Source organism: Falco punctatus, assembly GCF_963210335.1.
Source record: "Falco punctatus genome assembly, chromosome: 3".
Classification (NCBI taxonomy): Eukaryota; Metazoa; Chordata; class Aves; order Falconiformes; family Falconidae; genus Falco; species Falco punctatus.
Genome location: NC_137582.1, coordinates 30,833,554 through 31,986,986, shown reverse-complemented (window position 1 = coordinate 31,986,986; position 1,153,433 = coordinate 30,833,554). Strand labels below are relative to the sequence as shown.

At 42.2% G+C, this 1,153,433-nt stretch overlaps 21 protein-coding genes and 4 long non-coding RNA genes across 77 annotated transcripts; 13 read left to right on the top strand and 12 right to left on the bottom strand.

Annotated features, from left to right (window-relative positions):
- Positions 1–277,434: 277,434 nt before the first annotated feature.
- On the top strand, positions 277,435–301,232 carry CIBAR1 (CBY1 interacting BAR domain containing 1). Of its 7 annotated transcripts, none has more exons than XM_080380754.1 (8): positions 277,440–277,949; positions 282,750–282,818; positions 287,114–287,215; positions 290,826–290,930; positions 292,091–292,204; positions 293,803–293,922; positions 298,629–298,724; positions 299,313–301,232. In XM_080380754.1, exons 1-8 carry the CDS (start codon positions 277,455–277,457, stop codon positions 299,316–299,318), a joined length of 1,107 nt encoding a protein of 368 aa, XP_080236880.1. In that variant the 5' UTR covers positions 277,440–277,454; the 3' UTR covers positions 299,319–301,232. The 7 variants fall into 7 exon arrangements, with proteins under 7 accessions (XP_080236881.1, XP_080236880.1, XP_080236879.1 ...); XM_080380753.1 differs by having other exon boundaries at positions 298,626–298,724; XM_080380757.1 differs by adding an exon at positions 279,954–280,188 and having other exon boundaries at positions 277,822–277,949; positions 298,626–301,232.
- A 2,086-nt stretch (positions 301,233–303,318) lies between these two features.
- RBM12B (RNA binding motif protein 12B) lies at positions 303,319–309,940 on the bottom strand. Of its 2 annotated transcripts, XM_080380749.1 has the most exons (3): positions 309,792–309,940; positions 306,741–306,786; positions 303,319–306,041 (listed from the first exon to the last, which is right to left on the bottom strand). In XM_080380749.1, exon 3 carries the CDS (start codon positions 306,011–306,013, stop codon positions 303,914–303,916), a length of 2,100 nt encoding a protein of 699 aa, XP_080236875.1. In that variant the 5' UTR covers positions 306,014–306,041; positions 306,741–306,786; positions 309,792–309,940; the 3' UTR covers positions 303,319–303,913. The 2 variants fall into 2 exon arrangements, with proteins under 2 accessions (XP_080236875.1, XP_080236876.1); XM_080380750.1 differs by lacking the exon at positions 306,741–306,786 and having other exon boundaries at positions 309,792–309,920.
- Positions 309,941–311,149: 1,209 nt separating this feature from the next.
- Positions 311,150–346,807, top strand: TMEM67 (transmembrane protein 67). 4 transcript variants are annotated; one of them, XM_080380745.1, is made up of 28 exons: positions 311,150–312,074; positions 314,070–314,158; positions 315,606–315,699; positions 317,189–317,288; positions 317,741–317,810; positions 317,901–317,975; positions 319,200–319,262; positions 321,623–321,777; positions 321,898–322,006; positions 323,631–323,717; positions 325,719–325,784; positions 327,827–327,983; positions 328,372–328,495; positions 329,638–329,743; positions 331,722–331,778; positions 331,868–331,966; positions 332,454–332,552; positions 332,918–333,004; positions 333,738–333,837; positions 333,939–334,078; positions 336,543–336,683; positions 337,142–337,222; positions 338,397–338,513; positions 339,673–339,789; positions 339,872–339,976; positions 340,328–340,430; positions 342,967–343,109; positions 343,597–346,807. In XM_080380745.1, exons 1-28 carry the CDS (start codon positions 311,873–311,875, stop codon positions 343,675–343,677), a joined length of 2,967 nt encoding a protein of 988 aa, XP_080236871.1. In that variant the 5' UTR covers positions 311,150–311,872; the 3' UTR covers positions 343,678–346,807. The 4 variants fall into 4 exon arrangements, with proteins under 4 accessions (XP_080236871.1, XP_080236872.1, XP_080236874.1 ...); XM_080380746.1 differs by lacking the exon at positions 339,872–339,976; XM_080380748.1 differs by lacking the exons at positions 342,967–343,109; positions 343,597–346,807 and adding an exon at positions 341,720–342,854.
- A 16,586-nt stretch (positions 346,808–363,393) lies between these two features.
- Positions 363,394–381,234, top strand: PDP1 (pyruvate dehydrogenase phosphatase catalytic subunit 1). 5 transcript variants are annotated; one of them, XM_080379563.1, is made up of 3 exons: positions 363,394–372,869; positions 374,081–374,115; positions 377,284–381,234. In XM_080379563.1, exons 2-3 carry the CDS (start codon positions 374,085–374,087, stop codon positions 378,933–378,935), a joined length of 1,683 nt encoding a protein of 560 aa, XP_080235689.1. In that variant the 5' UTR covers positions 363,394–372,869; positions 374,081–374,084; the 3' UTR covers positions 378,936–381,234. The 5 variants fall into 5 exon arrangements, with proteins under 5 accessions (XP_080235689.1, XP_080235692.1, XP_080235690.1 ...); XM_080379564.1 differs by lacking the exon at positions 363,394–372,869 and adding an exon at positions 373,271–373,617; XM_080379566.1 differs by lacking the exon at positions 374,081–374,115 and having other exon boundaries at positions 363,395–372,956.
- A 30,139-nt stretch (positions 381,235–411,373) lies between these two features.
- Positions 411,374–414,036, top strand: LOC308060626. Its single transcript, XR_013926813.1, has 3 exons — positions 411,374–412,464; positions 412,921–412,989; positions 413,992–414,036. It is a non-coding gene; the product is annotated as an uncharacterized lncRNA (long non-coding RNA).
- A 35,029-nt stretch (positions 414,037–449,065) lies between these two features.
- CDH17 (cadherin 17) lies at positions 449,066–489,355 on the bottom strand. 2 transcript variants are annotated; one of them, XM_080379549.1, is made up of 18 exons: positions 489,234–489,355; positions 475,252–475,321; positions 472,394–472,492; positions 471,600–471,737; positions 469,334–469,472; positions 467,983–468,141; positions 467,131–467,330; positions 465,298–465,429; positions 464,271–464,421; positions 463,343–463,558; positions 461,982–462,058; positions 460,320–460,511; positions 458,908–459,152; positions 457,170–457,300; positions 455,765–456,001; positions 454,384–454,500; positions 454,163–454,279; positions 449,066–449,965 (listed from the first exon to the last, which is right to left on the bottom strand). In XM_080379549.1, exons 2-18 carry the CDS (start codon positions 475,294–475,296, stop codon positions 449,856–449,858), a joined length of 2,505 nt encoding a protein of 834 aa, XP_080235675.1. In that variant the 5' UTR covers positions 475,297–475,321; positions 489,234–489,355; the 3' UTR covers positions 449,066–449,855. The 2 variants fall into 2 exon arrangements, with proteins under 2 accessions (XP_080235675.1, XP_080235674.1); XM_080379548.1 differs by lacking the exon at positions 489,234–489,355 and having other exon boundaries at positions 475,252–475,615.
- An 8,149-nt stretch (positions 489,356–497,504) lies between these two features.
- Positions 497,505–527,173, bottom strand: GEM (GTP binding protein overexpressed in skeletal muscle). Of its 2 annotated transcripts, XM_080379571.1 has the most exons (6): positions 527,058–527,173; positions 525,779–525,836; positions 504,365–504,707; positions 501,116–501,192; positions 500,429–500,633; positions 497,505–498,788 (listed from the first exon to the last, which is right to left on the bottom strand). In XM_080379571.1, exons 3-6 carry the CDS (start codon positions 504,696–504,698, stop codon positions 498,511–498,513), a joined length of 894 nt encoding a protein of 297 aa, XP_080235697.1. In that variant the 5' UTR covers positions 504,699–504,707; positions 525,779–525,836; positions 527,058–527,173; the 3' UTR covers positions 497,505–498,510. The 2 variants fall into 2 exon arrangements, with proteins under 2 accessions (XP_080235697.1, XP_080235696.1); XM_080379570.1 differs by lacking the exons at positions 525,779–525,836; positions 527,058–527,173 and adding an exon at positions 506,216–511,964.
- A 7,518-nt stretch (positions 527,174–534,691) lies between these two features.
- On the bottom strand, positions 534,692–611,572 carry RAD54B (RAD54 homolog B). The gene is given in 16 exon segments (XM_080379547.1): positions 534,692–541,626; positions 541,628–541,836; positions 544,919–545,119; positions 545,443–545,509; positions 547,827–548,088; positions 550,278–550,453; positions 551,799–552,089; positions 552,669–552,808; positions 553,358–553,565; positions 560,956–561,181; positions 561,889–562,051; positions 564,564–564,851; positions 567,998–568,198; positions 607,574–607,748; positions 608,442–608,595; positions 611,364–611,572. Coding segments are annotated over 15 exon segments (2,805 nt in total). The 5' UTR covers positions 608,580–608,595; positions 611,364–611,572; the 3' UTR covers positions 534,692–541,566.
- On the top strand, positions 568,206–584,931 carry LOC308060627. Its single transcript, XR_013926814.1, has 2 exons — positions 568,206–578,345; positions 578,530–584,931. It is a non-coding gene; the product is annotated as an uncharacterized lncRNA (long non-coding RNA).
- FSBP (fibrinogen silencer binding protein) lies at positions 584,594–590,854 on the bottom strand. The gene is made up of 2 exons (XM_080379572.1): positions 590,420–590,854; positions 584,594–586,094 (listed from the first exon to the last, which is right to left on the bottom strand). Exons 1-2 carry the CDS (start codon positions 590,788–590,790, stop codon positions 585,575–585,577), a joined length of 891 nt encoding a protein of 296 aa, XP_080235698.1. The 5' UTR covers positions 590,791–590,854; the 3' UTR covers positions 584,594–585,574.
- Positions 611,573–611,702: 130 nt separating the features above from the next.
- Positions 611,703–628,639, top strand: LOC308060625 (RING finger protein 151-like). 7 transcript variants are annotated; one of them, XM_080379577.1, is made up of 7 exons: positions 611,703–611,717; positions 616,895–617,018; positions 617,962–618,187; positions 619,412–619,551; positions 621,352–621,514; positions 622,783–622,903; positions 623,884–628,639. In XM_080379577.1, the coding sequence occupies exons 3-7, from the start codon at positions 617,982–617,984 to the stop codon at positions 624,118–624,120; spliced, it is 867 nt and encodes a 288-aa protein (XP_080235703.1). In that variant the 5' UTR covers positions 611,703–611,717; positions 616,895–617,018; positions 617,962–617,981; the 3' UTR covers positions 624,121–628,639. The 7 variants fall into 7 exon arrangements, with proteins under 7 accessions (XP_080235703.1, XP_080235705.1, XP_080235700.1 ...); XM_080379579.1 differs by lacking the exon at positions 611,703–611,717 and adding an exon at positions 611,981–613,172 and having other exon boundaries at positions 616,895–616,924; XM_080379574.1 differs by lacking the exon at positions 611,703–611,717 and adding an exon at positions 611,981–613,172.
- Positions 628,640–629,974: 1,335 nt separating this feature from the next.
- Positions 629,975–658,238, bottom strand: VIRMA (vir like m6A methyltransferase associated). Its single transcript, XM_080379546.1, has 24 exons — positions 658,096–658,238; positions 656,411–656,526; positions 656,079–656,165; positions 655,627–655,675; positions 654,847–655,015; positions 653,829–653,951; positions 651,231–651,521; positions 649,572–650,724; positions 648,081–648,572; positions 647,328–647,482; positions 645,812–645,894; positions 645,247–645,340; positions 644,581–645,125; positions 643,774–644,009; positions 642,761–643,013; positions 641,005–641,222; positions 639,641–639,773; positions 638,893–639,045; positions 635,947–636,107; positions 635,596–635,692; positions 634,184–634,350; positions 633,691–634,022; positions 632,673–632,816; positions 629,975–632,200 (listed from the first exon to the last, which is right to left on the bottom strand). The coding sequence occupies exons 1-24, from the start codon at positions 658,156–658,158 to the stop codon at positions 632,043–632,045; spliced, it is 5,472 nt and encodes a 1,823-aa protein (XP_080235672.1). The 5' UTR covers positions 658,159–658,238; the 3' UTR covers positions 629,975–632,042.
- Positions 658,239–663,826: 5,588 nt separating this feature from the next.
- On the top strand, positions 663,827–719,568 carry ESRP1 (epithelial splicing regulatory protein 1). 3 transcript variants are annotated; one of them, XM_080379557.1, is made up of 15 exons: positions 663,827–663,971; positions 664,176–664,304; positions 665,193–665,306; positions 667,788–667,902; positions 675,366–675,464; positions 675,564–675,618; positions 677,387–677,497; positions 677,588–677,720; positions 677,804–677,846; positions 679,277–679,578; positions 681,112–681,330; positions 683,299–683,497; positions 685,388–685,556; positions 695,626–695,731; positions 697,287–719,568. In XM_080379557.1, the coding sequence occupies exons 1-14, from the start codon at positions 663,840–663,842 to the stop codon at positions 695,714–695,716; spliced, it is 1,911 nt and encodes a 636-aa protein (XP_080235683.1). In that variant the 5' UTR covers positions 663,827–663,839; the 3' UTR covers positions 695,717–695,731; positions 697,287–719,568. The 3 variants fall into 3 exon arrangements, with proteins under 3 accessions (XP_080235683.1, XP_080235684.1, XP_080235682.1); XM_080379558.1 differs by having other exon boundaries at positions 683,299–683,485; positions 695,626–719,568; XM_080379556.1 differs by having other exon boundaries at positions 695,626–719,568.
- A 601-nt stretch (positions 719,569–720,169) lies between these two features.
- Positions 720,170–721,984, bottom strand: LOC308060621 (uncharacterized protein). Its single transcript, XM_080379568.1, has one exon. It carries the CDS (start codon positions 721,853–721,855, stop codon positions 720,305–720,307), a length of 1,551 nt encoding a protein of 516 aa, XP_080235694.1. The 5' UTR covers positions 721,856–721,984; the 3' UTR covers positions 720,170–720,304.
- A 170-nt stretch (positions 721,985–722,154) lies between these two features.
- Positions 722,155–736,792, top strand: LOC308060622 (uncharacterized protein). Its single transcript, XM_080379569.1, has 2 exons — positions 722,155–722,273; positions 725,712–736,792. Exon 2 carries the CDS (start codon positions 728,502–728,504, stop codon positions 729,414–729,416), a length of 915 nt encoding a protein of 304 aa, XP_080235695.1. The 5' UTR covers positions 722,155–722,273; positions 725,712–728,501; the 3' UTR covers positions 729,417–736,792.
- A 66-nt stretch (positions 736,793–736,858) lies between these two features.
- DPY19L4 (dpy-19 like 4) lies at positions 736,859–809,896 on the top strand. 6 transcript variants are annotated; one of them, XM_080379553.1, is made up of 20 exons: positions 778,228–778,317; positions 779,537–779,745; positions 781,654–781,761; positions 782,708–782,832; positions 783,483–783,573; positions 785,352–785,473; positions 786,313–786,458; positions 788,267–788,390; positions 788,954–789,088; positions 790,349–790,480; positions 790,566–790,664; positions 791,852–791,925; positions 793,774–793,932; positions 795,603–795,722; positions 796,830–796,950; positions 798,409–798,465; positions 800,853–800,935; positions 802,634–802,766; positions 803,208–803,366; positions 806,586–809,896. In XM_080379553.1, the coding sequence occupies exons 3-20, from the start codon at positions 781,707–781,709 to the stop codon at positions 806,748–806,750; spliced, it is 2,100 nt and encodes a 699-aa protein (XP_080235679.1). In that variant the 5' UTR covers positions 778,228–778,317; positions 779,537–779,745; positions 781,654–781,706; the 3' UTR covers positions 806,751–809,896. The 6 variants fall into 6 exon arrangements, with proteins under 6 accessions (XP_080235678.1, XP_080235681.1, XP_080235677.1 ...); XM_080379552.1 differs by lacking the exon at positions 779,537–779,745 and having other exon boundaries at positions 736,859–778,317; positions 788,954–788,971; XM_080379551.1 differs by lacking the exon at positions 779,537–779,745 and having other exon boundaries at positions 736,860–778,317; positions 788,957–789,088.
- Positions 809,897–816,940: 7,044 nt separating this feature from the next.
- LOC308060559 (neural-cadherin-like) lies at positions 816,941–878,722 on the top strand. 5 transcript variants are annotated; one of them, XM_080379450.1, is made up of 33 exons: positions 816,941–818,107; positions 834,086–834,280; positions 834,748–834,973; positions 836,288–836,492; positions 836,911–836,974; positions 840,056–840,305; positions 841,223–841,365; positions 841,708–841,880; positions 842,219–842,387; positions 843,627–843,797; positions 847,682–847,854; positions 847,979–848,146; positions 849,026–849,275; positions 851,918–852,045; positions 853,225–853,411; positions 853,594–853,737; positions 855,434–855,717; positions 856,702–858,319; positions 860,202–860,295; positions 861,032–861,216; positions 861,821–862,053; positions 863,068–863,345; positions 864,979–865,193; positions 865,489–865,616; positions 866,444–866,571; positions 866,709–866,832; positions 866,916–867,096; positions 870,042–870,208; positions 870,881–871,145; positions 871,919–872,099; positions 873,462–873,715; positions 874,640–874,794; positions 875,211–878,722. In XM_080379450.1, the coding sequence occupies exons 1-33, from the start codon at positions 817,072–817,074 to the stop codon at positions 875,610–875,612; spliced, it is 8,574 nt and encodes a 2,857-aa protein (XP_080235576.1). In that variant the 5' UTR covers positions 816,941–817,071; the 3' UTR covers positions 875,613–878,722. The 5 variants fall into 5 exon arrangements, with proteins under 5 accessions (XP_080235576.1, XP_080235575.1, XP_080235577.1 ...); XM_080379449.1 differs by having other exon boundaries at positions 836,863–836,974; XM_080379451.1 differs by lacking the exon at positions 875,211–878,722 and adding an exon at positions 874,351–874,408 and having other exon boundaries at positions 836,863–836,974; positions 874,640–874,747.
- A 103-nt stretch (positions 878,723–878,825) lies between these two features.
- On the top strand, positions 878,826–904,444 carry INTS8 (integrator complex subunit 8). The gene is made up of 27 exons (XM_080379454.1): positions 878,826–879,031; positions 880,471–880,645; positions 884,630–884,770; positions 885,178–885,249; positions 886,420–886,471; positions 887,420–887,602; positions 888,124–888,231; positions 888,953–889,108; positions 889,608–889,708; positions 891,062–891,203; positions 892,378–892,448; positions 892,566–892,741; positions 893,383–893,516; positions 894,111–894,221; positions 894,903–895,104; positions 895,643–895,764; positions 896,828–897,012; positions 898,457–898,490; positions 899,176–899,232; positions 899,316–899,377; positions 900,413–900,531; positions 902,338–902,441; positions 902,962–903,012; positions 903,646–903,719; positions 903,792–903,856; positions 903,960–904,003; positions 904,234–904,444. Exons 1-27 carry the CDS (start codon positions 878,902–878,904, stop codon positions 904,348–904,350), a joined length of 2,988 nt encoding a protein of 995 aa, XP_080235580.1. The 5' UTR covers positions 878,826–878,901; the 3' UTR covers positions 904,351–904,444.
- On the bottom strand, positions 904,391–928,027 carry CCNE2 (cyclin E2). 4 transcript variants are annotated; one of them, XR_013926778.1, is made up of 12 exons: positions 917,347–919,059; positions 917,146–917,254; positions 916,942–917,001; positions 914,823–914,974; positions 912,630–912,765; positions 910,050–910,196; positions 908,905–909,000; positions 907,999–908,133; positions 907,144–907,255; positions 906,194–906,348; positions 905,370–905,748; positions 904,391–905,314 (listed from the first exon to the last, which is right to left on the bottom strand). XR_013926778.1 is itself a non-coding variant. In XM_080379456.1 (12 exons), exons 2-12 carry the CDS (start codon positions 917,358–917,360, stop codon positions 905,647–905,649), a joined length of 1,218 nt encoding a protein of 405 aa, XP_080235582.1. In that variant the 5' UTR covers positions 917,361–917,385; positions 919,475–928,027; the 3' UTR covers positions 904,391–905,646. The 4 variants fall into 4 exon arrangements, 3 of the variants coding, with proteins under 3 accessions (XP_080235582.1, XP_080235581.1, XP_080235583.1); XM_080379456.1 differs by adding an exon at positions 919,475–928,027 and having other exon boundaries at positions 904,391–905,748; positions 917,347–917,385; XM_080379455.1 differs by adding an exon at positions 919,082–919,453 and having other exon boundaries at positions 904,391–905,748; positions 917,347–917,385.
- A 79-nt stretch (positions 928,028–928,106) lies between these two features.
- TP53INP1 (tumor protein p53 inducible nuclear protein 1) lies at positions 928,107–940,427 on the bottom strand. Of its 3 annotated transcripts, none has more exons than XM_080379467.1 (4): positions 940,280–940,427; positions 936,388–936,671; positions 935,521–935,872; positions 928,107–931,540 (listed from the first exon to the last, which is right to left on the bottom strand). In XM_080379467.1, the coding sequence occupies exons 2-4, from the start codon at positions 936,497–936,499 to the stop codon at positions 931,291–931,293; spliced, it is 714 nt and encodes a 237-aa protein (XP_080235593.1). In that variant the 5' UTR covers positions 936,500–936,671; positions 940,280–940,427; the 3' UTR covers positions 928,107–931,290. The 3 variants fall into 3 exon arrangements, with proteins under 3 accessions (XP_080235593.1, XP_080235595.1, XP_080235594.1); XM_080379469.1 differs by having other exon boundaries at positions 935,521–935,869; XM_080379468.1 differs by lacking the exon at positions 940,280–940,427 and adding an exon at positions 939,635–940,261.
- A 9,932-nt stretch (positions 940,428–950,359) lies between these two features.
- LOC308060566 lies at positions 950,360–959,554 on the bottom strand. 2 transcript variants are annotated; one of them, XR_013926784.1, is made up of 3 exons: positions 959,417–959,554; positions 954,425–954,767; positions 950,360–950,979 (listed from the first exon to the last, which is right to left on the bottom strand). It is a non-coding gene; the product is annotated as an uncharacterized lncRNA (long non-coding RNA). The 2 variants fall into 2 exon arrangements; XR_013926783.1 differs by having other exon boundaries at positions 950,360–954,767.
- Positions 956,372–978,397, top strand: NDUFAF6 (NADH:ubiquinone oxidoreductase complex assembly factor 6). 7 transcript variants are annotated; one of them, XM_080379461.1, is made up of 9 exons: positions 956,372–959,418; positions 962,176–962,279; positions 963,172–963,294; positions 967,567–967,623; positions 969,154–969,256; positions 971,999–972,132; positions 973,870–973,971; positions 977,677–977,733; positions 978,248–978,397. In XM_080379461.1, the coding sequence occupies exons 2-9, from the start codon at positions 962,259–962,261 to the stop codon at positions 978,374–978,376; spliced, it is 726 nt and encodes a 241-aa protein (XP_080235587.1). In that variant the 5' UTR covers positions 956,372–959,418; positions 962,176–962,258; the 3' UTR covers positions 978,377–978,397. The 7 variants fall into 7 exon arrangements, with proteins under 7 accessions (XP_080235587.1, XP_080235584.1, XP_080235585.1 ...); XM_080379458.1 differs by having other exon boundaries at positions 956,372–959,650; positions 962,176–962,275; XM_080379464.1 differs by having other exon boundaries at positions 959,222–959,418; positions 962,176–962,275.
- Positions 978,398–978,504: 107 nt separating this feature from the next.
- PLEKHF2 (pleckstrin homology and FYVE domain containing 2) lies at positions 978,505–1,012,473 on the top strand. Of its 2 annotated transcripts, none has more exons than XM_080379466.1 (2): positions 978,505–979,676; positions 1,009,110–1,012,473. In XM_080379466.1, exon 2 carries the CDS (start codon positions 1,009,124–1,009,126, stop codon positions 1,009,871–1,009,873), a length of 750 nt encoding a protein of 249 aa, XP_080235592.1. In that variant the 5' UTR covers positions 978,505–979,676; positions 1,009,110–1,009,123; the 3' UTR covers positions 1,009,874–1,012,473. The 2 variants fall into 2 exon arrangements, with proteins under 2 accessions (XP_080235592.1, XP_080235591.1); XM_080379465.1 differs by lacking the exon at positions 978,505–979,676 and adding an exon at positions 989,070–989,215.
- On the bottom strand, positions 983,689–984,820 carry LOC308060567. Its single transcript, XR_013926785.1, has 2 exons — positions 983,979–984,820; positions 983,689–983,940 (listed from the first exon to the last, which is right to left on the bottom strand). It is a non-coding gene; the product is annotated as an uncharacterized lncRNA (long non-coding RNA).
- A 21,693-nt stretch (positions 1,012,474–1,034,166) lies between the features above and the next one.
- On the bottom strand, positions 1,034,167–1,122,968 carry CFAP418 (cilia and flagella associated protein 418). 7 transcript variants are annotated; one of them, XR_013926781.1, is made up of 9 exons: positions 1,051,759–1,122,968; positions 1,050,109–1,050,208; positions 1,047,895–1,047,965; positions 1,047,340–1,047,405; positions 1,046,424–1,046,519; positions 1,044,349–1,044,480; positions 1,038,606–1,038,815; positions 1,036,898–1,037,019; positions 1,035,555–1,035,686 (listed from the first exon to the last, which is right to left on the bottom strand). XR_013926781.1 is itself a non-coding variant. In XM_080379472.1 (7 exons), exons 1-7 carry the CDS (start codon positions 1,051,890–1,051,892, stop codon positions 1,038,803–1,038,805), a joined length of 612 nt encoding a protein of 203 aa, XP_080235598.1. In that variant the 5' UTR covers positions 1,051,893–1,122,968; the 3' UTR covers positions 1,035,553–1,038,802. The 7 variants fall into 7 exon arrangements, 3 of the variants coding, with proteins under 3 accessions (XP_080235596.1, XP_080235598.1, XP_080235597.1); XR_013926779.1 differs by having other exon boundaries at positions 1,035,553–1,037,019; XR_013926780.1 differs by having other exon boundaries at positions 1,036,898–1,038,815.
- Positions 1,122,969–1,153,433: the final 30,465 nt, after the last annotated feature.

Sequence of the window (1,153,433 nt, the reverse complement as noted above, 5' to 3'; positions counted from 1 at the left end):
ATGAACTATACTTGATGAGATTTGGGAAGTTTTACTGAGTTTTTTTACTGTTAGGCATTTCCTTCAGCTCTCACATAATTTTTACAGCTGTCTGCTGCTGTCTATCTAATTTTTCAAAATGCTTTTCAAAATACAGATGAGTTATTGCATGACTTATTAAAAAAATTATCCCAACAGTGGTAAATTCAGAATTACAGTACATCATTAACCCTGACCATTACTCTATTACATGATTTTCTATCCAACAACTGAGTATGTGCTTTGTCAAAGCTTTGTTTTGGCAAACTGCATTGAATCATTTGGAACCAGTGACTATAACAGTTTCAAATCATTGTTTTTTACATTAAAGCCTCCCACCTTTGTAGGCATCATTTGTAATTCTTTGCCTTCATTTAAAAATTGTTTAATGGTTCCAGATTAGCAACAGGTTCTCTTATCACTGTATTAATTCTATCCTCAAAGTTATTTACTACCTGCCAACATTTTGTCCTCATTTTTTATCAAAATGAATTTATATTTCTAGCTGGAGTTTTGTCAAAAATCTTAAAAGCATGGCCTGCTGTCATTCACTGTAAAACCTCAGCAGAATTATTCTTCAATAATAGCTACTTTTTTGGTTCACCATCTCTTTCTTAATATCTTTAATGCATGCTCTATTGTTTTGTTATTACCAAAGTCACGCTTTACCATTTCTTCCCACAAACACAAGCGGACTGCCAAAATTTCTTAATTAGCTTAATAACAAATTCACAATTAGAAAGCAAGTCTTTTAGTTTGACAGCCTTTGCCTAATTGATGGGATGCATCGTGGCTACAGGCCACTGAAGTGTGGAAGCATCCTCAAGGTTGTCCTCTGGACCACATTTACTGTCAGCACCTTTTTGCTGTCAGGAGGGAAGAGGGCATCAGTGGTGGCAAGGGCTCTGCAGCCGTGCAGGCACCAGCTCCCTTGCTGTGCGGCTGGCATGCTGTGCCTGGCAGGGCTGCCCCCCCCAACACCTTTTCCCTTTGGTAATGATTGACACAAGGCAGAAGGATCCTTCCTAGAAAAATCCTGGCATCACCTGCTAGGAAAAGCAGATGGGATTTTTTTACACAGCCTGAATTCAAGGATAATGTGGATGCTTTCTCTGTCAGCACTTCATACCACTTAAGTACAGACATAACCCCTGTTTCCTGGCTGGCCACAAGTCCAGATGTAAGGTAATTAGTTCCTTAATTCCCTTTTACTGTGATACAGCTTTGTGAGTTTCATTCTCCCCTATGAAAACTGTATCTAAATATCAGACCCAGAGAGTCTGGACACTTAAGTTCATAATGGTGGGCAGCATTCATGGAGAGCATCCCCATTCTCCTTGTTTTGCAGGGTTGGAATAAGAGTAGAGCAGTAACAAGCTGGAACTCCTCAAACCTTACAAATACTTGCCAAGCACTGCTCCAGTTAACTGAGAAAATACTGAACCAAAATGATGCAGCTTCATGCTGTAGTGTTTTATCCTAGTTGCTGCACATCATTACCCTTCTTGATGCTACCTTGCTTTAATGGTGACATGAATTCTAATATTTTTTAAAAAAAATGAGAGTTGTATCAGAATGGTCTAAATATAAGCTAAAAAGTATATTTTCAGGGTTAGTATAGCCAAAGTGATCCATCTTTTCATTTTCATCTGCTTAGAGCATCCACTGACTCAATATCTTTATTCTAATAAAACTTTTACCAAAATGAAGGGCAGCCAGATCTGAGTGTAGTTGCTTCAACACATTTTGTAAATACATTATTATTAATACTGGTAATACTAATGATAGGTTGAACTATGCACCATATAAATATACAACAAAAAGATATTCTTTGCCTGAAAATTTCTGAAAATGAGCTACCCTCCAACAACAAAGTAGTGGGCACAGTTTGAAAGGAGAGTCATTAGCTTCCAAGGAGCTGTTAAAAAATGTCAACACCATTTTATCTTAAGGCATTAAAAAATACCTAATGACATAATAAACGTCATGCGTAAAAAAAGACTTGAGTAACTAGAAATAACTCGAATGTTCTTTGTTCAAGCCCAACCTGTATTTATAAATAAAAAAGCTGGTTTCTCAAAAGATCAGGAATTAGGATTAACTTTCTACTGGGAAATCTGTTCCAGGATAATTGAATTCTGTAGTGACAAGGAGGAAGTACATGCAAATAATTAATTAGCAATAATTCATCATGGAGAATTAAAACTTACCCTACATAACAAGGCAAAAGGTAGCACAACTGAAAATCAGTATTATTCTTAGTTATGAAGATTTTTGTACATATTTTTTTTCATCCAGTATCTAATCTCTTAGTTTTTACTGAAAATATTATTCCTTCCAGAGTTATATGCAAAAATCCTCATCCTGCAAACATTTATGTATATACTTTATATTATACAATCCAGTGCTAAGTTAAGAAAAGTTCTAGCTTCTAGGGACTTCAGTTCTCAAATACTTAATTTAAAAATCAGCTTAAAATAAAACATTTTTTCCTTCTTAACAGGCTGTACATTTTCATGTTAGCAGAATAAATAATAAATTAATGTGACAGGAGGCAGGATAAGTATGAAGACTGAAATGCTACATTTACAACTCTAACGTTTTGAGAAAAATGTGATCAAAGGCATTTTATAAACAGAAATTTTCTATTTCCCTTTTGGGGTAAATTGTCTTTACTGTGTGAAGAGGAGTACTACTGGGAACAGAGAATCTTGTTTTGAAATCTGTTTTCCTAGAATGAGTGCTTTACTTTTGCAGTTTCATAGCCGTTAGTCTTTTTCCAGCACTAATCATGCAAGTGATATCATAAAAAGTAACTTTTATAAGTTTTAATCACATATATTTCAAATCTCAAATAGGCTGTTCAGACAATACACTGTTTAGAAGACCCTATTATACCATGCAGTAGTGTGTGATGAGGAGATGCTACATTTATTTTAGGAGAGAAAGAAATCTGTATTTCATTTGTTACACTGCTAACTTCACTTTAGGTAATTGCATTCAGCTTTATTATTGCCCAGAGCAATAACTGATTGTTAGTTATTGAAGTCTGAAATGATTTTCTCATTTCCCAGGGGAATCTGGAGATTTACATGGTGCACAGCAGTAACTAATAGATATAATCTGGTCATAATGTAGCCCTATAATGTGTTATTTACTTGTTGAGAACATGGATGTTGAACATTTTAACATTTCCTTGAGAAGTGTGGCAGATTTTACTCATGATATGTGATCTTTAAGTGTATACTGCTCTAAGTTTCACAATGGTTGAAATGCCAGCAACCATTAAAAGGTATATAAAACACTGGAGATCACACACCTGTACTTACACAGCTGCACTGGAACTTGGACGGATTTTATCCTTGGTTTCTAAAATGTATGCATATGAATTAAAAATAACCTATGTTAAGTAAAAATTCACCAACAATAGATACTCATCAGTTTCACTTGGAATATTCTTATATGAAGATAATTACACCAGGACAGAGGAAGGTTTTATGGAGCAGAGCCTGCTTTTCTTGCTCTCCTCTGAATTGTTTGTATCTATTTCAGTGCCCATGTATATGCAGCTCTGAGTATTTTCAATACCTGTGTGCCTTGTTTTATGAACATCCTGTGCCGTTCTATAGTCAAAGGACATTAAGGGTGTGCAGTCACAAGCAAAACATCCCTGTATGTATTGTGGAAGCAGCAGACATTTTAAAGATGGGATAATTTGCCTGAGCATAGGCATCTGATGCCATTTTGCGTGCTGTGGTGTACTAAGAGCCTCCCCACAGGACTGACACGTAAGGCACAGAGCCTGCAGGACATTTTGGACTTCTGAAGCAGCCAGGTGAAATACCTTGGGGCACATCAGGTGTCTCATGACACCCCTTTTGTAGTCAACAAACTATCCCTCTGAAAGCCTGCTGCATTTATGCAGTGCCCAAAACAAGGGACCCCAACCTAACTGACCTTCTTTAAGGCAGTAAAATAAGCCTTAAATAACAACTCAGCAGTTTCGCGGTACAGATGTCTGCCTTTGAAGCCACATACAAAAATAGGGTCATAGCGAAAGAAGAAAAAAACACTGTTCTGTAAACTTGGGTTCATTCTGGCTTACTTAGTCATAATACTCCATTTTGAGGTTACAGTAAAATGAACTGTTAATGTTAGATAAGCAAACCAATAATACGAAGTAAAGTGATCTTAGCTTTATAATATATACTGGTAATGCAAGTATGTTTTACATGATACTCAAGTAGATAAAATACCAACTGCTGATTGTATAACAGTGGTAAACATGTTTTATTAAAGTAGGTTTTCCTTTCCATCAAATATGAATGTTTTATGAAGGTTTCAAAGTATTCCTCATGGAAACATTAAGGAATCTGTTCTTCTCTCAGTCCCCAGGGGATTTGTGACTGTTATTCACATTAAACCTAATGAGAATTACTGACATAAATACCTGGTGCATCAAGAGGCAACCAGGCTCTTAATCCTTAGCATCTTCATCATACTTTCTGCACAGGCTCCACCTCTTCCCAAGCTGGTGCTTCTTCCATTCCTAGTGCTCATTTCCTCATATACAAATATTCTTGCTAATGTAGGAGCACCTCCTTTAGCGTGGAAGATTGCTCAGGGAAAATCCTCCTCCTTGACTAATCATGCTGTGCTGCTTTCTTCTTCAGTAGAGACAGACCCTATACCACATGGCTAAGACCTGGATGCCACTCTAAAGTTTTATTGGGATCCTTATTGGATGGGGAGGGAATCAGAGCCATTTCTGCTCTCTGTATTCAGCTCTAGACTGTTTATTGTCAGAGTGGAAGATGAAAGGAGAGAGAGAAGGAAGAAAGCAGTAAAGTGAGGGCTGCAGGAGAAAAGGGGGGGTGGGGAGGGGAGTGAGAAAGGACAGGACGGGTCTGTACTCTGATAAAAACAAAATATGCAATTAAGAGTTCAAAGCCATTCCTTTCCAAACAGCCATCAGAAAGAGCAAAATAAATGAAATTCAAACACCACCATCCTCCCTTGAAACACCAACCCTTACTGCTCAAAACCCAGAGCAAAGAGCCCAACCTGTGTCCTGGAGTTAAGTGTCCCTTTAAAGCCTGCCACAGCTTTTAAATGTGAGATGCTCAGCGCACAGTTCCCCCTCTGTCTCAAAGCACAATCCAGAAGGAAGGTGCTTCATTTGTTTGACTCCTCCTATGCTAGCCTAGATTCACTGCCTCATCTGTGCCTGCACAAACTATAAATAAAATCACCTGAAGCAAAAAGACTGGGTTCCGGTGGGTAATCTTACATATAACACCGTGATGGATCACTGCCGATAACAAGTACTAAAAATGTCACATTTCGCACTAAAGCCATACATCAGGCAACTCCTGCACTGGACTGTCAGCCAAGGCCCCATATATAATCACTAACAAATTATGGCTTGAAAGTTTTTTAAGGATTTTAGTAAAAATTAAAATGACTCAGTCACTGCAAATCTTGTAGTGCAGTTCATTTTCCTGTGTCTTCGTTCTGACCTCCTGTGCCTCCAGTTGCTCTTGCTAATTCTTTTTTCCTACCTCAGTCACCTCCATGAAGCTCTTTCCCTCCCTTTTGTTCCTGCACTTGCATATCATAGAGAGATCCTGTATTACAGAACTTTTCAAACATTTTATTTAGCTTCTCATGATAGCTGTCACTGCAGTACTTCTGACCTTTTGCTAATCCTGACTCCCTCATTTTGGCCCTTTTAGATTCTATCAGAGAGGCTTGTTCTTAGGATTTATTTTTTTTTTTTTAATAAGTAAAAAAACTGTACAGAACTAGAAGATAAGCTTTTGAGAACTCGTCTTACAATAATTTGGCCTTGTGAGTTTACTTTCTGTAATTGCTGTCATACATGCTACACGTATGTGCATCTGACCAGTTCAGAACAGCAGCTCTCTGGCTTTTAATATGAGAATCCTCTTTTCTATACTAATTATAACTCTGCCTTTCATTATGTGTTTGTCATAGCTCTCTTCACCCCAATATTAGGTTCACTTCTGATAAGACCACTTCTGCAAGACTCATCAGCCATATTCCAGATGAATTAGATCAATCTGGAACAGACAATTAAAAACTTTGGATGCACAGGTAAACAAGAAATATTTCATATGGCAGTGAAATAGAAGACTTGGTGTTTGGTGGGTTGTATGCCAAGGCAATGGGAATGCCTGATACAAAAATATTTGAGCTAGATGATAATGCTGGTCAAATAACAAAGAGCGTGGTAATACATTTATAAAAGAGGAATACAATGACAAAGCTCACCATGGATGATTTTTATTTGTTTATTAAGATTTTGAAACATCTGAGAGCAGAAGGACGGGGTATATTTCAGTGGAAGTATTTCTAGCAAGAAATCTAACCCTTTTTCAAATAGACATTAAGGAGAGTGCCTGGTGTGGTGCTTGTGATAGCCAGGATGTAGACTTAGTGATCCAGGGGTCTTTACACTTTCTTGACTTTTTTCACTGACCTTGAAAACATATCTGGGACTCTTTTTTAGGTGCTATATAAACAATCACCTCTGCTGTGTGGCTTTACGTTGCTTCCTTCCAGTCTATCCAAAATGCTGCTAACACTTCCTCCTCTGAACACATCTATCTGATGAGATCCAAGTCATCTTTTTGTATTTTAAATTTTTAAAAAAAACAGACATAATTTAATTGTCTCTGTTATCTTCATTACTAAACAAAGTAGGAAACAAAATGCATGATCCATGCTGATGTCTTAAAGAACCGACTCTCCAACTTGGTAAACCTAATTCTGTGGAAGCCTTAACAACCGACTGGATAAATGTGTCAATACTGTACATATCCTCTTTGGCTTGCTACCATTTTCCTGTTTGGGACAGATTAACTCAGCAAATAAGCTAAGTACACATTAACCATATTGACTGTCAGGTGAATAACCTATCAATTATATATACCTAAGTTAGATTACATTAGCAATAGAGAAACAAAGACCTCTTAAAATCAACTTCTAGAATTAACTGTTTCGGTGCTTACTGCTGTTTGGCATTCTCAGGCTGTGTGTAAGAGCTATGAACATTATTGTCTCCTTCATTTCCAGGAGATACCTTATTAGCAAAAGTGCTTTTTCTTGGAGGTAATGGAAGTTTCCACCTTTCTGTTGTCCATCAAAGGCGGACAAGCAGGTCTTCAGCTGCTGAACCAACTTGTGCAACTGGAAGGGAAAAGCTCCTTCTACTGTACTCAGTTTACAGCTTTTTATGATACTAGTAATTTTTGCTGCTCTTTTAATTTCTCAGAAATTGTTTTAATACCTCCTTACACCCAGTGCCCACACCTTTCTTCTTATGAACTTTCTGAATGAAAGAAAATAAATACATAGTTGGTTGTTCATCTGTTCATGCAAAGGGATCAACTTTCCTTCAAACCATGCCTAGACCTCTTCAAGATTTGCACTGAAATATGACCGTGTGTCTCCTAAGATATTCCATAAGGACGCCTAAGGTCAAGGCCTTAAAAATTTCCCTAGACCTTGCAACACACAAATCCTAACACCCTATCTGCTACAAAGCCTTTGGTATTATTCATATGGTCCATTGAACTCCTCAGGATAACACGATATTTTGATGGTGATGGCAGGGAAGTCACTGCTCTATTCTGTAGTGCCCTACAGATTGATAAGCTTTATTAGTAATTAGTGGTGTATTCAGCAAGCTGAGAACCGTCACTGTGGAATACAAGTGGAATCCAAGAATGCAGTTTTAGGGAGGAAACATCAATGTCCCTTTGTACAAGGGGTAGATATTCTGAACCATAACACCGAGTCATACATAGTCTATTACGTGGTCTTCCTCCCATCTTTTACATCTTAGGCTGCCACTGTTTACAGAACAAAATTGCAGTTCTTATGACTATCATTTTTAATTGACCAATTTACGAATAAAGCTGAACTACACAAAAATGTTGTTTTTCCAAGCTGGGGGGGATTATTAAATGACCTTGTCAACTGCTGGAGGATAACAAAAACCAATGTTTTGCAGTGAAAGTGAGAATTTTTCCCTGTTGAAAATTGCCTGTTGTTTTTATTATTGTAAGAACTGGTCCACTGAACTTAGCATAGCCTCTGAGGTCTCAGTGAGAATCCTATGATTAATGAGGTAGCCATTAATGTCAGTAGATTGAACAACTGAAATCTGATTATATTAAAGTGCTTCCCAAACATTAGGGTCACATTAACAGTTTATTGAAACAAGCTGATAAAATTTAAAATGGTCATCTAATTCCCTAGGGTTCCTAATTGTTGCATGATAAATCACTCTGTAGAGAAATCTATTACAATGTTCCAAATGAGAAAATGTAATTTACTGTACCATTAGTGGGGTGTTTGAAGCACATCAGTTCTTTCATGGGGGAGTTTTGCCAGAATACAACAAAACTCTGTATATGGAGGCTTTTTGGTTTTTTTTTCTTTTAGGTCAAGATAATGCTCATGCCTTGAGCTGCCTAAATTATGTAAGAAAAATGAGGCATCTTATGGAAACAAATCATCTGACAGTGACTTGCAAGTTTATTACTAAAGGTCTAGCATGAATGAGCATTCATCTATGTTTATGATATTACTCTACTTACAAGCACATTTTTGCAGAGATTAAAAAGTTTTCATGACTCAATTATGGTAGCTTCTTAAAGCAAAAGAATCAGCTGAAAATTCACGTTTCTGGTTTTAGAACCTCAGATGCTGAAACAAATCTTTGCACAGAGGACCTAAATTACTCTGATGTCTGCGGGATTAGGGTCAGTCTTCATAGTTTTTTCTCCTTTTGGTGTCAAAAATTCCCACATACTGACCTGTATTTACATCTTGTTCTGTGCTTAGGTAGAATTTGAGCTTCGGAGATTAAGATATGTATTTCACTTTGTGCGTGTAAATAATGCGGTTCTAATACTTAGTAGTTTATAAAATTTATTTCTGTGTTTGGGGGCAAAGGTGATCATTGCTGCTGTGTTTGGATCTTTCCAAAATTAATAGAAAACTAAAAAGGGCATTGTAAGTAGAAAGGCCTGTAACAATCACAACTGATGTGGATAGACGGGCAGATATCCCTTTGTCTCAAAACCAGGCATCAGACAAGAAAATGAAACCGAAATGCTTTAAAGACTAGGATACTTGTCCACAGAAAAGGGGAAGAGAGTTACTAAAGGACTGGAGACCAACTGTTGTCTTAAGCAGCCTTATTTTTCTTCAGTCACACTAGAGTAGAAATGGCACATTGTAAAGGACAGCCATTCTGTGATGGAGGGATACCAAGCAACTGAATGACAAGCATCTACACAGGCGTTAATTCAGTCTGTTGTTTGGTGATAACCCCAGTCAGGTAGTCACCATGCCCATGCCCATAACTTGTAGCAAAAATGAAAAATGGGTTTAGGTCTCACCAAAACTGTTATTAGACAAGGGGAAAAGATCTCAGCTTCATTCATTTAATGAACAGAGTGCTAAAATACTGTAAAACAAGTGATTGAATGGGATAAAATGCTGACATTTATATCTGGCATCCTACCAGTTGGTACCTGGGTTTTTTTTAAATGTGCCATTCTACCTGTGACAAAATTCGACTCATATTGCAGATGAAAAGGAGATTTGTACATGTTCCACATTCAAAAAACCGGGTGCAGGATGTGGAGTTATTAGTACTGCTTGCAGCTTAGTAGCATCTGGGAATCTCAGCTGCACAGAGAGGCACAAGCACAGGACAAAAAGACATGTTTCAGTAAGTTTCAGAGGATAAAAGAAGATACGGCAGATGGATGTAAGGAAGTTAAAGGGAGCATTAAAACAAGCAGCAGTCTCAGCATTGTTTGCTGTAGGTTTCACAGAAAAGGATAATTCTACACTGGCTGTACAGAGAATAATAAGGTGCAGCTTTGTGAAAATTTGCTGTTCCCAGAGAAAACACATCTGGAAGAAGAATTACTGCCACTGCTTCTGTTTTATGCAGTGCCTCAGTGGTCAGAATAGCCTCATGGGAGACTCAAGAGCAATTTGCCAGCCTTAGTGGTGTGGAAGTCAAGTTGAAGAGGATGCAGAATAATTTTTGAACAAAAAACCGCTAGATTTTTTAAATGGAAGATACAAGAAAGAAATAGCGTGGCAGCTGAACAGCAGTATTTTTTAAGATGATAAAAATATCTGGTTTTATAGTGAGAGGAAGAAGCAAAATGAGATTAAAAGCAGAGAATAAGAATGACACTCAAGTCACTATCTTGAAGGAGCTCAGGGGATTTCAGGCAGCAGACTTAAAATACATATTTAAACTGTGGAACTCATTGCTACAAGACGTGTGTGTGTGGGGAGTTTGTTTCAAAAATACATTAGACTTTTATGTAAGATAAGTTCATTACTACCTATTAAACATGACTGATGCAAAGGAACCTGTGGCTTAAGAAGCCGCTAAACAATGGTGGGTTTTATTTTCCTTTCTGTATCACCTGCTTATTACTTTGCTTTGAGATACAAGGCACTCTAAGTCCTGTGCAAAAAGGGTCACTAAAGATGATGAGCATACCAGTCTTTAAAAGATGCTGATGAAAACACTAGACTTTCGTGGGCCCTTTTGAAACCTGTGGAATGGGTCTGCCTGATCTTTCTGAAAAAGTGAAGCCTGCCCAGACTTTAAGTTGGGTCTGATAGCACAAAGCATGGTTCCTTTTTAACCTCTCCTATCTTCCCATGGCCTGATGCGTCTCAGACATCCAGCTGCCTTTCCCCAATCACAAAGCCCAGGGTTGAAACTGTAGGATCCAGATCACTAGATTAGATCTGATTTCTCTTCTCTGGGCTGTGCAGTTCTTTGTTGTCATGTCCTTTCATGTTTGACCCTCCCATTAAGTTTGTTCTTTTCAGTGAATCAGTCATTTGGACACACTGGAAGATGAGGAAGGGGAAGAAAGAAGAGTCCTAATGACCAGTAAATTTTGCTGTGGAATGCTTATTAGAATAATGCACTTCTTTGGTTTTTTTTTTTTTTTCTGAGATTAAGAGATAGGATGGAAAAGCGAAAGAAAACATGTAGAGATGAGATGAAGAACTTCACCTGAGGAAGGAGAAAGCAAAGATAAGCCAAGAAAAGGACATACATTGAGGGATATGAATCAACATGCTTCTGATTCAAGTTCAGCTGTGACTGAAGTCAATCCAGTGTAATTCTGATTCAAGTCAACATTTATTATCCAGTTTGGAAAGCCCAGCATAGTTTGAAAGAATTTGGAAAATTAATAACTGAAAAATATAGTGAGGTATCTGACAGGAGCTGGGCTACGTGACAGGGCTTCTGCCAGGGAGAAGCTTCTGCTTCTCTCGTCTCACCCTTTCCATTGCTTCTCTCTGTCTTCTCAAGTCTGATGCATGGGATGGAGGATTTAGGAAAGAAGTAGAGCAGCACATGTGAAAATAATCTGGTGTTGTCTTTATACCAGCACCAGCACTGGGAGTGAGGAAGAAAGAAGGGAGAAGGTTCCAGTCTCCACTGAGTGTGTCGATACAGTGAGTAGGAGGGCTTCTTTTGGGTGCAAATTTGCCTCATGCCTGTACATGGAGTAAAGCAGCATGCATTCGGACACACCATTACACTTGAAGTTTCCCTCTTACTGGAAGCAAGAGGGAAACAACACAACAAGACATCATCTGGGTGGTCCACCTACAATGGGGCTGCAGGATCCTCCACCAGTTTGTCCTCTGTGCACAGGTGGTGTGTGCCTGGGACTGGTACCTTGTCCAGACCTCTTTGCCATTGAAGTCGTAATGTGGACTTACAGCGCTAAAGCCATACAAGGCCCCAGCAAATCCAGCTTCTGTCCTTTCTTGTTTGTGCCATACTGATGTATGGTACCGTTGACCTCTGTTTTTGTAAATCCACATAAATCAAAGCACAACACAGAGGGACAGAAAAAACACACCAAGGAAATACACCAGTAGAAAAGTGGAGCCCAAGCAGTCACTGATGGAACTAGTGCACAGCTGTCTGCCTGGAGGACAGGTTTGAAGATCCAGCCACCACCCCTGTCATCTCTACACCAATTTTCTCTCCTATGCTTAGTGAACAACAAGAGAGAAGCTGCCCCATTTAGCACAAAGATAGGGTTTCATTCTGCCAGGTTGTCATGCTGGTTACCTAAAAAAGCCTGCCTCTCCACCCAAAGGGACACCGCTGGGATCTGCGTTATACTCACTGCATTACTGGGCATCCTGAAGAATCATTAAGAAATAAATAAATAAGAAAATAGAATAACAAACTAATAAATTAGCAGACTGTTTCCCTGACAGTGACTGATTTCCTAGACTATGTGATGTTAATTCACTGCACAGCTATTGGTTTGGGAGGCACAAAACTGTACGTTGCTTGCACGCTTTCTCTCCCCTTTTTTATTCTTTAGGAGTTGGCTGACTTTGAATCAGCGATCGCAGAGTCACAGTGGCTGTGGATGTGCCCCCACAGAGTTTTTTTAATACACTATTTTACTGGGGAAAGGTTCTTCAGATGTAACTTGTCTGTCAATTTTTCTCTAATTATTATTATTACTGCAATCTGTGAATGATATCTACGAATTTCTAAGGATCTATGATAACTATGGATTTCTAGGTTTTGGCATTAGAAATGTGAATATTGCCTAAGGTGCAATTCAGTTCCTCTGAAGCTGCTGAAGGATTGCATGCTGGTTTGCAGGGACTGCTTGCACCCAACATGTTGCAAATTGGCCCTTTGAATGGTTGGCAGTAGAGTTTTTTGTGATACACTTTGTGTGAAATTGCCTTCTTGGTTTTGGTAAAACCTGACTGAAGTCAATAGAACTACTGCAGAGATGAATTTGGACCTTTGTATTTTGTTTATTCTAAAAAAGAAAAAAAATATAAATTGCCTTTATGGAATAAGGAAACATACATAGTATTTACCTGAAAGCTCTCAAAAGCTTTTTCGTAAATACATGTCGCATTTCTGTTCATGTAAATGTATATTTGTATTTTTACAAAAAAACTACTTATTAGTAGCACAGTTAAATAAGTGTTTTGGATGTGTAGTAGGAGTTTCTTAGCTCAAGCATGATTTACCTTATCGGCTATAATGACTACCAGGATAAACACATATTTTGCTGTAACTAAAAATGCATATTATTAATATTTTTATAATAGTTTACATTTATATAATGCCTTTCATCCCAAATACCATAGGGTATTATGTATGTGAATAATCCCATTGAACTGGTGTGAATAGTCCATTGAAACCAATTGGACTATTCACACAAGCAAGACTATTAACATGAATTAGAGCTATAGAGCCTGGCCCTCATTCTATAGTGTATTTTTTCTCCACAAAATTGACACTTTCCATACATGTTAGTTTAAAAAAAATTAATTGGAGAGGAGATGAAATTGCAAATGCTGCTCCTTTCAATATATTTACAGAAATTCACATTTATGAATAAGAGTAGGAGGCCAAATAATTTTCTCTCTCGGCTATTAACATGATAGTTTAGAGCTGATTTAAAATTAAGATATCTCTTGTTAATAGCTCATCCCAGAACAACTTACTACAAATAAGGAGCTTAACCCTAGAAATTTTTACTTAAGGAAGCAGGTTTTAATCATGCTAAGAATCTTATTTCATTCTGTGGGATTACTCGCATGAGTTATGATTCCAGGATCAAGATTAAGGCCAGATAAACCAGTGGCTAATATAATTGATTGCTTGTTGGTCTATATTAAATAAACATTTTACACTGAAACAGCCACTTGAGGAATCTGATTTGGGTGACCAACACTTTTCAGTGCAACTTTTCATTTCTCTGTGTTAGAGATGATCAGAAAGCAAACATTTTGCAAGATTCTGGATATGTTATTTTTTACTTAGCCAGCTCTAACTCAACAACATACCAGGAGTAAAATTCCATGACAAAATAATTTAATTTGGCACTATTCCTGGTGAAAGGATCCTTGCTCTACTGTGCTCCACATTGCTTGTTCCCACCTTCTCAGCCCACCCTGGCCTATGTCCACCCAAGCAGTTGTGGAGCCATACATTGATCATGTCAAGGACTGATCTGGCTGAAAACTAACCAATTATTTTCCGGCCAGTTTAGCTTTAACCTCTACTATTTGCCCATCTGAACTCCATGACTGCACAAATAGCTGTGCCAGCACGAGGGAGAGTATGATGCTCCCCTTAAACCATAATAAAATGGTGGAACCACTTCCTTCAAAATTGCCCATGAAACTACAGAATTAGTGTGCAAGGGCCTGAGGTCACCAGGGACCTGAGCATTGGAAAGGCTTAACACTCAGTGGCAGTTGCCTTTTCTATAGGCAAAAACAGAAATAGGTGCCTAGGAAAGATATCTCAGCACACAGAAGTAGCAGCGGTGATATTAAGGGGGAAACAGCAATGTAAGGGTTGTGTGGGTTCTAAGAGGCTCTTATCCACCCTTCTGTACATAGGCCAATCAAGATTAAAAAAATAATTTTAAGAGACTGTTGAAGTGGGAAGATCAAAAAAGAAATGCAACATGGTTCTTGATACCTGTATTTGGTTTGCTTGGCAAGGTTTTGGTAGGAGTGGGCTACTGGGGTGGCTTCTGTGAGGAACTGCCAGAAGCTTCCCCTGTGTCTGACAGAGCCCATGCCAGCCGGCTCCAGGACAGACCTGCCACTGGCCAAGGCTGAGCCCATCAGCAGCGGCGGTAGTGCCTCTGGGATAATGCATTTAGGAAGGGGGGGGGGGGGGGGTGGGGGGGGGGGGTGGGGGGGGGGGGAAGCTGTCCAACAGCCGTTGCAGCCAGAGAGAGGAATGAGAACACGTGAGAGCAACAGCCCTGCAGACACCCAGGTCAGTGCAGGGGGTGCTGCAGGCATCGGAGCAGAGGTTCCCCTGCAGCCCATGGTGAAGCCCACGGTGAGGCAGGCTGTGCCCCTGCAGCCCGTGGAGGTCCACAGTGGAGCAGATATCCACCTGCAGCCCATGGAGGACCCCACGCCAGAGCAAGTGGATGCCCAAAGGAGGCTGTGACCTGTGGGAAGCCCACACCAGAGCAGGCTCCTGGCAGGACCTGTGGAGAGAGGAGCCCAAGCAGGGGCAGACTTGCTGGCAGGATTCATGACTCCATGGGGGACCCACGTTGTAGCAGTTCATAAGGAACTTGCTTTGGAGAAGTTCATGGAGGACTGTCTCCCTTGTGAGGGACCCCATGCTGGAACAGGAGAAGAGTGTGAGGAGATATCCTCCTGCAGATGAAGGAGCAGCAGAGACAACATGAACTGACCACAACCCCCATTCCCCATCCCGCTCTGCTGCTCAGTGGCACAAAGTAGAGGAAATTGGGAGTGAAATTGTGCCTGAGAAGAAGGAAAGGGTTGAGGGAAGATGTTTTAAGATTTAGGGGTTTATTTCTCATTATCCTACTCTGATTTGATAGATAATATAATAAATTAAATTACTTTTCCCTATGTTCAGTCTCTTTTGCCCATGACGGTAATTGCTGAGTGGTCTCCCTGTCCTTATCGTGATCCACAAGCCTTTCATTACATTTTCTCTCCCCTGTCCAGTTGAGGAGGCGAGTGATAGAGTGGCTTTGGTGAGCATGCGGTGCCCAGGATCAAATCACCACAATAGCACAATGGTTGAAAGAGTCACTGGGAATGTGAGAAACCTCCCTTCAGATCCCCATAGTGCCTGATTTGGAGCATTGACCCCATTTTTCTGATTCATACGAGGTGCCTGCACAATGGCTTAGGGAGCCAGCCTCTTGATTTTCTTACTTGCCTTCACACTGCAATACAAAGCAGAAGACCTCTCACAGGAACATTACAAGAGACCTACCCCAGAGGAGAGCATACCCTAGCAGATGGGGGACTCCCCTGTGGATGTGTGAGACCAGGGCTTACATTTTTGTTCTAAAGTAGGCAAAGTGATGATGAGAAAAAAAGAGGAGAGCCCCATTCAACAACCAATTCGGTAAAACTGAGCATATAGAATGATAGAATCATAGGATCATAGAATGGTTTGGGTTGGAAAGGACCTTAAAGATCATCTAGTCCCAACCCTCTGCCATGGGCAGGGACACCTTCCACCAGACCAGGCTGCTCAAAGCCCCATCCAGCCTGGCCTGGAGCACTGCCAGGGATGGGGCATCCACAGCTTCCCTGGGAAACCTGTTCCAGGGGCTCACCACCATTATAGTGAAAAATTTCTTCCTGATATCTAATCTAAATCTACCCTCTTTCAGTTCAAAGCCATTGCCCCTTGCCCTGTCACTACATGCCCTTGTAAAAAGTCCCTCCCCAGCTTCCCTTAGGCATCTTTAGATACTGGAAGGCCACTAGCTCTCTCAGCCTGTCCTCATAGCAGAGGGGCTCCAGCCCTCTGACCATCTTCACAGCCCTGCTCTAGGCTCGCTCCAAAAGGTCCATGTCCTTCTTATGTTCAGGGGCCCAGAGCTGGCTGCAGTACATGCCCACTCAGCTAGACTCTTACATCTTGAGTCATGTCCAGTGAGGGGGCAGGTCTGGGAATTCCCTAGATGAGGGCTTGCAGGAGTGATCACTGTGGGCTTGCTGATCTCCAGATTACCCAGAGGTTAGGCACACAGCAGATCAGTAAGATTAGCTTGGACTGTCACATTGCCAGCGAATTGGCAATTCCTTGGTGTCTAAGGAAATGTAGGCATTTGGGAATTTAGTTGCTTTTCAGGACCTCAGTTTCTCCTGCTACTGAAGTTTAGTTATTCAATCGGCTGAGCAATGCCAGAGTTCCTTCACAGATCCGTCCTAAATTGTTAAAGTGTCATTTACTCAATATCTATATTATATTCCATCTGAAATTTCCTATGCCCTGACCTAGCGACTGTATTACCCCACCTCGAGGAAAGGTCACAGCCATAGGAGGAATATGAGGACAAAAATTCCCCTTTCAGCTTTGTATACATTATATGGGGTTGGTTATTAGTTCTGAGTATTGCATGGCCAAAAAGGGCCTTATTCTCTCTCAAAAAGCAAAGATCCCCTCTAGGGCATTTATGAATCCCTGTTTGAAGGTCTCACATGAAAATGTGGCAAAGGATTTTTCAGCAAAATTTTTAAGAAAACATATTTAATACTTTGTTTTCTTAAGTATTTATTTCAAATACTTCAGATTCACTATGCTTTTAATACTAATGTCATACTTAAAATAAATCACAATGTGTACTTCCTGTGATCTTTTCAGAATGCAATAAAACAGATTGTTTTTAATGGCTGTTCCAGCAATGAAAAATATCTGTGTTAGGTGGAAACAACAAATTGATGCTTTTTCAATTCCTTTTAATGGCATGAGGATCTTTGCAACATGCTGTGAAAAATATTCTCTTAATGATAGGCCTGTGGCACAACTTAAGGAGTCATCAAGAAATAAATGCTCTGCTGTCTGGCTGGCAGCTTGGTGTCCCTTAATTGAAGTATTATAAGATTCTGTGCAGAGTAAAGCCTCCAGGGTTTTGTAGCTAAATGGCACGGACACCTCTGATGAGACATGCAGATGAAGATGTGTCAATACAATCTTCACCAATTTGCTGTAATAGCAGAGACTGATTAATTTTATAACCATGGGTGCTTCTATTAGCTAACCTAAGGAATGATTTAGACTTTATTAAGCAACTTATTTCTATCTTTTTCGAGAGACTTCTACAACATAGTTTATCTCCAAGTGCTAGACAGCAACACTTTTTCTAATAAGTATTCTAAATTTATTATTTAAGGAGGGATCATGAGCATGACTCAGTTACATGCAGCTTAGTAGGGGCAAATCTTTGTGACTTGGCAAATAACTGTACTAGGCTGGTGTTTCTCAAAAAATAAAGCAACTTCATATCCTATACAAATGAAGTGGCAGCTCCTATACACATTTTTAATGTACGAAAAGGGAAATTGAAGCAACTAAATCAAAAGCATGTAGCTTTATATTTTTATTTTTTTTATTATTTTTTTTTGCTAGACTATAAAACTTTTAATATTTTATTGTAATTACTTATGGACATCTAACATGATTTGGTTATCCATAACCAACCAACACTTTATATTTTATGGATTGCTTCAATGAAATATGAATTACCACATGGACAATGCATTTCATGATTGCTCTGCGCAGTGCTGACTGTGCAGTCATGCTACACTTTCTCCCAGGAATAAGGAACCCAAAATTATTCTTGTGCATTCTGGACACGGCAGACAGTTTGGAAAATGATCTTTCTTGTCTGAATGGAAAAAAACCAAATTGATTGCTGTCATCAGTTTCCTTACCCATTCAGCAGGAAGACCAATGGCCATCTTTTCCATTGCAAATGCCAGCATGCCCCCACTGCAGAAACTGTACGACCTGCGTTGTACCCTATTGATGCCTCCTGACATGGAACTGCACCCTTATTGCTGAAGGAGAATACTTTGGCATTGAGTGGACACAGTCCTCCCTCCTTACGAATATGGAAGTCTTACTTACTAAGAATACTGGAGACATCCTGATCTTGTCTTTTTGTTTTTCTCTTGGTTTTTTTGGTTTGGTTTGTTTTTTTTCCAACTAGCCAGCTCTCATACAGACTAATAAAGAATATGCTGTTCACAAAAGCCAGGTCCACACATCACAAATTATAGCCATCAGCATGGGTATGGAGTAAACCACTTCCAGAACATGGGTCAAAGTTTCACTCATACACAAATGACAGAAAGCAGTTACTCTTCACTCACCATGGTCACGGGATCTGGATACAGTATAATTCAGTCTTGTGCTTGTTTTTTATAATCTGATTCTGGGATGGGTGTTTACTGCATGAACTCATCTGTTACAAGGTAGGAGAGCTGCACATACAATCTGAGGTTCATATTTTCCCCCACTAGCAGAAACGTGAATGTGGAAGGGTGTTTCTCTGGATAAAGGCTTGTTTCTCTCTTCCCTGCTCCCCTACTGTGTTTTGATTTTTTTGCTTGTGGGATTCATCATTTTTATATATTCATCTGAATTGTGGCTGAATTAATAAACATATTTAAAAAATTATTTATTTGAAAATTATTGGGTTTATTGTTTCATACAGTTTCTTCTCTTTGACCCACTATTGAAATTATGAAACAGCAATAAAAAATTCCTCAGTAATGAACAACAAATTTCACTTGTTATGTCTATGTGCCACTCACTTTAATAGCAAGATTCTCCAGAATCACAGTACTTCAATATTTCATTCTTGCAGGCACCTGAAAGTTCAGCCTACAAAATTACGGGAATCCCTACTTTTTGACTTGCTTGAGATCTTCTGAAGGTCAAATATTTTCTAACTTTGCCTCCTGTAGGCTCCATGTACATTTTTCTCATGTATCTGGTGCAAGTAATGTGCTTGTCAGTGGTTGTCTGATCTAGCACAGCAGATCCACATGCTTGTCACTGCAGACACATTCAAAGCAATCATTCTCCAAAGGTTTGTGGGAGCCAAAGCCAACTTGCTTATGAAGAACAGAAACAGCATCCCTTTGGAATTCAAGCAAACATTGATGAACACTTTTTATCACACTTGCTTTGCTTTTTTCTCTTTCCTACATATGTAGGCTTCATTTTTTCCCCTCTTCCAACTGGGCTTACTATCATCTCCACCATTTCAGAGTTGCAGGTCAGAACTGGAGCAGCATGTGAAATCTGACTGGTCTATGTCAAGCAGGTACATGCCAACTATACCTAGACTGTTTCTCTCAGTATATCAGGCTTGTTCCTCCTGCAAAGATGAAGAATAATGCTGCTGATTCAGGTTGCATTTGTGTTAAAGTGAGTAAGAACCTGCTCTGATGCTTACATTTTCTCACTGAAATGCTGTGGCAGCTCCATGATATCTTACTACCAATTAGTTTTGCCTTTGAGACCTTCACAGGGAAGTGAGACTGAGACTGCTGAGAAAAGGTACGGTGGCATTTACTAAAGGTCCATTCCCTTGTGCTTCAATTTAGAGCACAGAGAGTTTGCTAAGGGGAGACATGGCTGAAAAATGTCTTTTTAAAGTATATTTATATATGTGTGTCTGTGTGTGTTTGCATTTACACATTAATCACCAGAAATATGCCTTAAAAAATAAATACGCATCTCTAGATCACTTTCCAAATTAAAACAGAGGCTATTACTTCAGGTTATAGTTATAATTCAATCAGTGCCCCTAGCACCCTGCGCTCTGTGCCCTCGTGGAAAGACTGGAAGGAGAGCTCAGGTAGGCTCGCTGGCACCGTATTACCCCATCCAATGAGGCTCCCTAACCCTTGAATCCACGCTGCACCTAACACTGATTGAATCACTAAGCACTATTGATTTCAGCTTTCTAGAGAAGCCATTCATACAGCCCACAGTGTATAAAAGAGCTTCTATTCTCCTTGAAAATGATTTAATATAAATAACTAAAATAAATGCCAGTGGGAGATCTGTGAACTTATTAAGAAGAGGTAGACCTCTTGATGTGTTGCACATAGACTGAATGTCTATGCATATAGATTTAAATAATGATATGTGTATTTTCAGTCCAAATCTGGCACAGCAGCAGAATGGACCTCAGAGTGAGTGCAAATACACCAGACAAATTACATAATGTGCATCTGCATAGGGAAACCTGGAGCCCAGGCACGCTGTATCGATTAATCCTACCCCAGAGGCTTCTAAAGTTTGGAGAATGCATGCTCGTAAGTGTAGACTGAATCCCCTTGTCACACAGGTGGTCCCTGGAGACCCATTTGCACTAGCCTTGGTAAGGCATTTTTGTGTCTTCAAGGGTGACCAGAGTGGGGTAAGAAATTCTGCCTTACAGCCAGAAAGCACTGACTTGGGTCCATCCTGCTTTTCAACTGCATGGACATGCTGTTTTCTTTGGCCATGTAATTTGGTTACAGATTTCTAACAATCTGAGGAGGTTTCCAGTGCACCCAGAAGACTTTTCGCCTCTCTGCTCTCTTCTCACTGCAGTGTGAGCATAAGCAAGACACCAGGGAGGAGGGAACCTGTGCCTTCCCCAGCTTCCATCCCTGCCCACCTAGGAAAGAGGATGGCGATGGCACTGCGGCGCCTGCCCTGCATCCGTGTAGGCCAGAAGGAAACAAAGAGCTCCTGCTTTGCAAAGAAGCAGTGCACTACCCTTGATGTTTTCCCAGCATCTCCTGGTCTTTAAATAGTCTTGTTTGTTTATGCTTTCTGGAGGTGAAGCATGGTAAATACAATACTACGCCAGATCCAGGCATTTCAAGTTAACGCTGATTCATAGTCTGCTGCAGTCTCTCTGTCACCTCTAATAGACTCTGGATCAGGCAGATCAGGCAGATACTGAGGCACTAGCAAAAATGTAAAACTCTGCATATGTGTGCACACATACACACAGTGTTCACACAGTATATATATCCATGCATTGCTTAAAATTTTCGTACTAATATAGCATAATGTTGAATTATAAAGTGGGCCCATTGCTCTGTTAGCTTTTGAAAAATAATAGTAATAAAAAAATCTTCCCTAAAAATGGACAAGATTTTTTATGTTATGTGTTCTTAAGGCATGACAACCATCGAAAGAGCTATTTAGTATGTTACATGGTTTAATAAAAATAACTTGTCTGGCAATGTCTGAAAGCTTTTGCAGCTGCAGGGGTACTTCTTGGAAATAAATTTGTGTTTACACAGGTGCAGCCATATTTAACAAAATTTTTATATGCAATGCAAACAGCTGCCTGTCTGTTTTCTTTGGCAGAGCTCCTTTCAACTGAAACAATTTGAATCAAACATATCTCTCTGTGATACCTATATAAACAATAGCCAAAATTCCTGCAAAAGGAAAAAGTTTTCAGTAATGTGTCTTTTAGATAAACTGCAAAGCAGAAGTTGCCTGATTAGAAAAGCCTGTCCTTTCATGAAACCTTTTACATTTGAGAAGACTTCAGGAATCCACTGGGGAAGTATTAAGCACTCTGTAGGATAACTCAGGGAGTTTTATCAAGTTACAGTCAAGCTGCAGGATTCTATGATCAGTAAAAGATGCTTGGCAAATTAGGTATTTTCCTTAACACCACCACTGTAGGTAATGAGGTACACTATTTTATTCAACTTTTGCCATATTTTTATATAGAATGAAGTCTTTGCCAAAATATTTAGCTGTAAGTCAATTATGATTTTTTGACCCTACTATAAATATTTTGTTATATTTTTTTCCATTGTATGAAATTCTAGTTCATTCAGAAAAGTATAATTAACAGGAGCTTTAGTAACCCTGAACTTTTCCAATTCTTTGCAAATACTCATGCTTTTGAAAGGCTGCCCTATCGCCAGCTTGCTTTCTTTCAGTCAAAATTCAGTAGATGAAAAGTCTGTGGCTTTTAAATTGTAGTCTGGAGTCTGGATTTCATAGACACCTTCCTCAGCCTTCCCTGTTCCCAACCAAAACAACAAATAGGAAAGAAAGATCTCTCCATTTAATTCATCTTGATGTTCACAATTTCTTTTGCTATTTGTTCATGTGCAAAAGTTTTCTTTTTCATTTGTAGCAAAAAACATTAGTGTTTTTTTTGTATTTGCTGCTATTGATTCACGTTGGTTTAAAGATTATTGTACACACACACAAAATACAGCTTAACGTTAGTATCAGTTTAATTATTTTAGCACTGATGAGGAATAATTTTCTGTCCATGGAAGAAGAACAAATTCTCCCAACAACATTATCTTCTTGTGAGTGGGTTTTTTTTCTTTCTTTTGTAACCATGCAATATAGTCTGTGAACCCATGCATGTGATATATTTGATTGGTCCTTTTACTTCATCTGAGAGTGAAGTAGAGAAGGCAACAATGCTTCTGGCATCCTCACTGTGACAGAAACCATGTGTCTAGATAAAGATTTTAATAAATTATATATTTGTATAACTCCACTGACTTCAACAGAGGATCCACTGGACTTTGTGCTGCGCTTGCATTTGCGTGGAGCTGACACAGCTCCTGAGTGCTCAGAATGACAAATCTGTGCTCCATTTGTTAGCATCACCGCAGCTCTGCAGAAAGCCCTTCCACAAAATGCGGTTTTGTGTACCAGCATTGTGGGGGCTTCTCCTATCCTCTCCTAGGCAGTGTGCTGGAAGCATATTTTTAGTGGATTGTTTGTTCTTCCCCTGTGGATCTGCCCAGAAGTATAAATACAGCCCCAAAATGAGCTTTTCTTAAGCCCGTTCTGCACATGACATATTCACATATCTCCACAAGATGTATTTACATATACATATTATATCCCTATATGGAATGAGGCAGTACATTACCGCTGATTGGAATTATGGCCACAGAAGATGTTTCTGTGATTGTACACTTACAACTCTTTCTGAATTGTTCTGCCCTTCTGTTTGAACTTCAATCTGATGAGCTGGCAACCCAAAAGAGACGTTAAAGAAAGTTGTACTCCACACATAAATGCTGCTTTATATTTATATGACTGCATTAGCTACGAGAAGGTGTTAGAAAATTAAAATTCTTTGTGGGTATTTAGCTTCTATTTCCCGTCTAAATAGCATTTAAAGAATTAACGGCAGTGTGATTATTTGTTTCTAAGTTTGAGGCACGCTTCTATCACTGGGCATGCCTGCACATTTGGTAATTGTGTGAGCTTTGTGGGTTTGGTAGGAATAGATTTACTAAGTGAGTGAGGCCTCCACATACCCCTTAAGCTCTTAAATTTTCAGACCGAAAGATTTTGCGCCAGCGCTTTTAGCTGAACTGGACCCTAGGCTAAATTAGGAACACTACTCACTGACAACCAAGGAGTCGGAAAATCCAGTACATAAGTTTGCGATAGCCACCTTTTTCCTCATAAATGAAAAATTAGATAAAAGAGGGTATTACGTCCAAGTGAAATTAAAAAAGTTAATAAAAAAAAAGAGATGGAGAAAATTTCACCTTGATGGAGAAAATTTATTTACACATTAACTTGGGACTGTGTGCTCAAGAGCAATGATCTCACCAGATGTTACAACAGAAACAGACCTGAGCCTGGGGCAGCTAACCAAAAGTGTTGAAAATGTTACTCCTTTATTTCAGTAACTACCAGTGGTTCTTAGTGCTGCTGGACACACTTTTAAGCCAGTTGCCTAACTGTCTGCTGGACCATGACACCTTTATAAACAACACGTTCCAGTATCTCCATCATAGCTCAGCTTGCTTTTGACCAAAATTCCCATCAAAATGCAGGACCACCACCGCTCTGTTCAACCTCAAAGTAAAAAATATGTACGGGAACATATAAAGGTATAAAGTCTATGAAGACTTTAAGAACCTCCTAGACAAAAAGGTGCTTTACAGAAGCAATTATTTGGGTAAGTAACCTCTTCATTTAAGTTATTTTAAATATACCTTATCTAAACCACTCTGGTAAGACTTGTATTCTTTCCTGTATGGACTGTTATTTTAATATGCTATCTTTATGTGGTATAAGCCAGGTTTGTGTAGGGACCCTAAAAGATGAAGTGAAATCCTACAGAAGCCAAATCCTTAGTCTTGGATCTGACTATGAGGAAGCAGAAAGAAGCTGAAGATGTACTTTAAAAGGATAGCCAAGTTCTTGTTTAAGTCATGAAAATCTCTGAGAAAATCATGTCTTTGACATAGATATGGCTGATGAAGGCTTGCTGCTGGGATTCTCCTCTTGAAGGGAATTCTGGGGCAACCACCACGAAAATAAAGAATAAGACTTGTAGTCAGTGGTACTAACTACAAGTTTAGCAAGGCTGAGATAACATGCAAGATATATCAGGCACTAATACCAAAAAGATGATATTAAAAGCTATCTTAAACCCATCAGATAACTATGCTAAAGATTAATATGAACACAACTATGAAGTTCAACTGAGTTCTTTAGTATAAATTGTATCTTGAGTTATGTCTCCAGAACAAAGACCTTTACTGCCCTATAGTGGGCGATGGATGATGTGGGCCTTATTCATTCCTTTATCATTAGTTTATAAATCACCCGTTCTTCTCTTTCATGCTCTTACTTCCTCTCCTTGAAGGTCCAACATTAATTTAGGATGTGCTGCTGTGTGGCTGCCCTGAGAAAATTCATGTATGTCTGTGCGTTAGCACCTATCCCAGACATTCCTGGCGGGGCAGCCCAGACGGTACTCCTGGGACAGGCACTTCTCTTACAGGTAGACGGTTCATCCTGCTTCGGTCTGATGCAGTCAGTAATAGTGTCATTCATTTACAAACACAAGGAAGCATTGTTACCCTGGGTACATAAACATGAAGTTAAGCCACTGGGAATTAATCCTCCCAAGATAACATGGTGAAGCAGTGGTGCAAATATATTATTGCATCATTTCAGATTAATCAAATACACAGTAAAATTCTATTGCTTGTGATAATGCTAGCTGAAATAAATTATCATACAAATACTCGAAAATAAAATGGGCCAAGGACTTTCAAAGCAAGTGGCACATCTCATATTCATATTGTTAAATTTAATTTGTGTCTCCTTCTATGGGTTTGTCCAACATAATACCTGCTTGGAGTAGTCCTAGTCCTGTTCAGACTCCCTCAGCACACCTGCATATTAGCTACTGACTGGCATGTGCTGAAACTGGACTGGAGAGTGTGCTAACAATAATTAGTATGGACAGCCCTGGCCATAGTTATACCACCGCCATATTTTTGCCACGGTCACCCTGCTTAGCTTCTTGGCACTGTGCTTCACCAGCTCAAAGGCATTTTGAAGACAGTGGAATATTTTAGTTTTCCTTGAGCTAGGGACTTAAATAAATCCCAGGATTCTCCCTGCCTTACAGCGAAAGTGCTTAGGTCCCAGCAGACTCCAAAAGAGTTTAGTGATTTTCAGAAGAAAGTTACATCATATCACAAAGTCCATTTAGAAGTAATAATAAATTAACTTTTTTTATTAAAATGTTTTTTAAAAGAGTACTGACCAAGGCTGTGTTTTTATGTTTCATTCAGGGCTGCCTCTCAAAAAAATGAGAGGCAAAAATTCTACCACCTTTTTATTAATCATCTCTGGACTGTTTTTAAGGTGAGAATAAAGATTTCTATTTAGTACATGGCAACACCTCAAGTTCACGTTGGTGATTAAAAAAAGATCTATATCCTAGGACTTGAATCTGAAGTCCTGCCAAGCACAATCCTTTGATAGTGAGGATAAACTCTGCAAAACAGTACAGTCTCATTGCTCAAGTGCTTCTTGGTTGTACAAAGCTCTTGAGACATCTACCATCTTTCATTCCTGGAGGTGTTCAAAGCTGTTCTCCAGTGCACAGAATTTATTTGGCTTTGTAATCAGCAGGTGCTGTAGTAAAAGCAAACTTTTTAAGGGGCATTTGACCATATTTTGTCCTTACTTTGGATGGACTCACATAGTCAGACAGCAGACACAACCCTCTCAGCACTCCAGTCTATTGACTTCAGAGCACAAGCTGGTAACTGCCGTTACAAACCTCTGCTGCCATCATCTTGTGATAGGTAACCCAAGCTATAATATTACTGTGTCCCCAGTCTGTCTGTGATCACCATGCCACTTCATTGTTCTGGCCTTTTCTGTTTCAAACAGATGTTTAAAAACATTTGAATAAGATATTTTAGTTTGTAGGCTTCTTGTCATCATCCTGCAAATGTACAACAGTCAGCAATGTAAACATGTACTTGACAAACTCCAGCAGCTTGTAGACTTCAGAGTTCATCCACTCATTTCAGTAAGGCAGATGTTTCATTTTAATACTCTTCGTACTATAGATTAGGATTATGGTTTTTCTTTCTTTTTCTTTCTCTCTCTTTTTTTTTTTTTTTTCTTTTTTGAAAAGGGAATAAACCTGACATGCTACTAATGTCATTTCACACTGTGGGCCAGATGGCGAAAAATGCAAAGGCTGCAACTCTGTTTATGTATGGGGAAAAAAGGAATTTTGTTCCTGAAAGACTTTCAGCTCAATCATTTGTTACTTTAAACTAAACACTAGATGATGAATAAAGTAGGACTATCTGAACTTCAAAAAGGTCCTTGAGATTAAGTGCTTAACAATGTAATGCATCTGGAGGAAGAGTATTACATTATTCCTGCTTGCTGCATTGGAAAGATGTTGGGAATGTTTTCACTGTAGAGGCTGCCTAAGAGTAGGCTGCTTCAAGAAAACATTTGGCAGTCCCCTGGAAATTTCTGGAGATATAAATCATATTTCCATCACTTTTTTATTATTAGTAGTAAAAGGCTTGAGCAGAGGATTGGCAGTCTGCTGTGCTAAAATAGCTTGGTTTATCTGTCATTTCAAAGCAACAAAATGGTATATTTACCAAGAATAGTGTAAAATGTTTGCTAGGAAATTCAACATTATTGCAGGTAACTTAACTTAGACTCTGAAACTTAGAAAGGGGGATATTTTCACCGCTTCTTCCCTCCCCAGCAGGTTCATATTGATTTGCAGATTATCACAGAATTAATCAAAAATTTGTGACTCTACATGATTTTTAGGGAAAGGCTGAGAAATCTCTGACTGTGCTTTGATGTGTTTATTCTTAAAGAAAACGTTCCAGAAGAGATTTGAAATTGGGTATCAAATGATTTTGCTTTGCTTTTTCCCCACCAGTTCTCCAGGACAGTTGTAGTACATCTTGGATGTTGTGGACCAGTTGTCTCATTCTGGTGTGTGGGTGGACAGGGCAGTATTTTCCAGGAAATACCATCGCTTTTCAAGAACAAAAGCTGTTCTCATGCATCATTGGAGACTCCAGTTTGCCGGAGAAAATCAACCCTCAGACAATGGTGGGAAAAGAAGGGAAGGAAATCCCATGCAACAGTGCAGTATCATATTGAACTCTAAATCTTTGCATTTAGGACAAAGTATTTCAGTTCTTGAGTTTTTACTTATTTTTTATTAAAGTAATGGTGTGTGTTTGTTGGTTAGGGTTGTTTTTGTTTGCTTTTTAAATGGGAATTTTACTCCCTCGGCTAGTTCCAGTAATTTCCAAATAAAACATGAGAGTGAAGTTTATACTAAGAGAAAATATTTTGTTCCTCTGATTCATGATGTTTTTTTCATGAGTTTCCCTGTACTCATGTCATCATAGCCTCTGCATGACACCAGACAGCATCTGGAAGAAGAAACTCCTATGTAGCTTTCCTCAAATGAGTTATGTCAGATTTGTAGAGGAAGGAATTAACTATGTAAAGAAGGGGAACAACCTTTTGAGATTAAAACTGTCTGGATGAACCCAAGAAAAACTCAAATAGAAGAGCATTGACCATCCTGTGACCTCACAAAATTGCTTCCTTCACTCTTGGCTGAACACAGTGATGATATATCACAGCATGCCTGAGAATCTGCCCAGATTTGTTAGTATATTAGGCCCCAGTTAAGACTGAAAGGCAAAGACAGGATATGCACAGGCTGTATCTTTCCCTGAAACATTTCCTGGTGCTGTAGGTGCTACCCATGTGAGTAATCTCCAGCATCAAAGTAATTAGTAATAAAAAGGAAATACATTAGAACTCCTAAAATAATTTCTCAGCAGTACTGTTGACAATTCCGCTGAGTACAAAGGTAGCATCGAAGGAAATTAGTATACATGTTTGGTTAAGTCAGGTAAATAAATGCATTAAGAATGAAACAACACCAGGTGTGTGTCAACAAGATGAGATTTCAGTTTAGGATATTATCAAATAATACAAACTGTGCCTGTTGTGGAGGTAGTCCTAAAGGTTATGGTTGTAATAACAAAACACTTCTATTACTTAAGAAAACTATTCTGTCCAGATATTACTAGAAATTACAGAAATCCAAAGTAAAAACTAATTTTAATACTGCTTATATTTTTGTCATTCAAAATACAGCTTATAATTTTTAATTATAATGCAGACCAGGAGTGAATGAGGGAGGACTGAAATCTCTGACTGAATCTATTCAAATGCCTGAACTTTTTGCATGTGTCTGAATCTAACCTGTCCCCACATATTTTTGATTCTTGGCCAAATCCAAATTAAAAAATGGACATCATTTTAGATACGACTGAAATTTTCATATAAGAGACTGACCTCACAAATTTTCCAGCATTCACAGTGATAGAAATTTCTGAAGAACAAATTATCATGGAAGTTTTCTCCTATTGCAAACTACCAAATTCTAATATAGACTCTAACAGTCTTATAGCCTCCATCTATACCCCAACTCCAGTCTACACCCAAACAAGATTCAAGTATATGCTGAACTAAGTGTGGCTAAAATTTTTAATATGTCTGAAATACATTTTGTAATAAATCTACTGTCAATCTTGTTTCAGTCTTTTGCATTAAGTCTATCAAAACTGCAATGGAGGGATTTTTGATACATAGACACTCCCTTACAGAAACAATACTCTGCAGTGTGACTAGAAAAGTCTTATAAAATAGCTCTGTGTTACTTAATTAAAAGATGATGGGCAGAAGGAATAATAGGTTGTTTCTCAAATTTTAATGAATTTTATCATCATAATGATGATTACCAAATGTCTATATTTGCAAAAGAACAGCAGTTCATAAATATCAAATTTGTGCTATTATTAACATGCAGAATGTGCCAGGTTTTATCAATATAGGAATCTGGTAATTATCACTAAAGCTATTCATTAAAATTAAGAAGTAACTAAATAAGGAATAGGAATGCCACATATTTCTTAACATCCAAAGAGCAGAAATATCTACCTATTATCCTTTTCAGGCATCTGACACTGTGACAATGGAATAGAAGGTTGTCACGGTATAATAGTCCCCAGCTGCTGGGTGGATGTGAGTCGAAACCAAAGCATTTATCAAAAATAAACACTGGAGGAAGCTGGGAGACGTCGATCCTGGGACAACACTTAAACCGGCGGTATTTCTGCTCCTGTGAGTGGCGGATGGGTGTGCAGCTGCTCAGGCTGGCGGGTGTGGGTGTGACCCAAAGGTCCCGCTGCCACACTGCAAGGAGCCGCATGGAGACTGGCCGGGAGAGCAGGTGCCCCACAGGGTGCCCAGTCAGAGGGAGCTTCCATGGGGCTCTGTGAGGTGGTGCTGGTGTCACCCCTCCGTCACTCCTGGCCTTGCTCCTCTGGCCTCCTCTGGTCTCTAGCCTTGCTGCTTGTCTGACTGCCAGAGCTGGCAGGGGGGACCAAGTACAGGTTAACCCAGTGGTGGAGGGGCTTCGGGGGCTGCACGTCTGCCTCCCACCCCTGCCCTGGGGACACCCATGGATGAGGGCTCGGCACAGCCCTCCAAAAGATGGCGTTGGATGGGGACGTCAGTGTCTCACTAATGGTGTGGACCCATGTTCACCTCAAGCCTCCCCCTTTGTGATCGTGCATAGCAAGGCCAACACTGATGCACATGAGAGGACTGAGGGGTGAGGCTGACCCAGTCTCTACATCATTGCATTGGGGAAAAAATAATGGGAAGGTGCAAAGTAACCCGGAGGAGGTCTGGTGCTGGAGGTCACAAGGTAAGGAGGCAATGAAGGAGCAGTGGAGGCTTGGGGAGCAAAAAGGGGCCGTGCCTTCGGTTACTGCAGTGACCCTCTGGTGGAGCTGGAGCCGGGCAGGAGAAGAGCCTGAGGCTCTGCGGGGAAGCACACCCCTGCAACACAGCTGTACAGCCAGGCGGGTAGTTAGTGCACACCTCCACAAAAGCAGCCGTCAAATCCCCACGCAGTACTCACTGACAGCCAAATGAGGCCGGAGTGGTGGGAAGGGGTGCCACTGGAGGGGACCATCATCATGCTTATCAAGACGTCAGTACTAGCCAGCAAGCCTCATCTGCACCAGACAGTAATGATTTTGAAGCAGACCCAGTCTTCCAAGGTAGTGAAGGAGGACGTGGAAAGGGTACATTTTTTTGAGGCAAATACCAGTCACCTCTGTTCCACAAAGGGCTTTCTGCTCTCCTGGCATTGTGTTATACATCTTCAGCCTCACTCGCTGCCCCCTCCTGTGTAAAATTTACACAAGCATTGAAAGATTGTGGAATACCCAAGGAAATCATTTTTCAGTCGATTGAGTTCTTAATGGAAAAACCTCCCTGAATGCTATCTTACAAATTAGAAGATCCCCTGCTTTCTAAATAGTTCAATTGAAATCAGCTTTTGTATTTATCCTTCAGGTCATTCAGGCTCAAATGTTGTTAGCTCTGAGTCAAAAAGTCAGATTTTTAAAGGGAAAATGTCAAGTCCTTTTAGGCTTCAACTGACCTTTTAAACCAGATTAGGGATTTGAAGCATTACACATGGATTTCTACATTTTATATCACAGTATTTAACAAATGATCAAATACAACTCCCAAGAATACTATTTTTACAAGCTTGACATTTCAGGCCTTAAAGGATGTTGCTGGTCTTTCCTTTACATAAAATTACCCTGGAGAAATTCAGCCTGTTTTCTGCTTTTCCATTTCTCTTTCATAAGAGGGGAAGTTCTGTGCATTTTATTTCATGCTGTTGTTCTCTCTCTGGCATTACAAGCAGCAAAATATCATGATGAAATCCTTGAGATATGCTCAAAGTGATTGCTACAATAAATTCGCTCGGTGGGTGTCACATACGGTTAGAGTACAACTCAGGCAGTTATAGATGCCAACAGGGCCTTAGGAATAGATCTGACCTTACTTTCATGCCTGGACTGTCAGATAATGCCACTAAAAATGCACTAAATCTCCCTAGGAGGAGATAATAGGAACCCTCATTTGGTTCCAAGTGCTTCCCTCACACAGGTAGGACAAAGAAACTGGGTGGCAGAGTGGGATCATGGATGTGTGAGTGGACGGACACTCATGAGCTGAAGGAGCAAGCTTGGTCCAGTGTAGAGAGTTTTATGGCAAGTGCTGGAGACCATGATGCCTGTGAAGGACCTTGAAGGCTAAAGAAGAAAGAAAGAAGGTAAGATAATGTTGGCTGAACACCTGGAAGAAAAACAGGATATGAAGCAAGGCTGGAGCAGATGCACGATGCCACATCGGCGGCTGGCTGAGAACATGAAACTCACAGAGATAAGAAGGAAGAGAGAAAAAAAATGCAAGAAGTTCAGCATGTTTGTAGCTTACTAATTAACCAAATATATGTAGCCAAGAAGCGTGTGAACAGTATTGATTAACCAATGATATTTTTGTATGGTGTGGATGAACAGCGAACGAGGATCTGTAAGCGTGGGTTTTGGACTAATCAAAGGTCTTCTGGTCAGATTCAGGAGTCCATGTCTTCATCTCCTCAGTCCAGTGCCCAGGGCTTGCAGACATAGTGAGAACAAGAGAGGGAGTCCCAATCTCAGCTACAGTCACGTCATTTGTGATAGGTCTGTGACAGAGCCATACATCCCGTGAGCTAGGCACTCATGGTCGTTTGGTACTGCTAGATGATGTTACCTATGGAGAAGGTAGGGGCAGGGTAAATTTCCTTCCTGTGGGCTGTCAAGGAAGGGAGATCCTAATTCAGAAGTATCACATCAGAGGTCTCAGCTCTGCCTTGCTGGCTTCTCCTATCTTCTCAGGTTGGCCCATTAGGGCTAATCATGATGCTGGTGTTTGTAACTTTTCTCTCATCATAGCTGAAGAGGAACTGGCAAATGATTTCACATGGACCAAATAGGCATCGGATAGCAATGGAGTTCAGCTCTAAAAGGCTCTGCATTAAACCACCATACAGAACCACCAGTTCCTTCTAAGTCAGTAATGGAGATGTGCTTCGTCATTTGGGCACTTTTTTTTCAAACCAGACTAAGATCTTCAGGTTCCCTGATAAGTTTTCCTGGTAATTCCAAAATCATCTCTGAAGTCAGCATTATTTTAGAGTGTAGAGGCCATCTCAAGGCTTTACACATGGTCCCATTTTTGTCCAAGGTCTTTCCTCAGTGACTTGACCCCAAGATAGACAAACACAGGGCAACGTTCTGCTACACACTGCAGTCCAAAGAGGTGGAAGCGCAAGAGTTTGTTACCAATCAAGCGTTCTCCATCCTTTGATAAACAAAAGGACTTAAAAAGGTAAATTTTTAGAAAAAGAGCAGCGACTGCCTTCATGTTACAGTCCTGCGTTGGCAGTATTTAAAGCAAGTGTGTTTGCATTTTGTTTGCCTAACAGGCAGTTACTGTGCACACCATAGTACCTGTACATGGCTAAATAGAGGTTTGCAACTTCTATACATTTTAAGTAAGCACAGAGCTTTCCTTTGGAACCAGAACAGAATTTTAAAGTTTCAATTGACAAGTTATTGTTGTGTTGGAAGGGACTGAAGTGGTAATTCTTGTTACAGCTAGAAATGGTTCTGACTCTGGGTCACTTCTGGCAATTGCTAACTACAAAGTAAACACCATTCTCCGGACTGAGCAAGGAACAAGTGTATACGTCAGTGTGCTTTGCTGCTTTCTGCATTGTGACTCTAGTGCTGTCATTATAGGATCAGAACAATTCACTTTTCCCAAGTCCTGCAGCTGAAGGGGAAAATACAAAAGAAGCAATCAGCAGCTCTGTGCTTGGGATACAAAATTATTGTAGTCTGAAGCTAACATATCAGAATTGGTTAGAGCAATTATTTACAGTCCTTAATGTTAATTTTGCTGGTGATTTCATTATTTTCAGCTCTTCTTACCGATTGGGTTTGAAGTTCTAAGTTATTCAAAATAATATTTATAACACAGTAAAAAACATTTGTTGCTTATAGACAGATGTAGAAAGTCATGACAACACCTAATGATAAAATTACCAAAGACATCTGACAGATGCCATCTTTGTGTTGCTATTGTTTTTTCTAAAGTAAAATAAGCAGCTATGCAGCTGTTTTGAAATCTTTGTCAGACTTTATCAAAATCATTTACCTATCACCATATATTTGTTTCTTTTAATGGAAAATACCTGTAGTATGACAAGAAGATGAGGTTAATCTGAAGCAAATCAACATGATAGTTTTCCATTATTGGAACTCAAACAGGCTTGTCAACAAGGGATGACACAGAATAACAATGCTGCTGCTGTTACACAAACAGGTATTCACAGAACAAAGAGCATTTTAATATATGTTTTTCTTCTTATTTAACAACATTGTATCATGAAAATTAGACTATTCTGTTAAAGCTCAGGTACACAAGCCCTTTTGAAATTACGTGTTCTTCTTGAAACGTCTTCTTTGCTCATGTTTATCTCTTTTCCTGCCACACAAACAAGTCATTCATTGCTTTAGTCATTATTAGAAAGACAGAATTAAGAAAAGCTGGCCAGAAACATTTGGATTCATCATGTGTTTCGTTTTAATGGGGAGTACTTGGTTTCTGATAGAAAATTTTATCTACTAAATTTGTAAACTTTGTAGGACAGATCATCTGGTCATCTGTTACTTCTTTGGAAGCAATTACACATGTTGGACTCTCCGTCTGACTATAGGCACTGCTGTTTATGCCAGTAAGCTCTGTGCATTCACAATTAGGTGTTTGTTTGAGTTGCGCTGCAATGCTCACAAGAAGAAGCTCCTAAAAAAAAAGGATATTGCCCCCATAGCTCCCATTTAAAGTGTTCTGGACTTCCTTTCTCCATTAACCAGATGTGGCAAGGAAACAACACCACAAAACTGAAATGGCTAGTTACTAATGATAACTTAATGGACATAACGTCTCACTTTATCTCCAATTTGGGGAACATCCTGTCACAACAGAGCTCTATAGTAGGTGACAAGAGTCTATTAATTTTGCAAAGCCTAAGGGGCATCATTTTTTTAGAGTTACCAAGCAGAGGCACAGTCAATTGAAAACAGAGAATCTAGGGCTGAGAAGAAAGTTTGATGGTTTTAAAACCCCCTGCTGTTTGCTTGCTTTTAAAAGACGTGAAAACTTCAGCTCTTGTTTCAGAAAAAATCTGTCTTCGCTTTTAAGTGTGAAACTGGAATAGTAGTGGTGGAGCTTCTGGTAGAGCTACTGGTAACCAGTGGTCCATGGTCCTGTCTTCACCATGCCACAGGCTGTGATGCAGAGACTCCTGAACTAGTGCCAGATGCAATGGTAGGGCTGGCACAATGTCAGTGTGCCCCAGCCAGCCATGGGATGGAATTTCTGATTTGTTGCCTCAGCCAGCATCTTGTGCAGACTGGTTAACAGCAACATGGACCAGGCTTCTAGGGTGTCTCTAACACAGTGTCCCTTGAACTCTGTAACATCCTCATATCTAACAGTAATTTTCAGCAATTCACACCTGATGCTTGTACTTATTCTTCCCCCTTTTTCCAATTTCCTCAATCTGAGAAGAAGTAAGACCTCTCCCACTTGCCCCTGCTCCAAGAGCATCAGCAGAAGCAGCCCAGGTGCTATGTTCTGCATCCATCCTGCCCTCTGCCTGGGAACAGTCCACTGGAATAATGACTGTGGCTTGGGAGGCAGGTAAATGCTTAGGATTTTGGGACATCTGGGAGAGAGAGGTAAGGTACATATAAAATTAGAATGATTTTCTTTTCTACCCCAGAGGATGTTCCTAGGGCCTTACACCAGCAGAAGGGCAGACATCATATTTTCAGAAACACATGACTGCCTTGCTCCCATTTATCATCTGCCTTTACCAGACCGAATTAGCCAGAATAGGAAGATCTGGTGACTGTTCCCTGGGGTTCATGCTGGTTTAGCACCACATGGCTTCATTTTTTGCACATGCTATCTGTCTTCTAATTCACTCCTTTTTTCTGATCACCTTTTTCCCTGCCTTGTGCTAAAGCAGCCTGTTTCCTTCCCCCAGATTCCTCCTCAGGCTGCACACTTCAGTTAGCAGCTCAGTGCTTTGCTTCTATGTCTGAGGTCTGTGCTGAGCTTCCCCCACCATCCATGATTTTGGACATAAAACCTTTTGTTTGCCTGAGAACACTTTCCTTTGCCCTTTACTTCCAGGAAAAAAAAAGCTTTTCTTTACGGACTATTACTTTACATTTATATTGGGTCTATCTTCTCAGGGCACCCCAAAGCACTTTACGTACTCTATGCAAGAATCAGTGGAGGGTGACTACACTGGGGCTCTTGTTATATCTGTATTCTTAGTTACAGCGCTCTGTGTCATGGAAGCTGGTTTGGTGACTGACAAGGTTAATTCTGCTTTGCCTAATTCATTCCAGTAGAAAAGCCATGAAAAAGTACGGTTTAAGTGGATAGCATTTTAGAGGGAATATCAAGCACACTTCCCACACTGTTTTAATCTTGCTCTAAGGGGATATATGAGAAGTATAGTTGATAGGGAAAAGTATTTACATAATTTAAATTACTCCAGAGTACTTCATTGTAATACCTAGAAAGAGTGGGAAGAACAAGCCTTTTGGAGTTGGCTGTCTGGGCATCAGAACCGTCCTTAGCCAATGATGCAAATCAATGCTTTCAGCAGTCAAGGAGACCAACATTTGGGTGGTTCATCAGAAAAGAGTAAAATATGTGAGAAAGGAAATACTGCTTTACATTTCCAAGGACATACCTCTATCTGTCATATTTCAGCCTTTCAATAAAAAAGCCACCAACAAAGTGTGCAAATCAGATGCTGCTAGCATTGCTTAATCAAAAAAACATATTGGTATAACTGTCATGTTACAAGGATGAAACATAGTCACACGTTTAAAGACTTTACAACCTTCCCACAACAGTTGTTTCCATGCTTATGTCAGAACAGAGGAGGAAGTGTGGTCATAATTAAACTTAAGAGATCAATACTTCACAGCAGTCAAGAAATACAGAAATGTGGCATTCCATTTAACAAGTGAATTCCTTAATGCAATGTGGTATAATAACTCTTATTTTGAAGGTAATTTTTGAAAGGGTAGAACATAAGTGATAGTAGTGAGATTGCACATGGAAACTGATGACAGAGTGATTACAGGCTATGAACAGTGAATGTTTGCACTGTACATTTGCCATGTGCTTCTAGTGGACTGACTCACTGACTTCGAATGACTCTATAAAAGGACTTGGGTTTTGCATAACGCACTACATTTTCCTTATCAGTCCCCATAATACAGCGCATCCATCCATCCTACCTTGAGGACTTACAAATGTACAGCAGACAGTAATGGGTACCTGTTAGGCACAGTCCGTGCTGCTGTCCTCAAGCTCGTCTCTTCCTGGTTAGTGTGTACACCTCCTTGTACCTATTTCCACTTCTTTGCCACAAGATAGATGATCACAGAACAGCTCCAGATTGAAAATGCCTGCCACGCCACTGAGAGTGGAGGCAATACTGCTTACAGCATGGGGAGTAACACAATTTTTTCTTTCAACTCTCCAAAATACAGTGAACAAAAAACTGATACATACCCCACAGGGAGGGGCTTTAGGAAAGTCACACTCCCAGCATGAGCATTTCAGTCAAAGGTTCTCTTCCAAAATGCCTCTTGTTGGTGGCCGTGCTGAATCCATGAACACCTCCACACTCTTCTTAGGTGGAGCTGCTGTAAAACATGGTCTACATTTACACTGAATGGTGTGGGCTTTATTGACTGCTGTGGTCTCAGCAACTCAGAAGATACTGAGTTTGACCAAGCCTGTGCCCAGCAGGTCCGTGGACTTGTGGAAACTGCTGTCTCTTGATGCTTGGTTCTATCACCCATAAAGCAGAGCACCCACACGACAGAAATTAAGATTGGCAAGGAATCATGCAGTTCAATGCATCATGCTTTGTTATTGTAAAAGACCATTCTATGAGGTGTATCACATGGCCCTGATATTTTGTGGAAGGTGACTGAGTCTAGCCTAACAGTTTCTGCCTACAGTTATGCTCAGTTGAACCCATGGCTGCTGATGATGATTGCAAGTTCACTGAGCCCTACACCTCAGATGCCTGAGAACATCAAGAGCTAAATCGTGACTTTGACAGGAAAAACAATGACATATTCCTCCTTATTGGCTAAAAATCTCTTCACCAGCAGGCACCTGAAATCCCTTTCAAAAAGCCTTATTCCCAGTACAAACCAGGAGTGAAGGCTGTGGTTATGATACCTGGGAGAGACCTCTGCCCATCTGTCACGGTCTCCTGATGATGTCCCAGTTGTGCTTGCCTAGATGAAAAACTAATTCTTACTCCTCATAGTTGGTTACTGTGTGCCAAAACAGATCACCAAAAGAAAAAAAGAAAAAAAAAGATATTACTGTTTCTAGCTAGTAAATCAGTCGAAAGGAAATTAGTAGAAGCTATGTTTATGTAAGCTCATGATTTGGTCTGTACTTGTAAGGGGATCATTAGACCACTGTTCCACAGTTGGTATGGATTAGAATACAGTTCTTTCTTTCTGGTTTATCCAACACTCCTGCACGCTCCAGCATTTCATCAATAACACTGTCAGGGATAGATAAGCTTATGGTCATTAATTTTGATAAATTTATTTTTCTGAATCTGAACTTCCTTCTAACTAACATATACCTATGTCACTAAAGCATTTTAGAAAAAAAAAAAAAAACAAACCCAAGACATTAGATAAGAATACAGTGGAGTTCCTTTTCTGTGTCATACTCTTCAGTGACTGCAGTATGGAGACAAAGAAACCATGGCATGGGCAGCTCTTTTCAGTATTCACAAGTGCATTGAGTTTGATTTCACTAAGATTCCTCAAGGCAAATCAGCAAAGATTTTAAAAAAGCAGTGCTTCACTATTCTTCAAAAAACCCCAAAATTGACAGGATAAATGAATCAGTGTCTGCCTTTAACCAGTTTAAAGAGCTTTCATTATCTTTCTGTGCCCAGATTAAACAAAACACTTCTTTGTAAAGATGAATACATAGAATTATAGAATTGGACCTGACCTTGTGCAACACAAGAACCCTAAAATTAGCATTGTTTGTTCACATTCAATTCCCACAATGAAAAGTGAAGTATGAACATAGCAAGAAACTTCAGGCACCAAAGAGGCCTTCAGGCAATGGCATTGTCATTTGGAAGGTGAACAATGTCTGATTCAGGTTTCCATAAGGCTTAAGAACCTCAAAAACCTCCAAAAAGCCTTGATCTAATACAGACTCAAGGATCCTTTTTCTTCTCTAGGTTCAGTTTCACAGTGTTACCTTGGTCCGAGAACAGTAGTTACGGTGTACTATTCTATGAGTGCAAATACCTTCACCCAGAAAGTACTTTTCAATAGCTTATTGTTATCTTATGATCCTTCCATTTTGTCAGTGTCTCTATGATCTGTAAACTGCTATCCGATGTTAAGGCCAGATCAAGCCAAAATCTGTTTTCCACTGAAACAGAATGTGTCAAGGAAAAATCTAATCTTCATTCAGTATTTCAGGTCAAGAATGGACTTCCATTCTTCAAAACTAGCCTCACTGGGATACTGAGACTATTCCACAGTCCTCTGAAAAGCAATCAGCTTGGACATTTTGAACATATGATCACTTCTCTCTTCAGGTCACTTTTTAAAAATTCACGGACTGTGGGCCAGTGGCATTGGCGATTAGAGTTCTCATGTGGAGTCTCATTTTTGGCAGGCAGGGATGGAGATAAGTTATCCCAGAGCTCCAGCCCTGCCTGGGACCCTCTTTCCTGGTACGTGGAAAGTACACATCTGTTCAAATGTCATGGGAGAGGCCAAGGGACCCTGTGGGACACAGAGCGACTAGGAATGGGTTGCCACTGCTGGAGTAATTCCACCAGTTGAAAACCTACTCTCTGAACCCCTGGGAAAGTAGAATATAAAGGCAAAAGGTCACGTGTGCTCTGCATGTGCAAGACATCTGGTCCTTCCCAGGGGATGTGCCACCACATACCACCCTTCGGCGGCAACTGGAGGGAGCTGTATGGCCCACCCAGTGGGGAAGGTTGGGCACCCCTAGTCAGGAGCAGTCATTTTAAATAGCAATTAGGGAAACATTTGGCTTTCAAGCGCTCAGATCACTTGCCCTTGCAAGACAGCTTCAGGCCCTTTCCCCTCAGCTTCAATTACTTTCATGTAGCTTTGGGTCCTTGCATCCGCAGACCAGCTCCTCCGCCTTTACCTTATGCCCATGGGGGCTGCCACTTGGAACCACAGCCCCACCCCAGCTCGGACCTGTTTCCTGAAGGCAAAGGGCTGCCCACTCCGCATCGCATCAGCGGGAGGGGGGAAAGCTTTGTTGTAGTGCTGCCTCTGGCTAATTGGCTCGCTGAGACCTGATATTCTCGAGGACTTTTTGCACAAACAGCCAGGGAAACTTAGGGGGACAGAAGGCGCCTCGGGGTGAAATGCTTACTCTATTGAAGTAAGATGCAAAACTCCCTTTGACTTCAACAGGGTCAGGGTTTTACCCTGTAGCTTTAATTAGCTTGCATTGTTGTAATTGTCCTGTGTCGATACATGTGGAATGTAAAGTATGGTATGTTCAATAGTGATGTGTACATAAATGATTTAAGAGGATATTAAAGTGGAGGAGTGCATTTAAATGGCATGAAGTCACAGGAGCAGGCTTGTTTAAACACTACCTACTCCATGCTTCACAATGAAACAGAAATCTGTGTGAAAACCCTGTAATTTAACAAAACAAACTGGCTTCCCAAAAAACAAGTTCCTGTGAACCACTGGGAAAAATGTCACAGAAAAATGATCTGACAGAAACACTCTATAAAGTGAGCCCACTTTCAAATCATTCAGTGTCCCTTCTAATAAGGGCCTGAAGTTTTCATAAAGATTTATGGGGTTTAAGCAGGAGGAGATGACTACTCTGCCAGGGAGAGGAAAGAAGGAAAATCTTAACCGTCCTGCAAAGGGGAATGGGATGCGTGGTATAGGATGTTTAGCATGCTGCAGTGTACCGGACGTAGGAAACGCATGTCAAAGTGTCACGAGTGGTGCATGGTGGCCAGAGAGCTGACATTGCAGTGATGGATATTTTGACAGGAGCCACTGTGTGAAGAGCGTTCTATGCAAATGCTGTGCCTGGGATAATGAATAGTATAATTTTTTCCTCTTCTGAGACTTTCAATGGAAAGGACACCTGGATTTCATAGAAAAGCCACCACAGAGGAATTTAAAAAATGTTTTATTCATTTATGATACAGATTCTGTCTTGTGTGTGGATTTCATAATTTCATTGTCTCTGGTATCTCAAAGAAGAACAAACAGCTGGGTCCTCACTAGATGCTTCCATGGAGGTTTGGGGTTTTTTTCTTCTTTTTTCCCCCTCTTTTTTCTTTTTTTCCCACAGGAAAAGACCAGCCTATTTGTACAGAAAAGAACCAGGCAATGCTTCCATATTTGCCGTTTCTTATCTGTGCTGAGTGAACAGGATCAGTCCAGTTTGGGAGAGCAGAATGGTAAAAGCCACATCATTTTCTGGTCTGTCTGAGTCCTTCCTCACTCACAGGCCTCTCAAGTGCTGGAGTGAGGAGCAGTGAGGCCAGGCACTGCCACTGCCCTGGAAAGGCTGCCCATGGTGTGCACAGGGCTTCAGTTTAACAGAAGGTCCACAGTCCAGGATTCAACTCTTGTATATTACTACGTGTTCAGCCATGGCTTCTGCATCACAACTACATGCAAGAAAACTAAAGTCAAGCATCTCATATTCCTTTCTTTAGCCTTCCCCAAATTTTCAGTTTTTGGAAATTTGTATTTGATATTCTTTTGAAGTAGAATCATAAAATCATTTATGTTGGAAAAGACACTTCAGATTATCAAGTCCAACTGTTAATGTAGCACTGCCAAGTCCACCATGAAACCATGTCCCTAAGTACCATGTCTACATGTCTTTTAAATGCCTTCAGGGATGGTGACTCAACTACTTCACTGGGCAGCCGGTTCCAGTGCTTGCAAATCCCTTCAGGGAAGAATTTCTTCCTAATACCCAATCTAAACCTTCCCTGGTGCAGCTTGAGGCTGTTTCCTCTCATCCTATCACTTGCTACTTGGGTAAGTGGGACAATATCAGCTATTTGCTTCTTGAAGTAGAGAGGTTGATGGTTATTCTGCTCCATGATTCAGTTGCACAGGTTTACTCCAGTTCTTATTTACACCAACAGATTTCAAGGTCCTAATGTGCTGTGTATCATAAATTTAATACTAGTAATTCTATCTACTTTATATTGTATTTCTAATTGCTTACACAATAGCTGTGAGGACACAAAATGTAACTCAGTGTACTCTGAATTCTCTTAAGGGAAGAAAAAGTTTCCTTCCATCTCCTTTGTTATTGCTATAACAATATTCTTTGCTAGTGCTATTTACAACTGAAATTTAATGTTTTATTCCATAATTTTCTCTAGATTCTATATTGCAACTCTCCTTCCTTTTAGGAAACTCTGGGGAGACAGAATGTCTCTATCAAGAGAATCCCTGCATAAGGGAATTAAAAAAAAAACAACTTGTAATGAAATATGCTAGCAATTGTATAAAAATACATTGTGTGGGACTTGCCTGTGGCAGTATGCACGCACATGAATGACAGTATTGTGTGAGACAGAGCATTGTGTTGTTCAGTGCCAGTGTATAAAGATACACTAATTTTGCATAAATATTTGACTGCTTTCTGGGATGTCTGGGATTTTTTTTAAAGTAATGTTCCATTTCTCTTTCTCTGCAACAACTCCTTGGATTTGCATGCTTCAACCATGTCTGTCACAATGGGGAAATGTTCATGTGTCACTTCAGTAAATTTGATCAAATCAGAGAGGGGAAGAAGTGGGAAGAAAATGTATAGCTTGAAAATCAACAAAATCTTATCTATTTTTCATCCATAAACTATGCAATAAATACAAAAGATGTTATGCTTTTAGACAAAGAGTCCTTTCAATTTCTAATTATTCAGGCTTTGCAATGTTTCACATACTTATGGACCACCTCCACATCTCTATGGAAATCCAGAGATAAGATGCCAGCTGAGGATGTGGTCCCTGTACAAATATCTACAAATAGTTGTCTTTCACTGTTTCTATCCCATGTGCACTTATGCAATGAAAATTTTTCTCTTCTCTGATGCTCCAAAGTAGGCATTTCTTATGTTGTTCATTTGATGATGAGAATAAGTCACTCAAATTGATCTGGACTGCTTACTTGGATCCAATGCTTTACAGCCTCTTTACATTTGAGAAGCAGGAAGGATACACCTACAGGATAAGAGACGACAGCTTGGAAACTGGGGACTCAGAAGAGGACTCAGTGGTAGGAAAGGATAAAAAATTCAACAAGAGCTTCCAATGCAATGTCATGAAACTCGTTCCAGCTTTGTAGCTAGATGGGCCAAAGAGGCAGTATCTCTCAGCACACTGAAAAGATTAATGAAGGCACAATGTATTCAGGTCCTGGTCACACATTTTTAAACTGGAATTTTAGAGTTTGAGAAAAGTCTTAAACTTCATGTGAAAGCTAGAGATGTTTTACAAAGAAACGTGACTCATTCAGATCCTTCAATAAGACATAGACTGAGGAATGGCAGGAAGAGTAGAGATATGATTGGATGGTGAATCCCAAAGAACCTTAAAGTCCCCATTTAATCTAACAGAAAATAATGGCTGAAGTCACACATACTGATAATATACGTTAACTAACATTTAACACTGTGAATGATCAAACTATCAAGGTAAAACCTCTGTCTCTTGGAAGCTTAGTCAACACGATGTCTGGAAGTTGCCTGATTAGCCATCCTTTCATAAATGTTACTCAGCCCTCAGTATAAAGGCAACTGGGTAAGTGTCAATCAACCAGGTTATATGGGAGATCCAGTGAGATGATCTAATGCCCCTTCAGGCTGTACACCTGATGAGCTTGAAGGAAGATCTTAGAAGAATGGTTCAGCACAGAGACTCCTCCTGCTGCTCCCGTTTTGCTGCTGCTTCTGCCCAATTTGTTCACTCAGCACTTCCAGATGTCAGCTGTGACACTTCCCATAGATGTCAGAGTAACCAAAACTGAAGGGAAGGCAAGAACCAAGAGCAGCTTGAAGCTTTGCCCAGTAACAAGTTGGCAAACTGAGTTATCATGTGTATCCTCCTATCACTCCAGGGCAACTGCACAAGTGCAAATGGCTTTTCAGCCCTGTGTATCTCACAGAGAGCATTCCCAAGAGGTACACTGACTCACTGAACATCCAGTAAGTCTTGCTGTAACCCATCTCATTTGGCCCAGCTATGTGCTAGCAGGCACATGGAAACACTGCAGAGGACTTGCTTCACTGTGCAGCTGATAAGTAAATTTTTCTGTCACCTTGTGCCTATGGCCAGGGTTATAGGCCTGAAAGAATCTTACCCAAATTTTCTGGCTGCACAATTCTGTTGCAGATGAATTCAGAGTATTTACATTGCATTGAAATTATTCCTTTTTTGATAAGCAATTTTTTAATTTCTCATATATTTAGGCTTGAGAAAGCCATGATTCAAAAGCAAATACAAATCTACTTCACAGTATGTGCAATTAAAAAAAAAAAGTTTGAACAAAAAAAATCCATTCCCTTATAATGTGATACACTGCTGAAAGGGATTCCAGAAACTCGTCTCAGGTGGGAGAAAGGCTGAGATCATGAACAAGCCACAGAGCATGGGGGTAGTTTATTCTATGTGCTGTGTCAGGAAGCAAGACTGACAGAAGACTGAAGGAATCAGTCTTTAATTTGAGTCTGTAAGTGTGAGACTGGCAAAACTTAAGCCATGCTCTGCAAGTTTATGGCCACAGCAGGAGGAGTTCATGTCCTCTGCATATGCTGCACCGCAGTTCTCAGTCTGTAAAAATTTGAAACTCTACAAATTTTCAAACATGGGTCTTACCAGAGTAGGAGCCACTCAGAATGGCAGCTCCTCAACCAAGCTCAAGATCTCTATGTGTGAGAAGTCCTGATACGCCCCCCTAGTCTCCTCTGAGAGGCATCATGCTCTAGCAGTCACCAGATCTCCACCAAAACTGCTGCGATCAGTCAGTTTATCTTTAAATGGAGAATGATTCACACAGGCAAGATGTAGTAAAGGTAAGAGGCAGTGATTGCCTTTGTTCAGGCAGATCTGGGCAAGATGAGCTCCTCTGATATTGCTCAGTTCTTTCAGGGCACTAAAGTAACCTCTTTGACAACAGATACAGGCAGAGTGGAAGAAATGCTCTCCACAGCCAGTGCCGGTCTAAACTGGGAGGTGGCCTTGAGTGCTCTGCCTTACCTTTATTCCTGAGAGGTGGGAGGCACCCATTCCTCTTTCCTTGGCTGCTCTCTAGAACAGGCAAAAGTAGCCAACAGGGAATTGCAACAAACCTCATAAGCGTCAGTCAGTTGTGACCTGATATCCCATTCAAGCAAATCAGCTTGGTGGTGAACCGTATCTCCTCAGACTCTCCTTTCACAAAAGGCTGCACACTTTGGACTTCAGGGTGCGCAGCCTGGCCTTAGGAGCTTGATTACATTCACGGTAGGTGGATTAGGTGGCAAAGTTAGACTCAAACTGGGGCAAAATCCATAGCACAGGTGGTACCAACAAGCTGTAATGCCTGTAGACTTCAGAGCAATTCCTACAGGCTGTTTCTCCTCTGCATGATTTCCCACCTGAAAGGAAGTTTAACATTTTAATAATGGCAACTGCCTTCTTTTAAGGTTCACCTGCATTGAACAAAGTGCCTCTTAAAAGAAGGAACATTTTTGATATATCTGTAGAACAACTGTTACCCTCAGTAAGAATAGGTTGGTTTCACCAGGCAGCTCTGACCACGAGCAGAACTTGACTGTGTAAAAGATGCTATACAAACACATAAACAAAATGTGAATAACTTTAACAAGCCAGTCAGATGAAGATTGGCAAAGGTGGAGAGAGGTCAAGGCACCTGGTTCAAGGTTGTTCATCAGATCAACAGTAAAGTCAGGGCAAATAGTTGCCTTGCACAGTCTCTTGAAACAGATAAAGTAGTACTGTAAGTGTCCGTGGTTGTTAACATCAGATATTTTCATTATATTTCTATTGAATTTTCCTTGGCAGGAGTTCTTTATGTTACTAAATTCTGGCTGCATTCTTTGAAAGAGTGATTTAGTTGCTGTAGGTTAATAGATGTGGTTTTTACTGTCACAGGATAAAGCCACGATTTTCAGTCCTTTAAAAAACTTGTGTTCTGGTGAAAGAGGTGAAACAGCTGAAAAAACTTACTGCACATGGCCAATGGAAAAATCAACAGATGACAAAAGTTAAACCATGTTGCAATAAAGTGAAATCAGCTACACTTTATCCTAGGGATTCATTCCTACAGTGTTAACCCTATGTGAAGGGAAACCTGATATGTTTTCCCTATTGCAAAATGCTCAGTAACAGAATTCGTCAGCTATGCCCTGGTAATTCCTCATTCACACGTTACTATGCTGAACAATGCTGAACATTTTTTTTTACAATTAGTGATCTCACAGACTGTTTTCTTTTTAAAACAACATTAGTATTTAAACCTTAAACAAATCAATATTCTATGAAAAAAATAGAAATTAGATTATTTTCAAACTCTGCATGCAAAGAAATAAATGCCCTTGAAAGTGATTTGTTATATTCTTGAAAAAGAATCAAAAGCTTTGTGTCCATTCATATGAAATACAGATGCATATTCTCTTCCTTACTTTCATGTGAGCACCCAGAGCAGTTCAAGTTTTTTCAATAAAATGTTTTGTGACAGAAAAGCAATTTCTGCAAAATCAAAATTTCCACAGGGAAAATTCATCGAGTTTCTTTTTCTCTAGGGAAAAGAGAATTTAAATACTTAGTTCTGAAGCATACTTTGAAGTGTATGAATTACCTCCAAGCTGAAAATCCTGCTTTCTTGCATCTATAAATAACCTATGTGTCTTTCAGTCATGCGTATTGGTAATGTTAGCAACCAGTCTGGGTCCCAGGCATGCACTTCTAAAGGGCAAAGAAAGGCATCCATTCTCACTTAACCTGTGTTTCAGACTTTCAAATACCAAAATTCTGAGAGGCTCTGCAGAGGGGAAAGCATTGTATATTCTTTATTTTCAGATGGAATTGGTAATAGCTGGGAGTGTGCAACAGTTTGGTAGCATTTCATCCCACAGCACTCCCCTGTTGATGAGGTTTCTTGTTACATCGTTCCACTACTTTGTCCCAGAAAGTGATGATCAGTTCAATACTGCAGGTCACTATCTGCAGTCCATAGCACAGGCACAACTGAGTCACACCCCAGTACCATTCCTGATTTTTAATTACGGTCACTGACAAATAAAGTTGTTGAACTATCAAAGAGAAAGTCAAAGCTTTTGGACCTGAAACATGAGGCTGCTCCACATAAACTTGGGACTAATTGTTTATTATATTGTTATTAGTTGTTATATGCTATCATTTATGTATTGTGTGCAATGATTACATGTTATTTTCATTATTTTGTCTGCTATCGATGGCTGGTTTATAATCTGAATCATGGCAAGGAAGATGACAAAAAATGTAAGCAATAAGAAAACCAAAAAGGTTTCTATTAGGTTTAAATGATATATTATTGTAAGTAAATAATCTGAACATTCTTAAATTAATACCAGAGCTGGACAGTAGTTAAGTGGAAATAACACTACTAGTAAACACTTTCAAATCACAGGTTAAGGTAAAATTCCTTGTGATTGCCGGGTATGCTTGCTGTTTATTTCTCCCGTCCTGAAAAGCCCTGTACAGGAGTACATGGCTGTTAACAAGGACCCCAAGAAACGAGTACACATATATTTCTGGAAATGAGATTTCAGTGAGTGTCAAGGAATACAGAATCAAGCGTAAGGTTGTGTCGTCTGGTATCCCACATGTGGCAATGAAGGTGAGACAACCTCTGCAAAAGGTGAGTGCAAAACTCTTTTCTGCAGAACTCTTATTCAACACCCTACAATGAGAGAATGACTTAAAACCAATGCCTGAGATTTTATATTTATTTTGGAAGCACAGTGTAACAAAACAGCACAAAAGGTGTTAACACTGAAGATTGAGCCAGCTGTGATATCTGTATTGTCTGTGTTTTCTATATCCAGCATAGGTCTGTTGCACCCATATAAGAAAAGAAAGCTAATATAAGGAAGAATCATCCTAAAGGAAACATTGATTTGTACTCTAGTATATTATCAATATAATTCTCCATCCTGTTTAGAACAACCCAATAACTGCACATGCAGCTGAAGTCTTCATTGTGCTTTACCTGATTTTAGCTATCACAAAGTACAGTTAGTCTACAAATCCTGTAACGAGAAGCAATACAAAACCAACTCTATAGTGCTGTGATTTTTTTCTTTTCTTTCTAGAAGAGAACTGGAAATATTGATGAGTAATGAGAACATTCGGTGTTGTATCAGCAAGGTTAAAACAGAACTGATTTCTGAGGGGTGTCTTAACAAAAATCAGCTGTAGGGCAAAACAACAGGAGGCAGGGTTAGGCAGGGCACAGCTACAACATGGCACAGGGCAGGGACTGGCAGCCCCAGGCTGAGCTGAAACGGGGTTCTGAGCCGTGGTCAGGGGTGGGGGAAGACCCCGGGGGGGGGCTTGGCAGGGCCAGGAAGGTCTGCAGGTGCCCCCAGAGCCTCAGATATCCCACCCAGCATAGTCACCCTTATCATTCTCTTAAAACTCTATGAATGATACTGGCAATGAAGAACAGGGTCACAGAGCGTGATGGAACAGCAAGGCTTTCAGAAAACTTGGAATCCTCAGATGGATGCAATTTCTGGAAAAAAGACTGTCTTTTCATGGGATTCTTCTTACTTATAAAACTCAATTTCTGCCAAAGGTAGCAGGAACTTTAATGATGGTCGCTGTGTAAGGGCTTAATGAAGGGAATATTTTAGAATAAGTAAATGAATTGCCCCACTGAATTGAGAAAAAAAAAAAAAAAAAAAAAAAAAAAGACAGCTTCAGAGGTGTTAGTTTTACAGGAAATCCTGTCTCACTTGGATGGATATAGAGAGCCTGAAAAACAGCAGAACCGTTAGGTAGCAGAGGCGAGAGAAAGAGAGTTACAGAAATACTTTACAAAGGGACACTATTCACCCTGTGTATATATGGAGTGCATGTACAGAAGGTTACACTCTTTAACAGAGATGTATAAAATCTCTGTACAAAGTACTCTTTCTACAGCTGTCCTTGAGATATGTCACAGTGCATCCCTGTTGCTAGACAGATGCTAATCCTGTGTTAGCCAGTGTAGCCAAGCCTGCTTCATCAACGCAAAAAAGCCTTTGTCCGTCACAAGAACCTCCACGGCAAAAAAGGAAAAATAGCACCTGAGGGAAAGAAAATGCGTCTTAAAACTGGTCTTGAGAAACGGCAGGCCTGGAGTCTGTTAAGCAGAGAGTGAGAAACTAGTTCTAGATAATGAAACTATTTTTCTTGAAGTTGTCCTGTACTGAGACGCAGGTGTGAATTTCCAGAGGACCCGGCAAGGATGCTGCACTTTGACATCACCCTCACTTACAGATCACACCAGATGGTTAGCTGGCAGTTGCACAGTTGCAAGCCCATCCCGTGTGCATTCACCCCCAGCCAGATGTACACATCAAGTCTTGTCTCTTTAGATTCTGTATCTGCCAAGTTGAAATGTGATGAGCTTATTAATATATACAGGATTCAAAGCAGGGCGGGCCTTATAGGTCAAAATTAATGCAGAACGAATTATGTGCCAAAGAGCAAAACTTTGCAGAAGTACACATTATGCCCTGTGCTAGAAGCTTTGCAGGCACTGGTTCATACCTAGCAAGTGCCAGGGTTAAGGACAAAGAACTTCACCTGTTTAACTTCAACTGTTAAACAAATCCTGGGCTTGAACAGAGCTAAGTCAAGGTCAGGCAGCAAAGATAACACTAGGTTTTGCTTTGTGTGGGACACCTATGGTTTAAAACACGGGAAGGTAAAGATGCAGTACCGTTGACCCAGAGCACTTCTTCTGTTTCCTATTCCCCTTTGCTTGTTATTTTGAACTTAAACCTGCATGATGCAAGGTAACACTTTATTATGAAATGTTCAATGGCTTTTCTGTGGGCAGCCAGATGAGTTTTTGGGGCCAGCTTTTATCTGTCATCAATCAGTATGCAACACTTAGTGGTGGAGTGTAATAAAGCAGTTCATCAAAGTATGATTTGTAATAGGGTGAAAGTATTTAGATTCTTTGATTGAGCATGTGTGATATTTCTGCCTACTGTCCATAATAAAACTTGAATGCAATAATGAAGCACCCATTTTTGCCCTAAATATTCAAGAAAGTAGAGCCATGTCCTCTTTTATCCTCAATAGTTACTGCATGTATCCTTCCAATAACTGCTTCATGCTATTTCACACAAAACTCTTTTTTTCTTCTTGGCTCCATAGCTGGAACCCTGAAAGAATTTTCCACATCTAAAAGACTATTTGTGCCTGGCTTTCTGCTGCATGGATAAGCTTTGTCTCCTGTGTGGCAATAAGTTATTCTTACTGCAGAGATTGTCATTATTCTAGAAAACCAAGGCACTGGACCATGTCCAGGCACTCAGAAACCTCACTGATAACAAAGAATTTGTACGTAGCAAAGGTGTACAGTTCTGTACCATCTGTATATCACTGGCTTTTACATCCAGTTCACTTAGTAGCTGGATGCATGTAGATGTTGAAAGGGACTAGAGAAAGAATGGGTCTTTGTCTAGTTGAAGACTTACTTTGGATTCATGCCACCTGTCAGACTTGACATAAGGTCAGCAGTGCCAAATACTGCAAAGATATTAAGGAGAATAAGAATGGATTTCTCCCTTGTATCCATTGACAGCAACAGACCTTCTGTGCCAGTCATCCATCAGTGCCAGTGAGACAGATTCAGCATCCTGCCCTGGTCTGTGTCTGTACCGCCTATGACCCTAGATTAACATGAATAAACTTGTAAGTGGGTCCTCTATGTGCTTGCTTTAGAATACCAGATTTGATGGTAGGTGGCAGATGAACTGAAATGATGCATTCAAGACAAATCATTGAGGAGAAAAAACTGAGGCTGAGTACTGCCAGAAATACTGAGATCCCTTTCCTGAATTAAGCATTAGCTAATTCTGCCCCAGGTCTTTGACTCCATGTCCCATGGGTGTAATGTTAGGATAAATTAGCAAGCTGTCTAATTTGCTAGCCTGGGAATCCCTGCAGTTGTACTGAGACCACCAAACCTGGGGATAGCCAGGGAAGTTTCCGCAGAGGGCTACTGCACAGGCGCATGAGCACAGGAGACCTCTGTTAGTAAAAATCTGAAAAATTGGTGGAAACTAGTAATGTGCTGTAATTCAGACTGAGCCCCAAAAGAGGAGTATAGGAAAGGGTTACAAGGTTGCTCGCAGGTTACCACTTGTAACAGTTGTCACTTGTTCTTTTGCACCCTAGTGTTCTCTCAAACCTCAGCTGTGTTTTGTCACCATCAACACAGAATAACAAAGCAACATTCTACCCAAGTCTATAAAGCTCTGGTGGGAATGGAGCCCCCTGTTCCCAAGGTAAGACGTTTCCCTGAACAAAAATACCTCACCTTCATGTTAAGAGGTTGGATATCATATTTAGGAGGAACAGACATATCATACCCCCTTGCCCTTGTGGTGAACAATACAAAAAGGTAGCCTGACTTGTGTTTTGATGTTAGGTTATTGTAGACGACCAGTTCTTCAGGCAAACTATTGAAGAGCAGGCTAACAAATGTCTTATCATCCACGATTCAGTGAGTGGACAGCAAAACTAAACTAGAGGAGTGTCAGTGAAACTGTGGAGAGGTGCAAGATGTTAAATGTGTCCTCTTTCCTTTGTATAGGCCTTTGGTCATGATTGGTATGAGAACGTTAAATTCAGTGCAGAGGACCTTATACAGAAGAGAAGATTCCCGGTGATTTCAAGTTCAATATTTCTTGTGCTCCGTTTGACATATTGCAGGATCAAACAACATTAAATTGGAGTCATCTAGCAAAGTGTCTACATCTCTTGTGATTACAGTGAAAGTTATGGAAATAGGATGACATTAAAATGACCAGATTTTAATATATTGTCTTGGAGACCAAGTGGACTTACAAAAAACATGCCAGCTTTTTCTCTGAATTTTACTTAACTGAAGGAACCATCTCTATCCTAAAATTAAATATTCACATCCATTATTATTCTCGGACTAGGGACAATAATTGAAATTAATATCAAGATGCATTTTTAAAAATCATCAATCTGCCATCTTAACTACATTATTTTCTACCTTCAGGCACTTGTTGTAGTTTTTATGAACATGATTCAAATAAATTGGCTCTTTTTCCTCGGTGGCTTCTTTAATTACTTTGTTATTATCCAAGGAACTGGTTTAATTTAAATGAACACAGTGTTCCTGCTACTACTACCCAGAGAAAACAGACTCAGAACATGCTGTTTTGTAGTTACAGTGTATGCCTCTGCATGTGGATGCCGAAACTTGTCTGGTCATACCCGTTTACCCGCCTTTCTGTGATCCAAAATCTCCCATCAGCCCAGCATAACCACTTGTCCTGAACACCTTCTTCTGAGTCTTTCCAGATAAAGAGCAAAGGTAATTAGGCAATTAGATTAAAGGACACTTTTACAGAACATTTATTTCATTCCTAGACTACACAGTTACTTCATCTTACCCAGGGCAATGTTCCCTTACCAAATATTTGTGTATTTTTAATCAAAGAAATGTGTGTAATAAATAAACACAAGAAATGAACAGTATTTGCCCTGTTACGTCCTCATATTCCTGTTATAGTAATACATGTTGGTAACCCAGTTTTGTACATAGGTGTAAGATTCTTCCTCCCCCTCCTTTTGGTGTCTTTCCAACTAAAGTACATAATAAAATACAGAAGAAGGTGTTTTTTTGAAAAAAAATACGAGCAAACATTGGTACTTCATAAAATATTTAAAGACCTTACAAAAACGCAAAACTGTATTTCATTTCCTGAAATAGTTATAGTTTCAAACTCCATCTATTTCTCTTAAACCAAACCCATATGTGTTTGAGGCAGATTTAATCTGTGGAAATACTTTATTTTTGGCTGGTCTGCATGAGTGAACATTAAGTATGAAGCAACAAGTATGGCAAGTCAGGATATTGAGAAGAAATTGTTGTATCTCAAAGAGCAAATTGTTAAAATCTGAGCGATTTCAGCTTGCCTTTTTTTGTGATTAAATATGAGTTACATGACCATATTTTACAGCAATGGTCTAGGTAGCTAGCACATCTTGATTTTTCTGTGTGTTTTAATGGTCAGAAGTCTTCCTTCTGCTAAAAAGCTGCTATTTTGTGTCCCTTCCCTCCACTGAGGACATGTACGCTGTCATTTTTTAGAGCAGCGTTCACAGATATGCTCATATGGGGGCCAAATCATCACACAATTGACTTACTTTTGTTCTTCCTTTATCACTTTCTCAGTACCAAAAGGAGCTCTCGGCGGCCAGCTGCCCTGCACTGGTCCCCGCAGGGAGGAGCACGGCAGCACGAGGAAGCGGCTCCCAGCCACCGGTCACACAGCGCCGACACCTTGGGAAGTCATTTGCAGAACACGTGAAATGCGGCCTCTTGATTTAATGGCATTTCACACCATTCTTGTACAGGCAGAAACAACTGCTAAAGACACAAGTCAGAGGCGAGCCGGATCGGGCGGCTCGCTGCACTTGAGCTGTGTTTGCTGTAGACGATGATCCGGGTTGGCCCTGATGTATCTCCAACATTTGGTCTAATTTCTGTTGCTGTTAGTTGATTAATATTGTCATCACGAAATCAGACGGAGAGGCAAGTACAAGAAAGGGTCTGTGACTATTTTCTTTTTTAATTTAATTTCTGCTGAGCATAAGGTTTATATTTGCTTAATTAGGACTTCACTATAAACATTAATGACCCTAAGGCCAACCTGATTTGTTTGAGAAAGGTAATAAATTATCTGCCAGAACAGTTTGATCTCTGTATAGAAGTCTTACTCCAGCTGGAGCCTGACTACATCCCCAAGCTTCCCATCAGTTCATCTCACACATCTTTTACTGCACCACAATTCCTCTTGTAGCAGCCTCAGACATGTCAGCGAGAAAAAATATAAAAAGCCTCGTCTTTGCCTTTCAGACGGATGCTCTGCTGCCCACCGCAGTGCTACATCCCGAACAATCATTGCTTCTTGCAACTACCAGGAACGTGTCAGGATCTTGAAAGAAATAATTAGATGCCAACTTCGGATAATAGAGTATTTAAAAATCAATTAGCCTTAATGGGAATACTTCACAAGTTTTCTCATGATTCTGCCGTTTGACACGATGTGTTGAAGTGTGTCTCACAGACAAGTAATAGCCCAGTATCTCACGGGAAAGTGAAGCCTCTGCTGTGATGTACTAAGAGTGCATTTTACTGCTTCTGGAGTCCATTCATTTCTTGCCATACCAGCGTCAATGAACTTCCTAGCGGCTGTCAGTGTGTTTAGTGCACATGTCAAGCCAGCACTGTGCTGGGCCTGACATCAAACAAACTGGCGGCAATCAAGATATTACCTCGAGCTGGCAAGAAGGAAAAATAACAGGACCCTATAAGGAGCAGTAACTGAAATACTTTCTTTATTGACCACCCTAAGTTTCCTGTAATCTTGTGGCCATAGAATAATTAATCCGCTACAGATGATGGCACGAACAGTGATGAGAAAGAACAAATTATATCTTTTGCTTTACACTCCATGGAAACACCATTTTAAAGGTGTGGTTTTTGGGAGCATGCTCTGCTTTCTCATCTCCTGGGGTCTGCCTGGGAGCCAGTCTGGTCCACCTTTGTCCCCCTGAATACCTCTTACCCCTAGAAGGCAGATTACAGACACAGAACTGCTGGTCTGCTTGGCAATTTGAACACTTTTTGGATTTGTTTTTTCCCTCACTGTTTTCTCTTTGATGACCTGGTGTTATATGATTGTGCGGCTAACAGACTGATTGTTGGTGCACATGTCCTTCTGCATACAGCTCTCACCAAATCACTTCAGATTGACTTACTTCTTTGCTAGTCTTCCCTAAGTTCATAAAAAATGCACATTTTATTTTGCCACCTCTAAGGAAAGGAGAGAAACCAAGGAACCACAGAAATGCCACTTTCTCCCCTGTTCTCCCTTTGGTCCATCTCCAAGATCCAAGCATGTGAGAGATGGCAGGTTCAGGATCAGTCCTTTCCTTTCCTGGGGGGTACCTGAGCCCATTTTTCTGGGAAACCACCAGCATCAACAGGCTACCAAATTCTTCTAGGCAGAATTTTGCTTAACCATTGCAGCTGCTATAGACACCAAATCCCCCCCACCCCACCCTGCATAAAGAAGAACATTCAAGCTGGTGTTTAAGAAGCAACAGGGAAATGAGATACCTGGGTTTCAGAGCCCAGTCTAGTGAATATTTTGTCCTTGATCTCCAGTAGCACAGTGCCAGCAGGGCAGATCAAGCAATCCTCATATCTTGCAGCAGCCTTTCTCTAGGTCCTCCTGGGAGAAGGAAAATCCAGAGTCCAGTGCTTCATTCAGCCGTTGCCCTCCAGTGTCTCAGGTATGTGCTGTAAATGCTGGGTCATGGATAGAAAAAAATAACAAGCCCCAGCCCTGCTTCCTCCCCACTATTTTGTGACTGAAACACCCCTTCCTACTTACACACACACCACCAACAACAAAAAAGCAAATGCAAAGCAAACAAACAGCTATTACTGTATTCCTGGCCAAACCAACTGATGTTTTGTTGATGCTGTTTCTTAAAATGCTTTTTGTGTTGAACCACTTTGCTGTATTTTAAACATTTCAGAAATTAAACAGAATGAGACTTCATGTAGTAGGCAAATATTTGACTGTTTTTCATGCTAATAGCACAAAGATACTGCATGGGTAAGGGAATCATCAAGATTTTTTTTTAAATGCTTCATAAGCTAAGTAAACAAAAACACGTATATAAATCAAAAATAGCATAAATCAAATTTTGTCTGTAGGGTGCCCTTTCAAGCATCAGAGCGTGGGAAGAGACTGCTGTGAAACATTAAAAAAAATAGCTCTATTTGCATCATTTCAGTGGCTCCAAACAAAACAGCCATCATTGCATGAGATGAATAAGGGATGCACTTTCCCCTGTCATTTTGCCTGGCACTTTCTGACTTCAGCTCAAACTTTAAACAGCACTCAGCCAATCCTGCAGCATTATCATATCACTTTGACCATAAAGTAAATAAATAAGCAAACCCACCCAGGTGCAGCAGCATATCTGCTTAAATGGATTGTTCAGAGATCTCTCCTTGAAGTTAGTTTCTCAGGCTTTTTAAATGGGTAGCCTTGAGCTCATATATCTCTTCAAGTACCAACACTATGAATCACCTTGAAGAACTTTTTTGAGGGGGAAAAAAAAAAAAGAAGAAAAAATAAAGAAAAAAAACAAACCTTTACTGTTGTAGTAAAAATGAAAAATGGATTTCCTTCTGGCTTCCACTGCCTGGGAACTGTGTCATGGTTTTCTTTTTCTTCTTCTTCTAGTTTATAGACTTAAGGAATAAGCATTTCCCAGGGTTTGGCTGACAAATATTTGTATACGAAAACACCTGCATGATTAAACAGAACAACATGCTTATAACTTGTCCTTTACTCTGCTTAGCAATCAATTCTTTTGCAGATTTGCATAGTTATGATGACACTGTAGCAAGGAGCTCTAAGCGCTTGTTTCATCTGCCTCCTTTTTCAAGTGCTTATCATTTGAGTATATTAAGAAATATTGCTTTGAGCTACACAACCTGCTAGCTAGGACTCTGGGAAAAGATACAGGGACTATTGCTTCCCACTCCTCTTGGAATCAAATGGAAATGTGGGTTATGGCAGCACTGTGTCCTCTTTTTCCAGAAGCCACAGGTAGAAGCAGATAACTCAGCTGGAGTAGATGGACAAGAATCTTTTTTAGATGCCCCCATGATGTTGTGGGCTGTTTGGCAGGTTTACATAGTGCTGCTGCTGCCAGTAAAGGCAGCCTGCAGCAGAAAGGGAGCTCCAGTGTTCAAGTCCCACTCCCTTGAACATGGAGCCAACCCTTGTTCTCACGTCTTTACATCTTTCTTTTGTTACAGATATAGTAATATTGAAGGTTTAATTTTGAGGTTTTACCATCTATTATATTAAAAAAGCAATGTTTGGAATTAGGGGGTGTTTGTTTTTCTGAAGTGACTATCTTTAAAGAAGGACTTAAACAAACAAACCAGCCTGATTTTTCTATTTTTTTGCAAGAATTCATTGCAAGAAAGAAAAAGACAAAAATAAAAAGAGGGAATAATAAAAAAAATACCACACCAGGGCTGTCCTTAGCATCAGAACACGTTCAAATATAGAGGTATTTTCTGTACTTTAGTTAACAAGGAGTTAATTTTGAGATTTTATTTCCTCCTTTCCCTTGCAAGCACAGTAAGACTAGGAAATGCTGAGGAGACAAAGGATGGGAATACAGGGAGGGAAGGCATCCCATTGATGGTTTTGTTTGTTGCTGTCTGGCTTCCTGTTCTAATTTGTTTTCATAGAGGTTTTCCCTTCAGCAGCACTTTGCCTGCTTTGCTTCTGCTTTTGAGACCTTCCAGGTCTGAGAGCAGCTGTGCTAGCCTTGAACATTGCTGCCTTACCAGGTAGGGCCATCGGTGACCCTGTGGGATACCAAGAGACTGCAATATCTCCTGGCGTGCTTTGATCAAGGTTAGGCTCTGGAGGTACTGAAGGAGACTGCCTTTCCCCCTCTGATCTTGCCATGCAGAAGCTCAGAGGAGGAGGGGGACCATTTTACCTTCAGTGCGGAATCTGGCATCAACTCAGCTTGTGGGGATGGGATGCAGAACAGGAACAGAATAAATTCATCTGAAAGGAGCTCTTGTGCCCAGACAACAGTCCTATAGGCAGGCAAGTGAAGCTGTGCATTTATATGCAGTGTGGAGGGTTGGCGAGGCTGCTCTCCGGGCTCCAAGCGCTCTCTTGGTTAGACTTCAACATGACAGACAGCCATCAGGTGCAGACACAGATGGGAGATGTAGGAATTCTTCCTAGAGAGGACCAAAATAGCTCCTGACATTCAAAAAGCTGCACTGGAGATGGACACTTCACAGAAATGGGGGTAAAAACCACCATGGCTCAACATGAGGGGGTGGGGAACATGGAAGAAACTCTGTTTCCTTTAGAAAAGATCATAACATCTCCTGAAAGGAGGTGTCTTCTCCAGGCTAGGAGCCCCCAAAAGTGCTTAGCCAAACTCCTTTGCTGCCGTGGAGCAGCTGAGGCAGTTGGAAATTTGGTACCTTTTTTCCACATCCAGATTCAAGTAGTCCTCGTGGCTGCTGTCAGAGCACCCCAGGTACTGCTGCCTACCAACCGTGGAGGAATTACTTCACAAATCCTTGGAGTACAGGAGCACATCACACATCTTCCCCTAAATTATGCCCAAATTGATTATCAAAGTCGGTGTTCAGGGTTGACTTTATTACAACATTGCAGGCTTGAGCACCAGCATGTCACTCTGTGCAAGTGGATTAGGAACCCTCTTCCCATTAGATCATCCCAATCTATTTGCAGCGAGGGGTTTTCTTTTCCTGCATACAAAGCTTTGCAGCTCCAGGTATTGGGTTGCCACTGCTGTTGTGCTCCTGGTTTGTTTTATGTGCCCATGGGAGCAAAGAATAATCTTAAGTGGAACAAAGATGCTTCAGATAGGGGCTTGTTAAAAATGATCAGTATTGCATGCAGGCTGGTGAGAAAAATGGCACCTAGTGCTGTACTTTTCCAAAAAAGAGTAAGAACATGAAAAATTAGCAGCCAGGAATGAAGGACAGGTAACCCCCATTGTCTGTCTTGGACAAGTCTGATATGGCTTAATCAGTGCTTCAACAGCTACTTTGTGAAGGAACGACACAGACACACTTCAAACCTGTGGTGACTCACAAGCAGCACAGCACATCCCAGCAGGAGCAGCCGTGGGATCTCACACATATGATGCTCTGTCATTCAGGCAGGTTTCAAAAACCCTGGCTGAGAGTTTCTGACAAACTCTCTATCAAAGAAGTTCCTTGTCCAGCTTCAAATATATCCAGTCCTGGGATGGAATTAAGAAAATGTTTAACAGTGTTCATTCAGAAGCACTACAAATAAAGGAATCTAACAAAAGTACAGCAGGATTTTCACATAAATAGAGTGAAAAAGCTTAGAATAAACATCATCAGACCAAGGTGCAAACCAGTAGCACCTGCATTTTTATCTCACACACACACACATGCACACATACACTTATTCTTGCTTGCACTTCTGAGGAAGATGATTGAAACGAACCTTGGATGTTATACTCTGAAATGGGTATAACACAATGCCTCAACCTGCCCACATACTGCAAGATTTTTTTCCAACCCCAGCCCCAACCCCAACCCCAATGGACTTGTCAGCAGTTTCTATCATTAGCAACATAATCCCTCCTCTTTCCTGCTCTCGCTTTTTATGTTTTCCCAGGGCTGCACCAATAATGAATAATTTACCAGTGTGGAGAAAGAAAAGTGTCACTACTGGAGTCTCAAGGCTCATCACTCACAAACCTGTCACATGGTCAAGAGTCATCAGTGCCATTATTTGTGTGAAGAGAAATTAGCACTAATCTACTGAGTCTCTTGCTCCAGCCACTGTAAATGTTGCCAGATTCTTAACAGAGCAGATTGTCTGTGCCACTGCAAATTGCTTATCTCAGTAAAGTTGGAAAAAAAAAAAAAAAAGGAAAAAAAAAGACTTCTCACTCACTTCGCAGAGGACATCCCACATGTGTTAAGAATTAAAGGAGAGGCACTGTAATGCAAAGGGCTGGAGAAGTGCTAAAGATTTGCCTCTGCTATTAATAAAGAGCCATTGAATCCATAGAAAGGATTTCAAGCAGGACTTTCAAAGGCATACTTTTTTTTTTTTTTTTTTTTTTTTCAAAAAGGAAATATGGTTTTCCATGTCACAGAATAAGCATGTGAATGCTAAGATTTGAATTTTAGGAAGGAAAGGAAATGCCCTGTACTGAACTATGAAACATAAACAAGGCACAAAATAGAACAAAATGTTGTCTTGAGTAAATAATCAGGGCAACAATGAGAACTATTGTACTGTGAGGGGCTTCCTCCTATGAAAGAAAGGAAGAGATGAGTAATGTGCTTGGTTTGCTCCAGCAGTCTTTTCTATCTATCGATCTGGGGACTTTAAAAGTGCTAACATCAGCAGGTTTTTGGAACACCCCTACATGAAATCCACAGCAAAAGCAAAGCTGCCGTCGGCCCGGCTCATCCCTGCAGCAGCAGGAGTGACAGCTGGGGCTTGGAGGCAGAAAATCCCGCAGTCCCTCCTCGAGGGCTCAGCAGATCCCATCAAAGGGCGAGGTTTGCTCTCCGCCAGGGACCAGCCCCTGCACCTGGTGGAGTCCAAGTAGAGCTCCTGGCCGAAAAAAAAATAAAAAAGAAAAGAAAAAAAAATTAGCTTCCATCTCTAAAGGTTTGAAATGGATTCATTTTCTCTCTCTCCTTCCCTTTGTTCAAAATAATTTTCCAATTCTAATTACTAGCAAAATAAGCCTGTCTCAATAGGGAGTCACAAGTGAAAAAAGTAATCCTTTGGATCATGAGAGATGCTGGCCCAAAATCAGAAACATGCCATTATAAAACAAAATTTGGAAGACGGAACTTTTTTATTTTGATCATAAAAGCAGTTAATTTGTTAAAAAGTCTTGCCTTTTCTCACTCTGGGAGGACCTACAGGCAGCCGGGTCTCTGGCTTGGCTCTGTGCCTGGCAGCCGGCCTTCAGGACTGCCCTCACACTTCTCCTTGGCAGCACAGCTCCACCAAAACACACTCTGGGGGCATCCCCCAGCTCTGGCAGCCAGCATAATCCCCAAAGTGGGAGGCTACATGAGAAACATAACACAGCCTTGGGCTGTATTATGGTTTGCACCTAAGATCCTCTAAGGACACCATGCATCCTTCCCGCCACAGATTCGCCTCTGCTCAGCCCTTGAAGGCTACTCTGTCTTCACTTGAACCTGCAAGGGGACTGTGTTTGCTTATGAGGAAAACGAGCATAGATGGTGTGGCTCGGAGAAGATGCCCCTGTCATAGCAAGAAGACCAGTGTGTGGAAGGGCTCCTTAGTACTGGGATTAGGAGGCACCCCAGGAATACCCAGCTCTTATGGAAATATCTGCATCTCAACACCAGTGCAAAGCCTCAAAGAGCTTCTCAGATAGCAAAGTAAGTCTGTGTTTTAAAACCCAAAGATCTCTGGGCTTTCCATTTTTTTCAGGCTTTATCAGTTTTTTTAAATAAAAAATAATAAGTGGAATTTCACACAACTCTCCTGTCCCTTGTGCAAACTAATGATGTTGTCCTAAAGCTGAATTCCTGACTGAATTTCCCGAGTCCCTTTCCAACACTTACCCTCTCTACCATTCCTCTTGTCTCCATTCCAATTGTATTGCTGCCCAAGAGTGGGAAGTGGCCATTATTAAAAAAAATTAGCAGATGAGCAGCCCAAAAGACATCCAGATTCTCCTTCCTTCTCAAGCTCTTTCTGCTGCTCAGTGTCATCTATCCCACTATAGTTTCAGTGCAGTTGTGTGTCCCAAATCAACACACACCACTGCCAAACATCCCCACTTCGTTGCGCTTGCTGCACCCACCCCCAGTGCCCAAGGCTGACTCCCCTCCCCAAGGCCAAGGTTTCTGTTACTCATCGCATCCTTGCCAAAAGAAGTGACCTACTTTCCTTAAAACTAAGGCACTGCAAATGCATTCTGGGACTTCAGGGCCGGGACTCAGGGGAGGGGGCTGACCCCCTGGTGAAGTCTAGGTACAGAAGGGAAGGCCAAGAGCTGTGAAAGAGCAGTTTGACTGAAGAGGCAGCTCCTGGTGGTCCCTCTGCTCCTCTTCATCTCTGTACAGCACACCACTGTTGCTGCTCCAGCTCACTAGAGCGAAGAGGTAGAAACCATGATTAAAGTGCTTGAAGGGGCTCTTCAGTGACTGTGTCTGAAGGCTTGAGATGGACCATGTTCAGGCTTGGATTTTACCGTTACGAGGCTCAGGAACCCCTGATGCTTTCTAGCTCGCTGAGCACAGCTGTTGCTGGACACGTAACGCTGTTTACCTTGTTAAAAGCAACTTGTGTCACAAAGCACCAAGGAGAAGCAGAGTGGCTGTGGTGGCTCCTGGGAGAGATTTCCAACATGTGCTGCTCCTTGCAGCTTGCAAGGTGAAGGAGAGGGCACCCTTGGCCCCATGTCTGGACTTGCTACAAAGGCAGTCTTGGCAAATCATGTCCTCTCGATTAACCACAGGAGAATTGGCCTCCACCCTCCACAGGGAGGGAGAGAAACTAAGCTGTGAAAGTGCCTTACATCACTCCATTGGCAAACAAGGGCTTTCTTCATCTGGTAAGGCACCAGGTCGAACCCATGAAACCTGCTGCTCGCAGAAGATCTGCTAGGCAGATTTTGGCTTTCTCTGTGATTTTCCAGTGTCTTCACACCCATGATGGTATCATCGGGTTAGGCGGTGGGACCCGTGATGTTACCTGGCTAGATTAGAACCTCATAGATGACAGAACAGCCAGGCACCCACAAAAGGCACTTTAGTTATGCAGCTGCATCTATTCTGTCCAGCGTTTCAATCTTTTTAGTCACATTTGTTTTGCCTTCAAGACAGATGTTTATTATGACCTTTGCTCAGACCAACTGGAACCAGCCTGAAACACGAAAACTATAACATATCATATCTGATGATGTCAGCTCACACTTCTCTGCAAACCTCCCCCAGACTGAGTCATAGCAGGAGGGTTCAAAGTGAATACTTAATAACATTAGCTAAAGATATACTGCCAGTGGGCTAATTCATCAGTAATTCAGAATGGCGTGAATTTTCCTGACTTGTTGGTTCTGCTTTGTCTGTTTTCCAGTGAAAATGAAGCAGAATGCCCTTCCTGTATCTCAGATTCACAACAAGCTTGCAATGATTTTCATTTGCAATCACAGCTGCAGTGTTCGCTTTAGTTATTTCTTAGCACACACTTTACACCCTTGCACAGTGTCAGGTATCAAATCTTTAAATTCAGAATTTAAAATTACATAGGAAGACTCTGGCCATGTTTAACATGTTCAATGCAATCTGCCCTCTGTCAGATGTACATCCCAAAGCCTTGTTCAGCAACTGTAGATGCTTCAGAGTCTAAACCAAATCAGAATATTAATCTGCCTCAGAACAGAAAAGCTCAGGTCACTCACCACGTGTGACCTCCTGAACGAGCTCTTAGGCTGATAAACAAAAAGTCCATTAGGACCTCCTGAACAGATGTCACACACACACATTGAAACTTCTGAGTGCATTGCTCTTTTGTACCAATACAAGTCATTAATGGCTGGATATCACATATGTTGATCTATCAGTGTTTCATTACACTTCTTAGACTGGCTGCTCTCACAAGCAGCAAGTGCTTCCTAAGCAGGTGATGTTCATTTCTCTCTCTGCAGCACGGTTCACTCAGAACACCTTGTGATAAATTTCTTGCACTGCCTTGGCTCTGAGCAGAGCAGTGTCAGTAGATATCTGCAAAAACAGCTCCTGCTGTAGGTCCACCGAGAAATTTGTTGCACCACTCACGAGTGGCCAATATCTCTCAGTGACTTAATGAGCTTCTTTGAAAAAAAAATCTGCTTCACCCTGAAGAACCCTCTGATTGATGCAGTCTGCAGCATTTGTCTTTTGTCAACTCATGCTTGCCTCATGATGCTGCGATAAATCACAAATGCTATGATGCACTAGTTCATTTCACTGCACACTGAACCCATTGCAAATGTACATTCAAGCCGTTGCTTTGAAACTTAACCTCTTTTTTCCCAGCTTTCTTTAGAGGGATGTTTTAAAACAACTGATGTCTGCTTTCTCTCACACTTTATTATTATCAATTAGCAGGGTCAAAGAGCTCCTCTTAGGAAGGTTTAAAACAGCACTGGTCCTGTTCAGTTTTAATACCCTACACCAGTTTCTGTGCCATCCACTGTGTAGCAGTATACCTCCCACCTGCCTTTGTGATCCTGAATATCTATGCCCTGATTCATGACTGGGGCATGCAATGGCAGCCAGATCACAATTCCATGCAGACCTTTGTATAAGAGCACAATGGTGTCTGTTAAAAGAAATGAAATGTCTTGCTTGAGGAAAAACAAAACCACACACACATACACAAAAAAACCCTCACACCAACCTTATTTGACAGTCTACAGCTAAATCAGAAGCTGTATGCACCCCAATGGAAAACATAACCAAAGTTTAGGGAAAGTGGCATCATACATATTGTAACTGCAAGGTTCCACCACAGTAACAGGCCTACAGAGCCAGCCAAAAGGTGAATTTATTTGTCTTTGTTGGGAGTGAGAATTTGTGTATGTTTCTTTGGATGAAATTTCTTATTTGCTTTAAAAGGGGGAAACGGAACATTCTCCTTTCCCCCATCGCTCTCCACCAAATGCAGTAGGTGGGTCCCGACATGCTCTGTCAGCTGAGGTTAGGTCCCTAACACAGATGTCTTTTCTCTAAGGTACTATTTTACTAGTAGTTGTAGGGTTATTACCTGTGTGACAGAGCCTCTGGAGTGGCAGCAGATACCCCTTTCTCTTCTGCTGACAGATTGAAGAGATAAATTATAATTTAATGGACCAGGTACCCAGTTCTGTCAAAACATCTCATGTGATTGTTCCTTATTCAAGAGAAAACCATACATGATCAATTAAAAGCATGTGAGGGTTCCAGGTCTAAAAAGGGATATCAGAGTCAATATTAAGTGATGTTAGTGCAAGGACGACCTTCTAGCTATTGTGAGCTTAGGGTTTAACAGCTTAAGAAAAGCTCAGTAAGGAAAACATATATTGCTAGCTTTGCTAAAATCAAAACATGAAAATAATTAAAAATCAAAGTGAAACTGGCCGTCTGAACATAACAGAATAAATAGGAGTATACAAAAATTAATTCGTTCCACAGGTGAGAGAAAATATCTGACGGTTTTAAACTCTTTCATTTTAAAGACTATGATTTTAAAGCTTATGAGCTAACTAACACATGAGACAGTGTTATGCTAGAAATTTAGAGAGTGTTCTTCCACTTAAATGAACAGAAAATTAATTTTAAAACATTAAATTATATTTCTTGTAGAATTATATGTAACATTCCCTGTGCAAGTTTAAACAAAAGTCAAGGTGCCCTGCTCTTGGCATCCCATAGTCTTTGATTTGTGAAGCAGTTTTTAGATAATTTAACAGCCAGAAATGGTTTAAAAGGAAGACAGGGAAACCGCAGGTATGTGTATCAATTTGTATTCTCTGTGTCAGACCTCATAACTTGTTCCTGTTCCTGTGTGACAAGCACTGATGGGAGTGCTTGTGATGCAGTTTTACACTACACTGAAACAAAACATTTGGCGGTGTTTTTCTCGTAATTAGAAGTTATTTATACAACATTTACTTTCCCTATGTGCTGGTTTTGGCTCGGATAGAGTTAATATTCTTCACAGCAGCTAATATGGGACTATGTTTTGGATTTTTGCTGGAAACAGGGTTGGTAACACAGGGATGTTTTCGTTATTGCCTAACAGTGCTTACACAGCATCAAGGCCCTTTCTGCTGCACACCCCGCCCCACCGGCCAGCAGGCTGCGGGGGGGCACAAGGAGCTGGGAGGGGGCACAGCCAGGACAGCTGACCCCAGCTGGCCAAAGGGATATTCCATGCTGTATGGTGTCATGCTCAGCAGATAAAGCTGGAAGAAGAAGCAATAGGGGATGTTTGGAGTGATGACATCTGTCTTTTCAAGTAACTGTTATGTGTGATGGAGCCCGGCTTTCCTGGGGATGGCTGAACACCTGCCTGCCAGTGGGAAGTGGTGAATGAATTCCTTGTTTTGCTTTGCTTGCACAAGCAGCTTTTGCTTTACCTATTAAACTGTCTTTATCTCAACCCATGAGTTTTCTCACTTTTACTATTCTGATTCTCTCCTCCATCCCACCGAGGGGAAGTGAGTAAGCAGCTATGTGGGGCTTAGTTACCGGCTGGGGTTAAAACCACAGCACCCTATTACATATATTTTGATACTCTAGGAACAAAAATAACAAGAGGCCATGCAGAGTGCTCTCAGGGACATGGCTGCTTCTAACCCAAAAATTTTACATTCAAAATACCTCCTTAAGGTGAGTGGTAAACTTCACAGAATCCAACTCACAAAAGTTTTCGCACAGCGCTCCTGCTTCAGTTCGAGCAGGGGGCACCTCTGGTCTCTCTCCTGAACTCAGCTTTGAGATGGTTTCAGAGACACACAGGGTGTAGGAGCACAGGGTGAGCTTTACTCCTGGGATTTCGTTGACAGTCACAAACGCACATCAAAAGAAGTCATCCAATCTAATTCAAATATAAAATGAAGGAAACGTGACACAGTTTTTGCTGAATGCTGGTTGTAACTCCTTTTTGGATCGTGTGGTGCCCCCACCCCAACACATCTGGGCAGGTCCTGTGGGAGTGCATTACAGACCCTGCTCTGAACATAACTCATGCTCGCTGTCTGAAGCTTGACTTTAACACTAGTCCTCTCCAAGTGTGCTCTTGCCTCCTCTTAGCCTGTGTGTAAGACTCCCTGCCCTTAAAGGCAGAACAGTTTCCCACAGCCCGGATTTTCTGTTCCAGTGTAACACTTTTCTCACTACTAGGAAGCATCAAAGTAGAAAGTAGTTTCTGTTCCCTCACGTGTATGTAGGGGCTAAGGGACCATGCCTCCCCATTTTGACCCAGCTGTTGCTGTATTGATGACCTGCTTCTGCCTGCCTTTTTATGAACTCTTGTTCCTTTCTCAGATAGGTTAGTGTGGCCGGATCCAGTGGCACACGGATAAATCTGCAGTCCCAGGTTCATCACATAAGGCAAAATGCACGCGCTGCATTTATCCCCATTAATGGTGATAACAGCCTACTTGTTCCCTCTTTTTGTCCTTCCTCTCTGGGTCTACATCTTACCCCAAAGGAAGAAGCAACCTCCATTGAACTTGTCTCATCTGCTGCAGACTCTGACCAAAGCTGGATGGTCACCCTGCCTCACATCCCTTTCCTTCCCTTGGCCAACATCCAGTCACTCCTACTATGACTTCAATAACTTACCTGGGATTACAGCAGAGAATCACTTTGCTCATATGTTTCACTGAACAGTAGTAATGACTGAAAATATGTGAAGACACAGACAATTCCAAATTTTCACTTTATTCCAGTGATAATTTTTGCCTTATTTTTTTCTTCTCACAGCTTCGAGATCCCAGATTCCTTCCTGAAGAGTCCATTAGCACCCAATATTTTCTCAGTCTGAAGGTGAATCTAGAGCACTCATGTAACCTTTCAGTCTCTCTCAACAGAAAAATCAGATCTGCTGAAGCTTGCAAATACAAAGCATTTTCTCTCTAGCTTGGGAAATATGTGTGTGTGTGTATATATACACATGCACACAAATGTGTTTCATTCCTATTTGAATCTTTCAACATCTTTTTTGAAACACTGACACATGTCCATCATAAAGCCAGCGTTGTAGCTGCTTCCTACTTTGTGATTCAGTGATTACATTAGCTGTTTTGCAACAGCTTGGGATTTGGAGCTTACTTTGAACTGTTTATCCCGAAGACCGCTCCCACTTTTGGAGCCATAGCTTGCCAGATCCGCTGCTGTGAAAGTCTGCCACCATTCTTATTCCCTGTTCCTTTCTCTGCATTTGTCTGTGTTGAAATGCAGTTTCTTTGGCTTCACCAGTTTGCCAAACTGCTTGTATCACTCTTGTATCACACTGTCTGACTTTCTTGCCCTTTTTAGTGTTTATTTTTCTGTCTGCTTTTCCATTATGTGGAAAGGTTGCCAGCAGTCACTTCATGACTATAGAATGAGCACTGAACTCCAAATAAATACACCTACAGATTAGCAGCAATTTTATATATGTTTGCATTCATTTCATATTTACTCCCAGGTTGTTTATGAACTGAACAGCACAGGATAACTCAAAATAACCTGTAACATGACAACTTCTCTGTATATGACTTCTCCAGACCCCTGAGACCTTTGCAATTTCTCTTTCACAGGGCTTATTTTCCAATTAAACACTACTTAAGACAAAATCTCCATAAAATTTCAGTGTGTTGTCAATTAAACTCACAGCCTTGAAGGATGAGATCTATGGTGATGAAAAACATGGTAGCGGAGAGCTGCTGGCCATAAAAACACATTGGTGGAGCCTAGTAATCACTATCCTGTAATACTACTGATTTAAATCTTGTATCAGTCTTTACATTCTGGTGCTTTGGGTTGTTGACAAGGATGTTAGCATGAGATTAGCCACTTAAAAAGTATTCCTATTGTGTCCTTAGCCTTGCTAAACAGACATTATCCCTGTCTTTGCCTCTCTTATTGAATCTGTAGACGTCTAAACTTCTAATCTGTAGTATTGATTCTTTTTCTACTTATTAAATATTGGATTTATTTTTTAAAAAAATCTCTAATTCCTGCTTTCCCTTGATCAAAGCCAAATGGACTTTATGCAGACTTGTCATCTTTCTTGGCTGGAAAATGACAAACTTTCTGGTCCTCTGGCAAGCTCCTCTGAAAAAAACTCTCAGTTTTTGTATCAGTCTTTCTCTGCAGTCAGTTTCACACAATGATATCTTTAAATTTGGTAAATGAACCTTTTTGAAGTGTCAGATATATCACCGATTGAGGTTGTTGTCCATTTTACCTTATTAAACCTACCAAGGAGGTGAAATCTGGTACATCAGTGACCCCTGGTTGTAGTCCAGCAATTCATTTTATCCATCATGAAATTCAGAACCGAGTGCTTCTTTTGGTTAAAGAAAACACCAAACCAACCTTTTTGTGGCAGTATGTACTTTGTGAGATCTCAGCATGCACATGCTAACTGAATGTCTCTTTCTGTGAGTTGAACACTTAGATGTTGAGTGTCCTAGTTGTGAATGTGGGGCACGTGGTGGATCCCAGATAACACCTTTGATTGTGAAAGCATCGATCGATACCTGCTCAGTTCCCCATGGTTCCCAGCCAGGGCAGATGGACAGCTAGAGCCAGAGGAAGGATGAGAATCCAGGAGTGCTGCATCCAACCTAAGCAATTCAGCCAGGAGCCAGGAGCAAAGGTGACAAGGACTTCCCCAGAAAGCAGCCAGGAACTTCTGGCAACACTGACATTTTGAGTTTTGCAAAGTAAAACTCTACAATGTTCTCCACTTTCCTGACTTTCCACTACATTGCCATTTGTAAACAGAGATTTTAACATCGCTTCCAAGCCACTCATACCAGAGACCTCGATAAAGACAATTACGTGCAATTTTGTCTCATCCATCAGTATTTGATTGTTTTCCTCCTGACCTGACTTCCTTCCATTGGTCTCTAAATAACTGAGAAACATCTCTGTTCATGGGTTTTAGCACATTAGTTCAGTCTATTCGCAGCAGGTTGAGTTAGAGTTCACAGCGCTCATCTCCCCTTGCGTTGCTGGTTTAACTCACCATTGCTTGCTGCAGCTGTTTCTACACGGGGGGAGACCCCAGAGCCCATGGCCCAAGCCTACACTAATTGGGTCAAATCTGAATGAGAGGAAGACAGACAATACCACAAGAAGCCGAGATCTCCAGCTGTATGCTACTTACACATCCACCAGCTCATCCTTGTCATTTTGTGCTTTGCTCTAACCTAACTGAGCTCTCTTCCCATGATCGGTGCCTTTCTGCATGACCACCTTCCTGTTGAGGACCACCACTATCAGGACAGGCTTCCCAGACAACCCAAAATCACACCAGCCACCACAGCCTCACCACCCTCCCACCTCGGCTGAGCAGCTGAGCCAGAGCCAGAGCCTCCCAGGCTGTGCAGAGGGCTGTGTCGGTGGCTGGGCTTTGGACACAGCAAGAACTGCCTTCCTTCAGGCCATGCAGGTGCCACAACAGCAGAGGATCTTTAATGCACTTGGAAGAGTTTTAAAGACTCCATCCAGGCCTTTTGAGATACATAGACATTAACTAGAACCAGACTTTTAAACCATCTGAATAGTAATGGTTCTCCTTTTGATGGAGTTCTATTTATACAGATATTTCTAATATCGCCAACAACTTACTCTCTAACTGTACACAGAGTTTTCCAGGAACAGCAGAGTAGACTGAGACTGAATTTCTTATGTAATAAACAAAAAATACAAACATCTCAGGCCTTTTTTTTAAGCATCATAAAAGCAGAAAGAAGGGCAACAAGCCCATTTCCTCACCTTTTGCAGATCTCTTTTAAGAAAATATGGCTTAGTCAAGCAACTGAACAAACACACTATGAATAGTATTTCTTTTAGACCAGAACCTCTAATGGAAGTGAGCGGGAGGACTTCAGCTCATCCTATGCAGCTGGCAAAAATGAAATACCAATATGCTTAGCAAAATGATCCCTCGGTATTCTCCCACCTCCTGCCCTAACTGCAAGGCAGCACTGCTATCTTTTCTACGCATCCCTGGGGCTACACCAGGCACCTGTACTGCTATTTATTGTTTATTGTTGGGCTATGAGGAGAATGGGTGGCTTTTACTTGAGAAAATAATTTATTTAGAGATATATAGTAGAAATGCATTCAAATGGGATAGAAATAAAGTGAAACAGAACGACGGTCCTCAGAAAGTAAGGGTTTTTTTCACGAAACAAAATGTGACATCTTCTTTGTGCCCAGATATTTATCAGAAAAAGACTTTTTAGCCTATTTTATTTCTGGAATTAGAAGATTATTTCAATGTGCTCCTATTTAATTAGCTCACCTGAGAGAACTATGCAGCAGTCACAAAAATACTCCAATGCTGCCCACACTATTCTCTCTCCTTGATGAATATTATTTAATCTCCCGCATCTCCGGTCTGATGTTCTCACTGTCTTCCTCCAAAACACCTATGCTTGTGGGCTGAGAATAGGATCCCTATTCAGCGCTGTCACAAAAGCAAAGAACATCTGGGCTTATACGTCCCTGCTACCTTCTGGCAAATGTTGTTCCACACATGCCTGTTTCACACTTTTGTCTTCCCAGCCTGCTGGGGAGGGTCTGGGAGCTTTTCACTGTCTTGCTCAGGGAAAACAGGGACAGCGTGTTTGTCCATAGGCACCGAAGGGGGCAATTTGTAGTGGCTGGTAACCAGACCAGCTTTCCTGAGAAGAGTGGTTCAGATTCAGCCCTGGTATAACTCTGCTGACTCTAATGGCTTTTTACCAGGGATGAATTTGGCCCCATGTTGTTAGATATGTGCATATTAGAAACAGAGTCATTTGCTACAAGGGAAACAGTCAACATCTTATTTGCATCCGTGCATATCAACAATGCAATTAGGGCAAACTTCTTTGAGAATTGGATTCAGATGGTAATTAAAGAATTGCGTTATGAATTTTAATTTGGCATTAGTGAAGTAAATTATTCTGTATTGCTCTGTTCTCACAGTTTGGGCAGAATACATTATGCTTTGCTTACTGAGACCTTTGAATTAAAAAAAAAAAAAAAAAAAAAGAGCCCAGTCCCTGTGTCCTTAGAAACTAATTGTGTGGAAGAAAATGAGTTACATAAAACATTTGCCAGTGATTCAAAGTCAAACAGCAGCAAACATCATTCCTTTGATTCCCTCCCACAATTTGGGAACTACGTTGGAAGGATTGGGGAGGAAACTCTTCTAAACTGCAATAATTTGTAAGATCTAATAAAAAAAGAAATCACATAAAAATCGCTACTTTGAAAAGAAGGTGAGGCAGAGACATTTTAAAAAATAATAATGTCAACATGTATATCACTGATAATGACACATGGCCAGCAGATATGACCTTTGAAATTCTGGGTGAACTTACAAAACCATATTGGACCCCTGACATACACGTAACAGTGCATACATATGTAAATATATGTGAATATGTATATGTTGGGGTGTGTGCATTTGTGTCTGTAGTTTTGAAGATCTGTTTTCCTAAGTAGCCCAACCCTTATGTTTTAGCTACCAACTTTTTGCACTGCTATTGTGTTCAGTAACTAGATGCTGTTCTTCATGTCCCCAGCTTTACGCTAGTATTTGGCAGAGGGTTCTAAAGGAAGCCTAGTAAGGACAAGTACAATTCTGCATAACTATTTGTTGAATGGAAGAAGTCTAGGTACATGCATGCGGAAGGAAAGGAAGCATTGGTTTTAGTAGTTGTCAGAGTATTTAATGGAGCACCTGAAAGTGAACCTCCTTGTGCAAGATGGTCTGCATGCTTGCAGTAAAAGACAACCATTGCTCTCAGAATTTGCCCTCCAAGTAGACATGACACAGGACACACCACACTATTCTGGCTTCTGCTGGTCTTGTGCAGGTTTTTTCCCCCTTCTTAAATCTGTTATCCCAGAGATACTACCACGAGGGGCTCAGCCTGGGCCAGCGGCGGGTCCGTCTTGTAGCTGGCTGGCATTGGCTCTGTTGGACACAGGGGAAGCTGCTGGCAGCTTCTCATAGAAGCCACCCCCTACTACCAAAGCCTTGCCACCAAACTCAATACACATTCCCTCCAGAAAACAAGTGAACAGCCAAACTCCCTTTAGGGACTGGGAGACCTGGCTCCTGTCCCAGCCACCCAAGAGGGTTTGCGCTACGGCACTGGTGAGGGAGCAGCCCCCCTTGCTCCTCCACGTATCCACCCCTCAGCACTGCCTGTGTTCTTCCTGGCAGATGATGCTTGCCTAACCTACTCTTGAGGACTTCTGGTGTCAGAGATGCCACATTTTCACTAGGCAGCCCATCCCAGTATTTCACTGCCCTACTGTTAAAGTTATTCTTTCCTCATATTTGACTGTCATCTTTCTTGCAGCAATTTAAGTCAATCAGGCCTTGTTCTTCGGCTAGCAAGAAAAATCTTCAGGTCCATTTCCAGTCAATGAAGCCATGCCACTTTCTGCCAGCTAAAGGTATAACACTAAAAAATGTTTGAATCTTTTGTTACACAAGAGAAGTGCAAGTCATTTTGTGGTTTGGATTTCTTAACAGAAAAAATTAGCAGCTAAAATTCCAGGGCATCAAACTGTCATACAAAGGGCCATACTTTCAGTATTTCTCATTTAGACAGCTGAAGAGCCAAACATTTCACAAGGACTAAGCACACACATGAGAAGGAATTTCTCCATTATTTTTATTGTAGATTAAAATGTTTAAGACTTAAATAATTTTTGGATGAGGCCTTGACCTCATGTTTGTATAAATATGGACTTGTTCAGCTGAAGTCTGTGGAGCTATATAAAAATAACAAACACCAGTGTAAGAGAGGATCCAGCCCAGAATATGTCAGCATATTCTCAGCCTCATGATATTGCCCAGCACCGTACTGGTTGGCCCCACATGCTTCCAAGTGTCCTGACAGAGGTATTTGCAACTGCTGTTGGAACACTCAGATATGTGCTACAGTATGAAACAGATGGTATCTCCATGTAAAATAATATAACCATAGGTACCCACCGCAATAACCCTCCCAGTATTTGTGTCTTTGAGGTAGGTTCACTACAGATGTTAGCCAGAGGACATGCTAAGTTTGCTCAGTGGTTGTCTTTAGGGAAGGTAGATGCTTCAGTCCTTAGGAAATCAAAAATATATTACATTTTCTTTTTTTCTTCCTGAGATCAGTGTTTATCTTCAGATGTTATGTGTCGGTTCACCACGCTCCGTGGATGCAAGTGTGGGTGTTTCCTAATGTGCCAGGGAGGCTCAGTGAGCTGCAGTGCAGGGGAGGCGGTGGGTCCGGCACCCTGTCTGCTGCAGGTGGGCACAGCCCATAAGGGATAACATCTTTTGTCAGCAGCACAGCGTAATAAAAATTACAGCAGTGGCAGGCAGCATCCAGCTTGCCCAGCTGCCCAGTCCTAAATGCTACATAACATTAAAGAGTAACAACAACAAGAACAACAACCACGTTATGCTGTCCCTCCTCATTAACTTTTTAAAGCTTCTGCTCACTTGCTGGAATCACCATCCTATTGCGTGGTCAATAATGTATGAAATGAAAAATTCCTGTCCACCCTGAGATGCAAAAAGCAGAGGGAGATTTACAGTAACTGCCTAGCGTTATTTTTGGTAGTCCTGAATTCAGATGCAATGAAAAAAAAACCCCAACCAACTAAACAAACAAAAAGCTGAACTAAAAAAAAGTAGAGGCAAGAAAATTAAATTAAAACAAAAATAGTGATCAAACATTTGAAAGACAATTGCAGTGAGAGAGATATTATATTTTCTTTCTTAATTTATTTCATTCTTTGTCACCTGCTCAAAAGAAAGCCACAGGCTAGAGAGAAAGCAATGCCCTTTTTTCCCCTTCATTTCCTTTTTAAAATTAATTTCTTGCTCATGGAAGACACTTGCCTCAGCTAGCCCCCTAGGACCTAGAATCAGGAGTAAATGCACATCTTCAATCCATCCTCCCATCACCAGCAATTGTCTTGGCCTCTTAACCATCTCACTATTAGACTCAGGTGAAGCATCTGTCCAGACACAGAGGAACATGGCAGGATTTCTCTGACCGTGTTTAGCACTCCAGGGCTGGAGAAATACTTTGCTCTATGCAATTAACACATTCATGTAGGGAATGGAGAATGATGAAGAAACATATTTCTAGCTCTTTCTTCCAAGGATTAGAAAGTGCTTAGGGTTTGGCAGAATGGGCTCACTGAAAGAGGGCAAGTGGCATTTTCAGAAGTAGATTTACAAAAATAATGTGTTTAGCCATCATGGCATGCTGTCTGTCTCCAGCATGACTCTTCCTGCTGCCACTGCTACTGAATGCTCTTGCAAAAGGAACAGCACTGGCAGATACACACACAGCATCTGCAAAATCTAATTTGGATACAACTGTCCCAGGGAATCTTCCCAAAGTGATGCTGAACCCACCCCTATTCCTGCTAACCTGGCCTGCCTCATTGCTAGGGCTGCTGCCCCAGCCAGCTCCAGCTTTAGCACACAAGTCAGAACATTCAGGGTGGAACAGCAGCAGCAGACAGCTTCTCCACCTTATAAAAACTCACCGCAAATTGGTGTAATCTGCATTTCCAGCTAAAGGAGTTTTTGAGCAGAATTAATTGTAAATGACTTCTAGCCTAGTTATAATCTAAAATACCGTTTCATTTTGGCAGTAGAAAGGAGCTGCACTTTCTGCATAAAGCCAATGCCTATAAAACAGAAGAAAGCAAAGCATGATCAGTGTGGTGAGCAGGAGATAAAACAAGCTCCTTGGCACTGGGCAATGGCAGAGGAAGTCTGTTTCCTCCCTGATAGCTAGTCGAACATTGTTACCCTAAGCTGGGCTGGTTCTCCTCCCACCAGGCTGTTCATATACCATCTGTCCGTGCTGAAAATTATCAGGAGCATTATGTTGCGTCTTCACTTATTAAAAGGCTGAATGCAAACTTTCCAGAGCATACAGAGTGTTACAGCTTACTGCACCAGAAACTTTATACCATTATGTCTGGCGAGGCCCCTGAGTCTCTCTTTTAATGCCTTGGAAATGCAACAAAGTAGAGCCAAGGAAGGGCAAAGTAAAACGTGAAACTTTAAAATCAGGAACTGCAATCTTTGCCCTTTTGCCTCCGTTTTCACATAAAACTAGAAACAAAACAAATCCATACTTACATTACATTTTTAAACCAAGGACAGAGTAAAATCTTTCCCACATTTTGCCTGTGCTGCCTTTGAGGGGCGGAAAAGCCTTCAAAAGAAAGCCATAGTGCTGGCACTTTTCCCTCAGGTCCCCCATCAAAATTTGCTTTTGCTAAAATGTGAACAGCAAGCCATCTTCAGATACCGCCTAGATAAGAGGTGAAATGCAATTCTGGCTATTACTACTTAAGAATCACATGTATCTCCGCAGTTAAAACACTCTATTACCACCGTCAGTGCCCGTTTTCCTTTGGCAGGCAAGTTGGCGTTTCCTGCAAGAATGAGACAAAGCTATGCTGACTTGACCCTTATCTTAGACACTCCTACGGCAAAATCAGAAAATTGGCCATATTAGAATAACGCATATGTGAATTTAGATTCAGGTTTCCATGCACACCTCCAGGGTGGACAGGGGAATATAGAAAGAGAACAGGAATTTCTCACTTCTCGCAGAACAGACAGACAGCAAACGTTGAGCATAGAGCTGAGAATCCTGGTATTCAGATCACTGCTTGAACCATTGACTTAATAGTGTTTTGAGAAACATATTTTATAATTCCAGAATTAAAATCTCCCACTGCTGACCAGTTTCATGCAATTGAAAATAGGATATAGATGCAGCAAAATGTCTTTAGTAGCTCTTGAGCAACTTTAACAGGTATGTCTGAACATCAGCTTATTGAAATGTCACTGATTGCTGTATTTTTAAATACTGTGGCAAATAAGCAACAGATCTCTCTCCTACTAATTAATCCTTTAGAAATATTGTGCTTTATTTGAAGATGTTATTCTATTTATTTTTATGGAAGACCAGGTCCTGCCCTTTATCCATTTCACACACATCCCAAAAAATTAGAAAGAGCAGATGTATTTTAAAAGCCTTCTGTAGCATGAGAGAAATCTTATTCTATAAGTCTTTTGTTACGGACTTCACAGAGGGCTGATTTTCTTTGGTAAACTTCCCAATGGCTCCAATTATGGGTGAGATTTCAGAAGCTGTTCCAGGCAGCGTTAGGCAAGTGCCTTTGAGGAACCATCACTTTACTGAGCACATGCATTGCACGTGCGATCGCCTTGCTGGCCAGGCACAGCCCACAAGAGGCTCATCTTCCCTAAAGCTTCATTGCTCAGATTACCCTTTCTCTGTTTATTCAATTTTTGCTTCTCACCCAGATCTGTCACAAAGTACACAAGCATATGTCTTTCTAAGCCAGTCTCTATTATTTTATAAAACCCAGTGCAAAACATACAGAAATTGATTGTGGTAGCTGTCAAGCCTGCAAGTGATTCAAGCGTGTTTGCCCTTTCCTTCACTGCATTTTTGGGTGTTATATAAATAGAACAAGAAATGTAAAACGCAGGTTAAGTCATTCAACACTTCAGGGTTTTTTCTGATTTTTGCCCTGTTCTGGCACCTTTCTTGAAACTACTTTTTGTCCGTCAGCTAGCATTGGAATACTTGTGTTTTTGAAAGCCAAAACAATAGGTTCTGCTGTGCGTGTTATCATCGTTGTCAAAATCAAGTATTGAATCAGAACCAGGATCCATCCAGGTTCTTCAAAAACCATCGTAGACACATTCCTCATTAGGCATCTGTTTATTCCAAAACACAAACACACAGGGGATAGAATTAGATAACACTTTTCTGGCTTACTAAATGGGTTAGACTTAGTAAATATGGTACTCGATTTTCAACTGATTCTACCATCTGTCAGCAAACTTATTGCTTTTAGCAGGGGGTTTTCTTGTGATAATTTCTGGGATTTTTTTTCCCCTCTGTTCTTTTCATAAATATACATGCCTACAAAATTTAAGGGAAAACTAATACAGAAAAATGGATTAATCCACAAAATCTGAATAGTGGAGGTTAGGTTATAATCAGAAGGTACAAAGGGACTTGCAAATTGTTCTTAACAAGCAGCACAGGGAAAAAAATATCTCATGTGTGGAAGAAACCTCCTATTGTTTTCCAGGTGTGGCTAAATCCTGCAGTCAGTTACTGGGGCGAATGGTGTGTGTGCAGTGCTCAGCACAGCAGCAACTCTGTGCATAGGCAGAGCCCGGTGTAGGACGGACAAATAGCTGGGATGAGACAAACCACCCAGAAAATTGGCTACCTAGGACCCAATTTCATGAAAGTCTAAGCATAATATCTCTGTTGCATTTTCATACCGAAAAAAAATATTAATATATTTCAGGCCCATTTTGATGCTAAGGAGAGGCAGAAGAAAATCATGGCAGCAGATGTAGTAGCATGTAGCTACACTTCTGACTCTGTTGCAGTCCATTGCCTCCCAGATACCAGTATTAGGAAAAGTAAGTCATCCGTAGAGAGTTTTCTGGCTGACCCATCAGGTCCAAGTCAGTTCCTGGAGATGTGAATTTAATGCTGTTATCCCACCAGAAGCAGTCCAGCACACCTGGTTAGTTTGTATACAGCACTGCATGGTGATGTGCGTTCTCCTTGGAGCTAGTACAGGCTCCACTGGTTCGAAGGTCCTACAACAAGCTCTGCTGCATGGTGTAGATGTGTTGTTTCTGCGCTAGTAGCTGCCTTGCATCCCACAGGCGGTGCTGTGTTGCGGTTGAAGAGCTTGATGCATTTTGGGACTCAGAAAGAAATCTTGGCTTCATCCAACAGAATGGAAGTTTTTTTGACTATTTCCAGCAGGTTTCTAGTCTGTTTTCTTGGCATAAACATTGTATGTTTAGGGAAGGTAGGAACTTTGGGGAGGAAGGGGTAAAGGAGAATGAACACCTGGTCAGAGACAATGGTGATGGTGGTGGGTTTAGTGGTGAGGATCTCCAAACTGTCCTTGCCACACAAAGACATTCCTTTCCTCCTTATGAGCCTCCAGCACCAGAATTTCATTGCTGCCGTCCCCCTCAGTTGCAAGAACAGGCTGGTCTTGAAGGGGAGAGGGGACAACAGGAAGATCTTGTATTTCCCTTCCCAGATTCAGCTGGTCCTGGCATACACTTTGTCAGACAACAGTACTCTGCCTTTTTCTCATTCACAGTTTCAGAGACCAAGTTTGTTTCCCTGATCAAAACAACCCTTTTAATTCAGGGAATAAAACAAGAAGAGGGCAAGGCATGACTTAGCTGTAGATGGCTTATGCAGAAGAGTCAGCTTGCTGAGATTTGAGAAATTATTAATGGCAGAGAAATGGGTTTGGGGAGAAAAATGGCAGATAGTCAGGGATTCCTTATAGGCAGGTGCATCAATATATTGGAGCACTAAGCACCGTTGGAGCAGGCAAGCCCAAAGCTTGTAACAATTCATACTCTGCAATGAACAAAAGTGCAAAAAGTAATCAGGAATGAGATAAAGGTTAACACTGGGTATAAAACATCAATACAGAGGAGGAGTAGGAAGATTATAGAAATGATCGTGAAGCTGTAGAAAAATTATAAGAAAAGGCAAGGTGAAGAACAGTAAGAGGTGTGAATGAGATGTAAGATAAATGGGAAGACATGTTTCATATACAAAAAGGAACAAGAGGTGGAATGAGAGATAGAAGGGGTAATATATTGTTGAAAGGGCTGACACTGTAAAAAAATAAAATTCTTTATATATTCCTATGTTCACAAAATGTGATGGAGAAATAATCAGATGTTTATTTTCCATGAGAAGAAAATATACCATAATAAATCAAGGCTACATGCAAAATTAAGTCAATGAAAGGAGGACATCATAAGGCTTAAATTAATTGCCAGCATCAAAGACACATGACCTATTCAGGAAAAATGGAGACAGTTAAATACAGATATATTAGCAAATGTACTGGATTAAAAAGCTCTTTAAATTATGAAGAAAAAAAAATCAATTAAATAGAAGGTATCAGATTTAATGCCTGTACTTTTAAGAAGGGATTTGATCTGACAGCAAGAAACCATTCCTTTTATTCAAAACAGCACTGGGAAAAGCAATCAGGTGAAGATAACATTGGATGAAAGTGCTGTCGGAGAAAATATTGGGGAAAACTTGCAAGAGAAAGCTGTAGTGACAGTTCTTGTTTCAGTTACAGCAAGCATCATAGACTCAATAAAAGCAGTGGACTGCAAACCTCCCAGCAGGATGTAATGGCCAAAAGACCTAATATGAACCATGGAATCATAGACTCATAGAATCATTTAGGTTGAAAAAGACCTTTAAGATCATCGAGTTCAACCATTAACCAAGCATTGCCAGGTCCACCACTAAACAATGTCCCTAAATGCCACTTCTACATGTCTTTTAAATATATCTTCCTGCCCTTCTTTGACATCCCCTTGCAAGCATCAACTCTGGGTGATGGGGAAATAGAAAGCAAAGTTATAGATATTAATTTACGTATGTAGTTGGTAGGGGCAAGAGCATTACTAGGGTATGCTGTCTCTGCTTACTCCACCTGCACTTATAGTGAACAGCTGAAGATTGGAGAGGGCTTGGATTGCAGGCATAAGGATGCTGTGAGAACTGGAGGACATTCATGAGAGTGAAGGAATGAGTGAGCAGCCTATTTGGAAACTGAAATGAACTTTCCATACTCTCTCTGCAGGGAAAAATTTCTGAAGGCATGAAGTTATTTAATCTTGCACATAGAAACATAACAGGATGCAGAGACTGAAAGCTGACATCAGTTGAATTCAAACAGGATTCAAACAGCAAATTTTTCACAGCCATAGTAATTAACCACCAAAAACAAATGACCAGTGGCTGTGGACAACTCTTATCACTCGAATTCAAGACTGGAAGTCTTCCTAAGAGACATGCTGCAGCTGAGGAAGAGGTAGTTTATACTGACCTTAAGAACGGCTGGATAAAACTCTGTAGATCAGGTCATACTGAGAATCAAGTGAGATGTCTCTTCTGGTGTGAAAACGTATAGATCTATGAAAAAGCATTCAAAATCCTGAAAGAGTTAACAAGCTTACCACATGGCATCTGCTGACAGGAGATCACGGTGGAAAAGGAACAGTGTTGGTAACATAGTTCCCTGAGAAATACTTGATGTAATAGATTATTCTGGCAGGGAATATAGCAAAAATATTGGACTTCAGAGTGAATTAATGGGAAAGGGGATTATCAGAGAGTCAGAAGCTTTATTATTAGGGCCAAGGTTTGTTGTGTTTATTTATTAAAAGGTTGTTTAGTCAGGCAGTATTATTTGATGATGATACCAGGCTTGGAGGGAGGCAGTCAATAACAAGGCAGAGCGGATTATAGTTGAAGCTGGTGCTGATGTACTAGAGACAGCGAGTGAGATGGACAGATCAGTGTCTTGTAATTGATTGTAAAGAAATATAAAAAGATGAAGGACTAAAAGGGAACAAGCATCCTCAGCAGCAATAGAAGGGGGGCAGGGGAAAGGGCTAAAAGAGAGCTATAAGTTAAATGCTAAGCCCTCTGACAGTGTTTGTTGCAGTTATTAACAAAAATGCAGACAAGTATAAATAGCCTTGAGAGACAGATCCTTGAGAGGCATTTCAACGAGATCATACCATAAGTCCTGAACACAGTTACTACACTTCTATCCTCATTAGCAACAAAAATGTTACAGCATCACTTTATGTAAGCAAAGGCTGAAAAAACTTAGTCCAGCCTGCTTCAACAAATGCAAAAAAGAGCATATATATACTTGTGAGAACTACGGTTTTATCAATCAAATGCTGATGTACAGACCCGGAGTGAATTCAGCAGAGCTACTACGATTACAAGAAATGTTAATGCAGAGTGTTTTGTGATGGCTTCTCTCACCAAATGGTTGATATTACATTCTCATGAACACTTGTTCCCTTAAATGGCAGAGTCTGGCCTGAAGAATAACAACCAATTAAAAATAAGATAAGTAACATTTAGCACAGATTTTAATGCTGGAAAGGTCTGTGGAGGTCATACTTTGGCTGCTTGTCACAGATTTCCTGGCAACATCACCTTTAATCCGGAGGTTCCTTCCCAGCAACATTCAGCAGTCAAGACGTGGCGAGAGGCTGAGGATAGCCTGATGGTGGATTTCACCTATGATCCTTCCTGGATCCCGTATGCAATGTTTCTAAAAATCAGTATATTGCTAAAGGTAAGGGATGAGCCTATCTGAGAAAATGTTTTCCTTCTCATAAAAAAAACCAAAACCCACACATGCCAGAGGCTGGAGGTTAAATCGGAAAGTAATTTAGCTCCTTGCTATTGGGTGAGCCCCCTTCCATGAGCAAACCAACGATGAAACCAGCCTGAAGTACAGAACAGAAAGGGTAAAGCTGGTCCTGCACAGCAGGTGTGCCTTCAGCAGAGAAGGGTCCCTTCTCCCGGCATTAGCCAAACAGTACCTGTGCCCTGGGCTTCCCAGTGGTGCAGAAGGAGCTCAGCCTCCCTGCCCCTCCCTGCTGCTCTCCCTGCCTGGGGCTTGGCACATGAGCTGACTTAACCCCTTGTTGTGCTCCATCTCAGGGACCTTGGCTGTGTTTTTTCTTCCTACCAAACGCAGGGTTTATTCTCGTTGCAATTATTTATCCCAATGGACCTAAACTTTTGCTCAGTCCCCTGCTGAGTTCCTGAAAGATAATGAACTAACTGATTTCTAGGTAATTTATGCATAAATTTATATACTGAGCTGTAGTTTAATCAAACTCCTTTGCCTTGTGTAGTATAATAGCAATATCTAATGAAAACATATGAAGTATGTGTTTCATAATTACCTCAGACAGCTCATTTCGATTTGCTTCCTATTTAAATCCCCAAATTCCTATCTTCTTGCATTGTAAACACTTTCCTTCCTATCTCATCAATCTGAGTTATGTAAATGATGTGGGGGTGGGGGTACAATTAAATTTTTCCCTCAGTGTTATCAAAGGCCCTATTCTTCCAGAAACATCTGACTTGGGTGCACACAAAATACGCTTTTTTTATTTGACTGAAAAACAAAGTTAACATTAAAATACAAATAACGGTCAACATCAGCAGAGTGGTATTGCTAGAGCCAGGACATACAGACTTCTAGATTAATTATGTAGAAGACACAATTAGAAAACTGCCTTTGTGATATTATACCAAAGACATTTAATATGAAATACATACAGCATTATGGCCTCAACTCTACTCTTACTGAAGGCCAGTAAATCAGGAGTATCCACTTTGAAGCCAGTGCAGCTACAGCAATGCAATTTGGTGTTAGAGAATCCAGCACTGTTTTCTGAGGTCTGAGAGACAGCTAATTTTTCATAGCAGAGAAGGAAAAGAAAATTAAAAGTTAAGCTAGGTATCAACTGTTTAGTAAAATTACCCTTTACCAGCCCAACACAGCATTTCAACATCCGCCCACAAAGATGCAGATACATTTTTGCTGCATCCAGCAATAGTGAAGTTGTAGTTATTTCCGGTGGCATTAATGCATCTAGGGAAAGGGCAAAGGAAAAGATATCAGCCACGTCAAGTATAGAAAGAAATTGTGAGTAGCTGACAATCTGCCATCCAGGTAGTGTTCCTGCTTTGAAAGATTATTCTTTCCTGGAATTAATTCCAGGCATTTACACTATAAGTGTCAGTTTGCTTCTTTATTGTTTTTCCCAATGACTACAAGCTGCACATACACCATCAAGGAAATGTAGTTACCTCTCTGACAAAACTGTAAGAAAACGGTACAAAGCAATATGATACAAAAGCAGATGAAGAGAGCCTAACCAAGAGTGCTGCGATAAACGCCAAGCAGTTGACATGTTTCAGCAGTTCTGTTTCATATACAGAGAACAAAGAATGTTGGAGCAGCTTCTCAGCAAGTATGAAGTGAGAACCATTTACACCAGCTGAAGTCTGCCCCCCGCTATCTAGTCTGAGACAAATCATCTTATATTCAGAAAAAAACTGCTGAATCAAAGAGCAAAAGCAACATTTCCATATAAGAAAGAGAGAAAAAAAATACAGAAATTTAAGGTGCTTGAGGTTTCCATTCCCAAGTGCAGGATTTTAAAATCCAGAGCCACCGCCTCCTCATAACTGCCTGATTTCTTTAATTATGCCTTTTGCCTCCTTGTTTGTTTTTTTTTTTTTTTTTTTTTTCTGAACACAGTACTACCGGTGTGTTATTTCCTTGTCTGGATCCACTCCTCTTCCATCTCCTGTGGTCAGTGTTTGTTCCTGCCAGGTCATGACATCACCATCCTTCATGTCACAAAACTGATCAACAGCTGCACTGCTTCTACTTTAAAAAAAGAAGAAAAAAAGCCCTCTGTATTCAGTTCTTAGCAGAATTATGTTTACAGTAAACCACAGAGTTTTGCAATGCTGGGAACAAGCAATTTGTGAAGGAAAAATTAACAACAGAGCATGGCAAAGTGCCTGTGAGGAGATTTTTATCAACTAAGTATCATCTAATTCTAAATTGGACTATTTCATCTAAAAACTGTGTTACAATGAAAAGTCTGGTGTTTTCCTCCTAGTAAATAGTTTATACACAGTAAACAGTTCAATTAGCTCAATTTTCAAGCTCTTCTGGAAGAAGCGTGTGTAATACCAGGAGAGTCCCATCCTCGAACTAAGCTCCAGACACCATCTGTGGCAGGACCAAAGATTTAAAGACATCAGTTTTGATACATCTATGCTAACAAATAATTCATCTCTTGAATCACGAGGCAAATAGGGATAAATCAGGTTGTAACTCAGTAAGTGAAAATGTATAGATAGCTGTCATGTGTTTTGAAGGAAGATGGAGTCTGAGAGGCAACTAGCAGGCTGCAGACAACTAGCACTGAAGCACTGGTGCCGCACTCTGCCACAAACATGAGCCTTGTCAGCTGGGGCTGATGAGTTATTATCAGGCTGGTGGGACACTCCCTCACAAGCTATTTCTATCTTAAAATTTAGGCAGCTGTATGCTTCATTCGCCCCTCTCACCCCCTCCCAAACTGCTCTGTTACAACCCTGCAGAGACAACATCCTCCTTCTAGTTGACAATGTTGCTGTCTTTGGAGAACAGCAAAAATATCAGCGCTTGGAGAACTCTCTCTGCTCAGGAACATGGAAGTAATTTGAAACTTTTGCTAGCTAGCCTCGGGAAGATAACCTAGCAAGGGCCTCTCCTTTCAACTAAATGTCCTCCCAGCAAAGCATTCAGGGGAGGAAAAATGTAAAGAACAACACTGAAGGAGGAACAGTATGAAGCAGGTTATCACAAAGAGAAGAAGCCATGCAGTAGTGTTTTTTGTGTTGTGTAGCATATGTGTTACTGAAACAGCTGCCTGCCATTCCCATGAAAGAAGTGATTATACAGCAAGTGAGGGTACAGCAGTGGACAGGTTCAGAGGAAGAGCTACAAGTGCATCCGTAACCATTAGACCACAATTCCTTATATCCTGGAAGCAAATCTAGTATTCCTGAGCAACATTCCTTAGCTGTTTAGGAGACAGGTTTGAAGAAACTTCTGGCAGAGAAGGACCCATCTGTTAGGGCTTGTGGTGCCCGGCAGCCCAGCAGAGGGGAGGCTGCTGTGGCTCTGTAGCCCCTGGACCAGCCGGCAGTGAGGTTGGGCTGGTATTCCCAGCAGGCTTACATACGCACCATACATATACATACATTATGGCCAGCCACATGGATCAACACAGACTGAAAACACAGCACTTGAAAACACAGTGAGCACCATGGCCTCATCCTGTTCCCTGCTCTAGCTGATCAGGATGACAGCCTGTTAATGGAAAATATAAGTGCCCATATACACACACCATATGGATCCCTCTACTAGCTGGCTCTAGACACTCTATCTGCCCCAAAACTGACCCTGGATCCCCCATCTCCCCAGATGTTGGCACCCAGACACGTGGGTTCCCAATGCCTGCAGGCCCCTTCAGTTGCTGGTGCAGAGCTGGCAGACCCTCTGGCTTCTGCTTGGGTTCCCAACCTCTTCTCCAACTTGCTGGCCAGTCCAGCTTGATTTTTACTAGCAGTCACACACTGGCACATGTACCCAGACAGTATGCTTGGGCTCTGGGCTCTTCGCTTGCTGGCACCCCATACACATTCATGCATGAAAAATATCCCTCACTCAGGAAAGCAGTTCAAAATAGAGTTTCATAAAGAAGAAAGGGGTGGAGGCTCATGTCTCTGACCAGGATATTGGGGCTTCCCCATCTGCCCTCATGTCTCTGGGATCCTTCATGTCATGAGTCTTTTATCCCATAACCTAACACCATCCCCTTGCAGAAGTGGATCCAGAGGAAGGGTAACAGCCTGTTCTCCTGAACAAAGGTGGGCTCAAGCCTGAGAAGCTCTGTGATACTCATACAAAGATCCCAGTCTTACTGTTTCTCCATGCAGTAGGTCTGTAAAGCTGTTTAACATAGCTGATATTTCAGTACCCTTTCTAAAAGCGTTGCATGTAAAACAGCCTATTAAAACAGTATGAAGCTTTAAGACACTAAGAAACACGAGAAATGCAATTCAGCTGTCACCCCGAGTACAAATGCTCATGTACCTGTGTACCACCACAAATTATTTGACAGCAAGGCTTTGGTGGCCACAATGTTTTGAATGCACTGGTCAGTTTCAACCTCAATTGTCCAAAGATGACTGAGACCTCACAATCTGTACTAGTGGGGTTTTTTTGTGAAAATGGGCAGCTAGATGCCCTTTCCAATATACCCTATCCAATCCTGGTGCTTAAGAGAATCTCCAGGGAGATCTTGTAGCATCCTTCCAGTACCTAAAGGGAGCCTACAAGAAAGCTGGAGAGGGACTTCTTACAAGGGCAGGTAGTGATACAACAGGGGGTAATGGTTTGAAAGAGGGTAGATATAGATTAGATATCAGGAAGAAATTTTTCACTGTGAGGGTGGCGAGCCCCTGGAACAGGTTGCTCACAGAAGCTGTGGATGCCACATCCATGGAAGTGTTTCAAGGCCAGGTTGGATGGGGCTTTGGGCAGCCTGGTCTGGTGGAAGGTGTCCCTGCCCGTGGCAGGGGGTTGGAACTAGACAATCTTTGAAGTCCCTTCCAACCCAAATCATTCCAGGGATCTATGAACACAGAGCCGGCATTTTGCTTCAAGACTTCTTCATAGCACTTACCACTGTAGCACCTAACCGGTTCAAAATCTTGAATGGCTTTACCTACGTAACAATCTGATGATGGAGAGAGGTATAATTATGTCATTTGACTAGTGAGGAACTTAAAGAGATTAAGATGAAAATAGTACCAAAATGCCCATTAATTTTTGGTGCCCAATTTAGGATGTCTAGGAATTATTTTTTTTAGCATACTTTGCATAATGTAACTGTATAGACTCAAGAACCTCACTGCAGTTGTAAGTGCTTGGCACCTTTTATATAGAAATGCTAATCTAATTTAAGCACTTTCAAATGGAAGAACAGGTAATTATTGGCCACCTGTGAAAGAACTGATCTGAGTAACTGCCCAGCATCACACCAGATTCTGGTGGTGGAATGAAGGAGAGAATCCAGTTTTTCAGGGTTTCTTTGGGCTGCCTGCCCTTGAAACTACCAGTCTTCTCTTCTCATGACATTCTGCCTCAAGCACAGAGTGTATCCTAACAGCAACCACAAAGTAAGTCAAGAACCTGCAGGTAGTAAGCCTTTTCCCACACAGATGTAACACATTATTTCTGCATCCTCCCTACCATGAACTGAATGCAACAAGAGTCCTTTAGAAAGTAGTGGGTGATCATGTGGGTACAGACTATGCTGTTTCACAGGGGCTGTGTTTAAGATTTCATAGACAGCCACCCATTCTCCTAATGCCACTCTTAGAATCCCTGATCTCCTAATCTCTTTTCTCCTAATTTTGGCACACTTGATTTTACAACCACAAAGTTCTCTAAACACAGTGTTTCCCCCTGATATAACACAATTGCATGTGTGGAATCAAAACAAGCACTAGAAATCTCTTTTCATTTCAGAAATAAATTGTTTAAAGTAGTGATTTATAGAGGATACATACTTTTGCAATACCTTTGATATTTATCTTGAATTCTTAGCCAATTTTGGGCTTGAGAAAAAACATTGGTTTTCTATGGACATTGACAGAATTGTGAAACAGCTCATCTCAGGAATTTCTGGGTAGACAGTCTGCTGCATCACAGATATTCAATGGTACATCAAAACATTCAACTCGTCATTTGAAAATGTGGATTTAAATCTCTCAGTTTTGGTTTCATGGCATTCCATTTGGTCACATATATCCCAGCTTTTTTCAAGGTTGTTTTCTGATGTTGACTGAGTCAAACATTTTAAAAAATGTACGGGCCTTCCAGATACTAGAAGTGGCAATACTTATCCCTGGTCTTTTTGAAACCAGCTCATCCACACAGAGATGATACTTGTCAAGCAGCACCAAGTATCATTGACTAGTAAAAGTCTTACTGTCAGGCACATCAGTTTCTAATTTCACTCATAAAATAGCTAAAGAAATCCAGTAATCTCACTTTTGTACATACAGATAAGAACATGAGCAGCTTGTTGACTCAGACAGTAGCCACCATTTTGTATTTTCTCTTTTCATTTGATGCATGTTTGAGTGTCTTTCTCACTTTCACTGTGAAATACAGTGAACTATTGTGAATATTCACAGCAAACACAGTGGTGATAGTTACCATAATAGCAGAAGTGTTTAAGTTGATGTTCATTTGGAAAAACGAAGGTCATCTTGACTGTGGAGCTGGTATTCCATCATTTTGACTTAAAAATGAAGATATAGGTGAAGAAGGAGCAGGCATATGGGAGTAAACAAAAAGACGGTAAAATTATCTAACACTTAACACAAAAGAACACTGAACAAATGTAAGAAGGACTTGAAACACTGGGCTATTGCCTCTGTGGTGGTCAGCAAGAAAGAGGGGGGCACTCAGAGGAGCCAGTGGTGTCATACAAAGCAAAGAGCAATGGGGACCTTTGCAGAGACACTGCATCACCCCCAAGACATCCTCAGCACAGAAATGTATTCAGGTGGCATGAATTAACTGCAAGTTAATACATCTTGGAGGGTTTTACTTGAACACAACATACACATAAGCTGTTTCTGAAAAATGAATAATCTATAGTTAGCATCATTAAACACAGGATAACTGCCTCCCACAACAATAACACTGTCTACAGCATTTGTCATGTTTCCCAATATGGGAAATGCCACTGAAAAGATAAACATGACAGCTTGGTACATAGCCAAAGCAACTCTTACAAGTTATGCCTATGTCAAGTAATATTTTTGACCTGATTTGCACAGTATGACTGAGAAAAATAAATATTTTATTTTTAAAGTTTTCTGGAATAATAATGAAGTGATCCGAAAAAGATCTGCAAGTGACAGTCTGTTAATTTAAAAGTATACTATATGATAGGAAGCATCTTTTCTGATTAGCCAGCCGTGACTGCACCGTATTTTGAAAAGACAGAAAATACACTAGCGTGGCTTTGTTGATCTGATGATTCTCTGAAATGAATGGCCAGCAATTATCTCACACAGCTTTACAGATGCACATCGGTGAGGGATTTGGCCATCGGTGAGGGATTGACAGTGGGCTGTGTGGCCCTGTGCTGTACCAGGCAGACAGCGTGGTACAGGCTGGGGTTTTCAGCTAACTACAGAAGAGGCAAAGACTTTCCTCCATCCTGCAATGAAATGTCTTTGGAATGAAAATTGCAGTCTAGTCTAAACCAAAATATTTCTAAGCATATCTTACTAACTCCACAGAAGTGAAAGACTGCATGCTACTAGAGGAGAAAAAAATGTGTTTGTGGCCCAGAGTAATTTTTGGTTGCTCTGTGTGTGTGTGTGTTTGTGTGTATCTATTTATGTACACATACACATGCCATTTCTCTTACAAACCTACATCTATACATCATATATAGCTATATCCAGGAACCATTTTAGAAAGAAACAGGAAAAAAACAACCAAAACCCACCCTTGTTTTACCAGAGATTTGATGCTTTTTAAGAAAGCAAAAAAAAACCAACACCAAAACCAACACAAAATAAGAGTTAAAAAACAACTGAGTGACTAGTCAGAACAATAAAAAGGAGGGGCTCGTTTCAGTATGTCTGTATGTATCATGACAATAATATCTAATTAGGTTAAGTGTTCTATTTAATAATTCACTGTGTAATGAGATAGAGTAACAGAGAGTAATGGGATTTGTCAAAGCCCAAGCCAGTGCAGTATAAAACATGTTAGATATTTAAAACACATTTAGAATAACAAGATCAATTGATTTAAAAGCCACTTATGATGTGCTGTTGTGAACTGCCACATCCTATGGGTTATCTGAAGGGAAAGCTGTTTGCTTGACCTTTTAAAACTTTTTTTGCCAGTGACTTTCAGGAGGAGATTATCTCTGTGCACTAGGCAAAATGCATAAAAGCAGGAAACTATGAAAGTATGTATTCGTAAGCCTTTCTGAGACAGAAAAGAAAAAAGGAAAGAGAAAACATACCTCCTTCTAAAATAGCCAGTACATAATCTCAGAAGTTCATTATAGCCTTGAGCACACTGGTTTGCATCCCAGATTAAAGGATTTTCAAAAGGAACTGTGATTGTCTTGTCACGGTTGAGCTAGATATTAGTTGGCTGAGCTGAGTATCAAATATGGGAAATTAGTTGCCATTAAAAGCTAGCTTCAGGCAGTTCATTTCTCATCAGCCAAGCTGTGTGAACCTCCTGCTGTGGACAGTGAACATTAGCTTACTAAATACTTTTGCTAATCAGACACCACATTACTAACAGAGGTGCCTGAATTTAGAGGAGAGGAGTTGGACGGCAGCTACTGAAAATCTGAGGTGAGATTAACACGCTTTTCTTTATCATAAGGGTTTAACTCTCCTTTTCTCCAGGCCTCTGTTAAAAAAGATAAGCCCGAATGCTTCCTTGGTTTTGTTTCTGCTTTTCGAACCATTCTTTTGCTATTATTTTCAATCCTGGGAAAGCAATAGTGGAGAGAAATTGAGTCAAAGCAACTTAAAAGTTAGATAGCAGGCATTTGCTGTATCACGCGGTACTTTAGGAACTTGCTGGCTAGGAGGATAACGACTATTTATGACACCCTGGCAAACACCGTCACCTTTGAAATAAAATCTGTGTGTGATGTGAAGTATAGAGAAGTCCAGCAGGACCACATTTGCACTTCTGCTCTTTTCCTTTTAAGGAACAAATAAACTGCTTTTGACAAAACTAGAACCGACCCAAGTGTCTGACCTAGCCATCATTATTTTTTTTTATTATTACTATTTAACTGGTGGTTTTGAAACGTTAACAGCATTCTTCTCTTAGCATGCTCCTTTGTATTTACTTCATTGCTATAGCCACACACTAAAGTAGTAGTGTGGTTTTACTAGATTTCCAGGATGATTTCTACACCCTGAGAATATTCAGAAAACCTGCAGGTAAATGCGTCTGATCTAAACCGAATATGCAGATTTCCACATGACCAGCAATATTTTGTTGTTGTTATGGATGCCTTCAAAATATTGCTGGAAATTAGCCCAGTACCTTAGACAGGGAGACAGAAAGATGGTAGGAAGATTAGACCAGGAGGTGCAGCATTCAGGGAGCGATGAAGAGACCAAATTAAGGGTGGTGGTGACCAAAACCAATCATGTCCCTTGTAAAATGAACTGTTACGCAGAGAAAAACTGCACTGCAGAGAAGACACCTGCCCCCTAGGACAGGGTACAGATGCAGCAGCTACACATCTCTCATGCTACCTCATCACTCTGGCTTTCAATGAACTCCCAAACCTTTTGTTAATGCTGAATTACAAAGATCTTTTAAGTGTGAAGAGGAAGGGAATTTTGAGGAACAGTTTTGGATTTCCATTGTCACCTCTGCCTGCCATCTTAGAGTTTTCTGTGCAGACTTGATGGGTGTGGTGGGCTCCAACCTGAAAAACCTGCAGTGAGTCAGTCATCCCTGTGGCTACATCATCAGTAATTTCTGATTTTAAGGTATTCATGCAGTTTGGCCCCTACAGTAACCAAAACTGCTAGGCAGGTTTTAAATTTTAAGCTTTTATTTTTAATCTTTACAGGAAACGTTCATTGTGACAACACTGGTGGGATTTTAGTTATGACTCTTAGTTATGTGTTGGTAACATCACTGGTTAGAAAATTGCATTCTGGCAGGCAACACATGTTTATACCAGCCACAATAAAATCAGGCAGATTCCTATTTTAGTGCAAGTGTCACAGAAATAATAATGAGCAGGTAGATCATCTGTATCCAAAGCAGAAGCACTTCAGCCTTACCCAGCAGCTCTTGCTAAGTGAAGGCAGAGCACTTGTTAACGTAGGTGGAAAAGGAGTTTGGCCACTCTCAGGGTAGTTAGTTAAGGACATGGATACGAAATGCCTGACTCCCTATACCTATCACCTGGGGAGTTTTTGACATATCATGCAAGAACAACACAACAAATATGTTCAGAAGCTAGATCTTCACTCATGCTCAGGCTTTGTGCTCTTATTTTGTTTTTTTCGTTATCTTGAGGTAACTCACCTTTATATTTTTCTTTGTGGTACAAAAGTCTATGTTGAAAATGCTAAAGAAAGAAAATGCTGAGGATGTCTAGGAGTGTGCCTTAAGTCTCTCTTCTGAGGCTTAGCCTCAATACAGTGATTGAAGTGAAGGCAACTCCATCTTTTTGGGCTATCAGCTCTGAACTTATCCTGTAGGTAAGCATCTCTGCTCTTTATTTTATGTCTGTCTTTCTTCAAGACACAAATAAGTACAAATGTAAACCAAGCCCCAGAGACAAAACAAGTAGAAAAAAAAAGCAGCTTCCTGAGGGCAAAGGATGAAGGTGGTGCTGAGCTCTTCTTCACTTTCAAGATTTTAGTGCCTCTAGACAAGCCCAGAAGTGGATCTTTTAACACTGGATGAACTTCAACATCAAAAACAGAGGCAGGTAAAGGCTTCAGATGGCAACAAAGTGAGAACCAGGATTAAAATTCTGCAGGTACAAATGCCAGTATTTATGGCTAGCACTGAGGAACATCCAGCCTGGACTACCTCTAGAGTCCAGGAAACAAGAATAGGAAACAAGAATGCCCAGCTGGCCCCAAGCAATAGTCCGTTTAGCCAAGTATTCTGCCCCAAGAGCAGCAGCAGCAGGAGATGTGGTCCTCACCTCTATTTATTCCCTGTAATCCCTGAATTAGAGATGCCAGAGGGTACATCCATTTATCCCTTTCATTATTACAGCTGTTGGTCCATGAATTTGTCCATCTTTTCCTTGAACCATCTGAAGTTATCTGCCTCTACAAGCTTGTCCAAAACTTGTTTCTGTTTTGAACCAACCTCCTACTAGTGTTACTGAGGGCATGCACAACTACTGGACGAAAGAGCTGCTCTAACCTCATCTGCCACCTCCGTGACTTTATACTCATGGAGCATCTTTCCCTCTCACCAGCCTTTTCCTCTACAAGAGTTCCAGTTCTAGTCTCTCCTCATAAGGCCTATGCTTCCTCTCCCTAATGATTGTGGCCGTCTTCCCTGCACTGTTTCCCCACCCCCCACCCCACCCCCCTTCTCTGTTTTACAAAGACTTCTAGAAATTACTGGAGCTCAAGTTTGGAAATCTGGGGACATACAATTTTGAAGGCATCATCACATTTCCATGTTCTGTTTTCTCTAGTTATGCAGCTGTCATTTGCCAACCAGGTACAAATAAATACAGCACTCTCTAGAGTTAGCCAGGTCCTGCCTGGCTCTCCAAAAGGTGTTAAACATAACACATTGACGGCTTTGGCATCTTCAGGAGATGCTCCCTACTTAAAACCATCTAAAACCTAAAACCTTTCAGAGCATTTGGAAGGTGTGAGTTTTTCTTACACGCAGTTTGGTTCAGGCTGTCCCTCCCCTTGTGTTTGCTCAGGAGCTAGTCCTGTCACCAGTGACATGGTAGGTTTAAAATGTCCCATTTGTCTGAGGCAAGAAAGGGATTCTTTCACCCTGAGCAGAACTCTGCTGTACACACTCATTCATCGAAAGTAACTGAATAAAACTTCAAGGATACTTGCAAATACCTAATCAGCAACTGTACTTCCAATATCTGAGCTGTTCTTTCATGGTTTGTCAGTACAAAACAAAATGGAGCAGCTAAGTTACTCTGACTCACTACTTAACAGCTCTGCATACATTAATGATTGCACTTACTAAAAGCTTTAAATTGGTACCAGTTTGATGGAAACTGTCAAGCCTATAGTCATTGTTTCTGACAGTATTATGTGTTTCAAGTTATTGTATCACTTAGTGCCTTGTTTCCTCGCGTAATAGTTTTATGTTGGAAAAGCTGTTTTGTTAAAGACATTTTTACTGTATAGGCTCAAAAGAGGATTACAGTTTCTCTGGGTGAACTGATCACATGAGGGAGGGGAAGCAGGTCAATTCAGCTTCCAAATTCAAGGAAGGTGTTTTATCCTCTACATATGGTGAATGTAAATTTTATTGAAAGCCCTGAATTAACTGCAGGCTCCTGTTGAAGCTATACAAATAGTGTCATATGTGCCCTGGAAAGAGAGGCTTCATTGTTTGTCTTCTGGTAGCACTCTGTTTTCTGGAGCCTAGAAGACAATTACTTCCTTGCAAACACAGGCAGATTAAATAAGCCACATTTTGTCCTTTTTGCCATCTGCCCCTTGCTTACTTTATTTTAAGCTGCATGACTAAGCTTTACTATCTGACATGTGAAGGTGGGACATGCTGTTTTTCTGCTCAGCTCCTTGAGGCTTGTAATGAATCCGAAGAAGCAGAACTGATCTGCAAAGGGGTGAGTCAGAAAAATCAGTAACTGTACAATAATTACTTGCTGTGCCAAATAGCAGGACTTGGATTGCAACATAACAAAATCTCCTCTAGGAAGTTTCATGATGGAGGAGAAATATATATTTCTTTCTCCTAAAACAAGCTGGTGGGCCTGATTCTGATCCTAATGCAGCTACACCAGTGAAAATGAAACCAGCGCTTTACCCAATATCTACAGAAATCTATTTTGCAGGTAATTTTCAGAGCAAAGAAGGAAAGGAGGGAGATGGCGGCACTTTGCACTTCAGTCCCAAAGTAATTCTCAAAAAACAACCCTTTTCCCCAAAGCTTTCCTGCAGGACAGGGGCCCTCAAAGGGGCAACGTGGGAGGGAAAGTATCAGGTACCGATACCGTGTGGGGAGATGTCAGGGGCACAGCACAGTCTCCTGTGGTGTCAGGGACACGCTGCCTGGCCAGAGCTTCTGCACAGACCCCAGTGCTGGGAGCTGGGGCAGGGGGCTACCGGGGGTGGGCAGTCCGTCCCTCCTCGCAGCATGAAGGGCTGCCACCTCGCCGGTGGGGTGGGCTGTTAAAGCTTCTCTCCAGCCTTGGGCCAGCTGGAGCCTCCCTATTCCTCTGAAACTGGCTGACAGTTATGTACTAGCTGAAGACACCAGTGGTGGTTCAGCAAACTGGGCATCAGGTAATCAGGGAACCGAAACAAAACTGAATGAAAATCACTTGCCAAAGGGGGAGGTGAGACAATCTCCTTTGCATATAGGACTCTTCTGTGTCCATGCCCATACAGGGATGTATAAGTTCACATATATGCTACATGTCAGGAAACCTGCTGGTCATAAGGACTATTGTTTTCCTCTCCCAAGCACACAGTGTACTGGTGTTGGGGTTTTTATCTAAAACTGTAGGCACTATGTATTTAATTGGGATACCGATACCTTCCTACAACAGTGCAACTACAGCAGTGGAGACATTTCCCTGGTGACAGACCCCAAGGATTCTGAGATCTCGCCGATCAGTGTAATCAGGCAGCATCATTGACATCCCCGCTGCCGAGGCAGAGAGACCTCAGCCTGGCCAGTGGAATCGGAACAACTGAAGCCCAGAATAAGGGCAGTATCCAGCCCATTGGCTAGTGGTTGCCTGCTTTGCTGGGCCAAATTATTGAAATGAATAGTTTAGAGTAACTTAAAACTAAAGCTTTACCCGGTGGGGAATGTCAGCTTCTGTTAAAGGTCAGTGCAACCTTTGTGTCTCTTCTTTAAAAAGTGAAACAGCTATGGGCAATTCTAGTTTTGCGCCTTTCCATTCCAGCGGCCAGGACAGCAGGGCCAGGATGGAAAATACAACTCATCTGTATGTGAGTGGGTATCACAGCATGATAGGGAGCATCCACTTTCTGTGGCAGAGAGCATCCCAGACCCATGCCCTCTGCATGTTCTCCACTCCATTGTCTACACAGCATTCTGCATAGTGTGCACGCACTCTTTCCTAGCATGATGTCCACGTGGTTTTCAACTGTACGTGTCATGAGCTACATTTTGTGGCAATCACACAAGAGGAAGGTGGAAGGATGGAGAGGGGTTTTAAGAAAGGCTTGCATCTGGTGCAGATGCAGTCCCTCCATGTGCAGGAGTTAAAACTGCACCCAGCCAACTGTATGCATGAAGTCTTCCTAGGTTTCCTTTCTGGTATTAAGAGGGCCAGGCAGCTCATGAGGGTGATTCAATGTTTAAGTGGACTGAAACAACCTTGAAGCTGCTTCTTTTGACTACAGAGGAACTATGCAGAAGTATGTTATTAGGTGCTTAATGACAGACCAAATCCAGATCTCTACCAGAACAGTGATGACAGTTTACTAGGTGAGCAGGAAAGTCACAGCAGAGGAGATATGTCTTTACATGATTTAAACCTCGAGTTCATCCAGGTAACAGGGGCCCTTGGGTGCTCAGTAAAGACAGACAGGTGCCAGCTCCATGGTACATTTTTTCCATTTATTCTGGCCACTAGCTTAAATCCTTCACTCTTTGTGTACCCATTGATGCTGTAAAACAGTGCTGTGCTTAATATATTAGGACACATCTCCAGGTATGTCTGTTTTAATATACAAGAGAAGTTGCTCTAGAAATTATGTCCACTGTTAAAATTATATTATTAAAAACAAGTTATGGGATTGTCATATTATACTAATTCCTCAGTCTCATGCCTATCAGACGAACACCATCTAGGGCACTTCACAGAGAAGCTATTCACACTACAAAACTATCAAAAGATCTTAAAGTTTTCTGTGTTTTATTACCTTTTGATACTGGAAGATTTGTTTATATCTTGGGAGGCCAACATGTGCTATGATATTTGCTCTGATCGTGTGTGGGATCTTTGGGCTCTGAGGTTTAACATCTCTACAAGCCAACACAGATAAGAGCAATCTGAGAAGACTCTGCTGTCACACAAGGAACCTAGAATAACAAAACCCAGACAGAGCAAATGCAGAGTTTCTGCCTTTGTTTGAAGTGCTGAAGGAGTGCAGGTCAGAGCTATAAACAGGGAAGGGAGGAAGGAAAAAAACATTTCTGTCATTCCTTCAGGAGCTGTTGCTACTCAGATAAACTTGAGTAACTTGAAAGCTCAGTGCAATTTTTCTTTTGTCTAAGCACATGGGCTCTTACCATGTAGGTCAAAGACCTTTAATATCCAGCAGCAAAACAGGAATCCTGTGGGATTAGCAATTTTATTCAGATAATACTTTTACCTTTTCCCTCCCTTTTCTAATTCATGATTGTCGGCTTTACAAAGCACTTTCACAAACATACTGGACATGGCACAGAGTCTGACACCCCCGCTCATACAGAGCAAACCTCCTTAACCAGGTTTCCAGGTCTCAGACAAATTCTTCCTAAGCTTCCCCACTGCCATGTTTCACCACTTTCAAGTTCACACAGAGTCCTCAAGTGAAGGATGCTAAAGCCAGTTGTAGTCCAACGTGTATCTTTTTCTGACACTTATATATGGGGGATAGCTGTGTCTTTGTGTTATGCTACTCTTTCTTAAAAGAACTTGCATATGGTGAGAAACCATCCTACCATAACTTTATAATGATTGGAAACTGCTCTGCTCTCTTATTACATGCCACACCCAGCTTTTGTCCGAAACCTTCTCCCGTGCTGTGATGGATGCACCAGCTTACATGAGCACTCAGCTTCAGCAGGAAGTAATCAGTGAGAGTGACAGAAGATACTGCAAAGTTTCCTATGGGCAAGTGTAGATCATTTTTGTCTAAAACTCCAGAGTTATAGATTTCTAATTTATAACACTTGTGAAATGGAAGAATTCATTATTTTTCAATTGCCTCTTTTCAAGCAGCTGAATGACTTCCTTCTACTGCAGACATCCAAGGATCTTTTTATCTCATTGCTGCCCTGCATTTATGCATCCTTTCCCCACTGCGGCATGGAGATGGCAACATTCTCCAACAACCAGGATTCCTGGGGAAGATCAGTGCATCTCAGCAGCTGAGCGTACCTCACTACCCATTACCCCAGCCATACTAACACCACTACAAAGGCTGGGGAATAGATCCTGTGTTAGGAAATAGATGTTTGGAGGCTGGCTGCTATTACATTCTGGGCTTCAGGATAGCAGGTGCTTACACAGTCGCTCTTCCAGTGTTGCAACTAAAATTATGCTCTCCTGAATGAATTGCTGCGCCAGTGGGCTAATGATCAGAACTCAATCAAAGTCAAATGAAATTCCTTGCCAGAAACAGGCAAAGTCATGAAGAAATATGTTTTCACAATGTGTTATTCCATACTGATAAACAATCCATCAGTCCCTTGTTAGAGGTCTTTCCATAACACCATCCAAAAGCTAATATACTTGGAAGAATTTGCAGCAAAAAAAAAAAAGTCCTAGCTATTATACAATCAAAGCGTTATCCCAAAACACTCAGTGTGAACCTTTCCCAGTTACAGCTGTGGAGTATTGCATGGAGAGAAGGCACTAATAAGCTGGGCCAGACCATTTAGGTTTATAAAGGTCAATGCCATCACCTTGAATCTTACACAAGAGACCACAGGGAATTTCTGTGGTTTGTGGCACAGTGGTGTTAAATGTTCCCCGCCTTTGATAAGTGGGATAGCTCGTGCTTTTAAATTCCCTCCAGGAATAGCTGCAAGTAGAATGCATTGCAGTTGTCTGATCTCAGAGTAACATGGATAAGCAGAAGAGGATTCATGTCTGAAACAAAAGGTTATGCTCACATGAAAAAGCACAGAGACTGAAACAGAATTTTTGCTGAAAATTGTTTCTCAGGCACCCAGTTCCTCAGGTACTACAGGTCTAACCTAGATTACTTCAGACCTCTCAAGTCCTGAAAATCTGATGGTAGATAATACCTCTATACCACTGATTAATATGGGAGATAAAATTCTGGATGACTTCTGTGTTGACCACGGTGATCTCACCGAAGCCTGGTCGCTCATGAATTGGGTCGTTTGTTCACACGGAATTAGCCATAATAGGGACATTGAGAGGCACACCTTCTCCACACTGCAGACACTGTAATCCTCTCTCCCAACCAACCTCTGCAGCCACCCCATGTTCATTTGAGTGAGGAGTGAAACAGTGAAGCTTTGAGCTGACATCTCCGCAGAGACCTTCGAATGGATAAGTCTACTGACCTTTGAGCTTTTGCGGTCTAAAAAAGCAGCAAAGCCACTTCAAAGCAAGTTCCAGCTAGTACTACAAAGAACCACTGGCTTGTCAAAAATACTTTGAGATCAGCTAAGTCTGACATTTCCAGCAAAATCATGTTGGACATGTTTTACTCATGGTTTTATGCGATGTTATGCAGAGCTCCCTGACCAACAACACTGATGCAGTTTTTGACCCCTGTCCAAACATATAACTCCCCAATAACATCTACCCTCCGCCCCAGAAAAGAGATCTGATGACAACAGCTATTTGGATTGCAATGATCATCATTCAATAATGTGAATAGAGACCTCACCAGACCCTCTGTGAGTCCACTTCCCTCCCTGACAGTGGCAAACCCCAAGGTCAACACAAAAGCTGAGACATGAAGTCATCCAGGAAGAGTTAAAATCCAGACTTTGCATCTAGATGTTGCTGCCCTCTCCTTGAAGAGGTACACGTGCTGTCCAAATATGAATAATGAAGCCATTCAAATTGTGAAGCAGAGTATTCACAGCAAGAAAAATTCAGTTTTACTTGAGCTGGTGTCAGATCTTACTATCTGATCTATCTGATTAAAAAAAAATAATTGTGGGGCATTTGACTTTGTCACTGTGCTAATAGGTCACTTTCCCCATCCCCTCCCAATTTTCGTCACACATCCTTAAACTAAGACTTCACACTTTTGTTGTTCCTTAGTTGGTCACACTTTGCCATGAGCATAAGATATTCATGCCAGGCATTTTAGCTTTCTTCCTCCTGTGGCATCATTTATGACTCATCTATAAACCAGCATGACAGCTGAGCAAAATCAGGGGAAAAGGCCTTTAAAAGTGCTTGTGTCCACAGTCAGGAAGAAAAGATGTCCATAATTACCCACCAGGTTCTCTGTAGAGGAAGTCATGACCATGCACCCTCCTTCTGATTTCTCAGGCTAACAGTTTTTTAGGGCACTTATGTCTTTGGTGAATTTTATTCAGAAAGCAAGGTACCAGGTATGATGGAAACAAAGGAATCACATTTCTCCCAGTGTAACAAGCATATCACAAAACTACTAAGATGGTTAATAAAGTACTATTCTTACCAAGCTACCATACCATGTGAAAACCTCTAATAGTGCAAGAATCTCAGTAATTCTTAGTATAAAATCAGCATGGTCAAGCAGCTGTTTCTCATGACACTTTGACTAAGCCTGGTATCATCTGGCCATTTAGTCACTTCAGATTGGGTAGGGATTTAATATAAAATTTTCCACTTAATTCTTCCTTGCATTCTTTTCTTTAATAAACTTTTTTCACGGGTTTATATAAACTAAACAAGTGACACTGATCTGCACATAAGAGTCAAGTACCAAATAAGATGAATGAAACTCCTTTTTCTTTTCTCACTGTTGAAAAAAAAAAAAAAAGTTCAGCTGTTCTCTAGTCTTTCCTTACATTCACTGTCTAGGAAGTAATATGTGATGTTGGAGAAAGTGTTCATAAACATGCAAACTTCATTCACATAACAAAATGCCTGATATCCAGTGATTTAATAGGTATTTTACCAAACAACAACAAAAATCCTTATACTTAATATAAATACTTACCTTTAGACACTTCTCCCTGCCCATCGCTCTGAGGTGATGTGAGACTGAGATGTCCATTAAAAATACACCAGACTTTCACACAGAGTGGAACTGACATCCCGTTGCAAGCAGGATGTTAGCTTGGATAAGTGATGCTGAGAATCCCCAAGACAAATTTAGCACTCTGGGTGTGGAACTCAAGATTAATCCCTGGATAAGCAGTACTATATTCTTGAAAATGGACCATACTTAATAGTTATGAAGGAGAAAACCTCAAAAAAACTCACGGAAAGCAAGGGTTAATGCCACTGGGAAAAGCCTATTAAATGGGAAGAAAAAAACACAAACCCTACATTTAAAGAGAAATACGGTCCTTAATTAAAAGAACAGAACAGAGAGAGGGAGAGAAGCTGGAGTTAGAGAAATTGGAGATGCTAAAGCCACTATATAGGTGAGTGAGGAATCCATCAAGACTTACAAGGCTGTTGTACTGGAGAGGCCTGTACTGCCTTGAAATTAGCTTATAACATTTACAGAGGTCAAAAGAAAGCATAAGCAGTTCCCCATAATTTTTTTAAAGAGACCAAACCAAAGCTTGGTGTTCATTTTCTGCAAATCTGAGTTTAGTCAGATATTTTCCTAAACACTTTTCATGGACCAGGAAACACATCTTTACCCTCACGCCTGCCGCGTAAAGAGCCTGTGTGTTCCTGCACAGATAACGACCTGGGGGGTCAGCACCGTTTTGATTTCCATACCCAGAGTCAAACCGCACTCCTGCAGCTGTCACAAATGCCTGAGCAAATCGGTGCTCTTGTTGGCAAAACCATGCACCTTATTGTCCGCTCCCTAAATCGCTTAATCATAGTGAGCATGATGCAATTTGATAGGTGTCTCGGGACAGGCTTTTGTACATCTTTAAGGTGTGGTACATAAAGGTGATTGAAAGAGACTACGTTGATAGGGTTTTGCCACCAACAAATAACAATTTTTTTATTGCATACCACTCACTATTTCGCACTAGTTGAGCAAAACCAGGCTCTTAGAGCCAGTCTTACGTTGTGAAACAAGCAGCAAACGTGCAGTCTATAGGCATGGATATATACATATATCTATTTAAGAAGCATGTAAAAGCCAAACTAAAAATGTACAGTCAATCAAAACCATAGCTGAGAAAACAAAGTGCTGAGGAAGCCTAAGCTTATGACTAACTAAATTCAGGGCTAATGCAACTCCTCATAAAGTACTGTGCAACCTAAATTAAGATACAAGACTTGTACAGAAGGAGGGAGATAAGGCAAGAAACTGGACAAATATTCAAGTAATAGTTCTGGAAAGTGTTGGTTTTGAGGAGCAGTATGAAGCCAGACGAGAATGTAGGAAATGCTGGAAACATGAAAACCTCACTACGTTAAGAAGAGAAACAGGAGGGCACTAAGTTCCCACAGCAGAGAGCAGAAGAACAGGGTGATGAGGGGATGCTTTGGTTTTAACCAAAAGTTAGAGACCTACAAATAATGATGGGCTGCATCTTAGGTGGCTCCTTGTACTGAAGGAGGCAGAGATGGACATGGATCATGGCAAATGTTACCCCTGAGTCCTCAAACTGGAATTTGGCTTATTTCTGCTTTCTTACTCCCAGAAATTTTTCTTTCTCTTGTTCCACAGCTTTGCTTTCTGCCATGCTCTCCTCCCTAAAACTCCAGACCCAAAGCAAAACTTTTGAGTAAAGTGAAGTAAAACAAAAAGGCATTGCCTGCACTGGCTGTTGAGCAAAGTGATCACCGTGTCTACTGTCCCAGCTTGTTGTTTCCTTTGCTAGGAGCAAAGGTGAACCCTCACTGGAATTAACCCCTTGTAATAGTGTAAGCAATGCAATAGCACTCCAACAAGCAGATGGAATATATAATATTCATAAAAGATATTAGAGGCATTCCCACATCCCTCACAGAGAGAATCAAAGAGCTGAAGGAGAAGGACGCTAAACGGCATGGGTAAACAACACATCCTTAGATCACAGAAACAGCAGGGAGGATATAAAAAGGTAGCAGATGGATGTTTATTCTACCCTATAACAGAAGCGTGCAGCCAGACTAAGGCTGCACTATTTCTTTGCTTTCTGGCCAAGGATTCGCACCTCTCTGCACAGCAATGGCAGCAGCACGGGTGTAGGCAGAAGAACTTGCCATTTCTCAAAAATCAGGGTTAGCCTTTGCATTAATTAAGGCATCAGGCTCCACCACCATCCTCCACCCTTATTACTATCCTTGGATTTTATGCTATATTTAAAATCATGCCATTTCAGAATCCTGTATGAATAAATATGAATGTCAAGACCTGTGTGCATCTCTTATGCACACAAGACAGTACGGTACATCACGTACTCGCAGAATCTTATTAAATTTCTCTGAGACACATAATCCTGTGAACCTCATTCTGTAAACACAGGCAGCAGTTGTACTTCATTTCTGTCCTCTGTCCTTCACAATCTCCCCTCAACTATCTCCTCCCTCTTAGTCATTAACCGAGAACTGAGCAGAAACCAAGCACCCACATAAGTATGTGAACAGGATACCTGACAGAGAAGGAGAAAAGCTTGATCAGAGAGGAAAAACAGTGCATTGAACACTTGCCAGTTACTTAAAGGTATGTGAGCATTAAAAATGACTGCAGAAAACTGAAAGCAGCGTAAGAGGCCCTATTTGGGTTGAGAGTTCTGTATTTTATGGATTTTCAAAAATAATTATTTAATCTATAATTATTTTATCAGTGAAATTAAAATTAAATGGAAAAGCATTCAGCTTGATTAATCACCCTTTACACCAGCCTGTCAACAACTATAACACCAATCTGGAACAAATTTGCCATTGGGTGATGCCCAGTGGCGGGCACAGCGTGGTACAAGATCAACCTCTGCAACCCCACAGGTGAGCCAGAGCTACCCAAGCAGAGCAGCGCCCAGAGTTTGAAAGGAAAACTTTGCCCCTGGTATTTTTGCAATTGCTGGTCATGCCTCGATCATTTACGTTGGTCTTTACATTGCATAGGGAAGACGGGTAATATAAATGCAGTTCATGGAAGAAAGGCTGCGGCAGCCTGGCTCAGAGCCCCCAGCAGAGATACACACTCCCAAGGAAACAAGTCTCGAGTCTTTGGTGGTGAGTAAGAAAACCTTCAAAGTCAGAGCATCCTGCCCCGGTTGACAGATACTGAGCAAACAGAGGGAAAAAAAAAGAAAAGAAAAATCAGCAGGCTAAGCTTGTTTTATTATCAGCTCAAACCTGATACATGACAGGGATTTAGGCCAAGTTTGGTTTGGCATTCAGGCACACATTTAAACTTCAAGACAGGCATTGTCCTGTTGTAACAAGTGACACTATCAGTCTTGAAGTCAGGTACATGCTTCAGTATCACAGAGAATAGGGAAAGTAACCTTCACCTACCTCTTCGTGGGAGCCACCCTTGAATTCACCATATGAACGGGAGTGTTCGCTTGCAGTCATTTGCAGAACACGAACTTTGCTCTTTTGAAGGAGATGACGATAATTGGGATTGTAACAGCTCAAAACCAAATTCAGAAATTTTTGCAGCTCAGACTGATCATTCTAATTGTTATTGATTAATAATGAATATGGTGCATTTGTACCCAAGAGGGATGAGACAAAAAAGGCCCATATTTTTTCTGCAGGGATGTGTCATCTGCTGCCCCACAATACGCAACTCCTCCAGCACATGGTTACAGGGTAAGGAAAATCAAAAGACATTCTTTTTATTAGTTAGCAGTAATGACCTTTTATTTTTGATTATTTGTGCATTAACAGCATGGAATGGAGATGTGCTATGTAAGGAAGTTATTATTTGCTAATTTGCAGCTTTTAAAATACACAGCACACTATCTATTATGTATCATGCATTACAATTACAATAACAGTTTAATTAATCACCAGCACCCTGTTTTGTATCAGTCTGCTGCTGAATTCTGGGTAATGGCGTTGTTTACCATTTAGCAAGTAGCAACATTTCACTCTGTTTCACTACATTAAACTGCTCAAATAAAGCAAACGGATATTGGAAAGAGTTGGCCATCTGCCTTTATTTTCTTTTACTTTTGTTAAGGAAAGGGAAAAAAATAAACCCCACCACAGCCTCTGAAAGGAGAAAGAGTACAGCCATGAAACTGATAGTGACAAAAAACACCCTTTTTTATCAGGTCAAAATCTCATCTAAATGCAGTTCTGATGAATGGTAAAAAGCTTGCTTTGTGGATTTGGAGTGGGTCTCAAGACCAGCAATGAAGTCTAATGATTATTTAATGGTGCCGCACTTGAAGCAGGATTATGTGAGACTCTCTCCCCCGTTAAGAGTTTGATGAATAGGTTTTGTGACAGCCATTTAGGAATAAACAAGAATTCATCAGTCTGCATAAGAAGAAGCCAGTTTATAGATTAAGTTTCTTGAGGTAATTCATGAGGTCAGTCCCATTTAGATGTAGACTATTAGGGCTCAGCTTTTGAGAGCGGCCATACAAGGGAGTTACTCCAAATGGACCCCGCTAATACAAAGCCCCCTTTCAGAGGGAAGCCTGAAATTTTTATGACCCTGCTGCTAGGAAGCACATCAACTTGTCACTGTGAAGATCTGCTGGGGCAAGACCTCATCACTCTATTAAAGAGCTCTGTGACCCTATTGATTTGAAGTATTTAAAGCAGGGGTGAAGTTCAAAGCAATTTCTTTTCTATACTATTACTCAGCCTCTCTGTGTCTTGGCTCTAAAACATCTGCTGTCAGTTCCTCTCTGGTGTCTGACTCTGGAATCTGTCACTAGAGAACAGAGTAGTTTTATTTAGAATAAATTGGATTCCTTTTCAGTTTTCAGCATTTCGTATTGTGATCAATGGTTTACACTCCTTCATGTGCCAGGAGACTTAACTGCCACTGTACCCTTTCATGTCTCTTCATGACTCAGCCAGAGCTTGCTCCTAAGGCTCTGTAATCAAATCTTTCCATTCTAACAGGTAAGCAGCCACCAGTTTTTGTAATTTCCCAATCAATAAAAACAATGAACTTTCAGTTCTGAAAAAGAAAAGAAAAAAAAAAAGGAAAAAAGAAAAGGAGAGGGGGGAAAAAATCCCACAATGTCACTCTTGAAACAAAACCCTAACAGGATCATTTATGCTTATTTGCTCAGAGATTAAAAAAAGACACTGAGTAAACAACTCCATTATTTTTAAATGTCAGCAAGTAAACGTAGCTGATTCTTGGAGGTGCTTCTTCAGAATCATGCAGGCTCCTCTAGTTCTCTGCGGAAGTTGCAGGCGCCAGGGCACCTTCTCAACACTCAATAATGCATCAGATCGGCTGTATTTATTACAGATGTGGTTTCTGACACCAGGGTAGTTACTAAAGGCTGTATGGAGCACGAGATTAATATTCAGCCTGATGATGTCAGACAAAACAATTGAGATAAAAGAAAGAACAATGAGATGGAAATGGTAATGAAATGGTTACAAAAATATTTAAGATAATGATGCATAGCAACAGAAAGAAATTAGGTAGGGTTTTCATATGGAAGATAATTATGTACAGGATTACACAGAGCAAACTTATCTGTTATCTTCATCAAGGGAACTAACTTCTGATGTCATGAAAAATGCACCTTCTTTCAAGGGCTGCTTTCTCAAATAGCTGTCATATTCTTACCCTACCTGTACTATTTAGACACATTTTATCACATATTCTACCAAATTGCCTAATATAACCAAGATAAAAGGGATATTTTAGTACACTGAAATATGTCCATTGTTTTCAGCTGATTTGTACTGATTTACATTGCCTACGTATCTCCCCTATAACATATATGTTGTCATCATTTTATTAATGTTGTCATTTTATACAAACCTCCTTTTAAAACTGAATGTGTTCCTGCGGGGAATGAATTACGTTTATTGCAAGATGGCAACTGCACAGTTTATTCAGCAGTATCTTTAAGAATCTAGAAGTCTGAAGACAGATGTACCTATTGCTTGTCAATCAAAATACATGTCCTTTGCAGCTTTGTATTTTCTTTAGTCGGCAAGGAAATCATGTTAATGTTGTGTGAGGTCAACAGTAAATGCACCAGCAGAAACCCTGCCTGAGAATTTTCAATAAAGAAGGCATCAAAGATGAGGAAGGAAGATAATAGTTTGTATTCTGCTCCTCTGAGGGAACAGGCTATAAACAAAATCCTAAGCTGCTTCTTCTATCTTTCCTTTTTTAAAAAAATGGAGCTGGTAGAAGTCACTGGAAACAGAACACCATTACAAGCTGATATCATCTTGAGTTCATGCTGCTGAATATGTTGGCATTTACGGCACATTCTCCCAGGGCACATTTCAAAATGAAACTGAAACTTGATGGACCAACTGTACTCCATTAAAAAAAATTATAAAAAGGCTTCTTTTTCCCCACTCCCCCCCAGCCTAAGGAAATGGAGAGTTTCAAAACACTGTTTTCTGCCATATAAATCTACATGTTGAAGGTCAGTCCAAAGGCAACAAATCAAAGCATTTTCTTCTCTCATCTTTTATTTTAGATTATGAATGATGCAAGAATTTATAGAGCGTGCAAATTTATTACCGTGTTAATAGGCCCCCCTGTTTATATCGGCAACATATGTTATATCCAGAATCACTAGGAAGCAGCAGCATTTTTAGGGATGGAAGGGGAGGCAATTAAAGAACTAGGCCTAATTACCGTGAAAAATCTCTGGAAGAAACATACAGAAATCTTTTGCAGAAGAAACACAAAGAGAACGCATGGAAATAGTCTTTAACATGACCACTGCTGTAAACTTTATTTCTAATCCATGCATTCAGAACCAAAAGACAAACACAATCTCAATAGCTCCTCTCATGTAATTAAATGCAAAGAAACAGAGGAAGGAGTTGTGCCTGTGTAGAAATTTTCTCTCTCTTAGGATCTTCATGAGCATCTTGTTTCTGACAGCTGAGCATGTACTGAACTAAATACCCACTAGACAAAAACTGGCACCTTGTTTAACACAGGCTTCAGCCCCAGCACAGCGGCAGAACCACCTCACAGTCACTGGTGAAGGGACAGAAGAAGAAAAGCAGAAATGGCTGCAGGACAGGCGGCAGTGCTTCACTCAGGGAGTCACTCAAAGGCACTCCCGAGGATCCCGGGCTGCGTGACAGCACTTTGATAGAAAACATAGAAAATGCCTCATTGAAAGCATTCCTTGCTGGCCTGTAAAACTGGACTTGCAGAATGCTCACCTTTTAGCCAACAAAGCAAGTGAGTCAAAACCTGGCAATCTTACAAATGAAAATCAAGGTGTTTGGGGAAAAATTAGATACGCGTCCCACCTCTTTATGCTGCTGTTCTCCTGTATGGGCCAGGCTTGCAGCTGACCTTGCCTCCACAGCACACTCCCCTGACAAGGCAGAAAGACGTTAGGTGCTGTGAGAAGTGAGAGTCAGAGTACAAGCACCAGGTAGCCAAAGGGCCAGCTGTGTACGGCACCATAGTGACATTTCATAATCAAAATCCAAGGAATCTCAATTTCTTGGGGAAAAAAACCCGACAATTTCTCATGAGGAAACATTATGACCAGCTTTACAATTTTCTGTACTTATTACAAGACAGAAATGAGATGCAGGAAGCAGAATAGCATCAGGCTATAGGACCAAGCACAAATATCAGGCTGTTAACATTGGCTGCTATGAACAGAAAGTAGGCCACTGGAAGATTTTTGCTATAACGGGAAAAATGTATGGGGACAACAGGCCCAAGCTTTGCTAAAAGTATTTAGTAATTCAGTAACTCTTTAAACACAGAAATCGCTGCCTGAATTTAGCTTTGGTAAAGCTAGGTATGGCAGTGGGGGTCTACCAGGGAAGAATTTGTCCATGGGTGGTTGGGTCCATGGGTCTCCAGAGGCAGATCCTGATCCCACATTGATGGGCAGGTAGATAACATGTATGTCAGCCTCACTTCAAGGACTGCTCATGTCAGAGTGAGTTCATGGGCCCAGATTCTTAAGTTATTTTATATCCTAAATATTGATCTCCTTTATCTGTGTGTTGCCATATCCATCTTTGTCTTTAATCATTCTTCCTCTACAGGTGGGTTATCATTTTCCCAATGCCTGCATATTATGAGCTTTGCCACCAACAGAGATAATCTCCCGATTCGAGGCTGTTTAGTGTGAAACCTTCCCATACTGAAGTATTATTAATCATGTTGTCATCACTTAAATAAATAATAATCAGCAACAATTATTTCTATTTTCACAAAACCACTAAAATAATAAAAAGCAAATCTGATATTAATTATTAATAAATATGAAGGGGACATGAAGATTGAATTTCTATTTTTCCTCTGTATCACAGTGTCATCTAGAGGTGCTGGATAAGATGAGGGTATCTGTTTCAGGTGCTGCAGAAACTCCATTTTAAATGACCCAGTGAGGCAAAGAAGCAGCAGGTAGGAAGGGGACAGGCAGAGTCAGACCTAGAAACCAAACCTTCTGCTTCTGTTCAGCTCCCTGAAGCCATGCAGAAGTGTGGTTTGGCAAGAGGAGGGCTCGTAGCGACTTACCCTAACTTGTCTTTCCTCCTATCCATCCATGTCAGCCTGGCTGAGAGACAGAGGATGCAAACCTGGCCCCAACGCAGCCAGGGCAGTGAGCAGCCACACCGCTGGAAGCCCCTTGACACCTCTCCTTCCTCCCACGTTTCCAGCATAGCCTTGTCTTGTCCCCATTTTGAAGATGTGTCTTTTCCCTCCCCTGTTCCTCTGCACCACAGGAACTGAGCTATACAGCTGAGGATCCACACTTCCCCTTAGCATAAACTGCGTCATTTTCTGTCTGGTTTCTCACAGACATGGAGCTTTGGCAATTGCAGCATGTGTCTGTCTGAACCTGCCTGTGCACGTATTTCCATCCTTTTCTTTGCTAGCAGTTTCTAAACCTATTTGCCACATTCAACTGCATTTGGTAGAGAGGGTGAGGTTTGAAGACATTACATTCCTACAAGGCTTTTGAAAAAGAAACATCCCCCTAACTTTATTCAGGAGGCAGGAGGCAGCTGAGATGTACCTTCAGCTCAGGATCTGCCCAGGCATATGTGCCTTGCCCAGCACAACATGTAAAGGATGAACAAATGAGATGGAGGAGGTGAATTCAAGACACTGGAGTGGTGGAGAATGTAGGGGGTGCAGATGTCCAGGCAACCACCTCCTTCAGCCCTGCTGCTAAGAAAGTGATTTGTTTTATGGGGGACCTGAATGATTTATGTGTGTTTTGCCCACATGCAACTAGGTACCTTAAAAGTTGCTGCTTGTAGAAAGACACAAAAGAAAATAGAGAGGGCATGCAGCCTCCATACTCCTGAAAGATGGCTCCTGTACTGGCCCACCCAATGCTGTAGCAGAAGATGATGCAGAACCAATGTCTTCAGACTGCTCCCCAGCAGCAGGGAGCAGACCCTGGGAACAGTGTGTAACTTCATCCTTTAGTGACATCCAGCATGAGTGTGGTGAAGAGGGTAGAGCCCAGGCTCTGTTGTCTCAGTCAGGTGAAAAGTTCTGGTGCACAGCCAGTTGCCCTGATGTAGAGCAAGAGTTCTCCAAGGTGTCCCTATGTAGCTTAAGCCTGTGGGGCTCGACTAACAACCTGTGCCGTGATCACTGTTGCATCCGGAAACATGTATTTCTCTTTGGTGAAGACATTTGAGTGATACAGAAAATGCACAAACACCAGATGACCTGGCCTCCATCTTCCACAGGAGTAGAGAAATGTCACCATTTCAGATTCGCCCCATCCGTGGTTCCTACAGTTTGAAAGCACCTGCGCATCTGTAGAAGTAGCAGAGCAAGCTGCTGTAGCACTTGATCTTGTGCATTGATCTCCCAGCAGAAATGAGCCAACATGCTGCTGGTGTGTACTGCATTGGACTTTGTGGTCTGTAATCAACAATAGATTAAGTGGCCAGAAAGATCTGGGCTGTCTGGGCTGGATTTGTGCCACAAATGTCACAGACCAGACTTTACCACCAGGATTTGCCGATGGTTTGCACTTCAAAACTGCTATTTCCAAATACAAGAGGAAGGTGGTACAATCCTTCCCCACTGTTAGATGGATGCAGGAATGTTTGCACCATAGACATTTTACTGAAAACGGAGTGGGAAATCCACTGGCTTGGCAGTACAGATTAAAATATTATCACATTTACTGCACAGCCTTTCCAGATGTAGTCTGAGGGCATTTCTGTGGACAACAGATGGGGGAGTCTGAGCCAGTCTGAGGAAGAGAGCAGCAGACAGAGTTCCTTGAGATAATTTGGAATTTGCAGACAAGGAAAATGAATGTCAAGCAGCTGGACAAGCTGTTAAAAAGTCCTAACAACTTACCTCACGTTTTTTTTTCCCCGCAGTATTTTCATAAGATGGGAAAATTAGAGGGAAAAGACTCCTCTATTCCATACAGTAATAGAATTACATTGGACAGTGATGATACAATGTGATAAATTCTATTCTCACGAAATGAAATACCGTACTATGGGTTATTCAGCCATATCTCCACAAATACAATCCTAATAAAAACCTTAGAACTATACACTTATTGGCATGACGGTATATAGTGCTTCACCTTTCCTGAAGGTAGTACTATTTGTTTGCACCAAGCATTATCACTATGTATTGCTCCACTTCACATACCTAGTAGATAATAAACACAGACTAAATCATGAACAGTAATTGAAAATTTGTATGATTTGTTATTTTAGAAGTAGAAAGTGAGTCAAGTACCTTTCATTTGATGGAATTTTGTTTCCTGTGCCAGAAGAGGGAAACAGCCTCCTGAGCAATTATACCTACCCATAACCAGGCACTTTCTAGCCTCAGAAATATGTCTTTAACACTCACTTATATGGCTTGAAATTTTCATTTTGGGTGAGGGTAAGTATCTTAGTTTTCAGTGATAATTAATTTGTTGGGTTGAGCCCTGTATGTATCTATTTTTACTGATACATGCACATTCATTGCTCTTCTCCTTCAACCCTTCTTACATCCTCAGTTGCATCCCTGCTCTTTACTCCTGTGCCTAAAGCCACACCAGCACTTCCCTCCAGCTGTGGCCACTGTTCCCTCCACACTGTAACATATCAATTTCTTCTAAAGGAAAATCTTGCAAGACAGTGTGACTTTCCTTCTTTCTCCCACTTGTTTTCCATTCACAATACATGCACGCTACTCTCTTAGCTGCAGCTCTCCTCCAAACCTTCCACTTGCCGGAACAAGAGCATTTCCTCACCTGGTCTCCATTGCATCTGTTACTGGTCCCATTCTTCCTTTTCCTGTGAAAACAAACTTTCCATCTGCTGCCTGTGGTCTTCCCCATCCCACATGTTTATAAGGTAGGTTTATAAGGTAATATTTTTCTCTCTTTTACAAAAAAAAAAAAAAAAAAATTGCCTCCTTCACCACCACTCCATCTATCGACCTCTAAACTTATTTCATGCACCCTGTGCTACTGCTGTCCAGAGAGCCTGTCCTTCATTTCCAGAGTCATATCTTTTCACTGGCTTATACCATTTACTCTTGGTAAACGCTCCTGGTGAAAATCTTAAACAACCTTTCCCAAACCACTCTCATTCTCTGTCAGCCACCCTTGTGAGCGAAGCCTTTTCCAAGATAATGTGGCCACACTCAGAAATGACAAGAAATAGTGTAGGTTTTTGTAAGCATAAGGGCTCTTTCTGAAACCTGTGCAAGCTTGTCCTGCTTGTTCCCAAGCCCTGGGTGTAGAAATAAAGAAAAGGCTTTAGCTCACTGCCTGGGTGCCAGGCTGCAGAGTGATAGTGAGGAAGCAGCTAGCACTACATCTGGCTCTCTGAACTCACCTGCAAATTAATTCTGTGCACACCTGTCTGCAATGAAGGCGTGCGCAGAGCATCCCACATCTTAAATACAGATCTGGGAAGAAGAGACTTCCTCAGATGAGCATGGAGGAAGTAAACAGCTCAGTGGAGTGTGAACTGGCTGCAAAGTGCTTTGCTGCATGTAGGCATGTTCCAGGGCAGAACTTGGGTGGATAAGCGATTGTATATAGGTATGCAATAAAGGGTCTCATTTCTTCATTGACTTGGGGTCTGTGCCTGCATATGCCGCAGGTTTTGTCAGTGCAGCACAGCCTAAGCTGGTAAGACCTGCCAGCAAAGAAGATGAAGATTTGCCTATGGCTGTCATTAAAGGTCTGGAAATCTTTTCTTTCTTTGACTCCTTCCACTGTTCATACAACATGTTCTTTAGAAGGCCTGTGTTGCTTTTCTTCCAGGTTTCAGAGCAGCAGAGGCAGGTGGTGAGTCACACTCAGGCCACCTTTCCTTCTCTTTTTCCTGTAAACTCACTTCTGTTTCTCTGCCTTTCTATTCAGAGCTTCTACCATCTGTGCAAATTATAGTCCTGAGCTGTTTCTATGATACATCCTTGCGAGGAGTCATGATGAAGGAAGATAAAACAGGTTTTCGTTTCCCCTGTCCCAAGTCCTCCTCACAGCCTTCTTTCTCTATCCTACCAGTCATACACACACATAACCCAGTTATGGTGTTTGACTCTGCTTTCCTCTAGGCACCAGCACCTGGGCTATGTTTAAGGCCTACAGAGTCTTCCCACAGAACATTCTTTAGCGCGGGCTATAGCAATCCCAACAGGTTTCTAAAGCTGTTAACCAGATCGTAATAAAGCTTTTGATAGTTTCGCTGATCTTGAAAAATGTAATATTATATTGACTCAAGATGCTGCCACAAGTATCTTCTGATCTCACTGCCCTGAAAACATCACCTCTCTCTGAACCTCCCCTTCTGATCAGCAGGTGATGCCAGCCTGCACCATACGCTTACTAGACGATCAAACAGAATCCTCCAAACCTTTTACGATGCCAGAGATGGGTGGTTTTGCAGGGGTGGGGCAAAGGGTGAGGGATATCTCTAGTAAGCACTAGATACATAGATTGTTCTCCTTCAAAATCTTGTCTTGCAATGCTTGTACCAAAGAATCCTCACTATAGAAAGGTGCTGGGCCTAAACTCACAAGTTGATGGCCTTCGTTATCACTTTAAGGACTTAAATGCAGACTATGGATCATTGACACTTTTTCCTTAACCCCAGAAGATCCAGAGAATTTCCCCACATTTTGAGTTTTCTCCATAAAACAATTCCTCAGGTGCCTGCGGAAATTGCCCCCACTGGGCATACACAGATTATGCATTATCATGGCAGAGCTGGGCCTCACATCAAAGCCCAGTGGGATGCTCCTGCCTGTTGGACCTGCAAAACTTGAAGTGCTGTGATTATCACAAAGGCACAACAATCCAAAAAGAGGAGCTGGGGGTAGTTTAATTTATTTGAACCAAAAAGGACAGTAAATTAACTTGGGATGCAGAAGACCCAGGGTCAAAGCTACATATCACCTAAGATAATCTAAGTAAACAAACTTTTTTTTTTTTTCCTGCAAGAATGTAAACTTTCTCCATCTAGGACGTAACAAATATTTAGTAGGGTCACGCAGATAAAACAGTTTTAACAGAAAAAGCTAAGGAAATGACACTATAGGATGCCATATGGCTTAACAATTCAAGAGGTATCTGATGCTTTAAACCTGGGAAAGGAGTATGAATATACATGCCTAACAATTCATGTGAGGATGGATGTAGCTGGTGATTTCCAGACTTAAGTTTTTCACCACATCACCAAACATGAAGCTCACATGTGCAACCTTTATAATAAGTTTAATAAAAAAATTAAATTAAATTAGAGATCAGAACAGAAAGGTTGATGGGAGTATATGCAGGGATTATAGAAAGGAGAAATATTTAATCCCACATTACTGCTGTAAGGATAATAGTAGCATGAAGGACTGAGGTAAAAACCTCCCTAACAAGTAAGGCACTAACCCTAGAGGTACTGTTACTGGTTTTGGCCTCTTTGCTCCTCTCCCTGACTTTCTTGTTCCCAAAACACCTCCTGCTCTCATAGGTGCTGCCTGCAGCTAAAAAAAGCTTTCTGACAGACCCACAGCTGGTCATGTAATTTCACTATTGGAGTACATGCAAGTCTTTGTGTCTCATTTCTGTTTACATACTGTCTATAAACAACCAATGAGACCCTGGAAGGTCCTTGCTGTCTGTAGGGGTTTGTGGGATAATAATTTCAAACTAATGCTTGGCTTGGAGCTGACTTTCATATACTTAAAGACAAGATTTTCATTCTTTGTAACTGGTCTGTGCCAGTTGAACAGGGAGGGCAGGGAAGGTTTCTGTTGCCTGACTGGATGAGCTTAATCTTTGAGTAGGCTTTTAGGACAAACTCTTGCCATGGATGAGTTGGAAGTTCATGTGTATGCTATAGTCTTCACTAAAGTGTATGTCGTTTCTAGGCAAGAGTTGCTTCCAGTAAAATCACAGTCAAGAATATTGCCGAAAAATAAATACAAAAAGACTGCAGTTAAGTTATTTTTTACAAAAGTTTCAAAAAATTACTGTATTTTTCACTCTCCACTCTTGAAAGATGGTTTAATCAAGTTTCTGATATCCCCACTAGTTTTACACTGCTACAGATAGAGCAGAAGCATCAAAAGCAGTGGCGGAGACACACACAGAAGCAGCACTGGTGACAACAATAGACGAGCTTTAATGTTCAACATGGACCTTAATTTTAAAGTGTTTTTTACGCAATGAGAAAGTGTAACTTATAGAGGCAGTGTTCTTATGTAAATATTTGCAATGTTTATCCAACATGCATTTCTGTAAGGGACCTAATAATAGCAGAGGGTTAAATACTAAAATTGTGTACATTTGTGTACCTTACCTAATAATAATACTATATTTAATCAGTGACAAAATGTATTTTCAAGCTTACTTTACTATGATTCTTTTAACATCTCTCTCTGCATGCTGGGTCTCTTCTGAGCATCTTTGTTTCTACCATTGCACTTCAATGTGGATCAAGCATGTGCTTTTGAAGCACGTTGCCCTCATTTACAGCACTTGCTTTGCATTGCAGCACTATCTTGGATGATGTGAACTGGCTTATTTACACATTAAACTGAGCTGCAAGATGAGCTCTAGAAGAGCATTAATGCCAATAACAGGCTTTCATTCCCCACAACCAGACTAGAGCTATTCCAGGGCAAAACACAGGTGTATACCGTGGACACAGGGTGAACATCACCAGTTTCCCCCCACAAGCCCTCTCCCTTTGGGCCACACTTGTTAGCGAGTAGGAAGAGCCCAAGAGAGGGTCAGATGCTTCCTGGTGTGCAGGACCCCAAATGGCTGCAGAAACACCTGAGTCAGGAGATGAAATGAGATGAAACACGCAGGTGATGTCACATGCAGACTTGTTTGCCCCACAAACACTGAGTACTGTCTATATTAATAAATATCTAATAGCCTTGAACATTGTCAGTGAGGTCCCATGGTGTGCCTGAAGAGGACCACTAGTGCAGAATAGGGGTGGAAGGACACAGATGTGTATGAACCACCCGCTGCTGAGGATGTGCAGGTTAAACCCCCCTTAGGCAGACTGTGAAAAATAAGCTCAGCCATTTGCAGGGTTTGGCCAGTCCTTCCAAAATATTTTGCAGGTATGTGTTGATGTTTCTCAGTAGTTGTTTTGTATGCTCAGCTCTCTGTCCTGGGAAGTCTGAGTTTATTAGACATCCATTATAATTGACACATTGTTGCAGTAGGGGTGAATAGATGCATTAGACAGATGATCTTAATTGGCTTTCATCCAAAAGAATTAAAATAAAAAGGCAGCTGAATTTCATTCACATTTTCAATTAGTAAAACTTCCTTTCATTATTATAATGCCTGCTGAAACAGCAGCCACATCAGGGTGACAAATCCCGTTATCATGCTTTCTGCAATTGTCTTCCAAAAAGGCGTCTATTGAAAGCATTGTCTGAGCGTGTGTATAATGCTGACAATCAAGCTCCGCTCAGAAAGCTGGGGGAGGGTGTCTCACTGTGATCTATACAGAAATGCATTTCTTTCCCGTGCTGCTGGTTCTTCAGTGCTGTGTATTTGCACTGGGGCAATGTGCTCTGACAGGCTATGCGTACTAACAAGATCAATCACTGAGCATTAGTGGAATTCTCATGCTTTTCCACCTATTTTTCTTCCCTTTCTTTATTGAGCGTGATCCTCTGCAGGTGTTATTTGTTTGTCAGACTGTTACATAGCAAATGTGGAAATAATTTTTTTTTAGGGAGCAGATAACAGCTGAACTCATATTGCAGACAATGGTTTCACACTGAAGTACTAATCGAAAAGAATGTGAAAATAATTCTTTAGGCATTAGAGAAATAAATGGCTTCTTGGGGGTGGGGAGCAAAAAAAGGGGCATTAGGGGGTTGTTTTTTTAAATCCTTTTTGAGCAGCTAACCAACCTAATGCACTTGTAATGGTATCCCAGGTTCTTAGCTTAGCCAAGTCACCTAACTTAACCAGACAAAATGATATTATTTATTTGTTCCATGTGACACTGAAGAGAAACATGTGGATAACCAAGAAAATCAGTTCATGTGGGACTTGTGTTATCCAGTTTCCCTTCATTGAGTTATATGCCAAGAGCCAAATGTATTGCCTGAGGGTTGTTTTCCTTTTATTTATTTAACTATTTACTTATTGAATTGTTCCAATTTACATAATTTCCTATATCATCTAACTTTTGACAGCCATGGTCTCTTATATTATCCACCTGAAACTACACATGTGGATCACAACTATCACATTAGGGGATGATGTTCATGATGTTCAGTTTTCCACATGCCGAAGCTGGGATCCATTAATTTCAAACATCCTAACAAGATATAATCAGTTGATGCCAGAAATCCAGTTAACAGACTGAAAACTTGGCACTCCGATGCCACAGGATTTCTGGAAGTGACAGCCCTTGCACAGATGAGGGGCATTAACACCTCTGCTAAAGTCTACTTTATCTTTACATGAGACTCTCAAAGCTCTAATCTTTTGAAACTGTCTGGTTCATGGATTCCTCAGGATTTTGGATACCACTGCCTCTGCAATTTTGTTTGCATAAAGTCAGCCAGTGTGAGTTTCATGGGTGGTACCCACAGTTTCACTTTGCCATACCTGCAGCACTTTCAGTTACAGCGTGAGCATGATGGGTCTCAGTGATGCTTTATGGGCCGGCAGGGAAAATTATATGTATCTGTTTAAAGGATTGGTCCTAAATTATATTCTTCTGTACTAGAAATGTATCCCCTGACCATACTTGAAAAGCCCCTAGTGACGGGTGAGCTGACCATTACTCTCCTGGGAGCCAGCTTGCCTCCTCAGTGTAAAAGTACTGCTATAGAGAGCTCCACCAGGGACACATCACCAGAGGAAGGAAGGCTGCAAGGCAGCAGAGAAAGCCAGCAAGTCAAGAGACCTTTTTTTCAGCTGCTCGCCTCCTCTGCAGTCTTGCAGTTCCCAGTGTCAACAGCCATGCTCCCCTAATTATTATTATTACATCCATTTTTCACAACAGTAATTCCCAGAGCATCTGTGAGACTTTCCAGCACAATTCACATTCTCCTTTTCAACACCTTCTCCAAGCAAAATGGGAGGAATCCTAATTACCATCCATGGTGAAAAGCCAGAAGAGAAAAAAAGATTGGTAGGAAGAGTGGCACCTTGCAGAGGTGGCAAGAACCAGACATGGTTCAGTCTCCCACAGAAAAGCAGCTCCACTTCTGTCGGTGCCTCTCAGACATGCTGTCCCTGCACATCGGGTCAGCATCCCCCTCACTGACTCCCGCGTCCATCAGAGATAAGGCACCTTGTAGCAGGCTCCTGCTATCTCGAATTATGCAGAGGAACATTTCCCTGGGAAGACTCCTTCCAATGACATTTCTGATCAGCAGATTTGCCGTCACCTAATTTATACAGCTCTACTGGGACATGTCATTCATTTTCATAAAGTATTGGGAGTTCTTCAGTTGGAAGATCCTAAGTAAATGCAGTTATCACCTGGAGAAATGAACTCTACATTGTTTTCAAATTAATGCAGTTGGTACTTTTTTTTTTTTTCCCCCTCAGATTTTTTGTTCTTTGTCTCACACACCTATAAAAATCCAACACAACTGGTCCTTACCAGGCTGGGAGAGTTCCTTACTCCCAGCCCTACCAGTTTTGTTTTCCACTTTTTCATCTGGCTGGCTGTCTCTAAAGGATTAATTAAGCATTAATTTATTATCTGTCAGCATTTCTGTTAAGTAAAACCAAGACAATTTTGCTCTTGGTCAGGTTTCTGGTAAGGAAGAAAGTGTGTTCATTTTGTAATGATGCACCGGAGTTCCCGAAGTTGCTGTAAAGCACTCTTTATAAAGTGTGAAATGTAAAAACAAAAGAATAAACCAAAGCCTAAAACTAAAACCACTAAGGAATAATGATGAAAAGGGAAGAACGCAAACCATATCTCATCCTTACTACTGGAGATACATTTTATAGCTAATGCATTTAATGAGTCAACATTGACTTATATCGCCTGAGAGCTTACTGAATTATTGAGTATCTGTGGTATGGATTATATGGAAAAAATAGTTTGAAATGGCTTTTTCCTCTGTGCAAATTTAATTTTATTTATATTCAGCTACAGTTATTTTCTGAGGTTGTTATTAGACGAGTTCATCTTTCCTGTATATTTTAAAGACCTAATGTGGTTTAGTAAAAAAAATACACTTTTAACAGAAGCTTTAGAAGCTCTGGGGTTTGAAAAACACCTGAGGAAAGCTTAACTGAAAGAAGGACAAAAGAATAAATCAACAACAGCGTTTCTCTAAGACATATGTCTACTAATTTACCCTGAATAAAGCATCTGACATATACTGGGCTTTTTTTCAGATGGATAAATATTGACTTGGTTTGATTATTTTTTTTTTATGTCCTCTAAATAAATAATAACAACAATCTTAATATTTAATTTTCCCCTTGGGTAATGGGAGGGCACACTGCTGGTGAACAGAGATGAAGAAGGAGCTGCTCCCGGCACAGGTACAGTGCATCCTTCACTGTGGACCTGTTTATTAGATTTTTCAACTTCCAGTCTTAGGTGGTAGATTGATTTGGCACAGATTAGATAGGAGGTAGAAAGGAAAGCTGTCTTGTTAACCATTTCCCATATGATGATTTAACATTGACTTGGCACTGTTCTTTAGTGCCCTGCAAACAGTTTTCCAAAAGGGATGGTGTCTGCAGCTCGTATGCAGAGCTTTCTGATAGCTCTGCTTCACAGACATTTCTCTGAAAACCTGGCCATGGATGACACACCAGCGGGAGCCATATTAGCAATATCATGCTTGTCAAACACAGCTTTGAGAAATATTATTTATAGGGCTGGCTAGTAAACAAATCCATTTTGTGAAAAACGTTCAGGTTTCAGAATGTGATTTTGGTCCACATCAGAATGAAAATGAGAGCTGTCAATTTTTTTTATTTTTTTTTTTTTTTTTTTTTTTTTTTTTGGTGCAGGGAAATAAAGATCCTGGGGACTAGCCAATAACTGGATTGTCAGGATGTGCTCCTGGGATGAAGAGATGCCAGAACTGTGTCCACATTTCTTCTGAGTCTGCAAAACACACAATTCAACAACAATAACAAAAAATATTTTCTCATGAAAAAATGTCATCAACACTTTTGCTACCAACTTCAGTTATTAGCCACCTAGTAACTGGTTTTGCATCTAGTCTGAACAGCTAATCTCTATAACGTGCGCTCCGTTTCTGCACTGTTCCTGCCTGGCTAGTTAAACCTTTCATCTTTGTTCCTGTTAATCCATCTGGTGCTTCTTAAGTGAACCAGATTTACTAAACAACGAGATTTGCTGCCACAGCCAAACACATCCATCACCTTCCTTTTAACTGTGCTGTCTTCTAGAGCTGTATACCCCAAGCTGTGTGTGCCTCGTGGTGGGCAAAGCAGAAGACTCTGGTTCTTGAGTGCAGCCCTCAAAAATCATAACACATATGTTAGCACGGCGCTTATTCTCCAGGAAGACTTGGTTTCACTGGACCACTGCCTAAATAAATGCAATTTGGAGCAGAAAATCTGTATGTATCTGATTACTCAGTCTCCATCTTTCAAACCATGTTCTTGTCCTCTGCGGTCAATTCCTGAAAAGAAATACTCATTTGCTTAGCTTTCATACTCTTAAATCAGTGAAGCTGCTCCCATCCATCAAGCTAGTCTGGTGCACTTGCGCAGAATAAAGGCCTTATATTTTAAATTCCTTTCTAAAGCATCTTTTCATTTGGGGAGTGATTACATATTGTAGAGGTATTTCCCATTCTGAGAGTATGACGCAGTGAAGCCTTAATTCCTCTGGTCATCGCCACAGTGCAAATAATGGGGCAGGAGTAGTGAAGACCCAGAGCTGCTGCTGGCATACTAGCAAATTTATCTGCATAGAAAGTGCTGACAGAAAGGGTGCAGTCACAGGACAAGTGATATATATATATATATATATATATATATATATATATATATATATATAAAAACCCACAACTTTCATCTGTCTTGCCAGACTTACTGCGCATGCTTAGGAGTTTTGTAAATAAATATCGCTGTCCGTCTGCTGTAGCTGGGGACTTTGGTATAATTTAGAGGCAAGCCTGCAGCTATGGGAAGCACTGGGAAGACGTTCCCCATGGGCTCCGCTCCCTGACCTGTGCTCCGAACACCACAGCATGCTGCCACCCTATAAAGCATGAAATGAGACTGTTTGTCACGTTAAGAAGGGGGGTTTCTTCAAACCCTTTATATTTGATCAGCCTGTCAGTTTCCCAGGACGAGACCCTTGTGTCCGACCAGCCTGTCTGCTACCTGCATTGTGACAGCCACTGTGTCAGAGGGTGATGGCAGTAACCTGTTCAGGGACCCCTGCTGACAGCATCACTGAGTCAAATCCCTTATAACAGCTACCCAGATCTCCAGAGATATATACAAAATGAACTTCAGCTGAAGATTTTTATTATACAAAATGCAAGTTTGTGACAGAATCAGGTTCCAAGTTTGCCGGTGATAATACCCTGACTGCAAAGCAAGCAGCAAGCTTAAAACAACACACTAATAACAGCTGGCATGAGTCAGTCATAGAATAAAGTTCTTACCCGGCAGGTGTCCCTATGGGGGAGAAGACAGGTTCAGCCCATCAACTGATCCCAGAAGTCACGATGGAGCTTTCCCTAACTTCTCCCCTCCTTTGCTTACTTTTTATACTTCACAGTACATTGCATATTCATCAGACACAGGATTGGTTACAAGTTTCTCGCTTCTAACACGAATTAGTACGCAACCTCAGATAGCACTGCTAAAGTTCTTCACTAACTACACATGCTGCTCAAGTGGAATTTTGCCCCCTTTTGGGGGGGGGGGGGGTGGCATTTGAGTCAGAGATCAGGATCTACCACCACCACAATTATCTTTGTCCTGTTTTCCACTAATTTTCTGTTGATGTCAGTGGATTGCAACAACCTTTTCATCTGGTCTCCTCTTATAGCCAGAACTTTCCTCACTGGAAGGTTTCTTTCTGCGTAACTTAGATAATGGTGTTCTTTTCACTATCTGTTCTTCCTAAGGCTGACTCCCTTGATGAAAGGTCCCTTCATTCATAACAGCTTTAGAGAGTGGGTCAACTTGACCTAACTTTATGCGCAGATTTGTATATACTTAAACACTAAATCAGAGTTTAGTAATTTAGAAGTTTAGACAAAAATTCACCCTCTTTGGACTTATTTCAGTCCAGGACCAGTTAATTTTCTTTACATGTAGGTAGACCTTGAGCAACTCTAGTCATACATATTGTTGTTACTTATTGGTATCATGTGCCCAGTGAGGTGTGGTGGTACCTTGGAGGCAGGTAACTTTGGGATGGAGGCGTGCATTGGTATTACAATGAGATTATTTCATCTGAGGAAAGTAATTTTGCCAAAATGGTTGGCTGAGCAGCAAACATCTTCTCATAGATTCTTCACATGACAACTGCTATGCAGCTCATCAGTTGTGGTGCCATCAAGTTCCCATTCCAGCAGGGAGTACAACAGACCCTGGCCACAGTCTGCTCCACTCCACCCTCCGTTACCCCTATCAGCACGTGCTGAGCTGGCAGGGTGTGCTGCTTAGGGAGCCGCGGTAAAGTAGATTCCGTGTGTGCCAACCATCCTGAAAGTGATAGCTGTGTTTTACCCTAAAAAAAGCCTTCTGTAATACTATGCCTCTATTAGGTCCCAGTTTTCTCTAATTTCTCCCCTCAAAGTAATTTTCCCACACTGTTAGACAGCCTGATGTTACAGTGCATGAAGAGGGATATCCTAGCTCAGGGCACAGTGACTAGCTAGCAAATATGAGAAAACAAATCTCAAGAAACAGAGGAAAATGCATACCAAGTAGGTGGATGTATCTTATGTGCCATACTTAAAAATACCTTCTCTCAGGAAGGTGTTAAAACTTAATCCCTCAACACACTGCTCCCTTTGAAGGAGCTAGGAAGAGCTTGTGCACAAGCTTGTGAAGGGAACCTTGTGGGGCTGCTGTGGAGGGTTAGAAGGAGCAAGCAACGGCTTGGGAGACACAGGGAGCCACCCTTACCCCTTCACTCTGCTTCACAGCAGAGGAAGAAGCCACATCGCATTAAAACACACTCCCAAAGAGGCACATGCACTCCTGCAGCCTTCACAACCTCATCACCAGTCAGGACATTAAAACCCATTACCCCACTGACCAGAGGTCTCTTTCTTCAGTATCAGAAGAAGGGTGAGAGGCAGGTTGAGGTCCAGGAGCTCTGCTACCCTGCATGTGTCCTTTGCTTCTGTCATTGCTGCTCTTGCACCTCAACCACAGGAGGGCTTTAGCTATTTAACCCACAAATTGCTGACACCACAGCAGACCGGCAAGGGTCTTGGCATGTGCCAGTGACTCACCTACACTCCCCAAGGCCATCCTCAAGGGTTGGTGGCACTTGCTATTCAGGTTGGCGCTGCTGACATGGGCAGCTGGCAGGAACTCAGCAATGTAATTTAAAGCTACTTTTAACCCACAGTGCAGCCATTAACCTTACACATGGGCACCAGCAGACGCAGTGCCGGAGGGAGCGTGTCAGGTCTCCCTTTTATTTCCACAAGGCTACTGCGAAGGCACAGGCTCATGAGAAGTCCCAGGATCACTGACCCTTTTGGAGAGGTGGTTGGACTAAAGGCTCAAGTAAGGTCACTCGTTACACTGCTAACTGATCAAGACATTTGTGCAAGCACCCCTCCAGGTCTAATGGGACCTTTAAGCTCAAGACTTCATTGTGGAAAAGTGCCTAAACTGTTCCACAGATAAAGTTCTAGTCTAGAAATGGTGAGCCTCTCTCTAAAGAAATACTGTACTTCTGGGCCACTCTTCACCTCCGTTTCTGTCTTCTTTAGCAAGTGTTGTTTGCTTTAGATTGTGGTGGCTTTTAATAATGTCTTACCTTACTCTTCCCGTGGCTGAACTTTAAATGGAGAGTGGCAATATATACATGACACAATAAAAAAGCTCCTACACCAAAACCACGTGTTGAAGGAGGCTCTGAGTCATTCTAAGGTTTCCTAAAATTGCACACTGAACAAAATTTGACATGATTTTACACTATATTTGTATAATGTTGCTGTTTTAAGAGAAATACAGTTTAAAAATTTTTCATACAAATAATCCTCATTTAAGAGTCTATCTACTTTTTTTAATTAAGACAATACTGCCTCACACATGGCTAGACAAGTCCTGTTGAATATGATGTTACCTCCCCAGTACTCACTTTTGGGCTGCCAATGATGTGTTACCTGCCTTCCTCCTTCCCATCAATCAGCATACACATCCTGGTGGAAGAACAAAGTTTCCTGCTTTGAGTCAGCACTTGCCAAACAGCATCATCTGGGAGACAGCCTGACACTGATGAGCCAGGTTGAGGGAGGGGAAAGAGCAATACAAATCTGGCTGGATCACTGGAAGTATTGAAATGGTGACTTGTTCTTCTGACTATCCTGGATTCTATCATAAAGTAGGCAATAATTTCTAAATGCTTTGCGAACACCACATATTTGATTTTTTAAAATATTTAAGTTTACATTTTTGGTTGATCTTTTTAATGATTGTTTCTCCTCATCTCAATGTATTTGTTACTATACATCATTTTTCAAAAAGAAGGCACAAAATAATTGCAGTGCTTTAAAAACAAATGAGTGATGGCCCTTTCTATAGCAGAAAACAGACATAAGTTTTGTGTACACCCCACTACCTAAAAAGCCTTTGTGTCTGGGACAGATAAAGATCCGCATTTCAAGTGTGAGTGACAACAGGCAGCCCTTTTTGAATCCATACAATAAGGGACTTACAATATTAGCAAAAAAAAATAGTTGCTCTTATTAACAGGCACTGTGGTCCACCACCTGGCAAGACTCTTTAGGCCTTGCTACCCTAAGTGGTTGCAATGGTGCCACTTCCCAAAGATATCACACATGACAAGCTATTAGTCAGAAGTGGATCCAACTGATACATTATAAATAATCAATGTGTTAAATGCTGCAGCAATACTGAGCAAGGATAGGTTGCATTGCTGCTTTTGCCTTGTTTTTGTTGTTATCAGGATTAATTTAGACTAATATTAAACCCTTTGCATTTCTCCTGGTTTCTTTATCTCCTTTATTTACTGAAGCATATTTGGTTGCAATGTTCGTTTTTTCCTAAAGAGCATGATGATGCTCTTTTATTAGCATAAGCACTCAAACTGTGTCCAATGTCTTAAAGCAATTTATACAAATTGTAATCACTTGAGAATTTTATTCTGAAATTAATGCTTTAAGAGTTTTGATTAATTCACTCATTTCAAGACTCCCACTTTAAATACTTCAAAGCCTGCATTAGCAATCTTTGTCATCCATGACATATAGTGCATGTGACACTCATGAAATCTCCACACTGAAATGCATCCACAGTTTAACACCAAGCAGCAGCAGCAATGGTGGTGGAAACAACCCAAGGTCCTATAGCATTCAGAGATGATTCTTTGTCTAGGGTCCTATGAAGATGCTGTGAAACTTAGCCGTCACCAACTTCAGTCCCACGCAAAAAGTTAATTTAGTCTGATCAGACAAATATTAACTGTAATGTATGGTATAGGTCCCATAAAAATCCAAAAAATGTCTCACCCTTCTGTTTCACTCTCTCCTTGGACCAGAACCAGCCAGCCAAAAGTTGGTGGAAGCTGTCTGGTTTTACTACATGGCATGGTGAGAACAGACACCAGCATTTAACAGCACACACCAGGTGCCTCCTGTTTCGCCCTCGTCAGCAGCATTTGTCCTTCAGCCTCAGTTTCCCAAGTTCAGGGAATGTGATGTGAAATGCTGAGGGGTATCACAACCTGACTGAGGTTTTCTGGCTTGTTATTGGCAATTATGCCATGAGCTATCAGCATTTCTTACCTGGAGACTGCTCTGCAGCACATCTGCGACACTGTGAACACTGTGGAAAGGCTTATAAGGATACTTTATTATTGCTCCAGCTACAACCCATAGCCCCCCTGGGGAAATGAGAAATGTATGGGAGAAACCTTTCAAATACTAGAGATGATCTTGCTTTTTCAGATATGAGGACACCATGGATGCCAAGTGAATACAAGGCACAAGACATTCCTGGCTAGCATGATGTTAAAGATGAGGTTTGTGGCCAACGGACCATGCAGAATAGACCTAGGGCGACTATGATGCCTCCTTCCACATTTCTGCTCTGGGGTTTCAGGTGTGCTCTCAGGGTTTGTGCTTCGCCCATGGCAGCCCTTACCTGTTTGGCACCTGACGGCAAGGGGCTGAGGGCAGAGTTAAAGTTCTGCCTCTACGATCTGTGATTTCAAGAGATACGTTTGAAACAACCCAAAGACCTCTAAAAGCACCCAAGAATGTAAGAAATAAAAACTGTACAGCAGTAGTCATAAAAGACAGCATATGGGGTTTAACTGAATTTGTCTGGAGTCCAATTAAGCAATAAGACATGATTAGGGCGTGTCATATTACTGGGCCATTAATGCAAGTCTCTGGAGCACTGTGAGGCACAAGGCCAAAGTGCATTAATGGCCCAGTAATACATGCTTCATCATGTCCCATTGCTTTTAGGGCACGATAACGTTTTCTTTTGAAAAGAAGGAACAAGAAAACCCACTTCAAGAATCTGGAAACCAAAATCAGATTTTTGTGTGAATGCTAAGCAGAAAGGAAGAGCTGCACCCTATGGGGCATAAGCTGGGAGATGCTGCCTGGAGCTTCTGGTTACACTTCAGGCATCTCACTGATGGTCGGGTAGGGATCATTTCCTAACCTCTGACTGAGTTCACCTGGCTTCTGGGTGAAACAAAATCCAGTCCCCATTTTAGGTGGAAAATCAAAGGCAATTTATAGTGCTCTTTTTTTTTTTTTTTTCCTCCCCAGAAACACGCAGAAATATGTTAAATAGCATTTATAAAAAAAATATATTTTCTTAAATCATCACATCCGGATAACATACTAGTAAGTGTTCTCAAATTGCTGGCCAAGAAAATCAAGGCATTGACTTAATTTTTTGTATGTGATACTGGGAAGATTGTAGAGGACTACTAGAAACCTCATGTTAGAGCAATAGCCAAATAATCTGGTTATTGTGACACCAAAACTCAGGCAAATTAATGGACCAGGAAATTAGGGGTTCAATCAATACAGATTTAAATGATGATAATAATTATGTCAATCAATATGGTTTCATGGAAAATACATCTTGTCAAATTCATTTAATCATATTTTTGATGCAATTACTATATACGTTGATAAAAGTGGCTGCATTGACTTAATATATTTAGACTGAATGCACTTCAGCTTAGTACCACAAGAATATTCTGATTAAAAATTAGCATCATACAACATCAATATTTCAAATACTGAATGGATTAAAAACTGACTATATGACAGAATTCAGAAAAAACATTGTTAATGGGTTTTTCCAACCAATTTAGAGGGCCTACAGTGGGATCTCAGAGGTGATGCATGCGAAGATGTGCTTCAATACTTTTATAAATAAGTTGGGGGAAATAATGAAAACTTTTAGACAGGTAAACAAATATAACTGAGAAGAATTATTAAACAAACTAGAGAACAAAATGAACCAGAGCACTTGGTTAAAGTGAAATAAATTGAACATCATGTACTTTAATAAAGTCTGAGATACCCAAAATTTGCAAAGAATGCCCTGAATGCCTGCACACAATCTTCGAGGTATGCACAGAAACATCTAAGCTGAGTGCCAAATGAAAAGACAAAATGGAGAAATGTCTCAGGCCCCAAGGCAGTCTAACTTACTTTGCTTTTACCTAAAGTCTATGATAAACTTGAACTTTTCTCCTGTTTGCCCACTAAAGGTAGTTTCCTAAATTGTGCAGGCATGTCCAACGATACCTGCAAACAGGAGAGGGTGCCTACAGTTCCAGACACTCCATATGCACCTTTCTAGAGAAAAGTGCCTTTTTTTGCACATACTGACTTTATATAAAACTTTTATTTTCACAAGCGACGTGGGCTGGTTTTGACCCTTCTTATTAACTTCAGTTTTCCCATTTTTTTCCAGTACTGTCCCCTCCTTATCTTCTTCAGTATGAAAGCAGGGACTGGAAACAACAAAGTGGGAATAGCGGGTACTGTTGTGCTTAGGGTAAAAGGTTAAAATGTGACCAAAGCAAGGTCACCTCCTCCCCTGCCAAGCCTTTAATTGACACTCCCTTTCTTCTGTGAAAACTACAGATGGGTGCCTTGTACGATCTATCATCATGTGATGGTGTTTGAGCCTGTGTTAATGAAAAAGTCCCACGCCCACGTTACAGGGTTGCTTTGACTGCGGTAACCAGCTCACATCTAGGTCTGGGGAGGCTGCAGGGTTTGGAGTGGCATGTTCAACCATCTCAAAACAGCTAAATACTAAATCCTCAATATTTCCAGCCCTATGAAAAAAAAAGTCTCTTTTGAAGTCAGTCTCCAGTGTCTTCCCCCCCTGAATCTAGTCAACGTCAATACATTTTTTGACTAAAGCTTGTCTCTGCACATCACATATCATAATTTGAAGGCACAGAGAGCTCCACCAAGCTACATCCCAGAGCTGAGTATCCCACAACACCAGTACCAGATGAGACCTGAATGTCTCACATTTGTTGGTGACTGTTACAAATTTGGAGTCTGGTGCCAGCTGACTTCCATCAGCTGATTCTACCTCACGCAGGGCTTAATGTGATTTTTCAAAGACCCTTTGATTTGGCATTGCTCTTGTTTTAAGAGGAGCACAAACAGGTAGGTTCTGATTTCTAGAATAGATGTTTTTTCTTAGATTACTGACATCTAGCTGTAAGGAAATAAACAAAAAACCCCACATTTCTTACAGTCACATTCAGAGAATCATTCTCACAAGATGTATCTTTCTTTAATTTTGCCTGTTAAAAGCATTTCATCATCAGCGCCCTTCTCTGTTCCCAGCAAACCTCGGTTACTCTGGATTGCCGCCTTCTAAGATCCAATTACTGTCTCTCATTTTCACTGCAAGGTTTCACTCTCTACAAATGAAATTTGGAGAATAGACAATGACTGAAAAGCAAACACCATTAAAGAGAGAGAAATAATAAAAATCATCTTGTACAGATTAGAAATGCTAACATAAAAATACTGAAGTGAGTTTTGGCATGGAAAATTAAAGATAATATGTACACGGGAAATGGAAATGACTTTCACCTGTAAAAGAGAGGGTCCGTGAAAAAAAGAAGGAAACTCGAGTGTAACAGGGTAGAAGTCTTTTCATGCAATGAGGTGCTTACCTGCCGTCACATGTGTGCGCAGTACTCAGCACAACAACACCAGCTTCACACCAGCACCGGTTCAAGCTTTCTGCTTCTGGCTCTCCTGTTGGTACCTGGAAAAACCCAAGGGCTCTCCCCAAAGACCTCAACATTATTTTAAGAATTTGTCACTGAAGGGCCATTTTGCCTTTTTGCACTGGTTAAACCACAACACTTTTCAACTCTCTCAAGGAAAAAAACAGATGGAAGAACAGAAGAGAAATATCAATTCTTCATCATATACTTATGGTATTAAAGAGACATGTACGTGTGTATATATATATACACACACACACACATATATATATACACCCATGAACATTAAAACATAGGCAACCTTACTATGAGAATAGCTGCCTAAACCTGTTAGAACACACCCACAGCCACATGTGCGTGTGAACATGCACACTTATATAACTTTGCTCATGTAGTTGAAATCACTACACGAAAATATTCAATTCAGAGCTGTTTCCATGGGAATATCGGGGCTTGCACATCATTGTGAAGAAACATCTGTCCTGATTTGGGATTTCACCGATGTACCTTAGCTTTACTTGCTTAATGTTGGTTGAGATTTTACAGTCAAAAGCCCTCAGGCAAATTAAACTAGCCATGTACACCCTCAGGGAAATGAGACTTTAGTTACATGCCTGATACCAATTGATGCCAACTAGAAGAACTTTATGATATTAATGAATGTCTATAATTAAAGAACTGTTAATTGAAGTGAGTCAACCAGTCTATTGGCAATCTCATACTATTTTTTGAACCTGACTTTCTAATGTAATTGTATTTCAAGATGCCTGAGAGTCACTTAGCAATTACTTAGCGCACTTTGCAAGGATTGAGCAGAGTTCTAGCCATTCTGTTCATTGCTTTTGATGGTAGAATAGCAGTTCAAATCCCAAGAAGAGTTGAGAAATTTCTCTCTTAAAAAACTCAGCTAAGCTTTTCACTTAAGTCCATACCCTAAAATCTGCATGATTATGTTATTTGCAGGATAAGAAGTACTTGTGCAGCACACATTGTCTTCCATTTCCGGTTTTGAAGGGCTTTCTAAATGCAGATACTGTTTTCAATATCTCCTTAGGAAATTAGATATCCGTTATCTTATAACACAACTCCTTTAAGGGCAAGTAAGTGCTATGAACATGTGAGCTGCTTGCATAAATTGCTGTGATGCACTACCAGCTATATTCCGTGCCCAAGGCATCAAAGGCCAGCGCTAAGGACTGTTAGCAGCACTGCTAGTTTTTACTGTGAGCTGTGCACTTTAATGCTGTACCAAGAGTTCCCACTTGCTGGAATCAGGTGATTTTTTTAATGTTAAAAGCTCTGATTCTAACTAAAGAATACGTCTAGCTCATAGAGTGGTAAAAAGGCTGAAAATAGCTCCCAAGAGCAACTTCAAAGTCATCAAAACCCTGAAATAAAATAAGGGAAACCCCATTCAAATTCAGTTCCTGATGTACAAAGTACAGGACTGGCTAGTACAGTTCGCTTACGTAAAGCCACAGGCTAATAAAAGTTAGGCTCCACTGAAGTTTAGAAAAGCGTAGATCAGCAATCTGAGTACAAAGCCAAGAAAATTCATAGGTCTACCAGATTACTGCTCGAAAGTGAAAATGTTTGATGTTGCTTCTCTTTTTTTTTTTTTTTTTTTTTTTTGAGGTAGGGAAGTGTTGCCTGGTATTTTCTGCTTTTTAAATAGCTTATTGAAATGTAGGACTAAATATGGCACTGTGTTAATACACACATAATACCTAGGTGCCGGCCCACCTTGTACACTGCAGCTAAATATGGACTTTCTTGAGATTTTCTGTTCTGTTTGGCTCACTGAACACACCTGAGCGACTCTGACACCAGCAGAGAAAATTAACCACAGTGCTCCCAGGCTACTACCTGTTTGGGTAAACTCTGAGATCCTTACCTGAATTCAGGGAAAGGTCTGCAGCCTTTCAGCCTGAAGTCAGCTACAGAGCAAGGCTTGGCAAGGTAACAGCAAGGTGCATGTAAGATCGAAAGCATAATTTTGAGCTGCACTTTCAGCTTTCAGAATAAAGTGTGAAGAAGAATCTCTCTGCCCATCTCTAGTGGTAATCAAGATAATGAATTCTACAATAGCTGTGACTTTAAGACTTAGTTAAGGCAATTCTCAAGTAACCTACATGAATTTAACACACAAAAATAATTAAACATGCTATGGAACAGATGCTGCACAAATAACAGCAATCAAATGATTCACACTTAGCAGACCTTCCCTAGCAGTTAGTTTAGAGCAGTTCTGAGTGACTGAAAGAGAAAAGCAGACATAATATACATAATTTCAAACCCAGCACACCTGAGACACAATTTAGGAAAATTCAATAACCTGAATCCATTTTCATTTTGTTAGACCCTTTCATTCATGATAGTTTTTACTTTTATATATGTATATATGTAGACATATATACACACTTCCCATACCCAAAATCTATCCCAGAAATTATTATTTTGTATTTCATCTCAGTAGCACACTAGTAAAAGAAAAAAAAAAATCCAAATGCAGAGAATTCAGAGTCAGGTTTTAACACAGCTTCGGTGCACCTGCATGTGGAAAAGGCACAACCATGTGCCCATCGAAAGCTCTCATGATTATTCATTCAGACTCATCAACTGGAAGCCAAAAGAGCAATCTGGTGATTTTTATATATAATCGTGTAGACTGCTCATGGATCGTGTGGCAAATATATATACATATATACACACACAATTTGTTCATATGCTTGTGGATTCTGGACACTGGCTTACTACCAAGGTACATTATCAAGGTATCTTCATTTTATGTGCTGGCTATGTTTCAAGTGCTCCAGTAATAGGCAGTAAATAAGAATTTACAATAACAGCTAGCCAAAGTCTGAGGTATCCAACTAATTTTCTACCTTGCCTAGGCAAGGACTGAGTTAGCTAGAGAGAAGTCAATGAGCTGCCCTAATAATTAGGGGGAACTGTAACTAAAAGAAACAGAAAGTGAAAAGGACCACAAAAGAGAGCTGATTTACATGAAACTTTCAGATTGACTTAATGTGCACAGCTCCCGAGGAAGTTTCAGGGCCAAATTCAGCAGTGACACAAATGATGTTGTAAGTTAGATATGTGTCAATCACAAAAAGAGTGTCAATCGGGAGAACTGGCAACATACTTCAGTAGCACTTTCATGGGGTGATTTGATGATGGATGGTTGTGTGATCTAAACTGTAATTTATGCACTGTGGCAACTGAAGTGGAGGTTGGCAGCGCAGACAGTAGATGACAAGGGTGAAAAAATAAAACAGGCTTTCACCTTTAGTGACAATATCCCCATCCTTCCAAAAAACACACTGGGGGTATTCCAGCCCGGTTTTACTGAATGTAACCTGATTCACAGGTGCCAATATTTTGCTGATTTACTAAATGATATTTGACTTTCCTTTTTCCTGATTGATTTCACCTGAACTGGCTCAGTTGCATGGGGGTGGGGGGGTGGGGGGTGAGGGGGAGGGAGTGTCTACATTTGAAATTCACAACTTTCAAATTCAACTACAGTGTTATTATTTTCTCCTTTCCCATTCCATTGACTTCACGACTAACACTGGGTGTGACTACATGCCCACTTGAGGCCATCTCTTGAAGACACGTTACAGATCACAACACAAGCGGCAGCAGCTCTTTTGTTCCGCAAGGCTCCTGCTGCAAGAGGAACGGCTCTGACGCTGCCTTATGCCAACCTGCTTTAGTTGACACAGGAAGAGATGAACAAGCCAGATCTGTCAGAGTTGAAGAGACAGAGAGCCACCAGTAATTCTCACCATTAGCGATCCTTTGTGGAGTTGCCAAAATTCTCCAGTAAAGCTCCTTTTTGGGCAGAAAATTGAATTTTCCACAGAAATCGATGTCTTTGTTAAAGGAATATCTACTTTTTTCCACTGGTTATTTGAAGTTTTCATTGAAACCCTGTATACTTCAATTACCAAGGTTTTTCTGTTGCTCTTTTTTTAAAATATATCTCAGGCACTGTATAAATCAGAATCAAAGCAGTTTTGATGCAGAAATGCTGCTGTGATACCTGATTCCCAGCCAGACCGCTTCATGACCTCATTGACCTGCACGGACTGCCTTCCCTAAGGAGAGCAGGCTTTCCATGAGGTACCGCCGGCCGGGGCCATCCCCAGGCTGCTCTGCCACGGCTCCAGACAAAGGGAAGCTATGGTGCATTGTGTGGTCCACTCAGAAAGTCAAGACCTCGAAACAGATGAAGGGCTGAGCTACAAGGCACTGGGATATTCCTGGGGTTTGAAATGGCATAGTTGAGCTTTCCAATGCAAAGTTTTCTTCAGAAAAAGCCTCTCCATTTTTCAGCCAACCCTAAGCCTTCAGTTTTGACACCAATTTCCCTGCATTTTCTCCTCCATGGACCTCACTCATAGGCTGGAAAACCTGAGCAGGCATTTGGGAGAATGGAACAATTGTGGCAGGGGGTGGAGAATTTGTATTTTGTTTTCTGTGGGCAAGAACAAAAGGAACAGCATTTTCTCCTTTGCCCTATGCGTTTTGGCTGACTGATGTTATACGTGGGCTATGTTCTGGGGTTTTATCATTTCAGTACTGTGGGTTTAGTTTCTAGAAAAGTGTGCCTAGCCTATCAGACTGAAGCTTTTTCATGTTGTATTTAGATCCATAATAAATAACATTTAAACATTAATGTTGCTGCTAAATTGAGCCTTAACTTAGAAAAGCTGTTTCTTAAATCAGACTTTTGCAATGCACAAGTGTACAAGAGACAGTTTGCTCTCCCTACTACTCCTGTAAATTCAGATAATTCACTTAATGAACACATAATATGTGTGACTGAGAAGCCAAGGTGGAAATGTAGAGAATTTGCTAAAATAAGAAAATAAAGAGTGAAAATCAATAAAATTAGTCAGAAGCAATCTGACAATGTACAGTGACAGAGGATTCTAAAAACTTCTTATACATTTTTTGAACATTTTTAAAGGACATTTTAAACATTTTTAGCACTGTAATAACATAAGAGTTTCCTTATATACATTACTGAAATTAAAATAAAAAATTGAATATGCATATATATGAAGTGTCTTTCATCTGAAGATAGAAGATGCTTGGCATGTTTTATGATCTGTCAAAGTACTAATCAGCAGCAACATCCAAGGTGAACGTGGGTGATTATTCAGTGCCAGCAAGCAATGGCCTGTAAGACTTCAGGACAGCAAGCAAAGGCCTTGGCTGTCCTCACCAGCTTTGGGCAACCAAGTGACATCCCAAAAGGGATGCTGCATAAGCTTGCCAGATCAGAGACACTCACAGTCTTCCTCAGTGTCCGGATAGAAGATCCCACTCCTTTCATTTGGAGTATTTAATATTCAAAATTCCTTCAAACCATCATTCTGAATTTTCATCTTTGACATACGTTCAGCAAATAGAAAAAATTAAAAAGTAATGAGGAGAGTTCCCAACTGCTTTGAGAAGATTCCACATATGTGCTAATTAGTGATTCTGTCTGAAAATATTCCCTGAAAGCTGTATGGGTAGTGCAGCCTGGGATAAATAATGCAAATGCCCCATGGCACTGTCACAAACACCACAATCAGTGCTGTTTGCGATTTCAGTGAGACTCTCCAAGTTCTGCACCTGAGACTGAAATATTAATGAAGGAAAACTGTAGTAAACAAACCTTCAGTCCCTTTCCCCCACCCACAGTCAGCACACACACGTTCACGCACCCTTCACCCACTAGCTTTCCTGGCACAGGATAAAAAATACTTTAGGAAGATCAGAGTTGACTTGTAAATGTTTTCTTTGTACATAAAACTGCTCCTTCCCCCAGTTGCTATACCAAGCATCTCTTCATCACTGGACTAGCGCCTACACAGATCTTTGATGCTAGAAATGGAAGGAGCATTGCTGCACATTGCTTATACCAGCAGGTTCTCTGCAACCTGGACTCACCAACCAGCATGGGTGAAAAGAAAACCAAACCAACCAGTGGTTTGCACCCATTTCCCATTTTCCCCTAGTACAGATGCATGCCTGCTGTACAGCCAGAAAGCTAGCAGAAAAAGGTTGCTGTTGTAGGCAACGGGCAAAGCCCAGACATACCAATGGGAAGGTCTGCTTTGCCTCAAGACCTAAGCCCCAGCGGTCCTGGGCTCAGCTCCACATGTCCGTAATGCCACGCCATAGGTTCAGGCTGCCCACAAAGACCATCTGCACTTGTGACAGGCGATGGCAGGGCATGCCAAGGTGCAGTTCTCTGGTCACATAAAGGGCAGTAAAGACATAAAGATACCTCAGGCATGGTCTTCCCTTGGTGTTGTAGCTCATGACATGTCCAAACCTCAGTGCAGCACCTGAGGGACCGTCAGCACTCAGACTTTCATGGAGAGGAAGGCAAAATGGCAGTTTATTGAAAGACACAGGCACTTATATACTAGTAACAGAGCCAGCCCCTTCGTGGGCGGTTTTCTACTTAGTTCCTACGTTTCCGTCACAACACGTGAACTTCCACATCGCCACATCCCTATGCTACTACACCTTGGACAACCTTCAGGTCTGAGTTGTCCTTTAATATACACTTTCGCTTCCTACAAAGCCCAAACCCATCCTGGAAAGTGGTACCCGTCTCTAGAAACACCAATTCTGCTGACTTCTAGTGCAAATCGAAAAGGTGCCTAAGCAGTACTATCTGGCTATCTAGATGCATCATGGGCTGCCGGTGACTTCTGAGGAGGTTAAGTCTTTAATCTGCTTAGATACTTTGGAAAATATCACTCCGTTAAGTGCCTAAGCCACTTCTGAAATAAGAGCTAAGATTTCAAAGTTGCAGAGAGACTTTAAAGGACTTCATGTGACATTCTCCTGGTGATACAGATGCATCTCTGGAGTTAAAAGTTGCTCTCCTACAAACACATCTTCTCTTCCAACTGCATCACAGCTGTTTCAGGAGCATGACCAGAGTGAAATGCAGAGCGGATTTCAACCCCTGATGACTGTTCACAAACTATTTTCCAAGTTACAGATACCCATTAACCTATCCATTCATATTTTAGTCTACGGTCTCATACTGCAAATCATTCCTTCTGAGATTACAGGGACTGCCCATTCTTGAAGCCTTTTATGAAATTACAGCCCTGCTGTTTCAGCCTGGTGTTACAATACCTGCCCACACCTTCTAGCACAATTCAGTGTCAGAAACTAGTCTGCAAATGTCAGTCCATGAACAGCATCCAGTAAAGCCACTGGAAAAAAAAAAATAACTCTTCCTAGTTTAATAAATGAGGGACAAATAGCACCATTAAGGGAGTTTCTAGCTGTACAGAAACCTATTCAGAAGTTGAAGATTTGAGACAGAGCTCTTAGCTATCCCAGGCTACACCCAGAATCAGTCTTCAGACCTTGTTTTGGCTGTGAGATCTGTAAGCTCTGGTCTGCAGAGCGGCTCTGGTGTTTGCCCATGTAGAGCCAGAATCCTTCCCCACTGCCTGTCCTTGAGTGGCTGCTATCCAGCTGGAGCCTGAGGATCCTGGGAGGCTCATCAGACTGAAAACACCATCAGGTTTCCTTGATTACTGCTACTTTACTCTGTAGATCAGGAAGCAGTATCCGAGGTTATGTTCGTCTACCCTGAGACCATTAGTGCCAGAAGTGTTGCCTATCTTCCAGTACTATTTTAGGAACACTTGAAATTCCCCTCAAAATGCCAAAGTGTGGCCTAGACTAGCCCACCACAACAACAAAAGACATTTTTCAGTGCCTTGAGATGCTCTAATGAAGCCTGCGTTCAGCAGACTGTTATCACCTGCCACCAGCCTTCCTACCACTGCCTTGGTGCCTGCTTTTCCCACTCCCTCAAGCATCTCCTGGATGCCTCCCAGCCCAAACCATGACTGCAAAATATCCCTGTTGTATAGCAGGCTTCTTAACCTCATTTAAATTCTTCCTTCAAGCTACCTCCACCGTGATGCCCTCAAATTACCACCATCTTTTAATGAGAAGGATGCTATGCATACCCATTTTATCGTTATTATATTCTCACAGCCCAGCTGCCTTCCACCCGGTAGCTCCTGCCTGTTATGCAGATTGTGAGCTCTCTGGGGTGCCAACTGCTCTCTTCCTTGCATGTCTTCACAGTGTGTACCATGAAGGAGCCCTGATCCTGGATTGGGGTCCCATAACACAAACAATTAGATAAAAGAATAATTTGTTAGCCTGCATTGCAAATCTTCAGCAAGTAAAAATAAAGCAATTTCCCCAGGCTGTCAGAGGCACTTTCATGTGTCAGTATCATAGCTCTCTTCCGGCGATCCAATTTTCAGGCACAAGAGGGACTGTTTGCTGGGCTGATGTGATCTCTGCATGTTGCTGCTCTACATCTACCCATGCCATGGAAAACCAAACGGCTTGTAGGGAAGGGATGTGCTGTTGGGAAGGCAGCTTTCTGTGGGATGTTAGTGTTGGGTGAACTTGTGGGGGGAAGCCCTTGATGGGATTTTTCCTGTGAATGATCCCTTTCTTTTCAAGACATGTGATATTTGGCTTCAGTTTTGATTTTGTACCTCATAATCATGAAGAGAAAGGCTGTGAAAAGTTTGTTTGCCCAGATTTATTATTAATTACGAATCTGCACTCTGGGTTACATACACTGAAGTGAAATCACCACTGCCGGTCTGGCTGTGAAGCAGGCAATTTATATCTACATTCAAAATTCATACAAAGAATATTATATTATCAGTAGATATATGATCTGCCTTCCACCTGTCTAGAGCAGACTCAAAAATATTCAGTTGCTGTACCTTTTTTTCAGCTCACTCCTTGGATAATTGAATCCAACTATTAGCAGCCAGGTACTAAAGTTTTTGTCCCGAAAGGTTTTCACTTCTTGCTACAAAAAAGGTCAGCTCAGTCCGTAAGAAGCATTGATCTATACTGTCAGCACCTCGCATCAGTGGTTTCAAATTCTCCAGGGTCTGACCATAAATACATTTTCAAACAGGATGTAACTGATGGCATCTCCTTCTTCTGCAGAAAAATAGAACAGTTTCCACTCGGCAAACACAGCACAAAGGTGTGCTTACCTATTGAGAGGCAAGTTATATCTACATAATGTTTTACAAATAATTCATACTTCATTTAAGGTTCCACCTGTGCTAACTTGATGTGCTATATACCTAGCTATCATATTTAATTGACAATATGAGGCTCAAGGATCAGCAGCTTCAAAATGAAATCCTGATTTTTCTCTCTCACATGCTTTCTAAGTGTCCTTTCCCTCTTCTGACCAGTACATAACTGTTACACCAGCTATCCAAACCTGTCAATAGGAATTGCTCTCTTGCCTTCTAAAAAATAATTTAAAATTAAATATTTTTTTTAAATAAATAGATTTTAAAAAGAACTGACATTTTCTTAATGTTTAAACACGTGTCATTACCTAAACCCATCCCAGCAATCTAGCTAAATTTCTCAGTTAAACCAGTAACTGATTTAGCCTTGCAAACAAAAAAATACTGCATTGTCTACAGGGAAGAAAAAATCTGGGCAACTCTGAAAAATGAAAGGAAAATGGAAGTAGGTCAGACTCCATCATCTCAAGTATCCTTTTGTTGATACTCTGCGTGATGGACATCTGTCAGGCAGGTGATTCCACCTGCCTTAATATTTTGTCCCAGCTTCATGCATAAAAACCTTCCCTGTCAGGACTCCACTGAAATCAATAATAGTTGTCCCATCAAATCAAAATCTTTAGGTCATTTTACACCTAATAATCAGGATGTGGTCATTAAATTGCTTAGTTTATAAACAAATTTATTAGGGATATTCAAGTTTTTGTTATTGTATAAACCATCAACTGTGCCTGTACTGTTTCTTTAGTCTCTAATTTGAGTGATAACATAAATAATGGCTTCTGTGGATTTCTGTATAAGTCCTCTTTTTTATACAGAGGGACCCACAGTCTGTAAGAGTCTTGCTTGAACAAAATTTCATTTCATTATTCTACACAATGCCATAACTATGTGCTCCAGTTTCAAGTGCTAGTGCTCTGCTCCATTGGTTCTTTCCCAGTTCCTGGTATTTTAATGATCATCGGACCTTTTTAATTGATGACTGCCATACTGAAATTAAACCACACATTTCTTGATTCAATTTAAATTTTCACATTTTGAATTTTCAATTCAATTTGAAAGAATGGGTAATGGATCAGTCACTAATTTAACACTTGCCAAATATTTAGGACACAACTGCACACCATGCTCAAGGTGTGCTGTACAACCTGTTGCAAAAGGAGCCACAGCTACCTAAAAACTGGTGTAGCTCATTTTGCTCTGGCTTCACCCTGCTCCGCACACCTGCATACTGCAGATATTGTAGTCTACGATTCCTCCCAGTTTGAGTGAACTTTCACTGATGGCTTGTTAGACAAATTTTGCATCCCAAACATTGCAGATGCTCTGCAGACCTCTCTCCTCCATTTCCCCAGAGCTCTCACCACTTTAGTTTGTTTGAAAATTAGGCTAAAATTCAAAGCAAACAATCTGTGCTGGACATGCTGCAGAGCGTCGTACCCCCACCTCAGAGACGGCAGTGTGAAAAGTGAGCATAAGGTGGACATAAACAGCCCAGGTGTTGCCCTGGCCCCCCACATTATCTGCTCATCACTTTGACCAGTGATGTAGTCCATGAGCTAGGATCTCTCACATAACCTCTCAGACCAGCCTCGTGTCCCCACTGCAGCAGTGGGAAGCTGGGAACAGACCTGTTTATTGCCTAGAGGGGTGCCAGGGCTGCTTTTGGTGCTGCCAGCTCCTTGGCCAGTGGGAAGACATTCTACAAGGGCACCATCCTTCCCCCTATGGCACCTCAGCTGCAATGTCCCCGTGCCCAGGACAACGCTGTTTGACAGATCCTGTCCTCTTGCTCAGCCCTCCTGCTCACCGCTGGGTCCAGCAAAGGGAATGAGAAAACAAAGAGGTCAGGGAGCACCACCGGGACAACCAGCTCCCTGTGGGAGCTCCCAGAGTTTGAGGGGAGCCTTTGGCTAGGTAGGAAAGGAAAGAAAAAAAAACAGAGGGAAAGACTATTTCTGAGAGCTGTAATTACTCACGGGAGGTGCTGAAATGAAATGATGAATGTTAATGCTTGGGCTAGTATTGCCAAATGGCAACCTCTCGGAATAAACATGGGTCTATTAAAGAGGGAAGTCACCCTTCGGGGGCTGCGGTAGGGGAGGCAGGGGGGAAGAAAGGGAGCTGAACTTTTAAAGCAGGAGGCTGAGCTGTGGCCTGTATTTTCTTCTCTACCCACACTGCAATGCTTATTTGCTGCTGGGGCTTATTAATTTTTCACTTATGCCATGCTAAAAATAGTTAATTATTGAAAATGCATATCCGTCTGATGGTGAAAGGCTGTCTCTTCCGAACAGGTGAGTGGTTCAGATAACCCCAGAAGGCACTTCTGGATCTTCTAGACCCTTGATCAAAATTTCTTTTTTAATTTGAAAAGAACAGAGGTGATTAAAACTGAAAATGATGGTGAGTCTAATGCAAGCTTCCTCTCCCCTTCCCCAAGAGCTGGTGTAATGGGCTGAGGTTTCTTTCTTTTCTTTTATCTTCCTTCCTTCCTTTCTTTCTTTCTTTCTCCGTTTTTCTTTTTTTCCCCAAATGAATATTTTCAGTGTATACGTCATGCAGGTCCTTTGATTTAAAAAAAAAAAAAAAAACCAAAAAAAAACAAAACAGATGTAGAGATTTTGCTGTAACGTTTGAGTGTATGCGGATAATATTACTCACAGTGCTGGTGAGAGTTCAAAAGGCTGGAATGTCCAGACTAAATACACAGCAGAAAGATCAGTTCTTTAACATTTCAATTAGACAGAAACATGAAACAACAGGCTAGTGACTTCAGCTTCTTGAAATTAAACAGTTTGACACTGCACAGAACACACATCAAAATTCATTATGCCTTCACAGCTTAAATGTCCTCCTGCTGAAATAGAGGTGGGAGTCATTCCTCAAACATAGGAGTCACATTATAAATGTAGTGGGTCTTATCCTTACCTGGAGGAGGGGGTTATTCTTTGCATGTCTAAATCTAGATCAAGAGCTTCTTTGAAAGAAGCAGGTCCCCAGGGATCCTGCTCTGCTGAGGAAAGGCTGGAGCCTTGCCTGTTAGGGTGAGCCGTGGGATCAGCAGAGGGGAGCACTGCCCATGCAGGGACAATGTCCTCGCCCCTGCCCCATATCGCTGTCATCACTGGGGTACCCTCTGGCTCTGCTACAGCATGGGCATGAGCACATCTGGCCACATCTGGGCAGCGGATGTCCTGATGCAGGGAGCAGGTTGTGCTCACACCTGTCCAGGCTGCTCTGATCCTCTCCTCCCATCCCCTTTCCCACTCCGGTTTACATCTGGGCCCACGGGGACTGGGAAACAAGGTGGAGCTTCCACCGGGGTGGCCACATCACCTTCCTTTGGGGAAGAAAACCAGCACAGGGAATCACCTGGGTGTGAGAAAAGGGTCTTCCCATCTAGCCTCAGTTTTCACTCAGCAAGACCCTGCCCAAGTAGTGCCAGGAACACAACCCCCGTGGACAATGTGCAGGATTTGACCCTCTGTGCAAAGGAATCCCTCACCCATCTCCACATACAGGGTTGTTGGCTCACACTGCCACCCCAGCTTTGACCATAGTGTCATAGCACAGTATCACCGCCCTAATAAGAAAAAATGTTAAACTGTTTGTCTAAGAAATCATAGGGAAATCTCCTATCTCCAAATCCACAATATAACTGGCTGTGTTAGTAATTAAATGTCCAGCGTGTGTGACTCAGGAGTAATTGCCAATAAAGCTTCTGCACTGTGTCAGCTAAGTTTCACATACTCCTTTGACATGTTTGCAGTGGCAGCTGAAACACTATAGCTCCCTGAGAAAATATTTCTGTTATAAGATATACACGCAAACATACATGGTCTGAGAATTCCTTTCATGTTGGAAACAGGATCATGAAGTTTGCAAGAGGAACAATGATGGAGGATGAAAGAGATATCTTTCCTTTTACAGCAAGGTGTCTAGAAATGACTTAATTATCTCAGGAGAATAAGTTATCAATTACTATAATTGTTATTTTATGAGCCCTACTCATGGACCTGCAGTCTTTGATCCTAAGAGTGTCCAACCTCAGCATAAACCAGGTGATAACAGATAGCTACAGAGAGAAGGGAACTAAAAAAGGGGGGTGGGGAAAGACAACACTGGCCATTTTAATAAGCCAGTTTTCGCTCTCTGTAAGTCCTGAGGATATTTTGTAGACATCACAAAAAGAACTTCTGCGGATGGACGTGAGGAAGACCAAAGGGAATACACTAGGATGTGTAAAGGGAGTCCATTCCCTATTGAAAGGGATAGCAGGTGAGAAAGAAGAAAGATATTTGCTTCAAAAATTAAATGTTTTAACAACCAGACAGTGGAAGTTGACAAATGTCATCTCCTTTCCTTATGCAAATCATTCATGAGTCCATCCCAGTTCCTGAAGAAGTGTTGGTCATTCATCATCTAGCGAAACTGTATCCAGCTGCACAGATGGTTCACACATTTCTTCAGCCATTCTCTATTTGTCAGGGTCTATACCTAGTAACCCCAGCTTCACGAGGGTTTTGTTTCTAGAGGACATCTGACTGAGAAGCCTCAGTGTCCTCCAGATGTAGGGTAAACCCATTTCTTCATATGAGCCTTCTCCCAAAGAGCAACACACCACACCACACACACACACACGCACACACGCACGCGCGCGCGCGCGCGCACACACACACACACACACACACACAGAAGGTTTTTGTTAATGATTCCCAAATGATAGCCCAGGCATCTGACTACCCAAGTGCATTACCTCCTCACCTATTGCATGCCTCGCCAGCCTGATGGAAAGGTTAAACAAACAGGGACAGGAAGGCTTAATTTCCCCGTGCTGACACCAAAACACCAACAGTTATTCACAGCATCATGTCAGCACCCCACTTCTGTTTCCTCGTCAGGCGGAACCAGAGATAATAACACTGGCTTAACTACTCTACCAGGTACCATTTAGATGAACTGGTTTTCCAAGTCATGCAAATCACTAACCACTATGTTTTATCATGGCATTCTCCCCACTCCCCAAATTCTGATTCCAGTGCTCTGTCAGACTGTCTCCTAAACCTCCCACATCTTTCTGATATGAGAGTATCTGCAGCAAACCAAAGGTCACTCATCCTACTGGCTTGGTCAAATTAAAAGTCGAGTTCAGCTTGCTATAATTCTCTTACAGAAAGTAACAACTGTTGAAACAAAAATGGAACTAGAGCTAATTTAGCATTTAGAAGTAACCACACTTCAGCTTCACACTCTCACATATTTCACTGTCTCTTGTCATCCATATCAGACAGATACCTAACTATATTTGCCAGAGTACTCTTGTGTGGTACATAGCCCATGCTATAGTCAAAGCCATCTGCTCAGACATATCCTCCTGAAGAACTGAGACTGTGGAATGAGAATAGGCAATTAAAAGCAATTCTGTGAGCAAAATTTGCTTTTTAACCTGACCCTTCACAAAAATGTTGAGACAAGGATGGGGGTGAGGTATTATCTTGGATTTCCAACTTTTAAAATAAGCCAAGTTCAGATCTCATCGTACCAAGCTTATTTCTAACAAGACCCACTGTGATCATCCACACAAACTTGTTGGCAACTAGTGCTTGCTCCATAGCTCATTGGCTTCACTTGGACTATGCACACAAGTAAAAGCTCGAAACACCCATCACCACCCCAAACAGTTTTAGTTAGCACTGGAGATCAAGAAGTGGCCACAGAGAAGAGAGTTTATGCTAGTCAGGGCACTCCAGTTTTCAAATCTAGATCTTCTTGGGGAAAAACCTACGCAACTGTGCAAGGACAGATATGAAGTCCTGGAATTTGAATCTAATCTCATCAGATGGCCCATTACAATCTAGTGAGACACATTAATGTGAACAAATGTGATCAGTCTGGCAGCACTCTCATGCAAGCAGAAATGCTAGTTTCACAGGAATAATTAATAGCCCTTTTCTGCCACTGGGCTAAACAAGGAGAAAAGAAAAAGAACAGGGTGAGATGAAAAGAAGATACAAGATAGATGGAGAAGATACAAATGTGTGTTTGATAATGACAGATTTCTGTAAGGACTTTGAAGAAAAGACAGAAGGCAGCTAGAGAGGGTATCGTGAAAGTAGTCAAAACAGGATTTTGATCAACTGAGAAGGAAAATGCATGGGGAAAGACAGCAACAACCTGAATTCCAAACCAAAAGGCTTGGGCTTGTGCACACTTTTCTACACGTCCAGCCTGAGACAGAACCAAACAGCAAGAGAGAAACAAAATATTACTCAGCAATGCCTTCAGTTAGGCATCTGCTGTCAGCAGTCTAACAAAGAACGGGCTTACTCAGCTCCGTGATGGGTGTGAAATTCATTGGATAAAGTTTTGTGTATGTACATGCCCTCCTCTTCCCCCAACTAATCAGCTCTTCTAAAATAAATCATTGTGGTCCATTCTCCCTCTCCCACTGAAAGATTCCTATTAGTCCCGCAGCATCCTGCTCCCCTCCACACCAGTGCCAGACTGGTGAGAGCCCAGCCGCACAGGAACAGGGGAGGTCAGTGCCTCAGGCTGAGCTAAGGCACAGCAAGCTCCAAATCCTTCATGCCAGTTCTAACAGCCAGGTTATAAACTTCTGAAAAATATGAGTTCATAATAAAAATACTAACACACCAAATCCTGTAATACTCACATTTACTGTATGAAGCTTTATATTATCCCATGAAAATAAATAAAACACACCAGCTATCGTATAACCATGAGGATTTTTTCTCTGTTTTTTGCTCAGATCACTGTTTTGCATGCAGAGGAAAGGGGTGGGTTTTGTTTTATCTTGAAGTTTAATGTTTTTTTCTACTTTTTCTGAACAGACTTTTTGCTGTGATGTCTGTAATCCAGCTCTCAGGCTACATAGTTTCTTCTGATATACTGTGATCAAGTCCCAACTGGTTGGTCTAGTTTCTTCACATATATCTCTTTAGATAAAGCCTTTGCAGGAGGGAGAAGATAGAAATTGAGTTGCCACAAGCCTTGGATTTGGCTAGTTTATCTTGCACCCTACTCCACTTTGCTGAAGGACATTAATTGTCCTGAGGTCTTCATGGCCTGCACATTTTTTTCCATTTTTTTCCCCTCTATTACCCTCCCACCAGCAGAACTCATAACCATGCGAGCAGCAACTGCCAAAAGGCAGCAATTCATAATCAGCAGAGTGATTACAAAGGAGCCAGCAGCAATGCTGAAGTTTACAGCACTTCCTGCACACAAAACTACGTGGTAAAAATATTTGCAGCAGAGAGTAAGCAGGCTTAATGGGCTCCAGTTTAATTTATTTTTTATAATCCTGTAGTGAGAGTATATAGTGCTTGGGAAAAGTGCTATGCTGACAGCACAGGAGATGCGAGCACTCTGTTTAGTGGCACAGCGTGTATGGTGCAGACACCAGAAAGTGCCCATCCTGCATGCCCAGGTCACACTAGGCATTGCCCAAGGTCAGCCTGGCAAGGCTGAGAGCCCAACTACAGCAACAGCCCGCCCTCGCCCCTGGGAATGCCCTGTCACACCAGCTACCCAGGATACAATGGCATATTTGCATTATTGAAAAAGAAACATGAGCAATACGAGGCCACTGGAAAGCTGCAGTGATTTTCCTACCCTTTTTTAAACAGACTGCATTTCCAGATTCCGGGCAGAGGATGTTCCTCGTCTGGAGCTTCGCATATGCAAGAGGCAATGTGTTTTTCTCTTACCCTCCCTGTGCTTCCTTGGAGCTTCCGCAGCCAGGGAAAATTCCCAGCTAGGCTGGCTCCAATGCAGACCAGCTACTGGGATGAGTAACAGGTTACAGAAGGCCAAACCCTTTGAGTGATCTGACATGATTAGCGGGGAAAAGTCAGCTCATCCTCCGCATCCTCCGCCAAATACAGTCTTTATGCTGGATATACCAGGATGTGGAGGAAAAATACTGGCACTGACAAGTGGCTATCTTCTACACAGCAGCAGAGAACTTTGGAGAAGATATCTCTCTCCATCGCTGATTTTAGTAAGTGCACCCTTCCTCACTCTTTTGCCAGATGGAAAAATGGGGACTCAAAAAAAAACCCATCCATTTATAAAGGAGTGGAAAAAAGACATATCAAGGGAAAAAAAAAACCAAAACACAAATCATTCTTTCTGTAAGACAGATGCACTTCAACTGTTCACAACTGGAAAAAAATTTGTCAAACAGACATGCTGCAAGGGATTCCCTGTCTTTTCATTTTCCAGGATGAAAAGGCTGCAAAACCTCTCTTTTTAAACAATGGCCTTTACCACAGTCTAGGTCTGTGAGTCTAGGTCTAAGAGACCAAGAAATTTGTACTTTTAATCTCATATGATAATCATAGAGCTGCTTAACTCTAAATACTGCCTGAGACTGTGAGCTGAATGTGTTATGGCCTAATTAACTGCTCAGGGCTGCCTGGACATCCCAGCCAGGTGATGGTAAAGACAGTTCATGAGGTGGTGGGACAGTCTAATTTTCCCTAAAGCAATGTGGAGGGGCTGGGTGACTCTTTCATCAACTCCTGTAAATACAGAAGCCTTTGAAATTGTCTTTTGCTTTCGGTACATAGGAAAAATGGCCTTGTCCTTGGAAGTCGGCAAGGATGGTGGATGGTCTGCCTCAGTTTCCCTGGGAGCAGAGAGAAGAGACAAGAAAACCCTCAGCCTGGTAAGGACAATGATCCAAGCAAATGCCTCATGAGCTAGAAAAGAGGATTGATGATACACCTTTGGATCTTTCATTGCAAACAGTCCCCATTGCTGGGGACAAAATGCCAGAATGACCACTTCCAAAAAAGCTGACCCATATCACAGGGGCCACTGGAAAAGGAGCTGGAGCCCACAGTGGCTGCCACTCCCAGGGAGATGGTCCTGGGGAGAAGTCACAGGCTGAATTGCCAACCCTAAATGTCCTTTAGGTTGTAGTTTTGCAGCTTGAAACAGTCAGTGATGACGTCTCCTGTTGCACCACCAAGAGCCAGACATTGAGCTTCAACAGTGGACATTAGATAGAACAGTGGATAACTTCACTTTCAACATTCAACAACTTTGAAGGAAAATAAAACCACAGGAGAAAAAAAAAAAAGACTTGGAAAAAATGCTCAAAGTAAAGCATCCACCACATAAAGATTCGCTCAAGAAAAGGAGTTTCTGAAGCAATGACAAGGCCACCAGAAGCACTTTGCATCTCAGATCAGGGTAGCTAAAAAGAATTGAATGTGATAGACATGACATAGGTACACTGTATGGGTACTGCAAGAACTACAAGTCTCCAGTTTTCAGTGTTTTCAGATAATATATATATGCTGTGTGAATGGGAATGTGGACAAGTGTTGACAAAGAAGAACTTAGAACTTTCTTTTAGACTCTAACTTTCATAAAGTTGAGGTATCTATGTATACAGATGCGGAAGATATCTGCAGAATCAGATCACTATGGTTTGTATAAATCTTTTTACCAGTTTCATACTGCTTTAGTTTTGCATTCACAAATTGTTACTTTCTAATGAAAAATTAATGAGAGCTAATATTTTTTATTGTTGACCACTGTAGGCCATCTTCAAAACATGAGACAAATTTGACTCAGAAGCTCAGCTAGACTTGAGGGGATTTCAAATGACTCAGCCGTAGAATGAGCCTCATGACTGACATCAGGGTGAAAAGCACATGAGGTGTTGACAATAACTCTGAAGGTACAAAACTTTGATGATCTCCTGGATCATTTCTTTGAATGTCTCACAACTTCCAGCAGCTGCCTAAAGGAGAAATGGACTGTGTTTTCATTGCCCTCACCAGAGAGCCCTGCAGAGAGGTGACAGGAATGAGGCAAATGCTAAAAAAGAAAGAAAGAAAGAAAGGGGGGGAAAGAGAGATTCCTTAGAAATTTCTAAGCAGAAGAATAATTCCACCATCTGCACAAGAGCTTCTCAGACAGCATTGTCCAATCTGGACTGAAACGCAGTTCTTGCAAAGAGCCAAAGCCTGTAACGTGGTGAAGCTAAGTACTGTTCAGACAGATCCAGCAGCACCAGAAAAACATGCCTCAGGATGCCTTCATTGTCTCTCCAGGTTAAGTTTTTAAACAACTCACTTTTCCGACATGCTGTAATAAAGATCTGCAAAAGGAAGAGCACCGGCAAGGCAGATAAAGAGGTTTATTTCAGAGACATCGCCTAAGAATAATGCAAAGACCTAAATGAAGGTATTCCAGGACATTGTAAATTGCTATTCACATCACAACCTCTAGCAGTCACAGTTCAGGGTGGTAAGAAGCTGATTAAGGAATGCCCACTTTTAAGACATGGTAGAGGCTGAATTAATTCACATACAGGTTTAACTCTTCAATTCACGCCTGTAGTCATTGGTGAAATAAATAGAGAAAACTGGGACCTGCTGTTTTGGGACAGGAAAGGGACAAAATTGCTCCATTTGAAAATTCCTATATTCATTGGCCCAACCCCTAGAACAGTGGTCACAACATGCTGCATACTTTTCTACTGAATGGGGGGATAGTAGGAATGTCTTGACCTGGAGCACCCCAGCTCTGGCTGCATACAGATCTTTCTGTAGTTTTCTGCTATCTAGAGAGTAACAGGAGAAAGGGAACTAGGAGCAGGATGAAGGTAGTAATTACAATAAAATATCAGCATTTTTAAACTGTCTTCACTTAGGAGGAAAAAAGTCTTGGTTTCAAAGATGCTGTTGCAGGCTTTTTAAACTGCATGCAATAATACTGAGAAACTATCATGCTGAAGATGTTCTGCAAATTCCTTTGGAAAATTTTGTGCAGCAGTTGACAGATATTATTATATGTATGTACGTTTGTGTTCTATATAAAAATTCCCATGTTGTGGTATTATGTTACGAGAGCTCGTGAGAATGTGATGGAATGGCGAACACTCATCCATCACTTCCCAATGGACTACTCAGAAGTCCATTTATTTATGACAAGGTAAAATCATTTTGATGTTTTCTTGCTAGTAGCAAAAAAATGGAACTACACAGTACACTTATATTTGTAGACCCACATTTTTTAAAATGACAGGTTAGATGTCCAGTGTGAGAAACTTTTTTAAAAGTTATTTCATCTTTCCCTGGGAGCTGGATGCCTACTTTGTCTTCTCAAAAGCAGACCCTTTCTGAAGTTTTTGGAAGGGATCCAAATCAGATCTCTTTCTATGTGTGGAACCCAAAATCAAGACAATTGAGCACAGTCATTTGCTTGCCTATTCAGTGCCACATTTTTCGTAGAGAAACGGAAATATAAAACTAATTTACACTGAGCTACACCATTATCTTTAGTAGTAGTAGTAGTAATAGTAGTAGTAGTAGTAGTAGTACTGTTATTGTTAAGTTTACTTAGGAATACATCAAAAGCAAAGAAGACTGTACAAAAGCTACAAAGTTTGCATCCACTCAGAAAAAAAAATAAATAAAGCTAAACAATCATGATAGGTACCTATAACCAGAGATTTTTCTTTTACCGCACTCACTATTTGCCTTTTGGCTCAGGTAATTTTCTTTTAATTTCCTAAAACTATAATCTTTCCAACCTTCTTATTTGTTCTGGCAATTAACTTCAGCCTATTTGTTTTCTTCAAATTTATATACCTAAGGTAAAAAGACCTTGGAGAGGCAGATTTTTTTTTCCAGGGTCTTTTGGAGGTTACAGCAGTAAATTACAGATTCTAAAATAATATGCATATAAGAAAGTAACAGAACATGGAAAGTGGCACACTTAAAAATATTAGCAGCTAAGGACATAATAAAAATTAATAATGAAAAAGGCACAAGATATTGTGATGCTTCCTCAAGGCTGGTTTTCTGATTTTAGAAGCAGCCAATATTGAATGCTCTGGAGAGCAGGGCAATTCATCTATTTCTACAATACTTTGCTAGAAAGCAAATGTTGGCCTGACCCCAGCTGGTGATTAGGTTATACTGAGGAGTTTGAGGATTGATAGCGCTTGTCATTTTAAATTAGCACTAAATGCAGTTGAGGATGTTATTCTTATTTGGGTAAATACTGCATTCTTTTTGCATATCATCTATATTAAGGTATTTGTCTCATAAAATAGATTGAGGTCCACTATTAAACTGCGTGCAGTATAAAAAATAGAGCATGTAATTCATTTTTACAAGTGTTGCCTTTAACTTTCATCAGTAAGAACTCTTGACAGGCCATTCAAGGTTTTCCAAGCCTCTATCAATTCCTATCTTTTTCTTTCTTCCCCTTTCCATACTAAATAGACAGGACTTCTGATCCAACACCAGAAAATGATAAAAAGCATTCATCTGGTTTGTGTTTTGAGTTTGTAACATCCTTCACAGAGTTTTCTCTTTTATTGGAAGATTTACTGTTATTCTACTTTTCTCCAAAATAAATTATGCCAAATATAATAAACACATAGATATTTCTCCAAGAATATATCAATCCATCTAATCTTACTTGTGAATGTTAAATACTTTGGAATAGCTTCTTCACAGCGTGTGTGGGGCCGGGGGGGGGGGGGGGGGGGGGGATTGTTAGCATTTTCCAGCCTTGTTTTATTTAAGCTTTGACATATTTGAGTAACTGTAGAGAACGATATTCCTCTTCTTCAGCTTGATCATATCACCACAGCATAGGTAAGGCACTAGGAAAGCTTTTGTCCAATTGTGCTAAGTGAGAAAATCATGACCCCAGGAACGAGGTAATTCGTCACCCAGGGAAGGACAAGTGCCCATGAGAGACTTCTTGGGTGCATTGTCTGTGACTGCAGTGTCCCCAGCTCACACACCGCTGCAGGTCTGGCAAGTCTTTCTTACAGACTTCAAAGGAAGTATATCGCTTTACTGTGCCTGGCAATGCTAGCATTTAGCTTTTGCTCTAACACAATCCTGGACAAAATGCTTAATTTCAAGCACTAGAGTAATTCCATTGACTTCAGCAGAGCTATTTGTACACTTAGATGAAAGTATGCATGTAAGTGTTTTGTCGTATTTTGTAGTAATAGGCAGTCCCTGAGACATTAGATGATGTAGATTAAATATATAAGCCACTTATCTTCCACCAACTTCCTTCTCTTGCAGACAATTTAAAATTTTGCGGCTGATGCATGGGAGATGAGAAAATACAATGAGGAAAATGTCACGCATCTCCTCAGAATTGCTAAATATCTTCAGCTAGCTGTTCCTGCTATATTCGCCCCTTCAGAAACATGAGGCCTACTAATTAAGCAAGGACTGGAGACTTGTCAAGATTATGAGAGTACCGCTATGACATAACCATAATTCTTGATGACATTTCACTTTCCCCGTCCAGAAAAATCTATCACACTTTCTGAGATGTGACCTTCATCTTGTTAAATGAATACTATAGCAAAGAGCTCGTTTGACCTCCTACCTGCCCTCCCTTCCCCACCCTCCGCCTGGCCTCAGCGAGTCTGTCAAGCTTATTTGCTTCAGACTAATTAGCTTGATTTCTTTGGCTATTTTTATTTAGCACACTACCTTTGTTTTTGTCTCTCTTTTCACTGTGCTTGAAGCTCTTTGGACCACATGGTTTCTCCTTTCCAACTATCTAACTGCTGTCTTTTTTACTCCAACCTTGCTGTGAAACTCCTTATTTAGCTACATGTTTATCTTTCCTGGGTACATCCCTTGCTAGCAAAGTGGTGGTCCTTCTCCAGTTCTTTAGTTCTTGGTGTTCTCTGCTCCCTTAGTCCCACTCCTCAGCCTGTTTGATTTTTACGAGCTTGTAGCTCATCCTCTGGAGAAACGCAAGCCTGACTCCAGCATCTTTTTGTTCTCCTTCTCCTAATTTAGCATTCATTTTTGCTGCAATCTTAGACCTAATGAGATTGTGATCAATGCTTTCCGAGTTGCCCCCTGCCTACACGTCTTCAATCATACCTTGGCTGTATAATCTACTATGCTCTTCTTTCTGTCAATTGATGGACGTATATAGTTAATGTTAAAAGCAGTCTGGAACCACAAAGCAAGCGCTTTATTTTCCCCTCCACTTAATAAAGTGGAATCTACCTTGGTAATTACAGAACTTCCTTTGCAACCTTTCTCATGTGAATGCTGTGATTTATGTGTTTATTTTTTTGTGGAGTCACTTTAGAATCCAGCTCTTTCTATTTTGGAAACTCAATACATTCCAGCTTTCAGCCTACTTGAGGAAAAAAGCAAAACAAGTATGACAAAATACCCTTTCACACACAATTATCTAGCAGGCAATCACTATCCCATAATATTATCTCACAAAATAACCAGCTCTCAGGCAACATTAGCTTATCCCTGCAATGTTTGTGTGTGTGTGTATCTTTTACAAGATACCCTGGATTTCACAGGTGGTAGGGGGCACCTTGGGATGCCTTGGTTGGTTACCATTGTAATTAACCAAATTTAATCAGCACTTGAATGAAGGGCTGGAGCAGACACGAAAGCACTGTGACACCAAGTGAAAACACTGAGCCTCCTCTCTGCCGGGTGAAAACACAACACAACAGCTTCTGGAGCTATAGCGATTTACAGCAGCATCGGGGTTCTCTGCTTTGCCTGTGTTCAAAAGAAAGGTCTTCACCTGACTTGTTGACTGCGATGATAAACTGCCTTCCTTCGAAAGACACTGAGGTGAAAATCACCTCCACATCTTTGGTTCAGCCAAAGGCTCCCGTTTAACTTCCCAAAGAGAAAACTTGGGGTTTCTCTCACCCCGTCATAAACAAATGAATTTTGCCCTAAGGACTGACAGCAAAAAAGATGAGTCCTGTGTCTCCAAAGATTTTGAGGTTTTGACTTTTTTAAGCCTTACCTTCCCTGCTCCATTGTGCGCCTTTTCCTTTGTACCTTATTTGTCTCAGACTGGTAGCACTTTCTGACAGCTCATGTGTTATATTTGAATGTGTTTCCCGCACTTTACGAGCTATGACAACACAGATCACCCAGACAGATTACAAGGGAACATCACACTTCGTCCTCTTTACACCACGAAGCAGGGGGAAGGGGCTGTGGCCGAGGGAGGCTGCCAGGGCTCCCCTCCAGGGTCTCCCCTGCCCGACCTGGGGCACCAGGGCACCAGGGAAGAGGCGGTGTTTCACTTCCAGGACTTCAGGGGCTTCGGGGATCCACACAGAAGATGAAACCAATTTATGATCAGACCTCTGCACATCTGTGCCATTATGGAAAGGTAATAAATATCAGGGAAGGAGAGGATATCGCACACTCGATTTGAGAAAAACTGAAAGTTCTATGCCACAGGCCAAATATAGAACTCCATTAACCATTGTGAAGCACTGTTGATGAGGAGAGTAAAAGAACAGCCCAGGAGGAAATTAATAATTCTGTATTAAGTGCAGGGCTTGGATGGTGTTTGGTAAATAAAGCCTGGGGTCATGCATTGACTGACGGGGAAAAACAAAATATTGAATAACTACCAGTTCAGCAAACACCATCTATCCTGTGCAGGGAAGAAAACATTTTGCCTATGGAGTAAAGGGAATACTATCACTTGATCAAAATTACATTAGAACTTTGTGTACACAAAGGGGCCAAATAAATTTCCACAGCAGCTTCAGTTCTTCTGTTCCTTAATTCTGGGGGCTCTCCACAGTTTTCCCTGAATGTAGCCCTTTTATATATTTTTGTATATAGTTTGTACCTGTCTGTTGTTGCATTACTGAGGAAGTTTAAAGACAAGCAGCTTGCACGAACCTATATCAGCTTCAATGTTATGCAAGTTTACTTACATTTCTAAAATCTTCTGGTTACAGCAAGGCTTGTAGGCTAATTCTAGTATATTGCAGGAGGAAAAGGCTTGGACCTTTGCACTGAAGGACAGAAAAGGGCTGTCTCTAGGCCTGTAATGACTTCGAGGTGTCTGAGTCAAGCATCACCTTTCTCCACCCTCACGCTGGAGAGATGGTCCGGCACTGCTCGGTGGGGGTGCAGATAGGGTCCGTCTCCTTCCCTCCCACAGACTGTGTCCTGGCACGCCTGCTGCAGCCTGAGCTGCTGCTGCTCCTGCTGCGACGGCGAGGGCATGGCCCTGCTCAGCATTCCTGTTCAGTCTTTCCAACACCACAAACCCAGACCCAAGTGAGGAGCATAAAATTTGCAAAATCTGTATCTCACCCAAACCTCTAGCTGGCGTTTTGGAAGGGGGAGAAGGGAGCACAAGGAAAAGAAGCAGCAGCATTCCCTCTGTTTTGAGCCTTTTTCTTGCCAAAATTCAAAGGTCTTTTGCACAAGATAGCTTAAAGCTTCTAAAGATGAAGATGAAAACAAAGATGACAAAGAAGAGAAAGGAGATGCATGAGGAGGAGAAAGAGGTAGAAGTGTTTATCACAGAAAACCTTCTGGAAAGGTACACAAATGGTGTTTCACTACCTGATCCACCATAATTTTCATGCAAGTCAAGAAGGCTGACTGCTTAAACTTGGCTTTACAGACACAAAATTGCACATAATAAATGACTTGTGACCAAAAATTAGAAAGACATACTATTAATGGAGAAACCTCCGAGGTGAGTGTGGGAAACTGATAAACAGGTGTCAGAGCTGAAAAAAGTTGGTGAAAGGAACTGAAGCAGTGCAGGCTTGGAGGGCTGGGAAACGCAGGCAGGCACCAAGCCATGAAAGCGATGACAAGAAACAGAAACCTGCCCCAGCAGGAGCTGCTACACTTTGGGGGTAACTCAAAATGTAAGGATTCCAGGGACTGATTTTAGTATTTTTACTACATGAGCAAACTACTTGGAATTAATAAGATCATCCAAGGGACAATGTCATTCCATGTAAAGACTGGGAAAAAACGATCAATAAAAATTCTGTGCATCTTCTTTCAGAGAAGTGATCATAGAAGCTAATGAAATGAAGATAAGTGCATTAGGTTTTCCTCCTTTTGTGCACCCTCTTACCCTGTCATTTAAAACTCAAAATCAATCTGAGTTACCTGAAGTGGCAATACTGTATTTTTAATGCTCGATTCATTTGTTGTGAAATATAGTCAAAATAATAATTTGAAAGGGAAATTTGAAAACGTCAGATAGTAAATGCATATTTTACTTATTTTAATGTTTGTTGATTTGAGGCTTTGAGGGCAACACGGTAAATATTCGGTTTGGCTGGCACAAACTGTGCAGGAATCTAATAGAAAGCAATATTGTTGAAAATGGATATCAATTGAAAACAGAGAGCAGTGTCAACTATTCCCCACTGGGAGCAGACAACAATAAAACCAGTCAAGCATTACACAGTTGAGCCTGCCAAATGTCATTAGACTGTAGAAAAAAGTAAAGGCACATACGAAGGAAGGGGGGGGGGGGGGGGGCACACTTGCCTTTATTTATATTTTTCCCCTGGAGAATTTGGTAAGATTAAACTGGGGGGTGGGGGGTGGGGGTGGGGGCGGACCCCAAAGTTTAAATTCATTATAATAGTGTTGTCAGACAACTTGGGGAAACATATCATCCTATTTGGAATCAAGAAAAGCAGAACGATAAAGCAACGCAGTTTTATGTCTCTCAATTGCAAAGACATCTCCCAACAATTGCATAGCAAATTACATTGGAGTACAATTGTAATTTTTAAATACCTTCCCCCCCATCCCCCAACCTTAATACTGAGATTATAGTATTAGGTGGAATAATTAGGAAAATTTATTTTAAGCTCTGCTGAAACAACAATTACAGAAAAATAAATAATAATAATAATAATAATAACACCACAAACCCTCGGGGAAAGGAGTTTTTTTACACCGTAGTTAAGGGGAAGGTGCGCTACCTGGAGCAAGCCCTGGTTAAGCGCCCTGCGGCAGGGCCGGTGCTCCGCGCCGCCGCCCCCCCGTCCGGCCCCGGCGCGGCGCGGGCGGACGGACAAAGGGCGGCGGCGGCGGCTGGTCCCCGCGGCGGGCTGCAGCTCCCCCTGCCGGCCGGGCCGGGCCGGGCCGGGCCGGGGCGGGGCGGGGCCGGGCCGGGGGCCGGGGCCGGGGCCAGGGGCGAACAACTGCCCCCCCGCAGCCCCTCGCCAGCTGCCCCGCCGCGGGGTCCCGCCTGCGCAGCGCTCGCAGCCCGCCAGAGCCATTTGCGGGATTTCCCCAAAACCCCACCGAACCACAGACCCCGGCGATCTGTGAAACGCGTGCTGCGGTACGTGGGCGTCCCGGAACCACGCAGCTCACAGGCTGCATCCCGAGCGGCCCCCGGCCATCACCCCCAGTGCCGCGGTGCCTCCCCGGTGCGTGCAGCTCGGTGGCGGTACCAGCCGGCTTCTCGCGCAGCCCTTTGCAGAAATACCACAAACCTGCCATGTTTTAATTGCAAATCTGCCTCCCGTTGTAGGCGTGGGAAGCAGAGCGGGGCTTCTTTGAAATTAACCTCCTCCGAGCCACTGGGACTTGCAGGTCTCCACACCGGTGTAATTTGGTTGTGTTTCTACGCAGGGCACAGATTTTGGTGTCTGGCCTTACCCGCCACACAGAGAAGCATATTCTCCGTTTGGATTGCCCTGGCTTTGTTACACGTGCCTATGCACACTTCTCGCAGTTCCAGGTTTTCCCCATTTCTTTCATAATCAACCTTCCAGGGCAGGAGTTTGCTTCACTGACTGCAAGCAGAATTTGAATAGAGGACTTGGCTCTTGTCTGAGTAACCTCTTCACAGATATTACTTTTTTACTTACATATTTAATGTCTGGTGATAGACACATAGTCGGGAGAAAGCTTAATTTCTCTATCTGCTTCAGACAGAGACTAAAGTCCTCCGTCTCGCCTAACAGCAAAATGTGCTCCTGAGCTCATGCCTGCCCATCTCTGCCCTAATCCCCACCCGTGTTCCTGCAACTCGAGCGATGAGGGATGACCCACCTGTCTGAAGCTCATACTGATCAGCTGCTGCTCTTACCTGAGCTGCGACATTTGCAGTGCATTTGGGTCTTTCTGAAGTGCCCGGCGTATCACTCAGGTATCACAGTACTGAAGTCAAGTACAATCTTCACTCTGAAATTTACGGTTTACCCAATTCAAAGACTTTATTTAATCTGCTGAGAACTACAATAGATGCATATCTGCAAAGTCTGTTAGCTACGTAGTTGCACAGTAAAGTCATTTAATCACAGGTCAGAATAGCTGGGTACATGTTAAGCCCGTAAAGCAGAGACCAAAAATACTTTTACCATGTGTTAATGTAGGTGATAGATCAGAACTACATCTCTGGATCTAAAAAAGGCTGCATCCTGTTAAAATTCCCACATCCCCATGGCAAATTTTATTTCCTTTTGAATTCAGTTGTAAAAATTGGAAGCAAGGAAATTCACAGGCCGAAACACCGTCTAGATAACATTAAGGGGCATGTTGCTTCCAAAGCCTTGCGTGGGTTTTAGCCACATGTCTCCCACTGATTTTAATGGGATTTGCATGGCTAAAATCCTGTGCAGTGCTTTGAAAATGTATCCCTAAGGGTCTGTCATGAATTCATAAAGCCCCAGAATTTCTGAGTTAAAACCAAAATACACTGTTGGCTGATTTTAAAGGCTTGTTACCACTCTCCTAATTAAAACACAGCTTAGTTTGGTGAAGGGTCTATTCTATTTTGTGTATAGTGAGTATTCGTACAATATAATTCTAGTATGTGTATAATTTAAATGGTTGTGTTATTTACACTACAAAAGAGCTGTGTTATGTGCGCTTTCTGATTTTCATAACACTTTCATTATACATTGGGTAGTAAGCCCCAAACAATGAATAAAATTGCTACTGTTCTTTCAATGAGCTCATAAATGTCACTGAAGGAATTGCTGTCATGTTAAGGGTGAGTTGGTTTTGTGGTGCACTTATACTACTTATCGACAGAACAGTTTGTTCCAATATAAGATTACTGCATTTTTCTTTAAAATGTTTTACATAGTGTTATATCATTGAGGATCAAGAAAACCAGCAATGCAAATCAATATCTCACAAAATGTTGGGTTTCTGACAAATGCACAAAATTAAGGAAAGTCAATGGGAAAGCTGTTTCTTTCATTCTTGTGCCTCAGAGGAAGGATCTCGGGTCAACATTGTCATTACATTAAGTGGCCCGTGAATAGCCAGTATGTCAGGTCAGCAGTAGCAAACTGATGCTACAGACTGTAAAGCCAATTTCTTAATGCTTTGCATTACCATGGCCATTAAATCTGCAGGTATATTTATCTGCATTTTCAAAACTCCAAATCTGTTCTCACATACTCTCTTCTCTTTCACCCACACTCATTAGAGTTGGATAATGTTGTATTCAACAACCACCAGACAGAAAGAATGCCCTAGTCTCGTATAGCTACCCAGGTAGGCGCGCATGTTAACATTTCCTCATTTGTCACATTAGATATTCAATAGGTCGTTATTAAACCACGTAAACAAATCTGATTTTGTGTAAGCAAAGAAATACACCTGAAACACTTACCGGTAAAATCAGTAGGTATAAGAAATTGCAACCCCATTTTGCAATTGTGTACACTTCTTCTGTCAAGCTTAAAAAATCACCAAAACGACCTTTGTCTCGGCTACAAGTTAGGGTAAGTCTTGGGACCATTAGTTTTAAAAGCAGATTCAGGAAAGAACCGGTTTTCCAGATTCTGAGTTAAGAAACAATAAAGTACCACAAACTTTCTTGACATCGTCAGCCCAATGAACTAGCCCAATGTGCAAAAGCAAATCACCTCCCAGCAATCCTGCCCTTTTAAAATTTCTTATTTCATATTTTGCTACCAACAGGACTCTTAATATATGGAAGTTACCCTGAAGGATGAATAATCCCTAGCAGGTGTTCTTTAATGAGGACTAGTTCCATAGCTCAGTGGTCCACAAACTGTAGCCCGTGGCTCTGTAGTGGCCAAAAAGCCTCAGATAAGTAGTCACAAATGGACTATAGACTATAATAAACAGAAAAATATACAAACTTACATTGAGTCCAAGCATTCCATGCTCCTATTTTCCATGTAGTTTTTCTGATTTGCCAGGAGGAAGTTTTCAGCAGAGTGCAATTTGCACAGTTGCTCTGGGTCCTGCTTTGAAAAATGCCCTGGTAGGTTCCTCAAAGAGCACATGGCAGCTGAGGGTTAAAGGTGGTTCACTGGTCTAGAAAAGCCTTGGGGGCCAGTGCCTTAGCTAATTCTGGGCAATGTATTTTCTCTGGAATCATCAAACCTTGGATTATAACTCTGATACTCATTACCATTCTTTTTAAATACCATAAAAATTAAAGATAACAGTGCATGAACCCTGAAAGGCAATATCCCTTGGCCTCACATATGCACAAGATTTCTCCTCCTCTCCTTTTTTCTTTTCCTTTCTTCTTCCCCTCTAATCTGCCTTCTCGTTGATTGGTCTTTGATAAACAATAACATACAAGATGCAAAACTCACACAAGGCAAACACACCATACAAGAGGCAGTGTTTATGCACTGCTGTGAGTTGCCCTCTTCTTTGCTTGTTTTATTCTTAATTTGGATCCCTGAGGAATTTTTCTGTTTGCCAGAGACACATCGGACCTTTCTGACTGAACATGTTTTAATTCTTCCAGGAAAAAAAAAAAAACCAACAATAAAAAAGCTCTTTGATTTTGAAAGAAATTTGTAATCTGTATCGTCATCTCTGAGTCTGTCTTTGTCAGCAAGGCTGGAAGAATATGCTCTGATCAAATATTTGGGTGTGTGCTTTTCACTCTGGAGGAGTGAGGACCTAAGCTCCGTGACATATCTTGGATGGTGGCCAAGTTTAGCTCCCTAATAATTTAAAACAATAACCACCTGCTTCAAAGAGCGAAAAAAGACATTTCATTCTTGCTGTTTGCTAGTTTAAGATCAGCAAAATCTTTTACTGCATCAAATTGAAATGTGATAGCTGTAAGGTTGAGAACCGAAATCTTGCGCTAAGCACTTCATTGCTGCAGGCTTTTATTTTTATTTTTTTCCTGTTAAAAACATAGCCATACAATGCCTTTTCAGATCTCTGAGTTAGGGACTTTGCCTCATAAGACCTGTCACATAAAAGATGTAAAACCTACCATTATCAGCCTTTTGATAAGGACTAAACACAACTCGTGTGTTTTTACACAGCCATCATTAGATACGTACATTTGCAAAGCAGAAATATCTATATGCCTATTCTGGAAATTCGTAAAGCTATAATATCCATGGAACTTCTACAACAGTATTTTAGACTAAAAACCATCCCAGATCAATCCGCGCCCATTTCAGACCCAAGTAGATATTTAAAAGCGTGTCACCCATCCATCTTTGAAGAAATGAACAGCCTTTTTCTGACCATCAGTTGCAAAAGGAAGAAAGTGCCCTTGCAGATGCATGAGATGGAAGCTGGGTGAAGGCCATCCTCAGAGAGCAGCACTGCCCCTTGGGTTGCTTTTGAAGCCACACAAGCTTCCCCCAATACTATTTTTCACTGCAAACGCAGCACGTCTCCCCTGTTTCCACTAGGACCATCAGAGACTTTTTCATTCTCCAAGTGAAACAAGGTTTTGGTTGCCCATATCTTGAGTTTCCTTCAAAGGGACCAACTGGCCTGCAGCAACAAGCAGCTGGGAAGGTGGCTTGACAGTTTATTTCAGGGCAGCAGTAGGTCCCAGGAGATGGACTGAGAAGCATCATGTGGTACAGGATGAGCTGGGTTCAGGTGCTTGGGAAAATATGAAAGTAAAGCTAGTTTTCTAGGCAAAAGTGAGAAGATGGACTTACTGCAGCAGGCACAGGGACAGGGTTGGATATCAGCTATGGGACACAGACCCGTCTCGCAGGGATTGCCCTGTGAGACGCTGGAGGGTGGCACCAGGGGGCTGGGCTGCAGCACCTGGGCGGTCTGGGGCAGGAAGGCTCAGCTGCAGGTGGTGCAGTGGGACCAAGCCCTCCAGGGCCAGAGGTGCATGTGTAACTCCTAATTAGAGGTTTCTTCCCAGATTCCTTAAGGCATTGCCTGAGGACTGCCCTCTCACAGTCTGCTTTACTGGAGAAGGGTCATATCTGCTACAGGAGATGGTCTTTCTTCTGTGCTTCTCCAAGCAGAGTCAGAGATTCAGCCTTCTTTCAGGTAACCCCAGGGGCTGTAGCCTGACACCCCCTGCACCTCCCCAGAGAAAAGGAGTATCTCCATCTTCCCATCTTTGGGCAGTAGATCTGAGGTGGATACTTTTTATTTATCCTTCTAAATTTACAATAGCTCCTCTCTTCACAACTCTTTAAGCAAAAAGTGTGTTCTGGGGAAGGAACAAGGAAAGAACACTAAAAGAGATGTCCAAAGCTTTAGGACTTGCTTCTTTTACACACTCAAAGTTGTTCTCTGGGGAAAAAAAGGTTAAAAAAAAGACTATTTTTCCACCTTCACAGAATCTAGACATGCCTCAAAACTGGTCCAAATGAAGTTGTAGTAGAAGAGGAGTATATTGTGGCTTCACATTTTTGAAGGCTATCCTGAATGGTGAGAATGATTGTCCATTCACGTAGATTCAAAGATGGGCTTCTCTTCCTTAACTGCTCCTTGAACAGCATAGTCCATATTTGACAAGTTAGAAGCATTAGAGAATAGATTCACAAAGATGAAAATAGAATTTCCAAAAAAAATTTCCTTAGACTTCAAAGAAGATAAAAAGGATTCAAGGAAGTTTGATCTTTATTTTATAGGTATGTACAAGAGAAGGAGAGAATGAAGGCAACAGTCAAAGAAAAGTCTAGTTTAATATTTCTCTTGTGGGCATACATAATGAGAAGTGGAACGCCACAAAACTTCAGTGTTCATAGGGTAGCAATTCACTGCCATGAAATTATACCTGGCTTCTTAGAAAATTCCTTCATTTCTCTGCGCTTGTTTGAGGTATGACAACTTGCTCTTGAGGCTCACAGATGAGCTGTAGTGGATGGATTATTCCTAGAAAAATTGAAACCTAACAGAGATGTAATCTTTTTTTAAGCTTTCCACCTAAAAGGCAGTATATTTTCTCTAGAAAAACTAATAGAGAAATTAATTTTTAAAGAGAAGCCTTGTAAAGTCTTCCAGTTTATAAGAAGTCAGACAAAAAAGAATGGGTGGATAGTATTTGAGCAAAAGAGCATTTCAAAGTTTTAGCATTTGCAAAAAAATGATGTAAATGAATGTTGACAACATGGCAAACAATACACGAAGAGATAAGGATGAAAAAAGAATCAGAATTAAACAGAACGCTTTCTTCTAAGGTTTTATTTTAAAAACTGGATTTTATTCACAGTTCAATGTCAGGTCAGACTAACTACATCCATACCAGGAAATTAAATAATGCCAAGTAGTGTTTCTAGCCATGGCGTTCCATCATCTGTACACTTAAATTGTCTCCAGCAGAGCCTTGCCCCAGGCCAATAAGTATTCTACCAAACAGGTCCTGGACATGGTTTAGGAGCTACGGTGGCCAGGGACCATTCCTGATGCACTGTTTGGATATGATCACCCTGTGCAGAAGATAAGAGAATTTACTAATACAAGTGCAGCCTATTCTGTGCTTGTTTGCTCACATACCAAAGAACTGTCCTAGTTACATATAATTTGCTTGTATGATATGACAACATGATCTGTACCATGCTGAAAAACAGACCAAAAACCTCAATGACTGTAGGTGCAGAATGTGTAATGGATTTATACTATAGATGTAAGAACACATGCACGCTCAAGCATGCAGTCAGTAGCTGTAGTGTAAGCTAGACAGAAGACTGAGCCCAAGAGCGCAGTGCCAATGACTGTTACTTAAAAACAAGAAACCTGTCTCCCTGGATTTACAGACTGATTTTTATTCTCATTTCTATACTCACAGTTCAGAGAAACACTCACCTGATCTGTACCAAAACCAGCATTTCCCTCAATAGCTTCCTGGCACAGAGAGAGTTCATCTTCGCAGATGGGCGTGCAAGTACTACATATAATTTGCCATGCGTTATTTTTGAATTTTAAAATTTAAAAAACCGTGCAATTCTAGTTATTGCCAAAAAGAAGCGAATAATAAAGATATGTCAGCTGTGTCATACTAGACTGCTGCAAAGATGACAGGACTAGCACTAGGATGAGCCAGCTCCAAAGCAGACCACATCGGTCCACTGACCACATGGACACAAGAAGCTGGAGTCAGCACAAGCTCAGGTTTTTCCAGCAATGTACAAGCCTCTTAGTGACCAGGCAGTGATCCAGAGAGTGCTCCAGTGCAAACTGGAGAGCCCTGGGGCAGGCTGCTCGTGTGGCAATTTTTGCTGTGTGAGAGCTTGCTTCTGGAAGCATCTGAAATAAATGTTACTCAGGTTAGTTGTCCCATGAGAGTTATTCAGCGAATAAAGTATTTGAGGACTCAGCCCTAATTTTGACAGCTAATTAAATATCTAGTTAATGATTCTGTTGACTGTAATACTTACCGAAATGCAAAACATGTTTATGCATTTTAATGTATAAATTCCTGCACCAAAAAAGTACAACTGAAGGAAAATGAGGAGTGTCTACAGTAAGCCTCATACTTCTGTCGTAGTCGCCGCAAGACAGCAACCCTCCTGTCCTTTGTTGGTAGAAAGGACTTTGGATTTTGTGCGTTATGAACTGCAATGGCTGATGTACCCAGTTATGCAGCTGTTTTGCTGATAGATATGTTACTCATCCAACTTGCATGAATGACTGAGGGTTTTATTAGGCATATTGGAAGTGAGTGTTTTGAGCTGCGATGATTTTTTAAGGCATGATGAAGGGTCCCATCTACCCTAATCAACTTTGCATAGCTGGGGCTCAACTTCCAGTGTTGTCTTTCATCAGTGCAAGTGTCAGTCACTGGCCAACGCGTTGCCCACAGCCCTCTGCCCTCATTTCTTCATGGCGGGATGCATGTTGTTCTTTCAGGACAATTTGTTTTCGCCTGCTTTCCCAGCTTGCTTGGCCATGACAGGTCTGCCCCGGTTATGGCATTCACCATATGGCTGGGCTTGGCTCCACCCTATCTTTTAATAATTCCATCTCACTGACCATCCCCCTTGCATTACTTTCACCAAGGGCATTTCAGAATTCAGCCCCAAACTATCGGTTCTGACTAGCTTACCCATGTTAAATCTGAAAATATTAGCATTCATTTTCCGCTCGGTGATAGCCCCTGAAGTGACCTTAGTAGGTTATGTCTCATTTCATATATTTTCCTCCTATGGTAAACTGATACAGTGTTGATACAGCTACAGCTATTAAGTCACAGCTTGAATTCAGATAAATGCATTTGGAAACACAGTTTTAGAATATCATGTAATTCATAGGCATTCATTTTCTTTCTCCCTTTTTTTGCATGTTTATGTATCAAAAATACATGAAAATATTTTAGAAATCTAGTGTGAATTTTCCAGAAAACAAAAATATGGAAAAAATAAATACATGAGGTTACATACAGAACAGACTACAGACCTCCTGCTGTTCTGAGGGGTTGGTGCAGATTCACACTCCAAATTAAAACCCAAGCTAGCTAAATATTTGTAAGAAATATTTTTTTCATATAAACCCTACCATTTTTTTAAGCTCTTGAAAGGCAGAGAGGGAGCACTGCTTACTTATTTTCAGCTGCGAGAAAGGAGAACGCTTTAAAAAATGAAAGCTATTCAATGATCTTATCATTACAATACCTACAAATATATTAGTTGCATTATAATGGTTTTTATTACTGTTTTTACATATTTCTGGTTGCATGATTAACCAAATTGTATTTTGCTACCTAAGTCTATTTGTCTACACACTTAGAATTACATGGGATTGTGCCTGCGTAATCTGAGCTTCATGTTGAGGCCAAGAACTTTCCTACTGCACCATTTTAGAAGAACTGCCTACAGCCATATTTCAGCCTACTTAGGCATATACAGCCATATAGTTTTAATTACCTCCGTACATGTTATTTCCCGTAACGCTCTGGCCTCCTGCAGCACAAAGGATGGATAGCAATCACCACACTAGCAGTTGTTCACAACTTCTTTCCAGTCATCGCATTTAATGTGGCCAATGCTTTGTGCCTTCTGAAACAAGAAAACAAGTTAAAGACTCGTTTCCTTCTGAGCTTTGCCAGGGCACCGATCACTTTGATATAAAGCAAAGTGGTAAAGCTAGAAAGATGACAACACAATCCCTCTTGGATGGGGAGGGACAGGGAGGATCTTCCTCCTGTGTGCAGGCAGGATGGTGACACACAGGTGGATTAAGCAGCATCCATCAATTTAGGGTGCCCTGTTTGTGACATTCAAAACCTCATTTTATCCAATTTCATGCACATTACATGTCAAAACCCAGCTCCTGCCCAGAGCTAGTCAGTAGGACAGTATTGCTAACTCCTTGGTTTCTCGTGAGGAGCAGGCTGATGGTGAGGACTGTGGTCAGTCGCACAGTGGTATGAAGGATTAATTTCACAGTTGGGAGCCTCTGGTGGGATGAGAAACCTCTCAGCTTTGTTCCCTGCCCTATTTGCTCTCTTCCCTGGGCGCAGCAGCCTGCTAGGGGTGCTCAGGGACAAAAATGCTGCTCAGGGATCCTTCCGTCCCGCTCCCTTGTGGCTGGGCAGAAGGTTGGAGGCTGTCCTCCCATCCCCCTGTGGGATGCAGGCAGGGGTGGCACCACAATTGTAAAAAGTCCCAGCATCAACCAAAAATCTCTTTCTTCCTCTTTGTTCTTAAAAATCACTGAGCTGTTTCTGCTGGGAGAGGCTATTTCTCTGAAACTTTTTTTTAATAAAAGACTCTTTTTTAACTCTCATATCCTCTTTTAAGTGACAGAAAAACACTGCTCTGTGCCAGCATTTGAAGTCTGGTATAGTTAAAGTAAAAAGAAAAATAGATTATTTAATGGGTAATATAAAGACCCTGAAATCAGTGCAGCTTTCTCTATATAGCTGCAGATACAAGTACACAGATAGCACACCAGAAGTACAGATATACAGTAAGATAGATGAATTCTACGTAACTACGTATTTATAATTTAACTGTACAATATTATAAGAACCTGTGTAAGAATCATATGCTTTTTATCTGGCACCATTTGACTGCATGTGTTTCTGTTCTGGTTTATTGCATATCAGCTAATCGCATAATTCGGCTGGATGCATACTAAATTGAAGTCCAAATGCTGTTCACCGCAGTGTAATCCCTCTGGATAAATGAATAGTCAGTATACCCACTGGACTGCATTCCGCCACCACTACTTTGTAAACAGCTGTTAGCATGTGTTGTAAAATATAAGACAAAATCTGTTATTGCTACATATAAAAACGTGGTTGCTATGTTAAAATCTTCACTGCAGTTGTTAAGAGGAATGTGCAAAACATTTAAGATGAGCTGAGAAAGCACTGAAATGCTCGGTCCTTTCCCCTGGCAGCTTCAGGTGAGGGCAGGTGCTGCTCCAGGAGGGCAGGCAGCAGAAGCACATGGCTGGTACAGAGCAGTGGAAGCCCCTGAGGTCCCACCAGAGATTCCTGCAGACCAAACCACAGCTCTAATGACATCTTGATAGACTGCACGGACAAAATATAGCACCTGCAAGTCCTTTCCTGATTTGTGCGTGTTTGGAAGGTGAGACACAAATCAAAGTAAAGCAAAGCAAGTAAAAAGAAGGTGTCTTTTCCATCTGTGCTGCCATGGAGCAGCCTCACCCTGCTTGCCTCCCACCTCTGAACAGTGCACATTTCACCCTGGCTTTTCAAGCAGCAGCCAACAGATCTGGGGTTTTTTTGGAGGAAAACCATACCCAGCTGCTTTGTGAGGCAATGTTTTCCTCCTGCCTTGTTAGCTAGGCAGGCAAGGGGGGCAGGGATCATCTTAGGGCAGAGGTGGGAAGGTCATGGTAGCCCAGGGAATGGCCGTGGGCAAAGGGGAAGTACTCACACAGAGAAAAATGTGCAAGCGGGGTCTGCACACACGGTGGGAGGGTGCCCTTGCCTGCTTCGCTCCCCAGCCTTCAAAGCATGGTGCTGGCCGAGAGGCTGTGGGCTTCAGCGTTCAGTCTGCCGTCTCTCTGGGGATGCCTTGCGGCAAAGCTGGCTGCATCAGCATCCTTAACAGTAGCGTGCAATTCTGAGTAACTGATCGTAATGGTCCCCTTCTGGCCTGCAATTCGATTAAATCTTTATAATTCTGTCTTTCTTAGCATGGGGTATTGCACAGAAGCAATGACCCCCAAACACTCTCCCAACTTTGAATCTTTAATTTTCCTTTGGTCCTCTGACCAACCAGTGTTTTGGTTTTGTTTTCTCCATCTTCACTTTTCTTTCTTTCACCACTGAGCAGACTCAATTCTTGGAGCCAAACTGGAGAGATATGGAGCTGGAGTTCTCCCTCCCAGGAACACAGGAGGTCTGAGGCAGGTCTGCCTCGCGCTGCACATCAGCCCCATGTGTAAGAAAGACTCCTCCTGGGTCTTTCTGGTGTTCAGAGGGTGTTCAAAGTGGCTTAAAAACATGGCAAATAATATAGAGATGTTTAGGTAGGAACATTACAGGTCTGTTATTTCATCTTACTCTTTACTTGCTCTCAGCACATTGAAACTGAATGCATCCACCAGAAGCCGCTCTCTGTCATTGGCACTGCTAACATGCTCCAGTGAGGAAAGGGAAGGATATAATGTAAGATGGTGGTAAATAAGATTCTTGTCACTGAGGCAGAATTAGAAAAAAAGAGTTATGCACTTCTGCAGAAAATGGAAGTACCCACATTGATATTAGATAAGACAGAAAACTTAAAGAGAAAGACATTCCCATGCTGCAGGACAGTGGCTGCACAGACGGATAGGAAGAAGAAGCTTTCCCTAGAGTCAGATCATTAAGAAATTCTTTTACAAGATTTCCTATGCCCTGCTCTGAAACATCTCCTATAGCCACAGTGTTTACATCTGACTGACCTCTATTTCAAGGCAGGGTGGGAAATGTTCTGCTGCTTCTGATTTAGGGGTGGCTGTGTATATCTTGGAAATTAACTGTGTGCATTTCCTCTAATTCATTTTGCTTCAAGGGTGTTCACATCTCTATGATTCTGTTTCCAATGGCAATATAGGATATGAGTTCACTGGCAGGAAAGCTCATTAAAATTATGATATTTACAGGAATATCAGTGACCAGTTTTTGCATAAGTGTGGTGGAAGTTGTGACTTACTTGCCTGCGCAAAGCTAACTGGAAAGGCCATACACTGAGCGTTCCCAGTGAACTGCTTATCACCAAGATTTGGGAAAAGTTGCGATAAAATCTGAAATACTCTTGTTATAATTGTAAGTTACTCATGCATAACTTCAAAATGGGAAAATGAGTTGCATTAGACAAGGATAATTTTTTTAGGCATAGTTTGTTCTGTTATAAAATTCCAACTAAGATTTTAACCTGTAGCTCAAGCTTTAAAGGTATCCACCTTTAAAACTGCCTTAAAATAACAAAAGTGACCAGCAAAATCCAGCTGGGAATTCTGTTGTAATTTTAATGCAGCTGTATTATATCTCTTATGTATTTCACAACATGCAACCCTAATTCTGCACAGAGCTAAGCAGGTATTTAAATTTATACATTCTGAGTTTTAATGAGAACTCATAGAGTGTAAAGTTAAGCATACATAAAATCAGATTAGGAGTTAGTGTTAATTAGGAGTTCGTGTTAATGGAGTGGTACATTCAAACACTGGAGGGAGAAAAAAAGAACATACACGGTAGATGAGAGAAAATTGATGAATTGACTTTAAAATTCAGATGCTTTTTTTTTTTTTAGAACACAGTCTTCAAGCCCAGGATTGCAATAATACTGTGCTTTCTTACTCCATTTTCTCTGTATTTAAGGAGAGGGTTTGGATGCAATCCCTTCATATAATCAGTTCCTTTTTATAAGAAAGCCTATTCCTAAATGTAAGTGTCTGTTGCTGGATTCTGTTTTTCATATTAGTGTATCACCTGACCTTTGTAAGACTCCAGCTTATCTGATCACTGTTCCCAAGGCAATCCATTATTCTGCCATTGATACTCCTATTATGAGGATTTGTAAAAAAAATAATTGACTTTATAGTGAAGAAGAGGTGGTAGGTTTAAATAGAGATGAATATTTCACAGCGACATGAGTCATACCATACTTATGCAGCACAGGCTATGAGAGAGAACTGCACCCCTCTCCAGTCAGCAGATCTAGTGTGCATTATCTCCAGTATTTAATTTATCTTATTCTTCTCCATGCTTCACGTAAAATCACTTCTGGATTTACTTAGTCTCTGTGCTGGTTTTCTGGTATTCTTTAAAAAACAAACAACTTCTGCAGCCTACCAACCTGACACACTCCTCTGTCTCTGAAGAAAGCAGAGGCAGAAAAAAAAAAATCTTTTTTTTTTTTTTTCCCTAGAGAGCTCCTCACAGAAAGTAGCTCTTTTCTTCCAGGTCAAAGTAATTTCTGTGCTTAATCTCAGTTCTCTGGAAGATGGTTTTCTGCCAGAGGGCTGGCCAGTGCTTGGGGCAGTAGCACCTTAATTTTCTGAAGTCCTGTAGGAGCTTCTCTAACGTGCTTACTCATAACAATGCAGGCAATAACTTCAGTTCAGCACAACAGCTCTGAGTGTGGGTACAGGCTCACAAGGAAGTTCTCAGTGCACTCCCCTTTGGGATGCTTGTTGGCACACTCCTGCCCCAGGATTGTTCCATAAGTCATACTTCCAAAAACCTTCATTGCCACAGACTTTTTTTCCTCTAGCCACACCCTTGATCACCATCACTTGAGGTCACCTCAGTCCCAGTCTGTGAGCTTCCTTGAGGAACATTTTCTGAAGCATGTAACCTGTGGGATGTACATCTTAAAAGATTTTCATGCAGTAGCAGTATGAGTTAGCGGTGTATGCGGCTAGTGCAGTATTTCCCTCCTCAATCCACAGGTTAGCAGGAGAGACCGAGGTGGCCGTGCACTTTCAGGGGTGTTGCAGCTCTGGGATGGTGGGAGCCTTGAGACAATCTGCTGGAGCCACCTTCCTCCTTTGTCTGCATGGGGCAGATGCACTGGGAGCCCCGCACCCAGCCCTTCCCATGCCCTCCCTCAGGAAAAGGAGGTGTTCCTATCCCACCTGCCCCACTTCTGTGGACACCTTCCCCTTTCCCCTCTTCTTCCTCACCGGCTGAAGCCACTGTGAGCTGATAGTGTCTTCCACTGACACCTCATCCCCATTCCTCCACCATCTCTGCCATGGGGAGATTAACACCGAGGCTTGGTTTCTTCTCTGTCCTTTCAGATCTCTTTGAAAATGTCCTTTCCCCGGCAGCCTTCCTATCTCGTCTCACCCACGGGCAGCTGAGAGAGATTCGCCCCTTCTCAGGGCACAGAGACAAGTGAGAGGTGGGGGCAGTGCAAGGGAAGGGGGGTGACCTTGCTCCAGCTGCATGGACCACGTCAGGATTTCACTGTCTAGGTAAACAATAAGCAAAATTTGTGAATATGTCAAATGTGTCACATTTTCTCGTGAAATATTTACTGGGTTTTGTCTTAAGGAGATAATGCTGATCTTACTAACAGAGATGTGATCTCAAATCTCATTCCTGTCTTTTAACTGTGTATAATAATTCAGTTCACCCATTTATCCCTTTAACATAACATTTAGGTTAAGCAGGAGGCCTAAGGGGAACATGTTATTACTAGCCTGCTTTTTATTTTTCTTTGATGTCCTCGATTGTGTTCTCATTCATGTATTGGGGTGTGCAGCAAATGAACCTTGAGCATTTATTTTATTTACTAATTTTGCTTACTAGCATTATCAAAAGAGTGGAGCAGCTGCAAGCTTCACAGATTGAGCATACATCTGAACATTTAACGGCCCCAGTTTATCCTGGCTTCAAGGCATCACAATATAATATTCACTGACATGAAAGCTGAAGAAAGGATGTCATGGGAAGTCTGAGCGTCACGCTGTGAGAGGGTATGTACTGTGAGACCCTCACTCCATTGGCTTCTAATAGGCTAAGTATTGATATGCAAATAAGAGAGGAGCTTGTGTGTGGCCTTTTAATATAGTCGCTAAACATCAGTTCAGAAAAAATAATAAATAGTAAGACCTCTCCTTTTATATTTTTAGCAGATGCACAAAACCCAAACTGGATGCATTTTCATTCAACTGCTTTGAAAGCAAATGAGGCCACTGCTGAAAAATCATGCGTAGGACCTGAAAGCTGAAAAATTCTGATACAGATTTCAAACACCAAACGCTGAGGTGGGCTGATAAGCTGAAGTGGGCCAACCCATGGAGGGGGTTAAAAAAAAATAAAAATCAGTTCCTTCATTCCTAACATGCCTCCCTGGGAGCAATACATGTGCCTCTGGAAGATTAGGTGCTGGATTGCCATCCTAAAAATAGAAATATGTTTGCAAGGTAGCAGAAAGAGAGACCCAAAGGGCATCTCCAAGGAGGCTTTGACTCTTCTGGTTCTGACACACACAGATAATTCTCATTTCAAGTTCGAAGCAGGGGCAGCGGATGAGAAGAAAGCAGCTGTTAGTTTATCTTGTAAACAAGCCCCAGCGTGCCACCAGATTATGACAGTGCTTTGGGTTGGAGATGGCCCTAGACAGCTAAAGGAGTGAAGTGTTTAAAAAATAGAATTGCTTCTGAGCGTACTGTTACCCAGCTACTTTGGGCCATCTCAAATGCTATGACTGGCCTGAAAGTCCCAAATAGCGAGGATGCTGGAAGCCCTCAGTCCCATAATTGGGAAGGCATGTGTGGCTCTCACCCAGGAACCAGCCACTGGAAAGAAAGATAGCCCAAAAAACTCCTTTATGCTCTGAACTCACCTCCTCTGAGCAGGCTGTACCAAGACTGGGCTTTCAGGAGAGGCATCACAGAGGAAAACGACAGCTGAACATTAAGGGTGGCACCAGGCTTACTACATATTGTCCCAACGTGGATCACACGCAGCATTTAATAGAAGACTCAATGGCCAAAGGATGCTCTGGTAAGTGTTGCTTCAACCGGGCTCTTTGTGCTGCAGCGCTGTGTGGCTGAGCTCCACGTACATATGTTAATTGCTATTAGCATATGTGTTCTGCAGCTGCCCACATGCCCGCGTGTGACTGTAGCTGACGCCAGGGTATCATGAATAGCCCTGTCTTCATTTTTCCTGCCTGCCTCCAGGCTGGTCTGTGTGAGAGTTTGTAAGAATGCAAGATAAGATGCTATATTTCTATTCCTGTAAGGTCCTCACAGATTTGCATTCTAGAACGAGCACATTTTTCCAGATTAGCTTAGGCTGCTTTGGAAACAGTTCAGGTTAAGCAAGAAAAAGCTGTTCTTTATTCCTGAATAAGCATGTCCCACATCAGTACGACTGCCAAGTTGCCATTCACCTCTGTGATTTCCCCCATGAAGAGGTGCAGCAGGGCAGGGCAGACCTGCCCCCACAGAGCCACACGCTGGCTGCCACACTCCCCCCAAACCTCTTGTGTGCAGGTTCCCCCATGCCCCTCAGCTGCCCCTGCTCCTCCAGCAGCTGGTCTCACTTTTTCCTGCAGCTCTTCTCCAAACGGGTGCATGAACTCAGCCTACTGCGTACACGTATCCCCTCCTCAATTCCCCTCCTTTCCTCTATGCACGAGCCTATTCACAGGATTCATCTTACCTTCCATTTTCCCCGCTGACATTAAACAAATAAAAGCAGCAGCAGGGAAAAACAAATGTAGAAGTCAGCTTAATACCCAGTGGATATGAACTGTTGAGATGCTGTAACGCATACCTGCACACACACTCATGCACCCACATGAATCATCGTAAGAGGAGAAATCACTTATATGTCTTCCTATTATAAAACACGCTTCCCTTTCACCGCAACCAGTAGGGAAGCTGCTTAATAATGAAGACTTGAAGGTCTGCTTTTCTCTAGACTTTAAATGCTGGGCTCAGCCCTGTGTTGTGGGCATCATCCTTTCTGGCGCGGAAGGCTTAGGAGGATTCCTGGAGAGCCCATTAACATCGCTGCTTAATTGGCTCAAGGCACCGCTGCTGATCTCAGCTTGGCACAGCTTTCACTTCCCGTGCATCATTCCAGGTCCCTGCCAGTTCAAAGAACAGAAAATCAGGAGTAAAACCTGAAAATGATGCTTGAAATAAAAGCTAGAACTTCCTTAGCTTGGGAAATCACAGGTGAAAGATGTGCATTTTGCAGTCTTCCTGGAAGAATATTGCTTTCACAAAACTTAACAAAGACATTTGATTACAGCTTTTAGTGCTGAATTGGTGTCAAAGTGTTTAACCTTTCACTTACCAGTGTGCCACTACCTCAGTACTATTTCAAAATGTGATTAAAATGCATATTCCCTCCCCCTGTTTAACTGAGAAATGCCTGAGGAGGAAAGTAAATGCAGGTGTACAGAGGCATATTTTACACCCTTTACAGCCCTCGGGCTGCCTGGGGACAAACCTCATACCGGCAACGAGGATTCAGCCTAACTCACCTGAGCTCCACTGTGTCAGGGCAGGTAGTTGCCATAAATCACCCGGTGCCCTGCTCTCCGCAGCGTGGAGAAGATTAATGGCAGCAGACACCAGAGCTGCCAACTCGGGAAGATTTCTGCGGTGGAGCAGGGACAGCTATGCACAAGGCATTTTTGATAAAAAGCTATACTGGGACTATAATAAAGTGCTGGAAAGATGCCGAGGTCCTCTTCCATAATGCAGATGCATTAAGGTCTGTCCGATTGTAGTGACAGACAGGTATTTGACTGAACACACTGGCAGCTATTAAAAAAACCTGAGTAACTAAAAGCTAATGTCAAAACGTGATGTAGGCCTGTCAGATGCCATCAGTAATAATTTTTGCTATGACCAGTCGCTGGTAAGGAGGGCAAAGGGAACAATATTGTTGCTGACTGGCAGGGACCGGCCACCTGTGATTTGTGGCCGTCAGAGGCAGAGGGTCTGCTGTCACCCCCCTCCCTGGTGGAGAGAAGGAGATTTGTTGTCTCCACAGTTTTCCTTTGCCTTGGTTGGAGGAAAAGCATTGCTGGGGAAGAAAAGACTAGGAATGTGTTGCACAGAGGTAAGAAGAAGTACCTAAAGTGGGATATTATATAGACATAAATGCATCAAATAGCATATTGCATAGGGGTAAAGGACCGCTACAGGCTTTATAAGAAGGGTGCAGAACAGCTGCTGGACAGGCAGTATTTTGTAGTAAAAGTTCATCATGAGCTATTTAGCAGAAAAAAACAAGCAGAGCAGCAAAACGGCCCTGGACTGTTCCCTTGCATCCACTCTTCAGCTGTGCCAGCGGGCACATGCTGCTGAGCAGTGTGGTGATAGGCAGGACACTGCTCCTGTCCTGCTTCGTTCCTTCCCATTCCCCAGCAGCAGCACGGCCATGGCAGGAAGAGGAAAGCCTGGGGGATTACCAACCAGACCTTGCTTTGTGACCAGCTGTGCCCCTCGTTTGGCACAAGGGTGCACTGAGCTTACCAAACCACCCTTAGCCCCCCCCCCATGAGACAGGGACCATATCCAGACATGTGTCTTCCTTTGCAAGACGAGACTTGCACCTCTGTCCCTCACTCCCCAGGACAGGCTGTCCCATCAGTGTTTGCAAGGTGTCCTGGCGTGGGCTTGTTTCCAGCAGCACTCTTGAGAGCCATGGTTGGGCTTCGCAGCTCAGGAGCTGCATCTCTCAGCCTGATTTCCCAAATGTCGAAGCACAGCTGCAACACCAACCTTTACTCTGCTCTTTTAATGAAACTTTTCATTTCAGACTGGACACGGCATCTCTGTGTCCAAACAGACTTCAGGCCTTTTTTCTCTTCTGTTAAGGAGTCTATTCCCTGCCAACAACCAGCTGCTGCTGCTGCTTTTTATATCTTATTCTTCACACATAAAGCAGGGTGCAGCTTTCCCAGGACCATTTCACCACTAAAAACATCTCCCCCAGCTTCAGAGTTAAAAACAACAAGGAAACTTAAAGCGGGAACGAAACTAATCATCTGCTGCTCTTAAAGCTGGTGAGGCTTTTAGTCTTGCCAGCAGCAGATCTCCGATGAGATCTTTGTAGAGTAATGCAGCGGAGGCGCACCGTGGCTGGCTGTGACAGATCCAAATGCATCCTGTCTGTCCAAAGGGGGCCAGTGGCTCACAGCAGCTGTCGACCTGCTTTGTAAACAAGTGGGGGACGTAGCTGTTTAACCTAGAATCATGCATCTGAAAATATGCTTTGCCTCTCCAAGGGTTTTGCTGGAAATGCTTCAAAGGATTCTGTTTTTCCCAGAAAGCTGCATCATGTGGTGTTTATCAACTCCTAGAAAGTACTCGCAGCCTTCTTCCATAGGAGAACGGCACTTTGCAGTTTGACAGTAAAATCACACATGACTTGTTAAGCACAACTTCCTAATGTAGCTCCCTGTCTGTTGCAACAGTCTCCCTGGTGGTAAAAAAATACAGTACATTACACTTGCTATAGCAACTGTGATGGCAATATGCAGATTACATGACCGTATCACTCTCCAGCATCTAAAAAAGAAATATTTATTTTAGCATAGTCAGTACTCTTTTCACAGTCTCTTCTTTCACTGTCCTTTTGTGTTACACTGTCTTAACTTCATCCTGGGATCTCTCTGTTATTGATTGATACCAACTATTTTCTTTCTTACACGCTCATCTTTATATCCCAGCTGACCTTTTGTATTCCTTAGCCGTCCGTGCTGACCTCTCTATTCTGTCACTATTTCTAAACAGCACACACAACCCCAGTTCATGGATCATTTTATCTTACAATACATAGCAATTCACGTATGTATCTTCATTCTCTCCTTTGGTTTATCCTATTCTTCTGCTTTCTTCAAAATGTGCCCTGATGAAAGACATTTTTTCCTATCTTTTAATTGGGTTTTTAACAGAACCTAGAGTAAATTAGGGCTATTCTTATTTTGGAAAGCTGTTACATAACAAACTCCCATATTTTGCAGATTTTCTCTGAAAATCTCTGGTTCTCAGTTCAAGGACTGCTTTTTCCTGACAATTTTTTATGCTTTGTGCAAGGGCACTATATGGAAAGATGTGATGTTATTTGAGCTGCAGCTACAGACCCATTGTAAAACCAGGAATAATGAAGTTCTGGTTTGAAGCTCAAGTGTTGAATCATTCTTCTTTAGGACTGAATTAAATCAACTAATTGTTTTTCCATCTCTAGAATAGGAGCAATATCGTACATCCCACCTTACAGGGCTGTGTGAGGTTGAAATAACGACAATGAAGTCATAAGCTACCCCAGACCATCCAAATCAGTCCTCAAAAATGTAGTGCCATGCTCTTTTTCTCATTTGGTATTGTGGTTTACCTTTTTCTCAGCAAAGAGTTTTGCCAAGTCTAGTCTGAAGCCTGTGCACCGCTGAAAGGATATTGCACCGAAATAGGAGTGTAGGTGTGGATGAAGACTGCCAGAAGCATCTCCTATTACCCCAATGAGAGAAAATGGCAGCCAACTTCCATATATGTCCTGTAGTATGGAAAATGGTGAAATACCGTCTTTTTAGCAGCTGAAAATGGATCAGCCGGAGGTAAAAGCCAAGCGCAATGTGAATTCCGTGCAAAAGGGCACAGATCACGGGGGATTAGAGAAGCTAAGAAAATGCAGAAGGGATAAATAAATGAAGGAGGCATGCCACTAGCCCAACATGTTTAAATAGCACAGATTAGAAATCTTTAGACCCGCATTCCCTCTTTACCTGACTGACATGCATCTGCATTGTTACACACATACCGCTCCAGTACCGGCAGTGAATGGGTTGGTTGTTCACGTTGAGCTTTTCCTTTTACTAGATTTTGCCCTGTGAAGCGTGTCGTGCTTTTAAAAGGTAGAGTCTGCACCCACTGAGTGTCTAAGCACATACCATATTTCTTGCACAAGATGTACACGTGGGTATGTTTTTTAATACCGTGGGTTTCACACATCTCTTGTGAGAATATATATGGACTGTTTGCTTAAAATTTTAGCATAAGATCAGGCAGGAGAAAAGGCAATAAAGATTGTAGTAAGTATCTCTGCAGCAGAACAAAAAGACAAGGAGCAGTCTAGGGATTATTTAGATGGGTTTGTACTAAGTATTATGTGTAATTTGAGAAGAAATACATTTTTCCCTGTTTCTTTCTCAGTCTCATGTAGAATCCAGTTCCTCCTCATGCTCTGTACCTGTTGAACAGAAATCCTAGTTTACAGGCACATGAAGAAAATGGAAAAAAAAATAAAAGAAAGCTTTTACCAGTTTTAATTTATTTTGACATTTTTTTCTGAAACATTAAATTGTGTTCCTTTTGCATTGTTAAAAAGTTAATGTTGACTTGAGGATTAGGTTGGGTTTTGGCAATGTAAATATACTAATTTTAAAAGTATGGCTTTGCACATTTTCCTCAACTTGTTTTTCAGTACAAAACAAAGGGAACATTTTCAAGAGTGCTGAATGGAAGTAAACATAAATTCATGGGCTTTCTTGCATTCTTTCTAACTCCTCTGTGAGGAAGGAAAGGAGATTTCTTCACATTTACATGCGTTAACTCTGTATTTCTGCCCTCCACCCTTCATTTTCCATTTGAAATGAGTAGGATGAGGAGATAAAAAGAAAATCAGCAGAGGAAAAGAAAACCAAAACTGGCTAATTTTCATTTTTTAGAAACTAAATTACTGAAATCATCATTGATATATGAAAATAGAAACAATCTTTCATTTCATATTTTCCAAGTATAACATAACAAATTGTCAAAAAAAGGCTTTTGATTCCAATGACACCACATCTTCTGAAATACATTTTTTGGACAAAAATTTCCACTCATTCTGCTGCAGTCATTGACATGGACCTTCTACATGTAGATTCAAAGAGATTAATTAAAGGCGAGCACCACTGCTAAATTGTTAGCAGCTGGGGGATGAAAGCGATTCTGGAGAGTAATTCTCCAATGACACTGTGGGTAAGGCAGGACATTTAGTGGCTAAATTGCCTCCCTCCTGAATTTAAACTGAGCCTGGTGAAATGGTAGTTTTCTGAAAGTCCCTTTACGGTCAAATCCTTTTGCTGGTGGCACGACTTTTTTTATAAAACAAAACCAAAATATAAAATAAACGGTATAATTAATGTTAAATGGTGCAAGTATACACAACTTACTGTGCGCTAGGGATTATGCATAAGATGAACTTCATAGTTTTTACGTTTCAAATTTATAATTATTTTTTCCCCTGGATTTCTCAATATGTTTCTCTGGAATTCAAAGAGCAAGTGTAGAGCTCCCCTGTGGCTAATTTAACCCTAGGAAATTCCCTAGAGCATAATCAAAGGCTGTACAGTGGCTAGCATTTCTCTCCTGTTTCAAAACTAATGAAGTTAAATCCTGCTGGCTAAGACAGTATTTCTAAAAGTCTATTAGACTTTAAATATAGTAACAGAACAGACATCAGTCAGAACTACAAAATGCATTTTTTACCACCTGTCTAAAAGAGGCAGCACAGCCAGGGAAAGACCTTATCCGCAGGCTTGAACCAGCCTCATTATCGCCTGTGAATTAAACTGAAACTGCCAAAAGTCACAGCAGTGAGTTCTAGACATGACGGTCAGACCATTGGCCGTGACTTGAGGGTGAAACACCTTCCCCAGACCTGGCCTGAGATGTTCTTTCTTCATAGCTACCCACATGGGACTAACCTACTTCAAAGGGTGCTCAAGTGTGTCATGGGCGTAAGCAATCTGCATCTCTTAAGCAATTAGGGCTGTTTGAAACAGTCATATTAGGGAATAAATCACTGTTTAAACCATGCTGCTAACAGGAATGCTGTTTGAGGGAACCAGTGTGAGCAAAGAGGTGTGAACCCCAGCAGCAGTCTGATAATATCTGAGCTCTCATTTTTTGTCAGCATCTGTGCTCCCCTTGGCACCAGGATATCCCCACAGGGGAAAGAAAAGCAGCAAACTCATACACACACATTTTGCATGGATATTTATGCAACTACTCAAACTTTTCATTCTTGTGGCTACCCTGGGTACTGTGAGGTGGGAATCACCCAAGCAAGGAGTAGAAACACAAAGCATCAGTCCCACAGACAACCCGCAAGCAGGGCCAACCAAAATCCTAAATGTGCCGGGGCAGTAAGTGGTTTAGCTACCATTCACTTCACGTTATGTTCATATGTTAGATTTGCAAATAGGATAAAAATCACTGAAGATAAGAAAATAACTAGAAATGGTTCATTTTAACAAAATGAGTGAGGTAAACACATTAGCAATACTTCTTCTTTCAAAAAATCCTTGAAGCCCTTGGAAGCAAAATGGCTCTGGATAACGCTGTTCTCTTTAGTTCATGGGAGTCCTGAAAATATGTCTCATAACTGATACTTCTTTAAATCCAGACTTTATTTTTTCTGTCATTACATTAAAGCCCTATTCAAGCTGGCTAGAAAAACAGTTGCTTTCTATTCCTGCCCAGAACTTCAACCAGCTCCTTTGTTTACTGTGGGTTTATGAGTTAAATGATCACAAATGAACTAATTAGCCCTAAATTACAGGGAGAACCAAAATAAAAGGCACTTGATGATTCCCAGGATTTGTTCTCAGCCCTCTTCTTTGGGGAAAGATGAGATTTTTCTGTGTCAATACGTCTCTTCTGTGGAGCCCACTTCTGCTCCTTCTTTCTCCAGTGTCATCAGTAATTGGATTAAACCCTGGAAGATCCCTCTAGTTCATTAAAGGAAGAAGGAAACAACCCATACTGGGGCAAAACAATCCCTGCCCTAACTCCAGCAAAACCCATCCAGTATTATCGTTGATGAGTTTAGCTCAGTCTGTCTTAATCTAGTCAGTGACCCCTCCACCCCACCTAACAGCAGAGTTGCTGCATGTTTTTCTACCCAAGATTTTTGTAAAATTGGATGGGCAGCATCTTAATCTTGCCTTTACCCACTGCTAAGGCAACTGGAGCATAACACCACCAAGTGAACAGCCGGGGTCAGAGCAAGTGAAATGACCCAAAATTAAACTGAGGAGCAGGTAGCTCTCAGCACATGTTTCTCCCGCTTTCTTCTGTGCTGCCAGTTTATACAATGGACTGTTTGCAGTGGTTGGGTTTAATACAAAAATTAGACATTTTGTGTGTATAGTTGGAGCAAATTATATTCAGGCAGGGCTTTAGTGGAGCTTTCCGGGAGGGCTTTTTTTTTTTTTGTTAGTTGGTTTATATTGTTTTTAGGATACTCTGTTGATATTATATTAACCAAAACCTTCACAATTATTACAGCAGTTCATTACAATATTAAGGGCTGGACAACATAGTGGTATTAGTGGCTTCATAAAGCTCTTGAACTAGTTTTCAAGATGAAATCAGTAAGCAACGTCTAACATGGTTTTCCATGGAAATAAACAGCAAGCAGCAAGAGGTGTCCCTGGCTACAGATACAAACTTGAGGACTGCAGAAACTGCATGGCTATTTTTGCAAAGATTCCTCAAAGTTTCTGGGAAGACAGGGCTGCCCTCTGCAAAGAAATGTCTTGGGAAGGTCAGAAGCAGGCAGGTCCAAGGTGCTGTGCAGCAAAGCCACGGGTTCTGGGAGCACATCCTGCAGTGCCTGTGCCCCAGTGGAAGGGAGGGAAAGGACAGGGCTCCCAGTGAGGATGCACACGAGACAGCACAACAACTGGGAATGAAACAGCCCTTCATGAGGGTTGTCTGGGCATCTCCCAGAACTGAGCTCCCAGTCCCAAGCTCAAGTACCCCAGTCCCTGCAGCCTCGGCGGGGGCAGCTCTCCCCACTGCACCAAAGCCTCTCTTACCATGGAGCACTGTCAGCACCTCCCTTTCCCCCATACTGGGTCCCCACCCCATATTCCTCTTTTTTCCCCAGCCCTTTGCTTCAAATTTTTCTCCCAGCACAGTGCTTCAAGCTCCTCCCTATCCACCTGGATTAAAGCTTGGGAGCAAACAGAGGGGACACAAGATACCTGGAGTGTGGGGAGAGGAAAGAAAGAGGACACGCAATAGCCCAAACCTGGGGTGCTCCATATTATGCTGTAAGCCAGATCCAGCATGAATGCCAACCCAGCCCCGAAGGCAAGGGTGAAAAATTTTACTGTAAGCAAGGACCTATATTTTCCTCCCATGTTCTCTGTAGGAAGACATCAAGCTGCGTTGTAAAGATTTAAGAACTGCACTTGTTTGCTGCAGGAGAGGACTTGGCAAAGAAATAAATGGAAGGCTTAATTTGCTTTGGGGAGAGTTGTGCTGTATTTGATTTATTCTGAATTTATGACTCTCACAAAGACAGTTGCTAAGGGACACTCGTGAAGGAAAGGATAGGAACCAATGACACCTTTTATCATTATTTAAAATAAAATAACTTAGCTGATCCTGTTCCAAAGCCACTGCAGTGCACCAGCAGTTTTACCTCAGTTTATGTACACCATGACAAGCAGGTTTCGGTGTAAGCAGCACCTGTCTCTCCAATTACTCTTCAATGTCTTTAAGTGCCACCATCATACACCTTCCGTTGCACCTGGGCAATAGTTAGTTCAAATCAATCTGTTTCCATCATTGCCAATCTATTTTCCAGGGACTAACTACTTACAACCCCTTTGGTCCTGTAATCATTTTTAACTCTACAGAGCAAGGTTTTCTAGAAGTATTTTATTCATATACTGCTGTAGGGCTTTAATTGCATCAAAACAGGTGTTATCCTTGGATATGTCTTTCCCCCCACCCCAAATAATTTAACTGCAATTGTTAAAACCTGCATTAAAAAGCCCAGATTTCCATATTGCACAGTGCAGTTTTTGAAACAATGAGCCTGAACCTGGAAGCTGAAACAGAGTGTGAGCTGCAATTTTTCAGATCCGCAAATCAATAAATTAACATAACAGGAACTAAAGGAGAAATCTGATTACATGAAATTGCCAGCCAGATGCCAAGAATGCTGTTGGAATTGTTTACGAATATTCACTACTGTTGCACCTCTACTCCAGAAGTCATTCCTTTTTTTCAGTATTTCTACTTTTCTAGAAACTCTGAAGTGATGTCTTGGCACAGAATTCAAAACCAGACATGCCAAGGGCAAAAAAAAAGGCTTCAGAGATGGTTCCTGTGTGATTCCTCTGGAGACCAAGAACCATGCACCCATGTGCTGATGTTGGCACATGAGCTAGGGCTTCGCTGAAGGTTGTGAGTGGAGTTGACTGAAATCTTCTAGACAAATGATTAATTGGCTGAAAAATGCAAGGTAGGGTCAGTCAAAACACGTTATCCATTTGTGATAAATACAGCTGAAGTTTCAGTTTAAAAAGTTAGAAAATGTTGAAGTATCCTAGGATACCATCTTCTCAATAAAAAATGTTAACAGCAGTATCCCAGGGCTACATGAGACCAATCACTGCTTCTTTTCCTCTTTTATCTTTTTAGATGTTTTAATATTTCCCCTGATGAATAAAATGAGCAAAGGCTTTTTTCAGTTAAAGAAAATATTATGTTCAACCCAAAGTGATTACTCTTCCTCATATTTTCTGTTTCCCCCACCAATCTGAAAAATCAGTAATGTACATGCTACACTCATGGCTTACATGAAGCAAAAACATTTAGAAATCAACCTGGATTAAACAGGCAACAGAAGAGAATATTTTAAAAGCAGCTTAAAAAAGGTAGCCTGGAGCTATAAAAAAGATTTTCAGTTCTTTCACAGCAGAGCAGAATAGATATTGAAGACAGACTATGGGCATCAGATAGAAATCCCACTTTCATTCCTAGAAAAATGCTGTCACGAACTTCCCAAAAGACAGTTTTCTGATGGGAGCAGGTATTTGCAAGTATTTGCTCTGGGGAGACCTTACTGTTGTCTGTATTGGAGGGTAAGAGAAGATGTGAGTCAGACGCTCCTTGGAGGGGCGCCGTGATGGGATGAGCAGCGAGGGACATGAACCAGAACATGGGAAATTCTGATTCAGTATTAGAAGAATTTTTTTTTACCATAATGATGATCAAGCACTGGACCAAGCTGACCAGAGAGGCTGTGAGCCTCTGTCCTTGCAGGTGTTCAAGACTGGAGAGGCTGCAGCTCTGAGCAACCTGGCCTGATTAGTCCTGCTTTAAGAGAGCTTGGACTAGCTGACCTCCAGAGGTCCCTTCCTACCCAAATCATTCTGTGTTTCTATGATTAGATGATTCTAAGACTGAATGATGATGCATATGGACAGCAAGATTTCTCAGCTCATATTCTTAAAGACTTCCCACCTTAGGGAAAGTTCAAGAGGCAAGTGGAGATGCCCTGCAGTATGTGCTGGAAGGAGGTAGCTTGGGCTTTATCCTGGTCCACTGAGGTTCATACTTTGCTTAGCTGGGCTTCTTTCCCCATTGAATTGGGGACTTTTATTTATGGTTTGACTACAGCTCCGTGCCTCCTGCATTTTCTTTGGGGGAGAATGTATAAATGAAAAGAATTCTCATGGAAAAGCTTCCCTTCAGAGGAATTGGAGGACTTCAGCAGCTCTTGGGCCTTCAGTATGTCTCACCTCCCTCGTTCACTTGCATGGGAAATGCATAATATATTGTGAAATTCATTAGGAGGTGTGCACTCTATCTCCCTCTAACCCCTTTTCATCATGTTTGCATAAATAAGGAATTCACTGTATGTAAAAAGCATTAAAAGGATAAGATTACTTGGATTATTTTTTTTCCAAAAAGAAAAAAATAGCAATCCCCTTTAATTGGGGTCTCTTACAGAAAAGCACCAGGATGCTGATTTGAAACAGATTTCCCTGGAAGAGTAAATGGTGTTTGAAAACTGCATTTTTAGCACGTGAAGTACTAGACCTTCGATTTTCTCAAGCAAACTACTTAATAGCATTATATCTTTCACATCCTGATACATTCCAAACAATCCTAACTCTAGCTATTGGCATAAAGCAGATATTGTATTGTCTTATACCAATAACAAAACCATTATAAAAGAAGGCATCTCCTTCAGGCTCAAATTCAATTTCTTGAATGATAAATGTACTAAAAATTATCTGCAGCTCTTTGTGTTCCTTGGTGATTGAGACAACAGTGTTATGTATAACGCTGTCGTACTTACAGCCTTTGTCTCATTGCTTTCCTCAGGACATTCTGAAAAAATAAGACCTTCACAACGAGACATGCACCAACTGTTCATGGCCTGGACGAGATCCTCGAATTCTCATCTTTTCTGGAAGTATATGTAAGTGTATGGTTCTTTAAAGAGAAAAAAGCTGTAAATCAACTTCATAAACTCTCTTTCCATTTAAACATCACTGCCTGCCCACATGCGAAGTAACTGTCCCAAAATACTCTTTCTGTGTTGTGCTTTGTATTGGTTTGGCATGGGATGGATTATGAAACAGCAGAGTGGTTCTTACTCGTTGGAGTGTCTATGTAGATTTAAATGCACGGTATCACTTATGGTAAGTTTCATCCTAGATTGTTTCAGTTCTTCATTCCTCTGTGATCATTGGCCTTCAATTATGTTACTTGTGTTACTGTATCAAATACATCCATTACTAATGTAGATCCAAATTCTAGTGTATAAAACAAGATTGCATCTGATACTGCCATAGCAGAGAAATACCCTAAATCCATACCAGATTTGTCAAGTTTAGATCATCAGCTACTCAGGTAAATAAAACCCCAAAATCTGCAGCATGTATCAAGGGAAGGCGATTATGTTTCAAGGTCTGTAGGTGACTAAAAAATTGAATGGGTATTATTTGTTTCATTGTTTTTTCCCAAGAGCTGGTATCTTTGGATAAACAAATGAACAGGTTGGCACAGGGATGCATGTTGCTGTTTGTTCTGGACCAGAAATGTCACCAAGCAGAGCATATAGCCTTACGTCCTCACTTTTCCAGAGCACTAAGTTCACTCCTGCAGGAGCCAAGAAAGGCTAAAAGGCTTAACAACTGTAAATGAAAGCACAATCACATCCATAACTTTTCTCTACTGACTACATGAAAAAGAACAGCACGGACCAGTTTCCCATTTCACAGGGATACAGCTCTACAGTAATATATCGCTCAAGAAGAAAAAGTGGCAGTAAAAATCCACAGAGTAAAAAATGTCTGCTATTACATTTATTAAACAAAAAAAAAAAAAAAACACACCACATTTGATTGTCTGGGAAAATGTTTCCTACACTTGTGAGGCAGCCAGCCTCAGAAAGGCAGAGAGAAACGGAGTGGCCCTCTCAAAGCACAGCTTTGGCTGAACAGCCCAGCAGCAGCAGGCTGAGCTGGCCACCGCGGTGCCCGTGCCTGGGGCAGCAGGTCAGGCTGCCCAGCCAGGGAGCACCAGCACTCACCACATCCCCATGCACCCCACTGCCAAAGAGCCGGTCCCTGCGCTCCACACCTGATGTGGAACCTGGCTGTGCAAAGTGCTGATGTCATCTGGTGTTTCTTCTGGCTCCTGCCTTCTCCTGACCAGTCTCTGATGCCAAGGCTTGCCTGCCTGTTGGTGTGACTGGGAATGCTGGTGGTCGCCAGGTATGGACATTGCCCCAGCAGCTCAGTGGCAGGGCAATGGTACCGCCAGCAGCCAAACAGGGATGTAGCTCATGCTGGCCCCATTCATGGCCCAGTTTGGCCCCGTCACTGATCTGCCCTGCTCTTCTCACTTGGGGAAGGTGCGGCAGGTTCAAGGGCAACACGGATATCACCCTGCAGCCATGCCACCACCCTCAGCATCCAGCCTCCTTTCCCTGGGAGCAACCAGCCCTTGCCAACAAGTCCAGCTGCAGTAGCAGCAAAGCAACTTTAACGGGATTTATATCCCACGTGCAGGGATATAAATAATCTTATAAAAACAGAAAATACAGTCAGTGTGAGAATGCCCTAAGGGAGGACAAGGGAGAAGTGCAAACTCCCAACTACTTCTAGCTCTCGCTGGCAGTGTACCTTCCCAATTAGAAGCCATGGAAAAATATCTGTTCTGCAAATCTTTTGGCAAGCTCTGCTACTGGTCAGGAAAAGGCCCTTTGAAATGTTCTTGCTGAGGAAGTATGAATTTTATTCTTTCATTGTTTGTTTTCAAGTTAAACACATGCACAGTCATTTTTGTAATCTTGAAGATGTATTTTAATTGATTTCCCAAGTATTTTAAGGTCTATTAATTCCACAGATTTTGCAAACGCTGCATTTTCTGTATTCCAGCTGCTGTTCTAATCATGTTCATTAACAGAATTACTTTTACCTGCCAGTGAATATTTTACGTTGCATTAATAAATCTTCTGTTTGCTATTAGAATTGAGTGGACAAATAAACCAAAATACCCAATAGTGTAAGTTTCCACATGGATCTGACACTGTTCTATTATGTCATTCTACCAAAGGATTTAACCAGATTTGAATATAAAGGTGACAAAATGAAAAATATGAGAATATTATTTTAAAGTGTGCACTTTCACATTTTTAACAGTATCTCCTTTTTCCACATTAGAAATTAACCAGTTTTTCTCATGTACTTTGTTGTGGTGAAAGTCTTATGGAAAGTGTGCTTTCTCCCTGAGGTATAATCTGCAGTTATAATATCCAGCACCTCACATACTGTATGATCAATTCATTTTCCTACATTTTATGAGCAATATAAAAGATTATTAAGAAATACATTATAACCTCCCAATTTTAGACTGTATACCCCTTAACAGCCAGCAGAAAGACCCGATGCAAAAGTCTTTTTGTCTGTATTATTTCCCCATAGTTCTCAATTAATTTTTGCTAAAAGCTCTGAAATTCTGCCAGCACCACACGTGCATGGAAGATAAAATGAAACAGCAATTAATCCAATCATCTTTGATTTAACATTAATGTAACTCAGTGCATTAGGCCTTGTTTTACATGCAACTGTGTTGTTCCGAGTACATTTCAGAGAGCCCCCAAATTAGCCAATTCACAATCATAATTGAACCAAGAAAGACAAGGGTATTCTGCTTAGTGTGGCCCTTCTGAAACATCTCTCTTCCCTGAGGAAGGGAGGCAGATTAGCAAGGCTGGCAAGTCTTCACCAACCAGCGAGAACTGAAAATGTGAGATGCAGCACGACCTATGCTAATACATTCAGCTGTGCACTGGTTGCTGCACAGCTACAGCAAGAAATTGGGACGGCCAGTACTTTCAGGGAATAAACTCTGGATCTGATAAGTCCCTTATCCTGTAACCCTTGCGTGGTCCCGCTGAGGACGGTAGGAGTCATACCTGCAAGAAGAGTTAAGCACATGGTCACATATTTGTAGTGGGAGGCAGCTGACTGGTTAGCATTCCTCTTTACTGCCCTATTAATGCTCAAAAGTCAAAATTACTCATCTTATTGTAATAGCAAGCATGGAAAGTGAGACATAATAGGACTAATCGTACGTGGTACCATTGCAATGCAATCTGAAACTGCAGAGGTGACTTGGGCATTTGTTTTGCCCATCTGACTGGCATCAGATTTTTTCTGCATTTTTTAATTTGCATATTGAAGTTTTGGTAACAGAGATGTAATATTTCCTGAAGAGGCACCTTTCATTGTACTCCCACTCTGAATGTGGTTTTGATTTTATGGGAAGGGTTGGACTTAAAGATTGTCACTCAGTCACGTGGACACCAAGCAAAGTTCAATTGCAGTACAGGGTTTTTTCTCTCCCTACCACTTCTCACCCCCACCCACCCCCTTTTTTTTTTTTTTTTTTTTTTTTTTTTTTGCAGCTGAGAATAATTAACTGTTCTTTTGTGAGTGTCATTTGTTCTCAAGGAATTAAATGCCACCTTATTTCTCAGAACAAGAATTCAACTGTCATAATTATAGCTTCATTTCAGGAGGAAAAAAAAAATCATAATTTATTACAGATTGTTCAGCATGTGAAATAGGTTTAAATGTCTTTGAAAGTAAATTGTGGCATGTCACAAAGGGCTTTTGCCATCACTGTAATTGATTTATAATTTTGCATTTAAAATTAACAACATTCATCCATTGTTCTCCTATTATATAAGATTCTGGCAGGGAGTTTAGAGTTTCGTGTTCAGTTCTGGTCACCACATTACAGTAATGATAATAATAAAGATGTGATTTTTCAAGAGATAAAAACATATGAAGAAGTTAAGCCAATATCAGCATTTAAAATATGCTTAAGACTGAACATCATTTTAGAAAAATACACTGTGTCCAAGATAGTGAATGGGGAATTTATTTGGATTGTGTTAACTTTAAAACACAAGAAATGTAGATTGAATTTTAATTAAAGTTTACATTAAAGTGACCTACCAAGAAAACAGAAAATATATCAAAATTAAGTTTTAAATAATCGGGCAAATCTACTTCAATAGAGTTCCTACAAGTGAAACCACTGATGAAACCACTGATCACTTCCTTACTTTAGAAAGCTTCAACACGTAGCTGCAGAACTGTGTCCTATCCCTGCATTTCAAAATTATGCCACAGTTGCAGAATAGCAGAAAGAACAATTTAATTTTGTTCTGGGTAATGTTAGTGTTGTGGTAGAGTTAAGCATCATAACTGCCCATCCATTTTTTGAAGTGGCTGCATTTCTGGGATAATGACGTTGAACAATGTAATAATGTCATTGAGCAATGACAAAACTGAGATAATGACATTGAGCAGTGCTGCACATACCCCGAGAAAAAAAAAAATGAGGTTGCTAGGAATGCACAGGGAATACAAAAAACCACAAGACTCTAGATCCTGGATGAAAGATCATATTTACTGGTTTTCAAATACTGTCTGTAATTCTGACCTCAGCGGTTTCTTCAGGTTTATTTGATTTCATTGATCTCATCAGGTATCACACATAATGACATTAGTGTAAATGAAAACAGAATTAGTCCCATTAACTAATTATTCTACACACCATTATGGGATAGAGAGAGAAATTAATGAAGAAAGATGAGAAGACTGATTTTGTCAGTTCTGCTGGTTGAACAACAGGAAACAGATTCCCAGTTGGCCATAAAGGTTCTTGTTGCCGTCTCCATCCATCCTTTAGACCACAAAGCCTTTAAAGAGCAATGCATACAGTGAATACAAATGCGAGAAGAAAAAGACTGTTTAATTTACTCATTTCTTTAAAAAAGAGTCAAAGAGCACCATCCCTTTCCACACTACCTGGAGTTTGTCACACCAGAAACTTCTACGATCCCTCAAATAAGAAAGACTGGCTCCCTTGCAAGCTATTACTCCCAGTTAAGGCTGACAAAGGTAATCCACCATCTGACTCTGTCCCATAAAACCAGTTTCTAGTAATTTCTACCTTTTGTTTACTCTTTTCCCCATGCTTAGTTTAAAGAATCACATTTCATAAAGCTTTAAATTTTCCTAAGAAGCAATCAATAACGACATTACATCTTCATCATTGACATCTTCATCAATTAAATAATGTTTTAAAATGCTTGGTGTTGGATTTTGGTTCAGGTTTTTTTTCAGATTACAAAGGAAAAGGTTTAACATCAAACTGGGGTATGGAGAGGGTAAAACAAAGCCATAAAATACAGCCCAATTTTAATAAATCTTAGTCCTAGCAAATGAAATTGAGGGTAAAACCAGCCCTGCAGGAGCCCCTACAAAGGCATTTGGTTCTGAAGGAGGCTGCAGCAGACAGGGGCACGCAGACTGCACCAACTGAACAGCACAGGTTATCTCTTCTAGTGAAGCAAAGAAAGGTGAAACGCATCAGTCCTGACTACTCCTCCTCCCTGATTCTGGAAAATTTTCTCACCAAGTATATTGCATATATAGCCTATGATGGCCACTGACCTTTCCCTAGTCCAGTAAGCAAGGAATGTTCACCATACCACTTATTTATCCACATATACGTGCAAAGACAGGTCACAGTCTAACAGATGCCACAAAGGCCATGAGATGATAAGTGATCTATACAATTAGAGATTGCGATACGATCTCTGAGGCCAAGGGCAAATCAAAGACCAGGGATGGAAGAGGGAGAGGTAATTCTGCTGACCATATCAGATGATTCCAAATACTGCAATAAACAGAACAGAACCATGCTGTCCTCATGCTGCAGAGAAGCCTGCTGGAACCTAATACTGCTGGAAAATTCAAGGTCAGTTTACTCTAGTAAAAATATTGTCATGTAACATTGGCAAGGTCAGTGTCAGCTTGGATTACCTGCCATGCAAGTGCCAGTCATGCATGTTCTGCTTGCCTTGGGCTAGTCTAACTCGTGTTCGAACTGCATCCTCACTGACTGATATGGGGCAGCCACAAAATAGATTTCATTGCATAGCAGCTGATTGTAGTAGCTGGAGCATCAAATCTGTTTCATCACAAAATCTTTTTGCTCCTTTTGTAAAGCACCTGCAGCTTGTCTTCACACTCTAATCCAGTCATACAACCAGGTGCTGCTTCATACTGAAAACATGCAATGGACACTCCCTCAGAGCTGAACAACCAACATCCCTACCAACAGTGGCTCTCACTCCCTGCTCTCCCCTGTTGGGCTGTTTCTGCTCGGTGTGTGGAAGTTAAAGTACACGTGGAGAGAAAGGGATTCTGTATTAGAAATATTCTTTCTGAGTTTCTCTTGTGATGCAGGACTGCCATAAGGAACTGTGCCTCTAGCAATCATCTTTTCTGCTTGCCCACTGCCCACCTTCCCCCAGTGATGCCCTGGGGCTCCATAGCACACAGCTAAGAAAGCCAGGTTCCAAAACCTGCCCTGTTTACTAATGCTTCACAGCCCCACCTCCCTAACCCTTTTCATCCAGTGGACATCGCTGCTCACAATCCACCCTGTTCCAAAACCTGAGCAAGAACACCAGCAAAAGCTGGAAATCTTATATGAAGCATGCCCTACATATGTTTTTTATTTTTTCTTTTTTTTTTTAATCTGGGACCTTGCTCAGTTCCTCGGAATTACTCAGGAGATATTTTCAAGGTCAATATGTATTTGCCATTAATATTTTTGTGGTTTAGACAGTTCACCTGACACGTGATGATGTCTCAACCTCAGCAGAGCCTGCGGGTGACTGGGAAGAGGAACAGGAACAGGGACAGGGATGCTGCAGGGTAGGAACTGCTGCCAGGAACCAGGCTGGAGGTGAGGAAATGGTCTGCAGCAATGGGCCGGGGGGCAGTCTGAACGTTGGGTCTATCAGCCTCTTTTCACCAGTGTCTGGTGTCTAATACAAGCGATTGTGCTGATTGGGAACACAGTGAAACAGTCAAGCTCAACACTATACCCACTGAATATCAAAAGGGGTGATATGTCTGCTACAACCTGGGTCAAAATTGCCACTGCATCTGATATAGCACATACATTCAAGTAGTCACAACATTTTAAGGAAACCAAACCAGGTCAGATTTGAATGAGTAACCCAAGCAAAAGGCTCTTTTTCTTCTTATCAGAGTAATCTTGGCCCCCATGATCATTTCTGAACTCCACTAATTTTATAAGAAGGTTTTGCAGAGATCAGATTTATGTCGTTCCACATTCTAAAATCAACTACTGTGCAATATAATGTACATAATAGCATTTTCCACATTTTATACCCATTTTATGAGCCATATTCTTTATCCTTTTATGTTACAGGAAAAGAATTGGCAACTTGTCAGAAAGTGAGGGATTTATTGCTATTGCTCCCTTTGTCTAGAGAGAAAACTCAGTGTGATGGGGTATTGGTTTTGTAGCAGTCTTCCTTGTAGATCACCATAAAGAAAATCTTATTTGTTACATCTCAGGCAAAGGTTATAATCTCTTCCAGGTTATGCTTACCTTAATACTAACAAATTACTTCCTTTCTTTTTTTTTTTCATCTTTAGTAATATGGAATTACCATCATTTGAAAGAACTGTTTAGGTTCCTTGACCAGAAGAGGCGTTTAACTATGTCATGTGTGATGTATGGTGCATTTAATTGCTCTGTGCAGCTATTCAAAAAGCATTCAGAAGTAATCATTTAGCATTAATATCCTGGGGCAATCCAAGGTCACAGTACATTAAAAACTAATTCAGAGTAGTTCTAGAATACATTTTTCATATACAGAGATACATAATTCTTTTATGATAAGAGTGACAATGGCATTGCAGCATGATGAGGGGATGTGGGTATTCTAGATATCACCTGCTGGTCTTATTGTAAAAGCAGAAAGACACCTTTTCACTATTACTCAACAACTACTAATTTCCAATAAACTCAACAAATCCAGATAAGTGGTGACAAACAAATACACTTACGAGAACAGCCATAAAAGCTTGATTTAGAAGTATTTTTAAATCAGAGTATTTGGCTTATCTTTTGTCATTCTTCCCAAGAGTCCAGCTTCTGGACAGTTTTTTAGGAACAGACCAGCATCGAACAATTCTAACAAGTCCACAGCTAATCGCACATGTGGTACTCCCATGCAGAAAATCAAAATAAAACTATTCTTCCCTTAAAATAATTGATTTTAGATTATGGCAAAGAGGATGAAAGCATAAGAGAGAACATTGCCCTCAGGAGTCCCTGGATGAGTCCTGAGTCTGGAGAACAGAGCAGTCACCCTCCTGTCTTGGGGAGTGGAAATTCCCTACAGTTAAAAGCACACAACACAAAAATCACAAATATCAAAGACACCATCCACACGCATCACAACACGATTAGATGTAAAATTATTCATAGGCATCCTTGTCGCACTCACGCTGTTACCCACATGCTGTACAAGAGATGTTGACAACCTACAAGTCAGATCTCATAATGGAAGGAAAAAACAAACAAACAATTAAAAAAATAAGGTTGTATTCTTCACAATGTTACCCGACAGGCATTTTCTGCTGCTTTAGAATGCCCTTAGCACCTAGGTGAGAAGCCACTCAGACCGCGCAGCTTTTGGGAAAATTAATCAGGCAAGAATCAGGAAAATTCTTTTGATGCAACAAGACCTCAGCTTGGGAGGAAGAGACTGAACTGAGCTCAGGCACAGAACAAACCCCTTCTACATGGCTTGCATGAGCCTTCTCTCATACTGGGAGTCTGCAACTGGTGCTGGAAGCAGAACTGGAAACTAACCAGATCAAAGCTCTGTCACATGGGTCTGTACCAGCTGCAGTCACAGTTCACACTTCTGCTTTCCCACACAGATATAAAACTTGAACTGAGGACCAGCACTTTTTAGCTATGAGGATGGCAGCGGAAGAAACACAATGTATAAGCATCAAGAAGTGAGTATTGGACACCCGCTGGTGCACTGAATTAAAGCACAGGCAAACGCAGAGTCTGCCAGAGCTGCCTTGGTCAGACGTTAGATTTTCTGTTTCTATTAGAAAGGAAAAGAAGAAAGTGGGTTGCAAAGGGAATCATGAGCAGAAACAGTGGTGTAGGCAGGAGCTCAAGAGTGAAGTGCTGCAACACATCATGTGCTACTTTCTCACTCCTTTCTTCTGTTTTAATATAATCACTGAAGTTTCTAATGAAGTAGGCACTTAGATCATCACAATCTGAATGTAACATCCACTAATGAGCCGGCAGGCTGTATCTCTCAGCATCGGCATCAGCTGCATCAGGGTGCACCTATTTTGTGTTTTTAAACTTTGATTTCTTTTTAATAAAAGCCTTATTTCTAAAGAACCAAAGTCTCAGGCAGCAAGCCTGGAGGAGAGCATCTATCAGGTACTGCAGTGGCTTGGCTAAGATTCCTAAATGGTGGATATGATGGTAAAGTACTAGCTTTTTACAAATTTTCTCATGTAGCAACCTGATATTTTTTTCCATTAGACATAGTAGATCAAAATGCACATTTTAACATAGATATCATGGGAAATTGACTAACAAAGAATTCCTGGCACACCTATAGCAGCATTTTCCTCTTTAGAAAAAAAATGAAATTTTCAAAAAAGTGCTATTTGGAAACTCTTGCTAGGGTAGCAGGAACAGTTTGAGTCCAGCTAAGGTACCTCAAATACATTAATGTACCCAAACAAATAACTTTATTTGCAGAAACAAGGGGTCCAATAACAATAGCTCTACAGTCAAAATGCCATCGTTCCAGCCCCAAGCCATCACTTAAAGATCTCTGTCTTGTACAGACCTCTGTTCTACTTTGGTCTTTCTCCTCCACCATCTTGTACTTCTTTTGTGTAGTGCACAACACCTTCACAAAGCGTGTCACAAGCAAAGTTCATCAGTAGTGAAAGAAATTGTGAAAGCTGTGAGTTGTAAGACTGTGTGGAAGACTATCCTGAAATCATCCTGAAAATATTTGCAAGCAATACCTCTCAGAAATTTATTTTTAAAATACCAGCATCTACCATGCTAGGCATTAGTGTGGCAAGCTGTACTGTAACAACTTTTAGGACACTGCATTTTCCTTTGAGATCTTAATATTTCCCTAGAGGCAAATATTAGTTTTGTGTATCAGTATCCAAAATATCATTAATAAAAGCTAAGGAACTGATCTAATGAAAATAATATTTTTAAAATTCTGTGACTTTTTGAATTTGGGATGATAAATCAGCTTTTTTAGAAATCAAAGAAATCGAAACCGAGTTTAAAACACATAAATTTCAGTAACGCAATTCAAATTCTTTTAGATATTAATTCAATATTAATTTAGAAGTCATTAAAAATTAAAATGCTGCTAAACTTAATATATTTCAACAATAAATTTGTTGTGAAAATTATCTGTGCATTGATAATATTATTGTGAGCAAGGATAAGTTTTTCTTTTATTGCTCTCAACTATAGGAGGTACTGTCTCATAGAAGTGCATAGCAGAAGTGAAAGAAGGGGACTATTAACATCTTTTCAATGATTCGCATTCTTTTTGAGCATCTTCAAAAGTTCTAAAGCTGTTTGTCACCAAAAATTCAGACCCTTTCTTTGTTCTCGAGAGCTGACACCTGAATATAAAACACAATTGGAAAGCCCAAGGAACAATTGGACATGAAGGGCAATCAGGATAGTAGTTAAAACCAATGACACATAGGTAGATGTTTATGTTTTGACTTAACTTCGCTGTGTAGATGACCAGGCTTAAATGGCTCAGTAGTCCAGATAAACACCTGCATAAGTATTTGCAGGTTTTTTTCTATCAGGGAAATATTGAAACAGGTTTCAAATTAAGTATATATACAAATACTCTGCTGTTTTGAGAACTTCTTAGGCATGCCTAATGCAGACGTATCCAGAAACGTGTTATTGTCTACTGTGCTCCCACTGTTAAAGTGTACAAAGGGACCTTGTGCCTATAAAAAGAGAATTCACACATAATTTGCTTGCTAGTAAATGGACTAACAAACATTTCTAAACGACCATTTATTTTTACTTTATCTATTTTTAGTATCAAATAAGCAGAAAGTCGGAAAGCTATCACTGTGGTATCAAGTAAAAACTAAACATGCCAAGCAAATCAGTACATGGAGTCACACAATCTGGTCACACAAGGTGATGAGTGAGCTTTCAGACAGACCTCACGGTGACTTGGCTGAGAACCTGACAAATCTCTGTATTCCCACTTCTTACCAATACCTCTGGTATCATAGTGAATTCACTCTTTTGGTCTTTTTCCATAGTCTGCCACCAGGTTTCTTTCATCCCACATTCCTGGGATGCATGGGAGCTGACTGTCTCCTGGGTGGGAAAGTGAAGTTTGCAGCACCTTAGAAAAAGCCCAGCTACTGGGATTTCTCCAACGCTCTGTGTCACGAAAGTAGCTTCAAGGCATGGAGTACTGAGCCAAGATCCATAAGCTTTATCCTGGGGTTCCTCATGCCTGAGTCCATGCAAAGCTCTCTTTCTATCCAACAGCTCTGCAAAGGCAGCTATTGCTCCCAGCCATGAGGAAGTATTCTTATCCTCAACTTGATGAGGTCCAGTGATGCTTTCAGCTATTGGTGGGAACACCATTGGATACTAAGGAACAAATATGATGAGAACAATTAAAAGTCCTATTTTCCTGTTACACAGTCTCATTACCAGAATAAATGTATACTTTAAAATCTAGACATTTAAATACCCAAATCTGAAGAAAACAAACAGAAATTTTGCATGGAACTCATTGTAGACATCCTGTGTGCAAGATAATTAATTTTTAAAATATCTTATAACTCCGTGACATGAAGAAGCCATTCAGAAAATCAGTAAAATAAAAGATCTTTGAAGAAAGACGGGAGACGAAGTTTCAAAATTAGCCCTCTTCATTCTGTCACAGGAACATTTTTAATATGCTTTACAAGTTTTGCAGCCAGCATTTGATATTCCGTTCAGGCAGTCTGTTCCCAGAAAACACAACGCAGATAGCGTGGTCACCTTTTGCAGCCCAAAGGCAATGAATTCAAGCCCTGTTGTCTGCAGCTGGTGTTGCCATAGAGGACAAAACAGATGGGAAAAGCTTGGGTACACGGCAGTTCTCTTTGCATGTACTCTCTGCTTTCCAGGCACTGCAGGCTCCTGTCTCCAAGGGTTTGTAATTCCTTACTGGACCTTTTCCAGTGGGTGATCTGGAGCAGATAGGGCAGGAGGGAAAGGAGATGGAGCAGAGGCGGTGCTGGGCGCCACTGGCACATCAGCAGCATGGGGTTGGCACATGCTCTCTCGCCCTCCCCAGGGACTGTCTGGGGGCTACATAGGGAACACCCCCATCTCTTGCCAAGCCAATGCACCCCAGCTGCTGGGCAGGTCTGCAGGCTGGACAGGGGACAAACCAGAGGTCAAGGGGAAGAAGGACAGATCACCTCGGAAGGACCATGTGGTGCCTTGAGTACATGTATGGGTAATTTTCATCTGCTTAATTTAATTACTTTGGTCCTTGGGAATAAATCATTTCAGTGGGGTCCTGGTTTAACCAGAAAATGAACCCACATGGCTGGGGGGGAACAGGCTATACACTAATTTGCTGCACCTTCAAAGCCCCCAGTTATATCTTGCAAGAGGAAGAGATAAAATTTTCTGTGTTAAGAAGCACACACAGGAATTATATCACAAAGGAAAGATCAGAACAGCAAACTTAATGACTTAATATTGTACAATATAAAATCATTCCAGTTGAATAACTTTTAATTTATTATAATACATAGATGCCAATTATGCCTGATTTATTAAGAGAAGTTCAGCAGTGCCAAGGCCCTGTGTTTGAGTGGTTGCTATGGCACCCAGCTTTTACAAGGACATCTTAAGGATCATTAAAGTGTCAAGGTGATAAGTTTGACACTTAGTGGATTTAATGATGGATGGTAATAATGTTACCTCTTCACATCACGAAATACCTAGGACTCAAGTTAGGAGGTATACATTTTAAGCATTTTTTTATTTTAGGAATTTCTTGAAAGAGGCCAGCTGAACCTGACATGAAATAATGTTAACCAAAACTATACCCTGCTTTCTTTGGTGTAGACTCCTTAACCTCAGGTTTTATAGTGATTTAAGGTTGCCACCACGCCACAAAGCATCTGATCTGCTTTTATCAGATCTCACAATCTTACCCTTACCAGGGAGGTCTGGGCAGCACAGGAAATAGTTTCCAGGCTGAACGCTGCCAATCCAGCTCCGAGCAAGTCTTACAGAATATTTGATGGTAAGAAGAGAACTGGGGGGGGGGGGGGCAGGGTAAGGAAGGGAGAATCTCTGCTATGTACTGTGAAAAAGACCTGATAGCAATATGCTCTGCATCTAAGCTCTACCCCAGCTGTCAAGCACATCCAATTCATTTCACATTGGACATGGAACAACCTTTAGGCTGGTAATGACTTTCAGTGACTTGCATAGACCTGAATCAAGCCAATAACTCAATTGCAAAAGGGTTTGCAGGCCACCGTACCTCCCTGGGCCTTAACAATGCACATACATGAACCATAATAACATGTTATTTTAGCTGCTTGTTTCTGTTCTGGTGCAAGGGGACCATTCTTCAACTGAGCTGCCATGGAGGAAGGAGGGCTTACAGGTGCATCCTTCTCACCACCGCACACAGCATCACTCCACCACTGCCCGAACAGCAGCAGCTACCATGCAGGCTTCTTCTGTCTGAAAACACAATATCCTCATGCTTTTCTATTTAACCTTCTGGAAATACTACCCACATAACACCTGCTCTGGAAAAAAATATTTAAGTCACTGTCCCTTACCTTGCAAGCTGTAAGGTGGTGGAACTGTGTATCTCCCTTCAGTGTGATGACAATGTCATCAGACTGATGATTCCCAGGATACCACTGCCATTTTCAGCCCTTGGTTCTGCTCAGATCTACACACACATTTTCTTGGAGTGATCTACCGGTTTATCCTCACTATGGATTAGAGTCTGACTTCACAATCTCTTTTTAAGAGAATATTTATTACACTGACACTGTTTTCAACCTGCCCCTTGGACTGGTGTAAATAAAAGACAGGGGATTACAGATCTAAACCCCAAATTTACCACTAGCAGCCAGCACTCGTGCTTACTAAGCTGCACTTCATTGCCAAGCATCACTATGCCAGGTATTCCATGTCTAGTGTAAACACATTTGACAAGCATAATCACAGTTTAGCTCTAGTATCTTCTAGTAAAGCTATCTTACTGACATGAGAATAATAGTCCAGGACAAGTACATAATGTTTTCCAGTCATTCTAAACAATTCTGGGCATACTTTGCTCCAGGAGAAGAATTCTTCCTGTGCCAACATGGACTCTCTTGCTTGACTTGGCCTGCGTTTTTGGCATCAATTCCAAGCCTTCACAGCTTCCTCGGTGTCACAAATCATTTGATACAAGCACTGGCCCTTCCTTGGATCTTTCAGTTCATGAATAACTTTTGTGTATTTATGCAAATCTATTTTTCAATACTATTTTAGGGAGTGACATCCTGGCACTTCTAGACCTACAGCCTCCTCAACTTCTGAAACAGGAGTCTGGAACATGAGATTTTGACCTTCTTGTGCTAGTGGCCTTTGCTTTCTGCAGAAATCATTCAGTCTCTGTCCAGACTTCCATGGATCTGGACAAGCTTAGGATACCCTGTTCTGGACCTGTTTCTACTGCAGTGCTGGCAAGTAATCCTGGGGGCATCCTGTCACTCCACACTCATCCATATGCATTTAACTTTCTGGTCACAAAACCACAATGAAATAATAGCAATTGTTATTACTTCTAGGTGACATTTGTTGTTCACTTTGGCAAAGGTATTATGTAAGTGACACCGGGCCAAGTTTCACCAAACGCTGACTTCCCATAAAGCCTCTCTCTTTGACCACAGGGACTGTCAGTGCTTGTAAGGTATTAACCACCATGCTATTAAGTGACAGCAGTAAATCGTATTCACATCAAAGGAATGCTTCAAATTCCCTTGTAATTCATTTTTCTAAGGGATCTGCAACTGCTTGTGACCTGTTGAGTAAAGGACATTTCACTTTGCTGTTATGATACACTTGTGTAGACTTTTCTCAACATGTATTATCACGACTGTGGAGTGTCCGTTCTTCTTAGAAGTCCCTCTGAGCTGTGTATATCGCTTTACTGTGTTGTACCCTATGCTGCGGTGCCAGCCCTTGCAAACTCTTAGAAAAGGATGAAAATCCATCACTGCTCTTCTGCATCTTTTCCATTTCTCAGAGATTATCCCAGTTTAGGTGAGTTCTAACAGGATGCACAGCAGTTCCTCAGGTATTTTTGCTGACCTGATTATTAAGTTTTGTAGGTCTTCACATATGATGTCTCTTTCTTACAGCATTTAATATTATGCAAACATACTGGGAAGCACCATCTTCCCTTTCCAAAGCTTCATTGTGGACTGATCTGTTTCTGCTTTTTTGCAAGTTCAAATGTTCAGTTGAGAGAAAATCTAGATATTAAACAGTTTCCTAAATGTCTTGATTCAGATTGCAGTCCTGGTCCTTTCTCTTACGAGACAGTCAGCCTCTCAAAATTACAAAATTGGTTTTTGAGATTTCACATTATGGAGAATTTTATGACCTGTTTCATCACAATCCTTCTGATTAAAACATTTCCTTCTTGTAATTCATTTTCATACAGCTTGCTGTATTCTTCAGATTTATTAACCACAGCTTGAGGGTTAGTCTATCCTGCTACAGTTACCTGAAAATAACTGAATTGAGCCAGTGCGTTAAAACCAACCGCCACCAAAACCAACAGATATCTTCTGACTTGTTCTTTCTTTCCTTGTACCAGCTGATCAGCCCTGCAGAGTAAAATCTTCCTCTACCTCCTTCCATGTTTCCAAAGAATCACAATTTTATAATGGGTTCGGTTTTGTTGTTTTCAAATTTCTGTGTCCTGGTGCCACTTGGTGTTAAAAAGTCTCTGAAATGGGATGCATAAGAGGTACATACTTACTTTGGAAGTGCCACTTCCAAACCTGTTTAATGTATAGAGCAATGACCTTCCCAAAGCACAATTTTTCAGTTTTCCTTTATTGACTGCAATGCAAGTATTTTATTGAAATGTTCCGTTATGTCTGTTGAAAATCAAGGATTTTCACACAGGTCAAATGTGTGCTTTCTGTCAAAATACATAACTTTCATCTTGGACATTGATTTGACTTGAAATCAAATCAGATTCTTTGAAACAATGATGTAATTTAAATGCTTTTCATTTTGTTATGGTTTTTTTCCTGTTAAAAATGAGGCTTTTTCTTGTCCAAGACTTTGTGTAGATGCACATGATATTTCTGAGAAGATCTTTGATAAAAGGAACTTGGTGAGTGCCTTTCTTTTCCATTCACCTGAATGCTTCTGCAGCCTCTCGCTCTTCTTTTGCCACATACAGATGAGCAATCAAGTGTGTGACAGGTTTTTTCCCCCAAAAGAGACCTTTAAACCAGGAGACCCATTCTGTCGGAAGCAATCCCTCTTTGCCCAACCACAGCTCAGAAACAGTATCACATGATTTATGACTCGCAGCAGCCCTACACCTCCACTCGGAATTGCAATTACTCACCAGCTGCGATATAAATCATCCGGATGGACGCTTTTCCAAAAATACGGATATTGAATAAATCAGAGGAAATCACAGTCACCTGGTTAACGTTCACCAAACAGGGAGGGAGTCCAAATTTGTTGAATAAATTATTCGTTAAGAATTATTCAGTCACTTCTACTTATCACCATCTTTGCCAAAAGCCCCCAGGCTCTCTGAAGCATTAGATCAGTACTAAATGCATGCTTCATAGTGTAATGACTGGAGCAGGAGTAATAAAAATGTACTTACTGCTGTCCAAATTAATCTGTTAATAGGAAAGTTTGTGGCAAGCATTCTGTAACTCATATCTGTGAGGAAACAGGTTCCCCATTTACAGAAAATGGAGCTGTTTTTCCTTAAGTGGTGAGCTGCCTATTGTGTAGGTAATTACAAGAAGGCCTGTGTTGACCTGGCAATGAGGTAGTATATCTAAATACCTGAAGTGAAGGAGAAAAACAGAAATGAAAGCAGAGGCCCCATCTGTTAGACTATAATGATTGTGCTATTTGAAGGCAGAAAGGTTTGTCTGAAGCAGCTGGTTTCTCTCCAAGTGACCTTTTAGCATTTCTGCTTTTGCTGTCTGACAGATGTGTCAACTCAATAATTTCAAAAGCCCCTGAGTAAATAACCAATTGTGAGCAAGGATGACCCAAAGCGATGACAAAATGGGTGCACACACAGCACATTACAGAACATAATACCTACTGAAAGAACGGAGGACATTATCGAAGAGGAAAAACATTTTACTCTTTATTTTTGAGTAAATGGTTTTCCTGCCTACAGATCGGCTGTTTTCAAGGAAAAAAAGGAACTGCGAAGTGAATGGAAGGGTATTGTGGCATGTTTGCCCTTGGAGCACGTCTGTAAGCTGGCTGCAGGACTCAGGTGGCGTCTCAGAGCTCAAAATGGACTTCAGCTCCCTCCCTCGGCCCGCAGCCGGGAAGAAGGATGGAAGGCCACATCTAATTGGCTTTGTGAATGATCGGGCAACTGCGGAGAGGTGACCGCAATCAAGTTTAAAGTCTGCTAAAGAGCTTTTAAAAGTGATTCAGGTGCTGCTTTTAACTTGAACTTGAAGCTTGGCTGAGGGAATGCCAAAGCAATTGGAAGCCCCCAGAACGTGCTCCAGTTTGATGACGCACCAGTTACTCTGCTGAGGGCCCACACAGTTAGAAAATGCTTCTCCTGCACTGCTGTCATGGACCCTCTATGAAGAATCAAATCTGCTAAATGTAGTCATATTTAGCATAGCTGCACCTCAAAGCCTGCAGAGCTTTAAAGGAGCTGCCGGCACAGGTAGAACCAAACCAGTCAACATTTCACTGACGAAGAGCAGTAGCACAAAGAAAAGATTAGATGTCAACAGATCCGTGCTGTAAAGTAGCTGAGTCCCTTTGCTTCCCTATGATGTGATGGAAAGCGCTAACAAAATAAACCTTCTTCCTATACTCCCCTTAGTGGGTAGAAATATCTGAAAATCCATTTGAGACTGAAAGGACAATAGTGAAAGTCAGGAGATCTGGTCTAAGCCATGATATTTCTATAGATCTATCTCAAATTCTCTCCATACCTGCTTCCTCAGGTGTAAGAGACAAGGAATAATATTTCCCATAATGGTGCTGTGAGCATTAACTTCCATAATGAACTCTGAGCTCTTAGAAAGAAGGAAAGAAGAAGATGCAGAGATTATTGAGTTTGAGTGGTCTTTTTTAAAAAAATAAATTACATTTGCCCTATATAAACCAGATCTCAAAAGTTTGATAGAAAGTTCAATATCAAAAGTTTGATAGAAAGTTCAATAGCAGTAACAATAAAATTGTGTCACTCAGGTGTTATGAGTTCATCTGAGGAGATCCAGTGTGCCAAGGCTGCCAACAACTGCCATGTAAAAAATTTACTGCAATGTCCACCAGAAATTAGAAAAAGCAGAACTCTTAATTAAAATATGCTTTCAATGTAAGACTAGATATCTTTATCTATTTAAGAGAGACTTGAGAATATTTAAAGACTTCCAATTGATTTACCAGAGGAACAAATAAATATGCCACTAGCAGTGGTGTTGATCATGTACATACTCTGAGAATATCATAATATCCTAAGAATATAAACATAAACTTTTAATAAAAATTTGTATTGATATATATTTTAATATAATATAACTTTAAACCCATTCTGTGCAATATCAGATACAAGCCAGTGTAACTTATCGTTATACTAATGAAACTTTATTTGCAAATTTCTTGCAGCAGTTTCCAATTTGGTGGTTGAGTGGCCATCTTAGTGGAGTGCAGCAGCTGACGTGCTGGCAGAGTGGTTTGGGTTTGGCAGTAGAGATAACTTTTAGATGTTTTTGAAGTTTCAGGTTTTTATAAAACCAACAACAGTCATAGGATTGAAATTCCTCTTTGCTGAAAATCAAGAAACAGACTAGGTTTTACTCTGCAGTGACAAAGCAAATTTCCTTGGCCTTCTTACAGACATGTCAACTTCAATGATGGGAAGAAAACTCAGATTCCACGTCCATGAACATCTCAACATTTGGCCTGATTTAGTGATGTAGATTCCTACCTCTTACTAGATAGGTTGAGAGACAATAGGTCAAAAAGACAAGGATGGGCATTTAGAAATTATTTTAATTAGAGAGGAACCACACTAAGTTTAAAACTAGCAGGTTTGGGATCAGCATTAAAATTCCACATTTCTGCAGTCTTACAATATCTTCATTGAAGGCTTATGCCTTTGTAAGAAATCTAGCTCATTTTTGGCAGAAAATATTCATTGGTTGTCACACACCATGCACTCCAAACATCTAAGGATCCCTATAAAATAAAGACACTTTATGTATTTAGCTGCCTTGAGAAATAAACTGACTGTATGTGTTTGACCCAAGGAGCCTGCCACCACTCCACCTAACACAGTTTGTCAAATTTAAATCTTGGATGTGAGGGCTATTGACCCTTTTGTAATTTATTGCCATCTCTTGCTGAAATATCTCACAGATGGTGGATTTTTTCCAGCAGATTTACACGGAGGCTTACCCCAGCCCCCAGCCCCCACCATTCTTTAGTCCTATCCCTGCTTTTCTCCCTCCCTGCATTCAGCCACTGCAGCAATTGCTCCCAGTGACTTGCAGGGCTGGATCTGAAGACCACTCAGCAGGCTGTTGCTGGGGGCCTGTCTGACTTGCACTGCATCTCTCCCCGATGGAGGCAAGCCAGTTTCAAACCAAGGCCCAGATACATGATTCACTAGGTCTGACTTTGTGGTAACTCAGTGCAGATCTCCAGGTCTGGGGTTCATTATAACCAGCTCTGGTTGCTGTCGTGACTGCAGGGATATACAGGCAACACCATGGACGCTCATGCTTGTGGCTCTGATGGCACATCACCCCTTCCCTTTCGAGTGCTTAGTAAACTTTACATGCTGTTTCATGGGATCCATAGACCAGCTTGGCTGGCTCCATAAAACATCCCAGAAATAGTCAGGTGGCTTCACTGCAAAACCGCCAAGTTACAGGAAGCCTCTACCTTACCTCAATTGGCAGGCAATGTCTGTATTAATGAACAAACCAGCCATAAATGGAGGTTTCTATTCTTTTTCGAATATCTGTGATACACCAGCTCATGCATTTCTATGCCTTTCTCTTTTTTTCCTTCTTTAACAAAGGCAGGGGGAAAAATCAGGCCCTCAAAACGTAAGCACCGAACAGCCAGCAAACAAGTCATATGTGTGCTATCAGCCTACGTACCCGCTAATAAGCAATAGGTCACAGTTCTATTAAACCATTTAATATGACATACCATAAACATAAGGTAGATATTACATGTTTTGGCCCATACTGTTATCCTAGTTATTATTGGTGTACCTTCACAGGATGGTACTTCAAAATATTCCACACATTAAAACAGTTGTCAACAGTAGCGGGAGAAGCTTGTCACAACTGGGCATCTTAGAGCCAACGAGAATCTCAGGAACTGTGCTGTATAACTTTTGTACTTCTCTTTTTTACTGCTCTCTGAGTTGCTGCTATATTTAGAAAATGCCCATGTCTATCTCCATTAGGTTTTTATGCAGGTTTTTATGAAATCACATTATAAACTCGAGGTCAGCAACCACTAAGTCAAGTAATTTATCAAGTCATTACCCAGATGCAGTGCCTAACATTAGCTGTCTTATCATGCAGTTTGCAGTAGAAAAAAAGAGTGCAACTCCCTCCATGAGGAGCAAGGTGTGTTTAAGACCACAGTGTTAATTTATCCAAGAATACCTTTTCAATCATGATCATGTTAGATTAAAAATGAAGGAAGAGCAGCTACGATTTTTTAAATATCCCTTTGTTTCAGAGGAGAAACAAATATTTTGACTGTGCTTTTCTGTTCTGCCTTGACTGCTTCAGGGGCTTTTTCCTATCCATTTTTTTGCAGCACTGTTATGGTTGTTGGAAAACATTATTTTTCTCTCTATCCACTTTGTTCTTTTCTGTTTGGCAACCACTGATTTTTTTTTTTTTTCTCTGTGTTTTCTTCAAAGGTAAAATTAACATGGCTGTTCCCATTTAACAACTTCAGTTTGTACAGCACCTGGTCAGATAAAAATTATTTTATTTGTTTAGTGCTGTGCAACTGTAGGACCAATGTAATTCCACAAGACAGGACCAATGCATTTACAGCAAAAATACATATATCCTTTTTACTACAACTTATTACAGGGGAAATTCTCAGCAGACACACATCTGATTGATTGGCAAGGTTGAGGACCGATCTACAGTGTGAAACTCCTCTTGGCCTTAACAGGAAAGCAACGTTTTGAAATCTCCTAGGCTTGCTGCTAATGGTCAATACCGCACCTTGCAAATAAAATATCTAGTTTTGTAAGGTCTCTATTATAAGATGTAGCATAATTCACTGTAGTCAATGGTTGAAATACCTCAGCAACTGGATTCAGCAGACCAGAGTCCACTCCATTTCTCAGGGTTGCTGCTTGGGAGAGGTCAGGTTCTGTATAAAAGGGGCCATCAGTGCTCACGTGCGCCTCAAAGGCTTTTGGAGATCAGACAAGCCTATCAGCACAATCTCTTTTCTATTAAAAAATATCTGTGTTAATGCAGCATAAGGAAGGAAACAGCTCCCAAGCCTCATCCCAGAGATGATGTCCTCCAGAAACAGGACACATGGATTTTCCAGACAGTATGTCATCTGTAAGGCATCTTCAGATACTTCAGGGTGAAAATCTCTTTGGATCTGTTACTGAACACCACATGAATAAGCAACTTAAAAACTGCTTTCCCTCACCCACTTTTACCTCATGTGTCCAGCTTAGCTATTTCTAGATCACCTAATATAATACCCAGGTGTTTCCTTGTGTCAGTATGGTAGCTGGAATATGCTGAGATGTTTCTATTACTGACTCACAGACATTAATTCATGGGACATGAAATCAGGGAGGTTGTATATAACAGCCTTATCTTTAGAACATGTTTCTGCTGAGACCTCACAAGGTCCATATCTGCCCAGCTTTGGGCTGCAAGTGTGAGATCTCTTAAATACGACTTTCCCAACTGTACATTTCTTATTGTGTGGATTCTGTTTGTTGACAGGTGAAAAAGATAGAAACCAGGCTGCCTGGTATTTTTTGGCCTTATATTGAATTTCTGTATCTAAATAATTCCCAGATACTATGGTGTACAGCAAACCCCTGTAATAAACAGCATGGAAACTGGAAAAAGAAGCACTCTAGTCACCTAGAATGTTATCACATACTGGAATCCATCTAAAATGGGAACAACACTAGTAAAAAAGCATCTAGGATGTCCTCATTAAATGTCTGGAGAAGAGCATAGTCTTTTAGTGGTGAACCATGGATCCTCTTAGACAAATGCCAAACTTAAAAGGAAATGAGATGTATATACAAAATCTGCAGCCTGCAATAAACTACACTGGCGATGAGAAGCTAGTGGGCAGCTTGTCCCTACCCGCATAAGCTGATCTCCTAAGCATGTGAATAATCTTTAAAACTGTGCACCCAAAAAAGTACACATAAGCACAGGTGGAGACGTTGAGTTTATGCCACTCAGATGTTTGGGACCCGGTACAAGCACAGATTTCAGCATACTGAGTTATTGTACAACTTAGGTAAGAGTCTCAGCTGAGGGGAAATTCACCGGCTCAAACAAAGCTTGATTTTATTTCCAGGCCCAGTGGAGCTCTGTAGCAGTAAGTATTTGCTTACTAGCATGCTTAGTGTTACAGGAGCCAAAAACTGGTAGACAATTCGACTAGACTGCAACAAAGACCTGTGCCATATTCTTCACATTAAGTGATATATAAACTGTAAAGTCAATTAGCATTTTTTTCCTATCACACTAATACTAGTACCCAGTATCCGTCTTCTTATACATAAGTTATTTTCAAAAGCACCATACCACTGTAATTTCAAACTTACAAAATAAATGTTTTTCTAAATAAAAATTGAAATACTAATTTTTAAAATAAAAAGCAAACATTCAGCAGGTTGACTGTTTTTCATAATTTTGTTAATTTAAAACTTCAGCTAAATTAAATAGACTTACATTTCATTATAAATATATTAGAGATTTAAGACTAATTCTGCTTAAAATTTTTCTAATTTTCTAATACTGATTTTAAGAATGATTGCACTTATAATCAAATAATCACAGTAGAACATTGTTAAAGTAATAATATATTGTTAACCTACAAATTATAAACATTACTGCCATTTATTTCATGCTCCCACATTATATTTGGATGCATTAAACAAAAATTAAAATCCTGGAAACTGTTTCCTTCAACTTACTGCACTAAAAGCTACTTAGATACAGACTTGCAGACTTAAAAATATTTTTAGTGTGGATAATTTTAAAGGATCTCACTGTTTCAGAGCCTAATTTAAATCGAAAAAAAAGACATCTGATTCTGGTATTGTGTAAACCTGGGGGGACTCTCTGGAGAATGGAGCTATGCATTGAGTAACACATGTGGACTTCCAGAGTTCATAAAGCAGTCATAATTTTTCTACCAAAGCATGCCCTAGTGGATTGCAGGATGCTATGGTCAAAATTATAGCATGAAACTTATACTTGAGTAATGTCGATCTGCATTTAATAAATATCTCCTTTAGACAAATGCAGTTGTATAACACTAAAAGCAGTACTATCAACAGACAGACAATGCGTGTAATCCTGTTAAAGATTTTCTGAAAGGAGAATGCTTTCTAGAGAAAGACAGCTAGCCTCCAAAAAAAAAAAAAAAAAAAAAAAAGGAAAGAAAAAAAAAGAAGGAAAAGAAACACTTCTATGAGTTGAAAAGGACAAGTGACTATAAAAATGTAAACAGTCAACCCCCAACTGAGAAATAAAAATAGAAGAAGGGCCATTAGGCCCAGAGATGTCATCTGTGTCCCTCCTCTGTATGTCTGTGCAGGGGATGCAAGGCAAGGGAGAGGTGCACTGAACTGGCTCACCTCCCCACACAAAAGTACATTAAGACATTATACCATCTGTTTTTCAGTAAGGCTTCTTACTCCTCAGTGCCTTCTGACACTGGTTTGTAAAATGGCCGTTGATCCAGTATTTTAGTTCAGTTTTCATGAGTAAAAGAGATGAAAATAAAACAGTACTTCACTATTAAAGGAACCATAAGAGTTTAGGGTAATTCATGATTTTGGTAGCTGAACTTCAGGTCACATCACAGTCCTATTCTTGACGTTTCCAGCAACTGACCTAGGTCCCAGTGCTGCAAACAGGAGCCCATCGAGCTCTGAGCACCCTGTTGGGGCACAGGTAGGTAGGTTTGCATGCACACATTGGTGGTCTTGGGCTTCTTTCGTACCTCTGCTGAGCAGGACTGCCGTGCCATGTAGGCAGCACTAGATCTGCTTGGGAAAAAGAGAGGGAGAGCATCAGAGAGAGAGAGAGGAGACCCCTGACAGGGCTGTCCCCAAGCCAGGCAGGGAGCCCCCCACCCTTCAGCAGCAGCTTTGCAGGGCGTTCCTCCGCAAACACACGTTCATTCATTTCTGTCTGCTAAGTCTAACCACATTCCCTTCACTGTTTGTAACAGTTTTGTTCCCCTTGTAAATCTTTTCAGGATGTGTAAATGTAATGTTTAATATCATGCCTTGTAAAAGCTACGCTCTGAAAATGGACAGATGTTTCCAAGTAGGTAATGAGTAACATCTTTCTCCAGCTTTCCTGGCAGACGCAGCGGAAAACAAATACATATGCACACATAGGTTACACTCCTCTCAGAGAAATGTTACCAGCAGTTTCCTTTCAGTGGCCAAACCGGTCAAAGAAAATTATTTTCTCACAACATTTTTCACAACGTAACGGCTGGTCTTAAGGGTCTTTTCCAACCTAAATGATTCTATGATTCAGTATCTAAGTTTCTCCTTTAATTGGATGAAAGACTGTAACAACCCCCCCAAAAGTAGCTCAAGCCACCTCCAGCTTAATCCAACAGCCATTTCAGTCTGAAGAACAGGAAAAATAAGATACTGTTTTCCCACTGTAAGTTCTGTAACACAAATTAAATCGGTCATAGGAAGTCATTCTGGCCATAAAAATGAACTAACAAGTATCCATAAAAAAGGGGGAAAGAATCCTGAAGGCTGTTTATTTTTCAGCACAGAAAGAGGAACATCAATACACTTGTAAGATAATACTGTCTCACACAAAACTCTAACAGAGGGTCATTAAAAAGCTAGGACAATAATTTCTTGTGTTAAATACGACAAAAGACATTTAGAAAAAGAAGTTGCAAAACACACGTTCAGACATTATTATCAAAGGTGCTACTTTTGCTAAATCAAAGATAATTAAAGGCAGTTAACCACATGCACTTTTGTATGATTTAAAAAAGAAAAAATCCCACAGTGAAATCAACTTTAAAGAGAAATTTAAGAACTGGGAGCCAAGTAAGAATCTTGCTTCGTTCTTTCTTTTAACTAACATGACACTAAGAAATAAGCAAACAAGGTGATTCTTTGTCATCCAGAACAGTGCTGTGAAAACTCCAAATGGGAGCAAAGTCATTTTAAAAATCACCAAAAAAAAAAAGCATTATGAAAGTCACCATAGCCATCAGCCCAGCTCCACAGTAGTGCCCTTGGCAGGGACCTCAAGTGACAGCAGCTCTTTTGGTCTACTTGAAGGTCTCACAAAGGGGACTTTGCTCTGACTTTTGATTTTACAGTGCACTTCCTTGCAGCTTTTATGTGGGTGCTTGCTCTCAAGCACTTGGATTGCAGAAGGGGAGCAGAGATTTCATGGTATGACCTTTGCTGGGGGAAGGGAGGAGGTGGTCAGCGCATGTTGTGTGTGCTTCATGAGAATAAGCAGCTTTTAAGGTGTATAAAACATCAAATATCTCAAATGTGGCACATCCAAAATCACGTTGAAAATCCTGATGTACACAGTTAGTGCTAGCTAATGTCCCCAAGTTCCAACTAATAACTTCCCTAACCCTTGTCTGGAATTAGGAGTTACACAGAGAAGTCATGTGGTGGTATATGATGCCCACCAGCTCCAGAACCCAAGATTTCCTCACCACACATTTTATTAACAAAAATCTTTTCCTATTTTCCCAATATGTTGGACATATTCAGCTCGTGCAATTCCACTGTGACTTCTTTGGAATGAAAATTTAGAATGATGGACATCATATAACTTCTCCAACATCTGTCTTCTCCTCAGGAAATTCCAGCACAGGTTTGAAACTCGCAGGCTTATTATTCAGAATTGTCCATCGAGCTAAGCACACTTTGTTCAGCCCCTGAGCTATTCCCTTTGGCCATTGGGCTGCTTCCTGATAGGTGTGGTATATGATTCCTTGGGTCAAATCATAAGCTATCATTTCCAGATGTCTAACAAGCCTTTACAAATTGGAACCAAAGTGATGTTGAGAAAGCCACAAAGGCATGCCCAGCACGAGCCTTCACACAAACAAATACGATGACCCGTGGATCTGACACACAAAGCTAAAAAGACGGAAAAATCACTGCTATAAGCCTACCTAGAAAACCATCAATACAGGTTTGCATTGTTTCAGCAGAAAAACTGTTTATAAATACATCTTGAAGAATTTATACAGGCCAAGAGACAGCACTACTGTCTTTACGGAAGACAAGCTAGTGTTTAATAGGAATAAATTGACTTCTCCAGATCTTTTGCCTCATCCTATGGCATTTAGCAGAGAATTTTCTCTCTAATGGATGGCTTAAAAAGCTCCATATAATTGATTCATTCCTTCTATTTTTCTATGGCATTTAGGAGTTATTTCTACAGACTATTCTCGGTTTTCCTCCTACCAGCTTTGCCTGACACTTGCCTAAGGGGCTTCTGCATTCGAAATCGACAATTACAGAAATCTCTTTAAACTTTAGTTCTCTATCTTTATTTTTACTCTTCTTTTACATTGCCATAACAGCAGTCTGCATTTTGCTTTAAGAAACCCACTGGGCATGATTTACTTCATTTCCCAAAGTAGGAAAAAGTTTGAACTTTCAGGGAACTATGCTGAATTTTCAAGCAATGCCCAAGTAACACATAACCTTACTCACCTGCCACGTTCCTTAAAAGCCCAGCAGAACCCACATTGCTTAGCAAGACCTGGGGCAGATTTATTAAATACACTGGAGGCGCAGCTGCCCTGTGCCCCCACACCAGAGGGGACAGGGCTGAGCATCCCCAGTCAGCTGGGCAGGAGGCTCCACTTCATTTTTTGCTCCAGGTTCCACAACAGCCACTCTGGCATTATTTTATATAGTGCCATTCCAGGTTCTGTGTGATTCCAGCCAGCAGAATATGTAAAACTTAAGTTTTATCTTTTTTGATCATCTCTTTGGATCATTACTTCAAGAATGTTTAAATTTGAGGCAGGAAAGCTTGCCAATCCCTTAAGAAACAAACTATGAATAAATAAAAAATAAAACTACTACTCTGATACGTATGTTGCTCTAATCATGATTCATTTGATTCCATTTCATCATGAAAAGAGAAATAAGGGAAACAGTTGGAGGTGGGGGGCGCTTTTACAGAAAGGAAATAACCAAGAACATGTAAGAAAAATATTCCAGAGGAAGCCTTGAGAGATGTGCAGACATGACTCCTCAGAAGGCAGGGAAGATTTCCTTTGTAGCTAAGGTGAAGACCAAGACATCTGACTACATCCCCAGCTGGATCACTAAGATTCTGTGTGACTTAGGAAGTTAAACACCTTCAAAATAACCTTGCCCCTATTAAAATCAACAGCAGAATTCCCATTAACGTTACTGAGACCTTACCTCCTGCACTTCAGCTGCCCTGCAGTTTATCACCACCACCAGTTTATCAGGCACCACAACCCCCTCCTACCACACACAAACAACATATGGATAAATTTAGCAAGAGTGACATGACACCAAAAACCAGAAAGCACATAGTTGACATGCTCATCTCAATGGAAATCACAGGAAGCAACCTAGAGCACTAATTATTATTGTCCTGTTAAAGTGCCCAGTCTCTGTTTCTATGGAAAAGGACCGAGATGAGCTCATCACGGTGCAGCTAGAGACCTTGCAGTCCAGCTGTAAGGCAGGAGACAGTCATTGACTGTAGACAGGAGCAATGGCAAAGAGATAAACCTGGCCAATGTGCTAAGCAGTCTTTCAGGCTAACTGCTGTTTTGGGGGGTTTGGGTTGGGGTTTTTTTTGAGGCATCACCACACACATTAATTTTAGGGAAAGCTTTGGGTTATTATGATATAACACTTCACGAACAGCAATGGCGAGCACTTTGTGAGCAGAGGAGGCAGGAGGGGAGGGATGCACACACGCTACTTGTTTGTAAGGATGGAGGTTGGAGCTACCAACAATCTGCCAAAACCCAAAGCTCCCTCAGAAATAATGACATAGCAATGAATACCAGCAAAAAAAACTCTTTGCAACATCTATTTACCTCTGATGCAATGACAGATATAGATATAACATGGTAAAGCAATGAAGGTGTTTGAGCACGCAATGGGTTGTTAGTTTGTATTCTGTTTATAGGAAGCCTCTTAAGAGAAACTTGTGAACTTCCAGAAAAGGTTTGAATGCTTTGGGGGTGACTGTGATTTAAAAGTGGCAGTAAAAGGAAAAAGAAGACAAGGAAGGTAGTGGTTAATTGACCTTTATTGTGCCTTCTGGTTCATTTAGAAATGGAAATTAAATTAACATGATAATTCAGTCCTACTGTGTTAAGACTGCTATAAACCCATTAAATTTTATGGCCATTGATTTAACATTTTTTTCTATTAACTGGGTTTAATTTTCGATATTGTCAGGCAGGTTCTGGAAAGCGGTAGCTTGGAAGAACCTGGGCGGATGAACCACTGTGTAGCTGCTTCATGCCAATAGCTCAGTTACTGGAAAGCATGAGCCCAGACTCTCACAGGCGTATGCTGATTCTGGCACCCACCCTACGCAAAGCACATGGAAGTACCCAGAAATACATGGGCTTCCATCATTTCCAGAGTAAAACTGAGCCTGCCTGGCACCCAACACCCTGAATTTAGCATCAAGGGAAGAAGTTAATTCGTCTGTGCTGATTCAGTACGCTTCTTTCAAAGAATTTTGAAACAGGGCTCACGTTTGGCATGTCAGCTAGCTCATCCCTTCCATCTTCTGAAGAAGAAAATACAGCCCACTACTTCTTCAGAAAGGAAAAGTGATGTTCATTTCCCAAGCCTTAATCTTGCAGCTAACACTATATAGACATATGCCGGTAGCTGCACAAAGCATGAATCTTTTGTTGTTCCTTTCTATTTGATTATTGTATTTAAATCATTCTTATGTATTTACAACAATTAAGTAATCAAAAGCTCGCTGGTAATCTTTCAGGAATTTCCATCCTACAAACCCAGAAGTGTAGATTAAAAAAAACCACCCACAACAAATTTAGGGAATGGATTCTCAGGTCCACTGAATGTCGGTGACAAACCTGGAAATGTAAGGGTAGTCTTCCAAAACTGTACTTCAGAAAAAGGTGATAAATTGTTATTCCACACAGATTTATATGAGTATTTTTTCACATCTCAAAAAGACACTGTGCAATGTTGCCACATTTTTGCATAATAATCTTTCCTGAAGGCTGATAATACTCTTAAAATAATATTTTTCTTCCTGTGAAGTGAGATTTAGGTGGAAGGAGAATGTAATTTCTATAACATGTTTCTTCATGACTTACTATTTATTTTTATATACCTATTCTTCCTTGAACAAATGAAGCCAAATTCATAGTATGAGCATTCTGTTTACTGTACATTTTCCCACGGTGCGATGGTTACTCCTCACTAATTTCTCATCATAAAATGCTCACTTGCATACAAAAGGAACTTTAGCAATGTAAAAGCATATGGAAAGCAGCCTGTAACAGTTCATAGGAATATATTACCAACAAAATCCCACACCAGCAAAAGTGACACCAATCTATCCTTCTTTTTTGCTTTCTTCCTTTCTTTTTTTTTTTTCTTTTGAACTGAACCTAGAAGCACGGACCAAACTCCCCACGTATCAACAATGTTCTGATATGACGTTTGGCTCTTTAACCTGCCAGAGCTGGCAGCAAATAAGGGAATAAAACTGTTTCCTACTATTGTTGGCAATAAATGCCTGTCTGTGTTAATTACACTTTACATTGGTATTCATCATTCAGTCAACACCGCCTGCTTTGCAGTTTCTGTACAAGTGACTAAATCCCAACAGCATCTCTGCTGATACCAAGGCATGGTGAGGCAGAAGTTCCTGGGAGCAGCAGCGTTCGGGGACCGGCCACAGACACTCATAGTGCAGAGGGCTGTCTTCTTCCCCAGAGTAGCTATCAGGTTGGAATTCAGCCCAGCAAGGCAGATTTAATGTTGTATTTTGTTTTGCCTTGCATCTGAAACTTTGGGACAGAAATGCTGTAAAGAATGCAGTCATCAAATTAAATGACAAAGAACAACGACAATGGGAAAATCTATGTTCCGTAAGCAAAGGAGATAAAGACTTTCAACCAATGCTAGAAGCAAGATCTAGAGAAGCAGCAAGGAATTTTTTCCAGAAAGGTGAACTACCAGAATATGATCTGGGGCTGGGGGGAGAGTAGAGGAGGTGATAAATGAAAATGGACAGGCTTGGAAATGAAGGACTGACTGGCGAACAGGGGCCTGAGCAAAATATGAATGGCTAAAACCTACGTAAGGAAAGGTGAGGGTATTACCTATTCACTGTTTACCTGAAAACTCAGAGATGTGGAAGGTTTATTTACCTTTAACAGACCTGATTTCAACAAGTCTTCAGCATGGTAGCTTCTAATGTGGTTTTCAGATTATTTAGAGTTGCTTTGACCCCATTTTCCCACTTTCCTGGTGTGGAATGCAAAACACATGCACATAACCAAATTCTATACCTCCTCCCACATGCTGTCCTGTATATATGTGTGTGTATATACTATGATCTCCAAAAAAACTTTCAGATGAGCTTTGGGCCAAGCCCATATGGTTTTGTCCTTATAGTAGCACATTCATCAATCCTAGTCAAGGCTGTTTCAGACTTGGGACCAGTTTTATTTGTGCAGAACAGTGCAAATTTGCCTCCTTTCCCTGACACACAACTGACAGAAAGTCTGCCTCAGTGCAAAAAAAGCCAATGGCACCAGTTCTGTTGATGCTTTGTTATTCCTGTCTGGGAGAAGCAACTTTTGCTTTCACCATTATAGTCAGAATAGGGAAAACAGGACCACATCCAGGCACCTTAGGCTACACTGAACAAAAGGTGACCCCTCTATTTTTCTCTCCAAGAAAAAAAAGGTCAAAACTAGGACAATCCCTTACCTATGAGTGACTGAAATAATTTGATTACTTTCCTCCCTATGAAAAATTGTAAATTTTTAGTTGAATAGATCACCACAGGGAATATTTATTTGTGGGCTAAATTTGGAAAGTTTTACTGAAAAACTCCACATCCTTTAAGCTAAGAGGTTTCGAAGGTTTAGGATTTTGGGAAGGAGCTGTACAATACCTTTTTTTTGGTAAAGAATCCAGTAAGTTCTCTACTAGACCTGGATTTTCACTGAGGTCTAAGGCAGCTTCAAGAAAGCTGCCTGGTGAGCTGTAAACCTCCGTAATGCTGCTTCCTTGGGACAACACAGTGGTTAAGAGAAGAGCCTGGGTGAATCAAGTCAAGACCTACCACAGGAGGTGCCCAGAGGGAGAAGGGGCACGAAAGAGGGTGGAGGGGGAAAGAAAGGGAAGAAGAGAGGGTAGGATGCACCTGTATTCCTGAAACATTCAGGTCATCCCAGTGTCTCCCCACAGCTCTGTTCAGAGGAGACTGAAAAGAAAGACTTTCCGTCCTAGCCTGCTTCACAAGACCTGTGCATGAGCTGACATTAATTTGGGGACGGGAATTTGGTCCCAAAACTTGCATGCCTTTTATCAGCACCATGTGATTTTATTTTCTATGTCTTCGAGTTTTTCTGGGTTTGTAGGCTTAAATCAAACAATTAACAACAAAATGTGGTTTCTATTTGCAGTTTCATTCCAACATCTATTGTGAAACACTATAGTGACACCATTCCCTGTGTATCCCAATTATTGCTGCAGATGTACATCTGAACACAATCAGCTTATAAAGCCCTGCTGTTCATCTGTCTCAAACCAAAGACCAGAAAACAGGCTCTAAAGTGTTTAAGATTAAAAAAAAAAAAAAAAAAAAAAGGAATGTAAAGGGAGGGAGGGAAACCACCGAGACAGATTTCTTTTTAAATTCAGACCAGATTGGTGATGCCCAAAAGCTGTTCCCAACAGCTCATAGCTCTGCTGTAGTCTTCACAATAACAGTTGGTGGCCTCAGTCACAACTCTGACATGTTGTTATCTACAGCGTGCCTCCCTTTGACCCACAGGAAGGTCATGGGCAGCCTCAGCAGGTGGCCCCCCAACAGAGGTGCCCAAGAGAGCAGCCAGAGCTGCGCTCTGATGGCAGATGGGCAGAGGAGACCCCCAGGCTATGGGGATGGAGGATGCACAGGGCGGGGGGATGCAGATTTGCATCATGGTCCCCAGCACCTCATTCAGAGCCCGAGTCCCATGCAGTTCTGCCACACAGGCATGGATGGGTGCCCAGCCTGTGGCAGCCTGCCTCTGCCCTGGGCTCTTAGGCACGGCACTCGGAGACATGCTTCCAGTCCACCCCATCACCTCATTCCATGGGCCCACGGTCAGCACAGGAAGGCATGCAGTGATATGAATGACTGAAGAGTGAATAAATATTAAAATAGTAACAAGCAATTATTTTAATTAGTTCTTCTCATGATTGAATTTTCATTGCAAGCTTGCACAACCAAATTATTTCAGTGGGAATGCTTCTGCTTTGTTTCATAAGGGAGCTCTCAGGCAAAAATGTGGCAGTGTACTTCCAGCAAATATCACAGATCAATACTCATCTTTTTCCAGGCTCAGATTGATTAATATCCATGACATACTAACTGTAAAATAAGCACAGTACAATTAATTCCCCCTGTGCAACAGAAATAACCCATTAACTGAAGCAAAATTACACAGTGTGTCAACACCAACTAAAAGCTTAATAAAATGAAAACTGCTCAGCTTGGGTTTGAATCCAACTCTCAAACCCAGATTAGCAGGACAGTAAACAGCCTGGAGGATCCATTTGGATTGTGTAACCTCACTGAGCCCAGCACAGTCCGGTGGCTGATCTTGGGGCTGCCCCAGCAGCATTTCATCCTCACCATGCCGAGGTGACCTTGCCTGTTCCTACACTGGGGAGAAGGAATTGATCTGGGGGATCTTTCTGATTCTCAGTATAGGAGATGCGTGAGAAATTTACCTTTCCAGTGGAAAGACTCTTCAGTATTTGATATGGGTCAAAATATCTTGCAAGAGAAATATTGTCTATTAAATTAATTGGTTTAGGGTTATATTCTTATTTTGGTGAAGCAATGAATGATGCTTTTCAAATCAAGAGAATATAGTAAGTTTCAACACTGCTGTCCCAACAACAAAGCCTAGGAAGGAGGACTGAAAGAAAATCATTGAATCACAGAATCATAGAAAGGCTTGGTTTGGTTTGGTTTGGTTTGGTTTGGTTTGGTTTGGTTTGGAAGGGACCTTTAAAGGTCAAATAGTCCAACCCACTGCAACAAGCAGGGACATATTCAACCAGATCAGGTTGCTCAGAGCTCCATCCAACCTGACCTTGAATGTTCCGAGGAACAGGGCACCTACCACATGGCTGGACAACTTGCTCCAATGTTTCATCACCCTCATCGTAAAAAATTTCTTCCTGATATCTAGTCTGAATCGGCCCTTTTTTATTTTAAAGCTATTAGCCCTTGTGATGGACAAAGGTGTAGAAGAAAATGATCTTCACATTTTGCCATCCACAGACAGACAACCATAGGAAAGCATGGGTAGAAATGCAGTCTGGTGATGGGTAGGGGCTTTCAGAAAACAAAAGCCCCCCAGTACCCAGCCACAGTGCCCAGGTCCAGCACAGCAATGCAGCACAGAGAGGGACAGATGCTGCTGCACACAGGTCCTGCTTGCTTCAAGAAGCTGGACACCCGCAGCTGCTCCAGCCACACACAGCATCATTGCCAGCTGCAGACCAACAGCTGAGATTACTGGACTCATCACCTACACAGATGTTGCTAGAGAATAACAATACTATTACTGTTAATGAAGATGATACCTTTACTGGTAGTAATACCAGTAAAGAGAAGGTTAAAAACAGGGAAAGAACTGGGAACAGCTGACCACAGCTTAAGCTTGTGTAGATCAGAGTTACGGAAGTGTTCCTTATTTTACCAGTAACCACCTTAAGGTATCCAAGCTACTCTGAAAAAAAGGTGTAACTTTTATACTAGACTGACCATCACAGTATGGACCATAAGCTCTTGGGAACTGTGTTGTCTCTTTTTTGCAGCTACAGGTTCCTTGATGAGGGAAGATACAGATATAGGATATTAAAGATTGAAAGCTCTGAGTTCTTGCTGTCTGGAAGCTAAATCCTATGCTTTCTCAGCCTGACCTCAGAAGTGTGGTATTTATTCAGCACCCCTCCCAACAGCTGGCTGCCAAGACTCTGTGTTTCACTCTTGGTGGAGGTAGCAATCAAAGGCAAAAAATGGGGGAAATGTCAAGGTGAGGGAATTATAAATACCTCCAGGTAATGGAGTCCATTTTAGGGCTGCTTCCTGAGCCAAATGCAGACTGCACTAGCAATGAGAGCAGAGCCACAAGAAAAGAACTACAGAAACCTGCTGCAAGTGTAACAAAAGCAGGAAAACTGCTTCCCAGCCCATAGGAGTCAGAGGGGATTTAATTCATGTTACCTATTTTAGAAGATAAAAACCTATTTTGAACCATGTTTTAATATATTTGTCAGAGGAAAGATACAAATCCAACAATAACATCCCAAATTTCTCACAGATGGAAAATGGGAATCAAAGGGTTCTGCACAGAAATCTGTTGAAGTCAGGTTTTGTTTAGACAGTAATTCCTGCAAAGAATCAAACTACTTTCCCCCCTAGTTTTAACTTGGATTGAGCTCTACGTGTTGGAAGTTATCTGTCCTCGCAAATCCAATGCAGACAGCAAACAATCCTTATTGACTTGAACCAGAATAAATGGGTTATTTCAGTACCCGTTGACAAAAAAGGTGTCGAGGTCAAATCATCCCAAGACTATTTCAACACGAAATGGCTACACCCCATTTAGACATTTGTAAGAGCGTGGATGACAAAGTACAGATGGAGTTAAAATGTAAGGTTGAGTCAAAGTCGTATTTTTTTATATTAAAACTTATCTATTACTGCTCAGTTGTGTGTGCAGAGGAGCAAAAGCAGCAAGTTTTACCCTCACTGATGTAGGGAGTAGCAGTGATCAATTAAGCAATGGGGATGATGCCTCAGCATCTCTCAGGTAGGGAAAAAGCAGCTGCGTTTTCTAGCAAACGTAATAGTCCTCCTGCCTGTTTTCTCAGAAAGAAACAAGTCTGGGGGAGAAGGTGAATCACCCTGACCCTGATGACAGACTAAAGAGCAATGCCCGCAGGTGAGGGGACGAGGCACTAACAGGGCTTGCGGCACTGCCTGCCTGGTGAAAGGCAGACCCTCGGGGAACCCCCTGGCGCCAGCCACCATGCCATGGCTCACCTTCAGGGCAGCTCTCCCCATCTAAACCCTACACAGGTAAGTTTAGCATATATTGTTTCACATTTTTCCAATTGCACACCACTATTTTATAAACATTTGTAAGTACGTTATACATTTTGGGTGCTGTGAATATTTTATTTTTGCTTAATTGGCTTGAGCTGAGAGTGATTTCAAGGCAATAAAACAGAAGGAAAGGCTGAGGCTTTGAAGAAGTGTCCTATCTTGCCAGCACACTCCCCAGAGTATCTGGAAAAAGCATGCAGAGCCCCGCAGAAGCTGGCAATGAGAGGGCAGCACTGAGACAGAAGTGTCCCCTGATGGCCAGTGACAACCCCAGGAGGACCTTTGGCCTTCACTAGGATGTTAGGGAGTCACTGAACCCCGTAAGCTCCCCAAGGCATTGCTCACAATGATACTGTTCATAAAAAAACTGTATTTTCTACAAAAAAACCCAAGAGTTTGACTTCTTAATTAATACTCCAAAGAACAGCAAACGAGTAGGAAACAAGCAACTGGCACAAGGAACAGAAGCTGCAAGACATGCAGGGGATTGAACAGGACAGGACAAAACTACTCTGTCAGGGGCAAAGCCAACAGACAGCCTAGAAGAGCCTGAAGAGCCTCTCTGGATGGAGGTGAACACTGAAGTCCCTGTTTCTCCAAACTGCTGCTGGGACAGAAAGAAAATATCTTGATGAAGATATTGCAATCTGATCCAATGAAATCAAAAAACTTCCAGTTAAACTGGTCTCAGCACCATTGTACTGAAAATGATCTGATAGGAATTCTTCACGCAGTATAAAAAGTAAAACAAGTGATCAAATGCAGAGGCTGATCCCAGCTCCCTTCTCTTTTTCATTGAATTAATATACTAATAAAAAATAAATAGACAAAAATATTCAAAAAACATTTCATGTTTTTGGCCTTCAGTTATCCTGGTTTTTCCTAGAGGAACAACACGGGTACCATGACCTAGACCTAACACACTCTTGATACTTTTTTTCACAGTCCACATTGGTACCCATCAGAACACACTTCACTGTTTCAAGTATACATCTCAAGATGACAAGTCATCCACATTAAGCTTTCCAGCCTATGCACATGTAGTATTTTGCCTCAGAAGAACATCCTGAAAGGGAAAACTTGTAGCTGGGGGTTCATAAAGCTAAGCACAGCCTCACTTCTTACCAAAACCTCCTGTCACCTAAGAATGAGTTCTTCTCCGGGGACAGACACCCGTGCCTATGTCCCACCTTCCATTGCTCAACCACTGGCCTGTGCTACGCTTAAGTGACAACTAGCACTTTCCATGTTTCATTTCATCCCGAATCTGGATAGGAAATGTGATTACTGAACACTTTTGGAAAGCAAAAAATGCCAATAAGGGGAGACCATCCTTATTTTGTGACAGTTCGTCTGGCCAGAATTGTCATGTGTGAGGCACAAGGAATTGGGCGCCCTGACAACAACTTCCCCAGCTGTCCCAGGGAGATCTAATTGAATGTTGAGCTGATTTGAGCCAGAAATAAGCTAGGGCTGTTCAAAAACTCAAATATTTTAATTTAAGAAAAAAACCACGTTTTTTAATATGTATTTTTCCATTGTAAATAATTTCTGGGAAAACTTGCTGAATAAGAACACTGATTCTCTGGGATTTTGTGAGGGGAAAACAACCCCAAGAGGGAGAGAGAGAAGCAGCACATTGGATGTGGAGCTGGAGAGGGAAGTCATGAGAGAAAAGCATTGCAGGGAGCTGCCAGATTTGCTGAAACCTCTGCTAGCTTGCCAAATGAATCAGACCACAGAATATTGAATTAGTAAGATTTATGACTGGGAATTTGAGGAAGTTACCTGTGATACTAAATATGTTATGTGAATGAGATCTCTTCTGTTCTATTGACAGAAGCGTATAATGAGACAGGAGCCAGGTCCCCTCTGCATTACCTTTCTGGAGATGCTCCGTTTGACTGACAGCTGAGCTGGAGCGAGTCAGCCACAGGGAAAACAAGGGCAGCACCGCTCTCAGGAGCTACAGAGCAGTCTTCTGTGTGAAACTTTCTGAAACTTAGGAAGCTGAAAAGGAGAAAAAAAAAAAAAGAAAAAGAAGTAAAGCAAATATAAACTTTCCTTCTTCCCTTCCATCATTAAACTGGCATACACATGCACACACAGATGCAGAGTCTTCCAAGTGCCTAGGAGGGCTGGAGCAAAGGTCACAGAGTCCACATTTATTTACCCAGCATCTGCTGCAAGAAATACAAAAAGTCTCCATTGGCTTCTGGAAGCACAAAGACCCATCAGGCTACTGTTTTCACCCCCAGGTAGAAAACCCCGTTTTCTACCCCGGCGGTAGATGCTACCCCCATATTGTACCAACTGGGACAGTTGGTTGCTCTAAGAAGCTAGCTAAAAATGCCTCCTATGTATGGCAATCTGCAGGCGACATGAAGGTGTCATGGCTGCCTCTACAGGGCCTTTTCCAAACCCCTTCCCCACACAGGGACACGTGCCATGTCCAGGGCAGAGCTCAGGGCTCCTCTGCCCCACACCAACTAACCTCACAGCAGGGAAGAACACGAGGAGCCCATGCGGCTACTGCTTCTGGGCTGCATCCTGCACTTGGCAGCAAGCAGCGCGGCTTGGCCAGTGATATACTGTGTGTTTCATCACTCAAAGCAATTTGCAGCAGTGTAATTATTATCCCCACCTCATACACAGGGTTATCATCGCTAGCCACAGGGATCAGACATGGACAAAAAGCTGTGTCTTGCTTACACCAACACTTACACCATCTTTAAATTATGCAGTTGCAGAGGAGTGAGTCACCACCCTGTGATCACACCTGCACATCCAGGATGCAGAGGGCTACCTGCCTGCCTTGCAATGTGAGCAGAGGCCAGACCAGGTGCGTCCACAGATTTATAACCCCACCTTTACATTCAGAGGGTGCTTGGGATCTGACAAGACACCAGACAGCCTGCTGATGCCTTTCATCTTAACTTCAACAACCTCTCCTTGCAAAAATACTTACAATTATAAAATTGTTTACTCAGACACTCAAGCGTTATGGCTACCAGCTATAAAGCACCTGAATGTTTTATATAAGAACAAAATTAACCCAATTTCCCCCTTGAAATGATATTTCTGTTGCAGAGCCTTTGCAGAAAATGCTTAGCAAATATCTGTGAAATTGTCTTTTATAATATAACATATATAATGACACCGCATTTCTCTTTGGGCAAATGCATGATGTTACTACCATAAGAAAATACTAATAGTGCACAGATGTGAACGCTGCTGCAAACACCAATGCTGTCCCCTCCAAAAGACAAGAAAAAAAAAAAAAAAAAAAAAAAAAGAAACCACACAAAGTACTGTATCTTAATAAATCTTCAAGGTTTTATGCGTTGCCACCACTGGAAAAACAACAACATATTGAATGGTGCATTTTGAGACAGGATGAGTTTAGTGAGTCTACCTAACTTAGCTTAACTTCACCGTATGCTGATCTGCAGCCCTGCATCTATCACCCAAACGTTATGGTGTGCACTACTGCCAGCGAAACAAGGCAAGCAAAAAGGAGGCAATGTGCTTTAACCACAAAGTGAGAGATGTCTTCCTGATTTATTAATTATTATGCTGCATCCAACATATTTTGCTACAAGAAATGTCACACACTCTTATTTTTAAAAAATATATTTATTTGGTTGTTTCTGTTGTTCTGGGAAAGTGCAAATACATTGTACCCTACTATTTTATGTTTTTAAAAGGTGACCTATACTTTCCATTTCAAATGCGGCTTCTTTAATGAAAATATTGTAATGTCAGTCCATGCAAAGCAAATGCATATTAATATGCGTTTACATCTGTCTCATATTAATATTCATGCCTGAATCCACATCCCTACACAAAGCCAATTTTCTGACCATCTGTGTGATGGCTGGTGGATGCAATGAATAAATTTTATTTGTGAGGGGAGTGATAAATCATGTATCTTCAGTTTTTCACCCACAATCTCTCCTCTTAGGTGCTAAAATGTTTTCATTGTGGTTAAGAATTTTTAAGTAAACCAGACTGATTAACCCCTTAGCAGATCACGTAGCCTCATTTGCCAGTTGAAAGTCCACAAAAAACATAAAAGGTAGGGTTATGTGACTGAGAAAGTGGTACTGCAATTTTAGGAGTTTTAATTCTTTTCTTCTTGAATTATTCCTGTCTCAGTATTACACTCAGTGCGATAGTATAGACCAAATTTCTGACACTGATGCTGAGGAGTATCTTAGGCTGCAAACAGCGTGACTGCTTGCAGCAGGCTCGTCTTCAGAGTTAAATACTATTCAAGGTAAGATGATTGTAACCTGAACTTCAGCAAAAACTGTTTCATGTGGGTTTTAGCGCTGGGTACCAGCCACAGAAAACTGATTGCTAAAGCACCAATTCTACATCAGCTTCTCAGCTTCCAGAGTACAAACTGACTCTGACTTCCCCTGCAAAGAAAGTCTGCTCCTAAATTCCCAAAGGATGAATTTTGACCTCAGTCACACCAATGTCCACCTGGAGTAACTTTGCTGGTAGGGAGAACAGATTTTTATCAGGGAGTTATTCTCAAGCAGTTCATAATGTAAATGTAATAGAGTCCAAACCCACAACTACACAAAGCCAAGTACAATAACTTTCAGTTGTAGGATGTAGATAAAAACGATAAAATTCTCAGCGAAGCTTGGGACCCAGGAAGCCATAAGCCTGGGAGGGTGATTAAAAAGACTTGCTTTCTGCTTTCTAGCTCTGGCCACGCTTTTTAAAAAAAAACTTTGTGAACTATATCATTACCCAGACCCCTAAACACAGACAGTTGCTCTCACTCAGAAGCACAAGATCTGAACTGGCTCATTCCTACATCCTGCCTAAGTAATTCAGAGAGATGGTGCAAGAGGTACCGTGGCTTCCTCTCCATCGGGCAAACAGACCACACCTAATCCCCAGCAGCAGCAGCAGCAGCAGCAGTAGTGGCAGCAGCAACACCAGGTTCATCCCTGAATGCACCAGCCCTGGGCACATTCACTGAAAAACATGCTGGGGTAAAAAGTGCCAGCACCAGTCACCTTAGGCATGGTTAAAGCATTCGCTTGAATAGCAAGAGATTTGTGTTTGAGCCTTTTTCCAGTCTGCAGTATTCAACCCATGGCTGCTACCACCCCAGGGGAATCCCCTATCCTTCAGGCTGTTGACTAGTCTTCACCTATTTCTTTTGAATCAGCTCCTCTGAAGGGCACGTGCACACACAGATTTCAAATTAAAATGTGCTTTTGCCAATACTAGACTAAATTATTTCCTCTTACATCTGCAGTGAAGTCACTTCAATATCAGTTAACTGGAGTTACGATGACACTGTTTGGCCTGGGATACCAAACTCTTTCCTTGAAGTTGGACTTTGCACATTTTTGTAGATACAGCTTACAGAACCAACAAAGAGGGGAACGATCATTCTTTCCTCCTCCTAATGTAGGTCAAATCATGTCAGCAGCAAATAACCTACTTCTACCTTGACAACCAGCCGTAGGTAGTTTGAACATTATTGTGCACTGAACTGGAATCTGAAAAAGGAATTGTGAATGAGCTTCACACTTCATCAGCATAATTGGCAAGAAATTACTTGTAGTTCAAATAAAAACACACAATTGCTAAAAAAGAAGCTCAACTAGCACTACAGAAAATAAGCAAGGTAGTCAATCATCATTTCCAAGAAACTGGTTTTGTGAGGAAACCTTGGCTGAAAATATGTTTACACCTAATATTCATTTGTAATTAAATTGTGTTCTATTCACAGCCTTTCATAATGGGAAAACAGGACATTTCCAGGGACTGCCAAATCCAGAGGTCTGAATCTTTATTCCCTCATTCTTCTTCACGGGGCAAAGATGGGACAAAGCAGGAGGTGGCAACTTGCAGCATGACCTTGCCACTCAGGACCAGTAGTGGTCCTGAAAGACGTTCCTGTTCTCATGGGTGTCAAGGGACCTATGAGAAATGAGCTAAGTTTCACTGAGTTCCCAGTGGAAAGCATCTGTATTAGAGATACTGCTAGGAAAACTAATTGGTTTCCGTGACTAATGAAATTCATATGGAAATATTGATCAAAACGTTCCCTTTAGGTTTATGTTTAGAGCATGTAAATAAATACATTTAATACAAATATATCTAATATTTGTATTGATTGCTAATACCTTTTAAAGCATAAAAATCAAATGGATACATGTATCTTTTACCCACTTGGAAAAACAAAACCCATTTCAAAACTGGTTTTCACTTCTCTCATTAGTTTCTTTAATTGCTCATATCTGCTGAGACACATGGAAAATCTCTTACTCACAAAAACAGCAAGGGTAATAAAACTCCTGGTGTTCACAGGGGCTACTCACAGGCCAGAAGTTATGAATGTTTATAGATGCTTTGTTAGGCTGCAGCCTGAATTATTATTGTCGCTCTAAAGATTGTAACTGGCCAGTGTAAAGGCTGTGTGTGCACAGAGGGTGCAGAATGAGCCATCAGAGGGAGCAAAAAATGAACACGGCTTGCCTAGTTTTCTGTAGCTCCTGGTTCACATCCTCCACCCACTTCAACTAATGGGATGATCAGCAAGAAACTTTTGAAAGGCAGAAATCAATTCTGCGATCAGAGGGCTCCCCAAAGCAAGCCTAGAGGGGAATTTTCAAAGTCCCTCCAAATCCATTGTAATTGTGCTGGAAACAGGTAAAAGATGCAGAACTACCGTGGGACAAGCTCCTGGTACAACATGCTCCCAGAGGTCCCAGGACTGCAGTCAGCTCCAAATGCCCTCTCTCTAGTTACCCTGTCATTCCTTGTCCACAGCCCCCACAGAAAATCAGTAGCAGTAGCCTTGGATGTCCTAAGCTTCGAAAGATCATTTGTGTCCAAACACACATAAAAGAATTATTCAGATCATGTTTCCAGGAATGCCAACACAGGAGGGCTTTTTCTCCTTGTGCTTTGGGCAGAAGGCATATGCACACCATTATCCCCTCCAAGACCCTCTCAACAATCCCAGCACCTCTCAGTGAGACTTATTACAAGAGAAACAGAGAAAAAGCTGGTGTTAGACCAGAAATTCAAGCCCAAGTCAGAAAGCTTCATTCCTATTCCCAATGCAAAGACAGGACAAAGCAGGTGATAAAGCCGTGCTTGCTCTCCAAACACTACGTCCACGTCCCATTTGATGTCACAGCACAGGCAGTGCTCGCAGAGGCCACGTGCTGAAGTTCACACTGCACGGAAAGCCAGCTGTAGGGAGAGCTGGTGGCTTCTGAGCTTCTGGTTGAGCCCCCCTTGGTCAGCACGGTCACACACAGCCTCAGACCTGCAGCCTGTGCAGACAAAGGAGTGTCCATTAGTAAAATAGTTCCTCTCTGGGCTTCTTTATAGTCTTTCTCCTCCTCAGTATCCTTGTGGGTTGTTATAGTCTCCCTGGAGCATGAATTTTAATTTTAAAAGAGCCTCCAGTGAGAAGAAAACTCTTCCCACAGGAGCTGCTGCATTTGCAGCAATAATATTCATCCTCAAGGCTGAAAATGCTGACACATTGAGCTAGGTGCTCTGCTCTGGCGTGGACTGCCCACCACTCCCACACCACTATCTCCTGTCCACTGTGATCAGTACCTAGGAAGCAGCCCTAGGGACTGCAAAGACAGCTGAGGAGTTTAAAAGGCAGTTAGCTGAGATAAACTGCTACTTTAATTGACTCATTCCAAGTAAACCATATCTGCTGTGGGAAGGAGATTTTAAAGAGCAACTGGGAATTTCTGAGTTCCCACCAAGCCGGTGTAGCAAAAGTACCCTGGAAGATGCACTGAAGGGAAGACAAGCTGAAAGGAAAACATTTTTCATGGGGGTTTTCATAGGTTCAGAATGCAGTCTCTGCTATTGCTTCACATGCACAAATCTGCAAACATCCCCGTAAGTCTCCAGTACAGGATACGTTGCTGTGAAATAAGGTTTAACTGAAAGTTTTCTGGCAAAGCAGTTGAAACACACTACTATATCTGCATAAAAGCTTTTCATGGAGTTTATCTAAGTCCCAGAAAAACTTCTGCCAGAAAATCCTTTTCAGCAGCAGGATATAATTTCTGATCAAACTGAGAAAAAGGATGTTGTCTCTGCACCTGTAACAGGGCCACCAGGAACTGTGCAACACTCCAGCTTCCAGACCTGCTCTGCCTGACTCAGGAGAAAGACAAGCACTTAAAAAGAGCCTCAGAGCTGAAATTTTCATGCCCCAGGAGTGGCCCCAGGGATTGACAGTCTTTGCTTGCCTCACCAAAGATGTTTCTATCTCTATACAAAAGGCTGAGTATTCCAAAGTGTATAATACTCCTCAAACTGGCACAGGAGTGGCAGCCCCACAGCTGAGGCTCTCGGCCATCAGCCTGGCACTGCAGATGGATGCAGGTGGGCTTCTCCCAGCCAGGCACAGCGCTCTAAACACCTTTCACAGGCACATATGTCTCTCTCATTTTTCCCGGAAGAAAAAAACTTTGAAAAGTTTTTGTTGCATCCAGCACAGACCAGCAAGCTCCTTTCATCTGCAGACAACTTGCAGGCCAAGGAAGACAAGGAGCTCACCTCCTGCTCCACCAGGAGACTCTGCCTCCTGGCATGCTTGCATCTTCTTTTCTCTCTGCCATGCTCTTTTCATTTCTGTGCTTTTCCTTCTTGATGTTTCATGTTTCAATGAGCTCTGACCCATAGAGAGGGAAGGTGAAGATGAGCATCAGCACTTCCCCTGGGCTGCCACTGGACAGACCTGCTGGAGGAAGGAGCCCTCTCACATCCTCATCTCTGCCACAGCTCTCTCCATCTCCAAGAGACTGGAGCTGAGCAGCACCCTCATCCGCCCTGCCTCACCGATTCCCCTCAGCCTTGGCTCACGCTTTTCTCCCTTGTACTGTGCCTCTTCTGTTTGCCACACAGGTGCAAGGAATCTGCAGTTTTCAGGAAGAGTGATATTAAAATGTTGCTGCAATTTAGAAATGGTTGGTGCTAAAATAAGACTATTTCCAGGAGAAATAGCAGTACATAGGGTTGACCTTGTCCTTACTGCTAAGGCAGGCAAACATGCAGTCAGCACTGATTTTTCCGTCGAATAACAGACCAGGTAAAATACAGACTGGTGAACTTTTTGAAACAGGCAAAATTTAACTACCCAAAAAATGTCATTTTAAATGGAGAAGAGGGTGAAAATGAGTAATGCTTCTCTGTCTACGCTCAAGCTTTTAAACTACATCTCCTCCTCTATTAGAAATTCTGGTTTCTCAAAACTCTCATCTTGCCTCTGCCAGTTTTTCTTTCTTGCAACTCGTTACCAGTTTTCCACCTCTTCACAGCACAGGCTCTGCATGTGGGGACTCTGTGCCCCCTGTCTAGTTTCTCTGACCGTCCTTAGTGCTATGTCTGTTTTGAGACCAGTCAGAAGTTCTCAGACAGAAAGTTTCACCACCAGAAAATGTAGAAAACAGTCAATGCAAACACACAGGCCTCAAGAGTCTTGCCAAACTGGCTTCTTACCGGTATGGAGTAAGCAAGCCTTTTAATAAAACTGTGCGCAAGTCTCATCACACCAAAATTTCCAATTTTTAAAACAAAATATTTCTGTTCTTTCTCAAAAAATCTCTTTAGAATTTCCCTTAAGTGGGAAACACTGATTCCCTCTTTGTACTCTCAAAACCAACTGAGTTATTTTTCCAGATCCTGGAATTTCTCAAAGACGGCAAACACCCTCAACAAATCTGATCAACTAATTAACCCTTCCCTGCTTTCCCATTAGACATGATTCTGCAGCACTGAACTCATGCTTGTGTCCAGGGAATTACATTTTGCAAGGCTGCATTAAATCCACGAAAACAGTTTGGAGAATCATAAGCTCTTAAAACTTTAAAACCATTTGAACTCAGTCAGATGCAGCTTGGGATGTGGATTCTTAGCTGTGGAGCTCACTGTAGCTCCGCTCACTCGCTGGACTGATGTCGACTTTATGAACCAGCAGAAAGTCTAGCTCATAGTTACTGTACCTCTCCACATAATTATCCAAATAAAGACCAATCAGCAAAATTAAGCTTATTTTCTAATTCACAGACAGGAAGGTCTGCACTTGGAGAAGGATCTGGTTGTTCTAAGCAAAACTGCCTTGAAAGATATTCCTTATTTTATATGTCCGTCATACCACTTCACTGGTTGCAAAATGATATTAATAAGAATCAGTTCTAGAACCAGAACACTTCATTTTTATTAGTCATATATATAAATGATCTTCTTAGTACCCTGATTGTGACAGATCTTGTGTTTTCAGCTAGCACATGCCAAAGCCTGTCTCACTAGCATTCAGCAATAACATCCTCAATAATTGCAGGAACTCATTTATCATTAAAAAGTCATATCTCAAAACTGGCTGCCATATCATCTGGCATGTTGAAATAATTGTATTATATTTAACCCCTCAATAACTCAGCTACCTAAATCATTTCCAAATTGTATCTTCCATTCTCCTAGGCTTTCATTAGACTGACAAATATCTGTGTCACTACATAAGCTACAAGTTCCTTTGAACACGCGGTCTTCCTTGCGACGTTATTGCCAGCTGATGCCAGAAGCAGGATGAGTGATTTGTTTGCTTTGTGAGGCTGGCTTTCATTGTCCTGAATTCAACACTAACATCTTGCTAATCCTGCGTTTAAATCTACGGACACTAATGCGCCCCTTTTTGGATCTCCTCACTGAAGTATCAAAGGCTTAGAAAGGCTAACAAAAATTTCTCCATCTGTAGGGCTCACAAAAAAAAACCTGAGGATTAAAGTCTTTGCACTGGATAGGTTGTAAATTATGTGTTTCTCTGGACATTACTGTGAGTAATTCTGCTTTACTTGGAGTGCTATGATCCAAAGTCTGGAAAAGATTAAAGGATCAATTTCCTTCTTGATTCACTATTGCACATTTTGTTCCTTTTTTCTTATGTTTCTACTCTGTTTATGTACTAAAAATGTTTTATTCATGGATCCTTAAATAATTGTGCATGACCATGGCACAAGATACATTCAAATGCCTTGACGCCTCATATATACATCTCATTTTGTACTGTTTAGGATTACACAGACATTACTGCGCCACGTTCCTTTATTCTGATGGTGTGACACCAAAACAGTTAGGAGTCTACAAGTTCAAATTTTGCAGTGTAATATTCACTTCCTTGTTGCAAAATGTACAGATGCAAGGCTGGGCTGGTTGCTCCAGAAGGCTCTGTTTGGGACTGACTTTCGACCAGAGCTTTCACTTTTCTTTCTTCCATATCCACAAAATTAAAAGAGCTGGGGGGGCGGAGGGGGGGGGGGGGGTGCAGGAGGAAATACTGGAAATCTACAGCAATGAGAGTAGTATCTTTCATTGGCAGCTTTTTCATCACACTACCAATTATGATCAGAATAAAAATTATTTTTGCCTGGGTAAGAATCTGCAGTGCAGTTGGGATGGCACAAGGTTCTGCTAACACACTCATGCAAATGTATAGTCATAGCGTACAATAAAACCTCTAATTAGTTCAGATATGACATCGCTTTCTATTCCAGTTTACTAGTAAAGTTAAGGGATAGTATGTGCTTGTTTTGAATACATTAAACACTTTGTTCTGATTAGATTCTATGCACATTTCACAGAGGAAAATACATCTGCTCCATCAGTAATATAAAATGGGTATTTCCTCAGGGGTGTGTAAAGTGTGTATAAATCTCTGCATCTGCCTGAGATTTGCATAGATGCTGGTACATAGGTCACTTGTGCACTCAGTTTTCTTTGTGATCTGGGAGCAATGCTGGTTAGCTCTCCATGCTCTAATGAGATCATAGACATTTTTTGCTTACATGTGTAGAGCTTTATTCTGTTGTGCATAGGGCTCTATGCTGCGTTCCTGGTTTAGTCCAGTGTTTTTACATGTTTAGAATGAAAAGCTTACTTTGAATGGTATTACTGGCCAGTGTTAATGCACCCAGATTAGTTTAATCTTTCATGTTAAATTAATAATTCACATATTTGGTCCATCAAGTAATCGTAACAAGTGCGTATGTTGAAAATATTCATCACAGCTCACAGAAAAGCACCCTTTTGTATGGCCTATTGTCTTGTATTAACTCACTTTTTTCTCGAGGAATTCCCCCTGCAGCAATCCCCACTGTAAGCCATTAGTTGAGCACATCTGCCCACTCTAATGACCACTCTAATGTACACATACCTGACTGCCATCTAATTTAGACATCACCCATAGGACACTAACGCTAATGTCTCCTGGGCCAGCTAAGTCCTGGATTATTGACTAGCTACAGTTATCACTTCATTTGGTCTTTGGAGGTGAACCAAGTGCACCTGAGGTCATAAAAAGGTCAAATGATTATACAGCTTGTAGGGGAACCAAGTGTTTTTGTTATCCTAATAAGAACCAAAAATATACTTTCTAATTTGTTTTGACAGCGAATCCAATTGCTTTGCCTTTATGCAATGTCCCCTTTGTGTAGCTACAAAAATGCAGCCAATTAGGCATAACATTCTTTTTCCGTATGAGCAGCAAGTTAAATAAATTGATGCCATTTAAAATTAACACCCAAAAAAGGAAAGAAAATTGGCGGCATCAAGTATCTGATAATCAATCTTTTATTTTATAAAGGAAAGAAAAAGGAAGAAATGAAAGCTGCTATTTCTAATTAAAACAGTAAATAGAGATGTGATAAACAATGAGGTTTATGATTGCTGCTTATAAATATGTTGGTGGGAGGTAAACACACAGAGAAGAGCTATTTAAGCTAAAAGAAAATGGTGGCATGAGAACAAATGGGTATAAATTGTTCCTGAATATGTAAGACTGGATTTAGAAGAACGTTTTGAGCCTTTGGAAGAGTGAATTCCTGAACAGTCCTCTAATATTACAGTGAGGCAAAAAAAAATCATAATTAGGGTAAACTGGAGCTTGATAAAGAAATTTTATAACCTGTTTTTATCTGAGAGCAAGGGACTGCAGGCAGTAATCCAGGATTTCTCTTTCAGTCCCATATCTGTGAAAATTGTGTTTGCACACTAGGTCAAATTCAGATCTGTTGCCGAAAGCACAGCTCAAGAAATATTTGTGCCACTGCCTATTTTTACACTGAAAGTAAATCCGCTTCTCTCTAAAAAGCAAGAAATCACCATCTTCCCAAACGTAACAGACGAACTGGAGTTAATACCAGTTCTGAACTTGGCCCATTGTGGAGCAGATTCAAATGTCCTTGTTTATAATGGAAGCTGTCCAGTACAGCACCCTTTGAAGTAAATACTCAAGTGTACGAAGTAAATGTAAGAGAATGGAAAAATCTGTGTTTTCTTCTTCCGTGGACACTTACATATATATATATATATATATATATATATATATATATATAAAATTTAGTTTATATAACACAACCTCCATTCCAAAGGGAAAAATGAGGTAGTAAGGACTGCATTAGGATGCAGCCTGGATTTCAACAGCTGTAGATTTATGAGAGAAGATAAAATATGTGCTTAAGAAACAATTTATTTTTGTACAAAAAAGGGAGTGGCTGAACACATGAAAAAATGCGTGCGAGTTTTCATGTAAATCAGCCAATCTACACAACAGCTGAGCAGGCTTGATCCTATACATCTCAAACCCCAGTTTCCTTCAGTATGAGCTTGGCATTTCCAAGCAATGTTTACAAATGGATCCATGTCAAGATGCTTGCATTAAAAAATCTAAGTGGATATGTATTATAATATAACATTTTGATAACAAAGTATAAAGATAAAAGAAAAATAATGTACCAGCTCTTCTGTCCCTTAATTTTTGTTTCAGGGTAAGAAGCAGATCAACGGCTTTCTTCAATCAGGTTGCTACAAAAACCTGTACTACAGCAAAAAGGTCAATGCTACAAAAGGATGTGTTTCCCTTTACAAGTGTGTTACTTTCACCTGATGTTATCAACTATTGTACTGAACACTGTGTGAAATACTGGGAAAGGACAGTCATTTATACACATTTCTTTGTTAGGTGTTTTTCACTGCATGAAGAGTCATCAGCGATCTGCCCCTCACCTGCCTTCGGATCTGGGTGAAAGTTGGTAACTGCTGAAGCATCCACACGAGAGGGGATGGAGGCGGCAGCTGCCTGTTCCTCGGGAGAGCTGGATACGATGTGTTGAGACATGCAGGAGCCGCTCCAAATGTGCAAACCCTCCTTGTTCCCATCACACGCAGCAAGTACCACAAAAAAAAAAAAAAAAAAAAAAAAAAGAAAGAAGAAAGAAAAGAAAAAGAGAAGTAATATTGTTATAAACAGCAGCAGCATCCCCAGAGTACCACTACAACTCAGAGAACTGTTGTTCTGGGAATGGCTCTGCTATTAGTACTAAAAATTAAGCAGTCTCACTAGATGCAGCTAACAGTTTTTAAACTGTCGAAGTGTTTCATATACAGTATCTCTGTTTCCCAATTCCATTTCCTCGTTAACAAAGCCAGAAAAAAATGACTGCAGTAATTAGTTCTCCTTCAGCTTTTTTTTTTTTCTTCTTCTAATTACACTGGCTCCCCTCCCCCTGCCTGCATACATCAAAAAATTTCACCAGCTTGGGGAGGAGATTTATGCAAGCCCTGGCTGAAGGATCAGGACCAGTGTCATTCAAACACTGAGTCGTTCTCTCTCCTACACAACAGGAGCACCAGAGGTTCAAGCCTGTTCCTTGAACACAGGGACACTGGCTGGAGCCAACGCAGAAGTACAGCATCCCTAACCCTTTGTACTGGTTTTGGCTGGGGTAGAGTTAATTTTCTTCATAGTAAGTGGTATAGGGGTATGTTTTGGATTTATGATGAAAACAGTGCTGATAACACAGGGATGTTTTAGCTATTGCTAAGCAGTGCTTACACGGAGTCAAGGTCTTTTCTGCTCCTCACCCCACCCCACCAGCCAGCAGGCTGGGGGTGCACAAGGACCTGGGGAGGGCACAGCTGGGCCTGCTGACCCCAGTGGCCAAAGGGATATAGGGATATTCCGTGCCACATGATGTCATGCTCAGCAATAAAACTGGGGGGATGGAGTTTGGTGGGGGCTGCTGTTGCTCGGGGCAGCAGTCAGTTGGTAGCAAGAAATCATTTTCTTCTGCATCTCTTGTTTTTCTTGATGTTTTTTCCTCTCTCTCTTTGTTATTGATCGCCTCCCCCCTCCCCCCCTTTTTTTTTTAAAAATTATTAAACTGTTTTTATCTCAATCCACAAGTTTTCTCACTTTTACCCTTCCGATTCTCCCCCACATCCCACTGGGTGGGAGAGTGAGCAAGCAGCTGTAGGCTTTGCTACCTACTTGGGATTAAACCACACCACCATTCCCAGGGCTTTGCTCCTTGCTGGTACCCTGATTTCTCCTCCAGCCCCACTCTGCAGCTGTGGAGGACAACAGCCCCAGTCTAGGCAATGGAAACCAATGCAAGGGGTGCATCGGCACCTCCATCAGCTCCTGCCTTCCCACCCAGCTGCAGCAGCAGGTGTGCACGGGACAGCCACATGCTTCTGGCATATTTTTTGCACACACACTCCAGGCTTGTTAAGGCTTTTGTTAACACCAAGGTGAAATAGGGATATATGTCCCTTCATCAGCGTTTTTCCCAATCTTACCTTTCTTTCTTCCTCCTCAACCACAAAAATGCCTGTTCTTCACACACGACTTTGTCACTCATTATTTTACAGGGGAAGAAAGAGAGGGAAGAAATTATTATTTTACAATTACCTTTACGATCCGGTAAGCACGTGCAAGGTGACAGGCTGAGCAACGATAGCAGTACAGTTGCAGCTGCTGCCTGCACCTCACATTCCCTGTTCAGCCTGCACTCAGGCAGACTGTCGGTTTGACTTACAAAAAAATCCCATTTAAATAACTGCATGCAAAAAAAAGCTCATTTGCACTGCACAACGCTAGATGTCATTTGATTCCACCAACTCGAGAGCTTTGCTGTGTTGCATGGACACCTATGCGATGAACCGGCTGTCTCTCTCTTACTAACACATATACTTGATGTGCACCCACAAATTCCCATCTCTCCTTTCTGGAATAAATGTGTAGCATGAAAATATAGGCATTTGCTGGAATTTGATGCCTGAATAGAAAAGTCTTTGGTGCTATTTCATTATTAGTCTGATTCTTGACAAGGACAGTCTGCACTAGCTGGGTAAATTATCTTAATGGGAGTGATGTGTGTACACTCAAAACTGGATTTCACACAAACTACATTCACTGAGGCCAGCCAGGCACTGGACAGTTTGATGGCTGTTTAATTGATTGAGCCACTTTTCATCTGGTAACTAAATAAGGAATAGTTCCACATGGCATTATCAATTCTCTGAGCATCCTATTAATTTCTCTACTCTGTTGTCCTGCAAGTGCTCAGCCCCCCTCTCCACTCAATAAATAAATGACTGGAGAACAGACAAATTGCCGTTGTTTGCGCGGACAGCCAGAGGATCCAGGGACCACAGCAGAAGCACTCTCTGGCATCCTAATCTGCCTGTGAGGGCATGTCTTTCCACCTCAGCGTGCACACGGGTGTGCCCAAAGCAGCCCCCCCCCCCCCCCCCCCCAAGAGCAGATGCAAGACAAAGCTTTTGCTCTGTTCCCAAATGCCACTGGGAGAGTGTGGACAGCCCTTTCAGCCCCTGCCTCCAGTTCTGCCGTCTTTCCCTGCCCTTGCTCCTGCCTGCCAGGGCCTCTAGCCCCAGGAAAAGGGAGAGGAAAGAAGAGGGGTCACAAAGGACATCTTCAGGGAACAACAAGACAGCCCTGTGAGAGTGCCTCAGCCTGAGCTGAGCAACCCATCCCATGCCGGGGCAGTCACCAGTTATTCACTTCCACTTACAGTCACTGTACATGTCTTCTGCTGCCCTGCCTCCAGGTATGGTTAGCCAAGTTCTCAGTCTTCAGGCGAAGGATGTGACAGAAAGCATTAGAAGTCAATAGAAAAGCCTCCTGATTGAGTTTATTGTGAAACTTTTAATTTTTGGAGGAGCAGTCATGCAACCAAAAGAACTGACCTCTTATAACATGGAATATTCTCAATTTGTCATTGGCCTTGGAAACATCTTTCCAGGAAAGTTGCAGATCTGGGCTTAAAAAATGCAGATCTTTCAGGAAAAATACATGGTTTATTTTATTTTCTGTATATACCCCAGTGTTATTTAAACTGGGTCTTAAAGTAATACTGTTGTTTTGAAATGCGATGTACATCTCAGCTCAGCAGTGCAAAATAATTTAAATAAACAATATTATACATGTAATGATATGATCTTTTAATAGTATTTCATTCAATAAACAGCAAAAACTATCCCTATATTATTAGATGCATAAATCTGCACCTGTCACGCTCAAAGTTGCAGTTCAGTATGCAGAATTCTGCACAATCGGGCTTTTGTGAGATATGAAAACAGAGCATTTTTCCCTTCAAATGTTGATATCATAAGGAAGGCAAGTGATTTTGAAAAACGTGCTAGATTTTGCTTTTCCTTGCACTCGAGAAAATCTAGGGTAACCTGAAGTGAGTCTCATCATCCAGGACTTTCAGAGCAGTGGAGAGAAGAATGTACCTAGTTATGCATGTTACCTTGTCTCATCACTGAAGATTTTTCAGCATTTTTGTACTTTTCTGTTTTGCAAATGTGTATTTTTCTCTTTTAGTTTACAAAACCAATCTGAGTAACACAATTGTTGAAGTTTCTTTACCCATTTAGTTTCAAGCATTATCACTGATGGTACCTATCTGCACTCCACCAGAAGTAACATCTTTGGGTCAAGAGTAGAGAAACAGAAAGATAATTTTGTTTTTCCACACAAAACTAATAAAAATATTTAAGAACAAGAGAAGTACTCTGGGAACTAAAAACCTGGCTTCCTCCCCTCGTGTGAGAACTACAAAGCTCTCCAACTGTGATTAATGAGAGGGCTGGGCTGGAGCCTGTAGTGATGACAACAGGTTAGTGAACAATAAGGGAATGACCTTATGAAGCTGAAAAGTAATTCTTCTGATATATTTCTCAAACCGCACATAACATACCTAATAAGCAGCTAACCTAAGTGAGAATGCTTCAGGAGTTGTTGCCTTTCTAACCACAAGAACAACAGGTTATCTTCACAATACCACACGCTCTGTATTTTTTCACCATCATTACATCTTCACCATGAGATTTAACTTTCCTCTGTCCCACCAAGCAGTCTCCTGAATTTATCTATATCCTTCACATCACTTGCCATTCCCAACAATCCAACTGGCAGCCTGTGGCTCAGGTCCAGTCCATAGGTGTTTTCCATCCAACCTACTGTATCTTTCCAAGACAGGGATGGAGGTTCAGGCAGCAAACACTGTCCGAACAGCAAGAATTCTCTCCCTGCAACTGCCAAAGAATGATAAAGAGAGAATTAGGGTATAAAAGCATTGGCCTTTTCTGTCTCCATGTTTCCTACTGGGTCATGTAACGTTTGAGAGGTGAAAGATTTCTGCAGTGTCTAGACTATCCTCAAGCATGGTGATAGCCAAAGAGACAGATTTGTGTACAGGAAGAGATCCATAACTTCCTAATTCCCTCAGTGGGTTTTGATAGTGACACCTTGTCATATACTTAAGTTATTTGTAGCAAAGAAATAAAAATAAGTTATGTTCCTGCACAACGAAGTTCCTTTTTTGTCTGCATTTAAGTCAGTTGTTGCAGTTGCATTCTACTTTGCACATATGAGTCACTAATTTAAATTCTTTTGGTTGCTTGCCTATGATGAAAAATGGTAACTCAAAGGGAGGAACACATTCTGGTTTCAGTAACAGAATTCTGAAATAAGCCAAGATCAGAATGTGGCCTGTAGGCTGTTTTTTATTTTACCTAAACACCCTACTGCAATTTCAGTCAACCATATTGATGTAGAATCACCACCTTTCTTTCCCTTTGTGTTGTCTTTCCTTTTTCTAACTCTCAGCCATGATAACTCCACCTACTAGCTGATGTCTTAATAAAACAGAACTCTGTCATTCCAAATGTATTTCCCATTCCAAGCAGATGCTTCTAGTTTCAGTGATCTTACTAATGATAGCCTCACATCTGTATAAAAGTGGCTGTAAAAAATTTTTCCTCCTTGTTTTCCTTTTAGTCACCAGTAGAATTTGGCAAAGCTGGACAATCTTAACAAATTTTGATAGTCAAATACTTCTCCTATGTCACTGCTTGAATGTTGACCTCTTTAAGCAATTATACACATCCTTTCTATCTATTCTATACTTAAGCAAAGTCAGCAATGCTTCCGAAGAGCCACACCAGAAGGAATCCCATTACTTTAATCAAAACCCTGCCTTTCTGCAACTTTTAGAAGTCTCTGAAGCCCTTCAAAAACCCAGACTGACATTTTGTTTGTTTCAATTTGCAGTAAAAATGCTAGACCCACATCTTGAATTGTTTGTGCTCCTTCCCCTTTAATTTTTTCTCTTCCTTTTTAAGTTCTGATTCCTTTTCTACTCTCTAAGTCAAATCATACAGCAAGGCTTAGATTATGTGAGCAGTCAAATAGATCACACTCATATCAGCTTTATTTCATAAGGGAAAGTGGTTGGTTGTATAACAGTACCCAGTTGCTTGCCCTCATCACCTCTCTTTTAGACATGACCCTTATCAGGACCTATTATGCTCACCAGAGCTACCATCTAAACCACATGCCAACAGTAACAGCTAATAACAAAAATCACTGCAGTCACCTGTTTGGTGTTCAGGCTCAGATGACAAGAACTGGGTGAATTCTACATTGGTCCCATTAGAATTAGGTCTGTTAACCAGCCTTTGCTCCGATCTACAAGGCTGAAATCTCCCAGGCTTAGATCTGGATTAGTGGCACTACAGGTCTTGCCAAAAAATTATGCTGTATTTAGCTTCATTCTTTTAACTCTTGGTAACTGACATCCTCCCAATTATTACTCTCTCCTGCAACACTGTGCCACCCAGTAAGCTGACTCTCCTCTCAGTTTTTTCCTTACCAAGACAATTTTCAGCCCATCATCATCATCCATCTGTCTCTGAGCAAATCTACTTCTCCCTCCAATCCAGCTTTGAATTTTGCTAACAGCACACAGAGAAAAAAATACATAGCAGCAACCTTTTTAATCTTAAATATTTCTCAAGACGTACAATAGCTTACAATACATCAGTCCCATCTGCGCTGTGCAGATGCCTAGACCATTCAACACTTACTTTCCAGCCAAACTACACCCTTTTTTATTCCTGGCTTACTCGTTTTCTTTCCCACCTTTGTAATGCTTCTCTTCTGGTCTCCTATAGGTGATGTATTTTTTATAACTTGCAGATATTACCTTTGTGCAGTTGCTAAGCTTGTTTTTCAAAATCACCCTAATCTGCAATTGATACCTATTCGTTTTCACAGCAAAACTTAGTCACTCAAAAAGTTTCAAGTCCCCAGCTTCAGAATTACAATAAAAAAAACCTATAATGTCTGTTTTCTTCCACATTCGAAAGACTGCAAGTTTAAAACTACGCTGAATTCACTTGTACTTAATGTCATGCAAGTACCTTTAAGTTTTTCCTGGGTTTCTGTCTGCAGAAAAAAAAACTGCAGAGTGGCACCATTTATTAACCTCTGTTTACCGATTCAGCAATAACAGTAAGGGTTCAGATTCTTACTTCCTACATTGCAATAAATTAATAGATTTACTCTCAGTTACACCACTTCAACACAAATCACAAAAGCCTGACCTGAGCATGTAGCCTCTCAGGAGAATCTATAACACAAAAAAAAATCAAAAGATGAGCTGGCTTTCCTCCAAGAGAGAAGCTAAGTGCCAAAAGAACAGGCAATATTACCAGCATTAACATGTTTATAGCTTTTTATATTCTCGGCTGTGCCCAGGATTTGCTGGGTCTAGCTAAGGAAAAGCTGCTGAACAGAAATCAGTTTTGACCCCCCAGCTCTGGACCTATTTCTACCCCACTCTCGGTTCCAGTTCTATTAAAAGACATTTAGGGCCACTCAGATTTTGTTTGCTGGTCTAAGACCTAAGGGAACATCTGCTAGTCGAGGATGACCCCAGCATAGCAAAGACTCCTCATTCACAGACCCCCCTAATCCTGTCTCTGGGAGAGGAGGGAGGTTGTCCTGAAATCGGGTGTGCTGACCCTGCACCTCTACCACTAACGCCGTTTCAGGTTAGGGCCAATTTCTGTGCTGCTGGGGCAAAGTAAGGTGCCCAGACCCTGGTGAAGAAACCCACTCCAAGCTCTCCTCTGGCAGTACAGGTAGTCCATCAGATGGGTCACGAATGATAGCTGAAAGCAGAGATCACTCACCAGTGTTGGGCTCTACAGAGCACAGTCATCCCTCAAGGCTTTTCACAGACTACAAAGGTGTCCATTGTTTTCACGATTCAACTTAGTTCCACGTATCAGAGATAACAAACCGTGGTCTGGAGTACCTGAGCCATGTAGTAGGAACCATTGGACTAGTTACTTTTCATTGTGTTTGCTTAAAGATGAAAATTGCAGTTGTGTTTTACTCAAGCAGACACCGGAAGCAAAGAAGAACCTGGGATAAGACTAATTAGAAGCCAGGCTGGTCCAGCTCCTCAGCAGAAGAGACTGCATGTCTCTAGAGCACAGCCACTGCTGGCTATCACAGCAAGCCACTCCACACTTACTTAAAATTATGCGAGTAAAAACCATTTATCCATTTGTTTTAATTAGTACTTTGTCATCATGGAAAAAATCTATTATACTTACATTCTCTTTTATTTAAAAACCATGTTCACAACTTCTGAAAACATTGTTACTTCATCCTCACACAGAAGTTTTAGTCGTAATGTAATAAAGCAAGCAGAGACTTTTGAAGACTCTGTAATGGTCTGAAAAATAAAACATTAAAATTATCTGAAATTTGAACGGGGATAATCTCTGAAGTTAAAATTCCTAATTATGCCATTAGATAACTTAAGGCCATTCAAAAAGACCCATTATCACCTACTGTGCGCCTAGCATAAAACTGGCTTTCAGCTGAAGAGGAAAACCATCAAATTCAGAGAGAAAAGGACTGCCCTGTGAGAGGCACACAGCCTTCCTCTACAATGTGGGCGAAGGCAGAGAAGGGTTCCCATAACAGTCTATAAATATACTTTTAGTCACCGACATCATGATGGCAATAAGGCTTAAGAAGTTAAACCAGCCCGTAGGACATCCAGTTCTTCCTTTCTCCTGGACATCCCGGCAGGAGTCCTAATTAGACAACTCTGGTTAGCATAAGCCTGTGCAGGAAATGACATAAGGTGATCTAATATTTCATGGCTATGTGACAATAATAACTTTCAATCATCTAGAATCTGGGTTTGAACAGATCTGAAAAGTTCTCTGTACTCCTACAATTCCCTAAGGCACCTATTCCCCCAGCTGATTTTAACAGGGTTAAACCTAAATTCAGATTAACTCCTACTACATTCAGTGGAAGTAAACGGGCTCTTCAAAAGGGTGATTTCTGAGGGTTAATGTTTGATTTACACCAGTTTACAGAAAGGATCGTTTAGGCTTTGAATGCTATATTCCAGGCCTAAGCTGTAACTATTCAACAAAAGCTCTCACAAAAGGTAGAATACCTTTGGCGACTTGGTACCTGGTATTGCTACTCAGCAGAGTCGGTGGGGAAATTCTGTGACTATTACAGGCAATAAATTCCCCCTGCAGTGCAGACAGCCTTTCACTCACCGAGCTTTGAAACAATCCTTGGTTAGAAAGTTACCCAGCCCCAAAATCTGAAAACTAGGGTTCAGGACAGGCACAGAAGCCACATACCCATTACTACTGCACATGATTCAATAAAATTGCAGGAGAATGCAGCTTTGTAAATATTTTCCCAGAGAATAATAGAAAATTCTTGCAAGCGATTCCAAGCCTTTTCATGCTTAAGTGGTATAAATCTGAAGCAACTCCACTGGAATTCATGGAGCTCCAGGGCTGTAAAATCTATATCGGTGATCACAGGCTCCAATTTTTTCATTTTTTGGCATGTCTACCGAGTTTTCTTTATGTATCTGACTAGACTTCTAGGTGTAATTTAACCCAGAGAATAAGTATTATTTCAGTTTGTAGACTAAATGATTGCATGTCCTGGGAAATACTTCTAGCAGGTGCATTTTCATCTAAAGCAGATTTAGCTGGGGCATCGTTGTTAGGATTGTTGGCACCTGGCTCTTTATTGTGTAACAATCTAGTAAGAGTTATGGCAAAAGAGCGAATCGGATTTGGAGCAGACAATGTGCATTAGACTCCGGGTATGTGTAAACCCAACATATCCAGCTGCATTCTAGGCATTAAAGAGTTATATATACCCACTGGAAGTGTACCATGGTTCTGGAAGAAGTTCAAGAATCTCTGAACTTATATAACCCTCAGAAGACTTGTTTAATCACCAAAGTGAGGGGAAAAAAGAGGTTAGCATATCAGTCATTTTTTGTTCTTCTAAAACAAGGCCTTTTTTAAGCAATGAAACTGAACTTTCACTATGAAAGCCCTAAATTACCTTTAAAAGATGACACTTGCAGAAAATCCATGCTGGAACAATCCCAGGAAGAAATTGGTCTAAAAGGCAAAACAGAAATATAATGAGTTAAAGAAAGAGAAAAATACATAGTAATGGGTATAACATCAAACGAATTCAAGAAGGGACGTAGCCCCAAGAGTAAATCAGAGACTGTAAAACTCCTAGCAGACAGAAAACAATTAAATACAAGAGAGTTAATTTGAGCAGCCAGTAAGTTAACAGGTACTTTATTAGTATAAACTGTCCATTCCCAGTATGCCAATTGAAATGGATGCATTCTGTGCTGAAAACTCACGCCATTTTCAATATCCTTGGTTTCACAAAAGGTAGTAGGGCTGATGAAGCACAGGTTCTGATACGACTTACTCTGCTTTGACTTTGTTTTGTATTTTTCGACAGACTCAAGTGGTTTTGAGAGCAGAATCAGCCCTTCTTGCTAAAGCGATAAATCTGTGTAGCGGGCACTTCACACCTGAGATAAGAGACAGATTAATTTCACAAGATACATCCACAACTATACAAAGGCAAGTACTGTGTTGTTTCAGATCTTACCAGTCCCCTACTCAAACATCCTGGGAGTCTTGGGGGCCTGGCAGAGGTCACCTGCAGGGACCCATGTGGATTCAGTTCCTTTAAGTTCAAAGCATTTACCGATTCTTTCTTTTGGACATTTTTTAACTTTCTTCCCCATTCTTTCTCTGAGGCTCTCTTTAGCAGTTGCTTTTCCTTTTTCAGCCATTACATTACTTCCCCCATCCTTCTGAAGGCATTTTCCCCAGATTTCTGTTCCCTGTGTCACATAACAGCATGTGCTAGCACCTATGCTTCATTTTGCAAGAGAAAAATGGTCAAGAAAAAGTTATTATGCTAACTATAACCCATGTCAGCTACCACCTGTTTGTCCTACCTCCCCTGAAGGTACTCTCATAATAAATGACACTATTAACATCAAGGCCTGGCATGGCACATGTCTGTGCCATTTAAGGCTTACTGGGTGGTGGTCAGTAATGGAGCCAACTGTTCTTTGCGGACAAGACAGAGGCCCTGTCCTTGACTAAGACAGGAGGTACTTACCCAGTCTTGGTTCATGCGACAGGCTGTCACTTCTCATGCTTTGCTTGCTCAATAAGTAACGAGCTATTTTTACATCAGTAAACACATTATTATTAGCATTATTAGCACTATCAGCACTGTTAGTAATGACCAAAATGAGATCCTACAATGATGCATTTAAGATGCCAGCAGTTGTCGGTGACCATCCAAAGAAAACCCCACCACTGACAATTCTTACTTCTTTCAATTAATTCCAGTATCTGCCACTGTGATATACAATTATCAAGGCTATTCTGGCTGCTTCCATAGCATTTCTAATAGTTACTGAAAATTCACGTGTTCTAATATTTCTTTCACATGAGACAATTCCTTATCAGTTGTATTTGGGCTTATATTTTGAGACTGGGTTCAGTGTTTAATGAGTAATCAATTAGGAAACATAGGTGGTTTATACAAAAAAAGACGGTATCCAATAATGGCTACATTGGAGTCAGTAAACAAGTTTGATTGGAATTGTCATTAATTAAATCATATTCACACATTGTTCTGAAACACACATATCCTTTTCATATATAAGCTAATGCCGTTTTGTTACACTTCTGCAGAGTGGTCTTAAAATGACACACCAGGCAATCGCTTAACTGAGGACTTGATCCTGGATAAAAGTGAATCCTTTCCATCAAGTCCGTACTTGCTACTCTTTACCCATAACTGAATCCCAACACTACCCTTCTGATCTCGGCAGGGAGGACTGTCTCCATCTCAGTGCATCTGCTGCAAGTGCCGTATGCAACCAAGAGCAAGGGAACTTTTTTTTTTTTTTTTTTTTTTAACTTTCTAATACTTCCAGTAACACTTGATCTTTTCATTTGTGTTTTTCCAGACAGGTAACACATCTCCTACCAACCACTGTTCCAGTACTACAGCTTGGCTATTGTTCAGTTAGGAGAACTTAAGAGATCTTGTACAACACTGCAGCCTCCAGGTAACTGGCAAGGGCTCCAGCACTCACGCTATTGACTTGCCTGAGTTCCCCAATTCCTGCTCCTCTCAATGCCATAGCCAGCTAGTAGGATCAGCCAGACTTCATATATAAAGCAGCTGTGAAGCCAAGTCAACTATTCTATGTCTCAGGTAGACAGAAAAGATGTCATGTAACCTGAGTGTTGAACACTAGATGACTTTAAGATATTTTTTTATTTTATTTTTATATTTCCAGTATCTTTTCATGTGGGTTTCATGCCTTTGCCAATCTATGCCGCTCTTTATCTGTCTTTTATTTAAATATGTGCTGGACTCTGACTCCTTTGTGAGAATGTCTTTCCAACTGGGAACTATAACCTTTCCCTCTCAGTTTCTCACAGGTGTGTAAGTTTAGTCAGGTGCATCCTATACTTGTGCCATACATCTGGCAGCAGCCAAAGGAAACTCTGAAAACACCAATTTGAAAGTACTTGTACTCAAACAAGATCAGAGATGCTGTGAGGTTTATCATTTTCTCAGTCCCAGTCAGGCTTCATTTTCATTTTTCTGCAAAATAAAAGTAAAAGACTCAGCTTCATTAGTATCTTTAATTTGAATAATTAAAATTTTTTTCTGGTCTTTCTTCTCCTTCCCACTTTTAGCTGGTGGGACTGGCCTACCTGGTATTTCTAAGAGGTCTTATTCTCTGAAGTCTCAGCGTGTCAGTTTTTTCCTTTGGCTATCTGTTACTCAGTCTCCAATATTTCATTCTACCAGGTGCACCAAGCATGTTACTTTATCCATCTTTTGAACATTTGCTTCTAATGTATGCCTGGCTACCTGGTGGTGTGTAGCTGACACTGTCTTTAACGTGCCTTGAATCCATCTGTCTGTTGCACCATATGGTTGTAATTTATTGGCAGCCACGCTCCTAATCGCAAATGGAGCATCCTCAAGTCTCTTCTATTCCAGGAGATGCAGCAGTTCCTCATTCCAGCATTAGGATTATTGGGAGATTCATTTCTTAGGCTTTTCCTCTTTCCCTTGCTGCCACACAACTCCTCTCAGAGCCATCTTCAGGATTCAGCAGTCCTCCCTGGGGATGTCCAGCAATGTGAAGCCTTTGTGCAAACTCTAATGCCAGATGCAATCATTTATAATTTTTCCCATGACATACAGGCCCAAGTCATAGCCAGTTTCTGTCAGAGAAACATCTGTCCGATCGGCACCCGAGCAGCTGTGCTGGCTCTCTTGCTGTAAGTTGGAAATACTTTGTCAATCGGTGAAAGTATCCTAAGTTTGGGATAAGAAGGGCCTATTTCACAACCTGCTCCATAGTCTAGAAATCCTCTAGTGAGTTTACTACTTTTGCATGTGAACTGCTGGTCATGTAAGTTATATTCTTCTTAACACACATCTCTACATCTTCTCTTATCTTAGACCATCATGCACCACTCTGCAACCTTGTCAAGGCTTTGTTTACTCCTGAATTTCCCTGAGGATGAGCTCACACACTCAACCTGATTTGTGTATGTTTAGGCACTGTACAGATTTTCTGTAAGTCTAAAGACTTGTGACACTCTACCACTTTCCATCTCAAAATTTGCCCTTCTTCCACTAAATCGGAGAGGGTTACATCTTGTGCTGGCAATACCATCTTATCTGAGCTCTCTATCCTTCTTACTTGAGACAATGGATCAGGCCACGCCTTAAAGACTTTTTGGCCTTGCATGCTGAAGCTGAAGGAGGTGTACTGTCTGCTGACTGCATGCCCTTTTCCTCCAGATCAAGAGCTGGTTTCTCACTACACAGTCTGAAACAGGATCCTGGCAGTGGCTGATCCACCAGTGTATCTTCTAATGCTGCCACCTGTCAGCCTGGGCATAAAGTGAGAGTAACCTTCCCTGGGTCATTTTGCTAGTACTTACACTCACCATCACATACCCCATGTGAGGTGTTCCCCCTCCACAGTAATCTGGCCCACCTACAAACCAAGCAATATGACCTCTGCTTTTTTGGCTCTGTCACTTTAACAGTGTCATCCAAAAAGAGTTGTTTCTGTGGTTTCGGTTTGGGTAGGAAGCCCTCATGGTCTTCCGTTGCTTTTTCTTCATCTATTATCAAATCAAAGACACAGAGACAGAGACAGATCCTGACCCTCTACTGTGACCCCTTTGCTCAGCTGAGGCAGTGACCACTTGCTTAGCCCAGGGTTTGATGCATGGCCCTTATCAGCCTTTCCTGACAACAGATGCATCACCAGGTATGCCACAAGTACGCCTCCTGGCATGCCATAGGTGACCAGATGGGAGGCATATACAATTGGAGTATGGATTGCTAATTTCCAGTTATTTCCAATTTCTTTTATAGCAACATATGAGGAGATAACTGCTTCTATTTCAAAACAGTCATCTTTGCACTTGCACTTTTCCTTACATTCAGAGAAGGAAATTGTGATCCTTCAAACCTCTAGTCCTAGAAGCTTATCTCTCTCAGTTCACTTAAGCTTCAAGCCCACCAAGAAATGCCAAATCCATTACCAAAATGATAAATGTGGGTAGCGGGCAGTCAACAGCTGAGATAAAATGTCCGTCCTCTAACAGACAAGCTTTACTGGAACATACACAACTATGCAGAGCTAAGTGGTGATATGTAGCCTCTGTTAATAAAATCTCACCAGTCTGCTGGCCAGATGTTCTGTGAGTCTTGAGAATCTGGAAATGGTCTACAGCAGAGATCATGCAGACTCAAGTCCTTTAAGTTCAAAGCATTCACAAGTTCAAAGCATTCACAAGTTCTCTGTTCTGGTCACCTTTTAGAATTTTTTTCCAGTTCTTTGTTTAAAGCTGGTAATGCCTCTGCTTACCTCAGCAGTCACTTTTCCTCCCTCAGCTGTTGCATTCCTTTTTTTATCTTGCAAGGAAGGCTTTTTTTGGCTTTCCTTATCTCCTTCTGTTTTGCTTAGGGAGGCTTAGATAACGCAATGGCAAGAGCCACTCTTCATTAAGAGCAGGGGAGGAAGGTTCAACCATAAATTCATTACGTTAGCTGTTTCTTATGTCAGCTACAGGTTTCTTGGCTTACAGCCTATTGACTTAAACTATAGATTAATTTAAATTTAGCTTTTAATTGTTTAAATCTGGTCACACCAACTCATCACTAATAATTCTTTACTTCATCAATACTTCAATAGATATCAATAGTTTTTAAAATCCAATTAAATTGTGGCTATGAATTCTGTTCATCTGGTTTTCTGTCGAAGTATTTAAAGGATTCCTGCTGTACAGATGCAAGATTTTCCTTTACATAAGCATCATTCATGTTCTGTCATATCATGTCATCTGGATGCTTTATAACTATTTCTAGCTAGCATTTCATCCAGTTCATCTAATGTAAGTTTTATTGGCTCTTCTAGGATCATCCCCAAATTTGCTACTACTCTCTCCCTTTGTGTGATGGTTTTAATCAGTGGCAGTTTAAATCTGAGTCATGCATCAGTGCTGGAAGCTTTTACCAATATCCTCATTACTGGGTGCCTTTGCAATTCCTAGATGTTCTTTCACACCATCCTGGAGTTTTTTTACCTCTTCCTTTGAAAAATTGTTCCTTGACACCATTCCATCTTTCTTTGACACAAGTAAGATCAATGTAGTGAACTCCCTGACATCTTCTGAAGGGAGGACCTATACAAAGAAATTATTCAGGTTTTTGACAGCCTGTTCATCTGTCACAACCATTTCTTTAATTCTTCAAAAGCTGGTAAAAGCCATCACTTCCTTTATATGTCTGCTGTTCCTAATATACTTAAAGGTTTCTCTTTCTTTGTGCTAATGCCTCTGTAGAGGGATTCACCATATCCCATTTAATTGGGGCGGGGGGGGGGGAGTGTCTTCAATTAGTATGTACTCCAGACAACACAAGGAAACAATTCAAATATGTAAACACATGTTCAAAAACATGCAGAACAAGAGCATGACTAGGAACATCCAGCACGGATTTACCACAGGCAAATTCTGCCTGACTAACGTGATAGCTTTGTATGATGAAATGATGGGCCAAGTGGGCAAGGAGAAAGCAGTAGGATAATCTATACGTTAACTTTAGCAAGGCCTTGTCATGGTCTTCTATGGCAAAACTGGTGAGATATTGGCTGGATAAGTGGATGATGGACAGAAAATTGTCTGGACTGCCAGGCTTAAAGGTTGTGATCAGTGGCACAAAGCCCAACCAGCAGCTGGTTATTAGTGGCCTCCCTTGGGGACTGATACCAGGGCCAGTGCTGTCTGATGAACTTATTTAAGACCTAGACGACACTCAGTAAATTCACAGATGAGATCAAACTCACGTTTCAGTGGAGCAGTCGACATGCTGCAGGCAGAGCTGCTACGCAGAAAGGCTTCGACAGTATTGAGAAAAGGGCTGGCAGAAATCTTATGAAGTTCGAAGAAGCCAAATGCCAAATCTTCCAATGTAGATGTAATAATCCTATGCAACAGTACAAGCTGAGAAAAAAAATGGAAAAAAGCAGCTTTCCCAAAAAGGACCTAGGTGTCTTGGTAAGCAGTACATTGCACACCATCAGCAGCATGGCCTTGCAGCGAAGACAGCCAACACATGCTTGTTTGCTCTAGCAGGAGTGTAGCTAGTCAGTTGGATCAAGTGGTTCTTCCTCTGTTTGGCACTAATGAGATCACACATGGAGGAGTGTGTCGAATGGGGGGTTCCAGGACAAGAAACACATGGACATACTGCAGCAAGGCCATTAAAAGGTCATCAATATGGCCGGGGCTGGAGCACAAGGCGTATGAGGAGAGGATGAGAAACGTGACTTTGTCCTACCTGGAGAAAAGAAAGCTCAGCGGGGCATGTTACTGCTATCTCCAGCTACCTGATGAGAGAGTACAGAGGAAATGGAGCCACTCTTTTCTCAGAAGTGAATGAAAATGCAGTCTAGAGCAATAGACACAAGCTCAAACATGCAAAATTCCCATTAAATATTAGGAAAACCTTTGCCACTACAAGGGTGGTAAAATACTGGACCAGGTTGCCCCAAAAGGTTATGGATTCTCCATCTTTGAAGTTGTTCAAAACTTGACTGGACGTGGCTCTAAGTTGATCTAAGTCGACCTCCTTCAAGCCTTCATGCCAGCCTCCATCAGTATTATACATCCACCCTGATAAGTCCCAGGCTGTTTCCACTTTCTCTGAGATTTCCCTTTGCCATCCAAAGCTTGCAATTGACTCCCATTCCTGTAACATGAAATCTTTTGTATTGGCAGCTGTGCTAGAAAGGAACTAGAAGAGCTGAGACAGTGCACCCCATTAATATGATTCAACAGCTTCTGAGAAGCAGGTGACTTCTCTGATTCAGAAGCTGGATGCTTCTCAGCAGCTGTTTGTTATATACAGCACCTACATATATGGTACCTAAACTAAAGATGGCTCAGGTATGTCTTCTGCAAAGCAATCAAATTTCCTAGCTGATATTTATGCTTAGCCTGCATCCTCTTCTACTACCAGTGATCAGTAGCAGAAGTGTAGAGGGATAGTGACATAGTTCTAGGAGTTCTACTTCCCACAGTTCAGGTCTCATTCAGAACTCCTCTTGTATTTTGAAATTTTCCTCTCGGGCACCCTAGCATGATTTCTGAGTTACTCTGACAAATTTCCACTTTGGTAACTGAGAACAACATTGACTCTTGTGTTGCGTCCATTCTCCCTCTGCTTTGATTGTCTTTTGAGAGGAGACAGAGACACCATATAGTTCCTATTATTTGCACAAGGAGGGTGGGGGTGGGGGTGGGGTGTGTTTGCCTCAGAATAAATTAATTTTTTATGACTCTTGTTAATTCAGCTACACTTTTGAAGGGAAAGAAGTAGATTTGCCATTTATACTCACATTCATCCTCATACCCTGTCCAAAACAAAAAAAAGTTTTCCACTTCCTCAACAGTCCCTTTAAAGTTGGCATTACAATCAGCAAATCAATTGTCTCCTGATGTGAAGAAGGCACAGAAGTTACCCAAATGGAGTAAACAAGTAGTTTTCTCTGCAGTGGAGCTAATGTTCTGCTGCTGATTTACATGTCAAGGGGGAAACCTTCCATGGGGATTCTTTGACATCTTTTAAGGACAGTGGCCTTCCCTTTGGTGTGGTCCCTAAAAGGGCTTCTTTCCTTTACAAAGATTTATATTTTTTTTACAGAAGCTATAAGAAAACAGTGACTGTAAAACTTCTATCCCTTCATTTGGTAAAAATCAGTCATTAGGTTGAAAAATTAATTGGGCAGGCAAGCGTTAAGGCACTAAGTCACATGTATTCGTATGCCTTCACAAATATAATACACACACACGTATATGCCTGTTACCACACAAGTCTCCTTTCCTTAAGCAAGCAAAATAAAAATACCTTCAGAAAATCACACAAAGAAAGTCCAATGAATAATACTCATCCTCAGTGCTTTCATTAGAGAAGATTATTTTCAAGAAAACAATAACTTAGGCGCAATTGTTAGTATTTCATATGAGCAGACTACCCGCCAGCTACTAACAGAGATGGCACACAACTATGCTATGAAATTCCAGGAAACGTCAAGAAGAAAACCAAGGTAAATCATCACCTTTTATTTATGTTATTCATACTCTTCCAATTATGAAAATCCATTTAAGGGATGACGATCCCAGCAGGATTACAAAGGGCCTGTGTCAGCACTTCCAGCTGTTCCAGCCATCCCCAACAAACACATGCAGTCACTGCTCTCAATTACTCAACATTCATTGCAGTCACCCTCACTTGCAGATCCCCACCTAGGTGGAGATGACTCCAGGCAGTAAAATCCTCCTCTGCCCCCATGACCTAGGACAATATGGGATAGACCACAGCACCACCTGTGCCTGCTATCAAACTCATACTTCTAGCTGTGCCCGTAAAGCAAGCATTAAAAATAGTTGGCAACATTGACAGCTCTAAGCCAAAAATTCATGGGAGGCTCTCTAAGTTTGCTCGGCTGTGTTTTCACTCAGTAATTTCCAGTCTTTTCTGTGACTGTGCAAACAAGCAGCCCATCACACTCAGCCACCACCACATCTTCCCCACCACCTGCTCACTGCCCTGACCTTTTTGCTGCTGGTACCTTGGGACCATCCACCTCAGTCAATGGAGACCGTGGGTGGTGACATCCATACAAACCAGACCTACTGCTGGCACGGGGTTGAAAGGTTAGCTTCTGCACATAAAATGGAAAAAGCTGAAGGTCTTGAAGCACGTTTCAGCAGTAAAACTTAAACTGATGTAAAAACCGATACAGGGGACTCACTGCAAATGTGTATTGCAAATAGTCAGATGCACTTAAACCTAGCTTGCATCTTCTTTGTTTGTATCTATCAATCCAAACCAAAAATTAGTCAATATAAAAGGATATTTGCCGACAGATTTCCGCAGATTATCTAACAGCGTGACTTAGAATTGCTTGGTTAAACTCATGTAGGTTTTGAGGCTGGAACAGGCATAAATTGCTAGTATGGTCTTTCTGACTGCCAGAGTAGAAAAATTATATATTCTAAAGAATACTAATCATCTAAAAGAATTCTAAAATTATTCTAAGTGAAAATTATCATCTCATTGGGAGATGAAAGTTATACAGCCAAGCTTCATTAAAATGCATAATTAGGTACAGGAAATACAAAAGACTGATCATAAAGCAGCACAAACTAAAGCCCTGAACTACTGAAGGTATTCCTGAAGGATTATCCCAGAGTCTTAAAAAGGTGATTTGGATTTGATCAAGAGATTCTAAAACAGGGAAGAAAATGAGTAAAATTTAGGCTGCAGTTATGCCAATGGGAGCTTGGTAACTTAAGTGTTGTAAGAACTTTGTTCTACATTCATAATATGCAGTGAAATTCGCACATTGCCATTCAGGATGAAAGCAGTACATACGTAACTTTAACCTTGTATTATCTGCTTTTCTGTAATTTCATAGCATGAAGGATGTTCTTCCTCCAATCTTACCTCAGTCCATCAGCCCCCTCCTACTCAAGTCAACACTGAAAGTTCAATTCCATTATTTTTTTCCTTTGAGAAGTCTAGGGCAAGAGGTAATGAAAAGAAGCTGCCTTGTTGTATCTGTACCTCAGTGCATACCCATGTTCCCACGTTAATATCCTTTTTCTTCTCGTGCATTCCCTGTTATCTAGCTTTCTAGCATCTGTGGACGTCTGTGTCATCACGAATGGAGCTCTTAGGACAAGGACACATTCTTGTTTCATAAGGTGCCTACCATATTCTAAATGCTTATAAAAATATGAATAATATTGTACAGCCATACCTGGCTATTTTATCTTAAATCTTAAATTAAAAGTCATTACTTATGTAGTAAAGCTGTAACTTCACTCTGTGCTCAGCTAAAAACATTTTTGCCCATGAGGCTAAGACAAGGACTGCAGAAGTTAGTTCAGACAACAGTAGTTCCAGAAGAGAGACTGCAAGTATAGGAGCAGATATCATTTCCCAGGCTAAATTAAATACTTGAAAGATACTTGAGACAGGCTAGGATACAACAATTTATTATTCATAACTGATTAGTATGTATTTCCATCTGCAGTTTGTTCCTACTAGAATAACAGTGGTGCAGTTAAACACAGCATGGTCTATAGACAGTTTAGCCAATCCTGTAGATTTTTTCACTGGTAATATTGCTGCCTATTACATTTTGTGGCATTTAGAATCACTTATAAAACTTGTGTTTTATTAGTTTGAATTTACTCCTTTTATCTCCCAGATTAACTTCTGCAGGACGTTTCAGTAAGGAAAGGTTCTTTTTAAGCAGCTAAACTCAAGCCCTTCTCATTCTCTGCCTCACAGAAGTAAAAGTCACTGTGTACCAATTAGAGTCCCCAGTCCTGCATGGAGAGCAACGCAGGTCGGGTCCTACCACAGGGTACCCACAAGGGACTCTTCCCCTGAGGCCATGGTGTAGGTGCAGGAAGCTAGGAGGCTCTGCACGTATTGGACACAAGCTTGCTGAAATAAGGAGGTAAGAAGTGGGTGATTAAGCCTTTGGTTTAAACTCTTTCACAGGACTGTCCTGCAATATCTCCACACTCCTACATCCCCAACAACTGAAAAGGAACTGATCTGAGCTTACCCTTCTTTCTTTGTAACACAGACCTCAAAAGGATGTTCAGAGTTCACCATGTGGTATCACCTTCTCTGCACCACCTTGGTAACACAGCAGCTTTTTACTGTCCCCAGGCCACATACACATAGCCCACTCCAAAGTAGGCTTCTTTAAGTGCCATTTTGCCATCAGCTCCTAACAGCCCCACTCACCCCCACACACACTCCAGCTGGGGCCAAGGTCACAACCAGACAGGACTGTCGCAGCATCACGAGGGCCGTCGGTGGTCCTTGCACTCACGCTTTTCTCATAAAATATTGCACTGTCTCTGTCACAGCCCATAAACTCTCACAAAGCACATGCACATCTGCACTGAGCTCTGAAAGTACATGTTTGGATGTTACAGGACCGCCTCTTCACAGAGTTACACTGGATAGAGAGATGCTGTATTTGATTTGAATATTTTTTCCTTATCCTCAGCCAAGAGATGCTCACTCTCTCTTTTGTTTAATATTCTGTCTTAATGACACTATTTCTTTTTACTAAAGGTGAGCAATTTCATCCTGCTGCAGAGTTGTTCTTTTCTTTTACATATATACATTAGGTCTAATTTGCAAGTATGTATAAAAATTCCTTGGGGATGAAAATCAGTCTTATCTTAAACTACACAGTACACTCCACATATAGTACTTTTTTAAGAATCAGTGTGTACTTCCCTACCCATCATTTATTAATGGGCTTAACATCTGTATTCATCTTTAAACTCCACCAATTAATAGACTCAAGCCTGGAAACATTGTGGGTACAGCTTTCATAACGTGCAAAATCTGATAAGCAATTCATTTTACACTGAGGAATTTAACCCAATACCAAAGAGATTGTAAGAACAGATTTGTTGCAAAGATTTAAAATAAATTGATTTAGTTGGATAAGACAACTTTCACAGGCATTGCATTCATTTAAACACTAAACTTCACTGGCTGCACAGAGTTAACAAATGTGCTACAAAGCTCGTCAACTCCCACACAAGCTGACTCACACAAGATAACAAAACTATTAGTTCTTGAAAGAGCTCTATATTTTTCTTTATTGTTCCAATGACTTCTCCAGTTTTGAGGGGCACAATTTCAGAAGTGTACACTATAGAGAAAGTGATGTTTGGAGATGAACGGGTGACCAGGTTATAAATCAAGGAAAAGAGTCCTGGTGACAAGTGGTTTATGTCACCATCCCAGCTGCAAAATTCATCCAAAACTTACTAGTTTATCCAGCTGCATCCATTATTTTTCCCACTAGCTAGCAGCCCATTCCAAAGCAAGCACAATCATTGCTGTTCAGCTCCTTTTCACTGCATTCCTCTCACCTCATCCTTCCTTTTTTGTTGCTGTCATTTCAAAACTTGTGCCACATGTCCTCAGTTAATTTGCCCACGTGACTCATTTGTGGGTCCAAATGTCATTTTCTGTGGCATACATGTCTTCTTCTAATACTTTTTATCTCAGTTCCTCCACAGTGGAAGACTTCTTTTTTTTTTCCTGCTGGATCAATACAGACCTGTCAAACACAAATCTGAAGTTCATGATTTGTAAATGTCAAATTTAGATGAGACAGGTTATTGTTTTATGTTTGATTTGTTGCTATTTTTATTGGTATTCTTAGTAAGAATCCACACATTTATTTCTAGGAACATAATTTCTTTGCTTTGTTTGATACACCTGAATGTATCATTACTAACAGGAGTGACTTGCAAAGCAGGTAACACAGATGCAGCCTTGTGTTTTCCTTCTATTTTGTCTGACCTGGGTCCAAATACAGAAAAGTAACAAAAACAAAATAACAAAAACCCTGGATGTTCTGGTCTTCTAGGCTGTGTTTAAGCTGGGGCACCTTGGAGCGCTTCCAGCCCCCTTGGACTGAAATATGCACTCCAGAAATTTGGACTTGGGCAAAGAGCAGGCACACGCAGCAACTTCTTCACCCTGACATCCCCTGTTTTCCCTGGAGTGAAAGCCAAAATACATGCGTCAGATATATCCATGACCTGAACCTTCAGGGGACTATGACTGCAGGGGTGCTGCTGTTCCACATGCACCAATTACTTTATACATAGCAGTGGAAAAATAAACCAAATTACTGAACCGTATGAGATGGATTAAGACTTGTACAGATAGCTCAATAAGAAACTCAGGAACACCAAAGAGCAGTCCAGAACAAAAATGTTTTGAAGAGAAAGTCTGCTGTTTTCATTAAAGAAATGACAAAAAGCTGCTCAAGTAGAGGCTTGTGGGAAACCATGAGAGAGAGGACTGGAAAAAGGGCTCCACAAATGAGCTGGACAGAAGAGCCCAGGTGGCTTCTGATGAGAAGCAGGTGCAGAAATTTCCTAACGTGCCAGTCAGATACAGAAAGAGCTGATGGTATGTCTGAAATGTGAAAAGAAGGAAGAGAGGGAAGAAAGAGAAGACTGAGTTTAGGTTAAGATTAAATTTGAACTGATAATGCAATGTAAATTGCTCAAGTTTGGATGTCATTAAGGGGAAATCACAGGAGAGGGAGGGTATGCAGCAGGCCTTTGGATCCAACCTGTCATCAAGAATGGGAATTCTTGGATTAGCCTTGCAGAGGCTGAAGAGAAGCAAACAAAACTCTGTGCCGATCTGCACATTGATATGTAGAAATAAGATTAACTGCAACTACCACTTGATCTATTGATTAGATGCCATCAGATGATGAACTGCAAGCTAATGGCAAGCTATTACCCGATTCGGTCTAGGCGCAGTGGAGTAAATCAATACATAGCAGATATCTGACTTTTGTTGCTGGTTTTGGGGGGAGGAAAACCTGAAAATTGCTGCATTCTTTTACGTATGTACAATACAGATATGCACTTTAGGAACCACATTTTGTTCTTAGATTTCATGGGACAATTAATTATTTTTTTCTCTGCTGACTTCACTGGACTGACTGGACCATCATTATAACAGCCTTAATCCCCAAGGTATCAGCAGCTTCATTGTTCAAGCTACACAATGGATTTCTGTCTGAGAGGTAAAAAGAGGAAAGTCTGTACATGGGATGCAGATAATACCTGGAACTTGTCCACTGCTGGAACAGCCAGCTTAAGTCAACTGTGGAATTCTCATTAAAATTCTGGAGCTTGTGGCTTTCATCCTGTCCCTTATGCAGAGATTAAAACTTGCTGCCCTTTAAACTTAATTAATTTTGACAATGTTTATGGCATTATTTCTAGAAGGTGGAAGAAGAATATTTTCAGTTGTCGCTTTGAATACTTGGGGAGTTACAGCACTCTCATGTTGAAAACCCAAATTGTAGGATCAGCAATATCAGTGACCAGATGTCATATACTTCGGTGCTGGAAATCAGTATGATATTATTGTCTGTCCAGATGTAAAAATTCATTGTGATAACAAATATGAAAAGGAAGACACCAGTTCAGAATAGTATGGCTTCAAATTAACATATTTCAGTGCAATAAACAATAGATAAACTGGACATACTCAGCAAGGCTAGTGAAGGACCATTAATATGGTCAGGGGCCATATCTGTAAGATGCATGAAGAAAGGGTGTGAAACCTGACTTTTTTCTACCTGGAGAAAAGAAGACTCAGTGGGGCGTCTTACTGCTATCTTCAGCTACCTGATGAGAGAATACAGACGAGATGGAGCCACTCTTCTCATTAATGAATGCTGATGTGACCCAGAGGCAACAGAGACAAGCTGGAACATACAATGTTCCTATTAAAGACTAGGAAAACCTCTTCCGCTACAAGGGTGGTCAAATACTGGACCAGGTTACCCGGAGAGGTTATGGTTCCTCCATCTTTGGAGTTGTTCAAAATTTGACTGGACGTGGCTCTGAGTAATCTGATCTAATTGGACCTGACTTCCACAAATTTGTCTAATCTGTTTTGAACCTGATGGTATGGTCTCCACAGACTTCCGTAGCAAGTAAATCTAACAGTTCCCTGTCTTAGAAGTGAAAAAAAAGTATTGGCTTCATCTGTTTTAAACCAGCCTCCTACTGGCTTCACCAAGCTCCTTGCATTTCTAATGCTGAGGAATCTGCTAAAACACTGTTCTGTGTTCAGCTTATCCAACATCTCCACAGTTTCCTTGTCTCCTGTTTGAAGAATTTTAGCCTTTATAGTTTCTCCTCATAGGCAACTATTCCATCATCTTAATCATCTTAGCTGTCTTCTTTGTACCTTCTTCACTCTGTCCTTCATACGCAGAGACCAGAACAGCATTCAGAACCCAAGATGTGGATGCTACAAGGTATTATATAGTGATAAAATAACACCTCCTGCCTTATTCTGAATACCTTTTCTGATGATTTCTGACATTCTGTCAGCTATTTTTGCTGTTGCACATTAATCCAATAAGTAAATAACATTACTGGGTTTAGTCATTAAACAAAAAGTTATTAATCCCATCATGCCACATATTAGTCTTTCTGAGCTATACCGTGAGCTTACTGATTTACCTCAGCCTCACTCTTGATACCATCAAAGAGTGTTATGCTTTGAATAAGTTTACAGGTTCCTCATGACAATGAACGTGTCTTCTTTTCTATAGTGAAGTGCCCATGATAATCTTGAGCATCCTTTAGGCCTTAATATAGCAGGAATGAGAATAGCAGGTATAGTATTAAGTGTGCATTTCTATACTTTGGGGATAATAACAAGAATTTTTTTACCAGTTGGAAGGAGAGAAAAAAATGAGGGTTTTTTAATTGATTATACGGTTGATCCTAATCAAAAGTGTCAACCCTGGAGATGATTTTGGTATGACAAATCATGCAATTTAGGATTAATCAGATAATGCAAAAAGAGGATTGGCACTACTGCCATTGGCCAATGGTAAATCCTGATTTGCAATGTTGTGCATCAACTTGATACCCATTTTCACAAAAATTGGAAAAGATTCTGGGATGGTCTAAAAGAACAATTGGGAAATAAAATAAAAAGAGTCAAAGAGCTCAGATTATTAACCTAGCAAGACTTAGCTGAGACATGATTCCTCTCTAGAAATATAAAAGGGGTGACATCAGGGCTGCAAAGAGCTATATAAATCAAAGCAAAACACCAACACAAATGGCCATGAACACATTTATATTGGAAATTGAAGACTAGAACCAGAAGAACGGGGATAGTGGGTTGCTACAGGAGGATTTAATGTGCAGTCACTTACTAAAAATTGCCCTCTCTCTTCAAGATCATGCAGATTTACTTGACCAGTTCCTGAGAGCAACCACCTCCCTCAGCCAGGGACAGTCCAGCACCTTGACCCATCTCTCCGTTGTAACAAGTTCTACAACCGAACAGAAATTTCTGCTGGGGTACTGGTCTCATAAAAAGGCCTCAGCATATCTTAAACCTTTAACATTCCAGAAACTAGATAGTGAGGGAAAAGAAATCTCCCACGGAAGATTACAAGAAGGTACAAATGATTCAAAACAAGATAGATACTTTTAGCTTAAGGACTATGGATTCTGTCAATCTGCCAGGTTGCTGCTGTCTGTATCTGCCCTGAACTTGCTCCTCTCTCTTTTTTTCTAAAAGTGACACTGTGGGAGAGGAATTCTGTTCAGCAACAGACTTGTTTGGTCTCAGATGGAGAACTTTGTTTAACTGCTTTCAAATAGCTCTTGAGAGAGTTCAGGAGAAGGCATGCACACACACATGCACAAAACCGGTTTTGGAAAGTATCCTCTTGTGGAAGGACAGGAGCGGTAAGCCTGCCTACCCTGGGGAGAGAATCTGACATCTGATCACAGATACCAATGACCAGGACATCATGAAGATAAAAGCTCTCATGCAGGGAGATGACTTAAATTCTTCCTTCCAAGGGGAAAGTGAGATGGTGAACTGCAGAATGTGATTTCTCAGGAAGATGAGAGGCCATTTACAGAGGAAGAATCAAGGATCTGGTTCCAGCAGTTACCAAACTAGACACTTGATACATGCCAAAAATAAAGGTGATGTCCTGCTTTCCCTTTAATTATTTTCATATTGGCTGCAAAGTTCATTTTTCACTCAAATATTTCACAAGTCAAATATGGAGAGGAGCATAAAGTTTGCACTATCCCTCTCCTTATGCTGCAGAGCTTATCCTGGAAACCAAGGAGGGCCTTTAAATGCAAATTTTGCTCCTTACAGCTTCTGATGGTGTTACAAGAAGTAACATTCTGAAGCTTCTGTGATAAACCAGCAGTTTATTTGATTCATTTTGCTCTCCTATTTCATTACCTCTCCTTCTTGTTAGAAGTCATTGCAGCAAAATTATTTCCACTGCAAAACTGCTTCATAATTTTTCTGGCCCTCTGCCTGGTTTTTTTAGTATATACAGCAGTGCTAAGGAAAACAAGGGGAGACGTATCAGTTAAAGCCTATGAAACCGGGACATAACAAGATCAATTCACTTTGGAAAGCCCTATCTTCAAATTTTTGTTGATTCAGCATTGCTTCTTTCATCTGCTTCGATGAAAGATTCCAGACAGTACAACAAATCATGATTATACATGAACTAAGTGCTTAAACTGACTCTTTGCTCATGGCCTTAGCAGGAAATGATGATCACTTTACTAAGAAAATTCACAAAAATCCCTCTTACTGAGAAATACAATTTTTATTTTATTTTATTTTATTTTTTAGAACATGCAGTGGTTCCTGTGAATCAGATAATTCTGCCTCTTGTCAACTTTTCAGAAGTTACCAACATCAGGCAGAAAGTCAAAGTGTTATGAACTGGATGAGGGCAAACCCTCCCAGGGAAAGAAGAGAAAAGCTTGAGGATGCATGTACATGCCCTACAGGGAAGCTTTCAGATCAAGATCCTTCCTGATTCATTTCTGGTGTCAGCTCAGTGTAAGTTAATGATCATTTCTATTTTTCAAAAGAAGCCAAAATTTTGCTCAACTGATTACTAAAGCTGCAGATAGCATATTATTAACCATATAAAGGCCTGATTCTACCACTAGTAGCAACCAGGCTTGCCGTTCCACCTGCATCTCATAGAAGCCATGGGAGTATCCTGCAAACTTAAGAGTTTACTACAAAGGCTGCACCTTCAGAGGATCTGGGTGCCTCAGTAGGTTCACTAATATCTCAGGGAGCCAAGCTCCGGTGTGGGGGGTCTCTGGTCATACCTTCCCACTGCTGCAAAACTGTGACTGACACTAGTCATACACAAGAAACTCAATGGAAATCAAAATCCCAACTTTCACTCTCAAAGCTATCCTTTGCCCTATTGCCTTCAAAAGAATTCTCAGGAATTGGATGTATTTCCCTGACTACTTTCAGCTGTAATGTCAACCATCAGTCTTCCTTTGCTACCAGCACGCCTCCTGTGCAGCACTCAGCTGAGGCAAAGCCGGCTGGCTGCCCACTAGGTCTTGCCTTCAATTTGTGCCAGCCCAGACAATTTATAACTAGTGAGGTTAATATTCACAGGCAGGCCTCTCCCCTGAAAAGACATGCATGACCAAGCCAATGAGCCAATGCTCAGCAGGTGTAAAACTCTCAGGCCTAGCTAGGGACCTCCAAGAACCAAGAGGATGCCCCACAAGCTGCTGGAGGCAGCTTTCCTGCTGCACTCCTCGGCCAGCTGGGGTTTCAGCCTTGTGTCTATCAGCCTTGAAAGGCAAAGCCCATGGGAGGCTTCTCAATGATACTTCTCAGAAATGTGATGACCAATGGGGTTTGGAGCAGAAGAAAAAAGGAGTATCAGGTGAGTCCTTGGCAGAAGGGCAACTGGTGGGATCCCATCAGAAGTTTCCCAGCCTTGCACACAACACGGTTCACCAAGGAGCAAGCTGCCTCCTGGAGCTCTCTGATGCCTTCAGACTTCTACATCCAACAAGACTTTTTATCCTCTCTTCCCCATCAAAGCCCCTTGCTCCTTTACAGACAACTCACCAGCATCTCATTGCACTTTCTCTGTGGTCATTGAAGCTGCTTTCCATCCACAAAGACAAATATTAGTAAGTGGTCATACAGCTGCAATTTGAAAATAAAATACACACACACGCACACCAAACTAAGTGTACTGATGAAACAGGCAGTTAGTTTTATTCAAAACCTGAGTGAAAATACCAGGCGCCTACTCACAGAGTGCAAGGTGGACAAGTGAAAAAATCCTGTCTAGTTCCATTTGCATTTTCTGTAGCAGAAGAGTAGACTCAGTGCATCAAGTGTCATTTACTATAATTTAATTATTAGGGAAGTGTCCTCTCTACTTTTACTTGGTGCTACACCAATAAAAGTTATTGAATTTTTTTTAAAAAGGAAAATCAAGAACTCGTGAGCTGAGATGGCCAAAAAAACCAGCAGTGTCATCTCATTTAGAAAATAAGGAACACTGCTTTATTTTACAGGAAATTTTATAAAATTGTGATTTATTTTTAGCATATCATGCATTTTCCTGTTAAGTATGTATTCCTGTTGCTATCAAATATACCATTAAATTAACACAATCATCAATTTATTATTTAAATTATACTTAATAGTTGTAATGTAGTTCACTCTCTTTTGGTTTTCTAATCAATTCGTAGAACCCCTTACATACAGAGCCAAAATTAACTTAATTGAAGCTCAGCTTTAGCAGAATCAGTCTTTAGCAGATTTCTGTTAACTATCCAAGTATGTTTGCACTAGGAATGTATCCTCCTGCTGCCATACTAGAGATAAGGGAATTTCTGACTCCCAAAACAAGCACAAACACTCAACTGAATCTCTCAGAACCCCCTATTTTTCCAACCATGCTTATAATTTACTAAAATAACAGCATTTTTTTCACCATCACTTTCCATTTTTTTCCTCTTTTTCCACAAAGCGTGCTTTATGTACAAATGCCTATGGCCAAAAATTGCCACAAGCCTTTCGCTGTAATTCACCATTCAATTAATGAATTGTTTCTTAAGCTTCAGCATACACAAAAACAAAACCCTTTAATTTTAAAAGTGTATCCACAGGAAACTTTTAGCACATTTTGAAACAATATTAGTAAACTGTCACTGGAAATATTTCTGTGCTTTGCTTATTTTCATTTTCCTGAGAGAATATAAAATTGCACTTGTGCAGTTCATAACTAACAGTAATTTATATCAGATAAAAAGCATTTTAAGTTTCTTTCAACTGCGCAATATAGGACTAAGCACCTTGTGGGGACATGCTTCATTATTTCCTCATCTTCAAGGCTGACAAAATTAAATCTCCCTTGTAATTCTTAAACTCCTAGACAGATGCAGTGCAGTATATGGAAACTTAAATTACACCTCAAGAATAAATAATCATGTAGCTATCACATGGATTTTTGTGTTTTGTAGTACATGAACTAAACAATTAGTTGAAAACAAATAACTTGCCAATTTTCCATTAATCTGTATACACTTCACTTCAGCATTATCTGTTACAAATGATACACTATCATGATGATATATTATCAAAGTTCAAAGATGGAGTATATCTCTTAGAGCTGGAGACACTACTATGTGGGGTATTATTAATGTCTTGAAAATAATCATGCATATTGTGGATGATTCTGCTTTAAACTGTGTAGTTAAAAACAATTATGGGAAGCATTTTGATATTTCCACTAAATGAGTCCAAAATAAAAAACATGTCCAACTCAAGTCTTCATTTTCTCAACTGAAAAAAGATTCTAATATATTGTTAATATACTGAGTATCTGCTGTTCCAAGAATTACCATTCCAGCTAAGATCGTCTTAGAAAAAACACGAATTTGTCATCACTACCACCCAAGCTCTGCAGGTGACTATAAATACTATTTTTTTTGTTAATACTTAAGCAATAACATTGCAATTTTATTTTTATAGCCCTTAAGAAAAAATTCTGTACATTTTATTTGAAGCCATGCTCAAACTTTTAAGACCTGCTTTTGCCTTGCATCTGGCAGGCAAAACTGCGATTAGCTGAGAAACTTTTGCATAAACTACAGCAAGCCCGAAGTGACACGCTCCATCACTGTCTTCACTGAACCAAGCAGTTCATTCCTCCTTTCCCTCTAGAAAGTGTAAGTGTTGAGTGTTTGGTATCAGGGCAAGAAGGTGACACAACCAGGCGCTTCCTAGCTGTGCAGCTGGGATGACAAACTCTCTGGGAAGAGCATGACCTTGAGATGGCCAGGCCTAGCCAGAACACCCTTTGGCACTGTATTTCCAAGCCCTGTGGCAAAGCAGCAAAGCACTAGATGAACCTCTGCAGTAAACGTGTCTTGTCTCTATTCACACAGCCACTAGCACACCTTCCCAGGGGTATTTTTCTTGAGCGTCAGTTCCCTAAGTTTAAAAAAGCAGAGAGGCCAGGGTTAATACAATCTTTTAAAGGGCAGAAATGAACAACCATTTATCTTTTTTGTGTGAACTTTCCTGCAACCTTAGCTAAAGACACAAGGAAAATCTTTAATTACAGTATTTTTAGGGTATGGTATTTTTAGGGTATTTCTTCTCAGCTTTGAGTTTAGATTTTGTCAAAATATTTTGTTTCTTTGGGCTGCCTTGGTCACTGAAAACATGGTTTAAGCCACAGTTCCACTGCTTAGTGTTGCTTTTTAAAGGTTTGCTTGACTGAGTCAACTTTTACCTTGCTCATACAATAAGTCTTTTAAAGTAAGGAACCCATAGAAAAAGATAGTGTAGCATGACTTCTTCATCTGATAGCAGTGTATCTAGGAGAATTTGAAATGAAAACTTGTAGATTGTACAAAACAAAAGTATTTTCAATGCAATTAAGAAAAAATATCTATTTTTTATAAATTTCTGCTTGAATTGGAAGGGTGGGGTTTTTTTAAGTTTTATGTATGTGTGTGTGTGTGAAATTCCAGCACATACACATGAATAGTTTGTACATTACAGAAAAACTGGGATGAGTTTATTACAGCTTATGTTATAGTACAGCAAGACTGCCTCCTCATGTGCTCTGAGTGAGATATTGGATGGATTTTTTAGGAAATTTAAAGGAGCAACAAAGGCTAATTTCACTTATTTCACTCCTGTCAATCTGAGAAGGGTTTTTTTTTTATTGGCTTGTAAAGATGGCCATTTTTATTAAAGCAGAAGGACTGACTTCCTGCTTTTTTTTGGTTTTGAGCAATAAACTGGGAACCAATCATAACCATTTCTCTGCAGGAAAATGAAGCTATCTGCTGTCCAAAGAAAGCAGCCTGTTACAGGGGCCTCCAGTTGAGCTGCCCCGTGCATGACGCACTGCTGTGCTGACACCAGCTCGCATCCATCAGCCGCCACAGCCAGCACACACCTCACCTGGCTGGCTCTGGGAGCCAGCGCTGACCCCCATATCCCCCACTGCACTTCCAGCTCCAAAGGCTCACACAGCAAAGCTGTCTCATGTGCCCACAGCATAGTTATACCCCAATATAGCTATCAACTGGGAAGGTATTGACAGCTTTGAACTCCGTCTCAGAATTTTCCTTGGTTATCCCCGTTGCTTTGCAAGCCGGCTTACTTGTCATCTTCTGTATCAAAGTGAAAGCATGGCTAGTTTAAAAGCGCTGACAACAAATATTGTACACTGAATGAAAGAAAGCAAAACAACAAAAAGAACCACCCCTACCTCAGCATAATCACTGTTATAGCATGAGAAAGAAAAACGTGACAGCAATTCCCAGATTTTTAAATTATCCTTATTGATTCATGTCGATGACATTGCTGAAATGTGATTAAAAGATTGAGTTTGTTTACTGAGACCTATTCAGAACTTCACTGACAGCTTAAAAAATAACAACTGTACAAAAAACTCAGCTGGGTGGAGGCAGACATCCTAAAAAGGTATCTTCTTAACAGGGGAGGAGTTCACAGAGCTGCCATAGGGCAGTATATTCACACTTGAATACACCAAATGCATTTCCTGCAGAGAGGCTGAAGAGAAAGGTATCGGCATGGGCACCAACTGCTGGTTCTGCCCTGCTACGAGAAGGGTAGATAATTAAATATTTTTTTGTTAGTAGTCAGTTATGATTTGACTAGCACAAGGAACCTATTTGTTAAGTTATCTTAAAATCATCACATTTCAGAGTAGAACCACACTTTAAATATGGGAAATGTTATTTGCTGTATATGTATTACGTTATTAAGCATAATTAAAGTTGAAAGCCACAGAACCACACTCAATGCTACTGCAAGACTATAGAACGTTTCTGCGGCCAACACAATAAAGTACCATATGCTGAACGTGTCAGCAGCCAAGAAGAAATACATTTAGTAGCCTAAACTAGAGCATGCTGTGGGCCAGTGTCTGTGCAAATATTACAGAAATGAGTAATGAATAATTGTTCTGAGAAACAACTATGTCACTGCAAACATCATCATTTCTAGATATACAAACTGCCAAAGACGAAACACAAACCTCAGAGAAGAACAAAACCACTCTTTTTATGGGTGCAAAATTCTACAGTATTTCCCTGTTTGAGACATCTCAAAAATATCATATCTAGCTAAAGTATTTCACCTCTTGACTTTTCTAGAAACCTTGCTGTGATTTTTTTCAGGCACTAAGTCACACAGAATATTCTGTGTTCCCTTTGTACACTTCAGTAGTAGACAACAAAAGCTTTTTTTTTTCCTCCCTTGTTATGTTTTATTCATAAGCGTTGAAAAGAAAAATTGAAACTATGGTGAGAGTCACTCTTTAGACTTGTCTCTATTAGAAAATTGAATCAGGACTGTAAATGGTTTCAGACACAGACACCCAGGACCTGCACTGAAAATGGAGCAAGAACTAACGCAGACCTGGGAAAGGTAGTTCCAGCACAATTTTTTAAAATGCAGCTGAAATGAGATCTGATTAGCACCAGAGTTGCCACTGGAATTGTTCACTGATGAAAGAGGTACAGGCTGTCTCTGAGACACAGAAAATAGCTGTAGGCTTCATTAGACTCCAGAAGAGCCCCGGTTTACGGCACATACCCTCCTCCCAGTAGTTCTGGACTACAATCACCTTCAAAGGAACGAACTACCCCCAGAAAGGCCACCACTGGCAAGGTTGCTGTGAACACACCGCAGCTCCCCCTCAGCCAGAGGCATTCAATCTGATGCTCTGGGATGCTTCTCAGCTAAAAGAGAGTTTCTCAGTCTGTAATGGAACAATCCCAGTTCTTGACCTGCATATCACTGAAATTGTAACAGTCGGAGCCTGATTCTGTAACAGGAACTGTTAGTTCTGATACTCTGATACTTGGTAAAAATGCCCTTTAGGCCAGAGGATATACGAGCCATGTTCCCGGCCAACCACCCACTTTTTGCATTATCACAATGTGCTGAACTGTGGCTGGTTTCAGTCTTCTGCATTCATAGGTAGCCATGAGGAATAAATCACACATTAGAGGAGCTCTTTAATTTCACCAGCTTGTATCTGCAGCCAGATTGTTCCCTATGTATGTGGGGCACAAAAGTTCTTCCTAAGTAAAGGGCCAAAGAGATAGCCAAGACACACTCTCTAAAGAAGTTGCTGACTAGTTCCCATTCCTCTCGCTCTACATAAATTCAACTAAGGCAATTTTGAGAAGAAATTGTGTATTTTTTCTGAGAGAAAAGGAAGAGGAAGTCTAGCTGAAGGGATCATGGGGGCTACAAAGTTAGAACAACATCTATAGAGATAGACCACTGACCAAGAAAAATATAATGGTTATGAGATGTTTAGGCAATTTATCACCATTTACATTACACTACTGGTATAAGCATGCATGTGAATATACCAGTGCTATGGTAAGGTGGGCTACAGAAAAATGCATGCATAAATAAAAGTGAATTACATTTAAAATAAAAATTTTACTTACCATCTTTCTTTCTTTTGATTGCATTAAGCAACACTTGTTAATTTCTTGGGGGGGGAGGTCCAAAAGAAGGGGCACCCCCCGCTATTCTCTACCATGTGTGGGAAGAGAAAAAAAATCATTCACATTCCTTTAAATACCACAAAACAAAACAGATTTAAAAACTTAATGATCTAATATTTAGATAAATACTATCACAATTATGTCATGTACCTTTTTTATATTATAGCCTCAAATGTTAATAAAACCCATAACATTTGCATCCATAGTTCATTCTGTTTAAAACACTGATAACAGGAGTCCAGTGTATTTTATGCACACTATTTACCTACTTTAAAAGTGGGGGTGGGAAGACAGCAAGAAAGCAACAGGGGCCTGATCCTGTTCCCATCGAAGAAAATGGGAAGTTTGCCATTAACCACAAGATGCTGGATTGTGCCTTTGGTTTGCTGGCAGAAATGTATTGTGAATTTTGGATTTCTTCTTGTGGTTAAAACGCAGTCATTTGCTGCCCTCTAGAAGCAGACTGATGCATATACTTCGGTTTTCTTCAATACAAGCCTGTTCCTAGCTGTAATTTTTTAAATGTATATAACAATGCAGAGCAATGTTGAAGGACTAGAGTGATGTGATGAACTACAAGGTACTGAGAATTCTGAAGTGTTTCCTGAGTTCACAGTCATTTGATAACATGACTGATTATTCTGGTAGAAATGTGCAATGGTGTCACGTATTGATCCTGGGATTACCAGACAGAGTTAACTTGCAACAATAACTTAACTCAGATTATTTATTTAGCCTGTTTAATAAAACTGCAAATTAGCAAAAGATAATCATAACTGCATTTTTTAAAGCACAACTCTCACCACATTGATACAGACCACAGAGAGGAATGGGAGATCCATCACGTTATGCTGGGGGGGAAAAATCACGAAATAAGTCAGCAAGTTGCAATTATGTGTAATGTTTTAATAGTTGGGTTTTTTTATTGTGTCTAAAAGTGGTAGTGATCTTATTCATTATTAATAATGACTATTTGTTTATTGAGTTTTTCAACATTTTTGTTCAATTTTATTTTGGTTTGATTATTAGGAATAAAAAGTCTAAGAAGTGCTGGGAAGTGTCTGGTTTCCACTAAGTCTCCAATAACCTAGGAATAGCTAATGAAATTTCCTATAAATTTCAAGATAAAAGGCAATCCTCAAACCTTCTAACCTCAAAAAAACTAGGTGTGAAAGCAATGAACAAGATTCAAATGTCATCTACCATTCAATTGTCATCACATAATGCAGTTAGATGACGAGTATACAGTTTTCTTAAGTAAAAGTTTTTATTATTATTTCACTACCACTACAAGTGAATTTTATGGGTGAAATATTCAAAAGTAGAAATATTGTTCTAGTACCATTCCACAAGCTGCCAAATGCCATTTATTTAGATCTCACACCATGCTCATTACTACATTATGTTCCTTGAAGTGACCAAGGACTTGCAGGCCAAGTTTTGAACAGCTGAAAAGTTCTTGATTCTCCTTACATCAGACTAATGCTATCAGAAAAACTGCCTGCTTAAGGATATCTGCACTAAGTTACCAAAAATCTGATGTATTCATATTTACCAGACATTTAAAAAAATCTTGTCTTGCTTCTTTTCACCATACTTTGACAATTAATACAAAGAGGACAGGTTTGCAACTTTAAATCTTAGTGCTCATGTTTTAACTTTAAAGTTAGGTGCTCATGAGGGTCAAATTGAATGAGATTGTTGTGCCACATACCATTTTGGACACAGAGACCTACAAACTAAGATTTTGGTTGGTGAAATGTATTTCTGACTTCTCATTTAAATAACAAAAGTGAGGTAAAGCAAATCTGTAGCTGTTTACACCTTCTAATAAACCTTAATGTATTAGTAATGCTAATGCTAGACACTTTCCAAAATGAGCCTGAATATTTTTCCTTTTAAAAGTGCAAATGAAAGATTCAAGAACTCATTTCATTGCTTCTAATTGACTTATCTAAAATCAAAGCTTGTTTCAAACTGAGGTACACAGGTCAAGACCAAGCATCCAAGAGTTTAAACAGGTTTTCTGTGAATAAAAAATACTTGTACAGTCTTCCAAAGAACAGGACAAAGACAGAGTTTAATCACTTTGATTATTTGAGTCAACTGCAAGGTCAGTAAATTTGTATACTCCCAAACTAAAATGAGCAGAAAGTGGGTCATGCATATGTTAAGCCCTGAGGATACCAGTCAAGACTAGCGTTAACTATTTTAAATACCCTTACAGTATGTCAAGCCAGGTACTGGGAAAGTTTCCTCAGCTTGCTGGCTGTGGAGTTTTCAGCTAAATAAAGCATGGAGTGGATGCCACCAAGTGGTAGCTGTTATCACGTAACAGTATCTTCACGATAACCTCACTTTAGGCTGCCACTTCAGCTGCAGAAAATATTCCTGCTATAGCAGTTTGCTGGGAACAGAATACTACTATTGTAAAAAGAGGAAAACAATTCGCTAAGGATAAAATTTGATTCTTACTGCTAATGACAGAACTGTTGCGGACTTCAATGAAACCAATATCAACTTCTTTTTGAAGCCTTATAAAATGCTTACTATCTTCTGAGAGCAAATACAAGGTTGCTCAAATGAGCAAATCTGCAGTTCATGTAGGCTGCAAACCTGCAAGAGAGCCCCTCGGTGCACCTGGAAGAGAACTTCTGATTATAACTGATTATTTGGGTGCATCTACAATGCTAGATGTTATAGGGCCAGCAAACAAAACCACATATTGATAAACTGTTTTATCACTCTGCTACTCTTGGTAGTTCCAAATTGTTCTCTCTCAGACAAAGCACAGGCACAGTGCTGGAAACAATTTACTCCAAGGAATAATCACAAAAGTCAGTTGGTTGAAACTGCACCAGGTTTGCTGCGCCCGCTCCGCAATTGACTCCCCCCGTTCTCCACCAATTCTTCAACATTATTGCAGCAAATTTTGCCCCTCAGATATCTCATAAACCACACCCCAGGACATACATAGCCTCAGTTCTGTGCTATAAAAACACTCAGGAGGGCTATTTCATGCCTTTGCATTTATTTCAGCCACAGTGGCACTGCAAGAGACCCAGAGGAGACATCCAGGCATACAGTACAGATGCATCCACCCTGCCCTACTAGCAGTACTGAGCCAGTAATTACAGTAAGGGCATAATACAGCCCCTGCCACTTGGTGTTGGGCTCTCTGGGAACCAGTTGGTTATATGAGAAGCAATTTAGAAACATGTCCTGTCTGCAATTCTTAAAGAGCAGTATAGACATCCTTCAGGAATCCTGCCATGACCACCAGCATGAGTCTGGCACAGAAGTCATGAAGAAACTTCCATCAAAGGTATTGCACCTGGTACGTGTTGCAGACGCCTGGTCCAAACACATGAGCTCCCTCCACCTCACCACCCTTTCCAACCTCACTCACTTCACTTGTGGAGGATCTAGCAGAAATTCCCTACCTGCTGAATGGGGCAACAAGGAACCCTCTGCTCTCTGATCTACTCAGGCAGCAGCAACTTGCCATCAGTTTTGTATTGCCATAAATATGAAATTGAAAAAGAGTAATTCTGACTTACTTGCTCTTGTTGACTCATACTCATTTCAATAATAAAATATGTCTGGAAAATAACTTTACTAATTAAAATTACGTACTACATTAATAAAACAAGTGTCTATTTAATTAATGTGTGTATTATCACAGTTATCTGAAAGCAGAAGGCATATTAGATTGCTTCTGGCACTAGCCTGAGGGGAATGGCAAAAAAGCCCGGCTTCACTGCCTACTTTCATCAATCAGAGCCCTGGAAAGCCGAGTGGGCTGCTTCTGTGCTACCACCACTGAAGGAATGAGGGACGATGCTGCAGAACAAGTAGCACGCCCACTCTCCAAAGCCTTTCCTCACCATCTATACCATAATTTCAAATAAACCTTTTGCTTCTTACTAAAGATTCCTATGCAGAAATCTTCCCAGCAACGTCAGCAGAGTGGCATAGCCTCTTTGCCTTCAACACTGTTCACAACGTGCCTACATAGCTCAGGAACCTCGAGCAGGCTCCAGTAAACCACTCTGACAGCCTAATCTAGGTTTTCTACAGTGTTACCAACAGTAATTGGAGCACCATTTGTTGACACTAATGTCATTCAGAATCATCTAGACTGTGGATCCAGGAAACAGTTGTTTTCCAGCACCTTCCCTGGCGTATGTATCGGTACTCACTACACGTAACTGAGATCAGGGTCTGCATCACAACAAATGTGATTACCTTAAATAGAGTATCAAACTAAAACAGCGTCAACACAAAACATCTTCATTTGTCAATATCTGAGCAGTAAGTCTTCATGATAAACCAGAAACAATGTGGATTAGCTAGACTGAGGAAACAACTCAGGGAGATAGGGTCCTACCACCTAAATGAGGATCTGGAAGAAACAAGTCTGAAAGCGTACATGGTATAAACAAGTGGCAGTAAGACTGAGACAAAACCTTATTTTCTGACAGATCACTGAAAACAAAAGACATCAAAAAAACTTGTATGGTGGCATATTCCAGACATATTCTGCATTTCACTTTTGAACTTGGTTTGCATGAAGAAAAGCACAGGAGCAGAAATATCCAAATTTAAGCAAGGAAGCAAACAAAAGAACTCCTCTTAGTTTATAAAAATATAACACCATAAAACCCTGTACTGAACAAGATCAAAGATCCCACTAGCCCAGCATCCTACCTCTGACAGTGCCCAAAGCTCTTTTAAAGAACTAAGAACACAACAGGCAAACACATAAATCATCAAGAGGCTTCAACGCTCTAACCAATACTGACAAAATGGATGACAGAAGGTTATACCGGCCTGCGGGTATTAGCCTGAGGAAACAATGTTTTACTGTTTTTCTAATTATGGTGTCAATTTTTTCTCTAACAAACTAACTGATTTCTAATTAAGATATCTGGAAGTTGGTATTGGAGACTTGGGCATCAGGGAAGGACGGTTCCCACAAGCTGCCTCTTGTTCTTGAGAAAACACAGAGCTAGGAATAAAAAGTGGTCTAATCCCTGCATTAAGTAAGGGAACTGCAGACCTGAAGAAATGAAATTGCAGGAAGAAAGGAATGGTTGCAGCAGAAGAAAACACTTGAAATTATTAAATCTCAAAGAACAATCCCCAGTTCACTAAAAGCTAAAATCATATGCTAAAATTAATGTTGTTTGACATCCAAGGTCTACAGTGATTGCCTTTCTATACATATATTAGGATTTGATGGCATAGGTGGACATAAAAATGGAAAATTATTAAAAAAGGTAAAAGATTGCAAAAAAAAATATTCTAAAGTTACAAAACATACCAGGAGAAAAGTAGTAGTCAAATAAAAATACATGCAGCTTATCAGTTACATACAGAGACTTAATCACACAAACCATAGGGCACAGATGAACCTCTGGACCTGTATGAATCAGTTTGTAATTACTGTACCATATACATTAACAGCAGTTAACTTAATGAAAGTGACTAAATACTGTGTTGGTATTTTACACATATACCTAGGACAAACTCATTGACAAAAAGTGAAATTCCAACCCAGAAAGATGGCTCTACCTTACCAATGGCTAAAGTGTGCCCCAAACATTACAGAAAAAATTCTATGCCAATTTGTGTTCTTGAAGTTTGTACAGACTCATGCATACCCTGTTTTTTCTACCCAGCAATGACAGGCAATTCTTTACTGCTGCTGAAAACTGCTAGAGTTATATAATGTTGTTCAATACAACAGTACAGAGAATTTACTCAAGTTCATTTAAGTTAGGAGGACTCTGTTGCTTATGCTCTGGAGGAATATTGGAAAACACTGCCAATTTGATATTTCAGAGCTTTCTTATCTGCAGATTTTGTCATTTATAAGATGTCATCATCTTTAGTATGTTATTCTGGAAACTTACTTAGAGGTAATGAGCAGGAAATTTGGCATTACTTTCAACATAATTCTCTATAATTATTTCTAAATCATAGTACAAAAATATTTTTCCACTCCATGATTTATGCAGCTTGTGCTCTTGTGCACTCTCTGATGACTCAAAATTTCAACAGGCCCTCAAGAAATTATTTTCAACTTTCTATGTGCAGCTGGAGCTGGTGGGCCATACATTCCAGGACTATCTGCAGCATCATATTAAGAACTATTAAGTCAAGTCATGTGCCAAATCAGCATGTACAAATTAAGTTTTTTAATGTCTATGCGAAGTCCTATACTTCAGGACTGAAGTAGATTTAGTTTGCTATAGCTGAAGATGAGCTGTCATTCCTCTTTTGTGGCTTGTTCCAGTGACAACTACTTCTTTGATTTTAATCACAAGTAACTTTTCCTTATTTTCAAAGTCTTTTACCTTCTCACTAAGTGCCAGTCTGTGTTTCTCATTGGCCCATAACTTGAAGCAAATGACTTTGTACTTCTTCTTATGATGTTTATATAGCACTTCATACAACACCATTCTGCTGTTTATTAAGAATTTCTGGATATTCTGGTATTTGCTTTGTCTGAGCTTTCCTGGGTGACCAAGCCTAAACACGCTCTAAGTAGCAGAATAGATGTTTTCAACTTTCAGAGCTCTTAATGCTACAGAAATGGGTCACAATTGGTGAGCTAGAGGTCCTGCTGGAGTACAGGCCCCCATGACAAGACAACGCTGAGGAGACCAAACTGCCCAAAGCACATGTCAAGGGCAATGATTTGTAATTAAGCACTGAAAAACCGGATGCTAAGTGAGCAAAAAAACAGTGGAAAAAAACCCCAGCATTCAACAGGATAAGCCTTGCTCTGGTATGTCAATTGTTTGCATACAGGATAAAGTGCTTAGACATAATTGGAGCTAGGCAGAAGAATCAAGACTAAAAGGGAATGGTATGTCTCAGAAAGTGTTCGAAGTAAACAATATGCAGACAATATGAACTAGATAACTGAAGGGGACTTTGGGGGGCTTTTTTGGGGAAAAAAAATTCCTGCAAAATAATCTATCCAGAGACAAGATCATATTGCACTCCGATAACAGTGTGACATGGTAGAGACGGATGATAGAGTGGTAATTCCATGGTAGTTATGTGTAATGTGTAAGACTTGAATGCTAAATTCAGATCTTGCTACTGTATGAAGAATTACTGAATGTCACATTAATAATAGAGACGTAATTATTAGCTAAGTCATTTAACTGATTTATTATATTATTAATAGTGGGTTGATTTAACAATAAACATTATAGCCTCTCAAGCCTGCAGTCAAAAGAAGTTAACAACTTCAGGTAACAGCTGACCTTTCACCCCTGCATCCTCTGAAGAACATTTTGGGATTAGATGTATTAGTCTGCCAAGTCCTTAAGGGCTGCAAGCCTTCGGGGCAAATTTTACCAGTGATGTTATAAACTTTCCTTAAGGAAAAATGGCACCATTTCATTTTAGATTAGTTGGTGCGAACCACTAAATAGATCTAAAGAGATCTGCATTCTTTGAAGCGTAGTTTGCTTTAGGTGAATTAAAGCTTCGGTTTAAGTGATCTAATCAATCTGCTTTTAACAGGAAAAAAAATGACAAAAAGTTAAAAACCAAATCGTAACTAAAGCAGTATCTATCCACACGCTCAGGCAAGCCTATACATTTTCTCATGCGTGCTAACACTTGTCTAAGTAGTTCTCTCTCCTGTGTTGCTGTATTTTCCAGTGGGTTTGTGTTGGACACCGCACAATTCCGACCTTCCCTGCAGGAGCCTTTTCCACGTTGGCCTTGCACACCCCTTGCTGGGACTGTGCCAGCAGCCTTTCTTCAGTGCTGAGGCAGCATGCTGCCCACACAGTTCCTAAGTCACATTCCCAATACACTGTCATTACAGAGAAGAGATTTGGGTGTGTTTTTTAAGTGGATTCCCGCCACCCCCCTTTTTTTTTTCTTTAAAGACCTTTCCTGGTGCTCCATGGGATTTTTCCCTACAGCTGCCCAACCTCAACAGGTCCCACTCAGAGATGGCAGACAGGTAGGCTGCTTGCCCTGGTACTGCCTCTCACTTGCCAAGCCTAGATGTGCAAAAAAAGGGGCATTTACAAAACTCCGGTACCTGTCAGGGCCTTGGCGCTGCACTTCTCCTGGGGACAGCCAGCTCGGGAGCTGGAGACCCCTGCCCCCGCCGGCAGGGCCGGGGCTGTTCCGCGGTGGACAGCCGGCCTGCCAGGGCCGCCAGGTCTACTCGGACCAGACCCCTCGGCGAGCCACCTACCCCGCGGCGGCGGAGAGGCCGCAGCCCGCCCGCAGGCGGCGGGGCCGGGGCGGGCCTGGGGCGGGGCCGGGCCCAGGGAGGGCGGGCGGCGGGTGGTGGCCATGGAAACGAAGCGCACGCGGAGCGCCGCCCTCTTTCCCGCCGGGCCGCCGCCGCCGCCGCCATGATGCTGCTGGGCCGCGGGCTGGACGCCAGGTAACGGGGCGGTGAGGGGCTGCGGCGGGGGAGGCCCTGGGGTGCCGCCGCCTCGGTGCCTGTTGCGGGTCTCTGCCCGTGCTCCCGGGGGCTGGCGTTGCGTCGGCTGGCGGCGTCGCCTAGCCGTGCCGGGCAGGGGAGGAGGCCCTGTTTCAGTCAGGGTACCCAGGGAGTGCCGTGGCGGTCTGGGGGCGATGCGGGCCCAGTCCCCCAGACCCCCAGGTCAGGCAGCTGACTTCCCTGAGCGTGGGGGATCCGCCTCTGTTTTCGTCAGGTAAAGGCCGCAAAACTTTTTTAGGCTTAGTATGCTATGTAAAGATGAAGACTTGCCAGTTTAATCGGGCCTCTGGCAGATAATTTTGTGGCCGCCTCTAAGCGGTAACAAATAATTAGGAGGGGGGAAAAAACCCCAGCTTTTCACAGCCCCATCTAAGGAAATGTAGTGTTGCATGCCTTAAAATTAAATATTACTTGCATGGGAGTACTGTGAGATCAAAATTATAAAATAGGTGAGGGAAGCGTGCTTAAGACTTCCCCCGGGAGAGGTGCACTTGCTGACATTAACACCTTCCAGTAAAATAGGAAAGATGTACCTTTTACTGAAGACTTTATCAGATAGTATTGATTTTGAAAACCAACTTTATTAATACTTAATGAGACTTTTACTGGCCCATTCACTGGCTGAAACCATTCCTATTCAAATGGTTCTATGCTCAAGCATATCCTAGCGGACTGAACAACTTGGAATTTTATTTTTTCATGGAACAAAATCTCTTTTGAATAGTCTTCTAGACTGCTTGTCATAAAGCAACACAGCTGGAGTTTTGCCTGCAGCAGAACTTTGGCCTGAAATATTTTTTCTGAAGAGTTCCTGAAAGAAGGTGGTTTTCATTTGTATTGACTGCATTGCTGTTTAGTTTTAAAGTATTAAATTTCTTCCAGTTTTTCTGATGTTCATGTGCCCTGATATTAAGTCAATATTTAAGCATTGGTCGGCATTTGGAGTTGGGATAGCTTAAGGGTGTAAAGGAAATTTCTGTTTCTGTTCCTTACCAAGACAGTGGTACGAGTGAATTGTCTTGCTAAGAATTCCAGCTCTTCACATGCATCCCCTCATGTAGACCATGGAGACTTCTTAGAACCCAGTATTTGGCAATTTCTGTTAGCCAAATTGTCCTGTAGTTGATTCAGTCAGATCAACAACTGGCGTGAATTCACTGACACTGATTTGGTTTAATAGTATCACTGAAGCATAGCTAAAGCAAGATCAAATGATGTATGAATAGGAAGGCAAAATATAAAGTGAAATATATGAATTAAAATTTCAGAATTACTTCTGTAGATCATTAATAATGAAACATACAGGCAGTTGTTTCAAATAAAAAAAAAAGAATATCATTTAAAAGAAAATAATTTGTTGGTGTGATGAGTGTCCTTTAAGTGCTTTTAGAGTTTTCACTGCTGTAGTTGTGTCCATTCACTTTTCTTGTCTAATTCTCAGGGATATTTATCCTCTGTAGTGCAGACCAGGAGCAGTTTGGTGCCTGTTCACAGTTTAAAGAACATTTAATACCTTTATGTGTTTGCCCTCTACTGCCTAATTTCTCCAACTACTGACTTGTCTGTTTAGATTGCAAGACTCCGGCAGGAGCTGTATGACACTGTCTTGTCTGAGACCCAAAGGCATTACCACTATGTTAGTGATTAATACCAACAGCAATAGTGAGCTTTTGCTTAACCACAGGAGGAAAACCTCTGACCTGGTTTTTGTGATTTGGGATTTCCTCTATTGGATCTTTATTTCTAAGTATAAGTCCTGGGGTTTTTGTTTGTTATCCATTTGTAAATAAGCACGTATTACATGTAGATTTCTATTTTGCACTGAAATGAGATGTCCAAATAATGCATAAATTCATAACATTATAATTATATAGGTTTTTTCCTGTATGTCTTGTAAACAACTCTACCCTTCTTATTTTCTACTTATTTTTCTTTGGTACCCAGGGACAATCAGACTAGACAAATACAAGATGCTGTTTCAAATGTGGAAAAACATTTTGGTGAATTGTGCCAAATATTTGCTGGATATGTACGTAAAACTGCCAGACTACGAGACAAAGCAGATCTTCTAGTAAATGAAATATATGCATATGCAGCCACAGAGACACCAAACTTAAAAGTTGGACTGAAAAACTTTGCAGATGAATTTTCCAGACTTCAGGATTATCGCCAGGCAGAGGTACAAAATTAAAGCTGTACATGTTGTGTTTGCCATCTGAACTTTTCAGTTGCTTATCTGTGATTAAAAGGGAAAAGATATACTCTGCAATCATGAGAGAAAACACTTTTAAATATATTAGTGGCACTTTTAAATATATTAGTGGCAGAGCAGGATAGGCTGCCAAAGCTGTCGTCATTCACTCTGCTAATAACTTAGTGAAAACTGCCAGCGATTAGTCCTGTTGAAGTCAGTGAAACTATACATATGAGTGCCCACAGAATTTGAGACAGCAAGGCTTTTGCTGGTCTTAAGACTTTGGAGTATGATTTATGGTTAAGAAAATGTTCTTTTAATTTTGTGGCTTGAGTTCTGTAGCAGCAGCTGAGGTAAAGTCAGTCATTTTCCTTTTGCTGAGTCTGTTACCAGCAGCAGTATTGAAGAGAATAGTAACTGGAATCCTTCACTGGGCACTGACAGCCTCTCTGAGGTACTGTCAGGGTCCACTGTACATTTCATAAATCTGTAGTTCAACACAAAAAGTACAAACTTGATTTGGACCACGTGTGACAATATAGTCACATTTCTGCTAGATAAGTGAGTGTAAAGAAAGGTGTTTATGCCACTTACACACCTGTGTGTGGGGCTAGTCAAACTGTAACTTCTGATTCAATATTCCAAATGCTGAGATTTAGGAAAAAATAAATTCATTCACATGTACTCAAAATAGTTTTTTGAGTACATATCTATTCTTTCAGTAGGACATAGAAACTTCCCGTTTATAGTTTTGAAAAGCTAAGAACTGTAATTTTAAAAAGACTGAAGTAGGTGACATTCTTGATGTTTTCAGATAGGACTTAAAAAAAACCCTGAAACACCAGTCATCTTTCTGTATTAACAAAGCAGAGAAAGAAAACCTTTTAGAAGTAGTTAATCTATGAGGTATCTGGTCTACTAAGTGGAGGGTTTGAAAAACAAGAAATACACGTGGATCTTTAACAGTGTATTTAGGGCCAGATTTTTAAGTAGTAAGAAATCCAAGAGTGTGGATAGTGCAAAATGGTGGGGTTTTTTCATATGCTTTTTAGGCATTTGCCTCCAGCTGAGCCACACATAGGTCCTTATGCTTTAATTGATGTAATAGCAATTTATCCCTCTATTAGTAGGGTAAATTTATATGGTGGCCAAAGTTGTACATGAAGTCAGACTGTGTGATCTTTTTTTTCACCTTGGAACTGTGAATCTGCAGTTTTGAGGTACCTATGTAACAACTTCAGTTTTGCTTCTTTTAATCATGTTCTAAAAGCTGACGTCTGGCCTACATTTTCATACCATGCCTATCCACAAACCACCACTGCCCTTTGAGGAAGAAAAGGCAGAAGCAGCAAAGGAAAAGAGAAGCTTTTAGCCTTTAAATCAAATTCTCCTTTGCTTATGAAAACCAAATAGATCACCTCAGAATTATTTCTTTTGGGCATCAGGTTAATTAAGAGTTTTCATATATATTGACAGTATGGGCAAGAGATAATTAGCTTATAAGGGTTATGGATTTCTAGTTTTCAACTGCAGTGCTAGATACATAAATGCTGAGGTGTGAGGTACTTCCAGAACATGTGGAAGGGTAAGCAAGCAAGACAGGCAGGTTATTTGATATGTCTATATCATTTGCTTCATTTAGAGCCCTACTGCCCTATTCCATTCTATTCTATTGGTAGTTTAGGTGAAATTGTTTGACAGTGCACTGATAGAGTGCAGTAGAGGAGAAATGTTTGTTCAGTTGGCATAGATATTGGCTGACTGGTGACTGCCAGTTTAGAGGAGAGTGTAATGCCTGCCCCTTTCTAGTACAGGTAAGCACCTTGTCCTAATTTGGATGCAGCAGCGATGGGGCAGATGACTCACTGGTCCAAAGTCATCAGCAGCTTACGCTGGGACCACTTGGGCAGTATTGTCAATTCGACAAGCAGGCAGGTCTTATCCTATTATCTGTCTGGCCATATGGAGCTGTTTTTCTGACTAGGAGAACTGAAGCAAAAATTCAGATGCACTCGTGTGAGAGCATTCATGCATTTTACACAACCTGTTGTTGGTATTTTTAATATTTTCAATACCTACAATGCTGTTTCCATTATTTTTAAGAACTGAAGTGTTGCATTTCTAACAGTATGTTTGATACCAGATGGCTTAGTCCATAATCTATCAAGTGTAGTGCAAATACACTGATCTTTGCCTTCAGACAGAAAGCTACAGATCTCCAAGATGCAGTGTTTGATGTGTTTAGTACTGAGTTGTTAGAATCTCTGTGTTTCATTTGTCTTGATGTATTGCCAATGATGAAAAAGGAATTCTACTAGAAATGAGCTTGAGCTGCTCAAAATACAAATGATCTACTGGTTAATTTAATATATTGTAGTTTTGGAATATTTTTGAACCTCCATCTCACTATATTTTCATCATATATGGACTAAATTCCTAATAAGATGAGTCACTAGGAAATTAATTGATTCCTATTTTTGCACACCATAGATATGGATGATTTTAGTGACTTTGTGATTTTTTTTTAATTTTTTTTTTTTTGATAGGTTGATAGGCTTGAAGCCAAGGTTGTTGAACCTCTGAAAAGCTACGGGACCATAGTGAAACTTAAAAGGGTAGGTTAAATGTCTGTTTTCCCACAAGGTACATTTTGGTGTTCCGGACGCTCAGTTGAAAACTTCTACTTTGGGGTGTGTGGGGGGGGTGTGTTCCAATTTTTCATATTACAATAATTGGTCAAAATTATATAGTAATACATCTGAATTGAAGCTATATATATGTTGGAGGAAAAAGTTTTGATGTGAAGGCAAGAATATTCAGACTCTTGGAGCACAATCAAATGCTAAAAAAAGGCATTCAGGATAGTGTGAAACTTCTAGATAGTGCAAATTCAGGACATTTTTCTTTATAAATAATGCCATTCTATTATTATTATTCAGAGTTCCAAAAGGTGAATTACATGTAATGCTTTTGGCTCTTAGTCATCTGTATGCTGCCTTTAACAGCTTTTCTGACTTGGAAGGTTCTACATTGAAGTTCATAACGTAGAAGACACTTTTTGAAACTGATAAATAGGTAGTGGCCTGAATCCCTCTGTCCTGCAGAGTCATCAGGATGACCTGAAGATACACAAAAAAAACTGAGGTCTCTTGATTCACTGTGTTCGGGAAACAGTGTATATAGGGGTTGAAAATATTCCCACAAAATACCTGAAAATTTCCTCCAGGAGGGATAAGCTTAAGCAAGTAAATTTTAATAAGCAGATACTGAATTATAGGATCAAATAGTTCATTGTAACACTTGTATATTATATAGAGGGTAACTTCATCCTGTAAACTCAAATCTGTAATTAATGTATATATCTGTATCATTATTTGATGGTATTTTACAAACAAAAATGTTGCAATGTGTTCATCAGGGTTAATTTGAGTACATTGTGGCATTGCCTCTCAAACTAGCATTTTTCATGGTTTTGTTCTTGTATCTTTTCAATACGGTGAGGAACAGAGTATGGTATTTGGAACTTACTGCACAGCTATCTCAATTGTTAGAGAAACAAATTATGAAGGAATTGCATCCTGTACTTGAGTGGTACTACGTGAGGTAGTCCTTAACAGAGTTGTAGACTATAGAGCCTGTATCCTAGATTTTAGTATCTAAATAGTTCACCATGAAACAGTTTGTGAGACCTAGAACTGAGTATTATAGGATATAAATGTTGAGGGTAGAAGACAAGTTTCATGTGTTTGTAGGCAGTGGCATTGCTGAGGAGACACAGAGCACTACAGCAATGCTTGGGGCTTCCAGAAGATACCATCTTGAGGTGCATTGCCACTGATAGCCAGTAAATGCGGAGGACAGAAGCAACTGAAGGCAGGTCATCCTTTGCAACAGTGAATGGCATTTTCTGTTGTCTTTGCCTTTCAGAATGCCAGAAAGCATTACATAATGTTTATCTTGGTGACTGCCAGGAGTACAAGAGCATTCTTCAGCTGCAGATGGGATTAACTATTTTATCAACTTAACCTTTGAACTAAGAGAGACTTTAGTAAAGGTGTAGCCCATTATTTTTTTTTCCCCTGCCCAATACAGTAAACCTTGATTAAAACTTCAACTGTCTGGTCTTCAGTTATAATCTCTAATACTGGGACATTCAAGGTTTGTTACTCATGTAAAGCTAGCACAGGGTGCTAACTGTAGGACTGCTTTACCTGTAACTACATTAGTTGATTAAGTAAAACTAGGTAGAATATGTCATTATAGCACTCTATAAAAAAGGAGATGTTCTCACTGCTACTTAGTGGATCTGTTCCAGGATGTACACAAGCTGCATCTAAAAAGAACTGTTGCTATTTCTGTGGGGTAAGACATCAATGTCCTGTGATACCAAATGCTTTAAAGTGGCCCAGGTCAATCAGAATACTGTTGTTGTCCTTTAACTGCTAATGCAATTAAATAGTTTCATTCACATGCCCTGGTTTACTATGCTGAGTAGCTCACTGGGGCAGGATTTTGCACCTTCAGTGGAGTCTAGTATAATATTCTTGTCCTGTAATGCAGCTTAATTGTAGGATTTTAGGATTTCTTTCTGTTTCATTGTTCTGTATATCAATCTTCACTTTTCTGCTTTTTGGCAACTCTTGTTCCCAGTTCCTTTTCTTCATATAAAACAGGACATCATAAAACCAAGGTAATCCACCTGCAGAAGAAAGGATTGGTTTGCTTTAACTTCAGTGACTAAAGCAGGTAACAGTACAGTGATGAGGATCTGCCAGCTCATTGTTTGGTGGACGGACTGTAGCTGTACTTCTGTATGATTTGAAATTAGATGGTTGACCAGAGTTCTTATGTGTATCTTGAATTCATAATTTAAAGCCAGGGGGACTATGAATAATTTTGTATTCTCTGTACCTGTCCTTTTTCTCACTGGCTGTTACATTCCATTCCATTTCTCCGTGGGTTTAAAGAGTATTTTCCAAAGCCATACCAAATCTTGCTCTGACGACGCTGGAGGGGAATATAGGATAGTCTGTGGTAGTTAGTGTTTAGCTGATGTTTGTGGTGTTTTTTTTTAAAATGAAAGACTTCACCCAATTTTTGGTTCTTGTTATACGTTCCACTGAGATCGAAGAGCTCTGTGATGCTCTATTTTTTTCTGGATGAAGGTATTTAGATGCTAGTAAAACCAATTTTTCATTCTTTTCAGTTAGCTAGTAGTGCAGACCATTTCCCCCAGCTTTGGCTAGCAGAAAGGCCTATTTGATGGCTGCTGTTGCTACAGAGAACAGAGGTAGGGAAGAGGACAGTGCAGTCCCTGTGGATATTTCCAAAGTCACTATGGGCTAGAAAGAAAATACTAAATTTTGCAATGGCAACTGCAGTGGTTTCCTTAGCATTCTCAAGGATACTCTGCATGAAAGTCAGAACCCTTTCAGCCAACCATTACATCTGATTGACTGTTTTAAATGGTGGCTAGAAAGAGTGCTGTTAGCAGGGCTCAGTCATTAAGTAACACTAAACGTGCAGCTGTGACCATACAAACCTGCTTTGTTCTGTGGCAAAAATAAATACATTTTTCTCTTTCTCTACATTTAATTTCAAATATCAAAAAAACAACAGCAAAAATAGTTTTGGTGGGCTAAAGATGCAATTGTTTTATCAGAAGCCAGCTCTGTGTCCCTTAAGGTAAAGCAAAATAACAGTGGTATACACAAGGACATACAAACAGACAGAAAGGACAGAAGTAAGGAAGAAACTGCATGTTTCTTCAGATTCATTATTGAAGAAATGGCACTCTTGAAACTTGGCACGCTTGTGCTTGTCATTGACCAGTGATCAGGGTCACAGGATCACAAAACTTTTTGAAGAAGACACTTTATTTATTGCATGTCTTTGAGGGTGAAGGAGACCTACAACCATGTTAAAATTCTGAAATCCAAGGAAGGAGCACAGAAAACTTCCCAAGATGATAGTTTTTAATAGCCTTAATCCACTCTGTTCTGGACTGGTAGAGAAACCGGAACTGGTCATTTTAGAGGAAATGATGGTTTGAAATGCATGCCCAGTTCTTGCCTTGGATTTTGTTAGACAATGACTTTGGGCTGTATTTCTGCTTGTTCTAAGGTAGTGCTCCTTTAAATTAGAGCCATCAAAATTAATGTCATTTCCCATACCAGCATCAATGGAGTGATAAATATCTGACTGACAATTTTAGATTACCTGTATGCCAAACTATTTGCAAAACACAGGTTTTTTGAACAAGGATTTGAGAGCAGTATGTAAACATTCTTAAATGGTCACAGACCTTCCTAGATGTACACCCTACTTCTCCTTTGGAAATGAGGAGCAAAAATATTTATCCACAATTTCTTCCTTTTCTAGATCAGTAAGTTTCATCTTCTCCAGCTACACCATTAGTAGGATATTTTGTTCCAAATGTATTTAAACACCATAATCTCTGTGTACAGTTTTGTGTTCTTCGTAACTTCTCATTGGTACTGACTGCTGCCTGTTACAGTTTTCTCTTAACAATTTATTTGATACTACTTCTTATTTCTAAGTATCACCTTTATTCCACTGCTAAGCCTGGAATGGGCCCATCTTCTTACTGCGTCAGGGATCTCAGCTTTTGATCATCTATATTTTTCATGAAAAGCTGTAAATGTATTTTTCTTTTCCCCCACATTTTAAATTATAGTATGTGCCACAGAGTGTTGTTAAAGGTGCTAAACTCTCTTGGCCCCCATTGATTTCTCTTTCAGGGGAACATTTAAGGGCAAGATCAGTAAACCTGGTTTTATTTAAAGCAGAAGTTTTGTTCATGTTTTCTAGGCAATGCATGTGTGAAGAAAAGTGCATTTGGTATTATCGTAGATGTATTTCAATCATGTCTAAAACATTTTATTTCCAGGATGATCTCAAAGCAACTTTAACAGCAAAGAACCGAGAAGCCAAGCAGTTATCTCAACTGGAAAAGACACGCCAGCGGAATCCATCAGATCGACACATTATTGTATCCTGTATCTCTAGTGGCTATAAGAAATATTTTTTAAAACTTCTCATGAATTAAACTATTGTGTTTAGAAAGTAACAAGAAAAGAAGGGTCTTTAGAGAGACTGTTTCCTATGTTGAATCTTTTCTTAAATTTTACTATGAGTTACAGCTTCTAATAGCTGCTTCGTTACTTCCTTTTTGATTGAAAAGAAACTATGAATTATTTGATATGTTTATGCAAGAAAGGGAGGCATAAATTGCATCTAGGAATTTGGAGGGTTTGAAAAATGAGCGTAATCAGACAATTCCTTTTTTTATTTTTTTGCTTTTCTCCCTGTTGTTTTGGTAGGTGTTGTGCTTCCTTGTACCTAGATGGAGCATGAGTTTGCTCCAGCTGTGAGACAAAGTATGAAAGGAAAATTTGTTATTCTGTTAGTAGAATACTCAACCAGACTACTCTTCCTTTCAAATGACAGTGACCCTTGCCAGTATGCTGTTCTGTATTATAGAGGGAGAAATTAAGCCTCCACAGAATTACCATTAAAATCTCATTGAAGTTGTAAACTCTGAAGCAATCTGAATCTAGGAAATAGCAAAATAAAGGGGATCAAGGCAATCTTCAGTCCTTTTATGCCTATATACAGCATTTAAATTCATGATGATGTGCTGTTTATTTTTTTGTTATGCTCTAGCATTGGATTCAGCTGTGAAGCTGTCCTATTTGTAGGATTTAATCAACTTTATTTCAGAAATTAGGATCTTTCTAGTGACTAGGGCATGGGACTGCAGAAAGTGAAAATGATTGTGATGGTCAGATGCCACCCAGGAGAATGACATTTTATTTTTGTCTCTGCCAAAGAATTCCCATTTAATATTAATCAAATTGGTTAAATAAAGTGATGACTAATTAGAATTCCTCATGTAATAGACACACAGATGTCAGCCATAGGGTTATAACTTGAGCTGTGATGCAGAGTTCTCTTCCATTATAATTAAAGGAGTAAATTGTAACAGCTATTCTCCCCAGAGGGAGACTGGTCCCATTTTTCTCCCTTTTGCACTAATTCCCAGTTGATTTCATGGGTATATGGCTGGCATCTAGCTTTTTTTCTTCTTGTCTCTTTGCACTAAGCTAATCCCAAACACCCTTCTGCGCCTTAGATTCTTGCAACACCTGTTTTCTGTACTTAAGACCTTGCCTGAAGAGTTATTAAATCTCGGTACAGTCTGGTTTTGCATATGGCCAAAGGCGCCAAACACTATGTGTCTGCATTTTAAAGTGATGAACGCAAAATGCATTAAAAAGTATTGGGAGCAGGAATATGTTCATTTGCTTTTGAGAATGTATGCAGGTCAGCTTTCGGGTCTGAGAGAGGCTTCACCATGTCTATTAGTGTAGCTGTTACGCTCCAGTCTTGAGGAACTGTGATGTTTCAGCAGCTGACAACTTTGGCCACAAGTAGCAAAGGTTCTGTGCTCCCAGATTTCAAGTCCATCTTATGAAACACGGGGGTAATACAGCTTTGAAAATAAAGCCTTACCAGAATTTTTTAAAATACAAAAATGAGTTTTTAAACATCAAAATTGATATTTTTTTCTGAAACAGTCTACCTACATTGTCTGGGGGTTTTTTTGGTTTGTGGGTTTTTTTATGAATAAATAACCAAAACCCCAGTCCAAAACAGTTTTCCTGAAATATTTTGGCCTGGATACCTGAATTCTAGCAAAGCTATTACACACTGTAAGTAATGTCTTACAGCAGGAAGCTTCAGACAACATAATAATAGTGCCCTCCAAAGTATACAGAACTTTTGAAATACTAAATTTTGAAATATTAAAACCAGAAGTGAAAACATACTTTTATGAAATATTTATTATTATTTTGCCTTTTTTTTCCTTTACCAGTATTTCCAGTCACAGGTGAGCTTTCAGAAGAGAAAATATTAAACTGCAGACTATGCAGGTTTTGCAACTTTAGACATTTCACTCTACAACAAACAAAATTCCTTTCCCAAAGCATCTGCGCACAAAATCTGGCCAGTCTATTTAAGATGGATCGAGCAATAACATAACTGTATTTGTATGTGTAATGGCTGCTTATGCATGACAGCTGCCTTCATTTACAGAGAGTAACTGATTGTAATAATTGAGAATACACAAAATGTCTTGTCTTACTCCATTTCCCTTCTGTGTTTTAGATGAAAGGCAGATGAACATGTGATCTTATGTACTACTAAAGATCATTACCAATTTTGCTAGCCTAGTAATGGCAGAGTTGCATCTATGACTTTTAAGCTGGTTTTCTAAGGAGATTGTTTCAAACTGATAATCCCATAATATAAGTTTACTAGTTCTTAACCAAAGAAAAAGAAGTGACACAGCATGCCTTATGCTGTAGGTTTCCATATACATGTAACACTAAAAACTAGATCATGGGAACTAGGCCTGTGGTGTCTATTTCCATCTTTAAAAAAAAAAAAGTTTCTCTCTGAAGTTGCAGTGTTGTAGAAATGGGAAGAATCCTACATCTTGAGTGTAGGATACAATTACTTGTTTGATACACTATTTCCAAGTCCCAGGACAGAATAGATTCCTGATGATGCTCACTGACAGAGTTTGTAAGTACTGTCTTGACTAATCTATAATGTTTGACCAATAATCTATTGAAAATTAAAGTTAGTCCCAAATTTTGCAGTCAAGTGCAAGCTCTTACATCTTTTACATCATTATTTTGTAATAATACACAGTTCTCACAATTCTTCTTAACCAGAGTAGCTTCAATACCTTTATTTAAACGGTAATACGCATTTTTTGTACAGTTCATAGTTTTATCTAATTAAAATACATATCTAAAATGCTTTTTTTAGTAACAAATAAGAAGAACATGTATTGATGCATTAGGGATTGGTTGGTGTGTCACCTTCCCAGTGCCCTTTTGAAGATATGTTTCATAAAATACTTTAAAAATATAAAAATACTAGAAATATAAAATACCTGAAATGCTTTTGGATCTCAAAATTATACTAACTCTAGTCTGCTGATTGAGATACTTACGGGAGAAATGCATTAGTTCCTGCTGCTGCTCTATTGTCTATTTAAATAATTTATAAAAACCTAGTAAGACAGGGTCCTGCATGTGACTGGAAAAGGTTTATTCTAGACCCAGCAGGCTGATTGGCTCTTGAAAATGAAAGGTGATCTTTCCTGCTCATCTGCAGCTCTGGCCTGTGCACTCCTGCCCTCTCCTTTACACCAGCTTAAAAAAAAAACACATTAACTTTTCTGAAGAGTAAACACTTGTGCTGGGTTAATTCCCTGAACCCAGTCACTGTGTCATCAGTGGAGTGTCTGGGCTGGCTCAGTGGAATTAGCAGATGATTTACAGAAAATAGATGAGGGCAGTGGGACTTTAGCTACTGGCTGCAGCTAGTCATTTTTCATGTTTCAGATCAAAGTCACGACAGCGTAGAAGGCATTTTTATTTGTTTATTAAGCTACAAACAAATATACAAATAAAGTAACACAGATGTGTTGTATTTGGAAAACCCAGACTGAAATGTTTTCATGGCAATTAGGGCAAATACCTTTGTATCAAATACAGGACTAATTTCACCTTTGTGTTTACCAGGCTGAAAGTGAATTGCAGAGAGCTTCACTGGATGCAACTCGAACAACTCGGCAATTAGAGGAAACCATTGATAACTTTGAGAAACAGAAAATAAAGGACATAAAAGTATGTATGCTCACATTTCAGGACATGACATCACATTTCATCTTGCGTAATAAATACTGTAGTTACTCTTTGGCAAGATTAGCAACATTTAGTATTAACTTAAGTCTACATAAATACAAATCTTGTGGAATTCATAAATACTTAATAATCCAAATATCATGAACTTTGCAATTAAAAAAATCAGTTCATTATTCTTACAGTTTACTGAATTGAGAATTTTCTGTATCTGATTGTTTAGCGTCTGTACCTTGCAAAAGCTGCTGTATTCTACTTCACTGGTAGCTGCATTTGTTAGTGGAATGTTTTATGTGGATTAATATCAGCAAAATTAACAGAAATAGTGATAAGTAAAGAATATATTTATCCATGCTGAAATCTGTGTAGTTAAAAATTTTACTGATGAAGAAAGCGCAATATGTTCAGTGACTGCAAGTAATCAAAGCTTTCATTTCTCTCTTTAGTGTCAGACATTCAGCTGGTTAAGTCACAATGACTATATAGACTGAAAAACACTTGCATTATGTAATCTCAAATTTAATTAAAAAATTGCTGAAGTGAGATACTTTTTTATTGGGAGAAAAAGACAGACTAAGCAAAGAATGAAAGATGGTTGAAATTCCCTCCCCCCCCGCCCCAACCAAGCCAACCAGTGCTTGATGTTAAGAGTACTATGAGGAAGACTGTGTGAGTTCTGACAATGTCATCATTAATTTTTTTATATATATAAAGAATATTTTATTATATAAAATATATAATTATCTGTAAATTAGAGGTATGTATAGAATTTACAGATAACTTGTCCCCAGCCTGTTAAAAAAGATTGCTGTCAAAGCAAAAATCCACTGACTACATCTTGCAAGTATGTTATCAGGGAATAGCAAGTGAGTTTTCAGCATGGCATTTTTATTCCTACTGAGTCTCCTCTTCACTATTCAAGCGTTTACTTAGAATTTAGTATGAAATGACAACTGTGTAAGTGAAAGCCCAGCCAGCATATCTGTTTGATTTCTAAAATTCAGGTCCGACAACTTAAAAGTAGTAGGTATTGTGCAGTTATTTGTGTCATATGAATACCAAGTACAGAATTCAGTACTTTCATGTATTTGAAGTGGAAATGTACTATACTGTATTAAGAAAATCTTGTTTTCATTTCCTTTTAGAACATATTTTCTGAATTTATAACTATTGAAATGTTATTCCATGGGAAAGCTTTAGAGATATATACTGCTGCCTACCAAAATATCCAAAATATTGATGAAAATGAAGATTTAGAGGTAAGATTGATTAAGATTTGCTTTTCAATTTACTTACTACATAAAAACAGTTTTCACACTTCAAGGCTTTACATGTCCCAGGCAGAAAATGCAACATATGTTTCAGATTTCCAGAACAAACTTCTTGTGTATCTGTAGCCCTTTTTTGCACTTCTCTAGCAAGAACACTCAAGTTTATAAACTGCAGAGATTTTAAAAACAGAACGATTGCAGTGGCAATCTAACCTTTCCCACAAAATACAGATTAGAAACTTTTCTGAAATTAAGTATCACTCCAAACTCAGCTAACATAGTTCTTAGAGAATACCTCTGCAGCGCATCTCACTGTAAAGATGCATAGTCGAAAGAATCTTACACTGCTCCGGTAAGATGTTCTAAGAACTAATTACTTCATTAAAAATCTCTCCCTCCTTTCCATTCTGAGTTTCGTTTGCTTGTTTTCATCTTTCAGTCATTGGGTTTTTTAGGCTGTTCTAGAATTAAGAGACATTTGTTACCAAATTGCCTTGTGACAGTTACAGCTTCAAGTCATCAATTCTGTTCCCTTTGAGTTACTCTTTTTTTCCCCAAGACATGTTTTTCAGTCCTTTATTTATTCTTGCAGTTCTTCTGGATGTTGGGCCTTCAAAGTTGCAAACATTAAAATGTATGTTTCTGTATGTGTTCAGCTTGTCAAGAAAGTCAGATCATTTTTGGTCTTTTTTTGCAAATCTTACCAACAGTCCTAATTTTACTTTTTCCATAACGTAGCTCAGGACCAAGGATGGCAGTATTCAGTTAGCACAAGTCATATTGAGACTACTTGGTATTTTTAGTTCAGTTAAACTGTGTCATGGCAATTTTGGACTATGCTAGTTTCACAATTAAAATGTCAGGTGGCACCAATTAAAAACTCTAAGTCAATACTTTATCTTTCACGTAAAAATTTCTAATCTCATTTTAAATTTCCTGTTAATTGGGTAGTATTTACTTTCCATAAAAATACTGACTGACCATAATTCTACCATCTTCCTTGACTTCATTTGTGCAAGACTTTACTAAGAGATTTATTATTTTTAGTATCAGGCTGTTGGTCTTATAATGTACTCTTTTGGCTATTGGAAGGAACTTGTAAATATAATGGATATTACTGTGTCCCCTGTATTCTAAGGGTTTTCCCAAATTTTTCTTGAGCCGAAGATTTAATTATTTTTTTTTATGTAGCTGTGACTGGCAGCAAGGATCTGCTTGTGAAGGGGCTTAAGTGTCCATCTCTCCAAGAAACGGACAGCCTGAAGGCAGTTGCTGGGGTTCATACATGTAGCTTAGCCTGAAACTCAGCAACATGTTAGTGGCAAACCACTGCAGTTTTCCACTTGCAAAACCCCCTCAGATCTCTGATGAATTTTTACTTTGACCACGTAAGGGTGTTGATATGTCTCAGGTTGAGCAAGGATGTCGTTTTAGCTAAGAGTGATCAATCCAAACTGCAGCTGATGCATATCTCTAGAGCAGGTTTAATTGTCTAATGCTGTGTTTTTGTTAGCTTCAGTTTTGATGCTTGCTAGCTTGCAAGCTGTATCATGGCACCCACATCACAGCTTTCTTCATCTGAACAGGTTTTTCGCAGCTCACTTTATCCACCAGACTATCAATCTCGCTTAGACATAGTTCGTGCAAATTCGAAGTCCCCCCTGCAAAGAACTGGCTCCTTAAAATCTTCATTGAGGACAGTACAGGTAAGAAAGAAAAATTAAATGCTACATCACTATATTAAACAAATGTCTTAAGTAGAGCCTTAGCTAATGTACAGGTACATGGATCCACTACCTTTACTCAGTTCAGGACAGTTAAAAAGGTAAAGAGACTTCCAAGAGCATAAAGATCATATTAAGCTTTTAATAACACAGCTTCTAAATACCAGTTTTATTTACAGAATAATAAAATCAGCTTTTAAAGCTGTGTTGTTTACTTTTGAAAAGTGCCATTTCCAGCGATACTATTTCTTTCATCAACAAACTGGTATCTTGCACAGAAAAGATTTAAGAGCTCATTGTTAACAGAAGTGACATTCTTTAAATAACACTTGCATATTCTTAGTGTCAGTATCCAGATAGTAGAGTGTGAATTCTCTGCCAGATCTTAACTCAAATAGTGATACCTGCTAGCAGCAGAGCAAACCCATGACCAACAGACCTTCCCTTTTATACTCTGAAAATTCAGAGCAGGTGAGGAAAAGGAGGATGAAATAAGTGAAACAGATGGAGAAAGTGCCACTGCTTTTGAACCAGCTACCCTGCAAAAATCTTTGATAGGTTTTCAGCAGTAAACTTGCAGATATTGCAAAATGGCTAAATTTTTTTTTCTTTATTGCAGCCTTAATCATGTAACTAAGATGATTCTTACCACTGTTTTGGTTAAAGGCAAAGATAGCCAAATTCAAAACGTGCACATCCCACTTTTCTTCTTTGGATAGAATCATGCATTGATACCGTAATACTAAAAAGGTTTCTTGACTTCATACACACCATTACCATTCTCTGCTGTTAACGCAGAAATAATCAATTATTACAGTTGAGTTGCTCTATTGTTGGAGTCACGCTATCCAAAAAAGATAAAAGAACCCAATGATTCAGTGCATGAAGGCCACCCTTGACTTTGAATAAGTTGCTGTCCTCCCTATCAAACAAGCAAATTTCACATTCAAGCTACTTCAGAAAAATATTTACCCCGCTCAGTTTTTTTGAAGACCAGAGGAAGCTGTCAAACATCTGTTGCCATCTTCCTTGAGAACTTCCTGCAGTGCTGTAAAGTTGTATCAAAGGTATAGAAGCATCTGTAATTCCTTTGAGATACCACAGGCAGCTATGTTTTTGACTCTCCAAAACAAGAGAAAACTGAATGTATGTACCCTGTGATTTCTCTCAAAGATGGAGTAAAACTCCATTTTGACTAACTTGCAGATTTACCTTAGTCTTCTAGACCTCTCTTTTATCTGTATCTTCAGATGTTAAATGTTCTCATAACCCCTCACTGGAATATCTGAAAAGAATGGGAAGTCATCTAGACCCAGAGGGAAACTGCAGTGCATTTCAAAATAATGTCACCTTACTAGGTTATACAGAGTCTGCAGAGGGGGATCACATGGCAGAAAAAAGGGGTAGAACACCTACTAATGCAGTTGCTATAGGGCAGTAAAGAAGCAGCAGGCATCCTGTTACCCACAGCCCCAATGCTGCCCTTCCTGATTCTGCAGATAGTATGTTGTTGAATTACAGTAAGGGCTCTCATCTCTGGAACCCACCAGACATCTCACTAGCAAAAAATGCTGCATTCAGAAAAATCTTCAGGTGACTTGTTTTATCTTTCAGTGGATCCTTCACTCCTAAGTTTTCACAAGTCTGGTTTCACTCTGCATGGTAATAATTTATTGACTGTAGTGCAGTACTTTGGAGTTTTCAATTTGAAACAGTACAAATAATATGGTCAGTAGTTCACAGAATCTCACAGACCAAGGCTATGGGGGACACACACGACACAAACACTGACCCAGGAGGCAGGGGGTGGGGCAGAAAGTCCCTGCATACCAGATGGGATAAGCTGTGCCAGTAACACACCACTTGTCTTTTAGAGGATTTAGCACATACCATCCTTGAATTCATTTCTGGTTCTGTGCACTACCTTTCTGTATTGCTTCCATATTAAAAATCTAAAGTACTCCTTGAGCTCGATTCATTTTTTTCACAAAGAGCTACCTTCTTTTAAAGTTCTGATGCCTTAATGTGATGTCATGTTGCTTTGTCAAGCAACATGGTAATCCAAGTCCTGTCAGTCCTGGTATGAGTATTCTGGAAGAGAAACTGTATGCTAAATTACAAAAAGCAGGAATTTGCAAAGACCACTATCTTTGTGTCCATCTTAATAGTTTTGTCCCTCTACTCTTTCCCCCCCCCCGACTTTCATAGTTGTTTTCAACTCTCACTCAGACTAGCTGAAGCAATTGAGTTACTAGTTTCTCCATCCTGCCAGGCCTCATTTCACAGGCAGTACTACAAAACCACAAGGAAAGGAGTAACGGGCAATCCTGTTGGAAAGAATGTCCCAAGCTGTACTGGCAGTACAATAAGACCTGCACTTTTTTTCATTTATATGCAATTAATATTATCAGGAGAGAAAACTTCTATGTGCCAGGAAAGCTGTTTTTCATAGGATGGCTCCCTATTATAAGAAAACCTCTTTGAGAGTTCCAGACTTTTTTTTTCAAAACATGACTATTGCAGATACTTAGTTTTACACAAGTCCTGAAAACGATATTTAAATTTTCATGACAGTCCTTTGTAAATCCCTTCACTTTGCACTTTACTTGGCAGTTTATCTTCACCATTTAATTTTACTGATTCAGGTTTATATGCTATATTTTAGACAGAACTATTGCAGAAGAGAATGACGTTTTCCAGATACTTTAAATGAAGCTTAACTACACAAGTTTTATCCACATATATTTAATATAGCCAACTGTTTTGCACCTGCCGTCTAAGGCAGCAAAGTACGATTTTAACCGTGGTTAAAAAAGTCTGCATCCAGGTGTTCCAACACTGCCCACTGTGTAAGACATGAAGGGAGAATTGCCATGCTTTTCGTAGTAGCACATGCAGTGAAATACGCAGCTTAACAGCTTAAGCAAGGACAGTCATCACCTATGTGCAAACTTACAAAAGAATTCATTTTCACATAAGGTTGTTTATGATAAGCAACAAGTTATCAGATTCCATTAAACTTTTTAAAGTATATTTTCAGCATGCAGTAATCAAAAATTAAATTTTCAAGTTACTGGCATGTTCTAGCTTTATGGCAAAATAACATGGATTTAAACTGCCTAATTTCCTTTCTCCTTTTCCTTACTCAGATCCGGTTTGGTTCTTAGGATAGCAGTCTTACCACCATCTCACCACCACCAATGATAATATTTAATTTACTGTTTAGTTAATTACAGCATGGTCAAAGGTACTCAAGTAGCAAGCAGAAAAAGAAACATTAGAGCCAAAACAGCACCTCTTATTTCAGGAAGGGGGGGGATCTTATACTCAGAAAGTAACTGAAGTTCTGCTTAAGAATTTCAGATGTTTTTAACTAGAAAAAACTTGGAAAATTAGTCTATCCATTGAAATGAAGCTACCTTAACAGGCTCAATCTGCAGCAGTCCTTAATCTCCAATTACAAATCAGTGTCATTGTCTTTTTCCTCTTTCACAGAAAGACTGCTGGTTTAGGCATTTATACTCAAGTTAACCCAGCTTCATCCAATGATTAACTCCATTTTCTGTTATGTTCAGAGAATTGTAAGGAAGCATTTGCTGCAAGCTAAATTAGGTACTTTGTGAGCATCAACAAGACTAAGGATTTTTCTGCTTTCATTAGTTCAATGATTGCAGTTTGCTTTATGCACACAAAAAAACTTTTGTTACATACATAGCTGTATGAATTATGAAATCTCAGAAGTTAATTTAATAACCAGCATTTAAGGACTTTTAAAATAGGCGGTTGTTTAAAAAAAAGACAAGTTTTGTCTTCAATACTGAAGTTTTATTATATCACTGTATGTGAGAAAACTCAGAAAATATAACCAAAATTAGAGCTGCAGATGCCCTTAAGAGAGCTGCTGAACCTAAAATCATTTTTCAAAAGCATTCCAGATGCCTTGGATAACTATCATTGAGTTTAATGTTCCTTTTCTCATGGGGAAAGAAAAAAAAATACATATATTCTACTTTAAATTGTAAATGTTGCATCTTCTGTCAAGACTCTATCTTTAATAGAAATTAGATTGAGCCCTTATTAGAAAAAAGTATAGATTGCAGAATCTGTCAGATGAGATGAAAGCTTGGCAGCTGGCACTTGCTTTTAATATTTGACAAACCAAAAAGGACTACAGTATCATTCTGATGGGCAGGGAAAGAAGTTCATGAATGAATCAAGACTCCTCTAGTAAAATTTGTCTAATTTATTCTCAGAAACAGCTTAGAGTAACAGTGTTTTCATTTCACTGGAGAGCTTTCATGTCTTCAAGATAAGATTATGCATTAATACTCATCTTCAGCCTGCTACTGCCTCAACAGCCAACCCAGAAAAAAAACTGACTTACACAGTGTTCATTTTTAATATCAATTCGATCAATGCATAGGTTTCCCTATCCTATAATAGTTCTCAGGACTATGAGGATTTTATTTTTTAGGGTTTTTAGAAATCATTACTGTATTTACATTCTGTGCACTGTATCTTTCTGTTGGCATTGTGCATGTTACTGGAAGTTGAAGAGTTAAGGGATAAACAACTTCCTCCCCCCTCCCCAAATGAAAAACCCACAAGTACTTAGACTGGGAATGCCAACAGAATGTTTTTTCTTTCGGAGAACTTGATTTACTTTTGTTCGATTTTTGTTTTAGCAGATTTCCAGCAGTCTGCTAAGAAAAGATGAAGAGGAAGAAGAGGAAGATGAAGAGGAAGAAGATGAGGAAGAAGAGGAATTAGATGCTACTAAGGAAGTGAGATAACAAAACTGTTCTAAGTCTTTTTTTTTTTTTTTTTTTGGTTGGAAAAAAAAATATCCCTTTACATAAAGGCTTTTTTGTGTGTTAATCAAAAAATTCACTGCAAAACTCCAAGAGCCACAAGAACTGGCACTAACAGTAGAGTGCCAGAGAACAAATGACCAGTTTCAAAGAACGGAACAAAATCTGCTGAAAATGTACAATTTCAGTAGCTAGAAAATTAAATATTTAAATAGAATCCTGTATTATGTTTGCATAGATGTTATACTGTAGTCATATTAGCTTAAAACTACACGATGAACAGTGTCCAAAAACTGCACTAAACTGAGAAGCAGTCATGAACCTATGGGTTCGCTTGTTACTTTGCCAATATATTACCTTATTCTGTAGATACACACCTCCTGGACTTACCAAGTCCTCTAGCTGTACCTGTCATAATTATTGTTTTTATACATCCTAAAGTGACTGTAATCCTCAAGAAACTGATTACAGCAACGATCCTGTTAAATTTCATTTTGTTACTCACCTTGGATGGCAGAAGGCTGGTGAAGTGTATTGTTTTCTCATTCTTGTTTTCCTCAGGCTTGACTAAGATGACTTTTGATTCCTTTACACATACAGAATGAACATTCACAAATAAGTATCTAACCCAGTATCTACTTTTAATGCTGCTTTGCTTTTAAATAAAAGTGCCTTCATAATAAAACTAGCTGATATTTTATACAGTTGACATTTTATTACATTTGTTGACATGCTATATATAGTTCAAGTTTCATGTGTTTTAACTGGTTGATTCAGTTACTGATTCCACCAAACATACAAGAAATTGCACATTTTGAGTGTCATTTCTTACACTGTTTGGAGATGGCGGTTATATATATTCATTTTTGAATAGCATACAATTGTCTGCTAGAAAGCTGCTACCATATTGTTTATCACCAGCTTTATTGAGTATCTGCTAAAGAAAGAACATATGCATAAATTTAGATTTTAAACTTGTAAATGGGAAAACAAGTTATAACCAAATATTCTTTCAGTTACAGGACTAAATCAGGAAGTGCATGTTTTTATATTAATGCTGCCTTTGTCCACTGATATGAAATATGCAATGAATGCTTGTTTTGACGGGTGAAAAAACAGGTTTTGCCAAAACTCATGGTGATGACAATGTAAATGCAAGTGTCAAAATATAGGGTTGTTTTAAACTCAGAAAAGTTTTGCACCAGAATTACATACTATTGACACTGAACTACTGTTGATAAGGAGTAGAATACTAATGACCAATACTTTCAAAGTACCTAGGTAACTAGTTCCCATTTATTTCAGCATGTAGGGCACTTCAGTAGATACTTGAATCACAACATCAGAATTATGATTATCACCACTTTACCATTTTTATATTCACTGAAGTCACGTGGTCCATCTCCAAAACAGAGGGTTAACTTCATGACTATACCAGGTTTTCATAATACACACCTGCAAATAGCAATTATTTCTGTACTATGCCTTTAAAAAGGAATTCCAAATAAAGAAGGAAGCAGTGTTTAGATGAATTCCCACTAAAAGATTAGGAGCTAGGGTACAGAAAAAGAATGTGTTTTTTTCCTCAGCAGGTTCAAATTCCTTCTCCTCCCCTACCTCACAAAAGAAGTGGACTTTAGGAATAACAGAAAAACTTACAGAAAGGGAGCAACATGGTGTTGAACAACTTTGTCCTGCATATACGATGTTTTAAATTTGCATGTTGGATGGAAGTTGTATGACACTGAAAAACTATAGATGGAAGAAAAAGTCACTGAAGAAACTATTTTAAATCCAGAATTTAGAATGTAATTACAGAATTAGATACTTTTGCAAAGATTTTTCTCAGAAGTGCTTACTGGAAGACTGACAGTACTCCATTTGCTCATATGTATCTTTGACTACTGACACCTAGATGTTGCAGGCTTGTATCCGTTCTTGCTTCAGAGTATTTTGCCACTCGCAGGCCCCATCCCTTTGGGACTAAGGATTATCTTCTCGTACTCCTCAGACTGTCATGTTACAGCTTTCCTGACTGCCTCAAGCTGCCTCTGCACATGATCACTATTACTAGTTTTTGATAACAGAGACTGTTCTCTTTTAAATCATAATTTTTGGACAATGGTAGAAAAAACAAGGTCAGAGTAAACATTATTAAGGTGACTAGCTATATTTTATATTAATACCAAAACTGCAGTGTTTCATTTGTTAGTTACTCTTACTATATGGATGGTACCTAAAAAGCAAGGGCAGCAATTCAAGCCATGTAATTATAGACAGTCTCTGATTTGTCCTTTATACTGAAAGTACAACTCCAAACCATTAAACATCTAAAGTTACAAAACCCTATTAACAGGAAATGCTGTCACCACACCATGCGCCTGTACCACCTATTCAGGCAGAATCAGATACACATATAATTGTCCCAGGTGAGGGGAAAAAAACACAAAACACTAACCAAAACATACTAGCAAGACAACAGCTATGAAGTGTGACTCAACTGTCTCACCAACATTATTAATTAACTGATGTACTCCCATCCGTTTCCCAGTTTCCCTATGCTTCAGATCACCTGTGCATACTTTGAAGTACAAATTCTATCTTTATAGATTTTTTAAAAAACCCACTTTTTTGGCCTAGCAATCAGACATTTCAGATTAACCTAGAGTAGTCATAAACTCTAATCTGGCTTCAAATTAAAGACAAATCAGCTACAGGGCACACAAAAACCATTCTGAAATGCCTTGATTATGAAGTTTTCCATCCCAAAAACTAATGGTATCTTACCAGGAATTACGCTTAACTTTCTTGAGAACAGATAATGCTTTTTCTGAAAGATAATCTCACACTTAACTAGCAAAAAGCCTACTAAACTCCCCTATCTTTCCAGCTTCCAAATCCTTTTTTTCATTACAAGAATTCACGTGTGTGTGCAACACTAATCTAGAGACACGGTGAAAGTTTACCAATTTATTTTCAGTGTTTGAAATCTCCTGTTGTGTATTAGCTAGAAGAACTTCAACAAATCAGCTAAAGCTGATTAACTGGAAGTTAGTTGCATTCACATTTACAACACAGCTGATAATACAGAGGCAAGAATTAGTACTGAAGAAATAACGTTATCTTACAAAAATATCATGATGAAATTTCCAACAGCATAATTAGGTCTGACAAGTTTATTTTGAGGATTCTCAAAATACATCTTTATTTTCCCTACAAAGTCTCCTGGTTCCTTGATCTCTTCTACAGCAGCTATGAAATAGAAACACCAATTTGTTGGGGTTTATTTCAATTCCATTTAAACTCAGAGGATGACTCAGAATAGTACACTGTTGGAAGTTATTCCCTACCAGACAGCAAAAAAGTATGTGTGTTCAGAATATGAAAATTTAGCCACATTTAAGTTTCTTTGCTCAGAGGAATCTACATATACAGACTGGGCATTCTCATTCAAAATTTTTTTTCCTAGCACGTAAAACAGAGGACAAATAATATGAAGAAATGAGGCTACGCTAGCCTTTTGAAAATTATAGAACAAAAAAAAAATTGTTTGCTTCTACTTTGAGTTTAGATGGAAGTTTAGCAACGATAGTTTTACATAAACAAAGCAGTTAAATTTGGACTACCAGTGAGGGTGATCAGTCACTCAAACAAGCTGCCCAGAGGGCTGTGGAGTCTCAGTCCATAGAGCTATTAAAAATCCAATGGACAAGGCCTTAAATAACTTGTTCCAGTTGATGCTGCTTTGATAAGGTGGTTGGACTAGAGGCCTCCAGGTCCCTTCCAATCTCAACTACTCTACGAACCTATGAGTATCTTAGTTGTTGCCCAAGCAACTTATCTTAGTATGAGTTGCCCAAGCAAAAGTTAAAACAAGCTTTCATCACCAAGCTGCAGCTTTGTTGTCTTAGTTTGAGAGGGGACTAAGACTTCATAAAATTCTTTAGTACTCCAAGTACTCTTCAGTACAGCTGCAATATCAACAAAGTCCTTATCCATACAATCAAGTTCCCTGCTAAGCCTGAATTTTGGTAATGCAGTTTTCCCTCAAACAGGCTAGCTTTTATTTCTTCCTAAAATTTAAATACACCGGTACCAGACCAGTCAAAGCATTCTAAACATTGATGTAAGCATTTATTTTCTTACAGAAGAAAATAACATAGTTGGTTGTCAGCTTGGTTGCCAGTGGCAGATGTTAGTTAAAACTAATCAGAGATTGACCTGGAATGCATCCAGACATCATTAACAAGTTAATATTCATAATATGAGCATGTGGAGAATAAAACAAAGAGCACTCGGAAAGCTCAGGCTGAAGTCAGAATTCTTGATCTAATTCCAACACTCACTTTCCGCCTCGAGGTATAGCAGCAAGTGAGAACAAGAGAAAGCCTATCCAACTATTAATACAGACTTTATAGTCTTTGTAAACTACCTATTCACTGCTGTGTTGACTATCAGTTCACTCTTTCCAGAGAAAGCAGCCAGCATCATTCTCACCAAAACCCACATATGCTGAGCATAAGAGTTCAGATCATTAACTATAAAAGTTTTAAATATAAGACACACATGTAATGGCAATTTCTTTATTTAAAAAAACTTGCAAAGCAGCTAATGTGAACAGGAAACTCTTTTTTCTTCTTTTAATACGAATGCCTGCAAACACATGAAACTGAAGAAAACCTGAACAGTTTACACAAAAAAAAAAAAAAAAAATTAAGCTAACTTCAGTAAGAAGTTTTATTTACTAATGCAGGTACCACTGAAGTTCATCTATTTGAACTGTTTGTGTGGTCAATCAACCAGCACTTACATTTTTATTTGATGCAAAGTCATGAGACATGGAATTAAAGCAAACTAAAAAAAAAACAAAACAAACAAAACCCAAAGCATTACAATTCCATGCCTTTATACCTTGATGTAAGACATTCAATGTCCTCCAGAATTTCTGGGCTCTTCTCTTGCCACAAGAAGTAGGCACAATACAGTTCCCATACCTTAACCATACCACTATTTCAACCAAGAGCTAAACTCTGAACTAGGTATTATTTACAACCGTTGATGGAAACTGTTTCTTCTGCATCTTCCAGTAAATAAAACAGTGAAAAATAACTGTCAATACTGTCAAATCTAGAATGCTTTATTCTAGAGCATCTTTGTCTCCTTTACAGCAAGCTCAACTTAACTTTCCGTGGACCAATTGGCCTATCATTCAGTTCATTAATAGCAGCCATAGCTTCCTCATAGTTTGTCATGGCAACAATGGCATCACCCGAAGGTAATCCTTGTTCGTTGTACTGTACAGAAACCGACTCTGGTATCACTCTGTAGCCATAGAAAAAATCCAGAATCTCATTAGGAGTAGCTTTAAAAGGTAAATTTTTCAATCGAATAGGAACAACGCGTTCAGAACCACCACTGAAATTTGGATCTGGCATAAATCTTCCTTCAGGAAAACTTCCCATTTTATTATTCCCAAACTCCATTCTGCCAAAAGGTTCATTGTCACCACCAAAATCCATGAGGGGTGGCGGACCTCTAAAATCCTTAGGAGGGCACATGAAGTCCTCAGGGGGGTGCCTAAATTCAGGAGGATGCCTAAAGTTCCCAGAGGGACCAAATGAATGTGTGGGTGGCCCTTGTGGTGGCCCAGATGGTGAACCAACTGGACGGGAAAGCTCACCTCTCTCATACGGATGTGAATGACCCTGCATTTCATTTGGTGCAGACAGTGGTACAGTTACACCAAACTTCTGCATCTGTTCTTCAGATATAAGTCTTATTAATACCTCTGTTCCCAGGAATCTTCGACGATTTAAATTTTCTGCTTTCATGGCTTGTTCTTCAGATTTAAACTTCACTAATGCTTCTCCCAACCCAGCTCCTTTGTCATCATAGAGCAAGTAAATATCATCTTCATCAATATCAAATCTCGCAAAGAACTTCCGCACTTCAATTTTTGACACATCAAATGGAAAATTCCTTACATAAACACACATCTTAGGGCCAGAATGACCTTCCCGATAACTTCTTTCTGGTATGGCCTGTCCAGGATGATCTCTGTCCTGTGATCTTTTCCTCTCACAAGAATCAATTATTTTCAACATTGACTTTCTTGAAATTGGAAAAATGTAAACGGGACGATTGAGAAGAACCTTTCTATGACATTCCAAAGCAGCCTGATAATCTCTCTCACTCCTTAACATCACAAAGGCATCTCTAGTCCTCCTCTGATGCTTATCCGTTAGAAGCTTGATTTGTTTGCTGCATATATCCAGATCAGGAAAAAAAGCCCTCAAATCTCTCTTCTCCAGATTAGTAGATAGATTTCTTAAGTGTATGTAATATTCTTGGTTGGGAGATGAACGAGAACGTGTTCTGTGTCTCCTTGGTGACCTCGAATGAGAACGTTTCCTTGAATGCATGTAGCCTGAACTTCTTGGAGAATGGTCTTCACACAAAAAGTCATCGATTTCATTTGGCATGTCTACCCTCCCACCATATTCAATCCACCGTTCCTCTGTAGATGGGCTAATTTCTATAAACCTCTGACCCATGTATTGTCTATGACGTTTAAGTCCTTCTAAGGCATCACCAGGCGTAGCAAATTTTACCAAGCAATCACCATTGTTTAAACCATTGCGATGCTTTATCAGTATCACTCCATCCACATGTATCCCAGCAAGGAAAGCACGTACTTCATCTTCTGTTGCAGAGTAAGGTATACCACGTAGAAATAAGTAAAGATCATCTGGGTTAAATGGATGAGAATCCTTTCTTGACTGATAGCTTGATTTAGGTATACCTATATCACCATGTCTTGTGCCATTGGTATGAAAACCAGCCTCCGGATGATTTGGTGGACAGTAACCAGGTTTACTTATTCCCTTTGGAAAAGCCGTGACTAAATGTGGAATATCTCCAACACCTGATGCACCAGAACCGTTAGTACCTGTTCTTCTAGAGCCAGACATAGTTTCTCGTCCCCCACGGTCAAATCGTTTCCGGCTCATTTCTATGGTATTCTGCATTTCTGCCTTGCTGCTGAGAAAGAGCTCTATGCGTGAGTCCTTGATAAACCCTCCTGAACAGCTCATGGCACGCCGTGCATCTTCATCTGTTGCAAATATAATAAAAGCCTCCCCAATCTCTCCTCCAATAATATGAACACCTCCATCAGGAATATTCAATCCCAAGAAGAAACGACGAATATCTGCAGGACCCGCAACAACAGGAAGCCCCTGTAAACGGATGACTACAGCCATGCTGAGCTCAACCCACAGCAAAAATCACCTGCAGACAAAAAGGTACACATGATAGCACGTCTTTAGTACTCAGCTATTACAGTATCTTAACACTTAAGAAGCTAGAGCCTTTTAATGAATGTCCTTGTCTCAATCAAGAGAGAAGGTATCAAAAAAACCCACAAGTTCACAAGAACAAGATTAAAACAAGATTCACTCAAAGTTCATTATTCAGAACAATTAGCTACTCCACCAGCACACGTGCACAAGTCTATCAATAGTCCCTTGTCCTAAGGGCAACAAAATCCACCTAAGTCACTCCTCACCATCCATGATACCTGAAGAACACCTAAAGTCTTCCAAGGCATAGTTACTGTATGCCAGAGATCTCTGCCCAGTCCTGAGGAACAAAAAAAATCCTGTTTACTTTTGAACAGGACACTTGTGACCGTAACACAGAAAATACTTGATGATAAAAGGAGACAGGAAATAGGCTAACTACGTCACTAGAAAATGAAGTTATTCACGAACAGTGATGACTTTAGTGCTTTGACAAGTTGCTCTACCCAGTGATCAGTTCTGTTCAATAACGTTGTCTCTTTCATGTAGTCAGAGTACTAACTGCAGCAGCCACATGCACTCAGGAAAGCTTGTCCTAGTTCCCAGCCACAAGTCTGTGAGGAAAAAAAGGCCATGTGTGATCTTGTCACAATACTCAGTGAGAAGTGTTAAGCTTTTGGCAGCTTACCTGTTTCTGTTTTGAAGACCTGATAAATTCTGTAAAATCAACTTAACTGTGGAAAGAAAATGAAACATAATTAATGGCTGATATCTGTACTTCACTTTACATACTGTACTACACTGCTGCAGCTCATCCATAGCAGCAGCTAGTATTAAAGCCAAGCACGTAATGAACCCATAATTTGGGATACTATGAAGAACTCCTTCCATGTTCCAAGATGCCATGCACTGCACCTTTGTGTTTCCATTTTAGAAGCAAACGATATTCAAAATTTGCCTTCTGGAAATGACGAAAACACGATGAGATTACTTGGTCATCAATTGTGCCACACTGAACTGTTGAAATGAAACAGACTGACAGTATATCGAGGGAAAAACTCCCAATTATTTTGAGTCCTTGAAAGATGCGTAAGTCCATCTCAAGATTACAGAATGCGTCCATTCTTCTGAAATCCACCTGCTTTCAAAGTCCACTAGAGTATGCTACTCACCAGTCCAGCACTGCACCTAACAAACTGCAAAGACGATCAAATGAAAGAGCAAAAATATCCAACAAGGAGAAACCTCAGGGAGCGCTTCAGTTTACAAAGCAAACCTCAGTATTTTCCCTAGATGGTTACTACCTTTCAAGCGTAAGACCAAGAATCACTCTCATACGCTGACTTAAACATATCCTGATTTTCAACATTATCTAACATCACACAATACACAGCACAGTACTCTCAGAACAAAACACAGGCTTCTGTAGCAAATGACTACATCCCTGTTAAAAAAAACAAGAGCCAAACGCTCCAATGACAAGTGACTGAGAACAGCCCTTGTGTACAAACCCCTTGCTCAATAACAAACATAAAGCACTAGATCCTGATGGCAAGTTTTCCATTTATAACAGTAACTATCACTCCACCTGACTTAGCAATACAAGAGCAAAGCCCAAATTCTGTTACTGACTGATTCTACGTCACTTCTACATCAGCACTCTGTAAACACAACAAACTGAAAACAACTGCCTATTTAGTAACTTAACTAAAGATCATCTGTTCTCTGTACTTCTGTGGCGGGATGACCCCAGCCAGCGGCCAAGCACCCACACAGCTGACTGTTCACTCCCTGTCCCCACAAGCAGGACAGGGAAGAAAATAGGAAGAACGAAGTCAAGAAAACTTGTGGGTCAAGATGAGACAGTTTAATCAGTGAAGCGAAAAAAGTGAAACAAAGGAAATCACTCATCATCTCCCACAGGGTGACTGATGTCCAGCCTGCCTCTGAATAACCACCTTGGAAGCCAATAAAAAATTACCCCCAAAACATAACAAAATCATCAAACAAAAACCTTCTTCTGGCTCTACCTCAGTTTTTGTTGCTGAGCATGATGTTACATGGCATGGAATATCCCTTTGGTCAGTTTGGGTCAGCTGTCCCGGCTGTGTCCCCTCCCAGCTTCTTGCCTACTCCCAGCATAATCACCAGGGTGGCAGAACAGGGAAAAAAAAAAAGAGAAAGCCTTGACACTGTGCAAGCGCTCTTCATCCATAGCCAAAAGACTGATGTGTTGTCAACACTCTTTTAGCCACAAATCCAAAACACAGAACCATACAGGCTGCTATGAAGAATGTTAACTCCATTCCAGCCAGACCCAGTACACTTTTTAATGCATCTTCTCAACTGATGTGACGACAATGCCAAAAAGCAAGAAGAATTCAAGGGCAGAACTTTCTTATAGGACATTCGTGTCTTGAAAATCAAATCCACTGCCCTGCTACTTCATGATGTATTTAATCTGCAGTATTTCTCAATTTCACAACTCTGCATTCTTATCCCAATTTTTAAACAGCATTCAGAACAGATTTCCTCAGTATCTCTTCGGTGACAAACAGCAAGTTCTCCACGATGTACCATGGACACAACACACAGCCTTCAGTGGTGAAAACTAGACACAGTGATTCCAGATCATATTGTGATATTTAAGAAGTCCACAAACAGAAACGAAAGTTCAAATAACAAGCTTTTACTGACTGTATTTTAAACAATCAAGCATTGGTTGAAAGTGTAGACAAGCCATCCAACGATTTAAAGTGAATGACCAAAAAAAGTGACTTTTAGGATTAAAGTGCCACACAAAACTTAAGATCAGTTCATTAACTGAGCAAGAACTTGAGAGAGCAAGGACTTAAGTAACAGATTGACAATTTCATGCCACCAATTAAAAAGCACAGTTTTATATTTAAACGGAGTTAACTGGAAAACAGTACTACCACAGCCTCAGAAAACTGCAAATACCATTAACACTTCACTAAAAAAAAAAACAACTTGCAAACATTGTAGAAAGCTAAGCCTGAACTAGTGTTTTTACCACAACGTTTAGAGATTACAAAGTCTGCATGCAGTGAGCATGCAAACTAGAAAGAACACCCACGGAAATACCCCAACTATAAAACTAGACCACTGTGAGCATAACTGGTGATCAGAAGACGATTTCTCATTCTAGTCTTCAAAATAAGCTTTAAGAGTCAAAGGAAGTTGTTGCTAAGGTAGTTTCCACATCGCAGAAGGAAGGGGCGAGTGAGCTCCGCAGCAGGGCCCGCTAACACGCCCGGCTCGGGCACGGCGCCGCTTCCGAGCGCGGCGAGCTGGAGAACGCCAGGCAGCCGCCCCGCCGCCGCCACAGCCCACGGCGCCCCGAGCACCGACGGCGCGGCACAGGCCCGGAAGGGGCCAGCGGGCCAAGCCCAGGGCGGCGGGAAGGGGAACAGGGAGGGAGGGGAGCGGGCTGAGGGAAGGCCGCCACACGGCCCGGACCGCCAAAAGCCGCGTGTGATCCGACCCCGCGGCGGAGCGCGGCCTCCCCACGGCACCGGGACGGGGCTGCAGGGAGGCGCTGGGGGGAAGGGTGAGGGGCAGCCGGGCGGCATGAGGAGGCCGTGGCCCGGGGAACGGCCGCGCAGCGGTTCCGCGACGGCCGGGCTGCCGAGAACCGGCTCACGGCGCATAACCCGCGCCCCCGGCCACACGCAGCGCCCCGGAGAGCCGGGCATTCTCCCTCACGCCATCCACCCACCGGACACGCCACTAGGACAGGCTCCGGGCCGAGCCCCGCTCGCCGCCGTTCCCAGCACAGCACCACCAAGATGGCGTCCCCCGTCGCTTCCCCCCACAACACTCCGAGCACTCTGAACTGCGCCTGCGCCAGCCCCACCCACTCGCCCCTACGGTGGAAGGCGCACGAGTCCTTCCGGCCCGCTCTCGGCGCGCGGCGCATGCTCGGAGCACACGGAACCTCCGGACGCCGCCGGGAGGCGGGGCGGGACGGGACCCCCCGCGTGCGCGCACGCGCGGTCCCTCGCCCGGCCCTTCTCAGTGCGCGTGCGCGGCCCGTTGGCGCGCGGTGGGCTCGGCGCCGGCGGGGGGGCGCGCGCCGGCTGTCTGCATGCGCTGTCGGGCCGGCCTCGGTCCGTGCGGTGGCCGTGTAAAAGCGAAGTGTGCGCAGGGGACGGTGTCACTTAGGTTACTGTTGATTGGGCGTGTTAAGCGTTGTTTGCAGTCCCTCGTTTCCGTTAGTCCTAGCGGCTGGCCGGCTGAAGAAGAGGGGCGGGAGGAAGGCAGGCCTGGTGCGGCCAGCGCTGACTGGCCTGAGCCGGTGGGTGCCTCAGGCACCGAGGGGCTCTGCCCGAGAGTACGGAGATGCTGTGTAACCTAGCTCAGGGCCGGCTCGAGTCGGGGTTCTGGGAGGAAAGGCAGGCGGGCTGTGAAGGGGGGAAGAGGAGAGGTGTAGGGCCACATACATGGCAGGACAGGGGCAGGCTACTTTGCTTGTGCAAGTAGGGTAGTTAATTTATCCTGGTGTTTATCCCACTTGACTTTCCCTGTCTTTTACATATTCTCCCCTGTATTTCTAGACATATTCTATACCTGTCTGCTCCATTTTTGAGAGTCAAAAATCTGTATTATTTATGGTTGGCCTTTAATAACTTGTTCAACGTAGCAGCAGAAACCTGATGAGGAAAAAAGCATTTGGTGATAAGTATATAGGCATCCAAGCAATGCTACTACAGAGAATTGCAATAGTTAGGCAATTGGTGTCACCAAAACAAGGAATAAAAACAACACCAATGTAGCATTAAGAAGCAGGCATTCCTTTATTGCAGCACTGGATGCTCAGGGGATCACTGCACCTAATGTGCATGCCATGTTTCACTCAAGCAAGATTATATAGTCCACGTGTATGTTTGTGCATTATGTTTCTCATAAAAATCACACATATTCATTCAATAGGCTCCTTATAGGTATTTTAGAGTCATCTAAGGGGTCTGTAACAATAGTCAACTCTATAGTTACAGCTGACCAAACATTGAACCTCAATTTACTTCCCTTATATGGCTGTCCATGTTTGTTTCATTAGTTACCTTTACAACAGTCTCCTCAGCGACCATAAGTTTTAGACGACCCTTTGTCCTTGATACGAAGTTACACAGCTAAGGTCGGTTAGCAGTCTCTCCGTAGTGATCATACTGAACAAGCGGCAATACATAATAGGAATATAGTTGCAGAACTAAACCAAACTGTAATACATGGTAATGTTAGCACACAGGAAAGGGGCAGCAAGGAGTAACTAAAATCCAGGACATGAAGTGCCCTGCAAAGGTTTGGTAATGTTTGAAGGAATGTGAACAAGAGCATCCCGGCGGGTGGAAAAGGTAAAGGGAAGTGACTCTGGCTGTGCATCCATTCCGCTAGGCATTTTGTGTGCTTGCCCTGTTACCGCTTTCGTCTCAGGGCAAAATAACATGAACATATAAACTTGCGTTATACATTGTGTAACAGTTTTAGAGATCAGGGACCAGTAAGTGCAAACTAGACCGCTCTCTTGTCTCGATTGTTTCTTCCCACTGGTCTCGTCCAGCTCCATGTTCTAACACAAGCCGAACAAAGCCCTCCTCGCCGCACCTCTGTTTCCAGCTGCTCCATCCCTGCCGCTCCCCGGCCCCGCCCGCGTCCCCCTCCGTGGCCGACACTGCCAGCCCGCCCCGGCGCTGCTGCCCCCCGGCCACGAACGCTTTGCCTCCCGCGGCGGGCCCCTGCCGCTTGCCGTACGAGCGGCCGCGGGCCAAGGAGGGCGGCCGGGGGCAGCCCGCGGTAGCCATGGCGACTCCGGGGCGCCGGGGCGCCGCCGCGCTGCTGCTGCTGCCGGTGCTGGCGCTGGCCCTGGCGGTGCTGCCGCCGCCGGCCCGCGGCTTCTCCCTCCCGCTGCAGCGGCCCGCCGACTGCGGCGACTCCCACTACTTCGACGTCTCCCGCCTGGCCTGCGGGCCCTGCGGGGCCCACCAGCGACAGAGCGCCGGCGGTGAGCGACACGGCCCTGCGGCGCGGGGGAGGCGGGCGGCCCGGGCGCGGGGCCGGCGGGGATCGCGCAGCTCCGCGGTGGAACAGGCAACGGGGGGGGCAGAGTCGGGGCCCGGGTGTTGGCGGTGGCGGTAGGACCCCTCCCGCGAAGCCTTCAGCGCCCACAGCACAGCCATGCCCGTGTCCGAGGCGCATCCCAGGGAACCCTCTGCTGACCCGATTTTATAATCTTTCATGCCTCGGGCGCTTGAGTAGCTATAAGTACTCACGTTTTCATCAGCAGCATTCTATAGGGCCCCGAATTTATGTTATCGAACACTGCAATAACTTGAAACTCCTTGTCAACGCATGGATGTCTGAGATGTCTAGTGCCCGAGCCCCTCGGCAGTGCCCGGACTCATCCAAGGCCCGCGTGGGAGCTCCAAGCATACGCTACGCACTTCGACTGCACTAAATGAAAAATACAGATGGTTGTTTGCTTTCTTTGGGAAATACGGTGGTATGGTAGTGTCCATCTTTTATAAATACACAGTCCACGAGAAGTGGGAGTCAAGTGCTGTCTTTACAGAAACAAATAGAAGACTAAGCCCCAACAGCACTGTCTCCAGAACCGGTACCCTGGTCAGATGCAGTGATCAGGATGGCTGCGTTAACAGCTGCTGCGTAAAAGCTTGTCGCCTCTTCCACCACCATCGTGTTATCTTAAAAACAGCAACTCCATAGTTTACTTGCAGAAAAAATGCACTGTAGTAGTTTTCAGACTCCCTGATAATGTGGGTATCTAGATCCGTATCACCTTTTTAGGCTTGAATCCTCCTTTCTGTAACTCAAGGGCATCAAGGAGAGAGAAATTCCAGGGAGAGATTAAGGATTTTTTTTTTTTCCACAGCATCTGACTGGAGTAGCATAGGTAGCTGCCACTCAGTCTGCTGTTTGCATCCTGTCCAAATTTCATTGCACAAGTCTGCCCATGCACTCCATGGCTAGGCTCATCACTATGGATTCTGCTTTCAAGTAACATGCCTAAAAATTTAGGTATCACCAGTGAATGTCACAACTCAAGTCTCTTCATTGATCTAATCCTATTGGGCTTTTTTTTCTATATAGATAAGTATGAATGGTTGATCATTTTGACAAATGTTATTTCTGTAAAACTGGTTTCATGAGGATGTACTCTAAGGTTATAAAACTTTCCAAATAATTTTACATTATTTTTACATGCACAGTTCAATAAGCTTAAATAATAATAAATACGGTTTATTAGTGCATAGAATAAATTTTGGATTGTAGTATGTGTCTAAAAGTATGGAGAGAGGTCCATGACAGTGAGACTGGAAACATTTCTGAAAAAGAAGTTGTTGAGCACTAGCAGATGTGTGCAGTGATGTGCCATGAAAGTAGTGTGTATTTTAATTTCATACTAAATGTTAACTATCTTCTGTTACTCACTGAAAACCATTCAGTATAAAGCTTGATCCTCATCCACAATTTTAAAAGCTTTGAGTTTAAAATAGCTTTACAAACAAGTTACATTTTGAAAAACTTTTGCATATAAACTTGTTTTATTTGTAGGGCTGACTTCATATTCATAAAAACTGTGCTCAAACATAATGCTGGTGTTGTAGAGAGGATGGGCTAAGAATGGCACTGTGGGAAGATTTAGAGGGAGAGATTATTTCTGTTATTAGACCAACTGAGTCAGTTTAGTTTAAAAAAAATACAGAAAACCACAAGCTCTGGATTCCTGTTCTGCCCCAGTGTATCAGTCAGCCTAGTAACATTTTCCTAAAACATTTTTGTATAAACTGTAACGTGAACATTTTTAAAAAAGCAAGGTGATTCTCATACACATCTCAGGTACTTTATTTGTCTGTCTAATAATCTATATTGATCTCTTGGGAACAATAGTAGTTGTTCTTGGTATTCTCGGGGGGGGGGGGGGGGGGGAAAGGCCAGTTTTATATAGATTAAAAGTGCATTTGTGTTTTTTCTTCAGGTACTTCATGTGTATGTCAGCCAGGATACAGGATGGTTTCTAGTAATGGAGGGTCCTCCCTTGTTTGTGAAAAATGCCCAGAAAGTATGGTAAGTATTGAAGTTTTCATACTTTGCCATAATAATAATGCTTTTTTAATTTTAAATTTCCACCTGAAGTTATTTTTCATTAATTTAGAATTATTTTACATAATAGTCTTTGCTTCAGAATTCTTAAAACCATGCTTATAGGTAGCAATTTTTATCTTTTTAGCAATGTTTATTACTACTATTTTGCAGGCATTTTTTCATTACAAATTTGACCCCACAGACAAAATAAGAGTATTTAAAATGTTTAATTTCCTTCCACTGCTTTTCTTTTCTGCTTCATGTTATGTTATCCTTGCCAGGAGATCACTGTTTTATAGAATGCCAAAGATGCTTTTCAGCTCATAAGTATCTTATTTATTTATATAAATTCTATTATTGTAATATTTAGGCTATATCTTCATAGGCCCTGATAGTTTATCTTTTTACTTCAAAGTGAGCTGTTGCTATTATATTAATTTAATTATATATATATTTGTAGTTTGGTCAGTTCTTTCTACCTTTCTTGACAAATAAAGCCATAATTTTGGGTCATATTCACAGCATTGAGTCAGAGGCACCAGGCTTACACAGCTTTTTCCCACTGTAGTAAATAGAGAAATAATTGTTCTCCAGCAAAAACTTTTCAGGGTAAAAACCTTCCTGAATACTTCTTTCTCTCCAGTAACTGTAGAAGACCTCTCAAGAGACCAGCTTAGTTGTGTAAAGTGTTCAATGGGTAATGGGTAATTAGGTGATTTCCCTCTTCTTTCCATCTTCTTGCTAGTTAGACAAAGACGTTGACAAATATCCACTGCTGTTTTGGTCATTCTGCTATTTCTTTGTCTTTCCTGTAATGGTGGCATTTGCCTTTGATCCTATGGCAAGGCTTATGCAATATAAAGTTATGATAGCGGAGGAGGGAATAACACCAGTATCACCTGAGGATGAGCAGTTATCTTTGTTTTCCTCGTTGGTTTTGATCTGTAGTGCAGCTACTTCGTAGTATAAAATAAGTGTGGATGTGAACTCTTTGGGTATGTGCAAAATTCCATGCAGTTACATAAGCTGCTTCACTTAAAACTCCCTCATTTCCTTTACTTCTGTATATTTATATGCAAATGTCTGTTTATGTATTGTTACATTTGCTGATATTTTTTTTCCAGTGTAGAACCTCTATATCTTTTTTTAAACCTTCCACTTTTAATCAACTCTAACCTTCACTAAAGGATGTTAGCTAATGGGTTCAGAAAAACTTAACACTCTTTTTTAGTTTATGTCTGCACAGGAGTTACTTTTGCCAGGTTGTTCAGCCCTTTTTTTTTTTTTGCCTTTAAAAGTTTTATTAATGTTATCAGTGTTGTATCTGCACACATTTTCTTGTAAATAATATCTGGATCGGGCATTCTTCACAGATACTGGATGATGTCTATATTTTTGATAATTGTAATAGTTTTGCATTTTATTTTAGAGTGGAGTTACTCAAGATGGGTGGAATTGTATTATTTGCCCTAAAGGCCTAACTCCAGAAGGAAAGTGTAAATGCCTCAATAATGAAATATTAGGTAAGAAATACATGCAAGTTACAAGGTATTAGTGCTTGTTTTAGATATTTGAGTTTATTAAGACATGATTTCCTCTTAAATAAGAAAGGAAATTTATGGTATGTTTACATACATAATGTAAAATTTCAACATACCTCTTGATCTTAAACCTCATTCCTGAAAGTCAATAGGGAAATATGTACCATTGTTCATTGCAATAAAAACTATTATGCAAACATTCAAAAGATGAGTACTGGTGTATCACTTCCTTTAAGCTCATTGGCCTGGGTGGAGGCATTAAAATTGGAATAAAACCAATGCCAGTAGCAACTAAGAAAAAACATTAAAATGTTTTGAAGTATATAGTATGTAATGTATTTCACAGTACAGGAATTACACATATATGAGTAGATGGAACAGAACAGCCTGAGCAAGCCAAGCCAACTAGTGTGGATTAGTATCAGTGGATTTCATGCTTCCCTGAGACACTTGTCTGTATCTGTGATTGCCTGTGACATGCTTCCCTGTATCTGTGCCTCTTACTTCATGCTCGCTAATAGTTGCAGGTGAATTTCAGTAGATACAGGAAATTAATTTTAATGTTAATTTTAGTGCCTGTTTTAACTATATTTTTGCTTATCTTGCATAGTAAAAAACTAAGAGCAAAGTATAATTTTCATCAAGAGTATAGAACAAAAAAGCTTTTGGGAGTCTGAGTTTTCATTATTTTCAAAGACACAGGATGGGAAACACTTCCCATGTGCCTGCTATTCTTTGAATAAGTATTAATAACATCCACTTGGTTACATTTCTGCCAGGGGATACTGCAGAATCACTGTTTTCCAGATAATAAATTTAAAAATTTCCTAGGAATCTGTAAAAGATTGAATACTAATCATCTCCCTTAAATGTTATGGGAGTTAAAAAATACATTCCGATCCATTATGCTAAAATATTGAGAGCAAAGCTGATTCTGTAATTATACAAGAAGACAGAACACTGTAATTCTTTTGATTCTCTTTGTATCCTTTTTTTTATAAGTATATATAATTAGACTTGAAATCACTTGCCCAATAATTTAATTGCTGGAAGATGCAGTTTTGAAACTCTGAATTTGTGTCATTTGCATTAATCATTTCAGAGGAAAATGAAACTATTTTTTCCATTGATTTGTAAACTTGATGTTTTCAGTTTTAGCTTTGCAGTGAAGCTGCGGTTTGAAATTTTGTTTAGAACAGATAACAAAGGAATAGCAAAACTGGACATGAATTAATGCATTCCCATTAAAAATAAACTGCATTTGCATAGCTATAAACAATGCACATATTCATATATGAATGTCCGTTTATAGTGGATGTTATTTGCAAGTTGTGCTCTTGATTTTCTTTAAAATAAAATATTTGCATTATTTTAGATCTGCAGAGACTTTATTTTTTCACACTTTTGTTAACCTGTGTGACATACTGTGAATCATGCAATTTTATCACAGCTGCTTTTCTCTTCCACTTAGTGGAAAGAAGTATCGATGGCATTTTGCTTAATGAAGCATTATGCGTACATTGTAATGGAAGTGAGCAATCATTCTCTGCTTCAGATGGGTCAGGAAATAGGTGAGTATTCTTTGCCTTTGAGATGATAAATTTCAACCTGTCATGTTCTGTTTAAATGGAATATTCTTGAGGAACACTCTGTATCTTTGGGATGACAGTTTTAAAAACAGTGAATTGGAAATCCTTAACCCCATACCAAACTGTGTTTTGTGTTCACTGAAGCCCTTCTATGATCAGCAGCTTGGTTTGTTTGTTTGGTTGGTTGGTTTGCTTTGGTTTGCTTTAGTGTGACTAAAAAGCAGGCTTTGGATTGGAAACAGAATTCTTGTTTTGATAATTATTTCTTTTCTTCTTCACTGACAGTAAATAAAAATCAGTAATGTCTTTCGGATTTCAGTTTGGACTAGTGAGGATGCTAACTGTGTTATCAGGCATACTGTGTAATAGTTTTCACTAAGTACTAAATCTCATACTTAACTACATTTTAAGTTCATCATGTTTGTGATCCATAGGTGTGTAAGATGTGAACAAACATTCATCAATGTAAGCAAGTATTGTGACTGCAGCAGTCCAAACATTTTAGTAAGTATAATAATGCTTATTGTATTGAAGCTCAGAAAAAGATGTTGACAAGTGTATAAATTTCCATTTTTAAATTTTTTTGTTTTTCAGACTGGGGGATTGTGTTTCAGTGCTACTGAAAGTTTACCCCCAAAGGGAGTTGCAACTGTTCGTTTTGCACAGCTAGTAAGTGTGTTCATTCTAAAACATTTTTAAGCAATCTCATTATTTACTTTCAGGAAGTCTTTTAAATTCCATTCCTGAAAAACAAAGGTGGTGGTTTGTCATCTGATCACAGTGATTGCAAGGTAATTTGCATCAAGATAGAGTGTAAACAGGTAGACCGGGCAAGCATTGTGCTAATGGGATATGTTTAAGAAAGTTCATGCCCTCTTGGGAACTGAAAAACAGTTAAAACTTAGTATCAAAACAAGTAACTTGTGGTCTATTGTATTAATTGTATGTATTCAAAACCACACTCTTGTATCACAAAAACATGCTGAAGAATTCATGAGGGCCTCTGGGCTCTTTTTTTCTTTTTTTTTAGTATGTAAACTTGTTCATATAAAATATTTGAAAGAAGGTAGAAGGATTGAAAGGACTTTTTTGGTTGTCAGACAGTTACAGCTGATAGAAGAAAATGGACATCTATAAAATTTGAGGTTGTGTATGAAATTGCTGAACTCTTTGAATTGGTTAATTAATTAAAATATGTTCTATTTAGAAGAATGAAGGTGTTTTCATTGTTTTAGCAATTGAACTTTTATTAGTTCTGAAATCTGCTGTAAGTTAGGACCGTTTTCCAAGTAGTTCCAAATTCAGGAAATGCTATGTGGCTAATAAACATAGTTTGTTTTTAAATGAATTAATGTTGAAGGCTACTGCTTGAAAGAAAGTCTTCACTTTTCCTGGTAGCATATATTGGTCTTGCTTTCTGAAAATGCCATCTTCTAAATAACATTTTATTGAAAACATGTCTTTTCAGTTGCTTACAGTATGTACGCAAGCTATGTTTAGTTCAAATACAGGTAGTTATAAAAAGCAGGTTGTGAAATAATTCATTTGGCAAATTTGGTCTTGAGTTAAATTTACCACCAAGTAAACACCTTACCCTTGAAATCACTAGTATTTCAGTTCTGCAGTAAAGAAAACTCCTTTGTTACAGAATCCATATTCAAAACTTAAGTACTTCTGCTCTTGTTCTATGTATTTTTTCTGACCTGTTGAAGTGAAAGAAATAACTGCACTGTGGTTGTGCTTCGAACTGAGCTGTTTTGATTGAGACATTTGCAAAGGATAGAAAGCTCTTAGAATAAATAAGTAGCATCTTTTAGCTTTCATAGTTTTCCAGACTGTTATGTTATGGACAAATTGTTCTGAACAGACAGTGAAGCAGTTCCTTATTTACAGGGTATAACACTGACATCAGCGTGGTTCCTGAAAAACTTGCAGTCCTCAGCCTCTGCCTGTTGGGTGAGTTTCATTAATGTTTGCAGTTTGCTTTTTAATACAGAAGTGAAACGCTGTATAAAAGCATGGCACTTTAATTTTTGGAAGTTAGCTTGCTTATTTTTAAAGAATCTTATTTTGAGATGACAGTAGATAAGAAAGAAATGCATATACAGAATGTTTAGAAAGAATGTTAAGCACTAGTTAATGTTAATGCAAGCCTCCAGGGTTGGAATCTTCACAAGGTGAATGGTGTTAAGGAAAAAATCCTGCAAGTCAGTACATATGTGAACTGTTATTATGTATATCCAGTAAGGAATCACTCAGAAATTTAACTTCTTACATATTCAGTATTGATTGGCAACTGATCTTTAGCTCTTACTTGGCTTTCAGTAACTCATTTTGTTTTGTGATGAAGAAGGAAAACCATAGAGCCATCCTCTTTAGCTTTCCTTTACTTTATGTATGCAAAAATTATTTACCATTATGTTGCTCTGAGTGGCAGTAACCATGGGTGGAAGAGTGGTTGCAGCAACAGAACCATGCACACTTCTGAAGGGGATATGCCTCTGCTGCCTCCTTACCAACTCTGTTATCCCACATCCTCATTTGTCTTCCGTATTCCTCTCCTCAAAATCAGATTTTAGATTCTCAGGCCCTAATTTTTATCCCAGTCTGTCATGACCCAAAGGGTTACCTGGCCTGCAGATGTATGAAGACCACAACGGTGGATTTGCTGAATTCCATAATACACAAGCACACAGTGTCTTTATTTCCTATCTTTTGTTATTACAGATCAGTACAAATTACTCCGAGTAAAATGAGTCTACGTACAGTTAATAAAGCACATATATATGTATCCCAACGGTAGCAGCAATCAATAGTAGCAGCAAGCATATATTTAAATATTACAAGTTACTACAGAATTATCACTAGTAAAGCAGTGAATATACTTATGATCAGTTACCTGTATGCGTGCCTATGTGTATATATTATTCAAAATAGTACCAGTACAGTACTCACCAAACTGCTCCCAGGAGTGGGGCCTCAAAACTGATGACAGATGAAGTCTCGCTTCAAAGATGATCGATGTCACAGAGTCTGGAGTCAGCAAGGCATCCCCAGGGACAGTCTGGTAACCTGCCTAGGAGAGCTCATAGAAAAGTTTGTGCAGGGGTTTATTCTGTGTGTGTGTGTTGGGGGGGTGGGGGGGCAGGGAGGGACAGGACACAGACTCACTCTCCGTTTGGGGTGAAAAGTAAGTCATTTTTATGTCACAGAGACATAAGGCAGTGTAGGACAGCACCACCTGGAGCAGCCAATAGATGATATTTTATATTCTTTCAGAACAGTTTTTATTTTTCCAGACTGTTTTTCTGCTCTTTCAGCTGGAACAGCCAATAGCAGTTGCCAATTCCTACTTTCTGAGAAAGTTTTCATTCTTTTCCAGACTATTTTTCACCTTTCCAGATGATAAGTTGCTTATGTTATAGTTCCTTGGGTTTGTGCTTATTGATGGTATCTCAGGCTGTCCCCGGTCTTTAGGCACCCAGCTGCACTTCTCAGGGATGTTTCTGACTCCCAGCCCTGGTTCCCACACTGGCAGTTCCCAGGCTGTCAGGCATTCTTTCTATCAGTATTTCAGCAGACTTCTGTTCCGTGTTTTCACAGATCACCTTTGTGGCTGCTCCCATCACCATCTCATAAAATACAGCTCTGAGATGTATTCTTCTACTTATCCCATTCTTTTTTTACAAACTGAGACTCTCCTCATCACTTATATCAGTTTATCCCGTTTGTCTGACTCACACAAAGGCAATACATTGTGGCAGTTAATGCTGGTACAGTGATCGCCGCACACAGATGCCAGGCATCATTTCTGCCTATCACATAGCAGTGATTTCTTTGCCAAAATTGAGCAGTGGTATAAATACAACATAGTTTAGGAACAGCAGAATAGAAAAAAAGTACTAAAACTGAAAAGAAGATATTTACAATACATGCAACTACAGTTGTCGGTCTTGGGTCTTTGGTGGAGTCATCTTTGTCATAAGGCCTAAATGGTGTTAAACATTTTGATTCTTACTTAGTTTTCTAAATGCAGATTTTGACATTTCTGTCACGTCATACCATCTAGCTGATGCAACTAAAATAGATTGAAAAAGTGAGCACATTGATTTCATGCTGCCATCTGCAGACCTATAAAAACATGGAACCTGAATAGCTGGAAGAAAATATTAGAAGCTGACAATGCAAAATTACTTTCAAGTAAAAATGAGGGTTTAGGAGTGGCTTATTAAAAGATTACATTAATTTTATGACTGCCTCACCAAAAGGAGGGGTAAATAAATCCTTCTCTGTGTTCTTGTATTTCTCCACTGCAGTTGTACTCTAATCTAACAGCATGCCAAGCTCTTGGAAATATGTGTGTGATGAATATGAATTCATTGAGTTCTTCAATTACTGATGCCTGTGGTTTATTTCAATATATTTATGTCAATACAGCAAGGTTAGGCACTGCTCATTCAATAGCCTTCTGGTAAGTTGCCTTTTCCATAAGTTCCAATCTTTAATAGTGTTGTATGGAAATTATTATTCTAAATGTTCTTTGATGAAAAACATTATGTTTCTTTAGAGAAAAAATTGTAATTCTTTTCAGGAGGCATAATCTTCCATGGCTATATTATGGTGATCAACCAGGATTAGCATCCCAAGTGCTTGAGACAAATAATTTCCCTACAATCTTCAGTTTTAAAGGAACAGATAAGGTAGGTGTTGGGTAGTAGGCGTGGGGAAGCAGACATTAGAAAGAGGTAAAAATCACATAAAGAGGTTTAGATTTATTACAGGTGTGGCTCTACTAAAGATAATTTTTAGGCAGTTAGCGTAACAAACAGTGTGAGATCTTACGGAAGAGGAAGGAAATATTTATATGAAATATCTCTAGGTAAGATGATTTTACTGATTTAAACTCACTCACATATTTGCTTTGCTCATGCTGTCATACCCACGTTCTCGTAAGGCCAAGATGTGCTTGCTTGAGTGGCCTGACCAGGATCTATTGTGTGTGACACAAGGAACAAGGGATGCCAACTACTGAGTCCTCATTGTGTCCCCAGAGGTTCTTCTGAGCTGGCAGTGATGAACTAGGAATTAGACAAATCTTTTATACCCCTTAGGAGTTAATAGTTGTTTTGGCATCGTCCTTTGCTTCAGACTCTTGTTTACTTCAGTCTCCATAAATCTGAGGCTAAAGTTGGTCTTTTTCCCTTATTTTAAATACATACATGCTTTTGTCAGTTTTCCTGGTGAGCTAATTGGAAAAACAGGGGTATATGTGACATGCTGTAATTTTGCTGCCATTCTCCTGGTGCCAAAGTGCAGGGTCTTTTGCTGACAAGTTGTCTGTTCTGTGGTTTTATCACAACCCATTTCTCACCTTTATTGCCGGGAACAGTGTTCTTCATTACTGCTATGTGGTGTTTAACCCTTAACCCTTTCTTTGTGTTGCTTCTGATGCTTACTTTTGGTCCCTACTTCATTTATACCAACCATAATATTTCTGTTACAAATCTCTACAAGCTGAGTTGTATCAGAGATGGATTCAGTCTGTTGCTCCAGCCTTTTCCTACAGTGAAGGGGGTGGGGGTGGGGGTGGGGGTGGGGGAAGAGGTGAGGAAAACCAGTGATTTTAATGTTAACAAAGCCAGATACTCGTCTCTGGGAGGCATGGACTACTTCAGTAGCTTGTTAACTGGTGCAGTTTTAAGAAGGAATCAAACAGTAAAGTGTTTTCTTTTGCAGATTCATTGTAAAATTAGAATAACTGAAATAGTTAATTCAAGTTCAGCTGATCACAGAAAGTTAAGCAGTGGTAGTGATAACCTGTTTGTCAGTTACACTGCCAAATTTGTCTTAAGTTTTCTTATTGACTGAAAATAAAATAATAGGTTTTATCAACTGTATTCTGAAAGCTTGTGTTTAAAATTAAACAATGTTGCAATGAAGCAGTTGTTTCAACAACTGAAATACCCATTAGTCTTCCTAACACTGAAGGTCCTGGAAGCCCTCAAGATCCCAACCTTGTATACATTAGAAATCTGCATAGGTTTCTGATTAGTTTAGGGCATGTCTACCTGTGTAGAAGTTCCTTTGGAACTTTTTTCCACATAACCAGTGAAGCTGTAGAAGAATGGTGAAGTATGTTTGTGTTGCCTTTTTTAAAAAAAGTAAACTACCAAAACCAAGATGAAAAATGTAAAGTCAGAGGGGGGAAAAATGAAGCATTATGCTGAAAGTTTTAGGGAAGCATCAAAAGAAGAGACAGCAGTCCCTAACGTGTATGTCTACTTTATGGCAGTTCATTGTTTCTTTACCTTTTTTCATCATCAGGATGTAAAGCTGCAATTTATTGCGGCCTCATTTGATGCAGCAGGAAACTTTCTTAAATGGCAAAGTTTGGAAGGAGGCATCTTACAGGTATGGTTGATTTTAATTATCTTTTGTTGATACCATAATGTTCTGATTGCCTTTAGCCAAATTAAGACCAAAGCCAGGAGTTTGGTTACTATATTAGTGACAGTTCATAACTAACAAGCTAGATTAAGGAAAATAGTCCTTGATTCTTGCTCATGATGATGTCTACAAAATCAGGAGTATAAATTCAGCGATATTGCCTTCATCCATTGGACCAATATAAAATTGGAATATTGGAAAGTTCTGAAAAACATCACTAGTCATTTAGAACCAACCGTCTCTTTCTTCCATTCGCCATGCCCCCATGTACATAATTCATTATTAGCCCTGTTGTTGAGCAAAGTGTGTTCTTTAGCTCTCAGTACACATATGTTTATAGATACTCTATGAGTATGGCCCTACTAGATGCTGTCACTTGTTTTCACACATTGTGGGGATGCCAAGCAAATCAGTGGTTATTTCACTGTCAAGAAAAGTAGGAAAACTGATCTACCACCCCATTTTCTTTCAGTTCTCTTGGGATTTTTTGTTTGCGTATTTCTTTTGGGTTTAAATATAAAATGTACAGTTTGGCCACCACCTATCTCTCATAACAGAAAGTTATAAAACTTGCTGGGGGACTTTACATAGAGATAGGGAACACTGGCTATAAGATTGACAGTACCCTTGGACACTCCACCCTCAGATTTCAGTGGCACACATACGTTGTACTTTAGCAGTACCATGCTGTATAGATAGGGTGTGGAAAACTCAAGTAAGCAGCAAGTAGAAAGTGCAGTAGTCATTAGCTTAACAGCAGAAATTGGCAGCTATGAAACATGTTACAGAATAGAATTTGTTTAGCAGTCCAGTGGTGATCTAGGCAGTCTCAGTAATGCCTTCAGCAGGCAACAATAGGAACATTAGCAAGAACAATTGGGAATTGTCTGTCCCCTTTTCTAGGCTCTTCATGTCACTCTTGGAGCATGTCACTTCAAATGCTCCAGTATCTACAGAAGATTAGCCGACATTCAGGATTTAGAGAATGACTGCTTCTTCTTTTTTTTTTTTTTTTTTTGGTCTCAGAATGAAATGTCTGCCACCTGCCTCTCAAATTTTAAGGAAAACTAGTGTCTCAGAAAAGAGGTTACTAAGCCAATTACAGTGCATAGAAAATTATATATTCTGAGACAGATTTTAAAGTTTATTGGGACACTTTAATTTCCTAAATGCAGAGCTTTTAGTAGCTATAAAAATCAATGGGAAATGAATAGCTTTTCCATTCAAAGCCTCTCTTAATGTAATAGGTTGTGCATGATGATGAGACATCATGGTGCTAAAGCAATCTCAGTGCATAATTGTAGTAATTTCCAGAATTTCAGTTGCACACTAATAGAATTGTGTTTCATGTAAATTTAGACTTGATTTTAATTTTGGGAAAATCGCAGTGCCCTCCACTAACTACCATGCTCATTTAGTTACAATTCAACAATTTTTTCTGGGTTTTGCTTAGAATAACTTGTTCTTTGCAGAAAATGTAAAAGTTACATTGAAAAAGGAAAAAAATATCTGTTACTTGTCATGATAACTTTGATTCTCTGAGAATGCTAGCTTAAGAGAACGGGAGCAATATAAATGTGGAGTTCTTTCCTCATGGGATTCTTTGATTTAGCAGAACCCACTAATAAAGCTTGAGGCAGCACAGTGCGTTGAACATTCAGCCCCCCAAAAGATTATTCTTGCCTGGTTGGATGGTGCTGTCCATGAATTTCAACACCAGTGATGGAACTGAAAAATACTATGCAAATATGAATAAGCTAAACCAGTTTTTTAAGAACACTGATACTAGTACAATAAATAAGCAAGTTTAGTCTTCAAGATCAGTCCCACTTTTCTTAAAAAATAGAAGAAAATATCTTTAGTGAGAACTGCGAACACATAAACTGCTTTGCGTACCTGTAAATCTCTTTCATGTGAGAAAATGATACCTTTGAATTAACCTAATTATAATTATGTTTTGTTCAGCTTTGTCCTGATACCCAAACTAAGTTGAATGCAGCTTACACATTTGGAACAACTTACCAACAAAGTGTAAGTAAGAGATAAAATGCTATTCTGAATTTTGAATTAAGTTGCTTTATACATCATCAGCAATTCAGTGCGTATTGAAGGACCTCTGGAGTTCAGCTATTAGCTGCAACATGGACTTCTTTATTGTGAAATTGTTGCTTATTTTAATTTCTTTATTATTTAGTGAAATAAAAATTGGAGTTTTTAGAATTATTTAACTGTTCAACACAAAACTTGTTTACTACATAGGATTAACAAAATAAATTGAACTGGCAATTGTATTAGTGAGGTTGCTGCCTTATCAGTGGACAAACACAATGCCTGAATTCTGACAGTCACGTACTTTGCATCATAACTTCTGGTTTTCCTGCCTTCGTCTTTGGCCAGGTTTCATATGGAAAGAAGGCATACGCAATAATGCCATGCCAGTATGTTCTCCCCCTTCTTTAATATATGCCCTGATTTCAGTGAATTCAATAAAGAAATTGAAGGCAAGTTTTAACCAAGCAGATGACTCATCAGAGAAAAGCTTCTTTAGCTGTCTTAACTACAGAAAAAAATATTGGAGTTTTCACACTTTACTAAGTGCCAGGAAACGGAGAGGAGTAGAGCACTTGCACTTGTGTATACTTAGATGGTTCTGCCAGTATGGTCACTTATGTGTTAAATGGGAAGGTGGTGGTCTTTGGCAGAGGGGTAGAGAAATAACATGTTTATTTTTATAAAGCTCCATATGTGTGTGCAGGATCTACTACCTATATATCCATAATTATTATTTATTAACTTATTTACATGCAAAATCACTTCCCACATTATGTGTTGCAGAGTAAAAATATATAGGCTGGCTGCTATTTGGGTGGTGTAAAGTTTGTTGTTTAATATTGTTTAATCCATATTTCAGTATTTCAGACAGAATGGAAACTTACTTTCTATTTAGGATCATTGAACTCGTGAAGTATGGTTAGGTTTTTTTGTGCTTTTTAAAATCTTATGTATTTGATATATTGAGTCTGTAGAGCCTGTTAAGTATTAACAGCTGTTAATATTACTGGGTTTAAATACAAATACTAATAAATATTGACTTACTGAGTGTTTTTTAATGTAATTATTTTCATTGATTGTATGAATGACTTTTCCTATAGCTTTGAGTAAAACACAGTTGATGTGTTATACGAGTATGTAAAGGCTGCAGGGTTGTTCACATACGCATGTGGAACTACCTACTTACACATATGATTTCTTCACACAATCTCAAAATGGTTGAGGTTGGCAGGGATGTCTGGAGGTCATCTTGTCCAACACCCTGCTCAGGCAGGGCCACCTAAAGCATGTTGCCCAGGCTTTTGAATATCTCCAAGGAGTAAGACTCCACAACATCTCTGGGCAGCCTGTGACTGTGCTTGGTCACCCTCAGAGTAACAGTGTTTCCTGATGTTCAGAGGGCACCTCCCATATTTCAGTTTGTGCCCATTACCCTGGTCCTGTCAGTGGGTACCACTGGAAAAAGCCTGGCTCTGTCTTGTACATCCTCCCTTCAGGTACTTGTACACATTGATAAGATCCCTGCCCCAAGCTTTCTCACCTCCACGCAAAACAGTCCTAACTCTCTCAGCCTTTTCTCAAAAGACAGATGCTTCAGTCCCTTCATCACCTCAGTGGCCTGCACTGGACTATAGAAAGTAACTGTTTCTGTCTTGTACTGGTGAGCCTGGAATCAGACACAGCACTCCGTAGCTTCAGCATTTATGTTTCTTGACTTTAGTGTTTATGCTGTTTCAAATTTTATGTCTGTGAGATTTGCTAGGGTATTTTTTCCTGATCTATTGAAAACTGTTAGCAGAGCTTCATTCTCCGCATTAGTCATTCTTGTCAATTGCAGTTTCTAAGAGGTTTGTATAAAATCATTAGTACTTTGTAATTGCTTGCAAATCGCTGGAATGCCATGTCTTTTGTGAAAAAGTGGGACAGATTTCACAAAAATTTTGAAGGGGAAGGATCCAGAGCTTGATAAAATCATTACATGGCTAAAGTGATCTTTGTATTTTAACATTTTTTTCTTGTAGTGCAAAATTTCAGTTTCCAAGATTTTATTGGATTTTGCTAATCCAATATTTTATGACTTATTCCTTGAATATAATGATGACAATGGACAACAATATCTTTGGGCCGTGCCAGTTTTAAATTTGAATCTGCAATACAGTGAAATGTTTGTTAATCAAGGTAAGACTGTCATAGCAACATTTCTGTGAATTTAAATAATGTGAATAACTTCAAATAGAAAGAATTTGTGTTAATTACTGAGTTGTTTTTAAAGATGCCACAACACATTATAACTTCTTGCTATTTTAAGAATTTAGTATGTTGTGGGCAAATTCTAATAGTGCTAAGTGCAAGCTTTGGTTGCATATACCGGCCCAATCAATAATATGCACAAATAAAGTAATCTAATTTCATTATGTATTTGTTTAAGTTGAAAATAAATACTTTTACATCCTAAATACAGTTATATGTATTATGCAATTATATATGTAATTTTTAGTAGATTTCATTCTTTTTGTGTGTTGAATTAGTTTTTTGATTATTATGTGACTGTCATGTTTTTTCAAAGGCAGTAATAGGAACAACTGGCTTTTGACTCGTCGATTTTTTTTGGTGGATGCACTAAGTGGAAAAGAGAATGACTTGGGAAAACTACCCAGAGTAATTCGGATTGCTAGCAAAATAACAATCAGGTGATTAATTGCATTTAATATATAGTACATGGAAAATAAAGCCAGTTTTGTGCAGTCTGCATTTTATTGTTTTTAAATAAAGTTGGTTTATTATGTTGTTTCTAATATACCCTGTGCTGCTTTTTCCATTGCAAACTTGGAAAAAGCAAGAGTTTCCATAGGTTGTTCTGATGAGTGAGTGAGAAAACATGACTTTGGCTTGTGGGAGTTAAAATTACTGTTACTTTCGAGGTACAATGAATGAGACTATGTATGCATAATGCAACTTAGCAGGCATTCAGCCATCTCTTAGAAGCAGGTGTCATCTAGAAAGACCTAAAAACTCCCCTGTTAATTCTTTTTTGATGTGCATGTTGCTGACTCTACAAGGATGCTATTTCATACTCCATATTATTTTTTGCAGTATTTTTACAACCTGTTGCCTATTGTGTTACACAATCCAGAGTAGGCTTGTAGTCATTTAACTGAAATTGTGCGACTACCTGTTTAGGGTCATTACTGGTGGTTAATCTCAGCTGAAATATGTTTTGGAAGAACATTTTTTTCTTCTTTATGGAACGTCTTTGTTTGAGATGATTGTCTAAAAATTGAGCTCTCCCTTTTCCTTTAGCTATTCTTCAGAACTTATTAGTTAAAAAGATTGCTGAGTAGTACTGAGTACTGATCCATACAAGTAATCAAACTGAAGTTTAATGTAATGTACTAACTCCATTACAAGAAATACAAATTAGCTTATGTATCTTAGGAGAACACCCTCCCACCCCCCCTTCAAAAAAGGGATAATGTCAGAAATTCAAAATACACATAGAAAACATTATTCATTCTGTAATGTTTTGAGAAAGTCACCTTTTGGAATTGACTTAAATGTTTTTCACTAATGTGAGCAGTACGTAAAGATTGATTTAGGTATTTTCTTACAAATAAACAATCCATCCCAGCTTTTTCTTTTTATATATTTGTGTACATGCCTTTGTAAATTCCAGTTGCTTTTAAAATGTGAATTGCCATGTCATTGGGTTTGAAACTCATATTTTACTGATCAGGTTGTTCCGTTGATTTAGTATTTTCTTAAAGTTTCAATGGATACTTTCCAAGCAATTAATCCATTTTTTTCTATTAAAAATACTACTCTATTTCTGCAGTATTCGTCTGGTATCCCATACTCAGAGAGGAACTATCTACCCTCCTCTAATTACTATTGCTTACACAGATGTGCTTATCCAGAACCCTGAAACCCAGAGTGTGATGGTGAGATCTTGGTGCTATCTTATTTGATCTGCTTTGTTAATCATACTTTTAGTTCCATTGGAATTCCAGTTGAGTGAACATTTGAGGGCGTAGGAACGTGTGGCAGGGTAGACTATAAAAATCAATAAGCAGTTTCCAGTTCTGTTCAGTTATGAAGTTGCAAGTTTTCACTAAAATTTAAAGCTTTTAAAACAAAGCAGTTAAAGGTATTTAGTTTGTATCTTGAGTCTTTAAAATTAAAGTACTTAGAATTTTACAGTTGGTTGTATAATACTGAATTAGGCTGTAGTTCAAATGAAATATGCACAAAAATAACAGGAAAAGTACTCTGTGTAATGCACTGAAAGCAGCGATTTATGTAAGAAATTGAATGATTTTATTTAAAACAATGCATTAAGAGAAGGTTGCTATGACACAGACATCTCAGGTCACCTGTGGTTTAAGTTAAAATATTGGTAATATTTCTAAAACATCCTTTAGTGTTTTGTCTGCTGTGTATTATTTTACAGCACATCTCTAAGAATTAAAGTAAAATAATCCAAAAATCTGTAGCCAGAGGGGTTGGAGATCAGTTTGGAGGATCTTTCTCTACTGAAAGCCACTGAATTCTGCCGTAGCAGATGCAGAAGGGGCATTTCCTACTTGCCCCTTTCCCTGCCATGACAGGCAGCAGCTCAGATGTCCCATTCCTGTGCCTTGTTTGCTTGTTAGATCACACTGCCTTAAAAAGTGAAAATTGGAGTTTAATGTAGTAAAATAATCATCTGCTATTTAAAAAAAATATAATATTAACGTTTTCTGCTTATCAACCTTCAACAGTTCAGGCTTCCAGTACAGATAGGTATCTAGCTAGAAATTTCTGGTGGTGGAACCATTCCTTGCATTCCATATTAGCTGCTTGAAAAGAAGGAAGAGACAAGGAATTAGAAAGATAGAAAAATTAGTCAGACACTTCTTCCCCGTCTAAATGATTTCTTTATTTAACCACAGAACAGCACTGCTTTTAGAAAATAATTTGTTCCAATTGTGATGGCAGGAACAATTGCTTTCAGTTTCTCTATTTTCTGTTCTACTGTTTCTTACATCTGCATCTGATGGACTTAGGTGCTGTCAGTTTCGGGTGGTTTTGTTTGTTGTCTTTAACAAATGTTATGCAAGTAAAAAGAAACATTGAATTTCATTCCAAGTGTTGTAAACACTGAGCTTCTAGTGACTAAGCGTATTTCAGTTTAAATCCAGGTGAGGTGATAGAATGAGCTCTGGCAGGAACAAACATTTTGGGAAGCCAAGGTAGGGGGAGGAGGGGTTGGTTTTGCAGGGTTTTGTCCTGTATTTAAACTGAATTTAAAAAATACTGTTCATTATATTTGTGTTAACTTTAGCCTTGCAGTGACAAAGAGACAAACATTTTCTCTTCCTTGTACAAATCTTTCAGACAAAAGTCAAAATTGGTCTTAGGTTAGATAGATATTTAAGCTAGAGTGAGCAGTTTTGATCCTGCATGACAATTTTTATTTTGTTCAAGCTGGGGAAAAAAATCAGTGTCTGAGCTTTGTAAGAACTCACTTTATGATTTTGCATATTGTTGTAATTACATTAAAGTTACTTTTAATCAACACTGATAAAGGGGAAAGTATCAAACATTTGCTCTCTTCTTTCAGAAGGAAAAATATTATGCACATTTGAAAAGATTATAATCAGCTAGTTACAGCGAGTAACTTGCAGATAGCAGGCATCCATCCCCAGCATTACAGTTGCTAAGATCCGCACTAAGCTTAGCAGAGCTTGTGCTAGTACTAAGCCTGGCACTGTGGCACACCAGGTCAGATGTGTACAGTAGAAGAAGGTACATGTACTTGTGTAGTAGCCCTTGATGGGAATTCCCACCAACTAAAAGTGGGAAAACTACTACTATCTATAATGGTTGTAGCATTTCGGAATTACTATGCATATTCACTTTTTCTGTCTTGATATTCAGGTTTCCTTCTCAGTCAGTTATGAGATGAATCAGTCAGAGGCTCAGATTCAGACTGATGTAAGTTTTATTTCTTTTGAATTTGTCAAGCTAATGATTTATTTTGTGTTTTTTAAAAATATCTGCAAATAATTTTTCATTCTCTTCAGATCACGTTGGGTGTGTTGGGTGGGCTCGCAGTATTATGGTCCCTTCTCAAGACTGCAGGCTGGAAGAGGCGTACGGGAAGCTCTATAATTGACTTGCAGGTATAAACAGCTGGCAATCTAAAAAGGGATGTGTCTTCTTTTCTTTAAGGGACCTTTGCTATCATTCCCTGTGATGTAACTATTCTGTTTCTTAAGGTAACTGAAATAATTTCTAGCCTAGCTACATAGAACTGTGACCTGAAGTTAGCTTGCTTGAAGAAGTAGGCTTTTTGCATTTTGGGGGGATTCTGATGTTGTCATTTAGGAAATACTTTTGCTAAAAATAAAGGTATTTACAGAGCTGTTCTGATTGGTTAAGTGGACTTAATTTTCAGATTAATTCTTCTTTGCACAAAGACTAACATGTAGAAGTTTCAGATACTGAATATACCATAAATACATGACCACAGTAGAAAAGTTTTGTTTGAGGCTACTTTTCAGTATATTGGGTTCCTGTAGTGTGAGCTGCATAAAATTTTATATGCATGTATATATGTATTACATAATTAGTTTTACAGATCTCTACACTGTGTTTTTATAATTGCAGACAGTTTTGAAGTTCATACTGTTTTATGCTGGAGACCTTGCCAACGTTTTCTTTATTGTCACAGTGGGCAAAGGGATTTATTGGCTTGTGTTCTTCAAAGTAAGTGTTTTTCCAAATTTGGGTGTTATGAAAACCTGTTAATATTGCATACATTTTTAAACAAAAATTCATTTTTCTTTTTTCTTTCTCCCCCACCCCCTCGCCCCTTCTGGTCAGTCTATTGAGGCAAGTTCTGTATCGTATTTGTTTTGTGTGCTTAGATTTTTGTGTTCACCTGTTTCTTTTCCTTAGGATTCGTTGTACTTGCAGTCTGCTTAATAGTCACTTAAAATATTTTACAAATTTAAAATGATCGCACATTAAATACTGATCTTTTTCTGCAAAACATTATTCACTCTTAAGCACTTGGCATATGTCGTTACATATGCCATTCATACTATTTCAGTATAATTTCTCAATTACAGGCTCAGCAGTTTGTCTCAGTCCTTTTACCACTTCCATCTCAGGAAGAAGATTTTGTTACGTACATAGCATGTGCGTTTAGTTTAAAGGTAAATATTTTTTTCCTCAGCCATTAAAGACATTTCAACATATGCTTTTGTGTATTTTTAGTTGGCTTGTTTTTAAACATCTAGTACAGTTCATTTTATTAGTGTAGAGATGGAAACAATTATTGTATTCCAAAAACTAAGTAATTTTTCCGTAGAAATTTATTTTGTGGAGTGTTTATAGGGAAACAAATGTCTAAGGAGGATGATCTATGGAAAATTATTCTTTCAAGGATAAAGGTGTAAAGAAAACCATATCAAGAAAGCAAGTGCTTTCTTTTAAAGCAGAATGTAATTGCTGTCAGTTCCTGATTAAAAAGATGACAGATTAAAATAATTATGTTCAAATATACTTTTAGAATTTGGAGATTAGTATTCTGTCTTTATGGGACATACGATTATTTTATTAATTATCAGTATTATATTGGATTGCTATTCATAATACAGGTTAATATCTTATGGGAAAATACTCTAGCCATTTTTTGGAATTTGTTACTTTGCCGTATTTTCATAACTGTGGACATCATCACATGGCTTACCATTATTCCAAGCTTTTAAATTTTAAAAGAACCGTAACCAAACTATAAAAAGTTGGTAACAAAGTTGCATTCTCAATTACAGTCAAATATATTACTTGTTATGTTTAATGAATGACATGTGCAATGACTGTTTCCTCATCTTTGTCTATATGCTGTTGCTGTCTGTCCTTGTTATATTTCTCCTTTTTCTTTCTTAGGCTCTACAGCTCTTACAATTGCTGGTTTCACAACTTACTATAGATATTTTCTTTATTGACTGGGAAAGACCTAAGGGCAAAGTTCTTAAAGCAGTTGAAGGTAACTCAAACTGTGCTTGCTGGTATAAAAAGTTTTGGTTAAATTTGGATATTACTCCCAAGTATTAAATTTCAGGGCTTTATTGTATGTATTCTTTTTAGGTGAAGGTGTTATTAAAAGTGCTGCTGCACCTGTGAGCATATGGAGAACATATTTTATAGCAAACGAATGGAATGAAATTCAGACAATGAGGAAGATAAATCCCCTCTTTCAAGTGCTTGCAGTTCTTTTTTTTCTGGAGGTATTATTGTTATTAATTGTTTATGATTAACAGCCATAGTGTAACGTAAGGGTCTGTTTTTTAATTCTTGTATTCTCTGTGGTAATAATGGATGACCTTCAAGTTCACTTGAAAACATGTAACTTAGTAAAATAATTATTTTAATTTTTTTTATATGTATATGTATGTATGTGTAGGTCATTGCAATATTTCATTAAGGAAGACTTAAACAAAAAACAAGTACCTTAAAGATCTTTGTTAATTGGGGGGGGGGGGATTTTTTTAAGGGAATGACTTAATCTAAATAGCTTAATAGATCGATAAATCTGTGTACACAGTTCTTTATTTGCCTACTGGCTCCCTTCTGCCATAGTCTACAGCTTTATTTCTGGTTTCATATTTATCTGAACTGAGCTTCCTTCCTGCTAATTTGCTATAAGTGACTTTTATAAAGCAGGAAATGAAATGTGCCAGTTCTGCTCCTGTTGACATAACACAAGGCAGTATGCCTTCAGTTACAGCTTAAGGGTATGTGAGAAATTACACTTTAGCTCTTAAAAAACATTTTGGTTTGTTTCTTATGTAGTTTGGTAAGTACTTCTATTCTGGGAAGTATTCTTAAATTGCGTAGCGTATAGTTGTTTCTGTGACGTTCTTTTACATATTTTTAATACTCTTATTAATTTTTATATTTATGTTTTTAATTTTCCTACTTTTCTTTTAAATTAAAGACAGTTTAAAACCCCAGGCTCCTCATTCACTACATCAGTATTTCTGCTGTTGGTAAATACGGACCAGGACTAACTTAGGTGCCATGTTACAAGGACAGAATGGGGGAAAAAAGAGCACGTATTCCCAAAACTAACTAATCTCCTCAGGTTACTCTTCATAGGCTCCTGATATTACTAGAAGGGAGAAACTGCTCTTAGTAGGGAGTGATTAACATCTTGCTCTACAACTTCTGCTGTCAGTTTCCCTCTGGAGAAGCCCTTTCTTGCCCCTGATAGTGGAGAAAGTGATGAAAGACACCTCAATAGGCTAAAACTGGTGTTTGTGAAAACCTTGGATAATCTTTGTAACTTTCATTGTCATGCTGGTGTTTGGGATGCAGTTTCCCTGGAAGGGAATGCACGCGGATATGGCAATCAGCAGCTCGCTACAAGGGGGAACTTCTGCATGACTCAAAACCTGTGTCTTGGGTTAGCAATTTTGACAAAGTGACTGTTCAGTTCTCATTAGTCATGGTGACAGGCTGCAGAGTAGTAGAAAACGAGCCAGGAAAAGTAATAGTTGGAGGAAGCTGGAAAGCAGAGAAGTCTCCCTCGCCTCAGGCCTCACGTCTGGCACGGAAGCAGCCGCTGGCCGGCGCTGGCCGTCATGGCAGTGTTGTTTACCTGGCTGGTGCAGATAGCGCTCTGGCAGCAAAACTGAGCTTTTCAATACTGTACGGGCTCTGGCTGGGATGGAACTAATTTTCTTCATAGCGGTCCATAGGGCGCTGTGTTTTGGATTTGTGGCTAAAAAGGGGCTGTTAACATGGCAGTGTTTTGGCTGTTACCGAGCAGTGCTTGCACAGCATCAAGGCCCCCAGTGAGCGGGCTGGGGCTGCCCAAGAAGCTGGGAAGTGAACACAAGCAGAACAGCTGACCAAAGGGGTGTTCCATACCATATACCATCATGCTCAGCAATAAAAATGCAGGGGAGGGAATTTTCTGGGGACTGGCTGGGCAGCAGTCTGCTTGTGGGAGGGAGGTAGTGATTGCCTTTGCTTCACTTGTGGAGGCTTTTTTCACCACCTTCTTCCCTTTTCTTTGCTTTATTAAACTGTCTTTATCTTGACCCACAAGTTGTCTTGCTTTTATTTTTCCTGTGGTGGAGGTCAACCCACCACAAACGTTTCTGGTGCAGCTTCAGTTCTGAATGATTTCCGCACAATTTTCACCTCTTAAGTGTTTCAAGACATGCTGTTTCTCTCATCTTTTTTTTATTTGGAAACTTTTTCTAGATTGCTTATTTAAATTAGATTGGGCCATAAGACAGTGGAGGGAAATGTATTTCTGCGCAATAAAACAAAAAAAATAATTTTCTTACACTGCAAAACAGATATTTTTTTTTATCACTGGAATATATTTATTGGACCAAAAAAGCTGGTATTTGGCAGAAATAATGCCATTATGCAGCCTATCTGTAGAGTCTTTTGGAGTTTTTCAGTAAAAATCAATGTTGACTTTTCATGAGATTTGTCTACATACGGTTTTGAATTTATGTATCAACACATATAGGTACAGTTTATGTTTTTAATTCTGTTTCTGAGCGGTAACACTGGATCACACAATTGGACTTAATTATAGTGAACATGCTACTATTCCCACACCCATTTTTCCTCATTTTTTCTTCTTACCTCCTGTTATGATGGAAAAAACATGGACATAGTGAATATTATTCATTGCCTCATGTTGTTCTATTGACTTTCTAATCTCTTCAGGTGGTGGGATTTTCAAACCTCGCTTTAATGGATTCTTCTTCCAGCCTTACGAGAAGCAGTGAGAGTTACATAGCTACTTGGAGCCGCATTTTAAGATTTGGTGTGTCTGCTGCACTCTGGCTAGCCATTGCCTTCTTACAGGTATGTGAAACACATGACATACTGAATTACCATTTTCAGGCTGGATCTTGGAAGCTAGAATGTATCACTAGGCCATCTATACCACATATCATGGCATTGGGTATAGTCTTAGCTGTTCTGCTGGATCTAGACTTTCAGCTCCTTTAGAACTCAAAATGTGTCTTCTGAGCTGTGAGACATCTTACTTTGTAGTCAGAATTTTAATTCTCTCAAAGATGTGAGTTTATGCAACTACTTTGTTTTGTTTTAAACAACTTTGAAGCATCTCCAAGTTCAAAATGAAAAGCAGGTTATCACTACAACTTGGAGGAAAGATGTCAGTCCCATTTCATAGAGTCCAATGTAATAGTGGCCACTACAGAAGTCTGTAATTTGTGGGTGTTACACTGTGAAATTAATTGCTTAATAAAATGAAATCTGATGAACTAATAAAAAAAAATCTGGTTGATTTATTTCAGATTATGGTCTTTTCTGTGTTTTATGAAAGATTTGTTGAAGATAAGATAAGCCAATTTGTTGATTTGTGTTGCATGAGCAATGTAAGTATTTCTTTGTCTCATCTGTACAGTGGCATCTTTAATAGAATAATACGTAAGATGGTTTTTAGATTATTAGGTAATATTTATTCATGTAATTTAATTTAATTTGATTAAAAACAGATTACTGGCTAACAGCTAAGGCCAATGTTTCTTTCAGCTCACTTTATTGGTGCAATCTACAAGAAGATTTCGGTTAAGCTTTAATGGGAAAAAGATTCTGGAACCATAGGTGTCAATATGTTCTTCTAGACATATGATTTTTAGGTTGTTTTGTGAAGTTACATTGGTTACATATGCTCATACAGAATTAAAAAGTAACAAATCATGACAGAAATTCGTTGTGGAACCATTTGCTGCTGTTCTGTCTGCCGCATTGTAGTACTTTTTTGTCTTAGATACACAGCTATCTTCGTTTTATTTAATGTTTTTATGTTCAGTTTCTGCTCCTACCTTGTGGTTGTCCCTCAACTGCTGAACTTTGTGGTTGTCCCTCTTGGACAGTTACCACCTTTTCCATGCATTTTCACTTACTTATATCTGAATTACTTGCCTTTCTCCAGTTTAAATGTGGGTCTTCAAACTTTGTACTTCAGGAATTCCTTTTTAACCAGAGTGCGATCAGAACTGGTTGGATTAGCTCATTTGTCCAGAACTTTTTAAAAATGCAGAGATCGACCCCTTTTATCAGCCTTTCCAGCCTTCATTGTTCCTCTTCCCGTGAAAGAGCCATGTAGTGCATGGGTTATAGAGAGAGTTAATTTGGGGGTTTATGTGATATATAAGCATTGTATGATACTGAATGAAATTCTATTAAATACAGTCTCCTAGGAACTCAACTGGAATCATGCATATGTATTATATATCACAGAAATAACTTTTGAATCAAAATAAAAGCTAATAACTTTGCTTTAATTTTTTGGCTCTGTGGAATTAAGTAGTGATCCTTGCCATCGATAAACTAAACAAAGCTGGTATATGTTTCTAGTTAAACATAGATAAAAACTAATCAGTAAAAGAGTTATTAAATATTTTTCTGCCATGTTTATTTTTGGACCTGCCTACTTTGTATTTGTGGAAGGGCTGGTCTTGCCAATCTCCACTGTGAATTCAAAAGTTCAAAAATAAAATTATAATGTTTTGTTAAAGTATCCTTCTCTTCCTCCATCTCTTTTAGATTTCAGTGTTTCTCTTGTCACACAGCTGCTTTGGTTATTACATCCATGGTCGCTCTGTGCATGGACATGCAGATACAAATATGGAAGAAATTAATATGAACCTAAAGAGAGAAGCCGTAAGTGAAAGTATTAAAGTTTATACCTGCTCTGATTATTTATTTTATTAAAAAATCCCACACCTTTGCATTATGGATCTGCACTTGTACATTACATTGCACGAAATTATGGTACTTAAAAGATACCAGCTCTTGGTGTGTAAATATATGACTCAGTATTTCTTTTAACTAATTCTTCATCTTTCTTCTTCTTTCCTGTCTTCTCTGTTATGTCTTCAGATTTCATAGGTATAAAATTCCTGGTTTTCTAAAAAGTTTTTTCATGTATTTAAGAACGTTCTTTTTGATATTGAAGCTTTTCATGAGCTCATGGCCACATTCAAAAAGGTGCGCATCAAAAAGCTTTCACAAAGAGACAGATCTGAAAAACTCCTAATAAACATCTACTCTTCCAATAAATTGCTTTATTCTATCTCTTCTGCTGTAATGATATAACCTATTCTTTTCAGAAATTAATTTGAATAAGTATTTTTTCTAGTTTGTCATATGTTGTATCTTTGCTGCAAGATCAGGCAAAAGTAAAATGTCTAATATAAGACTGCAGCACATTGCACTAAACTTCATGACAGCTTGTGTCTTTGTAGGAACAAGTAGGAAGAAAGTACCTTAAACAAAGGATATTGTTATCTCAATGATAAGTGTACAGAAAAACCCATAACCATGTGAAAATTAAATCTCAAACACTGAAATGTAGAGGAGTCTTTTGAATCATATTTTTTATTTTGAATAATACTATCTGTTCCTGTAATTTATTGCTAATTGCTTATTTTAATGCAATTTTGGGAAAAGCAGATTTTTTCCCTATGAGGATGTCAAATTTTCTGTTTTCTTGGGAGTTTTGAGATTTAATAAATGTGACCTTAAAACATATGGAAAAAGTCAGGAATCCAAAGCACAAAAATAAATTATAAACATTAAAGAAAGGGCTTCAGAGTGAATGTCAAAAGGTGTATTAGAAGGTAATGAACTGAACACGGCTGAAAAGAGCAGTAAGACTTTGTGACAGCGGGGGTCAGGATTTCATGTCCTAAGAAAATCTTGCTATGCTAGAACCCAGAGTGCAGTGGATTCAAATATTCAGAGATACTAAGTGTAGATGAAAGAGAGGATCTATGAATGACATTAATAATTTTAATTTACAATTGTTTTGATTATATAGGAAAATCTATGTAGTCAGAGAGGTTTGATACCAAACACAGATTGCCAGACGTTTCAGATTTCCATTTCAAGAAAAATGCGACTGCACTATGACAGGATTCATGAAACCCTGATAAGAGTAAGTGAGATATTTGTATTCTGATAATGGTACTTAAAATATGTAATTTTTCTACTGAAGTCGTGGTCATATTGTATTTCAGAAACGTGGTCCTGCAAGGCTTTTGGACTCATCTGCAAATACTTTTGAACAAAGCACAAGGGCATACAATGCCATGAACAAATTTCTCAGTTCTTTTATTGATCACGTATGTATATTGAAATGACTATATTAAGGAAAATACAATTTTTGTAAGTAGAGAACAGAAATTGTAAATCTGAAAGACTGTAATTTCTCTTTAGGCATATGTCCTTAAAAACTTGTTAAAGACTGTATGGCAACTGGAACAGTGCTTCATTTAAAAAAAAACATAGGAGTACTGTCCAACAGTGTATCCTATTAAAAATGACAAATCCTTTATTATGTACTTATTTTTGTCTTGGAATAGACCAATGCTTTTTTTCATTCATAAAGGTTAAGTAGCTGTACTTTACTTTGTAACAAGTACTTTTTCTTTGAAATCATAAACCAGGAAGTATTGTTTTTCCTTTTCTTATAGGTTCATAAAGAAATGGATTATATTGTTAAAGATAAGTTGCTGCTTGAACGGGTTCTTGGCATGGAGTTCATGGAACCGATAGAGAAAAGCATTTTTTACAATGGTAAAAAAGATCTGTGACTCGGTATTTGTACTGTGATAAGTATGTAGGTTTCTGTGTAGATTTCTTTCCAGGATGTACAATCTAAACTGGACTTTACAGCAGGAGGGGTCATTAAATGACCGCTTGTGAGGGAGGTACTTAAGAGAAGTTCTTCAGGTTACAGAAATCCTATTTGTAATTTGTCACTTGACTGCAGTGTTTTTTCTTTTAGGCAACTGAAAGGATACTGTGTAGAGATGTGCATGAGTTTACAAAGTACTCCTTTGCCTTGCTATCCAGCTCCAATATCCACTTTGTAAATGGAAGGAAGACCCACAATATTTAAGTAGTGCCATGCTATTTATTTTTTTTAATACAGAACCAAATTTCTTACGAAACAACTAGAAGTACAGAAAGACAATTTCTTTAAAGAGGATATTGATCACAATGAGGATGTTTTAGTGGAATACTTGATGTTAATACACCAGTCATCTATGAAGACTCCACTAAGTCATTTGTTTTCTTGAATTTTTTATTTTGAACTTTTTAGGTGTTGCCAATACCTACAGCAAAAATGAGTATTCCAGCAGAAACAGGGGTGACACCAGTTCTGATTCTGGTCCCTGGAACTATGCAAAATCAGTCAGACTTGGGTTCTCCAGTGCATCATACTGAATCCCAAGCCCATGCTAAACCTAGCCATAGGTATTTCCAAGTGACCAGTACACGTACATGTGTTAAAAACAGATTTAGTGAAAGTTCTTGACTACATTTCAACTGTCAACCTAAGTTCCTAAATCAGAATCCCAGGAAGATTGGTGCTGTGGAACACTAAGGCTCTATTCAGAATTACTGCCAGGTGACCAATATCTGCATTACTGGGCTCCTCATCCGGTGTTAGGTCCTCTACTTTCTCAATTTCCAAGGTTCTGAAACCCTGAGTCCTGGTCTCCTCCTGTTAACAGGTACAGTCTGGGGACCAGTATCCACACTGCAATGAAATACGAGCTGTGAACTTACCAGTCTGCTTTGTCAGTCCCTGAGCTGTACAGAATCCATCAAAAAATATCTTTGAAAACCTTACTTCAGATCCTGATTCTACCCCTAGCCATAAACATGGCCATCACCTACATGAAAACTAAACATTTACTAGCAATCCAAGATGCTGCAAGCCCCGATTTTCTTTCCTCAAGTACTTGGCTCTCCAGCCTCACTGTTCAGAAACTCTAAACCTTATCAGAACTGTAATGCAATCTATAGATATTACCAGATGACCACTACACATCCTAAATATGTCATTATTCTTATAGAATAGCAATCCACAGATGACATCACCGAGCTGTGCAGAACCCTTCCTGTTCTATGACACCAGGACTGCAAAAGCTGAAGCCTAATTTGAGTCTCAAACCTTACTTACGTAATCAGGAATGCAGCACGTGCTTTCCAGCTAGCCAAGGTTGTAGTCTGATATTTTTGCTCAGTCCAAATGTCTGAGCCACACCTAATTCCTTAAATGCTTGGGCTCTCCTCCTGTCATGGCAAAGCACTAGCTTTAGTCATAAATGTTGCCAGATAGCCAGTACCTGCTTTAAAACTATAACTAGGACTTTCTTAAGCCTCAGTCGGTGATTCCACACTTTGTGATATCAGTCATTCCAAAACCCTATTCTACACCCTGGGTCTGCTCAGCCATAAATATTGTCAGGTATGCGATGTCTGAGTTAGAATTAAGTGTATAAGCATGATGTGATGTCTCCAGATTGTGCGGTATTCAACAATGGTCTGGGCTTTTGACTGCCACTGTTCCAAAGTTCGTAATCATAAGCATTGCTATAAATAATTGTTTGATGGTTTAGACTGCCATAATTCCCAAAAGTTTAGATTAGGACATATACAATTTGTAATGAAAATAGGCTGTTTCAAATAAAACTTGCATTAGGCATTTTTCTGGAAAAGTAGAAAAGAGAAAAGAATCTAATTTTCTGTAATTAAGTGTTCTTTTCTCTTTAGAAAGTAGTGCTTTTTGATAAAATAAGTGGTCTAGACTATTTTGACTATGAAGAAGATATTTTAAGCTTAAAAGACCCATTTTCTGGGAATCTGTTAACCAGCGTACAAAGATAATGAGCTGTGAACCTCCTCCTAAGTAAGGCTTTAAAGCATATGGGGTTTATTGTTCTGTTGAGTTTGGGCCAGAGTTAACGCTTGAAAAAATTCAGTGACAAGGAAGCTATATCTGCTTATTGTTCAAAGCAGCCTTTTTTAAACAAACTGATTGAGATTTCAGAAATGAATGCATGTCAGAATGAGTGCATGTGGTACGTGGGCTTTTTCAATTGTGTTCTCTCAGTATTAAGCCATTTTATAAATGAAAAGGTTTTTTTTTCACTTTTATCACAAATCACAAAAAAAATTATTTTGCTTAAATAGAATGCCGTAACTAGATCCTGCTCTGACTTTCCTTTTGCTTACCAGTTTTCTCAGCTGGACTGATGAACTCTACAAACTTGCACTTCACAGAAACAATTATTTTTCAAAAATTATTTTCTTTCTGTAGATGAAGGACAGTCTTTCAGTGATGTTCTCTATTATGGCAATGAGACAACGCTGCTCATCTTTGATATCCTGTTTTTCTCTGTTGTGGATCTGGCTTCCCAGAGTTTTGTTTTAGCAGCTATTCTAACATATTTGCAACAAGAGGTAAATTTCAATTTAAGGACAAAGTAATATTTTGAAAATATGGGTTAGTATGGAAGTTTATATAGATAACTAGATATTTAAAGCAGTAAGTTAGCTGTATGTGGTGACAGAAGATTATACTGAGCTTATAGAATAAGTTTTTTGCCTTTTTTTGTCAAATAGGTTTGTGAGGCATAAATTTTATTCACACATCTGTCATGAATAAAGAAGCTACAAATAACTTTCAAAAGAAAACACAAATATCTGTTACAGTTAATCACACATAATTACATCAAATTTCAGGGTGGAAAAATATTGGGAAATGTTTCAAAACTGCTAAAGGGAGTTAAGCACCTAAGTCACTCATTTATGATTTTAAGATAAAATTAATTTTAAAGATAATATGATTTAAAATATATTATGAAAATATAATATTTTATGTTAGGTACTGAAACATACTAGTTTAAGTATTTCTTCAATAATACATCTTTTTCTGAAATGTTCTTAGATATTTAGGTTTATTCGTAATACACTTGGGCAGAAGAATTTGGCATCCAAAACCTTGGTGGATGAAAGATTTCTCATTTAATTAAGAAGATGAAAAGCTTCGTTGAGAAGTTAAGTGTGGAAATTATGTCCATAATCAAAGCACCTCTGACCCACAGATTAATTCTTGTGCACTTTTCAATAATAATAATGTAATGGTTTTGAAATTCATCATTTTTATATTGTATGCTGTTAAGCTTTATTATTGTGTATTTAGAAACATTTTTTAAATTTGTGAACACTAAGCCATAGGCCTTTAAAAGGAAAGGTACACAAAAATAAAACAGAAGTAAACTTACTGTTGTTATTATTAGAATAAGATAAAAATTATTTAATGGCTTTTGATAAGATAGGGACTGCTCACTTTGAGGCGATTCTGGCTGGCAGAAGAGGTTGTCACCTCAAGTTCTCTTGAAAATCCTTTACATTTTTTTCTTTTTAATTTATTTTGATGTTTAGCAAAACATCTTTCCGGTTTTATTCAGCACAGGATCTGGTCTGAATTAAGTTAATATTTCAAGAGGACTTTTTAGAGATCACTTATTTACAGTGATTCCAACTTGAAATTTTAACTTTTCTTTATTGTGTCATAATGTTGTATGCTTTTGTCTCTTCTCTTGGAGTTTATCATTGTTTTTCTTGGGTGTGGACTACACATGACAAAGTTTCCTTGCGCTTGAGATACAGTAGTGTTACAGCAATGCAGAAAAATGGGCTAGTTATGATAGAGCAGAGGAGGTGGTTGTAGGTATTTAGGGATTGTTCCTGATCTTCTGTCATCTGATGCGAGGTGCCCAGGGAAACAACAGGAATTCTTCTGTGCTGTTTCCACACAAGTGAAATAGAAGCCATTGTTCTTATCTTTTCAGAAGTGTCTTCACAGGTGCCTATATATGCTCATGTACCTCTGTCTCTCTTAATTTTCTGGCTTTATTATCTTTAGATATAACACAGAGACCATAATAATTTTGCCATCATCCTATTTCTGGAATTTAGACAAGTTAATAGTTATACAAGTGCCATTTATTAAGTATTAAGGGAGATTATGAATGGCCTTCAAAACACCTTATAGTGAGGTGTTTACCTCCCGTTTGTATCTCAGAAAAGTCTCCCTACCTTTTTAAAATCATGTTTTTCAGTAAATGGTCAAACATGAATAGTGTTTGCTAGTTTTATAGCTGTTGTCTTTAGATGATTCAACAAGGGACTTTCACCAGCAAAAACACCATAAAAATGTAAGTCATGGTTAGCAAGCTTGTTCTGAAACAGAGACTGAGGACGTAACTAGTTGGACCTAGCAGATACGCAGTGCAGACATGCTTATCTGCGCTGAAGAAGCTTTTTGTTTCAGGTGTTTCTTGGCTTCATAAAGAGGAACATGTTCTCATACCGTATCATGGTATTAAACTTACAGGAACACGGACATAAATCTCAGGGTCACTATTGCTGTAATGCATTTGCTTTTGGTGTTGCAAAACCTGTGTGGCTTGCTAGTCCAATGTAGTTGCTATTAAGTGACAGAATGTGTCTGCCAGTAAGGCTATGAGAAGGTAGATAAATGAAGAGTTGATTTTCAGTGGGACATCCATGTATTAATAATCGGTTTAACATGGGCATTTCGGTGTCATGCTTTCCTTACTTCTGTCTGCTTATGTGCACAGTTCTTAGTTTGTTGGTATACACTATGCCTCAAAAAAGGTGTGAACACAAAACTTCCAACAGAGTGAAACGTCCACTATAAATAAAACCAATGTTGTTGCCTTTATAGTAAATGTAGTAATTAGAGTGTCCGTTAGGTTCTGGATCTGTTAAAACAACCAAAAATCATATTTCCACTGAGTACCAACTGTATGACTTCACTAGCTGTGAGGATTCTGTCATGTTTCTTGTCAGTAATCTGCTGAGTGCCAAAACTGTAAAGTAAGCTAAGGAGCCATCTGAAAAATGGTCTGCAGTAGGACATTTGCAAGGCAACGTTAGGCTTACATGGTGTCCGTGTTACTTCTTTGGTTGATATCTTTGCATAGCTTAACTAAACTTAACTAAACTTTCCAGATCTCCCAAGTCCTACTGCAATGTCAGTGTACACAAGGTAATACAGTCTTTCTCATGTGACCATATTTATGTAAGGTGACTGATACGACTAAAGGGGTATAGAAAGTTGCTGTGGTCCGTAAGCGAGCAAGTATGACCCTAACGGCTCACCCTAATGCAGGACTTTTCTTATTGTCGCTTTCCAGCAGTAGCACTGTGCGTCATTGTCAATAACAAGAGGGACAATCTTCTTCTCAGCGTGAATTCTGATGATGTGTTCATAGTCATGAAGCTATTGTAGGGAATGGAACCACACTTCAAACACCCCTCCTCCAGAACAGTCTGATTTATGACCCAACTTCACTCAGAATAACTAAAATGTAGTAACCGGACCCAGGTAAACCAGGGAATATCTGCAAGCAAAATGAAGGTGCGGTTGTGCCGTCTTTAGACACAGACGTGTAGTTTTAATTAGACCAGTACCAGCAGAAATGGAGATGTTTCAGCATGTGGGCTCGTTCTGTACCCTGTTCTCAATGCTTTTGCTAACCAGGTACACCTTTCCATGCAAGAGTCACGCTTTGAGCCTGCTTTAGATATGCCTTTAATTATCTGCTGCTCAGAAGGGCATGTGAAAGCTCTAATGACATTGCAATTTGCAAGAACTACTGCTAAGGGCAACTCTCATTACAGATAAATGGTAAATTAATCTAAAAATGTCCTGTCAAAACAGTTCAGTCACTTGGGCCCCTCTTTCTCCTCAGTGCACTCTGTTGTGGTTTATTTTTCCAGGTCATTTACCTAAAAATGTTAATACAGCTAATGTAGGCACTCTACATGATTTAGGAAATAATTATAAGAGTCAAAAGCTCCAGGAATTCATAGAAGCTTTTCTTCATTCTTGCTGTCCATCGAACACTTGAACTGGGTTGACTGCACTTGGTTCTCCTGTTGCTTGATATTGTTCAAGATAATACTTCTTGTGATAAAACTTAATGTTTTTCCTTTTTTAAAATTAATATGCAGCTACAATGTGTTGTTCATATGAGTGTCTTTCAAGTTTCTAAATGTTCTATTTAATTACATGGTATTTCAAACTCTTGTATCTGTCCCTCTGGGCAATAAACAATTTTCAAGGATTGGAGAAGTTTTTTTGCACTTGTTAAATCAGTTCGCCCAAGCCTGCAACACCCTTTTCCGTCCATGAACATGAGAGGTTTCAGAGTAACCTCTGGAACCTCAGGAGGCTGGATCTGGCTTTGCAGTCCAGAGAAGCTCTGTCAGGACAAGTATAAGGAAATGTTTGCAGTCAGTGTGGCGATGGAGGGTATGGTTTTGGATAGCCACAACTAATGGAATGAGATGGCTGCTTTTTGCCAAGTGTCTTAGGGGTCAGATACCAAAACAGTTAATTCCACAAATAATTAGAACTTGTATATACAGGCAAGCTTCTACAAGAAGTATTCTTGTATACAAGAAGTATTCTACAAGAATACTTCTTAAATTCACAATTTCGATTACTAGTGAGGACTTTGTATTTTACTACAGCGTGCATCTTAATGGTAGGGGCAGAGGTGTGATTGAGGTAAATCGTACCAGAGGTGAGAAGCACAACTGGCACAATGCTCAAAATTTCACCCTGCCCATCTGATTGCTGCAGCGTGGGCAGCATGGCAATGCCATCCAAGCCAAGTTCACAGGGGTTTCTGGTTTTTTCAGTCTGAAAGGCAGCGTATGAGCAGCAGGTGGCATGGGGAGGGTGACATTGCGATACACTCCTACGAAAATCACAAGTGGGGCGGTAGAAGGAGATAACTATCAAACCTCTCAAAACCAGTCTCCCTCAACACCTACTCTCCCTTGTGTCTCTTCTCTAGCCAGGATCCCAGGATCATGCCCTTTCCTTCTACACCTTTTCAGCATTTAGAAGCACCAATCCCCTGTGCCTCAAGCGGCGCCTGCCACAGCCTCTTGCTACGCCCCAGCACCTCCAGCTGGCATGTGCAGATCCTGTCCCTGCCCCCCCACTGGTGGGTCTGGCAGCGGGGCTCCGTGCTGGGGCAGCCGCTGCCTGTCCCTGCTTCCCCGGGCAAACGGGGGAAAGCCAGAGCTGAGGGGAAGTGGCCTTTGCAGGAGAACGCTGCCAAGCTGGGTGGCGATGAATTGGGTGCCAAGGTGTGCCTCAGGGTAGCAGCGCAGGTTCTTTGGCAAGGATGAGAAGCCAAACACAGAAGTCAGTTTAAAAGCATGAAGTTCCAACTTCCGCGTATGTCTACAAGGAAGGAGGAGTGAAACCGAGACGGCTCCAAACAAACTGCTCTTTGAGCACTGGCTTCCTCCAGCTTTGCCTCCTTTATTGTCTATAAACCGTCTCCACCCCAGCACTCCCAGCTTCCTCATATGGCTTAGCACACCACAGCAGACCACACCACAGCAGACCGATGACACCTGCTACAGGTGGCCTGGAAAAGCCACCATCCTCACTGGCCCACCACGGGCTGCCAGTAAGAGCAGGACCACGGATGTCACCCTGCGGGCAGGATGGCTGAGCTGCTGCCAGCCTCTTCGGGCAGGAGTGCGCACGTGGTTCTGCCCTCCGGTGCCCACAGGAAGGACCTGGATCCACAGATTGGACTGGGGATCATGGAGCCTGGGGGATGTTCACCAGGAAACCCCATGGGAGATGCGTTTGCCTCTCTGCAAGACAAACATCTTCCATCCTGTTAGGGCTTCGGTAAGCCTGGATGGTTCAGAGCCCTGACCATCTATATCCCTCTGATCCAGACTGCTTTACCAGCGCTTCTCAAGACTTGTCACCCCCTTAGTTTTCCCAGGTGACCTGTGTGACAGCAGGAGTAGCTGTAAGCCTGGCAGCTGGGGAGAGGTGAGGCAGCCCTTGGGGTTAATTACGAAATACTCAGTGTGCAAAGCTCAGCTGTGGGATAGCTCTGCAGAGACAAGGCAGCACCGCATCACCAGACTAAGAATTTCCCTTTGAATTTCAGAGCTGTTCTTTTATTAATCTGTGAAAGCTGAGCCCACACCAGACAACCTCCTCACAACCTGTATTGCTCATGGTATCAAAAGCAGAGGCTATTGTCTAACCAGGGAGAAGGAAATGTCATAGCACTAAAGCAATTATGCCTAGAAAACATGCGACAACTAAGGGACAGATCTATATTGTTTGTTTCGGTGGTTGGGTTTGGTTTTGTTGTTTTGGTTTTTTTGTTGTTTTTTTTTTTAATAAGTGCCTGCTATTACAGCAGTTACTGAATTTCCATTTTACAGCTCGGTGCCAGGGTGGCAGAAAGGCTTATGCAGCACAGGAGAAACTGGAATGACAAAACCCCCTGGTCTCCATGACCTTTTCACCCTGGTTTACAACTATGGGAAAAACAATCCCCTTTAAATCATGCAAAAAAAAAAAAAATGTGTCTCCAGTTCCTCCTGCAAATGCTGAATGGAACTATTTGCTTTTGGCTTTGCCTGATCCCTGGGACAAGAAGAGTCGTGCCAACTGACCTCCTGAGCAAACAGCTCCATATCTCCCAGAGCTGGGCTTGATCCCCCTTCCCATCCGTGCCACACTGGGGGCAGCTGAGCTGGGGCAAATGGATTTTGCTCTTCCATGTCCCACAGTTCCCTGAATCCTTTCCACACGCTGTGGAGCTGCTGGGGCACTGCAGGGACCAGCATCTCCCTCCGCAGCCTCTCAGAGCTGGTCCCGGCACTGGCTTTGGGGCACAGCCTCAGGCTGCCGCCCCACCGGCTGGGCCCTTCCCCTCACCCCCTCACCTCTTCATTTCAAGTTCACCTGGCCTGCAGAGAGCCAACCCCTGGAAATCTTGGCAAGGGGATGCGGGAGTTATGCTGCTATCTTTATGTTTAATAACAGTTGTGCTTAAAGCTCAGTACTTACTACATTATCCTAGAAGGCTGGAGCAGAGGTGGTGCCCAGAGAGGGACCTCTCAGGTGTTCATTTCTCCTAAAAGCATACGGTCAGTAGTCATTAGTTTCTGTTTGTTTCATAATGAGGCAGGGTGTACTTTTTCCTGGGAAGGGAAAGGCTGCATTTCCCATTTTCAACATTTTCTTTTTGCGTGTGTGGATATAAAGGTCTGAGCTTCACTGCTGAAAACACCGAAGTTGCTCATCTGTGCCTCCTATGTAGTAGGTCTCTCAAGCAACACTGGAAAATACTACTGCATGGTCAGACATGTGATAGGCCATGGAGGGGGGGGGGGGTTGTGCCGAGATCGCTGTGTGGAGGCAGGCTGTGCCATGGGGCACCCAAGCTCAGCGCAGAGCTTGCCTGAGACTCCAGGCTCCCCCCGCAGCACCCCAAACCTGCAGGGACAGGGAGACATCTCTCTGCATAGGGATGGAGACAAAGCCTGACAAATTCCTCTGTGTAGACATGATCCAGTTCCCAAGAAAAAAAAAAAAGAAAAAAGATAATATGGCTGCCCAGTTTGCACAGGCAGCTGCAGCTCTTATTCCGAAGGCTGATCCTATGGCATGTTATTTCTGTTGGATGGCATCCTGCCTTTGCATTTGCCGAGCGCCCAGCAATATGCTGTTTGGAAGGCAAGATAATGAATTCCTTTGAAGGCTGGAGATGCTGCGATGGGTCCCAGGGATGTGTGGGCACAGTGACAGGAAAGCTGGATCTGACACCTGTGGATCAGGACCATCTGGCCTGGCAACAGAAAAGAGCAGGACCCCACAGCGATGCTGTCTGGTTTGCAGCCACAAATGTGCAGCTGCAAGACCCCCGTTACACAGGTTGGTGTGAGGGAGGGTTGGCTGCTGTCAGCAGGGAAGTTTTGCTTCCTCACCCCAAATCCTGCGAGCAAACCACAATTTCCTGAACCTCTCCTGCTGTTCAGAGCTCGTACTGCTCTCCAGTGGCTTATTTCTGACAGTATGAATGAATGCAGCATGATGTTTCAATGACACACTTGGAAATTATAATACTCGTTGCCCATACTCACCAGATGTCAAACCAGAAGTGACCATGAGGTAATGGAGTCTCTTTTGGTGGTGCCACCAGTGCTCCCCGTGCCTCTGACCCAGACCTCCCGATTTCCCATCATTTGTCATCAAGGGCAACACTGCAGCTTCAGCAGCCATTAGCAGGCAAGGGCTGGGACTCTTTAAGGTGCAATTAAGTAGCAGAAACATTTGAATGCATCTAGATGGAGTAACAGAAAGGAGTTGATCCCCCCTGGGGAATGGCTTTTGTTTCCTCAGGCTTTCAGCTTTCTCAGCTTCCCCTTCTTCTGCAGCACTGCTTGGTTGCAGCTGCTTTAACTGGGAGAGCTTGAAATGAGTGCAGCAGGCGAAAGCAGCAGGTAGAGAATTCGGGAAGCTCACCACCCCCCAGTCATTGCCATGCCACCAGTAGTTAGAAAAGCTGTACTGCAAACACCAGTGTGTATTTGGAGGAGGTGGATGTTTTCACATTCTGTGCCTGTGTATATGCTGGAGTGCCAAACCCTAGCTGCCTTTCACACTCCTTGTCAGTCCCTCAGCTCCAGGAGGGTATCCCAGGAGCCTGCAAGGACTGCGAGCCAGCTCTGCGGGTGCTCGGTAACAAACGCTGCTAGGAAGTGGCTCACGGCTGGGAAGGACCCCAGCCCTAACACCATCTGTGCAGCAGCGCTGAAATGGATCTAAATGGGCAAGAGGCTGGGGGCTTGGGTGTTGGTAAGCAGGGGGCCTGCAGGGTTTGCTGCCCAGCAGGTGCTGGTGGCACCAGGTGGGGAGAGGATCAGGTGGAGGAGCCAGATCTGGGAAGAAGCACCTGGGGCAGCGGGGCCCAGCCCAAGGCACTGGAGCAAAGCACAGCTCAGCTCCTTTGGCTCTGTTCTGCATGGCGCAGGAAATACAGGGCGGGCCACTCCGATGTGCTCCTTCTCTGCAGCCCCTCTGCCGTGGCAAGCGCATGCAGTAAATGCTGAACGCGCGGTGCTGCTGCGGTCCCTGGCTGGCTGCAGTCTGCCCGCCTGTGCGCTGAGCTAGGGCGAGAGTGAGCGACCCACAGCCGATGTTGCAGGGGCACTCGCCCTGCGATGACACCTCCTCACACAGCTCTGCATTCAGACCGTACCCAAGAATCACCGGATTCTCTTGTCACAGCAAATACAGCATTTCTTGAGAAAGGTGCCGGCAGTCCTAGATGTTGCTGTCTTCAAGCTTTTCTGTGTGACAAAGGCTCAGGAGACCTATGGTACGTATGTAAGTGGGACTTGCAGGTCTGGTTTCTGGAAACGAGACCCACCGATACCCCTGTTGGATCCCTGGGCTTCCTCCTGGGTGGGTGACTATGTGTTTAGCTACCTGTGTGTGCCCAGCCAAGCAGCCTCACACGCTTCCCCAGGCAGGCCTGGGTCTCTGCACTTGTCGCAGCACTCTCAAATCTAGCCAGCTGCAACAAGGCTTTTACCATCCCATACCAGGTTAACTTCAATAAGTAGTTAGCACACCTTGCCCCGGCACGGCCACCAATCCCCACAAGGTTTCAACGGTTCACCTACTGTTCATGCTGTTTCTTCATCCTCTTCAGGCCAGTGCACCCTGTGTCTCGCCTCTGCTGCCCCTCCTACACGCAGGGCACTCTCTCTCCTCCCCCTGCTTCTTCCTGGTCTCTCTTCACCCAGGGCTCCCCTTCCACACCCCTTAGAGCTATTTAACTAATTAGCAGGAACCAGCCACAGCTGCACATCATCCACATCAGCCAACCCACCGCCCCTGAACCCAGCCCACAGCTGTGTATTATCAGTGTTAATTAACCGGCTTCATTCCTCTATAATTCCTCTACATGCAGTCACCCCTAGAGTGAATGAGGGACCTTTGGTGAAACACCAACCCTCCCATTTCATAAGCAATTATAGAACCATAAACAGCTTTTGCTGGAAAGGACCTTCAAAGATCATCATGTCCATTCCCCTGCCGTGGGCGGGGACACCTTGCAGCTCAAAACTCTGTCTAACCTGACCACGAGCAAGTCTAATGATGGTGCATCCACAATTTCTCTGGGCAACCTGTACCAGTGTCTCACTCTGCCCCATGACTCTGCACCTGGTTTTTACACTTCTCTGAACAAGTTGCTCCTGCCAAGCCCCTCTTTGCTGAACAGCAATTACATTGGAGAGCATCTGCTTCAAAAGCAATTTAGGCTGAATTTTTCACTCGAGGTGAAACCAGCAGAAATTGCGTGCATGAAGTGAAAAGCTTCCCATGATGTGATAGAGAGCAAGAGAAAGCGTGTGCATGTGTAGGGTTGAGGGGAAGACTGTATCTGTGGTCCCTCCCGATAAACAGCAAAACCAGCAGGAGCTCCTGCTAAGAAACAGGAAAACTGAGCCACCTCTCCACAGGACAACTTAACAGGCCAAATCTCCTTAGTTACAAGCACACTGAAGCAGACTTTAAGGAAATGTATTTATTGAGAGAAGATGTCATTTTAATTTAAGAACAGAAGCCAGCAGAGGGTACCTGGATCTAAACAATACAGTGCTGCCCAGCCTGCTGAGTAGGTTTCTCACAGATGAGCCTAAAACCCATCCCTGAGACATCCCAAGGACTGGTCTCTTCTACCCCAGTCCATGGCTTCAGCCCAGGTCGCCCCTGGGGACCAGAGGCAGCCCCCCAGCACATGGCCTTGTAGCCTCAGGCCAAGGCAGGTCCTCGCTCTGCACGGCCAGCTGTTGTGACAGGTTCCCAGAAGTGTCAGAAGCCCTGAGGGTGGCCAAGACCGAAGCCTGATCCCTCGAGACAATCTGCCTGCTGTGAGAGAAAAACTCCTTTTCCCTCTCAGAGACTTCCTGGGAGCTACCCCTCCCCTGCTTCCCTGCCAGTCCCTGCTGGGAGGCACCCAGGGCCAGTAAGGGCACTGGGACTCACTGGCATGCACAAAATAAACTCTGCGGGAGTACCTCCACCACCAGCAAGGTGGGGAATAGAGAGCACCTTTCTGCAGGGCTGCCGACAACTGTTCTGGGTATCCCCAGAGTGCACTTTCCCATCCCGAACCACCTCTGGAAACAAACCTGATGGTTCCCAGCCAGGTGGCCACACTGGTGGCTTAAAAGTTTACCTCCCCCAGCCCCCAGGGGTTTGTAAGCATCAGCCCAAGGGTCAGTAGGGTCAGGTTACCCCCTTGGCCTCAAGGCATTGCATAAGAGTTTAAAGGAAGGCTGTAAGCAATCATAAAACTGCCTCAAAGCTCACATCCCTGTCCAAAGTCTGGCGATGCTGCAGCTCTCTGTCTCCTCTGTTGCTAAGGATTGATTTTAGCTAAAGGAAAGGGGAAATTGCCCTGTTTGCTTTGGCCGGTGACGCTGGTGCCTGTAAATGCTTTTTCAAAAAAACCCCAAACCCCACCAGGCATGTGGTGCAGTCCCACTTGTGGCCTATTCCCCCTTGCTGCCTCATAGCACAGGTTCTTGCACAGTTCCTCCTGAAACATTTGATTTTTAGGGTTAATTTCTGAGCGGGGAAAGGCATGCATGCTTCCGACGAACTATGCTGTTAATCAAATGCAATTTTTCTCTGGGTTTACACATGTAACGAAGGTTGTTGTACTTGAGCCAAACCTGGAACAGAAATGTTTTAAACAACCTCCCTCTTGTTTGCTCAGTCCCAGAACAGTATTGACTTAAGAATATTGTCTTGCTGATGACCTGTTAGAAAAGTTTAAATTTCTTTTGTAACCTGGAGAGAAAAGGGGGCCTCTCAGTGAAGCCCCTTCCTGGCCGTGGTAGGAGTTTGTGCTGGGCTGGCCCCAGGCAGCCAGCTCTGCCCATTAATCCTGCTGGAAGGCTGCACCAGCCCGCAGCAGGCGAAACAGGAAGGCTCTGGAAAAGCATGAAGCAACGCATCAGATAATTCCCCTTTTGCCTGTGCCTGTGCATGCAGGTTTAAATGAGATACAGCTTCCGAGAAGTGACTTTGGAAGGCTGTGCCAGTGCCAGAGCCCTGCTGAGGTTGGGCTGGCTCCTGGGTCAGGGGGCTGCACTCCTAAAATGCAGCAGAGAGCTGGTAGGGGCGATTTCACCACGGCCAGCATCTTCGGGAGCATGTAAAAAAGTGGGACAGAAGACACACTTCTGTAAGCTGTGGGGCTGAGGGAGGAAGGGTGTTTCTGGCACCCCTTCCTCTCTCCAGCTGCTGCTCCCAGCGCAGCCGCAGCAGCGCTCCCACAGCCCTGCGCCGCACACCCGCCTCCGAAACGGTCCTTTTGGCATCGAAGTGGCGTCTTAGGATCAAACCCATTGCGCAGCAGCAGCTCTGCTGTCAGGCCCAGCTCTGCTCAGCAGGAAACTCCTCCTCGCTGCTGCAGGAAGAGGAGCCAGAGAGGGACTCTGCGCTGCAAGCTCAGCGCCTGAGGGACAAGGAGCAGTTGTCACACTGCATTTGGACATGTTGCTGGGGGTTGCTTGGCTGTTGTCCCAAGCCCCGCTTCCTTGCTAAGCCCACAACTCCACTCTTTCATCCTAAGGACATTTCCCCTCTTCATGCACCTGCCTATCGCAAACATTACAACCCTGCCTACCACCACACCACAAGACACCGAGCGTCCCCTGCCAGCATGTCCTGCAGCAGGATGGATGCCAACCCTGTAGTGTCTCCACAGGGACAGGGTGCCACCGGGAATGGGTGCTTCCAGGCAGCTCTGGCTACCACCATCCCGTGTGGTTACTCCCACACTCAGCTGCTGACAGAAGTCAGATTAGACAAAGCCAGGCTTTTCCTTGGACAGAAAGCGACTAGAGGGCCACCTTTGGCCCCGGGGAAATTCTGCATCCAAGACCAATACAGGATTTTGTTTTGTTCCCTGGGACAGAGGGGGCTGGAGGGGAGGAAGGTAAAAACATCTGGGAACACAGGAGAAATGCCTCTTGATGAAATATGCTGTTGCTTTCCAAAAATACCTGGGCTGAAAGCATCTGTGTGGCAATTTAACTCACATAACGCTGCTGCAGCACAGAGAGTTGGGGATGCCCTCTGAGAATGGTGGCTGAAACCCTCCAAGCCCCCCAAATACTTTGCAAAATGTTGTATCACCTCTTTGCCATCAAATCTCCGCTGAGCACTTGGAGATCCCCGGTCCAAGCCTGCTCTACGCAGCCTGGTCTCACACAGGTCTCACAGCTCTGGCCCAAACGCTGTCTCTCCAGCAGCTACCCTAGCACTGCTAGCTGGGCTTCCGTGCTGAGGTTTCTTCAAAGGGAACAAAACCGTGACCTCCTCCAAGCATCGCATCCATTGGCTGCGTATCAGATCCACCACTGCTGGCTGCCAAGGGGATGATTTTAAGGCAGAAGCCAAAGGAAGAGCCTTCTGCCTCTGCTTATGACAACCTCTGCGTTAAACCCTAGTCAGGTTTTTAAGTGTCCAACAAAAGCACAAAACGTGTCTTAAAGGGACTTCAAAACAACGTGCATGGAATAGGATCTCATAGAGGGAGAGGGGTAAATATAGAAGTTTACATAGATACATATCTGTGAGGCCAGAGGACAGCAGATTAAAAAAAAATGTATTAAACGCTGCAAAATACCAGGTTATAAAACTTCTCCTGCCAGGAAGCGACCTTAAATATTCACTATTTTATTTCTTATCATGAATTTGCTTACATTTATTTGCTCCAGCCCACCTGATGCTGTGTCTTTGGTGTGTTTTATTCTTGTGTCTGTCTTACGTCCTCCCTGCCACCAGTAACTCCACCCCGTGCTGTCCCTGCTCCTGTGCCGAGTGAGGAGGTTAAAGGGACAAAACAGCAGAACTGGTGTTTCCAATGGAGAAAGTACAGTCCTAATTAAACCCAATCTCCCTGTAATTATCTCAAGTTAATGTTGGGTTTGTAATGTTATGCCTACAATAATCTGAGTTAACGCTTTATATCATATTGTTATATGCATATGTTACATACATATATTGTTACATAGAACAACATGCAAATCACTCCAGGGCCATCAGCTTCTTACCTCTGCAATCTACATCTTAGGAGATTTACTCAGAACGTATGAGTTGAGGCAAAATAGCTACACATTACCAAAACCCCAGTTATTTTAGATCAGTTATGATGCAAAATATACTTCCATGAAATCATATGCTGGGCCATATACCCACCTGCATACACATACGTTTCCTGTTTATGTCCTCGGTCAATTCAGTGGTTAAAATCACATTTTTTCTCACCCCCAGCATAGCAAAATGTAAATAGGCAACTTGTTTTGCTGCTCTGCTCCATACATCATTGCTGAGCATCAGACACAAAAGGGTACGGGAGTTGGTGCTTAGCTGGCAATTTTGCTGCTAACACAGAAGGCAGAGCAGCCTGCTCGTTTACAGCGCCTCTGCCAACAGAAATAAAAATGGGCTTTCGCCATTTTCAGTAAACAAATTAGAAAGTGCTCTGGGGGTACACGAGCCCTGGTAGCCCTGTTGCATCAACAGGCAAAGAAGGGGCAGGCCAGGCCCTTCCAGCAGCTGGCTGCAGGAGATGTGAAGAAGGACTTGCCTGCCTACACCGCTGCTCCTCTCCGGTCCTGGCCCGGTTTGGAAGCAGCTTGCAGACCCCAGGCAGACGTGGACCGCGGGGGCTCAGGGCTTGCTGGCCTGGCTGACACTGGCCACTGCAGCTCTGCCAGGCGGTAACATACATCCTACAGCTGGTGGGAGTTTTCCCATCAGAACACCAAGTTTTCGTCAGAAAATGCCAGTTCATCAAAATCAGCAGGCTTTGAACCAGCAGGGCAGTTTCTAATGAACTTCTGAGAAAAAAGAAACAGACTTTTTTCAGCACCTGCCTCATGCCTCACTGGTTTCTTGAGCTGCACAGTTGCCCAGGACTCCTGCATCCATGTCTCTGGGAGCCTCCTAATATTTCAGACTTTATTTTTCAGGGCTGGGAAGCCTGGAGATGCCTATCAGCAACAGTGCTTACAGCTCCCTGCAGTGCAAGACAGAGTCTGGCATCCCAGAGGATACCAGCTCACATCAAGGACAGTAAGGTTCCCATGCCCATGCCTGGGGAACGAGGAGCCCGGATGCATTGAAGAGGACTTGGGTAATGCAGAAGAAAATTCCTGGGGGAAAAAGGAGGTTTACAGGAGCACCAAACCCTAAACAACCGACCTAAACCCCAGGATTTCCATTCAGGTCTCATACTATCCAAACTTCATTTTGAAATTGGGCATCTGCTTTGTGATCTGTGAGGAGCAAACTTCCAGATCCTCCCACCCCTAGGAAAGGAGAGTGCTCAGGCTTTGTAACTCTCCATCCTTTCCTCTCTCCCATCTGTTGCAAGAACTGCAGGTTTTCTTGTGGATTTCTTATGGGAAAATATATTTCCCTCAGTTCTGGCTTTATGGTATTGAGTATATACAGTTCATTCTTTCATCAAGGTGCTTATCTCTCCTGGATTTGATGTTTATAACAGCTATTTGTCAATGATTTCCAAGGTGTCATAATAACAGGTATTGCTTCTCTTGGGGTATGCCAGAGTGAAACTGCCCATATGAGATCCAGAGATAGGGCAGAATAGGAGATGTACTGCTTCAGCTGTGGCTACAAGTGTCTTCTTCTGGGTAGACCTTTCCTTCCACCACCCAGGGCAAGACTGGATGTCCAATTGGGTGGGTCATTTAACACTGCTGGAGGGAGCAAAGGCTACTACGCACAGTCCAAGGGCTTCTCATACAAGGTGACAAACCCACAGCCCTCATCTCCTTACCCACGCTGAGCCATTTAGATGCCTTACCAGCACTGAGCACCCGCAGCTCAGAGCAACCCAGTCTCCAGGGCTCCTGCTAAAGGTGACACTCAGGGGCATTTTGCAGAACTGCACATACCTAGCTCTGACAGACACACTTCCCAGCCCCTGACGGGACAAAGCACACACGTACAACCTCCCTCTCTCAAGTGCTTCCGTTGCTGTTTCTGGTTAATTACCCATGATTAAGAGTCTGCTAAGTTACAAGCACCAGCTTGAATTCCTCATTAACAACCGTACCAGGTACTCACATGTTCCTTCAGAGCTCTGGTTTAGCATCGAATGTGATGCACGTGTGAGCAAAGGAGCACCAGCTGCCAAGGGTGGCAGATCCCAAGCCAAGAGCAGAGGAAGTGTCCCGTAACTCCAGAAGGGCTTGAAGAAAGGCACTGAATACATATAATTTCTTTTGCTTGTGGAAAGTAAAAGGAGTGAGTGATGTGACGAACAACAGAAAAGAGAACATGAGGAAACATGAGTGGCTTGGGGGGAGAAAAGGTTTTCCATTGTCATCGCTGAGGTTTGGTGCCTACAGCAAGGGTTATGAGATGCCTTTTGATGTTAAATATAACCTGGTCTGATGTGTCACCCTATTTTCCCTACCATTATTTGATTACCAGACCATCTTGTTGCTTTAGTGCATTAAAAGCATCTGCCAACTAGGTTGTAGTATTGTGCATCCGGCAGAAACGGGCAGAAATCTTCACCGTGATCAGCATGGGGCCTTTTTTGGTCCATCAGAACCAAATGCAACTCAGATGACCCTGCTGCCTTCCGTAACCAAGTGGCCACCCCCTCAGAAATGGAACAGGTGCAAATCCCAAAATGTTTAGGAGAGGTTAGACTTAAATAAACGGAGAGACAATGCTTTGATTTGGGGAATGGCTTGCCCTTTTCCCCACCCTGATGGACATGGGTTTACTGAACATGGAGACACATGACTGATCAGTCCTTTACCTCTTTCTCTTTGGTTGTCTGCTTTCGCTGTGTTTGCTGCTGGCAGAGCAAGTTCTGTGCTCAGCCACTCACATCCAGATGTCATGAGAGCTGAGCAGCCCTGTGCACAGACACCTGAACACAGAATATGACCCATTTTACCGGCTGACCTCTCACTCCAGTGCTACTTCATTCTTAGCCTCGTCAGATTTTCACTACGGGAAAATTTGGGCACTCCTTCCACTGCTTTGGTTTTAATTAAAAACATTATTTTAATTCTACTCATTATTTTTAAGAACTTGGGTAGCTTTAACTGGGCTAAACTTGCATTTATATCTTTAAAATCTTTTTCTTATCATATGACTTTTCATCTTCTAATTACTCCATCAAGGCTTGGAAAATTACAGATTTCCTACGGTTGATGTTTCAGATGAGGGCTCAATGCCAGTTTGCTACGGGGGATTAAATACAAAGCAAAGATGAAAGAGTAAATGCAGTCCTCTGTGTTCAGTACAGAAGCTGACCATACTGTTTCAAGGCATGTTTCAGAACCACGCAAACTGATTTGTAAAGGAAACCTCAGCTGTAGGCTGAAAGAATTCAGTGCTAACTGCAGCAATGATATCTCTCTCTTAATGGAACTTTATCAGAAAAACAGAAACATCCTTAATATTTCTATCACAACCCAGGCATGGATCCAAAAATATTTTACCTCTGAGTAACTGGGGAAATGAGCTTTTCTACTGTGCATTCTACTCCAGTGACTCACCAAGTGGCTCAGCCCACAGCATAAGGCATCCTTGCACGGTGATCCATCAGCAGCAAAGCTCAGCCATCACAGTATACCATCACAGTTCACGGGCTGCAAGTAAACTGAAGTTTTATTTCACTACAGGTATGAAATGCATATTTCATTATGTCCACTATGTACATGTGATGTGCATATAATCTCAGAGAGCTCGATTTTAATATTAAAGCACGGTAAATGCTTGTTTTCCCTAATGTTCTGCCAGTGTTGCATCAAATATCAAAGTGAAGTTCTTTTCAGTTTATGGTGGTTTGTCCCAAATGGCCAGTGGATCCCTTCTGCAAGGTACTCACATGCCTTATTCCTGTCTGGGAAAAAAAATCCAGGAAAAAGTTCACAGGACAAAGGTTGTCCCTTGCACCCCTCTTGCACTGTGGATGTACCTTCCCATCCACCATCCCAGAAGAATAAAGCGTATTTATTCTCATTACTGTATTAAGGGAGAGATACTGATTCTTTAGCAAATCCCATGGCAACACACCTTTCAGCTCAAAAGGCACAGCTTGATGACAGAGAGGAGCCAAGAGGAGAGGCAGACCTGCTTCCCTTGCTCCCCCTTTCTTCTCCTTGGAAGCCAGTGGCTCCCCTCACCCCAGCTCCACAGCCCTCTGCCTCCTCTCTGGGCAGATTCAACTCACTGAACCAGCAGTATCTAACACATTGAGATAAAACTGAATAGTTCCCTATTTCTAGCTTTGGGAGTCGCATTGTCCTGGCAAAGGGTCCATGGAGCATGACAGGCAGCACAAGGAAGGGGGCTGGGCTGCAGGCGAGAAATGTGGGAAGCAGAAGGCAGGAACATGTATGGATGTATCACTGTAGCTGCATTGCTGAGCCACTGCCCCATTCCCCGCTTGGACCCACAGCCCAGAGCCGGCGTTGCTGTCACCAGCGAGCACAGGGCAGACCCAGACCTGCTGAGTTCTTGCCTGCAGGGCAGTACGACCCAGCTCCCCATCTGCTCTGTAATGACCCAGGAGCCTGAAAAAAGCTCCTGAATCACTGTCAATTATTCATGTGTCATTTGTGATGTGTTAGCAAACAGCTCGTGGAGACAAGTTGTTCTGACAGTAAGACCGATACCTTGTCATTCCTCATCTAGAGGAGAAGGCATTCACTCTTCAGTAGATATTACATGAAGTCCCTGACAATTCCTGCTTACCAGACACCACCTTGAGACCTGATCCAAGCCACACAGAAATCAGTGCTAAGACCTGCTGACTCCCGTCACACTGGGACATATTTTTTTTTTTTGCCAAGATAAATGCCAGTGTAATGCAGGTCTTTACATGCAATATCTGTTTCATAAGAGGAAATCATGGGCATACCTGTTTAAAGTATATATTTTTGCAATGAATTAAAATGCCAAACCAAATTTCAAGGGCTAAGCCAAAGTTACGCACAGAAGGCATGCAGATTGGGTGCAGGCAGTACCATGTCGCTCACTAGTTTTGGTGAAAACAAGAGAATAGAACGTGTCCCTCCTCCCACATTTGCTCAAGCATTTTTAAATGAATGAGCAAGATCTTTCACATCATGATTAATTACAGATATGGAAATGTGCCTTTCATTGTACCAGAGCAAGAGAACCGAGATAAGAAACTAGAATTATGATACAATAGAGCTAATTTCTGAACTCAGCTGTAACTATGGCAATCTTCATTCACAGTATTTAACTGAGACTATAGAAAAACAGTGCATTCAGTAAGCCTGAATAAATTATCTGCCTCACTGGCTCACATACATTTCAACATGAACTTCTGCAAAAATTAAACTCTCTAAGAAGTTTGTATTTGCAGAAATAATTTGAGATTACCTCTGCATTCCCTGTTCGTGTTGACGACAGGGATATGTCCTTCCAGAGTGGCCAGGTGTTAAAAGAGATACATTTCAAGATGAGAGGCAAAGATAAAAAAAAGAGGTGAAATCCAAAATTAAGTATTAATATAAATTCTAATACAACGTCCTGTAATTGTGCAGTTACTGTTAAAAGCTGGCACTGTCAGCAACAGTATTTTCCTTTTCTTTGATTGTATAAAATCAAAAGGTGACACTGGGCCAAATACTTCTCTTACTTAAGTATATGTTTTCCCTCCCACCTTCATCAGTGTCAGCAGCCTTAGCTTGCTATATTGTCACAATCCCCAGTGCTCCCCATAAGTGACCTCAAATAAAGCAGTAGTGTGGTATTAACAGAAAACAAAACAAAACAGAATTAATGGATCAATATAGTGATAGTTTCTCTTTGCATCCAGCTCCTCTGATGTTCTGGGCTGCCAGGGAGGTGCTTCACTCACCGGCTGCTCCCTGGCCCATTGCACAAGCCTGTCAGTCAGCTCTGCTCCATACAAGCATTTTTCTCTATTCTTCTAGTACAGAAAGTGGCTGTAGCTGACAGAGGATAAAGCAAAAGGAAGAAATGTAATAATTTTCAAACATCAAAACCAAACCCTTTGTCTTTATATATTTGATGTAGTTGCCTGGTTTGAAGCAGCTAGTGAATAAGCTTTCACTTGCGATTTATTTGTGACCAAAGGAAGTGGAAGAATGCTCCAGATCCTGTATTTACTTTGACATTCAGATACCGATGCATCATACGGAAGCAACAGCACTACAACTATACTTGACAAACCCTTTAGCCAGGGTTAAAGTTAACAGCACTTGGACACAAAAAAGAAGGAATTTCTAGTTCACAGGGATGGGCAGATTTCTGGCTGAACTCTTATTACTGAAGCTCTAATGGGGTTGGGGACATGATGCTTCCCAACATCGCACTACACCTGATGATTTGGCTTTGGTAGCAAGGCCAAAAAAGAATGGACATGGTCACAGAACACAAGCTAGAGGTGGCCAGGTGCCTGGCAGAATTACGATTGCGCCTGGCAGAATTACGATTGCTGCAGGCATGCTAAAATCCTGAAAACATCAAGTTCTGGCACTGAGTGCTGTAAAGATGGCCTTAAGGAATGACCTTGGAAAATGGTACGACATGGGAAGAGACTCAGTCACGCCATAGTCCCTTTTCCTTTAGTCAAATGTTTCGTATTTCATATACAAAATCCCTGTTCACAAAAGGGTTGGCATTACTGGTTACAAGTATGCAGGGAGGCATTTGAGACCCAGAGGTTTGTTTATTCTCATAGGTCACCCTTAAGTATTTGAAACTAGCCCTTTTTTTTTTCTTTTCTTTTTTTTTTTTTTTTTTTTTTTTTTTTTTCTGGAGGAGGAGGAAGATCTGGCAGCAAAACAACATTTTTAAACTTTTCTTTCCTGACATGACTGGAATGTTTGGGTGTGAGCCTTGCCGCAGTAAGCGTTACAGCCTAAATGCTGCGCAGTAAGTCCTGTGCCTTTGAGCACAAGCTGGGCACGGGGAGTACACTTCTGGTGCACATGGGAGACCTAATATATCGCTGTCTGGAAGCAGTTCAGAGTTGTCAACGATGCAGATTTCTAATCAAAACTCCACACAGCTGAAGGACACAACACACTGACCTTTACTATAGCCCTGGGAATGTTGCAGCAGCCTGAAATGACTTTCTAGAGCTGCTCCTACTGCTTGAGTCTGAGAAGACTCTTTGCCAGCACTGGTGGGGATACCGCGCCTCTGAACAAAGCACCTTTTTTAAATGTACTTTTCAGAGAGAGGGTAGGAATTGTCTCTTGATTCAACAGGGCTTTCAGATACCCTTTCCAGATTACTACAGTGGTTTCATTCAGTTATGCAGGCTTCAAATTAAAAGTTAATGAAAACTAACACACTTCTCATTTCTCCTGAGGCGCGTTTGCTCTCTTATTTAGACGGCTGAGAAAAGTAAGTCAGAAGAAAATTCCTCCTCGATTGACAAAGGGTGCAGGGGACTTTGAGAACTGCCTGGCAGCACTGTATCAACACCACTGCTGTCATTTTGAATCAGTTGTGCTCATTTTCCAAGTGCACGTTACAGCCACCTGCCATGTGCCAACGGGTGTGCAAGTGCCATTAGCTCTGATGGGCACCTTTTGTCTTCCCAGGAAATGACTAAATGGTATCCTCAAAAAGCTGACAAATGGAGAGTAGTAGGAATTACAGACTCATGTTTGGCATGGAGTGTCACATTCACAGCTGTACTGACTGACTGCCAGGAGCCGGCTGCCTAGAGAACATGCTGTCTTCCAGTTGCTTGACCTGAGATAGTTCAAGACGATAAGGCAGTGTTAGAGAATCGAACAGACTTTCTCTGTGCAAGTTTCTCTTGCTTGGTTTTATAGCTCTCCTCTGGAGAAAAGTCAGCGTGTTGCCAGTTTCCAGGTGATGGCAGATTCAAGCAGTGGTTTCCAGATGAACCTAAAGCATTGCTTCTAGACTCTGAGTAAGAGACATCCCTTGATTATTAATGTACAAGAAACACACAAACCTTTGAATCTTATATATTTTACTCACTAATACATGCAAATACAAAACAGAAAGTCTTGAATCTAGGAAAATGACTGGGATTTTTTTTTTTTTTTTTTTTTTGCTAACTAGCCACTGCCGTCCCTTATTCCAGCTCTCCTTTTATAGCTTTTCCTGTTTCATCCTAGCAATCACCTGAGTCACGATGCTGGTACCAGCTATACTGCAATAGACTCAAGCATTATTCTTTATACAATTCCTTCATTTAAAAAGACATGTACAAAGTTCTTGTTTTTCTGAACACAGCAAAAAGCAGGCAGGCAAACAGTAAGAACCCACCTGTGCTCACACTCAAGCCTTTTCCAGGAAGCCCTTTACCCCAGTGTTCTCTTTCCTTTCAGTGTCAGGTCCCTGAACTCATTTTACTGTCCCCTTTGCATTTCTACCCTTCATTTTTTATGAGTTGTTTTCCTGTCTTATGTGCACATGTGTGGCTCCACAACTCAGGGCTTAACCGCTTTCTCTACATTTACCAGTTCACTGTATTACCAGCCTGTATGGGACAAGCGGTTACTTAACTACGTGATACTGGTGCCACATTTTGGGAGGTGGATTGTGCTGTTTTGGTTTTCAGTAATCAGTCATTTAACTGCTTTCTCATGCCAAACCAATTCAACTTTTTTTTTTTCTCATACCATAACTTTCTCTTACTATTTTCAACAAAAGTTTATGTCATCGCAGGCTGATTACATTTTGCTGCATGAAAATAGAAGTACATTACAGTTGCACATGTGGGATTTTGTAAATAGTCAAAATTACGTTGGCATAGCTGCACAGGCTGATAGAAAGAACAAAAGTCACTCCCGCAATGTGGCTCTGCATTCCCTCCTGCTCTCCCAGCCCCGCTGCAAAGCCCTTCCCTTCTGCCAGAGACTGCTCTGCCTGCTGAGCCACCTGCGGAGCCGTGCCCTGAACTGCTCTGTGAAATGATCCAAGTTTAAAAGTGCTTTTGGTGTAGTTCAGAGCACTCCTACTTTAAAGTATGGCTGGACACACTCTTGCATGGGTGGTGACTTGAAGGGCCTGGAAGGGGACAAGCAAGAAAGCTTCCCATAAATGAGGATACAGCTGGATGGCTTAAACCAGACCGGCAACAAGGTGGTCAGAAACATATGGACTTGCCCTTGGGATCTTCAGTTATCTGTTCTTGTGCCTTTTACCTGAACGGCATCGGTATGACTGAGCCAGATTACACAAGAGCGTAGTGTCACATCACAGCCCGATTGTCTACCAGCTGGAACAAACCACTCAAGTACGCACTTTGACCATCAATCTGATGTTTTCCAATGAGAACAAATGGTAAGGAAGGTTAATTGCTGTGGGCACTGAAAACCAATAAGCATAAAGACTCTGTCTATGATGACAATATTTGTGAATGCATTTGTTTTCTGAGGATAGAAAGTAAATATTTTATTCATTGTCTTATGTGTGAATGCATGGTTATATCAGCAACACATAAAAGAAACAGGAATACTGTGTGCTACTGCAGTTTGCTAAGGACACAGGAATACTGATTTGAAGGCAACTAGTCCTTGATAACCAAAGCTGTAATTTAAAACGTAAATGCCTTTCTGAGCTCATCTATTCTAAGCTGGATAGAGCCCAGCATGTTTCAGTTTTTAAATAACTCATTCCCATGACCTTTGCAACTCACTACCTTACACAACAGGGCAAAAAAGAGCCTCGTACACATGACTCAGGCTGCCTTAGGGTTGCTGAAATTTAAGAAGGCAGCCTACATAATATGCAGTTGGACCTGATGATCTTAAATTTCTTTTCCAACCTAAAAAATTCTATGATTATATGACCATAAGCAAAAGGAAAATAAAAGACTGATTATATAAGATCCAGCTGAATTGAACAAAACTCTGCAGTTATATAAAGCTGTGGGCTGTAGAGATGCATCCAAAGTTCAAAGACATTTTAAAGAAACAGCATGATGTGGCTGGTGTTTAGCCCCAGTGTTTAGTGTCAATGCTGGTAGAAGAAATGATCCTTCCTCTGAAATACTACTCTAAAACACTTTGCAATCTGGACATGCTCCAGGACATTTGAAACACATAAGAGTAAAATGATCATGGGGAAAGAGTAAAGTCCCTGGACTGCTAACTTGCAAGCCCAAAATCATCCACAAGAAACACATGCTGTGAGCTCCTGACAATAGGCAGGGTAGCAGTCACCTTACACGTAATGAATGTCTTCCCAGTGCTCTCAGATCTTTCTGGAGGTTCCTCAGAGGCACAGCCCATCTGTGGAGAAACCTGTAACCTTGCACCACCTCCCTAGCCTGTGCCACCAGGACACCATTGATTTGTGCAACTGAATATGCAGGTTATTCAGACTTGCAAGCTAGATATAGCCCTGGGATGGAATCCAGAGCCAAGGAAGGCAACCAGGTGCCAATCCACAGCAAAACTAGACTGGGTATCCCTAAATGACCTTCTAAAAAACTCACCAGGACAAGAAAGGCACGCCTGAAGCAGGCCTGCTGGAAATGGTCACAGTCAATTCTTCTCTTTTGATTAAAAGCCTGGCACAGGAGCACAGCTTTGTTCTGTCTGACTCCAGTTCCTGAATATCGTAAACAAAGCTCCAGCTTCTCTTGCAAAACACAGTGCTGCTCCTTCTGCTGGTTCCTATCTTACCGTGTAATAGCCTAATAACTAAAGCTTAGTCCCTGTAACTGGAAAGCACTGGTATAATCTTCACCTTCAGCCCACGCTGCCCGTTTTTCCAGAAGAGTACAGCCGCAGGTCAGCTGAGATGAGAGCAATCCTTTCCCCCTGCCATGAAGACTGGTCCTTGACTCACACAGGAATCCACTCCTTGACTCAAGAGACAGCAACTGGGACTCTAACTTTCTGCTTAGGGCACCTGCCTGAAAGAACAGAATAATCTAGTGGATCTAGCCCTAAGACTTCAGATTTTTTAAAATGTTTATATTAGTTATATATTAGTTTCACAGCATTCTCAGCTATTTGTCTGTGGCTAGACCCAAGCTAACTCCTTTCCAAGCCTCCAGGAAAGTATTTTCCTTGTTTTGTGAAGCACACTGTCTGGGGACAGGCAGACAAACCAGAGTGAAGGTAAGAGGGTAGAACAAATACATTTTTGGTTTGTTGTTTAAAAATATAAACTAAACATGCAGGATAAAGCAAACAGTAAATGTTTATGTAGGTGGGTTCACTTGAGATAATAACTCTATTTATTAACCAAGGAAAACAGCAACCTAACTCATCTTTCTTCTAGAGAAAAATATAACAAACGCAACTATTTTTTCATCAAATACAAATTTCAGTCCCCAAAGGATACAGCTGGGTCTTATTTTTCCAGCATTTAGGCAAGGGTAAACTGCAGGAAAGCAAATAGGCCGAGGAGGAGGTCACTTTTGTCTGGTATTTGTCCTAAACTTCCTTGTTACAAGGGGAAATGGGACCTGATCTAACCCCAGACCCTGAGACATCTAAGAGATGTCAGACATCATCAAAGCCTGCTCTTCATTCTAAATAGAAATTTCTAATTTTATCTTCCATAACTACTTTCCACTCCAAAGTACACTCTCATACTAAGAAGACAACACCAGTACTTCTAGTCATTGGCACTGGTTGCTCTTCCTCATTGCTGGAAAACTATTATTCTTTAACATTCACATTTGCCAGGCAAGGTCTCAACTCAAATCAGCCAGATGTTTCTAGAGACCATCCGCTGGCTTTCCATCTCGACTCCGGTGATCTCAAGTAAAGACGAAAGCCTGTATCCAATTACCAGTCTCCAAACAATCTTCAATTTCATAAGTATCATACGTGATAAAATGAAATTGGGATATCGTTGTTCCAGCGGTATTAGGTAGATAACATTTTGCCTGTTGTGAAGTGTAAGCTATTGTCTTTCTGGAAAAATGCAGGCAGATTCCCTTTCCCTCCCAACTTTAATCTCCACTACTTCCCCTGGAGTCTTACTGAATCTTCTGCACGGCAGTCACCGTAACTGCAAATGTAGTTACTTTTTAAAATGACTGTAACAAATAAATTTGGAAAATGCAGACAACAAACTACAGCTGGAAAAGGGATCAGCCCCTTCAGAGCCAAGATAATTAATTATTGGAGCCAACCTTCTGATATCCTGAAACTGCTTCCTCATAGCACAGGCATTGATAACATCATAAGCATGGTTCTTGAAGCTTGCCAAAAAAAGTATTTTCCAGTAACATTTTACTACAGAATTCCTTTACTTCATCAAGTTGTCAGAATGCTGTACTCCTCAAACTGGGTACCAAACCCTGAAAGACCAACCCAGGGGATGGGTGCAAGCTAGCGTACTACTCCTACCAAATGCATAAAATGCATTTAGTTCTTTGCTAAGGAGAACTGAGGACTATAATAGGATGGTGCAAAGAAGTCCTGAGGAGCAAGAAGCAACACATACAAGCTGAGCAAGGAAAATTCTGATTAACTACAAGGAAAAATTATTCACAATGGAAGTGGTGAAGCACTGGAACTGGGCCCCAGGCAGGCTAGGGCATCTCAGTCCTCAGAGACATCTGAAACAGGACTGGCCAAGCCCCTGAACAACCTGACCTAGCTTTGAAGTCGGCCTTGCTTTGAGCAGGGAACTGGGCTATATGACCTCCAGAGGTCCCATCCGACTTCAACTACTCTCTGATTGTAGGAAGCTGGATCCCAACTGCTGAATGAAGCCAGACGCACTGCTTCATTTCAGAAAGGAACTGAGAGTGAAGATACAAAGGGCTTCTTGGGGACAGGGACAAAATAAATCAAACTATCCCTGGGTCCCACAGTGACAGCAAAATACCCCCTGAAAGCAACTGTGTCTGTGATTCCCCACTGGACTCCCCTTTAGAAAGGGCAGGGGAGAGACAAGTTGTGTGGCTCAGTGCTGCTGGTTTACTCTAAGGCTGATACTCTTAAGAGATGTTTTTTAAAAATCACCTCTTGCATGGCCCGTTGTAAAACTTCAGAAACATTCACCATACCCAGGAACCCAGCTGTGTTAAAGGAGGCCGAATGCACCACCCACAGCAAACACGCCCCAAGAGGACAGCAGAATACGTGAATGTACAGCCAAAACCTTCCTTTGAAGCAGACTGGAGATCACAGCAGCCGTTGCTGTTTGCAGGTACTCTGCCCGCTTTGAGCTCTACTGACACATTTATCTTTACCATGTAATGCTCCTGATTCCTGCTAAAAATAAATTACTGTGCTGTGCAACAGCAGACTTACATTGCTGTCGTTGCTTCTATAATGCTTTGGGAAAGGAAAAAAGATAATTTAGACTTGCCCTATTCTCCCTGTTTATTCAGTATGTGGCATGTTTTCCCCCCCTTATTTTCCCCTTTGTTAGGCTTTTCTTTCCGCTTTCAAAACGTGTATCATTCTTCTATTTGTATTTCTTTTCTGCTCCAGGTTGGTATGGCAGCATGCCAGGTGGAAGTGTTCGATCTGTGCACACAATTTTGAGACAGGTTTTGTAAGTGACTGCTCTTTTAAACAGGCACAGGAGCAAAATGGCATTCCTGAAAGATCATGTGCAAAGATATCATTAAAATGTTAAGGAGTCAGGAGATATAAAATCAGTTGAAGTATTACTCTGTGTTCCTGACCTGGCTTTCAGTAAAACTGAAAAAATAGTTATGTTTGGCACAAGAACTTACTTAAACTAGAAGGTTATTACAAACACACAATTTGAAATGAAAATGGATTTTGATGATCTGTAATGGAGTTTCTCTGGAAATGAGTGTAGAAAGCTTTAGGGTAACTACTGCAGCACACTAGCTGCAGTGATAATGCATAGCTGCCTATTGGTTCTGCAATGCAGAATTACCCACTGTCAGCAACAGGCACAGCAGTAGACAATTGATGTCTTTTCTACACGCAGATGATAATCCTTCCCTCCAGGAAAACAGAGAGACTTCACATACCTTGAAGCAATTACAAGTACTTGCATTTCCATCAGTCCTTGATGTAAAATGTTAAACATGGAACAACAGGGTTTTATTCATTAAAACAATTTTTGTTCTTTAGAATCAGCAAAAATGGCCTGTTGCTCAAAGTGCACAAAAAGGTCTTGGCAGCAGCAAGATGAAGAAAAGGAAAACCTAACTTTCCACTCAGATTGCAACATCCAACTTCTGGCATACCATCAAACTCACATCAGCTTGAGGAGCAAAATGTCAGCCAAGTTTTAGTATTTTATCTTTCATTTGTGGAATTTATATGCAGCTGCTAAGGCCAAATTCTCTTCTCAGTATTTTAAAATTCAGATTCTTTTGTTCAAAGGGATATGTGGTATCCACAGGATACTGTGAGACAGGGAACCACAGCTTCCAATCCCAGCACTAAAAGTAGCTCCCCTCCTGGCCTTAAATCAGGAAGAGAAAGGGATGAATAAAATAAATAAACAGGTAGCTGTAACACTAACCTTTCAATTTCACAGCATGTTATGGGATATTGAAATAATGGTCACAAGATGTTCTAAAGACCAGAAGTGCTAAATGCTAATTATTTTGTGATCTCTTTTTTCTCAGGAGGCAACTCTAGACAGCAACATTCTCTTCAGAAGTCAAACATGAATCCACTCTACAAACTCTGTACTTCCAGTTAGAAATAGGAGGTGGTCAGTGGTGACTTCATCCTAATCCATTTCTGCATATCCACTCATACAACTGTCACTCAAATACACCCAGACACAGGTCCATCTTCCCAAACCCTTCTACCTTCTGATGGGGCGAGAGGATCCCTTAACTGTGCCACCTTCATAATCTTTAAGAACATTTCTAAACTTGGGTGCTTTACAGTCACTCTCGCTGCAAGCAGAAAATTATGTAAATGATTGTTGTTACAGCATTCTCTGCCAATATTTTTCTAACAATGTGCTACTGCTAAAAAGGAATATAAATTATTCAGCTTCCATGACATTTAATGAAGTCTTTAATGTACAACGGTGTCTCTCAGATGTTTTGGGTTGTTTTTTTAATTTCAAAATAAGCTTCAAAGATTTGTGGATAAACAAAAAAATGTCACAAAAGTCACCCAGAACACTAATAAATGAAATGTTAATACTCTCTGCTTTCAACTACTACCACGGGAGACTTGCATTTTTAAGGATGGCATCATTTTACCTTCCTAGCTGGTTTTCATATAGAGGGTCACAGGGCACCACTTTCCACTCTTATATCCCAAGTCAACCTCTTGAGTCTTCTGGGCACCAAGTGCAGATTTTCCTTTGTTTCCTATACTTGTTTCAGTATATAGCTGTAAACATCCTACCAACTGGATAAAGATGCAAGTACAGTCAAAAATCTATGTTTTGTTACAGCTGCTAAAGGAATGCTAATTGCAACACTCCCAGGCTAGCTGAACATCTGCTGCGAAGCGAAGTGGGCACCCCAGCCACCCTGAAAATAGAAAGGCGTGAGAGCACATGCATCTATAAACAGAGAAAGAGACGATCGAGGAAATCAAAACGTTGTCAGATTTATATACTTTGTGTATTTTAAAAATCGCATGAAGAATAAGGCTGAATCAAAGTATCTCAAAAGCATATGCAAAACTGAACGTTGCCCTAGAGACGTGGAATGGGGACAGGATTGTATCTAACAGAGGGGAGAGAAAGGAACGAGGGGTGGCTGCTGCTCCTGCCGCACTGGTAGGAATGACAGGTGCTGCTCTTCTGGGGAAGGTCGGTTCTTCTTGGTAGCCATTGCCCTCAAACCATTCCTTGCTAGCAGCGGCAGCAGCAAACGTGGCTTTCTCAGAAGCACAGGGCTGAGGGTCCCTGGCTGTCTGCACTCTGTGGCAGCCTGCTTTGCCTGGAGTGATTCCAGTGAAGACTGCCAGGGAGCAAATGAAAAACAGAAGAATCAAACACTGCAGTACAGGCTTCTGCGGTCTCTTGCAGAGCTAACGTCCTTGTGACTGTTAAAGGCGCTTAATGAACATTTCAAGGGAAAAATACCCTCATTTCCCACTCTCTAAAATTGATTCAAAGTACAGCAGCTTTTAGAAATTTTCCCATTTTCAGTCTCCGTAACAGGCACAAGTTAAATGACTCTGACTCCTGATTAAAGGTGCGTGGGGGGCAAGCTGCTGCACGGGTGACTACGTAGCACGGCCACACTTGCAGGACAAGTGTCCGGGACGAGCCACCACGGGTTTCCCTTCAGTTCCTCGACTTAGTGCCAGGCGCCAGCAGGAGGCCGGGTTTTTCTCTGCAAATCGCCGGTAATCACGCCTAACACCCGCGTAGCGCTCCGGGAGCAGCCGCCAGCCGCAGGCACAGCATCCCTCACCTTTGCCTCAGTCCCCAGGGTGAGGAGGAGGAGGAGGAAGAGCCGAGGGCAAGGCGGGCGGCCCGGCGCGGGGTACCGCAGGGGAACTCGCTCTCGCCGCGCCTCCACCTCCCTCCCTCCCTGCCGAGAGCGGCGGGGCTCGGCCTCCCACCGGCGGTTCCCTCACGGAGGGGCAGCTTCGGCCCGCCCCGCGGCGATGCGGCGGAGGGAGGAGCGAGGGGCGGCGGCGGGATAGGAGCGAGGGGCGGTGGCGGGATAGGAGCGGTAGGAGCGAGGTGGGGCAGGCTCCCCCCTCAGGCACACAGCGCGGCGGGGGTGGGGGTGGGGGCACGGGCCCCGCGGCGCCACCGCGTTCGCGCCTTCCCGCCCCTGCCCAATGCGCGCGCACGCAGCACCCCCCTCCTCGCCCCGCCCGCCCCCCCGCGTTCCCGCAGCTGCCGCCGAGCCTCCGTGTCACGTGCCCGCCTTGCCCTCCGCGGCAGCCAATGGGCGGCGCGCCGCGGGCCGCAGGCCTTTATAAAGCGCCGCGCAGCGCGGTGGCCGTAGGCGTGAGGTCGTCGTGGTGGCTGTCGGGGTTTGGGAGCGGCGGGGGTGTGTGGGTGTCTTGGGCCGTTCGGTCCCTCGACCCGCTTACCTGTTCCGCCCGGGGAGCCGGGCTGAGCCGTCCGGGAAGGGGCCAGGTCTGTGCCCGCGCGGCCCAGGGAAGAGGGGGTCGTGCCAGAGGGCGGGCGGCTGGGGAGGGGCGGCCATGTCGGGGCCGCTCGGCGCCTGAGGGGGGTTAGCGGTCTCCGCCACGGCGACGCCCAGCGCTGGCGGGCGGGCCCTGTCCGCGGCCAGCGGGAGCTGCATCCCGCCTCTGCCGAAGGGAGAGCGGGGCTGGCGAGGGGCTCGGCGCCTGGGGGGGCGGGGGCAGAGGCTGCCGAGCTCTCGGCGGGCTGCTCCGGGCGCGCCGCTGCGGAGCTGGCTCGCTCCCATCGCCAGGCGGGCGGCGGCGGCAGAAGGGCTGCGCGGTGTGTGTCTCCTCTCTGTCGTCCTCCCTCCGTGTCGGAGCTCTCCGCCTTCTCTAACAAACTCTCTGCTTTGCTTCTCCCCCGCCCCTCGGGCTTCTGCTTTGTGGATGTTGGCGGCTTCTTGTTGTGACAGGAGAATGTGTGTGTGCCCTGGGCCCAGGCGGATCGGTATGTACCTCGCGCCGGGCTCGGGGGTCGGATGGGACCCGGGGTAGCGACTGCCAGGCTGGGCTGTGCCCGAGGGTTGGGGCCTGGCCGGAGGGAAGGATTAACGGTTTTGCTTGTGTTGAATGCTTCTTGTTTCTCCTTTCCTCCTGCCCCGTCCTCTCCAACAGGCTAATTCATTCAGGTCTGTCAAGTTCATGAAAGGCACCTGGGTAAGTGTTTTTACTTGGAGCCACGGGTGTCTTTGGCACAGTTACGGCTGGTGTTTTGGGGGAACCTCTCTATGCAGGATCAGTCGGCCTTAATAGTACTGTTATAAGAAGGCTTGATTAAAAGAAGGGGTAATATTTTCTCCATTTTATCAGTGTAGTACTGCAAAACTCTTAAATTGATCATCTGACTCTATTGGCTATATTCATAGCTTGAAAAGTAGTGTTTGTACCCTGTTCTGGGCTTGGAGAGGTATTTAATACTGGCTTGATTCTGATCTGACAAATCTTGATAGGATTGTAAAATTTTCACTTAATCTCTTTTATTTCTCTGCCGTCTTTTGAATAACTGTAATGAACTTGGGATCTTAAAAGTAATTAAGTGCTAGCTGAAGTGTCTGGTTATATTTGGGGCATCAATGTTGCAGGGACAAATGGGAGAGACTTATAACTTCAGCTTGGCAAACTTGGAATTTCTCTTTGACTTAATCAATTAGGGTTTATTAAATCTGGTATGTGAAACAGACTGGTGTTTTAAGCTGACATGGTTCTACTGTAAAAGATACAGTCTGTGGAAGATTTGAGGCCAGCTTCTTACTACTTCCTCTTGAATTTCATGTGGTACTTGATAACCTAATGATTAAAAATCAGCAAAATATCCTCTGGTGGCACTGCAGAACCCCTATAACAGTTGTACACTTGTATTTTTGTTTCATCATGGATCAACAACAAAACTGTCTGAACACGGTGGCACCATGAACGCAAATGCTTAGCAGTCAGATGAACTTGATTCAGTTGTCTAATGGGAGACCAGCACTGAATGAGAGGTGCTGCTGTAGGCCAGGCACATCAGTAGAACCCTGAGGTTACAATTCTGTAAGAAAAATAATTGCTTTTAAATGTCATGTAAAGAAATATATGTAACTGTTACCATAATAGCTCCCTTCTAATTATAAGGCAATCTATACTTGGAGTTGCAGTTTACTTCTGTTATGCTGTATGCATGTGAAGTCTGGGCTGGAGAAATAGTTTCTGGGAAGCAAATGGCTAACATGAATTTAGTATGTGTCTGGAAGTTCAAGCCAATACGCTGCTGCTGAGTGCCTGGACAGCTGGCTGTGGTCCACAGAACTACAACTGGAGCTCTTCCGGGTGGCTGAACAACAGAAAACTGGCCAGTTCAGTCTTAATGGCTGTCAGTGAGGTCAATGAACAAAAAATTTGTGAAAATGTTAAGACTGACAGTTGCTCATTAATACTGGGAAGTCAGTGGAGTGGTAGAAACATGAATTCCAGCTTACTTTCAGCACTTGGATATCTTGTAATAGAGACGGGCTCCACTCCTGATTATTTAAGGATGACAAGCAAGCTTGGAGGGAAGAATGTGACTTACTGCCTTTTCTTGCAACACAGAGTGGGGTGAAGCTTCATATATTTCCAGACACTTCTCAACTGGTCTTGGTGATTGGAATCCTGTGGCAGAAGCTATGGAAAGCTTACAGAATAGTGATGATAGAATGCAGTTCCTTCTGTGGTGCATAATTCTTCAGATTGAGTATATATAATGGCTTACTGCATATTTTATAGGGCTTGTGTCTCATCTGAAATACTGGTATGCCTGCTTGGCTTAAAGCACCCTGGACAACACAGCAATATCCAGTTATTTGGTAGAACAGTTAAAGCTGAGATACAGTGGTGCTGATAGACTGGTACTTAGGACTGCAGTAAGCCTTGTGTAAGATAACTTGTAATGGTCTTTTCTAAGAAGCAGCTTTTATAGTGAAACTTATAAAAGCTGGAAAGAGAAAACTGAATTCCCTTTAACCACGTGTACTTCAGAAAGCACAGTTCAAACCTTTTTCCACTATGGATCTGTTTTTTCAAGTACAACACTAAAAGACTTCCGGCTAATGAGGCATAGTGAATAAGGGATTTAAGAAGCACTCATGTTAATGTTGTGATTCAGTTTGTAAATGGGGGCAGGGAAGTGTGTGTTAGAATAGTCTGTCTTCAGAAGAATGAAATTATAAGAAGTTTTTAGATGTGGCAAAAAGTAGAAGAATACATTTCTTGGATGCAGTGCTTAATAGTTTATCTTAACACTGAACTGGCTTTAGGCTATTGTGCAGGGCTCTGTTGTAGTCATGGAAGCAAACACAGCTTGCATATAATTCTTCAATTGACTAGCTTTCTAAAGCAGTTTGTAATCCTAAAACTTACTGGGGTAGCTGAGCTGGTGGTAGGAGAGATATATCTGCTTTCTACCTCTTGTGGTTTTGTCTGATAAGCTAGAAAATTCCTGCATAGACCACTGTGGCTGTTTTGTGTGTGTACACCATGGTGTTATGCAGGCTTGAACTTTTATATGTAAAAGCGGGGAGAAAACAAAACCTGCTGCTGGCTTGTGATTGTCTAAAGAATGTGACCTACAACTTGCTTTTGTCATCTAAACCATCTTCATCTTAAACCCAGTTGTATGTCACCTCAAAGTTGCTTCTTGAATCTGTTAGGTGCTTTCTCTTCAGCCTTATAGAAAGTTTTCCTCCCTGTGTGACTTACCTGGTCTGGCTCTGTCAGCTGGGAAATCAGCAGGAAAACAAATTCCACAAGTCTTGTGGAAGGTGGCAATACTGTAGCGTGCTTCATGCTAAGCATTGTCTTAACGTTCTGTTTGAAGTTGCATTGTCTGTCTGGATGTTTTCACTTCCTGCCTGCTATCTGAGTGGATATAAGAGCTAAAATATGCATGCTGAACTTAATTATGGTATACCTTTTTTGTTATAGCCCAATGTGGTATCTACAGACAAGTACCTCAATACCTTTTCTGTCTCAAGGCCTGTGAAGCTATGAACTTCCTATGATAAGCAACTGTGTTAGGGGCTGTAAATGGCTTAACACAGAGTTCTGGGGAAAAAAATCTGTTTTCTGTCCCCCTAAGCATAGTTGTTCTCTTGTCTTTCAGCAATTCCAGTCCGAAGCTCCAGGCTACCATTGTTGTCTGATGCCATGCCAGCACCGGCTCATCTGTTTCCGTTGATTCGTAACTGCGAGATTAGCAGAATATGCAGTACTGTGTGTTACTGCCACCATAAACATCTCTGTTGTTTATCATCTCATTTTGCTCATGGTCACTTCAGATATGCACCTCAGAAGAAATTTGCAGCACTTTATAGGCCAAAGGAGAACTTTAATCACTTTATTCATGCAAGGGATTATGCTTCTGCGCCACAGAGGTTTTACCTCACTCCTCCACAGGTCAACAGTATTCTGAAGGCAAATGAGTACAGTTTCAAAGTTCCAGAATTTGATGGTAAAAATGTAAGTTCTGTTCTTGGCTTTGATAGCAACCAGTTGCCTGCTAATGCTCCAATAGAAGACAGGAGGAGTGCTGCCACTTGCTTACAGACAAGAGGGATGCTTCTGGGTGTGTTTGATGGCCATGCAGGCTGTGCTTGTGCTCAAGCTGTCAGTGAAAGACTATTTTACTACATTGCTGTCTCTTTGTTACCTCATGAGACTTTACTTGAAATAGAAAATGCTGTGGAAAGTGGCAGAGCTCTGCTGCCCATTTTACAGTGGCATAAGCATCCCAATGATTACTTTAGCAAAGAAGCCTCCAAGCTTTACTTCAGTAGTCTAAGAACTTACTGGCAGGAGCTGATTGATCTCAACAGTGGAGAGACTACAGATGTGAAAGAAGCTTTAATTAATGCTTTTAAGAGGCTTGATAATGATATTTCTTTGGAAGCTCAAGTAGGAGATCCCAATTCTTTTCTTAACTACCTAGTACTGCGAGTAGCATTTTCTGGTGCAACTGCCTGTGTGGCCCATGTGGATGGTGTTGACTTGCACATTGCCAACACGGGTGACAGTAGGGCAATGCTTGGGGTTCAGGAAGAAGATGGATCGTGGTCCGCAGTTAATCTGTCCTATGACCACAATGCACAAAACGAACATGAAGTGGAACGTGTGAAAATGGAGCATCCAAAGTCTGAAGAGAAAAGTCTTGTGAAACAAGATCGTCTCTTAGGTCTCCTGATGCCTTTCAGAGCTTTTGGTGATGTGAAGTTTAAATGGAGTATTGAACTACAGAAGAGAGTAGTAGAATCGGGCCCCGATCAGCTGAATGACAATGAATATACAAAGTTTATTCCTCCAAACTATCACACTCCCCCATACCTCACAGCTGAACCAGAAGTCATACATCACAAATTACGGCCACAAGACAAGTTCCTGGTTTTGGCCACAGATGGGCTGTGGGAGACAATGCACAGGCAAGATGTGGCTAGAATTGTAGGGGAGTACCTCACTGGTGTTCACCATCAACAGCCAATAGCTGTTGGTGGCTATAAGGTAACTTTGGGACAGATGCATGGTCTCTTAACAGAAAGGAGAGCAAGAATCTCTTCAGTATTTGAAGATCAGAATGCAGCAACTCACCTGATACGTCATGCAGTGGGTAACAATGAGTTTGGCACCGTGGATCATGAACGACTGTCCAAGATGCTTAGTCTTCCAGAAGAGCTGGCTCGAATGTATAGAGATGACATTACAATTATTGTGGTGCAGTTCAACTCGCATGTTATAGGTGCATGTCAAAATGAGGAACTGTGAATTGAATGTAGTGAACTAGTTGCCAAAGTTGTAACAAGGGCCAGTATGAGCAGCAAATAAAAAAACAAACACCCAACAATAAAACTCCCTAACCCCCCCTCAGCAGATTTAGCCTGTCTTGTTCCTGCATTCCCCCAGAGCTCTAAATATGTGGGAAGTGCTATTGACATAATACAAACTTGAAGAGGATGTTGCAGCTTGGGAAAACTTTTTTTGTAATAACTTTGCACTATTGATTTCATGAATGCTGCTAGAACGATGTCTTGAATTTGGCAGACTTGGATGGGGGCAGGAAGGAGGATAAAGAATTAACTATCAAAGATTTGGCTGTTCAAAAAATAAATCCTGTTTATAAGTATCTACAAATATCTACACATTATCTTAAAGATGAGTAAAAAGGGATTTTTGTTGAATTCTTACAGGGCTAATTTTTGCAAAGGAGATGAGGCTGTTAGTGAACATATTGTCTACTGTTTCGAAGTGGAATGTTACTTTAGCCAAGTCTTCAGTGTAACAAAGTTGTCTAACTTTCATACAGACAATGTCATTAACTTCAGGATGTTTGTCTAAGTGTTGGACTTTCAATGCAGGTCTAAGCCATAATCAGTACCTGAGATTCTGTTACAGCTTAATCGTATCTTTTGCACGGTAACTTTGAATTCCTTGTGCATTAATAGTTTTTTGGCTGTGGTTTCTGCACAACTTGTAGGGCAATAATACATTACAACATGCAGTAAGATACCAGATAACTTTGTGGAGAACTTCAGTTGGCAGTATGAAGAAACTTCCAATACTTTTCAAAAAGTGTTGTTGGTCAAGATTTGTGTTGGCTTTCCTAAAGGTCACGTCCTTCATGGACTCCACCCCTATCTGATGTTACTTATCTGGTAAATAAATTTTTCATCTGGAAAGATCAGGAAATCATTAACCTCTTTGTGGCTTTGTAATTTGCACTCATTTTCACCTTGACTATTTCAAATGGTCACATATTGGATGTCTTGCACTTGAACTCATATTTGTAAGTTGGGTTAACAAATTATAAAAATTGAAGTAATGCTTGTAAATAGTGTTTTAGTTGGGAAATGTAACCGGCATTGCATGTGTATGTTTAATGGTTTTTCCTAGCAACTTCTTTATTAGTAGCTCTGTGTTTCTGAACAGCTGGTGTATGCATGTTCTTACAGTCCAGAACGCTGTCATAGAGCAGTCTCTGAAATGGGTTGCTCTGACTTATAGTGGTTGAATTTGAAATTAAAAGGTTAGCTATAATTCGCATGCCTGAAGTTGTTGGGCTTTAACTGTAAAAAAGTAGGGACCGACAACTGAAGTCAGCATTGCATCTATTTTAGGTATGTTGCATTGTATGCAGGTTTATAACCTGCCCTAGGTTAAAATCTCAAATGCTGGATCAAATATCAGCTCTTGATGACCAAGAGAACATGTGTAACTTGATTCTTGTGTTAAGAGAACAATAGGTCAGCTTATTTCACTTTACCATGGTGTTTCAGCTAAAATACCTCCCTAGTCTTCATCATAGGTAGCTAAAATGACACTTTAAAAACCTAGCATATTTTGGTTAAGTAATTTGGCACTTTTAAATAGAAATATTGCCAATTAATGCTACTGTTACAGAGGGTACACTTAGTTGAACAATGAACCTGTGCTATAGTAAACATTGGCTCATCAAACTCAGAAATGCTACGTATACTTAGTGGCCTGCAGCTTTATATGTCTGGTTTTCTGCGCAGCCTTAAATATCAGGATCAATGTTGCTGCAAGGTTAATGATATCTGAGTTCATTCAAGATGTGCACAGCCCTTTATTTGAAGGGGAAAGGGAACTCTGAAATGCTTAGACAAGTACTGGCTGTTGACATTGCTTCTGTATGTTGTGTTTTGGTGACTGTGTCATTAGCTAGGCCATAGACTTTATGCTCTATCATTCAAATGCAGTATGTATCTAAGCTGTTGCAGTATTTAACTTTTCATACTTTTTTACTGTTAAAGCTCTATTACATGTATTGATGTATTTAACCTATGATTATTGATACGGATTTGGTACAAGTCATAGCTAGAAGAAAGAAACATTGGTCCCATGGATACAACTTTTATTGAGGAAAAGCTGCTTTTTGCAATAAAGATGTGTATGTATGGGGTCAGACAAAATAATATTTATGTATTGCTTGGAGACTTGCTCAGTATGTATGCAGTGAACAGACACAGCATAACTGCCTGCTGAACAGATGGTCTGAACAAATATCTTTTAACAGATTCCAATAAAATGATCAATTACGCAGAAATTCATGTGTATTGGCTTGATATAGAATGTGATAGCTATTTTGCTAGGGCTGAAGGTTGTGGATTACTTGTTCGTGCATATACTCTGTTGTGTAGACACTGTTATGAATAGACCAAATGGCCAAACACGGTATAAATGGAAACAGACTCGCGATTGGGCTTCAGAGCCTTGATGCCACTGTGAGGCTTGAACCTCTGCATCGGGCATGCTGGTGCTGCCGCCCTCTGGCAGCAAAGCTCAGACCTTTCCGTCAATGTCACTGCTTGTCTCTGTTCCATCATCTCATGATGACTTTCGGTGGCAATGCTACAGGTAAAGCAGCATAATTCGAGATCATTACTTTGTCGACTGTACCCTATACAGAGCAATACAACATGTTGTAAACAATGTGAAATATTTATGTGCAGATTGAAATGGCATAAGAAAGACTTGATGGTAACCTAGATGGACGTTGATCTTCTGCTGCAGGTGGGTGACGTGTTCTGTTTGTGTTGTCTCCCAGACTTGTTGCATTGCAGAAAGTGTGGCTACTTAGGGGGGATGCTGTGATTAATTTTCTAAATGAAGGTTTTACAGCTGCAAATACATGGCTCAACCATCCTTCTGGGTTGGTTGGCACAAGTGTTCAAGTTCACCTTTAAATCTTAAATCTTTAAAACTGTTCTAGATGAGTGTGTTGGCAGAACTGTTTAACAGTAACACAAGGCAAGAGTGGAAGATCTTTTCTTAGTCTTGGCAGTCCTGGATTAATGGCTGGACTTGACGATCTCAAAGGTCTTTTCTAACCTAAATTATTCTCTGATTCTATGCTTCCAATTTAAGGCTCTGTTAACTCTGTTCCCTTGTGTTCAAAATGTGCGTTATATTTGTACATGCATACATATAATTTGCACACCTACTGTTATAACTTCTGTATTCTCTGTTTGCCTCTTGTGTGCATGACTTGGGAAGTACAGAGCTTACAAAATTATTTTCCCTTTCCATTAATTTTCTCATTGCAGGGCAGAGTTTTGCATATAGCAGACTTTTAAAACATGACACACACAGCAAGGAGCATAGTCTTATCACTAAATGTTGTTTGTCATTATACTCTTAAACTCAGGTCCTTGTACTTAAAACAATTCTGGAGCAGGAAGATACCTGGTAACTATTTCTGGTAAGTGCTCTGCCAAATGGCTAGTCTGCTCTGCCCTTCTTCAGTGGGGAGCCATATTGGTAATGAAATGCTGGCATAGATGGATAATTCTAGTTTCTATTTTAAACATCTGTGGTGTCCAAAGCTCCCTGATGCAGACAATCCACCTGGTTTCATGACTGATAAATACGTGCCATCTGATTTGCACCAGTGACCTTTGTGAGCATGGACTGCTGAATGCCATGATCAGTGCTGTGCACAGCAGCCCAAGAACAGCATTTTGCTAGCACAAGGTGGTCTGGGATGCCAAGGTAGTTGGCATCTTTTACTTGCCACGTTAGATCTTGTGTAAGAAACTTGTGCAGCTCCTGGTTGTTGTTCAGTAATGTATAAACAAATAAAATCTGTGGAGCTGGAAGGTGTGGCTAAAATGCCTCGTCTTCAATTTCCTGAAGCTTAGAATGAAGCACATGCTATGGGTGCAAGTAACTTTCTTCTAGCCTGCCAGATGGCATGCTGCAGCTTGATGATGTTCTCTTGCTGTATGTATAGTGAAGAACTTCGGTTTAGCTTAGCAAAGTGAGGAAGTCCAAAGTGTTTGTCTCCAGAGAAGATAATCTGTATTCTGCTGAGAGGTGTGGTAGCGTTCCCCCGAACTGTTTGGCTGCTGCTGCTTTATGTTCTGTTTAGAGGCTTACATACAGAAGTTAAGGAGAGAGTTCATTGTTGTGTATGTGGTCCTATGTTAAAACAAATATGCTTAAAATGAAGCAGACGTTGGAATGAATACATTCATGGTTTCTCACGCTAGGTTAACGGTTTTGTCCTTTTCCCCTGTTTTTAATTGAAAGCTCTCCTTTGCCAAGTGCCTTCAGTTTCAGGATCTTCCCAATTGTTTTGTTTTTTATTCAACAGTGATTGCAGGATGTATTGATGTCTTTTCTAGGACTAAAGTATTTGTGCAGGAAAAAGGCTTGCTAATGTGTTCTGGATTAAATTATTTATTCAACAGCTACAGTATATTTAATTGCTGTGCAAACAAGTAATATTGCCCCTTTGTCCGGAGCATGTTGTCAGATAAAATGTATGTAAACTCATTGGTAGAATATTTCTCAGCTTAGCATTAACCTGATTTATTAAATCTTGATGAGGAGTTATTTCTTTAGTTTACACCTTTAAAATACAGTGTTAATTAGCCTGTAGTTTAAAGCTAAACAAAAATGTTCTGTCATCATACCTCTGCAGTAGAGGAAACACAAAGGTGCAGGGTGGCTGTAGACTGATTATTTTAGGATAGTTCTCCCTATATGTTTTCATCTCATTACATGTTGGGGGCGTGGTGGTGGTGGAAAAACAAACCAAATGTGTATCTGTTCTTATGGTTCCTAGTGTGAATAAGTAATCACAGGTTGCAGGGGTGTTTTATGCAGGAAGCTTTTTGCTACCATCATGGTGGATCTTCCTTTGAACAAAAATTATCCTTTATTTATAGACGTTCTATTAGATCTTTTTAGCTAGGAAATCCTATTTAATAAAACTTGCTAATGCCAAACTTTTTATATAGCATCATGAACAAGCTGTTCATTTTTAATATCCTATATCTAGGTAGCACTTTATGTACTGTCTCACCTCTTAATTGCAAAATTAATCCAGTAAAGTCTGTCTAACCTTCAAATCACATGATACTGAAAGACAAGGAAAATTATTAATAGAAAACAGGGAAGTCCTTGATGTTACCAGGCAGCACCCCATGAGCTGACACACAACCACTCAGTTTCATTCAAAAGCTTTGTATGTTAATGAAATGAGTCAGCTCCCTATGACTTTGGTCTTTGTCAGAGCTGTTGCAAGCCTATAATCATGAATTCTGTAGGTCTCTCCTGTTGCCCATCCCTGGTACTTCCTTGCCCGATGTGGTGTCTTGACAGCTGGGCTAATATAAAAATACTGTTTTTCCAGGACTTTATGGATTATATGAAAGCTTATTAAGGTGGCTAATGGTAATCAGTCAGTGTTCCTAGTTTTCAGACAGCTGTGAGAGGAGTGAATGGTGCTTCCGTAACAGCAGCCTCTTCTTAGAGGGAGGAGAAGGTAAACCTTCATTCATCTCAACAAAAATGGGCTGCTCTACAGAAGACCCAGCTATAGGGGAGCAGTGCGTAACAGGGTTATATTACTCCTGCTAAGAAGCAAGGTGTATTAATCTGTACAGCACGCTGCATCAATACAGCCCTCCTGCAAAACTCAGCATTTTCCCATGGATATGTAGTCACTGTCTGTTGTGGGTAGATACCAGCTTTGTCTTAAGACACCTCAACTTGGATACTTCTGTGTGTGCCTACATACTGGGTGTTGAAACTCCTATTAACAGGTAGCAGAGCTGTATTCAGTGCATGCTGTGGAGTCTCAATAGTTATTCAGCCTACTCCACACCTACATTAAACTCCATTGAGCGTAATAGAAGCTTAGTCACCTTGTCCACATATAGGCAGCTCCATTTAGGTGTTGTCTGGAGGCAAATCTTAACTATTCTTTCCAGTGTATGCAAGGATACAGTGATCCTGCAGTTTTTGCATCTGCCACTTCTGCGTAATAACTGTATCTAGGTTCTTAAATTGTGTTGTACCTAACGTACTTCCAAGAGGCCCTATTCTAAGGGCCTGTTCTTGCCCTTTGGCCCTGTAGTTATATGGAAGTGCATATGAAAGCCCAGTGGCAACACTTGTGTTGCTCTACACAGGTGCTGTGCAGGATATGGCTGTCATGAGCTATGATGTGCTGCTATTGCCCCAAGGAGTCCCTTCGCTTTGCCTGTTACAGAGCCCTGCTGGTGTTTTAACAGTTAAGTGAGCAGTGTTGTTTTCCTTGGCATAACCCTCTGAAACCTGCACTTGCAACAGAGTTCAGCATTCCTTCTAGTTTGAATGAGTAGGAATCTATAGTAAAGCTCACAACACAGCTGATCAAGGAATTTGTTCTATTTATTCTACTGCTAAGCTCAATGGTAAGGACAGGTCTGTAGAAAAGATAATCCAGGCCTTTACATAGTTCCCCTTTATCTGAAAAAGAAATAAAAAATTGCTGAATTGGGGAGACAGTGTGTTTTTATCAAAATAGTCCAGCTTGTAAAAGGCCAAAATACTAAGGAAAAAAACAACCCTAACTTGTAGTTGGTAGTACAGAAGGGAAAAGTCTTCTAGCAGGCAGGTTGGCAGCACTGTAATGGGGCAATGGCAGTCAGACTGCTGCCAAACTGAGTCAGGGAATCTGGTCTAGAAACGGACACTGAGGTGCCATGCACTGCTTAGCGAGCACTGACATGAAAGAGTCCGAGAAGCTGTCTAGCTCAATGTCAGAAAGAGAGATAAGCATTAAAAAATGGTGGGTGTTTGACACACACTCGACAGTCTTTTTTTTTATGGGTTTATTATATTTGGGCCGTGTTTATATAACTTCATGGCAAGTCGTCTTCAGCAGGTGAAAAGAATCTATATTCCACGGAATCGATGCAAGGTATGCACTTCTTAGAGCTGCAGAAGGCTACTGACTACTCCTCATTCTTTGTCAAGAGTATGCAAGGAACTATTATGAAAATCCACTAAACAGAAAGGTACAAGGAGGAGAGAAAGTCATTCAAGATTAGGCCCCCCAAAATAACAAGAATTTTTCAGAGTGGTAGCTGGCAAACATTCATGCTGGTATCATGGCATGGTAAAGCCACTGTAGCAAACAACATTTGTGAATTAAAATTGTCTGAGTTCAAACAGTTGGAATATATTATTACTGAATTTGGTAAAAGACACAATTCAGAGAATTTTGATGCCTGCTTTATTAGAAATGCCGGAGTGCTATGGCCCTATTTCCCAATGCAGCAGCTCACACGAGCCTTTGAAGCATGTCACAGCAGTGAGATTAAAAGGTCAGTGATGAAGTCAGGGAATCATGAAAGTTCCTTTGATAGGAGATCAAGTGTTTGCAGGATTCTTGCAGGAAGGGTGCTTGGAAGCTCTCACTCAGTGCAGCAGCTAACTCTTAAAAATAAAAAATAGGGAAGATTTGTCTAGCTAATGAAGAGACAGAGAAAGCACGTCATGAACTGTGAGGCAATGACTGAAATGGCAGCGAGTAGTTAGGTTCAGAAAAGGAACAGAACGTGGGAGTTTTTCTGAGTACACAGGTGCAATGGATGTGAATCCTAAAAAAAAAAACCCCAGGATAAAGTAGGAAAATGGAAGGAGGAAAAAATCATGTCATAATGCATTTTTAAAGTTGAAATTGTACATGTGAAAACTTACATGTGTGTCACAACATGCAGAAGGCAGCACAATAAACTATGATGATATCAGTGATGGTTATGAATAGAAAGATGCTGTATCAGTTACTGCTGGTGTCATGGTTCAGCTCAGAAGGAAAAAACAGCTACAAACCAAAAAGCAAACAGCATGCTGCATGTGAGATCAGAAACAGCTGAATGCCCAAGCTGAAGACCAAAACTGCTGCTTTAAAAAAAAAAAGCCAATGTACAAGTGCTGTTGTTTTGATTTTATTTTTTTAAATGATGTTTGCTTTACTGTTTTTGTGCAAACATGATAACAGATACAGGTTATCAAGAGAAATGTATGAGTGCAGGAAATTTTAAAAACTAAGGACTGTGCACATTACATAACAGTACCTTTCTGATTTTTACATTGCCATCTCAGTGCAGAAGAAAGGAAGCTGTGAGAAAGGAGGAAAAAAAGGATCAGAAAGACTAAGAGGAAAGCAATGATATTCAGAGCTGAGGAACGCCCATTGAAAGGAAGGGAGAACAGAAGTGGCACACAAGTTCATGTAGCTGCTTTAATGCATCATCAAGGATAACACAGTCAGTCTATTACATCTTTTTCTTTGTACTACAGCCTCATGGGAATTATTTTTCTCTATTCCCTTTTGTTTTTGTGCCACTTTATTTTCTTTTTCTATGAAAGTCGTCTTGTTTGAATGATGTCTGTATGGTTTTTCAGAGATTTTTTTGGGCCCTAAGGCTGTGCTTGTAGACTATGGGAAGTTATTTGGCATACAATGTAGTTAAAAGCAACTATATGCTGAGATTTCCATGGTGGTTAAAATGCAAAACCAGAAGTTTTGCTCTCATGCATTGCACCAGTTGCTGCTGAAATTAATACTAATCATTGTGGTATTCCCTTGCTCAACAAGTTTTTCTAGTTCTCCATACCTGGGTGAATGCTGCTATCCTGAAGATAGAGTTGATTTTGTTTATCTTAAATCACCCTCACTCAAGAGAAGAGCATGCTGTGGGTATGTACATGTCTTCAGGGCACCTGGGGATCCTGCCAGTCATCAGACACAGCTGGGTCAAGTACTACTGAGAGGGGAGTAATTAATCAGGTGACAGAGTTGTTGCAAAACTGGGTGCATCACGTGATGTTTGGTAGCTACAGCTTTATAGGCAAATAACTAAAATTTTAGTTCATAAGATGGTTTTGGGGAATATTTCATTTCCAGAAACTTCCTCTGAGATAAATTTAGTTCCTGAAATATTCCACTGGTGGGGGGTTGGTAGCACAGTGAATAAGCCTGTATTGGTGATGTGACTGTGTGGGCAGAACCTGCCAGGAACATAAGTCCAACATGCATTTGGACTTTGCAATAGTGGATTGTTCAATTGACTGCATTAAGCAGAACATGATGTTGTAGAGTATTAGGTTAGCAGGGACAATAATATATTCAGACCCAACAGCAAAGCAGGACAGGAATGTAAACCCCAAAGATAATTAAAAAAATTGACACAGATCTTAGGTGTAATAACTTAATGGGCAATCCTATATTTTAATACAGTAAAAACATTATTAGTCTGGATGAAAGATTATAAAATGTGAAGTAAAATATCCATTTCCAGCTGGGGAAAAAAACCTAAACCAGCAACAAAAATTAAATATTTTCCACTGTAAGTTCGAAGTTTTCTTGTAAAAGAGGGGTAAAAGGAAATAAAAAACCTAGTGACTAATAATGACAGAGAAAATGTTTGATCAAATTGGTACCAGTTCTGATCTACTGATTTTAAAAACCAATCGACTTATACAAGACATGGGTCTTTACAGGTGTATTTGTAGGACAAAACTAAGAAACATTGTAAGTTACAATGGCTGCTAAAGGAATTCTGGATTCAAAATGTGTATTAATTTTCATATGCTTAATTCCATTCACACAAATTAATTTGCTGAATTACTTCTCAGGAGCAATGAAAAGAGCAGGCTAGTTTTATTTTTTTTCTTAAAATTTGAGTCAAACTAAACCAGTATTTTGTCACTTAATAATTTGAATAAACTCCTCCCAAACACTTTACATCAGCTCTTTACTATTCATTCCTTCATGATCTGTAATTAGTCACTTGAATCAGAAAAAGAAAGGGTCAGAATAAGGAGGAAATTGCGGTTTGAAGTTTTCTTAAGTCAAATGATTTAAAAAATGGGCTGTGGAGTTCTTTGATGCAACACAAACTCTGAGTTAATTTCCTCAATCTATTTTCACAGAATCACAGGATGGTTGAGGTTGGCAGGGGCCTCTGGACATCTAATCCAACCCTCCTGCTCAACCTCCCAGTCAGACAAACTGCTGTCACAGCTCAGTCAAGTGGAGCAAAGCTTCAGGTGGGTCAAGGGAAGTTTGGATAAAGCAAGCCTGGCAAGCCTCAGTCCTGAGGCCTTGCAAACTCAGTACAGCGCCTGTGGCCTGTTACTAGCAATGGCTATGCTGTATGGCAGGGCTATGTGATTACGAAGTCCCAGTCACCTTGTCCCTCAGCGGTTTGGAGGTGGTCTCCAGCAATACTTGCTCCATCACCCTCCAGGGGACAGAGATGAGGCTGATCAGCCTGTAGTTCCCTGTGTCCTCCTACTTGCCCTTGAAGACAGGAGTGATAGTCACTCTTTCCTACTGTTCAGGAACCTCTCCTGATCACTATAACCTTTCAAAGATAATAAAAAGTGGCCTCAAAATGGCGTCAGCTAGCACTCTCAGAAGGTATGGATGCATACCATGAGGCCCCCATGGACTTTAGTATGCCACCCCACTTTTTTTTGTTTTAAAGTGTTTCTTAACTTGATCTTCCTCCACTTCTCTTACTTCAGACTTTCTCACAGGTTTCAGGAGCATGGGATTCCTGACGGTTGGTCTCGCCAGTAAAAAAACAAGGGTGGTACTGACTAACTCAGCTTTCTCCATATAATTTTTTTACCTACACCATTCAGTAGCAGGCCCACTTTTTCCCTGGTCTTCCTTTTGCAGCTGAAACACTTGTAGAAGTCCTTCTTGCTGATCTCCACATCCCTTGCCGGATTCAACTCCAGATGGGTTTTGGCTTTCCTGTCCCTGCATGCTGGGACAGTGTCTCTATATTCCTCACAGGTCACCTGCCCTTGCTTCTATCTCTTGCATGCTTCCTTTTCCTATTTGAGCTTTGTCAGGGTCTCCTTGCTCACCCTTGCAGCCACCTGCTGCCTTTGCTTGATTTCCTGCACATCAAGGTGGGTTGTTCTGGAGCTAGAAGAGGTGATACTTGCAGACCAGCTGGCTCTCCTGGTCCCCTCTCCTTTCTAGGGAGGCACTGGATTTTTCCAAGTAGGTACTTAAGGGGCCACAGTCTACTCTCCTGAAGTCCAGAGGCTGATTGTGCTACTTACCTTGTTCCCTCCTTTTAGAATCCTCCACCTTTCACGGCCACTGCAGCCAAAGCTGCCTGCGACCTTCACATCCCCAGTGAGTTCTTCCTTGGTTGTACGTGTGGGGTCCAGGAGGGCACTTGCTCTTGTTGGCTCTGTGATCATCTTCATTAAGAAGTTCTCATCAGTGCACTCCAATAATCCCCGGATTGTTTCTGCCCTTCTGGGCTGACCCACCAGCCAATATCATGGTGGGGCAGTTTTGTTAGAATGTAAAAATTCAGCGTTTAATCAACTTCATTAAACAGTCTTGGCTTTTGTGAAAGTACTTGTTTCTGAATAATGCAAAGAGCACAAGAAAAAGACTATAGCCATAAGATTTTTTTTCTGAAGTCTTAAAAAACAGCTCAGGTAATTTTATTTTGCAGAGTGGGCAGCAAATTAAGAAAACAAAAAAGTAATCAGGATAGCAACAGGCAGATAAAAAGAGAAGAAACCACTTACCTTACTCTGAATTCTGGGTACATAAAACAAATGTATAAACAAGAAGGAAAAACCGTGCTGCTTTTAGAGAAAGTGAGTCAGCTGAGAATTGAGCTGTCACCCATTTACGTGAACGATGTCTTGAATGAAACACCAGCTCAAATGAATTCAAGAGAAATTCTTGCAGGTTCTCATGAGGCATCTGGCAGCATTTTACTAGTCTTTGACAGAAATGGATTTTGTTCCTTGCTCTGCCAGGCATGACTGGGTAACCATAGGCAAGTTGCCCAAGATGGAGTTGTGAAACATGGACACTTTAATTTGCAAACCCCAGGCTTTGCATTACAATTGCAAAGCCTGTACCTGTGCAGGCTCAGAGTGCACATGCACCCTTTTGACTTCAAATGGCTCTCTGAAGAATCAGGCATCTGAAAATCAGGCAAGGGAAATCACAACTGAACAGGCACTTTGCATGCTTGCCCATCTTCCCTGATGTGTCAGTTCTCCTACAGATTTTTATAGCCGTAAAATAGTGATGAGGTTATTTACAAAGCCACTGCCAAGTTGAACTAAGCTTTTTGGGATATACTGCAATTAGCACAGTACATTAGAAATGCAAACTGCTGTTACGCATTCATATAATAACTTTATTTTACTGTGTAAAACTTTCTACTAAACTTTGTTGTTTTCTTTCAGCATCATCCAATAGTCTCCAGGGGACCAATTTTGCTTAATCGCACCTTCTTGCCCAGACAAAACGCATTCAGCATTATAACTAATACAGTTTAAGAAAAAGCCAAACCAGGCTACAGTAACACAGCAATCAGCCTGTGAGATTAGTTAGGTGCTTTTATTTGATTTTGTAGGCTCTTGTTTGTAGGCAGTTGGTCTTTGATGTTCCTTCTGTTTGGGTTTGTTTCCAGTCATAAAACATCTGTTCTCCCAGTAATTGGGAAAAGTTGGGATAATGTACTTAGGCAAACATCCCCTGACTGGTGAATCGTCTTCCTGATGGGAGTTTTGCTGAAAGAAACACTTTTTCTTTAGACAAGCAGTGATTATTCACTTGTCTGTTTAGCTAGCTAACCAGAACTGCCAGTCTTTTTTTTTTTTTGTAATGAATTATTTGTAAATTGAGCTCCTCCTCATGGGTAATGTTGGTAGCCCTTTGCTGGGCAAACTGGGCTGATCTGTGCAAGTTGCCTAGGTTTAAAAACAGCAAATTGTTAAGGATTAATATGCAAACAATAACCTCACTTCACACCTGAGGTTGATGTGCAAGCCCTGGAGGCAGCTGATGGTTATGTGCTCTGCAGGTGTGTTTGTGAAGAGCCAGCACAAGGCAGTGGGAAGTGAGATGCTCTCCTCAGGCCAGCAAAGCTTTTAATCACAGCTGCCCTGTTAGAAAATGTGCAGTGGCCCAAGTTCCAATGGCCGCCAGGTGCAGTGGCAGATACAAGCAAATTTCCCCACTGCCCTTAATTCTGAATTAATTTTACATTTGCTGGAGGTGCTGCTCCTAACAGCAGCAGGCTTGGCAACAGCAAGAATCCTGAAAGGAAACGCTGCTCTGTGTCCTGAACCGGTACACAATGGCAGTGACCCAGTCTGCCCACAGTTTTATTTCATGGTGATTTTTCAGTCAAATATTCTTTTCAGTAAAGCTGAAATAATGTTCAATGTGATCAACCCCTAAAATATCATATCTGAATGTTAGGCTGAAGTGAAGGATCCTGTCAAAGTGAAAACTGTCCATTCAAATTTAAAAAATTCAATATTTTTACCTTAATAGGATTTTTATAGGTCCTTCTTATAAGGTGTAAGCAGTCATAAGTGCAAGGGCTGGCCCACAAGCTCCGTGCGCTGCTGATTGGTGTGTACATCTGTCAGCCGCTATGAGCTTGCTTGGCAGCAGGAACATGGTCCAGGGACTTTTCCAGTCCCTTTCTTCATCCTGTAGCTTCACCCTACTGAATCGTGAAGTGCCACCTGAGCCTCAGAGCAACCAGAGGAGTCACCAAGCCAGTAAATTTAATCTCCCTTGGGGATTTAACTGGTTGTCATTGGGACACAATGATGATGATAGTGCTGTTGTGATTTTCTTAATAGCAAATAGGCTTGATTTTTCATTTGGATGAGTTATTATTATTTTCAAAGCATATTTCTACTTGGTTTTATAAAAGTCTGAGTGATCTGATTGACATTATCTACCATGTGTGCTACTGAGTGCAGGAAAAAACCTAGGCAGATATGGGAAGCTTTGTTCTGTACAAGTCTTTAAGTAAATAAGCCAACTTGTTTGCTCTTTTTAATGAGAGAAGAGGACATTCAATAGCTGCAAAAGGAAGTAAAGGTAAGAATAGTAACAGAAATGTTTTCTTATAATCAACCTATCGATTGTCTTGTCAAGCAGGAATTAATCAGTTGTTGTCTTTGTCTCTATATCATTGTCACAGAGATAACAAGGGTATAAACAGCTGAAGTACTTGCAGGACTTCATAAATGCATTTGGAAATTAGAATTGCTTCCATACCTTTAAGATTCTGAGCACACTAGGGACTAAGTTGTTTTACTGGCAAATTATTTTTTGGCTGCAAACTATGGATTTCTTGTACCTTTCTGCAAAAAGTATTATGTTGGCTGTGGACATGGTATAGAAGGCAGAGAATGATGAATTATGGGAAGAATGGTGTAGTAAATATATAAATATGATGTATGGATTCATTGGCTGTTGTATTCCTGGCTCAGTCAGTAACCCAAAGAAGCCTTTCCTGTAGAAGCTGATGTCGCTGTTTTGTAATTAATGCACACTTCTCTTCCTGAAAGGCTGGCAGAAAGACACCTTTTAAAATTCAATAGGCATACTGTTCCTCAAAGTAAGAATAAACGAGTCAGACCAGTTTGAAAAGAACTAACAAGATAAAGTGGAAAATATGTGAACTGACAGATCTGATTTAGGAGAGAAATATTGATATTTGAACAGATAAGCATGAAATTCTAACCAACCTGCCCATTTCTCCATGGAGAGGATGCACAAGCACTTCATGGCAAGGCAGGCATAGATATTCCTTTTAGTTTGTCTCCATGCCATTTATGAGATATTTATGCTATCATTGTCCTGAGAATAACAGAGCTGCCAGTGCTAAATTCAGTCAGAGCTGCACAGGTGAATGGTGCAGTCTGTAACCCAGATCTCAGCCTAGAAAGAAACACAGCTTCCCTGCCACAGAGCCTGCCTCTGGAAAGGGAATTTGAGATGGCTCCAACTGGGCTAGTAAATCAGACTCTGATGGTTATCTTCACATTTTGCATTAAATGGACTTCTGATCTGAGCTATCTAAAAATTATAACGTTGCTAAATATGGTCAGTAAGATCAGTCTTCCTCTGGATACCTTATGGGAATCGGGTTCACCTGTGAGAAAGCCAAGTAATTTGTTAAATTTACTGATAGGATGCTCTACTGCCTGCCAGAATACAGGTAGAGAATCGAGTTCCTGGGGGGGTGTGTGCTTTTCAGGTTTTATTCAGCAGGTTCCAGCTCAGTAACAGAGTCTGGCTTTATGAGATTGTTGTAGCCCATGAAATTCAATTATTTCAAGGGTGAAAAAGTCGTCTCAAACCCTCTGAATTATATGCGAGTGCACAAATTTGGAAATAAGCCAGTGCATCTGAATTTTTCTAAACCTTACTTTTCCAGTTTTTACATTGCTAAAAAACCCCCACACCTACCCAGCAATAACTGTAGTTTTAGCAGAGGTACCACAGCTTTTCCTTATACATATGCTAGGTGCTAAAGGTAGGGACAGAGGGATACCACCGTGTAGGAAGCACTTCATTTTGCTGCCCTGTCCGTGTACCTTCTGAACAGACCTAAATTTGGCCTCTTGCTGGCAATGAAATGCACATAATCATGCTCTGAAACAAAAATTGCATTTGTTTGCGTGCTGCCCAGCGTGCTGCCCTTCAGGTCCTTGGCTCCTGGAAGGAAGGGGCTGAGCTACTGAAGTCACAGGGGAGCCATGTTGTAGCATTTGAATTCAGCTTTGAATTTTTAAAAAGTGTCTGCAATTTTTGGATTTCCTCCATGTGACTGCTTGAAAGCAGCATCTGAACAGCATTTCTGCTTGCTGTGTCTTACATCTCTCGTAATGTTTGGCCCAGCTGCTAGCAGGGTCTACCTGGAAAAGCTTGCCCACCTTCTAAGCCTGAGTGTGGATGTGCTGTGGCTGGCACAAGGTGAATGACTCCTGTGTCAAGAACAGCTCTCTCCAGATTCAGCTCAGCATTATAGCTTTGAGAGTTCTCAGCCTTTGCTTTTCAGCTAACATCAAAGAGCATTAAAATAAAAAACAGGGGGTTTGTCTCCAGGCTTTTTCCTCGGGTTAGGTTGGAATTCTCACACACTTCCATTTCACAGAGCAGCAAATACAGTATTTTGTGCCCAGAAAAAAATTTCCTTACATGGTACACATTGAGCAGCCACGTCCTTCTCAGGTCCTTCCATTAATTGGCCTTTGCTCTTTTTACTTAGACAAATGCTTTTAAAAAGATGGACTCTTTGTTATCTTTAAAAACATATTTCTGGAGGCAACTACTGGAAACCTTGTTACTCAGTACTGAATGTAAATATTGCCATTTTGCTGGGAGCAAGGCTTGTGTCTTTATGGGTAAGGTCTTAATTTCATCCTAATTTTCTGCCTCCTAGCAGCTTAGGCAGCAGGTCTCACAGGGACTGGCAGCTCTGATAGCTCCCATTAGTCCTTCCATCCTTCTTAGCACATGAAAAGTTCAAAACACATTCTAGATTAATTTTTAATTTACAACAGGGAAATCCCAGTAAGTGTATCAGCTAGCAGCTGGGATGGACAGGTGTTAATCTCCAAAAGCATTTTCTTTCCTTGTAGTGAAAACAGTTCTAAAGGACAAAAATAATGTAGTGAAGCAAAATAAAGAACAAAAAAATAACATAAGCTGTGTCAAAAAAGGTGTGGGACAAGGATGAAAGGTATGCCAAAAAGAAAACTGCAAGCTTTGTGTTAGGAAATTTGTTTCAAACAGGCCATTTTTATACCCAAAACAAACTGCTTGCTTAACATGCTTGAGAGTCCTTCTGTGCAGCACCAGTACAGCCCTAATAATTTTAGATTAGCACTCATAAAGGGAAGAGTCCTCTCAAGGGTTTTTTTTTCTGTTTTTAACTATACATTTAAAAGGGATGTTATATTGCAGTACGCTTCTGTCCACCTAAGGTGCTGTGAGCCTGCCTTTGTGTGCCATGGCTTGGCTTGAGCCCTAAGTAAGAGAAGTCAGTTCACTGGTGTAGCCTGGATATTATTTTGACACTTGTACGTTGCTAGTTGTCACCGAAGTGGATGTTCTACAGATGGTATTAGTGGTAATACCTTTATTATTTAATAAGCAGGAATATTTTTGTATGATTTATTTGAAGAGCCATTTATTTCCAGCAGTTTTGAGGTTATACTATTAAAATGTTAGAAGGCTAATACAAGGATTGGCCTATCCCAGCATGTTGACCTGTTTCTGTGAGAATTTGGCACTTTCTGAAACCTTATATTGTATTGAAATTCATTAATTTACATTAATTCACATTTTAGTGAATAGGGTCCATCTTTGCTACAGAATTTGTCATGGCTTATTGTGAAAAAGTCAGATCTAATTCTTTCTAACGTGTACCTGTCAATTCAGAGTTACTGCCCTGCAGGGCCCCAGCACCCTGCAGGAGTGCTGAGCAGACTCTCCATTACCATGGGGGATCTCTGGGCTTTTAGATATTTTTCCTAGTGCTCTCCTCATGTCTCCTGTCAGCATCTGGAAGCTGTGCTGAGGAGGGCAAAGGGACAGCCCTCATCTGCCACACTCAGTAAAACCCTCACCACTAGCTTCTGCAGATTTCTCCTGATCTTCCAAAGTTCTGGACAGCAATGTTCTTCACTCCTGTGTGAAGAGCTATTTCATAGCAAACTGCTAAGAAAATAGGGGGTCCAACATTTCCTGGGACGTGCTGGACTTCTTATACATATGCCAATGGGCATGTAGGCATGTAAATCACAATCATAGAACATCCCAGGTTGGAAGGGGCCTCAGAAGGTCATCTGGCCCCACCTTTCATGGAAAAGCGATCTTAGATGAGATTAGCTACCACTCTGTCCGATTGCATCTTGAAAACCTCCAGTGATGGGGATGCTACCACATCCCTGGGGACATTGTTCAGTGAATGGTTATCCTCACTGGAAAAAAATTCTTTCTGATGTTGAGATTAAACCTAATGGGCATGTCCAAGTATGCACATGACAGTCACTATGCCTGCCTGGGTCACCAGTGCATGAGCAGTGAGGTCCAGTGGGTGACTCATCTGTCCTGTCAGCCACGGCAGGGTCAGAGTCCTACCTGGTCACCAGCAAGTCTAGGAAAAAGCTCTCTATTCAAAAACAAACTCCTTGGCTGCCTACCTGCTATTTTGGCAGAGATCTTAGCTGTGTTTGTTATCTAAACAGGCTAAAACCATCAGCAGAACCATTAACTTCAAGTCCTACTGGCAATGTCTCATGGTGAATGGCAGGCTGGAACAGTGGTAGTGCTACTCAGAAGTTGACCAGCATGATCATTTTCCACTGGAAAGTGCTAATTTCTCAAACTGTATTGGAAAATGTCAATTTTTATAAATTTAAAACCTCTTTTAAAATGCCTTGAAGTTGCTCGTATATCCTGCTTCAACTCTTCTGAGTGTCATGTTGGGAAGCTTCTCCTCTGGGGTGCCTTGACACCTCTGGCAGAGTTCAGCAATATGGAAAGGGGGGTTTATAGGAAGATATTTTATTTCATGTAGAAATATGAAAACACATACACAAGTACTCCTGATTCTCTAAGATCTGTTGACATCATTTAAGATTGACTTTGACTGGAGTTTTTGGGATGGAGGCCTCATTCATTTTGGAAATTTAGCAGCCCCTGGAAGTAAAACAGTGGGATTTGCCATGTTGATTTTTACAGCTGTAAAAAGCAAATCAGTGAAGAAACCTCATTGCAGCTCATTCACCTTGGATACAATTTCTTCCACAAGCTGCAGGCTCCAGTAGTGAGTATCACAGGATGCTACAGACTTTGGAAAGGTTGTAATTCAAAACAGCACATGCAAAAAAAAATAATCAATAAACTAACATAAAGTCACTGTAGCGCATCCCAAAAAGATCAGGGATAATTTGAAGTTGCCACTGTCTTGTGACATGGACTTAGGTCATAGAATCAGAGAATCATTTAGGTTGGAAAGGACCTTTAAGATCATCAAGTCCAATCGTTAACCCAAGACTGCCCACTAAACCATGTCCCTAAAGGTCCTTCCTCCCCTTTTTAAGTGATGCTGAGCAGTTTGGATAACTGTTTAATCAAAGTGGCTATCTGGTTCCTAGGAAAAATATTTTCCCAGGCAAATAACTATTTTTTTTTCCTGTCCTTCACCACTAGGTTATTGTTGGATATCCTTCTCTGGTTGTGATCACACCAGGAGAGGCAAAACCTGTGAGCGATTTCCCTTGCCTTGACCAGAGCTCGGCTGGGGCCAGGAAACGAGAAGCCAGACAGGGGGCAGCATCTGCTCAGCCAGCGCCTGCGCTCCCCCTTGCGCTCCCCCTTGCGCTCCCCCTTGCGCTCCCCCTTGCGCTCCCCCTTGCGCGGGGGGGAGCCTGCAGAGGAATGAAAATTCAGCTGTGGTGGCGGTGGGTGCAGGTCGCTTGGGCAGTTTTGCGAGCACGGGAAAGAAGTTTTGATTCTTTTTGATAAGCTGCAGTAGCTTCCGTGGTGGCGGTGGATCAAAGCAACGGCAGCCTCACTGGTGGAGTTATTTATATACATATCAAAGTGTTCTGCTGAAGGAAGCCGACTGCTGTGTAATTGGTGTAGCGTTCATGGCTAGAAAACTGGATGCTACAAAAAGAAGTGGGGAAATAAACGAAACGTCTGACTGGACTTTTGTAGTATCACATACTATCTGGAGTGCTAATGTCGGTTGAAGCAGACTGTGACAATCAGTGACAAATAGTTGTGACCAAAAAAAAGTGGCTAGTCCAGTTTGCTGGTAATCCAACAGTTATTTCTTCCCATATGCATGTATAGGCCCTTTTTTCCTGGTGACAGACAGGCTTGCCTATGTCAGGACACAAAGCGCTGCAGCTTGCTGTGGCTATTTGAATAGCAGGATGCCTGTACAGTTGTTTTCTTTTGCTGCTGACACTGGAAACTATAGGTTAAGATTTGAATTGCAAAAATAATTTGAGTCAATTCCTGAGCCTCCTATAATAGAAATTATATACAAGGGAACAGTGACATCTCCTTTTTAGACCACGAGTACCTAAAAATCAGCATCTAGCAGTCAGTATCACCAATCCTGACTGCTTTTACGGAGTTGAGCCTGTGCAAAGCGATTAATGTCTGTTGTGTGTAGTTTGTTCTTTCTTTCATCTTCTTCCTAAGAGAACTGTATGAGCTGTGAAATGTTTGGGGGATGTTTGGTCCTTGAGAGTGTCAGGCTTTGATCACCTCCACCCACCAGACATGGCAGTCTCCATCGCTGGGCAGGGCTCAGCTCCAAGGCCCCAGCGCTCCTTACTGGTGAGTTACAGGTGCTGGATATATCTACCGCAGTGTTTTTACCTGGGTGAAGTTAGATACTAGCTCTGGAACAACCTGCATCTTCCTGGAAAAGGGGCTGTGGCAGAGCCGAGCACTGGCTAGAGACCCAGAGTCCGGAACCCAGGTGAGCTCCCCATGCTCCCTCCCCAGCCCTGGGGCTTTGAGGACACCTCTACCCTCTGGCTGCCAGCTGCTGAGAAACCTGGTGGGCAGCTGCCTGCAGCAGTAAAGCCATCGCCTGCTGCAGAACGGTCTGCACTGTGCCAAAAGGAAGAGAGGTGTCAGCTGCAGGCTCTGTCTTTGCGTGGTGTGTTGTGATCCTGGTCTGCGCCATGGAGCCCTTCAGAAGGAGGGACAGGGGAATCCCGGGAAGCCCAGGCAGACTGCTAGGCTGGTGTTGATGGGCTCGCAGTAGGGACAGTGCAGTGCTCTCTGGTGTTTTTTTAAGATGATGGCCTTGTGCCCACTAGCGCCCCCTCCCCTGTGTTAGCACACCGGGATTCATAATGCAGTACTCCATTACAGCCCAGCTGTTTCCTCAGCCAGGGTTGGACAACAGACACCATCCCTTCCCCAGGCCACTGGAGTGCAGGGGGGGTTGTCATTCCTTGAAATTGGAACAAGATTTGTCCTTGAGAGCTATATTCAGAAATGAATTTAGACAGACTGGAGGTAACTAATCCAGAAGTAATTTAGTACTTACTCTTCCTAGACATTTCCCTTGAGCTCTGAGGCTGCCTGCTGAGATATTCTCAGTCCAGGACAGCAGGTACAGGGCTTCCTTCGCAGCCAGGTCAGACTGGGGAAATTAGCCAGAGTGCTGCCGACACTGAGGCACCCAGTCCAGAAGATGCAGAATATACGTGCTCGTGGCAAAGGACATGACAGCACAAAGTGCCATCAAGGCTGCTGCCGCCTTCTCGTTGCTGCAGGACTGTTTCTGCCTTTTATCTGGGACTGCTTAATATAAACAACAGTCGTAATTTCACAAGAGGGAGCCACAGTGCTCCCTCATCCTTGTCAAATGTCCTTATCAAAACCATCATGTTTTCTGTAAGTCTTCTGAGTCCCTTTCTTTCTGAAGTCCCACATCATACGATCCTGAAACAGGATGCAGTTTTGACAAAAGGAGGGCTCGTGTCCCTGTCTCTCCTCTCCTCCCCGGCTTTAGCAGTTATTGCACTTTCCTGGGAGCTGGCAGGTATTTTGAGCTCTGGTCTCTTGCTTCCCAAAGGAGTGCTCATCACAAGTCAAACAGGTAAAAAGTGGGTGCCACTTCAAAAGAAAACAGTGACTCTTGATCCATTCTTTGAAAGAATTGATGTAGCTACCTTTTCTCTAGGTGCCCAGGGGTGCAAGCACCTGCCTGCAGCCCTGAATTAATCCCCTCAGATCCTTGGGATTGCAGCCTCCTTCCTCCACATTGTTTTTTATTAATAAAAAGTTAGATGTCCATACAGTTTGTGTGATGAGTTTAGACATCTCCTAAGAAATACCCAGAAACCCCCTACTCAGAGATGCCTGACCCCATCCCACATGGTATATGGGCATCCAATTTGTAACAGGGAATCTTGTGTTCTACTCAATAAATTCAGTGTTGCCTAAATTCCCTACTGGTTTCCTAGGGATCTGGGTGTCTGTGTTCATATTTGTGTTTTATTTTTTCCCCATAGGTTATTGATTTTAAACTGTTTGTTAGTTGTAGGCTCAGTCTACAGCTGTTCTAAACATCTTACTGAGTGAAGCCAATGTTTTTGTACCAAGGATGCAATGAGTCAGTTTCTCCAGCCATCACCATAGCCCATCAACTATATCTAGCTTTTTAGTAGCCTCCAGTTAGCCCCTCCTCATATTCAAATATAAAGGAGCATTACATTAAAAAGAAATATCTCTTTCCAGTTCTTTTCCTTGTATAAATTTGAAAGTATGCATACTAGCACTAAGAGCAGGCAGAGTGGGACTCAAAGCAGCGTTACGACTTACTCAGGGATGAACTTCATGTACATTAGATGTTACCTATTCCAGTCATGGGGGCATGGTGAAATTCTCAAATAGATTTTTCCTAGTTAACAGTTAACAAGCTACTGTAAGTAAGGATTTGTAAGATCAAATGCTTTTTATCATTCTCTACAAAGTTAATTCAACTGAAGCATCTTACACTGCCTGAATAAGATCTTAAACTTCAACTACATGTGCTTCATTCTTTCACATACGGGCTAGGTTGACAAAATTCATAAATACCCAATATTATCCTAGCAAATTGCAAGCATGTTTGTTTTTGCATTCAATTTTAATTAGGACAAGACCACTGTGAATCATTTGAAAGGTTCTTGGGACCCATTTTAATGACATCCTTTTGTCTGTTTTTCCATGCAGATTTTAGTTGGTGTACTCATGGAAAAGATAATTAGCAATATACAAGTATACTCCTCAGAAAGCAAAGTTGTCTTTGTTACTTAGTAAAACAAACAAACACATGGCTTTCATTCAGGCATGACAATTTTCTAGCTAGTAGGTATGTAAATGAACAACTGAAGTGAAATGTTTGGTATCTCTCTGATTTTTTACTCAGGTGCTACACGGGGATTTAGACAAAAAAAGAAGGAAGGACCCTGAGTTAGCTCTGGGGGTGTCCCCATTGCACAGCGGACACACGCTGTCCTGTGCCTGTCTGCCCAGAGGGATGTCATCAGCCGTTGCCCAACATGGGTTCTTAAATCGGAATTTCTTCTATCCACATTCCTAAAGCGGTCACAGGCATGATATGCAATGATGCTTCGCATTAGAAAAAACAACAGCCTGTGTATGCTGGGGTGAGTTGAAATTGTTTAGAAAGGGCAAACTGCCTTCACCGTGTTCCCTGGTATGGCTGCTGCCCCATGCAGTGGCGTGAGCTGCTGGATTATCCTTTGCTCCAGTACTTGTGGGAGTGTTTTATTGCCAACATAAGGCAGTAATGTATGGCTTTTCTTGATCTTCTTTAAGATAATTTACAGAATTTATGCATTTTTATAAACATGTACCAGAAGATGTTGCAATTACAGAGCACAGTCCTGTGCCCTTCTACTTCAAAATCTTGTTCTTTATTAATCAGTGCAAGAGTTCTCTACTCTAGAGTAATTCCTTGCAGCCATGATTGTGGTATCTTTTTGCAGTGAATTTACAAATTGGACTATTACCATGATAAAAGTTAAAACTTTTCACTGTAAACTACTTCACCAGCAGACCAGTTTTATTCTTCTCGATTAATCGTGTGCAGGACTATCCGGATGGCTCTTCTTCCTTTGTTGCTGCTGACATACTGCACTGTTTTGCAAGCTAACTACTCTCATTAATTCTGCCTGGTTGTTTTTGCCAGCATGACTTGCTAGAGTGCAGACAGTGCCAAAGTTTGCAAAAATTTCCATGTGGCTGAGGGGTATTCTGCAAGGAGGAAGAGACATGAGAGAAGTCACTTTTTATTAGTGCAAGTGTCTTGAATGCAGCATACAGAAAGAAGTGCATTTTTTCTGCAAGGGTGAGTCCTTTGTCAAGCAGTCAAAGTGAGTTTCGTGCAAGTTTATAGAAACTCTTTAACTCTTGAACTGCTAGAAATATCTTGTTAGATGTGTAAAAACTTTCCCTTCTGAGATTCTGTATTTCAGTAGGTGGCCTCCTGTGTTTCCATATGCCACACATCTAACACATCAGCCCTTTTCTCCAGGTCTTTGAAGGGAGCTTCTGATGGAACCTCCTCTGTGGCACAAGCTGACCATCTGTGCAGGGTGGATCCTTTCAACTTGTTGTCAGTTGTATAGGAGCCTTGATGGGATGGGTGGGAGGCCTCCCCCTAATCCCACTGCAGTCAGAGGAAGGACTCCCATTGACTTCAACAGGCCTTGGATCAGTGCCTGTGGGAAGCTATTTTCTAAATCCCAGCTTGCCTTGAGCAGCCTAATAATGCCTACAGTTCATATAATTTACTAGGACATGTTTTGATACAAAGACATTCTTCACTTTTTTCTAGGATTACTTGGAGGAATAAGGTCACCCTGTTGAGCTACAGTCCGGGGTCTTGGAGGTTAGGAGAAGAAACTGGTGGTAGGTCCAGTATTTTCTTTGATGCAGCCCTGTTTATTTGTAAAGAATATAAATAGCTCTTTTTTTCCCAATGCACAGCTGGGATCAAGAAGGTTACAACTCTCTTGCTTCTAGCACCAAAATCTTCTTGCAAAAATCACCCCTCTGTCTTTTACACACATTGTGCCTGTCCACAATGATGCTGTTGTCTGCCCACGCAGCACTCCCTTGTGCAGCCTGCTTGCTTTCTCCTCTGGTATCAATTAGATCCTCACTCACAGCACTGCCCAGGAGGGACTCTTTCCCTACATATCACCTCCTGTCCAGGCTGCATTTATGCCAAATATTTATATTTACAGGGCAAACTTTTGGGGGAAGCAACCATTTTGTGTTCTGTGTTTAAACAGCAGTGGTCTCTTGGTCCACCATAATGACAACAACAACAATAAAAATTAATGCGTGGTGCTCCCTGTTTCCTGCTGCTCTGCCCACCCCACCCCACCCCCCAACCCGGTACTGCTCCGCTAGCCCTGCCTCAGGTGAGTTTCCAGGTGCAAAAAAGCTAAGGGGATGGCTATTCCCTGCCCCATGTATCCCAGGAGAGTTAACTGGAAGGTGTCAAAGGGGTAAGGAAAGTTGACAGCAGAAGGGGAAGGACCTGAAATGGTATACCTGGCCATTTCTTTCCCAACTGAAGTTCACAAAAGGCTGAGCCACCTGGTCTGGGGGCAGGAATTTAAGATTCCCAAAAGGATGGAGGGAAGGTGCTGTGCAGCATCTGCAGAACTATCCCTGTGCATGTGGGCAGCTTGTTTTGAGCAGTGAAGTAGCTTCTGAGAAGGATCAAGTTATTAATACGAGTATGTAAAAAAGAAACGCTCGTCAAGCTCACTGCTGACAGGATTTCCCGTCTTGAAGCTTTGTAAGTAAGGGGGGGAAACGCTTTCTGGAAACAAATTATTTTCCTTGAAGAATGACTTGGCACCAAGGAAAGAATTCACTGTGTTTGCAGCAACCTGTCAGGAGGTGAATTTGGACTCATGGCTGTTGCTTATTCTGCAGAAGCATGGGGTTGATTTGTGAATGTGCAGTGTTTACAGAGCGGAACGTGAGCCGGGCACATCCAAAGGGCAGAGTTACAGTTTGTCAGTGTGGTTTCTCTAAAAGGAAGATTATATGCAAGCGTTTGTAATGAAGCTTGGGTGCCAGCCTAATTCTTGGGGCCTGTGGTGTTCATTATAGTGGCACATTTCATTCCTTAGTGCCGGGGGATCATTTTATCACAGCATTTGAAATATAAACTGAAGCCCAAGTAGAAACTGACTCTTTTATTGCTAGTGGAAAGGTCGTCGTGTACCCTGCTGAATGAGAGTTCAGGGCGCAGCAGAGGGCATCATTAAACAGAGGCACCGATCTGGCCTTCCGACATGGCTGTGCAGGCAGAAAAATTTAACTTTAGCTGGGCAATTGCACCAGTGCTTTTCATACAATCACAGGGCTCTTGCTCCCTTCGGCTCTTCTCATGGGGGGATTATGTGACACTGGGAAGTGCCATGCTGAGACACCAGCTCTGAATGAGCTGCCTTGGCTACTAGGAGCAGTTATAATTATGTTGATGCAATGCTTGACCTGCATTAATTGGCGTTTCTGAGAAATTACATGCAGTTGTTCAACAGGCTCTGTGTTGATATCCCAGTTTTGGTTTTACCCCTTACACTACCTTGAGTATCTTCTGCTGAGCAGCCATAGAAACATAATTCTGTACCAGCTGTACCCAAGCCATGGCCCTGGGTACCATGAAAGACAGTCAGTGTCACCGTCTTGCGGATATAAATTAAAAATCATTCACCTTCTCTGTTCATTTCAGTGCACTTTTGGCCTGCTGATGTTTTGGCCCTTGTTCTTCCAACATATTTGGAACTCTGAACAGTGCGTGTAGGAAAGAATAAGGTTACACTGAAAATACAGGCCACTGGAGAACAGCTGTGTTGTGCCTATCTATCATCAAATAAAGAATAGAACTCTAAAAGTGTTTACAGATTGTAAAACAAAAGCAGATTGAATATGTTTTAAATTCTAGGAACTAACCTAAAATTTGCTATAAAACAAATATATGGCTTACAGCTGGAAACCTGTCAAAACACCCAAATGATTGCTCTGCACTGTCTGGAAAGAGTTTCTGTGCCCAAAGACTTCAGAACAGCAACAGATGTAGTATTGCATAAGAGAGACATCCATGTTTTGAATTTCAGTTTATAGTACAGAGCGGCATACGAGAGAAGTTAAGTTCTTTTCATCTTATCCAGGTCCCTCTGTTTCCTCCTTAACATCTTGCTCCATGTACTTCTCCTGTGTTAAAGCGATTAGCAGAGATATAGAAAGATGAGAACATACATCATTATAAGAAGAGAAAAAAACATCTGGCTCAGTGTTTGTGGCTGGCTCTTAATTCAACCATGTTGGGTTTTTTTCCATGCCCCTCAAGCCCCTCCTTTTCCAGAAACAATCTATGTGATCCCACATCTCTTCTTCAGTAACATGTTCCAGATGGTCAGCTTTGTGGAGAACAGATTTGCCTTAGCTTCTCAATTTTTTCCTAGTTTCTTTTTTTTTTTTTTTTCCCCAGATTTCTTTCCCTTTCTTTGAAACCCCTTTGCCCAATCACCTAGCTCTGTCTGGATCTTTTTCCTAGTTTTTACAGTGTAGTCAAAAGATATTTGTGTCACACAGACATTTTTATCAAACACTCAGTCCCTGCCAAACAAAGATAATGAGGCTTTTCTTGTCTTTAAATGAAGATGTGGAAGAGAGGTTGTGGGAGGCTGTGTACATAGGCAGTTTTATAGAGAGAATTCAATTAATCAGTATGAATTCAGCATTTTTATTGAATATTGTATTCAACGGATCAAATAATGTTACTAATATCAGTCAGAATTATTGCTTCTTGCACCTTAGGATGGCATCTACACTTCAGACAGCTTAGCTCTGTGGTTCACATCTCTCCTTCTTTCCTGGCTGCCCACATGGCTCCAGTTTGAGTTCACCCCAACCACTCTTTTGGAGGACCTGGTTACCTCTGAAACACAGTGTGCAGGTGATTCAGGAGGCCTCTCCTCCCTCCTGAGACCCATCCCGGTAGCCAGGAAGGATGGTGCTCATGCAGTTTGCCTGCCTCCGCTTGCATATCCCTCTGGAGCATCCTGGCAGCCTTTGCACCCTCAAGCAGCCTCACTTGCCCTCCTGCACAGCCCAGGACACGCAGCGTCTGCCCTTCATTACACGCCATAAAACCACTCAGCATGTTGCTGGGCTGCAGCACAGCCATCAGAAGTTTTTTGGACATTTTAGACTGAAATAACAAAGCCCATAAAAGATACTGTGGTCATTGGGAACCACACTGGCTCGATGGGCTGTGTCTGTGCTGATAAGCAGAACCGGCAGGCATTGCCCTTCCAGCCCCAGGGCAGCCTGCGCAGCACGGCAGGCACAGCCAGAGCCCTGGCAGTTCAGCTGTCCCCCTCGAACGGAGCAGTTTTTCCCCTGCATGTTATCCTGGGAACAGCCCCCCAAAGGCACCCAGGCATTGCCCATGAGGGGACCTGATGGCTGGGGCCAAAATCGCACGGGGCAGCTGAGGTGCGCAGGTGGAACAGATGCGTACCACTGTTCAAGCCCTGTTGGATCTATTCATATCGGTGGGGCTGAGGAGTCTGTATTTACAAGGAATTTTAGAAACTGGAAATAATTATGAAAACAACCCGAGGCCTCATGGGAGCTCAGTAATTCTGAAGATGGAAAAATATGGTCTTTTATAACTGGATTGTTATACCCTCAGTCCTCCCTGCAAGTAAGTAGCCAGCTTTCCTGGATAAGAAGATGGGGCTCATTAGGTTAGGAAGATTTCCCACATTTTCCATCTGTTGGTGCAAATTTTTGAGGCAACAAATGTGTGACATTTCACAAAGTCAAGAGTCTCTCTCAATCTATAGCTGGGGGCTATTCCTGCTCCATGAAAGTTCAGGCTTTAATGTGCAGATTGCCGGGGGAGCAGCAGTCTGCAGTGTCAGGACAGAACAGCTGGAGACACCCATGCACAGCCTGTCTCCAGCCCTGCCGCAGCTCGCAGGTCTGCGTGGGAAGTGGTCTGGTCACCTACCCAACGCCCTTCAGCACAACCCCCCCTCTGAATCGCCGCTTTTCCCTGCCTGTTGCCACAGGATTGCATCAATTAAAATCAGAGGCATAGTAAAATGCAAAATAAGAGAATGCCTTCTATAAATACACCTTAAAACAAATAGGCTTTTTTTAAAATGGAAAAAAATATTAACCAAAACAGTGGATATCTTGCAGCTCTTATTGTTTAGAAACAGGGATTTTATTTTTCCAGTCTGCTCTTAATTTTTCCATTCTCTCTCAGTTTGGAGTGCAGTGCAAATGCAGTACAGCTACATTTCTGCTTTCCATCCTACACCTTGCAGATCACATTGACAGCAATTTAAGCAAAAGGATTGCTTGCAGTTACAAGGATCATTTGATTTACAGAAACTCCTAGGCTGGAGACATACCATGCTCTGCTGCAGGAGACCAGAAAAGAAAGAACATTGTGTGGATTATGTTGCATAGTTTTATTAATATCTTTGTTGTCTCTCTGAGTTCATACCAGTTATGGAGGAGAAAAACTTTCAGTGTCACATCTTGCTTATCAAATTTGTTAAGTAAGCTCAGTTCCACATCTTTAAGTGCAACGACAAGAGCAATCAATCAAACCAACCTACTTTTTTTTCATATACCCTGGTGGGAAAGTCTTCTGAAAGCTAGTTGTTTGCATTTGTGTTCGGTATAGGCATTAATAAGACTAAGAGAACTGCAAATATGAAGATTATTCACGGTAATTTTATATTGCAGAGTATTCCATGGGCAACTGTATCAAGATAAATGCAGTATATGCACATGTACTTTTTAAAGGATTATCTATACTTTTTTCTAGATTAGTAAATTGAGCAACAAAAGGCTGCAAGCATGTTAATCTGATTTGAAACAGGACACTGAACCACATTTGCAATTGTTTCATTTAATTTACAATAACTTTAGAGCACCTAAGCTTACGTAGCTCAAATAGCCAGGAAATGTTAATCTCACCTGTTAAAACAAAAATCCAACTTCAAGATATACTCTTTATTGTGATAACTAGCTTTTTCATCATAATGGTGCTAACGAAGATGTCTCCAATCTCAAATAGAGACCCTGTTACTTTGCCCTCTGCTTCTCTCCCTCTACTTACCTCTGAGAGTGCAAATGAATTGTAGAAATCCACAACTTGGGAACACCTGGGTTACACTTACTGCACTGCTGGATCAGGGCTGCAGTTTTGTGTACTGTGGTGTCTAAGCATCACTGTCGTGGAGTGGTTGCTTTCCACAACCTAAGCTATAGCTGTGTTCTTGTGGTTAAATACAGTGATCCATTATATGGCCACCTCCAGATTCAGACTGTCCCAGATTCTGCCTTTTGCAAAATTTTGCCACCTGCACAATGAAGCATGATGGACTCTGCAGTCGGTAAGACGCCCAGGGCTAAGCTGTGGTCTGCTTAGTTTTTACTCTGCAATCAGGATCATGCCTTTGCTCTGAGGTGTTTGTCTTGTGACATATATAAGTGATTTTACAATGTAAATACCATGGGTTTAAAGGTTACTTTATGATTTCTTACCAAAAACCAGATTTGTTCTTTAATCTGGTGGTTACACCAAAGCTATAAGGATAACTTTATCTGCTAGGAACATGGTCTCTGTTCAGGAGCACATGGAAATTGTGGCAGGTAGACAGGGCATCTGCTGTGCTCCGGAGAGCAGGGAGCAACAGTGTGTAGGCATTTCCTCTTCTTCCTAGATCTGTACTTGTCCTGTGCAATCTTGAAGGTTTGTAACCCTTGTAAAGTTCCTTAATGGAGGTGTTCAGGTAGTTGTTGTGGGTGGGCTGACTCTCAATGGGTCAGTGCCGGACTGAATGCAGCCTAGGTCCAAGGTCTGGGGACGCTGACAGCAGTTGTCGATGGTGACAGCAAGGTCTCACAATAAACAGGGAAAGTGGCTTCGTGGCAGAGGTGGGGAGCACCAGACAGCCTGGGAGAAGACACTGTGTTGCAGCCCCTGTGTGCCCACAGCACGGGTCTCCCCTGGTGGGAGCCGTCACGGCAGCCTGGTGGCTGATCCAGGCTGGCAGCCTTACAAGATCCATGTCACATTAAGTCTTTTGGCAGGGAAAACTTTGTGGAAAAAGCAAAAGTTGCACTGGATTTTGTTTTGATTATTTGTTTCTAACCTCACTACAAATGGAAAAAATATCTCTGGCGAGTGTCTGCTTGTTATTTTCCTATTGTTTTATCATCCTCCCAGCTCTCAGCAGGGATGAATAATCCTCAAATGCCGTTCCATAGGCTGATGGTTAGGCCAGGTTATAAAGCTGCAGCACCAAAGATGGATCTTTTTCTCCCCTTTTATTTATTTCCCTTCACTTTATTCTACTTCTGCTCCATTGTCTCCTCCTCTTTTCTTTCTACCTTTCCCTCAGCTAAGTGCGACCAGCAAACAACCCCTTCTCTTCCCCTCAGTTCTGTCTGGAGGTAAGAAATAGGGTTTGGTTGTGATAAACATGAACTTTTCCATAATCAGGACAAGTAAGGTGTAAGCAGCTCATCCATACATAGTCAAGCAATAAAAAGTAGGACATTTGGTGAATATTTTTCACACCAAAAAAAAAGAGTTTCAGGAGTATTAATATAATTTGTAGTAAATTAGTAAATTTGCAGCTCTTTAATGAAGCTGAGCCAAAGATTATGTTTGAATTGGCCTTTCTTAAACACATATGGCCATTTGAATTTCAGAGACTGAGCAGAAATTTCAGGTAACTATGAGCTCTACAGAAGGAGAAAATTTGCTGTCAAAGAAATGAAATACATATTCACTGCCTGAAGGTCAAAATCTGACAGGGCAAGGTGGATAGTGACGAGACAAAGGGAAAAGGAAGAAGAACAGGTAAGCTTTTCTGCAACATCGGTGGCTTTAGTGCAATTGGATGTCTCATGTCATTGGGCCGATACATTGAGTGTTTTGCTGGAGTGTGAGTGCATTTTTTAAAAGGCAAAGATGTTATTTCAGATCCATAGGATTTTCCACTGGGTAGTAATTAAAGCCACTCAACCTACAGCCTATAAGAAATATACCTGACGTTATCCTGAGACGTAGGTTTACTTCAGGATTGCTTTAGGTTCATAAGACTTATGTTACAGATAGGTAAGAGATACATTGCAGTGCCTAAGTTGTGTAAAGGAGGATTATGCAATACTTAACTATATCTAGATCTAAACTTGGGCCTTTTCTCCCTCCCAGTTTAATGTCTTCAGTTCAATAAAAATGTTTGTTACTCTACTTGAAAATACATAAACATTCACAGCACACTTTTATTCTTTGTTTTTGGGATTAAAGCGCGATTCCTCTTGTTAAAGCTGAGTTTGAAAAATTCATTTACAACATAAACACAAAGAACATTGTAATGCCACTCCTGATCCCAGCTGCCTCCACCTGTTCTCTGCCTGTCTGAAGCAGAAAATAAGCATTCAACAATGTAAGGAAATAGCACTTATACATGGTTATTGCTAGCTTTCAAAGCATCTTACAACATGCGTAGCTGTTGCTGCAAATGACAAAAAAAGGTCATGAGATCCCCAGTCTTGCAGCTTGCCTGTCTGCTGGACCACACTCTTAGCGCTGTTTCAAGATACGGAGGAGGTGACTTACGGTGCTTTTCCAGATGTGCTCCCCCATCCCGCCCCTAAGTCCCGAAGGCTGTGTGGTCTCCCAGCCGCCTTCTGTTCCAGCAAAGCCATTCGGTTTCGAGGCTGTATCAGCCAACTGTGTTAAAGAGAAGATCTTGAGGGTGTTTCAAAACCTTTGCTGGTCGATCAAAATCTTTTCAGCCAGATCATAAATTCTGAATTGCCTCTGCTTAGCTCCCACCAAACATAGCAGGATCCTTGCTTCCCCATCCCATTCCTCTCATGGGCAGAGTCTCTTGCCACATCCCACCTTGCATGATGTGTTACCTCTCCCCTTCCTGAGCTCTCTGGTGCATCCAGGGTGATGTCCTGTGATGAAGTCCAGACCACAAAGAGCCTGGATGGAAAAAAGCTGAATTTCACCTCCTGCAACTAATGGAATATTGTAACAATATTTCAAAATAGAAAATATTTATGGTCAAAATGTGGTTTTGTTTTTTAATGGCATGAACGTTTTCCATGGTGGCCACCTGTTTTTCCATGGAGAAATTTGTTTACTCAAAACCCTAATATTCTCTGTAATCTTTTGGAAGTGGGAGACCAGTTGCAAACCATGTTGTATTTGTTTACTATGTACTGTATTAGTTCTTTTTGTTGAACTTCAGGATGAGATATTTGGCCTTCAAATTTTGAATTTAACTCTCTGGTTGGGTGAAGGCTGCCATATTACCACCAGGTTTCTCCAACCACTTGGCACAAATGCTGTGATGGAGTAGCTGCTGGTAAGACACGGTCACACTCAAGCTCTACCATGGAGATACCAGCCAGTCAGCCCCAGTGTGCATCCATGGGCTGGGATCTCATGTCCTTACTATAAAAAGTCATTTTTAGATGAAAAGTTTGAGTTTGGATCTTTCTGTATTTGCTAAGCATGACACAAAACTGAAGCACGTTTAGATAAGGGATCTCAACATCACAGAAGAATGCAAATGTCTGAATGATACTAAAAATCTTTTCTCCTCTGGGAGCAAAATACCCCTCTCCCAGTATGCCTCTAGACCTCCTGTTTTTCTAGTCTTATTGCAGGAACTTTAATAGAATAGCAATTATTTTTTTTTAAGGCAATTCCTTTCTTTAAAAAGCAAACCTTTCTTTTTTTAACTTTTGCTGAACACTAATCTTGGTAAAATCTAGTGCTCATAAAACTACAGCACTGCCCTAGGATTTTTTTTTCAAGGCTGAGTTATTTCTTCCTGCTGAACTTTCAAATTACAAGAAAAATATACTACCCTTTTCTAAAAATACATCCTCCCAGTTACACTCAGAAATAAATCTGTCAGCAGGTATGCTGAGGGATGCAGACTTTACTATTACTGGTTAATAAACAATGGGTTTGTCTTTCCAAATCTTAGAGGAACTTCTAAGTGGCCTGTTTATTTCATCCTTACCTGACGTTCATTGTTCTGATGTTAGGTAAGGAATTACAACTTCTGTTTATTTTCCCTTGTAGCATATTGATTTTTGGTAACTTACGGAGTGCATCCTAGCATACCCTTAGAAAAAAAGTCAGCTGAAGCAGTATAATAGATACAAAGTACATATTGCCTGTTCTATTTACGTTTGAAAATTGGAATTATAGAATTTCCACTTAAAATATTGTGACCTTCCCTTCCCTTCCCTTCCCTTCCCTTCCCTTCCCTTCCCTTCCCTTCCCTTCCCTTCCCTTCCCTTCCCTTCCCTTCCCTTCCCTTCCCTTCCCTTCCCTTCCCTTCCCTTCCCTTCCCTTCCCTTCCCTTCCCTTCCCTTCCCTTCCCTTCCCTTCCCTTCCCTTCCCTTCCCTTCCCTTCCCTTCCCTTCCCTTCCCTTCCCTTCCCTTCCCTTCCCTTCCCTTCCCTTCCCTTCCCTTCCCTTCCCTTCCCAACACCACAGGACTGTCAACATTGCCTGGCTTTATTCCACTTGGGAATTACCAGCAGGGAAATCTGCTGTCCATTTAAGGTAATTTATCTTCTTTTTACAGTAAATACTTTGTGCTTTTTCTTATGATAAGAGAGGTGGGGTCAGGCTAGGAGACAGATCTCGCGCGAGGTGGACATAGAACGGCACTAAATCACACTGTCATTTCCATATGTTTTTAATCTAGAAAAACAATTGGTTGCTTTTTCTTGGTATGATGATAATAAACAACTATCAATTTACTTTACCTGATTTTTCTCCCGAAGGTTTTTCCAGAGCTCATAAACTCTGCAATGATTCACAGTAGCACGGGAGGTAGCTTGAAACATCAGTGGGCAGCAAAGCGGGGCAAGCATTAACATGCAGGGGAAGGCTTCACAACTAGCGGGGAGATACCTCCCTGGATCCAGTGAGTCTCCAGAAATGCAAAGAGCTGTAAGGCAGCCTCCTGAGATCCAACCTCACCCTTCTTCTAGCTGATTTAATGTTCTGCCCTTTGCTTAGAGATAAAAAGCAATAAATACTCTCAAATTCAGTTGTATAAAGGACGGAAAGGGAGGTCTTAAACTGAATTCTAGTTGATTTAATGATCTGCCCTTTGCTTAGAGATAAAAAGCAATAAATACTCTCAGATGCAGTTTAAGACCTCCCTTTCCATCCTTTATACCTTTGATTAAGAAAATTGAATATGCCTGAGTGAGAAAATACCTTTTGGTTTAAATATCAAAGGGATTTTTTTTAGTTTACAATTGTTTTTAGGAGACCTTTTTGGACAATATTTCATTAAAAGTGATTTTCTTATGAAATACATGGCAGCAAAGATCAATACATTGTTTGTGATACAGTCGCTGACATGTCTGTCCATATGGCTCAAAACAACAATTTCTTATAGAATTAGATATTACAAGGAAGAACACCAGAAATATCTGTAGACGTAGACAGTTTTTATACAGACCAAATGAGAGAGAGATTCTGGTTTTCAAGGGTGAAAGCTGACACTGAAAAACTTTATCTTTTCTCAGTTTTGCCTTCATTCTCTTGCAGAGCCACTGTCAAGATCAAGATTCATGGTTCCCCCCATGGCTGCACAGGAAAACATTGTATTTTCCATCATCTGATAAAGCTCATTAAAATGTTGTCTACAGCACTTTTCCTAGGTTATTTGTTCTCAGTGGCACGTTACACCATTTTAAATGATTCCCAAGGGAAATAAGGGCCCCGTTATGCAGCTGTTGGGATGAGAGAGACAAACTCTCGTGTTCCAAACAAAGGGGGATCTATTAATAAGAAAACAATGAAAGAGTGCTCTGATTTTCACTGAGCCTTAGATCAGTGGCTTAGGTCAAAGGCTGGTTGCCATCGCTCTTCTCGGGAGTAATGCTTGATTAAAGACTGCAAGCCTTTGTCCAGTGAATGCCTATTTAATGAATGCTCTCACGGAAAGTGAAATCTACTGAGATCAGTGATTCTGACAATCTGATCATGGATGTAACCAGTTAATGGGAGGAACAGCCCAGCGTTCTGTCGCTGCTCTGATAGGGACCCAAACAGCCCGTTTGTGCTAGCCCCAGACAGTCATTAAGCCAGCACACTATAGCAGGCAATATTGCTGCCGCAGGGTCCTACACAATATGTTAGTGATAAGGGAAAAATCACGAAAGCATTTTTGAGTTGTCGGTCACAAAAGCAGTGCAGAACAGAGCAGTAACCACATCCCATTAGTTTCTAAATGAGAATAGTCATTTCTGGATGCAAGAGAAAGAAGCATGAGAAATAAAGGACTTTTTATCCAAGATAATTGGGGTCTGTGACAGCTTATAATTGTTGGTCATTTGTCAAAAAAACCCTGAGAGCTACAAAAGAGTAAGAAATGTTTTATTCTTGGTCTTTCAGCCATTTTTACCTGCTTGACACCAAGAGCGTCACTACACGCAGATCCAAGGAGCCTGGACAAATTGGACAGAATCAGACTCTAAAGTGGATGGGAGAGAGAGCAGGAAAGGGGGTTTCTCATGCAATCCCATTTTGTTCATTGTTTTCTTTTTTTTCCCTTATGTAATTAAGTCAGAATGTCCTGAAGTGGTGTCTGTTCCAAGTAGTGCTTTTATTAACATAGGTCCTTGCAGAAGCAAACCATGAGCCAGGAAGCTTGCATCACAGGTGGCTTCCTAAAAAAGATGCAAGAACTAGGGGTGAGAGACGTCATTAGGTCTGCAGACACGGCCTTTAAATCCTAGGGCCTCATCACTACAAGGACTGGCAAATGTAAAATTGCACCTGGAGCCCCCTTAAGGAGTTGAGGCCAGGGATGGATGGATGGAGCCAGCCCCCAGCCTAGCTCCAGCAAGCTGAGGGCATGTGACATTTCACATGTGGGTCTTACTGCAACCACCCTTGAGAGCCTGAGGAGAAGGGGGGGGCTCAACCAGATCTCAGACAAGAGGTTTGTTCATTCAAGTTAGATTTAATACTGATGTCTACCAGTGTTGTGGTTTTCATCTGCAAGCGTGTCTCAACCCTGGAATACATTTGGTATTGTCAAGTTTTAATGTCAAATTAACTTGCCTGAAGTTGAAGCCAGGCTCTTGCGGTATCTAAGCAACTGTTCCAAAACAGTGGTTAACAGGAGGCTGGGATGAGTGGAGCTGGAGGCAGCAAGCACGGGCGGCTCTGCATCCACTGTCTTCCTCTGCTCTGAGCAAGGTCATTCGTACACGTGCACCTGAGGGACTGTGTGACCATCTTTGGACTGGAGGCAGCATCCCACTGACTGCAGGGCTTCTTTCTCCCAGCTTCCTCTAACAGCCTTTTCATGACAAAGCACATTTGAAAGATGGTGCTTTCACGTACAGCAAGCCACTGAATCTAGGATCAGAAGCTATAAACCAGGAGCTTTTTCACCCACACTCTACTCAATCCCTTTGCCCTTTTGCCTGGAGCCTCTCCTGATCCTGCTTTCCCTTCAGTTGAACCAGAGGAGCCAGAAAACACCTATAAACTGTCTCTGACCTTGGAAAGTCCCCTTTTACCCTGGTGACCTGGCAGCAGGCACAGCACGTCAATGTATGTTTAAGCTGTTCTGCTGATCCTGCTGTTCTCTTCAGGGGTGATCAAATTGCCTGTGTTTCAGTTTCTAAAATGCTCTGGAGGAAAGAGCTGGTTTTATTAGGGGGAGCTAATCCCCTTTGTGTTTAGTTGATAGAGAAAGATAACACTTGCAGAGGGTAATTTGGGATGCCTAAGGCAGATTCTGGTGCTCAGGTCTCCTCCAAAGGTGACCTTCGTGTGTTACCTGTGGTGTTACCTGTGTAGGAAGCCTGTTGTGCAAGATCCCTGCTAGTCAGCTGGGTTTTCCCAAGTTGTAAATCCCTCTTGACCTCGCTGGTGCTAGCTCCCACTCTTACCTTGCTGAGTCACCTTGCAAATGTTCTTTCTCCCTAAAATGAGTGCATGAATTTATGGCTTAATTTAATCTAGACATAAAATGAGAAATGGGGCTTTGGTGAGTGTGCAAGGGAAGAGCAAGCCCTAGCTAGACCTTAGCTTGCTGCAATGGCACACGTTTAGTTCAAGTAGTCCATCTTCACAAATCATGCACAATTGCAAAAAGTCATGGTATTGTCAAATGCATACCATGACACCTCATCTGGGTTGATAAGCAATTCAGAGCTCAGCCTAAATGGGGGGAGTAGCTTACATCGGTAAAATCCTTCAGGATCATTTAGGAAGAGAACAGTACTGAAAGCTGTGGGCTATTTTGCTTTCTGCCTGGCCCACAATAACTCTTAAATAAGAATATCGATCTGAACTAGATTGACTTGCATCCTGTAGTCTGCTCGATACACTGCTTTCCTGCCTGGCGTTTAAATGGAAATATCGCTCTTCTGCCGCATGGCACCAAGGCTGAGCATGACGATGTGCTTACTGCCTGCTCATACACAAGCCGCCCACCTGGATGATGTGGTGGTGAGTATTAAACTGCAGACACCCCCAGCAGTAATTCCCAGTGATGTGCCTCACTGGTGATCACCAAGGCCACAGTAAATGGTCCATGAATCATAAGGGCCTCGTGCTCAGGGACGGCAGCGCCTGCACGGCCGGCCACATGGCTGCCTTGCTGCTGCTGCAGGAGCCCAGGTGGCTGGCCAGGGCCAGCAACCCTGCAGAATGGGCCCTGAAAAACAAATAATTGAGGATAATGTGTTTATCTAGTATACACAGACCTGTCACAGGGGCTGATCGCAAAAGAAGGAGGTAGCCAAGACACGCCACCCAAAGCATTTACTGTCCCTAGGTACATGACTAAGTACTGCTCTTTCTTCCAGAAATGAGAGCTCAGATTTGGCTTTGGATCTGATTCATCCAAAACAGCTGACAAGGGCAGTAAATCCTGGATTTGGGTTTTTTTCTGATTTATTCCCAATGCTGCTGAGTAATTCCCTTTTATAGAGCTGTCTTGTTGAGATACATCTCCTACTTCTCCATCTAACTGTTTTCTTGCAGGAGATACAAGTGAAGAAGGGAAGAAGTGTGGTGGCTGGGGACATGACACACAGGCACAGGTTCACTGCAAAACCCTCCTCTACTTGTTCTGACTGAGAACAACTGAAAGAAAAGACACAAAGATGGATTTTACACAGTATTTCTCAGATGTTAAATGCCCACTTTTTACAGTTTATGGCTGCATTCTTTCTCCTGCTCTGAGTTTAAACAATTTTCAGTGAGAGTCCTTTGCAGTGGATGCTTCAGAGCTTCTGGCACTGATTTTGCTGTTTCTTATATTTTACTGGCACACTTATGGGAAAACATGTCCTCAAAAACTGTTTGTGCTGATCTAGAAATCTCTGATTTTGACATATATTAGTATTATATTCGTATCTCCTTCTCTTCTGTATCCTTTTCAGTATTTTTCAATATTTCATATCTGAGCCTTGCCAATGCCTAAGCTGTGCAAGCCTGAAGTCAGGCATATGAGTAACTGCATGGAAATGCTCACAGACCTCAGCCCTTGCTTTTTAAACTGAAAACTGGAGCATCAGCCTTAAGTGATCTTTCTGTGTGTGAGTCTTGTAAGGCACTCTCTTTGGTGATCTCGGTTATTACATCTGGGGCTGTAACATTATTGTAACTGATTATATCTGTAATTGGCATGACACAAGACAGACTAACAGCTTAACATGTTACTAGTGGGGCAGGGATTGCATCTCAGCCGTCAGAAAGCAAAGTTCAGGTGCCCCAGGCTGTCCTTAATACGATAATTGTGTTACCACATGTTGATGACTCAAAACCATGAAGAGAACGATGGGGCAATTCAAACCCTGCATCTGGGAGGGTCTCTGTGTTCAGGCACCTCCCAAAACCCCAGTCCATTGGCAATAATTTTTTTCTCAGTCAAAATGCCCCAAGGCCATTTTACAAGTGTATTTATAGCTCCGAGTAGAATGGTAATACTTTGGGGGCTGAACCCTACAGAAGCAACTCAAGCAAGTAGCTTTAATCCACAATTTACCACTTTCCCTTTAGTATCAGTGTCATCCTCAATTTTACCTTCTGAGCTTTTCCATTTGGTGCCTTCTTAGCTTTGCCCTGTGTTTTGAACACCAATAATCAGATGTTGGTGGTCCATAGACCTGAGCACTGAAGAGAGGCTTGCAGATCATTTTCCACCCTTCCCTCAGAGGACAAAAAGTTGTACTAAGCATAATAAATTATGTCAGTAACCAAAACTTCATAGAAAATGTGGGACATGAGAGAAGAAAGATCAAAACCTACCGAGGACTGGGTCCATCCTTGCTAAGGACAGGTGCCTCCCAGAAATGTAAATTCCCACCCTTCCCACCAAGTCTTTTCAGCCAATGTTAGAAAAGGTCTGAAGAAATGCTTTTGGTTTAGTTAATCATTCCTTCAAGCTCTCCCAGCCAAGCCGAGCTGCAGCCCATGAGGTCAGCATGCTCCTCGTACTCACAGCCAATGTTCCCTTTTTTTACTGGTATATTGACAGCACAGTTTACTCCAGCAACATAACTGTCAGGGCCGAATTTTCCATGGCATGAAACTATTCCCCCTTCACCTGCTAGCAAATGGAGTTCTGCTTTTTTTTTGAAGCAGACAGACTGTTCCTACCTCGTATGCCTTGACTTTGTCTTGAAAGTTTCTTCAGACAATGTGCAGGCCAATTTGTGAGTTATTACCCAGTCCCCCAAAGAGCTTAATGTCTTTCCCACGGTGAAGAAGGTAATTTAGAAAAAATGTTCTCAAAGCCATCTCGGTTGTGACTGAGTTATTATCTACAATCCTTATTACTAGTTTAACATGTGTGGGAGCTTTAAAGTGAGCAGCAAATTGAGAGGTATGAGTTTAAAATACCTAAGTATTGTCAGTATCTGATGAGTTGTAAAATATCAGGATGATTTTGAACATTTTGTGAATTTCTCAGGCTGGCAGAAATGTGCTAATTAGGAAATCCTAAGGCATTGCAGATTCAGAGAAAACCCCCAAGGTGAGGGGAGTGATCCCCCTCTCCCCATCTATCAGTGATGGGAAGAAGTCCTGAAAAAAGGAAGGCATTTGAAGAGTGAGACAACAAAATGAGGCAGAGCAGTTCCACCTCTAACAGAGGAAGGCAGAAGACATAAAAACTCCAGGGGCTGTAAGTAACCCTGGAAATTGTAGGGGAAAGGAGAGGTTTGAGCCTAGCCTCTGCAAGCTAAATAAAGCACCAAAGCAACTCAGGAGGAGCCTTGCTGCTAAACAGGATCTGTAAAGGCATTTCTTACTTGATGCTTTTCTTTTGCAACAGTGCTTGCAATTTCAGTGACTAAAACATCTTTCTTATCTTGTTGACATAGAATAAAATGTGCTAATACCTTCTAAAATTCATCCAGCGCTAAAAGCAACTCTAGACAAATCTGATGTACACTAGGATTCTTGAAGATGATGTACCCAAAACACCATTTTCAGTGGCCCTCACAAAGCAAGACACATTTGAGGGTCTCCAACGTGCAACATACTTTTCCCTAAAATTATGTTTGTGAACTGAAATATTCAGACTTTGTAGTGAAGGAGACAAGAGAAACCTCCCTGACTGGCTACCGCTCATTCCTTCTCTAGCTAGCAAAAGGCAGAGGCACAGCAACCAAAAACTTTGCAAATAAACTCTTACTGTCACATTGTCGCACAACATTATGAAGGAATTAAAAAGATGATTTTTTTTCTTTGCCTTGGTCTTTGGGTGTTGGTTGCACACACAGCTGTTACTTCTCATTTTATGGCATCCAGCTTTTTTCCTGCACTGGGCTTTATTTTAGAAGATACCAAAGCAGAGGGGAGCTGTGCTGGCATTGCCACCAGCAGCTGATGGCAGAAAGTAGTCAGAAGTAAGAATACCTGCAAATGCTAAATGCAGAAGAAATGCAGGGAAAAATGCAGAGACTGAGCTGAGATGGAAATGATTTTATAAGTCAGGAGAATCAAATGGTCCAGACAGTTTACAAAGCTGATAAAAGCGATGCCGAAAAAAGGTGACCAAAATAATGAAACTTAAAAGTAGGATCTGTGGGGAAATCTGAAATCAAAGGGGTTGTTCGTTTTTTTTTTTAAAAATCACAATTCCTAATCAGGCTGGACACTGCCTGAGAGATCTCAGAGACTTCTTCAGCTAAACACCCTCAAACTAGAAAGATTTTGTGTTTCTACCAGGCAAATGCAGAGATTTAAGAGCATGGAAAATATGCAGGTCCTGCAAAAAGGCATAAAAAGTTACCTTGGAACAGCCCTGCTTTTATATCTTCCTTTTAATTTAGTGGTGGAATTCAAAGAGTCAATAAATATCGGGAGGAGAAAGCAAAGTACATGTACATTTCCAGAAAATGCAGAACAAGAACTCCACAGCAACTTTTTCCTAAACTAAGCGAGCAGTGTTGAACATTTTTCATGTTAGATAACGAATCTTGAAATAAAGGAGAATTCCCTAACTAGGTCTCTGAGCAACCAGTGGGAGGATGGTTGGCTGTTTATGTTGTTTATGTTAAAATTCTTTGTATGGGTTAGATACATCTCCCTCAGTCCAGTTTCTCCCTGGAGAGAAGCTGAGAGCAGAATATCCTACTGCAAATTCTTCTGGGACTTGTATTTTCAGCATCGTCAATGCTCTGTTTAGGGAAAGAAGTTGCAAAAGGGTGGCAAAATTTAGCAAGATGTTAAATCTGCAGTAACTTAATTTTTTTCAACTCTCCTTTTAACCCAATATGCAACACAACCCATCAGGAATTCTTCTAGCTTGGAAGGGCTTAGGCTGAAGCTTATCTTTTTATGCTGCTCAAGAATTCCACTAGTAAACATGGAAATTCCCTGGGTCTTCCCAAGGTAGGTGAAGTGCAGTCAACTTCACATTTCCCAGGATGCCTGAGCAGGGTAAAAAGAGGGAGATTAGTAGGCAGACCTAGGGGTGGCTGTGGAAGGAGACAACCTTGATCTGGCACGGTTGGCACTGAGTTGGGGCTGAAGAGCACTGGGGAGCTGATCTCTGCCTTGCTGGGTGGTTGCAGATATTTGCACCCAGAGGACATGTTCCTCAGACTGCTTTCCTGTGCCGGTGCCTGCTGGCACGGAGTGGTTGGCATCTGCACTACCAACCCCTTTTCCCTCCAGCATCTGGGTTGTCTGACTCTGGGAGCAGTCCCTAACCGTGCCATCTCCCAGCTTGTCTCAAGTCCCCTGGGGGGATTATTCCTCCAAGTCTCAGAGTGCAGGGCATCCACTCGGCTGTACAACAGCTCGGCATAACCTGATCCTGTTCAATCCTTGTGTAAAGCCAGAGCCGACATGCCTCACCCAACAATGCATGGAAAATAGTGTGACCTGGACAGAAAACTGGGCTTTAAAGTGGTGTTAAATAAATGCCAAAGTGGTGCTTGCATGACTGCCCCCTTCAAGCTCAGTTCAAATTGGTTGTGTGTTGACAGTGGCAGGTCACTAGTTTCCATTGAGATTTTATTGTTGATCAGCGAATGTACAGACTAGCCACAGGGTAATTTCTTCTCCTTATTTAATCAAATGGAAACTTTCAATCCATTTTTGCACTCACAGAACAGTCATTGCAGTTTATTTAGGTAGGTTAAATATAAATCATCACCGAAAAACACCCCAGCAGCATAACGATGCCCTTCCTTTCCTTTGCAATATTATCTTTATTTTCCTTGGTCTTGTGATTTCTCAGAAGTGTTTCCTTTAGTGCCCGGTGGCATTTGTTTGCTAGTGCACAGAGCCCTCTGATTTAAAGGCTTTGACTTAGTGCTGGGCTTCAAGGGCAGCAGTGCAGCAGTGGCAGCTCCAGCACAGAGAGAAAGACGTGGCACTGTCCTTTCCATGTTAAAACCAGCAGCAAAGCTCTCCATGGACTTAAAACAGAACACGATGAGGACAGGTTTTTTTTTTCACTAAATATAGGCAGCACATTCTGGCCTCCAGGTGACTAGAAACAGGCAAAAAGAAGACAGGCTTTATACAGTTGGACTCACTTGAGCACGGTGTGATGGAAGGAGGGTGAAGGTGGCTTTTCCAAAGGCACAGGGGAGCACCCCATGTGGATCACAGCCATGGTGTGCACCTCAGAGGAGCACAGGTCAGGGACACATTACCCACCTGAGGATTTCACTAGTAAAATTGACTAACTGTCTCTGTGGATGGTACAGGGATGCAGGTCCACCAGGACCAGGCAGATCTGCACTAGGTGTGACAGGTGGTTCGGAAAAATTCCTCCTCAGCCAGTGAGGCTGGAGTTGGGGATTTGCCATTGTTTCTCATTTTCATACTCCCTGTTACAGGTCTATGCAGCATGGAAAATCAAGAGGCAGAAGTGAGGGAGGTGATGTCATTTGCAGGAAGCAGTCTGGAGAAGGTTTCTGTCACCACCTGGCATGGCTTGGCTCCCTGGGTTCTGTAAAACAGAAGAGATGGGAGTAAACTCTTCCCAGCTAGTGAACGCTGAGCCATGTCAGAATTAAAAGTCAAACAGCTCTCAAGAAGACGTGATTGTTTGATAAACAAGAACATTTTATGGTAATCTCTGTATTTACAAACACAAGGATGGGTCAAATGTCTGCTCCTTGGAAATGTCTTTTTTTCTTAACAGAAATTTCCTTTAAAGCCTAGCAGTTAGAAATGCCAGTGCTAAAAATAACTTATAAAAGGGCTATGCTATATCCATGCATGCTCTTTCTTTCACAGAATTCTGTATTTTGCAAGTATTGCTGGTTTTCAGACCACTTAATATTTTTGTGAGGTAATGTAGGCTCTCTTATCATTACATTGTGGAACCTGTAAGTCTCGAACACCACTTAACTTCAGACACATCCAGGAAAGATTGCTAATGCAGTGTCTGATGCTGTAAACTCAAAGGCATCAAAACGGGAGAGGATGTCAAAGACATCTACCTGCGTAATTCTGGTGACAATATGCCCAAGTACACATACGCAGCTGGGTATATGCTGAGTATTCACAATGTTTTCCTTGAATACATAATTTTACCTAACAAAATGTCACTCATGAATATAGGAAAAATTTTTAAAGCTGTTGAACATATTGTTGAAATATATTGACGAAATTCAATGTTACATCTGTAATCTGTGACTATTTAGTTGCACTTTGCAGATCAAGCGACAACTAAGAAGACAGAATTTAAAAGTAATCCTGATTGCTAGGAAAAGATATTTACATTTCAGACATCCTGCCTATGAAATGTTGCATGTTGCTCGGTGTTTTTAATCATTTTAGGAAAACACAGATAAATAAAAGATCAAAAGACCAAGAGGTATTCTTCTAATTACCATGGTCCGCATCCCATAGTCTCATTTCACTCGAAGTTTTTGCTGTCTTCAGTTCTGCAGTGGAAATTTCATGGAATAGCAAGGAATTCTGCCTATTAGGACTCTGTAAAAGCCAAGCCACATCTGTAGCACTTGCCTGTTTTGTTCGCATTATGTATTTTGGAAAGTTAATGTTATTGATCTAAAAGATATTTACAAAAGTTACCACTGTAACCAGATGCTTTTGAGTCCAGCTCTGAAACTGCAGTGCACAACAGCCCGTGGAAATTAGAATTTAATATCCTCAAAGACTTGACAATTTGTGTAGCACATTGGAAAAAGTCCATTAATACAGGAAAGCACTGAATAAAACTAGACATAATGATGTCCTCAAATTTGACACAACACTTTTTATTTAGGAAAAAGCTATTTTAGATTAGCCTGCTCTTTCACAGTATTTTCTTCATCCAACTGCCTAGATACAGTTAGTTCTGATATTTTGTAATGAGGATTCTGTGTATACTTTTAGTAGTTTTGCTATTAATTTGCTATCAAACCAACAAATTATATCATTAAACAAATTATGTTATTGGAATAACTGTGTCACAGCTTGATACATGTTAATTCAGTTGATTTATTATAATATCTTATGTACGAACAAGTTTAGAAGTTAAATGTCTTGCTAGAGAGATCCACGCAATGAGATTAATGGGACAAGTAAGATGAATGATAATTCCAAAATTACAACTTGCAAGCTTTCATGCAGCTGATGACTTGAAAATATTACCACTCATTCTAATGTTGTGTGTAGGCAAAAATAATTATTACTCCAAGCATAGAGATCTCAGGGAAATATAAGTCACTTGAAAAGTTATACACTTTATGAGAAGATGATCTATGTTTCCTCCCAGTGTTTTTCCATTGCAACACTGACATCGTCTAGAGACACGGGTAGTGTACTCTCTGTTTTGGTAACATCAGAAGGAAGGAGGGACTGATAAAGAGGAGACTTTTCAAGTCAGTTTGTGAGTCCATGGTGAGAAGAACATGGTATCTGAGTAGCTGTGTGTATATAACTCATCTGGGAGGAAAAAATGAACACACCTCAATCAAGCTTGGATTTAGGGAATGAAGCTGACCTATGCTTGCTAGAGCAATACCTCTGTCCATTCCCTGCCTCGGTCGTTCTTGAGCACTTTGGGGATGTCATCCATCACACATGAATGACTACATATGTGATGGAGGATGAGACAGTGGTCCAAATGGACTCTTCGTCCACAGAAGTGCACACATGTCCTTTGGGTCATCTTACAAAAATTCATATTCAGCCAGTCAGGCAAAGGAAGAAATCTCAAACTGTGATGGGCTGGAGCCCTCTAATAGATTTGTAGTAGACTGCATGATCTGCTTTGTCAGAAAGATTGGGCTTGTCTGCCTGAGATCACCTAACCCAGCTTCCTTGTACTTCAAGCAACCATACCGTACAGTCCCTTTCCTCAACTCACCGAACTTCATCCTGGCACTGACATGCACTAACAGCTATTTCCTCAGACACCATCATGGGCACAATGAGCCATTTCCCAATGCTAGCAAGCTGAAAATCTTAAACTGGGGAACTCCATCTTTTTTGCACCATTCAGAAAAGGAGAGTGTCCATGAAAGACTTCCACCGTGCCAAGCGACTAATGCACACTGAAGGTACTACACTGGATTGCCAGTCTTTAAAAAGTCATCAGTTGGCAACAGGTGATAGGGGCTGCTTGTTGCTACCTTGATTAATTTGTGGCAGCACTTTATTGTCCATTTTTTTCTGGCCCAGCGGGAGACGCTGGAAAGATGTGCACTGGATTTGCAGAGAGCAAGGAGACATATGACATGTCAGAGACCACTGAGAAAGAACCTCCTTGCATTTAGACATGTAGGAAAACAGTGCTCATTTGTCTGATGTTAACAGGGAGCAGGCAGTGTGCCTTCACATGCCATGCTCCTCTCCACACCAGCTGTTAAATCACCATTTAAAATGATGATCAGTAAAATAATAACAAGCTGCTTCTCATAGTTGGTGTGGTGCTGATGAGATGCTGATTTCAGGACGATTACAAGATAAGGATGAGGTTCACAGCAACAAGATCCTGTCATCATTCTTTTCAGGCACATGTGGGTGCTGTGGTACCCCTGACCTTGCCTGTACTGTAAATTATTTGAAGCAAGATTAGTTTCTAAGGGTTAGGGCATAATTAATTTCCCACCTTCGTTTATTCTTTGGCTTCTCTTCCTACAGGTATGCTGGCTTCAATGGGGGCAGTGATTTTGAGCTGTAGACATCTCTATTGCAAAAAAAGTAGATTCAGGTTGAGACATCTCAGTTCATGAGTTCTTCTGCACAGTGACCAGAGGTCAACACCTTCTGTTCAACACCTTCCTGAGCATTAAGAGAAGCCATGATGTGGAGGTCAGATGTGTTATATCTTGTCACCAGCCTTGACCTAACTATCACTTTCTAAACAGAATTTAAAACTTAGACATAAATTGCTTGGGATAAGCACAACAGAGAAAAATAGCGAAGAGGGCGAGAGAGAAACATACCGTTCTTCATCCTACTCGTAATCCTGCACAGCTTTCTCCACTTCCATGTTACCTAATATAGTAGGGAGAGCTCAGCATTTCATGGATGCTCCTGCCCCCTTCCTAAAGCTCTTCAGAGTCCTTAGCTATTACAGCCTGAAAGTATGATGTTTAAGGTGATATATCTCCTGCTGGCTTTCAGTTCTCCCTAGTGTGGCCAAACATTTTAAATGGGATTGGTTAATTGATAATGGGGAGCACTATAGATTTATGTTAGACACCACAATAGCTAGCTGATAACATTCAACCAGTATTATAGTATACACTGGCAAATATTCCCTTTATATGGCCAAGGAGACCTGAATGACAGAAAACCTCTCCTGTGAAGACAGAGCATGCTATATGTTTTATTAGCTGAAATTTTGTAATTAGACTGAGAAGCCATTTTTTCCTTATTGTCCTATGTGAAGAGATGAGAAATGACTGAAGAACTCACTATTTTAATTGGCAAAAGCACAAAATCATGCAGAATGTACTTAACCAATGCCTGCTTTTTCAATAAACTTCTTGCCATTCTGCTTTCCACATGTTCAGGTGGTGATGGAGATGGCTGCTGTTCCTGTGACGTTCTTCTTTCCATGGGAGAGTGATCTGTTTTGCTGCTGTTCACGGAAGTCACAGGCACATGTCTTTGTATTTTTTTCAACGCCACAGCTCAACACATATTTGAGGGGTCACTTCGCAAAACACATTGCCAAATCCGCATGGTTGAGCAACCTCAAAATCCAGAGCTGTGGATTCTGACCCGCCTCAGCTATGGGGTATCATTTACGACAGTGTCCCTGAGCTGTAGGTGAGGAAACACAGAACTGAAGTCTGCAGCTGTGTTTACCTCTTAAGAAGGAAAAATAAAGCAACATTACAAACTGATCTAGAATAAGTACATGCAACAAAACACAAATCAAAAGACTCACTAGCAGATAACGATCTTATCTGCGAAATGAAGAGATAGTGCCAGAAGCGGTTGTATTCATCAGGACACAGAGTTAACTTGATGAACCTCCAAGAGTTTATGTACAAACACATACAGTAATGTACTCCCAAAATATTAACAGAGACTTCACTTGCACTTTTCACCTCAGCCCCAGCACGTCCCCAAGAAGAAAGGGAAGGGAGCGTGGTGGTGTGCCAGAGGGGCTGGGGAGGCACCGAGAACTGCAGGCAACAGGGAAGGCAGCTGCCTAGAGAAGGGTGCTGGCCTGAACTTCCCTAACAGCATTCCAAGAAAGAAGTCGATAAATGAAAAGAGGCTGAGATGGGGAGAAGCAAGCAGAGTCACTGCAAGGGCTAAGGCTGTTTTGGCCACACGCAGAAGCTTCATTATCACAGCCCCTTCCGCCAGCTCATCTCTGGGGTGCAGAGCCCAGCACGACCGGTGCTGGGCAGGGTGCAGGGAAGTGGTGGGACATGCCCCAGACACAAGGCATAAGGGGACCTCTGTATGATTTGCTGTGGGACAAAGCAGAACCTTGGCCAAGAGGGCCTGGTGACACACGGGAATGGAGCAAGCCCAGGAAAGAGTTGCCCAGAGCAGCAAGCTGGGCTCAGGGCTCAATGAATTTAGAGATTTCTTTTGTACAGTTTTGGGCTTTGCAAGACTGCATAAACCAGTTTGTATTTCAGAGACTTGGGTGTTTGCCTCTGAGATGGAAGATAAAGTCCTTCACTAGCCTGACTGCCCTTTAGGTCTTTCCGTGGAGGCACAGCTCTGGAGAGCAGCAAAGGTGACTGGTGCTGTCATGTTTCTAGCCTGCTTTGTGATTTCTTGTAACATGCAGTCAAGACTTCCCCTCAAACAGCGTGAAAGGTCTGGCCCCTGGTTATGGGATCCAGAAGGATACACCGCTTCCCAAGCTGTTGGCTGAGACACAGGCAAAGAGGAGCTCTCTGCTTCCTATGGCCCCACCATGGTCCTGGAGAGCCAGGGAAGAAAACTCCCTTGTTCCTATTCCAGCACAGTCTGGTGCAGGGATAGGCATGACTTTGGCTAATAATGATAAAGCAGTGGCTGAATCATAAAGATGATCTCAACAACCTTGATTACTCCTGAAATGTACAGAATTACCCATCAGTCATGTTATTATAAAACACTTACATATGGCAGCATCCCCAGGCACAGCTGGGGCAGTGTTGCACCAGGCGCTGCACAAACACGCAGTTAGCCATTGCCTGACCCAGGAGCTCCTGCTTTAAGTAGACCTGCAGAGACAGAAGAAAAATAGAGACACATAGGTAAAGAAATTTATCTTCCCCTGGCCTGCAGTGACCTAAGGTTCAATGCCATACTAACAGAATTTCCTTTCTTAAATAATAACTAACATGCGGGAAGATGGTTCTCCCATGATTTTTTAAGCAACAAAGCACAATAAATTAAGCTTGACATTAGTATGTGCATGCAAAACCTCAGTTAAACTCTGAAACATTTTGTTTACAAAAGCCTTTACATACAACATTTTCTTGGGGTTTTGTTTTCTCTGTTATAAATCAGTCACACTCAAAATATTTTTTTCTCTTTAATGGGAAATTGTGGAGTCCCAACCCTGGCTAAGATCAGCAAGTAAACCTCTCTAAGCTGCCATGCCCTGTGAATAAAGGCCATGGTGCTGGCCAGTGAGCTGAAGTGCTTTGCAGAGGTTTGTGCTAGCAGAGAAGTCTCTGCATCAGTCCAAAAGTCCAGACCTGGTAGATGACACAGGACATTTCAGTTAACGGGGAAGCAGATAGGAGATACTTCTTTTTGTGTGTGTATCACACTCACAGAAATCAGCACTCAAAGTGTACACCTTCAATGCCACCCCGACAGTTAGGAGTTCTCCCTAAAACTTAGGGTTGATGGTACAGCACAGCTCACTATGGTCCTTGTTCCCCCTTAATGCTGTTATGAGAGCCCAGGGCATGGGTCAGAGGGAGGCACGGATGGGAGTGAGATGTACTGCAATAACCTGCATGCACCGGCATCACAGCAGCACATGCAACCGTCTGTGTTAGCCCCTGGGAGCTCAGAGCAGGGGCAAAAAATATGGTCTTAGTCCCAATATCAGTGTGTATATTTAGGGATCGGTGTAGTATTCTATCCCACTGCCCATTTTCTATTTAACTTTACAATATTAACAGTTCTGGCCAAGCCATCATTACCACTGCTATTTTTCCACCAGCTACATGTTGCAGATTACTCCTTTCTACTACACTGAACTAAAGAAATTCACAGCTGATAGAAGTTCCAAAAATTGAAAAGCAAACTAGAAAGACAGCAGAAATTTCAGCGTAATATCTTAGAAGACTCACACCAGAGGATGAGCTACTTTATGTTCATTGGGTTTATCCCAGCAACAGTTTCTCTTTGTTTGGAGCTCCTACAGAGAATACTTTCCTCTGCACACATGGTGGATGGGTACAATTTCAGCCTCATTGTGAAGTCTGGGGAGGAACCCCGTTGCTCTTGGTCAGCCTGAGGTTCTTTGCTCTTTTTCAGATTGGTATGGTTAGACAATACAATGGATAATTACACATGCTTTTCATTTTAGTGCATCCTCTGGAGATTTTTGTATGGTGACAGAGCACAGCACCACTGAGACAGTCATCTCCTGATCTGAAAGCAGTTGCTGAGCTGCCTGAGCTGATGCACATTGCAGCCTTCGGGCAGGGTGTACCCAGGTGAACTCACAAAAAAGGCCAGGGGAGCTTTAAACTTGACATTAGACAGACAGGACTGGGCTTAAACTTTCCAGAACTACCTTGTTTTGCAGCGGGATGAAACAGCAAGCCAGTGATGACAGGATGTGAACTGGATAACTAAGAGGTCTGTTCCAAAGGAGCCCATCTACGGAATAGTGGCTGGTGCCCAGAAAGTGGTGCTGGACACAGCCTACAGCCTGATGCTAACTGGCCTCAGGCACAGATTTCTGTTTTTACATGGAAATCACATTCCAAATACCAAAAGAATGTGAGGACAAGAAAAAGACAAATTAATTTACTCCACTCAAGGCTGGATTTTTGTAATGAAATGAGCAGAGTGTTAGAAAACAGAAATGATCTGATGGTGCGCAGCAATGATTCATCTGCTCAGCAGAGATTACAAACAAAAGAGACTTCTGGCTCTGCTGCTGTTGCTGGTGGTGATAACATTTCCATTGACACAAGGAAAGAAACACTTGTGTAAAGAGAAGGATTTGCAGAGCACGCTTCTTGCCTCTCCTCTGGTGAATGTTCCTGCCAGCAGCCATGTGTGCAGAGAAGTCCCATGGGCTTTACCTCCGCGCTGTGCTGCTGCTGTGTCATTGCAAGTGATGGGGACAGACACACGTGGTCCAGACTTGAAATTGGGTTCAAACACCAAAGCCCAGTATTGGCTGCTGAGGGCTACTGATCAGTCTGTAACACCTCAAGCTCTGCCTCCTTGGTGTCAATGTTGTCTCTTTTATAGGTAACGTTTATTGCCTATCAGGAGCTAGAGAAATATCACCTCTGAAGTAGCCACGTTTAAGTCCTAACAACAACTTCTTCTCCTTCCCCTCGTTGAAGATGGTTAAGGAAAAATACTGATCCCCGTTCCACAGTGCAGGTGCCCAGAACTTCTTGGAGGGGACCATCGGTGACAAAGAAAGATCCTGCTCACTCTGGTTGGGTTGTAGCATCCCTGAGGTTCAAACCAGGGACACTTTCAGGGCATGTGGCCCTGGGAGCTCTGCAGAAATCAAAAGCTCTGGTGGGAATGGTACCTCTGGTGCCTGGAGGAGAGAGAGTGCTGCCTCAAAGGGATGCCTGTGGTGTGACACTGGTCCTGGAGTGGTGACACTGCTTGGCATGACATGGTGCTTTCTGAAGCTTTGCTTTATTCAGATGTGTTTCTTAGCCTTCCTTTCTAAACATGGACTCAAGGACAGATGTCACATCAAAGACTCAAATTATGAGAATAAGTATTATAAAGTTTTAAAGATTTATTTTGGCAAAGATAGAACCTGCTAATTTTGAAATATTTGAGGAATAAGAGACCCTTCTGCTCATATTTTTGGATAGACCCACAAGTCAATTGCTGAACAGCTTTTTTGATTTTAAGCAGCTACAGGCACATAAATATTTCTGTCGGGGCTTGTCATCTCTACAGCAGTTCACAGCCACAGTTCAGCCATGCCAGCAGTAGTTCCATAAAGGTTTACGAAGGCAGCGTTTACAGCTTCCAGCCAAGCTCCAGCCTACGTCATGGTGTTTGCTCTTTCCACTCAGGGAGATTTACAGCTTGCTGCTCCCTCCTGCCACTGCAGAGCGACCGGCCCTCTTGTCGGGGCAGTTGCCCACCATCCATCCCATGCTGCAGCTGGAGCAGTTTGTAGGATGGCTTGCTGGGCTGGGCTGGGTACCATGGCAAGATATCCCACCCCAATCCAGACCCTCCTCTTAATGTCAGCATTACCCAAAGCCAAATGGTAGCTGGGCTTTGAGTGATGTTTAGCTGTGTTTAACTTTTCTGTAATAGATGTTTTAAAACAAGCTTGTGCTTTAATGCACAGTTGAAGATGGTCTAAGAGTCACACAGGGGCACTCGGCTGGCACGCTCTCCCCTCCCTCCCTCGGCTCCTTGGGATGCAGCTCTGTGCCACAGACAATTTTTCCATTGTGTTTACTGGAATAGCCCTGTCCTCCAGTGCTGCCCAAGTGCTCTGTTAACAGACTCAAGTAACAGCAACAAATCTTTCTCAGGCCCTGCACCAACGCTGCTGGAGCCATGAACTCACCTGTCTGGGGATGATGTGGAACTAATGGTGCACTTAGAGCACTGGAAACCAAGACCTGCTATGTGCAATAACACTTTTCCTTGACATAGCTGTGTGCAGAGCTTACGCTCAACCACCTTGGCTGTTCCTAGAAATCCTCCTCACGTGGTGCAGGAGCAGTTAAAAAAAATGCCAGCACCTGCCTAAAGCCTGTGTTATCAGTGCTATTTGCACACAGAACTCCTTTAATTGCCAGTAATCAGCACTTACTCAATATTACTCAGATCCAAGGCAGCTGAGAGAACAGAAAAGCAAACATGCAGCTCTACAAAATGTAACCGTGTTTATTAAGGACCTGTGTTTATTAAGAGCCTGCTTGCCCCAGCTGGGGTACTACCATTGCCCGCAGCAAGGTGTCTCCTCTGGTGGGGTGTCAGGATGGGGTTTGTGGTTTGACCCTGCCCCGTTATACTGGTCCTGCAGAGAGGGAAGCGGTGGCTGCCCTGAAAACCTACATTCTGCAAGGTCTTGGTGGGGAAAGGGTTGATGTGAAAAAGCAGAGGGTATTCACAGCCATGAGTTGAACAGCAGCAAACGTTCTCTCTGCTCCTTTTTCCAGCAGGCAGAGCTTTTTTGCCAGAGGACTAACTGATCAAGACTGGAAAAAGATATTGAGGAGAAAGAAAGGGGTGTGGATGGCCACACAAGAACTAGTCAGATTTTTTCCAGTGGAAGACTGTTTTTTTCAGTCAAACAATGCCATTCATGTCAGAACTGAAACTTTCCGTGGAAACATGGGTATGTCAAGAGCATTTTATTTTGGAAAAGGAAAACCTCCAGAAGTCTTTAAGGAGGATGGAATATTTCAGTCTGGGGTTTTATTATTATTATTGTTATTATTTTAAAATTTCAACTGTCAGTTTTAAAAATGCAGTGTTTTTCTTCTACTTCAGGATAATCTTTTTCAAAATATATGGGTTTTTTTCTTATTGGAAATGCAAAAGTCAATGTAAAATATTCATTTGAACTGGTGAGTTTTCACCAGTGTCATTTGCTTTGTGAAAATTTCGTTTTGTGCTCTGTTCCAATTAGAGAAAGAAATTCCCCAAAACATATGTTCTGGTTCCCACACTGCTCTAGGGACCGTACCAAAACAGAGACTGGAAGAAAGGAGGAAATCACAAAATGCAGTGAAGGCATCAGCATGAATCACATCCTCAGCACGTCTGAAGTGCCTGCTTAGCCCCTGGACACCAGGCAGCTCTGGATACCTTCTCCTGACACTTGCTTTTCTTTCTGAGTTCATGGAAAGGGAAAAGGTGGAGGGGTGAGTAAATGAGCTCCTGCTCTGAAGGTGTTTGCTATTACAAAGTCCATTGCAAATCAGGTGGTCACCTGGGTGTTCAAGGTGTAGCACCCTTTCCCTGTTCTTAATCTGCCTTCTGTTCCAAGATGGGAATCATAACAGAAATTACATTTATGCTTAATTTTAACCTATTATCCAGCAGTGTGGCCAGGTGGCCAAGAAGTCCAACAGCATTGTGACTTGTATTAGAAGCAGTGTGGCCAGCAGGACCAGGGCGGTGATCGTCCCCCTGTACTCAGCACTGGTGAGGTCACACCTTGAATCCTGGGTTCAGGTTTGGGCCCCTCACTGCAAGAGGGACATTGAGGTGCTGGAGTGTTTCCAGAGAAGGGCAGCGGGGCTGGTGAAGGGTCTGGAGCACAGGTCTTGTGGGGAGCGGCTGAGGGAGCTGGGGGTGTTCAGTCTGGAGAGGAGGAGGCTCAGGCGGGACCTTGTTGCTCTCTACAGCTGCCTGAGAGGAGGCTGTAGGCAGGGGGGGGGGTCGGTCTCTTCTCCCAGATACCAAGTGACAGGACAAGAGGAAACAGCTTAGATTGGATATTAGGAAAAATTTATTCACTGAAAGGGTTGTCAATCATCGGAACAGGCTGTCCAGGGAAATCCTTAAGTCACCATCTCTCAAAGTGACATGTAGATGTGGCACTTAGGGACATGATTAATGGTGGATTTGGCAGTGTTGGGCTTACAGCTGGACTCAATGATCTTAATTGTTTTTTCCAACCTTAATTATTGTAGATTCTATGATCCTGAATGCACCTGAATGTGCTTTAAGTTTAGCACTTGCTTTGCACAGTCAGCAAACCACTTCTGAAAATTTCTGTAATTTTGTGCCTTGTTTCCCTTCCCATCCAGCTCCAGTGGGTGAGCTCTTTTCTCCTTGCACAACTACACCACCTCTCCTGTTTTCATATGCCTTTCTCACTCTGCTTCCTCCATTTCTTTTCCCTTCTCTGCTTCTTTGTCACAGCACTCTCCAAACTAGCCAGCTGCAACAAAGTCTTTTACCATCTCATTCCAACCTACTCTTCACGCCAGTCCCTCTGCTGCCTTCTCCTTGTCCCTCCTCACCCAGGGCAGGCGTTCTCTCTCTTCTCTTTGCTTCTTCCTCCTCTCTCTTCCTTGGCTGCTCCCTCTTCACTGGCTGCCCAGTCCCTTAACAGAACCAGCCACAGCTGCACCTTATCCACATCTGCCAACCCACCGCCCCTGAAGCCAGCCCACAGCTGTATGTTATCAATGTTAATTAACCAGCTTCATTCCTCTACACTTCTTCAGCTACTTTTCCTTTAGTTGCTATCCAAGATTTCCCTGCTAGCTGCAATTCACCTGCTTCCTCTCATGCCCTATATTCTCCACCATAAGCACTGATTTTCTCTTCTTTTTTTCTTTTTTTTCCTAAATCCTGGGCTCAGTAAATCCCAAGTTATTCATACATTTGCAGTGAACATAAAACATGAACATCTGACTCTTGAGGTCCAGTGCTCTGGACTGGGCACTAAAGCAAACCCAAGGCTTCTGGATTTCATCCATCACTGTGAAAGATGAGGAATATATAGGTGCCCAGTTTCCCACAGCCCAGCAGCCTATTTGCTTAAAAAGGCACAAACTCTAAGGGAGCTGAAATGGAAGAACAACAGTGGTATACAAAGAAAAATGATTGCTTCCTGTGCAGATTAGCTTCATCCAAGCTTAGACTTCAAAAGGATTTTGTAACTTTCAAACTAAGTAGTTCTCCTAATCACATGTCTATGATAACATGATGGTAGCACTTTATCTGCTTTATGCTTTGTTTCATTTAGACACAAACTGCAGGCTGTTTTTGTTCACTCACTTCACTCACTGTACTACTATAGACATTTATTGTTATGAGGAAAATACATTGTAAACCTATGTACACCTTATAGCTTTACTATATAATGCATGACCTGTGAAAATATGATTTTTCTGTAATTTAGAGATAACCTTCCACTGCAAGAAGTTGGTACTGTATAGTCTATAAGGGGAACACATGTTCCTGGGAGTCAAGAGAACAGGCAGTCCCCAAAAGGGAGCACATTATGTGTTCCTCCACTGTGGAATAGTGTCAATGATGCATGTCCAGCAGTGATATTATAATATCACAGATATATTATAATTATTTTCATTATCATATATATAATATATATTATAATAATATAATAACATATAAAGCTTAACAGCCAGATTGATGTAGAGAGCTTCTTGTCCAAATGGGAGGAATGAATTGTGCTGCTAAAGCAGAAGCAGAGTGAGAGGCACTGAAAGCTGCAGAAGATGAGCACTTTCAGATTTCCACACATGCAACATTTAATTCAAGGATAGGGAGACCCACAGAGCTCTAGTTAAATCAGGCTGATAGCTCAGACGCAGGAACCATGGTTGGTCAGGCCACAAGAAACAGGGGCCTGCCTTCACCTCCTCCAGGGGCACATGGGACCCCCAAGCGCAGTCTGCTGCTTCTCAGGCAGCCCCACTGGGTGCATCTTCTATGCAGCGAACCTGCTGCATGTTGATATCAGGCAAATTTCTTGTTCCACTGCTCCTGCTGGGAGGATGTGCCACAGTTTTGCTCTCCTGAATCCCAAAACCCAAATTCTATCATCTATGCTAACGCTGTTTGTAACTAGTTTAGATTTCCATCTTATGCCACTTCCCCTTATATAACTATTTTTCTTGCCCTGGCGTTTACTTTTTGCTGATGTATTTCTAGAAACCCTTTGTATTCCTTTTCCCTGCTAAGCAGGCTCCAGTCCCTCCTGTAAGATAGTGTCCATCAGTCTGGACACTGTCTGCATCTACTCTTGTTTCAAGTAATCCTTCCTCACAGGGGATGACCAGGAATGTCGGCAGCATTTCAGATAAGACCTTGCAGTGTCTTGGAGGCCAATATTCATAGTTTTCTATTATTTCCTCTGATGCACACTAGGCACATATTTGTTTTTCTCATGGCTGTGTTGCAGCAGTGGTTCATGCTCATCCAACACCACACTAGTATAGTTGGCTTCTCCCTGCCAAGCTGTTCCCATCTGTTGTTTCAGATACAGCAGAAATTATTTTTGATCCCCAAGTGATGGTGCCCTTACTAACTTTCAACCCATTTCTATTTCTTATTTCTTATTTACTTATTTCTCAAGGTCACCTCTTATTCCTTTGTGATACTCTGGTGCTGCATTGTGTTGACCATTACAGACTACTTGTGTCCCTAGCAAATGTCATTGGAAAAATTACATTCCTTGCTGAAGTCCCAAAGGAAAATATTTAATTAGATGAAACCAAGACTGATCTTTGACAAACTCTAACAATGCTCTTTAGCCATTATTTCCTTTTCAATGTGGTCTGGTTTTACCTTCTCTTTGTGAAACCCTAGTATCATTTTTAATCCCCCTTCTATCCTCTATGTTCCTCAGTTATATTAACCATTTCCCATTTGACAATGTATCAAAATATCAGCTGACACTCAGTGGGATTAAATCTGTTGTATTTCTTTTTCAGGGGAAATTAATTTTTCTGTCAGTCTGGGATAATTAAACTTTGTAAACCCATGTGCCTTTTATCCCATTCAGCAATTATTTTCATGTCTTTAATTATTCTTTCATTTCAGTTCTGCTTGTTCTTTAAAGCCATGCCTACTCCTGAAGTCAGAGTACTGGTCCTGGACCAGAACACTATCTTTTCCTTTCTGAAACAGAGGCATCGTATTTGCTGTTCTCTACTCACAATCACACCATTTTTTTCTTGCTACCAAAACTGTGGTTGCATGTAACTAATTCCACTAGAATTTAGGAGATGAAAGCCTATTATTGAGTACTTGAAGATCTGTTTATGACTCAAATGCAATAATTTCCTATAGTTGCCTTGTTTGTTTCCATGCTTTATTTTACTCTTCTTATTGTAAACTAAGACAAAGTATTAATTGAATCTTTCAGCTAATCAGTCTTTGCTCTGTTGTGGCTCCACTTCTTCTTTCCCCGTTGGTTTTTTTTCTTTATTATAACATTTATTTTATTTTATTTTTTTAATTAAATTTCCATTGCTGCATCTAAATTCTGATTTTTGGGTTATTCTTGCTTTATCTCTGCACATCATGATGCACAAAACATAGTTTTATTTGCTCAGAAAAAATTGTTTGTATTCTTTAAGGACCACAGCTTTATTTGATCATAAGAACTTGTTTGTATTTTAAGGACTATTCCTAATGTCTTCTTTGAGAGGATACTGAGCCAATTAAATCTGGAGTGCTTCTCTGTAAGTTTGTCTCTCCCTACAAGTAGGTTTTGCATCTTTGACTTAAAGAAGTACCAAAATTACTCCTCATTCAGTTCTCTGAGCTTTTCAGTTCAGGCAACTTCACCATTTTTTGTTATATTACCAAAGCTCATGTTTTAGTACTTGTATTTTTTGTTTATCTTTGGCAGCCTCTCCAGAAAATATAAACTTTTAATATTTTTGCTAAAGTTATATAAATAACTTTATTTTATATTTAATACAGGCATTCTGTAGTTTCCTTCCACTTACTGAAGTCAAGTCTAAAACTGTATTGCTTTTGTTTGTTCAGTAACATTTCGAAAGTGTATTCTGGCTAGAACATCTAGGAGCATCTAAGCTCCAGTAGAGTTTTTTTCTTCAAACTGAACATGGACATTTAGAGTATGTTTACATGCTTGCATCCATTTGACTCGCTACATCCTAAACATGTAAGTTCTGCTTCATTTTGATGGCTAAGACATACACTGATGGTCTGCCACCAGTTCTCAGCTCAATTTCTTCAGATTGTATCTTTTTTATCCTACTCTTTTTTTTTTTTTTTTTTTTTTTTTTGGTGGAGATGGTTGCTCTTCTATTCTTCAGTCAACTACACCCTCCCTCCTGTTTTATTTCCTCTTTGTACTCTTGGATAAACTTTTTTCTTTTATTTTTTCTTCCTCATGGTTTGTTTTCTTCTCTCGATAACATGTTTCTGTTCCCCTTCTCATGCCAGCATCTGCCTTTTTGCACGTCTTGTCCACCTTCAGTATTAACTCTTGCCCACAGGTGCTCTGTTCCATCAGTCACATCAGATGGGGCCTTATGCATAAATACCTGCTGTCAGGTAACCCCTCTTGCAAATGTTGTCATCTTTGTCATTACATCCATTCTTGGAGATACCTCCACTCCTGCCTAAAGAATGAATTTAATTTTCTATCATTGAACTTCCTCATCCTTGACGGGTTTTTTTCACTGTTGTTGCAGGGAATTCTAAGCTCCCTTTTTATATCCTTTTTACTAATCAGTTTCCTCTTGTCTCTGCTACGCCTGGTCTGGTTAGCCAAGAAGAATCCTTTCCACTCCCTGTGTACTGCTGTTAAGTGGCGTGATTGTAAAGCTGCCCTCAGTGTCCTCACGTGTCCTACAAGTAGTGACAGATCCTGAAACGTGAGGAGTTTCATCCTTTCAACTTCTCCTGATACAGCTGCTGTTATTCTTTACTGAACTGACATACCATCATCACAGTCAAGACACCTGATAAAGTACCTGGGTTAGGACACAAACCAAAACATTATTTAGCAAGGTAGGGGAGCATTGCAGGTATTCTGCCAAATCTTGGACTAATGCTACCATATAGCATCATGTGGTTCTACTGAGTTAACAACACTAAAGGCATATTTTTTGCCCTCTCTCTATGAACAAGCCCGTAATGCTCTTTGCTGGTGTATCCAGGGATACTCTGGATTGTGCTAGTGAAAGGTGAAGTTCATACTTCACAAAGGGCAAGTCCAGACTTTTGCCATTTCTGTAGGCAACAGGATTCTGAATCAAGTCAAATCTGGAGGTTTATATCCCCCACTCCTCAGAAATGAAGTATTTCAAAGGTAGCAGGAAGCACTGATCTTAAATTTAAGTTGGCTTTCAGGGAACACATCTATATCCATCAGGGCGGTGAATGGAAGACCATATTCTATATCAACAATGGATGTTTTAGTATCTTGAAATACCCAAATGTCTTTAAATGCTCCAGTGATGTTCCAGAATTTTATCCATAATGTTTTATCATTAGATTGATGTATAGTAACCAGACACAATAATCACCTCTTTTCTTGGAAAACTAGAGTGATCCTACATTTCCTTTGCCCTGGGACTTCTTTGTCAAAGTAATCTTTCTTTGTTTTCCAAACAAAGTGACAGTCATGGTATTTCTGCATAACATCTTCCAAGAGATCATAGAGATTCCTTTCCTGGATCTGTGATACTGGGAGCTTGGCTGCTGCTCCAGCTAATTAAAAAATGCGTGCTTCTTTTTTGGTGTATGTTACAGGTTCATCAAAAGCTTTTCAAGTGAGTGACCCCTCTACCTGTACTCTCTAAAATGGAGAATAAATGTTCCAGGGAATTGCAGTTTGCTTTGGAGCAGCTGAAGTAGATGATCACCTCATCCCTACACATACACACTGAAACCCAGCAGAGCTCCTCTTTGTGGGCTCAGATGCCTCTAACTCTGCAGTTAAGGCTGTGCTGTCAAAGCAACAGGCGGCATGGTCCTTCTTCTCCTCAGTGTTTAGATTTGTGTAACCTCCTTATCAGCCAAGTAATCAAAACAGCAAGGCAGATGCTCAGTAAAGGGCAAATGCAGCTTATACTGTTCTGAGACCTCCCAGTTACAACAGTGAAAAAATGTGTAATTTATAGAGGTTGTTCTGCTGGAATTATGCTAGCAAGATAGTTCCAGTAAAAATCCTAGTACAGATCTGCCCTGCCTTGACAGACACATCGGCTACCTTGGATTTAAATTAAGGCTTGAAGGCTGCTCTGTCCCAAACCAGTGATATTTCATCCTGGAGGTACAAACTGTGTTGGAAATACTGGAACATGGGCAATTTCTGGTGGCCAGATGTATGAACCCGAGGTGCGAGTATCTATCAACTCATGTAGTACTTAAGGTCACACCAATCCACAGAAGTCCACAGCAGTTAGTTCCTTCCAGACATCACTGATCCTGCCTTCAGAAATCGTCTCTGAGCTGCCTTGCTCACAAGACTGCACCTGGTGACCAGGACCCCCAGCGACAGATGGCTCCATGCAGGGGTCCCCCACTGCTCGCTGCCATTTAGAGCATCTGGTTCCAGTGTCATTCAGGGTAATTTCTAGCTGAGGTCCACACTCATTTCTTATACCTAGTGGTAAATCCTTAGACTTCTAAACATAATTTTCAAATCCCTCTACATCACCCTGTCATTTAGTCCCCTGCAATGGAAATCAGTGTTAGGTAACACCACTGCCTTCTCAAACCTCACCAAAGTGATGTGGTAATCCTGACCATGCTTGCTCAGGACAATGCCCTCCGTGTCTTCACTTTCCAGGGTGCTTCTTTGTCAGCCAAGAGTTTCTTCCCTACTTCTACTCTGCACTTACTGGCTCCACTTGAATCTCTGGTGCAGCAAAGGTGATCAACCACTATGCCAAGAAACTCTGGCAAGAACACCTGCATTGCTTCTCCCTGAAGGCCCTTCATTTTTCAGCTGACAGCTAAGTGTTGGAAGTCCTCAAACCACAGACATGCTTGCCACTGTTATCTGAACCCGTTTTCGGTTAATGCACTGATGCATTTTTGCCCAGCACTGCAAGAGTCCAAGAAAAACTGTAGTGCTTCACTGCTTAATCCTTTTCCATTTGCTCACATCCTCTTCATTTTCCTCCCCCATTAGTTATTATCCATGGTCATGATGGCTTTATAGTTAAACACATCTTGAACGCCAGAGGGTAATGTCACAAGCTCCCACACTGACAAACTAGGAAGGGCTATGTAATTGCCATCTGCCTGGGCCTTGCAGATATTACCCAGGTTCTGTGGGAAACCTGCACCCTCCTGGCCCAGCACTTGTGGGACAGGCGGGATACCCAAGGGCTCCTCAGAAGCATTGGTGACCACTCCCAATCCACCTGTTTACCCTGCTCCAGTCACTCAGTCTCTTCCCTACCCTCCTTGCTTTTTAAGTTTCCCGACATTTTTGCGACTCCAGACTGCACCACTGTGTTCCAGTTGGATGCACCATGATCAAGGCTCATGGTTTTATGTTTTGAATCATGACCTGGCCTTCAACCATGGGCCTGTCTTGTCCACACTTCCACCCTGGCTTTGGTCCCAGCCTGTTTTGTTGCATACCCTACTGTCTACTTCTGTTAGTTCTGCTTTTCTCCAGTTTCAGCTGATCCACTCTACATCCTTGGTAACAGACAATAGCTGCAATATGTTTGCCTGTCTTTTCATGTCACCACCTTCTGAAGGCATAGTGGCGCACCCTGAGAAACAGTAATGCCCTGGTGGGTTGATTATTGTCATTTTGGTATGAGCATCATATAACAACAAAAAATGGCACAAGTAGAAGCAGCATAGGGGACAGCAGGATGACAGAGAACTGCTTTGTTTTGCATACATGTTAGTTTTTACAGGGATGTTTCTTGTGGAAGTGTTCCATGGACATACTTCTTTGTTAAGACTGCCTCCAGCTAACTTTGCCACATGCAGATCTGTACAGCTTAAGAGCATCTTCAGAATATATTTGAGTTGTACCCCATTTTATTCCTCCTGTCATGTGCTCTGGTGGCACCCTTCGATACCTCTTTCAGACAGGGAAGCCCTGTTTTATACACAGGGACTCCACAGTGGGTGTTGGCAAGGGCTCAATTTTCAGGCAAATATTCTGGGCAGTTGCAGTGATGATGGTGGGTAGTTTATGAAGAGAAGCCATAAGCCTTCATGTGGGAATTTAAAACTCTCTGGACCATGGTTAAATGGTGGTATGCAGAGTTTGTTTAAGACTTGCAGTGATATGAAAACTACTGACACAGTTTGAATAGCCACAGGCCTGTCTGAGGGGCCGTGACTTGCTAGCAGCAAATGAAAACACTGCAAAAGGAAATGAATGTGGTTCGTGCATATGCAGGAATGCACATCAAAGGCAGACTGGGTCTGGGTGATAGGCCCTTGCAAATCAAACAGGCTCTGGAGATTGCTAATATCAATAATATTTAAATATTCAGGCTATCTTTCGCTCCAAATATTCTGGGAAAGTGGCTATCATCACAGCTCTGCTGTGATAACACCTCCCTGAGTCCCTGGGAAAACAAGTCTTTCCATATCCCTACAAACTGAACATCCTTTACATGGCACACACTGAGTCACTCAGTGTCTCAGTGTCTCTGGCCAAGCTCCCTCCCTCCCCAGCATCCATGTTTTCCTGGACAGGGCTCCTCATTGCTCCTGGTGCTTTGCTGGGGCAGCCACCCCACCACCAATTTTGCTCATTGCTGCTCATGTCAGGCATTCACTTAGCCCACACAGAGTTGTTCTTGTTGTCAGAGCTGGGTTATTATCCACACGAACAGCGTGAAAAGAGGCAGCTGGTGGTTTCATCCCTGCGAGTGAATAGGAGGCAGGGTCTGCCGAGCCAGCATTGCTGGTGGGAGCAAGCCAGCAGCCCAGCAAGGGCTCTCCAGTGGATGCCCACAGCTCTGTGCAGGTGATAATATTCCACAAGTTGACTTAAAAGGCATTTCTCAGCAGGTCTAACTTGCAGATGAGGCATGCGCCTGGCAGAGAAGACATCTGCTTTTGCAACAAGAGCTTACAGCTTTCAGGAGTTAGGCCTTAAAAAAATGGGACAAGCACGTGGGCTGATGTCTGCAAAGCAAACAAGTGACCAATGCAGAAGAGATGCAGGGAGGAGACACTGCAACATGCCCTGACACTTGGGGGCATTCAGAGACCCACTGTCCCCGGGGTGACCCTATCCTGCGCCATCACAGAGCTCTGGAAAGTTCAGAGACATTAGCAGGTGACAAACCTGCAAGTCCAACATCCAGGATGCTCCTAAAATAAAAGATATTTGTAACTAAATGACTTGTTAGTACAAAATGGCTTACTAATGCTGGAACCCACATAGTCAGAAGCATGAGCAAACACAGTCACCGCTTAGGGCTTCCCATGTGTCCCCTTCTCATTTCCTTCTTATCTTAACTAATTAGGCACCATTCAGCTTTCTTTAGGCCTCAGCTCCCCTGATGTAAGCATGTAGGAAGGTGCCCTGTCTCATATTCGTTCACTTTTTCTGCTAGCCCATACCGACAGCCTGACTTACACAGAAATAACAGACCCCTCTTAGCTGTGCCTTGCTTGGAAGAAGTGCACTGTGCATCATGGAAAAAACAAGAAGCCCAGCAAAACACTTAACAACTGCAACCTAAGACAATAAACGTAAGGCTCTAAAAATTAGACTTGGCAAAAGGCATTGCAGATAAAATCAATAAGGAAAGGATAAGAATATATTAGCACAAAATATTTCCTGGGGAAATGGAAAAAGTTTCACAAGAGTAGATTTTAACATCAACAGAGTTATCCAAAGAGCAACATAAAAAATCTTTAGCCTTTCAGATGTTGGCCAAAAATGAAAGAAAACCAGGCCCCTTCTCAGCAGGCAACAGCAAAAGAAGTTCAAGAGGGTTGGCAGCTGGAAATCCCCTGGCTTCTGAAGCCACTGGCACTTGCTGCCTCTAACTCTTCTGCAGCCACCGGACCTGGAAGGATGTATATGCATCCTGAAGTTCACCGACCTCCTTCCAGGCAGGAAAGACAGAGGTGGCTCAGAGGAGCTGCAAAGCCTTCAGGCATGGCCACTCATGCGGGTCTTCAGCTGAGGCTTGGAGTAGACTTCTGCTCTCGTTTTTTGTCATGTCTTGTTTGGTGCTGCCTTCTTGTTCCTTCTGCCCTCTGATGCTCTCACACCACCGTTTTTTCCAGTAACCCTTCACTGTCAAGACTAAATGTGTGAAAGCAACACAGCACCAGCTATGCCAATGTTAGTCTGCTCAGCCAGCTGGGAAAAGTTGGTTTTGAAAGTTTTCTTGAGTTGTAACTCAGATAAGTCAGTAAATCTTTGCTCTTTCCACTCGAGTACTACGAGTCCTCCACTGCCTTCCCGCAGTGGTCTTTCAGTGCTGAGTGAGGACAGACAAGTCACTTTGCTGGCAAGGGTGAGCTTGCTGCACTGCACAGAGGGATGCGATAAACCCTCCGTGAGTCTCACCTGAGGAAATGTCTTGGGGGCTCAGCTGTTGTGTGACTTCGGCTTTGCCAAGCAAAAGGAATAATTCAAATGTAGGAATGTAGTTCTGCCATAAAGACCTCAGGGTATGAAATATTCAAAGAGGCTGTTTCTAGACATGGTGAAATGGCAGAAGCTGTCCCTATGCTGTTAGCAAGTGGATGCCAACCCTAGCTCTTCACCTGGTGATGGGATTATTGCACCAGAGAGCATCCCTGATTTCTAGCTGCCAGCTGCTATTATTCCTGCTCAGTTCTCAGAACCAGGAATGCTATGCTAGACCTACACTTCCCCAGAGGATTTGCAAGTAAAGTGTTAGTCCTGAGGAGCTGTGCACTGGAAGAGGAGTTTGTGGAAACACATTTCTTGACCATATTCAGCATTAACATGTCTTACGGAATGGTTCAGGAATGGTGAGATGAGTCCACTTACGATATTGATATCATAACCAGATGAATGGGATGTACGTATGCATGCAGCTCATGGCAATAATAGTTGTCATCTTCTCAGCTGCAAATGCATGACACTTCTTCCCCTTGAGCTTATCCGTGGCATAATACCCTTTTGCAACTGTACTTGTGGCCTGTCTCTGGCCCCCAAGCTGTAAACAGAACAGGCTCGAGTAGTTCTTCTCCCTGAGCTGTGCAGTCTTTCACTGTCAGTAGAGGAACATGCTGTTCAGCAATGAGTTCAAAGATCTGCTGTCGGTTTGCCTTAATCTTCTGTTTTGCTTTTGGAATCCACAATTATAAAACTGGAAGTGTTTTTCCTGGCTTCGGATCCTTGACTTGATGATGTTGTCCATCTTTCTGAGTGTTTCCACTGTACTTTACTGCACTAGTGGATGCTCATGCATGTTCATGTAACCTGCTGGTCGCAGAATCTGGTGCCTTCCTTTGCTGAGCTCTGTCCCCAGAGGATCTTCCCCTGCCGTGGCAGAGAGGACTTTATCTCGTAATTTAAGCTGCAAATTTCTGAGTCCTTTGTGCAAGGCCCAAAGTCAGTCAGCAGGGAAGGAGAATTTCTCTGAGGGGCTGAATGCCATTGGAATGACATTTAGAGACTGGGCACAAGATCTCTGGTGTCTAGAAGGAGTGATAATTCTATGCATTATGTGGTTCCTCCCTCTAGTTTGTACAAGCGATTAGCTAATGAAAGCTCTCAGTTCTGGCAGATCTGCAAAAAATAACACTAGGAATAAATGTGTGGTTTTTTTTTTTTTAAAGTAAAGTCTTCTCAGACTCCTGGTGAGGTGCATCTATGGTTACCTGCTACACAGGGGGATTGGGAGACCCATCCTCTTTTCAGCCAAGACCTGTTGCCCCTTACTGGTCAGCTTCCTAATCCTGCCTGAGTGCCCTCTGTGCTCCTCCACGTGGTGCTTGCCTACCCCAAGGGCACAGATCACTGCAGAGCTGTTTTATGGATGAAGTCACATTTCCCCCTGCATTCCCCAGGTCTGGAGGGGGAGTCTGTCCCTCCACGAGCACCTATGGCTCCAGCCAGCTGAGTGGCACCGCAGGCCCAGACGCAGTGCTGGCCCACAGCCCTCCCCACCCATCGCCATGCCACTGAGGGCTGCCTTATCTTCATCACTATTAACAGGCACAGCAGTAGCTATGCACGGTGGATACAGCCTTGTGTGTTTGATCGTGTGAGCAGAGCTGATGAGCTATACTTCAAAACGTGGATTAAGGACACTTTTCCCAAGAGCTGCTGTTCTGTAGCATTTGTTCTATAAACCCAGATAAAAATCTTGTTCGTACTTTTCAAGTTTATGTTTACAAAAGGGTTGAAAACCAGGCATAATGACAGTTTAATTAATGCATGCCATTAATCCTGGAGATAATAAAAACTCTGATAAGTCTCTAATCCTGTAAAAAAGAATTAAAAAGCACTGAAACATCTTCTGCTATCTGTAAACCTTGTAATGAGATGTTGCATGCTTGGAGGAGGAGCCATGGGAAGGAGCACCACCAGAGGACATATTCTCAGCAGATTTCACCACTGGACTTCTTGTGTGATATTATTCTTGGCAGAAAGGTTGTAACTGGAGTCCAAAGCCATCAACACTGTTTTTAAAATTTGTCTTTCTCATATCAATGTATAAAGTTGTTCTAACAATTTGTGGATATAAAGTAGTAGAGCTTTAGCTTCTCCACCCTTTTCTTTTAAGTATCATGCATTTAAAGCACTAATTCAGTTTTAATGCTTGCAAACCTCACTAGTTTCTTCATAGTGAATAGTGTATGTGTGCAAATCATGCCAGTATGCCATACCCGTTAATCAAGCATAAAAAACAAATATAAGCCAATATTTCAACATTGTTAAAAAAAATATATGTGGCCAACTTCAAATAATTAATTTTTGGAAGTTTGTACTAAATTTTGTTTTCAGTGCTGTCTATATCTTTACACTTTTACATGTAAAGTGCAGTTTATGTGTTATTAGTTATTACCAAAAAGTGTCAGCAAAACTACTTTGGGGGATACAGAGACCAAGAGACCTTGGCAGGAATCTGAGAAGCTCAAAAAGAAGTACTTGTCCTTTAAAACTTGAATTCAGAGCGAAATGTAATGTACAAGGGCAAACCGCCCTAATATCTGCTGCTCCTGCAGGGACCTGGGAACCAGCTGGGTCTGGTGGAAAGCATGGTGGGAAGGAACAATAATAAGTATTGCTTCTTTTCCTCTCCAGAGACCCAAAGAAAACTGAATTTGTCCTCTGGAAAGGAGGCCGGGGGCAGCAGTCTGCTGTGGGGGGAGGGTTAAGGCTGGGTGAGAGTTTTTGTCTGGCTCCCAAAAGAGACTGAACTGATGGAGAAGCCAGAGCAGGACTGGGTTAAATAAACCCCTGGAGGGCTGGGGGTGAAGTCTTGGCAGGCAGGCAGGCAGGGGGAGGGTGAAAAAAATGAGATTATTTGTGGCAGGGTTGGAAAGGGTTTGTTTTGTTGGGGTTTTTTTGAGTGGTTTTTTTTTGGGGGGGGGGTTAAGGGTAGGAATAAAATGCAGTACAAGAAGCACTAAGAAGTATGTGGGGCCCCAGCTGTAGGTTAGCTAGCAGCTGCATTGCTTAGGTAGTGCCCATGCAAGCATGGACATGACATGTCCCTTGAGTGCAGGGGACTTTGGGCAAGTAGGGTAAGGCAGTCAGGGTGCTGTGGGCCGTGGCTGTGCTCTGCAGCAGGCAAGAGCATGGGCTGCCGAGGGCTCATTGCAGCAGCAAGGGGAAACATGCTTAGCCCCTAGAGATGCTTGCCCAGGGCAGCTACCAGAGAGGGAGCACCACAGGGTGGTTTCATTCAGATGTCTCCTACCACACGTGAACCACATTTGGTAGAGTAATACCTGCAGGAGTGCTGACCCCTCCATACACCGAGACTGAAAGTCTTTATGACTAAATATATGGTCAACACCCAAGGAGTGGGGACCTTTTTGTTTGTCCTAGAAGCTCTGCTGCCCACCAGGCTAAGGGCAGCTGGGCAGAGGGCACAGTGAGTTACCCCACGAGCCACAAGAAATTGCAGCAATGCCTCTGCAGGCTGAAGAAAGAGATAAGGTCCTGCTACCAAACCAGCCATGGATGTAGGTAAATAAGACAATACATTGTTTGACACTTCTCCAGAAAAGATATTGTTAAAAATAGGAAATGAGTTGGGTAAAACTGGCAAACAGAAAGGCAAGTCAGGGAGATAGAGCAAAGTGGAACTTCTGCACATTTTCCCCATCTTCAGATAAAGCTGCATTGGTACACACAAGTACAACAACTCCTGAACTTTGGCTCCTTTATTTATAAAACAATATACTAATCCCGATCCCTGGACACACTGACGTAACTGAATGTCATTCTTTCCAAATATAATGGATTGCATTCCCATCATAAAATAAATACATTCCAGCAGTGAGCCCCACAACAAATAACAGAGCTCTAACAGCTGGGGAAGCTGGGGTAAGAGGTACAACAATTGGGTTGCATTGCTGAAGCCCAAAAGCAAAGTTTTTTCTGGCAGCATTCTAGGAAAACCTATTATAATGCAATGCTACTAAAAAAGTGCTCTTTTCTTTCTAGTTCTGTGCTGCATGTAAAAGCTATTAAAAAAATCCTGCGTAAACAAACATACTCTTTTCCATATGACCTTTTCTTCAGTGTTTTCAAAAGTATATTGTCTTTTCAGTGTAACACAATATTTGTCAGCTTTTATTTATAGCTTAAAAGAGAAGCCTCCCTCAAATTGTCACCAAAAATGCCCTTCTATAGCCATGCTGTCAGGAGAAAGGCTTTCCTTCTCTGACTGTCACCCTGGGCTTAAATACATTTTATTGAAACCAAGATACAAGTGCCTCCAGCAATCATTGCATCTTGAATCAGCTGGATATGTGTCACTCTGGCTTGAGAGTCATTTTTAATCTGTATTATGCCAAAGTGAGGGTTAAATACAACAGATAACCAAGCAACAATGGTTTGTTCTCATGCACTCTCTCTCTCTCTTTAAAAAAAAAAAAAAAAAGCAGGCACTAAAACCTTTAAAGAACTTTTTTATTCTTATCTAATGTGTAGGGGGCAAGAACAATATTTGCAGCAGTATGATAAACAGAACATTACCCAATTCCACATGACTCAGAATGTCTTTTTTAACTCGGAAACTATAATGAAAGGCCACGGTGCTTCACAAACTGGTTATATTCTGTGGATATCAAAAATGAAAAACTGAAATGTCACATTGCTAGTTAGCACAAATTCACTAGCATAATGTAAGCAGGCATGACCCAGGGCAGATTACAGATTACAGTAAATTTGGAAGCTCCTTTGTTGAGAGTCAGAGATTCCTCCAATTTCATGGGACATCTTCAAATGTAGCACAGGACTTTATTTGCCATTCTGCTATTCGGTAACTTAGTGAGATGGAAAGATCCAAAGATGTGCAGTTAGACAAAATGTAGTCCTCTGAGAAGTCCATATTTACTTCAGCTGCCAAACAAAGAAGGTCCACACAAAGAAGGTCCAACACAAAAAAGTCCCATGTATTAATCCTTGCAGGAGCTCAGCATTTGGTGTTGTCGTGAGTTAACACTTTGGCCAAAGCTGATATTCTTATTAATGGCTGCTGCTGAAGTGTACGTATGTTTTCTGCTTCATGACTGAATAGTATTAGTGAAACATGCTATTTTAGTTCACAAAAGTGAAGACAAAACCCTGGGAGCCTGCTTTTGCATGTTTGTATCCTCAGTTTGTGATAGTACACTTCTGGGCTTTGTGAGCTACAAAGCTCAGACCCAAAGGGCATTTTTGTCTCTTGATGAAACAGTCATTAAGCCAGTCTGTTGAGTTCAGACTTATCCCTTACATCTTTCTGATGTCTCTTCTTCTCATTTTTCTGTTTGTGTTTCATCCGAAAAAACACAGTCCCTAAAATTAAACCTGGAAAACAGAGCAGTCATCAGTAAAGGGAAGAGAAAACTTTCTGAAAAGGTATTTCAGCAAAGGATGTGACACCCACACTGTAATATCCATACTGCTTTACCCCTTGAACAGAAGCAAATGGTTTTGTGGAATGACAACATTGGACTGACAACATGTTCATGGACCCCAGGCATTGGTGAGCAGGATCAGATGCCTCACGTCTCAAAAGACTTCCCCCAAAGGAGAACATCTCCTCTAGGATCTGACCAGATGGCAAAGTGTCTTTTTTAGCCCCCCTTCCCTCTGAGCAGTGATCATAGAATCATTTTGGTTGGAAAAGACCTTTAAGATCAAGTCCAACCATTAACCCAGCACTGCCAAGTCCACCACTAAACTATGTCCCTAAGCACCACATCTACACGTTTTTTAAACATCCCCAGGGATGGTGATTTCACCATCTCCCTGGGCAGCCTGTTCCAATGCTTGACCACCCTTTTGGTGGAGAAATTTTCCCTAATATCCAATCTAAACAACCTCTGGTGTAACTTGAGAACGTTTCCTCTTATCCTGTCACTTGTTATCTGGGAGAAGAGACTGACCACCAGCTGCCTACAGCCTCCTCTCAGGTAGCTGTAGAGAGAGATAAGGTCCCCCCTGAGTCTTCTTTTCTCCAGACTAGACAACCTCAGTTCCCTCAGCCACTCCTTGTAAGACTTGTTCTCTAAGTTTGTCATATTTGCCTTGAAATGTAGTCCTTGGGTGTTTTTTTCCCAATGGAATGACAATTCTGTCACAGCAAATTAATAGCTTTTATAGCTTTTTATAGATTTTTATAGATTTAGAATTTTTTATAGAATTTCATAGATTAAATGGAGATTAATAACAGCAAAATTGTTCTTTGGGAACATCCTTGGTATCTGTTAGGAATAGCTGATGGACCCCAGAGATTTATGCACCTACGGCTTAGAATAGCTAAGATTTTCTTCTGGCCTGGATTAGAAGAGTTTATACCCTTTATCATCACTTGTCGTACTCAGTCTAAGGCAGGGGATCTCAAACTACAGCCCACGGGCTGGATACGGCCCCCCAGGGTCCTCGATCCGGCCCCCGGTATTTACAGACCCCCCTGCCCCCCCCGCCGGGGGTTGGGGGGGGAAACCAAGCAGCCGCAGATGACTGCCTGCCACTGCATCCGCGCGCCGGCCCCCTGGTTAAAAAGTTTGAGGGCCCCTGATCTAAGGTGTCTAGATGTCTTCATATGCATATATTCATATGTATATATACACATCTTATATACATATGTATAGACACATGTATTTGATCTTTTAAAACCCTAATGAGCTTGTTACACTATATTTAAAACTATTTCCTCTTTAGCACTGTTAGATTATCACTTTCCATACCTCTTTGTTCCTTTAGTAAAGTATATAGGAGTGCTCAGCTACTACCCTTGCCCCATTTATTGCTCTGAATATCTTTTCTGTAGTTGTTCTTATTTTACATTCATATTTGCAGTATTTGAGTAATTAATCAAGAAACATGACTAGTATCTGCCATAGGATATTTATTCCCCCACCCTCTTCTCAAGTGGGAGAAATACCTTCCAGGAGAGAGACAGTTTGCCTTTAATGAAAGAGTTTCTCCCATCAGAATAGACTGGCTGAAGGTTTGGGGTATATTATCTGTTTTGTTGTATTTTGGTTTCCAGTGTCTATGCTCTGTGTTTCTTTTAAAGAAAGTAAGGCCATAGAGGATCCTTGCTTTTGGGACAAAAGGTGTTGAGGTCTGAGCCAGAATACATTCTGGTGTCAGACAGGCCCCCAGGAGACAGCTGTTTTTATGGTCGTATCTTCTGAGCTTCAAGGCCAAACTCAACGTTTGTAATCTCCCTAGGTTTCATAAAATCTTTAGATACCTCTTGTTGTTTTTCCTTGCCCATCTCTGATCCCTGTTAAGTTCATCTGAGAGGCTTCCACCTGATTTTACCTTTGCAGTGAGAGAAACTTGCTACTGAAAAAACATGCATACCCATTTCAGGAATTCTTTTAAAAATCCTTTATGAACTACATATACTGTGTTTTTTAAGAGTCATAAAGAAGTAGCAACTTTTACTATGCTCTCTGAAGCTGATCAGCTCTCTTGGAATGAAAACACCTTTAGTCATTTATCCAACATAATTTTCACTTAAATGTGACACTATACTAAGTGAGGGATCTGACTAAGGCATTGTGCAGAAATAAGTGATGCAAGAAGCTTGAACAGAGATGATGATGCGGATTGAGGGGTTTCTCTGTCAATCACATGGTCTGAGTATGGCTGAGTATGGCTATGAATTATTTTTACCTCCAAAGACAAACACATATGCATCACATATGCATTGGCACTTTCTCTTGCTTGAGGGGTTTGTGTATTACAAAAGGAAATCAACACAACTTTGGTTTTCTCTTTTTAGATACTGAACTTGCTCTTGGGGGCTTGTTCTGTCTTCCTTTAGAATTGAAGTAATGATAGTTTATGTAAGTTCTTGGGTTTTTTTCCCTTTTATTCTCTAATTTAATCCAACTCTTTTGGATATGAGGTCTGTAACATATATAATCCCTTTTCTTTGATTTTCTCCATGGGTCTTTCACACTTCCCTTGCTACAGCTGAGTCACAGTTTTCCAGTCTGGCTCTTGTGACCATCACATTCAAAAATCACACAGGACTGAGCGCTGACTTCTTCTTGCTCTTCACTTCCTAGGGGACTGGATCCCAATGAAATTTAACAAATCCAGATGCCAGATTCTGCACCTGGGGATGGAGTAACGCCAGGCACAAGTAAAGATTGGGAGAGGAGTGGCTGGGGAGCAGCGCTGCAGAAAGGGACCTGGGGGTGCTGGTGACAGCAGGCTCAGCGTGAGTCAGCAGTGTGCCCTGGCAGCCAAGGGTGCTGGGTCACCCTGGGGTGTATGGGACACAGCACAACCAGCGGCCCCAGCGGCGCCTGTCCCTGCGTTCAGTGTCGCTGCGGCCTCACCTTGCGCACTGTGTGCGGTTCTGGGGCCCACAATTTCAGAAGGATGTGAAGGTCCCTGAGCGCCTTCAGAGGAGGGCAACGCAGCTGGTGAGAGGGCTGGAAGGCATGTCCGATGAGGAGTGGGTAAGGGCTTTGGGCTTGTCCAGGTTGGAGAAAAGGAGGCTGAGGGGTGACCTCGCCGCTCTCTATGGCTTCCTGAGGAGGGGAGGTGGAGAGGGAGGTGCTGAGCTCTTCTCCCTGGATCCAGTGACAGCACATGTGGGAATGGTTTAAAACTGCTCCAGGGGAGGTTTAGACTGGACATGAGGAAGCATTTGTTTACTGGGGTGGTCAAACACTGGAACAGGATTCCTAGAGAGGTGGTTGATGCCTCAAGCCTGTCAGTGTTTGAGGCATTTGGACAATGCTGTTAATAATATGCTTTAACTTTTAGTTGGCCCTGGAGTGGTCAGGCAGTTGGACTGTGATCATTGTAGGCCACTTCCAAATGACGTGTTGTATTGTATTGTATTCTGTTCTATCCTATCCTATCCTATCCTATCCTATCCTATCCTATCCTATCCTATCCTATCCTATCCTAATACTAAAAAAGATTTTGTCTTGTTTTGGAAAAAGTTTTAAATTACTTGTTGAAGTTGCATCAGCTTATGCCTATAAGAAGAACATAATACTGTTCACTACTGTTTAACCATTAGACTGTAGTTTGTTCATGTAAATGCCAGATTCCCACAGCTCAAAGCAATCCTCCATATGAAAAATGGAAATCTTCAAAGATGAAATAGGTAAATAAAACCATAATTGTAAGCTATGGGTATAGGCATTCTAAGCATGACATCCTTGGATGCTTCACTCTTTTCCTTAATCTAGAAGCCCAAGACAAGGCTCCAATCCCTTCCTTGACAGGGAAAAGGCAGTAGGTAGCAATGAAATGACAATATGTGACAAGTGCAGCAGTTTCTTCTGTCGCAGCTGCTTGCTGCACTTTGATGCAGAAGCACAGCCAAAGAAAGCTATTCCTATGACTAAAAACTTACAAGTTTGCAGCAAACATTATACACAATCATGAGATCTTCCCCCTTTTGCTCATTCTGCAACATTCATGACATCTTTTCACCCAAGTGCATTAGCATCAGAAATGCAGCAGCACCTTCATCTCTCAGAGACTTGGCTTCATATAAACCAAGAAACAGTGACCTACCAATGACAAGCAGGACCCCAATCAGAATCCCAATTGCCTGGCCGGGACTTGGCCAGAAGTGTTGACGCTGTACTTCGATAAAACATGACTTTTCACTTGAACACTTGCAGATGTTTACTGCAAAAAGAAATGCCATGAGGTTAAGGAGAAGTTTAGTAGTCCGGTTTGGTTATTCATAAATGTAACTTGTCTTGAAATGAATAGCTCTGTGCATAGCATACCTTCAAGATTCACTTTCATTTCCAAAGGTGGTTTTCCATTGTCATTAATTATTACTGGAACATTATACACCTTCTCTTCAAAGTCAACATGTTTTGGGGAGAGGTAAGCATGAGTACCTGTAAGTAGGAAATGGGACATTCATGTCAGCACAAGAAAAAAAAAATAGCTCAACATTCATACCAGCTGCAAATGATCCTTTAAGGCTGCTTTGCACATGATGGTAGTTCCTGTTTTCCTGTGTCTTCCCATATCTCATTGGTTTGCAGACATTAAGTCAAAAAGGATGGTCTAAAAGTCGAGTCTGGCCTTCAGCATAATATGGTCATAGCATTTCCTTCCTAATTTCTACAGCTGACCAGATCTGATCTTGGGTAGTGCTACACTGATAGCTTCACATCCAGTTCAAGAATAACCCCCGTACTCATAGAAGCCATAACCAACTTAAATTGTTCCCAAGATAATTTAGTAGGACAGACCATCCTAGCGCACATACACTGACACATCTAAGACTCTTTACAACTTGGAAAAGTAAGACTGTAAGAGCTGTTGGGACCAGACCAAAGGTCTATCAGCGTCAGTATCTTGTCTCTAGAATAAGTCCAGCGTTCATGTGAATCCGCCATTTTATTTTTCTACCAACTCAGTTTTGAGACTATGTTCTGCAGCTCTTCACACTTCATTCCTACCCAAATAACTTTGTATAGTAAGTGAACTTTGCCTCCTCATTGCAAATCCCTATTTATTGAACTGCACAGATCCTAGCAAAAAAAAAAAACACCTTTGGAAAACCAGATATGAACTCCCTTCACTGCAAGAGCTGACCATTAAATCCAACTCCTGAATTTTAAATTATTATTTATCCTTTCAAAACTTGTCCCTTTCACATCATGGTAACCCAACTTTCTCTAGTGGGACATTTCATCAAACATCTTTCAGGAATGCAGACAGGCTCTGTGGGTCAAGCGCTTATCCATGTGCTTACTGACCACCTTCAAAGAACTCCAGTTGGTTTGTGAGGCCTGACTTCCCTTTGCACATGAAACGTCAGAAATAGACAGTTTGCAAACTGCTTTATTGATTTAGCTAAAGTCATTTGTATTCATTAAACACACAGTACATTTTATTCTTACATGTTTCTTCTCTCATAATTACTAGTGAAATTTTAACTTGCAACATACTAGATGTTATCTCTTGAAAAAAATAATGACTTAGATGTACAAAAAAATAAATGCCAAAAAGCATGCAATTTCTCAACAGCCTACTTTTTTTCTTCATGGAATACTGAATATGCAACAGTAGGAATGAAAAGGAATGCCATTTTTTTTATATTTCCCTGAGTACTTAGAGTCCCAAATCATTATAAAAATAGCTTTAACTTACCATTGACTTTTGAGATTTCCCAATTATTTCTTGTATTCATATCATCCGCGAGAGAAAAAGTAAATTTTGGATAATACCACTGTTCATCAGCATCAGCAGCTTGAATGAAAGCTCTCTCTCCTCCACTGAGTGGGTGGCAGAAGAAAGGTGGATAATCCATAGCTAAGTGTGGAGGGTTGTCATTCACATCACTTAAGTGTAGTATCAAGGTTGTTTTGGATTTTTGAGCTGCATTACCTGCAGAGTTTAGCAGAATGCAAAGTTACATGCACATCTTGGACTTACACGCTGGCTCATTGTGTTTGCAGCTATTGTATGGGTACACCATCAGGCAGAGAGTGGGAGGTGGTACTCTGTCTGCAGGTTGCAGAGGCGAGGTCTCAGGAGGTCCTGAGGGACTCGTGGCTGTTGCCACCACTTTTTAAAAAGTATGGTTTATTTACCCCCAATTCTTGCTAACTACAGAACACTAGCAAGCGAAAGGAGGCAGATAGACCATCATCTCTCGTAAGTGGTCACATCCATCATATCTGGCAAGCTGTCATATCCGAGATGACTGGTGATCTTTGGAGAACTCTTTTAAGCATGAAACTCCATGGGTTTCCCATCTCTCTTCTATATATAAGAAATGAAGTCAATATTCTGCCTTGGGGCCAAGACAAGGGGCCCGAGGAGAGCTTTCAGAGCCGTCATCTCTCCAGCCTGTTCCTGCAGGAACAGCCCCACTCCATCTTGGTGCTCGAGGAAGCACTCTTTTTTTCCTGACATACAAGAACTGCATCTTAACCCATATCCCCCCCAACAGTTGCCAGCATTATTGTTTATCTGTGTTTAAGAAGGGAAATCTAGATTTATATCAGTTATAGTCCAGAGTTTTTAACCCCTATGAAATGTAAGTCACATATGAAATCTCCTCAGACGGACTTTTGAAAGATTCTAATGGCTGGAACTAAGACCCCTAATATATTTCAGACCAACCAGTGTATTAGTTTTATTCATAATAAAATGAAACTCTGTACAAGGTTGCAAGTTACTCTCCAGCTGTTTTCAGGAAGCCTAAATGTACCTACGACAAAGACTAAAAGCTTTACAGCTATAGAGGAAAAAGGTGGCAGAAAATGTTGATGCTGAAAACGCTGAAGAAATTCTGTCGCTGCATGCCATGTGGCTGAAGCAAATATAACGGTGTATGATAGCTAACTTAATGTAAGCTTTTTTCATCCTCATTGCAACAGCAAGATTTCTTTTAAGAAAGTTAAATTCTTAAGAAAATTTTACTTCTAAGGATACATCACATGTTCCTGTACTTTTCATGGGTTTAGTCGTAGGAAGTATGATAATTCCTCATAACGCAGTAAGGGCAAGGGATCCCTCTGTGTGTGTATGGAGCCGTTTCATCACTTACTTAGCTCTGACGCAACAACCTCAACTGTGTACATTTCATGTTGTTCTCGATCCAAAGTGGAAGCAGTGTATACCTGCCCGGTGGTTGAATCAATCCTCAGCCATTTCCTCACGTCACCTTCTAAGGAGTATCTTTGGAAAGAAAGAGGGGGAAAAAAAATCACATATACTATTCCAAATCAGGAAAAACTGCTGACAAAGCAAATACTTCTGTTTTTTTATTTTAGGCTAGCGGCTTGATTACAATTGTGCTCAAAGAGAGAGTTCTTGGAAAAGTCCCAGTACTACAGCCAACGAGGAGAGAGAGACAGAGGAAGGGAGGCCAAAATCGTTGAGGATGATTGTGAGCAGAACCATGGGAACACCACCATTCCTCTAGCCTATGTACTGCAACTCCACCTTCCTCCTGACCGGGAAACCTGAGGCTTTCCTGAGCTCTTGGTCCAAAAGGGCATTCTGTCCCAACCCCATGTCCCTCTCTCCTCTTCGCATCTCCCGTGCCTTGGTTTTGATGAAGGCACAATCCAAAGGCTGGGGGGCAGAGGGAGCATGCAGCCAGGCATCCCTTTTTGGATCAGCAAGGGGCCAGGGCCCAGAAGTGGACTACTGTGGCTATCGGCTGCCAGTCTGGAGCAGTTTGTAATTACCATTGGGGCAGCCTTGGAACAGAAAGTGCTTTAAACATCCCCCCATAATTGCTTTTATATTATTGTTTAAAAAAACAACCAAGGTCTTTGGATATTTACTTACACAAATTTAACTATGAACATAAGACCCAGTAAAGCACAAGCATTTGCTTGGGTAGATGTGACTTGACCTCCTCATTCAATGTTTTTGTTCTTTCAGTACCCCTTGCATTAAAAAGAGCTTGCTGACATGCTTGCACATCTTTTACTTTTTATACTTTTTATTTTATGCCCTTTAACCTATTTTCTAGCAGAAATGTGGTTCATGTATATATGAATTCCTGTCATCTGTCTCTATCATCATCCCCCAGAGGTTCTGGACTATGTGGCTCACTTTCAAACCAGTTTGACAGAAGGCCAAACATCCTAAGTTCCCAAAAGTTAGGGGAAAGTAGAAAGCCAGATGAGAAACCTCTGGGAATAAAAATCCACAGGAGGCCTAACAGTCATATTCTGCAACTCCATTAACTACTTGGTGTTTTGCTGGATTTTAGTTAAATTTCAAGGATTGTTTGTTTTGGGTTGATCTGTTCAGCATCCCAGCTGGGAATCATGCAGCAGGAGCCACAAATAATTCTATCCAACTCTACTGTGTAAGGTACATTTATACCATGCAGCACAGCACTGTGCAGAGAACCGTGAGCTGGCAGAGACTCAGGGTGACTTGATCATACAACATGGTGTTGGTAGTATATGCTTCATTCATTTATTAAAGGTAATGGAAACCCTGGTATTCTCAGACCGGCTCTGCCTTTTTCCTGGAGACATATATTGTCCTTCCTCCCTTTTAGTTTCCTGGTTCAAGGGCCCTGCTGGCGTATGCTTGTCACAGCACAGAGAGAAAGCTGCCTAGAAAGGCACTGCCCAGCAGTCTGCTGCAGGTGGGTCACTGGCCACCATCCCACCGCACCTCTACCTTCTACCAGGATATAAGACTTTTGTATAAAAATACTTTCTGCATGCCAAATATTGGGTGTGTTTTCCTTGTACCTCTTTTAGAACAATTTTCTAAATCCTAAATTCAATAAATAAATCACGGTCACTCTCTTTTACCGTACAGTATCCCCCTCAGGATCATAGGCCTCCACCATTATGATCAGAGTATTGACAGGAACATCTTCAGACACTTCTTTATTGTAAACTGTTTTGTGGAAAACAGGCGGTTCGTCCACGTTTGATACGAAAACTTTAAAAATGGCAAGGGAGCTCGAGTTGTACTGCACGCCTGGCACCAGCGGTTCAGGGTTTGTGGCATTGATCACCAGGTTGTATACTGGAGCTGCTTCAAAATCAAGAGCCTGGATAAATTAGAAAGAAGAGGTGCTTTAAGCAATGGCCCCACTGCCACGGGGAGCTCCCATGGGAAACTACGAAGTCCCCTTCTTCTTAAGGAGGAAATTGCATCCCAGATACAGATGAAATAAGGGAGAGCTGTCAGAAGCAAAATGACAGTAGGAACAGTCAATTTAAATGAAACCTCATGCCCGTTCTGAGGCCTCCTCAGCAACTGCATTTCCTAATAATTATAGCAACAGTTTTTGTAGCTCTGAACGAGAAGGCCTAGGGTAACCTCCAGGTGACAAAAGTCATGCAAGGGTTGTTACACCACAGAGTTTCTTACAGTTGCCTCCTTGGGAAAAACCAATGCCAAGGCTGAGCCTGAAGATGGTCTACCAAATGCCTTTTGGCCTGGCTGGTGGCAGGTGAACTGGAGGCAAACAACATGTCATCCCTTGGAAAATGTCCTGGATCTGTAATTCAAGTGCCTTCAAGAAGGCTGATTTCAAAGGGAGAGCACTTTTGCCATTGAAATTCATGGGTGCAGAAGTTTTCCTTATATTCCTGCCTCCAGCATTCAACATACGGGATGTATCACCCATCACAGCCCATGCTGACCTTGGTTTTGACATAGTTAACATTTGCCTCAGCAGGAACAAACTGCCTCTCCATCCTGACACTGAGACATGCTGGTCTCACTTCTACCTCCCATTGCAAGAGGCACCAACAGTCCAGAGCACCAGCAGGAAAAGGATCTGCCCCGTGACAGCCCACCACCATGACCACAGCCCATGGAAGCATTTAGCTGTCTTTCTGTTTTCCAGAAATGCTGCTGCAAAATCACTCAAAGCCACTTTTTTTTCTTTATGGTGCAAAAAGACCTGTTTCACCAACCAGAGCCTGCCCTTCTGGAGAAGGGGCCAGCAGCAGAGCCAGCTGGTGGTGGTGGAGGGTGAGTAGGGGACAGCAAGGGCAGGAGGCTAGGTGTGCCTGAGCCCTGCACAGGCACGGTGCTTGAGCCCAAGACGGGGCCTCCTGCAGTAAGCAGCATGCTTAGGGTGTCCTCATCCCTGCCACCAGCCAACCCCCACCCCCCAAGTCATCACTAGGGCAGTTACTGTTTATGACAAATATATACATATACATAGATACAGTTATAAAGGAGAAGAATAAACCCATCTATTCACCTTATTAATCTTGACGAAGCCTCGGTTTGTTTCAGGATCTGTCTCTATGATGAACGTGTTGTTTGGATCTCCTTCCTTCATTTGGTAAATGATGTAGGAGCTCCCTGTGGCAGGCTCGTCTCTATCAGTAGCTTGGATTTCCAATATCACTGTTCCTACTGGGATATTTTCTGCAACATTCACGTGGTGATACTGAGGAGAGAGAGATGGTTGAAACACGACACACCAAGCACCATCTGCAGTTAAAAACCTGAGCACTACAACAAGCTTGTGACCCACAGGCACAGATGTATTTTAACCCACAGCAGCCTTGTAGGGGAGGGAATTAGTGCGTGTGCTTCACAGCAGAGACGTAACCAGGTTAAAAGAGATGTACAGAAACATTAGCGAAGTGCCTTGCAGCAATACTTGTGAGCTACCTTACTGCCCAGGGGAACCTAGAGCTGCAAGATGGGCACTAGAGCCTCTGCGAAGCTCGTATATCCCCCTTTTTAGCCATACATTTATCAAAGGTGATGGCATCTCTGTCAGTGGGCAAGCTACTACTACACCAATAGTCCCAAACCATTACCTCCTCTGCTGAAACCACTCTCCGCGTTCATGCAATACAGCAGTAGGTACAGTACAGCTCCTCTGCATCCAGTGAGCACCCTAACCACTACCGTTAAATATTTAACTGTTCCATGCAGCACAGGCCTTTGCCACATTAGCAGCCCAGCTCCATTTACTCTGCCTGATGTGTTCCCCGATTCAGCAGTCTCATCTTGAGACCAGGTCCTGGACTGAGACCTTGAGGTGAGAAAGTCAACAGCCTGCTATGTAGGCACCTAGTCTGCATGTGCCTAAGCTCTCGCCACCATCAACAGAGAGCTGGGCCATGCAGTCAGCAAAGCCCAAGACTTTCCTCAAGAGACAGCTTCCTCAAGAGGACACCTCCACCTGCTGGATCAGACAGGTCTCCTGAGCCCACCGCCTACATTGCCTACAGGTATGGTAGGAACTTAGACACCTAAATGCAGACGTTCCAGCCACTGCAGTGTCTGCAGGGAGGCTTGGGCCAGCAGGCAGGAGTCACAGAAGGTCTGCAGATCTCTCTGACAGATGCCAGCACCATCACCAGAGGAAAATGCAACAGCCTGACACCCGTTTTAGAACCAAGGGCCAGCAGGTGTGCGTTTGGGCATGGGTCACTGAACCACTGTTTCTGGTTAAAGCAAATAGGGCCTTTGATCTCCATTCACCTTCTGGCTTTCCTGGATACATGAATGTTGTGTTGGGAAGGGAACTTGGGAGATGTTAGCTTTTTTCCATTTAGCTATTTTAATTAATTTTAAAGCCTTTTCTTACTCCTTTCCCTCCAGAACTTACATTTCTGAATAAACTGCTTTAATAGAATCATTCCCTTCTGTACACATAGTTTCCCACTGAGCAAATTACCTTCTATTTCAGAATTAACTATGTCAGTCTCACTGTTCACCCTTCACTGTCTAGATAGAGTTTATATGCAGGCTTTGAAACAATATATTGCCTTTATTTTCTCTAGTGGATTGCTCTGTTACTTGTGCTGTAAATGGTTGGTTTCCCATTGACATTCTATAGACATACGTTCAGACATTTCTCAAATGTTATTGAGACATCAAAAATGAAATTAAAAGTACTCACATCTGATATTTCAAAGATGGGAATCTGATCATTGATGTCGATGACGTGTATTTGCACATCACAGATCGTTTGGAATACTGCATGGAAAGGGAACAAACAACGTCAAGGCAACCCTTCTGCCAAAAATAACTTTCCTCCAAAAGGGTTCACTATGAGCAAAAGTGAGCTGCCAAATTGCCCAATCCAAGCAAAGTCCTGCTGTTGTAAGACGTACTTAATTTCCAATATTTCTAGTCAGTGACAACCTCATTCTCTGTCTTGCTATTCACCTTCCCAATTCCTTCAGCATTGTCTCATCCCGTTTCATTTCATTTCCCTAATTTTTTTTTTAACCATATTCCTTTACCAGGATGATGATAGCTATGAATTGCTTCTACTTGCCTTCTTAATATCACTTTTGCATGTCAAAAAGTAAGTTCCAGGTTGTTATGTTACCATGTCCTCTTGGTGGGCTGTTAGGCAGCACTTTCATTATTACAGTTACAGACAGACTTGAACTTCAGATCTTAGTGCTAGCTGGTCAGGGACACCCATAGCCATGGGGGTTTGTGATTTTAGAAGCATACTTTGTCTGGTCATGTGCTATTTGTACGTAGCTGAGTTTTAGTGGTTTACAGATGCGCTTCATGAGCTGAAAGTTAAGGAATATTCCAAACAAAACTGTTTGGATGGAATTCAAATAAGTATCCAAAATGAATTGGATTTGGTTTTTGTATCATCTGCCTAAGCTATGCTATTTCATTTACAGAAATGCCACATTGCTTTCTTTACATGCCAGTTCCTCCACCCACAAGTTTTGCCTGACTATAAGGTCTCCAGCATAAAGCTTTAAGCTTTAGCATGGAGTTTGATTTCCTTTCCATTCAGTTAACCACAAAGGACTCCTGGGAATTTACATAACGGACAAGATTCTTTTTGAAGATTAATTTCAGCTCTTAATCCTTTAAAATAAGTTATCTGGACTCTGAGCAGCTGTGTTTAATTTCTTGATTTTTTTCAGTAAGTCCCTTTGAAAGATTTTGGGGAAAAACCACAATCATATCTTCTCTCTTTTTTTTTTTTTTTCTTTTCTTTTTTTCCCCTGTGGAAGGAAATCTTTTACTGGAGTACTTGTTAACAAGCTTCCCAATTTAGCTATGCTCTGCCCTAGAGCTGGTTTCCTTCCATACTTGCATTATGAATCACGATTAACCTCCCTGCATCTCGAGAACAAGGCAGTACCACACCAGAGCGAGCCAGCTCTCAGTGCTGCTGCCCATCCAGTGAATCCTCCAGGTCTCCCCTCACCCCTTGGACACTGAGCACAGGGGATGTCAGTGTGAGCAAAGTTACTCCAATGTGTAACAGCAGTTGTTACATACCAGCATCTGTCACCAGCACCTTCAAAGAATAGTTGGATGCAATGCGCTTGTTTAATGAACGGCTAGTTAAGTGCAAAACCCCAGTGTCTTGCTGAATAAAGAACAGATTACTTGCAGGAGCATCAGGAACCTGACTTGCAATTTTGAACTGCAGACGAGAGTTAAGAGTGTTCTCCTCATCCATGTCCTTTGCCAGCAGAGTGCCAATATTACTCCCTGTAGCAGAGGACAGACCAGAGTCAGTAAGATCACGCAGTGGTCCTGTTTCTCCACAGAGATACACACTGACAGCAGTGATAACATTGCAAAGGGTAGAGGGGCAACAAAAATACAGCTGTGTGGAAAACACTGCAATGGGCACAATCATTTGACTTTTGGGAGTTCTTCCTCTAGCATCCCAACAGCTGCTTTGGGCTTGGGGAAGTCCATAAGGACTGGGCTACTTGTTTTGATCAGAAGAAATGACTAACAACAGACACTTCAGCCTTGGAGCTTTATAACTGATGTGAAGATTTAGGAACAGGTTTCAGTAATGGTCCATTGAAGTCAAAGGCATGATGCTGGTGGAGCATCTGGAACATGGAAAATGGGCTCATGCCACTTTTAGAGCAGTATTTCTTGTATTAGTAATAAAAAGGGTGTTTTTCTTTTTATGTTTTAAGCATTTGTCCAGAACTGTGGTTGTGGGAAAATGCAATTTTATGTTTTAAATGGAACGGCATTTTGTAAGCTGGGGTCTTGAGTCTGTCCTTCTCAGGTTATTGAAATCCTTTCCACATGAATTACTGAAGTGAAAACAACAGGCCATTTCTCCAGCAGAGCCACATTTTACCCTTTGGATCAGAATTTCTAGCTTTATTTGCACTCAGCTTGAAACAATAACTGGATTAGAATGATGTGTATGAATGAGTAGAAGCTGTTTTCTTACCTCCACCTTCATTTTCTTGAACTTCAATTACAGTGAGGGGTTGCTGGCACACAGGGGGATTGTCATTAATGTCTTCCACAATAACAGAAACTTGCAGAGGCTTGTCCACCAGCTCTCCCTGCTTATCTTTTGTGACCACAAAGAAATCATACTGCAATAAGAATATTGAGATTAGGTGTTTTGAATGTCCACTGTGACAATGTTTTGCATTTATATGTGCAACTATGGGAGCATTCCATGCAAATGAAATATCCTTTCATATGTTTCTTCAGTATTTTCACTCTGTTTAATTCAGAACTCTTCCATCAGCCCTTAGTGCCTGAGGTCTGAGTTCTCAAAAGAATTTAGAAGTCCTGAATACTTCACTTGCACTGTGAACTTGCTCTCACAAAAATTCAAGAAAAGTAGAAATATGTCATTTTTGTCACCTTGCAAATTCATCTGTCACATACAGAGATAGGATTCCTCCAGCATATCTGATCTCTGGCCTATTCCGTGCACAAATTTCCTCCAAGAGTGGAAGGGGACAGAGGGTTTTCTGTCTAAAAGACCCCCAGATGGGGAACTTCAGGGTAACTATAGTTGCAACTGTAAGTTAAACTCTGCTTCTCCTATGGAGAGATCCCTGAGGCCCCTGGGATCTGGAGCAGATCTGAAACATCCAAATCTGCTGCCCTCCACAGAAGCCACTGCCTACCTCTTGCTCATGCACCTACAGTCCTGCCATGGCTGGTCCATGTTGTACACTATATATACACTGTGGGCAGTGATTGCTACTGCCAGACCCGTGGAGAAATGTAGGGTACCAAGCTGAAAGCTGTTTACAATGTAGTAGATGAATGGGCTTTCATATCTATCAAGTCATTCCCAAACAAAAATGACAAGGAACAAAGCTTTTATTTCTTTTTTCTTTTTTTTTTCCCCCCCTCTGTCCTTTCCAGTGAGCTTTCTTGTATTTACTTTCTCACCAATAATCAGCTTCCTGCTATGGCCTCTCCCATCAGTCAGGTTTTATGTGTTTACTTACAGTATCCTTTTCTTCCCTGTCCAATGGTTCGGTCACATAAATAACACCATTCTGATCAACTGAAAATGGGAGCCTGCGCAGCTTTTCTCTTTCAAAAAGGTCATAAATTACATCTGGCTCATTTGACTGCACCTAAAACCATAAAAATAAGTCAGGATAGGAAGTCAGAAGTGTAGACTGAGGTTTAACAGGGATCATTTTGGGACCACAAACAGAAAAGGTTACATTCCTGTTAGCTTCATAAACCAGAAAATTAACAATTTGTCAGGCTCTTGGGATGAGTTGCAGAAAAAAAGACTGATTATCCACCTCTGCTCTCCGAATTGTGATGAAGCCACTTCACCTCAGTTTCTCCAGCTGTCCAGGTGGGCTGCAACACTTACCTTTTTATGGAAGGGTTTTGAGATGTGGAGCTAAATGGTGATACATATATCTATTAGGTGATAACAATATGTATTTGAATGTCTTAGCATGAGTTTATTCCATCTCCTTAGACTGTCTATTCCTGCCTGTTGTTTTGGTTTATCTAATTCAGGGATGTGGAACAACAAAACAAATACCCAGTACCTATGCACATATGTGTGTGCATGCTCTTTACATACATCAAAGTCTGTGATGAAAGATCTTTAGTGGGGTGCTTCAGATTTAAAATAAAATGCAGTGAACAGGCTGCCAAATTAATGAAGGAGTCAGTATTACTGTTTATGTTTTATACTATATAGCAGCAACTGCATTTCATTTTCTCCTAGGCAGACTCGACATGTCATTGGCTGCCACATTAAATTTATATACAAGTGATCCCAGAATGGGGACACCACTGCAGATTACTTTTTATTCCACCTGCTGCCACTGAGGCCAGTAGGAATAGCACCAAGTCAGTTACTCTTGCAAACAGGATCCAGGGAATCCTGACATGTCCAAAGGATGATGGCATTGGGAGTGTCAATGCCAAGGCATTTTTCAAAGTCAAATATTTCTAAAAGGCTGCTGGCCTTTTATTTAATATCTACAGATGTATACTTTGCTATGGGTCTGCAGTTATCAGCAAAATATTTTGCATTTGGACTATGACAAAGGAATACCGTGGGAATGCAGAATGCTGAAGGAGGGCATTTCATTCCTTCCCATGTACTTCTGATATAGCAGGTGTGCTGCATCACACAAAACTGGTCACAGCAGATGTCCCTGAGTGCAGGGGACTGCTCACAGCAGGGTTGCAGTGGAGTTGGTCCCCTGCCAGGCTCTTCTGTGGATGGAAGAAGCTAACCTCAAAATAGCCTTCAACAGGTTAGCTCTTGGTTCCTGCAAAGCCTGGAAGGCCCATGGTGTTAAAGCAAGGGTAAGAGTGCTCAGAGAAACCCACTGGGAGAGAAGAGCGCACCCAACTGCCATGTGTCTGTCTCAGAGCCCCTTTGGGTGTCTCAGGGGCTTTATCTTCCATATTGTGCCAAGCAGGCTTCTAAAGCACCTTTTTCTTCCAGTCATTATGCTGTAACAAGATTCCCTGAATGTTTCCTCTGTCTATGGGATATTCTCACACACAGGCAGTGCCAACAGCCTCTCCAAACTGACAGCCAAAGTCCAGTCACTCTAGCATTTGTATTGACTGTGTCTCAGTCACCTTCAGACCATTAACTTTCATACTAAAAGTAAGATAATGAGACCTGTACTAAAGATAATTTCCAAAGGATACCATATAAAAAATAACTAGGAGATGCCAAAGTCCTTCTGAAGAGCCTGGCATTGAATACAGTGGGGACACCAGAGTTAGCTGGGAGAAAAAGACTCCGTGGCACCAAGAAGAGATGCAGGGAGTGTGACCAAGGACCTTACCTGGCTGATATTGACAGGGTGGACCTGGGTTGAATTTTCTTGGATGTGGATGATGGGGGGAGCTTTCCACAGGCTCTCCTTCACAGTGATGATCACATCAGCACTGCTGGTGAAAGCATTCATTGTCATTCCTGCCATGTCCTTCACAGTGACGACAAGCGTGAAGGTGTCCTGCTTTTGAGGATCTAAGTAATGAGAGCCTACAGACAAAGGAAAGAGCCAAGTGAAAGGACGCAGAGGCTACGGAGATGGTTATCTGCCCATTGCCTCCTACATGCACTATGCTGCTTCATCTGCTCCAAATGCTCCGTAAAAAGGCCTCTGTGCCAAATCTCAGCAAGCCAAATCTTTGGCTTCTCTGAACAGTGCAGCACAACGTCATATGGATGTAATCATATGAGACCTCTGTGCTGTGGTCTCATGTTGTGCAGATGCATCACTGAACAGCCCTCACTCCAGTTAGGCAGTTGTTCAGCCCAGCAGAAGAGATGGGTTTTATAAATCATTGCAGTTAGGTTGAGATCATCATGGCAGATGAGTTTTCTTTTCATGTTACTGCTTTTGGATTTCTAGGTTTCTAGGAAGACAATTAATCCCAAGATCCCAGCTCAGCGTAGTCCTGAGGGCCAGAGGATCTACCTCTGTTCTCAATGTACTTTTAGATGCCAATCTCCGTTTCTGCTAATTCCCTTGAATTTGGTGGGACACAAAGTTCCCCAAAACCTCGGTGGAATATGTTCCACAGACCATGTTTATTCAGAATTTAACATTAGAGCTGTGTTATTGTTTTGTTCCTATGTACACTCAGGGACTCACGGTTGCTTTTTGACAAACAACAATCTTTTTACATACCCATCTTACTTGGTGAGATTGCTCCAGTTACATTATTGATCTGGAAAAGCATTTCTGCATAAGGGTTGGGAAAATGATGGAGAATGCTGTATGTCAGCTGTGCATGGGGAGTTGTAGGATCATCTCGGTCAGTGGCGTGGACATACATGAAGGGCTTCCCTGTTCAGATTAGAGAAGAAACAGTAGTAAGAGAAGACTGAAACCTCAACATATAGTCCATATGAGCAGAGCTCTCAAGGCAGGAAGGCAGCTTATGGGGAGCTGCTGTTGTTTCATAATGCATCTCTTATGGTTAAACCATGCTTGTGTGTGAAGGTAACATTGTCTGTGTACCATTCCACAGGTCCCTCCTCTACCAGCTCTGCTTAGTAGGATCACAACAGGTCTGAAGACCAGTTGATGAAGGTGACAGCTAAATCAGAGGGCTATACCACTCAAGAGTGCCTGCACCTGGAATGTAGCTCATTGGTATCTCTCTTTAAGACCACTTTGCCGTCCTTGTACAAATCAGTTCAACACAAAGCACCTTGAGAAAAATGCCGTACAGCTGTAACAGTTATAAGTAAAAGGACAATCATACACTGAAAAAAAAATATAAAGGAAATGCATGGTGACGTAAGTGAATTTTTGCCTTCTGATCACCAATGCAACATGCAAAATCTTTTTGACTTGCATGTAGTTGAAGAATACGGTAAAATATTGCAGAATGGTTTTCTGACCCCATGGAGCTTTATAAGCATATTCTTTAGCAAAAGTTTCTTCTTGAGTCCATAGTCACAGTGATAACAGCTGGCTCAGTCCTTTGTTTCATTTCCAAGATGTGGGTCTTGAACTGCTCTTTGATACTTTCCTGATTTCTGGACTGGATCATGGCAATCCATAATCTGAGACTCCTAAACACTAAGGTTCAGCCCACGTTCTGAGAAGCATCAGTCAGAGTAAACACATACCCCATATCTACCTGGGCATTTCATTTCACTGATGTGCAAAGACTTACATAATCTTAGATTACTCTTTCTATATAGTTTTTAGTAACCTTTAAACTCCTAGCTCAGGGGTTTTTTTCAGTGCAACGGAGAGGGCAGCAGTATTTGCCTGTTAAGTGATACTTGCAAAGCAACACATACTATGAAAATTTTTGATTACACTTGTCCCTTCACACCACATAGTGGTCACCTCTTTGCCTTTTCATTATATTATACATGCTTGCATCCTTATTTTGTGCAATCCTGCGGGAAGGAAAACTGATACATGTTTCAGCTTGCCGAGTAGAGCAGCCACTTCATCTTCTTGTTTAACTAATCTACTTAGACTCCAATTAACTATAATATTTAATTATTATGATGATTACCTGGACGAGAGTTCTGCCTCACTACTCCAGTGTACTTTATCTGGTCAAATTGTGGAGGGTTGTCATTGATATCCTCCACATATATTGTAACAGTGTATGGACCTTTCACTATGTTTCCCTTTTGATCCAGGCTTTCCACCTTGATTTGGAAAAAGAAGGAACAGCAAATAAATATTTTCACGTAGATAAATTAAAAGACATAAATGAACATCAGGATATAAAATTCTTACTGTAATGCAAATCTGGTGAGAGCCATCACTGGGTGGCTCCATGTACAAGTACAGATTTACCACAGTAGCTCACTGACAATAATTCGCCACAGTATATAATGCCAACAAAACAAAATAACCTACTCCTGCTTCTGATAACACTTTTCAGAGGGCAATTTCTTACTTCCAGTCGTAGCAGACTACTTGTATTTTTGCACAGCTTAGACTTCACGGCTTTCTTTAAATAGAAACAGATACTTTCTAAAGAACCAGGAGAAAACGCAACATGATATAGCAGATTCAAGTGTGCTATTGTAAATATCAAGCAGAAAAATAGGCTGATCTAAGTGTCTGTAAAGAAAACTTAATTCTTAGTTCTGATTACATTTTTGTTCCAAACAATTTGACTTCTTATCTCTCAGACTTCTTTGATTTTGAAGCACCAAGTATATGTTATATCTTGTCTTGGTTTCAACTGGGATAGAGTTAGTTTTCTTCCTAGTAGCTGGTGCAGTGCTGTGGTTTGCATTTTGTGAGAGCCATGCTGTTAACACACCGATGGTTTTAGTTGTTGCTGGGTAACGTTTATACCAAGTCAAGAACTTTTTAGTTTCTCAGGCCTTAGCAGAGAGAAGGCTGGAGGGACACAAGAAATTGGGAGAAGACAGAGCTAGAACAGATGACCTTAACTAGCCAAAGAGGAATTCCATACCATGGGGCATCATGCTCGGTATATAAACTGGGGTGGAGGCTGGCCAGGGACTGCCAGTCACTGCTAGGGACTGGCTGGGCATCAGTCAGCAGGTGGTCAGCAGTTGTATTTTGCATCACTTGGTGTTCTTTTCTCCCTTCCCTTTGGATTTCATTCCTCTCCCCTTCTCCCTCCTTTCCATTATAACTGTTATTTTTGGTTGGTTGGTTGGTTTGTATCATTTCAATTATTAAATTGTTCTTATCTCAACCCTTGATTTTTACATTCCTTTCTGATTCTTCTCCCCATCCCTCTGGGTGAGAGGGGAGTGAGTGAGCGGCTGTGTCGTACTTAGTTACTGGCTGGGGTTAAACCATGTCATTTCTGTCAGACTTTATTTTCTTTGCACATAATAGATCAAATCATGATTATTTATGCCTAACCAAGTATCATTTTTCAATTCTGTCATCACTTCTTCTTGTCTGTAAAGGATTCCTATGTTTAGGGTTAATAACATCTGAAGCTAGAAAATTATCCTCTCTAATTCCATTCCAAGGGTGCTTTAGAGCTGAGGACATGAAACCATTAAACCTGAGGTGCTAAACTTCAGAAAGATAGCTAAGGTTAGCTGAAACATCATCATGCACTTTGTCCGTTCCGATATTGATCCTCTCACAATCATCTCCTTTGCAGTGGCTAGTGCCTCAGAAAAAGATGATACTATTTTTCACACAGAATATAAGCGCAAGGCTATATTGAGACCTAAAGATAGCCTACACACTGTCCCACTCCCAACAGTGTTTACAATGAGATCCTTGTGAAAAGAGCATAACAGTAGGACAAGCACACAATGCTCTTTCCTCTAATAGCCTCTGACATCTGACAAACAGCTTTCTGCTGAGGTTAGATCCATGCCTCTGTGTCTAAATGTCATTTGCTCACACCATTTGTCACTAAATAGATTATAATCTTCCTAAAAAGATTACAACAGTTTATTTTCCCATTCCAGCCATGGAATTCATCCTATCAGTCTTCAGAGACAAGTGAATCTCATTCATGGAGCCAGATTTCTCTTCCAGTCAAGTGTGCTCCTCATATTAGGAGAATTAAAGGACTGGTATCAGCATCATTTTTGTTTTCTCAACATAACCAGCCTATGCTAAGGAGCATTTTCCTATGCAAAGTCTTTCAGAACTGTAAAATCATGCATCCTTCAACAAAGCTCTATATGAAAAAAGAAAAAGCTGTCTGTAAACATAGACAAAAGAAATAATTTTAAATTTCAACAGTTTTCCATTAATCTCAAGTTTACAGAAAAGGGTCAATATGATTAACCCTCACTTGATGTTCTTCACTGGGTTTTTACCTGCAGCCTGTGCACTGGTCTGGTCTCCCAGTCCAGAGACCCATTGAGATACAGGATGCCTGTCCTTGGCACAATGTCAATGATTCCATCTGTTTCACCAGTCACTCTGAAACTCACAGCAGGCACCTCAGATGTGAACTAGAATGGGGAAAAATCAGAGGGAAAATCAACTTTTTTTCAGCATTTTCACCATAATCGAAATAACTTCATGCTTTTGTGTCTTCTAATATCTGTTGCCAACAGTGTGGTTGGCTAGGGGAATGCTATTCCAAGAGTCTGCTCAAACAAATCTGCTCTTTTCTGATCCTCAACAGAGGAGTTTTCACATTATTTCCTGAATGCTTCAGGAAATCCCAGCTGTGGTTTCTTTCCAAAGCAAATGTCTGCTTAGGACAGGGCTTTGTCTGAGCACGGGAGTGGAAAAAAATGACACACATCCTCCATTTGCCTGGGAGCTGGATCTGTCCTTCTGTGGTTATAGCTTTGGGAAGAAAACCTCAGAGCTGAAGGAAAATGATGACACAAGTTACATGGAAACCCATTCTCTAGGAATGCTGGTTTTATTAATCCCTGTCTTAGGATATCCTCTTAAAATGTGTTCGAGAGAAGGGGTTGTCTCCTGCTTTTTGCATGTCGACTCTTGAATTCCCAGATAGAGGAAGTCAAAGTTAATTCCAGATCCTCTCAGGGGACTGTTCTTCCCACCAGCACCGATGACAACACCGCCTGTTGAGGTCAGTGTGTGAAGCTATGGGCGTTTTGTCCAGAGTGGAGACCAAGAGACACTTCATTACCTGGTAGATGAAGCGCACTCCCCCTCCTTCTGGAACAGAGAAATTCATGTCCTTCAGAGGCCCAGTTACATGCAGGTCCCCCAGGTACTGGCACATAGCCTGTGAGAGAGAGAGAAAGGGATGGAGGAAAGCAGCTGAGGAACGTCTGCTGTCACCACACACGAACAGCAGCTCTCCGTCACTGAGCCTCTTGCAAGTTATTTTGCTGTAGTGTAATGGAGGACACTCTTGCTGGTTTGCACTGAATATATCTGGATTCTTTAGTGCACATTCATTTCTAAAAGCAATGTTATTTATTAATTAATTTGAAAACAAATATTTGGGCTCTGACCTTTTCTAACCACTACATAATTAAATGACATTTGATCTACCTTCAATAGCAAACAAAAGCAGCAAAGAGCTGAATGTAGACTGAGAACAAGGGGAAATTTATAAAAGCATTTTTGGATCACCTCTGTGTCCCCAGCAGAACCAGCCACATCCCATCCAGGAGCCGCACAGTCCTGTGGCCCCAAGTGTGTTGGGAGACCCAGTGCCACATCTGTAGATGGGGAGGAATTGGGGCTTCACCCCTTTTAATTTGCTCAGTAGATCCAAACCTTTTTTGTACAGAAAAAGGTGGACCTCCCCAGGTCCCCTATCCCACCACCCTCAGCTTCACAGCCATCTGGGCAAGCTGCTCCAGCCCTGTGTCTTCACAACAGTTGCATGTGAGCACAAACCAAAACCAAGACCTGCAAACATGTCCTGCTGATCTTTGGCTTCTACCTCATGGCAAAAATGCCATGCAAAACTGTCTTGGCCTCTGTTTTCTTCCTAGTGGCTGGTAATGCCTTCACATGTGGGTTTTTTCCGGCAAAATTTTTATGAGTTTTATAACCACCTCCTCCTTACTGTCCAAAGACCTCTGGACACACTCTAGCCCTAATGTTTCAGTACTGTTCTTGCTTTCAGGTAAAAAAAGCAAAGCAAAAATCAGCCTCCCAGAGCAGCTCTTGCACATAAGACAATTCAGCCTACGGTTCAGATAATCTACCTGTTTCTCCAAAGGGAAGACCAAGCTCCCCTGAATGCTTACTCTCCCTGTCCCCAAGGTCTTATCAGTGCTGAGGAGCTGCCTGCCAGAATTAGGATTCCATCATCTGGCTGCACAGGTGAAACTCCCTTTTTTCCAGAGGAAAAATTACTTCATTTTGCTTTACAGATTTGGAGTGCCATTGCCACTCAATTCATCACCCCGTGGATTCGGGCTCTGGGGGTACATGTTCTCTGCTGCATGACTTTTCGCCTGGATTTGGTCCTATTGCTGCTGGGACAGCTATTCGACCTCTCATAGAAAACACAGTCTACATATTACCAAGGGAAAACTTAATTCTGCCTATGACAACAACATTGCTAAGTTCAGTGCAATTTACCCTAAAGCACTGCTCTCTGTGTGTGTCACAAGTGGTGTTTGAATAACACCAGAATCTGCTTAATAATAGCCAGAGATGCTGCCCTCCTTGCCTGCAAGGTTTTGTGACTCTTTTTACAAAAAGGAAAACTAGAATATTGTGAGAAAAGGAGAAGGAAGGAGGGGGGGGGGATGCTAGCGAACACTAGTGGCAGTAGAAAAATATCAAAAAAAGCCATGTAATAGGTACACATACAGGAAATAATACATTATGGCCACCCTTTACTATTTTTGCTAAATGCTGACTGCTGGCCTTTGCCAGGGACAAGATAGCAGGACCCTGGATCTCACGTGCTACGGCTGTTCCCATGTTGCGCTGGTGGGCACAACCTGGCTCCTGGAGGTTTCTCCCAGGGCCATTTTGTGGAGGGGTTTTGCTTGGTCATGTTCTTCACCATGGAGGAACAAAGGGTGATGTTATAAAACGCAACAGGTTCAAAGTGCAGGCTGCAAAGCAAGTAAGAGATATCTCTTCCTGTCAATTAAAATTACTTTATGTGGGCCATAAAACATATGTCTACAGCATGAATCACTGCTCAGGGGTCTGAAGGGGAAATAGGCTTTTCACCTTGGCCCATATCTGGTTGGCATCCCTTAAGAAGATGTCTATAATGCCTGTGGCGTGGCTTCATTGGGGGTTGGCATTGCCACAGGCAGCAGCTTTTGAAATGGGAAGGAAAAAGGAGGTGTTCACCACTGCACATCAGTCCCACCCCTCAGGGTCTCCACATTCTGAGGCATTTTTTAACAGACTTGAATTTGATTCATTGTTCTTATCTCCTCTGTTAATTTCAATTGTAAAGTAGAAGCCACTACTGTAGCCTCTACAAATATCCATAAAACTATTGAATTTAATAGATGAGGTATGTAAATAGCATAACTAATACATTTCAGTTCCAGAAAGTCCTCTGAAAAGGGTTTCACATAGACGGAATAATAAGGTTAAGTAATTAATAAGCATGGTTTAAATTATGTGCCATTATATGCCTTAAAATACATTTAATATGTCATCACATGTATGGATTATAATACAGAACACATGATACAGATGTCTTCACTGTTTGGTGATTTGTTGCAGTATTTTAAAAACTTTTCTAGCAGGAAATCCACCTATTGGAAAAAGTAGTATCTAAAGAGGAAGTACAAAAGGCAAAACAGGTAAATCAGTGACTTTTAGGCCTTTTTAAAGTCTTTTGCCCAATGAGTGACATGTCTTAACTTTTGGCCATGGGATTCACACAGGTGCTGGAGGCTGCACTCCCGCACCCAGCGTTGCAGCCGCTCTGCCAGCCCATGCTGCCAGCCCGACCCGCGCACCGGGACGCCCCGTGGGTTAGAGCTCAGCGGCACACACGCAACCTTTGCTGTTTGCTCCCAGATAAACAAAGGAAAAGCTGTAACTCACCGAATGAATGACAAGCAGAAACTGAACTCCACACAGCTTCAACATACTGGAATATGCCTTGCTTCGGGTCCTGCAAAGAAGAGGCAACAGTCACTTTAATAGTCACTTTAACCCCATGGAGTTGGCCCAATCTTTTTGTGAATAGAGGCTGAAGTTAATCTTTCCCAAAGCTGTAGGGAGAGAGCAGCTGAGGAGTGAGCTCTGAAGGGCCAGGCACAGCTCTGCCCACGGGTGGTGAGACCGCTGGCATTGCTGGGCTCTCTGGGAAGGTCTGTCTCCAGTGGTGCAGGAGGTGCCACATGCTGCAGGAGCCTCGAACAGCTGTCAGAGGTTGAAACTGGACACAAAACTTCAAGCCATGCAACCTCACCATTGCAATGACTAGGTCACCCAAGCCCGATTTTCATTTCTGCTTTACTGAAGGCAACAACACGTTCACAGGAAACACTAGAACCACAAGAACATGAAGGTCTTGCAGGGACCATCCTGAGAACTCTGTCTTCTGCTTACAAAAAACAACTGTTCAGTGCAGCTTGCGGAGGCAGAGGAAGCTGGAGGTGTCTGCACCCCTTAAAACAACATGGCTACTGGAAATGAAATTTCCAAGTCCAAGGAGCACTGCCTGCCTCAAATTTCAAAGAAATGCTGAGCACACACTGCCGTGACTTGTGTTACATCCTCCTGGAAACTAGATGGTTTCCTCAAAAATGTAATCCTGCTTTCTCACTACTTCTAGATTTTAACAAAAATTATGAGGCTGGTTCTGGAGAGAGGTGAAGCTGCAGTACAGTGTTACTGTCTTCAGTGGTGCTCCGCATTGAGTGGCTCACACCTACAGGTATCCATCAGCTACCCCAGTTCTGTCCCATGGAGGGTCCATGGAGAAGAAGACCATGTGGAGGCACAGCTCCCTTCAGAAGCCTTCCTGCTTGGGCTTCCCATCATACTCTTTTTTCCCCACATCCTTTTCCTTCCTCAATGGCTGACCCAAAAGGGGACCTGTAAATACAGAGACTGCTGCCCGCCCTGCTGTTCTCCCCAGCACTCATTTTAGGATGTGCCACAGGACTTTATCTTGCAAATCCCATTCTGAGCAGGGTCTTCAGTGACACCCTTGGAAATTACTGGGCTCTTTCCTTGGGCTGGAGCTAGGTGTGTGAGTACTGGAAGAGGATAAAATGACACTTCTTTGAAACCAGGAGGGATCAGGAAAATCATTAGATTTGTCAGGAAACGAGGGCTGAAGGTGAAGCCCCCGCAGCTGCCTGGCAGTGATGCCTGCTGAGCGGGTCCCTCCCTGCCCTGCCCGCAGCTGGAGGAGCTGGGCTGGCACAGGTGGGACAGGGGCATAGAGAAGACACTTTGAACCTCCTGGGAGGACACTTTGAACCAAGACCATTGCTGATATTTGAGTTAGTCAACAGAAGCCCTTTCAGTTCCTCCATCTGTCCAACAGCCTCTCTGCTCCCCTCCCCCTGGTCTCTTCTGAATACCTTGGCCAGTTTCAGATGCACTTCGTAGCAGGGTGGGAACTTCAAAAAACTAATTCCTTATTTATTTGGGGGGCGGGGGGGGGGGGCACCAGGTGGAACAGAGGACCCAGAGGCGCATCCTCCCCAAAGGCAGAGACACCAGGGAGCTAAAATTCCTGGGGGAAGCCAGAAAGAGATGAGGAAAAAGGGTATGGGGAGGTCTGGGGTTACCACAGTCTATGTTCAGGGAATAGAGAAGGAACAAGACTTACTATGGCAAGGAGAAAGTTTAAGGAAGGGACACATCCAGCCTTAGTGTAGGGGACAGAAAATGCACTCCTTCATGTGGCTGCCCAACTGCACTGTGTCTCAGCCAGGTTTCTCTGTTCAGATCCAACTATGAAATGCAGCAGTAGAACTAGAGCCATGCCACAGGTTATGGGTTCGCATGATAAGTGTCTTTGCTGTTCCCTTCTGTTTGAATATAAACATCACTCCCTAATGCCATGCCATCTGCGGTGCCTGTGGCGAGGCCAGGATGAGTGGCTTGATCAGCCCTCGAACATTCAGTTTTGGCTGGAAGCTGTTAGCAAGTCTCATGAAGCATCACACTGCCAAGGACCTAAGCCGCAAAATACACACTCCTCTGTCACTCAGAATAGAGTTTCAGTATATATAAATTCACACAAAAGTTTTCAATAATAGGCAGTTTCAGGATTAGAATAGGATCAGCTTAACTAAAAGCAGCCTGAGATCTGGCAGGGAACTGGAGCCATATTTTCCCCTTCATTTCGTAGCTTCATCTCAGTGCTATATCCCTAATAATTCCTTATGGTTTCCCCGCCTGAACAGAAATCTCTAAGATAATCATCATATAAATATCCCAGCAACTTTCAATGACAAACATTTGGAGAACAAAGAATATTCCTGGAGGTTAAAGATCAGTAACAATCACAAGCATTTGGTTCCGTGAAAAAAAAAACATTTTGATTTTCTTCAAATGATTGATTTCAGATGTTCAAATCCAGTAAAGAGAAAACAGAGCAAATTGATCCAAATCAAATACAAACCAGACTAAGCCTTAGCACAGCAGTCATACATTTTACAAGGACAGCTGAGTTCCTAACGCTGCCTGAAAAGCCTTCATTCAGCAAAACCCTTGCTTCAGCTTTTAAAATCCTTCTGTGAAACAACAGTTAGATCATCCCTTACCTGTAACATGAAAAGCTTATTTTGCTCTAAAAATGCTTCTCTCCTTCATCTGGGGGAATCACCTTTGCACAGATCGGTGGTGCCTGCCTGTGCTTCTCCACACGGTTTATGGTTCCTCAGACTCGCCCGAGTCCCAGCTCAAACATTAACAGCATGGAGAATTATTGATTCCTAATGACTAGGTGTGGTGTGAAATGGCTGCCATGTGCAGAAAGCAATGTAGCTCCAAGATAACTTACAGCCTTCAATATTTTTATGTCCCTTGGGATTTTCTTTCTGAATTCAGTTTTTTTTCAGTAGGGCTGTGAGAAATGAACATGCGGGGCATGGGTTGGAGCCATGGGGGGAAGGTTATCGTTCCTTTGGGAGAGGAGGTGGAAAGGAGAAGGCATGGGCCTCAGGTGGAGATCACGTTTGCTGCTTGCCTAGTTGCAGGGATAACTCACATTCGGAAGACAAGAACTTGGACATAAAGGTGGCTTGTTTTCACAGAAGACCTGCGGATGGGGAGGACTCAGCCTAGTTATGAGAATAATTTGTCATTCATCGACTCAGAAGATTCAAATTCTGTCTGAGCTCCGCAACAAATTTACTTTGAGTAACTTCGGGCATTTTACTCTATTTGCCCTTTTCCAGATACTCGTCACGTAATGGATGTAATCGTTCCTTTCCCTCGTGTGTCATCTTTCACGTCTGTTTAAGTTTTCAGCCCTTTGAGGGAACCAGTCCCTGCTGGTCTCTGCATTATAGCACCTGTTGCAAGGGGAACTGAAATCAACGGGGCTGTAAAGAACTGTGGTAAAATAAATTATAAATAAAACATATTTGCAAACCCCCAGAACTTTTAAAAAAATAATAATCCTTAAAACTTTATGCTTTCTGCTAACTCACTTTTTAATATCAAGCTTATTTCAGAAGTTTTAAAAAGGCTGATTTTATTCCCTCATGAAATGTTACTTTTCATCCAGGTTCTAACTCCTGCTTTCAATTTCCTCAGTATGTGAGGTTGCTCTTGAACATTGTTAAATTATTTGTGCAGCACATTAAATATTTTCTGAATTATACATCCAAAGAAAGCAGCATTTGGAGATCAATAACAACTGGAAGGCACACCATTCTGGGAAAGGTAAGCTTTCTGTTTGTGCTTCAGATCACACTTTTCCCTCAAAATTAGTGTTTGTTTTTGCAGGAAAAACCCTCTAGACTGTGCTTTCAGCATGCTTTCAAACACAACTGTTCTCCATTTGTTCATGCACTCAGAATGATTCAGACTTTCTCAAAGCTGTCTGCTAGCACTGAGTTATCTTTAGAGCACAAAACAAACCCAACAATTTCCATTAATGCCTTAGAACTCATTTTTAATGATTTCAAAGTAAATATAATAACGGAGATAGAATTTTCTTGGAAATACGTTGACTTTAAGTGACTTATATGCAGATTAACTGTGTACTAGTTGGAGATGGATGAGCCGTACTTTCAGCATGAAATATAAATTTCAAAACAGCAAGAATTCATGCTGCAAAAACAAGTTCACAAAAATGAATTCCTAATGTCTTTTTTAGCCCTCCTTTACACAACATGTGCAGAATAACTCAGGAAATGATGTCAGAAGTCAGAGCCACAAAAATAAGTCAGGTGTTTGTCTTTCAAATGCTCGTGTCTCTGCTTGGAATTCCAATTACTAGGAAGTGCAGTGTGGTACTTGAAATATAAATTTAAGGTACCTAATATGTTTGATTGAATACCTATAGTTTTTTAAAGTCACTGGAAAAGGTGAGCCTGCTCGCCCCCACTATCTTTCTTTCTCTGGCTGAAATAATTTCCCAGCCACAGAGGTTGTAACCACACAGGGGGAAAAAAAAAGTCTCCCATGTCAAATACATTACAAAGTCCAGAAGCACTTAAAGCTTTACAGCAGTCATAACACAGTGCTATAGATAAAATCACAAGAATAAACTCAGCAGTGAGGCTGGTTCCTTGAGCCAGCTGTTTCTAAGTCTGATGAAAAGAAGGCAAATGTCCAGGTGTTTATTGTGTGAATCATTGGTCAAGGAGTCAGTTTTTCCAGAAACAACTTTTCTCATATGATCAGTCACATCTTTTTCACTTTTCCTATTTATCAGCTCTGTCATTCCTCCCCCGCTCCTTTTTCATTTTTTCTCTTTGCCTTTTTACTTTTACTTCTTGTTTCGATCCACCTGATGTCTCTCCATGTACCTCTTCCACCTTCAAAACTAAAGGGACCTGCCTGACCTCAGCTTCTTTCCCTTTTTGTTTGTTTAGAAAATATGTCTTTTATGGATCTCTTAGGGCGTGATAATTTCACAATATCATCAATACATGCCAAAATGAGCTAGCACCAGTGGATGAAGAAGCACAGAAAAATAATGCTTAAAAGAAACTCGGATTTCTGGTCATCTCCTTTCTTTACTTCTGAGGCAGAATCAGGTATACCTGAAACTTCCCTGGTTGTAAAAAATGCAAATAATGGCCACTCCTAGTCTCCATAAGTAATCCTTGTGGCACTTTCAGATATCTGCTCACTCACATTGTTGCCCTCTAGATACTGCTCAGTCACTCTCCATCTTTGCTGATGAGCTCTGCCCACAGATTCTCCCAGGCGAGACTCCCCAGTGCTACTGAGGACAGGCTCCTACAAACACTGTCTCCCAAACAATAGAACTCTTACCGATGCACGCACTTATAAAGCTTTTTCATGTTATCTTCATTGCATTGGTAGTTGCACTGCCATAATTCTGATTTTGTCTGTACTTGCCTATGCTATATACTCATCTTTAGTGATGTAACTTACTTATGACTGTCTTTGTGCTTCCTTGTGAATTTGACAACACGGAAGAGCTCTGATTTAACAAAGTACTTTATTCTTACTACCCTTCCCAATACTACTTCTGCATGGAGACATATCATGCTGTTCATTTCATTTATACAGAGACCTGGTCATTCCTGCTAATGCTTTTCTTTGGTTGGTTTCCTATGAATTCTTCTTATCAATAATCTTACTTTATAGAAATCTGGGTTTTTTTCAAGTCTATTGTAATTTTTTTCCCTTTTCCCTCTTTCCCTTTGCAAGGACTGTGGATTCTCATCATAGTACAATTACCAGACACTTACATCACCCCGATCTGCTGTACTCTTCACTTCAAAATAAATATATTCATCCCCACCAACATTTCACTTTTTTTCCTGTCGGTTCTTTCTGAAGCACTTTACCCGCCCATACAAACAGTCCAGTCTGAAATTATTCAGCCAAATCTCTGAGGTTCTTATAATCTTGAGAACATATTATGTGTCACAGGCCCCCATATTACTTGTATTTGAGATGTTCTTCAGACCTTTCTTTTACATCCCTCAATCTATTTTGATAGCCTTGCCCTTTCTACTGTTTATATCCCTGTTCATGTTGAGATAATTTGTTTATACAACGGTGCAAGATGTGGTGTTGGGGAGAGGGAACTTGGACAAAATGCACAGACCAAGAAGATCAGATGAACATATTTTTGTAAGCAATCATCCAAAACAAGAGGCACCATGGTAAACGGCATAAGGAGAGGGGTGAACTGTGTAGGTGTGTGTTGGGATAGGAACAAAACATGGCACTGACTGTCCAGCAAATTCCCTGAAAAAAAGGGTAAGCAGATGTATCCAGCAGTCCACAGTACTAACACTCGGTGGCCAGGATGAATGAAGCTACACCACTTGTGCAACCCTGCTGTCCTACCCAGGAGATACAGCTTTCTGACTGGCCCATGTACGCCTGTGCCTTGGGTGATGAGAATCTTACCTGAATCATCCCTGTTCCCAGAACTTGATTTTCAGTTTTGACCTGCTAACCTTAGTTTGATTGGTTATCCTGTCTGGGGAAGCAGATAACAGACCACCAGGAGCTCAGGTGAGGTACCTGAAAAGGTTCCCCCACACTGTCTCAGAAGCAGAGACACTCACTCTCTGCTTCCCTTCTTCCTTGGACCTGTCACTGTGACTTGCCCACCTGCTGGAAGGCATGGGCTCTGTCCTTCCTCAGGGAAGCTCACAGTCCAGTTCAGCCCCCCTGAGGAGCATGCTCCTTCCCTGCTGTTGCTGCTCTGTGTGTCCAGCATCTTTGTTTGGCTATCCTTGGAGGACTCCACGTCCATTATATTGATGCAGTTCTCCCAGCCACCATTGTATCTCAGCCTAGCCACCTCCTCCAGCACCTTTCACCTACACGGTACCTCCTTCTTGGCTTGCACTGACACCGATGCTACCTCACAGTTCAGTAAATCTCCCAGCAACTTGGGCAGAGATATCCCATGCTGGTTTCATTTGTAGGTATGTGCAGCCACCCTCAAAGCAGGAGGAAGCTGAATCAGCAGCATGCCTGGCTCCGATGAAGCAGCACATGCCCACTTTTGTCCCCAGAAGATCTCCTTGAAGGCTTTGGTCAGCCCCATCCCCACAGAAGTTTCCCTGTACATGTAGTGTCTCAGCCACAGTCCAGCCTCCCCAGGCGCAGAGGTGTGACCTCTCCCACCACACGCAGACAGACCATACTGGCTTGCCATCTTCATTGCTGACAGAAGAGGCCTGTTGAGAAGTCCTCCTACTTGCTGCCATCAGGTCCTGGCCCCTGTTAGGTGCTGAGCTAATGCTGTTAAACTGGGCTATTAAACTTGCCCAGGTCAAGATGATAGATTTTAGTTTCCCTTTTTCTTCTTGCAAGCAATGACATAATGGAACCAAATGGCTCTTCTGGAATAAACAATGCATATTCTAGAGATTACTCGTGTTTACACTACTTATTGCAAGACCTCCAAAGGAGATTAAAACTTGAGCTCTGCACTGAAGCAAGGGGAAATTCACTTTCTTCCAGCATGTTGGTGTCCTCTAGCTAATTCTCATGCTGTCTTAGGGTGGCATATGCATTAGAAGTTACGAATTGCATATTTCAAAATCATATTTTTTCCTTATAAATGCAAAAGAAGCATTTTTTTTACCTCTTTCATTCACTATTCAATACATATAGAGACATGTCCACAATTTTCACAGCTCAAAATACATACCGCTGTGCCAAAACAAAATAAGAAACCCATCTTTCCTGAGCTATAGTCTGATTAGAAAGTATTATGACATGAAACAACTATCAAGCTGGCAGGCCGACACTATTTTTTATTTACACAGGTATGTAAATGCAGGTGGCTTTAGGACCCATGAAGCAGATGGTCTTAGAGCACCTATCATCTGGACGTGCATGCCCACCTATAGAACATTGAAATAGGCATGACTAAACAAACTAGTCTCCAGGGCTTTGTTTATCACCATGATCACAGATTCTGCTGCCTGGGCCATTATGTATAGCAGCCACTGGATAAAAATCGGAAATAAGCCTGAGAGCAAAGCCCAGATGCCAAGATTACTCCTTTTAACTGAAGCAGGACTCAGGTGCTCTTCATTTCCTTCCTCTGCCCATCAGAAATCACAGCCAGGCATTCCTCACAGACACTGGGGGGGTCTGGGGCTCTGGGTCCTGGGTGTAGGGGCAAACACTCCCCTGCAGGCATCCAAGACGGAGAGCCGGGGCCAGCACTCACATCCAGCCCTGTCCTCAGACTTTGCTGGTCCCCAGCACTGCACAGCTTCACCTCCTTGCCTTGTGGGTTTGCCCCCTTGAGGTGTTTCACAGTCTCTATTATCTGGGTAAGGAATAAGGTCTTAGAGCTATGGGGTTGGATTTTACTCCAAGTGCTTGAGAAAAAATCCCAGCAGTGTTTAAGCTTTTTCTTATATCTGATTCTCAACCACTTTATTAAAAAGCTATTACAATGTGCAATATGCCTATGGTGCAATATGCATATGGTACATGTACATACATATGTGAAACTTACATATATGCAATACGTATGTTGGCTGACTTACAAAGTAAAGACAAACCACAATTCAATGGACTATACACAAAGGAAAACTGGCCTTTGAATGAAAACATCTTTTAAAAACCAGGACAAGTGACTGGAAATGGATGCCATTCATCTTGCTCCCTCCGACCCTCTGATTTTTGAATACAAAATGAGTTTCTCCTGACTCTCCCTTTGCCCTGGCTGTGTAAAACCAGAAGGAGAGCATCAGTCCAGCATTCTCATCTCAAGCTTGATGAGTCCTCCAAATGGTGGGATTTATTGCTGCCATGCTTATATAAACCTAAGAAACGGAGAGCTTGACCAGTGAAGACAAAACTGCTTCAGGTTTATAACCAGCTAGTTCTGCTGAGATTGGTTTAAAAAAATCACACTCCTTCCCTAAGCAGGGATCAAACAATCCCAGCTCATTTTCCCCTTGGTTTAAGCTCATCTCTTCCCCATGTAGGCAATATTCAGACTGACACTGCTTTACATCACAGGGTGAAACTTTTGCAGTCTGATAAGATACCAGGTGGCTCCCTTGAGCACAGTGCCTCTCATAAATATTTGTACCAGCAACTGTAACAGCAAGAAAAGCAGCAAACTTCAGCTCATCAGGAATTCTTACTGATAGTTGAGTTGCCCGAGTATGTTTCCCTAAATAACATCTGCATTTCCAACACTGAATTGGCTTCCTTAAAGCCTTTGACGAGGGTAGGAATAGATAGCAAGGAACTGAATATTTGCATCAACTTTGACTAGCAATGAAGGTATTTCATGTCTAAATAGCAAATTCAGGGTTCATATTAGCATGCATTCTTTACAGAGGAACTGCCAGATGGCCATAAATGTAATTATTGCTGGAAAAAATGTCACAAATCAGTTGTACTACACCTCATCACAGCAGGACCATGAGGTCTGGTTACAGCCATGCCTTTCACTGGAAGCAGTGTGGACTCCCAGAGAAGTGGATTTTAGCCTTCTAGGGAACTGGCTATATCATTTCAGAGTCAAATTACATGGCTCACATCATAAACCTGAATCAGTGCTGAGACTGACCTTTATTTACTGGAAGGATTTTTACGTGCATTAGAGGCCAAGCCAAACATCATAAGATCATTTATTTCAATTACCTACTTTGGCGATCAAGACCTAGTCACACGGATGAGCCTTTAGAAGATAAGGCCTATGGACTGCAAGAAAAGGCTCCGCACATTTTGTGTTGCAGCCACCTACAACGAGCATTATTTAAAGCACTAATTCCTGGGCTTAGAATAGAAAATGCCAGAAATACCACGTGACTCCTGCCAACCGTGGACAACCAGCTTTCATTGGCACACCATACACAAGCTAGGACCTCAAGGGACTGTTTCTGTGACCAAATAGCTGTGGTGTTGGGCTATCAGTGTACGTACTTCATGTTCACTTCTGTACTTCCAAAGATTGCAGTGCAACCGTTTTAGCTCTTTCCCTGCCTCATCTGTGACTTATATGGAAATGCCTCCCTGAACGTACACCTCCATTTCCGTGGCGTTAATGGAAACTGCATGACTTAATGCCCTCCCTCATCTCCCACCTGAAAGTCTCAAACTTGTATTCATCTCATTACCTTTCAAGTTAAAAGGGCGGTCAATAGGATAAATTTACTTCAGAGCTACCTCTGCCTTTTTACATCTCCAGGTCAGTGCAGCCTGAGGATGAATCAGTGCTTTTAACATCGCAGCGCCCGTGAGCAGGGGTGCAGGGGTGCTGGCCTGAGCTGCTGGTACCGGTGTCCATCCTAGACCACAGGCATCCAAGACCAGCAAAGCTTAAGCTAAGTGCTGCGCACTCCGGAGTTAATTTCATGGTCAAAGACAACAGGAACAGAAGGCAAACTTCTTCCTGAGGAGCCCAAACACAAGCTTAAAGGTTTCACGAAGAAAATGAAGGGCAAAGCCGTTTCCTTTTACCCCAGACTCCAGCAAGGTCTTGTGATCGGCTGGGCTCAGGTCTGAGCAGCACATCAAGTCTGCTTCAGGTGTGCATTTGCTTTCCATAGGTAAATCCCAGACCATATCCCCAGCACAGGTGCAGCAGGGCAGAGTAGAGCAAACAAGTGCCCAGTGCCCAGCAAGCTCACTGCTGTGGGGCAGGTTCTTCTCCCAGTCCAAAGGGAGACCACCACGCTTTGGTAGCACATCTATAAAACAAAAACAAGCTTGCTGAAGAACAGTTTGCCCGAAACTTCTTAATGGGTCTTCTGTAAGTGCTGCGTGGACCCAACAGTTCATGGAATATTGAATAAATTACATTAATTACTGGTTGATGATACATTTACATTTAGATGATGCATTGTAGGAGCTCCAAGTGTTTTGCAGACTTGGATTAATCCGATTTTGCAAGATCTCTGTAAGAAAAATTATCTCCTCTCCACAAATGTAGTGCTGCTGCCAATTCCAGGAATCCAAAAAACATAATTCAGGCCAAAAATACAATGATAGACTTAAAAAGGTCTTAATAGGGACAACCACAGGAATTAATGTCTTTTTATTCACCTTCTGCTATGTAATTCATAATGTTTCTTTATAGTTATGAAGATTAGACTTTTTTTGAACAAAAGGGAAATTCTCACATGTTCATAGAATTGGATAAGCTATCAAACAAAAATAAGACTTTTTCAACACAGTGTGCTCAGAAAATAAAAATATAACTTTGTCTGAACTTCCCATGTATTTTTCAAATGAATTAGTAAGCTATTTGGAACTACAGAGATATTTAGCTCCTGTTTTTAACTAACCTAAAGCATAAAGAGGTTGTTATTGGTCCAAGGACTTTGACTTGCATTTGTGAAACAGTAGCACTGGCAGTAAATTTTTATGAATGACTTTTCTGGGAAGTTAAACAGCACAACGAGCAGCTGATGTAGAAAGAGGAGCAATACATGTCCAAAGCCTTTGATGTTTGTGCAACCTACTGTGACAAGATAACAGAGAGGAGAGGTGGGATGAGGACAGAGTATTGCTCTCTGTAGTAGCTGGTTGAGGTTTTTTAATAAAACTTGAGGGGATTTTTTTGGTCCTTTGTTACCCAAAACATATTTAGCTACATTTCTATTTACTTTGGAAACATTTTATTTTTTAGTTCAGTCTTCAGATTTCTGCCTTTTATAGGTTTTTACTGAATTTCCCTTAGCCTCACTTAATCTATTTGCATCTTTTGGTTACAGTGCTGCATTATTCGTGCAGAAGTGTCTAATACTTTTTTTATTATTTCTCCTATTTAGAAACAGAAAAACTGGTGAGGAGGTGTGTCCAGGGAGGAATCCTTTCTAAAAACTGCAACAGTATTGACTAACTGTAAGATTACCTTTGTCAGGCATTTTAATTCTTTTAATTCTCTCTTAAATGATAGTTTTACTTTACAATTCTTTTTTTTGCTAACAATCGAATTTTCTTTACTTCAAAAATGCAAGTGAGGTTATTTTATAAATCCCCATTAAGACCCCTTTTGCTTCCATTAACATCTTAAGTCAAAAAGAAGGAAGGAAGCACAAGCTATTATGGTATTTGATATTCTGGTTATTTTTAAAAGTAGGCATGAGAAAAGTAGCACATTTTGACAATGGCATAACATTTCAGGTAAAAATAAAAGCTGGACTTGTGCATTATAGTTTGACTACAACAGGATTTTTACAGTTAATTCCTACAAAGTGCTAATTACTCTTAGAATTGGTAACTTCATGTCACTGCAAATTTTTACTAAATTAAATGTGGTGAGCAACACAGAAGCAAACTTATTTTCCTTATTTTGTTCTTGTTCTTTATTTTTGGCTGCTTGTGGAACCCAGTTTTAAATATGCCATATTTGCAGACTTTCTGTTATACTTTAAGAAAGAATGTCAGTTTTGATGGGTTTAGGTTTATTTTTCTTTGCTTCTAATATGTAGCTACTATACAAGTTATGTGTGTATATTTTATGTAGATATTTGCTAAGTTGCTTGCAGCAAGGAAAGCAGTTTGTTCATAAGAACAAGTATTTGACATAACAGAAATGCTGCAAAGGACACATGGAAGAGAATGTTACATAAATGTTAAATAAGTTCCATTTAAATATCATGCCATTATTGTCTATTATAAATTATGAAGCTTTGGGTCACATAACATATAAATGCATGTTTGTTTGTTTATTTACATCTTTACCTCTTATATGCTTAATATAAACAGTTTACTTTGTATCTTTAGCACAATTCCATGTATCTGTAGTAATGTTCTAAATTTCTCTTACTAATATTTGCCCAATCTAAAAAAAAAATAAATACTTTTATCAGAGGTCTCACAGAAATATATTTTACATTGGGGATTTCTGTAGGTGATTTTTGCTTCTGTATTTAGACAACAGTGACTGTTGTGTGAGGATCTACACAAGATGCAGAGTATGAATGCAGCCAAGACTTGCTTTTACAGTGGCTTCCACTGATTGTTGAAAAGCTAGAGTTCAGTCGATCGCTGGGCAAGTTCTCTTGGCTGGTGCTCTGAAGCATGCACTATCTTTTTGTTAGAAGAGTATAGCTTTTGAAGAGGAGGAGCAAGGTTTCTAGATGCATGAAATAGAATTCAGTTCTGAGGACAAAAGCTGTGATGATCCTGTGTGCCCTCGGGAAGAGCATGCGGGACCAGCCATAGTGGTGACAAACAGGCACGGCCGTTGCCCGCAAGACCCAGCAGAGCTGAGCTGAGCGGGCAGCTGGCACGGAGCAAGCCTGCTCTGTCCTTCATTGCCTGCTGCTGTATCACCCCTTCCACGTGGGATGCTGGCCCTGTATGTTGCTACCGATTCAGATAACAGTTTGTCTCACTCCTGCCATTGCCCTGCTGTCCTTACAGGCAGAAAAGAAGCTTTCTGGCTGGCTGTGTTATGGTTCCAAGCCACATCCAACTCCCATTTACATGCACTTTAAAAGGGAAGACTTACAAGAGGAAGGCAAAAAAAAGGCAGAAAGAAAACGCAATGTTACCAAGGGCCTTAATTATATTGGCTTGGGAGAACTCAAAGCCAACAGGTAATAGCTCACTCCATTTTTCTTTTCAAGCAGAAACTTGTACTTCTTGTATGCCCCACAAGGTCCTTGCTTGCTTGCCACTTTGACAGGGAGTCTGTAGTCACTACTTGCAACTTGCATACACCCTGTTTGCTGAGGGCATATGGACTGGGTCAGGCATGGGCTGGCGGGGGTCAGCTTCCAGCTGAGCCACTAGAGCCAAGGTGCTGTTGTCAGACCAGCTAGATGGTAGCCAGGCAGCTAGGCAGCACCTCTGGCTTCATGGCTTTTTGCTCATAACTTTTGATGTACGTTCCTGCTGCAAAATAGCAAAGATCACAGCGGAGAGAGAAGCCTAATGAAGTGAGCAGCATCAGTGCTACTTACGCAGCCCAGGGTGGCAGGACCTCAGCAGGCAGAGCAGGGACACAGCAGTATGTGGCCTTCCAGGGGATTTTCAGAGATGCTGTGCAGGGAGGCTTCTGCTATGCTAAAGTCCTTGCAGGTCTGTGTGGGAGTCATATTAGAAACACTGTAGTTTTTTCTTATTGAGATTTAAAGAAGTTTCATTTTCTTTAGCTAGACTGTTATTAATGATAGACTTTAGTATACGTGTCAACACCTGACTATGGTCATCTATTTCTGTAAATGTGGTTAATAATTCTGTAACTGTTTTAAATACATATTGCGTGCAGAAAATAATGCGGCTTCTGAAGACAGGTGCAGTCTTTAATCTTGTGGTTCAAGGTCAAAATCTCAATTATATATCTTACTTAGATTTGCCTGCCATCAAACTAAACTCTTTAATTAGAGAGGGAAGAGTCTGTTGGTTTACTTGTACTGCAATAAACTTTGGCAAAGTCTTTGCCAAGGATAGCCAGAGTTACTGCAGTAAATGCTCAGTGACAGAGCCTGCACAGTGTCTGAGGCTGCAGTTCTGCAGAAGGGTTTCCTCTACCATACAGCATCCATCAGCCTAGACTGTTGTAACTAAGATTTTCTGACTCTCACAGCAGGACCAAGAACGAGCATTTTTCCCCTCCAGGTTACTACTCTGGAAACCAGAACTGTCACTGGCAGCTTATATTTTAGCAGCCTTACAGCAGGTGCCACCCACCAGGGATGCAGATGTTCTGCACAGGCCCTGTGGTACTTGTAGCGAATCTTGCCTTCCACAGCCAAGTATTTAAAACCTTTGGTAGCTCTAAAGCACTCTGGACATTTCTCTCTTCTATTTAAATAAAAGCGCTCAATCACCATGCTGACAAAATACTGCAGGTAGGAACTGTTAAAGTAGTGGCCTTCAGATGTGGGGCTGGACCGTGGGCAAGGTTTTCCTGGACTTTTCCCAGCTGGCAGGCCTATAAGTCCTCAGCTTCCTCATGGAAGAGCCCATGTTTCTTATCATCCTCTGTCCCCTGGGGAGCAGATGAACTGTGCTGCGCAAGGGAGCTGGCAGGGCTGGAGGTCCCTGCTGCTTCCCAAGGAGGAATGTCCCTCCCTAAAGGCAGCAGGCAGCACCGAGTCCTGCACAGGCACGCAAAATGGCAACGCTCAACCACCTGTGGTAGAAAAGGAGGCAGTACTGCTCTCAGCATGCGGGGAGCAAACCGAGAGAGGTGTTTGTTAAGTAGCCTGGCTACAATGGGATCTGAGGTCAAGGAAGGGATCAGGAATAAAAGGAAGATGTCATCCTTAACCCTGAGGTTGCTATAAGCTGAGGGAGGCCTCTTTCCAACCAAATTCTATGCGTAAAATTACTTTTTCAGAGCAAATGTGAGTCAGCTAGTGGAACTACATGCTGTTGCATGGATTGTAGCCATTTTTAATGGCTTTTGGTAATCTGGAGTGGAAGTTATGGACGAGATTGCCTGTACAACCTAAATGGAAAATTATACTTGCACAGAAATTTTATTTTTCTCCATCCAACATGCCTCCAGCTCTGAGCAGTTTAGAGAAAAGTCTGTGCTTAGTGTCAAGACAAGATCTTGTTTAGGTGTGTGCCGAACTGCAGAGCACTTCCACGCCTCACCCATCAGAGATAAGGGCATACCTTAAAGAAAGTATCAGATGGTACCAGATGAAACCATGATGTATTTCCTTTTCATGTGGGAGAATGACATAACTTCTTACTCACAAACAAAACGGATCCTTTTTGGGCACTTAGTGCTTTCTTGATTCAATAAAACAGATGCTGTCTAATCCTCAAAACACCACTAGTGTGAGTAACATCAGCTATCAGCTGGACTACTTGCTTGAGCAAACATCTGCAAGGATAAACTGCAGGCATCCCTCTTCCTGCTCACTGTTTGATGCAATCCCAGGCACTGGCAGGGCTGACAGAGCTGCCCTTTGCCAACTTGTCACTCTTTTCAGTTTTCTATATAAGGTTTTTATCTGCAGGAAGGTCTTGATCTGATAATCCTTATGAAGACAGGCTTTGTTGCACTCAAAATATATGAGTTGTATCCTGCAGCTAAACATATGTATTTAAATACCTAATCAGGACAAGAGCTGTGCATTACAAATTGAATGTTTTCAAAATAATGCATGAAAGATACACCAGCAAATGTGGGACATAATCAAGGAGGGTACTGAAAGCAAGAAATAAAAGGATGTTTTATCACTTTCTAAAACCCAGCATCTCAAGTAGTATGTTCTTCAGCCTCTGCCTCTCAGGTAAGAGAGCATTACCGACGGAACAGAAAAGGGCAACAAACACAGAGCAGCTGACTTAGAGGAAACACTAAAAGGTTTGGGACTTTTCAGTGTGGGAAGGAGAAGGCTGAGTGGGAAATGACAGTTTCAGTTTCACAAAGCTAGTGGAGAAAGTGAGTGAAAAACTGCTGTTCTTAAGGTCCCATAGGTGATATCCCTAAAAAGCCTCTCCTATTGCCACTTTGCCTCCCCTCTGAAGGGACAGTGCAGAGCTGGAAGAAGCACCGGTCCAAAGCAGTAGGGCATTTCTTCTCACTGGGTCCTTAGGTTCCTTTTTGATGATTCTCCAGGGGCAGTCTGAAGTCCATCAACCAAGGAATATCAATTTGCTTTGCCAAAAACACCAGAGGGTAGATTTCTGTATAGGTAAGCACTTACCTGGGATGTGTGGAGCATGTTTATTCCACCACCTTTCTAACCTACAGGCTTATTTACTGCAAGCTCTTTCCACAATTTCAACAGCCTAAGGCAAGGGCCCTCAAACTTTTTAACCAGGGGGCCGGCGCGCGGATGCAGTGGCAGGCAGTCATCTGCGGCTGCTTGGTTTCCCCCCCCAACCCCCGGCGGGGGGGGCAGGCAGGGGGCATCTGTAAATACCGGGGGCCGGATTGAGGACCCTGGGGGGCCGTATGCGGCCCGCGGGCCGTAGTTTGAGGACCCCTGGCCTAAGGGGTACCTGGGACACAGACAGGAGCCCACCATGCTCCTGCCAAGGTGCTTTTGCATTTATTGATGGATTGTATCAATCCAGCTGCACTGGGCAGCTCCGTTCCCAGGGCTTCACCAAATGGGCACAACACCCCATCCACAGCACAGATGACAGGGGAGCTTCTCCAGTGGCAGCCCACATGCCAAAGGATTTTACACGTATCCTGATGGGGCTGGGTGGCTTCCAAGTACAACTGCTGGCAAATACCATGCCATGGGTGCTAAGGGAGCATCCCAGCCCCAGTGGCTTACTTCTGAATGGAGCAAGTCAAGGAGGAACAAATGCAGTCATTCATCCCACAAGATGGCCTCAAGGGGAGGAGGAAAAATCTTAAAGCACAGAAGATTGAAAATATCGCTAAAAAACGATTAAAATGATATTATGGTGGCAAAGCTTGAGAACAGCCTACTAGGCATCAGTCAGTGATTCAACAGTAGTTACAGAGGAAGTACATCCTGAGCAGCTTCAGAGCAAATATGTGAACTGGAGAAAGACACACACTCATGAAAGCCACAGGTAGGCACAGAAATAGCATCCTGGCCATGTAAAAACTATTGAGGTCTGTTCTGAGTTCAGTGGAAGTTAAACTGCTAAGCAGTTCAGTGAAACCCATGCAGAGTCAGAGGAGAATGGGTGCAAAACTCAGCAGAGCTGGAGGTCCTTCCTCCAGAGGGGCTGTCTCTGTGCTCCCCCTCGCCTCTGCACAGGAGTGCTGCCTGCCCAGTACATGCTTAGTGCCTGCCCAGTACCTGCCCAGTGCCTGCCCAGCGTCTGCCCAGTGCTCCCCCCGGTTCCCCTGCTGCCCACCTTACCTCAGCCCAGTGGGGGCTGTGGGATCCTGGGATTCACCATACTCACCAAGAGAGCACTGTGAGCTGGGAAGAAATGCTAATCCTTGTATTTAGTATGTACAGATGCAGCAGTTGAAGTCAGACATCGTTCAGTGTATCCATGTGACAGCCTGAATTTTCTAATTGAAAATTCCCACCTGCCTTCCTCCTGTTGGCCCAAAGAGCAGTCAGAGTTTGGCTCTGGGCAACCCATGTCTAACTGGAGGCTTTTGAGTACACACACACAGAGCATCTGCTTAGAAACGACTGCCACTTAGAAAATTTTTTGGATTTAAAATTCTCAGGCATAAGGATTTAAAATTACTCAGGCATAAATCTCAAAACTTGAGGGAATTGTGTTACACTAGTCATTTTCTTAGCAAATTATTAACCAGGCGATGAGACAGTGCTGGCACTGTAAAGCAACCATACAGGACTAGTGTGCTCTCACATGGGTGTGCTGTCCTCACTCTCTGGCAGCAGGGAACCTCTTGAGACAAAATTTGCTAAAATCACAAGTAATTAGTACACTAAAATTCAGTGCTTCTAGGCAAAAAGCTGCTACTTTGATGATCTTATCTGTGTTATCACAGAGGATAAATACAGAAATATTGCTGGCCCCTGTGTGAGGTGGTCACTGAGAAAGGAGGTCTGGCTTCCTGGGACGTCTGTAGGACATTTCTGGGGTAAGAGCACCTCAAGGAGGGGGTGAGTGGGGGGTTTGTCAGGCTTCACACTAACATCATACACTCCCCGGTCAAGGCAGATGCTGGGATTCGCCCTTCCTGCAGCTGCTGCTATCCAGAGTTGGGTCCCTACACCTGCAGGTCACTGGCCCATGGTCCTTTCTGGAAGCAATGGCAGGAGCAAGGCTTCTCCACAGCCTTTCTGGAGCATAGTGAAGAGCTTAAGATGGTGTTCCCTTCTTTAACTGAGGAGGCTACATTTACAGACCTAGAGGTCACTGCATATAAATCTCCCACAGAGCCCGCCACATTTAAAAGCGCTACTGGAGTATACCCAGCAATGTGACATTTAGCATAATTTCAACACAAGAGGCCACATGTGCCTAGGGTGCTACAGCACATTTAGTGTCACAGGGGTCCTACAAGTGGACAAGCACCAAAGAAACCATGTTTTATCCTGCCCTGTCAGTCCTGTGCTACCCCACTGAACCAGAACTGACAAGGATTGCAGACAAGGTAGACAGTTCTTATTAAATACTATTTTGTGCATCTGGAAGCCGCATCAGTTAAACACCAGCAGTGTGCTGAACACCACCACGGCCCTCCTAACTGGGCAACTGTCTCAGAAAAGAGACACTTTTTTCAGAGACCCTTTCTGAGACCCTCAGATTCACTAGACGAGAGAAGAGAGTCAGCGGAGGACCAGCCCCACAGCCCTCCTGGCTTTCATCTCCCACGCTTGTGGGTCCCACACAGGAATGTTTTATGCAATATATTTAGCTCTACATTCTTCAGAGGTGTTGCAAGGAATAAGTTGCAGGGTTCAGTTTTGGAGATTCAAGAATTTATTCATCCAGGGATCTCTCTGGTAAAACACCATTAGTACTCCTTATCACCCCCTCACTTCCCTGGGTGCCATAGGTTCTCTTAAAAGCCTTTCCAGGAAGAAAAGAAGAGTCGTAGCCGATCATAGAGGCAATACTACACAGAAATCAACTGCTTCCTTCCTCGGCTGCAGCCCTCTGTAGATCACATTACCATCACCAGGACTGCTGCTGTCAGGAGTCTTTCCTCCCATTTATATCCAAACTGCAAATAGCCCGAGAGAGATAACTCTGGTCCATGGTCTTCAAGCCTTCCAAGGGGCTGATGTTGAAAGGCTTGTGTAGGTGAGGGTTAAATCCACAGTGCGTCCATCGATTTTATTGAAGATGTCTTTCTTCTACTTCACTAAATTTTATCAATACTTTTCTCAAATCTAAAAGCATGTAGCACCTTGCAAACCTAGATAGTGCCATCATAATGAAGAATTCCTTAATGTAATTTTGCCCCAAAGCATAAGTAAACCTTTCTTCTTGCAGTTAATCTGTCATGATTAAATTAATTACAGCTGGAAAAGCCCCCTAATTCCTCTTGCTGATCTGATCTATCTTCTTAAAAAGAGCTTTTTATAACAGCTATTACACCATAACTGGTATTTTGTGTGTTCTTAGACTTTTTTTTCCACTATATTTATTTTATTTTATTTGGACTCCATGAGTTTGGCCATTTTGGCCTTGGTGCGCTCACTGCTGTGACTCACGTATTCCACAGCTCCTGCCAGATCTCTGGGACCGGCACTGTAATTATCGCATTAGGATCTGTCATTGTAGCCTGATTTAATAAATAGACAGAGCAATGATTAGAATCACTGATTGATCCATTCCACAGTTTTGGACGCTCACATCAGAGATGAACAGAGGGATTGTGGATATTAAGGGTTTGAAATGTCAGCATTCAAGATTAAATTAGTATTAATTAGTCATTCCAGGTGCACTAGCTGTTATAAATAGTAAGTATTTCTGTATCTGATAATCTGGTCATGATCAGCTAAAGCTATGACTCAGATTCATCTCATAAGCTGCAGAAGAAAGCTCCGGTCCTTCCTCTGTGCCCAGCTCACTGGAGCCATGCACGGTACCTTTCAGGAGTGCAACTCAGGCATTGCAGTCCCAGGTGGACATTCAGTCCATAAGACCAGGCTAGACCAGGTCCAAAGCAAGAAAAGCCCTGAGACGTGCAGAGTGTGGATGCTCAACACCAACCCTTTCACTCCACATCCAGAGGTCAGACAGTAACATGCCCTGATGGTGTCTGAGCAAACTGAAGCAACAGCTCCTTTGAGGGCATGCTGCTGGTGGTGGTTCTTCACCCCACAGCTTCCTTCTTGCTCTCCCTGGCAACTCAGGGCAAGCCAGGAGCCTGCAGGGAGGGCCAAGAGGGTCAGCAGGAGGTTGACTGGGACATGCAAGGTGGAAACAGCTCTTTAAATTGCTTTGGTCCAAAGGCAGTGCTGTGCTATTCAGAGGGACCAGCCCTGGTCCAGCAGCAGCTCCAGAGGACAGACTTGCTGTGACGTTTGCTCCCCATGGCCACGGGAAAGATGTGGTGACATAGCATGCAGTGCAAAACTACCACACAGCTCTCTGTGGCAGCTTCTGACAGCTCTGGGGAATGGGCTTTTTCTTTAAAAAATCATGTGTTCTAGAAAGAAATTTTGTTATCCTGGGAAGAAATGGAAGGAGATAAGTGAGGGCACGAAAACTTACTAGGTAACTCCAAATTTGATGCACCCAGTGAACATGTATGACTTTTACCCCTAAAGGCTGTATGATCATCAAATTCTTCGAAACTTGCTTAGCTTAGATTTGCTGGGTCCATAGCTTGGCTGAATATAGAACAGACTAAGGAAATGTGCTGGCTGTGTTTGGCTATACATTCAGTTCTTAAAAATAATCTTAAAAATGTGTTTGGTTTGTGCAACTTTGTTTCCATTCTTGAATGAGGAAAAGGTTCTGAGAGTTTAAAAGTTCTGAAGACTGGTATCGGAGTGGGTATCGTTCTCTAGACTGCTCTGAGCCAACCTTAAGTTGCATGCCAACAACTTGAAAAACATTCATTCAAAATCCAGCCACAGGGATCTTGTCTGTGCTCTATTCAAAACGTTGTTTTCTGTTCTTGCCAACAGTTTATTCTACATCAGGAATCCCCATCCAGGGAGACCTGAATACTGCAGTATTTTGGGCAAACACTCAGCAAGCTCACCCCTTCTCAAAGCCTTTGGTGCGTGAAAGCTGCACAGCCCAAGACAGAAAGCCGAATTCTCATTTTATTGGTGTCCCGTTTTGTTGCCTTCATCACCAAGGTAGATGACCTGCCAGGTGGGAGATTCAGCTTTTCTGAGCCATCTGTGGGCAAAATGCAATGACTGTTCCTCTGCCTTGAACTCTGCACCCACAGAAACCAGCACGGTCAGGAGGAAAATAACAGAGATATGTCCAACAGTAGCTGAGGATTAGGACACACCAGGCCAGCTACCGGCTTTCTGTCCCTGAATGTAGCATTTGACTTCTTTTAGTCTCCAAAATCAGGGTGACGGTACTTATCTAAATCTCTAAAGTGTTTTCAGGCTGAAGGCCAAATACTGTTTTTAGGAGTGATTCATTTTTTTCTCTGCTACCACAACCCCATTTGCTCATGAGGGATACTGTGCACTCATAGCTTTGGGGCTCTGGGTGATTCTTGGTTTATAAACCTAGGTTGCTAAGTAGCCTGTGTTCAGAGATGTAAGGAATCCTCACTGTACTTTTCATGTAGCAATTTTGCCCAGCACCCAAAAGATTTTCTCAACTTGAAAAATTCTTAGGGATTTCCCACTGAGGCTCAAAGGCAGTCATATATTTTATTTATTTTATTACAAGGCATGTAAGTAAAAACTTGCATATCTGAAAAAAGATATTAGATAGAAAACAGTAATAAAATTAACATTATTCTTTTAAGAAACTTGGTAATAAATACATTTCCCCTCAACATTAAAATGCTTGTTATTTTGCGCAACAATAAATACTGCATAGCTCTGGCATAGAGAAAGGCCAAGGCTGGATACGAGAAGTCCATGTGGTTTCTTAAAAAAGTTCAGGTGATTCATAAAGGTTTAGCATCCTGCACTTGATGCACTTTGATACAACTTGCACTTTAATTTTAATTTTACTATGATTTTTGAAGTCGCATAATAAGAAAATATGAGAGGAAAAATTATTTGATTATAAGAATTTTCCTTAAATATTTTCAAAGTAAGAGATGTGTAAACTCATTGAAACCAATCCTTGAAATAAAATAAAATAAAAAAAACACCATCAAAAACAAAACAAGAAAAACAACCAAGTGTCTTGGTGGCTATTCTACCAAAATGCAGGTTTTTCAGCTGTGAGTGCTCAAGCGTGACCAGCCAACTGGCAAAGGACCGATCCCCAGTCAGTTCCTCAATTCTTTACACAGTTTTAAAACAGAAATAATAATATAAAGGAGAAAGAGTAAAGAGTGTAGTATTCACTTCCCAAGTCATGACAGTTCGAGATTCTTACATTATTACCCAAAGGTGAGAGGGGAAAGAACAGGTATATTCCAGAACGCTTCCCAGCATAACTTTGGGTCATTCTGGTCTATACTTTTCTTTTAAAACTACTGACAAAAAAAAAAAAAAAAAAAAAAAAAAGAAAGAAAAAGGAAGAGAGATATTTCCATGCACTGTGCTGTTCTTATGCCAGCACGTATCACCACAATCACGACTGTGAACCTAAGTCACTTTGATAGCCCAATCTAATATAGATTGATTGATTGTCCCACGACATAGTTAGATCATGTCCACAAAATGCCACAAGCTTTGGCAGAGTCCAGCGTTCTTAAAGTACCGATAGGTCATGGCAAGACTTGGATTTGAGTTTGAAGGCCATGTTCTTGTTGTTCTTGGCAACTATTTTGCCCCAAAACCGCCTGGCTTTCTTGGGGATGCTCTCTCTCCGTTTCTGGTACGCCAGCCGCTTCTCGTTCTTTTCCTTGCTGTCCCTCCGGAGTCGGACTTGCCGCACGATGCCTTCAAACAGCTCTTTCACATTGTGCTGCACAGCTGCCGAGGTCTCGATGAACTTGCAGTCAAACACGACAGCGCAGGCTCGTCCCTCTGCAAAATTGCAAGGTGGATATGTCACGAGGCATCACAAGCCAGGGGGAGGCAAAGAGGCCGCCGGCTGCCATGTGCGGGGAGCCAGCGTCACCGGGGGAATTCCTCCAGCCTAATATAGGCACAGATAAGTCTTTAATCACTTGATGCTGCCCACTAACCCGTGATTCATCTGCTCTGTGTCACACTGCCTTCCCAGCGAGGGGGGGGTCAATCCCCTCCTGGAAAAGCCCAGCCCTCGCTGTCGGCTGTGAAGGGAGCTGGGGCTGACCGACTTGAGCCAAGACACTGAAGGCTGACAATTCAGTGGTGACTCAAAAACACCTCGTCATCTCATGGGCAGACTCCCTCAAGTTGCACTAAAGGGTGGTGACAGCACCCTCCAGGCTCACAGCACAGCACAGGAGACAGCGCCTGGTCCTCCCCCACGGGAGGTCATGGGTGTAAACCAGGGTCTTGGGACAGTAGCAGCTTTGGTGTGAACAGACACATGTACAAAACTCTTAAATAAAGGCAGAACTTTGTCTGTGGCTTTAGAGGTACATCTGAAATCATAGTTCTGGTGCTTAATCACGTGAGCCTAGACTAAACCTGACAGCTGTCTTTCACACACAAGGCAATTTATTCTATCTTCTGACTTGCTGTGAAGTCATTTCCAGGATGACTAAAGTGACATGAATGCACCTGCCGTCTTTCAAAACATTTTTCAGGTGGGGCGGAGAGGAATGAGAAGGCAAATAGGCGTCCCTGGGCTCCTGATGAGCTCACCAGTTCAAACTCTTCACTTGGGACAACTGTACCAGGAGCCAGAGGAACTGTGCACACCTCCAGTGAAAAAAAGGTGTCTAGCTCAGCTGGAAAATAAAGGAGTAGAACAGAGGGAGAAGAAAACACCGAGCAGAGGAACCCATATTTCTGATGGACCAAGATGAGATCATCTAATGTATCACTGTGTATTATGTTGTGTCACCTAAGCCTCAGGGAAGACTCTCCAAGAAGAGATATTACTGACTGCAGACACTGAGAGCCAGCAGCAGCTTGCCCGGCAGTCTCCCCATTCCTGTGCACGGGCTCAGTGGTTATTCATTCGCGTGCAGCAGCAGGAGGGCTGGTTTAGCATCCCAAACCAAGGCAGCAAGGAGACCTCTCCCGAAAGGCTGCACAGTCCCTGCCCAGACTAGCAGAGCAAAGGATGAGAGGGAATTTTAATTTCTCAGGGAGGACAGAGAACTGGTTATAAAAAAGGCATAATCTTTGGCAGCAGAATAAAGGAGGTTGAACTTGTTATGCATAAACATATATTGGAAATCCAAAGAGTTTTGTTACCAGAGAAATCACATACTGCAGTGTCTTACACTAAGAGCTGGAAGGGAAGAAATTTAAGCTGCTTTTATGGCAGTACTTAATAAATTTAGGAAAGAGATTATCTGACACGTAACAGCATTGCCAAGGGAGGCTTAAGGACCTGGCGGACCCCTCCCAGTCCTCTGCCCTCTGTTCCAGTCCTCCGTTGTTTTATTGCTCTTTTATTGCCCAGTCCTGATCACAGCGTACTCCCTCAGCCAGAGCTCTGCAGTTTGTTCCAAAGCTACTAGATGACTCGACGTTTATGTTGGGTTTGTGCTTATCATTTTCCTTACCTGCCACTGAAACTTCACGGCACCTGACAAGGTCACTTTTGTTGCCAACCAAAATAATGGGGATATCTTCTTTCTGGCGTGCCCTGCGGAGCTGTATTCTGAGTTCGGAGGCCTTCTCAAAGCTTGCTCGGTCTGTGATGGAGTAGACAATCAAATATGCGTCTCCCACTTGCATGCAGTGGTCTCGAATCCATTCTCCTTCACGCTGTTCAGATGATATGGTCAGACATCGTTATGCCCAGAGCAGATTGTGCTCATGTCCAATACATTCAATCCAAATACATTCCTGCTGTAACTGTAACGGGTATGGTTTGAATCACAGTTATACTAAAAGCAATTCCAATGTGGTGATGGTATGAATACTTCACCACAAAGGAGGGCAAAACTCACCCCAAATAATTAATTGTGCTGGCTTTAAACTGGAATGAACATCGTCTGGAAAACGGCTTGAATGTCTTGTTTTATCATTAAAAAAATAAAGAAGGCTTGCGCTTCTCAGGCTTACACTGCAGAGACAGCCTTTAGGCATGTTTGGCTTGGTGTGGGGCTGGGGTTAATCCTGTTTTTTCCCTGATGTTGAAATAAGGAAAACACCTACTTTCTTTCCCCAAAGATACCTACTTTTGATATTAGCAGTCATTCATAAGCACTTTTCTTTTGGCGTTTGACTAGAACAAATTAAAGTACCTTATTATCCCACATGTCCAGCAGTATAATGGTTGCACTTTCGCCATCCACCATCAGGGTTCTTTCATATGTGTCTTCTGGAAAGAAAAGCAGAAAGGTAGATAAGGTTGGTAGTATATGAACTTGTGGCATCATGTACGTTACAAAAAAACCAGCAGTTGAATATGTATAATTTGTTCACAGTTAAAGTTACTGAGCCAAATTTTATGCTGGCTCACATTCAGTTCTTTCCTCATTTCCATCAGCACTGGACCTGCCCTCTGTTCATTACTGGTTGTCTTACTTTCCATGATAGATGAAGGAGGCTGAAAGATCAGGAAACGAAATGTTCATTACTTTGGCTGATATTCTCCTCATCTGATGTGGGAGAGAGAAAATAGAACCAGTGGAAGAAATAACCAAAGGCTGAACATTTGCCCCATGGGAGCAGCAGAGTCCAGCGAGGCTGAGTAATGGAAAATATTTGCTTTCACTTTAGCGGGGACAGTTTACGGGTGAACAGTCACTGCTGCTGAGAGCAATACAGCTAACAGCCTACCCAGCAATGATGACAGGGGGGTGTGAGACAAAAGCTGTTGAGTTTCAGAGAGAGAGACTTCTGCTGTGTCCTAGTTCTCCACCATTTCACAGTTTTCCACATTACCTTTGATGTCAAAAAACAAAAGAATCAACACACCACAGAAGTTCAGTTATTTTGGACCGAGGCCACAGAAATGCATACCTAGGTTATAAATGCCATGTGACAAAATTCTGCTTGGATCGGGGGGGCTGTTCCCACTCACAGTTTCAATCAACTCTTGCTCTGATATCTCGCTCTGGCTTCTGCTTCAGATACTAATCTTCCTTCTTTTCCCCAAACCTGGGGACATTTGGGTGAGCGGTAAGGGGTTTGGACCCATCTCTAGTCTTGCATTGCTGGTCAGCGAAAAATGCCAGGCTGAGGGCTTCTGAGCGTACCACCCCTCTCACTTTAAAGGGTCTGTCCCAACCACGTTTGTAGACAGGACCGTGTCTCAATCCTTGCCTCATAAAACTTCTGCCGGGCATTAATGGGGTGAACTTTCCCCTGAGTTATAACCAGAGCCTTTCCTCGAAGGCAGGAATCACGCTACACCCATGCAAAAGATATTAAGCCAAACTATGATTATAAGCCAAAAATATTGCACATTTAAAATAAAATCAAAACAAGCCCAGGCTTGATGCAGCTTAAAGTGGGAAGATTAAAAAGCCAGAGCTAATCAATAGGAGCAGTTTCCCTTGCAGGCCCAATAGCATCACATTTGTGTCCATGAGTTAGCTTAATCTTACAGTCAATAGCAAAGCCTGTCTGTAAAAGCAGCTGCACTCCCTCTGTGATTTGGCTACCCTGAAACCGTCTTCTCTTGTAATAAAGTTTCCAGTTTGCAAGTTGGAGTTTGGAGACTAGTTTCTTCAACTGACCAAGCATCTGCATGAGAACAAGCTCCACACAGACCAGAGGACAACATCCAGAGGACTCCTCCACTCTGTTACGCATGGAGAGGCTACAAATCACTCTCCTCAAAAATATTATGTCCAAATGGTCATATTCAGCACTGATTTGCACCTTAGTCAATCCTAAGGAACCTCCATAGACTATAAAACACACTGAAAGTGAGAAATTAGTTCATTTCATGCTTATTTCAAAACTGGGACTAAAAAAGGAGAGATATACAACAATAGCAAGTTTTCCAATACCTCAGCAGAGCTGGTCTTGAAAATCTGTCCCTCCTACACTCTGGGCAATATTTCTGGAAGTGCAAAGGAAAGAGGAACCCATACAGCTGCGCATGGAAAAGAAAACTGTCTGACGGACGCGCAAAGCAAATCAGCTTCACTTTTGACTGCTTGCTCAAGGGTCCTACTCTAGTTAGCTTGTGTAGCACTAGTAAAACTTTTATCAGAGATAGTCCAGGCCAAGGAGCTGGTGGTATTATGGGAAAAGCTAGTGGTAGAAGCCGAAGACAAAGCACACCTGGATAACTGATTCAGAGTGACTGCACCGTGGGGAACTTCAGATTCCCCAAAGGCACAAAGATCTCCGCCCCGAGTCTGAAAGCAAGCAAGGAAAATATGGGTCCAACCTTCCTGATGCTGGCTGTATTAAATCCTGGTCGAAATGTCTCCTAACTGGAGAGTTAAAGACGCAAAAGGTTGTCCTGCCTGTGTTCTACTGAGGGTTGGAACAGAAGCCCAGAAACTCTCTGTGCTAGCGCTGGCACCTTCGCACCAAGGGAGAGCAGGCAGGAGAGGGGAGAGATACGGGAGAGATGAGGACAGTCCTGCACAGTGAGGAGCAAAACCAGCTTGTAAACTGCTTGTCCTCTGACAGGGACAGTGTCTGCCTCCTTAGGACCACAGCAGCTTTCTGTTGCAGCACCACCCTTCCACATCAACATCTTGCACACAGTATAGCTCAGCGCTTGGTGCCACAGCTTCACCTTCTGCATGATCTGATCTTTGGGATTAAAGGATGCTTTGCAATTCCAAACAAAATAGAGGAAGACAGCAAGGGGGAAGCATCAAAGAAAACCCTACAGCTTGTGCCTTTTCCCCCTGTTTGGGCAATAGAATTTTTCCTATACTGCTGAAGGACCTTTATCTGGTTTTCCCCTGGGGGAACCCATGCTGTGCAAGTAACATGAAATGAGGAGGAAATACATTTTACTTAAACTCCACACAGCCTATGCTGAGGCAATGTGTTTATACAGAAAAGCTGAGATGCCTTCTAATGTTAAATACTTTGGAGGTGACTGAAGGACTCAGCAGTGGCTTTTCTATTTTTCTTTATATACTGTTTCTAAGCCTTTTATTCTTGTAGACCATGAGGACCTTTACTTGTTTTCTCTCCCCCATAGAAATCTGGAGTCAGCAGCATGGAGCCAGCAGTGACACAAATGTTGGACCAGCATGAAAGCTGAACCAGCCACTTGTGTAGCATTATCAGAGGCAGGAATGAGGCAGCTTCCAACAGGTATTTTGGAATGAAATAGCATGGGAATCTGAATTGTTCTCTCTCAGAAGCTTTCAGTCATTGTGGTGAGTAGCTTACTCATTTTGCTTTCTTGTTTTCTTTAGAGAGATGCATGAGTTGAATCAGTTTTGATGATCAGATCCAAATGTTTGTTAGCTCAGTTTCTGACTAAATGGTCTTTCTGTTTTTCTGTGCCAATTACTACTGGCAGAGCTGATTGCAAACACACACAAACACTCTGGGACATAACGACCTACCTCCCAGCACCTCACAGTCGCTGTCAATGCTGTCATGCACCCCTGCAAAGATGTTGGCTAGCGAGGACTTGCCTACACCGTGCTCCCCGATCAGCACCACCCGGTAGCAATTGCTGCCAGACTCAGAGGAGATGACAGAGTCAGATGACTCTGAGGACCAGCTCCTTCTGTAGTATTCATCGGGATTGATGGTGTATCGTTTCTGCGGGTTGTACTCATTGGAGTCTTTCTGGACCAGCAGATTCTTCCCATCAGCAGGGATGCTCCATCGCTGCTGCTGCTGCTGCAGGCTGCTGTTGTGGGTGCGACGCATGGTAACATTGTTAAGGGTCATTTTTTACCCCTAGTGAGAAACAGGGAAATCATAAGTGTTACCCATAAAACATTTAGAAATGCATTAATGCTCTCTTATTAACTTCAAGGCAGCACATCCTGCTTTTCTATAGGGATTTAGTATACAACAAAAGAAAAATTAGACTTTCTGCACTTTTGTAGTTGCTGGTACACGACATAGTGAGTCAGAGGCTGTTTCCTCAGGATCATACCACCCTCATGTGCTAAGTTCTATCATTGTTTAGCCTTTACAAGCTCGTGGCTGTGCTAGGTGTAGCTCAGCCCTGGAAAGGGCGAGGCATTGCTGTGTTCTGTGTCCCAGGAGGAGAAGGAAGGGGCAGCATTCACCAGAGCTGTCCTACACAAGAGCTAGACCCCTGCTGAAGGGCACCCTACAGTACAGGCAGCACCTACAGATACGGCTCCTCATCCTTTGTGCATAACGGGGGGCGAACAGAGGCACTGGTCCGAGTTGCCTCGGACTCCCGATGCAGCTGGACGTACAGCATCTTTCACATTGTGCAGGTTCTAGCTGCTTTAGGAGGCAGCAATGGGAGAAAAAGCTCATAAATTCACAGGTATTAAATCATTAACTTCATTTACTGCACAATCAGTTAGATAGGTTCACTCTTCTTATCTAAACATGGCTCTTAACTACCTTTCACTCAGCAAACTCTATTTTGCCTTGCTTGGAGGCAGAGGACAGTGATGTCATTCTCACGAGCCAACAGCTACCATTTTTAGGAAAGTTACTTTGATGCATTCCACTTCCCAAAGTGACAGTTATTTAGACATTTTGCTTTTCGCCTTCTATCTGATGTTTCTCAGCTCTCTTCTCCTTATTAGTAAATAGGATAATTGTCCGTAACATGCACCTGACCTCTTTGAAACCTGAATAATAGGTGGCGAATGAAAAAGAGTACAGCAAAGCACCAAAACAACACAAATTATTATTCCTCTTCACACAAAACGGAAAACTTCTGTGAATAAATGCACAGCAGGACATGGGACGAATATACAGAAAAAGCACACCCTGTCTGAACTTACTTCCACATACGCAACGTTTTCTCTGCGATGTGCAGCACTTAGGGGCAAAACAAGATCCTTTGCATGGTCCTAGTCACAGTAACGTTGTCAGTAAGAAATATATCTAAATTAGAAATTGCAAACCAAGCAAAGGCGGCTTCAAAAACAAAATGAAATATTTACTGCAGTGGATTTTTTTCCTTGCAGTTCCCCCACTGAAAAGACCAGATGAGAAAAAACAGCTCCGGTTCAAACAACAGCGCCTAACTCACAACCTGCAACTAACAGACACTCACTAAACTGTCAGAAACATGAACATGTTACAAATTCACCCCTAATACGTTTTCATCCTTCATTAAACAAAGCCAGACGAGTCCCTGTCACACACTACATTCCGAGTTCAAACTAGTTTTGATTCCCTGGGTTGCATTTAGCCGCCTGAGTCTCTAGCACCGACAGTAACAGCCTGTGTCCGAACCAGCGCTGCCTTACTTCTGCCAGGCTCCTCCAAGCAGCGGGGTCCCTCGCTGGCACGACCCTTCTCCCTCAGCGGGCTGCAGCACACTCAGCTGCTCTGCCGAAGTAAATCCTCTCCTGCTTTGGGGCTGCCTCTTTAATTCTTTCTCGGCAAACCTGGTTTATATTAAGCCCATCTGATCAGAGACAGGGCTTTTCCGTGACGTGGTTGGCCTTTCCATACAACAGCCAGCCCCCAGCTGGGAGGAAGCAGACATGCAGAAGAGCAAAAAGTTGCAAACAATCTCAAAAGACTTACTCAAAATCATATGATTGTCTTAATATTGCCAGTAAAATAAACACGTTTGGTTGTTGCATGATGAAAACAGGAAAGCGAAAAAAACCCCAGAATAATAGATGCCATTTCACCCCACTCTGTTTTTCATTCAAATGTTATCAAAACTAATGCTGATTAAAAAATGAAATGTTTCATTAATGCATAAATTGCTGTAAATTTATTACATTCTCTGTCTGCAAAATACACTTAACCTCCTGCGGGCAAAGTGTTTGTCCGGAATAAAATATCTGAATATTATTTTGGAATGATCTTAAAAGTAGGAATATTATTCTGTTTTGTTTTATTTTTTTTAAAAAAAAAGCTCTAATATTTACAATCCTATTTTTCTCTGTCAGCCTCCAAGTGACTCCAAAGTGACCCAGTTTCCTGAACTGCATAATGAGCTCTCACTTCTGCTGCAACCCTTTACTAGCAAGGGCTTGAAAAAACATCCAGCTACAAATTCAGTGCTACTGCAGCTGGATGGTGGCAAAGATACGTCAGAACTCACCAAGTCTGCATAAAGTCAGAGTAGCACAGAGCTGATACTGCCCACAGGATCAGATATATAGTGTACCTGCCACAAACCCAAAGTCTGCTCCTTAAATTTGTATAGTTTCATAGCTCATTGAGAAAAGAAATTTTGCCAGAAGGAAAAATATATTAAAAACTGTAATGTGTGCCACTAGGTGACACTTCTAACAACATATGCAAAATACTTCTTGATTAACAAATGAAGAGTAATAAACTTATACAGAACTACTCAGTAGGGGTACCACAACTTATATAAAAGTATATAGAAACTCTATAGTTAGCTTTCAATTATCCAGACTCTGGATTAACTATGAAGAGCTCAGAACCAAGCCCCTACAGCTTTCCTTTATATTTACAATCTCCTAGTTACTCTATCAGCCCCTAAATCTAATAGGTGACTAATTCTTATTCAGCCTGTAGGAAGTCTGAACAACTTTGTTTCTGAGCAGGGAAAAAAAAATTTTCATGAGCCCATTCTTCTCACCCTTTTTGCTACAGGCAAGCAAATCTTTAACTGACAATGTACCTTTATTAAAGGGAGCAATGATATGCAGAAAAGAACACCTCTTGCTATGATTGCAGCCTAGCACTTATTTCACGTTCCTCCACTGTAAAAATAATTGGGTTTCCCCTGAAAAAGCAGACCTTTGCAAAATTCTTCAACTGAAATCTGCTTGGTTTCCCCTTCGGCTTTATTGCATTCCTATGTCTTTCATGGGGATTTTCAGGGACCTCCTGAGCCCATTCTTAAGTTTGAAGAGCCAGGAGCTTTTCCAAAAGTAATAGGCACTCGTCAATGTACATAGAAATTATTCAGAACTACCAAGGGGAGAACTGAGCGAAAATATGTCCTGATTCTCCTTCACCTGTGTTTCAGTGCTTGGCAGCAGCTGAACTGGCCCTCATCCTGCATCTCCACCTCACCTGTCTCTCACACATCAGGCACCGAGACGCTGCTGCTGAGTGATAATCCCAAGGAGCACCAAGTGCCACGTCCCTCTGCATAGGATGTGCAGAATGGCTTTTAATACTTACTGCACAAAATGCAACAATATCTCTGTCAGGGAAGATTTATGGCATGGCCAGCGGTTTGCAAAAAGATGTCAGCATACTCAGCTGAAGTTGCTCCTGTTTTTTGAAACATGCTGGAAATCATGAAGGTGAGCGAGTTGTTGGAGTACTGTGCTCTGCACCTCGGGTTCACTTAGGTCTCTTCAAGTTGTCTAGAATTTGTCACCACGGATAAAAGAGACAAACCTGCCCACAGCAGGACTGGAGAGAATTATGGCCAGATTGATCTCAGCAGAACTGTAGGCTCTAACAACTCATCTGACTGTTTATTACATATCATAGCAGAAAGCGCAGACAGCAGAAATAAACCGAAGTCAGAAAAGCCTTTGTGTTTAGTTACAGTTAGTGTTAGATTAGGAATGGCTAGACATCATCTTCCATATGCTCTTCATAAAATTCAAGGCAGACAAAGAAAACACAGCTCTCCAGCAACCACACAATATATCTCTTCTATAAAGCCATCCATAAGGGTTGTCCCGACCATGGCATGAAGCACTTGCACTTGAGAAACTTGCACATGTGTTTTCCTTTGTACTGCCTCTTCCAAGCCTATTCTTGTTTTCCAACTGCATAATTAACTCTTCAGGTCCCATTCTGTACTACTGCCTGCCTCCACATGACAAAGAGCTCTTGTTCCTCACGGAACACTATCAGCACTCATGAATTTCAATCTCTATATATCTGTGGGGAAAACTTTTCCTTACTTTCTTTCAAATCTGGGGAGAGGTACAGTGTTTCCAGCCTCCTTGCAAGGGATAACAGCGGGTTGATTGATGCAATAGATGAACTGAGCCTTTCTCAACAGGCCTGACTGTAGGCTTGGGTTTCCAAATGCCACCTCGTAGACTGATGGAGGCTGATGCAGCCCTGGACTCCTCAGCCCTCTTGCACTCTCTGCTAGTTCACACCTCTGCAACCCAGCCTGCCTGAGGCACAGGCACAAGGAGACACAAACCACAAGGCCACGTGCCATCATAAAGCATATGAGCGCTTGGATGTTACTGCCTGGTGCGATATTAAAACTCAGAGTGATTGCTTCTCACCCATCTTATCGATTCTCTGCTTCAATAGTCATGTCTAAAAGGAATGCCCCCTGCAGCAGGATGAAGTAAACATCGCAGAGTAACAGCCCTGCATTCCTTCTCCAGACAGTTACAATTAGACCGGGTGATGCCCAGAGCAATTAGACAGAAATTTTCCATTGGATATAAAACATCAGCGTTTTTTAGTGACACTTAATTAGCCATTTTGTATTTATGTCTATGAAGGCAAAAGTAGTTCCTCAAATCACCTTCTGGCATAAGGGTTGTGTATAGAGAGAATCTGAATCAACTTGGAGGGGGAGGGAAATGCAAGGGGGAAAAAACTCAACAAAGCAGGAAAAACAAATTTCAGATTTATTTTACTAGAAATGGAATGCACAGTGTCTGAAAGTGCACTTTCTCCCCATGCATTTAGCAGGAGAGTACACCTTCATTTCACATTTGCAGCATTTCACATTTTGTTTCTCACATCTGTCAGTGCTGGCTGCCCCTTGGCAGTTCTTAGCCCCACCAGTAACACCAGCTAGGGACAGAAATGGGTTCGGGTCTAGGCACAGTGCTGGGCTGGATGGTACAGACACACTGGGAATACCAGCCGTTTACTGTGTGCCCCGGGGGAGCTGCTCCAGTCACCATCTGTTCCTGCAGCTCCATGAGCGAGTATAGAAAAAAAAGCAAAAATACGTGTGCGATGAAGCTGCATTAGGCCCGTAGCAATTATTTACGTCAGCTCATGCCCATGGATTTGTCTTTGCCTTTCCTGCTTCACATCCAATGACCAGGTAGGAAGTTTCATGCTGAGCGAGAAAGGTACCAGGGATAAAATACTCTGAAACTGGGAGGTATGATGTAGGGAAATGAAGGATTATGTGCCTGAGGAGAACTACTGAGGGTCTTAAGTGGGGGAAGGGACAGAGAAAGACACTCAGAAATTAAGGAATAATAAAACTTGGATTTATTTTTAGGGAAACAGAATCAGGAGCACCTTAAAGTGCCGCCCCTTCCCACCCACCCCAACCCATCCTTAAAAATAAGCCACTGCTCCCTTCAGAGGAATAGATTTGGTAGACTCTGTTCCCAGCAATTGTTTGCAGGGGGTATTGAATTTGTTCCACCACCTTTTTTTCCCCCATACCACAGCAGCATTTTTACAATTCTTTAACTAGGCACTAAAAGCAGAACATGATCCTTTGGTGATGGAGCACAAGGATAGGGAAGAAGCACTGACCTGTACTCCTTGTGCACAAGACAGCAGGGAAAGCCAGCATTAGAGCTCTTGGGGAATAGGATTGCCTTTAATCAGCTACCTCATTAGAGAACCCCTCATTAGTCTATTACTTGTAGATAATCTGGATTCTGATGTATCAAAAGGAGGGCACGCTCCATATGCATGCGCTGTAGAGCCTTGGTGACTCTAATGTGTATTTTCCCCATTAATGCACTAAGCCAGCACAGTCTAATACTCAGCAAAGGGTGAGAAATGAGCAGCCAGAGGAAGGGATGCAGTTCAGTTCATAATAAAATACAAGTTACTTTTTAGTCTAGTTAACTGAAAAGGCAAAACAATTTAAAAAACCGTCAGCTGTGGGAAAAAAAGAACAATGATAAAGAGCAAATGGCAAAACCAGATTATTTCAGTAGGAGTTACTTAGAAAAAAGACTGTCTCTTTGCCACCCTTGCACTGAATAACATCAATGAATTCTGCCGATAATTGTCCAGGAAACAGGATTAAGTCATATATGACATTAATAAATGTGCTTTTCAAATGAAATCAACGCAAATTAAAAAATCATAATATACTAATAATAGTAAGATGTGAGCTAGCCATAAATGTTCTTCGAATACTGAGCTAAAAAAACTTTCAGACAAATGGCACCAGCACAGACCATTTTTTGCAGTTGGGATCTTTGTGGTATGTTGCAGTCCTCTGTGCAATCAGATTTGGCAGCCACGGTCTCCTTTGCAGCTGCAGCCCTCACAGATCTCAGTAACTTGATTTTATAGCACTAAGTCATGGTGGTAATTTAATGATAGGCAACTTCTCCGTTAGCAAAATGTAGGTTAGAAATCTCAGCAGAATAATCTGGGCCTCTGATCTTCAGAAATGTTGAAGGGAGATCCAGAAAAAGGTCTTTTTCTCCAAACGCAGTTTCTTCTTCATTGTGGTGCCCAAGACTATTACACCAAGTGCAACCAACAGTAGCTACCAACAGTCAGGCATACTCACACAAAATTACAAAGGAAGCCCTCAAAAGCCTGCCAATAAAAGCAAATTTACTTTAAAAATATTGTATGTGGCGGCCAGAGCCTGACTTTGAGGTCCTGATTACGTTTATCTACACAGCAAGCCTGCCTGGGATGGAAACGGAGCACCGCTGAGCTCTCCGACCCACCTTGGCTTGCAAAACTGCTCCTGGTTTGACATCATTAAAAGGTGTTTTGGGCTTATTGTCTGGGTGGAGGAATCCCACCACTGGGGCAGGAGCTGACATGAGGTCCTGGACAGGGTGGGGGAGGCCTGGGAAGCTGGGCAGGGCTGTGGGTGCCCTCAGGGCCCCAACACCCACTTGGCACACTCATTGAGGAAAGGTGGTGGCATATCGTTGAGGTCTGGCCAAGGCAGAGCTGGGTTCGGCCAGACCGGTTTCAGCTGAGGTCGTGCCAAGGCTGTTATTCACACCTGAACCAGGAGAAAGGTGGTGTGTAAAAATGCGCAACACATGCCGGTGGGTAAAGCAGCTACGCTCTTCTTCCAAAAGCCCAGGCCACAGCTGGAGTATGGCGTCGGGGCATTGTATCCCCTCCACCCCACCCCCCCCCACCCCCCTACCCCAGCAGCTCTCTTTACTGCACAGACAACTGGAAGTAACAAAACCACAGCTAAATATGGTCTGCTTGGAGGGAGCCGGTGGCTCTTGTCTTTCCCCGTTTACAGTATCATCCATCCGGTCCCCCCGGTTCAGCGTTTGGCTGCCCACTCACCACACCAGCACCTAGTAAAGTGATGCTTCATGCGATTACTTGGTGATTCACCGCCTTGTTTGGATTTTCTGGCTCCTGGGCTCATGTTTATCAGCAAAACACACGCTTTCTCCAGCATCAGACTGTAAGCTGATTGGAGCCATACGAAATGCCTTTGAGTGAGATGCTCTACACAGTCAGGCATAATTAATGTCTATTTAATTGAACAACGGCATCTCTTTTTATTTACAGGGCTTTACTCCCATGTCTTTCAGCACGTACTTTCCAGTTTTCCAAAATGTAAGATGTGAAAATGAACATGTAAGTGAGAATATGCTGATTATTTTCTTTTTGAAGATCTAATTCTTCATCTCTGTTGTACTGTGTTCACGACAGGACAACTAGCGCTGAGTGCTGCAGGCAGGATTCACTTCACCTCATTTAGACTACTTGCCTTGATTCCCAGAGGGAAGCAGACAGGGTTAACCAGGCAGCTCCAGGGTGATTCATCTAACACAGGTTGTGTGAATCGCAGAGATGTCTCTCTCCAGACAGAGAAGGAGACGAGTCTCTCTGCATTAACGCTAGCCTGAAACTGCGCTGCCTGAAAGCTAGATTGGCAGTCAAATGAAATGAAGAAATCCACAACAGCCTGAAGGCAAATATTTACCAGTGCTTTTTTTGACAGGCAATAAGTAAGACAAGGTTTAAGATGTAATCATTACATATGCAACACTCAATAAAACTATCCTGCTGTAGTACAGGAGGTGCATAAACGTACAAGAAACTTGGCCACAAACCTGGAGAAAAAAGTACATGTGCCATGTTCAGTGTGGATGGCAACAGGGGTCTTTTCCCAGTAGCTGCTGGGACACTTCTGGGAAGGAATTACTTCTGTTGCCATCCACACTGACCGAGTGTCACTAATACATAAGGGAGCACGGCTTGTGGAGTTTTCTGCTCTGCTTCTGCAAGCCAACTTGTATTATCACTGTGCATCACCACGGACACATCCTGTTCCATCCATCCAGCCTCCTGAGAAAGGAAGATCACAGCCAGCATGTTTTTCAGGAAGCATACTCAAAAAAATGCCAGCAGTTACAATGCTGCCAGCTTCAGTCTTGCTTTGCAAAGCCAGCTCCTTGGCACTGAAAGCTCTTGTGTTCCTGCAGGAGCCAGAAAGGGCTGGCACAGCTACAGCAGGATCCTTTCAAGCTTTCTAGCTGGAACACGCACATGCACACATGTATGTCTGTGCTCAAGCTGCTGGGTGACCTTCTACAACCACCAATTTTTTGTCTCTTGCTTTCTCTCTATGGTTTTAATAAAATGTATTCATTTTGAAAGCAGGCAGTAAACGCAGGAGCTGGGCATAACAAAAAAAGCCATCACTACTAACTGAAATCAATAATTTTGATGGGTGGCAGAACCTTTAAAACTTTCACTTCATTGTGCTCCAGTGCCAATCATGCATCTGCAAAATGTACATCTCTGTGATAATGTGTGGGACAACACTGTCCTTTTCAGAAGCAGCGGACTGCAAGTTCTCTGTCACACACATTTTTCCTTCTTCATGGTAATTAACACATTATTTAATGCTTCCTGAGCATTTTTTATGCTGAAAGCTATTAGAGTTTCACATTAATAGGGGAGGACTTGTTCTCATGAAACTAAGGACACTGAGCATGCTACCGATTCAAAGATACGGGTGGCTAGAAAAGGGAATGTCCATCAGTTGCTCAAGCACATTTCTCAGGTGAGCTGCTCCAAAGCTGCACACCTGACATGCATGGTTCCAGTGAAGCAAAAATACTGGTAGGGATACTGGTAGGGAAAAGCTTTGATTTCTTAAGCCTGTGGAAGTAGCTACAGCCCTGGGTTTCACAAATCCTCTGTGCTGGTGGAAGTTTAATCAATGGTCAGGCTGGCAGATGTAGAAGCTAAAAGAAAAATAGCTAATTCAAAGTTCACAAGCCCAAGGAACGTAATTCTAGGATGACTCATAAGCTAGATCTGATTGTTGATGCTCTACAAATCTCCGTTCTACGTAGCTCACAACTGGCTGACAGCAGAGTGAGCGAGCCGGCTCCCCAGCCACGCTCTCCCTGCCATCGTTGCATGCTCTCTGCAGCCGTGGTCTGACGGATTTTAAACAGTTCTGTGGCATCGTAAAGTAAGACTCAACGTACCACAAACATGAACTGAGATGATTACGCATATCGTAGTTAATGAAGAGGGACGTGAGGGGGAACAGTCCAGACACATCCTATTGCAAAAGGCAGAGAAAATATGTTTGACTTCTGCCCCCAAGACTATGCTGCTGGCAATTACACCACCACTGCTGGGCAGTATAATGCTGCCTGCAGAATTTCTGCCCCATCAGCAGGGTATTCTCAAGGGTAGCTTGGGCTCAGTGAGTCAGTGGAGGGAAATGGACCCCTTCAGAAGGGGCAGCAGAGCAGCTGAGGTAGGCTTCGGTGCTGAATTGTCTCCTGTCCTCTCCCTCGCTCACAACTTAAGGAAAAGGTGAAGCTAAAATGAGCAGCACCCTTAGGGGACAAGATGTTCTTTCATTAAAGGATCACATGGAAAAACTCTGACAGCTTACCTGATCGTCAAATATCTGCTCTTATGAGATGCCTCCCTCTCCTCTCACACTGGTGTCTATCACAAGTCACCCTTAAAATAAGTCAAAATCAAGCATAATTGAGATTTTAAAACCTGTCCAAATTGCATAAAGGGAAAACAGCAGTGAAAGTCCACATGTTCCATATGATAGGGGATCCACATCCATATGGGGATGAACACCTCATGCCCCATATACCTGCACATTTCTGGTTCAGCAAAACCTGTGCAACACACATACCTGGATGCTTCTCACACTTCACACAAAGGACAGGTATATCTACTGCCTTCGTTACCCTGGATTCTCCCTGCTGACTGCCCTCACCTTGCAGGTCTTCAACGGCACCTTTGGTTTATTTTCTGATTAATCACATGATTATTATTGTCCTTATGTTGCATATAACTCATTAACTTGTTAAGTGTACTTGCCAACACTCTGCTGCTGGCCTCACAACTCTAATTTCACCTCCAGACCATGCCAGTGGTTTCTCAGTGGCAGCTGCGCGTTGCATAGCCCCTGCTGAAGATGCTGCTTCAACAGATTAGCATCCAATACTAGCAGAACCTCGGCTGCCTGGCCCTGGCTTGGTCTGGAAGCAATGATAGTAGCAATCATATGTATTTATCCTTTTTGAAGAAAACAAAACGCGGTGACAGGGATAACCATAGCCAGCACTGAAGACTGGCAGCCACACCAGCTCTCTGCATCCTATGGCAAAGCAAAAGACAGAATAACCCCAAGTTCAGATGTGAAAAAGTAAGGTATAGTGTCCTGCAGAGTCAAATGCACTGTCTGTGATATTAATTACTAACTTCATTAGAGCTACACAAATCACTTGGTAGTAACCTTTTTGTTCATTTAAAGTCTGCGTCACTACTTTAGTTATTGTCTTTCCATGATGCACTTGTGGAGTGTTTGCTTCCCTGACAACAGAGCAGCAAGTTCCCCAAACCAACCTGTTTAAATGCACAAATTGTGTGCATTGCATCTGGGGGGAAAGTGATTTATTAAACACCAACATACATGGAGAAATTCCCAAGCAGGCTTAACAGACCCTTCTGCTTGCTGTCACCGCGCCAGCTGCAGCGGAGGGAAGGAGCTGCCAAGTTCAAACCCACATCAAAACGCTCAGGACTGCTGTAGAGGCTGCCTCCTGTAGGGCTTGGGCAAGCCAGGGACTTCAGTTGCCACCCCATCTGGGGAACGGGCAGGGGACATCTGGGGAACTCCTCCGTCAGGAGGAGATCACAGCCAAGCCAGCCCAGCCCAGAAAAGTTGGGGGTCATCATCACCTTGTTACATATTCAAGCCCGTGTGGCCATAAGTGACAGCAAGCATTAAAAAGCTTAGTTCAAGCTTTTATTTAACACAGCAAGACTGAAACATCTTAATGTTAAAAATAGCCACCGTTAATACTCAGTGTTACCCAACGGCTGAACTAAGTTATAGTCTTTTTCAGTTTAATTGGGGATAGCCCAATACATAAATAGATTGTGGTTATGTTTAGCTGGGTACAAGGATTAGAGACTGGTTTAATACAGAAGCAGATCCTGATTTCCACTTAGGAAACAGAAAGAGATTATCTTGACTGTACAATAGAGCCCAAACACAATGACGAACCAGCAAATAGTGAGTTTCTTTAATTAGGGATGTTTACTGATGACAGTGGCCTGACACTTCCAATGCTTATGTCACTTCCTATGCTAAGACAAGGGCATCCCTTAAGTATTATGAGATAGGTAAATACTCCAAGGGAAGAACGCTAAAGACTAAGTTATCACTGACACTGAGGGTATATGCCAGGTATTAAAAGGCATGTGTTGTACTCCTTGTCCTGCCTCTTGTTAGTAAGGCATCCCTCCAGAGCAGCAGCCCTTGGGTTTCAGGGGTTGTACTGTGCAGTTTTATTCAGACATCTGGAGCAGATCTCTATATCGTTAGGTCTTGGGTTTTAAATCAGTAAAACAATACAGGCATAATACAGTGCTTGTGAGGAATATTGGAAAAATCACTTAGATTATTAAAAGAAATCATAGCTGGTATGGAAAATATTGCTAAAGTAATAATTTGCTTCTAACTATTTAAAAGAGAACTTCTGAAACAGTTACAAAGCTGAGATTGAAAGAATTGGAAACAACATCATTATTATTTAACATACGCAGTCAGAGACCAAGCTCCTTTGTGCCAAGCACCATACAAACATACATCAAAAATACAGCCCTTGTCCCAGACAGCTGTCAGCCTTGTTATTAAATGAGAAGCATGGAAAACAGAAGGAAATAAAGACAGAGCACTGGTCAACAGGAAAGGCAATGGCCAGAGTAAATCATCATCACAACAGACATCAAATATTTGCAGAATAATCATAGAAGACTTTTATGTAGACTTTAATGGAGAATTAAATAGCTTTGTGGTCTACAGGGATCTTCTAGGCACAAGGAACAGCACAGGAAAAGGTATGGAAGTGTGGGAACTGTAGATAAATTCTCTTTCATTGCTCTGGAAAAGAGATTTTCTTTGGAGCACAGTTGAGTACATTTCCTCACAGAATCCCAAATAGCTTTGGGGCTTTTAGCATGCCTTTACATGGCCCATAGAATTTGTCATCCAGTTTCAGGCAATGTTCGTCATCTATGATGTAACACAACAGTCTGTTAGTCTGAGTCCCACTTGGTTTCTCAAAAACAGAAATCACAGAAAATATTTAATTTGCCCATATTTATGTTTTCTCATTTTTTTATTAAAAAAAATGTTTAGAACACCTTATGTTAAATTTCCAGAAGTTAGCAATAATTTCTTGATGCTTTGATGCCTTAATACTTTCTTCAATTCCCTTTTTTAATCTCATACCACAGAAAAAAACATGTCTGAAAACAAGGTTCCTACCAAACCTATTGAGCTGGGCATGAAAACCTGTGCCTGGAAACATAAAATCCTTTATATTAAAAGACTAAAGACTTGCCTATGTAAGAACACAATGAAATATGAAAACAACCACAATGGAAAAAGTGGAATAGATTTACAGTTTTAAAATAGCATGCATGACACAAAAGTTCATGGGTCTATTTAAATTTCAACAAAAAAGATGGTGGTTTTTCTCATTAATGCAGAATGCATTCATTGCGGGTTTTAAGCGCCTCAATTTAGAAACTGAAGGCAATTTTTATTAATAGCACATGTAATCCCAGCACAGGAGATCCCTCTGGTAGATTCATTTGCTCCTTACACAGGCACCCTTGGCATCAGTAGGAAAAAGGGCTGAGTAAGAACTGCTCGGCCAGGGGGGGGCTCCCAGTGGCAGTGGGGTTCCTGCTGACAGTGTCACCTTGCTGCTGTCCATCAGGCAGGGTGGGCAAGCTGGCTGCGTCCTGAGGACAAGTCATGAGCGTGCATACACAGACACACACGAGTCACGATGGGTTCTGGGTCTAAACATCTGGGAGACTAGGACCTCAAGACACTCGAGAGTACAGACACAGCCCATGGGAGAGGGAGCAAACACAACACTCCGAGGAATGCAGGGAAGGAAAGGCCACCTTGTTGGCTGTCCACTAGCTGTAGCTGACAGCTTTTTTCTATTTCATCCTGTTTATTCCAAGAACTCCTCTGACATACAGAGAATGCTGGCTGAGTAGGACTGATACCATCACTGCGGTTTCTCTGGTTACTATGTATGGATTCAATTTATCTCAGCCTTTTCATGGAAATAGTTCATGTGAGCCAGGGAAGAAGAGAAAATCTAGTCCTCTCACCCTCCTGAGAAGGCAAATAACCACCAGGAAAACCCTCTGTCCTGTACAGCTTGACATTATAGTAAAGACGTAATCAAAACAAATATCCACCTTGTGAGAAGCCCTGGGAGATGCTGTGTTCCCCAAACTCGCAGATCCCCAACCTCCCCCTCTTTGGAGAAAGCTGCCTTGCACCTCGTGGCCACCGAAACAGGAGACCACAGCTCGGGAACTGCAGCGGGCAGCCAGGGATGGCCAGACCTGCACGCAGCAGCCCAGCCCTGCAAGAACGGGACAGAATTTCATTAAAGAGCCCTGAAGTTCAAAAGTAACTGTAAATCCAAGAGGCATCTGAAAACTCTTGTGTAAAATCTTCAGATAGGCAAGGAAGAGTGGAAGAGCAAGGGAGATGTTTAAAGAAGAGCATCACACAATAGCGGAGCAGTGGTGAAAGAGCCCAGAGCTGCAATGACAGGTGTGTCCCTCTGACTGTCCTTTGAAGGAATTTGAGGAATGCCCAGAACAGGTCTGAATACTGTACTAAATGCTTATTTTTAATGCCTGTTACAGATTTGAAGCTTGAGTGATTTCTGGCCCTAAAAGAGGAATTCCAAGGCACCCTGAAGGTAACAGGACAAGAGCCCTCATTACCAGTGAAGTCTCTGAAATGAGCTACAGAAGACTAAGACTAGCAAATGATAATTTCCAGCTGCTGATGCTCCCAGTACGCAGAACAGAGCTGTCACGAGCTGCAACGGCTCTCGGGAGAGGAGAGAGATGCCAGGATTGCAGAAACCCTTTACATTAATCATTTTATATAAAGTTTCCAGTGGAAACATTTTGGCACATCTGCACTTGAAAAAGTCCATAAAAACCTTGTATGAAATACGTTTCTGCTTTTCAAACTTTCCTTTCTTTGTGTATTCTCCTAATAGCTCAACATTTGCCAGCAACCTACCCCCGAGGCGGTTCTGGTGTTTCATAAACCACAAGCAGTGTTAGCGTGGGAGTTGCAACATCAGCCCACACCCATGGCCAGTTAAGATGCTGTCTCACCAGTTCCGTTCCAAGGTGACTCCCTGGCCATACACTTCATCTTGCGAGAAGTTGTGCAATGCCATGAACATTTATCTGGTGCTGTTATCACAACAGTGGGAGGAAATTCAAGGTGACTGCAACTCCCTGGCAGGGATCCCAATTAACGTGGAAATCTTTTACTGATGCTCACTGCCAGGGCATCCTCTGCTTCTTAGCAGCACAGTTACCTTCTCTGGTCATTGCATATATATTGCACTACGCAGGTTTTGTTCCTGAAAAGGTGGCTCTTAAAACATGTTTTGGAGGATCTGAAAGCACAGGATGTCCTTGTGATGGGGGACTCAGGGCAAAGTCACCCCTCAGCCAGGTCTGCAGCAACAGTGTCAGAGACTGGAAAGCAGCGACGGCACAGGGAACCCCAGGGGCGCTCTTGGCAATCAGGTGAGATGGCAGTAGAAAAAAAGCAAACTGCTGATGAAAAAGGCGCCTGCTCCAACCTAAGCATCGCGTAACGGGGAGAGCAGTGCCTCCCAACCTAATGTAAGTTTGGGGCAGGGGCAGCAAGAATCCTGCAGCCAGTGCACAAAACAGGGACCTTACAAACATGCTAAAAGCTCTATACATGCCAGATAAGGCCTGCCAGTAAAATAAAAGACCCATAGTGTCATAAGCATGACTCTATACCAAATGTATGCATTGTTCCCCAAGACCTTTCCAAAAATGACAAATGATCTCAATGTAGATGTTTATTTATGTATTACTCCCTTTTCATGTACCTACTTCTTCTCTTAAAGGCATTTTCTGGCACTTAGGTAAATGATTCAGTAGATTTCATATCTGTCAAAGGCCCAGGCAGTTATCGTTATAACAGGGACAACAGATAATACATAGAGTCTTGCAACCTTTTATTGTCACAGACCTCACAGGTGAGATGAGTGTGGATAAGAATTACCACACAATGAAATTAACAAAAAATAACCCACCAAAAAACCCAAGAAGAGTAACAGAAGGTCAGAAGAACTTATGTGGGATATCAATAAACTGTCAAAACAGAACCATTTTCCTGCATTTTTCTTTTTATCAACAATTTTACAGGCAGTGCAGTGCTGCATCCCCTGCCAGCTTCCTAGCTGGTGCTGGTGCACATGGGCTTTGCACGACTTTACACTTGGAGCAGTGAGTGGATAAAACATGATTTGCACACAGAGCTACATGACTGTACATGCAGAAGGAAATACAGATCAAATACTTTTTTTTTTTTTAAGACATCTTTTTTTCTTCAGTGCTAAAAGATGATGAACAGAAGAATCTCTTGGTATTATAAAATGAGAAGTGTAAGTGAGCTCACAGATCTAACAGCTACACATTGTGGGCCACAGGCTGGAATGTATGCAAAAATATTTGTGTATGCATGTGGGCAGAGCTAAGTTTTCCATTATAGCTCTTTCTATGTCAGAAAATAAAGAATTTCAACCAATTATATAGTCATTTAAACAACTGTGCACTTTATAGCTTTTCCATTTTGTGTGGTCTTGCTTTCTTTATTTCATGTGTACCATTTACCATCTCCTGTTGCCAATGGTTTGGATTCCAGTTCTAGGAGTTTTCTGTTAGTTCAGTGCTGCAGCAGATACCAAGCAACAATGTTGGCTGCGAGAGCACGTACACTCAAGTCATGTTTCATTATTTTTGGTTCCTAAGAGTATACATGAGCCTAATCAAATTCATCTGTAAGCAAGTCAAGTGTCCTTGATTAATGTTAATGAGGAAAATCTGAGGGCAGATAGGCATGTAATTTCTGCTTAATTTAAAAGACATACTGAAAACTGAAAACCTATATTGGTGCAAAGCCTATTTGTAAAACGTTAACTATATCTTTCTGCATCTGTCAGCTATAAGTACAGACAGGTTAGGAGCAGGTTTTCTCCATTGCTGCTGCCATGTCTTCTGGAGACATATGTGTGCCTGATTTTGCAGCCACATCATAGTTTGTCCCTGAGGCCATGAAATATTTATAGGGATCCTTCCATCCATTTGAACTGCAGCAAGCAGAAGAGTCCCACAGGTCCCACATTCTGAAAAATATTTAGACATCTTGTCCCCACTGATTTCAGTAGCAGGAACCTAAAAACTTGCAAAATCAGGGCCATGATCACTCACCCAAGAGGTATAAAGTAAAAACCAGTTTGTACCTGGCTGCATTAAAAGCCACTGTTAAGAGTTACTAATAGAAATCAGCAGCAGTATGGGTTCTGCAAGCCCCAGTGCTGCGCCGCGGATGCCGCGTGCCAGTTCGTTGTCGCTTTACCTGTTAACACGGGTGGGCATGAGACAATAAGCCCAGTAGAGGTAGCTAACCCCGGGTATGAAATACAGGTTTGCATGGTAACAACTCTTTCATGCAACCCTTTTGCTAGAAGCTTACATTGCCCAAAGAGAGGTGCCAACACCAGCGGTGTGATGTGTTATTCCCACAGCAGTGTAACCTTCCTTTTCTGGAAGTGCATGGGTAACTCCACAGCCTGATTTACCGTAGCTCCGCTGCCTGCATGTCAAGTCCACTGGCTGCTATCTCACAATATTTCAGTAATCCTGTTCATAAATAGCAGAAAGCGGTCACTGCAGGCTGCAAAACAGCTTACAACACAAGCAACGCTTTGGTACTCCAGTGCTGCAGAGCAGTGCAGGCAGCAGATGGGACAACGATGCTGCAGTGCCCGGGCTCAGACCTCCTGGAGGAAACATCCTGTCACCCAGAGGAGACAAAACTTCTCAGCCTTCCCCCCTCTCAGCTTTGGGCAGGGGCTTTTCTACACTGAGGCTCACAAGGAAGTGTGCAGCATATAGGAGAGGGAAGTGACTAATCACATCTAGCACTTAAAACCTATACGTTACTGTAAGTATAGAAAAGGCAATGACTATATCAGTTCTCATGTCTAGCACTGGTGCAAGGGACACAAGAGAGCAAAAATGTGTGCATGAGTTCTTGAAGTGCAATGCAAGGCGGAATTTGGGTGACTAGCCCTAGCAAAACAAGCTACCAACCCCCACCTAGCCTAACAGTACACCTGAGAAGATAGAGGCATATAGGATTTTGCCAAACAATGTTCTCAGGTGCTTAAAATTCTGCACTGGCCATGTCCTCAGGTGCCACTGCTGTGGCCAAGATTATCATAACTCTTCTGCTGAGATTCACAAACCACTCACTGTCATGCCAGCTTGGTCCCTTAGGGGTTCCCAGCCCATATCTAAAGTATTCAGAAATATCCATTTAGCAAAGGCATTAAAAAACAAACAAACAACAGTAGTCATTTCCATCCCGAAATAGCTAGAGGATGAGTTCCAACAAGATTTTCATAGCATCCTTGTGGATAGAGCACTCATTTACTCTTTTCTTCCCCTGGAAGAGTCTCTGAGCCACACGGTTCCTGGACGGCTGCTGCAACGTATCCCCAAGGAACCAATGTAGAGCCCAGGGATGCAGCTCAAGTGTGCCCCTCCAAACTGAATCTTTTAACCACTAGACTACAATCCTGCTTTTATATATTAGACCATTTCCATGAATATTATCAGCCTGGTGTGTCAGTCTCTGCAAGAAGTTGCTCCCTGTCACCTGCAATTCTTCTATAAACCAAGGGTTCATGTTGCTCCTGAGAAAAGGAAGCTGCAGATATCCTTCAGGATAAGGAGCTCCCCTATGGATGAACGGTGTAAGGATCTGACTATTATGCAAAAAGTTACCTTTCCTTCTGTGCAGACCCCTCTTTTCAAGGCTGAAAGAGAGACAGAGATAACAGAGATATCTCTTGGGTGCACACAGGGGATAGGTGTGATTTTGCAGCTCGTTTGGTAAGGTTAGTCCCCCATGCTCTCCCTACACTGTGCCAGAAAAGGCCATGTGCTCATTCTTGGATCCAGCCTTCTCCCTTCGTGATGACCTGCATGAATGCTGGACACGCTGCTGTGATTTCTATTAGGTTTGCATGGCAAGGTTTTGGTAGTGAGGGGCTACTGGGGTGGCTTCTGTGAGGAACTGCCAGAAGCTTCCCCTATGTCCCACAAAGCCCATGCCAGCCGGCTCCAAGACAGACCTGCCACTGGCCAAGGCTGAGCCCATCAGTGATGGTGATAGCGTCTCTGGGATAATGTATTTAAGAAGAAGGGGGGGAAACTGCACAAGACCAGCAGCAGCCAGAAGAGAGGAGTGAGAATACGTGAGAGCAACAGCCCTGCAGACACCCAGGTCAGTGCAGGAGGAGCAGGAGGTCCTCCAGGTGCTGGAGCAGAGGTTCCCCTGCAGCCCATGGTGAAGCCCACAGTGAGACAGGCTGTCCCCTGCAACCCATGGAGGTCTACAGTGGAGCAGATATCTGTGGAGGACCCACACCAGAGCAGGTGGGTGCCCAAAGGAGGCTGTGGCCCCCTGGGCAGCCCACACTGGAGCAGCTCCTGGCAGGCCCTGTGGCCCCATGGGGAGAGGAGCCCAGGCTGGGGCAGGGCTGCTGGCCGGGCTGTGACCCCGTGGGGGACCCACGCTGGAGCCGGCTGTGCCTGAAGGACAGTACCCAGCAGGAGGGACCCCAGGCTGGAGCCGGGCAGTGTGAGGAGCCTCCCCTTGAGGGGGCAGGAGCGGCAGGGACAGCGTGTGAGGGACTGACCCCAGACCCATTCCCTGTCCCCTGCGCTGCTGGAGGAAGGAGGGAGAGAAATCAGGAGTGAAGTTCATCCCAGGAAGAAGGGAATGGTGAGGGGGGGAAAGGTGTTTTAAGATTTAGGGGTTTTTTTCTCATTACCCTACACTGATTCGGTTGGTAATAGATTAAACTCATTTCCCCAAGTCAAGTCAGTTTTGCTCGTGATGGTCGCTGCTGAGTGATCTCCCTGTCCTTATCTCGATCCACAAGTTTTTGTTGTATTTTCTCTCCCCTGCCCAGCTGAGGAGGGGAGTGATGGAGCGGCTTTTATGGGCACATGGCATCCAGCCAGGGTCAATCCACTGCAGATTGCACCCACTGAACTGCTGAGGCACCAGGCGACACTGGGGGCGGTTTCTGAATACCAGCCTCACACAGCACTTAACATGGATCAATCCCAAGGAGCATTAGCCCCACGGGATGCAGGGTTAGGGCACCCATGCCTGGTTCAGGGTGTATTGACTGTGTGACCCCTGGGGCCAGTTGTCTTGAAGTTCGTCGTGCAGTGTCTCCAGCTAAAGGCTTCTGAGAATTGGAATGCCATGCCTGCCCTCCGCCTGCACTCTTCTCAGAAAGCTGAGGAAACACACAACCTCAGCTGAGGGGAAACTAAATATTTTTGTTCAGATAGTACCTCTCAGGGAACGGATGCTTGGAGCCAACTAGCAACAAGCTTGCTTGCCCAACGAGTTCAATGTCTAAAAGCATTTAAAAGCTGTGTGGATTCAATCTTCCTTGTGTGCACAGGTAGTCAAGACTGCCTTGTTTCTATTACAGTTTGGGGCTTTGGGCATACATCATCGTCTAGTTGAAGAGACTGCTCCAAGCTCCGTTAAGTTTTACCATTTCACGGCTTTTCTGGTTTGCCTGCTGACTTCCTGTTATCCCATCTACTTCCCCATCTACTAACTTAAGCCGTACTGATGGAAATACATCAGGAAGGGATCATATGGGCAGCTCAACTGGCTACAGTAAAGGAGCTGCAACCTGTGGTAGCACCTTCTGCTATTGCAAAGGGCAAGCCAAATCTCTTGTGCATTAAGAAAGTTTAACACGTTGCTTCAAAACCAAACCAAACATCTTTGAGGTAAATATCAGCCTCTTTTCCTCATTTAGTGGAAGAGCAAAATATTTTGTAGTAGCAGAGTCTCGGCTGTTCCTGCGTCACTGCTGCCCATAACAATGCAGATGGAGGAATAGCTTAGAGCAGATAGAGCCTCTTATGGGCCTCACGGTTTAGATTATTTTTTTTCCTGTGCAGTATTTTGTAATAACTAACATTTGCCACAACTGTCTTAGCGTGTGTTTCTATACGTAAAGCTCTCAGCCCAGCAAGACTCCATCACAACTTTCAGCTTCGGAAACCTCTTTTATATCAGCAATGATAGCAAACAGAAGGCGCAGCCATCCTGATTAATTAATCCCCATACAGCACCTCCTAGCAACCAAAGGTTATTTTGCTAACACTTCTAGATGGGACTTGTGAGAGTATAACTTAACCACATGGGAATGCACTATCTCATTCTCGTGAGCTCAAAAGTCTTTAAAGGAAACATTACTTACCTCAGTGCTTTCCGAGATGCCCTCAGTGGCTGGATGGGCAGCGTGACCCACAGGCAGGCTAGTCACAGCAGGCCGGGAGAGAAGGTCCGATGACAAAATATACAGTTACAATTAGGCACCCTTGCATTTTTCCCAAAGGCTAATGAAGCCCCAGTCAGACCATGGCTCCAAATGTGTCAGCTACAGCAAATTACAAAGGGTTTCAGAGCACAAAATTGATGCCATTCTGGAAGGCACTGAAAACACTCAGCTTGTGTCACTGAGTTTGTACAGCTTCAAGTGCTGATAAACAACCCAAGACATGCCCATCTGGGATGCAGCAAAATTCACAACTTTCATGAGTTTTTGACATTCTGGCACATACTATCTGTGTGAGAGCAACCTCCAGACCCCACATTACAGCAGCACTGGGACCTCCAGTACTGAAGCTTCCCACATCTACTTGCAAGTGCAATGTGGCATTCCACCCTTAAAACCATTTTCAGCAATTTAATCCCTCTACCTGACTTGGCATTAACAGTTTTTTAAGGTGTTACTTCTGTATGTCTGTAACGCTGTGCTTTTAAGATGTGTCTTTTACTAGAAAATCGTAGCTAAGCAAAGCTAGCAGAGAGTCGTCTCAGCCATGCTGAAGCACGAGGAGAAAAGTAGCTGGCTCCAGCGTTTACACTTGAGACAAACCAGGAGACTCTGCAATCAATAAAGTTGATTTACCTCCAGTTAACTGCTTTACATTGAAATGCATATCCACCCGACACGCTTTACCAGCTATGGGAGGTCAGCGTACACCCTCCTTGCCGAAAGTAATTAACATGAGGAGCAGAAATTTATATCATAATTAATTAATTTTCAATGCACTACATTACCAGGAAGCCTGAGGAGTGTTTGTAACCAGTGGGTCTCCAGGAAACAAGGACATACACTAAGAAAGACCATTCACCATTAAAGCCCCTGCCTGGCGTCACATACTGGAGCGTGAAGGTGCACTCGATGGACTGGGACAAACTTCACCACCGCAAATTAATTCTATCAGCCCAGAGTGCACACAGGGATGTCTCAGGAGTCTGTGCCAACATTACCAGTTATTATAAATGTACATTTCTGTTATAACACTTGCAAATAATTTTTAAATTCTAGGAATTTGGGGTTAGAGTTCTGCATTTTAACATAATAAAATGCACTTTATTGTCACTGCACTCTTCTCTGGTATTGAGAGGGACGTCAAAGTGATCTGGGAACTGCTGGTGCTCCTCCCTCCAGGTAGCACTGCGTTACCCACCTAGGATTCTGGGGATGGTTTCTCCTCAGACCTTCCTCTGAGCAGCATGTCATGTCAGAGACCACAACGCCATCTTCTCTGCAGGCCTCCTCTCACACGCATGGCAAATGTGTGCCTCCCTTCCTAAAGAGGGCGGAGAAACCCTTTAGTGATGGTGGCCTACCAAACAATTGATGGAAGTTGTTCTTCCTCAAGCTCGACCGCTCACAGCAGTGGTGGCAGTGGGAAGATGCTGTGGCAGGTTCTCGTGGGGACAGGGTGGGGTGTCAGAAAGCAGCAGCAAATAAGCCACCGCACTTGGACCAGGGTCTTGCTGGCAGCATCCCCAGGCAACCTCCGGGTCTGCAGCCACAGCCATGGTGTGCTGGGACAGCCCTCGGGAGCTGGGCTGGGCACAGGAGGCGGCTGCCTTCTCTCCAAGGCAGTGCAAAGATCAGAGCTTCTTATCAGCACAACTCACCGGCACAACTGTTGTTTGTTGCAGACCACGTACCAAACTCTTTACATCAGACACTGTAAGAACAAAGGGCCACATGTTTCCTGGCTTTGCAGATCATGTGGGGAGCTGGAGGGGGGGAGGAGAAGTGACTGAATATTGTCTGGTTGAAAGCAAGACATTACCCCTCCCCTCTGTCGTGCCCTGGGGCTGGCTGGAGTCCTCATGCCCTGACCCTGACCCAGCTGCAGCCTCTCGCTGGCCACCATAAGCAGGAAAGGTGCTCCCACAGCCAGGGGAGTGTCCAAGGAGCTCAGCACTGAGAGTTCGTTTTTCCCAGCAACTCATTCCCAGTCTAAGAGGAACACCTGTTCACTGTAACATCAAATCCTCCTTCCCAGCTCCTGTTTTTTTTTTGCTTCCTGACCTATTTCCTTGTATGTACCCTGTGACCAAAGTGCAGCTTCTTCTAAGAGGTGCAGATCACCATTTGGAGAGAAAAAGTTCCCATTGCAGATGTCCTGCAGGGCTCAGCAGAAGCCCATAGTGGCTCCAGACACAGCTCCTGCCAGGACATGGCAGGCATTTCAGGTGGAGACGGCATGCCCTGGTACAGAGTATGGCAGCACCTCATGCCCAGGAAAGGCAGGAGCTACCTCTGCAGGGCATTCCAGCCAGATTGTTAATCTGAGGGGCCAAACCTCCCAACGAGTTCAAAATGCAGCAGGGACTGTAGTCCAGCAGCCACCACCTTTTGCCGGGATGAGAAGTGATGAAACCAGGGTGTGCCTGCAGCCAAGCCGCCAGCTGGGGTGTTCACAGGGCAGCAGGTCTCAGCAAATGACTGCACTGTGGGTTGGAGCATCCCCTCTCATGATTCAGCCCTTAGCCCTCACATCTCCCACGGGAGAAAATCTGCTGAGCGGCCACCCAGGGACCAACTGGGTCCCACCTGCAGACTGCTTGCAGGTAGTCTCCAGGCCAGCTTCAGACCTCAGGTTCAGAATCATAGAATCATTTAGGCTGGAAAAGACCTCTGAAAACATCAAGTCCAACCATTAACCCAGCACTGCCAAGTCCACCACTAAACCTTGTCCCTAAGCACCGCATCTACACATCTTTTAAACACTTCCGGGGGTGGTGATTCCACCTCCCTGGGCAGCCTGTTCCAGTGTTTGACCACCCTTCCAGTGAAGAAATTTTTCTTGATATCCAATCTAAACCTCTCCTGGTGCAACTTGAGGCCATTTCCTCTTGTCCTGTCGCTTGTTATCTGGGAGAAGACACCGACCCCCACCTGCCTACAGCCTCCTCTCAGGCAGCTGTAGAGAGACATAAGGTCCCCCCTGAGCCTCCTCCTCTCCAGGCTAAACACCCCCAGCTCCCTCAGCCGCTCCTCACAAGACCTGTGCTCCAGACCCTTCACCAGCTCCGTTGCCCTTCTCTGGACACGCTCCAGCACCTCAGTGTCACCACCCTCAGCCACCCCAAAACAGGACCTGCTGCTGACAACTTCTGGTAGCAGTCAGGGGCTGGACATTTGGTAATTAATTTTAACTTGTCATTAGAACTGTTTGTTCATCAGTCCCATTGTCAAAGACTGTTTAAAAGCTGCATTCATTCAAACATAAGCTCTCATCAGCCCCATCTTCAGGAAGCTCAGTAAGTTCTCCTGGGTCTGGGCAAAGCAGAGCAGCAAGTAGCTTTGGCTAATAATGAACAACCTCTGCAGGGGACTTCTGGTCACCAGAAGTTATCTGCCTGGCTTACTGCAGAATGAAAGGGAATCGACACCCACTTTGATAGACAATTATCAGTAATGCCAGCATTTCCCCACATTTTGCCAGACTTTTCCCCATGGCCTTTCTCAGATGGTACTTCCCTGGTTCTCAGAAGCGCACTTCACATGTCACCACACTGGAATCAACCCAGCCAGGCTTGGCTTGGATGCTGTAACAATATGTCTTAGTGGAATGTATACTATTCACATGGTGAACCCCTCGAGGTGAAGCAGAAGCTGTCATATCTGAAGAGACAAAATGAGCCAGACACAGCAGTTTCAGATACCTTCCTTAGCAGGTCAGTCTTCTGTATGTTAGATTCTGTTCTGCCTGCAGCTGAGCACTCCTAAGGTACAACGGCTCACAGGCATCAGGGAAAAGCAGCTAGAGAATACCAGGCTTGCTTGAACTGGCTTTGAGCATATTCATGATTCACAAAAAAACCACAGGGCCAAACTTGAAGCATTGTTCTTCTCCTACTCAGTTCTTACCCAAAGATTTCAGGAGAAGTGTAGCCTGAAAGAAATTTTGTGTGTGGTCTCAAGATTTTATTGCCTAATTGTAATGCAGTAAGAACTAATTTTGTCCTATGGGGCTCTGACCCTCCCAAACAAAACGCCAAGATCCTGGATCCTAAGAGAATGATGCAAAGTGGCTGAATTTGGTATTGGATAGAGTTGGCACCTTCCATGGTCTTAACCACCAGTGAGGGCAGGTCTGAAGTTTACAATGGGTTGTGATGGAGCAACCTCTTTAAACTAATACCAGACATTGGAATTTAGAGAAATGCTTGGGCTGCCTTAAGTTACTTACAAGATCCTACTGTCTTCTGCTGGCCCTGGAAATGAAAAGAATAGAGAGTTCTACGCAGCCATTTCTGTTTTTCCCTCTAGGCTTATAAGCGAGCCCTGGAGAAGGGTGCCAGCACAAGCCAGATTTGCAGAGACACAGGTGCCCTGGAACTCAGCATTATGGCACCAAGCCTTTTGGTGCCCCCGCCCCGTGTTCAGAAACCATAGCCCTGAGTTAGGTGCACGGGCCCATTCTGCAACACCTGGGGAGCGCTCCATACCTCAGCTGGGGTCTGCAGATACTATCCTACAGCATCAGGAGAACGGCACAGGGGCATTCTCAGCCTCTTGATCGCGGTGTGAAGTCTTTGGCAACAAGACACCGACCTGAGAAGGCGCCTGGGGAGTTTACTGGTTCGGGCAGGCGTTTGGATGCTTCACAGCTCAGGCCGCAGCTGCAGGGTGGTTTCAGCACCCCGGGTTCGGGGGTGCCTATAGCAGCCCTGGGCAGCACGTAGGTACCCAGAGCCCTGGCTGCCCTAACCTGCACTGGGTTCCTCGGGCTGCCCGGTGCCCGCCGCAGCTTTGATCTACAACCTGTGGTCTTTTACGTCAGTCGCAGGCCGACACAGCTCGCCCTTTCTTTGCTGGAAGGTATAATCCCACCGCAACGCTCACGGCACAGCCGGTCCCCGGGCCGAGGCGCACCTCGCTGATTTCCGCACGGACCTGGCGACGTGCCTTACCCCTGCCTGCAAGCGACTGTCAGGCTCGCATCAGGGCTCCGCTGTGGCGAAGCCGCAGGCGCTCCCGGCGGACGGCGGTGATGCTACGCTACCCTCACGCCGAGGGGTCCCCGCGGCCCCAGCCCGTCCCTGGCCGCTCCCCGGGGCGGGCTCGGCAGCCCCCTCGCAGCCGGCACCCCCGGGCCGCGCCGCACCGCACAGCCCGGCCCCGCCGTCCTGCGAGCCGCTGCTGCCACCCGCAGGTCACCCCCGCAGAAAACCGCTCTTGCTGCCTCGGCGGAACGCTGAATGAACCGAATGATGAAAAGCAAATGCAGCAAAGCAGCCGCGTGATAGGGTTCTTGCACCTTGCTGGCATGCGAGCATCGCTCGCCGTGGATGACTGAAGGTCCTTGATCTAAAACGCTCCGTGTAAGAGCAGAGGCAGCTCTGACACGAGCGGCACAGATGCAGGAGGACACCCAGGGCCGTGGTCCCATCACACCGCTGAGTTTCAGGTCCAGGAATGAGGCTGCAGCGCAGACCTTCAGGCAGGGAGCCGCACACGGTCCCTCTCCGCTGGGGGATGCCTCTGCTCTCTGCTGCCCAAAATGCTGGGAGCCTGGCACGGCTGGGCACCGGCCGGGCAGCTGCATCGGCCGCAGGAACACAAAGCTCAGCACAAACTGTGCCTGCCCCGGGAATGCGTTACCTGCAGGACTGCAGCTGTAAGAGGGAAACTGAAAACCAGAGCTGAAGAAGGAGCTGGCCTGAAGGCACCCTAATTCCCCACCTCCAAACCCCCAGGTAAATCCCCGGCTGGATTCCGACACTCGCCCCCTTACACTCCTCTTTCCCAGCAGTAACAGCGCATTTGCAGTTGGACACACAGCTGTGGCCCAGGCTGGAAAAGCGTGCTGCAGTGCTGCATCAGGCTATCCTCATTGCTTATTAACGAGTGCTTTATGGCACCATGCACCACCTCCATCAACTTGTACCAGCTGGGGTGCATAGGTCTCGACACGGCTGAGCTGAGAGAGCAACGAGCAGGAAAAACTGCCTGTGCTGTGAGGCAGGGTGCTGCTCTGAGGTGCTGCAGGGCTGCTGCGCTGCCAGAGGAAGAATCAGCTCAGCAGAGCAAACTTTGCTTCTGCCAGTCCTTTGTAGCCAGGGGGTTGTGTTTTACTGCCTAGGCAGTTAAAGAAAAAACAGTTTGCAGGTGGGCAAAAATTTTGTTCTTATTGCTCTCCTGCCATACCTGTGATCTTTTCACCTCTGTGATACTTCTGTAATTCTCTTAGGGAGAGAAAAATAACTCAGTTGCCAGGGGACCACTTTTATTAGCACATATAAGTGCAGAACTAAATAAGCCATGTCGTGGGGGAAATTTTAGGTCCTCTTGACAATGTATGCTTGAGGCTACTGCTGGTGATATGGATTTTTCTTGGAAGCTTCTTTTTGGAGGTTGTTTGCGTGCTGAAGAAGGGAGCAAGCAGAAATTGCTTTCCAAACAAGTTTTGTTCCTAAGAGTGTCAGGGTCAGCAATATTTCCATCGCCAGCACGTTCTTCCCTCCTAATATTTTGTCTGTTGGATTCTGAGACCATCCTAGCTACCAGGGAAGAAACGCTCTAGCATGGTCATTTCTGGGCTGCATTTAGCTTTCAAACCAAAGTTGAGATCTCAGGACTTGCCACACTTTAGCAGTTTCTTAAAGAGCTTTTCAGGCCATTAAAGCTTGCAACGTCTGTGGGAGGGGAGATAACAGATTACTATTGCTTTTGAGTTATGTTTTTCTTTATTGTACAGCTGTGCAAAACAACACACATGGGGACTCAATGACTAGACAAAGAGTCATTGCTAAAAGCAGCTTGAGGAAAGCTGGTGCTACAGTTTGAAGTGGCTCCCAGGTTTAGGCAACCTTCCTCTGTTCATCTGCATGCCACAGGTTCCTTGGGTAATGATGGCTCCTCGGAGCTGCCATCAATAGTCAATAGAAGTCCTCATAACCCTTTCCAAGCTGCTGATTTCATACTGGTGGTTCTAAGTTTCCCTCCACAAAGCATTCCTAAATTCTTTCATCATATCAGATTTAAAAATCTCATTGTTCCTGAGCAGATTCTGTTGTTCTATGTCCATCACAGATTTTAGATCCCAAGAAGCTTTTGAAGATAGTCAGTGACTGCTAGTCAGTCACAGACCTCACAGATACTCACTTTCTCCATACTCCTAACACAGCCCAGGACATAACTTACACTGGAAGGAGCCTTTGGGAGGTCATCTAGTCCAAACATCTACTCAGAGCAGGGCCAATTTCAACTTTAGAACTGGTTACTCAGGATTTTGTTCAGTTCAGTTTTGAAAACCCCTAAGGATGGAGTTTCCACAGCCTTCTGGGAGGTCTCTTTCAGCGTTAATATCTTTTGCTGTGATTTTTTCCTTTTTTTTTTAATATCCAATCAGAATTTTTCTTTCTGCAGTTCATAACTGTCACCTCTTACCCTTTTGTTGTGCGCTTCTGATAAGAGTTCAGATCCATCTCCTCTCTAAGCCCCAGGTCAGATTTCTGACCTCCCCCTTCTACAGCCAAGTGTTACGCACAATTTGACTAATTTATCTTCGCACCACTGCCACTGCTATCAGATTAAGAGTTATTAACCACACTTATGAGGTGGATCATAGATACTAAAGACAGCAACTAAATGTCAAAGAAACTAAAAGTCAAAGACATTCACTAATTTGGAATGCATCACTAAGATAAAGAGTACCAGATTTTCAGGTATGTAGAAAGGACGAATTCTGCTCACATCAGCTGCGGCTCAACTTCTTTCCAGATCGCTGTCCATCATCTTAGCTGGGGGAAGCAAGGAAAGAGAATATGTGCTCACGCAAGACTTCACTGTGATGCATATGTACAAGGCTGTTAAATATCCACAAGGCAACATTAATGCTGAACACCTACAGCTTGCAAAATATTATCTGTATCCTTTAAGGGGTCATGCTACCAGGAAGGTTGCGAACCTCCTCATCTGGATCATACTTTTAAATTTTCAGTGATTCATAAATCAATAGAAAAGAGAATTCAGTGACTCTAAAAGCCTACAGATTAATTAGGAGGAAACGTTAGCTTTATCAGTACCTTCATGGGTGTATTGGGTTTGCATGGCAAGATTTTGGTAGGGGGGGGGTGATATAGACACCCGGGTCTACAGGGGTGGCTTCTGTGAGAAGCTGCCAGAAGCTTCCACTGTGTCCAACAGACCCAATGCCAGTTGGCTCCAGGACGGACCCGCTGCTGGCCAAGGCTGAGCTACTCAGCAATGGTGGTAGCACCTCTGAGATGTTTAAGGGGGCAGGTGGGAACTGCAGCCAGAGAGGAGTGAGACTATGAGAGGAACAACCCTGCAGACACCCAGGTCAGTGCAGAAGAAGGGGGAGGAGTTGCTCCAGGTGCTGGAGCTGAGGTTCCCCTGTAGCCCACAGAGGTCCACAGTGGAGCAGATATCCACCTGCAGCCCATGGAGAACCCCACACCAGAGCATGTAGATGTGCCCTGAAGGAAGCTGTGGCCCTACGGAGAGCCAGGCAGGAGCAGGTTTACTGGCAGGACTTGTGACCCCATGGGGGACCCACGCTGGAGCAGCCTGTGCCTGGACTGCAGCCCGTGGGAAGCATGGACACGGGAGAAGTTCATGAAGAACTGCAGCCCATGGGAGGCACCCCATGCTGGAGCAGGGGAAGAGAGCAAGGAGCAAGGAGCGTTAGAGACAATGCGTGAACTGACCACGGCCCCCATTCCCCATCCCCTTGAGCTGCTCGGAGGGAGGAGGTAGAGGAATCAGGAGTGAATGGAGCCTGAGAAGAAGGGAGGGGTGGGGGCAATATTTCTTATTATCCTGATTTTGATTGGCAATACATTAATTTCCACAAGTCAAGTCTGTTTGCCCATGATGATGATTGCTGAATGATCTCCCTGTCCTTATCGCAACCCATGAGCCTTTCATTATATTTTCCCTCCCCTGTCCAGGCGAGGAGGGGGAGTCCCAGAGCAGCTTTGGTGGGTACCTGGCATCCAGCCAGGGTCAACCAACCACAATGGGTATTTGCCAAAGAGCAGCAGAATGGTGAGACTTGAGAACCATGGGGCTCATTACAGGATCTGGAGGAAATCATTCTCCTTCCTTTCACCAAACTTGATGCTTCTTTTTAGTGCTGGTATCTGGTTCCAACCTTGATTTCTTCACCACCTCATCCCCACCGATCCTGCTCACTCAGCGGGACCCCGTCTTAGCCTTTGTCTGCCCAGTCGCACACTCCCTCCTGCTTTTCCATCTCCTTGTCCCCCTAGGCCCCCTCCACTTCCTTTTCTCTCTCTCCGAGGGTCCTGATCTCACCGGTTTCCTTATCCCAGACCACCCTGGGTCTAGTTTTACTGCTCTGACCTGGTTATTTTTCCTCCTTGAGGTGGGTGGGATGTTGGTAGGCTGATTTAGCACACAGATGAGGCAGTTCCTTGCTGCATTTGTGCCCTGCCCAGCAGAAAGCAACTGGAAGCAGGAATTACAGGAAGAATCCCTTGAAACAGCCTGAGTCAGACGGCATTTAGTCACCCCGTGGGACGGTGGTGTATTCAGGGCCTGATCACAAGTAAACGCTCTGAGGGAACGCAGCTTGCTCAAACTGGTAAAACTTAGTAGTTCTGAGTCTCATACGAGCCTTGTGCGGAAGAAAGCAGGAGACATTTTAGCTGCTCAAAAGAAAGAAGTCTTTACCACACATATTCCTACTGCCTTTTTCTTGCAAATATTTAAAAACTGGTGCAGATTCTAAGGGAACAGTGAAAAATGTGCTAATACAGGAGTCCTGCCTTTTCCCCCCATCTCTTCCCACCTCTATTTTAAGTTCTAATCCAAAATACAAAGACAAGTAGGCATTTCAGCAGAAGGGTTTCCAGTTCTGAAATAAGGACAAAACAAACTGTTTTCTCCACTGCTTTCTCCTACCCACAGTCTGAGAATCGTAGAATTATTTAGATTGGAGAAGACCTTTGAGATCATCAAGCCCAACTGTTAGTCCAGCATTGCCAGGTCCACCGCTAAACCATGTCCCCAAGTGCCACATCTATCACGTCTTTTAAATACCTCCAAGCATGGTGACTGATTAGCCGTTTTTGCTGAAGCTTTTGACCCAACACAAACATAGATCAGCTGGCAAGCAGGGAACTGATGCAGGGAAAATTTAGTCCGAACAGAAAAAGTAACAAATGAAGGAGAAAAGTGCTGTATAGCGGGAAGTCCTGGCCAGCTTTAGCATTAGGGAGTACTGCTAACCCCTTCTGTATTTGTAGTACACATATCAAACACAACATCAGCCTAAGCAACCTGCAAATGTTCATCTACTTACCTCAATGATTTGGGCATCTAACCGAGATCCCAGGTCTGCAAGGTTTTGGGTAAGCCTTGACTCCTGCACAGAACTCAGTGTTTACACAATGAGAGTGCCGAGGCTCCTGTGTCCAAACCAGCTCTGGGACAGGACAAAAACCCCATGAAAGGCAACACTTTCCAGCTGGAGGGAGAAAATTTCAGGCTGCACTTCTATTGTTGAGCAGACTCCATCCCTCAGAAGGGACCTTGAAAAGTCAAGGGGCATGAGGGAACTCACCATTATGTGACATAACTCACACTCTAGAAAACTAAAGCCTGGGCCAAGGCACTCATAATGAAGAGAGGGAAAAGACCTTTGGCTAATTGACATAAAACACCCAAAATGCTAGCTTGCAGGAGCACAGGCTTTTGTCACAGTAACTGATATTTTGCCTGTTTGGAAAGAAATTTTTAAGAGGAGAATGAAGAGCATATGTTGTCAAGTGGGTATAAATCAAACTAAGCAAACAAAGGAACACGGGCTGATGTCAAGGCTAAGAGAGAAGAGGCTGGAAGCAGAGAAAGCCACAGATTCCTTTAGACAGATATATTTCCTTCAGATCAGCTTAGATTTCCACGCTGATGAAAAGCCAGGTGAAAGGTAGCAGCGACCAATGTACCTAACCAGGGAGGTTTCTAGCGGAACACCCGCAAGCTGGCTGCAGTGTTCAGTATTACTTACCTGGGTCCTGACGTGCAGTGCTCGTGCAGATACTACCCCTCAAGAGTGGAAGGCTGCGTCATACGTTACAGCTCCTGTAAGTACCTATGTCTACAAAAGGAGTCTTGCTTTTGTACCAAGTAATAGCACACAAGGCATTGTTAAAACCAGATTTCAGTTCAGCCTATTCTTCAGTTACTCCATAAAGCCAGAAGTGGTTTTCCTCATTGTTCTTTATAGCCTTCCCAGATCTTCTAGCCACAAACACATCATTTATTTAAGCCACACATAAACAACCATGCCTTACGTCAACTTTTTATTCAATGGAAAGCACATGAAAGATCTACTTTCCTTCTGTGTGTTACTTGCCTGCAAGGGCTGGAGTCTCTCTTTGCAAATTCCTGGTGGTAACCCCAAGCAGTTGTCAAAGCTTGTTCCATATTTGGCATTTTAAGAAATTCCCATGGGTTTAATCCATTACAGAATCATTCAGTCACCATTTGGCACCTTTTTTGTACCAGATGACAAGTCAAAGTATTCCATGATCTCTGAGGAAGGCAGACCCTTAACCAAATTTGATGTCAATCTTTTGTCAGAATGCAAAATGTATCTACTGCAGTTGCCATACAAAATTGTGTGACACCCAAAGCTTGTTATATGGTTCCCTGTCCAACAATAAGTGGATAGAGTTATAATTCAGATTGATATTCTGCAAGTGAATGATGATACAGGGTCACCATCTCAATCACAAAAAAACCTGAGCCAAGATTGTTAAAAAGCTGAATCAACAAAAACAGTCACATGAAACCAGTTTAAAAAAACCCTTGCTGCAGTATACAGAAATAAATAAAACACCACCACCCCTTCTGCTTTTTAAAGTCAGGGCTGGTCTCAGTTGAGAACATGCAGTACACTTGTCTCTCTGGCAGTATGCCCTATACCAGAAGTAACAAATTTCTCCAAAATCCCCTCCTCCTAGCTAAGAGCTGGCAAGGAATACAATATTGATTGCTGAATCTGAGGGTGGAGGACAACCCTCCCTTCCCAGTGTGATTCAGCGACCTGCAGCAGCCATTCTAAGTAAGATTAGCAGACCATTCCTTAAGATTTTGAGCTCTTTTTCTGACAGGGTGAGCCCTCCTCTCCAAGCTTGCTAGCGCAAAACAGTGTCATTCAAGGGGGGGGCCTACAACATGTCTCAGCTCAGATGGAGCACACCCTGACTTGATAACCTTCAACATCTCACACCTATAAAGGCACTGGGATGTTTAGTTGGTACTGCACTTGCTGCTTGCTGCCTGAGGCATACCTTTATGCTGATTCTGTAGCAATAATAAATGTCAAATACTGGCAACATTTGCTTAGCATTCATTAAAAGAATACACCGCTTGCCATTGTGCTTACACCTGTAGTTTCTGCTGCTTTTCACGCTGCACTGAAGAAGCCACCATTTGAGAACTGTTGTTAGGCAGACTTGCCTTATTCCTTGGCATGGGTCCATAATAACCACCACTTGGTAGATGAATGCTTGCATCCTTCAAAAACAGGAAAAGGCAACCAGGTACACTGATCAGCACCTTGTATTTCAAGCACTGCACTAGAACACTGCCATGGCTTAAACAGCCTTTGCCTGTCCCTTTCTGCACAGTAAAGTCTTGGATCTAGGATACTAGGAGTGATTGGTGGGACCGTGCAACATAAACTACATAGTGGTTTACAGCTGGCATCACTGTCAGTGAATCCAGAAGCCACATCTGAGACCATGTGCTAGGACCTGACATGTGCCTTTCAGCACCAGCCACCTTCCCCATCCTCTACAGTTCCACAATTAAGAAAAGAGGCAACGTAACCTTGTAGAGACATGAAATCCTCAATATACATTAGCACTCAACAGTCAGATTAGGGTAAATTCACCATAGGAACTTTTCCTAGTAGACATTTCTCACCTATGGGTGAAGAAATTCACATATCCACATGCCACACTCTGTATGAAAACACTGATTATTATACTCTGACTATGTGAGCAGGATCGACTAGTCTCATTTTGCAGGCTGCTGTAGACTACTGTAGGAGAATCACAGATGGCATAATAAATTAGAGCCAGTATTCATGCTTCCTGTATTTTCTACAACCTATTCTACCAGTGAGAGACATAATTTTCCAGGATACATCAAACTGCAGAATCAGATTTTCAATCTGCATCATGGGTAATGCCGCGTACAACCAAGAAGCACATGCATACTTCCATCATACCCAGACGTCATGAAGGATTATTGAAAGGTGTACATCTGGCTGGCTGGCCGGATGGATACTGGAAAAGCCTTCCACGAAGCATCACCATGCAGCTGCCACTGCCAGAGATCTGGGGCAGCTTGGCATAGCAGGACACAGACAGGGAATCACACAGAAGCTGTAACTGGCATTGTGCGTGTTTATATAGGTTGCTTTGGGCTTCTTAACCTTGAAGCAACATCACTTGGTGCGATAGCCTATCTGCCAGAAATCGCTCCCAGAGCAATGATCTGAGCCTGGATCACCTTCACACGTGCAGCAGTATGTGCCTAGAGGCTCATCTTCTCTGGCCTCCCGAGAACTCCATGGTGGTCCAGCACCAGCTTTTTTTTTTTACTTATTTAAAAACTGCCAAAATAAAACTACTCTGGAGGCCAAACGATAAAAGGGCTTCTCTGCCAGACCTGTGTTCTGCCAGCATGCAGCTATAGCTGTATTGTGTGAGGCAACACATGACATGACAGCAAGTAGGATTGCCTGAGAGCAGGACTCAACAGGTGAGGTGAGAAGGTCTGCTGAAATACCCCTGCAGGTATCTTCTGCCTTAGGCAGAGAGGATGAGACATGGCATGGTGTGGATCCTGGAGCAAAATTCCTTCTCTTATATGCCCAGGCTTCCTCAACGGCACTGCCAGCTGGTTTGCTCCAAACCAGAGCGGGCTCATGTGTGTTCGGTGGCGATGACCAGGTCCCACCAAAAAATCAGCGATGGGACCAAACTGGCATCTACTTGCAGATGTGAGAAACCACATATGAGATGAGCATCAGTAGAAGGCAGAGAATGCCTGCATGCCTCCTACAGACAGGGGCAGGTTCACAACTTACAGAATCTTACGGGCAGCACAGACCCAAGTATGATCAGTCTCAGATAATAATTAATTATGATAATCATTATTATACAGATTGACTTAAATCTCTCTCTTGAGTTACAAAGCTGCAGGCAAACCTTGCCATTGCTAATGAAAATAAGCTGTGGGAACTGCAAGATATCAGACAGCCGTTGTCTAACAGTGAACAGGCACCACAGCAGCACAGCACCTGGCTAAGTGTGACCATCACACTCCACCATATACGAGGTGAAGAAGAGGCTCTTTAACAGCCAGCCTCAAATGTTAAGGATTAAACTCTGCCTATCAGCATAACTCTAATTGTTACCAAGAACATAATTTGCATGCCAAAAAGATGTTCGTAAAATGACTTTCTCAATCATTCTCTCACTTTGATCTTCATTATTTCCTGATGTCATTCAGCATTTAGGGTCAAATCAAACTCAAAAACCCTCTGAAATAAATGTGGATGGGGAAGAGATGTCAGTGCACACGGCTTTCAGTTCCCAAACCGCATCAAAATGCAAGGAAGATGTTTGATGATGGGTTAGGATGGGCTGTGAACCCAGTGACAGTCTAGGGAAAGAGATCACTAACTGTTACAGAGAACAAACTAATTTTAACTGTTTTCTGAAAGCTGGTTGGGCTTTTAGCCATTGCTATCACATGCACCAAATATCAAAATGTTGTACATCATGCGGCACAATGCAGGATTACCACAGCGAGCCCTGTTCTTGCTTCCCTCTTGGTCTTTCAAATTCTGTAATTTTGCAGTATTTCTGAAAATTATCCAACCTTCTGTTCTTCTGGGCCTTTCAAAGTACTTCACTTGAAAGCTGTAAACTGATTTCAAACTTTAGCACCTTCAAAGAAGAAACAAAATATAGTCATAAAATAATACACCATGAAAACTTTCTCAGTACTCCACTGTTTTGGAGAAGTGTCCTTTGAAGGAGTTAGCTAAACGTAGATAAGCCTGTACTCTGTACACCTGAGAAATGAAGTTTGTTTATTTTCCCAAATAAAAGCAACAGGATAGGAGAATTTCAGACTATTTTGACACAGTGTCGAGCTGTGGCCTTCAGGTTTTGGACCTTAGTGGCTATTGCTCAAAGTTTCATTAAACTGTAAGTTCAAGAGAACACCTACCTTGTTACAAAGCCGCAGTTATACAGATATGTAACTTTTCATTGTCAAAACAAAAATCCAGCCATAGTCTTGTTAACACCGTATACTTGTATATAACATTGCCTAATATAAAATCTGGCTGAAGAGCTGCCAGCTTTACATGCAATAAATCATTATGATCACATGAAAACTATAAAACAAAGTAGACATACACTGGAATGAGCATAAAACCAATCTTACTAATTATGATATCAAAGGAACAGAAGATCAGAAAGCAAAGTTAGTTTTAAAAATCTGTATTGTAATTATAGTAAGTATGATTAACTTAGTAATAATTGTAACTTTATATAAACACCAGGAATCGCATTTACCCAGAAACCTCATCAGAAATACATAAAACCGGACTTGACAAAAAGAACAAAAGGTAACTGCACATCAGTTGTTTATTGTACCTGTGAGGAGGAGGATGCAAGTGGTAGGGAAAGACAAGTTTTATTAGGTGGGGGAAGTTGGATTGGTTACATTCTGGAAAACGAAAGAAACATTCTCTTTTATCCTTTCAAGGAAAGGATCAGCCAGAGTCTGATGTTGCACAGAGAAATGTTTCCATTGCATCAGCTGTGACATGGAGAGCAGTTTCTTTGAATTAGACTTCTCATGGTTTTGTCCAAGCTGGCAACTTCTAGATACAGAAAACTTTTCTGACGAAGGATCTAAAAAAACATGATGCAGTAGACTAATCAGAGAAAACTAACGCAGAAAATTCCAGTCTGAATCAATAAGCCAATTGGTGATAACAAATGAGAGAAAAATAAAACAGCATGTACAATCCTTCTACATCAATGAAACCCAAACATATGTATCCATAGTAAGAGGGGAAATGTTGTTTCTTGCTCATTGACTGAGTTTATCAAAATCACCATATGCTAGCATAAAGACAAATCCTTTTACACATGGATGGCAAAGGAAATTTTTTATCTGGTAATTCCCTTTCTTTGGTCTTCCTAATTCTGTGACATTTGGGCTGCTCCCATTCTTTAAGTAAATCTGAATTTAGAAGTACATTGCAGCAAGATTCACGCTAGCTTCTGTTTCCTCCCAGAGAAGTCATTCCAACCAGCTAAGAATAGTTTGAATAGCTATTTCATTGACTCAGCACACTAGAGCTGTGCACTCCGTACGTCCAGATTATGCCAAGTTGTTCAATATACAAAATATTGTATACTGTATATCACAGTAAGGAAAATACTATTGCTGTGAAGCACAAAGACAGGAATTCATTCAACAAAGGATCCTAAACCCCAGTACAGTACCATGTCATTGCAGGGTATGTCACATATTGCTGAATTCATGACTCATCTGATGCATGTGATAAATGAAGACATTTTGGATATTTAAAAAAATGCATCACTGCTGTTACTGGTTTAAAAGCTGCTGCCAAATATTTCCATAACAGTGTTATGTGCTCGTTATGAAAGACCAGTGATATGAGCAACATGATGACTCAGAGCATGCTTGAGTTTTTTAAGGTTTTGGAGAGCCCATAAAGACTCACATATGCAAGAGTTTCCTTTTGACTGACATATGATGCACATTTGCACTAGACTTGAAACATATTCTTTTACTGGCCAGAAGAAAATTTAGAATAGATACTCTTATCAAGTCCTTACAGATTCTGCATTCCTAACTCCATAAATTAAACCACAATCAGGTAAAACAATAGGCTTACAGGTTTGTAGCTGATCTGAAAGCCAGCAGAATAACAAGAAACCCATCTGCATGACCCATGCACAGCTAATTTCTTCAAGACTCCTGTGATTTCCTAAAGATGGTCCTAGTGTGAATGGCAACAGGAGCTTGGTCAAGAATATCCAGTCTCATTGGTATGTCTAATAGAGATCATCATGAAAAGTTCTTATATTGTGAAGTCTGTATTATATTCTTTGGTTCCTCTTTGGTTTATCTTTTGAATCCTACTTTCCAGAAACGGAGGAGACAAGTCAGTGAAAGTTCTTGGCTTTTTCTGTGCTCCAGTATCTATACCCAGTAACCTGGAATCTGCTTCCTTGATGAAGTAATTTGACAGCTTTCTGTTCTTAGGAAAGGCAAAGAGACCAACTAGTGGTAGCTGCATTCTGGGGTGATCAGACTGAAGACCATGACTCACAACAATATGACTAGGGAACAGATGAGCCAGTTTGCCTTCTCCTCTTTAGGAAATCAAACCTTCCCCTCACTCTGCCTTTTCCACCACTCAAGTCTAAGAATGACCTTCACATTTTTCCTTGATTTACAGCAAAAGGTTGTTCACTGGGACCAGGATATAATTACCCTTGAGGAAGTCCTGGTTACAGGATCCAAGAGACCAATGCTGTAGTCAAATTGATGGAACCAATATGTATTCAAAGCATAAGGTAAGCAGTTAAGAGTGTTAAGACAACTGCAAAATACTAAGTAAAATTATATCCACCAGTGTTCTTCACAGGAGCAATACAAAATTTCTCTGCATTTCTGCAGTCGAGGAGCTCTAACTGCTTTGCTGCACATCAGTGAGAAAATCTGGTTAACATTTAACACTAAACGTGCCTTTTCCACACAGATCCTGTAATAGCACCTAGGTAGAGTCTGGTAATATATTTTAGAACATCACTTACTCATGCAAAAACAGAAGGTCTAATTTTTCAGTCATTAAAGAAAGATACAAAGACAATGAAATCAGTATGTGGAGCAAGAATAAAGAAAAAAAGTAAAATTCTTACGGCTACAGAAGCACGGTGCTTTCACTAGCCAAGTTCTCCCTATTTTGGGTAGAATGAGCTAAGAAAGGAACACAACTCTAGCCTATTACCTGGAGACACGCAAACCATCAAGCAAAACAGCCTCATTGAATCTGTATTCCTTAATTTCTTGCCCATGTCTGTTAAGAATACACACTCTTGTACCCATTTGTTTGGTTCTTTTTATTGTGGTATCTGTGTGCATCTAGAAGGTATCACTATTGGTACCTCACTATTACAGCTGTAAATAGTGTACATCCATATTTCATGCCTGAAGGAAAGAAACATACCAGGGCAATAGACACTCTTTCCTTTAAGAAACTAGATGAGCTAAAAAAATTAGCATGGATAAGATGTAGACATAACCTATGATAATATTGTTTTTTTAATCCTGCTCCTAACTCAAACCTATATACCTGTATGCAGCAAGGTATTAAATTAATTTTGATATGCCAAAAGAACAAGAGACAGGTCCCTACAGAAAGGATTGATGTGAATATCTGCAACTTGGCATCACAGCTGCTAGGGGATCTTTCAGCATTTCTCAAATAACTATTTTAATCATCCTGCATCAGCTTTAGTTAAAAACTGTGAAATGAAGGCTTATATTCAAAGATCTGGCATAGATCTTCATCTGGTATAGCTGTCCTTAGAGAAACAGCTTTTGAACTAGCCCTTGCCAGCTACTCATTACTGTGCTTGAAAATTTAGAAACAAAATACCATATAGTGTCATTTGGTTGTAACACATCACTAGTTGAGCTGGCCATAGCTAATTCAAGGAATTAAGACGCATGATACACAGATTTATTGTTTTTGCAAAGAATGAATCTTTTCTCCTCATCATCTTGTGAAGGGCTCCTATGGATTAGAAAAATCAGCCAATATCTGCAAGATCCCATAATGAACATCATTACTTCAATCCTATTTTACTGAGCATCAGAGTTTTCTCCAGTGACAGACTATGTATTCAGAATGGATGTACTTCCTCAGCAATGGCCAGAGATAATGAAACTCACTTTGATGGTCTTTCTTTCCCATACAGTCGCACTCAAGCAAGTCATGGGTAACACAGCTGGAATCTTCATGAAGAGTAAAGAGATTTTTAAGCTCCTCAGTGGAAAACCGGATGTTTTCAGATGTTTTGGAAAGGTCTACAACTGCCCCAGAAAGGTCTTGTTTGCTGATCTGTCTTTGATAAATCTTTTCTTCTATTGAGCCTGTATTGGAAGAAAAAAAAAAGAAAAAAGATATACTGGGATACTTTTTGACCAGTAATTGTCAAGAAGTCAAATCCTCTTCCTGATAACAGTATTCATAGGAAATGCTAAACCTATATACAAACACTATTTTCAGTTATGCAAGTAAAAGTAAAGCAAAGGCAAATGAATCATTGTGATGTTTTTATTTTGACTGAATTCAGAACAAATTATATATATTTTTAAAGAATTAATTATTTCCACAAACACTCCCTCCCTCTCTTTTATGGACAACATTTCAATAGCTGTCTTACTCTAGGGTATGTTTGAGCACCATCTCTGACCTGTGGTTAGCAGTCTGTAGATATAGACAGCATGTTTCTGACCATCTCTCCACACTCTAGCCATTGCCTGAAGAAAGCAAAAAGATGAAGAGTATTAACAGCCTGCCATAAAATGGTATTTCAACTACAACTTTTAGCCTCCGCTAACTGCCAGTTCTGCTAGCTCATTCAAAAAGATGTTACTCAAAGCATTCCTCAATAACTGTCTTTATTTTTATAGAAATCTTCTGGTATTAGCTGTAAATAATTTTGAAAATATGATTTACTTTCTGCCATTTACACTACCCTTTCTTTCTGTGTACTATAGTAGGAAAGCAGGGGTTTCAGCTCTTTCCTGACAGAAATCCTCTCTTCATATCTGTTTCCCAAGCATAGCAACTGTTTAATATTTCAGAAATACTCATCATTCTCACTCAGCTCCAAATTTTTTTTTGCCACAATACATCTTAAAAATGACTTCTCCATCTCTTTTAAAATTGTAAAATTAGTGTTTACACCCCCTTTAATTCTTAAACAAAATGTAACCGAGTACTGTTACATGATTTTTTTTTCAAACACGTAAGGGTTACACCTACATACTGGGTACAAGTACCCACAACATGGTTTGCAGTCTTTGGCAACCTGTAGCAATTCTGACTGATTTAGCAGACTGTGTTTCAAGTAACAAGACAAGTGATACATGAGGTACTAATTCACACTTGGAAGAGGAGCAGGGCCAAGTATCAGAACTTACTTCAGGTATTAAGCACACAGCATTACTCTACCATAAAAAGTTTTTTACTGCATTTATAAGAAGATTCTTTTAATTGTTATTATTAAGGACAATTTTAACTGAGCATTCTTATGCCAGCTAAATAATCCCTTGAGTCCAACAGTGCCATTACAAGAATAGCACAGCACTGGCTTTGTTTTCTTTCTTTTGGCATCACTGCCATGTGATTTGCTCATTCTCTTAATTCTGATCAGAACCTCTCCCTTTTTCTCAGGTATTGCAAATTGACAGCAACATTTGCTATGAAGTTTAATCATGTTTTTGTTCTCCTTTTAGACACACAGCAATTTCCAGTTAAAAAGAGGTCAGGAGACAAAGGGGACAGATGATTCACTCCTCCAAAGAAATCAAAATTTAATCTTTTCATTCTTTACTGCAAGAGGGCTTCTAATGATCCCAATATATAGTATGAGAGAGAAATATTTCTTCTTTTCTTCTCAAAAAGACTTTTCCTTCAGTATTGTACTTGTCCAGATGCAATGTGATAACTGGGTAGCAACAAGATGAGCCCAATGAGTGCTGGTGAATGGAGTTACATCCAGTCGGTGGCTGGTCACAAGTGCTGCTCCCCAGGGCTCAGTACTGGGCCCAGTCCTGTTTAATTTCTTTACTGACAATCTGGACGAGGGGACCGAGGGCACCCTCAGTGAGTTTGCAGGTGACACTAAGTTGGGGGGGAGTGTCGCTCTGCTATTGGGCAGGAGGCTCTGCAGAGGGATCTGGGCAGGCTGGACCGATGGGCCGAGCCCAGTTGTAGGAGGTTCAACCAGGCTCAGTGCCGGGCCCTGCCCTCGGGTCACAGCAGCCCCAGGCAGCGCTGCAGGCTGGGGCAGAGCGGCTGGGAAGCTGCCTGGGGGAAAAGGCCCTGGGGGAGCTGGTCAACAGCCAGCAGAACACGAGCCAGCAGTGTGCCCAGGTGGCCAAGAAGGCCAGTAGTATCCTGGCTTGTATCAGAAAGAGTGTGGCCAGCAGGACCAGGGCAGTGATCGTCCCCCTGCACTGGGCACTGGTGAGGCTGCCCCTCGAATCCGGGGTTCAAGTTTGGGCCCCTCACTGCAAGAGGGACGTTGAGGTGCTGGAGCGTGTCCAGAGAAGGGCAACGGAGCTGGTGAAGGGTCTGGAGCACAGGTCTTGTGAGGAGCGGCTGAGGGAGCTGGGGGTGTTTAGCCTGGAGAGGAGGAGGCCCAGGGAAGACCTTGTTGCTCTCTGCAGCTGCCTGAGAGGAGGCTGTAGGCAGGTGGGGGTCAGTCTCTTCTCCCAAGTAACAAGCAACAGGACAAGAGGAAATGGCCTCAAGTTACACCAGGGGAAGTTCAGATCGGATATTAGGAAAAATTTCTTCACTGGAAGGGTGGTCAAACACTGGAACAGGCTGCCCAGGGATGTGGAATCACCACCCCCGGAAGTGTTTAAAAGATGTGTAGATGCGGTGCTTAGGGACGAGGTTTAGTGGTGGACTTGGCAGTCCCAGGTTCACAGTTGGACTTGATGATCTTAAAGGTCTTTTTCAACCTAAATGATTCTATGATTCAGCTTAAAGCCAGGCATTTCAAAGCCAGTCAAGAAATCATTATGCCCATCCCAACCCACATGTACAGAGTCGTTATCAGACCTGAATATCTGTAGCTGGATTCCAGTCGATATCATACAGGATCAAGTGAGATGCTCCAACCAGATTCAGTCCTACTCCACCAGCCTTTGAACTCAGCAAAAAGACAAAAGCTGGACTGAATTTACTATTAAAGGTATCAACAATCTGTTGTCTCTGGGAGACAGGAGTATGTCCATCAAGCCTGGTATAAGAGTATCCATAACGTTTGCACATCTCTTGTAATACGTTTAATGTCTGAGTGTAATTGGATACAAGTACGACTCTGTCAAACGGTAAAACAAAGTTATCTTATCATCTTAGACCCTGGTAAAGTTAAAGTCATAAATAACAAATTACTGAAGACATCTAAGAAGGTAAAATTACAAGTCAAGCAAAAATTACACATCAACCTGAGGTTACTCATACTTCCTAAGAAATAAAGCATCTTCTATTATTGGAAGCACATACGAGATCTGGATGCATTACACCTACTGTCAAGCATTCAAATGGTAAATAATGAATATTTTCCTTTGCAACAGAATTTGGCTTAATGCACAGGTTGCAGAGATCCAGAACCATCCACAAAGACAGATTTTTTTTAAAAAAAATCTGTTCATACAAAATAGCTGTTGTTAAGACAGCATTTGCAGAGGGTAGTGCTAATAAATTATATATGACTACTTACTGAAAAAGCTATTGTGAACTTCTGTATACAATCTCAGAAAATTCTAACAAACAAGATCATGAAAACAGTGACTCTTTCCTGCTTTTCATGACTGAAAAGAACTGGGATGAAGGATAGTGAAAGATATCACAAACAATATAGTCTGGATTTTTGGTTTGGTTTGGTTTGGTTTTTAAAGCAAAATCAGTCTGATCCCTTACACTAATGACCAATACTTGCTGTTTTTTCTCTGAAATTTTGACTAAATCAGTTTAGAGATCTGCAAATCTAGAATTTCTGTCCTCCCAGATATTGAGGAGGATTCTACTGAGTGGACAAAGAAAGATCATTTTAATTAAGCCATAAATAAAATTATAAGAGCAATTTAGCATTTTCTGACAGATCTTATTTGGAGGTCTTTTATAATCTAAACTAAATGTAACCAATTTCATCACAGGTGATCCATTTTCAAAAATAATTTTGATTAAAAACAAATACAGAAGAACTAGACAAATAATTCCAGGGAAAATCTGATAAATCAGTATTTTAAAATGTTTTAAAGTATTTTTACTGTTGCACTTCGCAACTGAACTGCATCCAAGACTTGGTGATATTTTTTGGTCAATAAACACCAAATTCACACCTTCATTTTCACTGAAAAATAGAATATGAACTTCAGAAGAGGACTGGATTTGAGTCTGTGTATTGCAAAAACTGTTTAGTACTAATGACAGCAGAGAAACAAAAGAAAAAGAAACATAAACAGCACTGAATTAAAGCAACCAAACTTTGAAAAGTGTAAAATAATGCCCCGACACCAGCTGTAACTCAGCAGCTCCTATAGCACTGATACAGGGAGAGGTGGTTTTATCCTGATAGTCCTGTTTCTTTTGATCTACAGGAAATAAGGTCGGTACATTTTGATATTTAGCTGTCATTGGTTTCAATGGATGTTAAGCATACAAACTCCGCCAATAGGCTCAACTTTCTGATTTGTAAAAAGAGAACATCTTCAAATTCCTTTAACATCAGTGTCAAGAGATCTGATGTTACTTCCCGCTACTGAATTACAGCATGTCCTATTTAAGCATCGATTTTTTTAAATATAAGTTAAAAGCTAAATAGTTTTGGAATAGCTGGGCTTTAAGGCATGAGCCCATAAAAATGTTATCATGGGACAAAAGGTCATGTGCGATTTCCATGAATCAGCATTTGAACAGTAATTAACCATGTGCATCCTATTACCCCATGATAAACAGAGGTTTTCCTACATGTCAGTGGCATTTACCACAGGGAAATCAACAGCTGCTGTGCAAGTTCGTCTGTTGAGATTGCATACCCTGAACAGAAAATGCAGCAAGGACTGAGCAGTTAAACGTGACTAAAGAGGAAATAATTTATAATCTAGTAATCAAAACTATTTTAGTGCAATTTAAAATATTTAAGACATTAATACGTCTCCTCAAGGAGATACAAAGCATTGGAAAGCCTCTGCAAGTAAAGATAATATGTCATAGTACAGGGGCTGTAGCAAACTATCTTACTTCTTGGAACTTGGTATGAAAAATGTAAGTATCTTTATCTGGAAAAAATATGAAGAGCATCTTTGAAAATGATGTCACCTGTAAATGCTAGTTTAGTAATTAAAAAGGAGGAGCCAGGAGTACAATGCATAAATATGCTTTGCACCTCTGCAAAAAGTTGCAATGCCTTTATTTTGAATATTACATCCCCATGCATTTGAAAAGCAAAATAATATCCAGAAGGTCACTCCCATTATCACCCTTTTACCTTTCTTTCACACTTGCCTTTCAGAAGAGTTGAGCTCATGTATTGCTGCTAACAACTTCACCAGCACCTGCAATTTTCCTGAGTCAGTTTCTGAGAAAGTGTCCAAAGTATAATTTTGTGGAAAAGCATCTATTAGACCTTCATAGAGGCTAGACTCATCATGTTCATCAGACATAGGATCAGAGCTTTTTTCCTATTGAAAATAAAAAAAATTAAGTTCCGTAAACCCTCTAACATGTTTTGGGTTCTTTTAAACTTTGCTATATTTTTATTACAAAGACAAAAGGAGGTATCAAAAGCTGCCACAAAGTAGTGTATCATGTGAGCATGACAACGTCCCAATACTGGACTGAAAACACAGTTTTAAAATACTGATAGTGTTTATTTTGTTTTATACCCTCAATCTATGGTGTTGTTTGCAGCTCAGTAGAAAGCTGAAATACTTAAAATGGAAAAATACATTCTACTTATCTACTTAAACAACCACACAGATGTACGCCCACAGCAAAGCCTTATCTAAAACTTGGGACAGGGGACGGAACTCGATATTCTGTTTATTCTTTCTAAATCCCATAATACCTGATTACGGACCTTCACAGTCACTGACTCTTTTTAGCAAGATGCTAAAAGATTCAGTTATGCAACCAGAAATGAAGAAAAGCTAGCAAGTAAAAGCAACAAAATAGAAGAAATACAGCTAATGTTTTGCTGTAATTTGAAAATAAATGTTTCACAGAGAAGAAAAAGCCAAAATACTCAAAAGCCAAAACGACAGTGGCAGTAAATGACTTGCACATACAGTCTTTGCCATCCCTATGGGATGTCACGTATGACAAATTTCTAATGCTTATACTATGAAGTAAAGGCAATGAACTTTACTTGGCAGTGTTGAAAGTTACACAGAGGTCTGTGCTGTGGACACTACTACAAAGTCACGCAGTAAGACTTCTAAAAAAGTTTTACATTTCCACCCACCTTACTTGGACTTTGACTAGCAGACATAGAAGTTAGTATTACCAGGTTCTAACTATCATCTTATTTACCTATAGGAATGAGATGTACAGTGTGACAGGATCCCAGGAGAAGTGGAAGTGCAGACATCTAGTACCACTGACACTCTGAGCCTGCAGCTCCCAGTGTCACTGAGCTTGAGAGAGTGAAATCATCATGGGGACAGGGAGATTTCAGAGGAACCAGCAGACAGAGCACATACAGTAATCTCTAGCTAACAGTGTTCTTTGTAAAATTCACATTTATATGTATTTTTACAATATTCAGAAAAAAAGATTAACAGGAAAAACACATGAAGAACAAGAAAACACCATAAGGCAATAGGAAACTGGTGAGATACCATCCCTGAATATATTCAGATTTCCTAACATTTGTTTTTGAAAGCAGATCTCCTAAAGCAAGTTGTATGTTAAAAAAGAGTATGGAAGTGACCTTAAGTAACACGCACATTGACTGTAACAGCTCTAGTAACCTTTGCCTGCTTGAAATAACTAATTGCAGGCACCCAGCCCCACACAAACAGATACCTTTATAGCTTTAAAGAGAAGACATGGATGATTGCAAAGTTTTTTCAAAGCTCCTATACATATTAGGTGAGGACTGCTTTCTAGACTGCCTTGTAGACAGGACCTAATAACTTGGGAACTAAGCAGTTTTCGATACAATTCAAGTTGCAGTTCTGTTGGTCGGCAGAAGATTATGCTCTCCTTTTTGGGGGGCAGAAATTTGTTTATAACCTCCTGTGTTCTTCTTAGAATAAAAAGTCCAGTGAGGCGTGTGAGTTCTGCTGCTCTTTTTTCTCCTAAATCCTTTTCCTCCTAAAAGAAAAAAAACACAAAATCATTGAAAATCTTGCATTTCATCACAATAATTTTCTGTATGATTTTAATCAGATATTTTAATAATGTTTTGAAAGTATGATACCACTTTCTGACATGGGACTGTAACAATCAATCCTTCTCCAGTTACTAATACTGCATTAGCTTAGCTCTAGGTCTGGTTTCTAAAGTCTTAAACAAAGGAAGGTTATGTCCCAGAAGATATGCAAGGATTCAATTATATTCTAGAATTTCCTGAGATGCAATAAAATCATACAGATTTTGTAGTACTGTGGAGAAACTAAGAATGAATAAAGTATAGTCACACGGGACTTTTGGGAATGCAAGGTGTTGGAAGAACAATTTCTGCCTGCTGATTAATAAGCAGCTAAAATGACACGATGTCAACATGTATGTATTCCTCCTGCTCCCTTTGGAGAACAAGTGAATTTATTTCAAATAGGAAGATGAAAAGCTTTTGCTACTATTAGTAATCCTGAGCTTCATTTTATTCCATAGAAAGCAAATTTCACTGTCTATGAATTTTCTTCTATAACTGCAATTTATTTAATAATACACCTTTGTTGCTGAAGGTTCTCTAGATCTGACAATCGGTTCCTCATATATCTTTCTATATGTGGATAAAGAACCAAGTATTCCTGGATTCACAAACTCTATTAATGCAAAAAATTCTTGCAAGTCATTTTGGATTGGAGTACCTAGAAAGAAAAAAAAAGAAAAATTGCATTTGGTAACTTTTTCTTGAAACTGATAGAAGAACAATTGTTGAATGCAGGGTTTAATGTTGAGACTGCATCTTGAAAACAGAAGTTTTGTTCAATGAGAATTACTCAGAGTTCTGAAATAATCTAAAACTTTATCATGATTAATAAGCTACTGTCCTCCTAATTAAACAGATTGCATATCTAATTGTTTTGACAAAGGAATTTAAAAAGCCATTGTTCTAAATGGATTTTATTACATAACTGCAAAGGTAAACAATGAGTTTGGGTAGAGTCCTGATTCCCTTACAGAAGTTGCCAGGCTCTTTGCCTGTCCCTGAAGATAGACAAATCTTGAATTTATCTAAAAGATTTGGAAATAATCTTGTTTTTACAAGACCCAAGATCTAATATTTCATCAACGCATTTAATACTCATTGCCAAAATGTATTCTGTGCTCCTGCCATACTTAGAATATCTTTTTCCTTTACCCCAACCTAGCACTATTAACATAGCAAAATATTAAAACTAACTACAGATACTAACCAGTGAGGATAATTCTCCTCTCACAAGACAAACTAGTGAGGGCTGCAGTTGTCTTAATAGAGCTATTTTTCAGACGATGTCCTTCATCACAGATTAGAAGGTTAAATTCTATAGCCTGAATTTGATCCAAAGATCGCAGTAGCATCTCATAACTGATTATCATAACTGAATAAAGTGGAGAACTGATGAATTCTTCTACTTTGTGGTCCTGCAGGCATAAAGGAAAATATGTATTACAATTATTTCTTTGGAGATCACTCATGACATTCCTTAAACATCCAGTGTCTATAGAAAATTTTTCTAGCATGACACAAGACATTTATTATCTCCTTCATGAGTTTGGATTATCGATTTTTCCTAATTTGCAAAGAAAATGTGGGATCTGATATAGCAATTCAGAGTTTTACCACCTCATTAAAAGAAAATGCATTATTCTTTCAGCCCTTCAAATCCTCTGAGACACATTACTGTGAAGGTGGAAAAGCACAGGTTCCCTGTAACAGCTTCCCAGTCCTGGAATTCAGGCAAGCTTCAAATGAATAATTAAAGCCAAGACAATGAAGAGACATAAGCAGCTGCTCTTATATTCATTTTGGGATCTCAAGCTGCAACGGGCAGTAATGTGGTCCAGTAGGAAGTTACCACATTCTACCAAAATTCCTCTTGTTTTGATTTGAATACAATATTATACGAATATTGTGGAACCTACTGAATAGGTTTTAGGTTTTAGATTTTAGAATAGTAAGCTTCAGCTCGCTCAGAGCTCCATTGGGAGGGATTCTGTGGGAAGCTTCCATGGAGAATAAAGGAGATAAAGAGTACTGGGAGTTTTTCAAGAATGCTCTCCTGGAAGCACAAAAATAGTTGTCATGGTTTAACCCCAACCAGCAACTAAGTACCACACAGACATTTGCTCACTCAATCCCCCCGGTAGGATGGGAAAGAGACTCAGGAAAAGGTAAAATCTGTGGGTTGAGATAAGAATAGTTTAATAATTGAAATAAAGTAATAATAAAAACAACAACAGTAACAACCATAATTGTAATGGACAGGGAGAGACAGGAACAAAAGTCGAAGTGAAAAAACCCCAAGCTGTGCACAATACAATTGCTCACCACCCACTGACCGATGCCCAGCCAGTCCCCAGGCAGCAATCAGTCCCTCCCAGCCAACTCCCCCCAGTTTATATACTGAGCTTGATGATCTGTGGTATGGAATATCCCTGTGGCTAGTTCGGGTCAGCTGCCCTGGCTCTGCTCCCTCCCGGCTCCTTGTGCACCTCCCCACCGGCAAAGCATGGGAAACCTGAAAAGTGCTAGATTGAGAGTAAGCACTACTTAGCAACAACTAAAACATCAGTGTGTTGTCAACGTTATTCTCATACAAAATCCAAAACACAGCTACTAAGAAGAAAATTCACTGTATCCCAGACAAAACCAGGACAACAGTTCATTCCCTTTAAAAGTAAGGGAAGTAGGTGGAGCAAGAGATCCCTTTGGCTTAACTATGAGTTTCTGAGCCTGCTCAAAAACAAAGCAGTAGCGTACCAGAGATGGAAAGGCAGACAAGTACCCATTGAGAGCCACAAGGGCATTGCCAGGGTGTGCGGAGATGCAGCTAGAAAAGCAAAAGCTCAGCTCAAACGGAAATTGGCCAGACATGTCAAAGACTACAAGGAAGGGTTCTTCAGGCACATAAACAACAAGCAGAAACAGAAGGGAAACGCTGTCCCGCGGCTCAGCGTGGCGGTGCGTTAGTCACCAGCAGCGCTGCAAAGGCAGAGGTTCCCAGCGTGTTCCTCACCCCTGTCTTTGCCAGCGCTGCTGGGCCCCAGCCCTGGGAACAGGAACCCAAGTTGGTGCAACCACGGACCAGGGTCAGCGAAGGAAGAGCCGGTGTGTGCACGGTTACAGGAGCTTCGTCCTGCAAATCCGCCCAAGGGTGCTGAGCGCTGGCTGGTGTCGTGAGGCCAGAAGACTAGAAGAACCTCCCGTCACCCCCATCTTCAAGAAGGTCTTAAAGGAGGATCCAGGAAGTTCCAGGCCCATCAGCCTTACGTCGGTCCCTGGGAAAGGTGTGGAACGATCCCCCCGGGAGCTGCCGCAAGGCAAGTGAAGCACGTGGCTGGGAAAAGCCAGCGCGGATTCACCAGGGGCAAATCGTGCTTGAGAGACCAGATCGCCTTCCACGACAGCGCAGCCCGCTCGGCTGATGTGGGGCGAGTGGTGGGCACTGTCTACCGGGGTTTCTCCAAGGCTTTCGAGTTCCCCACAGCTTCCCCCAGGAGAAGCTGATGCTGCGGCCCGGAGAAGTGGCCCAGCGGTGGGTGGGGAACTGGCTGCCCGCGCCCAGAGGCTGGTGGTCAATGGCTCCTCTTCACACTGGCAACCTGTCACGAGTGGGGTCCCCCCGGGTCGATACTGGGCCCAACGCTGTTTGATATCTTTGTAAGTGATCCAGATGATGAGGTCAGGCGTACCCTGGTGGAGTTTGCTGGTGATTCCAAACTGACTGGGGAGGTGGCCACTTTGGAAGGGAGAGCCACCCTGCAGGAACACCTGGATAGGCTGGGAGGGTGGGCTAACAAGAGCCTTAAGAAGTTCAGCAAAGACAAACGTAAGGTCTTGCACCGGGGAAGACACAACCCAGGAGCGCAGCACAGGCTGGGATCTACCCGGCTGGGGAGCAGCTCTGTGGGCAGGGACCCGGGCCCTGGTGGGCAAGAGCTCAGCGTGATGAGCAGTGTGCTGCTGCGGCAGAGCAAGCAGCGGGGTGCTACGTTGCATCAACAAGGGCATCACCAGCACACAGAGAGAAGCCACTTTACCACCCTACCCAGCACTTGCCAGGTCACACCGGCAATACTGTGCTCACTTTTGGTCCCCGCTGTGCTAAAAAGACATGGACGGGCTGGAGAGGGTCCAGAGAAGGGCCGTGAAGATGACCACAGGACTGGGAAGCCTGCCATGTGAGGAAAGGCTGAGATAACTGGGTTTGCTCAGCCTTGAGGAAAGAAAGCTTAGGGGAGACCTTATCATCATGTTCCAGTATTCAAAGGGTGGCTACAAAGAAGATGGAGACCCCCTTTTTACAAGGCGTCACATGGAAAAGACAAGGGGTAATGGGTCAAAGTTACTCCTGGCGAGATTCTAATCAGATACAAGAGGACCATTTTTCACCATGAGAACAATCAGCCACTGGAATAATCTCCCCGGGGCAGTGGTGGATTCCCCAACATCAGACACTTTTGAGATTCAGCTGGGCAGGGTGCTGGGCCATCTTGTGTAGACCGTGCTTTAGCCAGGAAAGGTTGGACCAGATTTTCCTTGAGGTACCTTTCAGCCTGGTATTCTATGATGATTCTATGACTAACTTTGTTAAAAGCCCTTAAGACTGATGGGTTGGCCAACAGGTAAGGGCAGCCTGAGACTTGGAAAACAGAGTCCACTACCAGCCACAGAAAACATGCCCATCTACTGGTAAATAAATGCAATTAATTTCTAAACCCTGTATTACTGGTCAGAAGATGTCTGTGAGCCCCTCTACTCTTATATACCCTTCAAACCCTTTCCCTTCAATAGACATCTAGACTTTTGATGTCTGTTGAAGGAAACAGACACACTAAATAGAAAGTCACTGTAATGACTTTCTATTTAAAAGTCTATTTAAAACAGGGAGCTTTTCCCAGAAAAAAATCCTGGTAATAGTTACATTTCTGTGCAGAGCTGTGAACATACTGGGATTGCTTAACTGTCTTGCAATTACATGTAAAAGTGGAAACATCTACTGTGGGCACATCTCTCACCTTTCCACTTGGCTCTAGACGCTAATTCCCTCCATGCTCCTTCTAATTCCTAACAGTGTTCACTAACTAAGCAGGCTATGGGTGCAGCTGACAAGCTGCAGGACCTCTTTAATCGTGAAAGCAAATCAAGCTAGACCCTCAGAAGGTATTTTTATTTCCAAACAAGATCAGTTACCAAACACAGACAACTAAGTCTGGAGCCAGATGGTGTAATACACTGTAAAAGCAGCACCACTTAATTATCACCTTTAGGGCCTCCTAGCTGTTGATTCAGATGAATCTATGGGCTGAATCTGGCACATTAATCTCACCAAGTACCTTGAGGTAGATCAGTCCTCACATGTTGGTCGTGAAGAGACCCAGCACACGTTCAGAAGGAAAGAGAGAATAGTAAGGAGCAGGTAACAAGGGCATTCACTGATTTCCCCAGGTGTTTGGGCTGGACCTAAGTGTCCCTGTCCTGTTTTCTGGCTATGTTTTTACTTCCATTTTCAAAATAGGAGCAGAAAAATTCCCAACACAGGAACACAGGGACAGAGGAGCCCTGTAGGCAACACCCAAAGTTGTCCCTCCATAGTATTCAGGCTCCACATTATAGCCTTGAAGACAGGGACAATGCCTCTCTGACCTTCTCTTGGGATGGTCAAGCATCAGAAGGTGCTCAGGGTTCAGAAAGAATTTTGTTTTCCTGCACTTTCGGGCTGTAAGCTGAGACTACAGGGAAAGTGCTGAAGCACTGGGGAGCTGCCTCCAACATCCTTCTGCTAGTAAATCATCAACTGCTCTGGACTGTTTGAATCCCTTAAAAAAAGCAGGAGAGTCTTGGCATATTATAAGCCCCCTGCAGCCAAATATAATATATTCCCTGCTGTGTACAACAGCAGCAGTGGATGATGGACTAAAAATTAAAGTAAATTTAAAAGTTAATTTCAAGTAATTAATTCATCCTCTTAACTGGCTGCAAGACATGTGTGTGTTATAGCCTCCATTTTCACAATTACCCAAAGTGACTTGACAGGTTTAAGTGAGTTGCCCAGGGCCACATATGGAGCATCTGTCAATCAGTATTAGAGCTCCATGTCCCAAACTTACTCTCTGAACAGACCTTTCTTTGCATTAGTCCAAATCCAAGGTAACCAGTGAAGCCTAAATCAAAAAACGCTGAATCATGAAGCAATGTAAATCTTTAATTAATTCTCCAGATACTTTGAATTAAAACCCCCAGTTTTAAAAACAACCCCAGCAGAGGTGAAACTCTGCAAACAGATAAAGGAGTTATGCTCTCAAACACGTCTCAAATGCTGAGAACATGGATTAACAAAACCTAAATGCAACCTTTGTGGGGATGCCTTCATTTTAAAAGCAGTGTCCTCTACATGACATTTGCATTGTAACAGAAGTAAACTGTAATCACATTTTAAAAGTGCATAATGTCCTGTTTTTCTGAAGTCTGTTACTGAATGGTTAGGATCAGTTCATGGTGTTTCAGCATGAAAGTGAGGAAAACATGCCTAACACATTTTAAAAAGTCTGCCAGTTCTTTGAATGTGTTCCTCATAGGCAAGAATAGAAAAAATCTTTGAGACAAGCTCTTCCTTTTAAGTTATCCTAGAGAAATAACAGTATGGTAATTGCTGGTTTTCCAGAGAAGATAGACAGTAAATTATTTTGAAATACCTCATTATACCCCAGGGAAGTCATATTGTGACTTCCTTTGGCATGACAATGTATTCCTTGCTATTTGGGAACACAATCTTAAAAGCTGCTGAGTGTCATCAATCCAAATGGCTCCAATGAGATGAGTAAGAATATTAAAGTTATTCAAATGAAAAGAAAATGGAAGTTACTGTCATATTGGGTCACAGTAACTGTCAGCAAATTCAGGTTTTCTCCTCCCAACATTATTCATAAAAACTGCAAGAAAACGTTCAATTATTTCTAAGTACCTTTTCAGGTTAAAATGTTGCCATATTATATTTTGCTTTGTAACCACTTCTTTTAGAAACATCTTGTTTCTCACCCTAACCTATATTATGTTACAGTTACTAACATGTCAGTTTGCTTCATTTCCACATCCTGAAGCAAGTTACTAAGGAAAGCAAATGACACAAAGAGCACCTGTTAGTGGACTGTCCTCAGGGGAAGATGAGTAGGTTAAGTAATTTCAAGGGTTTGACAATAATGAGCGGAATTCAAAGAAATTATTATTGTTACAAAATTTTGTACACCCCACAAAAGAGTTTAAAAACAGTTTGAAAACTTTCATTTCATCTGAAATAGTCACTCTTCCATACAAGCAATAAGGATAATGAAAGAAACTAAGAGCAAATCTGGTTGGTGTAAGAAATCTGGTAATCTTTAGAATTTTTGTCTTCAATCTACTTTTATGGAACTATTAGATTGAAAAACAATTTTGGAAAATAAATATCTTTATCTTTGTTGCAAGCAGCAATGCAGATACTATAAATTCTCCACTTCCTTCCACTGGCACAATCCAAATACATAGGAGCAAGGAAAAAGTAGGGGTACAGCAGACTGCTGAATGTACATATAGAAACCACAGTTTGCCAAACACCTTCTCTTTCCTTTCTGCTATGAATGCTCACTCCATATGGACATGGGGACTAGAAGTCTCAGGAAAAGAAATACCAGAGGGTAAATTATAAAAAACAGAACTTGAATCTGAAAGTTTCAGAGGCATTAATGAAGGCATAAGCAAGTCTCCTGTTCACAGCTTCATGAATGCTGGTGCTGAGAGGACCCAGCCCTGTGACTGAGATATTGAACCATGCTTAACTGGAAAATTTCCATGGCAAGAAAGCCTTACTGGATAACCAGAGCAAGATGTGTCTCTCTCCCAGAGAAAGCCCTCCGTCAGTAATGTCACAGCCTCACTCAAACTCCTTTGTCTTTTACTTGGCCAGGTGCTTTCCTGTCTGATGCAGTCAATAAAGGCTGCTGAAGCACAGAGTCTATGCTAGAATTTGCAGTAAAGGATGGAGAGGGTTCTGTGTTTCAGAAACAAAGGCAGGACTCTAAAGGTATACCAAGGAGATTAAAAGGTGAAGTACTTTGTCAGCCTATAGGATTCATCCAGGCACTACAGGAACATGGGAGTGTCTTTACCAGCAGGAAGAGCTCCACTGTAAAAGGGGACAAGGATCAGCATCATCCTGCTCCTTTATTAAGATCTGTATTTGTCTGCGTTCTTCTAGAGATGGGAGATATTCACGTTATCTAACACTGAGACTCTAGGCCTGGTAACTTATGAGACTTTAAATCACCCCTACAGAAACCTGATTCTTGGCAGTGACAATAAAAGGAATAACCTTCTGAAGTAACCTAAAACAGACAGCCGAAACAAAGGCAGAAAAGTTTGCAGTACAGAACAAAAGCAACTACCACAGAAATGGAGTACAAGTCAGTCAAGGCAGGTGCTCTGGTATATAAAGCAGGGAAGGTGTGTACTTTGATAGACAACAAAAAGCTCCTTAAACCAAAGAGGCACAAGGAGGAGTGTGTCACCTTTTACATCTTCAAAGATAAAAGCTTAAGGAAAGATAAGATAGACATAAGCTACACAGGCAGGTGAGCTTGAGCTATGATCTGGTTACTGACAGCTAAATGCCCATGTAAACAATTACTTGAAGGTAAAATAAAGTATTACAAATAAATATTAATAGAGAATTACTAGTTTTGGTCTCTGGTTGGAAAAAAAAAGGGGGGTGTTGGAGCACAAGTCCTATATTCAGAGCCAAATATGAGCTAATCCCCTTTTGGAAATAAAGCTTACCTGATCAACTGTAAAGACTTTGATCCTTTCACTTCCCAACCATTTCTGAAATTCTTTTTTCCAGTTTTTTACCAGACTCCCAGGGGTGACAATTAGTGCTCGCTTTAGTACAGGTTTGCATCCATAGACCCCCTGACGCAGAAGAGTCCAGACAAGTGCAATGCATTGCAATGTTTTTCCTAAGCCCATCTCATCAGCAAGAATAGCTCCAAATCTGCCACTAACTCTGTAAGATATAAGTAGCTGGTGGTAACATTTTAAAAGACATAGCTATAATTATTTACAGCTGGTTTAGGAAATTGCTTCTTGTACTTGTTTTCTGAAGTAGAAAGAACCTATTTATATTTATCATGCTCTACTGTAGGTTTTCATTCAGTTATACCAGAAGATCTTAGAGTGAAATTCCTCGTTTTGTAGATTAATGCTTTAGTCTTCCAAAACCAAGTATTTTCAATCTGCTTTTAGAATTAATATTCTAATATTTTTAACACTTGTATATACCTTAAGGAATCTATAACTTGAGAAAACTCTTTTGAGAATAGTACTGTGTCTTTTTCAGCAGGTTGATATAATAGCTTCTTTATTCTAAATGCCTGAATTATAAATTATATGAATAACTATGAATTATAAATCCCAGAAAGCAGTGTTCTTTAGCATAGATTAATCGTATCTCTGTTTACAGGACTTTGTATTTGCAGTAGAACTCACAGGCCTTTTGAGGCACTGGCTTCCCAACACATCTGGCAAAGTCATAGCAAGCATGATGCTATTATACAGGTCAGAAAAAACTTGTGCAACCTTTACTGGGGGAAAACTACTAATATTACTTAATTGAACAATTGCTCAAATCTTCCTGTTCAAATGGTCTCATTTCAAACATTGACATGAAAATATTACAGGTATTGAAAGCCAAAAGGATAATTATTGTCTTACCTCATTCCCATTACACATTCATATAGAAATATAATTCCTTCTTTCTGATGTGGTCGGAGATTATTTGCAATGTAAGGATCCACAACTACATCCACCATAGGTAGACCAGCCTTATTGAACATCCACTGATGACTTGCATTTGGTCTTGGCATGACTAGAGAATCTTGAAGTTCAAAACACATGCAAGTATTGCACAAAAACATTATTTTTAGTTTGTTAGCAAAGGGTATTATTTCTCTAACAGCTACAGAATAAAGTCTATGATCTAATGACTGTTAAAAATACCGTTTAATATATTGACCATTCTCAGACAGAAAATGAATTTACCAACAGAGCATCTAGATAGCCTTCTAAATAAAAAATCCTTTTACAGAGGATTTCCAAATAGTTTGCACTTCTCTCAAAGATAAAGGTGACAAACTGAGAAATTTGAGTATTATTTTTATGATGAGGGGAAACCGCCTTGCTAATAAATGTTGTATGATGCTTTCAATGTGTAGAGTTAAATCAGAAGTACTAAAAGGCTTCTGAATGGAAAGTTCAAGAAAAAGAACATACACAATGACCTACATAAGGTCTAGACACTGCATTTCAAGGGGATATTCTTGTAGCTGCACAGAAAGATTACTCTGCCTGAGAAACAGAGATAAAAAGACAACAATTTATTTAAAAAAAATAGGTAAGGACAGAGTGAGCTGACAAAGGCTGCCACAGTGCATGAATAAAAGAAGTTGACAGGTTTGAAGACATACAGAGGCAAAGAGAACATGAAGTGTTGGGCTACATCTGAGTAACAGTTTTGCTTACCATAATTTGTTTACAAACTCTAACGTCCTAATTTTGCTAGACAATGTCCATACTAGGTTGCTTATATTGCTGCTACACATCTTCAATGAAAAGTTATATTGTCAGAGGACAGAATGAGAAAGCGATTTATAGCTGCTTGTATTTTATGTCACTCAACCTATATTGATAATTTATCCATAGGAATAGGTTGGTTGAAGGCTTCTATCATTCAAGAAGATTTTGTTTCCTACTGACAAAGGGCTGAGTTCTGATGGATTACATCAAATTGCATGTGTATATGTACAAGAGCCAGCGGTGACAAAAAAATAACTTTTCTGACAAAATTTTGCAGCCTCAGAGATGGGGAAGAAACGAGGCTTAGATGAGCAATAGTCTAAAAGCTTAGAAATCATCTGTGGAACATGTGGCTTTACATCCTTGTCACTGTGCTCTGTTCTACTGAGCACAGGGATAAATGGCTTTCCATTTTGAAGAAGGAGCATTTTAATCAACTATTAGCACAGACCTCAACAGGAAAACCTCTAACTGTTCCAATACCAAGGTCCTGGTCTAGTAAAGTATCTCCATTCCTTCTGAAAGAGGTTATGCAACAAGGCGTTAAATAAACTATGTGATTCTCCTGTGTAAGCAACAATAACGACTGAGAGTCCAACCTATTGATGTGTTGAGGGCTCTCCAAATCTCATAGGAGGTACGCAAATTCACCAGAAGAGAAGTCACAGGAGACAACTAGAACAAAAATGAAGCTTTTTAACAGACTAGTGCAGAAACAGCAAAGAAGTTAATTTGAGTGCTGGATATATCAATTCTTTGCCAGATTTTACATTAGAAAGCTAATGAAGTATCATCTTGCAAATACAGGAAGGAACACTCTCAGATACAACATACTCAAGTGGAATTCAAACCAGAAGCTGGTAGTAATAAGGCTGCTCTACAAAAGGGCCAGTGATATCATTAACTAGCATTTGATTAAGATTTCATTATTTATTTACATAGCAGCCAAACACTAGTTCTGAAAAGTCCCATAGTATCAGGATATGAGGTAAGAGGTAGGATGGAGGTATAACTATAGCAAGAATGTAGAACAAACTTTTTTCTTTTTTTTTTATAGGCATGGCTCTGCTTTAGTAACATTTCTTTAATCTCATTTTTATCCTCCATCCGAAAGATAATGCCATCAGCAGAATATAGCTCCTAAATGGTTTGTTACTGACAAGACGAGAGAGTACTTCTCATTTAGATAAGCAACACCACTTCCCGCAGCTATCAAATGTTTACAGGATCCCTATCACAACAACTGTATTAACTACGTAATTTGTGAACTTTCATGGCTCTTCCGCACACGGTACTTCTAGCATTATAAAACAAAAATTTTATTCTAAAATGTATTTGGCTGAGTTTGGGCAGTATAGTTACACTCATTGGCTGTGAAGAATCAGGCACCATCAGAAGCGATTCTTTGAATCTGGCTTAACTTCTTTGTTACTGAACATCCACTGTAATTACCGTGCTGCCATATTATGTCAGTGCTTCACTGACCCTAGTGGGAAGCTGTAACTCATCTAGAAGTTGTAGCATGTCAGAGTGTTTGTCTGATGAAGGAACTAATTTTTCTGGGCAAAACTCTCAGAAGCCACTCTAACTTGTTTCTACAGCCATCTGTAACAACTATGAGAAACTACGTGGCGCACAGTACTTGTTAGAAACACACATGATAAAATCCTAACATGGTATTGACAGAAACACTAGTACTGTATGTCAGAAATACTTCACTAATACATTGGAGAACATGAAAATTTTGGTTACACATTCAATGTTATTTTGAGACTCAGAGGATGGTTAAAGAAACTTAAAAATCTGAATCTTACTTGAAGCATTTGGATCATGGCGAGGTTTGTAGCTTTGAGAATCTTTGAACATACCCTCTTTAGTATTGGGTTGACAGACACTTTTGAATGGTTTACAGAATGGTTTCGTATTGGTTTGAGATAAAGCAGTTGGGATTGTGTCATGAGCTCCTATTCCTGCCTGAAAACACCTGCCACTGCTGAAGTCATCTGCCGAAATTACACCCATCACTTCAATTTCTTTTCCTCCAACCACCAGTGTTTGACCTTCATCAAGACTGTCTAGCTCTTTAGATTTATATCCAGTACCTAAAAGAATACAAAAATGTATCAATTAGGAGAACACAGCAAATACTACTTCCTTAACACCAGTACTCATCTGCAGGAAGGAAAAACAAAACTGTGAACAGGTATCAGATTCTTAAGCATTCAGTTTGTTACACACATGAACTCACAGCCTTTTCCTCCTTAACAGAGTTTGACGTTTGAGTGTTAACAATCAGAATTAGTGGAATATGTGAGCAAATATTCAATCATCCTCATCCACAATCAATTCTACTGAATGTCAAATATCCGTTTAAGAGAATTTATAAAAAGCAGCCCCATATCATAAAATCTAGCAGCTTGCCTTAGTTTTAAACTTGCTTAAAACTAATAACCATTCCAGGTCCTTCTTCCTTCCTTTCATGCCCCAACAAGAGCACCACTAGCCCCTCTTGCTGTTGATCTAAACAGAATATTCTACTTTTAAAATAATTCTAAATTAGCTTTTTACCATTAAGGATTCATATGCATCTGAAATCTTTACTTCTACACATGCTCTGAAACATACATGCTCTGATAATTGCCAGGATTTATCAATCAGCTCAATAGTTCGTTCATTCAAAAACCCACCGGGGAGGTGATGCATTCTTCCATGTCCCCTTAAGGACTCTATCAGGTGGGCATTCTCAGAGCAGCTAACACATATTATTAGTCTCATTACAAAATACAGCTACAGCCGCCACTTTCTTTTAAGATAAAGATGTAGGAGAGTGGTGGTTCTTCATTTTAAATAGCATTCTAGTGGTTGAAGCTCTCACATAAGAAAAAGGAGACATACCTAATTTATTTTCTTAACTCAGGGAGGTCAAAGCCACATCTCTACCTCAAAATTCAAATCAAGTTCTTTATTCCAACTTGAATTTGTGCCACTTTGGATAAATAGGCTTGGGTCCTCAGTTGGGCCAAAAAAATAAAAAGCATGACTGTGTAGACCAGCAGTTAAAGCACTCATCTGCGAAAGAGGCAACACCTCCCAAGGTTTTACACATATTTTATCCAACAAACACTACATATAAAGACTGCTGGGAGCTGTTTGCAAAGCTCAGGTCTCCCACTAATGGGAATGTGGGAGGCTGGAAGGTGAAGATCTGAATTGAATTACAGAAAAAAATTACTGAGGTGTTTCACAGCCTAAGCAAGTGCTGAAAAACAGTCTGGCCAAAAGGGAAAGGGGGGTGGTTTTTTCCCCCTCCTCTAAATGTACTAAAAAAGTGCGCAGCAAATCTTGTTTGGATCTTGAAAGAACACTTGCTTTCAGGAAAGAACTGAAGATGTCTGAACACAAGAGAATGCACGTGCCTTCCTAAATGAGATGCCTGGAGAGGGCATTTATGACCTCTCTATTGCTCTGCATTTTTGTTTTCTGTATGCCTCTACATAACTTCAGGCTGAACATACTGAATTCAAGCGTATCCCTGTGCAGGATCTTCTGGATTCCAGTTTGAAGAGTTTAATCCTAAAACAGGATGAGCTTTAAGGGTACATGGGAACTTAGGAAAGGCAAAAAAGCAAACCTATAAAGCTCAAATGTTTATGCAGCTGCCAGAAACAACTGTTTCTATAACATACAGAAAATTACAAGAAACCATTTCCCAAATTCTTTGCAATACATTATTAAGGCATTAGGACACTTGCAGGGGAGAAAAACAAGCAACGTGTTCCGCTGCCTTCAAAACAAGCTACAGGCTGTGCTGGTTTTAGGTTCCCATTCCCCTTCTTAGATCCAGCCCTGGTGTGCCTGAAAAAAAAAATTTAATAATCTTCCTTTGCCCTTTTCTTCCCATTTAAAAATAATAATCCTGGATGCTCATCTACACTCACTATAGACTTCCTATCATTAAGTACAATTTTGGAGGTAACCACTACTGGACCTTTCCTTCTCACTCATGGGCTTGTAGAATAATTGCAGAAATTTCAAACTTAGGTTACCTAAATTGGTCAATTTATTTTTTCCTTAGTATCAATGAGCATTGAAAGCAACTCTGAATAGGCAAGTTAGCACCAATGACATTGGTATCACTGTGCTCCCTGACACCATCAAACACAGCAGAAAGACTTTTACCAGCAAAACTCAGAATATTCATTTTTCTGTTGTGTTTTCTGCTAATTCAAGAAGACAGGACTTGAAAAAACACAAGAACAACAGGGTGGTGGCTGATGCATTCCAGGCATTACTCTCTTTCTCTCTGCCTTTTTAAAAAACAAGCAAGCCTGTACATATATTGCTTTGCTATAAATACATTTAAATTAACTTCTAAGTCACAGACTGATTCACAAATCAAAACTGCCTCGTCCTAAGAAGGCTCACAATATCATGATTGTAACAAAAGCACAGAGAAGCCACCTCAGCCCTAAAAATAATCAAATTATGTTTTGTAGCAACATTGTCCAATCCTACTCCTTTACAAAATATCTTTGGCTCAGTTAGCAAAGTTAATTCTTGCCTTGCTTTCTGTAAAAAAATACTGCCTCAAGCTGATTGCAGCCTATAGTTTGCAAGTCTTATTTTTAACTCTGATATCAACCCAAACTGTGTCTTAGAGCAGCAGCTGCTGCTAAAACTACAAGACTAAAAATTGCTACACAGTTGACTTTGGCTGGGCTGGAAAATGTTGCTGTTTGCTTGTCTTTCCGATAAAGATAATATTTTTAGTTGTTTGACTGACTGAAAAGTACAGATCCAACCTCAGACATTCCCGATTACCATTACTGACTGGAATATCTAAAAGGAACTTACCTGTATATACTCCCCTAATTTTAAGACCTTCTTTGATGCACTATGCGAGCAACCAAAATCAACTAGTCATCCCTCATTTGGCATCTCTGTTGAATTAGTACAGCCGTTCATTTCCAGATCCTCTCCTTGGACTAGCATTTGGTGTTTCTGTGAATAATGTTATTCAGCCTGCCCCAGCCTCCCCCATGCATCTGCCTTATACATAAGAAATATAAAGCTTTCTTTCAGTCTCTCCCCACACCACCCCCCAAAAAAAACCCCTACTGTTCTTTCATCATGTGGTTGACATTGGTACGGAGAACTCGAAATTATCTAAAAAGCTGGGTCTCTTTTTTCACCGCACGGTAATTTTAAGCTAGTTGTTCACTTACAGAAGTATGCAAATCTACAGTACCTCTTCCAATGTCTTTGCCTTCCATATCTTTCAATATTACTGACTTTCCTTTTGTAATAAGAACAGCATCTCCTTCCCACTTCTTGTGCTTTTTCTTTGATGCCTTACACCAAACAACACTGAAATATTTCGCAAGGCAGTCAGGTTCTCCCTGAGCTGCTTCTTCCTTTGCTGTCCCTGATGCTGGCAAATACAGTGCATCTAAAAAGGAAATAAAATAACAAAGAACATCTCAGGTTCTCTTGACAAAGCGTACAGCCATTTGCATTTCAAACAAATCAAAGACAATTTATGCATTTCATCTTGTATAAACAGTGGTGTATTTCCTGTCCTGGGCTGCTTATGCCAAGTTTGGACACAGACAGAACAGCACGTAAGGAACTCATCCTGAAAGAGGAACCATTAAATTGTTTCAGAAAGTGTGCACTTCCAGGAAAAGCACATTACTTGGTACATTAGTAAGTGAGCTCCTGATTTGACATACATACAAGATGATGAGAGTGGAGAAACAATAAAAGGAAAGGCTGGAAAAAAACAAAAGGGAAACGACCACTGGAGAAAATGAAAACAGGGTTCTGGTGAGATGGTGCTGGGCAATGTTCTGGAAGCAAGGACAGGAACACAGAATTCAGAAAAGGGAGCAAGGGAAGCCACTAACCACACCTGAAGTCACTAGTACTAAGTGGGTGAATAACCATAATTGTAACAATCCAAAAGATTATTTCAACTCCTTTCCTTATACCATTTAAAAATAAGTAATTGTGCAAATCTTGAAACAGACCATCTCTTGAGTTTGCAGCAACTCCACTGTTCTTACTAGGCTTAGACTGATTTAGATCTGTCAGCAGTTACCTAACGGAAGTGTCACAGATGTAAATATTAGTAGGAAATATTTAGGTTAATAAGATTAAGAAATCATAATAGAACAGAGAGCAGTTGATTATCATATCGATTAAGACTAAACACATGCTTTCAAGAGTTAGCAATCTAACATAAGTAATGTTAGATAAGTCCTCAGCATTACCTACAGGAATATCTGTAGCATTCCTTTTCAGCACATGCACAGCTTCAAAGGAAAAATCAGACTAATTTTCATTAAAATACCCTTGCATGCTGGTTAAAGGCTTAAATCGTTTTGCTCCTTTGATTCCATCTGGGATTCAACATTATACAAATATGTTACAAAAAAGTGCTTATGCCACAGACTAACCTTTCCAAAATTTCCAAGTGTGCCGGTATTTAAAGGAGAAGCTGCAATATTAAACTTTTGCTTACAATAACAGTCCAGTGAAGAGACAATTTTATCACTTCTACATCAAGTTTACATATTCTTAAAACTGTGAAACACTCCTAAGTTACATACCTAAAACGAATGCAGTTTTTCAGACTACCATTTACAAAAAAAGGTATTCTCTAAATGAAAAATGCTATATTTACTGAATAGAATTTTCTTCCCAAATCTCTCTAAAACTTTTTAGCCTGTAAAGAACTCTAGGCTAAAACTGTGCCTAACCTAGATAGGATTTTCCATAAGTGGATGACAACACCTGTAGCGTTTCATATGACAGCTGCCCCCATCTCCAAGGGATAACAGAGCAGCTACTGAACAAATAATGGAACACTGTAGAAGGATGAGAAAACAGAACAGAGCAGCTCTTCTTGAAACGCAGGGGATCTTTTGTAGGTGAAACCTGGGAAATGAGCCAGGGAGCAAGAACAAATCCTTGCAAAAAGGTACAAGGACTCTATTGGATCTTCAGTAATCACAAGTGATAAGATTTAGAGAAGCAAAGGAGGAAGGCGGGGAGAGAGAAAACTCCTACATCTCTAAAAAGACAAAAGACTAATTTGATTCTATATTGAGTTTCTAATTGTAAACTGATTCAACAAGATAAATACAAGATTATTTTCTCTTTGCTTTTCAAACTGATTCTCTTAGTTTAATCAGCAACCTCTTTCCTTGGGTAAAGATTTATAGTAACCGTTACTACAAGACCTGGAGAATTCATTGCAGAACTCTCTTCTCTCTTGAAGGATGGCCATACATAAACAAATGACCACCTCCTTGTCTCCTTCACTGACTTCCCACATGAGTTCGGTGACCCCTGATATCTGTTTTATGGTCATTGCTCTTTTACTCAGGGAGTCCTGTGTGGCATTATCTGACTCACCAGTGGATTAACCTTCAGGTCAATAACAATTCTTCAAAGTCTTCTTATCCCTACTTCATTTAAAATAATAAGAAAACCAATAATTTAGAAACAGAGCTGGAAACTGCTAGCATTTTGTAATAGTGACTTTTGCCAAAAAGGATTTCCAAAGCAACCTCCCTCCAGTGAGAAGCAAACTAAGCACCAATATTCCATACAATACTACCATGTTCCTATGGGAAAACCAAAAAATAACAGCCTCTGCAATGCTCAGATCTCTTCCCTCAATAATTTGCCTTCTGAATTACCATAATTTCTGTTTATAAAAACATCCAGTAACAATTTGTTTCTGTGTTACTTAGAAGTATTCTCCTTTTACCTTTAACTATAGTATAGTTTCAGATAAGTGTGGTTTTTTTAATTAAACATTTTTATGTAAGAACAATTAACATTCTCTCAAAATTATCTTCCATAGAATTTCCTTGAACAGAAAATCTAAACCGGTTCACTAACAATGCTGATTAGGTACTTACATTCAACCTGCCTTTTACCTTATCATTTTTGTTTGTATTCAGCATCACATCTATTTAACTTCAAAGATTTATTCAAGTGCAACAGCAGAATATCCAAATTCAATAAATACAGCATCAGGAACTTTTCAGGAATTAAAATGAGACTGGTATGTTACGCACAGGGACTAAGTTCAGTGTTTGATACAGGGGAACAGAGAGCGACAGTTTCAACAGTAAAACCCTTACTGCTCACTGACTGTAGACAGTATCTTAAATAGAGATGGGTTTGCTGAGACCCTGGCAGAAACTGCAATTGTAAATTCTGAGCTTTGCTGTTAATCAGTTTGGACTGAAAATAATAAGTAACAGGAACTCTGTGTATACCACAGTACAAGAAAGATCAGGAAATCATGCCTGCTCATTTCTCTCCCAAACAGAAAACTGCCCAGCCTGAGAGTGCAGTTTTCTTAGCCATGAAGAAACTCTAGCAAGTGGCATGTCTTTCCTCCCAGAACGAAGGGCTGGGGAGCTTTAAAAGACATGGCTAATAAGGCTTTGAAAAGCTTCCATAAATAAAAAAGCTTTCTCTCGGGTTGACAAAGCAAGGACTTAAGTTTCAAGATAGAAACCATAGCCTAGTTGATATGAGGGAAAGTTCAGCAGCCTCAGGAAGGTGATGATTTACAGAAGGTGGGACAGGATCCAGGAGAGGACAGGGGAGCATTCCAACGGCAAACTAGTTTAACCAGTTTCTGATGAGCAGGATTTAAAGAAAATGCATCGATTAAGTGTGTTAGGTTACTCTCAATGCACCAAAGAAAGCAGCTGCATTATGAAAGACTACAAAAGGTAACGCAAAAGCGCATTCAGTAGACTACACGGTGTAGCTTGCACCACTGTAAGCATGCCTTACTGTAAGAAGGTAAGGAGTGCGCATGCTTCAGGGCGCAGGGCACCAGCCACCTCGGCCTGAGGCATGCTTTAATGGAGGCCTAACTCCATGCAACTGCAGGCTGCTGTCAAAGCCCACAAGCTCACCTTTCCTTCCCTCTCCCCCTCTGTTTCTCATCCACCAGCTGCAGGCAAGCCAGCTCAGTGAAACCCATCGGCAGCTACAGTCAATACAGGGAAGGGATATGTGCGGTTTGGAACAAGACACTGGCAGCATGCCCCTTTTTTTGTGGCAGCTACTGTTAGGTTTGGGGTGATTTTGAAACCATGGGACCTGACAAGTTACCCGACACCTCTGTACCTGAACTGCCATGTTGTGTGTATGGAACAACAGTGAGTTTTCCCTCAACCAGGCTGAATCTTCTAATTAAAGAGCATTGTCACAATACAAAAATTACAGTTTAAAGAAGACAACCTTGATTCAAGTTGTGCTCTATAGCGCTCAGGAATAATTACACAGGAGAGGGAGGCAGAGCAAAATATCTGGACCGAGGTAAAAGGAGACTTGGGCTCTGAACGAATCACAGTGAAACTTGATGGCAGTGCTCTGCTGCAGCTCCTGCTGCCACTCTGCACGTATTCCGTCGATGTGCTCCGCAGAGCCAGCGTCACCTCTGTCTTCTGAGCAGAGGAAGTAATCAAACAGCTCCAAATTAACTCCTAACATTCAGAGAACAGATGTTTACATAGTAGTTAAATATCTTGTTCTATACGAAAGGTCTGTATGCTAAACACTCCTAAGATATCCCAGGAATATTTGAAGAAATATGAGACAGAGACAGCATCATCCTTCATTTGCAAAGCAATTTCAGTCTAACTATAAACTTTATACTAAGCTAACATGTAAATGTATATTAGTGTGCCTTAAAGATGGAAAAAAATGTGATAACTCTTCTCACAGCACTTCTATGAGACTTTGAGCACTGCAACCAGCAAGAGTCAAGCTAACTTGCCCTAAAACCATAGGAATCAATGACAGCTGGGATTACATCTCTGAGTTGCTCAATTACAACCCACTGCTTTATATAACTCTTTCAAACACAAAATGTATATGTAATTAATCTCACATATATCAGCTTCATTAGAAAACTCACCTAAAGACTGGCATTTCAAGCAAGACTATTTTCTTTGACAAACACAGCATTGTTTTACATTCAAAATTATTTTTAAACAAAAATGCAAACGAACAAATTTTTATAGCACTTTCAAACACCTGTGCTAAAGTCACTTTATATGCATATCTTTCATCTGAAATTCCAATCAAATTAGCCTTTATACTGATGATCATGCATTACTACTGGGATCCCCCTTAGTAGACCTTATTTTACATAGCTAATAAATTTGCCAAGCCTTCATCAGTCTATATGACATCTTCCATGCTAGCTATCTCAGTTTAAGCATACATATCCACATACACACACAACATCCATAAAAACTTTTAGTGAAAGAAAAATCACTGTTTATGAGAACAAAGATCACAGATCAATGCAATTTTAGTCACAATAAACTATTATTCCTTGTAGAAGCTCTAATAATTCAATATTCTGGAGAAGAATCTAAAAATCGGAGAAGACAACACTGCTTGCTTTTTTTTTTTTTTTTTTTTCCCTGGGGTAAAACTTTTTCCATTCCTGAAAGCTAAAAGCTCTTGGAAATAAATGCCGTTTGCACATTCCCTGCAGCTTAATTTCCTGAGGATTACACACTGGACATGTTCTAACTGAGGCCGGGAATAGCTTTCTCTATAATCACGGCTCTCACTGCTCAGACCAAAGCTGGGTCTTTTCCAAGCATGGCAGCAGGGAGTTTTTCCTTGTCCCTCTCCTTCGGAGACATCATGTCCCCTCCTGACACCAAACAGGGAAACATGGCAGAGGGGACAACGACCAGCTACAAGAAAAGCATTTGCAAGAAGCAGCCTGAAATGAAAGACTACTGCTGGAAAGGAAGGGTGATGTTAAACCAGCAGAAAACTGACAACTGGGTAAAAGACTGCAAGTCTAAGCTGGAATCAAAGCACATAAGGAAAAGCTAGAAACCAGGCAGGGAGTAAAAAGAGTTAGAAAGACAACAGATTATGTTGGGAGAAGGGATGGGGAGAACCACTGGGGCAGACGGGGACCAGGGTCCAGTTTAAGAGCCAAGGAGCAGAGAAACAGCTGGGATTTTCTGAGCAGGAACTGGCACAAGAAAAACTTACTGCCCCTCATCTCTGACTCTCAAAATTCAAGGTTCACTAAAAAACATATGGCTGGAAGCCATCAAGGGAAATCAAGGAAAGAATAAATGAGAAAATGAGCTGATTAGACAGCAACAGGGAAAATAAAGTGAAAAATTACAATGGAAGCAACAGCTAAGAACAACATGGCACTGCAACATAAAAAAAAAGGAAGCATGTGAGCCCAGAAGGCCACTGGCTGCACAAAGACATGAAGAGCGCTCAGAGCAACTCAGCCTCCTGGGCAACAGAGCCCCCTACTCTTCCCCCATCCTTCTAGTTTAACTTTTTTACTAATTCAATTTTTAAGACCACCAAGGTAGTCTTAAAGGTAGACAGCTTAAAACTACTATAATTGTTACACTATTCCATATCAATTTACAGACCAGATTCAGTAGCTGTTCTCCAGATGAGTAGGGCTGCAAGGGGAGATTTAGATGCAACATAAGAGATGGAGGCAATTAAGCTTTTGAATTGCATCCGTTTGACTGATGACACTCTGCAAGACAAACCCAAATTAATTCTGAGTTTAGGACTGGTAGAGGACAGAATCAGACAAAATTTCTAGTGGAAAAGTCGGTGAAGGCAAAGCAGGAGCCAAAGCTTGGGTCACTGTATTGTTCTCCTGAAGTCCCTTTGGCACATTCTGCTCTTCAACCTGAAAAATTTTCAGTCTTTCAGTTTTTTTGCTGCCAGAAAATACTGGGCAAAACACTGCATGCCACTATATTAATGGTCTACACTGAATTCAGTGACCTACTAATGCAGCAATTCACTTTATTACCCTAAAGGGTAAAGATAAGAGTTTCAACCTTGTCTGTCTTACATAGATGAAAACATCAAATTTTATGGAATAATAATTTAAAAAATGTTCATTTGCTCTAAAAGCCAAAAGATTAACATCTACAACCTTGTGGTACAAATCTACATCACCCCCTTACCCCCCAAACCCAGCTTCCATTAAGTTAATAGCTTTAGGGTTGTGAAGTTGAGCAAAGTTTGGAGATATCAAAAATAAGGACGTTCCAGTGACCTGCCCTGCCCGATTGTGCGTATGCATTAATGACAAAGTCTTTACAGAAAACACGCTGCACTACAACGCCACAGGACCTCTTGCTCATTCAGCGCAGAGAACTGAACTGCTTGGCAGCAGCAGGAAGACAGTCTGCTGCTGCCTATGCGATCTCTGAGCCGCTTTGTTGCAAACTGCAAAAGGTGTGTGATGAAGGACATCAAGGACAGAAAGTCCACTCCTGTGGTTAGATAAGCTGAATGGTGCCTTAGAGAACTGGATTTTACTTGCATGTCTTCTAGAGTTCCTCTGTGGTATAAGGAAAGTCATTTAACCCCAACTTTCAGCAGTAAACATCTGTCTGAGCACCTGACTTGTGATTCACTCATTTGTAGTAATAAGTGAATGCTCACAGGTGCAACTGCAAGTTGTGGTTTGGCAAGATTTACTGTACAGTATACTGAAGCACTGAGATAATGCAGTCCTAACTGATTCATTCTGCACGTTCAGCAATAACAGGGGTTTTGGGGTTTATTCTCTTCGTGCCTTAGCTCCCGCTTTATCTCATAGAAAGTGGAGATTATACCAACCTCTTATCTCACAAGGATGTTGTGAAATATAATTACATATGTGAAGCACTCAGATACTATCATGATGGGCACCAGAGGAAAAAACCACTAGCTAATTAATTCAAAATAGTTCAGATAGTGTGCTGAAAAAAAGGCACAAGTCTATAACTGAACAAAGAGGTGGAAAAAAAATACTGAATAAGTGGACTCAGTCCATTCTGTGAACAGAAACTGGCAAGGAAGCCTACAGAAACATAAGCCATAATCATGTAACTAATGACTATACCCAACTGCATCAGAAGGCTGGATGCAGGTTGTGCGTATTTGCAGGCTTCTGGGTACTTACATTTGTAACCTTGATTGTCTTTTCAAACTGGAAACTTCTACACATAATAATGCAGACAGTAGATGTACTTAATTTGAATAAGTAGTGTAGTGGTTTGACCTTGGCTGAATGCCAGATGCCCACCAAGACTGCTCCTTTATCACTCCCCTCCTCAACCAGACAGGGGAGAGAAAATCTAACGGAAGGCTCATGGGTCAAGATAAGGACAGGAGACCACTCAGCAATTACCGTCATGGGCAAAAGGGACTAGACTTGGGGAGAATAAGTTTAATTTATTACCATTCAAATCAGAAAAAAACACCTTCCCCCCACCTCTCTCCTGTTCCCAAGCTTAACTTAATTCCAGATTTCTCTGTGTCCTCCCCCCAAGCAGCGCAGGTTGAACGGGGAATGGAGGTTGGGGTCAGTTCATCACATTTCTGCCACTCCCTCCTCAAACTCTTCCCCTGCTCCAGCGTGGTGTCCCTCCCACGGCAGACAGTTCTCCATGAACTTCTCCAACGTGGGTTCTTCCCACAGGTTGCAGTCCTTCAAACACTGCTCCAGCGTGGGTCCCTTCAATGGGATGTGGTCCTTCAGAAATGGACTGCTCCAGCGTGGATCCCATGCGAGGTCACAAGACCTGCCAGCAAACCTGCTCCTGCCTGGGCTTTCTTCACAGGTCCACAAGTCCTGCCAGCAATCTTGCTTCAGTGTGGGCATCCCACAGGTTCACAGCCTCCTTTGGGTATCCATCTGCTCTGGCATGGGGTCTCCACAGGCTGTGGAGTGGGTATCTGGTCCACCATTAACCTCCATGGGCTGCAGGGGAACAGACCCTCACCACAGGCTGCAGGGGAACCTCTGCTTTGGCACCTGGAGCACCTCCTCCCCCTCTTTCTTCACTGACCCTGGCATCTGCAGAGCTGTTTCTCTCAGACAGTCTCATGCCTCTCCCCTGCTGGCGCAGATTATTTTTTTTCTAAATACGCTATCCTAGAGGTGCTACCACCATCGTTGATGAGCTCAGCCTTGGCCAGTGGCAGGTTCGTCTTCGAGCCAGCTGGCATTGGCTCCACTGGACATGGGGGAAGCTTCTGGCAGCTTCTCACAGAAGCCACCCCTGCAGCCCCCCTGCTACCAAAACCTTGCCACACAAAACCACTACAAGTAGAAACAATCCTCTCATCATCATTCAATGAAACATTTACCTCTTAAGGGTATCAGCTGCAGAGAAGGGAGGATGGAGAGCACATAACTCTCAAAACTATAGCTCCATGGTAGGAAACTATTCTTCCTAAACCTCTCAACTGCCTAAAAATCCAACTGAGTCCTGCTACACTGTAAAAATTCAATGAAGTAAGCTGAAAGCTTCTGTCAAGTCCACAGAAATAGATGTGCAAGTCCTATTATCAAAGGAAAAGTCAGCATCATTGAGAATTCTGAAAGGCTGCAGGAATCATTCGGTGCAGTGAGCCAGATCAGCTTGGTAAAACACTGGAACCACTCAAATGCCATCCAAGTTGACTGTTTACTACACTTCTTAATGCTGCCATCCACACCAAAAGTTGTTTTGATTAATTTGTCAAGTAAAGGCCCTTTTACTTCAAAAAATAAATGCAAAAATGAGGTCAGAAAGCAACATTTATACTTAGGTTCTGTAAATATTGAATGTTATTGCAATAAATGATAGTCTCAATGGGATATAAGTAAGAAAATTCCAAATACTTAATTATCAAAAAATCCAAATTACTAATAAATAATTATTAGACTATTACACAATCACAGGCTAACTGTAGCCATCTCAAAAATAAGTAAATTTTTGAAGTAGCTTGCAGAGATCTATGTATGTATCTTTTTGTGTTTAAATGTTAATGAAAGGTACACAGCTAAATCGATATGTGGTACTTTGAAAATGTATAGTTTGGCATTCTCTTAAGCATTTGCTATTACTTCTACTGTTTTTTATTAAAAATAAAACTATTTCTGTGGTGTACAAAATCTCTGTTCCTAAAATGCAAAGACTTTTAGATCTGTAACAAAAAGCAAGCAGGCAGAAAGGGATTTATTAAGATTACATATCCTTCGTATTAACATCTGGTTTAGCACATATTGGAAGGTAAGACATTTTTAATGTACTGTTTGTGTTTGTTAATGGCCATCTTTGATTTCCCTGGATTATAACAAAGAGTCCTTAAAATAAAGTAATAATCAGTAAAACTTATGCCCACTGTCACAAGCATAAAACACAATATATTTTTACCCTAAATTATTTAAACAGGACTGTTTAAAATTTATGACATACCCTGAAAAGAGGCACACAAAGGATGAGTCATATTTTTGAGAATTTTCATGTGTTATGCAGTGATTACTTGATTACTTGCAGAGTGGCTGACGAAATATTTGGAGAAGGAAAGAGTAATCTTTCCAAATCAAGTTACATAACTTTGATTTACATAAATGTAATCCATTCAGTAGTCCAAGCAGAAAAGTAATATTTATGGCCCAAGCATGAATACCTAGAGCTCTAGTTGTAATTCTTACTAGGAAAGCAAAACTGGAACAGGGAAGATGAGGGAGGAGGGAAGAGAAGAAATTCACCCTTGTGGAGGTAAGCGGTGCTTACTATGCTGCCTTTGCTAGCTCTGGATCTAACAAAACCGAATACAACCTAAATTGCATAGAAATTCCAATGCAAATCAGTAAGATGATTCCATGCAGGGAGCTGTAAATTCAGGATGCCTTTAACAAGAGCGTACTTTGTATCAACCCTGCCTATTTTTGGTCCTGAGCAGACTACTTATATAAGGAAACGCTATAAGACACGGAGATGTGGCAGCCTTCCATCAGCAGACTGGGTCCACTTGCTGTTCCCAAGGGACTGCTACAACCCTTGATGTCGCCTGAAAGCCTCTGCAGCATGTGCAGCTCTTCTTACCAACTTACCGTATGTATATCTCATTGGGTGTATATCTTATGTGTCTGCGTGTACGTATGTATATGCATGTGCATACTCATCAGAGAAGGATGAGATTTAAAAACAGATCAGATTCATCTCACTGTATTTCATCTGAAAACAATCTTTACAGACGTCCACTGTATCTGCAGAGCTGAAGTATTTGAAACTCTCCAAATATACTTAACTTCTGGACTGCTGAAAAACATCTTTGGTACCATCTTGGAAGGTCACTTAGGAATTGTGTATTTTCAGAACTCAACTATAGCAAATTAGCATATAGTTATATAATGAAAACTCTTCTGAAAGTCACAGATTTTATCTAACAGAAATAATTATAACATACAACAATAGCTAAATTCCATAAGCAAGCTTAGTTCAGTCCTTTTCTGTACACACACTATGCAGCACTGCATCACAGAGTTACAAACCATATTTTCCAGGCTATTGCTGGCCTTTTTGCAGATGAGCTGGGCCGTTACCTATCCAGCTGTACAGTCCAAAGGTTCTGAAATTCTTATCACCCCAAAAGAAGGGCAGTTGTACTGGAGAACCTTACTGTCATCTGTCACCCTCTCCGGATCTAAACAAAGTGGCTTCCTCACTGAAGCTGCCTGGCCTGTTAGTGGCAAAACTAGGGATACATTTCTTTGCTTTCCTTCAAGGTGTTCACAGCTGGGAAATCCCTGTTCTGCTCTCAACAGTGCAATGTGCCCAGGTTAACTGGCTCTCCTAAGAATTCCGTTATCAGGGACTACATCTGAAGTGGAAAAAACTTGTACTGAAAATGACCAAATTCCATGTTTGCCAAGGACTTATGAATAAGACAAACTTTTGCAAGGTTTTACCGGAATGCCGAAAGACCAACTTGATGCCAAATTTCAAGTACTTTCTCAGAAGCACAGGGAAACTAGAACACTACAAAGGAAAGACCATCAAAATTCAATATATCCAAAACAGAGTATTCTTCTCACAATCTGTTTCACAGAAAAAAGCTGAGACATAAATAAACACAAATGCATATATAGAACACACACATTATATCCTGAGAGGTGGCAACCCAGCATAAAGTAGTTTAGCCAAACTGATAGTTGATGCTATGTAGTAATGTCACTCGGAAGTCCATCATGATGTATAACCTACTGGCAAAGCTTCCTTACAATGCAAAATAATGCAAACATCACTTGGGTGAAACTTGCAGAGCTTACAAGTAAAAAGAAAATGGTTTTTTTTGGTTTATAATGCACCTCTAAGTGAATGCCATATTATGGTACAGAATATATCAATAGTAACAGTAGTCCTACATACCCTATGTTAATTCTATGTTTCTGACACATGCCAGACATAAATGCTTCAACTCCACAAGACAGTATTCTTGATAGTATCAACAAATGAGCTAAATGAAATTTACCTGCAAACTGTTACTGAGTTATGATAAATTACTTTCTCTCACATGACATCTTCAGTGATTAATAGTCGATACAACTCAAGACTACTGCATCAGGTTTTATCTAATACAACAGAGGAAACAATGTAGTAACTAACCACAAGCAGTCTAAAAATCCTCCTCCCCATTCCCAAACTAGAGAAACATTTTGTCCTGTTGTCCTGTTAAATTGAAGCTAAAAAAAGAAGAGAAAAGATCAATAATTTATAAACTGATTTATTTATTTCAAGAATGCAGAAAGTTCTAACTTTGGAAACTGCTGTATTTTGAGAAAGCGCTAGCAATACAGACAGGGATCACATAAAGATACACAAAGTAAGCAAGTGGCAACGCACAGAATACTGTAACCAAAGTGACTGAGCCTTAATCAAACTGGGTCCTGACATCAACAGAGTATGGAGGAGCACCATAATCCAGCGAAATTATTTTTAGCCGACATCTATGTTAAATTACGCTAATTATTGTGATTGTGCTAAGTATAGATGAAAATTGAGAGCCAACAGGAAACAGCCAGGAAACTGCCTTCTTTTTTAAAAAATTGTATTTGCATACATAAAATACGAAAAATTAAGTAGGATTTTTCAAGTCCTCAGTTTTGCTAAACAGTAAATATAAATCATGTGGAGTAACTGCAGAAATCATAAATCATGTGGAGTAACTGCTGATTAAGTATTCAATGAAAATTATATGATACTCTTCTTGTGTGAATAATACAGAGTCAAACAAGGTGTTACGTTCACTCAGAGACGTGTGGATACATCAACAAATCATTTAGTGTAATCACTAGGATAACAGAGTGTGAAAATCCCATAGCACAGAAGAAAGGCAGGGGTAGTGGGGAATGCCAGCGCCTGCAGAGGACTGAGCCTTCCAGGTTCTCTGACCCTCATCCACCTCCCCTTACACACAAATCTCAAGCAAGGTTTCCAACTACTTTAGCACCAAACAACTGTACGTTTTACAAGGAAAAATTCAGAGAGGCTAATTTTAGCTAGTTAGCTAGCATTTAATAAAACTTCAGGAAATTGCACCTTTATTATGGAGGAAGCTTCACCCAGACAAACTGGATGCCATTTAAGAGCAACCATCACTACAAAGGCAACCTGGCCAACATCAAGGTGAATGCTTTCATTTTTAGCAGAGAGAAAGCACAGAAACATAGGTCACAGAATGACTTAAATTTAGTCATGTTACACGCACACCTAACAGACTATTATTCTAACTACTGTAAATAGCACACTTTTTTTTTTTCAATCTAAGACTTACACAATGAGATTTCTCAAATGACTTAAGACCCAGATATTTAAGGCAGAATAATAACATAACTTGTTAGGAATACACACTGAGAAGCTGTATTTCATATATTTTAAAACCTCAAAAAATGCTAAAAGGCATTATTTTTAAATGTTTCTCTTTATTTTCACATGCAAAATAGTAAAGTAATCAGCATCCTAGGAAAAAAACAATTTAACATCTTCATGAGTGATCTTTTTATGATTTTACCAAAATTAAAATTTGTACGGAAATATCCTAAAGCACTTTAAAGTAAGATACCAATAATTTTAAAAGACAGTTCAGCCAGCCAGCATGGATATCACAATTCCTCATTTGTTCCTCTCACTTTGAAACAACTCGCTCTTAATTATAAGCAATTACTGACTTTGCCTATTGGAAATCCAGCGGAACCAAAGTTTGACCAAAGAAGATAGAGTGCAAGTCTATGCATTTTCATCGTATGGGGGGAAAAAATCCTAATCCAGAAAATGTTTAGAAATATAAATGAAAGAATGGAATTGAAGCTAGTACAGTGGAAGATGGTTGAAAACAGGAGTATGACAAGCAAATTAACTATAAGTAATGTCTCCAGTCTTGGGAGTACTTCTCTCTCCTACCATTTTTACTTGCTAAGAATTCTGATCTAAGGCAAGCACTTCAACGGAGATGACTCCACAGGAGTCAAAAGCTTATGGGGGGAAGCAGGGAGGGACAAAAAAAAAGCAAGATAATGAGGGAGCAGCCAACAAAATTACAGACTGGTCATTAGACGTTGCTCAGATGAAGGTACACAAGACGCTATCACAATTACCACAAAGCTATCATAGTTACAGTTTTTTACACTAATCCTAAACATAAGTCCACTAGGTGTTAGCAATTAAAATTAGTTGTGGAGCCTGTTTATTTCAGTTATCTTAGTAGAAGGACATGAACATACGCTAGAAATTTGTCCTTGCCTAAAATTACTCTGCCTGTACTACGTACATTATAAACATGCAGACAGGGAATGGCACTGCCAGATGTAGCAAAGGCAGTAAGAGGATAAGAATGGGGGTGAAGGAGGGAAGGGCTTCCTATCGGCCCCTTCACACATGCTAAAGAAATATCATTTGCTGGAACAGTAAAAATTCATAGCACTTCAAGGTCCAGCCACAGCTGTGGTGCATGTACCCACATTAGGTATACATGGAAAAAAACCAGGAACAGGCGCTGGGAAGTGAGAAGTCTGAGTCAGACAGATAACCTGATCCTGTAAAGCAGATGTGGAGTGAGAAAGAAACGCAGATCCACCAGCACAGGCAGCACCATACTGCACTGACAGAGCAATATAATTTCACTGAAGGAGGAAACATTTCTGTAGTGAAAGGAAGTAAACATCATGTTACTGGTAGAGAAACAAGCAAGCTCCGCAGGGACTCAAGAGATGTCTCCCCCCACCCCAAGCTCCCCCAAAACCAAAAGAAACACACAACTGAGGACAAAGCAAACAAGAAGCATGAGAGATCTCTGAACTTGAGGTGCTGCCTGCAGATAAGAAAGGCCTTCCACGAAGAAATGAAGACAAAGCCAGAACAACCAAATGTGGAAGAACACTGCTTATAAGGAGACAGTTCTGACTAGGCCGGTGGTATTTTATTTCTTTAATCATTTGCATCCTTCCCTTTCCAATACTAAGAATACAAGGCAGACTTTTCTCTACCCATAGTCCTATTTTTGCATCTGCTTTGCCTGCCAGTTCAGAAAGGACTGCAAGCTTTCAAAGACTGGAAATTCCTTTGGTTCTAGTCCTCAAAATAAAAATACCATGCCAATAGAAACCCTCAAGGTCACCTCTTCATCTAGCTCAAGGAGAATGGAGAATTCAACACAAAATACTCTCAAGTCTCTAGAGCATTTTGGTGGCCAACATAAGACTGGCTATAAATCAAACCCACTGTTAATATAATGAGCCATATGGGAATTATTTTCTGAACTATTAAAAACTTGTTCATTTGCATAATATGTAAGGACAGAATCAACAAATAGAAATTAATTCCTTACCACTTGAAACCGGAAATCTGATTTTCAACTGAAAGGAACAGATCAGACACTTCCAAATTATAAGACAAATGCAGAGAATTTATTGCTGTTTCCTATTTCTGAGAAGTAGAACAAATAAAATCCTTATTTATTTATTAAAGCCAGTATTTTTACTCTGGTGAACTCAGGGAAGTGAGTATCTCATTGAAGTGTTTCCAGCTATACAGAAACAGATCAATGTCCTTGAACTGAAAAACACAGCAGAAAGCCAAGGACTGCACAGAAACAGAGGCCACTTATTCAGGCATCATCATTTTCAGCACATGCAAAAATTCCCAACAGAACAAACTGTTACAGTGCTCTCTTCTCTAGAAAACAACTGGAAGAGGAAAACTCCGTATTGATAACCTCTGTTTTCACTGTCTGGATTTTTCTCAGTCTTCCTCAGTTTGCAAACAAGACTTGCTTTCTCTCTCTTCCCACCTGTAACCTGTTGAAGTTATCCTGAGCAGCAACAGTCATGACTGTTTCGTAACACTACCGTAAGATTTTAACTATAATTCCCTAAGCTCCACTGGCCACTCAATTAAGCTTACACCCTTCCAACCTTCAGTTTTTAGTAAGAATTTATTCCTGTGGCTACAAAGGTAACCTGACTCTTTCAGAAGACCAACGAGGAGGTGAGAGGCTTACCTCATTCAGAGTCTGCTGATGCAGACCAGTGCCCCATGCTCATAGGCTGAGGTTCTGTAGGAATGGAGGAAGAAGCAAATTTGGGAAAACAGTGGCAACAGGAGCAACAGTTACAAGCAGTCGCAGGAAGAAATATTCTCTTTCCTATTGCTTTTGTTCTTTCTGTTGTTGAGACCCTCTGAGATGGGAAGTATAGGAGAAATTACATCTCCTTTGTTCTTTTTCCTTGATGCCGTGCTTCATTTCCTTTTCTAGTGCTAAAGGTCAGAGGAAGGAGAAAGTATTGTTACAGGGAATAAGGAACAAGAGGTCTAAGGCAGTTGTGGATCCATTCATAACAGGCAGGAGACTAAGAATTGTGAAGAAATGAATGATCTGGGACTTATGCTTTCCAGGTATTTTTCTTCCAGTTATGAACGTTGATTGTAACTGCAGAGGAAATGGCTGCTTACTAGGACAGAGAGAAGAATCAATTTCCTTTTCATTTGGGGCTTTTTATTTGAAACTAATCGAAAGACCAGAACAACAGCATTTATAAAAGGTACACAGAATAACACAGAATCTTCTGTTGATTTCAAGTCACATGTTACTTACATACAGAAACCATTTCATTTCAGTAGCTTATAGTCAGTGATATTGATCAAAGGCACCTGCAACTGTCTTGGTTGCACATGCACTGTAGTAACTATGCATGCAAGTGAGGAAATTAGACATTTTTGTGGTTGATCACCAGTATAATTACTATAACTGAATATACGATCATTGTGTACTATACACACAAATTACACATGCATGCAGTTTTAAAAACCAAGCGTTGCATTCATTGTCTCTATTTTGATAACATCCTATGGAAAAACTCCACTGGAAACAATAGAAAGTATTAACTTTTATAAAGATGTACATTTATTCAACTGCCTACTGAACATTAAAAAAAAATGTAGCAAATGGGTAATTTTCTTTTCCAAGCTGATATACCAGCAAAATCTCACCATCATAAGATTTACAAACTTGAAAAGAATAAGACATTTAAACATAGCCTCTTATTCTTCCTTTTTACATGAACTTATTAATCTGCAACTTCATTAAGATATTAAAGAATAGGTGATTATTTGGGAAAATAATGCATACGATCAAATTTTTTTACAAGAGCTGAGCTAAATTTCCATTAGCTCATCACAACTCAGAGATTAAGTGGAAATATTTCAAAAGTTCAGATTTTTATCAACCTAAACACTTAAATATACAGGACTTGATTATACTTCAGACCAGACAAGTTGGTGCATTCAAATCCATACGAGGTATTTTTCTACTGTACGTGAACAACATGGAAAATATGCTTTCACCTCTCAAGCTCATATTTTGATCCAACCATATTAACATAAAGAACAATTTTGATAGGGCAAGAGCGTTTATTATCATTTCAAATAATATGGCGGAAGTCATAAAACATTTAGATGTTGCTGTATTCTGGCAGATCATGGCGTAGTCGTATCGCCTTCAGCTTCTCTACTTTGATTTTTGCTCGCAACAGTTCTTCTTCCAGTTGTTGCTTTCTTTTCAAACCATCCCTTTTTTCTTGGACATAAAGACCAATTTTTCTTTGATTTTCTATTATTATTTGATGCTCTTCTTTCAGCATTTGTAACATCTGTGGGTCATAACCACATATAGGTCTAAAGCGTTCTCCAACCTCAAGCCTAAAAAACTCTTCTCTTCTTGGTACAGGAGAGGGAGGCATCATCACTCTCATATCAACTGAAGATACTGATGTTGAAGGAGACCTTTCCATAACATGCACCAGCTGTTGTTCTTCCTCTAAGTTCTCATTTGGCTGTGAGTCTATAATCAAAGAAGGAGGAGGTTTGACATCCTCTTCCAACTGCAACTCCATCATGACTGTTGCAGGATGGTGATCCAACATTGCCTGTGGTGAACTGGTACCAGCAATTGTTTCTTTATTGATACTAGCACTAGAACACACAAAATCATATTTAAATAATCCATTAAAAACTATTTTTAAAAGGCGTAGTTGTAAGTAACCAAAGTTTCATTTGAAATACTACTCTGCTATCTATGCCTGGGACTCTACTTCATTACATGAACACCACCTGTATCCCTCCTTCCTTACACCACACGTACACAGCCCTGTCTTACCCAGATTCTATTGCTATAAAGGCAGTACAGCCAACAGGGAACTGTCCTGGTAGGCCCTTCTTCTGACACTGCAGAAGCAAGAAGGGCTATTAGCAACAAATAAAAAAATAGAATAAAACAAAGCAGCAACAAGTCATGCAAGTGACAGAGGAAAGAGTTTATATAACCTATAATGGGATTTTAGAAGGGCATTAATTTAGATTGAGTGGACTGTGGCAGAAACATTTCCATGTCCCGAACTTACTCATCTCCTCTTGTTCTAATGTGCTCCCTGTTTCCGATTCAGGCACCCAAGCATTTGGTTGTGGGGGTTTTTTTTATGTAAAACAATCACTGTATAAAGTTACACAAAGAGCCTTGGGAAAAGAAAACAGCCCAAATGACGACTCTGCCAGTAGATTATGGAATCAAGCTAATCCTTGCTCCTTCTCTTTGAATCAGTGATCTCAGTATTCTTCTGAAGCTTCAAGAGAACACAGAAATGTTTCCATCAAGAACAGCCTATAGTTCTGTTCATTGCTCTTCGAAAGTACAACACCCACTTGACTCATCTGTCTTTGTGTAAACCCCTGAGTCAGCAGCACCTCAAATCAGGATTTGACATTACATTGGCTTTGATGGTAATAATGGCTCAAGCTGTTCCTGCCACTTCTCTACCATCAGTAGCGTTTGAAACCCTACACTTCTGCACATCACTCCTTCATTCAGGTAAGGCTTTTTTAAGCCAGATCAGCTTCTTGAACTATTCTACAGTACACATCTACAAAGAATACTTTCAGCATGACTGGGAAGGCAGTATAGTGTAACATGGGAACAGGAATATATTAACTTGGTACTGATACCTAAGACAGTGCATCATCATGACCATGACTGTCTAAAACTGAGGCTGTAACTGGCAGTTGCAGATATAAAACATTTCCCCCAACCCTTGAAGAACTGAGCTGCTGCTAGTAGCTAAAGGCAGCAAGCAGATCATTCACGGATGCTCCCCAACCCTGGAGGATGTCTATTAAACTGGGGGGTCAGAGGTGTTTGTTTACACTTTCCAAACTCCTTGTGAGCCCTATAATCCACAAACTGAGAAACACTTATCTGATTATTAAAACACTCTCCTGGTTAGCAATAGATGTGGGTTCAAACTCTCAGAAGCAAAGGAGAAATTTACTTTGTACATCCTTCTTCTTGTGTAAATGCACTAACTCCTTAATCAAAAGATAGCATGATCATTTCTTCTGCATCTCCCATGGTCTTCAACACTCTTGGTTTAAAAGAAATAAGCAGTCATAGTTGCAATTTCCAAAGGACCCTGATCCATCCTACCATCCATTACCATGAAAGCACATTTTCTGGAATAAAACCATGAAAGCTTCTCAATACTCAATTGTAAAAATGTTCAACAGGGTGAGAGCAATATATTTTCCAAAAATTAATCTTGCCAACCACCCAAATTATTTTAACTACAGATTATTTTTTTTAAAAAGTCCATCTGAAGCAGGTATTGAAAACAGACCTTTCATTCAGACCTGAAGAAAACACCAGGATCTTAATTATATTGACTGTTACCTGAGCTGCCTATAAAGCATCAATTATGTCACCTTACTCCCTCTGCCTCATGCCACAAAGCTTCACCTTTTCCCATATACTTCTTTCTCACATTCCTTTTACTCCTCTCATCGAGCATCGGAAGCATTATCCTGCACACAAATTTTCACTTGTTTTCCCCAGTGCAGACTGTAATTCTGGGTTTCCCCCTCTTCACAACTGCCGCTTCTAATACAGCTTCCCTCCTCCTTATTTGCTGGCTCCTGGCCAGCTTCTAGCCTGAGAAAAGTGGAAACAACCAGCAGGAGAAGCAGGTCATTCTGACAAAAAGAAACAGAGAGAGCAGAAAGAGAAAGTGAGAAAGGTTAAAGAGAAGAAAGATAGGTAAGATTTAGTCTAACGTACACTAGTGCCTCCAAACAGTGAAAAATCCATCTCTTAAAATGTAATCCACACAGAACTAGAAAATTACCAAAATCTTCAGGTAACTCTGATGAGGCTTTCTCCCCCCGCCCCCCCCCCCCCCCCCTTCGAGTCGGTCTCTTCAGAGGAAAACAATTAAGACAGCAAAGAGAGAAAGAAGGAATTGAAAAACAAAAGAGCTGCCTGTATGGTGGTTACTAATGTTGCTTCTGACAACTTGACTGAAAGAAAGACAAACAACAGTTACCACAACTGGGGGATGGTGTTTATAACCCTGCAGGCATCCATGATTCACCAGGTTTTGTTTAATCACAACAGCTAGAAATTGCTTAAAGGTGTGATTAAGAACTTGGATTCATTGAAAGCTGTATTTCCATTCTACAAAACCTAAGCCATATCCTGGTGAGTTAAAACCCAATACAGGGTTTTGAAAACTAATGCAACTCAAGAGTTAAAATTAGAACTATCAAATAATGATGTATTTGAGCAGGGGAAAAAATAAATCTTTTAATGATATTCTTTTCCTTCAGCACACAGTGTATTGGCTGTTCCTAGGAACAACCATTTTGGGTAAGCAGTAATCAAGTCAATGTTCCCAGACCCATAAGGGACTGCAAATAATGTTTAAATTATAGGAGACAAACTATGGAGATCATTAGCTCTTAATCATTCAAGAAAAGCGTCAGTGCTTTTTATAAGCCGATCTACAAACCAAAGTTCTCACACTACTTTTTTTCCCCTCCGTACAAAAGTTGGTAGTCAAGACACTGCAACCTTTATTAGCGCAATTAAAAGCCTTGTTTTGTTCCAGAGAATTCTTTGGAACGGTTCCTACAGGGGCATTTACCAAGAGCAGCAGCACAGCCCAGTTGCTTCAGGCTTTTTTTACGCAAAGGACCCACAACAGCATATTTTTAGAGCATCTGGCATGTTGGGATTTAGACAATTGTTACCATTCAGTTCAACCAGTGGCACCATGAATCCAATTCAGCATCTGTGCGCATGCCAGCTTTTCGTTAAGAGTGTTACGCTGCTGCACCAACTATCAGTATATGTGATAAAATATGGGAAGTTTGCGTCCCATTAATCTGATTGGGAAAATAAGAAAAATGAGAGCTTTCTCAAGGTTGCTGGGGAGTTGTTTGATGTTTTTTTCCCCCTCTCTCCCTAGCTTACTTTTTGTATCTGGAAGAACCAAAACCTGACCCAGGCGGGTTTTGATCTCTCAAGGACCAATACAGAACCAGCAGAGTATTGCAAGTCAGATACGAGGGGCATTAGCCAGCTGTGGGAGAAAGCCTGCACGCTGCTTGCCTGTATTATGTCTCGCTCAAATCTAGACAGTGTGTCTCACTTTACTAAGCAGTAAAAAAGAAAAAAACACAAAAAAAAACAACCACAAAAAAACCCCACAACCCTACCAAAAAAAACCCCAAACTCCTAGTGTTGTACCTCTCAGTTTCTCTCTGTATTTAACTGCCTAATGCATGGTACAGAACCAGCTTGGGGTTCAGACTGCAATTAGCTTTGCTCCAGTTTCAGAGAACCACCATCAATGCAAGAAAAGCATAATTAAAAAAAAAATAATTTTGCACTCACAAAGACACTGTGGTGTGGGGAGCCAGTGTTTTGGTTTGGTGGGTTGTTTTTTTTAAGGACTGGGATCAGTTAAAACTTAACATGCAAGCATCAGAGTAAATGAGAGAAAAAAGGTGCACGAGTAAGGTTTCTTAGCTTTGCGGACTAACTTTATTTAAAATCTTGTATAAACTGGTAATAGTTCCATATGTTGCAAAATGACTGCAGTATTACCTTAAATGGAGGAGAATAGCCACCACTTTGCCAGTGTTTGAATAATCTGCCTATTAAAAGGTAGGGGAGGGGTAGAGGTTGGAGCTCCCATTTCTCTTTGATTCTCTCTTAACCCTCACTTTCCAGAGTATGACAAAGAGTCTGAAACAGGCTTTGAATGAGAGCTGAAAAAATGAATGCAGTGCTAAGTCACCATAAAGCTTCCCATAAAACAAAAGCTGTATTATTTTGTCATTGTTCCCCATTCGGGGATCTTCTCTGATAAACATTTCCTTTAGGAACCGGAACACAAGCAAAGCGTTACAGAGTAGATAGGAGGCGCCATAATTTTCATTCAGTAACAAAATAAAAAGAATCGTCTCACCTTTGAGCACCGCTCCTGTCTCTTAAACACACACTGGAAATCTGTGGAATCATCTCTACAACTTTCTTGGTTGGCTCGGAAATGCTGCTTTTACAATCTGAGTGAGTCTCCTTTTGCTGCAATAGCTCCTGTTTGGCATATTCTTTGAGCCTCTTGTACAGCGTGCGCAGGCCCTGTGCAGTACGAGGAGGGCGATCTACTCCGATGGCATTGTAGTTATCAGCTATGATATCCCAGCATTTGTTTTTTTCCACTATTACAGAATGCTTATTGGTATGTTCTTCGAGAATTTTAACGTACGGCTTCACGAGTTTTAGCAAATCGAGCTTTTCAGGTAAGGTAAAATTAGAAGATCTGGCCTTCCCAACCATTGTTATCTTTGAATTAAGGAAGCCGTTTCTGAAGCCACCATGCAGTTCCTAGCTCTGCTCAGCTCTTTCACAAACAGAAAAAGATCAGGCTTAACTAGGCTAGTCTCATTTAGGCCCACGCCTACAAGGGAGGGTTTATTAAAATTCCTTCAGCTTAAGCTGACGCAGGTTCAGGAAATCTGCTTAAGCCAAGCCTGACCTACATAAGGCTTCAGACTGAAGAAGACGAGAAGAAACAAGCAAAATACACTTTTGTATGAAGAGACCGGGCGTACGCAGGATTTAAAAACATAGAGGTTTACAGATTAGCACATTACCCAGCTAAAAATTACCTAATTTAGCTCGAGTACCAAGCTCTAACACATCTCCCTAGCTGCCTCACACGTTATCTCGAACCGAAACCGCGCTCGAGATGATTTTACATGTAACGTCGTCCCCAAAAAAGCAACAATTGCTTTGTGAACCGCACGGCACGTTACAGGGCGCGGGCGGCGTGTGTAGAGAGCTCCCTGACAGAGCCCCCGGCCGCCGCCGCGCTCCCCGCGCCATTTGCATAATGCTGGTCCTGCTGTCAATCAGGGGCGGCGGAGCCTCCAGCCGGTTAGGTTACACTCGGGCGCGGGCCTCGCAGTAAAGCTGAGCTTCTCCCGCACTTGGCAGCCTGCTCCAGCTACTTACACGGGGGCTTCTTAAAGAGGCCGCTCCTCTCGGTGGCCGAGCCTCCCCCGCCGGCAGGAACGGCGACAAAACGCCAGCGAGCGAGCGCCCAACGCCGCCGCGCCGCCACCGAGTCGGCTTTTGCTTACAGCGAGCACACGGCTGGCTGCGAGCGGCGGCGGCGGGCAGGGGCTGCGGCTGAAGGCTGCCGTCAGTCCTGACAGCTCTGCCCAGGGCGTCACAGCGTGCGGGTGCAGGGATTTTCGGACTATCTACCAGGAAGCAGCCTGCTTTTGTGATAGTGCTTCCACGCGTCTTTTCGGGGTGAAAATCTGGGTTTTCCTAACAAGTCGTTGAGTCTGGTGTTTGCTCAAAAACCTATCACCTTAAGCCAAGTCTTCGTACCACGCAAAAATGCATGCAAGGCTTTATGGTTCTGTGGTCTAAACTAAATGGAAGAGGAAAAAACTGCAGATGTGAGGAAAGGTGCCCTCAAATAAACGCAAAAACTAACTTTGAAAAATGACGTACGCAACTGAAAAAGAGTCCGGAGGGTAGAAACAAACACCACTTGAGATAGCGGTAACAGCTTCTCAGGCTTAACATGTTCAGCCTTGAAAACAAGGGAGCCCGAAGAGGGGGGGGGAGGAAGGAGAAATCTAATTATAGGTGGAAATATCTTAAGGCTATAAAGATCTAGGTATAAACTTGTTTGCTCTAAGGGGAAAAAACCCAAAGCAGACACAAGCCATATTCAAAACAAGAAATTCAAACTAAACAAAGGGAGACTTTTAACTGCTAAAAATCAATCAGCATTTAGAATAACAAGCAAGTTTGGAACCATTTCTGAGGCTTGGCTTGTCTGTACCACCTAACAAAATTGCAACCAGTCCACTTTGCTGGAATTGCTTTCAAGCCAAGATTAAATAAAGCATTTTATAGTCTGAAGCCCATTACACTAATATTTGAGAAACAAAATACTCATGTGGTTAGAAGCATCGTATTAAAACCATCACTTTTAAACACCTAATCCTTCCCTATTTCCCCACACTCTGCACTTTACCAAGAGTAGAAAGCTGATGGTTATTCTTTTGTTGTTGTTAAAATTTATGCTCTTGGTTGTTCTTAAGTAACTAGGGGAAAAAAAATTAATCTGCCTCAGATAGTTTAGGCTCTGGCAGTATCAGAATTGAGGAGTCACAGGTGAGGCTACGCTTACCCTCTGCTGCTTATGCAGTTGTGTAGTGCCCAATCTCTTGACTTTTTAGTGCCAAAAGGAAAGAAGTCAGTGTTAGATTGTGTCCCCACAGACAGAGCACAGATGAACGGTGTCAGGCAGACGAATCTCAACGACCCAAACGAAAGGAAATGAGCCCTCAGTCCAGCTGCTCCCAGGTCTATCGGAAACACAGCAGCCCAGTGGGCCTGGGGTAAAATCCAGGCGGACAAGTCCACAGGAGAGGCTCCCTCTAGCTCACCTCGCAGATTGAAGGAGGGGGTTACTGCCCACTGGGTATGGGACTCATTATGAGATGCCAGGAAGAGTATTTTGGGATTGCAGAAAGCATAGTACAGGATAATTAGAGGAAGAACCAAAGGAAAGCAAAGGGAGGGACTGAAGTTGTTTGGGACAGAACAAGCATAGGAAAATACTGAGGTGAAGGGATAAAAGTGGCCAGATATACAGAAACAGGTGGCTGTTCAGTACAGTTGTCCAGCCATGCCCCGTGCCTGAGCACTGCTGTTTGTCCTATCTTCTTATTAAAGTACATTTGTAACTGTTTTCCTGAGTAAAGTGAACCTCTAATCTGCACGCATAAAAGCGTACATGCTGGTAACTGGAGTTGTACAACGGGTCACAGGGGCCTGGGTGCTTGGAGCACTTGCAGAGGCCAGAGCCTGTGCATACGGCCCGGGCACCTATGTCAGTGTCTGATCTCTGGTGAACGCCAAGCTGGACTAGCCAGCAGGTAGGCCTGGGCGCCAAGAATTGGAGTAAGCATGGGTCTGGGCCAGATACTAGAGAGACCAAAAGGTCTGAGATTTGGCTACTGGAGGGACCAGGAGACCTGGGGGACTGGCTGCTGGTAAGGTCATAAATCCAGACCAGCTGCCAGAGAGACCCAGTGCAGGTTTGTGGGGCAACTGGGAGACAAGGGGATCCAGGGACCAGATACTGTGCAGAGTAGGAGTCTTAAAGGCTACTTGCTGGAGGGATCCGTATTGTATACATACATTTTCCACAGACAGGCTTTCATCCCAGTCAGCCAGTAAAGGAAAAGGATAAGGAAATTGATGCTGCTTGTGTTGCACACATGCTACATTTTTTGTATGGCTGGCCATGTATATATAGATATAGTGTGTACACATGCGCATGTGCCTCTTGGAAATACATCCTCATGGACCTAGCCACAAGGAGCTGCAGCAGGCTCCTCTACTCTGGGCTACCAGATGCAGCAACTCCTAATACAGACCTACCTAAATATGTATTACTCTATCACCTTACTGCTTAATGTTGCTAGAGAGACCAGGTTTCCACACTAATGCAATTATAGCAAAATGCCACTACAAAGATTTCTTTTGAGCAAGTGCCTGAAGGAGTCAGTCTGAATTACATATTGTTCTGCAGGAGTGTAAAATAACCCTTGTAAAAATGAAGCTGGCTGTCAACCAAGATCTATTCCTCCCCGACCCCCCCAAGCTTTTTTAAATAGCTCTGCTCATTAGCCTAAGGTCATATCAGTACTTGGATGAGAAATCACAGAAGGCGAGAAGCGTGGATATTAATGTTACATATAGACATTTTTGAGCAAAAACAATAGGTGTAGCTCCAAGACAAATTACAAAAAAAGAAATGCTGCCACAGTTCACGCTTCATCCCATACCATCCACCAACACCAGCACTTAGGCAATGCACAGCCAGTTCACGCAGATGATCCAGCTACAGGCTAATTTTTTTTGAAAGCAGAGTTTAATAATTGGTTTAAGTCAACATAAATGTGGGACATTGCCATAACAGGAATTTCTGCCTCCCCCCCAACGTATCAGGTTCCCGCACCTTCACTGTGCTGATATGAGCGCTCACAAATCTTCCGAGCAAGTCAGACCAGGGAACTGATTTGTCTGCAAATTAATCCTTTTTTCTAAGGTGCCTTAGTTTTAACAACCAGCAGTTCCCTCACCCACTATGCCACAGGACAAATAACCCACACAAAAGAAACACACTGAAAAAGCTTCTTCAGACTCCTAAAAGGAGTTTGCAATGCACCCTACAAAAACTTGCATTAGCATAACTGAGGGGACAGCAAACCACAGGTAGCAAGGGGGAAATTCTGAAGAAAACAGCCATACACACACCCCTCGCATCAAGTCACTGACTTCTGTATGCCCTGTTTTAATTTTGTGCACAAGCTACAGCTCATTTTTCCTTCATATTTTCAAGGTAGAATTCACTAATCTACTCAGAATTCTGAAAAGAAAAAAAAGTATTGGATTCGGTGCTTTTTTTTTTAATTTGCTTGTTTCTTTCCTTTAAAAAAAACCACCAAAACAGATGCCTCCCAATTTAAATATTAATATTTAAAAATCCAGTTTTCAAGTCGATTAAATCTTTCTATTTGGAAGTTCATGAAAAATGGGAGCTGTGAGAGTAGATTGGAGTATTTTTCTAAGGAAAGGAAAAACAGTATGATTATTCCAAAGCCAAGAAACAGCCCCTTGCTAAGGTTGCAGAACTTAAACAGCTGGGAAATAAGACTCAAAACTACAGGTAACAGGTAGATTTGGGTTTTTGCTGTGGAAAAGTCAAGAATTAATGCCAAAATCATGATATAAATAGTGCATCCTGGAGAGCTATCAAGATGAATGAATCACAGCCATAGTACAGTCAGGGATTAAAGTAGACAAATGACTTATAAAGTGCTGAAAAAGCTCAGTGGGCCCAAATTTAACAGGTGACAGATATATATCATGGCAAAAAACTGCATCAAGTGGCCCATGTAAATTTAGACACATAATGAAACAGAACATCCTGCAAAGGGGAATGTCTTAAATCATGGGAGCATCTTGGATGGAGGGAGAGGAAGGATCCTTTGCTGCACAGAACTGACAAAGAATCTCCCCATGACAGACTTTAAAAAATAATTTTAAAAAATCACTATTAAGTACATGATTCAAAGACAAAAAACACCTGAGAAAATTAAGGATGCCCTAAGAAAGAACATATCTTGAAAGATGCAGTTTGGATCAGACAGCAAACTTGAATGTTGAAGGGAATGACATCAGCTTAAGTGATTCAGGCTGGGACTGCCTAGTGCAAAAAATATCAAATCAACAGATAAAGAATTGCTAAACTCTGTGAAGGTGCTCTGCCCACAAAGTGGTAACCCCAGAATAAGTCTGAAGGACTTCTGTTCTTACTTAATAATGTACAAGTAAACTACCTCTGAAGAGACCTGGGTTTAGCAATTGCAATCACCTAGGAGCCTGAAAATCTTAAGAGGATGATTGCAAGATCTGACTCAAAGCTGAAGTGAAACTCTGATACCCCTGTGCTTATGAGCAACTGTAAGAAAACTCAGCAGCTAGGATGGGGTATGTTACACACCGCTGAATATACTGGCAGCGGAAACATTTGGCAAGTATCGAGGCAGTTGCTCACTCTTGCAAATGAAGTTGGCAGCTGCATAAGATGACTCGAGAGTGTCTATAGGTAGTACAGGCTGCAAAAGTTCCATTAGGTCATCATATAGTCCTCTTTACTGACGTGACAGCAAGACAGTGCCAAGTCATTCGATCTGCCTGTCTTATGAGCCTGCTGCAGCAAGGGTTAGATGAGAAAGTTTTGAATTCCAAAGATCTCTCATAGGGACAGCCGTTTCATGGGTAATCCAGAAAACTAAAGGCTGTAGGAATTATTCATTAAGCAGAGGGTCGAGGATGATAGTTTTGTGAGCCAAAAGTTGCAAGACAACTTCACCTGGAAGTTAAAGTGCTTAAATAATTCTCACCAGACATTTTAGAAATATTTTTAGATCATTTCAGTTGTGCTTAAAATAACTTTCTCATTTCACTTTTTTTTTTCATCCTCATCAACACTTTCACCATCAATTTTTCACTTTCTTGTTCTTATCCTTGCTGTGCCTGAACCCCTCAGACCACTCCTTTCCTTTCTCCTGCACAATTATTTCTAAACCTCTGTCCTGCTTTGGTGGCAGGGAGAACAAGGGGAAGCTTTACCTTTTTTTTCTGCATATATTTCTGTGATCACTATCTAGCACATATTAACTTCTGTTAGTTCTTGCAACTGCTGCAAGTACAAGGGTCCACGACAAACAGAAAGCGCAGATGGTAACGGTAACAAAGTAATTGTAACCTTTACAGCACTCTTGAAACTAGTCTGAGTTACACAAGGCCTACTCCAGAGCTCTTACCATAAAATTCCAACTACACACTTCCCTCCCCTCTGCTGTCAGGCATTCTCTCAACATTTAGCCCACTGAAATAGGAAATATTCAAACTAGACAGATAAAATGCCCCCCATACCTAATTTTAAAGAACTTAACTTCATCTCAGTCTGACGTTCCAGCGCCCACACATTCAGATCCTTCAAACTAAGTTTGGCTTAAAGCTACAGGACTCTGAATTATAATATAACATGACTATACAGCACCGTGAATTAGCTCTTCACTTTATAAGTCATATCCTTAAAAAAAGGAAGAACTAAGAGCACCCATTCTTTACAAATTCAAAAGTGCATCCAGTTCCTAATACATGCTTCTATCTTCTCTGATCCTCTCTTCCAACAAGCTTTTTGCTGATCAGAAGCAGATGAGAAATACAGAAAGATTTAAAAGTATGATTTTCTCAGGATGTCACTGAAATCCAGGAGTAAAACTCCTTAACACCAATGGTACATTAAGAAGGGCATTATTTATTGCGGCGCCGGATGCATGGAGGATCATTCCACCTACCCTGCATGCCAAACTATTTTGCGAGTCCCATTTTATGTTACACAGTTACACATACACATTAAATTTCTCGGAATTATTTGCATATGTATGACTCTTCACGCCTAGGCAGTTATGCCTCCAGGTGGTCATCCGGATGACCTGATGGTCCTCATCTCTTCACTCGGCTTCATCCCATCGTTTGCCCCATGACTCCACCAGTTATTTCACACATCCCTTACTTAGCACTCCTTTACTAACTCCTGAACCAGCTCTGCCTGCGTTTTCTGCTGCAGACCCTCTCTTATCATCATCTGTTCTTTGTTTCACAAGATTGACTCCCTTGATTAGAAGACCTTTCAGTCATCCGTTGTGAGACTGGAGATGGATGGCGGGGGCTTAAGCATTAACAACTGGAAAGAGTGGGTCAGCTTGACCTAAACTTTGTGCACATTCTTGTTCCAACTAAATCAGAATTTGGTAACTGGGGAGTTTAGGCAACAAGGATATTTTGCTTAAATTCTTAAATCCCCAATAGCAAAATAGCCTCTAGAAAAAGAAATGGTGTAAGAGAAGCCCAGTTTCTGCAATTCTCCCATCTTTTCATAGAGAGATGAAAACTTTGGAGATTATGCTTTTAAATACTAACCTCAAAATACCTCCCCATGCACTGTTCCCTGCATTTGACATAGGAGCAGCTTTCTCCATTCTTAATTTTGCTCAGCGGGTATTTTGCGGACAGTGAGATAACCATCTTATCTTGTTGATTTTAGGAAAGTCATATTGTGAGAAAGCCTCTGTTTCAAGGGAAAACTATAGGCCCAAAGCTAAAAGCTGGGACTGAACCCTAGTTACACTGGATATTACAAACAGGATCCAAACAGTGAGCATAGACACAGAAAGATTTAGTGACTATCTTTGAAGGGAATCCAGGCCAAATCTGTAATAATAGTTATGATAGCTCCAAAAAACCTTCCCATTCTCTTCAATAAGGCATTTCTTGTCCCTTCACCTGCTAGCTACATTCTCTCCATCATCCCTTAAATTCACCTTCATATCTGTTGAAGACAAGAGAGCTGAGGGAGGGGAAAAAAAAGAAACTAACCTCCATACCCCTTTCCAACAGGTGGGAGAGTAGAAAACATCCAAGAAATTTCAAATAGCTATGTATTTCTCTTTTGCCCGTCTTCAATCCTTACCCACACAGAGCCTGATAATAAATTTTGATAATCAAGAAAATAAAAAGAAACGATGTGTACAACTTCCCTCAGAATGAACAAGGAAAGTGAAAGAACTGTTACTGCTAAAACGGAATCCCTGAAAATAGTCTCTATGTAGAGTATTTCTTAATTTCATAATCTTTAAAGTTATGGTATTAGATAATTTTATTTTCTATATATTGCAGACTATATGCCACGTGTTTGCATGCAAGTCCTAGTGTTACCAAAAATTGTAATGAGGAAAATGCTCCAAACCAAATGGTAGTTTAGAAAGCCAACATTGGTTTATTGCAGCACTGGGTGCATGGGGGATCCTTCCTCCTAACATGTACACCAAGCTGCTCGAGGGTACACTTTATATACAGTAGAGTACTGGCATATTCATAGTACATTACATATTCATTTTCATTCACGCCCAAGATTGGTTACCAGTTTCTCACTTCTAGAGCATATTAGTGATTGCAACACCTTATCAGCTTGTCTCTTCTTGCAGCCAGATCGTTTTCACTTGGAGCTTTCTTTCTGCATAATTTTCGTAACAGTGTTCTTATCATTATCTGTTGTTTCCCAAGATTGACTCACTTGATCGGAAGTCCTTTCATTCATCTGTTTTGACAACTTGAGATGGTGGGGACTTGAGTATTTAACGACTTGAGGGGGTGGGTCAGCTTGACCTAAATTTTGTGCACATTCTTGTTTAACTAAATCAAAGTTCAGTAATTCAGGAGTTTAGGCAACAAGACTGCAAGATATTATCATATCAAATTATAAATTATGTTGTACTAACTGTGGAAATATCACACTAGAATTAAGCAAGACTGGATTTGCTTTACAGCAGCCTATTAAACTGCATTGCAGTTGGCTACCCTGTCCAGGAAAGCAGCCTTGCAGTTGCCGAACATTATACGGTATGTTGCCATTGGTGGTGAAAATGGTGTTCCTCCTTGGTAATGCTACTACCACAGTGTATATTACCACTCAGCTGCTGGGCAGCCCAAATTCAAGATGAGTAACATTGGTCAGAGATGTGAACTTCTTCAACAAGCTAGTACACTATGCTGGCTTGCTTGCTTTCAGTCTATGGCTACTGACTCCACATTATCTGATTATTGCTACAATCCGGTAATGGTTTCTCCACTGATAGACTTTAAAGAATTTGGAAATTTATGGCTGCTGTATTAGGTGCTTCTGACCACAGAAACAGAGGACAGCATTCTGCTTGGTATGTAGTTCTGGTCACTATGACAAAGAAGGTGATGAATGTATAGGAAGGCAAAAAAAAAAACAAACCCCAAAAACCCCTAATGAGTCATGAGAAAAAGTAATATGAGACTAAAGAATCTCTCTTTTTTTTTTTTTTTTTTTTTTTTTTTTTTTAAGTCCTGAGGGCTTTAACACTTGAAAATTACTGTAGTAAACTTACTTTGCTAAAATGCTGTTCCCTGCTTTGCTGTCATACCATCTCCATGCATAACTGTAAACAATGCATGACCCCAGCCGAGAGGAACTCTTGAGTATGCATAATCAGATGCGGAAATGCTAGGCAAGGTCTTAGGCCAGCAGCAGAGTAGAAGACATCCTCTCACATCCCAGGGAAGAGCACCAAGCAAAAGGTGGTGTCCTTCGGAGATGCCAGGTAGTCCCAAAGCTGCAGACCAGAAGAGACAAGTCATCTAGGACTAAATAATCACGGAAGTCTCAGTGAGAAGTCTACCTGCAACACGTTGACTGCTGGGCAGTGGGGCACTAGGCCAATAGGTGACAATCTGTGTGTATATCCACCACGATTTATGTATAAATGAACACTTCTGGAACCAGTGTCAGATCAGAGGTATAGAGAATTTTTTGTCTGATACATAAAACATCAGTCTAGTTTTCTTAACCAAGCCCATCTCCTGAGATGAACTGATCAAACAGGTACAGATGACACCTGAACAGTAAAGAAACTATCCTGAATCGAGAAACAGCTTGTCTATTATTTGTCTATTCACCATTATAAACCATTCTGTCTGTAATATTGCAGGGAGAAGGAGGTCATTTTAGATCATAAAGAGCTAGCAAAGTTATTTGATACTATTCTAAATAAGAAATTACAACAAAATTTACAAACTTGTAGAATCTAACTTGCAAACAATGCAGTAATAAATTATTTGCACTCAGGCATCCAGTAACAACTGGTAACTCAGTACAACTAAGGTGTACTTGGTAATTATTAGGTGATAGATATTTATGCAGTATCTTTTACCCAAAGATTTAACTGCTTTACCAACTGTTTATAAGATCTCAAAGGCCCACTGAACTACAGCTATACATGCAGCTCCACCACTAAAATAGACAAATGCTAAAAATAATACTGACTGAAGTATGTTTTTCAGTTCAATCTGTGAAGTGCAGATAGAAATGAACACAATAACGGAAGTGTCTACTTTTGCAGATATCCAAGTAATTCTAACAATAATATGCTTCATTATGATATGTCAGGCCTGAATATTTTTAGTTGTGCTATCCAGAAACAGAAACTAGGCAGTTAGACTGAGATAGGACAATATGACAAATCCTAAAAATAACATTTTTTAATCCTCTGATTAAAAGTGATAGGCAATTGATTGCTACTGTCATAACAATGAAAAGTGGATTTTCTCTTACAGTATTCAAATTTATCGGTTAAGACGGGTTTTATTCAAATCGAGTGACCGGAGGTATCAGACTAGCTTGTAACAATGTTCTAGAATGCTGAAGGAGCCAACAAACATTCCTATTATGAAAATAAAACTGACTTAAATGAGCAAAGAGTCTAAACCTTATAGTGTACTCAGTAAACACTAACATTCCAGAGAAGATAAAATAGATTCAAAACTATATGCAAATAATAGAGTTACTATCATAGGCATGAAAAGCATTCAGAAACACCTGTCAAGAGACATAGGGTGAACACATTAACCCTGTGATGAAATACAGTCACAATCTGTGTTTATTGTTAGCTCAAAGATAGCATTTGAGTATGACTTCTGACAGTTTCTCTTGGAAGATGCATTAACAGATGTTAGCGATGGATGAAAGACACAATATTCCTGAATCAAAAAGCAAACAGGAGGTGAGTTGTAACAGAATAAAACTCTGTATCTAGCTTTTCTGTTTGCCTACATCAGGTTTAAACAATGAAATCTCAGTCCAACTAGAATGTTGTGTCTAAGTATGCAGGTGAAAGAGCTATTAATTTCCACACACCATACAGTAAGTCCAAAGGAAAAAACAGAGCAGCATTCTCCTAGATTAAAAAAAAACAACAGAAAGCAAGCTGTAAACTGAGATGATAAGCATATATTAAATTCATTAGGTATGTTCTTTAGATGAATAAAAAATATTTATTAAAAACATTAAGTTGAAGAAGGCAATGTAGGTAAAAACCTCAGCTCTGGCCAATCCCACTTAACTAGCAACACTAAGGAGACACTAAGTACAGTTCAGAGACCTACCTATCCATTGTTTATTCAAATTCAAATTCTGTTGTTGTTGTTATTGCTTATAGGTCCTCAGAATGTAATGAGGACAAGTAGAAACCAAGCATTTTTAAGAGCTGCAAAAATATCCTTCCAAAAACATTTACTATTCTGTTTTCAATTACTGTTAAATAGTTTAGTAATGTTAAAGTAACTTTCATTTTTAATGAGCACACAGATTTATCTGATAGAATTCTCTGGAGGCCTGTGAGAAAAAGCACTAATGACAATGTCAAATAAATCACCTCCCCTCCACACATTCATTGTCAGTGTCAACAAGTACTATATTCTGAATACTAAACAAAGGTACCAAAGAGATTGCCGTGCTCTTTGCTGCTTAAAAACAAGCAGACACTGTTTCATAGAGCAGTAGTAAAGATCATTTTCCTACAAAGATATGTATTTATGCAAAAACATAATTTTCCAGTATTTACAACTCAATCACAATTAGTAAACTGCCTGTTGAACAGCACGTTCAATATCTTAAGAGTTCAAACTATCTTAAAATCACAACACATAGGTTTCACTCAACAATAGTTGCTACAATCTTATTAAAATGTCTTTAGAAATATCTCATAGAATTTCAGAGTCCCTTACACTATTTTTATTTATGACATTTTAGGAAAAAGTTTATTTTGAAAAGAAGCCTAGAAAAGCAAGTATTTTTTAAAAGCCAGATAGTGTATAATTTTTAGATTGATGCTATCTAATCAAATCCTTACTTGTCTACTCCAGGAAATGGACATCATGTGTCAGATAAGTTTTTTTGAAAGAACTGTGCAGCATTTTCAGGGCTGGGTTTCAGACAGATTAGCTCTATCAACAGTGCAGTTGTCCTATGGTCCACAGGTGTTTCACAAGAATTTCAATGGAAACCAGGGTATTTATTTACACATTCCACTACTGCACTGGAAACCCAAACACAGCAGCTTTGTGCATGATATCAAGCTAACAAACAGTTTATAATCTGCATTAAATGATATGGAGACAATAAACCAAAATAATGCATACACACTCTTTTTCAATTTTTACATTATTTTAATGCCCCTTTAACAGAGAAGTCTTGTTTGGCTGCAGAGACTGGAAGTCAGATATAATTCCATTACAATATTAATAAGAAAAAAAAACAAACTGACTCTGGCTTTCACAACTGGTTTCCATTACTTCTGAATCTCATACCAAAACCAGCTTTGACAAAACAATTTCATTTCACACTACAGGAGGTTATGGTTTACACAATCTACGTAATTGCTACATTAACTGAAATGAAGAGCAGACAAAAGTGACGTAAAGGGCAGAAGCTGTCTTGAAAAATCTGTTGTTAAGAAATTACTTAACAGAGCCCCAATGCAGGACTGTTTTCACAGTACAGTGCTTACATCACCAGTGAACCTGATGACCATAACTAACTAATGCTAGATATCCTTATTTTATACCATATTTTATCACAAGTTTACAAAGACTTGTAGGGTTAGCCCCATTCTACAGATGTAGAAGGGCTTTGGCACAAGACGGCTTGTTCAGTCACTCAAAAAGGTAGCAGAACAGCATCAACAGAAACATTGTCTCACTCCGCAAGTTTTTTGACTATTTTGCTAAAGTCATCACAGAGAATCCATACCAGCTACACCTGGAATTCATGATACTGGAAAATATTTAGTATCTTCTTCCACTTCACACCATTTTTTGTTACAAAACCTGCTGATTTCCCAGATTATTTTGGAAATAAATCCACTAGCTATCTTTCAAGTGCACTGCTAGACAGAACCAACAAACACAAATTTTTGCAGATGTACCTATAGGGAAGCAGGACCACTCAAACAACTTGTCCCATACACACTGAAAATTTTCTGCATGTATGAGCTTCATCAGAAGAACTGGAAGTTACAGCACGCAGCAGATAAACACAAAAGCCGTGAGACCAGAAGGACTTCAAACATAGAAGGAGGCTGAGTTTTCCCACATTAGTTCTGCCAGAATGCATATACTCTGGGTCACATAACATGATAATGGCAGCATCCTCTCAGGGCTATCACAGGAGACTGATCAACCACTGTTTTCTGGGAGTAAAACCCAACAATAAGAGTCAATAGGAAGGGCTCTCCAGAGCACCTTACAGAACGAAGGGGATTGCTGCCTACAGGGGCCAGGAACTCATATGATGCTAGAAATGGAGATTTATACAAGGCTTATAATCGAATTTTTGAAGGAAAAAAAGCAAGGGAAAGCAAAAGGGGGCACAGATGAAGGTGGTTCAGGGAGGAACATGCACAAGAAAATAAAAGGAAAAAAGCAGCCACTTTAAACAGGTCACCACCTGGTATGCTTGTCCAGCAATGCACTGCACCCTATTGACACAGTTTGTACCATCTTCTTATTAAACTATATTTCTAAATATTTTCCTGGGTGAAGGGACTCTATTCTGAATGCCTAAGTGTGTATGGAAGTGTACGTGTCAGCAGCTGGCTCACACAAGGTCACCTGGCCCAGGTGTCTGACACACCAGCAAGCAGAGAGGCCAGAGCCCATGCATACCACCTGGGTACACGTGCCACTGTGTGATTCCCTAGCAAACACCAAGCGGGACTAGCTGGCAACTAGGATAAGAGGCTTGGGACCCAAGTATTGGAGTAGCCACAAGTCTGGGCCAGATATTAGAGAGACCAGGGGGCCTGACAGTTAGCTACTAGAAGGATGAGTAAGTCCAGGCAAGTTACTGGAGAGAGCAGGACATCTGCAGGCTGGCTACCAGTAAGTCTAGATACCAGAGAGGCATGTTTGTATGTGTGCATCTCTTGAGCACAAGACAACTGGGAGACCAGTGGATCCAGGACCCCCACCACTAAGTACATCAAGTGTCTGAGGCCAGTTACTGGAAGGACCTATAGTGTGTTTTTCGCTGTGGGAGCACAGGTCTGAGTACCAGCAATTGCACTGGGAGCTGTGGGCCTTAGTGGTTCATATGCCCACGTGCCCACAGCAGGGGAATTCAACAAATCAAAAAGCCAGCTACTGAATAGACTGAGCGCATAAGATCAGTTAGAGAAGCGTAGTGGGTTTGCGTGGCAAGGTTTTGGTAGCAAGGGGGCTACAGAGGCGGCTTCTGTAAGAAGATGCCAGAAGCTTCCCCCATGTCCAACAGAGCCAATGCCAGCTGGCTCCAAGACAGACCCGCCACTGGTTAAGGCTGAACTCATCAGTGACAGTGGCAGCACCTTATGGGACAACATATTTAAGATGGGGGGAAAAAAATCTGCACAACACAATTCCAGCAGGAGAGGAGTAAGACCATGTGAGAGAAACAGCTCTGCACACACAAAGGTCAGTGAAGAAAGAGGGGGAAGGAGGTGCTCCAGGCGCCAGAGCAGAGATTCCCTTGCAGCCTGTGATGAAGACCATGGTGAGGCAGACTGTACCCCTGCAGCCCATGGAGGTTAATGGTGGACCAGATATCCACTCCACAGCCCATGGAGGACTCCACACCAGAGCAGATGGGTGCCCAAAGGAGGCTGTGACCCTGTGGAAAGCCCACACTGAAACAAGTGTGCTGGCAGGACTTGTGACCCTGCAGGGGACCCACGTTGGAGGAGTCCATTCCTGAAGGACCACAGCCCATGGAAGGCACCCACACTGGAGCAGTGTTTGAAGAACTGTGGCCCATAGGAAAGACTCATGCTGGAGAAGTTCATGGAGAACTGTCTGCCATGGGGGGGACCCCACACTGGAACAGACGAAGAGTTTGAGGAGGAAGGCATGGCAGAAATGTGTGATGAACTGACCATAACCGCATTCCCCTGCACCACCTGGGGGGAGGACACAGAGAAATCTGGAATTAAGTTAAGCCTGGGAAGAGAGGAGGGGTAGGGAGAAGGTGGGTTTTTTCTGACTTGAACGGTAATAAATTAAACTAATTTTCCCCAGGTTGAGTCTGTTTTGCCGATGACAGTAATGGCTGAGTGATCTTCCTGTCCTTATTTCGACCCACAAGCCTTTCATTATATTTTCTCTCCCCTGTCTGGTTGAGGAGGGGAATGATAGTGGGCTTGGTGGGCACCTGGCATCTAGCCAGGGTCAGCCTACCACATGGAGATACCTATATTTTCTCTGTGTGTGTATAGATATATGTATATTCATTTATTTTCCACAAACAGGCTTTCACCCTGATCAGCCAAGAGAGGGGAACAGGATGTGTCCACTGATGCCTGCTTGTGTTTGCCTGAGTGCTGTGTTCTCTGTCTGTGTTGGCCTGTTACCAACCACATGCATATGTATATAAGTATTGTATGTATGCCTGCCTATTAGGAATACGTGCTCTGCATCAATATTGGCTGGACCCTGGGACACAGAGCTATGGCAGCTTTACTTCTGTAAGGCTTCCAGATTTATCAGCTCTTATCACAAACAAAATTAAATATAACTTTATTAAAGCCTTCTGAATTATAATTCTAACTATTAAGGAATCAAGGTAATAAGTGGTCATAAAATGCTCTTTTAAAACTACACTCATTACACAAAGTATTGTCAATTAAATGAACCCTAAAACAAAGGGAAAGATCATTATCAATGTAATTAATTATGAGGAAACAACAGTAAATTAACTGTAAGACAGATGTTGAAATGCCTGAGCTCCAAGAGGAATAATTTTCATCCAGCAATGTTATTAACTGAGTACAAGTGCAACACTTCCAAGATGCACTGGGCTCCTGAGGTCATACATCTGCATTCAATGCAGAACATCCCTGCACTGTGTACCTGTGGTCAGGGCACATGAAGGGTGGGAAACGAAGACAGTCAACCCCACACAGTCATTCAGGTCCATAAAAGTGCATTCAAAGATATGCATCAAAGACATTTCAGTATCTTTGCTTACTACCTAGCTTTTTGAAGTAATAGTCATTACTACAGGTCACAAGTAAATAAGTGCACACACATGAATGAACAGAACCAGTTCTGCTCTGGTGCTACTCTACAGTTAGCAGCCCATGCTTGAACCTCAACTGCCCACTGGAGACACTGAAGAAAACAGCTCGGATCTTGCACTGAAGAAAAGAAACCCTCTTGAATTCTGAAAAACGTGAATCCACTCAATTATTAGCATTCTCTGCATGAGGCTCTGCATAAGTTTTCCAATTAAAACACGCTTCCACTATTTAGGGTATCCCAACTCTCATCTTAGTATTGCTCTGGATTACAATGAGTTGGCTATAGTACTCTTCTGAAAGACATAGATAGCAGCACTATCAACTGGATCCTAAACCATCAACTTCCTTCCTTTTCTATTTAAAAAAATCATGTAACATTTGTTTCTTTCACTCTCTACCCAGTAGAACACCAAATCATGCCACTATTGCATGACCCTTATATTAGTACTTCATAGAAGTTTAGTAAGTAGCGTATCATTCATAAACTTTAAAATTCTCTTAAGACACATGGAAGTAAATAAGAAAGAATATCTTACCAGCTTTGGGTGTATTTAATGTTTTCATTTCCATCTTGCTACACTTATTAATGCCAAAACATGCTTTTATGGTCTTTACTTTTCCAGTTGACTCCACAGACTGTGTAAAATTTGCATTTTCATTCTGGCCATATATTTTAGAAAGCAGTGAAGCACTTCTCTCTTTCTCATCGATCTGCAAAAGAGAAACAAATTCACAATAGCATTTGTTTCATGCAGCTGAAGAGAAATGGAGAAAAGAGCAACAAGAAAGGATCTTTAATAGATACTAATGTTCATTATCAAACTGTCTACATAAATATATACATCCCTACACAAATACATGCAACCCAGTGTTCACATCAAAAAGCACATGCACAGAATACCAAATACCACTTACGCAAGTAGTTTATTAATTGAATTTAATTGAAGTCTTCTGTAGATAAAATCAATAAAAACTGTGATGCTTTTTTTGGTTGATATTAAACGTTTCAGAGGGAGTTCCTTGCAGCAAAATTGCAACTCAGTGTACTGATATTTCATTACCAAGTATCTTGGGTTTTTAACTGCTTTTGCCAAATCATTTCAAACATTTGAATCCAACAATGTCCATGCCAAGATGCAATCCCTGCCTCCACTACACTGGGAATTGTATTTGGGCTCAATACCGATTACTTTTATTTATTTGAAAAACATTTTTCTGCATCCGCTTCACACATTGAGAAAAACCTACCTGAGAAGCAAGATCAAGTGCAGTAAGAGCAAAAATATAAAAATCTGTTCTGAACAGACCGATCGTTTAAGCAGAGATTGTTCACAGTGAACTCAGATGCTATCTTTTAGTTACAATACTGTACAAGCATACATTTTAGTGCACTGTTCAGTTTACCTCCTTTAATTTCATTTCTTGATCCATCTCCTTAGTTTCGTTCTTGAGAGGAACTGTTATACTTTTTCCTGGTGGTATAAACCTTGGCTTTTTGGCTACATTTCCTAGCACTTGACTTGGAGCTGCCGATCGCCTCATACTTAGTCGTACTGCTCTGGAGGGTGAAAAGGAAGGAAGGAAGCAGATAAAGACAACTGCAGTCAAAATAGGCTTTAAATATAAAAATATATCCATAGATAACAACATAAACACTATTTTAGAACAAAATAAAAGATAGCATAAAGGATTTGCAAATAACCATCTTAATGCACAAGAATAATACAATTTAAGTAGTGTCGTTGCAATGCATTGTTTATGTACTAAGATCGACTACAGCAAATTCTGCAGTTGAACACTTTTTCATTTGTAAAGCAAATAATGCGGTTCTCAATAGCAAGAAATGCTCTGGAGATGTGCAGTGTGGGGCTGCTTAACAAACTTAAACTAGTTTATAAAAGAAAGACAATTTGAAACAACTATTCTAAACACTTAAAAGGTAATTTTGAAAAGCCTATTATTTGTGCATAATGAATCACAAATGTTGAAGGTACGTTTCATATCTGGGAATAGTATTCTGCATTATAAGTCAATTATATTGGTCAGTCAGATTCACTATACTAAGATTAGAACTCAGCAGAAAATTATCTCAAAATTACAGTGGATATTGTAACTCAATGTTATGTTCGTTAGAACACGGGAAGGAACATACTATAGGTTTTCCTTCAAAATATAAGACCATTATTCCCCTAAACACAGGACGAAACCAAACATACACCAATGTTAATATGACAAAGCATACTTGCAACCACTGGAATAAAAAGTTGTAATCTTAATACTTCAAAGTAATAGAAACAAAACAAGAAAAGAAAATTCCAATAGAACATCCCATCAGCTGGAATGATGAAGACAAGCACGGTACAGCAATTTATGGAACATATTTTGGTTTAATTCTCCATTTGTACCATGGACTGTTTAGTTTAATTGACCCCCTCAACTATTAGGTAAAAATAAACCATAATATGGATTGCAAACACAAACTGCTCTACCATCTTGAAAGAGTGTTTGTATCCCGCTGCAACAGCCAATGTGTTTCTGCACTTTTTTGACACTACTCTGCACTCCAGTGGCTTACTAAGGCACAACAACCTTTCTTTCCAAGATACACAGGCAAGTAGTAACAGACTACTGTCAAAATACTTTGCAAACGAGCAGACACTAATGCGAGTATGCTATCTCCTTCACGTCTGAAAAATTAGCATATATACGATGCTGTTACTAGATGTAAACCTTAATGACAAAATGGCCTGAACTGCTATTACTTCCATTGTGACTGTTATTAAAAGTACAAGGAGAGAGGTCTCTGGCTGCATCAACAGTGGTTCACATAAGTTATGCCTACTTGACAACAGTGTTAGCATATGAACTTTAGTTAACCCTGTGCAATAAGGGAGTAGCTTGGTTATAACAGGAGTACCTGTAGTGTAAACAACCGATAGTTATTGTGAAAGCTGCAAGAGTGTCAAGAACCTTCCAGAGGAACAGACTGTGAGTGTCAGCACTGACCACAGCCGGTTTCAGGCACCATGTGAATTTTAACAAATTCTCTACCCAATCCTATAATGCACGGTGACACTTGGGAAGACAACCCAGGACACTCCACAACTCCACACGAGGACTGTGCATAGCATGGCTGAACTACTACGCTAATCCTGCCCACCTCAGTTCTGCAGCTTGTCACTTATCCTGTGGAACAGGGGAATTGTGCAGTTCATAAATTGCATGTATCTGTGATTAAAGTGTTTTGGTTTCCAAATCAGTTTGGACTTTGCACTGCCATTTTGTCTTCAACCACTAAAACAGACTCATAAGAAATTTGCAAATTAGTAAGAAATTTAAAGATATGACCCTTGATAACTCAGTAACTTCACTCCTGTCAAATTTAAGAACATGTAATAATATTACCAGTATTACCTACTTGCAACTACAAAAGCCATTAGGGGTTTGTGTTTCTTAAAATGTAATATTGCTTCCAACAATACCTCTCTGTCTTCAAAATGTAAGCTTTTATAAAATATAATAACAATATAAACCACAAAAAAATAGTTTTATATTTTGTATCTTTACAGTACTATACAGAAAAAAGGCCATTATGGATGTGCAACAAATGACTGACACTAGATCTTTTCAATGGGATCAGAGGAGGTGTAGCAAAGGCAAGGAATAGCTCCACATTACAACTAAATCAACTGACAAGTGAACATGCCCTTTCCTCCGAGACAGACACCAATATGTTGACTCACCCAGTACCTGCAGTACTGTTAGGTATGGTTACTGGGAAACATCTGGAGATAATGAGAAAAGCGATGCTCCCGCCTTTTATTAGCAACCTAGCTTGACCAAATTAAGCATACCATGCAACCACAGCCTAAAACGTCTCATGAATGCATCTGGTTTTGCAAGCATTGAATTCAGCAGCATTTTTCTCCTTAAAGGCATCTTAACAGCTGCATTAAAATAAATTACATTTCAAATATATTTCAAATACTTATGTTTAATAGATCTATTTTGAATATTTCAAAATTTTACACATTAAACACAGCATACACCGAATCCTGGTTTAAAGGCAGTTACATTGCTCATCTTGGCACAAACTTAACAGGCAGCTCTCCTGAACATTTGAAAAGATATTCTCGGCAAAGGTGACAAGGCTAAAATTGTTTTTTGTAGGCGATTACAAAGATGCCACCACAGGATTAACTTTTACTCAAAGTTAAACCGCAGGCAGCGACTGCACCGCCTTGAATATTAGTGAAAAATCACCTCAAACGAGCAATAATTCTACGGATTTAGAGCAGGCCCAAAAAGAAACGCTGTTCAAATTACCTGGCACACCCCGCCTCAGCCTCCCAGTAACGGCAGCGGGAAGATGAGGGGGGAGAAGGGGAGGCTCCCTGTGGGAAAACACAGGGGCCGGGAGCGCCCAGCCGGCTCCTCCGCCCACCGTTCCCACAGGGAGGCCAACGGCCCCTCCACCGGGCGACCCACCCCCGCCGCCGCCTCAGCGCTCAATTGTCCCGCCGCCGGCTCCCGTCAGCCCGCTGGCCGCGCATGCGCCCCGCGCCGTGCCCCTCCCACCCCGCGCGGCGCTTCCCGCCCATCGCGCGCGCCCGGGGCGGGGAGGGCGCGGCGTCACCCCGGCCGCGCGCGCCCGGCCCCTTCCGCCGGGGGAGCGCTGAGGTACGCGCGCGTGGCGGGGCCCCGCGGGGCGGCTCCCGGCGCCACACACAGCATGGCGGGGGGGCCGCGCTCCCTGCGCCGCGCGGCCGTCAAGCAAGAGCGGCCGCAAAAGTAACCTCCGTTTCGCGACAGCGGGCGGCGGCGGGGCACGGCGGCGGCGGTGGTGGCGGCCGGGGTGGGCGGGTGAGTGGGGGGGCGGGTGGGTAGGTGGGTGGCTGCGGGCGGCGGGGCGGCGGCGGGCGGCCGTGCCGAGGGGGGCAGCGGTACCGCAGCGGCTGGCTGAGCGGAGCGGGGCCGTGGGGCGGGAGGCGTTGCGCCGGGGACCTCAGCGTTTGTCAAGGGTCGTTCGCCGGCGGCAGGCCTGGCGCTTGCACCGTCAGTCTCTGTGCCGGACTGGTGGTGGCTGTGCCATCCTGCTGAGGAGATGAGGAGGAGATAATGGCAAGTGAGGCCGCTTGGGTGCGGCTCCTTGGCGGTGCGTTGCTGCTCCAGGTGTTTCCAGACAGTTTTGTTCTCTGTGACCAAGAGCGTTGGCCGTTCCTGAGGAGCCCACCCAGGCGTGGCCCAGAGGCCTTCCCTGTGCCTGTGCAGCGCTCCCACCCGAGCCTCTGAGGAGAGGCCCTCTGGCCGCTGTGCAGCGGGGTCCAGCCCTTTAAAGCCTAAAAAGTGGCCTGTGAGATGTGTATCTTGCATCATTCCACCTTGAGTAGGTTTTGCAGCACGACAGCAAGTGGAAATGTTACATTAAAATGTTCTTTGTCAAAGTAATTCTAGTTTCCTTGATAGTTCCTGGTAGAGGCGCAGGCCTTAAATTAATTATATATCCCTTACTGGTTATTATAGAAGCTTTTGTTAAATAATTTTTTTCACATCAGTGTAAGCTGGTGTTGCTATCCATTCATTCTTATCCTCTTCTGTTCCCTTTCTCTTACACAAACGTTCATGAGACTCCACAATGTACCAGTCTAGGAAGCTGAGCTGAGACAGTAGCTCTATAGCAGCCTTAATCAGACACTGCTGCTGTCTTTCCTTTCTGCCCTGGCTGCAGTTTCTTATCCCCTGTCTTGCCCCACTTCATTGTCACTTGAGCCTTTGCTGAGCCATCTACAAAAGAACTTAGCCCAGCAAATCAGTGAGTAGTTGTCTGTAAGGTTAGTTATCTAAGTTCAGGAAAGGGCCAAATTAAATTAATTTACTGATTCAAGGGAGGAGGTAGAGGGAGGCTAGGATGACGTTAATTAGCGGATAGATTCACTTGGGCTACTGCAGGACAATTGCCAAGGTTAAAACTCCTTTTTTTCACCAGTTCAGTCTTAAAACAGGTCAGTTACCCGGTGCGATCATAGAATCATAGAATGGTTTGGATTGGAAGGGTCCCTAAAGATCATCTAGTTCCGACCCCAAATAATACATCCAGTAGCTATGGAAACAGCTTGTACTGTCACCATTGAAGGGGTGAGTCTGCCTCTTTGAACATTAATGCTGGCTTGAGGTGGCTTACAGTGACTGTGTCAGAGTGGTAATAAGGCACCCTAAAATATCGCTTCGATATAGCAAGATTTAAAGTACAGTGTATCTTTGTGAAAGTAGAAGCTGAAGCAATATCATATTTTAATGTCACCTTATCCCTGGGCCCTGCATAGATGGTTTGTTCTTCCAGTCACACAGCACTTCTGAAAATGCTGTATTAGTGATGCAAATCCGCTGTCATGATTCACTTCAGCCCTTCAAAATCTATGCTTTGTTTTGTCACCTGAAAAAAACCCCAGTTTTTAAAAATCAGAAACTACTGTAGATGGGGAAATGCAAGTCACTAATCTGATGTCAGTGTCCTGTTTTTGTTAGAATGGAATGGCTTTGATTAGTGCCAGATGTTTAGCAAGCTGTGCGATTATGTTGTTGGGAACTACATCCCATGTCTATTCTCCCTGCATCCACACAATCCACACAAAATCTCTGGTTGAAGGCAGTGCAGTACATACCTCAGGACTGGTTTTAGGTGTGCCTCTGCATGGCAAACAACATGGGATAACAGCTACTAAAAATTGGCTCTTAGTATCTGTGAAGTGTGGAGGAGATTTTTGCTTGTCAAAAACTATGGGGGAAAATAAAATTCATGTAAAACCATGGAAAGCAAATAGCATGTAACAGTTTGTGGGGTTTCTACCCTCCAGATTTGGCACCCACAAATTCCAGATATCCTCGTGGAAAGTGTCACTGGTAATGGCCAGGTGATGGGCAGAATTCTGGACCAGAGAAGCCAAAGACAAGGCAAGGTTTGGAAATGTTAGTGGAGTATGTGAAGGCAATGATAAATAATGTAGTTTCTAGGTACAAACAAAAAAGGAGTGTGACAATCAATAAATTGTAATGGAAGTAGAACAAAAGGTTTTGAGGCCAAGTGGAAAGAGAGACATTTCTGGGGAAGAGCAGAATTTGAAAATGATGTTGTTTTGTGGCAGAAAGTACTGACTAAAGTCGCCTGTACTGCTAGAGTGCGTGGCATTCATCTGATGCTTTCCCTCTGATTATCTGCTGACTAAAGTGCATCTTTTGAAGCTGGCAGAAGATAAAACATCTCTGGTTCTTAATGTCAGGAATTTCTGCTGGAAGAGGTCTGGGATTTCAGTGGCAGCTGTTGCTGTAGGTCTCAGGCTCAAAGCCACAAGGTTTATGGCACTATGTGGGATGGTGCTGCTCCAGCATCAGTCTTGAAAACAGACTGAAGTTCTCATCCGAACCCCTCTTGATTGTATATTTTGCCTCAAAGTTCCCATCCACTCTCTATTTGAACTCTGGGTTTAGTTAGGGCTTTACATATATAGATATATAATATTTGTTGCACTTCAGTTTGCTGTGAAACACAAAGTTTTTGTTTCCCACTTGCTAAAAATACCCTTTCCTGCATTCTGATAGACGTCAAAGTTGTTAAAATATGCCAAAGAGTTTCTTGAAGACTTGGTGCTCAGGGATCAGCCACATGTGTGCAAAATGTAGCTTACAGCATCTACAATTCCAGTAGAGCAGAAACCCTGGGACAGCAAAAATACTCACAGTTTTGTCATATCTTATATCTTTATGAAAGTTTTCTAAAAGCTGAATCCTCTGGGAACCACCAAGTCAAATCAAAATTTTAGGTGCACAATTCAAATTATAGATTGTGTATATGCTGCTTAACAGTCCTCCAGCATAAACATACTGTTGGGGAGAAGGGTTCGCCGGAGTCAAGAAGTCGCTCAATATGAGTTATGCATCTTGCTCAACTTTATTATTTCTAACATTACTTATATAGACTCAATATACATGCATATTCGTAAAGCAAAGATATAATTGGTTATTAGTCTCTAAGTGCGCGTGGTTCTCACACCCCTAATTATCATGACTAAAATAAGCATTCTATCCATGTAGCTAATTGTGTTGCTGTGCTTCAGCCTTGTAGTTTGTTACTCCCTATATTCCCATACCACTCCCTATCTTGGCCTTGCATCTGCCTTCCCAGCAGCTGTAGCTTGCTACAGCCACAGCCTGTTGGCACAACGTAATTACTTGGTCTCAGGATTCAAGAATAGCTCAAAGCTACCTTTCTTGTTAACTTCAGCACAGCAACTTCAGTACAATTCTAATTACAGGCCTATTCTAATACCAGGCCTGGATTGTGCAGATCTTCAGAGATTCTAAGGCCACGCTTCTGCAGCCATTCTTCTACAACACACTATATATTTCAATGCTTTTATCAGTATTGGGAACTAGTACTTGACTTCATGTTCTGCTACTGATAATTAGCATTGTTCTCCTCTCTTTAAACTTTCCATTGTGGTCCTTGGTGCCCTTTAAAATTACAGCTCTCTGCAAAAGTAACACTCATTTTGTTCACAGTGAACTAGCAAAGTCCTGAATTTTCTGTCTTTACAGGAGACCTGTAAAAACATACAGGGCAACAACAGTGTGAAAAGAATTGTTTGTCCTCTTCGTAGTATGGTATTTCTTGAGCAGACTTTTCTAAGACACAGAATGTCCATGCTGTGGCCAAAGGAACAGCATATCCCAGATGCTTGTAAATTCAGTGGCCATGGGTTGTTGATGACAGTGTAGCCACAGAAGCACAGAGCTAAATGCGGTCTGTGAAATCTGCCTGGGACCTTGTCAGGTGTCTACATGGATTACAATCCCTGCTGCTGTGGCAACGCTGTCACTAGGTCACCCAGCTAGTAGGTGTCCCAGCTAATCTAAAACTAGCTCAAGCATCTGCAAGCCAGGGTTTTGGCTGTACAATAAGTATGCCAGTAGAAAGAAAACACAATATGGAAACTGTAGCAGATGATGTGTTTTGTGTTTGGGTAATACGCATTCTTCCTTGCATTATGTATGTTTTCATTACAGGCTTTTATTAACTTTAACCTTAGCAAATACCTTTTTAACACAAGAACCTTTCATAATCAGTAAGATATGCTTTGATACTCAGCTATATAAGATCTTCTAAATACCAGATTTATAGTATATTCATGAAGAGGAATTGCAAACTTTTTTTCCTTTAGAGCAAAATTTGACATTAGTCCTTAAAGACTACAGTTTTAATTCAGATTGCAATTCTCTTTGAATGTCATAGTGCAATTGCTAGATATCAATTTTAGGGATTTAAGTGATGACATTCTTTTAATTTTTGTTTAAGTGAGCATCCTGAGTTAAGCTACACATCAAGTGAATGTTATTTGTCAATAAAATGAGCCTGACTGTGATAGTTTTGTTTTAAAAATGAACTGCATGTCAAGCCTCCATAAAACCAGGTTAGACAAGAGACTTTCATCTTTTTAAAGTATATAATTTTACCAGATTTCAGCTGCTACTCTTCAATAATACTGAATTCTGTTGTCTTCAGTCTTACAAATAAAACTATAAGACTTCAAAATTAAATGGCAGCAGGGTGTTCAGTTTTATGGTAAGTGTCTGCATCAGTAATAATTGAAAGAAACACTGATGATTTCCCGCTCCCCTGCCCCAGCCCCTAATCTAGTCGGATCTCTTGTGTTGAATTGTAGATTTTACAGTGGCTTGCTTTGGAAAGCTTTGTGTTTATGGGCTGTTAGGACAGCATCTATTCAGCAGCTGGCTGGTTAGACATTGGACTCCGTAACTGAGGAAACACTACTGATGCTTTCTCTTTCTAATTTTTCTCATAGGCATAATAAAGCAGTGAAGAGAAACTTAAGGTGGGAAGCATTACATATCTTACTAATCAGAAAACTGTTTCTGAAGTATTTTGACAAACTGCATATATATATATATGTAGTAAAATCTAAAAAGGTAGGTTATCTTCTGTTTTATTTAGAAAAACTCATGGAAACATCTTTCAGGGGTCTCAGTGGGGTTACAAAAGTATTTTTTTATATTAAGGAGGAATGCAAAGCCTAAAACATTCTTTTAGGTAAGTTCTGTGGAGTCTTACCAAATTCTAGTAGGCTTTTCATGATCGGATTTTGATGAAGGCAGATTGCCTGTTAGTTCTTCTTCACAAAGCTTTCAAATCCATTTAAAGGCTACTCGGTTTTATAAAATAGACCATGTAGAAGACAGTAGCTCCTCATGATTTCAGTTAGTGACAGTTTTGGCTTCTTTTTCTTCCTGGATATTAAGTATTTCTCTAGGCATGTGGAGATTTCATGCTTTTCCCTCTGGAGTGGATGTCTACAATGAGTAGAGAATCTTAGCTTTTTTTTTTTTTTTTCAGTGTGAAAACAACATATTAAGCGATGGTGCAGTTCATAAATACAAAATTGCTAGCTGAAAGTGCCACAGCTATTGTCTGTAAAGACACTGTTTCGTTAAGTATATTAAGCATTATATAAAAGGCATTAAAATGGAAAGCAAACATTTGCATATGAACTTCTGTGATGTTTCTGCCTCAGGTAGAAGTCAAGTAAATAGAAACTGTATGTTTCACAGTGGCTGGTAGAACTATGTTCCGTAACAGAGTTCAGAAGAAGCACGGCTCAACCGTCTGCTAAAATCTGCTTTCAGAATTCAGAGAATCTTGATATGAAATTGGGATTCTGACATCCAGCAGTACAGTCCTCAAATCCTCACTTAAATCTTAGTCACCACAAAGTATGTTTTTGCATTCTCACGTGTGAAGTTCTTTATTCACATTGTTCTCCATATTTCTAGAATTGCTTCCAGGACTTTTTGTGGATCTAGCCATATGGATTCAGGACAAAGACTACTTTATTTCTGTGTGTTTTTTTAATAGGTTGAAAGTGTGTGGGGAGCATGGGTTATGATATCGAGCGTTTTGTTGGCTATGTTAATGAAGGGCTATTATGCTCCATCTGCCGTGATGTGTTAGAAGATCCATTACAGGCTCCTTGTGAACATGCTTTCTGTACTGCTTGTATACATGGATGGCTTGTTCATCACAGTAACTGCCCTGAAGACAGACAAATGATTGATGTATCTTTGCTGCGACCTCTCTACAGGTATACAGTAGTCTTGCTGTATGTTGAAATTACATGAATTTAGGATTTCTCAAATTTGCTTGCACAGCTTTATCTCTTGTCATTTACTGTCTCTCACATTGTCTTTATCCAATATGCCTGTGGCAGAAACCGATCATTTGCATGAAAGCATTAGCATTTTCTATTTATTCTAACTAACTTTCAAGGTATTAAATTTCAAAATGGAAAGAACACTTAATTTGTTCTCTCCACGTTTTTGTATCTTGAATGCTGATTCTAGATGTCTGTCTGGATATTCTTCTGAATGTCTTCTACAGCACCAAATCTTTCCCATGCTTTTTTAGAGAAAGAGGCAAAGCAACTCTTGGTAACAGTCACTAAACACTGTATAGCTTTTGTTTTTCCTTTTAGTCTTACCTCGATACTGTAGGGGGAGTTGTAATGAATAATTCCTGTTGACATGAACCAAACTTCTTGCCTTAAAATCCTTTTTTAAAAAGGTCTTTAGTTGTAAGAATATCTCTTCTGTTGTAAAACAGGCTGTTTTGGCAAGTGTCTTCCATAATTGGTCATGCAGTTGGACTAGTTGATCATTGTAGGTCCTTTCCGACTGAGCTATTCTATTAATTCCTGCTATTGCCAGCACAGCTTCATCAGTAGCTACTGCTTGCTGTTTAACCCCTGCATTGTCTAATCTTGCACAGATTAACACTTACGTTGCGTTTAAAACCTTCAGCCACACATGTTATATTAACTCTTATTAGTACTCTCAGTATTTTTGTCACTAATAAGATTTTATTCTTTGGAAAGTTGAGGTGTAGCGTAGGCAGAGCCCTAGAGTTTAATTTGTAGGTTGTCTGTACTCACTGTAGTCAGTTTGGTTTGGCATATTTAGAAACACAAAACTTCAGTGACAGTGAGTAGCCTTAGTGTTTGTTATTGGTAATATCTCCTGAGCTAGCAAAAGGTCATGATTAAAAATTTATTCAAAAATAAAGATTTAATTTGCACATTTAATTTTGGAGACTGAATGTTTCATTAACATTGTTTCCTTTAAGCCTGTTCTTTTCCAATATGATCACTTGAATTGTAAAAAAAAAAAAAAATCAAATAAGCTGAATATTCACGGTTTTTCCTAATGGAGATTAGAATCTTACTTTCTTTTCCCAAATGTTGAAAATACAGACCTTTTTTTCAATTGCGTTCCCAGATTTAAGAAGAAATTGATTTTTTTTTTGCATGTAGATATATGAAAAATGATTTAAACCGTCTTCAGCTACATTGCAAAAACAGAGAGTATGGCTGTGAAATGATTTGTTCTCTGGAATCTATAGACAGGCATGAAAGGGAGTGTGAATACAGTCAGATACCTTGCTCCAATGCAGGTGAGTAACCTTCAGAGAAGTTGAATCCTTTATATTCAGAAAACGTGTTTGTCATCTTTCTGTCAATAGAATGGGAATAATGGCTGTTATTTCCATACAGAAATTCAAAGCTTTGGCATGATCTACTCTTTACAGCAGTGTTTTTGAACAAAATGTGTTACCCGTTTATGGCAATCATGATCATTAGCAATAGTTTCTTATCCAAAAACTAACCAAAATGAGTATGATGGACTTCAAATTTATGAAAATACAGCAGCGCGTTTGTTTTGCTTCCTGTCAAGTTATGAATTTGGATTTCAGTTTTGTCTGCTCGTTTTGATTTTTGTATGAATATAATAACACCTACAGAATGCTTATGGGTTGCAATTTATTTACAAAATAGCTTGTTGCCTGGTGCATGTGCAGCCACCCACTCTGTCTCATGGTTTTAATAAAAATGTATTTTGGAAATAAGAATTGCTTTGAGCTAAATTCTGGTTAGAATTGTGTTCATGTTAAGGTTTTTATTTAAAACAAACTTACACCTCTTGAGGAAGAAACATACTGCTAAAAAGGAACATAGTACTGTAATTTACCAGTCGATTTTATTCAATATGTCATATGTTCCTGCAAAGTTAATTTCTAATAAATGGTGCTAAGGGCATAGTCAAGTCTGCCATTGTAATTAATTATAAGACGATTAAGGTGCTAAAATCACTCCACCGGAAGTTATAATTTCTCTTAGCAGTAAGTGACTCCTGCAGATGCTTCAAATTCACCTCTGTTACTTTCTGCAGAAAGAGTAGCATTTATAGAGTTACTACACCTTATCTCTGATGTCTGGTATTCAGGGTGTGAGGGCTCTTACATCTTGAACTCTTTCTCAAGAATGCATCGGAGTGTATTTTGAGTACCTCAATTACAAGTCATTATATTAGTAAAGCTTCTTGAGGCGGCTGTCTTTTGTAATTTTCTGGTATAGTTTGTTGGGAAGTTTCATTGCACCATTGTTTCAGTTTTCTTACATCAATTTTATCTTCAAATGAAATGGAAGCCTGTATTACAGCAAACTGTACCTCAAAGATTGAATATTAAAGACTACAAACTTCAAGTTTGGAGTGTTAAATGTAGCAATAATTTATACAGTGTTCATTTTTGGTTCTCTACATTTTACTTTTAATCACTGCAGATTTGTAAAGTTTGTGTCCTTGAATTTCTGTGGAAATGTTTCTATTTTTGCATCATTTATTAAAAGTTCATAAATAAATTTGTTTATTTATGTGGTCTAGTATGTTATACACAAGACCAACAAATTGTCAGGAAAATAAGGTTATATTCCATATCACCCCCGTTGCTGTTACTACGTGTCTTTGGACCTTTTATTCCTAAATTTGGTAACCTACTGTTTTTCACACATTTGCATTCTTCTTCAATTCCAGTCACTGCAATCTATGGTGGAAGCACAGGCAAGTTGCTAGTGTCTTAGCTTGGCATCAGCATTGTCATTACTGAAGTTGCTTTAATGCCAGACCAGCAGTAGAAGACTTCACATAAAATACCTACTTTCAGTTTTTCAGTATTTTCAGTTAATGGATAAATATCATAATGACTTTTTTAAAGTGTTTTATTACTAGTTATGCGTGTTATAATTATCATATTTCATGTTCTAAAGAAATCACTTTTTTCATTGCTTTAACAGATTGGCTGTTGCTTAGCTCAGGATATTGCGGCTTGCTTGCTTGAGTGTTTTTGTTTGGAATTAATTAAAATGCTTTTGTTAGTTGCAAACAACTGGCTTACCTTACTGTGTTCCCTGTTCAGGTTGTACAGTTCAGATTGAACGACGTAACTTAGATGGTCACCTGGCAGTGTGTGAATATCGGAGCCGTGAATGCCCTAATGGTTGTGGTTACACCATTCTCAGTGCAGAAGACACACAGCATAATTGCGTAGCTGAGCTAAGAACTGAGCTAGAACTACTTCGGTACAAATCTTCTGTTTCTTTGATGTTTGTGTTAGTCTAGGCCTGAAAAACAGTGCATGAAGCACTTCAAATACTAGTACTAGATTCTGGTATGTGTTAAATAGCCTGTTAATTACTTGATACTAATGGGTCAGAGTATTATGTCAGCATAGACTTTAAATTTTTACTCTTCTGATTCTTTTGCTGGTTTGGTTGTGTTTTTTTCCCCAAGTTATTATAAATCCTAAAATACCATTGCCTGTAGCTCAACAAAGCTGTGAGCTGACTATTTAAAACGACAAAGTACCTAAGAAAGCTGGACTGAAGTTGGCAATTTCATTTTTTCCATTGGCCTGCTGTAGACCCAAGGTCACATTATTAATAATTATATTTAGTTTATATTTCACATATGTTTATAGTTTATACAGATCCAGAAGATTAAAATCTCTAGTTATTTTGGCAAGTACAGACTGATAGATTAAACCTGTTAAGGTCTAATTTCCACTTTTTTATTAAGATCCTGGCAGATTATTAACAGTTGGTGAATATGACTCTTCTTATGGCATCTTCTTTTCCCTCATATATGTTCCTGTAGCTTTCCCTTCCCATGATATTCCAGTTGGACTTTTTTTTTTTTCTTTTTTTCCCCCCAATGCTCCTTCCCATTTCTGTCTTTCAGCTCACCAAGTCTTGTGCTCTTGAATATTGCGATGAAGTCAGGCTCAAATCTGGTTCAAATGCATTGAAACACAAGGGGTTCTGCTACCTGGTCCTGGTTTTTGAACTCAAAAGGTTAATGTAGTACCAGCTAGGTTTTGGCTATAAGGCTGTGTGAATGATTAGGTTATAATAGTTTACTGCATACCATCATTTAGCATCCACCATAAAAGTGACAGGAGTACATGTTTAGCAATACTATAGTATTCAAACTTTTTATCTTGACTGTGTTTAGTAATACTAAGCAAGTAAATACTATACGTAAAAGGTCATAAGTCATTTAAAATCATAAATATGTGTTCTTGAGCTTATAGAGTTACTTCAGGAATATGATACAGTTGTCCCCTGTATAAGCTGTGTATGGTCACTTCAGTGCCCCTAGGGCACAATGCACTTTCCTATGCTAGTTTTATTTAAATTAATAAACAGTACTATCATGCCTCTAGAGGGGTGTCCTGCAGAGTATGATGGGAATCAGATTGGGCTGTTAGGCTGCAAGAAGGCTTTCTGGAATTTGAAAATCATTATTTTCCATGCTTACAAGGCTTAACAAGGGGAAATAAACTTTTTAGGTCAGAAATGATCTGCAGAGTGGAGGAGGCAAAACATGAGATGGAGTCGAGGTTAGATTCACAGAGAAGGCACATGGTCCAAAAAGAGAGTATTCTGCAAAATGAAATTGAAGAACTGAAGGTAAATATGATAATTTTCTTTTCTTTTTTTTCCTCTCCTAACAGTCTAGCTTTTTGCTTTTCCCAGCAGTTGTCTTTTACTTTGTAAGTGGAGTCTCATAGAAATAAGAATTAGATTAAGTATGGGAAGCAAAAGAGGTGTTAGCATAATGCTTTGCCAGGGTAATCGGCTCGGTTGAGAAGCAGGCTGAGTGCTTTATTCTTGTGGTTTATTTACTTCAAATTCATTTGGGGCTAACCTGGGTACCCCTGTACAAGGACTGCATCATTCTGTGCATACGTAGCATGTTGGCACATCTATCTGAAACTCATTTTCAGTATCTAAACATAGGGCACACATCGCAAATTTGATGTAATTGAATATTCAGCTCCTTTTTTAGTGCTGTCCAAGGTGGCATAATCCAGTGCTGACACAGAGTCCTACTGCAGGCAGTGGTACTTACATTATGGTTCAGCTGTGGTCAAAGGGTTGGGAGAGTTGCACTGCAAACTTAATCAAGTAACAAGCAAGGCAGTCTTATCCTTTCATTCATCTAGTTCTTATTGTATCACAGAATAATGATTTTTAAAGCCCAAAGCAATGGATGTTCTTTATAGATTAAATTTTTATTTTTACTGGATTTGACGTTAAGTCCTTGAAGAATGTATCTGAATATAACCAAAACCTTATTTTGCTTGGAGTCTTCAGATAGAAAATTTAAGCAGCAACTAGGTAAGTCCACTGTTTCTTGTTATACTTTATGAGAAACTTTTTGCACATTTAGGAAAACTGTATCGGAATCTTTGAAACAAGACCATCTCAGAAGGTGAATGCTGGATTGTGTCTCAAATTGTTTACATTTGTTCTGCCTATCAAAAAATTATTTCAGTGTTGCTTATTCTTTGTAATCCTTCACCCTTCATGCGTGGCCAATTCAAGTTCATACAACCATCATTAGAAAAGAGTGTGTTTCTTGGAGTAAATGTGTATTTGCATTTCAGAGTCAGATGTCACGAATGATGTCAGATGTACGCTCTCTGATGGCTGCAGAGAGACAGCACCGTCAAGAGCTGGAGCAGGCAGAGCTAGAAAAACGGGAATTAATGGAGCTGCTGAAGGGGCTGCAGAAGGACTGTCGATTAACTACTACAGAAGGAAGCAGGAAGTCAACAAATTTCCGCCCTCTGACACGACTAGAAAGTGTAAAACGAAAACCTAGGGAAGTTACAGTTATCTAAACAGAAGTAAGCTCAAAAAGCATTTTCTTCTAATTTCTGTGACCATCTGGCAAACTTTTCTACTTTCTAGGAATGATTGGTAAACTTTGTCATTTCAGATTTGTTTTCTTTTGAAATCTAGATTACTACTTGATTTCCTCTTGGGGCATAAAAACAAACAGATAATTTTCTCTTAGGGAACACTGAGCATTAAAATCAATAACTGGCAAATACATTTTTAGCTAATGTTTTTATGAAAGAGGGGAAGGAGACTTGGTTTGTTATATCTCTTCAGTACATCTTTTACAGGAGTCTTTCAAGCCTGAAAGCCTAGAGCATTTTAAAGTCAAAGATACTTAAAGGTTGTTTCCTTCCTGGTCAGTTATGGTCCATTTAAGTCTAGTTTATACTTGAAACAGAAAGAAAGTGTCATCATCAATAATGACATTTGGGATGTATTTAATCTGGGGGAAAGTCAGTAACAGAAATAGATTTTGTTTGTTTATAGTCTGTAGAAGGTCTATTTCCAAGGTGGAAAGAAAGCACTTTAAATTGTAATTCTACTGTTACATAACAGCTTCAGGTGAAGTTGGCTTTTACTTTAGAGCTTTTCTAATTTCCCAGGTTGATACACACTTAAGAGACTAATACCAAAGTCCAAGGTAATAGTTATCTAAAACCTTTTAAATAGATATGTGAGTAACCTGGAGTTTGTGGGAGGGATCTACATTTTATTGAAAATTTTGAAGCTTTTATATGTGGAAATATCAACTATTTCTACAGTGTCGTTTAAGCTTAAGACCAGCCATTCAGTATTCAGTATCTTTAAAGCATATATAGAAATACCTAGAGTATCCTTAATTGCCTTTTGGCAGGCTTTAGGCTACTTGAACATTAAAGTCCACAACAGATGAATGCTTGTGCAGTCACTTAGACTTCAGATGTCTCTATTAGTACTCAAGTTTGCAGTTCTGTAAGAGCTAGGATTTTTTTAACAGACCCACAAATACCAAATCAAGGGGGCATTTATCTGTAGGGACTGCATGAGAAATCTGTACAGTTGAAAGACTTTTCTGTAAACTTCTCACACAGCCTGTTCATGTTTTTTTCAGTGGTATAACAAAGCCATATTCTATCTGTTGCAGCTCTTCAGTGGAGTAACTAGGGAAGAACCTGGCCTCCTGTTTACTGAATGTGTTAAATCAGTTTGGAGCTTTCAGGAACGTGTGCAGGTGCAAAAATCTGAATAAGCTAATTTTATAGTTTAGAAAGCAAATACATCACTGTGCATGCCTTGCTGTCGCTCAGACCAACGCTTTTGTGGCTAACAGCATAACCAAAGAGAGAGGCAGCAACTTTCTTCAGCACATACACTACATTATGAAGACTTGCAGTCAGAGCTGTTTTAATTTCAAGCATTAACAAATCCTTCTAACTTGCTGTTTCTTTAGTACCACTGAAGCAGATGGGAACATGTTCAGGTCTTGTGCTTTTAAAACCGAACAAAAACAATCCTCTCTAAAAGCTTTTTGTTATGTTTCATGTTTTCTGAAAGAAAGTTACGTCCAAATATTTACATGGTTTCAGTCCTTACATTCTAGATTAAATTACAATCGTTGAAAGCATTTAGGTCACTATAGTAGTCTCACCAACTCATGACGTAGCACATCTCTTAAGCAGGTGTATTTAACAATCTGAAACAGTAAAATAGTAGCTATAATTTGGGAAGACCTTCAATCACGCAAAACATTCAGTGGTCAATTCACTTGCATCAGTGTGCATATTAAAGCTGTAGGTAGAAGGTAAGAATGCTTTTATTATCTTGTGTTCTAAATAAGCAAGCTGTTAGTGTCTGTGGTCTGTGTGACTCTATTTCAGCATTCACACTAATTTTGAAGCTTCTTGGCAACACCAGATTTCATGCTATTAGAATGAATCCAGTGCTTTTCTGTGTACTGTAACTGTGGTTCTGTGATGTGACTTTATCTACTTTGCTTAATGTGAAAGAAGAAAATTACTTCAAAATCCTATAGAACTCAGACGAGCTGGATCATCTTTCTCAAGTTGGAGGGCAGTAACCCAATCTTTTCTGTCCTGACTGCAGAAAAAAAAAGCAAGTTAACTAGCTCTGTACTTTCTCCATAATGGGATCTCTGCATATGTTGAATTTCACCCATATTTATGACTAAATTCCTCCTAGTATAGAGAACTAGGGTTTATGTAATAGTTACATGTGGTCTACTGTCTGTCCCCTAAGTGACAGACGTGAAACCGTGAGCAAACACATCCTGGGTGGTAAGGAAGGACTTTCAGCTGCGCCATCCATGTAGCTTCTAGTTGCCAGCTCTGGAGCACCTGAACTTCCAGTGCTGAAATGTGGCAATGCTTTGGGCCCACGTGCTGCTGCGGTGACCTGCCAGCTCTGCTTTCCTTCAGCAGCCGAGGAGCACTTGCAGAGGTACCTTAAATGGGCCCATAGCAGCTAGTAGCATCAGACCCCTCTAGTTACTTTAAGCTTAATCTCCCGTTCCCCTGTGTTGATAACTGTTCTGCACTTAAGATTTTCCACTGACAATGAACCACTCACAGGGTGGCATATGCTGAAGTATGGCCATCATTTTACTTGTCTTATAATTAACTAGGCTGAAATGAAATAGCCATTATCTCTCAATATTTTATCTACTTTTAGCTTTTCCAGTTTCATGTATTACACGGCTCTTAATAGCAGCTGGCAGAACCAAGGCAATGAATTTTCTTTCTTTCAAATAGTCTGTTAATCCCTTTTATAAAAACTAAGGGTCCAAGTATTGTAGCAGACTTGGTGTAAGTAAAGACATTAAGTTGGAAGTGCTACTTGCCTAGTCACAATCGTATCTTAGGATTATACGAGAGACACTGCTTAAGGTGCATTACGGGAGGGCTCCAGCACTGAACTACTGGTATTAGTGTTCTCATACTAAATCATGCTTTAAGCAGTTCCATTTCCTGACAGGTTAACTGTGCTGAGAGCAAGTGGAACTGTTACCGAAATGGACCAGTAACTGTGCAAATGCAAACAGTTGTTGTATTTTTAGTTGTTTCTGATGGCACTTTGGAGCTAGAAGAGGGTGAGCAAGGACTGTGGAGAGTGGAGAGACTAAGTGCGGGCTGACTGTCTTCCCTCAGCCCAGGAGCAACAACGCAGCTGCGCCAGCCCGTGCCACCAGCTGGCTTGTGGCATTACTGTTAACACAGCATTAGAGTTAAAAGGAGATTAAATCTTTATCCACAATTAAGTGGGTATGAAATGTAACAGTACCAACCTGGGAGATTCACAAGTAAAACTCAGAGGGAGCAAGCTGTTCAGTGCGTGAGGCTACAAGGTATTACAAGGAGTTGAGCAAATTTTTATCCTACATTAAATTGGGTGAAAAAGAATAACACCAAGGTAGTATTTAAAAAATAATATTTTAAAGCAAACGGTAAGTTTGTCTGGAAAGAAAATTGACATTTATGTATTTATTCTGAATACCCAAGAAGCCAGTTACAAATACATGTTCCCTTAAACTGACTTCTCCACTTGAGAGATCAAATTCAAGACAAAATCCTGTTTTCTTCTGTTTGCTTCAGCATTAAAGCTGCATTCCCTCTTCTCCTGCATTCCTCCCAAAGCAAAAAATTGTTGGTGGTCTTGGCCAGTACAGACTGTTGCTGCTGGGATTACTTTATCTGGAGTGAGAACAGTAACTTTTGGGGAGAGCTTCCAGTAGATTTAGATGAGTTTCCACAAAAGGCATGGAAGTGAGAGCCATGCATCCGAGTCAGGTGCCAGAGTGGCAAGAAGGAATTTTACTGGACTTCCTAATTAAGGTGGCAGTTTTTAATTAGTGTGATTCTAGTACTAGATTAACAGTCTCATATGAGATGTTAATTTAGTAGCACACATCTACGAGAGTTTCTTGTCAGCACGGAAGGGAATGGAATTACACAGTCCAGCAAAACACCTAAGATAGTGAAGTATTTTGACTGCCCAAAAGTGGTTTTATCTCAGATGTTCTTAGGTGGTTTTTAAGAAGTTTAATGCATTAATAGATCCCAGGTGGCAAACAGTTTCTAAGATTTATAGAAATGGGTAGCCTTGCAAATTAAATTTTCCACATGGTGTCCTCTTGGATGTTTCTGGCATGGTGCTTTTCTACAGCCATTTTACTTAGAAGTGCTGGATAGTATTTAAAGGGAGCAGTACTAGCCTTGCCTTTCTCCCGTACTGCTTGTCAGGCAAAGTATGGTAGGTCAGGGAGATTTTACCACATAGATAGATGCCTTTATAAAGACCTACAATTCTATGCAACTTTCTATTAACAAATAAAACATTGAACTGTCTTCCAGCATTATGGTTCACTGCCAATCTATTTACATTTTCTACCTTTATATACGCAAGGATAAAACAGAGCTTAACAGATCTTAATCTCTAGTCTGTAAAAGAAACAGTAACACTATTTGTATCACTTTGAAGAACACTTTGTATAAAAGTTGAACTAATAAAGGGTCTATACCATGATTAATGCAGTGTGGTTCACTTTCTGTTCCAGAAGTTTGGAGTGCCGGCTTTATCAGATGAAACAGGAAAATGGCGGTGTGCTGGCTGCGCAGCACGGGCGGTCAGGAATTAGCTACAATATAGGGTCGGTGCCCTGGAGCAGGCAAGGCTGAAAATACAGCCGGAGGGAGTATCTAGCAATAAACACGGCAGGCGGTCAGGCAGACTGCCCCTGGTTCTCCAGGATTTTTCTCCTGCCTCACAGGTGGGAGTTTCTGAATGGGATGAGCAGCTGCTTTGAAGGCAAAGAGCTAGCCAAAGCTGCCAACCACTAGCCTCCAACAGTGTGGCACTCCGGTCCTGCACAGGCAGCAGGATAATAAACCGGCAGCAAGGGAAAAAATAATTCACCATCCATCAACTGCACAGATCTCACCCCTAATGCAGGTTTTTCATAGCCACCAACAAAAGCCCATGTGGGATATGAACATGTAACAAACAGGAAAACAAGAGGGATGTTCAAAAGTTCTAACCTTAAACACGAACAATCTGGACACGGGGCCCTGCGGAGCGTGAATCTGCTGCAAGCCTATTCTCTCACCTGACGGGAGGAGTCACTCGGCAGGAGAGGAAGGCCGAAAGCCTGAGGGCACAGCACAAAACCGTTCATCTGCTGAAGCCTAACCATCCACACCTGCCCTTCGGCCAGTACAGAATACACAGAATAACAGACTCCATGAAAAGATTTCGGAAGCGAGGCGCACACAACTTGTCTCACCCTTACCACATACACAAACTGTGCATTCACCTGTCCATTAACGGGGACATTCACCAGACCAAGGCAGTTCTCACACATCTCAGCCAGAGGTGCAGCCTTTGCTCAGACCGTCTCCTTCTCTTGCTGCACGCTGGTGCACAGGCACAGAAATGTATGCAACAACAGGGCTGGAGGAGGGAGAACTGTGTTACACTGTGGATGTGTTCTGCCTTACTCCTCCCCGCTGTTTCGCTCATGAGGTAAGCGTATCATTCACTAAACAGTGTTTGGCATTAGCCACTTCCAGTGTTCTGATGCTCCAGTCAGGAAACAAAACTTGAAAAGTTCTTTTTGGGCAGAGTGTAAAAAGCAAAACTTAACGCTTCAAGTGTTGTTTACTCATGATAGGAATCCAGTTTAAAAAAGCAAGCCAACTAACTCCAACTTTTAATCAGCATTATTTCAAGTTGAATTTATCCAAGAAAGGAACCACTTTGCATTGAAGCGTCACAGAACTAAATCATTTAACAACTCAAACATGAGAAACCTGAAAAAAAGTAGCATACATTTAACTAAATTTACAGAGCTTCCATACATCAAACAATTTAACCAACCCTTTATTTCCTCCTAGTCTGAAAATGCCTAGTGTGACATGCCATATATTTTAAAGTTTCAAGAACCAGTACTGAATATTTACATATTTATTCCATGCTTGACACTTTACTTTTCATTTCAAATTCCCTGACAGAAAACAAATGATTCATATCCCTGCTAGCTTCCAACACAGTACAGTTTCTAAAAAAATAAAACGACCTTAAACACACAGTCTAAAGAAACTAGTCAGCTTTAAAAATATTTATGCAGTGCTCCTTAAAAAAATAGCATTAATACCTGTAATGCCTATGAGACCTCCACCCATTTTAGTCATTACAATTACATTATTGGTAAAATTATGGTAAAATTACATCTTCCTGTTATGTTAACATTCAGAAAACTGTTTGGCTTCCAATCTAATTCCTTGTTCGTGTTATTTTCACCAATGTTGAAACACACACCTTTGTGAACCGATACTATTCCTTTTAACCGCACCCAGGCAATTAACAGAAGTTTGTCACTTTCATAGGTTGCATCAATTACTTTGTGCAAACTAATCACCTCTCAGACAGTGGGACACTGTCCCAGTCTCCCCACAGAGAAAGTACACGTAACGGGGGCCTTCTGTGGTTCAAATAAAAAACTACTTCATTTAGCCAGGCAACATAAAGCTAAAAAAAAAAAAAGTAATTTAGAAGTATGATCATACTTCATAAACACTTAAAAATAGGCTCTTTAAGTTCATGAGTCTAGGCAGATGAGCTGTCCAAAGTAAGTTAAGATTACATAAAATAAGACCATTTCAACTGGGCCTTATCCAAGCAGACAAAAACCCCTTTATAGCAATTTTGTAATGTCAAGAGACTAAAGCATAACTGAATACCAAGCTCAAGTAAATCTGACAGTGGAGCTCATTTGTAAAAATTGTACATGGCCTTTAGGAAAGGCTACCACTCCTCACCCTACCCAAAAATGCACCAGGCTATTGAGAATCAGTTAATTCTACGAAATCCCGTGGAGCCCAAAGGAATGCAAATGTGTAAAAAGCTTACTTCAGTCGCTGAATTTAATAGGAAAATAAATTTAGAGTTGAATCTAGGGGTAACCTTTCTTTGTGAATTCCTGCTTCTCAAAATTCTTCTTTTTGCACTCTATCTCAGTCCAATCACAGAGACAAAAATCCAAACCATCTACTCAAGGGGAAGATTTAGCATTACTGCTTCACCAGGTGGTTCAGTTTATACATCTGTCTCTCAGCCCTCTCAACTATGAAAGTCAGCAGAGAGGCAAGCAACTAATTAACTCCAGGCTCTCTAAGGGTACTGGTACCCTGCCTTCTAACTTCAACACATACTCTGGGTTCCAGTGAAGGAACTCTTGTACTCCTAACCCAGGAGCTGGAGTTGTAAAGTAAACGCTAGAACATTATCTTACTCTCCCTGAAGTCAATGACAGATGTTCTACTAATTTTCACAGGTGTGGGACCTTAAGTGTCTAATCACATTACAAAAGATAAGACAACAAACCCTACATAAATTACACATAATTTGTATTCTTTCACAGATTAATTTCAGTCAGTCTTGTATCACTTGCTACTTCAACTGCTGTCAGATGGACCTCATTCATTTAACTCAGACTGGCTAAAAAAAAAAAATAAAATCTAATGACTCTAAACCTGAGAGAGAAAACTAAAATTGCCTTACATATATATTTTTGTAATTTTCTTGCAATAAGTCACACACAGAACACCTGTACCTTTCTTTTGGCACAATGAATATTTTAAGAAGTCCTTCAAGTCTTAACTCAAAGAGGTTCTTTACTGAGTATTGTGTACTGAAGTCCACAAAAAACATTCTTTCAAAAGGAACAAAAAATTTACAATTGTACACAAAAAGTCTTGGATTTTATTGAAATGTCAAGTCTTGTATCAAACAAAAACTTTTCTTCAGACAAAAATATTCTCTTGGTGTCCTCCAGATACCAGTTAACTCTGAATTGGTCCTTTAGTGCCGCTGCTTGCTTTCGCATCTTCACAGAAGTCCACGTGGTTGGGCTGTTCCATTAGGTCTCATTTTATCGTGTGAAGGAACGTACATGACGACCTCTTCCACTGCCTCCACTAACAAATTTTCCTCTTGAGCCACCACTGCTACTACTATTAGCACTTGTCCAAGACGGTCCAATTCCTCCTCGGCCTCTGGAAGCACGATCGCGAGGACTCGGTCGGTAGCCTTAAAGCAAAGAAAAGTATACTCAGTTGGAAAAAAAAAAAAAAAAAAAAAAAAGCCCTAGGCGTAGTAGCTGCTGTGAAAGCATAAGAAACAAAAACAAGATGAGACACAAACAAGGTCTGTTTTCTCCTTTTAATTTTCACTTTTCTTTTAGGCAAGCATTTTTGCCTTGACTGGCTCTATAATTACCATGTAGGTACGAAGACAACTGAATTGCAAAAATCTGAATGCAAAATTAAGATTCTGTGATCAAGTGTTCAATTCAGCAAGTTTTATGGATTACAGGGCAGTTCGTATTTGACACAGTCAAAGCATGTATTTGACACAGTCTCAGTGACAACTGTTCATATATGCTTAAAACATTTGCTGAATTTCAAGGTGTCTGCAGCATCCTTGCATGGTTTCATTTGTAAAGCAAAAATGAAATTCAAGGAATTTTCTATAGTTCGATGCCCATATGAATACCATGTACCTGCGGAACTTAATGGTCTCAGTGGTGGCAGTGGACCCCTGTTAAAATTGCTCTGACCACCTCTACTGTCATTGTAGGTTCCCCTGGGTGTACTCTGTGCACTCCAACTTGAACCTCGAGCACCTTCACGACGACTGTAATTTCCTAGATAGGGAGAGAAAAACCCACACACTGTTGAGCAAACATCGCGCTTTTTTTTTTTTTTCCTTTTCTCATTTCAATCTTCACAATACTTAGGGTGGTAAGCATAATATTTACATAATTCAAAGAGATAAGCTACTCTGCATCAGCATACCCTCGGTGTTCTAACTCAAAAGTCTACAAGTTACTGTATTACACACAGAATCAGGGAGAAAAACCTACTTTTCAGAAATGAACCCAAGTTTAAAGGAATTCACATTATCTAGTGTATTAAGACAGACTCCTGTATTTTAAGGTTTTGTGGTAAAGTAAATCCTGGTATTTATAAAACTTTACTAAATGGAAGTATTTTCTGTTTCTACTGTGCAAGGACTTGCCCCAGTTATGGGAGGGAAGGAAATGGAGTGCAACCTTGTCTACATATGAAAGAAGTTTAATACCCATAGCTAGAATCTCCATGTTCACTGAAAATCGTATCTTATTCTTGTCAGGATCTTCCATCCTTTTAATTCAAAAGCCCCACTTAAACCCAGAGATGTATTGTGATGCTTGATTTCAGGAACTACCGTGTCACAAGTGTTAGAGTGGGCTTTTTATTGTTCTGACTGCATCCCTGAAGCACTCCAACAGTTGCTACAAGAAGACAACTAACTCATTCTCTAAAAGACAGGGGGAGAGAGGCAACACAGGCACTCACAGCCTTGTTTCAATTCCACAGCACTCAAGCAGACCTTTTCCAGTGCTAAACAATTTATTTCAACAACACTGCTTCATGAACATCTCACACCAGGGATAATTAACTACTATTAAGTTGAGTTAGTATTACTGAAGGATTTTTAGTATTAATTTACTCATTCTAATACAGGAGACAACATACCTTTTGATGCAGGTGGTGTAAAGAACCTGTTCTGACTGTGAAAAGCTCCTCGTCCTCCACGATTCCCTGAGAACCCACCACGTGAAGAAATCTTCTGTGACACTTTTGGTGGCCTTTTGGCTGGTGGTATCCCATCTGGAGCAACCACTTCTTTGCTCTCAGCAGCAACAAAATCATCCACGTGCATGGAGGGTGGCCTGCTTGTATTCTGTTTCCTCTGACGGAAGATATCATGTGGTCGAATTCCTTGTCCAAATCCTCCTCTGCCTCTTCCTCTTGGTGGTGGCACAACATGGGCCCTCTTCGCAGGCTCTATGTACTCAGATTTTCCACTGTCATGACAAACCATGATTTATTTAGTTAATGTAAAAATGTATTCATACCGAAGGTCAAACTTTCTCCATATCGGAGATGCAATTTGGAAGGTATTTCACATTTTGAGAATATACAGATCAGCGCTGAACACACTGTTTGCTCCTTAAACTCATCTTACCTTGAAGTTATGAAGGTCTCATGCTTGTGCTTGCCGAGTTTGAACCCTTTTGTGGTTTTTGTGCGTCCAGGAGATGATGGTTCTGACAAAAATGACCTCTCCAATTCAGCTTGCAAGTCAAAATCACTGCAGCCCTTTTCTGACAGTTCAATTAAGTCAACTTTTACCTGCAAAGACAGAGTTTAGTTTTACCACAACAATCACTAACACCTCTGAAGAAAGAAAATATGCTGCACCAGGATGGATGAGATTCAGCTAGAGTCCTTACACTAGAGCAAAAAATCTCCATCCTCTACCTTTTAATGCAGTAGTGTGGCTCAACACAAAAACCAGCAGTAACAAAACAAAAAAGCAGCCAAACTGCAGCAAAATTGTCTTGATGTTTCTGAATCTCAACGAAGTCAAGGGCACAGCCTTCAGGTATGAACACCTGTCTTGTCATCAAATGATCTACAGTGAAGCACTCTTTTTCCTTAAGCTACAGTCCCTATAAATTTATTAATGCTGCTTTTATTCAGGAATCAACAGCTTTGGTTTTGCTTAAGAAATTAAAACACAAGCACCTTCACATGTAAATTTAAAAAAAAAAGAGCATAACTAAGAAAGAATTAAGGCAATGATGTCAACAGAAACTGATTATTTCTCACATAAGAAGTTAAGATACTGCCATTTGCTTAGTCTGAAAAAAGAATGTTATTGTATGTTTTTCACAATTACATTTAAAGTTTAGATTATAAAAATCAAGTTTCAAATACTGTGAAAAGTTTCTGTGGAAGTAGTTTTGTGTACTACTGCCATTTTTTCCATTTTTGACCCATCAAAGATTTTTTTAAAAGTGTAGCTGTGAGGCTTTGGATATTACTGCAATGACAGCAGACAAGCAAGGAAAAGAAAATAAGTCACATTCTTTGTCTATGTTTAACACAGACTGCTGAAATGCCCCAGCAGAAATGCAAAAGCAGGTTAGGACTGACACAACAACTGTTCCTCTAAAGGAGAGGACTTCTGCATTAGAGAAGCTGCTGATTTTGTGGATGCTTCCAAGTGAACCTGAAGGCGTTTGATAACAACTGTGAACAAATGCCAACCCCTAGATCTGCATCAATTTACAAGGGTGAGCTTAGGAAAACAGTGAGCCCCTGGCAGGGGTTTCCCAAAGCAGCTGTGGATGCCCCATCCCTGGCAGTGCTCCAGGCCAGGCTGGATGGGGCTTTGAGCAGCCTGGTCTGGTGGAAGGTGTCCCTGCCCATGGCAGGCAGGTTGGGAGCTAGATGACCTCTGCCTCTTCCAACCCAAACCGTTCTGTGATTCTATGAAAACAAACCGTTTGGCCATATGAATTTCTGGTGATACTAGCTCAGGTTAACCCTCATTTTTAAGTCCACTTCAGTTACGTTAACAAAGCCTTTTACCATATCCAGCTCAGTGTCTATTTCTTCCGCCTGAAAGGGTGAAAACCACATGGACTTCAGCTGGTCATCCATCACGTCTGCCAACACATACGTAGTCCTGCAACAAAACAAAGCCAAACACCTATGCGGTTACAAACCACAGGCAACTGCAAGCATATGCAGCATTACAGAACCCAGGGTGAATGTTGCTGCCTTACCACTGACACCTGCGTGAAATTAAATACATTGGGACTAGTAGGTAGTAATGATAACAGTGCTGTTTAGGTTCTGTTTGTAATATACTCTTGCATAAAGTATTGCATTTACATAAGTAAATCACAAGTAGTATGCTCACACATTCAATCATTTTACCTGTTGTTAAACAAATTCTGAAGAGAGTCTGGTGCAGAAAGAATAGGCTCTACATCATGGTCACTCAGCGGACAAGAATCACCCGCCGATTCCAACATCTGCCTCACTCCGACAATGTTGTCCAGTAAGGATTCAAGGCTGTCATCTTCCTTAGAACGATCCTAAGTCAACACAGCACAAGTCAGAACTTTTTCCCCTCCTCAGAGAAGGAAATAAGCTTTTGTTAACTAAAAAAAAAATAAATGGGGGGGTGTGTATTACTACACAAAACAGTCTATCCATCCACGAAGAGCGAAACTTAAAAGACGCCCGAGTACACAAACAGCAGAGCTCCTCAGCATGCTATAAAACAAACCATGTCACCACATGCACATTCTAGTCTTCATTTCCAGTTGATGCAATAACCTCTATAAAACAGTCCCAAAGAAGGCAGCACCTCAGGTTTTAGTTAATAAGCTCTCTGCTAGAGCATTCCAACATCCTAAGTGTCTGATACTTCTCCTTCAGCACAGTTGTGGCTTTTGATCTTTCACCGCAGATGTAGGCAGCCAGGGAAGGGACAGGCGGGAGTACAGCACTGGAAAGGCATTTGTGACCAACAGACTGTGGAGCAGCTGTTTTATGGATTCTTCTAAATTAACCACCTACTGCACAGCTGCCATCAGTTATGCAGAACTAGATTTGATTATTGAAGTTTGTGATTAGTTTCATAAAAACATTGGATGCATTGAATTCTGCATGTCCTCTAGTCTAATCCCCCCCGCTTGAAGCAGGACAATTATCAAAGTCAGATCAAATCAGCCATAACTATCCAGCTACATCTAAAACTCCAACGACAAGAGCCCACAGCCACTCTGAGCAACCTGTTCCAGTGCTGCAGCTCTCTCAGTGATTCCCCCCTCATGCCCCGCCGATGTCAACCTGAACTTCTGAAGCCACAATTTAGGGCCCACTGCCCCTTGTTTTATCATCTAGAATTACCAAAAGGAGTTTTGATTCTGCCACTTTTGTTACTATCCCCCAAACAGCTGTAAATAGCTCAGAGAGACCCTTAAGCCTCTTCACCAGGCTGAACAAGCCCAGCTTCCTCCTCCTCTCTCTCTCTCTCTACACCATATGTGCTTCCACCACCTTGACAGAATGCTCTCCAGTTTCCCTAGATCTCTCCAGAACTGCTGAGAGGACTAAGCTGGCCAAAGGTGAAGGCAGCAATCCACATGAAAGCTCACCAGCACTCCATGGAGGCAGACAGTTAAGGTCCCTTGATTTGCTGACCATGCTCCTTCCAGGAAAGCTTGGAACAGTCTGGCCATTTGTAGTGACCATGCATTGTTGGCTCATGTTCAGTCTAACACCCAGCTGGCCCTTTTCAGCCCAGCCCACATCAAGGCATAGCATTATCCTTCTCCCACTGCAGAACTCTGCATTTTTCCTAATGAGTCACACAAGCTCAGTGTTTGCAGATGACAACCAAGCTGGGGCAGGGGACTGTGGGGTGGGCAGCTGGGGGAGTGTTGCTGTGCTGGAGGGCAGGAGGCTCTGCAGAGGGATCTGGGCAGGCTGGACCGATGGGCCGAGCCCAGTTGTAGGAGGTTCAACCAGGCTCAGTGCCGGGCCCTGCCCTCGGGTCACAGCAGCCCCAGGCAGCGCTGCAGGCTGGGGCAGAGCGGCTGGGAAGCTGCCTGGGGGAGAAGGCCCTGGGGGAGCTGGGTGACGGCCGGCTGGGCATGAGCCAGCAGTGTGCCCGGGGGGGCAAGGGGGCCCACAGCATCCTGGCCTGTATCAGAAAGAGTGTGGCCAGCAGGTGATCGTCCCCCTGCACTGGGCACTGGTGAGACTGCACCTCGAATCCGGGGTTCAGTTTTGGGCCCGTCACTGCAAGAGGGACATTGAGGTGCTGGAGCGTGTCCAGAGAAGGGCAGCGGAGCTGGTGAAGGGTCTGGAGCACAGGTCTTGTGAGGAGCGGCTGAGGGAGCTGGGGGTGTTTAGTCTGGAGAGGAGGAGGCTCAGGGGAGGCCTGATCTCTCTCTACAGCTGCCTGAGAGGAGGCTGTAGGCAGGTGGGGGTCGGTGTCTTCTCCCAGATAACAAGTGACAGTACAAGAGGAAACAGCCTCAAGTTACACCAGAGAAGGTTTAGATTGGATATGAGGAGAAATTTCTTCACAGAAACAGTGGTCAAACATTGGAACAGGCTGCCCAGGGAAGTGGTGGGATCACCATCCCTGGAGGTGTTTAAAAAAACCCAAAACACATAGATGCAGTGCTTAAGGTCATGGTTTAGTGATGAACTTGACAGTCCTGGGTTAACGGCTGGACTTTATGATCTTAAAGGTCTTTTCCAACCTAAATAATCCCATGATTCTAAGCCTTCTGCTAGATCAGTCCTAAAAAGCTTATTGAGGACTCTCTGGATTGAGGCTTTGATGTTGGTCACATTAGTCACTCTCCCAACTTACTGTCATTCACAAATTCACTGAAGGTGTATCTACTGTTCAGGTCTCCAATGAAAACATCAACAATACCAGACTCCTGGATATTCCACTTGTAACAGGTCACCAGTAACATCAAGACACCGCTAAGCAGTGGTTCCTGTTGCTTATTACATTAACAATCCGGTGCTCTCTGTTATATGCATTTGCTGCCTTTCAACACAGTTAGCTGCCTGTGCTTTTACGGTGGGCAAACACTCTCAGCCCAAGGGGATCCCAACCCTGCCTGAAACTCCTTACCATCACCACAATACAAACAAAGTCAGAATCCATCCTGCATCTGAATAGGTGATTTTAGGTATCAGTATTAAAACAATGGCAACAGCCATTACCAGTTTCACAAGGTATGCCACAGAATTGTGCACCTTTCTTGTCAAGGAGGGATAATCTATATTGGTTTAAAAACACATTCAGATAATACAAAACCACAACATCAACTTATTTAAATTCTTTACCATAACATGTTTCTCCAGATCAAGCAGCAGGTTTTCAGGGGTTTCTTCTTTGTTCTGCAGAAGATGTTTTAACTCTGCAGTAGTCAGACCCAGCGTTCTGCCTGGATGAGATCCATCTGCTTCCATAAGGCTTCCATCATCTCCACAACATCCCTGAAATATTTGACAAGCGGGAAATAAGCACACATAAATATTCATTATACTTCTGGACTGAAAATGCCTTAGAATTCAAACATACAGTACAGCAAATCTAGCAAAACAAAGAGTAATCTCTTTATTAAAGTATTTTACTTAGTATGTTTTTAAATCAAGTACACTTCAGTAGGCAAGTTTAGATGCTGCATCAAGATGAATGCAATCCTTTCCTACATAAACTGAGATTAGCAACACAGAATTAAAAAATATTTTAGATTCCTTTCTATACTATGTATCAATACAGCAACTGACAGGATGCCATGAATCTTAAACCTGGACACAACAGCATGCTATTCACTTAGGAAATCAGTATGAATCAATATGCCATTCTTCCTACTGAAAAACACTCTTATTTACTAAAAATGTATATTCTACCCAGCTTTCAGTAAAAACTAAAGATGGCACTAACACTACACTACTGATGGAAAAGCCTTACACAGCAATCTCCATAGTCAATTGCTTTCTGAAATAATTGTTCCTGCACATCTCACATTGCATATTTCAGAGAAAAGCTGCCGAGTTTGTCTATAGTATTCAATACACATTCACTTACCAGCGTATCAGAGTTTAGAATCTGCCGCATAAAATCCAAAAAAGAAGAGGCCAGTTCACCTGTGTCTTTGCTAAAACTAGTTATTACTCGCTTTAATACAGTGTACAGAGCACTGCTGTGTTTTCTTAGAGAGCTGTTTTCATAACAAAAACAGAGAAAATACTTTGTTAGTGCATACACTGTGACCATTCCACTGTAATTTAAAAGAAAACAACAGATATGCAAAATAATTTTGGTAAGTTTTACAATTATCAAGCTGAGTTTGTATTACAAAGCTGGAGATTCATTATGTTCTCTGTACTAGACTGTTACTCTCACCAGTGTTGTCTGCAGATATTTCAGACTGCACACAGACAGCTATACATACTACAACTATACCTCTAAAGCCTGCAAGAAATTACATTTTCATCTTTGGCAATAAAGGGATAGGAGTACTGAAACATTTGCTTGCACAAGGGGCCGTGTGTATAAAGGAGGCTCATGCTTGCCGTTACATTTTACTGCATCCCATGATACCTAGCTGCAGAAACAAGTGGAAAAGGTCATCATCAACACAGAAATACCAAGGCTGCGCACTGAAGCCGACAGCTAGATGTATGAGAACATAGAAACAGCATCTTTAACCTGCTTATTTTTCACTGTGGGCTGTAGCTTCTTGCAGTCTGAGCGGCAGAGTTCTGTAGCACTGCTTAGAGGAGCGTTTTGAGCGACCTTTTATTGACAAGGCTCCAGGTACTACCATTTTCTCTTTGGGAACCTCACAAGTTTCTTGCCTCTCTGCACCTCACCTTCAGTGGACAGACAGGTCCAAATACAGGACAAGGAATTAAGTGCCAAACACCACAATACTGTTCAATACATGTATATATTCTATTAAAAAAGGAGTGGAGTCAACAGAAGTAATTTAAGAAAAATATATCTTCATTTCAAAAGCTTTAATTGCCTGGAGGTCAGAACACTCTGTGGAAAGGCAAACAGAATCCCCCCAAAATAGAGGGAATGACAGATGGCTCTCCGATGTCCCAGATGAAAGCTCTAAGTGACTCAAGAGGGAAAGACACAAGCACTACATCTCATTCTATCCTCCAGTCTTGGAGTGGAGAAACGGAGTGTACAAAACTTTTTCCAATGCTTTGTTTCTTGAAGGAAAGTGTTCCTGTGTGCATACTGCAGAAATGATTCAGAGGTAAAATCTCAAGTGAAGTGCGACCAAAATACTGACTGACACACTGAAGCCCCAGAGAGAAATGAAAGTTCAGGTGCCTTATCCTCAGTATTTCCTACTAGATGAGGAGCAAATAATTTCACACTACAAAAAATTTTAAATAATTTCAAGTTGTCAGTGACATCTTAAAATACCATACCTCTTTAAGTGATAGAAGCCATAGTCATGCTCTGTAAGGAACATCATTGTTCGGATACAGGTCAGCAGACAATTATAACTGCTCTCAGAATTAGTTAATGTTTCCATCAGACAGTCACAAATTAAGGGCATCAGCTCTTTGCTTGGTAAGGAGTTGGAAAGCTGCTCTAATTCAGACACAGAGCCTTCTGATGAACTTGGTAAAATGAGTGCAATATCCTATTAAAAAAGTCATACACATAGTGAAAAATGCATTCTGTATACCAGCAGTAAGTATAAACCATACATTAACTCAGAAGCACCAGGTTCTTTCACTACCCCTTGGTCATCTTATTCCAGTTGACCGGTAAAATACTAATCTAGAGTATCCTTTTTAATAACGGTTTGTAACCCTTAACAGAACCAAATTAATTCTTAAAAACATAAAAGCTTCAACAGGTGAAATGTGATAGCAGAGCCACAACTAAAAGCCAAACAGTCATTGGACAATATGCATACAATTTCTTGCCTACATAGCCAAACTGTCCCTTGATTTCAAAACATTCATCAAGATACGAGGAGCAGCTGAGGTCTCTTGGTTTGTTCAGCTTGGAGAAGAGAAGGCTGAGGGGTAACCACATCACAGCCTACAACTTCCTCAAGGGGGGCAGGTGCCGATCTCTCTCTGGTGACCAGCACGAGGAAATGGAATGAACCATCAGTGGAAGTTCAGGTCGGACATTAGGGAAAGGTTCTTCACTGAGAGGGTGGTTGGTCACAGGAACAGGCTCCCCAGGGAAGTGGTCACAGCACCAAGCCTGTCAGAGTTCAGGGCGCATTTGGATGACACTCTTAGCCATGTAGTTTAGTTTTAGGTAGTCCTGTGAGGCACTGGGAGTTGTACTCAATCCTCACAGGTCACCTTCAACTTGAGATATTCTATGATTCCGTGGTTCTATGAAAAAGTAAGAGGCTGCAACCACCACCCAGGAAGTTTAAGGTCTACTGCCCCCTCCATATTTTACATAAAATAAAACAAGACTGGCTTTCAGAAGGGACGTGCATGGGCAAAGAGCTCTTGCTTATATCCAAATGGCTGATTAATCTCTACTGACCAACAATACTCAAATGCCTTTTGAAGAAATGGGTAAGCACTAAAGCAAATAAATACACGCAACTAGTAAGGCAAATAATGACATGCAAAACGATGCATTCAACTAATGGAAACTACTGGGGCTAGTCTGTGAATCAATTTTCAGATAACATTTCTTACCTTTCTCTAGTAACTTGTGGGTTGTCTTTTTTAAAATGGAGTTTTATGGTAGCAGAATATCTTACGTATCTTTATATTTGGAATACATTTTAAAGAGGTTTCATTTAGGCAACTAAGAGGTACTCATTTTTTCAACTAGGTAAGAAGTGAATAGTGACAGCTCAAGTTTTGCCAGTGGCCCACAGGGAAAAATGGCATCCCTCTCAGCTGAGGGGACAGGCGTTCTTTGTGCCATTCAGGTTTTGGTCTCTAATAAGCTACCAGAATAATGCACATAATCCAAAAAAAGATAGCATAAAATTAAAGGATTTACATTCAAGAGCAACAAGACAGCAAGTCTGCCAAAGCAGCCAACCATACACATTCTCCATCCATATTTTTTCTTTCTGTTTTAACAATGTGGATTTTCTTTTTTCTTTTGGAAAAAAGCAGTCACTTAAGAAACTACCTCATATAATTTGTCTCCTACAATTATCAACACTTATGCATTAAAAATAGAAAATACCTGATCACAGAGGGACTGCAAAAGGGAAGTTACATATTCAGCGCATTGTTGATGACTGACATTGTCCACAGTCGATCGCATTAAAGCCAAGAGCTCCTGGAAAACCTCTGCATACTTTTCATCACCTTTAGTAGTTCCACTGATAAGATGCAAAATAGCCAATTTACAAGCTTTGTGTGAAGCCAGGGCATCCAATAAAGCAAGCAATCGAGTGGTCTGTCCAGTGTACTGTTTCTCTTTATCTTCTGCGTTGCTGAAAGGATATCAATGCAGTTTGAAAAAGCCGTTTACAGTGATCTAAAAAACTATCAAAACAACCATTACAGGACTAATAATTCTGCATTTTTTAAAAAAACACCTAGTTTACACACTTAAACTTAGGGTTTCATTTACTTTTTGAAAACTGCTCAGCCTTCACTAAATGACTTCTGGTTGCATCATAAATTAACTAATCTGCTATGCATTCAACATACTACAGGGAATCTAATTGTACACAGATAAATATGCTTTTACACAAACAATATCCAATTCTATGTGGATAATCACACTTTTAAATAAATAGTACTCATTGTTTCAAAACCCTCTGAATTTGTAGTATTCAATTTCCTCCAGCTTACAAACAACTACACATTTTGCTGTTAATATGCAAATCCCAGTATAGCAAACTTTACTGGCGTACTTTTCTTATTTATAGAAGATAGGTCTTTTAGAAGCACTTCACAAATGACAAAAGGCTTAGCAGGGACAGCCTGAAGAAAATCTTCTTAAAATACTTACCATAAGCATACAATGTGAAACTGTCTACATGCAAATTTAAAAGTATGGGATGGCTCCTTGGCAACATTAAGCATTATCAGGACAGATTATACAGCATTGCACTGAGAATTCATATGAGTTCATAACGGATAAGTAATATTTCTGAAAGTATTTTCCTCCTGCTAAAACTACTGCACAGAACCAAGGTGAATTTAACAGTTCATTAAAGAAATTCTTGCAATAGGAAATAAAGATACCTTTGTAGGTCTTCTACAATCAGATCCAATACAGTCCTCATGATAAGAAGAGCTGTGGGTGAAGCCAAGTCACACAACTGCACACAAATACGTCTCAACATATGCTGAATAGGCTGGCAAGATGAACCGGAGAAAGATCGAACAATCTCTTGTATCAGTTTGGCCTGAACGTGAAGATGCATACTCCACAGCTTCCTGGTGTTGAGTGCCACTGAAATATCGTGCGGTTCAATTACCTGCAGGAACAGAAGGACAAGAGATCTTCCCTTTCAACTTTTATGATAAAACCTGAATTCTATCACAAAGTATAAAGAATAAGTTCTAATACTGTCCTCAAAAACATGGAGCGCCATTTTCATTACTATCACTGAATGGTAGGGCACGATTCCAGCAAACTAGGCATTCCTTCAGGACCACGGGTTGCCACACACCTTTTATGTTTACTCAAAGATAACAAATACAAGAGCCATGCCAAAAGAAAGACAAGTCTTAACATACCAAGAGTTTGGCATTCAGGGTTAAATTCAAAGGCTACATAGCCAATCATTCTAGTAATAGAATGGGAGTCTAGAAAATTTCACAAGGAACAAAACAACAACATATGACTGCTAATCTAAAAAGATGCTCCAAAAAATAACAATTTTGTTTCTGATGACAAAGATGTATCTTCAAAGAATCTTTATGAATACAATTGCTTTACAGAAACTTTAATTCTTTCACATAGCTGTTTTTTCCACAACTAAAAAAATGGTCTAAGGGTTATACAGAATTAAAATTCTTTAAAAACTAAATAAATTTAAATTATACCTGAGTTGTCTGCATGGGCAGCGGAAGAGGCAACAACTCTGAAAGCAGTATAAGTCCAGAAAAAAAGCCTTCGGGAATTCTCAGAATTGAAGAGAGAACTTCCTTCAGCATTAAAGACCAAGTATTGTTCGCCAAAGTTTCCTCAGAAATGGTAAGCTTTTCATTAACACCTTGTGTAAAAGTCAGTAAGATATCAACAATGTCATTCTGAATTTTTTGTTCGTCACTATCTAAGCGGCCTGAGAGAGGAATAGAACACAGCAGCATGTGCAAAGAAACAAGTGCTGATGGAACACGCATGTCCTTGAATTCAAAAGATCCACCCCTCAGGAGTTCTGTTAGCATTGTTTTAAGGAGAGTAAGTGTACAGCGAGCCATAGAAATAGTAGTGACTCTGTGAAGTGTGGTGCCCATGTTGACATGGAGTCGCCAAGGCTGAATAAGTATGCTGTTCAGCTTCTGTAATACCCGGATGAAGGTGTCCATTCCCTCAGAAGAAAAGAGCTGAATAACTGCAAGATTCCATTTAAGGTCTTTCTGCTGACCTGTATGGAAAAGAAATAACATATGTCTAATTTCTCCTGGGTGATCACAGTTACACTTTAGACATGCTTAAGTAGAAAACAAAGATTTCTATGTTAAGTAGTAGAAATGTATCGACCATACCTTCTACCAGAGGGGGCGGACACGCAACGTGACAAAGAACTCGAAGTGCAGTAGGAAGACCAACTCCATCTGGGGTCATCAAACTGTCAATATTCTTTACAGGAAACAAACAAAAAAAAGAACCCATATTATAAGGAAGGACATTACCATCAGTATATCACTAGCTTAGTATTCAAATTCTGTATTTAGTTACTGTAAATATTTCACAAAATTTAAGTTCAATTATTCCACCTTTCAAAAAGGAGGCACAAACACAGCAGAAGCAAAAAAAAAAAAAAAAAAAAGGAGGGTCAATGTTTGCATTGTGGTTTTATGGAAAGCTAAAAGATTTAAAAAGTTGGATATTTGCATCATGTAGTTACCTTAAGATTTCGTTTCAATAAATATCACTAATTACAAGAACTGGTCTAGATCATACGCTTTAATAAAAACATCTATTTTGACTAACAGTATATATTTTAAAATCTCATATGTTAGCGCATACCCGAGATAAAATATCAAACTACAAAAGGTCTAAGCTTATGAAGCACAACTAAAAGATAGCATCTATCTGTACTTTACTAACCTGTTTGATATATTCAATGAGATTTGGAATACAATTTATTTCAAATCTAAGATTTTTCAAAGGTTCAAGCCACTTGCTGAGCTCTGTGAGAAAATAAAACAAAACAGTAAATCAAGGAACTTGGACATTTTGGCATTTATTTCACTCATGAACATAAAACTTTTTTCAGTACAAAGGTACTTCAATAACACAACAGGTACTAAGGCCAAGTTTGAAAGTTCTGAGGCGTACATCGCAGCTGTAGCCAGCTGAAAAGCATCAACAAAAATAAGAGTTCAGAACAGGCAATACGCCTCATGTAGACAGACAAAATCTAGCTCAAGTTAACCCAAACACTCAAATAATTTTCAACTTATTATCTGTATTGTAAAATATGTTTAATTACAAATAAAAGACTCTAAGAGTCTCACTGTCACCTAAAGAAAAGGCCATCAAGAGCAAGGGCCAAAACACATTCCCCTTAATGTACAGAACAGGTTATTATACAGAACTCCTATGAAATGCCTGCATGGAGCCAGCCTCTGCACCAGTAACACATACTCTCTCTGGAAGTCCTTACAGATTAACAGTCTCTCTCTCAGTCCAGAATAACCTAAGAGTCCCAATTTTTGAGGACAAGAGATTTAAAGTTTGAAAACCTATTGATCCTTAAAATATTTAAAAGAATGTGAAGGTTCAAAGGTTGACTGGGTATGAATTGACAACTATTTTCAGACTGATTTCATGATCTGATTTTATAAACTAGCTGTGCTTCTCATGAAACTGATGATCAGGTGAGGAGCAAAGAAATAAAAGCATGGCAGAGGAGGTAATTAAACTAAAACTTTGAAGAATTCTGATTTCTTTCAGTGCATTTAAGTTCTGGAATAAATTATTGGTATGTCTATATGAGTCAGTTAAGCAGGGCAGAGCCCAGGTCTGGACATCAGATGTTCAACATTCAGGTGTCAAAATGGTCCCTAGCAGGCTTTTTCCAAATGACCTGGGCCTGATCTGAGTCAACATAAACCAGGGAAAACACACCAAGACACGGTTTGAAGGTCAAAAGATTTAGTAGCAGGGTAGCATGGGCTATTTCATGCCAGTTGGCCTAGGTGCCAAAAAACAGTCCCATGAGTATTTATTAGTATATAAAGACCCTGTAAGGTTACATCACTAAAGAGAACAACAAAAATAAAGTCAGCTCACTGACAAGTTGATCCATTTTTACTAAAATTTGCTCTCCTTTTCTCAACACAGAAATAATTTCAAACTTCCTGTCATCACCCAAAATTCATGGTAGTTAATATTACTTGAAAAATAATTTAACTGTAAAGAATTTCCTATTTAACTCTCATTAACAGAAAAAAAAACCACCACATTATCTCAGTGGCTCAACTAATCAGATGCAGCTGGAAAACAAATGTCATTTATATACATTACCCACACCAAATGATCATGAAGCACCAATTACCCACATATAAAAGGTTTCTTCTATACATTCAAACAATTCAGCTGATAATGACACATACTGTACCTTGCAATTTGGTGTTATTTTCATCTGCTTTACAAAGCTTCAGCAAAGGCGCCGAGTGCTGCTCCAGCATCTGGACATCACTGGAAGACTGAACCACCAGCAAAACAAGGATGCAGGCATAATTATAAGCAACTGACTTCTTAGACTTTGAGTCTCTGAAACAGCAATAAGGATTTTCTTTAGATCTCATCCAATACAACTGGCTGGCTGTTAAATTTTCATTCGTTCAGCCCTAAAAATCTACCTACAGAACTTTTACCTTCTCCAAGGATTGCCCCAATTAATTATCAACAACAAGAAATCCTCTAACCATTTTCTCCTGTTTTTTGAAAAGTGAAAGCTTCCTTTTACATTGGCTTCATACTTATTTCAGCATCCACAAAAGATGAACAAGTCAAGCAGCACACAAATCTTTCTCCACAACTTTGTTTTAAAAGCACTGCTACCTAAAGTAGTAAAACTGCCTGTCCAGAGAAAATAATGGTTTTAACACTTATAGGAACTTGAGGAACTGAGAGACTGCCACCCAGAGAAGTGTATAGTATCCAATTCCCCCAGTCAAATCTTTCGCTTGTTTCACAGGCAAATTTTATGCTTGAATGAAAACTGCCTACTTACTTGCTTGCTTTGTTTTTAAATAAAAACAAGGTAATCTAAAAGGAAAACGTATTTTAGATTTACTGAATTATTTATAAAAGATAAATACTTTTAAACTGTGAAAACCTGAAGGATATAAATAAATGCACAAATTACCCTAAAGCTTCTTTGGAATAGTACTCCATTAAAGTAATAAGACTCTGGAGATTTTTCTCCAGACTGAATACATGAGCCACAGCAGATCTTCCCACAGGGTTAAAGGTAATCAAGTAAAGGTTGTGAAGTGTTCCTAGAAGATCTGAATGGTCGGTCTCCTCACTGGCTGTGCACCGCTGAAAGTGGCAGAATAATTCTGAAATGCACTGTAACGTCTGTGTTGAATGCAGGAGCCACAGGGCAAAAGTATCCTCGTTGGCACTGTCTGATTGGAGACCTTCCTCTTGATCCGGATCAGAAAACTGACAAAGTGCTCTAATCAACAAGTTTGTTGCTTCGTACTCGGAAATAAAGAAAAGAAGACCCTTCTGTGACTGTGCCAGGAAACGCAAAATATCTCGTATAGCTTGAAGCACACCTGGATGTGCACCTGTCACTGGAATAGAAAGTAGCAAAGTAATGCATTCCAAGAAATGGTGACTATGAAGATACCTGAAAAAAAAAACACAAACAGGAAAATAATCAGTAATACTACAATCATCTGTCAACACTGCAGAATAACATGACAGAAAGTTACATGCCTCTTAGCTTTAGTACTTACTGCTCTGCAGACTATGAGAAATAAGAACTAATTATGTAGTACAAAATTTTCATCTTACAAAACATAATTGCTATAACATTTATAGGAAATAAATTCCTAAAGTTCTGATCTCAAAAAAAAACCCACCAACCTCACCTTATCTACAACCAAAACGACACTTTATATTTTATTACATTTGCTGTATCTGAATCATCATCGATGCTGCATTAAATGTTTGAAATGTGCTAAGAGATTATAGTCATTATAGCTTATGTAAGAGGTGATCTGAAGACTCTTTTCATGTAGATACTTCTATTCAGCCATGACCTACACATCTACTATCAAAGAAACCTGTTAGAATTTACAAAAATACTTTCCGGACAGAAGTTTGCTAAAAGAAATAACCCATGGGATCCTTTAAAGCAGGCAGGGCCTCAACCCCTCAACCTATGCTGTGAAACCGTGACCTACACTGACACAACTGCAGGACTTCCAGCCGGGGCTGGCTTGTATCTTGCCACCTCAGCACAGAGACAGCAGTACTCCAGACTTGTTTTATCCATACACGTACACGTGTTCCAAGATGACAAACGGAAAACACTCTCGATATATAATAATTTTTAAATATGAACTTGTACAGCAACTAGGATCTACGAATGCCACTGATGTGCTAGCCTAGTACCAGTAATAACAAGGAGTTAACCTCTCATTATATGCATGCTAAGTTTCATTGAAAGCCAACAAAATAGCAGGTACATTAACTATCAAACTGTCTCAGACTTTATGAGCACAATCTAGAAGCCTCTAATAAAGTAAGTAGTGAAACATCTAGAAAAGTGTTAGTCAACAAGGTCACCCCTGAAAAATATCTACATCAAGCTGAAGGAAATAGGAACTTGCAACTGCCATACCTAAACAGGACAGGGTAAGGATCATCCCTCTCTGGAGGGCCTGTAATGCGTGCCATGGTTGGGAAAGATTTCACAGGTGGCTGAATCATTGTATGAGGAGCAGTTTCCATCAAATGGAAGATTTCTTCAAGAAGACTAACAAGTTTTTCCATCTCTCCTTCACTTATATTAGAAGATTCCAAAAGATGGTCCATGTCCATAGGAGCCTCCACATCATTCTCATATTCTTGGTTGGTTCTTTCAAGTCCTGCCAATTCCTGGTCCTGTTCTGGCTCTGTGTGATTGGGAAGAGGAGGAGTGTTCTCTGCTAACTGATCAACTGCCTTTTTAATATCTGACAGAATCTCATAGAAGTGACATTTCTGGAGAATTGCAGAACCAGCAGTAACTACTCTCACAGTCTGATCTAACAGTATGAGTTCCAGGAGTTTCTGATAACCACTTTTTTCATGTACATCTACACCACCTCTTAGAAACATTTCCATTCCCTCAGTCATACTAATAACACTATCCAAAGCTTTAAAAGCATTAAGTTTAAGGGAGGATGACACATGATCTGCAAACAACAGTTCAAATAACACGTTAATAACTCCTGCCTGCAAGAGTGCTGTTATTCCTTGAGTCCCACATTCTCCTAACGATGACACCAATTTCGTCCCAGCTTTGAGTTGTCGGACATTCAAAGCAATGGGCTGTTTGAGAGCTACCTGAAGGTTTAAAGCTTGCAGGGTCCAGTCTACTAGCTGGGTAATATAGTCTTGCTTTGTGTCTTTCACCTGCAGGTAGCTCAATCCTTTTACTATTAAACTTGGAACTTCTTCTAATGCAGTGACCCACTTTGCACCCCTTTCCTCTTGATATAATTCCAACAGTTCAGTTAATTTAACTGAGGCTTCCACTGCCCCTGAATTCTCTTTTTCTGGATCTTGGTCCTTTATTTTACCAACTTCATTTTCAAATACAGTCTTGTAAGGGCAGCTGAAGTATAGAAGAGGTCCAAGCTCCCTTTCAAAAGGTTCGTATGTCACAGGAGGCACAGATGCCAGATCCTCAGGAGTATATTCAATATCAAAGCTTGGATACTTAAATGTTTCACGTTCCAGATCAGCAATTCCATCTTCATCACTTGAAATCTGCTCATATCCGTCATCTCCTAAAAAGATAAAGATTCAGTTATGAAACAAAATTGGTCATGAATAAACCAGTTAATAACTGCACAGAACCTTCTCAAAAAAAAAAAAGTAATAAAACTTCTAGTCTGAAACTTTGCATAGGCATGGGTGGGAACTTTAAGTAATACAAGAAGATGTCTACTGACTTTTATTACTTAACCAACTTTACTTGATTTTTAAGTTAAAAAATTTCTTTCGCCACTTCCCAACATTTTTAAACAGAATAGGCAACAAGACTGAATGTTCATTCTCACCTATAAAAGCTGTATCTATATTCCTCTATTATTATATTTTATATATATATATAAATATTCCACAGCAAAATACTGTCGTTGAGAGATGTCAGAACCATAAATAAGGCAGGCAATGGTGCAATGACCACGGGGAAAAGACCCAGTTCTCTTCACACCTTGTCAGCACAATCATACTGCCATCAACATTTCATAAACCTGGGGTTTTTTTGTTAACTTTTTACAACTTCACTTACCTTCACCTTCTTCCTCCTCTTCACCCTCTTCATCATCTTCATCTTCCTCCTCCTCTTCCTCTTCCTCATCAGCAATGCTCTCTACTGTATGCTCATCATCATCATCATCATCATCGTCATCCTCCTCCTCAACATCCACATCATCTTCATCTTCTCCTTCTTCTGGTTGATCTTCCTCCACTTCTCCATCATCAGAATATTGGCTTTCTTGATGAATGGATGTTCGATCAGGAGAAATGGGCTCAAAGTAATCCTCCCTATGGTCAACATCATCTTCTTTTTCCCCAACCACTAAAAATACAGACAAAGTTTAAGAAGTAAGACTACGTCTCTGAAAACAAATAATCAATAATACAGAATCATAGAATCATTTAGGTTGGAAAAGACCTTTAAGATGAAGTCCAACCATCACTGCCAAGTCTACCACTAAAGCATGTTCCTAAGCACTGTGTCTACAGATCTTTTAAACACCTCCTGGGATGGTGACTGCAGCACACTGTTCCAATGATTAACCACCATTTCTGTGAAGAAATTTCTCCTAATATCCAATCTAAACCTCCTCTGGTGTAACTTGAGCCTGTTTCCTCTTGTACTGTCACTTGTTATCTGGGAGAAGAGACCGACCCCCACCTGCCTACAGCCTCCTCTCAGGCAGCTGTAGAGAGCAACAAGGTCTCCCCTGGGCCTCCTCCTCTCCAGACTAGACAACCCCAGCTCCCTCAGCCGCTCCTCACAAGACCTGTGCTCCAGACCCTTCACCAGCTCCGTTGCCCTTCTCTGGACACGCTCCAGCACCTCAACGTCCCTCTTGCAGTGACGGGCCCAAAACTGAACCCAGGATTCGAGGTGCGGCCTCACCAGTGCCCAGTGCAGGGGGACGATCACCTGCTGGCCACACTCTTTCTGATACAGGCCAGGATGCTGTGGGCCCCCTTGCCCCCCCGGGCACACTGCTGGCTCATGCCCAGCCGGCCGTCACCCAGCTCCCCCAGGGCCTTCTCCCCCAGGCAGCTTCCCAGCCGCTCTGCCCCAGCCTGCAGCGCTGCCTGGGGCTGCTGTGACCCGAGGGCAGGGCCCGGCACTGAGCCTGGTTGAACCTCCTACAACTGGGCTCGGCCCATCGGTCCAGCCTGCCCAGATCCCTCTGCAGAGCCTCCTGCCCTCCAGCACAGCAACGTTCCCCCACAACTTGCTGTCAGCTGCCAACTTACTGCACTCAATCCACTTGTCCAGATCATTGATAAAGAAATTGACAGAACTGGCCCCAGCACTGAGCCCTGGGGAACAGCACTTGCGACCAGCCACCAGCTGGATGTAACTCCATTCACCAGCACTCTTTGGGCCCAGTCATCCAGCCATTTTTTTATCCAGTGTAGAGTAAACCTCTCCAAGCCACAAGCAGCTAGTTCCTCCAGGAGAATGCTGTGGGAAACTCTGTCAAATGCTTTACTGAAGTCTAGTTAAACATCCACCACAGCCTCTCTCTCATCCACCAAGTAGGACACATTGTCATAGAAGGAGTTCAGGTTAGTCAAGCAGGACCTGCCTTTCATAACCCCATGCTGGCTGGGCCAGATGACCTGGTTGTCCTGTACATGCCATTTGACGGTGCTCAGGATGATTGATAAACCTTCCCCGGTACTGAACTCAGTCTGACAGCCCTGTAGTTCCCCAGATCCTCTTTCTGGCCCTTCTTGTGGATGGGTATCACACTTGCTAACCTCCAGTCAGCTGGGACCTCCCCACTTAGCCAGGACTGCTGATAAATGATGGAAAGTGGCTTGCTGAGTACTTCCGCCAGCTCTCTCAGTACCCTGAGTGGACCCACCTGGCCCCATAGACTTCTGTGTGTCTAAGTGGAGCAGCAGGTCGCTGACCATTTCTCATCGAACTGCGGGGGCTTCATTCTGCTCCCCACCCCTGTCTTCCAGCTCAGGGGGGCTCAGTACCCAGCGAACAACTGGTCTTACTATTAAAAGACTGAGGCAAAGGAGGCATTATTTACCTCCGCCTTTTCCTCATCCTTTGTCACAATGTTTCCCCCTACATTCAATAAAGGGTGGAGATTCTCCTTAGCCCTCCTTTTGTTGCTAATGTATTTGTAGAAACATTTTTTGCTGTCTTTTACAGCAACATATATGTTTTAGAATTTTGCATTGAGCATAGTGGAGATAAAAAAAGCATCTTGAGGAAAATCTTCACGTGATTAGACTGAACACAAGCAACAATCACTTAGTTCATTAAGACTATAAAGAAATACATAGAGTTCTTGGCACTTTTAACCTATACAGAGAAGAGAGAACTTGGCAGATGCTTCAGAGGGATTGAGAAGGACAATGAATACCAGAGTCAACAGAACATTTATATAAAATATGAGCAGCATGTTCAAGCAGTGTATTAGTCAACTGCTGATATTCTCAAGTCTAACTTTTAAAATTATACAACTTATAGCCAACAGATTTTCTTTCAAATCCCTTTCCCATCTGTCCAGCAGGAGTAACAGTAGACAGGAAACATCATATCGAGCACAAACGCAGAATTCTGCCTCCACTAAGCAGTGATGTGCAGCAGATAAATCACAGCCTTTCTTCATCCTACCTGACACTGGCATTGGTTCATCCTCATCGTCATCAGGAGGAGGAGGGCCTGGAGGTGTCCTTGGTCCCCTAGGCTGTGGTCTCGGAGGGCTGCCATTGAACTGGTCTTCCTTCTCTCCATCAACTATATTTATTGTGAAAATAAAAACTTGCATTTAATGGAATCACAGGAATAGAAGCAGGAAACCTTAGTTTTTCAGTACTACTTTTGACGAGGAACACCTTAATTTCCCAGCTGTTATTTAATCTGTATTCCGCATCTGCAGCATGCGAGCCAGTTTTATGAAGTCACTTTTGATATAAACAAGAACTACATCACTAAGCAAGCTTATTAACACTGATGGTCTTTTAATATAATACTGGCTTAAAATTGCCATGGGTAATTGCCATTTTTGGCTTTGACATTAGCAATACTGTAACTCTATCAATAATATCTGAGTTACCGCTGTTGGGGTGCAAAATTCAAATACTCTGTGTTGTAAAAAACAGTTGATTAAAATGTAAACTTTTTTTTTAAAGTATCTTGAACAGGACAGTTCTAATTTTAAAACTAAACCCAAAATTAAAACAGAAACTTATTCACGGATCCTATTCATGGCCATTCTAACACCAATGCAAAGCAAACACTCTTCTGTGATGTATTTTACACGTAAGTCACAAAAGGAAAGTTAATTATGACTGTGAAGTTTTCTTGTTATGATTTTAATACTAATCACTTTTTTTTAAGATTTCAATAATCTAAATTTTAATGAGTTCACACAAATTAACCTGCATTCTGACCATTCTAAGTAATTAGCAATTGACCAGGTAACCCACTCTCAAAAAAAATAAGAATCTACTTAAAACATTCAATACAAATCTAAAAGAAAACACAAAACTAAAGAACAAAGACATAAAGCCAGAAAAATAAAGCCGCTGAATTCTAAAATGTTAAAGAATTGAGGTTTTTTTTCAGATGGGATACTATAATGTTGATTCAAAAGAAATATAAAAATCTATGTCTTCTCAATAAGGCTTACCATGTTTCGGGTTTCTTTTCAAACCAGGCTGTTGCTGGGGAGGTGGTGGCGGAGGTGGGGGTGGTGGAGGTGACTCTCTCTCATGACTTATTACCCTGTCAACTGAGCCATATATTGCTAAAGTCAGACAGTTATACCACCCTCTTAGAACCAATCCATCCGTGTTGACCTGTTGTTTTAAAAAAAAAAAAAGAAGCAGCACTTAAAAACAACACAAGACAACTTCAGAATATTTATTTGAATATCACTGTATCAGTATCTGCATAAAAGCAAGAGAGGACCAAACATTAAGATACCTCTCTGCCCCAAGTTTTGAAAACTGGGAAAACTTCAAATAAATCAATCATTACAACAAACAAATACTCTTTCTCTAAAAGTATTCAATTCCTTGCAATATATTGCCTAATCTGCTACACCTATTAATGAAAAAAAACCCACGTTATCATGGGTCATACAAACACTGATCTGAATGAAATAAACCCAAACAGAACTGAAAATTATGTGCTTAGCTGTGGCCTGCAGCCACAACATTCCAATTCATCTTTGCTCACAAGTAGTGGATAGTTTTGTGGGTAATCTCCATAGGACTTGTCCAGCAATCAAATCTTCTACTTATAGATGCAGACTCTAAAGTAATGAATATCTGAACAGTACAGGTAGGTTTTAGACTAAGATTTTAAACAACAGATGCTTTACACAGTGCCAACGCACCACAGGCAACCGTATCTATACCTAAATGACAAGCATGTAGAAACAGAGGTTTAAATCACACTGCATTACCTTTGCATTGGGTCTGAATATAATTGAAGTGTTTTCATCATATTCAAGGCTGTTAAATAAAATACACAAAGTTGGTTTTCCACTAATATAAAGCGTGTTTACAGAAATGAAACACAGCAGTACTAAACACATAAGCCAATAATAAAACACTGAACAAATACATGCCCTTAAAGACAAGAGTGCAAACCACTTATTTCTACAAAATAAGTTTCACTAATATATATGGGCTCTGTAAGTTTAAAAATAATAGACTCTTTTCCACCTCAAGTATGAACTCCTGCCCTCCCATACAGATTGGAGGAAAAGGGCAAGAACACAGACTAGCAAACCCCAGACCAAACATGAAAATCACGGGAGATACAGATTTTTCTATTGTGCATTTTCTGCACTAAAAAATTCTCAGGAAGAAAAGGTAGATAATGAAGTCACAGACTAATCTGCAGAGTACTTACCTCCCCAGCCTATCAAAAACAGGGGCACTTGGCTTGCTAACATTGTTAAAAAACAAGTCCAGTTGAAATGTATGTGGGGACGTCTCTCTGGAAACAGAACAAAAGTAGAAATTAAATTAGTCAAGCTCTTTATCAGAGTTAGTAGGTCTAACAAGGGAAAAAAATGCTTTAAATTATACTGTTTAAGTAATTCCCAAAAATAATTACAAATTCAGCAAACGCATAAATGCATTTTACCTTTTTATATAGGAGATTGAATTGAGATATTAATGTTCAAGAAAAAAATAATAGGAAGGTGTTCCTAAATCAGATAGCTAGTATCTTTCACTTACCCATAAGCCCTACTGTCAGGCAAACTTGTGTGAGCTCTCACTCCAGGAGGAATGACACGTACTTCATTTATGTAAACCACACATGGAAAACGAACTACATCTATATTGGTACTTTGCTACAACACAAAGAATAGAGAAAGTCTAAGAAAGTAAAATGCAAACAACATTCTTTATTAACCAAATTAATATTGCAATTCTAATAATGAAAAAATTCAATTCTGTAAAATGCTGAACACCGTTAAACAGTTAAGACAAAACTGCTGGGCTGGCGTTTTTTTCATAGAACAGTTTGGGTTGGAAGGGACCTTAAAGATCACCTAGCTCCCAACCCCCCTACCACGGGCAGGGACACCTTCCACCAGACCAGGCTGCTCAAAGCCCCATCCAGCCTGGCCTGGAGCACTGCCAGGGATGGGGCATCCACAGCTGCTCTGGGCAACCCCTGCCAGGGGCTCACCACCCTCACAGTAAAGAACTTCTTCCTAATATCTAATCTAAATCCACCCTCTTTGAGTTTAAAGCCTTTATCCATTGTCCTATCACTACATGCCTTTACCAAAGTCCTTCTCTAGCTTTCTTGTAGGCCAATTTGATTTTTTTTCCTGTAATAAAATCTCAATAAGGTTCAGGTTTGGGAAATGTCTTGGGCAAGAATGAAAGTGCCAAAAACGTTATACACAATTTAAAAACATTCAATAACAGAACATACTGCCCTGGAGTAGAACAGTAGCAGCTAGTGTTTCCTGTCCAATACTGTCTTAAATAGTAGAATTAAAAATATACTTGGGTCTCCCTGATCCTGGCAGCTAGAAACAACTCCAGAATAACTTCCCATTTATTTTGAATCACAGCATCAGCTCAAAATACTTCCTTTTTTTCCCTTATACCTGTCCGTGAACAAGGCTGAGATATTCTATGATTCTGCAACATTTTTCTCATGTTACAGTAGACTTTTTGTTTTCCCCCCGACAGTCCCCTTCTTCCCCCCCAAACAGCACAATGGGCTGAGCTCTGGGCAAGCCTGCTGCAACACAAGCAGCTTCAAGGACGCGCAAGATCCCAGCAGCCTCCAAGTGGAATACCTGCACCATCTCCCACTGCTAAAGCAAGCTTGAAATATTTTGTTCACAATGTATAAATCTAAGGGACTAAGATCATAAATCTAAGGGACTATCTCACATACACATGAATACTTTCCCTTCTCGTTAGTTATAGAAAAGCACTGAGGATCTCACAAGTGGCTGGCACGGCTCTTTCCCTGACTTCCTTACTGGGCTACTCGAACCACTTTCCCCCTCTTCGCTCCCCGCTAGCCTCTCCTCCCCGTTACCTCCAGCTCTGCGCTGCCTGCCCGCCGCCCCACGCTCCCTCAGCCCCCGGCACCCCGGGCTGCCAGCACAGCGCTGGGCTGGGCGCGCCGCGGGGGCCGGCACCGCGGCCCGGACAAGGCTGCGGGGGCAAGGCGGGGAGGGGGTGGGGATCGCCCCACAGCCAGCCCCTGGCCAGGGGCTACTCCCTCCTGCCCGGCCACCCGCCGAGGCGACGGCCACCGCCGGGGCCTACCACAGCCCCGCAGCCGCGGCGGCCCGGGGAGGCCCCAGCGAGAGCAGGAGGGCGCCGGCAGAGCCGGGGAATAGGAGGAGGAAGAAGGGGAGCGGCGGCCCTAACACCCCCCGCCGCGTTACCTCCGCGCTCTGGTGCTTGAACGTGTCTAAAAACAGCAGCTCGGTTGCGGTGTCTACCGCCATCTTGGCTCGGCCGAGGGGGAAGGGCTTCCGGGCGGCCGCGCGAGCGCTTCCGGGCCGCCGCGGCGCGCAGGGGCTGGCGGGGGAGGGGCGCGGGAGCGGGGCAAGGCGGGGCGAGAGCGGGCGGGCGGGGGGGCGGCTACGGGGGCGGGGCGAGAGCGGGCGGGCGGGGGGGGGGCTACGGGGGCGGGGCGGGAGCGGGGGAGGGGTCTGAGGGAGCGGGGCGGGGCGGGAGCGGGGGAGGGGTCTGAGGGAGAGGGGCGGGCGCTCCACCGTTGCCCTGCCCACGGGGGACTCGCCGCCGCCGGCCCCGCTCTGCCGCCTCACGCGGCGCCGGCGGTGCGGGGCTCCGGGGCGGCCGCCTCCGTTGCTCCCCGGCCCGGGGGACTGTGCGGAGCCAGTGGCGGCGCTGCCGGCTGTGCTGGGGCCGGAGCAAAGGCGCGGGCGGGCTGGGGGGCTGTCCCTCGGCGGTGGCTGCCCCCTCGGCGGGAGCAAGGCCGCTGCCGCCGCGCTCTTTGCCTGCGGGCTGAGCCGGCGCGCGGGGTGGGGGGTAACCCTGCTGCCCAGCGGGGCTCGGTGTGCGCCGTGAGCGTGGCCGGGCGCCGCTTAGGCCTGCCCCAAGCCTTGCTGCTGCTCGGTTTCACAAGGTTTGGCTTCGGCTCAACGCTGACTAAATTCAGTCCTGCTTGAGAAATTCCTTTTGCAGCCTTTCCCTATTTAAAACTAACCCTTTTCAGGCGTAAGAAACTCTCAAGTACACGTAGAACAATTCCTTGCGACCGCCCCATGGCTCCTGATGTTCTTGTCTGGCACCCGCTGCCCTTCTGCAACAGCCACTGAAGTTGTACATGCATTGAAGACACCGTGAAGCCAAAATCAGCCCGTGGCCAGGAGAGTGATGTGGAGTTGATCTTACGCAAGCAGTGTGTGGTTACACAAGTTTTGTGTACAAGCTCTACGTCTGTAACAGCAAAACTGTGCCACGTTACCTTTGTAGGAAGCCTAGAAAAGGATGTGTAGCATCTCTGAACTGCCAACTGGAGCCTCAGCCACGTACCTGCACCTTCCTTAACGGTGATAATTATACCATATTATCTGCGTCTTGTTTCTGGAACAGCTTCTTAATTAAATAAGCCGGTTTATGTGCACACCAGGAATTGGCAAGTCCCTTTTTTGTTTCAGTAGCTAAACTTGCTGCTTTCTCAGTGCTCCAGAGTTTCACTTGCACCAGCAGTGGCAGTCCCCTAGGCTGGACTTTAGGTGAAAAGGTTGCATCGGTTTAAACAAGGCTGTGGTTCAATATATACATTTTCAGCAGTAAAACTAGTTCAGGAAGTTCCCATCCCCGCACCACATGCTGGGGAGCTGGACCACAGCACACAGTTCCATAACCAGTTTTATTGGCACACCTGAAGAAGTGTTTTGTGGCAGTGCAGGGAGACGCATTGACTGGAATTGCTTCCGAATCTAGTACTGCCACCTCATTTCAACAGATGTAGTTAAATACTGCAAATCCCTTCACAGAAACATTTCAGAATTTGAAAATCAAGGGACCTCCCTGGCCATGCTGGCAGATTTACCTGCTCTCGTTTTTGCCCCAAACTGGAGTGCTCTCTCAACCTGATGGATAAATAGATCTAAACTCCTGGAGTTATTTTTTTTCTTAATGTAGAAAACCAAAGAACTTTATATCTATTTTGCTAAAGTAGCACAACGCCTTACCAGCTACTAGTGACACTTGCCATGGCTTATTTTGGTTGTGTATGGTCTCTTCAGAGACTTCTGTGCAAGAGTAGTATTGCATATCTACTCCAAACATGGGCATCATCACGCCTACAATTGTGCCAGAGCATCGCAGTCCCAGTCAGACGGCTTCTCTCCTGGAACAGCCTGGAACAGTATTGCAACCAGGTCAGCTAGGAGTAGTTTCAGTAACTGGCAGGGGAATTCCAGCCCTGCGTTTTTATCTGCAGTGATTTCCTCGCTGCTGGTAACAGCTATGGCTTTGGATGTGAGAAGAATTGACTTTGCAGGATTTAATTCAGATGGCTCTAAATGCAACGTCAACTGATTTCAGCCCATGGCTGGGCTTACAAGTCGTTAGCATTTCTCTGCTGCAAGGTAAAGCGGCCATGTTTGAATGTCACACCCAGTTACGTGATTTCAGGGAATTATTTGGCTATCAATGAAGAGTTATTTATTGGCTGATGGAAGTGGAGAACACAGAATTTGGTTAGCAGCAGCAATTATCTTAGGGAGATTTAAAAAAAAAACAGTTGGTGGTAACCATTAACACATTGCAACAAAATGATACAGCTCTGCTAATTCTCCCATTCCATTTGTAAAAAGTTGATATTCTGAAAGAAAACATGAGCACTGATGGGGAAGAGTGATACAGGTGGGAGACCTGGCATGAACCAAAGGTCTGTGCAGGAAAGGATAACAAAGTTGCAGGTGGTATTGGGGTGAATTGAAGACACTCCTATGGAGAAATAAAGCAGGGTGGGAGACAGAACTCGCAGGAAAAACCTGGAGACAATGAGATATGCAAAGTCACAGGTTTGTTCAAAATAAACTGGAAAGAATGGGGTCAGTAGGTGAGAGGAGGAAGCTTCAGGAACATGGAGGAGATAAGAGGGCACGCAGGTCTCTTGCCATGGTTGGGGGGTGGGTGATGGTAAGACCAGCTTCTTAGCATAAAGGAAGGTGTGAGTAGTTTCAGAAATGTCCTGAAAGTGGCACAAAAGGATGTGTGGTGGGAACCCAGAACTAATACAAAAAGGACTGAGAAACAGTTACACTAAAGTTAGCAATGGGGCTGGAAATTAGACAGATGGACAGCAGGCAGGAAACAAGGAATACCAGCGGAGAGAAATACGGCAACAAGGTGCTGGGAGGAGCCTTGAGAGGTCATCATGCAACAAAGCGCCCTAGTTAGTACATTCCTGCAGGTAACAACACTGATGTCATCCGGAAGGTGAGATTTCATGCAAAGACTATGCTTAACTAGGCCCTGGGATAACAAACGGCCAGGGAGAAGCAACCGGAATGGGAGTACGCAAACGCCAGGAAACCTGGGCAACACAACACAGGAACCTGAACAACTGGTGCATGTTGTCAGACCAGATACTACAGGCATGAAAGAAAGAGGGTGGAATGGGAACGGTGACTGGAAAACAGGCGTTTTAGGGAATGTACTACCCAAGAAAGAGAAAAATAAAAGGTAATGGCACTACAGTAGCAATTAGTGGCAAGCGGCTTCCAAAATAAATAAATAAATAAATAAACATGGATTAATCAAGAACCCAAAAGACATAATGGGAATTAAAAATATTTTTGGGGTACAGCTTAACCTATGAAAGGGGTTACTATACATAATGGCACCCTTCCGTAGCAATAAACTGGCGAGTCTGATGCTCCTAGATGGAGAGAGACAAGATAGGATGAGCCAATAAGGCACAAAAGGAAAGAAAAAAAAGAAACACATAAGCCAGTACACAATAAATCACAAGTAAAGGAACAGGTACCCATCCAAAAATCATCCTCACAAAGGCAAGGGCTCCCTCTCAAAAGGCAAGCAGGCATTGGGAGAGAAACCATCTAGAATGATTAAATCTCACTGAAAGATGACCAACCAAGCAAGCACGCACTATCCATCTGCAATGCTCCAATGCGAAGTCATTTCAGAAACGTACTTCTTGGCTTTTTTATTAAAGTCTTCTGTTGGTTTTTTTTTGTTTTTTTTTTTTTTTTAAGATGTTGCACTAAACTAAGACCTGAAAGGAAAACTGTGCAAATTCTCTATACCATGAAATCCCTCCTCTTGAGGCTAGGCAAAGGTCACGAAGCAAACTCGCTGTGTGAGGACCAGCCCTGCTCCTCAGATGCCCAGCACTGATCAGCTGCGGCCACCACTAGGGACACACAACCCAGCGCTCTGCTTCATATGTTTTACTCAATGCATCAGAAAGTTTGAAGACAAATGTACAAAGAAACCCAGGCACCCTAACCCTCCGACAAAAGGGGCACGATTAGCTCAGGTGGTTCCTGATGCCAGATTCACATGGCCAATTTCAGCCACTGCTTTTAAAAACAGGAGGAATTAATTTGCCATCTTTACCGCACAAATTGCAGCATCTGCTATCAGTGAATGTCATTTTCAAAATTTTATAGCAGAAAGGGTGAAAATCACTCCAGCCCTCTCACATCGTGCAAAGGCTGTCTATCGAAGGACATCAAGTATCACGCAGAAATGCGGTGGCAGTCCCTGCAAGGACAACCACGCTGCACCAAGCCGCGGCAGGGCTGGACAAGGGTGCTGGGTGCTAAGGACTAGTCAGATTGCCGACAGGATCCCCAGCGGTGAACACATCCTCTCCCGTCTGCCAAACCAAGACACCGACGCGCTAATAAAAGGCACTGCAAGCTGCAAACCTGCACCAGCACAAGGAACGGTGGTGAAGAAAAGCATGTTGTAGACCATCACCTCGGCGAAAATTCAGAGAAGCAGCGCCACACTAAAGTTGGAAACAGACAAAGAACTACAGGTACCACAGGATTTCCTGGGGGAAAGTTGGTGTTACATGTTTACCCTACACTCAGTGACCTTTTCAGTTATTTGTTATGACAAAAACCAAGTTTTGAGCAACACACGCGCAGAGGATACATGTGCAAGCAACGATGGCCTGAAGATGAAGAGCGGCTGCTGTCACAAGGAGCAGAATCCCGGCGGCTGCCCGGGGCAGGGCTGCGGCAGCCCGGCCGGACCGGCCGTGCCAGAGGGCGGGCAGCCGCGGTGCCGGGAGCGCGGCGGAGGGAGAGGGTCCCCGGCCCCAGCCCGCCCGGCCGCCCCCGCCGGCGCTGCTGCCGGCGGCCCCCGGCCCGCGCCCCGCGCCGCCGCCCCCGGGCCCCGCACGGCCCGGCCCCCGACGGCCGCGCTCACCCCGCGCCGAGGGCGGAGACCCGCCGGGGCGGCTGCGGGCGCTGCGGCCGCCTGCCCTGCCGTCCCGTCCCGTCCAGCCGGCCGCCGGGCCGCCCTGCCCTCCCCGCCCGCGACGTGCCCCGGCAGGAGCGGGCGGCCCCGCCCGGGCCCGCCGCCCCCTCGGTGGGGACGCGCAGCTTCCCGGGGCAGCACAGCCCCGACGGCGGCGCGGAGCCTGCCGGGCCGCGGTCGCCGCCGTCGGTGCACGTCGGGGCTTCCGGGGGAGCCCGCGGCGGCCCCGGTCGGCTCACCCGCCGCCGCCCCGCCCGCAATCCCGGCCCCCCGCCCCGCCGGCCGCCCCCGCCGCGCTTGCCACGTCCCCGCTCGGCGGGGCCAATGGGCGGGCGGCGCCAGGTGTGTGCTACCTGCACCACGTGGGGCGGGGGGGGCAGGTAGGGCCGCGGCCCCGCGCAGAAAAGCCCGCAGCCATTGCGCGCTTCCCAGGGGTGTAGCCGGCGTGGGAGCGGCCGCCGCCCGTCCCGGGAAGGAGAGGGGGTGGGAAGGGAAGGGGGGCAGCCAGCCGTGCGCGTCCCCCGCGCCAGGTCCTCGGGGGTGCGGCTGCAGCTGGGGGCTCAGCCGCTCGGGTTTCGCTCGGAAGTACCTCGGGCAGGGAAAGTTTCTGGCCTTTTCTCTTCCTTCCCCCCTCCCCTCCTTCACCCCCTTCCCCCTTTTTTTTGCTGCTTTCCACTGACCCGGTGGCACCATGACGGCGTCTCCCGACTACCTGGTGATCCTCTTCGTGACCACGGCGGGCACCAACGGGGCAAGGCTGGGCTCGGATGAGCGAGAGCTGCTCCAGCTCCTGTGGAAAGTGGTCGACCTGAGGAGTAAGGAGGTATTTTCCCCCGAGGGGGAGCACCCCGGCCTGCAGCCTCCCTCGGCCCCTGCCGTGCTGGGTCCGGGCAGGGCGGCCCGAGCGCCGGGCCGGCTGTGGGTGCCCCGGGCTGGAGCAGGCTCGGGTGGAGGGCAGGGGTCGGTGCTGTAGGTGGGCGCCTCCTGCCCCGCTAGCTGACTCGTCCCTCCTCTGATTTCTCTGGAGCTGGGGCACCTGCACGATGTGCTGGTCCGGCCGGACCACCTGGAGCTGACGGCTGAGTGCCAGGAGATCGCCCAGGTGGATGTGGAGAGCCTGGCCCTGGCCGCACCGCTGGAGCAGGCGTTGAGACAGGTGACTCCCCATAACCGGCTGCTGAACGCTGGTCTCTCATGGGGGCTCCCCGGTGGGGTGGAGGCAGTGTTATCATCCATGTATCCCCTCCGCCGCCACCATGGGGTCTGTGGAGCCTGGTACAGGAGCAGCACAGACGTCCATGGGCCAGGCAACCTGATCCGTGGTGGGGTTTGCTCCCTTGTCTTTTGCTCGCTCGCCTTGGGAGGGACTGAACCCCAAGAGAGGAAGATCAGGATCAGATACCCCTCTGCCCTGGTCTCCTTCTGTGCTGGACCCTGAACCTCAGCTGAGGTTGAGCCCCCATTAGTGTTGGATGAGGTTAAGGTTGGGTGCCCCCAAAAAGGCTGGGTAGTGGCAGGCCCTGGTAAGGCTTGTGGTGGCTCGTTAATCCTGGGAAGGAGACAGTAAAGAAGCCTCTAGATAAACAGGGAGGTGTGCGTGATTCTCACTGAGGGTAGGGCTGAAAGCCTGTCTCCTTTCCAACATGCTTGGGTGTCCTGTCTGAAAGGCTCTTCTGCCCTGGCACTCCCTTGGCTCTCTGCAACCAGCTTTACAGCTTCTTGCAGTGCTCTTGCAAATGCTCGTGGAAAAGGTTATTTTTTTTCTCTCCTCTGTGATGTGGACTTCTTGTGTGGCCATATTTCATTAGAAAGCCGGGGGGAGGGTGGGGAAGGGGCAATTTCCTTGTGAAGATAATTATCATGAAAGTTATCATGTGCTTAGCTAGTAAGAAACAAATCTACAGAAGTGACTAGCCTCATGCAAAAAGGAATTCCAGCTCCATGTTCTCGCTCCCCAGGAGTAACGTGTTACTAACTGATGTTACTACCTAGCACAGCCACTCCAATCTCTCATACATGTGTCTTTTGTTGTTTCTGCTTTCAGTTTAATCAGTCTGTGAGCAATGAGCTGAACATTGGTGTAGGTACTTCCTTCTGTTTCTGTACCGATGGACAGTTGCACATTAGGCAGGTTCTGCACCCTGAAGCTTCCAAAAAGGTATGTAGCTGTACCTTACGTCTGACTCTTGGTGTGCTTTGTATGACTTTGTGCAAAACTGATCAACTTCTCTTTAGTATGGGGGTGCCTCCCCACAACCATAGATCAAACTTCAATCATATGTTAATATGCTTACCAGACTAAAAAGCCTGTCTATGTGGAAGGCGTAGGCAATGCCTCATGCTTATGTAGCCCTGAGATGCCTTATTAGTTAAATCAGGAGTAAGATTTTCTTGAGTTAAGTGCTTGAGAAAGGAGCAATGCATTGACAGATTACTCCTATGGAAGTTAACAATGGGTTAACAAGCGGGAATTTGGAAGTGTTGCCAAATACTTAACCACCTTAATCATAAACTGTCTTTTGGAACTTTTACATTTACCATTAGCTTCAGCAACTTTCAATCTCTGTGTAGTCAGTTGATGCTCCGAGGGTGGTGCACGTATTTGTAAGGAGCTGAAGAGTAGTTTGAGGCATGCTATGAGTGATGACTAGTCCCATAGTTTAGAGTTTTCTATAACTTCAGAGTTGCCAAATCGCTAACAGTGTTATGAGGTCCTGCCCACTTTTCATTAGTGATAGGGTTGCAGCAAAATATTGAGTCTCTAGTCCTGAAGTAACCGCTTCAATATTAATAACATCTTGTTTTGTGATTTGCTATGAACATGCGTTGCTCTGAGCTGTTCTGCTTCTATCACTGCAACTGACTTCTGTGCCCGTCAACTTGCTGCTTCATCTTTGAAGGGGCACTGCTGCAAGTCTGTGCTGTTACAACACTTATATTGGATGAGTTTGGTTTTAATACTTGTTGGTGCTCTAAGTATTTATACCTTTTGAAAATTTAGAAGGGAAAGAATGAGCATGACTCGTAGTGAAGGGACAGTCGTTACATATGTAATTTGTCATAGGAAATGATGTGAGGAAAATGTGGAAACAGGTTTTTAACAGGCTTTCTTCTCGCTTGTAATGGGTATGTGTTTTATACAGTTAAACTTTATATGCAGTTAATTATGTGGCTAAAAGAAGGGACAACCAGGGTTATTTTATGTTTGGTGTTGGGTACAAGCATCCTTTCTCTAGATCATCACAGGGTCACTGATAGCAATCAAATATTCATAAAAATAATTTATTGCTGTTTTGTTAAGAATTATTCATTTAAGATCTGTTCTGTGCTGTCTACAAATTAAGTAGATGCTTATGAGACCTGTAGTAGTTTTTTGGTCAATACCCTAATCCTGAGATTGCGGTGAGGGATCACTAAAACCCAGACAGGCAGAAATCACTAGGTGTTTGAGAATACATATCTTTCTTTTAAGATGCCCAGTCTGAACCAATCTAGCAGCTCATGATATTCAAAGAATGAATTGGCATCAACTGTTCCAACTGAATGTCAGTGAAGTACATAACTTGATCTCTCATAGAGGAAATAAAATAGCCATGCTAAAACTGGAACAGGAAATCTTGGCAAGCACACCTGCATTTTCATAAGTTTTTCTTTAAAGAGTATAGTTTACCTAATGCACCTGTCCATATGCTAAGGTAAGTTCTAATGTTCTTAAAGCAGAACTTGTTTTGGAGTCTACACTTCTTTCTTTGGGCTCCCTAAATGTGCTTTCACATATCCTGTCATTCTGTTACAATGCCAAGATGCTAACCAGTTTTTAAATCACAGTAAGCCCTTACTTTTAGTCTAGAGAGGCATTGCACGCAACAGACAGCCAAGTGGAATATGAAATATTGTGTCTGTGGGGGAAGGTCTGGGGTGAAGAGCTAACTGAAGGAGTAGGGGGTTGTGTTGATTTAAACAACTTCTCCTTCCCACCTCCCCCAAAAATTAAAAGTATGTGGTAAATGTAGTGGTGGGGTAAAAAGGGTTTTATTGACTTCCAGTGGGCTATGTAGCTTGCTCCTGGCTTCATGCACTGCAATTAAAGCAGTTACCTATGCATAGACTGACAACCTCTGCAGCATATCAAGCACTCATCTGCTCACAGTTGGATGTTTTCTTGTTTGGTGGTTTGGTTTTTTTAAGGGAATAAATGTGTGAAGCGTGACTATTCTCTGAAAACTCATACTTGTCTGTAAACCAAAACAATCTTCTGCTAGTCTTGCAAAATTTACTTGGTTCTATAAACTGAACTGAGTGCCCTCTGGCTCTTTACAGTTAAAATTGGAATCAAGTATGATAAATGTTACAATAGCTGGCATTTGATCTCCCACACATCTATTGGATTTGAGGCACTAGTAATAATAGCAAATGTTTCTCTGGCAGTGAAAAAGCACACTTCTCTTCAAACCATGTGGAAAGCAAAACAGTTCATAAACATACTTATATGGCTAAGAAGAGCTATGTGAGTTTCCCTGTAGCGATGTCTGCTTGATCTTCCTACCCATGATAAGAAAATTGTTAGAAAGTGTGCTATCTAAAGATAAAGTAGATTAAACTCACCCTAGATGACAGTAGTTACTTTGTCCTTTTACAGAACATCTTACTGCCTGAATGCTTCTACTCCTTTTTTGACTTGCGGAAAGAGTTCAAGAAGTGTTGCCCTGGCTCACCTGACCTTAGCAAGCTCAACGTTGCAGCCATGACAGAATGTATCCTTTTAACAGTGATGGTGTCTGCTGCTGTTACAGCTTTGGCTGAATTTTAGAATGGAAATGCGTGAGTAAATGCTTGCAACACGTATTTAGGGGTGGTATAACTTTAATGAGTGACTAGGAGCTGTACTGAGCTTTTTCACAAATGTAAAGATAAAAAAATGAGGATGCATGTTCCTGTGGGGAAAATCCTGTATTTTTTTTCTTGATTTCTGTATGGTTTCTTTACTGTCCTTTAAGTTTAAAGAGACAAAACTATACATTTTTGTATAACTTTCACATTTGTTTGAATTGCTGATATGAATACTAAAAGTTGTGAGGTTGCCTGTTGTATCAGATTTAGGTAAGAGTAAATGTTGGGACACCATCTTAATTTTTAGGAGGGGGAAAAGTTACTCTTGCTGTGACCTTGTAGTGAATCTTTGGCTCGGGAGTGAATCAAAGGCAGTGGTGCTGTTGGCACATGTAGTACTCGGTCTCATGGAAGATGCACGTGTTGCACCTAGCAAGGTGAGGCTGGGCTGGCAATAAGATGCAGTCAATAACGTGTTTCCATTTTCAGTGATAGGTATGTGTAAAATTAATTTCTGAATAGTCTTAAGTGGTCTGTAAACTAGTCCTGTCTGGCTCTTTACTAATCTTAGCTTGGTTTTGTTTGCATGCCATATATAATTAGCGAAGCTGAAACTGGGGCTGTGAATGACTTGGCTGTGCCTTCCTCCTTGCTTCCCTGTCAGTCTTCCCTCTTGCTGCAGGCTCCAGTCCTTGTCTCAAATGTGTTCTCAGACACGAAAAACACTTCCCTTCACTTCCCTGCTGACTTACTGAAGCAAGGACCACAAAAGCTAGCTAGCAAGGATGGATAAAGGAATTTTACAGTTTTTTTAAATATATTTTTTATTGGGTTTTGCTGTAGTTTGTAATAATGTTTTTCCTCTGACTAGCTTATTACGTCCATACTGGTTGCCATTAAGAGCTAGTATTTTTCAGACTCGAAAGTCTGTGGCTTCTGAATTATTTTGATCTTTCACTGCAGGACTAGTGTTGCCTGGGCTTTGTACCTGTGTTGTGGGGGCATAGATATTTTATGCAGCTATGGATTTTTTTTTTGGTGTTTAACCATAAGTTTAAATATTGCAGGCTGTCTGCTTTGCTTTGCCATCTGTGAATTAAAATCAGATTCTCTCAGTGAAGGGGCAGAAATCACTTCTCACCATACTCTATAGCTTTGCTTCACACTTAGTGCAGAAGTGTTAATTTTTATGTAAAAAGCAAAGTAAACACATGTGTTCCATAGTCTAGAAGCTGGATGATGGACTACTTAGTCATGGTCAAAAAACTTAACACATTGTTGTAAAGATGCTTTTGACACGAGCTTGAGAAGTTAGATAATGGGCTACTTCAGCTGTTTTTGAGAAATGTCTTTGCGTTCTCCTCGTGTGAATGTCTGATGTATGTCTTGCCACTGTGGGAACAGTCATACAACTGTAGCTGCCCCGAGTGTTACTGGTCAGCTGAGGCACAGTGACAGTGTGTGCTCCCTGCCTGCTGGGAGAGGGGAGCAGACCCCCCTGCATTACCGGGCTGTCAGGAAGCCCCTGAAGAGTCAGCACCATCTGAGAGTGGTTTTGGCAATTGCCAGTAGTATTTCCTCCGGAGTTCCTAGAGGCTTGGTCAGTCTATGCAAATGCTCTCCAGCTGGAGTCTGAACTCTGGATCAGATATGCTTCTTAAGATATATAAACTAACTAATTTTGTTCTAGTTTAATATTAATGTTTGTGGTTTGTCTTGTTTTGTAACTGCTGATGCTGTTAATCTGTAGGCTTGCTATGTTTATGCAACATGGCTGAAATTAACTGTCTCTGCCCTATATTGCTTGAGAGTGTTGGGGGTGGAAGATGCAGAGACCAAGAAAGTAAAACAATTTTTGTTTTCTGTTTATTGACAAATATGATAGTTTTCTTCCTCTTCACTCTGCTGAAACATACCAAGTTAATCTCCTCTGTGTCAGAAGCTGTGTAAGTTAATTGCACTTGGAGCGTCCGGACATGCATGCAATACTTGGAATTAAAAAAAAAATAAAAAATGTTGAAGCAGGTGCTAAGTCTAAAGGCTAGTTCAAACAGTTTTGTGCAGGCTTTTTTTTTTTTTTTCCTTGCTTCATGTAAGTGGGACAGCTACTTTCCTCCTGAGACACTTACGTAGCAAAGAAAAGAAAATGTCTAAATGAAAAGTAACTTGGAAGTGGTTATGCTGGGGCATGGGACATGAAAACAAATGCAGTGTGTTGAAACGAAGTGGCAGATTAGTGTGCAGAATCTGACTGAGCTCTTGCTATTCTTGCAGAATGTGCAGATCTTCCACCCCATAGCTAAAGGGGCTGCATGAAAGGAATATTCCGTATTTGTGCCACGCAAACTGTACTGGGCCATGTTTTTTAGCATTAGGTGGGAATAGAAGGTTCTGGATTAGGAGTAGGGTACTGACTAGAGATGCAGAAGACCTGCATTTGCAATCTGGTAGGAGCAGGAGTAGAATGATTTATTTATTTTTAAGTGGGGGGGCACATCCTTCATGTACTTGCATCCCCATTTACCAGTGTGTGAGATTGTAGTGATCAGCAAAAGGGAACTTGTGATATGAAAGAGTTAAGGGAAAGCCAGGTATTATTGTATGGTTGTTTAAATGTTTAGGAGTCTTCCAGAAGCTTTTGTTTTGATCGGATTAAGCAACAAATCACAGGGAAATAGAGAATGTATTCTATTGCTCCCAACAGTCAGGGAGATATGTTGAGTGACTGTGCAGTAGGAGTATATTCCAGAGCATAATGCAGTGGATAGTTGGTGCTTGGATATGTATTTCTTGTAGGCAAGGCAAGCACAATCTTGAAAAAGAGCATAGAAATGTTAAACAGAATAATTGGCTGGGTTATTCTTCCTTTAGAAAGTATGTTTGGAACTTACTTTTTTGGAAAACTACTTGAAATTGTGTACAGCAATGAAACCATTCCACATCCAAGAGCTCAGGTGAAAGCTTTGTTTCCTGCTGCTGCTCCCCACACCTCCACCCCCCACCCCCAAGAAATTGTAAACTTACTGTACAAATAGCCACTGGTTTCTTTTAATTCAGGGTAAGGAAATGTTTAAAATACCATGACATTTGAGGGACTGAGGAAGAACTGAGACTAGCTGTAACTGTTATCTCTGAGTACTACTGCTGCCTAATTTACAGTCTCAAATCAGTTTTTAGTGTAAGAGACAGTCTTCTGGCAGACTTTCTTTAGTCGGTATTGTGTAAGAGTAATGACAGCAGGATAATTATGAGAAATTTCGAGTAACAAAAAACTTGAGAAAAGCAATCATGTTACAGCAGAGAAGGGAACTCGGGTCTGTTGAAATTTTTTTTAACGTGTAAGGATACAAAAGGAACAGGGCTGTTCTTGCACCCTCTGTACCTCCCATACTTGCTGCACTTCTTGATTTGCAAAGCTTGCTGAGCCAGTTTTTACCACTGTGAGTGCCTTGAGGGTGGAGTGAACAAAGCTTGCATGACTATTCATATTCAGTCTGCAGAGGACTCATCCTTTGCCTCAAGATTGGGTGTGCAGAAGCCATTAAATGGCAAATAGCTCTTGCTTCCTCCAGAGAATGGTTTGCTCCACTGACTTCTGAACTGGGTTTGTGAGGGTAGTACCTTACTGGGATATCTGGTTGTTGGTAGAAACATGTGCTTTCTCCAGAACAGTCTGCTTATTGTGCTGGATATAATAAGGATCTGCAATACTAAAACTTGATTTGGTTGGAGGGGTTTTTTTGGGGTGTATTTTTTTTTTCCACTTGGGTGTCTTAAACAATGATGTGGAGCACTTAAATCAATAGTACTTAGCTCTGGCAATAAAAAGCATGTTATTGGGTATTACTTGAGAATCTTGTGTACTGCTGTTTGTATTTCCTGTGATAGTACCCAGGAACTGGGTGATAGCAGGTTATCTTTATGCGAAGTAATGTTTAAAAAGATGCAATCTTCTGCCTGAAGAGGCTTAAAAACAGAACAAAGAGAGAAGAGGATCAGTGCAGAACACAATTACAACACTAGTTCATGTTACATTACCTTGGAGCCAAGTTAGTTGTTCAGTATTTCTTTTGCCATAGTTAAGAACAGAGTTGAGACTGAGAAATTTAAGAGACAGTGGGAGGGAAGAAGAGAGGACACTGGCAGTGGGTGGAGCTGTGGTGATGAATCTGAGGAAATGATTTAGAAATTCCTTCCATATTATATAGGCAACCCTGATGTAGAATATGCCTCCTTCCCCTGCTCCCTTTACTAACTTGCGGGAGGTCTTTCTGCAGCTGTGCAGCAAGATTTAAAGTTTCTTGTTTCCCAGCCTGCCTTGTTACTTGAGAGTATCCTTTGCTGTTGCTTCATTTAGAGTGTGTGTGTCCATGCTATTGCATATAGTAGCTTTAAACAGACAGGTCTGTTTTCTAACACTTCTTCAAATGTGAACTTGAATTTATTCACTGCAGTCAACTCTTTCCAATTGCCCAGGAGAGGCAACATTTTAAATATCACTGTACACAAACACATGTGGTCTCCTCTCCCTTCACAGAACGAGGGGTGGCTTTTATAGACTATTCCATTAACAGCTTTTTCCCAAGAGTGCAGCTTTCTAGTGCCTCTGTTCATAGGATTCCACTGTATGTAGTCAGTCTCGTTCATTAGAATTCAGGTTTTCACTTAACGTTATTAACAACTCCCTACATGTGCAGAAAACTAGCAGTTTTCTTCTTCAGTCTTGCCTAAAAGCCTTGCTTCTAGCTAATCAGTGGTGAAGGTGTGAGCGGTTTCTCATTCCTGCTTATGCTGATGACTCTCTTCCTCCCCTCCCACTGTGTTTATATTAATCTGGAGTTACTTGGCACAACTGACTCCCTGTGTCTGAACACCTGGTACCAACTTCTGTTGGCACTAGGGCATTTTTAGGAACTCTATCTCCTGTTGATCAATATTCCCAGGGAAAATGTTTTCTGAAGGAAATGAATGTGAGGTGGGGGAGTTCTTTGTTTTCCTTGTGTGACAGCCTTGCTTCAAATTCCCAGCCTCTTCACACTGCTGCAGTCCCCTTTCTAGCAACTGATTGTTTGTAGGGATCTCTGGCTCTGCAAAAAGGAAATATTGAAATGTCTCGTCAGTTTTGACAGCACAGTCTAACAGCCAAGTGCATGTATATGCATGTCCCCTGCCATAATAGCTATTGAAACTCCTGTGCATCTTCTCTTGACTTTAACAGGGGAAAGATAACACTTCCAAAATATTAATTTAAGAAATAGTCAGGCAAGACCAAGGTTCCAATACCTGTGTCTTCAGCAGCTTCTGGTTCCCTGGATGGGCAGCAGAGATTGCCCAAGCATAGCACAGTTGCTGCAAGGGGAAGGGTGTCAGTAAAAGGAGAAGCACTCCTCTGCTGTGATACACATGGTGCCCCAAAACATGTGTGGTGCTGATTAGGCACCCACTCTGCAAGGGGGTCTGGGGAATATTTTTCTTTTCAGTTCCCCCTCCTTCCCCAGGAGGCAGAGGAGAAGATGAGCTTAAGTGTACAGTTTAGGAAGACTTGCTGCAATGAATAAGTTTCTTGTTGTCATAAACACTGATAGTCTTTTAAACTGTGCTTTGGGTTTTTTTTTCATGTGGTTTGTTCAGGATTTTTAGTTCGTTGTTTAAGAAAACCATATAATGTTCTCAATACTTCGCACCAAAAAAGGTATCAGGAGGGAAAGTAATGGCAATAGCTAGCAAACTACATTTAGTAAACAGTTGAAGGGGAGGGATCACTGATCTAAGTTTTCTGTTTCTTAAACTTAACCTGTGCACACTTAAAACCAACAGTCTCAAAATCAAATTGGCTTCAAAGGGTATTGACTTGGCACAACAGCTTTCCTTTCCTTGCTGTGGAAGAGGAGTTCATTGAGTTGACATTATTTTTCTTCTCACAACAAGATAACAGTTAACTCCAAAAACAATTGGACAAAATCTGTTTTGTAGGAATGACTTGCAGTCATCTGACAAATAATAGGGGAGACTTTTTCATAATGAAACTTGTGCTGCCTCCCCAATGATGGGATGATACAACAGAGTTGGTGTGTGGTGTCTGTTTCTAATAGAAGCTGTTCTTCTGTTCCCTGCCCTTCCTGTAGGCATCAGCTCTAAGTGGAAAAAGCTCCTCTCTTCTAAGAGGACCCTTGCTATCTCGGACTGAGAAGCAACTTTTGAGCACCAAAATACAGACTCTTTTGAGTGAAATGTGTCTAATGTAGCTTTTTGGGGATGTGGGCAAATAATTGATGCATTTGACTGTTTTGAATATCTTGCATTACTTTACTGCCATGCCAGGATAGGTCTTGTTTAAGAAACTTTCACTTTTGCTCTAAAGTCTTGACGTGAAGTGGTAAGAGAAGTTAAAAAAGCAAGTCCTATTCCCAGACTGCTATTTCTCTTCTTGTTCTGTTCTTGGTGTTTTTTACCCTACACCCCTAAAAGGAGATGTGAATGGGAAAGACCTTTTTGAAAACTTGCTTTATAAATTAAGCATAAAGTTGCAAGTAATCTTACAGTCCTGTAGCCTGGTGTTAGAGAGGGGCAAATATGGCAGGAAGTGGGAGAGATACCATAGTAAACTCTGATTAAGTTGTCTGAGAAAAGCTAGTATGTGTGACTTAAATCAGACTCCCTTTGTGAATGTGGGGGTTTTAATCTGGTCATTCTACAGCCTGTCTTTCCAGGACAGAATGCTTCCTGCTGTTTATTGGCAGAAGAGCTTATTCTTGCTATAATCTTCCAAAATACTTCAGATCAAAGAAGATACGGGTTGCGGGACTCTTTTGTCTATTGGTTATCTCCAGCGGTGCACTCCTAGCAGATTCTCAAAATGCTGCTGTGTAACAGCACAAAACTCAGGTTGTAACTTCCAATAGGCAAGGTTTAGATGAGGTGCCATTAGTGAATTTTGTCAAAGATTTTTAGGATTTACTTGTTCAGAAAGCATGTGGTGTATCCTCCTGTTTCTGTAGCTTCTTAGTTGATGGTTTGCTTCTCCTTTCCCAGATCTTCCCCTAGAGGTTAAAGAAGATGCTAATTAAAGAGGACAGGGCCCAAGTCTCTTCTACATGCAAAAGTGTATCTGTGTGTCAAATATATATAATTAATGAGTATATTAAATATATATGCCCTTATTATGGGGTCTCAAGTCCCCATATGCTTTCTGGAGTGACCTCACATTCCCGCAGGTGGCAGTAGTAAGAGTCCAAGGCAGAACAGCTAATGTATCCCAGCAGGAAAAGGGATTAAATATTCCTCTGAGAAGTGATTTACCATCAAGGATAACATGAAAGCTTGTTGCTCTAGCAGGAAGCCCATTAGAAATCTGTTTGGTGATGATTGACTTAACTGCAGCATGAAGATTTAAATCTTGGCAAGAACAGTCCAACGTTTCCCTATGGAGCCTCTCAGGTGGAAGATATGGGAAATATTATTTTAACACTAATATCTGAACCATACAGTAAGTGATTGTGATGAATGAGTTTTCTCTGCTTGCTTGTTTTTGCTATCTGTCCTGTATGTTGAGGAAGAAGAAAATAACTTGTGCTGTATTTCCTAGATCACCGATTTTCAGATCCAGAAAGAGTAAACTACAAATTTGAAAGTGGGCCTTGGTAAGTGTCTTCTCACTCTTGCTGCATGCTGCCCCTACCCCCACCTTTTTTTAAAGATACAAAATAAGCTGCACTTCTCTGTATTCCTAATTTACAAATAGCTGTTACCATTCCTTTTTACTTACCTTGCCACAGTTGTGGGAATCAATTAGATGCTTTAAGTGGGAAAGGGAACAGATAATCTGTGATCAGATACAAGCTAGTTTTCTTGCTAGTCTTCAGTATTGCTTGTTAGCTGCTGGTAGTTCTGGGTTCTGCTAATAAGTGCTTATTTTTGCAGAACTAACCCTATTGGTACTAACTCTTACGCTCTTCCTGCAATTTGCTTCGGTTACTAAATACACATAATGATTATTTTTTTTTAATAGGGAAGAAACCTTTCCATAGAGATACTGTGCTACCAGTAAATTGCTTAAGCTATGATTGTCTTCTTCCAAAATGTTTTATACATAAGCTTTACTTACTCTTGACTGTTTCATTGTTTGGGTTTGGTTGTTTTTTTTTAAAAAAAAAAAAAACGCTATCATGCTTTTCTATGTACAAACACAGATTTTTCTCAGTGGTTTGCTGGATACTCCCTCTGCAGTATCACAAGAGACTGGTGTTAAACTGATCTTGCTTGAATACATACTTCCCCCTTTTAGATTAAGGAACTGTCATAATGGTACATGATGCCAGCACTTCTGAGCCAAAAGAAGCAAGAAAAGAATGCAACAATATTGGCAGAAAGTGTCCAGTGAGATTAGCTCAGGGGTTATGTTTTAGCATTGTTCTAAGCTTTATCCCTTTCACTAACACAATCCTGGGATGAGGTGGAAGATTCCCAGCTTATTCATAATAGTGGGAAGTACAGAATTAGGAGGTGAGGGGGAACAGTTTGGGACAGACACCTACAAAAAGGCCAGCTGAGAGATTAAAATGACCCTCCAGCGAGAAACATGACCCTCCTATAACAAGAGGAAACTCTCTGCTGCTGAGCAACAATTCATCTGCCGAATCAATCGTCTAGTCTCTTCTGTGCAAAAACCTGTCCTGGCAATAGCCAGAAAGGCAGCCTTGGGTGGCTGTGAGTTTTGCTGTACATGGCACTCTTAACAAGGAAGAGAACAAAAAAGTCTGTGGTAATGACCAATTAAACCTGGCTTTCTGTGGCTGAGATATTCCCATGCTAAGCAGGCAATGTAGCCTGTAGCTATATTAGTCTCTAGTAGCACAGTGATGGCCTGAACAAGCAATGTTAAGGCTCAACTCTTCGGGCAGGAGTCCTCTGTGTGCCGAGTGTAACCTGAACAGATTTGGTCTTGGCTTCTGACTGGCTCTTACACACCGTCACGGTAGAGATAATAAGCACTAACCTCAGTCACATCTAACTGCTCTGCTTCCATTTCCACCTAGCTAAGATTAGAATAGCAACTGTGTAATTTTATGTCAGTAACCCTGTTCAGACAGTGGAAAAGGACAAACTCTTGGTATGTAAGGAGCAGGGAGTAAATTGAGGGAATGTGATTGAAGAGATGAGAGCTGAAGTAGCAAACAGTGGTGAAGCGGGAGAGGAACGCTGGGAAAGGGACAGCTTAACAGAACAGACATTCCCTGAGGAGAGACATGTGCAGTGGCTTTTGATAGTGGTGGCACTTAGCCCTCACTGCCCTGGCAGTGCCATCCAGCAGACGTGGAGCAGGGACAGCACAGGTGTCAAGCAGGGAGGGTGGTGTGTGGCAGGTGCCGCAGGCAGATGTCTCTGCATTACTTCTTTCTGTGCCTGCAGCAGCAAGATGGAGCTTGTGGATGACAATGCTGTTATCCGAGCAAGAGGATTGCCATGGCAGTCATCTGACCAGGACATAGCGAGATTCTTCAAAGGCCTAAACATAGCCAAGTTAGTAGCTAAGAATTTACCTCTATGTTTGTAATGCTTCGTCTGCATCAGTCCTGGATTTTTATCTCTCATTTGATTTAAATCTTGCAGGGGAGGTGCTGCGCTCTGCCTCAATGCCCAGGGTAGGAGAAATGGGGAGGCTCTTGTGAGGTTTGTAAGTGAAGAGCATAGAGATCTAGCACTACAAAGGCACAAGCACCACATGGGGAATCGATACATTGAGGTGCGTGACACTGGCTTTGAAATCCTTTTCTCAACACGAGTGCAAATAGCGTGCCAATCACGTGTTCTCTTTTCTTTCCTTAGGTATACAAGGCAACAGGTGAAGACTTCCTTAAAATCGCAGGAGGTAATTTTTAGGGGGTGAGAAGGAAGGGTTTGTTCCATCAGCATCTGTAACTAAATGGCTGCTGTTGGATGCGGCCTTTCATTTTCTTTCTTGGAACAAGTAGTTGCCTGGTGTGTTAATTATGATGTCCTTTGCTAGCAGCAGTCCAAGGCTCTCTGATTTATCTTTTCCTTCCTTGCTAATTTCAAGCAGCCTATGAAATAAGGATTTGATCAGGAGAGGTGATCTTGCATATGAACTTAATTTGTTAGGTCGTAGCCTTAACTGAAGGGACCTAAATGTTATTGATGGCTGAAAAACAAAACCAGAGTAGTTTTTCAAAACAACATGACTGCTGTTGCTGTGGAGACTTGCACATAAACCCAAACAGATATTACAGTGTAAATAACAAGGGATTTATGGAACTGATTTTCTTCAAATCAAATTTTTGCCTCAGACTAAAGGGGGAATGGTTATTTAAAGGTAATATTGAAGTATTTGCAGCCTTGAATTGAAAGGCTGCAAAACTTGCTCTACAAACTCTCCTGTGGTCTCTTTTCTTCCCCTTTATGACTGTAAGCATACAGAATTTGAGTTAAGATCCAATAAGCTGATATGTGTCTACAATACTACCTTAAGGTCCCTGTTGGTTCCTGACAGCTACTTGTTTTGGGGATTGCAAATGGCTAACTCTGTGTCTGAGGTTGATCTTTTAGAGTGGCAGAGGCGATTAAGCTGTCAAATAAATAGCTAATTGATAGGCTTAGTAACAGTTATACCATTCAAAGAAAAGACATGTACACTGACACTGGGGAAAAAGCGGTGGGTGTCTGGCACAACCAAACCTCTTTGCAGAACGATCTAGCTCTAAGTGAAGGGACCATATTAAGATGTGAAGTTGGTTAGCAGCTAGCTTTGATGGTAGTGTTATAACATGAGCATCAGTGATCTTCTAGAGTTTCTGAAAGTAGAATTTGCAGACTTGAACAGATTTATCAGGACAGGGTGAAATTCTTCAGCAGATTTCAACACGCCCTTCCAACTTTCCCAGCACAATGGTCTGAGTGCTCAGTTACTGTATATTAAGGCTTCAGAGCATGCCAAAGTTATTCATAAGTTAGAAATGCGAGGTGCACAGTAGGCCAGGTACTGTTCGTGCAAGGGATGCACAGACTGCTTTCCTTGGTCTTGAACATTGTAAGTACTGTGTATTTTCTCCTTGAATAAGGATGAATCTCTCCCAAATGAATTAAGATTATTAGACTTTAATGGGAAGTGTCCTGTACAGTATTTCTAGTTTATCAAAGAGGGTCGTCTTTCCTGACTTTAGAGGCAAATACTGTTCTACATGCTCAAAAACTGTCTGGGGAGGAGGTAGCTATACCGGGCTTGCTTGTGATTTTTATGTGGCTGCCCAGACTTAAGTGCTTCTGTATTTCTTTTTGTTACAGGCACTTCCAACGAGGTTGCACAGTTCTTGTCGAAGGAGAACCAAGTGATTGTCAGGATGCGAGGTCTTCCTTTCAACGTAACGACAGAAGAAGTGCTGACATTCTTTGGTCAGCACTGCCCTGTAACAGGAGGAAAGGAGGGAATCCTATTTGTCACATACCCTGACAGCAGGCCAACAGGGGATGCCTTTGTCTTGTTTGCTTGTGAAGAATATGCACAAAATGCACTGAAAAAGCATAAGGACTTGCTAGGGAAGAGGTACATTGAACTCTTTAGGAGCACTGCAGCAGAAGTTCAGCAGGTGAGTGTAAACCTTACAAACATTGGCTCTTTGTAATCCAGAGTCCTACACTGGCATACGGTAGTGGAAGCAAATACTGCTTGGCCGTGACTTGAAAGCTTCTCTTCTCACTCTTGACTCTTGCTCGCAAGACTACTGTCTGGATTTCCATGAGGCTTTGCTCCCTCTCAGTGTAAGATCTTATGGTATATGGATGTTCTCGATCACATATAATCAAACCTTTAGGGTTTTGGCTTTCGGTAGCCTTGCGAGCAAGAGCTATAGTAGAAAGTTTATGTGGGTCCAGTGCTTTATGCTACAGATGCTGAATATGCCGAAGTACATGATGGTCTTTAGGAGAAGCCTTGGCAACAAATCTTGATCTTTTGAAAGACTTATCCTTAGTCACTGCAGAAAAGCAGAGCCTTTTGATGTAGCAGTCATCTTCAGAGCAGTGTATTTGAAGGGTCTTATGAATTGCTTCTAAGGGCAGGTCTCGGCGATCCTCTGCCAGCACTGGCTACCTAGCAGAGTGCGGCAGGACTTTGGGAAACAGCCTGAAGAGTACCTCTTCTTGCATTAACATGGCTTGATGGACCATTAATTGCAGTCACACTGTCAAGGAAAGGAAACAGAGCAGAGAGGATGGTTTATGTACATCTCCAAAGATTTGTAGAGCTTCAGCTGAGGTCACTGACTTCTAAACATGATTCTGAAAGGTCTCATCTATGATGCAAATTATAGCCAACCAATAGTAATGTCTTTGTAACCAAGTAATGGTGCTGCTCCGTTCACCCAAATGTGTAGAGATTTCGGTGCCTTGTTTGAAGGGTGACACTGATGATGAGAAGGCATAGCTGCAACACTTGCTCCTGTCACTGTATTTTTCTCAAGTGCTTTCATATTTCTCTTTGTTTAGCAAAACCTTCAGATAGCTGTATAAATGTAAATGAATCTTAATCTTGCTCAGAGAAAGTTAAAGGGTGGTGATTGAATATTCAGTGAACTCTTGATCAGGCAGGGTTTTTACTGTTAAAATTAGTAACAAATCTGAAAGTGTGACTGTTGCTGAGACTGACTCAGTAACACCACCTGTGTTACTTGATGGACTACTGCATCTCAAGTAAGGGCTGTTTGGTAGTGAAATATGCTTCTAGTTCCCAGACTCTCCTAAAGCTTTGCAGAGGAGATGCTTTGGGTAGAAGTGTCACCATGACTCTGTAGATGATAGAATGCTTTGGGATATTTTCCCAATAAAAATACTGTAGAAATACAGGTTTCATCTTCTAAGAAGATGTCATCTGGGAGTTGCATAACAGTTCAAATACTCCAAAATAAAGTGACGTTTTTCAAGAAAAAGATACAAGTATTTACTTCAAAATATCTGAATTCTAAGTAGTGCTGTTGTGGTTTAAGCCCAGAATCTAGCTCACTTGTTTCCTAAAATACTGCCCAGAGTGAAAATAGATGGCATTGGTGTTTATGTTCGGTTCCTCTGAGTTGAAGAATGAGTAAGGAGGCTTTCTGTAACCTCTGTTTTTCTGTTTTGCACAGGTGCTGAACCGGTACTCTTCCACACCTCTCATTCCTCTCCCAACACCTCCAATTCTTCCAGTATTACCTCAGCAATTTGTGCCTCCCACTAACGTCAGAGACTGTATACGTTTGCGTGGTCTTCCCTATGCTGCTACTATAGAGGACATCCTGGAGTTCTTGGGGGAGTTTTCTACAGATATTCGGACCCATGGAGTTCACATGGTACTAAATCACCAGGTTGGTAGGCACCATTTTTCTAGCCACTCTGTGCAAACTGCCTGTATATGTGAACACAACCCTCTGATATCCCTAGAGAAGTAAGCACCTTTGGGATTCACACTAATGGCACTAATTGGCCTCCAGCTCTCCTCTAAAAGTGTGCTGGCAATAGATATGTTGGCTTATTTGAACCCTGCTATGCCAGCTGCTGCATTTGGCTCAGAGTGGTTTCTGTTACTGAGACCCATGTGCCTAAAGCGAAGCCACAGTCTTGGAGCAGTTGGTGCTGCCAAAGTAGCAGCTGTGATCCTCCTGCACTGAGAGGCTTGAACTGAAGAATCTTGCTCAACAGCATGCATAATTCCTCTTGTATGGTGAGGAGCATCTTCAAAACAGAAGTGTGGGCAATATTAGCTCTCAAAGGAGTGGTTTGCCCCTGCCTTGCTGAACAATGTGCCTCAGATATATTTGAGGACAAATGTGACTATGGCCTTCTAGAGACAGGATTTCCTATGGCATAAGTCAGCAGCTGAAGCTTTCCTCAGCTGTATGGTTCCTTCTTTAAACAGTTACAGCTAAGCACCAAGATTAACAGCTCATTGATATGTATAAACAGTCACATCTTTGCCATTGTTTTCTGGAAGCAGTTTCTACCAAAACTTTTCAGACAAAGGATGGTGCATTGTTGTGATCTTCTTTATCTGCATAGTATTGTGACTTTAAGGGGAGAAGACAACAGCTCCTGCAACTCTGTAGAGATGCCCTGACTGGTTGCACTGATGACACTGATAATTGTGGTATAAAAATGGGTCTTCTAATTGTTTTGGTTGACGCTAAGCCTGAGATGAAACTACAAAATACTTCCTTCTCCTGGAGTAGGGCTTCTGCGTTTCAGGGGCGTGGAAAGGGAGGAGGAAGGGTAGTTCTTCCAGTACCTCTCTATCTAAAAAGATGCCTGTGTCTGTGAGGAGCTGACCTAGCCGAGGCTGAAAAACTGAGAGGGATGTTCAGGGCTGGGAGAGGCTAAGAAAAGATGCAGATGTCTGAGCAGAAGGAATAGCTTACAGCAGTATCAGCCCTTGCCAGCAGTAACAAAAGAACCTGGAGGAAGAAACTGGAAGTGTATATAATCTTGAGGGTTGTCCGCCACCCCTGCCCAAAGCTGTCAGATATTCCCTGCCCCCCCCCCTTTACCTGAACTACTAGATTTCTATCTTTCTACATGCTCCCACCATTCCTGTTTTCAACCCTCTAATCATGAACAACTGTGTAAAGGATTGTGATAAAGTTGTTCTTCCCTCCAAAACTGGAAGAACTGGCCCAGAACTTAAGTTAGAGCTGGCTTCAGATCTCTACCTGTAATTCTGGCTACTTCAAGGCAGCAGCTGCATGTGGCTAAAATGACTCCTCACAGTTGCGTATCCTGCTCATCTACAGCTCTATATAAAGATGTAATTTTTTTCACCACAAGCTCACACCAAGCCTTTGGCTGGTACCCTTCTAAAATATCCCAGCCCATATTTGCCTTAAAATAATATTTTAAACAGTCATTTAACATTTGGCACTTCAACTGTATTTATCCTTGAATTTTAAAGATCACAAATAATAAATATGGATTAGATCTTTCAATTCTGCATTCTGACTAGATTTGTAAGAGCAGGTTTCAAAGCACCTAAGTGTCCCTGAACTGTAGTCTTTCCTGTAGGTGTCCCCTGTTGTTTGTTTTTTTAAAATATAGAAGTAACATGGCTTGAGTTACAATGTAGCTTAAGTGAAACAGGTAAATAAACACAATGAAGTTAGCACAAGTGGGAAGAACTTTGGGGAGGACAGCTTAAACATGCTGATGATGGGTGCTTGGGTTGACTGATTGTACTTGACTCTGGAGATGAATATATTTGACCATTTTTAACAGCACAAACTATTACTGTATTGCTACTTCATGGGAGATCCAGAAACATTTGGTTTTGTCTGCCTTGTTTGTAGGGACGTCCGTCAGGAGATGCTTTTATTCAGATGAAATCTGCAGACCGAGCTTTTCTGGCTGCACAGAAGTGTCATAAGAAGACTATGAAGGACAGATATGTTGAAGTCTTTCAATGTTCTGCTGAGGAGATGAACTTTGTATTAATGGGGGGCACTTTAAATCGAAATGGCTTGTCCCCACCACCATGTAAGTTACCATGTAAGTTTTGCATGAGTCTTGCCAATACTCTACGCTATGTGAGGGTAGGTGTTGGAGCTGCTTTGTTGACTCTCCTTCTTGGAAAAGGAAGGAGTGTTGGATGGGGGTATTAAAATAATGTCTTTTAATCTTAAATCATCAGCAGCTTGCAATCATTATTTTTCCCTTTTGGGCGTGAATTACAATCACTGAAGAACTACTTTAAAATTCCAGTGGCAAATTGCCCTCCCCTCCCTGAAACTTAACATGGCCAGAGTGAGCCATGACTCTGAAAAAGTAATTTGTAAGCCCGGCCTAGACCTTACAGAACTGTTTCCCATTTAAACTGATTGGTATTTGCACTTTTCATCATGGTGAACATGTCAAGTAAAAGCCCTTCCCCTTTCACTTCCAGAACTTAATTTATGAAACCATCAGCAATGCTGTGACCTCTGGGACTCGACCACAAGTGTTCTGCCTATTGGACCACTACTGACTGAACTCTTTTCTTTATTTTCTTGTTGTTTGCACAGAATTGAGGCTGCCTGTGTGGGAATAAAATACCCATAGCTTTGGCCTCGGAGACTTGCAGCAACTGTATTTCATGTAAAATTACGCTTCTCAGAGCTACTAAGATGAACATAGACTTCTAGACAAATGTTTTGGGGAAATGCTTTAACAGCTTAAGGGCTACCTTACTGAACATATGTGCCATATAAATCTGAGCCTATGGGAAAAATAATACTTTGCTTCCAAGATCATGAATGGCAAGGTAGTCAAGTGGGAGCTTTTTCTCTGTCCCTCTATGCAAATGTATTGTTGGCTTGTTTAAAGAAGTGTGCTCTAAATCTTAGTCCGAGCTGCCAATGTGGCAAGCAAACTTCTTGGGTATGGTTCCTTTTGAGTGTGAGTAGACCTTCAGCTAATTCTTAGGAGATAAGTTTTCCAGGTGACTAGCGTGTGTGGGGGGGTGTTTGTTTGTTTTTTCAATGCAAGTATCCTTCTGAGCTGGGATTTGCAGCATGTGGTCCTATGTGTGACAGCTGTTCCAAACAGGGGTTGGAAGCTTCTCCTGATAACTTCTGGGAGAGATTCTTGGGCAGAGTGCCAAGCTTTCGGAACCCTTAGGTGGCAGTGTTCCCACCTCCAACTACGAGTGCTAGTGATGTATTCCTCAGATAAGCCCTTTCGGCTCTGTGTCACTGCTCCATCCCACAACGTAGTGAGATGCTGACTGTCACTTTAAGGCTCTATTTTTGCTATTTAGAGTTATCTAAAGCTTTTATATATTCATTTTTATGGCACTGGGGAGGGGAAGAGGAAGAGAAGGAAAAAAGTGGCAGAGGGGGATGAATTATCACTGCTCACATCTTGTTGAAACACCACAAAGTACACTTCTGGTGGTTTGGGTTTTTTTTTAATAAAACTTGGTGTTAACACTTGAAGTTGCAAAAGTATGACACTTCTCACTCTGCTGTTGATTAATTGAAGACAGAACTGTTTGGGGGATAGGGAGTGTCAGGATGAAAAGCTGTCCTCACCTCTGGGGAATGTTAGGCAGACCTTTAGCACAGAAGTTTCCCCCTTTACAGTGGAGGAGTCTCACACTTCTTGATTGGAGACTTTTTTTTAAAATCTGAGCCTAGTCGAGAAAAACTGGCCCCCTTTTCAGAAAGAAACCCTATTCCCAGAGCAAAAGGTAGCTTTTTGTGAGAGCTGACTTTGCTTTTGACTGGGTGGTATGGGCACAACAAGCTCATATTGGTGGCTCAGATTTATTTTCTGTGATGAACAAGCGAATGAGTAGCTTGTGAAGGCATTTTACATATTGCAAAGTTTTTCAGCTAATGAAGACCACATATATGTCTGAATTGAAAAGGTCCTAATCTATTTTCCACTTGTTCCCTTTAGGCCTTTCACCCCCTTCCTACTCTTTTCCGGCTCCTGCTGCGGTTGTGCCAACAGAAGCTGCTCTGTATCAGCCATCCATGCTCCTGAACCCACGAACGCTTCAGCCCTCCACAGCGTACTACCCTGCTGGGACTCAGCTCTTCATGAACTACACAGCATACTACCCCAGGTAAAGCAGAGGAGAAACCAAGCAGGAACAAAGAAGTCTCTCTTTTTTTTTTTGTTTGGTTTTTGTTTGGTTTTTTTTTTTTTTTTTCAGCAAATGCAAAAGAACATTGACTGCTGTGCTAAAGGCTTGTGCTACCAAGAACAGCTTGTTCAGTATCTTGTTCAGGGAAACAGTTTCAGGATATCTAGGGATTTCCCAAGCTTCAGAGTATTTCAGGTAGTCATTGATTTTTTTTATTTTTTTTTCTTAAACATAAGTCACACAATTACAGTGGGTTATTTTTTTTTGGTTGGTTGTTTTTTTTTTTTTTCTTCCCACCCAACGTTAGTCTTAAACTTGTTAGTTTCCATTGCTGTGCCTTCAGTGGGTATGTGCAGCTCTCCTTCCCATGTCCATAAAGAAGCCCTGTCCCCTCTTTAGAATGGGTGGATTGGGATCTACCATAATAACTTCTGAAGTTCTGCCTCTTTGTTTTTGTAATAAAGTAACTTTTGGCCTTTATGGTGAAAACTGTTTACTTATTTATAAAAAGTATTGCATTGAAGCATATATGTATTGAATGCATATGTAAAGCATAGAGGCATGTGTTCTTCCTGACCTCATAAACACTTCTCATAAAGGGCTTTGGGCTCTTCTGGATATATTAGCTGTCTTCTACAGAACAAAACCTCTTGATACTATTTGCCCTCTACAGTCATGAGGCCTTGGAAAGAGCCATGTTCCCTTTAAGCCATAAGCCATTCCTGGTCTGTCAGGAAACCTGCTAAAGAGCTAAAGTCTTCTATCAGATTCTGATCAGAATGCATTTTATCTCAAGAAGGGTCCAAATAGCTACTTATGACATTGTTGAGCAATATGGACTCTCTAGTACCAGTAAGATAACACAGATTTTCCTATTACTTTACATTAAACCAGTATGTCTGTGAGCTGCCTGTTGTGACTTTTTTATTAAAGTGTTTTCTTCACTCATGAGTTAATTGCTATATTGCCTTCAATGTCTGTCTTATGGTTGTGATGTTACCAAACTCAGCCTCTCTAATGTAAGATCAAGAAAAATAAAATTCCAAACTTGCACTGGCAATATAAAACAAGTTTTTCACTAACGGTTCTATATGTCATGAGAACACATTAACAGTAATATTTTGTGGAGCCTTTGCCATGTTGTACTACTTAAAGTGATGATAGACTGGCCACTGCAGGCTGAGTCAGGCCCTACAGAAATACCTCACTGAATGGGATCCCACATGAGTCCCATCACTGGCTGCTTGGGCAGTGGGTATATATGTTGGTTACAGAATGATCCATCCCAAGTCTCAGAATATCCCTTTTATGTCTGATGATTGTATACTCTTCTTAAGAAACCGTTCCTGTGTGGCTTCTGTGCCAATTACAAGTAACTCCCTTTTCAAAAACCTTGAAGTAAAGTTTCTGGAGTTGATTTGTTGTCTTTCAGTGTTGTGAGATCTGGTGTTTAGATACAGGGGTTTTTATCCAGAGTAAATGTTTGATCTACAGTCAAACTGTATGTACTCCAGTAAAGTAGCAATCCTTTGCAGCTGATATTTTGGGGTTGGGTTTTTTGGAAAAAAAAAAAAAAGCTTTATTGCTTTTCAGGCAAGTTTCCCGTCCTTTGTAAAAAATGCAATAAGTAATTGGGTCCCTTTCACATAGCAATCGGAACTCTTTTAAATGGAGTTCTCTGGTTCTGAAATCTAATTCAGAAGAATGTTAAGTATGTGCAGCAGGAAAGAATGGGGTATCCTCTGTACTAAGTGGTGCATTTAAATGTATGTACATGGAAAAGCAATACAAAGCCGGTGGCTAATGATCAGACAATGGTTCATAAATCTAACTAGTGAATACTTATGGAAATAAGGAAAGTTTCTTTGACTTGCTGCCAAAAGCTTCTACCACTTGTGTTTTGCAAGGTCAAGTTGCTTTATAATAGCCAATTCCATTCTCTGCACAGTAATCAACATAGATGGTGGGGGGGAGGGAGGCATTGCTTTAGTCTTTAGTATCTATCAGAAATCCCTGAAATTCTCAGACTCTTCCTAATGCTCTTACAGCTTTGGTGATGAAATCCAATGGTGTAAAGAAATAGATGCCTTCTAAACTATTAAAATAGCTTTAGTGAGCTCCTAATGAAAAGGAGGGAGAACGAGTTATTCGGGATCTGTTGGTCTTTGGTATATCTGTTCAGCTTGTAATTATATCTGGCAACATGTTCTGACAGCAAATCAGTGGTCTCCGTCTCTGGGTAGTTGCAGGCTTTTGAAAAAACTAACAATAGGATTCATGGGAGGGAGGAATTTCTTTCCTTATCTAATCCTAGATAAATAGGTGTGCTAGTTGCTGTATGTATGTACATTGAAAGTAATGAATAACTGCACTACTTGGCAACTGTTAACATCTTCTGTAGAAGCTTTCACTATACACAAACTTGTAAGTTACTACTATGGGATATGTAGTTTTAAAACAAAATTAGATCCTGTTGTACATATTCAGTTCTACTGCCATTTTGATCGCTTGAAAGCAGTGCCTTTAAAACCTCTACAGTTTGTGTTAAAATCCATTAATTGTAGAAACACCCTTCAACATTGTTCTTTTTTCAACAATATTTTAAATAGTTAAGTCAAAAGAAGAGCTTCTTACTCGGTGGGTACTATGCCGGTGGGACATGTAGCCAGAAAATGGTATGCAAGCTGAAAACTGATGTGGTTTCAAACAAACTGGGTAAATTCAAGGGCAGGAAATTCATTGTGAATTAGTGAATACACAGAAACCACATCTGGCTCAGGAAGTCCTTGAACTCAAAATAACTGGAAGAGTGTTTTTGGGTTCTGTGTCCTATGGTAAACTCTTGTGCTATTGAACCAAGATGGGTAGGTGAACTTGTTTGTTTGTGTCTTGAGCGGTATAGATACTGTTTGTGGGCATGGGTCTCTTACAACGTGTATAATTATAGCTGTATTCAGCTGGGCTGATCTAATAGTAGCTAAGTTTGGCTTATCTCCCTGTCGTGTCAGTGTATGTATAGCTCTCTCCATTGGAGTGATTTGGATTGAAAGGTGGTAGTTAAAGGCATGATTCTGATACTTGCTGCACAAGGAAATACAGGGTAATTTGTTAGTGTCCTTGTCTGTCTGCTTCTGCCTCTTCCTGCTATGGATTAGATAAGTTTTTTTCCTCATTATACACTAATCAACTCGTGAAAGTATTTTGTATATAAAATACATGTATGCAACATACATATAGCATTCATATATACTATGCATGCATAAAAAGTGTGTGTAAAAATAAAATGACCAGGGTTAGAAAAAAGTCTTACTTATTCTTAATGACGGTCATTATGGAGGATCTGATCCATCACAGAACAAGTGAGGTACTTTATCTAACCTCTATCGTTGCTCAGATCCATATTGAAGCAGAATTAAGTTACAACAAGTTTAAACTGGCAAAAATAGGAACAAGTGGGCTGGATTAGGAGTGATACCATTCAGAGTTGCTGCCAGCAGCTTTATTTGCATATCCGTGTGTCTGGCTAACCAGCATCACTTGACAGAACTGGGTTAGGAAACAACCATATGTGTATTTAGCCTGGGAGATCTGTCACAGATGGAGAACAGCAGCAGCCAGAAACAAAACCTCTTCATCAGCTTAGTTGTACCCATAGCATCATAGCAATGCTCTGGACTACAGCTTTTACAGTGTAGTACTCTTTCTTTTCTATTTTTATAATAAGTATGTCAGCTTGGATTGCATGAGATCACATCTACAGTGAATGGGCTCACTGAGCATAAAAGCCTACTGGTGGCTTTTAGTTGCTGTCCAGCAAATGGAGTTCACATGTTTACATCGAGTGACAGAATTTGAGACTCTTCGTTACCTATCTGTGCTCACGGCAAGCCAATCTCCATCGTGGATTTGTCAAAATAACCACAGCTCTCTAGTTAATGGCACAAACTTGTCACCAGAATGATTGTTTTGGGGGGAAGACTTAATGATTCACTTCTCTGAGTGAAGGTAGCTTGCCAAGGATTAGAACAGCAGGGATGCCTGTAACTACTACGGTATTTCATTGAAGGAGGAGTGCAGCAGCAGGGAAAACTAATTGTTGCATGCCTTCATAGGCTGTCATTATCTCTTCATTTGTAGGTTTTAATTAGTAGAACTGCCATGGTGTCTGAGAAGCAGCAGAATGCTAATGCTCTGATCAACTGATATCTGAGTATCAGAATAGTAAAATTATTTAAATTTAGAAGAAACCACACCTTTCTTCAAAGTTGATAAGCCTGTAAAAATGCTGATGCTGGTAACAGTGTCCAAGATTTACTCAACCCACCTTACAAAATGCTGCCATGAATGCTGCTGGAGGTGCTTCTGCTTACAGATCCCGGTTCCTTTTGTTCACTTAATATGCTGAATGATTTCATGTTCAGTTAGCAGCTCTTACTGTCACCTTCTGACTCTTCCTCTGCTATCTAGTAAAGCATTTGGATTAGTATGGGGGATTACTTGATATTACATCATCACGTGAGCTAGCTGCAGAGATCAGTTTGAGTATAGTTTTCGCTTTTGCTTGCTTACAATGCAGTTTGGTGAGAGAGAAGATCCCCCTGTTGTGCCTCAAGGCGTGTGTGTCAGTCACGCAGGTGGCTTTTGTTAAAACATTTGCAGTGATGGCCAGGCGATCTCGGGTTATTCAGGGCACAAAGGTATGTTGATCGATGCTTCTCAGCAGCAACCTTCTACAAGGGTGCGTTGAAAGTCCCAACGAACACTACTCGGGGCAGACCATTGCAGCCTTCTGTGGCGGCAAGCACTTCTGGCTCTGCTCCCATTGCTTGTTGTTGTCATGCTACCATTAACTTATACAGATGGAAGCTGATTGCAGTAGGCAGGCTGCTTGGATGTGGGGACAGCATCCCTACCAAAGCAGCTTTTGGTGTTTACAGGGGCAGAGTTGGGTTGATCTTGGAATAAAGCTCCTTGGAGCTGGTAACTTGTTTTTATTTTAAAAAAGTCTTCCCTGTTAAGAACACTGTCTGTGGTACTTGTTCATGATTAAACAGCAGTCATGGGGATCTGAACGTTTCTAGCTGATTAACGTGACCTGATGATTTAGTGCTCGTGCTTCTGCTATTTGTCAAGTTATGTGGCCTTTCTTTAAATATGGATAAACATTCCAGTCTTGGAAAAAGAAAATTATTCTAGTTATGTAAATACTTTTTCTAATAGCATGTCTACTTAGTTTTAGTGAACAAAGTACCATATTAAAAGTTGAGTAATTATACCACAATTTACTAGTTTTTCCTCTCTCAAATTTTGTATGAACCACTTTTTTAAAAGCTTTATACTGAAGCTGCATTTCCGCCTGCTTTCGGGCTGCTTTCCAGCAATGAACATTATAGGCATCACGCTGCAAGCTTGCACATACATGCACGTTATACCCATGCCCTGTGCCAGCCCAAGCACTCGTTCAAAATCCCTATTGGTCTCTGGAAAAAGATACATTTGCTGTTCATCGTATGTTGGGGTGATCTGTCAGACTTCGCTGAGGTTTTCTGAAGGCTGCTTGGTGATGTGCACCTGCTTTTTGCTGTTCCTCCTTCTAGCTTCAGTCAGAAGATCTGACTTTGGGGTGTGGCAATGCTCCTCAGGGTCTGCAGGGCTTCCTAGAGCTAGCAAAAGGGGAGGCTAATTTAATCTTGAAACACTAGTGGATGAGCCTGACAAGTTGTTCTTCCCTACCTCCTCCCTTTTTCTCTCCCATCGCTTTCCCTATTGGTATTCCTCCGAGTAGTATGGTGAGGGATATGTAGTAAGACTAACCTGCAATACAGGACCTGTCTTACAGTCCTGAAATCAATAGAAGCTGTCAATCAGTAGCCTGATGAAAGGATATTTGTTGTCACAGACCAGGAAATAGTTAATACTTAACAAACAAGAAGACTTTTTCAGGACTACAGAGAACAAAGTCACAGGAAAAATAGGGATAGAAAATCTGCAGGGAGGGAACTGAAACCTGTGGATGGTGTCTATGTGTGTGTCTGTTCCCGTGTGCAAATAGTGCTGGATATATTTATGCTGCTTTTGACTGACCTGCAGGATACTTGGAAGAGATCTAAAAACCTGCTTGGTTACCTATGTTGACTGCTCCCAACACACGCCCAATCTAATATAAACCACAGCTTCCTTCTGGATATTGGTATCTGTTAGGCAAACATATAATAAAAAAAATATTAGGAAATCAAACAGACTGTGAACCTCAATGTTTCTATGTAATATTTTAGTGATGAATGTTTGGGATCCCTTGTGGTTCATAAATACTGTTTGAATACCAGCATCAACCTTTAGAACATGTGAAAACTTGTTCCTGCATCCCAAACTGATTTCTGAAATTTAATTGTGTTTTATTTTGAGAGTCTTTGGAGAATGCCACAATCTCAGAAATATTGGCTGGGGAAAAAAAAATTCAATCTAGCTGTTGATTAGATCAAAGAAGAAGGATCAATTCATAAGAAAAAAGTATGCATTGGGAAAGACTTAATATCATGTTTGATTTCTAGAACTAAATTGATATTAAAAGTTAAGGTCTTGCACTGCATCATTAGTAGTTGCATATAACTATATAAGAACGGCTGTAGAAATCCTCTCTGGCCCCACGTAAAACATGCAAGTATGTGTTCCTGGGGTTTGTTTAACAAGAGGAGATGGGCTGGAATAGCTATTTATTTTGTATCCCTCCCTGGACACTTCTCAGTAGGAGTGTTCTTCATCTACTGATTTGCCATCTGGAGACATGACCGCTCTGAGTCACTCACTGCTGTTCCTCTAGGGGGGACAACCGCCTCAGTCTTGGGGAACGCGGAAGTGGCTGGGGGCAGACTATGTGCCTTGTATCAGGGAATTAAGAGCAGGCTGTGCCCTTAGCCTATCCTGTTGCTGAAGCTGACTGTTACCTTTATCTCCAAGGTGGAGTTAGGAATTAGCAAGCGCTCGTATCAGCTCAGTGCAAAGACAGTAGGGTTACTCTGAATAGCTGGAGTTTTAAACAGAGATGCCCGACTTCCTTAAAACAGATAAGGACCATGTAGATGTAGTTTAAAAAAAAAAAAAAAAAAAGATGCAGAAGCAAGAGAACTGAAGAGGAAGCACTTCTGCCCCACCAAATGCTGTCCTACCAAAGCTGAGAGGGAAGTATGCTGAGGCTCAGCAGCAGGGTCAAGTGGCCAGAACGGTGGGAAAGCTGTGCTCTGGGACACCCGGCCAAAGCTCTCATGGCCCACTACTGCAAGTCCTTGTGAGCAGTTGCCCAGCAAGGGCCAGGAAGGCAGAGGAACATCAGTTTAATAGCAATACCTTCCAAGGACAAGGGCCATCACCTTGCTTCAAAAGGAAGGCTAGGTTGCCCAAGGTGTCTGTCTTGTTAGGTATTTTCTGGTAGCTTCATGTTTGGTTTTGGTGTGTGTTTTAACAGTGATGCACCTAACTAGGTATAGCCTTACTAAACTAGTTTATCTCAGAAAGCTGCATCATGATTTGGTTTGGGGGATTGGCTTTTTGTCCCCCCTAACAACAACCAACTCTGTAAACAAAGCTGCAAAAAGGTCTCTTCCCTTTCTCCTCGTAGGAGTTTTGGAAGCAATGGGACTGTTTTCATAAGGATTCTAGAAAAAATTGAACTATTCTATAGCTTAAATTCTGTTGTAGTGTGTACTGTTTTATCTCAGATGTGCAAATCTCACTTTTTGGTAGCTTCAGCCGGGCTGGCCAAAAGGATTAATGTTAATGGCACTTTCCACAAAGCTATGCAGTCACAAGTAGCCTGGGGGGTGCATCTTGTTCAATAAAGAGCAAATTTTTTTTAAATGTTATACATATATGTGTGCATTTAATAGTAGCTGGAAACCCATATGGATTCCCTGATATTTTAGCAAAGAGGATATTTGGTGGAACTGCTGAATCAAAATAAAGCAGTGGTCTGTTAACTAGCTACAGTTCTGTGGCAATTTGAATAAGGCTATGGAAGACCTGACAAAGAATATCAAAGCTTCCAACATCTACAAGCTATGACTATTCTTGTGTTTGAGAAGAGTTACTGGTTTTTTTACTACCTGTGAATAAATGAATTATTGTGGCATTAATATTGCTTTAAAGCAAGACAAGCATGTCCTCCTGTGGCACTAGCCTTTAACTAAACCGTGGCAGTTGCCATTGACCACAAAAGATGCTGTGTCTAAAGAGTCCCTGAAACAGAAGTAAATAAAAGCAAATACTGCCTTGCTAGCATTGCTGGCAGCTGTGGAGAGCTCCTTCCTCAGATTATTTGGCAGGTAGTTAATGGAGAGCACTGACCTGGAACTTGGATGCAAACCGTGGGTGGGCATCTGCCATGGATTCATCTCCTTACTGTTTAGCTACATTTAAAACTTTGCAGTTATAGACAGCATGCGATGGTAATAGGCTGAAAATAAGTTTTGGAGCTTTCTTAATGTTGTAAGATGACCCCTGGATCTTGTATTTGAGAAGCTGAATAGTACATGGGTATATTGACTGTGGTAGTATTTTGTTAGAGATTAGTAAGATTATTAACGTTATGGGAAAAGGCATGCAGGGAACCATTAGTGGGAGGTGTGTTGTGATACATTTGTATGAAGATGCTACTCTACAGCGTGAAATCTGAACTTCCCATTTAACTTTTGGACAGTAGGCTCAAAATTAATATAAATGATTGCAAGTGTCATTTTTGTCATTAGACCATTTCTGCTATCTAGTGGAGCTACCAGTGAAGAATTATTCACAAAGGTATCCAGGAGCACAATCTTGTGGAGATAAACAAGTATTAATTAGAAGCAGTTCCTATGGAAAACCAGCTCGCTTTCCAGATGTGGATAGCTGCTAACTGTAGAAGTAGTAGCGTTAGACCTCAGTTGGCTGCATTTGCTTAGTGAAACCCCTTAAAGACTTGTCTGAAGGGAAACCATAAACATCTGTATGCTGTGTCCAGGAATGGCTGGACTGCTGGATTTTCTTGTTTGCCCACTGTGTGAGCTATCACCTTCCATACTGCGCTATACGAAGATGACCCAAGGCTTTGTAAATAATGGGAACTGGGGAAGGGCAAGACTCATAGCAGTGGTGAGAACTCATGCTTGGAGGCAAGTGTACCTACTGGATTTAAAAGTTGCAGAGGAACTCATGAAATTGAGCTTTAATTTAGAGAGACTGAATATAGGCTAACACGGTAGGACTTGTGTGGAGGGAAGGCTCCTCCACAAGTCGTCTTGGGACAATGGCCTTTGGGCTAAACTTAATCTTCATGAATACCCTTTTAGCAAAGTATTTAAATGTAGATTTAAGCAAGCAAAGACTGGTAGCAGAAACTTTCCCATGGTATTTTTATAGCTGTGAGTTTGGAGAACAGAAGTGGAGGTGGTCTGGTAACTACCTTTTTAGTGAGGTTTGGCAAGGCTATCCTAGTTCTAAGGAATAGCATGAAAATGGTGATGGAAATAGTAGGTGCTTGAAGTCATGGTCAGGAAATAAAGCCAAATTATCAAGGTGGCTTTAAGCAACAAGTATGGGCTTTCTTTGGGGGTGTGTGTGGTATTTTGTCAGTGGCATCCCTCAGTACTGGAACAATTTCAGGGGCAAATGGCCTATGCAGATCTACCTAGTAGTGAACTTGTTAACTCTTGCTTCAGAGACTTTGGGAGTGCACGTGGCTCTGGCTGTACAGGAGGTGTGTTTGTGTCTGATCTCATGTGACGTTCTCTTGAGACCAATCAATTGTGACTGCCAGAGTCTGGAGACAGCCTTCTTCATCAAGATACTGTGTGTACCCATGTGGTGTTAGGGGAGGCTGATTACCCTAGTCTGGTTTCTGTGGTTGAATTGCTTTTGATGCCATGGTGATGGAAGCATTACAAATGTCTAATTATATGGCCTGAACTTTGATATCTGCCCAGGGCTTTAAGAAAGGTTAAGGTCACATAGCCAGCTGCTGGCTCTCTTCTACACTAGTTTGGCTTCTGACTGCTTCTATCTTAACTTGTGTTTGTAGTATGCAGCAGAGGATGGACTTGTACACACAAGTGATCCGGCCAGGACAGTGTCCAAAGAATGGATTTGCATTTAAAGGCCCCAGCAGTTAGACTTCCTTAGAGAAGGTAAGGATAATGAACCCCAGGAGATGGGTTTGGGGGTATCATAGTGTTTGCTTCAGATAACCGCCATACTCCATGTAGTTTTTCATTTGCTGCCCTAGGAATATGGCTACTCTTTGCTCTGTCCAGAATGTCATACTGCAATATGTAAGACCTTGGCTACTAAAGCCATCATTTAATGGATTTTGACTCCTCCCAGCCTTGTTATGGGCTGCTGCTTTGTACTTCCCAGGGCTCCAAATGCATGCTGCTTCAAACTTTAATATTAGTATTGTAGAGCATCCAGAAAGCTCCTCAGAGTCAGTTTTCTTTGAGGAGCCAAGTGCACAGGTGATGTTACCCTCCTAGCAATACATGAGGATATAGCATTGGTTAGGCAGAATGAACGACTTGCTTAGGTGACTATACAGCATCTGATCTCTAAACCTTGTGCTGAAATTTTACATCAGCAATGAAGTAGACTCAGTTTGTATAACTGACAGCTACTTTCTTGCTTTTGTAAGCCTTCTGATCAGACCACTTCAGCCTTTCAAGCTTGGTTTACTTGATCTCCTGTATAGGAACAGTCAAAGGGTGAAGTCACCCAGAAAGCATTTGTACAGAAAAATGCAAGTTGAACTGAAAAGCTGTGTATTGATGGCTGCACTATGTGCTTTATCATGTGCTGTAATCTTAGTGGTAGATATAGAAATATATTTATAAAAAATGCTTGTTATCTCTAGTGTTCTAAAAATACATAGTCAAAGTGATAAAATTTCTTTATGCCCTTTTCTTTCCCCTATTCCTTTTCTTCACCTTCCCTTCTGAAAAACAATGAAAATTCCACCCTCTTCATTCTTCCTCTTCTGGCACAAAGACAACTTAGCCCAGGATGTAATCTATTTCTGGGCAAAATCTTTACCTGCAGCATCACCTCACTGTCATCTGCTCTGAGTCACATGAAGCACAGCATGTGTAAAACCAAAAATTACCATCTCGGCTAGTTGGCCAACAAGCTGCCTTTTGACTGGGTTGGTAAAACTAAACCCCATCCCTAAGACTAACAGCCTGAGGACATAGTTAGGTGCTTAGTAGCATCCTGGCTTAAACTATGCTACATCACTTCCCATCCACCTGTAGCTGTTTGCCTATAGTGAGCATTGCCATGTAGTGACCTAGGGTGGGGGAGCTGATCCAACTGGAAGAACCCATGGCCTTCGTCTTTCTATTTGTTTTCATCCAATACAGTTTACATCATAGCTGTGCAAGTACTTGTGTCAGCTCAGAGATGGGAATGTAGAAGTGAGCAAAGCAGTCACTGAGGGATAGTAATGGCATTGCCATGTTCTAGTTGATTGTAAAACTTCACCTTAGCTAAAAGGTCCCTTAGCGTTGAATATATTCTGGCATACTCTTAAATGCTGTTCTCTCTAACAGAAAATGTCATTGAAATCCTGTATGCATAAGGTGAAAACTAAAGCTTTTGATCCTTCAGTGAAGACTTGATATTTTAGAAATCAAGAAACTAACATTTGCTTTTATCATGGTGTTCAGTGACCTGCACAACTTTTTCATGCAGATTCCCCTACCCTTTCTGATGTTTTGAACAAACACAGCAAGCCTAGATGGAGATTTTTATATTCCCAGTTTTTCCACTGCTCAAGCCAATTGTGCTCAAGAAAAGTCATCAGAACTCTGGAAATCAGCAGATGGGCCTCTGTTTTAAAATTAATGCACAGTTTTCAGACATGCGCACATAGATCACTAAGCCTTTCACTGAGAGCAAGCCCCTGAGGGCTGCTTCTTGATAAAGAAAGTATTAAGCTGCTCTTAGCACAGGAATAGTTTAGCCTCAACCTACAAAGTCTGATCTACTATGTTCTCTGAAATAACAAGTCTTTTTTACCTAATTTTGCACACAAAGTTGTTCTTTTTTTAAAAAGGAAGTATTTTAAGACCTCTAATTGTGCTTCTGACATTTTTATAAAAAACTTGTTTTCTTGTCTTGTACATATTTGTCTAATCTGTGCTAAAGAAGCCTCTGTAAACTTTGTATACAGGCATATTTTACACAGTGCAGAAATAATTAGGAATGTAAAATGGATTATCTGAGTAAGAAATGCTGTAACTTTGTAAAAATATAAGTGCAAGATGTTAAATGCTTTGTCTCAGATTCTTATTTTGTATGCTTTCCATATGTACTTGGGTATTTAAATTTTAAATGGTTTACAGGAGTAGGCATTTTCAAACTTTGATCACACTGCTTAGTCAGAAAATGAGAAATGCAGTTCACATATCTCCCGTGATACTATTTTTATTTGTTGAACACCAAGCAGGGTAGGTAGAACAGGAAGTAGAACAATCTCTCATTTAAGAGAAGGAATTTGATCTGTTGTAAGACCCAGGACCTTGTCTGCTTTAAGGGGGGGGTGAGGTGTTTCAGGTAGGAACAGTAGTTTGCGTTAGGTCTCTCTGAACTAGAGCAAGTACTCTTTGACCATAACTCAGCACCACAACTGTCACTCTTACCAAAGAAAGGAGATGATGTACATGCTCTAAACTAATGTCTTTTAGCAGTCTGTGCTTTCTCTGCCTGCCCTGGGACTGGACTTCAGTTAGGGGTTAGAGCACAGCATCTTTCCATGGCAATTATACTTATTATTTTTACTGAAAAAAAAAAAAAAAGAGGTGAGGAAGGAGAAACCCTGAAATAAAGAGATTTGTGAGACTAAAGGTTGCAGATGGAATAGGTTCTCTGGCATGTTCAAAATTAATATACAGAATTCAGGATTGCAAGCTGATCTCTTCTTGGTTAGCTATAAGCAAGCCTTCTCTGCTGCAGCCTTCTAAGTGAGAAAGCTGCTGCCACGCAAGATAAGGTATTTGGCAAAAAGACATGTCTCTATTTAAAAACACACAAATCCACAAGAATGTGCTTGCTTGTGCTTCTGGAGGCTGATGTGGGAAAGCATTTGTCCTATGGACTCTTCCTTGCTGGTCCAGTTTCTTTTGGAAAGCATAGCACAGCTGCTATCATCCCAGAGGTAATGCCTTTCCTGGAGACAAGCAGGCAGAGCTAGGTCCATGCTTTACACCAGAACTCTTAAAAAAACACCTGGATGGGCCAGGGTGGACAGCCTAGGAGCTGGGACCTGTGTCTGCTGGAGAGGATGAGCTCAGTGTCAAGTTCTGCCTCTCTCGTTCTCCCAGACACATCTCTTAACTGTGGCCGAAGGGCTGCACCTTTGTGCCCCATCATCTGTGCATGGTCTCAAGAAGAAAAGAGCTTTTGCAATTTTGCAGCCTGAGAAGAGCCTCGGTCCACCTTGTAACCAGTGGTTGTGTGAGGGGAAATCTGTCACCACTGTGGTTATTAGGGAGGGACTGCACAGGGGTTGCCTAATTTGGGTCCCCAGCAGCTTTGGAGCCCATTTTGCTTTTTCTTCTGACTTACCTCCAACTCGGCAGAAGGAATAATAAAACTTTAGGACCTAACTCATGCTGTGGTTCCTGGGAGGCCCTTGGTAAACCTCAACAGTTAAGACAAGCGTTCCTGTAAAGCACGTTGGGTATGGGGTGCTTATTTTCCTCCTATAGCAGTATTTAGTTACCATGAGACCAAATCCGTAACAGTGCCTTGGTATCTCTGAAAGTAAGTACAAGGGAAGGGGGGGGGGGGGAATGGATTTTGTGGCAAAGTAGAAAAACTCTTCCAGATAAGGCAAGTGATGATGGAAACAAGGCTAGCTGATTTAAAAAAAAAATTAAAAAAATCTCCTTTTCATTATTTCCCTTATTTCTTTGCTCTTCTCTTTCCTGTTTGCCACTCTCCTGCAATCACTACAGCCATAGTAATCTAGATTTATATTTTTTTCTGGTAAACTTCACACTGTTACAATCTGGAGTACTTGACAGGGCATTCCTTTAAATCGCTGTTCTGTAAACATGAGTATATTAAATGTGATTAATTGATGCAAAATATTTTTAAATGGTTTTTCCAACTTTTCTTTCTGAGAAGATGGTTCTGCCTTTAATTTTGGAGCGGAATTATGAATTAATAGTTATGCAGAGAGATAATTAGTCTATATAAGCCACCCAGGGAGTGATGGTGGAATAGAGTCTTTGCATATTAACTGCACGGGAATATCCCAACTGTGTAAACACAGATAGGGAATGAGTGGATGGGAAGCAGTAGTGCAGAAAAGGTTTGGAAAAATAAATCAAAAACTGAATGCAACAATAATTAAATGCCTTTGAGAAACAAAGGCAAAACTTACGTTGGGTTGCACAAATGGGCCTTTTGTTTGGGATGCCCTTGAAGTTTTCCAAGTCTTCTATACAGTGCTGGTAAAACCTTAGCAAAAAGTTATGGCCAACAATTGGCACAAAAATTGCAGAAGGCTGTGGACTGACTGCAGAGCAAACAGGTGGGATATGGAAACAGCTCCCAAGAGCCTGCTGAAGGCATCGGAGTTGCTTGTCTTGGTGGCGAGGAGGCTGGGGAGAGGCATGAGAACAGTGTATGAAAAACTGTGGCTATGAACGGAGAAGGAATAGATGCTTCCCATTGTGGATGGAACCAGGAGAGGGGGATGGAGTTACAGCCAGGGATTAAGGCAGGCATCAGAACAAACCTTCTCATACCAGCAGTAGTCAAGTACTGACGCAGACTGCCTGGGGAGGCGGCTCAGTCTCCACCCCAGCAATCTCTCGGGACTGGTTGGCCAAGCGTCCGTCAGAGATGGTGCTGGTATAGCTGATCTTATTGTTGGGCACAGATGTGGACAAGATGTCCTCTTCAGATCCCCGCCAGGTTGTTTTCTATGGTGATACCACTTTGTTCTTAGGACCCTGGCCTCAGATTTTATGAAGTAAGATGCACATCTACTGTACATGATCTGAGTTGGGTTTTGCGTTATTTTTCTACAGGCTGTCTTATGTTTGGGATTCTTCTGGTTCTATTAAATTCAGAACTGAATCCTCTTTTTCTGTAAGTTTGTCAGTTTTAATTGATTACAATGTCAAATCTCATTTAACCTAAAGCTGAGCGGTATACCATTCCCCCATTGTAATGGTTGTATGTTCTAGAAATCAAACAAACTAGAAATGCAATTTCCACAAAAGGAGAAAATGTGTGTCTATTCGGTTTTCTTTTTGCAAGATTAATTGGGAAATCTCACAGCTTTAATATCTCTGAATATCTCAGTTACCTCAGTTAGGCAGGTTCTCAGCTGGAGGCAATTTTACTTATTCAAGCAAGAAAGCTTGAGACTCCATCAGTAAAGATGAAAGTCCAGTTCCATGATGTAACTTTCTCTGAGGTTAAGGTTATTGATTGAACTTGAGATGTGAATCTATCACTCATGTATTCAGATGTGTAAATAATATCTAATGTGAAGGTAATCACTGGAATTAATCTGAAAAAAATGTGAAAAGATATTTTAATTTCAAGAAGACTATATTCAAATATATCATGTTACATGGAGAAAATGTAACTTTGGTCTTAGTAAAACCTGGTTTTAAATCTAGTGTTTTTAAAAACAAAATTAAACTGCAGGAGCATATTATACTGTACACTAGTGTGGATAACCTAAGGAATGACAGCCCTGTTTACCCTGATGATAAAAGTATGCCCACTATTCAGGCTGCTACAACTTCATACTGTTTCCCCACCCCCAGCTTTTTTTAATAGTCTCAGCAGCATGTTGTCTTGTCTTTTTTTAAATTCCAAAATTAAAAATGTAAAACTGAATCTATATGTACTTTATATAGTTTTTGTAAGACCTTAATGTTAAGGATTTTTTTGAATTAACTTTTGACTAAAACTTGGGTGCTTTCCATGGTCAATATACCAGCCTATGTGGCATGGTATTACGCGGTTTAACTAGGAACATTGCAATCTTGGTTTAAAACCTTTTAAAAACCACTAGAATTCTACCACTATTTTTTTACTATGAAAATAATGCCCCATATTTAAGGCAGGAGCTTTTAAGCCTAAAGGAGTTCCTAAAAATTCCCCCCTTAATTTTTTCATTTTTAATTTGCACTTTTGCAAGACAAGGGATAATTTCACTGTAACATCTTGTGACAGCAAAAGCTGTAAGTGGGTGTTGGGAAAGGCTGGTTTCCACACTCCCCTTGGACAGCTGTAGAGAGCTCAGTGCTCTCTTATTTTGCCAGGTCTAAATTTCTCATCCCAAATTTCCTACCATGCATTCTGAGCCATCAAAACCAAACAGTATTTTAAACTGTCAAATACTTTAAATCTTTAATTATATTTTACTCTGTGGGCTTTGTTTGTTTTCAAACATTGCAAGCTGAAAATAAATATACTTCGATCAAAGTAACTTGCAAACCAATACTCCAAACCTGTGAACAGGAAGTGTTTTTAACTTGTAATTAGTAACTTGCCGACAAAAGCTGTGTATGTTCTGGTGTCTGAGTTGCAGCAGTGCTGTTCTCTAAGGATGCATTGTTTTTCAGAGTGCTTTTGTCACCATCAACAACCTCAAACACTAGGACTGCAGTACTTCAGGATCTTACAAGTGGCGAGATCCTAAAAGCAATGCTGCCAGCAAGCAGCATGTTTCAATGAAAAATGCAATGCTTGTGCCACCTTTTTTCTTTTAATAGTTTAACACTTTCAGCAAGGGACCTTGTTAAAATACAGAGGTGGTAGAAACTGGGCAAAATAATGAGAAGGCTCCAACCCCTTCCCCATACCAAAGCACTCCAGGACAGGTTGAAGGTGAGGATGCCCCTTACCCCTCTTCAACCCGTTTCCCTGAGTATGGACTTTCTGCCTTTTTTCGTGCTCCCACCTATCTCCATCCTTTCTCCAAAATCACCTCCAGGGCCTCTCTGGTGCTAGGGAGGGGTTAGAGCCAGGCTGTGTCCCTTATGGGGGAAGAAGGGCTGGCAGGGTGGCAGTGCTGGAGGGGAGGGAAGGGGGTGAACAGTGTGGTACAGGGACCAAAGCACTGGGCATCCCGCACGGGTGATGCAGCGTTGTCACAGAAGAGAGGGCAGCAAGGGGCAGGCAGGGCCTGCTCCCCAGCATCCCCCGTGCAGCCCTTGTCCCTCTCCAGCCCCACACCTCAGGGAAGGAGCCCCTGTGTTTACCGGGCTTGCTGCTGACTCAAAGCAGCTGGTTATTTCAGTGTGTGCTCAGACTCTGGGCTAGTGGATCCACAAGGACTCCTTTCTTGTGTTGTTTAATCATTAATCACTTGAATGGAGATGTAAACAAGTCGCTCTTGCCTGCATCCTTACCCGCAAAGGGAATTAAGCAGGTCAAAGGTGAGCTACTTGGCAAAGAGCAAGCCTAAGTGAGATGAGCTTGCTTTTGTCCACCTCTGCCACCTCTGCCCTGCTTGGTTTGAGAAGCCAATGCAAGGTCATGCTGTGCTAAATTGGAAACAAAGGAAAAAAACTTGTTTTCATGGTGTAAATGGAGCGTGGTGATAAAAAATGTTCTCCTGTGGTTCTTGCATGTCCTGTGGCAGTTACTTGGCTTAGTACCTGCATCTCCCCAGGAGGTGTGTAATCCTGGTCTGCTGTGTGAGCTCCTGCGATGAGACACGTCAACAGAGTTGGAGCAAACTCTGCTGAAAGGACACGTGGCCAAAGCACTGGCTGCAGAACTGAGCTGGAAACAGCTGAAAAAGCACCATGGCAGTGCTGAGAAAAGTTATTAAATACCAACTTCACTGCGTCATTTACCGCTGAGGGAAATATGGCTGCACATGTCAACCTAGCTGGGCTCAATGGAGAGGACCGACTGAGTGGTCATAACTGCGCAAGAAGCCCACACGAAGTCCAGTAAACTGTACCCTGACTAGCACTCACTGCCTATGAGATATATGAAACACAGAAACTGCGTGCTCAAAAAAGGGCCTGGAGACCCAAACTTTGTGGTTTTTTTCAACTTTATGACTTCACTTAATGAAAGGTATCACCTCTGCCTGCAAGGTATGTCCCTGTTTATATCCTAGGGCTACGATTTCATAGTATGAGAGCAACCAATGCTCTCTGAAACCCCCTTCCTCCTTCCTAGCCATGCTTGCACCCAGCCCTGTGCCACCGCACACCACCTTGGGTCCTGGGCACAGCTCTGAGGCTCCAAGGGCACTCTTGAGCATAGAGAAGCAACAGAGATCTTTAACCATGGCAATAGCTCCTGTTACTGATCAGGGTGGAGCGGGACCAACAGCAGTGGCTGCACAGCCAAGGGGAGCCCCAGTGCAAAGCCAGGAATGCGCAGGGAGTTGAAGGAGCACCACTATCAACACTGAGCTGTCACTAGAGCATCACAGGGTCCCAGGCAATGAAACAGTCTGGAAAGATCCAGGTGAAATTTAGGGAAGGCCAGCTGGAGGCACAGCGCTCTGCTCTCACTCTGGTGATCACGCTAGCACATCAAAGCATCCCGCACTCAACCAAGGCTTCCCGCGAGGGGCAAGCAGGTGGCAGCAGCTTATCCCACCCGGTCTCATTGCACCACAGAAAAGAACCCAAATGCAGGAATGGTTTGGACCACAAAGGCTAAGAGCCTTGCCTACCCCAGCAATCGACAACTGACCTCATACTGATTTTTGAGCTGGACTGGTGACAGAAGGGCGGTGTTGGGCTCACCACACACGTGGAGCCTGGGGTGGGAGTGCCGAGGCCCTGCTCTGAATCACTGCTGGAATGGGGGGAGTTTGGGCAGGGGCTGAGGCTGTGCCAGCCCCACTGCAGCTGGATCCCGATGGGGAGGGAGGGGGGCCCTCTCTCACATGGCTGCAGTCACAATTCAGTGCACTTAGCCGTGAAAGCCCTCCATGATAGCACAGGAATGAAATAAGTATGCACAGAAATGAGTGCAGAGAAAATTAAAGATGGCCTAGATTAATCAGCAAACCTGATTTGCTTTTGAGAGAGCTGTTACACATTGGTGCCTGTAGAGAGAATCTATCCATCATTGTATAAAGAAGAATCAGCAGCAAAAATGGGATTTTGTCAGTGTTTGCTCCAGATCTCTTAACGACAAACCCCATGTCCTGTGTCTATCCATGCAGGTGGCAGTTGCATGGGCTGCTGCGGTCTGGGGGCTGCTGGCTCCGTCTGTGCTGTCTGTGTCCCTCCACTAGCTCCTCTGGCTGCTGGGAACCAAGGGATCACCCCTGGCCCTGCTTTGCTTCCAGTCTCAGCCCCTGCATCAAAGCCAGTGTGAGGTTACAGAGGAAGGTGCCTGTGCTGCAAGCTCCCCAGCAGTCCCAGCTTCCAGCAGGCAGTGTCAGTGTCTGGCCACATGCACACCACCTGAAAGGGTACAACAGCAATTTGCCTGCATTTCTGAGGAGACTGGTCTCTAACTCAGGGTGCAGGATATATACCAAAGGAAGCACAAAGCAGCCCATTTATTAAGTTTCAGCCTATGCAAATCTGCCTGCAGGGTGAAGAGGAAAGAGATGTTACATGGAATAAATGTCTCATAAGCGATCATACATAAGCACAAAGTTATGGAGTGACAATATTTCTAGAGCACCCCGCTGCTCGGGAGACGTTCCTGGTTAAAAGACCCTTGTCACTAATACAAATCGTAGATGAGCTATTTTTACTAACCAACATCTCAGATGGAAAATATGGTTACAACCAGATGGAAAAAGCTAGTAAGATAGAGCTGATAGATGGGCTTTAACACTTGATTCTTTTTCAGAGAGCAACTGCAAAAATAGTATGATGGAATCACACGTTCATCATTTCTCCCCAACTTCAGATAAAAAAAGCATCCTGCGTTGGGGCAGACTGCACCTAAAGTTTCAAACCCAGCCTGGTCTTCAAGTCTCAAGCAGGCTGGGTCTCCTTTCCATGCACAGTCACCAATCGCAGCTGCTCTGCAAGTTAATAATGCCCTCACCGGTGCCTGGTGAAGGCTTCTGACTGTGCAGGTACCCTGGGGGATGGCTGTGTGGGTACCCTGGGTTATAGATGTGTGGGTACCCTAGGGTACAGATGTGCAGGTACGCTGGGTTACAGATGTGTGAGTACCCTGGGGTACAGATGTACAGGTACCCTGGGTTACAGATGTGCAGGTACCCTGGGTGATGGCCACCCTGGGAGCTCGTGGGCTGCAGGGGCCTGTGGTCAGCAACACTGCTGGGGTATCACACAATATCACTGTGTCATCCCCCCTACAAGCAGGATCAAGAAAGTGTAATATGGCAAAAATGAATAATGAAAATGTAAGACTGGATGTTACACAGTAACAGCATATTCGGGGTCATTACTCAGAACTTCATTCTTCCTGATGGGAAAAACAGTGTTTGGGAAGGGCTGCGGGGCTCTGGCAGGGTCACCCCATCTCCATGGGCAGCAGCCTGCAGGGCAGAGCCAAGCTGCCTGCCCAGCACTGTATGGCAAGTGGAAAAAACTACTTGGAAACAAGCTTTTGGCCACAATGGGTTTGGGAATAAATGCCACTTCTGGTCTATTGTGCAGGTGATTTTCTCCCCCTCCCAATTCGTTATAAAACCTGTGAGCTGTGACCAGCTTTCTGGATGCTACAGGCAAGTAATTCTCCTATTGAAACATTCTGGCCGTGGAGTGGTGAGACCTGGCATCGCCTCTGCCAGCTGAGGCCACAGCCACAGAGCATGTTTTCCAGTCCAGGAAGATGGAGGCTGGTATGTGGAAATAAAAAACAGGCAGCATATTCCAAATCTGTCTCTGGGATAAATGTATAGTGGCTAAACCAACTGGAGGGAAGGAAATTTCTGGTTTAATTAAATGAACAGACTGAGCAACCAGATGCTTGAATAAAGAAGAAAGAAGAAAGAAGAACTGCCACTTGCCCAGGAGAAAACTTCAGTGCTGGGGGCTGGTTCATGGATGGGCCGCTTTCTCCTGCTCCTACCCTTGGGGAAAGCACTGTGTTGTCCCTTGCCACGTGGATGACATCAGTGGTGATCATACACTGGGAAACCGAGCTCCCCTTGATGGCAGGCGCTAGTTCTCCCCACAGTGCGCACCAGGATCACCTGACTAATCCCATATGGGTGATGCACAACACACTCCGGGTACTGACAGATTTACAGAAAGCTGCTTAAGGTGGAAGGCAGCTGTACGGCGGCTGTACGACGCACTTGCACATCCTTATTTCCCTGTGTTCAACTCAACTGAACTAATAAGGTGAAAGGCAATTTAAAAGCGCCTTGCAGATTACTTGGTCCAAGAGCTTCTTAAAAGCTCACACAATGAAAGTGCATTTGAGCTAAAAATATGGCATCACTCATGACAGTATATAATAGCTATAATGTTTAACCTAGGAGGAATCAGCTGTGTTAAGCATATCACTTTACAACTGCTGGCACCTGGGAATAGCCTCTGTGTTTCTGGGTCAGCCTTTCAGATCCCAGTTTGTTAGAATAAAAGGGACTGAGCCTCTTTTACCTAAAACGTGACAGCCTTCTGTATTGCACACTCTAGTAAATCTAATGGCCAGCAATGGTGCCACAAAAATCATGGGCAGCTGGTGAGGGACTTGATGCCTGCAATTTAATCCATCCCAAAATCGGTCTCAGGAACGCCATCTCAATGCAATTTGTGTGCTGTGAAAGTGTTTCTGCTGCTGAGTTATTTCTGTTGTTTCAAGCCTGTCAGTGGTCGCAGGCCCCCTGCCCCATCCTGCAGAGGGGACCTGAGTTTCAGCTTATGCTTTGCTAGCCAAGTCATCTGACTTCTCTTGGTTTTCACACGAGATGGCTAATGAGCATTATCTGTAAGTGAGGGAAAGTACAAACAGCTTTTATCTCCACAAAGCCAGGTAGTGTGTCCCCCCACCAGCCTGGAGTCAACCGCATCTATCTACGTGGTTAAAAACTACCAGCCCCTTATCTGCAAAACCTCTTGCAACTGAGGCCTGGTTATCTTGCTTTCTGGCTCTCGAGGCGAAGACTGAGCCTTAGGTCCGTGCTGGAAAGTTTCATTTCGCCAATCAGGAGTTTGCAGGGCTCGGTGTGTACCATCCCCAGCCAAACAGCCCTGCCAGCAGGACTGCTGGTATCTCAAAAGGGAAACCTATTTAAACTGCCATCCTGCTATCGAGTATCCCAGTCCCGACATGGCCGAGGAGAAGCCAGTAGTCAGTTCAAGGCCTAGTGCTGTTTGCTTGATAAATATTGATGGTGATGCAAGGAGTACTGCAACACTGCAAAAGGTCCTTAAAAATGTTCAGAGGATGAAAATTGCCGGCACTGTTGTGATTTTGAAGCTCAAATAATAAATGATTCAACAACTGTACAGTTACCATGGGGATGAATTCTCATTGAGCCTAAAATTACCAAGCTGCTGACAAGGACCTATTTTTAGTATCAGCAGATGTGTATCTTTAAAAACATCAGCACAAACCTACTACTGTGTGTTTGTGTATGCATGCCTGCTCGCCTGTAATTGAGTTTCCTGATGCTAATAGCAAAAGCAAAAATAAGTAAATGTCTGATCACTGCAATGGACGATGCAGCAATTTAGGCTGGAGGTGATAAGTGGAAGTTGCAATTAATACCTGATAAATAAAGCATGCAAAGTGGCCAGATTGCCAGTATGTAACTGAACTAGTAAGCAGAGCCCTATCATTACCGTCAGCTAATGTGCTACAGTAATGGAGTGTCTATTTTCAGTGTCTGTGATATCTAATGGGAAGCGCCCGTCTGCACTGTCACAGCCCCACGACACAGGAAAATGGATGCTCAAGGCTGACACGAGCTGCTGGCACAGATCCTGAATCTCTGCTCTCCAGGACTGAGTTTGTCAGCGCTCTCCCTCTATTTCACACTTGAGGGAGGTGCAAGGATAACCCCCTCAAGAAAGCACACTGATTAGGCAAGGTGTTAATACATCCCCGGCAATGACATAACGGCAGCCGGTGTCGGTGCCAGCTCATGGAGTGCTTGCTAACCACCGACCAACTCATCCCATCCATGCTGACTCACCACACCGTCAGCGATGCAAATTGTGCCGCCAATTTAAGAAAGGTTAAGGCTCCTGCACCTCTGACTTTGACTGGGTTTTTCTTGTTAACTCTAATAGGACAGGCTGGAGACCTGCCTGGGTTTTTACAGCTTAATTTTGCTAAGGGAGAGGCTAGAGGGTGGCTCTAATGACATCTCATTTGGTGATAAAAGGATTGGTTTGTTTTTGCCAAACACGTAGCCGGATAGACACATCTCTGCTCACCTCCTGGCATGCCAGTACAGTACATCTACATGCAAACGGAGTTTGCTAGCAAACCAGCCAAGCAAAAATCAAAAGCAGTACATTGCAGCCGGGTAGGATAATAGGGCACTACAGGAGACAGTTCAGCAGTTTTGCTCAAAAACCAAACAAGCTCTTCAAGTTTCTGAAAGGCAGGGATGCAGACACGGGAGAGGACTGCAGTGGTTCATAGCAGGCAGTAGTGCTCCTGCCTGTGCTGAGGCACCGGTCATGTCTCCCACGGAGGGGGATGGTGGTGGGAGTGGGGAGGGAATGATGGCATTTCAGATAAGAGGGAGAAGAAGAATTAAGGATCAAGAAAAGCCCTTGTGCCAAGACACATTTGAAAAAGAAACAACCTGTGAATGATCTTCTGTCCCAGAGTAATTATGTAAAGGGGCCTGATTAAACCATCCATCATTTCTCATTTTTGATATTTAATTAGGAAAGAAAGTTAGTTCCTCAGAGCTGGCTCTTTGAGATGTGTTGGCCATATACACTCTGCTCTTGGAGTGTACGTGCCTCTGTTACAAATGTCTGACTCTGCTAAGAAATACTAGCGTTCTGCCACCGTAGCAAACTCTCCCCCTTTTTTTAAAAAAAAATAATTTATTTGGTATAATTTGGGACTTGAGGGAGTTTTGTTTGACTTCAAAGAAGCTGTCCCCATGGAAGCCAACCAACTGATATTCCAGGTGAGGTTTAGAGATGCTCTCGTTCAGAAAGGGTGTCTGAACAGCCTGGCCACATTACTGAAGATTAAACTGGGAGCTTCAGGAGATCTGGATAGCTGAACTGCCTCTGCCCTGTTATGATCATACATGTGGGCTCTCACCAGAATTTCTTAATGCCCTTGCTAAAAGAAGAATGGGATGGTGTGCACTGGAGACCAGAGGCGTACGGAGCACACAGACATAGGTCTGAAAGGCAGTCTCAGGCTTGCGGCTTATCTGAAACAAAGGATGTGAATTTAATTCTGTAGCAAACAGAAACTTGACCTCACATTCAATTTTCAGTTTGAACAATCATAACTGGAGTTTTTTTGTTGTCCAGGCACAGTGATCTGAAACCCCTGACACGGGCACTGGACTAGAACATTTTCTGAGAAGTCACTGGTTCGCAGCAAACTGCTTCCTGATACGGAGGGTGTTGTCAGCTCTTGCTGAGTCCCAGGGCACTAGGTTTGATGAGACAAGAGCTGCCGTTATGAACACAATCCTAAGAACACAAGGGATGGGGTCCTTCAAGGACTGGGAAAGGGCTTTTTTCTTGTTCTCTTAGGAATAACACTTACCCTTGGGCACACATTAACATCGCACTGGTTTGTTCCCTCTTGAGTCCAAAGATGATCCAGATGTGAGCTGTGGGGGGACAGTAAGAATGCCTGAACTAGGAGGATGGCATATGGTCCTTTCTGTCTGCCTTTTCCAGTGCTGGAGGAAAAGGTGCATGTGTCTGTCTGAACAGTGGATGTCCTCCCTGTTGTAGATGAGCAATTGGTGGCTGGAGAAAGGCTGTTACTGCTTTCGAGCCCTCAGATCTCAGTGAGAAAGGGCAGAGTCTAGATCCAGAAGAAACTGAGAATGGTCTTGTCAACCATAGGACCCTAAATGAGAGTAGTACTCAAGGTGAATCAGGATGAATGAAGCTACAGCAGAAAAAAAGTCTTGAAATTGCTAAGGGGCTACATTCACGTAGCCTGGATTCTTTCTTCCTAGCTGAGATTTAGGGAAACACTGTGTGAATTCCATGCACTGCATCAGAATGGAATATTTCATGGCAAGTGGATGTGCCAACTTTATAGGATCATGGGATAATTCAGGTGAGAAGGATCTCAAGACATCTGTAGTCCAACTGCCTGTCCAAAGCAGGGGCAGCTCTGAGATGAGACAGTGTCGCTCAACATTTTATCCTGTCTGATCTTAACAACTACCAAGGATGGAGGCTGCAACCTTTGGACAACCTGTTCCAATACCTGACCGTCCTCATGGGGAAGAGGTTTGTCCTTGTATCCAGGACATAAGGACGTGGTAAAGCATTTAATCAGCTTCTCTGTGCCTCAGAAACATCATCAAGTGTTACCAATGAGAGTTAACAAGTGAGTAACAACAGTTATTCAAGGGAAGCTGTTGATGCCAGCATCACCCAGGGCCATGAATCTCAGCTGTCAGACTCAGTGCCACGTGCAAAACTGCAAAGGTAGCCCATGCTGAGATCGTCGGTGCTGAGGTCTTTGGTATTGACAAGGTTTTGTCATCGTTGTTGAATGTACAGTCAGAAGAACTGCAAGACAGTAATAGATACCTTGTGTACTTAATTTTGCTCACTGTGAAATGGGTTAAAGTGCAGCAACAACTAACTTGCTTAAACAAATGGGAAAAAAAAACCCAAACTAACTCAAAGAGGAAGGTGTAACTGCTAAACTTCACTGCTTTCAAAACCACGTGCTTTGGAATATTGAGGTGTCAATCACCAGGCAGGTTCTGTTTTGTAATCACAACTATGGAGGTCAGACTTGGGCAGCACTACGTTTCCCCTTCTCTGCAGGGCAGATGGAGGAGCCTGAGGCTTCTATGTGCAGCCATTAGCCAGGAGATTCAGACCTCAAGTGCCGGGGTGTCGAGGAGTATTGATGCAGAAATGAATATGGTCAAGCCCCCACATGACGTCTGTCCTGCCAGTGCAGACCCACAGCCCTGGAGGCAACCGGTGACAGGAAAGGGGCAAAATCCCAGCGAGAGCCAGGCAGGTGCCGAAGCCAGGAGCGCACCAGAACAGAAGGAAGAGCTGAGTCAATGCTGCCCACAGCCAGTGTCCACATGCCAGCACCCTTTTGTAGACAACCAGGGGAAGCTGCTTGAGCCTGGTTTTGGTTTTGCTGCCACGCTACTGTTTTTCCTCATCAGGAAGCTTGTTTCTACCTACCGTTCTCCAGATGGGTCTCTAACAGTCTTCCCGCTCATGATGGAGCTCCATAATCTGCTGTCAAAGCTTTAGTAATCACCCTCTCTGGGTGTTAGTAAGGGGGATTGAGGCTTAGGCACACTTCTGGCTTTCGGTGTAAGTCCTTCAGTACAGAGTGTTTTTCCGCAGAGTTCTTCTCTTCCTTGTGTTGGTTCAAATCTCACCTCTTCGGGGAGAGTTTTCTCTTGCTCATTCTTCTGTTTCTCAGTCCCACACCCCTCTCTGGAGGCAGCTGCCACAGGCAACATCCATTCCTGCTGTTTCATCGTCAGTCCTCAGCATTACACCCAGAAGCCAAGGCAACATCCCAGCATGTCTGACAGGCTGGCCAGGCTCTCTGCTTCTCACAGAGGGAACCTTGCTCCCCTGACCACCCTCCCACTGCCCTCTGCAGAAGCCAGCTTTGCAGCCAAGCATACATGAGTCGACTGACCACAGCAGGTCAGGTCTCCTGGCCCTGAAAGCACTGGACCACCCATACCATCATGCACAGCTGTCAAGAAAATCAACTGTAACCATGACTAAAGCTCCAAAACCCAACACTGTAAGCTACATAACCAAGAGGGAGCCAAACTGCCAGACATTGGGACAAGAACTGCTGGGGCTTTTCCACCTTACCATGCAGCAGCTGGTATGAAGCAGCTGACCACCATCCGATACTGAGCTACATGGAGCTCTGGTCTTACCCAGTATGACAATCCCATGACTTTTAAAGGTGTGATTATGTGGGACTGTCACTTAAGAAAGATCTTTTAATCTCCTCTGCTGAGTCACAGAAGTTCAAATAAATTGGACTGGACTACTTGTGAAGTTGAAATCGCCCTCTGAACATCTTTGCTTTTTCTGTTTACTTTCAACATTCAGATTAACTTCCCATCTCCAATTTAAAACTTTCTAAAGTTTATGGACTTAAAAGTAGTGCCTCCTGGATAACACAATTTCAGCTTCTAGGTGTCTGTGCTTGCTGTACTTAAAGGTGAAGATCAGTTTGTAATATAATTTCCCCAAGAAGATAAAATCTTAAAGCATTAAATGTTTTTCACTATTAAATTTTAAGCTGAATTTTTCTATTCTTTTTTTTTTTCTCCTCCTCACCCTGAAGGAAAACTTTTCTGACTCTAGAAAATATAAGAAAAATCTCCACTCTTGCAAATGAGAAAGAACATTGCAACCACGTTTAAAAATACTGAAGCCAGAAGAATTGAGACTTTTAATAGATAAGCTAAAGCCATTGTGATCATTAGGCCGATCTGTATTGTGCTGGCTGCAAACTTCAAGTCACTCCTGCATGAAGACATCCTTGAAAGAGTTATTCAGCATCGATATATACCCAACAATATGTTGTTGTTTTTTAGTTTAGGAAGAAGCAGGTGAACCAAAACCCATTTGAAATTCTATTTCTTAAAATAATTTAGTTGTTCTGATAGGTTCTGATCTGCTTTTACTAAGATTGCATTTACTAAGACTGTTCAGGAGCAGCTATCAAGGCAACGCATGCACTGGACATAAGCAGTACTGCACTAAAAATACATTTGCCTTAACTTTGGCAAGACAAAAAGCACAATGGTATCCTTCCATGGTTTTTGCTATAGACCAAAATGTTCCTAAAAATTTAATTTTAAAGCTAATTAATAGCACATGTCCTTTGTGTAGGACTATCTTTTATTCTTAGTGTCAATAAAATATCTGCACATTTGACCCTGTGTGCCAGTACTGTTTCAGCGACTCACGTTTGACCCTGTGCTTATGTGTGCACATACACAGCACCCATTCTATACCTGTCTGCTCTTTAGCCCTGGAGCACCTCTGTCTTACCACAGGCTGGAGAATAGGACCAACACAAACCAAATGCACTGTGAAAGGGTCTCCAGAAAAATAATGGGAAAAATGAAAAATGGGGCTGTGGATCACTTCCAAATCCCTTCTGAGGTTCGCAGTTTGACTTTCAGAGGTGCTTGACATCCATAGCTTCTTAAAAGGAAAAAAAAAAAAGGGGTGGGGGGGTGGGAGAAGAACACTTCAAAACAAATGCAGAGGTGGGAATTTCTGTCGCTTATTTCCATTCTGCTACCAGTCTGGCATGCTCCAGGCTGGCATACTCCCTTTTTATGGGAATACGATTTCTGTGTCCTGTGACCCAGGATCCAGCCACTGTTCAGGCCAGAGCTGAAAGCTGACAAGGAAGTTTGCATCGGAGGCCTTGTAGGAAAGCAGCTGTCAAAGTAGCTTGGTGGAAGCTAACAGAAAAGCAGCAAGATGAAAAATATAAATATCTGCTTTTTTACCTTCCAAAAATGTAGATGTGTGGATGAGATATTGCACTGTTGGGGCATACCTGTGCACTGACAGATAGATTATTGCCAGAATAGCAACTGCCAATGCTGCCGGCAGACAACAGGGGAGGATTAGATATCCCCTCCTCTTCCAGCTTCCAGGAGAAGCTGGGGATGTAGGTACCCACAGCCACCTGCTTCAGCACTGCTTGGTTTCCTGTGGAAAGCTACAAGTTTTGTAAAACTGAAAAGGCATCGCAACGCGGATTTAAGGACGCTACCAACTCCAATCTGCACCTTAACTTAGAGCCCAGGCTTCTGTAGATTTAAGCCTTGAAAATAGGACAATGTTTGTAATACAGGTAGAATAAGCCAATATGCCCGGCCTCTCGTGGTAAAATGCTTAGAGCAGCAAATATTTAGTATTAAGCCAGCCAGGACCCATTTTCTCTAATTAAACCATTTTCATCCTGATGCTGTTTCATCACATACCACCAAATGAAAAATGTGTTTCTTTAATTCAGTGCTGCTCCTGAAAGTGCTCCCATTGACCTGGAAGACTATAACCTTTCTGGACTGTAAAATCAATCAGGGACTACCTTCTGAGGGGCAGCTGATGGCACAGCATGCCGGGGAGCAGCAAAGTTCCTCGGATGAGGACTGACAGTACCTACATGGGAGGAAAATGCAGGGCTGTTTATGCTCTAACTTACCACATGGCTTCCAAGTGTAAAAGCTCCAGCAGGATTTTTTTTTCCCTAGCTTTACAATTGTTGCTGCTATAAAACCTGTACTTGGGGCTGGAAATCAATGTATTAAATGTCTTCATATAGCTCAAGAGCTTACAGCCTTTCTTTAGCACCTCTTCATGAAAGTCCTGCCAAGTCAGTGATGACCAGGGGCACACAGAGACAAGGTGTTTTTATGATTTCTTGTGACCACTGATGTCCTAGTGCCTACAGTGATGAAGAGCACCCTTAGCTGACTGTATTATTCTACCAGACACCACCACATTAGATAATGGGAAGCAAAAATAATACAATTTAGGTACAGGATATTGCATAAGGCACAGCTAAAGCTGCATGCCTCTGAATTTATGGTGCCTGATTTCCTGTAGCTTCCTCTGTTGTGGAGTCTACAGCTCGGGAACGCTGCAGCCTTCCTCTTTCTAAGGGTGCCAAGTCCTTCTTCTCTGGCAGTTGCCTTTTGCCATGGAAATTGCAGAATGGAAGTTCTGCAGCTTTGACAGGTGGTCAAGGTTAGTCACACAGCTAAAGCATCATTTTTGGAAAAGAAAAAGCAAACGAACCTCATTGACTGAGGAAATGAGTTTGTCGATGTCATTTTTGTGTTGCTGCAAAGGCGTTTATGTAGTTATCGTAGCACTTCAAGTGGTGTCTTCCAGCTACTTCTAAAAAAAACACAGGAGGAAATTCCCAGAAAAGCTGAGAGGAGGTTTTTTTGTTAACTTCATCTGTTCATTTCATTGCAGCTAGTATTTCACCTCTGATTTCTGCCCTATGTTGTACAAACTGAGGATGAAAGACAGCTGTAACTGGCCCTCCAACTCATACGCTGCAAGGTTTGTAAGAAGTTGAACAGATCTTGGCTACCAAGAAGTGACCGAGCCAGATCATTTGAAGCCAAATGAACAAGCAAGTTGAAAGTACCTACCAAAAAGAGGCTGAGGAGAACAGAGCTACTTAGTATTTGGGAAGAGCAATATGACATAGACAAAAGACACGTAAAAGTGAAAGATTACAACCACAAACTGTAAATAATGGCCTGGGTAAGGGGGGAATGCAGGGTGAAGAGAGGAAAATCATGGGGCCAGGGACTAGGAGGGAATGAGGGATGTTCTTTAGGTGGAGAAGAAGGTGGAGATGGAGATGATGGAAATGAAGATGGAGATGGAGAAGCTGCTGACACTGGGACTGGCCCTGGCTGGCCAGAACTTAAGCTGTGCATTAACCAGCCCACATCCTTCTTCTCCCTTATGCCTTCCATGAGATGCACTTCCTATTTTCATTAAAATTGTCTTTAAAACCCGATTTTAAGGACTTAGGGCAGAGTCCCTACTTTCCTATCATGTATGTTACGCCGAGTACTATACCAACATAATTTTTACAGGAGTCTCTAAGTGCTGGTGCAATACACAATAGTAAGCTAAAAGGCAGACAAGGAGGCACAAGGGGAATAGCAGAGAAAAGTCATTCTACCTGCCAGACTTCTGGCTAAACTGAGTTTCTTTCAAGAGCTCAGGGAATGTGAAAGTAGAAAGAGCAAGATCTAACAAGGAAGTGAAGGTAAGTCTTGGGCAAGGGGTCAGGAAAACACTTGTTCAGTCATATAGAGAGAACTCATGAGGAGTTAAGCTGCAATGTAGACTATAAATGAAAAAGCTGTGGCAGCCTTGTGCCATGCTAACTAGCGCAACACCACTGAGAGGCATGTTGAAAGATGAGATTGTGAGTTGTTTGCATTTGTTTACAAAATTATTTAAAATCAAGTTTATCCCCAAAATACAGCCCACCGTAAATATAATGAACTCCTTCCCCAATGCATTGCAGTATCACTTGTTACAGGTATCTAAATGGCTTATTTTTGATCTTACAGCTCATGTGATCCAATACAAAATCTTGTGTTTTGAACAATTTTTTTCTTCACAAGACAAAAAAAAAGATAAAACCTAGGTAAATGCCTATTATGAAAATACAATTTTATTCCAAATTTAAAGTTGAAGTAAACTGTATTTTCACTAACAAATGAAGATAGTCTAAGCATACTGTGAAGGCCAAATGTAGCACGTACCTGAATTTGCTTCTTGCTTCTCTAGAAATCAACAACTGGTATCTGAAGACCGGCACAGGCTAAATGTATTAAAGAAACCCTACCTATAAACCACAGATACTTAAAGCTTAGAAGAATGGTTACTCCACTGTTCCAGCTTTATCCCATTTGAGAAACAAAGTAGACAGTGATTTTTATATTAAAGTTCCTTTCTGTTTGTATACCTGCATAGCGTAGCATAAGGCAGTATGTGAAAAAGAGAATTTGTGGTGAATCAATGGGAACCTTCTGGCAACATTTCAATTGGTCCAACATCTTGTAAAACTTTGCTTCCAAACCAAAATAAGCCATGTTTGATCTGTTCCCTTATGAAGAAGCGACGTGTGCTCTATTTTGAAGAAGACAACTTTAAAGACTTATAAGGAAGATGTGATGATAAAGGTTGCTGGCACGAGCTTAGGACATTCGCGTTACAAGTGATGAAGATGCGTCGGTGAATTATGCGAGTTATCTGAAACAAGTGCCAAAATTCCTTTTACCAAATCATCACACACTCGACATAACACTTAGCTTACTATAACCCTTTTCATATATATATCTCCCAGCCCCGCACAAAGGAGAAAGTAAAAGCTATTTTAGAAGTAATTTAGGAAGCTTAAAAAACAGCCAGTCACTGTGAAATTTATTAGCATCTTTTCTAAGCCTCACTTCAACTGCCAGTTTATTGAAAAGTGTTATTCTAGTAAAATCCTGAAAAGGAATGTCTCGAGGCTTTCAATGACTACAAAGGACACTTGTAAAGTTAGCTGTTCTCATTAGTATACAGAAGCTAGGATTTGGGGAGGGGGGAAGAGGGGGGAAGGGGGTTGCAGAATCAATGCATAATTATCGGTGACAAAAAGCTCCAAGTCAACCATGCCAGCCTTCAGAATTTCAGCTGACAGCCACACATATACTTTTAACTCTGTGTCCATCGGCTATGGTTGGTTTTTAGCTTGTTTCCTCCAGCTCTTTTAGTAAAGATAATTAAACTACTTATCCTAGGGTTCAAATTCAGCGTCAGCACAGCAAATACCTATTTGACTGAGCAGTTAAAGGACAAATACAAGAACAACTGGTTTTTTAGTCGTTGACTAGTGGTTACATTAGAAGCTAAGATTTCTTTTTACATTCTATCGAACTTTTTTTCCTGGATTACGAAAGAAACAGAACAATTTCAAATAAAAATTCATTTGAAGTAAGGACAACCTATACATTATTGTATTAGAGGATAAGAACTAATGGCAGATCTGAATCCTTTCCAAGTTGTACAAAATGCCACAAAAGCAGCATAAGTTATGAGAAAAAGGACTTCAGATGTTAGTAATTAAGGAGGTTCTAAAATGCATTGAACTTCTTCCTTTGCATTTTACATGCTTTGATATGGAAAAACAGCATTCTACTTATAAATTAATCAAGATAAAGCTAATAATAACATCACATACTGTTCCTAGCGCATGAGGAATTCAGTGAGACATAAAAACCTTCAGCATCAGTTTCCATCAGTAGCTGACAGCACAGAAAGAAATCTGAAATATTTTGTGGATTTAATGTGTTCTTGAAAGAACTAATCGCACAAGTAAACGTAGTTGCTCAAATTGCTCTCTTGGACAAAGGCAAACATCTTCCATTTTCTTTCATGTGGGATTGCTACCTTCTTCAAAGGAGAAGCTTTTACCTCAAATTGAGTGGGGGTTGGGAGATTGTTATGCTTCAGTCTGTCTGATGTGCTTAGTTCTGATCTTGAGGTTCATTCTTTGACTCCTAAAAACCTAACACAGGATTTTACCAAGGAAGCTGTTCAGAATAGGTATCAGAACTTAATCACCACCAGCATCGAATTCTACATTTTACAGAGGGTTGGGGTTTTTTTCTCCTTCACATTGCTGCCTAGACCTCTCCCCCCTTCTTTGTAGAGTCTTCCCCCCCCCCAAACCCTCCCCGGTAGAAAAAAAACACCACACCAAAACCAACCAAACAAGTAAGTAACCAACACAAGCTCTGTTCTTTCCCCAATACAAGATACCTAATTTTAGTTTCAGTATGATTCGACTTAGAAATTCCACCAGCCACATTCTCGGCTGTTCAAAGGGGTGTCTCACGGCTTTCGAACGAACAGTGCTGGCAAACAAAGGGGCTCGGTTGCATCTCCGTGCATTAATAGCCGGTGTCCCACTGCATAGACTATGCGGATTGTTGTGGGGATTTTTTTTTTTTGTGTGTGTGTGTGTGTTTGCAAAATGGAGATCTCACAACTGAAAGAGATCAAGGGGAACGTGCCTACTGAAGCATCATCCAGTTTTGTTCTCATGAATCAAAATTCACTTCCCCTTAACAATGAAACACAGATCCAAAAATAAAAACAAGACCAACGTTTATTCAATACAGACAGGTTAATTAAGACAGTAAGTCCTGTAAATCAGGAACACATTTCAAACACTCCGGTACGAAGTGCATATATTTAAAATCAACAGCTGCATCTTGCATTCGAGCCATTGAGTTTGTCAGGGAAGGGTGGATTCAGGGTTTTTTTGTTGTTTTTTTTTGTTGTTTTTTTTTTTTTCTTTTTGGTAGAAAAAACTTGTTTCGGCTACCTTATGTGAACAATGCGTCTCAGGCTCCATTCACTCATCAGGCTTACAATTCTAAGTCCAGCTGCCTTCCAGCTTTGATATTCACATTTTTTTTTAAATGCTCCGTACAGTCACAACGGGGGGGAAATAATAATAAACATTAAAATAATAATAATTAAAAAAACAAAACAAACAGAAAAACAAAACCCAAACCAGCCCGGGAGGGGAAAGGAAACACCTCCCGCCGGGGTCAGCGAGAATTATTGCAAATGGCTCCTGAGAGCCGGAGCAGCCCCGCGGCGGCCGGGGCACCGGCGGGAGGGGGCCCGCGGCCCCGGCCGGGGGGGGAGGGGGGGGGGAGGAGGAGCTCCCGGGACGGCGCGGGACACACACACACACACCCACACACCCCAGCAGCCCGGGGCGGGCGGCGTGCGCGGCCCTCGCCGACTGGAGAGCGGCGGGGCTCGGCGCCGCGCCGGGGGTGACCTTGGCGGGGGGGGGCGCAGCCGCCCCACCCCAACGGACAGCGACCCCGCCGCGCCCGTCCCGTCCCCGCCCGGCAGCGGGGGGGGGGGCCCGCCGCCGCCCCGCCGCGGGGGGAGACTTACATCGCGGCGGAGCCAGCGCCGCGCTCCCGCAGTCCGCTCGGCGGGAGGCCCCGCCGCCGCTAGCGGCCGCCCCGGCCGCGCTCCGCCGCCCCGGCCGCCGCTCGTCCCCGTCGGCTACTCCCGGGGCTGCACCGCCGCCGCCTCGGCCGCCTCGCCGTCCGCGCCGCTGCTCCCCGCCGAGGCGCTGCCGCTGGAGGCCGTGGAGGCCGCCGCTGCCGCCGCCGCCAGCTGCAGCCGCCGGACGGCTTCTTTGATGAGGTTGCCGGAGAGAATGAGCTGCTGCAGGAGCCGATGGGGGTCCTCCTCCTCCGCCGGCCCGTCGCCCGGCCCCGGCGGCGGTTGCTTCCTCCGACGGGCGGCGCTCCGCAGCCAGCCCCGGCCGCACAGCTGCTTGGTCACCCGCTGGTGGCCGCTCCTGTCCGGCCGCGGGGGCTCGGCGTGCTGCTGGTGGGCTTGCGGCGGGGCCGGCCCCCGCGGCGCCAGCAGGCCGCCGCCGCTGCAGCGCGGCGAGTAGGGAGCGGCGCGGTCGCGGGCGCTGCCTGGCCCCAGGTGCTTGGGGGCGCGGGGCGGCGGCGGCGCCCGCTGGGCACTCAGCTGCAGCACCTCGCCCAGCTTGGCCACCAGCGCGTCCACCTCCTTGGAACCCGCCTGCCCCACGGCCACCGAGCGCTCCAGCAGCAGGAAGCGCTCGCCCGGGCGGCACGGCATCTCGGCCGGCGCCCTGCCGTGCCGCAGCCGCAGCGGGACCGGGGCCGCCGCCCGCCGCCCCGCGCGCACGCGAGCACACGCGGCTCCGGCGGCTGCGGTTGAAGCTGGAGCTCGGCCCGCTGGCGTTGGTTTGTAAACAATGGGTGACGCGGGATCCCGGGCGCCTCCCACTGCGCCGGGCGGGGGGGGAACCCCCGCCGTCAACCGTCCGCCGCCCGCTCCCGCCGCCCGCGCCCCGGGCGGCGCCCAAGGAAGGCTCGCCCGGCGGCGCGGGAGCCGGTTCCCGAGGCCGGAGACCGGCGGCGGGGCGAGGCTGCCCCGCGCCCACCAACCACGCCGCTCCCTCTCCCCCCCGTCTGCGTGCCGCGTGGACCGGCCCGCTTTCAAACCCCGCACCTCGGGTCTCGGAGGCGGGGCCAGGGTGATTGGCAGGAGGGGTGTGAGGGGGCGGGGCGGGCCGGCGGAGGAGAGGCACGGGGCCGGTCGGCGGGGAGGGGGTGCTGAGGGGCCGGGGGGGCCCTTCGCCGTCCGGTCGCCTCGGGACGGGTGCCGGAGGAGAGGCGGCGGCGCCGCCGAGGGCGAGCGGCGGCCGGGCGCAGAGGGAAGGGAAGGGAAGGGAAGGGGGGGCCGGCTGCCTGCCTCCTCCCAGGGGCTCCCCCCGGGCGCCCGGTCCGCCTCCCCCTCGCCCGGTGCCCTGTCCTCGCTGGCCCGCCCCGGGACACCGTGACGGGCTCGCCGCGTGCGGGCGCGGGCCGGTGCCGGCTGCCGGCCCCGCCGCTGCACGTTCCCCCGCGCGAGCGCGGCCGCTGCGCGCTGGAGCCGCCGGGAGCGGGTCGCGGCGCTGCCGTCCCCGCTGCGGGCGTCCCCGACGACGTCCAATTTTGAGACGGCGACGGCTGCAGCGCCCGGCTCCGGGGCCCCGCGCACCCCGCGCCCCAACCGGGTGCTGCTTGGCATCCCTGCGTCGCCTCCCGTCCGGCAGCGCACGGAGCTGGGCTTTAATTCCGCGGCACAGAAATGCCTTTGGGGTCGTATTTTCCATCACTAGAACCAGCGGGCGTGAAGCAAGCCGCCCGTCGGGTTTTCTACCTGCCTGCGGTTTACTTCATCACCCGCACCGAGGCTCGATCCTGCCTCTTCCCGCCCCGGCCCCATTCCTTCCCTTGAATCCATCACCACGTCCTTTAAGCGAGTGCTGAAGTTTCTACAATGAGCTTTAAATAAGGTTTTCTGGATGTCAGAGCTCCGGGGGCATAGTCCGGGACATGCTCCTTCACGTAACCAGGCACGCAGTCACCACTGCTGGGGAACCGCTAGTGAAATGGAAGTTGCTCACACCTGTAACTGCGATCAGCACCGTGCCCTTGATTAATCAGTAAGCGATTCAGTAAGGCAAAGGAGGGGGCATGTCCTTTGGTCCGCTTGTCCGTGTTTTCCTGAGCTGCTTTCACTTGCTGTACAAAACAAAAGACTCTGTGCATACCCGCACGTGCTTGTGAATATGCCCATACCAAGCGTGTTGCTGGTGGCTCCAGCCCAGGTGTCCGAGTCCATTACTACATCTCCAGGCTGGATTTATGTGAGCTGGACAAAAAGCGTACTACCTAATAGCATATTATTTATTCATATGTATACTTAATGTACTGATACTTCGTTATTTTCAGCACCTTCTTGGTAACTGGCAATTAAAACTCAGATTTTGGTGTTCAACAGATGATGAAAAAGTGAGTGAGACATTGCTTCCCCACACCAAAATATTCTCAAGAAAACATTTCTACCCCTATTCTCTACGTATGCATTATCTTTTCAAGTGAAATAAAGGCCGGCCTACAGAGATGCAGTGGATGGATCTCCTTCAACTCCAAGGGAGATCTATATTCAGAGCACTTCTGAGTAGGTAATCTGGTATTCTGTACAAGCAAAACTGCAATAAACCAGTACAGCTTATTCCAGCCTTTTCTTCTCCTCCCACAAAAGCAAAATAAGCTATACCAGCAAAAGCTCAATGCTGCTTGTGATTACATCTACACCTGGGGCTTTCATGAGCCCAGCAATGATAATCGCAAATCGCGCTTCATTGCATCCCTCACCAACAGCAGCTCTGGGAAAAGTTTGCAGGATAGAACAGATCAGTGCCACAGATAGGGAGCTCAGAGAGCAGTCATTAGCAGAATCCTGATGTCCTCAGATCTTTTTTAATGCAAAACTTCTGTGACAACTGATTGACAATCCATGGAGTAAGTGTGCGCTGAGGATTTGGGGACTAAACACACCAAAAATGTTTACATTGAATGCTACTAATGAAGGTTAACTGTTTTACCACCTCAACAAAGTGAGTGTTGTAGATTTGCACATCTGAAGGTGGTATCAGGAGAAGAGCCTTTCAAACTATGTTCTCTCAGAGGAACTGGGAAGGTCAGCCATTACTTTGGTGTTCTAATAGCTGTCTTCACAGTAGGAGTGAAAGACAGGAGCTGAAACGCTGAGGAAGATAGTATAATCCCATATCAGACCTGAAATTCCCCCTCAAAGATTCATTTATGCGGGAAAACTATGCCAAAGAGGGCTCAGTATGAATTTACATTGCACTCACATATGTAGAGCAGATCTCAGCGTGTCATGTCAGCACTCAGAGACCTTTCTGGCATTAAACCCCAACCCATGCCAGGAGCAGGTCTAAACTGTCTGCAGCCACCGTCAGATGTTCCCTGCAGAAATCACTGCATCAATTTATGAATTGTTAGCTGTTTGCTAGTGCCACTCTGTAGAAATGAGAACAACTTCAGTGGTGGGTTTTGCAATAAAGTGGCTGTCGTTCATGTAGGTGCCCTGATGCAGAGTTCATGAATGTAAGGGACAGAGTTGGCTGCCAGGCCGACTCTGAAGAAGCTGGGGTTTTCTGTTGTAGCCATCAGGTCATTTGGCCATGTCCTGAGTTAGCTGTAGCAAAGTGTTCTCGTTTAGATTGGGAGAATCACGGCCTGGTTACCACACTTTGTCTTCTACTGCTAGTGATGAGTTCTGCAGCACTTCTGCAGCACTGCTTTTCCTTTAGCAGTTTACCACAATAATTTCAGTTAAAAAATACCCCAAACCTAAAACATTAAGGATAGTGGCAGGTTCTTTTAAAAATAAAAAGATGCAAAGAGCTGCAAAACTGTTGACAGGATTTTTCTGATCACCGACAACATTTTTCTGAGCAGTAGTTTGACAACGAGCATTGCTGGGACGTTTTTTTTTTTTTCTGGATACATTTCCCTGTATTGTCTGTTTCTGTTCTGGAATTGCCAAAATCTCTGCTGCAAATTGTTGTCTAAGTCATTCTATTAGCAAGATGTTACAGTTGTAAACAATAATTGCTTCCTTTATATTATTATTGTTCGTCCGCACTCTTACTTTATCTGTTCACATTTTTAGAAAAGATTCTTTAAGGTATCTTTAGTAATACTTGACTTTCAGATACCCCTAGTAGAGGACAGCATCTGAGTTTCACAAACAAGTACTAATTTTATTAATTATGTGGCTGGCCATAAAAATTTGACATAATTTTATAGCATTTCCTGAGGATACATTTTATTTTCAGAATATAAAGATCAATTTATGTATCTTACCTTTTGTACTTATCCTGACAAGGTGGACAATTGGATGTGAATTCTGTGCTTTAAATCTATTAAGGACAAAGAAAACCCTTAAATCCTTTGACGTCGGCAATCCAGTGTATTCTTAGTCCTTCCGCTACATGTATGTGTTCAGGATTATGCACACACAACCTGTTACAGAAACCCAGTTACCCACTCAATGTGAAATGAGGAATAATATTTAATTTGCACAGGTGCTTACAACTCAAACCCTTATGCTGGAGCTGTGTGATCTGTGATCTTGGACTTCAGCATTGTGAATAGAAATAAATCAGGCCAATGAGTTTGTGACAGAAACTATGTAGTATTGCATCACAATGGTAAAGTATTTATAGTGTTGTTTACAAAACAATAAGAGGGCTTTGAACTGGATGAACCCAGTGACTAGTCCTTTCTTTCCCCAGGCATTTCTCACATCTTTTATTTTCAACAGAAACTTCTGTCATATCTATTAAATATGCAGAGCTTCTCTTCGTAACAATAGTGTCAATGAAGGTTGCTTGTGCAAAGTAAATTAATTTCCTGTGCACACTTTAAATGCAGAATGGGGAGAGGCCAGAACACCATTCAAATAGGATGAGCTGAGATTCCCCAATAATCATTTTGCAACCTGCATTTATAATAGATTTCCAAGAACAAAAGACATTCCTTTAGAAACAGCTGAGGTTGCTAAGTGACACAGATGTATTTACTGTGTCATAACTTCCAAAAGCCAAACACATTAAAGCAGGGGAATTAATAAGCAGAAATGTTGTGAATCTTACCCTGATTCCCAGGTTAAATATAAACCTGTTGGCCAACAGTTTTATGTGGTTTTAGATGCCCAGTCTGAGACCTCAGTGGAAACAGGAAGCATTAGTTGCTTTTGAAAATACAGGTTTTCAGTCTTAGGAAATTCAAATATGCATGATTTGTCTCAACACAAGAACCTGAATTCAGACATGTGGGATTTGTTTCTTTCATGTATTGTTTCTGTCTTTCCCAAGTCAATTACCCAAGAAACTGGTTATAGGGATACTGCTTCCTAGCAAGGCTGGGAACTACATTGTTATTTGTGAGGCTTTGTTACTTCTTTTTACTAGTTACGACTGTTTCTTATATCTTTTAGACACAGAAAAATGGTCTTTAGGGGAAAAGCTAATGCTGGCACCTTCTACCTTCTCACCTTCTTCTAGTGTCTGACACACCAAACTGCTGTATCCAAGCTCGTCCGTGTGATCAGGACACGTGTCCCCTTTGGAGGCACCAGAGGAGCCTTCCTTTGGCCTGATACACTGGTCCTTCCTTTTCTGTAAGCTGCAAAACCTCTTCTCCCTCCTCTGCTACACACAAGATGCTGCCGACTCCCCGTGCCTGCTCCAAATGTGCGAAGGTGCCCGGTGTGCAGGGATTGCTTCAGGACAGTGCGTTAAGCCACCTGTTTATTAGGGGTTGCCAGGTTGCCTTGCACAACAGCCTCTACTAGTTTAGGAATGAGACAGCAGGCGTGGGAAAAGAGCCTGCAGATGTCTCAGGGATGCACTAAACTATGGGGCAACCAGGTCTTTGTTTGTTTATTCAAATAATTGACTCACTTCCAGCTTTCCTAATAGCCGGAATAAGTTTTAATGGTAACATTATATTATAAGCAGTGGGCTGGTGTAATCCGTTGTGTGGGCTCTTACAGATTTTCCATATATGCAATTCCTGTGAATAATTCCCATTTGTCTGATCTTTTCAAAAATTAAAATATAGGAAGCAGAGATAAAAATGAAATATCGAAACACCCCCAAAATCCCATTAAATAGATTTCTCTTGAAAAATACCAGAGATTCAAAGGAAAATCCCATTCACCTTTTGTCAAAATTCCCTGCACATTTCTGTATGTCCTGACAAATTCCCCGTGCTTGCTGTTGTACCTTGAATCAGTAATTGTTTGTTAACCAGACACGTCTCTTGACAGTTCTGTTAAAACAAGCCTATCTACAGTGAATACTGAAAAGCCACAATCAATAAACGAGTATATAATGATTACAAGTAATGTGTTTCACTCAGCATGTAAGCCAAAAAAAAAAAAAAAAAAGGTTCTTGTCTAATTGTGTTTGAAGTAGACTTGTCTAAAATTAAGGGAGCACTTGTCCCACAAAACATGGAACCAATTCCACTGAATCAATGGAACCTGGGCATGACTGCCAGCTTTCTTCATTGAAATCCCTCATTTAAGCATACTTTTGTCATTAACCCACTAGAAAAAGATGACTGCTACTTAAAAAGAAAAAGGAAAACCAGGCACCACCTGAGATCTGATAATCCCTTCTTGTTTTGAAACTGAACTGTGGTGTTTGTGTAATTTAGGGCCTGGACTTGCTCCTCACAGGACCATGATCAACCTTCAAGTGAGAAACATCTTGGGGCGGCATCTGTGGTTATAGATATGGTTATGCTTCCTTCTTTCTGCCCCTTGACCACGGCTCATCTATTTTTTTCCCTTGTATTTTTTTTTTATATATATATTTCTCATCTCACCATGAATTCTTCAGCCTTCCTGCTTATTGTAGCCCTGCGCCCTGCACAGCACAACACTATGGTGTCCATTTGTGGTACTCAGTAAGAGGTTTAATCCCTGCCATTTTTCTCTGTGAGACTCCGTTATTTGCAAAGGATTTTAAAACCAACAAGCTTCATATCCATTTTTCTGAAAGTCTGATTAGCCCCTCAGAACAAGGCAGGTAGGTCTAGCTTCTTGAAACACCTCCCCTTCTCTCTAAAAAAATTATGCATGTGACAGCCTGATTCCACTGTACCACCCCCCTTTTTACCTAAAATAGTCCTTTTGATCTGCTTGCAATCCTTTTTTCCATGTTTTTTTTTTCCCCATTAACTTTCAAAAATCCACACGCATTTGTGAAGAACTGGCTTATTTCAAGCTTTTGTTTTTCACCCTGTCTGCTTATTTTATCTTCCAGCCACCTATTAGGTCAGCCTGATTTTCCCTTATTAAATCAAGCCAATATATTTAGACAGTGAATTTCCCAATAGCAAAGTCAACAAACAAGATACATAAATTATTACACAGTAATAATTTCCATCACATTAGCAACTGTGTTTTCCTGCATATTTTTTTTAGAGCTAAATTCACCCTCAATGGATAATGAAAAACAGCCCTTTAGGTTGCAAATATTTCAGCTTACAATGTCCAACAAAATAGATTTCATGAGATCCTTGGGTGCTATTATACATGCATAATTTAGAGTATCACAGGTCATGTTGCTTACCTCCTTCTGATGTAGGGCTCTCAAGACTTTTGGATAAAAAAAATCTCTGGCTTACAGCAATAGACATGGAGAGGTTCCTGCCTCATCCACTTTTCCTCTCTTCAGGGTCCTGCTGAACTGCCATAGTTCACGGCCAAGGGCACCCAAATAAACCAGCTGTGATTTTAAATCATAGAATCATAGACTACCAGGTTGGAAGGGACCTCAAGGATCATCTCTTCCAACTTTTCCTGGCAAAAGCACGGTCTAGACAAGAAGGCCCAGCACCCTGCCCAGCTGAATGTGAAAAGTGTCCGATGCTGGGGAATCTCCCACTGCCCCGGGGAGATTATTCCAATGGCTGATTGTTCTCATGGTGAAAAATGGTCCTCTTGTATCTGATTAGAATCTCGCCAGGAGTAACTTTGACCCATTACCCCTTGTCTTTTCCATGTGACGCCTTGTAAAAAGGGGGTCTCCATCTTCTTTGTAGCCACCCTTAAATACTGGAACATGGTGATAAGGTCTCCCTTAAGCTTTCTTTCCTCAAGGCTGAGCAAACCCAGTTCTCTCAGCCTTTCCTCACATGGCAGGCTTCCCAGTCCTGTGGTCATCTTCACGGCCCTTCTCTGGACCCTCTCCAGCCCGTCCATGTCTTTTTAGCACAGCGGGGACCAAAAGTGAGCACAGTATTCCCGGTGTGACCTGACAAGTGCTGGGTAGGGTGGTAAAATGGCTTCTCTCTGTGTGCTGGTGATGCCCTTGTTGATGCAACGCAGCACCCCGCTGCTTGCTCTGCCGCAGCAGCACACTGCTCATCACGCTGAGCTCTTGCCCACCAGGGCCCGGGTCCCTGCCCACAGAGCTGCTCCCCAGCCGGGTAGATCCCAGCCTGTGCTGCGCTCCTGGGTTGTGTCTTCCCCGGTGCAAGACCTTACGTTTGTCTTTGCTGAACTTCTTAAGGCTCTTGTTAGCCCACCCTCCCAGCCTATCCAGGTGTTCCTGCAGGGTGGCTCTCCCTTCCAAAGTGGCCACCTCCCCAGTCAGTTTGGAATCACCAGCAAACTCCACCAGGGTACGCCTGACCTCATCATCTGGATCACTTACAAAGATATCAAACAGCGTTGGGCCCAGTATCGACCCGGGGGGACCCCACTCGTGACAGGTTGCCAGTGTGAAGAGGAGCCATTGACCACCAGCCTCTGGGCGCGGGCAGCCAGTTCCCCACCCACCGCTGGGCCACTTCTCCGGGCCGCAGCATCAGCTTCTCCTGGGGGAAGCTGTGGGGAACTCGAAAGCCTTGGAGAAACCCCGGTAGACAGTGCCCACCACTCGCCCCACATCAGCCGAGCGGGCTGCGCTGTCGTGGAAGGCGATCTGGTCTCTCAAGCACGATTTGCCCCTGGTGAATCCGCGCTGGCTTTTCCCAGCCACGTGCTTCACTTGCCTTGCGGCAGCTCCCGGGGGGATCGTTCCACACCTTTCCTAGGGACCGACGTAAGGCTGATGGGCCTGGAACTTCCTGGATCCTCCTTTAAGACCTTCTTGAAGATGGGGGTGACGGGAGGTTCTTACAGTCTTCTGGCCTCACGACACCAGCCAGCGCTCAGCACCCTTGGGCGGATTTGCAGGACGAAGCTCCTGTAACCGTGCACACACCGGCTCTTCCTTCGCTGACCCTGGTCCGTGGTTGCACCAACTTGGGTTCCTGTTCCCAGGGCTGGGGCCCAGCAGCGCTGGCAAAGACAGGGGTGAGGAACGCGCTGGGAACCTCTGCCTTTGCAGCGCTGCTGGTGACTAACGCACCGCCACGCTGAGCCGCGGGACAGCGTTTCCCTTCTGTTTCTGCTTGTTGTTTATGTGCCTGAAGAACCCTTCCTTGTAGTCTTTGACATGTCTGGCCAATTTCCGTTTGAGCTGAGCTTTTGCTTTTCTAGCTGCATCTCCGCACACCCTGGCAATGCCCTTGTGGCTCTCAATGGGTATTTGTCTGCCTTTCCATCTCTGGTACGCTACTGTTTTGTTTTTGAGCAGGCTCAGAAGCTTGCAGTTAAGCCAAATATTAATTTTCCTTTATAGCAAGGCTTGGATTTGTGGCAGTTCCGTAGCTGCAGAGAAGTGGGCTGAGTTGCCCCTGAAGTGGGAAGAGCAGGCAGTGGGGAAGTGGGTGGGAGAAGCTCTGGCACATGTCCCAGTATGAGCATTGCCTTCCCGCTTGGGATCGGAGCGTTGTGCTTGGGTTGAATGGAGGCCTGTGGATTAAAGTTCTATGGGTAAAGTCCTATGGGAGTTACTGCTTTTTGCATGATTTGTATTTTTCTTTTTTTGACTCTCACTGTTGTTGTCGATAAATATTCTCTCCTCTCTTTGAAGACATTCAGCGTTTTGGAATAATTCCCCTCCTTTCCCTCTCGATAGCATCGTTTAAACTAAGAGCAGCAAAACAAAATTCCTGCTGATTATGAAGAAACTTTTTTAATACTTTAAAGCCAAACAGCAACAACTTTCCTGCCTCACTCTGTGTTTTCTCTTCCCAGCAGTGACTGCTACAACACAACGACCATTGCTCTTGGACATTTTGATTCCTACTTTACATCCTTTTTGACATGACTGTATTTCAGAGGGGTGAGTCATGGGGATTCAAGTGCTTTTTTGTCAGAAAAATTACAACTAGCCCTCTCCAATACTTCCTGAGCATTGGCTGCATTTTGTTGGGATTTACAAGTGATTTACGTGCTCTTGCAGTAGCTGTTCCAAGCCCCTTGCTAGCATATACAAAGGGACACTTGCAACCTCTGCCCCCAGGAGCACATCTTTATACCTTCACTGTTGCCTGCTGCAAGAGCCACAGCTTCACAATGCAAAATGTTTAGTAACAATATTGCTTTAAGTTTTCTGACCCTGCATGCCTGCATGCCATGCCTGTGTCGGAGCCCTCATCGTTTTGCTAGCTGCACTGGGAGCCACTGAGCTGTTCTTTCAAAATACAACTTTTTCAGGACTCTAAAAATGCTGGATCAGCAGAAATGAGCAATGCTGGGGCAGAGGCGGGCAAGGCTGAGGGAGTATGATGGGACAGAAACACTGAAAGTGGGTTTTACTCACAAAAACTTCACACCACAAAACCATGGACTGAGATTTTTGCCAGCCTTAATGGTTCTTAGCAGTACCATGAGCTGGCTGTGCTATTGATTCTGTCCCAGGTGTGAGCAGGAGCCCTCTGTTAATAAGGAAGGAGGAATGGGAAAGCATTGGAAAATCGACAGCATTCAGATGGTGCAAAACTGTGCTTACAGTACAGAGTAGCTGATAAGATAGACACATTAATAGCAGCCCATATCTTCCTGTTAAACTCACTACCTCAAATCAAAAGCAATCGCAGGCCCAGACTTCATTGGTTTTTTGTAGAAAGGTTTCAAGTTATTTCTGGAATAAGTTATAACTCAGGTTATCTTTGCAGTGAAATTAAGCCCAAAGAGCTTGTAAACAGAAAGCTTGATTGCAAAATTGATTTAAAACTGTATAAAGTAGATCTGCTGGCACAATTCTATTTTAGCAATGAAGACAGGACCCCAAAGGCCAACATTTCTAAGGCAATTTGTCCAAGGAAGAAACACCCTCTTTCAGTTAATGAACCATTTTATAAAGCACTTAATATTATTAACTTTCATTATAACTTTGCTATAAAATACACATTAGGTCACCATCTTCACCTAGAAAGTCATCACTCAAATTATGTACCATAGGCATTATGAGTTCATATATTTCAGAAGTTCCCTCCTTTGCTCTTTTCACAACTTTGCCTATGAAATCCATTTTCAAATGGTCCCTACTTTAAGTTTGTGTTTCCTACTGAATGTCAAGATGCAAGAGGAAAACTCTTCACCGCGTTTGCCAAATTTCATTGTTGTTGCAGCCTGGTAGGTTTTGCTACTTTCGTTCCATGTTCAATTGAATAAGATAGTAAATTGGGCAAAACAGTGCTAAAACCAGAAGTTGCAACCGGTTTGTAAAGATGCAAGATTATAAATGAGCAGCAAAACTAGGAATCAGGGAAGCTAGACATGATTTGTCTATATGCTTGAGACTACCTTCCTTCTACCTCACACTCATACCTGACCTGAAACACCGCCACACAGCAGAGCAAAAATAATTTTAAATATCAAAAAGAAAAACTCCTGTAGCAGTTCCAGCTTTGTGATGAATTTCTTCCTCATGGCTTTCTTACTCTTCATATTTATGCAGATTCCTATCAGCACTGGGCATTGCATAGTCTGCTACAGCAAATTGTGGTACATCAGAGTAGGGATTGCACTGCAGAAAATAAAATGTTAATGATGATGATTAAGGTTTTCCTGGGATTCCCATATGCACTCTTATTATCACTGCTGCCATCATTCAGCTGCTGAACTCTCCATGCTGTGCTCATTGATGCCTTTGCAACTGAAGTAGGCAGGATATTAAACTGGAGACATTTCTCGAAAAGAATGTGAATCTAAATTGCTCTTCCTTCATAAAACCATCCTGAAAGAGCTGTGCAGTCCCAAAATCCCAAAAGAAAAGCTCTTCTAAAATGCCAAAAGAGGAAGACAGTTGCATTGCTCAATAAGAAACCCCTTGAAAACGACGAGCAGAAGGGAGTTACCACATGAATATTTTCTGCGCTGAGGTACCCCAGCTTTCACAGGGGTGTTGTAAGATGACTTGTGTAACTTGTGGGTAGTCTAGCTGGCACCTCATCATGGAGATGCCATTTGATAATGGCCTAACCTGGTTAAGCCAACCTAATGTCAAGTTACCTTTGGAAGCCCTTCCCCACCTGCACCCCTCCCTGTGTTCCTAACACAGCCCTCGTGCTGGCCCTGGCGCTCTTTGGAGCCACAGCCAGTCAGATCAGAGGGCTCAGCCAACAGAAGACTAAGCCTGCAAAAAGGCAATGAGTTCTATATTGGTTTAGCTTTCTACACTGGATTATTTACGGTTTGATGTACATCCCTAGGAAAGAGCTTGCAGAAAGCATGGCTGGCAGGCAGGAGGGAGAGGGGGACTTCCCCTTTCACCTGTAAGTTTGGCTTAATTGAACCATAAACCTGCAGGTGGAGTTTCCCCAAGACACTGACTTTGGCAGTGAAGCTCTTTTAAGAAGGTCCTGCCCTGGTCCATGCCCAGCTGTTTGCTCCTGCCTTTGTGCTGAAGTTCACAGCCTCCTTGGAAGGGCCTGTGCAACCACCCTCTATAGGGCTAGAATATACATTGGGCTGTGGCTCAAGGTATATCATATCTTATGCAACAGCAGGGATGATGAGCTGTGGTGTAAGACCAGGAGTGAGTAGCTGGAGGTTATAGGGCAGGAACTTCTTTAACCAACATGGTTGCTGGAGCCATGAAACTACAGTTGGAGGGATCTCAGTGGATCATGTTTCTTGAACTCACCAGCGCTTGAAGTTCTTCTGTGCTTATTAATTAAAGAAAACACTCTGTGTGGCAGCTACAGTAGTGGATTCAGTTTTTTCCACAGCAGATGTTCTGCTGGGGGAACAAATAAATACATCAGTATTATGGCATAGCATTGTGGGCTGATACGTGACACCATGGTTGTACATCATTCAGTCTTGGAGCGCAGACAGGCATCGCAGAGAAGACCCTAATACAGCTGCAGTAGTTACCAGGGCTTTCTACTGCTGCAGATCTCCTTTGCAGAATGGAACCATGCAGATCAGCTCAATATAGACTCATTATCTTATGTTACAGCCCTTCAAAATCCATTGACTTAATCATCATTTAGGAATAAACAAAAATCCAATTTCTCCCATGCTAACAATAAACCATAGTTTATGTTGGGGAAGAAAACGCCCTTAAGAGTACCTATATTTAGACTTGGGCGCAAGTGCCTGAGGGTGAGGTCTTCGCAGGTAACCTAGTGTTTCACCGGGAGTTTGTGTGCAGAGAAGCCTCCAAAAGAGGTGTGATTCTGATGCAACCATATGACCTGCAGAACTGGTGTCTGAGGCAAGGACCAGTCACTGTAAAGAGCTATCTCTGTTGAGGCTGGTGTGAGGGACAAGTGAGCTTTTTACATTTCTCCTGCTAAGAAAACTTCACAAAATGTTTTGCTTATAAAACAGTTTCTGCTTGAAAAGTGTGGCAAAGTTCAAACTGATTATTCACTATTTTGAGTGAACTCTTTCTCCCGTCCTTAGATGTTTGAACTGTCCAGCTCACAATGAATGCCTTCTCTTACTACAGCCGAGACAAAATGCATAATGGATTTTGGCAGATCCTCTCTGATCCCTGCCAATAGCTAATGGAGGCTAATACTACTGGTAAAAAAATTATGAAGAACTTCATGCACATAGTTTCTCATTCTGATAATAAGGCAAACATGAATATGATGGAAGGCATTTTCTTTCTGGTTTGTTGTATACATATTGCTGTTTGGAGCAACAAAGAAGCCATTGTAATGTAAAAATGTCAGTCCTCAAGTTGACTTTGTAGATGCAGTTATCTGATTATATAAAGGAGATGCTGAAGAACTGTAAAACTCTCAAATATTTATTCAGCAAAAAGGCAGAATCCCGTACACACTTCCCTAGCCATGCACATGTGCATGTTTCTTGTATGTCATGTAACGTGTGCTGCATTTTATAGCAGTTTGTGTAATTTCTAACTTTGATTTCCTGTACGATTGCCCAAGTATGTAACAATCCCAGAATAAGTGCCATTTTGTGGGTAGCAAAGTATTTGAGTGCAGCTCACCACCTCCAACATGTCAGCTAGATCTATTGCACCACTATTAATGGCATATTCAGAAGAACTCTTACTCTACTATTGAACTTCTTGTAAGGCTGTATTTAGCTTTGGCAAATGTTTCTCATGTGTCTTTGAGTGGCAGTCCATCTTTTGATGTTTATATTTGCCATCTGGAGATGTCAGCTTTGTTCTACAGAAGAACTGTGAAATGGTGTAAGTAAATTTCAAGAAGTGGAAAGAACATTTTTAAATGGTTTACAAACAAATGTACCCATAAATAGTATAGCAAGATGAAAGTTTTATTCATATGTAACGGTTTGGACATAGTTTTTTGGCAAGTCGCTCTACTATCTGAAATTTTTTTACATCCTGTTGCTACAGATAACACAAAAGGAATTGTAAGCAAATTCAAAGAGAAAGAACATATACTGTAGTTTCTAGCTTGTGCATTTTATGCATGTAATCATATGTTCAGTATGATCAGGCTCACAGGTCTTCTAGAACTCCTTATAATGAGGCAGATGTCCTGATTTTCATGGATTTTCCACACAACAGCTTTTGTGGGAAATATTTGAACAAAGGATTAACTACATGTAAAATACAAAAAATTCCTGGGTTCCTTGGACAGGCAGATGCAAGAATTATGCATTATGCTTATGGCTGTTGCCATTACTATTCATAATTGCAATGATTTGAATGCAGAATCTGTATTTCCTTGTACTCAGGTACAACTCAGACAAGCATCAGAAGAGATTAAATATAACCGTGTAAAGGATGTAACCTCCTGTTCCGCTGCAGTAGGTTTGTTTTGCCACCAGCTACTGCAGGATAACCACTAACATGAAATTCAGATCTTGGCAGGTAAAATGCTTCCAGTTGAACATCATGATTTCCATAACGTGGAATATTTGAAGATAAATAGAATGGAAGACATTAAATAGAATTAGATGCAACCGATGGTTGCAAACCACAGAACAATTAAAACTCAATCCCTAGAAATGTGTTAATGTTCTTTCCAGTTATTTATGCTGTTGAGATAGGCAGGGCCGTATACAGTACTCAGGAACGATCCGCATTCATCTATGTTTATATCACCAGGAAAGGCACTGCCATCTGCCCTCAGCAATTCTCTCTCTACTCTTTGCTCTTTGTAAGATGAGCCTAGCTTCAATGTCATGTTAAGATTTATTGCTAGCGATCTGCTTCAAGTTGTTTTCTGGTCACCAGTAGTTTGTTTGGATTCCCTTTATCTCTTTGCTGTTGGCTAGTGCCACCGTGGGACTCGGGCTTGTCAGAGTTATTTTATACATCATTAGCTCAGCAGTGCAGGGGACGATTACTTTCCCATAGAAAAGTAATTCTTCCTTGGAAGACGCATGTAAATCTCGGCTGTTGAGACAGTGGCTTTTGCAAATTTCCTTGAAAGCTGAATACTCAGGATTTTATTCTCTGCTGCCTCATACCTCTTGTTGTCATTTATACTCCTGCCAAAGAATGCTACTGAATCAGCGGCACTGCGCGCTGCATCTTCCAACCTTTGAGACCGCCTGCTTTGTAATCTTAACACCCTTGTACACAAGTCTTATTTACTTACTTTAATGTAATTTCAAGTTCATTTCCTTTAATGATCAAAAGTCCGTCATGTGGTTTAGCCCTGAAAAGGAATGATACGACAGCCCTCGCTGCATTACAGGGAGTAACTAGGGCAGAGGCCAGCTGGGCGGCAGCCAGCACCTGACTACGGCATTTGTAGGCTGGGAAGCTCCAAGGTGAAACATAATTGGACACGCTCAAAAACTAGAGGCTGTAAATAGAATAAAACAAATAAACACATTCAGAAAAATGAGGGCTGCAAGAACTGGGCTCCTTCCAAACACTCTTCCTGCTTTTTTTTTTTTTTTTTTCAAAGTCATCATTTCATTTGTATGGTAATGCACGTCCTAGCTCTCGGTGCTACTCTGTCCGCAGCCTGACACGTGGAAAGTTTTCTGTCCTATTCCTTCTTGTGATGCAGTCTGCTGAAAGACTCCAGTACATTGCTGTTAGAGTCTGTGAGTTTGGCTGGTGGGGTCAGGACACAGCAATTTTCCAAGAGTATTTGGGGTGCCTTGGTGGCCAGCTGCTTCCATCTGTGTGCCAGAGAGCTCCTTTTTAGAGCCTGAGAGCTGCCCTGTCATTGAAACCTGTGAGAGCTCAAAGCACTCAGCACAGACCCTATGTTCCTCCAACATTAGGGTTTGATTTGTAGAATAATTTCTCCAAAGTCCTGTCCTGTTCCTTCTCCAAAGTCCTGTCCTGTTCCTGCTTTGCAGGTGACTTGAAACTACAGCCATGCCTGCTTTAATGGGGAGCCCAGGTTTGCAGGGAGTCAGGTACACTGTAATAGCAGCGAAGCTGTCAGCCATCCCTCCGCACCCCAAATGCTTCAATGCCCAGGTGGGCCCACATACATGCCAATATTAGTTAGCACAGAACTCTATTAACCAAGCTGTCAGCCTGACTCAGAATATTTTCCATTCCATTTTTCTCTTTCTTTTTTTTTTTTTTTTTTTTTGTCTTTTTATTTCCTCTGACTTGTCTACCTTTCATTTTTCCCTGATGAGCTCTGCCTGTCATTATCAAGAGCGGCACTTTCTGGAGTACTGTGGAATAGCCTTAGTGATTCCTTTGCCTACTATTATTTATATTTTATTTTATTTAAAACACTATTTTTTTCAGTCTCCTTGCACTGTAGCAATACCATTCCCACTCAGATAATGGAGAATGGTTCCTCCTGTTACTAATCCATATTATTTGTGAAATTGCAATAGTGTTTGCTTTATTTAACGGCTGCACAAATTACCTCCCAGGAGAGGCTGTAGACTTATTAAAGCTTATCTCCCTTGGGCCTAATTCTCTTCTGTCTTGATTTCTTGTTAGCCATTTCTACTTGTGCAAGGTGTACATCAAATATGAGGAGGAGTGCATATTTGGCATTTGGTAGCATTTTACCTACATCTGCAAAAACCTACAGTGACATAAAAGTCATTGCTGGCAATACTGTACTCCTGGCCAAAGATGTCTTTTGGTGTGTTCCCACTTGCAGGGGTCACTGGGATGCCTTAAGTGTAGAACTATGCTAGCAACTCTTCCAAGTGTAAATGAGCCCTGAAGGACTAGGTAAGTCATGATGGGCAATCAAGATTCTTACTGGTGGAGACCAAGCTGGCAAGTCCTAGAGCAACACTTCCACAAGCACTTCAGAGAAGTTTACACATGTACGCCTCTGTAAAGCGCTTCTTAGGCTGAGATTTTGAAGGGGTAAGAGAGTCTCTTGGAAATGTCTAGGGAGTGAGCACACCTCATAGGTTTCTACTGTGATCTTATTGTGAATGGAGACAGGTCTCAGACTGTGGCTCTACGGGGGGAAGCATCAAGGCACTATTACAGGTATTCCTTTCCCTGACATTTGTCTCTGCCCCTGCCAGCACTGCTGCAGAATGCCCGTTTGGTACGTCAGGTTAGAAAAGTAACCCTGGGGGAAAAATGTGCTGACTTTTCAAAGCTGGACCAGTTGCTCAATCACTCCCACAAAGAGCTGGGTTGGCTTCCCCGATGGGCCAGTGCATTGTGATTTTGGGACTGGGGACTTGTGGTCAGGAGGGATGGAAAAGGATTGAGGGGGCTGTGTGGTTTTGCTGCCCATCTTCTTGGTCGTTACATTCCAGATATGGAAATAATATTTTAACTGGAGCAGATTTACTGGGGCACTTGGGAGAGAATGACTGTTTTGCAGTTAGTGTGTAAGGGTGAATTACCATATAACATGCACAGGAACTATGGAATGAAATATCCAAATATGTAAGTGCCTCTGTTTATCCTTACAAACACACTTTAAAATATTACTTCACAAGAGGCTGCAAGCAAGATGCCAGAGCAAAAGGAAAAACCAGAATCATCCACAACTGTCAATTAGAAAGCGATGCAGTATGTCAAAAAAGTAGAGACTTTACGAAAGCCAACTATGCACTGCAGTCATTTATGCTTAGTACTGCCTTGTAACTATTGCTACAAGTAAAAGGATAGCAAATAATTAACATAAAACTGGTTAGTTATTACTTGGGCCGGGAGCCAAATCATGTTATAGCTGATTTACCGTCAAGGTTTATCTGCACTCGCGCTGTTCCCACCCTTGCTCTGGTACCAGAGTGGCTGCAGTTGCAGTAACAACTGCAGAAGCTCGTGTTTGACCAGGCAGGGGCATTTTTACTGCCATGAGGCCTAATCTGGCTGTGCAGTCATGTGTGCACAGCACAGCGTACAGATGTATGTTTTACAGCTTTTCCTTAGAAATGGCTTTAATATGCGTGCCAACAGTCAGCATATAAAAATCATTTCCATCGAGTGATTTTGGGATATGGGAAAGACAGATTTCAAGGCTTGTTATTATGCTACTGTGATGGGCTTTAAAAAAGAAACATTTTTCCTAGCATGTTATAAATATCTCATCATGCCATTACAATCACAGGCTAGGAAACTATAACAGCTACACATAAGAAAGGCAACACTGCAGTAATATAAAATCTCCCACTCTCTTTTGTTTTCCTGATGGAGAGCTGCAAGAAGGAAAACCTGCTTATGTCCAGACATTTTCTTTTTTCAAACCAAAATTGCTTAGAAACCAAGGCTTTGTTTACGGTGTGTTCTGTGCTGTGAAGCGTATGGAAATAAAGGCAGCCCCTGCTTGAGAAAGCTAATTTCTCGCTTAGCTACTCCAAGGCTACGTATTCACAGGGGGACCTGGATTCAGGTTTGGGTGACTAACCCAACAGAGGCACGTGTCTCAGAGGACTTGAGCATCAGAAAAAAATAAGCCTAAGCTCCTAAAAGTAAGCAAGGAGTTAAACAATAAACCATATCAGGTAGCCTGTTTATTACCATATGGCTATTTCCACTGCTGTTCTCCATAAAGTTGTGCCAGCACTTTCATTTTAAACACTGTTTTTCATTAGTTTATATAACACAGCTGTAAATATTTTTTCAGGCTGAAACTCAGCATTCAAAGTCACAAGGGAGAAACTAGGAAAAAACCCACCCCTGGCTACGCTGCCTTTGAATCATATAAATGTGAAACTGCTGGGAGTGTTACATGGGACGGGTATGTTAACTCAATAAAAGTTTTGGACTAACAAGTGGAGGATGTACAAAGCTGTCTCAGCCGAAGTCCTCTACAAGGCAGCAAACAGACCTGTATGTTGAATCTTGAACTGGAATAGAAAAGCTCAACAAATAAAATACCGATATAGTAATGCTGAAGGAATATAATTAGTCACCACGTTCTTAACTTCTGCTCTCTGGTATTTCCATTGTAAACATGGATTGTGTCCATCAAGCATGGGGAGAGCCATGGATACAACCGTGTGTCCTTGTATAAATAACACAGGTCAAAGATCTGATCACCAAATCATACAAGACAGCTAAGCCATCTAACAGCCCCATAGAAAACTAGGTTCTTTTTTTTTCCAGCCAGCCTAGTTTTCTGCCAGGCTAGCAAGTTCAGTCACTCTGGTGAAGCATCCAAATGCTAGAGCCAACACAAGCGAAACGGCCAGAGCAAAGACCCTCTTTGCAGTGCCTGTTGACATTGCTCAGCCCCTTTGCATGGCCAACCTGGGAGCATCTTCTAAGGGGCACATCTTGGTAGCAGTGTTGAACAGCTGCTTCTCCCCGCTCATCCTGGCCCCCATGCCATCTCTCTGTTGGGCTAGCACAGCTGTTTGTGCAGCCAGGTGGTGAACCGTGCAAGGGAACATTTATCGGTTTGCTGCGTTATTTCCTAAGGTGGTTTACTGCATGGTTAGACAAACGGTTGGGCTGGTGCAACTCCGGAGGCAGTAGGGAAGCAAGAGGGATCGGCTGGTGGGGACAGGGTAAACAGCAACTGCTTTAGCCAGTCCAAAGCAGCACTGATACCAGAAGCCAAACCACAGGCTCAAGTTATTACAGTTTTTTCCATCGGCTTCAGTGAACAATAATTAGACAAGCTATCGCAACCCCAAATCTTGGTGAGAGTGAAATTAGTGAGCATTTTTTCCCCATGATTTCAATGGAATTGCGTTTAGAGTAAAAAACTTACCTGAGTTTTGATGTCGTTTATGAAGCTCCCACCTGAGGGCATTTTGAGCGGTTACTAAAAGGCCATTTGGGTAGTAACCCATGGAGTTATTCTGATTTCCTGGCTTACTCACCAGCATTACGCAGTTATTGTTATTCTACAACAGTAGCTATAGGTCTCTGCCGTGACTAGGGATGATGTAAAATAATACGAAAATAAGTCCCGTCAATCTGAATCAAAGGGAAAAAAACAACCCTGTGGCTGATAGAGGCTCCTGTGCATTCAGCTCAGCCGAGAACTCAGGCTGGTAAAAAAGCACTGGATGTCTGGGGCATGTCTGCTGAAAGTGAGCATCCAGCCCTCCTCTCCCCCGTGCTTGGCCACATTCTCCATGCTTGTGTAGCTTTAGCAGTTGTGCAGGGAAAGCCCCATGCTGGCTCCTCTAAAAGCTATCATGGACTTGCCCAACTGGTAGGTCAGTACATCCATTAAAGCCCCGCTTGCATTGGAACAGAATGGAGAACAACTTTCCAAAACAACCGAAGGAGGTCCAGCGCCTGGGGATTAACACAATGGGGCTTTTAGGTGTGTAGATCATGCTTACAGCAGGATTACTAAAACCTCACTTATTTTTGGCTTGTTTTGGATCTGCCCAATATCCAGTGTAAGTGTTGCAGTTTTGGCCAGGGACTCCCTAGGTGTGGCAATACTGAAGGATAATTCCTGCTCGAACCCGCAAGGGTTTGGCTGTTTGAATGGGGCTTTCAGCACCCCTAGAAAAAAAATCAGAGGAAATAACTTGATGTCTCTTGGGGGGAAGATTTGTTTCTCAGTCCTGACATCTGAAAATTGCTTATAATTACACCTAACCTCATGGAAAAGCTGTGAAGCATAATTAGTGTGTGCAAAGCCCATCAGTGAGTACACAATGAAGACTGTTGCCCTGGCAAGGGAAGGGACGAGGTGACCCAATAACTCTGTGGTGAGTCAGTAATGTTACCTAATCCATAGTACAGCTGTGCCACGTGGGATACTCACTATAAACACTCTGCCTTATCACCTGTTTACTGGGGAGGGGGAACTGGTTCAGCTAAAATAAGAACAGGAATAAACCTGTGTCCGACAGCACCTCAACCTTACCTCCACTTATGCCCTGGCACTCCCTATCCTGGGTGAAATGAGGAAATTTTTTTATTAATTACTTAATTGAACAAAATGAGGGAGAATGGAAATAACCCAGAGAAATGTGGTTTCGTGCAGTATTTCAACCAAAGTTTCCAAGCTGAAATACAGCAATAAATGTCAGGGACCAGCTACTTCCTTTCTTACATGAGTCCATGTGGAGATGGTGATTCCCTCCAGATCCTCCCTTGGGAAACACTGGCTGAGAGCATTATTTACAAAAGAAATAAAGGACGTCAGCAAACATAGGTGGACTTTTTATTATTCCCTTCTCATTTTCCCCTTTCCAATCCACCGAGTGCTGTGACTGCATTCAGGGGACTCATAAAGTCACTTGGCCCGCAGAGGCTCTGGTTCCTCTCTGAAGTCATGTCTCGCTTCCCATCACCATGCGGGAAGGAGAATGTGGCCAGATGCTCAAATCATAGCACAGGGGTTCAGCAGACATTGGTTCTCCCTTCACCCTGTCTGTAGGGACACGCTACACGTCCTGTGGCATGTCACTGCTGCTCGTGTTATGAGGATAAGAGCACCTTGTCACTTCTGGAGGATGCTTCAAGTTCCTTAGTACTAGGTAAGTGGGAGATCATTAGAGAGAGATGCTTATGAAGTGCACAACTCCAGACATCCTAAGATTGCAGGCAATGAGGGCTTTATGTATTATTTTGATGATTACGCAGCATTTATATTGTAGGAGTGATCAGACGAGCTGGAAATCATGCATAATGATAGGGAAGTATAGTCTCTGTCACTAGGGGACAGTTTTAAAAGATAAAGGAGGCGGAGCCTGGGGGAAAGTAACACTCTGGCTTACAAACATATACCAAGGTAATGATCAGAGCTCTTGCACACGCTCATAGATCACACCTGGGAAAATAACCTTGTAGCAGAATTGTTAATCTTAGCTTTCCTGATTGTAGTGTTTTGTTAAGAAATCCAGTTTTTGAGCCAGGAAAGGCTCATCAGAGTAGAAATGACGGTGTGTGTGTGCTTAATCCAGTAAGGGGATAAGAAAACTAAGGGAGATGGGGATAAAGAAGGAACAGAAAGAAAGAAGGTGAGTGCAATAGGAATGGAAAAGCATCAATGGAGAAGGCTAGCATGGGGAGATGACAGGGTGTGTGTGAAGTCAGGAGAAGAGCAGCATCGAGCAGAGACAACTGTCAGTGGTAGTTTAGGAAGAGTGAAAAATAGCCAATGTGTAAATGTTGGGCTCAGGAGCTCTAGAAGCACCATAAAGGAACGAGTGACCACTGAGACTGAGGCAGGGACACTACCCAGGCAAGGACAGAAGAGGATGCTGCCACCCCCTCCCATGCTGCTTCCCCATCAGCACCTCTTTGTTAGGTCTGCTCTTAGAGTAGTTGCTCCTAAGGGCACCAGTCTCAGTCCAAGCAGTCCTGCAGCCCAGTGCTAAGAAATGTGCGAAATACAGAGTCAAATCCATTTGCAGTTTTTCTTTATTTCAGTGAAGTCCCAAACTAAATTCGGGGCTATGTTTGAGTTTTAAGAGGCACTTACAATGCCAGAATCAGGCATTTCTTAGGTACAGTCTTCCTCATTTACAAAAAAGCTCTTCAAAGACCTGCCTCTCAACCACTGCAAGAAAGCCAAGCCTGCCTTTCCAACAAACACCACTCCCGACTCTTGGTTTCTTCCTTACTGCCACCAGAGATGACACAACAGCCCTTCTCTGATTTCTACTCCTGTCTTTCCATGCACATGCATGCACATGCACCCTGCGGTCTGTAATGGGTCCTAAGAAAGGCCTTGGATACGCAAAGTGATGCTTCCCACTCGCAATGCTCTGCAACCCCACTGTCCCTTCAGCCGTATCATCACTACTGCTGCGGTGCCAACCACCAAGCAGGAGAAGAAACCCATACAGGTTTTAAGTAATGTTTTAAAATTAGGAGAAGGGGAGAGAGGGAGGAAGAGGCATGGTTATTTTTAAACCTGGATCGATTCCCTTACCTACTTCATGCTGCAGCCTCGCAGACACTTGCACTGGTGGAGCAGGCAACAGAGATGAGCTGGGGGCTGGGGCGTATGTGCTGCTGAACCTTCCTTGCCAACAAGACAAGGGCAGCGTATGCACATGCTCTGCTCTGCTCAGCCCATGCCATGCTGGCCAGTGGCTTCTGTTGCTTAAGACCTCAAAAATGAACTCCATGTCCTCCTTCCATGCAGGGAGTTCATGGCAGCAAACAGCTGGACCTGAAAGCTTTTATTCCCACAGAAAACCAGGGGTGTGTAAGGTCTATGTGATGTTTTAGCTGAGCTATGTTGGCCCGTCACACAGATGAGGATCTGTTTGAATGTGCTGACTACTCTTACAACATTATCTCGAGTTTCGTGATATCAGGTGATGTTGATAGGGGCCAGCTGCTGGAATCAGATGATCATATGCGAATCTCAGCTTTCTTTTTCCTTTCTTAAAGTACGCTTGTAGCAGGAAAATAAGGGAAGCTTGACAGCATGACACAAAGGCTGAAGCATTTGAAAGCCTATAAAACATGCTTCAAATGTACACATTTTGTAGAATCTCATTATTTTTTGAGGCTTGATTCATGATGGCTGAATCCTCAGGACTGGCAATATTCATATAATGTAAAAGAGCTATAAACATTAAAGAAGTAAAAACGCACAAAGCTTCTACATCACCCGCCAGCTGCAGCCAAGCTATGCCTCATCGGGATTTATTGCAGCATCCTCAAGCAGAGCAAGTGGTGAAGTGGTACTATTACTTCTGATTACGAATGGACTGGGTAAGAGCATCAGTGCTATAAACACCGCATTATAGAATGGGCCACACAGTGCAACACCCACTATATGAATAACATTCAATTCTTCATTTTTGAAAACAGTGCTCTCAGGAAGAAAAGCAATTGCATTCTAGTCTGACACCTGAAAGGAAATGTGGGAAGGAAATAACTGTAACTGGCACAGCTAATAATGGGTTATGATGTTACCCTCCTGGGAACTGGGGGAATTGTCCTGCACTTTAGACTGGAATTAGTCTGATTTCTCAGACATAAATCTGTGTTAATCCTTCTAAAAGTCAAAAAAAGCCCAGGTGAGCTTTTGGTCCCCATGGAGCTCTTCTGTGCCATTTTGATGGAAGAAAAGGGTCAGAAAGCTGCCTTCATTGCTCATCCAAAGGCACCCCTCACAAATGATAGCCAGAGACATCCCTGCCATCCTTGTACAGTCTCTCCCCCCCTGTCGAGGGCAAGAAGAGGCTGGAGCAGCCTGCCCTTGGTAACCTTTACCTAACATAGTGTTTCTTCAAGGCCTTTGGCAACTCAAAGATTAGACAGCTCATTTGAACACAACAGCTGCACCAATTTAACTTATATCATGGCTTTGATTTGCATTCCCAGAGCCAGCTCAAGGTGTGGTTTCACAGGTTCCTAGCTCTCTGTTCCCATCCTTCTGCCAGAGGTCTGTCCCTCCCAGCAGAGCTGGTGGCCCTCGCCTTGGGTGCTCATCTTGGCTGCTTTTGTGAAAAAACCAGGCAGTTTCCCACGCACTTGCCTCCGTCAGCCACTTGTGGGAGAACACTGGACTTTTGCCCCAGAGGAACTGGGGCACAGGGAGGTTCAGTTCTGCCAGCTCACTGCAGAGTGATGATGACCAGCACAAACGCTGAGTAAATACCTGGGGTGGGGACTCCTTGAACACAGCAGCAAGGGTTGTAAGCCTTTGTCAGTCAGCACAGCTGCTTCCACAGCCCCAGGGAGTTCAAATGCTCCTCTCTCACGCCCCAGCAGCGTGCCCAAGCCACACAGCTGTGGGATAGCTGGAGGAGAAGGGGACACTTTCCGTCTCATCCCACGATTTATTACCTGCTGATAGGAAAGAAATCAAGATTCAGGTAGAAGGAGCTTACCTAGCAAGCAGATAACAGAACTGGGGAAAAAATTCACTTTAGACCCTTTCCAGTGACCTGCTCACTTCATGACAGTGCCTCCAACTAAGAACCCCTCTGGCGGAGACAGACCATAGTTTAATGCTTGCATCTTCCTCCCGTTCCCTTGGCAGGCATCAGATTTGAACCGAACCTGTCCCAGCCCTGCCTAGGCCCCCTTCCACCACCCAGACCATGCACAAGGGGCTTTATATGACACAACTTGCACCCATACACCCACCCCAGAGGCATGTGATGGGATGCATCCAACCTTTGAGACGCACCAGTTTATCCATCCCTGGCTAATGTGGTATCTTCAGTTAAACTTATGCAACATTACACATGGGCTACAATGGAAGCCTCGCGACCTCTGGGAAGTAAGATAGTTGAAGGAAGGGGCTAAAGGTTTTGTTTAAACCTTTGTCCCCTCAGTTTTTCAGACCAAATAGTGAGTTAGCACAGCTGAAGATCCAGACTATTTTGTAGCAAGGGTAGATCGAATTAATCTGTCTCAATTCCGGTTGTACAATGAGAGGTTTCTTTAATGGGAGGAAGTTGGCTGTCCCCATATTCTTCACTGAGACAAAACTTCTGGGCATTGCTAGATGAGAAAATAGCTATGGCTTTTTCTAAAGAGCTCGTGAAATAAAATCACTGAATCACTGGAGGAAGTATTCCAAAGCCCTTCAATACAGCAAACTGTGTGGGCAAAGCAGTACAAGCAAAGATTACATCATCCCCAGAAACAACCAAACAGCTCTGTGAAGGTAATTATCAAGTATGATGTAAACAACTGGATAGAGGTATATGTAAACATTACTAAACCAGAATACTGAGTGTGTTATCCTGGAGAACAGAATGAGAGCATTTCAAGGCATATGTTAATTCATCAGCTCTCACCATTATTCCTGATCACAAGTGCTTGTGTTTCAATACTGTCTTGGGAAGCTGTGAACATCAAAGCCCACAGATACACACACACACATCCAGGTCCATCAGCTCTGCCGGGGAGGTATGAATCTCCAGCAAGCAGACGATAACAAATAGCAGGAAGTCCATGAAACTACATCATAAGCCAGCTCTGGGAACGTGAATCAAAGACATGATTTAAGTTACTTTGATTCAGCCCCTGTGCAGAGACTAGAAACTGAAAATCAAAGTGGGGCTTGGTACCTTTTTCAAGGAGGTAGCTCCATGGCCTAAATGAGAAGAGCTGGTATCTCCCTTAGAAGTCCGAGTACAAATCCCAGCTGACATGTAGGGAGCATCTCTTTTCTCTTTTCAGAGCTGGCTACACAAATGAGTTTACTTTGAAGTGTGGTGTCACGATGTAATTGCTTCGTATAAACTAGTACGCAGGATATAAACTAGTATGCAGGAGCGGTCTCCAAATGCACACACAGCTTTTACTTCCCAAGTAGTTGTTTCTGCCTGGAGAAAGGGAGGGAGGATACTTTAGCCCATATGCTGAGCTGGGACCCCACAGTACCTGGTGGAGCTGCTGGGCTATGGGATGGCTCTCGTGGCACCCAGTGGGGCAGGTGACAGAGTCTAGCCAGAAGTCACTGATTTCCACCCAGATGTTCACACTGCCAAACCCCTGTGATTGACCTTCTGGGTGGTATCACTGGTCAAGTTCCAAACAAATCACTAAGAACAAACCAGCTCTCCCTGAGGTAACTGGGGTGGTAACTGGGCGTAGATGGCAATCAGTGCGGGGATATTTGGCATGTCAATGACGGACAGCTGCAAGTTTTCCAACCAGGCACAACTCTCCCATGCAGTTTTGGTTGTTATTTTTCCACCTTCCTCTTCCTCGCCAACAGCAGTGCCAGAACGAGGATGCAGAGGAGGAACAGGAGGTCAATATGGCTAAGAAAGGCGTGCTCCTGGAAGAACTGCCTGTCAAATGTTTTCCTTCCTCATCATGCACTTTCCGTCCCTGGTGGGTGAGGAATATGCTGAGGACCACCAATGGCCCACAGGACGTGCTTCAAGGTGAGAAGAGGCACTTTTCCACATGCGGTTCACCTGAGAGCCACCACATCATGCTGCCTACTCAAAAGCAGCCAGACATCACCATCCAGAAAGGCGTCTTCAGGGCAGCATGTGAAAGTCCCCAGGTCCCAGGGTGCTGTTTGTGTCACCTGTGAGGGCCCCTAATTTCACTGGCTTGACGGCAGCACAGCCCTTGCTGTTGTTATCCCTGAGCCAAGGCTTAGAGTTAATAAATACAACCAAGTACCTGTACCTGGGAGCAGCCCTGGCCTTGATGGGGCAGACCACACCAGTGGAGGATCACACCTGCTCGCCTGGGCCAGTCCCGTCTTGGGCTATGCCACTGGTGGTACCTCAAGCCCCACAGCCTTCCAGTAGAACTTCATCTAGGAGCTGTCTGCTTTACTTCAGGCCTTGTGAAAAGCCTACAGAGGTCTTGGTCTTTACAGTGTATGCAATTCACCAGATTGTCACCTGCCTCCATTGCTAGGAAAAAAAAAAAGAAAAAAGACAACTACCATTCCACTTAAGAGTGTCATTAGCAGTGCCAGAGCTTCTCCTTCAGTTTCTGGAAGGTCCTGTCTGCACCGTCTCTGCATGGCTGAGTAAGATGGTGGTGGGACATCTGCATCACAGAAAAGTCCATTTAATGACTGCAGGAGCCGTGACTAGGACAGCAGCGCAGCGCAGCTCCCCATCGTCACAAGCTGTAAGGAGGCATCAGCTGGGCTTCGGGAGCCAAGCGTGATCAGTCCGCAGCTACAGCTGCCCCCTCACTACACCAGAAAGAAAGAGGGACTTGCCTCAGCTGGAGAGCAGAGGTTCAGGTGTTTCTAGGCTGTCTAAGCAGCCCATGTCATGCACCCATGAGAGTGGTAATTTCCAGAGCACGCATCAGACAGCCCTCCTACACTGATGCTGAGAGCAACACCTTGAATACAGGCCTGACATAATACTAGGAATATTTGTAATGATTTGTGGTACGTAGCATCACTGATATGGTGACATGACCTGCTGAGCTGTGTGGGACATTTCCTCTGGTATGAGGTGCAAGTTCTGCATGCTTGGCAAGCCTTTATTAATTTTAAATAGAATGGTGGATGTCAATTAACTGTGGGAGATATGTCAGCATTTGTTAATGCACTCTGTACTCCTTTATTAATTTTTCATATAGTCATGGATGCGAGTCTGCTTGGGGGAAACGTCAACGGCAGCACAGCGCATTTCCCTGCAGGGCCCTGTGTTGGGAGGCAGGGGGTGGAGAAGAGGGGGAGGCTTTCTATTATTGCTCGGTGAGATTTTTTCTTCTGAGTGCCTGAGTACGCTCATGAATGTATAAAATTGTGGAACTTATGCATAACCAGTTTGAGCGCCTGAGTGCTGGCCTGTGGGGCTTCCCTCCTTGCCTGCAGCATCGTTCCACAAACTTTGTAGGCCTTTTCTAGGTCATGATCGATTTTATATATTGGACTGCATGTTGGATAATGCTGGTGCATTAAAAAAAATGAAATTCAGCTTTAAAATGAATAAAAATATTAGGCAAAACTTTTTCTTTCCCCCCTGGAAAGTGCAATGCTTTAATGCTCTGCAAACAGAACAAAGGCAAGCGGGCTAAATTAAGGGACAAGGGAGATTTTGGTATACAGAGCTGGGAGCTCTCGGCACATTGTGAAGAGTCTTCCAGTGTGTGTGATCAGCTTTCCCTATCTAGGAATCTTGGGAACTGGTGTGACATGGCTTTGTAATCTGCTTACAACATCAAAGGTGGATCCACCTCCATGAACCATTTTTGCACTGGTTCTTTGATCAGGGAGAGAGCTGTGCTGCATTCCCCAGCCTCTGCTCCTCCCAAGAGCATCATGCTTCTGTCCGGCACATTTCCCCATTTCTCAGAGCTCAAATGAGGTCACCAAACATCTCCTTCTTTGTCTCTCCCTTTCTTCACTCTTGGGTGTTTTCAGGATGCTTCAGGCACAGATCTTGTAGAGTCAGAAAAGTCACGGGAAGACTTTGTCCCTTCCCCACAGCAGCCGAATTAAGGGAAAGGACTCACTGCCCCACCTTGGAGCCTTGCCCCACTTTTGGGAAATTCATGAAACGGTGAACCCTCCCCACCTCTCCCCCGCCATGATTTTGGACCTCAGAGCAGGATCCACAGCCGTCACAGGGAAAGGGCAGCTACCTCTGCTGTAGGGGACGTGCTGGCTGCAGTCCAGCTGCATGGGGCTGCACTACAGACTGCACTGCAGGACAAACAAACCACGAGAGGACAAGAAAAGCACATCTCCGCAGATTGTGGGAAACCTACTGAGTTCTGTGTTTTTGTTAGATCATAAGGAGGTCTTGGCTGATGTTCTGCTTGGCTGGTAGGAGACAGTCATGAACCTGGGATCCCAGGTGAGGCAGCCAGGAGCTCCATGCTTTGGGCACCTGAAATGCCATCTACCTCCCTTGCAGCCCTGCTTGGAGTCCCAATGGCCTTTAATGCTGTTTTGTGATGAATTTGAAGACTAGTGGAACTAACCATATCGAAGCCTAACTAATAGCACTCTGCAGTGTATGCCCCACTCCGACTTCCTACAGTTCTCATAGAGAAATTGTTAGCAATAGAAAATGTTCATCTGAGGTTTATATGGTTTTGCGCTGGCAGAGGTGGGCTGGCTGGCAGGCAAACAGGCTGTACGAGGATTGAGTACAACAAGGGGGTGGGTGGGAAAGGAAGGCAGGGAAGACGATGAGGAGTGGCTCTGAGGCAGGCAGGCTCCCCCTTGCACCCCACGTTTGTAGAAAGGGAGATTGTAACGTAGGGTTATTCCATAGTAGCATAAACCAACCTAAAACGGGCCTGCCATGGGATTCATCCTCCTCTCTGGCCATATCTGTACCAGCCTTGCACACCCAGGGCTGGCAGGAAGCCAGTGCAGGGAGCTGAGCTGGCTGAAAGCTAACACCATGGGGAAAAAAATGATGAGTCTTCAGATAAACCAGCTCCCTTACCAAGGCACCGTGTGGTTGCACTGGTGCCAGTGCTGGTGCCGGGGGTAGGAGACAGGGAGGATGGCTGCAGCCCCAAATTATGTCAAATTGAGGTCCAGCAGAGTCATGTCCCAGCATGGAAGGCTCCTTGAAAGACACCTGGTTCCTGGCCAACTTCTTCCTTGTCCATCCAATGTGCAGTGTGCTACCAAAGGGGTGCTCTGCTCTCAAGGGCCATAGGTAAGTTAACAAATCAACTGGCTGGGGGCTTCTTCCTTGGCGCTAAGGACAGATGGCATGGCTAGGTTCTCCTCATCCATCCTGCCTCGTGGGGAATGGTCCCTGTGTTGTTCATATCCCCCAAACTGCGCTGGACTGTAGTCTGGAGCCAAAATCATGCCAAGGAGTGCTCCAGTAGCATTTAAGTGGTGTGACAGTGTGATAGGATGGCTTGGGAGTGTGGGTGCTGGAGCAAGGTGTGGCTTACATGCAAGGATCCAGCTGCTGCGGACAAGCTGCAACACAATGTGGACATACGGAAGAAGGCCCACAGGGAGCCACTGGCTGCCACGGGGCACCTAATCCTGAAGGGTTATTCAGTTGTCTGAGATGTGATGCGCTCTGTAAGTATAGATATCCCCCTGGCCCCAAAGTAAATATGTGCCTGTAAAAATACTGTGCATTTCTTCAGTGACATTGCTGTGAGGAACTGTGCCTTTCAGTGTTGCAAAGTGTTTGTATAGCCCTAAGGGACCCAAGAGATGCTGCACAGCCTCTTCTGTGAGGGGCTTTGGGGCAAGACCTGCAAATGTCCTGGCCACTCCATACTGACATTTAAGGGTCAGCCATATTCTGAAAAGTTACCTTGACAGGCATGATGGAAATTTGTCTTTCTAATCAATTCACAGATTTTCCCAGCTGACAACTGAAAATGTGCATTTCCAGATGTGCCAGCTCAGGATAAGATCAGTGGCGAAAGCCAGAGTAGCTTTTTCTGGGTCTCCCACCCTCAGCAGCAAGGGCTGCATAAGGAAGGCTGACAAGTCTGCAAATGTGGCTGGAGTTGGAGCAGAAATATGCTGTCTTGTGTGAGGAAGTTCTGCAGCCTTAGCAGGCACAGAATGTAGTGAACCCTTATTTCAGTGAGTGAATTCCCCAGATGTGCCTGGGAACAAGTCAATTGACTACAAAATATCTGTTTATCCACAATCACTGTTTAGAGTAAAACTGCACTTTGAAGTTTTGAAGACACTTTCGCAATAGAGGGGTTTGCCCTGGTGTCCTTGGCCAAAAATAGTCACTTCTCTTATTTTTGTCCTGCTAATGTATGCCAGCTGGCTGCCACCCTCCATTCCTGACACGGCTGCATTTCAGTTCTGTTGTTTATGTAAAGTTTGTACAGTGTGATTTAGGGTCCTTTGGGATGAAATGTACTATGTACATACAAACCTTTATTTCCAAAGCCTTTCTGTAGCCATTAAAGGCCTAATTAATCCCACCAAGCAGGGGGGTCATACCAAGAGCTGGCCAAACAGATGCAGCTCCCAGAACCTTCTGGCACCTGGCAGGTTCAGGCTCTGGAGGAAGCTTCCTTGAGCATCTTCTGGAAATACCGCAGTGCTGCTCAGTGCCCCAGCACTTAGCTTCAGTCTGGACTAGGACTTTGAACATCCAAGTGGAAGGACTGTTTGAGTACAAGGGTTTAGTATGTCATTTTAGTACATAAACTTGTCATCTGCAAACAGATTGGAATCCAGATTTGGAGCTGTGCATGTTCCTTCTTCACACTAGGCCATAGGATAACTTGGATCCATCTCGTTAATTTACCAATACAGCCAAGCAGGCGATAAGGAATAGGGTGGGCTACGACCATCTAAGTGCTTCTCTTTCCACCTCATTATAAACAAAGACTGAGATTGAACTTTAGCAATCATAGTGACAACTACTTCTTTTCTGGCTTTAGGTCAGATAACCCTGTATTTGGGAATAGTGTGCAAATGTACTGCTTTCACAAACAAATCCAACCCTGCTGAGGAATTGGGAGAAGTAAATCTGGTCCAGTGTGATTGTATCTTGCCACCTATGACAAGCACAGGCCTATCCCAGACTCGATGCAAGACATATCCACAACGTACACCATACAATTCAAAATGCAACATTTGCAACATAGGAAAGCTAATGATCTACATGATACAGCTGCCTATTTAAATAGTGTCCTGGATATTTTTCTGTAGGAATTCCTGTGTCCCTTCAGCTGTAGAGTGAGTGGAAACATACGGGCTTTCTAATATGGGTGGAAAGGTAAGGAAGTAAAAAAAAAACAAAAACAAAAACTAAAGGTAAAGTCAAGGGTCCAGGATCACACACCTAACAATACCCTTCCAGAGGTTGTTAGTGAGGAATCTTCAACCTCCATTGACTGCAGCAGGCATGACATTGAACAAGAGATTTCCCTTCATTTTTAGAAGCCACAAAGCATGAAGCAGACCTTCAGACAGCAGGTGAAGTTGAAATTTCACTTGTGCCCAGCCAGCACCAGCTTCTGCCAGCCCAGGCAGAGCCTGTGACACAAAAGCCTGCACCCATGCTTATGAGTTGGTAAGCAGGAAAGCCTGCAGGCTTCCAGCTGTGCCGCCTGCCGCTGATCCAACTCTGATGGATGCCTCAGCCTCCAAGAGCAGCAGTGGGGGGCAAGAATGAAAGCGAGTACCTTTCTCCATGAGTCTCTCAGCTTCATTTTCCAAAGGGGCGATAGCAGCAGCACATACTCCCAGGCTGGGCGTTTCACACGCACTCCGTATCAGCCCCACAGCCGCCAGAGCGGCAGGAAAGGGGACCTGCCTCACACCAGCGCTGCTGAGGGTGTCCGTGTCAAAACTGAAACACGAAAGGAGACTTGTGGGCATTTGTCCCCAGGCAACAAAAACGAAGACTAGAAGGAACAGATTGACGTTCATGCTATGCCTGGTGTAAAACACTGGGGGCTGCTAATTAGAGGAGGGAGGGCTGCTGTGGCAGGCTCAGGCCTCCTTGTTTCTGAGGGCAAGTGCTGCTGAACAAACACCTCGGTCACCAGTAAAGTCTTGCAAGCACTGGGATGCCATTTTGGAGATCAGCACAGGCTACTGGGACTTCACAAAGCAGGCAGGAACACTGCACTGAGAACGACAGCCTGGAGCTGCTGAATTTACATGGAGCCACCAGACTAACCTGGACATTGAACAGGCAGAGTAGATATAATCCACATCTGTAGCCCAGAGCTGTAATCCTTTTTATTTAGGGAATGATGCACCTCTGCAGCTCACTCCAGCAGAGCCTGTGACCCTCCTGGAGAACAGACTCAGCCCTCGTACCTGTCTGAAGGCAGAAGAGACCATCAGAGAGAAGAAGTCTTGGCATTTGTACATGACTCTACCCCAGGTGAGGGCTGGAGGCAGCACAAGGCTGAGATACTGGGTTTATTTTAGAAAGTAGAGACTGCAAGGCATTATTTGGGATTAGCATTGTTTGGAATGAGGTGCTATTAACATTAGGCATTTTGCTGTCGGGGGTGTGCATGTGACACCAGCAGGTGAGTGTGGGGCAGGGCCAGTGACCATGAGGCAGGTCCCACCAGCCTGCAAATGGCCTGACTTCCCCACTGAGACAGCATCCTGGAGCACATCAGTTCTTCCCTGGCTTTGTCACAGCTAGGTGACCACAGCGCAGACACTCTTTCCAGGAGAGCCTGTGGGTCCATGGGAGGTACCACTGTACCAGGGTTCCTCAGGCCAAGGTGCTAAGGAAAGCTCAGGGTCCCGCAGAGCAAAAGATTCTGGTGATCTCTTTGCAAGCTAGTGTGTGTGTGCACACAGGGGGAGGTATACCCACGCTGTCCAACTCGCCCTCCTTTACTATGTTTTTGCTTTCCACCCTGATCACTAATATCTCAATCCCCTAACCCCACTTTCCCATGGCGCATCCTGATTTCCTGTGCAGGATCACAGATCCACAGATCCTATTCTCCTACTACCCGTCAGCCGTAGGACATTTCTATCCCAGGTCCAGCTCCCTCATGCCCATCAAACCTGGATCAACCCCATCCCCACCTCCATCTGCTGTCAAGCCCCGACAAAGCCCATGCGATCTCCATTTGCAGCCTCCCTGGACCTGACTGGATTCCCGCAGCATGTGCTGGAAGGTGAGATCTGTGAGATCCCGGTGTTAATCTCAACCAGCAGTACACAGTGTGTCTCTTGTTTTCCTCTTGCAAATTCAGGGAAAGAGGGAAACTCATTTTTCAAAGCTGTCCATGACTGTTTGCGGCTACATGATCCCAGGGAAGAAGACGGAAGTGTTCTGCACCCTTCCTCAAGTTCCTTTATACATCTGTGCCCACTACAGCTGCACCTACCTCACAGCACATTACTTTAAAAGCAATTGCTGCAGAAGAGCTTAGGAGACTATTTTGGGTCTGAATGGCTGAGCTCAGTTCCAGCAAGGAGTGGGAACTGGAAGCAGTGCTCATGCTCACAGACCTCCAGGACTGAGGTGCCTTGTGGGCACCATGCTGGTCCTTTTGCTCTAATGGAACTGTGAAATGTCAACCTGATATGAAAACAAAACAAAAAAAGTAAGCATTTACAGAACCCTGTCACATCCAGAGAGAGCTGAAAGACTGTATTGCATATGATGCCCTTGCTGGTACAGAGGTTACTGCCTCACTCATGGTGAGCACATCACCATCACTGAAACATGGGACTGGGGCCGGCGTGACACATTTTTAGTGGACGTGCATCAAAGGCAAATATCTCTTTTAAAGAATGCTCTTCCTCTCCCAGGAGCTCTCATAACTCACTTTTCCTCTCCAGAATCCCCTCTCCTCATTAGACGCCCAATGTTTTCAGCTTTTTCTTCCAATTTTGCAAAGAAAAGTTAATTGCTGTGTTGTTGTTCCCAATGTGAGAGTTAGGGCAGCAGAAGGTGCACCACAGGCTGGCAAAGGGGCTGTGGTGTGTAGTTTGCCTATCTCTGGTATCAGCTGGGTTTGGGATGAGCCAAGGAGATAAGTCAGGGAACAAACAAGCGGGAGAATGAATAGGCTGGTCGGCAGCGTGGCGAGGGTGCGTCTGCCGCTGACTCAGAGACCCAACCAATGTCTTATCGTTTCTCACGCCTTCCAGTTCCAGCACCAAACCTCTCATCGGGGGATTAATTCCTCCTCCTCCTCTTCACTGGGAGCGTGCACTTGAGCCCTCTGGATGGGAAACACCCTGGCAGAAACACCCAGCCAATGATTACTCACGCTGGCTAATGGACAGCCAGATGTATCCCAGCCAGTTGTAGCTAGATCCATAATGCAGATACATTATCGCTGGTTGCAAGTGGTATCAGCAGCCTAAGGAATGATTAGATATATTTTATAATGGAATTAGGAGATTGTAAGGGAAATGGAGCCTCAAAGGAAGAAGTTCAGACATCCTGAAGAAAACAAGCAAAGGTACTTAGGAGGATGCATATTAGGCTAAAACACAAGTCCATCAGAGGCAGATGAGTCCTGTGTCACAAAATGAAATGATCTCTTGCTGTCATTCTGCTAGAGCTGTGAAGCTTCCCCTGAAGATCTGTTGTGAAGGCTGGAAGTCAGGTTGTCAAAGGAGTCTTCTCGTCCTGAGAAGAAAGAGACGGGATGAGTGCTACCTCAGTGCCTTGCATGTGAACCACGTCTAGGAGGGAGCCGTACTGCAAGACTCCCTAGCACCAAGCTCAAGTGGGACCCTCTTTGGCTTCTTGGTGGAGCACATGGGCACCTCCTAAGGCACTTTGTCTTATCCTCCTCTTTTTCTTCACCTCATCTCTATGGCCCTTCATTCTGGACAGGGTTATGGTGTTGGTTAGTGGTTACTGATCATTTCAGACAGCCTTTTTTCCTCCCTCAGGGTTCCTGACCCCTCCCCATCCTGGACCTGAAAAATGATGTTTCTTCTTCCTGCCTTACCCAACTTTTGTTCTCTCAGTTCTCTCTCCCTCATTCTCCGGAGTGTTTGGAATACGTCTTTCATCTGCCTAGACTGGGTCCATGGGTATGCAATGAGCACAGAACCTAATTAGTGACTGATGCCTCAGGGATTTAATTTGAACCTCATGGTGTAGCCATGCCTTGAATGTAAATAAGGCACAAGCTTTTGGGTGAGCATGTGGGGTCCTTTGAGAGCTCTTCAGCAGGGACCATCCCGTTGCTTAGGCCCAGGTGTGACCCCTGCAAACACCCTCTGAAACTCTCAGAAGACTTACTGTGCACTACTCACATACTGTTTTGAAAATTCCCCTCAGTGCTCGAACTTGCAACATATTCCATTGGGAACACTGGTGAGCTACTTGCAACTGCACATGTGCGTGAAAATTGTGGAATTTGCTATTAATCTTTAGAGAGGAAACTGTGGGCAAATTGGAGGAAGTGGTCAAGCTTTCAGATGGCCAACTGGCATCAATTTCTGATCCCCCCTCTGCCCCTATTACTAAAAGAAACTGATTTTAAACAAAGGGAGCAAAATCAAGGAAAAGATGCTTCTAAAGCTAAGTTATTAACATTACAAAGAAAACAAGACAACAAATCAAAATAAAATAAATGCATCAAGATGATCTCAATAATCTCAACACAAAACCAGTTAATCCTTATAAATGTTAAGAAAAGCTGTTCAGGAAACAGCTGTCCCTTTGGTTACAAACATGCCAAAGTAAATTTAACATAGAAACTGGATCTGCTTAAATAGTTTAGTTTTGAGACATTACTATCTAATGTTCACATCACAGAGCCAGTTATAAGGCTCCCGTCTTAGATTTCCGTTCTTGCAGAGCAGGTAACCCTTTCCTCCCCTCTGCAGGCAGACCAAATAACAGATTTCATCAGAATACTCTAATAAAAAGAATTTTGACGTGTCTTATTAATCAGAAACTAACTGGGGCAGCATCGAGGGCTCTAGATTTTTTCTTTAGCATAAAATACTTTATGAGCCAGCATTTAATTCTAAAATGTTTTCTTCATGGACAGATTTTAGGGATGGACACATGCATGCATGCACACAACAACACTTTCATGACATAGCACAAAGCTATAAGAAAGTCCAGACATTTCCTAGACATTAAACATAAACAGCAAACATTGATAAAGAAGTGACTTCCCAGAGGAATGGGCCTGGAGCTGCAGTCACAGAGGCAGCAGACATCCTTTTGGCTCAATGCTTCTCATGAACAGCCCTTGTTTGGGTGCTGGCAGGGAGGCAGGAGGCAGGGACAACATGACTGGCAGCGTTTTTGAATTGTCCCTTTAAAATGACTGTGCTTGGAGAGACTAGAGGGCCAGTCTCCTCTCAGCAGGCTTATTGATCTTAAAGGTGAGAAATCCCAGACTGGTCCTTAAGGTTTGTGAACTTGCCTTACGCTGGCTGGTGACATCTCCCTCCTGCAAGCAAATCCGGTGCAAGGCCTGACTTGGAGCTACCCCAGATTTGAACCCAGTAAGTGGCAGGTTTGGAAAAAGTCCCATTTACATCCACAGAATAAAAAGTATTTGGTGCCTTACAGAGCAGGCACTGTACGACTGCAAACATTCCCCCGAGCCTTCATTCCCCTCCCTGCCCCTATTTTTGTAAATAAAAAATTAAACGTGCAAGATGTTTCCTGAAGATTTTGGCATGGTCTTATCTGGATAAAAGGTCTCATGGTGACTCTGTTGCCAACTTATACAAATTTCAGCACAAAACTATCCTGTAAAAATAGCTGCTTGCCAGGGTTTGTTTGTTTTCTTCCCAACTATCGCTCGACATTCACCCATCTGCAAACTCAAAAATAAATGTGTACAATTTATTACTACTGTCATCGTTCTTCTGCTAAAGAAGGCAATTTATAGTCAAGTGTTCTATTTTGGAAATAAGCTAGAAGTGAAGCAGTTTGTCTCTTGCATTCCTTTAGAGTAGCAAAACCTGTTAGTTATTTCTTTGCTGACTTGGCCTCCGAGCGGTGCTGGGCAATGCTGCCTGATGCTTCCACAGCTGATACCAAAACCCTCCTGTACTCCACCAAGAACAGCATTTGCAGTATCCCTTTGGAGAAGGAGTAGCTGTGGGGTTTCTGAGGGGATGAGATCTTACTATCAACCCCCAAGGAGACTGGCCTGGCTGTGGGGCGAGGGAACAAGGAGCAGGGGCTGAGCCCCAAGAGCTTAGCCCCAGGGCGATGCCGCTGCACGAAGGGTGACAGAGCCCTCACCTTCTCTCCCCATGCACAACCCTGCTGATGGGCACTGCGCGGCAGTGGGGTAGTGCCACCCCGTTCCCCGTTTTGGGGGAAAACAGAAAGTGTCATGGTGGGGGAGAGAGAGAAGGGGGCCATCATGTTCTTCCCTCCCCAGCTGCCCTCCCTTCCCACTTTTTGGAGGAGCAGTGATGATAGCACTGCTCCAATGCCGTCATTAGTTTATAGTAAATAGTAATAAAACTACATATTCTGTGTTCTGGACTTAGTGTCCTCAGTCTTGGCAGACAGGGAGAAAGCCTTGTCCCTCATCCGGAGTGTTTGGAACCTGGGGGTGAATGCCTCGGTGGTACTAGGCAATCTCTCCTCCATTGCAGACTCATTTTATGACAAGGAAGAGATGTCCAGAGCTACAGAGAAGCACCCAGCTCGCTCATCCTTTGAAAACTGGATCCTAAAACTTCTGTGCCCAAGCTCTCGGTCTCTGGTTGGCAATAAAAGCACTTCCCTATGTCCTGTTAGAGAAATGCATTCAAAACTAAGGAGCACTCAGTGATGGGGCAACCAAGTTCCCATGCTAATTACAGGGAGCAAGATGCTGCAAGGGGAGCTGTCCCAGTGTGTCTCATTGCTCTTGATGGGACAGGACCACCGTGCTGATGGAAACTGAAGCCCTGCGGCCACAATGGGCTTTGCAGGGGCACAAGGAGCTGGGGACTTTGGCTGGGCGAAGCGAGTGACAAGAGGTGAGCATCACCTGGGGCTTGCGGCACCAGCAGCCCCAGCAAAGAGCAGGCAGGGCCATCGCTTCCTTGCTCCAAAGAGGAGGGAAAAGAGATTGGGACCCAGTTGCCCGGTATAAACATTAAAGGATTTTGCATGCTTATATTTTTTTCCTCAGAGACAAATTATGCTGCTTTGGGTTGCCATGGTTCCCGGTTTCCCTGGTTACCCCTCGGTATGGGGTGGGGGACAAGGGAAGATGAGGGGAGGGAAGGAGGAGCCCCAAACCGATGGGAGCCAATTGCAAAGATCCTGAACGAGGCAGATGATGTCGGCAGGCTTTTTTCCCGGGAAAAAGAACAAAAAGGCAGAATGGATGTCTCTTGGCAAAAATGGTGTCTGTGGTTTGCACCCTTTCAGGTTTTATAATTAAAAAGAGGAAGAAGAATATGCAACGAATTCAGTTGTTTGTGAAAACCTGCAGCCCGGTGTTTAATATTTCCTTAAACTTAGAAACAAGAGGATCAGTGGGGAGAGAACCACGATGCAAAAGAAGAAATCACAGCGATAAGAACACCTGGAGCCGCGTGCAGGCTGGCAGGTGAGGCCAGGCTGCCTGTGCCGGCTCTTACGATGGGCCAGCATGGCCAGGCAGTACCAGAGCATTGATGTGACTCCAGCTCCAGAGACAGCAAGTTGGCACAGCTCTCCTGGCCAGCCCCATCCCACAGAGCCTCGCGCAGACCATCCCTTCCCAAAAATCAACGGGACTATGTACACAAGGAGGGTTTCATTACACGGCCAAGCCCCCAGTCCTTCAGTGAAACCTTCACGTTGCTTTCAAGCAGACAAGCTTTAGGCAAGGACTAAACCAAGCCTGTGCAAACCCTCTTTATACAATGCATGTTTCAGTGGTTGGACAAGAAATCCCACCTGATCCCTGTGGCAGCGTGCCAATAATCCTCTCACCTTTCTCTTAATATCCTGTGACTCAGTGATATATGTCAGGCCATTTAAACCCCAGCAGCGGAGTTCAGGCGCTGCACCAATTATATTGAGTGGATGGAGAGACATGCTAGTTGGACGGGAAATAGGTCAGAGGAATGATTTAACTAATAAATTGTATTAATGAAAAGTTCTTTAGGGAGCTGTTGGGTTTATAGTTCTGCAGAGGAGAAGAGGGTCAGCAGGAGCCAGAAGAAAAATGAGAGAGTGGGTAGTGAGAAGACCTGGCAATAGACCTGGGCAGGGCAATGAATGGGCAGCTGAGAAGATGGGAAACAAGATGAGCTGAGCACGTCTGCTCTGTTCAGCGCAGACCCCGCTGCACCAATACATAAATTGTCTTCACATGGCACAGAGATGCTTGGGCTAGCCCACATCGGGAGGAAAGCCGCTGCCTTAGCTGAGCTCTCTGCCCAGGTCAGAATAGGCGTTTCTCATCAAGGCTAATTAGCTGGGATACAGCGTCTCACCAGAACAGCAATACAGACCTCCAGCCCTGGCAGTAGCTCACTTGGACCTAGCTTGGGTGTCTTTATACAGCATTGCATTCACCACATAGAAATATCTACCGGCTTGTCCAAAATCCGCTGACGTCAAGTCTTCCTGGCACTGGGCTTTGAATCAAGCCCAAGTCTGGCATCTAGAAATAGAGTTAGCAAAACTGAAACCATTGCCAGGAACACATAGTATCCTTGGGTTGCCTTCATTAACAGTTCAGTTTGAAACGATTCCTAAGGACTAATCTGCTGCGTTCTGATTGCCGGGGTTCGGAAGTGCGGGAGAGGGTTTCAGCAAGGGGGGAGCAGAGATCCTGCTCCTTTCTGCAGGGGCCCGTGGCTGCGTGTATTGTACCTGCTGATAAATCAAGACAAGGCACACTTTCAAATTGTACTGATGGTAATTCGTTAAATGTCCTACAGCGAGTGCAGGGCATTACTGAGTGTTGGACAAAAATTACAACAGTGAGTAAACAAGGTACCTTTGGAGTCTGGTCTCTGCCTGTAATAACAGAGAGATAACTTCAAAGTTATGTTGTCATCATGGCAAACGAAGGCATAGAGATTTGTGGCATCTAATTTTAGCTGTTTTGAAGTTAGGTGAGCGTTGTCAGCCAGGAACATAGCTCCACCTGTGTCAAAGGGAGGAGGGCAGCTGGGACTGTACACCTCAGAGGTGTCCCTCCTGGAACACCTTGTGTAGGGTGGAATGAAGCCTCTCCTGGTGGTGCCTGTTCCTTTCCACCACTTTCAGAAAAAGCCCAGCAAACTGATTTCAGCTACCTGACTTCTGAGTGGACCATGTCAGGTGGACAAGCCCTACCTGCACTGTCTGTGATGGCTGCTGGCAACGAAACCTGTGTCTGCTTGTCCCCAGAGCTCCTGCTGAATGTGCCCATGCCTGAAACCCCTCCTGGCAGTTAAGGACAAAACTGATCCTGGTGAGAGACAGGCACAGGATGGGACACCTCCCCACGGGGAAGGCGTTTTGGCCTTCTGGTTTCTCTCTGCCATACAGCATCCAGTCCACAGAGTTTATTGCAGGTTGTGGGTGAATTTCATTTAGGGATGATGCAGAGTGACCTACAGAAACAGAGCCTTTATCGGGGCGTTTATTTTTGTAGTGATATTCACAGAAGTTTTACGGTACTAGCAGTTTGAAAAATAATCTTCAGCATTCATAAGATGTTATAAATTGGGCTTTTATGTATTAAATACAGGGCAATAAATGTCAAAGGGGATTTATTGGTTATTGCTGCTCTGATAAAAGGGTCATTAAGAGTTGTAAAAGTCTAAACGATAATGGGGAGATGTTGTAAATGCTGTAAGTGAATGGAACGAAAGAACATGATATACTCGTCAGCTGAGGTCACTTCCTAATAGTTTACAACCCTCTTCTAAAAACTGAAGAGAAGCCTGGGTTTGCCCAGCCAGGCAACTGAAAATGCGCATCAGTCACTCCAGCTGTGCTGCTGGGGCTTCCTAACCAGCACCTTACTGGCCAGCACCATGAAAATGCCCAAGCCTGCAGAGTAAGCCTATACATCATGTGGGGACTGATCGCTGAAAGGGCAAGTATGGAGCACAGGCGTGTGTCACACATGGGACAGCACCAGGGGGCTGTTCTGAGTGAGGCACTAAAACGGTTGTGCAGAACAGACCTACATACTCCAAATCTGCAGCTGTGATGGGGGCAGACTCCATCATCCTCTTAAATGCAAAGGCAGTTTTGTCTGAAATACACCTGCAGGACTGTCGATGACTTAGCAACACTATTTGCTTTATCTGCCCTGCACAGAGTGTCTGACCAATGAGTCCCATCGAAACGTAAATGTGAAAATCATTTTAAAATGAGCATCATCAATTCCCACAGCTTATTATAAGCAGAGCTGCTGAGCATGTGTTATTAAGGTCTCCAGCATGTCCTATTAGGAGCCTTGTTTTCTGTTGCTTATGATTTTGTCAAACTTGAATGGAAATTTCTCATTCCAAATCTCTGTCTCCTGTTGAATTACTGTGGAAAATTTCAGGCAGATCAGTGCAGCTTTGTCCACCTGTGAGGCTACAGGAAAAGGCATCATTTTGCCTGTGTTAAAATAAGATACTGGTGACTTTTTCTTTGAGGAAGACTAATTTCTCTATACTCAAAACTCTGTCATGGCAGCATTATTTCTCGTCAGTGATCTACCTTTTGCAATTTCACAGGAAAATTAGGGAAATCTGACAAATTATGTTCTATGGGAGAAAAATAAATCGGCAGGTACCCGGTTGAGATGCTAGTGCATCACTTGTGACTTCCTGGGGTGTGCTCCAGCCCAAGGTGGCCATGACTCTACCTGCAGTTACAGGTGGGAATTGCTGTCAGTCTGGTGAGGCCTAGATACCAGAACTAAGGGGAAATGGTGATTTTACATCCCTAATGCAATCTGTGAAGGCAGCCGTGAAGAAAACGTCGCCTGACATGAATGCAGAGCGGTGGGAAATTTAAGGCTTGATTTATAGGATATAGATGGGATAAACTGCAGGAAGGAGGGAGAGGAGGTTTACACCAGGACAAGGAATTGTGGATGGAAATGGAGTGTCTGTACTGGAGGCTTTGAATTTTGCTGGTGAGTTGGGTGGGCTTCACTGCAATAACGCCCGAGGGAATTGCCCTTGGCTTGTTTTGCCCCCTCCCCTGCACAGGTGAAGCCCCCACCCTCCTCCCCCTCAGGCGTGTTATTGCAATTGCCAGCTCAAACATCCGCAGATGGGAAATGGTGGGGACTCCCTGCACATCTTCTGGTTTTGAGAGCTACTCCAGCAACATAATCATATGGAAAAATCCCACGTAAGAATAAATAGCTCTGTTTTCAAAGCAGGGTTTGAAGTGTACGGTAAACATGGGCTGGGCACACTCAATACAGAGTAAACAAACTCCTCATCCTGGGCACTGCAGGAGGGGAAGGCACCAGTGGGCGATCATGTGGCTAAAGGTTGTATCATAAACCATTTGCCACCAGGAGACATGTCACTTAAGTAAGCGTCCTTAATTCTGGCATTTCTTAACTTTCCAGTTTTGTCTTTGCAACCTAATCGTGCTTTTGGCTTCTGTGATACACACGATATCGCAGCACACTGCTTATCGAGGCGCTGCAGAGTCTCTCTGACCTAGTAAGACAGGCACGTTGGATTTATTCCCTTAGCAAGACTTGAGCGGGCACACTGCAGACCTGTTCCCTGCAGCAGATGAGCTAAGGAGCTTGGCATTTCACCTGGCCTTAACTTGTCCCGTCAGTGTAGACCAGCCGAGGCTCCCTGTGGCACCAGATGGAATGCAGCAGCTCTGTTGAGCCTGGCTTGGTTAGTAACTTATTTGCTCTGGCAGGTATCGCAGCACCTTGAAGTACCAATTTCACAGTAGTAAACTAATCTGAAGAGGATTAAAAGATTGGCTGGCATTTGGGCAAGCAAGATGGATATTTTTTTTCCTAGTGGGACCTATGAGTCATCTTTTATTTGACTAGTCGGACAGCTTTCAGATATTAAAATACTTCTTGAAAATACTTCTTGAAAGTACTTCTAAACCCTTTACTTATATTAATCAAAAGAGCATTGTTGTTGATTATATCTGGTTTTAAAAGCTTTTCATTTTCTGTTCAGGAATGAGTGCAATGATGCATTTTACACCTTAACTATAAAACACAAGGAATAAAGAATTTCTAAACATTACATGAAATGAGGAATTTTTCTATGAATTATTTGCAGAACACTCACAAATAAAGAATTTATGTAGAGAAAATAGGGACCACTATGCATACTTAAAAGGGAATAAGTTAATCAATGAAATAGTATGAGCGACTATAACTGTAAACAACGTTTTAAAAGCCAGTAACAGTATCAGCAAAGGCTTCTCAGACACATATCTTCAAGCAACCGACCAGTTATGACATTACTCAGAAAAAATCAGACCGGTCCCAGCCTTGCAAAGCCTTCAGCCAATTATCAGCATCCTCAGAGAGGATAACCTCATTTCCAGGGCACCACTGAGAACAGACAGACAAGTTGGTTTTCTTTTCCATTTAATTTTTGTCTTCTTGTTACTGTAAATGGTACGCTGTTGTTTTGGTTTCCAGCGCTTATGGTTAAGCTGCTTATAAACAGCGTGACTGTAACTTCACCCATGGAAATGATGGTGGATTTATTTACAAGATATTCATTTGCACTTGTGTAATTGAGCGGAGAATTCTCCTCCAACCTGCGTGTTCTTGCCTGGCATTCTTCCTGTTTGCTTGTTTTTAATTACTTCTAATATGCATAGTAATGCTCTTAATAACTTTGCTCATGAAATCTACATCTGCAGTGGGCTTTTAATTTACAGCTTGAATGTTATTGTTTTCATTTTCTTCTTTCCAATAACAAAGCAGCTACTGATGCTTCAGATGTGATCAGAGGATTTAAACACCCCTTCGGTGCACAATGGGATGCTTGTGCTTTTCTAGTACCTTTCCTGGAGCGAGGCAGGAGCATGCATGGGACAACCCTGCACTCGTACTGGTCAGTACATCACCCGCTGGCAAGCCCCGAGCATCCTTCTCCACAAAGCCTAGGTGGGCCCTGCATTACTGTTAGTTACCAACTGCTGAAGCATGCTGCCGAAGGAAAATAAGGAGCCTTGGTCCAGCCCCTGTTCTTTTCATCAGTTCTGCTTCTTGACTTCTGTATCCTTTCCCTTTTCCACAGTTAACCTCACAGCCTTCGTAAAAAGCAACCTGCCACCTCTACCCTAAATCCTCACTGTGATTGTTGGTTTTTTGCTTACTCGTGTGGCAGTATGGGTTTCATAGATTACAGCATAGCATGGAGCCTCCCATGCACTAAGAAACCTCACATCAGGGGATTAACGTAGAAGAGAGGTATGTATATTTTGGGTATACATTTTGCCTTCATAGTTATGAGTCTTTCCAAGTTTCTATCTAATCATGAAAGTTGGGAATTTGCTTTTTTTTAAAAAAACACACCAAAACAAAGCAGACCAGAATGATAAGTGAGATTCTTCCCCAGGCACGTGACTTCTGGAATGCAAGTTAAAAACAAAACATGAAACAAATATAAAGCTTTAGAAGTCACAGGAAGCAGAACCACTGCAAAGACTAATTTGTGGGTGGGTTTTATTGTGTTACACAAGTAAATAAACTCAGAGGTCACACAGCAAATAATGATTGTTGCAGATAATCTACACTAAAAAATTCTAGGTTTGGTCTAGATTTTTAAACATAAACTAAATTTTCTGAGAAACTACGTTCAATATACATGCACTTTAAAAGCTCTTTAACTGCAGTACTATGTGGAGTAAGTAAAAATGAGACTGTGTTTACATATGGTAAATGTGCAGTGCTGTGTTTTGAAAAGAAGAGAGTTAATAATGCATGAAGGGTGCCACAGGTGGAGGTGGAAGCATTGGCCTCTGCTTACTGAAAATGTTTGAGAAGCAAAGGAAGTCATACGGATTTAACTGTTTGCTTTCCTGGGAAGTCGTTCTGAGGTTTGTTGGTAAAGTTGTGATTCACCTTCTTTTTAGTTGAAAATACAAAAAAGAAGAAGTTTTCTGGGAAAAAAATGAAAGAAGAGTTTCAAATGAAACAAATACTAGCTTAAAGAAAAGAAAAACTATATTAAAATTGTACAAATTTACATTTATTTACCTTCCATATTAAATTAAAAGTATGTCATAGTGAAAAATAACTAATATCTTAAAAATAAACTACTGAGATGTTCACAGAAGTTTTGTTGGATTTCCTTATGAAGAAAATCCACATCGAAAAAATCTTTTTCTCCTCTGTTCACCTTATGTATCTATAACCTCAGTCTGTGCTGGTTGGTGTTAAGCCTTTTTCTGTTTCTCAGCCCTGCGGTTGTGCTGCTCGGGCATGTCCCTCTCTGTCCATGAGCTCAGCTGGAGCTGGGATGACAGCTGGAGCGGCATGCCAGGCATCCAGATGGCTCAGCATAGGTGAGAGGGATCCCACCCCCTCTCCCAGTAGCTCTGGTTTCCTGGTTTTCCCGGGGTTACACAGCACTGAACTGTTTGGGCCTGGAGGAAAAGGAGGAAACATAACCAAAGAAGAAAACTGATTCCGCCAGGAGTGCTGATGAAAAGCATTTAATCCAAGCTCTAAATTAATGTGTCTCACTTCAAATGACCCACATTTATAAAGCAGTTTAGAAGTGAAGGGGTCCGCTGCCCTTCAGAGCAGAGCTTCCATGGGAAACACATTTGGTGATGACTGCCACAGGGCATCAGAACAGGTATGACAAGAGCCATTAAATCAATGAATCATTATAAAACTGAAGGCCAGCACTATTGGGAATGAAAAAGAGAAGAGCCCAAGACTGACTGAATTCTGCAGCAATCAAATTAATAACATTTTAGTGACAATTTGAGGGTTAACGAGGATTCAAAGAAGGTCAAGGTTCTCCCACAACTGTTGGCATCAGATGGGGCACGGTGTTTGCTAGGTGGGGAAGGCTGCCCTGCCCTTCTCCACCCTGAACCTGTTTGTGGGTAAATACATTAATTCAGCATCCCAAATGACTTCAGTATTTCAGGCTACTAGCCCGACCCTCAAGCCCTCTTGAAGCCTTGTTTATCAGTGCTAACGACCTATTTCATGGGGTGAGTCTTTATCTTGGCTGATAGGCTGTGATCCCAAAAGCTGATGTAACAGAGGTTGCAGATGTCTTGTGACAAATCTCTTCCATCCTCTTTTAATTCCCATGTGAAATCAACTTGCATGTATCCTAGGTTATATATTGCCGAGCAAGGAGACGGCATCTTAGCACAAGCACGTTTAAATCCCCCAGGTGCAGGGAAGGAGAAACAAAGATTCATTACCATAATAAAGTTTCAGCCTTCTAGGGATAAGGTCAAACGAGAGCAGCAGAGTGCTGGCTAACAGGAGAGCAGCACCTCATGTACATATGAGCTATAAATAAGCCTTCTGACACGTGTCTGTTCTCAGGGTCCATTGAGGGAAAATATCCACCTCATCACTGAAGATTTCACAGGGCAAGAAATGTTCATTGGCCAGTGTTGTAGAAGCAAGGATTTTTTTTTTCTGTCTGAATTTGCTTTCTTGGCTTATTTACCTTTGACCCTGGCCAGCAAGTGATAAGTCCTGACAATTTCTATATATTTAATCCCATAGAAAAAATACGATGTGTTACTGGTACACTTAACAGTTTTGTATTTACTGAGAATCCTTTCTTTGTGACGATAGAAATTCAGTGTTTAGGGTGGGAACTGCTCACTGCAATCAAGCCTGGAAACCACAAGAGTGCTTGCCAGAATGCTGCCCACTTCTTTCCAGTCACTGAAAACGTGCATTCACATTAATATGATTACATTACCACGTATTAGTATGTTTTTGTTCCAGAGTAAAAGCTACTGCTCAACATGACAAAGCAAACTGAAAAGTACAACAAATATCTAGGTTGCAACATGTTGCCATAACATTTCCAAGAAACAGGAGCCTGCTGGCAGTGGTGTAGGTGGCATTTGCTCACCTTGGAGCCCCAATGTCTCTATCAAATTGCATTTTCCTGCCACCGCGCATGCCAGAGCCAGCCTTAATTTAGACTCTGCTCTCATAAGACCCTGAACTCCCTCCACTGCTCCCTACTGCTGGCACAAATGCTAGCCAGAATCTCCCAGGACTGGTCTCATAAGCCTCTCGCCCCTCCATTCAGTTCAGCAGAGTTACGTGACATATGCATTAGCTTGGATTTAGTTCGCTACTTCTCCAAATGCCAACTGCAAAAACAGGGGTGAGGAGGAGGAAGGAAGAAAACTCCACAAGCAAATGTAATACCCTCAGGCCAATACTTCCATTAACCTTTCTAAGGAAAGACAGGCACACTCGTTTTCTAGCAATCTATCAGTTTTCTCCCCATTTATATACATACTCTTTGCCCTGGCCATAAAGTATCTAAATGAAAATTTATTGCAGGGGACTGGCTATTGACTTGCAACCCTGCACATCTGGAAGACATGAACCAAAAAAAAAAAAAAAGTCCATTATTTGAACTAATGGAAATTTAAACTCTAGCATATAAGAAGTTGTTTCACGATAAAATTAACTGACATTTTGAATACTCACCATCTACGCTTGGTTTTAATTTATAGTCAAATCCTGTTTACAAAGCTCACCAGAGAAGTTTCAGTGATATTTGTGCGACTATTTGAATTCAGTGAAGTCACTTTGGGCCCTTACAGCAATTAATTATACTCTCCTGAAGTATATTCCAGGGAAGGGTTATGTGATTGCTGCTTCTCAGGGTCCTTGATGTCAATGGGATGGATTTTGTAGTCTCTCTTGAGACTACCCATATTGTTTTATGTGAATGAAATGAGCTAGTCCATGACAAAGCAATTCAAGTAAACTTTCTTTGAGGAGGGAATCCAGGTTTCTCCCTCTATATCTTTGTGTTTCGTTCCTTCGCGTCTCTGGCAAAAATGACGATTTCAAGGACTAAGCCTAATTTTCCTGTCAATTCCTGTCCAAGTCGTTGCCGTTGACAGCCTGAATCACTGAAGAGGAAGGTATTATCTGCCTCTGTCAACAAACATAATTCTCTTTGCAATTCCTAGGGCAGGACCAAACTCTTCACCTGTAAGGTCAGAGTTACTTAAAGCTGGGAAGGATATTTAACAAATGACTCTAACATGATGTATACAGGAAAATGTAGCGCGGCCAGCCAAGCTCAGCCACAAAGCCTTGCTTCCCCAGATTCTCCCATTGTAGAAACCATATAAACATTTGGCTCTTTCACTAGCAATATGCACCAACATGTTGAATGTTTGCTCATCTGAACTTTCCATAAATTAATCTCTTCATAAATTGCTCATTAATGATAGATCTCTCATCCACCTACCATCCAGACCGTTTTACTTGGGCAGAAAGCACTTGCATCATCAACTCAAAAACGCCCAGAAAGATTTACAAGGAAGCAAAGAATCTGCTTTTGTTTTGAGATGATTGTAGTCATATCAAATGCCAAGTTTAGATGCTTTTTGCTTGAAGCAAATCCATAGCTTGCTTTCCCTCTCTCCACCTGCCAATATGTATTTGCTTCTTGCATAAGCATTGCAATGAGGTATTAGAATAACAGTCACTATAACACTGGTAATAATACCACTAATAATAAGTATCTTGCGCTAATATAGTACCCTTCCTCTGGGGATCACATTGTGTTTTAAATAATCAGCGTGGGCATCTCCTTGAGAGTTTCCATTTGAATGGAATAAGCTGAGATCCCTGCCTAGCCAGCTGCTCTCTCCCATGGTAGTGCTTCCTTAGATTCCCCTCTCTAAGCAGTACGGTTTCATCCAGAGCTAGCTGAATGAGCTAAGCAAGCTATCGGGCATACCAGAAGTGGTATATGATGACCTTCACTGGAAGCAGAGCACAAATTTGACTGTGGCAAGCGTTGCAACAATGCAGCAGTGCTGCTTTCTGTGCCCAAGGTTTGACCAACTTGATGCATATCAGATGGTGGGACAGTTTGAGAAGAATTAGGTAACTGCAAAAATGAGTCCAAGGCAAGTGGCATGAAGACAAGGATGGGGAGACTTCAGATAGAGGAGGAACAAAAGAACCAAATCATGCCTGATATGCTTAGATTTGTTACCCCAGCTGGTAGAAATGCCTCTGTCAGGAAGAGGAAGAGTCAGTCTGCAAACGGGCTAGTGATATTCTAGTAAAGTCGTGAGTTTTGACATGTGGGTTAAATCATTCCTCTTCTTCAGACAACCCAATTTTATCACTGGATCAATCTCTCATCTTCATTAATTACTATTGAAATTGCAGGCAGTAATCCATTTACTGCGGAACAAGAAGGAAACACAGTATTCAAAGTATGATGAATCAGTGCTTTAACGAGCCCAAACATGACAGGCAAAGCTTGCTGCCGTCACTGGTGATTCCCCAAGAAAAGCACTTATGTAACTGTATAGCTATGCGTAATTATACAGCAATGTGTGTCCTGCTTACGTGTTAGGTCTATTTGTTCCATGTGTTTTTCATAATGCCCCATGTCTCATAAAAGCAGTTATATAGAGCGACATAGGTGCCAGTAAAAGTAATAATTTCAAATGTGCCTGTTTAACTCAGACAACTCCAGGCTTGGGGAGAATCTGTTCTGGGAATGAAGTCAAAGCCTGGCAATACCAGCCAGGAGTCAAGAAAAGCTCAGGGAACAAAACTGCCCTTCCTAGAGGAATCACACCTCTCCATAACAAACTGCCTGGCTTACGTTTGCTCCTTGGAAAATTACAGCTAAGATCTTCAGGGTTGCCTGAGAGTCAAGAATCCACATCCCAGATGAAAATTGCACTCTACATTAAGAGTGGCATATAGTCCCATCCACTTCTTTTCCTGCTGTCTAGGAAATCCCAGCAGACAACAAACAGTTCAGCAGCTTGGCAATAGCTAATCTGCCTGGTCGGAGCGCGTTTTGCTCGTGTTGGAGTCTGTTTCTACTCACTCCACTGAAAAGCAGCACCAGCTGCAGAGGGCTGTTTCAGTCCAAGATGTTTTAATAACCCTGGATGTAACTCTTAAGAAGGTATCTAGTGGTCTGCTTTGTGTTAGGGCTGTGAGTTGTATTCCTCATTAATAATCTTCCAGCATCAGGCCAAACTCCTTCCTGCTTCAAGTTGGAAACCCACCAAAAGCAGTGACATTACCCTTCCTTTGGCCAGCAGTAACACAGCTGGAGCTGAACACAGGGCTAAGGGTGACAGTCCAATGTTGGGATGGGGAGGTGTGCCCAAGTAGTGCATTTAGTAAGACACTAAGGCACAAATACAGCAAAGATTGCATTGCACCATTTCTCTGGAAAATATTTGTATAAGAAAGGGCCAGCACGATACCCCAAGAGCAATTTCCTGGATGTGATCAGTCATTCTTGCTGATGTCAGTGCCAGGGTCGGGGCTTCAGTGACTTCCAGTCATGCTAGCCCTGCCCTGCAGGGACAACACAATGCCTGGGAACTGACCTGGATTCTAGTGCTTGTTTTGCACTGGCTGAAGTGTTTGCTAAGCCCTCATCATCAGCACCTGTGCGATGCCACTCACTGCACTGTCATCGCGCAAGTGTCGCTGGGGACAGGTCTGGGAGCCGGGGACGCTGTGCTGCTCACGGCCAAGCAGCCAAGATTAATGGCAAGGATGCTGCACCGGGAGGCAATAGGCCAGGCTACCTTTCCGTGTCAGGACAGGCTGCAGTGGGGAGCAGCACCTTCTGCCTCAGCAACACAGCCCCAAAAGCTGGGCTCCAGGGACAAGAAAGCCTTCCGGCTCCAAAAAAACAAAGGCTATTAAACCCAAGAGGAGGGAAAAAGGTGGAAATACAGCTTTGACCAACTGTAGAAAAACAAGCATAGCTCTGACCCAGCAGAAGTGATAGTGAAATCGGAGATGTGAGCTGCAAGGGATGATGTCATAAGCAATAAAAAAAACAAATTGCAGTTTAGTAAGAGCTAACTAATGTCCTAGGTGGCAAAGTGTGAGTCAAAGGAAGTGCTGAGCTGTGAGTCATCCACCTCAAAGGGCTTTATCCTTGGATAAAAGTCAAAGAGACAGCTCAGGGAGAAAAAGAAGTGCTGGAAAGATCAGAGGCAAAGGCAGAGCATTAGGCCTCCTCATAGAGCAGAGGCAGAGCCAAGCACAGGGCAAGGCTGCTGTCGGCCAGTTACGCTCCCTTACAGAAATTTCTGGCCGGGCACATAATAAGCTGCATATTTTACAAATACAAGGGTCAGGCTCTGGCCCTGGGGAACGTTGTCTACAGCACAAAAAAGAACTAGAGCAAGAGTAGAAAGTGGGAAGCTGTACAGAAAACAAGTCACATCACTAAGGGGGTATGTGTGTATGTGTGTGTGTTTAAACAAACAAACAAATAAATATCAACATTTTTCTCCTGTAGTCCTTTTACCATGACTTTATTACTGTCATAGTGCTCCATAGGCACTTGGGCTGGAACATCAATACAGCAATTAGCCAGCTGACATGGCTTGGTCTTATGAAGATGAAAAGTGAGAAACTAATACAGAAAATTACAGGTCAGATAAAGGCAATTGTGATAAGGATCAATGCATTTTTGGAGGGTGAAAACACAAAGGGCGAGGAATTATTTAAGGTGGTACAACAAAGGGATAGAGAAGATGGTGGGATTGTTAGAGGGAAATAGAAGAGAAAGCGGACAGGATGAGAGGCTGCACAGCATCACATAAATCTAAACACAGCCTGACTTACGAGTTAGTTCTAGATTACAGGGAAGCACCAGGAGTGATGGGAAGAAGAAAATGAACCTGCAGGATCTCATGCTGCTTCAAAGACAATATTGGAAAATGCATTATTGAAGGCATAGTAAATACAAGAGGCAGGGTAGAAGATAAGAGGAAGATGGCTGTGGTAGTCACATCAGTGGCATCTTCCATTTTGGGGTGGAGGATAAAAAAAATTACAAAGGCCACAGTAGAAATCAAAACATGGGTTTACCACCAGAGGATTGAAGCAAAGAGAGAACAGAGACAAAGCATGTTTCCATGTCCCCAACACAGTTTCAGTGCACAGATCTAAATCAGTCCCATTGATTTAATGGATATTAACCAAGTTTTACAATGAAGCAGGTGACAATAGAACCTGACTCACTTACATCCTGGGCAAGGCAGGCAGGAGCCGAAGCAGTCAAAAGCCCTGGAAGCTGTGCTGAGATAAAGTAGGAAGAGAGTTTAATAGCTGGAAAAATCCCAAAGGTTCTATATGGTTTGTGTAGTTTAAGTTTTTGCCTTCTTAGGTCCAGTTTTAATTAATGCTTCCATATTGTCATTACCTTACAACATCCCCCCACTTATTTCCTTGCATTCCCCATATCAAGTGGGAGAGCACAGTGCAAAATTTTGGTCCCAGGAACACTTATGTAGGCAACATTTTTTACATCCTGGTAAAACTTACACAACTTTGGGGAGGGAAGGGTCTGAAATAATCAAAATAAGCAAAACCTTGGGATACTGATAATCCAGAATCGCAAGTAAGAAGCCAGAAAATTAACCCCACAAAGGGCTGAAATTAGGAGAATAGCTGAAATATCTGCAGTCATTTACCTGATTGTTGAAGCTAAACTTTACAAAGATTTTTAGGCATGGGATCTTTAACATACAAAAACTACAACTTGATTTGTTTACAAAATGAACAAGTACATATTCTTTAGTGACAAATATGCCCAGTATTAATGCTCTACACTAAGGTACATCTGTGTCTCTTTGCCTCCCAACATCTCTCAAAGAAAAACTGTTAAAACTAGAAAGTATCAGTATTGCAGACTTGTAAACAGAAAGGAAAGTTATATCTGTAGGGCTTAGAAAGAATATGTAAATAGAGAACGAATGCCATCATGCAGACACATGATGCATGTTTGTACAGAGAAAGCCTGGAAAAAGAACACAACATCCCTGTATTTGTTCATTGTAATATATTACAGCACAATGTTTAGAGAACATAATAAGCTGTCAAATTAAATAACTTTCATACCATATTAGCTACAGGAAGCATTTTGGAAGATTGAAGCACAGCAGTAATAACATTTTCAACATTACTCTAAAAATTATTTCAGCATATTCATTCTGGGAGAAAGAAACTTGCATAAAAGACTACTTTCGGTTCTCTCACCTTCAAATGTGCAATTTTTCTATAGAAGACCTTGGAAAAAAATGAAAACTGAGTAAGCAGGCTGAATTTTTCAATTCTCTGCTATCTGTACAGTTCTGTATGTAAATAAACTGATGTACATTTATAGTTCTACTGAATTCAGGGTGTGGGATGACCCACGTGCTGGAGCATCCGTAGAAAACTGGAGTTGCACAAGATATGTAACAAGATACAGTATGAAACAGCAGGTACAAAGAAGACTTAAGAAAAAAAAATAGAGCATAACTGAGAAATCTTTTTTTTTATTCTCATCCATGTATTGATGGTCTGAGCACAAATATTTAAAATTATTATTGTTGGTTTGATGGCAATGATTATTTTTGTTTATTCCAGTAACTTACAACAGAATCAAGTTATGAAAAAAATAAACCAGATCAAAACCAATTACATTAAAAATGCAATGGATAATTTATGGATCATTAAAAACATGAGCAACTTTTAACTATCCAATAAATCAAAAACTGCAGAAGTATTTTAGATTTTATTAAAAAATCCAGGAAACTTATAAATCTCATTTTACGCTCCAATAGGATACACAAATTGGTTTTAGACAGTAACCAAATCAGTTTTCCAGCAGTTGATCGGCCATTGGCCCAACTGCACATCAGAAGACATGTCAGAAGACATGCAGTCCCCAGGGGGGCGATTCCCACAAGCCTCTTTGATATCTCCTCTGATGGTTTACTTATGAGAGGTTTAAATAAGCCCAGCTGCTCTGTTCAGTGATGCAGTCCTGCAGCAGGACAGGGTCAGCTGCTGAGAGCTGCGAGGGTCACAGCCTCCTGACCCAAAACTGAGTCCAGGCAGCACGGCCCTTGGCAGCCCATGCCTGGGGAACTCCCCACACACATACATGCAATGAGACACAGACAGAACAGATCATGGCCACTCTGTTATTTCACTCTAATTATTTTTAAACCATTAGCTAGCAAATACCCAAGTGTCTTCAGCAATCTTCCAGTATTTGGTCGATACCATCCTTCCCCCAGAGATTACAATCCTAATCTGCCAGTTCATGTTCAAAGCAAGGCTCCCTCAAAGGGTGGCAGAATTTAGTCCAGAACACTTGCACTGAGAACAACGTCTGTGCCCTGGTAGTGAACCTCAGTGCATCTCCACATACATGTGGAGATTATTAGAGATCCCCAACTTTTGACACTACAGGTCTGACCTAAGACAGAGAAAAATCTAAGCTGATTTAGCTAAGCATCTGATCTTGCTCCAGCCCTCCAGCTTTTGCTAGACTACTTCTGCCAAGACCACAGTCCTACAGACTGTGGAGCTTCTCAGCATACCTCTAATGCACAGGTCCTTATGCGCCACCTACTAAAGAACTCACCCTGACCATCTGATGATGAGTGGAGGTAAATCCCACGTGGAAGGCTAGCCTGTAGTACAGCTGTGGTCTGTTGAATGGCTGCCTGCCAACTTAAGGTGGTGCCTGTGCTCACTCCATCCCCTACAGTTGTAGCAAGAAACTGGGAACCACATGGTGCTCTATGGAAAACATACTGCTTGGGAGCACCCTTCCCCATGGGCTGGCTCCTGCACCAGCAGTCTCAATCTTCTCTCTGCACAGCGAGTTTGGGCAAGGCTCGGAGGTCCTCCTCAGGGCTGTAGCCAACCCCCAAATCACAAATTCCCTCTGTGGTCCAAGCAGCCCACTCAGCCCTGAGCCCTCAGCCCACCAGAGACCTGCAAGCAGCTTTCGGGTATGGGAGGGTGAGAACTTCCGTCCCCAACAATCCCAACTCAAGAATCAAGCATTCAGATGTCTGCAGAGGCAAATGCAATCAGTGTCAGCAAGACTCCTTCTTAGTGGGACTCCCTGAGGTGTGTCCCCAGGCAGTGGTCAGGGAGGGCACCAGCCTTTGCCCCAGCTTGGCATCCCATATGCAGCATAGAAACAGCTCATGTTGCCATAGCTACAAACAAAACGAGAGGTTTGTCATATTGCAATGAACCTGGCTCCATGTATATAATCAGCTCAGCTAATTCTCATGGTCGGAACTCAGGACTTTCACCACCAAAAATCCAAGGTGCGACTGCTATAGGGTGAAATATGCTCTTTCTAGCAGCATTGCTACTTGAGGATTGGTGCAACCAAATGCTGTGCTTCACAGACTCACCAAAATGGCAAGGTCTTGACTAGGGGCACCTGTAAGAGCTACTGCCATAAACAATGTATCATAGTGATGTCATCCCATTCTCTGCATCTCTTTCTTGAGCCCCTCTCCATTGTGATTTCAAGCATAAAGCACAGAACTTTAAAGATCCTCCATCACCAGTCCTGTCCTCCTAACTTAGCTACTATGTCTAATCACATCCATCAGCGAACAAAGCAGCTTCCCCTGCTCTTTTTTTACGGTTACAGAGAACACCTTTCCATGCCATCCTTTACGTTCTGAAGGCATTCCCAGCTCACATTCACAAGATTACCCCATCCCTCCAAACCCTTTTTTTGCCAGGGTGCTGACAATAACCACGATAATCATTAGGTTGCCAACATGCTGAAATGTTCACCTATTCCACTGCTTAAGGATGTTTCATCTCTTCCTTATGCTTTTTCACTGGCCTCCCTTTACCCGAACACAGCCCACATTCCCAAAAGCAGCCTGTAACTTCGTTGGGGCTGGGGGTGTTCTTTTTTTCCTGCATTTGTATAGCCTCTATGCCAGTGGGGTGCTGGTACCGTGCTCCAGTAGTCCACCATGATGCAAAAAAGTAGCCTAAAGCAGGTGTGCGTCAAGGCTCAACCAACCACTTCACTGGGCCCTTGCAGCTGGCCCCGAGTTTCGTACATGATCATCGAGCTGGGACTCTCCGGATGATGCCGTGCGAAGGCAGACCTCCCCTCCCAGGGAGGGAGGCTCTTCAGAGGGCAGCAGGGGTGCCAAGCGAGGGGCACCCACGGCAGATGCTCTGATTAGGGCCTCACGGCCCGGGTGGGTCCCTCTGAGGGGGCACGGTCCCTCCGGAGCCGGCTCGGCGGGCGGGCGCGGCAGGGAACTGCACCTCACTACCCGCCCGATGTTGCTTTTGCGGGCTGCGAGGCGCGGCGGGCTGACAGGAGCTCTGCGCCCCCCGAGCGGGCTGGGGCCCGGTCCGGCTGCTGGGGGCACCTCCCCCTAGCCCCGCCGGCCGGAAGCGCCGTGGTACGCCGCCACCGCGCTCCGGCCGGCCCCCCGCTCTGCCACCACCGTTCCGCCGGAGAAGGCGCCCAACGGCGGGAGCGACGGCGGGGCGGCAGGAAGCGAGGGGCCGCTGCGCGCCGCTCGCCCTGTTATGCGAGAGCGCTCCCGCCCCCGGGGCCGACGGGAGGCGGGCGGCAGCGGCAGGAGCGCGGGCGGGGCGGCGTCGCCCCGGAGAGAGCGGCGGGGTGCCCCGGCCCCGGCGGCGGGCGGCAGCCGTAGGCTGGCGATGGAGGAAGGTGAGGGGGGCGGCGGCGCGTGTGTCACCCTTATCCCCCTCCGCCGCCGGCGGGGCTGGGGGCCGCCGCGTCCCGGGCCCGGCGGCACCGTGTGAGGGGGCGTGCGCCCAAGGGCGGGCGGTGCGGCTCGGCTCCGGCCGGCGCCTGCGGTGCCCCGGGGCTGGGGCCGCTCCCCCGGCGCAGGGCTGGGGCCCGCGGGCGTGTGTCCGGTACGCGCCGGGGCGGTGAGGCGCGTATCACAGCGAAACGCCCGCCCGCAGGACACGGGGCCGGTCTCCCCTGGCGGTGCGGGTCCAGCCGCTGGAGCGGCTGTTGGCAGCGCCGGGCCAGGCCAGACCGGGCCCTCCCCGGCGGCCCCCTCGGGCCCGGCTGCCGAGGCCTCTTCCCCGGCCGGGGCAGCCCACCGCCCGCGGCACTGCGCGGGGGAAAGCTGGGCAGATGGGAGCCCGAAACTTGGGGTCTGTTTTCCCTTGCCCGGCATTGCCTCTGGGCAGAGCGCCCCGGGGCATTGTCCATCGGCTGTGCGCGTACCTCTGTGAATGTGCTTTTTCTTTGGCATCCCTTCCGTATCCCCGTTTGTGCGTTTTAGTCCGTCTCCGCTCTCGTTTCGCTTTTAGCCCGCCACACAATTGTTTTTCTCCAGGTGTCTTTTGTGCTAACCCCCTTTGTGGCAACTAGAAGATAGATAGCATTTAATTTGCTCGGGGAAATCGGCGGAAACATGATTGTAAATAGGCACCCTGAGAAATGCAAGAGCCAAACAAGCGTGTGTGATACTCCAAGGCATATTCCATCTTCCCAGCAGTTCTCAGCTGGGGTACTTTCTGAACTGGACATGGTTTCTCTGAATTTAGTTTTTCCTCCACAAATGTGTCTATTCTTTTGAATCTGGGTAAACTTTTCATTTACAGAACATTCTTTGGGTAGGAGTGGTCTATGTGAAGGTGATGTGCAGTGATCTGGTTCCTTTCAGCCTGGCTCGCTGGGTTTGATAACTTTGTGTTCCAGTATTAGAAAAGAAGGTGAACCGCTGCTCACGGTTCAGTCTGTGTGTGCACTTCACTAGTGTGTAGACCAGCACGTTCCTGTTGGTCATCCTCTTTTCATCCTCAGCTTGCTTCCTTGTCCCTTGTGTGGCAGCCACTGTGCATCTTTGATCATCCTCGTGGCCCTTCCCTGAACATTTCCTAGCTCTGTCTTATCTTTCTTTAAATCGCAGGACAAGAATTGCAGCAATGCTCAATTTGCAGATGAAAAATGGATTAATATAGTGGCACAAAGGAGCAATGAGTTATGCTTTTCTGCAATAGATACACCAAAATAAGTGGGATGCATGTTGTCTGAACACGAGTTGAAAAGAAGCATACTGGGAACTTACAGGGAACTAGAAAGCAATCTTGGATGAAAAATTGCATGTTGGATAGAGAGGTACTAGAGGCTGTGTCATCAGTTCAAAATCCTAGATTATTTTTAATTGTCACCTTGTTTGACTTTCATATCACCCCATTTAAAGGACTCGTAGAAGTGGAAACAGCATTTTTCTTGTTTAAGGCAGCTGCAGATGAAACAGAAGTAGCATTGTTATTGCTTTGAGGGGGGGAGTCTATTGGTCAGTCTTCAAAACTGAGGTGAAGATCATTTGCTGACGGAGGTGTAATTGTTTCAGAATTGGAATTTTAGTGCTTTCCTTGGGAGTTTTCTATTACTGTTGCTAACTCCTAGACTTTTTAAGTGTGTTATGCTTCTAATACGGCTCACTTACCTGCCGGGAAAGCAAAAGAAATGCCTTTACCTTCAGCATTCTCATTGCTGTTGTTTTGGTCGTAACTAGAATGACAAGGGCAGAGAGTTATCTTCCCAAGCCCTTATCTGCCCATTCTGGTGATCTAGGGTTTTTTCCCCCCATTTTATTTTGTGTAGTACAAGTGATTTTTAGTTGTAGTGCACTCCATATTTGTGTTGCTGATTGAGGTTGTATACATGACATGAAGAGATGCTGGTGCATATTTCATTTTGGATTGACATAATGATAAATGTGATACTGAACACCCTAAACTTTGTTTTGTTTAATATCTTTCCAGTTCTTGTCTTGTTTAAGAAGGTAGATGTTTTCTGTTCATTCCATGAAAAATGTTATCATTGAGATCTTGGTTTGCTCAGAATAATTTCTAAATTGCTTTGAAAACCCTGTTAAAGCACAAATACAGGTGTCCTGATACATGCAGACACCATTTAAACAGTTTATTTATATTACTATTTCTTGTTTCTAACTTTTAAATCAAATAGTTGGGAGTTAAAAGTAGACTGATTTAAACTTGGAGTAATGTGCAACCGGAGTAAAAGCTTTGTTGAGGGATGTGAAGATTGACACTTCAAGTTTGAAGTAGAATGGCTTTATGAAAGAGCTGTTTTAAGGCCAGGGGAAATCAGTGGCTTCAAAATTTCAAGCAATGTTGGACAGTAGGTCAAACTGGAAAGCTAAAAATTCCGGAGCGTGAGTTGCAGTTAAACCTTTTCATAACACTTCTAAAACGACATAAACATTGTGAGATGTCATCTTTAATATAGTAATTATAACAGACTTTTTGCAATGAGTCTTTTTGTATGGAGGCTTGCACTCTGAATTAGCCTTGTTGCCTTGATTGTAAAATGAATGGGTCGGGGCTTCCAACTGCTGTTGTTCACAGGAAACGGAAGTCGAAGAAGCCCTCAGTCTTCCAATGTGGTCTGCGTGGCCTAGCTGACTGGGCTTTTTCATGATATATTAGACTAATAATTCATAAATCTGCTTAGTTCCAATAGATCTGGAAGCAGAAAAAAAGTATGATATTATATCTAAAGGCTTTTACCATATGAATAACAGGTAGCTCAATGTAAGGGACTAGCCCAATTTTTGTATTACAGTAATATGCCTAGTATACTACTGTACTATAGCAGTGTAAAGCCAGGATGACAGTGGAATGGAATTGGTACCAATTTCACTCAGTGTCTGTATCATCTTACCTAAACTACTGCTTCCCTTCATTTGTGTAATATGTTCGCTGCGGAATAAACAGTTAGCTTCCAGTTTGAGTTCTGGGTGATCTCAAAGTATGGCCTTAAGAGAATACTATTGGATTGTCTAAGAAATAACAATAAATAATTGATTTCTGTGTTCCGATATTGTTATTTTAGTTAGGCATATGACATACTTTAATTGAGTCTTTTTGTCAAATATATCTGCTGTGGGATTAAATCAGTAGCGGTAGTTGCTGCAGGTTGTTACCTGCTGCTGTGCATATTTCTGAGTGCGATTTTAGGTATTGTGTTGCAATAACTTATAAAACATGTCTTCAGGGGCAGCAGACCTGCGACAGAGAAAGAAGCAAAACTGCACAGAATCTGACAAAATGGCTCCAGAGGAGAGAAACAAAGAAAACTCAAAGCTGGGAAGATCGCCAAAATGTAAGCTACAGAATTTTTAGCCAACCTCTGATATTTTTTTTTTGCATTATTCTTTTACATTTTATGGGAGGATGTTTGTAGCACAGTAATTTTTAACAGACTTATTTTGAATTAGGTTTTTGAATGTTTCAAGAAAAAACAGCCATGCACATTAGAATTCTTTAATAAAGACATTTTATATATTGCAGAGTAGAATGGTAATTTTGGATTATTTCAGTTCGGGGACAGACAAACGGCTTAAGAATCTTACTGTTGTTACTATTTGAGTACAGATAAATATTTCAACTGTGCCTGGAATGATCTTTTGTTGGGAAGCCGAAAGGCATGAAGTAGTGGTAGTGAAATATGAACAGACAAAAAGTCCTTGCAGCTTTTCAACACAGAGAACTAAAACTAGGTGTAATTTTAGGTAAGTGTTTACCGACTTACCAAAAACTTTTATGTTAGACGTGTGTACTAACTTGAGAGAGCTACAGGTAAAGTAGACACCCATTGAATGAGGTAAAATTCAGATTAGTTTCTTCCTTTTATATTTAAAAATTGAATGGAGAATAGAATGCCTCAGTATTGATGTTAGATGTGGTATTGCACTTCTTTCTGCTAAGGTCTTTAAGAAGGTTATGGTGTTTTGGGTGAAATCTAGAGTTCGGTCTGTTTATTTGGAAGACACTTTTCCTTCTTGGAAATTCCTACTAGAATGGAGAGAAATTTGCACTGTAGTGTGTATTTTATCTGAGAGTCCTATGAAGCAATGGTAACAACTGGGAAAGGAAACCGTGCAGGCCAGGAATAACAAACCAGTTCTTGATGTATCTGTGCTGCTGATGGTGTGATAATTCTGATGCCATTAAGTTTACTTGCTGTTCAGAAATGCATTGTATGTAGGGCATACTGTTTGTTTCTGAATCTGCTGGACTGTGTTAGCTTTTTCACTGTCCTATTTCAGATATGTTAATTCAGCGTTTTGCGAAACTTTTCTTTGGTTGTCTTGCGGCAGTCACTAGTGGAATGATGTATGCTGTGTACCTCTCAACGTATCATGAACGGAAATTCTGGTTTTCCAGCAGGCAGGTAAAGAAAAAGTTAAACTATTGAAACAAAAGCCAAATTGTGTCCTTGAAATCAAAGCTGATCCATGTCAGGTTGGAACTACTTGCTTGCAGAATCCCATGTCCTTCTACTCAGGCCTGTCTTTGATACAGTCTTTTTTTTTTTGTCTTTTTTTCTTTAAAGTGTTTCTCCTATGAACAGTAGTTTTGTCTAGTCATGCTTTTGTATGTTTTTCCATGCCACCCTTTATCATTGAAATACCCTTCTAAATTTTGAAGAAAATACTGAAGCATACTGGCACTGCGTAAGCTAAACCACAGGAATGTATATTGGGTGTTTGGGTCTTTTTTGTTTATTTGAGGGTTTTTGTTTGTTTTTAAGAACTGTACTGTGTGGAAAGTTGAATGAAATTTAGGTTTGGGAATATGAAAGGATCCTGTGGATCTTGTGCTGACTTACAGTGTGGATTTGAGTTGCTCTGATTCCGAGCATGTTTGCTAAATTATAGAGAGCACAGAGGCGCTGTGAAGATTAATGTTTTGTGGAATACTTTGAAGGTTTACAGTGGAGTCATAACCATGTGCTGTATTACAAAACCAGTCTATCTGAAAATATATAGTCTTCTATGGGAAGAGATTATGGGAGGTGAATATTTTTTTTTTTTTCCCTAGGAACTTGAACGAGAAATTACATTTCAGGGTGACAGCGCCATTTATTACTCATTCTATAAAGAACTGCTAAAGGCTCCTTCCTTTGAAAGAGGTACAAACCCCATTCATTTTATTAGCCTTGAAAAGTTCTGTTCTATTTGAAGACAGTAAAAAATTGCAGGCTGGGGAGACTGATTTTATACTCTTATATAGGTTTATCAGTCAGATTAATTAAAAACTGCATGCTGTCCTAACTTTTCAGTGCCTTTTTAAAAACAGTATTTGACTATCATGTATTCCAGCAGATTGTCTTCAATCAGTACACTGCAATAGGATTAATATTACTCTCATACTGCCCCGTATGGAAGTTATTGTTGGTTTTCCCTGTGTTACATCATGGATTATCTGCCATGTAAACATGATTTATGTGTAATTTTGTAATGGGAGATGAAATTACTGTTTTCCATCCTCTGTCAGAAGATGCAACAGCTTCTGTCAAGAGTTGATCTGCTCCATCCTGTCCGTGCTGGAGGTTTTTACTCCTGTCAGCTATGATAAATAGATGTTGATGAACACTGGGTGAAGGCGACAGAAACCAACAGGATGGAGACCAAACTGTGTGGCAGTGGTCTCTCCTTCCTTTGCACTCCTGCTCTTTGTCTTGCAGGGGCTCTAGAGCTCACTGACCTTAGGTCCCTAAGCCAGCAGAAAACTAAAGCAATGAAAAGAAGATGGAACACTTTCATGCTAGTTTAGTGAGTTCAGAAGGGCACCTGGGTGGGTGTGGGGAAAAGGCAAGAACTTGAGGAGAGAAGAGGGAGTGAACAGCCCTATCTTGCAGTGGTCAGCCATTGAATTAGTTCAATCCCCTCATGAAACCTCGTGCAAAGCTAGTTAAACTTTGTAGGTGTAGTTTTAGGAGTTGAATAGTTTCCCAGCTGATATGTAGCACGTCAGCAATATATAATAGGTTTTTGGTACAGTCAGTTCCTCATTGTCTCTGGGGAGATTACCCATGCTGTGAATAGATGGACTGCCTCATCCAGGCATGCTGCCTCTGCAAACAGGTAGTCTCAAGTATCTACTAGGTATTATGGGGGCACCCAGTTTTCAAAGGTGTATCACAGCTGCGCTGAACCCAGTTATAAAGTCCTGCAAGACCTGGTTTGGCCTGCAGAGAACTGCTTGCAGACCACACACCTAGATATGTCCAGAGCTGGAAACAGTTATCTCATTTGGCTGTTGCATTGTTTTGGGGGTTGGTTTGGTGGGTTTTTTTTTTGTTTCACCCTGTAATTTGCATTGTTTTTCCTCTTCCCTCTATTGTCCTAAGTCATGACCATTTTTTTCTTTAATTATAATATCTCAAAATGATCTGTCCTTCAAGTATGTCAGCTTCAATTTCACCTCAGCCCTATACAAAGATGTGTTGTGTTAAGCAAGTGATTCTTAGAAGTCTCAGAAACATAGGGCTGAAAAAGGTGGTGGATGAGGCCATCATGCCTGACCTCTTTGTAGAGACAGGTTTAATACAACCTGTTCATCCCTGTTAGATCTTTGTCTCTCTTAAGAACTTCCTGTGAAGGTGATCTGTAGGTAGCTGGTTCCAGGGTTACATCAGTATGTAACTGAAAAGGCTATGCTTCAGCTAGTTAGTTTTGGGCCCTCTATTTAAGATTAGATAAAAAAATGGTAATAACTTTGTTGCTAAGTCATTAGGGTGGAATGGCATCTGGCACTGAAATATCTTCTTCCTTTAAAATTAGGAGTGGTGAATGAGTAGCTTTAATGATCAAATCTGTTTTTCTCTACCTTGGAGTACACTTTCACCTCTTCTAAGCACAGCAATAGTAAGTGATTCCAAGAATAATATATGTTTCTTGTCTATAGGTGTTTATGAATTGACACACAACAATAAGACAATATCACTGAAGACGATAAATGCAGTCCAGCAAATGACTTTGTATCCAGAGTTGATTGCCAGTGTTTTATATCAAGCATCTGGTAGCGAAGTATGTGCATTTCTCCTACTTTCTGTGCTTTCATTATGGCTCTGTGTGTGATGTGTGTGTATGAGACTTTCTATGCTGCATACAATGAACATGAAATTTTTATTGAATGAATCGAGCTAAGCCTCTCACCAGATCCAGGTTCTCCTCAATTCTGATCATTCTGGCATAGAATTGTGGAGGTTTATATGCACTAAACTTTTCTGTCTGTTATTCTTTACTTCTTACAAACCACTTAGAAATGTGGAGAGTATCTGTGCTATCCATCAAAAACGGGAAAGTTAGCTCCTTTGGAGTACAGAAGTCTGTTATAGTGGTGACTGTCTCTACTCATTCCCCTATAGATAAAAGCAAAAAACACTTCTGTAGATAAACGTTTTGTCTCTTTCTGCTCTGTCGGGCTTTGGTCTGCTTATGCTGCATACTTGTGTCCTCTCTTATTTATCTTTCTTTTAATTAATTATTTTGGAACTGGTTTTGACACGTCTTTACTTCTCCAAGTTCTTCCCCTACATAACTTCTTCCAGTAGTCCTGTGAGCTTTATATCTCACTGCAGTATAGATTTATTAAATCTGACACATACGGTGTTCGTGCTAAAGCAAATACAAAAATTGTGGCACTAGCAAGCTGAGTCCCGAAGTGTGCTTTTAATTCATACTGCTTTGTTTTTCCTGAGCCCAAAATAAAAGCATGCTCAATACTTTTCTAAAATAGGGGCTGTCTCTTACCTGTTTGTAAAGCACCTAGCACACTGTTAGCAGTATGCAAATAGTAAATAGTAATCATTTCCAGCTTCAGCTCAGTTGCCGCTATGTCTCTTCGTTTTTATTTGTAATTTCAGGAAGTTATTGAACCAGTGTATTTCTACATTGGTATAGTTTTTGGACTGCAGGGAATTTATGTGACTGCATTGTTTGTAACCAGTTGGGTTATGAGTGGGACTTGGCTGGCAGGAATGCTGACTGTAGCATGGTTCATTATTAACAGGTAAGAAAAACATCTTTATACAATCTAGTTTGTCAATAAAGCATTTTAAAATGTTAGAGTGGATTGAAATGCTTTCTATTAAACTTTGTATTCTCATTGTGAGAGCAAGCTCTTATGCTGAATACAAAAGATTTCCCAGAGTTGCATTGATTCTCATGATGCTTTTACTAATGGAAAGGCCTCCTGTTCAAACCGTCCATGCTGCCAGTTGAACAGACTTTATGTATGTGTGTGAATACAGGAGTATTCTCACATGATTCCGTTTTGCAAAAACATTCCTCAGAAGGTTTTGGTTTTGTGCTGATGAAGAATGAAAACAAAGTTCCAAAGCTGCTGTAAAACATAATTGCTCTCTGTGGCCAGCTCTAAATATTGTGATAGTTTTTCTGTTACTTGGAAGGAAAGGACCAAGTGCATTTTTCTTGTAAAAAGTCTTGATTTTTTTTAAAAAAATCTACTTTTTGTAGTGGGTTTTTGTGCAAAGTAGAATCTTCTTAGATGATCCTGATCTCAAAGGCTTTTTTATTTTAAAACATTTCACTTGCAAGAAAATGTCCCTTCCCTTATATGAACCACCACAATAATAGGGAGCCTCATCTGGGCAATGAGAACTTGTGTTCAGGCTCCTGGTTTGTCACTGAGTAGCTCAGGGGCTTTCTGTGAACTTGAAAGCCCTGGAGTGAAGAGAGCTATGGAGGAGCAAAATGTTAGAGATATACCTTTAAAGTTGAACTGTTGGGAAGCATCTTTTAGGAGTGTGAAGTCATCATGACCAAATCTCCGATTAGTAGCTAAAAATGCAGTTCATCAAGCTGGTGTGAACAGTGGAGAGTAGGAAAAATGGTGAATAAAACTGTATTTTTTTTCAACAGCAAAGAAGATTAAACAATGTTAACAAGTTGAAAGGTCTGGTGGTTAAAAAAGCTCCAAATAAGCTTCAGAGGTATAAATGAAAGGTGACAATTTCAAATATCTAAATGATAAAGGAGTTTGAGGCTCCTTTTAAAAAGCATAGTAGACACAGAGAAGTCTATGTACCTCTGAAACTGATGCCTTTGATCACATTTGAAAGTGTGACTTGTGCTTCTAAGTTACTTTAGCACTTTTTAAAACTTTCTCCTGCAGCTCTAATTGTGCAGATACTCTCAAGTCATTCCATAAGAAGACCCTGCATGCTCCCCATCCATCTTTAATCTCTTATTTTGCTGGGCAGAATTTTCCCTGTAGACAGAGTATCTCCTCGTACTGCTGGTATGAGGGAGCACTACTTTGGATTCTAAGTATGTTGTGCTTGGCTGCCTAAATCACTTAAAACATAGTGTATGAGAACTGAAGGGAATCTTTTCTCTTGGGTATGAGCAGATTTTAGTCGTAATGTGAAAAGCTGCTGTTACGGCAGCAGTCCCCTGCCTATAAACATAAGACCATTTAGCACTGCTCGTGGCCAAAGAAGGCTCCGTTGTCACAGTGCGGGTTGGCAGGAGCAGTGTGTGATGCGTCCAGCTTGTGCAGTGTTGTGATGGGTCAGAAAAGGCTGAAGGCAGATGCTTTTTGGCTTCAGTCATGTAAACACATACCTAATAAGGAGACCTGCTGAATAAATGAGTTGAAGAGTGGACCTACCATGCTGATATTAAATTTGTGAGCTATATCAGCAGCAAAATTGTGTCAGTATTATTTTATACCTAGTACAGGAGGAATAGTTTGCTTGCAAGGTCACACTGGTAACTAGAAGTGACATTTAGGCTTTCCTTGATATTTTTGTTCCATAAATCTTTTAATAATTGTTTGTCTGTACTTTATTCTAGGACAGATACAACAAGAATTGATTACTCCATACCATCAAGGGAAAATTGGGCTTTGCCATATTTTGCATGTCAAGTAGCAGCTCTCACAGGCTATTTAAAAAAAAACCTAAATTGTTCTGCTGAGGTAAAGCAAAATTAATTTCTTAATAAAGAGTTGCTAGTGGAACTGTGCTCTAGAGTTCTGTCACTATTGCGGTGCTAGGCAGAAAACAGTAGATGTTTTGTTTGTTCTTTTCAAAACAGCCACTTGGATTTCACCTAGGCACATGCAGTTTTTGCTAAGTGACTCGTGCCCTGCCCTGTTATGCCCCCATGAGGGTTCAGAGAGAACGGTGTGGTAATGAGCAGTGTGCTGTCTTTTTAAAATAAACTGATGCAGAATTTTTCTCACTATGTGAACTATTTCGTTGGTCTTCCTGTTGCTTGGAGAAGATGATGGTAACTTCCTTTCGCTGTCTCTGTCGAAGATGTTTCTTCTGATAGGCTTTAAATGGTTTTGCATGTTTTGGTAATTACTTTCTTCCATCTGAGAACATGTTAAATATGTCTGAAGTCAGTATTTTCATTACTTCCTAAAATAATAATTAATTTCCATAGTTTCTGTTTTAATGACCTCTCAGTTACTTAATGACAGAGATGCATAGGAGTGATATTAATGCTTGCCTTTTTTTTTTTTTTTTTTTCCAGAAGTTTTGTTACCTTTTGGTGAGTGCTTCAACATATACCTTCATGATGATGTGGGAATACAGTCATTATCTCCTGTTTGTTCAGGCTGTTTCTCTTTTTCTGCTAGACAGCTTTGCCCTGGCACAGACAGAGAAGGTATTAGAACTCTTCAACCTACTGGTAGTTGGGGACTTAAATACAGCCTTAGAGGTGCCTACCATAAATACTGCTCCAAAAAGTGCAGACTGAGCAATGACTTGAATGTCTTGCAGCCTGGGTCCAGCTGAAGTGCATGTCACGTCCATTAGAAGAATAAAATGGCTTTAAACTCACTCTCTTTTGGACTACTGTGTTTGGGACAGCTTTCCTAACAAAAGGGTCAGGAGCTAAACAAAGCTGCAGAGTCCTGAAACATCTTTGGAGAGCTGAAAGAGTGATGAATGATAGTCATGCATCCTTTTTGGCTTAGCTGCCTCTTTCCCCTATTTGCAGTAGGGTGGGGCTGACTGAAATACTGCTCTGTTGGCTCTGTGCAGTTAAAGGGCTCATTTTTACCCTGAGTGGCCTGCCCTGTACCGATTTAGCCAATAAATAGGCTAGACAGATGCTGAAGGCCAATTGATTTTTCAGTACAAGAAAGTATTTGAATTTATTCTGCAAAATGGTTCTTAGAAATGTTGCAACAATAGGAGTTTTTACTCCGCCTGTTGCAGTGGTATATGTGCTAGTTCATACATGTGTGCCTTCTAGTTTTGTTAAATGTAACTTCTGTTTCAAACTGCATGCAATTCTGATTTGTCACCTCTTCTTTCAGTTGCTTTTTTTTCCTGTTCCTCAGCAGTGGGAAATGTTTCATCTATTTTAGTTCAAATCAGGGTCCTTAAAATGTAAGGGAGAAGAAGAGTGTTTTGGTAAAAGTCTAAAGAATCAAGTATCGGGGTTTATAAGAATTGCTTATCAATTAGTAAATAACAGAAAGTAGCAGTGACAGTCTGTGTGTTCCTGAGATAGGTTAAATGAATGAGGGCAAGGAAAGTGCATGTTTACAGTAGTCGGCTCTTTCACACAAATTGTGTGTTCATACTGTTGCATTGTTACTGCTTCATGCTGCGTCACAGGTCTTACAGAATGGGGAGACCTTGTAAAATACTACTACTTTTGTTGGCGTATTTACAGAATTCTTGTGAAGTAAATGTGTACTAGTTACTAGGCTGACCAGGATCATTTTGATGTGAAATACTTTCCAGAGCCAAGTGATCCCTTACTAGATTCATAGGGTTGGAGGATTCATAGGATTGGAGGATAGATGTTAATCCCATGATAAAGAAATGGAACGAGCTATCTGCTGCTCTAAAAAGCAAGACATATATTCACTGTAATTTTATTTTATTGTGTTCTATTTTGTTTCTTCAACAGGTGCATGAAGTATACAAAATCTACTTGTTTTCTCTGTTCTTGGGGTACCTTTTGCAGTTTGAAAATTCAGTCTTACTAGTGTCACCATTACTGAGCCTTGTAGCAGCTTTAATGCTCTCTAAATGCCTTCAGGTAACTAGACTGTCCTCTGGCTGTGTAGTTTTTATTATTTAAACTGAACTCCAAATGATACGGCATTTTTAAAATATTTTTGCAGATGAACATGAAAAAAGGTACACTGATGTCAAGATTGCTGAAAATAATGTACATTTATTTGGTACTTACAGTAACAGTGACACTAAACTTGTTACTAAAGGTAAGATTCCTCTGTAAAAAGTGATTTTAACTGACAAACTCTAAATGAAAAGTTGTGGATGTATCTTGGAAAAATCTTTTGAAGTGTTGTTTATCTTGCTGATCTGAGAGTTCATAGCTCAATTCATAGCAAATTGGAGTACTAAAACTTAAGTCATTTTGCATCTATATAAAAAGTCTTTAACAAATCAAGCAGCTGTTTTTTGTTGGGATTTTGATCTTTTAGGTTGAGATTAAAGGATAGTATACAAATACTCTTTAATTCACGCTTTAGCTATTTCATAAATGTGGTTTTTGTTTTAAATTGGATGGCCTCTACAAACTGGCCTGAATATTAATATTCTTGTGTGTGGCGAAGACCTGGTAGCCAGGAACAGGTATGAGTAGTCTCAGGGTAGATGTTAGTTGTCGATTAAACTTCAACTAGAACATGGGAACAGAGACTTTCGCTTAATGTAGGAGTCAGCTAGGAGCTGAGATTATACAATGGGATTTTAGCCTGGTCTTGTATTTTGATTAGAGCCAGCAAGAGGGAGTTGCTAGTCTTCTACACAATTTGTCGTGCTTTACCTCTATGTCTCAGACTCACCCTGGTTGTGTTAATTAACAGTGTCAACTTAAAAATAAAGAAGATAGTGAACCCTAAAAAATTTGAGAAAATGCTTGTATCTGATTGTTTTCTTGTGCTGTTTAGACTGGCTAGCCCTACTGTATCTCCAGAAAAATAAAACCTAACCTTGAAAAATGCGAGTTAAATTACATAGACAGTACACAGAACTTTTGTCTGCTCAGACAATTTATGTGAAGATTACAAACACTCATAATTTTTGCTAGGCTGCAGTCCTATTGTTCAGTGGAGCCAAACAATGTTTTTTGGCTCGCTTGGGGGTAAGTCTGTCCATTTTTCACGATCCTTTATACACCACTCAGTAGTCTTTTGACAACTTATTGACAGCTTTTCACTTGCCCTCCTTTGGGGTACATGAATGAGATGAAGGGAATGATATTCTCAAGGAAACCCGAAAGATGGTTTTATTTAAGTGAAGATTTATGCTACTATACCAGTACCTTACTTGGCACACTTAATAGTTGATTTTTCCATGCCATTTTTTTAATCTGAATGAAGTGACTACGTGAAAGCTGCTTCCAGAACTTGATAAGATTTTTCTCTGCTAAATTAATTTCCAGATGTTTCTTCCTCATAAAGAAAATGAACATTTGCTGAAGTTTATTGAAGTAAAACTTGGCTTAAACACGACTAAGTAAGTTTTTAAACTCTGCACCTTCTAAGATATCTGAACTTCTGAAAGTGCTCTGAGAAGTGTAAAATTTCAATGGTTTGTGAGAATTTTATGGAGGAGTTGGGGAAAAAGTTGCTATTTGTTGCCTGATTCTAAGATTGAATTAAAAAACCCAAGATGCATATACAGAATTTACTTAGGTTTTTGAGGTTTCTGAGGCACCTCAATATTTTTTATGCCTTGGGGTGAAAGCATTTCATAAGATTTTTGTTTTCTTTTGATGTTGTAAGAGCAAAAACTTTCTGTACTCTGTCTGGTGTTTCTAATAAGACTTGAAAGCAAAGATAATAAGGTAAAGGTGGTGGTACTAACTTTATAGCCTGGAAAAGAAAGGGCTCCGAAGAGAGTCATGAACTATTGATACTATCTCAAGACAGGGTTAGGTTGTAGGGGTTTGGTTTTAGTTTTTTATCCCCCCCAAAAAAAAACCCTGTATCTTTTGGAAGAAATTAGGACAAGGGACAACTTAAAAGTCAGAGGGAATTGTTGTCACTCTAAGAAAAACTGTTTGCATCTGTAAAAGAGTTCAGTGTTGGCCTGCAAGAAGAAAATGTCATGGCTACAGATTTTCTGGAAAAGTTCAAATGGAGTATTGGTAAGGACTGACACACCTCCTGGACCCAAGCCAAGACTTGCAATTCTGTGCAGGAATTGTAACTGTCTCCTGGGAGCTGCATCTCTCTTACAGAACCACTTCACAGCCTTTCAGGGGAAGAAGTAGAAAATGACATCATGCACAGTTGAAATTGTTGGGGAATTTTTGGAAGGCAAGATGTAATGATGTTGACTAAGCTGCATTGTTTAACACACATACATGCATGTTCTTAAGTGTTTTGCAAGAAAAGAAAGGACTGCTTCTGGTCAGGATTTCAGTTTATTCAGCTACCAGGTATATGGAATTTATTCCTCCCCCTCTCGCCCCTCCCCGGCGACTTGCTACATGTCACTTTCCAGGCTGTCAAGCTGCAATGAAGCCAGTGATTGAGACAAACTGGGTGCAACTATGCCTAGAAAATTGTGTAACTGTAGGTTGGAATTAGGGTTTGTAGCACAGGAACTTCAAGATCTGTATTTTAAGGGCAATTTGGACATGCCCAACTGTTAATCTTTAAACTGATTATGTCTAATTGAAAGTGGTTCCATTCTCTAGTCTTCCCTTGGGGGGAAAAGAAAAAGAGAAGAGGGAGGAAAGCGAAACAAAGGGAGACAACAATGCATTCACGGCATCACATGCTGCACCAATTCCAGTTGAGAATACACATTGATAGTGCTTCTTGGCAGAGTATATAGTCTTTTTGCTCGTTATTTGAGAAAGAAGAATGATCAAGTGGGTTCGGCTACAGAACTAGAATTTCAGCATTAAGGATTCTATTCTTGGCTGTGCCTCAGGCTTGTTTGTGATCTCAGATGACCACTTTCCCTTCATCTCCCTGTTCGGAAGGAGGACAAGTGTACCTTCTTGCATCAGTATCTCTAAAGTCTTAATCCACTGAAAACGAAGTGCTTTGTGGTTCCATTAATGGAGTTACATGGGAGGTTGGGTTTTTGTGGTATAAAGGAGTTGTAGTCTGGTCTCTTCAGATGACAGATTCTTTTTTGAAAGATAAGCTTTTGACAGTCACTCTAAAGGGTACTTCCAAAGTGGTTTCAAATGATAAAAAGATGACTTCTCAAAGATGAATTTCAAATAGTTTTCTATGACATGAATAGGTTAAACTGTGATTGGCTGTGTGCTGGGTTGGTTTTTTTTTTCTCTCTAATCTGTGGGGTATTGTTACTGTTTTTAATGGGATGTTTTTGCCTTACTAGGAATTTTACAATGAATTGGCTCCTTTGTCAAGAATCTCTTCAGGCACCCTCCCAAGACTTTTTTTTGCGACTAACACAGTCATCGCTGTTGCCTTTCTATATTTTAGTATTAATTATCTGCCTTTTTTCTGTAACTCAGGTCATTTTTAGGAGAATTTGGTAAGTAACTTACTTATAGTGAAAAATAAGAAGTTAAAAATAAGAGGTTTATGAATGTCTTAAGTGAATGGTCATCATGTTTGTTGTTCTGAAGTTTATTGCACCATTGAGCTTGCCAGGGTGTGAGCACCAGTGGAAGGGCCCATCAGAGGCTCCTAAAGAAAGACCTTTAGTGAGGAACAACTTGATCATTCCTCCAGTCAGGACAGGGAGTTGTCATTGGTTTGTTTCCCTATAGGTGCAATTCCTACGTAGCTCTGGCTAATGTTTTGTGATATGTTTATGTTTCTTCCTATTGAGGGAGAAGGATGTTTTGTCTGTTTTTCCCTTGGAGCAGCAAAGTTATCTGGTTGTTGCTAGAGATTTTGTTTCTCAGTTTTGCGTTTGGTTTTTGTGGGTTTTTTTTTCCAAGTTTACATATAGTGAAGGATGAGATGGGTGGAGTTGAGAGCATTTCAGATTTCTAATCCTTCATTTTTTTTTTTTAAACTCTTTTTTACTGTGATAAGGTCCATCAACCTTTTCTGCTCAGAACAGAGATGAAGTAAAACTGACTCAATTGTTTTTTTAGTTTCACAGTGATTCACAGTTCCCTTGAGAGAAGGGGTAGTGGAGCTGTCTGTTTACAGACTAAGAATAGCAACACTGTAGATCCTAGCATAACTTGTCTTGGAAACTCAATGGCTAGGAAATTATCTCTTCCTGGTGGATGAGTGGTGTAACTGCTCAGGTATTACGGAAAATTTCTCATTTGTCTGCAGCAAAAAATCAACAGTATTTTTCAAGAACAAAGACTTATAATAAATAAAAATTATACTCCTATAAATTAAAATGTTTGTCAGGTTGAATGTGTGATAGTATATTCAAAACAATGTAACAAATGTCTTTTTTTTTGCTAGTGGTTGAACTAGCTATTTACTATTTCGCAAGGAGCAGTGACTCCAGTATGTCCAACAGCTGTTTAAAGAAAAACTTAAAATAAATCTTCCTTCATCTTTTTAATTTTGAAGCAGTTAATAATCTCAAATGTTTTTCCATTTGTTGTGAGGAAACTTATTATATAATTGTAACCTGAAATCACATCTTGGTAGAATAAAATGTTATCTGTTGTGCGCCTTGCTATTTCATTTGTAGTAAGATTTTTGGTTATGATTTTTATTTATAATGTGTTACTGGAATTTACAATAATGTGGCTAAAAACTATTTTTGTTATCTTAATTTGTCATAAAATGGTATACACATTCCATACTCAGTTATCATCCTACAGATTCCATAATTCTTCACCAAACTAATGATATGAAGAAACTTACTTAGAATGACTGTACAGCATGCTTCATCTAAATGTTTGTGGAATGTGCATGCTCTTAAATTGGCCGTCTTTTGGTGCTGAATTACCTTAATTTAGGATTTACAGTCATAGGTAGTGATCCCATTGTATGAATTCACAGCCATTGCTCCAGAGAGGTTACAGTCTAAAGCAAGGGACAGCAGGTACTGATAGGTCATTGATGAAGTACAAAACCCAAATAAGCAGTGCAACAGTATTGTATGATGTGACACCCAGTGATCTCAGTGTACTGCTGACTTAACAGTCATAAAAGTATTCTTATTGGCACCTTTGCCTGAGATAATGTCTGAATTAAGTGATGTCTCATTTTCTCCAACTGCAGTGGTGAACCACTGAAAGAGACAGTTAAACTTGAGGATGGTCGAATTGGAGAGAGGCCAGAAATAGTTTATCATGTAATTCACACAATTTTACTTGGTTGTCTAGCGATGTGTTTGGAAGGGTAAGTCTGATTTTGATGTATCTCTTTTGAAAGCAACAGAGAGTTCCTAACTGGACATGATACACCATTCACCCCTTTGAAATTCACCCCTTTTCAGAAATGTGTTTGGCTTATAGTGGTACTAGTCAGTAGGGGAGAGAGCAAAGATCATTTTGACTGTAAATTGGGTACAGATATGTGATGAATTGTGCTTGGTCTCTTTAATGTGTTTTCCAAGCTTTAATGCAGCCAAAATCCAAGACATGAAGCAAATTTTGATCACTTTCTTTATGGTGTTTAAGTGTAGAACTGCTGTAATTCTTTTAATAATGTATTCTAGCAAGATCTTGTGTAGTGTTTTAATGAACACATTATGTTCTGGAATATTGGGACACTGAAGATTTCTTAGCCATCTTGTTGTGTTTAGGCTAGCATGAAGTATACCTTTGCTTGACATGTTAAAGCAGTAGCAAAACTATTTCCAAAGGTATTGTATTAGTCCTTAAAGCTAGAGAAGCTAATGTGTGGTAGATGTTCTGATCTTGGCTCTCAGCTAAATCAGCTTGAAGGTGGCAGACTTGTTTGTGTTATGCTCATCATCCTAAAATCTGAATATTCACAAATTCTTAAAGTGAGCAGAATGTTGTGTTACCGTGTAGTTGTCTTAACTTCACTAGTCTATCTTTTAGAGGCAGACAATACCAGACAAGCTTAAGTTGTTTGTTGAATATTTTCCTTTCCTTTCTTCAGGAGCTCCCTTATAGCAGAGTGTCTGTACAGCTTTGCTGAATAGCTGCTTTTTATCCTTGCTTGGCTGGAAAACTGCAACAGCCAAGTGGACTTTACCAGTCTCTTTGATTTTTCTTTCATCTTTCCCTGAACTCTGTGAAGGATTTTGTCATCTTTTACCTTGGATCTTGCTCCTACATCTTGCAGCAGATAATCAGATGCCTGCTCTTCTGCTAGAGATTTCCTCAGTTTACCCTTCAGTGCCATCAAATTTGATCTCAGATTGCTTGAACATCCAGACTGTGTTTGACATATAAAAATATTCAGATTTTTTTCATAAATAGCTTGAATACAGAGGCATGCACAGAGTCCCAACTAAGTTATTTCAGTGTTTTTCAGAATGAAATATCTATGGACGCCTTATGTTTGCATGCTTGCTGCATTTGGTGTGTGCTCTCCCGAACTTTGGATGACGCTTTTCAAGTGGCTTCGACTGAAAGCTGTGCATCCGATATTGCTGGTGAGACATGTTGCCGATGTCTTGGGAATTAGAGCTAGCAAATATGTAACTTTTCAAAAAACAATTACCTAAGGCCTATAGAAGAACCCATTAAAAGAACACGTAGTTCTTGTGAGCAGCAGATCTCATATAGTCTGCTTTTTCTGTGCCTTTCATTCTTAATACTGTGCTTTCATATGTTCTCTGGTACCTGGTGATAAAGTTCTGTTTACACTACAGCCTTTCCTTGCAAGAAGCAGACCTGTCTGCATCTCTCTTTCACTCATCTGATTTCTTTTAACAAGTCTTTGAGACTTCAAGTTCTCTGTCATATTTAGTTGAGACTGGCCCAGAAGGTCATGTGGTTTTTAGGAGTAGTGCAGGAGGAAAAGTACAGGCATGCAAGGCAAGCATCGTGCATAGCATCGACATAAGCCTCGTTTCACTAGGAAATGAGGCTGAAAATGTGGCAGTTAGGTGTATTTAATCGCTGAGAATAAAGCTGCTTCCTAAGAAATGGTAAGCAGAATTAACTTTGTATAAGATTTGTTCATGTGTGGCAATTACAGAGAAGTGTTGTAACTGAAAATGAGCTTGTGCTACAATGCAAATAGCTTCCCCACTTCCAAGCCTGGCTTTATTCTTAATATGCTGAGAGTTGCTCTGTGCAATTTTTAGCTGTTCTGTGCATTTTTTTTTAATTATTAAGTATAGGATATTACTTACCTAAATTTTGAGAGGCTTATAGGAATAAATGTTTTATACTTGAGCAGAGATTCACTGTGTCATTTGTGAAAGGGCCATACACTGTTACATCAGAAGCATTGACAGTGTAAAATGGTAAACACATTCTTTTGCGTACCTCATGCTTTCTGCTATATAGACCTGCTTTTTTTTACTGTTAACACAGTGGATACATTAATAGCTTATTATCAAGAGAACATCTTGTGTGCATTCCTTATAAAATGTTTCTTGTACCATGCGAGCTATTCTCTCCTTTTTGCAAAGCAAAAATTATGTTGACTAGAATGATGGTGTGCTGAAGAATGGGTTTCTGGAAGTTTGCATATCAATACTGTTAATCTGAACAAAAGCATCAACAAGATCAGAGGTTTGAAATGCTTGTTTCATACTTTTTTCCCTTTCTCAGATTATCTCATAGCCTTTCTATGCGAGGTGTTCACTTTTCTTCTGTTCCCTACGTCATGTGCACGTTGCATCATTGTTATTTGAGTAGTAATTAACCATCCCTAATATTGATGGTAAAGTTATCATGGGACAAATAAGTTATTCCCCAACAAATTAGGCAAATTCTTGTTTGCGGTGAGTTTTTTTGCCTGGTAGAAAACCACAAAGTTTCACTTACTGCCACTCTAAGGTTTCAGGCATAAATGTAGCCAACTGTATGAGCAGAATCAACAGATAGTCCAAGGTCGGAGAACAGTGCATAATCCATTTCTTCTAACATGTATTTTATAGGCTCTTATTCTGAGTATGGCAGTTCCCACGATAATTGGGTTCAGCTTGTGGAAAGAGGTAAGAAACGTACCTTTGTGGGTTTTGTATGTAGGCACAATGTGAGTCAAAATGATGAGCAAATATAATGAAATATACTTGGTGAAATGAAATATATATGGTGAAGTAAAGACTGTCATCCGCATTTTTCAGTATGAGGTATTTGACAATTTAATTTGTTAACAATTGCTTAGTGTAATTAAGAACTGTTTACATTTAATTGAAGACTTTATTATGTTCAGCTATTATACTTTGGATATATAAACTGACTCAACAGAGAAAATACTGCCAAATAAAAACTCAGGGTATTGAAAACTGTGTTGCCCCAATCTCGATTTTAGTGAGGGGGAATGAGGGTAGTTGGAAGTAAAATTATGGGAGGCCATACACAAATAATCTGTTTGAAAACCTCTCATCAAATTACAATGGAGCTAAATCCTTTGTGCAGAGCATTGTGTAGAATTATGTATATACTACATTACAGGGAAGAAAAGCTGCAGATGTTTCCATGTTTATAATAAATACTTAGTTCTTTATTGCAAGCACAGGCAGAGTTTAGGGAAGATTATTTGGAAATCATTTTTTAAACTTCTGTAAATGCAAAAAACATGGGAAATACCCTGCAAAGTGTAACCCTCTGCTACAAGATACAGCTTGGAAATAATTTGAATGGTTTTATAAGAATTCAAATATAAAACCCAGTCCTGACCAACAGTATTTTAACAGATTTTCTAACATCTATCTTAGAAGTTCTGGTTGCAATGTAATCTGACTCTTTACACATTTCTGCCAGAGCAACAGATACTCTCCTAAAAAGAAGCTAGTTGCTCAAAAAGAGTTATGAAATCTATTACAATAGAGGAAACTAGTTTAGTTGACCAAGTAATTCTTTTTCAGATTTTTTTATAAAAGCAGTGTGGGGGTTTGGACTCTAGAGGGCTTCATCCATTGCAGATCCAGCTTTTGCTTTTAAGCAGTGGTGAACAGTTTGCTCCAGGTTCATAACTCATCCCTGAGCTTGGAAACTTTGATTTATGGTAACAGGACGGTGCAAATGCCTTGTGGCTCTTAATCTCTTACCATGTCTATAAATGGCTGAGTGTAAAGCTCTGCATCTCTCTGCTTGGCTGCCTTCTGACTCGGTCTGGCATAGTCCCTCATCTAACTAGATTTTTCTAAGGGCTCTGGTTGCCAAGTCAAGATGGTTCTCCTTGGAGCGGCAGTAGAGGTTACTCTTTCTGTCCCATTGTTCTGGGGGCATTTCAGGTGTACGTATAACAGCACTGCTACTGCTTTGAGCCCTGATGTGAACATATGGCATCTGTTTTTGTACTACCCTAACGTGTCTGGTTGTAGACTGCTGTCAAGTGACAGCTGAACTGTTCAGGTAATGGGAGTGGAAACTCCTCAGTTAAAAGCAGGCCTTCACTTCCAAGTGTCTGTCCACTGTGGCTGTCCCAAAGTAAGTTGTCCCTTTAGTTTGGCATAACCTGTAAAATTTACCCTTTCCAGATAGAGCTGGCATCCGGTAGCTTTCCCTTAGCATTTACAACAGTGTGAACATACTCCAGCCCCTAAAGCCTGGCCAGCTTCTAGCCATGCCTTCTCTAGATAAATGTTCAAAATGGCTCAAGGACTGACAAAATCTCCTGCCTTGATAAAGGACCTGTTGTTCCTTCATCCTTCACCCCTCAAACCTGATGGGGTAGGGAAGCCATGGCGCAGGCTTGCAATCTGGACTGGTCTGAAGGAGTTGGCATTCGATCTGACTTTCCAGGATGCCTTCTTTTGCCAAATTTTTTTTTTTTGAGAGTATAAACTGAGATATGTTATTTGATACAATATAGTATACTTTCCTTCACTGCAGTGATTGAAGTAAAAGTTAGAAGAAAGTCCAGGGCAGATTACCAACATAAATTCACTAGGAAATTTCTTCTCTCCTGTCCTGCTTGCATAGCATCTTTCCATCAAGTCACAGAAGTCCAACCCCTCCTGCTCAAGCGGGTTTACCATGAGAGATTTATCAGCCTCTTGGTTCAGTGTCCTTATTTATGTGCGTTTGCGTATGAAGACCTGAACTATGGTTTTGATGCATTTAAGGCCAGTTTAAGTTGATGGATGTCGCTGCCGCGTAGGCTTTCTTGAGGGGTTTTAAAATGTTTTTTATTATAAGTATTCTAATAAAATAGAGATGAGAACTTGTGTTTAATGTACTTATTTTGGAGAAAGTCTCCTGCTATCAGGTAAATATAAACTGTGTTTTGCAAAATAATTCAAAAATACAAATCAGGAGGGAAAACTCAGATGAAACCCCTTTCTGTTGCGTTACTTAAGACCTTAATATAATGAGATGCTCTATAGATTTATTTTTTTTCTCAACTGTAAGTAACTGAATATGTTTCCATCAGTTTTTCCCTAGGATAATGACAGAGCTTTCAGAACTACAAGAGTTCTATGATCCTGATACAGTAGAACTTATGACATGGATAAAGTAAGTATGAAGTCCCACATTTCTATTTTACTGCTTTATGTCAGGGTATTTTTATCTCAGCATTTTAATCTGAGTATTTCCTTGCTAAGTCATTCCATGATGTATGGGAGGAAAAGTGTGTATTTTAAGTTTGGTATTATTCCCATGGAAAGAAACAGGAGTTTATCATTGATTACAAGAGGAGAAGATCCTAAAACATGCAGGCAAATCATGTTTAATATCATTACTATATCTAATTTACTAATAAAGGTGGACATATTAGTACTTGGTTCTTCCCATGTTAATTTTTCAGTAGATTAGAGGATTCATGTTGATTGTAATCCCAACAGGGGACAGAAACACTAAAATTTTTGTGTGCATGAACCAGTAAAATGAAATGCCTGCATATGAGGATTTAGAGACTTCAGTCAGGTTACCTGCAATGTATGATTCAAACTTCCCCTTTAACCAGAAGGCTGGAAGGGTTCTTACCTGTCTGGCTAGGCAGGGCATAGCAAATACTGAACTATTCTATATAGTTCATACTGAGCCATATACATAGCTAATACAAAGTCAAGTGATTTTCATGGATGCACTTTTCACCAAAAGTTTTGGAACTGTATTCTGGCCTTATTCAATCTGACTTAGAGCTAGGTCATTAGGAACTGCACTTCTCTGAAAATTAGATCCCCTGTGTTCAGATAACTTACTTTTAACTGTATTTTTTTTAGCATATTATTTTCTGTATTTATGTAGTCTTTAATGTCAACCTGTTCATACTCAGAAAAAAGGCTGGTAATTACGGTGTTCCAGCCAATTTCTTCTTTCTGTTAATAGTAGAGTATGTTGTTTGTCACTGCTGTAGCTCAAGGCAGCAAGTGGAATAATGCCAAGTACCTAATGGCTTTTACATTAGTCTGCATATATTACACTTCAAGTACATAATTAATCATGGTGAATTGCACTGAGATTCAGTCAGCTAGGAGCAATTTGACTACCCTTATTTGCAGCAGCTGTTCATATCTTTAATGAAAATAAAGATATATTTTTTTTCTTAGGGATATACTTAGATGTCCATATTGGAATTTTAATGTCATTATTATAGAATATTTTCTCTCTGATAGCATAAATTTATTTTGAATTTTCTTTGCATGAAAAATTGCCCAAAGTCTGTAATAAAGTGTGACAGTGACTGTTTTCTTTCACTAATGCAGGAGTATGGATAGTCAAAAGATGAAACCAAACCCAGAAACATAATTACTGTAGACATTATTCTGTATCATGACACTATTTCCTTGTAGATGATGAAGTACCTGGTCCTAGAGATCAAATGAAAATAATCACAGATCTTTCCCTTACAACATAACATCATGTTTCTCCTTGTACCTATCCTCCCTCCCAAGCTTATTTTGTCACAAGTCAGCTACCATTCAGAAAAGCAATAGTTTGATCCATTTCAGGACTGCAAGGGGAGGGAAAGAGAACAGCTAGAGGCCTTCCTTGCAAACTGTATTGCTGCAGGTCTGAGTTTTTCCCAGTAAGGAAACTACTGCCCACTGCAGCATTAACACCAATTGTAATTAGACCTTCAATGATTTCTTCGTATACTTCAATTCATACCATAGCACCTTAAAAGATTCACACAGTGTATAAAATTAAAACATTGTTTTGAGAAATGCATCCTGTACCCAAACATGTATGTTTATGTTGCTTTTGCAGACGACAGGCTCCTGTGGCTGCTGTGTTTGCAGGCAGCCCGCAGTTAATGGGTGTGATTAAGCTTTGTACTGGATGGATGGTGTCAAGCTTGCCTTTATATAATGATGACGATCTTCTAAAAAGAAATGAAAATGTGAGTATCCAATTCTATAAATATGGCATCTCACAGGACCTGTCTTCCTGTCTTCCTCTTCACCCGAATATAATGAGAAAAAAAGTATCTATTATATTAAATGGAAGGAGGACACAGAAGTCCAGCAAACAGGGAAGGAGAGTATCAAGTAGATTCTCAGTGCTTCACTCTGGACAGAAATAAATATCAAAGTACTATTTGTGAAGACTTTTCAGGGTACTTGGAGTATGTAAGATGAGAACTCACCATCAGCAGAGGCAAATACTTCCCATTCAGCTGGTCATTACATCACCCGTTTTGGAGATTTAAAACCCAAACATTTTATAGCTTGGTGTGTACATATATAGTTTGTTGTTGCAGATAAGTCGTCTCCCCCACCCCACCCCATTTAATTTGTCACTGATTTGTTGCATTGCATGAACATGTCTTCTTAATCTATAGATTTATCAGATCTATTCAAAGAGGTCAGCAGAGGATATTTATAAGATACTTACATCTTACAAAGCCAATTTTCTGGTTATTGAAGATTCAATTTGCAATGAAGTGGGACCTGTAAGAGGATGTAGAGTTAAAGATCTATTGGATATTGCCAATGGTCATGTAAGTAACAGTAAGAAAAAATTAATGTTTGAATGCATAAATAATTCGTTTTAAAAAAATCTTCTTACAATGCTCATCTTATTTTTCTGATTGTAATTGACATGTAGACGAAGACTCATAAATTTTAAAAGTGATCAGTTAAGTTTTGGTTTGTCTGTTTCTTCCACACCTGTAATCTTACCCCATACTGTTCTTTAACTGCCCCAACTCCTCCTAATACATTACTATCTAGCTGTGTTGCTTTTCTGCCAATGATTAGATGCCATTTAGCTATATGTAAATGTTTAAGACTGTAACACCTGAAGAGGTCTTAAAAAAGCAGTAAAGCCCTGCCTCAGAGGGCATTCTTTACTAGTTTTAAAGGTAAACATTTAAAATTAATAAACAGGGTTCTTCTAAAACTCTGCCTGGGATGAGGACTAGCCTGCCATTCAATTCAGTACAACCTGTTTGGTACTGATGAAGTTACAAGTCTGTTTGGTTCAGCCTTGCAGATAGGTTAGCACCCCAACAGATAGTTTAAGCCACAGGTGGTGGAAAGATTGGTTGAATCAGCTACTTCAGTCATTGCCACACTGTGTCTGTTCTGAACGCTGATAGTGCTGCTCTTACTGGAGAAGTAGGGGATGAGATGGGATTTATAAAGTGATCTCATTACCACTTGTTCATCTGCTTCCTGGGAATCCAGAAAAAGTTTTGACTGTATAAAGGCAGGAGTGGCCCTAAACTCACTTAGGGTCTGGTTGCTTATTCTCAGGTCAACAGGAGAGAGGGTGTTGCCAGTTGCTTCTAAACAGTCACAGGTTAGCTTCATTTAGTTAGTTTCCTCACTGATAAAAAGGATTTAAGCATCTGTTTGAGATTACAGCCTGTTGTGTATTAACTACACCAAGTTAATCCTTGGGTTGAATGCTTTTTTTTTTTTTTTTTTTTTTTAAATGGGGAAGATACATTTGTTTCTTGTGTATAGTCCTATACTCCGTTCTTGGGGAAAAATCCCAAGCTGTTCATCTGTGGTAGGTATTTTATAAGCTCTACTTTCAATGATAGATGTTTCAAAAGAACTTGTAAGCATTTCATTTCTGTAGTTGCTTTCATTTGGAGGAATAATTATAGGGGCGATACGTTTTCAGGGGTTTACTCTTGGAATTTCCCTAGGAATGTACAACTGGTGTCAGTTTTACTTGAAGGTTTCCTGGACAGTTTATTGTCTCTTTTTCTACTAACTTCCTTAGCGTTGCTGAAATCTATCTTTTTTCTTTCTTTGCCTTGCTGCTAAAAATCACGTATGCCATGATTATTCCATGTTGTAACCAATATACTGTACTGTAACAGAGTGTGTGTGTATGAATAACCTCCATCAGTGATGATCAGCACGTTATCTCTCAGTTTCTTCTCAGATCTGTTTTTGCACGAGTAAGTTCCTGTTTCCTCTTCATACTTCAGCACGTCAGCTGGAACAATTAACCACAATTTCAGGATTCCATTCACTCTTAGCCCTGCATCTCTCATTTCAGTGCTTCCTGCATGCCTCTCTCTCGCACGTAATTCCGATCTCATCCTAACTTCAGCAGCACATTTTTACTGTCAGGTTTTTACATTTTTGTTTGATTCATATATCAGAATGAGTTTCTTCGTCCTTTAATTCCTAACACTCAGTTTGTTGAGTTCACCCTAAAGAACACTTCCCGGTACTTTTCAGAGCAGTTATTGCTTGCGATGATAATTTCAGTCAAAGAGGGGAAAAAAACCCATCAAAAGACAGTATCCAGTGCAAAGAGCCTGTCTTTGATAAATGCCACACACCATGCTGTTAGTACACAAAAACAGTCATTTACTCTTTTTGTGTAATTAGGATTGTCAAAATGACAAGCTTTATCCTATTTATAGTGGAGAGATTAAGAAGGAGAAAAGAAGGTACATTATGAAAGTTTCAGTTAAAATCTGTTCTGCTGAATGTCTGTAATCTAAATCTGTAACAAAACAACTAATATGTGCATCTAAATGTAGACAACTGAGTGTTCAGTATTTTTAGAAAAAGATGTTTGGCTAGTGATGAACATCACTTATGCTTCCTGTCTGGCTGAGTCCATACTGGGTTGGATGCTAAAAATGATAGTTGTAGAAAAAATATTGGAATAGCCAACAGGAATAAAGGGGGGGTGGGTGTGTTTTTTTGTTTGTGTGGTTTTTTTCCCCCAGAAAGTTGACATAGTTTGTTCCTGCAAGCTGACATAGTGTGTCATCTGAGGAAGCTTTGAAACAAAACTCTGTTTGCTTGCTAACAAAAATTGTCTAAGTCACATCGGAAGATTATCAAGACTTTCCAAACTAGTGGAGGCTAGTGCACATGTAGGTGGAAACTGCAGCGTTAACTTATTCCCAGAGTAAGTGAGACAGTGGACATGCTCTTATGCTCTTGACAGGTCTGCGGATGTGTTTTCCAAATAGCTGTGTTTAAGAAGAAAAGTATTGCTTCCTAGCTTGGACCATGTCCTGCAGTCCTAGTCTGGTATCTTGTTTCTGACAGAGGCTGAGAGCATGTGATTATTGATAGGGCAAGACAGCTGTTTTCCAGTAGTCTGTTGCTGAAGGACTATAGCTCAGGGGAAACATCTTTGAGTTTGGTAGCCACTGGTAGATTTTTCTCCGTGAATTTGTCCTACCGCCTTTTTTTTAAACCAGCTTGAATTTGTGCCATCAGGAGTAGTGAAGGGATTTCTTCAAGGATATCAGGTAGTAGATGCTAAAACACACAAGCAGTTTGCTTCCAAGTCAGTTGGTTGGAATTTATAGTGTGATACGTGTGTGTGTCTTCAGTCCTTATTCGGCATGTCAAACTTACTTGGCCTGGAAAAAGTAATTGAGAATTTCCTTCCCTACATAGGTGGTATGCTATGTGCAGGTCAGGTTTGAAGTACTGGGCAAACGGGGCATGTGGAAAATTTCCACAGCTGGTGTGCTTCGTTGTATGGATAAAGTACACTGATTTTAACGTCTGATATCCTGACAAAGGTATTAATTCTCAAAGGCTATTTTAGATGGTTAAACAAATTATAGGGGAATATGTTTTCAGCTTATTGGAATCATACAGTATGGAAATTAAATTTCTATTGTAAATTAAATTTACAGAATACAGAAGTAAATTAAATATACAGAATTACGTTCTGTAACCACTTATCTTCGGTATTTTAATTAGTTGTTCTTCTTTTCTGACAGGTGGTTTGTGAGGAAGGTGACAGTTATGCCTACTCAAAATATGGACGATTTTGTCATGAAATCAAAATGAACTATTCTCCATATGTGAATTATTTTACGCGGGTATACTGGAATAGATCCTACTTTGTGTATAGAATCAACACTGTGATATCCTTCCAGTCGTGAAAAAGCATGCAAGCTTCTTTCTGAGGATTGATTGTGAATGAAATCCAGTTGGAAAAGTCACATTTTGATCAAGGAAGTCATTTTTGCAGATACTTGTGCACGCATGCAGTGTATTGACAACTTTATTTTACCAAACTGGAATTCTCTGAACTACAGATCAACAGACACAGATAGCATCTTCGAAGGAAACAGGAAAATTTGTCAATTTTACAGTCTCTACAAAGTGTGACAGTCTTCCATGTTTTTGCATTTTTCTTCCCAATACAAACCACCTTAATCTTCATGTAAATGAAATTTCTAACTGTAGTATTAGAGAGCTGACGTGGGTAGACTGCAGTAAATGCAGAAAGATTATTTAAAGAGCTCATTTAAGTGATATAGCTTTTATTTTCTAGCAAGAAAGCAATTGGTATCCTGAGTCTTTTCAAGTAAGTGTTTGGGGGTTTTGGTTTTTTTGTTGTTTTCATTGTTCCTGTCTTCCACTGTAAACATTTCTATGTTTATGAAGCATACGTTCATACATCTTACGTGTAGCTATAGTGTTTGTATAAATCAAATAAGGAAGCCTTTATTTAACAACACTTCCAGAGATTAAGGCACTGATCTCTACATTGTTAAGAGACATGTTGGTGGAAGTGCTTGGACTTAGACCTAGCAGTAGGAGTTAACAAGATCAGATCTTCAGTTTGGAAAGAACTTGTCTTCAGGATTTTTCCATGCTTCAATGTGTATGTGTGTATGCATACGTGTGTCTTAGCAGCCATCAGAACGGGCCAGTATACAACTGTATGCCATACTTGGTTTTAGACAAGGGTAGCAGGACAACCAGGTTTGCTGCTGAGACTTCTGCACTTCTGTTTCACCCCTTCTGTGTGTGCGCTGGTGTGTGTGTGTGTGTGTGTATGGGGAGGGATGGGTTATCCTCATTTTGTTCAATTTTTATGTGATAGTTATATTAAGATAGTGCCATAACTGCAATGTAAAAACCTATATTCACCACCATTGATAAATAATGGTACAGTTTTTCATATCTATTTTTATATCAATTATGCAACTACACTGAGATCTTGGAAAATTGGAGAAAGTACTCTGCGATCTTGCTTCCCTCTCAAATTTGTCTTCCTTGTATGACCCCCTTTTCCTCTACAACTATTTTTTGTAACAAATGGGCTGTTCATCCTGTTTGTTGCTGGATAATACACCTTCAAGAGAATATCCAGCTCTGGGCCTAATCCTGGTGGTGTGAGTGGAAAATCCAATAAAAGGTAACGGTAGCTTTGCTTACGTAGGCGTAGCTGAACAAAAAGCCAGGACATAAGTTTTGGAAGAGGTTATTCATCTGTTAGGAGTTAACCTGCAGTTATGGATTTGTGTGACACCTGGCCCAGAGACCAGTCTAGCGGGCATACGGGAACAGTTCTTTGGAGCCCATGTGTGATGTATCCGTGATGAAGGATCGGGCATAATAGGAGGAACCCTCAACTGAAAAATCTGCAAACCATTCTGCAAATGAAAGCTGCAAAATGATCCTTACTGCACTTGTTGATAAAATACAAAGTCAGAGATTTTTAACTCTGGAATTATTAGGAACTGCAGCAGGTTGGTGTATGTGGGGGTTCTTGTCTGCTCTACACAGATATACTTCCTTACTTTGCAGTAAGTGCTGCAGGTAGTGCTGCAGTTTTTTAAAACCTATGATCACTGTTGCAATGATTTAAAAGAAAAAAAGCTTTATTGTTGTAAAAGTCAAGATGTCTGTAATCTGTTTTTTACTTTCAGTTACATTTTTAGGCCTATGAGTCTTGACAGGATGTTAAATTCTGCGTTTTATTTGAAACCAATATTCAGATAAATATACTGGATGTGATCATAGAGAGAAACATTTGTCAGTATAACTGAGTTACAAGTTAAAAGTAAATATCCCTTCTGGGGATACAGTTGTGTTGGGGGCAGTGTGTATGTGTGTCTGGCCAAATGCAGTCTGCATTTGTTTGCTTATGCACGAGTGCATATGTTTTACTGCACTGGTATTTCAGAATTTTCAATTACCATGTAACAGTGGAAGCAAGTTTATTAACTTGAGCTATGGCAGGCCTGCAGGAACCTTCTCTGTATGTGCTAGTGTAGATGTAGATGTAATATTTGGAAGTAAGTTTAGAGTTCCTTATACAATTTAAGTTTGTTTGAGTCGTTGTCAAGGAATTACATGTCTGTCAGTCATTTACTTGCCTGAAGTTAAGAATTCATGAATACCATTTCATAACAGCAATAAGGCATTCCAGGTAGCAAACTTCAGGGTTACGACTGCACTTGGGTGGATGAAGTCGCATAGCTTACGGCTTCATGCCTTAGACTGCCATGCCAAGATGCAATATTTAACTATCCTTGACCGCCTGTTGTTTTTTACCGCATACATATGTTTACCGCAATGCTGTATGTATGCATTACTACGTAGATAGTAGTTTGAATACTTACATGTAGAGCACACGTCAAAAAAACACTAATGAGACCATCCGTACATCTAAGAAAACTATCTTGTAGGGTAGTTTGGCCTTTACACATGTTTAAATGAACATGTTGAACTTTATTTGAACTGTGACATAGTTATTATTAGTTTTGTCATAGTTTTTAAGATGTATTCTTGATACTTCAATTGATTCTGCTTTAGGAGAATCATTTAAGATTTTTACCTTGCTTTTTATATTAGAGAAAATTGTATTGCAGCACCATTGGCACAGCAGCCTTAAGTAGCAGGAGCAGCCTTTTATGTGGGAAAAATATTGCTGTTGTTCCAGTAAAAAGGCAACATTTTTTAAATGAATGACTGGAAGAATCATATCTTAGAAAATTATGAACTTGAATTTCTTATCCAGCTATGGATTAGCAAAAATATTGTCTATTCTTATCTCCACCTTCTGTGAAAAATAAACAGTAAGTTTCATGATATCCCTCAGAAGAACAGCGATAGGGCGTAATTACTTTGGAGTTGTACACGCAACCCTAGCTTGGTGTTCAACCAGGTTTAACTGCCTGAAAGGGCTGGGGGAATGTTTTGCAAATTTTGATCTGTTTTGCTGTAGATAGATGTTGCAATTCAGTTGAAACATGTGCCTTGCAAGCTTTTATTAAACAAACAAAAAACTCAATTTGTGTTTCTTTTTGTGAAGATTTTTTTCTTTAATTCCTGTCCCTCTGATTTCTAGAGTTTTCATTGTGTCATAATACCCCAGCCTTGAAGAATGCTGGTGTGTAGTGAGTGGTGCAGCTAGGATGTATGCCAGCCATCTAACAGATGTTCAGTGGGAAGAATGAGAATTTGCATAGCAATTTGTGTTGCTATTTTGCTGGCTTGTTTCCTCCTTCATATTTCCAATTTCTGATGTGCTTGGTCGTCATAAATGCAAAAAAATTCCCTTGAAAGAATAAATAAAGTACAGTATTTTCAGGCACTCACCTGTTACCATTAGACTTGTGGAATAAATTTTAATCAAGCCACAGCTAAACTGACACATACAGTTTTGTCTTAATCTTAAAAAAATGCTCTTTCATGTCCTGAATTACATACTTGAATGCGGTTGGTAGATTTGCCAGGAGTTGTTTGAGACTAATTAAGTAAAGGCATTTCAGAACACTAGCTTCTATTCATATTATTTTAAAAAAAACACTGGCTTTATTTCTTGCAAGTAAATGGAATTACAATTTAATACAATACAATCTTAAAGGCAGTTTTCATTGGGGGAGTAAGGAGGAGACACACAAATATGGAGGAAAGAGGGCCAAAGGGTTTAACAGGCATTGAAAATTCTTCAGACTGTTTGCTCTGGTGGCATTACTGTTTACTGAAAGGTAGAAGGTTAGGGACCAGATCTTTTTCCTAGGATCTTACTTTCACGAAGTCATCTGCAAATGTGCAAATCTTGTGACCCTTCATCAGCTTTCCCGTGCAATATGCATGAATAGGAGCTGCGAGATCAGGTGGTAGGGATTGTAAATTGTCATTGAAACGCTTTTTAATGAGTGCTGTTAACTTCGTATAACCTAGCCTAACCAAAAATCTACTGGGAGAAGCGTAGGCTGTTTGTGTGAAGGTGTGGGCATGCGTGTTGTGTTTGTATTTAGAGATGTCTGGTTTACTACAGTGTTTTAGAATTGTAATGAGTAACTTCTGTTACCGCTGGTGGTGGCTGAATCTATGAAACTCCTGAATATTGACAGGCAGGTGGACTCAAGGGTACTATGGTATTAAGGATGAAAGAAAAGCTGAGTTTATTCCAATACAAGCAATATTTCATGTGAAATAATACCTCAACGTAAGTCTGTGTAATCATGCCTTTAGTACTCTTTAAAAATTAACTTGGGGTGGGCATGTGTGCGGGTGGGGGTGGTGAGGAGCAGGGAAAGTGGGAATTCTAAAACATGCAGCGTGTGTCATTTTAGTGATCACTTCTATTTCGTCAGTACAGCTAAAAGAGAACATCATCATTCTGTTGCTGTACTCTTACTATGCCAGGTGCAGAGCTAGCAATGCCCAGAGATCTTCTGAATTGTTTGGTACCTCAACTAGATGTTTGAATGTGTAATTAATCTGGACATATTTGTGATTTCAGCGCAGTTAAATATATGTAATTCTGCCTTTCAAGTGATGTTTAAGGTTACCTATTTATTTGATGGAAAAGAGGTGGGTGTTTAATGCCTTTCAAAGTTTTAAACTTTGTTTCTTCAGTAATGCAGAGGAATTACTGGTGGTGCTTTACTTGTGAACAGTGACATTTAGCAGTAGTGTATACGACATATGGACATATCTATGTGCAGTTATTTAATAACAAATCTAAGCAATCCAATTCCTTTTATCCTGTTTGTTGTCTTGGATAGTTTTTTATTGAAACAGCGTATACATAGTAAATATTTTTCTCTTGTGACAAACTTTTTTTCTGTGAAAAAAAAAAAAATTGTAATAAAAGCCAAGTCCATAAAGTGTGGCTTGTTTGGGACACAAACCATTTTATGCTTTCTTTTGAGAAGTCTGATACACCCTTTCACAAAAAAACATGTAGTTCATAATGAATTAACCTTCTTCCTCTGTTGCAGTAATAGAATTATTTTTTTAATTCTGTTGTATTATTTGCTTATGCAATTTTCAGCCAAATGAAGACTACACAGCATATCTCAAATATCTGTCTTGATGCGATGGGGCAGCATAAATACTCTTGCAACTCATGAGGATTAGCAGCCTGCTCAGACTGGATCCATGTCAGGCTGACTGTGACTACCTGTTGGGACATACTGGTATGAGGTTGAGCGGCAAAATATGAGGTGCTTCATATGGAATTATTGAACTCGGACTTTCTCCCTAAAGATCCTCCTACAGCAAGCATATCTCCTGGAAATAAATTGCTATACAACATCAAATGCTTATTGATTTTTTTTTTTTTTAATCAACTTTACAGATCATGATTACATATATTGGAGCCTCTTATCATTTTATAAGATATTAGAAGAGGTGAAATCTTTGAATGCAGACTGCTTTGTAATAAAATTTGCTGTGTAATGATATGAAAACCTTGAGATTATTTTAGTTATATTCTGAAGATGGTAGAAATGCCCTATGAAGCATTTCTCATAAATATGATCACATAACACCTAAAAATGTGTATTTACATCTTTAATTTATAATGGTTCTGAGTTTGAATATTCCTCAGACTGATTCCTTTTAGACCAGTCAAGAAGTCTTGATGTTGATGTTGAAGTATTCAAGTTTATCCACTAATTCACGCACACAGGCTTTTGTGAATACTTAGCTGAAAGGGGAATGGAGCTTCCTGGTACCATGAAATAAATGTTGGTGTTTGTGTACTCTTCCATGTCTTTATCCAAAACTGAGACCATGGTTACCAGCTGTGAGATACAGAATATTCTATTATTTATAATAGAATTTATATTTATATGTTTATATAAATAAGTGTGTATGTATGTGTGTGTGTATCTATAAAATACATACTCTGGTTATAATCAATGTTTGAGAGGTGTTAGGTAAATCTGCTGTTGGTTTGGGGTTTTTTCACCCTAAATGGTAGCTCTGTAGTCTGTTTCTAGGGCCCGGTTTCCCAGATTTTCCAACTTTTGCTGTGACCCAGACTACCATTCTTCAATTCCTGTGTGCTTTCAGATTGCTTAGGTAACAAGTGTGATAGACATTTTTAATAGTAATGAGATGAGATGCATCTCATTATGAATTAAATTGCACATCTAGAATATACAAATGTAAAGTAATACAGAGCATTACAGAACTCTTCAGTAGGTTATAACACAACAGCAGTAGACACGTTCACTTTCAGAATTTTGAGCAGCTTTACAGTGCCATGGAATTTCTTCTTGTTTCGAAGTTGTAACTACAGTGTCTGCTGGCAAGCCTTGACTCCTGACGGTGCTATACCGAGTGGTTACAGAAAGACTGAAAACATGTTAAGGTGGAATTGGGGGGGGGGTGTTGGTTGTGGGGGGTTTTTTTGTTACATTGTTGCAATAAATACCAGTAGATTCTGTAAGATGAGGGTGAATATAAAAAGATGCCCTAAGCCATTCTCCCCTCTGAAGAAAGCTGACAAAGGACGGGCAAGAATGCAGCCACCTTCTCTTCACTGCGTCATGTTCCGCTGCCTGTGAGAGCCCGAGCGCAGAAGCTGTGCTCCAATCCTCCCAGAGTGATTGCTGGATGCTGGGAAAGGCGCCTGGGGTTTCCTTGGTTCACTTAACTTCAACTATGGAGAGCAATAGAAAATCACTGCTGCAGAAGTGATTCACCTGGCTATGCAATTTTAGAAAGGTACATTGAAATAAAGCCTTGTTTCAATTTCATCATGAGAAATAGTTCTGGAACACACACTAGGAGTGTAATTTGCATCTATTTCTGCATTCTTGACACCTAGATGAGCACTGATGCTTTTTTCTGCAGCGCCCCGCCCCCCCCCCCCCCCCCCCCGCTTTTCTTTTTTTCTCCTCCCAAGCTGGCCCGTTTTATGATGATCTGAGCTGTGGTCTGAACTGCTGGTTGCATTCAAGGGACTCATCTGGGCTGCAAGAGAGGGCCAGAGGAAGGCTGCGGGCCTTGCCGATAGTTTGGCCTTGGAACAGCAGTTCTTAGAGTGAGGGGTGGCAATTCACAGTCGTCGGTTTACCAGATAAAGTTTGCTAGAGAACGCTAAAAATAAATTTCACTGTGATTCTTTGGCAGTAGAAGCTGACAGTGTCCTGAAGGTACCTAAGTAGCTTATTTATATGGATTTTTTCTCTGTGGTGTTTCCTATTGGAGCCAAGAGCCATCCCCGCTATCCTTACTCCAGTTGCCTCTTGAATTTATCATTCTGTCTGTGGTTCCTGCTTCAGTTTCACAGGAAGAGTCAAGATCCTTTGGAAAACACAGCTACATGGAAAGAACCATACTGTTTTCTTGGCAGTGTCCTGAGAAGGAAATGAGGTTATTACACAATGGCCAGTCTTGCAGCATTCTAAAATATACTGTACATACATATACATACATAATACAGCTTTTGAGAATTCCTTAGCGTTCCTTAAACTGTTTAGCTGTCTATTGATCCCTGATGAGCACGTAGGGTCGATTGTGAAGAGTGGAATTTTTTTTTCCTGGTTTTCAAAGCAGTTACTAGGACAGAATATCACCCACTGACCCTGAAGGGACCCAAACACAAGCCTGTGCTTTGATTTCCCTGATCCCTGCCAGCTGAAATGGACCTCCCTCCCCACCCCTCAATTCCAGAAGAAAAATGGTTTTCATTGAAAAGACCGATGGAGGCGTTTAATTTTTTCATCAATACTTTCCTATTTCCAACAAAACAATGCAGTTTGGTCCTTTCATTTCATTACAGCTTCAAAGAACATCCAAATGGCCCACTATAAATAACTTCTACCATTTCAAAACACATATTTAATGTGTATATGACTGCCTGACACCAGTAAGAGCGATGTTTCAGCTGCGCCTGGCTGGGATGCAGCCACATAATTGTAGAGCTGGTAACAGCAGTCAAGCGCACCTTAAGTGTCTATGCATCTCTTTGAATTGTAGGGTAGGATTTGTGTCCACAAACACACACACACACACACACACACATATATATATTTGTTTTGTCATAGCACAGGTTTTGTGAATTGGGAGTTGAAGATAACACAGTTGTGCTAGTAAGTCTCCACAGTGGCAAGGTGCCGCTGCTTCTGCTCTGTAAGGTGTGCCCTAAATTCTGCCAGTGGGAGCGATGTGCAGCAGAAGCCTAAATTTACATCACCAAAATGATGTGATAATCAATGTATTGTGGGTTCGTAGGTGCGAGGGAGTACTGTAAATAAAATCCAGTTTATATTTTGACAGGCTTTAGACAAAACTGTGTTTCTGAAAGTGTGAATATAAGAGGAAAGGAAGGGTCTTGTAACGCAGGCTAAAACTGGGGACTTGATTTTGAGAGGATTTAATTTGCTTATGGAGAGCTTGCATAAGGCCAGTAGAACAGCACACACTTCAGAAGAGGGTGTGTTTTGCTGTATCTCGGCAGTGATCTGAACACATCCTAAACTGATTCGGGTTGCCTGGCTGGCTCGTTAAGTGCCATAACTGAATGAGCTTTCTAGTGCCTTTGTGAGGCAGGGAATTATTCCCATTTTATTTTTATGTAGGGCATAAAGAGTAAAGATAAAACACTCAAAGCGTGCTACAGCATGTTAACTGTGGATGGATCTTGATGGTCACTTTCCTGTTGTTACTGGGAAACAGTTCCTTAAAAATATTTGGTATTATTTTTTTGCCTTCCCAGTCTGATATCTCACATTATGCTGATTTTTAGAAACAATAATTCCTTCACTTTGCTAGGGTAAAATAAAGGCTGACAGCTTGTAGTAACGTGATGTGATCCCCAACAATCACCTCTTCTTAAAACTGGTAGTTCCCCAGGTGACAGAGGTCCAGATCTAGCACTTGGTTGTCACCTTTGGCTGCTGCCTGTAATATTTGACTAAAGCCGATTAAAATGGTTTCAGGCTTTCTTGAACAAAGCTTCGCTTCCAGCCTGGGTATGTCATCACTGGAACTACACCACAACTGGCAACAGACACCGCTGCCTTAACAACCTTCTGGTAAAACCAGCAAACCTGTGTTTGGAACAGCGAGAGGGAGCATTTCTAATGGAAAAATACAAAGACAGTTTGATCAGCTGGATGCAGAGGCTCAACAAAAGGCGGTTCCTAAGCTGTTCCCATCACTGTGCGAAGGGAAATGTTGTTGTTCCTGTTTGTTAGCAGGACTGGAAGGCACTGCTGGGCCTTGTGCTTGGAGTGATGAGAACGTGAGTAATGTTTGGTTTGACAAGTTGTGGGGAGCCATTGGCTTTGGAGTGGTCTGGCTTGGATTCACACGTCCATTGATCACAGTATAACCAGTGCAATGATTCCCGTGCCCAGATTGTTTTATGCATGTTTGGCAGGACTGATGGGTTTACTCGCCTGATTCAGATGGACTGTTTCAGTATTGCTCTCAAGAACAGCACATGCTATTATTTTCCCAAAAATATTTCACCCAAAACCTGAAATTTTAAATGTGACACTCGGTGCTATTGGTCACTTTGTGTGCTGAGACACGTTTTGCTTTTCCCCCTTCTGCCAAAACTGCATCTTCTCTGAAGCAGCAGTAACCTGAACGTGCACTCCTGAGAGGCCACGCTTCCAAGGCAAGCCCAGCTCACATCAGGAAACTACATCTGCTTGGTCACTGCTATTTTTCGATGATTCAAGCACTCCAAGGCCCTCTCTCCTTTATGCAGGTGTTTTTTCCCCTCTGCTGCTTTTACCAGTTGCTCTTTCAGCTTGGCTGGGGATTTTCATACATGCTAAGGAAAGCCGGAGGTTTCCCGTGTTCCCGAAGTCACCTCCCGGGAAGTGCAGCTCCTCTGCTCGTAGGGGGTGGCCGGGAGCAATGGGGCTGCCAGTCAGAGGGGCCCGGCAGGAATCCTGTGGGAGCAGGGCAGGTGAGGAATCAGCCCGGAATTGCTGGACGCTTGGCGCCGGGCGGGGTGGCCCCACCACCCCCACCATCACCCCCACCATCACCCCCACCATCCCCACCATCACCCCCACCTCCCCTCCCACCACCCCCATCATCACCCCCATCATCCCCACCTCTCCTCCCACCACCCACCCCCCGCGAGGCCGGCCTTGCCCCGTCCCCGCCCAGGGCTCTGACCGGCCGCGGGGGCGGGACGCGCCTGCACGTGGCGCCGGTGCCCGCTGCGGAGCGCGGTGCAGTACCGCTCCGCTCAGCGGGATGGGCCGGGCGCGACGGGGCGGCTGCGGGCGGCTCCCGCTCCTGCTGCTGCTGCCTCTGCTCGGCGCGGCGGCGGGGCTGTGGCGCGGCGGCGCTCCCCGCCTGCTCCGCTTCTCCGGGCAGGTGCCCGAGAACAGCCCGGCAGGGACGCGGGTGCGGGGCTTGCGGGTACCGCTGCGGAGGCTGCTGGGCCCCGGGGAGCCGGCCGGGGAGTGGGCGCTGGAGGGCGGCGGCGCATCCCGCTTCTCCCTCCAGCGGCGGGCGGGCGGCGGGCGGGGGCTGCTGCTGCTCCGCACGGCCGAGCGCCTGGACCGGGAGGCGCAGCCCGAGTACGGGCTCCGGCTGCGGCGGCGGCGGGCGGCACGGGCCCCCCGGGAGGCGCTGCTGCGGGTCCGGGTCCTGGACCGCAACGACCATCGGCCGCGCCTGCGGCTGGCGCGGCCGCTGGAGGTGGACGAGCTGGCCCCGCTGGGCACGGAGGTGGCCCGGCTCCGCGCCTCGGACGGCGACGAAGGCGCCAACGCGCGGCTCACCTACCGGCCCTGGCCGCCGGGCTCCGGCAGCCGGCAGCTCTTCGTGGTGCCCCGCAGCGGGCAGGTGCTGACGGTGGGCTCGCTGCTGGGGCTGCGCCGCCTGCGCCTCTGCGTCGCGGCCCTCGACCACGGCCGGCCGCGGCCGCTGCGCAGCCCTGCGCGGTGCCTGCGCCTGCCCGTGCGCGGGCGGCGGGCGGCGGGGCCGGGCGGCGGGGCCAGGCGGCGGCGGTGGGTGCGCTCGCTGCCGCCGCCCGAGCGGCCGCCGGGGCCCGGCTCCCGGCGCTACACGGCCCGCCTGCCCCCCGGGGCGCGGGTGGGCGACACCGTCTTCACTGTCCCGCGCAACCGCGACCGGGCGGCGGGCGGCTGGTTCGAGCTGGCGTCCCCCGGCGCCACCCCCGTGGGGGTCGACAGGGCGTCGGGGCGGCTGTACCTGCGGCGGGAGCTGCGGGCGGGCGGCCGGGCCGAGGTGCTGGTCAAGGTGCACCGCGGCGGCGGACGAGGTAGGGGCCGCGCTGGGCCGGGCGGGGGTCGCGGCAGTGGCGGGGAGGGGGGGTCGCTCCGAGCGCGGGGGGAGGCACGGCGAGCGGGCACGGCCGCTGGAGGAGGTGGGGGTGCGGGGGGCCGCGAGCGGCTGTGGGAGCTGCCCCCCGGGCTGGTGGCGTGGGGATGGGGCGGCTCCTCTCCGGTGCAGCCGGTGCCGCCTGCCTTCGAAGGAAGCGATGGGAACGGGGGTGGGGGTGGGCTGGTTACGTTCCTGTAAGGAGTTCTTGCCGCAGCAGGTTCGCTTTTGTAGGACCGTGGTGGGGGGCCGCTCTGCGTTAACAAGCGGTTAAAGCTCGTTAAGAAAGGCACGGCTTGTCTTCGAGCGGGGGGACTGCGCAGAGCTGTTCGCTGTGGCCCTCCGTGACCTGGGAGGGGAGAGGTGGCTCTGCCCCGGCAGCGCGGAGACAGACCTGCGGCCGCCTGGGGACCCCCCTGCGGGAGCGGTGCGGGGGTCAGTTGCAGCATGGGCAGGGGAGGGGGCGGCTGCAAAACAGCCGTCAGGGAGCTTAGGGCAAGCGAAAACTCAAGGCAGAATCTGGTATCCTAGGAGGTGGCGTAGGATACTAATTGGGGACGTCATTGGACCGCTGTGTAAATCCTCTGTACATTGATAGCTGCTGGGCTGTGTAGTTCTCCTAATAACACAGCAAAGGGAATGGCTGGGCTTGTTAAACTCCTTAAACCATGTTAAGCTTGAGGTGTTACGGCTACAAGGGCTGTCCTTTCCACCTGTTACTTTCACCTTACTCGGAGTAAGTTTTAGGGTGTGTTTGTCACTGTAGCTCAGGTCTCTGTTAATGTTACTGGTTATCATTTGCTTGAGGTTTGTTGTTTTGTTTTGGTTTTTTTTCTTAGACGTTTACAGCTTCACTATAGGGGAATATTTATAGTTTTCTGTAAGTGGGGTTTGCAGCCTAATGCTCAGGAAATGCAAAACATAGAGCTGGGAGGAAAACCGATGTGTTGGAGTGTGCTGGGGGCTGTGATCTTTACCGTTGCACACCGAGCAGGCTGAGGATCCCTGAGCCGCCTTCCTGAGACACTCTTGCAGGAATGGGCTGTGTCATGCAAGCGAGAAACATTTAACGTAATGAAACCACTGCACGGTATTTCTAGGTGCTAACTTTAAACAGATAGCCTGATGCTGAAAGTGGAACTTCCCGTTCAAGCTAAAGATGGAGTTGGAAAGGTGACATGTTGCTTGTCCATATTGCTTATTTATAATGAAAGCAAATAACCTTGTGAGCAGTGTTGCACACATGATTCATCGTGTTGTCCTCTCTGATCTGGTGCTGTACAGCATGTTTGTACCACTGTCTGTGCACTGGTAATATATTGACAAGAGATGAGCCTCAGGGAGAAAGAATTTGATGATCAAGTGGGACAAGGTCATTTAGACACTCCTTTAAGCTACTTTGAAAATCAAAACTACCTCATAACTTCATACAGTCGTGCACTTTGAATTTTTTTCTGGCTGCTTATTTTACAGGAAGGTAATGAAATGGTGGGAGGCTTTAAACATCTGGTCTTTTATCTGAAGAAACCTGGTGACCTGTCTAAAGCCAAACAGAATTAACTTTGGTCTGCTTCTCATTTCTCGTGCCTCTTACTAAATATAATTAACAATGGGTCACATGGTAATCGATATTATGGAACATGTGCCAAACTTTTAATCCTCTCATTAATTGAAAAACAAAACTATTGGACCCTTATTAATTGCCATCTTTTATGTAAAAGCTGTGAATGGACTTAGGCGTTTCACAGGTGCTGCTTCTCCAGTGAAGCGTGTGTCTTGGGCTTGTGTTTTTTTCAAGAAAAGCAAAGCTTTTTTGGTACTTCAAAAAAAAATAATAAAAAAGGAAGTCAGATAGTAACTTAGAGCACTGTTTCTTGCAACTGCATTTCTAGAAAGACAAAGTGTTAATGGACACGGTTGAAATACTGAAATAAACTGCATGTAGAGTATAGTAACCTTCAGAATCCTACCTGTTGCTCAGTAATACTGATAGCAGGGATGTGTATGGGGCTGCCGTCTGTTCTGTGGGGCCACTGTAGCTGGCACTGTGAAGATACAGTTCTTCTCCCATTGAATATACACCTGGTACATGGACTGTGCATCGCAAAGAGGTTTGCATGAGTTCTGTGAATTGTCTTTACCTACACAGAGCAGTTAGCGCCTTCTTTAGGGATCTGGCAGGTTGCCGCTGTCTCTCAAAGCCTTGCTGTTCTGGGCTCCGCATGGGTGTAGTTGTGGGACTGGGACCTGGAGTTCAGACAGGACTCTGTATACAAAGATATGAGCTACAACCTCTCCATTTCCTCATTCAGATTTTCTTTTGGAATATTTAACATCCCGGAAACACTGACTGCACCATCAGAACAGTGCACAGCCTCAGCGTGGAAGGGCTGGGGGAGCTGGGAAAGGGTTGAACGGACCGTAGCTCCCTTTCCCTTCCAAGTCCCTCTGTTCATGCACACCTGCCCACACCTACAGGCACCTACGCAGGTTCTCATACTTGCTACCAACTTACACGGGGTGGGACACTGTGAGCCCCACTCACAGCTGTCCTTTCTGATGCTGCGATACATACTGGTACGCACTGTGCAGAAGCTTTACATTTAGGACTTTGTCGATCATATTTCAAAAAGCAAAGGAATACAATTTCTTACCCTTGTTCTTTGACTCTTAACAGACTTTGAGCTCTGTTTTGCTTCTTTTAATGTAAAAGCCTGCCATGCAGGGCTTGCAGAGTGCATGCTGCGTTGGCTTGAACTAGTGAAACCTACTGGGTGATTTCCATGCTCCTGTACACACCGACACTGCAGATACAGCCCACATGCTATCAAACTGAAAACAACTGTGGTAAGAAGTCACTCCATGATCTACAAAGGGTATTTTTCTTTAACAACAAGAGAGACTCAAAAAAAAAAAAAAGCACAGCAAGACAAATCTCTTCCCCTCCTGTATGTCTGCAGTGCTCTGAAGAGTAAGCTTGAGGCTAGCAACCCTTTAAATCTGGGATGCCTCAAGACATCAAAGTGAGGTAAACACCAGCAGTTAGTTTATGACTGAAATGAATAAAACAGTTGTGAGGCTGTTCAGTATCTTCATGTTCTGGAAGTGAGAAGGATCTCTCATCCTCTGTTCTCTTTCGGGTGCAAAAGCAACTATTTACTACTGTAATTGAATTCCAAGGAGATGGATCTTGAATCTGACTGAGAAGGCTGTAGCATAGTCGTGTTCTTGGGTCTTATGGTAGAATATGAACAGTATTGAACCCTTATGACTTGCTGGAAGCAAACTACATGTTAAAAAGCCATCTTTCAAATCTTGAAATTCCTGAAAATACAGCCTAGACTGCACATGGAATCATTACGTGGTTTGAGTCCCTTGGACTTCCTTAAAAAACTTCCATCAGGATGCATACTGCGAAGGGAAAACCTTTCAATCTGCATAATATGGTTTCTATAAAAACTAGCAAGTAATCCATATATGATGCTGGCTATGATTTCAAATCAAGATATAGCTTAGGGATGTTTTTTTATGGAGCCAGAAATGGCCCGTTGCTTCCTGGCACCCCCCGAAATTTTTAGAGCAAAATAAATCTGACTCCAGAAACAGAAATCTGACCTCGCAATCAGGTTTGGAGGTCATACTATATGCTGGTTTGTTTTTTTTCTTCCCCCTCCTGCTATCAGACTGATTAAAAACATCTGTGGATGCCATTGCTATGCCTTCAAATTCAGGTGCTGACAGAGGAAAAGCTTGCTTCACTTAAACCATGAAACCATTTTAATGGCATGGGATCATTAGACAAAACAGCAAGCTCCTGGATGAAGGTTATTGTGTTACCCTGTCTTGTATGTATCTTTGGAGTATTCTTACTGTAAAAAAAAAAAAAAAGGATGTAAAAAAAATTGTAAAAATACATAATGACCCAGAGGCAATAAATAAGTGGTAAGAATGTCTGATAAAGTCTATAGCTGAGAAACCAACAAGTTACAAGTGTTCTTAGTAAGGTACCTAAGAAGCTATTTAAATTACGAGAAACCCTTTATCATGACAAGTTAAAGAGAAAAACAAGAGACCTTCAAAATAGAATATTCAGTCCTTTATTCCTAAGGTTAACGTCTTAAATCCTTTTATATAGCCCATATATTTTAATATTTCTGAGTTTTTATTACATTACACAGCAGGAAGGCATTTAAAAATCTGTTTTAGATGCAGATCAAAGCTGTACCATGCCAGAAATATCCCTGCATCCTCTTAGTGTTGTCTCATGCTTCAAGAACTCAGTGCGGTGCACGGCAGGGTTTAATTTTTGTGTACCGGCAGGAGCTGGCTCATCTGCAGCTGCCTTTTCACACCTGCATGACATGCAGGAGGCCCAAAATTCACGCATACCATATTTGCGCAAGCAGCTTGTTCATTTAAGCATCCCTAGTCAGACGTGCATGTAGCCTTCTCATAGGGAACATGACTCTGAAGTAGAATTGAACTTGCTCCTGCTCATGCATCTCTGATGGGCATGGGAAGTTGTCCTCGCTGGAGAGCAGTGATGGCTTCTCAGCAGGCATTTTGGTGCAGGCATCAGTGTTTCCTTGCTAAAGCAGTCAGACCCTGGGTAGCGTGTAACTCAACAGTACTGCAATTTTAGCCTGAGCAGTGAGGTTGGCATGCTAGTGGAAACTGTCCAAAATTTAAGAGAAAGTAAAGCAGAAAGTTTTAAAAAAAACCTTTAAAAACTTGACCTGAGGAAACAAGCTGATGGAAGGGACTTGGGGTTCTGGTCCTATAACTATACACTTCTCCCTGCTTTGTGCATTGCTGATGGAAAGATCTAACGGCAGCACTTGGTGACAGCAGAGTCAGGTGCCTATGACTACGGATGGCCTTGCTTTACATCAGTTGGGGCAGCTGAGCTTTTGCCTGAGTAAAGGGATGCTATACACAGGGAACAGACGTCTGCTTTGTGAAAGAGGAGTAGCAAAGCAGTGAGGGCTATGTCTGTGGAAGGGGAAGATTAGAAATTTGTTATGTGAGGAGAACTGGGAGGTACGCTATCAACTTTACCTTTTCATTTCTTACAACACATCATAGTAGTCAGCACTGCTCCTTTGGAGGCGGCTGCCCCAAACGCTCCTCTGAGTGCTGTGGTCCGTCCTTATCAACAGTGCATGTGCTGCTGGGTCTGAGGTGCATCTCTCACAGTTACATCCAGTGGTGTTAACAAGAAATATTGCTACAACTTTTTTTGGCATCTTTTTGTACACATAAACCATACTTTGGCTTTTCAATAAATATTTGTATTTTGCTGCTGACAGTAACTTTTTAAGTGTTTGGAAAGAAGTTAGTCCACTCAAAATATGGTCACAGGAACAGCTCTTACTGCATAAAGCCTCAGCAAGTAACTTTTTTATTTTAAAAACATTTGAACAAACTTCAGGGAGAAGAAACTTACTTATGTTAAAGGACAACGCTGGAAAATGCCTGTAGTTTTTCCACAGAAAGACTGGGGCTGGAAGCGAGGTGATTCCTAATGGCTGGAGCAGATTCTGCCATAGCCTCTCAGGAAGGGGATCTTTTATGCCCCACACAAACTACTTTAAAATTAGTAAGTGTCGCTTTCACGAGGAAGAGTAGGTGCTGTGTTGTGCGGGACGACGGGAAGGCAGAGGCAGCGACTGGGAGCTTGTCCAGTCGTAGGCGCCTCGAAGGATGTTGGGTGTCTGTAGTGATGCTGCCCTTATGAAAAATGTTTAGGAGTCCTCCTAGAATTTGGCTACGCATTTTGAGCGTCTTTTTTCATTGGCAGACAAGAGACCTGCAGTTAATTTCACTTCAGTGATGTAAGTACAGCTTGCTTTCTGTTACTGGCCTGTGCTGCACCACACAAATGTCTATTTTGTCTGTGTCGGATCACCTCTTTTCTGAAATACTGACCAAAGGGTGGAAGATGGAAGTCATGGGGGATGGAAACAAACCCAAAAAACATACCCATCCTTCCTATCAACAGTAAAAGCTGAACGATCTGCAAAGAGACGCAACTTTTAAATGCCAAGATTGTAGCTGTGTCTTCTTGTACTTTCCTTATTTAAAAAAATATAAAAATCCCCCAAATGTCTTCTGTACTGCTGACTCCTCAGCTATTCTTACTATGTCATCATGGCCTGACTTCCTCACCAACTGACATGCCTGCAAATAATTACAGGTTGTATAGTATTTAATAGCATCTTTTAAGGGCAATTAGTAGGCTGTTTATATGGCGAGCTGTAATAATATTTATTTTTTTTAAGGAAGAATCCTGTCACCTGGAATCTTTTGAGATCCTCTAAATAATTGTACTTCCCACCTTCTCTGTGGTGCTGTGAAGGGTTTGTAATTCTTGTGGTTGGGTGGTAAGGGGCAACTGTTGGCAGATACAGTAGATTTAAGGGTTGAGGCAAAGACGCTGCTTCTGTAATCACGGGTCTGATAGTGCTTCAGAGCCTTCCTCTGGAAACAAACAAAAAAAATGAAACTGATTTTAAAAACTAGAGGATGACACCACAGTCAGGCTTTAAAGGCTAGGGCAGATGATGCCGTAGCAGTAAAGATACAATAGATTTTGAAGTCCTGATCCTGTATCTGCCTGAAGCTTTTTCCTGTGATGCACGGACATCTGCCTGCAGAGATGTCTTTGCTGCCCAGGGAATGCTGTAGGTGTCTCAGATACCCAGTGTGATGGAGGTACCCACTGTAGCTTTGCATTCACACAGAAAGTGAAAAATTGGCTGAAGATTTGTCTTTGCTGCCTGTGTATGTGGTAACACCTGCAAATGCCTTTAAGCTCTGATGGTCCCACTAGATAAGTCTACAGGTAGTATAGAGGTAAGGAAGACCTTGCCTCCTAAAACTGGGAGAGGTGGCGTATGAGTAGAAAACATGTCCAAGTGCTGGTGTATGTTAAGGAATATGTCACAAAAATAATGCAAAGTGACCTCTGCAAGCTGGTCTGTCAAGCTTGCTGGTTGTGGTTAACCAAGGAGGGAAAAACTGAAACCCACTGACATAGCTTTAGATGAGGTGGTTGGCACAGTCACGTTGCCCAGCTGTTCTGTGGCTGTGGGCTGTTCATCCACAAGCTGATGCAGTGGTTTGTGGGCTTTCAAGGGCGTAAACAGTCCTATTCCCCTAACCATGAGGGTAAGGATATTACCTTGCCTTCAAGGCATGGCCCTCTCTACTTAGTCTGACATGAGTCCAGTTGGTGTGCTAGCATGTTAGTCGGGGATGTGATACCCCTGAACATTGTACCCAAACCTTAGGAGTATTTGTGAGAACTCAAATCTGTTAACAGACACTTCACCCTCAGGAATCTCTCTCATCAGTGTTTGGGGTGGAGCTGACCCATCATTTTCAAGACAGCAGACTAGCTGTACTAAAACTGCCCCCATATAACTTTTCTTGAGAGAGTTGGAGAAAATAAATTAATAAAATTAAGGCTTTTACTTTTGAGAGGGGACCTGTGCTGTGAAGGCTTTCCCCACTGTGAGAGCTCTTCCTTGCCCCCATGCTTCTCCCAGCAGGTATGTCAGCAGGTGCTGTAGCTGGGGCAGATGTACGAGCATCACAGGTGCTGCTGACTGGATGGCTCATCGACACCAAGTAAAAGCCTCTTTCTCTTTTCCTTTCTCTCAGTGGGCACCTTTATTTGGGATGCCCATCTTCTGTCCAGCTGGTGACTTCCATGAAGCTTGTAGGAACAAACTGGCCACCAGGTTCAAAAGCCACTTGGGCAGGACAGATGGGGCACAGCAGACAGCATGACTGTGTAAATATCTCTTCTTTAGGCTAAAAGGCATTTCTAAAAATGATGGTCAAGTCTGGTTAATGATTAATTACAGCTATAAGGCGTTTTGTTGGAAGTTTAAATACCCTTAAGTAGATTATTCCTACGTATGCTTCAGTTGTGGGGAAATTTCTGAAAGGCACAAAAAAACACATGGGAGAGTTTTCATGAGGCATATCCATATGTATTTTAATTTGTTTTTTCAGATTAAATTCTTTTCTATAGTGTTTGTAGGATAGTGCATAGTGGATAAGGACTGGATTGCAGGTGCTTTGAGGACAGGGATACGTAAGGTTCAATTTATGTGATACTTAACACAGTGACTCAATCTTGCCTGATCCTCAGGTAGTACTGGAGTACACATGACTGACCATAATGACAAAACCGAGACCGGAATATTCAAAAGCATCTTGAATTTTAAAATCTTTGTCATTAGTCAAGGATAGTGATTAGAAACTGGGGCACCAGTGTGTCTCACAACCATAGAACATCTAGTTATGAAAAACGCTGATGCACCGGCATTTATGATTTGCAAGGTGGTTTATGTGAAGCTGTTTTACAAAATCTGAGTGAGAAAAGTGAAAAGTGCTTAAAAGAAAACCAAAAAATTCCAAGAAAAAAAGTGCCAAAAAAAAAAAAGGAGACATTTTCATCTAATCTCATGCCAGTATTTCATGACAGTAAAGGTGAATTGGTTGTCTGTAGCTTCAGAGGGGCGTAAAAGCTGCTTCTCAGTGCTTCTTCCATGATGCCTGTGGTTTAAACAATTTGGGGGGGTGGGGTGTTCACCCTGTTTCTAGCCCCATTGACTTGCACAGATGTCAGCGATGACAGTGGGGAGCTTTTTCTCTGCTCTCCCAGAAGAGCAGGAGGCCTTGTCTCCTTGTCCTCTTTGCTTTAGCCTCGTCAAGGGGATGGGGCTGCTGACGGAAGTGTTCATCCTTGTCCATAGCTTATCTTTAAATCACTCTGTGTTGGAGGGGAGGTGTGAAGTAGAGTATCTTTAAACTGAAAGCATTGCAGTTTGCAATTACTCTTGTGTTCTCTCTCATTTTCCTGCACAAATCCCCTTTATTTTTCTTCCCTTGATCTTTTCTGAGGCTCCTCAGATCTGTCATATGTTTGGGAAACTAGAGTGTGAGCTGCACACTGTAACTCCTGGTCACTGTAACGTTAAACGTTAAAAAAAAAAAAACAAACAAACAACAAACCAAAAAAATTCTAATCTATTTGGCCAAGGAGAGAGTCTGGTCTCTGCTACAGATCTCAGAAATAGGGGGTGGTTCCCTATCTTCACCTTGAAGTGCAGTGTTAATGCATCACGCTCCGCCATTTTACATTTACATTTTACTCATGTAAATTGTAATTTAGAAGGAAAATTGCAAATTTATAGGACGAGCATTTATAGGACTTCTAGGACAAGTGGTATTTATATGTATGTACACACACAATTTTGTATGATATCTGAGATAGAAGTTTATTAACTTATTCAGTGCATCAGGTGTTTTCTGGCAATTACATTCTTTTTCATTTGAGGAACTACTGGTCTTTTGAAACTAATTTTGGGGTTTGGACCTGAAGATGACAAGGGTTTCTTAGCTGTGACAGTAACCATTTCTCAGGTGTAGATTTCCCAGTGAGGGTGCAGTAGTGAGCCAAAGCTCCTGTTGTCTTGCCCTGCTGCTGAGGGTAACGGTGTGGCCTGATAGCACAATGAGGGGCTGTGTAGGCAGCCGGCCTTGATGTCCTGTTCCAAGCTGGGTACTTCAGAAATGTCTTCACATACCATGCTGTCTCTTTTACATTCAAATGATTCATTTTGCCAGAGGGGATATAAGCAGAACCTAAAGTACCATCTTTTATGCACATTTTTTAGTTCTCAGATTCCTAATACTATTCCATCAAATTCACATCAGTCAGCACAGCTCTAATCCTCATCTTGGGAAAAGAAAATCGGTTCTGTCATGTTTCCTCCGTCTGTTAAGGGAGGAAAATAAATTATTAAAGGAACATGGAATTAATATAAGCTTACAAGAAAAGCCACTTGCTGTTTAAAAACCTTTTCCAGTTCTTTCTTTGCTTTCATGCCCTTGTCCAAGGATGGCACAGGTGTATCTGCTCTGATGTGCTGAAGTGTGTTTAGTTCTACAAAAAAGAGAGTTAGCAGCTCTTCATTGCATGGATGGACATGTGGTGAGTTCCCCCATCCCTGCACTTGCTACACTCTTTTACTTAAAGTTCCTCTTAGTTGGTGGTTTGTTGACATCCCTGACATGCCTTCCTTATATATAAGCTAGGTGTAAAGTTGAAATCTTGGGGATATGCTAGTATCTCCAGGAAAAGCAGCCCCCCTTAATATTCAATTATAGTCAACAATATAATATTTACTATTCAGTTATATTAATATTCAATTAATAATATTCTTATTGTTCTTAATATTAAATTATAACCAATTGTAGGAGGTTCAACCAGGCTCAGTGCCGGGCCCTGCCCTCGGGTCACAGCAGCCCCAGGCAGCGCTGCAGGCTGGGGCAGAGCGGCTGGGAAGCTGCCTGGGGGAGAAGGCCCTGGGGGAGCTGGGTGACGGCCGGCTGGGCATGAGCCAGCAGTGTGCCCGGGGGGGCAAGGGGGCCCACAGCGTCCTGGCCTGTATCAGAAACTGTGTGGCCAGCAGGAACAGGGCGGTGACCATCCCCCTGTACTCGGCACTGGTGAGGCCGCCCCTCGAATCCGGGGTTCAGGTTTGGGCCCCTCACTGCAAGAGGGACGTTGAGGTGCTGGAGCGTGTCCAGAGAAGGGCAGCGGAGCTGGTGAAGGGTCTGGAGCACAGGTCTTGTGAGGAGCGGCTGAGGGAGCTGGAGGTGTTTAGTCTGGAGAGGAGGAGGCTCAGGGGAGGCCTGATCTCTCTCTACAGCTGCCTGAGAGGAGGCTGTAGGCAGGTGGGGGTCGGTGTCTTCTCCCAGATAACAAGCGACAGGACAAGAGGAAACGGCCTCAAGTTGTGCCAGGGGAGGTTCAGTTTGGATATTAGAAAAATTTTCTTCACTGAGAGGGTTGCAAGCATTGGAATAGGCTGCCCTGGGAAGTGCTGGAGTCATCATCCCTGGAGATGTTTAAAAAATGCATAGATATGGTGCTTAGGGACATGGTTGAGTGACGGACTTGGCAGTCCCAGGTTCACAGTTGGACTCAATGATCTTAAAGGTCTTCTCCAACCTAAATGATTCTATGGTTCTCTTCTAGACTGATCATACCAAGACCCTTTGCAATGCATGGTGCAGAATCCAGGTGGTTTATCCTGTTGATAGTCTCATTTCACAGCCTATGGAGCCTGGTTTCCTGATTATTTCCTTCCTTTCACTGGATGATTCATATTGACAAAATGGGTGAGCTGCAACATCACTGGGTGATGTTGCATTTTGATTTAATAGGATGCTGCAGTTGTGCCAGTGGAACAAAATAAAACAGTATTGATTTCAGAGGCTTGATCTGTTAATGCCTTTGCAGTTACAACAGTTGAAAAAACAATGCATTGCTAGGCAAAACCCCTACTTTATCAAGACTAGTTTTGTTTCACTGACTTGTTTCATGTCAGTGCAATACTTTTCCATAGAATTTGATTGCCATGCTTCTGTAACATCTTAAAATCCTTGTTTCTCACATATGGTGTATGTGCAAAGGGGAGCTACCAGAACAGAAATGTCCATACCCCTGAGTAGCGACACCTCATCATGCTGCTTCTGAACAACTTTTCCTAAATGGTGGGAAAATTAATGCTGTTTGACTGACCTCCTGTTAGTCTCCAGACCATGTTCAACACTTTTTTTAGGGTTTTGGACTTGCTTCAACTCAGACCTGACCTTTGTAACAATCTTCCATTTACTCCCTGCTAGAATTAGAGCTCTGATGTCTGTATGCAGATTACCCAGGCTGTTTTGTCAGCATGCTTGCAGGTTGCATCCATTTAAGTTTTGTTGGCTTACATGGAGAGAACTGCTTCAAGCCTGAAAAGCCAAAATATATGCTGAGAGGCTGAAGGAGTGAGCCAGGTCTCAGCTGCAGAAAGATGTTCCACCTGATAGCTGAAGTTTATTACCAACTGCTGCTGTACCACAGCCCTCCAGGTCTGGCCTCATCCTACACTCATCCTTTCATGTGTTGTGCTGGCAGTTTCTAGGGTGGTGTTCACTCCTTCCCTCACTTTTTACCTTGAAGCACACAGCAAAGAAAAACAAAAGGTCCAAGGAACGTTTATGCTAGAAATTCTCTCGGGCTGCTGGGGAAAAAGTGACACGTGAACACGTAATCTTCAGAAATCAATGAGATGCAAAGGCTGAAGGGCAGGGGTATTAAAGTATGATGGAAAGGGTTTAACAATGTTGCTGTACCGTGCCCCAGCCTAGAGGCAGGCTTTGCTATAACGAAGTGATTGCTGGCAGATATTTGTCTAGTGAGGTCTTAAAGATCTCATTGATGGATGCTCTCTCACATCTCCAACCTCTATCAAATGCTGCATTATCCTTATAATTAAAAATTGCTGGGAGATTCTTCCCCTACACCCCCACCCCCCAAACATCTAATGCAAATATTTTCCTTGGGAATGAGTTTGTTACTTTTTGTTTCATGGGGTAGGGGACAGCTGACTGACTTCATACATCAGTCTCACAGTACTGTTAGCATGTCCCTTGCAGCCTCCTGAAAATCTCCAGGTCTTTCCACCTTTCTTGACAAACGATGTTTTTTGGTTGTGCTCTTTGCTCTTCTGTGGACGCTTGCCAGCTGGCCCACATCTTTCCTGAAATCCCATCCCCAGAACTTTGGTTCACTGGCACAAGTTGCCTGGGGAGGTTGTGGAGTCTCCCTCCTTGGAGATATTCAAAAGCCATGTGGGCATGGTCCTGAGCAACCAGCTTCAGGTAGCCCTGCTTGAGCAGGTTGGTTGGACCAGATCACCCCCAGAAGTACCTGCCAACCTCAGCCATCCTGTGAGCCTGTGGTTGGAGGCTTTGCTAGTGTCACAGTTTTACCAAGGTTCAGCAAGGTCTGAACATGAGCCAGCAGTGTGCCCAGTGGCCAAGAAGACCAGTTACGTCCTGGTCTGTATCAGAAACAGTGTGGTCAGCAGGACCAGGGCAGTGATCGTCCCCCTGTACTCAGTACTGGTGAGGCCACACCTCGAACACTGTGTTCAGTTTTGGGCCCCTCGCTGCAAGAGGGACGTTGAGGTGCTGGAGCGTGTCCAGAGAAGGGCAACGGGGCTGGTGAAGGGTCTGGAGCACAGGTCTTGTGAGGAGCGGCTGAGGGAGCTGGGGGTGTTTAGCCTGGAGAGGAGAAGGCTCAGGGGAGACCTTGTTGCCCTCTACAGCTGCCTGAGAGGAGGCTGTAGGTGAGTGGGGGTCGGTGTCTTCTCCCAGATAACAAGCGAGAGGACAAGAGGAAACGGCCTCAAGTTGTGCCAGGGGAGGTTCAGTTTGGATATTAGAAAAAATTTCTTCACTGAGGGGGTTGTCAAGCATTGGAACAGGCTGCCCTGGGAAGTGCTGGAGTCACCATCCCTGGAGGTATTTAAAGTATGTATAGACGTGGCACTTAGGGACATGCCTTTGGTGAACTTGGCAGTGCTAAGTTTATGGTTGGACTCAATGATCTCAAAGGTCTTCTCCAACCTAAGTGATTCTATGATTCTATTTAAATAGACATTTCAGTGAGGGGGGAGATGAAGTTTTCATCAAAGCTCAGAAGATTATCAATAATTTGAACAACACAAATTCTTCCCCTGCTGTGGTGTCCTGAACTCAGGGAATTTTATTCCCTTGTCTGTCTTTTTTGAAGCATAAAGCAATGGTTTAGGACTGATACTTGGTGGGTTTACAATTCCTACAGTGGAACTAGGACCTTGTTATTGATGGGTATTTAACACTTGGATCACCTACATGGGGCAATATTAAGGAATTAGCTGTTTAATTATAATTGAAATCATCTCTTTCACGAAATGGGAAAAATGCTGAACTAGATACTAATCTCCACATAGTTTAGAACTGCCTGAATCAGACCAATGAATGAACAATATTTTTAAATGCTGTCTGCCTACAAGTTTTTGTTGTGTTACTTGGCCCTAGCAAGATGACACTGCCTATGGCTGGTTAATTAAGAGGTGCGTTTCTCAACCCTCCCTCTTGGCTATGGATAAAATACTGATGGCAGCCGCGGCTCTTGTGAGCCACTATCTCGTGCTGAGGGCTGTGGCTTGTGTTACACCGAGCAACACAGAGAAAAAAATTCTTAAAGGAGCATGTTTAACAAATGTTCCCATGTACGCAATGTCGGTACATTAGAAAACCAGAAACCATGTAATTTATGAATTTCCTCTAGCTAAAGAAACCATATCTGAAATTATTTTAAATACTTTAAAAAACCCACAAAACTTCAATGAAGTCTTTTTCCTTCTAGGAATGATTACTTCTGGTAAATTTGTCCAGCATGTATTTTTACTGTGGGGTAAAATTTTACTGCTCGTAAATACAGGTCTTGTGCGTCAGTGGATGTCTCTATCTGTGGGTAGTCTTTTATTTAGTATCAGATCCCTGAGGTCTACAGTTAAAATTTGTATGGAATTTCTAGCTTGCTTCTTGCCTTTGGTATTGGTTTTGTCCATGTGCTGCTGTCCTTTTCCATCCTACATGAAAAGTGGCCTTCCTGAAGGCAGAGATCAAGGGTTTCCTGTATGAGACACACGTATGTGTGCGTGGCTGTTGCTTTGAGAGCAGCGTAGCCCTTAACAGACCTGCAACCTCAGTGCAGTTTGTTCTAGTATATGATCATATTTCATCAGGTAGACAATGTGCGTTTTTCATATGTGCTTTTTTACTTCCCCCCTTTTCTACGTTCAGTTTATTTTTTTAAAAAAATGGAACTTATACATTCAATAATATATTCATTTTGATTTGAAGTCAAATCTCAAGGCCCCCTCTGGAACACAAATGTGCTCAGGAAAATTTCTTCAAGAAGCTCCTATGTACCTTTAGCATCTGTTAGCAAGTTGCTGTGAGTTCAGAAGGTTTGAATTTAGGTCTCCCAAGAGGTAAAAATACTGTGAGTAAACTCTACAGGTTCTTTGCAGTGGAAGGTTCCTCTCTTTCTTCTCTGTTGACAGCCCTTCTGCACGTCAGGGGTTCACCACTTTTCTTGGGCTGGCACTAGCGGTGTCACAGCCACCCTGGGAGCAGATCTGGAGTGATGCCAGGAGTTGTCCCACTGACAGTCAACCCTGCTTCCTGAAAGCCCTCAGACCATGCTACAGTTGGTGATCAGAGGGGATCTAGCTGCCTTCCAGGCAGCTCCCAAGTCTGACAGTCCAAGGTTGAGCAGATGCAATCATCTGCACCCCTTGTTTTAGCTGTTGGAGTTCAGTTCTTAGCCATAAAACGATACAGGTGCAGTCAACGTATGTGCCATTTTTCTCCAGGGATTCAGCTCCCAGCCCCAGAACCTCCATGCCCAGCAGACGGCAGTTTGTGCTGTGCTTCCTTGGGCTTTGCCATGGGGGGCCCATTTCAAAGCTGGTGTTTCGCTCACCTAAGATGTAACCAGATGGGATGCTGGGGGCAGAAGGAGGAGGCACATCTGCAGTTCCTTGGATATCCAGTGGTTTGAGAGAACTAAACAAAATAGTGTTGGAGTGGGAAGAATTTTAGGGAGTTTTGATGGCTTACCACTGCTGCTGATTTTTAAGAGAAATATTTTAATAAGCCCTAAACCTGATTTGGTGAAACTGGCAACATTTATGCTGAAATTGTTGGGGGAAAAAAGGCCAAATTTCACCCGAGTCTGGATAAGTAAGCACTTAAAACTGTGTCTTGGCAAGTGCTGTAACTGACATAATATTTAATATGCATATCTAACTAATTAAAAGCTATTACTGAAAGTGTTTTTAATTAGTTGTTAACTGTATTTAGTGCACATCGAGCTGCCAAAGTCCGTATCTGTACTGATTTTTTTTTTTGCATGCAGTAGGATGAATGTGATGGGTGATTCAGTTTGTTTACAGAAACTAATGGCTGAATTTGTGAACAAGCTGTCTAGAAATCCATACGTCTTTGGCAGATAACGACTGGTACCTCTGCCATGTGACACTCCTTGCTCCAGAAGAGGAACTTCTGTCCTGGGGGATGTACCCATACCCCTACCTGGCACGTGTTGATCCAGATGCCCGAAAAGGCACTCTCGTCTACCAGCTTGTCACATATTACAGTAACAACGAAAACACCAGTGCAGGGATAACTTACACACTCATTGCAGGTAGGTCTTTTCCGGGTAGGGGGGTGGGGAGTTAAAATTCTGTTAAGTTGCAGGGTTTTCTTAGCAATTCCCCATTTAATCATTTCATTGATAGATTTTTCCCTTGGGGAATCCTTAAAGATAGAGCAGGTACAGCAAATAGAAGCTGGAGGTGCTTTAAGTAAAACAGTTATCTGGATGGGAATCTTGCTGGCACTTTCTTTGCTTTACTTCTATTCTGAAATGGATTGCAGCCTTACTATTAGCTTAAGGCTCCCTTTCTTGCCCGTTCCCGTCTCATTTACACTGCACCGGCCAACAAAGCACAGTGTGAGTGAAAGATAAGGTGCATAACTGGAGACAACAAAAAGAAGTGCATGCAAGGACATAGGTAGATGATTTGAGGATAGCTTACCATAAAATAGTGAAAATGCAAGCGTTCTTGCTGTGGGGCATTTTTCAGACCAGGTCTGTGCATATATTGGTAGGCGGTGAAGAGCGATTCCAAGTCGATAAGGATACTGGCGTTATCATGACAACTGGCTTGCCTTTGACATGGAACAAGGAGTATGTGGTTACTGTGGAAGCCACCGATGAGTACGGCAACAAAAGCCCCTATGCCTCCATTTCCATCCTGGCAGGCTCCCGACCTCCGCAGTTCACTAACATGTCCTACAGTGTGTTTGTCCCTGAAAATACTCCATCAGGAGAAAAGTAAGTTGTACTTCTGTTAGGTGAGCTCCTTCCCTGCAATCTGAGAGCACAATATAGTGAAATTTTTGTGTTGTTGCTTCTTAGGGCTATGCATGTGTATTTGCCTATTACGCTTTAAAAATAGCGTTCTTTTTCTAAAAGAAATTATGCCTTTTCCAGTGTTTGAAAGTCTCCAGTGTGGCACTTGATATAGTCTGAGATGCTGGAATTCTGCTGAAATAATTATTTTAATGCTCTTGGAGTCTTACTGCATCGCATCATGAATTAAAACAGCCAAATTCCTGGGTACGCATCTCCTGGAGCACTTCAGATACAAATGAGTGCTTGAAAAACCTTGTCTTTTAATTAACCAGGTTTGGAGTTGTTTGTATCCCGTTTGACTTGCATTTCAGTTTTTAGAAAGGCAAGTCATTGCCAGACTCTTGAGATAACAAAGCCCATGTGAAGTGCAAATAGATACAGCGAAGTCTCCAAGGGGCTCTGCTGTTGTGTGAGGAATGGCTAAGCCAAGCTGCAGTGGCAAGGTGCTGCTGAGCTGGCTCTGGTTTTATTGTCACTCTTCAGCTGCTTGAGAGCAGCATGGGCTTTTAAGGCACCAAGTAGCAGGTGGAGCAGTGCCATAGGGTCTTTAAGGAGTAGAAAACCTCAAAATAAGCTGATGAAGTAGAAAAAATTGCTGGAGATGTGCCAATTACTCCTTAAAAGAGACTGGAGGAGGAGGAGTAGTGAAATTTTTCTCTTTCCCTGGAGCTTTTATTGAGATGGGCTTAAAGTGTGTTGTCACACTGGCCAGAGACTGTTGTGAGAGATGGATCTTCAAAACATAAGTCACAGTAGGGAGGCAGACATTCATTTCATGTCCTGCCAAGGCAGACAGCAGGATCTGGAAAGGCCCTGTGTTTTGTGGGTTTCCCATCCATCTCTGAACCTGTTCCTTTTCTGAATATACAGCTTCAAAGAAAATCAACAGGACAGTAGCTCAGTTATCTCTGTAACTGAAGCTAAACTAGTAAACTTCTGTCAAGTATTTGAAAGGGTACAACAGGGAAGAAAAAGATGTTTTCCTGTTAATGGGTGTTGAAATGAGTTGTTACCCCATTCCTGCTATGTCAGAGGATCAGTTTGGTGAGAGAAAAGTGGGTAGGTGGGCTCCCTGTAGCATGGGAATTTCCAGTCCGAGTACAAAGCTGAGCGCAGCATTGACAGAGAGTGGGCAACTGGCCTTTCCTCACCCTCATCTTCCTCCTCTAGGTGCTCAGGAAGCAGCTGCTGTTGTTGTTTTGAAGCAAAAGGTTATTCTCTCATTCTTTACAGAGTAGCAGTTGTTGAGGCTGTTTCTTTCCAGAGCCAGCCTCTTTCGTACACCCTGCTGACGAACCCCAGCGGGCTCTTCAGGGTGAGGCAGGAGAGCGGAGAGCTCAGCCTGACCCACCCTGTGGACTATGAGAGCGAGCACCACCTCTATCATCTCCTACTGAAAGCCATGGAAGTTGAGAGCACTCTTAGCAGCGTGACTGAGGTATGTAGATACCTTCGCTTCCTACCTGCTGTCTCTGTGATCTTTGTTTCCATGTTATCAGGACCGTTAACCACATAGGTAGCCTAGAAAACCGGTGAAGATGCTTGGGAGGCAGGAGGCCTTTTGGTACAGGCAGAAGGCTGAGCTCTGAGCTGCATTCAGGTTTAGGTTCTGCAAAATACCTCCTGTTATTCCTCTTTGGCTTTGCCTCCCATCTGCTTGGAAGTGGAGGAGATAATACTTTTCTGTTTTACAGGAGTAGTGTGAGAAAAATTTTAGCACTGGAGGTGTAAAGGACAAGACAGCACCAAGAGCAATGACTGCCCAGGCAGAAACTAAAATCCCCTCTCAGCATGTCCTTTTGTCTCAGGTCATGGTCCATATCACCGACGAAAATGACTGTTCTCCTGAATTCCAGCACTCCATTTACAGCAGAGACAACATTCCCGAAACCATTCCTGTCGGCACGTCTCTGCTACAAGGTGAGGATCATCCTGGTACCTTTTGTTTCGGTCTTGCCACGGACCTGCTGGTTTGTGTTATGTGTCCGTGCTTTTACCGTGAGGAGTGCTGTCTCTTCCACAGCGGGCACTGCCTTTGTACCATGTAGACAGTAGTTTTTCTGGAGGTCTGTCAGTGGCTTCTAGGTACCCCAGGAGTAGAGGTGAGTGTCTTCAGGTGAGGACCACTGTGCTGTGCCCAAGGAGGGATCCTGTGGTACCCAAGAGCACTTCAGGCAGCTGACAGGCAGTCACTTAGTGGATTGCCATAGCTCGTTTACTTTAAATCTTGTGGCTGTTTTTTAATTCAGCTTGGACATCTTTTTGTGTCCAGGAAGCAGCTGCAACTAGTTTTTCTTTTCTTAATGTGTTAAAAAAAAAAGAACTTTTTAAATGGGCAGTTAGTTTTATCAAAAAGGTATTAGTGCTGTATAATTGACTTATAAAGTGTTAAAGAAGAAACCTTTGGAAAGCCTGTGAACTTTTATATTTATGGTTGTGGCTTACCATCATCATTCCAAATTTGTTTCATTTAACGTGGCCACATATCACTTGCACATAAACCTTGAATGCACAGACAACATTTTTAGAGACTAGAGTAATACCCTTTTGAAAGATTAGAGCTGTTGGAAATAATTTTAAGCCCCAAGTTCCAACCAAAACCTTAAGGTCACTCTTGAAATACTGTGGCTGCACAAATACAAAGTGAATTTGGATGATGCTGCACCTCTCATCTCAGTCTTCGGAGTCCAATAGACAAAGCACAAAAGTCCATTCTCCAACTTGCCTTCCTGGTGTCAGTTAAATGCCTTCAAAGATATCTTGAGACCTGATGTAGTCTGTCGTGATGTGATATGTGCCACAGGTGTGTTCTGTCTAAAACTGGGAGAATGCTTACAGACTCCCAGTGAGTATTCAGACTGAAAGTAGGGGCAGGTACTGGTGTAGTAACAGAAACACAGGCTGAGACATCAAGGGGGGTTATGGACCATGTGAGAAATGGGTAATGTTGCAAAAATGTACGTGTCTTAAGTTGTGTCTTTTGAAGACAACAATGTACATTTCCTAAATTTGAAGCTCAACGCATGCAGGTTCCTTGAGGGGTGAGAAGCTGCAGCCTCAGAATGTCCCACAAACAAAAATAAGTGCAAATTAGAGACAGTCTTTGCCATTCTGTGGCTGACTGGGTTGCTATCAATGGTCATGAAAAAGGTAATGTGATACATGCTATTTGTTAAAACTGTGGATGATGTAAATGTAGGGTTTAGTCAACCACTTTTATTTTAACACACTCAAAGTCTGGCTTGTGTCATGTTTGTAGTGCTGGTGCTACACCAGCTGAGTCAGTCTGTCTGCTTAGTCATTATGGGCAGATTTATGCTCGCTGCATGTGCTTTAAGATGTCTGCATGCAAACAAGCTATGATCTGAAAAGCATGGAGGGATGCTCTCAGCAGGGGTTAGCATATTCCTTCAGCTGCACCGCTCTGTCAGCAGAGCAAGGCTTAGAGTTGTAGCTAGCAACTTTGTGCTAGCGTACTAGGCTTTGAGCCGGAGTTAGCTTGCACTAAACTAACTCAGAGCATGGGCAGAGCCAGCACAGACCTGTTTTTGGTTGCTATATGATCCTCAAAATACCTTTGCAATGCAGGCAAGTTTGCAGGATGGAATGAAATGCAAAGGGAATGGAATTTCTGCTTGCTGTTGGGAAGTAAGGCATGTTTTTGTCATGTACAAGTAAGCATCACGTTTCCCTATTTGCCAGAAAACATCTGGGGAAAAAGAAGTATGATCATTAAGCACATAAAATGTATTAATGTGAATGGCTACAATGTCTTAATAATGACTTTGTAGATGAAATCAGAAGTTTTCTAATCAGATGTTTTCTACTTTCTGCATATCTTTCTAAAAACAATACTTAACCACTAAATTTAACAGTTTTAAGTCACTTTCATTTCAATCTTTCTTGAGGTTTTAATATATTTAGTCTTTCAGTTCAACAAGAGAGTGATAAACCTTTGCTTTTGTAGTCTGTAACACACCCAAACATTTAATCACAGCAGGATTTTGAGAGATGTTAAACCAAATGTTACAACTATCCCAAATGTCCTTTTAAACCAAGACGAGTAACTTTCCACAGGTGGAGGTAGTTGAGGTTTTTTGCAACTGAGTAGCCCAGCATTTCAGTGTGCTTTATGAAATCTTTCTCTTCCCCTTTCCTCTTCTGAGTTAATATTCTGATAGTGATGGGTTGTCTTTTCTTCATCTCATTTTTGGATGATGCTGTAGCTGTCTGCTAGGGTGTCTGCGCTGCAGTCACTGTTCTGCTTACAAAAGGCTGTGTGCTACCAAGATGGCTGCATCGGTATCCTCCTGGTAGAATAAGGAGTTTGTTCAATTGCGATGTGGGTATGATGTGAAGCCTCACTGTTTGGCTAGAAAAATAGCAGGGTAATTAAAGAGGTGAGCTCCTGCTCGTAAATATCACTTTTGATACTACACTGTGAACTCTAACTCTTTGTTCTGCTGATTTGCTGGGTGTGAGCAGATGGGACACCCAACGTACTGAATAAACACTTACTGGGGAGGAATGTGTAATCACTCTTTGTACCTTGAAGTGCCAGGTAATTAAAAAGTACCTTCGCTATAACATAGCTGGGAGCTAATTAAATTTGAACAGCATCCCTGGAGAGAGTGAGGACACAGTTTATGACTGATAATGCTCTACCAACATGCATATTGATTGTGCAGTAATTACCAGCGTTGACTGCTATTTGTACAAAGCATGTTGTGTAGTATTGGAATCACGCTCTCCTGCAAACTCACCTTGCTGCGGTCACTCAGGCTGGGCTGGAGTGGCAGGAAGAGTTGTTTTGCTTTTTTACCCCCAGCCTCCTGCTAAGTTCCCAGAGTCTTACCACAAAAATAAGGCTTTTATGGATAGAACAGATCTAGGTGGTTTCTATTTAAAAAAAAATAAAAATCTGAAGTTGACTGGGTAGGAAATAGCATGACCAAGCTTCTTTTGCAGCATGACTGTTCTGTTCAATGTGTTCCCTAATAGTGCTTGCAACAGACTGCGACTCTGGCTCCAACTCGGAGATCACTTACTTCATCCAGAGCACTGATTTTTCCATCACGCATCATGGGGTCGTCAATTCTAACCAGAGGCTGAACTTTGAGCGAGCAAACCATATGTATGAGTTTGTGGTGATAGCTGTCGATAAAGGACATCCCCCTCGGACAGGGACGGCATCTGTGCGAATTCGAATGGCCAACGTGAATGATGAGGCTCCTGTCTTCTCTCAGTCCATGTAAGCCAGCTTGAATGCCTGCTTTGGTTTTTAAAGATGCTGTTTGTATGTGTAACCGTAGTAATGTTTGGCAAAGCAGTCACTCGTTTTGTGCAACTATAAGTGCCGGTGAAATCAAAGGGTAATTTGTATGAAGAAGGGCTTTAGAAGTTGGCCTTTCATTTCTAGATTGTATCAAAAAATACAGCAGTTGTGATACCAGTGTATTGACTTTATAGAGAGGAACAGAACGAATGAAAGATCTAATTCTATAGAGAATTATTTTGGCTGTGTTGACTTCTAGGTCTCACAGTGATTGTCCATATATAAATATGACAGATAAAGATGGTAGTTAGTAAAAATTGAAACTTAATTTTATCTGCAGCGGATTGTATTATAAGCTAATTTCACGAGGCCCTGCTTGTTTAAAATGCCTTCTTTCCTTTCCTGAATAAATAGAATTTCTGCTTTTTACACAAGTTTGAAGTATGGACGTGCTTTTAAAACAAAACACTAGTACATTTATGTACAAAATTAAATGCTATTTTACATTCATCTCTGTAGTATGTGATGCTTTCCATTAGTATACATGGACATAAGAAACAGTCCATGACAGATACTACTCCTTTTTCTCATCTTTAGGAGATAAGTGAACCTGGTTTGCAGTGCAATGTGGTATGGTGCATACTGGTATCTTCCAAAATACCCTTGGAAATTACGTATACCAAAAATGCAGGATTAAAATCCTAAAATGCATACCCTATGCTGAACAAAGATTTTCAAGTCTTGTCTTAAACTGATCAAAGATTCCATGATCGCATGCCCAAAGCTTAAAAATCCCCACATTCATAATGAATTTGTAATTTTGCCTGACAATTAACATGGTGATGGTTATTCTGATACTGAATGTGCTTCCACTGCTCCTTTATGTCCATCAGTTACAGAACTTTCCTTTCGGAAGATGCTGGTCCCAGCACTTTAGTGGCTACTGTTCGGGCAAAGGACCCTGATGGAGATGGGCTGCTATATCTGATTACAGGAGGCAATGAGGAGGGCAACTTTGAACTGGATAGTCAGAAAGGTAAGGAAAGAGATTTTAGAACAGTTATTTGCTGTCTAATCTGTACAGACTCTCCTTCACCTGCATGTCAAAAAAACATAAGAAAGCACTATATTTATATAATCTGGAAATGGGGATGCTTTGTGTCAGTGAAAATTAGCTCTTTGACAGTCTTTCTCCAAACATAAACCAAAACTTGTGATCCAAGGACTGTGGAGACAAAGATGACCGATTCCTGTGCTTTGCAACCAAAATACAAACTGAGCCAGCGATACAGTGGCAAAGAAATGTGGTACTTACTTGATTTTGGGTTTTTTTGTTTACACAGTAAAAAAAAAAATGACACTATGCTTCCAAATGTAGGTATCATTAAACTCCGCAGAAGCCCACCGCCCAGCCTGAAAGGGCCGCAATACACACTGAACATCACTGCGATAGATGACAATGCATCGGGGGGACCCACCCCGCTCAGCAGTTTTGCTGAGGTTATTGTAGGAGTTAATGACATTAATAACAACAAGCCTGTCTTCAGAGAGGTAAGATGTCTTTCTGCGGATATACTTTTCCCATCCATAATTGGGGTTGTAGCCTTGCCTTGGCTGCTGCTGATTGCCAGTGGGCTGAAGGGACTGTGTGTGCGGAGCGGAATGAATCTGTAAGTGAACACGCAGCCAGCTTTCTTCATACTTGAAGTCTTCATTCTCCTTCTCTCCTTCCTTACCCTTAGAGCTTGATTTCTTTGCGAGTATAACTGATAGAAGTGATTTTCTTCTGAGTTCTTCTCAGATCTCCTGGAAAAAATATTGATATTGTGTGGCAAATTCATGTGACTCTCTGTGTAATATATAGGGTTGGATGTTTGGTGTGTTTTTAGTGCGCTTACTACAGCGACAGCACCTGGGTTCTGGAGAATCAGCCTCCAGGCACGTATGTGCTACAGGTAGAAGCCTACGATGCAGACCTTGGCGTCAATGGAGAGGTGAAGTATGGGCTCATGCACCGAGATGGAGCTTTCCTAGGCTTCAGCATTGACCCAGACACAGGTCAGTAGCTTTCAGGTTACTGAGATAAAATGAAAATGCCTTTGTATTGTAATGAGAATGACACAGTGTGAGTGTGTCCATGTGGGCTCGTGCTTTAACAGTGTGACTGCAGAGTTAGCTTCTAGAAGAAACACTGAAAAAAGTTCAGAGTATATGGATAACTGTGCACGTAGATTAAATTAAGATTATAGTGATTAAAAAGAGAACTGAAGTAGGGAAACAAACCCCAGTTGAATAAGAAGATAAAAAGCTATCCTGTATCAGTTATCTTCCTATTGGATCAAGTGTAGCTCTGAAAGTACAAAGCAGAAAGTATGACTCTTAACAGCTTGAGTTTGTTCTTCCCTTCAGTGTGGCCGTGGTTTATTTCCCATCTCATGCACAAAGAGGAGGTCCAGTGCAGTGTGTATAGGGGCATGGCCCTTGTACCATAACAGGGTAGTGACAGACTTGGTGCATTTCAGATGAAGAAGTTATAAAAGTTGTTAATGTTTCTATACTCAAAACAGTAAAATGGGATATTTGCATGCCCAGGGCTGTGCAGGAGACTGGAAGGGCTTACAACAGAGCAGCAGAATCCTGCCTCCTAGCACAGCAGAGACACAGGTCTGGGAGTGGCCTTAAGAAGGCCAGTTTAAAGTCTCCCAACCAGAAGAAAAGAGCTGAGATGGGAAGAGACTTGGTTAGTAGAGAGGAAAAACTGAAGATCTGGAGAAAAATGTTCAGTTTATTAACTGAGCTGTGTGATTTTATCACCAGTTTTAATCTGTTCAGTGAGGCAGCCTCCAGCTCCTGTAGTAGAAGTGACATTGGTCACATCTCTTGTGCCCTCTGTGGTGTGACTCTTTCCCAAAGTAATAAAGAGCTGTCTTTCAAATGTTCAGTTACTTGGACTGTCACTGGAGTAAACCTAAGGCCTCTCCATGAGCCGGAGAAAGTCCGTCTATGCTCCATGAGGAGTGAGATAACAAGGTACCCGGACCGAAGGTCCTTATCAGGGGCAGCAGAAGAGCAAGCTGTTGGCTGCTGGCAGCATGTGCCGTGGGGGGAGAGGAGAGACAGGGGAACTGGAGTTGGTCTTGTCGAAGATGCATTGCAGGGCTGGTGTGGATCCAGCCTGATGGTTGTGCTGCGTCCGGTCAGCAGCGCTTCCTCTTGTGCAGGAGGTGTGCAGGTCCCTCTCTGCCAGTTCAGTCCCAAGGCTGTGACGCACAGAACAGGAGATGTCTGTGTTCCTAGGAGTCATCACAACCACGCAGAGTTTTGACCGGGAGAAGCAGAAGGAATATACGCTGTCTGTCACTGCTACCGACCAGGCTCAGGAACCGCTGATCGGCGTGTGTCAGATCACTGTCCTTATTACTGACGTCAATGACAACGATCCCAAGTTTGAGAACAGCCGCTATCAGTGTGAGTGTTTCTTAACCACCTGTCCCAGCACCGCAACATGAACCTGGTTAGTAGTTCCTTACAACAGTGGTCAGTTTTTTAGGTGACAGGTCTTTCTTTGCTGCCCACTGAGCCAGTTACCGCTTAATCCGTTGTCAGCAGAAATATGCAAAATTGATCAGTCCTCTTTATTCATTGCAATACTCTTAAAAACACAGACAGTCTTTGCTCCTACAGATGAGGCAGATCTGACCACTTCCCTTTGTGGCTTTTCCGTGCCCAGTTTTTCTGCATGCTGAATTTGTATTCAGTGTCCCAAAACAGAACATGACATCCTAGCTGGGGATTCATCAACCCTGACTAGAAGAGCAATTGTCATCTGTGTGTCTTTAACACGGCACCTCTGTTCAAATAGGCTGGAGTGGTATTTCTCTCTTGTTAAACAAAACCCATGGCTTCTAGCCTACATTTGGCTTGGAGCCCTGCTGCCTGCTGTGACTGTGTTGCTGAGCTAGCTTTTCCTGATTGCCCTGGTGCCATTCCCTTTTTCATCCCCACATGATGTGCTTTTCATCAGTTTTTCATTTAGTTTTACTTGATGCTTCTCCAGTGGAATCCCTGCACTGCAGGGCACTTGGACCCTCTACTTTTGGTGTCACCCACAAGTGATGCACGTACTCCCTAGCTGCTGGACTAGAACAGGCCCTTCCTGGTGTAATTGCCCCAAAATGGCATTTTGAAGATGTTCTATGGAAATATCGTGTAAGGCAAAGCAGTGACCAATGTCCTGTTAAAGCGAAGATGGCTCCATAAGTCAGTCATCTTTAGCATCACAGTGGCCAGCGTTTTAGCAGCATCCAGAAAGAGGCTGGGTGCTTGCACAGCAGGATTTTAGCAAGGAGAAGTGATGACCTGCTAGGAAATAGTGTAAATATACATCAGAATTATGCACAAGGATAGAAAGAAAATGGTGTTGCACCTTTTAGAGTATCTTATAGTGACTAACTCCAAATGCCAAACTGGTTAAGATGTGCAAATTGGGAACAGCCATTTCTGCATTCCTACCAGTGGTTTCTGCAAACCTGGCCAAAGCAGCGCTGAGAATTCAGGTGGGAGAGATCTCAGTGCAGAGAAATGTTTTTGGACAGAGCAGAGAAGTCCTTGAGGTAAAGGTAGTGTTTGTGTAGAGATGAACCTTTCTAGTCTGCCTTCAAACGTGTCCTTCAGGTGTGTCCTGGTTTTAGCTGGGATAGAGTTAATTTCTGCCTAGTAGCTGTACAGTGCTGTGTTTTAGGTTTAGTATGAGAATAATGTTGATAACACACTGGTTTTTTAGTTGTTGCTAAGTAGTGCTTACCCTAAGTCAAGGACATTTCAGTTCCCCACGCTCTGCTTTGCCGGTGGGGAGGTGCACAAGGAGCCGGGAGGGAGCAGAGCCAGGGCAGCTGACCCGAACTAGCCACAGGGATATTCCATACCACAGATCATCAAGCTCAGTATATAAACTGGGGGGAGTTGACTGGGAGGGACTGATCGCTGCCTGGGGACTGGCTGGGCATCGGTCAGTGGGTGGTGAGCAATTGTATTGCACATCACTTGTTTTTCTTGAGTTTTATTCCTATCTCTGTTTTTGTTATCTTCCTTTTCATTACAGTTACTATTATTGCTATATCACATTTTACTTTATTTCAATTATTAAATTGTTCGTGCTTCAGCCCGTGAGTTTTACCTTTCTCCGATTCTCCACTCCATCTCACCAGGGGCGGGGAAGTCAGTGAGTGGCTGTGGGGTACTTATTTGCTGGCTGGGGCTAAACCTCGACAAGGTGAAGCTGCCAGGGATTTTTTTTTTTTTTTTCAAAAGTAGTGAAGCTGAGAGGTTGCATTTGGTAATTATGGTGACTTTGCCACTTTTGAGGAATGGGCAGATTTTTTTCTTTTTTTATGAACACACACGCCAGTAAGGTCCTGAAGCAAAGGCAGCCCTTTGGGATGGGGAAACTGCAAATAATGAGGTCACTTCATGCATAGCACTTTTCCAGCATCTATACATAAGTAATCAATGTTTGTACGTCACAGAATTAAAAATAGCTCCTTCTCTAACAAGATCAAATGCCATTAGTCATAGGTTTCTATTCTTCCTGGAAACTGCTGGTTCTTAATTCCTCAGCACTAGGATGCTGGTCAAATCCCTGATTTAAGCCATGCATCTTATCATCTGCTGCAAAACAGACATGAAATAAATGCTTAACTCCATGCAGTAGGGATGGTAGAGTAAGTGTAAGAGTTACGCGAACAGCAAGCAGAAGTACGTAAAATGAGAGAGTACGACCCTTCGAAGTAATCTTGTATTTTTTCTCACAATGCGATTTAACAGGATTTGACTATAAAAGCATACATTTAAACACACACCAAAAAAAAAACCCCACGGGTATTTCAGTGTTGCTTAGCAATAAATTCGATTTTCATTAATCTATTTTAGTGCCAGTAAATCTTTCCTGAAACTAGCTTTGGCTGTTACTGACATACCAGGGACATGGATCCTTTGCCAATTAAATGTCCTGGTGGATCAGAGAAGCTAATTAAAGCTCAGATTGTTGTTCATGGAACAAGTGGTTGTGGTGGTTTAAGCTTTTGCTGCCCCCTGCCACAGACTGTAGATATTAAGGAAGAAGATCAAACTAGGAAACATGGCCACTCCACTTTATAAATAATATGCAGTTCTGCTTGTCCCACCACAAAAATGCTAAAGGAGACACATGCATAGATATGAAAAAGTTTCTGAACAAGAAGTAATTAAATAGCCTGACTGTGTTGTCTAAATGTAACCGTGACGGCCTTCCCACTGCCACTGCCAGGGCCATTTCAATACAATGAGCTGATGGAGCCTTAGTGCATGGAAAAACACAATTGGGCAAGCACCCATAGCTACTTGGAGGAAGAATTGGGACTGGAATTCCCAGTCCCAGCCAGGAATGGCTGAGAACTGAGGGACAAGCAGTACCAAAGTCAGATCAGAGCAATCTAAAAACTGAGGTGTGGAAAAGAGGCAGCTGGCAGGGATGCAATAGCTTTATATAAAACGGCACCTCACAGAGAGGAGGAGAGTAGGAAATGACTGCTCACAATTTCCCATCATTTTGGTGGTGTCCCTGACAGGAACCAGGCTTTAGGAAGATAAAATGAATTACTCTTCTGTGCAATGAGTACTTCAACTGTGTGACTCTTTGCCACCTAATCTTTAGATGATGATTGTAAAAGCAGGTTCAAAGAAGGATTGGTCTGTCTAGGACTAGGGGCACAAAGACACAACCTCTGTCTCAGGTGGACTGCTGGGAACAGGGAGTGACACCTAAGGAAAGAGACATGTATAGAATGATCATTGCCCTTGCCCTGGGCAGTTTCTCCACATCACTGGGGTGTTGGGGGCATCTTCACTACGATCTGAATCTTCATGCTTCAGGATTGCCTACTGCCTCCCGCCGACCGTGCTGCTGCCGCCACTCACAGTCAGGATTAATTCAGTTCGCACAGAATTCCTTTTGATGCCAACCTGCTTTTATCCGCAGCTGAGCCCAGCAGCCTGGGCTGTGATCCGAAGCAGTGGGCATGGGGGCGGCTGCAGGGTTTGCCAGCACTGCCATGGAGAGGCACGAGCACTCGGCGTACAGTAAACCTGCTTCACCAGCAGCTCGCTTCACAGCCCAGGGCGTCAGGGGAAAGGGAAGAGGAAGCTAAAAGAGGACTACAGACACTCTGTTAGTGATGATACTTTATAACCTGCCTCATTACAGAAACACTTCATCACCAGTGAGGGGGGCTATGGGGTTTCACAGGGGTATCTCAGGGTTTACGGCCAGGTAAACCAGAGCAAGACCTGCTGACAATACCTTTGTCTTTTCAAAGACTTCCTCAGCGAAGACACTCCGATGGGGACGAGTTTCCTCCGTGTAGCAGCTCATGACAGTGACCAGGGTGTGAATGCTGCTGTCACATACTCAATGTTAGAGCACCAACTGGAATACTTCCAGATCAACCCCAGCACGGGCTGGGTATACGTGAACCGCCTGCTATCTCAGGTAACATGACTCTGCTTGGAACCGAGCAACCTCCAACCCTCAAATCTATTGCAGAGGGTTAATTGCAGTCTCTTGATTTGTACAAAATTGTTTGCGAATATCCTCAATCTTCTTCGTTTCATAGACAACGCGCATTAGTCGCTATATTGTAGCGACAGATGGAGGGAACAGAAGCAGCACCGTGGAGCTGACGGTAACTGTCACTAATGCACTGAGCCAGCCGCCCCAGTGGGAGCAGAGCAGATACTGGGTAACCATCCCTGAAAGCACCATTCGTGACACTAAGATAGTGGTATGTTTAAAGTGTAATTACTTCCCTCCCTCTTCTTTTGATTCCAACTGCCTCCTCTGCTGTGCTGTCTCCATGTCAAAAGTACGTGGGATGCCCACTCTGCAACCTCACCCCGTTGTACTGTTTCCTTACCAGCCTTCACAGCTGTGTACCCTGTTAGTGTTTGCCAGGAATACCTGTTGCAGAATAGGCGGGCATTTCAGCTGGCAGCAGTTTTCCCAGTGACTTACACCACTGGCCATCAGGGTGTGCTCCTGCAGAAGCCAGAGCCATGCCCTGCCTGTGTGGGAAATCTGTGAGTGTTCCCACCAAGGGCCAGCTCCTCACTCCTCCATCCTCAGTGGATGGTGCTGCCTGCCTGCATCTTTCCTATAGCTTTTCTCAGTTTAGCGCTACAGCGTGGAACAGCTGTAGTTTGCTTTGGGCTCTTTTAACCCAAACCAATTCCTTTTTAACCTGTACAGACTTATTCTTTAAGGATAGTCTCTTCATAAATCGCCAGGTAATTTCTGTCTTCCTCTTCCTGCGTGTGATATTCAAGTACCTGCAAACAATTCAGGTTTTGCCTGTATCTTGCCTGGTAAAATGTACAATGCAGTGGAGGAACGGTCTCCTTTCAGATTGCTTTTGTTTTGGAAGGAGGATTGAGAAGGGATTTCCTTTAGCCAGTGATGCAGTTCTGGCTTGGCACATTTAGAGGCAGGTAAATTTACTGTTGATTGAAGACCTGCATCAAACCCAAATGTTGTAAACTGAAACTCAGCTCTGTAAACTCTTTCACTTTTGTCTGTGTATGTATGTTCTTGCCATCAAACTGAACACTTAACACTTGCAACCCTACGCTTCATGAACATATGTGGTGGCTCTTTTCTTCTTCAGACCGTCAAAGCCACATCCCCTCTTGGTGATCCCAGGGTTACGTATAACCTGGAGGAGGGTCAAGTTCCAGAGACTAACATGCCAGTTCGTTTCTATCTGAAGCCAAACAGAGTTGATGGATCTGCTTCTCTTCTAGTCGCTGAACCACTTGACTTTGAGACAACTAAGTTTTTCACCCTGACAGTCCGGGCACAAAATGTAGCAATGACTCCTTTAGCTTCCTTTACCACTGTTTGTGTGAACGTAACAGGTAAGCTTTGCTGCACTTCAGCAGCTCATTCAGAACAAAATTCTCATTATTTTTAGTATAACACCACAAATTAAGGTAACGTCCATGAAATGCCAAGCCCCCTAAGAACGCTTTGTACGTTTCTGTACTGTAAAAGGAAGTGGTGCAGTCATTAAAAAGGTTTATTTGAGACAATTTCTAAGTACAGCTATGAAATGTGAAAATGTTACAGTGCAAAAATGGGCTGTCTGAATGTTTAGGCAACTAGTGCCTGCTTCTACAGATGTAATTGGAAAGATTTTCTTCTGATAGGAGGAGAAATCTAGTAAATGTTCCCAGGCTGTTGAAAGGAGAGGAGTATTACTGGAAATATTCTGTGATATAAAAAGATGAATAGCCCAGACATACTGAGTTTGTGTTTGATATCTGTTTAGGGGGTTTAGTTATTTTCAGAATTTTGTATTGAACACTGAGATTAAAACTCAAAATTAAAAGGATCCTTACTAATAGGTGCCATTTTCAAAAATTTGATCCAGCCCTCCTTACAGTAGGATCTTTTTGTAAGGCTCTGCTCCTGTAGATCCACATAAAACTATAAATCTGATTTTAATCCCTGCTTTTTGAAGCATTAGTGGAATTACTTTTGATATGTAGACATCTAGATGAAAATATGAATAAGTGAAGTTGCCAGCAAAAATGTTTTCCTTGCTCACCACCATGGAAATGAAAGATTTAAGTGGTAATTTGAATGGGAATTCAACTTCCCTGCTTCACTTTATCACAGCATTGTCCTGTCTTCCCCAGTCCACCAATGCAAAAATCCTTCAGGCTTGTAGAACAAGAATGCTTCAAGTCAGGGTCTGAGCCTCACTGCAGATTATGGACACTGCCCCAAAAGATGTTTCATAGAGAACATATTTATCGGTATCAGAATTTGGCAGAAACTTCAATTTGCTCATGAGCAAAAATCCTTTTTTCAATAACTTAGTATTTCATATGAAAAAAGATTTACACACACGTATGCATTAGTGGAAGAAAATAGCAAGTTAAACATCTTTAAGAGAGAAATAACCACCAGAAAGTTTCATGTGCAGAATTGTCCTTTATTTATGCACAAGCACACAGAAAAGGAAGTCTTTTGTAGCATTTTAATTTCCTTACCTCGCTTAGTGAATTTGCTGAAACTTTTCTCTAACAAGACTTACTCTTTTTATAAAATATAAAAAAAAAAACCCTATTAGAAAAATAAATTTTCACAGATTACTATGAATTTAAGAGAGAAAGAAAATTGGGATTTACAGGAGCCCACGCTGACAACTTAAAAAAAAAGAAAGTAATTTAAGACTGATCCTGCAAATAGTTGTGTGTCAGAATCAATGGAGTCATGTGGCAGTAGTAAAAGTAAATATATGCTGAAGGGTTTGCAGAATGAGTTATTAAGAAATTTTTCTGCTCTTCATGAAGACAGGTGGATTTGAAGAACTTACATTACAGCTGCTCTGTGCCATGACACAGGAAAATTACTTTCTTCAAATGTGGCTGTTAAACTGTGAAAAGTGCGAAAAGACGTAGGGGCCTATGCAGCATTTCTCAGTTTAGTTGTCTCACAGACAAAGAGGAACCTGGACTACGTCACGGGTGGAGCAGGAGGATGTGATTCCAGAGCAGTTTAAATAGATCTGGGTCAGTGCTGACATAGTTCTCCTGCCTGTCCCTTGTGTTCACCTGGTCCTACACAGCAGTTTTAAGGACAAAGTGTGTCAGAAACTGGCCCTTCAAAATACAGGACATATCTTTTCCAGTTTAGGCCTCTACAGGGGCCAGGCAAGGAAGACAAGAGACGAGCACTGCTGTAAGCATAACGTGGCTCTTCCTTGCATCTCATCTGCCTTGACTGCAGGTGGCCACTACCGCGCAGCCCTTCCTTCCTTCCCCTGCCCATCTCACCGTGCCCCTTGGGCTGGATCTGACGGTTACACAGCTGCAGAGCGTGTCACATCACAGCTAGACCTTTTCTCTCCAGAAAGTCAGGCTGCCTCAAAGCAATAAAATGCCAACATGGGACCGTGTGATCCAGCTCATGGGAAGGGGGATCCCATGGCTTAGAGCAGGATGACGAGAGCGGGGAGATCGGTGTGCTTCCTTTGGACGTTGGCCAGCAGTTAGATGAGGGGAGGCTGATGTGCAGCTGCATCCTACAGCCTAACATAAATCTGGCTATACTGCCCTACAAAGGCCAGGAAAGACTGCTTTACATACATTCTTTGTCAACTCTGCAATTTTAATTTCCATTGTATGTTAAACAGCCCTTAATAAAACGCTGAAATTAACTACTGCTGTAGATAACCAGCTCCTTATAGACTGTGGATGAAAGGCCTCCTGGTCCTGGTGTTCATGGACTTGCTATAAGATTGCTGGTCAAATCACTAGCCAGTATCTTAGCTGGGATTAGGCCACTGTCTCCCAGAAACTGCTCAATGTTTATAAAATGCCTCCTGACAGCTGCCATGAAAATGGGGAAGACCCAAAGCAGGATTTCTTCTTGCTATGAGTAAGGGGAGTTCTTCCTCCAAGCTATATTATGACTGTGGGAAAGAAATACAATAAGAAAAAAAAGTCTTCAAACATTTTCTTACCATGGTCCCCATCCCCTGCTTTTGCAGATGTCAATGATAATGTTCCGTTCTTCCTGTCTTCTAACTACGAGGTGTCTGTGCCAGAAGGAGCTGATGTCGGCACATCCGTGGTTCAGGTGTTAGCTACGGACTTGGATTCTGGCCTGCATGGAGAGGTTTGACCTTACATCCAATTCTTTTCCTCCCAATAGGCAAGTTTTAGTATTGCAACTAGTAAGAGTGCAGAGACAGCAGATGACAGCGTAATGAGCCACAAACACTTCTTGCAGCACTTGTCAAGTATTCGTCTAGCATATGCCTGATGTGCATAATATGGGATGCAGGCAGAGATGATGCTGTTCATGGTCTTGGGATCCTACATCGTAGCAACTTGTCCTGATCCAGCAACCATGACAAAGCACTGCTGCATGATTCTCAGGGTTGCTCCCATAACAAGGCAAGTGGAGGTCACTGCAGAATGTTTCCAAACTCTTGCCTCTTCAGCTCATTATTTAGTTGACCATCACGTGATTATGGTTGGTTAAATGCGGCTATTTAAATATGGTCAATTAAGTAACATTTCATTTCACCATCACTGGTTCAAATGGTTGGTCAAACCAACATTTGACCGCCATTGTTATAATGACCCATCCAAAGCAGTGTTAGGAAGGAAACTGCTCATTTTCTGTGTGTTTTCCTGAGCCTTTTTCAAAAACCCTACTAGCTTTTCTGGGAGGGAACTCTGGCTAGTACAGATCTGCTGTTCTGTGATTGTCATTTTGAAACTTCTGAAGAGCAGCCTGTGTGGTAGAACTGCCTGGCAGTGCTCTGGACATGACTTGGTGGTGGCAACGTTGGCAACGTTTTTTTCAGAGGAAGCCAAGCCTTTGTTACAGGGGCAAATGCGGGTAGCTTTCATCAGTGGAGGTTTTAATTTGTTCAGTCCTGCTGAACAGGACCCATACTCTCAGTTAACCCCACTTCTTTTGTGATCAGAAGCACAGTGGGTTGCTAGAATCTGGGGAGATGCCAGGGAAGATGCCATTCCATACATTCTCTGTCCTTTTGTTATTCATGATCTTTCTTAACTGCTCCTGCTGGCCACTGTTGGAGATTAGGGCTTGATGGGCCTTGATATCACTGGTACAGATGATCTTCTGTTTAAGAATTCTGGGGGTTTTTGTATCAAAATGGGCAAAAGAATTAGAAAAATTATGTCCAGATTAACTGTCTTTCCTCGGTGTTGCTACTTTGCAGGCAGACCTAGGGGACTACGGAGGAAGGGGGAAGTCACAGCACTTGGACATAGAAATGAAAGTGGAAAATGCAACCTCTCTTTACTATTTTATTTTTAGGTTCACTACTTAATATTGAAAGATGCTGGTGAGGATTACCAGTTCTTCACCATTGAGCCTGAGACAGGAATTATTTCCACCCATGCAACTTTTGACAGAGAGAAAAGAGCCTCTTACCTGATTGAAGTTCAGTCTCAGGACTCTTCAGAATCTGCTAGACCTGGTGTTCATGGGCAGCCCAACACAGGTAGAAGTAGTAAGGAATTATATATTGGGTAAAATGTATCAGAAATTGGGTTCCTTAACTTTTCGAGTCTTGGGGGTGGGGTGGGGGTGTGTGGGGTGTATGTGAGCTGTCTGAAATACAACAAGAGGTACTCCACCTCTGCCATTTCTCATCTATATGTTCCTCTTGAATCTCCTTCTTAGACACAGCCTATGTAAGGATTTTTGTCAGTGATGTGAATGACAACGCTCCAGCATTTCCTCGGTCAGTGTATGAGGTCAGCATAGATGAGGACAGGGATGTTGGAAGTCCTGTTGTGACAGCAACAGCAGATGATGAAGATGAGGGTGAGTAGACTCTGCATGGCTTTCTAAGTCCTCTTAGTATTACTGTGTGTTGTATGTGGGGCTACTTCCTTCATGGCAAGTAAATTTTCCGTATTCAGGAAGTGATTAAGCATTTCAAGCATTTGTAATAGCGAGGAGAAAAGTTCTGGGCACACAGGAGCATTTTCTTTCATTAGGTTCTCAGGTTTGCAGTGCAAAGGTTAAGCTAGCCGGCAATCTTTTTGGGGCAGAATGAAATCACCTGGGGTCACAACCCAGCTGTAACTTCACAAGAGGTAACATAAAAACTAACTCACTCCTGAGCATGTGTTTGCTTTGTGCTGACTCCTGTGCTTTCCAGGTCTCCCTGGGCATCAGTTTTACTTATTACTATTGCAAGAAAACCAAACCTGTGTGCTCTTTGGTGAGTTACTGGGTTGGATATGCTTGTGGAAGAATCTGACAAACATTAGAATATGTGGGATGACATGGCCAGAAATGAAGGCAAGAATGAGGCAGGGAAAAAGGGACAGCCAGACCTTCTTTTAGGGCTCACAATTACATCAGCTCTGATGGTGTGAAACTGCCCCTACAGTGTGGTGAGATCAGATGGGCTGAGCCAGTCCAACAGCATGCACCACCACTCAGTTCCTGTCTTTGCTTTTACTGCGGCTTTTTTGCTCCTTTCATGAGTTGGTCCAGCTCAACTTGCTGGAGAAAAACAAACCAGTTTTAAAAAAGAAGGCAAGCTGGGTGTGCTGGTGACAGAGCCCAGATAAGCACCAGAGGAATGTGTTGCTGGGAGCAGGTGAGAGCTGACCATTCCTTCTGGTGGCAGTACTGTAATGCCTGTGCCTCTTAGTGCCCATGATGGAGAAGAGGCCATTCAAAACTGGCTGCTGCACTGGAGAGAATTTGGCAAAAGTGACTAGCAAGTGATGCTCAAACTCATGATGCTCAAAGCCAAGCTCCTCCAAGCACTAATGTTGCACACAGCCTTTTCACTTTCTTGCCATCCGTGTTGTTCCAGTCTTTTAAAATCCACAGTTCACTCACTACTTAAAATGCTGAATTTTCTTTCTACTCCTAGCGGTTCACCTATTTAATTTGGGGAATTACTTTCTATCCTGAAATGGAATGTCATGTATTTTTCTCCTTTTCAAATAAGTAAACATGAAACACCACTCTTTTGGTTTTTTGTTCCTAAACATTTTGCAGCAATCAAACAACTGCTGTTGAACAGGTGGAATGTTCTTCTGAGATGTATTCTTGCTCACAGAGGACATTTGTTATATTTTAGCACCATCCAGTGGTATATATATAAAAAAAAAGGTTAAGGAATATTGGCATTTGAAATGGGAGACTTGGGAAACATTGAGCAAAAAGAGCTTCTAGTATTTTAATAGCATGTTACTTTTTTGTTATTGGCAAATGAGGCACACAACTCCTTCATTATCAATAAACAGGCGCTTGTCCGTGACTGCAAATTGTATTTGTAAATATATGTAAATGCAGACCTAACCCCCAATCTACCATACACAAACCCTTCAAATTACATAGCTGGGTCTTTCTGTTTGTGCCTATGCCTATGTTTTATCTCCCACACACCCTGTAACAGTCTGGGTAAATAAGGCTTCTCTTGGGTATGTCAGCTGTGTACAGCTGGATGGAGCATGCACGGAGTGAACAGGCAGTGGTTGTTTGCTTTCTCTTGTAGGTGCAAATGCCAGACTAAGGTATCAGATCACATCAGGAAATGTGAAAGGAGTTTTTGACGTGGAACCTGAGGTTGGAACTGTCTTTATTGCTCAGCCTCTGGATTATGAACAAGAACAACGTTACGAGCTCCGGCTTGTAGCTTCTGATGGAAAATGGGAAAACCACACTCTTGTCATCATCAATGTTGTCAATAAGAATGATGAAGCACCAGTCTTCACTCAGAATGAATACCAGGGCAGTGTCTTGGAGGAGCTCACAGATCTGCCTGTACTTGTTCTAAAGGTAAAGCAGTTTGCACAAAGCAGAGCAAAACCTGGCTTTTTGTTCAGCTGAATCCCATCCATTCACACAAATTTAAAAAGTTAATTTCTTTATTGTGGGTGAGCCTTGGTATTCAGATGTAACTAGTAACTTTCTGTAAAGAAGAGAATAAAGAAAGCCTGGCTGAATTTGCATGGTGGACTTGCTCCCCTGACCAGCATAAATAATGGTTGGAATCAACAATCTTAAGGGTCTTTTCCAAATGATTCTGTTTGTAAATGTTAAAAAATGTGATGGCTTTCCTTCACAAAGCAGAGTTAGCATATTTTGAGTAACTGTATAAGCATAGCGTGGTTGGCAGGTGTACTTCGTGCATTTAGGTCACAGACTCTTTGGCTACATTTATACTACCCAATAAACATTACCAGGGATTGTTATTTGACTCTGGAACTCAATCATCTTCGTTGTTTTGTTGGTACAGCAGTCCCTGGCATGAGGACTGCTCAGCTGGCCCAACTAGTGGTCTCCCAAGCGATCCCTGGATGCAAATCAGGAGCTGGGAGTTCTCTCTGGCCTGTGTTGATAATCAGCTTGGCTGTATGGCCACCTGTGTTCGCAGCATTCCGTTCACCTAGAGAGCAACAGCCCCCATGTGCCTTTGTATTCCAGCTCCAAAGAGTTTCACAAGAAACTTTTGCTCAGCACATCTGTTACTGCTTGCTCTTGGTTCCTCCTGCAGTTATTTCCTCTTCCCAAAACAAGTATATTTTGGAAATATACTTTGGGAAGTAGAATGTATTAGTCTGTCTAAATGTGATCTTTCCCTAGGCCATGCATGATGTTTATATTGAAAGAGTACCTGACCTGAATAACTGAAACCAGTAGATGTTTGCTGTTAAAATGCATGCTATTTATTTAGCCTGTGCAATACCAACTGCCATCAACAGAACAGTGATTTCCCCTTTTCTTTTTACATAAACACTTACCTGCTGTGGCTTGTTCCAGGTTTCTGCAACAGACCCTGACCAAGCAGCTGATCAAAATGCCATTAACTATTCCCTGCATGGGCAGGGGGCTGGCAGCGAATTCAGCATCAATGAGAACACAGGTGAGATCAGCGCAAATAGAAGATTGGACCGTGAGAAGCGATCAGTGTGGCGCTTTCTTGTTCTTGGAACAGATGAGAGTGGAGAGGGACTGACTGGCTTTGCAGATGTAATCATAGAAGTGAGGGATGTGAACGACAATGCACCCCTTTTCCTCTGTGTGTTGGATGGATGTTTCATGGGCCATGTCCCTGAGGATTCTCCAGCAGACACTCCTATCATGGAAATGACAGCAGTGGACCTCGATGACCCAAAGGCTGGTGTGAATGCCGTGCTAACGTACAGCATCATTCAGAATGTCCAAAATGAAATTAATCTGGATTTGTTCTCAATTGATTCAGTTAGTGGCACCATCTATACAGTGCTTGGGTCCCTTGATCGGGAGAAGGAAGACAAGTACCTAGTAGTGGTTGAGGCCAGAGATGGAGGAGGGCTCACTGGGACAGGCACCGCCACTATTTTGGTGACCGATGTAAATGATCATGCTCCAGTCTTCCTGCAAAGGATCTACACGGCATTTGTCTCTGAGAATGCAAGTATTAACACTGAGGTGGCAGTGGTGTCTGCTGTGGACAGAGATGAGGGAGAAAATGCCATGGTGACATTCAGCATCCTTGATGGGGACAACGACCACAAGTTCTCTATAGAGACAGATGAAGTTAACAACTGTGGGTTTATCAGGCTGCGAAAGCGGATTGACTTTGAGAAGCCTCATGAGAGGGTGTTCAATTTGACTGTGAAAGCAGAGGACACAGATTTCTTCAGCGTTGCTCACTGCGTGATCTATGTGGAGGACTCCAATGACCATGCTCCTGTCTTCTACCCCCAGTTCTATGAAGTGGCTGCACTGGGGGAAGATGCACCAGTTGGCACCAAAGTTGTTCAGGTTTCTGCTGTTGACTTGGATTCTGGCCTGAACGGAAGGTTCTCATTTCACCTACTAAACAAGTCTGACACAGGTGGCCAGTTCTCTGTGGCTAATGATGGGTGGGTGACGGTTGCAGGAGTGCTGGATCATGAGACAGTGACACAGTACCAACTCATTGTCATTGCCACCGATATGGGGCAGCCTCCTCTGACGGGCAGTGCCACTGTTTCAGTGACTCTGCAGGACATAAATGACAATGGGCCAGAGTTTGAGGCTCATTATAACCCAGTGGTCTGGGAAAACACAGCTTCTCCACAGGCTGTCCAAATGAATGAGACCTCTACATTGCTGTATGCTAAGGACCGAGACACTGCTGCTAATGGTGCACCTTTCTCCTTTCATCTTCTCAGTGATTTCCACAGTCTGTCTAACTTCAACTTGCAGGACTTCCACAATGGAAGTGCCTTGCTCACTGCGCTGCGTACCTTTGACAGGGAAGTGCACAAGGTGTTCTACCTGCCCATCCTGATCACGGACAGTGGCATCCCACCTATGAGCTCCACCAACACGCTGACTGTCAATATCGGGGACCAAAATGACCACCCGCATTCTGCTGGCTACATGGAATGTCTCATTTACAGCTATGATGGTAAATCACTCCTCCTTGCTTGCTTCCAAATGTGACAGTAAGGTCAAAGGAGGTCTCTGTCCTCTTCCATGTAAACTAAGATCTTAGTAGAGGTGCTACTGAAATTTACTTAAGCCCCACCAGAGAGCAGTAGGTGTGTGGGGCACAGGACTCTGGGCCACTTGGTTTGTGGAAGAAACTGAGCCTTGAAGAAAAAGCATAGCTGGCTGCTGTTCTGTGCGTGTTTCTATCAAACTTGAATAATGGTCTCTTGTTTTCAGAAACAGTTTTCCAGCAGCATTAACGTTTCAGGGGGAAAAAATTAACAGAATTCATAATATTGCTGAGAAGTGACAAGTCTGAATTCTGAGGACCTTCTTCCTCCTCCTTAAACCTTTTTCCTCCTCCAGACTGAATTCAGTTTTAGTGAATACACTTAAGTTGAACTCATGGTAAACTGCCCGAGACATTCATATGAACCTTCAGCTAACAAATAATGTTATGGGGGAATTTTCTGTGAACGTTGGCTGCAGGCAGTACAAGAGAAGCCACCTTTCCCTTCCTGCTTTGGCAATTAGCTAGCAGTTCTCTAGTGATCCAGTGTCCCCACATAATAAGCCCAACAGCAAAATAAACCACACAGGTAAAAAGATTGTGGGATGCTTGCACCCAGGTAGGCTCAGGTCATTTCTTCTACTCTGCTGTGTATCCTGTGGTTCAACAGCACATTAAATAGATTGTCTATCATGGATGCAATAGAAACTGCTTCTGTGTAGATGCTGTTGACTTTTATTTGTGCTGAAATGTTGTTCTGCCCATTGAGTGCTCACTCTGAAGTTCAGCTTTTTGTAATGTTGAAACCAAGTCTGTTTGCTATTTGCTGAGAAACTCTGCTTATAGCCTAAGTACCAGATCTTTTCTTTAAGCCTGAATTCCCTTTTAGTTGCCTCTTTAAAGGTTAAACTCATCTGTACTGTTAATTTCTGGGAGGAAATATTCAAGTCTTCATATCTTCAGTTATTTAAAATGTTAAGGAGTCAGAATCGGAAAGCTACTATCACAGTCGTTTGTACGTTCATATAACATGGAAGTCAAACACCAGGGCATCCTGTATACTGTCTCCTGCAAAATATCCAATGAAAGTTGCCACAGTTGCCAGAGAGGTACAGTTTTCTTTTTGCATGCAGTCCCTCAGTTGTCAGGGTTTGTCCTGTTCCCTTTCACAAGGTGAAGTCCCACATTTTTTCCTCTTCTTTGTCTCTTTGCTCAGTAGATCTGTGAATCCAGATAACTGTGGACTTTTCCTTCAGAAATAGCTTTTGTAAAAAAAAAAAATACTAATTTGTGAGCATTGCTGAGAGGATGCAAAACCAGCAGAACACATGCTTCTTTCCATCTGACCCCAAATTTTCACCACCTACTCAAAATAAGCCTAGTTCCTCTATTTTGGACGTCCTCTCTATCTTGCTGTAATTATCTCCAAATTGCTATTATTTTTTGCCCTTTATAACCCAGTCAGCATTTTGGTTGTTTTTCCTGCCAAACCCCAATCCCTGTCTAAACCACTCTGTAAGCTTGTTGGATACTGCAGCCAAAATAGTGAAAATGAGGAAGTCTGAATATCTTTTCCATCTTTCCTCAGAGGTGGCTTTTCTTTTTTCCTTCCCATTGTTTTTCATTGCAGCCACCTGTTGAATTGTATCTATGTAGCCGTCCAGCAAACACCCAATAAGCAGAACACCACACAGTATTTGCAAACTGGTGCCCATCTTCTCTAGGGAGCTATCACAACTCTTCTGTAGAGGTTTTAGACTTAAGACAAACCAGTAAAATTTGAATGGCCAACCTGTTTGTGCATGTGTGAGAGGTCCGACTGTGCCACTTCTGTGCTATCCTATTGTAGGTATCCTCCCCACGACTGTATTGGGCCAGGTCCTTGCCCCTGATGATGATGATTGGGATCGCAAAATCTACCAATTTGAAGGGAAAACATCAAGGTATTTGGAGGGAAAAATGGAAGTTGGGTGAAATGTATGGTAAACTTGCCCACACACAAGACCATAAAAAGTATTTAAACTGCCTTTTTTTGAGAACAAGTGAGCAAAAGCATTCTGCTAGATGCTTGTGCGTAGCTCTCCAAAAGCCCTTCTGAGTGTGAGGCTGCATTAAATAATGCTGCATGCCAAACCAGTCTGCTTCCCATTGCCTGATGGGCTAGAACACCATTATAAAGTCCTGTTCACAGTTGTACCCACAGTCAGCATCAGTGAGCCACTACAGAAAAAGTACTCACTAACTTCCATCCTCCTTCATCCAAGCTCCTGGAGAGCTGGTGTTTCCATGTCACCACTTGTTGTAAGACCTTATTTGTATTGGATGTATTCACATCAAAGTGTCTGGATTGTGGCTGGTGTTGAGATGTACATGTGCCATTCAGAGGTTTTGACAGAGGTGTCACTCTCAATGTATAGCTATAGTAGCCTGAGTCTTCCTACACAGTTGATATGGCATAAAAGCAGGAAGAAACCTTCTCATGGCAAGGAGTCGTTATGAGCCAAGAGAAGGCAATGTAACAAAGTTCTGTTCTGCTGTGTCCCTTCATGAAGGAACACATCTGCTTTCTTTGCTAGCTTTCCCAAAATAAAGTGGGTCAGAAAAACTAGCAGTGATGGTAATTACTAATTAGCTTTTGAACTTCTCATAGCTTGTTCCTTGGCTTAACTCTTATTACAGGTACTTTATCCTTAACGATAGCTCAGGTTTGCTGACTATTAAAGAAGGAACTCCACCAGGAACTTACAACATAAGAGTTAGAGTCATTGACGGAGTCTGGCCAGATGTTGTCTCAACTGTAAAGGTTATAGTGAAGGAAATCAGAGATGATGCCCTCCATAATGCTGGTTCTATGCGAATAACAGGTAAACAATGTGATGAAGTACTTTAGGATCATAATACTGAAATCTACCTTTTTAATGTTACTGCTGTGTTACTTAGAATTCTAATGCTCTTAGACATGGGATGGGAGTTAATAGTTTTTTAGATAAGGGTTTGAAAATGCACCTTTGTAGGGTCCTTTGACACTGCATGTGAAGAAGCATCTGTGGAGAAAGAAGACAGCCAGAAATGCTTGTTTAATGCAGAAGACAAAGGTGAAAGATTTCTACACCAGATTTTTAATGAAACATACATTTCAGAAAAAAACCTTCATTTGAACAAGTGTCTGCCTGAAATTCACCAGATCGTTTCAGTCTTTGTGGAAAAAGTAAAATCTTCTTAAACAAGTTTCTGATTTAAAAGAATAATAATAAAAAACAAATTAGTAAGAGTCAAAAAGCTTCAGAACACAAACTGTAAGCAGAAGCCAGCATGGAACATTTCAGAGCTTAAAATGTAAAATATTCCTGAATTTATAAGTGACTCTATTTTCTGCAACCTTAATATTTATTCTGTGGTGCTCCTCTCTTCTACTGCTACAACCATTTGCAAGATATGTGTTTGTCAGGTTTTTAACTTCCATTACAGATATCACTCCTGAGGAGTTCATATCCCAAACCCCTGAAAAAGAGAGTAAATACTACCAGATGAAGAAGCTGATTTCAGAAATTGTATCAGTCCAACTGGAAAACGTTCACATTTTCAGTGTATTAAATAGCCCAAATCAAACCCGAGGGGTTGATATTTGGTTTGCAGTTTATGGTCCACCTTACTATAAAGCAGAAAAACTTAACGGCAATGTAGCAGCCTCCAGAGCACGGGTAAGTATATCCATACTACACATGAAACCACAGCATCTTCTTATTGTGTCTATTCAGATAATATCCATTGCCTAGTGAATGCACATACTTAGAATGACCGAGGGAGTAATGTGTGAGAAAAATGAAAAGTTTTAATCAATAAAGTCAAACAGACCTTTCGCACATATTAGAAATTTCAAATGTGAATGTTTTAAAAGCCAGCCTATAAATATATATTAAGCAACCCAAATACAATGAGCTTTTAGGAATGTGAACATGTTTTTCCTGTTGAAAAGACTAAAAATCTGTGTAAAGGATGTGTTTGGCTGTTGCCTTTCTACATGGTATCTTAATGTGTCAATTTTTAGTCCTCTACACAGAAATGTTCTGTAGCCGAAACTCACATGCCACTCAGAAGTTCCAGCTTTCTGAGTTAAGAGGGCAAAGCAGTAAAATAACCACTCCCCAGTGGAAAACCAGGTTGGAAATGTGCATTGACAATTTAGTAACATTCCTGCCCCTCTTGCAAAAGAAGTATTGATAAGAGTTAAATGTCTGGGTCTGTTGGAAATGTGTCTTGGTACACAGAGGCTGAAATAAGGGTTAGGTTTAGAATCTGTGCCGCAGTAGCAACCCACTCTCACCAGAAAAAGTATTGCTTCATTGCCCCATGCCTGTCCACCCTTCCCAATATTCTTAAGATAGAGGTCCAAATTTAAAAACACAACTCAGGTGCTATGTAAATAATCCATCAGAACCATCAGTGATTAAAATTTATCCACTCAGTTTATGATGAAGATGATGCTATTTTTTGTCCTCCAAGTGCTTATCCATGCTATAATTGACTTAAACCAAGACTTTGGCCTTAACAGATGCCAGGCTGAACTGCCTTTGGCTGGGTAGGGTAGATGTTGGAAGGAAGTGGCACAGCAGCCAGTTTTGGAAATAAATAAGACTTGGGCTCTTCATTGCTGTCACTTGGGACTTTCCTTTCTGTTGACAAGTCAAATGAATGCCGCTAATTGTTCTCCACAGCTGGAAAACATCTTGAATATCAATATCACCCAGATTGGCATTGATGAATGTCTGACTGCAAACTGCACTCATAGCAGCGGATGCATCAGCAAGCATGAACAGAGCCATGTGCCAACAATAACCACAGCTGGAAATGTTTCACTGCTGTCGGTGACAGTCCTGAGTCATGCCCTGTGTGGCTGTGCAGCTCGGGAGAGCCCTCATCTCTCCTGCTCCTCATACCAGACAAACGCTTGTCTCAACGGTGGCACGTGCGTGGATACTGATTTGGGCTACAGGTTGGTAAAGACTCATCTGGTGTGCAAACAAAACACTTCTCGTTCAGTCTGTAAGGAGGGTGACGGGAAGCTGGAGGGGGCATCATTGCATGTCTTCTCACTGTGGCGGATCTGAGGTTTGTTATACTTCGTGCACATGTCTTGCAAACAAACCTCTGTTTTCACGTTGGTACTTAGATTTGACATAGTCTCCAGGAAAACCTTGGGAAGTTTGCAAGCTGCACCGGTTCCGTTAATGCTACCCCACAAAATGCTCTTATTTTGTGCAGCCTACCTTAACGCTTTTTAATCACATCACTTAATAGCCTCTTCCCCACGTTTCTTGCTTCATTTTTTCCCCAAAACAACAAGTCATAAATAAAATAGCATAAAGATGAAAAAAATGATGGGACTATACTAGCTGAGAATGAGCTTGGTCCCCCTCCAGAAGGCAAGCCTTAAGCATGTTTGCTTAAAAATGGTCATCCCAACATAGGAAAGTAGAAACAACTGGCCAGCCTCTCCTGAGCACCCTTGATAGGGGTGACAGGACTCATACTGAAGCTGCAGGAGCCCTGGTCGTGGTAAAGATCTGAGTCTGACATTGTTGCTCATGTGTAAGCAACCAGGGAAATTTTTCTGCCCAGAAACGCTTGGTAGGCTCTGATACCTATCATTTGCTCAACTCTGACGGTTTTTTGCTTCTGCTCCATATTCAGTAGTTTTGTGAGTGATCTTTTTCTGCATCTGACCGCTGTCGTTCTGCTCTCAGTAGGTACTAGCAATCTATGGAAAGCAGAAACCAAGAAGTAGGAACCCAGCTGGTCCCCCTCCCTGTCCTCCTTGCCCCTTTGGTTTCCCCCTTACAGTTTTTGTTATTGTCATGCTGTGATTACTCTTCTACAGAATACCCAGAGTATTAAGGAAAGAACCCCAAGCATTTATTTTTCATAGTGCAAAGGAAATAAACCAGCAAGTAGCTTGCCAGAAGATGTCAAGATCTACGACTGTCACATCTCTTCTTACCTTTTCTGGGTGATATTACCTTCCTGGGGAGATTCTGATTAGACACAAGAGGACCATTTTTCACCATAAGAACAGCCAGCCATTGGAATAATCTCCCCAGGGAAGTGGTGGATTCCCCAACATCAGACACTTTTGAGATTCAGCTGGGCAGGGTGCTGGGCCATTTTGTCTAGACCGTGCTTTTGCCAGGAAAGGTTGGACAGGTGATCCCTGAGGTACCTTCCAACCTGGTATTCTATGATTCTGTGGTTCCTTTGCTTTCCCTATCAACATTATAAAGTCTTTAAACAAGCTTTTAAGTAAGGCTAGTGAAAAGAAGGTTTCTTTTTTTTTTTTTTTCTGAAGAGATTAGAGGTTTTCATGTGCTTTGTATATTAAAACAGCTCTGTCATTTATTCACAGAATATTCTTGCATAGACGTATTATCATGTAGAACTAAAGCTAAATTGTATTTCTACAAACAAGTCAATAGGGAACATTTTTTGATGGGAGTTTTGCTAGGGCTTAACCTGTGCTATGGCCTAGGCAACATGAGCTCCTGTGTTTAAAGCGGGAGAGCCCTGCTGTGGGAAGAGCCCTTCATGACTTCTGCTTGGATGGTGAATTTTTGCTTTTATTTATTTAATAGATGCAAATGTTCTGCAAATTTCCATGGACCAGACTGCCAGCAGACAAAACACAGCTTCAGAGGCCACGGTTATGCCTGGTTCCCTCCTCTTAAGCCTTGCTTTGAGAGCCACATCTCCTTAGAGTTTATCACTGAAGTCACCGATGGCCTTCTGCTGTACCATGGACCAGTGGTGCGAGGGCAGCCTGGAGAACGGGAAGATTTCCTTGCTTTAGGTTAGCACCTTAAAAAGTGTTTGTTCTTTGTGTTTGTGCAAAGGTGAGATTCTACTTACAGGTGATAGGGTTTTTCTTAATAAAAAGTTCAGAAAGTTACTTTTGGAGAATGAGGAGAATGCAGAAAAATTTGCCACCATGCCTAGTTTGTATCCTGTGTCACTGTGTTAGAAGCTGGATTTCTTTAAGTGTCTGAAGAACTCCTCCAACTAAAATCTAACTGCAACAGTCGTTTCAACTGAGTTTGAGTGGGAGCATGGTTAGTGCATATCCAATAAGTGTCTTTCCTTTGCAGAGCTTTCCAGTGGTGTCCCGTCGCTGACCGTGAGCCACAGCTCTGGTGAGCTTTTCCTGCAGCTGTCACGAAAAGTTAATGTTGCAGATCGCCGCTGGCACAATATTAAAATTATAAATGATGGAAAGGCAAGTGTAAATATGGACTATCCTGTGGAAGCACTAATTCATGTACTTAGTTATTCCTTCCAAATCTTTCCTCCCTTCTGTAAAGTTCTTTTATCAATTAGTCTTTCATCACCTGCAACAGCAGGGACTGAAGTTTGTCAGCCCATATCTCCTCTTGAAGCAGTGAAGCAGAACAAGGCCTGGAGAAGTCAGATCCAATTTTGAAACTGGCCCGGCTATTTACTTTGTTTAATGATCCTGTCTATTGCTTAGACTACAGAGCTGTGATAATCCAAGGGCTAAATGATTCCTGGACTGATGGAGTGAAATATCCTTAATTTCTCTGAGTGGAAAACCCTGCTGCACCAAATGACTTTAGACTTGCAGCGCAAAGGAGATAGATAGGCTTTTGTGTATGAGGAACATCTTGCTGATATAACACTGGTGAAGGCATCTGCTAGACTCCCCCTTCTTCTCCCACATAAGACAAGCTGTGGGGCATGTCAGGATCTGGGATGGGGAGCCTAGCAGACCGTTCACTCTGCTAGATTGTCTCTCTGAGTTCTGATTTGGCAGAAAACTCCCAAGAAAATCCCATCTTCCCTCTACCATGTTAGTGACTTGGCATGGCCATAGTAGACTCAGATCTTTCTTAACGTATCTGAGTTATACACCATGTGCAATAAATTTCCAGATTAGTATGTGGAAGTGTTTTATTATTTTAATAAAGTCTTCTGCACTGTAATTGCTAGTTACTATTCCCCTTTCTGCTAAATGAAAGTAAATGTGTAATTAAAATGTATGCACATCTCTGAATGCAATTGTTTTAAATAATGCTTTTTTTCTAGAAAGTGAAGCTGATTCTTGACCACTGTGTAAATGTCTCGGTTAGAGATAATGACAGTGTCATTAAGAAGATGTCCCAAATGGATCTGTCTGCATGTGAAGCCTCTGGAGAGACTGTGGAATCTCAAAGGTAAAAAAACCCCAACAACAAGAACTGGAAACATAATTACTCAAAAGAGCTAAAGGGGAGGGGAAGAATCAGCCAAGCTGCTGTGTTTTGCATGCCACTAATTCTTTCTTTCCCTCCCTTCCCTTCATCATGGGTAGGCTCTTCAGTGGCCATCAGCCCCTGCAGCTGGGTGGTGTTAAGAAGACTTTGCCTTACCACAATTCACGAAGGCATTTCAGAGGGTTTGTTGGCTGCATTCGCAATGTCATTGTTGATAGTAAGGTAGGGCTACTAAGGCCAGTCTTGGGTTTACCGCTGTTAACTGTAGACATCTGATGTGATGCTTCCTCTTTGTCCTTTCCCAGGTCTATGATTTAGAGCACCCTGCAGAGTCCTTGAACAGCGCTCCTGGCTGTGTCCTTACAGATGAAATGTGTCAGAGTGGTGGGATGGCCTCCTGTGGCACCCACGGCAAGTGTGTTGGTGGTTGGGATTTCTTCCGCTGTGACTGTTTCCCAGGATATGCTGGACCAGCATGCGAAAAAGGTACTGCAAGTTCTAGGGAAAAAATTATGGTGAGGTTGTGCAGGAACAGCATCAAACATACTGCTCTAAATTTGCCACGATTTGGAACCGAGTAGTGTAATAAGACCTTGCTGTACTCTGGGAATGATTTAGATCTGCAGCAATATAAAGATCCTTCTAACTGTGGTTGAGTGAAGTAGTGTCACAGATGAGGGTCTTGTTGAGACCTGCTTTACTTTGCAGGAGAGGCAAGTGGTCAGATGGATTGTTTCGTCCTTTTCATCACAGCACCTTCTCTCTCAGTGCTGAAAGATGAAACATTCTGCCTTGTGCCTTCTTCCTCTGATCATATTGATCACAAAATGTAGTTTAATGAACATGGTGCTATTTGTCACCTTGCAGTGGTTATAAGCGTGATGAGGTTGCCAGCTTGGTAAGTTCTCTTTGTGAAACCTGGGGGCATAACCCTCAAGTTATCCGCAGGCCGAATTTTCCATCTGTAAAATAGGGATAATTGCATTTGTGTCTGTCACTGGAATGAACGGAAAGTTGTGCAATGCCCCTAGACCACAGCAGTGGGTGCACCTGGGGACATAATACCAGGCTGGCTCCAGCAAATGTGTTATCCTGTACAAAATCAGCACAAAAGCTGTAGCAGAGAACAAAAGCATGCAAGGATGGATAATGAAAACCTCAGAGACATTGTAAGAAAGTGCAAAATTTTAGCACAGTTCAAAACTTTAGGAAATAAATTATTTAACTCCTAGTAGCCCACAGCCGTGTTTGGTACAGGGGACACACACCTGAAGTTGGCTCTGTCCTCCCTATCTTAATACCCTCATCAGCCATTGCTCTGAAGCAGAAATCAGAAGTGAGTTACAGGGGTTTATTGGGACTTGACTTGCCTGTATCTGCCTTCTCCCTCTAGGTACAAGGTACAAATGGTGGGGTTGATAATAACAGTCTATAATGAGAACCAGTGCCCTGTAAGTCTGGGGGCTTTCTGTAGTGTCGGAAAAGAATTAGCCCCCTCCATCCTGTAGTCTGAATGAGCTACAGGTGAGGGTGAGCAGCATTGAGCAGCTGAAAAGAAGCACATCCAAGCTAGCATTGAAGCAATGTGTAGTGATCAATAGACAGGACTGGTGGTGTATTGCACATATACTTTCAGCTCAATGTGCGTACTTTTCCTTCTTGCATATGGAACAATAATACCCTATGCAGGCAGCCAGACCCTCTCTTCCTTTCTCCGTCTGCCACACCAGACTTAAAAGTTATGACAGTAAATTACCCAGTGGAAGCTTTGTCTGTCCAGCGGGGTGAGGACTGGAATCGTAATTGGAATGCTCTAGGCCTGGAGCCTTCACTGTTTAAAGTGTTTATAATGACCATGGAAATGGTTAATAAAGTTCAGTCATTTGTATTAACATTTTGCAGACAGGTGATACTGGTTTATAAACACCCACCTAGATTTAAACCTTACTCTGTTCTGCATTATCTTGGGATGCTGGTTCACAAGCCCAACTGCTGTATTGGCTCCTACCCCTCACCACTGTGGGACAAACCAAGTGCTCAGAAAGTAATTACTCCAAATCCATGTCGTATCCTGAGGTAATAGGAAAACTTTTTTAAGTATATATATATTTATATATTTAAATATGTTTTTAAAAATAGGAAAAAAGAATCCGGCTTCTTCCAATACATTGGGCTGCAAAATGCTGATGTTCAACTGGTGCTTTCTGAATGGCTGACCCTTGCTCACAGCAAGGAGCAGACAGCGGGGGACAGCAGTCAATGTAATGTCCCAGGAAAATCCATGCCTGTTCGTCAGCTAGAGCTTGTAGCTGCAGACAGTGAACAAGAGAGAACAGTGGGTTGGGAAGAATAGTATGAGGGGAATAAGTTAGAGGAGAGATGAGAACATGCCTCAAGACAGAAAAGAGAGAAGAAACGGTGGGAGGAAAAGAGAGTGCAGAAGTGAAGTCTCTTGATCATTTGATATTTCGTGTCCTGGGAACCAGACTAAATGCCCCAGGATGAGCTGGGCACTCTGGATTTCTACTTGCCTGACACTGACCTCAGATTAGCTGTTGGTGACTCAGTGTTCTTCCTGCCTAGTGAATAACTTGGACTATGTCTTTATTTGGTAAGAAGTTTCTTTTTTCTTAGTTTCTTTTTCCAACTAAGCTGTGCCCAGCACAAGCAGACGTAGGATTGCTGTCAGGTAGCGAGACTGAAATGGGTGCCTGCTGTGTAAGAGCACCAGGGTCTAGGTGGTTTAGTGGTTTTTGATTTGCACAAAAGTGTGCAGTGCAACTTCATCAAACTTTCTGCCGGATCACTCTCAGATGGATTCCCCAGGATGATGGGGAATGAATAAATTTCAGTGCATTTTCCCTAGCTACAGTAATAAACACTGACTTAATCTCTGTTTGTAATTAAAAAAAAACAACAAACAAGATGACTTTTGACTCTGTACCTGCTCTGAGACTTTTTCTTGTGCCAACTGAAATGGGAAGTGCATATTTTCTAACAGTGAGGGTTATTAACCACAGGACTAAACTACTGAAAGAAACATTAGATTATCTCTCATTATTATTTTTTTTCCTTCAGATCAATACCAACTAATTTACTGGAAGACATGCTTCAGATCTCAAAAAAAATTAAAATATTATTGGGCTCAGCGTAGGAGTGATTGGTAGAACATGTAGCTTGTGACAGGCAGAATGTTAAGAGACAGTATCTAATTGTTCCTTTCCTGCCCAAATTCTGTATCCTTGAGTTGTTCTTTTTCTCTTAATTCCCTTCACAGTGGGGGGTGCTTTCCATGATGCTTCATTGCATTGCCGAAGTTTCTTAAGAACTAAAACTAAGCATTCAGAACTGGTTAATTATCAAGCAGTAGAGAACTGAGGGAGCAGTAGTTTCTGAGATTTTCACTTTGGTTTTGTGTGTGTTGTGCTTAGCTCTTCCAGAATGGGCTTTCGGAAGGGACAGTTGGATCCATTATGAGCCAAGAAGCATCCTCAGCTCTCACAGCACTCAGATTCAGCTGATGGTGCGCACCCGTATCTCGCACAGCACCCTTCTCAGCTTGGCCTCAGCAGATGGGAATGGATACATCCGCCTGGAGGTAAGCAGTCCAAAAGCCATTCTGTTTCATCGCTCTTAATTTGTCATGGAGTCCCCTAGTAAGAGAAAAAGGTGTAGTTTAAAATTAAGGATACCTATTCTGTAATGTAATAAAGAGCAAGAATTTTCCGTATGAGGGTAACTACTCTCATTTTTGTTGTCTTTCTCAGTATTACCCTTTCATAGCATAGATTCTAGTTGTTTCATTGCCTGCAAAATGTACAGGCAGTGCATGTGGTACACATGCATGAAGAAGATTGTTTTGTCCTGTTTGCCTTTTCCTTTTGCTTCTATATGTCTCTGGCTATAAAACTTGTCTCTACATTTTTGGTGCTGCTGAAAAAAAATATCTCTGGATTATATTGGCTAGACAGAGGCTAATTATTCCAATTGCAACCGGAGGGTCAGCTGGGAGGACCTAGAGGTAGACATCAGTGGGGAGAAGACTGATAAAAATGTTTATGTGAGTTAGAAGAATGGCTTTTGAAGAAGAAATTTGATAATTCCTGGACCTGCAGTTTTATTGTGGTAATTTTTATCTAGGAATAAAGCACTTAAAAACAAGACTGCCATTTTCATTTTAAAAACTCGGGTCCATTTCTTGAGGCAGGACTGTGTAATAACATTTAGAAGTGCATTTCTTTTATTAAAGGTCTTTATCATCTTCCTCTAGGTGGTTGAGGGTTTCTTTAGTGTTAACTTCAGCTTGGGAGACAAAGATCACTCTCTGAGAATGAGGACATTACGTATAAACAATGGCCAGTGGGTTCTTCTGGCCATGGAGCGCTACAACAATGAATTTACCCTGCGCGTTAACAGTGGTGGAGGTGATCAAGAAGTGACCTCTGTCTTGGGTACAAATAGATGGTTTGAAATGGATTGGACAAGCATCGTGCTAGGAAACCGCCTTCCCAATCATTCAGAGAGTGACTTCCAAGGTATGTGATATGATGGGTTCCTAAAAGTGGCATCTTTGACTGTACTGGAGAGTCTAAAATGCAGGTAGGAATTCCCATGGAGACTACTATGCCCATGAAATCACACCTCCTCTACTAGAGAATTCAAAGCCAATGTTCAACTCTGTTTGCCGTTGTATCTGGTCCTGCTGAAGATGTGAGATTTCCTGTAGATACTAAAAAATAGCCCTTCTGATTGTATTTCCCATGCCAAAGACCCCAAGCAGGGAACTCATGCTGCAGTCTTCACACCCTTTGTGCCTTGGAAGGGTTTAAGGAACAGACACAACACCCCGTGGTAGGAGGAAAAGGATCTGCAAAGCGATTCATGGTGTCTGTCTCCATTTCCTGGGGTGGGGTGCTGGGACTTCGAGATTGCAGCTCAACAAGAAGACAGCTTTTTCCATTCTGTTGCTTCTCATTCAGCCCCACTTTAAAGACTGAAATTTAAATCGAGATTAATTTAGTGGAGCTGTTCTGGTTCATAGCAGTTCTGTTAAATCATTGCATTGCTATAGCCAAGCTGTCCTGGAAAAGTACCATCAGTCTGTAGATCAGCCAGAGCACGTAGTCACATGTCCTGTAGCTCTTCTTATAAAATAAAACTTATAAGCAGTATAAGGATCTTTTTTAAAAATGTTTTAAGTTTTCTACAGTGCTCTAAGATCTCCTGCATGTGTGTTGGGGGTGAGGCTTAAGGTGGGGAAGTTGCTAACTCAATGTATTTCTCTGTATACTCCCCTACTTTGATGCAGGTTGTATGCGTGATGTCCAGCTGAATGGTCAGCCACTTCTCATGGAGGGCAAAAGCACAGAGTTCGGCTTAATTCTGAGGCGGCAAGGTGTCACGATGGGATGCCATTCCAGTGCCTGCAGCAGCCAACCCTGTTACAGCCCTTTCCTTTGTGTAGACCTGTGGAGAAAATATGAATGCCGGTACATTAAGCTTTGGTTTTCATCCAGGGGTGGCTGGGAAGCTCGCTCTTTCCACTTCAGTTCAGGCAACTTGCTTCTAACAGTGAAAGTCCCTCCTGATCTGGCCAGAGAGGAGCATCCCAAGGAGAAATCCTTCTCTCCATCCCATCTCCCATTAGGGACCAAACTTGCCTTTTCCTGCAAGTCTAATATGGAACGTATTCACCACTTTTTCCACGGTGAGATCACAGGCCAGTGAGGAAGTGAAATGCCCTTTGATAAAAGGTGGATTGCAAAAGCTTTGGTCTCTCCTTCTCCGTGTGAAAATATGTATATTCTTATATAGTGGGTGTATATGTATGTGTATAAAATATATATTGCATATACAGTATATATTTACATATATTTTCTGTAAAGAAGTTCAAATTAATCATGCTTTGTATGAAACAATGAGACCTTCAAAATTAGACTGTCACAAAACTGGATTCTAAAATTGGCTGCCCAGGGTCAGAACGAAAGCCCACCAGGTGGCATGCTACACAGTTAGTTCCTTGGAGAAGATCCACTCTTTAAAGAAAATGTTCAAAATAAATAATAAAATATGCAAATCAAAACACAGGCATTTCTGTTATTAAAACCATACATACATACCTGAAGGAGTGGGAGAAGGATCCACTTGAATTCCTTCAATTCAGCCAAAACTTGGCACTTCTGAGGCCCAGTGATTCATTGCTGAAGGAGGCTGTGAGATGGTCTTAAGAGCGCCTTGGGACGCTCCTTTCTTCAGTCATCTAGTGAAAGAACAATATGAAGGCTCGTCCATTTATTCGCTAGTATTTCTTCTTTGGATTGCAGGAAGCAGGTCTGTGCCCTCACAGTATTCCTCCATGGCCTCTCCAATTGCATAGCAGAAGTAATCGCTTTCTCTGCAGTCCTAAAGGACAAGATTGGTCATTCTGAGGCGGTCAACGACATCTCTCCCAAAGGTCCAAATGAACATTACAAAGCATATACTATGCTAGCTAGCCTTTTTCCCATTGATCTCAGCTATTCATTTCTTTCTAGGGGTTTTGAACATGTCTGTAGAAAAAGGATTAATCTGTTCAGAAACCGATGCATCCATTTTTTAAGGAAGGAGCTGAAGGTCTTCTGCCTATCTTCTGAAGAGGGAAAGCAGAATATATGTTAATGTTTTCATAAGCCTACTAGCTCACTATGTTAGACTTTACATGTATTTCATACTCTCAATGTGGATTTGTGGTTTGCTTGAAAAGATGTTAATTGTTAGCTTTGAAGAAAAGAAAAGCAACAAACTGCACAAAACAACATACAACTCCAGGTGCTTTGCTTGCCTAAAAGATACCTTCTGCTTTTGATGTTCAGGTGCCCAGCTGGGAAAGTAGAAGTGACTGACAACCTTACAGGGCTCAGACACTGCACCTCATCACCTTGTGGACACTGGACCTGTAGGAATGGGGGTACCTGTGTAGCTCAATCCCAAGACAAGACTATCTGCCAATGCCCTGAAGGTTATAAGGGAAGATGGTGTGAAATTAGCCAGGTGAAGGCTGGAAGACCCATTGGACTCAGCTCTGGCTCTATTCTAGCAATCAGCATGTGCCTCCTTGTCTTCCTAGGTAGGAAAGCAAGTACCTTTTTTCTTTCTTTTTAACCTTGTACCTTGCTCCATTGAATCTAATCTGCTTTACCCTTGGATGTTGTGATCAGTGTTTCACTTTTTCTGGAGATCACCCACTGGGAGTTCATCTGAGGGTGCTAAAAAACAAGCGTTAGCACATTGTTCTAGTTTACTTACTTTGAAACCAGTTCAAGCAAATTTAGGACTTCTCCTTTTAGAATCACTTATTTTCAGTCCTTCTTAAGTGAGAGCTTTCCATCTGTGTGTGCAAATCTGTGTGCAGCTGCATTCCTCTAAAACTCCCACCTGCCCTGAGCCCTTACATTTGTTATAGGTAGGACCTACAGCTAGTACCTGCTGTTCACGTATTAGGAAGGAAGAGAGAGATCTTCCTCTAGAAAGTTTACAGTCTTAACAGGGGAGCCTCATTATGAGTGTGAAACAGAAAGAGATGTTCACAGTGTGTCCAGTTCAAGATGCACTTTGGCTGAAAAGTTAGTAACATCATAAAAGTGTTTTCATGTTGATAAACTGCATACGCATGTCAGAATAGTAAAGACTCCATGACTATATTACACTTGTAACCTTCATTAAAACAGTGTTTTACTTACTTTGGGTATCTTATTTACTCAGGATTGGTGAAAGGCCAGAGATTGGCCAAAATGCCTTCTATTTAAATGGATTCCTTTAGGTAAGTAAAATACCCTTTTAATGAAGTTTATGATGTAATATACATAGATGATTCTTTACATTCCTGAATATAAGTTGTTTATGTATTAAAAATTATGCATTTCTTACCTGGGAATTTGATTGTCAAATTAAGAGTTAATTTAATATCTCAGGAGTCATGTATCTACTTATTTATCATGCATCATACGTTGTCATATGTCACATAACAAATATGTGTCTTTATGTCTTCTAGCACTCTTGGTCTCCTACACAGTGTGGAGTCAGTGGGGAAGTTCAGGGTTTCGGAAAGGAGGAATTTACCACATTCCTGAAGAGCGTGAAAGCTGGGAGGATGTTAGAGAAAATGTCTTCAATTATAATGAAGAAGGAGGTGGAGAACGTGACCAGGTATGATTGCAGCTTCAGTCCAGTCTTTGCAAATCCAACCTCTCCTCACCTTCCTTTCCCAGACCTTTTATTGAACATACTGTCCCTATCGAATTGGCTTTTTATTTTTTATTTGTCTTTAACCTGAAGTACTCTTGAGTGGGAGGCTTCTATTTCAACCCGGTCTGTACCTTTCACATTGCTGGTCATCTGTGGCCACCTTGGAGGGGGCTGCTTTGAACACAGCATTCTTCCTTTAGCTGAAGACTATCATTACGATCTGAACATAGCTCTCTGAACTAGGGCCTCTCTTTTCTTCAGCTTGTAGAAAACTTAGAGCATCCACTTCAGTGTTGTGTTGAGTTTTAAAACATTTTTTGGAACCTGTTTCCTTTTGTGTTGCTTCTCTCTGATATTTGCATTCTTTTTTCTTCCAGAATGCTTATGATATAGGTGAACTGAAGAAACCTCTCCACACCACTCCCCACTGCTCCTTGAGGGTGGCTGCTCCACACTCCAGGAGACCCACTGGCCTGAAAAAGGACTCACTCCCACAACATGCACATCAAAACCAATCGACATCAGCTGTTGCCAGCATCCCAGATTTCAAGGAATATGTTTCTCAACTCATCTGGGATGCAGACAATGATCTACAGAGTCTTCCTGCTGACACTATTCATTTTTACTGCTTAGAAGGGCAATGCTCTCTAGCGGGGAGCCTTAGTTCCTTAGACTCCATTAGTGGTGATGAAGATCTAAATTACGATTGCCTCCAAGAGTGGGGGTCAAAGTTTGACAAGCTTAAAGAACTCTATACAGTCTCAAATGAACACTTGTAACTGGAGTTAAAGGAACTTGACACATTGCCATGACATATGGACACTACTTTTAATAATGCCATTTTTTATATATAAGGTACATCAAGTAACTTACTTGATGCAAGTTTTTAGTTACAGTAGTATGATATACGCGCTTTTCCCAGGAGTGATAATCTGAATGGTGTTTTTATATGCACTGTACAAACAGTTTTGAATCGTAGAATTGCAAAGACTTTGAAAGCATGGATTTTCTTGAAAAGTTTGGAACGTAGGCTTTGTATAGAATAGCATTATAATATCCCTTTTTATTTGTGTAGACCATGGTGACTTAGTAGAATTATCCTGGATGCAAGAACTTGAATTATTTTCTCCCTAGTATTAATATGAATCCCAACAGGTTGGTAACAATACGTAGGGCATTTTTTTTTAATTGCATTAATTTTAGACTGTGAAATAATTATTACAAATTTTAAATATAAAACATTTTAAATATCTGGTTTTCTTGTCAGCTTTTTTTGTCCCACTAAACTGTAATCTCGCTTGACATCACACACATACCACCTCACTCACTATTACAGGCTGCTGAGACTTATTCTGTCAGACCCTTTTTCTAATTACCCATAAAGAGTGGAAAAGAGTGGAAAGATCCTAGCTGTGAATAGCATTTTGCCGGTCTGCCAATTTTACACTCTTAAAAGCAGGTTTAAGACCCAGAAAAAGTTTCTATTTGGTAAGCTTTTATTTCCAACTTTGCTTTTCACGTGGAGCCCTTCTTCAAAGTCTGCAGCAGGAAAACAGAACAGCTGATAGCAGGTGCGAAGAGCTGGAACTGAACTCTTTCCATCAGGACAGTCATTGTAAAAATTGGGATCCTTGAAACAGAAAGACCCTGTTCCTCTTTGCCTCCTCTTACTCCCACTCCCCAAAAAAGGACTGGTTTGAGCATGGAAAGGGAGTCAGGAGCTTCTGAAATCTAACATCGATTTGAACACTCACCTCTCTAACCATGGGTAAATCACCTTGTTCTTTCCCTTTCCCTCTTACCTCTCTGAAATAGGGGCAGCTCCCAATGCATGGGGTGAAGTGTCAAAGTTAATAGGTGCTTACAGAGTGCTTGAAAGCTCTGAAACGCTAAGGTTTTTGAAATTGTTGTCTACTCGGTGTTTTTTTAATTACCAGTATAACATGATATTCAATGTTTGTTTTTCACTGAAGTCTTGACACTTCCTTTTATTTATAAATACTGTTTTAAAATTAGATATTTCATAACTATTCATAATTTTACTTGGCATAAAAAAATGTAAATGTAAATTAGTTTTGTACCTAGAAGGAAGATTTTGATACTATTAGAACAAGTATAATTTACACTGCAAATTGATTGAACAAAGCCACTGTGTGAACTGAATAAAACAATCTGCATTAATTCTGTAAAATTATACATAAAATCATACTAAAATAGCAATATTTATTAGAAAGATTTGGAGCAAAGAGTCAGTATGAGCCACTCCTTCATGCCAAAGTCTCACATGGCTGGACATTGATTGTTCTTACAAAGTCATAAAAAATAAATACTGTATTAACGTATAGCCTCATCTTACTTAATGTAAATTTTTCCTCCTTTCTAAAGATGTATGGTACAGTAAGAAACTACAAAATCTCTTACATCTGGTCATATTACATACGTTGTTGGAGCGGATGAAAACTGCTGAGCCCCAGAACTTCGGTAAGGTGACTGTTCCGAGTCTTGAACTCATAGAACATTTTCATGAAGTGCGTATATGTTTTTATTGCTCTTTATTAAGTTGTCTCTTCTGAACTTGGTATCAGGTAAAGCTTAGCATAATTATTGGTAAACTGCCTCTTCCAAAAGAGACCAGGCTAACAATAATTTCCCAAAGGATTATTTTGTAATTTATATTCTGAAACTGAACGTTTTACATATGGATGCATTAAACAATAACTCAGGAAAGCTGAAGCAGTAGTTAATTTTTTGCCTTCAAAAAACTGAAGACAGAAAGTAACACAGTAACAAATTGCATTGTAGTCAGGACATGTAATGTCCTTACGGAAGACAAGAAAGAGGAAAGCTCTTCTGTCTCCTTGGGTCACTTACGGCAAAATGCAGGACGTTCATGGCTGGCGGGTCACTGTCCAGCTGCATAGTTAGATGGCTTAAGGCTGAGAAAGGGCCGTACTGGGCACCAGTTTGATGCAGTATCTCCTGTTCTGCTTGCTGCAGAAGTTGTGGCTGTTGAGTAGGTGAGTAGCAGTCCTGCAGGAAAGGGAGAACAGCCTAGCTGCTTACAGCAGTGACTGGGGCAAAAGAGATTTGCATTGTATATCTACATAGAAAACTTGCCATGCAACCTTTGTGAGCCCTTTTCTTGGGAAAATATTTGAAAATCATTCAGCTAAATGACTTAAAAGCTTCTGCTAGTCATCCTGCTTCTCCACCAGACACTGACATCCTAGGAACAGGGATATATGGAAAGCTTGAGAGCCAGCGCCTGGCTAGGGGCAGGTTTAAGTGGCACGGGCGGATGTGGACTGCCTAAGTGCCGATGTCTTAATAGCAGTGGAAGGTGCTGCTGAAGGGAAGTAGCTGCTTCTGCCACTTGGTTTGCATCTGCCCTTCTTCATGGACGGAGGTCTCAGCTCCTCCGCCGTTTCATAAGGCGTGAAGGTGTGCACCGGCCGGAGGCCGCCAGCCGTTTTGCCCTGGGCTGGGCGGCAGGAGCCCGCTCTGACCACTGGAAGGGCCGCGCTCCGGGAACTGCCCTCCCGCCCCCTTCTCTAGCTCACTGCCGTCACCACACATCAAACCATGTATTTACTGTTACTGAACTCGGCAGCAGCAGGGGAAGGCGCGGGAGGAGGGAGAGGTAAGGCCAGGGAGGATTTACGAGCCCGCGGCCTGCGGGCTGCGCTGCCAGGGCGGGCGGCAAGAGGCGCCGCTCCAACGGGGCCGGGCCTCGGAGCGACGCCGCGAGGGACCCCGGCCACGGGGGACACGCAGGGGGGGCACGCTGCGGCGGTGCTGGCGGTGAGGCGGGGGGCTGCCCACGCCCCACACCGGTGCGGATGAAGGTCGGGCTGTCCTGCCACCCGGCTGGCTCCCGGGGGTGTGCGCTGCCCGCCGCAGCCACAGCGCAGGTGACCGGCGAGGTAACGGGACGCGGCCCCGCCCCCCGCCGCGCCGTGCTGGGCCGGGCCGGGGGCGGCCCTATGAGCCGGGGCTCCGCCCGCGCGGGGGGGGGCGGCGGCCATCTTGTTGCCGTTGGACCTAGGGCGGGCGAGGCCGGTGGCGGCGATGAGCGCGGAAGCGGCGGACCGAGAGGCCGCCACCTCCAGCCGGCCCTGCACGCCGCCGCAGACCTCCTGGTTCGAGTTCCTGCTGGAGGAGGCGCTGCTGGAGCAGCACCTGCAGAAGCCCTCTCCCGGTGCGTGCGGCCCGGCCCTGCCGGCGGCCACCTCCCCTGGGGCGCGGCCCGGCGTCGCTGCCCGGCTCCCTCGCGGGCCCCGGGGAAGAACCGCTCGCTCGTTTCCCCGCGGGCCCCTTCCCTCAGGGCTGCGGCACGCCGCTCGGTCGCTGCCTCTGCCTTCCCGGGGCCTGCTGCTGGTGCTGCCGGCCGCGCACGGCGCCGCCTCCCGCGCTGCCCTCCTCAGGGAGGCACCGGGGGCTTCGCTACTGCGGCGCCGGTGACGCGGTGGGAGGCGAGCCCTCGCCCGGGAGCAGGCCCGGGGCGGCCCCGGGGCTGGGGGCGGCGCGGTGCGGAGGGCGAGGCGGGGACGGCGGGCCCAGCGCGGCGTTAGCAAGCGCAAATGTGTTTGTCTCGTTTTGCGTTAACTTTCCTGTTTAATAACGTAATTTCTCTATCTTTCCTGCGTGGTGGATCACTTCTCCTTTCGCATATGTGAATTTTGTTTGTGGAAATGCTACAATTTGTTTATTTTTATAATGTGAAGTGCTCTTTGTCGAAATCGTTACAATTTGCAGCTGTTTTACCCCCGTGAAAGTCTTGCTAGCGCCAGGAACTAGAGTCCTAAAGGTTCAGCACCGAAATTGCTCTGTCATCTTTGACCTGGAATGAATAGAAACCTAGTCTGATGTATTGTAAGAAAGTGACCTTATTTAAAAGTAGCAGATCTTTTGACAATCATAAGTGGGAATCGCCTTTTCCAGTACCAGAGTTCTACAGGCAGGTGGAGGAAACGGGAAAAGCTGGGACAGTATTGCCTCTACAAGAAGTAAATTTAAGTATAGTCAGCCTTTATCTTTGTGCTTAGATCTCACACTGCTATTTTACGATTTTAAATAATAATTAATACTAGTTCTACATTTCACAAAGTTCAGTGAGAGTGAAGTAGTTATGATTTGGCTTCAATTTTTCAAAGCAGCACAAAGGTACTAGAGAGACTATCTTACCGTAAGAGAGAGATTTGGGGACTTTTTTTTTTGTTTAATTGGTCTGAAAGTATCTTCTAAATGTATTCAGAGGTACCAGCAGCTGCTTGTAAATATATTTTAAAATACAGAGGAAAACTAAGAGTAGGTGGATATTTTTGCAACAGCTAACTTGTTATCTCAATAGGCAACACTTATTTTCTGTAGATACAAATACAGAAAATTAATACAAAATAGAATAAATAAAAGTATTGAGAGCTTGGTTATAATGGTCAAGTAAACTTGGAGGTTAAACAAAGGTATCTTAATAGTCTGATTTGGGTCGGCATAAGCAAGATACCCTTTGGGGTTAGAATCTGCCAGGTGGCAATGTCAGCTGTATAAGTGACAAGGAGATAGATCCCTGTTCCTAGCTGCAACAAGAAATTGATTTCTGGGCTTACAAAGAATTTGGAAAGTGATTGTGTTTTGCAGATCCACCACCTGTACAGCTGATTGTCCAGTTCTTGGAACAAGCTTCAAAACCATCAGTGAATGAACAGAACCAAGTTCAGCCACCACCTGATAACAAAAGAAACCGCATCTTAAAACTTCTTGCTCTTAAAGTTGCTGCTCATCTGAAGTGGGATTTGGATGTGTTGGAGAAAAGGTATAATCTGTAAATCTTGATGCTGAAATTACTAAACTGAAGTTGCCTGAGATCTCTATTTTAACAAATGGAAGTCTGTCTTGCTCCCTTTTCTGACAGTATCTTCTACCACTAAGAAGAGTTTTGGGTCTGACAGCTGAAATAAAGTTGGATTTCATCTGTTAGAAAAAGGTTTTGATAAAGGCAATATCTGTGAGCAGATCAATACTGTTTATAATTCAGAGAGCAAGAGTTGTGGGCTTTAGATATTAAGATGTACATACTAAACCGCATAAAGATGAATTTTAGGTTATGCTTTTCTTCAGTGGCAAGTTGCTCCATTCTGGCATGCTTAAAGTTGGAGGGATTGCTCCGGTTTTGTTCATGTGAAGAACTCTATATACCTGCAAACTAGATCACTGAACTGACTGGTTGAAATAGACAAACTCCACCTTTGCATTTTTCCTTTTAATTTTTTTAAACCAAAGAATTTCAGCTGCTGAATGCTCTGATGAGGTAGAACAGTTGGGAACTTCTTTACTCTGGCAGCGCTAAGCACATTAGGGAGGTGCACTTCAGCTGTGTAAAAATCTTAGCAGGGCACTGCTTGCCCCAGTTGTAATTTGCATAGAATCATTGAATCATTTAGGTTGGAAGAGACCTTTAAGATCGAGTCCAACTGTAGACCTTACACTGCCAAGACCACCATTAAACCATGTCCCTAAATGCCATGTCTACATGTCTTATTTTTAAACACCTCCAGGGGTGGTGAATCCAGCATTTCCCTGAGCAGCTTGTTCCAGTGTTTGACCACCATTTGGCTGAAGAAATTTTTCCTAATACCCAATCTAAACCTCCCCTGGTGTAACTTGAGGCTGCTTCCTCTGGTCCTGTCGCTTGTTATCTGGGAGAAGAGACCGACAGCCACCTTGCTACAACCTCCTTTAAGGTGGTTGTAGAGGGCAATAAGCTCTCCCCTGAGCTTTCTCCTCTCCAAGCTAAACCACGCCAGTTCCCTCAGCTGCTCTTCGTAAGACCTGTGCTCCAGACCCTTCACCAGCTCTGTTGCCCTTCTCTGGACACCTTAATATCTTTATTGCAGTGAGTTTTCTCTGCAAGATTCTTGCAAAATTGAACCCAGTATTTGAGGTGTGGCCTCACCAGTGCCCAGGTACAGGGAAATAACTACTTCCCTAGTCCTGCTGGCCACACAGTTTCTGATACAGGCCAGGATGCTGTGGGCCCCCTTGCCCCCCCGGGCACACTGCTGGCTCATGCCCAGCCGGCCGTCACCCAGCTCCCCCAGGGCCTTCTCCCCCAGGCAGCTTCCCAGCCGCTCTGCCCCAGCCTGCAGCGCTGCCTGGGGCTGCTGTGACCCGAGGGCAGGACCGGGCACTTGTCCTTGTTGAACTTTCTACAACTGGGCTTGGCCCATCGGTCCAGACCCCTCTGCAGAGCCTTCCTGCCCTCTGATAAAGTTACTAAACAAATCATTTGGCTTGCGGATGCCTTGGAAGAAGTTCTTCATTACATAAAAGTAACATTGGCTCTGAGTATGTTACAAGTTTCTTTAAAAGAAGAAAAAAAAAAACCACCCAAAAAGTCGTCTTGAGTTGATCTGAAAATATTTCTTTTGACAATGTTGCATAGATTTTTTTTTTTTTATTTCAGAAGTGTGTTGAAAAAAATATTTTCCTTCAAATTGCTGGTAGGGCTTGTTTCTTCATGTGTACTTTTATTTGTATTCCTCACTTGTATTACAATTTATTTAATAATGTACTATAATGAGCAGTAAAAGGGCTTGGAACCAGTGTCCTGGTTTTGGCTGGGACAGAGGCTGTCTAGTAGCTGTACAGTGCTGTGTTTTGGATTTTGTATGAGAATAACGTTGATAACACACTGATGTTTTAGTTGTTGCTAAGTAGTGCTTACTCTCAATCTAGCACTTCAGGTTTCCCATGCTTTGCCGGTGGGGAGGTGCACAAGGAGCCGGGAGGGAGCAGAGCCAGGGCAGCTGACCCGAACTAGCCACAGGGATGTTCCATACCACAGATCATCATGCTCAGTATATAAACTGGGGGGAGTTTGCCAGAAGGGACCAGTTATTTCTTGGGGACTGGCTGGGCATCAGTCAGTGGGTGGTGAGCAATTGTATTGTGCATAGCTTGGGGTTTTTTTCCCTTGGGTTTTATTCCTCTCTCTCTCTCTCTCCTCTTCATTACAGTTGTTGTTGTGGTTGTTGAACTGTTGACAATTTACAGTTGTTAAACTGTTCTTGCTTCAGCCCATGGGTTTTACCTTTTTCTGGTTCACCTCCTGGTTGGGATTAAGCCACAACAATGAGATGTCATTAATTTTTACCTATGAAGTTCTTGCCACCCCCACCTTCCCCCAATATTTTTATCATCTGTTAAGCTATATCCTATTTGTCTGCCTTAGTGTTGTGAGGGAAGATTACTGCTTGCCAAAGACCTTTGCAAGATAGTACACAACTGCAGAGAATGAACAGAAACCTTTATTGTGGTTAGCTGTGAAAATACAGCGTGGACAAAAGAATCTGGTATACAATAGGGGGTTTCTTTATATATATACCTTCAGCTTTGAAAGCAGATGTGAATGTGTACAAGAGAGCTTGCTTTATTTTAATGGCTGCTTCCCTTCTTCCAGGAGGAATTTAAATTTAAACTGACATTTATTCATGGTGTATTTCCTGTCAGTTAGTACCTTTACTTCTTAAAATGGAGGTACAATCCTGATTCAGAAATCAGTCCTACGGTATGACACTATTGGGCTGATTCTGGGGTTTGGACAAAACAATCTTGTCATCTGTGGTGGTTTTTTTGAGAAACAATATGAAGTCATTTCAACTACCAATTTAGCATCTCTGTGCAGTAGCTAGAGTTCCTCTTCTGTTAACTTGTGAAGCCCAAGATTGTTTTTAATTAAGAAACTGCTCTTGTGTTTTAACTGATTATACTCAAAGGTTCAGTTATGGCATTTAAAAAGAAATAAAAATAACGGCTTGACCCAAGTTTTTTTTAAATTTCTGCTGTTACAAACATTTGAATGATGTACTCTTGCCAACGAAAACAAGATTCCTGGACCCCACACAGTAAAACCAGCTTTTGTTAGTTTAAAATTACACCTTTGTAGCAGACAGGGAGACTGATACAACACAAGACCTAAAATTTGTTTAACCTGAACTCTGACTCTAGTTGCTAAATGTGTAGTTTCACTGATCATTTTCTATGCTGGTTGCAAAGAATGCAAGTTTTTCACAAGGTCAAAGGTGCTTTGGCAGTAGCTCATCACTTTTAATTTCAAATAATGTCTAAATTAGTAATAATGTTTCAGTTGTGTTAAATTATGCCTCAAAAGCTTGGAGTGATGCAGTCCAGCCTGCATATCTTCTCATTTTATCAAGGAAGGTTCTGTCCCAGCTGAATGCATGTTTTACGTAATGCAGCTTACAGTGTTCTACAGTGCTCTATTCCAGTGCCTAGTCTTAACTTCACTGTTTGTTAGTGGATGCTGCAGAAAGGGGGATAAGCCATGACAGCATGGAGAAGTGTTCTCTTTATGTGAATGAAATGCCATTTGCAATGGAAATGTGGTTGTTTACCTTCTGGAAGTATGAGTTGGGACTACTTTGAAAACATTTCTCACCAATTGGGACCTGCTGTTATAGGTGACTGATTATTCTGGGGATGTGTCTGTGTGGAGTAAGAGTGGTGCACAGTAGTAGTTCAGCTCTTGGGGCAGCCTTCCACTTGGGCGTAACTTCTGCTGCTAACACCTGGTAACTGACCTACATACCTGATCTAGACTGCCATCTGATACAGAGCATTTCATTATGCTAAATAAACATCCTACTACCCTTACTTCCATGGGATGTTAAGTCATAATATAGTACTGAATGGTATTGTATATTATTTAAACATTCCAAAAGTGGGATTACTGTATGAAGTATCTAACTCTCTCTTTTATTTATTTATTTTTTAATAGCTTGTCTGTTCCTGTATTGAACATGCTACTGAATGAACTTCTATGTATCAGCAAAGTTCCCCCAGGAACTAAACATGTGGATGTAGACCTCTCCAGCTTACCCCCAACCACTGCGATGGCAATACTACTCTACAACAGATGGTAAGCAACTTTAAGGCAATAATCTTAAAATCATCATCGAACAAAGCAATGTTTTCTTCTGTTCATAGAGGAGAAAGAATCTGAAAGTAATATTTTTGTGATCTGTAGGTGGGTTATAATGAGGAGCTGGGTCTGAAAAGCTATTCTACAGCTGGTTTTGTTCTCTAAAAAAATAGTCAAGGTAGTAGTTTGAACTGTCACCTTACAAAGATAAAAGTCTTGCTGTCTTTTAGCTTCTCATGGACATAAGAGCACTTCTGAAATACTAGATGTGCTCTTGAGTAGAGAATGTATTCTAATGGTGTAATGTATTTGAAGAGATAAACTGATACTTGTGAGACATGTAATCTGCTTATTACGCTTCTGAGGCTAATACCATTCTTGGCTTAATTTTCTCCTCTCTGTAGGGCCATAAGGACCATTGTTCAAAGTAGTTTTCCTGTAAAGCAAGTGAAACCTGGTCCACCTCAGTTAAATGTGTAAGTTACAAGTACAATTAATTTGAATTTTGTGTGCATTTTGTAATCAGAAATTTAATGTCTAAGTGGATTAAATCATGTTAATGACATAAATTGCTTAAAATGGCTAGTTGTAGCATGGAAAACTCACACTTATTTCAAGTATATTCTTATTTTCCTGTTAGACATGCTTGATATGTGTATGTACTTGTCTGTCGTTCCACTCTTAATGTGTTATCATCGCTGTGAATTTGTAGAAGAATGAAAAATCTGGGAGAAAGATAGTGATTTGCCTAAGTGGTATGCTTATTCTGTAGCTTAGGTTACATTTCTCACATCCTGTTTTAACTTACAGTAGCTTGCTTAATATGGTTGTTTTACTGTAGCAATTTGCCACATTATGTGTGGTAACCTGAGAAATAATAGAAGTATTTTAATTTACTTCATTAGGCAATAATTTGGAATTTGACGTCAGTATTAGTTTTGCGTTCTGAAAGTTTTGTGGCTTTAGTTACAGCCTGTCCTTGGAATTGATACTTATGTTACTCCCTACTTTATCAGAGAAATTTGTATCTCAGTGGTACTTCTCATGTTTTTTATGTTCATTTTATACCGTAGCATTAGGCTATACTTGTTTGAGAGAGTCTGTTAAATATGCTAATTAAAAATACTATTACAACTCATTTTACTATAAATCTTGTATTGTTGTATATGTATCAAAGTCTGATCCTGAATGAAAAAATTCTGTATGGGGAAATAATTTAAGAATACTTTTGCATAAGCATAATTTAAAAATGCTTTTGCATAAACACATCAACACAGTTCTGCCTCTGACACATGCTCGAGAAGATTTAAATAGTGAAGCTTCAAGAGACTCGAGGCTGTGGAAGCAGATTTCTTCATGATAATTTTGCTAATACTAGCAATGTGATTTTTAAAGAAAAAATCAATTAAAGCTTTGTAACTTCCATTTTATTGAACCACATTCTCATTCAAAACTTATCTTTTTGTTATATAATGCTGTCTTTCAGATATAGATGGTTAAGAGCAGTCAGTGGATCTGCATAATAATGTTTAAAATGTAATGAAATGAAACTTACTATGACTGAATTGTGGTCTAGAACATGAAGTAAAATAACATGCAGGTTTGCTTTATAGTTGAGATCTTGACCTCTTCTGCTTATTTTCCAGGATGAACCAGATGCAGCAAGAAAAGGAACTAACGGAAAATATTTTGAAAGTGGTGAGACTTCCTGACTTCCCCCCCTGCTTATTTTTGCTTGAATTTACATGTAAATTTACAGGAAATAAACAATGGCATCACACTTTTGTTGGATTCAGAACATTTATATTATATTTGCCACTTAGCATTTGCTACAGTCCCACTGTGTGCATTTTGGATGGTGTTGTCTCTGCACTCCATGTAGTATAAAATCTGTTTTGTGTGATTGAAGTATTCTTTCATCAGCCCATTGTTGGTGGCAAATGAATAGAGCAAACCTCTGCAAAATCATATGGCAGAAAAACTCAAGACTTAAAATGTGTTTTTTTAAAAAGCATTTAGTAGCTGACTGCTTTCTGTATGTAACTTTCAAGAGAATGCTAGTTGTGCCCCAAGCGTTTCCCCTTGAGAAAAGCAAGAAAGAGCTACTTCCATAAGTAGCCTAGCTCATTTTCCTACTCTTGTACTACTTGGAATCATTTAATTTTATTATACATTTTCCAAAATTCTTAATTTTTCATATTTTTTCAAGTAGATGAGCATGAATGATGTTTTAACTGTTTAACCAATTTATCCTTTTTTTTTTTTTTTTTAAATCTTGTTATTCATGTAGATGCTGGGTTTATTTCAGTGGTGAAAAAATAACTTAAAAGTTTGCAATCTGATTGTTGAATAACTTAATGCTCCAAAAGTGTATAAAAAGGTGTAGGTGAAACAGAAAAATGTTTTGTTTCAATTGGAATCAAGAGTTTGATCCTGTTTCTCTGAGTACCTGAAATTGAAGTCACAGATTTCTTTGTTTTACAAGAAATACAGGAGTAGATTCTACATAGCAATGAGACAAGCGTATAAGGACAGGTTTTTGTGCTATCCTTCTGCTGTACTGGTACATTTCTAGTGTTAATTTAAACCCAGAGCTAAGCTCCATACCAAGAGGTTGATTTTTTCGATGTGTTTGAACTATTACAGTTGAAAGAGCAAGCTGCTGATTCCATCCTGGTCCTAGAAGGAGCACTTAAATTAAACAAAGATCTTTACGTGCACACTATAAGAACTCTGGATTTATTAGCCATGGAGCCTGGTATGGTGAATGGAGAAACAGAAAGTTCCACAGCTGGACTGAAAATCAGTGCAGAGGAGATACAATGCCAGGTAGCTTATATTCTACGCTAAAGCTTTCAGTTTGTGTCTGTTTCTTTAGAGGAAGTGTTAGATAAAGTTTTTGAGATAAATTGTGGTATTTTTCTATTAAAATTTTCTGTGTTCTTTTTTAATGCAACGAGATATTACTGACTTGGTTTTTACATTTATTAGAGCTTTCTTCAACACTGTAAATATTGTTGCTTCCCCCCCAACACCCACCCACCCCCATGCTACCCCCCTGGAGTAAACCATTATATGACAAGGGCAGCTTATTGCATTCTACTGAACAATTATGGGGAAATAATTCTGTAATTTTGTCATGTCTGTGCAGAATTACTCACACTGAGATCATAGTTAAAGAACAAACAATTGAAATATGTGGGGAAAGGTATGCAGCGTATGTCAGTACATTAGATACAACTGGGAGTAGTTTAAGGTACATGTAAGGTTTGAGCTGAAATACTTAATCTAAACTTAAAATGTTATATAAATATACAAGGTAAAGTGATTTATATAAATGCTATTTGCAGGTTTGCTATGATTTGGGTGCAATCTATTTTCAACAAGGATCTACAAATGCAGCTGTTCATGAAAATGCTAAAGAGAAGTTTTTCAAAACAAAGGAGTTGATTGCCAAGGTATTGGGTGTTCTATTAGCATGTATGTTCAACTCTCGTAAAAAAAGTTTGTCTAAATTTTGCTTCCTTCTTTAGCAATTTAATAACTGTTAATGATACACATGGTTTTTAAAGAAAATTCATGGGACTTAGACAGCAATTTTTGTTTTTTCTCATTGCCGCCTTTGAAGTTATATTAAGTGGCTGCAGTATATTGCTGCTTTGTTCTATGTTTTGTAATGAATGTTCTCTTACACAAATGTTTTTTATCCAAGAAATGCAAGAATAATAGCTCCGGTACTAATATTAATTGAACTGAACAGTACATTCTGTGTCTTCTGTGGTATTTTGATTGTGATGATGTGTGTTTGAGGAAGGTAACTATACAGCAAGACATATTTTGGTTTTATCTAATTTTTTCTTGGAAATCAACTTGTACATGTTCCGACCTTTTAAATAATACAACATTTTAATTTAGAATTAAGGTATGCTTCCTTTTTTATTTTGCTTCATATTTATATTTCAGAACCTGCAAAACTCACATTTGTATTTAAATAGACTAAACGTGGTCTAAGCTGTAAAGAGCATGTATAAAAGTATACTTTTAAAAAAATGTGTACATGCATGTTCTTCTGTTGTTTTGCTGTTACTTGGGATACTGTAAGTCTCCATTTGTTCCTGAATTAAGCTTATGTTTTACAATATTTTGGCCAATAAGATTTGACTAACTCTTACTTTTCAGAATGGTTCATCATCACTTCATTTTACCATAGATGAAGAACGGTTAGCTGGGTACTGTCAAGCCTGTGGAGTTCTTACCTCATCTTCTGATGATGCATCTCAACAGGCAACTCCTTATAGTCAAATCCATAGCTGTATGAAATCTGGCAACTATCAGGTAGGGTGCTTAAATGAACTCATGTGTATTTGAGGGGTTCTTTAATCATTCCATGTAGATGATTCCGCTGGAACTGACATGGATTTTAATAAATTTGTTTGTTAACCATTAACATGCTGTTTTAGAATACACATATATAAGAATATAACATAATTTGATACTTATTGGATGAAAATAGCTTGGATTCCGTACAATTTAAATAGATTGTTGATATATGGAGTCTTCAGGTAGAATCTAATTCTTTGGGTTTCAGGGAATGTTGCAGCTGGGATGTGCAAGTTTGTGGTATTTTGGTTTGTTGTTTTTTTTTTCCTTTGATTCTCTGATGATAGAGAACTTTGTTGTTGTTTGGTCCCTTTCTGGTTGTTTAATGAATTTTAGCATTACATATGGGTGCAAGCCACTTCTGTTAGTTTGAAGATTTTTACCAGATGGAAAATTACTTTATCTGTATCTTTTGCATTATCCATTGACTATTCCAGTTGTGTTTGTGTTACAGGACGTAGTGAAGATATTTCTTGAAGATAATGTAACCCTCAGCTTACCTGTTCAGTTCAGGCAATCAGTGCTGAGAGAACTCTTCCAAAAAGCTCAACAAGGGTGAGACATTAAATAATGATCTGTTCAATGATGATGAAAAGTGATTTTCATTAGTTATGTTTTTCATGGAAAGTATACAAAATCTTCTAACAACGAATTGCTTATGTACAAGAAACTTCAGCCTGTATTTCTGTTAGTAATGGTCTAAACTACATCGTCCAACTAAGGAGCTGTGTTTCGATCTTATCTCACTGTGCCTTATGGGTAAAATTTAATGAACATTAACACTTAATTTTACCACTTTACTGATTTTTTTTTTATTTGTGTCATAATTTATCATACATATATATACAATGTATAACTAAGTTAATGCCTCTTTAGAGGTCTTAAAACTTGAAGTCAAAGCTGGTCAGGCTAACAATATTAAGCAGTAATATTGTAGGAGACGTACTTCATTAGGAACACTGGCAGTGTAGTTACCTGTGATTAGGAGCCTTGTGCACTGCTGAACTAGCCCAGGGCTGAAGGATTAGTATGGTTAATACCAAAAAATGTATAATAAGCAGAGAGAATTAGGCACATTAGAAGGGCAGCTTGTGGACGGCTCCCAGTTGAGAAATGCTGAGCACATGGCCACATCCAAAATTCAGCCTTCAGTGGAGCTTAGGCACTTGAATCAGGGCTATATGAAAAGCATTTCCATATAATCATGATGATAATTCTTCTCGAAGGAAAGGTGCCTACAGTATTTCAGTTGAAAAAGTGAGAGAGGCTCAGTGAGGAAAGAGAAGTCTCGGTGCTGACAGCTTCTTGTGTAAGAGCTTAATAGTTACTGAATTCAGCTTTCACTTCAGCCAGAGAGAAGTCAAATAAACATCTCTTTAATTAAGGTGATCTTAGAGGCTGTAGCTTAGCAGTGTCTAGGGGTGCTTTCATACCTGATACAGAGCGCCTTCAGGTGATGAGTGTTAGACAAAGGATGGATGAGCATGACTTTGAAATCTGCACAAGGCACACAGAGAGGGATTAAGAGAAGGAAGCCATAGGCTCTGGTTATTTGTTTTGATTTTCATCCAATGATTTTATGTTCTGAGATGCATGAATATTCCTGAAGTCTTTTGAGCTGTCAGCCATGCACTGCTCTAGTTGGAAGTTCTAATGGTGCTCAGGCCAAAGTGGTAATGAAGCCTGCATGTGAAACAGAGCTGTGGGTGGGGAGGGAATTTTCTTTTAGAGAAAATAGGGTCCTGGGTAAACTGAAGTAGATCCTAAGTAAAATTTTTCTGAGTGCAGTCTTGAGCAGAGGCATGTGGTACAAACTTGTCATGGGATCTGGGGCCTGGAGCTTTGCTGTGGTACCAACTCGGTGTTTGTCAGAGACATTCTGTGATCTTCAGTTTTGTGTTCATGCAGGAATGATGCTCTGGATGAAGTTTGTTTCAAAGTCTGCGTGTGCAATACAGTCTGTGATGTATTGCAGGGTCGAACAATTGATATTCAGTTTTGTCAGCTGTTCCTGAAACCCAGCAAAGAGAAAATAGACTTCCTCCTTGAGGTAAAGAAATTAGCTGAAATAGAAGGGGAATTGGTATTCAGTGAGATATCTTTCCCCACATAACTGTATTATTGTTGCAAGTAATGCTCAGATTTCTGAAGCTGAGAAAAACACATTTTAAGGTAACTTCTCAAACTGTATTCAGCTTCTTTGCAGTTAGTGCAATTACACTCTGTGGTCAGTCTTGCCTCTGTTCATAGCTGCATTGCCGTCTGTTGGGGAGGAACCAGTGTTGACCTGTTGCTTCAGCTTGGATTTGAAAGTGCTGCTATTAATATCTTTAAGTGATATAGAGATATTGTTGAATGCTTGTTTTCAAAGAACAAAGAAACAAATTCTCTGTGAGAGAGAGATTAGAAAAATAAGTGTGTGTTGATATGGACCACTTCTCCTTACCAGCTTTGTTGTAGAAATTAGCGTGTCATGAAATGATCCTGAAGTTACTGTATATGTGAGACCTAAACTGTTACTCTCAGTGAAGTTTTTTAGGAAACTTATTACTCGGACTAAACTTAATCCTTTGGTTGCTTTGCTGTTATTTTCATATCTCCTTTTCTTCATTTGAACCTTGTCTTTTGCTTGTCTCTTCAATCATGTGGCAAGAATTGATTGACAGTACTCTGTGCTTCAGAGCAAGTAAAAGCTGTTCCATCAGCTGCTTGCATTAGGACTTAAAATGTATTTCTCAAAAAAAAGTTTCATGCTGGCAATTAAATTCACCTATTTAGTTCTTTCAACTGCTGTTTTATTAAAAAAAAAAACAAATCCCGTTACTTTTGTGAGTTTTTCAGTTTTGCACTTAGAAATGCTTGTTCTTTTTAAACTCATGTAAAAGGGCTTTGTAATGTGCTTAATGATCTGGTGAGGCTGACTGATACTGTGGCACTCTGTTTCAGCTCACCCAAGTATCAAAGGAATAGGAAAAGGAGTATAAATTGTGTCTGGGGGAAGATCACAGTTACCTGAAACACCCTGTCTTGTATACAGGTTGAAAGAACCTGATCCGTCTGTGATGGCTACAGTGTTTATCAGATAACTTTGTTGCCTCCGTTGAGAGAGAGTGTTACAGGCTGATCCTAATAGTCAGTCAGAAGACTGGGCAGTAACACTGTTTGTAACTAAATATTTAAAAGTTCTAACAGGCTGCTTAATTACTATCTGCTTTCTTTCTCAGGTTTGTTCAAGATCAATAAACTTGGAAGATGCTTCTGAAGCACTGAAGAGAAAAATGGCAGCATTTCTGAAGTTTGTACCCATATTAAGATAACATGAATTTACACTTTCACAAATGTTTTGAGAACTTACAACTGGAAAAATAAGCAGCTTCTTCCTGCTCATGTATTAACTTTTTTATTTGTTTAGAAACTTGTGTTTGGGTTTGGAAGATCTTCAGCTTGTCTTTATGATTTCATCTCATGAGCTGTTCATAAAACTGCTGAAAGATGATGAACGGAAGCTGCTCATTGATCAAATGAGGAAGAGATCTCCTCGAATCAACCTGTGTACAAAACCAGTGACTTCTTTTTATGATATCCCAGGTAATTTTCATTGGCAGTTGATTTGAACAAAATCTGTCTGTGACAGCCGTTCCCAGAACGGCCGCCCTGTCTCAGGACTTACACCAGCGCTAATGCTTGTGAGACTGTGTGGTGAGCTGGTCCAGGAGTACCATCTGGATGAAGTTTTAAACCTACCAAAGTGAAACACAGATTTTTTTCGGCCAGTTCATTTCCCAGACATAGCTGGCTGGCTGTGCAACTGCACAAGTCAAAGCTAACATAAGAGCTGCCAGATGGTGACTGGGGCTGGAAAGAACTTACCTTTTCAGCTCTAATACAGTCTTGCATTGATTTAAATGAGTTGTGAAAATGCAAGCAGTATGGGAACACTTTTTGGTGCAGCTTTTGAACCTATTGCTTTATTGGAGCAAGGGTAAGGGAATACTCAGAGATGCTGGTGTGAGGAAAGGGGGCATTGCAAGCAGCCCTTTAGGTCAGGGAGCTGGGAAGCTAGTGCAAGGTGTTTGTGGAAGGGCAGGAAAGGATGCACAGGGCCTACAAAAGCATCAATGTATCTGCTGGTCTTACTGTGTTATGTTTAAAATGTTACATACTAAAGAAACATAAGCATTTACATCAAGAAGGAATGCACTGGAGACCTGAGATTGCTTTTCTTCTAGCTTCAGCAAGTGTCAATATTGGCCAGCTTGAACATCAGCTCATATTGTCAGTAGATCCTTGGAGGATTCGCCAGATCTTAATTGAGTTGCATGGTATGACTTCAGAACGCCAATTCTGGACAGTTTCTAATAAGGTAATTTATTTAATGTGGTCATTGTGAGCATTGGCATAGATCTTCAGTGTGAGGGTTTTTTTTTCCCTCTGCATAATGGAAGTTTAGTAAGAATGATGATACCTATCTAAACTCACATTCTCTATGAAAAGTGTTACAATAAAACGTATAAACTTTTGTTTTAAGGAACTACTGGCTGTTATCACAAACTTTCCTTGTGAGAAAACAAACTTCTGTAGCTTTTGCTTTCAGTGTTCTGACTAGTTAGCAATATTATTTTAGTTTAAATTCCTGTCACTAAAAGCTCGGAGCAGTAGAGAGGAAGAGATTTTCCTTTTTTATGTAATGATTTCTTGTCTTTTTGGGGGGTTTGTTCTTGCTTTCCCCCCCCCTCCCAATTGTTGCATATTCAGAGTATGAACAAAGTAGGTGAGCTCGCAATTTGTATTGTACTTCTATATGAGCCATATATTACTTTGGATTAGATATAAAACTGAAAGAGTTGACATTTAATTGGCAATCATTTTCAATATTTGAGTTTTGTTTATGTTTTAAGCAGTGATGTGAATTCTGAAACCTCTTTCTGTGCAAATGTCCTATGTATTTCTCTCTCAGTGGGAAGTACCAAATGTTTACGGCAATGTTATTTTAGGAATCAAAGACAGTCTGACTAGGGATTTGGTCTACATCCTTATGGCAAAGGGATTACACTGCTGTACAATTAAGGTGAGCAAACCATCTGAAGTTACTGGTGAGTTGGTTTGGACAATTGAATTGTAACAACACTGAAAATATGGGAAGCCTTTTTTGAGAAAAGGAATTGAAAAATTAAGGGGCAAGGGAGATGCCATACACAAACTCTGTGTGTCATATAAGGGTTAAATATTTCTGTCTCGCAAAGTTCCATCAGTAGAGCAAGGACCATGGCTTTCCAGTGAGTTGGACCCGGAGTTAATTTCATTCATACAATGTTTTGGTTATGATGTACTAAATCACGTTGATTCTAAACCCAGCAGTGATTTGACTTAACTGATACTAAATGCTGTTCTTTTGGCTGTTTTACGTAAGGAATTAACTGGAATGCTGATTTATTTTCCTCGTAATTGACAATATCAATAGTTTGCTGAACTAAAGCCAAACTGCACCTAATATGCAGTAGTTATTTCTGATATTTTTTTGCTTAAGCTTGTTGCTTTGTTTGAAAAATCTGGAACTGTTGGAACTGTTAAACTTAATAGCAAGTCCAAAGGACTCAAAAATGGTAATTGTGAGATGCTTGAGCAGTGCTAACTAGTAACGGATGTCAAGGCTGGTTCAGCCAGGATAGAGCTAAACAGCACTTTGACTCTTGGTCTTTTCTCTTACGAATCCATTAGGAATCATTAAAGCATATCCTTTTAATTGCAGGATTTTGTCCATGCAAAACAGCTTTTTGCTGCTTGCTTGGAACTCGTGACAGAGTTTTCTCCAAAACTCCGTCAAGTCATGCTGAATGAAATGCTGCTTTTGGACATTTATACTCATGAAGCTGGAGCTGGTGTTTCTGGAGAACGTCCTCCTTCTGATCTTATAAGCAGAGTCAGAGGATACTTAGAAATGAGAGTACCCGGTAAGTACACTGCAGTCTTTCCTGGGATGCAGTAAAGCACAAAATTTGAGAAAAAGGGAAATAAACCCAACTTCGTATTGTAGGTTTACCATTTAGGTGTATAATTGGAAAAAACAATCATGAAGTTTAACGCTGGTTTTAGTGAGTCTCTAGGAGTTCAGTTAGTTTTTAGAAGTTGTAAATGAGAACAGCAGCATCATGATGCCTACATATTACTGAACACTGGACAGTTTCTGCTTCGTGCCACTGGAAGGACTTGAACAGGATAAATATGTCTGCGTTTTTACCTGAAAAGTTTTGCTAGTTGTTAAAGCAGTCTGCATGTTTTCACGCTGAGGGAGTAACCTAGTACTGTTGTGGTTAGAGGAAGCTGTTGTTGCTCCTAATTTTCAGAGGTGAGATCGCTTGTAGGGCTAAGCATCGTGATCTTTTGCACTATGGAACAGCAGTGGCTAGTTAGAGGACATGGGTTTTGCTTGTTTTCATAAGCAGTGTTTTCTTAAAAAAACAGTTAAGCAAAGAACCTCTTTTCTTCCAGATATTCCTCTTCGACAAGTTATAGCTGAAGAATGTGTTGCCTTCCTGTTAAACTGGTGTGAGAATGAATATTTGACCATGCAAGTTCCATTACCTCTGGTTCAAACTAACCCTTATGTGAAGGTAACGGGTGCTCAGTCTCAAAGCCTTGTCAAGCTGTAATTGACTCTTCCTGTTGAGGTCTTTTGTACTTTTAAAAGTATGTACCCTTCTCTCTCAAGAGTGTCAGGGTTTGTGGCTATAGTGAATTCAGTCTGGTGTAGAAGACAGCAGGGCTAAGCAGCAAGTGGTTTGACGGTTGACAAAAGACGTGGAGGCTGTGCTGCAAGGACAGATGAAAGAAACTGCATCTCAGCCCTTTTGTTGGCTGCTAGCTGAGGTTGGTTCCGTAAGCAGCAGTCACGTGTGGTTATGATCCATAAGCTGATGGAAACCCTGCAGCACTTCCATAAAGGACTCTCCTCTGGGCTGGAACTCGGCCTAGATTCATGTAGGAGGTATGAGAAGCGTGCAGGTCTCAGGCTTCATGTCTGGTGTTTTTTCTGTTCCTAAGACACTTGTTTTCCAAATGCACCATAACGGTTCCATCTTTTAACCCAACACCAGCGCTGAATTTCTGGAGACACTCAAGCACTGCCTTTGTTAAAAAAACTTTGCTCTTAAAATGGTTTTACAGCAATGTTTCTCCTTCAGAGTCAGGCAGTGAAGCTGAATGCAGATCACATTACAGGACAGATTAATTTTTGGCCTGCTCTGCTTACCTGTGGTATTTCCTAATTTCCATTTTGAGTTTCAGCTTTTCTGTGTAGCAGAGGGAGCCAGCTTCAGTTCAGATTAATTATTATATGAAAGTTAAGGGAGTTCTAGGGAGCCGGTCTTTGTAAAACTATATTTTATGGGCCTTAGGTGTTTTATGCAGTGTGTTTAAGTCAGAGCGCAAAGCTTGTTTTCTGGAGCCTATAGTAATGAAATATACCCTAAGGAAACTAATAAAGAGAACAATCCTCTGTTTAATTCCTGTCTTCCAGGTTTCTCATCGATGTCCTTTGCTGAGTTCAGTCACATTGCTTTGTGGTTTCTAACTTAAAATCACTTGTTTAGCCATTATAAGTGCCAGTAATTCCTTTGCTGTAGTCAATGTTCAGAGAAACTGTAGCTACTGTGTTTTTTCTGTTGCATTGCATAGCTGGGGCAGTTGCTGGCTGCTACCTGCAAAGAACTTCCGGGTCCCAAAGAAAGTAGACGGACAGCTAAAGACCTTTGGGAAGTCGTCGTACAAATCTGCAGTGTATCCAACCAGCACAAGCGGGGGAATGATGGCAGAGTGAGTTTGATAAAACACAGGGAGTCTACACTGGGCATTATGTACAGGTATGGGGGTTTTATTACATTATTTTTAAAGATTGATTGAATTGTATATTTGACCCCATGTTCCCTTCAGAAATTGCCTGGATTCCACTGTCAGAGCGGTGACAGCAGCTAAAGATCTTTTCTGAGTAAACATCCAATACCACCACTGGGCAGATTATTAGTGGTGATGTGTTGACTTTCATGTGCAGAGAGAGAAAAGGAGTGTGTGGGATTCAGGTCAATGTACAGACACCAAAGCATGTATGCGTGTGCTCCCATTACAATCGGTGTAGATCTCCCAGTAAAGTCAATGGCATCTAGAGGGCAGTTTAGCTCACCGACCGGGGGCTGTTGGCTTCATACTGAATAGAATTGCTTTGCAGTCTCCATTGAGTCTATCAGTTAGCTACTTTTATAACTGTATTGAACACCTAGCTCACAGCATGTGTCTATACTTAATTTAGCTTTCTGAAGCTAAAGACTTTATTCAGTCTTGAAATGAAGTTCTAGTTCAGTTGAGCTTCTAGGGAGAGGGAAAGGAAGAAAATACTCTTGACTGGGGTAATTTCAGCCAGTCTTAGCCTTAACTGACTGATAGATTGATTGATTTGGGACTCTGATTTGTCCACTCAGTGTTTTCAGCCTGATTATAAGTTGCCCATTAGAGTAAATTCTGGAATGTATGATTATATTGAACAACTTTCTATGTTAAAAACTTGGGAAAGGTGCCCCTGTCAAATTATTGACTGTTTCTTTGCCTTCTTTGAGCTAATCAGGTTAATGTGTGCCTAAAGACCAGCTGCTTTCGCTTCCACTGCTGTGGGATGGATGTAAGGGGGGAACGTGCTTGCTGTAGGTTTCAGTTGTACGCTCTGGCAAGGCAAAGGAAGCAGTACAGGTGTACTCTAGCTTACTGAACCTTTTCTGACACCTCTGACCCAAACAGCAAAGGACAGTGGCCCTGTTGTTGTTATGGAAAAGGAGCAGTGAAACCTTTCCTAAACAGGCTGTGCTTGTCTAGGTTGTCTTGTGGTGACAACTTCTGATGTGGCATGACAAGGAATCAATGTACATTATAAACGATCACTGTGTACCCTCTTCTGTAAGCCTGTAGGTCATTGTTGGAGCCCTAGCTTGGAGAATTACAGTACAGTTCAGTTGCTTTCCCTTTTAAGAGTCAATGGTTGACTTAACTACATAGTGATTTTCATGCCCTTTGTAGCTTTGTGGAATAATAGATACCTCTTATTTAATCTATTTTAAATATAAAAGTAACACTTGCTAGTGACTAAAAGTGAATGACCTGCTTGAGTGTTTTCACTTCTATACCCTGCATTTGTAAACTTACAGGTGAAGGGGTATTTTGACAGGTTAAGAAATAGCTTTACTGACTCTTGTTTCCAGTGTATTAAGTTTGCATATATTCCTTGTTGTGGATGATTGTGTATTTGTGTCCCTAATTTAGGAGTGAATTGCTGTCCTTCATCAAAAAGCTTCGGGTAAGTTATAGTGGTCTTGAGAATGTGTTTGCAACCAGAACTTCTTTTCGATAGTGTTTTTCTGGATTTTTCCTGTTAAATTCCAGAAAATCAGACAGCTATATAGGTGGTTGGTATGGCTGAAAAACTTCTGGATTTGCTATACCTGCCATACAGCAGTGTGGAACAGCTTCTAAAAAAAAAACCCCAATCTTACCCTGAATTCTGACAATGGAGGTCTGTTAACATTAAGAGTATGTGTATTGCAGCTGTCATGAAGCAAAGCATTACCTTTTGGAGGGAGGGGGAAGGTGCTATTTGCATCATAACTAAGCAGCAGAAGTAAGAGGATGGGAAATTGTTTATAGCTTGTGGGTTTGTAAATGCATAGAAAGTTGTAGCATACCTAGCTTAAGTTTAATGTTAGGCAGTAGCCACAGAAACAACATAAAGATGTGCAAAACCTAAGTAAAGGTTATATACAAGGAGTTAGTTGGGGAGATTGAATTAACTACTTCCTGCAGAAACTTTATCACTGTGTCCTTGTGTTGCAGGTTTCTTAACAAAGTACTTAACAAAGTATTGCTCTGTTTCTATAGGAAGTTATAATGATTTTCAGAACTTCTTACATAGCTTTAAAGCTTAGGAAAGAAAATGGAGTTTTGTTAGTTCATGGGAATAGTTTTTTTTTTTTTTTCCTTTACAGGAACCATTGGTTTTAACCACAATATTGTCCCTGTTTGTCAAACTTCATAACGTTCGGGTTAGTATATATCATAAGCATCCTACTTGGCTTTCTTGAAATGTTTATCTTTGTAATTTCTTTTACCATCTCTCTTCTCTTAGGAAGATATTGTGAATGATATTGCAGCAGAGCACATTTCCATCTGGCCCTCATCCATCCCCAAGTAAGATGATAATTAAAAATACAATTTTCAAAGTACATGTTTTCGTAGTGGGTTTGGTTCCAGTTAGTTACTGTGCGTTAGTGTGACTCCTCCGTGTAAGGGCATTGCTGACCCCCATTCTGTTTGTGAGCAGACTGGTCTGATTGCATGGAGGTTTGTGTTCCTAATCTGATGGTCCTGATGGAGATGTGGGTACAAGAAACTGAGGGTTTATGTGAACTATATAATACTCTAATAGGAAATAACTTTTTTTTTTAGGGGTGTGGTGAATAATAGCCAAAATCCTACATGGTGTATGGTATCCATTGTTTTGTTCTGGCTGGATTGAACTGTAGTTCTCCAGTGAAGTTTAGATGCTCTGTGGGACTAGAACCTCACTGGTTTAGATTCCCTGTATGCTTCGGGAGAGATGACTCTCGTGAGGGAGAGTGTGTGTAATGCTTAGTGTGGTTAGTCTGTCTTTAAATGGTCTGATTGAATAGTCTCATTGTTACTGGTACAGACTTCAGTGTATAAGGTCAAGCAGAAGACAGTTGTTTTCAGTGTTGCCAAAATTTAGCAGTAGGGTGAGAAAAAACATGTTTAGAAAAAATGGAGATTCCACATGAACTTTGGGAGAGGCTGCCCAAGCAATGTGCCAAACCATTCCCAGCTTTTCCTTCCAGGCTGGTTCCACAGGTTTCCAGATTGTTGTCTGTGGCTATTCATGCAGATGCTGTGAAAAATTTGTAGTGGTTTCAGGTGTTGTCTTCAAACTTCTCGAAACTGAGAACGTATGTTGTTGCACAGATCCCTTTTCTGGTGTCAGCCACAGGACTTTTTGTCCAAGTCTGTGAGGGGTGGGTGTGTTCTGTCAGACTTGCTCCATTGACATAATTCAACAGTAGTCTTAGGCAACGCTGAATCTTCCTTGGAGTTATTTCTGCCTGACACAATGCAAGTGCTTAGGACTTAAACTAGATGGAAAATGAGATTAGTGTTTAAAAAAACCAAAACAATCATTTAGGAATTGTTTTTCTTCTTTTTTTCCTTTAGTCTTCAATCGGTGGACTTTGAAGCTGTGGCTGTTACAGTAAAAGAGCTGGTCAGCTATGCATTGACTATCAACGCAAACAACCACTTCTGGTTAATTATTCAGGCAGATATTTATTTTGGTAAGTGAAACCAATGTCTATTTTTAGCACGTCTGTAGCACTACTGGGGTACCTTACTTCTCTAAGATTTGCTTGACGTAACCCTCCTTGTATTTCCTCTTAGGAAAAGAAGCTCAGGTGATGAGTTTAAAATCTTTAGATGCAAATAGTGTAGGTGAATTGGTCTTGGAGGTTGTCTAAGCCTACAGACAGACTGAGCTTTCTATGGGTCATGTGGACTTGCTTTTAGGGTAAGGGAAACTTTAAGAGTCATCGTTAATTTCACTTTTTTAGTGTAATTGGTCCTTAAATGGTATAATTACGCAAACCCCTAACATACAAATCTTTTGTGAACAAAAACTTGTGTGAATAGTGCTTGCTTTTAAAAGTGGAGATGGGCTTCGCTGGAGCAGGTGATGAGCAGAGTGGAGAGGATCTGTATTTTATCTGGGGAGGTATCTAGGATTTGTAAATGAGGAAGCGTAAACTCCTGGTCTGGCATTGGCTGAGATGTCATTCTGTCCTGCCCCGCCACTCCCCCAGTACTTACCCTTGCTCCTCAGCTGGGAGCAGTCAGCAGAATTGGCACGTACAGCAGCACACACAGCGTTTCACATCCCGGGCACCACCACACACCCAGACTGTAGCAAGGCAGCAGCTGCCGGGGCAAATCTTGCCCAGCCTATGTGATACTACGCTTTGTAAAGTTATCCCCCAGTCTAGAGTCAGTTTGTGGGGCTTACTTCATAGTGCGGGTGAAGAGACTGCAGAGCGGTAGGTGCTGAAGAATGAGCTTTCAGAAGCTAGCCAGACAAGTACAGTACTACCTGGTGTATGTGCTAGAGAAGGACATGGCTGTACCCGTGCTCAAAGGTAGCTGGGCATTTCCTCCACTCAGATTATTTGTTGAGAGCACTCTAGTGACATTTGGCATTTAAGCCAGATTGTTCTTTTCTGGCAGTAAAAGAGGGTATAGCTGTGCCTCTGCTGTCTACGTGCTGGTGTTCTGGGCTGCTACGGGAGGCAAGGTGCGTGTTCCCAGATCTGGTTTTTGGACTGGAAGGATGTCTGTGGTGTGCAGTAAGATGGGCAGAAATCCAAAGGAGACATATTTGTCTAGACGATGCTTTATAACCCTTGGGGGAAGGGAGGGGTCTTAATCCAGTGTTTAGCACTGTCACCTTGTATATGGGAGAGCGATTCAAGGTTCTAAACCGGCAGTATTTACTGCTGGCCCCAGGTAGAAGAGTGCCCCAGCAGGAGGGCATTTCTGTAGGGAGCCTCAGAAGCTGGTACTGGAAGAGCAAGGGTTGGAGCGTGCCTGGTATGTGTCAGGTCTGTATTTCAGGAACAAAGCGGCCAAGCAGCCCGCTCTCACCAGAGAGCGTTGTTCAGTAAGAACTTACTGGGAGTAGAACTAGTGCTTAACCACGAGATGTGTGTGGTGGTGTCAGCTGGCTCCCTGTAACCCATACCCACTAAACCGTGTCACTACCACCCGTGTGCTACACTCGGTGAAGGCAAACTACTTTTCCACTCATAAGCTTGATGGATTTAAGATCAACTATCTGAAGAATAAAAAGTAATTCTCAAAAGGCACAGCTTTGCCCGTGTTACTAGTTTTCCCAGTTGTGTAGTTTTCTATCACTGTTTTACCACCTCCTGTGTGTTTGTGCTTTTTAAACAGTGATATGCAAGTCACTTTCCCAGTAGAATTCAGCTATGAAATATATGTGTCTGAATAATTCTATAAACAACTGATCTGAGTCTTAGAAATACCTGCTATGTTTACTTTTAAGGCCTTATTTTGTGTTTTTTCCATTGCAGCAACAAATCAGTATTCAGCAGCCCTTCACTATTATCTACAGGCAGGAGCTGTATGCTCAGACTTCTTTAATAAGATGGTGCCACCAGATGTATACACAGACCAGGTGAGTTAAAATGGGGTTTAGATGTACAGAAATATCTCTTCAGATTCAGTCAACGTCCTAATTCTATATAGAGACAAAACTGCTCAACGTATCTGCGTTCCCGTAGCCTGTAAGGTTTTATATCTTGATGCATTGAGGGATATGAATCATCATAGATCCATTTTTCTTTGCTTGTTGCTTGAAGCCCGTAGAAAATCTGAAGCTTCTCCTTTGCTGAAGCACAGGCTTTCTCTCTTAGTTCATATAGCCTGAACGTGCTGAGCTACCAGCGAGGAGAGCACTGGCACTGGACTCCAGTGCAGTAGTGAGCAGATGAAAAAGCTTCAGAGCGCACACATCATGGTGTGGTGTGGGGATCCCCCAGCTCCACCAGGCTGTGCAGGGCCGGGCAGGCAGACAGCTCAGAATGGCAGTAGCTGTTTAGCTGATCCCTTGTATTTAAAAAAAAAGGGGGGGGGGGGGATTGCTGTTTGTGTTCCAATACTGTCATTTCAAAACTTGTGGTTTAACTATCCTGTAGGTGATAAAAAGAATGATCAAGTGTTGTTCTTTACTCAACTGTCACACCCAGGTAAGGAGGTGAAGCATGGCATTAACTAAAACATTTGTTTATAATTACTTTGATGTTAAAAGGCAGGGGAGGAATTTTCTAAAAAGTAAAACTGAATCCAAATGCAATCAGCAATAAAGTAATTTTGTTGTTATGTTGCTTCTAGGACACTAAAAGGACTGAGATTAATGAGTAAATAAACACATACCAGGAAATGTTGTAAAAAGCAGAAATAGTCACAGGGGTTTGTTTGTCCTGGTTTTCTCTTAGGCTACAGGTTTATTTAATTTTTGGTAGAGTTGAGAAAAAGTACAGTGTCTGTGGGGCGGTGCTGGGAACCTGGCCTTGTTCCTCATGATAGCCCCATGTGGCTGTTGCAGTGGAGAATGAACAACCCCAAGAAATAATAAGCCTTATATTAGACTGACATAACAGCTGTTAAATGCATTTGGGTTTGAGTAAACCCCCTTCTTCTTCCCTTTAGCTGCTGCTGTTGTTGATGTTTTGGAATGAGCTCTCGAAGTTCAGGTGCTCAGAACTTGTTGTGGAAACGGGCACTTGAGTGTAGGAAGGGGGGAATTACTGAGGTCTTGTGTAGATTTCGGTCTTTGGGGAATTAATGCTGTCAGAATCACCCAGAGTCTTTCCTTACAGGTAGCCATTTTATGCCAGTTCCTCAGAGAAGTAGACTATAAAACTGCATTTAAGGCACTGCAGGAACAAAACAGGTAAATGTTGCTGCAAAGTTGATAACACATGCAGATGCTGTGTATTTAATTACCTAACCTGTACTCTTTCAGCCATGATGCCATGGATTCTTACTACGAATACATCTGGGATGTCACCATCTTGGAGTATTTGACATGTATCCTTTCAACGGAATAGCACTACAGAAGGCTCGTACCGGGTGTTTGTGGCTGGAAAAAGTCTGTTTCCTACCCCGTTCTCCTTCCTTGACTCACCCTCAGATCTCCACCACAAAAGGGGCGAGACAGACAAGCGACAGATAGCAGTAAGTTCATGCAGGGGGCTTGGAGGCAGTGGGCTTGCCTTTAGTTACCTTGCCCTCCCTGAACCCGCCTTTGAAAAGAATGGCCACTTCCCGTTTTAATTCTGTTGGGCGATTCTTAATAGCACCTGGATGCCAGTGTGCAGCTGTTGCACCGGCGCTGAGGGGGCCGTGTAATGGCAGAGCCTGAGCGGATGGCCTGTTGCTAGTGATATCTCCTCTTTTGTTTCAAGATAAAAGCCATCGGCCAGACGGAGCTGAATGCCAGCAATCCTGAGGAGGTCCTGCAGCTTGCTGCGCAGAGAAGAAAAAAGAAGTTTCTTCAAGCAATGGCAAAACTTTACTTCTAGACTAATGCTGGGCAGAACTATTATAAAATGTGCAGGAATAAAAAAAATCTTTCAAGAGTTTATTTTTTAAATTCATTTAAGTTTTTATACAACATTTACAGTCCAGAATCTTTTCTCTTTAGAAATAGAGGAAATCTTACAATAAACCCCTTATTTTTACAAACTATACAGAAGGCTGGAGGCAACTTCAGCTAGTTCCACAATGGCTTGTTTGAAGAAGACCTGAATTCAAGTTTGTGAAGTTGGCATGAGTTGAATGTGGGTGGCACCTGACGCTCTAGTGCAGCTTTGTGGACTGCTTGCTGTCATGTAACACTTGTCCCTGGATGTGGGGCACAGGTGGGAGCCCCCTTGAAAGAGGGAGGAGGACCAATAGCCATCGTTCCCAGTACTGTCCCTTCATCACAGAAGTGATTCAGAGGTAGTGAATATCCCAAGAAAAACACAGTAGTTAATGCTGTTTATGAACACTGATAAAATACAGCTCCACAGTTAAGTTTAAAATACTGTTCCTATGACATGAGTGGTTGCAGAGTACCAGTAGCTCCCTTCTTTCCATACCCTCTCCAGTTCTTGTTGAAAGTTGGTGGCTGGGTCTTAGCACTCCTTCCTTCCGAGACTGTCCTTCCAGTTACGGTTACTTCAGCAGCAGGTTCTTTGCTTCTACTCCTACCTGAGGTCAGTGATACACCAGAACTCAAGTTCATACCAGCCCTAAGGGGCCACCTTAAATTTGTCAGTGTCCCGTGGAGCTAGAATTTGATGCAGGGCTGGCTACATGGCACTGCAAGGGCAGAGTGGTTTCAGAAAAGTAAACTGCTTACCTCTAATACTGCACCTGAGCTCATGGGCAACTAACTAACTGACAGGCATTAAGCTCTGACCTTACCAAGAAAAGAGAAAAAAACACAACACCAAGTCAAAAAGAGGTAATATGTACAAGCTGTCATTAAGTTCTGTATGACTAGCCAAAGTTAAAGCAAGTTTGACATGTAGATTGAGTGGACAAACTTTGCCACTCAGCCATTTATAACCAGTTCTTGAAATTTGTTAAGTTAGGAATGGTCAGAGTTGAACTAAGGTCATGTCTGAGAATGGACTAAAGTAGTCTGGGCTCCTGTGACAGATGCTGGCTCTAACTCTTTACCAAGCCTGTAGGTGGACACTGGTCTCAATTTCCATCTGCTGCTCAAGTCTTGAATAGCCGTAAAGAGCATGAGTCACCTTTAGCGGGGTCTTGTTCTGAAGCACCAAGTCCTGTTTCCAAAACTGTTCATGATGTTTGTTGTCCATATTTCATTTCTTCTCCGTACTTTTGGGAGGGGTTATTATTCCTCCTGTTGACACAGGTGATAACTGACCCGGGGCAGTAGATGCTACTCCGCTGTTAACTTCTTCCTGTGTGTCAGGGGAGGAAGACAACAGTTAATACCTTTGACAAGTTCTACTTTTTTGTTTCACTAGTGTTCACTCAGCAGCGCTTTCCTCACAGTGCTGGTACAATTCATGTACTCCAGATTTCGGATACCGAATAAAAACCCAAGGTGATGTTACACAACAAAGTAAAGATTATTATCTTGTAAACACACTCCACCAGTACTTCTAATCCAAGCCTTTGCTTGCAGTCTGTGAGTGTTCTGGCAAAACCCATTTAGTTTATAGCATCATCAAGCAGGAGCCAGAGACAAGAGGTGAGGCACCGCTGGCACCGCTGGCCCCGCTGGCTGAGGTGAGCCAGGCCAGGTGTGAGCAGGTAGGTGTTCAGCCACCCTTAGCTGCCTCAGCAGAAGGGGTGTGTAACGCACTCTCAACTGCCTGAACTGCAAGTCCACAAACCACATACCAGCATGTCCAAGTAATTTGTGTGTGTTTGGATATTATGTCGATCTTCTGCTGCAACCTTCTTAAAGTTCTTCAGCTTTGCAGGGACTTTTTTTGCCACGCTCACAAAGGGAACCATCCATTCCACGCACTCTGAAATGCTCTCCCAGTCTAAGCCTGGAGGAAGAACGCGGTAATGTATTTAGAAATCACAAAGGAGTTGTGCAGTGTTACAAGATGGTTGTAAATTTAAAACCAACAATAAGTAATACTGCAGATAAAAACTGAGAAACACCCTCCCAGAAACTTCCAGTGTTTCCTTGTGCTTGTTACTTCAAAGTGGTGTGGCCGAAGACAGTGAGCATAGGCCTCTTGAGCAAAGCAGTGACTTTTTCCACCTTGAACACAAGATTTTGGGGTCATATATAAATGACGATATTTATAGCTATAAAAACAGACACTATTGTCACAGCCCTTTATGGAACCTCAGGCAACACATGAGATGGGCTTAAGTGGGCTTAGGTTTTTCTCCCCCCCACTTTGTAGGGAACAGGCTGGTGGGAATTAGCACAAAGATTAACTGAATATGGCTGACAGACAAGGGTGATTGCTTGATAACTCCATTTTAGGAGAAAAAGTAGCTTAATTAACATGTAGCTAATGATCCCCAAAACAACTGGAAGTCATAGAGCAGTATTAGCCCAAAAGTAAGAAGGGTCAACCCGCTTCATTTCCTTAGCAAAGACTGTGCTTCTGAAAGAGTTGAGTCTTTGAAACACCTGAAACATTGGTAGAAGGGAAATAAAACTGGGAGGACCCCACAGAACAGAACAAACTGCTCAAGTGTCCGTGTAGCTTTTGCTCTTTGGCAGCCTGGTAAACCAATACGCTACACTCTTGGCAGCCTCAGGCACGTGACAGCTTCCAGCATTCCCAGCCTAACAAAACCAAGCTTTTGCAAAGGCTGCTTACCTGAAACTTTCTTAACTACTTCAGCTGAGGTATAGTGGCAGAGCGCTGCAGCAGCTAGTGTTCTGTACTGGAAGTCCAAAGAATTCACATCCAGAATACACAGGTCTAACAGCTGAGGAAATAAGAGGCACAAATTTTAACAGGATGGTACTTTAGTATAATCCTGTCTCAGAAACTGCTATGCATACAGCAGTCCTACAGCCTATGCTCTATGACATGCCTGAGCTTTTTAGCATCAATTGCACACATCTAATTAATTGCTGGCACCAACCTACGGTTCAAGTGGGTCTCAAACCAATCCGCACTTTACCAGTAGTATGCAAGACACTTCACTTGTACGTGTTACACAAACTCTTAGCAGAGCTCGAGAAAGGTATTTTCTTAAATACCACCTTGCAGCTCAGTGACTTGGACCAATCTACACTTCAGTAAGCCTCTCTGAGGCTCAACACAACACATGCCTGTAAAAACTGAACCAAAGCAGTTTCCAAGTAGTCAAAATGCTCATCAGCCTGCCTCCTGGGCAACTACACCGGAACACTGTTACAGACAATACAGGTAAAAACAGTTAACTGTCCACAGCATCTTAAACTATCCCTCCTCTCAGAGCTGTTATTTTTCCAGTGCACAGAAAAGTCTTGAAATCCATGAGAGCAGGGAGACAAGAAACACATGGGCGCTCGTCCTCAAAACTGAGTATGAAGCACTCTGGCAGAGTCAAGCTTGCCCACTCCTTAACAGAGTAACGGGTGAGGTGAAACAAGGAAAAGCATGCTTTAACGGCTTTTGGGGTGTAAGGTTCAGTGTGCTTGTAATGGCTCCAAAAAGCATTTTTCAATACAGTTTACCACCTACCTGTGCAATCTGAATGAATTTTTCCTGAGAATACTGAGGTAGCAGCACTTTCGGAACATCCTTCAAAGCATCCACTTGAAGATAGAGGTTCAGCCAAGAGACAACTGTCACTGGACAGAGTTCCCATTTTAAAGCCTGCAAATATTAAACAAACAGTTAACACTTAGACTACCACACAAGGATAGTTTTGTCCTCTGATCTCTTTTCCCACACCTCCTCTTTCAAGATCGCTCAGCTTACTGCACAGATCCTCAAAAGACCCTAAATATTATGTACAATTTCAAGGACAAATATTAATTTTAGATTGTATTCTCACTACTTTTTGAACAGTATCATTCTGTGTATTAAAATCAGCACAAACATGTGTCCCTATGCCTGTGCAGATGAATCTTACGTATCTTCCACATTCAGAAGCTGGGAAATTAAGAATATTTCCCAAGCCTTCAAAGCTACCTGCCTGACCGTGCGGTTCACATCTATTAAGGAAGAATAACTGTATAAGGAGTTCTGTGATGGTAAAGATTAAGCCTTTCCAACGTGAGGGGCACCAGGCAACATCAGTTCTTTGCCTGGCTCTCCTACAGGCCCTTGTTCCTGGACAGCAAAGGACCCTGGCAAGTGCAGGACATTACAGCAACAGCCTTCTAGCCTGTCCTGTGGTTGGCTGCAACTGCTGAAAGCCTTTTACTTTCATACAAGTAATCCTGTCCTTTTCTAACAGACGGGGACTTCACCCCAGCCAGGGGGTCTGGGGGTCCGCTGCACATACAGTGAAAGTTTCATTGTTTTGCAGAAACAGGGACAAACTAAACGTGTTCCTCTTTTAAGCAAGTAAGTTACATTAAAATACAAGGCTCAGCTGGACAGTCTTTTAAGAAGCACTTACAAACATAACAAAGTTGTTACCTTTAACATAATAAGTTCCATTCTTACAATATCGTCTTCACTGCAAGCACCATCAGTGACGTAAGCAAATTCCTGTATTTTAGGAGCGTAGATCTCCTTTAAAGGGAGGGAGGGAAGTGAAGATTAGAGTGCCTTAGAATTCTAAGAAAGCTTGAGAAGATACTAGCAAATAATATTTCAATATGGACTGAAAAGTAACTTTTCTTAAGCTGGAACAGTGTTTTTCTCATTATATGGAGTGACTTGAAACTTACAGAATGAGGAGATACTAAAACCAATTAGGTTATATATTATCTGTTGTAAAACACAGTAGATTTACTGCAACTCTTTTAGCTTTCTGGGAAATAAATGCTGACCAGGCAATCAGAATATCCTTTCATTTATACCACTTTCTACTCAGCCATTCCATCTGATGCAAAGATATACTCCATCCTAATTCTCATACAGCACACTGCTGTGTTAGAAATGGCTTGCTGATAGATTATGTGCAATACCAGTGCTGATATAGTCACATAGATTAAGGAAACAAAAAGGAAAAAAACCCGCCAACATGCTAGAAAAAGATGAGAAAAAAATCCCACAAACACTGTAGCTGGCAAAATCCATGGTGCAGTAGATGGTTAACAAAGAAATTTGCCAGCCCAGTCATGCCAGTTAGGGCCAAATATACCTAGCTGTCTTAGTAAAAGAGAATTTGCCAACAAGATGTATCACCACCACTGCACTTTAAAAGAAAAAGGCTCCACTGTAAAGGTTTTCAGGGATATCAGCCTGATGTACAGGCAATTGGAGACTTAGGCTTGGTTTTGTTCAAGTCCCACCACCCATTCCTGAGATTGTTTGCCAACTGCTGTACATTTGGGAAAAGGCAAAACAAAACAAAACTACTCCTAGCACATTTGCATACCTTTTAAGTTTGTGCAGCCTCCTTCCCTGCTGCTGAGGAAAGGGAGGACAAAGACTACATTCCAAGAGATTGACATATGCGCAACTGAAGGAAGAGGAAAAAAAAATTTCCCCTTCTGACCTTCAGTGTTGTATGTATTCTGTCTGAATATTTTTAACTTGGTAGTGTACATACATTATCACCGTCTTTTTAGTTATTCCAATCTTAATATCCTCAACTCTGTAACAGAGCTTCTTACCTCAAGTTTGGAGGCAATGAATAATGAGGTAATTCCTATAAGCTGAAGCATGCTCTTGTTAATGTTCTTTTGCGTCAACATGAATCTATCAAAAAAGTCTTGAGCTAGGTAGAAGGTTTCCCTGTGGAGTGCATACACCTCACATACCTACAACAGGAAAACAAAAAACCCCAAACAATTCAGTTATCTGTTATAAAAGTCTATGTACACACATTGGAGCATCCAAGCTTTAATACTAAAACACAGTATAAACAATTTTATCTCTTGCACACACAAACTATTGTATACCTAAGTGTGTTAGGATGTAGTGGTCAATATGGGACTGGAAAAAGTATTTCCCATGCTCCCACCTAAACATGGATTGCCTATGATGCACTACCATACTTCCAAAGTATGCTTTTTCCAATCTAAATAGCATCCAGTTTCCCTAAAAAATGAGTACAATTTCCACTGACATAAGAAAGTCTTATGAGAGGGGGAGGGACACCCAGCAAAATTACCCCACTAGTTTGCTTGATTAAGAATACTCTGGGCTCAAACCTCAAATTGAAATCTCTGAGCAGATCCCCCCTGTATTCCTAATAGGTCTGTCCAAGGGCAGAACCACTGAAAAACTCGAAGTCTTTGGCTCTGCAGCAAATAAACCTGGAAGCTCCAGCTTGAGGGGGCTCTGCTGGCAAGCCAGGAACACTGCCTGCAGCCCCTCAGGCACACCAACAGCCTCACTAAGCAGGAACAAAACTGCAAGAACAGCCATCTGTTCCATACGGTTATGGCTTTCCCTGGCAGGGAGAACTTTCAATACCTGCATTGTATCAAAGTGGTTCAAATGCCAGTTCAACAAAAAAGGAAAGGAGACTGCCCAGGCCTGGAGATCTTAGGCAGTGGCCTACTTTCTCTGCTAATCTCCAACTGAGTTTGGGTGGGTCTACCACAAAGCCAGCTCATCTGCAACTCTGTATCCCTTCCGCAACTACACACTAGTTGGATATTTATAAATCACTTATAATCTACATGCAATGAAGAGAAAAGAATATCTAAGAAATAGATACAAAGCACTCCATTATTTCACGCGGATACAAGACAAATCACTACCCCTAACTATTTCCTATGATAAGGTTGCAAGCTCGTTTGCGAATTAAAACCCTTCCTGACAATCAAAAATGCAACAGTTGGCAGTAACATTACAGCTCATTCTTTTAGACCTGATAGTATTTATCAGTTGATGTGCTACTTTGATATTAGTAACTACTGCTCCAAACAAGATTCAGAACTAAAAATGTACAGACCAGCTGCACCCACAAAAAAATGACACAATTTCTGTACAAGTGTATTGCCCAAATATAATAACGTTTGGTCATGTTAAATAGCATCTCGACCATGGTGTTACAGAAGACAATGTCAGAAGCTACTGGAGAACTTTCAAAATTGCTGGAATTTTAATCCACTGTGGCATATAGAACTACCGAGCTAGACAACAACAAGGCTGTTTGACATCTCTGTTTGGAAGTTGGATGATTTCCTGAGTTCAAGATTTTCAAAAAAAGCAACAAAATGCAATTTAATAATGGTCTGCAAACTATGCATCAGAGGAAGCACTGAAGTACACAGCTGGAATAGCTTTTATATTCAGACTGTATTTAAAAAAAAATAAATCCATAAAACCCAAACTAAACCAAAACCTTTCCTTTCCCTTGAAATTCCTTGCTATTAGCACTGTTCCAAGACAGCAAGAGGGCCACTGTAACATCACTGTAACATCTGCTTCCTTGGAGTACTTGATACGGAATTGGTAAACCTGCAAGACCCCTTCTACAGATGGACAAGGATTGCCCAAGTCTAACGTTGCTTTTGGCAGTGGTAATTAAATATGCTCTATACAGAGTTCTTGGAAACGCCTCCAGAATGTAGCTGTCTATTTACAACACTAATATCCCTTTGCATAGGCTGCCAAGACCGAGAGCTTCCATTTTGTTTGACAACTGGAGTAGTGTTAAGTCAAGCAATTGGACTGGAATATGGATACAATTTATCTGTAATCCTCTTCAAATAAGAGCCTGCCTACATCAAGAACCTTCAGATGTCAGCCTGTAATACACTAATTTCTTCTGCTCTCTTCTTCATAGGACAGAATTAATAAATCACTAATAAGTCAGAAAACAGTGCTGAGGCTGACATCTAAGCACTTTTGATGTAGACAGGGCCAGGGTGGTAACTCAAATCCTCATAACAGATGCAGTTGTCTCGTGGCTTAGATACAGTCTAAGATGTAAAGTTAGAGCCCCGTAACTAATCTGTCTACAGCGTTTTCAGTAAGTGTCACAAAACTAGACTTCTCTCCTTCCCAGGAACTAGCGTGGCAAAAGCAAAAATTAGAGTACTGCCCTGTGTGGAAGGTTCAGCATCTCCTGCCAAGGAAGACCTGAATGTAGCACAGCATGGGGATCAAAAGCAGTAACTTGTAACCCTCCCGTTGCAAACTAGTTTGGGCATTCATCATTACCGCACATTTTGCTATCAGATCTTTTATGTGCCTACTTCACAGGCATAACACATCGCAAAGTAACTAAAAGAACACACCTCTAAGAGCCAGTCTAACAGTATTGATCTCATGTGAGGTTGCAAACTAGAATGTAGTGATGTGAAATGTTTGCAATGAGCGTATCTGTTCTCCTTCTTCAGGATGTTCAACCAGACATCTTTGGAATTTCCCCAGCTATGGAATAAAGTTACACAAAGCATTGTTAAGTATATACACATTCACAAAAGGAGTATAAAACATTATTTATTGTTTACAGATATCTAGGAACAAAAAGAAAAATTGCACATACTACAAGATCCTTATGGCAATTATAAAATGTTCAAAGTATACCTGCAGTTTTCTATCATCACAACAGCAACTTGCCAAGATGATCAGCAAGTCCGGTTTTATAGAACAGGCAATAGAACTGAACACGGGCATCCCAAAGTTGCACATACAACCAGATTTCCTATTTTGCCTAGTTAGGTAGCAGTCCAGAGAGAAAGATAAAAACTAAACCCTCCCCATAAAAAAGAAAAAACAACTACCCCAACTCCCCAAGAAACACAAAACATACACAAAGTTATTCAGTTTACTTTGAGAAAAACATTTACAGATGATGTTACTCATCCATCCCTTCCTTTTCTAGCCTACCTTAAGGCTCAGAAACAGTTAATAGTGAAAAACACCGAGTTCTTGTTAATTGCTAACTTGAAATTTATTAGCACTCAAGTGCTACTTGGGAAGAAGATGCCTATACCATTAATATAGCTTGGGTTTAATTTTTAATTATTGTTATTATGAATTGGTGAGGGCTTTTTTGTAGATGTACTTCTTATCCTGCAGTTGCTAAAAGGGAGACCACATAATTAATATAATGTTGAATTCCTACTGAAATTTTTGGAGTTATATATTTACCTTTTCTCAAGCAGAAACTGAGGTATTAAACAGACCTGATCACTGGTATTGCCTACAAAGTCAAACCCAGATCAGTTCCATTCTGCTGCCATCATACTTCAAAGCTGGAGAGATACTTGCTTGTTTAATGCACAAGTCTCCCCATTTAAGTGGGCAAGCATCGAGACATCTCCTATTATGATCTTCCTACAGCAGTTCAGAAAGAAGGCAGGAGAGAGTAAATGATCCTCTTATTCAGCTAGTCAGAAAGGATAGAGCTCAGTTTTACCAAATGCCTATTGACAAGAGGTCAACATCAAGATTTAAACCCCCTGCATGGAATTCGGTACCTGAACATATTTTTGGGATCCAGCAGTTTCCAACAACTTGCTAAAGGAGTGCATGAAAATTCTCTTATCCACCATACTTGGTTTTTTTAAATTATTTGTAAAAAACTATTTGGCACTAAGTTTTCCAACACATACAAAAATCTTATTTGCTAGGTATAGAGAAAAGCTTACTGTTCTTTAAAGCAGGCTTGGGAGTAATAGAAAAGCGGTTTAGTTCAAAACTCAGTGAAAGAGACTGTAAAAGACCTACTGCTTTGCACTGAGGCAAAACATCACCATGCAGCATCTCTCAGTTCTGATAAAGTTTTGGCCAGAACAGATAAAAACATCACATATCTAGAAAGGTGCTTTTAAAGTAATGCTTCATGTGCTGCTTCTCTTACTCACCTCAGCAGTTTTTCCTAATGCATTGCAGTAAATTTAAAAGCTCTTTCACTCAACATTGGGATGATACAAACAGCAACCAGCGTACTCATCTTAATACACCTGAATGGCTAAGAAATTCTGGTCAGCTAATCTATCCCTCTGCAGAAAGGAAACTTTCTAGAACTGTGACTGCACCAAGTAAACTGTGTGGCATTAGCAAGCTACCTGAACAGCAATATTGCCCCAAATTTATTTGCGGTTTTGTACATTTTTACGTTCTTAAAGAAAACTTCCCTTAGTATTCTTTGGTCACTCTGTTCCAACAAGACTGAAAGAAGTTTAGTTTAACTATCACATGCCTCCTAACCATTTTGAGTCTCCAGTGTTAATTTATAAAAGGACAGCTCTGAAAGGCAAAAATTATCTGTCCAGTGTGTTTATAAGATCAGGGTGGGGGGAAACCACCCACAGAATTTCTGGGTTTTTTGGACACTGAATTGTTTGCGGGATGAGAATGCAAGCAGAGGTATGGGTTCAGTACTGTCCACTATTATACAGTCACGATACAACAACAGATTTTACTACAGTAGTTCAGCATATTTGATAAAACATAAAAATTGCTGCCTCTGGTAAACTTACTTGAGTTCTGGCAAAGGTGACGGATTTATGAAGAGGTTTCTGAACCTGTATTTTTTGAATCTTGAGAAATCCGAGGTTACTGATTCTTTGTGAGGAGTTTCAATAATTATGCAAGGTGAGATGCCTCCTGTTATCGTGGGTGGCCAACAACTCTGTAACATAAACAAGGTATCTTTTAAATACTCATTTTACTATGGGAGCAAGAAACGCAAGAAGAGGATTACAGTAACAACAATGTATGTAACATATATTAGTCTTTTTGGACCTCAGCATTGATTCAAGTACTGAAACAAGACAGAGAGATTAAATGCCAACAAACCCTTTTGTAGTCAAGACAGAACATGTATAAACAAATTTGATAAATTTGAAAAACTCAGCTTTGAGGAAGACAATTGTGTTTGGTTTATGAACCCACAAGTAACCTGTCCATTGCTTGAGCTGTTCAGTTACAGTACACAGGCAAAGGTACTCATGGCTACTAAAACACAGTTGCCAGTTGCCAGTCCTATCTACTTATCTACTCTGAGGGAAAAGAAAGGAGAGGGTGGAGGTTCTACTGTCTTTCAGTGGAAATTCAACAACTTGTTATCTTCCAATTAAGCACTCCAGAGAGGAGCCACCCATCTCAGCTCCAGAACTAGATACCCACTGAGCAAGCAGCAGCTGTGAACTATCTCTCAGCTTACCAATGCCAAATATGGGATGCAATGACTCAAAAGGAGAAGAGTACAAAGTCATCCATGCGGTTAAAGCTACAGAGAAGGAATTCTAGATTGCTTTAATTAACTGTGTAATTTGTTTCACTCATACCTATTTGGCTGTACATAACCTATACAAGTAAGGAGATATCAAATGCATGGAACATATGCAATGCTCTAATGGCTGACAGCCTTCAAAATGGTGACACAGAACTTGAATTATGCTTTGTGGGGTTAGGAGGGGATCCCATTCACTAAGAACAAATGGCAACACCCATCCGTGAACACAGAAACTTTTCCTATATAGCTGTTTTGCAAGGTAAACCGCACACGATTTCCTTAGTATATCTAACCTATTTACAGTCAGACTAAAATACCCTAAGACTGAAGTTATGTGTTCCAGCAGATTTGATCTTAACAGCACACAGCTATGAGAAAAGCTGTGTACTCCTCTCCTGTGATCCTCACTGCCCAAGTTGCACCCCTTCCTTCCTTTGTCAGCTTTGATACTTGTCAGACCCTCTGCTGTGTTGATTCAGCTCACTAAGCTGGCAGAACATGATTTTGTAGTGCCAAATTAGCACGCTGAACCTTCATACTGCTTCATTTAAACATTAAACCAAAACTGGAGCAAGACACAGGTGATGGAGTGCGTGGCCAGCTATCAAGGGAACAAAGACAGGGGAGCAAGGTTTCTTCCTTTAGGCAAGGGTAAGCTGTAAGACGGAGTTTCACCTCAAGTACAGCTGATGTACTTCTATAGCACTTTTCCCTACACAGTTTGCAAATACAGCTTCACAATCAGAAGAGTTTTGCTTCATGATAGCCGTTAGTCTCATTTGCTTTAAAAACAGAATAACTACAAACAAGACTGTTTGCAAGAGAAAGTTACGTTATTTTACTAACCCACTTAAAAAAAACTGTAAAGCCCCCCTCACTTGGTTTAGGAGTAGCCCATGTTATTTAAAACAGATTCCTAAGTCGATTTAAATAATCAGAAGAACAGTTAAATGAAAGTAAAGAGGTTATAAGTCTTCATAACTAAATGGCCGTGAAACCACACCTTAAGTTAAAACAAGTGCAATGATCTTGTTTAGACTTGCCTCTAGGTCTTACCTGCTCTGCATATGGAATTATTCTGAAATACCCGGTTTTATACTCATTTTTACACTTAGCCTTACTCTGCCGTGGTTTCCACCTTGAAGGACCCTTTATCTGTAACAAAGCCACCCGTAAAAAAGCAAAAACATACAAAAAGATGCTAAGGTGCCAGGCTCCCATAGTTTTTAATATCTGAAGTTGGAAATTTCCCCTATTCAATACTTTCTAGCGTGGAATGCACTTCACACCTGCCAAGTGTGAATGGACCAACCAGGTGGACCTCCTCACCTAGTTTGAACTGGTATTCAGGATTGAATTACCTTAATCTCATATTGATGCTTTTTAGCAATTTTCCCATCTTCTCTTTTCTTTATCTCCTGCTGAGAAGAGAGACACACATCAATACACTGACAACGACCAGCACACCTACTCCTGCCCAACTTTCTAACTCAGTGGAGTAAAGATTCTCCCATCCAAATGCACTGCAGAACTTTCAATATAATTAAACTTTTCCAATCGGTCACCTCTGCCGTTCTCCTTTTTCTGGTCTGGAGATGTTCTGGTGCCTGCAGTTCTTGTGGAGACTCTTCTTGACATGATAATGGCTGCTGCTGCTTGGCTTGCAAACGGCTACTGCAAAGAGCAAAAAGACATGGACATTAAGAGAGCAGCAGTTTTTAGATGAATACAAACAAGCTTGGTGTATTACAATGCTAACAGCTTACCTGCGTCTTGACATCTTCTTTGGGTTCTAAGTTCTCTACCTGGATCAAAGGAGTAACATAACCTTAGTTAACATATCCTCAAGAAGTCAGGACCAAGTTCTGTCCACCACAAGATGTGCCACAAATTGAAGAGTGGTTTAGACAAATGAAATAGAAGGGCACGAGTATTTTACTGGTGTGAAGAATGCCTGAGCAGAGGGCATCTGAGGTATATCACCACACACAGCTCCAGGTCCCACGGGGAGTTACGCTGCTGAAGTGGCTACACAGGGATGCCCAGCTATGCCAGCAGTCAGCTTGCCTCAGGCTAGTTGGGCCCACCTAGCCTGGGGTGGGGGAAAGCTGTAAAGGGGCAATTCCCACACCGGAAGATGGGGGGGTGGGAGTGTCCCTCGGGTTGCGACCCCCCCCTCATTCTTTCTACACCCTGCAAGCTGCAGCCACCAGGCACCCACACAGACACCCGTTTCGCCGGTGCAGCGGCTCCCTCCGTGACGATTTCGCCGCCGGCCCCCCACACCTGCCAGGATGGGTCGTGCCGGGCCGCCCGCCGCCGCCCGCGCTCCCGCCGCGCCGGTTCCGCGCCAATTTACAGAGAGCGGGGAGGCGGCGGCCTGCGCCGCGCCGTGCTGTGCCGTGCCGGCGGGCGGGCGGCTCGGCCAGCCCCGGGGCGAGCGGGGGTCAGGCTGGGGTGGGGGGCACCGCCGCCGCCCGCGCTCTCTCTCCCTCCAAAAGGGGCCGGGCCGCCGCCTGCCCGCCTCCCCCTCACGATCGAGGGGTGCTGAGGGGGCGCGTGAGGGGGCCGGGAGCGGGGCAGGACGGCGGCCCCCGCTCCCCGCGCTCCCGCCTTGCTGCGCGCGAGGCTCCCTCCAAAAGCTGAGGGGAAGGGGGGGCGCTGGAACGGCACCCTCGCACACAGCGGCGCCCCCACCCCCCGGCAGCCGGGACACCCTCCCTCAGCGGGGGACACCCCCCCCAGCGCGGGCTGCGGCAGGGATCGGGGGGTGCCCGCGCCAGGCACCCTCCTCGCCGGGCCCCTGTCCTGAGGGTCAGGGCGGGACGAGCCGGGACCCGCCGGGGCCGGGGTGGGGCGAGGACGGGCGGCGCGGGCTGGCGATCGGGGTCAGCCCGCCAAGAAGCTCGGCCGGCTTCCCCACCCCCCACCGCGCCCGTCTCCCTCCAAAACCCGGCAGCCCGCAGCCCGCCCCCCGCCACGGGGCTCCTCGCCACCGGGCGGCCCCGGGGGGGTGATGGGGGAAGCGATGGCGGGCTCCCGCCGACGCCACGGCCCGCCGCGCTGCCTCCCGCCGGCGGTGCCCGCCCGGGCCATCGTCCTTCACGGCGGCCCCCGGCAGCCTTTCTACCCCGGGCCGGAGGGCACGGCGGGGGCGGATGGGACCGAGCGCGGACATCCTCCCCCCGCCCCAGCTCTCCTCAGCCACTCTCCCTCCAAAACGGTGCCCGGGCGGGCAGCCCGCCTCCCCGCTCCCGCGCCCGGCTGCTGCCCCGCGTTACCCCACCGCCCTCGCGACTGAGCCCCTCACGCCGGTACCGGATCTGCCGGTGCCGCCAGCACTGCTGCCATCGCTCCCATCATCACCGTCGCCGGCACTACGACTAGTACTACCACTACCACCAATCATCATCATCACTATCACTATCACCATCACCATGATGGGCACGACGGCCATCACCATTCCCACCAGCGGAACACCTACCCGCCACCCCCGCGCACCTCTGCCGCTGCCGCCCGGGCCGTGCTGCTCAGCTGGCGCCGGCGCCAAGTCGCTATATAGCGCGGCCCGGGCCCGCGCTGCGCATGTGCGAGGGCGGCAGACAGCTCCCCCGCCCGCCGCCCTCCCTCCGCCAGCGCCCGCGCCCCGCTCGCCCCAGCGCCGCCCCTTCGCGCGGGGCCGCCCCGGACCCAGCGGTTCCCCTGCCCGCAGCCGCTGCGGGGACACCCTGCGTCCCGCTCGGTGTCCGCCCCCCCGCCCCGATCCATTGACGGAGGCGTCCAGGGAGAGCGGCGGGAAGTGCCGGAAGAAGGGCTGCCACCGCTGCCGCCCCGCCGGGAGAGCCGCCCGCTAGCCCAGTCCCCTCTCCCCCGCCGGCCGGGCACCCCTGGCACCTCCATCCCGATCCGCGGCATCCAGCCCCGCGTCCGCGACCCGCCGGTGCGGCTCCGCCGGCGGCTCCGCGCGCCCGGCAGGGCGCAGCCCGCCCGCCCCGGGGGCGGGGCCTCCGCCCGGCCCCCGCCAATGGGAGCCCGGCGCTCCGCGGCAACGTGCAGCGGGCGGCGGAATGTAAACACGGCGCCGCCGCGCGCGCCCCGCGCCGCCCCGCCCGGCTCCCGCCGCGGCCTGAGGGCGGGGCGGCTCCTCCCGCCCGCCGCAGGGCGGCCCCTGTCAGCGGGGCTGCGCGCCCCCGGCCCGTCCGTGGTGCCAGCCCGCCGCCCCTCTTCTCCCTGTGGCACCAGTCCCCTCACGCACCCACACCCCGCTGCCGCGGGACCAGCCCCCTGACGCCCCCGCGTCGCGGGTAGCGGGGTGTTAGCCCGCCGCCCGGCGGCTGTCGCACGTCCCGCCGCACAAGGATGGCCTTCGGCCGCCTGCGCCCCATGGAGGCATCCGGCCCTGCCGCCAGGGGCTGGGCCTTCGCGTCCGAAACCATACCTGAAGTCCCTTCCCTCTCCCTCCATCTCTGTAGCACGTTTAACCGCAGATAAATTCACCCCAGCAGAAATATAGGCCTCCCCCAAGCACAGCCTCCATGGTCGCCCACAGACGGCCCTTGTCCCCTGCCCGGTCACCTTCCACACAACCTGCCAGCCCGACCACCACCCCCCGCGGGGTCCCGCCGAGCCCCCGGGCAGCAGCGCCCACCGCGGCGGCACACACCCCGCGGTCCCCTTCCCTGTCAGGAGACAATGCCGAAGCTTAACCCCAGTGCCAGGCATGCCACCCACCACCAGCAAGATCGCTCAATGGTTATGTAGCGTTTTCTTAACAAATATCCCTAAATAATCCACACCACTCTAAAAGTAACCAAACCCCATGGCACCATGTACTCGGCACTGCTTCGAACGCATGCTTTGCCTTGAAACACCCACGGCAGGAGCTGTGCGCGGACACAGGCCCTTCACCTCAGTGTGGGGTGCCTGCGGCCATTTTGCCGATGGGGAAGAGCTGGTGCTTCCCCTCTTGCAGCGCAGACCGTGCATGCGGTGAAACAGCACAGAGAGAAGCAGCGGCTGCCTTCAAGAAAACCCATCTCGTCACCCTTTTTTTCACTTCTTTCTTTCTGCTTTTTCTTTTCCCAGGTGTAATGCTATTAAAAAGTAAGCATTGTTTTCGCCTCCAAATACATATTACAGTAATTAAGCACGATAAACAGGTTTTGGTGCTTACTTTCTCATAGCTTTGCCATTTTAAAAGGCCAGAGAAAAGGCAGCGCAGCCCACCAAAGGCAGAGATGTTACAATAGTGTCACTAACAGCAGTTTAACAGGCCACAAGTTTTGGGCAGCAAGGCCATCTCTCAAGGCAGGTGCTTACAGCTCCTGATGGAGTGAGGACAACAATTCCTGCAAAGTTCAAGTAAAGCAACACACACGACAAATGTGCGAGATGGATGTTGCAACCACCCAGCCTCCTCAGCTTTGCTGAATGTCCGTTCCAGTCCTTATCATGAAGAAAATCTGCTAGTTATAGCTCAAAAGGGACACAAAAAAAGCCCACAAACCACCATCATCTATTGGAATCCATTGCCACTTCGAAACAATCTTTGTCGACTGTGTATATTGTACCAGCTCATTTCCAGAAATCTAACTCACGTCATAATTTGGGATGCCTAAAGTAGACATGCAGGTAGCTCTGTTAGTTCATCCCCACCAAAGTTCACCAGCAAGATGTATCCTGCTGTCTGGAAGCACATCTCCCACTCCACCGACTACAGAGAGAAGATGGCCTCCTGAATTTGAGTAAACTTGACTTAACTAACCTTGGGCCTTTAACTGACTTGCTGAAGTTGAAACCCTACCACAGCCAACTTTTTAAAAAAAGAACTGGAACTTCATAAGAGGGCTAGCAAGACAGGGAAGACAAAATATCTTTTCCCTAAAAAAACCTCCTACCCTCACAAGGTGTCTAATCAGGGCTTGGTGGCAGCCAGCCTCCAAGCAGCAAAGCTGTTTTGGTGCATCAGGAATAAATTCCATGGCACATTCTGAAAGGAGAATACTAAGTGAGTAGCAGCTAAAAACTAACGGATCGGGTCTGCCATGAATAGGTCTCAGCACAAAGACTGTAATGACTATGCTGCTCGTTTTTCCACACCTTTTGATGTGAGATGCTGCAGGTCATGTGCCACCATATTTGGGGTTTTGCCTCAGTAGTGGAAAGTGCACCAGGTCCCATGAGCATTCTCCACCCTGCCAGTAACTTCTCCCATAAATTTTCAGTAGTACAGAAAAAAACCCCAGAAGCTAGTATATAACAAAACCCTGCTGCAGACAATGAAATTATGATTTTAATGCAAGCTAACGCACTGACCTTTTGATGTGGCAATAAAAGTAACATCATTTAGTCCACACTGGGACATTTCCAAGGGAGTTAACGCACAATACACTGCCTTTCATTATGTGGATGCCTCCTTAGAGGGGGATAAGTGTAAAAGAGAGAAGACTTTTTTAAGCTTCTAGAAATACACTACAACTTCTAAGCAGCATTTGTGCTGGGATCTGGTAAGTCCTTTTAGATTAGTCTAGCAGTTTTCTTTTTTTTCTTTTTTTTTTTTCTCTTTGTAATTACCACTTCTAGGTATGTTCCAGAGCAGGTGGGTGTGAACCCGATTGAAAGGTGGGAATTACGTGACCTTCCTTACAAGTTTACACAGCTGAGGTTTCTTTTCGTGGTTATCCTTTTATGGAGCCCCCTTTGAAAGAGCCCAGAGTCTTACCAGGGATCTATAAAGCACAAATCAAGAGCCACAAGGATCCATCCAGTTACTGAGTGTGCTTAATACTGCTCTTCTCCCAGAGCCTTTGAATATACCTGGTTGCTCCCAAGGAAAGGAGCAGTATTTCATTGTAAACGTTTCTACACAGCTCCACTGTGATCCAGGCACAAAATAACACAAAGTATCGCCCCTTGTATTCCTATCTTACTGCAGTAAATACTTCACTACGTTCACTCGCTTTGCTGCTAGGTTTTGTCCTTCGAGTCACAGCCATGTTGTCAAAGCTATTCTGTAACTTAGTTAAGGGAAAAGCCTGCACCAAGAGCCTTGTGTGGATTAACAACATTGTTTCATTTTATGAGTTTTAAACTTATTCATTGCAGGATGGCTCCAACTACATAGGCAGGCAAAGCAAAGCACCACTAAAGCTTTATACCACTCCTAAAGAGAAATCCTTTAGTAGGAGTTGCACCCTTTCTAAACTGTAATGTTTTCTTTTGTTGAACAGGATGGGATAACTTGAAACCCTGAGGTTTCAACCCCCTTTTTTTCTGTTAGAACCTATAATATCCTACTGCTTTCGTGATATCTCTGAAATGAAACATTTTCAAACAAGGCGTGATTCAGTTTAATACACATTAAGGAATATTTTTAAGACCTTATGAGACTGACTTATTTTGTTGGATGGTTTTGGAGGTGGCTTTTTTTTCCTGGTTTGGTGGGGAGGAAGCCCATATTACAGTTATGAAGAACCTGCTAGCTAAAATATAACAGAGAGTAAGCCTTTTAGTCATAAGCTTGTGAATACGTCTTTCTAAGATCAACACCAACAACAGAGAGCATAGGCAATGACCAGCTGTTGATAAGCAGCCTGTGTAACAATTTATTGTTATACTTGTTAATGACAAATTATTTTTATAGTAGGTGAAGAAAACTCATGCGGAGATCAAGAATAAGTTAACAGTTCCCTTAAAATTTGCAGGGTCAGACCTACAACAGTATAGCACGATACAAGGATTTCCTTTGCCATTAGTTTTTCAAGGCATTAATTTAAAGCAGGGGGAGCAGAGCATTACCAACCTTTTAAACCCACATTCAGAAGTAGACGACATCACTTCACAGCATTCATAAAGCAAACCAACCATCTCTGTCCTTCTGGCTCTCATTAATAGCTTTTTTCTTCTTAAGATCATGTGTCTTTCTCAGCAATAAGCTTGGAATAAACATTATCTTGTCCTGAAAGCCCTTTTGTGCAGGATAGGCTTTATCCATGTCCTGTCAGAGACCCTTAAACTCCCACTTTCAACACACCAAAGATGAAACACCTTTAAAATACAATCCTTGTGGTTTATCCCCTGAACAAAGCCCGCAGTCACACCCCAATAAGGACAACATCTCTGCAGTGGGAAGCAGCACCTGTGACTAATAGCCAAGCATCTATCTTCATCTAGCCCTGTGTTGGATCTCCTGTCCACATCTCAAAGAAATAACAAGATGCACCTTCCTCAAGTTTTCCAGCATTGCTTCACCACTAGGCTGTAAACATTACACCTTTTGGACCAGGAGGTAAGTGTAGGGAGGGAAAAAGAAGGAATTTCAGGTGACAGAAAAGAGCTGTATAGAACAAAAGTAGGACAATAATACAGTACTTTTGAAAACCAAGACAGATGAACTTATCCTCACCATGACCTCCTAGGGTGGGCAGCATATTAGGAGACATCCCTTTCCCCTGCTGCCAGGAGAGGTAAGCAGCTGGCCACCAGAGAACACCCTCTGCTTCCTGGCTCAACCTCTGACCTAGGAGTGTAGGTGGTTCCTCATTCAGGTGATTCACATCACCTCATCAAACCTACAGCTGCTGGGCCCTGGGCTCAGGACTTTGCCTCCCAAGCACACAACATGAAGAGTGTTTACTGCTGATGCTCCAGCTCCTAAGCACTGCAGCAAACACCTTTTCAACACCTGGGACTAAGACTTATGATTACCCATAGCCCCGATCTTGGCTATGTTTGGGGCACATCCACAGATCTCCCCAGAGGCAAAGGTGATGCGCAGGAGCTAATACCCGACCCAAACTGCCCACCATTAGTAAAGACGTATGTACTAATTCAGCTGTTTGGTGGTTTGTCACCAGCTACAGAAGCCAAATTTCTCTCTTTCCTGCCCATTTAATACAAGACACATCCATCTCCTATTTCTCAGTCCCACACCACAGGCAGAAGAGCTGGAGCTGAAATTCACTGCTGTGAGTGGACAAGGGGATATCTCTGCCCATGTCACACGTGCACACACACACTTTCTTAACCACAATCTCATCTTCCTGATTCACCTTGCAAAAACTGACAGCCTTTGGACCTCACCAACATACCCCAAAAGCCACCCTCCTCCTTCTCACCTCCCTGCCTCTACTAGTTCTCTGCAAAGCACCATTACAGGGAATCTGTGACTCTTTTTAGCCCACTTTGGGGCATCATTTCTTATTGCCCAACTAGGTCATCTTGCTTGGACACAACACTGTGAAGGCTGCACTTAGAAGAAAGTATAGACTTATGGCACAGACCACATCTGCAAGTTGAGATCTGAAGTCTGCTCCTGGCCACTAGCCTAGTTTTGTTACCTGGGTTTCCTTTTTTGGCTATTATTCTTTTTTCCTTAACTTGCCCATGAAATTACAGTTTAGTTGTCTTCCTCATTAAGATATTTGAGTGTCCAACTATCAATCTGCCCACAAAACTTTGGAACAAGTCAATAGACTTAAACTTCTGAAGTATTAGTTATATAGCAATAGATCCAGGACAGTATTTTCATGAAGAAAAAGGCTGGCTGAGGAAAAAAAAAAATAAATTATATGCAACCTGTTAAGTTCAGTCCCATTTATTCTGATTGATCTATCACGACCACATCATGGGAACAACAGTGCAGCAGCACCTTCTTTTGATGAGTCATTTCTCTGTGTGTTAAAAAGCCTGAACCCTCCTTGCAGGTATTACTCAATGACGTTGGCGACAACATTTTGTGGTTATAAGCATGCACCAAAAGAAGTCAATAAGACAAAGAAAACAGATATCAAATGACTCAGTAAGGAAACAGAGTGCCTCCATCAGCGTTGTGTCAGAAAGAACAGTAATTAGTATGTCAGCTTCACCAGAGATGTACAAGGATTTAGACAAACAGGAAAACTAGAATGTAAAATGAGAATCTAAGTCAGTACGTTTACATTAATATGACCCTTTATATGAACATTTTTGCTTTGGCCTGGAGAAGTTTTTTAAAAAAACACTAGTTCATGATGTTTTGGAAAGTGTCCAACCTAAATTTAAAAAGCTGCATTAAGTCTGAACTAAGCACCCCCAAGAGGAACACTATCAGCATAGCTATGTCAGGTTATCTGTATGGATACAATTATACAGGCATAATTGGTCAAACTTTCTGCTGCAGAATACTCTACAGCGCTCCACATAGACTTGCTGCTTTGATAAATGTATGGATCACAAAATCTGCACTCGAAGAGGAAACCTTTTATTCAGTGCTTGCTCTGGGAAGATGGATGCTTTGTTGCACAAACTCCTTTTCATCACTGACAGTTAGATCATTTTTCACCCAGTTATTTCAGTGGGTGAGAATGAAGTCAGGGACTACTTGCAACAACTCAGCCCATACAAGTCCATGGAACCCAACAGCCTGCAACCCATGTGCCAAGACAGACGGCTGATATCTGTGCAAGGCCATTCAACAATCTTTGAAAAGCCACAGGAATTAACAATCCCTGATGACCAGAGGAAAAAACCAATATCACACACTGTCTCAGAAGAACCCACAAGAACAACCTGGACACAACCAGCGAGCCTATTTCTTACATTTAAATAGAATTTCCTGTATTTCAGCTTGCACCCATTACCTTTGTCCTTTCACCAGGCACCACTAGGGAAGGGCCCGGGTCTGTCTTCCTTATTGCCCCCAATCAGGTGTTTATACACCTTGACAAGATCCCAGCATTTTATTCTCCAGCCTAAACAATCCCAGCTCTCAGCCTCTTCCCATTATCTCAGCCTTTGATCCTATTACCGCCTCCCTGGCCCCTTGCTGGATACGCTCCCCGATGTCCACGTCTCTCTTGCAGTGGGACCTCAGCAGGGGACAAAGCGTTCAGACGTGCCTCACCAGACCGAAGCGGAGGGGCAGGAGATGCCACCTGCTGCCAACACCCTCCCTAACGCAGCCCAGGAAACTTTCCGGTTTGGAGTCCGCCAGGGTGCACTGATGGGTCATGGCCAACTTGGTGTCCACCCATACCTTTCCTACCTACCACAAAGCTTTCCAGTCAGTTGGCCTGGGGTTATTTTTCCTGCTGCGGCAAGACTCCACGTTTTCCCTTGTCAAACTCCATGAGGTGCCTGTCAGCCCCTTTCTCCAGGCTATCAAGGTCCTTCTGAATGGCAGCACAGCCCTCTGGTACATGAACAACTTCTCCCATCTTCTGCAAACTTGCTGATGGTGCACTCTGCCTCGTGACCCAGGTCATTAATGAAGGTTTTTAAGAGTATAAGATCCACTGTTGACAGAGTACACTGGTAGCAACTGGCCTCCAGCTAGTCTCCGTGCCACTGATCACAGCCCTTTGAGCACAGCAGTTCTCAACACACCTGCTCACCTACTTACATGGCCCATAATTCACCAGTTTGGGAGGATGTAATGGGGGACCATGTTAAAAGCCCTGTTAAACTCAAGATCCACTGCTGTCCCCTCATCCACTAAGCCAGTCATCTACATAGAAGGCTACCAGGTTGTCAGGCATGCCTTCTCCTGCATAAATCCATTCTGGCTATTCCTAATCACCTTCTTGTTCATGTTTGTGCTTTCCAGGATTATTTGCTCCATCATCTTCCCAGAGATCAAGGTGAGACTGACTGTCTCGTAGTTGCCCTTGTTCTCCTTGCCCTCAGGAATCCTGTCCATTACAACCTTTAAGATAACAGAGAACAGCTTCATAGTATCAGCCGGTTCCCTTGCCGGTCACAGACATGTCCCATAGATCTGTGTCTGTCCTATCTCTAAGCATTTCTTAACTTGATTCCTCTCAACCAAGGGTTGATTTTCCTTGCTTTAGCCTTTCCCACTGGCCTCAGAGGCCTGCAGTTACGAAAGGCTGTCTTAGCAGCCAAGACCAAGGCAAAGACATGGAGTACCTCAGCCTTCTCCAGGTCTTCTGTCATGAGGACTCCTGCCCAGTTTAGCAGCAGGCCCATGTTTTCTCCGATCTTCCTTTTGCTGCTGATATACCTGTGAAAGACCCGTTGTCCTCTACATCCCTTGTCAGGTTCAGCTACAGATGGCTTGGCTTCCCTAAGCCAATCCTTGGACATTTGCACAGGATCCCCATGCCCCTCACAGGTTACCTGTCCCTGCTTCCACCTTAAATGCCAACAGCAGTCTTCCATACAGATGCTTCAGCGGTGTGTGGCAGGAGGATGACAGGCAATGCGTACGAGCTGGAACAAGAGAGGTTCAGCCTAGATAAGGATTCCCCCCACCCCGTTCATGCTTTAAGTGGTAGTGTGTTTTTATCTCTGTCCTGTTCACCTATAGCACTTCTGCACGCTGATCAGGAAACACACCAATTGGCAGAGATGTGCAGCACTACTTGAACCATGCATTGTCACTTGATCAGCAATGCAAACTGATTCCCCAAGGAACTCCTGCACTATAGCAAGCATTCCAAGATACTCGGTACTTGCACCTCCTAAACCTGCACAGGGTGCTCAGGCATTTGGATTTTGACTGACCTGTAAAAGAACAGACTGACAATTTGTAATAGGCCATCTTTTATTGAGAGTTAAGATCACATCTCCCCATGGTGCGCAGAACGCGCTATGAAAACAAAATACAGAAGATCGCTTTAGTAAATACACACCGGTTAAGCAATGCTACTTTTTGGCAAAGTGCTGTATTTTGTCGGTTTTCAGCTTGTGTTATACTATTAAAAATAAGAGCCAGACATTCTTCTGTATCAAAAGGACTGCTACAAATAGAGAAGTGGCTCTGGAGAGAAGCTGCCATATATGCATAGACTGCTGTACAGTATTAATCCTAACTGAAATGTCCCTTTTGAATCTTCAAGTTTGCTGTGTAGAAGGCACAGTTTAAAATGCAAGTCTGTCTATTGACCAATACATATGAAAATACAGTTTCTGCAAGATTCATGAATATCAATCAGTATGAGACAGTGCAAGGCCTCCACTTTTACAAGAAAAACCACACACGAATACAATTCAAAAAACCATATAAAAGCCACACAGCTCACTATTATAACAGAAAACCAAAACAAATCTAATTGCCCAATAGCTCCAGGCACAAAACAGGGCTAGACCAACATAAATATGTAAAACAAATTAACAAAAAGCCATTGATGCAGTACTCGCACAATAATATGGTTTCCAATATTACAAATTGAGAAGCACAGCTTTGTGCAACAAAATAGTTTATATCCTGAAAGATATAGGTTTTCATCACCAGAAAGTCATCTAGTAATGCAGTATAAAAAGATCAGTATCTCCCAATTCCAGGAGCAGTCTAAAGTTGCATTTAAGACCAGACCAAGGCTCTCATTGTAATGCCTGGGAGCCTTACACTCTCAACTATCTCCCCATTAAGAGTTAAAGGGTTACTTACTCTTTCCAACACGGGGAGCTGGAGACTCCATCTTCCTTCATTTCACTTTAAGAAAATTAAAGCTGAAGGAAAGTAGTTACTTTTATATAAAGAAAAACCACAGGAAAGCAAAGAATTTTCCTGAGCTAGAAAGTTGGCAGTGAGAAGGAAGTTTAAGACTGGCAAAAAGCTGGAGTGATAAAGGTAAATAATCTGAAGCAAGTAAGAGCATTTGTGAACAGATGAGAGACTAGTGAAACTGCAGCTATTTGCAGATAAACTGGAGTATTCGGACCACAAAAGAATTTTATGGACATGGGCACATACTGCTCAAAAGAGTAGTAACAAAATCTGTTTTGGATTCTCACGACGTGACCGATTTTGTTCTTTCACTGTCCATATGAATTCAGTGTGTCTTAAAAAAAAAAAAAAAAAAAAAAAAAAATCAGATGAGACTAGCATACCCAGGACAGCACCTCTAGCTTTTATATGTTTAACTACTTGTCAACATCCCTTTGCAACAATCTTAACTAATCCCAGTGAAGCAGCACATCTGCATTGAAACAGATGTTATGAATGCTGTTTCCTGTACACTAAATATGTTCTGCAACAATTCCAGCTGCAGGATGTGCAACAGTACCACTACATCAAGGTCAATCCAAACTGTTGGAGTTTTGCTTCAGGGAAACTGAAGCATTTGGCTGAATTTAAAATACTTCACAGGTCTGGAATAATTCACATTATTGATCTTGCCTAATTTCAAAGGCTCCTTATACTAACTTCTGTTTAAGGACTGCTGGAAGACATGGTTGAACATCACGTTAACACTTTTATGCCCTAGGCACCGAACACAAGGTAAAACACAGTAAGTCACATCAAGCACTGACAGAAAGGGGGATAATTCACTTATATTTCCCCCCTTCTTTCAGTGCAGATTTCTGCTTCCTCACCTCCCTAACCATTTAACCTCCTTCCTAAATTAATCTACTGGGGTTCAGCAGGCCATGTGGCTGCTGTGTAATACATATACTTTGTTAACAGGTAAACTTATTTTTTTTTTTAAGTGCCCACCAACTTCCAAAACATCTTGCAAAGTGTTTTTAAGAAAACTACTTGTTAGTTTTGAATGGCTTTTCTTTCCTGTTGGCCCACAAAATTGCTATCCAGTCCTTCTGCCCTCAATGGGCCAAGGGAACAACTGCTGTCGATCCATCTCAATTCTTAAACACCCTGTTATCACTGTGTTTAGTTCTATAAGACTGTTTTTCAGCATCCTCTTCTCCTTGCCACACACTGCCCCTCATTTTCAGTCACAATTAACTCAGACTTCATTTTCATAGAAGACGGACAGAGAATTAGGATAATTTCTAATAAAACCTTCCTTCTAGCTAATTTTGAGTTATTCTCAATCTGTAAATATGAGACAACCTAACAACAATTAGCAGCTCAGAAGCAGTTTGCCATCAGCCTGACTTCTTTAAAAAGCGGTCAGCTACTGATGGGATTAAAAGAACAGTCGATCCAAAATCTTTTTCCTTTAACTAGACTAAAGAGTAAATGAAATAGCGTAGGGGAAATACATCCTTCAGAGACAGAAAGAGAAGAGTTAGAGAAAGGGAGTAAGAACTCAAACTGCACCGAATAAAACCCAGGTCAGGTCTCTGGGCTGTGTGTCTGCACTTAACCCATAGGTCCACTTTTCCTTCCACTGCACTATGAGGTACCACACCTGTAACACCAGTGCCATATCACACTGCAACAATACTGGGGGGACATTTAACTCTTTTCCGATACCCAACATACCTACACAGACTCCACTAACACAAGTAGGTACTAGGCAATTCAGATTAGATGTCCTTCTCGTAACAGTTCAGCATAGCTATGTAATATCCACTGGCAGCTGTAGTATTTTCTTGTTAGGAAGAAATCATGTATGCTGAATATGGACAGACATACAAGCTGTCAAGTACTAGTCATTACAGCATACGGCTAACCTCAAATTTTCTAACTCCACTTCGATGAACACAAAGTGTAACTGATTTCCACCTCAGTTAAGTTCCTTTAAAATACAAACTAAGAACCCATCTATACATCATAGTTTATAAAACAGCACACAAATATTGTACTGATAGGCTTCAGAGACATTGATATTTAACATCAACACTTAGGACTGCTGCAAAATGTTCAGAGTGTTATGTGCCATTTCAAAAAAAATGCAACTCTAGTTATGATTGTGTTTGAGGGATTGACGATCAGCTTCAGATTGACCACACTTACCTATGCATGAAAACAAGAGCAACCTAAAAAACAATTAGACCATAGATTAAAACCACAAAAGCCATCAGTAATTGAACTGACGCTGGCAAGGCTGGTGAACAAACAGTCCGTTGTGCTTGATTTGCCGAGAGTGGCAATCCCTGGTAAGGTTTTGGCGACGGAGACTGTTTCTGTTGAGATAGTGTCTTTCATTACGGTCTTTTATCCAGTGGGTAGGACGAAAGCTCTTGTTTTTTTCCAGAAAAGCTGAACGAGTAGCAAGAGCTGTGACATAGCAGTGAACACGCTGTCCCGTTTCATTTCGGGCCTCCAGTCTAGAAATGGAGCAAGCAGATATCTGTCATTACTGAGGTGCATTGGAAAGACAAGCAAACTATGAAGGGCAGAACACTGACATCAACATCCAGCATTTCAAAAGGGCACTCTTATTCTACTGGACAGAGATTTGGGCGGAGGCGAGGTCAAGCCAGTTCAGGAAAACTGCACTGGGAAGTAATACCCAGTGCTGCACAAGGGCACCACAATAGCCTTCGGACTTTTGCACCCTTCCTTCCCCACCCCACCTCCCTAAGCCCAAGATGCAACACAGATCAGAAATAAAAGGTAATGTGTGTCACACTGCTCCAGCTTTAGAAGACTCTGCGTTATCCGCTAGGCAAAGTTCAGGTTTAAAAATCATCTTGAACACAGGTGGCTCAGCCTGAAAACAAGGATGCTAATGGAAGTGTCACTGGATTGCCAGCCACACGAGTAAATCCAAACAACATTCATGCAGAGGAACAGAAAAGATAGACCAGTTGTGACACACACAGGAAATAACTTAGAAGGATTGTTCCTCAACCAGCCCTCTAGACTTCACGAGCAGAGAGTCAGCAGTTTTGGCAAACCCTTACTCCATCATGCACGAGTGAAAAACAAACCAGCAGCCTATGCAAGCAGGGACTGACATATTGAAAACTGACTTCCCTACTTGACAGAACAATCACTGGTGTTTCCTGAATCTTCCAAAGTAAAGCTAAAAATAGCCTGGCAGTTTCAAAAGCAAAGCAAATAACAAGCCTGAGCGCCCCAGTTGCTGTGAGACCAGTAGCATCAGTTGCTTGCCTTCTTTTTCCCCCACCCAGGACTCCATGCCTAGCTGTCATCTCAGTGGTTCCCCAGAAAGGTGTCTGCAAGAGCAGGAGCTTGCTTAGCACAAGCAAGAGGTCTCTTGGGAAGTCTGTTTTTCAGCACTAGCATGACTCTACAATAAAGTCTCTTCTGGAAGAGCTTAACATGCATTTGTTGTATCACATCTCTGTAGACGTGTCTGGTCTGCTGTGCCCATGGCACACCCTTGTGGCCTTGCTCTTGGTGGGCTGCAAATATCTAGCACAGAAGTGAGCTCTTCTGCTGTCCCCCAGCTCCACACTGGAGTGAAATACCTTGTCAGCATGGGGACAGTTCCTCCCTTCTACAATTTTTTTCCTTCAAGTATCCTAATCCACTTGATTTTGGCTCTTGAGTAGCTTGATATGACTGATGAAGCCTATAGACTCCAGAATAGCCATGTGTGACATGCTGTTTTTTCCCCTGTTCATTCACGGGATGTTTCCCTAAACCTAACACTTGAAATATAAAGCAAGAAATAAGTGAATAACATCACACAAATCAATTCACAGTGCCTTGCAAATACCTTCTATGCAGATCACACCAGTTTAATTTACACAAGGGTGCCTGCAAATACAGGGCTACAGTGCTGGAGGTGGAATTCCAAATGAAGCCTTTCTGGGGAAAGCTGTAAGGAGCTAGGAAGCCACACCACACTTACCAGAACCCATACTTCCTAACCATGCCCATGTTGCAAGTTACTAGCTAGCAAAGGACATCAACTGCTAATACAAAGTAGTGTGGTTTGTTATGGAAAGGCGACTAAACTGGCAAACACAGGGAAGTTGATACAACATCCTTTTGCTCTGAAAGGAATTTAAAAGGAGCAAATATATTTCCTCCACCAAAGGAGAAAAACTGGTTTAAAATTGCTGGTTGAAGGTATTTAAGCTTCCTCCCCTTCTTATCAAATACCCTTCCGGCACTGGTTTGCAAACCAACACTCTTCTACTTGTCATCTTAAAGCGAAACTGGGATAGCAGAGGTGATTTGAATTAACTAAAAGGCCACGTACTCTTCCAAAACATAGTATTTTGGTATCTTGGTGGTTGCCTTTGGTAGCCTGGCACTAGTGAGCCCTAGGCACCGAGAGCACAGGGCTGATGAGCCTCCATCAACACTGTCAAAGTGTAATTTTAGACAGGCTGTGTCTAAAGCTAAACTACATACATTCACTGCTGCCCCCCATCATCTATTTCGCTAGAAAACAGAAGTGTCCTGCTGGATGCACTACAGAACCAGACCTCACAAGAAACATTAAAGGCTTCAGACCCCACCCCAATTAATAACGAAGTAATTTTTCTGCACTTAGCATTTTGAATTGTTAAAGCAGATGTAGTTAGGCTTGATCAAGTAACATCATTTGGCACAAAGGTTAGTCCTATACCCAGTATTGTTTTGGCAGACAAGGCTCTAGAGGAAGCAGTGTTGCTAGCAGCCTGATCAAACAAAAAGCACTGTCCCAAAACAGCAGTACTTACTGTTACTGTGCCAGTGTGCCTTAAGCAGCTTTTCTTGGCCCTACAATGTTAAATGGCCAACCATTAAACCACTAGAGACTTCAAAACAGCTTTTGAAACTTACTGCATTATCAGTGTCATTGATGTTTCCAGTTTCTGTAGTTTGCCTCAGCTTTAGACTCAAGTCTCCTCCCAGCTCTGCCACTCAACATAAAGTACACAAAAGTCTAGATCGTCTGACAAGGAATTCAGCATAAAGAAACGTGCTCACATACCAGTTGAGGATCATCACACCTTTAGCCTCCCCGCACATAGTATACAGTTAAGCCACTTTAATAAGACAGGACTCTTCTCCAGAAGAATTTACACTATTATCCCCGGTTCAAGCCACTGAAGTCAGTATCCAACTGTGTGTTACGGTCCACTGCAAACTGGTATTTTAGATATACTGGTCTACTGTCTTTCACTAGGGCATGCCTCACAGTCTACAGTTTTCTTGCAGACTCCTTCAGACCCTCATTGCTGCCTGCTTACAGCTTCCCCCCCAGTTTAAGCTAAGCTAGACTCTCGATGCTTAACTTCACAAACTGCACAAATCCTCCACTCTAATAGCATCAGCGCTATACTTTGAGATGACATGCTGCTGTATGTCACCTGTTTCTTTGAACCAAGAACTTTAAATGCAGCAAAGAGATGATCAGAAAAGTCAATCAGCATCTACCTACAGCAACTCTACCACTACACTCATTTTTTCCTGTGTAACAAAGTTTAGTATACTATGATTTATTATTTTTAAAGGTAAGCACCAGTTGGTACAAAAAAAAAATCACTTTGTTATTAACCAGGACTCACAAAACACCCAATTATTTCCTAATCAGTGAACACATGGGCAAGTGTGGAATCATAACAGCAAAGTAATACCCGACGTGTATACATCTACATACACTATACTTGTATAGATGTATATACTGGACATTTAACACCAAAGCGGCAGGTAATGGCAAACCTGCCTCTGCAATAATCCCATATGGCCAGATCTTCTTTAGGACCTGAAACCAAAAAGCACAACTTCTTACCTTGCTAAAAGTAGAAGTTTGCAGCACAGATTCTACCTTGAGGGAATTAAGTTTTGTGGAATATTTCAGTTTGCTTTTGCTCCACAAGTCACCTGTGGAAAAACTTAATCCTGTCCTAATCTATCACTAGGCTGAGGAACAACAGAAAAAAACCCACACTAAAACAAGACTTCCCTGTCAGGATAATTAAATAACATTTTTCATCTCTCATCAGATGACTGAAAGGGTACTGACTAACAGTTATGATAAATCCACATAGCTATGAAGCGGGCAAAGTGCTTTCAAATCTATGTTACCAGCTACAGAGTTAACTACCACCAGTTTCAACAGGACCAGAGTATATTCTGCAAGGGAATAATTAGGCTCCATCAATATTCATTGCAGTGTCAGAACAGCATGCCAAACTGTTTCCTGACACAACCATCTTGTATAACATTTTTCTAAGCAGGCAGGCAGCCCTGACCACCCTACCCACCTTGTCTAGTATTCATGCTTTATTCACCTGCTCCAAAATAAGCTGGAAAATTCAGTATTAAGTGTCTAAACTGATCAAGTAGAAACCAGATATTTTCAGCAACAGGGCTTCCTGACAAGAGAAGTCAGACATACCTGGGACTACCTGGGCTGTGAAACTCCTCATCTCCACATGCAGTCTCATTAAGGCTGTGACAGGTATTGTGGACAGCATACACAGACATGCTGGGATGCTCTATTAGGAGATTCTCCATTGGACTGGTTTCCACTTTGATAGTGGTTAATCCACCTGCAGTAAAACATGGGGGAGGGGTAATAAACCAGCTCTCCTCCATGGGACACGACTCAAACTGGATGAAGCAAGACTCGCTGGCCTCTGGCAAGTGTTCCAAAGGAGATGGTAAACAAGAGAAGACCGGGGAGCCGTCCGTGGTTGATGCTTCAGCGATGTCTGCTTCCTCCGCGGAGCAATTAGTGCAAGTGTCTGCTGTAGGTGGCCATTAGTCAGTCGAGCAGAACCCATGGATATTGGTGATTGCAGGAGGCAGAAAACAACAAGGTTGCATGTAGCCAGAAACAAGATATATATATATAAAAAAAAAACAACGAAAGAAAGAGAAATAAAATCCTATTAGCACATACATTATTTTTTTTCTTTTAAAGTAAGGGGAGGGGAAAAGGGAGTTCCCTGATAAGCCATGCTAGACACGTAAAACAAGTGCTATCAGTAAAGCAATAAAATTGCGTAATAAGTCAAATATTTTATCTGTACAAGTGGTTCTGCTGAAGGCTGTATCAGGCTTCTAAATCTGACATCATTTTTCTCATGAATTTACATAACATTCTTTGGTACATTTGCTTCGAAGACACTCTACGCTCTAATCTACACTGGGGTTTTTTTGGTAAAGTTTCTCCCGGGCTACTTGTTTCTTCGCAAGGAAGCAAGACAAGCAAGAGCCAGAGCAGGACAAAGGCAGAGCTTACATTTGACAGATGTCTTACCTATAAAGTCAACCAGAATCCACTCGTCGTCTTCTTTTTCACTGAACTCTGGCTCTTGGCTGGACAAGCTATCAATCTCTCCCATGAGCATGTTATTTAACCTCTGGAACATTACTAAGGCAGGAGCAAGACTTTGGCTGGTAGGTCTTTATATCCAAGGTTCAAGGCACAGCTCACACTGTACTAGCAGAGTGGCATAGACTTGAGATTAAAGTGCATAGATGCTTTATCAGCTTAGGTACAGGGCACACAGAGGCATGACTAGTAAACAGTTTATGTGAAACCTGCAAAAAATGATGACAAGGGTCTTAATGACAAAGCAACACGTAACATCTCTAGGGAACAAATAAAAAACCCTCTCGTTAGTGCAGTCAGAAGTACCAGTGAACATTTTTCCCTAAGAGGAGAGGCAGCTTCACTGGCATTCACCATCCCCTCCCAGCTACACGCATACAGGACAAGCCTAGGTCTCTCAGAGTCAAGTGCCTTCCCTCTTGACCCTCCTCCCATGCAAAGGGCTGTTTAGCTGTCAAATCCCACCTTCTCCTATGGGAGGAGAGGAGTCTTGTGCCTATGCTCACCAAGATGCTCCCCGTCTGTCTTCCTCCTGGACTGAGAAAGATGCAAAGGGCAATTGCATGTTTTCTGCTCCAGACAACACATCTCTGTTGACACAGCCTCACACCTCTCCCAGAGATCCCTGCCAGTGCTCCCAGGGGTGCCCAAGGCAGCTTCTTCTCCCTCCCATCACACACAGTTCACAGGCACCGCCTACAAGTTAATGCAGTGGGCAGGCATGTCCCACCTTCAGGCTCAAAGCACACTGGATAGTCACCGGTGACATCATTTTCACAGCAAGTGCCCAACTAGTCATGTATGGTAAGTCTAAGTAACAAAGAAAAGTAACTTGTATACTTAATTAAAACCAATGTTTTAAACTCAATACACTTCCCTAAATCTACATGTAATTAGTCACCATAAGCCTGATGTCTGCATTTGGCAGTTAAGGTGAAAAATCCCGTTAGCACTGAGAAGCTGAATGTTCAACCACTTCAGATTAGCATGCCTACAGCCCTTGAATATTTACATATGAGTCGATAAATAGAAGCTATTGAAGTAGCAGAAAAAGACTATATGTGAAAAATATCCACTAATTTAACCGCAAATTAGTTTCACCATAGTGATATTTGCATTATCACAGCACATCAGAATTATTACATATTAAACACTCCTTTAATAATTAAACAGGGAAGAAGATATGCATGTAAGAGGGTATGAGTGTCTGCATTCAGGAAGCGAAAGGGAGTAAGACACACTAGACTAGACACACACAGCCATTAAAAGAAGATACAATCCATGAAGAATATTATTTAAGGACAGTATACCCTGCTTCACCCGTAACTCTCAGACCACACTAAAGGGTCACGTTGGCCTCCTACGTCATCCTACCCCAGGACACCAGACTCCATCACCTACTTGTTCATTACAAGGACAAGCACCTGCTCCATACATATAGCGCTCCTATAGACATTTATGCAGCTACTTCTTTATTCAAACAGCACAGAAAGATAGGATTAGAATTCAAAGTACTCTTCAGAAGCAATATGAAAAGGTACAGCGTAACTCAAGAAGTTGTGCACTCAAGTTCTTCTACAGGAACTATCAGCCACAGGAAAACACAAGACTAGGAACAACTGGCTCAGCTGCCGTAGCGATAAAAGGCTCGTTTTTAGGACCACACTCGGAAGTCAAACGTCTGGGCTCTCCAAGAGAGCTGCAAGAATGACCATAAGTCTACAGAAACACAATAAAATTTAACAAATGGAAAGATTTAACAGAGGGAATGAAAGAAGCGACAACAGTAGTCAATTATGTTAAGAAAGAGGCAAACATTTATTCCCTTCTCCTATGTTCACAGCAAGCAGAAGCAGCTTTTAACTGCAGTAAAGTTAAATTTTCAGTGGTTACTAGCAGGAAATGCTTTTAACCATTAAGGCTGCTAAGCCCTGGATGGGTTACCCAAGGAAACGCCAAATGTCCACAGTGTTCCTGAGCATCTTCTTGAGAAGGTTTGAATGCTTCAATTACAGACAGAGCTTACCACAGATAAAGAAAAGAACTCTAAGTGAAAGTTTGAGGTCTGTAGCTTTCCAGTTATCTTCCACATCCATCCCTAACCCTCTTCTGGCATAAGGCCTATGAACAAAAGAGTTTGTTTTTTCTTTGGGCTAACTAACTAGCAAGCCACAGTGTACTCGCTGATCAGCACTGGCTTTCCCTGTACTCCCAGATGCATGCATTGCCTCCTTCCTAGATCAAGGCTGGAAGTACCTTCAGGCAGAAGCTGTCTTTCTGTTTTGTACAAGATGAGAGCTCACACTCCTATATTAAGGCTCCACAGGCATCCACAGCAACATCAAATAATTAACCTCTAACAAGGAAGAGAGAGATCCCCATTCCTGAGAACATAACGTAAACAAACTACAGCTTTTGACCCATAGATGTCTTTCTGTAGATCAAAAGCAGTTTGTCCCATTTCCCCCTTCCTCCACCCCAAGGAGGATCCAAAAAAACCATCTGAATCATTTAGAAACGGGTCAATGTTTTGGCATCCTTTTGGATAACTGCCTTTAAAAATGCCACACTTGCACATTCTCGTGCAAGGGGACCATGAAGTAACGCTGTTATCAAGGGCCTTTGTTAGGGGAGGCAAACGAGACAGAGACTGAAAGAGAGATACTGTAGCTCTTAGACAGGAACTACCAGCTGCAAGAAAAGACCAGGAACAACTGACTCAGCTACAGCGGTGATTAAGAGGCTGTTACAGATAACACACCTGATGCATGTCAACAATACTGTATTGTTGTCTAGAATCACAGAATGGTTTGGGTTGGAAGGGACATTAGAGGTCATCTAGCTCCCACCCCCCTGCCACAGGCAGGGACACCTTCCACCAGACCAGGCTGCTCACAGCCCCATCCAGCCTGGCCTGGAGCACTGCCAGGGATGGGGCATCCACAGCTGCTCTGGGCAACCTGTGCCAGTGCCTCACCACCCTCACAGATCAGAATTTCTTCCTAATATCTAATCTAAATCCACCCTCTTTCTGTTCAAAGCCATTGCCCCTTCTATCACTACCTGCCCTTGTAAAACGCCCCTCCCCAGCTTCCCTTCGGCCCCTTCAGGTACTGGAAGGCCACTGCCAGGTCCCCCCGGAGCCTTCTCCTCTCCAGGCTGAGCAACCAACCCTCACTCTCCCAGGCTGTCTTCACAGCAGAGGGGCTCCAGCCCTCTGACCATCGTCATGGCCCTCCTCTGGGCTCGCTCCAACAGGTCCATGTCCTTCTTATGCTGGGGGCTCCAGGGCTGGATGCAGCACTCCGGAGAGATCTCACAACCCCATTAAAAAAAAACAACCAACAAACACAGGGTGTTTTTTTTCTTTCTATCCTAGCAGAGGAGAGGAGATGCACACCAAATAAACCGAAAAGCGACACACACACACACACACCCCGCAGCAATCTGCCGGAGCTGGGCCGCCGGCGCCCCCCGCCGCAGCCCCCCGCCACCAGCAGGCGGCTCCCACACGCCGCTTGCAGCGGAACCGGCGGCTGACCCGGCAGAGCCCGCAGCAGCTGCGCACCTACCCGGCTGCACCCCGGCGGCCAGCCCCGGGGTGGGGACACACACACACGACCCCCAGCTGCCGAGCACCCGGTAAAACGGGCAAAACCCTCCCCGTCTCTACGTTTTCCGAGGAGAGAGACCGATGCACGGAGAGACGGGACCTCCGCTGCTGCTTTGCGAACCGCAAAGCACTATTACACCCCGCCGCGCAGTGCGCGGGGACAACAGCAGCGTGCTCGGCCCCCATCCCGCTAAACGAACTCACCCGCACCGCACCGCCCGCTACCGCACCGCCTCCGCGCCCCGCGGAGCCCTTTGTTGTTACGGCCGCGGCGCGCAGCTGACGGCCCGGCCGCCCTGGCCACGCCCCTCCCCGCCCCTCCACCAATAGGCGGCGGCGGCGGCTGTCGCTAACGCACGTGACGGGCGGGCAGGGACGCTGCGGGGGGGGTGGGGCGGGCGCGGGGGCGGGGCGGGGCCGTCCGGCCCCGCCCCGCCCCCGCGCCCGCCCCACCCCCTCTCCTCCCGCCGTTACCGGCGCCGGTTATGAAGTTTAGGGAAATAAAGTGCTATTCCGTTAAGCTGGTAGTAATATAGACCTCGGAAAGCAGGTGGTGAGGAACAGAGTTAACGGCAGTCTACAAAACCTTAATTTATAACGTAAACACATACGCAAAATGATGGCTAATTAAACGTGCTGACTTAATTAGGAGCTAAATATGCACAGCCTTCAGTTATAGAGGGGTTGGCCCCAGAGGGGTTTTCAAAGATTGCCTAGATCCTTCACACCCCCCTGCCATAGGCAGGGACACCTTCCACCAGACCAGGCTGCTCACAGCCCCATCCAGCCTGGCCTGGAGCACTGCCAGGGATGGGGCATCCACAGCTGCTCTGGGAAACCCCTGCCAGGGGCTCACCGCCCTCACAGTTCAGAATTTCTTCCTAATACCTCATCTAAATCCACCCTCTTTCTGTTTAAAGCCATTACCCCTTCTCCTGTCGCTACCTGCCCTTGTAAAAAGCCCCTCCCCAGCTTCCCTTATGTCCCTTCAGGTACTGGAAGGCCACTGCCAGGTCCCCCCGGAGCCTTCTCTTCTCCAGGCTGAGTATCCCCAACTCCCAGCCTGTCCTCAGAGCAGAGGGGCTCCAGCCCTCTGACCATCTTCATGGCCCTCCCCTGGGCTCGCTCCAACAGGTCCATGTCTTTTCTGTGCTGGGGACCCCAGAAAGCTGGATGCAGGACTCCGGGTGAGGTCTCACAGGAGCAGAGTAGAGGAGTAAAATCACCTCCCTTACGAATCATTAGGCTGAAGGACCTTAGCTGGGCTTTAAAGTTTACAAGTCACATATCTGAAGCCCTACAAAGCTTGTGCATTACATCACTTACTTCATCCACTCCCTGTTTTTTCTTTAGGGAAAAAAGAAGAGGCAATGAACATAAATACAGTGCTCTTCTGAGAGATGAGCAGCTAAAAGGAAAGGGATTTCCAGGCAGTGAAGTTACAGTCCAGGAGAGCTGTTGTAGCTGTGCTGCACACCTTCACTTGCTTCGTGTAACTCCAGACTGCAGCAAATGCTGGCCGGGCAACAGCCTGCAGCCTTCTGAAGATGCAGAAATAAATGGGTGATGTGTAGGCAAGCAGCTTTTTACATGCAACACACTTTAACCATTTGGGATTTTTCATGGTTTCAGTAGTGCTGAGTAACTTGATTTGTAGCAAGCAATAGTAACACTTTCTACTAAAATACAAGGTGTGCAACATGACTGCCTTACAGTTACTGGAGTCCAGATAAACCTTTTGATCTTTTAACCACAGTGTTTAATGTCTTGTTTGTACACCTTTCCCCCCCGCCGCCCTTCCTTGTAAGGACAAAGCTTTTCTATGTAGAACATAATGCAGAAAGTACATTCTGGAAAAATGCTGCAAAGTGTCCTCCTGTGGCTGGGAGCAGGCTGTGTGATTTGACTGACAAACTGCTAGCTGTACAATTTGCAACATTTTTTGCAAAAATTTCAGATGTCTGGTATTTGATGATACTTTTCTAGACTGAACTAACCCTTCCTGAATTATGAGATCAACTTTATTTTTATATCAGCACCATCAAGGGGTATAAACTGATTGTATGTTCGATTGAACTTTTGGTTTATAAGCTGATACAATGCATGAAAAAAACCTACAAAGTCTCTTTGATTTTCAGTGACAGTGGCTGCAAGGCTGAAGGGGGGAGGGGAGATGGCAGAACCAGCGCGTGTCTGCGAATTCAAGATAGGCGAGACAGAAAATTAAATTTACAGAATAAATGCCCCAAAGGTTTTATCTGTATTGCAAAATTACATTGTGTTAGAACATGTTAATTAAGGTGATAGAAAGCACTTAGTGTAGACAAGAACTGTCATGTTTAGCAGCTGGGTTACCTTGGGTCAACAACAACAACAACAAATGTTAAACATGGTAGTCTTTGTTTATATTGACTTTTACATTAAGCATTACGTGTTAATCAATTAACATAATGTATTTTTCCAGTGTAGGCAAGCCCTAGGAAGGCTTGGGTTGTATTTGAAACACAGACTCTGAATGAAGTTAAAAGGCCAGTGTTCATATTTTTTAAAGTCCTCTGAGAAGTAATTAAAGGGATAGAACCTCACTTCTTTCTGTGGTGTTGCTTTCAATTTCTTTTCCATCAATTTCACTTACCTTATTCCTTAATTCCCTATTGTCACAAAACGGTGGAAACAATAGACTTGCTCATTCTTCCCTCCATATCACATTGCTGTTGGCAGGAGAGGGGCAGATCTGAAAGTTACCCCGCTTCTCAGCCTGGCAACCAGTGTGCTATTGTTCCAGTCTGACAAGTACTTAGGCATATGAATGGTTTAAAATTAAATAAATTATGTGTGTCAACTTAAATACCAGCTGACCAAGAGCCTGGGTATTTCATCCTCCACTCACTGAGGTCAACAACAAATTTTCTGGTGATTGCAATGGTGCAGGTTGTGGCCTTAGATGCTTTATCCAAAGTCTTTCAAATCAATTAGCCTTTCTATTGATTCTAATGGTTGTTAGATCAGGCCTTCAGACAGCAAAAGAAATACAGTCACTTTGGTCCGGGTCTTGCTGGACACAAAAGCTGACTGGCCTTCCCTTGTGGAACTTGACTTCTATATTTGTATTACAGAAAAAAAAACACCAGACCCTGAAGAGATCTCTGGAGCAAGGGAACCGTTCATGTTTCCAATAATACATGCCCTTGCATGATTCTGAATTACTGGTAGGAATTAGCAGAGAGTCTGTCGTACTTTCTGTGTGCTCAGTGGCAGCTTAATGGCACAGCCATTGCTGTGCCTGCAAAAATTTCCCTGTGTGTCCAGAGCGCCCTGTGTCACAGGAATAGTAAACGACTGGGAAGCTGTCCCCTGTTATTTGAACTGTATTGATTTTTCAAGATCCTACATATTAATGCAAGGCATGACCTATTGTCCAGGTTCCCACTGCGATGAAATACTACAGCAGTATTTAGCAGGCACAATGTATGTCTAGCCATGGAGTACAGAAACACTGACCTTCTTACCACAAGACCTGTGAGTTACAATGAGCACATTGAGCTTATAACAAAGCACTGCCATGTGTTGTGCCTCTTGGAGAGGCCCTACTCCACAGACGTGCCTGTTTAAATGGTAGGTGAGAATGCAGATCTATCTCCGCATTAGAATCATTGAGTAGCAGGGAGGGAGAATGACGCCAGAGCTTGCACAGACTGAAAAATAAACTCCCTCTAAACCTTGGAGAAGATATATCCTCCAGACAAATAAAAATTCTTTCCAAATAATGTGCAACAAAGCACTTTGATATCATTCTGAGTGATCTGCATGAACAGATCCATTGACCCCATGTAGCATGAACCTAGCATATCTGTACAGGAACATCCACACCATTCATCTTTGCCGATGTGTGTCATTGGTTTAAGGTGAGTGCAGCACAGCCACCAAAACCAAAGTTTCGGTTTAATGTTCAATTAAAAACCGATGCCCTAAACCTAATCATAGTTAAGACCAAGCCTAATGCCTTCTGCTCCATGGCTTCCAGATATCTGGCTGTGGCAGAAAGTCCTGTGCTGTATGGGAAGAGATTCTGTGCAATTTTGCATGACTCTGCAAGATCACTGCTGTCAGACAGGTCTTGGTCTGTCCAGCTGAATGCATTATGCAGAAATAGCTGGGGTTTATAATTTTAAAAATATCTCAAGTTTGTGATTAACCACAATTAAATACTATTTTTTCCCCTTATGGAAAGGATACTAGCTCCTGTTCAAAAGAGTCCAAGCTTTTCTGTCCAAATTTAGGTACAAACACTTCAAACCTGTTGTTCAAAGCATGAGCAGTCTGAACAGATCCAAGCTTAAAAAAGCACAGTCTGACATTTGTGTCCTTGCACAAATGTCAATCCCTTTTTTTGAAGTGGACGTCTAGATTTAAACAGCAGTCTCAACAAAAACAGGCACTTCCTTTTCTGCTCTTCTTCCTCTGACTTTAGTTAGCGCAAAGGTTTCTGCAATGCTGGCTTAAGGACACCAGATTGATTGTTCCTGCTGTAAGTCACAAGTTTCTAATGATATTTTCTCAAACAGCAAGTTAAAGTTTTGAGTAAGAGCAGGCCTTTCCAGACTTTTATGCAAAACAGGTGTTAGAAACCTGTTTCTGTATTTCTAGAGCATGAATTCAGCAAATTCAAGAATCTAGTTTTGACATTAGTAGGAGCCTCATGATTTGGCTGAATGAGATCCAAGGAAGCAGAAATTACCAGATATGATCCTCCAAACCAGACCGAAAAAGTTGAGGGATTCAGTTTTCTGTTGAAGAAGTATTATCTTAAAACATTAAACCTGTTGTCCTCTTCAGCAAAGAGTCCACGTCAGAATAAAGTTATTTTTCCTTAGAAACTGTCAAAATGTAATTCCTGCTTTTCATATCGTTCAAGAGCAAAACCAGGTATTCAAATAGCCATTGGCAGCAAGCCATTGTAAATCATAGCCAGATTAAAAAAATAACAGTAAGCCTAGCGACACTTTGAGCTCTTTTCCTCCGCTCTGTCAAAATAAAAATCCTCTTAGAAGTCAGTATAGATTTCCATGGTCTGAATAACTCTGCTTTTTTTTTTTTTTTCCTAGAGCAAGTTCATCAGCAGCATTTGAACCCTTAGGTCAGACTGGAGTGTGTCGGGCGACTCCGCAGGTAGTGCTGTACTGCAGTGCCAGTTAGCAGGGAGCCAAAGGCAGATGCCTCTTCTTGTGTCATTATGTGAACCGTTTTTTTCCTGAGCCCAGAGGCATACATCAAACATTTTCCATTGGGATTGTCTGTCCTCTTTCATATTTGCCTCTTGTACTAGAAAAAGTCCAGCATATTTTCACTACTCTTGCCTGAACCTGTCCTCTCCTTCAGCACTTGGTAATAAAAGACCCTATTGTACCTCTGTGTACAACCAGGAACCATGCTCTTCTGCTGTTTTCTTCTTTGCCCTGTGATTAAAGAGGCTTTCCAGAAGCACACCTCCTGCCTAAGACGGTCACATTAAAGGAGAGATGACCTGTGAATTTTTGACTGTGGCAATGAACATGCATTTGTTCATTTGTTACATTTATGAAATTCCTACATGCTTCAGATGTTTGATGGGTTATTACCATGGTTATTAACCCTTCATAGTTTTTTGTTCTTTATTTCAGTGGTGATGTTTGGATGATGGGCATCCCGTGCTCAATGTATAGGCAAGTCTGCTTGATCAACTACAATAGCTTGACTTTAAGAGGAACTAACCTTGGTACCATAATTTATTTTCCTATGCTAGATTCATCTTCATAATGATTGTCAGTTAATATTTAGTGAGAGGATAAGTAGGTTTCTCTGTCTGCAGCATATCTGCGTTTTAAATCATGTGGGAATGACAGACGGCACGCAAGACAGCTTCCTCCTTAAATTGCCAGCCCAAAGCATGTTTTGTTGTGTGGCTAGCCATGCTTAAAACCCTTCCTTGAATTTTTCTGCACAACCGCAGAGTCAGCAGACACACATTGTTCACATCTCTGAGGCATTTTTAGTCTCACCGGTGATGCATTTGTTTCCTTTTAGCTCTCCTACTGATTCATATACTTCCTAAAATAGTGAGCACTATCTTTGTTCTGTTGTGACGAGTTACAAAAGAATTAGCAACATTAGTTTAGCACCAAGTAATATGAATCACATCATATGGTTGGATGTGCTTGGATTTCAACTGTAACACTCCAACTGATTGCAAATTACCATTATTTTTGAAAGATCTCTTAGTCTTTTGCAGGGTACAAAGCCACGAACCGTGATTCTGCATTGTTATTCTTTTCAGCCACAGAGGTTTCTTGCAAATACTGAGCCCAGTGTTTCTCAACCTAACTCAGATTGGCCCCAATCGATTAAAAAAAAATAAAAAAGCCAAGTACTTCTGAGAGAAGATCAAATAATGTCTGTCACCATGGAGCCTGAGGTGATGATGGTGGGTAAAAAAGATGTGACCTTTCCTGCTCTCAGGTCTCAGGCACTGCATTGGTAACAAAGCCAATCAATACTTCACCACATCCTTAGCTTGCATGTTAAAACTTAATTTTAGCATAGTATATATACAAATATATATGTGTGTGTGTATTTCATAATTACTTATACAGTACTATTACAGTATATATGTATGTATATATAGTTCACACATGGAGGAATTGACTGGCGATCCCAAGCACTTATTGACAGGTTCCCTTTCTTGCTTAGGTCAGGCAGGATGAACGCCAGCATTCTGTGCCAGCTGAGCTCTGCTGAATGAATAAATAACGTGGGAGGTCTTGCCTGTTGGGATAAGCATTTCATAGAAGCCAGGTGCAAGCGTCATCATTGCATACTGAATCGCTGCAACTCAGAATCTGGTATTACAGTCATCTGAAGAGCTCTTTTCAGATAGCATTTTAAAACTGGCTCCGCACAATAACAAATAAATGAGGTTTCAGCCTCTGCAAGATATGTTCTAATAAGCCTCCAGGCAAGAGACATACTGCCACATGCCCTTCCAGTCTGGAAAAGTTAGTGTTCACAGCAAGGTTTACCTTCCCTGCATAACAACGTAACTCCCCAGATGACAGCAAAGATTTCAGTAAAACTTGCCAGCAAGATTGTCTTGTCCTGTCATCACAGCAAGAGACCTGTAGTTCCAGATTCAGTCGTTAAGTTGTTGCATGGCTTTGGGCAGACTATGTAACCCCGCATAAGTTCCTTGTAACTCTGCCTAAGTTCCTCATACTAGGATGTGGAGGATGTGGTCAGGTAGTCAGGTACTCCACCGGGATGATGCAAGAGAGTTGTGTGCACTTAACCCTTTTTACTATAGGCTAAGAACTTTTCAAACAGTCGTATTGTTGTGGAAAGGTTCTTGGGTAAGGTGAAGTAGAGCTGCTCCTGGGGTGTTCTTCCAGCCGCTGTGAGGTCCAAAACCTAGAGAAAGTTAGTATGCTTCAATTCCTAAACACACACAACAAAACGGTGCTTTCTTGGCTATGAGTGACTGTGACAGAATGCGACAACTTGACAGTGATGCCCTCGGTCTCAAAGCACCTGGTATCCCCCAAGGCTCGAACCCAGGAGCTGAGGGGCTAAGAGTCATTCGCCTCACCTGTGCCAGTTCTTCAAAACACGCTACCTGATGTATTTTAAAGATACATCTTTCATCCTGCTGCGGTGAAAGTGGTCAAGTATTAGAAATTTTTTTATATAACAAAATTCCTGGCAGAAGCAGGGCCTTAGAGTGTCTTCCAGGGTTTTTGGAAAAACAACATGACTGGTTGTGACAGAATGAGGAATGTGTTGTGAGAAAACAGGCAGTTCAAGAGGAGAGCTAAATAAAAGATGCTGAAGTTGAAAGAACTCTTTTTCTCTGTGCCTGAATTTTAGACATATTAACACTCAAATGTCAGTGTTTGAATAATTAAGGTGGTGTAATGAGATGTAATTGCCAGAGCTGCAAGGACAGTAAACATAACTGCGCTATTATCAGGACAAGCTGAGCTCCCAATGGTGCAACAGGTCAAACAGCTATAATCATACCACTGTACCTGGAATAGGATAAGGGAAGGGGCCACGTGCAGGCTGCACATGAACATATTGTACCTGGGCTCTGGAACTATAACTAGAGCAAAGCTGAAGGTTTATAGAGCCCAGACACAAACCAGCATGATAAAGCTTAAAAACATTTGAAAGTAAGTTGGAAAAAATATAAGCTTAATATTCAACTGAGCAATGTCACATTAGTTAATTACATTGCTGGGATTGTTAGTGAAGAAAATGAAGATGCTATTTAAGAATAGGAAATCCAAGATTTTACGTCTGGTCAAGAATAATCCACTGCAAAAACACAGACTGAAGAGCAAATGAGTAGGGAGCAGCCCTGCAGAAATATTCTGGAAGTTGCATATTCTTTCAAAAAAAGCAGACTACATACTCAGAGGTACAAATATAAATAGAGGCTATAAAGTAAGTGAAGTAATTCTTCCACTTTTCTCAGTATTGGCAAAGCTCATCTGGAGCTCAGTGAGCCTGGCTTGGGGCACCATGCTTGGGGGAGATAAAACACTCACCAGGCTACAAAGGAGAGCAATGTGTGTGATCAGAGCTCTAGAAAAAAACAGATTAGATGGGAAGATTGGAGAAATAGGGGGTGCTGGCTCTAGTGAAGAGAAACTTGACAGAAATATGAGAGCAGTCTTAAAAAATAAAGATATTGCAGATTAATAAGACATTCCATTGCAGCAGAAATAGGCTTTGGTTAGACATTAGGAAAAACTTTCTAAAAATAAGGCTAGTGATGCATTAAGCTAGATTGCCTGGGGATTGTAAATCTTATTAAAAAGAGATCAGATAAAACTTAGTCAGGAATGACGGAGATAAAATTAATCCATCTGTAGAGAGTGGGATGGTATAGATGACTTCTTGAGATCCCTTTTCATCTGTATTTTCCATGATCATCCAAAAGATGAGTGTTTTGTTTTTTCAGACTTGCTTATTTATTCACGCTGTTTACTAGCTTCTTCATCTTGGAAATGGAAATCCCATTATTCAGTTCCAGTCAGCGCTGATTTCAGGTTTTTCTTGTACTCTGTAGCAACACAATGTGACTGTTCAAGTTGCAAAGACATCAAGACAAAGATTAAAATGGTGTTAGTTAAAATAATAACTTTGAAGTGACAATCATACCAGTCAAAATTCTTATCACTGGCTCCAAATCAAAAGGTTTAATGAAAACAAGTCCTAAGTCATGGGTCTCAGGTAATGTGCGTGGTCTCTGACACTTCAAAGAAACCACGTTTGGATGAAATGTGCAAGTTTACTGGGACAGGCAAGACAAGAGTCAGGAACAAAGCCATTTGGATCCACTCTGCAAAGCACCTGTTCCCACTCTGGTGTGCCACACGGAAAGCAGGAGGTCTGTTATTATTTCACAGCGCTGCCAGCACCCATTGACACTTGCATACACAACCATATCCACTGCCAACACAGAACAACCTGGAGTCCCTCTAACAGAAAGGAGGTGGCAGGTGGATTTAAAGGCTGCCCACAGTGCTCTCACTGGACAACTGGGCCCTTTGGTAGGATAAACCTGAGACAAGCTCAGCAGTTTAGGCCTCCTCCTGCTTCCACAGATGCCTTTGGTGGTTTTCTTCCTCCAGTGTTCCTATGGCGGCAGAATCAAAGCCTTGAACAGCTAATCTTCCTGCCTTATATCCAGGGAGATCTGGGCAACATTTGACTATGCCTCTGTCTCCATGTAATTTTGGTTATTACCGAGAGAATTTTTCACTCGCCTTCAAATTATTTAAACTCCATTACAGTGATCCTTGTCGCAACATGTTAAGGCACTTGGCTCCTGAGCAAGTGCCTTATAAAAAGGATAAAGTGCTTCTACTTATTATGATTAATATTGTTTTGTTAAATATGGAGGGCACTTTGGCTGCCCTCCCCCCAAGTTGCTACAGCAACACACATCTGTTAGGAGTCATTCTTCTAATTGTGTCAATTAGGCTTATATAAGAGTATTTCAGTGATCCAAACACTGTGGAAAGCAAGGTCTGAGGTCTGGCTGAAGATGAACCTCATCCTCCAAACACTAACGAAATTATTTTAAACTTCCTTCTGGTGTAATTGCGTTAGTCATGGTGAGCAGGAAGCAGTGCAGTGGCCCGCTGAGCTGGGCAGGTTTGCTTGCTTCTCTGATGGAAAGGAGCACAACAGGCAGCTTCTGAAATGCGTGTCAGGAACAGAGGAAACAAAAAGTGAGCTTGCACATTGTTTGCAATCCCTTATTTAATGATCAAGCAAAGGAAATTAGAATGCAAACCCAGCATGTAATGATGTTATATTAATGATTAATAATTTACAGCTAAATGGTGCCAGATTAATGACTAATACTTTACAGCTATACATTGCTTTTCAAATAAAACCAATCTGTGAAATACATACAGATGTACAAAACGACAACAGTGAAAGTGCAGCAAATATCTGATTGAGATCTTTGACTGGAGCAATTTGAAAGCTGCAGGGCCATATGTAAACTTTCCAGACAGCAGCAGGGCCTTTCTCATGCGAGAAAAACATACTACTTTCCACACAACAAAATTAAATGAAGGAGTTCTTACTAACTAGCTACTTATTTTATTAGCTCTATCCTCCAAGGGTGTTTTTGCAACCCAGATCGTTACATGTGAATAACAAACACTTTCTGAAAACGTGGTCTACTTGAGATAGTTGTCGTTAAAATATTAGCAGAAGACACTCACTTGCTGTTACATGACATTACACCACCACATGTGCCATGATCCGCCAATGTTGTGACTCATCATAGGAGTTTGCTAGAGACTGGCTATTGAAATGCCATCCAATTGCAGTTAATTGCTGGCTGAAACCTCCTGAAACAAAGAAAATTGTATCTTTAAAGTGAGACAACTACGCGTAATTACAGCCTGTGATAGCCATCAAATAATGTAACTGTCTAAATGTAACAGTATCGTTGTTCAAATATGTAAATCCACTCATCCAAAAGAAATCTAAAAGTTTCAAATTCTCATCCTGTGTTGCAATGGAATTACAGATCAGGTTGGAATAGTGCTTATTGTGTAGAATACAGTGAGAAAGCATTTTCACATAATGTTTTCAGATTATAGGAAAGTGTAAAAATGGCACTTTGAAGAAAAGTTTATCCTTGCTTCATTTTTAGCGCAGTTACTGGAGGGCCACAAAGTAACTCACAGTTGTCTATGCATACCAGACCAACCTTGAAATGTTTTCATGTTAAAAGACGATAGTGGCTTATACAGGGTAAAAGATGAGAAAAGGACCCCCTACACTCACGGATGCCAAACCTCGGTGCTAGCCACATTTAATAACTTGCTAACTCTAGGGTAAAATAAGGATCACTGTACTCAGAGCAACCTATTTTATCTCACACCAGGCTGCCTAGTGCTGGAGTCTTTGGTTCAGAATTAGACCGTGGAGCTGAATGCTCAGTATGTGAAATTGCAACACTGAAATGCACTGGCTTCCCTTTGTCAAAGAGGGGGTGGGGAGGAGGCAATGGGGGGGAAGGAAGCAACTAGAGAGGTTCCCCAGCTTAGCATTTCCAGTGCAAGCATTGACCTACATTGACCTGCCTCCCAGAACTGAAGCTTTGCTATACTGATGCAGAAAGGATTACTTCTCCATGGTTTTTAGTCGTCAATCTTCCAGCCTAAAGCTCCTTTCTCCTCAAGGTTCTCAATAATTCTTCTGTTTCAGCAACCACAGAGTTGTCATAAATCACCTTTCTGCATCAGCACTTTTTCCCCTTCTGTGCTCTCTAAGGGTGTTTTGTCATTGATCTCATCTGCCCTGCAACTCTTTTCACTATTTTAGCTGCATTTAATTAGCACAACCATTTATAATGCTCAGAACTGAACTCTGGACTGTTTGTGGATTTGAAAACAGTTGGTTTTTAAAAGGTGTTTTAGAAATGCTTTGAGATCCCACACCACCAGAAAAACATGGGGAAGTGAAAAGGAGGGCAGCAACTAGGCATCTAATTTTTCCAGCAACTTCTGTACTTTGCTGGTTGTTTGACTGATAAGGGGCACTTATCAGTCTGGGGGAGAATGTTTCTACCTACCACCGCAGATTCAGTATCAAAATTCCTATGCATGTTTGTGACCTGAAATCCTCTACAGAAGATCTTCCCAGTTCCTGCCCAAGTGAGTCCCCTCTCCTAGACCCCCAGGATCTGACAAATCACTTTGGCCAAACAGAGCTGGGAGGGATTCTCTTCTAGGAGTAAGAACGTCATCTGTAAACCAACAAGGATGATAACTGCTGAACAATGTGAAGTTTCCCTACCTGTGATGGCTCTGCTTTGCAGATTCCTCTCGTGGAAAAAAACACCCTTGAAAATAAATCTGGCATTATTGCCTGACTACATGGATATTTTACTAACTATGCACTTCCCTGAAGCACTTGAGAAGTTACTTGAGTTTGGTGTCCAGAACCGAAATGTCAAGCTTCCTTGTTTACTCTGCAAGTTTCTTCAGTACTTTCAGTTTCCTACTACTTTGTACATACTCTTCCCAAGGATACTCAAGTGCTTTCTGTTGATCCAGTGAGGACTGGTACTACCATTTATATTTTTCAGTTACAGAATGACAGCATCCGTGGATTCTGTCAGAGTCTGGGAGGTGCCTCGAGATTGTCTGGTCCACCCCCTGTGCTCAAAGCAGAGCCAACTAGAGCTATTCTCTACCCCATGCCTGGGCTTCCTTTTGGTATATAAGGAGAAAAAGTGCAAACATGAATGCTTATGTGGACAGCTGAAAGAGTAGGATCTCGATGTGAGATGGGGCAGACCGATGTGACAGGGCAGAAGCACTCTGTGTGACCTCTGAGGAACCACGCTGAGTTTCCGAGGGGATATGGCTGCCTAAAGATGCAGCAGAAAGCAGTTTGGACATGCAGGCCCTGCTTGCTGATCCCAGGACCTGTAAGTGCCCAATATTTTGTCAGGAAAAAGATACTTAGACACCCAAGATCCTGTTTCTGTGCATGGCTCTAGGTGCTACCATCTTGGCAGAGCTGGCTGTCAGAGCATCTCTTGTATATCAGCATCCCTTACTCACCTCAGGGACCAATCCTAGGAAACTCTGTATCTTCTCAACAATCATTTTTAAATGAGTATAAATTGAACAGTGTCTCAGGAGTCTGTGTGGGTGTCTGTACTCTGTATTCTTCAGTCCTGTCCCTACAGTTGTTCCCTATGGTCTGCGCTGTATAAAACTGTCAGATCATTTAAGGATACTTCAGTGGGGTTGGCAGCCCTGCACCCCTGCACAATGGGTTTCAAAAAGAAACTTTTTTCAAAAAGAAGCTTTCAGGGTTTGGGGCACTCTCTTGCTAAGCAGCTGACTGCACGGCCTGCTTTCACTGGGACTGCCTGGCACAGGCCATGAGAAGCTGGGATGAAGGAAGGACAGAGGAGAAGAGGCTAGTTTCATACCATGAGCAGGGAAGGAGGCTGCCACTGGGAGGCAGAGAGCAAAAGTCAAGTTGGAATGAATCCGTGTTGGTGTCCTTGTAGTTCTATAAGTTTTGGACATGTTGCTGTCAGCCATTTGTTACAGGTGAACTTCCCAAAGCATTGTCTCATCCCCTGTGACTGGCACGCTGCCTGACCTGCAACACCCCCGGAGTGCCTGTTCTGCACAGAAAATTTTCTCTGAGCCCTTTTATGAGCTGTTACAAGAGCCTTGGAGGCTGCAAGGGTGCCTGGGATGCTGTAGCACTGCCAGCAATCTGTAATGTTTTGCTCAGATGCCTGGCAGCACACTCAACCCTGCAAAAGTTTGAAGCCTGGTTAAAGTTCCTGGACAGGTTAGGGGTCAGGCTGAATTGACCATAATGATGAGGAATCCCCTCAGGCCACCAGTGTTTTAAACAGCAGAAGACAGCAGAAGTTCCTGCCTTGTGCCTGGTGGAATGTATCCAAGTGCCAAAAGGCGCCGTCATCTTGAACTCTGCCAAGGTAACCAGTTTATGAATTATCCTCTTTTACTGACAAGGCTGGGGCAGATCAGGGTGCAGTATCCTTCCTAGTTCTTGCCGATACAGACCCCATGTGGCAGGCAGCAAAACTAATGTGGGTCCTACTTCTGTCTCTAGTTTTGGTGAAATGGCATTGGGTAAACTCCCTTACAGCTCAGTGTCTAGGACAGGGCACTCACAATACCAAGTTCTACCCTTTACCTCACTCTAACACACAAAAGCAGCAAGCACCAGCATGCCTGCTCAGGGATCGCAGGGCAGAGGATGAATGGCAGAAGAGGGAGTGGTCCATACCCAGCCACAGGGACTGCTGCTGGTCTCATCCCCTCTGTCTCAGGCAGCAAAACTGGAAACAGGCCTGTGGATGTTTCCTCAGTGGAACAGGTCTCATACCACCCTGTGTCTCTGCCAATACCCATTAGCGATGTGTCTTGTGCACCCAAAAGGTCTTGAACTGTGATTAGATGCAAGTCAGTTAAAATGACTTGGCCCAGGGACCATGAAGTGTCAGCTGCTCTCAGATGTGACCATTACAGACAGTACATCTGTTGTCACAGGAGCTCAATGACAGGACTTCAGAAGCCAAGCTGCCACCCTTGTGCTTTAATTACTCAGTAATGCTCCCAGCTGTAAGTTCCTAAAAAAAGAAAACATAGGAAAATGTAGAGATCTCAGTAGAACATGATAAGGTTCTGGAATAAGTTGTTCTCTCATACTGTTGCCTCTTTGTTGAAATGCCTGAGGGCTCTCTCACCTTGCTATATCTGCTGTCACTTCTTTCTAGACTTGTCAGGCACAAGTCCTAGTGATGCAGTTTCCCATTAATTCACCTTCCCTCGCTTGGAGTGCTAGTCTGTTTTGCAGGGGTCCAAGCAAAAAGATAAACAAGAGCAGTGTTCACAACAAATACACCTGGCTTCAGGCACAGCAGACAACATTTAGCTCTATTTTGGCTCTGGTAAAAAAAAATTCACTTAGTGGATTCCATTGAAATCCTTGTTATATTTGCAGTTGACTTCACCTGCACACCAAAAATGAGTTTGCACACCCCCAGCTTCCTCTCTTTCTCATCTCCCTCCCAATAACTTCACAAGAATTTTAAATAAGAAAAGGTTGGCAACTGGTTGAAAGAACACAAAGACCTTGTCCTTGCTAGCCAGAGAAAAAGTGCTGGTTCCTGTCTGTCAAGAACTTGTGGCTTTTCAGTTTGCATGTTTCTTGCTAACATTGTTTATCCAGGTAGCACAGATGGGGCGTATCACTTGGCAGGCTTACCCCTAAGCTTTTTACAACACAGATGATAGCAGGTGCAAGATAAGGGATACATACAAAAACAAGAGTTCATTACAAATACATTTGCATCCAAAGCAGCAACAGCAGCAGGACTTGGCTTTATTTTATCTTAAAAGCATACGCTTTGTGAATTCCATTCAAATACTTGCTGTATTTGCATCTGATATTGTATGTGTGTCACCCCAGGCAACAACATGGAACCGAACTGTGTTTGCGTGGGCCTGTGCTTCTGTGCAAGAGTAGCCAGGTAAGTCATCTCTTCTCATGACAGTATGGAGGTTTTAGGATGGCTCTTGAAAAACTAGAGACAAAATTCTGAAGGGAGTGCATTGTCCCCACAGAGAGCAGGATTTTCAAAGGAAATTGTTAGATTAATAGCAAAGGCTTCTTAATTCTGAAGGTCTTATTTTGATCTCAGAGTGGAAGCCGGGCACTTAGGAAGTGCTAAGCCCTTGAAAATGTGGCCCCAAGTTCTGCTTCTGCCTGTTTGTATGTTCAAATAATGTGGCACAGCTGTGGAGAGGTTCCTGGTCAGAAAGGGTCAGTAACTCACAACCAGAGAGATCAAGGTTAATAAGCATGATGCGAGTGCTGAAGCTATGTCCATATTCTGAAGACATGTCCTTATTCTACTCTCTAGAAGTTCTATTTTAATCCAGTGGCTAAAAAGAGATAAGAGACTATCCTAACAAAAGATAGGTATCAAAAGGTGTCACGCAACAAAAGCTGCATGACCTGAATACCACTATTTCACTCACAATTCTGCAGTCTGAATCAGGAGTAACTGAAAGTTGGTAGTATCTCGCCGTTCCTTGACGGTGTACATAAAGTGTGTTGTTGATAGATCCATCCATTTCATGGGAATAAAACTGAATCTTAGGTAAAACCACAGGAGGCTTGAGAATATCAGATGAGCAGCAATACCTACTGAGTGCAGTGGAGTATGCTCACAGCTGGCAGAGGAGGCGGTGGATAAGGAAAAAATGCTGTTTCCTTTCACTCTGAAGGACAGTTACTCCAGCTCAGTCCAGCATCACACAGCCAAGGAAGCATGCAGTGGTCCTCACCCTCCATAAATCACTGAGACCTTTATTTCCCACTGCTGTTAGCATAGCTCCTTCTACAAACTTTATATGTGCTTGGAACTGGGGAGTGAAAGAGCACAACAGTAACAAGAAATAAATGAAAGTTTACCAGCAATTTATTTACAGACAAACCTACAAAAAATAAACACATGCAGCAGCAACAGATACAAAACCCCTCCACTGCAACATCCTTTGGGAACTTTCTGTCTACTTTGTAATTAAAGACTTGGGTGTTTAAACCATGGAAAATGGAAAACCTGTGTTTTAAAGTGGCCCAGTGCTTGTTCCCACATGCATTAATGTATTATTCTGTGGCCAGGACTGAAACGACTGCAGTTAAACATGTTTTCTTAGTCTACTCCTTTAAACACAAATTTTTAGTTGAATATTTTTAGGAGTCCAGGTAAAAATAGCTGCATGTGCCTGTTGATTGAGGCATGGAACTGGACAGGAAACACTATTGTTACAACACACTGATTTTTCCTTAACTCTGATACTGGAATGAATCCAGGATTATTCAGAAGAGGAAAATTAGAGAGTGGGAGAATACATCCTTGCCCATGTGAGCATAGAGAACAGACCTGTCAGATCACTGTTCTGATTTCTGCTGTTGTCACTACAGATGAGGGATCATGGCTGCCAGCCTCCCATAGCCCAGTGAAGACCTCAGCCTCTGGTCACTAGATATTCTGAGGCAGGTCTCTCTCTGTCCCCCATTCTCCTCTGCATGAAGACTTTTTTGGTATAGGCACGTGAATATATGTAGACCTCCTAAAGGTCAGCCTCTGTTTGGCCATCATGGAACAGCTGAGGGTTCCTTTTTCTCATTATACGTTGACAAATAATATCCGGCTGTTCTTTTATCAAGGGTCGGCTGTAACTGATCAGTATTTCCTGACACAAAACTTGTCTTTATTCAGAAATTCCAGGTTAGAGAAATAACTGAATTACTTCTATCTAAACCAGCCGTTGCTGCCACTAGCATTGCTGTCCAAGGATTTCAAAGTTTTATCTGATGAGTCAGCAGGACAAAATACTTCACTAAGAAGTACTCATAAGAGAGACAGACAATCATCTTTCAGCTTCTGAGAGAAATATTGGAAAAGGTGATGAAATGTGCTCTTTAACACAACAAAATCATGAAAAAAAGTTTTTAGACACTCCTTACTATGCTTAACTTTTCATATGCAGTGTTAAAAACTCACTAAAACATTAAGCCAAATCATGACTCCCACTGCACTGGCAGCACAAAAGGCCAATTTACTAGAATCTATACAGATTTAAAGAATTTTTTCAATAACTATACACAACACATGAAACATTTGTTTAAAGAAAAAAAACCCTGTAATTTAATGAACCAGTAAAGGTACAGAACAATAGGAAACAAATGTCAGCACACTGAGAAAGAGGTCAGGATTATTGTTTCTTACATGACACCTGGTTTATTCTTTTGTACTAAGGGTTTAAATCAGTTTAGCACCATTTTGGTTCATTCAGAGATTAACAAAAGTTAATATTTTATAAGATTTATTTATAATACCCTTGAGGTTTAGAGTGTGTTTATGTAACCCTTCTGCCAGGAACTGGCAGCAGCTGAAAGAGCTGGATTGGTTTATCTAGGGATTCTCTCTGAAAACTTAAACAACAGCAGTTTCAGCCTCCACCCAAAGCTAAATGACCTCCTTTGGGTGCCCTGACAAACAATAAATCCTGCTCAGGGCATAGCAAGAGTTTAGAACAAGATCCGGAGTTTCAAGACAAAAAGAACTTTAGAGACAAGGAAAAGGGAAGAAGAAAGGCTCAGGGTAAACCCATAAAAGCCACTAATCAATAAAATAAATAATGCTTAAGCGAGATCCCTAACCTCCCTCTCCTTGTCGTCTCTGTGGCACAAAATAAAGGCTTGCTCTCATTTCCAGATGCCTTGTCACTTGAACATCGCTGCCCACTCAAAACTCTCCCCATATTTACTGCGTGGCTTCACTTTACAGCTAAGCTTATCAACATATGCATAGGAAATCCTACCCTCTCTCCAGCCCCCAGCCCCTTGTCCTGCTAACACCCTGTGCTGGTGCTCCGCTGACCATGCAGGGAGCTGATTCAAGGCCCCAAACTGGTGGAAAATGAACTCAGCAAAACCAAAAGCAAGCAGTGGATAGTTTTCTGCTGGTTTAACTCCCTGAATCAGCTCACTGTACTATAAAATGGAGACCAAAGCTGGCACCAGGGAAGAGGATGGCAAGGCTGGGGATAGAAAGAAAAACCAGACTGCTGTTGCTTCTATTAGTTACTAATAGGTTAGGCTGGTGCAGTGTTAAGATGAAGCTGCTCTCAAGCGTGGTGGCACTTTTATGTGAATTTGCTGGCTTTTCCCATACAGGCTAAACTTGGAGGGAGAGTGGCTACTCTGGCCATGACTACAGGAATAGCAGGGCCCTTCTGTCTCTAAATAACCCTGTACAGTATCAGAAGACCCTTCACCCACCCAAGCGGAGAAGTAGGGCCTCTGCTGCAAAACTGGAACACTCCATTTTACGGAGGACTAACCGTGTGGTCTGCCTCGCTGGCCAGGCAGCACTGCCCTGCTCCCCCCGTCCCTCACAGAGCGAGCAGGCCCTGAGGCTTCTTCCCAGTCCCACGGCCACTCCTGTACGTCCCCCGTGCCATAGCTAGATTTTGACAATTCAGCTTCCTCAGGTTTTTGGGGCACCCGGTGAAGATACCTAAGAGCCTGGTTTCCCCGGGAGCGGCGGAATTCACCTCGCACCGCCGCCACCAGCGCCCGCCTCGGGAAGCGGGGCAAGCTGAGGCACGGCCGGGCGGGCGGGCGCCATTTGCAGGACAACAAAAGGCCGTAGCGCTCCCACAACCCCCGGGCCGGCACCGCGCATCCTCGGGTGCCACCTACCGGTACCGTCTCCGTTAGACGCTGACCCGGCGCTGCCCCGGCGGCGCTGGGTAACGGCGGCGGGGCGGGCAGCATGGCGGCCGCCATGGCGCGGGCCGGGCCGAGGCGCGGGCCTTGCTACCGCCTGGCAGGGGCGGCGGGCGGGTGGCCGGGGCTCGGCGGCGGGCGGGCGGCGGCGGGCTGGAGCCGCTCGGCGCCCGGAGGAGAGGTGCAGTACTGCGCCGAGCTGGTGCGGTGAGTGCCCCGCCGCGGAGGCCTGCGGACGCGTGGGTGCCGCTCCCCGCGGAGGAGGGCGGCCAGCCCGGCAGAGGGAGGCCTGCGGGCGCTTCCCCCCTGGCCGAGCAGCTGCGGAGTTTCCCGGGAAAGGCGGCCGGGTTTCCCCCCGCGGCACCCGGGGGCCCGGGCCGGCGGGTGGGGTGCGCCTCGCCGCCTCGGGGCGGGGGGCAGCGCAAAACGGGCAGATACTGCAGCCGTGTAGAGCCGTTGGGGTTGGGAAAGGCCTTTAGAGTGGCCGAGCCCGGCCGTTAGCCCAGCACTGCCGAGCCCACCGCGAAACGCCACATCTGCCGGTCTTGTAAACACCTCTAGGCATGGTGGCTCCACCACCGCCCGGGGCAGCCTGTGCCCGGGCTGGACAGCCCTTTCCGTGGAGACATCTTTCCCCGATGCCCCGGCTAAACCTCCCCTGGCACAACTCGAGGCCATCACCTCTCGCCCCATACGGTGTAGCCCGATGGCAGTCTCCACCCTCCCCCCCGCTTCTTTCGTAGCAGTTTCTCTGAAACATCGAACGTTTCCATTTCATCATTTCGCCTTTTTGGAGAGAAGGATCACCGAAGTGGGCGTTTCAAAATAACGGATGTTTTCAGGTCTATTTGGCTGCCGGGAGATGGCCGAGCTTCTGAAGTACTCCCTGGAAAAATGAGCAAAAGCGGAGGGAATGTGGCAGCTGGACAGAGGGCTCACCGAGCTTCGCTGACCTGAACCGAGAGGGCGAGGAAGTCCCTGTCTCCAAAACCACCCGGTTTTGGTCAAATTCAGAATGCCACAAGAGGAGCTGGAGTGCAGCTCAGAGGCTCCCAGGCCAGGTGGCATTTCTTGCTTGGCTTCTGGACTGTAGGCGATGTGCAGGGCCCCTTAGCTGCCTTCCAGTCCACAGGAGTTCAGAGTTACAGAGTAAAATAATAAAAAAAAAATCTCCTTGTAGAGACTTAAGTAACTTTTCTTTGGATACAGCTGTCCTAGACAGATGGTTGACAAAAGCAGGGAGAGTACTTCCAAGCATGTATAGAAAGAGTAGAACGGGATCATCTCCAAACTGATGCTTGTAAAAGATACAAAGGTGTGCATGGTCAGCAGTAACATTTCAAGTAGGAAAACTAATGGAAAAAAATAGTATTTTGTTTGCTACACTTAATTTTTAAGCTTAGAATAATTGAGGAAAAAAACATTGCAATATGCCACCACCATTACTAGATGGAAGAGAAATTTCTCTTGTTGTGCTGACGTGTACTTTGTGTAACATAGGGGTGGTTCTGCGTTGCATAAACAACTCAGGCAAACTGCGAAACTGGAACTAGGAAAATGTGGCTGTGAACCTTGGAGCTCTGCCCAGGGTGGGCAATACTAGGTATTACTAGTCACCCTTGAAAAAAATACTAGGTTTTGAGCTGGTAATACTTTTCAGAGTGTCTTAATTGAGGGAGGTTTTGTGCACCTGTTCTTTAATATGGTGACCTTCAAAGCCTTCTGAAATTCATAATTTTTTTTTTTTTTTGGTTAGTGCTTTTAAATTTGCATCAAGCCCTGAAACAAGTTTCACAACTGTTGCGAAAACTCTTAAGGATTTGCTAGTTCTCAGCTGCTGTGTATTGTAGGGGTAAGATCCTCTGTTAGTCTCACTTCCTGATTGTTTGATGCTTGAAGTAGCAACCCTGATAACCCTTGGTTTTAGTTTGGGTTTGCTATTTTAAGCTCACATTCAAAAGAAACATGAGCACATGTAAGAACAGCAGACTTCATGAAAATGAGAAAATATGTTTTCCTTGACACCTGCTTCTCCACTTTTGAGGTGAAACTTGGGCTTATTGGTCTTGTTCTAATGAAGGATCAGGTTATAGTCTTATCAGAAAGTACACAAAAACGTTATTTCAAAACAAGCAATTTAGCTTTTCAGAGGTGACCAAGTGTTTTTATTAGCTGCCATTATGTATGATTTTGCAATTTACAATTCTGTGCAGAGAATTAAATTTTAATTTAATGGCACACCCAAGTGGCCAAACAAAGGCATATCACTCTAGATTGGCAACAAGTTACCTGCAGCGAAACTGCCGAGGCCTCAGAGTTTTTATGCTTTGAATATAGTTGCCAATAAACAAAAACTTACTGGTTAAGCAAGTGCTCTTTTGCCAAGCTCCAAAGCACAGTCTTTTAAAGAAATGTGGTTTCATGTTTGGAACAGAAGTCTGGAAGTTGGACAATCTGGATTCTGTTTGCAGTTCTGCCACAGCCTAGTTCCATGCTTTTAGCCAAATATCTTGAGATACGGATTTGAGAGATGCGCTGAGAGTTCAGACAGCATCCTCTCTGTCTTGGAGTTTGTCTTATTTTAAAATAAGCTTAAAAGCTGCTGATTTTGCATAGCCAGAGTTTTGAACTATAACTTCTTGCTACTATTTTTGGAGCTCAGTGCTAAGCAATAGCACACCCGGTTTATATAGAGCTGTAAATAATAAATGTATTTTTTCATTCTTTTATAGGAAGCGTGACTATGAAGGGTTTCTGTGTTCTCTGCTGTTGCCTGCAGAATCTCGAACCTCTGCTTTTGCTTTGAGAGCTTTCAATGTGGAACTGGCTCAGGCAGGTATTAAAATATGTTTGTGAACTCTGGAAATGTAAAATAACACTAAATTACAAAGATTACGAATTCTAAATTACACTAGTAGGGGGTGTTTTGCCAAGATTAACTTTCTGTACTATAATGTAGTGTACTATAATATAAATAGTGCAATACAAACCTCTGATTTTGAATGGCCCTTGGAAAGTAGCCAGCCTCCCCCAATTTATTTTGTTTATGTGTATAGTTTTTCTGACTTTCCTCTTTGTCATGCATTTTAAAAATAAATTTTAACAAACAGGCTGTGGTCTTTGATACTGTTGTGTGACTGCATCTATGTCTGGCTTCAAATGCAGGGACTGAATGGGTTGCCAAGCCATATCTGTAGAAGGTTTGTCAAAAACTTGGATGATATAATCAGTCCCAGGTCTTTGTTGGCAGAAGCTAGGTGATGGAAACGCTGCTGGGAGGGAAGCTAATTAGACAGTTGTGGAAGTGGAGTGGCTGCAGTCTCCCCCCTTTGCTACGTGGCCAGAAACTGCCAGCGCAACCAAGAAAGTTGGTAACACTTGCCAGAAAGGAACAATCCAGGAAATGTGCTGACCAAGTAAAACCCCTCATCAGCTTCTGTGAGCGGCGCTTCTGTCAATCTGTGACGCTTCCTCACTGCTGTTACCTCTTCTTGTACTTCTGGGAAGAAAGCTAAGGTTAGGGTTGCCCAGGTTTTAACCTTCATGGGTGAAGATTTTTTTTTTTTAACTCTCATAGTGCTCATATGCTTTATGAGCAATAAACATAAATTCAGAACTGAGCACTTTCCCTGCTGAGTTTGCCTGTGTCCTGTGTCTGTCTTTTCAGTGTAGACAGATCAAGTGCCTTAAAGGAACTGTGAATTTCACTCCAGATGTATCCTTTCCAGATTAAAGACTCCATAACTCAGAAGACTACAGGTTTCATGCGAATGCAGTTCTGGAGGGAGGCTGTGGAAGACATATACTGTGATAACCCACCGCATCAGCCAGTTGCTACGGAACTGTGGAGGGTAAAATATACCTTTATTGTCCTAAAATTCACTTAACTAAAATATTACTGTGGGAAATAATGTCCTTGTCTTGTGTGTGCTGTGTTGCATAGTTAATAGCGTTATTTTATATAAAACAGGTAATGTAAACTGTGTTTGTGTGATGTTGTAAGTTACCTACAACCAAAGGGCAAAGTTGGAGAAGGAGGATAGTGGGCAGGACCTACCAGGAGGGTCAGACTTCTGCAAACAGTCTGCTTTTTTTCTCTTCTGTTTAGGTGAAGGACTGAGTAAACTGTGGTAAGCTGTAAGTTGATAGCAAGTGAAGTGCATAAGTATACTATCTTGAGCCAGTGCTCATCCTGCCTGAATAGATTCAAGCTGTACAAAAAGACAGGAGGCTAAACACAGGTGTTGAACTAGTAAATAGGGCATGAGGAAAAGTCCGAGACCTCTGTATGCAGTTACTGGGTTACAGGGAGAATCTTGATACAGTCTTCTCCTTGCATCAGGAGTTGCTTGATGACGTCTATTTAGGTATATTTTCCACAGATCCCGTTGTGTGCCATGAGTAACAGGGGACGTACTCGGTGAACTTAACAGTGCATTGAGTAACAGGGAATGTACTTGTGAACCTAACAGTTTATTTTTAACAAGATGCCCGAGTTCTACAGGCACTAGAACATCACACATAAAGTACACCTACAAATCTGTTCCTCTGCTGTTCATGGCCAAAGAAACAGAAGCTTTCTTCCAAAATTTTTTGTTTCTAGTTAGGACTGTCACTGGTATGTTCAAAGTATGGTTGAAAGTCTGAAGACAGTGTAAATGGATTTCCCCTTGATACTGATCTAGAACCATGAAATAATTTAGTTGGGAGGGATCTCTGGTTGTCATCTAGTCCAGCTTGCCACTGAAAGAAGGTCTAACATCATAATTGGATCATGTTGTCAGGGTCGCATTGAGCTGAATTTTTAATTTCTTCAGGGATGGAAATTCCATTCATTGCTAACTTGTCATCTTAGGGCCGTGGGCCACAGCAAATCAGAACCTTCCAAAAGAGCAGCTACCATAAGGCCTTTGTAAAATTTGTAAACTAAATTTCTCTGAGCTCCTGGACATGAAAAGCTGCAGTCTGTCTAGATATCAATAGCTGAATTCAATTAACATGAATCCCATAGGTAGTTAGGTTTGTGGACCTTCTGAAAAACAGGCAGTGAAGTGTGGAGTCTTCACCTAAGTATTCATCTGCATTGTTCCTTTTAAAATCCCAGGAAGAGCAGGACACTCATTGTAATGCTGGGTTAGGCCAGTGCAGTTCCTGTGGGATTAAAGCATTTCACTTGTTGCCATTTTGGCTTCATATCTACTCCGCTGCACCTTTGACACCACAAAAATTAGTCCTTTCCAAATCCTCTTTAAATGCTCTTTGGCAGTGCTGAAACTGTGGCCTCTCCCTGACTCTTCCTCCTTCAAATGTGAAATAAAGCATAAGTGAACATTTGTTCCTGTCTATCGACACTCATGTTTAGATTAAAGTTCAGATTTAAACAAGGTATACTTTGTTTAACTAAGAGAAAACATAGGTAAAGCCAAGAAGTAAAATAAAAGAAAAACAGCTGTTACAGTCACTTCTAGGAGGACCAGAGCTATTCACAGGTGTCTCCAGCTCAGATAAAGCGTGTGCTGTAGCCACAAAAAAGTGTTCATACAGTTAGAATGAAGACTGGCAAATGTTGTGAGCCTCTATGGGATTATGGGAGTTGAAGATGCACCCAGGGTGGTACTTCAAGGTAGGCATTAAAATGCAGAACTGGTCATTTTGCATGTCAATCTGACTGTGCCTTTGCCTCTTATTTCCTTCTTTCTTTCTGTCTTGCATATTGTCTTACAATATACTGATATTGTAAACTTGCCAGGAACAAGACCCTTTTCTCCCAAAATGCTTTTGTCTCCTGTCCAAGGAGGAACTTGCTTTAGTGTAGCTTAACTTATTTTTGTTTCCGAAAAATTCTCATTTGGTTGTCGGGTTGAGCAATTTAGGTACAAGTTAGTTTTGGATGTGATTGTATATATTCTTTAGACCACTTTTAATTTCAGGCTGCGTGTGTGTGTATCAATGTCCAACCAGTCTCCGAGCAGAGCCCCCTCCCAGCACCAACTTCCCCCCTAGTTTTATTGCTGAGCATGACATCCCATGATGTGGAGTAGCCCTGTGGTCAGCAGGGGTCAGCTGTCCCAGCTGTGTCCCCTCCCAGCGCCTTGTGTGCCTCCAACCTACTTGCTGGCAGGGCAGGATGAGCAGAAGAAAAGGCCTTGATGCTGTGTAAGCCCTGCTCAGCAGTAACTAAAACATCAGTGTGTTATCAACACTGTTTTCAGCACAAATCCAGAACGTAGCCCCATACAAGCTGCTGTGAAGAAGCTTCACTGTCCCAGTCAAAACCAGTACAACATTCAGATGTAAACCATTCAGATACTGAGATCAGTTGCAAACCTTTCCAATAGCTAAGGCTGCCAGTTATACTCCTTTCTCACAAATCAGAAAATTGATTTTGAAGTGGAAGCAAGAATTGGTCTGTCTCTGTGGTAAGATTTCACCTCACATGTGATTTCTGTAAAGGAAGACCAATAAAAGACAATCCAAACAGAACTGGTTGTGACGTAAGATTTGAAGAATAATTCGGAAAGTATTTCTAGGAGCTCTGACAGCTCGGAACACTGCCATGTGCTGGAGCGAACTAACAGTCTGACTTGACCTGGTGACCTTTGCACTCAAGATGTGATTTTATTTCTACATTTCAGCAAATAGCCCAAGAATGACTTGTTTGAAGAACACAGCTTCACAAATGTTCAAGAATGTCATTGCAATTCTTAGAAGGGTTTGGAAAGACACCTGAACTCACAAGTATTGCAGAACTGTTAACAGCATTGCTATCTCTTTTGTACAGCATATTTTACATATACTCTTTTCTTGCTGTTGAGTTTGTATGAGGACAGTTTTGTTTTTCTAGAATAAATACTAATTTATCATGCTAAGCATGTTTCCGAAGTTTTGTACATCCCAGAACACTCACATTTGGATTCCAAGAGTTTTATGCAGTAGTAAGATACAGAAATAGCTTTTAATAGTATTTCTAGAATTATTAATAGCTCAACTCTTAGTGACTTTCGTATAAACTTACACAGCAGCTGTGTGATAGTTGTTCTTACTTATCTGTCCATTTTGAACATACAAAAAGTGAGGCCTAATTCTCCGTTGATTTCTGTGGAAGAAGTCAGTTTTCAAAAGCTGAAAAATAAGGACCTGTGTGTTTGAATGAAGGTAGCTTAAAATGGGTGTAATGTACAAAGTGGATTATTTAGCATAACTCAGTCACAGGTCAAGTCTTAAAGCATCAAACTATTTCAAGGATTTCATTTACAAAGTGATACTCAAGATGAATAAGTGAGAAGTAAACCTGAGGTTAGTAGTTGTAGCTTTAAATTTGCCTTTTCACATACCAAGTACTACCTCAAGCAGATTTTGTTGAATCAACAAGAAGATCTAGTTTTGTCAGACCTTGGAAAAAATATTTATAAATACAACGGATATAAAGAAGAAGTTGAAAGTGAGCTATAAAGGCTAAGATTGTGAGAAATCTGTTCCATAGGTTTTGTTTATATGTGTGATTGTAGCCTTTCTGACAAAGTGGTCTGCAAAATTCAGCATGTGTAAGTAAGGGGATGGAAGGTAAGTTGATAGGAAGGGGTACAGGAAGGAAGTCAAATACAAAAGTCAAATACAAGTTAAGAACCAAAAGGGGAGTGCATGAACATGAGATGCTGTGGGATACGTTTTTGAACAAAACCATAATATTAATTACATTTCTTTGTTAGGATGCTGTCTTTACAGTACCTATTTGTATGTTGTACTGACATTTTCTGAACATTTATAGGGGAAGTCTTTTTATTGCTTGACTGTTCTCTTTGGAAAGCGAACATAGTAATCTGCGAATATTTTGTGGGAATATATGACTCCATGAAAGAATAAATCACTTTCAAAAATATTTTTAAATGAACGCTTTTAGTTAACTGTCTTGATGTCCCAGATCTCATTTTTTTGTGTGCAACAACTTGTCACAAATGCTAGTTAAAATTTTTTGTATTTGAAGAAGATTCTCATTTTCCACTGACATGCCACTTTGATTTAACCCAGTGAATACAATCCTTGGGAGGAAAGGATTATCTAAAATATTTTTCAGCCTTCAGCATGCATACATTAACATGGATGTTTTATCTGATAATCTTCAGGCTGTCAAGAGGCATAAATTGACTAAAATGTGGTTTATGAAGATCATTGATGAAAGAGTAAGTATTTACCAATCAAAGTCTGATTCTGGTTTTAGTCATATTTGGGGGTTTTCCCCTTATTTTTAGGTGTTTGTGTGTAAAACAAAAGCTTAAGTAATTAATCTTTTCTAGGCAGTAGTATTTCTCCTTAAGAATGGTACTGCTATATTTCCTTTTAATTCCTTGATGCCCCTCTTCATAAGTTCTGAACTTTCTGTCTAAAATGGCTAACAGAATCCTTTGTTTATTTTTGCTTTAAAATAGATGTAGTTTTTGAGTCCACATCTTTCTTGTTCCCTGTTTTGATGACCCGTGTATCTGTGCTCATGTTTTCTGTTGCTGCTCTGTATTCCTGATTTGAAGTGGTTGCTCCTAGAGGTAATCCATTGGGAGTTACATTTAGATACTTTTCTGTGTGTAAGTGAGGGAAGTTCCATCATGTGGGGTTATGTAGAAAGGTCTCCATATGCTAAGAATTCTGGAAAACTACATTTTAATAGAAATGGAAATGAAGATTGTGCAAGAAGGAAAGTCCGTACATGTTCTCTTTTTGTGCCATTCCAATCCTGCCCCAGGAGAAAGGCCATCTTGCATATTGCAAAAAGTTGCACAGATCTACATCATTGGCATCATCTTATTTCTCCACACCTCTTTTCTTACCATGTCAATTTTGCCCCTAAATAGCCTTTTCTTGTGATGAGTCATTGATATAAAATCTCAAAAATTAAATGACCTGTCTGAACCTTTCTGCCACATTTTTCTGCTTCTCCTTATCATGGCTGTGGAGTTTTTTCTAAGCAGCACTGTAAAATGGAGTATTTAAATCACATGAATTTTAAAGTATCTATCCTTTTTCTGGGAAAAAAACGAGGAAGAATTTCACTGATACTGCTACCAACTGTGACACAAGGGCAAGACTGAATAGTTGAGGGCAGGAATTTCTTAAGTGACTTTAGCTGCTAAAGTTAGTGTCTCATGAAGTTATACCTTGAGAAAATTGATGGTCAGTTACTTGTGGGGTCTCATTGCTATGAAAGACTGCAAAGTTTTTAAATTTTAAGACTGGTATGTTTTAACCACAAAAGCCACTAGGACAGGAAGAGCGATGGAGGATGTTATATTTTTGTGTGTATTTGCATATGACTTTGGAACTCGTGTGTATTTGGTGGATTGATTTTTGTGCATATTTCAACAAGTGTATACCTGTTTATCTAAATTTCTCTGTGCTTAAGGATTAAAATTGGCAACCTCGTAGTGTAAGAATACCATATGCGTTTTGTTTAGGCTGTATCTTTTTTAATTAAGAATTCTGATTTTTTATTGTTGCAAAAAGTTACATTTGCTCCAGTAACCAGACTTGGCTGCAGTTGCACGTAGTTGTTTGGTTATGTTAGACTTGCTGTACATTTTAGTGACTGAGTTTATACTGTCTCTTAATTTTGTCCTTTTTTCTTCTAATAGTGAATTAGGCTGACATGATTGTAGTGATAAACTTGTACAAATATCATTGTGTTTACATTTTACTGAAGTTCTGTGTTCATATTACAGGAGAAGAATTTGGATGACAGGGCGTACCGTAATATCCAGGAGCTTGAAGCATATGCTGAGAACACTCAAAGTGCCCTCTTGTACCTCACCTTGGAAATGCTGGGTAGGAGTTTTCCCCTGTTTAGATTTTCTTGATGACTCATTAGTGCAGATAGAATATTTACTGATGTTTCAAAAAGCCTACTCTTTTTTTCCACTGGAGTTTAATTTCAAGAGAAGCTGTCTTAGGTAATACTTCAGATACCTTTTGAATGCTCAGCAATAAATCTGGAATCTTACTGCACCTGTCCTAGAACTACATACTTTCCTTAGAAGCTGCTCAGTGAAAAGCTCGTTGAAGTGTGGTTTCCTACTGCTCTGTTCTTTGTTGCTTTTTTTTCTCTCTTCTTGCTCCTGTTACAGAGTGTGTAAATTCAGCTAGCTCTTCTCCATATTTTCTGATTGTCCCACTTGACAGAACACAAAGTGCTGTAGTTATTCTGCAGATGTTGTTCTATATTGCAGTGATGTAGACTGCTTATCTTGGAAAAGCTGACTTCCCAACCTCTAAACTTTGCTTGATGGTGGTGTAAATTTGGGTCTGAATCCTCTCCTCTTCGTAAAAGTGGGTTAATTATCAATAATTGAATAGCTAGAAAAAATGTGACAAAGATGATATGATCCTTGCAGTTAAGAGCTAGTCTGTGTCAGGTTTAACACAAGAGTCACAGATTGGGAAATAACTGTTCCATTTGCGGTGAAGAAAAGGTTAACTTTCTTTAAGGTGTCTTGTTGCATTATGGAAGTATGCCCTGTATGAGTTCAGGAGTAAAAGAAGGGTGAGAATTACTATTTTGTAGTATTTAGTAGCAGTATTTTCTTCTTCCTTATCAGAGTAGTCTGATGGAAGGCTGATGCTGAGTTTAAAAATTTAAAAAGAGAGAGAAGTAAAAAGAGAGACACAGAAAGTACATTATTCTTTGGAAGAAATGAGGAACCTATTTCTTAACATTTGATGTTCGCTTCCTCAGTGGGAAATCAGTGAAATGGTGCAAGTGTCTTTCTGAACTTCTCATTGAAGAAATGTAGGAGTATGAAAAATAACAACATTTTCCATTCTGAGAAATGCCTTCAATCCTGAACAAGTTCAGTCATTCTTGGGTCACTCCTAGTACAAGTCAGATGATCCTGTTCTTGAAAATCTGTTATGGGGGCTGCAGATTTTCTAGGTGCCCTATTGTCATGTTTAACCTCTCTTAAATACACTAGTATAACAAAATATCCAAGCAAAAGTCTCCTTCACTGCATATTAAACAGTTAACTTCTGTGGTTTTTTTCACAGATGGGAGAAATTAATTGAACACAGACCTTTTCTTGGTGTTTCCCGTCAGCAGTCTTTTCTAGACTAGGTGGACCTGGTTTCATTACAGGTCATACTTGCTAAATTTCTTGTGGTTTTTAGCTTCTTTATTTCTGATCTATGTTCAGTTTGTGTGTCTCTCTTCCAGTAGCAGTGCTGCTTTATTCTTACTGATTATTGGGTTTCTTCTTTTGTCAAGCTCACTTTGACTGGTAATCTTGTTGTGCAAAGTCCTGGTACTTCCTCCCAGCTTCTGTCATTTAAAAATACTAACAATGTGCTCTCTGGTTCATTGCCAAAGTAGTGAGGAGTCTGGTACTACTCAATAGTTTTGTTAAACCCTTTCAGAACCTCACTTTTGGGATATATTCCAAGGTTGAGCATGAGTCATTGCTAACTCTTAGACTTTGAGGTGTTGTTTTTTTTTTGTCGTGGTTTTGTTTTGTGTTTTTTTTTTTAATTCCTAGTTATATGTAAAGCTTGAGCTGCCCAGTCAGTATCGATGTTATATCCATTGATTCTTCCAAGCCACGCTCTGCTTTCTGCTGCCATTGCCAAAATAAGTCCATGTAGTCTACCGATAGCCTGTTTTGCAAAGGCTTCTGAGACCTGTGCAAGGCTCAGGCAGGCTTGGGCAGCAAAACTGGTACGCCCAGTGTCCTTTCTCAGGTGTCAGTAGGCTCATCGGTCTTCACAGAATGCTGCTTCTGTTAGAGCTGTTGTGAATTTTAATTTCAGTTTTCCTTTAAGTTTTCATTCTATCCTAGATCAGTCCTACGAAAACATTACGGCTTTATGATCAGTCTAAGCCAGCTCTGTATATTCTTGCCATGAAGAGCAGTGGTGCTGCTCTGCCCCACTCACCTCCCTCTTCTTTCCCTTCCCACAGTTATGTGACCATGCAGTAACTAAAGTTAGTTTTCCATTGCTTTGGTGATCTGATTCAGTTCACTATGGTACTACCGCATGGCCTGTGACAGCACAAGGGAGGTGGCAGAAGTACAGGTTCTGGGGGGAAGCATAGGACCATTCTCTTTGGCCTCAGTACGCAGCTGAATCAGCTGCAGCTAATCATGAAACCATGCTGTAAGCATTAGTGCTTGTCAGGAATCTCACGGTTGTATGACTTTTCTAGCAGGAAAAAACAGTTCTTGGAATACTGTTATCCTGGGAGAGGACATGGCAATGAAAATGAGTTTGTGTACTGATATATCTGAATAGGTACTGATGTATCTGAATAGGTACTGCTCTGCTAAGTGTTCACTTTGCTGAAACTGCAACAAGCTGAGAGGTATTTTGCTCTTCAGTGTGGAAATCGATGACCTTGCCTGCTGCTTTGCACCTCTGAGATGAGACCTCAAGGCAGTTTATGGCCATAGACAGTTCTATCATGGACCGACGCACTTAGCTTTCCTTAAATATGACTGTGGTACGCATCAGGGAAGACTGTACCCCCTCAAAAGGCCTGACAGTGTATTTCTAAACTTATTATTTCTGCAATTTTAGGTGTGAGGGATATCCATGCTGACCATGCAGCCAGTCACATTGGGAAAGCGCAAGGCATAGTTACCTGTTTAAGAGCAACTCCGTATCACAGTAGAAGACAAAAGGTCTTTCTTCCCATGGACATTTGTATGTTGGTAAGAGAAGCAAGTTGTCTGGAATTGAACAGTACAGTGTTTCTAACTGTGTCTCTCAGAATTTACTAGGCTAGAAACAGAACCCTTTTTTCTTTATTTTAACTCTTTGTGCTGTGGCCTAGTGATATGCCAGTCATGGTATTGTGTCTTCTGGGAGGTGAGAGGAGTGACCTTCATGAAACTCTAGGGTTTCTGATTTTTTTTTTTTTAATTTTATTAAATGTAGTAGTATTTTAGCTTTCAGGAATTTTTCCATTAATGTGTAGGATTACACATATGGAATAGTGCCTGGGTTCTGGTTTTTGGGTTTGTTTTCTTTCTTTTTTCTTTTCCTCTCCCCATAAAGGAAATGCTGTGAGAGATTTTACTTCTGAACAAAGTTCTCGCATTTCCCATTACTGCGTTTCATAAATGTGCTGGTGATTTTGGGTTTTTTGGGGTTGGTTTGGTTGGGGTTTTTTTTACATGTTTGATAGCTATAAGCATACATTCTATACATTGCTGTAGGAGATAGTATAGTCCTCCAATTTAATTGTACATGTAATTTGCATTGGAATTTAGCAGACATTGCAATTTGGGTAAAATGGGATTAAAGCTCAAATTTTTTGGTTAAAGATCTCTGGCTAGAACTGTAGGCATCTCAGCTGTTATTCCTTCATCTCCAGTCTTTATTTTTAAATATTAATGCTGTTCGTTTTATACTTACCCAAAATCTAGGTAATGTGGCGATACTTAAGGCAGTTGTGTTAGTATTTTTTGAATATTGTTGTAATACAATTGGAAGTTTTGAGTTGAAGTTTAGTAGTTAGTTGCAAAAACCATAGACCTAATATAGGTCAAGGCTATAAGAATGCAGAAAGGAGCTGCACCCTGCTTTCAGCCCTTCTGGGACTGGATGGTATAGGAGGCCTTCCAAGATTTTAGCTTTTCAAACACAGCATGAAAATTCACAGTCATTCCTTGCCACTGAAGGTGTTTTACAGTGAAACTGTAAAAACAGCTTGCATCCCTTCTGTGCAAACTGAGCATCTTGCAGGCATTTCAGCTGCTGGCAAGTATCACAGAGTGCTGCTGGAGTCTCTGCCTCCTGTGAAGCCTACCTGCCTACCTTTATACAGCTTCCACACGTTTGAGTGTTGTTGAGAAGAATGGGCAACTGATGCAATTCTGAATATACCATATTCTGTCTTACATTGGTCACTATAGTCAAAGAATTAAGTTTGGGGTTGGGTTTTGGGGCAGTGGGGGTGGTTTTGCTTTTTCAGTTTGTTTTGGATTTTGGGAGTAGGGTTGTTTGAGTTTTTTTGTTTTGTTTGTGGTTTTTTAGTTTTGCTGGGATTTTTGGTTTGGGTTTTTTTAAGAAAACTGAAAAAAATATTGGTTCTTGGGTTATGGTTTTAAAAATGGGGCATCTAAACTGATCTAAATTCCCAAACCTTTAAAATCTGACTTGGTTATCTGACTGACCACAAAGTCTTTAGGGAAAGAATTCATGCAGAGAGTCTGTACCAACTGTCCTCTTTGTTCTCTTGAATTTTTTTCCAAGTGATCAACACAAAAAAAGAAGGGGGGTGGGAATTTAATAGGGAGGGGGCAGTGGGAAAACATTTAGGCTGTTTCAGTCTTATGTCATTAGTTTGGTGGCTGGGACAGGTTTCTGAGAAGTTAAAAGGGTAACTTGATATTTATTGAGTTTTTGGTTTTTTTTTTTTTTTTTTAATTTTCTTTCCTGTCTAGCATGGAGTTTCACAAGAGGATTTCATAAGAGGCAAGCAAGAGAAAAATGTGAGAGATGTAATTTATGACATTGCCAGCCAAGCCCATATTCATCTAGAACACGTGAGATTCCTTCCCTTTTATTTATTTAAATAAATGTAATTGATGCTAATCTTCACAAAGCATTGTGCCTAAGTGTTGTTAGAAGACTTACAGCTGCATACTTATTTTCAGGCATTTTACCATTAATTACTTCAAGTGTTTAAATAAAAAAAACCAACAAAACAACAACCCAGTCACGCAAACCCTTTAAATATTACAGCTACTTCTGTAGGAATATTATATTTACCTGTATGTAGTTTACTCACAGCCGGGCCCAAGTGCATATATATAAATACTGCCTAAATGCCTTACTACTGGCAGAGAAACTTCAAGCAGATTTTTATAAATGCAGCTATATGCCAGCATGGGATCAGCACCATAGAAAGCACTTCTGCATATGGTATTTCACAGTCAGGGGAATGGCTGCCAGGAAAGCAGAGCATGTTGCCTTTAACTGCTGGTTAGTGTGTGTGGGAGGGGGGATTCATTCCTTAACATGACCGTCGTACATGCTTAAAGCTATGTTGGGAAAGGTACTTACTGTTATATTTCTTTTCTGGCTCACAACCAAATGAATTAGGGAAAGACTTTATTTGCTTGGAGCAGCGGATGATGAATCCTAGAGAACCTCAGAGTCCTCTTGTTTTTCTTCTATGCTCCTATTTTAGCTACACTCTGAATTGTTTGTTGGTACATAATACAAAAGCAAAAGAATGTTTCATCAGTAATGCTGTGTCTGCCTTTATCTGGAAAACAAAACTTGCAAGAAGCACTGTAGAGTGTGTCTTAAGTCTACAAGTACATGTAAACATATACTTTGAACATTGCACCCAATACTTCCAGTCAAGGTAGTCTGAAAAGATACCACTTTGAAGTGAAGTGCCAGATTTATCTCTGCATTTACACCATTAATACAATCCTCAATTACAGTGTTACCTGTGATCACAGTAGTTTATGCAGTAGCGATAGGAGAGCCCTTCATTTTTGTGAAGGTAAAATGAGGCATCCCTAGCTTGTTCAGTCAGTGGTTAGTTGATTAATATTTTGGGTGTTTTTTTAATAATATGTAGCCTTGGGCTTTATTTTTAATACAGATTCTTTATAATTGGCATTTAATGCATTCCTGTTCATGTTGTTTCTTCACCTGATGTCTCCGTTTTTGTTGTCACATGCCCAAGAAAACTTTATTCCATTTAGAAGCAGAGAAGACAAAATGCAACATCAGAACTGCCCACTGTCTTTGTTCAAGCTGAAATATTTTGATTTTTCTTTTTTTATTCCCCGCCCCTCAACCTATAATGCACAGTGTATAAAACCCACTGACTTTCATCGCAATTGTGGCTTACAAAAATGCCAAGTGTCTGGCCTGAAATGCCTCACATCAGGGATGGGAGGCATGGAAAACAAACAACATGTATTTATTATCCAGATGTTTAGAATTTAGTTCTTGGTATTGCATGGAAATATTGGGACAGAAACGGAGAGAATTCACTTCTGCAGAGCCTTTCAGATAATTGGGTAATTCTTAGTGCAATGGTCCCCTGGCTCCCAACATGCCAACCAGCTTCTGAAGAGAACAGGCAGATCCTTACCCCTGCTTTCTTCCCACTCCATTCCTAGAGCAGAGCCCATGTTATGCACTGGGAGGGTCCTGTGGGAAATACGCAATGTGATCGTGTAGTTGGAGACTATATAGAAAGTAGAAACACAGGGAAAACAGATTAGGGTAGCATTAACATTTTATTCAATTGAATGTTGATGTTGGGGTGTGTCCCTCCTTTTTTTTTTTTCTTTTTCCTAAATTGTGGGTTATATCTTCTTAATTAAAATTAAAAAATCCTCTCTGAATACCTGCTTCCAGCCTCCATCATCATCAGCGAAGAATAATTGACAGTGCAGTATCTCTAAAGTGTTCAGACCACTTGAACTGGCAATAGCTGGCAGTAATAACAGGGTATTAGCCTCCTTGATAATCAGATGGTCTTTGTTAATGCAAGGATGAAGATACTTTCTCCCCTAATGGATAAACCAGTCTTTTGCTGGCAACATTTGCGGGTGTTTCAAGACATTTAGGTGAATGTAATGGGCTGGTGCCTTTAAATGCATCTGTTCTCTGGTATAAAATCACCATCTTGTTTTGCCTGAGGGTCTTTCCAGCCACTTCACCCTCTGTCTTAGTTGGAATTACAGGGTCGGGTAAAGTTTAAACCTGCAGAGTGGTTTCAACAATCTCAGCATTTGTTACATAAACCACATATTTTGGAGGATGAGGGTAACAGTTACCAGCCTCATTTCGCAGTCAGAAGAAACATAATTCTGAAGTGCTAAATTAAGTCTCAGCGATGCTATATGAAGCGTATTGTAGCGATGTGGCACTTGATCTTGGGGAAAAAAGTTTCTGTAGTGTGGTCAGCTCTTCCTGATACTGCGACTGATGACCAGCAGAGGGCAAAATAAGGTAATGAAGATTGCAGTTTTCTTTAGGAATTGTGTATTTTCTTAGAATAAAAGCATATAATAAAAGTTCTCTGTCAGTCCCACCATGATCCCTTTGAAAGCCTGCCAATACATTTACATGTGTGTACCCCTATTAAACACCCCTTCCCCTGTTCCTCTTATTTAAGAGTCTCCTTTTGGCTTTTTGCATTTATCTCAATTATGCTAGATCATTATGGACTCAGTTTACCAAGGAAGATAGCATGGTTTTCGAATGACAAGCAACCCATTCTGGGTTAAGCAGGTCAAGCAAGATTTTATTCTTTTCTCACAACTAATAAGGCAGAACATTAGATCAGGGAAGAGCATTTTGTGTTTTTTAGAGAGAGATGTATACACACACACACACACTTTATTATATCTCAAAGTTTTAAAATAATTTGCCTTCTGAAAAGATTCAGTATTTTTCCCTTTTAAACAGCCTAATTTTCTCAATTGTCTGGAAAGACCCATGGAAAATTAACAGAAATGTGTATTCTCGTCAGTATTAATGGTTTGTTTGTTTTAAACTGCAAGAAAAGGAAAACAGGGAGGGATTCTGTATTTATAAATAAGCATTACAGCAAGATTTGATTCAGCTCTGTTAGATATACCCGAGTTGTACATGGGTTTAAACTGTAGATTTGATTCAGCCATGTTTTAAGACTGTTTTTATGTAGATACTGAGGACCTCAGGCACTGCGATCCTTTCAAAGTCCCATAAATGTAAATGGAGCATAACTGGACTTCTGGGACTGATGGCAACACTGGACCAAAAATATGTACTCAGAAAAAGGCATTTCTGGTCTTCCATCATTTCTGTCTCTTGGGATGCAGAGAGTTATTTGCTGGGGGGCGGGGGGGAAAGGGCTAGACCATATTTATTAAATCAGATGTAACTTGGAACTTTGTTGGAGCAAGGGATGCTAATTTACATTGGCTTATTATATCTAAACCGTAAGGCTGTCAAACCGTGCAAGAATTTTAGTAGGACTCTCCCATTATTATATACTTTCTGTGCAATTACTTTTGTATACAGTGAGGGATGGTGCTGGCATGCACGTAATGAAAAATTACAGTTTCAGGATGTCAGAATAAAAAGGGACGAAGCTTGTAATGCAGTCTGTTGCCTCTAACCATTATATATAGTACTTGATATTTAATCTGAAATGTTAAATTCTCCTAATAAGTATGTTTGGTTTTTATTGGTGTTTTTTTTTTCCCCTCCCACCTCACCCCATTTACTTCCAGGCTAGATCTTTCAGTAAGAAAGTTCCTGTGACGGCATATCCTGCTTTTTTCTGTACGGTGGGTGTAATATCATGCACTCTTTAAGTGGTGGACTCACTTCTGTGCTAATATGCTTGTGAAGACTAGAGTATCAGATGAAGCATGGTTAACTAACGCTTCAAGTGTCTATTTTGGGAGGATGTAATACTTAAAACTTGTGAAAATCATAATGTGTGCCTGACTCTGGAACCTCATATTTTTGATCAACACTTCTAATCCTTCTTTAACTACATTGTTTTGCTCAAGATGTCTGTATATTCACAGACCATTGTTCTGATGCAAGGGCCCAAAATCTCATCACAAATTATTTTTGTAATTTGCTGTTTGGTCTAGTAAGAGATAATGCTTCTCTTCACAAAACCTGCCTTTTTTATATCCTTTGAATGTGACAGTTACACTACCACTTAATAAAACAGGCTAATTGTGAAGCCTTTTGGCAGTTCCTCAATCAATTTCATCAGTTGCTTTTTAAACTTAATACCCAGTTATTTGTGTGCACCATATGGATTAAACTTTTTTTCTTATTTTCTAGGTTGCTTTAGATGATTATTTATGTAATATGCGAAAAGTGGACTTCAATATATTTCATCCGAGCTTACAAAAGAGGAGTACATTATTACCATTGCATTTATATATTAGATCTTGGAAAAAAACATATTAAAGTTTGTTTTTTTTAATACGGGTTCAGTGTGCTGAGTTTTTTCTTTAATGTCTTATCTTGATAGAATTGTTAAGTGTCGAACTTCACACTTCTGCAAAGTGGAGCTCATGGGAAACAGCAGATGCGCATGAACTGTAGCTGTCAGCTTGCTGGCAGTAGTTGTTTGTTCTTGAAATATTAGGCTGATACCTCTGCTTCACATGTCTGCCAAGTCATATGTCCTTGTCTGAGATTACTTTTCTTGTCTTTCCTGTAGTAACAGCAGTATGACAGAATTCTTCTTGGACAAATTCTGTGCTAATGGATACTTTTGACAGTTCTGACACTTCACTGAAGAAAAAGAAAAAAAAAGACTGCTTGCTTTGTGCCCAAAAGCAGTTACAGTAGATGCCTTCTAAATCAGCTAAGCAGTTCTGTTCAGTGCAAGGAGCAGACTTCTCGCAAGTAGTAATGATGCTTCATAGTTGGAAGAATGAGCACGTGTATTTGAATGCAAGAAAACTGTCAGGAACAGCTTTAGCTGTTTTAATTATGTAGTTAATGTTTATGTAGAGTTTCAGAATGGTGCAATAGAGCTGTAGTACAGAAACTAATTGCATGCTGAGATTGAGCATTGATGTTACTATAGGTAGTAGGAGGATAGCTTTACAGTGTAGGAAGAGAACCCTTACACAGTTTTCATCTCCAGCTCAGCTCTATGCTTAGCTGGGCTGTATCTTCCTCCTGGCCTCTTGGCTCTCTATTGTTGCCCACAGCTGTCATTACAAAGCTGAACTCGCTTTTCTACAGTACTATGAAGAAACATATTCCTGAATGTTCCGGGTCATTTTAGTCCGCCCTCTCTGTAAAGATATAATGCTCTGTTTTTTTGGTGGGAAATTACCAGGAGCTTTGTACTCAGCATCTCTTAGGATCAAGGTAAATATTTTTGTCTGATTTGTTATTTGGTGAAATAATAATTCCTAACATGCAGCTTGATTCAGTTGCACAAATCCGGTAGTTTATTCTGACCTTGTTCTTTTAAATAGCAGCTTTTCCCAGAGATTTTTATGTTTTTTTTAATCGGGGTTAATCTCCCCAGATGCTTGGTTGTATAACAGCATCCTGTATTTTAGTGTACAATGCTACGTAATGAATTTCTGAGAACAGGATTGGTGGGTTTTTTAATTACAGAAACTATCAGCATGGTAGAAATCTTAGGAACCCAACATTCAATCCTTCATTTATTGATTTTATTTTATGTGTTTGAAGTCCGTTTGTGATACAGATCATGGTTAATTCTGCAGTTTCCTATTCACAGGTAAGACATTTCTCTTTGAATTGTTCAGCTCAAGATCTCTGTTTCTGTATTACTAAAGGTGTAATAATCAAGGTTGATAACGAACCTAGAAAAATCTGTGTATACTGCATCAAGAGTATACTGGCTGTTTTCTAAAAGTAAAATCTTAGCAGGCTCTGTCCACTTTTCAAGTCAGCTGCTGTATCTTACCATTGGTGGGTTTGAATGTGGCAAAGAGGTCTGGTGAAAAGGAAATATTTCCTTCCCATGCAGGCATCGCAGCTCTTCCTGCCAAACGAAGAGCAAAGGCTTAGGCTCTGTCGCTGCTACCAGGCCAGCTGCGTATTCGCCCTGTTTATTTTGTGTTCTGGAGAAAGCGTTACAAATGTCTCTTTCTGCAGTTGGTCCTTGTCTTGTTCTGAGCATGCTGAGTCAGGACAATAGAGGCAGCCCTGTCTGTCCCCTCAGAAGCAGTCGCTCTCCTGTAAAGTTAACTTTTGGCAGGGGCGCAGTACAGTAAGGAGGAAGAGAAGGGAAACCACGCAGTATCACCAGTACATCGAGTTGCTACAGTGATATCTTGCTTCCAGGCCACAAGGCCAGCGCTTTGCTTCGGTGTTGAAGTGGAAAAAATTTGACAATGTGCTTACAAAGGCATCAGTGGAAGGGCTGATTTGTTCTAGTGTAGAAAAGAAGCCATGTGATGCGGTGAATGGTTAGTATGGTGAGAGGGACTTCTCAGGGAATTAGTAAACAGGATATGGAATAAATAAATTCAAGTTATGACTTCAGTCACAAGAGAGTTTTGGGTACGCTCAGAAAGTAAAGCAGTACTTTGAATTGCAAGTGACAGGAGGCTGCTTGAATAAGTAATTTATGTCTCCTTTGTATCCTTCAGGGGAACAGCTCTCTTGGATGGCCATGCCTGATTCTGTCCTTAGGGACAATGTTGTGAGTGCAGGCATTCAATACTTGTCAAACAAGTTAATTTGTCTGCTTTTGCTAGTATTATCTCCTTTTATTTCTCAATAGCAATTGGTGCCATATAAGAAATTCCATTCATCAGTTCTGATAATTTATAATTCTACATTCAACAAAAATTTGTCCTATTTCTCCTTTTCGGAGATTGGTTTGGTGGATTATTTTTTTTTCCTGATGTGACAAAATATTTTCTTATATTGGTGCTAACTTACTGCTTATTGGTATCAGAAAAGCAACTAGCAAATCTGTTGCTAGCTGCTAATTACATATTTGAAAAATATTTCTATGTCTAATTACCCTGGTTCGTGTAAAGCAGCAGCCTTGCAGGTATCCTCCTCAGTGACCTTATGTGTTTTCTCATCTTTGATCATTGTCTTGCTTGCTTTTGGTTAAGCACAGAATTGTATCTCCATTTTTTTTCTTCAGCGCAGCAGTTCACTGGAGTCTGTTCCAGAGTCTCTTTCCACTTAGACTTGGAGGTTTAAATTAGCAAAACATAAGAATTGTATTAGTCCTGTAACAGATGGTAGTATTTTGTCCATGGTAAGTAACAGCTATGGGATCAAAAGTCCTGAATGAACTGAAACACATCAGACTTCACATGCCTGGTGATCTTGCAGTTTAATTGGTTTCCCACTTAGCTATACAAGAGTCTTAGTAAAAGAAAATTCAAGGAAAAATGCAAAAATCTCAATCGTTGCTTTTGAGAAATTAATTCTACAGGTCATCTCTGTTTCTCTCATAGCGTAGCATCTGAATATTGGCATCTTATTTGGGCCCTCTCCAGTGTCAAACCATTCAACAATAACAGAAAATGCTTTCCAGCCATAAACATAGGAACTGCTGTACTGCAGAAGGGGAGGGCTGTGCAGTTTTGTCATGTTTTTCAAAGGAAGATACAAGAGGAACCTTTTAGATGATTATGAGCAGGCCGCCAGAATAGTGAGGATTTTTTTTTCTTACTGCTCTGATGCCAGGGTAAGAACTACAAAGGTTTAGTTAAAAAAGGATTTAGAAGGGGATACAGTGTTATGCTGAATGTTCTCAGAACCTGTTTTCCATTGTGTTTGCCGGTGGCAGTTGTGCATTGTCAAAACTGTTTGTCTTTCAATTGTCAAAACATCTCCACCTTTTTTCCAACTTTCATGAATTTTGCTCTAAGTCTACAGGATTTATTTTTTTTGAAGTGTGGCTGACCCTCAACCACTTTGAATCCATTGAAGCTGGTCCAGTAAAAAATTGTGATAGATAACAGCCACAGATACGTAAATCAGAACAAAATATATATACAAGCAGTCCTTTAAAATGCTTCAGGCTATACATTGATTGGTATTTGCCTTTATAGACAGGCTGCAGATAATAATTCACTAGTGTGTGTTCTCAGCTGAAGCAAATGGTGTTCAGCACTCTGCTCCAACAGGGGCAAGTTATATGGCTCAATCTGGATATTTTAGATTCCCTGTTCTAGGATAGGCCCCTCTGTATCTGCACAAAGTCAGAAAGGGAGTATAGATGTGCTTTTCTGTTTCATGGATAAAAAAGCTGGGAGTCTTTAAAGAAGGATGCTGGGTTTCTTTCTTCATACTAGAGGGGGGAATTCTGAAACCTTTAATTGTGCAATAGTAAGTGGTTAAGGGTTTTTTGTCGAGTCAGCAGTAGAAGACAACTTGTAAGTGGTAGCTACGCCCGTATAACCTGCTATAAGGTCTAGGAGCAGCTATCCAAGAACTGCTGTCTGGAACAGGATTATTTTGATCTGTGTGTTTCAGGCTGAGTGCACTCCCTTCTTACTCAGGCCATTCAAACTTTCTGTTTTATTTATCTAAAGACTGCAGAGGAATAATAAATAAATAAATACGTAAAGGTGTAACTGTCAGTCACTATCCAGAAGGCTGGGATTTACCTAAAACCAGAAATCCTTTTTTGTTGTTGTACATAATGCACAAAATCCACAGCTTATTTCAAGCTGCAGGTAGACAGTGTGTGACAATGCAGGGCATTTTTGTTAGCTTAGATCTAATTTGTCCTTTTATTAAATTACCTTAGTTGTAGTTCATCAGCCTAAACATATTTTTTTCTCTTTAAGCACCTAATAAATCGGCATGCCTGCTTAACCATCATATTCACTGACAACTTAATAGGTTGAAAGATCTCCTTTTTCCAAATAGCCACAAATGCGTGTCTTCTGTTTGCTTTTCCCTGCGGGCAGTACCTTAGCGGGAACGAATCAGGTCAATTGGGCATACAGATCTGTTACGCAAACATCTTGATGATTCCACTCAGATATTCAGTACAGCATCATAAAAATAGGGCTGAAAGGGACCCTGGGAAGTAATTAAAGTACCAGTCCATCTATTAGCAGAATCAACTGTAGCCATCCAATTACCCATTTTATGGATGAAATGTTGTGCATAAATGGATTATATTATGCATTAAATAACAGGGGTTTTTTTTATTATTGTCAGAGATTTGGAATTTTTAATTTAATATAGGTTAGGAAGATGGCAGAAAGGACTCAAAATGATTTTTGCTTTCAGTTTTTCCCCAGGATAATTCTGAAGCGAGATAAAGGATGTTTTAAATCGTATTGGGGTGCCAGTGGAGCAAGGAGGGCAATGCATCCACAGATGACTCTCAGGGCTACAGTGACTGCCATCATGTTTGCTGCCTGCTACTGCTTGGTCTTCAGTCTGTGCCAATGAGAGAGGGGCTGTGGTAGGGATGAGAAATTTTGTATGCTGATTATCTTGTACCGTTTTCTACATCAGAATCACAGTGCTCTGGAGAATCAAAGCCAAAATGTTGGGGCTAGGATGGGGAGATTGTTTAGACTTGTCTCAGTCTATAGTTTTTTTTTTTAAAAAAACAAAAACACAAAAGCATAAAAATTCAGAGCATGTGTGTCGTTTCGCCAGTGTATTTAGATGCTGTTCCTTGACCTTTTACTGAAAATAATCAGTTAAGGCTGACATGTGAAAGCTTAGATTTTGTAATTTCACATCTTTAGTTACCCGGGGCAGAGCAAAACACTGTGGTCTCAGACATCCATGCCTATTTAGATTGCCATGCTTAAATAAGCATAAAATTAAATGAAAGGGAAAGAAAACCACTTTAAGGTGTAACACTTGGGCTTCTTCAGTGTCAGAAAGACCACATTCCTTCAACAAAGTTCCCCCTAGAACCAAACTCCCTCCATAGGAGGGCTGGGCCAACAGTGGGCATGTATAAGGGGCTTCATAACAGACGCGATGGTTGGAAATGAGGTCTGAACTGTAGCTACAGAAGTTGCATGAAATCTGCCTGCCTGCCTATACTACTTTTTGTGTAGTGTGAGTGAAGGACATGAGCAACTAATGTGAGGCAGAGGAGAAATTCACCCTAAAATCACAGTGCAGATAACTGCTGGCCAACAGCTGCCACTAATCTTTACAGACCCCTATCTTTCAAGCTGCTTGCAGCACTGTCTGTGGGCAGGCTCAAAGCTGTCCCGGTATGGGCAGTCTGGTGTTTCTCTCATCACCACATCGTACAGGCTCTGGATATACAGTGTCCTTCTACTGAGTCCTCTTGAGCCCCTCAGCAAGCCAAGAACAGAACAGTACAGCTGGGTTTCCACAAAACACAGCCGTGGCTGCTGTCCTTCATGGGCATCCCAGGAACCCAGGAACGGAGACTCCAACTCAGCTTCCTTGTAGCACTTCCAAGGCCTCATCACGCAGAAAGGTGCCATATCCACCAGGAGACAGCTAACCTGAAGCTATCGGGGATGTCAACAGGCTGATTTGTGTGACAGCTTTTCCCACAGGAGTTGTTCCATGATGCAGCAGAAGATTCACAATGTGTTTGTAAGAGGTGAGATGGACTGGGACAGGCCTGGCTGTTCCATTTGTCACCTGCAAGAGGAGAGCAGCAAGCTCTGGTGTCTGCTTCTGAGGGTGGGAAGTAGGCATTTATGTGCCTTTAAGATGTGGATTTAGGCCTCAGTCCATTGGGTAGCTTTGTTGCAAACTGTTCCTAGTGGGATGGAGGTCTGAAACTCCTTCCCTGCCAGTGCACAGTCAGATGCTATTGCTTAAAAATCCTGAGAGATTCAAGTATAGCTTAACATCTGTTTGTCATCTTCTAATGTCAGGACATGTAAAAGCACCCTGAAAATTTGTCCATCTGCACTTTCTTAATTGAGCTATTGCTTGTTACTGCCCAAGCTGAGCACAGGAGTTCACCCTCTTAAACCACAGCTCTGGCCAGGAGAGTTTAAGGATGGAATTCCAAATTTTGGTGAACGGTTTATTCAGAAATGAACACATGGGACTGTACTCCTTCTGTGTTTTGTAGAACCCTCCACAAAACCAGACTAATATGATTTGTTATACTTCACAAATCTTACAGTCTAAACTTTTAGTGAGGTAATATGCTTTGAACTGCAAAAATTTTATGCCTTTAGGGCACTTGGAAAGCCAAAAAGGTACAAAACTTAGCACCTATTGTAGTTTTTGCCTTAAAAAAATAATCTATCTTATCAGATTAATTTCTAATAAGGAGTAGAGAATCATCTTTTGCTTTCAGCTATGCAAGTTTAGAATTCAGCATTGTGGATTATTAATGAAAGCGAAAGTTTAAAACTACACGAATATTTGCAGGGACAGAACGAGACACATCCATTCCCAGGAAATGAAGAGTTATTTCTGGTTCAGCTTCTGTGCCCTTTCTTTTCAAGCCGATGGCTAGCAGTTGGGCTGTGGAAACTGAGGAAAAAGAATGCTATTTGGAAGAGAACTGAGTTTCTGCAACAAAAATGGAATGAACACCATTAAATAAAAGGTTGTTTTATGTTTATATGATTTTCTATTATAAACATCATTTCTAGGGAAAGGCCGTGCTTCTTGTAGCTACTTCTTTGCCAAATTCTTTCATATCTTAGGTATACAATGAGTGCAACCTCTTGGTTATGATGAATTCTCATCATATGAAAACTCAGAGCACAAACAGTGGATTTTGTTAGTTTTCCCTTGGCTGATCAGAAACTGCCCTCAGATAGTTCCAAAGGGATTTTGGATATACAGATGGTAAGCAAAAATGCTTACTGTGTCAAAACCAGCAATCCCTTTCTGTCAGTGTCAGAGAAGCGATCCATCAGAAAATGAGCTTGGTTTGAGTCTTTCTGTTAAAATATTGTTAAATTATTACATAAAATAAATTCTGATAAAATGTTGAGCGTTGTGTTAAATGGTTATTGCTGAGTCTTGTCTGTATGGTATCTACACCCAAGGGGCAGAAAGAAAAAGCACTGTATTGTAGGTTATCTTGATCTCACTTCAAAAATAGCCTAGCAATTTGCAATTTAGCTGTTAAGGGAGGTTAAAATGTTAAACTCTGGTATGGTTGTACGTGGACACAGCTCAATCAAAAACTGAGAAAAAACCTACAGATAACCATCTGAATTCAAGTTCACAGCTTGGGGCTAAATTTACAGAACACACTTAAGCAATTTTATCCCAGAGAGGCTGGGAATCAATCTGCAGTCTGGAATCTGAGTTCCCAAGTTTAGTTTCTATTGTACATGCACAGATACCGGCTCTCATAATAATACATCAGTGCAAGCTCTTCATTATGCAACAGTATATGTAATTTTAATGCAACTTGCAAAACCTTTGCAACAATTTTTTTTTGAAGATATCTAACAGCCAGAAATTCATATTACTAACATAAACTTGACAAAATATTTTTAAATTATATAAAATTACAGATGGTCCTCTTTTATTGGACATGTTGTTTATAATATGAGAGACGCAAATGTGCATTTTCACAGAAAAAAAAAAGTCCATACATTTACACATTTTTATTTTTAAAGGGAAATGCTTAAAGCCAATTATCGAGTTATGTTCTTTTGACTGCCTCTTCTCATAAATGTTACATGGAAAGTAAGAACCATCATATATAAATTTTATGAGTGTTAAATAGATTTCCATAAAAACAGTGTGAGAATCTCTATTTGTCACTCAGCTATTTCCATTGCAACTGTGATCTGTTTGCTACTAACAACATTTTTTTTCCCTATGCCAAGAGTAAAATTCTAACCCCATGTTGGCCCAACTGAAGGTAAAATACTTGTTGACCTGAGTTCTGTTTAGAGAACCAGGGTGTTCAGAAATTATTAACGGCAAGTTTCCACGGTTCATCTTTGGCTCTGGTCAGCTGGTTAGTGGGCTGTGGTGGGTTTGCCAAAAGCTAACTGCTCAAAGGTTAGCAAGCAGGTGTAACAATTTTCCAAATACAAAATATACTCTTAGGTTTGCTGGATCCTATTAAATGAACAGAAATAGATGATGGCAAAATTTTTGTAACATATATATTTATAGATAATATATATTCCAATTTATTTTGAAATTATGAATCATTCCATCATTGACTAATGAATTTCAAAAGAATAAATAAATCAACACCTGTTACGAAAAAAAGAATGAGATTAATTTAGGGATTCGTTATTGGCTGGTGTCTATTAAGGATCATGTTAATTGCAACCTCTATCACGTGAAACCCACATTCCTCCTTCACCCCCCAAAAGAAGACGTATTAGAAGCTCAGTTAATGAGATAAATACGTAATTGTGCTATTTTTACTTGTTTTTCTTAAGCCTCCGCTAGTGGTCACTGTTGGGGATAGGGCACATAGTTAAGTGGACGTCAAACCCCACCTACGGCTGCTGTTGAGTTTCAAGAAGAGTAGCCTCTTTTAACCATTATGAAGCTTTTATTGTTTTTTTTAAATTATTTTTTTCACCTATTTCTGTCTACAAAAAAATGAACAGATACCAGAAAAGAGTGAGGAAGTTATGAGTGGAAAAAGAAAACTCATATATTTTGCAGAAATGCTCTAAAAAAATAAAGTTGTGGGTGACAGGCAACATACATGGGTCTACATCAGGGCTTACAAAGCTACCACAATACTGTTTAGAGAAAGAAAGAAAAAAAAAGAATAAAAAATGTTCTTCATGCATGCTTGGTTTTCTAACTATTGCTTGCTTTCTGCTTAGAATCCAAGCGGCTTGCCATGGGTTTCTTGTCTTAGTGGGAGATTTGCTCTCCTTCACCAGGCGCTTCCTGCTTAGCACCATTCATTGGCTCTTCATCAGGGTCCACTGGAAGAGGTCAGATCTGTCCTTGCAGAAGAGATGTGGGTTCAGCAGCTGTGCTTGCTTTGGTTCCGTAGGAAATCCACTCACGGAGCTGGGAACATGTCTGAATCTATGTTAGTGGTCTTTTACAGCTGTCCGTGTCACTTGTCACACCCCCACACAGAAGCTTTTCGATGTGTTCCACATCCAGAAGCCACGTCTGTCACATTTCTGTCCTTCAACAGACGCAGCTCGGGCTGAACGCTGGGTGGATTTGAATGGGGAAGCAGACAGCCAGGCCAAGCTTTGGAGTGGGAGGACAAGCATGCTCAGCCCTCCATGTCCTCCTGCTCCCTTCCCTGTCTCCCTCTCCCACTACAGGAGGGACCCAGCTCCATGATACAGCTCTTACCTACCCGTGTCCCTGTCTGAGCTGGGATAAAAATTTCAGATGAAAGTCAGAAACTCCAGTGGGTTCACTGTTACCACTGGAAAGCCCCACCACCTAACTACTCTATTTTTTTCCCCTCTGAAAAGCCAACCGTACTATTGCTCAATAATGTGAAATTTGGAAAACAAAACCCTGCTATATTGCATGTAAGTGAAACTTTCTTGAAAAAAAAAAAGCCCCTCGGGCCATTTTCCAGAGCACAGACTTGGCCACTGGAGTAGCACCACAGCAGTGCCTGGTGCTACCATGGGAGCAGCTGAGCTGTGTCCTCTTCTGTCCCGCTCCATGGCTCCCCAAAACACCCTCCCACTCTGGTGGTGCCCATCGACGCCTGGAAATCTTAGAAGCACCAGTTAACTGCGGATCTGCTGCTCTGTCTGGAGACACTGAAAATGGCCATGGGGAGGAGGGAAGGGGCTCCTCGCATCCCTGACCCGACCCAGGCAGCGTTTCTGGTGGGAGTTATACCAGACGACCTGATCATAGTTTCTCCAACCTGGCCAGTAACTCTTCAAACTAAAACATGTTAATAACTTCCTTCCATGTGCTATAAAAGGCTTGTGGAGGGAGAGGTAATGAAAAACATGACCATCCTTATTTACTCCTGGGAGAAAATGTCTGGAGCCGTGGATGGACCTGGGACGGTGCCCAAAGAATGGAAATACGGGTTCTTTAAAAAAACTCAGTAAGGTAATGCTCTCGTGTCCTGAGGGTCCCTCTTCCACGAGGTGCCACTCGTGGGTCGCGAAGGGCCGGGCCCTCCCCGTCTCTCCCCACGCAGGGCGGCCCTTCGGGCCAGGCCAGCGGGGCGGACGGCGCCGCCGCCTCAGCGCTTCCCGCCGCCTCAGCGCTTCCCGCCGCCCGGCTCCTCCCAAGATGGCGGCGGTCCCGCCCCGCGCGGGTGGTGTCCCGGAGCCCGTCCCCCGGCGGCGGGGTGTATGACCGCGGCAGCGCGGGGAGCGGGGCTGGCGGCAGGCGGGCGCTGGGGGCGGCAGCCGGAGCGGAGCGCGCCGGGTGAGCAGCGCGGTGCCGGCCGCGTCCCAGGTGGCGGGATTCGGCCGCCGGGGCCGGTCGGGGAGGAAGAGGGAAACTTTCCTGGCGGAGCCCTTCCCCGCCGGGGCTCCGGCCGCTTTTCCGCGGCCATGTTGGGAGCCGGGGGCTGCCTGGCGGGGAAGGAGCTTCGCCCGGTGGGAGGCGGCGCCGGCGGCCGCTGAGCGGGGCTGTCCCGCCGCGGGGCTGGGGCGCTCCCGGCCGCCCGCGGGGCCACGGCCGCTTCCCGCCGGGAGGGAGGCGGTGGGGCGGGAGGGAGCCGGGGAGGAAAGGGACGGTGGCGGCGGCGGGCGCTGGCTCGTCCCCGGGCGCCGAGGGAGTTGCGGGGCCTTGGAAACGAGTTCGCCTTCGGGGTGGGGTGGGACAACAATGACAGCGGCCCCGCGGTGTTACATAAGCGCCTGGAGCTCCCCAACTCGTGACTGGCGCCGAGGCCCGGGCGGCGGCGGGACGGGACGGGGCGGAGGGCGCTTCCTCCCGTGGCCGGCACCCGCCGCCCGCCCGCCGCCCGCCGCGGGGAGACCCCTCGCTCGCCCGCCGAACTCCTCGCAAGCCAGTCCCCTGAAAAGTCCTGATGCTGTGGTTAGAAAACATAAAAAATAATAAAAGGCAGCGGAACCGCGAGCGGTGCGGCTGCGAGCTTACGGTGCTATTTTCTTCTGTGAGACTCGCCTATTTTGTGGAGAGGAACGTGACTGGTCCGCTTCAGATATATAAGGCGCTTTAGCTGTTGTCTGAAAGCGGTTGAGGGAAAGGCGGACACGTGTTTTTCCTCTTGCCTGATCTGAAATGCTGTGTGCATAGACACCGATATTTATAAATGGCAAAACTGCTCATCGCAGCAAAAAAGCGACGAGCGAGTCTGCAGAGCAGCACATCTCAGTGTCGTCTTTGTCCCCTCTAAGAGAAACGGCTGTAGCTCCAGCCTGGATGTGAAACACGAGTGCAGTAGTTGTTGGTAACCAAAATGACCTGTTATATGTCCTTAACCAGAGATCGAGGACTCCTTTGCCTGTCATGTGGTTGAATTGATAAGAGTGGTTCCAGAAGCTTCGTTGGATCCTAACTCGGGCTGTCCAGTGTGCCGAGTGGGTACCGTGGGGGTTGATGCTGGTTTGGCAGACACTGCATCTGAGGCTGCAAGGTGCCTGACAGCTTAACTTCGAACAAGGTTAATATAGTAGGCAAAGCGAGTCTAAAATCAAACCCACAACACTGGAATCGGTTTCAGAACTGAGGTTGCTGATTCCTCTTTCCTGAAATAAAGAGAACTTAAATACTTGGCTTTCGAGTTCTAAGACTGTTGCGTTATTTTAGGGATGGCTATCTGAAAGATATAATGATGGCAGCGTAATTGGTGCTGAGGGCCTGCAGATGATGTGCTTTGTGTGCAGTCATCGACATGCAGAAAGGAATTGGTTATTTAGTCCAGAAGGCAGTGTTCTTGCTTTTAACCTATATAATCTAAATACTGTTGACTAATCAAGTGGGAAATAAGAATCCCTGGGTAGTTAAATGTCTCGTGTATCAGCTGCGTTTAACAATTTCCCAGGTGTTTTAGTGCTGTGCTGCTTAATGTTGAAAACAGCAGTGATAGTGGAGTGTTGTGAGCTTGAATCCCAAAATCTTGCTTCTGAATGCAGATTGGCCATGTGCTTTTGGAAGTGTCTGAGTTTTGCTGTGTATAGAAACCCACATAGAGAAAGTCCCTCAAACGCTCAGTGAGTAGAAATTTGGAGTTGGAGAAGCTGGGTAAGTTTCTTCTGTCATACCCTCTGGAGAGAGACAGAGCAGTGTCTTTTCACCTAGAAGCAAGTTTTCATTAGATGCAGTGATGAAGTAATTCTTTAGCAAGAGCTGTGTCCCGTTTCCCTTAAATAATGGGATAAGACTTAACTCTAGTATTACATACATCCCTGGACTAGCAGAAGATCTGCCCCTAACATCCTGATGGCATTTAGTTTACAAAAATATATCATTGGCAAAGTGGTCTTAATATTCAAATGGCATGGTGACTTAGGTTTCACTGTTGCTATTAGTGGATGCAGGAAGGTTTCAGAGCAGTAATGAGAGGTGGAACTTCAAGTTTTCAGGTGAGGCATGATATGACAGAGCTTGGTACAACTCCTTTACCTCTCCAAGAGCCAAGTGAGGGCAATAGAAGCAGGGTACAAACACTGGTTTTGTTACACTTGCAGCATTTTTGGTGCACACCAAAGTGGGCTAGATGTGTTAGAGTGAAAGCTTATGGTCAAAGTATGGCATGTAGATGGGGGCAGCTTGGAAGCTTTTAATACTTGCAGATGCAATTTTGTGAAAATACATTTGTTGGATAAAAAGTTGGAAGGGGTGGTCAAGCAAACAAGTGGCATGCAAGTTTTTGTTCTTAAAGGCCATTTATTAGTGGGTGAGGTCAAATAAGGAAACCCCAGCATTAACAATGGATATGTTTCTTAGATGTTGATTGGGAAGGCTAACTACTTGATTTTTGTATTAAGAAATTAAACGTTATTCTGTACTGCTTCAAGTTCTAAAGGTTCATTTGTGACTCATTCCGAGCTCTGTTGATATTCAAGCTTACTTTTCCGTTTAATTCATGTAATTTTGTTAGAATTATAGATGGTGCTTGTGTGTATATATATATATATTATTTTTTTACTACTGTCAAGGTTTAATTCAGTTATTTGATGAAAGGATGATAATCTTGGAATTGTTCCAAAAGAGAATACATAAAGTGCAAAACCAGGCTTTTGAAATAGAATCACATATTTAAACATTATCCCTATGAAGTAAATGGCAGAGTTCGCTGTTGTAGAATAAGTTTTGTTTTCATATTTAGTGAAGGACTTGTTTTTACAGTTGAGGGGGATGAAAAGCTACTCTTTAGATAGGTGTGGTAGAACATGTTTAATATACTGAGGATTATTTTAGCAGTCATGAGCTGTAAGATGTGATGATGACTGTGTTAGCAAGTAGCGTCCTGTAAATTTGAGCCACATCAGTCGTCCTGTTGAAATAGATGAGTCCACTTGCATGAGAAGAGGCTTGACTGAGAGTTGTAGGACAAAGATTCTCCTTACATGAAAATAAGTATTATTGTGCAGAAGTGTTACTGAACACAAGGGTGCTTCATGTTTGTCAGCCTGTTGCTTTCATACTACATAGTAAAAAATGCGCTGAAATGTTTACTTTGTTTTTTAAAAGTTGCATAAATAGGTAAGAGTGCTGCTGGCTTGGACATAATGTGGTTTGTGTTTTGTTTTGGGGTTGTGTGTTTTTTTTTTTTTTTTGTTTGTTTTTTAAGCCTGCTGGTGGTTGTAAATAATTTCAGTATTTTAAAAATTATTTGGGAGTGACTTTGTTTTCTCTTTGCATCATTATGTTTTACAATACAACAGCATTAAGCATAATACACGTAAGTGTATGTAATGTAGCAGGATTTTGGCATTTTGTATAAGTTTAAAATAAGAACAAATAGTTGAAAGTTAAGGATTTCAAATACAGGAATATGTTCTCTACACACATCCCAGCTCCTAAATGTAATAGCATCACAAACAAGCAGTTTGTTGCTGTGTTGAGATGCAATCTCTTGAGAAGTTGTACTGGTTCAAACAGATACGGGTAAGCTGCTAGATAGTGATGTATCTGATCTTTCTGTCAGCAGCTTTGGCTTTCCCTAGATACCTCTTGTACTTCAAACATACCATCTAGAGGTAACAGTTTTGCTTTTAAGTACTTGGTATGCCTTCTACAAAAGGAAAAGTTACAGCATGTTCTTTGATATTTGCATTTCTAAAGTGTATGCGTAATTTGTTAATGCAAATTAATATTAAAGAGTGTACTGTACATGCTACTCTTCAGGTTGTCCGATAGCATCTTTCTCGAAACAGTGAGCTGTGCAGGTTAACTTCAGTGCAAACCTCTATGCAGCTTCCACAGTTTCCTCTAGATCGTCATCTTTGCTGCAGCAGTGAGGGCCTAAAAGCAAAGGAAAATGGCCTGCTGGATGAGAATCATGTGGGCCACAAGCCCCTGCGGTATTCTGGACGGTGTTTATTGCACTCAGAGGACTGGGTTGTGCTGAGTGCTCTAATGTCTGTACTCCAAGTGCTTTCTGCATAACTTTAAAATGCATCAAACACATTTGACAAGCAGTAAAAGGGAAAAAGGCCAGTGAGTACATTTCCCAGGAAGGCCACCTAAAGCAAACTGTTGTGATTATGGGGTTCTTTCAGGAAGTGACATTCACCCCCACCCCCTTCTTTAAACTTCTTCTGACTTAGCTGGTAAATGTAAAACTTTTGAGACTGAGATTTTCAGCGTACTTCTGTTCTGAAAGCTCTGTGTTGACAGTGATCCTCCCTCCTCCCCCTCCTTTCTGATGTAAGTTAGCAGCATGGAGACAAGTGAACTGCCCTTTTAACACACAGGTTATGACTGCAAAGCTGGTTACGTGACTGACAAATTTTATTTATGGTGTCATTGTTAAAGCTTTCCTTTTGGCTTTTGTTGATAGCTGTCAGATGTTTGTTTTCTAGACCTTCACTGTTCACCCATACATCACCAGGTAGCAGCATGTGGTATAAAAAAGGGCTTATGTCCTTTGGTCAAGAAAGAGCAATTCAATGCATGGCTTATCACCTTATATATTTTAAATATTGCTGGATAAATAAATTTTAAGTGTTGCTGGGGGACCGCAGTGACAGGTCCACGACTGTAGCGCTTCAGTATTGTCAGGCTTCCCGAAAATCACAACATGTGGTTTGTTTCCAAGCCCCAAGCTGTGTTTTGGCTGCCTGTGAACCCCTGGTTTCTGCTGGGCTGGTGGTTTTCAGCCTGATGATAGCCCTGCTGTGCGCATGGCTACTGGGGCTTGAGCCACTTTTTGGTACCAATTTGAGTGACTTCTTTAGGAGGTTTAGTTTAAATGGTAGGAAAAAGGTTCCTTGCAGCCAGCCATACTTGCCCTTAGTCTGTTCTTGCTGGTGAATAAGTGTTAGAAATTATTTGGCACTTTCTTTTTGAGTTAAGAATTTTAAGGAATAAATATGTCTGAACATGCTGGAGTTTGTACTGCAATACTGAAAATACACTGTAGCAGTGCTTTGTCTGACCCTGTTAGGTAGTGGCCAGCTGCCTAGCCTCCTGAAAGTATTTCTACAGTATAATATAGTATTAGGGTTGATCCCTAAATAGGAGATTTCTTACCTTGAGTTAAGAGCAGCAGCGAAGTTGAAGTGATTGCACCTGGTTAGAGAAGGAGGTTGAGTGTTGTTACTTGGCTTGTGTATTGTGTAGTTTTGTGGAAATGCTTGGAATTACTGAGCTGGTAAAAAAAAAAAAAAGCCTCTTTATTATGCAGCTTCTTTTCCTATAACAGGATAGCTAAGTTTAAAGGACACATGCATGTGAAAATAATATTGATATAATAAAATGAGATAGTGATGATGTGGTTATGCTACTGTGCTTGTAAACTGTGAGACTGCATGGGAAAACTTTGCTCCATTTTAAAACATGGCTAGCTAAAAGCAGAGGTCCTTTTGTGTTGCAGTTATTGGTAGGAAGTTAATTGCTCTTTGCCTAGCTTTGGCTGCTTGGTAACTCTCTCTGTAGCTTGGTCGTACTATAATCAATTACGTATAGTCTAGTCCTCGTTAGGGCTGCTAGTAAAATTCGGTAACTTCTCTCATAATGTTAATAAAAGTAAACTAAAGAAAACCTATTACAGAAAACTTGTTTTTTAAAGCATGGCTGTTTTAAGTACCTGTGCATAGCAAAAGGGCATAAGCCAATGAGCAAAGCCAGGTGTGTCATAGATGTGCATTCATGAAGAAAGGGAAAATAAAATCCTGTTAACTTGGGGAAGCTTACTTGAACATGTAGATGTTCTGGTAGCTCTCAAGTGCTAAAACATGCAGGTGCTTTGAAATCTAGGAGGTGCAATTTTTAGTGTATACTTGCGTATAAGAAATACACATTGGAAATCCTATAAATGTTCTCTACTTGTAGGTTAAAGAAGCAGCATGCTGGCAAATACTATTTATTTCAGTCACTGAAGACCAAATCCTCTTTTTCACATTGACTGAGAGACAGTCTTGCTAGCTGTTAGCAAGTTGCCTCCACATGTGCTCCCAATACAATAATCTGTAACAACAACAAACCACACAACCAATCTGGTTTTGGAGAACTGCTTGCAAGATGGATTTGGCAACGCTTCATCTTGAACAGCTGTATCGGGATCTGTTTTTCCTGTACTTATGATGCTGTGTCCCTTCCCCGAAAGAATTTAAGTAAGTCTGTTTATTTCAAGATTTAAAAGGTATGTTGATGCTTGTGGCTTCTCTTCATTGTGCCGGGCTGGCAAAAACTTAAGGCAGGATCTAGATTGCTCTGAAATTGGTCAGATCCTTGTGATTGATTTTTCATGTCCCTCCCCCAATCCATTTAATGTTAAGCGTGGTGGTATTTGTGTATGTAAAGTTATTTGCTAGCCCAGGTGTCCAGGTGGGTGCCCCGGTGCTGCTGAAGTGGGCTGTCACCAGTTAAGCTGTTCCTTCACAGGCAGCATAGATGGGAAGGGCACACCCGGCGCCTGTCCAGGCAGCCTGGAAGGGAGGGGTACATCGCTGCTGCCAAACTGGAAAATAACATTTGCTGGGAGAGACTCTTCAAACAGCTAAACAATTGGAGTAGGGAAACATTAAGTTGTAAACAGAAAAACTTACTCCAGTTTTTGGTATCACAGCCTGGTCAAGTAATCCTTTAAGCATGGGCCCATCATGGGTTCATGTCTGCTGGAGCTTCTCGAACCAGAGCAGGATCCCAGGCTCCTGTCCTCTGCCTTTGACTTTTCCGGTGCATTTCAAAGGTGTTGGTCTGTTGTCTGTGTTGTTCTGGTGGCTTTTAGCTACTCAGAGCTGTGGAGAATTTTGGAAGGAACTTGGACGTTTTTGGACTCAGGATCTGTGGAATCTGGTTTTGAAACTATTCTCGTGTATGTTCGCAGTACTTTGGTTAAGATGAAAGATGCAATTTGCTAGTAGCAGAGGCTAAGCTAACCACTGCTAGTGCTCCTAAATACATGCAAATGGAAAGTTGAAATACAAGGGCATTTTCCCATGGCAGCAAAGATTTGATTTTAGTATTGGATTTTTTCAGTTGATTGTTGTTGATTGAGTAAAAGGTCACATGTGTATTACAGTTTTTATATATACGTGGGGATATATATATATATATAAAAAACCATAGAAAACCTCAGCCTTTTTACTTATACCCATTTCAGTATCCATATTTGCTGGATCTTGCTTTCTGTGCTTTGACAGATGAGTTTGATGTCACACTGGAAACACTGGTCGTGGTGGGTCAGGCCTGCCTGTTCACCTCTGCAGAACTCGAGCTTTCAGGCTTGTGTGATTGGGGGGTTTTTTGGTTTTGCTTCTTTTTTTAATTCCTTAATTCTAGCCATTACCTGGTTTACACATGCGTGTGCTGGCTACTTCCTCTTTCACGGCATTAAGAATTTTCTCATCTGAATGGCAGCGGTTCGACTGGCAGTACTGTGTTTCACAAGGGCTGTTCAGAGCTGTGTAAGCCTGTAGTGGTGCTTGGAGAGTGCTCAGCTTGTTGACAGACGGATAAAGGACATGGAGATGAAATGAGTTTAGGAAGTTGCTCCCTTTGCTCCTCCAGCCCTTGATTACGAACCAGGTGGGGGGTGGAGAACTGCATGTTTCTTTCCAGCAGCAGCTCTGTCTTTATTATGCCAAGAGACAAAACCAGTATCAGCTACCATGGTTCATTATAAATAGAAGTATATTTATTATAAATAGAAGTATATACTACTATAAATAGTAGTAATAAGCAGCTGATTTCATTAAAAAGCTGGATCTCTTACATGTGTATTGCTCCTGGGCTTCCACAGTGAGGCTTCTTCTACGCCAAGAGACATTCAAGGACTTTTTCCAGTGAAGCTGAGGGCAGAATACAACCACTTCCAGTTGGTCTAGGAGTGGGTCGAGGCTCTCCTGATCAGTTGCTTCCCTGTGGTGTGAACCCTTCAACACTGTTTGGGTTCTCGTCTTCTGTATTTTCTGTTGCTGCCAAATGGGAGAAGGTAGTGGGAACAGCTCTGGGACTCAGCAGTTCTGTATTTCTGTGTCTGTTTAATGGGTGCCACATGTTTCTTGCTTGGAGCAGGGGTGCTGGCATTTATGGCACGTGGCGTTACAGCTGAGGTGGTTCTTCTCGCCTTTCGTGCAGGGCGGGCTGCAAACTGGCCAGACTTGTCCGGTGGGGCAGCCAGCTTCCCCATGACTTTGTTTTCCTCAGGTCCCCTCTATGATTAGTTAGCATTACAACTCATTCAGGACGTGGGAGCTAGTCTTTCTGTTTACAAGCAGGTTAAATTGGTGTCCTCTTTCCAGCTGAGGGTTATTATGTTAAATACCAAACCTCGTGAGAAGCTAATGTCAGGACTTGGATGGTTTTGCCTTGATACAGCAGCTCAGGCAGTGTACTGGCTGTGAGGGAGGGTAGCCTGGACAGTAAAACAGCATTGCTCTGCTCTTGCTGTGCTAATACATATGCTACTTGGCAAAACAGATAGCGTTTTGCTAAAAACAGCTTTTTGTATCCAAACTAGCTTCTGAGTGGGCTGGGGAATATAATAATGTCATATATCTTGAAAGCTTTACCTAGAAATTATCTCCATCCCCCAAATGGAGTTGGCCTTTCTCGGCATTCCTAGCTTGATTGCATAATGGCTATTGCAAATTTGGAGAGTTAATGCATTTGCCATGCAGGTTTGATAATAAAGGGTTTTTTTGTTCATTTAGTCATTTACATTCTATGAGCAATTCTTGCACAACTGGTCAATTAAAGTGAAATGGCAGTCCTTTATAAGTTGGAAATCAAGAGTATACTAAAATTAACTGCAGTGTATTGAAAGAATTTCTAAATTGTAAATTGTTAGGCAGTTAAAACAGGAATTTCTATGTTCTACCTTCAAGAAGAGCTTTAGTAGGACTGGACTTGTGACAGTCATTTGCAGCAATTTAAAAACAAAACCCAAACATCTGCCTGGGTTACTATGGTAATTATAGGTTTATGAAGATACCTGACTAAACAAATGCATGGATTTGCTTTTGTGATTTATTTGGACATGACTAAATGCTGGACTGAGAAATAATCTCAAGATTTCTAAAATATTTCAAGGCAGAGTATTCACAGGTCGCACAGTATGAAGTAACGTGGTTGCTGTTAACATATTTCCAGCATGGTTTCTGTGAGCCTGTGGCTGGTGCCAGAACATCAGCCAACAGGTTGAGACAAATGAAAGGTTAAGACTGGTGGTTTGTACTGGATATACGAGTGAGGGAGTGAGTTAGCTCATCTGTGTTTCCCCACACTGCAGCCATTGCTCCACAGGCTTGTGCAATGCAGGAAGCAGTGTCTTCACAGTGGGGAATTGAAAAATCACATTCACGTAGAAAACATTGCCCTCAGAATCATAGAAATGAGACTTGGGAGAGGTCCACACATTATCCATTCCACTTTCCTGCCAATCTAGTACTGATTGATGCTTACACTGTTTTCTCTATAGTATTGGGATGAAAATGTCACAAGCATCTTTGCTTCCTTGGCGTAATCAAAAGCAGCTTCAGTATTGCCACCATCCTTTTCCATGTTTCAGCTTGCTGCTTTTTTTGACTTTATTAAATGCCAGTAATTAATAAGGGTGTGAGAAATGGTGCAAAGAGGCAACAGCGTACACTGTCTTAAGGAAAAGGTAATTTTTTGTGTGTCTGTAAATAAAGTCAAAAGTTTCTGTCCCGTTACCAGTACCTTTCTGAATGCTGCAGCCATTAACCAGATTACTCAGAAGTGCTCCTGGATAAAGATTGTGTTGAAGAAGTTAAGAGAGGGATCTTACTGCCTCCTTTCCTGCTGTCATCTCTACCTTAATATAGTCGCTGTAATCTCTTGGTCCGTGTTATTTCTTTGCAGTATCGTGATGCTGCTTTTTGTTGTTGTTGATACTCCTGTCTTTCAGATACCATCAGGGTTATCCTCTGCATCCTTACCAGCTGGTTACAGTAGCAATAGCAAGACAATTTGCTAAATACAACAGCTTTGGGAATACTTTTGTGAGGAGAATTATTAGAGAACTGCTTGTTAGAAGACTGTATTTCTCTTTAACTGACAGATGTTGTCTTATGTTTTAAATAGTACCCAGGACAGCACAGCACAGGCATTTAGTTGTTACTGACATGTCAGTTTTTAGCAGTGATGAAGACCTTTAGAAAGTGTTTATCATACTTCTATCTCCTCTCAACATGATATTTTTGGGGGGTCAAATGTCTTTTAATTTCACTTTATGTTCAAATTGGTCTTTTTATTGTTTCATAAGAAGCAACTGGTGAACAATGGATATATAGAATCAATATTAAAACTTGCAATTAATTGTTGTATTTAACTATAAAATATAGAATGAAGTACTAATTCATTAATGGGTTAATGGATACTTCAAACTTTGTTTTCCTCAATATTTTACACACTGAATGGTAGAAATAAAGTTTAATTAAATACCTCTTGCTGCTATTTCTGTATCATGTTTAATCTAGCTCTTGTTATTACCTTTATGGTCCTTGACATGTAGTGCTGACTTGTGTGTGAATGTTTGGATTCTGATTACAGCTAATCAGATCTAAGTGCATAGAAAAGCTTAATTTTGCCAGTGAAGATGACACAGTGAAACGTTCAGGACAAACGAATGGTATCATCCTTCTCTGTATATATTGAAGGAGGCTGTGTAGGAGGTGGAACTAGTGAAGCCAAAGTAAGATTTAAAACTTAACGCTGCTTTCTCTTCTGTATCAGAAACTTAGAAATTCTAACTGCTGTGCATGTGTTTATTTCAGCAATTTTCCACACTAAAACTATTTTCAAAGCATTAGACATTGATGGCTTCCTTAAACAGGTTGCACTTCAGAAATTTACACTGTTTTACTTGGCAGTGGTGCAGAAAGTCAAGTGTTGCTCTGAAGAGCAATACATCTAATATTAATAGAGATTGGAGTACTGTATTACAGTACTGAGATGCCTTCATAGCTGAAAGTTTGTTCACAAACAGTAGCGATATTACCATTTCAGACATAGCTTTAAATCAGAGGGATGCGTAAAGGTTCTGTGTAACCTAATTGCTTGTGTTTATTCAACTGTAAGTCTAATTAGCATGTCTTCCTTGCATAGGCGAAGTGCAAGAGGAAAGCTGAATTAGTCTGATGTGATAATATACCAATTATTTGAAACCTGTTACAAAAAATATATATGTATATGTACTAAATGACTGATTCTGCCTGATGAACCCTTGGTTTAGAGACAGTGTGATGTTTTCCTCTGTAGATCCAAAAGATGAGTTGTGTTACAAACCAGTTATTTAATGCACATTAGATATCTGGTCTGCAGATAGTTTTGTCTGTCTTAGGTTTACAGTTTACTTGTTTCTGTCTTGTAATTGATCTTCTGTACCTTTCATGTACGTTTAACTTGACTGATAAGTATAATAAAACCAAGATTCAATTCTGTTTTAAATCTGTTTTATTCAGACCCTTCGAGTTGTGGAGTCAGACAGGATAAAACCTTTAACTTTTTTGCCTTTTATTAAGTGACTCTGAACAGAAACTCTTATTATGAAACCTGTGTTACCCTTGGGCAAGAAGGAAAATGGGTTAGTTTGAATGTATCTGGTGAAACATGGTTGCTGATGTTGTCTGTATGTTCAGATGCAGGTGTGAGAACAAGGGCTCTGTATGACAACTGGGTAATTACTTAGAAGTTTATTGGGTTGTAAGGTATAATGTGCTTTCATTTAGACCTGCTATTTCTACCTTTTCTTTCTTTATTCTATTTCTTTTGTATGCCAACGTTTCTGAGTCTTCTCTTTGCTGTTCTCTGCATTTGCTTCACTGCAACAATATCTACATCTCACTTCATCCATTCCACTGGTGTGATCAGATACTGTGGTTAGTGATGTGGGTTTTGGTTTTTGTTTTTTATTGGACTTGTGTTACTGAATATGGCTTGGAAACATCCAGAATCTGCTGCTGCTGCTTTAGGACTGGATGGACCTCTGTGTGGTTGGTTTTGAGCTCTTGTACTTTTTCCAGCAGCTTAAATACTTTTTCTTTAAAGCTGTCACCTTAACTGTGAATATATGTAGTAATGGATGAGCTGCCTGCATCTTGATACCATGGCTCTGAGAAATCTAGATTGCCTGCTTTGTATTAATGCAATGTGTGAAATGTTGTTAACAGCCTAATTGCTAATTGTAAAGATGATGATAAATGAACTGGCAATTATGGCAAGGGCAGTAGCATTTTCCTCCCTTGAAGGATTGTTGAAGAAAAAGAATGCTAAAAATTATGTGCTTATTAATTAATGCTTGTTAGCAGGGACTGTGTACTGGACAAGACTTGTTCTTGCCCAGGCCAGAAAGTAATGGAGCACTGCAGGTTCTGCTGTATTGCTGAAGAAACTTGGGAATTGATGTTGCATCCCTCTCTTGCATACCCTGTCCTGCAGTCTAAACGGGTGCTTGCCGTGATGGTAGTATGCACTGAGCTGGGGTGAGGAAATGTTTTTGCACTGAGCTGTATGCAGTCTGCATCACTGTGCCGTAATAGCTTTTTTCATCTCATTTCTCCCCTCCAGCACCTTTGTGTTATTTGTGGTTCGGCTCTCTGTGATCATGTGAGCTGCTACACTGCTAATGTAATAGTAGAAGGCTTTTTCTGGCAGTGTTGAATTAGGTGTAGCTATGTAAGTCAGGGTTGCTCAGTATGTCTGTCTTCAGCTATAGCTATTCTGTGCAGCTTAGTCAGGCCTCAATCGAGAGCAGAGCTGGCATATAGAACAAACGTTCTTCTATTTTACGTAAGACCTGTAGAAGCGCTGAGTCCTGGCAGGTGGTTGGTTTGGTCACTGGGATACAGTGGCAGAAAGAAACAATTATGTGGGAAGTGACTTGTCAGCGTACAGCAGTCCCCAAAAAATTACTTTTCTGCTGCTGTAGCCTGGAACGTTAATAAAAGTAGTAAATATATTACTACTTCAACATGGGTTCTGTTTTCGCTAAGTGGGTAACTTGGTTCTTCAAAGGCTTCAGTAATACCCAAGTTTGCTCACTTTGAAGATGACTGTTCTCTCCAACAGGATACAAATGCAAAACTGGAGTGGAATAGGGGAGCAAGATGATCTTGGTACGTTCAGAATTGTTATTTCTGTAGAAGCATCTTGTGAGTAAAAGTAGAAATAACTTGGTGTCAAAGACCATTCTGCATATGGTAAAGGAGATGGGGCTTTCTGTATCAAAAAATATTTTGTCATCTTTAAGTAGTGTATTATGCTATGGAGATGAAAGCCTTTGCCCAGGGTCTTCATTGTGAAATGGGCTTACTGAGAGCATGTGTGAGAGGAGGAGGACAAACTGAAGGTATTGCAGCATTTTGAGAGTTGAGATCTATGTATTCGAAAAGGCTGCTAAACCGTGCTCGTGGTGTAGCTCTATGTAGCTGATTTTTCTTACAGGGTCATCTGTTTATTTTTGTGAAGTTTTGATTAGCAGCTGGTACTACACTGCAGTCTGGACACAGAAAATGAACCTAATGTGGTGAATTGATGGTCCTTATAGACAAATAGGGTCATCCTTGCGTAAGGGCCTGGGGACCTTTGGGAGTTTGTGTGCAAAAAATGTGAAACAAGTCGAATGTGCTAAAAGTCTGAACAGCAGGTTTAGAGGTTTTTTGATTTAATAGCATCCGTAAACTGAGACTATGTATAAGATGCTCCCACTTTTCCCTCAAGTGGAGCTGTCTAGCCCGTCATGTTGAAGCCCATGGTTCTGGTTTATTCCTCATCTGCTTTGGGGAAGATTTGAGGTATGTTTTCAACAGTTTGCCATCACTTGGGAATTGCTTTGCTTGATAAGGTCTTGAGATCCTGCATCTTGAGGACAGTAATCCAGTATCTGCTTATTACAGTAGCCAACAGTAGAAACTTCAAGAAAGTTTCAGCTGGCAGAGAGGAGGATATTGCCACCCAGTTCCAGGGCATGATCTCTTATCTCTTACAATATATCTGAATATGCTTTAAGAAGAGATTATTGTAATTTTAAAAGGCTGGTAATTGATAACCTTGCGTAGTTTTTGGACCGTGACATCTTGGCGTTAAAAGTTCCTTTATGTGTACAGGCAGTGTTTTAATTTAACATCTCCTTGGTCTGTGTGCTCTTGGGTAGAGGTGCACTTTTCCTAACTTTAGCTCTTGTGACTTGGGGGATGGCTTCTCTGTTGTATTCTGGTCTGTTTTTCCCATGTTTCTTTATTATTTGTAATCATGATACTTCCCAGGTAGTTTCTCATTACCGTTTCTGAATTGCCTTCCTTTCTCAGAAAAGGCTAGTGAAGGTGAATAAGCATTAGCATGCATAGGATTTCAAATGGATTTTTAATTTTTAGTTCTCTAAAAATTTATGAGAAAAATGACAGAGTGCTTACTTTTTTAAAAGTCTAATCTATTAGTGTCGAAAATAAAATTCATGCCCTGGAAAGGTGGAATAATCCAGCAGCAGTCTGTGGTTTTTGCTACCTTAATTGAGGCTGCTAGGGGAGAATTTGTGAAACTTTATAGATGAAAGTTTCAATCTAGAAGAGATGAGATTATCTTGTCCTAATAGTCCTTAACTTGCCCTGAATTCTTGCTTTAAATCCAGTCAGTAATGATTTTCACAACAAGCTGAAAGTGCGGTCTTCAGCACAAGTTCTGGAGTCATGTGTCTTGGTTTCAAGCCATAATGATTATTAAGTGATCCTGGTTAGAGTTGTTTTCTCTTAGGTCATCCTAGAGAACAGTTAATTAAAACCTTTAGCCTTTTCTCCCACTGTTTTCTTCTCCCAGTGACTTGTATTTTGAAAGCTTTCATGGTGACCTTGAACAGAGTTCGCTGTGTATTGGCAGGGAGCTCAGAGAGGCTGAGCTGGAGTTGTGGAGCAGTGAGTGCTTTCCTGCAGGTTGCTGTAACTTCACACCATGAGCTTTGCTGAAACCTGTCAGTGTGACTGTGGGGTTTTTTGGGGGCTGGGGTGTGTGTGTGAGGGAGTGGGTGTTCCCCCTTGCAGACTAGCTAAAGCATCTAAATCGTTGTAATTTGCAGATAGTGTGTATAAAAGTGTAAGTTTAGAAGTAGCACATTGATTTGTACCTGCAGAAAAGTGTATTCTCTTTGCCTGTCCACTTTGCACTCTTTTGACGTATTTCCTTCTCCACTTCATAGAGAACATGGGATTACTAAATAACTTTAGACTGACCCTGTGACTGAGTCCTTGTTTTTGAAGTCCGAAGCAGCTGTTGGTCTACTTTGGCACTTGCAAAGGCTGTTTATTGCTAGTATGTTGTTAGATGGGAATGGTTATTTGGCAGTTAATGGCAATTAACCCTCATTCCAAATCTTGGGCTTTGGCAGTCAGATGCCTGAATTTGGTTTTTGAGCCTAGGATGACAACAAATACACAATAAAATTTCCTGGCTTATCTTTTGCATTCCTTCCTTAGTACTTTCTCCTTGGTAGATAGATAATAGTTGGGGCAAGCCAAAAGCATTTCTGCAGAGTGGCACCTCTGCACTAGACAAGGCTGTAGTAGAAGTAAAACTAATCACCCAAAAAACTCACTCCCAATTGCCAGTGTTGTGCCTCCTTGCCACGTGGTAGTAATTAGTTGGTATATATGTAAAAAAGGAGGAAAATAATAAAAAAAAAAGGTTAGATCTTCATGCTTAGTAAAACATGTAAAGGGTGGTTATTGCGTGTCCCCATGTGTATAAGTTAGTATTGGTGCTTGGAATGCTTGAAGGAAATAAGGTGTCTGTTGAAAGGTGTATTTTTGGATATGCCTATATAGTAATAGCATTAAAAAAAATGAATCGTGTTGATGCAACTTGAGTCTTCTGTTGTTCTCTGAGAGAAAAAAACTGCAAAGCTGTAATACCTGTTTACTGATCAGTTTAAGCCAATGCACTTTCTGTGCAGGGCACTGTCTAAGCACCTACCTCCCTTCCCGTTCTTCCCCTGCAGCTAACCTGCAAACCTGAGCCCTAAAGCACTCTGATTTGTTCTTAACTTGATCAGCCCTGATCTGATTTGCTGTGTAGCTTTTGTGATGGCACAAGGGAACAGGGTGGGGGGCAGATAACATAAGTTGGTATCACTACAGAAGGAAACAAAGCGGAATCGTATCAGCTAAGTTTTGTTGTTGCAGGAGGATTTAGGGGTTTAGTACAACGTCTGCTTGTGGGCGTCTGTTAAAGGGAATCATGGACAAAGCTTTGAGAACTTTTGACAAGAGTCATGGTTCAGAAAAGTAGAGCTGATGAAGGAGATGGAAATAACAGTTGTTGTTCTTTTTTTTATTGGTGGGGTTTTTTTCCTCCTTCCACTTGGACTCCCCATCTTCCCTGTAGAGATGACTGACGAGTATTTCAGTCCTCAGCTTAACAAAGAAGGTAGTGATGGTTATTCTGATTGAAGATGTATTGGGTTTGTGTGGCAATGTTTTGGTAGCAGGGCGAGAAGCTGCCAGAAGCTTCCCCTGTGCCCGATAGACCCAATGCCAGCTGGCTCCAAGATGGACCCATCACTGGCCAAGGCTGAGCCCATCAGCAGCGGTGGTAGTACCTCTGGGATAACATATTTAAGAAGGGGGTATGTGTGAAACCTGCACAACGGCAACTGCAGCCAGAGAGGAGTGAGAATACGTGAGAGCAACAGCCCTGCAGACACCCAGGTCAGTGCAGGAGGGGCAGGGGGTGCTCCAGGAGCCAGAGCAGAGGTTCCCCTGCAGCCCATGGTGAAGCCCCCGGTGTGGCAGGCTGTGCCCCTGCAACCCGTGGAGGTCCACAGTGGAGCAGATAGCCACCTGCAGCCCACGGAGGACCCCATGCTGGAGCAGGTCTGTGTGTTAAGGAGGCTGTGACCCTGTGGGAAGCCTGTGCCGGAGCAGGGTCCTGACAAGACCTGTGGAGGGAGGAGCCCAGGCTGGGGCAGGTTTGCTGGCCGGGCTTGTGACCCTGTGGGGGACCAACGTTGGGGCAGTCTGTTCCTGGAGGATGGCACCCCATGGGAGGAACCCACACTGGAGCAGTTCATGAAGAACTGCAGCCTGTGGGAAGGACCCACGTTGGAGAAGTTTGTGGAGGACTATCTCTCATGGGAGAGACCCCAGGCTGGAGCAGGGGAGGAGTGTGAGGAGCCTCCCCCTGAGGGGGGGGGAGCAGCAGAGACAATGTGCAATGAACTGACTGCAACCCCCATTCCTTGTCCCCCTGTACCTGCTGGTGGGGAGGAGGTAGAAAAGATTGGGAGTGAAGTTGTGCACAGAAAGAGGGAGGGTGGGGGTCAAAGTGTTTTAAGATTTGTTCTTATTTCCTTGTTACCCTACTCTGATTTGATGGTAACAAATTAGATTAATTTCCCCCCAAGTTGAGTCTGTTTTCCCTCCCCTGTCCAGCTGAGGAGGGGAAGTGATAGAGCAGCTTTGGTGGGCACCTGGCATCCACCCCGGGTCAACCCATCACAGAAGAACAAAAAGAAATGTTTGCTTCGCAGCAAAGATGACTTAAAGCTTTACACTTTCTAACTGATCAAATCGGAACCCACTGGCCAGGGTAACGGAGGAGGTCAGCCTTTTTTTCTTTGATACCTGGTAGAAATAGCATAGGTGTACTTTCTTGTGTGCCTTGATGCAGCACAGTTAAATCTTTTGAATACTTTTTATAAGGCAGTTTGTGTTTTGTCTTGGCCTTCTGCAGATCAAAATAAACTCGGATTTGGTGGCTTTGTAATTCCATTAACCATAAAACTGGTTAACACAATACTTGCATGCTGTAACTAATGCTGTAAGGCACGCAAAGACAATTCAAAAGTAATGCTGAGTAATATCTTTAATAGATTCTTCTGTCTTCTCTGTCAGACTTTGATACAAGGTGATGTTTGTGCAGAACTTAAAAAAAGGTCGGTTTAGTTATGTCTGAGCAAGCCTGCTTGTGGAACTAATTAAACTCTCAAAGTAGTAACTTATAGGTTATTTTTTAATCACACTTAACATTGGCTGTGTGGATTTGTATAATCACAGGTAACATACTTATTTAGATGAGGCCTGATGAGAGGTTTCTCTGCCACCGTACTTCTATCAAGAAGTTTCATCCCTATTTTGTAAGCAAGGATCTGGGCTTTGAGTCATGGGAGGAAGATTGACTGGATCAGGTTATGGCGGAGCGAGAGTCTGAGCAGCATCAAGTCTGAGCCTTGTTTCAGCCCAGTTTCATCTCTGTTACAGCTGGTGCTCTATGGATGGCAGGCAGCGTAGACCTAAAAGAAAAGATAGGTGAATGTAGAGGAGTTCCCAAACGGGGATCGTGTTGGGAAGCACAGGTAGCAGGCACTGGAGTGTTGGCTACTCTGCCCTCCTTCAGGCCTGTTCAAAGCTGTGCTTGTACCAAAGGGTGTTGTGAGCGTCAGCCCTGTGGTAGCTGGAAAGGAAGGCACAGGAGAGCGGTCTTCTGCCTGCTGAGAGACAGGTCTGTCCTTAGTACTTGCCTCTGCCAGCTTTCTCGCTGTCGTCAGGCACACAGTTCAGGTTCATGGCTGCTGTACTCAGGAGGAGCTTGAGGGGAGCAGATCTGGATCAGACTGGCAGGAGTTTCCTTTGCCTGACTTCTGCCTGGGAAGCTCTAGGGTAAAAGGTAGGCTACAGAGCGGTTTGGTGACGTATGAATCACTGTAGAGGCTTCTTATTTTCAGTTCCCCGTTGGATGCCTTAGGAACCTTACCCTTTCAAGAGAAAATCTTTGCTGCTTGGGGAAGGATGAGGGGTGGTTTTAAGTGGTAGTTGGAACATACATACTCAGTTCATCAGCACTTCCTGAAATACGAAGTCTTCTTGCCTAAACTTTAAGCCAGTGCAGGTCACTAAGTCTTTCTCAGGAGCAGTTGCAAGCTGTGTGGCTTATCCTCTGTGCTGGTCTGCCTGTGTACGTCACCTGATCCTGATGCTGCAGTGTGGTTCCAGTAGGTGAGGAGGGAGGGACTGTGGGACCCCTGCAAAAAGAAGGCAACAGTGAGCAGGCGATAGGCCACCAGCTGTGACTCACTCCCCGTTCTTTGCTCAAGTTTGCCATGAAAGCAGGTGTTGGTGGGTGCAAGCTGTGGCCTGTACAAAATGTTTCTGGCAGGTGGAGTCATAGTTTTGGCCCATGATTTAATGTCTACGTACTGCAAAAGAGCAATACTGAGCTCGGGCATGGCGGTTTCCTATGTGAACATCAATTATATCGTTTTTATTTGTTGTGTTAACATGGACATGGGTCTCCAAGCAGCTCAGTTAAGTTGATGTTTGTCAGTATTAGAATTTGGAATGATGGGCGATACTTTCTTTTGCCATCCAGACTGTAAGTTCAGGAGGATAGGCAGAGAAACATGAGCATTAAACGAGGACACAGTAACCTTACTAGAAAGGAAGCCTTCTAGGCTGTTGCCAGAGGCTTTCAAGAGCAGTGCTGTAGGTGCTGTCTGTGTGGTAAAGATAGCTGTCAGCTGGATGGAACATTTTTGCTTTTGAAAAAAAGACTATTCAGTTGCTAAAAATTCTTAGGTGTTAACACTTCTTTAAATCTAACCCAAGTTGATGCCACTGAGCCAGCAGGTTCTGTTAGATATTTTAAGAAGTGCGGGGTTGGTACCTTCCTCAGGGAAGGCTGCTGTTGAATCAGTCCTGCTCTAACAACAAACTTGTCTTTCTAATTTTAGGATACTTGTGAAAGATGGTGGATCGCTTGGCAAACAGCGAGGCAAATACTAGAAGAATAAGTATAGTGGAAAACTGCTTTGGAGCAGCTGGTCAACCTCTGACTATTCCTGGTCGTGTTCTGATCGGAGAGGGAGTACTAACAAAGCTGTGTAGGAAGAAGCCTAAAGCAAGGCAGTTCTTCCTGTTCAATGACATTCTTGTTTATGGTAACATTGTCATCCAGAAGAAGAAGTACAACAAACAGCACATAATCCCACTGGAAAATGTCACTATTGATTCCATCCAGGATGAGGGAGACTTACGGAATGGGTGGCTTATCAAGACACCAACAAAGTCTTTTGCGGTTTATGCTGCCACTGCTACAGAGAAGTCTGAGTGGATGAACCACATAAATAAGTGTGTTTCTGATTTGCTTTCCAAAAGCGGGAAGACTCCTAGCAATGAACATGCAGCTGTCTGGGTACCAGACTCGGAAGCCACCGTGTGCATGCGCTGTCAGAAAGCGAAATTTACGCCTGTCAACCGTCGTCACCACTGTCGCAAGTGCGGCTTTGTTGTGTGTGGGCCTTGCTCTGAAAAGAGGTTTCTTCTCCCGAGCCAGTCTTCCAAGCCTGTGCGAATTTGCGACTTCTGCTATGATCTTCTTTCTACCGGAGAGATGACTGCTTGTCAGTCCACTAGGTCAGACTCCTACAGCCAGTCACCTAAATCATCTTTAAATGATGTATCTGATGATGATGATGATGAAGACAGTAGTGATTAAGGACCAAACATTTTTTTTCCACATGTTGCAATTTGTGTTTCAAACCATATGGAGCTGCTTTTGGGGAAGTCTATAGTGAGGTTCCTCAAAAAAAATCCTGTTCTAGCCATAAAATATGCCTGAATAGCTTCAACTGCGATGTGCCTCAATCTATGAATTCTCTAGACAATAGTTTTTTCATTCCTCTGCAGGGATAGACTGTTGACAATGTTATCAGAATATTTTCCAACTTCTTATACTTGAGTTGCGTCTAGGTTAGACTTTTGTGGAAGGTTGGAGAATAAAATGTACTTTCTTAATTTAACAACCCATACTTCCTAATGCTTCATATTGATACATTATGTGGGTTTTTTTGGATATGGGGAGAAAAACCGTAAGCATGCATGGAACAGTGATGTTTTGGTTAATCCCTTAGAACACCCTGTTTTTCTAATCATGGTATGTATTAAGTTGAAATGTGACATAACTTGCAAATCGAAATGTCACAGAACTTAGAAATTGTCTTGTTTTGCTCTTATTTATGACTTCCTATGCCAAGCAGTGCCTTCTACCAGTTGTGCTGATTCAGGAAGAAACAAACCTATTCTGTGTTGTCTGTGTTTGCCTGATGCTGGTATCTGAGAGATTGTTGGTGCTATTGAAAATAACTGCTGTGTTCAAAGTGGAGCTTTGACAAGGTCAGAACTGTACCCTGCCGTGGGTGACGGAGACCTGAATCACATGTCCTCCCCTCTGCAGGCAGACCCAAAGACTCCATGGATTCCCACAGGCTTCAGCGGGTTGGTTCTTGCAGGAGTTGCATTGCGGGTCAGGATCTTGAGATAAGAAGCTTAGGGTGACTCTTCATGGGGATTTATAAGTTTTCTTTTTAGAACAGTTTCTAAGTTTCATGTTCGGCAAATGCATACTGAAATTTTAGTTGGGTGATAAAGTATTCGGATGTGATAACCTATATGTTTTTGGAAATATTTCCCAAAAATGACACTAAATTGTTTCTTGAAACATTGGTGAGAGGGTTGGGTTCCCCCCCATAAGGGTTTGATTAGCTTGTTTAAAAATAACCTCATGTTTTGAACAAAAAGCCTGCAAGTAACCTTATAAAATTGGCTTTTCTTTTTACACAGCTGACCTCAGGATAAATGTAAGATGCTAGTTATTTCAGTCTAAATGTATACCCAGGACCAAGAAAGATGTATTTAAGAACTAGAATGAAATCGTCAGTGCAGAAAATGTCTCTACCACAGTATTCATTTTTATTTTAAATCAGTTCTTGAATACAGATATGTCATGTTTGCATGTAAATGTAAAAGTTAGACTTGCAGAGACATGTTAAACCTCCAGATACTATGTTTCTATATTTTTATAATGGTTGTGTCAAATTTGAAGCAGAAAACCCTCTGAAATAGTTGTATGGCTATAGTAGCAACTGACTTTATAAAAAAAAAAGTTAAACTTTTGTATCTCTAAGTGACAATTTCTGCACTGTTTGCCTTGGGTGGCAATAATTGGGTTAAATATTTATTAAATAAACAATCAATGCTGCATATTGCACTAGTCTCCCATTCTGTATGCTGTAAATGTCAGTCTTTTTTTTTTTTTTTTTTTAAATATAAAAATTAGTGGAGCACTTCAAAGCTGTAGCCCTCTGAGATTTCTGGTAGCTAAAGATGCACTTAGCATCTTTAAGAAGGCACTCTAATAGTTTGTAAGACATTGTTTCAGGTGAAAATTCTGTTAATACTTTTAGCTTGGGCAATTCTAAAAATTGTTTTTTTAAAAAGCACTGAAGAGTATTTGATCTACTTTGAAATAAACATAAGAAGGGGAAAATGCTTTCTGATAAGAGATGAGGGACCAGGAAGATTCTGTAAAATTGCCAGATAAGCAATAAATAATTGTATATACTGAAAGACCAGCTGATTGAGGGAATGGTGACCTGCAGCAGGGGAAAATGGACTGTTCTGAGAAGGCACTTTCAGTTAATAGTGCTTACTTTCTGTACCTCTCTTAGTATTTATGTTTCAGGATTTTTCTACAGAATCAAAGTACAAACTTCCCTTGTATATACCTTCTAATGACTAACAATTTTCTTCTGGATGCAATTGTTTCCTCTTTATTAAGTTGTCAAATATTAACTTGTCCTTGTAGAGTCCATCTCCTTGTGTATTTTTCCCTGTTTCTGTATGTTGTGCTTAGTTTTCAGCACTTTTTAGGGGTGGGAAGAGGGTTGCCAAGAGCTAGATCACATCCTGTATTTTGCAGAATGTTCTTGTACCTACTTCAAATATCTTTTTATCTGTGAATGAAACTTGCACTGTGCTGCACTGATCCCTGAAGCTGTAACCAAACCAATGCGTGCGTGTGGGATTTCTCATCTGAAATTGATGTATATGGTCCAAGCTTTTTGAGAAAGCATTAAAAAAAATAAGAGTATTTTATGGTAATACTCCTATCCCTCAGTAGTATTTGTTTAAAACTTTACAAAATGGACTTAACATCAACTTCTCTTGTACTTAAAAATTCCTGAAAGGGCTCGTTTCGTACTTTGTAATCTTGTTCTGTCAAATTATTTTATTTACAAATATATGGTGTAGCTTCAAGCCTATGTGTTTAATTTTCTTTAACTGGGCCTTCAAGGGTGACAGAAAATAGGGTGACTGGGTTGTATCTTGACAAGTATTTTAGCAGCAAGTTTATTTGCTATCAGGAGGGATTAATAAACTGGCAATATGGAAAATTGCCAAAAATGGAAATAAATGTAGTTATGAATTTAGAAGCCACCCATGCACTTGAGGAACTGTTTAAAACCAGGATGACCAAGTCTGTTGCAAAGTTTGGGATTTGTTGGGCCAGTGCCAGTTGAGGCACTGGGAGAGGCTGGAGGACCTTTCATGTGCAGGACGGTGCTGAGCAGCCCAGTCCCAGTGCCGGGGTCTCCGCTCTGGGCCCTATGGAATCGTCAATGGGGATCAGATTGCTTGTAGTATCAAACTGGAGAGTTACCTAATGCTTTTCCCAGAGCTTCTGTACTCTTAAGATCTTAAAATAGTGATTAAATGCAGTCGGTCCCTGTATATTGTATGTTCTGGTTTTGCTTATGGTAGATTTAAGCTGCTCTTTCTTGATGATAAGCTTTCCAAATCTGACGGGCTGAAAGCGGCAGCAGTGCCTGCAGTGTATCTCTTGCAAGACTGGGCAGTCAGCTTCTGCCTTATAGAAGATGCCGTATTGGAGATATAAGTACTTACTGGCTTTAGCCAAGTTAATTTTGCAACTCTTCACTGGTACTTCAGTGTTCACTTGCTGGAAATACTAAAGGAAAGGTAAAAGTCTCTCTTCTGAATGTTTTAATTGAGGCCTAGTAATTTTAGCCTGTGCACCTAAACTGCCGTTGTTAGCTTAAGATAAATCAGACTGTTTTCCTTTCAGGTTTGATGCAGCTGAACTTCCTGTAGCTAATGAGTAATCTGTGAGGGTTGAGCGTTGTTACTCCATTTAAGTAAAGTTTAACAAAATGGGTGAGTGGATTAATGAGTGTTGAGTTTCCAGCAGGGCTTTTAAGGTCTCTTCTCGAACAGGCAGATTATGAAAATGACATGCAGAAACCTTGTATTTATGTGGGGCTTTCCCTCTGGGCGATATACTTTAGCTAATCTCTTCATGCAGATGAAACAGTGGTTATCATAGTTGCTGGTTAATGCTTAAGTAGAAGCAGATTATGAATCGTATTTTTGTATTTTCCTGTAATTTCACTGAACAGATAGAAGAATGCCTGGTTCTGTTAGCAGATAGAGCTGGAAAAGTCGGGAGTACTGATTTCCCTCCCCGTAGCAAATTATTGTAGTAAATATTAAAGTCTCTTGGCTGTTTACTGCCTTTCATTTGGTGAAATCTGAGCGCCTTGTTTGTGCTTGCGGTCGGTCTCTTGCCAGTGCTGGCTCCCGTGACTCATCGGGTAGCCGGCACTCTTGCCTCAAAGAATCTCTGCTCTGTTCCTTTGCTGTGATCGAGTTTGGAGCTGCCGGGGAGCGCAGCGCAGCAACGCTGGGTCTGCTGCACTGTGACAGACAGCTCTGCTGTACTGCGTGTGTCTGAAAATATTCTGAAGCTCAATCAGGAATAACAAATCTGAACCTCAGTCTTCGCAGCAGAGATTCATCGCTTTCTAAATTACTTTCTAATCATCTGAATTACTACCTGTGCCCAGACTAAAAATCAAAATGCTTCAATTGCATTTGAACGCATTTGGGATAAAAAACTGCCGATGTGAATGGATTGAATTCACAGTGAAATAATCTGCTGGGAAGCAGGAGGCATTTCAGGGTCACTTAGGCAGGCTAAACAACAGTTAGATGCACTAAGTGGAATAATCCTATTGTGATGAAGTTTTAAATTTACAAAATTTCCAGTTAACTTGATACAAGTAACTGGTAGTAATACTAGATACTGGTATTTTAAGAAACACTGTCTCAGATTAATTTCTGCAAGCATAAAAAGCTACCGGATAACAGCAGCAGCCGCCAAACCTAAGGTGGTACAAGGAGACCTGATGCCACCCCATCTGTCCAGGGACGTTCTCAGTTGTACGGAGGGGAACTGGATTAAATGGGAGAACGTATCTAAAAGAAACCTCCTTTAGAAATCCTTTTACACAAGATGATACCCCCAGCCTAAGCGGTGTTCAGGCAGAAAGCAAGAGGTCATTTTATTCAGCTGTTCTGAGGTATAATGTGAATAAATTCAAGGGCTTAAATCTTCAAGAGTCAGGTCTTCAGGAGTGTCTGTTGACCTTCCTTAGGTAGCCAGTTTTGCCGATGGTCAGCTGTATTACAGGCATGAGTGACTTGATAGCAATTCATTTTAGCTTCTGGCTGGATTTACTATTTAGATTTTTCTCTCCAAAAGCTTTTGCCTGTATGCAAATTTAATCATAGTCTGTGTTGTAGTAAGCGTTAGGGCTTTGAGGGCTGCTTTTTATAGAGCCAGGTGCTGCTGTTGAGCACTTCTAACCTGTGAGCTTGTAATGGGTTTGCATAACATCAGCTGCCCGAGAAAGCTGTCCAGCAGTGAAGGAAGGGGACCTACTTGGTCTGCTTGAAATAGCGCTTGGTTCCTTCTGGTGCCTGTTTGCCCCAGTCCAGGTATGTGCAGCCCCTCCAGAATGACGGCTCCAAAATGAGCTGGGACACCTGCTTCTGTATGTATAGATATATAGGTACGGTCACTTTCTTTGTTTCTTTCCTTCCCCACCTGACTTGCTTCATACTTGCTTTATCAGTGTTATTACCCTGGAAGATAAGATGGATAACTGAGGGCCGAGCCTACCCCTCCTGTGTGCCAGGGATGATGTGAGCACTGCTGCGGTGTTAGGGTGGGTTATGTGATGCGTACAGGAGTGCTGGGAATATGGAAGACAGCAGAGCTGACTGCTACACTAAGAAAATGAGCGTGCTAGTAGAAAGCCAATGGTGTCTGGAGGGGAGGACCTGGCCTCTCAGTCTGTTGCAAGCGTGTGAAGTGCTGTGGAGCTTACTGCCAGGTGCAGAGGGAAAGGCAACCACCTTCAGTGAGAATTGGCCTTAGACGGCTTGAGCCTGCTCTGAGGCTTTTCTTCTGAAGCTGAAAGTTACCATTGGGGGAGGAAAAAAAAAAAAAAGTCAACTGTCATAGTATTACTCACTGTATGCATCTGATCTGACCTTTATTTTATATAAATAACTTGGCATTTTGAGTAGACTCTTAAAGGTTGGAAGGACCAACCTAGCTTTTAAACAAGAGTTGTGTAATATTTTTAACAGGACCGAAACAGTAGCATACAAAAGGAGGAACACATGAAAAAGCCCATTTTTAATCCAGTTCTCTTTTGGCTTTTAGTGATGGATATAGCTCCTCTCACATGCGATTTTTGGAAGCAGAGGAAAGTTACCCTCTGGGATACTTGCTTCCTAGTGTTTGTAGTGCACATAATGGAAAGGGTTGTTACCTCCCTTAATGGAAGCTAAGTGTGGTAAGCCCAAGCGAAACTCTTTTGTGAATAAACCCATTTTACTTGTTGCAGGAAATATTTAACATGATTCAAATGTGCGCAGTGCAGTTCTGCTCATGCCTAAAGCAAAGCAGCCCCCTGTGCTGCATAGTGGAAGCCAGTGTCTTCAGGCTTACAGGTGATGACAGCGTGTCGTGAGCGGCGGATGAGTGCAACACTAACATGGTCCCAGTCACCCTTTGTTCCAAGGGACAGGGATAATTTGGGAAGGAAAAACAGCAACCATCTGTTGCTGGTCAGCATGTGCAAACTAATGCTGAAAAATGCAATGTGTGATCCTTAGCCGCTGTAAGTGCCAGAGGCTCCTTTGGTGTCGTTTTGGAGACTAATAGCTTCTGTGCTGTCCCAAAACCATATGTGGAGAAGGAACCATGCTGGGTCTGAAACCCCCTGTGCCCATCTGCCCTGGAGCAGGGTGCTCAGCCCTGCTGGCTGCTGTACAGCTGCTCTTCGGAACTGCTGGGTGCTCTTCTGCTGCGCGGCTGTGCCCCCGCAGCCCCCACCCGGGTGGGCTGGGTAGCTCAGAGCTGGCGAGGGGGTACGAGGAGGCGCACCCCGGGGTGCAGACGGGTTCGGGTGAAGTTTGTAGTTGGTTAGTAGAGCGAGTACGGAGAGTGCAGTCTGTAGTGGCAAGCATCAGCATGTCTTGTGCGTGTCACCCGGCTTTGGTTGCGTAGGTGGGGCTCAGCAATAAATACCTGGCGCTGAAGCTGCCGCCCGGGAAGCTTTATCTGCAGTTTCTGTCTTGGATCCAGTGCTCTTTGGCGGCACCCGTGTTGAGAAGCTGTTTCGGTTGTGTCGGAAGAGTGTTGGAGCTGCATGTAGTTGTCCTCCCGCTTGCGCAAGTGTCAGCGCCTGGCATACAGGTGACGAGTGCCCAAGGGCAGCTCCCACCTCTGTCCATTTTGAGGCTGATACTGTGCATTACAGCATGCAGTGGCAGCCTAAGCAGGGTTAACAGGGAGCTTTGTTGGTCTACAGAATGTATATAATGTGGTTGCCTTGCAGTAGCAAGGGAGCAACAAGGCCACGCAAGGTTTCTTCTGCTTCTCCATCCTGTGGGCATCATACCACTGACACGAGGCCAGGACTGACCTGACTCCTTGGCTGTAGAAAAATCTGTGAGCTGTTCTCTTGTTTTCACTCTGCTTGTGTAAAGTAGGAGGGGAAGGAAAAACATGCCTCTCTGTTCACCTGTGTGGAGTCACAGGATAGCTGAGGCTCTGGAGGTCATCTGGTCCAAGCCTCTGCTTGAGCAGGGCCACCTAGAGCCAGACACCCAGGTGGCTTTTGAATATCTCCAAGGGTGGAGACTCCACAGCCTCCATGAGCAACCTGTGCCAGCGCCTGGTCACCCTCACAGTGAAAAAGTGTTTCCTGGCATTCAGAGGGAACATGTTTCAGTGTGTGCCCACTGCCTGTGGTCCTGTCACGGGGCATCACTGAGAAGAGCCTGGTTCTGTCCCCTTTGCACTCTCCCTTCAGGTATTTGTACACATCAGTGAGGTCCCCCTGGAGTCTACTCTTCTCCAAGCTGAATATATTCCCACTTCTCCCAGCTTTCCTTGTAGGAGACATGCTCCAGTCCCTTAATCAGCCTTGCGGCCCTTCATTGGATTCTCTCCAGTATGTCCATGTCTCTCTTCTACTGGGAAGCCCAGAACTGGGACCCAGCACTCCAGGTGTGGCCTCACCAGTGCTGAGCACAGGGAAGGATCTCTGGATCACCTCCCTTCACCTGCTGACAGTATGTTCCCCCATGCAGCTGGGGATTCTGTTAGCCGCCTTTGCTGCCAGGGCGTATTTCTGCCTCATGTAAGTTGGATCCTAAAGTGCTGCTTTATGTCTATAAACTTTTGGTAACTTGATTCTTTATTCCAGTTCTATTGGTTCCCCCCTGTGTTGTTATGTGTCTGTCCCCCATACCCCCACCCCATCCCACCCCCCCAAAAAAAGCAGTAAGAGAAAGCTTATATTTTTATCGTTTTGGAAAGACAAAGGAAAAGATTCTAAAAGTTGTTGGTATTTTCTTGATTTGCACCGAGGTTTTCGCACAGAAGGATGTTTCCCTCCCCTTGTTGCCATCCCTTTGCTCTGCCACGCATTCTCACCCATACAGTATTTCTTTCTAGGTGGGAGAACTAGTATCCAACCTCGTAAATATTTTTATGTTTTCTAGCAGAAGCGCTGACGTCAGTTTGATTTGGCATTGCTAGCATAGCACAATCATTTGATTTGCTCCAGCCTGGAGTTCGTGTGCCAGATGTCTTGGTGTAGCCTTGCTGTGTTTGGGATGCTTGGGTCCCAGGTGGCACGTGACCCCCAGCACATCATGCCCCACTTGTGAGTCAGCCTATGACTAAAATAGCACATATGTTGGTGTTGGTACTAGGACAGCTTATGGTGGTGGGAGGAGGACTTTCCTCACCTGGATGTGTTTGTCCTTAATGCCCAAAGCAGTTTAACGCAGGCAGAGGAATATTCTGGCTGGTGCAGTAGCTGTAACCCTCCTGGCGTGGCTTGTAACGCTGACCATGCCTCCGACCAGCCAGAAGCCGGAGGGAGGATGTGGTGCTTGGAGCAAGCAACCACCAAGCAAACCGGGATGGGTATTTGCCTTGGCGTCCGGCACTCGTGTCTGCCCTGGAGAAGCAGTGTGTCCGGTGCAGGCGTTGCCCGGCTTGTGGGCAGGGAGGCTGCGGGAGCAGGGAGCGGTGCTTCTCCCGCCGGGCTGCAACGCCTCTGCAAGGCAACACCCGGGCTCTTGGGGAAACAGCCCTGCATCGTGCTGAGATAAGGGCTCCTTTGTTGCTTCACTTCTCATAAATGCCTGGACCTGCCTTCTCTAACGCATTTGGAAGAAAAAAGGGCAGATAAAGGAGAAGGGGAGATGAGTCACAGAGAAACAACTGGTTCAAGACAACGCGACAGAAGCCCTGAGTAGGTTTGGAGCTGTTGGTGTGCTCCTTTGCTGTATGCAGTTTCCTCCCTTCACCGATCAGAGAGCTGGTGATGAGGTCCAACCTCCCGTTTCTCACAGAAGCAGCATCCTCTGCTATCTCACAGGGAGGCAGGACAGTGCTGGGACCCTGGGTGCAAATCCATCCCACCTGTACTGTGCTTGTGCACCGGGAGCACCCTTGACATTGCTGTGGCTCCAGGAGAGTTGCACCAGGCTCCTCTTTGCGTTAGTCCCCCGCTGTACAGGGTGCACGACCCATACAGTGGTGCTACCTGGATGTTAAGAGCTGCATTTTGTGGGTTTTGGGATGTGGGGAGAAGGCAGTGTGTGTACAGGTTAAAGCGAACTCCTGTTAGTTGTTAGCTTGTTGTTAGCCAAGCAGTTGGGGCTGGCTTTATGCACAATGTGCCATACACATTTCACGTGTAATGGCATGAAGGTAGCTGAACCAAGGTCAGATAATAAGGTAACACTGCAGGTGGGATTTTCCTCTTGAATTTGAGTAGCTGCTTGTGCTGGGAGTTGCAGAGGCCATGGTGGGACGAAAAGGGTTTCCCAGGCTGTGCCTGCCTTTGCTGTGCTGGCTGCTAGTGGCTGTCAGTGGCTTTTTTTAGCGGGTGGATGTAAGGTGCAGCTTATGCTCCGCAAAGCTCTAAATGGTCTAAATCCCTGCTGCGTCAGAGCCTGCCTGCCCTCAGATGACACTTGCCTGGTTCAGCCGCCTGCTTGACCATGGCCGTGTCCCTGGGCTGCGCACGGGCTGTTCCCAGGGATGTGATTGGGGTCAAGTGGAGCCTAATTCACAGTGCAGTGTGCAATGCAGCCTTCATGGAAGCTCTTCGGTGCTTTCAGAAACCCTCCCCCAAACCTTTAAGTCCCCTGCTTACCTAGATTCATTGATTCTATCGAAGATGCTATTGATCTCCCTTCCCTTGACCAGTGCTTAATGGATTTCCAATGCAGCTTGTCCTAAGAACAAGGTGGGCTAGTGGGGGCTGCGGGAGCCGCTGTGGTCAGTGGCTGTGAAGTGGGGAGCTCGCCAGCAGCTGTGCTGTGGCCGTTTTCTGTCCTCTCCTTGCGCCGAGGCAAGGGCAGTGCAATGCCTCTGCTTCGATGCGCTCTGCTGAGGCGAAGGCATGAAAGCCCTTGCAACTGTGAGGGAGGGCAGCTCCTCCATCCCAGGGAGCAACCACAGATAAGGGAACACTTGCACCTGGTGTGAAAATGGAGGCTGCTTCCCAAGGGATTCACAGAGGAGCAGCTGCAAAAGAAAATTGGCTGCCCTTTCCCTAGCATGCTGCAGGGGAAAGCAGGAAAGGTACAGAGGGGAGGGGAGGGGCAGCCAGTTTCTGCTGTTTGCCTATAAGCTGAGGGCAAGGAGGAAAATTTCAGTTTGTAGGTGCTGCTAGTTGGTTTTGCGACACAATTCCTAATAAAAATAACAGTCAAAACCCTTCAAGGGAATCCTTATCCTTGTGGGCCCGACAGCAAATGTAGCAATACAACTAACGTGGACACAAATGCACAATTTACTTGAAACCCGTAAACAGGAGCTCGCACCTTGATAAAACGCTTGGAGGTAAGTGACTGCCACTTGTTACCTGTCCTGTGGGGAAATTGTTTGGGGCCTGGTGCTACCACAGCTGAGCTGTTGGTGAGGCCCAGCTGTGTTACTCGACCAGAGTAAGAGGCAGGGGGACAGTCACAGCAGCCACTAACCCTTGCTGGGCAGCCAAAGCTGTGCTTAAGCGGTGTGGAGTTAATTTTAGGTTTTTCCTCTTTCTCAAGTTTCAACTCTTCACAGAGGAGAAGCTTTAAGATTTCATTCCCATCCTGGATTTGCTGCCTGCAACAAAGTGCCAGTCCAGATCGAGCACGACTGCTCAGCCCCAAACACGTGCCATTCGCAGGTCTGATTTGCCTGCTCTTGTAAATAAAAGTTTCCTCACCTGTGTGAGAGGACCTATAAAGTAACTTTCCACTGGTCTCAAAGCACTTTGCAGAGTGTGCCGGCTATCGTTTTGCTTGGCATGGGGACACCAATGAAGTTGTGACTTGCTGAATGTCAGGCTGAGGCTAGACACAAACCCTCTCCAACATTTCCCGTTTGGATAAGGACTGTGTCCCTCCCTCCTTAGGTGAAATGACCCCAGTAATGGGGGAAGGAGAGTTTATCCCCCTTGCCATGAGCCACTGCCTTGCCCTGCAGAAGGTGCTCCTGGTGAGCCTCAGTGGTTTGCAGAAACGGGTGGACGTTGGCTTCTGGCTGGTCCTCCCAGGGACATCCCACACTGGGGCTGGCACCCGCTTTTGCGGGATCCACAACCAGGAAAGAGGATGTGTCTCTTGATCCCTCTTTCCTCCCTCTGTTTGAGCCTGGGCTTTGTAGCTACAGTCTCTCTAGAGTTTTTCTGTAGTCTGAGTCTGTATGAATGCGGCCCTACCGCATGGTGGGGAAGGACGCAGGAGATGGCACCCACCTCCTCTCCCAGCCAGGGGCAGCTCGGGTAGCCCATGCTGGCACGCCAGTGTGCCGGGTTGGAGGACAGCGCTAAAAGGCAAGTGCAGGAAAGGAGCCGGACTTCAGCAGGCATCCAGCTCTTCACCAGCACGTTACCAGGGCGTGCTGCAGAGCAGCTGCCTTGCTTATTTTTTGTAAAGCACAAAACTGGTGGTTGCTTATTTATCTGATGAGTTGAGGGAAGTGCTAAGCGAGCAATCTTCTCCCCTGCAGGCTGCCATGTGTAGGTTTCTGTTTTTAAAAGGGAAAGAAGAAAGATTTAAAGATATTTGATCTGCAATCTGGCTCTGAGCTGGTTGAATATTTACTTTGTTGTATATGCAGTTAGTTATTAAAAGCCTTATCGTGGAAGGAAATCAGGCAGAAGGCTCATGATTCAAACTGAGCAGGCACATGGGTGTGGAGAACATCACAGGGAGACTGTGTTGCATGGAGAAGAAACTGCTCATTGCCATGACCTTATCTATGCCGTGCTTTCTGTGGCACAAAGGGCATCTGCTGATCATTGTGCAGAGACACTGTATCCTCCGGGGCCTTTCTCCGTAAAGCCCTTCAGCCCTGCTGGTACCCATGTAGCTGACACGTAGTGCTGGAGCCGCTGTTTGCAATGCAAAGCTGTTGCCGCATAGGATGAGAGACATGCTGCACGTGTTTCTGAAACGCTCTAGCTGTCCCTAGCAAGAGTTGTACAGAAGTACTGTAAATAGGCAGCTTGTGAGCCAGGAGACATAGTTTCTGGAGGTGTGCTCTGCCGTGGGATTCCCTGATGCCTGCTGCAGGCTGGCTTCATTTATCAGCCTGTCCTGCGGTGGGGGTGATGGCAAGATCTTTATTCACTATCTCTGAGTTCACAAGACTTCTGCAAGGCTTCTACTTTTTCTTTTCCTTATCAAATTATGTGAGGATATGGTGAGCAGATTCAAAAAATGTTTAGGGGTGTGTGTGTGTGTGGTGTGGGGCAGAAGGGTTGCTTTCTTCAGAAGACCTGATTGAAACCGTGCCTCTGAGTATGGAAGCACAAACTGGATGAGAAACCAAGAATGAGAACAGCCCGTGGAGAAGGCAGGAGTTTGGCTGGAGGCCGTGCATACGGAGACTGCCGGCAGTGCTGTGCGTTCCTTTTTGGGTAGCAATATAGAGCCGTTTGCCTCATGCGAAGCGAGGTTGGGTGCCTGTCTGCGGGCTGTAATATCCCCCGGCGCAAGGGCTGTGTGCTGTTTCAGCGATGCTTCCACAAAATGGTGAGGGGTGAATGACACGGCCGGTCATTAATTTCCTTCCCGACCAGATTCTGCCCCTCTCACGTTCTGCTGTAATTTCTTTTGGGTTGGTAACACTGCACAGCTTTCCGCTTCGGCAAAGAAGTCGGGACAGTTAATTTGCTCTGGCAGCTGCGGCGGGGGAACCCTCTCGCAGGCTGTGAGCACTGCAGCCGGCTGCAGAGGGCCATGAAAGCGGTGCTGCTGGCTCTTGATATATTCGGTGTTTTTCTAAAGCTCCACCTCCCCGGGGTAATATGAAGTACATCAAAATGTCAGATGCCATTATGCAGTAAGTGGTTTGGGAGGAAAACTGAAACAGAACCCTAAAGGCTCCCCAGTCTGAAGGAGAAATAAAGAGCCCAAGTGTATTATATGTAAGTTCTTGCTTTTTGAGCATTGAGTTGCTGTCTTTGAATTCTTGAGGGATGGCAGCTGTGTGCAAGGCACTACCCTGCTCCTGCTTTTTATCTTCTCTTTTATTTGGCAGTTTTGGTATCTTTCCTGCTTAAGCCACAGTGTAGCTAATGGCTTTGAAGCCCTTTCCAAAGCCTGATCCTGCCACCTTGGGTGCATCTTCACTGTCCTTGCCTCCGGTTCTCCTCCCTGGTTAAGTCCCTCGCCCTTGGCCTCCATGGCAAATGGCATAATGGCCTAAAAGTACAAGGCCTTTAAACAAGGTGGTCCCCTCTTCTCATTTAATAATTTAGGAGCATCTTGCATTGGCAAAACTCTGGCAGCGGAGTGCTGGGGCTGGCCTGGGTAAACCCAGCCTCTCCCGTTGGGGCAGCTGTTGGTGGTGTGATCGCTGCTGGAGGCACTGTGTGGGTTCCTGTGGAGGTCCAGAAAGTTTCTTCAACTGCTGCCTGCTCAAATGCAGACAGGGAAAAGCTACAAGCCTGCAGTGTAGCTCCTGAGCCTGAAAGGTACGAGTTACAGGGGGGGCACATGAGGCCACCATTTGTACTGCTGAGGACCAGCAGCCATGCAAAAAGGCAGGGGAGGACAGCCAGGGAAGGGGCTGCAGAGGGAAAAATGGAGAGAAATGTCTGGAAGTGAGCTGAGAAAGAGGAAGGGAAGATAGATTAGAGAACCAGAAGGTAAAGTTGGTAAAAAAAAAAAAAAAAAAAAAAAAGAACGAGGATTTGAGATGTGGTCAGCCTGGTCTGGGATGACTCTTGTCCTCCTGGACATTTCTCTTGGTGGAGTGGTTTCTCCACCAGGCAGAAGGAAACAAAGCTATAGCTTTGTAGAAAGTCATAACGTAAAAATTAGTAATAATTTGCTAACAAAAAAACACTGTCTGAGAGAGAAGCTGGAGTGGCTCCACTAGTGACCACTTTTGCTCATCTATTCTAATGCAGCAGAGGGTCTGGTGCTCCTCTGGAGCTGGTGCTGATGCGGTCCCTGCCCTGTCCTGCCTGCCAGCACCACTGGTCTCTGCTCTGGCTGCAGGTGCTCAGGTGCAGCGTGGGACCCCTGGTGCCATCAGGACCGAGGGCTGGATCCTTTGAGTCCCATCCCTGTTTGGTGTTTGGGGACTGGCTGTGAGCGTGTCTTCTTCCAGTGCTGACCCCTGTCCTTCAGCTTTCCATCATGTACCTTGAGTCGAGCCCAGCACCAGCACAATTCATGTGAAAAGCCCAACCCCCTGCTTCAGGCAGCCCTTTTCCCTCTGGTCAGCTTAAACAACCTGACTGAAACAGAAATTTTCTGGGATCTGATTTTTCTATTTCAAAAGTGGTAAGAACAAGCACTTCCCAGCCCTTCTTGTAACCACTTTGGCAGCTGGTTGCGCAGGTGTGTCTCCCTGCACCCTACATCACCCCACGGGAATCTCCTTGTGTAGGTGAGATGTGTTTTTTAGCCCTTCACCATGGGTGATCTTGGGGGGCGTGCCATTGTCTGGCTGCCTTTGTGCCATTACCTGCCGGGATAAAGTCCCAATTAGTCGCTTGGCCAAGCGAGCTATCTGCTGCAAAAATTTGGCTTACAGAAGAGGTTGCAGGGCAAGGTGCATCCAGAGTTTACAGCAGAAAATCAGGACAATATGGTAGAAAATGCATGAAGCTTTTCGTTTCCGTAGCCTTTCAGACCATAAAATGCCCCTTCTCACCCCCCAGCATAGGGCTGGCCCTAGCCTTGCTCTGTGCTGCTAACAGAGAAAATCGGACTTTAGATGAGACCTGCACCTGGGAGTATAATTAATGTGAAGTTATCTGCATCTTAGAGGAAGAATCTGAGTCTGCATTAGTGTGTGATAAACCATCCCTACCCACTTTGAAACATACCAGTCGTGTTTGTGGTTGCGGCGAAGCATGTAGGGAGTCAAACCGCAGTTTCTAACATCCAGACCTGACACAGCCTCATCGTTAGGTGAGTGATCACTCATCAAGGGCAAGCTGGTGTCTGGCTAAACACCAAAAAAACTCGCAGCACCCCATCAAGTGTCCACAGCCTGTTTTGCACAGCTGTTTGGCCAGGTTTTGAGTAGGGAGATACCAAGCAAAATAACTGCTTAAGGCCATGGAACGACTGTCCTTTTACAAGGCAAAGCTACATGTGTATTGTAATGCCCCAGCAACCCTCTGCCTGGTTACAATCTTCCTGAAGTTTCAAGTCTTGAGTGAGTAAAACCAGCCTGGATCCAAAAGTAATGCCTTCTTTCACGGCTCACCTTCTGAAATTCTGGAGAGCAAAGAAACCAGCACTGCTGCGAACAGCAGCTCCTTTGGGACAGTCCCCACGTGCTGCCCGCTGGCAGTGGCAGCTCCTCATCTGTCGGCACACAGGGAGGGTTGGGCTCACGGCTGTGGCTGTGCAGCCACAAGGCTCTTTTAATTTTGAGCTCATGGCTGGACACCCGCAATATTCACCACTGCTGTGTGGGCAGTGCATCATCAGCAGTGAGCAAAAGCGGAATGACCAGGACTTGCTTCTCACTGACAACAGCCAGAAGCACTTGACATTGATGAGACTGTTTCTTTGGGGAAGGAGAGCCAGGCCTAACCCAAGGACCTTGCAATGCCTTCTTCTGCTCCTGGCTGAACTGCTTTTCCCCAAGCTGGGCAGCTCAATATCAAGGCATGAAGCGCAGCTGGCTGCTGTGAGTGGAGGGGTAGGATAGGGATGCTCCAGCACCTCGTGGGGCAGGGATGGTGCTGCTGCACAGTGACGCAAGCAGATCCAAAGCAAATCCACTGCAGCTTTCCATGATGCTATGGACAACCCCAGGGTATCACTGGTGCAGGGGCCACCACTGATCAGATCTTGATGTGACCTCAACCTGGACCATCAAATCCAATTTTCTTTATTTTCCTATTAGCTGTTATTAACTGATGGTTTTAGCATAAGCTTAGCATTTTTAGCCATAAGGAGGGACTTGGCAAGCTCTCCCACATACCCTAGGAGTACATGCCCTCTGTTCTTGCCTGCACCAGGACAAATCATGTCAAATTACAAGGGCTCATTGATGAGCAAATCCCCTCACTGACTCTGTAAGCAGTTCCCACCTGCCTGCCGGGTGAGCACGTTCCCTTCCAGCATTTGGGCATGCTGGGAAGAGCAGGGTGGAGATCTTAGCCCTGGCTTCCTCTCCCAGCCTTGCCATTTCTCTGGCTAACAAGGCAAGCCCCCTCATCTGACATCCTGGTGTGAGCCAGCAGAGCCCACACAGCCTTCGTAAGCCAGGTTTTAATTTAATTCCCACATTGCTGAGGTGGGGTAAGCACAAAGCCCAACTGCCTGTGTGGACCTGGGGATCCTGCCAGCCTCTTGCAGCCCTTTCCCTCAGCTCCCCATCGACTCCAGGGGCTGGGTTGGAGCCTGTGGTGCTGCCAGGTCTGGTCTCAGAGGGAACGCCAGGAACACGGGGCACCTGCATAACCTGAAATGGCTATAAGCATGATGCATAAGCGAGGTCATGGTGTAATTTGGTTTCCTAAGTTTAGGGCAAGCCCTATGAACACATCCCTGGGCTTCAGATGCTATTTAATCTGCCTGAACTGCGCGGTGTTGGGCGGAACCGATGGGTAGATATCTGCTCCGCCTGGTTTTCGCTTGGTGAAACAGAAAGACCATGATGGTTAGGGCTGAATCATAACCAGCCTGGCCTATTCGTAAAGTATCGTCTCTCTAACCAGAAATCTGTGCCAAGAGAAGCAGACATTCATGGCTCCTGGGCTGGGAAGGAGGCTGCGGCCACGGGACACCTGGTAGGGCAGCAATAAACCACTGTTTATTAGCTGCTATGAAAACAGGTTCTCCCATCTGAATCCTGGCCAAATTACAAGCAGCACGATGAATTAGTACCAGTTAATGTGCTCGTCATAACTACTTCAAGGGAAATTACTAGGAATCACAAATGCACTATTCATTTAAATATTATTAATTTATTTTAACTTGCTGCAAGTGGGCAGACGGGAAGGGATGCAGGGAGTAAACAGTGATTAGCACTAATTGGCACGGCGTGTGCTTCACGGAGCTCACATTCAGCTGGACCTACAAATGCAGGGGGTGCTGCTGGATGGCAGGGAAGATCCCCTGGCCTCAGTGTGAGGGTGGTGGCAATTTTAAATGTCATGGCCATCGGGCCAGGCACATGTGATGCAGGAGCCAGCTGAGAGATGGAGCCGCCTCGGTGGTTGCATGGTGCCATGGGGCCAGCCCATGCCACCATCCTCCAGGCATTTTGGGGTGAGGAGCTGCACAGCACTGGTGCCAGCTCCCGGTCCCCATCCCATCCCCACAGGGATGGTGCTGAGTCCCAGGCTGGCACTGCCTGGTGGCACTGTTGGAGGCATGGGCAGGAAAGCCAGGCTAGGGTGCAGTTTGGCCCCCTTGAGCTTGCAACACCCATGCAACTGCACAGCAAATGCATATCTTCAGTCTTTGGTTTTTCATGGCACTTACAGAATAACGGGTTATTAGACTCATGGCACGGAGAGCAGCAGCTGGCTGCAGCCTCCTGCCCCTCACTGGCATCTCCTGCCCCCTCCCAAATGAGTTTCTCCAGTGGGAGGAAATAAGGTTCCCCATCTTGCCTTGGATGGACCCCTGGGCCTCTCTGGACCAAACTCACTTTGGACCTGATTTTCCACTTGCCTCCAAACACTCAGACTTTCCTCCCCAGTATTACCCCCTCCAAGCTACAGCACGAGAGCCCTCAGTTCTGTAGCTCTCGGAGCAAGGTGCCCGTGGTAGCTTTGCCGTGTGGATGCTCCACGGAGCCTCCCCGCAGGCCGAAGTGGCTCTCCGTATTGGCACCAGCAATGTCCCACGCTGCCGAAGGCATGAGCTCCAGAAAAGCTTCGAGGCAGCGCAGGGCACGGTTTGAGGGGCTCGCCAGTGGGGACGAAGGGCAGATCCTGCAAGCTCAGAGGAATGTCCCTTGTTTGCCATATCTCTACTGACCCAGAAAATGGGAATCCAAGTACAGCACCTCGCATTCCCCTTGCACTCCCCAGCGAACACCACCCTGCCAAGCGCCCGTGGCATGTGCAAGCCGTTGCAGAAGCTGTGGTCGAAAGATACCTCAGACAGATCTGAGGCTGAAGCAACAGAAACTCTGATTTTTTAAAGTCTTCTTCAGATGGGAAGAAAACCAAAGGAATGATTGTTTTTCTTTGGTACAGCTGTTTCCCTGGTGAAAAATAGCAGTGCTTACATCTCTGAGCAGATCAGAGCAACTGAAGCATCAAGGACTGGCACACAGTCAGTACCCGTGAGGCTAAACTTGCTTCAAAACCACTCCAAAGTGTGTGGGTTTGGGTAAAGAAGTGGGCCCCGCTTGTGCGGTGTGTGAAGGGGGGTGCTGCCAAACTGTGGGCACCCGCAGAGGCAAGGGAGTGACATCCGGAAAGCCTGGGACGCGCAAATAGCCTGAGAATGCGGGGGTGCTAGCTCAGGTGTCTCGTACTAAACTTGCTGCTCTGAAAGAGGCATCGATGAGCCTCCCTGGCCAGAAGCAGGACATGATCCAGCCTGGCAGGTGGTTTTCCCCAGTTCCTTGGCACCTCATCCTGGGATGGTTTCGGTCTGGCAGGCAGGCAGCACCTACTGGAGAAGGGCACTTCAGACCTCACAGTGCCAGGTGCCACTTTCACCCACCTGCCTGGTTATGAACACCCTGTGAGACTAGAAACTGGGTGTTTTTCAGCAGTCTGATGTTTCAGAACAGAACTTGGGTTTTGGTTAAATTTAAAAAAATAAAGCAATGAAAAAGGTGTTATGCAGGCAAGGGTATTTCCTGCTGCTCCTGGTGTTTGGCAGTACCGTGGCATCCCTGGCAGAGGCACACGTGGGGTTTAAAGGTCCAGGCTCTGGCTTTTATTTTCTCTTTTAGTGGGATACTCACCTCACAGTTTTGATCATCCCATTTTTGCTTGTAGCAGCGATGGGATCTCCATACCGTGTCATGAACAGAGATCTGTAGCTTTTTGGGGGGGTTTGGCTTTTCTCATTCCTGCAGTATCTGAGCTTTTCTTCTGCAAGCTGGATATTTCCAGCGGGAGTCGGAAATAGCTCAAACCTGTACATAATTCATCCAGCATGTTTTTAAAGTTGCTGTTCCCAAAGTTGCCACAGTGCCAATGCCTAAGCAAGCAGTGCTGAGCAGAGCATCCTATGGGCCATGCGTCCCGCTGTGTTCTAAAGGGGCTTTCTGCTCTGCACGTCTCACTGCTTGCAGTAGTAAAGACCCCTCTGTGCAGGCCACGTGGCTACAGGATTTATGGAAAATTCACTGTCTGGAGACAGCCATTGAACCCAGGATCAAGAGGAGGAGAGGTGCACACAAGTGCCAAGAGGAACAGCATCACTTCTGGGGCCCCAGAGAGAAGAAAAAAGACAAGGAGGGCACTTAGCTGGCTCTGATCATAGGGAGAAAAAATGCATCCTTTCTACTTTGTTTGCAAGGAAAATAAATTCCTGCAAATTTTAAATTGCAGTGTTTAAAAGTATCTTTTTTCCCTGTTTGGTGGGGTAAGAAGAGCTTGTGCGTTGCCCTTCTGCAGTTCCACAAGCAACAGCTGGAGGTAGCTCAAACCTTTCGGTGGCTGAGCTGTGGGAGGGAAGCACCTCTGGGCCTGTGCAGTGACTTGGTAAAGCGTAACCCTGCGCGTGCTGGGGTAATGCTCTTCACTCACAGCGTGTCTTCAGCCGCTGGAGTGAGGGAAGGCAGCTCCGAAGGGCTTTGGAGATAGGTGCCTAGTTTTGCTTAATTTCCCTAAGTTCTAAGTTCTTTCAGGGAGCTGGAGAAGAGCAGCTATGCTACCGGTTGCTAACAACCCTTCCCAGTTTCTTATCGCCACTGAAATAGAAACATCCACCTAGTGCAGGAGGAGACAGCACGTGGTACACAAACAACTCCTCGTGTCTCCCCTTCTCCCTCATGAGGCAGGGATAGTTCTTCAGATCTCACTGCTGACACCCTGTACTGTGGTAGTTAAGAAATGAGGGGAAGTGCAATAAGAAGGTCAAAGTCCGACGCTGTGGAGGGAGAGGAGGGAGCCCAGGAGGAGAGGAGGGACATGCTGGCCGAGAGCCTGCGGCGTGGTGTGAGGAGGCACCGTGCAGCAGCCAGCCCTCACCCAGCGGGTCAGCACTTCAGTGTTTCACTCTCCCTTCCTGAGCTGCTGCTGTCGACATGGAGCAGCTCCTCTTCTGGCCAGTGCTGTTGGCGTGGTGGTCCTCTCCAAGGGCATTTATGTCACCCTCTGCAGTGCTGTATCCATCACTGTCCCTTGCGGTCTCCTTTGCGCTCATATGTGCCCCCATCCCTCCCTGTGTTTTCTCTGGAAAGGCAGATTGGTCCTGCCCTTCCCATGCACACTTCAGCTCTTCTTCTCTGCTATGCGCTACCTCCCTCAAGCTTCTTCACTAGTTATGTTCAGTCTCCTGTCTACTACTTGGCTGCTAGTCACACTCTATGCTCCTCAGCATCACCTTCCCTCATTGTAACGTCTCTTTTTTCCCCCCACCAAGTGCCTGTGGGTGAAATAGGGGTGGCAGTGACAGCACAGCCACTGATAGGTTATTTCTGTGTCAAATCAGCAGTCTCTCACCAGCCTTAATACCTATCTGCTCTGATGGCAAGAGAAACATTTGTGAGCTTCAGGCACTTTCACTGACCAGAGGAAACAACTGCAGGGTCGTGTTTGCCGTTACAGAGGTGATCCTCTTGCATTTTAAATGCATGATGCTTTTAACGAAGGTTAAAGAACTGCAGGAATAGGTGAGCTCCTTGCTCCAGACTCTTATCTTTTATGAGACACCTAAATAGTGGTTTGTTAAAGTTTCTCTTTTGTGATAGATTTCCCCCTGTATATCTCCCATATTCCTTAGCTACGTTTAAGCACATCAGTTGGTTCAGCTGTAACTGATGTATCTAGGAGTGACGGTGGTTAAACACCACTGACTTGCAAGCAGGTAAAGACAATGAAAGTCTACTTGATTATTTATACTACTTTCTTGCCTCTGCAAAAATGATTCCTAAAAAACCTATCAAATTGGAAAAGCGGTGAATACCGTAAGTGAACGGACATTTCAGTGGGCAGTAGTTATCTATAATGTATCTCTGTTTATTTCTAAAGGTCGAACACTTTAAGGAGAACAGCTCTGTCAGGAACGGTTCTGCCAGTTCGGGATCCTATCGGATGCATGATACGATTTCCATAATTTGAAAATGTGGTTTAAAGAATGAAAAAGGATGAAACCCCAGTAAGTCTTTCTCTTTCCCACCATGTGCCACTACCCCAGAATCTGCCTTAGAGGTGATCTGAAGTGTACACTTTCATACAGTAATAATGCTATAAAATGATCAGTGCATTTTAACATGGCCACTAACTCTAAACTCTTCAGTCTCAACGTTTGGTATTTTAGCTGTGGGAAGTACTGAACAAGAAATCACACACACAAAATCTGCCCCAGAGAGCCAGCAAGGCTGAGGGCTCCCTGTAATGCCAGTCAGCAGCGGTGCAGGGACACCTCTGCAGCCCCACGCGTAGGAGCGAGCACGTGTGTTGGCAGGGGACAGTAGGAAGGGCAGTGCCACCAGTGTCTTGTATGTGCTGGGGGTTGGTCTCCCAAGAACAAGGACCAGTTTTGCAGCTGGCCAGTGATGCTCTGGAAATTGCAGTGGACCTGAGCAACACAGGTGAGGCAGTGAGTGGCTGTGACTTTATTTTTGAAGTATCCAGCATGGGGAAAACAAGCAACAGGGTGGGATCCCACTTGGCAGCCTTCCACCGCCACAGCACCTCTGCTCCATGCTGCAGTACAGCTGGCCAGATAGCTTCCAAGGCAGCAGTGGGTTTCATCCCCAGGCTTTAGCTATGTGTACACTTAACCAACTAAAGAAGGTGGTGGTGTTTTGATCTTTTAAAATTTATCATTCACCCAGATACTTTCCAGTGCTTACCCCAGAGGAATTCAAACCTGTTGCCAAACTTTTTTTCTCGGTTATTTTTTGTGACCTGTCTGAAGGCGGAGGAAGCACACACCGAAAACTACTGGAGCAAGCAATGGTAGAGGCAGGTATGAAAGACACTTGGTTAAAATGCAAGCAGGAGTATGTGCAGTGTTTTGCAAAAGCTTCAATTAGTTTAATTGTTTCCATTGAATTAATGCAATTCCATATTTAGAAAAGCTGCTGAGGTATGACTCTCTTAAACTAATTTTCTGAGGAGAGTATCAAAGTCTGGCTGACTGTTCTTATTTCTGGCTTCCTAACTCTGAGACAGAGCTGAAAGGGATGATGCAAAATCATCCCAGCTGGTTTGATGCAACCACCACGCTCTAAACCAAGCAAAGGCACTGTCACTTGTTCCCCAGCACATGTTAAACCAGTCCTAGTGGGAAGCTGTTCTAGAGACAGCTTGCCTTGCCCAGTTATAGGATGTTTTAGTGCTCAGACACATGATCAGTTTAGGGGAACACATCGGCCAAATGTCTTCGTGTTGCCTTTAATCAGTGGCAAAGGAAGATTTTCTTTTGGTGTGCAATTGCCTGTTGATAGCATTTGACTCAGGCCTTACCTTGTTGCAATTCTGGGAGATAGTTTTGAGAGCAGAAGCCCCCAGAAACTAGCAGGGGTGATGGTTGAATGGATATGTGTGTGCCAGCCCTGCTCATCCCACCAAGAAGTCATAAGCATGAAAGTCACTGCAACGAAACCACGGAGCTGCGTTAACAGCAGCAGCAGAGGAAAGCTGGCACGGGGACTGGTCTTCCCTTCACTGAAGGCTAATACTACTCCCTCGGTGGGCATCCCTTGCGGTAAGCCTGTTGCGGAGACGAGAGGGTTAAGTTTGTGCTGTTCGCCAGTTACAAGGCAGTTCTGAAAGGGCACAGTTTGTTGCAGGCCCTGTGCAGGCAGTAGCATTTTTACATCAATTTTCAAGTTGCAAAGCACACGGAGCCATTTGTTCCTCGGAGGTGTCTCTCAGACCAAAGCAAAGCCGGAGGATTTAACTTGAACAAATGGCATTTGTGTATGTGCTATTGGCTAAAATCAGATTTTAGCTCCCCAAGGAAAATCTGAAATAAATCCGTTGAAGGGCTGTTGGCGTGTGGCCTTGCCTCTGCTGGCATGGGAAGGAATGCATCCAGCGGGATGGACCAGTTGTGGCAGAATCGCTCGGGTTCACGGGGCCTGACCCCAGCTGAAGATCAGCTCTCTGTGACTCTGGTGCATGCCACGTTTTTTCCATGGTGCGTGCGGCAGAAGTGCCACACACTGTATTTTGAGCAGCGAGCTGAGAGGATTACTGACAAGAAGCAGCACTGCGCGGGGAACATTCCCCCACCGTGATGCAGAGGGATTTCGGTGTGTAACTCCTGTCGCAGCTGTGTGAGACACACAATAAACTGGGTTTGCATCAGTCCCCTAATGCTTCGCCCAGCTGCTGCCCCTGGAAAGCACCGCTCAGCTCTGCGGCCTGCGGGGTGAGAAGGGCCAGAGTGGAGCTGGGCCACCACCACTGGGTGCAGATGTGATGGGGTGGAGATACTGGGCCCCTCCTTTACCCCCCTGTGAGCCGCGGCTACCCTGAGAGCCAGTCTGGTCCTGCAGGGAGAAGAAATTCCTTCCAAGAAAACCGCTGCGCTCCTCAGTGAGTTTCCATATTTAAATGACGGTCTTGCAATTTCTCCAATACCAAGGCTCCATCAGTGACCAGGAGTGTTGCCTGATCCCTGCCCAGCCACCCGGCCGTTTCATCCTTTAATTCAGGTTAATGCTCCAAAGCAGCACAGTACTTATCCCCATTACACAACCGCGCTCAGGCTGTCCTGCTGGCAGGCATTTCAGTGCCTGCGTACCTTATTTTAGCATCAGCTCCTCTCAAAACTATTAAGTTCCTGACGCTGTTTGCATCATGTTGATTTACTTTATGAACCAAATGAAGCTAATTGCTCAAGAGTATAAGATGCAAAAATCTCTGGGTCACCACCACTTTTTATTTACACTGATTCAAAGCTTTGGCTGTAATTATTCTAATTCTTACATTCTTTATCTTTTTTTTTTTTTTGCTTTCCTCATCAGAGGTGTGATCTTTAATACTTTTTTTTAATGGCTAGCAGTTTATGGAGATATTTTAAAAGGTAGGCAATGCATGTAACTACTCATTGTCTGAATTCTCCAAACTTTTAAAGAAGTGCAGCCTGCCTCCTCCCTCTCCTCTTCCCCCACTCTCCAGCTGCTGACACCTGCCTGCCCCAGGCTCAGCACACTCACGGCTTGCAGCCCCAGATCCCTGCTACCTGTGTGGGATTTAGGGGAGGAGGAGGAGGTGTTCAAGGGCTTTCATTTCCCAGGCAGCATCCTCCATCTCCTCCTGCTTTCAAACCCATTGCTACTCTTTTGGCAGCAGCCACCAAGGAGCTCCTGCTGAGAGCCCCTTTTTTGCATTTAAGGCGCACGTCAGAAAAATGGAGCCCAGTAGCCGGCGAGAGGGGTTGGTGCTGTACCTTAAAACTTCGGGTATAATTAGCAGAGTGAGGGGAGCTCCTCAGGTGTGCTTTTCCAGTGAGCAGGCTCCTCAGTGCTCACCCACATCTACCCAGATGGCAGCAACTCTGAAGTTTTCCTGAAAACACCTTTGCATTTCAGGAAGAATTTGCCTCTGTGTTTCAAAAAACACAACAGCTGCTTCTGCCCCACTTGTAGCCTTGCTCTCAGACTTTTCTTTCCATCTGCAAACCCTTATTTTTTTTTCCCTCTCCCTGCAGTACAGCCTCCAGCACAGCAGATTTAAGGCTGCTGACAACAGACTTGCTTTTCCTAGTTACCCTTCTTGGGCCTCTTAGATGTGGCCTGTGACCTCCTGGGGCCCAAAGCTACACTAGGGACCGCAGCACAAGGCTGCATGTCCCGGAGCAGCAAGCTCTTTCTCCATCAGAAGTTTAGAAGGGTGGTTGTCAAATGCAATAGTTGAAATGGTTAGACTCATTGAGAAACTAAATTTGCTTGCTCAAAGTTTGCATTGCAAGCGTGGCCTGAGCTTTTTCCCAGGCCGCCCAGGCTGAGATAAGACTTTTTTCTGAAGGATGAATAAGCATAGTTTCAAGTCTGTCAAGAAAACAACAGCCTACAGGCAAGAAAAAAAGTGTGGGAAACAATGTTTTATTTTTAAATGGTTGAAGTGTGAATGTGCTTAGTTAAGGGAAGACTGTCAAAAATAGCACTAAGTGCTTAAATCCCACTGGTGTTAGCTTAGTGAAGTTCTCCCACGTACTTCTTTTCTTGGCTAAAACACAGCCCAAACCATCAGGCAGCAGCGAGAGGTGTTCCTCCTGTCCCTCCCGGGACCCACTGGACAGCCAGCGTGGAAACTCATGGTCTCTCTTTCTTGGATGTATACTATATCCAGCTCCCCTGCAGACTGGAGAGGGATTTCTGGTGGCAACCTGCACCAGGGTTCAGCCTGAGCTTCCAGCAGGGATAGTCCTGTCTTAGGGCAGAAGGCACTATCCGCTCCTCCGAGATGCCTTCCAGACCTGTGTTTGTGTCATTCATTCGAGCATGGCTGCAGAAAAACAGGAAAATATTTCATTTCAGACAAGTTAATGAACTCCCATTTTCAGCCCTTAGTCCTTTAAAAAACAGAACAGGAAACAAGAGTAACTTGCAACATCTGACACAAAAGGAAAGTAGCTGCTTTGTTCTTTTATGGCCTGTTACCCTGTCGAGCAATGATGTGAGAATGTGTTGGGACAAACCTGATGAGGTGCTCTCTGCCGTGAGGTGCCCATTAGGCTGTTTGTTTTTCCCCTATTTAAAGGTGTCATTTGCCTTAGGATGGATCCTGCAAATACCCAGGGTAACCACATGCCCTGTGCTGGCCGAGAACCCCGAGCAGTGAAGTGTTATTGCAAGGTCTGCAAAACAATTTGACATCTGGAAATTATCCACTTTACAAACATATTCTTCATAAAGAAGTAATGCTCTCCAGGTTTTAGGAGGGATTTCCAATATACCGTGGGGGGAAAAAATCTTGCAAAAAAAGAGTGACAAAGGATTTTAGCTTACACTAGCGACCCTGGTGTGAAGCACCTGGCTGGATACTCTGGGTGCTAAGACTGCTGACGACTGTGTCACTGTATCCCCCCTGCTCAGGAGAGCGGTGATGTGTGGTACTCACATTCAGCTGGCAGAACAGATGGACCCCAGTATCTTCTTGGCTTGACTTGTTTTAGGAATTCAAACCCAGAATATTCACTTTGCAATTCCCCAGGACAGATATATTTTATTGCTCTTCAGGACATGGGTAGACTCTTTTATACCACTCTCCTTTTTCATAGTTTAATTGTTTCCAGCCTTCCTCACTGGAATTGAACTAATATATATATCTAGCATGGAAAAAAACACCCATGAAAAGAGGTGTTTCAGACATATGTGGGAAGATGCAACTAGAAGACTGCTTTAAAGTGTTTCCAGGTCTCAGTCCTAGCTTGAATCAAATTTTGAGAAAATCTGAAATAATTTTGCAGTGTACTTTGGGGAAGATGGCAGAAATATGAGTCATCGTTTACAGAAAAATCAATGCAGAGGATGCTACAATTTTGCGTTAACTCTTCATTTCAGCCACCGAGGATCACGTATTGATTGAATGGTGCCTTGCTGTAGGATCAGGGCAGACAGATTTCCCAAGATATCCACAGAAATCAAAAGGAAACTTGGCGTCACATGTTAATGAGCAACCGATTACACTGCAAAGAATGTTTTGAAGCCACTTACCTTCCACTTGTAAACAAGATGCCTCACTGATTCAAAGCACATCATAAAACAATGTCACAGCAATTTTTATCTCTGAAGTGTTGGAGTCAGAGCTGTGCCAGCTCTGATATAAAACCTATCATCTAAAAATTAAACCAGATATTGCTGCGTGTTAAGTAAGGAAAGGCTTATGTTACTTTAGGGCTAATAAGACTAATAATAACTCACTATGGCAAGGTTTTTATTTTTAAAAGACACATCCTCCTACTTCAGCATGCGGATCAATCTCTTCCTGCAAGTGATGGTAGCCGTGGCTGAAGGAGACCATGATACCCCATGCTAAGCATTATTTTGGATAACTGGCCCCAGGATATAATCTCTTCGTAAACCCACCTGCATGTGCAAGATTGTAGCCTCATAACATAGATGTGAATGGTCTTCCCAGGAAGGGACAGTTAATTATCACAGTCTGCTGTAGCAATTTATGCACTTTTTCTTACCAGCATCCTGAGCAGCCCGCTCTGCCTAGATAAGGAATTTGATGCTAAATTCAACCTTCCTGTCTCTGGTAGCTGCTTCCCCCTTCCTGTGAATGCTGTTTACATCGGGGGAGTCAGGAGGGCTTCCCAGCACAGTCAGATTGCTGGCTATCCCAAAGCTTCTTTGCATTAGCTGGAAGATGCACGCTTACTGTATGCAGTTACTACCACGTATATTGCATTGCTTAGAGTAAGGCCATATTGCTTGCCTTTAAATACAGAGTGAGAAATTCTGCTTTATGAATATCCTACCACCATTCAAGAGCTAGTTAATACTTTTTTCCCCTCAGTAGACAACCACATTTTTAAATAGATGTATTTAAGGTACTTGGAGCTAGAATATTATGTGTTTGTTTGACCAGTATGAAAATGTCTTCCTCCTCTCTGCCTCCCAGTTCTTTACGATAAGCTCTGAGGTTGTAAGGGTTTCAGTTTCAATACATTCTCATGAAAAACTTTGATCATTTGCTTGTATTTGAATAACAGTTCTAAACCACTGGCTAAGAGGATGTTAGCAGCCCTGAATATCTTAGCTCTTGTACCCAAATATAATATCTGACTCTAATATATAAATATAATATCTATCTTAGTTCTTGTATCTTAAACCTATCACCAGGAAACAGGCTTCAAAATACTGCAGGAAACCCTGAAGGCCGTGGATGGCAGGGTGGATTCACCCCCATGTTCTGGGTCAGCTCCTGGAATTGCAATCCTAAAAGACTCTGAGCAAGGACACCTCCCACATGAAGTTTTGTCCTTGCTTTTGGCAAACCGTGGGCACTTGAATGTCTCCCTGCAGCCTGCTGGTTTTGTTTCCTTTACTTAGGTATTTTCTTCATTAGTTTAGAAGCAACCCCCCCCCCCGATAGCTTATTTCTTGCCTGAAAAAGTGTTTTCACAAATCTTTTCTATATGCAGCCTTTCACAGTGTGCTACTCAGCCTTGCTTGTTCCTGTCTTCTCTACTAAACTTTTTGTTCAACTATTTCTCCTGTTAGAAGGAAGGATGTAAGAAAAAATGAAGCGTGACAGAAATTGCTCACCTATGGTATAACTAGGCTAAATTTAGATGATATTCCCTGTTTTACCAGTGAAATAAGCAAACTCTAGTTTCATGGTGTAGATAGTTTGTGCTTCTAGGCAAAAGTACCTCATCTCTTCTACAGCAACAGACACAATTTCACCGGTTACCTGAGATCACGGTTACTTCCATCCACTAGAAATCAGCTTTGCATATTCACATTTACTGGATTCCAAAAGAACCAGAAGAGAGTTCAGTGAGACTTCACCAAAACCTTAGCCATGGCTCATGGCTGATGAACTGCAGGATGCAGGTCTTTGGATGTTTCTCATTGCCACTTCTCAGACTGCTCTGCAGCATCTCTGGTCTATGTTGCTTTCCTACATAGACAGAAACAATTTTTTGGTATTTCTAAATCTTGGCCTTTTACTATTTCCTTTTTAAGATCTGCCATCTTCTCCCACATTGGATGATGTGCTATGTAAATTTTGTATCGGACATTAGAAGATCCTAATGTATACAACCTCTACTTGCCAGAATTACTTAACAACATTTTCAGGACAATTAATTTGGGCAGGGTGAAAGGTAAATCCTGAGGCAACGTAGTTTTCCCACTGATGTGTATATAAACATACATACATACACCTACATACAAATGCACATTAGCTGACATCCAAAAAAGTTGATCTGCTTCAGTATTGGTCAAGGACCACTTGAGGATCGTTTGGATGAAGTCGCACAAAAATCAGCTGGAGTTGCCACAGATTTGGTAGCCACTAATAATCACATTCAGAGGAGAAAAATGCGAGCAGCCTCGGTTGGTTGAAGGTAAACCTTCATTATTCCAGAAAAATAAGTAAGTATGAGCGTCTGTCAGTGAAGCAGAAACCTGAACTGTAACGTTCAGTGGTGTTGCTCTGCCCTCTGCAGACTAGATTGTATAATCACATTTTACTGCAAATTTCATACTTTTAAAACACAACACAACAAAAGTTGTCAATATGAAATAAACATACACGGGTGCTACCTTCTACCGGTGCAAGTCGTAAATAAGGTAAGTCAGGAACAGTCTCGAGGCAGTGGGTGGTTCCTGTGTGTTCTCACCAAGTCCACATCACCCACTAAGTCTGGGAAGTAATTATTGCCTGAATAGTGCCAGTGCCTGGAGTCCAAATTTAAAATGGAGTATAGGAAATATTTATGTCTGTTACTGTAATGTATGCCATGCAGCATTTCTTCATTATGGAAAACAAAGATTTGTTCCAACTCCCATACACGGAGCAATTTCTTCCTGGTACGAAGAAGTTTTCTACAGCAAGATCCAGGGGACAGCAAATGCTTTGATTCCTTGACTATCTCCCTCTTTTAAGTGACCGGTATGATGCTAGTGATAACCCGCCTTCACTGATACACAAAGATACCAGCATCCAACTCTGCAAGAAGTTGAGCTATATGCCACCTTCCACAGCAGCTGGTTCCACCTTTTATCCTAGGTAAACATCCAAGAACTGTGGTAAACGCATTCACCTTTATGAGCTCTCTGTAATTTAACCGGCTCTCCTCATGTTATCTGGTAAAGAATGTTAAAGCTCATTTAATTCTCAGATATTTGCTGCATCCCCATTGATGTGAGAAAACACACGCAACAGTAATTATTGCTTCTTACGAGCTGGATGTTTCTGTACTAAGGGCATTTCATAATCCTTCTGATGGAGAAACCATGGCCCTACACCATTTTCATAAAGCTTCCCTTGGACAGGAACAACACAATAGAATTTACACAACACACAATTCAGATTTGTTCCAACTTTTTATTTTACTGAAGTGTTGACATTTCAAAAATAGTTTCCTCGAAGCACACATGCCAAGTCTCAGGCATCATATGTGGCCTTCACAAATAAGCAGCATCTGACACTCCTTGACTCCATCCCCCACAGGCTGGGCTGTCTGTGATTACTGGGTATCACACAACAGACAAAACTGGTCAGGTCTTGTGTAAAAAGAGCCTGGCAGGAAGAAAAATTTGCCTATGCAGCTCCCAACACAGGCCCTCTCCTATTGTGTGACTACCACATGTGCTGGTTACATGACCCAAAGACTCACATGTCAGGAAACAAGAGAAGTGAGCAGTCTTTCAACAAGTGACAGCTTCCAGTTCCTAGCACTTGCAGAATACCTTTGGTACAAAACTGAAATGGGTGCTCAGAAAAAAAATATCTTTATGCCATTTTATACACTGCATAGCTTGCAATATGTAATGCTATCATGCTTCTGTAAGTTCAATTTTATGGCAGGGCAAGATCCTTAATATTTACTCTTCTGAGCTATATTCAGCATCTGGGTTGGACACACTCCATAGCTTGCAGGTAAAAAAAGTGAGATATAGCCAGAACAGCACATTAAAATTTGATAAAGAAAAGCTATAAAAATGTACGATGTAGATCTGGACTGGATTCCTATCCAGAAGTACTGCAGGAACACAGATTTAGAAAAGTTTGAGATTAAACCACTGACTACATTTCCAAGTGAATGCTTTTGTGTGGATTCTTGTTTTGTCATCCTTCATTGCTTTGTCTTTGTTGAGGGATCTGCTGCAGGCTAGAAAATTTGCAAGCGTATCAGCTAACCAAAATCAAAGTCTCAGTTTTTTCACCTTGCCCATTTCACAAACAGAAATGGTATTATTACTTCCAAGGCAAAAAACTGGAGGAAAACAATGGTCACATTTATACTTAGCAAAACTGTTCTCCAGTACTTCCGTTTGACAACAGCTGAATGGCATTCTTAAACAAAATTCTTTACATAATCCCTGCTGTCTAACTGACACGGAAATATCACTTAGGGTCTGGACTACATCTTAAAAACCTTGTGCAATCTTAAAATAACTTCATCAAATGAACATTCAAGCTCTAATTTTACCTTACTTTCTTTTCATTTGAGAACTCTGGAGGGGTTTGTAACATGTAACTGAAGAAAGCAAAGGAAGAGAAATCAAATACTTAATACCACTCCTTTTTCTAACAAAATAATTGTATTTCATGACATAGTAATTATTCTCAGATCTAGAAATATGCTAAATGCTGTAATGAAAACCAATATAATAAACACTATTTCTGCACCTCTTTAAAATTTCACTTGGACAAAGAGCCACCACATCCCACCATTCTGACCAAGGCCAGAAACAAGTAATGACACTTGAATTAACATAATGATTTCATAACATAACAACAGGGGAAGGCTCAGGTTTCCACATAGGTTTACCAATAAAGATTATCTTCTAACACTTTCAGAGCTTAGGGTGCAGTCTTAATGGTGTTAGTGATACAATCACCTCACAACAATCTCTGCCCAGAAAGGGAACTCTCTTTCTACAACTCTTCAGGCTAACAGAAGACTGAGGGACAAGCTGACCTAGGAGAAATGCTGACTAACGTTGTCAATAGATACTGGTGTTAAACCTTTTTACTCCTCCTATACTCTAAGTCCTTGTGTCTCAATTCCTTCCTAGCCTCTACTTTTCAAGTGCTGCAGGCTGTCTTCTTGTCATAAGAATCACTAGAATGGATGTCTTGAACATTTGTTTCTGCACCATTTGCTCCACACACTTGTAGCGCAAACTGTTCAAAGAGCGTGACAATTTCTGTTGGTTTGTTTAAAACAGGGTACAGGAGACATGCTTCTTTTCCAACTCATGTAAGACTTGGTCTCATGAACTGAGATGGGTGTTAGGATTCTCTTCACCTGCTGCTCACAAGTTGCAAACCCAACTCATTCTTGCAAGCTCACTGTGGGACAAGGTCCAGTGCAAATCCAGGCCAAAAGAGGGTCCTGTGGGGCTACTTGGTCACCAGCTTCAAATGGCCTTGGAATAGGCAGGCCAAGGCAACTCAGCACTTTTTGAAATCCATTCTTCTTCAGGAAGAGGAATGGAAAGTAGGTTTCTTCTCTAGAGCTTGTTAATAAATTATACTACTGCTGGGTTGTTCTTCTGTTACCATTAGCATGGATCTCTGGGAATGGAAATTGCTCAGGCCCACCTGAAGAAAACCCAAGAACACTTACTGCTTACAGTCCACACAGGGGCTTTCTCTTCACAAAGGACAGAAAGGCAAGCAGACTTCTTCAAGGAGCTGATGGAGCATTAATCAACTGGTCTCTGGGTCTCTCTATCTTCTGAACCTGCAGTTTTAGACTCTAGCAGTTGCAACTTCAGCCTGAAACACCAATTGCATTGAAACCAATACGTGACCCTAAATACGTCTACAACCTTATGCCAAGCAGTACCTCTCCGAAGCCAGCTCACCTCTGAACCTACTAGCAAGGCTCCGTGTGGCACTGGAACATGCACTCTAGAGCACCGAAGAAGCACTGTACAACGTAGACACTGCCAGGCCTTCAGGAACACTGCTGGTCCTCTACAGGTTCAAAAAAACTCCCCCAAACCAACTCACGTAGGGAGAAGGTGAGCAAGATGCAGAGTACATTATGCCTCCGGTCACTACTGGTATCTTTCAGAGTACAGACAAAGCAACAGATTTGAGGGATGACCTCTATGGGAAAGACCATGCAATTGTTTTGGAAAAGCTCAGATAAAGGGCAAATGTACAGATTAGGGCCATGAGCAAAACTTTTTTTAAAAAAGATAAAAATTAAATGCTCTGTATAGCTAGAATTGCACTAAGTAATTAATTTTGAATTTATCTGGACAGTATCACATACTGCATAGCAAAGATACTGACAGACTTCCCATCTTGAGACACTTTTCAATCTAGTAATTGCCAGGACTGGTAATCCGTTCCTTCCTCTCTGCTCACCCCAAACTCAAATCAATCTCCTGTGTTATTTATACATAATGAAAAGAATGAGCTCATAAACTATAGTGACATTAACTGTAATCAAGACAATTCACCAAGTAACATGATACGGGAAGTAGTTTCGCGACGTTACTGGGGGAAGGGAGTATGCTGAAACAGGCAGTTATACTTTCTGAATATGTAGCACTTTGAAAGTGAAGCTGAAGTGAAAACTAAGTGAAACTGAAAAAAATCCAAACTTGAATGTCAATGGGGATAGATACTTTCTCACTCTTAAAAGCCTGAGCCTTTTTTCCCTTGAACATATTGATAGAAGGGTCATATACTCTTCAGAATCTCTTTAAAATTGCACAGTATTTAACAATTGCAGAACTTGTTCACCTCTTGCAGCGAAGGCTGAAAAGAAGTCCAAGAAATTCACTGTGGTATAGAAGTCCTTAGTCAGCAGAAGGTGCTTTAAAGAAAGCAGTAGGAACTGGAAGGAAATTTCCAGCACCAGTTTTCCAGTTTTTGGCTACTGGTGGGTAAAAGAAAGTAAAGTTTTGGGGTGTGCTGAAACCTTCGAGGTGAGAGCTGATCTTGCAGTAATTTTTTAAGACATCTACAACCACTTTCTCATTAACAACTATGAGAAAAGCAGAACAGCAGTATTAATTTCTGTGCAGAAATTCATACGCTTTTGTGTCATGGCTGCATCCCAATTCACCATTTTGAATCCAAGATTCTGCAGACAAGGGAAATAAAGCTCTCTGCTAGATATGAGAACAGTCTCAGCGGGCTTTGCCCCATGCCTATTCCTCTTCCTTTCTTTAACACTGTTGAGTATGAGCTTTAGCCTCATTTAACCTCATTTAGCTTCCACAAAGCCTCCAAACTGGTTGTTTCTTCTAATAATTCAACTCCCACATTGCTTGCAAGACAGTTAAATTGAAAAAAAAAAATTCAGGTTGAAATCTGGGTGTTATAATCTATTTCTAGATGTAAGTATTCAGGTTCTCAGAAAACTGTGTGGGAAACAAATTGAGTTTGTGACCTGTTCCTACACAAGCAGGTACCATACACAAAGTGACTTCATTCTGCATGTTTACCACAAACCCACCGAAGCTGCTGGTCTGTTCGGAGGTCAGTTAATTCATCAATGGACCTCCAACTGCACTGACAAGCATATGCTCGTGCTCCTTTCTTCTTTATCATCTTCGCTCTTAGTTTACTGAGCTCAGGCATGTTATTCCTGCCAACCAAGTGAATTCAGTTTAGGATCATGCTTTTTTTTTTTTTTAAAAGAAAAAATATTCATGGGGCCATTTCAATTCAGAAATGTTCTTAAGAACACTTCTAGTACCACTGTCATGAATGAATTTAGGGATACGTTTAAATTCTGTTTTGGACACAATCCTTTCCTGAGAGCAGCCTCTGTGCAGAGTTTCCTGTATTCTCAGATCAACTGGAGATTGATTGATGTTTTTGTAAGCAATGTTCTCTGTCACGTTCAGTAACCCTGTGTCAGCCTCCAGAGAAAGAGTTGGGAACAAAATCAGGTAGTGTTAATTCTTGTGTTAAGAAGCTAGTACAAAATGTATTTATTCTATCAAACTTACTGTAAAACTCCCTATGCAGAATGGGTACGACTACAAAGTTGAACTTTTCATCAGGAACTGTTACTCAGGATGGTTGTTAAAGTGACTGAAATGAAATGGCCATAAGAGGTAACAATGTACGCCAAACCACAAATAATTCCTGTGCAGGCATCACCACAACAAATTAAAAACCAGCAAGGCTATTACAAAACCAAGTTGTTTCCAAAACCAAGTGAAAATTTATCATTTTAACTATCCCTGCTCTCATGACCTCCTGCTGGCCATTAATTTCTGGCTACTGGATTGCTCAAAAACAACATTAGCAAGTCCAGCTAAATAAAGAAAACCCAAAACAAACACTAAAGGAAGAATTTTTAGAAAAAGAGATCATACACCTATTAATGGAAGGCAAAATTTTAATCTTCAAGTTTGCTTTTTAAAATTCAGGTTAGACAAAATAAATAGCTAAATATCTTGCTAAAGATTAAAGATTTTAATCAATGTTACAAGTATCTCATACTAATGCTTTTCATGTCTTTTAAATGATTTCAAGACCTTAGAAGCAGAATAGTTTACACTTCAAGTAAATGAAATAATCTTATTTCTATTTAACCTTCCAGCTACCAAACTCATCTCAGGAGGCCAGGGCAGCATGGTGTTTTTAATGCTGCTTTAAATAATGGGAAAATAAGATTTGCATTCAAAGAGAGATACAGATTTCAAAACTGGAAGGAAAATACAGGAAAAACCTAACATGTAATACAAGAAAAAGAATGGAAAAGGAGATCATGTATTCATTATATGCTCCAGTTGTCACATCCCTGGTGGCCAAGCACATACTCTGAACACATCCACTACCTCCATCAGTTAACGGGTACATACAGAGACTTCACTAAAATAAGAGGAATCCAAATTTGATGTCTGTATTAGCAGCATGCCTACTACACTATCCTTCACTAAGTCTTGGCATTAGATAGAGTTTTAGAGAAACTGGAAATAAGAATTCCTTAATTTTAAGTCTTCAAAAAACTCTGAAATAATTAAAGTCAAAGATATCACAACATAAGAAGAAAACAAAAATCCCACCCCTCCATTTAATCAAACTTTGTTTCAAAAAGAAGTCTGTTAAGAAATCAAACTATTTGATCTTCTCTGACCATGACAGCATAATACTTGATACTAGAAAAAAGAAAATCTGAAACAATCACAGTCTGTATGACTGAAGGTATGGTGAGAAGCACATGCTGAACAGTCTGCATTCATTTTGCAGGCATCCTGCTATGGCACACCAGAGGCCAACCCACCACACGGATTTTCTGCTTATTTCAGCAGTAAAGTTGCCTTTTGATCCATGAAACTTGAAATCTTTTTAAAAGCAGAGAGAGAGAGAGATGGGGGAAGAAATGGAAAGGCATGAAAACAGATTAAGGGAGATGTTGCATCCCTTACCCTGCAGACTTACCCACCTATCCCCGAACAGGTTGCACACATGCTCCTTTTTAGCACTGGAGTGCTCAGGACTTTTCATCTTTCCCATTCCTATCAAGCCCCAAAGCACTGCAACACAATACTAATACCAAACCCACCTCAGACATACCTGAAAAAAAGATAATCACAGGACTGATCCCAGATGTAGTCATTGAAAAGTGACACACGGAAGTCACAAGCAGTACAACGTAGCTGATCACATGTCCTGGTCAAAAAAGAACAGAAAGCTCCATGAGCTTATTACAATCAGAGAAGCTACACAGATCATAACTCTTTTGAAGTACAGTGCTCACTCAGAAATACTAGAAGCAAGGTTACCCTGTAATTTTAACTTTTTTCACATCTCTGGCACATTCACTATGGTATGTGTTTTAACTATATGACCATGGATTATTTTTGCAGGTTCCTAGCCTCACCGAACCCCTAAAATAAAGTGATATTGCCTTGATATATTCTCTCTGGTCCTACTCACTGCTATGGCACCTGACCAGCATCCATCAAAGTACATACATCAAGTACTTACTACAAAAAATGGCACATGGAAATGCAATAACGTTCTATAGGATGTTGGCGATAAATCTTTAAAGTACCTCTCCTACAAAGTTCAGCTGCAGTTGCAAAGCACTCTGGCTATTTTCAGTTCACGGTCTGGGATGATTTAAAGCAGCCCACTGATTTAAGTCACATACTCAGCATCACATAGGAAGGCTGAAGAGAGGCAGGGAAAAGTGACAATACTCTACAGCAGTAACTTCCTTAACTACTTGTTAGTGATTTTTGGAGTCTCATGGCTCACTTGCACACATTTTTCAACTCTTCAAGCAAACAAAAATTCTAGTGGTCAACAACACAGGACTGGAAGGGGCCAGCTGACTCCAACTGCAGTTACAGGTAGCCACGTGTTTAGGTGAATATAAGGCTGTCCTATCCAGTCCAAACGCAGAACTCTGTACCACCACAAAACATGGCTGTGAATAAAAATAATGACAAAACAATTAGAACATTTTTTTTTTCATGTTTCCTACCTTTTTGAAATATTTGTTCCTATGCCATATGGTGAAGAGCTTCCACCCAGGTACACTGGACAGCATCTATATGGATTTTGTTTAAAATATTAAATTACAGCAATGCTCCTCCTAGTTTAACAGCATGGTGTTTCTGAAATAGTGTTTATTAAATACAAGCAAAGCATCCAAATGCTTACAAACTACAGAATTTTAGAACTTCCATTACCAAGGTGTTCCAAGAAAAATTATATGACAGCCACTCTCTATCCCAAATATACATGGGAATATATATTGCAGCATTTGATAAATGTGTATGTCCATAAGGCAAAGGAAGCTGCTGTTCAGTAACTCGAATAATGAATAAATATATAATACACAATTTTGACCACATGAAAGCACATTAGTAATTCTTCAAAATTGTCTATCTTTGGGTTTTTTTAAAAGAATGCTTCTCTAAATATTCAGTTTCTTTCCCATTTAATGTCAACACAGATTAAACAATAGCAATATTATTAGGCTGACAACAAGCTATAATCAAGCTATGTTCAGCTAGCCAAAACATTTTTCACTTACCTTTTCCTATGAGACTGTACAACAGCACTGTTTGTTTCAGGTGTAAGACTTGCAGAGTTAGACTTCAATTTCTATTTAAAAAGCAGCCAAAGAATAAAGCAGCATTACAGCAAGGTAACATTATTCTGTTTTACTTAATAAGCAGGAGCCAGAAAATCTTGGTCACAGAAAAAGGGGACTAAGAATTTGGGATTATTCAAATTATCAGATAAAGTTTTGAGAAGTTTCTGTCATTTCTTTGAATTCTAGAATACTGGAATTCTAGATCCTAAATGGGAAGTCCTAGGCATACAAGATGATAAAATTGTACAAATTTACTGACAATTCTCTCTCACTCAGACATACATATTGTGACATACAAGTGGGTTTTTGTTGGTTCAGGTTTAGTCACTCTGTAAGAGATCAAAGCTAAACAAAGCAAAACCAACGCCACTCATGAAAATAAGAGAATCTGTACAGGGGGTTACGAAGTATAAATATCATCATTTTCTACTGATGATACCTAAATGAATATCTATTTTCAATGTCTTCTATCACTCTGTCTTGACAATGTACATTTGTGGCTTCATCTCCATCTCCTGCTGTCAAACAAGAGAAGTCATTTGCACATGATACAAAACAGGGAGCAGTGGTTTGTATGCCAGGTGACTGTGCTGCCATTCAGAGAGACCTCAACAGACTGCAGAAATGGGCTGAGAGGAATCTCCGGAAGTTAAGTCCAGGGGCAATGCAAACTCCTGCCCCTGGGGAGGAATAACCCTTATGCACCAGAACACACCGAGGGTTGACCAGTTGGAAAGCAGCTTCGCAGAGAAGGCCGTGGGAAATCTGGTCAACGGTAAGTTGACAATCAGCAAGTGGTGGCACAGAAGGCTAACAGCATCCTGGACTACATCAGGAGGGACATTGCCAGCAGGTTGAGGGAGGTGATCCTTCCTCTCTACTCACCACTGGTGAGACAGAATCACAGCATCACTTTGGTTGGAAGGGCCTCTTGAGATTGTCAAGGCCACCTCCCGGCAGGGTCACCTTCAGAAGCTTGGCCAGGACTGTGTCCAGTTCGGTTTTGAAAATCTCCACAGACAGAATCCCCAGCCTCTCTGGGCAGGCTGTCCCAGTGTTTGACCACTCTCACAGTAAAAAAGTGTTTTCTTGTGTACAGATGGAATTTAATGTATTTCATTTTGCGTCCATTGCCTCTTGTCCTGTCACTGGGCACTACAGAAGAGAATCTGGACCCTTCTTTATGCCACCCATCAGGTATTTACACACACTGATAAGATCCCCCCAGAGCCTTCTCTTCTCCAGGCTGAACAGTCCTAGGTCTCTCAGCCTCTCCTCAAATGAAAGATACTCCAGTCTCTTAATCATCGCCATGGCCCTTTGCTCGAGGCTTTCCAGTAGCTCCATCTCTCTCTTGTGCTGGGGAACCCAGAACCGGACACAGTATTCCAGACATGGCCTCATAGACACGTCTCGAGTGCTGTGCTCAGTACAAAAAGAGACATGAACATAATGGAGTGGGTCCAGGAAAGGACCATGAAGGTGATTAAGGACTTAGACCATCTGACGTACAGGTACAGGCTAAGACAGCTGGAATTGTTTAGCCTGGAAATGACAAGGGTCAGGAGAATCTTGGCAATGTATGAAAATAGATGATGGCGAAGAATAAAGACGTAGCCAGACGCTTCTCAGTGGGGCCCACTGACAGGAGGAGAGACAATGGGCACAAACTGAAATACAAGAAATTCCAGTTAAACATATGAAAAAATTTTACTTCTTGTGAGCGTGGTCGAACATGGAACAGGTTACTTAGGCTGTAGAGTATCCATCCTTGGAGATACCCAAAAGCCTTATGGACATGGTCCTGGGCAATTGGCTCCAGGTGGCCCTGCTTGAGCAGGTGGTTGGACCAGATGACCTCCAAGAGGTCCCTCTTCCAACCTCAGCCATTCTGTGACATTTGACACTATGCTCTATCTTGAACTAGCACTTCTTTCAATTGCCTGTTACTGCCTGAGTAAGACCATCTCTTTGCACCCCTCCTATTCCTCACTACAGGACTGTCACATTTTCCCTTTCTGCTTTATTTTCCTAGTTCATCCTACAGCTTCTTTTAGTTAATTTTTTGTTTTAAAACAGTTTTAGTTTACGATGCTTTTCTTTCCATTGCTGAACCTCATCTGTTGTGCATTTCTCCAAACTCCCACTCACCAGAGGTGTTTTGATAAAGCTGCTGTCATTACAGATTTCATCAATAATGTTATCTATATCTTCTTCACTGCTGCCAGCACTCATTAACAGTTTAGCTGACCTGAAAAACAAAGAAATCAGCCTTCATTTAGTAGCATGACCAGAGCAGTTCTAAGAATTGTAAGGTAAAACATAAAATTTAGTTAAAATTTAGTTAAAATTAGCCTTTTTCCTCTAATATTTCTGTAGTATTTAAGGTAGGCCACCCAAATCATGTCTGGGCAGATGTAAACTGCAGCATGATGCCTTTCAGTCCCTGTTGAAGTCTCCCATCACAGGTGTTACTTTTACTTGCTTCTTTAATTTCCAGCCACTTCCAACCCTGAATGAAACTAAGACAATATAACCCGTGCTGTACTCACTGAGCAATAAATTGGACAGCCCTGTTTTTTCACATTAATCTTCAGCAGCAGGAATATGAAAAGGCCAGAGGGCTATACAACTGCAGGGGTTCTGAAGGAATTGCTGCCAAACTGTATCCATTTAGAGAGATCACCAGCACTTCTCTTTCACTCAAGTGAGGAGTCTTGTCACTCAAATCTGCTCTTTGCTAGCTCTTTGTCAAAGAAAGGGAGGCCTACAGTACTGCTGCGTCAACCAGTCAAGAGCAAATCTACTCCCGAGAAAGAAGAAAACTCTGATTTTTTGAAATACTGTAATTAGATTGACTAAATTCAAGTGCTCATCTAACCATTATGCAAACAACAGGGCAGTCCAGTCCAGTGGGCTTGTTGGTCTTGCATTAAGTCATTTGGCTCTTCAGGATCCTTGCCTGGGACTCTGAAATGTCTGTCGGGTAAGCTCTCAGCAGCCCACCTGTGGAGACATCTGGCCAAGCCCCCACGGTCCACAGACCTTCCAGCCGGAGCCTGAGGTGCTGGTGCAGGCCGGGATGAAAATACAAGGATGAGCAGGGGCAGGTGTGAGGGCCGGGGTGGAAGCCTCATCCACGAGGATGAGCCGGTGGCAGCAGAGGGGCGGTGGGACACCCGGCAGTGCTGTCAGCAGTGGCCCTGTCATGACCAGGCCACGGTTTTGCGAAAACTGTGATGTGAGGTGGATACATGAAAGCGTAGCGTGTAAGCGCTTACTATAGAAGAGATGGTTAACGGAAAGAGTATGAACAGAATACATAAATGACTGAAGTATCAACAGAAGGAAACGTTTGATAATACCACTGCTAAAGTACTGCCTTCTAAATCACAAGATTTATAGGTGTTTTATATGTATATATATTTATATCACCAGGTCGGCTATAGAGCCAAGTAATCCCTCACGCTAACTCGCAAGCACATTAGTGCAGTTTTTACCGCCATATTTAAGCCGAGGTTGGGATACCCCCAAGAGACAAAGACTCCCCGAAGTATCTCAGCTGGCCGGCTCACGGCTTGGGTGTTACCGGTAAGTTACCACGGGGGTGCTCGCTGCCCGCCGGCCTGCGCTGCGGCCCCCCAGCCCCGGTGTTCCCGGTGCCTGAGGAGCCCGGCCGGGCGCCGCTCCCCCCCGGCGCACAGGGCGGCGGAGGGCCGGGCCCCTCGCCCCCACAGCGGCCGCCCGCTCGGCGGGGAGACCGTGAGGACCCGCCCGCCGGAACGCCGCGGCACCGCTAACCTGCCCTGCTCCGCCGCTGCCGCCTCCTCCTCGCCGTCGCCGTGCCGGTGGCTGCCCGCCGCCCCCCGCCCGCCCGGCAGGCGACACAGCCGCCTCTCCACTTCATCCAGTAACCGATCCAAGTCGTCCGCCATCTTGCCGCCGCCAGCGGTTGCCAAGGCGGCCCCGCGGCTGCAGGGGCGGAGTCTCCGCGCCTGCCGCCGTATCGGGGGCGGACTGTGGAGCGCGTCCGCGGCCGGGCCACCGGGCCGCTTCGCCTGCAGCACCGCCACCCCTCGGAGACAGGAGCAAACGAAAGAAAGAAAAAAAAAATTCGAAGCAATCACGGTTTGCTTCGGCCGTAGTCGGCAGGATTCGAACCTGCGCGGGGAGACCCCAATGGATTTCTAGTCCATCGCCTTAACCACTCGGCCACGACTACGCATGGGGAAAAACACTTCCCCGCCATCCTAGGGCTAACAACCCGCGCTGCCGCCGGGCCGGGCCACTCTGCCTCACCCGGCTACCACGGGACGGACAGCAGGGCAGGGCCCGGACGGCGTCAGGAACGATCAGGGAAACGTTACCTGATACAACTGTGAGGGTTATGGTTGGTATTTAGAGCATGTCTCCTCACAGGGTGGCGCGAAAGGCATAAAATAGGGTTATGCTTATGTATTTGAAATACAGTTCATTATGCTGTGTATGGGTCTGTTTAGTGCAAAACCTAATGCTTTCTTACATCCCCCGGGAGAAGATCTTTTGGCATCGATTAGAAACACCTGCTTGAGAGAATGGGCCTGGTCTGCTTAAAGCCGGGCAGGCTCCCCAGCTGATGTCCCTGCGGTGCCAGGAGCAGGGCCAGAGAGACTGGCGGCACCGGAGAGGCTGGCAGCACCGGGCTGGGGGCTGGTGGTCCCGGGGAGGCTGGCAGCACCGGAGAGACCGACAGCACTGTGCTGGCGGCGGCCCGGCTCCTGGCCACCGCCTGCCGGGCCTGGCCGCTGTCAGCCGGGGCGCCGAGGGCAGCAGCCAGGCCCGGTGCCGCCGCCTGCCTGGCCCTGAGGTGCCTGGCACTTCGTCCGTGACAGAGAGACAGCTTAAGCAACCGCAATTTGGTTTTTTCGCCACTTCATTTAGCGTTTTTGAGGAAGGCCCCACAAAATAGGGTCTCGCCTATCACTGTGTTAATAAATTCAGGCAAACGTAGGAGGTGTCGGTCACTGGCTTCCAAGGCATGCTCTGGCCTCCTCCGTCAAATGGAAGGTCGAGTGTCTCTAGGTGGGCACACAGCCAGCGTTGTCTATGTCGACGCTTCAAGACAAGCGATAGAGCATTCGTCTGTGTATTATTATATTTGATTAGAAACCTGAGGAAGCAATTTAGAGGGAGAGAGAGGTCCTCTAAAGCAAAACAAAGCATCGCCGTCTCCTCAGGCCAGCTGAGACGGAGCTCAGTGCTTGCACCCCCACCATCGCCAAGACTTCAAAATTTGTCAGCCTGGGATGAAGTGGGGGCTGCAGTCCTTAACAGCTCCAAGCAAAGCCTCTCGGTTACAAGGTGTTTTACAATTCTCTTGGTATTCCAAGTAATGAGTTGCAAGCCCTGTTTGAATTCCCTCGTACTTAAGCTTTTATTTCATCATTCCATTTTCCTCCCCACACATCTCAGTGCTCCGCTAATACCCCAGCCCATATCATGGCAGTGCTGCAGGGGGAGACGTGTTGGGTAAAAGAATTTTGAGCCTTCCCTGGGTTGATGTGATGGAAGAAACTAAATAGTGTTGATGCTGCTCCAACTCTTTTAAGTGGTCCCTTGGTCAGGACTTGGTATCGTGTAGGTAAATTCAATCCAGAAGAAGTGGATTTTTGGGTGGAATTTTTACATTCATCTCTTGCAGCTGTGGAGAGTTTAAACTAATCATAATTCTCCCTGGTATGCTATCATCTCTGTAATTTGAAAAAGGATCAGAAGCCCACAGGCTTGGAAAATCTTGAAGAAACTCTTGTCCTGAAATACATCATCACATGTGGAAAAGACCACTTGCTGCATCATCTTAAAGGAGCTTAAGAATGCCGAAATCCAGTATCATTCTGGCATTCTCTCAAATGGCCTCAGAAATCTGAGTACATTCTCTTCTGACTGCAAAACAACTTCTTTCCTTTTACATCAATCCTGTGGCTGTCAGTGTGTCTGTTGCAAGGTGCCAAAAATGTATGGAGTGTCTATGGCATAATGGTGCCAAAGTCAGGGGTGCCTCAAGGCCTTCTCCCATGAACCTGCTGCAGCTTTGCTCAGTTGGAAAGCACTTGAAATAAATTAAAAAAACCCAAACCAAAAAAAAAAAAAAAAAAAAAAAAAGAAAAGAAAAAAAGAAAGGCACAGACCTTTAAAAATCTTTAAACTGCAAAGATTGTTTTTGTGCAGATTGCTGCCTGCTGTTTAGATCCTTGTTGTTCAAAACTTCTGCAAGGCCTGATGCAATCAAAGAGACTTACTAGGTCAAATTGATTCCAGACCAGTCCCTGGAATCATGATGAGGTGAATCTGACATACTGGGCTTTCAGCTAAGCTGTGGCCAGGAGAAAGGAGTTGAGGTCATGCCCCAAATTTTGTCCTCTCTTAGGAAATGAGTGAATTTGCTTCTGCAAATCATGTCTCCCACTGACTGCTTGTGGGCTTATATTGGTGCAAACAGAAAGGTTACTGACTGCTGAGGGCTGGAAAAGTTCAGAATGGTCATTTTGTTTGATGATGATGCTTTTTTTTTTTCCTTTTTTGATACTTTCTTAGTGTATCCTTAGGAAGAGAGGACAAAAGCTGAAAGTCTGTCCTGGGTGGAAGCTGTCATGTTCTCTAATTCTCAAGCTACTGCAAGCTTTCTCAGTAGTGCTGATAAAACTGGATTTTGCCACCACAATGATGAGGACAAAAAACCCCCAACTTCCTAGGGCAGGATGTTAATTTGCCTCTTCTGTTTTCTCTGGAAACCAGAGAGACTTAATTGAGGTTGAGCAGAACTTTCCTCAGCCCTCTTCTCTGAATGATGAACTCTCCAGGGCTTGGGTGATGATAGAGGTCAGCAGAGCCAGGGAATGCCAAAGCTGTCATTTCCTAGTGCTACCTGCTGCCAGCTGGAAGGAAATGATTGCAGGGAGGCACTCTTTTTTTTGATGTGGTGATGGCATGCTGCAGCCCTTTCCGCCTTCCCATGTCTTTTCCCAGAAACTGGGTGGAAGTAGCACAGTGACTGCCTCTTACCAGGTGTTCTGCTGCCTCCAGCAAACATAGAACCAGTTCAACTCCATGCTCCTATTCACAGGATATTGCTCTAATCCTGTTGTTGGTCACACTCCAGTATAATATCATTCTGAGTGGCACCACACATTTTCCAACAGCAGTACAGTGCACCAGCATGAACAAATTCAGGCTGAATGTAGATTCTTGGCCATAATTTAACCACTAGCAAGAATTTCTGTGGATGAAATTATTCTGTATAAAGATACCAGATTGGGAGACAACTTCTTGAAAGACTGCTTGGCAGCAAAAATAGCAGTGTGTGCAAGACTCCTTATATAACGTTATTCATTTGTGATGCTGAGAGACAGCCTTGGATCAGAGGACAGTTTAAACTGGAAGCCAGTTCAGTCTTGGACTTCACTGCCAATCCTTCCATCAAAGGTGCCAACTCAGAGGGTGGATTTTCAGTTTGGTTTTCTGGCACAGTTGCCTCACCTATGAGGGACCAGACTGGCATCAGGACTGGAACATCTCTCAGTTACTTCCAGCCTTCCCTCGAATTAATCATTTCAGGATTAGGGTATGTGAGCACCCAACACCTGGTTCCTGGGCTACACAGTTCTCTTGAAAAAGAATATATTCCTGAGAAGAGCGGGTAAGTGTCCAGAGTAACTATCTGAGCCCTTGCTATCAGGAATAAACATACTTTTTGATATTTGTAGCCACACGTGCTCATTTTCAAACAGGTGTGATATTGCGGTGCTTACCAAAGGAAGCGGAAGGTTTTCAGGACAGTATACAAAGCAAAAAAATACTTGTCTGGGGCCTTTAATGAACCTGGTGTAGTCCTGAAAACTGCTTATAACCATGACATTTTGAACTCCATGACGGCATAACAAACGTTGTACAGTCATTTCTGGAAAAAAAATATTAAAGGCTGTGTATCAAGGAGGTCACACTTCCAAATCAATGATAATTATAGTACCTTCAAATAAAAATGGTGTTGCCAGGCACTGTATGGCTTTACTGCACCTCCATTCCCTGGTGTCTGTCCCTGTAAAGCAGGGCAGAGGGAGGCACATGGTGATAAAGCAGGTTAATGCAGAGGAAACATCTCATCGCAAGGAAAAAACGTTTCTATTTAAGATATAAAAATAATAATTAGTAGTAAACATAAAATAATTGTCTTGCCAGGTGGGACCTGAGCTGTGGAATGTGAGTAGTAAGAAGCAAGCGTCCAGCAGAGAGGACCAGGGACTATTGTGGAAAAATCCTTCCTACTTGCTGCCCATTGCACAGCTGTGGTGAGAGACAAACAACAGACAAGATCATCCCAGCTGAGGGATACAGGAACTGAAACCAAAGCAGCGATAGTGTTACATCACCCTTGCCAAGGCTGGAAAATATTTTTTAAGGATGATTCTCTTGTTGAGTTGTGAGCTGGGAATAACTAGCCCATAAGCCACGGGGTTGTGACATCAATATGCTTGTGAGGGGGAAGACTGCTGTTTGTGTGATTTCCACACTAGTATCCCGCTCCTTGGCAGGGCCAAGTCAGCTTTTTCTTCCTCAGGCCCCAGGATGCTGCATCCCAGAGGGAGCTGGAGGTGACAGCTGACAGGCTTGATGCTCTCTACACATCAGGTTCCAGAAACACTGCTTTGTTCTGCTGCATAGCATTTGCCTGGCTTCCTTTTCTCAGTACAAGAAACCTGTTCAGTGAAGATATGTTATGCAGAATCACACCTGTGCAACATGAATGCTATTTGCATGTGTGATTTCGTACAGGCTTTTACAGTTAAAATGACTTGGAAGAATGTCAAGAGGAGCAATATCTTTTTCAGCTGAAAGCTTCCTTATAAAACCTCTCTGTAGGAGCTCAATAAATGCTAAAAGGAGATCTTCGTGTCTGTAAGTCAGTAATGAGGTTTTCATTTGAACTTGAAATAAACAGGTTTTTTCCAGTATAGTTAACAACAGTGCAGTTTTCAAAAGGGGAAATGATTAAGGCCAAAGTTAAAATTAAAGCTAGAACCCCACTGATTTCAGTGGGGTCAGGATTTCACATAGAAGGTGAAAATTCAGTCCATCTCATTGCGTGTATGTTCCTTGCTTGAGGACATGAACTGGTAGCTCTGTTGCCAGCTCCAAGTTGCGTCTCCCAGCAGAGGGCATTGCAGGGTGACATTACTGTTTTCTAGGACAATTTGGCAGAAGGTAAACTGAACTTCAAGGGTTGTTTGGCCGGTCTAAAATTTATTTTAATGACCTCCACTGGGATAGTAGATTATCAGTCATTTAAAACCAAAAGATGCTGCTAGAAAACTGTAGTTGGAAGATAAAAGGAATTTTTCCTTGCAGTCTTAAAAATCCCTAATGCCTGAAGAGAAAACGAATGCCAGAAAGCATTTGTTCTTCAGTGTCTCTATCACACAATTTATTTTCCTGTTTTAAATGACACTGTAGGCTGAATTGCAAAGGCTTGTTTCAGGCTGGGATCCTCTTGACATTCTGTAAAAAATAAAATGTTCCCTATAAAAATGAAATGCAGAATTAAAGTAAAAATGACGTGAGCAACAAGGAGAAGAGAGAAAACGCATCATTTTCAGCAGATGTGAATGACAAGCAAATTCAAAAAGTAGACATAAGAAAGGAGATTTTTAAAAAGGCAGGAGTGTGCTGTGTATCAAACCAAGAAGCTACACACTGCCAGGTTTCTGTCTTTCCCACCATCTCTGCCCTGAGCCCGGCAGCCCCCCACATTACACATCAGGAGCACATTCAGGGGACAGACAGACAGGGATGTAGCTATCATGCAGGGCAGGTGAAGTGTCCTCTAACCCTGTCCCCTCATCCTGAACAGTCCTGTCCCATAACAGTAGTGCCAATCCACTTTCTGGAGGCAGTGGATTTACTGTATGTGTAAGTGATCAGATTGACTCCATTGCACAGGCATCCCGTTAGGTCTCTGACTGCAGGCAGCGTTTAGTCCAGCTTATTGTGTGGCCACGCAGCAAACTGAGTGGGCACATGCCTTGGAAAAGTGAGGGATTGAGGGAAGAAAGGGGAACTGAGGTGTGTGGAGCAGCAGTACTTTCTCTTGTTTAACATCTGTTCTTTTGCAGGTCACACAAAGATTCAGCACGTTTGTAATTCAGTACTATCATTATAGTTTTACAGATGGGGAAACTGAGGCACACAGGAGGTTGTATTCTGCCTGGGCTCCTCAGGTAAAATCAGGACATAATTAGTAAGAGCACTCTCATCTCTCCTGTTGATGAAGTCTCAGCTTAATACATTGCATGCTCACTGGGCCACACCATACTTATGTGCTGCAGTGAGAAACGCTTGCAAAGTTAAAAAAAGATGCAGGTGGGCAAGAGTTAAAAAGCAAATTTTCCCACCTTGGTTTTTGATAGCGTTCTCACTCAGGTTAGTTTACAGTGTTAAAACCAAAGGGACTTGAACAGAGCAAAGGTCCTGAATTTGAATTTCAGTGAACGATATTGAAGGAGTGGTTGGGGTATTTTATAAATACCTTAAAAACGCCTAATAGGCATTCTGCTCTGGAGGACTTGAAAGGACCGTAACCTTTCCTACAGTTTAACAACACATTTCTCCATAAAACTAACTTAAGAGAAATTCCCTGCATTCCCACACTGAACACTTAGCAGTCTTTTCAAACTTATGATATAGCAGTAAATATAGCTTATAACCATAAAATTAAGGTTATGTGGACTTGTAACTTTTTATTTTATGCTAGCTCTGTGGGCCACTAGCAAATTCTACAGAGGTTACTGTCCTGAAGTCTGCAATGAATTACAGAAGTAAGAGGAACAAAACGCAAAACAGAAAACAACCCTCACTCTTTAAACAGACACATTGGGTGTTTAAGGGGAGAAGAAGGGCAAACAAAGGGAAGGGGAATCCGCCGTGAAATTCACAACTTCTTGTGCTCTGCAATTTCAGTTTCTTTTAACATAGTTCTTTTGCTGTACAGGGAACTTGCTAGCTTACATGGCTGTCATTGCACTCATGGGGTGTTTAATGGCTACAGAACAACCCAAAAAAGGGTAATAGATCTCCTATATAATGAATAGTGTTTTCTTGGAATGCTACCAATGAGATTCTGGAGATCTGTGCCAGGTGAAGCTCAACCATTGTGCAAAATTCAGATGATTTTTACTGTAGAGTACTAAAAAAATCAGTTTCCATGTAGCTGCATCCTTGCAAATTGTATTATGGATTGTGAAGTTACAGAGCCCCTGGCTTTTACAGAAAATGTGCGCTGCTTTTATTACGTGGTTTTACAGTGCCTAGAAAACCTTTGGCTTTCCAGTAATGTAACTGTGAACTAGAATATAATAGATAGTTTGCTCCTTTTTCAGTAGTGACTGTAGAGTCAAGGTGCCTCAGTTTTTGGGTTCCTGAACAGAAACTCTACACAGTCCTCTCTTTCAAGAAAATAGATGAGTAGAATTTTGTGGAAATCAGCCCTTTCTAGGGTAAGTTTGTGACCTTCTTCCAGTAGTTCTGTTGTCTTGAAAACTTCGAAGGCCAAGAGCCACCTAATGAAGAGTCTTGTCTGTCACGAAAGCTCAGTTTACTGAAATCTCCATCTGACTTCTGCAGTGATTTCAAGCATTTGGACAGCATGGAAATTGGATGCATCTTTACTGACTCAGGCCCTTAACTAAAAGAAATACAGTCACAGCAGGAGGGGGCTAAGGAAGGGAGCAATTAATTTAGTTTTCCAATAGTATTGCAACAACATGGCCATCGTAATTTAAAAGCCTTTGGAACAGTCTTCTTCATTTCCTCCTATCCCACTCCCTCAACTTTTTGTCTTGGTCTGGCTTTTGTTCGCTTCACGCAGCCTGCCAGACCAGCCCGAGCCTGCCTGAACCCAACCGGTTGGTCCCTGACGTAATCCCGAATGGTGACCTGTGAGGCCGACCTCACGATTTGCTGGGCGGAAAAGGACCCACTTGGTTTTAAAGTGCTGGCTCTGTTTTGTGAGGAGCTGGCAAAGTATGTTTTTCTTTTTACTTTTATAGCTTGTTCCAAAGCCCATGGAGGATACACAGCTGGCTGGCAATACCACAGCTAATTCCACGGCTGCAGAGTCTTAAAAAGCCTCTGGTGATGATGCTCGAAAGCAATGCACAGGAGTAGTGCACACTATGTAATATGTATGCTGTCTACAGACCCGTGTGCTCTCCACAAATGCACAACATTTGCGAGGTGTTTCATTAATCTGTGATGGAAATAAAGCACACATTTCTATAGATAGCAAGTTCTAAGTGCTCCTGATCTATGTCAATTTTGATTTTACCCCACTGCTCTTTGCTGTTTGTGTCTAATGCCACCAAAAGTGAACGACACCTTCCAAACCTGTTTTCCATTTTGGAAATTGCTTGTGTCCAGGACAGACCAGGCTGGTTTTTTGAAACTATTTAAATTAATATTCTGATTCATATTTTTCTCTGTTTGGTTGTTTATTGATGATAGTTCTGTTTTCTCTAGAACATATATATTTTTATGGGTCTTCCTTTTTCTTCTTGACTACTGCGGGTTTACCAGTAGTCTGAAAAAGTCTACAGAACAAAAATAACACAAATTTACTGAAATTTCATCTAAATCATGACCCAGAAAAGCTGCATGAAAAGAAATAAATAGTAATAACCCTTACGGAACTAATCTGATTTTCTCTCTTCTGATTAAAGGGAATTGCAAACATAATACAGGTCTCTGTAGTAGTAATCCCAATGATAATTCCATGAAACATGGAAACTAGACAGGTCTCCCAAACACTTGCTGGTAGCTAGGATGAGGTAGTATGTATTTTCCTGTTGTTGGGTAAAGTCACCCACCCAGTCTTTACATAATAGCTGCCTGCGAGCACTGACATTAATTATCTCACTGTGAGCATGACAGAGCTCATCACCTTCACTCAAATAAATGTCAGCATTTCTTAATAACATAAACAAATCAGGATGTCTGCAATTGAAGGTCACACTCCAGCAAGATTTAGGTACCTAAAATTCAGATGGGTTTTAAGCACCTCAGGCAGGGAGCAGCATCAGAGCTGGAGTTTTGGGAGATTTTGCAAATGGTGCTTAATTCTTCTAATTTCATATTTCCTCAGTTGCCTGCAGTTCTGCTGCCAGGCAGGCTCACAGCCATCTGAGTCCTAGCATCTAAACCGAGTGGGGATCTAGAACTAGGTCTCCAAATGGGAAAGATCTTCTAGGTGTTCTCAGAGCCCTCAGGGACAACATCAATAAATTCTGAAAAGGAAGACACAGAGCCTCCTTTCTTTCATAGGTTACGGCTGTATCTTCTTTTCTGACCGCCTACCCACAAAGCCTAGAGATTAATGCCCTTAACAAGGATGTGGAAAATCCAGGTTTGGTTCCATCACCTGCTCAAAAAAATCCAGAACTATTTTCCCACCAATTTTGGGAAAAGGATTTAGCCTCTCTCTTTTGGAGAGGTGTTCTCAGCTCCTCTTGTGGTTCAAAAAAGAAACCAAGACTCAGGGGCTACCATTTCATGCTTGTTACATTAATGGAACTCTCTTTGAGGTGTTTTTAGGGACGTACTTCTCCAACAGTGTTGGATTTTTTTTTTCACATTGCATAATTAATGGATAGGAAAACATCTTTGTAGGCCTTGGAGCACAGACTGGAACATGAGTCCCACTTTTTCCAGGTGAGTGTCCCGGCAGGATATGCAGCCATGCTTGCATGATTTTCACCTGAGAGCCTGGAGGGATGTCTTGTGGTTAGGGCAGGGAGCTTGAACCTTTCAGGCAGAGGAAAGAACTGCTGAAGTGCTCTATCCAGTAGGCTGCTGCATAAAACACTGATGATAGGATCTCTGTACACCAGCTTTTTAAGGACCATAATGATCTGTTGCTAGTTTCTGAAAGAAGGGCTACAAGAATGACTCTAGAGCTCTTGATCTCAAGAAGGGTACTCTGCAGCATGAAGGAGCTTCAGCTGTTGGGTGAAAGGAGGCTGCTGGCACCCTGTTGCTGCCACATTTCATGTTAGCTAGCTCTAGATATATGTCCCCTTGGTGCTGGGGTTGTTGGGAACCCTTCCTGGGATTTCTGACTCAAACTGCACACATAGGAAGCCTAATTGTGGAGGGGCTGGTTTCTATTTCAGCACCTACAATTCAGGCACTGCAGCTTTTGGCATTCAGTCCTTGCTTCTTGCATTGGCAGAACCACAAAGTTGCCTGGCTTAGTGTATCTTGTTTGCCCAAGACTAGAGTTCAGATATGCAGCTGTTCATGTCTGTATCAGTGGGCTGGCTTTAATGAATCTCTTTCGTTTCTATCATTTATCTGGGGAATATATCTGAGAGAAGGTCCAGCTCCATAATGTTTTTATTTGTAGACAATCCAAGTTGTAACTACTGGCTACCTGCAAGGCATAACCACCTACTCATTCTGTGGGTACTGCTCAAGTCTACCCTGAAACAGGCATCTGTTGTTTTCACCCAGGCTTCTGTGAGGCCTCTCTAGTTGGCCCTGGCACAGTGTGGGGTAGGAATCTAGACTGGAGTTGGCAAAAGGATAAATAAATGCAACGTAGTCCAAGACTGACAAAAAAGAATGGCATTGGATTGTTAACAATATTTTTAGCTACAGCTCCTCTGTGTGGATCACATGATGTGCAATGATCTTTCACCCGGTGCTTTGACAAATGCTGGGCAGAGCCACTGAAGCAGAAGGTAGTGAGCTGAACAGCTGTCTGGGAAAGAAAATAACTTCCCTCAAGAGATACTAACTTCACAGAGGTAAAAAGTTCTGTGTTGGGCATCGACCAGGTTCAAGGGCCATGTTTTTTGTTTGCAAGTGGTTTCCAGGCAGCTAAAATACTCCTAGGAGATCTGTGTACCTGTGGTCTTGACTCCTTGTCTTTTTTCTTCCCTATCAATTTCTTTCTTCTTTCCTTTTCTTCCTTTTCCTAAGTACCTTCCTGGCCATAGGTACTGAATTACTCCTTCTTTTTGTGTCCCCTGCAATCCCGCCAGCTGAATAGTGGCCTGAATTCGGGGCTCTGCCCGTAGCCTGCCTTGTTCCCACCTTGCACCCTTTGGGCTCAGGACCCCACTGCTGAAGGCTCTGTACCTCCCTAACCCATCGGTCCCTGGCACTGCTGAGCTCCTGTCCCCTTCCCGCACACACTGGCTATTCACCTGGCCATCATCTTCACCTACCCTGGCACCCACCCGCTCAGGGCACCCACTATATCCACCTCATATCCTAGGTGTGTAACCTCCCAGCCTGGAGACCTGGCATTATTTTGAGGTTCATGTGGGAGAAAGAGAGGCAAAGACTTTTTCCTAGACGTAAGACATAGCTAGTGGAGGATGAGGGGCAGATAAGAGGGAGGAGAAGCTGCTGTGCTTGCAGGCAAGAATGGGAGAGGAACGAGTGTGGCTGAGATGGGTGGACATCTCAATGAGGAGAACACTTTCACAAAGAAGCAGAGTGGGATAGGGGCTTGGCTGGTGTTTGCTGACTTTATCACAGGCTACATTTATTCAAAAACCAAGGGGGAGAAAAAAAATGTTTCCTCCAGGAGAAAAACTGGGAGGATATGGTCTTTGTTGGAGACCAACATGTGACCAGTTGTCTTTGCCCATCACCCAGCACCAAGATCCTGTATGATTCTGAAGGCAGGTTATTAGTTTGAGTATAATTTTAAATTTGCATCTATTATTTGTTTTTACAAATGCCCATGCTATATCCATCATGGGAAAACCAAGACTAGCCAATGAAAGCTTAGCTGCAAAAGCAAAGCTGTCCTATGAATGTAAAATATTTTATATAATCATGCATTTTATAATCATTATGATAAACTGTGATTGTTTTCCAGAAATGACAAAATCTGCAAAACTGCACCTGCAGCAAGGCTGTATTTTCTGTATAGTTCTGATGGAAGATGTGAATCATGGATTATTACAGTGTGGTGGTGGTGTTTTTTATTTGTAAGTCATGGGTTTTCCATTATTTATTACAATTCCTTTAGGACAACACTGGAGTCTTGAGTATTAAATGTGTTCATATGCTCTGGGGTACTTGCATGTAGTATACATGCAATTTATGGAAAAGAAGATAAGTGAGAAGACTGAACTCTATAGCCACTGGAAAACTGGAGGGAGAGAAAATTTTACAGCTACATCTCTCAGTTAAATCTTAATCACAAACATACTGATATAAATCCAGAGTAACTCCACAGGGAGCTTAACAGGGCCCTGACCACACTGCTGCTGAATTAAACTCAGCTAGCGCTCAGCGTGTTGCAAGCCACCCTTCAGTGGAAATACCCTTTGGTGGATGTACGCAAGTCCAGACAAGTTCACAGGCAGGATCCCACTTGTCTTTTATAGCACTACTTTCTGGTGCCCTGCTGGAGTCCCTGGTAACCAAAGAAGCATAATACAAAGCTATAGTACAACTCTAGAAAATATAGTCCTAATAGAAAAATGTAACTAATGAAAATATTACAGAAATGTGATACTAACATTAACAAATGCATTAGTCAGGTTGCCAGCTCTGTCTAAATAGTGCTGTAATGACCCTTGAAAAAAGATGAATAGAGTATTTCTGAAGACATTGTAGGAACTAGACAATGTAACATTTCATAGGCTGTGTTTTCCCCTTTGTGTGCATATAGTCAGGGAAGAATATACCACATAGGAAAATTAGCGAGCCTAACACATTTAACATTGTGGCTATCCCTGGCATGCTTTCCATAGTTAGTTTAATATTGTGTTCCATGGACTTACAGTACTTTCTTTGATTTGCTGCCAATATTTACTTAAGCAAATTGAAGAGTTCATGCTAGAGGGTAGAAAGAGTGACAAATTGCAAAAATGCAGTAAATGCTACAGTTACTTTTTTTCAGCAGAAATCTGAAGAACTTACTCTCATGGCTGATAACTTTAACAGATTGACAGTAAGACACACGAACACATAAGACAGTAAGTGAAAGCTTCTGATAGAGGAGATGGGTTCAAATATATGCCGCACCTGAAGAGATTTTGGCGAAGTATTTTTACTGTGTTCACTGAATCACAGTTCATTAGTGTTGAAAATAAAAGCTCTGAATCCTAGAAGTTTACCAAATATTCTGTTCAAATGTGAGAACTAAGAGGCTAAAGTCTCCCTACAAAAAAGTGCCTGCAGCTCCAGTGTTTACTTCAGGATAGAATTTGGCCCATTGCAGTTCTTTTAGCCTGTTTTCTTGTTGACAAATTTGTAATGCTTCTGTTTGTTTGTGCACATGTGGAGAAAAACATTGCAGAAACTGTATTTTCAGAGCCCTGAGGCACATAATACAGATGATATGGACCAGAACTAAATCCTGGACTGGTACACTCTAATTTTGCTGCATGTCAAATCTAGGTTTAGATAAAAGTTTTACAGTTTCTGGCAATCTCTTTAACTGAAAAAAAAAAAAAAAAAAAAGACGCATAACCTAGTATTCTATGCATGATCTATTATTATATGAAGTATGAAAATAAAAATAATTTTAAATAGATTTAGTGAGATGTATTTTCTCTCTGGATTTATTCTTGAAGGAACATACTATGTATTCTGCAGTTATACTGGAATATTGTATAGAAATATTTAGAATATTGTATAGAAATATTTAGAAATGCTTGTTTCAAGAAAAGAAGGAATTCAGAGAGGTACAGAACTAATGAAGTCTGGTACCTCATTGCCTTGTTACTCTCAGATGAAAACTTAGATATTTGACTGAAGCCATCAGTCCAAATAGAGGATATTCTCAGAGCTGTTAATGGTTTCTGTTAACATGGGGTTACCTAATTACTGTTACTGAAAGGCTGTTCACAGAAAATAGGCCTCATCACAGATAGTTATCATATATTTGTACAAAATTTTGTAAGAAATGTGTGTTGTAAACAGAGCCGGCATTATGAAATCTCTGATTTTGATTCTCTACATGGACCTTCCAGTGGTGTAAGGATCAGGTACTATTGTCACCAGGTGGGGTGTGTAAAACCAAATACAGCCCTTGAACAGTAAATAGCATATAACAAATAGCAAAAGAAAGAACTGAAGTGAATCACTTGAGAACAATCTGAACAGCTGAAATATGTTCACTGACACAGTTATTTGAACAATTGTGAATAACAACCAGATGAATTAAAGTCAAAGTTTGTCCACAATAATTCATGAAGAGAACAAAAGGTTTAATCCACTAAATAAAACATTTGCTGTGAAAAGCTTGCCCAGCTTTAGTTCATATATTGTAAAAGGAGGTTGGCTTAAAATATGCTTTATCACCAAACTCAGATAAGGATACAGGGAAATGCTGCCTGAGGACTTCATTAAAGGAGTTATGGACTATGAGATCTAAGAGTGGTCAGTAGGTGAAATTTTTACAATTTTATGACTTTGGTGTAATAAGGAAAGGATGTAACCAGTGGAACTCAGGGGAGGAGGCAGGCAGAGAGGAAGGTCAACATAAGACAGAGAGCAAAAAGATAAAACATCTTTTGGCAAGCTTATTTTGACTTTTTAAGCAGGAAGGGTGAACTCTTATGGGCAGTCCTCCCCTTCCACCATTATGCAATTACTTCCACACCATTTTCCCTTGGTTTAAACTGGCGCCGGTACTTTATGAGGCCTCACCTGATTCAGGTCTGGGAGTTTCTCAAAGCAAACTCCTGCTTCTGCAGAGTGCTGGGCTACTCCTCCTGCTGTAGGCAAATGGATGTGGCTTTACTGTGATAACTTCTTCAAGGTTATGTTGACCTTAACTAGTGAGTCAAGTGGATATTATCCTGGTGGGAAGGGAGGACTTTGTGAAGGGTGGATAATGAAAATCCTCTTTCAGGTTCCCTGAGAGGCCACAAAGAAGAATGCTCACACACAAAAAAAAGTAAGAATGTGCATTTGGAAGGAGTGTTCATCACCAGCGTGTTACTTTCTGATGGAAGACTTGCAGGGCGTTAAGAGTCACTGTAGCTTGCATCCAAAGTCAAGTCAATGAATTACAGCACATTCTCTGCTGAGCAGGACTTCATGCTTTTCAGTTCTTTCACACGCAGCGATTTTACAGATTTCAGTATATAACTGGGAAGGGATCCTAGGTTTCTCCTGAAAATTGCAGTCCTTTGAAATGGGAGCTTTATTAATTAGTCGTCATAAAATTTTCATGCACCTTTGCAAATCTTAGATATATATTGTGTGGAGCAGTATTTGGAGAGTGCTAAGAGTCCCAGGTGCTTAGGTAGGTTACTAATTGTACCTGGAGGAAAGCAGTTACTCACTTGCAACAGCTGGCAGAAATCAGTATGAACAAAAAGACAGGTACCTCTTTCCTATGTGGGAACCCTCAGAAGAAGGGTCTTCACTGAACAGGAATATTTGAGGATTTATTTTATAAATTTCTCTAGTTCTCTTCCACTTTATTGGTCATTCAGGGGCTCCTGAGTTCCCTTTAGTGCTGGATGGCTGAACGACACGCAGGTTTTCATCCACAGCAGGATACCTGAGGACTACAGGTGGTGGAGGAAATCTTTATGTCTTCTTTCTTCATTTCACTTGATTTTGTGGGTAGCTTGAGCACTGACTTCTCCAGTTCCCCTCCACACTGTCCAAATTGATCTGTCCTTACATTATTTCACTTATTTCAGCTTCCAGGCTGCTTCCATTAAAGGCTGAAAAGGACACAGATGAACACAGATTCATGGAATGATTGTCCTGTCTGGTTTCAGATTCCAGATTACCTCTTGTCCCCCAACTCCGCATCCAAGGCACTCACAGGAACTGACTTCATGCTTCTGAGGACCAGACAAATCTGGGGAGGAAACAGGTTGGTCAAATGAAAAAAAAAACCGCAACAAAACAACAACAAAACAACAACCTAAACCCCAAAACGGTTCTCCCAAAAACCCAAAGCAAAGCACAATTTCAAGAACACTGGAACTGCTCTGTGACCTTTCACAGGTGGGAGTTGAGGAATTAAGGAAACCTTAGAAAACTGAGGTCATGTCTGCTCAGCCTAGACATTAAAGATCCCATGGTGCTTTACGTACTAGGGGAGGATATACCCCTGTGTCCTGACCAAAATGTAAGCTTTTCCACAGAGCAAAGGAACATACCATACTCTGATTAGAGGCTCTTCTCCATCCTGGAAATGTCTGCATTTTGATGATGCAGCTTTTGCCTCTGGGTAAACACACACGTGTGTATACAGAAGGTCTTGGTTATTACAGGGGGCTTTGCACAGGAAAGCAAGATTCCCATGTTTGTACAGAGCATTAACAGGCTTATGGCCATGCTTTGTGTAGTATTTTGGGATCCATTTTTAGATAGTCTTCATTATTTATAATTAATATGAAGGGGTGGCCAGCAGTGCAAGCAACAAGTAACGGCTGTTGGGCTTGATTGTGCAGATGTTCTCATTTTACACAAGGGCAGTCCTTTTGACTTCATCAGAACTGTTAGCAGCATTTACCAATATTAAATTCAAGTTGGGAAAATAATTTAGGTGAGAAAAAGAATTTGCAAGTATACAGTTAAACTTGCAAGAATATTTGCAGAGCGTAGCTTTGATTTATCATTAGTGTTTGCCAAGTTCTGTGCTAATGGGTCAGAATTTGTCTCTCCTATTTCCTAATTTAAAAAAATCCCAACACAATTTTATTTCATCTTTTAAAGCACTTTGACTCTAGGGATCAAAATAGCTTGGACTTCTACGCTAAGTTATACCAGAGAATAATTTTTGTTGCACTGTAGCATGGAGTTTGAATAGTTGCTGTTTCAACAGAAAAATAAAAACCATCCACTTAATGTGTAATTAATAGTTTGGCATTTCCCTAAGGCTTTACCCAGGACCCTTTCTGTTTCTGTTTTGTATTACTGAACTCCCTTGCTAAATATTTCCAGATCATATAGATTTAGATAAGACATGTTCCAGAACTTATAACATTTTTTATTTTGACTTTTACAGTATTTATTAGTGTAATGAAAATAATACTTTGACAAGTCCCCAAATAAATGGTAATATTCACCCCTGGATAGCTAAGTGAAATGTTCAGTGGCTGTAGTCCATGGGTTATTTAACTGCGCTTGTATTGGAGACATAAAAAGTATGACAAAAATTTTAGTGCAGATCTCTTAAAAACCCGTGACCCTCTCCTTTGACCAGGACCATGATCATGAAGTTTGAGTAACACAGGAGGACATTGGCAGACATGAGAAATGCCACTAAAATCCACAGAGCTCTTCTGGGGGTACAAGGAGGCCCCAGGATTGGGACCTAACCTACTACTGTGATCCTTTTGAGCACCTTTGTGGCATTCTCCAGGACCACTCTTACCTGCTTCTTTGCACAATGAAAGGGGTATGAAGAACAATTTGGCAAAACCCTGTAACTCAGAAATGGGCTAGCTGGGAAAATATCAGAAATTCACAGATATCAGAAAGCCAGTTATGATAAACTGATATGAACTCCTGCATTCCTAGAGATAAAGAATTTAATCCACATCCACCAATAGGTATGAAATTATTGAGGCTACTTTTATACTCACTACTATGTAAATGTGCACTACTTCTGACGAGCATAGAATGGCCCATTTCTGCATAACAGATTGTGTGATTAAGGCCTGTAAAACCTTAAAGGCAACATTTGTCATCTTTGTTAAGCTTTTAATACACTTCTGAGACTATTCAAAAACTAAGGAGCCTTTGGAATCCAGGCTGGAGCTCAGGACCTGTGTGCATACCAAAAGAAGGGTTTTGTAGAGCAATCTGGCCAAAATGAGCACATTTTCTCCTTTATGGGGCAGAGCTCAACTCATGGCTCCCTAGCCGGTATCTTCACACCACAATCTTTTCCTGGTGTATGTGAGTCAAGTGGTCTTTACTTCCACTCCCTTTGGTCACCCACGCAGGCTTACAAATAATTTTTAAGAAGAAAAACACCAGTTCAAAACCAAGAGCTGATCAGCTTCTTTTTGGGAATATTAAAAAATGATGTTTCAACATCCCCCAAACCAAATATTTCTTTTGCTAAATGAAAAGTTTCAACATAAAAAAGAATTCATCCATTTTTTAATCCCAGCCAAAATTATTCTCCCCATCGTGACTAAAACTCATTTATTTGTGCTCCTTCCAAAGTTCAGTTGATACATTTATTGTTTGTCTAAAAATTTTCCAAGCTGCACTAAGTTTGCTATATGATGCCTTCATATCAGCAAGGCTGAGTGGCACAAGAGTGTTTTCCTGACACAAACACCTGAAGTATTTTCAGTAACTAAAAAGTATTTTTCTCTTGTTGGCCCTTCCAGACCATGTTGAGTATATGTTCAAATTTTCATTTCCTTGGAGCATGCCCACTTGTTTGTTAACATATTCACAGGATTGGGTGTGATTTGTTTAATGGGAAGCTTCATAACTGGAAGAAATTCCCTGCTGCCTATCTTTTCCCCACATATGCTTCCATGTGTACCTAAAGGGTATGTATCTGACTGCACAAACACATGGAGAAGTTCAAGTTTCATTTGATATTAATTCTGAGCACACATTATTTCTTTCTTCAATATATGGAAGAGCGATCAGTTCCTTGTTTGGTATCACTGCACAGGCACTGTCTGACACCATCTGGGAATGATCATAGCCTCTATGACTGGAAATCCCATGTTTTTACTCTGTCTTTCCTAAAAATGTGTGAAACTTCATGTGCTGGTCCACACATTACCTCAGCCCTTTGCACATATAACAGCCCTGCAGAACTCTGTCTCTTTTCAAAAGCCATGCACCTTGCAAACTAATTGGATCTGAATATAATGAATCTGAAAATAAATTAGCCAACTCTCAAGTCTACCATCCACCACTGTATATCCAGGACGTCCAAATTTTATAATCTCTTCCTTTCCTCTGGTTATTTTTTCACTACAGCTGCCATCATGTGATGGATCAGCAGTGATACATGAAGTACATTTCTTGATGATTAAGAAGCTAAGTGGTGGTAAGTCATACTTGCTTATTTCTGTGTATGAAAGATTAGCAATACTTTTGAATTACTGAAGGTCTCCTTCAAAACTGAAAGAAGATTAAATCTTTCTGATTTAGTGTGATTAAAATAATAAATGTAAGATTACAGTATGATTAAAAACCTGATGCATGGCCTGCCAGTACAGTTAATATATTACCAAGTCTCCTCCCAAACACAGTTTCAGCATTCTTATATTGATGTGATGAAAAATGCTATTGGCATCTCTGTGCAAGTTACGCTTTCCTTGTTTTGCTCTGGTATCTGAATTCCTCTAGGGATGATGGGAGGAATTTGGGACTCTCCTGTGGGTAGGTGCAACAGGAAAATGACTGGGAAGGGAGCAGAGATGTAAAAGAGAGACAGAGTAATAGCAGTAGGAGAGGGCTGGGAGGGGAAAAAAATGGCAGGTATTGAATCCCTATTGAGCAGGTAAAGGAAATTTCTTTCCAAGCAATCAAGCTACCATTCTATGGTATTTTCCAAAACTCTTTATCGTAACTGCTGTTACCTCTAGCCTGTTTAAATGATAACACCTCCCATGACTTCAGTGGGAACACAATAAAGTGAGCTCTAAGTATGGCTGGAAATCTCACCTTTTGTTTTTAAGGTTATATGTTCAATTTACACTGGCCATGTGCTCAAAGTTGGAGCACATTCTTTTTAGCTTCCAAAAGGAGAAAAAAAATCTCAAAAATAAATGCAATTATTCCTGCAAAAGCAGCAAGATCATAGTTGACCAAAAAAGCTGGCTTCTAATCCATAAAACTGATAACTCATTTAGTTGAGCTCTCTGAATAGGGCAAAGGGAAAGGCAGGATGGAATCATGTCCAGATTTGCTTAGACCTGGTAACAACACAACTTGGGGTAGCTGTTGTCTGAGTCTAACTGAGGAAATATGACCTAGGGTTCCTCCAGCTGCAGATTTCTTTGGGGTTTGGAGCCCTTCGTTCAACAGCCTTTTCAGAAGCCTTGTCCTACTCTCATTGACTCTGCCTTTGGAGAACAGCTGAGGGCAGGGGTGGGTAAAGACATGTTAGGAGTCAAGAAATCAGAATCCTTTTTGTTTATACTCACATCTTGTTTTTCTGCCTCTTCCATTTATTCACGTTGCAGGCATGTTCAAGGGAACAGCAATACTTCATGGTACACACTAACAGATGAGTTGAAATGGATCTTTTCAAAAAAGAGGTCCATGCAGTTTTCAAATAACAGCCAATTAGACATGCTCTATAGAACTAACTCAGCAGAGAGATTAAAACAGATCCGGGGGCAGCCATAACTTAAGAATACATGCAGAATAACACAGATGAGCAAGTGGTCAGCATTTTTGACTCCTTTCTGAGCCCTCCAGCCTTGCTCTAGATATGGTGGCACTGCCAGGATTTTTGGCAAGCCATAATTTTTGCAAGTGGGCTTGGGGAAGGACATACTGCAACAAAAATCTGAAAACGCTTGAACAACCAGATGCATGGTTTACTCTGGTAGAGTTTTCCCTGACATCCTAAAGCTTGACTGAAATCTCTGAGTAAAAAAGAAGTGATGTCTGAGCATGGAAGTGGCCAGCAATGTGTAACACAATCATGGGAGAGGCTTGAGGGGAGAAAGAAAGAAACTTCGCTGGATGCTTTGCTACTGTTTCCCAAGCAAAAATACAATGGCTTCTATGCTGATCATAATTATGCTGTTATAAATCTACTGATTTCTTCTGTGTTACCTTGGATTTACAGCATTGTAACAAGCCTCACAGTCTTTTTGGGTCTGCTGCTGCCAAGGAATTGTATTTTCTTACCAAGGCACACTCAGGAGACCTCTCTCTGCATTGTCACCCAGCAAATCGTCTATCTTCTGAAGATGAAGCACGAAGATACAGCATGTCCAATTCCTGCTTCCTTTAAGGAACATTCCTTATTTAGTCAGGGTTAGGAACAAAAATTTGGTTCTAATTGGCATCTGATTGTGCTTTGCAACCTTCTATTTTGATTTTGAAGTTTTAGGCTAATGCCTGACATTCTAGCTCAGTCATTTGACAAACTCATTGGCTTCAACAAGAGGCTTATGTGTATCAGAGCTCAGTCACAAAGCTATGGGCTGGAATGGATCACAAAGTGTTCCACCCCATGTACCACATCAGGTTTCCATGACAGACACATGTGTCTAGGTTGTTCTTAAAAGATCTGCACTGTCTTCCCTGGTAGGTTGAAACTCTGTTCCACTGCTCACTCTGATCACCTCACAGACTGATAACTCTTTCCCTCTTACCCTGCATCACTCTGAAATCTTAACTGCAAATCAATTTTTCATCCTTTCCTCTGTGGCCACAGAAAACAGTTCATCGTCTATGTCGCTAGTAGCCTTTTTCATATTGGAAGACCGTTATCATATGGCCTTCAGTCTCCCCTTTTCTAGACTAAACAAACCCAGTTCCTTCAGCTTTTCCCTCACAGGTCATGTTTTCTAAACCTCTTAACATTCTTAGGTGGTTGTTTTTTGGGTTTTTTTCCTGTGTAAGAGGGAAGATAGTTGTTCTGGGAAAATTATTTCCCCAGCATTTGGCCATAGTAGGTCCCTGCTGTGAGATGGTTTCTTCCTTCCTAGAGAGTGTTACCCACTCGGGTTGATGCTAACCTCAAGGTCTCATGTTATGTATTGTCAGTGTCTGTGACCTCTGTGTGGTGTCTGAAAGTAGAAGGGTGAGGAGGTATTAGTGAGTACTGGTAAAGTGTGCTAATGTGTGCTAAGTTGTACAGATCTAGCATACAGATGACAGATTGACTGAGAAGTCCACACATTTCATGTTTCCAAGAAGCCCATCTCTAGGAATCCCTCCTTAAAGAGGGAAGTTAGGTGGTACCCTTCTCGGGAGACCCGAGAGGATGGACCCAATGGAGTCATGGAGCATTGGCGCTGATGATCTAAACTAAGAATTTATGTTTGTGTTGCTAGAGGGAAAGCTTTCCAGAAACGTATTTTCTCCCTCTGGCTTTTTCCCCCCTCTGACCTCATTCCAGTAGTATTTCTGGAGGAAGAACTGGTCAAGCTTGACCCAGGAGTCCAGAGTTATCTTGACTCTCCTCTAGCCTGAACATGCAAGAGTTCTATATTCTACTGATTTTTGTACCTGAAGCTTGAACCCCTCTTTTCTCTGTTACTCATTTTAATGAAACGCACCGGAGAATGCAAGGATGATGAAAAGTCTCCTGAAGTCCAGGATTTATTTTGTTATAAACTAAGGGATCCCAGCCCTGGGATCCCTTAGACCCATGGCTAGTCAAAATAATGTGGGAGGTTATATTAGCATTATCACATTTCATTCCAATGGAGGTGGAAGACTGAAAAGTGTCTTCAAATATCTCCAAATCCGTTATCATGTTTATTCAGCATCATCATCACTTATTGCCCCTAATTCGATACATCACACTTTCCATCCTTTCTGAGTCTGGCACTGCTGAGTGGCTGCAGTCTATTGATTCTGGCTTGCGATATTTCTGTGACAATCACACAGCGATTACTCTAATAATTAACATTTGCCATAGTCTTAAATGCTGATGGGAATACAAATCCTTATAGATTCATCCTACAAATCTAGGCTTACCTCTTAATTAGCCCAATTAATTTCTGCTGACCTCGAGTCCTGTTTACACTGGCCATGACAAAGGACTTTACCTCTGCTAGAGGACAGAGTTAAGCCTACTTCCAGCTGCGATGGCTTATGAAATGTTTTCACAAACCTGTGTGGATAGCACCAAACTGTGTCAGAACCACATTTACAAACTGCATTCTCCTCCAGGGACTGGAGACCCAGTTCAGAAAAGGCTGAAAGAGCCACTTATGTCATAGTTTACACTGCCAGAGCACAAGGCAAACACTAGCCAGCGGGGTGCAGCTACAAACCAGCCAAAACCTGTCGGATGCTGTGTTAGCTGGGAATAAGGAAAGCACAGGCACTGCTTCTGCCCTGACTGTGAGTCTCGGTGGGAGGATTTGCCGAAAGGGGAAGCCTGTGGGGCTGACCGGGAGGACCGAGCTGTGAAGGAGCCAGTAGAGAGGTACAGTCATTTTTGCAAAAGGTAGTCTAGCAGTGGACGTCCTTTGACCTTGATGGGTTGATCACATTTCATTGCCTTCCATATACTAACACAGGAGGGAATTTACTCAGGGGTCTAGAGATATTCCAGAAAGCCATCAAAGAGAAGACATGAATCCTTGTTCAATCCAGCACCTCCTGGATACATCTGCAGACCAACTGCCTGGATCTCCAGATTGATCCTGAATTGTTGCCAATCCCTTTTGCAGCCTGGAAGAAAGTCACAGACTTTCTGGACCAGGCTATTCCTTCAAAATAATTTGTATCTTCTATTTTGCATGTCAGAGTGATAAACACAGTCATACCCATGTAACATTATCAGCACCAGGGCTTCCTAAAAACGGCAGAGATCCTCCTAAACTTATGCCATTATTTTATGATTTTTACCAATTTCCTGGACATTCAGAGGGTGTTTACTTTCCCATTTTAAATTTTTACAGAGTGGAGATGCATATCACCAGGCTGCAGTCTAATGCAGCTAATTAAATAACGCCATCCACATTCACACACAAGAGCAGCCAATTCAGGAGCTGCTAGCAGTTCTGCCACAAGCTGAAACACCACATCCTTCATTTCATTACATTAAAGTGCAACTTGCTAAAAAATACTGTGTTTTTTTTTTGTTTTGTTTTGTTTTTTTTACACCACTGGTAGGATTAGAACTTGCCTAGTGCCTACATTGGCAGCAGGAAGGATGTTTTTTTTGACGGATGTGTAAAATAAAAAACAGTTGTTGACGATAGCAAGGCAGTTCAGCTTTCTGCCATGAAGAATAGCTTCCAGAATCAAGAAAAATGTGAAGTCTGTGTTCTGTGTTCTTTACCGATCACTGGTGCAGGATGCTATGGTCTATCAGTTGTTAGCACAGACCTTCAACAAATCACATAACTCTTTCAACCTTTCTACTTTAACTGTACAAATGAAAAAGTAACTGTAAATCTTGTTGACAATTACTTCTATATCTATTGGCAGGCAGTCAACTTTGGCCTGTACAACATGGGAACAGTATGTGCAGCACAGCCAATGCCCATTAATTGTCTCTTCAGTTTCTCCTGCAACTTGTAAAGCACATTTCTCCCAGGTGATCTGCTTCTCTAAACATTAGTACAAGCTTGTCTGGCACAGAATGCCAATAATTTATGAGTTAGATTCTGCTTTTCAGTAATATTTACAGTGTGCTCTGATGTAGAGCACATTAGATTCTTTAGGTATGGATGAAAATGTAGGAAAAGTGCTTGGTTTTTGTTACCTTCAAGAAGTAATTAAAAAATTACTCTCATTTTTCTGTGAACTATTTCATCAGCTGACAGATCCAGAGCCCATTTTCTTCCCCAGCCCACATACGCATGCTCCCTAGTGAATGCCATAGGGATACAGTGGAAGCAGCTTCCAGATACTTTCCCCTCTGTGGCACAGGACTGCTCTCTGGATTGCCTTGTCATCTCGACTCCTTGATGTACTGCTGTCCTGCTTAATGACTGCTATTTTAGTTTCTGTAACTTCTCCAAGACCTCTCCCACATTTCTGGGAAGGGCGCTGTGACAATAGGCAATAATAACTGCTTGGCTGCGATGGATACTTTTCTAGTGGGAACAGTTGACCTCTCACTTTCTACTTCTGAACTAGTCTCTCAGTGCTGAATGCTTTATAACAGTTATTTAATGAACAATCTCTTCTCAGCTCTCCCAAAGACTTAATAGCAGAAGCTGTAGCGAGATCTCCTATCATCGTCCTTTTTTGTTCCAGAGGCATTGCTGAACATGCACCAGTATTTTATGTAGTGTTGTTACAGCTAAATCCAAGTTATGCACAAAAGCAAATGTCGAGGAGCAAATACAGCATGAGTTCTACCTCTTTAACACTCCTCAGTGTTATTGTACAGTTTAGTCACTGGAAACCCACTGAGGCTTGGAATACATTAGGCTATTCTAGTCCTGTTAAGTGAAGGTTCAAATTATTGTTTAGTCGTGGAGTTGAATTAAGTCTTCCTTACAATTTTAAGGATCACCTGTGATCTCAGGCTCTTGGGTCTGGGGTTTGGAATCAGACTTGGCTGTTGTCTTTCAGCAGAGTCAGAAATAAATCTCATTTTACTGTGGAGGAAACAAACCCTATTTAAGATACCCGCAGTGTATAATTTCCCTCATTAAGGAACCTCCTCTTCATCAGCAATGCCCTTCCTAGCCCTTCAGCTGCTTTCTGCTACGTTGTTAGCAGCCCACTCCTTTCCAGCAGCCTCTGGAAGGTTTTCAGTCTCTGGCAAGGTGTGGCTGCTTGCTGATTTCCAGAAGGAAGGCATGGTAACCTTCCCACTGACTGTCACAGGGACTCGAGCTACAGGCAAAAAAGTTTCAAGGAAAACCGATGGACAACCTTCACCTAGTTCTACTTTTATTCTAGTATGGCAGTAACGCCGCCTCTTCAGAGACTGTCACACTTGTACCCTTTACTGTGTTGGTGGAAGGTAGTGTTGCCCACAAAGCAAGCTGAAAACCACCCTGGAGTTCACTAAAAGGATCCTGGCCTGCTTTGGAGTGTTTTCTAGCAATTTTCTAGTCTTAATGTCTAGATAATGCTGTGCCAGGCACTGTATTGGGCCTGTAGTTACATCAATTCACAAAAAGGCGTTTTCTTACCTTTCAAACATGAATAATCCAGTTTAAGTCTGTCTGAAGACCTGGGGATGCTGGAAAGGATGGACGGCTTGCTGTTGTGGTGTGTCCTTTTGTGCCTACGCTCAGCTGTAACAGGAGATGCCATGGCACCATCAGTGGGATCAGTCAGCGAGATCAGTCAGAGGGATCAGTTAGGGCACAAGCTGCTGGTCGGGGTGAAGCAGGCTCCTGCCATCCCGCTGGGAATGTAGCAGCAGGCTCATTCCTCTGCGTGCGTGTGGTAGATTTATCTCCCCCAAGACTGTGCACCTTTTTCACGAGACCTGAGAGATGGAGTGACGGAAGCGAAGCGGTGCAACGTGTCTGACACCCTGCTGACCCACACAGCCCAGCTCTGCTGCTGCTGCCTTGCCAGAAGCAGGGCAGGCAGCCCCTGCCTTGCTGTCCCCTCAAACAGCCCCAGACGAGCCAAGAGGGCTTTGCGGTTGTACCCACACTCCACGAGGAGCTGTGAAGACCTCAGAGATGTTAGCTGGGGTGCTGGAGATGCCTGCAGTGGCTAGCCAGCCTGAAGGCACTGCGTGCGAGGGGTGCTTGGTGCTGCTCACAGCTTTGGGCTGGCTCTGCGGGGATGTTCTCCTGCCTGAAGCAAGGCTCTGGGCCTCTGGCATACCAGGGCAATGCTTGTTATGCCCGTAGCATCCAGTTTGCCACCAGAACCAGTAAATAAGAGAGAATGGACACAATATTCAGTCTCTGGGGAACTGCATTTGCACTAGTGAAATATTTAGCCCAGGATGTGTTGATGCTTCTCAGACTTGTATATGGGGCTGGACAGAGAAGATACAACTGGATTACAAGGACACCCACATACCTGGGAGGATTTTCCTTCTAGCTTGGCTGGTTCAGCTGAGCAGATACAACTTTTGTTGCCATGCTCAGCCTTGGAGTTTAGGTCACTCTTCTGAAGAGCAGCTCAGGCTCTTCTGTCCCTCTCTGAGGATGGCTGGAGTCCTGCACAGAGGTTGCTGGGCATGTTCATTAATACAGTCTGTCTGAACTAGTGTATCCTAATGAGAAAAGAAAAGTACTTATCCTGCAGAGCTCTGTCTGTGCACAAATACCAGGAATCCCAATTGCCTTTTTTTTTTCTTTTTTTTTTTTAATTCAGCAACACTCAAGTAACCTGTGCCTATTCCAGCAGAAAGGTCTTCCCTGCAATATCTCAAAACCTCATTTGTAAGCCTCTGAGCTGACAAGGTGAGCAGAGCTTTCCTCAGCCCTCCTCCTTCCCCTGCCTGGCCTGCAGGTGATGTTGGACAACCTGCATAGTTTCTCCCAGGGGGTGGCATGACACCCTGTCCTGGAGCATGCTGCCTTTCTGCTCTGCATCCCATGAAAAGGCAGGGAGAAACTTGCCCATGGTCACAATCAAAAATCTCAGTATGAAACTGTCCTGCTCAAACTGGCACCTAGAAAAATATGGCTTTTCCAAAGGTGCCAAATTTTTACAGCTCTAAATACTCTCCTGGGGAATTCTTGGTGCTGAGCATCAAAAATGAAACACAGGAGGTCTGAGTGATCCTCTGGAAGGTTGTTTACTTCTGATATTCACGTCTCTATTATTGAGTTTATTCCTTATGAAGGTGGTGGGGATTAACCCCATTCCCATCTCCAAAACAGGGAAATATATTGTAAAATCAAATTTTCAATGCTGATATTGGCTTAGATTAAGACCAGAGCTAGTAAAAACAGTTATTGCAGCCTTCAGATAAAATAACTGATACGCAGTAGCTTTCCCAGATGTACAGGCACGAGGAGGACGGCTGGATTCACATATTTTCTCACACATATCTGCTAATGGAGGAGTCTCATGTCCCACCGTAAATGTAAATATCCAGTAATGTTACGTAAAGCTATGGCTTTCCCTGGAGAATTTTTGCTTCATAAATTTTTGGCTGCTCAGGATGGAGGCAATCTTGCTCCTATGTGTTAAGTAGAAACAGGGCCTATTGCTGTCAGACCGCTGCACCAAAGCCTTAAGCAATAAGGGATATCTTATTAATGGACAGAGAAATACAGTTGCCATGTATTCTGAGGCTTAGAATTTAAAATGTGCTTGAATGTCACCTTTGAATAAGGTACTGCCGCCTGTCTATATTGTGTAACACAAGACAGGGTTATTGCTTCACCAGAATACATGGGAGCAGTTACTGCAGCCGTGGCCTGTGAGGTTTGCTTATCACAGGCTTGGCTTGGCCTTAGGTAGCTCATTTAAGCAATGCTGCATGACACCTTTTTCCAGTGATCTGAAACACAGCAAAGGTGTATTTCCCCTTACTGCCTCTGACCTGGCTGAGGTTTGCCACAGAAGACATTTATCTGTCACTGGACATAAAAGCATCGAAGGATCTGGTGCTGCTGATAAATTTAGTCTTTTTGTGCTGTTGGACACTTTCTCATCTAAACCTCCAGGCACTAATTCTGCTTCTCTTTTGTTAAATTACTTTGCTAAACAAATATAAACATTTCATACAATCCTGACCTGATTTTAGATGATACTTTATGTAGCTCCAGGTTAAAGACTGACTGACAGTTAAAGACTGCTCTATCTTCAGACATCTGTTGACTGAAAGATGACACGCTCCAATTGTGTAAGGACCCCTGGATAAATGAGACTAAGTCTCACTGCTTAGGCTGGAGCTGGCAGCTTTCTTTCTGAGACACTACAGGACGTCTTGGTACCCTTTCCAAGCGATGCAACCAAGTTGGGGAGCTTTCCAAGTAGGAAAACACATCATGAGCTAGATCAGCAGTCAAGATCCATGGAACTGGTGTGGAGGAACTGGATGTTGTTTCTAGCCTAATTCCAGGTATGGCATCTTCAGAAACCTGGATGAGCTACCTACACATGAGTCTCTACCAGCAGAAGGACTTTGTCCAGAAGTTTGAACTTCATTGCTCATCTAGAGAGATGTTTATTCAGCGCACTCTGCACTGACCCTGTGGTCTTTGCGAATGTCACACAAACACAAAGCAAGCCAGTTTGTTTGGCAGAACAGAGTGGGGGTGATGTGTCAAGGAGCAGAGAGATCCTTTTGCACCTCTATCAAATATATCTAACAGGGATTGTTGCCTCTAGTAAAAATACCACTTAGAGATGACAAACAGCACACACGCACTTTACAGGTTAAATATATGCATCTGTAATAGTATCATTCTATGGTGCTTATAAACATCCTGGAGAACCTAGCTGAAATTTATGATATGTGCAATACAGTGTTAAGGCATCATTGAGGCACCACTGTTTTAAAAATCTGACATCCCCCTTACTTGCAAGGCTAAACTGTTTTAAATTTATTTACACCCCACCATTTCCTTAGGGACCTGTTTTCCATAAACTAATGAGGCACTGGTGAAAGAGCTTTGCTGTTATTTCTGGCAGAGACCATTTTGACTCAGAGGTGTACTTCACTGTTTTTTTTGCTTCAGTAGCCCAGTGCAAATAATAAATAGGAGGAAATACATCATGTTTTTGAATATGGGGGACAAGTTACAGGACTGCAAAAGGTTAAACAAAGCAATTACAAGTTGAAATCCATAGTATCTCACTTGTCCCCACAATTTTTCATGCCTTACCCTTTACAACTGTTTCAAAATTGCATGTATATTTTGTTGATCAGCAACCAAGGAGCATGCAAGTTTGCAAAACGGAAATAACTAGACCAATATTCCTCATCAAGTCCGAAGAGCTGATATCTCATTCCTCTTTCCTTGGCTAACAGTGTGCCACGCAGCTGATCTTTCACTTCACATTTGAAATACAAAAAGACTGGGTGCTGCTGAAACATTCAGGCCTTTCTGAGCAAGGGATAAGTTTAAAGTCAACTTTAGAAGTAAAAACCCAAGACTTCAGTGGATTTTCTAAGTACTGAGTGGAGGTTCTATAAAGGGGCTGGGCACTGCAATGTATACAATGATTACACTGAATTACAAAATTGCATCCAATTTGCAAACTAATGGACAACAATGTATGCAAAAATATGTAGTATCAAAATCAAAGCCTTTTCTTACAAAACCATTTCAATATGCACTTCAGTTATTCACATCTTTGTGCTAAGGCCCATAAATATGTAAAATGGATTTACCCATAAGGGAAAAAATTGTTAATATGAGAGTGATTACAACTGACTGCTAGAATATAAACAGTACTTTGCATTAGCGTATTGATCTGAAAAAAGTCAAAACGAGTGTCTATGATTAATCCCAAGGCATACATCTCTTTCCAATGACACATGAAAACATCTTGCTTTGCTTGTGAACACAAAGGACGGGCACGCTGTTCTCCTTGGGCACCCAAAGCCAGCTGCCCTTTGTAAGGGATTGCAGTTTCTCTGTGGTCACAGGGGAGAGAGAGGTGAGGGCAATTAGTGGCTGTGAAGATGGGCTTCTGCTCCCAGTTTGCTTGTACGGAGGATGGACTGACTGACCGGCTGCAGGGGACCTGGGCTGCTCACCTGGTGAGGGGAGGTGAATACTCACACTCCCTCCCAAGGTTATTAACCTTTTTGGCATTTGAGAAGATCATGGTAGGTAGGAATGACATAATTTTCTCAAAGCCAAGGAACAAACATGCCAAAGATGAAACCAGAAGATGACTGTCCTGATTTGCTGCTCACATACTTTAACTAAAAGACCACCCTTTCCTGGGGAGAAGGAGAGGTCATTAGTAAACACAGGAGAGGTTATGTGCAGAAACAGTGATAAGCTAGAGCTATAAAGCAGGATTTGCTTGTTTTCTTTTTTCCCCCATTCATCCCAGTTTTAGTCTAGTTTCTTTAGGTACTGAGGGGAATATAGTCCTTTAGCTGCAAGCCCTCATGAACGTAGAGCAACCAAATCTGACAGAGGTGAAGGTTTCAAGCACTGGACACCCCTGTACATTTCACAAGCAGAGGTAGCCAAGAGGAAGAAATCTACACGTAGCCAAAGCATCAATGGATGCAGTTTCTACAGAAATACTTCTTTCTCTGACCTTTCTTTTGCTCATGGTGTCACTACAGTTGTTACTGTGACATGAGGGTATGCTGATACTTACACGTTAATAGCTGCTCATTTACAAAATTTATCTCAGTAAAATTCACCTTGGGGCTGAGATGAGTATTAAGGCAAATACTAAAAATTAAAAGTAATTGACTTAAAAAATAACTGATGATGCTTGAAACTCAAAAGTATTAATCAGTATGAGCAGCAATGGATTAGGTGCATCATGTTTTGACTTGTATCATTTGTATATTGTATCCCTGAAACATGAATTTTTAGTAAACTTGAGGATAACTTTTCACACTGAGAATTACCACTGCAAGATGCTTCTGAATTGCACTTGAAAGAATCCAGTCAGTGATAAGCATAATTTAATTCTGTTGAATTAAAGCACATTATACAAGAGTACTGCTAAAAAAAAAAAAAAAAAAAAAAGAGTTCAGTTTTCTTGTACAAATCACTAGGTCTTCTTGTTAATCCACCCTGGTAGCCCAAGTTTAAATTTTCTATGTGAACTTGTTCTTTCTTAAATCTTAGAAGGTGATGAGGTCCCACGTTTGTAAAGCAATTCAGACTTTCCATTTCTTTATTATGTGTGTATGACATAAAGCACTTTCATGTACAAAGTAAATAATGGCTTTTAGATATAAGCAGTCAGATTTGTGAATTTAAATATTATTATATATTTATAACTGCAACCAGATTATTTGATAATGCCTATGTCTGTCTACTCTCACAAAACGCGTGAGTGTTTTCCTTTCATTTTATGATGCTGTATTGCACCTACATGTGTAAGCACTTGAAAATATGTTCACAGATGTGTAGGCATGATGAAACCCATGCTCATCGCTTACAGCAGGGGACAGACCCTTGACTTGAGCATGCTGTTGGTCAAATTTGCTACCAGTTAGGAACAGAAATGAGTTTTTATACTAAATGCGCTGAACAAGTCAGGTAGTGCATTTGGCCAAGGGTGCCTACAACCAGCAGCAGCCAGGTACCACATGCCCAGCATGGTGCTTTAGGGAGGCTGCAGCTCCGGCAGTCTGGCAGAGCTCAGACAGGTGCTGCAGATGGGGAGGTGGGTGGGCAGAGGCAATGGTGAAAGTCACAGCAAGCCCCCTTCCCAGCACTCCTGCTTTACCTTTGGGTGCATGCTCGCTCTGGTGAGCACTGCACCTGGGTTTTCCTCTCTGCTCTGGTTCAGGCTCAGCCTGTGGGAGGGAAAAGGAGAGAGAGCTTCCTCCTTGGGTCTTTGTTCTGACTAGAGCCAGAGGGAAAGCAAGATTTGGTCAGTTTGGGAAACAGTCTCTATCCCAGGCTGCCTGTTCTTGCGGCTGTGCTTGCGCTGGATGGAGATGCTGGAAAACAATGTGAGCTGCATTGTCTGCAAAGCATGCACTTGTGTGCACACAGGCACACATGCACACCCAGGTGCCTCTTCTTGCAGCCAGGAGTTTCGTTGCAGAAGCCAAGGCGAGATGAGAGTGGGGCAGGAAGGGAGAGCAGGACCACCACTTTAGTCAGCAGCCTTCAGGGCAGAAACAGTAAATGCCTACTAAAGCTGCCCAGCAAGCAAAGATACCAGCAGGGTGGACAAGGTGATTGTGGGGTTATTCAGGAAAAAAACGGGTACTTCACAGACTTGTCCAGGTCTTACCTCAGCTTGTCATGCGCAGTGACCCTCCACGCCCCTTGTAATGCTTATTTTTGGTTTTTAACAATTGCCTGCTCTGACTGACAACAGCACGGCTGGAAAATGGGTCTGCTTTCCTTGCAGCCCCTTCCTGCGGCCCCAGCCCCGTCCCGCTCGGGGTGGTGGAGCGGGGTGGCCAGCGCAGCGGGACTGCCACGAGTAGGGGATTAACGGCATCTGACTGTGCTCCGGGCCGAAAAGCCGCTTCGGTGGGACACAGGCTGGGCTGCACTGAGAGGCAGAGAGCACCTTTGGGAGATTTACTCCTCTGCTTAGACCCTCATAATTTTTTTTTTCCTTACCTTTGCAGAAAAGCAATGCCATAAATCACAAAAAAATGCCTTAGCTGCTCACAAGGAAAAATCATTACCTGCACGTTCTCTGCATGCATACAGCATCATATCTACATTACAGATGTCACAAACATGTCTTAGAATCAGGCTCCTTTATTTTTTCCAGATGCCAGAAAACCAGCTCTGTATGGCTGTTCCTTAAAACATACTTTTACTTAAATAATGGTGTTCTGCTGAACAATGGTGCTCATAAACAAATAATAATGCTCAAGACCCACTTTGCACCACTTTAACTGACTACCAAAGACACAGAGAAGTGATGAATTTTGCTTGCAGGCTCTGCCTTTTCTGTGCTTTATGGTATAATTCATGCTCATGAAAATTGTGTGGAACAGGTTATCAGATGTGGCAGTATTTTTTCCACCCTGAGTAAAAGCTTTGAATTTAATTTGGTTGTATTTTGAAACAAAGCAGCACTGAGCTCAAGAACCAGAATTTTGAACATCAAAACTCCTGAGACTTTTAATTTTAATAATTTCAAAATTTCATAAAATTCTCTTGAAAATATTGAAAAAAATCTCTCTGAATGCATCTTTTCCTGTATAATGTTCTACTTCTGGAAAATCGGAATTTTCTGGGAAAAAAATACCATCTTTACATGTTTCAGTTAACTCCACTAGACATGAGGAGGGTCATTTAAATCTCTGGGAAATACTGTACATTTCTCTGCAGAAATTCTGAAATTTTATCAGGCGATTTATGAGCAACCACTGTCAGATGCAAATAAAGGGAAACATAGGCCTGCGCTAACAGTTAGGGGATGTCCATCTTGGCATTTTTGGAGGAGATAAGTCCTCAAAGCTTTCACCTCCATCCTCCATCTTCCACCCCCCTGAAATCATGGCTTCCTTGCTGCCATTACTAGGTGAGGGTCAAGCTGATAAAACAACACCTTGTGAAAAATAAAAAAAAAAATGTTTAAAAAATTTCCTTCTGAGTCTCTCTTCCTGTACGGGGACAAATCACTTCTTTTTTCTTTTTTGTGCTCCATTTCCTTGTCAGTAAAATGGAGTGTGTGATGCTGGGCCTTATGTGAAATGGTTTAGTCTCTCCTAATGCAAATTCAACGTTTCTTGCAGAAAAAATGTGCCAGATCCTCTGCAGGTGTGATGCAGAATGGGTCAGACAACCCTGTTGGGTTTTGCACACAAATACCAGTCTGCCGAAATCCAGATTTCTGCCTGCCTGCTCAAACTAGTTTCAACCAGAATGAAATTGCTGGTTAAAAGCAGCAAGAAAGAAAAAGACCCCCACCCATCTGCTGCGGAGAATGTTATTAAAGAGACAAAAAAACACTGCAGAAAATTCAGAGGAAATGAAACATTGCGCGGCATTTGCAGCAAATAAAGCACCTGTAGGAAGCCTCCGTCCCAGGAATCTCTGCTGAAAGGTAAATTTATTTAATAAGATAAACTGCACTATGTTGTCACAAACCACAGTATAACTTCCAGTCAGAAAAGATTAAAAATGCCACATGTGCTCACTCTTGCCTTAGTAATGGCATATTGTGCCAAAGAGACCTAAGCCCGTTGAAACTGGCTCGGAGATGGGAGTGCAGTGTAGCACTGCTACAGAGAGCGTGAAGGGCACTTTTGTCACTGATTTACCCTGTTTTTCAACCCTCAAACCCCAGCATTTACCATGACAATACTACCCCACATGTGCACGGAGTGCCACAGCTATCTGGAGCATGTTGTTAAGAAAACAAACACATACCAAGACATGTATGTCATGTGGACTTGTATTAATTTTACAATGTTTTGAAAGAAAAATATGCAGAACACTGCAATTCCTCCTTCCCCTTTCCAAATTTTGTTAGTCATCTGGGAAGTCATCCCTGTGCTATATTTTTCTGGGACCTGTTCGCATCCTTCCCACGGCCGGGTGGGGGATGCTGGAAGAGGGCAGTACACCCAAGGGATGACTTGTGGACCAGCCTGGAAAGGTGATCGTGAGGCATCCATACTCCTGCTGCATATTTGTGCAGTGTTTCCTCCTCTCCAGGTTTCGCTTAGAGCTCTTATACTCACAGGCGTTTTTGCAGACAATGCAAAGTCTAATTTGGAGTTTTGGTGTGGCATAAATTTACGTTATTCACTGCGTGCACAAAAAAATACTCCATGTTTTTACTGCAGCACTGCTGTTCACAGCACGCACTCAGGCTTGGCTTTCTAGTAAGGTTCTCCAGTTGTTGACAGCCTGCTCAGAAATACTCTTGTGCCCACAAGACTAGCAACCCTGTATTTTTTGAAGTCATTATCTCCCTGTTGGCCTAAATCTAGGTCAACTGAGGTCTCATTTCAATGTTTTCAAGACAAACATATGGAAAGAGATTAATAAATTGCATTCCTGAAGTTGAATTTTCTTAATGGGTTTGCAGCTTATTACAGTTCACAAAGCACACCTTTCCTTCACTCCAGAGAGCATTACACCAACTCACCAGGTCTTTTTGTAAGGGTACGAGAACTTCCAAATCATTAAAAGATGTTACTGTTTGTGGTGTGATTTGTTTCTGGAAGAGTATCAGAGATTTCACTAAGGTAGAGTGGCTTCCTCGGATCCAGACAGTGGGTGATCCAGCAGCAATTTCTGAAAGAGGGGATGTGTCCTGAGCACATGGGTGGGAATATTGGTGCATGCTTTGGTTACACCAAAGGTCTCTTGGTCCATCCTCTGTTGTCTCAGGAGACCGAGGGCCTCCAGTCATTAGAAGCTCCAGAATGCATTCTGCCAGCTCTACATCCACATTATACACACAGACCTGCAGTACGGCATGGCTGAGGTTAAACAGGTGCGTAACAGGTGGAAAAAATAATCAATTGCATGAATGGCAGAATTGTACTAATGCAGCTTTTTAGATATTTTTAAAAATTGCTTCTACAAACTTGTGACCATTTCCGATCTTAGGTAAGGCCTTAAGATCAGAGGGAATTTCTGTGATCAGGCAAGTGCAGAACGCTCAGGATACTTGTTTTTCAGCCCACGTTCAGGCTTGCTTGTGCATTGCTGCATCTGCAGCCCCAAGCAACTTCCATTAGCTTTAGCAAAGACTGCTTATGGTTGCATGCCACAGAATTAGTCCACATTAATCTCACCTTTCCCCATGCGAGCTTTAAAAAATGCAAATGAAAACAGTTGAGAGAAAATACTGGCCTTCTGGGAAAAGGACAGGTTCTGCCTGCTGGTCCCAGAGGGAATATATAACACCAGGATTAGAGTTACTAAGGAGTGGCTTAATGAAGCTGGCTGGCTCTAAGCTGGTCATGGTTGTACACATGGGAATAGTATCCACGTGCCAATAGAGCGTGGCAGTCAGTTGTCTTCAGCTTAAGAACTGATCAAATAAAATTATAATGGTGTCTTCAACCATTAATTTACCACATTTAATTTATTTCAGTTTAAGCAAAGTATCTTACATATAGATGTAGGGAATAATGTATGATAAGTCCATTAGAAGGTGAATCTGATGAACGATGTTTGCTTATGTCCTGAGCCAGCAGAAACTGGCCTGTGAGAAAAGGATGTCTCTGCAAAGCAGTTGACTGTCAACTTCTTCAGCTGAGAGACTTCAGGTAGTCTTGCTCAGCTACATCACTGCATATATCCTGGCGTTTAAACAGAGCCATTCCAGGGCCTGCAGCCTCAAGGGAATGCAGCAGCATTCCTGCTCTCACAGTCCTATCAGGCAATCACTTTCTCAGTCTGAATCAGCTCCATTTTAAAGCAGTTTGCGCTCTTTAGAAGTGCATGCCAGAACCTCACTGCCATCTGACAGTTAAAACCTTGTCATTACCCTAATTTGTGTATTCATGGCTAATTTTAGACCAATTCATTCTTTTGTTATCTTTTAATCATCTTGTCTGCTGCACAGCCTATGTATCTCTAACAGCTGCTCCACAGTCTTATATATATCTAAATATAAATTAATATTGATATATTTTTTATCTGCCTTTTTCCCCTCTTTTCCTCCCTGCTGATTCCTCACAGCCCTGCCTTGCTTTGCTGTGCACTGGCCTTGTCTGCAGCTGGTGCTGCCTGTATCCAAGGAAATGGCACTGCCCTGCAAAAGTGCTCAGCTGGTGTCATTCCCAAAACCACCACAAACCTCTGGGTCAGTACACCTGAACGCATTTTTGCTGGAAAAATCCATACATCTTTCCTCAGCCTCATGAGAACATGGCATAGTTATCTACAGCTACTGTTCTGGTTCAGGTGTTGTCACATAACCTCCCTGATGATTTGGCAATAACTTTCATAATGGGAAAAGAGAGACCATTTCCATAGCTGGAGAAAGCGATCTAATCTCTTTTCTGTGACGCTGGTTCAGAGAGCTCAGCTGCACTCCTGCCTTGGAGAAGAGCTGGTAGGATCCAGCTCACCTGAGCTCTGGCTAACAGACTTTGGTACCATGTCCCCAAAGCATCAAGAATTCAAATACACCTGTGATCATCCTGGTAGTATTAGAGCAGACAATGTCAACACGACTGGTGCGCCACCAATTCATTCGCTTTTGGTATCTGCTGTGCAGTACAAAGGCCATCTGGGCTAAGTCTGCACTAGAAAATCAAATGGTGGGAACACTTCTGGACAATGACTATGATCGCCTATACAGTTATATGAATTCAGGCATGATTTTAACTATTGTCCCAGACAGCTCCTGGACTTGGTCAAGAGGTTTCATGAGCCAGGGAGTGCTGTTCCAGTTGGTGCATCAGTCTAGGTATTTAAACCTAGGCATGCTTAAGTTACTAGTATAGCTATAATTTCATAATACCTTCCTGCCCTACCAGCACCAATACCTTTCAGGTCTGCACTACCTGCCACTGGTAGAGGTGAGATCTGCACCTCTGTGGTGGGAGTTACTGCCATAAAGGCAGTGCTGGAAATTTTGGGGATAGCAACACTTGCTGGACAGAAAGGGAAACAGGAGGAAAACGAGGAATCTGAAAGAGGAACCAATTAGTGGAGTGCTATAAATTAGCAACTGTCAAGAGGAAAAAGAAAGGTTGCATTCAACAAATGTATCATTTGGTTCAAAATCCCCATCTATTTATATGGCAGTTTTTTCCCTAGCTTAATCCTGAAGTTTGCTGTTGGCTCAGCTGGCATATGTGCTGGTATCCTCAGGCAAAAGTGCAGCCTGCAGTTTATCTCTCTGGCAAACCCTTCAAGTGGCCTGTTGACAGAAGAGAGAGCCCACTTCTGAGCTCTCACAGCTACACTGAATTGTTCTGCTCTCGCAATCAGCCAAATGGTGCAGTCGTCAGGAAATACCACAACACAGAAAAAGGCCGTTTAGATAGAAAGGAGAGCACATTTTTTTTGTATCAAATATGACTTACTGCATCTATTTTGGTAACAACTTCTGAATTAAGGTTTATTACAGGAGGTGCCTATCCATTTTATGGGACATTATTGGAGTAGTTGTTAGTGTAATGTCAATTTCTTTTTCTTGTATAGATTGTTTTTTTTTTTTTTTTTTAAGATTTTATGATTCATGAAAAGTACCAGATTGACAGTGCTGGGGACAGAAGTCTGCTGTTCAAAGAGTGAGTGAAAAAAGACTTTGCTGCTAATGTGTCTTAGCAGTTGAATCCTTCAGTTCCATTGATCTTGTTTTTTCTCCACCCAATCTGTTAAATTGGAAAACAGTGGCAATAGCATTTCTTGACTGTCTTGTTAATACTGTACTCAGACACGCACCTTTTGGATAAGACCCAGATAATCCCACTTTGTCTAGCTACTGCACTCTGCCTTCTGACCTGTGGCCAAAGGGCTTCTAATTCCTCAAAAGTTTCCTAAGCCCCCTAAGGCAGCATCAGTTCCTACATGCCAACAATTGAGTGTACTGAAAAAGATAAGGCACCATCTGTGACCAAAGGCTTCTGCTGCAAGAAGCTAGAGCAGTAAGTGAAAGTCCCTGGATGTCCACAGAAGATACCTTCAAGTGAGGGTGAATTCCAAGATAAGAAAAGGAAAGGATGGTTTGGAGAAGATGTGCCCGGGTTTGGAGCCTGTTCACTAAAGATCATTTAAATATAACAATATTGCAAATTCTATAGCCATTTGTTAGTTTCTGGGAAGCCCATCTATCCCAAATTTTAAAAGCTTCCAATTTATGCAACCCCTAGAATCAATTTCATCTAACCCAAACAGTGGCAAGTTTACCCCACAATGAATCAAAACAAAATTTGACATGATCTCAAACGCCTGCTTTTTGAATGTACAGGTTGCTCACTTACAAAAAGCCAACAAGGCTTGATTTTCTCCAAAATTATGCCTTTAGTTCTCTCTCTGTTCATGGATCCACATAACCTAGTATGGCTGGATAGAGGAGACTTAAAACACTGGACAACCCATCCACCCTGAGTTACACAGTAGCAGCAGAATAGTCTATGTTCTGTACTACAGAGTGTTGACAGATTATAGTCACTCTACTGTCTAAAGGTCCCCAAGACTTGCCTTCACTGTATTTGTGTGCTTGGAAACACTCCACAACTCCCCTCTTTGGTTCTCTGCCCACCTCTCCCCCAAACCTTCTCTTTTCCTGACCTCTTCCCTAATCTTCCCTAACCTGGAGGGAAGTACTATGGAACAGCCAAAGGACTTTTACTCACTGCCCCAAGCTGTCATCACTGGCTGACAAACCTTTGGTCATAGGTAGGATCAGCTCTTATCTCCTCTCAGGCTGTTTGATCCTGTCCTTGTTCTCACTCCGCCAAACCAAGGATGCATACCCATCTGGCTTCCGCTCCAGCCACTCCTCTTCTTTATACTCTATGTAAGCCCACTAAAGTTGAGCAGAGGGGACATATTTTTATTTCTTTAATAAATTAAAGTCAAGACCTTTTACGTGAATAAAAAGTCATTCCCAGGAGGTTTTCAAACCTTCCAAAAACAGCCCTCAAAACTTAGCCAAAGTGAATGCAGCCACAATTTCCATGGAAAGCACCATCAGATGGAGAAGGACATGCCAGCCAGCATGCACACAATGGCTGTTCAGTCCCCTCCACCCTTCTTACCTCTGCACATTTTGCAGGGAGACAGGGACTCTGAAATTATGTCATACCCTCTGTTCATAAGAAGATCACCAAAGCTTTCAAAAAGTCTGTTACAAAATCCCTTACAAGAGGCTATTAAAGAAACTAAGCAGTGACAGGACAAGAAGAAAAGCGCTGTCAATTATTAGAAATGGGCCAAGAGAAAGAAATGGAAGAAAACGGGAAAAATGACTGCTTTTAGACAGCTGAAAGAGAAACGGGTGCGACCCATGCTGTAGAATATCATCACTGAGGATCCTGCAGAAAGAGGTGAACAGTGAGGGGAGGTCTTGAATGTCAGCAGGGTCACGCTGCCTACCAGGCGCCATGCAAGGCAGCTCTTGGGAAGGGGTACATGATCCACTTACAGAACTTTTAGTGCTTTTAAAATTAACTTTGATAATTCATAAATTAGACCCTAGCAGACAGATCTATGAAGTCCTTCACTAAACTAGCAGTGTCGAAAACTAACAAAAAAAAAATGTTCCAAAAGAGAATGCTTTGATACCACAGCAATGATGGGCACAATAAGGAGAGGGAAACACATCTTCATGTGGTATGAAATGATGCATCTCAACTTGAATTGGTGGAGCAATGCTCTCTTTAGATAACTAATGAGGATTTGACCTTGTTTACTGACACAAATATTGAAAACAGAAAACAGAAAGAATAAGGACATAAGCCAACTGTTAAAAAGATAGTGGCATCTTAGAAACAGATTATTCCATAATTTGAATACCACTGGGATTTTCAGGAATTTCCTTTGAAACACCTAGGCAAGCCTCGAAAGCAAGTTATTAGACTAAGCAGACTGTGGCTTGATGGAGTATAGCAATATTTACACCAAGAGGAGGTCTTCAGTAAAGCCTGACATGGTACAGGCTACTGCTTAAGCTAGAACATACAGGATGAGTTAATAAAAAATATGCTTGTTGGTTTGAAAAGGAAAATAAATCCCTCACTCAAAGCTAGTTTTTCTATAAGCTGTAGGGTATCCACTTCTCTCGGGTTATTAAGGTATAGCTGAAAGATCAGGTTAATGGAAAGGAAAGCTCTACAATTTTTCCTGATTTTTCTCCTGTATGTGCATATGTTTCTATATGACCATGTGCACACATGAGCATACTCAGTACTTTTTGCAGAGACTAATGGATCTGGTGTGACAGATTCAGCATCTGTGACTTTCCCAAATTACCACACCTGCAGAAAAAAAGGGCTGTCTGAGTCCCTCCATCTGTCCCTGGCGTCAGACTTGTACAAAGCTGTGTTTCACACAGCTCACATCTTTTGGATGCATCACTTAAGCCAGTCATGAGTGGGATGAAGTGTGGGGGACGCTGAGAGGGAATGTTTTACAGAAATGAAGGGCTTCAGGAAAAGGATTGGAAATGGAAAAAGAGCCATGATGGACTGCACTTCTCCAGCTGTCAGATGCAGCTTGGAAGTCAACCAGGATGTCTAGAAAAAGCAGTTTTTCATATCCTGGTGACTAAGTTCTTCTTCTTTCTTTCATTTTTTTCCCCTCTGATGGTTTTTAAAGTCTTTTAAACTTCACTTATAGAAAAAAAAAAGTTACGCAAAAAAGTCCTTTTTTATACACAAAGTTCTGTCTCTTACCAACCAGGGCAAATATGGAATTGGTGCCAGCACTGAGGGAGCTGCATGCACAGAGAAAGTAAAAAGCTGACCAAAGCACCTCTGGAAATCCATTTGTTTTCCAAACTCTGGTTTCTAAGATTATGATTGGTATTATTTTCTGTTATTAGAAGCCCTAGGCAACAGTGGAATAGCACTGGGCATGGCACTAGCAACAGCGGTTCCTGCCATAGACTAAATAGGCGAGGTGGGTGAATAGGAAAAAGGTTGCAACATGCAATGCAGAGATCAAACCACATTAAGTGGCGATGCTGAGAGCTGGACATGTCTTTTGGATCCCACAGCATTAACCACAACCTCAGTTTCTGTCACCTACATCTTGCACAGTTAAAGGTATCACCAGTGCCATCACTGCAGGCTGCAACTACCCATGGGTCCAAGGCACTTGCTGCTTACTGCTGCCAGGAACGACCTGCCTGGTACACAGCCCCACGGAACAGCAGACCCTTGTCTACACAGCAGCACTGGAGGTAAAAATCTTTGTCCAGTCACCTAGCTTGAAAAATTGCTATTGCTAAACAGAAACCCAATGTTTTTATTTATTCTGGTTGAACACTATTTTTTACCTGATTAGTGACAAAGCCACACACAGTTCCCCTGCTTTAGCAACTCCTGGGTTGCTGTCCCTGTTGGGGCACATTCTCATGATGTCCTTGTGCTCCCTACCAGGGATATAAAGATTGGAGCCATCCCAACATCTTTCTGGCTCCTTCTCGTCATCACTGAGAGTTCAGCTCTTCAGAGACCTGTGGGAGTTCAGTGTATATTGCCTTTCTTATCAATCTGTTATGTAAATATTCAGAATGTTGTGTAGGATATCTTGATAGCTTTCTCTATTTTTATTTTCTTCTTTAGGACTCTTTTGTTGGGGTTTTTTTTTTCTTCAGTTGTGGTTTTCTAGGAATAGATGACTCGCAGGGTGCCAGCTTTCAATGTGACATTTTATTTTATGTAATAAGGTGGTCAGGATTCAGCCACTTAGGTAAAGAAAAAAGAAAGAAAAAAAAAAAGCACTGCTTCATCAGAAGCAATATTGTCTCTGTTTGAGCTTGGGTCACCTTCAGGACTTCTGTGCAACCTGCAGGGTTCTGAGAAGGCTCTCTAGTGAGAAGATAACTGACCATCACAATGGGATCCAAAGACAGGACAGTCTAGCAGTGCCCGTGTCAGCCTGAGGCCTGCAAAGGATGCACAAGGAGAAGACAATGCAGCAAAGGGTCCCAGCTCTTCTTTTTGGGAACAGCTGATGGGCACTTTCTGTTGTTTGGCATCGCCAGTCAGGCAACAGTGCTCCTTCCTTTTCTTGGAAGAAAACCTGATTCCACTGCAAGATATTTCTGTTATTGCAGTGTTTAGTGACTTAATCATCAATTATGAGGCTGTTAATAACCTAGGAAAAAAAAGACAAACTGATCTAGTAAAAAATAATTGACACATCATCTCTTTCCAGAACTTTCTTAGTTTCCCATCCATGCAAGTGATTGTTGAGATTTTGTAGGATGCTAAGCTGGTTTGAATTCCTGCACGCATTTAGTATTGGAGAGGCTGAAGCAAAATAAGAAGGTATCTACACTACATAGGAGAAGAAAACATTTTGATGCTATCTGTGGCAAGGTGCAAAATGAGAAACATGAGGAGCAAAATGAGATGAAACAGGAAGATTTTCTTCTACTTTTCATTGGATTATTGCAAGTGAACTGTATTAAATAAAAACTCCTGAACACATTAGTGGGTATGTTTTGATTTTTGCTGCTCCTACTTGACTGTTACCTGAATGTGATGTTGCTTTGGGTTTAAGCCTCTGCATTAGCAACATGTAGCTTATGATGCACCTGCCCTACCATGTAGAAATTTGAAGTTGTTACATGGTGTGCAGCTTGGTATGTTTGTAGTGTACCTGTAACAAGGGGTCCTCAAACCATCTCTTCCAAGGGAACAGTCTGCAACACCTTTTCAAAGGCCCTTTGCAATGTTTGCTTTTTCCATTGGACTACAGGTAATTATTGGATGATCTTTGTACATGATGCTTTTCTTCCTCAAAAATGTCAAATTATAACAAGAGGGAATTTATTGGCTGATATGAATTATTTGTGTTTTTTTCTGATGAGAAGATGAACATCATGCATATATTTATACATGCGTATGCATGTGTAAATATACACCTATACAAATACATGTAAATGTATATAGAAATGCTTCTATCTGTTGCATGAAATTATAAAGATAGCAGAGTGACAATTAAATGGTACATGATCTTAGAGGGTTGTGAAGTTAATAGTGTTTTTTACCCCACTATTCGGGTAGAGGAACAGATTGAAGAGATACATAAACAGCTACTGCCTTGTCATGGGACTGGCAAGTAACACAAGCTTTCAAAGGAGCTTTTAGTTGAGAATCCAGTCCTGGACATCAGCACAGATTGGATAAACACTTTCTTGTACTGATAACCCCTTGAAATCATCATGAGCCATGTGGGCATGCTTTCCAATAGATTCCCCTGAATAAGAAGTTGATAAATAGCTGGTATAACACATTTGTCCTGTAGAGGCGATTTACTCTGGAATCTACAGCAGTGTGACAGTGGAGCTGGCTCAAGCCTTGGAACTGTTAAGCCACCTTGGTGTCAGAAAACTACATTGTTTTTATTGAATCTCACATGCTAAGCAAAGCTCTTTACATTGCTTTCCTCCAGCTGTAGCCAGTCTGTATGCTTCTGCGATAAGTGCACTGTCATCATCCATCAGCGTAGGTGGCAAAGAATAGGAGCAGCCCAGACAAGCAGCCAGCTTTCACATCTCATCTGGGTCTGTCTCATATATAAAAATTAAATAGTGTCATTGACCATTGGACAATTCAGATCTGCACTCAATGGACATGTTTGTTGTTCACAGTGTGGTCAAAGGGCTGTGGTCTGTGTGCAGCTTAAGTCCCACAGCTCTACGGCTTTCTAATGCCAGGCTAAGAATAAGCTTTCTCTTCAAGACACTGCTCACTCTTTTCTCCTGTGAATGTTCTTGAGCAAATACAGTGTTTTCCTCCATGCTGTCCTGATGAAGTTAAGCATATCCAGTTTAGTTCCATCATCTAAGACATCAATAAATTGTAGATAATCCAGGATCAAACAGCCTAAGTTGTGAGCTATCCATGATCCTCATAGTTTCAAATATTTTTGCAGCATCCATCTAGGACAGCTTTGGGGTTCCTCAAAGTAATATTTTTAGTAGTTTTACAGCTGAAGCAAAGATCAGGATAAGCTTTGCATACCATCATTTATTTCTAAAGAATAAACACAGTGTTTGCAATATTTTCAGGGATGTGGCTTTTATAGAGGCGGAGTCAAATTTCATTCAAATGGGAGAAGTTTCTTGCCCAATAAAAGCCAATTTTATGCACAGAAAGTGGTATTAGTCAAAGTTCAGTTTCAGTCCTGTTGTGTTGATGCTGTAGAGAAGGCTTTTTCATGTACTTTGGAAGTCTTTTTGAGTACAGTAACATCATTCAGACCACAATGGGCAACTAGGCTAGTTATTGAAACTCATGGACATCATTTTCAGAAAAATTATGTGGCGGCTGATACAAATGCTTTAGGGCAAACATTTAAAACAGTAAATTATTATGTATAATATGTGCCATGAGGTCTCTGCTGCCTGCCAGCAGCATTACTCAGTGAGACACGCTCCGCGCAGCAAAACTATAAAACAATCTTTGTCCGTCAGAATAAATACTTGTTTAATGGTGACATAGTTACTGGATATGTCTGTCACCATGGCTTCATCTGGCCTCCTTAAGGTCATGCAGTAGGAAAATAGTACGGAAATGTATGAAAATAGTATGAAAAGCCTTGTTCTTTCCTACAATTATTGGTGAAACCCATTTCTAAACTGGATCCAGTTATTTCTTAAGCTTTTGTCCTACAGGTGTTTCTCACCACAGTGACAAACATGATTTCTGTCATCTTTCTGTCATAGCAGGTCAGATACTTATTCTCTGCACGAAGTCTTTGGTACAGCAAAATTTTATTGACATGGTTTCTTGTCAGAGTTGTAATATACTTTGGTGGCATTGAATTTGTGTGTCTGTCAATTATTTGCACATGTTAATAGCTGAAGCTGGTCTCTGCATTGGATGGGGTATCAGTACATGGAGTTTAATTTTTGTCAGGTGTGAAAGCTAAATAAAAAATCAAATTTATTTGCAGGTAGATCAGCTCAGGAATTTGGTTCTGCAGGTGGCTCTAGGCATTGCAAATAAAATGACTGGGATAGTACAGACACAGCAGACAATGGTCCAGCTTCTTTTCTGTAGCCCATGACTGTCCTCCTGATGTAAAAGAAGCATCCAAAATACTGCACACCACACCAAATGATGTGAGTGCCTATGCTTACTCAAAGCACTTCCCCTTGGCTTACTAACTTCTGATACCTGTTGGTGGAGGAAGAGACTTCTGCTGAAATTTAGCCAAATACTCCACCCTTCCACAGCAGTTCTCACTGAGCTTTCTTCATGGGAGTAGCCAGGTCATTTGCACTGTGCCACGTGGATTCGTGAGGGCTGCATCTCCTCCCTTGCTGGTTAGTAATTCACAGAGCTTATGGATGTGTGTTAGTGTTACTGTAAATCTCCATTAATCGTTACTATAAACAACATAATTGCTGGCTTAGTGTACTCTGGTTTATCATTTGCATGCTTATTACAGCCAGCTCAGTCTCATCAGCGATGGTTAAAAGCTTCTGCCAGATCTGGATCAAGTGGGAATGCACTCAAATCCTTTCCATTTGCCACGTTCTGACAGATATGTAATAATCTGCTGTTTCAAAGAAGCAGCACAGTTTTTGTTGACTCATCTAGCTATTTTCTGTGCTGCTGAAATTTATACTGTTCATCTACCACATTTATTTTAGGTGAAAAAAATCTTTAAGAGTGTGCTATTGTGTTTGTCACTGGCAAGGAGGAATGCCTTAGGATGCAGATCTGCCTGCAGATCCACTGTGGTGTTTATACACAGTGTTTCTCCAAAAGCTTGCTCCTGCTAATAGCAATTTCACAGTTTTCAGACAATGTAGTCCTGGCAGTAAAAGGATTCAGTCACCAGAGGTATCTGCATAACGGATTTGTTTGTGCAGTGACTAGAAACTAGGAGTATGGAGTTTAGGAGTGTATCCCCAGGAAGGACCAGCATGCACAATGCATGGCCATACCTGCAGCAAACCAGCCAGGCCATTGCCAAATACACTGGAGGGCTGGCTGTGGCTTTCTCTTTTACCCCCTACCTTACCCACAGCATTTGCGCTGCTCCCCCTCTGCTGTCACCCATCTCGCGCACATCACTCCCTCTCCAGCCACTCTCACAGCTTTACTAGCTGATTTCATTTCAGATTCTTCTTTTGCTGTTCCAGGACATAAAGCAACTACTGAGTATCTAACTACTAGCCTCAGTGCTGATGCTCAGTACTGATGCATGGGTTTTTCTACACTGAGAGAAGCGTTTTTCTGTACTGTACCTGTGTGGACGTAATCATGAAGGCCAGCAGCCATATGAGACTCCCTGGGAGCAGAAAGTCTAACAGGGTAAGCTCTGGTTTGCTGATCCCTGTAACAGTGAACACATGCATAAGAGGAACATAAACAGAGCTGCTATAGGGCAGCCAGGGAGATGCAGCTGAACTTGCAAGACAGTTGGCCTTCTCAGTGGATGCCTGGGCTAGCAGCCAGGGGACTCAGGTTTAATTTACAGTTAAGTCATCTATGTTTATTTCTCAGAAAATACATATTTAAAAAATTCTGAAATTAAAACATGGCTAAAACTCTCTACAGTAAACAGAGGTCTTTAAAGGAAAGAATGACTGCCAGCTTTGCTTTTTGTTCAAGCTGTAACAGATTTGAAGTTTATTTTATACCCAAGGCTTAAAATGACGCTTGAGACAGTTCTTCAAAAGGAGCTGCACATCTGTGGAAGCACTCGCTGAATACTTCAGATAATGCTAAATCTGGGTCAGATGCCCCAGAGATCAAGTCAAAGAGAGAAGTGATTGTTTTGCTTTTGATATCTACACCACCCCCCCTTAAAATGGGTGACATTTCAGCTGCAGACACATTATCAGTAGCCTGAGATCAGAATAGCTGTCAAGTACTTTCAATTTGGAATAAAAAACAAACAAGCAATAGAGGTCATGAGTTAAAAATGTAGGACATGCTGTTAAGGTTCTCAGACCTTGTTGTTCTCCCACAGAGAGGAAGCTGTAATATCTCTCCTGTATATCGTGGTGGTGAAGGGAGCTCTAACACAGACCAACCACTATTCCAGAAAATGCTTCTGGACTGATACTGGAAACATGTAAGTCTGTAGGACAGGGAGGTTAACAGGACAGACTGATTTTTCTCAGGATTCTTTTATCTATGTCTTCAGCAGAGCCTCAGGTGACACTGGCCTGTCCCCACCCTCATAAGATGGAAACAAAATAGCTTCGTGCTGACTCTGTTGAATCTTCTGTGTCAGGCAGTGTGGGACATTCTGGTGCAGTGGGGAAAACTGTATTTGCAGTTCAAGGGTCTAGATTTCTTTTTCAAAACTCCAGAGGTCTTAGGCAATAAAGTGAGTCAAATTTATGGGATTTTGCCGTAATGATAATTTCCTTTCAAAGAGGATTTTGTAAGGAATGACAGAACATTTTATTAGTGTTGAAATGAAAGGAAGCCCCTCTACCAGACTTTGGCTGAATGAACAGTCCGTGAAGTCTTCTGTTTGTCTTATGTAGAGGAGTGCTGAGGATTTACGTCTCCTAAAACATGACTGGTGTCTCCAGCACTACCTTCTGACCTAACAAATCTCAGTCCTCACACTCTGAGGGGCCCTGGAAGACCACAGGTGTTCAAAACCCATCCTGCTGCCTTCTAAGCACTCAGAATCACTTTTTTTTTTCTTTTTTTTTTTTTTTTTTCCTACACACCTATCTATCTTCTCCTGATCTCAGTGTTAGGAATCAAGGGATATGGTAACTTATTCCAAGCAGCCTTTGCAGATGTTGTTTTCAATGTGGGAAATCCCTCCCCTGTCTTTCAGTGGACAAACTTCACCCTGTCAAAAGTGTTTCTGGACTGTCTTTTGTATAATTCCCTATTCTGGCAGCCAAGCAAGACTTAGCATATCTTTGTGAAAATAATTTCCTTCTGTTCACAAGCTATGAATGAAGATACTTCTCAAGCCTCCCACTGATCTTGCACAAGTCTTACACATTTCCATCAAAGTCTTTGAAGGTGTAGCAGACAAGTACCTCTAGCAGTGTGAAAACTTGATGTAGCCTGCTAAAAATGAGCTGATTGTCCAAATATCCCAAACGCATGTACACCTCAGTGCAGATGGACTCCGTTGAGTTTCCTGATTGTGAGGTCCTGAAGGGAATGGAGGGCTAGTCAGCACACTTCAACCCTGCTGTAAAGCCTAGAAGAGCTTTCGTGGTGAGGTTTGTAGTGGAGATCACTGAGCCCAGCTCCAGAGTTCACTGCATATTCTTTCCATATCCTTTCCCTGTCTCCCAGGAAAAGTGGTGGGATGATTTACTTTCTCTTAAAGTCCTTTATTCCACCAGTCCTCTGTGCATATGCAATAGTTTACAGAAGCAGGTTTGAGGAGACCTGCTGTCTAGGGTAGATGAAGCAGTATCGGTCTTGCCCGGGATGGAGAGTGTGTAGGGAGCTCCCTCTATTGATTTTCCAAGTCTTATGAGAAAGGTTGGGTTCTCCATGTCCCTCATGGGGAGAAGCATGAAGATTTGTATGACTTTCCTGCTAACGATATTGATATTCACTCAGTGTAACAGCTTCTTAGGCACTGGGATACACTTATACCACCTAATTATTGACATCTTGAAGTCAAGCGTCTAATCTAGTTGCTTGGCCTCAGTGAAGGGAATTGACTGTCTCCAGGTTGATTCATTTAAGCTGTCATAGGCATTTTAGGAAAAGTTGCCCTTGGAAGGTGACCATCACTCTGTATTGGTGTAGGCTGGATGTTGAGTTTCTAGGCAGTCAGAGAAGCTGGATCCTACAGTAGGCAACTTTTTCTGACTGACCTTTTAAAAAAGAATATTTCATTACTTTTTGTTTTCTTTCTTCTCCAATATGAAAAAAAATCTGCTTGAAGTATCACATTGTGATAATTTAAGGACTATGCAGTCAATATGTTCAAATGTTTTTTTAGAAACTATGGTCCTGCTCAGTTTAGTTGTTGGCCTTGCTCATTAAACTACAATATGTTTAATTTCTCTCAGTTTTCCTGTATTTTGGCTATAAACTATTTAAGAGTTTTAGGGTTCTGTTTACCACCTCTGTTGATGGGTCTACCAGTCATCTGGAAATGTAAAACCTATACTGTCAGCCCACAGCTTCAGATGTCAGCTCTGAGCCAAATGATTTTTTCTGGATACAGGTTAGGAAGAAAGAGATTCGTTACCTTGCAAGAATGAAAAGAGAAGGTAAAAGAATATGAAGCACTCAGAAACTATAGGAATGAGGAACCAGGTAAGTGCTTGTGGAGAGAAAGAAATAAAACATTTGCTATGACAATGGAGCAACTGCTGCTGTACTGTAATAGCAAATCAAATAACAAATACTCCATTAAAGAATGAACTATTATTGCTGATGGACATACCATAATGTATGGGGACAGGCTTTTTAGTAGGGCCTGTAGTGATAGGATAAGGGTAATAGTTTTAAACTATGTAACTGTTTAAAATATTCAAACTAAAAAGAAGGTAGATTCTGATTAGATATTAGGAAGAAATTCTGTACTGTGAGGCCTGGAACAGGTTGCCCAGAGAAGTTATGGATGCCCCATCACTGGAAATGCTCAAAGCCAGGCTGGAAGGGGCTTTGAGCAGCCTGGTCTGGTGGAAGGTGTCCCTGCCCATGGCAGGGTGGCGGAGTGAGATGCTCTTTCGGGTCCTTTCCAACCCAAACCGTTCTATGATTCTGTGATAAAACAAGATGCAGCTTTGCTGGAGGGAATTCAGTTGTGGCCAATGCTGAGAAACACGTCATCTCAAAGGCAACAGGGACTGTTCCCTACAGGAAGGAATATTTGGGAATAGAGAGAAAGCACCACCTTGCATGGAGGGGTGGGAGATGCTTCCATTTTGAGGTGTGCTTTCCCTCACCGCTCACCGCAGTCCTGGTGAGGGATGCCAACCTGCTTTCGCATCGGGTGCCCTCAGAAGCCTTCACAGTTTGTCAGGGCTGCTGGGGAGAGCACAGGCTTTGTTCAGTTACCAGTGGGCTGCCCCGTGTTTACGACGGCAGTCTCAGCTTACAGGGAAAGCTGGCGGTCACCTGCAGAAGCCGCTGTGGTTTTCCAGACATTCTTACACATTGAATAAGCACAGCATTAAAACAGCTGATGCTCAGATAATGAATTGGTAGCTTACTTCAGGACCCTCTTGTCAGGGCCCTGAGAGCACCCACGGCCCTGCCCGCCCCTGCCCACCCGCCGGGGCTCCCCCTGCCCTGCCCAGGGCGCCATGCCAGGCCCCGGGGCCTCAACCCCTGCCCCAGCAGCGCCGCAGCACGGCCGGTCCCCAGCTCCGCACCGGCCCGCCCTGCCCGGCTACGGGCCCCGCCGAGCCGAGGCCACACGCCGGCCTGCCCTGGTGCTGAGGCGGCTGGGCAGGGGGTCTGGCCGCGCCGGGGGAAAGCGCCGCCGGGCCGGGTGTCGGCCGGGCCGGGCAGGCCGCGGCGGGGCGGCAGCAGCCCGGGCACCCCGCTAGGTGTCCCTCGCCGTGTGCGCAAGATGGCTGCGGGGCGGCGCGGCAGGCCCGGGCGGCGGCTGGCGGGGCGGCGGGGCCGGGCGCTCGGCGGGCAGCGGGCTGGCGGCGCTGGCCCGTTTGCGCACTCGCTCGCTGCTGCGTTTGGCCGCTCACCACAACGTGGTTATTTTGTTTCTGTTTTGGATTGAAGTTCAGAGCGGTTTTTTCTGTTACCTGTTAACACAAAATAAAGCTCCGACACGAACTACCCTGATCTTACTTTGCTCCAACAAAACCCAATTGCCACTTTGGTTATTTTCACATGAAACCAGACCAGGAGCCTGGGACCAGGCACGAATGGCCGCAGGCTGGGGGTGGCAAACCTAAACCCACCGACCTGGGCGCTTGGCAGCAGTGGAGGGCAGGGGATGGCCACGGGGGCTGTGGGGGTTGCGGGGTGGCTGTGGGGTCGGTGGGGTGGCTGTGGGGGCTGTGGGGGCTGTGGGGTGGTTGTGGGGGCTTTGAGGTGGCTGTGGGGGGCTGTGGGGCGGCCGCGGGGGCTGTGCAGGCCTGCGGGCAGCACACAGCCGCCCCTCGGACGGGCAGCGAGGCCTGTGGCAGAGGCCTGCCGTGCCTCTCCCTATCTTTCAAGGTTTTCAGCAGAGAGTTAGTGTTTTCACTGGCCTTTGGATAACCATAGATTTTTTAAGCTATGGAAGTGGCTTTCCAAAATGATCCCCTGCAGAGAATGAAGAACTATTTTACTTGTGAATGCTACCCATAACTGCTTATGCATAAAAATGTCAGACCCGATTAAGAGTTGGAAGTAGACTTTCTGAAGAGTGTTTCGTATCGTGGTTTACCACCATTTTTCATGTGCGTGGTTACAGGTTCCTCCTGCGCCTTGCCATACGTAGCTTTGCTCGCAGTACGCCCGCACAGCTCGTCCTGCAGGCTGCCTTCACAGCACGTGCAGCGCACGCTCCTGCGGTAGTCCAGCTATGATAGTCAATAAATTACTCTTTTGCAGCTGGGGAAAAGCCAGTTAACATTGATGGATCATGTCTGTTCACTCCAAACAGACACTAAGGAGGATGTTTGGATGCAGTTGCTAAACACCATACCTTTTCGCAAACAAAGCATAAGATTTTAAAACTAAAGATATGGGCAGCTTGCAAACCGGGCTTTCAAAAAGGCAGTCTAGGGCACTCCTTGAGCCACTGGTAATGCTTCACAGTTCTGAAATACCGAGGGATGTTCAAGAAGACTGAAAACCCCCTTATTATTCTGCCATCGCTTTAAAAAACTGAAGGTAATGACTTGTTAAATGTGGCTAAATAAAGGCTAGCCAACTTCACATATGTTTTAGGCAGATAATAGAATTGTGGAAACAAAAGTCAATGACTGCTGAAGAGTACTAAAAGAGGGCAGTCCCATTCAATGGCAATGCTTATGCAACTTGATTTTATATTCCTTTATTTTTTGCTAATGAAGATTATGGATCATCTAGAATGCAGTCCAGCAGTTTTGTTCTTCTAGTTCAGATCTAAGTACTTAGCCTTGTTTGGCGGATCGTACAGACGTGTGGAAAGCAGTCATTCTCATATTGAGATGCATCTGTAGAGTAGGTGGGATGAGTTGATCTTTGGAGACACTGGTCCTCTACCAGGGGGACTATAGAGACAGTCTGGGTTAGAAGTCTGGCTCCTAGGTGGAAACAGCCAAATGAGATTAATCCTTTTTCAAGCATGTAAACCTAAAATTACCAGTACTACAGAGATACAACAACTCAAATAATGAAAAGAACAACTAAATAGGCAAAAGCATAATTAGGCATTTCAGAACATCAATAGTGAGGATAATTTTCCAATGAAAGAAGTTTCTTAAAAATGTTGATGGGACCTTCACCCTTGACAATCCTAACAATGTTTTTCTTAAGACTGGATGTTGTAAAAGTCAAGCTCCAATTCAACTTGACATGAAGCAGGAATTAATTCCTCAAAACTGTATGCTAGGAAAGAAGTCAGATGGCAGCCCCTTCTGCCCCTGAAGTCCATCAGTCTGACAATGCTTCTCTCTGTGCTGTTGGTATAAGTAAGAAAGAAGATATAGCAAGAAAAATAATAAAACTAAATAATAAAACTGGGGTGGGATGATAACTTGAATGGAAATGAACTGCAATGAGTGAAAAAGTGTATGTCTTTGGCTGAGGTTGTCGTTAAAAGTCATAATAAGAGTTCCCCAAGTACCGGTACAAAGTTCTCTGATATCCAAAAAAGCACATTGTCACCTAGGATACAACTTTGGCAGAGTTTAGGTACCCAGCATTGAGACAATAATGCAAAAAGCCCCTCTTCCTAAATGTTCTGAAACACAGCAACCACATTAACACACTCCCCAAAAAAGCCAGGGGAAGAAACCCCAATTCACACAGCAGCCTAAAGATTAAAGTCCTCAACCTACATTTAATGCAGAGCAGTAAATAAAAAGGTGGGAGAGAAAGAGAAAGTGCAAAAGAAAGAGAGAGGTAGAAGAGGCATGTGTGCTTGCATAACATAGAGTCATAAGAAAGGTCTTCCAGCTCTCAGAGGTGGCAGATGAAAGAAGAGGATGTTTGGATTCATTCTTGTTTTTATTTCTTAATTTCTGATAATAGCCTGCTTTTCTATCTTATAAGGACTTTCTCATAAAAACTTATAGCTGAATACAGACACAGGTACACCCATCCAGTTATTTAACACAGAAACACAGCTTTTGGAGGCCAGATGTGTATCCGAGAGAACCGTCAGAGAAAATTAGGATTTCCATTGGGGACTACTTTGTTTCTACTTCCTGCTAAACTAATATCTGTGAAGCTTTACATGAGAACACATCCCTCTCCCTGTGTTTCATACAGCAGTAGTTCACCGGTGTATCATAGGCTTGGGAAATTTGCATATGGTCAGAAGCTGAGATATTTTTTCTGTTTTTACAGCTAGTCAGAGGCATAATATGCTACAGCAAAATTTGTAAAAGTCCTCTTTGGACAACAAATGGGGGCATATATCTTCAACCATCCCTGTTAGCAGAGCTGAGCATCTTGGGTGAGGGACGAGGCAGCTGGTTTTCCCTGGTCTGGTGGTTACTACCTTGACTGCATTTGCAAAAGTCATCTGGCAGAATATTCATCAGATTAGTGCAAAAAGTCCCATGAGAATGTTGAGGTGTTTCTGTTGCTGCATTGTGTCACGTATTGTGTCATTCCCATGTTATCTGGTATCATTCCGGTGCCTGGTGGTCCTTCTGAGAAGAGAAATACCACTGTGCCTGGCATGTTCCCTCCTCGAAGGGCAGAGGAGGAAAGGCAGGGTAAGCAGATACAGGTATCTGCATGGGACTTTTCAACCAGTAGGAAAAAGTATCTGAAGACTTCTCACAGGCAGAGACTATCTTATAGAGATGCTGAAGGGAAAGTGCTAGGACACAGCTGACCTTGGAGACATTCCTAACTGCACCCCTTACTGAGTTTTCCAGGGATCAGGAGGTTCATTGCTACCTTAAAAATGGGAAAACCAGAAAGTGCAAGCAGAGTTCAAAACAGAAAGAGCAAACCTCCTGCTAGGCTGAGCAGCTGGGAGTTTGAGTGGCTCTTTGCGCGGCCTGCACAGAGAAGAGCAAGTGAACGAAGCTGCTAATAGAGTGCCTGGTTTTGGCTGGGCTACAAAACCCATTAAAATGGCAGAGCCAAGACAGTGACAATATTTTGGCATGGCTTTCCAGTGGTCAAAGTGACCCTATATATCATTTTATGTATTTATTTTTCTATATGTATACAGTCACCTCAATGACTTGGCGTGCTTTCTAGTCATACCAGCCAAACCAGACCTTTTCTATTTGGCTCTACCTTCAAACTTTCTGGCATGTTGACTTCTACAAGGAAAGCTGGCTAGCAGAGGAGCCTCTCGTCTCAGCTGGGATGTGGCTGTCTTTTTTTGCTGCAGACATCAGGGCACAGGAGGGAGAATCTGTGCTTATTTTTACATAAGATAGAGAGTAAAGATGATTAGAAAGACAGCTAAGCAGGAAACAGTAGAGTAAGTGTTACTTTTTAAACCAAGGAGTGTGTGAAGTTTTTAAACATAACAGCACAAACCCACATACAGTTTAAAGCTGTCTAATAAAACCAGTCTTGTCTGAAAACACCTGCTTGCTTAGGACTATTTAAAACAAGTATTTGTCACCTCCATGTCATTTGCAGAAGTGTGTAAGCACAAGGTTATCAGTCAATTTCTCCTGAATTACCAATGTTTCTTAGTGTTTGGGAAAAAAAATAATTTAAAGAAACGTTCACTATCAGACACAGGAAGGTGCATGAACCACAAAGTATAAGAACCCGCAGGGATCCACTTTCAGCTTCATGAATGGCTAATACTACATTGTAAGTGTAATATTTAATGCTTGGTGTTTGTCTGCATACTCACCTGCTATGGTCACAGCAATCACAAGCTATGTAGCACTTTAGTGAACATCATCTCAGAACCTGCACAAAACACAGAAACAGAAACGGTCCAGAGATATCCAAAGTGAAGCAATGCTTTTTTGAGGACTGAAAAGTAGAAATGTCAGAGGAGCTTGGTAGTTCCTGTCTCATTGACAGATACCTTTCATGACCAAGACAGCATGTTTGAAGAAACCACAGCATGAAGACAAAAAGTGGAAAATGTTATGCCAGCAACTCATATTTCATCTTTAATGATGTTTTACCTGGATATGGGGGTGGTGCTATTAATCTGATCTCAGAGAAATGTCTTGCGTGGTCTTGTGAAACAGGGAACTTGATTTCCTGAAGCAAGGAGCAATGAGATGCTATGATGGTTGGCTGGATAAAAAAGTTAGAATATGCAGCTCCTTCTCACTGGCAGACTGGGATCCTGAACATGTAACTTACAGTTCTATACTGTATTCTTCTGGATATGCTGCGTGCAGACAAGCTCCCATGAGCAATTCTTTTCGGAATATTTATTTGAGTGAGCCATATTATTAGCACACTAGAATGAACTGACGGCAGCCAGGGCTGCTGTCCTGTGGTGGAGAGCTGTCGTCACATATTTCATGTTCTGGAAAGACTACACTTTAAAACCATGTTAAATGTGAGTATATAATAACAACAACAACAACAATCAAAAAAGAGGTAATAAGGATAACGTGTATTCAGGGGATGCCCTCCAGCGCTGTCACTCTTCCTGGACTGTAACAGCATCTTTGAGCTCCTCTGACTGCCAGGCAGGGGTGAGATGATGAGGACCAGGCTCAACCTTAGCGTAGTGAACATGTCAGGAACTGTAGCTCCTTTGAGTGACCTCCACTGTCTGCAAACTCTTTAGCGTGGTCAAGCCAGGAATATGGCCAACTTGGTATTTTCATGGAGAAAAAATAAAGGAACTGGTTCTCTAACCCACTACTGTGGCATGCTTTTGACATTAGAATAAAATGAACTGCATCTGTTTAAACCACCTGTGGATTAGCCCATAATTTTCAGGATCACGGCAACGCTAGAAATTCACAGGTTTAAAGCCTTTTAAAAGTTAAGAGATTAGAGGTATAGGCAAGTGTTAGTAAAGTTCAAAAGCCTCTACTTTCATTTGGGAGGATCAGGATATACTGTACCACTCTGCTGAATCCTCTAGTAAGTCAATACATTTTTGATATCCATAATAACTTATATTTTACATCAATCATTTAATAACTGTGATATCAAAGATAGCCTTCAGATAGCTCTGAAAAATTGTTCTAATACATTGGCAAACAAGCATGTGTTTGCACTGACTTAAGACTTTAAGAAAATGTTTTGTACATTTATAAGCAACACTGAACGACTACATAAAGAAATTCATCAGGGTGTACACAACCTAAAGTCAAACAAGGGCTATCTGTTGTTGATTGTTGATGCACTGCTTCAGTCACAGAATCACAGAAATAGTTTGTGGAAGTGACCACTGGCAGTAATCTAACAGTACAGGAAAGACAAATGCTTTGCTCCACTGCTGGGCTGTGAATAGAAAACATGCATCCTGACATGACCTTTTTAAAGTGTCATGTGTTGTCTGGCCTTCCATAAAAATATTGCTAGTAATTTTTTATTATTTTCTTAATTCCCAGACTGTACCTAAAAAGATGCAAATAGAACGCATTGATATAAAATCTTCGAATACCTGCTTTGCCAACATAAAATGTACCCTGTTATCATTCAGTGTGGCATAAGATTTGGACACTACCCAGGTAAGGAGCACAGATAACACTGCTTGGCTGAGCTGTGAGTGCTGTCCCCATGCATGCTTACAGTCTGGGCAAACAGAAAGGAAAAATGTCAGCTTAAACTTCAGCAGGTACTTTAGCTCAGCAGATGCATGACTTACAAAAAACACTTTTGCATTTCTTACCCCTTGAAAGACACAGGCTGATAAAACTGGCAATTACGAGATACTCATCTAGTAAACCTTGACATTGCATTTATCATCTGTGTAAGCTGAACAGTGAATAGCAGGGTGTAAGGACAATTTCTTAACTCCTTTAATACTGGCCTTAGCCACAACATCTGTGCTGCCACCAGTATTTCAGTAAGAGACACAGAGCAGAAATGTGCTTCTGTGCCACTCGTCCTGCCCTCTATGCAGCACTGAAGTAGTTAACTTTTCATTTTGCTGATCTCCTCCTCCCCTTCGCTCTTGGGTCCTTCTCACACCATGCCAAAACTGTGAAAACTGGCATGGAGTTAGCCTTGCTGATGGATCTGGCTCTTGCACATACAAATGCTGTGAGTTTGTATTTGCTAGCAATACGGCCATAAGACAGATGTTTGGGAGGACTGTCCACTATTGGTTTACAGGAAAAAAGTGCAAGTGCATTCATTTGGACGACGGGCACAATTTACATTCACGGTCCTTCAGTATACTCTGCTGTCCATCACAAGACTCCAACTGGAGCCAAAATATTTTCTTTCATTTCTTTGTTGCTTGATTTGCAGTAAATACTGGAGCTCTTAGTTTCCTCCATAACTGGCTGGTGGATTAGATAGGAGGAATGATGCAGGCAGCAGACATCCAAGCACCTGCTGCAAGGTCTTGACTTTCAGCATGGCACTACAAGAACTAATAGTTTGCAAATGTGATAATGTGTGCTCAGGGGACATCATCCAGTGCTGTCACTCTTCCTGGACTGTAACAGCATCTTTGAGCTCCTCTGACTGCCAGGCAGGGGTGCGATGATGAGGACTGGGCTCAACCTTAGCGTAGTGAACATGTCAGGAGCTGTAGCTCCTTTGAGTGACCTCCACTGTCTGCAAACTTGAGGGCTTTTTAGTGTGGTCAAGCCAGGAATATGGCTAACTTGGTGTTTTCATGGAGAAAAAATAAAGGAACTGGTTCTCTAACCCACTACTGCGGCATGCTTTTGACATTAGAATAAAATGAACTGCATCTGTTTAAACCACCTGTGGAACTAGCCCATTATTTTCAGGATCACAGCAAACCACTCTGAAGATGGTTCAAATATAGTGTCAAACAGAATTTGGCCCAGCGACTGTAACAAAAGTCAGAATGTTTATTACCAGTTAATTTGTACACATGCCTGTGGCTCTTATTCTTGGAAACAACCTCCCTGGGTGACTGTGAAATGCTGCTATTTCTGCTGCAAAAAGTACATTTTTTCTGCGGTAGACCAACTCATCTTGGAAGTGCTGCTCAACTGATGTAGCTGTTTGTTGAGCACCCTTTCTTTGTGTGTAGGAACTTCTGGCATAACATGATAGGCAATTTAGCTGCATGGCACCTGCAACCACTTTATTGTAGGTGTAGGACAGGGGATCAAATTCAGTGTGGGTGCAAGCAAAGGAAATTCTGCAGCTACAGGGAAAATATCCCTATCACATACAGGTCTTGGCTCTTCTCCTGCAGAATGAAGATGGGTAACTGACTTTGTGATATTATTTTAAACATCAGGAAGGAGTAAACAACTGGTCTGCAATTTCCGGACACATTCTAGTGGGAGATTTTTAAGGCTATTTGAGCATTTTGAACTACATTGTTTCCCCCGAGCCGAAAAATTCTTCCCTGCCATTCTGCACCTTCTATCGATCATGGTTCAAGGATCAAAGTAAAGTGCATTTTGTGAGAAGCAAAGGTTAAAGTCATTCGCAAAGTTTCTTGACTCTGCTGTGAGTTCAGGGGCAAGCATTTGGGCAGCAAATACAGTCTAGAGCCTGTCCTGCTGTCTGTCCGTCCTCTGGCATCTGTTCTGAAAATATTTTTTGCTCTTGCAAGAACTGCATCATGCATAAAAAACCCAGCACAGGGTTGCAAAAACATGGAAGAAGTCACCGCCCTGGTGTGCAACCCACAGACCTATTTATCAGTATGGTATTTTTCCTACATTCATAAATGAAGCAGTTATCCCTCTTCCCTACTTGCTAATGGCGGGAGGATTTTGTCCTTCAGGTTTAATTAAGCACCAAAAGTCATGGCTTTATTTATTGATAAGCCTTTCCAGGGTGCCCGTCGCTGTAGTATCTGAGGCCACTCAAGCCGTGACCCTGCCACATTCCTTGGGAGGCAGGGAAAGGTCTCAGGGGTTTATCGCTGCCGCCTGGGAGCTCACCCATCACTAACTGAAATAGCACTAAATGTGCAACCTGCCGATACCCGAGTCACCGCTGGCTGTGGAGCTGGGGTGAGTGTAACAATATTTGACTTGCTATGGTATGAGACACTGCACCTAGAAAACAGTTTGAGAGAGACTGGATGGAACAGACAATAAGGCAGAAGCTGTTAATCCCTTTAACACGTGCATGGTAATCGGTATAAAAGCTTACGCTTTACCTAAATGTACTGGAGTCTGAGAATAAACGTGAAAACAGCGCTGTTTTTTTGCAAGCCCACTGTCAGTGTTTTAAAAGATTGTAATGAAAGCAAGATCCTAAACTAAATTTAATCTAAAACTTGCATCTTTTTTTTTTAGTTTTCACATTTCTGACAACAGTAAAAAAATTGCAGCTTAGGGAAACTCACAGGAGAGGAAATATTATTTATAGCTCAGCCTTTGTTGGGTTTTTTTTTCACAATACCATGTTGCTGGTAAGCACATACTTAGAAATTAATTGAAAAATAATAATAACAAAAAATTAGGAGAACTTTTCACCTCTGTGAATACCTTTTTCTTGTCCCTTACCAGTGCTGAATATGGAATGGGGAAGCAGGTGTCATAAATCCACAAAATAATTATTCCCCATTTGCTATATTACATTTTATTTATATTCCCTGGCTGTTATTTTATGTTAAATCTGCAAGTCCTCTTGTTAGATTTTAGCTTCCACCCCAGTGAATGAGCTCATAGCACATAACCACAGTTGCCGCAGAGAGTTCTTTTCCAAAGCTTAATTACTCTCTCGTTATGTTCATAAGTGCTTTAAATATTTCTGAGGGGCCTTGGTAATGTAAATTTTTGCCACAAATTTTCTCTTTGATTGGAAATAACTGGTCTATCAGGAACAAAATCATCAGATGTTTTGCCATTAAAGTTAAATTGACTTACACATAAAGCCTAATAAGGTTTTGGCTTTTTAGGTCCAGGTAACCTGCTCCTCTCTGTCACATCCTTGGGGAAAAGGAACTTCAGACCTCCGTGATGTTTGCCTCGGATTGGAGAGTTTGAAAGAACTGAAATTTTGATCTATGGCAGAGCCTGTTGCTTTCAGCAGTGAGGACCTGTTCCCAGTGGTGTCCTGGGTACTTACTGGATGCAGAGTGGGAGATGCTGACTGCCCTAAGGAGCATGTAATTAAGAGGTGATGGAAGAGATCAGAGGGAATAAAAACAACTAGAGGGCTTTTTCTATACTAGGCTGTAGGCAGCCTTATAAAGTGTGTCTGAAAAGATAGTTCAGCAGAATATAGCAGAGCCTTGCAGACAAGCTTGGAGCAGCCCCACCACGGGTTTCTTTTCTCTCCGGCATTTTAGATAGCAGTATGGCATTCCCCTAGTTATGTTTCTACACCATCAGACCTGGTACTGCTTGCTCCAGGCAAGCTCTCAGCCAGGTTGAGAGGCTGCAGACTAATGGCACGCTGGCTGTCCAGCCATGCTGGGCAAAGGAGAGTTGAGCGAAGGCACCCAGGCTAGCGCTCAGCAGCACGTATACGTGCAGTCGTCTGAAGCGTGGGCCTGAAAATAATGTTGCTGTGTTAGCCTGCCTCCACACTGCTAAAGAGGATTACCTTTGGTCATGCTGTACTGCTTCCACCTCTGGACTAACATTTTTTCCCATTAGCTTGGGAGTCTCTGAGCCATGCTCCGCTGAGTGGGGTAGTCAGAGTAAAATTTCCCTCTATTCACAGAACACCACTTTGCAAAACAGCAATGAAGTGGAACACAAGTCTGCATAGCCTCCAGGACAGTTGGCTGTGGAGAATGAATAATCTGAGCTCCAATAGGGAAGAACTGCTGTTTCTTTGTCCCACCATGAGCATAATCAGCATCCATAAGACCTTTTCTCCAGTAAATCCTGGGTTTCAGTCTCAGGCTTCTTTCTTCGTAGCCAAAATTGCTTCATTTCTAGTTCTTTGCAATTATCTTCATATAAAGATTGAAGCAGATGAGTAAAATTCATCCTCTTTGTTGATTCCGAAGACTTTGGTTGAGCAGTAATATGAGACTGGCCTGCATTTAGAAAGTTGATACGGTTAAAATTTGAGGAGCTAAGTGATGGTTCAAGATATGCACCATGTAACAGGAGAGCTGGAGGGAGAGCACAAGTTACACTCCCAGCGGAAGCAGGGTATTTAGCACAGCATGGAGGCATATTCCATCAGGTGATTCAAAGGCACCTACCCCCCCACCCCCATCCCTTGGACTGCTGCCCCAGCTCTTATTACGCCTGAATGGGGAGCAGCCCAGGCTATTTCTCCACCAGAGATGACCGAGACCTGCATAGCGCAGACGCAGGGCGACCGGGTTAATGAGATGGGGAGCAGCGCGGTGCTGGGTTGGAGATGTACTGATTCACTGTTTCCAGCAGGTGATTTTTGCCAGTGCAGCTCCTCAGGCCCTTGTTAGAAGTGAAAACAGCTTTGCCCATGGGCACATTCTCTAAGGAGAGCAGCTGTTTTCATAAAAATTATTAAAATCTGTACCAACGAGACATTTTATCAGACTTCTGGCCAGAAACCCCCCTGCTTAGCTCCCCCTGCAAATCGACTTGCAGGTGTTTCAAGAGGGAACGCTGAGAGAAGGAAAAAAGCAAGGCTTAGCCAAAAGTAAGCATGACTAACAAATTACTCATAATTAAGGTTTGTTAATTGCATAGAACCCAATTAAACCTTTCCACATCTAAAATGGAATAACTTATGCTTTCAGCAGAGCTGTTTAGCTATTAGACATTTTTGGTGACACTTGTCTGTTGATTTGCCGTTAGATAACTCCTTGGCTTGAAGCCAGCCAGGACTGAGCTAAGAGACTTTTTGTACATGTGTTTGCAGCACATTTTCACAAAGGGTTGCCAGAGTTTGGCCCATGATGACTAGTGAGTGGATTTATTACATTATTATTTTAGATTGTTATATTATTATTATGCATGACTGACATTGTGAAATTCTTATGTTACAGAACTATGTAGAGTTAATATAAAACAGTAAGCCAGAGAGGCATTTTTCATAAAATTCCAACCTCAAGTGCAAATTTTATGTAACTGAAAAGTCATGACTTTATGTAGCATTTAGAACACTGCTAGAATGAGAATACCTCCCCAAAACACGTTGCCTCAAAGTGGACCTAGAAGAAACCTTTCCCATGATTCCCCCAAAAATGCAGATGACCGAAAAAATATTATTTCCAAGTGTGTGTGCCTCTTCCCTTCTCTGTTCCAGCAGGGACCACAACTGGAAATACCAAAATACCACAGAAATGTAGTTCTTGTGGTACTTCCAGCCCCAGCAGAAGCAGGAAGTATTAGAAATCTTCCAATAAATCATGTTTTCATGAGATTTCCAGCCCAGTGTTGCAAGCTCAAGAAGTTTGGATCATAAACCCAGCTCTGCTTGTCCATCTGAATGAAAAACCTCAGCCTCGGGAGACTTATCTCTATACTCAAGGACTGTTCTGTCTGACATATTGCTGATATTCCTTCAAAGCCATAACACATCTTCAGTTTCACATTAAGTCCAGCTATAAATCGGATTAAATCTTGTTATGAAAGACAGATTTAACTTTGGCCTTCCATTTCTGTTAGCTGCACGACAGGTTTTTTTCCCAGGACAAAGGCAACTGCAAGGCTCAGCAGCTTGAGTGCCCATGGCAGAAGAGCTGGAGCAGGGTGCTCTTTGGGTGCGTACTTGTGTGTGGACAGGTAAGAAACAGTATCATACCATGCAGAAGAAAAAAATTAACACAGCCTGAACTGCACCTGAACGGGCAGAAGAGAGAGGACTTCCAGGATGAGCTGGTGAGTAAAAGAACTTGAAGACCCGTAAGAGCACCTTGACCAACCCTGGCAATCAGCTCTTCCTTGTACAGAAGTCATCGAGCCCAGCACCAGCTTCTTCTACATGATACAACCTGTAAGACATTGGATTGTATGGTTGGCTGATCTGATGAGGAGGGCTCACCAGATTAACCTAAGTAGGTCTATATGATGGTGGCCACATCAGGCATGTTTTTCTGTCCTTTCAGAACAGAGCTTTGCTGAAACCTCTGTAAGAAATCAGGTCAGTGTGATCATACCAGAGACACTTCCATTGTATGCTGCTTGCAATTTCACCACAAATGGATCACAAGGTTTGTATGACCTTGTAGTCTCTTTTGTGAGTGGTGGTTGTGCAACAGATCCCCTGGTAAGATAAAACAACATGAGGGTTTACACAAAGTAGGAAAGTTTACTAGAGATATGGCTTGCCACTCTCCTCCTTTAAAGAGAAAGCACCTACATTTCAGGCTCAGAAAGAAATAAACCAAAACAGACTCAGTATTTGTATTCTTGTTTGAGGTTGACTGTGCTGCCAGATGTGCAGTTTTTCAACTCATAAGACCTCTCGCTGTACTGGGAAGACTACCAGTTGAAATGAATAATTACTGGCACGCATTCTTCGCTCCCCAGGAGCTGATGCTGAGTGCACCATAAATGGGATATATGCATGTTGACCACTTTTGTAGCAAGGGCTTTGTTGAAGGGGTTGTGGCTTAGCTCTCTTCGTGCTGCTATTGAACATGCGTGAGATGGCTGCAAGAGCTACTCTTGTGTAGCTAACCTCCCAGGTTACCAGTAAGAGGAAAAAAGGAAAGCACAGCTCACCTCCCAGTATTTACCCCAAAATACCTAGTATTTACCTTAGTACCTACCCAAAAAGCTAGGCATTTTGAATAGACATTTCAGTGTCTGTGTCGGAGGAGGTGGCTGGAGACACTGCTTTCACCTCCACGTGCGTGGTTTTGCTGGGCAGCTCTCTTCTCCGCTTTCTGCAAGCTGCACTTTGACATTTCCCAACCCTCCAGTGCCCACGGACCCAGGCTGTTATTTTGTTCAGGGCAGCCTGTCACAGAGGGAGACACATGCTCACACAGAAACGTTGCTTTTGCTCCCTTCATTTAAAATGTGAACTTATCTGCTTGCTTTTTTGTATGGACACCCCCCACCCCCCCAACTATTTCCTGAGTTAGAAATCTGAAGAGACACAGGCCTTTGAAACATTTTCTTGTTGTGTGGGCAAAAACTAACAATAACTTTGTTATAACATAGATGACAGATTCTGCCGATACTCAGATTGCAAACCATTTTGGCTGCTTGCACTCACAATTGCTTTGTCCATTTCTGTTTTCCTTTGCATTTAGTGTAAGGTGATTTGTGTTCTGTTCATTTTAAAATAAAACCCAAAGCTTTTTTGCTGACTGTATGAATTTTTTCAGGAGCACATACACACACATACACATATATATAGTGCTTAGGAAAGAAATATTTTTTTAATAGCATTGCATGTATGAACAATAAAATGCCCACTAAATATAGTTAATAGTAAAAGTTCCCATAATACATCTTAGGTTTCAGCAGTTTAGAACCTGGCTATAAACAGTGACTTTCCATACCCAAGAGAATATAATTTTTCCTTAAAAAGAGAAGAGTATGTGTTGAACTGGCCATTGATTTTCCCTCTAACAGGAAGCCTTTCCATAAATGTTGAGTACAATGATGTGTTTATTAGTTTTGAATCACTGCTGTGGTTAGTAACTCCCTCTCTTTCTTTTGAGCACAGCGATGTGTTCTAGGATGCGTTGCACACTCTTCCTCTTAAAAATATCAGAACGCAGCAGACCTCACAATAAAAAAAGGAAGAGATGATGTCTGCAAATAATGATTTGGGGCTAGCCTCCCGTTCCTGTTCAAAAATCTCATGATGGGAAGAACGTTGAGTGATTTTACCAGTACGTGCTTTATAAATAGACTGAAGGGACATTTATGTGGCAAGACATACTGGCTTCAGAGGTGAACAGGGTGGTTCAGGTGTCCACAGCATGACAGTGCATGCTGTGGTAGTCACGACAGTGCATGCTGTGGTGGTGGTGAGAGCTGCAGCTGGCTGGGTGGCACACACCGAGTGCCATGCCTGGGGCAGGGGCACGGGGCTGGGGCAGCTGCTTTCGAGTGAAGCTAAAATCTAAATAACCTAGGACAAAGAGATGAGCTAGCAGTGACAGAAAACGGTTACCATTCAGCAAGGCCTGGGTGGCCTGTGGCACAATGGTTTAATAGCTGACAGTGGCTCCCTGCCAAGCAGTGTGTCCAGAAGAGCATCTGTAGCTCAGGAGCTGCTTGTCATTGCTGGAATTACCTAATAGCCACCACGGAGCCGCTGTCGATAGGGCAAGACAGCAAACTGCACTGCTAACTGTGCATGAGATCCTTTCCCCAGGTCTGATCACAGGCACGGGAAGGTGGTGCTGCTCTCCCAGCTTTGTACCTCTTTTTTAAGTAGGCAGGAGAAGACCGACTGTAAATTTGGCTTTTCTTTTGTTCTTAATAAGGTCGCTGATTAGATCTGAGATTTCTGGGGAACCAAAGGATAATTGCAAAACAAAACTAGTGAGTTCCTGTCCTCTGTAAGCTTCTGTACTTTTACAGGGTATTTTGCAGAATAAACTGATCTGGACCTATCTCACAGTCTTTTCTTCTTACTTGTGTAGGTAAGTCGGGAAAGTTTTTACTGGAATGACTCATTTGCTTTCCAGAAGGTTACTGTGGAATAAAGGGGATTCAATGCTCTTCCTAGGTTGGCAAACTCTTTTGCAAAACCTGTGCTTAAGGGTATTATTCTTGGGATGCTTGCCTCTTCCCCTTTGGAGACATTTGGGGAAATTTTCTAAAGGATGTGTGAGAAATTTATGTTGTGCTGGTTTACAGATTCTTAGAGCAGTTTATACTCTTGGATCTTGAACTCTCATTTGATGTTATATCTCTCAGCATGGAGGAATACGATCATAAAACCATGGAGAAAATTTTCAGATATGTCCAATTTACTGTGATAAATGTGAGAGGTCAGTTTAAAAAGCATCTCACTATTTATTTGTAAGACATGAAAGACAGCTTTATCATCAATTTCTTAAGAGTTGGTGGCTCTAAAGATGCGAGGTATGTTGTGAAAAACCTCTTGGTGTTGCCAGTGATGGTGGGAGAGCATTGAAAACTTCAGAAGGAAAGATTAGGAAATGAGTTCTGGTCACATGGATCTCAGCAGAAGGCCAAGCAGGCTGAAATGTCCAAGCCAGAGGCATTCAGGAAGTTACACGGGGAGAGACAGAAAGTCTGGAGAGAGAGAGTTCTCAGTAAAAGGCACATGTCTACAAGTACATGAGGTAGCAAGAGAAGGTGTCAGAGAGGACCTTTGTTAGCACTCCTGGGTGAGTGGTGAGGAGCTGGGTTTACCAAGAAAGACATGGATGGATTGGCTAGTTGGGTAGGAGGAGATCCAGAAGAAGGCATGGCCATGAAACATGCGGGAGGAGGGCAGCGCATGGTGGAGTATGTCATGTCAAGTAGAATGAGAGCAGAACAGGCTTGAGAACAGGAAATAAACAGCAATTACTGACTTCACAGGTAAAGGCAGTTGAAACAGGTCTGTTGGAAAGTCCACCCACAGTGGTGACAAACAGCTTCTGCTGCTTTGAGGAACACATCTTTTCTCAAAAGAGAATTGAAGCACATAAACACATTTTTACACTCTCAACAACAGCGACATGTAGAACAGAGAATTCAGTCCACGTCTTCAGCGATCCCTCTAAGAATTGTCTTCTGCCAATTAAGTCCTTTCATAATTCCACACCAATACCACTGTAATTGGCACTGCAAAAGTGCCAGGACAGGTGGAGATGGGCTCTGTGCAAAGAGAGGTAAGATTTGGTATGTTACCTGTACCCACTCTCAGTTGCATGCTGTAGTTCCTGTGGTCTGCCTGCTGCTCTTGTGAATGTTACAATGGCTCTTAATGCAAAGAGGAACATAGGTGCCTGGGCTTGTAGCAATATAATAAAACCTCACAAAGTCTTCCAGGCAGCATTTTGATGGTGTAATTAGAAAGTCCTTTCAAATATGACCTTTTAACTACTGATGCCATCCTGTAACTTTCACAAAAGTGACTGTGTCAACTGCATCACATGGCTGAAGCTAGACTGATTTTCAGCCATGTGATGCTATTTTATCACCCTCAGGACAAAGGTTAAGCCCTCCCTTTCTTTTCTCTGTTAGGCACCACTTTCTTTGGTCCTCTTACTTTGATACTGCTAAAATTCCTGATGACCACAGAGTTAAGAGTTTTTATAATCCACCATGCGCTTCTCTGATGAAGAACCCTGCTATTGTGCTGCATGTAACAGAAATACCTTCACACAATGAAGCAATCATTCTTCCCCGGCAGGATCTGAATGTCTTGATTCCCATCCCGCAGCAGGTTTGGCAGGGAACAAATTCCCCAGCTTGCAAAGGGCAGTGGCCAGCATAATCTTTCTGCATTTTAAAACATTCTTTAATGTTAGGCTCTCTGCATTCAAATGGTAACTTTAGCTGACACAGAGTTTTGTAGAATATTTGAACTGTAGCCTATTGAAACTCTACCGCACTGCATTTGTGAATATCTTTATTACAGTATAAATGTGCTATTTTTCCTTTTATTTATTATGTTACAAGCATATTTTTAATACTTGTCCTGTGGCTTATTTGAGGGCTGCAGTTTCATTTTCCCCTAGATGGTACACATGCATTATTGGAAGCTTGAATACAGAGTGGGCAGCACTGAGATAAAGGCTCATAGTTTTTAAATCAGCTTAATCCAGCCTGTGGACTGAATGGACAGAAGAAAAGAAATGTAGTTCTATATTGGATATTATATGATGGCAGAACTAAGTAAATGGACAAGTTTTGGATGCACAGTTGGACTAAAGTGAATTCACTGAAGTTGAGGATGTTTCCTGTGTGTTTTTTCACTGTGGATTTCAAGACTGCACATGCATAAATTCAGTCTCTTCCTAAGTGAAATTCAGAATAAAATTAATTACACTTTATAATAGAAAAGGTATGAAGTCGGTCAGTTTTAAAATCCGAGTTTTAAATATTCCCTTTCCTCCCAGTTCTGGAAAGCAAACAAGAAAAACCAGGAGCAAAACCCAACACTAACAGCAACTATCCAAAACCTGGACAGATGCTATCTAAAATTGTAATAATAAAAAATGAATTATGACGGCCCTGCTGCTATTTGCAGCATGCATTAGCCATGCTGGATGGCCACCTGAGCAAGAGGGGCATGACACTGGGGCTGAGCAGTGGCGTGTCCCCACTGCCGGTGCTGATGCTGCACAGCTCTGCTGACACTGATGGAGACTGCCTTGAGGGGACCCACTGAGGCTGCCAGAGCGCAGGATGGTCCCTGGGTGCTGGGCTGGGGCTTGCCAAGGGGAAAGGCAGCCGTGCTTCTCCCTGTGCTGCCTGTCCCCTGTTCCCCTCAGCACCTAAAGTCCGCACCCACCCACAGCGAGGATGCTCCTTCCAGGCATCACGCCCAAGCGCTGGATAATCGAGTCTCATTGATAGTGGGGCAGGGAGGGGGAGGCGGGCGAGGGGAGCCCCTCGGTGGCCCGCAAGAATCAGCATCAGAGGAGACCCAGGGGACCGGATTCGACTCAGGACCTGGCGTAATGGCTTCTCCCGATTCACAGCTGCATAACTCGTGCTGGAGTCAGGTTCATAATATCTCAGGCATGTGATTCACACGAGTGTAAAGGCCGCTGGATACAATTACACATTTATTTTTACCTACCACTAAGGGAATTTCCATTCAGGACTATGTGAGCTGGTTGCCCTCTCTCTGTACTGTTTCACTAGTATTTTTCCTGACAATTCACATCTAAGAAACACAAGACACAGAGAGACTTAATGTTATGTGAAAGGATTTTCCTAGGGTAACTGTATTCAGTCTTTGCTCAAACTGAACGAATAACTTTGATCTGTCAACTGTGAAAAGTAAACTGGGTGCGACCTTCCGTCATCGGCTAATCGTCTCACTTAATGACATCTGTTAACTTTGTTCTGATATTAGATCATGGTCTTTCTTTGTACTGTCAAGATTTTTCATCCAAGGTCTAATTATTTCACTTTATGTGTATACGGATATCTTGGGAGTCAGTTGCACGTAGTACGAAGATCATTTTTTCTATTTTGAATTTCCAAAACTGATCACAGTGGTCAGATCGATGTGGCCTTTTAACAGATAAAACACACCAGATTAAAGCCCAGCATTGTATCTCAGTCCATGTCTCCCCGTCATTTTCTTGTAGGCACCGTATTTATTTTTATTCTTAATTGGGAGGGAAGGAGGAAAAGGGACAATTGTTTCTGTCCCAGTAAAATTCAATATTTCAAAACAGTTGATTGATGTGACTTGTTATACATATCTGAACTGTCCCACAGGAAGGAAGGAGAAAATAAAGTTTTTCAGCCTGTCTCTTTCAAAGTTTTTTATCTTTTAACAGTGATAAAGGCCGAGGTAGATGGCGTTTTGGGGGATTAATGGCCATTTGGGGTTAATGCCCTCAGGCCCTCTGTCCCTCAGCTCTTTCCAAACAGTGATTAATCTCCAGGGGAATGTATGTGCCCTGATTGCTACTGCTGATAATACTCATCCTTATAGTATAGATCAAAACGCATAGACTTATTGTAGTAATGGCCATGTCCTCACCTCCCAGGCTTTGTTCAGTTCAGTCAGCAACAGCTTAAGCCCCTGGTATCGTCTGATCGTGTTCAGTTCAACAGGCGTTTACTTTCTTGGGACCCAATCCTGCAACGTGCCCAGTGCTGCTCACCGGTGTTTTGCAACCACTGTCTTCTCCTCTATTAACTCCAGGGAAACATCCTCTTAGAAGGCTGTGGGGCTCACTCCCCTCTGTGCATCCTGTGCAATAGCAGTGGAGGGTGTGGGACCAGGGAAGGATGGCAAGGCAAGGAATGCCAGCTGGCTTTTGGGGTGAGGGGACAGTCATAGGTGGCTGGATCGATGGCAGGAGGAGCATTGCACCACCACGAGCTCTTGCACTCATTTTCTTTTTCCGCAGTGCTGGCTTGCACCAGCTCACACTTTGTTTGTTACTGTGATGTACACACTGTTCAGGTTCACCTAAAAAAAACCCGGTCAATTAAGCAAATTGCATCATCTGTAGTAGGTCTAATATTTTTCAGATGCGTTCCTGGGGATGCAAGGATTTCAATTTGCAGAATACCATGCCAGCTATTACGGGCTGGCCAGATGCTATCTTTGTGATAGGGGGTTATCTTCTTGCTTACATTTCCTAGTAACTTGTCTGGTCTAGTTTTCAGTTTCTGAAGCAATTCACCCTGCATCAGCTCTTTTGGGAGATTATTCTGTATTCTGGTAGTCCTCACTGGGCTTCAGCCTCATTTCAGTTAGCATTTCATGCATTTGGAGTAGGAGCATCTAGTTCAATATCTGGTTATAAGTAATACACACAGGTAAGGAAAACTGTATGGAAGGTATCAAGACTACTGCATGTAAAAACTTTAAATTCTATGAGAGTCTGGAATAAATGTTTCAGTACATTCCGGTCTCTTTAAAAACATATTACATGCTGAGAAGTAATAGAAGAAAAAAAACCCCTTAAATGGCCACATTTTCTACTTCTATCCGTGTGTTTGAGTCAATGTAATGTGTTTATGTGGTTTCTAATCTCTCTGTGAGCAGCCCCCTGAGCTGTCCTCTGGGTTTTCAGCATGCATTCTTTCCACTTCAGAAAAAGGATTGGATCTGGTGGTTCTCTTACTCTGCTACAAGCTCTTATAAGTGAAAGTTGCCACAGTTAGATCTTTATGGTCAGTTGAAAGTATGTAAATGGGTGCTAGTATTTGATTTTAATTTCAGGGAACAATTTTTTTTTAAATTTATAAATTGCAAATAACATCTGAAATCTTTTTAGGTTTTTTTGGTCTTGATAGAACTTTTAAATGCAAGAGTTACAAAATAATAACTCTTGTAACTGATGCTCTCTGTTACATTTACGTGGCACTTTATTACACGGACATACAGCTTTTCACAACTTACCAACTTTTTTTTTTATTTATTCGATCCTTCGATAATTATGATATGCTACCATAGAAATAACAGAAGTCTAAAATCACTGATCACTTCTGAGTGTATTCCCAAATTTAGTTTGAAAATATGGAGGCTATTCATATAATTCGTAATGAATTCCAGCCGCTCTTGCTGACAATAAGAGAAAATGCAAAGCCATTAGCAACTTGCCAGAACAGTGGAGTAATAGCCAGTCAGGGCTATTGGGAGCTATGGGGCTATTTGGAAACAAATGCTTATTTCACCAGGGAAGTAAAACAAGCTGCACAGACTTACTCTGCCTTTTTTTTTTTTTTTTTTTTTTTTTTTGACTTGAGCTATTCCTCCTCCTTTTTCTTTCCCTCTTTCCTCCTGGTCATATTTGTCAAAGAAGGCCTAGAAATCAAGCATGTGGAGATTTCATCCACGTATGTCAGAGTGGGAGACTTTCATTGTGCCATTAGTAGATAAACCTTCTTCTCTCTTAGCCTGTTTCCAAGTGTACCTTTGCTTGCTCAGTTAATAAAAACATTTACTATTCTTGGAGGAAAAAAAAATCCAATATTAAACAAGCATTCTAAATTACTGTCAGTACTGATTTTCCTAGGGGAATACATTTTAAAAGGAGATGTATCTTGTAGCCTTATTTTGTTTTCAAGCATCTAACTTGGTTTTTTACACATTTATTTTGTAGCATTCTGTGTATTGTGTGAGAGTCTCTGAATTACTTCATTATTCTGTATTTACCAACCTGCATACTGTTTGACAGTTCAGGTTCTGTTTTGTTTTGCTCAGTTCTTTATTTAAAAAAAACCACGAACTTGATCTTCTCCAATATGAGAAGCCCATAAGACACTCAAGCACTGACATTAAGGGGTCTGCTGAGAGCTTCTCCCCGGCAGGTCCAGTCTAAATAATCTGGACACACTACACCTTTGTTGCAAGCTAGAGGAGTTAATAAAGGGGTTAAACTGAACTGGAGAGTTTGGATCTGTTTGATGGGATCCATCTGAGTGATTGAAAACCTTTGGTCTTCAGGGCTGTCCTTTTTCTTCTAATGTCCTGTCTGAAATTATGGGAACACCACTGAGATAGTGGTGGGAACTGTCTGATGAAAACAGGGCGGTCGCCATCACTAGATCAGGTCAGACATAGTGTTGTCTAGATGAATTTTAAAAACCTTAAATTCCAGCACGTTGCTGGGTACCTGTTTTGGTGCTGCATCTCCCTCTTGCAGTGAATATCACTGCATTTTTCTAAGGTTTTATTCTAGCTAATCCTGTTGGCTTGTACATATCCAGGCCAGTGAGAGTCAAGCTGACCCTTTCTAACAGTCAGAAACAGCACACAGGCACAGGCTGGGAACATTTGGAAAGCTGCCATGTCCACTCCCAGCAGAATATTTGGTATGAGGAGGCAGGAATATAAGAACAGTCATGCTGGACTGGACCACAGGGCCAATATCCAGCCATGGCTGCAGTGAATGCTTTGGGGAGAATATAAAAAGAGAGTGTACATGTAGTGGCTGGGGTTAGAAAAGGAATTCACACGTTTCTCTTTCTACAAGCTAGGGGAAAATTCGTCACCAGTATCACAAACACAAATACTTAAGGCTGCCCTCAAGACAAGTGAGTTGTATGGACGTTTGTGTACTGCAAATGAGATCCTATGAAGAAAAGGTTTGTAAAAGAAGAAAAAAGGAAAGGAAAGGAGATATATCATAGCTACGAGTATTATTGTTTGAAAAAAATCCCCAAAACCCCAACCCTCCAGAGCTCTCACTTATCTTTGTAAAGCCTATTCAGTGAGTCATTCAATGAGATGTGCTCCAAGTTGACTAATCCTGGACCTTTCAGCTGTGGACACAAAGGTGTGAGGAGGTTCCCATAGGACACCTTGCAAACTGTGAGGGAGCACCCCTGGTGTATCCTGAGGAGTTAGTTGGTAGGAAAAGACAATGTTTGCTAGCCAGGAACAGAGATCCTGCCTTGAACATCTGCATTTTAAGGGGAAAAAAATATGTACAGCTCTATTTTAGATAGCTCCCTGATACCAAAGTAGGTAAAACTTGATGGGGGGCAGGGAGAGTGGGTCTAAGTGCTGCCTTGTATTGACAGAAAATGGGGGAAGAGGGGACAGCCGTGAGGGTCCAAAACTGCTTGGAAGTCCTGGGAGAGGTGATGACCACATGGAACTCAAAGATGAAGAAGAGGTCAGGACCTTCGGAGGAACGAGACCCTTGAAGAAACTCTCTCTGCAGCTGGATGAGGTACTGTGAACAAACCTTCTATGCAAAGACACTATGCAGAAATAGTAATCATGTGCACCTTAATGAAACGGAGAATCTTGATCTGTTTTCACTTCAGAATGCAAGGAAAGGTGGGCATGAGAGCCACAACATTAGTCCTGTGCCAAAAGGTAAACCTGATCTGCTAGGTCAGATGTGATGAGTGGAGTTCCTGTTGCTAAACAGTATGGTCATGACCAAGGAAAGCAAAGATTTGCTTCAATTCCAAGAGATATCAAACATACAGATCGTGAGCTTCAGGAAGATGATGCTCACACGAAATACTTGACTTAAACTGAATGAGTATTCTCTTGCAGATTCCCAGTGGATCAGGATATTCTTTCACACCATCCTTCCTATTTAATCTTTACAGACCTCTGCTTTTCTGCTCTCTTGTTCTAATTTCTTTCCCTTTGTTGTTGCACTTGTCTACAGACACCTTGGAAATTTTCTCTGAGCTCTCTTATTGCTTTCTGGGGAGTTGGCCTGATTTCCTGAGTTTGTTTGTGAAGACTTGTTCTTCTCCCCCATCTCCCCCCCACTCCCCTGGTGTAATATTGTCCTTCTCTGCTGTTTAATGTTATTAATTCCTGGTGTGAGTTCTGCGGTTTGTTTTTGGCCACATCTTCTTTTCTGTCTTCTGGCTTTTGTCTGTTCTTTCTGTTGAATTCAATGGGATCATGTGCTTCAAGTAAACAGAATAGGCCGAGTTTTGCCTATATTTGTTTATTCTGGTGCCTGATCTCAAGACTCTGTCAGCACCATGAATACTTTAGGTTACTGGTAACTGGACAGGTGCCTGCATCTGCCTCATTTGCAAAAAGAATGGTAAGGATATTTTAAATTATTCTCTAGTGCTAAGCAATATTAGAGCTGAACAACCTCAGTCTACAAACCCATTTTTTTTCTTTTGGTGAGTTCACTTCATCCAAATGTAACTCATAAAATGTCATTATTACAAAAAGATTGTTTTTTAAAGCTTGGTTTTATGACATTAAATGTGACATTACTTCAAAAAATGTATAAGATGGGTTGGAATTATTTTAAGTCCTCAGCCACCCTTCACATTGCTGGATATCAGAAAAGTGGAGCTTTTTTTGGCTTTTTGGCTCTGTAAGTGTAGAGTCTTAATAGACATTATCTGAAGTACAGGTACGAGCTCAGATGAGAGACTCATTTGGCATTTGCATTTCCCTTTGATTTCAAAGTAAACCAAAGCTGTGCAGAGTCTTAGAGGAGTGACCTCTTGTGCTGGTACATCCTGGCTCATAGATAATTGCTTTTACAGGGATAAGTGAGTGTGTGTCCTCGCTTGGTGTAACTGTCCTCATCCCTTGAGGCTGTCTTGGTGTGAGTCAGTAGTCCCAGCTCATTTGGTCTCTCTGGCTTTTCCTGAAACGGGTGACGGGTGCCATTTAACAAGTAGCAATAAAAAAAAGATCACATTGAAATAACACTATAAAGCAGATGAGAGGGTTTCTAGAGAGTAACGTCAGCTGTGCCATCAGTTTGCTTTTCTCTTCCAAACACTTCCTTGTTTAGATGGGGCAAAGCACAAATACATGAATAGGGGACATGCTCTGAGGTAGACTTGGCTGAAGGCATTAATTTCAGTCTCAGTAGCACAATGGTAACCTTGGCCTAATGCCACAGACTTGGAAGAAGTGCCCCCCTGTAATGGAGCAGAATATGGCTAAATACTTCATGACTGGTCTCATGTGAGTCGCAAGGGGACTGATCTCCTCCTGGTGCTGTGGTTTCTTTTATGCTAAGCCAGTGTCTGAAAGGATCCATTATCTCTCTGGAAGAAATGTGGGGAGTTTTGCCATTCTCTGAAAAGGTGCCTCCACCCTTGAGCAGCCAGCTGATCCAGACCCTTGTGTGCCACCTGAGTGATTCAGAGACTAGGTACTTCAGCTGCAGGTGTCCAGCGGGCAAAGCCTTCCCCAGTGAGTGGGAATTATCAACCAGCAAAGAAGCGGTGGAGCTGCCTCCAGCCTTGCACAGGCAGGGTACATGGTGGAGCCTGCCTGGCCATCCCAGCTCTCCCAGGCTACCGGAGCCACTGATCCACAGGGACAGTAACACAGTTCATGCACAGTTGGCTTCACCACCACAGAATGCCTCCCATGGGCTTTTCCATACAGACAGCATCCCCAGTCAGGAGTAAGGGAAAGTCAGAGAAGTTTTACTCTTCCGCTCACACTGTCATTGATCTCACTGTTAGAGAGGAGGCATGTTGGGGTAAGAACTCCTGCATTTCTGAATCACACAGCCCTAGGGACTGATGTTATGTCTGAAAAATGAACTTTTTCACCCTTCACTATATTTTCTATATATCATCTCTGTAGGTTATATTTCTGTGTCCCCAAATGGTTTCAATAAGGTCAGTTCATTTGTAAATAGGTTAAAACATGTAGTGTCCAAGTGCAAACCTGAAAGCTGAACTCCTGCTTCCCTGTTTGGAAATTATCTAGACCTGTATAGATGATCATTTGGAGAGGCGTCATAGTTTCCATCATAGTATTTACTTTTGGAAAGCAACACACTGCTGCTTACCTGGACATTTCACTAAATCCTTTGGCTTCTCAATGTATTTGTGAGAGTTCCTCATCGTGGAAGAAGATTTAAGGGGCTGGCCTTCTGTGGTCAGGTGTGTCAAGGGGCTGCCATGTTTGTTTCATCTTGTGCTACCAGCTCTGCTTCACCAGTCCATCTTGCCCAGTGTTGGTAAGGATCTGTAGGGGATGTCAGGGAGCCTTCCTGAGGGTCACCTTGCTGCTCACGGAGAAGCAGTTCGGGGATGGAGGTGGAAAAGCCTGTTCTTAGGAAGATAACCTGCAAAACACATTCTTCCTCAGGACCTTTACTCCCTGAGATGGGTAGGATGCTGTTAAATACATAATATGCAAACTATCCCTATTTTAGATGAAAAAATTAAAAATAATTCCTGCCAAGATCACCCTTTTCTGGTGGAGCGACTTGTTCTCTTCATGTAGAATATGAAGCTGATTTCTTGTGTTTTATGCAGGACTAGAAGACTTTGTTGTTCTGCATCTTTGCTTTCTTCTCTTTCAGCCAGCCTTCAGAGGAGGGTGAGAAGCTGAGATAGTTTTAAACCCACCACCTGGTACCATCCTCAAATCTTGCTGCGTATCCTCTCTCTGATTCTGCATGTCAGAGTTAGCTTGGCTCGGGCTGACGTGCTGATCCTGGTATTTCTTTGGACTCTACTGAGGGGATTCTTAGAGCGTGTTGCTGGTTTTCATATCATTTGGATCTGGGTGTATAGCAAGTGAAAAGGGGGGAAGTTATCCTCCCAGCAGTACCCTGATAGCACCCTCGTGGTGCCGTATGCAAGCATGTTGTGTGCAGAGGGGTCTCTGCACTTGTGGTGCTGCGGGGCAGGAATGGGTGGGAGTGAATTCCACCCTAGCCCCTCTGGATGGGTCCTTAAAAGGGACCTCTCTGTGGCACCAGAAAGCTGCCATGTCTGTGAATTCAGCATTACACCCAAGGCCATGGTTCAGCCTCAAAGACAGAAAAATGAATAGAACTAGCTTTACTAAATTCAGTGTTGTTGGTACATGGAGTCATCTGTGAACTATAGTTTGATGCATTTTTGACCTGAGGGGTGCTGTAGGCAGGGTTCAGTTGCATAAACACAGGTACTTGCTGATGCTTGCCATGGTCTGCAGTGTCCTGCCTGGTCTCTGACAAGGAGTCATATCTGCCAACTCTGTTTTGAGATCTTGGACACTTGAGGGCACCTCAGAGAGCAGCAGGCACGTATGTTCAGGTGAGACAAGGTGTGACTAACACCCTGGAACAAAAGGACTCAAAGGTAAGGAGGCTCGGTGTTCCTCTGGGTACCATCACAGCCACTTGAAGTAAGTGAATTATCTTGGCATAACCTGTAGCTTCTGGTGACGTTATACTGCCTGAAGCCTGCTGCTGCTCCCACTAGGGGCTTGCATTCAAACAGCACATAAATGCAAAGCCTCACCCCAAGAAAACCCTCCTTCTCCATCGGGAGAAATCCTTCCTTCTCCCTTCTCCACCCCGAGCCCACCCTGCTGTGCAGCACATGGAGATCCCTCCAAGCATGGGCTGTGCACTGAGTCCAGGCAGTAAGTGACCTGGTGGAAGTCACAATTTTCACAGGCTATCAGGAGGCTCATTGGAAAAATATCGTTATTAATTAATGTGTGGTAAGACAGCACAATATCTTGAAGGGTTTCTTGCAGCCTTCTCCTAGAGCTTGGGTTTAATATTCTTTCTTACAGCAGTCTCCATATATCTTCTGTAACGTGGTGGAATCAGTGCCTCAGAGAATTTTTTTTTTTATTCTAGCTGCCAGACAGCTATAGACCAATTAATCTACAAGTATGCACATTTGGGGATGATATTCTCCAGTGACTCAGCAATGTAACAGATGGCAAAATATTTCATATTTATTTCCATTCCATTTCTATATTGGAAATGAACCCAGACATTTTATTTTTTTGATAGTCAGACAACATCTGTTGAGAACACTGTCAGCTGAATTACAACCACTCTGGCAGGTAGTTGGGCAGACAGCATGAATTAATTTCAGATATTCTGTATGTGGTTAAATGTCTTTCTCTACTACATTATTTTCATTACAAGTGCTGGATTTATGGATGCTGACTAGTTTTACATTGTATCCCTGAGAGTTTAAGTTCAGTCATATAAAGATTTGACGCATTAAGGAAGATGCTGTCTGTGCATTAAGTTGCAATATCAACGGATTTATTTGCACTCATGCCTTAGCCAAGACCAATTAAAAGAAGGGATATTTTGGAGGGGCCAGGCCACTGGCTTGGACGCGATGCACTCTGCCATGGAAGGAACTCAAGTGTGGGAGTGACTTTGAGGATTTAGTCCCAGGAGCTGGTGTAACCCAGACATATCACAGTCTGAGATATCTGAGCCGAGCGAAAGGCTGCCAAGTGCTCTCTCTCCTGGTGCAAGCAGCATCCTAGACTTCTGGCAGTTCTCAAACAAAATTTTTCCTGGGGAAGCAGGTGTGGAAGCTGTGGCCTTCCATGGTGAGAGGTTGAGGAGTCTGAACACTGGAGGAAGCCTAACTGGGGGGAAGGGATTTGGTATTTTTCTGCTAAGATAGAAGCTCCCTGAGCAGCAGAAGTAGCAATTTCCTTTAGGCTTGCTGTCCTGAGTCTCGTATTCCTTAGCTTGATGCTCCTGCCCTCCTGAGCACTATCCATGCTGCCAGCCTCTCCTACAACAGCACAGTCAGTTGTCCCTCTGGACCTATTCCCCTTCCACAGTACTCTAAGGGCCCTCATGGATTTTTGCTGTTGGGCAAGACACTGTGCGTGATGATGCAGAAACACATACATATTCATTTTCTAGAGAGCCCATGGCTGTGAACTGGCCAGCTGCTGCCAAACAGATATAACAAGAGATGAATTCTCCTTGCGTTTCCATCAGACATTTCTAATTGTCAGCAAATATGTGTGAGTGTCCTCTGAGATGTCTACTATTTGCCAGACACAATTAGGGTAAACTGATGGACAGATAGGACAGACAGGGTAAGCACAGTTGTGGAAAAGTAGGCTAAGAATCACAGTAAACAAGTGAGTAATGAGAGAAATATTGGCAAGATACTAGTTTAATTACTTCAGTTCTGTGCTGTCCTTTAACTGACTTTATTCAGCTTTGTCTTTGTGACAAGAGTTAGATGTTCCTCTCTGTTTGTTTGGTACTTAACATATTTTGCCCACAGCATATGTATGAAGTTGTACGAGTTACATCCACTCAATCATATGTATAGGCGTGTGTATTTATACATACGTAAGAAAGACAGAGAGACAATGGTATCCAAAACCCAAGGGTGATCACTACTGTTAGTTATCGAAAACTTGAAGTTTTTAAAATATTTAAAGTTTTTAAAGAGAATTACTCTGTCAAACTGGTAAAAAGTTGAGTGTACCAGCAGATAAAGTAGAAAACACAGGCTTAAGTGATGGGTTTAAGCAAAGGTATATGCCAATGCCCTAATGCCTGTCTGTGGGTACCAGTCTGGAGGTCTGGCAAGTGACAGGCTGTATGTGGCAGTGGCATGGCAAGTCACTGAGCCTCAGGTGAGGCTTCATGAGTATCCCTGTCTGTTCGTGTACCATGGCACAAGCAGAAGATAACATAGCATACTGGTGGTTTCTTTCGTGGAGTGAAACTAAGCCACTTGCTTTTGCCAGGAGCTGAGCCTACTAACAGAGATGACTCGTAGGTCAGAGGCTCTGAACATCCTGCCTTACTTGTGCTCTACCTGTGAGCTCTTGCCAAACCTTGGAAGAACTTTATGTTCTGCATTACTCACTTATGTTAAAATAAAAATCTAGGCAGCCCTTCTTTCTTTTAAGTCTCAGGAGTACAGGAGTTTGCTATACAGTCATTGCATAAAGGACCAGGGAGATAAAGACCTCTATTCATTCAGGACCTCCATCACCAAAACATTCATGTTATTTTCCAGTGGCTCCAGTGTTTTAAATAAGCCTTTACACTTCAGGAGACCAGAGAAATTACCAGTTTTGTTTAGAAAAAAAAGATATATAAGTTTGGTTCTTCTCATCAGAGTAAGGATTTCCAGTTGATAAACAGGAATTTCTTCAATTCTGGATGGAAATTGTGAATAAATATTTAAACATGTGCAATAAGGCACTGTCATCAAGTACACAGCTAAGCTCCTACAGATTTAAGGCTTCTTAAAATTGGGAAAAAAAATCACCTGGAAGGCTATTTTTTTTTCATCACTGGATGCTGCAGTTGGATTGGAGTTTTATTTCTGTCTAATGTATTATATTCCATTCTGATGTCCAAAAATTATATTCCATTCTGATGTCCAAAACCTGGCAAAATCTTCCTTTAATGAAACTGTTTTGAGCTTTATTAATTATCAAGGTGTTACTTGTGTGGTAAGCATTTCAGAAACATGGGAGAATTTTTGGTCTTAGATTTTATTTTAAATGAGCTGTATAACAGCCATTGGCTGTTGCAATTCTTTACAGATAATTGTTTTTGCTGTTGTGGAATTAGTTTATGAAGGTTTTAAGATCAAGGGTGGTGTTTCTTTTAACCAGGAAACATAGCACTGTTTAAATTTTGCAACACAAGGAAGCCTGATCAGGTTCAGAAATGACCCCTCAACAGCTGCTGAAGATGTGAGGATGAATCTCTTGCTGATCCAAAACCACCTGGGACAAAATTTTCCTTCAAAGCTAACCCACATATCTTAGGGTGCAAAACCACATCACAGCTTTAATAATTTCAGAATTTCTTTACTGAAACCTTTGGGGAATTGTGCACTACCCTTAAGATAATGAAAGCGCAAAAGTTAACCTTCATGACACCTTTGTCAATCCCATTAGAGTGGTCAGGCACAAAGTTCCAAACCTCTTACAGGGACTGTGAGGTGGCTGCTAAAGGGGCTCAATCCCATATACACTGTATTTACAGGTGCATAATTGTAATAAGATTTTTACTTTTTCCATATCTGTAGTAAAAAGATGGAAAATAAAATAATTTAATATAAAAAGCCAGTTATGATGCTGCTCCACCTCCTCTGGAAACAGGAATGGGAAAACGATTAGGAGCCAGGAGTATCTGGTAGCTGGAAAGAATGGGGGTGCAGTTTATGCAACAACCATACAAGATTTAAAGAGAAAAGCCTGCATGGAAAAGCTGCAGAGCATGAACTCCAAACTGCATTAGTCATGTAGTCTGTTTAAACCAGTATCTTGTCTTCCACAGAAAATCAGTAGAGTTGGAGGACTTAGCACTACCTAGATAGTGTCAATGAAAGTACCAATGAAAAATAGTGTGGATCAAGGGGTAAGACATATAGATCTCGTAGCTAGGGTTTAGGGAGTTGCTGCAGACAAGTATGTCCTTTTAATTGCCCTGTTCACATCCCTTAGATAAAAACAAAGCAGAGGAGTAATCTCAAGAGGAATATAGTTCTCTCTAAATGTGAAAGATATTAAGCAAACGGTCTTCTGCCTGTTGAGACTGCAAAAGCTCTTCTCACTGTAAGGTTTGCATATATCTCATGTTTCTGTACTTATCTGAAGAAAGCAAAGGCAAACAGAAGCTTGGAAATCACGTGGGAAATAGTTGTTTTGTCTGTGGATCTTTCTGACAGAGGAAAGCTTTTTGGGCCAGCAAGAAGGTGAAACATTTCCTTGGTTAAACCTTGGCTTGACCTGGATTGTGCCTTTCCCAGACCACTTGCAAGAAGATGGCAATTTCATTATATCAGAACATGGCTAAAATACAGTGATTTTACCAGAATGTAATTGAAATAAAACCATTCTGAGTATGTGTCTGCTCTCTGTAGATGGTCAGGTACTGCATTCTCTCTTTTTTCTTTCTTGTCCTTGCTGTACTGCTATGGAGAGAGAGAAATTCAGCCTGTGTGGGGGGTACTGCACCTGAGTAGGTGTGAGGCAATGTAAAGCAAAGGCTCAAGGAAAGCTGCAGTGAAGAAGAAAAGGCATCACCAGTGTGGAGTTCTCAGATAAGAAGCCAAAATGTAAACAGAAACTAGTTTCACCTCCATTCTTCCAAGGACACTTCAATACAGTAAATTGGATGATATTATGTTGTGATTTGGAGCAAAAGCCCAGTAAAAGGAGTGTCTGAGCATGGGTAAGGTGGGAGCTGATGAATCACTGAGCGAGTTAAAGGCATTTCTCTCTCTTGTGGCTGGAAGCCTGGCCAAGGAGACTATCAATAAGACATTCCTCATCTGTATTTCAGGTTTATTATTTTGTTATTCTGTTTTATTTGATCTTATAACAAATTAATGCATCCTGTTGAGTGGAACAGTCTGAGGTCTTGCCTGTTACTGCCTGACCAGCTCAAATTGCCACCGACCTGCCTTGTACTCCTTCTGTAAGCAATTACAGCAGTACGGAGCGGATGCAAAGCTCCGAATCTCCACATCTCCCTGCGTGAGGGTGAGGTGAACTCAAGGCGTGAAAGAAAGGGCCCCTCCATTGGCTTCAGCTGACTTTGCAGTTTGGTTAGAGGAAGAAATAGGATACGTGCTGCCTGACTGACAGTGTGGATATAGCCCTGACCTTGCCAACACTTGTATCTGAGCCAGCCTGTCTGCATGTGAACTGTCCTTTAGAAACTGCCGAGACCTTTTATTGTTCAAAGCTAATATGTGTTTGAAGGACTGAGCCAAAACACCAGCCTCAGGTGTTAGTCCTGCAGCACAGTACAAGATGTGTCACGGGCAGACGCAGCTGTCATTTTTGCTAGCATGCACAGTGAGAGGCACATCTCAAAAGACAGAGCAAGAAAAAACGGAGGGCTTCTGGAGGAATTTTTAATAAAGAGCCTGATCCTGTATGCTTGCCTTGCCCAGTTCCCTGTGGCATAGAGACCAGGCAGGTGGAGAAGAAGAGATGTAGGGCGAAAGCAAACTTCTGAACTGATCCACAGCTGAGGGGGGCTTCATGCAGTCCTGCCATCCTGGTTGCTGCAGCCACCTCCCCCCAAAAATGTAAATGGCAAGGCTGTAGCTCTGTCATCTTGCTTCATCCAGGAGAGCGGGGCAGTGTGTGAACAGGCAGCAGCTGTCCTGCTGTACTCCACCCAGAAGATCTGAAAGTTGTCTGACTGACGGCTCTCTCATGGGACTGCTTACAGCACTGCGCACAGCACCCATGATGGGGCTGGCGCTGGGTCTGTAAGCGCCAAGGTCTGTCGGGGCCATGGTCCCTAAAGCCCCTTATTTACCTCTTGCTCACCTTGAGCACGATGACAGCTCTGCAACACAGGCAGACAGCACTGTCTGAAGTGCAGGGGGACAAATGTCTGAGCTAATGACATATAAAAATTGAGCTTCTTGCATTAAGCAAAGAAGCATTGAACAAGCATGTTTTAAATTGTACAGGATTCACATTGTAGGGTGTTGTCTGCCTCAAGTTTCAGAAAGACATACTTACTGAAGTTGTTCTAATATTTTACATATTGAAACAAGCACTGTATGTCCTTCAAAATCCTGTTTCTGTACCTGAGCTACTATTTCTGGGCTATTTGGTGCTAAAGCTGCTGTGTGAATGTTTCAAAGTCAGTATGTGCAGACTGGAATTAGAAATATATGAAATGTAGAGGTGCTTAAATGTCCAGGTATCATTTAACTGTAATTATTTCACCTCTATTATTGCACCTAACCACAGAGAATCAGGCTGCAGACAAACGTAAAGTTTTTTTTTAAAGGCTATAGTTGCAATTCTTCTGGGTTTTTTTTCACCACAGTTCAAGATGTCCTCAAGTTAGAAGGTGGTGTAAGATTCCCTTTATGATGTTCTGGTGCATTGTTGTGAAAGGAATTATCATGTTGCAAGTTCAATAAGCTGCCTTCGGGATCAGTTAGCAAGAAATTATAGGCCATAAAGGAACAAAACCCTGTTAAACTTAATATCCTTTGTAACAAAGCGGGAAGGGTAAGAGGAGTTCTAAAAATTTCAGAGGTTTTGTTTTTAATCAGCTTTGAAAATTTTGATCTATTTTGAAATGTGACTTGCAGATGATTATCTTGCTTTCTGTAATACAGAAAGTTTGTTCATAATGTGAAAACCCACCATGTGCCAAGATTCAGGTTGGAGAATGTTTTTATGGCTATCTAATAAACTCTGAAAATAGGGGTTTATAATGGAAATGCTGACTGACTCCTTACTCTAACAAGACTGGCGGATGCCGCTGTAATGTACTGTGTAATTTATGGGAGTCACCTGTTAAGCCATCTGGGACAGAACTTCTAAAATGTTGGTAACTTGATTAACCTTATGAACTTCATTTTACAATGATACCAAATGCAGCCTATGCCAGCCCATCGTATTCTTGGGCCGTCATTTCATATTTATCCAAGAAAGTTAAAAAGGGCCTTTTTAATTAGTCAGAAATGAGTAGTGGTAGAGGTTAAAAGGGTGATGCTGGTACTTTGATTTATTGTTTATAGGTGTTATATGGAGTGAGACCTGGAGTAAAATGAAAGTTTCTGGTGTTACTCTTCAGCTAGGGAAAGTGTTTGTTTTAAAAGGGACTTGGGACTTTTAAAAATTGGCTACACTATATTGGTCCATTGGGACTTCCACAGACTGAACAGTGAACTGAAAGGGAGATTAACGGAGAAAGAAGGCTGATGGATGATAGTGGAGTGTCATTTATAGGCATCAGCTACAAAAACTTTACCTGTCAGTTTATGGGAATACCAATGTCTCTTGCAGTAGTAAACATTTAGGAAGCCATTGAGCAATGAGAAGCAACTTTAGTTATCTCTGTTTATTTTTATTTTTTCTCCAAGTGTTTTTTCTCATCTCTAATAATTTTCCCAGGTTCTTTATTCAGTTCCATAGCACTGTGAGTGAACAGGTGGTTGTGAGCAGTACTTTTGATTCAGCAGTTGGGATTCTTCATGTGATATAGCATGGAGGATTGTGGCTACTTTACTAAAAGAGACAACCATTTTTGAAGATGATGTGAAGCTCAGACACTGAAATTCAGGTGATTATTAAAGGTATGTTGCATGGGAATCAAAGCAATATTAACCTTTTTCCCACATTGCAATTGGAGTACATAACATTTTGCACTCCTGTTAAAGTGTCTGTGAATGTAACTTGGCATTTTCACCCCAACTGTTGTGTGGTGTTGCTCAATAGTCTTAAACAGATGCTAACGTCCAGTGAACATACAGCTAGCAGTAGTCTTCAGACAGCTTTACAGACAAGCTCTGGCCTTGTAGTTGAGCCAGAAGTTTCTGGGCAGCCAGTTGGAGACTGTGGAGCGACTCCTATGGGAATAATGAGCATCCCGAGCCTCAGTGCTTTCCACACCATATGTAAGAGGCATGTTGCCCAGCTTTGTCCTCCCTGAGTACATGTAGAGCAGATGAAACATTTATGAAAAATAATTCTGAATGAGAATCCCAGCAAAAGGAAAACCCTGTAGTGCACGGTCAGCTCTCCACCCTCAGGAAGCAGGTGAAGAAGTGACTGAAACATCCAAAACAGATAGTGATCCCATTGCTTAATGTGATACTGGCAAGTGCTCAAGAATTATGGTGATAGGGATGCAATGAGATTATAAATACATTGGCACAGACTCATATTCCCTGGTGCCTTCTCATCATTTTAGTATTTAATTTCTTATGTAACTTTCAGAATGCTAGACACTACATCAAGGTAAAATAACACAGCATTAATTTGTCTGCGCTTGAAAATGTGTGAGGATTTAGGAGTCATAGTGGATACACAGCTGAGGATTAACTTTCAGTGTGATGCTATGAAAAAAGAAATTGGTGTGTATCAAGTCAGTATAGGGAGCTGATTTGTCCTCTCCACGTATTATTTATAGGGCTGGAACATTGCAGTCTTGTACTGGAACACAGGAATGTAGAGATGGGCCATCAATATGTGAAGATGTAAAAAGCTTGCTCTGAGTGTTTGTGTGGCTATTTAATGTATGTCTGAGATCTTTCATTCAGTGAGAATATGTAGTAGTAAAGGACTTAACCTCAAGAACAAAGGCAGAGCAAAACCCTTGATGCAGTTTAACATCAAACAGATACAGCAGAGAAATGAGACAAATATTGAGTGATGCTAGAAGAATAATTGAGCTACCAATGGGTTCTACATCTCCTGAAAACTTTGTACCAAGACCTTTCAGAGAATGTATAAAAGCCAAAAAAAAAAATAGTGGGGCACAACACAAAAGCAGGTGAATGGAACTATATGGTCTGTGTTATACTTCTGGTCTTAGGAGCAGAAATAGAAAGGAAGATGAGTTTGAAAGACAGTTAACAGCCTGCTGCAGGGCAAGCTTAAAAGGAGACAGAGCACAGGCATTTTTTTCCTATTTTTAGCTCTATCTTTTCAGTGACTGTGTTCAAGGATGGCAGGAGACGACATACCATTACATAACTATATGAGTTGAAAAGACTTTTCCTCAAAAGTACTTAGGACACTAAGCAGATGGCAGCAAACTAATCCAATCCAAAGAAGGAAGAAGTGAAATCATTCAGTCAGTTACGTTCATGGGGGAAACTCTCTGTGATCCTGTCAGATCTAATGGAAAAAGAAAATAAAACTTTGCAGAAACTGCCACATATGTATAATTTTATTACAACAGAGCAGTTACTTGTCTCTTGTTTTCTTAAACTGGCATTATTGAAAAATTTGGGTTTTTTTGTTTTGATTACCTTTTAAAGCATCCTTAGTAGTTTCTTGTAGTTGTTCATTATTAACTGAACTGATACTGATGCAAAAACACTGGTTTGTAGCTCTGTGAGATCAGATGAATTGCTAACTCTGCCTACTTGCTTTGCAGTTGTGTTTTTTCCATGGGAGTGAGTGAGCACAAACCGTGGTTGAGCGCTTACATCTGCCCACAGAGCAGGTCTGGGAAATGCACCGTACCAAAGCTTTCTCAACATAACATCATGGAAAACAGTTGGATGGAGGAAAGCAGTGTGGCACGACTAATTCAATACATAATATAGTCTGGGTGACAGTCTGGTCCTTCATGCTGTTTTGGGCAGGTTTGGGGCTGTAGTAAGTCTATGATAGAAGGTGACCACCTTTGGAAAAATATCTTTCCCTCTCTTTCCTTCTAAAATATGAGCTCACTCGTATTGTCTCCCAAGACAGGCTTTTCATCTGTAGCTGAAGAACTTTCCACAATAAATGCACCCAAAACACCCACCTTTAAGCTACTAGGGATATTGGGGGAAAACATGTATTTGCTGAGCTGAATTACACCTCTCTTATCCTCAACGCCTTCTTAGTGACACATGCTCCCACTGATGAAATACTGGATGCAAAGCAGAATATGCAGTAAGAGTACGGTTACTGCTAATAGCTTGCTCTGTGAAAATAATTTCCCCCTTAAAATTAATACTTTTTTAATTGTCAACATTCAGTTAGTGCTTAGGCACAATTTCAAATTCAATGAACTTCCCAGGGCATACATCGTTACTGTCAGGGCACACATATGGTGGGACAGGACCTCACAGCCAGGGCCCATCCCACCACCCCAACCAGGAGCAGGGCAGCCGGGGGGCTGCTGGGGGCAGCCCCAGGCATTTGGGCGAGGAGCATGCGAGGATGGCCCAGGAAAAGATGCTTTTGCCCTCAGGGCCCTGCCGGTTATTGCACACCCTCAAAGGCTTTCTGTGCATGGATTTGTGCTTGTGTGTAGAGGTGCACTGACCACCTACCACTGATTGCACCTACCACTTGGTCCCCATGTGCAGCTTCAATCACCTCCTCATCTGCTCGCCTCCTGCCCAGCTCTGTCCCACCGATGGATGTCCCTGCCAGAAGCACAGGTCCCTGCAGGTCGTAATCCCCGAGTCAACTGCTCTGCGGTGATACCCATACCAAGCTCTTTTTACTTAAAACAGAGTGGGTTTCTGCAAGGTGATCTTTGCCAGGAAACCCACAATTGGAACTGTGGTGAATTTGGAGTTGCCTTCAGAATCTGAGTTCTTCAGCTCCCAGATGTGACAATCTCCAAATACTGCTTCAAGGGCTTCCTTCTTTTCTGGGTATCTCATAACAAAATGGGATGCAAAGTATTTTTGCTGAAAGACATTGAAAAATGCAAGTCAGTGGCGATCATTTTCAGCTTTGAATGAGCAGAAATTTTGCCTGCAAAGAGCACTGGGAAATAATAACACAGATGGAAGCAACCTTCTCTCTGAGCTGCTAAAGTTTGGAGCAATAGAAATACAGTTGTGTTTTTAGCCTTATTCTAATAATGTAGTGTATAAACTGACCATACAGAAGTATAAAGCAAAGTATTTTTTCTTCATTTTCTCACACCACCACATAGAAGAACAACTTTTTTTTTTTTAAATGGGTAGAATATAACTTCAAAAATGTTTTACTTAGAGTTTCACTGTCATTTTTTTTGTAAATAAATTAAAAGCAAAGAGCATACAGCTAGTGACAATTACTGTCCAGCCTTTGCAAAAAATATGTATTTCACAGTGCAGTACTTTTCTCTCTGTTCCTCACTGAGGAGAAATGGGATTTATTTATTGTGCCAGATAAAAAATATTGAACTAATAGTAGGCCATTTTGTATGACTTCATATTTTCAGAAATGAATTAATTTACAAATCAGATTCAATCGCACCTCAGTTTTTAATAATAAAATCCAGATTTGCATGCCGCTAGAGATATATTCCACCAAAACCACAGACTTCAGGAGGTAATAAAGTATATTCTCTATGCAATATGTGATTTAAAAATTTCCCTGCTGTACCATATAAGCAATGCCCAGAGAAGATGTGGGGGTTTGGTGGAACTAGTTGAATAATACTATTTTTTAAAAAAGAACCTGACTGTAGGTTTTAGCTCAATCCAGCAGATGGGCTGTTGTATAAACTATGCTGTATTCCAGGAGTAACCCTTGGAACATGGGACTCAACGTATCTCAGAGAAATGTGCCTCAATGTACTTCTACACTGCAGAGCTGGTTGTTCGTCACCTGCTGTGACCGTTTGCAGGTGTGCCAGAGCACACATGCATGCCGTGTTGTTGCATCCAGTCTGCAAACCTGTGCATTTGCAGGGACACATCCTATGGTCCTTGGCGCTAATCCACTTCAGATTGTTTCCCAACCTAGTGAATGCAGTGTCCTTGCTGTACCATGGTCTCCACTTCCCATTGGCATCTTGGGCACAATCTGTAGCATTAAATCCACTTTTCCTGCTGTGTGCCTGTGGGAAATAAGGCATGCCTTACTTTTTATTCCCATGAGAAATGTGGGAAGATGACACAGTGGTTTGGCCTCGGAGGTCCCCTGCGTGGTGGCCAGGAGGCAGGCAGGGAGGGGTTGGCAGTCATGGGGGTGGGACTGGAGGGGCTGGAGAATAGCCTTATGTCCCAGCAGCAAGGGGAGGTGTGGATCTGGCTGTGAGAGGCCTGCCTTCGGGCGGTTTCTTCATTTAGGCTTCATTTAACCTTGGCTCTCTAACCTGATGTGTCTAGCAGGTGGTTTGTGCCTCCTTAAATACATGTCTAATATCAATGAGATTAATTTCCTTCTGGAGATGGTCTCTTCTTCCACTGCCCAAGGCCAGACAAGCAGCTGGTACCAAGCAGCTTACTCACCAGCTTAAAATCAGAGGAGGTGGGTTCCATGCTGGAACTAGTGGGGAGCCTCAGAAAGGGCAGCATGCCCGGGGTCAGAGATACCCTTGATGTTAAAAACATGGTTTATTTTTGTCTCCAGCTTTCTCCTTTTGGCTTGCATGCACTAGGTTTTGCTATGCGAGTGCCATATTAAAGTCCTCATTCATTAAAGAATTTTTTTTTCCTGGATGGGCTCTGCAGTGCTGTCAAGGCTGAACTTCACTGTCCTTTTCCTCCTCTCAAGGGCTTCCTGAGGGGTTTTTCCTGTGACACCTGTGGGATGCCCTAGGGCAGTTCAACCCATCCTTGATACCCTTCTGATCACTGAGGGTCTCCCAGTGGAGGGCACCCCTTCCCAGAACAAGCTTGTGCCTCCAGATATACCTGCGCAGAGTCAGCCCAAGTCACTTTGGGATAACCTTGTGCTCATCTTCTGCAGTTCCTCCATTACTTATAAGTATGGCTGTCTTCAGATGTTTCAGCCAATGACTACATTGCCAGTTAATCCTGTCCCAGAGAAGAGAAAATACTGCCAGCAGCTAGGTTTTCACATCAGTCTACATACCACCTATGTATTACCACTGTAAAATATGATTTTCAAAAATTGTTTTTCTCAAAATTGGAAAAGTGTTTAACATTTCAGCATTTTGTGTGTTACTTTTCCACTTTTTTTTTTTTTTAATTAAAAAAAAATCCACAGGAAAACATGTAGAATTTCCTGTTAAGAAAATTGGAATAAAATATTTATTTTCAGACCTCATTAATCACTACAGTTCAAGTGCCTCTGGGGATCTGTGGTTTCATCCTCCCCAGTGGTCCGTGCTCCTGAACCAACTGTATCTCCTGTAAAGAGCAGAGGTCAGTCTGTGTCTTGGCTGTGTTATTCTGCATTCTACTAGCACCAGAGGCACTGCTTGCTGATTTTCTGTTGAGACCCTGAATTTTTCCTGTCAATTTTCTTCGCTTTGTAATGAGCATTTTAGCAAATTAAATGCTCATTGCCAGCAACTTCTTTCTCTTCTATTTGTTGCTTTCCCTGCCCTTCCTAATCAGCCTGCTGTTTTTCATGGTTGGATAAGTATAAATAATTAGCACATTTAAAAAATTAGAAATCTCCTATTGAATGTTATTGAGGCTGAAAAGGAGGCTGCATCAATCAAATTGTTTTTTGCAATTATTTTCTCAGTTCCACTCTGTGGAACTTTCTAACAGACTTGGGGAAACATGGCTAAGGCTAGCCACAGCTTTTTTGGGAAAAGAAATATCTCCCCATCTCCCTCAGATTTCTCCCTGAAGGTCTATTTATTTAGTGCTGAGCTTTGCCAGACCACTTGATGCTTCTATTCTAAGACACAAAAGCAGTTACAGTATATTAAATGATTCAGAGATGCATTTTGAAGTAATTAAATGCAGAGCAGTGATGCAGAAAATTAGTCAAAATTAGTGTGAAATTATGATAACCACTGTGCTGGGTCTTGAGTGTGGTGGAAGCTGCAATGCTAGTGGAAAAAAAGGAAGGATTATGTTTTAAGTCACAGCCCTGGAAGTCAAAAGTCCAGGGTTCAGTCCTAGCTCTGTGCGACCTTGAGCAACTCACGTAACTTCTGTTCTTTTCTGCAAATGGGGATAATTGCTGTCCTCTACAAAGGAAGAAATGCATCAATTGTTGTCAATTACTTCTAGATACTGTGATATAAAATGTGCTGGCACCAGGGTCAGAAGGGTTTTCTTAGAAAACCTTAGGAAAAAAGAGTATTTACATAGTTTATTTTGGAAAGCATCCTTTGGGATGTTTTCAATGGTAAAGTCAGATGCACCTTAGCTTTTGGCAGAATTTCACCATCCTTGATTCCTTCCACATCCTGAATGATCCTGTTTATTCTGTGTTTCATATGAAGAAGTGTGGCTCATTCCTCCTTTCTGTACCCCTTCCAGTGCTCTGCATAATGCTGAGCAGGATCTAAGACAAAACTTTTGTCGTGAACCAAATGTGCCATGTAAGACAGAGCTTTGGCTGAGGATGCTGGTGGAGCCAGGCTTCTGAGACAGTGTCCTCTATGAGTTGTCCTCTTGGACATGCCCTACAACCTGCCTGCTCCTCCTCTGCACCACTGGCCTGGAACACGCTGTGGTGAAGGGGACAGAGCTGGAGGAGCTCCTAACAGGGATGCAACAGAGAAAAGGGATGGAAACCATTTTGTGTCAAAACTGTGTTGTGGCGTGCATCCAGAGCAGGCACACATGAAGGGCCGAAGTTTGGATACAGGCAGAAGTCAAGGCTGCTCTGGTCCTCAGAGGAGCCCCAGGACAGCAGCATAGATATTCATATATATATAGGTCTAGACTACCTCTGGACTTATCCTTTCTGAGAAACACAACCACACTCTATGATGACCAGGTTACTCTGATGCTACAGCCATTGTCTGCAAGGCGGAGCACCTGTATTTCCCTGGGCTTTTCCTGCTCTTGGCTCTCTCTTACCTGGTGCATTGGCTGTGAGCTCCTTGGAGGAAGGTTTGCTGCTTAATTCTGTGCCTGTGCAATGCCTTCTGCATTGAGGTTCTGGGCCCTGCTGTTTTTCAGATCATTACTGTAATGCAGGTGAAAATCATGTGCATGACTTCAAGGCTGTTTCCACCAAAGCTGGTGAGCCCTCGGGTTTTTCCAGTGGGTTTATACATGTGTAAATCCTAGAATAGAGGGCTCTGAATGATAGAAAGGTTTAGAGAGAATCTGTTGATGTCTGATGGAAAAGACAGGCTAGGTCATACTTCATTTGCATGTTGTTACCAACTATAAATGTTTTAATAATTTTCATTAACATCTGTTTTAGTTTACAAATTAGAAAACCATTTTTGTGGGGGCTTAGTGGCAAGAGTATTATTTAGGTGAGTATGGGGCAAAGACGAATTCCAGACTTGTATGCTCAGGTTAGGCTCTGGACACAACGGAAAGAGGACAGCAAGCAAGACCACAAATAGGCTAATGCTATAGACGCATTGTTTTGGGGACAAAAGCTTGGGGAGTCCTTGTTTCTGCCAGATCTGAGTCAGTTTCTTCTGGGATGTGGTAGGAGCCAACAATAATAGAAACAGTGGTGCTTCAGGGCATGTTGGTCACCGGGACAAGAGGCACACCAGAAAAGCAGGAAAAGCTGTGGTGAGGAGAACGAGGCAGTGGTGATATGTGACCTGCAGATGACAAATTTTTGGATAGTCCAGGTCAACCAAAGCTGATTCCTACTTTGAGCAAGGTATTGATCAGAGAGTGATGATGAATTGATGGATGAATATTTACTGAGATGGGGGTCTTGTGAGCAGATGCATTTTTCTTCCTTGTCTCTAGGCATACAGTCATCTTGATTTGCCCTTTCACCATGAGTAATGTTTTCTGTTCCAGCCTAGTGAAGAATGTTTGGGAAGTGCATGAGGTATTCAGGAACAACTTGATTTTGTTTTGTTTCTCAGAGCACAAGTATCAGTAGGTGGTGTAGTCACTGTTGTTATGTGGGAACTCAACCTCTTGTGTTGTCAAGGCCGCCTGGCCATGGGACTAGATGCAGTTTTGGACCCCTTTGTTCAGCAAGTCCCTCTTCCTCCATCCAACGAGCCCTCCATGAGTGGGGCACATGCTGGAGCCTGCCAGGCGGCCCCATACCAGCACCCATGGCACTGCTCAATCACTGTGGGAAAGAGAATGAGTGGGAGGTGGTCAGGCAGTGCAAGCCAGGCAAGAAGGCAAAGAAAGAGTCAGTGAAAGAGAAATAGTGGGAAAGGAGAAATGCCATGAGCTAGAATGGCAATGACAATGGGAGTGGAAGAAGAGACCATAAATGCTCAAAAAGTTGCAAAATTATAATAAACAATTAAAATAGCATGAAGCTATTCTGACAAGAGTGGGAAGAAGCACTTAGAAGAAGTAAATAAAGGAAGGTTAGAAAGAAAGATAGCTAGAAGAAAAAGAAGAAGAAGGCAGAAGAAAGGCCAGCAAAGTTAAAGCCAGGGACAGTGAAGAAAGAAGGCATGGTCAGTGTGTGAAGGAGGAAACTCTTGAGTAGCTGGCAGTGGGCAAAGGGGGAGAAGCACACACAGAAAGCCCACGAACGACCAGAACAGGGCAGTGAGATGGTCTGCTGGTGGGGAGGGCAAGAAGGTATGGCAGTGGGGGCTCTGCACCAGGGTTGTCTTCTGCAGGCCCCTGCACTGACAAAATTCAATGGGAGCCTGATTTCACCGGTCAGTGAGGGGGCTTGGGGTTTAGCTCTTTAAGTCATAATATGCTGATGTTACACAGCTGTCAAATTGTGTAATTTGCATTTATATAACCCCTGTTATTCCAATCTGGACTAAGAAAAGGCTGCGCTGTGCCAAAACCTTTTCTATTTGAAACATGATGAATTATTACCTCGCTAACACTGTGTGTACTATGAGCAACTTAAATTAATTAGTTGAGAGCCCAAAGGTTAAGCATACATGGATTACCCAGTGTAATTTTTTGGGGGGCATGCATACAAAATAATCAATCTAGGGTTTCCAATGGGAACATTTCTTCCTCCCTGCCTCAATTTGCTCTTCACCACTTCTTTGAAGCTGCGTTGAGATGTGTCTACCCAATTACAAACGTAACACAGATGCTGCATATCCTCAGTAAAAGCCTGTCTAGAAATCACCCTGTGATTTTTGCTTGAGCCTTTTTTCTTTGGGGACTTTTTCATGACTCGCTCCTCAGTGGAGGCACTTGGGGAGAAAACGCAGCACGAGATTGCAAACTGATGAGGTGCATGGGCAGCTGGGGCTTGGGGAAGCCTTGGAGTGTCTTCATCTTTGGGGACTGGCACAGCATTTTTGGTGCAGGAAGGCATGAGAGCTAAACAATGCACGCCATTAAGTGATGCGGTCATGGCTGCTTGGCCCTTTCCAGGGCTGCATCTACCTTATTATTGACTTACTTCCACGCAATTTTCTGTTTATGTTTCTGCTGTGCCTAAAGAACACATTAAAGAATTTGTGGGCTTGTGTTGCTGCATGCTGTACCAACTTGTAAAGAAAATAATCTACAGTATCTGCCCCAGAAAGCTTTTTGGCACAGAGCAGTCATTTATTTACTCATTTCTAATTCTTTGTTCCCTGCTACCCACTTGTGAAATGTTTACATGAGCTTCTCTCTGCTAGCTAGTACTTCTTTAGTTGAATTATTTGAGCTTGGAAAACAAATCCTTTTTTCCACTAATGGATTTCTTGTAGTGTTTCTCACATGCTTCTCCTTAACTATTTCTCTTTGTAAGACAGTCTGAGGCATTCCCACTGGGAAGTCTTTATGGATCTGTTAGAAGAGAAGGTGCTGGCCCATTTTCACCTAAAATTGCACTGATCCAAGTAGGGTAGGGTAGGGTAGGGTGGGGTGGGGTGGGGTAGGGTGGGGTGCCGTGCCGTGCCGTGCCGTGCCAGGAGCTTTAAAGCCACATCTCTTGCCTCTTAGCTGATCCTCCCAGCAACAAGCCTGAAGGTTTTCCAGGGGAAAGAAAATCGGGGCATAAGCTCCCTCAGCTGGCTGAGGTAATTGAACCTGACTGACACATACCAGGTGGAGCTTGGTCTGCCACGTGCCAAACGTAAGGGCAGAGGCTGCTTCCCATGCCTCTCCACCAGCCTTTTGTGAGTGCTTCACCATGTGTTGTCTACGTCCTTATTTATGTAAGTTACTTCTAGTTCTTGAGCGCTGCTGTCTTCCTCTTTTGTACAAAATGCAGGATTTCACTGAACGTGTAACTACTCGAGCCCTGTGTTAAAGGGGGGCACCAGCACAAGCAGAACCAAGCCCCTTATTTTCACCAGGTTTTTTCATACCTGAAATGTTCTTTTCCCCCATGCATAATGTATGTAAGTGCTTTGAGAAGGATACAAGTCCAGCCTGTGTCTCCACAGGAGCTCTAGTTTGCATTACTTCCACCAGTGTGAGCATAAAGTCAGACAGGTCCCAGGGGTCAAAGCCAGCATCTCAAGTGCCACCTGGAAATTGCTGAAGTTACCTGTTCTAGGAAAGAGGATGACTCTGTCATTATGTGCTCTCATGTTCCCCATCAAACCCCAGCTCAGTGGCACAATGCTTCCCAAAAGGCTGATGTCTTATCCCGAGGGAAGTCATGCACAGATAAAAGTAAGGACTTGTGAAGAAACAGCTTGCTAAATGGGGCTGGGGAAGCTCATGTGGATGGATATGGACTTTTACCTTCTCTAATGGGGAGCCCAGCACAGCTGAGGTCACTTTTATGTGTCATTAATTTTTTTCCCTTGTATTTTGATGGAGTGTGCTTTCTTTGCTCCACTCCTTTTGGTCTGTTTGATTTCCCATTAATTTTGAAGACCCCTTTTTAAGCTTAAAGTGAATTGTGCCCTTCAGTATTTGCTGAATTGGGGATACTCAGCACCTTCCAGGTCTGAGCTTTAGCATGGAGCTGAAACAGATGCTAAATGGCAAAATGCAGACATTGTCTCAGTCCTTCTGAGTTTTGCATTATCATGATGTCTGCGTATTTCTCTAAAACAGTCATATGCAAAGGGATACATTTGTCATTCTACTTACTCTCAGCTTCTCAATATAGGAAATTGTTTCTCGGAAGTAAGCTTCCCACAGAAGATTGCATTTGATGGATTTACTCCAGAAATTTGGCCAAGATAAAGTTTGAAAATGAAGTCATAATTTGCACATGAAATTTCAGGTACAGGACCCTTTTTCAAAGCTTCATTGTCATTTAAATGTTAAGTGAAGGTTTGTGCTTGTTTAATTTAACTTTGATGATGGACTTAAAGGTATTTATCTTTCTGGCTATTTTGGGTTGAGTGCTGAGAAAAATGAGATGGAATATCTTACTGTGATGTAAATGTTTTTTTGGTTTTTTTTTCAGTATTTAGGACTAAACCCAAAACCAACCACAAGACACATGAGATAAGTTTGGAGGGAGATTTTTGTCCCATCATCCTGCCAGAGTGCATCATTCCATGTATGGGATAAACTGGTTGAACAGCTTGCAAATCCTGCAGGTTTCCTGAGAAACTGAGGAAAAATATATACAGAGCAATTTGCTGCTAGAAGAATTGGCACCAGAGAGCCCTTAATAACAGGTGTTCCTAGCAAGAGGAGCTTCACACAAAGGGGGATGAAGATTTGATGCAGCAGCATGTGTGGTTTGCTTGGATGACCTTGGTATGGCTCCCTGCTGTCCTCCAGCCTTCTTCAGCAAGGCAGGGTGCAGAGATGTGAGGAGGTCACTGTGAGGCAAGTGGTGGTGCATCCCCTCATGTCTGCAGCTCTTGCAGTCCCAGAACACCACAGGAGGAAGGCACCAAGAGTAGCATAGCCTCTGCATTGCCACCAGTTTTCAGCTGGGCAGGGCAGTGGTCTCCCTGCTCAGCACATTGGCTACTGTCAATGGCTTTCCATGGGACTCAACTATCTTATAGTACTTTTGAGATCTGTAAACCCTCAGGTCAAGCTCAAAATGGCTGGAAGGGTTGTGGCACCTAGATGGAAACCAGAATACAGGCCTCAGCCAAGTTAGGTGTCTAACTACGCTTTTTCATTCCTGCTGTTGCGCTATTGCCTCTTGCTAGGCTAAAGCATATTTTCCAGCAATAAGAGTCTCTGTGAGTTGACACATATCGCTCATGAATTATTATGGGGAGATAAGGCAGTCTCCACCAGTAACACTGCTCTGTTTTACTGTTTTACTCTCTGTTATGATGGAGAGGGGAGCAATGTGCCTGAATCCTCATTTCTGGGCTGCTTTGGGTGAGCCCCTGTGTGTGCGAGGTGAGGCTGCTGCGTTAGAAATGCCTGAAGTCACTTTTCCATGCGGATGGGCTGTGGTCCCCACCAGCCCTTCCTCTTGCTCCTTAGGGTGAGGAGCAAGCGAAGTGCATGTTTTCTGATTTCAGGGAGTCCAGCTCACTGCTGCAGTAGCAATGTAGGTGAGGAGGAGGTGGGTACTATCACTGAAATACCTTGCCTTCTTCCACCGATTTGAGCTAATCTTTGAAAGTGTTTCATTTTCCTGGGGTCACACCTTCTGAGTATTGACTCGCTAAATAGAGAAATGACAGGGGAATACACTCCGCATAATTTATGGGAAATTAACACAGAAGTAACAAAATTCACATTTTTCCTGTGGTTTTTGTTACCGTAAAATGGAACTGGATGGGAACTTTAATAATTCCCAGATACTAATAGGAAATGATCCAGCAGCTTGTGGTACTTAAGATTTCAGGAAAAGCAACAAATGACTTTGACGACTTCTGATCCACATCAACAAGACCACAAACCACTGATCTCCTAAAAAATGGTGCATCCAGAAAACCTCCTGGATGGTTTTATGAAGGAGTCATTGTTTTTCAAAACAAAATGAATGTGGAAAGGACAATTTTTGGCAAATCATTACATGTGTAATGGAAAACATACTGGCTCATTAAACTACACTCTTAATCTTCCTCACTTATTTATCAGCTTTTGATGGAGCAGAGTCTGGATTTATATTCTGTACCATGTCCCACAGAACTTTTGTCCAGTAAAAAGGTCATCTGTAAATCTCACATAGGCAAGTGTAACATTTTCCTACTATAACATCATCTTAAAAAGAGGGAAAAAAAAAAAAAGACACGGCATTAAAAGTTAAAAGCTGCTGTAAACCTAAGAAAATACATTTGTTCAGCTGAGCCCACATTAAGCTTGATTTGCTTCTTTTGGAAACAGCTGAAACTGGGTAATCTTGAGCTTGTAGTGAGAAATATCAATTTAACATGTATTTGGTCTTCTAAGGGCTGCCCTGTTCTAATTAAAAATCCACTGTGTTTTTATGGCGGTATTCTGGAGGCTGTCTTGATTTGCTGATGAATGCTGACAGTACTATTAAAGCTGTGAAACAACATCACTTGAACGTGGCACAAAATGAAAGGAAAAGCACTGCCATGCTGCTCTTGGGTGTTATTATCCTGATTAAAATTGGAGCCAAAGTGAAAATCATCCCTGGGTTATGCATTTATTTATTTATTTGTTTATCCCTTTCAAATGACTTCATGGTTTTGGTAGCTGTGTTTCCCGACAGGAACCCTTAAGGCACTGTGATTAAGTGAAGAAGCATTTCTTATTAACCCTTCTTGTTTGCACCTAGAAGTACAGATGAAAAATAACCGTGTGCTGTGTGTCAGTATGAATGTGCAATATGGAGAGCTGGACAGGACCCTGACTATTAATGTTTCCTGACACTGTTGGTTATTCAAAATCCTTTTCTTAGTGCGGTTTTGAGAAGTATGTCAGCAGGCCTTTGAAATTCAATGGGAAGCGAGTCACCTAGATAGAATATGGCCTTTAATTTGTTCACTTAAATTGCCTACGATGAGCTGAAAAACTCTATTTTCCCATTATTGGCCATGTTTTCAAAAATTTAGGAGTCATTCAAACAACGACTGGACTCACAAGCAGAGCAGCCGAGCCAGAGCCATACCAGCTTGGGGTTTTGGGGCCACATCAAACATATCTCAGTCCTTTCTGTGTGAGATGGGGGAACAGGCAGATTAGAAATAACCTGGACTACTTTGCACAAGGTCCCAACTACCCTTTTATTTTATATGCATGCATATAAAGATTACAGGGTGATTTTAATGAACCTTTTTTCCTGTGGACAGCTGTCCTCAGCTAGCACGTGAGCAGGGCGTGTGGCAGGGTGGAGCAGGGGCAGAGGTCCGGGCATGGCTGGGCAGCTGGGGGTGAAGAGGGATGCTGGCTGGAGATGAGGCTGACACCGGGAGCGGATGCTGCCTTCAGCCCTGAGGAGAGGGGGCCTCCTCCCAGCCTTGTAAGGAACGGGACAACTAGATTTGCCTGATAACCAATGTAGAAGTGGGAACAAATGAGCACTCGTTTTCCATCCAATCAAGATATCGAGCTAAAATTAACTGAGGTACAAAGGAATGTGAGGAAAAAGAGTATTTAATTGTCCATACACCAGTGCTCCGAACCTGGTAATAAATCTGGCTGTGTTGCCATCATTGGGTGCTGCCCATAGGACTCACATGCCTGGAATGCAAAAGTCCCTGAATGTAACCTATTTAGGAAGAGTCAACAGGGGAAAGGGAATGGCAGGCAACGTAAAATGGGTTGTTATCTCTCTCTGAGTCACTGGACATCCTCTCCCTTCCCCTCTTCTCCTCCCCTCCTCCTCCTCATGCAGTTTGCACTCTGGTTTCGGGGGAGTTGTGGTCGGGGAATGTGGTGCTGCGAGAAAGCAAGGCAAAGAGCAGGGCATGACGGCACAACTGGCTGCTTTGGTCCCGGCAGCTGGCGGGTTTCCCTGCAGCATGCATGCCTGCAGCTGTACAGCATGAAATGTCCTTCGCCCAGGTACTGGCACCAGATAGGAAAGTGTCCCAGCAGATCGGAGCTCCCGGCTGACACTGCTCGGGGCCGGGCTCAGTGTTTCTGCACAGTGGAGAAGGGATGGACGGGTGATGGCTGCATCCTTAGCGTCTGCTGAAACTTTCAGAAAAGGGTTTGTGTGTGCTGTTTGTCATTGCACATTCCTGTGTAGAAGAGCGGCTTTGACGGGGATATGGCATCCAGCTCTGATGCTCATGTCTTAGAAGGGGCTTCTGAAGCCTGGAGATGACATAGAAAAAATCCACTCATCTGTCTGAGTGTTGTAAAGGAAATGTCTTAAGGCAACAAAAATTAAAACCTGAGCCCGCAAGGTATTATGTGATGTAGCTGTGCATGGGAAAGAGTCTGGGGTGTCTTTCGCAGTCCCGTGTTCCAGGCATGGTTCACATGAGGTCATGAAAGTGACATGGAATGCTTTTCTGTGAGAAAACAAGGAGATGATTCTAATTAGGTTTCACCAGAAAACACAAAATCACAGTAGTGGGTTTTTTTGATGCCTCCCCATTCTATGTGCTGGAATGAAAAAAAACGTAAGATGCTGGAAGTTTGAATGACATGCTGAGTTTCCCATTCTGTCAACATTAAAATACCATTGCCTTTCAAGATGTGATGAATTTTAAACAATTTATCAGAACTCAATAGTATAT

What these genes read in the sequence shown, in the direction of transcription:
- CIBAR1 (XM_080380751.1), top strand. Translation starts at nt 277,455, where the DNA reads ATGGGATTTTTCCCTACAGCTGCCCAACCTCAACAGGTCCCACTCAGA. An exon ending in GGCCGCGGGCTGGACGCCAG is followed by an intron (nt 277,950 to 282,749) that starts GTAACGGGGCGG and finishes TTTTTTTGATAG; the next exon opens with GTTGATAGGCTTGAAGCCAA. An exon ending in ATGAAAATGAAGATTTAGAG is followed by an intron (nt 292,205 to 293,802) that starts GTAAGATTGATT and finishes TCATCTGAACAG; the next exon opens with GTTTTTCGCAGCTCACTTTA.
- RBM12B (XM_080380749.1), bottom strand. Translation starts at nt 306,013, where the DNA reads ATGGCTGTAGTCATCCGTTTACAGGGGCTTCCTGTTGTTGCGGGTCCT.
- TMEM67 (XM_080380745.1), top strand. Translation starts at nt 311,873, where the DNA reads ATGGCGACTCCGGGGCGCCGGGGCGCCGCCGCGCTGCTGCTGCTGCCG. An exon ending in GAACAACTTACCAACAAAGT is followed by an intron (nt 325,785 to 327,826) that starts GTAAGTAAGAGA and finishes TTTTTCTTGTAG; the next exon opens with TGCAAAATTTCAGTTTCCAA. An exon ending in TAGCCATTGCCTTCTTACAG is followed by an intron (nt 336,684 to 337,141) that starts GTATGTGAAACA and finishes GATTTATTTCAG; the next exon opens with ATTATGGTCTTTTCTGTGTT.
- PDP1 (XM_080379563.1), top strand. Translation starts at nt 374,085, where the DNA reads ATGTGTGTGTGCCCTGGGCCCAGGCGGATCG. An exon ending in CCCTGGGCCCAGGCGGATCG is followed by an intron (nt 374,116 to 377,283) that starts GTATGTACCTCG and finishes CTTGTCTTTCAG; the next exon opens with CAATTCCAGTCCGAAGCTCC.
- CDH17 (XM_080379549.1), bottom strand. Translation starts at nt 475,296, where the DNA reads ATGTTGAAGCTGTGTGGAGTTCAGTTTCTGCTTGTCATTCATTCG. An exon ending in TTCTGCTTGTCATTCATTCG is followed by an intron (nt 472,493 to 475,251) that starts GTGAGTTACAGC and finishes TCTCTCTCACAG; the next exon opens with GCTATGTGCCAGTACCTGGG. An exon ending in GAGGCAGAACTCTCGTCCAG is followed by an intron (nt 468,142 to 469,333) that starts GTAATCATCATA and finishes TAATCTGAACAG; the next exon opens with GGAAGCCCTTCATGTATGTC.
- GEM (XM_080379571.1), bottom strand. Translation starts at nt 504,698, where the DNA reads ATGACCCTTAACAATGTTACCATGCGTCGCACCCACAACAGCAGCCTG. An exon ending in TGGACATGTGGGATAATAAG is followed by an intron (nt 500,634 to 501,115) that starts GTACTTTAATTT and finishes TCATCTGAACAG; the next exon opens with CGTGAAGGAGAATGGATTCG. An exon ending in CCGTGAAGTTTCAGTGGCAG is followed by an intron (nt 498,789 to 500,428) that starts GTAAGGAAAATG and finishes GCAATTTTGCAG; the next exon opens with AGGGACGAGCCTGCGCTGTC.
- FSBP (XM_080379572.1), bottom strand. Translation starts at nt 590,790, where the DNA reads ATGGTTGGGAAGGCCAGATCTTCTAATTTTACCTTACCTGAAAAGCTC. An exon ending in GACAGGAGCGGTGCTCAAAG is followed by an intron (nt 586,095 to 590,419) that starts GTGAGACGATTC and finishes TGTGTGTTCTAG; the next exon opens with TGCTAGTATCAATAAAGAAA.
- LOC308060625 (XM_080379577.1), top strand. Translation starts at nt 617,982, where the DNA reads ATGGGTTATGATATCGAGCGTTTTGTTGGCTATGTTAATGAAGGGCTA. An exon ending in GATACCTTGCTCCAATGCAG is followed by an intron (nt 619,552 to 621,351) that starts GTGAGTAACCTT and finishes TTCCCTGTTCAG; the next exon opens with GTTGTACAGTTCAGATTGAA. An exon ending in ACTGAGCTAGAACTACTTCG is followed by an intron (nt 621,515 to 622,782) that starts GTACAAATCTTC and finishes TAAACTTTTTAG; the next exon opens with GTCAGAAATGATCTGCAGAG.
- VIRMA (XM_080379546.1), bottom strand. Translation starts at nt 658,158, where the DNA reads ATGGCGGTAGACACCGCAACCGAGCTGCTGTTTTTAGACACGTTCAAG. An exon ending in GAAAAGAAACCCGAAACATG is followed by an intron (nt 653,952 to 654,846) that starts GTAAGCCTTATT and finishes CAATAAATATAG; the next exon opens with TTGATGGAGAGAAGGAAGAC. An exon ending in TTCTAAACTCTGATACGCTG is followed by an intron (nt 639,046 to 639,640) that starts GTAAGTGAATGT and finishes CAAATATTTCAG; the next exon opens with GGATGTTGTGGAGATGATGG.
- ESRP1 (XM_080379557.1), top strand. Translation starts at nt 663,840, where the DNA reads ATGACGGCGTCTCCCGACTACCTGGTGATCCTCTTCGTGACCACGGCG. An exon ending in AAATTTGAAAGTGGGCCTTG is followed by an intron (nt 675,619 to 677,386) that starts GTAAGTGTCTTC and finishes CTGTGCCTGCAG; the next exon opens with CAGCAAGATGGAGCTTGTGG. An exon ending in ACATGGTACTAAATCACCAG is followed by an intron (nt 681,331 to 683,298) that starts GTTGGTAGGCAC and finishes CCTTGTTTGTAG; the next exon opens with GGACGTCCGTCAGGAGATGC.
- LOC308060621 (XM_080379568.1), bottom strand. Translation starts at nt 721,855, where the DNA reads ATGCCAAGCAGCACCCGGTTGGGGCGCGGGGTGCGCGGGGCCCCGGAG.
- LOC308060622 (XM_080379569.1), top strand. Translation starts at nt 728,502, where the DNA reads ATGGCTTCTCTCTGTGTGCTGGTGATGCCCTTGTTGATGCAACGCAGC.
- DPY19L4 (XM_080379550.1), top strand. Translation starts at nt 778,173, where the DNA reads ATGCGAGAGCGCTCCCGCCCCCGGGGCCGACGGGAGGCGGGCGGCAGC. An exon ending in CTTGGCTTAAACACGACTAA is followed by an intron (nt 791,926 to 793,773) that starts GTAAGTTTTTAA and finishes TTGCCTTACTAG; the next exon opens with GAATTTTACAATGAATTGGC. An exon ending in GAACTTATGACATGGATAAA is followed by an intron (nt 800,936 to 802,633) that starts GTAAGTATGAAG and finishes TTGCTTTTGCAG; the next exon opens with ACGACAGGCTCCTGTGGCTG.
- LOC308060559 (XM_080379449.1), top strand. Translation starts at nt 817,072, where the DNA reads ATGGGCCGGGCGCGACGGGGCGGCTGCGGGCGGCTCCCGCTCCTGCTG. An exon ending in AGCAGATGATGAAGATGAGG is followed by an intron (nt 853,738 to 855,433) that starts GTGAGTAGACTC and finishes TTTCTCTTGTAG; the next exon opens with GTGCAAATGCCAGACTAAGG. An exon ending in ATGGATACATCCGCCTGGAG is followed by an intron (nt 870,209 to 870,880) that starts GTAAGCAGTCCA and finishes ATCTTCCTCTAG; the next exon opens with GTGGTTGAGGGTTTCTTTAG.
- INTS8 (XM_080379454.1), top strand. Translation starts at nt 878,902, where the DNA reads ATGAGCGCGGAAGCGGCGGACCGAGAGGCCGCCACCTCCAGCCGGCCC. An exon ending in CAGAGGAGATACAATGCCAG is followed by an intron (nt 887,603 to 888,123) that starts GTAGCTTATATT and finishes TGCTATTTGCAG; the next exon opens with GTTTGCTATGATTTGGGTGC. An exon ending in AAAATGGCAGCATTTCTGAA is followed by an intron (nt 892,449 to 892,565) that starts GTTTGTACCCAT and finishes TTATTTGTTTAG; the next exon opens with AAACTTGTGTTTGGGTTTGG.
- CCNE2 (XM_080379456.1), bottom strand. An exon ending in AGCATCAATATGAGATTAAG is followed by an intron (nt 914,975 to 916,941) that starts GTAATTCAATCC and finishes TTTATGTTACAG; the next exon opens with AGTTGTTGGCCACCCACGAT. An exon ending in TCATTGCCTCCAAACTTGAG is followed by an intron (nt 909,001 to 910,049) that starts GTAAGAAGCTCT and finishes CTCCCTTTAAAG; the next exon opens with GAGATCTACGCTCCTAAAAT.
- TP53INP1 (XM_080379467.1), bottom strand. Translation starts at nt 936,499, where the DNA reads ATGTTCCAGAGGTTAAATAACATGCTCATGGGAGAGATTGATAGCTTG. An exon ending in GATTCTGGTTGACTTTATAG is followed by an intron (nt 935,873 to 936,387) that starts GTAAGACATCTG and finishes GGCCACCTACAG; the next exon opens with CAGACACTTGCACTAATTGC. An exon ending in CACAGCCCAGGTAGTCCCAG is followed by an intron (nt 931,541 to 935,520) that starts GTATGTCTGACT and finishes CTCCATTTCTAG; the next exon opens with ACTGGAGGCCCGAAATGAAA.
- NDUFAF6 (XM_080379458.1), top strand. Translation starts at nt 959,490, where the DNA reads ATGGCGGCCGCCATGGCGCGGGCCGGGCCGAGGCGCGGGCCTTGCTAC. An exon ending in TGAAGATCATTGATGAAAGA is followed by an intron (nt 967,624 to 969,153) that starts GTAAGTATTTAC and finishes TTCATATTACAG; the next exon opens with GAGAAGAATTTGGATGACAG. An exon ending in CCCATATTCATCTAGAACAC is followed by an intron (nt 973,972 to 977,676) that starts GTGAGATTCCTT and finishes ATTTACTTCCAG; the next exon opens with GCTAGATCTTTCAGTAAGAA.
- PLEKHF2 (XM_080379466.1), top strand. Translation starts at nt 1,009,124, where the DNA reads ATGGTGGATCGCTTGGCAAACAGCGAGGCAAATACTAGAAGAATAAGT.
- CFAP418 (XM_080379470.1), bottom strand. Translation starts at nt 1,051,892, where the DNA reads ATGGCGGACGACTTGGATCGGTTACTGGATGAAGTGGAGAGGCGGCTG. An exon ending in GTACAGTCTCATAGGAAAAG is followed by an intron (nt 1,047,406 to 1,047,894) that starts GTAAGTGAAAAA and finishes AAATCCATATAG; the next exon opens with ATGCTGTCCAGTGTACCTGG. An exon ending in TGTGATTATCTTTTTTTCAG is followed by an intron (nt 1,035,687 to 1,046,423) that starts GTATGTCTGAGG and finishes GTTTTTCTGCAG; the next exon opens with CCATGCTCGAATGAATGACA.